The 830,805-nt window shown below is 45.5% G+C and overlaps 237 protein-coding genes and 3 non-coding genes across 257 annotated transcripts; 122 read left to right on the top strand and 118 right to left on the bottom strand.

Annotated features, from left to right (window-relative positions):
- Positions 1–885: 885 nt before the first annotated feature.
- Positions 886–1,998, bottom strand: ONS95_006178 (uncharacterized protein; the record flags this gene model as incomplete). Its single annotated transcript, XM_058499624.1, has 1 exon — positions 886–1,998. The coding sequence occupies one exon, from the start codon at positions 1,996–1,998 to the stop codon at positions 886–888; it is 1,113 nt and encodes a 370-aa protein (XP_058350668.1).
- Positions 1,999–4,509: 2,511 nt separating this feature from the next.
- Positions 4,510–6,800, top strand: ONS95_006177 (uncharacterized protein; the record flags this gene model as incomplete). The annotated part of the gene is made up of 9 exons (XM_058499623.1): positions 4,510–4,657; positions 4,707–4,744; positions 4,927–5,107; positions 5,155–5,199; positions 5,290–5,411; positions 5,531–5,720; positions 5,771–5,795; positions 5,866–6,382; positions 6,486–6,800. The coding sequence occupies 9 exons, from the start codon at positions 4,510–4,512 to the stop codon at positions 6,798–6,800; spliced, it is 1,581 nt and encodes a 526-aa protein (XP_058350667.1).
- Positions 6,801–8,821: 2,021 nt separating this feature from the next.
- On the bottom strand, positions 8,822–10,762 carry ONS95_006176 (uncharacterized protein; the record flags this gene model as incomplete). The annotated part of the gene is made up of 3 exons (XM_058499622.1): positions 8,822–9,974; positions 10,065–10,588; positions 10,718–10,762. 3 exons carry the CDS (start codon positions 10,760–10,762, stop codon positions 8,822–8,824), a joined length of 1,722 nt encoding a protein of 573 aa, XP_058350666.1.
- Positions 10,763–13,054: 2,292 nt separating this feature from the next.
- On the top strand, positions 13,055–14,878 carry ONS95_006175 (uncharacterized protein; the record flags this gene model as incomplete). Its single annotated transcript, XM_058499621.1, has 2 exons — positions 13,055–14,564; positions 14,616–14,878. The coding sequence occupies 2 exons, from the start codon at positions 13,055–13,057 to the stop codon at positions 14,876–14,878; spliced, it is 1,773 nt and encodes a 590-aa protein (XP_058350665.1).
- Positions 14,879–15,268: 390 nt separating this feature from the next.
- Positions 15,269–16,645, bottom strand: GPI14 (GPI mannosyltransferase 1; the record flags this gene model as incomplete). The annotated part of the gene is made up of 3 exons (XM_058499620.1): positions 15,269–15,556; positions 15,606–15,876; positions 15,930–16,645. The coding sequence occupies 3 exons, from the start codon at positions 16,643–16,645 to the stop codon at positions 15,269–15,271; spliced, it is 1,275 nt and encodes a 424-aa protein (XP_058350664.1).
- A 177-nt stretch (positions 16,646–16,822) lies between these two features.
- Positions 16,823–18,198, top strand: ONS95_006173 (uncharacterized protein). Its single transcript, XM_058499619.1, has 3 exons — positions 16,823–17,102; positions 17,151–17,168; positions 17,221–18,198. The coding sequence occupies exons 1-3, from the start codon at positions 16,906–16,908 to the stop codon at positions 17,834–17,836; spliced, it is 831 nt and encodes a 276-aa protein (XP_058350663.1). The 5' UTR covers positions 16,823–16,905; the 3' UTR covers positions 17,837–18,198.
- Positions 18,199–18,400: 202 nt separating this feature from the next.
- SYM1 (Protein required for ethanol metabolism) lies at positions 18,401–19,077 on the top strand (the record flags this gene model as incomplete). The annotated part of the gene is made up of 3 exons (XM_058499618.1): positions 18,401–18,411; positions 18,503–18,663; positions 18,722–19,077. 3 exons carry the CDS (start codon positions 18,401–18,403, stop codon positions 19,075–19,077), a joined length of 528 nt encoding a protein of 175 aa, XP_058350662.1.
- A 1,201-nt stretch (positions 19,078–20,278) lies between these two features.
- Positions 20,279–21,163, top strand: TIF45 (eukaryotic translation initiation factor 4E; the record flags this gene model as incomplete). Its single annotated transcript, XM_058499617.1, has 3 exons — positions 20,279–20,503; positions 20,555–20,626; positions 20,675–21,163. The coding sequence occupies 3 exons, from the start codon at positions 20,279–20,281 to the stop codon at positions 21,161–21,163; spliced, it is 786 nt and encodes a 261-aa protein (XP_058350661.1).
- Positions 21,164–21,487: 324 nt separating this feature from the next.
- ONS95_006170 (uncharacterized protein) lies at positions 21,488–23,971 on the bottom strand. Its single transcript, XM_058499616.1, has 4 exons — positions 23,345–23,971; positions 22,993–23,288; positions 21,818–22,940; positions 21,488–21,760 (listed from the first exon to the last, which is right to left on the bottom strand). Exons 1-4 carry the CDS (start codon positions 23,664–23,666, stop codon positions 21,699–21,701), a joined length of 1,803 nt encoding a protein of 600 aa, XP_058350660.1. The 5' UTR covers positions 23,667–23,971; the 3' UTR covers positions 21,488–21,698.
- On the bottom strand, positions 23,952–30,492 carry ONS95_006168 (uncharacterized protein). The gene is made up of 3 exons (XM_058499614.1): positions 29,701–30,492; positions 29,488–29,652; positions 23,952–29,436 (listed from the first exon to the last, which is right to left on the bottom strand). The coding sequence occupies exons 1-3, from the start codon at positions 29,881–29,883 to the stop codon at positions 25,009–25,011; spliced, it is 4,776 nt and encodes a 1,591-aa protein (XP_058350658.1). The 5' UTR covers positions 29,884–30,492; the 3' UTR covers positions 23,952–25,008.
- Positions 24,285–24,713, top strand: ONS95_006169 (uncharacterized protein; the record flags this gene model as incomplete). Its single annotated transcript, XM_058499615.1, has 2 exons — positions 24,285–24,326; positions 24,393–24,713. The coding sequence occupies 2 exons, from the start codon at positions 24,285–24,287 to the stop codon at positions 24,711–24,713; spliced, it is 363 nt and encodes a 120-aa protein (XP_058350659.1).
- A 31-nt stretch (positions 30,493–30,523) lies between the features above and the next one.
- On the top strand, positions 30,524–42,629 carry FAB1 (1-phosphatidylinositol-3-phosphate 5-kinase). Its single transcript, XM_058499613.1, has 9 exons — positions 30,524–30,928; positions 31,018–38,343; positions 38,397–38,495; positions 38,541–38,594; positions 38,643–38,723; positions 38,774–38,822; positions 38,874–40,540; positions 40,622–42,377; positions 42,452–42,629. The coding sequence occupies exons 2-7, from the start codon at positions 31,198–31,200 to the stop codon at positions 38,963–38,965; spliced, it is 7,521 nt and encodes a 2,506-aa protein (XP_058350656.1). The 5' UTR covers positions 30,524–30,928; positions 31,018–31,197; the 3' UTR covers positions 38,966–40,540; positions 40,622–42,377; positions 42,452–42,629.
- On the bottom strand, positions 40,493–42,098 carry ONS95_006166 (uncharacterized protein; the record flags this gene model as incomplete). The annotated part of the gene is made up of 7 exons (XM_058499612.1): positions 40,493–40,599; positions 40,645–40,670; positions 40,721–40,748; positions 40,798–40,852; positions 40,896–41,242; positions 41,295–41,624; positions 41,672–42,098. 7 exons carry the CDS (start codon positions 42,096–42,098, stop codon positions 40,493–40,495), a joined length of 1,320 nt encoding a protein of 439 aa, XP_058350657.1.
- Positions 42,630–42,958: 329 nt separating the features above from the next.
- ONS95_006164 lies at positions 42,959–43,031 on the bottom strand. Its single transcript has one exon. It is a non-coding gene; the product is annotated as a tRNA-Val (tRNA).
- A 20,658-nt stretch (positions 43,032–63,689) lies between these two features.
- ONS95_006163 (uncharacterized protein) lies at positions 63,690–65,794 on the bottom strand. The gene has a single exon (XM_058499611.1). The coding sequence runs from the start codon at positions 65,731–65,733 to the stop codon at positions 63,814–63,816; it is 1,920 nt and encodes a 639-aa protein (XP_058350655.1). The 5' UTR covers positions 65,734–65,794; the 3' UTR covers positions 63,690–63,813.
- Positions 65,795–65,852: 58 nt separating this feature from the next.
- On the top strand, positions 65,853–66,763 carry ONS95_006162 (uncharacterized protein; the record flags this gene model as incomplete). Its single annotated transcript, XM_058499610.1, has 3 exons — positions 65,853–65,887; positions 66,140–66,229; positions 66,278–66,763. 3 exons carry the CDS (start codon positions 65,853–65,855, stop codon positions 66,588–66,590), a joined length of 438 nt encoding a protein of 145 aa, XP_058350654.1. The 3' UTR covers positions 66,591–66,763.
- Positions 66,764–68,749: 1,986 nt separating this feature from the next.
- ONS95_006161 (uncharacterized protein) lies at positions 68,750–70,943 on the top strand. Its single transcript, XM_058499609.1, has 6 exons — positions 68,750–69,279; positions 69,351–69,763; positions 69,811–69,902; positions 70,016–70,440; positions 70,505–70,539; positions 70,691–70,943. The coding sequence occupies exons 1-6, from the start codon at positions 68,884–68,886 to the stop codon at positions 70,752–70,754; spliced, it is 1,425 nt and encodes a 474-aa protein (XP_058350653.1). The 5' UTR covers positions 68,750–68,883; the 3' UTR covers positions 70,755–70,943.
- A 260-nt stretch (positions 70,944–71,203) lies between these two features.
- Positions 71,204–73,424, top strand: ONS95_006160 (uncharacterized protein). 2 transcript variants are annotated; one of them, XM_058499608.1, is made up of 6 exons: positions 71,204–71,562; positions 71,613–71,697; positions 71,767–71,968; positions 72,016–72,150; positions 72,209–72,596; positions 72,653–73,424. In XM_058499608.1, the coding sequence occupies exons 1-6, from the start codon at positions 71,356–71,358 to the stop codon at positions 73,301–73,303; spliced, it is 1,668 nt and encodes a 555-aa protein (XP_058350652.1). In that variant the 5' UTR covers positions 71,204–71,355; the 3' UTR covers positions 73,304–73,424. The 2 variants fall into 2 exon arrangements, with proteins under 2 accessions (XP_058350652.1, XP_058350651.1); XM_058499607.1 differs by having other exon boundaries at positions 71,613–71,710; positions 71,767–72,150.
- Positions 73,425–102,966: 29,542 nt separating this feature from the next.
- RGR1 (mediator complex subunit) lies at positions 102,967–107,936 on the bottom strand. 2 transcript variants are annotated; one of them, XM_058499605.1, is made up of 4 exons: positions 107,787–107,936; positions 106,254–107,611; positions 104,989–106,205; positions 102,967–104,940 (listed from the first exon to the last, which is right to left on the bottom strand). In XM_058499605.1, the coding sequence occupies exons 2-4, from the start codon at positions 106,980–106,982 to the stop codon at positions 103,407–103,409; spliced, it is 3,480 nt and encodes a 1,159-aa protein (XP_058350649.1). In that variant the 5' UTR covers positions 106,983–107,611; positions 107,787–107,936; the 3' UTR covers positions 102,967–103,406. The 2 variants fall into 2 exon arrangements, with proteins under 2 accessions (XP_058350649.1, XP_058350650.1); XM_058499606.1 differs by lacking the exon at positions 107,787–107,936 and having other exon boundaries at positions 104,989–107,009.
- Positions 107,937–108,656: 720 nt separating this feature from the next.
- ATG22_2 (Autophagy protein 22) lies at positions 108,657–112,383 on the top strand. Of its 2 annotated transcripts, XM_058499603.1 has the most exons (4): positions 108,657–109,254; positions 109,444–111,892; positions 111,968–112,034; positions 112,090–112,383. In XM_058499603.1, the coding sequence occupies exons 1-2, from the start codon at positions 108,972–108,974 to the stop codon at positions 111,105–111,107; spliced, it is 1,947 nt and encodes a 648-aa protein (XP_058350647.1). In that variant the 5' UTR covers positions 108,657–108,971; the 3' UTR covers positions 111,108–111,892; positions 111,968–112,034; positions 112,090–112,383. The 2 variants fall into 2 exon arrangements, with proteins under 2 accessions (XP_058350647.1, XP_058350648.1); XM_058499604.1 differs by having other exon boundaries at positions 108,657–111,235; positions 111,297–112,358.
- Positions 112,384–117,991: 5,608 nt separating this feature from the next.
- Positions 117,992–118,135, top strand: ONS95_006157. Its single transcript has one exon. It is a non-coding gene; the product is annotated as a tRNA-Lys (tRNA).
- Positions 118,136–118,943: 808 nt separating this feature from the next.
- On the bottom strand, positions 118,944–122,219 carry NAG2 (N-acetyl-glucosamine-6-phosphate deacetylase). 2 transcript variants are annotated; one of them, XM_058499602.1, is made up of 5 exons: positions 121,936–122,219; positions 121,242–121,881; positions 121,009–121,181; positions 120,834–120,960; positions 118,944–120,653 (listed from the first exon to the last, which is right to left on the bottom strand). In XM_058499602.1, exons 2-5 carry the CDS (start codon positions 121,524–121,526, stop codon positions 119,406–119,408), a joined length of 1,833 nt encoding a protein of 610 aa, XP_058350646.1. In that variant the 5' UTR covers positions 121,527–121,881; positions 121,936–122,219; the 3' UTR covers positions 118,944–119,405. The 2 variants fall into 2 exon arrangements, with proteins under 2 accessions (XP_058350646.1, XP_058350645.1); XM_058499601.1 differs by having other exon boundaries at positions 120,834–121,881.
- A 165-nt stretch (positions 122,220–122,384) lies between these two features.
- On the top strand, positions 122,385–124,923 carry ONS95_006155 (uncharacterized protein). 2 transcript variants are annotated; one of them, XM_058499600.1, is made up of 2 exons: positions 122,385–123,483; positions 123,565–124,923. In XM_058499600.1, the coding sequence occupies exons 1-2, from the start codon at positions 122,831–122,833 to the stop codon at positions 124,718–124,720; spliced, it is 1,809 nt and encodes a 602-aa protein (XP_058350644.1). In that variant the 5' UTR covers positions 122,385–122,830; the 3' UTR covers positions 124,721–124,923. The 2 variants fall into 2 exon arrangements, with proteins under 2 accessions (XP_058350644.1, XP_058350643.1); XM_058499599.1 differs by having other exon boundaries at positions 122,883–124,917.
- Positions 124,924–124,991: 68 nt separating this feature from the next.
- Positions 124,992–127,851, top strand: HEM14 (oxygen-dependent protoporphyrinogen oxidase). Its single transcript, XM_058499598.1, has 3 exons — positions 124,992–125,683; positions 125,733–126,389; positions 126,440–127,851. Exons 1-3 carry the CDS (start codon positions 125,120–125,122, stop codon positions 127,163–127,165), a joined length of 1,947 nt encoding a protein of 648 aa, XP_058350642.1. The 5' UTR covers positions 124,992–125,119; the 3' UTR covers positions 127,166–127,851.
- Positions 127,852–127,859: 8 nt separating this feature from the next.
- ONS95_006153 (uncharacterized protein) lies at positions 127,860–129,421 on the bottom strand. Its single transcript, XM_058499597.1, has 2 exons — positions 129,064–129,421; positions 127,860–129,010 (listed from the first exon to the last, which is right to left on the bottom strand). Exons 1-2 carry the CDS (start codon positions 129,163–129,165, stop codon positions 128,357–128,359), a joined length of 756 nt encoding a protein of 251 aa, XP_058350641.1. The 5' UTR covers positions 129,166–129,421; the 3' UTR covers positions 127,860–128,356.
- A 28,222-nt stretch (positions 129,422–157,643) lies between these two features.
- PHO84_1 (Inorganic phosphate transporter pho84) lies at positions 157,644–162,001 on the bottom strand. The gene is made up of 8 exons (XM_058499596.1): positions 161,018–162,001; positions 160,556–160,968; positions 160,475–160,504; positions 159,290–160,422; positions 159,200–159,222; positions 158,978–159,147; positions 158,294–158,911; positions 157,644–158,231 (listed from the first exon to the last, which is right to left on the bottom strand). Exons 1-7 carry the CDS (start codon positions 161,090–161,092, stop codon positions 158,473–158,475), a joined length of 2,283 nt encoding a protein of 760 aa, XP_058350640.1. The 5' UTR covers positions 161,093–162,001; the 3' UTR covers positions 157,644–158,231; positions 158,294–158,472.
- Positions 162,002–162,914: 913 nt separating this feature from the next.
- Positions 162,915–165,399, top strand: ONS95_006151 (uncharacterized protein; the record flags this gene model as incomplete). Its single annotated transcript, XM_058499595.1, has 4 exons — positions 162,915–163,396; positions 163,446–164,641; positions 164,985–165,230; positions 165,302–165,399. 4 exons carry the CDS (start codon positions 162,915–162,917, stop codon positions 165,397–165,399), a joined length of 2,022 nt encoding a protein of 673 aa, XP_058350639.1.
- Positions 165,400–168,004: 2,605 nt separating this feature from the next.
- On the top strand, positions 168,005–175,946 carry CYR1 (cysteinyl-tRNA synthetase). The gene is made up of 3 exons (XM_058499594.1): positions 168,005–169,361; positions 169,512–174,884; positions 174,938–175,946. The coding sequence occupies exons 1-3, from the start codon at positions 168,747–168,749 to the stop codon at positions 175,151–175,153; spliced, it is 6,204 nt and encodes a 2,067-aa protein (XP_058350638.1). The 5' UTR covers positions 168,005–168,746; the 3' UTR covers positions 175,154–175,946.
- ONS95_006149 (uncharacterized protein) lies at positions 175,947–178,593 on the bottom strand (the record flags this gene model as incomplete). The annotated part of the gene is made up of 6 exons (XM_058499593.1): positions 175,947–176,918; positions 177,009–177,220; positions 177,309–177,672; positions 177,726–177,803; positions 177,850–178,079; positions 178,152–178,593. 6 exons carry the CDS (start codon positions 178,591–178,593, stop codon positions 176,727–176,729), a joined length of 1,518 nt encoding a protein of 505 aa, XP_058350637.1. The 3' UTR covers positions 175,947–176,726.
- A 135-nt stretch (positions 178,594–178,728) lies between these two features.
- ONS95_006148 (uncharacterized protein) lies at positions 178,729–180,261 on the bottom strand. The gene has a single exon (XM_058499592.1). The coding sequence runs from the start codon at positions 179,807–179,809 to the stop codon at positions 178,997–178,999; it is 813 nt and encodes a 270-aa protein (XP_058350636.1). The 5' UTR covers positions 179,810–180,261; the 3' UTR covers positions 178,729–178,996.
- Positions 180,262–180,333: 72 nt separating this feature from the next.
- On the top strand, positions 180,334–183,415 carry ONS95_006147 (uncharacterized protein). Its single transcript, XM_058499591.1, has 2 exons — positions 180,334–181,772; positions 181,824–183,415. Exons 1-2 carry the CDS (start codon positions 181,236–181,238, stop codon positions 182,739–182,741), a joined length of 1,455 nt encoding a protein of 484 aa, XP_058350635.1. The 5' UTR covers positions 180,334–181,235; the 3' UTR covers positions 182,742–183,415.
- Positions 183,416–183,695: 280 nt separating this feature from the next.
- ONS95_006146 (uncharacterized protein) lies at positions 183,696–184,827 on the top strand (the record flags this gene model as incomplete). The annotated part of the gene is made up of 4 exons (XM_058499590.1): positions 183,696–183,820; positions 183,865–184,217; positions 184,309–184,739; positions 184,801–184,827. The coding sequence occupies exons 2-4, from the start codon at positions 184,034–184,036 to the stop codon at positions 184,825–184,827; spliced, it is 642 nt and encodes a 213-aa protein (XP_058350634.1). The 5' UTR covers positions 183,696–183,820; positions 183,865–184,033.
- Positions 184,828–185,670: 843 nt separating this feature from the next.
- On the bottom strand, positions 185,671–187,891 carry ONS95_006145 (uncharacterized protein; the record flags this gene model as incomplete). Its single annotated transcript, XM_058499589.1, has 5 exons — positions 187,687–187,891; positions 187,525–187,631; positions 187,225–187,470; positions 186,742–187,164; positions 185,671–186,691 (listed from the first exon to the last, which is right to left on the bottom strand). The coding sequence occupies exons 1-5, from the start codon at positions 187,774–187,776 to the stop codon at positions 185,671–185,673; spliced, it is 1,887 nt and encodes a 628-aa protein (XP_058350633.1). The 5' UTR covers positions 187,777–187,891.
- A 646-nt stretch (positions 187,892–188,537) lies between these two features.
- On the bottom strand, positions 188,538–192,177 carry SRC1 (inner nuclear membrane protein enriched at telomere/subtelomere region). The gene is made up of 2 exons (XM_058499588.1): positions 190,360–192,177; positions 188,538–190,247 (listed from the first exon to the last, which is right to left on the bottom strand). The coding sequence occupies exons 1-2, from the start codon at positions 191,859–191,861 to the stop codon at positions 190,112–190,114; spliced, it is 1,638 nt and encodes a 545-aa protein (XP_058350632.1). The 5' UTR covers positions 191,862–192,177; the 3' UTR covers positions 188,538–190,111.
- Positions 192,178–192,322: 145 nt separating this feature from the next.
- On the bottom strand, positions 192,323–193,896 carry ONS95_006143 (uncharacterized protein). Its single transcript, XM_058499587.1, has one exon. It carries the CDS (start codon positions 193,829–193,831, stop codon positions 192,740–192,742), a length of 1,092 nt encoding a protein of 363 aa, XP_058350631.1. The 5' UTR covers positions 193,832–193,896; the 3' UTR covers positions 192,323–192,739.
- Positions 193,897–196,269: 2,373 nt separating this feature from the next.
- On the top strand, positions 196,270–196,593 carry ONS95_006142 (uncharacterized protein; the record flags this gene model as incomplete). The annotated part of the gene is made up of 1 exon (XM_058499586.1): positions 196,270–196,593. One exon carries the CDS (start codon positions 196,270–196,272, stop codon positions 196,591–196,593), a length of 324 nt encoding a protein of 107 aa, XP_058350630.1.
- A 118-nt stretch (positions 196,594–196,711) lies between these two features.
- On the top strand, positions 196,712–198,535 carry ONS95_006141 (uncharacterized protein; the record flags this gene model as incomplete). Its single annotated transcript, XM_058499585.1, has 2 exons — positions 196,712–197,506; positions 197,594–198,535. The coding sequence occupies 2 exons, from the start codon at positions 196,712–196,714 to the stop codon at positions 198,533–198,535; spliced, it is 1,737 nt and encodes a 578-aa protein (XP_058350629.1).
- Positions 198,536–199,815: 1,280 nt separating this feature from the next.
- On the top strand, positions 199,816–200,610 carry ONS95_006140 (uncharacterized protein; the record flags this gene model as incomplete). Its single annotated transcript, XM_058499584.1, has 3 exons — positions 199,816–200,160; positions 200,221–200,286; positions 200,374–200,610. The coding sequence occupies 3 exons, from the start codon at positions 199,816–199,818 to the stop codon at positions 200,608–200,610; spliced, it is 648 nt and encodes a 215-aa protein (XP_058350628.1).
- A 1,731-nt stretch (positions 200,611–202,341) lies between these two features.
- Positions 202,342–203,961, bottom strand: ONS95_006139 (uncharacterized protein). Its single transcript, XM_058499583.1, has 5 exons — positions 203,396–203,961; positions 203,171–203,331; positions 202,913–203,080; positions 202,518–202,853; positions 202,342–202,465 (listed from the first exon to the last, which is right to left on the bottom strand). Exons 1-4 carry the CDS (start codon positions 203,487–203,489, stop codon positions 202,548–202,550), a joined length of 729 nt encoding a protein of 242 aa, XP_058350627.1. The 5' UTR covers positions 203,490–203,961; the 3' UTR covers positions 202,342–202,465; positions 202,518–202,547.
- A 1,066-nt stretch (positions 203,962–205,027) lies between these two features.
- Positions 205,028–206,698, bottom strand: ONS95_006138 (uncharacterized protein; the record flags this gene model as incomplete). Its single annotated transcript, XM_058499582.1, has 4 exons — positions 205,028–205,458; positions 205,504–205,966; positions 206,013–206,609; positions 206,660–206,698. 4 exons carry the CDS (start codon positions 206,696–206,698, stop codon positions 205,028–205,030), a joined length of 1,530 nt encoding a protein of 509 aa, XP_058350626.1.
- A 727-nt stretch (positions 206,699–207,425) lies between these two features.
- Positions 207,426–209,555, top strand: ONS95_006137 (uncharacterized protein). Its single transcript, XM_058499581.1, has 5 exons — positions 207,426–207,770; positions 207,910–208,318; positions 208,372–208,435; positions 208,507–208,629; positions 208,706–209,555. Exons 1-5 carry the CDS (start codon positions 207,547–207,549, stop codon positions 208,918–208,920), a joined length of 1,035 nt encoding a protein of 344 aa, XP_058350625.1. The 5' UTR covers positions 207,426–207,546; the 3' UTR covers positions 208,921–209,555.
- On the bottom strand, positions 209,556–212,760 carry ONS95_006136 (uncharacterized protein). 2 transcript variants are annotated; one of them, XM_058499579.1, is made up of 7 exons: positions 212,299–212,760; positions 211,737–212,241; positions 211,610–211,688; positions 211,363–211,562; positions 211,028–211,312; positions 209,943–210,941; positions 209,556–209,887 (listed from the first exon to the last, which is right to left on the bottom strand). In XM_058499579.1, exons 2-7 carry the CDS (start codon positions 211,953–211,955, stop codon positions 209,663–209,665), a joined length of 2,007 nt encoding a protein of 668 aa, XP_058350623.1. In that variant the 5' UTR covers positions 211,956–212,241; positions 212,299–212,760; the 3' UTR covers positions 209,556–209,662. The 2 variants fall into 2 exon arrangements, with proteins under 2 accessions (XP_058350623.1, XP_058350624.1); XM_058499580.1 differs by having other exon boundaries at positions 209,556–210,941; positions 211,737–211,990; positions 212,062–212,241.
- A 2,342-nt stretch (positions 212,761–215,102) lies between these two features.
- On the bottom strand, positions 215,103–215,486 carry ONS95_006135 (uncharacterized protein; the record flags this gene model as incomplete). The annotated part of the gene is made up of 1 exon (XM_058499578.1): positions 215,103–215,486. One exon carries the CDS (start codon positions 215,484–215,486, stop codon positions 215,103–215,105), a length of 384 nt encoding a protein of 127 aa, XP_058350622.1.
- A 1,630-nt stretch (positions 215,487–217,116) lies between these two features.
- Positions 217,117–218,786, bottom strand: ONS95_006134 (uncharacterized protein). The gene is made up of 2 exons (XM_058499577.1): positions 218,219–218,786; positions 217,117–218,166 (listed from the first exon to the last, which is right to left on the bottom strand). The coding sequence occupies exons 1-2, from the start codon at positions 218,398–218,400 to the stop codon at positions 217,560–217,562; spliced, it is 789 nt and encodes a 262-aa protein (XP_058350621.1). The 5' UTR covers positions 218,401–218,786; the 3' UTR covers positions 217,117–217,559.
- Positions 218,787–219,158: 372 nt separating this feature from the next.
- On the top strand, positions 219,159–220,309 carry ONS95_006133 (uncharacterized protein). Its single transcript, XM_058499576.1, has 3 exons — positions 219,159–219,674; positions 219,726–220,182; positions 220,238–220,309. Exons 1-2 carry the CDS (start codon positions 219,450–219,452, stop codon positions 220,125–220,127), a joined length of 627 nt encoding a protein of 208 aa, XP_058350620.1. The 5' UTR covers positions 219,159–219,449; the 3' UTR covers positions 220,128–220,182; positions 220,238–220,309.
- Positions 220,310–220,817: 508 nt separating this feature from the next.
- Positions 220,818–222,605, bottom strand: ONS95_006132 (uncharacterized protein; the record flags this gene model as incomplete). The annotated part of the gene is made up of 4 exons (XM_058499575.1): positions 222,393–222,605; positions 222,261–222,308; positions 222,089–222,210; positions 220,818–222,033 (listed from the first exon to the last, which is right to left on the bottom strand). The coding sequence occupies exons 1-4, from the start codon at positions 222,543–222,545 to the stop codon at positions 220,818–220,820; spliced, it is 1,539 nt and encodes a 512-aa protein (XP_058350619.1). The 5' UTR covers positions 222,546–222,605.
- A 109-nt stretch (positions 222,606–222,714) lies between these two features.
- On the bottom strand, positions 222,715–224,585 carry TYS1 (Tyrosine--tRNA ligase cytoplasmic). The gene has a single exon (XM_058499574.1). It carries the CDS (start codon positions 224,404–224,406, stop codon positions 223,120–223,122), a length of 1,287 nt encoding a protein of 428 aa, XP_058350618.1. The 5' UTR covers positions 224,407–224,585; the 3' UTR covers positions 222,715–223,119.
- An 822-nt stretch (positions 224,586–225,407) lies between these two features.
- OCT1 (Mitochondrial intermediate peptidase) lies at positions 225,408–228,089 on the bottom strand. Its single transcript, XM_058499573.1, has one exon. It carries the CDS (start codon positions 228,023–228,025, stop codon positions 225,611–225,613), a length of 2,415 nt encoding a protein of 804 aa, XP_058350617.1. The 5' UTR covers positions 228,026–228,089; the 3' UTR covers positions 225,408–225,610.
- A 159-nt stretch (positions 228,090–228,248) lies between these two features.
- Positions 228,249–229,083, top strand: ONS95_006129 (uncharacterized protein; the record flags this gene model as incomplete). Its single annotated transcript, XM_058499572.1, has 3 exons — positions 228,249–228,275; positions 228,323–228,415; positions 228,469–229,083. The coding sequence occupies 3 exons, from the start codon at positions 228,249–228,251 to the stop codon at positions 229,081–229,083; spliced, it is 735 nt and encodes a 244-aa protein (XP_058350616.1).
- A 235-nt stretch (positions 229,084–229,318) lies between these two features.
- On the bottom strand, positions 229,319–230,608 carry ONS95_006128 (uncharacterized protein; the record flags this gene model as incomplete). The annotated part of the gene is made up of 2 exons (XM_058499571.1): positions 229,319–229,874; positions 229,944–230,608. The coding sequence occupies 2 exons, from the start codon at positions 230,606–230,608 to the stop codon at positions 229,319–229,321; spliced, it is 1,221 nt and encodes a 406-aa protein (XP_058350615.1).
- A 241-nt stretch (positions 230,609–230,849) lies between these two features.
- Positions 230,850–231,107, bottom strand: ONS95_006127 (uncharacterized protein; the record flags this gene model as incomplete). The annotated part of the gene is made up of 1 exon (XM_058499570.1): positions 230,850–231,107. One exon carries the CDS (start codon positions 231,105–231,107, stop codon positions 230,850–230,852), a length of 258 nt encoding a protein of 85 aa, XP_058350614.1.
- Positions 231,108–231,721: 614 nt separating this feature from the next.
- Positions 231,722–233,316, bottom strand: ONS95_006126 (uncharacterized protein; the record flags this gene model as incomplete). The annotated part of the gene is made up of 4 exons (XM_058499569.1): positions 231,722–232,803; positions 232,861–232,976; positions 233,031–233,139; positions 233,193–233,316. The coding sequence occupies 4 exons, from the start codon at positions 233,314–233,316 to the stop codon at positions 231,722–231,724; spliced, it is 1,431 nt and encodes a 476-aa protein (XP_058350613.1).
- Positions 233,317–235,445: 2,129 nt separating this feature from the next.
- BOI2 (polar growth protein) lies at positions 235,446–238,735 on the bottom strand (the record flags this gene model as incomplete). The annotated part of the gene is made up of 3 exons (XM_058499568.1): positions 235,446–238,354; positions 238,405–238,548; positions 238,669–238,735. 3 exons carry the CDS (start codon positions 238,733–238,735, stop codon positions 235,446–235,448), a joined length of 3,120 nt encoding a protein of 1,039 aa, XP_058350612.1.
- Positions 238,736–239,963: 1,228 nt separating this feature from the next.
- ONS95_006124 (uncharacterized protein) lies at positions 239,964–244,994 on the top strand. Of its 2 annotated transcripts, none has more exons than XM_058499567.1 (2): positions 239,964–240,927; positions 240,983–244,994. In XM_058499567.1, the coding sequence occupies exons 1-2, from the start codon at positions 240,731–240,733 to the stop codon at positions 244,494–244,496; spliced, it is 3,711 nt and encodes a 1,236-aa protein (XP_058350611.1). In that variant the 5' UTR covers positions 239,964–240,730; the 3' UTR covers positions 244,497–244,994. The 2 variants fall into 2 exon arrangements, with proteins under 2 accessions (XP_058350611.1, XP_058350610.1); XM_058499566.1 differs by having other exon boundaries at positions 239,964–244,475; positions 244,540–244,994.
- A 714-nt stretch (positions 244,995–245,708) lies between these two features.
- Positions 245,709–247,126, top strand: ONS95_006123 (uncharacterized protein; the record flags this gene model as incomplete). The annotated part of the gene is made up of 3 exons (XM_058499565.1): positions 245,709–245,735; positions 245,808–246,360; positions 246,417–247,126. The coding sequence occupies 3 exons, from the start codon at positions 245,709–245,711 to the stop codon at positions 247,124–247,126; spliced, it is 1,290 nt and encodes a 429-aa protein (XP_058350609.1).
- Positions 247,127–247,716: 590 nt separating this feature from the next.
- EGL2 (Endoglucanase EG-II) lies at positions 247,717–249,108 on the bottom strand (the record flags this gene model as incomplete). Its single annotated transcript, XM_058499564.1, has 5 exons — positions 247,717–248,027; positions 248,079–248,585; positions 248,656–248,793; positions 248,872–248,976; positions 249,036–249,108. 5 exons carry the CDS (start codon positions 249,106–249,108, stop codon positions 247,717–247,719), a joined length of 1,134 nt encoding a protein of 377 aa, XP_058350608.1.
- Positions 249,109–252,156: 3,048 nt separating this feature from the next.
- On the bottom strand, positions 252,157–254,878 carry ONS95_006121 (uncharacterized protein). Of its 2 annotated transcripts, XM_058499562.1 has the most exons (6): positions 254,642–254,878; positions 253,837–254,521; positions 253,148–253,786; positions 252,699–253,094; positions 252,495–252,643; positions 252,157–252,444 (listed from the first exon to the last, which is right to left on the bottom strand). In XM_058499562.1, the coding sequence occupies exons 2-6, from the start codon at positions 254,012–254,014 to the stop codon at positions 252,307–252,309; spliced, it is 1,500 nt and encodes a 499-aa protein (XP_058350606.1). In that variant the 5' UTR covers positions 254,015–254,521; positions 254,642–254,878; the 3' UTR covers positions 252,157–252,306. The 2 variants fall into 2 exon arrangements, with proteins under 2 accessions (XP_058350606.1, XP_058350607.1); XM_058499563.1 differs by having other exon boundaries at positions 252,157–252,643; positions 253,837–254,878.
- Positions 254,879–255,916: 1,038 nt separating this feature from the next.
- On the top strand, positions 255,917–256,816 carry ONS95_006120 (uncharacterized protein; the record flags this gene model as incomplete). The annotated part of the gene is made up of 5 exons (XM_058499561.1): positions 255,917–255,980; positions 256,036–256,125; positions 256,181–256,429; positions 256,492–256,718; positions 256,772–256,816. 5 exons carry the CDS (start codon positions 255,917–255,919, stop codon positions 256,814–256,816), a joined length of 675 nt encoding a protein of 224 aa, XP_058350605.1.
- Positions 256,817–257,858: 1,042 nt separating this feature from the next.
- Positions 257,859–259,039, bottom strand: ONS95_006119 (uncharacterized protein; the record flags this gene model as incomplete). The annotated part of the gene is made up of 9 exons (XM_058499560.1): positions 257,859–258,038; positions 258,102–258,130; positions 258,187–258,280; positions 258,353–258,378; positions 258,430–258,529; positions 258,584–258,715; positions 258,772–258,804; positions 258,853–258,890; positions 258,943–259,039. The coding sequence occupies 9 exons, from the start codon at positions 259,037–259,039 to the stop codon at positions 257,859–257,861; spliced, it is 729 nt and encodes a 242-aa protein (XP_058350604.1).
- Positions 259,040–259,664: 625 nt separating this feature from the next.
- On the bottom strand, positions 259,665–262,302 carry ONS95_006118 (uncharacterized protein). Its single transcript, XM_058499559.1, has 4 exons — positions 261,535–262,302; positions 261,416–261,486; positions 260,760–261,362; positions 259,665–260,708 (listed from the first exon to the last, which is right to left on the bottom strand). The coding sequence occupies exons 1-4, from the start codon at positions 261,917–261,919 to the stop codon at positions 259,818–259,820; spliced, it is 1,950 nt and encodes a 649-aa protein (XP_058350603.1). The 5' UTR covers positions 261,920–262,302; the 3' UTR covers positions 259,665–259,817.
- A 544-nt stretch (positions 262,303–262,846) lies between these two features.
- On the bottom strand, positions 262,847–264,381 carry ONS95_006117 (uncharacterized protein). The gene has a single exon (XM_058499558.1). The coding sequence runs from the start codon at positions 264,224–264,226 to the stop codon at positions 262,865–262,867; it is 1,362 nt and encodes a 453-aa protein (XP_058350602.1). The 5' UTR covers positions 264,227–264,381; the 3' UTR covers positions 262,847–262,864.
- Positions 264,382–266,280: 1,899 nt separating this feature from the next.
- Positions 266,281–266,703, top strand: ONS95_006116 (uncharacterized protein; the record flags this gene model as incomplete). The annotated part of the gene is made up of 1 exon (XM_058499557.1): positions 266,281–266,703. One exon carries the CDS (start codon positions 266,281–266,283, stop codon positions 266,701–266,703), a length of 423 nt encoding a protein of 140 aa, XP_058350601.1.
- A 2,424-nt stretch (positions 266,704–269,127) lies between these two features.
- ONS95_006115 (uncharacterized protein) lies at positions 269,128–269,553 on the bottom strand (the record flags this gene model as incomplete). The annotated part of the gene is made up of 1 exon (XM_058499556.1): positions 269,128–269,553. The coding sequence occupies one exon, from the start codon at positions 269,551–269,553 to the stop codon at positions 269,128–269,130; it is 426 nt and encodes a 141-aa protein (XP_058350600.1).
- A 1,176-nt stretch (positions 269,554–270,729) lies between these two features.
- GLN1 (glutamate--ammonia ligase) lies at positions 270,730–272,455 on the top strand. Its single transcript, XM_058499555.1, has 6 exons — positions 270,730–270,944; positions 271,014–271,060; positions 271,113–271,158; positions 271,226–271,742; positions 271,791–272,212; positions 272,261–272,455. Exons 1-6 carry the CDS (start codon positions 270,909–270,911, stop codon positions 272,279–272,281), a joined length of 1,089 nt encoding a protein of 362 aa, XP_058350599.1. The 5' UTR covers positions 270,730–270,908; the 3' UTR covers positions 272,282–272,455.
- A 278-nt stretch (positions 272,456–272,733) lies between these two features.
- Positions 272,734–273,676, top strand: ONS95_006113 (uncharacterized protein; the record flags this gene model as incomplete). The annotated part of the gene is made up of 3 exons (XM_058499554.1): positions 272,734–272,826; positions 272,935–273,488; positions 273,601–273,676. 3 exons carry the CDS (start codon positions 272,734–272,736, stop codon positions 273,674–273,676), a joined length of 723 nt encoding a protein of 240 aa, XP_058350598.1.
- A 1,225-nt stretch (positions 273,677–274,901) lies between these two features.
- On the top strand, positions 274,902–277,443 carry SNF1 (Protein kinase; the record flags this gene model as incomplete). Its single annotated transcript, XM_058499553.1, has 4 exons — positions 274,902–275,269; positions 275,328–276,163; positions 276,250–276,880; positions 276,924–277,443. 4 exons carry the CDS (start codon positions 274,902–274,904, stop codon positions 277,441–277,443), a joined length of 2,355 nt encoding a protein of 784 aa, XP_058350597.1.
- An 897-nt stretch (positions 277,444–278,340) lies between these two features.
- Positions 278,341–279,500, bottom strand: ONS95_006111 (uncharacterized protein). The gene is made up of 5 exons (XM_058499552.1): positions 279,448–279,500; positions 279,388–279,393; positions 279,204–279,305; positions 279,011–279,151; positions 278,341–278,948 (listed from the first exon to the last, which is right to left on the bottom strand). The coding sequence occupies exons 1-5, from the start codon at positions 279,455–279,457 to the stop codon at positions 278,647–278,649; spliced, it is 561 nt and encodes a 186-aa protein (XP_058350596.1). The 5' UTR covers positions 279,458–279,500; the 3' UTR covers positions 278,341–278,646.
- A 230-nt stretch (positions 279,501–279,730) lies between these two features.
- Positions 279,731–280,584, top strand: ERV25 (vesicle coat component; the record flags this gene model as incomplete). The annotated part of the gene is made up of 4 exons (XM_058499551.1): positions 279,731–279,943; positions 280,006–280,129; positions 280,198–280,501; positions 280,566–280,584. The coding sequence occupies 4 exons, from the start codon at positions 279,731–279,733 to the stop codon at positions 280,582–280,584; spliced, it is 660 nt and encodes a 219-aa protein (XP_058350595.1).
- Positions 280,585–282,436: 1,852 nt separating this feature from the next.
- Positions 282,437–284,457, top strand: HAS1 (ATP-dependent RNA helicase; the record flags this gene model as incomplete). Its single annotated transcript, XM_058499550.1, has 4 exons — positions 282,437–283,126; positions 283,189–283,451; positions 283,510–283,903; positions 283,954–284,457. 4 exons carry the CDS (start codon positions 282,437–282,439, stop codon positions 284,455–284,457), a joined length of 1,851 nt encoding a protein of 616 aa, XP_058350594.1.
- A 126-nt stretch (positions 284,458–284,583) lies between these two features.
- Positions 284,584–289,761, bottom strand: ONS95_006108 (uncharacterized protein). Its single transcript, XM_058499549.1, has 2 exons — positions 289,096–289,761; positions 284,584–289,045 (listed from the first exon to the last, which is right to left on the bottom strand). Exons 1-2 carry the CDS (start codon positions 289,364–289,366, stop codon positions 285,003–285,005), a joined length of 4,314 nt encoding a protein of 1,437 aa, XP_058350593.1. The 5' UTR covers positions 289,367–289,761; the 3' UTR covers positions 284,584–285,002.
- An 885-nt stretch (positions 289,762–290,646) lies between these two features.
- Positions 290,647–292,552, top strand: ONS95_006107 (uncharacterized protein; the record flags this gene model as incomplete). The annotated part of the gene is made up of 5 exons (XM_058499548.1): positions 290,647–290,947; positions 291,006–291,812; positions 291,906–291,991; positions 292,074–292,223; positions 292,289–292,552. 5 exons carry the CDS (start codon positions 290,647–290,649, stop codon positions 292,550–292,552), a joined length of 1,608 nt encoding a protein of 535 aa, XP_058350592.1.
- A 1,624-nt stretch (positions 292,553–294,176) lies between these two features.
- ONS95_006106 (uncharacterized protein) lies at positions 294,177–294,747 on the top strand (the record flags this gene model as incomplete). The annotated part of the gene is made up of 2 exons (XM_058499547.1): positions 294,177–294,479; positions 294,541–294,747. The coding sequence occupies 2 exons, from the start codon at positions 294,177–294,179 to the stop codon at positions 294,745–294,747; spliced, it is 510 nt and encodes a 169-aa protein (XP_058350591.1).
- An 881-nt stretch (positions 294,748–295,628) lies between these two features.
- Positions 295,629–296,023, bottom strand: ONS95_006105 (uncharacterized protein; the record flags this gene model as incomplete). The annotated part of the gene is made up of 2 exons (XM_058499546.1): positions 295,629–295,732; positions 295,789–296,023. 2 exons carry the CDS (start codon positions 296,021–296,023, stop codon positions 295,629–295,631), a joined length of 339 nt encoding a protein of 112 aa, XP_058350590.1.
- A 387-nt stretch (positions 296,024–296,410) lies between these two features.
- On the top strand, positions 296,411–297,552 carry ONS95_006104 (uncharacterized protein; the record flags this gene model as incomplete). Its single annotated transcript, XM_058499545.1, has 4 exons — positions 296,411–296,422; positions 296,489–296,627; positions 296,679–297,332; positions 297,383–297,552. The coding sequence occupies 4 exons, from the start codon at positions 296,411–296,413 to the stop codon at positions 297,550–297,552; spliced, it is 975 nt and encodes a 324-aa protein (XP_058350589.1).
- Positions 297,553–298,692: 1,140 nt separating this feature from the next.
- ONS95_006103 (uncharacterized protein) lies at positions 298,693–300,131 on the top strand (the record flags this gene model as incomplete). The annotated part of the gene is made up of 6 exons (XM_058499544.1): positions 298,693–298,711; positions 298,766–298,786; positions 298,838–299,383; positions 299,441–299,790; positions 299,852–300,025; positions 300,087–300,131. The coding sequence occupies 6 exons, from the start codon at positions 298,693–298,695 to the stop codon at positions 300,129–300,131; spliced, it is 1,155 nt and encodes a 384-aa protein (XP_058350588.1).
- Positions 300,132–300,895: 764 nt separating this feature from the next.
- ONS95_006102 (uncharacterized protein) lies at positions 300,896–303,016 on the top strand (the record flags this gene model as incomplete). The annotated part of the gene is made up of 1 exon (XM_058499543.1): positions 300,896–303,016. One exon carries the CDS (start codon positions 300,896–300,898, stop codon positions 303,014–303,016), a length of 2,121 nt encoding a protein of 706 aa, XP_058350587.1.
- A 704-nt stretch (positions 303,017–303,720) lies between these two features.
- Positions 303,721–305,758, top strand: ONS95_006101 (uncharacterized protein; the record flags this gene model as incomplete). Its single annotated transcript, XM_058499542.1, has 2 exons — positions 303,721–304,131; positions 304,196–305,758. 2 exons carry the CDS (start codon positions 303,721–303,723, stop codon positions 305,756–305,758), a joined length of 1,974 nt encoding a protein of 657 aa, XP_058350586.1.
- Positions 305,759–307,376: 1,618 nt separating this feature from the next.
- Positions 307,377–309,887, top strand: ONS95_006100 (uncharacterized protein; the record flags this gene model as incomplete). Its single annotated transcript, XM_058499541.1, has 1 exon — positions 307,377–309,887. The coding sequence occupies one exon, from the start codon at positions 307,377–307,379 to the stop codon at positions 309,885–309,887; it is 2,511 nt and encodes an 836-aa protein (XP_058350585.1).
- Positions 309,888–310,469: 582 nt separating this feature from the next.
- EMI5 (succinate dehydrogenase assembly factor 2) lies at positions 310,470–311,524 on the top strand (the record flags this gene model as incomplete). Its single annotated transcript, XM_058499540.1, has 3 exons — positions 310,470–310,911; positions 310,979–311,434; positions 311,484–311,524. The coding sequence occupies 3 exons, from the start codon at positions 310,470–310,472 to the stop codon at positions 311,522–311,524; spliced, it is 939 nt and encodes a 312-aa protein (XP_058350584.1).
- A 1,057-nt stretch (positions 311,525–312,581) lies between these two features.
- ONS95_006098 (uncharacterized protein) lies at positions 312,582–315,047 on the bottom strand. The gene is made up of 8 exons (XM_058499539.1): positions 314,549–315,047; positions 314,429–314,499; positions 314,326–314,379; positions 314,025–314,279; positions 313,794–313,977; positions 313,328–313,744; positions 313,189–313,277; positions 312,582–313,124 (listed from the first exon to the last, which is right to left on the bottom strand). Exons 1-8 carry the CDS (start codon positions 314,573–314,575, stop codon positions 312,692–312,694), a joined length of 1,530 nt encoding a protein of 509 aa, XP_058350583.1. The 5' UTR covers positions 314,576–315,047; the 3' UTR covers positions 312,582–312,691.
- A 10-nt stretch (positions 315,048–315,057) lies between these two features.
- ONS95_006097 (uncharacterized protein) lies at positions 315,058–317,410 on the top strand (the record flags this gene model as incomplete). Of its 3 annotated transcripts, none has more annotated exons than XM_058499537.1 (5): positions 315,181–315,455; positions 315,511–315,757; positions 315,817–316,052; positions 316,121–316,341; positions 316,403–317,410. In XM_058499537.1, coding segments are annotated over exons 2-5 (1,467 nt in total). In that variant the 5' UTR covers positions 315,181–315,455; positions 315,511–315,755. The 3 variants fall into 3 exon arrangements, with proteins under 3 accessions (XP_058350582.1, XP_058350581.1, XP_058350580.1); XM_058499536.1 differs by having other exon boundaries at positions 315,334–315,455; positions 315,511–315,538; XM_058499538.1 differs by having other exon boundaries at positions 315,058–315,538.
- Positions 317,411–317,506: 96 nt separating this feature from the next.
- Positions 317,507–321,272, bottom strand: ONS95_006096 (uncharacterized protein). Of its 2 annotated transcripts, XM_058499534.1 has the most exons (6): positions 320,006–321,272; positions 319,900–319,916; positions 319,686–319,837; positions 318,518–319,615; positions 318,010–318,459; positions 317,507–317,960 (listed from the first exon to the last, which is right to left on the bottom strand). In XM_058499534.1, exons 1-6 carry the CDS (start codon positions 320,053–320,055, stop codon positions 317,934–317,936), a joined length of 1,794 nt encoding a protein of 597 aa, XP_058350578.1. In that variant the 5' UTR covers positions 320,056–321,272; the 3' UTR covers positions 317,507–317,933. The 2 variants fall into 2 exon arrangements, with proteins under 2 accessions (XP_058350578.1, XP_058350579.1); XM_058499535.1 differs by having other exon boundaries at positions 319,686–321,272.
- A 5,247-nt stretch (positions 321,273–326,519) lies between these two features.
- SSN6 (glucose repression mediator protein) lies at positions 326,520–330,956 on the top strand. Its single transcript, XM_058499533.1, has 8 exons — positions 326,520–327,166; positions 327,217–327,420; positions 327,468–327,550; positions 327,600–327,779; positions 327,835–327,927; positions 327,976–328,132; positions 328,186–328,430; positions 328,489–330,956. The coding sequence occupies exons 1-8, from the start codon at positions 327,010–327,012 to the stop codon at positions 330,094–330,096; spliced, it is 2,727 nt and encodes a 908-aa protein (XP_058350577.1). The 5' UTR covers positions 326,520–327,009; the 3' UTR covers positions 330,097–330,956.
- Positions 330,957–332,303: 1,347 nt separating this feature from the next.
- On the top strand, positions 332,304–333,691 carry RPL3 (60S ribosomal protein L3; the record flags this gene model as incomplete). The annotated part of the gene is made up of 4 exons (XM_058499532.1): positions 332,304–332,395; positions 332,506–332,662; positions 332,715–333,388; positions 333,436–333,691. The coding sequence occupies 4 exons, from the start codon at positions 332,304–332,306 to the stop codon at positions 333,689–333,691; spliced, it is 1,179 nt and encodes a 392-aa protein (XP_058350576.1).
- Positions 333,692–334,069: 378 nt separating this feature from the next.
- Positions 334,070–335,083, top strand: ONS95_006093 (uncharacterized protein; the record flags this gene model as incomplete). The annotated part of the gene is made up of 3 exons (XM_058499531.1): positions 334,070–334,386; positions 334,503–334,768; positions 334,839–335,083. The coding sequence occupies 3 exons, from the start codon at positions 334,070–334,072 to the stop codon at positions 335,081–335,083; spliced, it is 828 nt and encodes a 275-aa protein (XP_058350575.1).
- Positions 335,084–337,620: 2,537 nt separating this feature from the next.
- On the top strand, positions 337,621–339,787 carry ONS95_006092 (uncharacterized protein; the record flags this gene model as incomplete). The annotated part of the gene is made up of 4 exons (XM_058499530.1): positions 337,621–338,300; positions 338,347–338,521; positions 338,567–339,650; positions 339,705–339,787. The coding sequence occupies 4 exons, from the start codon at positions 337,621–337,623 to the stop codon at positions 339,785–339,787; spliced, it is 2,022 nt and encodes a 673-aa protein (XP_058350574.1).
- Positions 339,788–341,495: 1,708 nt separating this feature from the next.
- Positions 341,496–342,538, top strand: ONS95_006091 (uncharacterized protein; the record flags this gene model as incomplete). The annotated part of the gene is made up of 3 exons (XM_058499529.1): positions 341,496–341,781; positions 341,834–342,261; positions 342,314–342,538. The coding sequence occupies 3 exons, from the start codon at positions 341,496–341,498 to the stop codon at positions 342,536–342,538; spliced, it is 939 nt and encodes a 312-aa protein (XP_058350573.1).
- A 1,170-nt stretch (positions 342,539–343,708) lies between these two features.
- ONS95_006090 (uncharacterized protein) lies at positions 343,709–345,516 on the top strand (the record flags this gene model as incomplete). The annotated part of the gene is made up of 3 exons (XM_058499528.1): positions 343,709–343,806; positions 343,860–344,471; positions 344,523–345,516. 3 exons carry the CDS (start codon positions 343,709–343,711, stop codon positions 345,514–345,516), a joined length of 1,704 nt encoding a protein of 567 aa, XP_058350572.1.
- Positions 345,517–345,731: 215 nt separating this feature from the next.
- On the bottom strand, positions 345,732–347,053 carry ONS95_006089 (uncharacterized protein; the record flags this gene model as incomplete). Its single annotated transcript, XM_058499527.1, has 4 exons — positions 345,732–346,201; positions 346,250–346,552; positions 346,610–346,785; positions 346,839–347,053. The coding sequence occupies 4 exons, from the start codon at positions 347,051–347,053 to the stop codon at positions 345,732–345,734; spliced, it is 1,164 nt and encodes a 387-aa protein (XP_058350571.1).
- A 1,471-nt stretch (positions 347,054–348,524) lies between these two features.
- Positions 348,525–350,040, top strand: ONS95_006088 (uncharacterized protein; the record flags this gene model as incomplete). The annotated part of the gene is made up of 4 exons (XM_058499526.1): positions 348,525–348,639; positions 348,711–348,859; positions 348,920–349,926; positions 349,977–350,040. The coding sequence occupies 4 exons, from the start codon at positions 348,525–348,527 to the stop codon at positions 350,038–350,040; spliced, it is 1,335 nt and encodes a 444-aa protein (XP_058350570.1).
- A 12-nt stretch (positions 350,041–350,052) lies between these two features.
- Positions 350,053–350,262, top strand: ONS95_006087 (uncharacterized protein; the record flags this gene model as incomplete). Its single annotated transcript, XM_058499525.1, has 1 exon — positions 350,053–350,262. The coding sequence occupies one exon, from the start codon at positions 350,053–350,055 to the stop codon at positions 350,260–350,262; it is 210 nt and encodes a 69-aa protein (XP_058350569.1).
- Positions 350,263–351,498: 1,236 nt separating this feature from the next.
- ONS95_006086 (uncharacterized protein) lies at positions 351,499–352,845 on the top strand (the record flags this gene model as incomplete). Its single annotated transcript, XM_058499524.1, has 1 exon — positions 351,499–352,845. One exon carries the CDS (start codon positions 351,499–351,501, stop codon positions 352,843–352,845), a length of 1,347 nt encoding a protein of 448 aa, XP_058350568.1.
- A 2,019-nt stretch (positions 352,846–354,864) lies between these two features.
- Positions 354,865–355,998, bottom strand: ONS95_006085 (uncharacterized protein; the record flags this gene model as incomplete). Its single annotated transcript, XM_058499523.1, has 2 exons — positions 354,865–355,071; positions 355,120–355,998. The coding sequence occupies 2 exons, from the start codon at positions 355,996–355,998 to the stop codon at positions 354,865–354,867; spliced, it is 1,086 nt and encodes a 361-aa protein (XP_058350567.1).
- Positions 355,999–356,291: 293 nt separating this feature from the next.
- PRE8 (Proteasome subunit alpha type-2) lies at positions 356,292–357,705 on the top strand. The gene is made up of 5 exons (XM_058499522.1): positions 356,292–356,527; positions 356,611–356,630; positions 356,721–356,771; positions 356,828–357,433; positions 357,482–357,705. The coding sequence occupies exons 1-5, from the start codon at positions 356,484–356,486 to the stop codon at positions 357,598–357,600; spliced, it is 840 nt and encodes a 279-aa protein (XP_058350566.1). The 5' UTR covers positions 356,292–356,483; the 3' UTR covers positions 357,601–357,705.
- An 8-nt stretch (positions 357,706–357,713) lies between these two features.
- Positions 357,714–359,000, bottom strand: ONS95_006083 (uncharacterized protein; the record flags this gene model as incomplete). The annotated part of the gene is made up of 4 exons (XM_058499521.1): positions 357,714–358,134; positions 358,183–358,390; positions 358,438–358,554; positions 358,850–359,000. The coding sequence occupies 4 exons, from the start codon at positions 358,998–359,000 to the stop codon at positions 357,714–357,716; spliced, it is 897 nt and encodes a 298-aa protein (XP_058350565.1).
- Positions 359,001–359,863: 863 nt separating this feature from the next.
- ONS95_006082 (uncharacterized protein) lies at positions 359,864–362,105 on the top strand (the record flags this gene model as incomplete). Its single annotated transcript, XM_058499520.1, has 4 exons — positions 359,864–360,039; positions 360,287–361,665; positions 361,714–361,771; positions 361,829–362,105. The coding sequence occupies 4 exons, from the start codon at positions 359,864–359,866 to the stop codon at positions 362,103–362,105; spliced, it is 1,890 nt and encodes a 629-aa protein (XP_058350564.1).
- A 2,496-nt stretch (positions 362,106–364,601) lies between these two features.
- On the bottom strand, positions 364,602–365,471 carry ONS95_006081 (uncharacterized protein; the record flags this gene model as incomplete). The annotated part of the gene is made up of 1 exon (XM_058499519.1): positions 364,602–365,471. The coding sequence occupies one exon, from the start codon at positions 365,469–365,471 to the stop codon at positions 364,602–364,604; it is 870 nt and encodes a 289-aa protein (XP_058350563.1).
- Positions 365,472–367,586: 2,115 nt separating this feature from the next.
- Positions 367,587–369,707, bottom strand: ONS95_006080 (uncharacterized protein; the record flags this gene model as incomplete). The annotated part of the gene is made up of 3 exons (XM_058499518.1): positions 367,587–368,041; positions 368,132–368,341; positions 368,918–369,707. 3 exons carry the CDS (start codon positions 369,705–369,707, stop codon positions 367,587–367,589), a joined length of 1,455 nt encoding a protein of 484 aa, XP_058350562.1.
- Positions 369,708–369,894: 187 nt separating this feature from the next.
- Positions 369,895–371,870, bottom strand: ONS95_006079 (uncharacterized protein). The gene is made up of 3 exons (XM_058499517.1): positions 371,281–371,870; positions 370,429–371,221; positions 369,895–370,367 (listed from the first exon to the last, which is right to left on the bottom strand). Exons 1-3 carry the CDS (start codon positions 371,331–371,333, stop codon positions 370,311–370,313), a joined length of 903 nt encoding a protein of 300 aa, XP_058350561.1. The 5' UTR covers positions 371,334–371,870; the 3' UTR covers positions 369,895–370,310.
- A 4,284-nt stretch (positions 371,871–376,154) lies between these two features.
- ONS95_006078 (uncharacterized protein) lies at positions 376,155–376,769 on the top strand (the record flags this gene model as incomplete). The annotated part of the gene is made up of 3 exons (XM_058499516.1): positions 376,155–376,199; positions 376,278–376,450; positions 376,517–376,769. 3 exons carry the CDS (start codon positions 376,155–376,157, stop codon positions 376,767–376,769), a joined length of 471 nt encoding a protein of 156 aa, XP_058350560.1.
- A 988-nt stretch (positions 376,770–377,757) lies between these two features.
- ONS95_006077 (uncharacterized protein) lies at positions 377,758–378,654 on the bottom strand (the record flags this gene model as incomplete). Its single annotated transcript, XM_058499515.1, has 1 exon — positions 377,758–378,654. One exon carries the CDS (start codon positions 378,652–378,654, stop codon positions 377,758–377,760), a length of 897 nt encoding a protein of 298 aa, XP_058350559.1.
- Positions 378,655–379,265: 611 nt separating this feature from the next.
- DCL2 (Dicer-like protein 2) lies at positions 379,266–384,195 on the top strand (the record flags this gene model as incomplete). Its single annotated transcript, XM_058499514.1, has 6 exons — positions 379,266–379,544; positions 379,608–379,636; positions 379,842–379,890; positions 379,945–380,744; positions 380,810–381,041; positions 381,103–384,195. The coding sequence occupies 6 exons, from the start codon at positions 379,266–379,268 to the stop codon at positions 384,193–384,195; spliced, it is 4,482 nt and encodes a 1,493-aa protein (XP_058350558.1).
- An 862-nt stretch (positions 384,196–385,057) lies between these two features.
- Positions 385,058–387,394, bottom strand: ONS95_006075 (uncharacterized protein; the record flags this gene model as incomplete). Its single annotated transcript, XM_058499513.1, has 4 exons — positions 385,058–386,346; positions 386,396–386,498; positions 386,549–387,012; positions 387,079–387,394. The coding sequence occupies 4 exons, from the start codon at positions 387,392–387,394 to the stop codon at positions 385,058–385,060; spliced, it is 2,172 nt and encodes a 723-aa protein (XP_058350557.1).
- A 2,715-nt stretch (positions 387,395–390,109) lies between these two features.
- ONS95_006074 (uncharacterized protein) lies at positions 390,110–391,611 on the bottom strand (the record flags this gene model as incomplete). The annotated part of the gene is made up of 6 exons (XM_058499512.1): positions 390,110–390,509; positions 390,583–390,923; positions 390,972–391,157; positions 391,213–391,450; positions 391,499–391,525; positions 391,580–391,611. The coding sequence occupies 6 exons, from the start codon at positions 391,609–391,611 to the stop codon at positions 390,110–390,112; spliced, it is 1,224 nt and encodes a 407-aa protein (XP_058350556.1).
- A 6,194-nt stretch (positions 391,612–397,805) lies between these two features.
- Positions 397,806–400,252, top strand: ONS95_006073 (uncharacterized protein; the record flags this gene model as incomplete). Its single annotated transcript, XM_058499511.1, has 2 exons — positions 397,806–397,982; positions 398,036–400,252. The coding sequence occupies 2 exons, from the start codon at positions 397,806–397,808 to the stop codon at positions 400,250–400,252; spliced, it is 2,394 nt and encodes a 797-aa protein (XP_058350555.1).
- Positions 400,253–402,716: 2,464 nt separating this feature from the next.
- ONS95_006072 (uncharacterized protein) lies at positions 402,717–403,376 on the bottom strand (the record flags this gene model as incomplete). The annotated part of the gene is made up of 3 exons (XM_058499510.1): positions 402,717–403,009; positions 403,131–403,278; positions 403,329–403,376. The coding sequence occupies 3 exons, from the start codon at positions 403,374–403,376 to the stop codon at positions 402,717–402,719; spliced, it is 489 nt and encodes a 162-aa protein (XP_058350554.1).
- An 832-nt stretch (positions 403,377–404,208) lies between these two features.
- Positions 404,209–406,761, bottom strand: ONS95_006071 (uncharacterized protein; the record flags this gene model as incomplete). 2 transcript variants are annotated; one of them, XM_058499508.1, is made up of 7 exons in its annotated part: positions 404,209–405,469; positions 405,516–405,683; positions 405,737–405,796; positions 405,845–406,006; positions 406,054–406,265; positions 406,322–406,398; positions 406,502–406,761. In XM_058499508.1, 7 exons carry the CDS (start codon positions 406,759–406,761, stop codon positions 405,113–405,115), a joined length of 1,296 nt encoding a protein of 431 aa, XP_058350552.1. In that variant the 3' UTR covers positions 404,209–405,112. The 2 variants fall into 2 exon arrangements, with proteins under 2 accessions (XP_058350552.1, XP_058350553.1); XM_058499509.1 differs by having other exon boundaries at positions 404,209–405,683.
- Positions 406,762–408,710: 1,949 nt separating this feature from the next.
- ONS95_006069 (uncharacterized protein) lies at positions 408,711–411,417 on the top strand. The gene is made up of 6 exons (XM_058499507.1): positions 408,711–409,338; positions 409,391–409,526; positions 409,635–409,683; positions 409,765–410,343; positions 410,393–410,507; positions 410,600–411,417. The coding sequence occupies exons 1-6, from the start codon at positions 408,918–408,920 to the stop codon at positions 411,220–411,222; spliced, it is 1,923 nt and encodes a 640-aa protein (XP_058350551.1). The 5' UTR covers positions 408,711–408,917; the 3' UTR covers positions 411,223–411,417.
- Positions 411,418–414,571: 3,154 nt separating this feature from the next.
- On the top strand, positions 414,572–416,342 carry ONS95_006068 (uncharacterized protein; the record flags this gene model as incomplete). The annotated part of the gene is made up of 2 exons (XM_058499506.1): positions 414,572–414,823; positions 414,876–416,342. 2 exons carry the CDS (start codon positions 414,572–414,574, stop codon positions 416,340–416,342), a joined length of 1,719 nt encoding a protein of 572 aa, XP_058350550.1.
- A 1,779-nt stretch (positions 416,343–418,121) lies between these two features.
- Positions 418,122–418,772, bottom strand: ONS95_006067 (uncharacterized protein; the record flags this gene model as incomplete). The annotated part of the gene is made up of 3 exons (XM_058499505.1): positions 418,122–418,355; positions 418,417–418,608; positions 418,671–418,772. 3 exons carry the CDS (start codon positions 418,770–418,772, stop codon positions 418,122–418,124), a joined length of 528 nt encoding a protein of 175 aa, XP_058350549.1.
- Positions 418,773–419,390: 618 nt separating this feature from the next.
- On the bottom strand, positions 419,391–420,752 carry OSBPL8 (Oxysterol-binding protein- protein 8; the record flags this gene model as incomplete). The annotated part of the gene is made up of 3 exons (XM_058499504.1): positions 419,391–420,255; positions 420,302–420,624; positions 420,699–420,752. 3 exons carry the CDS (start codon positions 420,750–420,752, stop codon positions 419,391–419,393), a joined length of 1,242 nt encoding a protein of 413 aa, XP_058350548.1.
- Positions 420,753–421,608: 856 nt separating this feature from the next.
- Positions 421,609–422,163, bottom strand: ONS95_006065 (uncharacterized protein; the record flags this gene model as incomplete). The annotated part of the gene is made up of 1 exon (XM_058499503.1): positions 421,609–422,163. The coding sequence occupies one exon, from the start codon at positions 422,161–422,163 to the stop codon at positions 421,609–421,611; it is 555 nt and encodes a 184-aa protein (XP_058350547.1).
- Positions 422,164–423,420: 1,257 nt separating this feature from the next.
- ONS95_006064 (uncharacterized protein) lies at positions 423,421–424,366 on the bottom strand (the record flags this gene model as incomplete). Its single annotated transcript, XM_058499502.1, has 3 exons — positions 423,421–424,128; positions 424,174–424,289; positions 424,348–424,366. The coding sequence occupies 3 exons, from the start codon at positions 424,364–424,366 to the stop codon at positions 423,421–423,423; spliced, it is 843 nt and encodes a 280-aa protein (XP_058350546.1).
- Positions 424,367–425,585: 1,219 nt separating this feature from the next.
- ONS95_006063 (uncharacterized protein) lies at positions 425,586–426,599 on the top strand (the record flags this gene model as incomplete). Its single annotated transcript, XM_058499501.1, has 2 exons — positions 425,586–425,701; positions 425,819–426,599. The coding sequence occupies 2 exons, from the start codon at positions 425,586–425,588 to the stop codon at positions 426,597–426,599; spliced, it is 897 nt and encodes a 298-aa protein (XP_058350545.1).
- A 322-nt stretch (positions 426,600–426,921) lies between these two features.
- ONS95_006062 (uncharacterized protein) lies at positions 426,922–428,940 on the bottom strand (the record flags this gene model as incomplete). Its single annotated transcript, XM_058499500.1, has 7 exons — positions 426,922–427,236; positions 427,285–428,058; positions 428,109–428,235; positions 428,294–428,416; positions 428,465–428,571; positions 428,623–428,859; positions 428,917–428,940. The coding sequence occupies 7 exons, from the start codon at positions 428,938–428,940 to the stop codon at positions 426,922–426,924; spliced, it is 1,707 nt and encodes a 568-aa protein (XP_058350544.1).
- Positions 428,941–431,684: 2,744 nt separating this feature from the next.
- On the bottom strand, positions 431,685–434,199 carry ONS95_006061 (uncharacterized protein; the record flags this gene model as incomplete). Its single annotated transcript, XM_058499499.1, has 5 exons — positions 431,685–432,448; positions 432,549–432,867; positions 432,936–433,072; positions 433,167–433,976; positions 434,100–434,199. 5 exons carry the CDS (start codon positions 434,197–434,199, stop codon positions 431,685–431,687), a joined length of 2,130 nt encoding a protein of 709 aa, XP_058350543.1.
- A 3,081-nt stretch (positions 434,200–437,280) lies between these two features.
- Positions 437,281–437,911, top strand: ONS95_006060 (uncharacterized protein; the record flags this gene model as incomplete). Its single annotated transcript, XM_058499498.1, has 2 exons — positions 437,281–437,712; positions 437,762–437,911. The coding sequence occupies 2 exons, from the start codon at positions 437,281–437,283 to the stop codon at positions 437,909–437,911; spliced, it is 582 nt and encodes a 193-aa protein (XP_058350542.1).
- A 107-nt stretch (positions 437,912–438,018) lies between these two features.
- ONS95_006059 (uncharacterized protein) lies at positions 438,019–438,270 on the bottom strand (the record flags this gene model as incomplete). The annotated part of the gene is made up of 1 exon (XM_058499497.1): positions 438,019–438,270. One exon carries the CDS (start codon positions 438,268–438,270, stop codon positions 438,019–438,021), a length of 252 nt encoding a protein of 83 aa, XP_058350541.1.
- A 299-nt stretch (positions 438,271–438,569) lies between these two features.
- ONS95_006058 (uncharacterized protein) lies at positions 438,570–438,863 on the bottom strand (the record flags this gene model as incomplete). Its single annotated transcript, XM_058499496.1, has 1 exon — positions 438,570–438,863. The coding sequence occupies one exon, from the start codon at positions 438,861–438,863 to the stop codon at positions 438,570–438,572; it is 294 nt and encodes a 97-aa protein (XP_058350540.1).
- A 1,122-nt stretch (positions 438,864–439,985) lies between these two features.
- Positions 439,986–441,899, top strand: ONS95_006057 (uncharacterized protein; the record flags this gene model as incomplete). The annotated part of the gene is made up of 4 exons (XM_058499495.1): positions 439,986–440,012; positions 440,065–440,116; positions 440,166–441,764; positions 441,814–441,899. 4 exons carry the CDS (start codon positions 439,986–439,988, stop codon positions 441,897–441,899), a joined length of 1,764 nt encoding a protein of 587 aa, XP_058350539.1.
- Positions 441,900–442,070: 171 nt separating this feature from the next.
- On the bottom strand, positions 442,071–444,113 carry ONS95_006056 (uncharacterized protein; the record flags this gene model as incomplete). The annotated part of the gene is made up of 4 exons (XM_058499494.1): positions 442,071–442,572; positions 442,718–442,882; positions 442,979–443,630; positions 443,750–444,113. The coding sequence occupies 4 exons, from the start codon at positions 444,111–444,113 to the stop codon at positions 442,071–442,073; spliced, it is 1,683 nt and encodes a 560-aa protein (XP_058350538.1).
- Positions 444,114–446,584: 2,471 nt separating this feature from the next.
- On the top strand, positions 446,585–448,937 carry ONS95_006055 (uncharacterized protein; the record flags this gene model as incomplete). Its single annotated transcript, XM_058499493.1, has 2 exons — positions 446,585–446,731; positions 446,808–448,937. The coding sequence occupies 2 exons, from the start codon at positions 446,585–446,587 to the stop codon at positions 448,935–448,937; spliced, it is 2,277 nt and encodes a 758-aa protein (XP_058350537.1).
- A 659-nt stretch (positions 448,938–449,596) lies between these two features.
- On the bottom strand, positions 449,597–452,023 carry ONS95_006054 (uncharacterized protein). Of its 2 annotated transcripts, XM_058499492.1 has the most exons (3): positions 451,687–452,023; positions 451,468–451,586; positions 449,597–451,383 (listed from the first exon to the last, which is right to left on the bottom strand). In XM_058499492.1, exons 1-3 carry the CDS (start codon positions 451,720–451,722, stop codon positions 450,237–450,239), a joined length of 1,302 nt encoding a protein of 433 aa, XP_058350536.1. In that variant the 5' UTR covers positions 451,723–452,023; the 3' UTR covers positions 449,597–450,236. The 2 variants fall into 2 exon arrangements, with proteins under 2 accessions (XP_058350536.1, XP_058350535.1); XM_058499491.1 differs by having other exon boundaries at positions 449,597–450,173; positions 450,242–452,023.
- A 169-nt stretch (positions 452,024–452,192) lies between these two features.
- Positions 452,193–453,967, top strand: NFS1 (cysteine desulfurase; the record flags this gene model as incomplete). The annotated part of the gene is made up of 3 exons (XM_058499490.1): positions 452,193–452,472; positions 452,525–453,351; positions 453,545–453,967. The coding sequence occupies 3 exons, from the start codon at positions 452,193–452,195 to the stop codon at positions 453,965–453,967; spliced, it is 1,530 nt and encodes a 509-aa protein (XP_058350534.1).
- Positions 453,968–454,385: 418 nt separating this feature from the next.
- Positions 454,386–454,772, bottom strand: ONS95_006052 (uncharacterized protein; the record flags this gene model as incomplete). Its single annotated transcript, XM_058499489.1, has 3 exons — positions 454,386–454,392; positions 454,445–454,494; positions 454,638–454,772. 3 exons carry the CDS (start codon positions 454,770–454,772, stop codon positions 454,386–454,388), a joined length of 192 nt encoding a protein of 63 aa, XP_058350533.1.
- Positions 454,773–455,079: 307 nt separating this feature from the next.
- ONS95_006051 (uncharacterized protein) lies at positions 455,080–455,946 on the top strand (the record flags this gene model as incomplete). Its single annotated transcript, XM_058499488.1, has 2 exons — positions 455,080–455,395; positions 455,486–455,946. The coding sequence occupies 2 exons, from the start codon at positions 455,080–455,082 to the stop codon at positions 455,944–455,946; spliced, it is 777 nt and encodes a 258-aa protein (XP_058350532.1).
- A 327-nt stretch (positions 455,947–456,273) lies between these two features.
- Positions 456,274–461,075, top strand: ONS95_006050 (uncharacterized protein; the record flags this gene model as incomplete). The annotated part of the gene is made up of 5 exons (XM_058499487.1): positions 456,274–456,425; positions 456,501–457,024; positions 457,074–457,648; positions 457,859–459,084; positions 459,182–461,075. 5 exons carry the CDS (start codon positions 456,274–456,276, stop codon positions 461,073–461,075), a joined length of 4,371 nt encoding a protein of 1,456 aa, XP_058350531.1.
- Positions 461,076–461,434: 359 nt separating this feature from the next.
- Positions 461,435–463,134, bottom strand: CYP6 (Peptidyl-prolyl cis-trans isomerase cyp6). The gene is made up of 2 exons (XM_058499486.1): positions 462,979–463,134; positions 461,435–462,923 (listed from the first exon to the last, which is right to left on the bottom strand). Exon 2 carries the CDS (start codon positions 462,658–462,660, stop codon positions 461,602–461,604), a length of 1,059 nt encoding a protein of 352 aa, XP_058350530.1. The 5' UTR covers positions 462,661–462,923; positions 462,979–463,134; the 3' UTR covers positions 461,435–461,601.
- A 3,583-nt stretch (positions 463,135–466,717) lies between these two features.
- Positions 466,718–468,295, top strand: ONS95_006048 (uncharacterized protein; the record flags this gene model as incomplete). Its single annotated transcript, XM_058499485.1, has 3 exons — positions 466,718–466,963; positions 467,017–467,118; positions 467,171–468,295. The coding sequence occupies 3 exons, from the start codon at positions 466,718–466,720 to the stop codon at positions 468,293–468,295; spliced, it is 1,473 nt and encodes a 490-aa protein (XP_058350529.1).
- Positions 468,296–470,723: 2,428 nt separating this feature from the next.
- ONS95_006047 (uncharacterized protein) lies at positions 470,724–471,428 on the bottom strand (the record flags this gene model as incomplete). Its single annotated transcript, XM_058499484.1, has 2 exons — positions 470,724–471,263; positions 471,420–471,428. 2 exons carry the CDS (start codon positions 471,426–471,428, stop codon positions 470,724–470,726), a joined length of 549 nt encoding a protein of 182 aa, XP_058350528.1.
- Positions 471,429–472,720: 1,292 nt separating this feature from the next.
- ONS95_006046 (uncharacterized protein) lies at positions 472,721–475,787 on the top strand. The gene is made up of 2 exons (XM_058499483.1): positions 472,721–475,096; positions 475,350–475,787. The coding sequence occupies exon 1, from the start codon at positions 473,446–473,448 to the stop codon at positions 474,931–474,933; it is 1,488 nt and encodes a 495-aa protein (XP_058350527.1). The 5' UTR covers positions 472,721–473,445; the 3' UTR covers positions 474,934–475,096; positions 475,350–475,787.
- A 125-nt stretch (positions 475,788–475,912) lies between these two features.
- Positions 475,913–478,289, bottom strand: ONS95_006045 (uncharacterized protein; the record flags this gene model as incomplete). The annotated part of the gene is made up of 6 exons (XM_058499482.1): positions 475,913–476,356; positions 476,422–477,082; positions 477,230–477,436; positions 477,487–477,661; positions 477,709–477,757; positions 477,810–478,289. The coding sequence occupies 6 exons, from the start codon at positions 478,287–478,289 to the stop codon at positions 475,913–475,915; spliced, it is 2,016 nt and encodes a 671-aa protein (XP_058350526.1).
- A 646-nt stretch (positions 478,290–478,935) lies between these two features.
- On the bottom strand, positions 478,936–480,244 carry CPC2 (cross-pathway control WD-repeat protein cpc2; the record flags this gene model as incomplete). The annotated part of the gene is made up of 4 exons (XM_058499481.1): positions 478,936–479,361; positions 479,569–479,886; positions 479,942–480,059; positions 480,156–480,244. 4 exons carry the CDS (start codon positions 480,242–480,244, stop codon positions 478,936–478,938), a joined length of 951 nt encoding a protein of 316 aa, XP_058350525.1.
- Positions 480,245–481,497: 1,253 nt separating this feature from the next.
- On the bottom strand, positions 481,498–481,950 carry ONS95_006043 (uncharacterized protein; the record flags this gene model as incomplete). The annotated part of the gene is made up of 4 exons (XM_058499480.1): positions 481,498–481,585; positions 481,644–481,674; positions 481,799–481,841; positions 481,927–481,950. 4 exons carry the CDS (start codon positions 481,948–481,950, stop codon positions 481,498–481,500), a joined length of 186 nt encoding a protein of 61 aa, XP_058350524.1.
- Positions 481,951–482,279: 329 nt separating this feature from the next.
- ONS95_006042 (uncharacterized protein) lies at positions 482,280–483,278 on the top strand (the record flags this gene model as incomplete). Its single annotated transcript, XM_058499479.1, has 2 exons — positions 482,280–482,568; positions 482,617–483,278. 2 exons carry the CDS (start codon positions 482,280–482,282, stop codon positions 483,276–483,278), a joined length of 951 nt encoding a protein of 316 aa, XP_058350523.1.
- Positions 483,279–484,120: 842 nt separating this feature from the next.
- ONS95_006041 (uncharacterized protein) lies at positions 484,121–485,059 on the top strand (the record flags this gene model as incomplete). Its single annotated transcript, XM_058499478.1, has 2 exons — positions 484,121–484,195; positions 484,421–485,059. 2 exons carry the CDS (start codon positions 484,121–484,123, stop codon positions 485,057–485,059), a joined length of 714 nt encoding a protein of 237 aa, XP_058350522.1.
- Positions 485,060–485,218: 159 nt separating this feature from the next.
- Positions 485,219–488,871, bottom strand: ONS95_006040 (uncharacterized protein). Its single transcript, XM_058499477.1, has one exon. It carries the CDS (start codon positions 488,411–488,413, stop codon positions 485,510–485,512), a length of 2,904 nt encoding a protein of 967 aa, XP_058350521.1. The 5' UTR covers positions 488,414–488,871; the 3' UTR covers positions 485,219–485,509.
- A 1,921-nt stretch (positions 488,872–490,792) lies between these two features.
- On the top strand, positions 490,793–491,757 carry ONS95_006039 (uncharacterized protein; the record flags this gene model as incomplete). Its single annotated transcript, XM_058499476.1, has 2 exons — positions 490,793–491,141; positions 491,264–491,757. 2 exons carry the CDS (start codon positions 490,793–490,795, stop codon positions 491,755–491,757), a joined length of 843 nt encoding a protein of 280 aa, XP_058350520.1.
- Positions 491,758–492,121: 364 nt separating this feature from the next.
- Positions 492,122–494,133, bottom strand: ONS95_006038 (uncharacterized protein; the record flags this gene model as incomplete). The annotated part of the gene is made up of 5 exons (XM_058499475.1): positions 492,122–492,458; positions 492,542–493,248; positions 493,303–493,491; positions 493,554–493,923; positions 494,051–494,133. 5 exons carry the CDS (start codon positions 494,131–494,133, stop codon positions 492,122–492,124), a joined length of 1,686 nt encoding a protein of 561 aa, XP_058350519.1.
- A 1,072-nt stretch (positions 494,134–495,205) lies between these two features.
- ONS95_006037 (uncharacterized protein) lies at positions 495,206–498,612 on the bottom strand. Its single transcript, XM_058499474.1, has 10 exons — positions 497,896–498,612; positions 497,160–497,424; positions 497,046–497,111; positions 496,826–496,973; positions 496,329–496,775; positions 496,186–496,273; positions 496,079–496,136; positions 495,965–496,026; positions 495,696–495,911; positions 495,206–495,647 (listed from the first exon to the last, which is right to left on the bottom strand). The coding sequence occupies exons 2-10, from the start codon at positions 497,381–497,383 to the stop codon at positions 495,463–495,465; spliced, it is 1,494 nt and encodes a 497-aa protein (XP_058350518.1). The 5' UTR covers positions 497,384–497,424; positions 497,896–498,612; the 3' UTR covers positions 495,206–495,462.
- A 1,896-nt stretch (positions 498,613–500,508) lies between these two features.
- On the top strand, positions 500,509–501,655 carry ONS95_006036 (uncharacterized protein; the record flags this gene model as incomplete). The annotated part of the gene is made up of 3 exons (XM_058499473.1): positions 500,509–500,626; positions 500,674–500,828; positions 500,885–501,655. 3 exons carry the CDS (start codon positions 500,509–500,511, stop codon positions 501,653–501,655), a joined length of 1,044 nt encoding a protein of 347 aa, XP_058350517.1.
- Positions 501,656–502,995: 1,340 nt separating this feature from the next.
- On the bottom strand, positions 502,996–503,838 carry ONS95_006035 (uncharacterized protein; the record flags this gene model as incomplete). Its single annotated transcript, XM_058499472.1, has 1 exon — positions 502,996–503,838. One exon carries the CDS (start codon positions 503,836–503,838, stop codon positions 502,996–502,998), a length of 843 nt encoding a protein of 280 aa, XP_058350516.1.
- A 602-nt stretch (positions 503,839–504,440) lies between these two features.
- TFB5 (TFIIH complex subunit tfb5) lies at positions 504,441–504,780 on the top strand (the record flags this gene model as incomplete). The annotated part of the gene is made up of 3 exons (XM_058499471.1): positions 504,441–504,459; positions 504,536–504,684; positions 504,733–504,780. The coding sequence occupies 3 exons, from the start codon at positions 504,441–504,443 to the stop codon at positions 504,778–504,780; spliced, it is 216 nt and encodes a 71-aa protein (XP_058350515.1).
- Positions 504,781–505,095: 315 nt separating this feature from the next.
- MRPL16 (mitochondrial ribosomal large subunit component) lies at positions 505,096–505,957 on the bottom strand (the record flags this gene model as incomplete). Its single annotated transcript, XM_058499470.1, has 3 exons — positions 505,096–505,274; positions 505,332–505,473; positions 505,526–505,957. 3 exons carry the CDS (start codon positions 505,955–505,957, stop codon positions 505,096–505,098), a joined length of 753 nt encoding a protein of 250 aa, XP_058350514.1.
- Positions 505,958–506,252: 295 nt separating this feature from the next.
- ONS95_006032 (uncharacterized protein) lies at positions 506,253–509,628 on the top strand (the record flags this gene model as incomplete). The annotated part of the gene is made up of 5 exons (XM_058499469.1): positions 506,253–506,352; positions 506,403–506,445; positions 506,492–506,533; positions 506,584–509,244; positions 509,295–509,628. The coding sequence occupies 5 exons, from the start codon at positions 506,253–506,255 to the stop codon at positions 509,626–509,628; spliced, it is 3,180 nt and encodes a 1,059-aa protein (XP_058350513.1).
- Positions 509,629–509,744: 116 nt separating this feature from the next.
- On the top strand, positions 509,745–510,969 carry ONS95_006031 (uncharacterized protein; the record flags this gene model as incomplete). Its single annotated transcript, XM_058499468.1, has 1 exon — positions 509,745–510,969. Exon 1 carries the CDS (start codon positions 510,037–510,039, stop codon positions 510,967–510,969), a length of 933 nt encoding a protein of 310 aa, XP_058350512.1. The 5' UTR covers positions 509,745–510,036.
- Positions 510,970–512,111: 1,142 nt separating this feature from the next.
- On the top strand, positions 512,112–513,854 carry ONS95_006030 (uncharacterized protein; the record flags this gene model as incomplete). Its single annotated transcript, XM_058499467.1, has 1 exon — positions 512,112–513,854. The coding sequence occupies one exon, from the start codon at positions 512,112–512,114 to the stop codon at positions 513,852–513,854; it is 1,743 nt and encodes a 580-aa protein (XP_058350511.1).
- A 1,473-nt stretch (positions 513,855–515,327) lies between these two features.
- Positions 515,328–518,111, top strand: ONS95_006029 (uncharacterized protein; the record flags this gene model as incomplete). The annotated part of the gene is made up of 2 exons (XM_058499466.1): positions 515,328–516,683; positions 516,732–518,111. 2 exons carry the CDS (start codon positions 515,328–515,330, stop codon positions 518,109–518,111), a joined length of 2,736 nt encoding a protein of 911 aa, XP_058350510.1.
- A 659-nt stretch (positions 518,112–518,770) lies between these two features.
- ONS95_006028 (uncharacterized protein) lies at positions 518,771–521,039 on the bottom strand. The gene is made up of 5 exons (XM_058499465.1): positions 520,511–521,039; positions 520,027–520,362; positions 519,865–519,953; positions 519,689–519,751; positions 518,771–519,630 (listed from the first exon to the last, which is right to left on the bottom strand). Exons 1-5 carry the CDS (start codon positions 520,781–520,783, stop codon positions 519,018–519,020), a joined length of 1,374 nt encoding a protein of 457 aa, XP_058350509.1. The 5' UTR covers positions 520,784–521,039; the 3' UTR covers positions 518,771–519,017.
- Positions 521,040–523,736: 2,697 nt separating this feature from the next.
- On the top strand, positions 523,737–526,113 carry ONS95_006027 (uncharacterized protein; the record flags this gene model as incomplete). The annotated part of the gene is made up of 2 exons (XM_058499464.1): positions 523,737–526,030; positions 526,080–526,113. The coding sequence occupies 2 exons, from the start codon at positions 523,737–523,739 to the stop codon at positions 526,111–526,113; spliced, it is 2,328 nt and encodes a 775-aa protein (XP_058350508.1).
- Positions 526,114–526,734: 621 nt separating this feature from the next.
- Positions 526,735–529,388, top strand: ONS95_006026 (uncharacterized protein). Its single transcript, XM_058499463.1, has one exon. The coding sequence runs from the start codon at positions 527,396–527,398 to the stop codon at positions 529,295–529,297; it is 1,902 nt and encodes a 633-aa protein (XP_058350507.1). The 5' UTR covers positions 526,735–527,395; the 3' UTR covers positions 529,298–529,388.
- On the bottom strand, positions 529,389–530,771 carry ONS95_006025 (uncharacterized protein). The gene is made up of 2 exons (XM_058499462.1): positions 530,498–530,771; positions 529,389–530,371 (listed from the first exon to the last, which is right to left on the bottom strand). The coding sequence occupies exons 1-2, from the start codon at positions 530,515–530,517 to the stop codon at positions 529,558–529,560; spliced, it is 834 nt and encodes a 277-aa protein (XP_058350506.1). The 5' UTR covers positions 530,518–530,771; the 3' UTR covers positions 529,389–529,557.
- On the top strand, positions 530,772–532,174 carry ONS95_006024 (uncharacterized protein). Its single transcript, XM_058499461.1, has 3 exons — positions 530,772–531,294; positions 531,393–531,584; positions 531,688–532,174. Exons 2-3 carry the CDS (start codon positions 531,486–531,488, stop codon positions 531,841–531,843), a joined length of 255 nt encoding a protein of 84 aa, XP_058350505.1. The 5' UTR covers positions 530,772–531,294; positions 531,393–531,485; the 3' UTR covers positions 531,844–532,174.
- ISA1 (Iron-sulfur assembly protein 1) lies at positions 532,085–532,960 on the bottom strand (the record flags this gene model as incomplete). Its single annotated transcript, XM_058499460.1, has 1 exon — positions 532,085–532,960. One exon carries the CDS (start codon positions 532,958–532,960, stop codon positions 532,085–532,087), a length of 876 nt encoding a protein of 291 aa, XP_058350504.1.
- Positions 532,961–533,536: 576 nt separating this feature from the next.
- On the top strand, positions 533,537–535,707 carry ONS95_006022 (uncharacterized protein; the record flags this gene model as incomplete). The annotated part of the gene is made up of 7 exons (XM_058499459.1): positions 533,537–533,620; positions 533,672–533,794; positions 533,847–533,927; positions 533,975–534,128; positions 534,178–534,290; positions 534,337–534,674; positions 534,720–535,707. 7 exons carry the CDS (start codon positions 533,537–533,539, stop codon positions 535,705–535,707), a joined length of 1,881 nt encoding a protein of 626 aa, XP_058350503.1.
- Positions 535,708–537,612: 1,905 nt separating this feature from the next.
- Positions 537,613–539,856, top strand: PRM1 (plasma membrane fusion protein prm1; the record flags this gene model as incomplete). Its single annotated transcript, XM_058499458.1, has 1 exon — positions 537,613–539,856. The coding sequence occupies one exon, from the start codon at positions 537,613–537,615 to the stop codon at positions 539,854–539,856; it is 2,244 nt and encodes a 747-aa protein (XP_058350502.1).
- A 669-nt stretch (positions 539,857–540,525) lies between these two features.
- BUD6 (Bud site selection protein 6) lies at positions 540,526–545,040 on the bottom strand. Its single transcript, XM_058499457.1, has 2 exons — positions 544,652–545,040; positions 540,526–544,553 (listed from the first exon to the last, which is right to left on the bottom strand). Exons 1-2 carry the CDS (start codon positions 544,850–544,852, stop codon positions 541,680–541,682), a joined length of 3,075 nt encoding a protein of 1,024 aa, XP_058350501.1. The 5' UTR covers positions 544,853–545,040; the 3' UTR covers positions 540,526–541,679.
- A 3,137-nt stretch (positions 545,041–548,177) lies between these two features.
- On the top strand, positions 548,178–553,038 carry ONS95_006019 (uncharacterized protein). The gene is made up of 4 exons (XM_058499456.1): positions 548,178–548,671; positions 548,720–549,101; positions 549,153–551,236; positions 551,286–553,038. The coding sequence occupies exons 1-4, from the start codon at positions 548,551–548,553 to the stop codon at positions 551,504–551,506; spliced, it is 2,808 nt and encodes a 935-aa protein (XP_058350500.1). The 5' UTR covers positions 548,178–548,550; the 3' UTR covers positions 551,507–553,038.
- On the bottom strand, positions 552,194–553,038 carry ONS95_006018 (uncharacterized protein). The gene is made up of 3 exons (XM_058499455.1): positions 552,709–553,038; positions 552,458–552,581; positions 552,194–552,405 (listed from the first exon to the last, which is right to left on the bottom strand). The coding sequence occupies exons 1-3, from the start codon at positions 552,821–552,823 to the stop codon at positions 552,222–552,224; spliced, it is 423 nt and encodes a 140-aa protein (XP_058350499.1). The 5' UTR covers positions 552,824–553,038; the 3' UTR covers positions 552,194–552,221.
- A 421-nt stretch (positions 553,039–553,459) lies between these two features.
- ONS95_006017 (uncharacterized protein) lies at positions 553,460–555,030 on the top strand (the record flags this gene model as incomplete). The annotated part of the gene is made up of 2 exons (XM_058499454.1): positions 553,460–554,240; positions 554,288–555,030. The coding sequence occupies 2 exons, from the start codon at positions 553,460–553,462 to the stop codon at positions 555,028–555,030; spliced, it is 1,524 nt and encodes a 507-aa protein (XP_058350498.1).
- Positions 555,031–555,780: 750 nt separating this feature from the next.
- Positions 555,781–557,979, top strand: YPI1 (Type 1 phosphatases regulator ypi1; the record flags this gene model as incomplete). The annotated part of the gene is made up of 1 exon (XM_058499453.1): positions 555,781–557,979. The coding sequence occupies one exon, from the start codon at positions 555,781–555,783 to the stop codon at positions 556,303–556,305; it is 525 nt and encodes a 174-aa protein (XP_058350497.1). The 3' UTR covers positions 556,306–557,979.
- A 1,174-nt stretch (positions 557,980–559,153) lies between these two features.
- Positions 559,154–560,177, top strand: ONS95_006015 (uncharacterized protein; the record flags this gene model as incomplete). The annotated part of the gene is made up of 2 exons (XM_058499452.1): positions 559,154–559,264; positions 559,311–560,177. 2 exons carry the CDS (start codon positions 559,154–559,156, stop codon positions 560,175–560,177), a joined length of 978 nt encoding a protein of 325 aa, XP_058350496.1.
- Positions 560,178–560,942: 765 nt separating this feature from the next.
- On the top strand, positions 560,943–562,619 carry ONS95_006014 (uncharacterized protein; the record flags this gene model as incomplete). The annotated part of the gene is made up of 3 exons (XM_058499451.1): positions 560,943–561,438; positions 562,050–562,244; positions 562,399–562,619. The coding sequence occupies 3 exons, from the start codon at positions 560,943–560,945 to the stop codon at positions 562,617–562,619; spliced, it is 912 nt and encodes a 303-aa protein (XP_058350495.1).
- A 75-nt stretch (positions 562,620–562,694) lies between these two features.
- ONS95_006013 (uncharacterized protein) lies at positions 562,695–563,842 on the bottom strand. Its single transcript, XM_058499450.1, has 2 exons — positions 563,205–563,842; positions 562,695–563,052 (listed from the first exon to the last, which is right to left on the bottom strand). Exons 1-2 carry the CDS (start codon positions 563,515–563,517, stop codon positions 562,868–562,870), a joined length of 498 nt encoding a protein of 165 aa, XP_058350494.1. The 5' UTR covers positions 563,518–563,842; the 3' UTR covers positions 562,695–562,867.
- A 288-nt stretch (positions 563,843–564,130) lies between these two features.
- ONS95_006012 (uncharacterized protein) lies at positions 564,131–565,351 on the top strand (the record flags this gene model as incomplete). The annotated part of the gene is made up of 2 exons (XM_058499449.1): positions 564,131–564,241; positions 564,341–565,351. 2 exons carry the CDS (start codon positions 564,131–564,133, stop codon positions 564,575–564,577), a joined length of 348 nt encoding a protein of 115 aa, XP_058350493.1. The 3' UTR covers positions 564,578–565,351.
- Positions 565,352–565,708: 357 nt separating this feature from the next.
- On the top strand, positions 565,709–567,570 carry ONS95_006011 (uncharacterized protein; the record flags this gene model as incomplete). Its single annotated transcript, XM_058499448.1, has 4 exons — positions 565,709–566,340; positions 566,394–566,597; positions 566,692–566,721; positions 566,781–567,570. 4 exons carry the CDS (start codon positions 565,709–565,711, stop codon positions 567,568–567,570), a joined length of 1,656 nt encoding a protein of 551 aa, XP_058350492.1.
- A 1,396-nt stretch (positions 567,571–568,966) lies between these two features.
- On the bottom strand, positions 568,967–570,505 carry ONS95_006010 (uncharacterized protein; the record flags this gene model as incomplete). The annotated part of the gene is made up of 2 exons (XM_058499447.1): positions 568,967–570,157; positions 570,209–570,505. 2 exons carry the CDS (start codon positions 570,503–570,505, stop codon positions 568,967–568,969), a joined length of 1,488 nt encoding a protein of 495 aa, XP_058350491.1.
- Positions 570,506–572,713: 2,208 nt separating this feature from the next.
- On the bottom strand, positions 572,714–573,886 carry UTP5 (Small subunit (SSU) processome component; the record flags this gene model as incomplete). Its single annotated transcript, XM_058499446.1, has 1 exon — positions 572,714–573,886. The coding sequence occupies one exon, from the start codon at positions 573,884–573,886 to the stop codon at positions 572,714–572,716; it is 1,173 nt and encodes a 390-aa protein (XP_058350490.1).
- Positions 573,887–575,164: 1,278 nt separating this feature from the next.
- Positions 575,165–578,081, top strand: ONS95_006008 (uncharacterized protein; the record flags this gene model as incomplete). Its single annotated transcript, XM_058499445.1, has 4 exons — positions 575,165–575,268; positions 575,359–577,642; positions 577,691–577,979; positions 578,029–578,081. 4 exons carry the CDS (start codon positions 575,165–575,167, stop codon positions 578,079–578,081), a joined length of 2,730 nt encoding a protein of 909 aa, XP_058350489.1.
- Positions 578,082–579,165: 1,084 nt separating this feature from the next.
- On the bottom strand, positions 579,166–582,780 carry ONS95_006007 (uncharacterized protein). Its single transcript, XM_058499444.1, has 4 exons — positions 582,714–582,780; positions 582,109–582,659; positions 581,366–582,056; positions 579,166–581,315 (listed from the first exon to the last, which is right to left on the bottom strand). The coding sequence occupies exons 2-4, from the start codon at positions 582,512–582,514 to the stop codon at positions 579,716–579,718; spliced, it is 2,697 nt and encodes an 898-aa protein (XP_058350488.1). The 5' UTR covers positions 582,515–582,659; positions 582,714–582,780; the 3' UTR covers positions 579,166–579,715.
- A 94-nt stretch (positions 582,781–582,874) lies between these two features.
- On the top strand, positions 582,875–585,605 carry ONS95_006006 (uncharacterized protein). 3 transcript variants are annotated; one of them, XM_058499442.1, is made up of 4 exons: positions 582,875–583,122; positions 583,172–583,417; positions 583,491–583,907; positions 583,982–585,605. In XM_058499442.1, exons 2-4 carry the CDS (start codon positions 583,181–583,183, stop codon positions 585,092–585,094), a joined length of 1,767 nt encoding a protein of 588 aa, XP_058350486.1. In that variant the 5' UTR covers positions 582,875–583,122; positions 583,172–583,180; the 3' UTR covers positions 585,095–585,605. The 3 variants fall into 3 exon arrangements, with proteins under 3 accessions (XP_058350486.1, XP_058350485.1, XP_058350487.1); XM_058499443.1 differs by having other exon boundaries at positions 582,941–583,122; positions 583,247–583,417; XM_058499441.1 differs by having other exon boundaries at positions 582,875–583,417.
- A 156-nt stretch (positions 585,606–585,761) lies between these two features.
- On the top strand, positions 585,762–586,987 carry ONS95_006005 (uncharacterized protein). Its single transcript, XM_058499440.1, has one exon. The coding sequence runs from the start codon at positions 585,928–585,930 to the stop codon at positions 586,891–586,893; it is 966 nt and encodes a 321-aa protein (XP_058350484.1). The 5' UTR covers positions 585,762–585,927; the 3' UTR covers positions 586,894–586,987.
- Positions 586,988–587,731: 744 nt separating this feature from the next.
- On the top strand, positions 587,732–588,960 carry ONS95_006004 (uncharacterized protein; the record flags this gene model as incomplete). The annotated part of the gene is made up of 2 exons (XM_058499439.1): positions 587,732–587,862; positions 587,938–588,960. 2 exons carry the CDS (start codon positions 587,732–587,734, stop codon positions 588,818–588,820), a joined length of 1,014 nt encoding a protein of 337 aa, XP_058350483.1. The 3' UTR covers positions 588,821–588,960.
- A 382-nt stretch (positions 588,961–589,342) lies between these two features.
- Positions 589,343–591,757, bottom strand: ONS95_006003 (uncharacterized protein; the record flags this gene model as incomplete). Its single annotated transcript, XM_058499438.1, has 3 exons — positions 589,343–590,006; positions 590,057–590,480; positions 590,539–591,757. 3 exons carry the CDS (start codon positions 591,755–591,757, stop codon positions 589,343–589,345), a joined length of 2,307 nt encoding a protein of 768 aa, XP_058350482.1.
- Positions 591,758–592,257: 500 nt separating this feature from the next.
- ONS95_006002 (uncharacterized protein) lies at positions 592,258–593,891 on the bottom strand (the record flags this gene model as incomplete). The annotated part of the gene is made up of 4 exons (XM_058499437.1): positions 592,258–593,137; positions 593,189–593,261; positions 593,315–593,574; positions 593,722–593,891. 4 exons carry the CDS (start codon positions 593,889–593,891, stop codon positions 592,258–592,260), a joined length of 1,383 nt encoding a protein of 460 aa, XP_058350481.1.
- Positions 593,892–594,116: 225 nt separating this feature from the next.
- On the top strand, positions 594,117–595,821 carry ONS95_006001 (uncharacterized protein). Its single transcript, XM_058499436.1, has 2 exons — positions 594,117–594,185; positions 594,252–595,821. The coding sequence occupies exon 2, from the start codon at positions 594,813–594,815 to the stop codon at positions 595,698–595,700; it is 888 nt and encodes a 295-aa protein (XP_058350480.1). The 5' UTR covers positions 594,117–594,185; positions 594,252–594,812; the 3' UTR covers positions 595,701–595,821.
- ONS95_006000 (uncharacterized protein) lies at positions 595,822–597,161 on the bottom strand. Its single transcript, XM_058499435.1, has 2 exons — positions 596,914–597,161; positions 595,822–596,853 (listed from the first exon to the last, which is right to left on the bottom strand). Exons 1-2 carry the CDS (start codon positions 597,091–597,093, stop codon positions 596,443–596,445), a joined length of 591 nt encoding a protein of 196 aa, XP_058350479.1. The 5' UTR covers positions 597,094–597,161; the 3' UTR covers positions 595,822–596,442.
- Positions 597,162–597,784: 623 nt separating this feature from the next.
- On the top strand, positions 597,785–599,590 carry ONS95_005999 (uncharacterized protein; the record flags this gene model as incomplete). Its single annotated transcript, XM_058499434.1, has 4 exons — positions 597,785–597,858; positions 597,953–598,149; positions 598,206–598,647; positions 598,696–599,590. 4 exons carry the CDS (start codon positions 597,785–597,787, stop codon positions 599,588–599,590), a joined length of 1,608 nt encoding a protein of 535 aa, XP_058350478.1.
- A 770-nt stretch (positions 599,591–600,360) lies between these two features.
- ONS95_005998 (uncharacterized protein) lies at positions 600,361–602,550 on the top strand (the record flags this gene model as incomplete). The annotated part of the gene is made up of 11 exons (XM_058499433.1): positions 600,361–600,465; positions 600,527–600,573; positions 600,667–600,721; positions 600,812–600,856; positions 600,934–601,088; positions 601,203–601,259; positions 601,353–601,387; positions 601,532–601,652; positions 601,777–601,999; positions 602,127–602,193; positions 602,351–602,550. 11 exons carry the CDS (start codon positions 600,361–600,363, stop codon positions 602,548–602,550), a joined length of 1,110 nt encoding a protein of 369 aa, XP_058350477.1.
- A 1,232-nt stretch (positions 602,551–603,782) lies between these two features.
- ONS95_005997 (uncharacterized protein) lies at positions 603,783–609,438 on the bottom strand. Its single transcript, XM_058499432.1, has 7 exons — positions 609,319–609,438; positions 609,086–609,249; positions 606,143–609,031; positions 605,224–605,956; positions 604,626–605,153; positions 604,015–604,573; positions 603,783–603,957 (listed from the first exon to the last, which is right to left on the bottom strand). Exons 3-7 carry the CDS (start codon positions 606,718–606,720, stop codon positions 603,869–603,871), a joined length of 2,487 nt encoding a protein of 828 aa, XP_058350476.1. The 5' UTR covers positions 606,721–609,031; positions 609,086–609,249; positions 609,319–609,438; the 3' UTR covers positions 603,783–603,868.
- A 151-nt stretch (positions 609,439–609,589) lies between these two features.
- Positions 609,590–610,870, top strand: ONS95_005996 (uncharacterized protein; the record flags this gene model as incomplete). The annotated part of the gene is made up of 1 exon (XM_058499431.1): positions 609,590–610,870. One exon carries the CDS (start codon positions 609,590–609,592, stop codon positions 610,868–610,870), a length of 1,281 nt encoding a protein of 426 aa, XP_058350475.1.
- A 272-nt stretch (positions 610,871–611,142) lies between these two features.
- ONS95_005995 (uncharacterized protein) lies at positions 611,143–611,767 on the bottom strand (the record flags this gene model as incomplete). The annotated part of the gene is made up of 2 exons (XM_058499430.1): positions 611,143–611,260; positions 611,427–611,767. 2 exons carry the CDS (start codon positions 611,765–611,767, stop codon positions 611,143–611,145), a joined length of 459 nt encoding a protein of 152 aa, XP_058350474.1.
- Positions 611,768–612,875: 1,108 nt separating this feature from the next.
- Positions 612,876–618,642, bottom strand: ONS95_005994 (uncharacterized protein; the record flags this gene model as incomplete). The annotated part of the gene is made up of 3 exons (XM_058499429.1): positions 612,876–613,469; positions 613,518–618,327; positions 618,392–618,642. The coding sequence occupies 3 exons, from the start codon at positions 618,640–618,642 to the stop codon at positions 612,876–612,878; spliced, it is 5,655 nt and encodes a 1,884-aa protein (XP_058350473.1).
- A 117-nt stretch (positions 618,643–618,759) lies between these two features.
- Positions 618,760–619,376, bottom strand: ONS95_005993 (uncharacterized protein; the record flags this gene model as incomplete). Its single annotated transcript, XM_058499428.1, has 2 exons — positions 618,834–619,376; positions 618,760–618,780 (listed from the first exon to the last, which is right to left on the bottom strand). The coding sequence occupies exons 1-2, from the start codon at positions 619,239–619,241 to the stop codon at positions 618,760–618,762; spliced, it is 429 nt and encodes a 142-aa protein (XP_058350472.1). The 5' UTR covers positions 619,242–619,376.
- A 1,490-nt stretch (positions 619,377–620,866) lies between these two features.
- ONS95_005992 (uncharacterized protein) lies at positions 620,867–623,268 on the top strand. The gene is made up of 4 exons (XM_058499427.1): positions 620,867–621,424; positions 621,507–621,998; positions 622,085–622,231; positions 622,364–623,268. Exons 2-4 carry the CDS (start codon positions 621,755–621,757, stop codon positions 622,882–622,884), a joined length of 912 nt encoding a protein of 303 aa, XP_058350471.1. The 5' UTR covers positions 620,867–621,424; positions 621,507–621,754; the 3' UTR covers positions 622,885–623,268.
- Positions 623,269–623,558: 290 nt separating this feature from the next.
- Positions 623,559–625,073, bottom strand: RRP7 (Ribosomal RNA-processing protein 7). Its single transcript, XM_058499426.1, has one exon. It carries the CDS (start codon positions 625,018–625,020, stop codon positions 623,995–623,997), a length of 1,026 nt encoding a protein of 341 aa, XP_058350470.1. The 5' UTR covers positions 625,021–625,073; the 3' UTR covers positions 623,559–623,994.
- A 199-nt stretch (positions 625,074–625,272) lies between these two features.
- Positions 625,273–626,892, bottom strand: DMC1 (Meiotic recombination protein dmc1; the record flags this gene model as incomplete). Its single annotated transcript, XM_058499425.1, has 13 exons — positions 625,273–625,340; positions 625,400–625,562; positions 625,610–625,810; positions 625,858–625,913; positions 625,963–626,019; positions 626,068–626,104; positions 626,152–626,207; positions 626,254–626,297; positions 626,342–626,442; positions 626,496–626,591; positions 626,650–626,705; positions 626,754–626,790; positions 626,845–626,892. 13 exons carry the CDS (start codon positions 626,890–626,892, stop codon positions 625,273–625,275), a joined length of 1,020 nt encoding a protein of 339 aa, XP_058350469.1.
- A 423-nt stretch (positions 626,893–627,315) lies between these two features.
- ONS95_005989 (uncharacterized protein) lies at positions 627,316–627,750 on the top strand (the record flags this gene model as incomplete). Its single annotated transcript, XM_058499424.1, has 1 exon — positions 627,316–627,750. One exon carries the CDS (start codon positions 627,316–627,318, stop codon positions 627,748–627,750), a length of 435 nt encoding a protein of 144 aa, XP_058350468.1.
- Positions 627,751–628,826: 1,076 nt separating this feature from the next.
- On the bottom strand, positions 628,827–629,931 carry ONS95_005988 (uncharacterized protein; the record flags this gene model as incomplete). Its single annotated transcript, XM_058499423.1, has 6 exons — positions 628,827–628,926; positions 628,976–629,108; positions 629,165–629,336; positions 629,387–629,550; positions 629,609–629,620; positions 629,679–629,931. 6 exons carry the CDS (start codon positions 629,929–629,931, stop codon positions 628,827–628,829), a joined length of 834 nt encoding a protein of 277 aa, XP_058350467.1.
- A 2,022-nt stretch (positions 629,932–631,953) lies between these two features.
- ONS95_005987 (uncharacterized protein) lies at positions 631,954–633,185 on the bottom strand (the record flags this gene model as incomplete). Its single annotated transcript, XM_058499422.1, has 2 exons — positions 631,954–632,550; positions 632,601–633,185. 2 exons carry the CDS (start codon positions 633,183–633,185, stop codon positions 631,954–631,956), a joined length of 1,182 nt encoding a protein of 393 aa, XP_058350466.1.
- A 1,668-nt stretch (positions 633,186–634,853) lies between these two features.
- On the bottom strand, positions 634,854–636,112 carry ONS95_005986 (uncharacterized protein; the record flags this gene model as incomplete). Its single annotated transcript, XM_058499421.1, has 4 exons — positions 634,854–634,903; positions 634,962–635,717; positions 635,770–635,896; positions 635,975–636,112. 4 exons carry the CDS (start codon positions 636,110–636,112, stop codon positions 634,854–634,856), a joined length of 1,071 nt encoding a protein of 356 aa, XP_058350465.1.
- Positions 636,113–636,362: 250 nt separating this feature from the next.
- Positions 636,363–637,104, top strand: BET3 (transport protein particle 22 kDa subunit; the record flags this gene model as incomplete). Its single annotated transcript, XM_058499420.1, has 4 exons — positions 636,363–636,394; positions 636,452–636,460; positions 636,515–636,737; positions 636,793–637,104. The coding sequence occupies 4 exons, from the start codon at positions 636,363–636,365 to the stop codon at positions 637,102–637,104; spliced, it is 576 nt and encodes a 191-aa protein (XP_058350464.1).
- A 1,415-nt stretch (positions 637,105–638,519) lies between these two features.
- Positions 638,520–639,872, top strand: ONS95_005984 (uncharacterized protein). The gene is made up of 3 exons (XM_058499419.1): positions 638,520–638,651; positions 638,743–638,871; positions 638,941–639,872. The coding sequence occupies exons 1-3, from the start codon at positions 638,529–638,531 to the stop codon at positions 639,718–639,720; spliced, it is 1,032 nt and encodes a 343-aa protein (XP_058350463.1). The 5' UTR covers positions 638,520–638,528; the 3' UTR covers positions 639,721–639,872.
- Positions 639,873–640,139: 267 nt separating this feature from the next.
- On the bottom strand, positions 640,140–640,239 carry ONS95_005983. Its single transcript has one exon. It is a non-coding gene; the product is annotated as a tRNA-Glu (tRNA).
- Positions 640,240–640,468: 229 nt separating this feature from the next.
- Positions 640,469–642,483, bottom strand: ONS95_005982 (uncharacterized protein; the record flags this gene model as incomplete). The annotated part of the gene is made up of 4 exons (XM_058499418.1): positions 640,469–640,773; positions 640,852–641,186; positions 641,300–641,730; positions 641,869–642,483. 4 exons carry the CDS (start codon positions 642,481–642,483, stop codon positions 640,469–640,471), a joined length of 1,686 nt encoding a protein of 561 aa, XP_058350462.1.
- A 1,096-nt stretch (positions 642,484–643,579) lies between these two features.
- ONS95_005981 (uncharacterized protein) lies at positions 643,580–646,151 on the bottom strand (the record flags this gene model as incomplete). Its single annotated transcript, XM_058499417.1, has 5 exons — positions 643,580–643,747; positions 643,795–644,043; positions 644,099–645,413; positions 645,464–645,639; positions 645,690–646,151. The coding sequence occupies 5 exons, from the start codon at positions 646,149–646,151 to the stop codon at positions 643,580–643,582; spliced, it is 2,370 nt and encodes a 789-aa protein (XP_058350461.1).
- A 2,889-nt stretch (positions 646,152–649,040) lies between these two features.
- On the top strand, positions 649,041–651,283 carry ONS95_005980 (uncharacterized protein; the record flags this gene model as incomplete). The annotated part of the gene is made up of 1 exon (XM_058499416.1): positions 649,041–651,283. The coding sequence occupies exon 1, from the start codon at positions 649,094–649,096 to the stop codon at positions 651,281–651,283; it is 2,190 nt and encodes a 729-aa protein (XP_058350460.1). The 5' UTR covers positions 649,041–649,093.
- A 58-nt stretch (positions 651,284–651,341) lies between these two features.
- Positions 651,342–652,142, bottom strand: TEF1_1 (translation elongation factor EF-1 alpha; the record flags this gene model as incomplete). The annotated part of the gene is made up of 5 exons (XM_058499415.1): positions 651,342–651,462; positions 651,516–651,584; positions 651,633–651,759; positions 651,823–651,961; positions 652,059–652,142. 5 exons carry the CDS (start codon positions 652,140–652,142, stop codon positions 651,342–651,344), a joined length of 540 nt encoding a protein of 179 aa, XP_058350459.1.
- A 519-nt stretch (positions 652,143–652,661) lies between these two features.
- ONS95_005978 (uncharacterized protein) lies at positions 652,662–653,924 on the bottom strand (the record flags this gene model as incomplete). The annotated part of the gene is made up of 2 exons (XM_058499414.1): positions 652,662–653,552; positions 653,619–653,924. 2 exons carry the CDS (start codon positions 653,922–653,924, stop codon positions 652,662–652,664), a joined length of 1,197 nt encoding a protein of 398 aa, XP_058350458.1.
- A 2,449-nt stretch (positions 653,925–656,373) lies between these two features.
- Positions 656,374–660,272, top strand: RPB2 (DNA-directed RNA polymerase II subunit RPB2; the record flags this gene model as incomplete). Its single annotated transcript, XM_058499413.1, has 3 exons — positions 656,374–658,782; positions 658,833–660,061; positions 660,110–660,272. The coding sequence occupies 3 exons, from the start codon at positions 656,374–656,376 to the stop codon at positions 660,270–660,272; spliced, it is 3,801 nt and encodes a 1,266-aa protein (XP_058350457.1).
- A 491-nt stretch (positions 660,273–660,763) lies between these two features.
- Positions 660,764–661,115, bottom strand: ONS95_005976 (uncharacterized protein; the record flags this gene model as incomplete). The annotated part of the gene is made up of 2 exons (XM_058499412.1): positions 660,764–660,916; positions 661,020–661,115. 2 exons carry the CDS (start codon positions 661,113–661,115, stop codon positions 660,764–660,766), a joined length of 249 nt encoding a protein of 82 aa, XP_058350456.1.
- Positions 661,116–661,391: 276 nt separating this feature from the next.
- Positions 661,392–662,122, top strand: VMA10 (H(+)-transporting V1 sector ATPase subunit G; the record flags this gene model as incomplete). Its single annotated transcript, XM_058499411.1, has 6 exons — positions 661,392–661,394; positions 661,456–661,494; positions 661,556–661,589; positions 661,652–661,660; positions 661,740–661,840; positions 661,949–662,122. 6 exons carry the CDS (start codon positions 661,392–661,394, stop codon positions 662,120–662,122), a joined length of 360 nt encoding a protein of 119 aa, XP_058350455.1.
- A 512-nt stretch (positions 662,123–662,634) lies between these two features.
- On the top strand, positions 662,635–663,863 carry ONS95_005974 (uncharacterized protein; the record flags this gene model as incomplete). The annotated part of the gene is made up of 3 exons (XM_058499410.1): positions 662,635–662,935; positions 663,012–663,750; positions 663,803–663,863. 3 exons carry the CDS (start codon positions 662,635–662,637, stop codon positions 663,861–663,863), a joined length of 1,101 nt encoding a protein of 366 aa, XP_058350454.1.
- A 1,382-nt stretch (positions 663,864–665,245) lies between these two features.
- ONS95_005973 (uncharacterized protein) lies at positions 665,246–666,930 on the bottom strand. Its single transcript, XM_058499409.1, has 3 exons — positions 666,348–666,930; positions 665,640–666,291; positions 665,246–665,580 (listed from the first exon to the last, which is right to left on the bottom strand). The coding sequence occupies exons 1-3, from the start codon at positions 666,531–666,533 to the stop codon at positions 665,468–665,470; spliced, it is 951 nt and encodes a 316-aa protein (XP_058350453.1). The 5' UTR covers positions 666,534–666,930; the 3' UTR covers positions 665,246–665,467.
- A 1,361-nt stretch (positions 666,931–668,291) lies between these two features.
- ONS95_005972 (uncharacterized protein) lies at positions 668,292–669,407 on the bottom strand (the record flags this gene model as incomplete). The annotated part of the gene is made up of 2 exons (XM_058499408.1): positions 668,292–669,065; positions 669,153–669,407. 2 exons carry the CDS (start codon positions 669,405–669,407, stop codon positions 668,292–668,294), a joined length of 1,029 nt encoding a protein of 342 aa, XP_058350452.1.
- A 286-nt stretch (positions 669,408–669,693) lies between these two features.
- Positions 669,694–670,697, top strand: ONS95_005971 (uncharacterized protein). Of its 2 annotated transcripts, none has more exons than XM_058499406.1 (2): positions 669,694–669,867; positions 670,029–670,697. In XM_058499406.1, exons 1-2 carry the CDS (start codon positions 669,785–669,787, stop codon positions 670,357–670,359), a joined length of 414 nt encoding a protein of 137 aa, XP_058350450.1. In that variant the 5' UTR covers positions 669,694–669,784; the 3' UTR covers positions 670,360–670,697. The 2 variants fall into 2 exon arrangements, with proteins under 2 accessions (XP_058350450.1, XP_058350451.1); XM_058499407.1 differs by having other exon boundaries at positions 669,694–670,276; positions 670,385–670,697.
- Positions 670,698–671,629: 932 nt separating this feature from the next.
- ONS95_005970 (uncharacterized protein) lies at positions 671,630–674,095 on the top strand (the record flags this gene model as incomplete). Its single annotated transcript, XM_058499405.1, has 1 exon — positions 671,630–674,095. The coding sequence occupies one exon, from the start codon at positions 671,630–671,632 to the stop codon at positions 674,093–674,095; it is 2,466 nt and encodes an 821-aa protein (XP_058350449.1).
- A 192-nt stretch (positions 674,096–674,287) lies between these two features.
- ONS95_005969 (uncharacterized protein) lies at positions 674,288–682,320 on the bottom strand. 2 transcript variants are annotated; one of them, XM_058499403.1, is made up of 2 exons: positions 675,832–682,320; positions 674,288–675,785 (listed from the first exon to the last, which is right to left on the bottom strand). In XM_058499403.1, exons 1-2 carry the CDS (start codon positions 682,045–682,047, stop codon positions 674,619–674,621), a joined length of 7,383 nt encoding a protein of 2,460 aa, XP_058350447.1. In that variant the 5' UTR covers positions 682,048–682,320; the 3' UTR covers positions 674,288–674,618. The 2 variants fall into 2 exon arrangements, with proteins under 2 accessions (XP_058350447.1, XP_058350448.1); XM_058499404.1 differs by having other exon boundaries at positions 674,288–677,169; positions 677,260–682,320.
- Positions 682,321–683,484: 1,164 nt separating this feature from the next.
- Positions 683,485–683,994, bottom strand: ONS95_005968 (uncharacterized protein; the record flags this gene model as incomplete). Its single annotated transcript, XM_058499402.1, has 1 exon — positions 683,485–683,994. The coding sequence occupies one exon, from the start codon at positions 683,992–683,994 to the stop codon at positions 683,485–683,487; it is 510 nt and encodes a 169-aa protein (XP_058350446.1).
- Positions 683,995–684,484: 490 nt separating this feature from the next.
- Positions 684,485–687,089, top strand: GNA2 (G-Protein alpha subunit; the record flags this gene model as incomplete). The annotated part of the gene is made up of 5 exons (XM_058499401.1): positions 684,485–684,662; positions 684,719–685,498; positions 685,596–686,384; positions 686,439–686,697; positions 686,745–687,089. Exons 3-5 carry the CDS (start codon positions 686,245–686,247, stop codon positions 687,087–687,089), a joined length of 744 nt encoding a protein of 247 aa, XP_058350445.1. The 5' UTR covers positions 684,485–684,662; positions 684,719–685,498; positions 685,596–686,244.
- A 2,553-nt stretch (positions 687,090–689,642) lies between these two features.
- On the bottom strand, positions 689,643–691,421 carry ONS95_005966 (uncharacterized protein; the record flags this gene model as incomplete). The annotated part of the gene is made up of 4 exons (XM_058499400.1): positions 689,643–690,432; positions 690,554–690,647; positions 690,703–690,844; positions 690,948–691,421. The coding sequence occupies 4 exons, from the start codon at positions 691,419–691,421 to the stop codon at positions 689,661–689,663; spliced, it is 1,482 nt and encodes a 493-aa protein (XP_058350444.1). The 3' UTR covers positions 689,643–689,660.
- A 3,961-nt stretch (positions 691,422–695,382) lies between these two features.
- On the top strand, positions 695,383–697,008 carry ONS95_005965 (uncharacterized protein; the record flags this gene model as incomplete). Its single annotated transcript, XM_058499399.1, has 6 exons — positions 695,383–695,719; positions 695,784–695,989; positions 696,038–696,256; positions 696,339–696,471; positions 696,561–696,655; positions 696,703–697,008. The coding sequence occupies 6 exons, from the start codon at positions 695,383–695,385 to the stop codon at positions 697,006–697,008; spliced, it is 1,296 nt and encodes a 431-aa protein (XP_058350443.1).
- A 1,015-nt stretch (positions 697,009–698,023) lies between these two features.
- ONS95_005964 (uncharacterized protein) lies at positions 698,024–700,060 on the bottom strand. Its single transcript, XM_058499398.1, has 6 exons — positions 700,028–700,060; positions 699,477–699,972; positions 699,081–699,429; positions 698,912–699,026; positions 698,521–698,849; positions 698,024–698,468 (listed from the first exon to the last, which is right to left on the bottom strand). The coding sequence occupies exons 2-6, from the start codon at positions 699,848–699,850 to the stop codon at positions 698,364–698,366; spliced, it is 1,272 nt and encodes a 423-aa protein (XP_058350442.1). The 5' UTR covers positions 699,851–699,972; positions 700,028–700,060; the 3' UTR covers positions 698,024–698,363.
- Positions 700,061–700,246: 186 nt separating this feature from the next.
- ONS95_005963 (uncharacterized protein) lies at positions 700,247–702,320 on the top strand. Its single transcript, XM_058499397.1, has 5 exons — positions 700,247–700,715; positions 700,786–700,964; positions 701,023–701,120; positions 701,306–702,018; positions 702,083–702,320. The coding sequence occupies exons 1-4, from the start codon at positions 700,672–700,674 to the stop codon at positions 701,924–701,926; spliced, it is 942 nt and encodes a 313-aa protein (XP_058350441.1). The 5' UTR covers positions 700,247–700,671; the 3' UTR covers positions 701,927–702,018; positions 702,083–702,320.
- ONS95_005962 (uncharacterized protein) lies at positions 702,038–706,046 on the bottom strand (the record flags this gene model as incomplete). The annotated part of the gene is made up of 10 exons (XM_058499396.1): positions 702,038–702,615; positions 702,713–702,950; positions 703,010–703,726; positions 703,786–704,021; positions 704,067–704,601; positions 704,655–704,707; positions 704,754–704,805; positions 704,953–705,087; positions 705,142–705,705; positions 705,759–706,046. The coding sequence occupies 10 exons, from the start codon at positions 706,044–706,046 to the stop codon at positions 702,038–702,040; spliced, it is 3,396 nt and encodes a 1,131-aa protein (XP_058350440.1).
- A 2,015-nt stretch (positions 706,047–708,061) lies between these two features.
- On the bottom strand, positions 708,062–710,315 carry ONS95_005961 (uncharacterized protein). The gene is made up of 3 exons (XM_058499395.1): positions 710,035–710,315; positions 709,761–709,972; positions 708,062–709,705 (listed from the first exon to the last, which is right to left on the bottom strand). Exons 1-3 carry the CDS (start codon positions 710,077–710,079, stop codon positions 708,103–708,105), a joined length of 1,860 nt encoding a protein of 619 aa, XP_058350439.1. The 5' UTR covers positions 710,080–710,315; the 3' UTR covers positions 708,062–708,102.
- DBP5 (RNA helicase required for poly(A+) mRNA export) lies at positions 710,301–713,204 on the top strand. The gene is made up of 5 exons (XM_058499394.1): positions 710,301–711,022; positions 711,072–711,557; positions 711,604–711,841; positions 711,888–712,729; positions 713,166–713,204. The coding sequence occupies exons 1-4, from the start codon at positions 710,718–710,720 to the stop codon at positions 712,350–712,352; spliced, it is 1,494 nt and encodes a 497-aa protein (XP_058350438.1). The 5' UTR covers positions 710,301–710,717; the 3' UTR covers positions 712,353–712,729; positions 713,166–713,204.
- A 20,554-nt stretch (positions 713,205–733,758) lies between these two features.
- On the top strand, positions 733,759–736,830 carry ONS95_005959 (uncharacterized protein; the record flags this gene model as incomplete). Its single annotated transcript, XM_058499393.1, has 2 exons — positions 733,759–734,071; positions 734,123–736,830. The coding sequence occupies 2 exons, from the start codon at positions 733,759–733,761 to the stop codon at positions 736,828–736,830; spliced, it is 3,021 nt and encodes a 1,006-aa protein (XP_058350437.1).
- A 946-nt stretch (positions 736,831–737,776) lies between these two features.
- ONS95_005958 (uncharacterized protein) lies at positions 737,777–738,827 on the bottom strand (the record flags this gene model as incomplete). Its single annotated transcript, XM_058499392.1, has 2 exons — positions 737,777–738,480; positions 738,527–738,827. 2 exons carry the CDS (start codon positions 738,825–738,827, stop codon positions 737,777–737,779), a joined length of 1,005 nt encoding a protein of 334 aa, XP_058350436.1.
- Positions 738,828–741,760: 2,933 nt separating this feature from the next.
- ONS95_005957 (uncharacterized protein) lies at positions 741,761–742,821 on the top strand (the record flags this gene model as incomplete). Its single annotated transcript, XM_058499391.1, has 3 exons — positions 741,761–741,883; positions 741,933–742,545; positions 742,604–742,821. 3 exons carry the CDS (start codon positions 741,761–741,763, stop codon positions 742,819–742,821), a joined length of 954 nt encoding a protein of 317 aa, XP_058350435.1.
- Positions 742,822–743,566: 745 nt separating this feature from the next.
- Positions 743,567–745,347, top strand: ONS95_005956 (uncharacterized protein; the record flags this gene model as incomplete). Its single annotated transcript, XM_058499390.1, has 4 exons — positions 743,567–743,850; positions 743,921–744,634; positions 744,685–744,850; positions 744,909–745,347. The coding sequence occupies exons 1-4, from the start codon at positions 743,760–743,762 to the stop codon at positions 745,345–745,347; spliced, it is 1,410 nt and encodes a 469-aa protein (XP_058350434.1). The 5' UTR covers positions 743,567–743,759.
- A 543-nt stretch (positions 745,348–745,890) lies between these two features.
- On the bottom strand, positions 745,891–746,466 carry ONS95_005955 (uncharacterized protein; the record flags this gene model as incomplete). Its single annotated transcript, XM_058499389.1, has 3 exons — positions 745,891–745,955; positions 746,037–746,183; positions 746,253–746,466. 3 exons carry the CDS (start codon positions 746,464–746,466, stop codon positions 745,891–745,893), a joined length of 426 nt encoding a protein of 141 aa, XP_058350433.1.
- A 2,555-nt stretch (positions 746,467–749,021) lies between these two features.
- Positions 749,022–753,124, bottom strand: ONS95_005954 (uncharacterized protein; the record flags this gene model as incomplete). The annotated part of the gene is made up of 9 exons (XM_058499388.1): positions 752,971–753,124; positions 752,341–752,901; positions 752,107–752,266; positions 751,944–752,059; positions 751,524–751,891; positions 751,238–751,473; positions 750,438–751,188; positions 749,904–750,355; positions 749,022–749,848 (listed from the first exon to the last, which is right to left on the bottom strand). Exons 2-9 carry the CDS (start codon positions 752,452–752,454, stop codon positions 749,022–749,024), a joined length of 3,024 nt encoding a protein of 1,007 aa, XP_058350432.1. The 5' UTR covers positions 752,455–752,901; positions 752,971–753,124.
- Positions 753,125–753,785: 661 nt separating this feature from the next.
- On the top strand, positions 753,786–756,509 carry ONS95_005953 (uncharacterized protein). The gene is made up of 3 exons (XM_058499387.1): positions 753,786–754,700; positions 754,754–755,101; positions 755,155–756,509. The coding sequence occupies exons 1-3, from the start codon at positions 754,358–754,360 to the stop codon at positions 756,384–756,386; spliced, it is 1,923 nt and encodes a 640-aa protein (XP_058350431.1). The 5' UTR covers positions 753,786–754,357; the 3' UTR covers positions 756,387–756,509.
- Positions 756,510–757,066: 557 nt separating this feature from the next.
- On the top strand, positions 757,067–757,495 carry ONS95_005952 (uncharacterized protein; the record flags this gene model as incomplete). The annotated part of the gene is made up of 1 exon (XM_058499386.1): positions 757,067–757,495. One exon carries the CDS (start codon positions 757,067–757,069, stop codon positions 757,493–757,495), a length of 429 nt encoding a protein of 142 aa, XP_058350430.1.
- A 570-nt stretch (positions 757,496–758,065) lies between these two features.
- ONS95_005951 (uncharacterized protein) lies at positions 758,066–760,569 on the top strand. Its single transcript, XM_058499385.1, has 3 exons — positions 758,066–758,663; positions 758,720–759,569; positions 759,621–760,569. The coding sequence occupies exons 1-3, from the start codon at positions 758,350–758,352 to the stop codon at positions 760,356–760,358; spliced, it is 1,902 nt and encodes a 633-aa protein (XP_058350429.1). The 5' UTR covers positions 758,066–758,349; the 3' UTR covers positions 760,359–760,569.
- A 4,682-nt stretch (positions 760,570–765,251) lies between these two features.
- ONS95_005950 (uncharacterized protein) lies at positions 765,252–767,477 on the bottom strand. The gene has a single exon (XM_058499384.1). It carries the CDS (start codon positions 766,808–766,810, stop codon positions 765,839–765,841), a length of 972 nt encoding a protein of 323 aa, XP_058350428.1. The 5' UTR covers positions 766,811–767,477; the 3' UTR covers positions 765,252–765,838.
- A 1,306-nt stretch (positions 767,478–768,783) lies between these two features.
- On the top strand, positions 768,784–769,095 carry ONS95_005949 (uncharacterized protein; the record flags this gene model as incomplete). Its single annotated transcript, XM_058499383.1, has 1 exon — positions 768,784–769,095. One exon carries the CDS (start codon positions 768,784–768,786, stop codon positions 769,093–769,095), a length of 312 nt encoding a protein of 103 aa, XP_058350427.1.
- Positions 769,096–773,640: 4,545 nt separating this feature from the next.
- Positions 773,641–774,311, bottom strand: ONS95_005948 (uncharacterized protein; the record flags this gene model as incomplete). The annotated part of the gene is made up of 4 exons (XM_058499382.1): positions 773,641–773,822; positions 773,967–774,146; positions 774,220–774,234; positions 774,305–774,311. The coding sequence occupies 4 exons, from the start codon at positions 774,309–774,311 to the stop codon at positions 773,641–773,643; spliced, it is 384 nt and encodes a 127-aa protein (XP_058350426.1).
- Positions 774,312–774,969: 658 nt separating this feature from the next.
- On the bottom strand, positions 774,970–776,090 carry ONS95_005947 (uncharacterized protein). The gene has a single exon (XM_058499381.1). The coding sequence runs from the start codon at positions 776,055–776,057 to the stop codon at positions 775,092–775,094; it is 966 nt and encodes a 321-aa protein (XP_058350425.1). The 5' UTR covers positions 776,058–776,090; the 3' UTR covers positions 774,970–775,091.
- A 260-nt stretch (positions 776,091–776,350) lies between these two features.
- Positions 776,351–777,498, top strand: ONS95_005946 (uncharacterized protein; the record flags this gene model as incomplete). Its single annotated transcript, XM_058499380.1, has 2 exons — positions 776,351–776,401; positions 776,470–777,498. The coding sequence occupies 2 exons, from the start codon at positions 776,351–776,353 to the stop codon at positions 777,496–777,498; spliced, it is 1,080 nt and encodes a 359-aa protein (XP_058350424.1).
- Positions 777,499–777,811: 313 nt separating this feature from the next.
- On the top strand, positions 777,812–778,510 carry ONS95_005945 (uncharacterized protein; the record flags this gene model as incomplete). The annotated part of the gene is made up of 1 exon (XM_058499379.1): positions 777,812–778,510. One exon carries the CDS (start codon positions 777,812–777,814, stop codon positions 778,508–778,510), a length of 699 nt encoding a protein of 232 aa, XP_058350423.1.
- A 352-nt stretch (positions 778,511–778,862) lies between these two features.
- On the bottom strand, positions 778,863–779,174 carry ONS95_005944 (uncharacterized protein; the record flags this gene model as incomplete). The annotated part of the gene is made up of 2 exons (XM_058499378.1): positions 778,863–779,057; positions 779,121–779,174. 2 exons carry the CDS (start codon positions 779,172–779,174, stop codon positions 778,863–778,865), a joined length of 249 nt encoding a protein of 82 aa, XP_058350422.1.
- Positions 779,175–780,558: 1,384 nt separating this feature from the next.
- ONS95_005943 (uncharacterized protein) lies at positions 780,559–784,895 on the top strand. Its single transcript, XM_058499377.1, has 3 exons — positions 780,559–780,758; positions 780,812–781,218; positions 781,267–784,895. Exons 1-3 carry the CDS (start codon positions 780,696–780,698, stop codon positions 783,320–783,322), a joined length of 2,526 nt encoding a protein of 841 aa, XP_058350421.1. The 5' UTR covers positions 780,559–780,695; the 3' UTR covers positions 783,323–784,895.
- Positions 784,896–786,371: 1,476 nt separating this feature from the next.
- Positions 786,372–792,255, bottom strand: ONS95_005942 (uncharacterized protein). Its single transcript, XM_058499376.1, has 5 exons — positions 791,796–792,255; positions 791,324–791,724; positions 789,829–791,255; positions 789,594–789,714; positions 786,372–789,526 (listed from the first exon to the last, which is right to left on the bottom strand). Exon 3 carries the CDS (start codon positions 791,123–791,125, stop codon positions 790,826–790,828), a length of 300 nt encoding a protein of 99 aa, XP_058350420.1. The 5' UTR covers positions 791,126–791,255; positions 791,324–791,724; positions 791,796–792,255; the 3' UTR covers positions 786,372–789,526; positions 789,594–789,714; positions 789,829–790,825.
- Positions 792,256–796,820: 4,565 nt separating this feature from the next.
- On the bottom strand, positions 796,821–797,147 carry ONS95_005941 (uncharacterized protein; the record flags this gene model as incomplete). Its single annotated transcript, XM_058499375.1, has 1 exon — positions 796,821–797,147. The coding sequence occupies one exon, from the start codon at positions 797,145–797,147 to the stop codon at positions 796,821–796,823; it is 327 nt and encodes a 108-aa protein (XP_058350419.1).
- Positions 797,148–802,830: 5,683 nt separating this feature from the next.
- On the top strand, positions 802,831–804,453 carry ONS95_005940 (uncharacterized protein; the record flags this gene model as incomplete). The annotated part of the gene is made up of 4 exons (XM_058499374.1): positions 802,831–802,862; positions 802,929–803,802; positions 803,849–804,169; positions 804,241–804,453. The coding sequence occupies 4 exons, from the start codon at positions 802,831–802,833 to the stop codon at positions 804,451–804,453; spliced, it is 1,440 nt and encodes a 479-aa protein (XP_058350418.1).
- Positions 804,454–809,456: 5,003 nt separating this feature from the next.
- Positions 809,457–810,081, bottom strand: ONS95_005939 (uncharacterized protein; the record flags this gene model as incomplete). The annotated part of the gene is made up of 2 exons (XM_058499373.1): positions 809,457–809,683; positions 809,868–810,081. The coding sequence occupies 2 exons, from the start codon at positions 810,079–810,081 to the stop codon at positions 809,457–809,459; spliced, it is 441 nt and encodes a 146-aa protein (XP_058350417.1).
- Positions 810,082–810,197: 116 nt separating this feature from the next.
- Positions 810,198–810,914, bottom strand: ONS95_005938 (uncharacterized protein). The gene has a single exon (XM_058499372.1). It carries the CDS (start codon positions 810,597–810,599, stop codon positions 810,210–810,212), a length of 390 nt encoding a protein of 129 aa, XP_058350416.1. The 5' UTR covers positions 810,600–810,914; the 3' UTR covers positions 810,198–810,209.
- A 581-nt stretch (positions 810,915–811,495) lies between these two features.
- On the top strand, positions 811,496–811,906 carry ONS95_005937 (uncharacterized protein; the record flags this gene model as incomplete). Its single annotated transcript, XM_058499371.1, has 1 exon — positions 811,496–811,906. The coding sequence occupies one exon, from the start codon at positions 811,496–811,498 to the stop codon at positions 811,904–811,906; it is 411 nt and encodes a 136-aa protein (XP_058350415.1).
- Between the last annotated feature and the right edge of the window lie 18,899 nt (positions 811,907–830,805).

Raw genomic sequence — 830,805 nt, 5'->3', positions numbered from 1 at the left:
CTTTTGTTCTCAGTTTTGTTGACTGCACCCGAGATGTAACACGAGTTAGGGAGCAGGGGATTCAAAGTCTTGGCATGTGACAACATAGAGCACTGAGTGTGCGGCTTTCAGGAGGAGATGAATGTCAACTTCCATCGAAAATCATTAGTAACTTGGCCATCTATCATGACTTTGCCATTAAGCCGTTCATCGATAAGCCCAAGGATACTATTGATCCGCGTCTCAATTCCGATATGAGTACTGCTCTTTTTCTCGATGAATGAATCGTGCCTCTAGTGATGTTTGGCGTCAGCTCAGCTCTCAATTCTCGCCTTGAAATAGTCTGTAGGCTGTCCTGAAGTCGAGATTAATGGGTTCACCGAGGGTAGCCAAGTTAGCCAGGTAATGGGCGATCTGGCAACAGGAATTGCGCTTCCATCAGCTAAACTCACGTCACTGCGAGTTTCTTTCACTCTGCCCAACGGCTATTCATTTGGAGTCACTCGAGGTCTTCAACGCCAGCTTCAATGCCTAAATATCGTATTTGCTTTTTCAACTCAATTCTTCACTTTCCACTCACTATATTTACCTTCCTTCGCGGAGTGGTGACTCTGCCACCTCACCTCCGAGTGCCGCCGCGCGTTCTGTACGCTGGAGTGTTCTAGGTAGGTCTCACATTTGAGTCATGATTTCTAAGATTTCAGATAATGTTATCAGCAAGCGGAGAATGAAGCTCCACTGAAATATCGCCCGAAGGCATAGAGACATGCGAAGATCAAACTTACGAGCTAGAACCCTTATAGACACAGGATTTCCACCAAAACAATGCACCACTAACAGACATGCCACCAGTCTCGAACCACTCGCTCGAAGGCCACAGAACATGCACCAGACAAACACCACCCCCTACGCAAATCTACCATTCACACGTGCTCGAGGCCCCTCGCGCTGACGCTGTCTCCAAGCCCGCTGTCTCGCTAATCTGCTCTGTCCGCTATTATTCGCGCGACGTCTCCGGCGCAACCTCTCCTTCTCTCGCTCCGCAGCCTCCTCCGCCAGAATGGCTGGTCCATCTCTCTCCCACTCCACGACGCTCCAGATGGTAGTGGTACCTCTGTATGCTCGGACGAAGTGGGATGGTGCTTGATTGACGTAGGGAGGGAGGTCGGGTCCTTGGAAATCGACAATTCCGTCGTCGCTCATGTCCTCGTCCTTGTCGTCCTGGTAGGTGTCTCTTGGGAGACGAAGAGGAGAGGGTGACTCCTTCTGGTCTCGATCGGCGGCTGGTCCATCTTCCTGGTTGTTGGGAGTAGATGGGACGGAGATGGTGCGGTCTGGAGAAGGGGGATTGGAGATGGATTGGCTGGGAGAAGGAGGAACTGAGATGGTATGGTCTGGAGAGACGTTTCTGTGGGGAGGAGAGGCGGCGATGGTTCGGTTTGGAGACTTGGTGTGGTTCGTGGATGGAGAGGAGGAGATGGAGAAGGGAACGGGACTAGTTCTGTTGTCGTCTTCGTCTTCATCGTCGTCCTCGTCATCGTTGTCTCCAGCGGTAAGATCCAGATCCGAAATGTCGTCGTCTGACGACTCGCTCTCTGATTTCGACGAGATGCTAATAATCGTGCGGTCATCATCTGAGATGACGATGGCGTTGCCTTCATCTTCCTCGTCATCCGACAGTCTGGTCTCGACAGCTGGCTCGGAGAATTGACTCTCATCATCGCCTTCTTCACCATCATCGCCAATATAAACCATGACATCCGATGCAACGGACGGCGAGCGAATCGCCGCTCTTACACCGGATGAAGATGGGGAGCGAACTGACCCCTCCAGGTCCAGAGTTGAGACGTCATCGTCGTAAAGACCGACGTACTCGTCATAGAAAAACTGCATCCCAGGAGGATAGGCGGCTCCTCGCGGTGGTGATGGGGTTGGTCGAGAGCGACAGACATGCTGGTTCCCGATGCTTGTCAGTGGGCTTTGGATGCCTCTCGGATTCTCTCCTCTGGTTCTGACCATTGTTGCGGCTTGTGGTAGTTGTTGAGATAGAGAGATGGGATGTAACGAGATGGAGTGAGGAGTGCGTGTGTAGATTGGAAGGAGGATGATAGTCGATTGATGTTGAGATGAAGAAAATAGTCGAGCCTTTGACAAAATTGTTCTTTGGCTTCTCAGTTGAAAGAGGCGGTGTTGGGGAGAAAGATCGTTGAGCTGTCGTTGCTGAAGATAAAGGAAAGAATGTTGTGAGGTTCCGAGGAGGCCAAGAATTTGTAATTTCTCTGTTTTTGCTGCCATAATTAATACGGATGATACTTAGTATTATGTTCAGTGCTGCTATTTTCTCCTATTGAGTTTGGGGTTATTGCTCGCTTGCCATTGTGAAGTGGAACACAATAGGGGGTTAGAATTAAGCGAGGCCAGATTGGAGGGAGCGGGAGCGAGGTGGCAGCACAGGCGACGATGCTGGAATCAACAATTAATAATCATAGATACCTGCGATATATGAGTGCTGATTATTGATATCTACCGTAAGATACATTAGTTTCTGGTCGATTATAGACCACAAGAATCGCTCTGGTCGTTCATGAGCGACAGCGTCCTGGCTTGGTTGAGTGACTTCACCAGGGACATTCACCCTCTCCAGGTACCTCCTTGGCTTTATATGCGAGAACATAAGGAAAGCACACCCAAGTTTTGTGAGAGCAGGTCTCTCCCCCCCAAGGAAGTGCATAAGTGACCTTTGCATCCCAGGTCTCTCGTTCTAGGGCTTGTGATAACCAGAGCGCCTGTAGCAACCGTCTGTTGGAAGTCTCGCAAAGAACTCTCCCTTTGGATTTCAACTTCAATTTTGTGGCTTTCTCGTTCAAAATGACATCTACTTGGCTGTTCTGTGGGTTGTCTTGCTGGGCGTTTGGATATGACGACTTTCAAGTCATCGGAATTTTAGTTTTGTTGACTTTGTTAAGCGAAGTGGCGGGCATGTGCCGAGAACTTCAATATCTGCTGCCCAGACACAACCTTCCACTTTTATTATTCTACCAATAAGTGCAAACATTTGTTGTTAGTTATCAGCTTGTGAGATACGGTGCACATATGAGCCCGAGGTAAGATGTTATTTTTAGGGTACCAGTAACTATGTAGGCCAGCATCGACTCACATTAATTCAAGTAAACCGGTCAAGCAAAAGATAGCGATAACCAGGGAACTAAGAACTGGTAGAGCCTGATTTTGAGCAAACTTCAAGACACATTCTTGTGATCGTACAAATATCTACATATGGTATGATGGATTGTGATCACCATACTAATCAGGATACTGTGCATGTAATGAGATGGTCTTTGCAAAGGGGAGAAACATTGGGCTCATGACGAGTCATACGCAATAGGTAGCAAGGCCACACGTGACAAAAGAAAATTCCTTTCAATCAAGAATCGCACTGCAAAGACGTGATAGATAAATCCATTGAACTATCTATTTAGCGTCCACTTAGGTAAGCTACTCCAAGCCGGTCCCTTCAGCCCCAGCATCTCTCGACCTCCTATCTTGTATGTTCTGTTTCTTGAAGTTTATTCTGGCCATCTTCAGCTGAGTCTGTGCATGACGCATACGCTACTTGCTGCAATCGGCTAGCTGGTAAAACTGTTGCTACCAACCTGCATATGCACATATTGCAATAATTACCGACTGCATTCAGTAGAATCTCGCTCCCATGACCTTCCACAGCGAACGACGTTTTGTTGACCTGTTCAAGCTTTGTTGGCGTATGACAGCCGAGATCCAACATTTTTACAAGTTCATTGGCTCCGAATGTTCTCGGCTGTGGCGGGATAGGAATAACCTGAGATGTTGGTGCAATAACAAATTTCTCCCTTGCATCGCTGCATGCAGTCCATCCGAAATTCAAAAATCTCGTGCAGGAATGGCGCAGAAGGAGGCCACGAGGCCTCTGCATCTTGACCCCTGCCTATGGAGTCACTGTGCTGGCTTCTAGAGCAGTATTAGAAGAGTTCCAGAACATGTTGGTCATGATAGCGAAGTCGCTGCTGACTGGATGTCCCGCAAGCGAGGGTCAAACCCATTTCCCACTGGAGTTCTCAATGGCGATGTTTCTCCTAGCCGCTACATATCTGGATCAGTCTTAGACTTTAATTGATACATAGCATTGCTGCATCTACCCGTGTTCTGTTTTGGTGAGTTCTGCATTTGGTGGCGCTGTGCAGGCGCCTCAGACAAAGAGATGATATTCCTCTATGTACCACCTGATTAGCGAAGGTTTTGTATTGGTCAAGGTACCTGGTTGATAGGAACGAACCGACCCGGTACCATTGGGATACCCATGCCGGCAAGTTGTTGTGCCGCAAGGAGACAATTTTATCACTTTGCAACTCCAGAAGAGACTCCGAATACAAACGCCAACACTCCATTTTTGTCTTCCCTCAACTGGAGGACTGTCGGAGTCCACAAAGTGCATATATGGCTCAAGTCCTGTCACTCTTCTTCTCAAGCACAGATATCTCGGTGTTTTCCAAGATGCGGTCAAATACATGCCTTGTTCTACTGGCTTTGGTATTGTTGGTGGGAGCCCAAAATCCGCATCCGGAAGCAGCAAAGTTCAAGCGATCTGCCAATAAATCTCCTCGTGCTAGTGGAGGACTTTTTCTGACCCAGAAGACTTCCAGTGAGTTGATTGAATAATACTTCTGTCGGGTCAGCTAACTTTTTATTAGAATTTGCTGTTAAGGGCAATGGTTTGCCAGAAGTCGATGTATGTATACTTTGGCATAGTGGTTGGTTGTCTTTACACCCGCTCATGACATAGCGATATGATGTCTTCCTCTCAACCATTGAATACTACTCTGGAATCTTTTGACGATAATTCTTCAGTCTAGATGTCTAACTTGGTTCATTGAAATGTTTTAGATCGTGCTAACGTCGATTATACCCTAGTTCGACATCGGGGAATCATACGCTGGTTCCTTACCAATTGGGCCCCCTACTGCTGCAAATCCAGATACTCTCTGGTTTTGGTTTTCTCCATCAACGAACCCAGCAGCTAAGAAAGAAATCGTGATCTGGCTCAGCGGTGGCCCCGGGTGTAGTTCTCTCTCAGGTGTTTTTCAGGAGAGTGGTAAGTCATTTCTCCAGCTAGAAGACGAGTGTCCTAACATCTGCTAGGGCCATTCATCTGGCAACCTGGGACATACAAGCCCATCCCCAATTGTGAGTCATGGTCTTACAGCATCATCGGCATAATCGCTCTCGTCGTCACAATCCCTTCAGATGCGACGAGAAGACTGACAAGTTGATCAGCTTACAGTTGGAACAAGCTCACGAATGTCATATACGTTGATCAACCTGTTGGTACCGGATTCTCCAGAGGAAACATCACTGTCAGAGATGAGAAGGATGTAGCCAATCATTTCATGGGATTCGTAAGTACGGGCCTTGCCTTTTCCTCCATTCATATTGTATTATGTAGAATCACATATCTTGAGAGCCTAAATATTATACCTCCAAAGCATCGAAGATTCTTATACTAACTTTTGCATAGTGGAAGAACTTCGTAGATACCTTTTCCATACAAGGTTACAAGATTTTCTTTGGAGGTGAGAGCTATGCGGGGCAATACGTGCCATGGATATCTGCAGCAATGCTAGATAATGGTAACAAGACCTATTTCAATGTCTCGGGTATCTATATCAGCGACCCTGTATTCAGCTACCAGGATGTCTTACAAGAAGGTTCGCAGGCTGGACTCCACATCAAAATAACGCGAAGCTAACAGAGGCAGTCCCCGTTGTACCTGCACTCGAAAAGCAAGTACACAGTTCCATTTGCCGTCTGGCTGCGTGAGTATAATACTTGAAAATTCTGACTAGCTTCCAGGTACAACAATGTTATGGGCTTGGACGAAAATACAGTCGCACAGTTCAAAGCAGCAGCAAATGCTTGTGGATACACGAGTTATCACACCCAACACACCTCTAATTTCCCTCCTAAAGGGCCAATTCCAGCACCCCCAAACTTGCCTGGCTGTAAGATTTATGGAAGTGTGGTTGGAGCCGCTTACTACGCCAATCCATGCTTCAACGTATATCACCTGACAGATTTCTGCCCGTATCTCTGGTCTGAGCTGGGATACCCATCCTTTGGAGGCGGTCCCAACGACTATTTCAATCGGTCTGATGTTCAGAAAGCCATCCATGCCCCGCGTACGGAATTCTGGGTATGTAAACTTAAGCCCAACATCTTCGAGGGTAAAGTGGATGGTGATAAGTCACTTCCCTCTGGACTTGGCCCACTACCATCCGTGATCGACCGTACAAAGAACGTCATTATAGCACATGGGCTCCTTGATTTTTTGCTCTTCGCGGATGGATCCCTGATAACCATCCAAAACATGGTAAGCATTACTTCACCAGCACGTAATCGTTCCCAGAATTACTGTTCAGTCTAGTACTCTGGATGCGCAAAGTACATGGTAAAGTACAGGCTAACTTGTTAAGACCTGGGGTGGCCTTCAAGGCTTCCGCACAGCTCCGAGTTCCACGTCCAACTTCTATGTGCCGGCCAATCCCAGCATTAATACTATTCTTGGGCTCGTTGCAAATCCCACTCCATACCCGCCACCCCAATATAACACTGCCGGCCAAGGCCACCAAGGCGTTACACACTCTGAGCGTGGGTTGACTTTCGTGAAAGTCAACCTAGCTGGACATTTCGTCGCGCAGTATACGCCGGGAGCTGCTTACAGGCAGCTGGAATTCCTACTAGGGAGAATCTCGAGCTTGGAAGAGGTCGGCCCATACACAACGGGGTAGTGTTCGCATCTGGCTGGTGGATTCAAGGGATGACAGGACTAGAAGAAATGGTAGGGGAACACAAGAAATCAAAAGAGGCGGCATAACATTCTTACCATAAAATTCTAATACAATACAATCTACTTTCTGGCCGCAATTTTTCTCTCAGTATTCTGCCATAGTAGCTGATAGATGTATGAATCCCTGCACATGCAATACATTAGAAGCACCACTAGCGCTGCGGGACTTGAAGACAGCTCTTCAAAAGATCCAAGAGCCCTTCATAACTCAATCAAATCCGCCGAACCACCGACTTTACTAATTTCAAGGACTCAGATTATGTGTCTGGGATAAATAACACTGGTCAGGAAAGCAGCTAAGCTTTCCTTCAGGACCAGTTGTTTCAATGTTTTGTTCGCATTTCTAAGCGAGGGGTGCTTACTCTATTGGTCGAGGGACGGTGGCAAGAGAGATACAGATATGAAGTCCCATTGAATATAGCTGTCGCACGTAGCAACTAGCAACTGAATCTCGTGTAAGCAACAATAATCTTGTATCGTCGTAATATAAGATTCTGGCCCTTTAGATCCCGCACGCAGCTAGAGCCTTGTGTTTGAAATCGCCTCACATTCCCTAACGCTGTGCGCTCTGTTACCGACATATAATGCAAGCTAATTTGATGAACACAAATTGGGTAAAAAGTGACCGGCATGTCGGGTTGAAGGGTTGCACAGCTTAATCGCACTGCATTTATTTTATCGGCCGCAATAATCTCAGCCACCTAGCCGTGTATGGTGTGGAAGTCTGTCGGCCTATGGATAGCAGCAATATAACGAAGTCTTTAGGTGGCACATGTGATTTGGAGTCATCGTCCGAGCTTGAAGTGAGCTGCCGGAATAGTCCAAGTTGTTGCATATTTTTTCTTGAGCATCCCCTCCGAAGAAATGTATCATAGTATGCTGCGTACCTCGCCAGAGAAATATCAAGACTTTACCAAGCGCAATTACAGCTCATCTTCACCACATACGCCAGTCATCGAACAGTCAGGCATCATGGATCAGCTCGCCCAACTCCCAGATGACTCCTTCGTCACCAGCTCCCAGTTCACGAAAACGGTATATCATGATGAGTATCCAGAACTACATGTCACTCAGGAATATTTCTCCCAGAAAGGAAAAGTCGTTATCATCACTGGAGCTATGCAGGGGCTGGAAAAAAAGGTATCTGTCACCAGAACAAGTCCAAGTTGTTCCCTCAGATTTGATCTTCGACTCAGGCATTCGCAGCTTCTTTGCGAAGTCGGGTGCAGAAGATATCGTCCTAGTCGCACAAAATGCTAGAGAACTTAAGGCAACAGTCTAGGACATCAAGAACATCAATCCTAGCATTGCTGCTTCGAATAGATCCATTGACATCCGAGCAGAGACAGACATTCGAGATCTTTTTGCAGATATCAAGTTGAATGTCGTGTGTGTGGAACATTAGATGTGTTGATCAACAATACTGGCTCGGGACTCCCAATCAAAGAGATCGACGTTGTCGACTTGTGGTATGACTTCGCCAGTCCATCTTGAGATCTTCAATCTAGAATGCCGCTGAGATTGTTTGAAGGAGGTCAAACGTGAAAGAAACACTCCTTATGACCTAGGAGGTTTTAAAGTTTCTCATACCAATCCAACTACACTCGTCAACGTCGCCAGCGCTGCCGCCGTTGTAATTCTGCTCAACTCCTCAAGCTACTCGCTTCCGAAGCTAGTACAAATACAGATTCGCTGGTTCCTCGCAGCCGCGAATCCACATGTCATCGCAGTTCGAAGTAGATCCCGGACGAGGTCGGGAATCAAAATCTTCGCATTCAGTGTCTCCTGTACTATTGCAGTCTTGGTTTGCTAATGGTGTTCAGTCAGAACTGTATCAATTGATATAGACCCAGTCACAGCCAGTATTCTTGGGTTGTCCCAGCACTTGTCAGTGTCTGAATCTCATTTCAAGGCCGAATAGAATCGCGAGATAAATCCCAGCCAATACCTAGAAGTCCATTTTCAAATGAGAAGAGATTTTCTTCCCATCCGTTCCATTGCGATGGTCCAGGGGCATCCGCTGTTTCCAGAATATGGTTTCGGGTCGGGCTTGCCTCCATCCCTCATTTCCCAGAATTCTTCCATGACATCTAACGAGTTCCAGAGCATACCCAGAGGATATCCAGCGGCTTCGGCAGCTTCAAGAATCGTCCGAAAGCTGTCTTTCTCTTCATCTGATGCCATACAACCAGCAATGCAGAATGGGAGCGCTATTCGGACGATCAAATGCTGAGGAAGGGCTTTGATGGCGGTGAGACAACTAGCCACGGTGAGTCGAATTGCAGGAATGCAAGGAGAATTGCCCGATAGAACAATGGACAAATAGATTTGCGCAGATAAGGCATATATCTCTGTTGTCAAGTCGGAGATCTGATCGATATATGCTTGCTCAATGGCGGGTGTTTTAAGACTCTTTAAGCCATTGGCCAAACGGCTTTCGATGGCCGCACCCTTGCGATAAAGCATTGGTATGTCCAAAGTACTGTGCCTCTGCATATCGATCTTCCATGCCTCCAGATCCGCGATTTCTCGTATCGCAATCATTGCCCAGTTTCTGCATCCCATGAGCTGTTCTAAACGAATAGTGCCATCCTCGAGATGTGTCAGGTACTCTAATGATGGACTAGCAGATGGCCGCAGCCCGAAACAGGCGCAGCGCAAGATATCAGCCCAGACATAAGTAGTCATGTAAAAGTTCAACCCAATTATGTCACCGAGAGAGCTTTCAGGTAATCGGGAAATATCGTCTTCGCTCACGATTGGTAGAGCCAAAGAAGTTGACTCTTGCGAAAGACCGTTTTCAATCACCCAGAGCACGGTTGAAGCGGCGTCCAGATGAAATTCCCAGTCATTTTTGTAACCTTTGAAATACTTCGTCTCTCTGAATACTTCAATTGACAGAAGCTGGATAATGCAAGCTAGGATCTCGGCGCCAGTTCTAAGAAGCTCAGCACTTCCGGAAATTGTAGACAAGCGCTCCAGCGGCTCTTGAAGCTCTGTGATGGCGAGAGTATGATGTTCATTTAGCTTCTTAGAAGGCCCCGGCTGTGCGCTACTATCACCCCCGTGCTGGAAAATGATATTGGTCAAAGAAGCAAAGGCTAAAGTTGTGTAGCTGCACGATTGGAGGGTCAGCAGTATCCCGTGACTTGAAGTCCTCTCGGGACTCAAATACAAGAGAATGGACCGTGTCTGGAGAACCTACTATGCAGACTTTGACCTAAGGATCAAGGCAAGCAGCCAACCTCGACCTCGATCGGACGCAGAGGGTTGGTAAAAGTAAAACTGCAGTGGGAATATGTTGTCGAGGTAATTCATGATGACAGAGAAGTCTTTCTCACTCGTGGCCTGCTGCTGTCCGATAGACGGTAGAACAGGTGGAAGAGGCGGCAGTGAAGGTTGGAAGGCTCTCTTCTCTTCGTCAAGACCTTTAGGGGAGGAGCGTCTGCTCGGATTTGCCAACGTATGAACAGCTGGCTGTCGACAAGCAGTAAAACTTGAGGGCCATGGATCGCGAACAGGAAGTGGAGTTGCAACATTAACTTTGTCGTTAGTTGATTGCCCCTGGAACTGGGCCTCTAGCGAAAGTTGACTTTGGTACGCATGTGTTAACCTTGACGCTGCATCTTCAGGGACATTGGACACGGGAGATTGAGACTTGAAGCCCCTTGCAGTCCTCTTCGACACCCTAAAGGACCTCCTAGCTTTCAAGCTTTCGCTGACTGCTCGCTAATCCATATTAGTGTACCTGAAGTCTTGTTCTCTTGTCCGATTAGAGATATTTTGGAATTGTGATTGGGACAGGGATTTCGAAAGTTGAACACCAAGATATACAGAGCGTTAAAAGTCGTTTCTCACCTGGATATTTTCAATCTCTTGCCTTTGTTGCTCCGGATCGTACATCTTCGCAAATCAGTAAAATGTGGAGACAAAAACCTGGAACTATGGAATGATCAAAATAAACAGTATGGCGTTCCTTATCATATCCATAAAATATGACGACAAAGGGCACAGTACGATCTCATAACATTGAAGGGGACATACAAACTGGGGCCGTTCTCCGTATCCGTGGCAAGTGATATTTCGAAAAGAACATGGGCCGCAGCTCGGCTTCAGATCTGTAGGTACGTAAGGACAACAAATGCTTAATGCGTGTATCTTGCAGGGGCAGGGGCAGAGGCAGAGGCAGGTGCAGACGTGAAATGTGTGCGGAAGAAGACAAAGGTGACGGAAATAGACCATGAGTCTAAATTAAGTACCTACCGTCACACTTTTTCCTCCTGAGAAGCATGGTCAGTGGAATGGAACGAAATGAATGGAATGTTATGAAAGGGAATGAATGAGAAGTCCCTGCCAACTCGCTGGCTTTGCCATTCGGGTGAATGGCAATGGGGGAGCATGGAAGGAAGGGGAGGGATAGGGATAGGGATAGGGATAGGGATAGGGATGTGGATGTTGAGGTGGATGGAGGTAGAATTGAATGGAGAGACGCGAAGGCCTTTAGGCAGGCGGCTAACTTACCTAGTACTAACCGAATTCTACAGGTCCAGCACCCCGAATGACTTCGTCCAGACGCCATACTACAAGGTACCTATTATAAGCTCGGGTGTCCCAAGGGTTGAGGCTTGAGTGTGTTGTTTGGAGACACCGAGGAGGTAAGGTGAGGTGAGGTGAGGCAGGACCGGAGTGTGGTGAGAGAACGACAGAACGAGTGCCGAGCGGCAAACGGCGAAGTTGGGGGCGGGGGCCGGGGGCCGGGGGCCGGGGGCCGGGGCAGGGGCGGGTCTGCACACCGAAGCAGGAGCAGAACGTGCCACTGAAAGCTAGGTAGGTATACGGAGTACGGAGTAGGTAGGTAACGAATAGCTAAGGTATCCCTATCTGGACGTCGGTAACTTGCCTATCTACCTTAGCAATCTGGTTCGCAAATAGGAATAGGTAGGTATGCGAGGTATGCCGGGAGCAGCTTTAGCGATCTGCTTTGTTGTCTGTCTGTCCGGTGGGTGGCTGGGTGGTAGGTTGGTCTGTCCGTCGGTAGCGGTAGCGGTAGCGGTAGGGGTAGGGCCTTTGGGCCTTGGGGGCTTGGGGCTTGGGGCTTGTTTTGGGTTGCTTTACAGCTACAGCCCTTTACTTTGTTTCGTTTCATAAGTTATTTCGTTGTTGCTATTTTCATCCCCTCCCCTCCCCTCCCCTTTCTTCCCGCTGCGCTGCTGCACTTCATCTGTCGTCTGGTCATGGCCCGACGTAACGAAGTAAAGTGCGGTGCAATGCTGTTGGTGCAGTGCAGTATTCGTAAGGGTTGGCCTGGACAGGAGCAGCCGAGCTACACTTAACTTAAAGTACCTACCTACCTACATTACCTTCCTAGATCTGGACCATCGTTCGGTTTCGGAGGCTGAGGCTGAGGCTGAGGCTGGACTGGACACTGGACAGAGGACAGACCGCAGGCCACAGACCGCAGAGGGCAGATGGGGAGAGGCTGCCAAGAAATTCGAGAGACCCTTCTCCCCTCCCCTCCCCTCCCCTCCCCTCTCCCTCTTCGGCTTCTCCCAGACTTCCTCCACCTCACCTCACCTCACCTCACCTCACCTCACCTCACCTCACCTCACCTCAATTCACTTCAATAACTTCCCTTCCCTCACCCAACCTCCAACACAACACTGATCTGGAGCGACATATTCCCATCTCGCAGACGGCGACGGCGACGAACGGGACGACCAAATCGCAAAACGGCCAAACACCCAGCACAGAACAGGCTAGGAGCAGCACGCTTTAGGTCACTCCCCCCGTCCAGCACAGCACAGCACCGCACAGCAAAACATAGCGCACGACGTCGTCACCCCATTCGATCTTCATTCATTTATTTATTAGGTTTATTGGGTGCCCGCGCCCGCGCCCGCCGCCCCAAGCACTGCCACGGATCAGCCTCCTCGTCTGTGACAACTTGACAGATTCCGATTCTGCTACCTCTGCCTGCGACACCCACTCTACCTGTTCTGCTTCACTCATGCTCGATGGCAGCCTGCGAGTCTTGAACGCGTCTACCTTCTAAGCGCCTCTTTTTCTGCATACAACTCTCCGGTGCCGGCCATCATACATTCACTTCCACAAACAGGCGAAATTGCATTCCATGAAGCGCACCAAACTCTTCGACCTGTAATGAAGTAGGAGAGACTTCAAGAGCTAGTACAAACAATGCATACAGATGCCATGTCTCGAGTGGATGAGGCAGGCCACCCTCTTCTGTTAACTCCAATTATGACAACTGCCTCAACGCCTGCAACTCCTGGACCTTCGACCCCGACAAATGTGCGATCGATACCTCTGGACCAACTGAAGGCTGAGGGGTTCGAAGATGATATTGTGCCTCCAGCACGGCCGAAAAGCACACCTTTTCCCCACCAAGAACTGCTAGAAGGAAGCATACAATGTTCGCAGCGGCTTCTCGACATTGACTTGCTGGAAGACATGGCCGCACAAGATGCCCAAGCACTCCCAGCAAACAAATCCTCTCAACGAACCTCTTCGAAATCCTCTCTCATCGATCTGCCGATCGAGATTCATGAGTGTATCTTGGACCACCTGTTTGGGGTGAGGGCTTCAGCATCTTCCAGAACCGCGACTGCCGGCAATACAAAGATCCTACGAGGCTGGGGAACAGCATTACGGCACTCGAGACGACGTGAAGTCTCGGAATTGGCTTTGGTGAGCAAGCAGTGGAAAATGCTCATTCAGGATCGTCTCTATCGACATTTGAAGATCAAGGGAACAAGGGAATCTGTGGATCAAGCGATGCTCTGGTTCTCCCGACACAGCCATCTCTGTTCCTATGTCAAGCATATCGAGTTCTGGTTCCCGGTATTCCAACAGAAAAACCCTGCGTTCGACCGTACGCTTCGGATTCCATCTACGACCCCTGATCGATCCCTCGTGATTAGAGCGCTTGGAAACCTAGCAGATACCGGTACTACCATCACTTATCAATCACCCTCAAATAACTGCACGTTGGAAGAAGTGTTCAGATTTGTGAGGATGACATTTGCAGAGGCCTGCATTTTGACTTTGGAGGGCGGGGAAAGGAAGAAACCACCAATGGTTCAGCATTTTCAAGCCCCTGCAGCCAATATCCTGCCGGTCATTGATTCCATCCGAACCTTGGTCTGTAAGGGACAGTGGAATCTGATTAGATCAAATGATGACTTCCAACACATCGCTTCTGCCTTGCCGAACCTCACTGAATGGCATGCAACTTACGCAAAACCAAAGTCGAAGAGCTATATCTCTATGGCTACTATTCTACCCAAGCTACCCCAAAGTCTTACACATCTGAATATATGTCTGGAGGCTGACTACCGTCGAGAGGCGGTGTCTCCTATGTTCTTCAAGAAAGTTGCTAGCGTGACGCATCTATGTGCGGAGATGGCGAAGGCGATTCCAACATTGGAGCATTTATCATATACGGGCAGAATTTGCTGGTCGTTTTTTGACCAGGCCGCCAAATTGTCAAATTCTCGAACCTCCCGCCTGAAAAGTGTTGACATCGTCGTTAAGAATGTATGCCGACCCCACGGAGTCTGGAATGATGGCTCAGGCGTCACGGATGCAGCTTTTATAAATGCGTTTGAGCGTCTTGTAGTATCTGGTGCCAAGGCTCTCGACAAATTAGCTGCATTGGAATTCTTGAGGATTCGCTTCCTAGATTTGGGTAAGCAGCAAGTTCCACCTACAATACCACGGCCGTGCTGATTTTTTATAGATTCTCAAGTTCCCGCCCTTAATCCATATTTCCAGCTGCTGAACAAGCAATGCACAGGGTTGTGGAGTGACACCATCGTCGAAGCCCTTGCCCGAACACGCCCTACCGCTTCGTTCATTGCGAAGCCTGACGATCTCTGTGATTTTGAAGTCAAGGATGGGCAATTGCGACCCCCGCCTTCATTCTCCAAAACGAAGCCTTTGTCTATCAAGGTCTCGAGTTACATCACTCTCTCCCGCAATGATGGGATCACCATCCACTGATATGTATCGACCATTGTCTCTTTTATTATTTGCGCGTCATATGCTCTGGCCGATTCAGGAGCAAACAAAATTGCGACTTGCTCTGCTTACATCTCTGGATTATCGGCGCTCTATTGTAGGAATATTGGAAGGCTGCATTTGGGATGGGATGAGCGTCGGAGTTTGCTGGCACTGACCAAGGCGTTCATGATTGTTGAAAAGGCCATGGTGCGCGCCTGTCATTTTCCCTGGGAGTCATGGAATGGAGCATGACGGAAGGAGTATTTTACTATCTGGCTTGGGTTGGGGTAATCGGGCGCACATGTATCGCAGATGACGAAAAATACCACCGCGCTATTGCTGTACTATTCTTGAGCATGGATGGTATCAAACGTCAAACTTTGCATTTGACTACTGCGTCTTTTCATGTTCTTCCTGTGGTGATTTCAATGTTGACCCAATATCGCCTACGATGATTCCAAGCAACCATGCATTGGTCAAGAAGAACAGTATGCTTGCTAGCCAAAGACCTGGTACGAAAGTGCTCTGACCCGTGAACTCGAGCTGGAATCCCTGCTGTAGCCATAACGCCTGTGTCAGTACCCAGAGCGCAACTGCGGTTATCCCAAGGGATTTCTGAATTAGAAGCGAGGAGCCTGGGAGGTAGAACGGTAGAAATACCATGTACCAGAGGAAATACTAGCATATGTTAGGATTAGGGGTAAGTGGCATACAAAGAAGAACATACCTGGCTAGTGCAGACTTTGTTGAAAGTCACAAAAGCAAATGTCTGGGCGAGCATGGTTGAAGAGAGGTCCTTCTTGGCAAGCAGGAGCGGAAGAGCAATTGCTGATAAGAATAGTTGTGGAATAAAAGCTAGAGACTCGAGGGGAAAGAATGATGTTCCTGGAGCTGACGAGGAGAGATAGAGGAGAGTGTTGTAGGGCGAGAAGTTGTGGCGGTGGTCAATCCTCGTGACATGATGGAAATACGTGTGCTGGAGGAATGGCCAGCCGTAACTGTAAGTTGGTTAGAGAATGGACGAGCAGTGAAATCTTTCTTTATAACTTACATTGAGTACATTAACATATTCAGACCAGTGAAAGTGAGAAGACTGCTTAATGTGAGGGTGATTCGAGGGCCATTGCAAAACGTCTTTGCTAGGCTGATGAGGTCTTTACTCTGTCCTGCCTTCGTTTTTTTCCCGCTGCCCATACGGTCATCATCCATCCACCATATTATAGACGGCGCATATATGAATGGGTATATCTTGAAGTGAACTCCCAGACCCAGCAGTATCCCGGCAAGGAATATCCGTTTCTGAGTGATAGCCCAGAGCAGAGCAATCACCATTACGCCTAGCAGACCTTCCGAGCTTCCCCTGGTACTGATTGTAGCAACCATAGGATTCAACAGCCAAATGCTAGCAAACTTCAATGCCCTCTCCGTCGACATCTTATTAGAGCTCCTCAAAACCAGCACAATGAGCCAACCAGCTACAATGTCCCCAATAGCGAACAGCACTTTGCCAAAAGAGAACCACGTGCTTGACCATGACGTCGGGAGGAGCATCCAGGCTAGTAAAGGGGTGTAGCGGTATGTTTCACGTTCATACGGCGAGTGGCCGTGAGCTGTGAAGCGAGCTGCATCAGTGAAAACAAAGTAGTCGATGTCGGTATATTTCAGGGGCGAGTTAGCATCTTGCCAGAGGCCGTAGAAGAACAAGATGACACGGAGCGCAATTGCAGCGGAGAAAACAAAAACTGGACTTGAAAAGAAGGCCGCCATCGTACAAATATACACTCCGATTTGGATTAGACGCGAAGGAAGAAACGACTGCGAGTGCTCAATGATAGTTGTGAGCCGAAATGCTGGGAGTGGGTTTGTCGAGCTCCCTCTGATGTTCTATCCATGAGATTTCTCGGTTCGGGTGTGGCTGAGCATTTAAGCTCCAGCCTCCAGCTTCTTTGCATCCCTGTAGAACATCTTCATGTGTAACAAAGCAGACTCCGTTTGACTCTGCTGCGAGATTCAACATCGAAAGACTAATGTCCATTCCGACACGGGAGATGCCAGGAGTCAAGAGACACCACGATGGGGCGGAGAAGGCGCAGGAGCAAGATACGAAAACCTCACCTTTCATGCCCATGTTTGAGAGCTTCCGCGACGAGTTAGATGAACACCATGACAGGCGGGAGCGCATTATCAAGGCCTCGAGAGATATCACGGCTGCGAGTAAGAAAGTGTGAGTCTTTATATTGATTTAGGTCAAATGGAAACTAACGCTGAACAGTATTTTCGCACTGCAAAGGTAAATCACGTGTAGATGGCGCCTCTCTCAGATGCGAAACTGACCTGAGCAGAGTACGGTCGTTGAAGAGCTCGATACCTGCTAAAATAGCTTCGGAGGTTCAATCAAAGGCGTCGGCTATGCAGGATCAGTTTGCGCTGATCGCGCCTGACCTGACTGGCATCAATGCCTGGCGATATCAACGACAGATCTCTGGCGGCATCCAAGAATATATGGAGGCGATATCATTCCAGCACTACCTCATCAACCAGACTCTTATCACCCCTGAGGAAGCAGCCCAGTCTCTACCAGAAACCATAACTCTTACTGGAGATGATTATGTCCTCGGTATTTTCGACCTGGTAGGCGAGTTAATGAGGTTTGCAATTACAACTATGGCTACGACAGGAGCACTCCCAGGATCAAGGAACGCAGAAGCCACAGTAGATGATCGTGACATCTTGATTGACTTGAGATCTTTACGAACGAGCTTTCAGGCCTTAGATACGACTTCGTGTGGGGCTACTGGGTTGGGCAAGGATGTGGAGAAGAAGATGGAGGTTATGAAGACTTGTGTGGAGAAAGTTGAGACTGCTGTATATGGCATGATCATCAGGGGAAGGGAGAGGCCAAAGGGGTGGGTTCCGGATCTGGCTGAGGACAGGGGAGGCGCTGTTGAGAGTTATTGAATTGGTACAAGGTGCGTGGAGGCACAATTTTTCGGTGAGTCTTGTTGTTGTTGATAGCTCTATGGGATTTGTACACGGTGCGCCGTGACTGCCTTGATGAGGCTATTTATGGTATGGATAGACTGGAGTTAGTCCGAGAACAAGCTATCATGTTTCGAATTGCACATATCATTGAGAAAAGCCAGGTTGTAGCTTGAAGAGTGGAACTGTAGGGTAACAAGAAAGAAGCAAGTAGTAACGTTGTGAATTGTTTATATGCCACCAAATTCTCATGCCTTGTCTGGCTCCAAATTCCAAACTTTTGTGAAGGGAAATAAATCTGTAGTTAGATGTCTCAAAATTCGAAATTTGATATCCACGTGAATGAATCTGCATCAAGCCTCAAGCACCTAATCTTGTCGGCAGACCTTCCTCCGCCATCCAGCGCTAAACTAATGGAGCTGTCCGACCGACGTCAATCCTTGTCGCCGCCTTGCTTTTGGCGGAGCTTGGGGATTCAAGAAACAATAAAATACCATCCAGCAACATCCAATTTTGGTACCACAACCACATCGAACCGCAAAGATGTTCAGATGGTATGTCAGGGTCGAAAAACCTTCAATTACTTCCTACCTTGGGAGTCGGTGCAGAAGATTTGGAACGAGACATGTATTAATTGATGCGCAGGTACCAAATGAAGCTGGCTTCGCGCCCGATTTTGACGCAGAGCGTCACCACGGCGGTGCTATTCGCAACAGGAGATACCATGGCACAACAACTGGTCGAGAAGAAGGGATTGGAGAAACATGACCTGGCACGAACGGGGCGAATGGCCTTGTATGGAGGAGGTGAGTTTTTCATTTCTTCTTCACCGATCATTGCAGAGCTGACAGTCTCGTTGCACAGCTGTATTCGGTCCCGCTGCTACGACTTGGTTCAAGTTCCTACAGAACAAAGTGGTGTTGAAGAACAAGAATGCCGAAATCATCGCCCGGGTGGCATGCGATCAAACAATGTTCGCCAGTACCAACCTGTTCGTCTTCCTCAGCAGTATGGCTATCATGGAGGGCACAAGCCCAAAAGATAAATTGGATCAGAGCTACTGGACGGCATTGAAGTCGAACTGGATGGTATGGCCATTCATTCAGTGTGTCAACTTCAAGTTCGTGCCGCTGCACCACAGGGTTCTGGTCGTCAATGTCATCTCGCTGGGATGGAATTGTTACCTGAGCTTCCTCAACAGCCAGTCGAGTGCGAAATAGGTGCGGGGTGTTATATGTATGGATCTGAATCTGGGCATAGATGCTCTAGCACGTTCCTTTGGGTCTCTTTTCTCATAGCGTGCTGCATAAAGGTCTGCATTTAGACAGTTTGGCGTTTTGGCGTTGTATAAGATGCTTGCCACCAGTGGGACACCTCATCTTTTTGAGCAAAGCTTCCTTTACGAACAGTGGTTCTCTCAATACCTTCATAGAAAACATATGGAGAGTCGTTCTCGTTGCCCTTTATGGTCAAGTAGCCACTAGAGATTGTGGACGTTGCATTACTTGCCTAGGTTGAACGTGGCGATGTTCTTGTGTGAAAATAGGGGAACGTCTCTCTGCATACCAACCCCAGAGCTCTATCCTACTACGGCCGGTGACATCTGGTCGTGAGTAGGTAGATTGGTACCTGCCATACGTATCTGGACCGACTTGCCAAAGATTCACCTTACCTAGGTACCTACCCCTCTACCTAGGTAGGTAGTCCCCAAGCAGTAACATACGTGATGTATGCCTGCACTTATACCTAGGTACCTAGTACCTACCTAGGTACCTAGATGATACCTTGCCTTAGGTACAAGGTAGGCAAGGTAGGTAAAGGAAGGTACCCTCTCTGATGCACGCTCCTGCAGCAATCAAATCAAATCTGAGAGGCAACATTTACTCAGAAAAGTATTAACAGTCCCCATACGGTAGTTTGATCACCGGTTGTGCAAGAATTTTGGGCACCACAGTGTACTCAGTCCTGCGTTACCCTGGAAGGTACCTCAAAGTACTTTCGGGTGAGGTCCTGCAGGGAAGCCAAGCCTCAGCCTAAGGCCTAGCATCAGAATAAGGTACGGGTACTCAAAATTTGGAGGAAGCCGCAGCCGTACCCAGACCGCAGACCACAAACAAATCCATTCAGCACCGCTACCGCCTCAAAATCCCCCACCAATTTAATTCGTTCTTGACAAGTTGCCCGGAGCAATAGTCGCCAAATTCGGAGCTTCCTTTTACGACCAACTCTGTGCCTGACCCGACTTTCCTTTTTGCGCTCAGAACAATTTCACCACTTCTCCTCGAATTCACCTACTCCTCGAACTCACCTACCGCCGGCCTCACTTCTCCAAAGACCCTTCAGGACACCAAGCTCCTGCGAATAGACTCTCGGCCTTGAAGAAAACTCTTCTCATCAACGTACTCCTACATAATCACAGTCATGGCAGCAGTCGCCCCACAAACACCTATTGATGCCTCAACACCAGTTGATTTGACCACCATCCCCATTTCCCCAGAGGGTGCCAGCCGTGACGAGAATAAGAAGCCCACACCCAGCGGAGAGGATGAACAGATCACTGTCTTCCACGACAAGGACAATTTCAATGTCAAGCACCCATTGATGCACAAGTGGACTCTTTGGTTCACCAAGCCTCCGAGTGGAAAGGCAAGTTTGCGCCTGGACCCTTTGAACGGCGTCTACTAACTCTATTCGCAGGGCGACAACTGGAATGATTTGTTGAAGGAGGTCATCACCTTTAACTCTGTTGAGGAATTCTGGGGTGTATATGTATGTTCATCTGCTACAAGTCTGAAGTGTACCTAACCAAGCCTCTAGAACAACATTGCTCCCGTCTCCGAGCTTGCCCTCAAGTCCGACTACCATCTCTTCAAGGAGAGTGTTCGTCCAGAATGGGAGGATCCTCAAAACAAGCATGGTGGGAAGTGGTCATACCAGTTCAAGGAGAAGAGAAACGTCCCTATTGATGACCTCTGGCTCCATGTTATGCTCTCGGCCATCGGTGAGACTCTCGAAGACGAGGACGATGGAGAACTCATGGGAGTTGTTGTCAACGTTCGCAAAGGCTTCTACCGTATCGGAGTTTGGACTCGCACAATTGGCAAGAGCATTCCAGGCGGAGGAGATGGAGATGTTGCTGGTGGCAAGGGACGCTCGCCTGAGAAGGGCAAGGAGGTCTTGATGAATATTGGTCGCAAGTTCAAGGAAGTTCTGAAAGTCCCAACAACTGAGGCTGTTGAGTTCTCCGGTCATACCGATAGTGCCCACAGCGGTAGCACTCGTGCGAAGGCAAAGTTCACAGTCTAGGTGTTCTGCCCCTTGCTACGTGTGCTACTAGTATTTGCGTTGCGTTTGTGGTTGGGTCGGCATGGTTTTCGAACTATGCATAAGGGCCAACAGCAGCTATGTTTGCTGGGTCATTTCAGCTACATTGCTCACTTGCTCCCACGAGGTACATCATTCGGCGTTATTCCTCCTGAGCGAGACTGGCTCGCATGTGTTTATAGATCGGACAAATAAAAGTGACCAAAGGCCTACTTTCTGTGTACGATTATGGTATCATCCTTGGAGAGTGTGATATGTATTGTATGGACAACTATCCTAGAAATGGCAGAAATTCATTTGAAGATATGTGTTATGCTGATGCGCAACAGTCAAGTCTAAGAGGTGCTTCACAAGCCCAGGCTGTAATAAGAATTGACTTTTCGCATGATCACAAGACCTACCTAGGTAGGTGTGGGAACAGAGATGACTGCGTAGACCATCTTCTTATGTACAAATCTTGAGTCCCCAACGTCATCTACCCTATTCTATTTTCTCTAACGTTTATCTTTCCATTATCTTACAGCTCGTCACCGCTCGCGTCTTCAGCAAACACTTGTTTGACAAGTTCTTTTTTATTAACTACATCTCAAGTCAGTGGCCATTGTTCAGATTACAGGATAGATTATGATGACTTACTCTTTCCCATGGCATTCCTTGGAATCTCATCAACCACTCTCATAACCTGCGGAATCTTATAGTTGGCCAAGCGTTCCTTTAATGCTCGACGCATATCCATAGGACCCCATTTCCCTCTCTTTCCCTCTGCGTCCTTATTGAGCATTATTACTGCGCCAACTTTCTGGCCCCATTTGCCTGACGGTACGGCAACGACTGCGGCTTCAGCCACTTGAGGCAGAGAAAGTAGTTCACGCTCTACTTCAAGCGCGCTGACCTTCTCACCGCCCGATTTTATGATATCAGCACTTTTGCGCCCGCGGATGAAAAACATTGGACCTCGAGCCCACTCTTGCTCACTGTGTCCCGCACTTGGAACATCTCGCCGGACAGCTACATCGCCGGTTTTGAACCAGCGGCCCTTCCCGTCGTCGCCGTCAACGTGTTCCGCCAATGTAGCTTTCTTGTTTCCCCAATACTCCTTGAATATCGTTGGACCACGCAACTGAATCTCGCCGTCGCGCTCTTTGCCGTTCTTGTCCAGCTCCTCGCCTGGCTGAATCACTTCATTAGTTTCAGTATCAACGAGACGTACTTCCACGCCTGGGAGCGCCCAGCCTACAGAGCCATCTACGCGGTCAGCGTTCGAGAGACCGCAGGAGAGCGCCATGCCTACTTCCGTCATGCCGTAGCGCTCCAGGAGGACATTGCCATTGCTGAGATCGGACCAGGCTCTCTTCGTTGGTGTTGGGAGGGCTGCGGACCCGGAGATGTTTAAACGGAGGTGTTCTGGGGAAATTGATTTCTTCGCTGCGGTCTGAACTTCCGGTGGAAGGTCTTTGAATGTGCTCAAAAGGCGATTGTATACTGTTGGGACGACGGTGAAGAAAGTGATAGGTTCGGCTATTTTGGGGGAGTTCAGGAAAGGGGCCGCGAAGCGAGTCCAGGCTGCGGTTGCGTTGAAAGGGAATAGGAACTCGATAGTTGAGCCAGCGAGGAGCGGTGCTAGGATGGCATTCACGGTGCCGTGAATGTGGTGGAGGGGGAGGACGTGGAGAAGGTGGTCTTTAGGAGAATAGTTCCATGCTGTGGTAAGAGAACTTGCTTGGGCTGTTAGAACAGATGCCGGGAGTAGTACACCTTTCTGGGCATTATCAGTTCTGGAACTCAACTCGTTTCCATTAACCAGGACTTACGGGTCTACTTGTCGTCCCAGAAGTGTACAACATCATTCCTCCATTGCCATCCGTGGGCTCCTCGAGAAATACCTTACTACAAGCACTACCACCGAGCTTCTTCTCGAGTTTAACATGCTTTGGCCTTGCTTCCAAATTCTGTCTCAGAACCTCTTCCGCCTTATTCTCGAATTTTGCAGACGATAGTAGCATTGAAGCTTGGCTGTGGTCCAGAATATATTGCAGTTCGTGCGCTGGAAAGGCAGGGGACAGAGGGAGTGCAATTGAGTGCACACTGAGAATAGACAGTAGAGTTACTAGACCTCTCATTACTTTTTATGTCAATGATTTTGGGGCAATACACTCTGCGCACCTACATAGTCATAGCTATTTTCCACCAGAAATGCTATCCTCTGGCCCTCTACGGAATGCCCTTTGGCTTCTTCAACCAGCCTATCCTTCCCAGCTGCGACATCCTTCAGCAGATCTCCGTACTTGAACCGTCTACCAGACACCGAATGTACGACTGCTGTTGACTGAGGGTCATGTTTGGCAATGGCTTCGAATATGGGTAGCCGAGGTAAAGTCGAAGCCATTCTAAGGGACCGAGAGGCAAGCCGTATACGAGAATGCAATCGACCGTGTACAGCAAATTTGCGACAGACGGACGAAGGCGAAGTTCTCAAGCACTGCATGGCGCATGAGAGGTGGGAGGTCGTCGTGGATCGGCGACCAGGGTCATCGTTTCTCGCGCCAGTGAGTAGGTATGTACCTCAGTACCTGTACAGTAGGCTGTAGTGGAGGGTTTCAGGCCTGGGGCGACTGGGCTCAGTGGGCTGAGGTAGGTATCCAATTTATGGGGTGGATGCTGGGGGTGCTCGGCGGTAGATCTGGACGCCGACGGAGAGATGACGGGGCCGGTGCCGGCGCCGGGGCGGACGAGACATGTGATCTGACGGAGGCAGGGAGGGTGCATAAACGCCGATGATAAGGTCTACCGTCTACCTACCTTAGGGCGCTGCAGCTCGTGCAGGTCAAGGTAATACCTACCTATGCTTTGCCGAGGATACTCCTGCCCTGCATATCACTTCGCATGGTGGGGACCAGCAGCTGCAGGACCATTATTGCACGAATTACTCTGTAATTTGACCAAGAAATCAAGCTTGATCGTATCGTTGAAGGCAGTTCAAGGAAGGAAGGAAAAGAAAAGAACAGAGAAGAAAGGAAGGGAAGGGAAACACCTCTCACAATCACAGGCAGTCTTGATGCTGCGCAGATCTCTTGTGGCTTTCGCACGGCGACCACATTCCACGATGGCTTCAAAAACTCCGATGGAGGATGCAATGCGCTCCAAGGTACACAGTTGTCTCTCACTATGCTATACTATGCTCTCTCCCAGAACCTGACTAACCAGACCTTAGATCACCGAAGCTCTCAAACCCACAACCCTCGAAATCCACAATGACTCTCACCTACACTCACACCACAAAGCAATGGCCGGAAGCACATCGCAAGAGACGCACTTCAGGGTTGTGATCACGTCCGAGGCATTCAAATCCAAGATGCAACCTGCGCGGCATAGAATGGTGTATGCGCTCTTGAAGGAGGAGATGGCACAGGAGGGCGGTATCCATGCGCTGCAATTAAGGACCAGGACGATGGAGGAGGAACAGAGACAGCTGCAGAGGGAGAAAGAAGAGAAGGGTGAGCCGATTACAAGTGCGGGTGTTAGTACGGCATAGATTGGCCGTGCTATGACTTGGGTAATGGCGCGAGGGTTCTGGATTCCAACATTCTAATAACTCGGACTGAAAATTCGAGAACTGGTCGAATCTGTGACTATCACGAATGCATCCGGTTCACATCGGACTGGGTACAAGATCAAGTATGAATGCAGGACGCTCGTCCAAGCAAGATCGTCACTTGAAATATATGTACTATTGTATTATACCGCCGTAGCGGGCTCACTATAAGTTGAACATCACTCTGACAACGCCTGGATATGCTGGTACTAGATCCGAGGCTCATTTCGTCTCCTCAGTATTGCCACGCCTGAGTATCTGGATCCACCCGCTTCGCTGGATGTTCTCCCTTTGGCTTGGTGCAAAATCTCCTCGTGGGTGTGGTAGCAGAAGGAGTAGAGGCTCTTGATGACATGTCGCCACTTCGCCTACGATTACCCAGGTCCTTAGCAAATTCCGCCAAGTCCTTGAATCTTCTCTTCTTGGATGGCATGGGAGAGTCTGCTTTTGAAGAAAGTCCGCTCTCTTTTGACGCAGCTACAGGACCCTTTGCAGCTTTTGTCCTAGGAACGCTTGACATTTCCTCAGGTCGATCCTCCTCAACTGGATCATCAAGACACGACTGCTGAGCCACCCATTTCTCGGGGAGATCAGGAAGCTCTGGTGACAATCTGGCTGTTTGAAACTCACTTGGCGAGACTTCTTGAGTCTCGAAGACCTCCCTTGCTCGTGATACGGGTCGTGTTTGTTCCATCCTTGTCATGATTGATGATTTGGAAGAAGAGGCTCGCAATGCAGGCGGAACAGTGACACGCTTGTGTTCGCTGAACTGACGTCTCTTCTTGGATTTTGTGGAGCCGGCTTCTGGCTCGCTTTGATGAGACTCCCTTCTTGATTGCGAAGGCGAGGCGTTCGGATCGCGAGTTTCGCTGCTTCGCTTCGATGGAATAGGACGTTTTTTCTCGTCACATACTTCAGTGCCCATAACTAGATCAGTCCGTCCATCGGTCTCTTCCCTTTGCTGTATGGCTTGCAACTGGCTGGCTGTCTCAAAGAATGGGTCTCTCGGACGTCGACTTGAGATATTCTCAACGAAGTTTGGTCTATGATGTACTCCTCTTTGTACTGCAACAGCCTCAGACGACTCTGGAAATGCGGATGCTGGATATACCACCTTCTCTGCAGCTTTTGGTTTAGGTTCCTGCTTTTTAAGGTCCTCCGGATGTGCAGCCGGTGTATTGTACGCATCTCGGATGGTCTGCACATAAAGAGGGTTCAGCGAGGACAACACTGCGGCAAGCTTGTCCTTGTCATCCACAAACCTTTGGTTGAACAGAGTGTCTTCAACGTTTTGGTCATAGTACTCCCAAGCAGTCGTGACCTTCTCAGGGTTAGATTTCTTGAGATTCCTGACGTATGGCTCCCACTCAGCATGGACTCGAATAAAGTCATCACACATGCTCCATGGGGGTATTCGATTCTTTCGAAGCCACTCCAAGCACACTAAAGCCCGTGCGAAACATCTCTGGTCGCCTGAATACTCTGGATATGTGGAGACGAATCCATCAAATGTAAGATCTTTCGATTGCTGATCTTTTCGAGCTCCACTCTTCTTCTCCTGGTTCTCGCGCCTTGCTATGTTGGGTTGCACAGTCTGTGATCTGGTTACTTGACGGACTGCTTGCGGACGAGCATGGCTTGGAGTTGGCTTTACAGGCATTGGGTTTTCTGCTTGTAATTCCTTGCCCGGTAGATTTTCATCCATAGCTTTGCCGATGAAAGGGGACGCATGGAATGGCTGTGATGCTGGTCGCGACGGTGAATTCTCAATATTTTCTATATGTTGTGACTTTTCAGAACATGAGTCTGTAACTTCCGCGCTTTCCTCAAGTGGCTGTTGGTGATCGTCCTCCTCTGCCTGTGATTGAGCGAATGGGCTTCCCAGCTCAAAATGTTCTTTGCCAGAAATCAAGTCGACAACATCGTCAGGATGTGGTTGTGCAGATGAAAGAGTTCCCGGTCCAAGAGAGTCTCGAGATGAAGGCGGGCCGTGTTCTTCATCGGCCATGGGCTGAGCGGATGACGGGCTTTCTGGTCTGAACGAATCTCGTGGAGAAAGCTGGACGGGCGGCTTCCTTGGAGGGGTGGCGAGTGCTCCACTTTCGCATGCGGCAACCTTCTGAAGCGGACACTGTTCGTAGAACTCAATACCTGAAGGCTCGAGAGGTAATGGATCATCTTGCTTGATTGGTTTACCAGGCAGAAATTTTTCTGTCGTCGCGTTGTCGTCCTGGGATTGATCATTATGCACCTGGCCCCCTTCAACGGGCTCATACTCCAGGAAATCATCTGGCTCGCCGACCTCTGTAGGTGAATCTGGTGTAGGTGAGAGCAGAATTCTGATTGGAGATTGAAGATCTGCTTCCGAGATGATGGATTTTCTAAATTTCGATAGGCCTGGATCAAGTGCTGGTGATGAAGGTCGTCTTGCCGTCTCGGTTTCTAGTTCAGGAGATTGTCGAGTGAGCTGCTCTTTTGCTTTGAAGTTGCGCTTAGCATCTCGTGCCCTTCTTCTCTCTTCTAACAAAAGCTCGTCCTTTGGCCTATCATCTATACCCTCCTCTGCTTCTAGACCAAAAAAGGGAATCTTGCGGAGTCCCTTAGTGAGGTGATTTCTTCGAGACGCAACATGGGCATGCTTTTCCATCTGTGCAACATTGCCTTTCAGAGTCACTTCTTTGTACTGAATTTGCCGCTCAACATGATATCCCGAGGCAGTAGCACTAAGCTTGGGAAAGGGCGAAACACAGCCCGAGTGAATCGTCGTGCTTTCTCCCATGGCGTGACTGCTAGAGCGATGATTAATCTCAAACGGTTGAGCTTTGGCAGTCCATTGCCTGTGAGTCTCGTGTGGAGGAGATACACTAGGTTTCTCGGCTATTACTTTATCTGTGCTGTCCTCTGTGTGTGGTTGACTGTTTGTGATAATGATGTTTTGACTGCGGGTGATCATGGGTTGGCCGTGAGCCACCGAGTAACCTTCACGAGAGATCTGGGTGCCGGCAATCGATTCTGCCCCAGCGGAGGCATGAGCTATCACGTTTAAAGTCTGGTTTTCCGCGCTGCTGGTATCCTGGAACGTAGCGGGTATGACTGGACTGGACGAGACGTTAATTTGGACTCCCCTGGAGCCTGAGGCGGTTGGATGTAGAGAGCTTTCATCAAAGCTGCGAGATTTGACATATGGTGTCCGTTTCACCTGTATGTACGTCGAAGTCGAGGGCGCTGTTGAAGGCAAAGCTTGAGAATGCATAGCCGCCTCCTCTGCCTGGGCATCTTCCAGGTCAACTATGTCTCCAACTGCATACGGAACAGCCAACTCCATTTCCTCCTCTATCGTAGGGCTGCTGGGAAGTATATTCACTGAGGGGCGGATGTTGAGCTCTCCTCGAGGCTTGCAGGATATGGAACATTCGCCTGGTTTTGTCGATGGAAGCTGAGTTTCCGTATGATGTGGTTCAGACGCCCCTTCCTCAGGCTCAGGTGTTGGTTCCCACGAAGGCACTCCGTCCTCTTCCATATCACCGTCACTTCCATCTGCCACGTGTTCAATCTCAGGACCGCTGGAAGCAATGTCACACTCGGCGCTTGTCGCAGCAACGGGTAAGGAACTGTCATGCTGTGCTCGCTGATCGACACTGTCATGATGAGTATAGCTCCAGCTGGAATCTACACCTTCTAAATCATCATCAACCCTTTCGGCTGCCGGATCATGACCTGAGTCTTTCCCGGAATTAGATGAACTATCATCTCGATAGCCCCTTTGAAGTCTGGGTCTGGTGGGTTTCCAATCCCTGAATTCTATCAAGTCTTTCATGACTTTCGCGGGAACGTTGGCATAGCGAGGTTGGTCGCCAGCATGCGGTTCGTACCAAGAGTCACTACGCTGCAGTATGGCTCTCTGATCTTCGGGAATGCGTACATACCGACGCGGCACTCGCTTAAGGCAAACAAACGCATTGTCGAGCTGGAGCTGGTCAACGAAATCGGTCGTGTGATGCTGAACAGTCACCGCTCCTAGCTGAGAGGTGAGGATATCCTGGTTCTCTGCGCGCTTTTGGCTATTCTCCTTTTCGTTAATGTCTGGCAGGGCGGCCTGATTCGGTAGGTCACTGCCTGCAAGTGTTAAGCCACTAGAAACAACGGCATGGCTGCACGAATCTAATGGTGTGAGAGATTGACTGCGCTGCACATTTGCTCTGGCATCGAGTCTAGAATTCATCGTGGCAACCTTTCTTTCTGAAGCTGGCCCAAGAGCAGTTTTCTGTGTTATATTAAGGGCATGTTTCTGCATGGTCACTTCCGGGTGTCTGGAAACTTGTGCCAGAAGCACGGCGAATTTGGCTTGGTCTGTTGTTATTGACTCCTGAGTCTGAATCGGGCTTGGTGATCGCTTTTGGTGTGTGGTATTCACCTGGGTTGCGAAGCCAGCGGATCGCTGTGAGCCTTTACCTTCAGAGGTGGCCAACGATGAGAGTTGGGTTTGAGAGTTATCCTGTGGAGTGTTCAAAAGATTTTCCAGCTTTTTCGCAAGTATCTTAACGTTCTGAAGCTCCAGGATCTTGACAGGATGGCCGATAATAAGGGACCCCTCGGAGCCAGAAAACTTGAAGCTAAGCACACTAAGACACAGTCTTGTTGACGACGAGGACGGTGGGACTAGCTAGGCTTTGGATCAGATGAGAAGCAATGGTTCAGTCAGACTAGCACCTACCAGATGGTAACTACGAAGCACAACAATGCCACCTCTGATATCGCCAAGGTCTCGGCCTGTGTCACGCGTGAACTTTTCCACCGCGTCCCTGTCAAAAACTGCTTGAATGCAATGACAGCCATCTGACAGGATAGCGTCGTACTGGCTGGTAAGTCCACCCTTGATCTGACAAGTTAGCCCGGCATCTCCTGCAGCAGGAGCTTGTGTACGCACCTGCATGACCTGGGCTTGTCTACTTCTCTCTATATGGATTTCCACACCGCTTGGCCGGCAGCATCGTTTGTCTTGCAGAAGCTCGGGCTGGCCGGTATAGGAATGTTGAAAGCTTTGGAAAGCAGCTCTGAGTTCATTCTCTACCACGGTATGGATCCACGGATCCCGCAGAACCACGGCCATGATCAGCCGCGTTCAGAGTGCTTGCTTGGCTCAATATGTCACCATAGTAAGCTCGCTGCACTCCAAATGGCACAGCGGCGAAAAGCAGTTAAAGTCGAAATCTGCATAAGTCTATAAGCTGGGTCAGACTGTTATTGCACAGATTGATGTTGCAGGTGGGAGTGGTTTCGCGTCGATGAGCTTGAGAATGTGTACGATTTCAAGTCCAAGTCCAGAGCCAGGTGCCGGTCCCGTTCAAGTCTAATCGAGGGGCCTGGTTGGGACTGAGAGCATTTGCAGGTCGCCGGGGGTTTGGATAGAAGGTAATGGTGGGGTGGAGGCGGGCCGAAAGATGCCTCATATGTGGTACCTATCGTAGGTATGGTATGGTGGAAAAGTCGTGCTGTACGTGCGTGCCCTGTCGCGATGACTTTTCGTTTGCATTATTTGCATTTGGAGTTTGGAGTGAAGTGTCGGAGACGCGACTGGAGACGCGACGCCCGGCTGCCGGAAGGCAATGGAAGGCAGCCCATTGGTACCTAAGCGAGCTCACTTTGCAACTCGTAATTCCAGGTTCGTAAGGCACCTGGTGCTGCAAGGCTGAAGCCAGCTGGAGCTGGAGCATGGATGAAAGGTGGAGGTGGGGGGTTGAGGGGGGGGGCTGAGAGCGGCAAATGGAATGGAAGCACAGGGCGGCGGGCAGGGCGGCGCGGTACGGCAGGACATCCATGGCAGGACGGTCATCGGTACCTTAAGGTGGATAGGTAAGGTATTCTGCCAGCTTCTTCGTCATCCCGCTCCGCTGTCAAGCTTTCAAGCTTCCCCAGCTTGCTTTCTATTTCATCTGCTTTCGCCTCGCAACCATCGAACACCCTCGACTCGGCCGTATGCTGATAATCACCTCAACTTTTAACCCCCAGGTTCCTACTTGCTTGGCTTGCATCCGCCGCCTTGCCTTGCCTTGCTGTAACCAAAGTCGTCAGTCGTCAGGTCAAATCAAGTAGTCCAAATGTACTTTTGCTAGAGCTGCTGCGACGGCTTGGAGCTTGGAGCTTGGAGCTTGGAGGTTAGTCCTTAATCGTCAGCAACCTAATGCTTTGCCTCGACTTCGCTCCTTCTCTGGATCTCCTCGCTGGCAGTGACTGACTCTTTCAGACCATGCAAGGCAGCTTCTGCACGCCACGATACCTCGCCGTCCGAACTTCTACTCGGTGACATGATCTTCTATGACGACAAACCGCCTGGCGGCAAAAGCACACCGAAAAAGAAAAAGATATCCTAGGTGTGCCATCGTATACTGCTCAATATCGACCCTGGCGGTCGCGAAACTTCGCCATGTCTTCCCACGACTCTCCCAGAACCTCGATCGGGCCTTCAATACTCCCCCTCAGCCTACGATCTCGACGCGGTTCTCTTGCCTCCGTCTCGGGTCCAACTGCTGTGGATAAAGAACAGCTTGCCCAAGCTCTCGACAAGATCCACAGTACCGCCAGTCACTCGGAAACTCTGACGACTTTCAACGAGTTTGCAACGCCGCCGCCTCCAGCTACACATACCGAGAGCAAAGGTATTGCCGGGGATATCATGCAAAATGGTCTTACCGGACTGTATAGTCGGTTTCGCGGTGCTGTTAGTGGCAGTAAAGAGAAGGCAGTTGCAGTTCCGGTCAACAAGGGAGACCAAGAAAGTATCGAAAGTGTATCTGTTCATAGCCAGAATGCTGGAGGAACCCCGTCCAAGGGCTCGGTTGCTGCCACACAAGACGGCAGCGCGGCTAGTGCCTCACCTGTGCAGCTATCTACAGCATCTTCGCGTCTCCAGTCTCCTACGACTTCGTCGTTTGCTGGGCTTTCGTCAGAGAGTCAGTCTCAAGCTATGCAATCATCCAGGGCTTCTCTGGGATCAACTCCTGCAACAGCACCTTCTACTTCAAAATCTGGCCCTTCCAGCCGGCCATCAATAACACCCATGACGAAAGCGATCGCTTCTTCTGCTATGGTCCCGACGGTGGTCCCGGTCAATGTCAGTGCCTTTAAAGATGGCGGAAAAGGTCGTAAGATCATAGACACCCAGAATACAGATGGTCCGTCTTCAAAATCGACTGCTAAGCACGAAAACTTGTCTACATTTGTGTTCGATCCCATGAACCGACCAGTCAGAGGTACGCTGGACGGCTCTGTGGTCTCGGAGGATGAGCTTGACGAAGCAAATGGAATCGACACGTCGGAGAGTCTTCCGTCCCGCGACCTCATAGTCGGAGATGGTAGTCTTGAGACGGGAAGAAAACCGCTTGAGGCTTCCAAAACTGCGTCATCGGCATTGTCGTCGTTACGCGCCACTGATCCATCTCGTACAAACACTTCTTCGCGTTTCCCCGATGGTCCAAAAAGGCCGGCCGCTATTGAACGCATCGCTCAATCTCACCTCCCTGGCTACCAAGCCTCACGGGCGTCTTCAACAGACCGTAGCACTGCCGAGACAAGCCCTATTAACACCTCGGCGCATAATAGTATACGGCACGAGTCTTTTTCTCTTGATGACACTCCACAGCAAGGATACCTCGGCCGCTTCCGGATTCCAGGTACCACAACAAACGAAGGAGCCCCGGAAGCTGTCAACACAAAATTGGAGCAGATGAGAAAGCAGGTCTTGAGTAAGGAATTCTGGATGGCAGATGAGATTTGCAAGGAGTGCTTCCTGTGCGGAGATGCATTCTCTGCATTTCGGCGTAAGCACCACTGCCGTACCTGTGGGTGTATATTTGACTCGAAGTGCACTTACATTATATCTGGCCAGCGGTTTGGCGTCCAAGGCTCACTGCGGGTCTGCAAGACTTGTCTTGATATCATCAATAGACGGCACGATAGCAGCGGCTCTGACGACTCGGCAGATGATTCTGCTTTGCCCACGTTCTTTCAGACTCAGCAAGCAAAGTACGACTCGTCAACTCGTACCGAAATGTCAGAAGGAAACATTCAGGACGGCGCACAAACAGCTGAGGACAAATCGAGGCCGCTCGCGACTCCCATGATGGCTATCCCAGCTACTCGGAGAATCGGGGATTCCACAAATCGCAGATCTGCAGTACTTGAAATAGATGCTCCCCAGCTCAGTCGACCTAGCTCGTCTAGGTCTCTGAAAGCTTTGTCAGCTGCCGGACGTCCTGCTTCATCGGGTCATAAGAGGCATCACTCCAAACACAACTTTCTTGGGCGGTTCAAGCCAAATGTAGATGGGAGGGCGCCTTTTCAAAGAGGTGTGGCGGAGGACCTGGGGAAAAAATCGCGGTTGCCAGCATTCCACGATGACAACATCATTGATCCAGACCTGGCACCTTACATGTCTGACGAGGAATCCAGTGGCGATGAGCAAATGAGTATCTTTGCGACCATGAATAGTACCACGATCGCAAGCCCAAGCTTCGAGAACGATAGATCTGGATTTGGATCCCTCTTGAGCGCAGGTAAAAAGCATAGGGCACGCACCGGTGACAAAAGTGTCAGTGGCATCAGCTTTACCAGCCGCGGGCTTGACGATGTCACTGGCGGAATGTCTATTGGTGGCTTCACCAGACCAAATCGGCGCCGTAACCTGAGTGCCGCAAGCAATAACCTACACCTCGCCCGCAACTCTCCTAGGCAGCCAATCCAGGGTTTCGGAAACCTGGACGAGGAAACAGCCACGGTTGACAATATGTCAGCATCTGTGAGTCTCGGTCCTTCGAGAATGACACGTAGCGCGTCTATGAGAGATAGCAAAGCACCCGCTATTGAGTTGAACAATGCTAGCTTACATCACGTCCGGCGGCTACTGCATCAGTTGTTGGAAGACGCCAGCATACCTAACGTTGCATCGTGGCAGAATGCTCTCATTCCGATCTTGCTACAGTGCACGGATGACGTGAATCCCAACGTACGGCTTGGTGATGATATTGACATTCGCCACTATGTGAAATTAAAAAAGATACCTGGTGGAAGACCCGGGGATACATCATATGTTTCAGGCGTTGTTTTCACAAAAAATGTCGCTCTTAAAAGCATGCCGCGCAGCATATCAAATCCAAGGATTGTCATTGTCTCGTTTCCGATCGAGTATCAGAGACATCAGCACCACTTTATGAGCCTTGAGCCAGTCATAGCTCAAGAAAAAGAATTTCTGAGGAATATGGTCAATCGTATCGCATCACTCCGCCCTCGGCTACTCCTTGTGCAGAAGCATATTTCTGGGTTGGCGCTTCAATATCTTGCGGAGGCGAACATTACGGTTGTGTATAATGTTAAGCAATCAGTCATCGAGGCTGTATCAAGATGTGCCCAAACGGAGATAATATCATCAATCGATATGGTAGCACTGAAGCCAGTTCATATCGGGAAGAGTGCTGGGTTTGATGTCAAGACGTACGTCCACAACGACATCCCTGGGCGGAAGAAGACTTACATTTACCTATCTGGCTGTCCGAAAGAACTAGGTTGCACCATTGCTCTGCGAGGTGCCAACATGGCCATCCTCTCCAAGATGAAACGAATCACTGAATTCATGGTTTACGTCGTTTACAACCTCAAGCTGGAGACTTGTCTGATGCGCGATGAGTTTGTACTCATCCCGTCAGTTCCAGAAAACAGTGGTAGCTTGTCACCAAGTCGCCTTCAAGCTATGCAGACACTACAATCTGGCGGGTCCGATTCTGCTCACCAGCACGAACTTCTGATCCAGGCAAGCGACAAGCTGCAAGCTGTTGCCGATACCAAAGAGGCCTCCACAGGCCTTAGTGACTCGACAGATGATCCAGTTTTCCAACCTGCATCCAGCAACAGCGATAGTAACAGAGGATATTTTCAAGTTGCGCCGAGCAATAAATCTGACATCCCAATCGAGCCCTCCAAAGTCGTGTCTGCCCACGAATCGCATGCACATGGCTCTCATGACGATCAACTTCCTGAGGACATCCCAATGCCAACATTCTACAGCGATATGGTTGCAAAGCATCGAACCAAGATTCTATCTGCTTCGCCGTTTGTCAAATTTGTTCAGCCATACTTGCTCATGAGATCTCGCGAGCAGGAGCGAAGGCTTTCATACCTTAAGCGGCTACGGGACCAGGATACTTTCGAGGAACAGACTGATACTGAAAAATCGAAGCCTCAAAAATTCCAGCTCATCAGACCAGAAATGGTTCACGAAACAATCAAGCGAGCGCCGCGCCAAATAATGGAAGTTCTACATGCGGTTCATGATGCAGAGTATGATAAAGCCTTGCACAACTATCAAACACAAAAGCGCCAGTGGGAAAACTACATTCAAGGGAACTTGAACCTCTTCGACCCATATGCACACCAAAACATAACAGTATTGTATACAGTGGTGTGTACTGCGACTACAATTCCTTGTGCCGGTCCAGAACTGCTTGCGCTAGCTTTTTACAACGAGCACGCAGAATTTGACCCAGATTGCACGCTGGGACAGTATGTTGAAGATCTTTGTCTGAGTGTCAATACTATTTGTACCGCTAATGGGTGTGAGCGCAAGATGTCAGAGCATCACAGGACATATGTCCATGGCGAAGCACGCATCACGGTTTTTGTCGAGAAGTCACCCTGCAAGCTTAAGGGACTTGAGGATTCTATTCTCATGTGGAGCTACTGCAAAATATGTCAGAAAGAGACACAGGTCATGCCCATGTCGGAGAGTACATGGAAGTACTCGCTTGGGAAATATCTTGAGCTGTCGTTTTGGAGCAGTGAACTGCGACTGCGAGCTGGATTCTGTCCTCATGACATACATCGAGATCACTTACGGTACTTCGGCTTCCGCAATGTTGCGGTTCGTATTCATTACGACCCTATTGACCTGCTTGAGATCATCGTACCTCGAACAAGAGTCACCTGGAAAGTCGACAATGACCTAAGACTAAAGAATGATTTGTTCACCAAGCACGAAGAACGATGGAACCGATTTATGGTATCTGTGCACTCCAGAATCAAAGGCATCAACATAGATAGCGTGTCACCTGAAAAGACCGACGCTTGCAAAGCAGAAGTCGACAGACTTACAAAACTTGCGCAGGAGGAACACTCGGCACTTATCCGGAAGCTCCAGGAGAAATACATGGAGTCTAAATACTACGAGATCATACCGCTGAACAGAGCAGTGCGAGCAATGCAGGAAAAGGTCGCAGAATGGGATGACGCCTTCGCTGACTTTGACGCCAACTTTTTTCCGTCTGAGAAAGACATCAGGAGGCTTGCTGCTCTTCAACTGAAAAAAATGTTTATAGATAGAGATGAATCCTCGGCATCCATCACAGCCGAGACACAAGATGTCGCTTCTGACATGGATGAAAAATCTCCCCATCCGTCCTTGGAACTGACTCGAAACCCCTCGAATGTATCTGTCGAAGAGGCGAAGGATGTTCTATCGTCTGTAGTTGAGGAAAACAACATCACTGGCAGTCCTACGCTTACAGGTAGCCACGAGACTCTTGACACTGCTGCAGTGCAACCAGAGGTTTTGGCCTTGGATCGCGAGGGAATCGATCACCTGGATCTAGCTGTTCTACAGCAAAACAACGCACCCGAGCAACGGATTCCAGAAACCCCTACGGAACTCTCATTTCCCATGGCTGCTTCAACACCCAAAATTCATCCTGCAGGATTTTCTGGTGCTCCACTGGAGTCCACACTTTCAGAAAAGGTCGAAAAGCTGAGAAAAGCGCACCAACCAGCCTCAGGCGAACCTGTTGCACAACCCGACATAACCGCAGTGTCTGGAATTCCACGTCCCGCCGATAAAGGTGCAGCAAGGCGAAGTGGCACAGCGGCATCTCCTCCCATGAACCGAACTCAATCGCAACCTGCTGGTACGCTTCGGCGCCTACAACCAAGTGTCAGAGGGCAACTCAAGAACGGCGATAGCAAAGCTACGGGCGACACTCTAGCTCCCTCCTTTGATTCACTTAAACTGTCGGCGACGGAGTCAATGAAACCAGACAAAAAGCTCTCGGAGAGGCTGGGTTTAGGTTCGATCAAGACGCACCGAAAAGCGGCCCACTCTCTGATCCCGCGCTCTGTGAACAGCAAGCGAAAAGAGTCGAAGGTCTCGACTTTGGCCAAACATTTCGAGCAGCTGAGTCGGGAATTTGAGAAAGAGCGCTTGCGAGACAGAAAGCAGCGGGCAGCGAAGGTTACTCAGTCACGCGCGTTCCCCAAAGCCTCGGCCAAGCCAATTGTTGAGGTTTATAAGGACGTGAACGAGGCTGTGGAGGAACGAGGTCCAAGCGATGAAGCTTTGCGTACTGTACAACCTTCACATCAAGACGCCGAACCCACAAGCATCGTCGGCGGACTTGCTGGCTTAAATAGAGATGATGCTACTTCCCGTGAACCAGCACCAGATTCACCAACAGACACGGCTGCGACGGCGGATGAGACTGCAACCGAGACAGACGACAACCAACAGAATGCCAGCCAAGCAGGCTCTGACGATGACGGTGCAGGCAGCGACGTGGACCATTCTTTACTCGATGATATTATACCCGGGGCCGCGGAAATTGCAGAGTCTTTAGGTGCAGGAAAGCAGAATGTCGATATTCCTCTGGAAATTCCAAAACATGAAAAATCAACTTTAATGAAGATGTTGACAAACTTCTGGGCTGAGAGGTCTGCCAGTGGATGGACTCCTCTCGAATACCCTCTCAACGCTGGCGACCACATCTTTGCTGACGTGGATGTCATCGTGCGCGAAGATGAACCTAGCTCTTTGATTGCATTTGCCCTCCAGACTCAAGACTACAAAGACAAACTAGCAAACATTCGTTGCCAAGGCGAAGCCAGCACAAAAAAGGACGATCAAATTTCGCCGGAGCAGGATGGTATATCGGATGTCTGTGAGGATGGACTAGATCAGGCCGAAGTTGAGACATCATTACTTCGAGCCACCGGCACTCACCTGGCATATTCGTTCACTGATGGATCTGCGAAAATGCAATGCAAGATCTTCTTTGCCGAACAGTTCGATGCAGTGCGCCGGAAATGCGGTGTCTCGGATCGAATTGTCGAGTCGCTTTCGCGATGCTTAAAATGGGATTCCAAGGGTGGGAAGACCAAATCCGTCTTCTTGAAGACCTTGGACGATAGACTCGTCCTGAAATCGCTATCACCCATCGAAACAGCTGCCTTCCTCAAATTTGCGCCTGCGTACTTCAATATCATGGCTGAGGCCCTCTTCCACGACCTTCCCACGGTCATTGCAAAGATGCTTGGGTTCTATCAGATCATCATCAAAAATCCCGTCACTGGTACGGAGATCAAGTGGGACGTTTTAGTCATGGAGAATCTCTTTTATGATCGGTCACCAACTCGGATTTTCGATCTTAAGGGATCAATGCGAAATCGCAAAATTCAGTCGACCGGCGAGCAAAACGAAGTACTTCTAGACGAGAATATGGTAGAGTTTATTTACGAGTCACCACTCTTTGCGCGGGAGGTACGCAGTCCATCTCTGCCAAACTCCTAGATCCAAGTGCTAACTCTGTGTAGCATTCTAAGAAGCTTCTTCGTGCTGCTATTTTCAACGACACTTTGTTCCTACAAAGAAATGACGTTATGGACTATTCCCTAATGGTCGCAGTCGACGAGGTTTGTACATCCTTTGTCCGGTGTTCATCAGCTAACACATCAAAGGCTAGGAAGGAGCTCGTTGTTGGGATCATTGATGTCGTTAGAACCTACACCTGGGTAAGATTGGATTTTAAGCAGCATTTGACTTTGACTAATTTCTGAAAGGACAAAAAATTAGAATCATGGATCAAAGATCGCGGCTTCGCCGGTGGTGGTCGTAATCGTCCAACGGTCACGTCGCCGAAGGTATATTGACTCGAGCCCGCCATCTCAGTCTTCCATTGAAACAATTTTAGGAATATAAAAGTCGCTTCCGGGAAGCTATGAATAGATATATCCTGCAAGGTAGAGTCCCTCCGGACGCTTGAAAGTGATACGGTGCTGATTAAAACACAGCTCCAAATAGTTGGCACCAGTGGCAACAGATGGACACCAAGCCTCAGAAAGAAACGAAGTTCGAGGCGGCTTCAGGGAATCCGGGAGCCTGAAAATGGGCGTAAAGGACGGCCACAATACCAGTACATCTGTTTCCCAAATCGCCAGTGAGATATCATATGTCAAGATATTCTACATCCCTCAGATACTTTACCCGATTCTTCCGCTGCTTCACACCAAACATCTCATTCTATTCGTCCTGAAGCATATGCACGCACTTCGGTTGGTTATCTGGCCTGAGAAAGTTAACTACGACCAGGAAGAGTCATCATTCCCAATACCACTTCTGAAGGAAGTTCAAGGAACCAACTGGACGAAATTTGCTACTAGGACGCATCGAAAATAACGGCAGGTTTTCTAGGATTTCATTTCCGTGCATAAAATCCTCTAGCTGTGGTCAACCATACCTGGTTGTCTGGTCTGAATAAATTGACTTCGTTGAAGTGTCTCCCGCCAGCCTGTTACTCGCTCCAAGAATACTTTCCAAGAGCAGTCTTTTCCTTTATTTTTTCACCTCTCAACTTGCATGAGACTTTCGAGCAAGAAAGATGTGATGGTACTAATGGAGAAGGCTGGCTTACTACCCTCTTGGTTTCAAATAAATATTGTCGTTTTCACCAGCCCCTTACCGCGCGTACCTAAATGACACCCCCCGTTCTCTATTGTGGTACTATCATTGTGCTTATCACAACGGAGAACGAAGGCTGAAATCTAAGTCTTGCATCTATGTTTTGCCTTGATGGCTAGGTCATCGCCACATGCTAGGTCTCGCCTCGTATTCATAAACCGACGCCATTGTTCGTACTAACAAAAATGGGTAGATTCTCACCTCGTACAGCCATGAGAGGGATTATTGCCCCTGCTCGAACCACCGGGAAAGGAGCACCACTCACAAAATCGTTTGGATATCGCCACGTCGAAGACAATTCGGCGCCTCTAAGAGGTACCCTCTTCCTTCAGGTCTCTTTAATCCACCACGTATCAAGGACTCCATTGTGCAGAGGGGTTCCGAGCTTGTGGAAGTTCATGAGATGACGTACGATGTGCCTGGACTGACAAATAGCTCTGTTCCGCGCTGGAACGAAACATACGGAAAGCTCCTGTTGATGACAAGTTGAGGCTGGCAGGCACCCAAATTAGCCTTGCTGCGTATTAATAGCGTCCGACGGCCATGAGCTTTCAAGAATTGTATGCTCTTCCTCGGAATAATGCTTTTGGATCGTGCGTTCCGGGTATTTGCCAGGTGTAGTGATGCTGACGTCTGTTGATAGGGGCTCATACGTACATGAGCAGGCTAACAGAACTGGTGACTCGTATTTCCAGAAATTGCATGCACAGGAGCGCGAGTTATCGGTGCCACCATTCAGGCTTTTATTTGTCTAGGCCACAACGTTGCCTCTCTAACCTCTCTCCGAGACGCGCACATTCATTGCGCGACCACTTCTTCTACTCTGTTTAAAGGCAAGCTCGACAGTCGTTGCATATTATTTCTTCTAACCTCAGCGGTGCATGCCTCAAAATCAAGCGATTGTCCCATCTGGATTGACCTGAGATTTGCCTTGATCATTGCCTCAGTCATTCTACAACTTTGAGAGCTCCACCTTTCTAGGTCCTACATATCCGAACAGGTATGCTGCCACCTTTCTCATCTGAATTTCTTCACTTCCTTCAGTAATTCGGTAGCGGCCTGCTGATTTCAGCACAAGCAGATGCAGACGGGGTATTCACTCACGGTGGTGGCGGTATATATGCTCGAAACTGTGTGACTGTCAGTTCCATTGTTCTCTGGGAAACTGAAACTTTCTCACGCCTTGTGTCTTGAATATCCAATTCCACCTACGACAATCAGCACAGGACCACAAAGCGTCTCAGTGACTCTACTTACCGTGGATTTGCATGGCTCGATCGGCTGATTGTGTGCAAAGACGATTCCCCCAGTACTATCACTGGTTAGTCTCAGTCGGTCATGCGACTTTCTCTTACATTGCACATGGACACTTTATCTCCCAAGTCTCGTTCGATCTCCCTTTGCGTCATGCCGTCCATCTCTGACGCCGTCTTCAGGATCAGCAGCTTCAGCATCGCTGCCTGGGTTGAAAGCTCGACCAGCGGAAACTGTATGCCCTGATTCGTCGCTAGTTCCTTCCCGAACGGCTTTCGCTTTCTTGCATATTTGATGCTTTCTTCAATACAGTACTCGGCGGCGCCAAGAGAACTCGCTGCTTGACGCAATCGATTTTCATGGACAAAGGTCTGCGCAATCGGAAGACCGTGTCCAACTGCCCCTAATATTGCAGAATTGGGTACGAATACATCGGTCAGCAATAAGGCTAGACGATGCGTCAGTTTATGTTCGAAAGATAGTGAGGGCTCCAGACTCACTAGCATGATCAGTTGGCATATTAAACGTCCACTCGTATGATTCAACTTGAAATCCTGGGGTATTCTTTGGAACTATAAAGGCAGTAATTCCAAGAGCATCCCCAGCCTTCCCACTTGTTCTTGCAAACGTTATGCAATGGGTAGCTCTCTGGATGCCGCTAATCCACATCTTCCTACCATTAATTTTCCATCCATCGACGCCGTCCTTTTTGAGCCTTTCGGCGCTGGTGAACATGTGCGTTGCATCACTTCCGTGATCTGGCTCTGTCAGGCCGAAAGCAAAACCAAACCTGCCTTCCAATCTTCCTGTGATGAAGTTTTTCTTTTGTTCTATCACCAAGTAAGTATATGATGCGGTTCACAGCTTGATATCAGACCTTGAGTCCCAAATTCCTTCACCATAAGCACATCAGGGAAATTTCCAACGATACTATGCTCATTTTGCAAATCATTAAACAGTCCAAGTCCCTTCTTCGCCAGATGCATTCGAATCGCAGCCATCCAAAGATTCCCACCATTCTTGCCACCAAACTCCTCCGGCAAGGAGAATCGATAATATCCCGCCTCGTCGGCTAGTTTCCGTGCTTCAGCTAAAAGATCTTCCCATTCATCGCGGGGTAAGCCTTGATTATCCCAGTTTGTTCGAGCATGTTCTCGGCGATGGTCAAAGAATCGCTCGTTGTCATTAGAATATTGTAAAGGGGCGATTTTAGTGGCGATAAATTGGTCGATTTCAGCGAGGTAGCTCTGGAGATCTGGCGGGAGGGAGAAGTCCATAACACCGTGGGAGGGGTTTGGAGGCATTGTCTTAGGGTAGAGATGATTTCTGAACAAGCGCGGTTTGGTGAATATGAAGTCAGGAAGTAATATACAAACAAAAAGCCCAGTCTGCTCAGGTGGAAGTCAATATCAATATCGACAGCGACAAAAGTTCGACATTATCCATGATGAGATGAGTCCACAAGGGCTCGGTTACAACAAGAGAAAGGCGGGGTTCAGCCTCGGTCGGCACCCAACAATAATACAGGGGATGGTTATGTTATGAAGGGGGCAGGTACAAAGGCAATCGGAACAAAGGGACAGGTAGGCTATGTTTTTTCTTGGTTCATCTATTTGCTTCCTTATAGCCACCTCACTTGCTTACTTATTATATACAGGTGACAAGAAAGGACACGAAGAGTCTAAAAGCTAATAGCAAAAAAACAAGGTCACCGCCGGGATCGAACCGGCGACCTGCTGCGATATGAAGGCTGAGAGCCGTGTAAAGCAGACGTGATAACCACTACAAAAACATACGTGAGATCCTGTATTAGTCGCTACCTTACTAAAAACAAGTATCTTTCTTAGGAGTATAACTCTTTAAGTAGGTATAATACTTTATTTTTATTTATTATATCTAAATATATATATAATATAAATAGTAATTAATACTAATACTACTATAACCTTTTACTTAATTACTATATTAGAATTTTATAAAATAAAATAAAAAAAAGTAGTAAAAAATAAAAGTCTTAATTTACTTGTTACTTCTTTATATAAGACTATAAGTAGTTGTAAAGAGTTAAAAAAACCTAAGAGAGAGAAAAGAGGGAAGTAAAAATTAAAGAGAGAAAAAAAGTTTTTTACTTGAAAATAAAAAAAAATAATAGAAATTTTCTTTTTGACCACCGCCGGGATCGAACCGGCGACCTACTGCGTGTAAAGCAGGTGTGATAACCACTACACTAGGCGGCCTGGCATAAGATTTATGATACAGGATTTGCTTATCTTAAAATACTAAGTCTTTCGCTAAGGGCCCTTCGCAAGTTCTAGGGCCAAGGGACCTCGCTTCGCTACAGTCTGGCCAACCAAGCAAAAAATTATTGCTTACACACACACGCTGATCTAATGCTATAGCGAGTTACGACCTGTAAAGGTACAGCGCCTAAGTTTAGACTCACCGCCTTTCATTTGCCTACCTAACTCCCTTGTTTTGCCGCGGGCGATAAATCTAAACTTAAAACTCATACTTGTCGTGCACCTGGCGCGCCTGAGGCACTCTTTGAGGCGCTCCAGCTAACCAGAGGTTGCTTATGTAACTAGAACTCCTAGAGCTGTTAGAGCTCTCCCCTTATGAGGAAGCTATAAATACCTTAATAAATCAAGACTTTCATACTATAGCGGCTTATAACCTGAATACCTATATAATAAGAGAGGTAGTAATTCAAGGCATAAGGAGTACTTTAATATAAAAAAGCAGATCAAGTAAATCTTAAGATATTATATATCTAAGGTATAAGATCTATTAAATAAAAAGCAGAGAAAAGAATAGATTAGATAGAATCTCTATAAAAAGTGTAATTATTATAATAATTCTAAGTAGAATATTAATAATATTACTATAAAAGAGTAATAGTTTAAAATCTTTAAGTACTACCGCCTAGCTATACTAGTAATATAACCTTCCTTTACTACGCTAAGCACTAAAATCAGGTGGCTTTATTATAATACTACTTAAATCTTCTTCTTATAGTACGCGATAGTATCTTTACAAACACTTATATAATAAAAGATATAGTAATTTAAAGTATAAAAAGTATTTTAATTTAAAACGTAATAGTTAGTTCCCCTGTGTGAGGCTACAGGCACTCGCTTATAGTCAGTGAAAGCAAGTGTTATAGGAAAGCAAGTGTCACGTAAAGATTTAATTACCTTATTAGAATTTCACTATAAACCCTACTAAAATCAGATCATCAGATTAAATCCAAGGTACTAAGATATTCCTTAAATTTACTAAAGTACTAGAACCGACTATTATATTAAGAAAATCTTTAAATAAAAGAATTTATATAATAAAAGGTAAAGAATAAATAAAGAAAATAAGATCTTTATTAAATAAAATATTATAATAATCTTTACTAAAAATATTAATAGTCTATATTAAAAAATAACTTAAAATCTTTAAGTATTACTATTTAGCTTTTACTAGTAATATACCTTACCTTTACTATATTAAGTGTTAAAATCAGATAGCTCTATTAGATTATTATCCTCAGTTTTTTTTTAAAAAAAAGCTTTAAAAGAAAGTAGTTTTAAAGTAAGTATACTTAAAAATTATAAGCTTTTAAAAAATATTATAATTTAAAAGAGAGTATTATTATTATTATTCTAGTAATCAAATAATAAGTATATATTAATATATGTTAAAATCTAAAGTTTAATTTAAAGGTATTAAAAAGTATATATTATATATTATAAAGAGTATCTAAGGGTTAATATATATACTACCTAATAAATACCTCTTAGTTAGTATCTATAAGAGGTTCTTTTTTTAATTAAGATTCTTTATTTCTTTTAATTACTTTTTATATTTTCTATAATATAAGTTTATAGATTAACACTAGTAAAACTTCTTTTAAAAAAAGGGTTCTTATTAGTCCGCAGACCTTTATTATAGAAATATAAGGGGAAATCAGGGGGTGCAGGTAATCCCGGTTAGGGGATAGACCCCTTTCGGATACAAAACAGGGGTTATTCGGGAGATAGTATATATTCTGACCTGTAGATACTCTTTATAATATACACTTTAGAACACCTTTAAACTAAGCCTTAGATTTTAATATATATTAATATATACTTATTATTTATTTACTAGTACGATACTAATAGTTCTATTAACTATAAAAGAAATAAAGTAAAGAGCATAAATATAATAAAAGGAACTAAAGATAATAATAATAATATTATAATAACTATATCTTTTAAAGATATGCTACTTAATTTAATTTAATTTATTTCTTTTTATTATTAAATAAATCTTATACTTTAAATACATAATATCTTAAGATTTACTTAACTTACTTTTTATACTTTAAATTACTTCTTTTTCTATTATAAGTGTTTAAATCGTAGCTTATTATAATCTTACTTAAAATATTATAGAATAAACTTTTATCTTACTATAAAGGCTATATAAAAGAAGGAAGCCTAAGAGAGTAGAATAAAGAAGTATTAGAATATACTTAAGTTAGAATTAAGAGGGAAAAAGTCTTTAATTCTTTATTATAGTATTAAATAGAGGTTCTTATAAATAATAAAATATTACTAACGTAAGGTCTAACTTAAGGCTTTAAAGCACTAACTAAAGTAAGATAAAAGTTTGTTTTATATCTATCTTTAATTAGATTAGTAGTTATCTTTAACTATAATCTAAATATATATTATATATATTTTAAAAGGAGAATTAAAAGAATAAATATATTATTATACCTTTGTTTAAAAATTAAATTAATAACGTTAACTTTTTCACTTAATAACTTAATATATTTTATAATAGACTCTTAATCTAAGATCATAAGTTACCTCTTATTTTTTTTAAACTTCTTTATAAGTCTTATACTTTTTTTATTTAATTTACGCTTTTTACCTTTAGATAAAGTAAACTAGTTAGATTTATTATCTCTACTTAATATTATAATCAGTTTATCTTTTATATAAGACTTTATAAGTATAGCGTTTTATAAAAGTCTACTAGTATTAAAAAGAAGTTAATCTTTATTAATAAGTTTAAGGGGCTTATCTAAAGTTAATAGTCTAGTAGCTATATTAATAAATAATACTTAAAAGTAAAAGTGTATAATAAGTCTTAGTTTTAGTGCCTTAAGCTTTATCTTTTAAGGTTTAATTTTAAGCTTAAGTTTAGGTTTTAGTAAGACTAATTAAGACTTTTTAAATAATTACTTTAAAGATCTTATTATCTTAAGTTATAAATTATTATTAAGTTCCTTAAAGATAAGATCTTTAAGTTTATACTAGTTATCGCTTTAAGCTCTTAAGTTAGGCTTATAAGTATCTAAAGTCTTAGATTTAGATTCTTTATCTTTATTATTACTAATTTACTTTTCTTTTACTTTTAAGGTAAGCTTAAAAGTTAAAAGTTACTATAAATCTGCTTTATCTTTATTATTAATTATTAACTAAGACTATTTAAGTAGATTAAGCTTTATATCTAGTTCTTTAGTAGTTTTTTTATTATTACTTATTAATAATCCCTTATTTAAGTTCTCTACTTTTTTATCTACTTTATTATCTAAGTCTTTAAGCTAGATAACTTTTCTTTTATAGCTTAATAATTCTTTAAAGAGTTCTTAATTAATAATATTATTAAGACTAATTTTATTATCTTAATTTTAAGCTTAAGACTTATTTAAGTAAGCTATTTTTTTATATTTAAGGTTTTATCTTAAAAGTAATTCGTAAGTTTAACTTATTATTATTAGTATTACTTAAGATACTTTATAATTTCCTTGTTATTTATTATTAGTAAGGCAGTAGCTTTAATAATAATAGTAAGATTATTTTATAGTAAATAACTAAGTAAGGCTTTTAAAAGAGCTTTAAGTCTAGTTATAGCTAAAGTAGCGATAAATAGAGTATAAGTTCTTAAATATCTTATAAATCGCAGAGTAATTAGGATCTTTTATTAAATATAGTCTATTATATACTCGTTAATTAAAACGTTATTTTCAAGCTGATCTTTATCTATAAAAGTAGTATAATTATTAGAGAAATAAATATTTATAGCCTTTTAGTTAAGGTTTATTATTATAATTTAAGTATCTTATTAAGTAAAAACTAATTAAGTAAGATTATTCTTATTAGTTAAGATAGTAAAGAAGCTAAGTGACTTATCACTTTTAATATTATATTTACTATATAACTCTCTTCTATAAACACTTATTAGAATATATATCTTCTAAGCTTTAAAGTAATAGATAAGTTTTAAATAATTATATAACTTTTATAACTCTTTTAAGTAACTAAAAGTAAGTAGCTTAATATAAAATCTATAAAAGTCTAAAATATATTAATAGAGATTATTAACCTATAATCCTAGCTTATTAGTTAAGGAAAGGTTATAATAGTATATATCTACCTTAGTGAAAACTTGTATTTAGATATTATTAAGACTTAAGATAATTAGAAATTCAAGATAAGTTATAAGTTAAGTTTTACTATTATTATATAAAGTAACTATAGTCAGGTATAGTCTATAATTAGCTTTAAGGTATTATTATAAAATACTATACTAGTATATTATGTTATAAAGAAATACGGCTTTAGTTTTATCCTTTAGATCTAAGTAATAGTAGAATCTTTATATAGTAAGTTCTTAACTTAAGATTTACAAGAGAGAGTATAACTTATTATTATTAGTAAGAGTAGTAAAGTATAATACTAAGAATATTCCGTTAGTATTTATTAAGCTATATATACTTAGTTTTTAACTATATACTTATAAAAGGTATTTTCTCTAGTGCTTACTAGTTTATTTATATTATATAATCTTATTAGTAAACGTCTTTAATACTTTAAAGTTAAAAGAGTTAAAGTAGACTATAACTTTAGCTTTAAATACTACTTTAGTTTTATAAAAGAGGTATATAAACTTTAGGTTAATCTTAAAGGTTTTTAAGTCTTTAATATTAGCTTTAATAAGATTAAAGGCATTAAAGAGACGTATTATTATATTTTTACTATTTACCTTAATAAATATACTTAAGTATTTAATATACTTATAAAGGTAGAAAAAGTAAAAACAGTCTTTACTTTTAATATTATTTTTAATAAAGCCGAGAAATCGCGCCTTTTCTATAATAGTAAGATTTAACTTAAATTAGTCTTTATATTTAATAACGTACTTAATTAAGATAAGCGTTATATACTTATAGTTAACACTAAGCTTTTAATCTTTAAAGGTATATATAACTTTAAAAGGACTAGGTTTTTTAACTTATAAGACTATCTTATAAGTTATAGACAAGCTACCTTTATTTTTAATATCTTTAAGGGTCTTATTATAAAAAAGGACGTGTCTTAAGATAATATCTCTATTAATAAGGTCTTATATAATAGCTTAGATAATATTAATAAACTAGTCTTTTATATCTTAAGTAGCAAGGGTTATAATACTATTATTAGTTAAACTAATACTTTTAATATTTTAAATTCACTTTTAGTATACCTTAAAAGCTATCTTAATAAAAGCTTAAAGGTAAATATAGTATTTTTAAGAGATACTAGCTTTTTAAAGATCTATAGTATCATATAAGCTTAACTTATATTTCTTAAGTATAGTAAGGTAGTAACTTAAGAGTTTAAAGTAATCACAGATAAGACTAGTAGCGTTAGCTTATAATTTTTTCTTTAGTATATCTCTTAAGTTAAGTTTATAAGTTATTTTAGCTAAAGAACTAGTACTAGCTAACTTTAGTTTTTTTTTTATTAAGGTAAGTTTTTTAAGGAATTACTTCTTTGTTTTAGATCACTTTTAATATCTTTTAATACGCTGATTTTTATAAGGTCTTTTAGACTTAGTTAGTTATTTTAAGTAATAGCTTCTAGGTTTTATTAAGTTATTGATTTTACTAGATTAAATAGAGTTTTTTATAAGGTTTCTACTTATAAGCCTAGCTTATAAGATAGATCAGCTATTAAGTCGGCTTTTTTACTAGCTTCGCTTTTATTATCTTATATCTTTTTAGTTAAGACTAGTATAATAGTCTTTATAGCCTCTTTTTCTTTAATAAAAATATAGAATTTTAGTACTATAGCTTTATTAGAATAGTTACTAAGTTTACTATTATTATTCTAATAAGCTAAAATAAAGAGTCTGACTTTAGATAGTTTTAATCTTACTCTCTTTAATATTAACTTAGTTAAAATATCCCTAGCCTAATTAATAAACGTTATTAAGTCTTTTTTTAACTTCTTATACTTTTTAAAACAAGCGTGAATTATCTTACTATTTAAGAATAAGTTAGTTCTTATATCTTTAATATAAGTTTTATTTTTAAATTTTAAAGCCTCTTTAAATAACTATTAGTTTAAAGCTTAGATTATATATAAAATATTAGTTATCTTTTAAAATATTATAATAAAGTTACTTAAGCTTTAATAGCTTTAATAGTGTTTTATAATATATTCTTATTAAAACTTAAGTCTTTACTAAGTAATAAGAAGTCTTTTAAGTTTAGATTTTTTTTTTAACTTTATCTTATTATTACTTATAGTTTTATATAAAAGAGTATAAGTATAAGTTTATATTATAATACTTATCTTTATTATATTTATTAAGCTTTTAAGTATATATTTCTATAACGTCTTACTAAGTAAAGGCTAGTTTTCTTATAAGCTTAAAGTGTTTTTAAAGATTATTATTTATTAATATAAAGACTAGTTTTTTTTATTTTAATATAGATTTAGTTAAGACTTTTAAGATTTAATTAAGTTTATAATATATAGTTTCGTTTTATTTAACTTTAATTTCAGACTTATAAGGTAAGCTTATAAGTATAATAGTTGACTTTTTTAGTTTTAGTTAAACACTTCGCTTAGTAGATAAGAGATTCTTTATCTTTTAGTGTTTAACTAAAAGTATAAGCTTACTTTTTAATCTAAAGTCTATAGCTAACTTATTATTATTAATTATAACTATACTAGACTTTAATTTTCTATCTTACTTAACTAGCTTAGATAATAGTTCTCTTACTTATAAAGTAAGCTTATAAGTTAATAGCACTAATTTACTAGATTCCCTGTTCTGAACTATCTTTAATTAAAATAATACTTATAATCTTAAATTATAAAGTAAAATTACTATAATTTTCCTTACTTCATACTTAATAGCTATTAAAAGAAAATAATATTATTAGTGTAAAGTTTAAGTTTAAAAATAATAAAGAATAAAGCTTATATAATTAAGCGAGGCTTTATTTGTCTAAAAAGGCTTGTTATTTACTTATAATCTATAATAAATATAGTCGACTTTTAAATTAAGTATAGCGCTTACTCTTACTTACTCTTACTCTTATAGTCACGTGATATTTACTACTTTTTAACTTATAATCTTATCTTATAAGTTTTTAAGTAAAATTACTTATAAAAATAAATATAAGAAAAGAATAATAAGCTTTATAAGTAAGTATAAAAGAATAGTAATTTAAAAGAAATAAGATTTATACTTAAAGAGTGTGATTTAAATAGTAAGATAATAAAAAAATACAGAAAGATAATCTAAAAGAGAAAAGACTAGTAACTTAATAAATAAAACAATATTAATAAAAGGTATATTTATAAAATAAAGTAAAATAATAAAAGATAGTAAGTTTAAAAATAAGAGAATTATAAGTAAAGGAATTCAAAGAATAGTAGAATTTCTTATTAAAAATATAAAAAAAAGTAAATAAACTAAAAAAAATAATAGTATACATTTATATCCTATCTTTAATTAGATTATAAGATAACCTTATCTTATAAAGTATCTGAAATAATTTAATAGTTTACTCTTTTTACTATCAAAAGTTATAAGATTAAAACTTAAAGGCGTGAATTTTAATTTAAGCTTTAATAAAGTTAAGTAAAGTCTCCTTTAAAGTTAGTATACTTATTATTAGTATTATCTAAACTATCCTTTAATAAGGATAAAAGAGGATTAGGTTTTAAAAGTATAAGTATCAAGTATTATTAAAAAAAACGCTTAAGATAGTTTATAGTAAAAGTCTTATATAATTAGACTTTATTAAGCTTTTATCGTGTACTGTAGGGAGGAGCTTCATGTAGTATGAAAGTCTTGATTTATTAAGGTATTCTAGAGCTCCCCTATAAGAGGAAGCTCTAGGAGTTCTAGTTATATAAGTAGCCTCTAGTTAGCTGGAGCGCCTTAGGGAGTGCCTTAGGTGCGTTAGGTGCATGATATACCCCCTTGCTTAGCTTTATAATAGTAAGCGAAGCGATATAAATAGTACAGATAATACTACCTGAACTATAATAGGAGTTAATACTAACTAACGGCGTTAAGTCTTAAGCGCCTAGTAGCTCTAAATATATAAACTAGGTAGGTCCCCCGGAACGCTCTTTCCTTAAATAATAACTTCGATGTAATATTAGTAAATATAGCTAAAAGCTCCCGTGCCGCCCGCGCCTCGCGCGCCTCTAACCTTACTGCTACTCGCGTAGTAAAGAAGAAGATTATAAGTTATTAATTTGAAGATTCCGACGTAGTTAGTGTTATAAGGAATCGTTAGAACTACGCTAATACTTATAAAATAGGCCTGTGGCTGCTGTAGCTCCCCCGCTGCTGCTACTTTACTACTACTACTATTATTATCACTACTACTAGCACTAGTATTAACTCCTGCCTGCTGCCCTGCTATAGTAAGGGCTATCTGTGCCGTGCCTTACGGCTACTATATTCGCGGTAGTTTATAAGGTACACCGGGCGACTCCTATCGCGATAAAGAGATAGCTTCGCGCTGTTTTTATTATTATAAAAATAATAAATCGGGTTATATCGCTGCCCCTGCCCGCGCCGCTGAACTCTTCGCCGGCTACTTAGTAGCCCGGGCTCTCTTAGAGGGTATACGTGTAAGTATTTCCTTATATTATAGTGTTAGAATAATAAAGTATTAAGGTGTTAATATTAAAGTGCTAAGCGAGGCTAACTCTATGATATATATAAGCTCTTACGGTCTGCCGGGCCGCTATTCGGAAGGCCTTAGAAGCTAAGGAGAACAAGGATAAGGATAAGGATAAGATCTGTACCGCTATCTATAAGTTATAATAGTAGTCTTATAGATTTCAGACGTTATCTAACTATTAATATCAGCTACTACCCCTACCTCCGCCTTTACTCTCTATAGAGAGACCGCTGTTCCCCTTCCTCGCCTTGTTTTTAACGCTATAGGAATAGGCTCCGGCTCTACGGGAGCTGCTATTATCGCCCTCGCGGCGCGTTTAGCCTTATGTGCTTCTGCCTTAGTAGAAGTTAACGTTATAGCCGGCGCTACCTAGCAGTTAATTAACTTTCTTCTCTCTTCTTAGTAAGCGGTATAGGCTTTATAACCTTTAAGTAGTAGCTTGGAAATATTACCCCTTTATTATTATAGTTCGGGCTAGCGTGTTGATGCGGCTTTATAACCCAGAAGTTACAGCTTGGGATCGGGTCCTATAATTCTACTTCTTCTCTCTTCTCTAATAGCGTTTAAGAACTATAAATATAAAGTAAAGGAAATATAATAAAAGAAAGTATTTATATAGATTATATAGCTTAAGCGAGCTTCTCGATATTAGCTCAAGAGTCTTAAAGGTTTAAAAGAGCGATAAACACTTTAAACTTCTGCCTTAGTAGGTTTTTAGTTAAGCTATCGGCTAGTATATTATTTATCAGGAGATACGTCACCTGAAAACTCCCTTTTTTATACTCTTATTGTAGCTATATATTCTGTATATTGATATACTAAAGCTTTGTTAAGATTCACTAGTTCTCTTTAATTATTAGCTGAATCGTCTGTTTATTATCGCAGAATATATTCCATAGAGCTCTTATATTAAGCCTTAGCTCTTTAAAGAACTTTTAAAGCGCTATTACCTCCTTAGTAATCTGTTCTACACTAAGAAGCTCTGCCTTAGTTGTTAAAGTAGTGATAGTATCTTATTAGGAGGCTTTCTAAATAATAGCTCCTCTAAATAGTATAATTAGGAATCCTTAGGAAGAATAACGCGATTCAGCGTCGTCTGTAAAAGACGTGTCTAAGGTAATAAGAAAGTATATCTCTCTGTCCTTCTAACTATAGATAATAGCTAGGAATCTTAAGCTGAATAGATATTATATAATCTAATTAACTACCTTTAAGTGTAGCGCGCTTAGGTTAGTAAGGAAGTGTGATAGTTAAGAGGCTATAAAGGCGATATCTAGCCGGAGTATAATAGCTATATATAGTACTAACCTAACCTTCTCTTAATATTCCTTAATTTACTTAAAAGTTATTATACTAAGGTTCTTAACTAGCTTATAGTACAGGAGAGGTATACTAGGGCACTTCCCGTCTACTATATTAAACTTCTAAGTTATCTTCTTAATATAGATATTATATAGGAGAGATACTATCTTCTTTTCCTTATTCTGTACTACTCGTACTCCCAAGAACTATTCCATGTCTCCTAGGACTATCAGCTTATACGCCTCGTGTAATCTGTCTATAATTATCTAGCTCTCTTTAGCGTGTCTAATATAATACAAGACCTGAATATCGTTAACGTAGAACGCTATAAAGATAGTCTTATACTAGTTTATAAAGATATATAGCTCCTCTGCGAGTAGAGATAGGTCTAGCTTACTAAGTGTCTTTATAAAGTCGCTGTACTAGAGTATAGGTAAGTCTCTTAAGCTGTAGAGCGCTTAGTTAATTTCTATTACTATTCCTAGTCTTTTCTAGCTTTCCGGAGGGAAACACGAGACTAAGGCGCTTCTCTTATCTCTCTTTATATTAATAAAGGCGTTGATTATGTTAAACTGCTTTACTTCTAAGTTAAATTAAGCTGCTAGTGCTATTACGACTTAGAACGACCTCGCTACGAGTGTAGCTGTGTAAGTTAAGAATATCGTAGAGTCGTCTTATATGTTACCTCGTACTATAATCTGAGACTTATAACACTTAAGCTATCTTATAGAATCTACTTTATAAGTAAATACCTACTTTAAGGGAATTAGTAAGGTAACTATATCTTCCCTGGGAATTAGTCTCTAATAATCTTAAGCTTCTAAGTTTAATATCTCCTTTTCCGCGTTAGCTTTAAACTACTTACTATATAAGTGACTCTTTAGCTCCCTCTAGTTCTTAGGTAGCTTTAGGAGTTTCTTTTAATATTAGTTTTATAAGTTAGAAGCTCTTACTTTTACTCGGATATCTAATATAGCGCTTGAAATTACTACGTGAAGTATAATAATATCGTAGCTATTAGCTCGCGTTAGAGTCTTACTATAGAAGGTTATAATAAACTCTTAAAGGCGCGAGTAGCTATCTTATCTTAGAGCTACTACTATAGAGTAATAGCTGTGTGTAGTAAGCTTTTTATATTCTCTTTAGGCTTCTTAAGTTACTTAGATTTAATTATACTCTATTACTCGCTACTATTAGTAGCTATTTCTAGTTACCTATAGAAACTTAGTCCTTATTACTTTAAGAGGAGCTTCTAGAAGCTTAGTAACTTATTACTTAAGGTCTTATAGCTATTAGCTAAGTAATATAACTTAAGGGTATATTTATTAGCGCGCCTCCTTAATACCTAGACCGGTATTATTACTACTTATAGTGTTTTTCCGGTGCTAAGGTAAGAGATAATTAGTCTCTGTAGCTTTAGTATCTCTTAGGGCGCCTTGACTTAACCTCTTATAAGGAGTCAGATCTCTACTACTATTAGCGAAGTTATTATTATAAAGGACTATATTATTACTCTTTACCCTTAAGGTCTAACTCTTATAAGGGAGTAATTCAGAGGTCTAAAGGAGCTCTAGCGAGTTGACCTCTATTAGCTCTTATACCTCTAGTACTACTCCCGAGCTTTATAAAAGCTCTATTAGAGTAATATCTATTAGTTCTAATATCTCCTTAGCAACTAGTATAGTAGTCTTAATACTAACGTTAGCTTTAAATATAGCTTTATTTAGTTCAGCTATATATTCCGCTATAACTATATTAGTAATATTACTAATACTATACTCTATATCTAAAGTAATAACGTTCTCTTCCAGGTCCTTAATAAGCTCCCTTAGAGTAGAGGTAAGTTAGCTAACCTTCCTCTTTTTCTCAGGGGAATAGAATATTATCTTATTAAACCGGACGTTATATATAATCACTATATAGCGTAACTAAAGCACCTAGATCCTATATAAGTTAGAAGTAATATAACTAACTAAGTATTTAATATATACTCTAGAGCTGACTTTAAAGCCTCTATAATTCCTTCTAGCCTCTCTGTTAGTTGTAACTAGATATATATACGCTCTATACGTGTATACTCTACTCTAGTTAAGTCTTAAGTCGATTAAAAGCTTCTTTACTATTAGTAGATTATACTACTGAAAATAGTTCTAAAACTATTCCTAAAGTACTTAATTTAGACTCCTTATCCCTTGATATATAAGAGGACTTATATTATAAAAGTAGATTACTATATAATATACCTCTAAGTAAAGCTTCTCCGGCAGGTTTACCTAAACGCGTATCTTAATAGATTTAATAATAATCTCTTATCCTACGCGCTCCGCGCCGCTTATAAGTTCTTTAGTATATAGTAGGGGATTCTCTACCTTTATCCCTTCTCTTATAGTCTATTTCTTGTACCTTAACGTGCTTTAAATAGCTATAACTAAAGTGTTGTTATTATACTAAATAATATAGACTAATAGTCTATATTAACACTTAGTCTAATACTTGAAGTTCTCTAAGACTAGTATAATATAGCTAGCTAACTTACTTAGTAATATATAGCTAAAGAGCTTCCTATTATACTTATCCTTAATAATAAGTAGCTAGTGAGTGCTATTATAACCTATATTAAAGTCGAATAAGTCCTAGAGGATTTAGTAGAATAGCTTAGCTGCTTTATTCTCTAACTCCTATCTTAATATAATATTTCCAGTATATATAATAGTATAGTCTTTATACTAGATTCTTAATACTCTATTAAATTATACGCCTCTCCCTGCTTTAAGTAATGCCTATAGAGTACTCTCTCCTAAATAACTAGTATATAAGTACTATAATTGCAGAGTTATAGAACGCTTCTTAAGTGATTAACTTAATAATTAGAAACCTTACCTATTTAAGCTATAACTTAGAGTCGGGTATATTATAATAGGCGTGCGTATTAAGGTTACTAAGTTATAGAAGTGATAAGAGTATCTGAAAAGCTTATATTTAAAGAAAGTTAAATTAAACTTTCGAACTAGCTATCTAATAACTATACTTATCTGAACTTCCCTATACTATAAAGTAGTATCTTTCCCTAAGTACTATAGCCCGGCGTCTTTTAATAACGCCTCTAAGATAATATTAATATAGAAATCACGGACTATAGTAATATTATTAAGTAATAAGTCTTAAGTATTTAGATTATTCAGCTTAGCTAAAGAGTTCTTAAACACTTATTTCCCTCTACTAACTACTAGAATTCATTACGTTCTAGCTTCTATATAATTATTATTAGTTAATCTCTTAAAGGAACTTAGAACTAGCTTATTCTTGTGATTAACTAAGTGCTAGGCGCTATAGTTATTAACTAAGGTACTCTCTAAGAGTATATAAGGAATATTAATAAAGTCTGTAGTATAGATTCTAAGCGTCTCTTTAAGGTCTAAGAGCTTTAAATTAATAGTAGCTATATTAATATTTCCGGGGTACTTCCTTTTAGCTTACTAAGATAATAGTTTTTAGTCCTTACTAGGCTTCTTCCTAGTAATCTAAGCTATAGAGATAGTAATCTAGCCTTCCTTAGAGATCTCTTAGCGTAGTTCTATATACTTAAGTACTTAGATAATCTTATAAATCCTCTTAATTTACTTATTATTTAAACGGAATCTTATACTATTAGCTTAAAAGCTATTATAAGTGAAATAAAGCTTCTAGCACTTAATTAGAGGGTACCGGTATCTGATTCTATAAGGGCAGTTAGTTTTTTTTATCTTCTTAATTTAAATAGAAGCGATTCCGAGAGCTTCCGGAATAATCTTACGAGCCTCCTATATTAGAATAACTACTTAGTATTAGCGTAACGTAGAAACTATTAGCTCCCTTACCTCTGTTCTAGTAGTACTCCTTTATATTTACTATAAACGCTAGACTATACTCCTCTAGCGTTATACTATACTAATATCCTAGAGTATTATCTCTTGTAATATCAGTGAGTACTTAAGCGGCCTAAGTCTCTAACTAAACTAATACTATATTTAGGAAAGCTCGTATACTATATACTTCTTATATATCAGGAATATTATATACTCTTATAAGACAGAAGTTCTTTTACTATAGCTTATATTACATATAAGGTTTAATTCGCGACTTCTTATCTTAACATATTAGTAAGCTAAGTATATTAGTATAATCCGAAATAATAAAGATTAATACTACTGCGTCTAAAGGTGCTATATTACGCTTAATAGACCTGATTAATACTTGTAGTCCTGCGGCGCCCTTAGCTGTGTTATTATTAATTATATTAGTTAGAATAGACTAGCTGATAGTACTATTTACCTAGTTAAAGAGGTTCTGAATATAGTTGTTAAGCGCTATTCATTTAGCTAGCTTATTCGAGTACTCCCTTGTTCGAGCTTCCTAGAGTACCTTGATATTCTCTCTTTCCTTAGTAATAGCAGTGTTCTATTTCGCTAGTAAATCTAGGTTAGCTTATATTAATAATACTATCTACTTACTAAGGCGACTATTCGTCTCCTCTTATATAAAATCGTTAATACTTAGGAGATTCAGTTATTACTTAATAATATTTCTAATATTATTAGTATTAGGGTTAATAAATCTCTAGATTCCTTTAAGTTTAGTATAGTACTAGAAGGTCGTCTACTACTAGGGCTACTACTTTCTCTAATTAAGAGTATTACCCTTATATTTAATTAACTTATCTTAAAGGTATATTAATATATTAGAGAGGCTTTCTATAGAACTAATAGTGTTAAGAGTATTTCAGGAAGTTCAGGGAAGTATTTAAAGGAGTTCTTTAAGTAGTAGTATAAGTATCTCTTAATACTACCTGTAACTCTACCTATACTACATAGTATACTCGTATAATAGCTTAAATAAGTGAATATAGCTCTTAACTATTATATACTATAGGGAGGAGCTTTATATAGTATGAAAGTCTTAATTTATTAAGGTATTCTAGAGCTCCCCTATAAGAGGAAGCTCTAGGAGTTCTAGTTATATAAGCAGCCTCTGGTTAGCTAGAGCGCCTTAGGGAGTGCCTCAGGTGCGTTAGGTGCACGACAGCTTTTTAAGATAATAGTAGCCTTTATTAGTATTTTCTTTAAAGACTTAGTATAAGCTTATTTAGTAGTAGTTTAGTTTAGTATTAGCTAACTTATTAATTACTCTTTATATATTATAAAGTAAAATAAGATTATTAGTTTTAATTAGTTTACTAGACTTTAAGACTCTTAATTAGTTTTATACTTTTATTATAGATTCTTAAAATCTCTTTTTTTATAAAACAATCTCTTTTATATCTTTATCTTATAGCTTAAACTACCTGCTTTATAATATAAAAAGATCTCTCTAGTTTTAAACTTTTTAGTAATTAAATATCCTTTAAACAGAGAATTTACTTTTTAGTAGTAATATTAGATCTTACTTATATAATAGAAAAAATAACGTTACTTTTATTAGTTAGTAGATTAAAGTTTAAGATATAAATAAGATCTTATGAAATTTCCTAGTCTATTAGTGAAATCTTCTTTTTATTACTTTAAAGAGATTATTAAGAATATCTTAATATACTCTTTTTATTATCTTATTTGCCTTAAAGTTATATATTAAAATCTGAACTCTTTTAATACTATATTTTCTTATAAATACTTTTATAATATTCTTATTTTTTAGCTCTTTATTAACTATAAGTCTTTTAAACAGGTTATAACAATAGACTATATCTTCTTATAAAAACTTAGTAATCTCTTTTATAGTAGCTTATATAAAGGCTCTTCTTTTTAGCTATCTAGATAAGTTCTCTTTAGTTAGTATAAAACACTTCTTCTTATTATTTAAAGTAGGAACTTCAGTAATATTAAGGCTAATATAATTAAATATTTTAGATAATTAAATAGGGAATAATAAGTTTTCTTCTTACTTTACTTTTTATTTTTAATAATCTTTATAGCTTTTATAAAATACTTAGTGGTCTTTATAGAATCCTTTTTAATAAAATTACTTAGATAGTTAAAAGAAAGTCCTTTTAAGGCTATAGTATCTGCTTTTTATATAATACTCTTTAATTACTTTAAATCACTTTATTTTATTATCTAAAACTAGTTAAATCATATTTTTATTATCTGCTTAATAGTAAAGGTTCTTATCTTATACTTAGTATAAAAGTATATTTATTTTAAACTTTTTATAATTAGTTAGTTTAATAGTAATAAGCTTTTTAAGAGTTAATAAAAAGGTAGCCAGCTCTTCTGATTTATTAAAGTAAGTGTCTTATAAAATCTAATAGTTTAACTAGTGAGACTAGCTTATAAGTTCTTTACTAACTAAGGTGATAAAAAGTGCTTTAAGCTTATTAGAAATTTATTTATTAATATTAGGCTTATTTTTCTTTATGATATTTAAGAAGTATTCTTTTCTTTATTAAGATAAGCTATTAGTTACTATATTCTTTATTTTTAGAATATATCTAAATTTAAAGTCTATTAGTCTTATTTAAGTAATTTAGTTTATTAAAAAGGCGTTAGATAAATCGCTTACTACTTTATTAAGCTATTAAATTAATACTTTAATATTAGTCTTAAAGATAAAATAGACTTTATAAAGTTCACTATATATCTTCTTTATAGCTTTTAATACTTTTTAATATTTCTACTTTATTATATTATACTTACTCTTTATTATATTCTATAATCCGCTTTTAAACTTAGCTAAGTAATACTTTTTATCTTTGTTAAGTTATTAAAAGACTATTTCTTATTTAATTAAGCTTATATTTATAGTAAGGATTATTAGCCTTACTCTTATATTATAGTCAATCTTAATTAATATTAAAGTATTAAAAAGAATATCTTTAAGTTATTTTATTATAAGCTTTTAAGTATCTTTTTAACTAAATATAACACTTTTCTTTATTATAGTATAGATTAATATAGTAATTATAGAGAAGTTAAGAATCTAAATCTAATAGTAAATAATAATCTTAATAAATACTTAAGTTTTTATAATACTATTATATTTTTTCTATTTATAAATTTTAAGGACTTTAGTTATTTTTAAATATCTCTTATTATAGTCTATAATAAATCCTATTATCTTTAGTCTAAGTAGATAGTATTAAGACTTAAAGCTAACTATTACTTTTACTCTTTTAAATTAAATAAGAACTTTATCTAGATTTTAAATATATTTTATAATAAACTATTAAATCTCTAGTAAGATTTCCTTATTATTATAAAATAACCTTAATTCTTTTATTTTTATATTATTTATATAAAGCAAGGTAATCTTTAGAATATAATCTAGTAAGACTTTATAAATAACTCAGATAAATTAAGTAATTAAGTTTATAGCTCTTTATAGTAGTTTAGTTATCTATAGAAGACTAATAAGTATATAAATAACTATTATATCTTAGGATTTAAGGGCTAGCTTAAATTAGTTATACTTTGTAACGGTCCGGTATTTACTCGCTATAAATACAGAAGGCTATAGTTAATCTTTAATAATTAAGAGGTAGGTATATTATATAGATAGAAGATAGTTACTAAGTATTAGAATACTATTTAAAGTTAAGTATAAAGCTCTTATCTAATAGTAGATATACTAGTCTTATATAGAACTTTCGTTCGCCTTAGATCCCTTAAGATACTAAATCCTTAGATCCTTAGATCTGTTTTCTTATAAAGGGATCTAGGGATCTAGGGATCTATCACGTGACTTATTATTTACTATAATCTAGGTAACTATTACTACTGAAGCGTGAGTATATAGTAGTACTACTCGCTTATCCTATATTATTCCTTAGCTAGTACTACCCTATTAATAGTACCGCTCTCTTATTAGTACTAATACCCTTATAGTACTACTAATAGTTTTATTATTATATAAGTACTAATTAAACTGTAGCGCTAAGGGGTCTGTAATATTATCCCCCTCTTAGCTTAGCGTAGTCCTTATGCTTAAGTATAACCTTAAGAAACGTTAATAGTTACTAATAACTATCTTCCTTATCTATTATATCTAGTATTATAAAGAAATCAAGTATTACTTAGATAAAGAAAAAATAGAGTATTTAGCTCGCACTTTATATTAAGTGTACTATATAACTTGTAAAGCCTTATTCCTTCTACTATAGCTTTTCCTATACTTACTTCTTAGATTTATTTATTTTGAAATAATACTCTAAGTATATTCACTTGAAGCGTTACGATTATAATACTTTAGGGTATATTAAGAAGTTTACTCCTGAATAACTTATATATTAATTTAAGATAAGAAAAACTATAACCTTTACTCGCCTTTTAATACCTTCTTTTAAGCTTATTAAGGATAATCTTACTTCTTAGTTCCTTGCTTTTAAACCTAATACTTACCTAGTATCTTTCTTTAAGGGCCCGGCCCCTAACCTTAGGTCCTTTTCTTTCTAAGTAAACTTAGATTTCTTTAATAGAATCCCTATAGAAGCTTAAGGTAGCGGAAGTTAAATTTAGGTTCCTAAGTATTTTCTAATTATAGGTACCTTTTCTATTTAATTAGATATTTTAGTTTACTATAGAAATACTAATAGTTAAGAATAGCCTCTACCTTATATTTAATATTCAGATTAATCGGTTATATTTTAGTAATAGGAGCCGGTAGTACTCTTAGTAGTACTAGTTTAAGAAGAGATATATAGAATACTAAGTAGATATTTATTATCTTTAGTAGAGCTAGTTAATAATTAACTAGTCCCTTGACTTTAGTAATCCTGAATAATCCTAGCTTCTTATAATCTAATTTATAACTTAGTTATTTAATTATAATATTCCTTCTAAGTAAGTAGACTTTATCCCCCTCCTTAAGTATTAGTCTTATACTACGCTTTCTATTATAGTAGATTATAGATCTCTACGCGATAAAGAGAATATCAGCTAATAATTCTTTATAGAGCTACTTAAGCCTATCTGCCTATAATATAGCCTCCTACGCGGTTCCTTAACTGGTTATTAGTAGATTATATACCGTAGGATTATACCTATAATTCGCGTAAAATAGTAATACTCTAATAATCTTTTAATCCGCGCTATTATATATAAACTAGGTAAGTAGGAGTAGTTATACCTAGTTATCTTACTTATAGTTTATATAATACTAAAGATAAGTCTCTATTATCTAGTTAATTTATTCTATCTATATATTAGTCTAAAAATAGAATATAGTTAATATTTTCTATTTTATTCCTAAGAGCGTGATAAGAGTTTTCTAGAACTTTAAAGTAAAGAGCTTATCTTTATCTAAGATAATCTTATCTAGTATTCTATAGCTTATAAAGATTATTCTAAGGAATACTTATACTATTATAAGCGTGTCCTATATCCTAAGTACTAGTATTATATACACGTACTTCATGAACCTATCTGTTATTATATAGATCGAGTTATATATGATTCCTATAATTAGGTCTTTTAAAAGTAGTAGCTTAACTACGAAATCTAAAGCGATTAATTTCTATAGGCGAGGTAGTATTATTAGTGACTTTATAAGTCTATACAGAGTATAATATATAGCCTTATTCCGGATATATATATTATATAATATTACTATATCTTTAACTACCTTCCTTATACCTAGGAAGTAGTATTCCCTAGATAGCTTAGATAGTATCTTAGCTACCCCCTGTAATAGCACGGTTTAGCGTTAGCTAGCACGTGAGCGAAATAACCACGGATCAAGTGATAACCTCTCTATTAGCGCGAATATCAAGCTGAGGAGCCCTCGATTCCGTGGAGGGCGCTCGAGCCTATATAGATAAATTCCCCGGGCTATTCCCGATTAGGCCTAATTACACTTGACGTAAAACTTGACGTAAACTCCCATAGTAGCGTAGAGCTATTTCCCTTTGCGTATAACTAAGTGGGTAACTGTCGGTAAACCCCTTCAGAGTTAACCGAGCTCTACCGAGTCTTACCGAGCTTTGCCGAGCTCTAGACTCTTCCTAATCGGGTATAGTAAAGAAGTAGTTACCACTACCTTTACACGCTAGTCTTTTTTTTCCTACTCTTTATGTATCGCCTTTAACTTCGCGCGCTCCTTTAGTATGTAAATCCCTTTCTTTTGCCTTTAAAGTACTCGCTGATCGTGCTTTTTTTAGATAAACTCGCCCTTAGCCTTCTTATAGTACTACTTGTGTTTTTAGGTCTAACACACGCGGCACGTTAACAATTGATAGCTATTGCCTTAGAGGGGATAATTAGTAATCTCGCGGAAGGATTTACAGTCGGAATAGCGTAGACGATTTGTAAGGAAGTCTATAGGCGTTATTTTATAAGCGTGTATATGTAAAGAGAGCTGTAAAGCTGTAAAGGTAAAGCTGTAAAGAGGTATGCACACAGACCTTCACGTGACAGCGTCCCCGTTCTCCGGAAAAAACGCTCAATGTAAGGAAGGACGAGGTCTTTTCTCTGGCGGCCCTTTATAAGCTCTAAGGCTAGGGGACCTTGCTTTGTTATAATCTAGCTAATTAAGTTGAATTATCGCTTGTAAGCTTGCGCTAATCTGACGTATCTAATCAGGATCTTGCACGTAATAGTATTTTTTAAAATAAGATCTATAAAACGTATAATATAAGATAGATATAGCCTTATATATATATGCATATTAATAACTGAGGCTAGGAAGCACAAAAAAACAAATGATCATCTCAACTACATCCATCTGTACCCAACGCTCTTTAAATCGTACGTGCTCTCATTTGACAAGTCGCAAAAGTTTCCACCATCCTCTCACATCAATAGTAACTTCTTGATATCATAGCACGCCTCCCAGTTGAACGTGGGATTCTCCTCACGAGGTTTTCTTGCCTCATCGAAGCATTCTTCTCTAGCCCTCCGGAACCGCTCCTCGCTATCTTTCGTCTTGGACTCTAACTGCGCATTAGCTCTTCCCAGAGCTGCTACCAGAGGCTGTAGTCCCTCGACATCCCTTTTCAATTCATCCCAATCTGGCCACTGCTCCCAGGCCCCCCGCCAACCCTCGCCAGCAAGCTGCTCGAATCTCTGTAAGCTACTCAAAACTCCTTCCATATCGGCTTTCCAGGTGTATAGCACGTCTCTGGCCCGGGAGAACAGTTCAAAGGCAACGCTGTGGAGGCTTATCGTCTGGTTGAGGTTGTAGTGCATCACATGCAGCTCCGCGCGTGTCTCGCCCTGCTCTGGAAAGATCCCAAACCAACTTAACCAAGCTTTCAATTGCCACTTTCTCAGCTCCACGAGATGTAGTTGCTCCTTGATACTGTTGTCGTTCCTGTTGTTGATCTCTCGGATAAGGTGGAAGTTCTGTTCCGTCATTTCACAGAGAGCCTTGCCCCGGTCCGTACCTGTGAGCAATTCTCTCATGTCCACGTCCAGACTTTCCAGAAACCTCCGAAGCTTTCGCACTGATTTCACCCTCTCGTCTGCAATCTCACCCAGGTACGGCTGCAGGCCTGGGACGTGCTTTAGCCACGAGGAGCAGTACGCAGCTGGGACATGGCTGAAGGACGTGTGGAGACATGTAGAGGAGACCACAGTCGTGGCAACAAGGGCTCCACACATCATGCAGTTGCCCCGATGTATATTGTGCAATCTCGGATTATTGAGCCATTGCACGCCGCAGGCAAGCGATAAGGTGACGTGGATTGAATCGCTGAAATCCACGGGACGGTTGATCGCACTCATCTGCATGATAGCGCTGGACAGCAGTTTTTCAAATTGAGTGGCAAGAGCATCCACCTGGATGTGCCATTTTCGGGTTACTTCAGTCAAATCTTCCATGTTCACGACAAGCTTGGAGTACTCTGCGGCTAGGACGTTTTTGTATTCTAGTTTCGATCCAGCAATGATATCAGCAGCACTTAGTATGTTGTTCCGCGAGTGCTGCATGAGGTTTGGGATGATGGAGAAATTCCCTGCTAGATCCGTCATGTAGATCGTGTTTTGAGCCGCTCGATAGACGCCTTCGTGAATTGGTGTAGATGCAAAATGCACTGTTGTCTTTGGTGTAGAGCCTAGAGGAGAATAGAAAGATCGCAGTCTGCCAAAAGCATCACCGATCATCAAACCAAACACAAGGAAGATGATGTACAGTAGTGCCCATGTGAGAAGTAAGAACCCCAATACATTGCACATCCAACGGAGGACGAATCGCTTATGGTATTGGCTTCGAAGGTAGCAGACCGCCAAGGTTGCAAACAGACCAGTACAACTCCAAAAGACACAAAAATATTTCCAGGTTTGATTGGCGACGTCGAAAGCCCAATCCCGCCATTCAGCGAGTGTATAGCTGTAGACTTCGGCGGCTTGGTGAGGGTATGGAACTGTCGAATGAAAGACATTGTTGTCCCATATGACCTGCTCAACCTCGTCGAGGATGATTTGGACTGCAGGGGTGTGACGAATACCGGAATGCTGAAGCTCTAAAAGCCGTGCCAAACAAAACTCGACAATCTTTCGTTCGTTCCTTGCGTAATCAGAGACTGATGGTGTTGGAACGGAAACGGTGCTGAGTGGATTTTCGTAAAGGGCCTGGAGATCATTCTTGACAGCCTCGTACTTGTTCAGCAAAGCATCGTAGTCTGAATCAAGAGCGCGGCACATGTCGCGAAAGTTTCGTGGTGCCGAGGAAGCCTTGCCTAAAGCATCCAGACTTCGGAGTAATCGAGTCATCGTTATCGAACCATGCACTTGTTACTGTACTGCTGATGTTGACTTGACGGAGGAAGTTGAAAGGCACGAGGTTGAGCTCGTTTGTTGGCTGGGCACGGGCGCTCCATTGAATGGGAAACATGATTGGTCTGTTTTATTTTTCTTTGTCCCAAAGGTAAGCGAACCATCAGCAGCTCCGTACATTATATTGTTACATTATCTTTCATATCATTATTTCAACTGCATTTCATCTATGCTATCAATCGTGTAGATGTAGATAGTAAGCGACCATGCCGATCTGCGTTCAGACTGCTGTTGAAGTTTTGTTCAAGCAGCAGATTTGGACAGATGCACCAATTGGTGTCTCCTAATAGGGTGGAAGAGTCTTAGTCATCTCTCTGTGTGTAACCAATCTCTTGCATTAAAGATGGAGAAGAATCCTCACAACTTCACGTTTTCTGCTCAAAACTGCGCAAGGAGGTATCGATAGCACTGGGAGCAATTTGATCCCTCACAAGTAGGTCACCAATTATATTGTTTTTTTGTTATCCTAACCATGAAGTAGACTTCAATTCGGTTGCTGTTTCCGTTTACAGCCAAAAGCAAAACCTTCCAATCACTCTAGGGGCATGGCAACTCCATTCCCTACCGACGACCAAATCAACATGGACCACAACCTGAATTCGAATCCCACTGCCCTCTTGATCGCACAATTTGCCAACAACGCTCCTACAATATCCATAACCGCCTGTCAAGCTCTGGTTGCCGGAATAGTCGACGAAAACACGAAGGCGGAGGCTGAATCGTCAAGCTGCGTGTTGACCCACGCAAGTTTTTGCATAGATTCTTCTCCCAGCCTGCCCGGGTTCTTGATATGATGCGCTCCCTTATGGTCTTCTTACCCGGCTTAGCTGCTGCAGAATACTTTGTTCCCGGCACGGCTTCCGTGTCATCAGATCTCGATTTCTATTGTCGGAAGGAGTTATTACAATTGGTCATGTTCTCCTTTGAATCGGTCGGGGTTCAATGGATCGCAGAGCTGGACGTCGACCCTGATATGGCCTCTGGCACGATTCTATCGAATCTCGATATACCCTGTCTGGATTCAAGGTGATCCGTAGCATTCTGAAGAGCCCTACCGGCGTCGCATACGAAGTCCAATTGATAGCTGGAAGGAGCTGCCTCGCCAGTAGTTGCGTGTTCGATTTCCACTCTACAGCTAACCAATACTTCTTTACAGGATTTGCTGCTGCGGCACGGTTCCACATGTATAGTGCTCAGAAGATGGCGATACGCTAGGTGGGCAATAATTCAAATATTTTGTGCACTTTGCCATCAAATATATATTGCTCTCAAGACTAATTTCTTCTGTCAAACTACGCTCAAAGGTTAGGAGGAGCCTCTTATTCCGGCGATTATAGGTCCTAAGCCGGATGCCACACCCACAAAGATCACCGACAAGTTCGCTAAACGTAGCTACACGTTCGGGCCTTACCTCTTCTTTGGAGACAAAGCCTATGGGGACAGCCATCACAAGATCGGACCTTACAATGGCCGCTTTCGTACTCTAGGAGTACTCCGACTATCTCCTTTGAGACGTGTCTCTTTGGGATGTCCCCTTTGCGACCTACCTTAATGCCCTAAAGTACATTGCCTCCTACAAGATTCCCTATCACACTGTTTCTATCCCAAGTGTTCTGTAGTCTCTCGATGTCCCTTTCGATCAATCCACTGGCTAAGTATCTGTGTTTGATTATGGCTGGGTTGGGGCGAACCAGCTTTTGGACCTAATAGCTAACAAGTTCGCGTCTAAGTACTTTAGAGAAGGAGGCGCATTACACAAGGGACAGGATGGACGGCATAGCCAATAAGCTGGGGCAACCTTGACTGCTAGTGCCCTTACCAGTGAGCTCACTGGTAGGCTTTCTAGTGTGGCTGAACCTGGTGATGACGGCGAGGATGTCGAAATGGGCGAGGATCGCGATGTTGATATAAACAACATGGCCTATAGTGAAGGAGTTATGGGAATTCGCTGCTCGTATTCCCATTTGACGTACCATCAGCAATGGAGAAGATGATCCTAGGGCGAATTGCGACGTACTCGTTGACTCCTCATCCGGTCTCAATACTCCCCAGGACAATAACAGTACCCCTTCTGAAAACACCAACGGCGGAAAATCAAGGGAGGATTCTATTGAAGGTCCTACTTCGCCAGCTGGTGTTAATTCCTCGTCTGGCAACACTGTAGGTGGTGGACCAGGCGACCTGAATTAATCTGATTTGTGGAATTTTTGAGCTTATTTTAGCTGATACCTATCAAGAATTCTAAACACCCCACATTTCAAATACCGAAGTCTACCCTTACCTATAAGAGACCTCTCAAATCACTAGACTAGCTATAGATTTAAAGTCTAAAATAGCTATAGAATATATTAATATAATTCCAAGCTTATATTTTTAAGTTTTAACTAAAATCTTATTATAAGTAGAACTAATAATTCTAAAAATAGTATCTTTTAATTAATTAATAAGTATCTAAGTTTACTAGTATTATAAAGGTAGTAGTAATTACTTCTTTATTAGTATATCCGATTAGAAAGAGTCTAGAGCTTAGTAAAGCTTAGTAAGACTCGGTAAAGCTCGGTTAACTTGGAAGAAGTTTACTAATAGTTACTTACTTAGTTATATATAAAAGGAAATAACTCTACGCTACTATAGGAGTTTATATTAAGCTTTACGTTAAATATAATTAGGCCTAATCGGAAATAGCCCGGTAAATTTATCTATATAGGCTTAAGCGCCCTTTATAAAATCAAGGGCTCCTTAGCTTAATATTCGCGCTAATAGAGAGGTTATCACCTGATCTATAGTTATTTTACTTACGTGCTAGCTAATACTAAACTATACTATTACAAGTATAAATTATATTAAGTATATATATAGTTAATATATTAATCGTGAGTATAAAATAAATTTATTTAAGATAGTAGAATTTAAAGTTAAGCTAGCTAAGCTATTAAATAAAAATACTATAATAATACTTTCGCGCTAGGCGGAGACGATTAAAGGCAAGTGCGACATAAACTTTAGTTATTTAATTCGCTCCAATCATTATCCCCTCAGCTTCAAATCACTCTCCCTTCCTGTCTTTCTCGCCCGTCCAGCACTTGCATGCAACAGCAGTCCATCATGAGTTCTTCTGACCATCAACATGCTCGCAATCGTGAGGATTCCGGATCACCAACGGAAACACATGCGCTTCTGCCCAGGTTCCTCCCTCAGACAATCCACCCCGATGGGGAAAGTGGCAGGCGTGGCTTCAACCCTGCGCACTTCTTCAGCGTTCTCTGGCGCAGTTCAAATCAGGTGTCAATGGCGGTCAATTTCCTCTGGCCGTTTTGCTTCTTGGCAGTTATCATGAATTTCACGGCTCCTCATCTCAACATCTGGGTGTTTATTGTCAGTTACATCGGGATGATTCCTGCGGCGAACCTTCTAGGGTTTGCTGGCCAAGAATTTGCTCGAAAGATGCCTAAGGTTTCAGGAATTCTCATTGAGACTACTTTTGTAAGCACAGGGAAAGGATGGAAATTATCCTTGACGTGTTTCTAAAAGACTACTACTGACTCGGTGGTCAGGGGTCAATAGTTGAAATTGTTCTGTTTCTGATTTTAATCATCAAACACAAAGCCGGATCTGGTGAAGACGCAGCTGAGCATGGAAATCTCATCCCGATTATCCAGGCAGCAATCCTTGGCTCAATTCTCACTAACTTGCTGCTATGCTTGGGCTTGTGTTTTGCCGTAGGCGGAATTCGTCAGCAAGTCCAGAAGTTCCATGCGGCTGTGAGCGAAGTCGGGAACGGTCTGCTACTTGTTGCTGGCTTCGGGCTGCTTATACCAAGTGCGTTTTATTCGGCGCTGAAAGGCTCTGCAATCCCGCAGTCTAGAGGACCTCCACGACATCACGGTTTCACAGATAAGAAGTTGGAGCACGACATACTTGGAATAAGTCGCATCACCTCTATCTTGTTGATTGTCGCATTTGCCATGTCAGTTGCCACCCCAGTATGTCCTCGGAGACAGCTAACTGTACAAGGTACATTTGGTATAATGCACGGACGAACCACAGCATTTTCGATGAAGTTCTAGAACAAGATGAGCATGCTGATCTTGATCACCATGCAGATTGTATGTATAATATCCTGCTCCCTACTCGGTGAAGCAACAGATGTTGTCCGAAGTTCTTCACCGCACTCACAAGATACCTCTCCAATCCGCTGGCAGAGCTAAGCATGTTATAGTAGCCAAGCCGAAATTTACGCTGACGGAATGTATGATTGCTATCACTGCATCTATTGTTTTGGTTATAGTAATGGCTATTCTCCTTGTCAATCGAATTGAAGATGTTGTCGAAGGGGGTGTTCCTGATCAGTTTCTTGGCTTGATACTTCTTCCTCTTGTTGAGAAAGCTGCGGAGCACCTGACTGCAGTTGACGAGGCATGGGATGGGCAGATGAACTTTGCACTTTACCATTGCTTGGGGCCTTCGATCCAGACTGCTCTTTTCAACGCTCCATTGGTTGTAATCGTCGGCTGGGTTCTGGGTAAACCAATGGATCTGAATTTTGAGATCTTTATGGTTGTTTTACTTGTTTTGTCTATCTCAGTCGTTGGAAACTTTCTCCGTGATGGGGAATCAAATGCTCTTGAAGGTGGCTTATTGGTTGTAAGTCAACCCTTACAGCGCTCCATGGATAGAGCACTGGGCATTGTTTATTGACATCTTTTAGATTGTCTATATGATTATAGCGGTCGCAGCTTGGTAGTAAGTCTTCTCCGACTTCTGTTATTTCTCCTCAGATGACCAGGGAGGAGCTGGGCTTCTGTCCTGCTCAGACCACCTCCCTGTTCTTGAATTATTCCATCTTTCTGATCTGTACCTGGAGGCGTAACGCTGACGGTTCTTTACTCTATAGCTACCCTGACCCGGATGTTGCAACTTCCAATGGGATGATCCTTGCCAATAGGCTATACAAGTGAGTAGGGAGCGTACAGATTGTGATATTAGCTAGGCTCAGAAACCTAGTGTCTAGGCTATATTCTTATATACTATTCCACTACTCTACTAGCTAGTATAGTATTATTATTAACTAAGTCTATTAGTTTCTAAGTTTACTTAGTATTCTTATTATAAATAGTTATATAATATAGTAGATATCTTAAGAAATAATATAATTAAAAGACTAATAGGCTCTAATAATTAAACTAGTATTATAGTAGTAGAGTAGACTGTTATTTAGTAAAGTAAGCTTTTAATTAAGTAGTAGTTATACTATTGAAATATATCGGGTAGTTCATTGAATATTATCTTTTGAGAGAGAACCCAGCATAGTGTGTATGCCTGGAACTCGCTTATTTCAGTGGTGGACTTGTTATCGTTGTACCGCAGCATGCAAGTCCAAATTGGGACGAGCTCGCGCTCATCAATCCAACAAGGAAGGTCACAGTATCTTGGCGTCAATAATAGCCGGCTGAGCTCACTTGCCTGCTCATTCAAGCTCTCGTCTGTGTCTGTGGAAACCCGCTAGAGGCATCTTCTGTATATTTTGCCAACTCTGAATACTTATTTTTCTTCCTCGAGATGGACTCTACAGAAGCAGTTATCAGAGCCAGTGATAGCAAAGTTGGTTCGCTGACAAGCAAAGAAGAATTGAACAATAGTACAGATGTGGCGGGGGCACTTTCACCAAATTCACAAACGGACAGAGACGACCCAGAGTACCTTGGGATGTGGGAATTGATTCCTATTGCGATAGCCTTGGGTCTTGCGATTTTCATTATAGGTCTCGTAAGTTTTCGTCGCCTCGTATCCAACCTCCGCTAAACAGAAGTCTCAAGGACAACACCATCGTAGGGACATCAACGGTCACTATATCGAATGAATTCCATGCTTTGGCAGATATTGGGTGGTACGGCTCAGCCTGTATGTTTACAAGGTGCTTTTGAGGGAACATTATCAGCGCCCTAGCTTTTGAGCTGATGAAATCCGTAGACCGGCTCACGATATCTTCGACTCGGTTTTTTTACAGCAAACTTTACGAACAATTTCGAGTGAAATGGATTTTGATCATGGCAGTCGCTATCCTTGAACTTGGATCTGTTGTGTCTGCCGCAGCGCCCAACTCGGCAGCTTTCATAAGCGGAAGGGCTATTTCAGGTTGTGGCGCTTCTGGAATTGTTACGGGGGTTTTCATGTGATTCCTGTACCCATTTTTATGCACTTAGCTTATATGTGTATTAGCACCATCGCTCATTCTGTTCCTCTTCGGTTGAGACCGATTTATAATAGCACAGTTGGGGCTCTTGAATGCATTGCATCTATCGTCGGACCAGTGATCGGAGGTGCTTTGACAACATATGTTAGCTGGAGATGGTGGTAAGGAAACTTATCTGTCTTACCGAGAATTGGTACTAATGTCGCATTGATGGATTAGTTTCTGGCTTAATTTGCCAGTAGGTGGGTTCACGATTGTTGTTCTAGTTTTTTGCCTCAAGAACTCGAAGAATCAGAAGATTCCTGAAGGCTCGGTAGGTTTCAAACTCAAGCAGCTCAATTTTCAACACCTCTTTGTGTTCTCCGGAAGCATCGTATGTTTGCTACTAGCTCTTCAATGGGGTGGTATTACGTACAGTTGGAAGAGCGGCAGAGTCGTCTGTCTTTTGATGGCGTCTGCAATCACCTTTGCGGCTTTTGCTACCCTGGAGTCGATGCGTAAGGAGAATTCTATTATCCCTCGCTCGGTTTTGTTCAACAAGACCATGGGACTGTGCATTCTGTATGCCTTTTGTGCCTCAGCATCTTTCAATCTTACAGATTATTTCGTAAGTCACTCTCAAATAAATGGCAAAATAGACCCGGCTAATAGGTATGTCCCAAGTTACCTATCTGGTTCCAGGCAATAAAGAACGCTTCGGCAGCCGCCTCTGGGCAAATGCTGCTCCCGTCCATCATCTCCCTTTCCGTTGCTGCCATCAGCTCTGGCTTCATACTTTCCGCAATTGGATACTACACACCTCTCATGTTGCTCGGGTCCACGTTGATGGCTATTGGATTCGGGTTTCTCACAAGCTTCAAACCGAACACAGGACGCTCATCATGGATAGGATGGCAAGTCACCTACGGGTTCGGTATGGGATTCGCAATTCCGCAACCTTGGTCGGCTGCCCAGACTGCGCTTCCGGTGGAAGACATCCCAGCTGGAATGACAGCTATTGCGTTTGCCATTAGTACCGGTGCTGCTCTTTTCATATCCATCTCACAAACCATTTTCACGAACCTCCTTCGCCAGGGCCTATCCCAATTACCTGGCATCGACGTTGATGGCATAACTAAACAAGGGGCAACAAACCTCATAGCAACTGTTCCGACACTGCTAAGGGAACAAGTGACCGAGGTCTATAATTCCGCTGTGACACAAACTTTTTGGAGCTGTGTAGCCGTAACTTGTTTGGGAATGGTGGCTGCAATAGGCATGGACTGGAATTCTGTCAAAAAGCCCGAGACAGAAAAAGGTAGTGGGACAGCATGAAGATGAAGGCTTCGAACCGGGAACGATGTATCCAAATGAACTCCATATTGATATCTTGGCTCCGCCAAAGTAACATAGAAATCAGATCAAAACTAGAGCTATTAGAATTCAGATTTCGTTCATCTCACAACCTTTTTGAAAAAGAAGAATACGTTCTGTCTTTGGATGCATCGTAGGTGATCAAGCGCAGACTAGAGGACGTATGCGGAGAGGATATCGCGCTGCATCTATCTGCCTCTCGGGTTAAGAGGAATTACTCTATTCTCGATAGAGAAGCAACAATAGCGAAGTTGTCTATTAAAGGCTCAATTCTACAGTAACCCAAGTCTGGTGAAAAAAACCGGACAGAGTAGAAGAGATATCCTATTATTCTATATTACTCGCAGAATCACTCTTGTAAAGATACCTTGATTAGAAGAATATCTGTCGGAGATTCTGGCGTAGATTAATCTCTTAAAAGTAGTAGGTATAATAGTATAACAAAGATTTATTAGTAGTTATAATATAAAGTAAAAAAGATAATAAAAAGAAGAGGTTTTTAAAGAGCCTTAAGAATAAGTAAGAGAAATATAGCTACTAGTAAACTAAGCTAATCTTAAGTTTATTATATAACTTTAGTCTTATAGCTTTATAATATTAGCTTTACTTATATAACTAGTTAATTATAATTAGTTTATTATATTACTTTTCTCTTTGTAAAAAGCTTATCTTTAAACTTTTTTTTCTTATAGTTTACTTAAGATATTATTATATTATCTATTAAACTATTAAATATATTATTATCTGTTTTTTATATGATTAACTATTAAAAGAATAACTTAAATAGTCTTAGTTTTAAAAGATAAGCTTAATAAAAGTCCTAAAGCTTATATAAGTAAGTTATTAAGTCTCTACTAGAATAAAACTTTAGGATAAAGTTAAGTCCTTTTTAATTAACTTAATACTATAGTATTCTATTTTATTTAAAATAAATACTTAAGATATCTTAAACTTTTTATTTTTATTTTATATTTATATAGATAAGTTTTTATTTTTATAATACGTATTTAAAAAGTAAGTTATTATTATACTAGTAAAGCTTATTTATTAAAGAAATAAAGTAAACTTTAATAAAAGTAAAGAGATTTAAGTAAAATAAGTAATCTTCTTTTTTAAGAACTTTAAATAAGTCTACTTATTAGTTATTTAACTTCCTTTTTAAATAATATATATTCTAGTTTTTATAGTAATTTTAATAAATTCACTTACTTTTTAGTTAACTTTTTAATATAACTTATTTATATCCTATTATTTTTTCTTCTATTAATCCTAGAGTAACCTCTAGGTTTTCTTTTAGATTTACTTATATTATTAAGTAAGTAATTAAGTATTTATAATATTTAGCTTTTTAATAATAATTTAATTTAGTTTTCAGCTATAATTTATTTTTATTTTTATTAGTTTATAAACTTATATTATAAAAATATAAGAAGTAATTAAAAGAAGTAAGTAATTTTAATTAAAAGTAGAATCTCTTTTAAATATAAACTAAGAGCTATTTAAAAGAAAATATATATTTTAACTTTTAAATACTCTTTATAATATATACTTTTAAATACTTTTAAATTAAACCTTAGATTTTAATATATATTAATATATACTTATTATTTATTTATTAATATAATGCTAATAATTTTAACCTATTTATAGTTTATATTTATATTTTAATTAATATAAGAATAATTTTAAAGACTTATATAATAAAGTTAGTTAAGTATAATTTATTATTAGTAAAAGCTTAAACTAATTATTTTAATAATAACTAATAAAGAGTTAAAAGTATTAGTTTAAGTATTAGTTTATAATCTTTATTTAGTTATTTATTTAAATATAATATATATTTAATATTATAATTCTTAAGGGTTTATTAAACTTCTAATAGTTAATAATAAATAACTATACTAAGTTATAAGTTATATATATAGAAAATAATAAGATTAATATTATTTCCTTTAAGAATTATTCTATATAATAAGTATTAAGTTATATTTAAGCTTATTCTTTAGTACGCTTCTAAAGTCTATAATTAGTTATTATTATAAGTAATTAAAGATAAATTAAAGATAAAATAACCTAGTTTCTTATTTTAATAATCGTTTATATACTTATAAGTTAAATAATTTAATATAAACCTAATTATATCTTTAAGTATACTTAATTAGTAATACTTAATATAAAATAAGCTAAATAAGTATATATTATAAATTAAGTTCTTTATATTCTTTCTATTAAACTATTAAAGTCTTATAAGTATAATTAATATAAATAAGTTTTATTATTTAGTTTAAATTTAAGTAAAGCTAAGTAGTATATATCTAGAAGCTTTTTTAGTTTATTTAAGATATATAAGTTTAACTAACTTAAGTAAATTAAAGTTCGAGTATATAATTTATTTTTTTATTTTAATTTATTTATTAATATCTTATTTTTATTAAAATAATATATTTATTATTATATTCTAGTTTCTTAGGTAATATATAATAATAAAGTAAAAGTCTATAAGAATTTTTAACTAGTAAGTTTATTATTTAGTTAGCTTCTTAGTAATTATAAAGTATTCTAGTAGTTTATAATTCGAAAATACTTAAAAATATTAATTTTACCTTTTAAGAAGTAAAAGATTATATAATAACTACTATTATCTTATTAAGATATTATAGTTAAGTTTTATAATATTTATAGTCTTAAATAGAAATATTACTAAGTATTAATTATAATAATTTCTTTAAAATAATATCTTTAAAATAACTTTATTAAAAATATTAGCTTTAATTTATATTTCTTATAATATATTATAGTATTTAAAATAAGTTAAAAATAAAATAGCTTCTTTTAAAGCTTAAAATATAACTAACTAAGCTAGTATTATCTTAAATAGAATTAAGACTCTAATAAGTTCTATTAATAATTTAATTATTTTACTATAATTAAAATATATTTCTAATAAAAGTTATAAAATCTTAGAAATAACTAAGCTTTTTAAATAGTTATAAGAGGTTTTTAGTTATTTATATATATTATTACTTTAAAGTTAATTTTGATACTTTTAATAATAATATAAAAGTTAAAGAACTTAATCTTCTTTATATAGAACTTTATTTTTTAAAATATTTATAAGAAGTTTATATTATTATAAGTATTAGAATACCTTTTTAGTATATTTCTTATATTTTAAGAAGTTATTTAAGTAAGTAATATAAAAATTATCTAAGTAATTAAAAAGTATATTATTTATATGTTATTAAAATATAACTATATTATTTATTAAATAAAATAATATTATTTTATATTTATAACTCTTATATTAAGTATAAAAGATAACATATTTTTTAAAAGTAAGATTTATATAGATTTAATAAAACATACTTTAAATATTAATCTTTATAAATATTCTAGCTTAACTTAATTAAGTAAAGACTTTATTAATTAGAAGTAAAAGATACTTATTTTTCTAAGTAATTTTCTTTAGCTTTTAATAGTTAATATAAAAATATGAGCTTTTATCTAGCTTTTTTATAAAAAGAATTAAGTAAGTAAATAAAGTATAACTTAAGATAATAAATCTCTTATTTAAGTTCTCTTTTAAGTACTTTTTATTACTTATAGTTTTATTTTATTTTATTAATATAAAAGGTTATACTTATAGTTAATATCTTTTTTTAGTTTAATCTTATAGTTTAGACTTAAAATAAAGTCTAAGAGTATAATATTTATCTTATAAGAAGCTAGTAATATATAGTAATAATAGTCTTATATATTAATAATATTAAAGAAAAGTATAATAAGTCTCTTATTTTATAAAAAGCTTAATTAACCTATAATATAAAGCTAAGCTTTTAGAATTTAAAAGAGAACTAATAATATATAGTTTTATTATTAATATCTTTAAAAGTATTAATAAAGGTATTAATTATATTAAAGCACTTAATTTCTAAGTTAAATTTTACTATAAGTGCTATAACTATATAAAATAACTTTACTAAGAGTATACTTATATATATTAATATAATTATATTCTTATTTTAGAGATTTCTATAAATAATAATATAAGATTAATATTAACTAATATATTTATTATTATTTACTTTATACTTTAATACTTGTATTAAAAGAATAAGTAAGCTTATTAGCTTAGAGTTATATACTTCTACTAGCTTTTAATACTTATATTTATTTATAGTTTTTATCTTTAAGTAAGTATCTTAAATAAACTATTTTTTTATTAGATAATTCTTAAGATTTTTTTGTTATTTTAGTTTTAATAATAAGTTTTAAACCTTAACTTTAAAAAGTAAGATCTTCTTATTTAGTATTAAATAGCTTACTTAAATTATTATTATAACTATTAAATATATTATTTATATTATACGTTTAAGCTTTTTTTTTACTTTTTAACTATTTTATATTAATTAGATATAAATATAGTAAGAAATTAATCTATCTTATATAATAGATTTATATATATACTTATAAGAGAAATACTTTTAAAGTTTAAGTTACTTCTAATTTTATATAATTTTTAAAAGATAATATTAAATAGGCTATAGCTAAATCATTATACGAAAATTACTAAACTACTATATATTAATATTCTAGTAATTTAATAAGTATTATCTATTAACCTTATTTTATTATATAATTTTATACTTTAAGGTAAGAATAGCTTATATTATTAAAGATAAATATATATACTTATTAATTACCTTTAGAATTAAAAATTAAAGCTATTCTAACTATTAAGAAAATACTTTAATATAACTTAGTCTTTATTAAAAGAGAGAGCTTATATTTTATTAATAAATTAGCTAAATAGTTTAAAAATATTACTTTAGTTATTATTATAATAATATAATAAAATATAATTATTAAGCTTAAAGTATATACTTAAGATATAAGGTCTAATTAAGATTTTAATAAATTAGTATAAGTACTTATTATATATTATATATAGTTATTTATATAAATTTTAGTAATAATAAATATACTCTTTATTTTAGACTTACTTAATTTGTATATAGTAGTTTAGCGATTTCTATATAGTAATTTAGTTATAACTATTAAATATTATAAATACTTCTTTTCTTCTTTTTCTTTTATATTCTTATTTAGCTTTTATACTACTTTTAGTATTTAAGTTTAATAGATTATTATTTAGTAAGCTTTTAGTATACTTTTATATATATATATTAGCTTTTAATATTTCTATTATTTTAACTTATAGTTATTCTTTTAATACTCTTATTATTACTAGTACTAATATAAGTTCTTTTATTATTATTAAAAGTAGTTTAATAAGGATTTAAACTTTAATTTTTATTAAATAAAGTAGATTCTTTATTTAATTTTATAATATACTTATTTTTAGATTTATAAGTTACTTATACTTACTTTAGTTTAATTTTTTAAAATTCTACTTTATACTTAAAGTAAGTCTTAGATTAAATATACTTATTAATAACTACTTATTATTACTTTAATTACTAAGTATATATTTAATTTAAAAGTATTTTCTAAAGTTAAAAGTCTAATTATATTAAAAGGTGTAGCTTATTATATAGTATATTTACAAGGCTAAGTAAGAAAGACTAGATAATAGTAAGTGAGACTATTTATATTAGATAGTAGAGTTAACTATAGTTAACTCCTCTACTTTATTACAAGTTTTTACCTCTAGGAAGTATATCTATAGAGCTATATAAAACTATTTATAGAAGAAGCTATAGTATATAAAAGGTTAAGTCCCCTTAATTAAGCTATCTTTAGCCTAGTAGTATATATGATATCTAACTTAAATCCCTTTATATTCTAATACTCCTTCTTAAGGTAGATCACGCTTACTATAAGTCCTGCTTAATACTTAATCTTAGATTATAAGTTTTTCTTAGCGCACTTAACTCTAGTAACTTCCTTAGCTAATCTTATCTAACTTTTAAACTATTTAAATATAACTTATTCTAGTAGTTTTATTATACTATTAGTAACTATTTCAGCTATAAGGATGTAGTTAACCTTTAGCTTCTTTTATTTTATAAGATTATAAATATAGTAGTACATGATATTAATATACTTAGATTATTTATTTAAGTAAGTGTTCTTTATTAGTATAATAGCTTCTTAGTTATCTTTAAGTATCTATACTAGCTCTAGGTTTCTTCTAATAAGCTTAAAGTAACCTAGGTTACAGAAGACTTAAGTAAACTATTAACTATACTTAGTATAGTTCATAAGTATTATATACTTAGATTTATAGCTTAATATAATAACTAATTATTACTTCTTACTTAACTAAGATATTAAGCTACTATAGAATATAATTATATTTCCTAAAGTACTTTTCTTATTAACTTTATTACTTACTTAATTTATATTAAAGTAAAGTATAGTAATACTATACTCTTCCTCTAGTTTATATTAGATCTGTATCTTAATAGTTAACTTTAAGTACTTAAGTAGTAATTTTAGGGTATATCTATAGTACTTAGCTAAGTCGCTTATAAATTAGCTAAGTTTTCTAAGGATAAAAGCGATATTAAGCTATATAAAGATTATTATATATATTAAGCTTCTAATAGTATACTAGTACTTAGTAATATTAATCCGCTTATTATTATTATTAGTAAGGCGAAAGTATTTATATCCGGTAGTAAGAGTTCTTTTTAACTTAAAGGTTTCCTAGGTAATTCTAAGTTTATTAAGTATACTTATAAGGTATTATTCTTAGTTAAGTTTAATAGTCTTATACTTTCTATTATAAGTGACTCTAGCTCTAAGAATCTTACTAATCTCCCTTAGGTTCTTAGTATTAAACTTTAATAATAGTCTCTTATAAAACTAATCTAGCTCTCTCTTAAACTTAGCTACTATAACTATATTATTAATATATATAAGAAGCTTAATTATCTTATCCTTATATATAAATATATAAGGATCTACTATACTCTATTAGAATTCCTATTTAATAAGTTTATCTTTTATTAAATAATTCTAGTCCTTTACTACTTACTTTAGTTTATATAAGCTTTTTAGAGCTTACTATATATAGCTAGTCTTAGCTAAGATACTATCTAAGATCTTTAAGAAGATCTTCTCTTTTAGTTCCGACTTAGTAAAAGCGTTCTTAATATTATATTAATAGTATTTAAGATCTTCTTTTACTATAAGTACTAAGAATAGCTAGAGTATATCTATTTAGATAATTAAAGCGAAAATCTAATTATAATCTTATTTATATACTTAACTAATTCCCTTAGCTACTAGTTAAGCTTTAAACTACTTAATCTTACTCTCTACTATAATCTTAATTATATATACTTATTTATAAAAGATAAGGTTTACGCCTTTAAGTAGAATTACTTTATAGAAAGTGCTATTTATATAGAGAGATAATATTTCTTTAGATATTATAGTATACTATTACTCTATATACTTATTATTAATAGCTTACTTATATATCTAAGGAATTATAATACTAGTAATTTCCTTTATAAGTAAAGCCGCTTTATTATAAAGTTTACATAGCTTATTATCTAATATATTTCCTTCTACTAAAATCTATATAATTATTACTTTAATTCTTTTTATACTTCTTTTATCTTCTAAGTCTAATCTAATTCTCTTTTATAATAACTATATACAGTAGTATAATACTTCCTTTTTCTCTAAGTTAACTATAGTTAACTTAAGTTTATTATTAGCTTTTAGTTCTACTAGTGTTTTACTTAGAAGATCTAGTATAGTTATATTAACTTATAATCTAGGATTAGGAGTCAAGTTTATATTCTTATTAACTTCTAAGCTAACTTCTAGAGTTATATTAGTTACTAGTAGCTAGTCTAGTGTTACTTCTAGTCCTAGTTCTAAGTTATAGTCTAGTATATTAGCTTCTATAAAAGCTAGTATATCTACTAGTAATATAAAAGAGGAAATAACTACTATAAGGTTTATTTACTAATCTTTAATTATTAGATCAGTTTTCTCTAGTGCTTTTAGTTTACCTTAAGCTTTCTTATCTAGAGCGATATTCGAGGTTCCTTATAGTCCTACTAGAGAGTTTCAAATCCTTAGGTTAACTATTCTTCTAGAGCTACTTTCTTTAATAATTACTTAGCTAAATAAGATTATTAATTTATATTCTAAGGAATATACTTAGAAGTACTTTATTATATTTTCTAAATATCCTATTAAGACTCCGATCTTACTAAGATTAATAAGCTTATTATACTACTTATTTATAAGTATTATTTTCTTATCTATATAATAGAAGTATTTACTCCCTTACTTATAGATATAGTTAATTAATAGTATTTCTCTTATAAAGGCTTTTATTAAGTAGATCTTCACACTATTAGTTATAAGTCTAGTTATAGTCCGGTTTCTTATATATAAGTTAGCTTTAGTAGCTTTATCTTAGAATTCTAGTAGTAGTTAAGTATCTTTAAGTATTATATTTATATTAAATTCTATAGTTTAAATTTAATTATTTAATAGGTCTATTTTAATATAAGGATATAATAGTTATTAATTATATTAATACTCTATCTTTAGTTCTCTAATTATTAATAGCTTTAAGTAGCTTAGGTATATTATCTAATCTTACTTACTTAACTTTCTTACTAGATTATAACTTAATACTAACTTTCTAATCTTAGAGTACTTAATAAGTATCTCCTTTAGTTTTTAGTAGAATTACTTAGTCTTAGCGAGAATAGATATTAATAATTAGTAGGAAGTAGCAGTTCCCTTTAATTAATATTAGGAATAATCTAATAATATTAAATTATACTAAGTTAAGGATTTTAGTAGGCTACGTACTTAGTACTTTTAGAATCCGGTTCTTTATCTTTATAATAGTATATATATTATAGATATCTAGATTCTTAGGAATCTTAATTACTTTTTTTAGTATAGTTATATTATATAAGTTCTGAATCTTTTTAAGTCTAAGGTATATAAATCGTTAGTAGTACTTAAGGTATCGCTTAAAGTCTTTTATAGTAGCTATATTATTATCTATTAAGTTATCCTTTATTAGTTCGATAGCTAGTAGGGCTCTTAGGGTTTTAAGTTAATTATAATTAACTTTTCTAATAGTTTTAATTACTTTCTTATTAAATACTTTAGAGATATGTTTTATAATATAAAGACTATAAGATTATTTTACTTTTAGAACTCTTTTATTCTTTTTAGTAATCTAAATATTCTTATTATTAAAGGTTCTATAATAGCTACTTTTATATAATTTCTTTACTAAGACTAAATTTATACTTAGCTTAGGAATATAAAGTATATTATCTAGAAAACAGGAAGTTCTATCTATTACCTTAACTAATATAACTTCGTATATATATAAGCATAATATCCCTCTCTTAACTTAGATACGAACTTTATATATAAGTCTTAGTTCCTTAAATAAGTAGAGTTAGTTAGTTATAAATAAACTTATACTTATATTAACTACTTAGTCTTTAAGGGTACTCTTATAGATTAACTCTTTAGATAGTATAACCTTTTTAGTAGTATTATTTTTCTTATTAGAAGAAGTATCCTTACTAATATAGTTAGACTCATTAGATATATTATTATCTAAATTATATACTACTATATAACTCTTTCTTTTACATTTAAAGTAATAAGATAAAGAGCTTTTCTTAGTAAGCTTAAAGTAATCTTTTTAGTTAGATCTAAAGTAAGAGGTCTTATCTTTAACTTATAATCTAAGCTTATATATTAGCTTAGCTTATCCTCTTTTCTTTTTCTTTAGCTAGAGGTTTCTAGTGTATTCTCTACTAGTAGCTTAAAACTTATAGTTAGTAATAAAATAGTCTTTAGATCTATAATAATAGTATTCTAAAGTAACTTTAGTTATACTATAGTCTAATGAACTACTATCTTAGTAAGAGTAGTAGTTAAGGTAATAGTATACTTACTTATATTATTACTAAGTAATATATATTTATTCTTTACTTATACTTTATAACTTCAGATCTTATATATAAGATTCTTTTTCTTATAAGATCTTAACTTTCTTATCGACTATTAGAGATTATTAAGTTAGGAAACTATTTACTATAGTAATATATTAGCTTTACTTTTAGAGAGCTAAAGTTAGAATTAAGAAGAGTACTTTATTAAAGTATATATTCTTTATTATATTATTTACTATAATAATCTTCTATCAGTACTCTTTTAGCTTACTCTATAATTTATTAATACTAATATCCTTATTAAAAGTGAAGTTTTAAATACTTATTATATATTAGTTAGTAGTTGATAAGTTAATCTTATTATACTTTAGCTTTAATTATATCTAAATAGTAAAAGTAGTCTTATACTTATTAATAAGTATAGTATTATCTTTACTAAGTTTTTCTAGTATAATTTCTAAGGCTCTTATATTATCCTAGTCTTATTTCTTTACTTTATTAAGGTTTTATATTTCTTTAAGTCGCTTAAATCCTATAGTAATCTTATTTACTCTTAAGTTAGATAGTATCTTAAAAGTAATAGCTTTAGCTTTACTCTCTCTTTCTCTTAGGATCTATATATATTTAGTCTTAGTTACTTTAATAGTATAAAAGATACTTTTACTCTTAATCTTAACTTTTATATAATAAAACTAGTTCTTATAGTACTTCTTACTTAAGGTTAGTAAGTACTTATTATCTCTTCTTATTTTATATATCTATTAATATATAGAAATTAATACTTTTTAATTAAATAGTTTTTATATATATATAGTTAATAAAGGGTTTTAACGTGTTATTAACTTAGGGTTATATAGAAACTATACTTGATTTTATAATTATAAGTAGCTTTCTTTATATACTACTTAACTTCTTATATTTAGATAGAGCTTCTTTTAAAGTCTACGAGTCGTATAGTTATTATAGGACTCTCTTTAGAGCTTATAAGTCGTTCGATTAGTTATAAGAGTACTTCTTACTTAGCTTCTCGATTTATTATTATTAGTACTCTTACTTAGCCTTTTAGTCCTTCTTACTTAGATTAGTCCTTTTTCTTACTTCGAGAGGTTTAAATTAATTGCTTTACTTTTATCGATTCACTTATCTTAATTCGTTTACTTAAGGCTTATAACCTATTAAAAGGTATAGCTTATTATATAGTATATTTATAAGGCTAAATAAGAAAGACTAGATAATAGTAAGTAAGACTATTTATATTAGATAGTAGAGTTAATTATAGTTAACTCTTCTACTTTATTATAAGTTTTCACTTCTAGGAAATATATCTATAGACCTATATAGAACTATTTATAGAAGAAGCTATAGTATATAAAGGGTTAGGTGCCCTTAACTAAGCTATCTTCAGCCTAGCGGTGCACGTGATATCTAGCCTGAATCCCTTTATATTCTAATAAATTATAATATTTAAATTTTTAATATAATCTTTTATTTTTAAGTTTTAACTTTTATTATTAATAATTATAACTTAAGTTTATTTTAAAAACTTATAAAAACTAAATAGAATCTCTTTATTTAATATAATTATATACTTAGTTTATATATTACTTAAAATACTTTTTATATTACTTAAGATATATTTTATTTATTTATCTTTTTATAAGAGCTTAATAAGTAATTAAGCTTTTTAAATAAGAATCTTTATCTCTTCGTTTTTAAAGATATAAAAGTATAATAGTATAATAAATATTTATTAATAGTTATAATATAAAGTAAAAAAAATAATAAAAGAAAGAGATTTTTAAAAAGCCTTAAGAATAAGTAAAGGAAATATAGCTACTAGTAAATTAAGCTAGTCCTAGGTTTATTATATAACTTTAGCTTTATAACCTTATAATATTAGCTTTACTTATATAACTTACCTATTATAATTAGTTAATTATATTACTTCTCTTTTTAAGGAAAACTTATTTTTAAGCTATAAAAATTTTTCTTATAATTTACTTTAGATATTATAATATTATCTACTAGTTTATTATACGCCTTATTATTTTTTACTTCTTATATAATTAGTTATTTAAAGAGTAGTTTAAGTAATCTTAGTTTTATAAAGTAGGTCTAATAAAAATCTTAAAGCTTATATAAGTAAGTTATAAAGTCTTTAGTAAAGTAGAATTTAAAGTTAAAATTAAGTTCTTTTTATTTAACTTAGTATTATAAAGTCTTATCTTACTTAAAGTATATTTTTAAAATATCTTAGACTTTTTATTCTTATTTTATATTAGCTTAGATAAGTTCTTATTTTTAAAGTACTTACTTAAAAAGTAAGTTATTATTATACTACTAAAGTTTATTTATAAAGAAAATAAAGCAGATCTTAATTAAAACTAAGAGATTTAAGTAGAATAAGTAGCTTTCTTTTTTAAGTACTTTAAAGAGACTTACTTATTAGTTATTTAGTTTCTTTTTTAAGTAGTATATTTTCTAATTCCTTATTATTACTTAAATAAAATTACTTACTTCTTAGTTAACTTTTTTATATAACTTATTTATATTTTATTATTTCTTTTCTTATTAATTATAAAAAAACTCTTATATTTTTCTTTAAACTCACTTATAATAATAAGTAAATACTTATATATTAATAATATTTAGCTTTTTAATAATTATTTATAGCTATAGCTAAATCGCTATATAGAAATCGCTAAACTACTATATACTAATTAAGTAAGCTTAAAATAAAGAGTATATTTATTATTACTAAAATTTATATAAATAACTATATATAATATATAATAAGTACTTATACTAACTTATTAAAATCTTAATTAGACTTTATATCTTAAGTATATACTTTAAGCTTAATAATTATATCTTATTATACTATTATAATAATAACTAAAATAGTATCTTTAATACTATTTAACTAATTTATTAATAAAATATAAGCTTTATTTTTTTAATAAAGATTAAGTTATATTAAAGTATCTCCTTAATAGCTAAAATAGCTTTAATTTTTAATTCTAAGAGTAATTAGTAAGTATATATATTTATTTTTAATAATATAAGTTATTCTTACTTTAAAATATAAAATTATATAGTAAAGTAAAGTTAATAAATAATATTTACTAAGTTACTAGAATATTAGTATATAGTAGTTTAGTAATTTTTATATAGTAATTTAGCTATAGCCTTATTTATTTAGTCTTTAGTTAAAGCTTATCTTAATCCTAACTTAGTCTTAGCTTATACTTATATTTTAATTAATATAAAGATATTCCTAAGGACTTATATAATAAGATTAATTAAGTATAGTTTATTATTAATAGAAGCTTAAATTAGTTATATTAGTAGTAGTTTATAAAAAGCTTAAAGTATTAATTTAAGTATTAGTTTATAATCTCTATTTAGCTATTTATTTAAGTATAATAAGTAGTAAAGAGTTTAACTTTAATATTAAAAATATAATAAAACTCGTTTTAAAAAAAGAAAATAAACTATAAGCTTCTATTTAATATTATTATTTCTAAGGGTTTATTAAACCTTTAGTAATTAAAAATAAATAGTTATACTAAGTTATAAGTTATAGATATAAAGAAGTAAAAGATTAATATTACTTTTTTCTAAAAAAAAAAATATATTATAATAAGTATAGAATTATACTTAAACTTATTTTTTAATATACTTTTAAAGTCTATAGTTAAGTACTACTATAAGTAATTAAGGATTAATAAAAAGTAAAAGTACTCTAATATCTTATTTTAATAATAGTTTATATAATTATAAGTTAAGTAGTTTAATATAAACTTAGCTATATCTTTAAGTATACTTAATTAATATTACTTAGTATAAAGTAAGCTAAATATCTTAGATTTTTTAAGATAAGCTATAAAGACTTAGTTATAAATATATTAAATAAGTTATATATATAAGCTATTTATATCTAAGACTTATAATTAACTTTTAAATAAGAATAGCTATCTTTCTAAAAAGTATATTATAAGTTAGGTTCTCTTAATTCTTCTTATTAAACTATTAAAGCTTTATAAGTTCAATTAATATAAATAAGCTTTATAACTAGATTAGTCTTACTATTTAACTTAAACTTAACTAAAGTTAAGTAGTATATAATAAAAAGCTTCTCTAGTTTATTTAAGATATATAAGTCTAACTAGTTTAAATAAATTAAAGTCTAAGTATATAATTTATCTTTTATTTTAATCTACTTATTAATATCTTATTCCCTTTATAATAAAACATTAGTTATTATATTTTAGTTTTTTAGATAATATATAATAGTAAAATAAAAGTCTACTAGAATTTCCGACTAATAAGCTTATTATCCTATTAGTTTCTTAGTAGTTATAAAGTATTCTAGTACCTTATAATTTAAGATCACTTAGAACTATTAATATCCTATTTATAATACTAGCTCTACTGTTTATTAAGTAAAAGAATATATAATTACTAGTATTATTTATTATAAATATTATAATTAAGTTTAATAGAATTTATAGTTTTAAATAAGAATATAATTAAGTACTAATTATTATTATACCTTTATAATAATACTTCTAAGATTCTCTTATTAAAAGTATTAATCTTAATTTATATTTCTTATAATATATTATAATATTTAAGATAAGTAAAAGATAAAATAATCTCTTTTAAGGCTTAAAATATAACTAGTTAAACTAGAATTATTTTAAATAAAACTAAGGCTTTAATAAGCTTTATTAATAGTTTTATAACTTTATTATAATTAGAAATAAATTTCTAATAGAAGTTATAAAATCTTAAAAATAACTAAATACTTTAGATTATCTCTAAATATTCTTAGTTATTTATATATATTATTACTTTAAAATCGATTTTAATTCCTTTAATAATAATATAAAAGCTAAAAAACTTAATCTTTTTAATATAAAACTTGATCTTTTAAATATTAATAGAGAGTTTATATTATTATAAGTTCTATAAAACCTTCTTAATATATTTCTTATGTTTTAAAGGGTGATTTAAGTAGATAATAATATTATTTAAATATATAATATAGAAATTATTTAAATAATTAAAGAGTATATTATTTATATACTACTGAAATATAACTAGACTATTTATTAAGCTAAATAATATTACTTTATACTTATAACTCTTATACTAAGTATAAAAAGTAATATAATCCTTAAAGATAAAGTTTATATAAATCTAATAAAATATACTTTAGATATTAATCTTAATAAAGATCTTAGCTTAACTTAAATAAGTAAATACTTTATTAATAAAAAGTAAAAAGTACTTATTTTTTTTAAGTAATCTTATTTAGCTTTTAATAATTAATATAAAAGTATAAGCTTTTATTTAGCTTTTTTATAAAGAGAGTTAAATGAATAAATAAAATATAACTTAAAATAATAAAACTCTTATTTAGATTCTCTTTTAACTATTTCTTTATTACTTAGAGCTTTACTTTACTTTATTAATATAAAGAGTTATACTTATAATTAATATCTTTTTCTAGTTTAATCTTATAGTTTAGACTTAAAATAAAGTCTAAGAGAAAGTTAATAATTATCTTTAAAAAAGTATTAATAAATTCTTTATATTAATAAGAAAGCTTCTTTTTTAAGATATTTTTATATAATTCCTTAAGTTTAATAGAGCTTTATAGCTTAGCTTTTTAAGCTACTTAGTTAATTATCTTATTAATTTCATTTAGTATTATTATAAAGAATTCTAATTTAAAAAGCTATAAGATATAATAAAATACTATAATATTAATTTTAATAATATTTATCTTTAGAGAAATCTTCTCTTTTTAAGTAAGATATTGATAAAGTAGTATTATATTTTTTAGGATTATAATAGAAGAGTTATATAAAGTAAAGTTATATAGCTTATTTTTTATTTACTTAATTAAGTTCTATACTTAGTTATTATAAATTAAAATAAGAAGCTCTTAGATAGATCTCTAATTTTCCTAGTATTATTAGTTTTATTCTTTTTCTATTAAATAATATTCTTTTTAAGCTTATTACTTTATTACTTAATACTTTTAAGAAAGAAGAGAGAAGTACTAAGACTTAGTAAAGAGTATACCGGTATTTATAAACGTAAGCTCTCTTATATCTTTTATAGCTTATATTATTACTTAGTAAAAGAAGCGTCTATTAGTATACTTTATATTTATAGCTACTTATTATTAGAATATATCTTATTAGTTAGTTACTTATATTTATAGTAGCTCTAATAGCTAGAAGATATCTTATTATATAGCGGGTTACGACTTAAATACTTATATAATAAGAGAAGTGATAATTTAAAGTATAAGAAGTACTTTAATATAAAAAAGTAAAATAATTAAATCTTAAGATATTATATATTTAAAGTATAAGATTTATTAACTAAAAGATAAAAAAGAGAATAGATTAAATAAAATCTTTATAAAAAGTATAATTATTATAATATTTTTAAGTAATATATTAGTTATAATATCATAAAAAAGTAATAGTTTAAAATCTTTAAATACTACTATTAGTTATACTAGTAATATAACTTTCTCTTATTATATTAAATACTAAAATCAAGTAGCCTTATTATATATATCTCTCTTTTTAAAGAATTAATTTATCTTTAAGTTAAACTATTATTTATATTTCATAATATTTAAAGAGTATAATATATAATATATAGTAGAGTAGTAATAATAGATCTAAAGTTAAGTAGCTAGTTATTATATATTACTATTATTTACTTTCAAGTAAATAACCTCTTATTTAATCTTTTTTATAAATATAAAAGATAAACTTCTCTTTTACTTTAACTCTTTTTTTTAAACTTCTTTTAACTCTAGCTTTAGTTTCCTTATTTATAACTCTTATATTTTCCTTTTTAGTAATAATACCTCTAATAGTATTATAAAGCTATTTTAATAGCTTTTAGTATATTTAAGCTACTTTATATTTAATCTTTATATTTCTATATTATTAAAGTAAGTTAGAATAACTAATTAAGCTTTTAATAAGCTAAGTAAAGGTAGTAAATATATTAAGAACTTTTTTTCTTTACTTTTACTTTAATCTTTAAGCTTTCTTTTTTATTTATAACTATTACTAGTATTATTAAGCTTTTTTTTATATAATAAAGCTACTTTAAAGTTTACTTTTGAACTTCTTTATTTTTAACTTCCTTTAACTTTAATTATATCTTCTTTTATTTTAAATCTCAGCTAATTAGTTCTATAGATATTTAAGAAGCTTTATTATTATATTAGAAGTTTTCAATTCCTTTATTAATATAATATAGTAAAGTATATTACGCCTTTAATATTTTTATAACTAGTTAATATAAAGGCTTTACTTTTAAGTTTAACTTTAACCTTCTTTAATTTCTTAAGTTTTATCTTCTTTTTATTTGATTCTTCTTATTTATTCTCTTTTAAATATAAATATCTTAATTAAAAGCTTTACCTTTTCTTTATATTATATTATAAGAGAAATTAAACCGGCTTAATTATATTAGTTAGTTATAATTATACTTTATAGCCTTCTAAGCTTTTTACTAAGATAGAATTTACTTTTAATATACTTAAGCTTATTATTTCCTTTTTTTAAGCTTTTAATTTCTTTAGTTATAATCTTTATCTCTTTAAATTACTTTATAGTAATCTTTAAAGTTAAGTCTCTCTCTTCCTTTATTAATAATTATATTAATTACTTTTAGATTTCTTTTAATCTCTCTTATAACTTAACTTTAGTTATTTAATATATTATAATTTACTTAGTTTACTTTAAGCTTTTAGTTATAATCTTTAAAGCTAAGTTTACTTTTACTTTAGACTTAGTTATATTAATTACTTTTAGATTTCTTTTAACTACTTTATACTTTAACTTTACTTAATTAATATACTTTAATCTTTAACTTATTAGATTAAACTTAGTTACTTCTCTCTTTAAGAAAAGTTCTCTTTTACCTTTAAGAATTAAAATTAGTTAACTAATTACTTTTAAGAACTACTATTATTACTTTAACTTTAGTTATAATATATTATAATCCTTTATTAGAAGAAGTACCTCTTATCTTTAGTTACTTTTATAATAAGATAATTATATTTAGGTTTAAGTCTTTTTATTAATCTTTAATATAACTCTTCTTTTCTTTTATTATAATACTTCTTTTTCTTATCTTATAATAGTCTCTCACCTTAATAACCTTATATATATATATATATCTTCGTATATTATATAAAGGAAATAAAAGTATAAAAGAAATAGTCTAAAGCTCTTTAGGGTTCTTAAACTATAATATAATATATAGCCGACTATCTTTAAAAATTAAAGACTATAACTTAAGTTAATATAATAAGAGTTATTAATACTTAAGTTATTATTAAGTATTTCCCTTAAGCTATAGCTTTATTTATATAAAGTATTTCTCTTAAGCTTCAGATTTATTTATATTAGATATAAGACCTTTATTAGCTTATAAGGCTTTAAGGATAATAAAGTAGGTTTATTTATTATTTTTAATACGTATAAGAATAATATATTAAAGAAGTAGTAATATAAAAGGTTAATTAGCTATCTTTAGAGAGTAAGAATTATAACTTAAGTTAATATAAAGAGTTATAAATACTTAAGTTATTATTAAGTATTCTTTTTTAATAAAGGCTTTCCCTTTATATTAGATATAAGATCCTTATTAGCTCTTAAGGCTCTTTAAAGAATATAGGTTAGTATAATTAATAAACTATAATTAAACTTTAGTAATAGTTTTTAGAGGTATATTTTAATTTTTAGTAATAGGAAACTCTAGCTAAATAGCGGTTTTTAGTATAAGATAATTTACTTTAGTTTTACTATCTAGTATAGCTTAAATATTACTAACTTTAGTATCTCTAAGTATTATAATAATAATCTTTAGTATAAGTAAATAAAAAGTATATAGTTTATTACTATTAATATTAAAAAGTTAAATCTTAGTAGTTTTTAAAGTATAACTTAGAGAAAGTATATACTTAAGAGAGTATCTTTTATAATATATTATAGGTTTTAATTAAAAAAGAATTATAGTGGTAAGTATTAAAAAGTATAAAACGAAATACTAATAAGAACTTAATAATAAGAATTAATAAAAGAAGTAATTAAATTATAAAAGTACTTACTTATTAAAGCTTTTATTTCTTAAAAAATCTAATAATATAACTTTTACTAGTAAGTTTAATTTTTTAAGACTACTTTAAGCTTAGAGAGTTAAAGAAAGGTAATAAGTCGCTTTATTTAGTATATAACTTATTTCTAGTAAAGTAAAGAAGAGTTTTAAGTTTTAGCGTTAAAAGAACTAAAATAGTATTAATATAATAAGGTAATTATATATAATATTTAAGTTATTTTTTTCTTAAGAGTATAATCCTACGCTATAGTATTAGTTATTTTAAAGTGATTAATAGGATTTAATTTTAGAAACTTTAAATTAGTAGCTTTAAAATACCTCTTTATAATAAAGGTATCCTCTTTATTATTAGAAAGCTCTTTTAATATCTTAATTATTCCTATAATAGCTTTTATAAACTTCTTTTTTATCTATTAGTTAATTGTTCTAATATAAGCTATAGTAGACTTAAGGTAATTTAATAATATATAAAGTTCTTTTAAAGTAAAGTTTTTAAAGAGATTTATTTAAGCTAAGAGCTTATTAATTACTATATTTAACTTATGATTTCCTCTGTTTAAAGCCTTTTATACCTTAGGGCTTTATATAAGAACTCTTAAAGTAGATATTAAAAAGAGTAACTTAGTTATAATAGAAGTTATTCTTAGCTTTAGTACTTAAGTTAATTTAGCTTTTATAATAGTTATAGCTTTTAATATTAAAGCTTTTATTAACTATAATAGAAGGATTTTAGTATATTAACCCAGAACTTAAGTAAGGGTCTTAATTATTACTTTAAGTGAATTAACTTTTATAAGCTTTCTTTTTTTATTAATTACTTCTTTAAACTTTACTTCACTTTTTAAGTTCTTTTTAACTTTTAGCTTCTTATAAAAAGCTTAAGCCTTAATATACTCTTAATAATTTCTAGGGTTTTAATAGGGTTTAGCTTAAGTTAATAGTTTCTAAATAAGCTTAGTCTATATTAAAGCTATAATAGCTTTAGTATCTAAACGATTATTATTACTTATTATAAGGTTTTAGATTTTAGTAATATTCTTAGAGAAGTAATCTTATTATTTAAGTATATTTAAATTATCTTTAAGCTTATAAGTAACTTTAATATTTCTTATACTCTTTACTTAGTTACTTTTCTCTTTTATTAATACTACTTCTTTAATATACTTTAAAGCTTCTTTAATAGCTATTATTCTCTTTTTAAAGGCTAAGCTATTAATTGAATTTATAACTCTTAAAAAAATATACTTTTAGTAGCTTCTTTTATTATTAAGGAAAAATATAAAATAAACTATTTTTCTCTTTTTATAAGAACTAATTTAAATATAGTGATTTTTATTTGATTTATATATAATTCTAAGACTAATAAACTTTTTATAGTTATAATACTAATTTATATTGTTATAATATATTTACTTTTATATTCTATGCTTATATTTATTATTATACTACTTATAACCCTTTATAGTAAGCTTCTTTAATTATTTATACTTATTATATAATATTTAGTTATATTAAATTTCTATTATATCTTAAGTAGTTTTATAAAGCTTAAGGCTATTAATCTCTATTATTAAGTTAATATTTTAAGCTTTTTTTATAATTATATATATAATATATATAAAGCTAAGTCTTTATATAATAATATCTAGTTTAGACTTAAAAATACTATTTTAAGCTTTATTTATAATTTTTAATAAAGTTAATAGTATCTTTTAAGTAAATAAGTAACTTATAAATAAATCTTATTAAAAATCCTTCTTTTAGAAAGCGTTTTTAATTATAATAGCTAGGGAATTATCTTTATAACTTATAAAATCAAGCTATAGAGTTAGTATATAATATATTAAAGTTATAATAAGAATAAGATTGATAAAGATATTTTAGTAAGTACTACTTTTAAAGTACCTTATAAAAATTAAAACTCTCTATTTTTTAAGTAGCTTTTTAATATCTTTTTTATTATTAACTTAAGACTTTACTACTTTAAAGACTTTATGAAAAAAGTAATATAGTATTATATTTAAACTTCTTTTTAGGTCTTATAATAGCTAAAATAGCTTTCTTTTTTAAGCTATTTAAAAGTACTATTAAAAACTTTAAAGTAATTATTTTAATTATAAGGTTACTCTTTTATTTTATATTTATTTATAACTTTATAAAAAAGCTAGAAAAAGTATTAAATTTAAGCTTAAGTATAACCTCTAGTTCTTTTATTAAGTTTTATAAATTCTTAAATAATTAAATTAAAGTAAATAGTAATATAAAAGTAATAGTAAAAATCTTAAAGTTAATATTTTTTCTATACTATTATTTAAAATTTAGTATATATTATATAAGAGAAGTAGTAAAAGTATTTAATATTCTAAGTAGTTAATAAGTAATAATAATTAAGAGCTTATTATTTCTTTTTGATATCTTTAGTAATTTTATATATAAAAAATAGTTAGTTTAGTATCTTAAGAAATATTATAACTATAGCTTTAATAAATAAAGAAGCTTTAATAGTTCTAAAGATAAGTATAAGCTAGCTTAAGTAAACTTATAGCTTTTAAATATTAGTAGTATTAAAAAGATAAAAGTTTTTACTAAACTGATTTCCTTTAAAGTTACTACTAATAATAAAAGATACTTTATTTTTCTCTTTTTTAATACTTACTTTAGTTCTTTTAGTAAAGAGAGTATATTCTTTAATACTTAAAAATACTAAAATCTTAAAAGTAGTATTAAATTAAAAGCTTAAAGCTCTAGAAACTTTAATAGTTAGTATATAAAGTATAATTATTTCTTTAAAAAATAAGCTACTAGTAAGAGCTTAAAAGTTCTCTCTTATTACGTTTTTTAGTTTATTTTTTTAAGCGAGTATTTTATATATTTCTAGTAGAATTTATATATTAAATTTATAGTAATTAATAGTTAAAAAACATAAGAATAAGTTTGAAAATTATAATATAAATATAGTATATTAATAATAATAGTAATACTACTATTCCTTTTAAAACCTAAAATTAAATAACTAAAGTAAGTATTTTAAGGTTTTAACTTTCAAATGCCTTTTAAGATTCTAAAGCTTTAAAGGTTTAATAAGCTTACTTACTTATAGAAATAACACGTTAGAAATATTATTAAATAAAGAAAAGAGTTAGTATTATTAAAATAGCTTTAATTATTAACTTAAAATATAAAAATAAAGTAAAGTAAAATATAACTCTAACTTTTAAAGTCTAAAGCTTACTTAAACTCTAGCTTCTTCTTTTAAAATAATAAAGTAAAGTTAAAGTAAAATAAGTACTTTTATAATACTAGTATTTACTTTTCTTAAAATAGTTTTAAAAGCTAATATACTTTAATAATAATACTTAAAAGTATTAAGGCTCTTAAGTATTACTTATTACTTAATAGTTTTACTTAGAAATAATATTTTAAAAGAAGAAAGAGATATTTTAATATTTATAAAAGATAAAAAAAGTATTACTAAGAGAAGAGTAAGATTTTCTAGTACTTAAAGAAATTTTTAAGTAAACTAAATATTCTCTTTTTAAGTAAAGATTTTTTTCTTATTTCTTATTTTATAAGCTACGTCTATTATACTTACTCTTATAATAAAAGCTAAAAGATAATTAACTTAATAACTTCTTTAATTTACTTAATAGTTATTATCTCTTTAATCTTATATATATATATATAATATAAAGTCTTATTTCTACTTTATATACTTTTCTTATAAAGAACTTGTTTTTATATAAGTTACTATAAATATATAATAAGTTATAACTTAAATACTTATATAATAAGAGAAGTAATAATTTAAGGTATAAGAAGTACTTTAATATAAAAAAGTAAAATAACTAAATCTTAAGATATTATATATTTAAAGTATAAGATTTACTAAATAAGAAGTGAAGAAAAGAATAAATTAAATAGAATCTCTATAAAAAGTATAATTATTATAATATTTCTAAGTAATATATTAGTTATAAAATTATAAAGAAGTAATAGATTAAAATCTTTAAGTATTATTACTAGTTATACTAATAATATAACTTTCTTCTACTATACTAAACACTAAAATTAAGTGGCCCTGCTATAATAAGAGCTGAATTAGTTAAAGAAGAACTCTAGGGATATTCTTATTATATAACTAAATAAGATAATAATCTTTAATATTTAATTAAATATTAAAATAAACTATTTAAATCTATTTTAAAATAATCTTATAGTTTTTAAAATCTAAGAGTATAAATAAGATCTCTTTTTATATATATTAATTAATTAGAATATTTAAAAATATAATATAAGAAGTAATATTATTAACTTATTTATTATAGTTTATTACTTATATAAGATTAAATAAAAAAGTAAGTTTTATATTAAATTTCCTTATAAAGTCTTTAATAAAATAAGTATTAATAAAAGTAAAACTACTTACTTGAGAGTTAAAAAATATAAGTAATATAATTCTAATACTATTATAAAATAATATATAAAAAATAATAAAACTTTTATTATTTATTAACTAATATATATTAATCTTTTTAAGATTAAGTATTTACTTTAAAAAAGAGTATTTTTTTAAAAGTTTTAAGTTTTTTAACTTTAAAAGTATTTCTTTGAAGTTATTTACTTTTATATTAAAGAAAAGACTAAAACTAAAGTAATAAAAATATATTTTAATACTTTAACTTTTATAACTATTATTATTATATAAGACTTGAAGTAGTTCCTAATAATATAACTTATCTTCTTATAATTAAAATATATAACTACTTTAAGAAAAAGAAGAATAGCTTTTATAGTAACTATTATAAAAGTTAAAATAATAAAAATAAAAATATTATTAAAAAATAAAAAAATTAAAAGTTAAAAATTAGATTATAAGTATAAGAGCTTAAGTAGTTATTATAATCTATTAATATTATTTTTAAGTTTAATATACTTTTTTATTTAAAAAATCTATTATAAATAAACTTATAAACTACTTGATTTTTAATAGCTAAATATAAAGAGTTATAGAAATAAATAATAAGACTTTTAATAAATAAGATATAAGTATCTTAAATAAGCTTTAAGAACTTTAAGTAGTACTTAGTAAATAACTTACTTGTTATTATTTAGAGCCTATTTAAAGCTTTTTTAATATCTTATTACTTAAAAGCGTTATTATAAATAGTACTAAAGTAACTAAGTATTTCCTTAGTATTTATAAAAGATTTTATAATACTAACTTTAAATTAAATAAGTAAATAACTCTAAGTATTACTTTTAATATAGTTATATATTATAATATATTAAGTCTTCTTATTTAAATAGTAGTTAGTATTAAGATTTAACTTATTAAGTATAAAAGTAAACTAAGTATTTAATTCTAAGCTATTAGAGATACTAGAAAACTTATTAATATATTATTTAAAAGAAAATCTTTTATAATATCTTTAGTAAATAAAAGTAAGTTCTATTAATACTTAAAGAGTATTATTTTTATTATCTTTAAATAATTTATTATTATTAAAGTTATTATTATCTTTTAAGTTAAGAGTTTATTATTAAGAGCTTAATAACTTTAGCTTTTTAAACTTAATAGTTAAGTTTTTAAGTATTTTTATTATCTTTTAGAGGTTTTTATCTTATTTATTTTAATATTTAACTAGCTTTTAAAGTTCTTTAAAGCTTTTTAAGACTTTAATTACTAAAGTAAAAGTAAAGTAGTCTTATTAATCTTAAAAATCTTTATTAATAAGAGATATAATATTATTATAAGAGATTAAAAGAATTATATTCTTCTTCTCTCTTATATTATATTTATAAAGTATAATATAAGTAAAAGAAGAGTTTAAAGAAAATTATAAAAGCAGATTTCTTACTTTTAGTATTAAAAAAGTAATAAAGTTAATTATAAGAATAATATTATATTATATTTTATTTATCTTCTAAAAAAGATTAAAATTATTTATAAAGAAGTAATAAAAGTAAAAAGTAAGAGGTAATACTTTAGTTATAAATATAACTTAATTATACTTAAAAGTACTAAAAGAAATAATAAAGTATAAGAGATAAAATAAAAAAATAAAAAGAACTAAAGATATACCTTAATTATATTTAAGAGATACTTAAGGAATTTAACTAAAGTAGATATTAAAATCTTTATTAAGTAAAGTGAGTCTTTTTTAATATAGTAATATAATAAATATTTATTAATAATTAAAATATATAAAGTAAAAAAAAAAAGTTTATATAAAGCCTTAAAAATAAGTAAAAGAGATATAACTATTTATAAATTAGACTAATCCTAGGTTTACTATATAACTCTAGCCTTATAGCCTTATAATATCAGCTTTACTTATATAACTCGTCTATTATAATTAGTTTATTATAAAAAGCTTCTTTTATTAAAGTAAATATTTCGTATAATACTAATATAATTAAGTTATAATACTTAGATTTTATAAATATTAAAAGTATAAAAACTTATAAAATATATTAGTATCGTACTAGTAAACAAATAATAAGTGTATATTAATATATATTAAAATCCAAGGTTTAGTTCAAAGGTATTTAAAAGTGTATATTATAAAGAGTATCTACAGGTTAGAATATATACTACCTTCTAAATAACCCCTGGTTTATATCCGAAAGGGATCTATTCCCTAACCGGGATTACCTGCACCCCCTGATTTCCCCTTATACCTCCATAGTAAAGGTCTGCGGACTAACAAAATAACTTGTATATTAACTTTAAATAATCTTTTTACTTTTTTAAGTACTTATTCTACTATTAATAAGTATACTTTATATTTATATATATAGATTCTATTTTAGTTAAGTTTAAAATCTATAGTTATATAAGTTATAATTATAGGATTATACTATTAAAGATAGTTATAAAACTATTAGTTATTAACTTTAAGTAATAATCTTTAATTTTATACTTTATTAAAGTACTTATTATAAAAGTAAATACTTACTAAAGTATATTCTAATTTAAGTTTTTTAAAGAGATTTATAAATAATTATATTTTTACTACTTATATAATTACTTTTTAGTTAGCTTATTTTATTATACTATTTAGTTTATATATAATAATAAAAAAAAGCTTAAGCTTAATATTAAGTTTATCTACTTATATATTATACTTTCTAAATCCGTAAATTATAATAATTACTTTCTTTTAATTATATTTAAATTTATAAATTAAAAGCTTAAACTAAGTATATACTTAGTACTTAAAGCTTTTAATACTTTTAAATACTTTATTATAAGATTTTAATTAAAATATATAATTATTAAGTAATCTATTATACTTATATCTAAGTACTAAGAGTTAAAAGTAGTTTCTAAGGTATTTTAAGAAATTAAATAAATCTTAACTAATTCTCTAGAATAGCTTTATTAATCTTCGCTTTAATAAGTAATAAGATATAACTTAAGTAGTATATATAAGTATATAATACTTATACTTTAAGTATCTTATAGTATTAGTTATTCTTACTTTTCTTAAAGCTTTTATTATCTTTTAAAGAGTATTTAAATCTAAGTATTTTAATTATAAATATTATATTATTTTTAAATCTAAGTAAGATTTACTATAATTATAAAATAAGTAGAATACTTAATTCCTTAAATAGTTTATACTTATAAATACTATAATATTAGCTTTATTAAATAGGATCTTATAAAAGTTAAAAAAGTAATTTAGATACTTATTATATTTAAAGAATATAAGATTAAGTTTATAAATAAGCTATTAGACTACTAGATAATCTCTTATAAGTTAACTATTATTATATTATAAGTAGCTTCTAGTATTTACTTATAAAGTACTTATAAATCTCTTTTAGTTTCTTCTTACTTAAGTTTAATTTATACTTACTAGTATTAATAAAGAGCTTTTTATATATTACTAGCTAAAGCTTATTATAATCTTTAAGAGCTTACTTATATATTTTATCTTAAAAGTATAAGTACTTTTTCTTAAATATTTAATCTACTTTACTATTAGATTTTAAAGTAAAAGAATCTTATTTTTTATTACTCTTTCCTCTAAAAGTAATAAAATAACTATATTCTTTACTTTTATTACTTATAAGCTTATAATACTATATATTAACTTCCTTTATATAGAATAGTTATATAAATTATAAAAAAAGTATATAACTACTTTTTTCTAAGATTATTTACTTCCTTAAATTAGAGGTAGTATTTATAGGATTATATATAATTAAAGTTACTTATAGTAATTAGGAGGTTTATAATCTTAAGTATTCTATCTATATTTAGAATATAATATAAGATACTTTTATATATAAGCTTCTAATAAGATATAATCTAAGTCTTAGAGTTAAGCTTAATTTCTTTTATTAACTTAAGTAATAATTAGTATTTATTCTTAATTAAGGTTTAAATAGTACTATTTATTTAATTTAAAATATATTTAAGTAATTAAAGAAATATTTAAATATTAAAGCTTTTATTAGTAATAATTTTTATACTTATAATCTTAAAGTATTACTTAGTTATTATTTTCTTAATTTATTTATAAAGCTTTTAGTACTAAGTTATTTAAAGTTACTAGATCTTAGTATTTATCTTTTATAACTCTTACTTAGCTTTTACTATTACTTTATAATTTAAAGCTTTTATTAATATAACTTATATTAAAGTCTTTAAAATAACTTAAAGATAACTAGAGCTTATATTTAAAAAGCTTTATAAAGTTCTTAAACCTTATATTATTACTTAGCTTATAAGCTCTATTTTATACTTAATATAAGAGATTTTATATAATTTTATCTTATAAGCTATTATATTAGTTATAATTTACTTTATAATCTAAGAGAGCTTATTAAGGATTTAAGTAAAAGAAAGAGTATCTAAAACTTCTAAATTAATATAAAGCTAAAGTCTTAGAATATTTATACTTAGTATTAAGTACTTTATCTAAGTAAGAAAATCCTTTAGTTTTAAGTATATAATATTAGTACTAAATAATTATTTAGATTTTAAGAAGTAATCGAGAGGTTCTAATTAAAAGCTTAATTAAAGTAATAGAACTATATATATACTAAGTACTTAGAAGATAAATATAGCTCTTAATTATTATATAGTAGTAGAGTAGGCTTTTATTTAGTAAAGAGCTTACTTAATTAAGTAGAAATTATAATATTAAAAGATATATTTAAAAGAATATTACCTCTTAGAATCAGAGGCTAAGAGTATATTATATATATATATAGTATACTTACTAAGTATATACTAAACCTAGGATAGGCTTATATAGCGCTAGTGTTCGATATTTAATATATTTTACTATTAAAACTAAGCCTAATATAGCTTTTATAATAGGTTAATATACTAGATATATATCTGATTCTAATAGTAAGTTAGCTTTAAAATTAACTAATAACCTTGAATTTTATAAAAGAAGTAAATATATTAATATAACCTATTACTTTATAAAAAATGAAATAGCTATTAATAAACTATAGCTATTATATATAAATACTAATAGTTAATTAACAGATAGCTTTATAAAAGGACTAAATAATAATAAATAATAAAAATTTATATCTGCTTTAAATTTAACTAATTACTAAAGTAATAATAAAAATAACTATAATAGAAATAACAAGAATAATAATAAGATAAATATCAAATAATTAATATATATCTTCCTTTCTTATATTAAGTGTTTTTTCCGAAGAATAAGAATACTATTACATGAAGGCCTATATATATACCTCTTTATAGCTTTACTTTTACCTACCTACCTTTATAACTTTATAGCTCTTTTAATATACGCTTACACGCTAGTATACTTATAAAATAACGCCTATAGACCTTCTTATAAATCGTCTATATTATTCTAGCTATAAATCCTTTTGCGAGATCACTAATTATCCTCTTTAGAGCGACGGCTATTAATTACTAATATACTATATATATTAGACTTAAAAACGTAAGTAGTACTAAGAGAAGACTAAGAGTAAGTTTATTTAAAAGAGAACGAGTACTTCAGAGGTAAAGGAAAGGGATTTAGATACTAAAGAAGCGCGTGAAGTTAGAGGCGATATATTAAAAGTAAGAGAAGGAAAGCTAGTGTTAATAAAAGCTCTCTAATAATAAGTATTAGTAGAATTAAGAAGAGAGATAATAAGAAATCGAATAGAACTGTTTTATATAACTTAAGATTATTAATATCTCTATAAATAAAATACCCTCCGAAATACTCTCTGATTCTAAGCTATAAATACTCTTAGAAATACCCTCGAAAGGTTCGATAGCTAGTAAACTATTAAAAAGCTCTAGGAATTATAATAACTTATCTACGAGTCTACCTGCGAGCCTACTTACAAGCCTACCCTTGAACTTATCTCTTCTACCGAAGCTCTTATAGCTAACGAGTATAAAACCTTTCTAGATAATAATACAAACTATATTTAAGGTAAGTATCATCCAACTTATACTAACGTCTAAATGTAAGTATAAGAAATATTAGAATAAGATATTACGTATTAGAACACGACTAAAATAGCCTGAAAGCCTTTATTAAGGATATAAGTAGACACGGGCGGTTGTTATCTCTTTTTCTTATAGACTGCTTTATTTGCAACAGCTGTTGGGACACCACGGATGCAATTCTAACATTGAACCCATTTCGCTCCTCATCAGGTGGACGGCTACCTCTCATTCAACTATAACAGCCACATGCTGCCTCCTTAGACACCAGATCTTTCTGACCAACGCCAGAACAGAAAACCTCGCATAATCCATTTCGCGCCAAAAAAAAAGACAGCTAGTGCACTATAAACGCCAACGCAAGATGAACCAGAAGTGAGAGAAAAAATGTCCCAGAAGTAGAGAAGGAAACCTAATGTTGCACTATCATAACCATGCCACCTCACGCCAACGCTATGCTCCTGCTCACAAACGGACTCTTCGTCCACTTCCATAATTACTCGCTGGGTATCAAGACGCCATATCAATCGATTTCCACGATCTCCCGATTTTGTGCATTATTCCTTCCTTGGCTCTGGTTTTGACTTTGGTTCGGTGTTGACTGCTGTTGTCTCTGTGGCTGTTGCTGTCGCGGAGGCGCTTGTTTCTGGAGGTCTGGCGCTGAAGCTTGAGCTGACAAAGTGATATTCAGGCCTTTCCCGCTCATCGCGAAGTTCCTTACAACTTCATCCAGCTTGAGAAGAAGAGTCTCTGTACCACTGCCCTGAGCCACTGCGCTAATTCTCATGCCCTGCCATCGCAAGCCTGAAGCATTCCACAAATGTTTCAGTGCTTCATCAAGTGTGTCTTCTCCTTTGCCTCGAGACGAGCTATCAGTTCGTTGGACATACCACCAAGGCACTCCTTTCCGTTGCCGCAATCTAACCTCGAATTCAATCTTTCGAGACATCAAAATAGCGTTGACGTTTGGGGAGGGGTTAACGAGGTTGTACCTGATTAGATATGAATCGGCTGCCCTGACGTTAATAAATGCTTCCCCCCTTGCGCTCAGCTCGTCTGAGCACCATGCCATTTCAATGATATCGAAAGCGCTTAGAATAGGAAGTGTCAATGGTAGAAACGTCGCGATGCCATCCAATCCTTCAGGTCCATTCAAGATCTTCGCAAGAGTATCCGCAATTCGAAGGTGCGGATTGCCCTTCTCCAACACCAATACCATGATATTGTCTGTAGCGCTGAAGTCGACTGTTACCTTGTACACATTGGGAGCTGCATCGACACCCATCACGTCTGCCGCGGGGGCTGACGGGTTGTGCCGATATGTGAATATTATTTTCCCCAGAGAGACCATTTCGCAGACCAGGGTTTTCTCGTGCTTGTGAAGCACCTGGATGAATTCTACCAATCGCTCAACCCGGACCATGCGGTCAATAAGAACAGGGACGACAGGTTCGCCTACCCTACTATGCAATCGTATCGCGAAAGATCCGGTCTGAGCGTTGAAAATCACATTCTTGTCGACCTGGTCATTGATGTTCAAGAGAGCCTGCGGGAGTGGAACCAGCATCTGCGCTTCCGCGATAAGTACCGCACGTTCCCCAGCACTGAAAGGTCTTTGGGGAGCAATGCTCGGAGGCTGACTGCTCATCATCGGTACCTGCATAACTTGTGACTGCACAGGACTGCTTAGATCATCACTGTCGTTGAAGCCCGACGAGAACATCTCCACGCCTTGAAAAGTGATCCGGATGATATCTTTGGCCCAGGGGTTTCCAGTACGTGGAAGTCTGTTTTTTGACGGGACAAGGTCCGAAAGGCGAGTATAAACAGAAGGTAAAATAAGGGCCTTGGAAAGCCTCCCCTTCCCAAGCATATGATGGACATGTTTGGCGTGGAGGATCTTCATGTTGGTGAAGTGGGAGATGACGCCAGCAGCAAAGATATTCAGTGTGGATAGGAAAGGATAAGTGGGTCTAGGTGATGATGTCTGGATCGGAAGTTTGATGGCACAATCAACCTCCCGGTTATTCGACTGCAATGTGGTAGGTACTAAGGCACTGTTTGAGTAAGTCTCTGCATATTTAACGTTGCGGATATGAACTAACGTTTTGACCAAATGCCATTTCTCCCCACTCATGCTCTGGGAAACAGCTAAGAACCAATCCTTAGCCCAGCCATATCGCCTGAACCATACGACTGCCAAATGGTCCTTGCCAGCAAACTGCTGCACTCTGTCTAGTCGCAGCTCTGGATTACCGACTTTGTTCCATCCGACACTGAGAGCACGCGTTGAGAGGTCTTCCGTAATTAGGAAGAGACGAAGACGTTCAACCCACATGTGCCCTTCGCTCGCAGGATCTTGGACCCGATCATTCAAGCCAGCTTCAAAATTGGCAAAAGCCCGGCACATTGGACTAAAAATAAAACGACCGGATATAGGGTTGATTTTGATCGACAAACGGTGTTCACATGTCAGTTGAATCTTGAGCTCGGACTCTGCCGGATTATCTTGAGAGATGTGCAATGATAACTCCAGGTCACCTTTCGCGAAGAGAGGCTTGACCACCAAGTTTTGATAAATAGCGGTCAGGATATATTCCACGTGTCTGGAAATGACCGACTCCAGTAATGACTTGGTTGAAATACTTGTAGTATCGAATGTAATGTCGAAATCCTTCACTTCCTTAGATTCGCGAAACCATCTGATGAACAACAGACTCGTCGCCTTAGGGTCCGGGCGACTGTCTTGTCGCCTGCCGCTGTGAACTCCCAGTATAACCCAACTTTTCGAACCTTTGACGAGGACACCTTTTGAATTCCGAAAGTCGGTATATCTATTAACCCAGTATTGGATTGAGATAGGCCTGTTAAGGATCTCGACTTTCAGTGTATCGATCCACGTAGATCTAGCTAGTGTGACAGCCTGGCGTCGGAATTCGTTAATCTTGTAAGTCAAGATAAGCTCATGCAAATACTTGTAGCATCCAGAAAGACCATCCTTCAGAAGGATCTCGTTGACTTTATTTTCCAAGTGCCAGCGGATTCCCGGGTCCATATTTCCTGATGATGGCTGAAACAGGAATCGGAAATCAATAAACCAGTACTGCGACCCCGATTCTTCATCTGCAATTGTAAGGTCTATTTCAAACTCTCCCGGTACTGTGAAAGTAGCACGACCAGACCTGATAGTGAAATCCCTGAATTGGAACGGTATGCTTTCATGATCTTTTAAATTGAGCCGTACGCAGAGGAGAGTGTTGAGCTTCTCTAGTGATCCCATAACTTCCTTGGCGGTCAATGGTGGCGGTTGAATGTAGTTTAGCTAGACCTATTAGCAAAGTTGCCTAATGACTCTGTTGCTTATACTCACATCCGGCATCCAGGACGCCTGCCCAGTCGTCAAAACTTCTAAGGCCGTCTTGATGTCCGGGTTTGGCAGTCGAAAATTCTGGAGCGCCCTCTTGTTCTCGGCCATCAAGTCCACCGCATCTGTGTAGAGCCTTTTTTGGGCCTCCAAATGGATCCTCAAGTCAATCAAGCGGCTAACATCCTCCGCCTTCCGACTCCAGCCCGTGATAACTAAAGCCTTCGTCCATGCTTCATGCGACGAGGTTGCAAAATTCATCAATCGCAATTTTTTGTTTACATTTTCTGGTGAAGGATCGTCCGTCGAACTGAGATAAGACACACTGCCATTTACCGCCGAAGTAGGAGCTGGCATCCGTCCTAGTTCCTGAAGGGTACCAAGCAAGTCCACATGTGTTTTTTGCGCCAGTCGAGCAAGCAAAGTTGAGAGTGGAAAGTAACTCTCAGAGATATGAGCAACCTCTTCAGGCAATCGGTCCACTCTAGCTTGCATGGTTCGTGAATCACCATTCTCTCCAACCCCATGCCGCAAGCCTTCGGGAAATTTTCCATTCAATCCATTTGAAATGGCCGAACTTACGGGAGCCATGATTTGCGACTCTCTCACCTTTCCTTTGTCTTGGATCCTGTCTACATTGGGTAGTACACCATTTATGCCATTGGGCCGTTGGTCTCTGTCATGATTCGTATGTGAACCATTCCTGCTCCCGTGGTCCATGATGACGCCGGGCATGCTCCCTGATCCCAGATCCTCTTGCGGCCTCTCAACCCCCCAAGAGTCCCCCCCAACTGCCCCCGCTTCAACCTTTGCCCGCTCTGTCGACTCTATCTTGGCTGATGTCTCGAAAGGTGGGGAATATTGCGATTGTAGAAGGGCTCAACGAGCAGAGCCTGCGCTATCGATGAGGGCCAAGGGGCATCGGCGCGATCGATAGCAACCACTGAGACTGGGGCTGAGATGTTCGCTGAGATTCTTGAGACTGGCAGATTGTGCGAGCGGCTCTGCGCTGGAGGGTGAGGATGAGGATGTAGGACGTGAACTTGAGCGTAATGTGGCTGGCAGGTCGAAAAAGAGGTTGGGCTGTTCGTACGTAATTGCTGATTAGGAGTCGAGCAAATAATTGGCCTTGGGAGTCATGAGATTATTAGTTCCGTGGTCGCGTTGGTTGACATTGACGTTTATTTGTTTGAAGGTGAAGGTAAAGAAAGGCGACGGCGACAGCGACGACAACGTTGGTAAGTGGTTTGCTTTAGATGGGCGGTTCAGAGAAAGCGCGGGTCTGGGCGGCTCGTGCAGGGATGCCTACCTACCTTACCCATCTTACCCACCTTACCCACCTCAGGTAGGTACCGACCAGCTACCTTCAAGGTTACCGTATTAGCCGGGTACCGTACCACGTGATATTTGACATTCTCGGCGCTCGGAAGGTAACGGACCAACTAAGGTAGATAGGTAAGCGAGGTAAGGTACCTTAGGCAGGGAAGGTGGAGTACCCCGAGTACCTACGCTGCGCAAGGTGGGGGGGGGGGGGGGTACCTTGAAGGCAAAAGCCAGGTTTTGGGAATCGGTAGAGCTGCAAGTGCACTGCAAAAGCTTGGAAATCAAAGGAAGCTCGAGTTTCGGAATAAAACGTAGAACTGTTTGTATGATATGATAGGCAGGGAGGTAGGTAGACACCTGCTTCTGTTTCTTTTAAAAAATATTGTCCCCTCAACTGCGACATGCACATCTCATTCGGCCTTTTACAGGGTGTCAACAAGGTGCGGGGCAGGTCTTAGCGACCGATCTGGCAGCCCTTTACTTCGTTAGGCACAGTGTCTCGCTTACAGGCTTTACTTACAGTACAGCCTTACAGGGCTTTCTGAACAATGCATGGAACCGCAGTGACAAAAGCGGGCAGAGCGTTCACGCAGTATCTCCTGCGAGTACTTAATTTGTAGTTAATACTAGGTAGGTACCTAGTTACGAGTACGGCGCCCACTGTTCTCACCGTAACTCGTGGGAATTCCTATCAACAGATCTTTGCTCCTGAAGGCGCTGTCTCCTAACATAATTTACATGCTCTTGCTCTGGCTTCTGAGACATGTTACGAAGTTGAAGCCAATGGAAGGACAAGGCGATTCCAGGACGTATTGATACTGTAGTGGTAAATATATATAAATGAAGAATAGTCTTCATGTATCAAATAATCTCAGAATGTCTCGCCTACTTAGGTACTGACAACCATAATCATATTATCTTTTCTCATGTTCTCTTCTGTTCTGTTTTATTGTATTTCCAATGCTGACTTGCCGCCAAGCTTTCAACCGCCCGTCAAGGCCAGCAGCCAGGCACCAGGCATCATTACAGTAGGAGCAGTCACAGCTAGCTTCGCAAGGGCCTCGGGGGGGAACAGCTCCCTGTTGTTCAACATCTCTCTCCGTCATTCGTTATCCATCTTCAGCTTCTTACTTGCCTCGTCCTTCTCTTTTCTTCCAGCGTTATATATATATCATTGCGCTATATCCCATCGCATTGTATCACGAACAGTATATCTATTCTTACATTTCGACCCAAGTGCATTCGCCCAAATGTCCCTGCATCTCCGCTATTTACAATAATCGCCATTCTGTACCACGATGTTTTAAGCGCCTCTCGCCTGCTTACCTGCTTACCTACTAAATATCGCGTACTACCAATCCTACACATAGCCCAATCACCAGCTGTGGCATGTAACAAACAATGGTACCAAGACACGAATCCCAAGCTCAACCGCGACCAGATCATCCGCAACGCGAGTTGTCCTCGAACAGCACAAAGAGATCATTCCATTCATATACTTCGTCTTTCGAAGCAGATGACGAGCACTCGAGCTCTAACAACGAAAGCATGGGACCAGATCATGGCGTCAGAGAGGGACCGTCTCAATACGATGGAGAAGATACACGCTTGACAAGCCATAAGGAGCTGTCGGGATGGTACGCATATGGCTTTGCGGCAGAGGTCTTCGTTATCTGCGGAATGGGTGAGTAATGGTTGGGCAAGAGAAGCTCAGTCCGGGCTTCCAATTACAAGACTTCCTAGACCATGCACGAACCATGGTTACAGAGATACACTGCAATAAAGGTGTCGCGAGCGGCTCGACGATTGGGATATCAAAGCCGCACGCAATGGTTACGATCAGGGTGCTGTACTATGCTAACATGTATTCAAGGATCATTTATCCCTATTACCCTCGAACAACTGGCCCGTGAGAATGGAGTTCTACTTTCTGATCTCTCTATACCTTGTCCAGCGAGTTCCTCGCACCCACCGCCTAATTTTCCGGGGCCGACCGCCGTCAAGGACCTTGGACAATGCGTGGTCCATGTACTGGGTCTGCAAATAAATACCGCAAGCTTTGCCATGTACACGTTCTCTTTGAGCGTTTTGTTTCAAGCGCTCCTTGTGGTATCAATAAGCTGTGCTGCAGACCATGGCAACTATCGAAAACGGCTGTTACTACTTTTCGCCTTCACCGGCTCAGTAGCGACTATGCTCTTCCTGCCAATCATTCCCAAGTTATATCTTCTGGCGGCCCTCCTTGCCATGATATCAAATACTTGCTTCGGTGCAAGTTTTGTGCTCCTGAACTCATTCCTACCACTGATGGTTCGCCATCATCCAAGGACGCAATATCAGAGCCCGGACTTCACGCCTGACTTACAATCAACAATTTTGGGAAATCAGCCGTCAGATGTTTCACTACATGCCCCAGAAGGCTCTCAGGATCTGACATCTCCTCTACTATCCCCAGCACCGGACCCGACCCGGCCTTTGCCAGCGGCTAAAAATCTCACATCTATCGAGTTACAGCTCTCTACACGGATATCATCCACCGGTATTGGTGTTGGGTATAGCGCAGGATTACTTTTACAATGTGTCTGTATTGTTATCGTCTACGCTCTACATAGTACAACTTTCTCACTGCGCCTTGCCTTGTTCGTGGTTGGTGCATGGTGGTGCATTTTCACAATTCCTGCGGCGCTGTGGCTGAGACCCCGACCTGGCCCTCCCTTACTAGCGAAAGCTAATGGGGAGAAGAGATCTTGGATTGCATATATTGCCTACGCGTGGATGTCCCTTTGGAGGACTGTCAAGCTTGCTCGCCGCTTGAAGGATATCACACTGTTCTTGGGGGCTTGGTTCCTCCTTTCAGACGCCATTGCGACAGTCTCTGGCACGGCAGTCCTGTATGCCAAAACTCAACTCCGCATGGAAGCAGCATCCTTAGGATTCATAAATGTCATAGCAACGACAGCAGGCGTTCTTGGTGCCTTTTCATGGGCCTACATATCTCGTAAAGTTGGCTTACGACCCCACCAGACGATACTTGCTTGCATCTGCATCTTCGAAGTCATCCCGCTGTATGGCCTTTTGGGCTACCTTCCATTTGTAAAAAATTGGGGCGTGATCGGCCTTCAACAACCGTGGGAGATGTATCCTCTTGGATTCGTGTATGGTTTTGTGCTCGGAGGTCTGAGCAGCTATTGTCGCTCGCTATTCGGGGAGCTTATTCCACCAGGATCAGAAGCTGCTTTCTATGCACTCTACGCCATAACGGACAAAGGCTCGAGTATCTTTGGCCCAGCAATCGTTGGCGCTATAGTTGATCGAACTGGTGAGATTCGACCCGCATTCTGGTTTCTGGCTGCTCTTGTCGGTCTACCTGCGCCGTTGATTTACTTTGTGGATGTGGATAGAGGCAAGGCAGAGGGTGTCAAGTTAGCGGAGATTATTGAGGGGTTCAAGAGTGCCGAGGCAAGCGAATCACAAAGCTTGCATGAAGAGCAAAGGCTCTTAAGCCATGAGCACGAGGAAGATGATTCAAGGGGTTAGACTGGTCGTTTTTTGGCCATTTAATTAAGGCGTTAGGCATCGGTGCACAGCGATGGAGTCATGGCCTAGGTCTTTGGAGAATCATGGTATATCTTGTCATGGTCTTTCACTGATTTTTTTTCCGTCTTGTACGCGTCTAGTTTTGCTTTAAACATCATGTCCTCAATACATGTTAACAATTATCTCAAGGTTAACTCGGGAATTACAGGTTCGCTCTTCTAAAAACACCCCTACAGAGCGAGTCTCAATATCCAACGACGGAAAAGTCTCGTCAGGGTAAGCCGCCACACGCAATGGCCACGGTATCACAAGTGTTCACCTTGGCAATCTATGTCGACCGACCCCATACGAGCCTACCACGCCGGCATATCTCTCTCATGCTACATGACCCTTCTCGGCAGCCTGCAAGTGATCTCTGCATTCCGTAACACGGAATTCTTGGCAGAGACCGAATTTGTCAACAGGCTCGAACCCGAACTCGAGAATGGTTGCGCGAGCACAGGCAATGTCTTGAGTAATGTCGTGAATACCTGTCATCACTTGGCGATCATAAGATATTGACATTGGTACTTCTTGGAGGTCTAGTGGGTCTATAACAACCCCATGCCGGCTGTCGAGTAGCCTGTCACTTTGACATCCATCTCAAAGCTCTACAAGCCAATCCCCCCAGCGCGCGAGTCAAGTCAACAACATTTTTAGCAATCATATTCCAATAGTCTATCATGACGTGCGAAGCGTCCAGGTTCCTCCCTCTCTTGCCTGTTAGCACTACTTCCTGCGCATCAGTTAGTTGCCTACCTTTCAAGGTCCACATCATCACGTCAAATGCTTTTCAACGACTAAGATTCTCCACTTCACAGGTCGCAACATCCAACTTTCCATTGAGCGCCGAACCCTCCATTTCTGCTGAATTGAAAGATGCCGACGGTAGGCTACAGCAGCATCGCTGACGCTGAAGGATTATCTAATTAACATGGAGCAGAGAACAGGAAGTTAGAAATCGAGATTAAGCGACTCGAGGAGGAAATAAAGCGGCTGCAGGAGAATATATCGGGTTTGAAAAGCATGTCTTGAGAGTCTTGGACACCACTTAGCCGGTCTCCATTGCCTGTGTCCTTGCCTGAGTAAGGGGATCAGGATAGGTGGACTTCTGTATATTGTCTTTCGTAGTACGTCTCACAAGCACTGTGCTTGCAATGTGCCTCCGAGCCAAATTTATCAAGCCACCGGTCTCTAAGTACTGGAAAACACCTATCAAATCCTATTCCTATCTTCCATCATCGTAACCACAATGTTGCTCAGTACAAAGTTGCTCAGTACAAAGTTGCTCAGTACAAAGTTGCTCAGTACAAAGTTTGGCTATGCCAGCGAGCTTACATATGCCATTTCTTGTTAATCAAAGGGAAGTTTGTTCTATTGCTTCAGCCAGTGACCAATAAGATAGTATCATAAGCTCGTTGAAATCTCGATCATCGATGCAGCTTTTTTACCCATGTCCCGCTGATATAGATGCTAGTTCTCTAACTTCCATAGCGAGCCTCACAAAAGAGTGTCCTCTCGCGAATTAGCCAAGCAGATCTGGGCTCGACTCTAGCCCCACTGCCATTTCAAAAACGACTCTCCTGTCATCAGTACAGGCTTCGACTGCGATATTTGGAATCCTTGCTATTGTGGTGTGGAACAACCCGGCACCGTCTCGTCCTGGAATGCCACCGTGTCAAGCGCCCTTCCGAATATCATTGAATGACAGATTAAGAACAAGGGAAGGCAGTAAATAGAGTATGAGCTAATCCAACTAATATTATTCTCAACTTTACAAGCTCTCGTGTACTCGAAAGATATTAGTAATAGTCCATATGCCTGCTCGCGTGTCTGGTCTGGTTCCTGAGAATAGTGGTTCCAAAGAGAATTGCGAGACACACCCCAAAATAATGAATGTGGGATTAACTTGGACTTCTTCCATCGAGAGCTACAGAGTGCTGAAACAGCGGTAATGCAGGTGTTGAAGGACCATGGGAGCTAAGACTTTCCAGTGTTGAGCACTGATGCCACTGAACGAGTTACCAGAGCTAATGAAGTATTCCATAGCCTTCCTACCAACTTTCCATCCGGCTGCAGATACATCCTCGTTGCGAAAATCCGTTTAGTGTGCAGGATCTTCTTTTTAAGCCTTATTATCCAGCTGTTGCTTATGATTCCACGGCTACAGCCTTCTCAGTTGATAGGAGTCGACTAGGAAATGCCTGGCTGTAGTGACTTTGGCAGTACAGGTAATAACGGCTCATGAGTCCTTTACTAAGAACATGTGGTCAAATTTACAGAGGGCTTTGAGTTGGTGGGGACACTGCCATTTGTAGCTGTCGCAGATCTCCAGGCTCAGTCGATGCCCTGCCATATTTTACATCTATCAATGGCATGATGCTTCGGAATGGCCGATTACACAGTCACATCCAGATTATTACTTACCACACTCATAAGACCATGCTATGCTCTGATAGATGTTGCAGAGGAGTGCCTGGTGTCTCTAGGTATTGCAATTATAGTCGAAAGCTCCAAGCAGAATTATATTGCAGCGACAGCAAGAGGAGTCATTGCCTATCTCCGGTCTCCAGACGACTTACTAGCGCCAAGGACTGTTGTTTGTTTAGCTGTCCAGAAACAGGCGCCGAGGATCGCTCTTTGATATATGTACATTATTATTGGCAATAAGGGAAGCATCTAGAGGAATTTTGGCATGTAATTATTTGTGTTTGTGTCGGGTATGCCACTGAGGTCATGAGATGGCGGGAAATATCAAAGGCCTTATTATCGCTAAAATATATATTAGAACAATAATGCAATAGACCAGGGAAGAACGTAAAGAACCTCACACAAAGATCAAAGAATAAGATACTCCAAGACTAGAAAGAACAATTGCAACTTTGACTACTCGAATTTAAAGGGCCAGATCAGGTCACTAAACTATCTGGCTTAAGGCAACTTGAGAATAGCTGCACTATGCACTAGGCTTTCTGGAATCAACTCTGTATGATCAATAGGCCTAGTACAGTGTCTGTCAGATATGCAACAATTCCAGCAATTCATTTCCCCCGAGGCTAAAACTGGCTTGATTCTGTCGTTGTCAAAACCGTTAATGGATATGGCCAAGCAGAGTCCAGGAATACTGGATATGTAGTAGTCAATAGGAAGCCAAAACACGCAATATGCTTGACTCGGAACTAAGGTACGGATTTCAGTCCCTTTTTTTGCACCAATCCGATTCATTTTGTCGATCAATATCTGTGAACACTGCGACGAACCACCAGGCACAAAGAGTAGGAGGGAGCATGTGGAGGAGTAGCGACCTCGGTTTCTGTAGAAATACTGTTAGTCTTTTAGTGTGACACAAAAACGAATATAGATCATGTCAGAACTCTAGAGACTGTGATTGGATGACTCGAGAGTCGAGAGTTCTTGCTCGGATAATCATCTATGTCACACACGCAACCTCCTTCGAAAACAAAGCTTCGTCACTGCCTGCATCTGTTGATAGAATTGACTACAAAGGCATACAGCACAAGTTGGAGGTGAGCATTCATGATTCGAGCTCTCAGTCTGTGGCCAAGGCGTCATAAACCTTGCACGTACCACGGACGGGAGTATCTTGCAGGTTACTGTTTCCATATCGGAAATTATCCGCCAGCTGCATCATCACTTGAAGTAAATCGAATGTGTCTGTGATCAAGTTTATGCTTCTCGAGGATTGTTCTTGTATATAAATGCAATGAAATGAGATGGAAACCAAGCTATGACTTTTGGATGTCCAGATTCAGCTCGACCTGTCAAAATCCTATGGATCAGGCTAGGACAACGAGGTAGAATGCGTAGTCCTATAGAAACTACGGAGCTACAAGCCACCCCATCTACAACAGGTGATACGTTCTCGTACAGAAAATCCTTATAGCGCTTAATATTTCACGTGCGCAGCAATACGTCAACGGAGATGTTCCCAGTCGTACAGTACCACCAAATGCGTAAGAGCTAGGACATGTAACGCAACAAACAAGCCTGTGTTCAGGTCCAAGAATGAAAATCTCAGCTAGGATCTGCACACTCCAGCAACAATTCCAGTGCACATCCTGTACTAATGGATCCTTGCCGAGAGATAGACTTGTCCACTCTGGAGTACCGCGGGAGCTCATATTTTGAAGCTCGAGTTATGTCGCATGCTAAGAAATAACCTGATACAGATCGGCAGGTTACATCAACATGGTGGTATAATATGCGTATAGCCAGCGAGGGGACACTGTGAAATTAATCTAGAGCCTGTGATACAGTCAGATCCCCGATGTCACTGTTGTCGCACTTTGCTCCACAGTCTATCGGCGACCATTTAAAAGCCGAAAGTGCAAAATTTCAAGAAACTGCAAGATTGAACCACTGTGCAACAGTTGAGCTCAACAATCCGGTCTTTGAAAGGCTGCATATATCTAAATACTTAGTGATCTCGCCATACATTGATGTGGCTTCAGACTTCTATTCTATGCATCAAGTAAACAGCGACATTCTAAGTCTCATAGGAGCTAGATATGGTCGAATTTCGCCCCGAAGATCACCAGATATTAGTTCATCAAGTAATAGCGGAGAATATGAGATATCTGAATATTCTCCTCACTTTCAACCTTGTATTCTTCTACATCACCTCTCTCATCATTGACAACATCCTTAAGCTTGTATTGTCAACAACTTGCTTCCAAGGCCACACAAAGCCATAATGCTCTTCTCAGCTGTTACTCTGTTGCTACTCTGCTGCTAGGCCTTTCCTGGTTGCTGCAACAGCCCCCCCACCACGCACCCAAGGGCGACATACCGAGGCAGTTGAGTTTTGGCGGTCGTGAGTCTATTTCTTACCAGGTCATATTTATTAAAGTTTTGCTAATGGAGAAGGGTTCGGTGGGCTCGTTCCGCAGCTCTTTGAACCCCACGTCCCTGGGTCCAAGGATCCCGACCATGGCATCAGTAACTCGGTCATTCACGTGGAGGTCACCACACTCCATCAATGCAACACTGGATTAAATAATATACAGCCATCATATGTGGTATTGCATAGAGTATGCGTTGCAAGATATCGAGCTAACCATGGTCACCAGAAGAAGCAAGTTCCGGGATGGATTTACTTTACTGGGAAGAAGTTCCAAGGGCGCGTCCACGGTCCCACGTACTAGAACATCAAAGGAGAGCTTGAAGACGAGCTTCCAATTGAAGAGCTCTTGCTGGATTCTGTCATGTTCATTCTCGATCACTTGCTGGATTATGAAGGCGATTTCAACGGGACACTGGATAGAGGTCAAGTCAAGTTTATATGGGAGAAATCGGGTGCTACAATGCTTGGTAGAAGTGGAAAAGGAGATTTAACCATCAAGGGAAAGATTCACATTGACTGGTCTCCATAGACAGGGGGGGTAGTTGTGCCTTGTTACTCCAGGAGCCGTTGTTTCCCCTCTGCGGGTTTGACCTCGCCCAGAGACAATGGAAATTCGTATCGTACTTAGCTAGTTACCGAGCAGTACGGCGCTCTTAAACTTAGGTTCCTTCATTATGTGAGCCAATACACACTGAATACCCACATAATCTGGAAGGCGAATTACTTTATCTTGAACAACCCCCCTCCTACCCAACAACACAGACACACACACACAGGGAAAACCACTACTGAGTATTTGATCTACCAAATACATTTCGTGGATATTGGTAGTCGGCGTCATTAAAAATCAAAAACTGCTTTGTTCAGAAGAGATCTCAGGTTCGGATGTTCTGCGAAAGGTATGTTATTTCGCTTACGGAGAGGGAGCCGAATCTCGATTACTGGCCGTAAGAGAGTGCATGCAGATAGGGAGGACAGAGATTGCGTCATCTTCATCTTCACTGAACTCCCGCGGATGGTAAAAAAAAAGAGGCATTGGATGAAGCATCTGCACGCCATACAGACTATTGTCGTCTAGTGAAGGATCGTTACAGGCACCGGCTGGTAAAAGCATTGCCGAGGATTTCACGCTTTCATTTTCGGCTTAAGAACTGCTCTATTGAATTCAGTGTAGGCAAAATATAAGATTATGTTTATACCCATATATACCTTTAATACTTATAGGCTACAGCTAAATCCACTTGGGTAAATAACTATAGCCACTTGCTAAGCCTCGGTTAGATTTTCGAGTGACTACACCTGTATATTTATTAACCGCACTACCTTATACTAATTACTAAGGCGCGCAAGGGAGATTAATATAAAGGTATTACACGGATCAATTATCAGCGATACTAGTCAGATAGGTGGTATAGAGCATACTATATTAGTTGTTACACTTTATAAAACTAAGCACTAAGTATAAAAACAGCTCTCTATTCAGGTGTAGGATACAATTCTAAGTAGGCTAGTCTTTAGTACTTACAGAGTGTTAGCTAACTAAAGCTAACACTTGAGGTTGACTCTCGATAGTAACTAAGGGACAGGAGTACTTAAGAAGGTGCACGATAGACTTCATTCAGGGTACATAAACTTAGTAGTTAATAATACGTATTCGCGAGTATCCTAAATGCACACCTTATATCCAAGACTTAGCTGGCTTAGCAAGTGGATTTAGCTATTTGCCCAAGTGGATTTAGCTAGCCCCTACTTATAATGCAAGAACAGAAGTGTGGCTGGTATTATTGGTATTGTAACAATATCTGATCCCGTTCCAAAGTGTGTGGGGATTTACCCTTTACTAATTGGCTCGATTAGCCACGCTACCTTACCCCACTGTTCCGGGGCTTGTCGTACCTATATATCCAGAAATCTTTGTTATATCAACGTAAATCTATAACCAAATAAGACGTTCCCGTGCACCGTTTATAGAAACTGCCCTGCCCGGGTAGCTCAATCGGTAGAGCGTGTGGCTCTTATGAATTTTCATCACAAGAACACCTCAAGGTAAGCTCGCCTAATATACCTATTGTGATCCCACTCGCTGACCCTCAACAGGTCGTGGGTTTGAGCCCCACCTCGGGCTCAATTCCCGAGGTTCCTATCACTGGGAGCTTCTTACATTTACTTTTGCAATTTTCTTTCTTCATCCACGTCTAAGAAACCGTTCGTTTTTTAGCTTTTAAGGGTTCTCAGGTGGTTACGCCTAGAAATATAAGCAACTTGAAAACACTTAGTTGCTTGCATAGTAGCTTAACACTAAGTACTTCCGATTCAATTTTGTGTTCTTTTGGTTACGATAGAATGTATTTTTCAGGTTTTGAATTAGTGTGTCTTGACTTAAGCGAAGCCCCTGAGTTGCCTCGCTACCCCTTTGATTAAAACAAAACAATCATTTGTCCTCAAGCGAGTCACAAAATAACGCAAAAACGTATATTAACCAATACGAAAGGCTATAATAACGCATAAAAATTTATAAATCACAATCGCATTTAATAGTTCAAGCGACTGCCTGCAAAGCGTGGCCCTGAATTACCGGCCTCATGGTACTCTGCTTCCTTAGCCTTAGATTTCACATGAGATTATTTCATAGTACGTAAGATTGTTGTATTCTCGAAAGTATCAATCACAGTATACATTTGTTTACAATCAATAGAAAGATAGCTGGTATCGACTTCTCCCTATTATTGTGACCCGCCTTGGCATACACGCCGTTGACCTATGACGAGAGCCGATAATTTTATTCAAGACCTCACACCTCATCCTCGATCACCCAAATCTGGATTTTAGAAGCCTTTACAGCACCGGGCCTTGACGATTATCATCTCCCCAGGTCGTAAGCTTGCCTGCTACTTACAGTCGCATACTAATGTTAAAATCGAAAGATACAATTCTCGGAAGGTCGGCACTTGAAATCTGTCCTCGAGGAGAGCTTCTTTACTATCTACGACTTGACCACAGCGTTACCAAGCAATTCAGAGCAGTTCTTGAGGACTCAGCAAGTAAACCCCAACATTTAGAGCAGGGTTTGAGTAGCTCTGCGGGTACATCGAGAAGAACAAACGGGCTCAGATCCAATTAACGCCATGCGAAAGTACAGAAAGAACTTATACCGATAAAAAAGACTAATCTGGACTAGTGTAGAGTAGAAAAGAAGAGGAAGCAAGCATTATTTATTGCTATGCCATGCGACGAGTATTATCGACTCTAGAATGTCCATGGTCACTGTCAGAGAATGCCATATAGCTCGGATTGCCAGAAAGAGCCACAAAAGTCAAGGCTCGAAACGCCAGCTACTGCAACCGTCAGGCACAGAAAATTGAAATCACCAGTTGACATATACGCCTGTCAGAAAGTCAAAGAACACACTCCGTCGCATCACTCTGCGTGCAAAACACCATCTGCACTGGCCCCGCGGAGATCCCTCGACTGACCATCCGCTCCCTCATCTCAGCCAATCTTGGAGCAGCAGCAATCTGGCTTCTATTTTGCCCACTAGCATCTTGTCGTCCTGACCAAAGTACCTCTCCTGCGGCACTCGCGCGTGGCCAGACCATATCGTCAAGGTTAACGGGATCAGTTTGCTCGGACCAGATGTGAACTTCGCCACCCATGACGAGGTGAGTCTCATTGGCTGGGACGCCACTCAGAGGGTCGTAGGAGTAGACGAGCCGCCAATTCTTGGTGGGGGAACAGTAGTCGAGGAATGGATAGTATTGTTGGAATGATGCACCGTTCTCGAAGTTGAGCCATTGGCCTTTACCGCAGTCAAGATACCAGAAGTTATAATTCCCAGCTAAGACTTTGTGACCCTTGCCTGTGAGTGCTGCTACTGATGCTTCGTTGAGCCATGATTGAATGAGAACATCGCTACCAAGTGTAAGGTTCCATTCCAGAGCCATCTCCTCCCATACAATTGGCGCAAGTCCTGCCCTTCTGATTTGATCGTGGTTTCGGTCTAGTAACTTTTGGATAAGCGGGCCGATGACAGCGCTTTCGTTTGACTTGACAGTGTCGTCCAAAAGGTAGACCTGCTTGTTGACTTCATCTCCTCCAGTATGGAAATACGCTGAGTATGGGACGACTCTTGGCAAGACGTCGTCGAAGAGCTTTTCAAGAAACTTGGGAACTTCAGGGGAGTTCAACTTTAGTGATCCACAAGGAGGTTCATTACAGTATATATCCCATGGCTTTGCGTCAGCACCCGCGATCAGTTCGGGGTAGGTGTAAGCAATGGAGGTGGTATGACCGGGCATATCAAATTCAACGATAATCTCAATGCCACGTTGAACAGCGTATATCTGGATCTTCTTGAAATCAGACGGACTATACGTTAAACCAGGTTGAAAAGCTCCCTTCTTGGACAAATCGGGCATCGATGGGATATCGAGTGGCCAGGATTGCGCATCGGTCATGTGAATGTGCAGACGGTTAAATTTGTTCATGGACAAGGCGTCAATGGTTCTCATGATGTCGGCGACAGGGAACCAGTTTCTGGCGACGTCCATGTTGAGACCTCGGTGGGGAAATTTCGGCGCATCGGTGACCATGACGGGTACCATGTTAGTGTAGACGCCGTGACCGGAAGAGTGCTTGTAGAACAACTATTTGCTCGATCAGTACCTGCTTCGTCCAAAGTATCGATATCAAATATGGAACTATCAAAATGGGCTTCGGCTATGAAGTGAATAGAATGGAACATCGAACTACCCTCATCTCCCGTAGAATTCTCATACTGTACACGCTCGGAAGTTTGTTTCGAAAGAAAGGAGAACAAGACTGACTTGTGTGAAGGTCTGAAGGCCATGGAGGACTCCAGTCGAGGAGACAGCGCTAAGCTTTGCAATACCATCCATCCCAATGGTGATATTATAGGACTCATCAACTTGCCCAGCTAAGGGCTTGAAGGTGCTGGAATTGTCAGTACCGGTTTGGGTAATGGCGAGATTCGTGATATACAGCTTCTTGGTGGCCACCTCCGGCTCGAAGCCTACGAGTTCATTTCGGGCGACCAATTTCCACGGGACGAAGCTCTGGTTGAATAAGGCGACCATGTTCCGGGCAATGGCACCTTGGACAATGGAGCGGCTCGAGAATCTGGTGCTGGCATCGCCACGAGAGTAGAGAGAAGACTATAATCCCAGCAAATGTTTAGTATCGTGACCTAGGAGACTGAACAGAATGTGCCCTACATCGCCCTGCTCGTAAGAAACATGCACGCTCTCTTCAATCCACAGGACTGAATTGCCAGTCGAGATGGATTGGGGAGCTGGCCAGATCGCGAGGACCTGGATCGTGTTGAGAAGGAGAAGGAGGAGGTATGGATATCGGAACATGATGACGATTATGAGTATGTTTGCGAAAAAGAAAAAAGAAAAATCTTCTGTGAGATCAAGAAGGTACAAGAGGGACGTCGAGGTGTATGTACACGATGAGGATGTGGATGTGTTTATCACGTTCGAGAAGTCAAAGAACATGCGCTACGCGTTCGCTAAATGCATACTTGCAAGGATACAAGAGTTGAACAAAAGCGAAACAGAGCGATGCAAAGGCAACTGCAAGTAGGTGCTGCGGTCTGAGCTCAGATTCTGCCTTTGGTTCCGCAGATTAAAACATCATGTCATGGGAGCGCCTGTAACGTTATCCTTAGGTATGTCGACGAGATCCACGAGCTTGTGATGGTTGGGTATACCAAGTGCTGGGAGGATTCAGCATCCACGGAGATCGAGCGGCTATGCATATTGGATAGATGACAGTTGAGCGAGAGGCAATAAAGCATGAATTGTTGGCTGAGGCGTATCCCCAATGAACACGGACAGGTGACAGTCACTACTAGTTGGCTCGAAACTTAGAAAGCGGTTCACAGACGCAGAAGTGTCACCATACCCAGGCACTGGGACTCAGACTCAGACTCAAAGTCGTACATTTGCCAGGTATCATGCAACCTGAGGTGACCATGGTTGTTGACATTGATCTTATCTGCCTTGTGTGGATCCAGCGTGATGACGGGTAAGGCAGAGATTGATCTTCCCGAAACTCAATTCCATGGTTCTGGAGCGACAACATGCCAGGGCGGTACCTTCAGTCAGTAAATTTTACGGTCTACCACTGTTTCTCGGACCTATGGAAGCTTCTGTGAATATCGAGTGCTGGGAGGAACTGGCCTCGAGACGAAGCTGCATGCATTCTTATTAGAGTGGTGGTGGTGGCGCGTATTTGAGCTGGAGCTGGCGGCTTGGTAAACACTGCTGGCCGCGCCAGTCATGCGTCAAGCCTCAGATGGCTAACTACAGTACTGTACATAACCACACTACAGTTTTGCTGTGGCTGTTCATGTCAAAGGTAGAAAGGCAATTCTTTTGTGAGGATACAAAAGGCCCAGAAATATCTCAGAAGGACTCAAGCTACTGATACATTACATATCCGTACAGCATGTTCGGAAGCCACCTGAGGTAGCGACGTCCAAACTGAGAGATATGGGTCGTGTCCGGGGTGAAGTTGGTGAGCTGCCAAAACGGACCTTGTGGCTAAATTCAGGTCCTGCGCGAGACTACTTACAAGACGTCGTTCTTACGTCGATTGTCGATTTCTGGACATTTCATTGTCTGCTCCATTCTCCCAGTCTTGTTCTGTTCTCATGGCTGAAGATTAAGTGCCTACCTACTTACATGTCTGGGTAGCTCGTGGAACGGAGTTGCAGCCGCCAATCCAAAAGAAGACTAGGGCATTCCTGGTCTCCCATCTTTCAACTACGCTTCCACACGTGACTCGACCGACAAGTATGGAAAGCGCCCGACCCTTCTTGAGCCGCGATTCATTTCGTGAGGCGGCCTCCTTGATCACCAGTGGAACAACGCTCTTTGACAACCCCAACCCGTCCTCGACTTCGAATCACACAAAGACAAAGAGTTACGGCCTAGGATCTGATTCAAAGAGAATCTGTCCATCCGCGATTTCCGTCGAACTGCAAAAATTCGAGTTCGGGCATCAAACATCCCGTGCTGCGAATTACCTCTCGCTTTCTTCGCCCCACTGCTTTCACAGCAAGACATTCTCAAGGAATACCAATATGTCGGTCGAGATCGCAATCGAATCGCCTCTGGCACAAGCACTGAATTCTGCCATACAACCAAAATTGGTAGAGGTGGGATGGAGCTCAGGTGGCGGCGACGAGGGTCAGCTTGCGGAGTACATCCTCCTCATGCTTGCCAACAATAAAACCCAAGAACAAATTGCAGCAGAACTCTCGAGCGACCTATTGGGCTTGGGACCTGATGATCCAGGAGCCAGGGACTTCTCGCAGTGGCTTTTCCAGCAGATCGACATACTTAATTCTGCGCAGAATGGCACAAATGGTTCCGCGACCACCGATGGGCAAGCAAACGTGCAGGATGCAGAGATGGGTGATATCTCAGATGCTGGAGATGGGAAAGTGTATGCCATTTCATCAGTTGACCTTTCGCAACCAGATACCACTCTCCCTGCAAAGCCCCCAAGACTAACATATCATCATAGACCTACGGGTCCAAAGTCCATGCGCGACGGCACAGGCGTCTCTCGCCCAAGAGATAAGAGAATGCTTGGACACCTAGCAAAGGCAATGGACAGAACAAATGATTCAGTCCTCCACAGAGTTCGTCCTCAGAACGGCAACGAGCGCATCAATACCCACTCACGAGCTCCTCCGACTGGACCACGACAGCAAGCACCCGGCCGCGGCGGAGTTCGTAATCTGAACTCGAGGATGAACGGGAATAGTATGGGAGGCATGCCAATGCAACATGGGGGAGCGGCGCAAAGCATCATGAACATGACACAGGGCCAGCAGATGCAGCTCTATCAGATGCTGGAGCAACAGTCGAAACTCATGGCAGCAATGATAACCCCACAACAGCAGCATCAGATGGGCATGGGTAGAGGCGGTTTCGGACTGAATAACAACTTCGGCCATCAGCAACCTGGCAGATCTCTGTTCGATCGAGTACAACCACATCAACGACCGCAGAACAACCAAAGATTTCCCCAGACTGATAGATTTGGTGTCCAAAACCAGCAGCCACGGACTGGCAGTGAAGCACCTTCATCATCAATGGATGTGGAGATGTCGCAGGAGAAAAAGGAACTCGACCCGGAGAACACCAAATGCAGATTCAACTTAAAGTGCACGATGCCTGAATGTAAGTTTGCCCATCAGTCTCCAGCTGCTCCTCCTGGGGCTGCTATCGACTTCAGCGATGTCTGCTCCTTTGGCGCTGCCTGCAAGAACAAGAAGTGTGTTGGCAAGCACCCATCGCCTGCTCAAAAAATATCGTACCAGACCGCTCAGCAATGTAGATGGGGAGCCGATTGTACCAAGGTTGATTGCCAATTCGTTCACCCGACACCTTGCCGAAATGGCGCCGATTGCAAGGTTCCCAATTGCAAGTTTGGCCACACGAAGATCGAATGCAAGTTCAACCCGTGCGAGCGTCCAACGTGCCCATACAAGCACCTCGAAGGCCAGAAGAGAGGAAAATTCGAGGACAAGGTCTGGACGGCAGAGAAGAAGGAGCATGTTAGTGAGAGGAAGTTTGTGGAGGAGGGAGGGCCGGAGGAGTTGATTATCCCAGGCAAGCCAGAGGCAGTGTCTGCTCAGGCTCCAACCATAAAAGAAGAAGAGCCGATCTCTTAGGAAGTCGGCGTTGGTATTGGGAGAGAGGTCAAAATGTATACCACGTCCTTTGCATGTTATTGGTGTTCAGGGTGGCGTTTTGGTTTACTTTGCGGATGGAATTCTCGAAGCAAAAGATCAGCTCGAGACAAGATTATGTAGAATGCAACGTGCTTTATTGGCACCTTGAGAGGAAAGACTCTTGAGGTAAGCCACCCAAACAATACTTCCTGAATCATTACTGTGACCTGAACAAGATATGAAAATATTTTGAGAACAGCCCGCCCGGTCATCGCGGGGGTGGTGGCAGGGTGGATCAACACGGGCTGGAGTTTAGCGAAATGCACTAAGACTTATGTGACGTTGAATAATCCCCAGACTATTATTGTTTACTACAACCTAACACTATTTCACAAGGCAATGCCTCCTCAATTGCCTGAACATGTCGTGATAACTCTACTCCGACAATGTTACATCACACCCAGATGCCAGGCATCACGATTGTGCCCGCAGCCACTGCCAGATAGCTGCACCAGGCATGTCTCCACGTTCCGCCCTTGTACACGACTGCGACACCGACACGCTGCAAGAGGTGGAACCCAGGCTGGAAATTCTTCTATACATACCAGAGCCGGAGATGAATTACAATCGTCCCCCAAGACCAGTTTGTTAGAGCTGGCCCCGGCTTGCGTGGGCATCCATCAATCAACGGTCGCTTTTGCTGCCCAGCATAATGATCGAGGACGAAAGGTAGAACCGGCGCGCATTGCTGTGCTTGGAGGTGGCATAACGGGACTAGCGACCGCGCATTACTTCGCCAGGGAAAATCCGAATGCGAAAATCACAGTATATGAGAACAGTGCTAGGCTAGGCGGGTGGTTGAAGAGCCACTACATGGACGTGGATGGGGAGAGTGTTCTCTTTGAGTCAGGTCCTAGGACTTTGCGGCCGGGTACTCCTCCTGGACTCGTTACCCTGGAGCTGGTATGTTGATATATTATTGTCCGAAATACATGGACTGATAATACATTAGATCCAGGAACTTGGTCTCCAAAACGAACTGCTCATTACCTCAACAGCCTCTGAAGCCCACCAGAACCGATATTTGTACTATCCCGATCGCCTGGTAAAGATGCCTGGAGCAGGACAGGATCCATTTGATATGGCATGGAGGGTTATGACCGAGCCTGTGTTCAAGGGTTTGATATGGGGCGCTTTGACAGAGCAGTCTCGTCCCATTCGACCCAGCGACATGGATGACGAATCTGTTGGCTCTTTTCTCGCTCGAAGAATGATGAGTGACGAGCCGGGCAACAACATTGTCTCGGCTGTCCTACATGGCATCTATGCAGGCGATATAAATCAATTGAGCGTCAAGAGCCTAATGCCGATGATGTGGCACTATGAAGCGTGGAAGGGTAGTATTATAAAAGCTGTATATACGAGGATGGCGGAGAAAGTGGAACTGGTGTCTAAGAGGGATCTCGAACTCAAGCTGGAGGTGCTGCCCATGATCAAGGCAGACTTGTTGGATGTGATGAGACATGCCAGTGTATACTCCTTTAAGGAGGGTATTGGAGTTCTGTCTGCCGCATTGGAGAGAGCTTTGAAAGAGAATCCTAATGTGGAATTCAAAATGGAAACTGGAGTTACGGCCGTGGAACATGATGGTGAGAGTGACAGTATCAAGGTACTTTGGCGGCTTGGCTATATTATTGTTCATACTAACTCACATCACAGATCTCGACCAGGCATGAGGCTCCAGCCAAATATACCAAAGCTATATCCACAGTCCCCAGCAGTGTCCTCTCCAGCCTAACATCTAACACTCTTCCAAGCCTGGCCCGAACACATTCGGTAACAGTAATGGTCGTAAATCTCTACTTCAAAGATCCCCACATCCTCACAGAACGCGGCTTCGGCTACCTTATCCCACGATCCATCCCCTTCACCCAAAATCCCGAGCGTGCACTTGGTGTCGTGTTCGATTCCGACGCCGTCAAAGGCCAAGACACAGCCACCGGCACCAAAGTCACCGTCATGCTCGGTGGCCATTGGTGGGACGCCTTCGAAACCTACCCGGACGAAGAAGAGGGCATCAACATGGCGCGGTCCGTCCTCCATCGGCACTTGAAAATCACCGACAAGCCTGCCGCAACACGTGTCTCTCTTCAGCGCAACTGCATCCCGCAATACACCGTTGGACACGAGTCGCGACTGCAGGCTGCACATCTGGATCTCATGCGTGAATTCAAAGGTAAGTTGGCAGTGGCTGGAAATAGTTATACAGGCGTGGGACTCAACGATTGTGTGAGAGCTGCTAGGGATGTGGTTATGGGTATGAAGAGGGGGACAACTGTTACGGGACTTGAGGATGCGGGGAGGAAGGATTTATATGCTCAGGTTGCGGTTCCCAGCTCGGCAGACGTTGAGGCTGGAATTCGGAGGAGAGAGGGGAGAAGTTGATGGAATCTTGCTTGGCAAGTAGAAGATTTTATCTCAGGGATGCCAAAGAGTGGTGTTTTCTTGGGCCTTATAATGACAATGGCCGAAAGAAGATAATCAACCGTACATGAACAACGTAAAAAAAAAAAATCGGACTGGTATAAGCATTCCAAGACCGCTCGTCCTATAGTGACTGCTGTTTTGCTGTCTCAACATTTCCTATCAACCGCACCAAATGGCATTTCCCTCCTGTCGTCACTTCCAAGATCTCCACCAAAATTTGGCTCTTTCAGTAGCAACCTGACAGGCTGGGTCATCTTCCTGTGGCATCAAAATATGTGTAGGAGGACTGTAGGGGGTTGCTGTCTCCTGCATAGAGCAGAAAGCTACACATGGTGGACTTGGCTTGCGTATTAGGTATGGGCAAGTAGTGGCTACGATACGGTCAGCCCACAATGGCAAGGAGACGATTATGACATATCAAAGCACTCGAATGCTTAAGTGAACCCTGGAAACCTTACTGTGAGCAACAAGCTGCATAAATAGCCTGATGATGTTGGTGCACATTTGTGGAAGATTGTTGTTTTCGTTGCCTTACTGGAAGGCTTAGCCGAGCGCGGCTTTACATGAGGTATTTACCCGTGGTAATTCGTATGATACCACAACATCCTGCAAGCAATAAGTGGCATATGAATAGGACGCATCGGAATGTTTGCAATAAACAAATCCATTAGGTGACTCTATTTAGAGCTGGTGACTTGTCCTTAAACGAATCAAAATGTGGTAAGTATGTCCTTGACATGCTTGGTCCAAGCAGAATATTCTATACTCCCATATTATCGTGGTCTAGCTCACGATGGATAGTCTTCGAACGCCACATCACTCACTGGACATCAAGGGCATGCGTTCGATTTAAAACGGCCATGTAGATAATCCCCCACCAGGGCTCTTGCGGCCCTCTACCACGACATCGAAAGCTTCATCCGCCCACAGTGCATCGAACTTGTTGTCACCAGCATCAGAGGTAATACTAAGATTTCCAGGCCCAAGCCTCCTTTATCAGTTTCTCTACGGTCATGTTTTCCAAATCCGGAAATCTCTCATTCAGTCTGAATCCTTTGTCGTCAGGTAGTAAAATGAGACCCTTCACAGCCATGGTACCAAACATGATCGTGGCAGCTCTCAAGAAGCTGTCCTTGGCCATTGACTCCGTCAAGTTCGTAAGTTCGTAACTACCCCCCTCTCAAGCTTCTCAATACTGTCATATGAAACCTTGAACTTCCTCCTGGTCGCATCCTCAGCCCATTTTAAAATCTCATTGAACGTGACATCCTGACCTGCGAAGCCACAGAGTATAGGCCAGTCAGATTCATCCAGCATCTTGATAATAAACTGTGCGAGATCGGGTGTGTAGGTCATCGACATCTTCTCAGTGCCAGTGCCAGGGATAGCAGCCACGCCAGCCCCGATGTCGACCGCCCAAGTAAATGGATTCAACGTCGTCTCGATATTTGGCATTCCCCAGTAGTCCATGAATTGACCAGTCGAGATTCTGGTGTACTGCAGTGTTTTCGTCTTCGCCAGCGCCTCTGCATTTTCGACCCAGTATTTGGCGTAGGGGTCTAACGCCGCAGTCTCTCGATTCGCAATGACTCCAAACTCGCTAGGGATGAAACGCTTGGTGGTGGCTGATCTATCAGCTGCTAAGATAAGGTTTAGTTGCGACTGTGAGCTTGTGCTGCTTTCCATGGTGATTGCTGAGAGGATAGTGTCGATTTGATTGGTCTCAAGTATTGTGACAACCGACTCGATGTCTGAATAGTCAACTTTAATGTGTTTGACAATTGGTGGATCTGGTTCTTCTTCCTGGGGGATGTTAACAATGGACGAGGAGGAGGGTGAGAATTTTGGCTGCTTACAGTTCGACTGAGGATGAAAACCTCATGTTTTGTTTTAGAGAGTGCTTGGACAAATGTCTTTCCCAATCCACCTGCACCGCCTGGAACTGCAATTCGAGTCATTCTTGAGAGGGGGGAAACTGTTTGCAATCTTCTTGAAACCGGATTTAATACGACAGAGGATAGAATGGAAAAGGTGATGCCACCTAGCTACCAGACACGCACAAATGCTTCTATATACCCAACTGAATATGTTTGCTCTCGGGCCAAACTAACTTTTACTACAATGACGGAGGAATCCACGGAATCCGGCGTGGATTCTCTCCCAGCGCATGTCATATTTCTTGTGTAAGCAGCAGAATTGTTGCTTACAGATCCTACGATTGTTGACGTCTGCCAATGCTTGGTGCTTGAGAATTAGTAGATATAGCAACACAAATTTGCCTTTACTTGGAGATCCAGGGTGTTGGTTCGCTTAAATCCAGTATGTGAGCTTGCTATAGTTTCGAGATTTACGATATAAAAGACCTAAGGGGTAGGTACTTAGGTACACTAGTATAGCTGTTCTTATAACTAGTTAGAAACTACAGCTACGCGCCCGCTCTTATTAAAAATTGTTTCCCTCTTCTTTTTAAAAACCTATTTACTTATATCTTTATAAAAAGTAATTATAAAATATTATAACTTTATAAAAGTAAATTAAAATACTAATAAAGTAACTTATAAGTTTCTTAGTTTTAATTAATTATCTAATTATAAAGTTATTAATTCAAGTTAATTAAGTTATATAAGATTTAAAGCTTAAGTTAAAAGCTTAGCCTTAAGGTAGCTTATATCAGGGGCTCCTGCCGTTTTAAGCAGGCTATAGCCCTTAAAGGCTATATACCTCTCGAGCTCTATAGCTCTTCCTAAGTTTTAGTTAATATAATATTACCTCTTTTACTTCTCGTGTTCTTAAGTACTTTATAATATTCTAAAACTTCTTTTAAGTAGTATAGTAAAGAGAATAACGAAATAAGGAGATCCGCTTAAAGTCTTTTTACTAAGATACCGTAGTACTACTATAGCTAGACCTCGATTAGGTATTTAATATAACTTACTAATATAACTAATAAGAAGAGTGATATTTTCCGGGGAAAGGATTAATCTAGATATAGCTAAATAACTATCTTAATTATAGAAGTAAAAGATTAAGATTTCCTTACTTAGTAAACTATTAATAAACGCCTTAGAGCTTAGTATAATTATAAGCTCTAAGAATAAAGAAGGCTCTAGCTACTAAGTATATAATAATCTAGACTCTCTAGACCTATTATCTATAAATTTAGAACGTATCTATAGTATTAAAAACGAAGATCTAAACCCTATTAGTGAAGATTCTTTCTCTCTAGTAGCTAGCTATTAAGTATAAGTAGAGAGCGAGTAAGAGAATCACTAAGAGAACTACTAAGACTTACTAATATTATAATACTCCTAAAGCTACTAACGCCTTTAAAACTCTCTACAGAGAACTTATAATAACTCGCTAACTTATAATAATTCCTTATTATACTCTTACTTTTTACGTAACTCTTAAGCTATAATCGAGGTATAACTTAAGGAGATTAATCGTCTTAAGGAGCTAAACTAAACTATATTTATAAAGATATAAGCTACAGAACGTTAATAAATAGTAGGTTTTCCGGGTTATGAAAGATATTTCAGAGCTATATTAATAATAAGTAATGCTTTACTTTACGCTATAATAGTAGAATAACTAGCTAAAAGAGGCTTTCTCTCTAGTCTAAGAGGTCCCTTAGTATTCTTAGAATTAACTAGCTTATTTAGTTACGTAGTTAATTTTATTTTAGGATAATTATTAGTACTTTTATACTTAGTAGTAGTTGTACTTTCTAAATACTTAGGCCGCTTTAGGGATTAACTATAGAGTAAAACTCTCTCTATATTTATATTACTAAAGGATAATTTATAATTCTAGATCCTTAAAATAAAGAATTATATAGTAGTATAAAGAATAGTTAACTTCACTATATAAGTTACTATAGTAAGAGACTATATTTATACGACTATTAAGAAGCGGATTTAGTTCCCTTAACTTAATAGTATATTATAAGAGGTTACTAAGTTTATATACTAGCTCCTACTAAAAGAATAGCTATTCTTAGAATATAAAATATAAATATTAGCTATTAAAGTAGATCTTAGAATAATAAAGATTTAAATATTTAATAATTAATTAATCCAGGACTTTATTAATTTCTTTAAAGGTCTACTTTAAGATATATTATAATACTATAAACCTTTAGTAGTACTATCTAACTACTATAGTAAACTTATATAACTTATCTTTTAATATATCTATAATATTTATAAGGGAATTCTACTAATAACTTACTTTATTATAAAGGAATAAGTACTTTAAGCTAAAGAGTACTTATATACTACCTCTTACCTTTTTAATAAATAACTCTCTTATACTTTAGCTAAACGCCCTACGGCTTAACTATAGAAGAATGTTAGCTTTATAGTAGCGCTTATAAGTATAAATACCACTTCTACTATATTAAGAGAACTTTTATAAAATATATTAGAAAATAAGAAAAAAAGAGAAATATAATATTCGGATATTCTAATAGAAAAGAGAAAAAGATTATTATAATAAGAAAAGTGATATTTTACTTATAAAGTAACCGGTTATTAGACTAGAGATTACTTAAAAGGAAATAGAGGCTCTTTTTATTAATAGGACTAGCAGGATCAGAGGTAAATAAGTCCTCGAGGGAAATCTATAGTAATACTAAGAATAATATATTATTACTTACTAATAATAAGTATCAATTATCTACGAACTAACTCTATAATACTTAAGAATAACTATATACCTTACTAGGCTAAGTCTTATATACTATTACTATTCTAGCCTTTACTTAATATACTTAGTGTACTTTTAACTCGTTCTAAATTCTATAAAGTTATAGTTTTATTATTATTTTTAGATAGTTTAAATATTAAAATATCTGTACTTATAGATACTAGTATATTATTAAATTTTATTAATATAACTTTAGCTGCTAAAGTCTAATATTAATAAGATAACTCCTATTACTTTATAGTTAAGGACGCTAAAAGGCGAGTACTAGCGCTTATATCTACTATAGTACTCTTATAGCTTCTAATAATAATACCTTAAATATACTTAATAAGTAATAAACTATTTTAAGAAATAGAACTAAAGGTAGTAGATATAATCCTTAGCTTTCTATAGTTAAAGAAATATAACTTAAAAGTTAATTTTCGTACTAGTGAACTTACTTATAGTAATAATACTTTATTTAAAGAAAGCTTTAAGTATATACTTATAGTAATAGATTATCTCTATCTTACTAAGGACGTAGCTAATAAAATAGATAGCTTACTTTCTATAACTAATAAGTATAACTTAGTATACCTTCTGAATAACTTAGACTTCTATAATAGTAAACTACTAGGCCTACTAAGATACGACCTTAGTATAACTATAAATAAGCTATCTATTATACTACTAGTGAAATATACTATATTCTCTAAGGTATTTAACTTTATTAAGGCTTAATAACTCTTACTTTATTATCCGGGACTAGATTACGAAATCTATTTACGCCTTAATATTAAACCTTTATTTAGTTTTATCTATAACTTATCCTAAGAGAAACTACTTATCTTAAGATAATACTTAAATAAGATACTTACTTAAGGATTTATTCGTACTTTAAAGTCGGAAGCTACTACTCTATTATTATTTATAAGAAAGAAAGATAGTAGCTTAAGATCTTATATTAATTTTCATATACTTAATACTATTATAATACCTAACTACTACTTAATCCCTCTAATCTTAAATATCTTTAACTAACTTAGGAAAGCTACTATATTTACTAAGTTAGATTTACTTAGCGCTTATAATCTTATTTATATTACCCTAAGATATAAATAGAAGATAGCTTTTCGTACTTACTTTAGCTTATTTAAGTACTTAGTTATACTTTTCGGATTATATAATATATCTACTACGTTCTAAGCTTATATTATATCGAATACTAGCGCTATGTAAGCCTGTCCTAGGTTTAGTATATATTTAGTAAGTATATTATATATATATAATATACTCTTAGCTCCTGATTCTAAGGGTAATACTCTTTTAAATATATCTTTTAATATTATAACTTCTACTTAATTAAGTAAGCCCTCTACTATATAAAAGCTTACTCTATTACTACATAATAGTTAAGAGCTATATCTATCTCTTAAGTACTTAGTATATATATAGTTCTATTACTTTAATTAAGCTTTTAACTAGAACCTCTTAATTATTCCTTAATTCCTAAATCTTTATAACTCTTTTATAATTATATTTACTTTCCTAATAGATCTAGAATCTAGATAATTACTTAGTACTAATACTATATACTTAAAACTAGAAGATTTCCTTACTTAAATAAAGTACTTAATACTAAGTATAAATATTCTAAAACTCTAGTCTTATATTAATCTAGAAGCTCTAGATACTCTTTCTCTTACTTAAATCCTTAATAAGCTTCCTTAGATTATAAAGTAAATTATAGCTAATATAATAGCTTATAAGATAGAATTATATAAAATCTCTTATACTAGGTATAAAATAAAGCTTATAAGCTAAGTAGTAGTATAAAGTTTAAGAACTTTATAGAGCTCTTTAAGCGAGAACTCTAGATCTCTTTAAGCTATTCTAAAGGCTTTAATATAAGTTATACTAATAAAAGCTTTAGATTATAAAATAGTAGTAAAAGCTAAGTAAGAGCTATAGAAGATAAATACTAAGATCTAGTAACTTTAAATAACTTAGTGTAACGTTTCTAACTCGGTCGGTGTCGTGAGTACAGACTCGTCGGTTGGTATCAGCTATGAAGTAAGGTAACAAGACGCTCGATTCTCAATAGGAATTGAGACGTTACAAGCAGTGGTAAACTAGGTGTAAACTTGCTATTTGATTTGAGCACGAAGCTCTACTATCTAGGAAACTACCTACTCGTTATATAGAACTTCCGACTTCCTGTGCAAGCCGTGCAAGACGTCTTGCAGGGCGCGCAAGCCCGCAAGCCCGTCTAGCAAGCTAGCACATCACGTGACCCATGTCCACCGTAATCAACATAACTATTATTATGACAATGAGCGTGGAGTATGGTACTACTCGCTAATTCGTACCATTCTCTTGTTAGTGCCATTCTCTCAATGGTACCATCAACCCTTTAGTACCAAACACCGACTGGTGCCATCCACTTAGTAGTACTATTAGTATTATAGTGCTAACCCGTGACTTGTACCAAGACTGAGCCTGGTTCGTGACACTTAGTACTAAAAGCTTTATAAATAAATTAAGAAGATAATAACTAAGTAGTACTTTAAGATTATAAATATAGAAATTATTACTAATAAGAACTTTAATATCTAAGTACTTTTTTAATTACTTAAATATATCTTAAATTAGATAGATAGTACTATCTAAACCTTAATTAAAAGTAAATACTAATTATTACTTAAGTTAGTAAAAGGAGCTAAGCTTAACCTTAAGACTTAGATTATATCTTACTAAGAGCTTATATATAAAAGTATCTTATATTATATTCTAAATATAAATAGAATACTTAAGATTATAGACTTCTTAATTACTATAGGTAACTTTAATTATATATAATCCTATAAGTATTACTTCTAATTTAAGGAAGCTAATAATCTTAGAAAAAACTAGCTATATATTTTTTATAGCTTATATAACTATTTTATATAAAGGAAATTAATATATAGTATTATAAGCTTATAAGTAATAAAAGTAAAAGATATAATTATTTTACTACTCTTAAAGGAAAAAGTAATAAAGAATAAGGTTCTCTTACTTTAAAATCTAGTAGTAAAGTAAATTAAGTATTTAGGAAAAGGTACTTATACTCTTATAATAAAATATATAAGTAAGCTCTTAAAGATTATAATAAGCTTTTGTTAGTCCGCAGACCTTTACTATAGAGGTATAAGGGGAAATCAGGGGGTGTAGGTAATCCCGGTTAAGGGATAGACCCCTTTTAGATATAAACCGGGGGTTATTTAGAAGGTAGTATATATTCTAACCTATAGATACTCTTTATAATATACACTTTTAAATACCTTTAAACTAAACCTTAGATTTTTATATATATTAATATATACTTATTATTTATTTACTAGTACGATACTAATACTAATTAGTAGTTACCTTATACTATAGAATAGATAAGTTGAATATAATAGAGTTAACTCTTAGGATATAACACTAAATTAACGTTAGCGGGCTCTTATTAGAACTAAGTAGAGTAAGCCTTATAGAGTAACTAGAGAACTCTTATTAAAATTAAGTAGAGTAAGTTCTATACTACTAAAGAATAATAGCTACTCTCTAATAGTTATTAAGATATTTCCGGAGTTATTTAGTTAGATATTTCTAGGATATAAAAGACACTTCCGAAATACCTATAAATCACTTCTAATACGATAGCGACTTTAATAGACTAAGTTACGGAATAACCTAAAGTAGAAGTTAAAAGTAGCGGAACCTTAATAGAAAACAGAACACTAGCTCCTAGAGTACCTTTAGCTAGTCTTATAGAAGCTAATATTAATAGTCTAGTTCGAGGATTTATAGACTATTCTATAAGGAAAAGTATTAGGGAAGAGATATTATTCTAGGACTTTTAGGAATACTTTCTAGATTAGATAGTAGATGATTTTAAGAAGATAACGAGTAAGTAATAATAAGAGCTCTAAGATTATCTCTTAAGGAATTAGGTCTATATTTAATATTAAAAGGGATTATAGATTTCCTAGGCTCTTATAATAGTAGTTTAGGTATAAGAGAACACTTAGCTAAATAAATAGGAAACTAACTTATTACTAGACCTACTATTTAGCCCTTTTTCAAATAAGATTCAGACTTATAATTAAGGAGGGAACTAAGTATAATAAATACTTTATTAGAACTTACTTAATATATCGTTTTTATCTATAGAGATTATAGCCCCTAAGAATATAGAGATAAAGTATTAAGATAGCTAAGGAAGGATACAGATAAGCGATCCCCTAAGGGAATAGGTTTTAGTTTAGTATCCGGACTTCTAAGGACCTTTATATACTAAACTTTTTATAGAAGGCGAAGATCTCTATAGAGCTTCTCCCCTTATTAATATTAAGAGAGAGGAGTTATTTCCGATAAGACTAAAGAGATAGTATACTAGTTAGCCTCTAGTATAGAGACTAAGGGATAATAGTTTACTAGATCCTACCCTAGCTCCTATGATATACCTAAGGGACGGAATATTACCTCCTTTTTAAGTACTTAGCTAAAACAGATTACGTTCGGAGCCTATTTATCTAAGTTAGTATATTATAGAATTAATCTCTCTAGAATAAGTAAAATCACTAGTAAGCTTTAGTAAGATATATACTAAGGAGCTTTAATATAGCGGAGCTAGAGATTATCTTAATAAGAAGCTTTATATCTTTACTAACCTTTATTAATAGGTATTAGTGGAGTTCACGCTATAATATAAGGTATTTCTATCTATACTCCAGGATAGAGCCTTATCGTACTACTACTAGTACCTCTAGAATAAGAGGTACTTATTCAACGAGCTAGTATAAGCTACTTATAATAATTATAAGACAAAGGAGAGAGCTAATCAGTACTTAAGTCGATAGTTTAGTATAACCTTTTCTATATTTCAGAATAAGCTACTTTAGAAAGGTAAATTAGCTCTAACGTAGTTAGAAAGCTTTATGAGAGAGCTATAAAGTATCTAATTAGGTCTTAAGGATAATAATATACAGAATAATAAAATATTATATAATAAGCTAGTATAGGGAGTTTTAGGAAATCCTTTATTTAAAATAGCTTTATTTAAGCTACCTCTGATATTCCTTACGTTAATAGATAGCTTTCACGCGGCTATAAGCGTAGAAATAATATAGGGTTCTAGATCTAGATCTAAGAGATACTCCAGGAATAATCCGAATTAGTTCTGAATATATATTACAGATAATAATACTTACTACTCGGACTAAAAGATAAAGTTCTCTCTAGGGAATAAATATAAAGATAGATTTAAGGTATTCCTAGGCTATATAGGATATATTATCTATAAGAAGATAGACTATTATAGTAGCTATTACTCTAACTAAGAGTAAGTAGCTTTAAAGGTAAGGTATTTTATAGAACAGAAAGCTAAAGGTATTAAGCCCACGGAAAAGTCTTATAAGGTATATATAATATACCTTAAAAAGGAGGAGTTAGATTCGGAGCTTAATCAGGACTAGTTCAGGGGACCTAGTGAAGACTATAAAAAGGATAATTCTAATACTTCTATAGAAGATAATAATAACTATTCTAATAATACTAAAGTAGATATAGAAGATAGAGATAGAATAATATACTTTATTACTATATTCTATATATCAGAAATAAAGTATAACAGAAGATAAGTTCTCTAGTACCTTAAGGAGTATAAGGTAATTCATATCCTCTAAAGTATAATTAAGTAACCTAAGCTTGAGATAATAATAGAAGCTTTTATTAGTTAATAGTCTGAGACTATTTTTTAAGGTCTTTTAATTAATACTAAAGCGTTAAAGAGAAATACAAGCGGTCTTAATTAGTTATAAGCTTTATAATAGACCTGGAAAATTATATTCAACGAAAGAGAAGTAGGATATTATTAGATTTAATTCGGAGCTAGTATAAGAGTAGTATTAGGAACTATTATAATTAATATACTTATCAGATAGTTGGAATTTATAATTATAGATACTAATATACTATTCTTAATATACCTTTAATAGCTCGATAGGCTAGGGATCTACTATAATAACCTTACTAATACCTTAGTTTAAGGGGATATTAAGCACTTGATTATCTAGAAAAGTAGGTATATATGACTTCTTCTGGATTAATATTACTAATTATTAGAGTATTCAGATAGAGATATATTAGCTTATTACTTAATAGAAACAAAGATTTATAGACTCTATAGGTGATTTAGTTACTTATTAGTATAACATTTATAATATCTTTTAGACTAAGTAGGCTATATACCGGATTCTGATATTATATAATAGGTAAAGGAGATATATAAGTATTACTAGAAGTATATAAACACTTTATATTAGTTCCGATTTAGACTTTATAATAATATTAACTTTAATTATATAGTCTATATTAATATTATAATATTTAGCGATTAGTATACCCTTTATATAATCGATAAGGCGATAGAATTCAGGGCAGCGAGATAGCTCTGAAAAGGGTCCAGTTCAGTATCCGCCTGATCTATATTTAATATATTTAAGGCTATATAGATTAATATATATTTAGAACTACTTGACTTCTTAGTTTATAACTATAGAACTAACTTTAACTCTAAGGAGTTTCGAAGCTTACTTAAGTTAGTTAGAACTATCTCTAAACTTATTCCGGTAGAGGTATATTATTCTATTAGTAAGGTAGAGAGATATCACTATCTACTTTATTATACCTATGAAATTATCACAGAAGAACACGAAGATCTTAACACTAAGGAACACTTATAAATAGCTATTAAAGCTATAAATAATATAGCTAGGCCTAATAGCTTAGTCCTTATATTACTAGTCTTTAGTATATACCCTAAAATAACAGAATTAGATCCTTTTAATCTATCAGTTAAATAATAGGCGGTAACTATTAAGAAAGCTATAGAAGCTATATATAAGCTCTATATTACACGTAAGGTTAATAATATATTAGCTACCTGAAATAGCCCCGGAACTACTTATATTTATAATCTTCGGATTAATAATAAAGTACTTATCTAGAGAGAGAAATCTAAGAAGTAAGAGAGACCTTATAATTTCTTAGGAATAAATAATAAGGATTATAAGATTAATATAAAGAATAGTAGAATATAAATATTCTGTTTTACCTCTATTTAACTATTTATTATAGATAGCTCTAGTATTAAGTAAAGAAAAGAAAAATTACTATAAGATACCTAATATTAGGAATAATAAACCTAGAAGATATCCGAATTAGTACTAAAACTTATTTATATTAAGATCCTATTTATAGAGCGGATTAATGAACTACTAATAATTAATAATAATTATAATACCGGGATATATATAGTATATAATACTAAGGTATTTTTAATAGAGAAGAAGATAAGAGATAAAGAGCTTTCTATCTAGCTATAATCAGAGGGTAAGATTATAACCTTAGGACTACTATTCTAAAGATCCTATTAAGTAGAATACAAAGCCCTTATTAAAAGAGGTGTTTTTATCCCTATTTATAAAGATAACCTTAAAGTGAAAGGCTAATATATCTTTAAGTCTAGAATAGTAGACGAAGTTAAGGGTAAAGAGATAGTAAGCTTATATAAGAAATCTAGGCTTATTATTTAATACTTTAATAATAAGAGTAAACAAGAGATTTTAACTTAATTACTAATAATCTAACGGATTAGTTAAAGACTTATTATATACTTAGCTATAGTACTTAGCTATCCGGAATATATCCGGAATAACCCTAAATTAAAGCTAGTAATATAAGATATTACTTAAGCTTATACCTAAGTAGTAATAAAGCTTCTTCGTAAGATATTTACATAGCTACTAGAAGAGATTATTAACAAGTTTTCACTTAGAATAATATTTATAGTAGTGCTTCTATTATATAGTATACTTATATAACGGTCCGGTATTTACTCGCTATAAATACAGAAGGCTATAGTTAATCTCTAATAATCGAGAGGTAGGTGTATCACGTAGATAGAAGATAGTTACTAAGTATTAGAATACTATTTAAAGTTAAGTATAAAGCTCTTATCTAATAGTAAATATACTAATCTTATATAGAACCTTTATTTACCTTAGATCCCTTAGGATACTAGATCCTTAGATCCTTAGATCTGTTTTCCTATAAGGGGATCCAAGGATCTAGGGATCTATCACGTGACCTATTATCTACTATAATCTAAGTAACTATTATTACTGAAGTATAAGTGTATAGTAGTACTACTCGCTTATCCTATATTATTCCCTAGCTAGTACTACTCTATTAATAGTACCGCTCCCTTGTTAGTACTAATACCCCTATAGTACTACTAATAGTTTTATTATTATATAGGTGCTAACTAAACTATAGCGCTAAGGGGTCTATAATACTATCCCTCTCTTAGCCTAGCGTGATCCCCACGCTTAAGTATAACCTTAAGAAATATTAATAGTTACTAATAACTATCTTCCTTATCTATTATATCTAGTATTATAAAGAAATTAAGTATTACTTAGATAAAGAAAAAATAAAGTATCTAGCTCACGCTCTATATTAAGCGTACTATATAACTCGTAAAGCCTTATTCCTTTTACTATAGCTTTTCTTATACTTACTTCTTAGATTTATCTATTTTAAAATAATACTCTAAGTATATTTACTTAAAGTATTATAATTATAATACCTTAGGGTATATTAAGAGGTTTACTTCTAAATAACTTATATATTAGTTTAAGATAAGAAAAACTATAACTCTTACTTACTCTCTAATACCTCCCTCTAAGCTTATTAAAGATAATCCTACTTCTTAGTTCCTTACTTTTAAACTTAATACTTACTTAGTATCCTTCTTTAAGGGCCTAGCCCTTAACCTTAGGTCCCTTTTCTTCTAAGTAAACCTAGATTTCTTTAATAGAATCCTTATAGAAGCCTAAGGTAGTAGAAGTTAGATTTAAGTTCCTAAGTGTTTTCTAATTATAAGTACCTTTTCTATTTAATTAGATATTTTAGTTTACTATAGAAATATTAATAGTTAAGAATAGCCTCTACCTTATATTCAGCGTTTAGATTAATTAGTTATATTTTAGTAATAGGAGCTAGTAGTACTCCTAGTAGTATTAGTTTAAGGAGAGATATATAGAATACTAGGTAGATATTTATTATCTTTAGTAAAGCTAGTTAATAATTAACTAGTCCCTTGACTTTAGTAATCCTAAATAGTCCTAGCTTCTTATAATCTAATTTATAACTTAGTTATTTAGTTATAATATTTCTTCTAAGTAAGTAGACTTTATCCCCCTCCTTAAGCGTTAATCTTATACTACACTTTCTATTATAATAGATTATAGATCTCTATATAATAAAGAGAATATCAGCTAATAATTCTTTATAAAGCTACTTAAGCCTATCTACCTATAGTATAGCCTCCTACGTGATTCCTTAACTAGTTATTAGTAGATTATATATTATAGGATTATACTTATAATTTATATAAAACAGTAATACTCTAATAGTCTCTTAATCCGCGCTATTATATATAAACTAAGTAAGTAGAAGCAGTTACACCTAGTTATCTTATTTATAGTTTATATAATACCTAAGATAAGTCTCTATTATCTAGTTAATTTATTCTATTTATATATTAGTCTAAGGATAAAATATAGTTAATATTTTCTATTTTATTCTTAAGAATATAATAAGAGTTTTCTAGAACTTTAAAGTAAAGAGCTTATCTCTATCTAAGATAATCTTATCTAGTATCCTATAGTTTATAAAAATTATTCTAAAGAATACTTATACTATTATAAGTGCGTTTTATATTCTAAGTACTAGTACTATATATATATACTTTATAAACCTATATATTATTATATAGATTAAGTTATATATAATTCCTATAATTAGATCTTTTAAGAATAGTAGTTTAACTATGAAATCTAAAGCGATTAATTTCTATAAGTAAGATAGTATTATTAGTAACTTTATAAGTCTATATAGAGTATAGTATATTACCTTATTCCGAATACACGTATTATATAATATTACTACGTCTTTAATTACCTTTCTTATACCTAGGAAATAGTATTCCTTAGATAGCTTAGATAGTATCTTAGCTAGTCTTTAATATTTATAAGTAAGTAGCTTATAGAAGTCTATAATAAATTTAGTTCGATCTTAAGTAAGTATATATATCTATCCTTAGAATAAGAGAGTTTCCCTAAGGGAGAAAAAGAATCCTTTACTTAATTATTATCGCTATTTAGCTATAACTAAGTTATTAGCGTAGCTTTTCTAGACTTTCTTTATAACTAGCTATCCTATCGTAGCTAGCTATTAGCTATTAATAACTAAGGAATCGCTATCCTTCTATAGTATAGTATAAGATTCATAGGTCTTATTTATAAGATACTCTAGTTTCTAGCTTAGAGTATTAGCTTAAGTATTTTCCGTTCTCTTAATATAAGAAATTCGAAGTTTAATAGTAAAGAGTATTTTATACTAATAAACCTATTATTAGTTTAGTTCCTTAGTAGTTATAAAGTAAATAAGATTCTTATAATCTATTAGGATCTATACCTTATAAGTAGTGCCCTTAAGATAGACCTTCTATTTATATACTATATCTATAATTACTAATAACTTCTTATTATATATATTATAATTAAGCTCTACTAATAATAGTTTCCGTGAATAATAAGCGATTAATTACTATCTTCCGTTCTCGCCCGATTAGCTAAGTATAGCTCTAATAGCGTAGTCCGAAGAATCTATCTCTATACGTATTTCCTTATTAAGGGTAAAAGAAGTAAGTACTAGTTCCGTGATAAAAGCTACTTTAAGTACCTTAAATACTTTTCACGCGCTATTAGACTAATAGAATTCCTTATCCTTATAAGTTAATTCCGTAAGTAGCTTAGTGATTTTTAAATAGTCTTTAATAAATCGCCTATAAAAGTTAGTAAATCTAAGAAATAATTATACTTCTTTAATATTTATAAGTCATATCTACTTAATAATTACTTTAATCTTTTTAGGATCTATAGCTAATTCTATAGTAGTAACTATATAACTTAAGAAAATAACTTTATCTATATAGAAGTTATACTTCTTTAGTTTAAGTAATAAGTAAGTATCTTCTAGCCTCTAGAGAATATTAGTAATATCCTTCACGTGTTACTCTTCTAATTTAGAGTAGATTAATATATTATCTAAATAGTATATATATATGTCGTGCACCTAACGCACCTGAGGCACTCCCTAAGGCGCTCTAGCTAACCAGAGGCTGCTTATATAACTAGAACTCCTAGAGCTTCCTCTTATAGGGGAGCTCTAGAATACCTTAATAAATTAAGACTTTCATACTATATAAAGCTCCTCCCTATAGTATATAATAGTTAAGAGCTATATTCACTTATTTAAGCTATTATACGAGTATACTATATAGTATAGGTAGAGTTACAGGTAGTATTAAGAGATACTTATACTACTACTTAAAGAACTCCTTTAAATACTTCCCTGAACTTCCTGAAATACTCTTAACACTATTAGTTCTATAGAAAGCCTTTCTAATATATTAATATACCTTTAAGATAAGTTAATTAAATATAAGGGTAATACTCTTAATTAGAGAAAGTAGTAGCCCTAGTAGTAGACGACCTTCTAGTACTATACTGAACTTAAAGGAATCTGGAGATTTATTAACCCTAACGCTAATAATATTAGAAATATTATTAAGTAATAACTGAATCTCCTAAGTATTAACGATTTTATATAAGAGAAGACGAATAGTCGCCTTAGTAAGTGGATAGTATTATTAATATAAGCTAACTTAGATTTACTAGCGAAATAGAACACTACTACTACTAAGGAAAGAGAGAATATCAAGGTACTCTAAGAAGCTCGAACAAGGGAGTACTCGAATAAGCTAGCTAAATAAATAGCGCTTAACAACTATATTCAGAACCTCTTCAACTAAGTAAATAGTACTATCAGCTAGTCTATTCTAACTAATATAATTAATAATAACACAGCTGAGGGCGCCGCAGGACTACAAGTATTAATCAGGTCTATTAAGCGTAATATAGCACCTTTAGACGCAGTAGTATTAACTTTTATTATTTCGGATTATACTAATATACTTAGCTTACTAATACGTTAAGATAAGAAGTCGCGAATTAAACCTTATATGTAATATAAGCTATAGTAAAAGAACTTCTGTCTTATAAGAGTATATAATATTCCTGATATATAAGAAGTATATAGTATACGAGCTTTCCTAAATATAGTATTAGTTTAGTTAGAGACTTAGGCCGCTTAAGTACTCACTGATATTATAAGAGATAATACTCTAGGATATTAGTATAGTATAACGCTAGAGAAGTATAGTCTAGCGTTTATAGTAAATATAAAGGAGTACTACTAGAACAGAGGTAAGGGAGCTAATAGTTTCTACGTTACGCTAATACTAAGTAGTTATTCTAATATAAGAGGCTCGTAAGATTATTCCGGAAGCTCTCGGAATCACTCCTATTTAAATTAAGAAGATAAAAAAAACTAACTGCCCTTATAGAATCAGATACCGGTACTCTCTAATTAAGTGCTAGAAGCTTTATTTCACTTATAATAGCTTTTAAGCTAATAGTATAAGATTCCGTTTAAATAATAAGTAAATTAAGAGGATTTATAAGATTATCTAGGTACCTAAGTATATAGAACTACGCTAAGAGATCTCTAAGGAAGGCTAGATTACTATCTCTATAGCTTAGATTACTAGGAAGAAGCCTAGTAAGGACTAAAAACTATTATCTTAGTAAGCTAAAAGGAAGTACCCCGGAAATATTAATATAGCTACTATTAATTTAAAGCTCTTAGACCTTAAAGAGACGCTTAGAATCTATACTACAGACTTTATTAATATTCCTTATATACTCTTAGAGAGTACTTTAGTTAATAACTATAGCGCTTAGCACTTAGTTAATTATAAGAATAAGCTAGTTCTAAGTTCCTTTAAGAGATTAACTAATAATAATTATATAGAAGCTAGAACATAATGAATTCTAGTAGTTAATAGAGGGAAATAAGTGTTTAAGAACTCCTTAGCTAAGCCGAATAATCTAAATACTTAAGACTTATTACTTAATAATATTACTATAGTCCGTGATTTCTATATTAATATTATCTTAGAGGCGTTACTAAAAGACGCCGGGCTATAGTACTTAGGGAAAGATACTACTTTATAGTATAGGGAAGTTCAGATAAGTATAGTTATTAGATAGCTAGTTCGAAAGTTTAATTTAACTTTCTTTAAATATAAGCTTTTCAGATACTCTTATCACTTCTATAACTTAGTAACCTTAATACGCACGCCTATTATAATATACCTGACTCTAAGTTATAGCTTAAATAGGTAAGGTTTCTAATTATTAAGTTAATCACTTAAGAAGCGTTCTGTAACTCTACAATTATAGCACTTACGCACTAGTTATTTAGGAGAGAGTACTCTATAGGCGTTACTTAAAGCAGGGAGAGGCGTATAATTTAATAGAGTATTAAGAATCTAGTGTAAAGACTATACTATTATATATACTGGAAATATTATATTAAGATAGGAGTTAGAGAATAAAGCAGCTAAGCTATTCTACTAAATCCTCTAGGACTTATTCGACTTTAACGTAGGTTATAATAGCACTCGCTAGCTACTTATTATTAAGGATAAGTATAATAAGAAGCTCTTTAGCTATATGTTACTAAGTAAGTTAGCTAGCTATATTATACTAGTCTTAGAGAACTTCAAGTGTTAGACTAAGTATTAATATAGACTATTAGTCTATATTATTTAGTATAATAATAACACTTTAGTTATAGCTATTTAAAGCACGTTAAGGTACGAGAAATAGACTATAAGAGAAGGGATAAAGGTAAAGAATCCCCTACTATATACTAAAGAACTTATAAGCGGCGCAGAGCGCGTAGGATAGGAGATTATTATTAAATCTATTAAGATACGCGTTTAGGTAAACCTGCCGGAGAAGCTTTACTTAGAGGTATATTATATAGTAATCTACTTTTATAATATAAGTCCTCTTATATATTAAGGGATAAGGAGTCTAAATTAAGTACTTTAGGAATAGTTTTAGAACTATTTTTAGTAGTATAATCTACTAATAGTAAAGAAGCTTTTAATCGACTTAAGACTTAACTAGAGTAGAGTATACACGTATAGAGCGTATATATATCTAGTTACAACTAACAGAGAGGCTAGAAGGAATTATAAAGGCTTTAAAGTCAGCTCTAGAGTGTATATTAAATACTTAGTTAGTTATATTACTTCTAACTTATATAGGATCTAGGTGCTTTAGTTACGCTATATAGTGATTATATATAACGTCCGGTTTAATAAGATAATATTCTATTCCCCTGAGAAAAAGAGGAAGGTTAGCTAACTTACCTCTACTCTAAGGGAGCTTATTAAGGACCTGGAAGAGAACGTTATTACTTTAGATATAGAGTATAGTATTAGTAATATTACTAATATAGTTATAGCGGAATATATAGCTGAACTAAATAAAGCTATATTTAAAGCTAACGTTAGTATTAAGACTACTATACTAGTTGCTAAGGAGATATTAGAACTAATAGATATTACTCTAATAGAGCTTTTATAAAGCTCGGGAGTAGTACTAGAGGTATAAGAGCTAATAGAGGTCGACTCGCTAGAGCTCCTTTAGACCTCTGAATTACTCCCTTATAAGAGTTAGACCTTAAGGGTAAAGAGTAATAATATAGTCCTTTATAATAATAACTTCGCTAATAGTAGTAGAGATCTGACTCCTTATAAGAGGTTAAGTTAAGGCGCCCTAAGAGATACTAAAGCTACGGAGACTAATTATCTCTTACCTTAGCACCGGAAAAACACTATAAGTAGTAATAATACCAGTCTAGGTATTAAGGAGGCGCGCTAACGAATATACCCTTAAGTTATATTACTTAGCTAATAGCTATAAGACCTTAAGTAATAAGTTACTAAGCTTCTAGAAGCTCCTCTTAAAGTAATAAGGACTAAGTTTCTATAGGTAACTAGAAATAGCTACTAATAGTAGCGAGTAATAGAGTATAATTAAATCTAGGTAACTTAAGAAGCCTAGAGAGAATATAAAAAGCTTACTGCACGCGGCTATTACTCTATAGTAGTAGCTCTAAGATAAGATAGCTACTCGCGCCTTTAAGAGTTTATTATAACCTTCTATAGTAAGACTCTAACGCGAGCTAATAGCTACGATATTATTATACTTCACGTAGTAATTTCAAGCGCTATATTAGATATCTGAGTAAAAGTAAGAGCTTCTAACTTATAAAACTAATATTAAAAGAAACTCCTGAAGCTACCTAAGAACTAGAGGGAGCTAAAGAGTCACTTATATAGTAAGTAGTTTAAAGCTAACGCGGAAAAGGAGATATTAAACTTAGAAGCTTAAGATTATTAGAGACTAATTCCCAGGGAAGATATAGTTACCTTACTAATTCCCTTGAAGTAGGTGTTTACTTATAAAGTAGATTCTATAAGATAGCTTAAGTGTTATAAGTCTCAGATTATAGTACGAGGTAATATATAAGATGACTTTACGATATTCTTAACTTACGCGGCTATACTTATAGCGAGGTTATTCCGAGTCGTGATAATACTAGTAGCTTAATTCGACTTAGAAGTAAAGTAGTTTAATATAATTAACGCCTTTATTAATATAAAGAGAGATAAAAAGAGCGCCTTAGTCTTGTGTTTCCCTCTGGAAGGCTAGAAAAAACTAGGAATAATAATAGAAATTAACTAAGCGCTTTATAGCTTAAGAGACTTACCTGCACTTTAGTATAGCGACTTTATAAAGACACTTAGTAAGCTAGACCTGTCTCCACTCGCGAAGGAGCTATATATCTTTATAAACTAGTATAAGACTGTCTTTATAGCGTTCTACATTAATAATATTCAGGTCTTATATTATATTAGATACGCTAAAGAGAGCTAGATAATTATAAACGAACTACACGAGGTATATAAGCTAATAATCCTAGGAGACGTGGAATAGTTCTTAGGAGTATAAGTAATATAGAATAAGGAAAAGAAGATAGTATCTCTCTTATATAATATTTATATTAAGAAAATAGCTTAGAAGTTTAATATAGTAGATAGGAAGTGCCTTAGCACGCCTCTCCTATACTACAAGCTAGTTAAGAACCTTAATATAGTAACTTTTAAGTAAATCAAGGAATATTAAGAGAAGGTTAAGTTAATACTATATATAGCTATTATACTCCGGCTAAATATCGCTTTTATAGCCTCTTAACTATTATACTTCTTTATTAACCTAAGCGCGCTATACTTGGAGGCAGTTAATTAGATTATACGATATCTATTTAGCTTAAGATTCTTAGCTATTATTTATAGTTAGAAGAATAGAGAGATATACCTTCTTGTTACCTTAGACGTATCTTTTATAAATAATACTGAATCGTGTTATTCCTCCTAAGGATTCCTAATTATACTATTTAAAGGAGCTATTATTTAGAAAGCTTCCTAATAAGATATTATTACTACTTTAATAACTAAGGTAGAGCTTCTTAGTATAGAACGGACTACTAAGGAGGTGATAGCGCTTTAAAGGTTCTTTAAAGAGCTAAGGCTTAATATAAGAGCTCTATAGAATATATTCTGTGATAATAAACAGATAATTCAGCTAATAGTTAAAGAGAACTAGCGAATCTCAACGAAGCTTTAGTATATTGATATATAGAATATATAGCTATAATAAGAGTATAAAAAGGGGAGTTTTCAAGTGATATATCTTCTAATAAATAATATACTAGCTGATAGCTTAATTAAAAACCTACTAAGGCAGAAGTTTAAAGTATTTATTACTCTTTTAAACCTTTAAAACTCTTAAGCTAATATCGAGAAGCTCGCTTAAGCTATATAATTTATATAGACACTTTCTTTTATTACGTTTCCTTTACTTTATATTTATAGTTCTTAAACGCTATTAGAGAGGAGAGAAGAAGTAGAATTATAGAACCTGATCCTAAGCTACTACTTCGGGGTTATAAAGCTATACTAAAATAATATAAAAAGTAAGGGACTCGATCCTAAGCTACGACTTCTAGGTTATAAAGCTATACTAACACGCTAGCTTAAACTATAATAATAAAGGAGTAACGTTCCTAAGCTACTACTTAAAAGTTATAAAGCTTATACTACTTACTAAGGAGAGAGGAGAAAGTTAATTAACTACTAGGTAGTACTAGCTATAATATTAACCTCTGCTAAGGCAGAGGTACGTAAAGCTAAATATACTATAGGGGCGATAATAGTAGCTCCTATAGAGCCGGAGCCTATTCCTATAGCGCTAAAAACAGGGCAGGGGGGGGGGAATAGCGGTCTTTTTACGAAGAGTAGAAGCGGGAGTAGAAGTAATAGCTAATATTAATAGTTAGATAATATCTAAAATCTATAAGATTACTATTATAACTTATAAATAGTAGCACAGATCTTATTCTTATTCTTATCCTTATCCTCCTTAGCCTCTAAGGCCTTCTAAATAGCGGCCTAGCGGACTATAAGAGCTTATATATATTATAGAGTTAGCTTTACTTAGTACTTTAATATTAATACCTTAATATTTTATTATTCTAATACTATAATATAAGGAAACACTTACGCGTATGCCTTCTAGGAAGGCCCGGGCTACTAAATAGCTAGCAAAAGGTTTAGTAGCGCAGATAGGGGCGGCGATATAACCCGATTTATTATTTTTATAATAATAAAAATAGCATAAAGCTATCTCTTTATCGCGATAAAGATCGCTTAGCGCACCTTATAAACTACTACGAATATAATAGCTATAAGGTATAGTATAGATAGCCCCTGCTATAGTAAGGCGGTAGGCAGGAGTTAGTACTAGTACTAGTAGTAGTAATAGTAATAGTAGTAGTAGTAGAGTAGTAGCGGTAGGAGAGCTATAGTAGCTATAGGCCTATTTTATAAGTATTAGTGTAGTTCTAACGATTCCTTATAATACTAACTATATCGGAATCTTTAAATTAATAACTTATAATCTTCTTCTTTACTACGCGAGTAGTAGCGAGGTTAGAAGCGCGCGAGGCGCGAGTAGCGCGGGAGCTTTTAGCTATATTTACTAATATTATATCGAAGTTATTATTTAAGGAAAAAGTGTTCCGGGGGACCTACTTAGTTTATATATTTAGAGCTACTAGGCGCTTAAGACCTAACGCCGTTAGTTAGTATTAACTCCTATTATAGTTTAAGTAGTATTATCTATACTATTTATATCGCTTTACTTACTATTATAAAACTAAGTAAGGGGGTGTATTATACACTTGACGTACCTGAGGTACTCCCTAAGGCGCTCTAGCTAACTAGAGGCTATTTATATAACTAGAACTCCTAGAGCTTCCTCTTATAGGGGAGCTCTAGAATACCTTAATAAATCAAGACTTTCATACTACATGAAGCTCCTCCTTATAGTACATGATAATATATTATATCTAAGTAAGGCTATAAAATATTATTAATTAGATACTAAAATATAGCTAATATATTAGTTAAGCTAAAAAGTATAACTATATATTTATAATATCCGAAATAAGTGCGAAATACTATTTTCTCTTCTTTACTTTTAACTATCCTAATAAGGTTATACGCTCTTTATAAGTTAAGCTAAGTGAAAATCTTAGCTCTAACGAGTTTATCTCGCAGCTCCTTAGCTAATAGTAGTATATAATAATCCTTCTTTATTATATTATTTAATCGATAGTAGTTAATATATATTTATTATCCGCTATTCTTCTTCTCTACGAATAAGATATTACTCCCTTATAAAGATTTAGATTCTTAGATAAATCCTTTCACTAGGTTTTTATTAATATATTACTTAATTATTATTAAGTCTATCGCTAAATATTCCCTAAGTAATTAGAATATTAGCTTAGTACTTAGTTCTAACTTAATTCGATAATCGTAATCTTAGTACTTTAGTAAAGCTTTAATACTTTATTCCTCTTTAAATAGTACTATAAACTTCTTATATACTAATAGTATATTCTTTATTAGTAGACCTTTACCTTAGTATCCGAGCTCTTCCTAGGAAATAGCGCTAACCTCTTAAATACTTACTACTTCTATTCCTAGTAAGTAATAATAGTTTTTATAATAACTAAACTTAAGCTTTCTTATTTACTAATTAATAATAAGATTATACTTCTCTATTTATAGTAACCTTAAGATAATATTATACTTTCTAATCCTAATAATATTAAACTAGATTATTTTAGAGTACCTAGTAATACTTATATAAACTAGAGTAATCTAAACCTTAATTAATCTATTAGAAGTGACTTTACTATCTACTAGTACTAGATAGTACCTCTTATTCTTTACTTTAGTTAATAGATAGTATTTAAGTATAATAATAAGAGATATAAAGTTCCCTTATACCCTAGAATCTACTATTACTTAAAACTTAACTCTATTAATTTTTACTTCTAACGTGAGATACTTATCTTTAATAGTAGTAAGCTACTATATATAGAAATACTCCTAATATACGTTATAATTAAGAATACTCTTCTATACCCTCTGATTATTATAACTTAAGCTAACTTTATATATAAGCCCTATTCTGAGTTTAGTATATATTACTAGATTATATATCTCGTAATAATAATAGCTATTATTATTAATATAGACCTATATCTTATAATATTAGTTTTCTGTTATAATCTCCTATTCCTTACTTACCTCTAGTAGCGCGCTAGCGTTAAGAATAGTAGTATTTTAAAGTAGTAAGTGCTATATAAAAGTCGCTAGTCCTTCCTAGCTACCGGCTATTCTTTATCTAATCCGCTTATAGTCTTAGTAAACTACTTCGTATTTTACCCCCTATAGTAGACCCCCTAAGCTAATAAAGCTTAGTTCTTAATAGGTAACTCCGGTAGCTATATTAGTCTAGTAGTAAGTATTATAGCCGACTTAATATAAGCTCTCTTTCTGTTAAGTAACTTCCTAAACTTTACTTACTTTTAGTCCTAAGAGTTTAAGTTAAGATAGCTCTAGTTCTAGAGTCTACTCTAGCTCCTAAGCTTCTTCCTTGCTATTACTTAGTATTAGCTCTATATTATTATCTAGTCTAAAGCTATTATTATCTTAATATATATAGTCCTTAGAAAGTATACTAATAATAGTCCGCTTAAGCTAATCTATAACACTTATAGAATCTCACTTACTATTATTAAAATCACTTAATTAAGTATAGATATAATTTTCCTTAAGCTTATCTATAGTTATATATTAATACACTATAGTAAGCTATCGTATTAGTTCATTATAAGAGCTATGTCTTATTATATTAGTATATTTCTTATCTATCTATAACTTCTTTTATTAATAAGAGCTAGCTATATAACCTAGGAGGCTATATTCGAAGTATAGCTTCTTTTCTTACTATTTGTTTATAACTTTCTTAAATAACCTGCTATTATATAGCTTTCCTTAGTAACTTAGCTTCTTAAATATTATATTAAGCTCTATCTCCTAAGAGTAGAATAGTTTCTTATTATTACCTCCTCTTCCTTAGTATATATATATTCCGGAGTAGTATTAGCTCTTTTTCTTAAGTGCTTTTTCGTAATTTCAGTTATTAATCTTAATAGTTATCTTAATAAGTTCTTATAAATTAGTAAGTATATCTAATCTTACTATCTTATCTTTTACTCTATTCTTTAACCTCTTATAGTACTATACCTAAAGAGTATTATTATTCTAGCTAATTTAGTTAGCGAACTACTAGAAAGTAGTAATATATATAATTACCGACTTAACCTACTTTAAGTTCTAGATATTCCGCTTAGTAATATAGTTCTAATTAATATCGCTAAAAACATAGTTAATCTAGTATTTAAAACCTTTAAAAATTATAAAGATCTTTTAAGATTCTTTAGTTATTACTATAAAGACTCTTCTATCCTTAGTTCAGTTTTAAATATAATCTAAAAGAAAGGTCTTAATCTAATTAAAAGTAGATCCTTAGAGAAAGGATAAAGCCTAAAGGACTTTATTAGTATTCGTAGTAAACTAATAACTATTAAAGCTTATATAGAGCTTAACTTACGTAAGGTATACTCTAAGTTTAGATTAGTTTCTATTATAAAGATCTGAGGCAGCGATCTTAGGTATATTCTTTATATTAAAAACCTTAGTAAGAGCTAAGTTATTATTTAATAATAATCCTTTAATAGAAGATATATTATTTTCATAAGTTAGTACCTCTAATAAGAAAGTACTTAAAGTATAATAGTCCGGTATTTACTTATTATAAATATAGAAAGCTATAGTTAATCTTTAATAATTAAGAGGTAGGTATATTATATAAATAAGAAAATAGTTACTAAGTATTAGAATACTATTTAAAGTTAAGTATAAAGCTCTTATCTAATAGTAGATATACTAATCTTATATAGAACCTTTATTCTTATAGATCTTTTTAGTATAGATCTATAGATCTCTAGATCTCTTCTTTTACTATAAGATCCGGGGATCTAGGAATTTATTATATAATATTAGTCGCTAAAACTTATATCTTTTAATTATAGTACCTTAAGTTATATAATATACGTAGCTACTATAATACTATAAAATCTTAAGAGAGGAGTTCTCTTAAGAGCTCTTACTTCCTAGAAGATTTCTTCTAAGAATAAATATCTCCTTAAGCTTATAATCTCCTAGCCCCTCTTACCTAAGAGTCCTTAGGCTCCTAAGTAATCTGTGATAAGTACTACCTACGAGTTCACTTCTATATTATTTATAATAACCGATCTAATTTATTTAACTGCTTTAATACGTAGTACTAACTTCGCTTATATATAGCTAGAATATTTAGCTCTATTAACCCCGAGTTTAATATTATTAATATTAGCCCTACTAATAATAAGACTATCTATATTATAAAGGATATATTTACTTTATATATTAAGAAGAATAAGAATAGAATATACTTTACTTTTAACTCTTTTCTCGCTTAGTACTAAAAGGCTTTAGCTTAGATCGTTATAATAAGCTGTTTTAGTAGAATAAATAAGGACCTTAAGATATAAGAAAGTAAACTATAAGCTATATAAAGCTTAGTCTAATACTATATTATATATAAGAAACGTTTTAAGATCTTAGATCACTAGATTAATTATAGAGAGAGAGCTATAGACTAACTATTAAGTAATAGTAATAATAACTCCTGCTCTTAGACTATAAGCCTACCGCCTACTACTTTATAACTTACTATAAACTAACCTCCTCTACTATAGTAGCTTATTATAGTATACTTACGGCTAGACTCTAGATTATAAACTCTACTTTCTACTATATTACTATTAATTTTATATAATAAGTTACCTTCTTACTAAGCTATTAATAGTAGTTTAATAATAAAGATAATTCGGATTAGTAAGAAGAATAAGACTCTACTAGCTAAATTACTAAGTTCCGCGAGTTTAATAAAAGGATTCTCTAAATTAACTTTTACTTAGAAATTCTAGAAAGTAAGGAAATAAGTAAAATTAAGAGCTTAAGTCTTTAACCTCTTTTATAAGGTTAAAACTAAAAAGATTCTAAATAATATTATTAGTAATAACAATTCTTTTAACTAAGAGTCTAAACTATTACTAACCTTAGTAACTTACTATAGCTCTACTGCGGATATATCTCGACTAACTTAAGATAACCTTAATAATTATATTAATAATAATAAAAATAGAGAGATAGAATTTAAAGGTTTAGGTAATAACGGAACTAATCTTACTAGTATATCCTATGCTATATATCTCGCTATAGATACGCTTTATAATAATACTTACGAATGCTATATTATCCGTCGCTTATAAGATCTTATTAAAGAAGATATTTAGTACCTAAGTATAGGAGTTAATAACCTGATCTTATTAGTATCTGAATATATAAACTTATCTTAGTATAAGTTTATTACTTATATTTTCAGCTAGAACTAGAATACCTCTACTAGAGAAACTATAAAGCTTATCTAAAAGGCTTAAGCTACTACTAATACTAGTATCTTAGGCGGATATTTCTAATAAGATACTTATAGTAATATTATTAAGAAGAAGATACTTTAAATAGGAAAGACTATAGTTAAGCTTAGTTTCCTTAAGCTACTTTAAAACTACTAAGTAGGCGTCCTTATTTAACTTAAGATTTAGCTAGTAATATATAATACTTAAGTATCTTTTACTTATTTAAGAGAAATATTTTACTCTAAGGAAAATATTACTCTAGTAGAACTATAGCTTTTCTATAGTTACTACTTAGTAGCTCTTTAGAATTACGATATAAAGGATATTAAAATCTACGAGAAGTATAATATAGTAATACTAATTTAGTTAGCTTATAGTTATTTTAATAAGTAGTATAAGAATTAAGCTCTTAGATAATAGAATAAAGAAATAATATATTATAATATTCTAGAAGAGAAACTATTTATACTTTTTAAGCTACTATATATAGCTTTTTAAATATTTAGTTTTTTATAAGGTAGTAAAAGTAAAATCCTCGGAGGAATAAAGATAGAGGCTTACTATGATATACTTAGAGGAGTTTATAAGAGTAGAAAAGTTAAGAGAGTTCACCTTAATCGTAAGGTGTAATTAAATACTAGAGAATCTAATATAATAATATAAGTAGTTAATTATAAATATTATAAGAAAGTTAGTAATAGTAGTATTAAAATCGGAGATACTAATAGCGATAAGAATATTAATAGTGATAATAACGATAATAGCGACTATAACTCTAAACTATCTATAGATATTAATAAAACTAAATAGCTCCTATACCTACTATAAGGTACTTCTATAGTACCTCTACGAAGTAGGCCTTATAGGACTATATATAGTAGAATAGAGGCGTATATAGATTTATAGATAGAGTAGAAGTTTTATAATTATAGTTATTTATTTTCTTTTTCTTTCTAGCTTTCTTTAATTATAATTCTTCTACAGAGGCGCTATAAATAAGTAATAAACTCTTATATATATATAGCTAGCTAAAGCGGCCTAGTATAAGGAGAGAGATAGTGTTAAGAGCTCTTACTATTTTAAGTAAGCTATAGCTCTTAAAGGCTATATACCTCTCGAGCTCTATAGCTCTTTCTAAGTTTCAGTTAATATAATATTACCTCTTTTACTTCTTATGTTCCCAGGTACCCTGTGATAGCTTAAGCGCGAGGTAAGCTAAGAAAACTAAAAGTCCTAGTTTTAAAGAAATTAGATTTATTCTATTAATATAATACTATAAATAAGAATAAAGTATTAAACTAAATTTTTTTTTATTAATCTTTAATTATTTTAATTATCTAAATATTATATTAATAGACTTAATTTAATTTCCTTAGAACTAAGACTTTTAGTTTTCTTAGCTTACCTTATACTTAGGCTACCTTAAGTTAACCTTAAGTTACCTTTAGACTTTTAAGCCTTAAATCTTATATAGTTTATTTAATTAATAACTTTATAATTAAATATTTAATTAAAACTAGAAAACTTATAAGTTAATTTATTAGTATTCTAATTTATTTTTATAAAGTTATAATATTTTATTATTATATTTTATAGAAATATAAGTAAGTAGGTTTCTAGAGAAGAGAGAGGAAACGATTTTTAATAAGGGCAGGCACGCACCTGTGGTTTCTAACTAATTATAAGAATAGCTATAGTTATAGGAACAGCTATAGGTAGGTCCTTGCGAAGTTACCTACTTCGCTAATCCCGTCGTCTCTCATTCTCCCCACGCTTATCCTTTCAATTCATACGATGCGCTTCCACCAAATCCGCAGAGCAAATGCATATCTAGACGTAGCAGCTCCAGTGAGAGATTTAGTGCTTACCTCTCCGAACTGATACTGCTGACTCACCGACTCGAAGCGCTCTCATTCGGCAGCCACGTAATGATGGCGCGGCGCGTGGCCTCCAGTTCAAAGTACTTGGCAGGGGAGGAGAGAACAGGACGTTCTGACGAGCATTTGCATGTCCTGTATGGACTACAAGCTATATTTTCTACTTCTAGCTGCTTAAAGTACATGTAGCCTTCAGATGAGGGCTTGGAGGGATGAGGAGGAGCATAGCCTAACTTGCCTATCACTTGTCGTTCCAGAGGCCGCTCGACCATTTGAGTACAGTCTCCTAAGAGGGAAGAGACCGTTTCGTTCAAATCACGGACTATGCAATAAAAGGCGCTCTCGAGACTATTGAGTTGGCGTAGTGGGCAATCAAGCAAGTTCTAGGGGCGGTCCAGGACAATTACAGCAATATGGATTCTTTGGTGGTGCATTGAGCGACATTACAAAGATGCTTTTCATCATCAGATCTTATGAGTAAGTGAAAATCCATCCCCTGATCCATCCCCTGCGATGTGCTTTCTGAAACCTATTCTGCAAAGCTGATCCAAGCTAGCAAACTTTACGATGAGCGATCAAACTCTAGTTGGAAAGTAAATGATATGGTAGCCGAAAGTTTCAAGCAGATTCGCCATGTCTATGCTGCAATTCTTGACTTTTCTTTCTCTGTTAAGCAGCATATACCTGTTGGCAAGCTGGGTTGGTGCTTTCCAACTCTCCCTGTGAGTAGAGAATAGTATTGATCGAAATAGCCAGAATCGGACATGCTTTTAAGGATGCTTTAGGAACTAGCTCGAGAGGGCTCGAGATAAGAAGGGCTCGAGATAAGAAGGGCTCGACCAGGGCTTTGAAGATCAGGATTCTAGACTCGTCGCAAGCTGCTTTCCAATAGAAGACACTGTGTCAAGTTTGATGGTACCTGCCCTCATAATCCTCATATCAGACTTCTCACAGCGAAACAGAGGCTCAGGAGACCATCAAGCTGGCCATTGGGCCAAGAAGCTTCGGAGAAGACCCAATAAGCCATTCAGCAGTCTGTTGAAGAAATTGCTAGACATACGAAACAGAACATAGCCGCAAGTTGACCAGAACTGGTTTCAAAGTGTCAAGAATGAGTATCCACTCCGCGATCGTCTCGCTACCCTTGTTCGCCGAGCCAACTCGTTCAGCCCTACCGACCAAGAAACCAAGAGCTATCTCTTGGTAGATTTCGAGAGAAGCCAGAGATGTATGCAAGAGTGGTCTAATGCCTAAAGCTTCATATGATGTTCAGTGCTCACAGACCGACTTCATGAGCAGAGCGGTGCATGTCACAGCCTGGCACTTGCTCAAGTCGAATTTGACATGGCCTCGATCGAATATCTCTCTGGTGACTATACCTAGATAGTAATGTTAGTAGTGCTGAAGATCATTGGAAGAAACTAGGGCCACTTATGCCGACATTTTGTTTGACGACGTGGAAGTTGAGGAAGGTCATGTCTGTCGTTACCTCTGTTCCCTCGCGCTCGGCAAGGCCCGTTGATGGATGAGTACCCCACAGGACCTCGGAGGTGCTTGAAATTTCAAAGAAATTAGAACTGTGCGAGGGCGCAATCCACCTCCTCTAAGTCCAGTTACATCTTAAGATCTATGCGCACTCCCGTTTACAAAGGGACTAGGACCCCTCTCGTCACTCGCATTCCCTATCCCAAATGCCGTAATCCGATCTCCTCCGCCATACACATCTGTACAACTCCTTCCTCCCTCTAGCCCCTCTAACTCCCTCATCCTCTCCCTATCCGCCTCACTCTCCCGTTCCAATCGAGCCATCTCCCTTCGTTCTCTCGCATCACCTCCGGCCAAGCCATCGACAAAAAGATACAGCCTCATGGATATTGTGGTGAGGAATTTCCACGCCACTTCGACTGTTCGAGCGGTCCAGGTATTGGAGAAGCCGTTGGGAGTTGGACGGCCAACTTCCCATTGCTCGAGAGTTTTAACTGTTCCATCGGGGCCATGTTCTTGACCTGGGATCCAGCGAATGGTGGTAATAAGTCCGAGGAGCATGAAAATAGAGAAACTTAGAGTTCAAAATGTCAGTAGAGGTCAAGCATGTCACAAATATCGGAAAGAGGGAAATACAAACATGAGTAAGGAGTAGGGAAGCCATTTCTCGATTCGGGTGTAGTCCACTCCGTTTCCGTAGTAGATGAAGGCCAGAAATAGCTGCGCAACAACGGACCCTAGCTTTCCGAATGCAGCTGATATTCCGTGACAGAGACCACGATATCGCGTTGGAAAGAGCTCAGCAGGCATCTATAGGTTCTAGTCAGCATGCTGACACACGAATTGGAAGGGGTTGACAGACAATGTATGTAGTTGTGTTTGGACCTGTAAATGCCAGTCAGAATCTTAGGGATGTGTAATGATGCAAGAAAACCGAAGAGGATTAGCTCACCAAAGTTGAAGAAAATCTGACATAATATGTAGAGCACAATAGTAGCAGCTGATCCCCCAATCTCGTACAAATGATAAAACGACCCTCCAATAATGATGAACAAGATGAAAAGCCAGAAAAATCCGATGATTTGGATATTCCGGCGTCCTAGTCTGTCAATGGCAACGAAAGTAATGGCACAGCCAACGATTGCTCCCAGTGATACGACGACCAGACTCTGCCAGATATCGTGAATCAGGAGTTTGTATATTCCGCTTGGCGGATCGGATTTGCCATACCAGATTACTGATATAATTTTTGGGGAGTTCATGCCTAAACCATAGAATGGAAGATCGAGGCAGAACCAACAAAATGACGTGGCCATAAGTGTTCGAAAGTTCCCGTCATGCCAGAAATACTTCTTGAAATCTTTCCAGCTGGGGGGAGGTGGGGCGGCGTTTTGGCCAGTCTGTTCTAGATCTTGACGGAACGGGTCGCGTCCTTCAAATGGAGACAATACATTACCTTGCTGTGTTGACGAAAGGGTATTGGCAAACTGTCTCTGTTCGCTCGTTCCAGACGGCAGTGGAAGAGAGAACACACGAATGGTCTCTTGCTCATTATTCTTTATAGCAGTATCTTCTCCGGGCAATTCAGCCCGAGTAATGCTGTGAGGAGATGGCGAACGACTTGCTTGGCCAGATTCATTACTCATCGCACCCGACACAGCGCCAGAAGAGACTCGTCTACGGACGATTTCTGGGTTGCTATCGAGTGATATGGATCTAGCTCCTACTGGTTCCGCCTGCAAGAGAAGGTACCGATGTAATTCCGAGGCTGCCTTCTTACTATCCTGGCCAACGTCTGCGGTATACCGTGGTGATTCGATGATTGTGAGGCGGAACCATAGAGCGATTACCGCTGGGATGACTCCCACACCGATGATCCAACGCCAAACTGAGTCCAAAGTCTGCAAGCATTCCGGGTCGCATTTCTGTGGAATCAGTTCCGTGTATGCAGTTGAGTCCGAGGGAATGCCATTCCGTTGTCTGACTATAGCAATTAGAGACACTAGACTGGCAGCAAGCTGGCCAAGGGGTTGACACGCAAAAACAAGTGTCAGCATCCTCCCCCGCAGATGAGTTGGAGCGAATCTGAGGATTCTTTAGCTTAAATTTAGCATGACCGACCGCAGACATGACTTACTCGGAACATATCACGGCGCTCAGCGGATAGCTGATGGTTGTCAATTTGGTAGTACTAGCACGGTGAAGAGTAAACACTCACTCGGCGCCAATGCCAATCCCAAGCACAAATCTCCAGACAAGAAGCCAGACAATGATGGACATCGATCCATGGATTCCATTCGATGCCATAACGACACCGAGAGTAGCACAGATTGTGATGATCAACTCCAATCCATACATCTTTCGTCTGCCCCAGATGTCGGCAGCGAGTCCAAACCCAACTTGACCAATAATCGAGCCCCCCAACGTGACGACGCCGACAGCGAATCCGTAATTATGATGCATTTTTCCGTCATAATAGATGATATCGATCATAGGCATGACCATGTTAATCGCAAAAATGGAATAGGCATCGGTAAAGAAGCCGACGCCAGCAACGATTACCACCCATGACCACTCGGAGAACTCAGCGCCTTCTAGCCGGCCCAGAATGTAGGATCGTCGATCAGATTCCTGATATCGTCAACAACTTTGGACCTGAACCAAGGAAGCTTGTACAAACACTGATATGTTCAAAATCATCGTTTGCGTATGGATTGAGAAAGAGCTTGAGCCATCTGAATCCCCACAATACCATGATTGGAAGGGACAGGGATCTCTGCAGAATCGCAACTCAGTTGGTAGTAAAAATAAATCAGATTGTATGGTACAGTTGGAGCCTGCACGTAGTTCTTGACCTGCCTTCGATCGAGGTTGAGTCGATGTCTCGACTTGCTCATGCAAATCTCATGCTGCAGCAGGAATCTACACGAATATTATGAGCGTAGGTTAAGGGGTCGGACCCCAAGTTCGGATGAGCAAGAGTCACATCTGAGGAGCCCTACAAGGCTGAAGATGAGCTTGGGGGGGTGTGATGTGATGTGGCGTCTGCAGGCGCCTTGCGCAGCGAGCGTTCCAATATTATAATGGTCAGGAGATGACAGCGGGAATGGACCGCAGTATCATCTTTGCGAGACACAAATGACTTGGCGTCAATTTGCAGGATACTGTACCTAATCATAGTCACTGTCGCTGTCAAGGTCTCTGCGGCTTAGCTTCGAAGAAACGAGGGATTTCTTTCTGCCAACCGCCAACGCCAACCGGTCTGGAGACGGAGCAGACGGTCAGGTCAGCCTCTCGAGCTCGTTTTGATATTCAGTAGTAAGGTTAGTGTAACTACTGTACGGAGTAGTGCAGCTGGTGCAGCTGGTGTAACTAGTGTAGCTCGTGCAGCTACAGTACTGCAATAATACAGGAGTCTTGTGCGCAGCGTGTCGAGTCGGGCCATGCCATAACATACCACACCATACCATACCTACCTCAAGGTAGGCGATTTACCATGCCATGCATGATATGAATGGAAATACCTTTGGGGCGGCTGTCATGTGCAGCAAAGTGCGTGCGTGCGTGCGAGAGAAACACCAAACATGCCCCTTGAACGTTGAGAAGCAAAACGTGGGGCTTTGAAGCCAGCCGATTCGCTTGTTTTGACGACCACGACCACGACCAGGACAACGACAACGACAAGACAACATCCGAACAACCCAAATATTGACTGACCTTCCCTCTTCCCTCTTCCCTCCCCTCTGTCCTCCTCTCATCCCGTCCTGCACCGGTGAGGTGTGCAGGTGCAGTAGGTAAGGTAGGTATGCACTCTTCAGCCTCCACATCCACATCCACATCCGCATACACCCACATCCACCTCCACTTCCAATTCCGCTTACACAGTTCTCTCGGGCGACCCCAGGCCTGCTGTGATATGTTAACTTGGGCGGGCGTCGAGTATTGCGGCGCCCAGTGAGTGGAGGCAGACGCTTTCCCGGGAGGATGGACATGCGATCCCCGGTTCGTCGATACAGTGCAGTACGCTCGGTATGATACGAAATGAAATGAATTATTATTGATTGTCTGGAAGCGTCAAGCGGCGCAGCCCCCAGTCAGTCGGTCACTGGTAGCCCTGCCCTGCCCTGCCCTGGGTCGGTCGTGGACTCGTGAGGGGGGGGGGGGGGGGGGGGGATCTTCTGAAAGGTCATGGCAGGGTGAGGTGGGCAACGACTCTACGGAGGTATGATTCAGGCTCGGCCAGCTACTGCAACCTGTCGGTTGCCTGCCGTTTCTTTCGTCATGTTCATTCCAGCATCTACCAGCTAACAGTTCATCCTACACGCGACACACGACCTCCCTGTGAGATGCTTTTGCCAGAAGCCACCTCTGAGTCTTCTTTGATCGTCTTCAACAGTATACAGTATCTCGGTGCTTCACTTACTGCCAACCGAACGCATGGGCACCTTCTTGAAGGATTTGCCAGTGCCTTCTAGGCACAACCTGGAGATCTGAGGCTTTGACTCTGTGCCCCTCATGCCCCTCATATCCCTTAAAAAGTGAAGACATATGCTCATCACTATTTCACCTTTCTGAACATGTCTTTCGGGTGGTCTGCAGGAGATGTTATTGCTGGCTTGAAGGCTGTCTGGGAAATATGGCAAGCTGTCTCTGATGGTCCTCTCAATGCTAGATTCGAAGCTGCTCAATTTTTCGACGAATTCATTCATGTCACCAGTCGTCTATCTGAATGGGAGGCTCGTAGACTGTCATTTATGAAGGATGATCGCCTGCATGGATCCCATCAGGAACTGCGGGACCAGTGTACGGATTTCATCAAGAAGCATATGTCAATCATCCAACGAGTCAACCCTAATACCAAGGCGATACGATCACGGCGCTCAACATGGATACAAAGGGCCACTTTTACACAAAGTCAAGTTATTGCTTTGTATCAACAAGTTCAGTGGCCGTCTGAGCGCAAGGCGGTGACTAGACTTCGCGAGAAGCTACAGTTCTTTCTGGAGATCGCCGCTTTCGATGTCGGACTGGACACCAATGCTATGGTCCGAGATATGAAGTATGGATCCAATATTCTACTGTCATTTCATGACTAAAAGGCTTTTTAGGGCATCTCAATCATCCCATGCAGATTTACTATCGACAAACCTTCGCCTAGTCTCTTCTCATCTTGATTTGGTTAATCGAGTCACTCTCAACCTGAAATTGATCACATATCCGCTCGAGCAAGGAAACCAGGCGAGAGAGATTGACTACCCAATCCTCCGCCAATTCGAGCAGGCACTTCACCCCCCGCAACCTATACGTGCGATCGAGCAAGGAACGCAGGCAGCCGAGCTACCGTGGCAGAACACACCGCGCTTGGGGGAGACCGAATATGCAGCGATCTTACCACCGAACACGCCTTGTCAAGATCAAGAAGTTTTGCAGCAAAATGAAGTCCGGGGCTTAATATCTCAGAGGCTTGATAACCTTTCGATGCGAGTGAAGCGAGTCGAGACCATGGACACCATATCAGAACTCGGAACTTCAGAGATCGCCGAACCTTCTGTAAACCAATTGCTTAAAAGGTTGCAAGACATGCGGGGACAGATTGCAGAAGCTGTTGGTGTTTTGAATCACTCCAGTCCTCAGAATGACATGTCTGTCGCAGTCACGGAACCACGGACTGCACTTCAGCAAGAACTTGAAGCATGGAACAAGTTGGAAGAGAGGATCGAAAGAGAGAGGCTACATCCTCCTATTGGTATTATTCAACCACCAACACCTCCACGTCCAATCCCCATACCATCACCCAGGTCCTCTGGTTCTCTGTCGCCGATGACATCTCCATTTGATGGGTGGTCCGGGCCCACATATGGCAGCCCAGATCGGAATCGAGGCTCCTTATCCTCCTCACCCGGTCAGCCAAGACCTCTGTCCCACAGCAGGACCCATTCAACATCTTCCATCTCCCGCAGGCAGTCATTCGGTTTGGACCGTCAGATCCCCGTGCAATTATCGTACCTTGATTACCGTGCCAGTGCTGTCATCCAGTCAATCACGCGATTTGACACTGGCGATGTAGAAGTCATAACGACAACGAGTATGGACGGCATGATCAGATTCAAGCATACCATCGATGTTAACACACCCTCTCTCGTCGAGACGTCTATGAAACCATTTCTAGATAACAGCCACATTGACAAGACGCATAAGCTACGAGTCCAGTTTCAAGGTTCACATACTTTGAAGATAACAAAACAAAATGAGAAGCCAGTCACACTTCCGTTTCCACCAGTCTACAAGTTTATCAACAATGAGGGTAAGCACTGTTCGCGACGTATAAATTAGTAGGAAGTATCTGACAAACAGATGTGCAGATTATCTTGAATTCCAAAGCCTCTTGCTCAACAAGAAAGTCGTCTACTGTGCGGATGTTTAATACATAAAGTCAACAGATAAAGACACCCAATGCCGCCTCGGAACCATTCGAATTCTGCTCGATGAATTTTCTCGTACGAGATACATTCTCTACTTCAGACACACGCCAGATCAGAAGCATGGGTTTGTCGAGTGGCCAAGTATACTCCCCACTACTTTCAGGAACCCTTTCAATCTCTGAATGACCCTATTCAGGTTAAGCCCACTGACTGACACATCAGTAGCCGGGCTCTTCAAATCCCCTAGACAACCTACCCGAAAGTCCAAGTCACTCACCCTAGAAAGCTCAGACGGCAAAGCCCCTTTCCTCGCCAAAAGTCTCTCTCGACGCAGTACTCAAGGTAGCGTCGCCACAATCGCGAGCTTCGAATCAAGTGCAGGGCCGGCATATGCTAGGATAGATCAGCGGTCCGGATCTGGATCTGGGAAGCCGGTGAGGGGGCTTATGGTGGAGTTTTGTGAGGCTGACGGTGAGTTTAGTTCACTTGTCCGATGTTTAGCTCAAGCAAATAAAAGGAGTACTAATTCTGAGCCCTGATAGAATGTCTGGGATTCTGGAACGAGTTTGTGAAGAAGGATGTGGATTTTGCAGATATTGGGTTAGGCCAACCAGCTCTTCCCGTGGAATTACCTGCTTGAAATCCTCCAGCGCGAATGCACAACCAAATCCGATCAAAGATCTGAAAGAGCAACTTTCTTTGCTCTACTGAATACCAACTCCGTGGTTTTGACCAGATCGCGTTCCGGGCACCCAGTCTCCACTAGGAACTCGACAGCAAAATATCCATACTCAGTGTCCTTGGATCCTGGTCCAACAACGCTCATCCTCCTCCATCTCCAGCACCAGAGTTGGGCGAGGATGTATTGGTGTGACTCTGGAGTCGAACGGGTGAACAATGCCTTCCGTGAAAGTTACACAAGGGACTCCCCTTACCAGGCCTGTCCAAACTCCACCTCCGAAGTCATATTTCCTGGCTCATCCAAGACTCAACACGCGAAGTGCCTACTACCGACTCAACCAGCACATCACAAGCCTTCTTGACAGATTTATCATGTATTATTGTGCATATAAATCTGCAGATCTTCTCCAAACGATAGTCGACACCTACCAATCAGGAATGGAGCCGAATAAAAAGCTACGATGGCAGAGATTACGAACATAAATAGGAGCGGGCGCCTGATAATGTAATCATAAAGTCTTGTGTTTGATATACTTACTGAATAGAGCACAAAAGAATATGGTTCTACCATGACTAATACACCAGCCGCAGATCTGCAAATGTCTAAACCTATTCATGTACAAAATCTTCTACTATGGAAATTCATGTGATATGCATTGAGTAACAACCCTTGCAAAGCAGCTTTCAAAACTGCCAGAAGAAAAGAAAGCAGACCAAGAGAGCCTTCAATGTTCCCTTTTATTTCGGATAATTTTGTTATTACGTGAACCGACTCACATATCTGGTCTCGGGGAGCCGCAGCTGCCTCCTGTGATCCATCTCAGACCTTGAATCCCGAACCCAAATAAAGTGCTCCCAGAACAAGGTTCAGACCACGACCCAGGAAACAGAGGAAGAAACAAGTGGCTAGTTTTAGATCGGTGGATTGGATTTAAGGGTAAGCAGGAAACCTTCTTTCTTCCGGGAAGTGGTTACTGGTCCACAGAATGTGACATCCCGGTGACTTGGGCAAACGGAACGAAGACCCTGTGGTGGAAAACCATTTCGCGTAGTTGTACATTGATGTTGATATAGAAGTCATTCAAGTATTCGGTCCTGGGAACAGATTTCTAGAGATTCTACGCTGTAGGTATGGGACGTTGGTATCATCGCATGAAAGAATATTTTCACATCCCTTGTCCCAAGTCTACAGGTCTTATTCCGGTTCCACAGCCTCAAGACATCATCCCCAGATTTCCGGATCTCGGTAAAGAATGATCGCCGTTTGATCTTTGTTCTCTGATCGATGCCATCCTGTCATCTATCCACCACGGGTCGATTTGCAGGAAACAAGAGGGCTTGTGTGAGGTGCCGTTGAAGGTGTTTCAGGATGTGCAGCTGGATGCACTATGGTAGTGAGCAGATGAAGTCCAAGCTTCTGATCGGGAGGGATTGACGGTAACGGGAAGGGACCCGACACGAACTGGCTTCTAAATTGAGGACGGGTATGAGTGAACTTCTGGAGAGTCGTCTGACTGGTAAGAACAGTGATGGATGAATGGTGAGGTCTTAGCGGAGTAGGGAAGTACCAGATGGCCTCGAAATCGAATAGAAACAGGAATTGACATGGCAATAGATACTCAGGGATTTTTGTCCAATCATCTTGCTTCTCCTCAAAGAACAAATGAATCCATTGAGTATCGCAGCTCTATTGAGCTGACTGAAGATGGTCTCAGCGCATGACCTTACGGGTACTCAGAGCTGCGACGAGACGAGACGAGACGGCAGTCGGACGACAAACATTAGATAACGTACTTTGTTCAGGAGAAAAGTAAAGCACGGGCGGCTTGGAGCTCTGGGACTGACAGAGGCTGGAAAGAGATTGACTTCATGTGGCCTGAAATGGGAAGATATACTTTCTTGGATTCCTTTCCGAAAGTTCTGTGTTGAAGCTTCCCCTGCGGGCAGCATCTCGTTTGATATGCCCGGAGTCTTGCCACAAGCAAGAATTGCTGCTGTGACTTGCGAGCAAGTTGTCTGTCAGTAATACCTATGCAACACGAGACAATCTAAAGTATTCTTCGTCCGCATAGTCTTCCGTCTCTCCCCTTCCCTCACTCCCTCCTCTCGCTCCCCCTCCACAAAGCCCATTATTCGAGCTCAAACAGTTCTCTTACCAAAAATTTATTCCGCTGCTTTCCTGACTATTCCCCAGCTCGGCCTGGTCAGGTGTGTTGTCCTCTTGCTTAGTCGCCGTTCCATGACACACAGCGCTTTCCGCTCTTGGGATATCGATGCCCCGTGGTTTGATATATCGTGGACGAACCGTGTTGTGGTACGAAGGTGGTCATATGTGGGTGCATAGGTAGGTAAATTACCTCCAGACACCCCCCGCCTTTGGTATTATCCACCAAGCCTTCGCTTCTCAGACTAGGTAGAGCTCGTGCTCGTGCTCGTGCTCGTGCATGCAATCATCCATGACTTGACATGACGCTACTGAGACTACAGTATCCAGGCCGTAGTCCAATCTGTTGCGGTAGTTCAGTCCAGCAGTCCAATATCTTCGACCCAGTTCATGGAGGTAGATACAGATGAAGCTGGAACAACCCGCCTGACCGCAAGCTCGCCCGCCCCGCTTATGCCCAACCCATCTGCGGAACAGTGCCCACGGCCACGGCACGGCTAATTCCACCCTCCACTACACTAAACGACAACCTCACTCCAGACCCTCACCACACTCCATCCTCTCCACCGCATCAATCACCACAACCACCACCACTGCCCCCCGGCGCACGCCTATTGCGAACCTCCCCGCCATTGCTGCAGCATCTTTATCCCCCCATGGCCGTCTCCTAGTTGCGATTGCCGGTCAACCATGACCAGAAAAGAGAAGGATGTTCGCAACAGCTCTGCGACGAGCTCGAGCACGGACAGCTGGAAGTCGACTGAGACCGTCAAAGGGCCCCCCAGCTCTAGCTCGCTCTTCCGGGGCCCATCGCGACGAGGCAATGCCAATGCCATGACCGTCCAGACTGACGGCAGTAACAAGTAAGTGAGAGCCACAACATCACTCGTATTCGAGAGCGATATTCATATTCTCCTCTTCCTTCACAACCCTCGATTTCGATTACTTTGTCTTGTCTTGTCTTGTCTCAAAGAAGCTGTCGGACCCTTGCGAACATGTTCATTGACTGACGGGTGCTTGCATCGCCGCCTTCTCCCAGACCCGAGACAGATCCTCAAGTTTCGCCAACCACTGCTGCTCCACGCACGGCAATATCCCCGTCCTCGCCGTCGTCTCCCAATATTTCCCCTCGGGACCATCGAATGAGCGATTTTGGCAACTACCGTCGCGATCTTGCAGTTCTCGAAACCGGAGGAGGACCCATACCGAAGATTCAACACAACCCCCCAACTGCGTTGGGATCACCAAATCAAATTGCGCCTTGGATGTCCTCGAACGGGACAGTGACCTCGCCGGCGAGCGCATTTGGCACGAGTTTCTACAATGACTCTAGCGACAATCTATCGCAAGGCTCGCAATTGTCGCCTGGCTTCAGGCCTGGTACTGGCTTGACGGGGAACACAAATGCGAGCGATTCGCCTGCTGATTTATATTTTGGAGATGAAAGAAGGCCCTCAGTGGCCAGTGTGACGACGGCGAGCAGTCAAGGTTCGAAGTCGAGTGTATCACGGCAGGGCATACATAAAAAGCTTCAGACTTTCTTTGGGGAGGACTTTCCAGGTCGAGATGGCTCTGACACAAGCCTCCCATCGCATGGCAAGGACGCTCGATCGCATTCCTTTGCTCGTAGCCATCGAGAGAGGAACCACTCGTCAGCCACGGACAGGACACAAAGAGATGCATCTCCAGGCTCGTCACGACCTAGAACACCAATTCCCTCCAGTGACGTCGTCCCGTTTTTATACCAAGACTCCCAGGTCAGTTTATTCTCAGATCACAATTGCAGTTGTGTATATTACACCAAGATAGGTTCTGCTGAGCACAAAACCTTATCTTCTCCCCTCCTTCCCTTTTGGGATCTGACGATGGCATTGGTGGTAGCGTTTCTTGACTGACTTTAAATCAAGGACATCCCCAAATACGGAGAGGCACCTGTGCGAGAAAAACTCTCTGGCCCAGACAAAGGGCGATATACTGGCGAAGGTCCCCAGGTTCCGCCCAAGTCCTCCTCTTCGCGATCAGGGCATGTTCACCTGCCAGGCCACAGCCACAGGCATAATAAGAGCAACGAAGACGCCAGAGCTCTGCGGCCCTCGGTCAGTAGGGAGGATTCGGGGTTCAGTTCCAGACAAGGAGCGCGTGCACCGACTTCGATGGGTACGGCACTAGGGAATTCTTCGAGTACGAGTCTGCCGAAACGGTCCAATAGCCCAACACCGAGCGGCATGAGCCAGTGGAGCGGAAAGACAGCTAAGCCGCCGCAGAACGATGGATCAACTTCACCAACCGGGGGTACGAAGCGGAGGATTCTTGGGCGGTTTCGGAAACACAAGGAGAAGGACGATCCACAGGCTCGACTGAAGGAACTACCCGGTTCAGTTCGTTCTTTCCAAACACCACCCCCCAATGGCAAAGGCTATGGATCTCCTGAGTTTGGGCAATGGGGTCGGGAGGGAAGTGTTGCTGGATCAGAGATCAACCTACCACGGATTGACAATGGCCAGTTTGGTGGAAGCAGCAGACCGAATGGGTCATCTCGTCAAGGAACATTCAACAAATTACCATTCCGGAAAGGGAAATCGAGGGCCACGGACGATATGGAACAAGTAGTTGACCCGAACGAGAGAGCTGCTGCGCCAGGATCAATCTTCAGTCTGGACACGAATTTGTCGAATATGGAAGGTATCCTAGCGAAGCCACCTCCGCTGACACCACTAGACAACAATATATTCGTCGGCAATGTAGAGGATGAGGCGAAGATTGAAGCAGAGAGCGCTGGAGGCATGAAATGGGATGCTCCCGACAGTTGGGCAGTGAAAAAAGTTAACGATGACAACATGTCTCGCCTTGACGAGATAGACGAAGCCGGAATCCCACCCAAGGCCGACGAAAAAGCCGCGCCATATTGTATCCGTATATTCAGGATCGACGGTACCTTCGTTACTCTATCAACGGCTCTGAACTCAACAGTCACTGAAATCATGAGCCAAGTAGGAAAAAAGACCTACATGACGGACAGCTTGGAAAACTATCAGATCGTTATGAAGAAGCATGACTTACAGCGAATTCTTGGAGCTGGTGAAAGGCCTGTTGTAATCCAGAAGAGACTTCTAGAACAGGCTGGTTACGAGGAGAACGACAGGATTGAGGACGTTGGGAGAGAAGACAACAGTTACTTGTGTCGATTTTCCTTTGTACCAGCAAGAGAAAGCGGCTATGCCTCTGTCACCAATGATCCAGGAGTCAGTCGGGTACAGAAATATAGCCATGTCGATTTGTCTGGCCGCAACTTGATCACCATTCCTATCTCTCTCTATTCAAAAGCCTCCGAAATCATCTCTCTTAACCTCTCGCGGAACTTGTCGCTGGATCTGCCAAAGGACTTCATCCAGTCATGTCAGAATTTGCGCGACATCAAATTTATCAACAATGAGGCATGGAAACTACCACCCAGTCTCAGCAGAGCTAGCCGTCTTACGATCCTCGACGTGTCCAATAATAGACTAGAACAACTCGAACATGCCGAGTTATCGAGACTTCAGGGTCTTATTAGTCTCAAGCTTGCAAATAACCGCTTGAGGAGTCTTCCAACATACTTCGGGGCGTTCAAATCGATGAGAACGCTAAATATATCCTCGAACTTTTTAGATTCATTCCCAAACTTTCTCTGTGACTTGGAAGGTCTTGTGGACATCGACATGAGTTTCAATGGTATCTCAAGTTTACCTGATGAGATTGGGAGGCTGAAAAACTTGGAACGATTTGTCATTACGAACAATCGACTGAATGGATCTCTCCCGGCCACTTTTGGGGAACTGATTAATATGAAAGAAGTGGATGTCCGCTACAACGCCCTCTCCAGTATCGATGTCATTGCCAAATTACCCAAGGTTGAACAGATTTCTGCTGATCACAACTCGGTCTCTGTTTGCGAATCGGAATTCACGAAAATTCGGGTGCTTCGTCTCAACTCAAACCCTGTTACCAAATTCGAAATACTCAACGCCGTCCCAACATTGACAACGCTCATTCTGTCAAATGCTAAACTGGCACATATTCCGGATGCCGCATTCGACAAAATGCCGAATCTGGTCAAACTGGTTCTGGACAAAAACCATTTCGTCTCTTTACCCAGCCATATTGGTAAGCTGAGAAAACTGGAACATTTCAGCATTGCTCGGAATTCATTGAGCAGTCTACCTGCCGAGATTGGCTGTCTGACAGAATTGCGCTTTCTTGACGTTCGGGAAAACAATTTGAAGAAATTACCGATGGAGCTGTGGTGGGCAAATAAGCTGGAAACACTCAATATTTCCTCGAACGTGCTGGACAACTTTCCAAAGCCAGCTTCTCGAGCTCCTCAGGTGCCAGGTGATGCTTCTGCTGCTAATCAAGGAGCTCTCAACGGGAGCCCTGGACAGAATTCGAACAATTCTAGCTTTGAGGAACTGGGTCCTCTGGAGGCCTTTGGCCAGAGAAGGCCTAGTCAGGCATCGAGCGGCTTGCTCAGTGTAGGTGGGTCTCCTGTACCAGGGGGACCAGATCGAAAAAGTTCCCTCGTCTCAGTATATGGCAAAGGAGGTCGGAAGACTTCTGTCGTCTCAAGGAGCGCTTCCCAAGATACGATTCAGACGCAGCCGACGGTGCTCCGCAAGGACTCGGGCCTATCAGCGAGACTTCTCAACACATTTGCGGGGTCTCTGAAGAATCTCTATCTGGCCGATAATCAGCTTGATGACGATGTATTCGATGAGCTGATTATGCTGGGAGAACTCCGCGTCCTGAATTTGTCATACAATGATCTCAATGACATGCCACAAAGAACACTCAAGAGTTGGCCTCAGCTGGTTGAGCTTTATTTGTCTGGGAACGAATTGACTTCTCTGCCTTCAGATGATTTCGAAGAGTTCAGCCTTCTCCAGATTCTGCACATTAACGGCAACAAGTTCCAGACACTCCCGGCTGAACTTGGGAAAGCCCATCGACTGGTAATACTGGACTGTGGCAGCAACTCGCTCAAGTATAATGTTTCTAATTGGCCATATGATTGGAACTGGAATTGGAATACCAACCTGAAGTACTTGAATCTTTCTGGCAACAAGCGTCTTGAGATCAAACCATCTTTACCGGGAGGAGCTGGCAGTCGTGATGGGCGTGATCTTACAGACTTCAGCGCTTTGCAGCATTTGCGAATTCTCGGCTTGATGGATGTTACCTTGACTATCCCAACTACCCCAGATGAGACTGAAGACCGTAGAGTCCGTACCTCCGGCTCTCTCGCCGGACAACTGGCGTACGGAATGGCCGATACCTTGGGAAGAAATGAGCATTTGTCTATCATCGACATGGTCGTTCCTAGGTTTAATTCTACTGAGACAGAGACTCTTCTGGGAATGTTCGACGGACAAGCACTGTCCAGTGGTGGGTCGAAGATCGCGAAGTATCTACATGAGAATTTCCAACATATTTTCAGCGAAGAGTTGAAGAAGGTTAACTCGACCCCCGACGAGACCCCGGCGGACGCGCTCAGACGAGCATTTTTATCCCTGAACAAAGATCTAGCCACTGCGGCGACGCAGCACACGGAAGAAAGATCATTGTTATCTCACCGAGGCTCAGCCGCACCCGCCGTACTCAGCCAGGCGGATCTGCATTCGGGAGGTGTCGCAACAGTCATGTTCTTGCAGCAATCTGAGCTATATGTTGCAAATGTCGGAGATGCACAAGCAATGTTAATTCACTCGGAAGGTGGTCATCGCATCTTGACAAGAAAGCACGATCCTGCTGAACCCAATGAGAGGCAACGCATCCGTGATGCTGGTGGATGGGTTTCAAGACAAGGAAAGCTCAATGATATCCTCGAAGTGTCAAGGGCATTTGGCTACGTCCAGCTCATGCCTGCTGTTCAGGCAGCTCCTCACATCACGCAGGTCACGGTCAAGGAACAGGATGAGATGATTCTTGTTGCCTCAAGAGAGCTATGGGAGTATCTGTCACCTGAAATTGTCGTCGATATTGCGAGACTGGAACGGGGCGATTTGATGAGAGCAGCTCAAAGATTACGAGATTATGCGATCGCCTTCGGAGCAACAAATAAGCTCATGGTCATGATGATTGGTGTCAGTGATCTGAAGAAGCGGGCACAAATCAGACCTCATCGTGTTCAAAGTCTGTCCTTCAACCCGGCTGCCATAATCGACGAAGGCTACGCCCCAGCCAGACGACCAAAGAAGAAGGAGACTGTTGAAGATTCGGGACTTCGCCGACTGCAGGCAGAGGTTCAAGCACCTGTTGGCGATCTTAGTATCGTCTTCACCGATATCAAGAGCTCAACACTTCTCTGGGAAACATATCCAAGCGCAATGCGTTCTGCAATTAAGCTTCACAACGAAGTCATGCGTCGACAGCTACGTATCATTGGTGGATATGAAGTGAAGACTGAAGGAGACGCATTTATGGTCTCTTTCCCTACAGCTACTTCTGCCCTACTTTGGTGCTTCGCTGTACAGCAGCAGTTGCTCGAAGTACAGTGGCCATCGGAGGTTCTTTCGAGCTTTCTCGGCCAAGAGGTCTACGATAACGACCATAATCTGATATTCAAGGGTTTGAGTGTGAGAATGGGTATCCATTGGGGTGCACCTGTGTGCGAGCATGATCCTGTCACAAGACGTATGGATTACTTTGGACCTATGGTCAACCGAACTTCACGAATTTCTTCCGTTGCGGATGGTGGTCAGATCACCGTGTCAGCGGATTTCATCTCCGAGATTCAGCGGTGCTTGGAAACCTACAGCGAGAGCGACAGATCTGGCTCTACCGGATCTGAAGATGCCTTCGACAATGACATGCTCAGTCAGTCAATCCGCCGCGAGCTTCGTTCCCTCAGCAGCCAAGGTTTCGAAGTCAAGGACATGGGCGAACGGAAACTCAAGGGTCTCGAAAATCCGGAATATATATACCTCATGTATCCACACGCTCTGTCTGGTCGTATTCATTACCAACAGCGGATTGCCGAAACGGACAAGCTTACGCAAGTGGAAGAACCTGCCACTTTGTCTCAACAGACCCAATTGAGCATTGATACCGATTGTGTCTGGGCACTTTGGAGTGTTAGTCTACGATTGGAGATGCTGTGCTCCAGTCTAGAGGTAGAGAGGGGTCACAACGTCGCATTGCAGCCTCCCGAAACGGCAATGTTGGAGAAAATGAAGCATAGAGGTGGTGAAGTTACAGACAGATTTTTGGTGAACTTCATGACCCACCAAGTCTCTCGAATCGAGGTAAGCTTACACAATTATCTCTTCATAACAGAAAAGGTATTAATATCACACAGACATGCATCTCCACTCTCGCAACTCGCCATCTCGCAACTGGAAAGGCTCCATTGACAGACCTTAGTCAACTTCGAGCCCCAATGGACGAAGTCCTGGATTCGCTCCAAGATCAGCTCAAAGAACTCGCCAGATATAAAGCTCGTTTTGGAGTTTTACCACCAGAGAATGCGAGCAGGAGCAGCACCAGGAAAACAAAACGCTTGACGAATACTTGAGCTTTCCCATATCGGCCGAAAGCGAGCGAGCAACACCATGGTGTATAGGACATTACGATAACTAGCGCATCGATTTATCATAAACAATTCGTCAACATTTGACGCACTTCAGCAAGGCGTTCGTTCACTTTCTTTCTTGGGAATGGCTGGCTGTATTGATGATTTCAAGGGACCATATTTGTATAGCATTGATACTTTTCTTCTCTTTACAAGTTCTCTTTCCGACCGTCGTTCTGTTTTACGATGCGAATCAAAATAGTATGCGTTATAAGCAGGATGGATTAGGGATTAGGGATTTGGTCATTGTTCTTTGGGTTTAATTTGACTAGGGTTTGGTACATTCACGCCTTTTGGGAGTTTTACGCGCTGTGGAATGGATAGCACAGGATGGGATTTGAATTCTTCTTTCGTTTTATGCATGATGCGTGCGCGAAATGGGCTGGGTGCATTTATGATGTACTGGGAGTGAAGACCGATGGATGGACGTCTTATGATGGCTTTCTTATATACTTACGTGAGGATGGTGCACTTCTGGGAGCTGGGGTGATCCTGGTAACGAGGGATCGGTATATATAGCTAATGATGGCTTGTGGTGATTGAAACCTGGTGGCAACGGCGCTTTGGTGAGCGGGGATGGCTGAGAAAAGGGGAATACAATTGTGCATATGTGTATGAAGTAGTTGATCTCGTCCTGGATAGGAATCAGAATTGGTCGTCGTGCAGTGTCATGCAATACAATGAAGTAGATACGCTTGAATGGTTTATGAAGGTAAGACGTGCTTATATGAAGTATAGATCTTTCAAATTATGTCGAGAATACACACACTGTATTACAACCAGGCTCAGAAAATAACTCTCTTCCCTGAGCACAAATCATTCATGGTGACTCTGCCATTCATTCTGCTCAGCAACAAAAGCCTTTTGGGACACCAACCTTCGCATCGACGCAGATGCCAAACGTGTCCTCGGAAGGAGGACCCTTCCCTCTCAGACATTTGAGCGAATTTGGAAATTACTTTGCAAGTCCTGTGCCCGTCCACGGAGTGCAATCGCATAGCTTGTAGAGCCTCGCGTTTCCTTATCGCCAACTTTGATCCTTATTCTCAAACCTGAAAAGGCAGCCCAGGTTTCATCGAGACCAGATTTGCTATATCTTGCAGAGCAGACTGCCAATCGAGATCTTCAGCCAATTGTGAGCTTGCTTCGAATACCCACCTTTCAATGCGCCAAATACCCATATCTTGCTACGGTCTCCAGGCAGTTCGTTGCTTGGGAAGACTACAAGGGTCTGGCAAGATAATATTGAGGACAATGAGGATGACCTTGTGTGCAGTTTAAATCGCGGAAACGTGGACCGCGATACTATACAACTGAGCTGAGCTGTTTGTTTACCTCGCTTGCATGACCTAAATACCGAGCCTGTAGCGCTGCTTTATCCGGGCTGATGCCGCAATCTACAATGTTTGCTTTGAATTTGCATTCCGCAAAACAAGAGGAAGTGGGAATAGAGAGCGGATGGCATTCCATCATATCTCTATTCATATCTTCAAAACCCCATTAATTCCATGCAGATTTAAACAATCTTCGAGACGAACCCTCCCCCCCTCTCAAAGGCCTCACCAATGGCCTTCGCCACATACAACACATGCAAGTCGTGATACCTCGCACCAACCAACGTCAAGCCGATAGGGAGGCCATTTCGGCCTGCGAACCCTGGAATGTTGAGGGCAGGTACGTGGAGAATCGTCCACATGGAGCAGAAAGACTGTATCTTTCAGCATCCGATCTTTGGAACACGATATGGAGAGAGATGTGAGGCGGATAAATTAGGCATCAGGCATGGAGAAAGGCTTACAGCATCACCGGTAGAATTGATATCCAAAGGGGCCTCATCGGGCACACTCGGCGTTAAGACTGCATCGTATTGAGATGCGATATCGTCCCATACTGGGCGCAGCTTTGCGCACCCATCGTAGGCTTCGAGTTGCGCTTTACGTGTTAGGTTGGAGGAATTTTCGACTTGGTTTTGGATGAGAGAATCGAGCTTGTCTCTGGCAAGGAGGTAATCTGGATGCGATGGACAACATCAACTCCAAAATCCAACAGGAAGTTGTCTCGAGGGGCTTAGAAAGTGTAGGAGAAAAGTCACACATACTACCCAGGAAGCTGCTCCTACCCTCGCCTTTACAGACTCTATCATGCCACTCTGTAGTATTGCTAAACTCCTCCGGGAGCTCCAACTCCTCCACCAGCGCTCCTTCATTACCTAGCAGGACTTTCGCCCTCTCAAACGCAGCTTTTAGTCCAAGTCCGGCTTTATGCCAGACGTGCGTTTTGGCGAACGCGATCTTCGAGCCTTGCAGCCTGAATGGTGATGATGGGATTGGTGTGTCATCTGAGAGGCGGAAGATGCTGGAGAGGAGATCAAGGTCTGCGATTGAGCGTGCATAGAGACCGAGAGTGTCGAGAGTCTGTGAGTAGACTGCGAGTCCCTCGCGGGAGATAGCGTTCCACGTTGGCTTGGGTGTTAAGCCGAAGTTCCGACAGACGAGAAGACAGTGTAGAAACTTACTTTGAAGCCGTATATGCCGTTGTAGGAACCTGGGCGGATCGTACTACCGCCAGTTTGTGTACCAAGAGCAATTGGAACCTAGGGCTGTCAGAGTTCAATTTTGGTTCGCTAGAAACGTCTCTACCTGGAAGTCACCAACAGCAGCTCCTGATCCTGAGGAGGAGCCACCCGGTGTTCGATTTTCGTCATGGGGATTAGTTGATGGTCCTCCAACAGTCGTTGCAGCAAATTCAGTCGTAGTAGTTTTGCCGAAAATGAGTGCTCCACAAGCACGGAGCGTGATAATACAGGATGCGTCAACGTTTTGCTGTGATCTATCCCTGTAAATCGCAGAGTTGAAGGCTGTTGGCATATCTTTCCATCATGTTAGCTACCAGGACGCTGCAGTTATTTAACGTAGACGAGGGTCAGTGAATTACAAGGTACCTTTCGTGAAGATTACATCTTTGACACCGACAGGCACACCATGCAGAGGGCCTCTTTCATCGGCTGGGAGTCGGTCAAGCCTTTTGGCTTGCTCAAGGACGAAGTCCGGATCAAGGAAAGCCCACGCCTTGACCACGTGGTCACGGTGCTTAATTCTTGTGAGGAGAGATCTTGCGTAGGCTTCAACTGTAAGTTCACCGGATTTAAGGAGCGGCAAAGCTTCGCTTGCTGTGAGACGGTATAGCTCTATCATGTTGATTAATATCGGTATTGAGATTTGTGTTGATGTTTTGTCAATAAATGTCGAGGGACTCGGACGACGACTGACGCGCAAGAGACAACGACCAGGATAGACAATGATAAATCTATATTGGATCTGATGAAGGTGTATATATGATGTATAGGAAGTATCAGGAGACGTATTGTTCGCAAACATTGGCATGGAAAATCAAAAGTGGGTGCTCCGACGGGTTCACTGATAAGATCGGAAGATCGGAAGAGCGAAGGAGATATGATAGATCTCTGAGCGATAATGCATCTTGTCAGTGAACATTCGGCCAGACAATGCAAAATGGTATGAACTATGTCTGGAATATTTTAAATCGGGGTTCCACAGCGCAGCGATGGAGTAGCTCTCCACAATGCTGTATTGTCACGTGAATTCTGGAAATATCGCGCTGTCTTCAACTACCTATGTACCCGACTTCAGGTGTTGAGAGGGAGCTAGAAGACTTGTGGCGTTAATTTCCTTAGTGGTAGTCGCGAAATACTCACAGCTTCTGATGTCTGTAGATGTTCCTTGTATAGTCAGGTAGTCTCTGCTTGGTGCAGTCATTTCCATTCACTCAGTCGTCTATTTCGCCTCCAAAATCAATCAATCGAAGCTTCTTAGCGTCTCTCGGGTGGAATTGGGCAACTTTCGACCTAACGAGAAACCTTGCAGCAGCAGACTCTCTCTGAAGGTCAATATATGCACCGGGTCCGTGTCCCTTGGCTTCGACCAGGCTGTTCAGAAGCTCCTCTGTCAAGTCTCTCATCTCTGCAGCCGCTGCGTGTTTTTCGTCCCACGGCTCCTTCATGTCATCGTTCTCGACGGGTCTCGGTCCCCAGATCTGATCGATACGGCGCTGCCGCTTGTCCTCGCTAGGTTTTGCCTTCTTCAGCCGTCCTTGTGCACTGAAACCACCTTCTAGCATCTCCTCATCTATTTCCGGTATTTCCCCAACAATAGGACCTCCGAGCTCTTCCACAGCAAGCATTGCCGCAAGATGATCATCAATAAATGCGTTGAATGCTTTCACTAGCCTTCCCGTCTCCGTGTCGTAATATTGCTTTCTTTTTTTCATTGCTCGAATCATTTCTTTGGCAGTCTGAATTGGTGACTGTTTTGTTTGCTGGTTGATTTGCTCCTCAAGTCTTGATATCCTTCCCACCATCTCGGCCTGCATCAATTCGGCGTCATTCAGGTCACTCTGTTGCTGGTCCAGTCGCTGCTGGGTAGCCTTGATTGTAACTTCCTTGTGAACTATGGCTTGCTGGCTACCATTGGCAACTCTGTCGGAGTCCCGCAAGGCAAGTAGTCCTGGAACGAGAGAATCGCGTGAGAGGAGCCATGGCTGCGATGGAGTAAGAGACTCGTAGGCAGACTTGAGGGCCATCAAATGCTGCAAATGACTCTTAGGATCCGCTGCTGGTTCAGCTTGAAGGGTGGACGTATACGTAGAGGCTCGGAGCTGATTCAATGTTAGTTGCTAAATGCTCTAGAATGGGTAGAGTGTTATTAACTTCTTCTAGAAGAGCCTCTTGCTCCTTCACTCTGGCCTGAAGGGCATCAAGGGTCCTGTCCAGACGCGTTGCATAGGAGCTTGCACTGCGCTGCAGCTGTGGATCCTCCATAGTTCTTGGGCGGTGACAGTAGGGACACTGGCACAAGAAATGATGATTAGAAAGCTGCCAAATATAGAGCAATGCAGAATTAGAACACCATTGGTTTGCTGGGATCCTGAGGCGGCTCTCCGTGAACAAGTTTGATCGTCCGTCCGTCACTCTTTGCTCTTTCCGTGTTACGCGACAACACAGGTAGCGCGTTTAGAAGAATGGACCAAGGTCACGTGGTTAGCATCTTGGCATGAAAACCATACCAACCTTAACCAAACCAAAATCGCTTGGACGCAAGTGCCGTCGGCTCGCTCGACCTCGAACGCCAAAGCTCGAAACCAGCAGCCAGCTCCAACAGAGTCGCCTTTCGGCCATCCTCCATCCCCGTTCTCTCTTTCCTATCATCAGCAACTTTCCTTTCGCTGCTCCATACAATATCCTCCACACACAGTACACCGACTCGTGCTGGGCTTGACACTTTGTTGTGTCCACCGCGTCAACTTCTTCCCCATTCGCGGATCAGCAGAAGAAGCTTCATCCACGACTCACACACCCTTCCACTGCCCCCTCCCGAAACGAAACAGAAACGCACCAACTAAGCAATCAACCCGCCGGGAAGCACAGCGGAAATCCGCTGCGAGGCGAGACGAGACAACAAGACGAGACGAGACGATCAGGAGCAAGAAAAGAACAAAGAGCAGACAGCAGCACCCAAGTCGGTTGTCGCTGAAGGACCAAAAGGTTTGAGGATAGGTCTCTACTCTACCGTACTGCTTTTCTGTCCCAGACACGGAGCCAAATTCCCATCAGCCACTTACATCGTCATTCCTCACAATACCCATCCATCCACCCACCTACCCGCTACTATCATATCACCTTCATCGCACGCCTCAGAACAACCTCCTACCTCCTCTTCAAGGACTGGCAGATCTTCAAGACCTGTCTCCTTGGATTCACCATCCTCTCTGCTCCCTTCCTACACGACCACCACACAATCCAATCTTCTATTCTCAGCAGTTCCCGTCAAATCAAAACACGCGCTCTTCCTCTACCCGATTCACCAGCACCAGCACGTTTTCTTTCGCAGAACCCCTGGTGTACATAACGAACAATCAATCCAATCCATACCAAAAATATTGTTCTCGACCTCCTTCCCGACCACTTTCCCTCTTAAGTGAAGAGATTAACCCATAGCTACGACTCAAGATGTCTGCCTCACCTACGGCAGCTCCTACTCAATCGACCAAGCGTCCTCTCGAAGACCCTTCCTCTCCATCCGCCCCCAACGACCAGCCTGAAGCAAAGCGTCCTGCGCTCGACAAAATCGTCAAGGGTGACGATGAGGAGGAACACAAGGCTGTAGCCGATATTCCGGAGCCACCGGTTGTCAGCTCGAATGGAGAGACAAAGACTGAGTCAACAAACGGTACGAAAGTCGAGGCAAAGGACAGCCAAGGAGATACCGTCATTCCAGATGCCACAGCACACTCAATTGAGAGTACCGCTACCACCTCCCGAGAACTGCCCGCAGGCGGATCGCATCTTCAACATGATGAGAGCGGATGGATTCATATCAGAGCTGTTATCACTAGCGCCGAGGCAGCTACGGTAATTGGCAAGGGCGGAGAGAATGTCTCGCTGATCAGAAAGATGTCTGGTGCCAAGTGTACCGTCAGTGATTATCAAAAGGGTGCAGTCGAGCGAATCCTTACAGTCAGTGGTGTAGTTGATGCAGCTGCAAAGGTAACTACATCCTTTTTGAACATGTATCTGAACTCGAGTTGATCATTTTAGGCATTCGGTCTCATTATCCGTACACTTAACAACGAGCCTCTCGAAGATCCCTCTGGCACACAATCCAAGACCTACCCTCTTCGTCTCCTCATTCCACATATCTTGATCGGTTCCATCATCGGTAAGGGTGGGGTCAGAATCCGCGAGATCCAAGAAGCGTCAGGTGCCCGTCTGAATGCTTCCGATTCATGCCTCCCACTCTCAACCGAGCGTTCTCTGGTCGTCCTGGGCGTCGCAGATGCTGTCCATATTGCAACTTACTATGTCGGTAGCACCCTCTTTGAGCAGCTCTCCGAGCGCTTCGGTGGCCCTGCAGCTTCTGCGTACGCTTCTCGAAGTGGAGGTCCAGCCGGTGTTGTTCCCGGTGGCATGCAAGTTGTGCCATATGTTCCTCAGCCTGCGGGAGGAAACTATGGACATCCTGATCACCGGCGTCACGACCGTGGTACTCATCCTACTCCAAGCCATGGATACAGCCAGCCATACGCTGCTCATGGTCATACCCCACAATCCCAGCCAGCTGTGCCAATGCATTATGGCGGATCACCTGCAGTTGGAGGATATGGAGGAGTCGGACCCCAACAACCACAGCAACCACACCATGGTGGCTTCGCTCAACCTCAACCTGGCCCTGGAGGTCCAGCCGCGCCTGTTGTTCCTGGCCAGCCACTGACCCAGCAGATCTTCATTCCAAATGATATGGTCGGAGCTATCATTGGCAAAGGAGGTGCGAAGATCAATGAAATCAGACAGCTTAGCGGCAGTGTTATCAAAATCAACGAGCCCCAGGATAACAGTAATGAGCGCTTGGTCACAATCACAGGAACAGCCGAGTGCAATCAAATGGCTCTCTACATGCTCTATTCGCGACTTGGTACGTGTCTTCCTGAATTGTTGCAAAGAGAGCCCGAAATCTAACCAAATACCACAGAGAGCGAAAAGCACCGCATCTAAACGGAATTCTATTATTGATGACGATGACAATCTTACGGGTTTCCTTCTTGGTGGTGGTAATACTGGCGCAGTTATGGTACGGTACGGTACGGTATCCATTACGGTGGGGTTTGTGATTCCCAAAAGTTGGAGGAAATGGGAACCTCGATCGGGCATATTCTTCAATCACATCTTGTTATTGAGCTAGCTCGTGGGGCCTTTACCTCTTTTTGCTGTCTATCTCTCTACATACTTGCTGCTAGTTCAGGGGAAATGAAATAAAACTCAACTGAATGAACCTGGTGGCCTGGACTCTTGAAGGAGAGAATGAGACGAGACGGAAGCTCGCACATGAGTCTGTTAGCGTGGAATCGGTTAGCATTTCATCCCTGCTTTGGTCGTCAGACATATTTTGGTATGCCTTTGGGGGGGACTGCCATGCTGCCGTTCGTCTTGGACTCTTGGGTGATTTAAGTGTTGGGTATCCTCATGTATAGCTTGTTAGTGACCCATTTTATGTTCAGATCGAATTGATTGCCAGCAGATTATGCTATCGGCCGTGTTGAGGATGTAGAAAGCTGTAGCAATGTATCCGTGGTCTGCCAAGAATCCACCAGAAGGCAGGCTGTATCCTGACCTCTTCATGGCAGCAGCATGCTGCAAGCATCAAAACTCAAACTAGACATGGGGCACGATACTCAAGGACTACGCGTCAGGAATGAACAATGACATTTGCCAAAGATGAGCTCGGATGTCCCATTAGTCAAGTCGAGGACTGGGCTTGCCAGCGGAGGACCTGTTTACTAATAATGCTTCTGTGGTCGTCTTGCGAGGTGCGGCGTCTGGATGCCGTGTCGTGGGACAGATTGGCATCGGTCTGATAAGCCCCCTTCTAGGATTTTATTCGATAAATTCCCTTGAATTGACTGTGTACATGTAGTCCCGAAACACCAAACTTGCAATGCCCTTAAGAGGATGGGTATAATGGGATGGATGAAATGTACACACTTCAAGTAAGCAGCATGGAGTCCTCTCAGGGCTTCCGAGCCATCTCAGGAGCCAAGGTAACTAATTACCTACCTACTCGTACCTCAGCTACCTAAAGTAGGTAACTTCGTGAGGTACCCACCTACCCCGCATACCCCTCCAGCCCACTTAAACACCAGAAATCTCGAGCAACTCCCCCCTCAAAAACTGAGTAGAATCCGCTAGAAATAAAGTGCAGTCTGAGCCATTTTGAAGACTAAATCCTTTCCGGGTCGAGTAACGAATACAAAATGGGCCCCCCAGTGACAGAGATCGCCTACATCACTCTGAAATCTGGCGTCGATATCTTCGGCTCATCAGATGCAGCAAAAGCATGGAGGAAAGGCCTTTCAGTAATTGCGAAACAAGAAGGATACCGAGGATCTTCTTACGGCCGTGCAATCGAAAGCCCGGATCTACTGATGTGGCTTATTGGTAAGGACCCCATTTCCACTTCCTCTCCATGCTTGCCTTCACCTTCGATCCCAAGAGCAAATACCACACTAACGCATATTCTCAACGCTAGATTGGGAATCTCGAGACTCACACATTCAATTCACCAATTCACCAGCCTATGAACCCTTTAAAGATAGTCTGAGCGCCCTCATGGCAGCAGTCCATTTCCACCACGTTCCATTCAAACCCTTCCCACCTACGATTCTGACCCGCGCCCCTGTCATCGAGTTCGCTACCTTCCTAGACACTAAACCCCACTTCCTCTCTAACGTCGGTAGGTTCATGAGTGGCATTGGAACGCCGGATCAATGTTATGGCAGTGCGTGGGGTGACAGTGTTGAGACTGATGTGGGGAAACACGCGGATGGGACTGTGAAAGGGAAGGCAACTGTGTTGCTTATTGGGTGGGAGAGTAAGGAGGCCCATATGAAATTTCGGGAGACGGAGACTTTTGAGAAAAATATTGGCTTGCTGAGAGAAGGTATGGGAGGTACTGAGCTGGTAAGTCTTGCATCGTTGTGCTTTGGTTCTCGAGGTTGAGAAATACTGATTGATAGGATAGTTTCATGTTCCATTCACAGCAGCGTAGATGACTGTAATGCAACTTGAAAGATATGAAAGTCCGGACTCTTGACCATGCGTTTGGCTTCGTCTTGAGATCTACGGAATCTGTCTAGTTTGCACTGACGTACATATGCATTGCGCCTTAGCCCCAAAAGCCCGGGTCCTAGTCTCTTGAATGTTCTTGTTCTGCTTCATCAAGTGGTTTTGATCCTCTCGAGGCACTCATCAAACTGTTTGATTACGAAGTTAGGGTCAGTCCTCGAAGACAAGCCATAGGATAGTCCTGATAGCCTTTAGCCTCGCGGCTTCGAGCTTCACCGTGTACGGAGCATTGCTGTCACAGAGCCAATTGAAGGTGGCCCTCCACATGTGCCGAGATATCATCTGGTAGTTGTGTATACTTCATTCCTCGTGAGTCGAGACGATCTCCTTGACCAGGCAGTATATCGGGTCTACTCATCCCATAAAGCGCAGTTGTAGCAACGCGAGAAGGCCTACCCCCGATCCTAGCATCTAGTGGCTTTATATCAAAAGAACAATCAAGAGACGCAGTAGCTATGGACAATTTGGCTTCAGTAGTCGCGCACAGAGCTTCGCATTTCCACTATCTTGCTTATCGGTGTAGACTCGTCGGTTGTTAGCAGCAGTGTATTTAGTTACCGGAACTTTGAAGTACGTATAAGATGCTGAACGCGACTTGTGGAACTAAATCGTATGCGCGTCAGACAATGACAATGATGAAGTCTGGGTATGTTACTATGGCGTCGAGGAATGGCTCCAGCCCCATTTGAGCCATCATTGTTACGGCTTAGTTGATGTTAGGTGCATTAGAACTGGAACTTAGGATTCGTAGCCCGACACCCTTTCCTTACAGAAACATGCTCGCATCCATGTTGATACCAAAGTCCTGAGACCAGACTGGATCCCAACCCCAGGGCAGATTCCAGTCCGTAAAAGCATCCTGCACCCTAGGTTCCCACGAATTGGTATCCACATAATCCGTTCCATCAGGATATCTCGGCCTGTCTACCAAATGCTCATGCGGAGAAATTGGTATTCCATCTCTCCCGTTCTGTCCAAAATCCCTAACGTGAACAGCTTGACGTTGAAGCATTCCCTCATCCTCATCCTCACCTCGCAAAGCTCTATGAGTGACAATTGCGTCTCGCAGCACTGTGATGCCAGATCCCAAAGCATTACGTGCTTCTTTCATTTTCAGCTGATGTTTCTTCTGCGCCTGTGCGAGCGCTTCTATCAGCCGCGCAGCACGGTAAAAGTCGTCTCCCTCTCTCACAGACCACGAGTCGAGGTTCTGATAAGCTTGTGCGATCAGATTCTGCACTAAGACTTCCACTGGACCAATTACCACTGGGTACACCACACTCAGCTTCAAAATCAGTGTGGAAGCTAAAAGGAGTAATTGGAAGTAGTGTTTAGGGACGTAGGGTCGTATCTCCGATTCTGGGGATGTGAAAGTCGTGATGAGCCGCGAGGCGATGCCAAAGACGATGTTGGCGAGAACATCAGTCGAGCTATCGTTCTCACTAATCAGCACCTTTCGTTGGGCTGATCCGTCGCGCCGAGATGTTCGTTCAAGGTGTTGCGTATAAATGCACAATTGGGCACCAAGCAAGATGATCTCTGCCTCCGAGTTCCAGATCTCTTTGTTTGCTTCTCGCAGATTGTCAAGATCTCTGCAGAGGTACTGGAGGAATGCGCAGTCGACGTTCTCATTGAGATTTCCGAGAACGGTTGTCGTTTTGGCGTATAGCTTGAGAATAGAATTCTTGATGAGGAATTCCTTTTCCATCTTTGCATGTGGGGCTGAGATGTTATTGAGCATATTTGGAACCTCAGGCAAGAGGCAAACGCCGGTCTGCCACAGATGACTATCTTAATTAGGTCCAATATTTGGCACTGGAAATGTAGCAGGGCTTGCCTATAATTGAGAAAACAGCATGCCATCCATGTCTTCGATTGAGCTCTGCTCTCTAACGGACTGATGTTGTCTCTCCGATAGCCTCCGGAGCGGTGTAATCCCATTCTGATAGCGGCATTTGTGACCAACCCGCAGTAATTCCAACTGGGGTCGTATATCTGCTTCCGAACATTTAATGGCCAGACACAAAGTAGTACGCCTCCTTGGATCGGCTCGAGCGCGTTCAATGGGGCCATCATCGTCTTTTCGAGTAGACTTCGATATGGTTCGGTCAATACATCATATAGGAACCCTAGCGTTGGGTGATGGCGTGATGATATTATGATGATGGTCCAGAACAAGAAGGGACTTCGATTGTAGAGTGCTGCTACAGAACTTTGGGTATTCAAGATTGGACAGTGCCGGTAGTAATGCTTGTGGAAACTTCGGTCTAATCAATCATGTGACCGGCGTGGTGTGCTTGAGTGACTTTGGTCGACTTACTGCTCAAATAGCCGAACGACTTGGTCTGCTTCCAGCTCGATATCGCCTAAATAAGGAGTAGGCTCAGGTAGATCTTGTAGAGGTGACATGAAATAAAAATTTTCATTAAATGCTGTCTGTCCATTCTCGCCTAGTTGTGTTGAATCTTCACCTCGCGTAGATGTACCTTGTTGACTATCGTCATTTGACTTCTCAGCGAGCTTTTTCTGAAGTGCGGTCAACTCCTGCGTGACTTCACTGAGACGACTGAACATCCGTTATTAGCTGCAGTAACGAGAGACTTCTCTTTTGTTGACATACTGTTTGGTGCGGATGCGCCGAAAATTCGGGTCAACTCGACACTGCAGATTGTTCTTCCTGCATCTTGTACAGGCAGCGGGAAATGTCTGAGCATTGTCGCAGCGAAGCTATGTCGGATCAATTCTACTGCCTGGATAGTCCGAAGGGCATGAAACTACTGACCTTGACTTGCCGACAAGAAGTACATGCTTGATGTCGTTTTACTGATTGAGGGTGGAGTGGGGGGTGGGGGTTGGATTGCAACTGAGACATGACGTATGAGGAGGTGTGGCCAGGACACTGCGAGGTCCGAAGTACTGAATCATCATATATTACGGTGATTGAGTGGGCTAGACTTCAACATACATAAACGTTCAATAATGATAGTAGGAAGTACGTGACGTTGCGGGGAAGAATCTTCCGCGAAGCGAAGCGACAGCGGCAGTAGCCGAGTCTTGCATGTATCCTATCACGTGCAACGCTATTTGATAGATGAGATCGCTGAGTAGCGAGTAGATGGACAGCTCGAACAAGGTCTAAGATACAGCTTGGGAAATCAAAGTAGATATTTGGGTCTTTTCGATGTCATTTATAGACGATACATACCTACCTCCACAAGCCAGGGTTGGATGTCACGTGTATATCAGCGGACAGGCCGCACACAGAGATGAGTCTTGTATTGCACCAGAGTCAGCAAATAACTGGATAGAACTCACATCTCTGTTTCGTGCCTTACAACAAACAAATTCGTCCCTAGCTATTGTGCAGCAAAGTAAAGACAGACACATGATCACAAGACAGGATCTGACTCGCTTAGCTAGCTGTACCAAAACATTCCCTGGTTGGGGACGGAAATGTGGACCGTCATTGTCCTACTTTAATTCCTGACGAATTGTATGGATCTGGACTTGGCCTAGAATCTAATTTAGCATGATAATGCCTATTCTTTCCTAACTTTCCCACATGAAAATAATTCAGCACATTCATTTCCTTACCTTGTCAAGCACAAAATCTCATTCAAAACCTTGACAACTGGTGAATATTGTTATTCGAGTCTTTATACGCAAGTTCTAGAAACTACTCGATACTCTAAACATTCCAAGACAGGTTTGAATCACCATGCCTCAGTGTCAGAGAGTCCAAGCCAATGCGAACCGACGTCAACGATTTTCTATACTAGGATTCTTGATCATTGCCTGTCTTCAATTCTACTCCACCAGTTACCTCCGACCTCAAGGCTCACTGGAGGATCTTCAACTTGTAGAATATCCCATGTTTGAAAGTCTGGTCTACAAACCAGCGGAAGAGTATGGCTCACCAGCCATCCCCATAGTATTTTGAGGAGCGAGACTGAAATGGTGGTCATTGGCAAGGCATCAAACTACTAGTTGTCACCAGGAAGATATTCCAGCAAAGCAAATGCCCACTCCCGCTCCTCCTCCCGGTGTCAAATGGCAACACAGCCAGTCACTCCTCCTTCACGAAAGACTGTCACGATAGAGAATCCTCACCAGTCAAGAATGTCAATCCGAAATACCTTCTTTGTCTAACCATCGGTCGCCGAGACTGGCTTTCTCTCAAAAGTTATGGCATGTGGGCCAAGGTTTCTAGTCCTTCAGTATGCAGATTCTAGTCCGTTTCGCTCGCCTGAGGAAGACAAGCAGCGACACGCTGAGAAGGAGCTGCACACCTTCTCTTGCCAGATTTGCAGCATTTGAACTTTAGCACAAAGGGGATGATGCATCACACTACTCATCAGAGGCGAAAGGAAGGAAGAGGGAGGAAAGGGTTTCAGGGTCGGCAAATTAATATTCCAATAAGTTATGCACCTGGCCAAGTGAGCATGCCACCAAGTAAGTGACCAGGCATCATAAGTTTCGGCCGTTAAACCAACCAGAAACCTCTCTCCCAGCCATCCTATCCGAACCATCCAAAGCTACCCTAACGCGTGCAAATCAAGAAGCGATCGATGCAAGAGCGCATGTAATAATAATAATGATAATACACCAAGCGATGTTCATTCCTTGCCTTCGCAAATATCGACAAAAGAAAAGGAATTCCGGATCGAACCAGAGAAGAAGTGTAGAGTAAATAGAACGACGAAGAAAAAGACGGGTAAAACCCCGCTAATAGATCGGCCGCGCCTCCTCCCACTTGCTCTGCACCATTTGTGGACCGCCATCATTTCCACTCACAGGACTACTTCTATCATCATAAACCCCCCAACTGACTCTCCCACTCTTCCGTCTACGCTCACCGCCGTTTTCAAGGCTGGGCACAGCGCCAATCCACTCCCATACTCTCGAAATGACGCCATTGCGACCTTCACGTTGGGAGGCTCGCACATTGGCATTCATCTCAACGACACGGCGGACTTTCGCCCACAGGGCTTCGCGCTTGCGGATGCTATGCTCGTCACGAAGGACGTCATCGCGGAGTTGGCCGATGGAAATCCAGCTTTCGGGGACGCCTTCTTTGTCTTGAGCGTGGAATGCTGCTTGGGTGGCGAGGCGGTCGAGAGTGAGGGAGACAAGGTGGGGGATTTGGGCATTGGCTGCTGAGCGGTAGAGGAAGATGGAGCGGACGTAGAAGACGGCGGCGACGAGGCTTAGAAGGCTAATAAGCGTGAGGCGATATCTTGCCAGTGTGAGTCTGACGCTTCGTCGGAGATTGCAGGAGAGGGGGATGCGAGCGAGGGATGTGCTGCTGATGAGGAGGCGGTGTCTGTAGGTGCGATGAGGAACCTGGTTAGTGGGTGTTTGTCAGATGTATGTATGGCAGAAAGTAAGATGTGAAAGGGACCGCAATCGAACACAAATGAAGGATTCGAGATCTGAATGAAAGCTCTTGACTTACCCATCAACAACACTGGTGACTTCGTCCATCGCCTGAACATCTCCAAGCGCAGCGGCCCAGAGTTCTTCGAACTCTGCCTCGCTCACCTTTTTCCCTTGTTTCTTTATGTCCTTCTTCAACTCGTCTGCATCAATCTCGACAGTAGGCTCTGGGAGCCCAGCATCATTAGTCAGATCGCCACATTCCCAGTTCGCTCTTCTCTCTCTCAGGCCATCCACAACTCTGCTTGCAACGAGCTTAACTCTACGTGCTTTCTCTCCATCTGGTTCGCAGGTTGGTGCAAGTGGAATTATACCACCCAGTGAAAGCGGATGTTGCTTCAACACAAAGTCGGCCTCGCAATGGGTCTCCAATGCCTCAGAACAATATGCATGTTTTGGACATAGCTCGCATTCCGGTTCCGCGAGGATTCTGACCCAATCAGGGACCTGGACGCCGACAGGAATAATGGGTGTAGCTTCTCTGCCAACTCCACAATAGCCCACAGCCACCTTTTCTTGTCTGTACCAGGCTGAATATCCACCAAAAATGGTGAGCGCAGCGACCCATAAGGGCCCCTTTAAAGTGAAGCCTCGAGGTTGATGTCGCTTTGGTCTGAGAGGTCCAACAGCATTCAGTCCATTGACTGCTCGATCGCGAACCAGTTCCAACTGCTCTTCAGGTGTAAACTCCTCGCTGGCTTCGACGCCATTGTCATCGACGTCTTTTAGCCCATTCAGAGTACTGACTGGGATCTCGAACGTCGAGGAAGTCGGTGGGTGTATTCCTTCGTCGGCATCAGCTTGATGTCCATCAGTGCGTCTTCTTGTCGCAGACAAGCTTTTCCGAGGTGTTTTGCTAGAAGTGGCACCTAAACTCTTTCGCTTCTTCTCACCACTGCTCAAGCCTGATGGAGGTGAGCTACCACTCTGGAAAGGGTTATCGTGTGTGAATGCGCTTTCCCTTCTCGAGGTACTTGGTCGCTCGTCGTACTCCTCAATTTTCATCTTCGGCGGCGGGACAGGTACAGGTGTAGGGGCTTCGCTCTTTCGTGTCCTCCGGACTGATTTCCTCGCTCCATCAACATCCATGGTCTCCGACTCCGAAGCCCTGGCGTGTTTGCTGCTGCTTGCTCTAGGCGTTCTCTTCGTCGGACTTCTCAAGGCTGGAGCAGCATCCGACTCGCTCTCCTCACTCTTGTATCTCGACGAAGTTTTCCTACTCGATCGAGCTCGCGGAGTCGGTGGTGGAGGCATCAGATCCTCATCCGCGCCAATCGTGCTATCTTGCGAATCCGCATCCGTAATCCCTCTGCTTGTCCGGCGGGCGCGCGCTCGTTCCGATAAAATCTTCTTCGACTGTGGAAGCACCTCGTTGGTGAAGATCTCGATGAGCTGTGGCTTCTTTGCTCCGGAAGGATATGCAATATCGTGAGAGACGAGGATTGATCGTAGTCGAGGGACGGTCAATGTTGATGGCTCGAATCCCGTTTGCAGGTAGTCCAGGCTATCTGTGTCTGACATCTTTGTGGTTGTGTTTGCAGAAGGAGTTCAAAGCCAGAACACCCTCGTCGCAATTCCGCGAAGGTGGGAGCCAAATTTATTCCTTTCTTCTTTGAGGATGTGCAAGACTGGATAGCTATAGCGGAAGCTGCAAAGGGACGCAATGACGTAGAATGTGCCGATCAATCGTAAACACGCGACCTTTGTTCCAGAGCAAAGGCGGTCGCTGCGGGGAAAGTACGCGACACAGAGCTGGTATTGGAGAGAGGAAGACAGAGAGGAGGCGAGCCTGAAGAAGACTTCAAAAAGTTATGGTGGTGTCTTGATGAAAATAGATGGTGGAGTGGTGTGGTTGAACAGGCAACTGCTGATAGCCGAAGTTGCTAGTCAAGCCACATGTGGCGTAAGCTACATTGGGGCTGGGGAGCCGAGCTGAGCAAGAGCTCCAGGTGGCGATGTCTGAGAGGCCGTACACTTTTCACGTCCATTGCGGCTGGCACAGACCACAACATTCGAGGAAATTAAGCTGGAGTGTATTTGGGTTCGGCCGAGCAAGGCATGCCTTGATTAATTCGAATCCTAGCAAAATGTACCTGAATATCTTCACGTTTCCTGGACCATGCGACTACTAACATTTTACTATTCTAAGTACCTTTGTATATTCCCTACCTACCTATGGCATTTCGTAGTTGTCACCATTGTATCACATGGAAAGGAGCAGTGTTGGTATTGCCAGATGGTATTTTTTTGTATTGTTTTCTCTGACCTGTTAAGAGGACTCGGGTACCAGATGTAATAAAATGATAAAATGCTAAGGAGGTCCAAATCCAAGATAAAATCCAAAATCAAATCCAGGTCCGATCCCAACGCCTACCCGTACCATTATCGACCACCTACACTTAGTTGATGTCAACTTTCTTGACCTCAGTCCATTCCTTCTCAACTTTAGGGACAGTGACGACTAGAACGCCATCCTCAAGCTTTGCAGTGATGCCATCTCCATTAACTTCCTCCTTCTCTTCATTCGCAGGTGGGAGCTTGATGGTGCGCTCGAATACACCTACTTTTCTCTCACTCTGCGACAGAGACTTCAAGAATTCTTCATCGCCTTGTCTGTATACCACACCAGCGACATTCAGCTCCCCCTTGTCAGAGTCATAGTTGACCCCGACGTCTTCCTTTTTTGCTCCTGGCAAAGCAATGTGTAGGATATATGCCGTCTCGGTGGAAAAGGCATCGATGGGAGGGGTGAAGGTGTTTTCGAATCCTTCAGGGATGCCAGTCTCGCCTGATCGTTGGCTGTCGCCTGCAAGCCCTGCCTGTTGAGCGTATTGACGGAGCATTTGTGCCCATGATTGCTGTCCGATTGGGTGGTTGTTGAAGGCATTAAGAAGGGCGCTCAAATCGAATGCACCCATCCCTCCTGGACCTCCAAAAGCAGGAGATCCTCTGCGACCGTGATGTCCCCATCCACCTCTGTGTCCTCTTCCTCGTCCTCCAAATCCACGACCTCGTCGGGGGCCGTCATGCCCATGCTCTTCCTCACCTTCAGAATGATCATGTCTTCCATGTCTGCCATGGCCTCTATGTCTCCGGTGCTCTCCTGCTGGACCGTCTGGTCCTTCACCTTCAGGTTCCTCGCCACTAGGCGATGCAGCGCGAGATCTGGATCTGTCGCCAGAGTGGTCACGACGACAGTGACGTTCTCGACGTCCGCCTCGACAATGGACGCCTGGGCCACCAAATGCATGATGTCCGAACCCACCTGGAAAGCCAAAAGGGCCGTGAACACCTCCCCATGGGAATGATCCTGGTGGTGGGGGTGGTGGAGGGTGAGAGCCGCTTGCTTGAGCTGGCTGTGGTCCTGGACCAAATGGCGGTTCGCCTTCGAATGTCCGACTTGGATGAGCATGGTCAACACCAGTGCCGCTCAAATCGAATGCTCGCACAAAGTCCCAGAAGGGAATTTGTTGATTATTGTTGTATGCCATGGTGTATTTTGTATGTTTGTATGTTTGTATGTTTTTGAATGATTGGGTCTGAAACGGTATCCGTCTTGTGAAAAGATGAAATATGATGATGGAACAAGCAGATGGATCTCGGGCTCACCAAGAACTATATAAGAAATAGCCTGAACTACAGACCGACAAGGCAAACAAAAGCAACGCGTAAGATTGTAGTTCGCAAGCAAGGCAACCAGACAACAGCATCAACACGCAAGCAAATGGAACACAGGGGAAACCGCCGGAAAACTTGAAGAGCACACATTCGTGCTCAGTGGTTGATTTGGGAGGCGCTCAAACAGCCGCGCGTACGAGTCCAGTCCCACATGTCAGTCACCGCTTCCGCCACACCACCTGCCACACCTTGAAGGTATGTGGCTGATCCGTGCAACTTGTCGTCGCAATCGCTCCTGTTGGTGACTCAGAAAGGAGTAAATTACGCCTCTTTCGGGACCGAGGCTGTCAAAGTGTTGAAATTACTTAGAGGTTGCGGCCACCAAGTGTGACTGCTGCGGGTTGTGGAGTTGCCGAGAATGGACATCGCGGGAACGATGTCTACGTCTACCTAGGTAACAGAAGGGCCAATAATACGGAGGTACTTGCGGAATTCGCTAAGGTAATTTTGTAAGCGAGTTCCGCGATCACCCGTTGACAAATCCGCCCGGGACTTCCAAGTTCTCAGACGTTACAACCAGCGCCATTTCCATCCCCAGCCCACGCTCACAATGCACTCGCTCCACAACATGGCAGCCCCAGACGATGTTCGAGACTGATCTTTCCAGATTAGATGGCTGGGCGTGAGTACGACATGCAACAATGTCCTCGTTCATCAGACTATTTCTTTCTCCTTTTCCGGGTATCTGGCGTCCACTTGCAGTCCAGCAATTGAGCGGCGGCTCGGAAAGAATTAAACGCATGATATCTGAATGGTAACGGTAATGCGGATAAACCCGACATTTGCCATATGCTCTGCGCCGCATTTAACCATACCCCATTCCAGCTGGCCACACTGCGACTTTCATAAAACATGATTCCAGGAAGAGTAGAGGGCGAATGCTCTTCCTCATGATTCTGGCTCACCGCGGGGTTCTCAATAGCAATTTGGAGTAGGATTGACGACAGACTCCATGCTATCACTTCAAAGAGGGCTGTGATACTATTTGTTAGGCAATTGCTAAACCCTAGACCTCCAGAAATTTTTCAAGAACAAAGGAACAGGTATGGCGAAAGCATCCTCTGGTATGTCACATTCTTATCTTGTAACAAAGGTATACATTCTGCACTCCCCAGCTTTCTCTTAGATTCTGGCACTGGCCCAAAAGAATTCCCGAATACTCGTACCGAATGACAACAAGTCCAAAACCGACAGCAAGAACACCCTACACAAGTCCGGCCGATTCGTATTGGACTTCAAGTCCAAGTCCCCGGCGCCCGGCACACTGGCAGAACCCTCCAAGCTTCTCATTCAATAGTCTCTCTCGGCAATCTCTCCATCTCAGTTTTCGTCCAGGATCAAGAATTAAAAATGAAACATACAACATGGGTGGCGATGCGCTTAATATGTCAAGCGGCTTGGTCCTCTCACCTCAGCATCTCCTTACCACCAACACACATCTCTTTCTGTTCTTCCTTCCCGTTTTCCGAGTCTGCCTTATATGGTGACAACTAGGCTCACCACAAAATTTCGTCGGATGAATGTAAATTCAGTCTGGACTAGCATATCTCAGCACGAATTGAAATTCAGATTGCGCTGGGAGAATACTGTACGCTCTTGGCTACGGTGTTCTTATCTACATGAATGCTTGGCACTAACTCTCGCACCTGTCTGTCACTCTCGAACAGGAAACACTTCGGCTTGAACAGCTGGATGTTTGTATGTTGGCACTCTCTCTAACTTAACCTGCTTTTGGAAATACACTGTGGCCCTTCAAGGGGAAGTGTCCGCCCAAACGTCTGATCGCCGTTGTAAAGTGCAGCCGATGTTGGCCCGGAGTTAATTTCCTGCGGCTGAGGATGGAGAGGGTAAGTTTTCCAATGGGGAGTGGGGTCAATGATGGTTTGATACGTATTTTTGAGTGCTGTCGTGTCATGGGTAGAGAGATAGGGAGGATGCGAGCTCAGCTGGTATATATGTCCCTGCCTGCTGCCTGAATGACTTTCCTCCTGCTTGCTTTCTTGCTTGTCCCAAGAGCTCCCTTTTTCTTTTCATTTCTCTCTTCTTTGCGTATTGTCGGCCCTTTACATTCTTTACTTTCGTTTTCGGTGCTCGAGCTCCAACTGTTGTTGTCAATTCAGTAATTTCGAATTCAACATATCCCGTACTCATGCGTTATACATTCATTTGAATATTTTCAAGCGTTGATTGTTTTTTTATTACCATTTCATTCATTTAAATTTCCACACAAGTACACTAGAAGCTCGAAACAATGCAATTCAGCAAAATCGCACCAGCGACATCCCTCCTCTTCACCCTCGCCCACTCCGCTCCAACACAATCACAACTGACAACCTGTACTACCACTGAAAGCAGCACCACCTTCCCCTCGGGTAAGCGCTTCAATATCTGCCCCTCCACCGACTTCAGTGGCCCGTCAGTCCTCATCCTTCGGAACATCGGCACCCTCTCCTCCTGTGTCCGCACCTGCAACACCACACCAGCCTGCACGAACGCGGTATACAACCGCTCAGAGGGTCTGTCATATCAAGGGCGCAGTGGGAGAGTTGACTTGGGTGAAGAATGTGGAGTCTGATGTTGTGCGGAAGGCGGATTTAGGTAAAGTGGAAGCACAGCAGGAGAAAGTGGAGGACCAGAAGCTGGCCGAGGGAGAGAATATCTCGAGATGTCCCGTCACGCAAGCAACTTCTGTGATGGATGGAGGACAGAAGGAATATTCTACCTGTCCAGGTACGGATCTCCAAGGCGAGAGTGCCAAAATCATCGAGAACATCAAGAGCCTAGACGAATGCGTGAAGATTTGCTCCGCGACACCAACATGCGTGAAAGCCGTTTGGGATAGCACGGGATTGGTATGTCACGTCAAAGCACCCGAGGAGACCAACACTTTGATCTGGGTCACGGATAAGCGCTTCTCGGTTATAAATCTGGATCTCGCTTCGGACCCAGCTGTTAAGGGACAATGGGGAAATTTAATACGTTTCCCCGTAATCCCCGTTGCCGGATATGTTGTTCCTGAATTCCCATCCTCGTCACGCATGCTTGTATTTTCGTCTTGGGGACCTGATGCCTTTGGAGGCTCTTCAGGGCGTACGCAATTCGCGGATTACAATTTCAATACTGGAGCAATATCGCAGCGTGAGGTGGCGAATACTAAGCATGACATGTTCTGTCCGGGCATGAGTTCGCTGGAAGACGGAAGGATGTTGATCAGTGGTGGCTCGGACGCAGCGGCTGTCAGTCTGTATGATCCAGCGACGAATACGTTTGCGAAAGGGCCAGAGATGAAGATTCCCAGGGGGTATCAGACAAGTGTTACAACGAGTGAAGGGAACGTTTTTGAGTTGGGAGGCTCGTATAATGGAAAGAGAGGTGGGAAGAATGGCGAAATTTACGATCCGGAGACTAATGAGTGGACGTTACTTCCGGATGCGAAGACGGATGAAATGCTGACTGTTGATGGGGAGGGTGTGTGGAGGACTGATAATGTAAGTTTTGTGCTCTCGCCGTCTCATCCTATCCATGAGATACATGGCAGGGGACAGATGATGAAGAAAATGCTAACACCCCGCTAGCACGCCTGGCTCTACGCCTGGAAGAATGGCACTGTCTTCCAAGCCGGTCCCTCGAAAGCTCAAAACTGGTTCGACACGAAGGGTACCGGCTCTTCCGCACCAGCTGGCACCCGCTCAGGGGGCGATGCCATGTGCGGCATCAATGTGATGTACGAGCCTGGCAAGATTCTCTCGGCAGGAGGCAGCCAGTCTTACACCAATAGTCAAGCTGTTGCTCTTTCCCATATCACCTCCATCACGGAACCAAATGTGCCGTCGACTATCGAGCGTATCCCTGATATGGCATACCCGCGCGGCTTCGCTAATGCAGTTGTCCTCCCCGATGGGAGTGTGCTTGTTACGGGCGGGCAGAGAAAGTCAATGGTTTTCACAGACACAGATGGGATCCTGTATCCGGAATTGTTCGATCCTTTGACGAAGAATTGGAAGACTTTAGCGCCTAAGGCAGTGCCGAGGAACTACCACTCGATTTCGATTTTGCTGGCCGATGGCACGGTGTTTAGTGGTGGCGGAGGATTGTGTTATGTTGGAGGTGGGGTAGGAAGCAAGACGGATAAGTGTAACAAGGCCGTTGATCATGCCGATGGGCAAATATTCTCACCGCCATATCTATTCACAGCTGATGGAGGATTGGCTGCTCGACCAGTGATTGAAAAGGTTTCAGCGATGAGTGTGAAAGTTGGTGACACCTTGGTTGTGGATGTGAATGGTGCTGGTGAAGGGGCGAAGGTGGTCTTGGTAAGAATGGGAAGTGTGACCCATTCGACTAATAGCGATCAAAGACGGGTACCATTGACGGATGTGAAAGTTGTTGGGGATGTGTATACGGCGAATCTGCCGAATGACAGTGGGATATTAATTCCGGGGCATTATTATCTGTTTGTTGTGTCTAGCACAGGAGTGCCAAGCGTAGCGAGAACTGTCAAGGTTACTCGTAAGTAAAACTACCTACGACATGTTTGTTGAGGGACTGGTGATGCAATAAGTAATACTCATAGCTCAGAACAAACCTGTGGGCTTCTTAAAGGATCGTCTGCTGGTGTCCAGACAATACAGTTGCTAAACGCTAGGATAGTATGCTTCTCCTCTCATTAGCCATGAGTCCATCAAAACCATGCTTCTCAACTGACATTCCCTCTTCAAACTTTGTCTTTGAAAACGTCTGTTGCATTCCGGTTTTTGCGTTCCCAACGTCGCTGGAACATGCCATACAAGCAGATTCGCTCATGTGACCCGAGCAACTCGCTCTTGTTACAGCCGTCCTATCCTTTTATTCTTTGGAGTTTGTACACAGCCAAAAGTCCGATTTTGCGGCAAGACCAATTGTGGGCAAGCGAGAGAAACGAAGAGTCGTCTGTCTCTGCATCATAATACATAAGAAGATACGGTAAGGAACTAAGCTGAAGGAGTACTGCCAACAAAGTGATGCTTATCAGTTTAGTACCTACTGCAGTTGGATCGAGTGTCTCAACGCGCCCTGCATGAGCGCAAAAAGGACCGGATCCAATACCTCGAACGCACAGTGGAACAACTGCAGCATGAAATTATATGCATTGCACTCTAGTGTTATTTCTCAGCATAGCAGTCAAATGTTAGGCACAATAAGCAGTTTCGCTTGAAAGCTGGGAATGCCAACAGAAGCTCTGGGAAAGGATCATGCCTGTGGAAGTCTGGCTGAGAGACGCAGTGACGTTCCTCGTGGCATCAAATAGCATGGCTCGGAATTTGGACAATAGATTAACTGGTGAGCTCAATCACACGAATGTTCCGGCAGTTCTGGTCGTCTTCAGAGTATTGGGAGATGGAGTCGAATAATTCGCTGCCCCTCCGTTCCCGAATGGTAAGCGAGTGTAGAGCCCAACCTTACCTTCCTACCTGGAGATGTTTTTCGCGAGGCATCCCCACTTCTGGCAACTGGCTGCTTTAAGATCACTTCTCATCAGTGAAGCTATCTGGAGCTTGGCATTTCTACCTTAAGCTATCACAGTCGTAAAGCAGGGTAAAGTAATGATCTGATCCAGTTTCCTCGCAGCGATCCTAGCAGTTTTCCCGCCAACCCTTCTTTTCAATGCTATTCACTTCCCTTGAAATAAAATACGTTGGTGGACTTACAACTCGTAATCTGCATCAGATCAGCTAAAATTAAAAAGGAAAAACTTAAAGAGTGGGCTTTTGCTACGACAGAGCTCGTCTCCATCCCCGGTCTTTAGTAAACAGCAACAATGGGTTCCGACTACGAAACGACAAGACCTCCGGACCAGAAACTAGAAATCCATTACATAGCACCAACGCAGTACGTTCCAAACTCCAAGCTTCCCATACTCATCTACCGTAGCGTCATCCCGGATCCAGACGATCATGACGGCACAGCTGCTATCCTCAAGGGCAACGGGTATCGAGTTGATGGATTTTATGGCTGTTACGATACCCCACATTACCACTCAAACACAGTTGAAGCATATGCTTTTGTTCGGGGCTTCACAACGATCAAGCTTGGGAAAGGGCCTCGTGATGAAGATGTTGGGAACGAGTTCTACTTGAGTAAGGGAGACTTGTTCGTGCAACCCGTATGCGACGAAATCGAAGCTCTGATGGGAGTTTGGGGCAGGAAGCTGATGCAATACTAGGCTGGAATGGTTCACAGCATGATCAAGTCTTCGCCGGATTGCAAGTATGCAGGTGCATATCCCGAGGTAAGGCCTCTCTTTGATCAATTTCTGTCTCATTTTCTGAAAGATCATTCTTTTCAAGGAAGGTTGCTCATGCTGGTCCTGTGATAGGGAAGTCCGCACTGGGATGTGCGACTTGGGAACGAAGATCCTCAGCTGGTGAAGATTTTGAAAGAAGACGCTGCAGCCGTACCGATACCTGCTTCGGATCCAATCTTTGGACCTCTGGGCCCTTTGGTTCGAATTTGGATGGCTGTGAATGAAGGAAACGATCTGCTTGATCGTAAGAAGTGCCAGCAGAAAGGATATCAGGTGCCTTGTTGTGGGTCACCTGAATCACCTGAATAGACCTTTAATGTCTTTACGAGAGTGCTGGATGTTTTGTTCATTGGTATTTTCAGTGACGAACAAGGTGGCTGTTTCAATTTTGGGACTTTGAGGATTACCCGCCTGCTGAATAGAAGCGCAGGGTTTCCGTTGAGCTGGGTGACAACTCTCAGCGCCAAGCTGCTAGATGTGCGACATTGAGGTGACTTCTTTTGGATTCAGTCAAATTGCGAGTGAAGACCCATGAATATCCTACTCAAATTTTCAACATAATCCTAATAAGTCTCCTCAGAATCACAACGCCAAACTGGTTACTGATGAATGCTCAACAAATCCATCGATTTCTGCTTAAAGTAAGAACTTTTTTATGATCTGTAGAAGTTCCCATATATGGATGTTCTCATATTTCACTCGCATATTCGTCTTCGGCTATCCGGATTTTTATCGAGACGCCCTTGAGATTCGTCACTCGTAAGTAAAGGAGAGCCGTGGATCAATTCGGTGGCATGTCTCTTGTGTGGCATACTCACTTCCAGTGAAGGCTTATAAAGGCTCCGCTCTCTTCTTTAGAAAGAAATCAATATTAAAACCTCAGACAATACAGTGCAGCGTCTCACGATTCAATGACCGCAGATACATTCTGCTCAGTTGTGCTAACCGCCATGATCGCCTCTCCCGTTGTTCCAATTCCCAAAAAGGACTTCGTGCACAATGCCACTCAGGCGTCGCAATAAAATGCAAATTTTATCACAGGATAACTGAGTGCCCTAGCCCGTCGCCGTAGCTCCTCCTCCGGGACACTTAAGTCGGCCTATGGAAGATCGGCTGGGCCGAGACTTGGTGTGATGAACAGGTCGTACTGGAGCACGATCCAGCACTTGTTGAGTGGTCAGTCGTCAATCCAGGAGAATTTAGAAGAATAGTCCGCACTAATAAATCCAGACATGATCTTCACATGTGGTCGTGGCTCGAAACTCAACAACGAAGCCATAGTTGTCTTTACCAAGGGCTGGACTCGAACACAAGTCAGTCTAAGTTTTGAAGAGTTAGGAGACCAGAATACACCAGCTGGGATATTTTGCGCTCTTATACTGGCTTAATCGACCGCAAATCCAATCAGCGGGCGAAGCATAGGTGCTTGAGCTGGACGAGAAGCTTAATGTACTCCCGACTTGGAAGATGATCCTGATCACTTACCTGTTGTTACGCAGTCTGAGAGTTACGAAGAACTCCTCGAGCTAAATCTGACGTGAATGTACTGTTTAACAATGGTGACTCCAACGCGCAATGTCATGAGTTGCATCTGATTGCCAGCTGTCAGCGCCTGCGTGCTCTTACATGGTGTGGGTGAGGATGATAGATGGGCACCATACTCCGTGGCATGACCCAGATGAGAAGCGAAACGTGCTCTGTACATCGTAGCACAGATTCCTGCTCAGGGGGAATGTATCTAGGGCTCAGGACTTGACCAAATGAATTTCAATTGGGACAAGGATGCAAGAAGCTGGCGTGGACAGCGTAGATGGCTCCTCCAGCTTAGCCCGAAAGACGGCAAACCACATTGAATATCAACCTTTGAACTGGCGCCCATCAACTGGCGGAGGAAATTTCACATTCAGTATTTGAGATCAATTGAACGAAAAGAAAAGAGACTTACATGAACGAGCGAAGTGGTTGAGAAAGCTTCTTCGCCAGTTCAGGAACCAAATCGAATGGGTCATACTCACCATGTCACAGGGGAGACGAAAGAGCCCAAACATTGAGACATTAATGAAGAATACTCTCATTGTAAAGAATCTATTGAACTATAAGAGCTAAAGGAAGGCCCCATGTCGTTTAAAGCTGCTTGCTGAAAAACTTGGCAATCTGGTTATATCTACATGTGCACGTTAGCTTGGATCAAAGGAAGGAATAAAGGTATGAGGTACCCTCTTTCGTATTCGCTAGCTTCCAAAAAGTTACTGAAGTTGGCTCTGGTACCCACTAACTCGTGTCAGTAAAGTTGGCAGTTTCGAGCGGACGTTGAAAAGCTTCAACGTACTCCATCCATGACTCATCTCAGGATAAGTTTCTACAAAGCCATTCCCAGCATTTCCTTCCAACACTTCCTTACACTTTGCCACCTCGGCAGGATCCTCGTCCTTGGAGGCCAGGATGATGTGAGCAATCTTAATCTTCTTGATATCTTCAACATCAAGTCTGCCAGGGTGGACTTGGCCGGAGACAAGGAATAGCGTGTCAGGACCTGAAGTCCGAGCAACAACCTGTGAATTTTCAGTACATTTCAAACATTTGCATCTCCATTCAAAATTTTCGGCTTTACCTTTCCGCCCCAGCAAAGACCAAGCGCAGCCCATTTCTCAACAGTCCACTTGGTCTTCACGTCTTTGACAAATTGCGTGACGAGTTTGATCTTCGATTCGAGGGCTGAAGCACGGCCCAAAAGCTCTCCCTTTAGCTTTAAATTCTCAGGTGTCGGGTTTGCAAACCACTATTGAGTGCCATTAACTTCCGATAGACTCTTGTCCAAGAAAACCGAAGAAAGCGGGTGGGAGGAAAGCCGGTTGTAATAGAACCATACCTCGCCCTTTGCATAATCCCCCTGCAGAAAATCTGGCACAAAGACCAAGACTCCCAAAGCAGCCGATAATGCATCTGCTCCCTGAATGGTCTGAGGTGCAAACCCAAAGATATCATAGATATCTAGGATCGCGCTTTTGGCATCCGAGGGACCAGTGATGTCTTGTTAGATGATATGTATCAGTACTGAATAACTCCAAATTGAGCGCTGTATCAACCAACTCACAAGTCTTCAATCCTCCGATGTCTTCCCATTTTCCTTTCTCAACATAGCCCTCAGCCACAACTGGCGGGATAGTCTTGCAGGCTTCGCAAACCATTTTTCGTCACTCTGTATCCTTCGGGTTTACACCTCTCCAATGTTTTAATCGATAAAAGGTGAAAAACAGTGCAGGTTTTGTCTTTGGTTACGAAAGGCGAGCCGTGATATGGGCGAGTCCGGGTCTTTGGATTTTAGAAGCCTTTATCTGATCTCCCAGCGGTGATGTGACCTGGTTCGGATGCGCTTATGAAGCAAATCTCTGCTGGTCTCCACAGTCTCGAAGCGTGCTTTCTCTTCCTATGATTGGAAGGTTTCCGTGAGGATAAAGTTCAAAGCAACTGAATCGGAGACTCTGCATCAAATCGGCAAGCTGGGGTCATGGTCCGCTTCTGTCTCGGTGATAGGGCTCGCTAATTCCGCTTCCAATGCCGAATTTGAGTTTCAACTTCCCTATGGCAATTTTTGCGGCAGATGGATTTAGGACGGTCTTTATCATGATAATAATTATTGAGATAAACACGTTCCACAGGAACCGGAAATGGGGATTTTTTTTTTTATGTAGGAGGAGCCGCAATTTCATGTACATCACGTGTCAATTATCTGACCATCGACGGAAGTGCTACGCGATTTGTTGACATTCCTCCACTCAAGGTTTGTCACATGTCTGATGAGAATAACACTAATAATCAAAACATCTGAATTCTTTTCCGATCTCTGGACTGCCAGTACGTTTTCTTTTCTTGTCCTGATCCTGATCGAGACATATGATGGGACACCAAAGAAAGATTACTATTTTACAAGCTTCTCAGCTGTGCTTCCTCATTTCATCCCACAGATCCCAATCGAGACAATTGTGCGTAAGTGGCGGTGAAGATCGCTTTTTTCCCTGAATTCACATTCCGTAAAGAGCAGTTCCTCATTATCTGTGCTTAAAACAACCTGGTAGCACCTCACTCGGCGACTTTGCATGAATTGCTTCGTTTACGGAGCTGGAAAATTGCATATCAGCTATCTGCTATAATTAATCTCTATTGTCGTCCACGAAACTGTGGAAGAGATAACTCCATTGTTCCTCGGACACAGATACTAACAAGCATCCCGCCTCAGCCCATCCCACAACAAACAGGTCCACCTTTCAAAAACATCTGAACTTTCCCAGGTAATCTCTAACATAAATCCAGCCTCCAATTTCACTACACTCTACAACCACAGCGAATTTATCCTCAGTCTCTTCCGATTCTGGAAACTGCAGTCTCCTCACCGGCACAAACCTTTCAGCCGATGTTTCCCACCCTAGTGTTGCGCAGCATCTGGAGGAGTTTAGGCTCGTCGCTGCGATGTGTAGCTCTGATGCTGGGGCAAGAAGGGTGAGAAAGGCGCAGGTCTGGTTAGGTCTTGTTGACTTCCTTGGGATATGGCCTCTAACCGGCAGAGAATGTTGAAGATAAAGTGTTGAAGCTGGCTTTAATTGTCTTGCGATCGTACGGACACTCGGTTCTGACCCTAAGTGTTTCTATCGTCGTTCTTATCGTTCCTCGTCACACGCTCCCGATTACATTACCACGTATCACCTACCAATAACGAATTCCCCGCCTTTCAGTCCGTGTTGAGTGCCTCGTCCTCTATACTCAAATACGTCAACAATGTCAAATTGTTCCCCGGTCCCACTCCTAAAGTGGCATTCACAATTTTCGTCCCAGCTTGTGAGACTCCGTTCACCTTAGCAGCATCCTCCACTCTCGTCACATAGAATAATTGAACGCGTACAGTCTCTCCATACGAGGTACTTGCGATGAGTCCGGGATGCTCAATAGCATCGGGCAAAATGTCCATATCATAGTCTTGCTTATCAATTGTGGAATACGCCGATAAAGCGACGTATGAAGGGCCCCGAATATGATGGTCTTGTATGAAGTAGAGTTGAGTAGTGGAAGAACTCCCTTGAGCTACCGCAATGATGTTGACGGCACGCTTTCCAACGGGATCGGTTATGGATGCTTTGTCGTTGAAAATCAAGGGGAGTTTCTCTTGCAGTATGTCAGCATGTGGAGAACTTCAACAGCACCACAAACCTTTGTCCCAACCAGTGGCGTTTGTCCATCTGACAGTCGAAAGCTGGATATCTGTGTTGACAAAAAATATGTAAACCTCAGTCTTCGCCGGGTCGTCGACTGAAGCAACAGCCAATCCAGTACCTCTGTCATGTGCCAATGCCTGGGTTGTTGATTCTGACCACGAATCGGTAGCTGGCGAGTATGAAAGCTCCTTGATCTCAGCATGCGCAGCCAAGGAGTCGCCAGGGATGTATGAATAATAGAGCTTAACCCCTTGAGAAGGCAGATAAGTAGCTGCGAGCGAACCTTGAGCAGGTACCATCGCCAATGAGGACTTGAGGATTTGCCCAGGAACGTAAGTGTCCACTTCTTCACTCCATGGGGCGGGTACCATCCGGATGTGACCCTCAGTGAGCTGTGCTTCGGACGATCCGTTCCCTGGAGAGAGAGCTGGCACTAGGTAAAAGTAGAACCGTACATGCTGCCTTCAATCAATAGCTGTCTGGAGTCAAGCCGGAAAGACTTACCAGAGTCGAGGAGGCCTCTCGCCAACAAACAGCCGTCAAATTAGTCTTTGCCAACACAGACTGATTGCGGAGACCCAAGTCCAGCCTTGTCGCAGGAATGTAGGCATATGATGTTCTGTTCCAGGTTGCGCTCGTCAAGGTTCCAATCATCCATATATCATCCGAGCTGCTCGTCTGCCAAAACACAAAGGTTCCCTCTTGGCACTCCGCAGCAGCCAATGCCAGAAACTTCGGCGAGGGGATATCTTGGTCGGACGCATCTCTTCTGGCATTGCGAGCGACGATTCCACCGATTACCCCAGCAACGGGAGCGACTACAAGTAGGACAGCCGCGATGAGGATTCCCCTCCCGTAGTTCTTGAAAAAGGGAACATGTTGATCAACTTCGCGGAAGGGATTTGGTGGTGGGAGAGTGGTGAGTGGGATGTCGGATCTTGAGTAGCCAGGCAGAGATTCTGCTATCGATGGCTCTCTTGGAAGAGCGTCATCTTCAGGAAATCCTATTTGGGAACCATTTGTTGCCGAAAGTGAGTGGTGTGCGGCCAGTGGAGGAAAGTGAACACCATCTTCATATGCTGGAGGGCGATCGCTTATTGACTACTACTAATTTAGTTTTAATGCGGCAGAAACAGAGGCCAGATACTCACGGTTCTCCTATCAACATTGGCAATATTCGGAGCCGTCATGACTGCTCAACAACAAAGCTACCTACGCCTCATCTCCCCTTGCCATCACGTATCAGAGATGACCTTTTGTATCGGCCAGGATATGGATATTCCCTGCCACGATCTGGTTTGTATTGTAATGAATGAATGGTTACGTTACTGACGCGAATTGCAGATCTACCCATTTGAGTCGCGCATATAGGAGGTGCGAAGCTGGTCAAGATAACAACAGAGCCAAGACTGCAAATTGCCTGAATGCTGAGCCACAAACGCTGTAGGAGTTTAGGTAGGTAGGTATTGCAATCCATGCAATGCACATGACCAAGGCGATGCCACCTTACTCGATGTAATCAGCTTCATTTCCAGGAAACGAAAACTCGAATATGGATTAATAGTGTGGTTTGGATCAAGGAGATATAAGCTTGAGACTTGTAAGGCCAGACTTCGGTTCCTCCAAGATGCTTTGGTTTACGTATCGTGAAGGGGCTTAACTGATATCCCGAGACTGACGCCCTTTCAGCTGCAAGGATAGGGAGCAATGTCATATTAGCTGAGATATGGGCTGGCGCTGATAATGTAATAAATCTGTCGATAACGCTCTCAAAGTTGACATTGGAAGGAGTAGGTAAGCAAATCGCGTGCGATGATGCTGTCAGCAAGCTCAGCGGATCGGTGGAACAAAGCTTGGCTAAGTCGCTAGTGATCGTTCCGAGGCTACTGGAGGGCTTCACTTGGTAACAGTATATAAACAATAGATCAACCTTCTAAGCGTTCCATCGAAGCAAGTTCTTTTACTTCAAGTGTAAAGTCGCGAAGATTTGGAAAGTATCAACTCCCTCCCGCTCGCCACCCATATCGACGAGCCAACAATGGCAACCCCGCTCTATTCCGAGATCCCCGCTTCGGTGCAGAAGAAACCCACACCATTCAAAGTCTCTATTTCGGACGATGAAATCGCCGATTTCAGACAGCTGCTGAAGTTATCTAGACTCCCGAAGAAAACTTATGAAAATCAACAGGAGGACCGTAGATATGGTGTAAGCCTTTCTTGGCTAGCTGAAGCGAAGAGAGTCTGGTTAGAGCAATTTGATTGGTGAGTTCTGGCATCAATTATATTGTCTCGAAGCTGGCTCTTGCATGAATGATTAGTTGTCTCCCGTTTGTTATTTGTGCTTTACATCGAAAACTCAAGTATCCACTTCTTTCCAAAGCCATCTCCTGACACTTCTCAGGAAGAAATCCGAAGCCCATATCAACAGCTTCCCCCACTTCACAACAACCGTCAACACATCCAATACACCCATTCCTACACCCTCGTCTCCTAACAAGCCAGTCACTATCTTCACAACACACACCGTTCATTTCGTGGCTCTCTTCTCCACCAACCCATCCGCCATCCCCTTGGCGCTCTTCCACGGCTGGCCAGGCAGCTTCCTCGAATTTCTCCCGATCTTGTCGCTTCTGAAAGAGAAGTATCCTGACCCCAGAGATCTACCATATCATGTCATCGTTCCCAGTTTGCCGGGATTCGCATTCTCGAGCCCTCCACCATTGGATACGGATTTCGATGTGGGAAGTGTGGCGGCTATTATGAACCAGTTGATGCTCGACTTGGGCTTCGGCCATGGTTATGTTGCGCAGGTGAGCATTTCATCGCTTTGAAAATTGCAGACAGCAGACTTATCTGTCTTAAGGGTGGAGACATTGGGAGCCGAATCGTCAAGGTCCTGGGTGATTCCAACTACCCAAGCTGCAAAGGTATGGTGCCTACCCACTTCGGTCCCCGTCTCTTGCTTCCCCTCCGAAACCTGATCTGACAAACCTCGCAGCCGTCCATGTCAACTTCAACTACATTGGTGCTCCACCTCCCGGAACAGAGCCGTCGACTCTCAACGCAAAGGAGAAAATTATGGTTGAGCGTGGCCAGGAATTCATCCGCACCGGTTCTGGCTGTTCGTCTCCCTTTCTAACTTCTTCCCAAATCCCAAGCCTCCACCTCTGAAATCCAACTGACACACTCCCTCTAAGATGCCAACATGCACGGCACCCGCCCCTCCACAATAGGCGCCGTCCTCTCCTCCAGCCCGCTCGCCCTCCTCGCTTGGATCGGCGAGAAATTCCTCTCATGGACAGACGACGACCCAAGTCTCTCGACAATCCTAGAGAGCGTGACATTATACTGGTTCACGCAGAGTTTCGAAAGTAGTATATTTACTTATCGAAGAGTATGTGTGGTCTCCTGATTTACAGAGGATTGGGCTCCTGTCTGATCATGACTTAATACCTCTCGTGAGATGCTCTGAACGAGCACAATGCACTGTTTCCTTCCCAAATCCTGATATACTGACACGCAAACAGCGCTTCCTCTCACCCTCCCACCAACCTACTGAACCTAAAGTCCGCGTGCCCTTCGGCTTCTCGAACTTTCCGAAAGAACTGCTCCCAGTCCCGAAGAGTTGGGCTGAGACGGAGGGTTATCTGGTGTTTTATCGTGAGCATGAGAAGGTGCGTTCTATCATATATTGCCCTTTTTGTTGCTGTTTTTTGGGGGGGAATAAGGGCGAGAGGTTGAAAGGAGAGTGCTGACGAGCGGGATACAGGGCGGACATTTTGCTGCTTTAGAACAACCAAAGCTCTTGCTGGGTGATGTCGAGGAATTTATCAAGCAAGTATGGAAGGTGTAAATGCATTGGGCAGAGGGTCCCATCAGTCTAGTAGTACACCACCTTCACTGATGGATGCTTGGGATTTTCCCTTGCTGATGGGATCATAAGGTCGGGTTTCGAAGGTTGGTCATGTTTACTCTCCAAAACAAAGATCGAAGTGTCACAGAAGCGAATAAGAATTTCCATAATGCGCTGGAGCAACGTGTCCCAAGATGTGTAGTAACGCAAGTAGATTTTTTGATTTTATGCTTCAAAATTTGAAGGATACATCATATAATGCCTCACAGTAGTAGCATATTGTTTATAAATCCACTCTCACTCAGCCTAGCACGCCCTTCAATGGCAAATTCCTCGAACTTCCGCCCACATAAACCGTCTTCGGATAAGAACTGACAACCCAGTTCTGGCTCACCGTATCCCAATTACTCAGATCTCGTCTCGTGAGCTTGACTTCAAATGTTGCGCTCTCATTTGGATCGAGCGTGAGGTCATCGAAGCCGCGGAGGACAATCTTGGGGTCGGTTGGGGCACCAAGTGAGAGATACTGGTAATGATGATTAGTTTCACGCACAAAAGCAGAGAAGTAAGCAAGAACTCACCAATTGCGGAATCTCTACCCCCTTCACGCTCCCTGTATTCTTGACCGTCGCGGTAACCACATACAAGACATCATAAAGCTGTCTATTGCCACCCGCACTACCCCCAGCAGGTAATTTCGGCTGCGGCGTCCCCTCTCTGCTGCCCACTGGCCAATTTTGCGACTCTCCCCTTGGGACAGGTTCACTCAAATAAGGATAGATGTACTTATTCACGGCGTGGAACCCTGGCGGAAACTCCGCATTAGTCTCATTGTAATCGATCGTTCCAAACGTCGGCGCCGCCTTTGTTGTTCCCTTTGTAGGTTCATACGGACCCGGTTGCATCTTCTGGACTTTCAAATCCGAATACGCAAACGTGGTGTATGAAAGTCCGAACCCAAACTCATAAGATGGCTCAATGTTGTTTGCATCGAAATATCTATAATCGATGAAATTCCCCTCTTTGAAATTCAATTGCGGCGGATCAGCGGTTGGCGTATAAACGACATCCACACCCCAATCCTCGCGCTTCTTGCCCCACGTAAACACATTCTTTGCAGATGGGTTACGCTTGCCGTATAAGATGTCCGTGATGGCATTGCCAGATTCTTGACCTGGGAGACCGGCCCAGAGAAGGGCGGTGATGTTAGGGTGGTTCTTGAAGGCTTCGACGATGACGGCACCAACTGTGTGTAGTACGACGATGGTGTTGGGGTGTTGGGAAGCAACATGTTGGATGAGAGCGTCACCGTTACCCCAGAGTGTGAGGTTATTGCGATCACCGGTATTACCATCCACGGAGATATAAGCTTCACCTGAGTCAGCGTTGGCGAATACTATGGCTGCGTCGGTTCCTTGGATGGCGGCTGTGACGGCGGCAAAGTTGTAATTGTCGCTGACATTGGTGTATTTCGTGCCATCTCGAGCAGCCTGTTCTTTCAATGCTGTGTTTGGTGCTATGAGATAAGGGAAGTTGGCTGTTCCTGAGCCCCAGCCCATAGCTAGTGTCCCGCGGTTGCACTGAGTTGGTTAGCAGTGCCAAATACAACAATCCAGCAGAAGGATGAGCATGACATATTGGCAAACAAGCGAGAAAGTGAACATACCCCTCTATCACCGCACGAGTTTGGCCCTCCAGGATTGTCATGCGCATCCTCTCCAATCACTGCAATGCTCCTTGGTTTCTTCAGCGGTAGCGTACCCTTCACATTCTTAAGAAGAACTGTCGAAGCGCCTGCAATTTCGCGACAGAGACGAGCATGATCATCTTGCACATTGACGTGGTAGTTGATCTGCTGGTAGCCTTCGTTGGCTTGCGGGTGGATGTAGCCGAATGTTTCTGAGGACCATGAGTTGAAATTTGTCGGAACGCGAGCGGTGTCTCGTCCGACCTGCGTCAGGTGTAAGTTGTGAGCCAGATCAAGGCAACGAAGGGACCAACCTTGAAGTATGCAGACATGATCCTCGTTACCATATCATCCAGACGCCATTGTGGCATCGTTCCGTTCAGGACAGCAGCTGTCAGGTTAGATCCCCACCATGTGTTCCCGGATGCGAGATTTTGATCTCCTGCCATAGTCATGTCAAGACCCGCTAGGGCTGAAGCTACACCAGTGTGTTGTGCCCACCAATCGCTGACAACTACTGGATGTTAACATGAGCATTGAGTGGAGAATTGTGATACCTACCGAATCCCTGGAAGTCGAGCTCGTTCTTGAGTAGGTAGTTCAACGTGTAGGAGTTTTGAGAGCCGTAACTGTTGTTGATCTGTGCCGTGTCAGAAGCTAGTCTTCACAGCGGGTGATTTGAACCTACCTGATTGTACGAACACATGATCGATCCAACACCAGCACGAACAGAATCCGCAAACGGCCATAGATACAACTCATGCATAGTCTTATCATCCAGATTCGCTGAATACGCAAACTTGACCGTGCCATTCGGTTCGCGGTTATGTTCCTGCTCATTCATGATATAATGCTTCGCACAAGCCACAACACCAGCGTCTTGAATGCCTTTGATCGTTTCGGCCATTGCGATTCCGGTGAGCACGGGATCAGGACTGAAGCCTGACTATTGTCAGTCATTTCTTCTCATTTACTGATTTTTTACGTTAGATGGCCTCAGGGTCATGACATACCTTCCCAATTCCGTCCACCAGCAGGGACACGACCGAGTGGGCCAGCAACAGGACCTAACTGAACGTCGATTCCTTTCCCTCGATGTTCCATACCCATTGCGTTGCCGCGAGATTTGAAGAGGCGAGTCGTCCATGTTGCTGCGGCATTCATGCCAGATGGAAAGGCAGAGTTGAGATCCGCTAGAAACCTCTTTATCAATCGACTGCTCGAGCTGGTATCAGTTTGAGAAAACTCACCAAATCTAATTCCCAACGGAGAATCCTGCAAGCAGATTCCCGCAAAATTCAGCCTTGGAATTGACCCTGTATTGCCAACACAAGCCTCGCCCTCCCATCCCACACCGGTTGTGAGATTGATCTTCTCAAGCAAGGTCAATCCGCTCACAAACTGCTGTGCTTTGGCATAGGCATCTTGCCAACCATTGCCGCCTCGCATCCATGGTGAGGGGTAGCTTGGGGGAGAGAAATCGCCGTCGTTCTGGGCAGTTGCAAAGCTCACAAAAGAGCCTGCAAGGAGAACAAGCGATGTTGATGGGGAGAACAACATCCTTTGAATTGAAACGTCAATTGACTTCACGCTGGTACTCGGAAGCACAGAAGTAGGGTGCAAGTCGGAGGACTGCAAAGGGCAGAAAAAAGTTGCCTGACTGACAACGACAAAGAAGGAAGGAAGGAAGGAAGGAAGGAAGGAAGGAAGGAGAGAGAGGGGGAGAAAGCAAAATGTCAGGAAGCAGCGATCGTCAGAGCTATATACTTTTTCGCGTGAAGTCAATTGAAATTGGTTCATTAGGATGCTACGTGAGCTTGCTCAGCAGACAAGACAAGACAGGGCAGTAGGTAGGTAGTCAGTCATAACGCACCCCATGCAGCTTAAGCAAATTTGTTTTCTTGTCCCGGCTCCCTACCCACCTGCTCGACCTGGATGGCCCCATGTTCCAATTGTCCAGTCCTGCCCTGTCCTGTCCTGTCCTGTCCTGTCCTGTCCTGTCCTGTCCTGTCCTGAGCTTGTCTCTTCTGTCGTGTCATGTCGTGTCGTGTCGTGTCGTGTCGTGCAAGCCAGCTGGAGCTGCAGTAGAAGTGGATACGACATCTCAACCTTCTCCAGAAAAGGAAGCTCCTAGCTGAGAAGAAGCGGGAGTAAGGTTGGGTGCATGCTTCCCCAGAATAATAATGTCAGGCCCGAAGAAACACTTCACCTCGGATGAAAAAGCTCTACTTTTCCTCCGTAGTCTGATGTCACCGGCGCTCGCGCGGGGGTTGGGCGTCCGGGGTAGCCTGGGGGAGAACAGGGGGAGAACAGGGGGAGAACAGGGGGAGAACAGGGGGAGAACAGGGGGTGTTCAGGGGGAAGGGAGGGGAGGAGGAGGGCAGGAGGGCAGGAGGGCAGGAGGGGTAAATTACAAGATGGGGATGCTCCCGGGTCTGGGTCTGGGTCTGGGTCTGGGTCTGGGTCTGGAGAGGATAGGCGGCCGTCAAATATGGCCGATCCCTGTGCCAAGAGCCGTGACAATCGGTCCGACGAGGAACAGGGCATGACAAGACTACTACTGTACTGGCTGGGATGCGATGGGATGGGATGCAATAAGTAATGGATGGAAGCTAGTTCCCAAGAGCTGGGAGCTGCACCGTTCAACTTTCACTGCATCAAGTCCGCTTCGACTTCGACTTCGACTTCGACTTCGACTTCGACTTCGACTTCGACTTCGGCTTCCCCTCACTGGCTGTGCTACTTGATAGGCTCATACGCAGGGAGATGGTGGATGGTGGATGGTGGATAGTTGATGGTTGATGGTTGACCCCCCTTTTTACCTTACTGTAGGAGACTGACTCTTCCATGCACCAGCTGGGGTAAAGACTCTTATCTTTGGGCGCCTTTGGGGAGCTAGCTCCTATAGGTAACCTTCCTCCTTTCTTGCCTTACCTCACCTTAATGCATCTTCACCGCGCACATCAGACGCGCCCTCGAATCCGGTTGGTTCTTTCGTGCTCGATGCATCTCAAGCTGCGTGAACCTGCCTCGATGTACATAGATGTCTATGTACATAAAATACCAACATGACTAATTTACCTAATTTATCGTCTGGCGTGGTAACGTGGTATCCGTGGCTTGGAACGGAGCCTTGTCAGAGACAATGATGAGTTGAGAGTCAGGTAAGTTTGCAGTAAGAATTTACCTTGGTGCAGGAGAAGCAGGCCAAGAGGTGTGGTCCACAGTGGTCCATGAACTCCCTGGAAGCCGCCGAAAAAGGCGCCGCTGTGGCTTGGTGGCTTGGTGGCTTCGGCACATGCAAGTCACCCATCCACACGTGATGACTGACAATGCGGGGAAGACGTCTTCCGAAATGGCCTCTTCTTGTCTTCTTGCATGTTTATTGTCAAGGGGAAACAAGAAGTTGGAGATTCAAGCTAATGCCTCGGCTCCGTCACCCCTCAACTCATCTGATTTGGTCGTGGGAATGTGACAGAGGTAACACCGAAGCGGAGCCGAGAATCCAGCAAACTCCTCGCAACTTTGCACCATAGCTGCATCTTCACTTGAAGCTTGGAAGCCCCGCAGCTGGTCTCTCCATGTTTACGTATTCTGTACTACTTACTGTAAGACAGAACACCTTTCAATCATTAAGAGAGACCCCAATTCACTCGGAATTTCAAGCTAACAAGCCTGACAGCTCTCAGATGCATGTCTAGATCTCGTCACACCAGACATGCTGCATGGAGCCGCAGTATGGAAACGGAAGAGCAAAAGGACTACTGACACTGTTCCACTGTACTTTCACAAGTCACGAATAAATTCCCCACATTGTTGATGTCAGGTTATAGTGCTCTAGTCGTCTGCAATCTTGAGAGAGTCTGGACTATCTCTCCATAAGAGCATGCCAAAAAGCATATCCCAGTCTGAGATTTGTACAGTTGAGCTGACAGGTGCGGATATTGTCTCCTCTGAGAAAGCTTTACTTCTCGGTTGCGAGGTGGACTTGGAGTCGGTGTCTAGCGGAACCGACCTTGAAAGTATCAACCGCGTCTCTCGCAGAAATTTTACTTCATTGCTCTGCTTCGCCGCCTTGCAAAGTTTCTGGTTGGAGCGCCGCCTGAAGTGTACGGCGATACTTCTCATTCAACTCTTCGCATTGTGTTGCTGTTGCAAGCTTGTCTCTGTTCACTCTATTCTGAAAAGAATCCAAGACAGGCACGAATGAACATGTGACTGGAATGCGGTGAACAACACTTGTGAAGTCGTTGAGGTACTCGCCCTTCCAGTTTAGAATGAAAGGTCTTCGAGCCGCTTTCCCGAGCTTCATTTGGAATTGAAGGTCCAGGATCTCTTCATCGTTGATATCGCACGGCTTTTGGATAGAGCTCTGAAATATCAAAGGCATCTTGACACTTAAACACTGTCTCAATATTTCAGCATTTGACGTTATCATACAGCATGACGCGTAGGGAAATATGGTCTAACAGCTCTTTGACGAGGTGCTGGCCCTTCCAGGCATGGCTGGGTCCTTCGTGAAACGATTGGACTGACATCTACTTGAGCGAATACGTCAAAGAGCAGAGACAATGATGGTGTTGAGCATATATTTCACAAAAACACTATCACAGGTGGAATCAAGACAATCCCTGAGCATCGTATTCACAACGATCCATAGGGACCAGTCTACAGCGACCCCATCTTTGTCAAATCGAGAAGTCGTCATCGACCTGTCAAGATTTCTAAACTCTAGGAAGACGACTTGGTGGAGGACTTGTTGAAGAGTGGTTAGACAGAGGAGTTGTTGAAGCAGGTGAGCTAATTGATGACATTGTTGAGTCTCTGAGCTATGGCTGGGTACTTCGACGAACATGCGGCTTTGAAGACATCAATTGCGAACGAAGATTGGTTCGTCGTATGGTAGTGACGAAAGAAGAAAATGTTCGATATTCATGATTAGAATTCGACTTCTCAAGTCCGCTTTCTTGATCGCAGTATCTAGGCTTGAATTCTGTGAAGTGGTAAACTTCATGTCAAAAATCAGCACGGAGTTAGTCTTTCCCAATCGGGCCTAGCATACATCCATTGAGCCCACTCACTTGAAACTATCGTTCTTTTCTACGAACGAGTTCTGCAATAGATAGTTTATTTTAAGGCTTAATCCGCAGGTTGTGTAAGGCATATCACCAATTTTCAGTTAAAAATTCATTAGGTGATTAATCTCATCAGTCGGTGGGATTCTCGTCACGCATGCTGAGGACTTCGGAGGACGATAATTCACGGGCAAGAAAAATGTAGAAGCCCGTCACGATCAACTCACTCAGTCCACGTAAGATTAGATATCCTTCGCCTGGCGGAAATTTATACCGTTACATGTACCACCACCGGGCCTTGGACTCGCTCCAAGCCCAGCATCTCAAGTGAATATGCCCATGTATTAATCAAAACAAGAGCAAGGATGAAAACAACCACAATATGCTTGCGCAATAATTCTAACACCCTCGTGAAACACAATAACATCTTTCAGTGTGAAAGCCAGTTCCCAGATCTATTTTGAGTCTTTCGTACGCTCACAACGCCACGGAGACATCTGGTTCCCTCGAAATTTCCATGAAGCGAGTCCACAGATCCACTGTCCTGCTCCTGCCATCCAACGTCCAATCAAAAGTGCTCCGAAATGCTCCTTCACCCCATGGGGAACGATTTAGATGAATGTTTGCAGGCTGCTAGCTGTCGCAGGCATTTCCTCATCTCCACATCTTCTCGCGGCTGGTGCTCTTCGAGAGAACTGGGTCTCATCAAAGTTCGTTGGAAAAATATGTGTTACGATCCCGCAAATGTTTTGGTCCCGTCTCTTTGGTATAGGTCCAGACAATGCCAGTGAATTGGCCCAATGGTCAAGATATCCTGTGCTAATGCGAGGCATCCTGTGAGATCTAACCCATCTCCGGGAACTTTGGATTGATATGACCGTTGGGAAGGAAGAAGAAATCATGAAGTCAAAAAGCAAAAAGTAATGTCCTTATCTTGGAATCTTGGGATCTCAGTCCTTGAAGTGGTGACGTTTGTGGTGCGGAGTCTGGGGCGTCTGGGGCGTCTGGGGCGTCTGGGGAGCAATCCTTCGGAACTCTTGTGTCTATGCCTTGGATTGGAACTCTGGAAATCAAGGGACCATGGAACCCTCTCAAGTGGGAGTGATGACGGTTCCAAATTAAAATGATCCTTATGGACTGTCTGGAAACGTGTTCTTTTCGATTGCCTCTTACCAACTTTTCACTCGCAGATGTGAATAGATGTTATTTCAAGACATTGGAGTCCTCTGTGAACCTCCAGCCATTTTCAATGTCCTATCGGTATAAATAATCAAGCCTCGGAGACATGATAAACGTATGTCACATCCAACTGGAAAAGGATGTCGTGCTGCCTTAGTTCAAGCAGATTTGTTGAAACAGGGAGAATACCATAGCCAAGTAGACCTAGGACAAGGGATAGTGGTAATGATAGCAGTAATGAGCCTCTCTCTGCCGTGTCAAAGCAGTAACGGATCTGTGGAATCTTCGGAGGTTGTGCTGGTTCGGCTGGAGCCAGGATGTAGTCCTAATTCGAGATCACCGGTGCTGATCGTCTCCCAAAGTGGTGGTATTGTGGATGTGTCGTAGTGTCCTGCGTGACCAAGGTGTGCAAAAACTAGGGGGTCTACCTCAGATCCCATGAAACGGTTCAAAATCCACAGGTGAACTCCACTGGAGCGGGTTGAATCCGAGCCCATGGATGCTCCATCGGATCCAGAATATCTGATGCTGTGCTCAGCTCTCATGAATTCTCCAAGTCTGACATCCTGTACAGTATTTCGAGCATGAAAGCTCTTCCTCGCCCATGGGACGATGTAAACAATGATCATAATTCCCATAGCTGCAGAAATTGGCATATATGGAGCAAAATCCTTCAGGGAGGGCCGTACGGTCAAAAGGGCTGTGAAGGCAAAAGGCATACACACTGCGAGTCCCGGCGCGATATGTCTGGATAGTGTTAGTCCTCGTTCTTTGGAATGGAATTGAACGAGTTTATACTCTTTGATCTCGCATCGATAAATCACGCCAAATGAGACAGCTGAGAACATGAATAGTCCCAATGTGCTATTCTTGGTTAGCTGTCTGAACGTCTCCAAGAAGATAGTGAGACAAATACAATTCATAAAGTCCTTTTAGCCCAAGTGCTGCCGACGAAAAGGAAGGCAGGGCGAAAGCTGATGCAAACATCAAGGCGCAAGTCAGTGCGACAAGGTGAGTTTCAGCAAAGCTTTGCCATTGCTGTAACCGGGTAGAAGAAGGTATTGACATCGCAAGGGTTCCGTCTCGGAGATCGTCCATTATCTTGGAAATTGAATTGGTCTTCAGCAAGTTTACCGAGAGCAAGAATGCATACAAGGTAATGGAGTTGTCTTCTGGGGTTGTGGTGTTGACTTTGTCTTTTCGGAAATTGAAAGGTTGTTGCTCGATCCTGGTGTCCAAGGTTCAAGAGTCGTAAGATTCAACGGCACCGAATGGCGGCCGAGGAAAGAAATGATGATCTATATACAGTGACCCCAGCCATGATTTGTGTTGAGCCAGTGGGTGCAAATCAGCTGGAAAAGTGCTCAGAACAATATGCATCTTATCAGGTGCATTTCAGGGCTCTCCGTCAGGCCTCAGCACATCATACATTAAAAGGCCCAACGTCCCCTACATCCTATTAGATGATGAGAACAAAGGAATTGTTCGATCAGTATACTGGCTAACTCATGGACAGCTTTTCTTTTTGTAAATTGTGGCGCAAGGCGCATTCTCAACAAGCTATCATTCAGGTTCTGGTTGCCAGACATGCGAAAATGGGCGCGTCACTGTCCACTGATAGCAAGGAGAACGACAATATGGTTCGGACAACATCCAGCCTCATCGACTGCCTTCGTCTGCGATGCCAATCACACCCCTGTGCTTCGGTGAGAGAACGCCAATTCGTGCCCGACCTGCGATCACGTAGCCTTACCAAGTGACAACGGTGCCTGACGGTCTGCCTCGGGCGGGAAAAAATGCAAAAATCAGTCCATTGTTGATTCCTAATCATAGACATTTTCAGCTCTTTCTTTGATCTCGGGCATCTGCTGAAACAAGCCGCAGGAGATACAGGAAGATCGCCGAGGTGTCAATACTTCAGAGATGGCGTTTCCACCGCCCGAGTGGAGAGTGTTGCAATTTCGATGAGGCCCGAGCTCCCTATCACCAGAGCCCTGTATTGACTGTCTTTCGTCACATATCGAAGTATAAAGATTGAGATGCTGTCCAGCCTCACAACTCCGAGTTCCGGCTGTAGCCATCAGCTTTGAGCTCCGTCGATATAAAGACGCAAACAGGCGCGTGGTTGCAAGCCATCAGATTTCGACATGACAAGCATATTTTATATTGAGATTGGACAATCAAGCGGTCCCCCGAGAGATCCACGCCCATTTTCGGGCATTTGGGGTTGGCCAGCTGCAAAATCGAACACGGTAGTTGGACTCAACAGTGTACCTTGTCCAGCTCAAACACTTGCGACTTGTTGGGAAATTTTCTTTGCGACTTTTGGTTCTCTGCTGTGTTCATCTTATGCCATTCATCATGAGGAGCCAGTCCGTATTCCTTCCCAAACACTTTGGCTAGACTCTAATTCTGTAAAGCAGTACTTCACGGATGCTGGGTCATCTATGGCAATCAATCCCAAATACCTACGTTACTTCTCGTTCGTTCTGGATCCATCACCAGCTCTAATGCTTTTTGCTTGCCTTATTCTCGGTTGTTCCATATCTTCATTTGCATATCGACGGCAGCGAGAAGACAATTACCAGGACCTCATCTTCGTCCTCGCAGTTACATTCTCTACTATATTTGGACTCGTACTAGGAATCAATGCCAATCTAATTATGCTGGGTCTCATCCCCTGGGCACTCTGTATCGCGATGATGTGCAGTGTCGCCATCCATTGGGCTGCGAGGCGCCGTACTCGCAAAATATATACACGCATCCAATGCTGTGAATTCGGCGAGAAGATGGAGCTTCCACATCAAATTGATGAAAAACAGTGAGGATTCAATTCAGGGGACGATGTGACCAAAAACCATTTCAAGTTTGTGCTTATCGGTATAAATTGCTCCCGCCAAAAGTACTTTGAAGCAGAGAAGTTAATGAGAAACAGGTACTGGGTGTACCAGAGAAGGTGGTTTCGCGCTTTCTTTCCCTACGGTGGTGGCGTCAAATCTATCACCCCCCTCCCTGTCAAAAGTGAGGGACGGTTCCTCATACGTTGGCGGTCCACGTCATTTAATCAACGGCTCAAACGACTCTAGCCAGGTCAAACGTTATCTAACATAGCTCCCCCATTAGTTATTGTCTCCTTGGATCTGGAGGTGTATACTGCATCTTGCGTGGTGTTGGTTTGTTAAGAATCTTGGACAACATCGGTGAACCCCCAGACCAATATGGAGAGCCAATAATGAGGGGTACTTTGTTAGGCACCAAAAGTTAGCTCTCTAATTGTTTTTGCAAATCGGCTTTGAAACCAAATCATTAAATCTAAAGTCTGCTGTTGGTTGTTGTAAGGATAGCGAGTGTGTGCATTTGTTTACTTCTCGCTCGCTTCCGATGGTCAAGATGTAGTGCTCCACTAAAAGCGGCATCAGTAAGCGATGTCAACACCACACGCCATTTCCTTTTTGCTCGCCCTACAATTCCAATTGCTGTCCTGATTTCCTTCCAGACTCTACCAAAATACCCATTCAAGCTTCAACAACTGCATACCAAAGCAATCCCATGACACCCCCAAGTAGAATTGCTAGCGGCGCGCTCAACCCAAACCACGCACCACCCACGAAACTCGTCGCGGTAACCGCAACCCACCACGGATCTCTGCCTAGCGGACTTCCACTCTGATGCTCCGCATCCACATACCCAATTTGCCACAGCTTATAAACAGCCGTGAAAACCAACCCCACAGCCCCAGCATTAACCCCCCTCAGTATTGACAATAACCACCTCCTGCTTCTCAACAACTTCCACAGACCCATCACACCGGTCACAATCACAATTCCTGGCGTAAAGATTCCAATAAATGCAACTAGTGCTCCAACAAATGATGGCAACGATGTACCGGCTGTAGCCAGGGCGCCGAGATACACAGCGAAATTGAAATTCGGGCCAGGGAACGACTGGATCAGGGCGAGTCCGAGGAGAAAATCCCGAGGAGATACCCAGCCTTCGGCAACGATGTATTCGCGGAGGAGGGGAATGACAACGGGCCCACCGCCGAAGATGATTGTGCCGGCTAGGTAAAGGTTTGCGAATAGGGAGACGCCGCGAGGGGGGGACTTCAGCAGAGCGCGGAGGACCATGACGGTGATGAAAGACAGAAGGAAGAGGATTAGGATGTAGATGCCGGTTTTCCAAGTGATGAGTTTTAGCTCGACTGGAGCGGGTACGACACGATCTGTTTCTGTGTCTGTTTCAGGATATGGAGAGGAGGTAGGGTGTGTGGACAACGGGATTTGCTGATCTCCACCTTGTCCACGACGTGAGCGAATACTTTCTTCTGTAACTGTTGCCGGCCGATTGGAAGATGAAACCGAAATATCTTGCTCGGCAACACCTCCCTCTCCAACAGTCTCCCTCGTACTCCACCGTCGCCAAACCAACAGTATCAATGCGTGAGGCCAACGATAATCCCATACCAGCGTAGCCACACCGGCACCAGCCATTAAGACAGGGAAGTACCATAACCTAGTGTACAGCATACCTGCTACACCACCCAGGAATACCAGCAAGCGAGTCAACTTGTCGGTGATTGCCTTATCTGCTAGCTGCACAGCGGCGAGGGCGATAATACCAACCGTTGCAGCGTTGAGGCCTGAAAGAAGGGCATAGACTGGTAAGGGAAGCGTATCTCCTATGCGGCTCACGCCAAGACTGAGGCCATACATTGCAATGGCGCCCGGGAAGCTTGACGTTTGGTCAGTGTGCTGAGGGTAACCGAATGTGGGTGGAGATTTCCTACCACCATAGGAAGAAGGCGAGGATGGCTCCTGAGAAACCTCCGTGGATGTAATTAATAGTGTACAACATCTTCGTACTCGCTGGGCCTGGTAATGCTTGGCTGAGTGCGAATATCTCCTGGTACTAAATACTTTCATCAACATTAAGTCCTTCCAGGTTAGAAGCATACATACGAGTTGCTCATCGATCCAATGGTTTTTCTCTACGAATTTCTTGTGTATCTGTCATAGCTATTAGCTCATCTCCATACACTAAAATCGTGATTCGAGATTGGCGATTCCGAAAAGAAATGCTGATAATCATACTATCTGGAAATGCACTGGTGGTCCTCCAAATGCAGTGAAGCCCAAATGCCAGTTCTTGGCAAACACATCCTTCACCTGCTCCCAGATTTCTGGCGCATGGCGCTGTATCGAATTGAGAGACTGCCATGATGTCTGGAAGGGGATTCGTGTCATGATACCCAATGGAAGTTCCACAGCGAGGTCATGTTACGAGGAATTGTGAGTTTGTTTTTGGAGGATATCTGAGCTTATTTTGTCTTGGAAATTGTGCACCGGCCAATTAGGCTTGTGCTTGTGGCTTGCGTCTTTACACGTGATGAAATGCTCGACGGCCATTCTGGTTTGATATGGAAGGGAGATTCTTTGTATTAAGGATACATCGCGGAGTCAATAGGGGCAGATTTTTGTATACTTTGCAATTAGGTGTTGGTTCGTGAATTGGTGGGATTCTGCAAACTCATAACCTCGCCGCTCCGTTTGGCACGTAGACATCGAATTGACTGTTTACAACTCACCTGCCCAGGACGACATCAGCGCTGAGAGGGCAATATCACGCCAGTAAGGTAGTGGGAAAGTAAGCGCTAGCCTACTGAAGCAACGGTAAGGACACAAAACCAACTATCTGTATCTACATATTGTGTGAGGAAAATGTGCGCTAGCAAAGCAGCAACGAGAGAGAAAGTATGTTTTGGCTGTCTGGACGCTCTTGGGTATTTTGTGGTCTTTCTACTCTATCATTCAGTAACCTTTAACTTTTGCAAAGTTTCTTCTGTACTTGGTCCAACCGTAACCTGTTCCGCACCTGGTCCCTCAACATGTCCATCTGGTTGCGCAACAACACCTTTCTTCGCAGCAGCCGCGGCAGCAGCAGCAGCTCGTTTTGCAGGGTCACCTTTGTCCTTAACTTTCTTGACCTTGACGGCTGCCTTTTCGGGTGGATAGGCTTTGAGCGCGATCTCTTGCCAATCTTCAGAAGCTTGGTATTCGGCGACAATAGGCTTGAGGATCTCGTTGAGGTGGGATGTAAGGGCGGCTTTGAGGAGTTGTGGCGTGAGCTGGAAGTGTTAGTCATTATAAACACAAAAAGGATGTCAGGGTAACATACGATATCGGCGGTATAGTCTTCTTTCAACTTCTCAACAGATGTGTAGAGGAGTGGCTCCGCGTCTCTTCTCTCGACCGTGAATGTCGGGTTCGGGTTCTTCAACGCAAGTGCACGGAAAATGACATGCTCCACAAATGCAATGACTCCATTACCCTCTACCTCTTTCGGTACACACTTCGCCTTCTTCAGCTTCTTCTCGACAGCGGCTGGCTCATCCAGGACATCGATTTTTGAATCAGGGTCACTCGCACTCATTTTCGCAGCCTCTCCCAAGCCCGGTACCATCGAGTTCATCAGATGTGCCCTAACACCGTAGCCAATCTTTGGCAGGTTCTCCATGGCGAATGTGAAGATCTTCCGCTGATCAACACCGCCAAATTGTGCGTCCACATCCAAGTATTGCTCGTCCAAGGCTTGCATGAGAGGGTAGATCAGACCCCCCAGCGTAGGATCATCCGTCTGCTTCACAACCTCAGCACCCGCCTTCTGCGCAACATTGATCCTTGTGATTCCCTCCAGCTTGAACCTATCCATAGTATATTCCTTATTCAACTGGTAGGAGCTTCCTAGGACGAACTCCAAACGCGCCAAATCGACACCCACAGCCTTCAGCAGCGACTTGATAACCTTCTCGTAGTACTTTGCGCGGAACTCGACAAGCTCGATCGGGGCCTTCATGTTGTCCAGGTAGCCATGGATATCTGCCAAAAGAATCTTGACGTGACAGCCTGCTGCAAGAAGCTCTGCTACCTTCATCATGGGCACGAAGTAACCACAATGGGGTCGTCCTGTTGTTGCGGTTCCCCAGTACACCTTGAGAGGGCGTTTCTCCTTGAGAATGACATTGTCGATGATTTCGGGGTTGAGGACTTCAGCAAGGTTGGCCTTGATCAGGGCTATCGAGTCCTCGGGACTCAATTTGGAGGCCATGATGTGACGTTATTTGGAGAGGTTCTGGTAGTGTTGACTCATGGGATTTTGGTCGCGAATTTGTGGGGGATCTTGGAGGGGTGTATATCACGTGACAATGACATGGGACAAAACAAAAAAATGGAAGCTGCCCGGATTTGGTTTCTGTTTCAACCAGGCTATTCATCGAGCTGATGCTTGTACTCACTCCAAGATGAGGAATATAGTTGTTCTCTTCTTAGATTTCACTATGGTAAAGTCTCTAGAATCTACCTTGGGCGAAATCTGATCAGGCTGAGCCTGGTAGAGTTTGAGCAAGCCACTTTCCCGACCTCTGCTTGCGCCTCCCCATCACTGCATTCTCTCCGTCTCATTTCATCTCAATCACTATCGTCACAGATCGTTTTCTTCATTTATTATCCATTACTATCTTCTAAAATGTCATTTGGGCTTTCTGCCAGTGATTCCGTCTCCGTCCAACTGGTACTCAGGACATTACACGTCTGTCCCAGACCATCCGAGACCGAGTCAAAATCAACATGCCGTGCAGGCAATCGACTTAACCTTGGAGTCAGGGTCGTCCTGCCTTCGACACTTCGACATCCATCAATGGCTTACGTGCTATTATCATGGACCAGATACGGAGAAAGGAGAAGAGGGACATGCATTTGAGCGATTGGCTGATGAGTGTGGACTTAGAAGATATATTGACGTGACCCCTCAGACTATCCCGGGTTTTTGGATGTTAAGTGGCTATCATTTTGTTCCTCATACTCACAATGTAGAAATGTACATGAAACGTTAAAAGATGATATTGCCAAATATTGTTATACACCTTTGTATAAAACAGCTTACAATTCGATTGGGAACTGATTCGATGACTGGCTCGACTCGCTACTAGATTCTGTGTAAAGCTGGTACGAGCGGTGGAATGAACCTGCACCGATTCGCTTGTCTGGGCTTTGTTTTGGTACCTTCGCTTGATCGCTTATCCCCCCCCATCCCCAACTCCCAGAGAGTGACACTTTTCTGCTCTCAAGTGCGACATCCATGGCATATGCATTTCAATGTCCAAAACCGCACCAGACGTTGACGTTAATCCGAGGAAGCTCGAAGACCGGCATGGTACAATCAGATACCGACATTGCTTGACTTAAGCCATGAGGTGGACTTATATTTACAAGTATATTACAGATAGATACCTTCATACATCAGCAGCTTCGACTCACAACTTACTTCCTCTTCCCTCCAACCGATCCCTCCTCCTTCTTTCCACACCCCAGCTCCCAACCAGCTGCATAGCCTCTTTCCCGCCACTCTCAACTCTCTCCTCCCTCAGGACGCCCGCAAGACATTTCCATGGATCCCTCGCACCACCCCACTTCAACACCTCATCCTTGAATCGTTCACCATTTTCTCTAGCCAGTCCACCACCTTCTCTTCCGCCACTGAATACCTGCTGCCAGATCCTCTCTGCTAAGACCCTGTCAAATAGGTAGCTATAGTATGAACCACCGTAGCCAAACAAATGCCCAAAGAAACCCTCTCCACACGTCCCAGCTGGGTCGGGAGGCATGACACCATGTTGGCGCTGTAGTGAATGAAATACCTCGGTCGTGTTGAAGGAGGGGTTGAGCGCGAGATGAGAGTGGCAAGCTTGGTCGAGGAGGGACAGGATGAGTTGGTGCTCTGTATCGACGCTTTCAAATTTCTTATCCAGAGCCAGTTTCTCGGCAATCATTTCGACGGGGAGAGGCTTGTCTGTTTCGTAGTGGCGAGCGAACAGCGCTAGGACAGAAGGATCAGCCGCGAAGTGTTCCATGATGATGGACGGCAGCTCTGCGAAATCTGTTGCGCAGCGTGTGCCGGATACTTCTTGGAAATTGGTACGGCCGAGGATGGAGTGGATTGCGTGACCCATTTCGTGGAAGAGCGTACTGACTTCATTGAAGCTGAGGAGAGAAGGAGTCTTGGAACCGGGATTGGTAGCAAAGTTGCAGATGAGTGCTATTATGGGCAGTTGCATAACCCCGTTTGGGGTTCTAGAGAATGCCATTCCATCGTTAGCAGCTTGTTCTGCCGATTCAAAAAGTGGATTGGCAATTGCTGCTGCTTCTTGAATTTCTCCATCCCGGATACGTCGAGAACATCGAATCGTGAAATGTGCTGGGTTCGGTGATTTGCCTGGTCTAGCGAAAAGGTCACAGTACATAACTGCCACATGGCCATCAGTCTGGGAGATGATGTCAAGTGTTCGAACATCCGAGTTCCATGTCTCCCCAGGCAGATTTTCTCGAGGCACGAATCTGATTCCATAAAGGCGAGTGAAAAGCCTTGAGATTCCTTGCATCACCCTCCCAAGAGAAAAGTAGGAAGACAAGAAGTCTGCATTTCGCAAACGGGAAGGTACCGAAGAGAGTACTTGCGACATGTAGAATTCCTTATCCCAAGGTTCCAGAACCGAATCTGGGTTCTTGGTGTACGACTTCTTTGCTGCTAGCAGATCGGTCAAGCAAGATTGAACACGGGGTCGGTTATCTTTAGATAATTCTTGAAGGAACCCATTGACGGCTTCAGGAGTCTTGGCCATCTTGTCTTCCAGAGACATATGCGCATAGCTTTTAAATCTGGAAAGTTTCGCCAGCTCAGCTCTCTTACTTAAAAGTGAATGAAGCCTCTTCAAAGAACTTTTGGAGGCCGTCCGGCCGGCGGAGAAGATTTGTTTCCTGACTTGCGCATCATATACAGTGTGTAGTGCAGCATGGGAAGCTTCACCTATAGCTGGAAGTGTAACCTGTCCCCATCGTGTAAATTCTTTCACCAGTATTGGGTCCATGCCATACAAACTGCTGCTCTTGAACTGGACGAAAGGCTGTGCCGACTCCATAGACTCTACAAAGTCAGAGCCAACTTCACTGATCTCCTGAGACAACTGAACAAATTTCTCTTTGTCGCCTTGAGGAAGATCGACGGCAGATTTTGCAAAATCTCTCTTCAGGATCGCCGCCACCAGCCGTTCCTCTTCCTCCCAGGCAGATCCAGCCGTCTTAATAGCGACATCTAACTGCCGTGCCAAACCAGTAGTTGTATTCAAAACATTCATGTATTCATACATCTTAGCATAAGCCCTTGTTGCAGCTTGATTTATCCTTGGGTCTGGATGCGTAGCCCGGACAAAGTCCGCAAGATCAATAATTCGACAAAGCAAGTCACTGAGCCTCTCCAGGTCCTTGACTACATGTTCGTACTGCTCCGTTGTTGAAGCTGCCAGTATTTTGGCCACAACTCTCTTCGCCTTCTCCAGGCTTGTATTCGCAAACTGCTCGAACCCTGCAGGGCTGGTCAAGTATCGGTTTTGGAACAATCCGGCATGGTGGCCTGACTTCGAAGACTGCGAGTATTCTTTCCAGAACCCAGGTGAGTCAAAAATTTGACCCAGTGTCTTGTCATCATACTGCGACCCAGGAGTCGTCGGACCTATTGCTACCTGCCTGGGAGAAGCTTCGGCTTCCAGAGCAATTGGATCATCGAGTGGCGTCGAAGGTACGGCCTGGACATGACTACGACGAATTCGAGGAGGGATCTGTTGTCGAATACATCTCGAACATATCCATGGTCGAGAAATGGCCGATTTGAACATTCCTTCCAGTGCGAAGAAACTGCTCAAAGGGTCGAAGTCGAAGGTTGAAGGTTGTGAATATTGATAGCCTTGCGAGTTGGAGCCGAGGGAATAGGAATTATTTATGCAGAGCCGCTTATGCAAGTTTGCATAAAGCACCCGACCTCAACATCCCAAGCTTGAACAAGATCATCAACCTCAGTCCACTCCGCAATTGAACGCCGACGTCGTCGCCAATCGAATTATGGCTTCGAGAATATTGCTACGGCAGGTGGGTAGACCTTACGTCTCCAATTGAGTGTCTACTAACAGGAACAGCGCGTTGCGCCTGTAGCTACCGGTGCCGTCATTGCTGGCATGGCTCTTTTCCCAAAGAAAGCCCTCCACGCAGAAGGCCCAGAGGGTTCTAATGTATGTTGCACCACTCCGTCGTCGTCTTGCAGATATTCTAATAGTCATGTCAGGCCAAAAAGCCAATATACGACGACTACGAGCTCCCAGCTGCGCCGACAAAATCCGTCCCTTCCTCCGAACCAACCTCAGAACCCACGAAATCCTCATCTCCAACACCCACCGACCGTCTTGCAGTACAAATCAGAAAGACAAGACTCTTTCTATACGATCATGTCGCAACCGCAGAGAACAAAGTCAACGAATTGATGGATTCCGCCCTACATCTCGAAGATAGCTTCACGAGCACGATAGCTTCTCTAGCACCTTCACCACAATCCGGCGAGAGGCTCATGCCAGGCACCCTCTACGTATTGGTCGCAGCTATGGCCGGTAGCATCGTATCGCGTAACCGCAACATTGTCCTCAGAGGAGCTGTTCCGTTGGCTGTTGGAATTGGCGCGGGTTGGGTGGTTCTTCCAGTAACAATGCGCAACGTTTCGGATTTACTGTGGAAATATGAGAAGAAGTTCCCAGCGATTGCAGATGGGCATATCAGAACGAGAGAGGGTGTTGAGAAGGCGTGGAGAATGGCGAGAATTCATACCCAGCAGGCAGTCGACATTGTTGATGATAAGGTCAGTGGAGGAAGAGCTGTAGTTGAGGACTGGGTTAAGAAGGGCAAATGAACGGGCCGTCGAGACATATAGATGTGTCTCTGTACAAATTATAGAGTCTTCTTTTTTGTTATCACAGGTTCGTTGCATGGGCCGTTTGATATCTCACGACGCGTGGAGTGCCCGTCTGGTGGAATGCATCATTCACTTTGCACAGGCACAGTCAAGAACAAAGCCCAGGGATATTTTTAAAACAACTATCTGAGCATTACTAAAATCACGACCAGATCAAATCCCGCCCCGAAGACTATTCTAGAATGCCATCCACTTTCACCCAGTCATCGTCACTTTCATTGCTAGTGTTCCTCTTCTTGTCTTGCTCCAGACAATTCTCTCCAGTGGTTTCATCCTTATCTTGTCTCTCCTTTCCACAGCCCTCATCATCGCTTTCCTCTCCCTCAATCAGCTTCCCTTCAGTATCATAATGCTCAACCTTCTCATTTCTCTCCACCATCCCTTCCACTTGCTCCACAAGACTAGCTACCCAGTCCCAGATAGTATCCCAACGACTTGCGGAACCTGACCAGTTTGTGGTATGCCAGTACTGATATTCACCCTCTTTGACTTCTCTGTCTTTCACGATATCCTTCCACATCTTGTGTGGGATGATATAGTGTTGGAATCCATCGGCGTCTTCATGACATGCCAGTTGGAGCATTTGGTGCGGGGTCTCTTTGTAAACATCGAGCTCGTGAGGGTAGAAGTCCCCTTCGTAATGTTCAAGTTCTGTCTCTCCGTCGTCAAAGAACATCGAATCAATGCCACAGATACCACCGGCCAGAAAGTGGTAACCACCTTTGAAGCTACATTGGTTAATTAGTATCAAATATCCTCCCTTGGAAGCAAGTGCCTTGAAAGGAAACACGACTTACCCATTCGCAACCCTACACATATCCTTGAAATCCGTTGGCAACTCACCAAACTCTTCTTCAGCCTCCTCGATCTCCTCTTCACCAGCGGGCTGCTCCAAAATCTCTTTCCAAGAATGAAGACCTATTTCTTTGTACTCCCTCTTATTAGCCTTCCACGCTCCTCTTGCCAGCCTCTCAAGCAAATTTCTCCAGCTGAGTTTGCCTGGCGCCAGACTCCATTGCCTCCCTTCCTTTGCTCGAAGCTCCAACGCGTCAACCACGCCCTTCACTAGATTATCCGCATCTTTCTTCGGGATGAAATAACGGTTCGACTTCTTACCATCTGCATTCAGCAACGGCAGAACATCCCACACACCCGGAACCATCAAAAATTCCTCCAAGGACCCACCGTTACAAAACCCATCACTGCACAATGCCTGGCTCAAAATCTCCTTCGCAACAACTAACTTTCCAAGTCTAATTGCCATTTCGATTGGCAATCTCCTGTACAGCAGCGTACTATGCCAGCTATACCGAGCTTCTTTACTCCCATCCAATTTTCTCCTCTCCTCAGGCAAAGCGTAAAGCTTCCTAGCCACATCCAGCGCCTCCCTCATCCTCGCCAGACTCACATACTCACCCCTGGTCTTCGTCTTAGCAAGCAAGCGGCAACACATGGCCAGCATTTTCGGATCCTCGCTCTCCCGCCAACAATGTACATCTTTCGGCTCGCGCAGATCGCAATGCTCTTTCATCCATCCCGTCAACGTACATTCGCGAAACTTGCCTCACTGATCTCTCTCCAACCTCTCCCCTGGCGTCTCATTCCCAGATCTAAATTCAGGCACCGCTGAAGGGCGGGGATGGGTATCTCTATGACATAGCCAGAAATGCTCTATGGAGAGGAGAGTATGAATTGAAGAGTCTTCATACCGAGATGGTGGGGGGTGTTATGGACGGTCCGTAGGTATAGATGGCTGATAGGAGGGTGTTGGCGGCTGAGAGATGGTTAGAGAGGAGGAGGAGGCGAGCGAGGTTGAGGCATTCTCGGATTGCTTCGGAGGGAGAGATCGGTTCGAGAATGCCGGAGATGAGATTTGAGAGGGGGTGTAATGCCCACGGATTGGGATCGTTGAATTGTCCTGAGGATGTGTAGTATGTCTCTGCTTCTGTTTGGGTGGTCATTTTGACTGAGAAGCTAAAATGTTAAGGGGAGATCAGCCACAATTTTGATAGAAATTCAACTTTATGCAATCTTGATAACCTCCGTGAGTATCTGACGAATGAGCAATTGATCGATGTACATGTAGTTCTCATCGTGATCTGGCTGAGGCGAAGTTCGACAAAAGAGGCACAGCTTAAGCGAGCCTGCTGCCTGGACTGCACTGCCTCGGACTGCCTAGAGTCTACAACGCTACCTGCACAAAGAAAGCAACAACAAAAGTTCATTGAGACAAGCAATGGCTCTCCTACCTAAAATTCGATAATCTTCAAAACAGAAACTTAATGACGTTCGCTCCTGTAGATATCAGAGGAAATTTATTGAAGCGTAGACTCTGGATCGCAAAACTCAGCAACGGAAGAATTGGTAAAAATAGGTCTTTCATTGAACGCTTGGAACGCTGTTGACACTGATGTTTACATGGATCTCGCTTCTAGTTTGCAGAGTAAGACTGGATAAATTGAAAGCGCCATAAATCGCCTTGATTTTCAAATGCGACAAGATTATATTCCATAGAACTATCCTGGGTATTGTATACTATCCCAATCTCCTATCTTTTCACTCCATGAACAACCCTTTAGATCGCCACATTCGCACAGCTGAAAGCAGGCTTAGTTCCACCAGAGTAATCAGCGATAATAGCCTTCACAGCTGCGTAAAGACCTGGGCCCAACAAAAAGAGTCCACACAGCATAACAAAGATATGAATAACAGTCATGACACTTCTCCCCACACCATTCCACAGCCGCCCTTTGAATAGTTGCCAATACGCCACAGCGAAGAATATGAATCCAAAAAAAGAGTCAAATGCTGCACCGAGCAGAGACAGGAAGTCTCCCATAGAGGGGACCACTTCAGCGAAAATAAACGCAATGGCCCAGATACCAACCATGACTGCACCCCAGAGTCCCCAGCCGATAACCGTGTTGCTGTGAGCGTGGTGCGAGTTGCCGAGGACACGGAAGTAGATGAACTTGGCCGTGACGTTGGCGTATATAACGCCGATAACCAACGTGGGCACAATAACAAACGCGAAAGATCCTTTCTTATACGCCGTGACGCCAAGACTTCCAAACGCAGGAGCTGTAGAATACTGGCCTAGATATCTGAACCCGATGGACGGCGGCACGATGAACAGGAATGTACTGATCGCAGCCAGAACAGCAAGCGCCTTGGGGAAATCCTGAGGCTTCTCCATCTCGGAGATGAACGTTGGGAAGAGGATCTGCGGCACCCATAGGAAGGTTATATTCAGTACAGCATTCATACACGCCACCCAATCCGTGCCTTTCTGCGGGAATGCATAGGTTTTCACTTCGCCGAGGGTAGGATAGTTGCCGCCGTAGCCGTAGAGAGGGGCGTCTTCAATGCCGGCAAAAATGAGGAAGAGAAGGATGGCGATGCCCATGCAGAAAGCGGAGAACATCGACATGAAAGAGACGTGGTTAAGGGTACGAGGGAGAGACATCACGACGCCGATGATGGTGGTTATGACCGAGAAGATGACGGTGCAGAGAGAGTGATCGGAGAGGGTGTTGAGGACTTTTGCGCCAGTGAGAACATGGAATCCAATGAGAATGATATTGTTGGCGAGGAGCATGAAAGCTGTGAATTCGTAGGCGACGCGTGACTTGCCGAATGCATAGTAGCCGAAATCGCCTGGTTTGGGGTGTAAGCTTTGTTTGGTGGCTCTGGGGAGGGGATGGAAGGACTTACAGATATCTTTGATTTGGGGGTGCTTCATGATGAATTTGTGCATGGTTATGGAAGTGATCCAGAAAAGGATACCGGCAACAACCATGGTGATCAATCCAGGGACCCAGCCAAGAACACTGAGAACACGTTAGTTCTGGTATGGTGTGAGGTTTGAAGAAAGCTGGACGCACGACAGTGACCATGTTTGGGCCATGATAGCCAAACATACCTGGTCTCCAGCGAGGAGCCAGGCAGCCCGCTGCCAAGACATGGTTCTAAGCTTGATTTCATGTTGATGATCTGTTGAATTCAGTCAGCTGTGTTGCATCTATCATTGAGTGTCTCGCTCATACCTTCGATAACCAAAGCCTTGATGGTGTCAATTGAATCAGACTCATTCCCTGATTCGAGAACACCTCCATCCGCAAATAAGGGGCCCTTCTTATCCTCACTGGGATATGTGGGTGGAGTCGACATGATGGTTGCTGTTGCAGTAAAGCTTTACCAGGGTATTTTGCTGTCAACCAGATCCGTGGAACAAGAAGTGGAGGATGGAGGTAAAGTAGGCCAGAACGACCCTGAGGGGATCTGCAGCCCTTATGTACTGTACCTGCCTCCGACGGCACTCACGCATCGAGCATCCCCACCAAGCCCACGACCAGCGTCGAAAATACGCATTTGGATCCTTCCATTCAAACGTTCATCGTTATCACGCCTTCCGCCCTAGTGTTGATGCAGAAACATAAGCGAGCAGGGGGCAGGCTGACCATGCCCACCATGGCAGGGACAACATTCCCCATTTAAAACCAGGCCCTTCCAGAACGCCGTGTTGGACATTGTTCTCACAAGCAGGAGATGTCCCAGTCTATGATTTGACACTTTCCAGAATCCGTGCCGTCGGACTGCCTGATCGACCATTCTATCATTGGCCATGTTGGTGCAATGGTCGCGTGGCGCCGGGCATACCGACGGCGAGAATGGCGAGACTGGCATAGGTGACAGGGTAGCCTGGAGCATGGAGGCGGGAGCTGTGGGGTTGCGATAAGATAAATCGACCCTTCTGTTGTACAGTACTGTATTGTAGGTAGCTCGCGCTCGTAGAGCTTGTGGTGATTTGATTCGAGGGCCTGCCTCGTCGAGAAGTCGGATTGCGACAGCTGGGAGGCGAGAATATTACAAGACTGAGACTGAGTAACAAAGAGTTAACCGAGTGCACCGAGAAAGAATTGACTGTCTTGAGACAGGTGGCGATGATCACCCTGCCTACTAGGTATCTACTTGCTTACCCAGTCTCGTGCTTTTGCTATTTGTTGGTAGTTGAAGCATTTGGTAACTGTATCGGAATTTGCGACTTGCTCATAATGCGGCGGAATTCCGTGCTCGTAGTGACGCCTCGGGGCTTAGCTAAGGTAGGTAGTCGAGGTAGTCTACCGGGCTAAGATTCAGTGTGCTCTGGCTGGCCAGCTACCTTACCTCTACCTACCTTACCTAGGTAACGAAAGTACTGGGGAGACCAAGTAGTCAGCTCCCGGTCCGCCGCCCTGATCAGACAGGGCAAAAACCCCAGGCTGCTGGTAAGGTATTGTAGATCAGTGTCGATTGGCCGATGTCAATTCCAGGACATGCGACAAAACACACCAGAATGAGCTTTTGAAACGACCGATTTGATGCGCATCTCGACATGTCGTTGAGGTTCTGGTTGCCCAGCCGTTCAAGCTTCATGGCTGGTAGCTTGGCTAACTTGGCTTTTGCTTGGGCCACCAATCTCTTGAGCAGCCAGTCGAAAGAATCAACCAAGAAAGTCTAAAATAACTATCCATTGTCATCATTTGAAGAGAGTGTCAGTTTACTCACCAAAACAGCAAGAGTAGTGGTCAACAACACTCAGGAGGGAAGCGGCTCGCGGAGCTAATTGCAGCTGTTGCAATCCCGGCAGGTTTTCCTTCCTTCTCATGGATGGCGGCAGGTAAGTCAGAGTTAATGAGCTATTAGCGAATGAGAATTCACCAGATTGGATAAGAATGGTTATTGCCTGACTTTGGCGATAACTGTAATAGAAGAATAAATCATGGGAGCATAGATTGCTAGGATTTGTTACTAGACTGAGTTACTAAAAATCGACGACTTCGGAAACCCAAGTACAAATACGTAGAGTCCACTTAAGCTGAGAGCCGTGGAGTGCTCCTCTCCCACCCTTATGCTCTGAAAGGTATACCAATATGCTCCCCTGATGATCAGACAGGAAGTTTACAGTTTCAGACACAAGCCAGATTCTAGGCATCACTTCTTTTTTGTTTGTTCATATGCTACAAAAGGTACAGAGGTACTGTAAAGTATGTCGCTCGAAAAAGCTATCATCTCTCTCATCACTTTCATCATTCTCCCATCCATGTATCCGTCACATTGCATTGATCCATCTTGCATGTGAGAACGAGACGAAAGTCCCCACCCTGTCCTTTCCCGAGGCGCATCCCGAGACCAGTCCTGCCAGGTCGAGGTATTAAACCAGGTACCCCAAAAGATTAAGTAAAAAGAAGTTTGTTTTTGTCGGGTTCGGAGAAGTATCAACATAGAAATGTAATTGCTCAGCCGCCAAAGCTCCACTCTCATGCGGTTCGTGGAGCATGGGCAGCTGAATCGTCGGCGCCGTTCATCAATCCACCCTTGCCACTGTCTGGGACCAACGCCTCAGACTTTGACACCCCTGAGACTCCGCTATCACCTTCCTGCGGATCACGATCATAGATGATGCCCTGGATGTTCAAACCGTTCTTGTCGCTGGCAGGGGTCTTAAGAGCTTCCTCATCAACATGCTCATCGAGGTTCATAAGCGCAGGCGGTCGATGACGCATTGCCCGAGCCTTCGCGAGGGAGATAGTAGTTTGCTGGTAGGTGGTTGTGACGGGTGTTGAATCGTCTCGATCGATGGTTGCTTTCATAAGTGCTGCCATCCAAAGTCGTCCTTGTTTGATATTCGGAACGGCAAAATAATGCGTGGTAGGCTTGGTAAACGTAACCGCTCTGGCGGCACCAGCCCGAGGTGGGACGAGCTTGAAAATGAAGATGGAATCACCAGGGCTTTTACTCAAAGTCGATTCTGGCTCAGATGCTGCTGCTGTCTCGGCCATAGTAACAGTTTGCGATCCAGAGGGGCTCGTAGGACTGTTCGTGGCACCTGTGATTGCAGCGGAGATGCCAGTCAGGCGATCACCATCAGCAGGGAGGACACGGTGGAAAGATATATCGATCAAGCCCTTCTCCTGGTCGTCATCCTCGGAGTAGTAGTATGACAAGCGGCGGCCCTTCAAGACAAATAAACGTGGCTTCCAGGAAGACATGATATTGCTGCCCCTCTTTCTCATCCATCCGCTATAGTCGGCACCAATCATCTGTTCCTTTGGAGATTTCTTTTCTAAGCCACGCGTGTATGCGCTGGTCTCTTTTTTGGACTTTTTCCTGCTGGCTTTGTTAGCTGTTGCCATCGGTGTCGCAGCTCCGCTTTTTGAATCCGTGGAATCAAGATCGAAGCTCTGACCACCAGATGGAGTGCTCGATCCTGTTCGTGAAGGCGACTGTATTGGAGAATCTTTCACAGGTGAAGCTAAGGAATCTGCTGCTGCTAAGCGAGATTTCTCGGTGCCAGTGACGGCATCCGAGATGGCCCTCAGACCAAACGTTTTGGATGAGATCGGTTTTACTGGCAACAACCAATCCGAACCTCGGCCCTGGCGAACTTCTGGAGATTTTGGCAAGGCGCTATTCTCAAACGAGTTGCCTTCGAGTTTGGTGACAGTGGGGGAATGCACATCTTTCGGCGGTGGCATTGGTCGAGGCGGAGGATTGATAGAGTTCTCCGAAGGAGTACGACGACGACCATTTGTGGCCAAGCCATAGTATTTCTGAGCAGCCGAAGGAGGGGCTGAGTCGCGAATAGAGTCAACACTTCCAAATCTTGAATGCCTTGAATGTGCAGTGGCAGATCGCATCCTTTGCTCATCTGTGTAACTTGAGTTACGCGAGTGAGCAGTGGTTGCAGTGCTTCCCTTTTTCCGCAAAACATTCCTCTGACGGCCCTCGACCTCGCCACCAGAAAAGTAGCCTCGATCAAGCGAGTCAAAAGCTGTAGACGGGGTGACTGTTTGTGCCAGTTGATCCGACGAGTTTGTAGCCAAAGTTTTGATCCCTCCTGACGATAAGGGACGAAGAGGCATAGAAGGAGATGCTGCCGATCCCATGGTCCAATTTCTATCAAACGAAGGCTGCTTCTTATGGGTCCCATCCTGAATAGTTGGTGGAGGGGTTCCTCCTGCTCCCATAGAAGCCATGGCCATTATAGAAGGAGTACTATACTCATTCACCGAACTTTGGCGTGAATGGTGCATATCACGGATGGATGCAGCAGACGGTCGTCTCTTGTCCCCAACGGGTCGTGTAGTGTCCTGTGTCATGGGTGAGATTGGGGAGGTCATCGGAGACGCAGTAGTCTCAGTCCGCGGTATGTGCTGCTGAGAGAGGCGCGAATGTTGGCGGGATTCTGTTCTCTCGTTCATACTTGATATTCGGGGAAGCATCGTACCTGTGGGAGAAGTGATGCTACGACTGCGTTGTTTGCCAGTGTCGTCTGAGCCAATATCGCTGCCATAGGTGCTTCCGTATGTTGCAGTGTTCCGTCTCGTTGAGCTTTCCCCATTGACTTCGTCTTGGAGGACCTTGATCTTCTGCCATGTCTTCAATCTCCGTCCAACGCTGCCTAGATCGAACTCCTTCAGGAAAACTGAGGTCTGATCCATTCCCAACAGCACATCTCCAGTAATTTCCTGGTCTCTGAAAACTTCGCAGTGCTTGGTCTCAACTCCTGATGTGAAAAGATATTCCGCAACTTGATCTGGCGTCCAACTTTCGACATCCTGACGCGAGTGAACTTGATCTTCCTCCTCATCGGTCTCTTCGCCATTGATGTATGACATGCGTTGGTCTAGGTGACTGCTGTATTCGCTACCAGAATCATTCGCACCGTGTGTGGCTCTTCGATCTTGTGCTGCTACGGTGTGGTGTGGGGAAGTCATATCAGTAATATGCTCGTCGATAACACTGAGAGTTTCGTTCATGACTGGGCTGTCTTGTCCGCTGGTTGATCCGCTGTGCGATTGTCCCATTGCAACTGTCAGGACCGTCTTCGGTGGCGCTGTCTTTGATCCAGCGGTCCCCATTGTAGATATTGGAGGTTGCGCAATCATCTCGGGTTCTTGGGGAGCCTCCAAAGGCGAACTTATACTCGGCTTGTCCAACACCTCTGAAGCGCTAACGTTGTGGCCTAATTGTGATGATGGTTCTACACCGATTGTCGGGGAAGCCATTTTTGGCTCTGTTGGTGTCGGATCGTCCTCATGGATAGGAGCCACCGACTGCTGGATAGTTGCTGGTATCGCGGGATCGGATGCAGGTACATGCGGTCGGGGAGCTGTGTTTATCGGGGGGTATGAAGGGGGACCTCGAGGAGCGATTCTGGTGTAGACTATTGACCGTCAATCTGCATTCGTGTGTCAAGGCATAGTCTGTACTAACCTTCAGGGAACAATCCACTATTCCCATTCATCAAGTGCCGCCCCAGGTACCAGCCGTCCCCGAAATCATCGTCACGTTCGATTAGCTCAACTCGATCGCCTTTCGTTAAACTCAGCTCGTCCGAGCTTCGAGCTGAGAAATCGTCTGCATTTGATGAATGTCAGCCATTTTTCTCCTTTACTTGCAGTTCAATGAAAAGGGCCAGTGTTCTGGCATATTTCCAGACGCATCGCATTTAGCCCAGGTATGGTCTCATCCACGTACGAATTACAATCAGAATCTGCCCTGGCTCTGGTCGGCCCTGGGGCTCGATCGACAGTCGGGATGCCATCTTTCCTTAATACTGACTTCTGACGTTCCGCCAGGGGCCGATATAGTTCACGACAGAAACATCTGATGGAATGGAAATATATTTCAAGCTGTCGAGGGAGGCACTACAGCAGTCTGCAGCTTTCGCAGCGGAATGTGCTGGCCTTTCGGAGTATGAATATGCGCTCCGGGCCGGTTCTCGATTATCGCGGAGACACGATGGATGTCGTTGCATGAAGCCAGCAGATGTCTTGCTGTCGCGATTCACTGCAGCACATGGGTTGCTGAACGCCACTCAGCTGAAGACACTCAAGTGCAGATGGGATCCTTGCTGCTGGCGTCGTGATGAGTGGAGAAAGAATGTGTGGGCACTTTGTTGTGCTGCGCTTATCGGTGAGGGTGAGGGTGAGGGTGAGGTGAGTCGCAATGCAGGTAGCGTAGAATTGCTGCTGCTGCTGCTGCTGCTGCTGCTGCTGCTGGCAAGATGGAGGAGAGAGCAGTGGAGAGGAGAGGAGGTTGGACCTGTTCCAAGATGGGCTTGGTTGGGTCTTGCTGGTTGGCTGGGTCTGGGTGGGTTGGGGTTGGGTTACCTAGGTTAGGTTGGGGGAGTTGACCTTGGTAGTCCGTAAGGTAAGTTATGGAATGGTATGGTACTCGTAGCTGGCTGATGCAATCCCGAATTACAGTACAGTAGTGAGCATTTGAGTTCTGACCAGGCCGGCCGCCTCTCCCATCTCCTTTACATAGATAGATACACAGTAGAGTACTGAGGTGTTTGTTGCCAGTTCCTGTCCAGTACCTAGTCCAGTCCAGTCCCGTCCTGTCCTACGGTCTTACCTTACCTGCCAGCCTGCCCTGTCCAGCGTGAATCCGGCGGCCGTGCAGTGCATGATCAAAAGCGGCAGGCGGAGTTGTTTCGCTGTACCTATCTATACCTATCGTTGTGGGCCAACAACAGGTCGGTAGGTACCTAGGTTGGTTCTTTAACGGTTGGTAAGGAAGGTAACGATGACTTCAAAACAAGAAGACGTAGACGTATTTCTCCTTGGACACAATAGAGACCTTTGAAAATCTACCTAGGAATCACTTATTTGACAGGCAGCCATGGCTAAATGTCTGAGCAATTTCAATACACAACAAATGTGATTCCACGGGCCTGTGCCTGCCTGAGGTCGGTACGTGGAAATGTAATGTTCTAGTCCGCTGATGACATTACTGTATAATAAACAGCCAGCCCACCCAGCCCACCCAGCCCAGATCAGCCAGGTTCCGAGGTTGAGGTCGAGAGGTTCAAGGTTGCGCTGTCCCGCATTACATGCTGCTTTTGATGCCCTCACCCTCACTCACTCTAACACCTACCTTACTACCCCCAGTCCCACGAGGCTCCCATTCAATTACCTTAGCGCTCAAGGCCGCAAACATCACCACTTGCACTGCACCTCTCATCAGAACAGCAAACGCTTTCCGCCAGCCTCGACCTGACCCCAACGCTGACCTCTGTGTATTCCGTTTCCGTGGAAGACAGACAAGGCAGGCTATTCTTCAGAATAGGTCAACTCCAACGCCAACTCCGGTCCATACAGCCACATTATACTGATCTTTCCTTCGACCTTCAACAGTACCTTGGACCCGGTGGCACATCACATCAATATCAATCCTCACTAATCTCTGACTGTTCCTCTGCGCCTAGTCCATTCTTACACTCTCTTGTCGCCTTCTACCTTATTAATAGGCTTCATCGCCAAGAATAGCCGCACCATAAAGCCTGCAAAACCTAATCACTCGCGAATTACACTTGTTGAGCACGAATCTCCCAGCGGCCGTCGAAGTCAAGCCTTTTCTGCCGGCGCACCGTGTCTTACTCTTCATTAACACCATCCGATCATATGGGCTCACTATACACCTCAGTACATCCATCACCATCATATCATCATTACTGGGACAATTGAGTTTGGACGAAAGCGTATTCAAGGACATGAAAACTATGCCAAAGTCAGCTCGACAATCGGCATGAGATATGCGCCGGCCGCCAGATAAAGAGGGACAGTCAGCTCTGTCCGAGAGGGACGTGGAGTCTTCGAATGCTACACTTAACACACTATTTGGAGGGTCCCGGCAGAAGTCATGGATGATGGGAGCAGGAACTCCAGTTCGCCCAACGCCTCGTACTAGCATATCGAAAGCCTCGGCTCTTCCAGCGACGTTGGCCCAGAAGTAAGCCTTCCTCGATACCTAGAGTATATCACGCAGATCCTGACACATCTATCAGATCCGTAGCCAGTGTGCTGCCCTCTCCAGCACCAAGTGACGAAGCGAGCCCTGTACTCGCACACAGCACGATCAACAGACCACGAAACGATACTCACCAGGAAGTACGGAACGGCGATCCCATATTTCCTTCTACCACCACATTCACTCCAAGTCGACAAGCCGCGAGCGAGCCCGTCATAGAACCGGCTGGAGGGGCCCCTCCTCTTGATTCTTCATCCGGGCCTGGCTCATCTTCGAGTAGGTCACCAAATCATTCACGAAGACAATCCACGAACCCTCCACCATTCACCGACATACCCGAGACAGTCATGGAGATTCCTCCGCTACCTTCCTCGGTTCTTCTCCCGTCAGAGAGGCAAGATAATAGGCACACATCCCAGGACTTGAATTCTCCGAGACAAGCTTCGGCACCATCTCCTGTCCAGTTTGGTACTCCGACTTCACAATATCGCACGCTTCCATCGCCTCGAATATCATCAGTCTCAGGGCTTGGTATATCAACTCGCCCGGCAAGTACGCAACAACAAACGAATAACCTTGACGGCATGCAACAAGCATCACAAGTGTCTGTTGATACTATACACTGCGTGAACGAGGGGCTGGTCAACACATCTTCGGCTGCTCGTGTTGGAGACGCCCGTTCACCAAATCTAGCACAATCAAATATGTCATACCCTAGCCCAAGTACATCTACGACGTCAAATCCAAACAAGCGACAACGAACTCAAGTGAATGCCATGCCATCACTCAAAGGCAGAGTGAGCCTCATTGAGAAACACATAGCATCTGCTGGCGGGTTACAAAATCTGAACACCGGCCTAGAACGGCCGCGATTTGCATTGCTCACCGATGCGTGCCGCAACGAGGATCCGTTCTACGTGGCTTTACATCAAGTGTTTTGTGTTTGGGATTTAAATCAACAAGAGGTTATAATCATACCTGGATATCCAAATAGCAATATATTGCAGGCTGCGTTCAAAATTCTTGGAGCCTTAATCCGAGATAACGATCAGCTGGCCCCGGTACATAAAATTTGGTTCGCCCAATTCCCTGGTCCGCTAGGCCAGCTGCTCGTGGTCTCAGAGGTCTATCGCCAAAGTATAACGGATGTAGGCGTGTTTCTTGAACGGCTGACGGTTGAATGGGTCTCTTTATCTACAGAGTGGACGCAACGAGGTTATCCACCATTGGTGGATGAGCTCGTAAGTCGATTGGGATTATTATCTCCAACGTTGCAATCAGTTGTCTTCACAGCAACACGCCGAAATCTTGGTATTCGAGACGAAGATGTTGGTACCAGGATGGAAGATCTTTTCCGAAGAGATCAACAGGAGCACCAGGCATTGTCGGCTCGAGTCAATACCGCGAGACCGCCAACAGCAAAGGAGGTTCAAGAGCGCAACACTGCCCTGGTCAACGAGTATTTGACTCTACACAACCACGTAATACAGCGGCGATCTTCTACGGCCATTTCTGGTAGTCCATTGCTACGGGGACCAACGCCGGTTCTTGCAAGTAATGCTCCTCGTCCACAGTCGAACAGTATTCCGCATCCAACATCATGGCAGCAGGACATGCCAGGCCCTGATCCTGCGACTACCTGGCAATCTGCGGCTCAGAATCATCAGGGGATCCTTAGAACATCCAATGGCCCACCTAATCCCTCCATCGCTGGTCGTCCTCCCAGCGTTGGCTCACAGCAAATGCATCTCGATACTCCTAGCCCGACGTTACTTCAAGGACTCTCCATGAATTCGCCAGTCCAACAAGGCTTCCCATCTACTGGTTCTGGTAGAAATGGTGCTCCGGTGCAGTCAAATCCGCAATACCCTCAAGGTTATCCTGGATACATTGTCAACGGAACTGTTCAACAGCAGAGCTCCAATATTGACCCGAACGTCTACAATCGTAACGTCAATACAGTACAGTACCAACAACAGCTTCTACCCCAATATCCACAGCCGCAGCAGCCACAATATTCAACACAGCAGTATCAGCCTGCTCAAGGTTCATGGCCGCAACATTCTGTACAAATACAGCATGCGGCCATGATGCGACAACAGCAACAACGGCAGCTAGAACAGCAAGCTTTCGCAATGCATCGCGCCGCTCAATTAAGGAACGAGAGCATCGATCCGCAGCAGCCTCATGTCAGAAATAACAGCGTCAGCAGCACTGGACGACGTACCCCGACTGGGAGACCCTCACCCAGGATAAGCGGGCCACCTGCGTTAGGCCCTGGAAGGCCCATGGGTAACGAACTTGCTCTGCACGCGTACATAAACAAGCCTCCGCTTCAACGTTCGATTGTTCCTCCCTTTGGATTCACGCATACTGCTTTTCCTGCCCTTCCAGATCAAGTAGCTCTTCACCAGGCTCACCTACGAAGTCCACGCCTAGTTGCTGCCGATCCACCCCCTCCCAATATTCCGACCGACAGTCCCTCCTTGAGACATTATCAGGCTATCAGAGGTTTTGCTTTGCCACCAACGAGAATCTCTATTTCTACTCCACTTTCGAAATTCGATTTTAGACCTTCCGAAGCTGAACTTGCAATGATTGCTCAGGACATTCCTCACAGCAACGGGCAGATATCAGACCGCCAGTACCACCGCGGCACACTTCAGTATCGAGTTCGTTGTGTCCAGGCGAAGCAGGCTGCAGTCAAATGCTCAATCGTCGAATGGGTTTTAAAAGATACAGTTTGGCCTGAAGGTGCAGCTCTTTCAATCAATAAGAAGCACCTTGAGCTGAGACGAAAAAATCATCATGGAAAAGATCTTGCAATTGACATCACTCCGTTCGTACGACTCCCTGGACCAAACATGAGAAGTCAAATTTCCTTGTCCATTCTCAGAGGGCGAACCAAGATGAAGGAACACGGCTATTTCCTTGGTGTGGAGGTAGTGGAAATACTTCAACATGACCAAATATTGGACATGGTGAGAAAGAACCGAATATCCGCAACTTCAAGCCTAGATAAGATCAAGAGAAGCCTTGCAGGCCCAATAGATGAGGACGACGACATTGCCATGGTAATCAGTGATATCTCCATCGATCTCGCAGATCCTTTCACGGCTCGCATATTCGATACGCCAGTCCGTGGCGTAAGCTGTTTACATCGAGAATGCTTCGATCTTGAGACTTTCCTCTTGACTAGGAACAGCAAACCAAAAAGACCAGGGCAGCCATGTATGATCGATGTCTGGAAATGCCCACTATGTGGGAAAGATGCTCGTCCATATAGTCTTCAAATCGACGATTTCCTGGTTTCAGTGAGACAGACACTCGAAGCGCGAGGAAACTTGGATGTAAAGGCTATTTGGGTGGGAGGAGAAGGCAACTGGCGTCCAAAAATTGAGAAGCGCAAGGCGCCACCTGACCCCAACGACAGTGATGACAGTGATGATCAAGGTCCAAGAAAACCTTCCTTGTCGTTGCATCAGTCGGGCGAGACACGCCCCAATCGTGTAGTTGAGGTCATCAGTTTGGTAAGTTGCACCTTGAAGTAAATCCTGGCAGATTATTGAATAGCTACTTACCCTTCGAGTTTAGGATGATGACGATTGATGGAAAAATCCTTATCTTGTCTTGTCTCGCTACTTTGTGTTCTCATGCTTAGCGTCATCTTGGGAGCATTTCATTTGTTTCAGCTGCATGGACGGGTGCGGGGTGGCACTTTGCATAAACCATGGGGACCATGAAGGTCGGCGTATATCGGCGTACTTTTGCTATTTGCTAAGAAGGAGGGATGAGCTAGCTACTCCGAGTAGTTTGTACGAAGCATGGAGTTCAGGGCACCATCTGGAGTTTTTACCTTGCTTTGGGAGACAGTATATTCACCTGGGATCGCAACAGGGCGTAGGAGGGAAATCAACTGGCAGCGATGGATGGATGGCTACATACCCAGGGAGCAAGGCTGGCTAAGAGTGGGCGTATTCTGTTTGTATTCTTAATACCTAAATCTCTCTAGCTGGCATGCATGATGCTATCATGCCTTACAAGAAAGCTGTTTCTATTTGCAAAACTCTACATTATTTGACTACGTTCCTCCTGTGCAAACAAAGTATTTCTCCACCATTGATGCTGTGTTTAATCATGAGAAGGTTTCCAGGCCGCCGAATTTGAGGCACCCAACGAAACTTATCAATATAGCTTGCAATGGCATGAAAGAGCGATGTGCAACAGCACAGCTTGCCTACTTATTTGAGGTATATTTGCATGAGCGTAACGTAGAATATCATGCCCTGATAATGCGATGTGCAACAGTGCTGGCAGGGTTGGGCTGGTGAGCTTGGAGGTTGATTTTCCGAGATTGCGGGATGGCGGGGTAGGGTAGTGAGTGTATTGTTTGGGGGAGGGGGAGGGGGAGGCGATTTAGACCAGGGGGTGGAATGACTTTGTTGATCCATACTACCTACATGAGATGAGTAAGGCACTGGATGGAAAGTTGTAGCGGAACTTTGAACTCACTTGGTGGGGGCAGTAAACGTACTCGTACTCGATTTTTCGCTGCATCAGGTCTTCTTCGTTTGGTGAACCAGAATCTGCATTTACAGTAACGTGACGTCACACTTCATCCAATCATGTCCATGTTCATGATCATGATCACCTGAGAGCGCGACCAAGACGCGGGATCTCCTCATCCTCATCCTCATCCTCGTCCTTTCTGCCTCGCAAGCAATGTAAGAGCACAAATATCCTTTACACGTCACGCCGACGAAATGTGCGGACGGTATGCATTGGCACTGGTAAGTTCCCATCTCTTTACCCCTCATTGCTTCCCATCTATGCAGAACCCTCCATTAAAACATATACGGAAGCGGCCCCAGCAGGTCCGCGCCTACCTCGAAGATGCCCAGATGCCCGTCTATGATGCGCCCGAAGACGACGCCGACGATGCCCCTCGACAAAGCTACAATTTCGCACCAGGATACTATGGTCTTGTATATCGAGCGGACACGCCAGACCACGGAGCTGGACCGAGACAGCATAAGGAGGGCGGGGTGGAGGAGGAATCAATAGTGGAGGATGTAGATGCAGGTTCGAATCACGACGAAGCTCCCACCTCTTCAGCTGCCGAAGGTCAGGTTCGGTATAAACTCCAGGCCATGAAATGGGGACTCATCCCGTTCTGGACGAAACGTAACCCCGACTACGGATCAATGATGAAGACAATTAACTGTCGGGACGACTCGTTACTGGATAACAAAGGCATGTGGACGAGCATGAAGCAGAAGAAGAGGTGTGTTGTTGTTTTTCAGGGCTTTTATGAGTGGTTGAAGAAGGGGAAAGAGAAAGTGCCGCACTTTATAAAGAGGAAGGATGGGCAATTGATGTGTGTTGCTGGGTTGTGGGATTGTGTGCAGTATGAAGGTATGTATTCGAACTGATGGAATTCTGGGTGTATCTGACTCCAATATTCGATGCAGGAACTGACGAGAAGCACTACACTTACACGATCATCACTACTGACTCCAACAAGCAACTCAAATTCCTCCATGATCGTATGCCTGTGGTTCTGGAAAATGGATCAGAAGAAATGAGGACTTGGCTTGATCCAGGCAGGCATAATTGGTCGAAAGAGTTGCAGGGCTTGCTAAAACCTTATGATGGCGAACTTGAAGTCTATGCAGTTAGCAAGGAAGTCGGCAAAGTAGGCAATAATTCACCTACTTTCATCATCCCCGTGGCGAGTAGCGAGAACAAGTCCAACATCGCGAATTTTTTTGCCAAAGGAGCAGCGAAAAGCGAATCAAACTCCTCAAAGCCCGAATCCACGGAGGAAAAACCAGTAGTCAAAGATGATGCCAAGACAGAGAATTCCTCGACGCCAATCAAGCATGAAGAAGGAGAAGATCGCAAGACAGTCGACCACAGTGGCACAGAAGACAACGCGCCTCTTCCTGTTCCAAAAGAAGAGTCAAAACAAGGCATCAAGCGAGAATCAGACGATGTGACAACAACGGACGAACCGCCGAATAAGATTTCAAGAACCTCTGCTAGTCCGAGCAAGAGCGCCACTTCAATGAAGTCAACTCGCAAGATAAGGAGTGCTACGAGTAACAATACAGCCAGTCCGTCGAAGGCTACTGGGAAAGATAAGGGGAGTCAGAAGATTACGAGTTTCTTTGGGAAGTGAGTGGTCAAAATTTAGTTGGTGCGGAGTCGGTTCGGATTGATGTTTGTAACGTATACCATGGGAATGGAGGTTCTTGGAGTTTTGGTAAGCTTCGATCTGTTTTGCTATCTCATGCTGCTGATGTTGCTTCAGTGATGTTCTGTCACCAATCTCCGAGGGTCTAAAAGTCTGCCTCTTTGTTTCTATATTCTGTTGCTCTGCATGTATATTTGTAAGCTTACAATGTTGCGCCGTGCTTATATCATAATGTTCACAGCGACAATAGGTTATGTAATATTTTCCTCCAGTCTTTTGGACCTTCTATCTTAGCAAGTGCATTGTTGCAATCTGCCCACCTATCTGGCAAGGCAAGACTTCACGAGTAGAGTGTCCTGCCAATTTGATCCACTATCGTTCGGCGTCTCCGTCAAAACTATCATATTATTAGTTTCACGCCATTGGTAAGTTCAAGGGATATACCATAAGACGAACCAAAAGACCCAGCACTCCACCCCACATATCCGAGATACACGTCACTATTCGCACTACTCACTCATCAGCATCTCTCCCATACCATCACACTGAAAAGTCCAATCTCAGTCTTTGGAAACTCACTTCAAGAATGCAACCTGACTACACATATATTGCACACAAGACGCCACATTTCCGCCTCCGGTCTCTGTCAGCATAGCCTGGCGTTTATTCGTTCTCAGCCAAGTCGCAAGTGGCTGGAAAGCTCCAGAAACATTGTCAGTCACGCATTCCGAATGCGTGCCAGAATTATCGCTGTCGAGGTATTTATGTACATCGAAGATTAGCCCGGTGGTGCTGCCATCTGGATTCGTGACTTTTATCAGCGCTGCGCCGGAGCCGTTGGAGATGAAGGCGCCTGCGGAAGTCCAATCGTTTCCTGGAAGGAGAACTAAATTATATTCAGTCAGACACAGACACTACAAGTTTGAATTTGACCTACGCATCTGCCCAGTCGCTCCCGCATTCCTAATCGCCGTCACCACAGCCTGCACCGTCACGGCCCACCTCCCAATGTCAATATCATGCGGCTCATTCATCAATCCAAAAACAACTCTATCACTTCCCTTATACTTACCCGCCAATTGCGTCCACAAATTCACAAACTGGTCTTCTGTCGGACCATCCTGTCCAATCACCCCACCATTCCACCTCGCGTAATTATGAATGTCAACAATGCATGTCGCACCACTTGCTAAGCAGCCTTGCACCAGCTGGTCATATTTCCCGAAGTTTGTGGAGTCGAGTAGCCCGCCGAGATTGTTGTTGACGAGGTACTGCCAGCCAACTGGGAGTCGGAAGATGTTCATATGGTCGTCGCGGATGAAATGGGATATTTGGCCAATTCCGTCGGGACCACCGAGAGAGGAAAGGGGAGGCTGGACGGAGTAGAGGGTTTGGGCGCCGTTGGTAGCGCAGCCAAAGTCGAAGCCGGCGATGTTTACTCCTGCTGTGTCACGGAGCAGGTGTGTTAGAAGATTTTCTTCTATTTGGTCGAGGATCCGTCACTGGCTACGTACCGTACTTGACTTTTCCTGTTGCTGATGCTGATGTCGATGGACTAGCTGTTGTCTTCGTAGGTGATGTTGTTGTTTTAACGGAAGATGAAATTACTGTTGACAGTGTCGTTGAAGTCTTTGAAGTCGAGGACGAGCTTGCTACAGTGGTCGTCAGCACTTCTTGATACAATCTGAACTGTTGTCTCCCCTTAACAAAAGAGTTCACAATCTACTCACCAGGAGGATTATTTCCAGGTAAACACTGAGAGTAGTACTCATTCCCATATTTGCATGTCCATCCAGCAGTACAAGTCGTGGCTCCACTCCAACCGATACCACCACCTACAATCATTAGCAAAATACCCTGCCTCTTAGGCTACAAAGAAGAGAGAGCTTGTTACATTGTCCGTATGGAGTCTGTTGGGCAGAGACAGCAGTAGCAAGTGCAATGCTTGAAATTGATGAAAGCTTCATGCTTGATTGTGGAGCTGGGGAATGAGATTTCGAGCTTCACTTCGCTTCAGATGGTAATTCTTGATACGGAGATGAGTAGCTCAGCAAGGTAGCCTTATTTATACAAGCTTTTTAGCATGCTAAGTTATGTACAGAAATTCGATGCTTCTTTGAAATGCTTGTTAGCTTGGTCAGAACAGCGACCTTGGCGGACCGGTGGACCGCTGTACACCCTCAGAACAGGACTTCCCTGAGGCCGCTCTGGAGCTATTACATTTTTCGCTGTCGCTGAGGTGAGGCGGTGAAAAACCTCCTTGGCCATAGGAAATAGCTGAATCGCATCCCAAATGAGCATCTCAGTGTCACTTGACTGTGAAAGGAGATTCCGTGGTTGTCACAATCGAAAGACACGCTTCCAACTCGGATCTGGTTCCGAACAAGGCTTTCAGCAGGCCTTCCTCGCCGTGTAACTCCAGTCAAAGTATCCACAATATGAACAAATCAAAGGCCTACCCAAACTTCCCCAGAAAATGCTCATTTGTGGGGTATTATTCAGGGCTCAGGGGTTCACGTCAGAAACATCATCTCGCTTGGCCTCACTAACCCCTGGATCCTCCAATGCCATCCCGTTCCTGAGAATGTTCCTCCGTGCCACTCACCCTGCAGAGCCAGGTTTTTCCGGACTCAACTCCTCCGGCAATACCGCACCCATGCTTCCTTCATCGTGCCAGAGCAAAGCCACAAATGAAAAGCCGTCCGTCGCACCGGCTCTTTACATGCCGCAATGTCGGCGGCAGGATGTCCGGGGTAAGAAGCCTGCCCCTGACAGGCGAAGGCAACGGAAAGGAATATTTGGTCGTCTGATTCGATCATGCAGGTGTTTATACTCAAGGTTGACGACATGGCACTGTTCCGTCTACATTATGGAGGTGGTCAGCTGTATGCTCGAGATTGATCTCGGCTTGGGCAGCAGGAGGAGTCTGGTGGCGGAATAGATGAAGAGATGGAGGGACATTCTGCCTGCCTAATATCAAGGTTCAAGCAGGTACCTTGGTGGTATCTGAAGTCTACCCTGATTTCCTCCCGCCCATCCGTGTTCCTTTGATGAGTGGCGATATCGTTGACGGTCTATAGTCCTATGCTGATCCCGTAACGGACGTGGTCAAGGTTCTGCTCTTAATATACGCCCCGCTGAAATACCAATCTTCAGCTCCGCCGTCACTATCACCGGATCTTGGTGATCGTAGGAAGCACAGCTGCAAATCTGCTCCATTCTATCGGAAACGTCAGGGCTGATCTGGAAGCGAGGAAAGCCATCTTACAGATGACGTGCCGTTGGACACCGAGCCTGTGGTCTGTACAAGAGGATCTGCCCTGGTTGATTGATAGAATGTGACGCTTCGAGCACCAACGTCAAGGGAAAGGCAATTTTATGGCTGACTTGGAAGATGTTAGCGAGCTCTCGTCTCATATGAATAAGTATTTCTGAGAATGGACCATCTGCGATGAAGTCTGAGTTCCATCTTGATTGACTGCGAGGGTGATAGTGAAATATTTGATCTGTCGCGTTTATTGCTTGTCCATCTCGTTTCCATTAACAAGTAAATTTCATTCATCTGCTGGGAACTTGTGGTTTAACGAGCTATCCGAACTCCACTTCTGTGAAGTGGGATTCACAATATCGTCATTAGCAAGTTTACCAATCATTGCAACTCAATTGATAGACTCACAGGGAACAGACCAGAAACGCTCAGACGCTGGATTGAATGCATTCGGTTCTGTGCCCATGACCGTGACATAGAAGTACTCCTTTCCCTCATTTATGGTAGCTGCCGTCTGAGAACCTACTCCTTCCTCCACTCATCCGAGTTCCATTTCACCACCCTGTCAAGTGCAGGTCTCGAGCCAAAAAGTCGTTGGAGCCTTGTTTCTTGTATGATTGCAAGGTGGAGATGTATTTCGATGTGGCTCTGTTGCCGTGAATGTATCATTGATGGGTGTATCTTTTCAATTAGTTCCAGCGCTGGTTGTTGGGCCCGTGTCTGCGGTGAATCATACGTCTCAAAGGATGCTTCTTGTTCGAGCTCGATTAGCTATGGGTTGTCCGCTTAAGAGCAAGGTGGACCAATTCCTGCGTTTAGTAAACCATGAAAGTAAGAAATGTTGACTGCATTCCAAATCCAAGCATCTCAGATTTGAGTACAGAAACATCTCTTGGAACGGGCGAGGCAGAGATATAAGCAAGTCCCCATACTCGACATTAATATGGGCAGAAGGAAGTATGTTTGAGAGTATTTCAATCCCGGTAGTTGAGCATAAATGCGTGACCGATATCTTAGTAGCATTTTGGCAGAATTGAAAGTATCGTCGAGTACTGCTCCTCGAGGCTGATTCTCCACAATTTAAACCCCAGCAACTGTGGGGAATCCTGGCTGCCCAATGCCTCTAGAAGAGAACTCCAGCCACTGAGTTATGATTCTTCCATGATGTTTAATATATGGATATTAGTCTGAGTATCTTGGTATCTTCGATGCCCTCGAGGGAAATGTCTTTGTGGGTCGATCTATACATAGCAGGGCAATGGAGTCCGGTTCCAAGGCTAGGACATCTTTCAGAGACCATAATAGTCAAGTAGAAAATGAATAGCCCAAATATCCGACTTTAAATGTGTCATATGGCTTGACCGGTTCCGCAGATATGGGTTGGGTAGTGTTGAGGCTCGCCGACAAGCGGCACGCTGAAGTATAATTTGACAACACATGAATGAGTGCAGTGCCCGAGTCTTTACAAGGCAAGAAGAGTCGTTCATTTACACTTAAAAGTAAACCAGAGAACTGAGAGCAATAAAAGCGTGGTAGGGTTTGTTATTTGGCCAAACAATTCTCGCAGTTGATTGTCATCCTCAAGCCCGATTCAGAAGGACTCAAGCATCATTCAGTACTCTCCAGTCCATCTAACCGCCATACATTCTGGCATGTAGCACGCCTTTTTGAGCACACACTTGCGTTCAGCACTCTTCTCTTGAAAAATGAGCGATCACATGGGGACGTCAATTGCAACCTGAAATATGCCCTGGACAAAAGTGCTATGTGCTAGATGTAGTATTTACTAGAAGAGAATGTATGTACAAAGTTTTGTATATCGTCAAAGATATGTCCCCTTCCCTTTCTCAACACAACTCATAAGATATTATACCAAAGCACAGTATATGCCCGGTCTTCACAATGGTGGGTTGGCATTGGTCAGCAGTTGCTCAAAGTAGGCCTCAAACCAAGTTCCAGCTTCTGGTGCAGGCTGGAGAGCCGCCTCCCTGCCACAAGTAGCGTCGTATCTGACAGCGCTGCTGTTGGAAGTTCCCTGCATAAGTTAGCCTTGCTGATTCTCCAGAGAATGTTCTTCCGACTTACATCAGCCTCTCCACCGGGCTTGATCCAGACAAAGGCGTCCTCAATGGCAGTTCCGGTATCTGTGGTTGGGCGAACGCCGAAGCCAGTTCCTTTGATGTTGCACCAGTCTCCCCATTGTTGTTGACCGGTTGGCTGTTTTCCATTGCGACCTATGTCAGGTTAGATGTTGATCCACTGCATACATTCATTTGAGGTCAAACTTACCAGTATCAGTGATGAAGTGGGCTGGGAATCCGGCAGCAGTAAGAAGAGGTGCGAACTTAGTGACGTATCGAAGCTCATCGCAGTCTGCTTGGCCTTGAGTGTACGATGGGCAGGTAGCAATGCTCCAGGCGTTGTAGTTGGCAACATTTGTGGCCAGACCTCGAACCTGGGAGGGGCTGCCAGCTGCCTTGTAGAGATCTCCAAACAAGGTTGCTGCAGGTCCAATATTGGCGGGCCATCCCAGCCATCCAGCGTGACCAGCATCAAGATACATGGCAACATTGGGAAGGTTCAGTTGCTGTATAGCATAAGTTGTACATTCCTTGTAGGCAGCAGCTGCATTAGAGCACTTGGCGACGTTCATGTTGGTGACAAGATTGGCTAGGGAGTCAGGCTCTGAGGTATTATCAGCGATGTTTCATGTGTTCTCCATGGTATATATGGCGTACCAATGACGAGAATGACCTTAACATCTGAGTAGGTCACAAGAAGAGCCTTGATGGCATCAATGTACTTCTTGTAGTTGGCAACACCTCCATTGGCGATTGAGTACTCTCCATTCGATGCAAGAGCGGCACAATCCCGGTCTGGCAGATCATAGACGACAAATGTTCCAGCAACCTTTGGGCTAGCACCTGCAGTGTTCAAAGCTCGGATGTTGGCAAGGAAAGTACCCATAAGAGGAACTTTGGACATAGTGTCGAGCCAGACAAAAGTAGGAGTCTTCGCAACTGCAGCGGCCTTGGTTGCCATGGCTCCAGTGAGCGAAGGAATGGCATATGCGCTGATTTCAGAGGCATAATATGGGTTGACGTATAAAGCAACTCCCGAGAAAGGATTTCCACTGGCTGCGGCAGTCGTCCCCCCTGGACGGATGCTGGTTGTCGGGGTTCCTCCAGGAGTAGTAGCAGGCTTCGATGTTGTGGTCCCACTACCACTAGTTGGCCGACTTGTTGCTGGCGCTGAAGTCGTTGAAGTTGTCCCAGCTGGTGGTGATCCAGGCAGACATTGAGAATACCACTGGTTACCGAAACTGCAATAATATCCAGAGATACAGGTCGTAGATCCCTTCCAATCTTGTCCACCACCTAAAGCCTGTCAGAGACTCACCAATTCGTGATGAGGATTTGCGACTTACATTGTCCATATGCTCCGGACTGAGCACTGACAGCCGACACAAGTGCCGCAGCAGCGAAGAGAGCGTTCTTGATTGTCATATCTGAAGAATGATGTGAAAGTTGGATGGCTGTGAATGAATCGAAAGAAAAAGTAGAAAGCCTCGAACCATTTATATAGCTAGCAACCCGTGGCTTCATCGGGTCGCCACTTCAAGCGTAGTCTAACGGAGGAGCATCACGGCCGACTGATTTGAGGTTCCGAATAGCCTGAGAAGGTACAAGAACTAATAGTGAGTTTGAAGGTGATGTGAAGATCAAGGGTCCACTCTACAGGAACACCTGAGATTCAACTGGCTGCAAGCTGAACTAAGTTTGGGAACATGGGACGAGAGAAAAGTAACGCCAAATCGCAGGGGACAAAGTGGAGAAGATTGACGGAACAGGACGCGAGTAGTCCTAGTCATTCACTCATTCTCCATAGACTATGGGAAACACTGAACTGAGGAGCGAGCCGCACTTGCCAATGAGATATCTTGAGGTGGCTTGTAAACCACCCTGCACCCCACCACTATACCCAAGATGGGTCTTGTCCCTGTCTGAGTACGGAATCTAGGAACATATGATCCGAAAGAAGTGATCAAATCATGTCTTGTGATAATACTGGACTTCAATGCCCACTACTGGCTCGAAATCTTCTGCGTGGACCTTGAAGATAAAGCCGAGGAATTAATTAGCTTCCAAACTTTGGGTCCTGAAACTAAGCATGAATATTAATGCTCAGAAAAAATTCATATCATAGCAATCGAAACGAAACAAACTCAATACTCTTAGGGAAAAACGCTTCTCCGCTCGCTTCACGACTCTCCTGATCAAGGAGAGGCATCGGCCTTGCGATGTATCCGTAATGGTTTGGCTCGCCTCCAAATTGGAGGCATAGATTGGTACAGAACAGGCAGAGACATCCGAAGATGGCATCATGCCCTGCTTTGCCCTGCAGCAGTAGCGCAACATAACGCGGAGAAGAAATGGGGGAGGGGTAGTTGAGATGTTGTGGAAGTTTAGATTGCGGAGGAGGAATGTTGTGGGGACAAATTACCCGGAGCGGTGGCCGAGATCCGAAATGATCAAGGGGCAACAAGTAAGCCCTCGCTTAAATGATTTTAAATGCCACCAGGACTTTTCTCCTGGCAGCCATATGCCACTGCCAACTGGGGCGACGTGTGAGCTTGATCGAGTACCAAGCCAGGTCGCTCCCAAGACGTCTAGGATAGATGAGGGGACGGCCCGTAGACCCCGTGCCAGGCTACTTCTGCCACGTGAGTCTCTATTTACCCGCTCGCTTACCATGTGAGGTGTTGGCCGGCAGATGAAATCATGAAGTATGACCAAATCTTGGGCATACTTCAAGCCAGCGAGTGGCTTAAGTTGCCATATATCTATGAGGTCCGTCAATACTCGGGATCCTGGACCGACTCATACAGACTCATAATAATTGGTATCAGTTCTCACCTTTGAGGTGTTGGAGCGACGTCGAGTGATGACTCTTGAAGGCTAGTACTTGAACTACTTTGCTTTCACATAAATGCTGTATTGCTTTTTGGTTAAATGGTTTACATTTGGCCATGATATTATCATCTTCTGTTACTTATTACTTTACATGCAGACAGATAATTGATAAGTCTGCTGTTGTTGGCTTCGTCTGTAACATGCCCAAGTCAATAACACTGCGATATAATTAGTTTAGATCTGACACTGTCCATACTTGGCGCAGACTGTTTCCTACCAAACAGGAATCGATACTCTCACTGATCCCCCAAGTTATGTTCAATGAGACAGGTTTTGTTCACGGTGTCTGCATTGAACTGAAACGAGATCATCACGGTTACGTTGTTTACTTGAAGTGCGCTGCAATAATGTGTTGAAGACTTCTGATAATTGTGATGACGAATTGCATCAACAACCTTGTTGATCGAAGTATAAAACAGTGGAAGGGCGCCCTTCTCTGTCCTACATGTCAAACTAAGTGTACTTTCCACACCCAGTGTATTCTGGTCACTTATACTCAACTCGTTCGGATTCCAATTTTTCTCCTACTGCATCATGAAGGGATTTACCACTTGCTCCGCCATTCTAACTCTTGTTAGCCAGCAAGCTTCTGCTCACTGTAGGTCTCAGTAACTCCCGTAGTTCTTTGATACCGAATCTTACCATCACCTTAGATATTTTCCAGTCCCTTGCTGTTGGTGGCACAAAGAATCCCCCATACACCTATGTCCGGAAGAACACTAATGGGAATTCGCCTGTGACCGGTAAGAAAACAATCTGCTCTATTGATAGCTCAATAGATCTTACTGACCCTACTAGATCTCACAAGCTCAGATCTTACCTGCAACGTGGGTGCTGAAACTGGTTTCAACACCTCAACCGTCACTCTGGCAGCTGGGTCCACCATTGCGTTTATTAGTGACACAGCTGTCTACCATAACGGACCTGTCTCTGTATACATGGCCAAAGCCCCTACAACTGCTGCCGCATTCGATGGTTCAGGAAACGTGTGGTTCAAGATTTTAGACATTGGCCCGACTTTCCCAGGCGGGAAATGGGACTTGAAGCGTATGTCCCATTTCTCTCACCTCCACTTCTAATAAGGTATGGTAATCGCTAAACATGAATAGAAACATACGAAGTTCCAATTCCGGCTTGTATCTCAGCTGGGGAATACCTCGTTCGAATCCAGAGCATGGCTATCCACAATCCTTATCCCGCACTCCCACAGTTCTATGTCTCATGCGCGCAAGTTGCCATCACTGGAGGTGGATCCAAGGATCTGGGTCCCAAGGTTGCTATTCCCGGGGCTTTCAAGGCCACTGATCCGGGATACATTGCAAACATTTACACGAATGTTAGTTTGTCCCTACCCGAAGTTATCTGGAAATGTACTAATTCTTCGTGTAGTTCACCAGTTACACGATCCCTGGCCCGGAGGTGGCATCTTGTTAAGCTAACGCGTTGTAAAGCGGTCATTCTCAACATAGGGAGTCTCAGAATAAGTCACTCGTTATTTTAGAAGAGACCCAGCAATTCATCGTTTCACACAAATCACTTCCGCATAGATGAGCAATAGTTCTGGATTTGTCCAGAGTCTAGCTTCCAATACCACCAGGACGTGTCCTAAAATGTGACCTCGACGTTTTCATGGTCTTTCTGGGTTGGACAGTGGATCATCGTCCAAAGAATTTTTCTTGAGGATAAATTGGAAGGATTCAACTTTTAAAAGACATGAGATCGACGTTGGTGGGTCCGCTGAATTGAGCCTTAGTTATCCTTTGGAAAAATAAACTTTCAAGACAAAGTTCTGGAAAAGTGAAGTCGCAGATATTGACAGTGTGGCTTTACCAGCTTGAACTGATGTTTCGTTTGTGAAGTCCCTGCCGATAGTCAAGAGCAGCATCAGGTTAAGGCATAGATTGGAGACGCAAATTGGAACCACAAGTAAAAGCACTGCTCCAGAGAGACAATTAATGGATAATGGCATAATAAAATGAAGTGGCCGAGCCAAAGGTTGACTAGATCTGCCGTAGTCCTAAATGATTACCTTGCAAAGCACCCACCTGGTTAGCACCTAATGTAAACATCACGTGAAATTTCACCACAAATCCTTACAGACATGCGACACCGTAAACGACCTGGACAAACACGGTTCATGGTTCTTGAGATTGGTCTCTGAATTGACGATCTTCACCAGAACTCTCACTTTGGTCAACAAGCCAGGAGATATACCTTACTCTGAGCCACATGTCATAATTCGTATAGTAGAATGGATGTGATACAAGTCACTTTCAAAATTCTCCTCGAAACATTTAATTTCAAACTGGAAGTTTGTCACAATACTCAAACACCTCCTCTACCCCTCTTTTCAGCTCTGTAACATTCAATCCTTCTTGCTGATGATCTTTAAACCTGAATCTCGCCTCCGAATCTAGCAAGTAAACACTGAAGGCCCTGCACAAGTAGGTCAGCCCTGACTAACCCACACTCTCCACTACCCATATTGGACGTAATTTCGAATTAGTTGCTTACCAGGAATAACATAGCTCTTCAGGTTCCCATAAATGTTGACCAAGATTCCAGGATCGTTCGCCTTGTAAGCACCAGGCAAGCTAACAGTGGCAGGGGTTTTTGCACCCGTGCCACCGGTGACGTTGATCTGTGCACATTCCATCTGATAAAATTATTATTATAACCTCAGTCTAGGAAGATTTGGTAGAGAATGGGGAGAAATTACATAGAATTGAGCACCACCAGAAGATCCAGCTTGGCTTTTGTCAGTACATGGAGATCTAAGTACTGGGGAAATGGGGATAACATACCACCATGAAGAGCGATCAACTCAGCACGGAGTAGGTATTGCCCTGGGGCAATACAAGATGGTATCGTGATAGAATGTTGGCCTTGGGCTGCAATCTGAGAATAGATAATTCATCATTAGTTCCAATAGCCAATACTTCCGATTCATCCATGACAACCATGGCTTACCAAATCGTCCACAGCCCATTTCCCGGCTTTGTTCAATATCAGTACTCTGAATGTACTCGGGCAGTGCAGTAACTTACAGGAAGAAAGACCAGCTTCCTGGATCTTGAACCACCCAGCTCCGTAACCCGGATCGGTGGCAGCATTGGATACTTTCTTCATATATGCCATGATCGGTCCCTGCAAAGTATATCAGCACTATCCCTCTCCTTGCTCTCTCATCATCAATCGTACTTTATGGCTCGAGTCGACAACATCAGAGCCTGAGCTCGTAAGAGTATGCCTCCATATGGCCTTGACTGTGGAGCCGGCTGCGACATTGAGTATTTTCGAGGTCGATTGGGTTGGGTTTGGGCCTCCATTGCACTTGGGATCCGAAGTCAGCGTTTAATACTCAGAATATCTTTCCCTTTAGTACGTACAGCGATATCGTTTGATGCAACATTAGTGATGGGCTACGACAGTCAGTAAATGCCGTGGAATTTGTCCAAAGAATTTCCTACACCATCATAACTTGGCACACGGACACCTTCGCCAACACCTAAAATCGTTAGGTACATCAAGCACAAAGATAGATACTAGCGATATCATACCATTTGTGGTCCCTCCAGTGACCAAAGAAGTGAAGATCGTATGGCAAGATCCCATCCCCAGGAGCGCAGCACAAGAAAAGGTAATTTGAAGCTTCATGATGAACTCTCTCACACGAAAATTTCAATGAATGTCAAAGAAGCTTCAGTTGAAAGTACAAGATAGAGATGAAGACTCCCTCTGAAGGTGTGAGGCGGGGACAAGATATATAGAACTTTCTGACCAGCTATCTATCCAGGCGAAGCAGTCACCTTCCATCCAACACTCGAAATTAATGACCACGCCAACATCCCCGTAGTATAGTACCCCAAGACCTCATCATTAAGCCTCAAGTATAGAAGCCAATTGATTCGATGTTTTGTATCTACCAAAACTCAAATGTTCAAGTATTCAAGCACAAGACATGCTTGAGCCAGCAATCGCGGAACGTAGATCTCCGACGTGTCATCTTGCGTGCTTAGCAGGTGTTTCTGATGACTGCTTGGGCTAGTAAAATATCGTGTGTATTAAGTTATGTTTGTTTTATCCATATTGGGATCAGTACTGGTGGTTGACTTGTGTGGGGTAGATTGGTTCGGCAATTGATATCCCTGGGAAGGAATCTGGGGTTGGTTTGATATGAGCCGGGATGCGAAGCGAAGCGAGTGCTTGGAATCGAATTTCACCTCAGCTACTGAGGCGAAGTAGGTCTTTCTTGGGAGGTATGGTTATCTCGCTTGATGATGTAGTATTTATGATTCTCTGCTCGAGTAGCAAATAAACAATATGTATAATTCTAAAGAGTTCTAGATGCACTGATCTAAGGGGGAATAAACCCAACCAGCAATTACCAGAAACGCCTCTCTCCTAGACCATCAATATGCCGGACTGCAAAAATTCAAACCTCATAGCCTCTCTTCCCTATCGAATCAACAGCACCTTCTTTGAACACGGTCTTCCCGCCATCGTTCTCACCATAATCACTCCCAATATCATATGCGAAGCTCATATCCTCAACCTGATCCCCAACCTCCATCCACACATCACTCGTAGCCGGGACCGGAAAGACTTTACAGAGCAAATAATAAACACTTCCAGCTACGATAAATCCGCAGAAGAAATTCAGGTTGTAAATATACTGGGCCCCTATCGGCACTGTCTTTCCAATGGCACCGACGAATCCTACAATATTAATCAGAATTCCGGCAATGTAGGCAACATAACCCCGCCAGTGTACCCCGTATGTGAAAAAATATGGGCCGGTCTTCTTGGCGGAGTAGAGATCCTTGACTTGCAGGAAACCTCTGCGAACAAAGTAGTAGTCGATGACGATCACTCCAGCAATAGAAGAGAGGAAGACGGAGTAGGCTGAAAGATAAGTAGTGAACTTGTTGGCGTCCTTGAGCAAATTCCAAGGACACATCACAAGACCAACAATGGCACAAATATAGCCACCTCTACGGATATTGAGGTAGCGGGGAAGGAGTGCTGTCATGTCTGTCCCTGCTGACACCGAGTTTGCTGCAATATTTGTCCCGAGTTGCGCTAGAGCGAAGGCAGTCGCGATTAAAAAGACACCAGCGCGGTTTCCAGAAGAGCCTTCTTCAAGGAAAGACTGCAAAAGATCGAGAGGGTTCCAGATTGGATCGCCTTTAAAGATGACAGTGGATGATGAGGAGACGATGATTCCAATGAACGAGGTCAGACCGAAGCCACAGGGAATGGTGAGGAGCTGGGACCAGAAAGCATCTTTGGGCTTGCGTGCGAAACGGGCGAAGTCGGGATCATTCTGCAGCAAAATCAGTCGACCTCAATGTGCTGAGAGGGGAAGGTTACATACCACAATAAGGGTAGCGAAGTTTGAAATGGCAGACATGATACCTGTGACCATACCCCAAGCCAGCTTGGATCCATGAGACGTGTTTGGCTGCTTGACAATCGGTCCAATACCCTTAGCTCGCACGATAGCCCATATGAAGAATGCAATCCCCGCAGTTGGCACCACATAAGCTTTAACGGTAAACAGATGTCTGATCTTGTGGACTGGAAACCAGATAGCAGGTAGAGACAGAAGCCAGAAAATGAGAAAGGAGACGAAATCGCGGGTGTTTGTTCCAGACTTGGGGATGCCATTGCGAATGTTTTCATAGGATGGCCAGATTGATGAGATCATGAGTCGGATGCAATTCCCTCCAATCCATGCTTGAACTCCGTACCAAATGCATGCCATCGCAGCTCTGTTGAATACCGGCCAGAGAGCTCCCCAGATACCGAAGGATGATCGAGATACAACGGGAAATGAAATGTGGTAGGTTGCTCCAATTCGCCCAGTCATGCAGACGAAGCAGGCTGCAAACGTGTAGCCCAGCCAGACACAAATCCAGGATTGCCACCAAGAAAGACTAGAGGCACTGATCATCGAGGAAGATATCATCCAAGTGTTCTGACAAGCTGATTAGTCTTGGTCCTTTCAGCTCTAAGCAAGATTAAACCTACGATGTTGAACGAATCTGCAACCCAGAAGCCAACGAAGTTCCAAGGGCCCCATTGTCGACGTTCCGCCTCAACTGTCATGATCAGAAATACCCTCAATATCCCATAGGGCATTTACATACCAGGCTTCAAGTCATGATTGTGTAGCATCAACTGAGCATTCGTCAAGCCAGGCTCGCTCTCTACAGCCGCCCTGTCGGCCCAATATGCCACTTTTGTACCCCTGACTTTCTCCATGATGAAGTCGAAAAAGTTGGACTCGTCAGAAGAGTGAAGTACAATTCCGTGTTCTGAGCTGATACTTCCTCGTCTAAATGCAGGATCGACTGTGTGGGTACTATGACGTCTAGTCCTTCGAGGAGTTGACGGACCTGATAGCAAAGGTTCGTTTTCCCCTTTGTTCGAGAAATCGCTCCTCGATATCTGGCGAAAGTAGTTGCTGAACCTGGGTTTGCCTCCTGAGAAGCTTTTGGAATCTGATTCCTCATCTCGAGAAGAGGGTGGCATTTGCACGGGCTATATACTTTGCAGTTTTTTTCAGGCAGAGGAATCGATCTTCATGTACTTTGCACCGCTGTAATCACGAGCTGCAGCCTCTGCATGGCATGTAGAACCTTTTGCAAAATCTCAAGGAAGAAACGGAGGAGTCGCATGTTGTGGCCATCGGCCCCCTACGTCTGTCTATGTCCCTGACCGTTATCAGGTGGCCAAGACAGCCAGAAGCGTGTTCCAAGTCTGGATTTAGCGGAGAAGCAGCTGTCCCAAGGTCTTACCAAGGGCTCGGAGACAGCTTAGACCAGTCAAAGGCAAAGCTCCTGCACTGCAAGAAATCGTATGCATGCGGCCTTGGTTGTTACCCCACGCCAGCCTGACGTTGATAATAATGTCATGGTTGCACGGCGAGCCAGCTCGGCGCCCGCGGCTGTCACCAATAATAATGAATCCTTATCAGAACATCCCTGGTGCAAACAAAACATACAGTAGGCTGCCGCTGTTGGCCCTGGAAGCGAGCTCTCATGATAGGCTACGGCTGCTGTTATCGACACGCAGATTTCAAGATACTGTAAGATAAGATCGCCGGGACAGGGAACGCGATAAGGCTGTTTCCGCAGCGACTGGTATTACTCGATCCCATCGAGTCAACATTGGGCTGCAGGCTGGCGAGGCTGGGTAAGTATGTTTTGTGGGGGAGAAGAGTGGTGCAGGGAAGGCAAGGAAAGTTGTTTCTGAATCTTCATGAGATGGCGGTCTGGACAGGACCATGATCATAAGACAGACACGTCAATGAGAAAGTCTCGGAAATGGCGAGGTCTTGGAGTCACGAGAATGAATATATAATTGGACAATCACATGTCAAATACCTTACCTACCTTACCTAGGTAAGTGAGCTCGTTGTGAAACCCACCACACGCTATTTTCGAGTTGGAAAGTTCCCCTTCATTCACTATTATATTACATCGGCTCTTCAAGCTTTCGGAAGTATTCCCATCTCTGTGACCCTTCGTCAAAAGCCAAAGACCACCTGGTGGGAATTCTAGCCTCTAATCCAGACGGCTCAGGTCCATCCTCCTTGGAAGTAGCAGATGTTGGGTCTGTTGCTCCCTGGGTTGCAGTTATTTCTTTAGCTTCGCATGGTTTAGGGTTGTCCAAAAACCAATGATGTCGCAAGACCATAAGCGCTGGTAGCCGCTGGTCCGGATCATAAACAAGCAGTTGCTTCAAAAGACAGTGGAAGTCTGCAGCGCCAGGAGGAAGTTGTATAGGAGCTTTTGTAGGAGCACATCGTGATAAAGGCGTGTCAATAATGTTCTTGGGTTGACTTCGCGTAGAAACGCCGACATCAAGAGGAGAATTTTCTATCTCGACCTGGAGATTTTCGTCGTCAGGTTTGAGGTGATTGGACTCATCATTAAGATTTGTTGTAGTTGTCTTATAAGAGAGGCCAGGCGTGATTCGTGTGACCACACTACGTTCTTTGGTCATATCTCTGCTGACTGATATCGGAATCCGAGGTGGAGCTGGCCAGTGATCAGGGTACCACGGCATAGACTGTGTATTAAAGCGAGACATTTCTTTGCTGTACCCACTTGGCTTACCCCAGCATTTGTTCAGCCAGTGTGAGATGTCAGTGACCTCCTCCAGGACATAAGGAAGGCTCTGATTCCGCCGCAACTTTCCGTGATCATCGAAGAGTTTCTTCCGCCCTGAGAATTCTTCCCAGAATGGCTCAGGCAGCTTTCCCAGAAGTACAGTCCACTCAGCCGATATGGTTTCTCGGGCATAGCCAGTGAAGAGCTTTTGTCCGCAGCACCATTCGAATAAGAGACATCCAATGGCCCAGAGGTCAACAGCTGGCGAGGCAGCGGATGTGACTTCTCGATTATAGCCAGTGAAGACCTGTCGTCCGCGGCACCATTCGAACAAGCGACGTCCAGTGGCCCTGAGGTCAACAGCTGGCGAGGCAGCCTCTGCATCAACCTTCTCATAAAGAATCTCTGGTGCGGCGTACGCAATAGGTATCCCTACACCAGCGGTAGGAGGATAGTCTATAAAGAACGCACAACCAAAGTCTACGACCAGGACTTTGCCCGTACGCGGAAGGTTCAATAGATCGGCGGAACTAACAAGATGTAGTGTATCACGTTCATCAGCGGTTTTCTTTCCACGGGTGGCTTTGACTCTTTCAGGCTCGCCTATGACCTTGTAAAGTTCTTCAAGAGAATCATAGTGACATTTTGAGATTTGGGTGAGAACATTGGATTGGGATAGGTCTGATTCGAAATTAAGTACAGCAATTCTTGCCAACGATATCATTGGGAATAGCGGTGCTTACATCCATGAGCGATGCCAACAGAATGCAGAAGTGCTACAGCATGAGCGAGTTGGCGGCCATATTGTCGAGCCTGTTCAATCGTCTGTTCCTCAGTTTGGGGCAGAGACGTTTGGACATCGTCCCAAACGCTTTTTCCTGCTAGGGGAAAAACAAGACAGATGTGAATTCCATATGGGCCTTGGTGTAAGAAATGATCGTACAGAGGGCAAATGAAGTTTTCTTCGAGGTCGATGTTCAGACGGGCGAGATATTGATGAATCTGAACCTCCCTGGATGTTTCCAATTGATCCGCTCGTAGGATTTTCAAGGAAACGTAACGGCAATCTAGCTGGTCCCAAACCAACCAGACAGTTGCGAGTCCTCCACTTCCCAGCTTATGTACCACTGTATACCTCTTGTTAAAGATACTCCCCAGAGTGACGGGATGAAGCCCCCCAAATCCATAGGACCATAAGTCTTCAACCTCGTCATCATAATGGACACTGCTTTTTCTTCATGAGTCATGAGGGAAAGTGGGTGGTTTCGACATCGGGACTTGATATTGCTTGAATTGAGAATGAGCCACCTATCGGCTTGAGGTTGATAGGAAGTCTAAACTCACAAAGGGCAGATATCCCGTTGGGTAAGGCGTTAGCAGAGTTCGGTCCCGGCAGGGGTATAAAAGACAGTGAAATCTCCTGAGCTGTGAAGTCAAGTTTACCAGTATCAACCAAATTTTCAAAGAAACAAGTGACTTCCTCGCCTTTTATGTTGTCGCAAAAATAAATCAGCATTCCTGTCTTAGCTTTACTTCTTTATTAACCCCCACAACCCCAAAACCAACTCTAATGAATATCCTTACTAACATTTGTTGTGGTGGCATTATTCATCCATCGTGAAGAGAATTGGCCCAGAACAGCCAGAAATCTTTATCAGGATTCCAGATCTGCTTTGGGGTGGGGACTCAAAAACGAAGCCCTTTGTGAGAGCCCGCGATTTACGGAATGTAGATTTCCACTTGATTGCAAACGGCCACATGACCACCGAAAGAGTGCATTTCAGGGGACAGTGCGAGCTCGTATGAACCCAAAGAAGAGGAGGCTTGGATATTGTATGGCACAAGATCTTGAACTTTTTCAGGCTACATGATGGCCGACATCTTCTACCATTTCCCACAGACTTACAACAATACGTACTGAACGTCGATACAGTGACACAATTTCAATACTGGCCTAGGAACTGACAGTGTGACAGATAGCACTTGATCTATCAGAATGGGGTATTAAATCATAATGCACTTGGCGCCATCGGAGAATCTGACGGTCAAATTCAGACATCGACAATTGCGCGCCGGGATCTGCATGAGGACTAAGATTACATTTCATTGTGTTATGAGTAGAACGGATAGTCATGTCAAAGGAGCAGAGCCATAACAGACCACCCAATTGAAAAGATGTGTCAAGTGCGTGACTTGTTTGAAACGTTCTGTCTTTGTTCAACCCATCCATTCCGGGCCTCCTTATCCTGATTAGCCAGCACCCCGTAAGCGAGAAGTCAACAAGTCCAGCTGCACTCTCACCTAAGCGAGAAACTTACCATTTCTTAGTATAAATCTGGCCCAACATTTTATAATTGTTCAAATTTCCAGGTAAGATAACTGTCGCGGTCAAGCCTTTTGCTGTTGGTTCTTCTGGATTTCAATCGGTCCATCCTATCGTGCAAAATATGAAGCTCTGCAGATCATCTCCCGACGTGTGTGCTAGGCGTGATGGTTGGCCCATTTGCGAGAACTACACATAATTTCAAGCTCTCTTATCAAATGACGGGACAGAACAATGAAGTAGAGCTTTCTCCTCATGCTGTCAAAACCAAGAGGTTATGACAGCATTTTCCTGAAGTGGTATAATGGAAAGGACGAGAAGTCTCTGCAGGCTCAGCTTCTTTATTTCTCCTTCGGTTTCACTCTTCCTTCTTCGTCCTCTCTGTTCGCCGATGCGCACTCCTTTCACTTCCTCTTTCTCCTAAACCGTTTGATCTCGAAGCGAATTATCCCTGTATGCTTATTCTGGATACCACTAGAATTTTTTTCCAAGGCTTCTTTGGACGTCTTTGTTATATTTATATCCCGGCAACTGCTGATCTTCTCCCATCACACATCACCCAATTCAACCACCAAAACTGCCAACAAGTCCGAGTCCCGAACAAACCAATGGCATTTGAGTGCTTCTACCCAACGCTGATATCGCTGAAGGTGATATGGCTGATCCAACGTTTGCTTGGCGTCTACCTCCATCGAACAACAACCCCGTCGAGGACAGTGGAGTTCATGTGGTGCGACAAGAACGTTAAGCAGAGTACCGGACAAGCGATGGCCAACGTATTGCAGAAGCAGTTCTCCGAGGAGAATCATGTTGTGGGAGATGATGCGGTCTTTGTCATTCCTGACACTCAGAAGAAGGTGTTTGTTATCATTCGGTGAGCTGTTCCACCCTGCGATGTCCATTGCTGTCAAGCTTTGTTATTTTTCATTTATTTAACTGATTTTCACCATAGCTCGTCATTGGCTCCATCCGAACAAACAGTAGGCAAGTCCAACGAGTCATTTAAGCGACCAAAATCTTCCCAAGGTCTCTGCAGAGTGACTTTTTTCGTGTACAGCACTGCCGGTAAGTAAAGAGAACCGATTTCTTCCGAATATAATGTAATTCGTGGTAACGCGTTCAGATAATGAGTGGGGTGGACAAATCGAGAGCAGGTTCAGTGGTCATGTCTGGGTGAACTCGGGCGAGGCGGAACGGAAGGCGAATCAGCTGGAAATGTCGCTGTTCCAAACGCAATGCATGGAATCGGCGCACGCACAAACCCCCCCCCCGTGAAGACCAGGGGCCACCTCTCAGTGCTGCCGAGTTCCATGTCGAAACAGGAGGCAAAAAGTTCACGGAGCAGTACAATAGGCTTGTGCCAGGAGGTTCGCGGAGTCTTAAATACCCATGGTTCAAATCACCGCGTTGATTTAGAGACGCGGAAGGAAATCCGTTGCGGTATGGTCATGGTGGTGGCTCAGGTGTCAGGGTTTGGGTTTGATTAGCAGCACTGGAGTTCGGAGTTAAGCAATGAGAATTTGGAAATCAATTGTCAGAGGAGTAGGATTCCGCCGTGACTTAGCATGACAATCCTAGATGTTGACAGAAGTAAAACCTTAGCTGTTCAAAGTGTTGTTGAAATCAGGTGGGCATTTAAATAGAAATCTGAGCCCCAATTCAGAAAACACATGTTGCTGACATTTTGTTCGTCAAGTGTTGACAAAATCTTTCGCTCGGTTTGATACGTACGTACACAGTAAAATGGAAGTCACCTAATTACGGATAGCAGACTGAGGAATGAGAGTAAGATCTTTACGGCCTCACTTGCATACATTCCAAGGACTGGAAGCGGATATTGGAACTCTAGTAAAATTATCAAATGTTCTGTCGGGCTTCACTGAATGCCCTGAAAATAGCTTGAGACTTGTCGTTAAATATGATTCAACTCAAAAACCGTCGAGCTTGACCACCCGGCTAATGAAATGTCTGAATCACAAGAGGGTAATGTCCCAAGCTGAATGGTTCAAAGACTAGTGGAAGCTTGTAGTCCCCCCAAGAGCAACAAGCTCTCATGCCCAGCATCAGGATTCACAATGGGCTGTGGCACCCTTCTCAGATGCTAACTTAAAAATGGGCCAGTAGTCCGCATGAGCGGTAGTAAGAGGGCATGTCGGAAACGAATGAGAAGTAGAAAGCGAAGGCAAAGGCACAATTGAATTTGCAACGTATTTCCCATATTCTGTTGCCTATTGCAATGGCGACAACAAGGCTGATACAGGAATTATATCCAGGAAAGATGGAGTCAAGAAAATCTCTCCAGCAGCCAATCGTACCAGCGTCGACTTCCAATTGCTTCTGGAACAACGAAGATGGGCTCATTTATTGATCATCAGCATGGTATGCACATATAGAGGCAGACAAACCTCAATCGAGTAATATTCAAAGAAATCTTGACCTTGTTGCCTTCTTCTAAAATCGCAAACTTGACCATTGACACCTGAGGACCACAAGGTTTCACATCCCAGGCCCGGCTGACAATTCGGCACAACCGCAATATGGAATCCGGCAGTCGTGGACTCCATAGGAATTGAGAGAAGTCTCAACCTTCTACTCGTTGGAGATCGTCAGGGGATAGTGATAGGGCTGATATGTGGGCCGTTCTGTGGCTCTGATGGCGGGGTAACTTGGGAAGTGGCTCTGCCCTGACGACCACGATACTCGATTTGAACCTTGAGAAACTGTGTCTCGCAGATAGGGGCTTTATATGCCAAGATCCTGTGGTGGCGAGTTGCTTGACACAGCCATAACCATCTGACGTTTGCCAGTCATCTTATGACAAAGAGTATGCCTGCCGCATCCGAAAGACGACATGTGAAACAAGTTCAGCAGCTAGAAACCAAGGCATATTGTTCGTCTGAGCAATGCGAGGCCAAACTGTTGGGCTTCGTGATCTCGTACTCTTGGAATGTATTTTTGGACATTTCTGACTCATGAGAGCACTTGTACACGAGTAGTAGTGCCAAGTCCACTCGGGAAGCCCAGCCCGGAACACAGAATGTCAAATGATCACGAAGCAAGCAAAACACCGCTGGAATACACATACGTCGGACATGAAGCTGACGAGATTTGAGTGGAAAGTAATAACAACTGTGGGAGGGCAAAGACGGCAGAGAAATGAATGAAAAGGGAACCTGGAAGGACACAACAAATCAGTCACGTGTCGGCGACCCGAAGTCCTGGATCCCTTCAGGTTTCCAGATATATTTGAAGATCAATATCTCACCCAGTCTCTCATTGGCCGTCTCCATGGCGGGCGGGTTTTACAAGACGTCGTTACTCATATGGCCAATGACAGCGCTCAATCGGGGTGCCGGCCCCTGCATTTCCCTTATCTCCAAGCCACGGGCTGGGCGCAGCAGGAGACCCAGCCAGGGCAGGACTCTACCCCGCCAGCCCGCCGACTGGTGGAACGGCTCCACGACGTCGTGAGCATCTCTGCCATTGTCCCGTAAGAACATTTCCATTTGTAAGAGCTGGACACCGCCATCGGCTCGACCGTGAAATGTCGGGGAAGATCTCAACAAAAGAAGCCGGGGAGGAAGGAGTAGAAGCGTGGGCGGCAGACACAGAGCAACAATGCTCGCTGTTCCGTGGCGCGCGGGAGTTGTTTGCAGAGTGACGGACGAAAAGAAAATGGAAGTGTTGCTTCGGTTGCTGTTGGCGTGAGGCACCGCACCGCATGGCATGGCATGGCTTGGGCTGGCATGACATGGTGGGGGAAGCGCACCAAGAGGAGCAGGATGAGCAGGATGAGCTGCGGTGAATGGCTACCCGGCAGCACTTCCCTGGCTTGTCTGACGCAGTGCGACTGTTTAACTGTTGTGAGGTTGGTCGTCGTGCAGGTTGAGGATGTCGATGTCTCAAGCTCCTCACGATACGATGGGTCGATGAACGGTTGTGTATCTGGCCGGAGGGGGGCTAGAATGTGTCTGTCTGATATAGGCAATGATAGCTGGTGAAGATTGAAGATTGATGCTTGGGCGACGACGACATCATGGTCTTCTGTGGCTGGGATAGGAAGCTGATCTCGAGTGGTTCATACAGGAGTATCGGACGCAGCGATGATCTCCTCATTCCAGAACGGAGCTGGGCTTCAAGATCGATCGTGTCCTACCTTTACCTTTACCTTTACCTACCGTTGGTAGCCCAAGTGAGCCCGGCGACATTGACACTCCTACTGTAAGTTGAGTGACGGACACTTTGCTCCCTTCCGCCCGTGGTGATATTTTGTAGTCAAGTATTGATTGTTAAGTTTTATATGCGTGCGTGCGCATACGGAAAAAGTGCAAGCAGGAACAAAACTCTAAGTTTCCCTCCCTTCCTCGCTCGCTGCATACATCCACAGCACACCCGGTTGAAATGCACATTGGGGGGAGGGACAAATCGGGAAGCCGTGGCTGGAGAGGAGGGTCTCTGCAAGCAACTGCATATTCAAAGTGCAAAGGTGCAAACTTCCACGAAGTCTTCTCCGACGCCATCACAGACCGATGCGATAATTGCCGCAAAAGCTGGTCAGGGACGCTGTCGTGTGCTCGAAGAAATTTTGGAAATGAGGGATATCATGCCAGGCCGCTTAACCTTAGTAGTAGTAAGAAGCAAAGGAAACCTTGCAGCGAGATTATGTACCTCACCACGCTCTGGCATTAATATTGCTTCTTCTGCTCGAGAATTACCTGGTCAGCACAACTGAGATTGGACATCCATCATCCCTCCCCTGGTCTCCATCCACCTCATCCCATCCGCTTCCCCAAGCCATCCACCCACGAACGCAGCACCAGCGCCGCCGCCAGCCCACCCGCGCTACGATTATTTAGCCGAACCTAGGACCCCCCCCCCCCCCCCCCCCCCCCCCCCATCCTTATCGGAGGGCTTTCTTTCAACCATAAAGTCAACCAGGTCCCGATCTTCGCTCTTCCACCCTCTCCCTCTCTCTCTTCATTATTTTCTCAACGCAACAAGACTCGCTGTCTGTTGACCATTGCTCCTCGCATCACTACCCACTACCAAATCTCCCCATTTTTACTCCCCCAAAATCGCAAACATGGCAGGCTCTACTACCGTCTCGTACACTGCCAATGTGAGCCATTTCCCGATCTCCGAAATCCCCCCGCCACGACCAGACCAGACCAGGCTGACGATTGTGTAGCTCCTGAAATACATGTCCCTTGACCAGAAGGGAAATGCTATGGCAGAGTGAGTATTTTGAATCGAGATATACCAGATCTACATTCTAATTGACGGAAAGGTACATCTGGATTGATGCTTCTGGTGGTGTCCGTACCAAGTCAAAGGTGAGATCCCGCCTATTGCGCCACTGCGAGTCATTTCTAGACAACATCTAACATTCTGTGCTTGTAGACCCTCACCAAAGTTCCAGAAAACGGTATTTTCAAGGTTGAAGATCTCCCCGAGTGGAATTTCGATGGATCGTCGACCGGCCAAGCCCCTGGCGACAACTCTGACGTCTACCTCCGACCCGTCGCGATCTACCCCGATCCATTCCGCGGCGCACCCAACATCTTGGTTATCACTGAGTGCTGGGACCCCGACGGAACCCCAAACAAGTACAACTACCGCCATGAGTGTGCTAAGCTCATGGAGGCGCACAAGGAGCATAAGCCGTGGTTTGGTCTTGAGCAGGAGTACACTCTTCTCGATCAACTAGACAGACCATACGGCTGGCCACAAGGCGGTTTCCCCGGCCCACAAGGCCCATACTACTGTGGTGTTGGAACTGGCAAGGTCTACTGCAGAGATATCGTTGAGGCTCATTACAAGGCTTGCTTGTTCGCTGGTGTCAAGATCTCTGGTACCAATGCCGAGGTTATGCCAGCGCAATGGGAGTTCCAGGTTGGTCCTTGTGAGGGCATCGAGTGTGAGTAGTGTGTATCTTTCTTCTGGAATCTTTCTGACATCGGACCAGTGGGCGATCAACTCTGGCTCGCACGTTTCCTCCTTCACCGTATCGCTGAGGAGTTTGGTGCCAAGATCTCATTCCACCCCAAGCCAATTCCAGGTGACTGGAACGGAGCTGGTCTTCACAGCAACTTCTCCAGTGAGGAGATGCGCAAGCCTGGTGGCATGAAGCACATCGAAGCCGCTATCAAGAAGCTTGAGGGTCGCCACAAGGAGCACATCGCAGTTTACGGAGAGGACAACACTCTACGTCTCACCGGCAGACATGAGACTGGTAGCATCGATTCTTTCACTTATGGTGTTGCCAACCGTGGTTGCTCCATCCGTATCCCCAGAGAATGTGGTCACAAGGGATATGGTTACTTTGAGGATAGACGACCGGCTTCAAATGCCGATCCTTATCAAATTACTGGTATTATGATGGAGACTGTAAGTTCGATCCCTCCATGAAATCAACTCCAGCTAACGTTCATCTAGATCTATGGTTCCGTTGAGTAGATTTAGAGGTGTTCAAACTGGTTTGGATGGGTTTGGGCGTGTACAGATTGGCGCAGTGATTTCTAAGCCCTTGGGATTGCCCGTTTCTGCAAGCGATGTTTTTACTGCCTGCTCTCTAGTTTACAGAGTTGCCATGTAAACTGCGCATACAAATCGATACAAAATTTAAAACTCACCGTTATGTTCTGTCACGTGTCTCAACTATTGATCGTTTCCCTCATTCTGACATACATAGAAGGGCTTCTAGGACTTTATGTTTACTCGGAGAGGAAAAGGCGATGATCTAAAGATCTTGGGGGCTTCAATTGAGGGGTCACAGCCTTCTTCAAAGCGTTGTCAGCCTCGTGCCATGCATTGATGACGTGCAGGAAGTCCAAGCTCCCAAGTCCCAAAATAATCCCAAAGCTTCAGAGTTTCTAAAGCACAAAATATCCATCCCAGATTCCACCACCATGCTTTTCACAATACTGCCTAGAGCAGCAATCCGCTGCTCACTCAAGACGCCAATTCGGTCAATATCAACTCTTCAGTCAAATCCACACATTGTAAGTGCCTTTCGTGGTTAAAATAAACGCCAGAGCAACTTCCTCTCTCCTCATTATCTTCACAAAAGCCGTAGTATTCCTCACATCTACTAACATCTCCCTCAACAGTATGTTTTCCCCTCACCTACATCACCATCTTCCCACATCCTAACCCTCCTCCCAACCCAACCTCCAACCTCCTCCTTAGCAATTGGAGAAACAAATGCCCTCCCTCCAACACCCACCTCTGTCACAGAGAACCCACACTTCATGCGCATTCTCTACGATGTCCTCCGTCTCCACGCCCCATCCGATCCCTATATACAAGGCCAGGCTGCAGCTTTTGCCTCGAGTTCTGGGTCTGCGTTAGGGTCCGGCGGCATGTTCTTCCCACAGCAGAATCAGAGTGGAAGAGGAGGACGAGGTGCGGCTAAGAGAGGACAAGCTGGTGTTGGAGCGGGAGGTGCGAGTTCGCAGGGTGGAGCTGGGGGAGGAGGGAAGGGCGGATGGGTACATGTTAGTGATTTGAGGGCGCCACCTGACTATGGGAGGATTGCGTGGCCGGAAGATATCTTTGGTAGTTTGGAGGTGGATGGGAGGGGGGAGTTTGTGGAGAGCGAAGGAGGGACTCGAGGAAATTGGCAAGAGAGTGGGAGCTACAGAGTGATTACGAGGGAAGGGATGTGAGTTTCATTTATTTCCTTTTGTTTGGTGGCTTGGAAATTACTGGTTTCATGAAAGACTTTCGACTGGCTGAAGAGGTTGAGGTTGTGGATGGTTACTGACTGTGAGTAGATTGGGGCTGAGCGATTTCTTGAGGGGCAAGTTGGTCGAACGGTTGATGGAGGAAGAGAAGAAAGCTTTCAGGTAGCCAAGTGACTTGTTGCCAGGAGTCGACTGTAAGATAAGTTGGATTAGAACGATATCCATCTCTGCAACAAGTACAGAAGGTTTTGTATGATATCATAGGAGTTGACTGGACGGACAAAACCGACATCACTCTCTACAAAGCCGTCGTGGATGAGGAAAGATGATTACGGCCGGAGGTATTGAAAGCAAGCCCCTTGTTATTGGTCGAATTTTCCGCTTTAAACATGACCCAGAATGAAAGGATCAGGATGGAGTGTTACACCGATGATCGATCGCATCTGCATACGTGGATCCATAGATTCGTGAGTGTTTACGTCACTTGGAGTTTGCCCTGATGGGGACAAGAAAGGAGTAGAAGGGTATTGTATGTTTGAAATACGGGATGAAACGAAGTCTTCTTGGGTCGTTGAGTTGTGGATTTAAACTACTTTTTGACTTTACTCGTATTTGATATTGAGAAGTATCCCAGCCAATTCATTGCTTCTACCCGAACGCAGTGGAGTGGACATATTCTGGACTCCGAACATTGACATGGGACACGGCTGGTTTCATAGCAAAGTGAATGTTTTTTGTATGCATGAATTTCTTCTTCACTTATTGTTGAAGTTGCGAAGGGTCAAGGTATTTGAAAACAGCTTCGGAGGCATTCAGGATCTGTACATACACTCACCCATGCAAATCAATCAGATACGCCCGTATCACGGACAGTCTCTTACTTATATCTCTGGTTTTCACTTCGTCAGCAGACAAGGTTAAGTCTTATAATACGACAGGAATCAGTTTCTGAACAGCGTGAATGTCTAATCTAAGCCTTGGTGATTTACTCAACTAGCTCATGAGCGATTACCCCACAAAGTCAAGAGTCAACCTGGAACGTTCAAGACAGCGTCGCTTACTGGAGTGGACTGACAGCCTGACCGAACTCGCAGCTCTTTGTGACACCCACCTCTGGAACCTCCCAACGACAACCCCAAAAACGTCACAATATCAAGAAGTGAGACCAGAGGACCCAACGCGCTCTCCTCTCCCGGCTCTCCCAGCAGCAGCATGCCTACAATAATTTCGTGAGCACGCTTTGAATCATCATACAACCTCACCTTTCAGAGTCTTGAAGACGTGAAACTCAGGCGGCCCACGAAGTGTTGGTGGGGCGGCTCTTCCACCCCTCAATCAAATCCCCGGGCTCTCCCAAAAGCAACAACAGCCCCCCCCCCCCCCCCCCAGCAATGATGCCTCACGGGGCCTACGAAGACGGTGAGCTCGAGATCTCTCTTGCTCCCTCCGCAAACCGTCGCGCAAATAATAAGCCTCCCGATGCCAGCTCGCGCCGTCCAAATGGCAACAATCACCGTTCCGTTGAGCAGCCTGTGCCCCAGAAGAAGGCAGAGCAGCGTATCGGTGCCTACCAGATCATTCGTACACTCGGCGAAGGCTCCTTTGGAAAAGTAAAGCTGGCTGTCCATCGTGTTACGAATCAGCAGGTGGCCTTGAAGATTATTGCTAGGAAGAAGTTGATCAGTCGAGATATGGCTGGCCGGGTGGAGCGGGAGATTGAATACCTGCAATTGCTCAGACACCCTCACATCATCAAGCTGTATGTCTAAGTGTTCCGTTGGCAGGGGATGAGAGAAGTGCTAATTACGTTCTCGCAGATACACGGTGATCAAGACCCAACTCGAGATTATCATGGTCCTCGAATATGCTGGTGGGGAGCTCTTCGACTATATCGTTCAGAACGGGAAGATGAAGGAGGACGAAGCTAGGAGATTCTTCCAGCAGATCATATGCGCCGTCGAATACTGCCACAGACACAAGATCGTACACCGAGATCTCAAGCCTGAGAACCTTCTCCTAGACGAGAACCTGAATGTCAAGATTGCTGACTTCGGATTGAGCAATATCATGACAGATGGCAATTTTCTGAAGACGAGTTGTGGGAGTCCAAATTATGCAGCCCCAGAAGTCATCAACGGCAAATTATACGCTGGTCCTGAAGTCGACGTATGGAGCTGTGGGGTAATCTTGTATGTCTTGTTGGTGGGAAGATTGCCATTCGACGATGAACATATCCCGTCTCTCTTTGCGAAAATCGCCAAGGGTCATTATGTGGTTCCCAACTACATGAGCTCTGGTGCATCTGCGTTGATCAAAAAGATGTTGGCTGTAAACCCAGTTCACAGAGCTACTATAGAGGAAATTCGCTTGGATCCATGGTTCATGAAGAATCTACCTGCATACCTCCAGCCTCCCGTTGAGGAGTTTCTCGATACTGGTGTGGATCCCAGCAAGGCTATCACCCCGAAACTTATTGCCCCTCATGCTAGTCCGGCTGTCCAGGAGAAGCTCCATGACCAGGTCACCGAGAAGATCAGTAAGACTATGGGTTATGGTATCAAGGATGTTCAGGAAGCTCTGGCAGCCGAAGAGCCATCTGCTATCAAGGACGCCTATCTGATTGTCCGAGAAAATAAGCTCATGCAAGCAAATCGTGAGTATTCCCAGCATGACAAGGAAACCATGTCTGTGTCTTTGCAAGTGTAGGGTTTAAATATATCGAATACTGACTATGAATAGCAAACTTGTCTGACGACAAAGGCCAACTACTATTTCAAGTACCCTCGCCACCAGCTTGGAATGATGGCATTAAGCTAGGAGGTATTGGCTCTCCGCCCGAATCACCCATAGTCAAGGAACCCACTGGCAGTCCAGCTGTACTTCCTATCCGTCCAAGCCCACTCATTGATGCAATGTCACCCCGCTCCTCTAGCTCTATCGGAACGGATAGATCAGTCCGGCCCTATGTGAGCAAAATCGGTATCCTTCCCAGCAGTTTACCTGCATATCATCGAGATTACATGGAGGCTCGACGTACAGGTAGAAATGTTGGAAACGTATTGTCAACAGCTCATTCGGAAGTCGAAGAGCCCCATGCTCAAACAGATGCCGAGAAGGCTGAAACAGCACGACGTCTAAATCCCCATTCTCGCAGTCAACTCAAGCTAGATGAAGCTAGTAAGCGGCCTGCTGGAATGACTCCAGTCCCTCAAAAGAAGAACAAGCCCACAAAGTGGCAGTTTGGTATTCGGTCACGAAATCAACCTCTTGAGGCAATTGGGTGCATTTATAGAGCACTTCAAAAGCTTGGCGCAGAGTGGGTAGTCGATGATGAATGGGCTCCTCGACGAGAATCCGGCGACGACGATAGGTACGTCTAGAAGCCTGTTTGAAGATGTCGCTAATCGTTCTAGAACCAATAACAACAGCTTCGTATCCAATGGCAGTGGGGCGTCTCTACACCACAGCGAGTCCATGAGCCAAGGCGAGGATTCCACTGGCAACATGCGATTCAGTAGCATTGATCCAAATGCAACATATAAACTGCCCGCAGACCCCTGGGTAATCCGCGTCCGGTGGAAGAAAGATGGCATGTATCCTCCTGGAATTATCCCTCCTGGATCCACTCACTCATCCTCTCTAGACCTTCGGCGGCAATCAATAGCTTCTCTCAGCAGTGCTGGTGGCTCCCTTCCTTCCCAGGACCAATCGTCCCCACCCAAATTCTCCAATGCGGAACCGATCGATAACGTTGTCATGCATCTCGACATACAACTTTATGAAATGGAACCTAACGTATACCTAGTCGACTTCAAGTGCGCAGGATATGAGACCGCTGAAGGACAGCTGTTTGAGGAGAAGGATATCACGTCCCCATTCCCATTCCTGGATCTGGCATCCAAGTTGATCATCCAGCTCGCAGAAGCTGACTGAGCGAATCAAATTTGCATCATGAGAATCAGGTAGCTACAGCTGATCTGGTCTACGATGGGATGAGGCAACGAATGGGAGGACAAAACAGCCCTTAGACCTTGAAGGATTATTGACTGACACTTCTCAACGGACACTGAATGGCATCCGGGACGCAACATGAAGGCATGGACGGTATTACTGGCGAGTGGAGTGAGGGTACTTCATCGTGAGCGATCAATTGAGCATGGCGTTATTCTTTCTGCGATTGATTATTTTTTTCAGGATGGTCGGTTGAAATACCCGGAAGAGAGCACGCAAGTAACCCAAGGCCGAACGATTTGTTTCCGTCGTCTCGACAGTATTTTTCGTACCTCAATCGTCTGACTTCTTCGCCTGGTATCTAAAATACTGCTGCTGTCTTGTTGTGGAACTGCAGCCTCTTGTTTGCATGACTGGAGCCCGGCTATGACTCATCTTCTCCTTGAGCGAACTTCGTACGACTCAATCCCAACAGATACGAGACTTCCTTCATAGGCTGGAATAATAGGGGAAGATGGGAAGGCGAAAGTTTAATTGATGGGCTGGAAGCATGGAAGAAAAGATCGATGAAGCGATCATTGAATCTCCCCTCTTTTGTGTGCGATAATAGGGCATAATTGGTCATAAAACAGGCATAGGAATTGAATTCAAGAATGCCGTTTTGAGATGATAAGTTCATTGTGTACGAAGAGCAGCTCTTTGTTTGTATGAGATTCTCGTCAAGTCAAAGTATGCTCGTGTCGTTCTTGGGTCTACTGCAGAGCCTTGTGAACTGCGATGTGTGACAAGATAGACTCATTAAACGTATCAAGAACCTTTTGATCCTGCTCGAATCTGGGAGCTTTGATTCACGCAAATGCAACTAGCAGAAAGCAAGAAGTTATTTGTCAGTCTGAACTTTGCAGTCTCCATTCTCATACCATCATCACGAGGTAGTTACAAGGGTGGCGGCAGAAAGATCGATCCATCTGTGTGGTCATCGCCTTAAAATTACATTTTCGACCCATCGAACGCCACTTATGAGCCCCCAAAACGCCGTGCACAATCCCACCAATCCTCTTATCGGTTCTCGACCTTGTCTTCGTAGTGTGGAACAGAGTAGAGCTTTTGTTGACTCATCTCACTATCCCCGTACACATGCCTTTCCTAGATCTCAACGTACTCCTCTTTTCGCATCTTCATAACTTATCGTCTCTCACCAGCGGGAGGTCCTCCACCTGGCGGTCCTCCTGGTGGACCATTCATACCCTGTGGCGGCGGAGGAAATTGGAAATTGGGGGGCAGACCTCCAGGAGGCGGGAATTGAAAGTTAGGAGGGAGACCGCCTGGTGGAGGGAATGGAAGTCCGCCTGGAAATGGTGGCATTGGAGGCATTCCTCGGCCGCCTGGAGGGGGGATCATGCCGTTTGGTGGGGGCATTCCGGGCATACCTGGCATGGGAGGCATACCAGGGAGACCGGGCATACCGAAGGGTGGTGGTGGAACGCCTGGCTCAGAGGTTAGTTTGGTTCCCTTTGTACAAGGCCATGTGTAGGAGCATAATACGTACCACCTGGGAAGGGAAATGGTGGAGGAGGAGCGTGTACACCTGGATTTTGACCGAGCATTGGATTCGACGAGGATTGGCCTTCTGCGGCGTACGAAGAGGTGATGGAGTCGATAACAGACTGGGCTTTCTCATGACCGATTTCTAAAGCTGGATTTAGCTAATTGGTTGAAGGGTCTGGGAAAGGGTTCCATACGTTGGTAGTAGTCGACTACATTTCGCAGATGGTTTCGACCGCTGTTGTGAGCTTTGCGGACGCTCATGGAATCGTGTGTGAGGTACACATCGCAATAATCACCTGGGTGGAGGTCAGTCTTGTGCTTGGAGCTATTGGGCGTTCGGACAGAAGTATTGGGTCTTTGCGCCGGAGGACGACTTACAGAAGACTATAAGCAGAAGTTAGCAATGTCACAGATTTTGATCGCGAGTTTTTATCTTACATTTGGGCATCTTGAATGAGGTCTGGCTTGATGTCGTGGGGTTCAGGTTGTCGTCTGGTCGCGAGTTGCGCCGCCTTTCACAGAAGTTCGAGAAGCGAATAAACTTACTTATGTAAGCAGTACTGGCGAACCCCTGCAAAGCATCATCCTTGCACCAAAAAGAGCCACGTTCTAAAAACCCCCTACTTCACTCTACGCGACCAGTTGGTAGTGAGAGCAGAGCGAGGAGCTGCTTCTTCTTCCTCCACAACCTCACACGATACTGGCTCATTCAACCAGCAGCATGGCATTTTCACAACCCATTCTGCGGACGCTTTGCAGCGTACTCTTCTTCCTGTCCTGCGTGCAGGCGCTCAAGTTCGACATTGAGGCTTTCAGTAAAGGGGACACAAGGGGGACGAGATGTATTCGGAATTTCGTTGCGAAAGACACTTTGGTTGTAGTCACGGCTACTGTGGATGGTTCGAAGGGCGATGGAATGATTCTTAATATGCATGTGAGTAGCTTGGGCAATTGGTTCGGAGGCATTCAATGAAGGGGACTGATGGACAATTGCAGATCAAAGATGCGGTTGGAAATGAATATGGACGACCGAAGGACGTAGTGGGCGAGAAGAGAATGGCATTTACTTCTCACGCTGATGCATCATTTGATGTATGCTTCGAGAACCATTTCTCCGGCAGTAAGCAACGCCCATAGACAACAACTCCACGTTGAAGAGAACAGCATGCTAAATAATTCTGCGTACAGCTACTGGAGTATCAAACCCATACCGTCATATCGAACTCGACATCGACATTGGCGCGGATGCCAAGGATTGGTCTGCTGTTCAAGCAACTGAGAAGCTGAAGCCGGTCGAAACCGAATTGAGGCGCATGGAGGAGATGGTTGCTGAGATTGTCGCCGAGATGGACTACTTACGATCCCGCGAACAGAAGCTCAGAGATACGAATGAGAGCACGAATAACAGAGTGAAGTGGTTTGCTTTTGGTACCATGGGCATGCTGGTAGCATTGGGAGCGTGGCAGGTCATTTATTTGCGGGCGTATTTCAGGTATGTGTACTTGGAAATGGAGCCGGGGATGCTTGAGGATATGTTGCTAATCGCGAGATCACAGATCAAAGCATCTCATCTAGTTTCCTGGACGATAATTCATAGTCAGGCCCAGGGGCAGGCAACTTCTACGGCAAGTACCGATGTGTTATTACCGGCTGTAGAAATAGAAAGGTATATTACGAAACTAGGAGGGCGGGTGGTTTATGTTCAGGGGCAATCATGGCCGCGAGTATCAACGTCTCTGCTGAGCTGTTTGCAACTCCTGGAAAAAAAGCAATGACAAAATACACGATTAACACAATAACCGCTCGAGAGGTCGCTGATCGTTATTCATCCTCTACAGGTACTCGATTATCATATTTTATGCCTGGACGGTAATTTTGTGAAACAACCCAGTTGAATATCATGATCGTTAAGCTAATAACGATATCTGTGTGTGACCTGAACAGCACAGAGGCAAGAAAAATGACTCAGAGGAGGCGTTGCACGCACACTCTCATATCAGCAAGTCATCACTTCACGTGTCTGTTGTTTTTTGTCATGACATTCTGCAGAGAGTATGATCCTCCACCGAGTTGTTTGCAGGTGTCGAAGTGGCACTTCGGGATTTAGTAGAGTGGCACACCTCCTCGGAAATCATACCAAGATATGGGCCCGCTCGTTGAGCTTGACATCCCATTCAGTTTGGCCGCAATGGCTTCTACCGTGATTTGTGGACATGGTAACTTGATTCGAAAATGGTACTATTCTGCTTGAAATGGAGGTTCGAAGGAAGGATAGTACTTTGGCATGACTTTTTATATGCCACTATCTGACTTTCGCGACTGGCGGACCTACGTCAGCGATGGTGACGTCTAAATAAGGCTTTCAATGGCCCTCAAGTCTTGCAAAGAGTTCTTAGAAGAACCTAATCGACTCTTTCTGGCTAATGGCATTGGTGGTTCCATGCTGAGGGGTAGCTTTCGCTTGGTCCAATTGATGGTTTACCTTCGGTATTGGATGGCAAGTTACATCATCTCACTGGGAGGCATTCAAACCATCCGCCAGCCTGTAAGAGATCTTCGAATGGCAAACTTGTGGAGTATATCCAAGGCCTCACATGCACCAATGCAAGTGCTGGAGTATGATATGCCATCATTTGTTGAGCTCAGAACTTCTGACAGCTGGTGTCGACATATGCCAGAAGTGGCCAGGCGCCATATTGTGCAGCTCATGTCTGTCCGAAAGAGCGGAAGAGATATGACAAGTAATTGATCTGGTTCGATCTCGAGGATGCATGGGAACAAGCCAAGTGAGGAAAGATTCTCAGATGAGCTGTGAGATCGTCAGAACTCTTTGAGTCTCTGACAGCTGACGGTAGATTGGTTTGCTGGTAGTGAAGCATATGAAATACGGAAGTATGGAGATGTGAGTGAGCGCATCAGTTGATAATAAGTACAGATAGGTACAGATGACATACGGAAGGACAGCGAAAGATTATTCGAGCAGAGATGGATGATAAACAGGAGAAAAGGACCTCTTGATAGGGAGCGAACCCAGCCTTTATGTAAAGAATATGCCAACAAGGTGTTGACTCCATCACTGATCAACTCAAAACACACAAAAGGGCTAGGAATCCCAGGCCCGCGAGTCTAGATATTATCGCACAAAGGCAATTGCTTTACACCTGTGTTAAAGAAAGGTATCATACGATGTTAATTCAGACTTCCTGCATGTTGTTGAGTAATCTTTTGGGGCATCTATCTCTCATCATCCCAAAACTGGTGCCAGTCTAGGTATTCGCTGTCGCAGGGAGCTTATCACGCGATAGATAAGGTTAGCGCCTCTCGGCTAGTCTATCGGTCGCGAAATTTATTCTCGGTCGAAAGGTTTTTGGAGCAGCAGGAGGTTGACGAAATTCAAGAATCACATTCGATACTCAACACATAAATCATGGACCCCGCCGACCTACACAGCAAGAAGCGCAAGAGGAAGCATAGCAGCTCTAAATCTGAGAAGGAAGAAGCTGTTGTTGTGACGAATGGCTCCAGCCCCGCACCAGAAGAAGTCGATGTTGTGGTGAAGAAGAAGCGGTCCAAGGAGGAGAAGGCTCTGAAGAAGGCCAAGAAGGCCAAGAAGGCCCATAAGGCTGCGGAGGAGGAGGAGATTGTCGACGAAGAAGTGGTCCTGGAGAAACCTAACGAGGATGCCGAGGATGCTGTTCCAGAAGCAGATGAAGCTGCCGATGCGCAATGGGAGAACGAGGATGCAGAGGGCCTAGGAGATGGATCCGCAGACCTGGCCGAAGGAGCATTGGCAGATGCAAAGAACCTCTCGTTACCGGATACTGGCGTCCAAGCGAAGAAGTTCAGTGAACTGAATCTGTCGGAGAAGACTATGAAAGCGATCGAGGAAATGAAGTTTGAGACCATGACCGAGATCCAACAACGAGGAATACCACCTTTGCTGGCCGGAAGAGATGTGCTGGGAGCTGCAAAGACTGGTTCTGGGAAAACACTGGCTTTCTTGATTCCTGCCATTGAGATGCTCAATGCGCTGCGGTTCAAACCTCGAAATGGAACTGGTATTATTATTGTTTCTCCCACGAGAGAATTGGCTCTTCAGATTTTCGGAGTCGCTAGGGTACGTCGTATACGAGGCACGAGGCAGCGAATCTCAGCAGCAAGATACTAATTGTAGTGTAGGAACTCATGTCGCACCACTCTCAAACCTATGGGATAGTAATTGGAGGCGCAAACCGACGGGCGGAGGCTGAGAAGCTCGCGAAGGGTGTCAATCTGATTGTGGCGACACCTGGCCGACTTCTCGATCATTTACAGAACACCCAAGGATTCGTGTTCAAGAATTTGAAAGCTTTGATTATCGATGAGGCAGACAGAATTCTAGAGATTGGTTTCGAGGATGAAATGAGACAAATTGTGAAGATCCTACCAAAGAATGATAGGCAGTATGTTTCCGTTTTATTCTGAAAGCATAGCGATTTCCCTGCTAATACAGAAATCTAGAACCATGCTGTTCTCAGCAACACAAACGACCAAAGTCGAGGACTTGGCCAGAATCTCCCTCCGAGCTGGACCCCTGTATATAAACGTCGACAACCAAAAGGAACACAGCACTGTCGAAGGTCTCGAGCAAGGATACGTCGTCTGCGACGAAGACAAGCGCTTCCTTCTCCTATTCTCATTCCTCAAACGCAACCTGAAGAAGAAAGTAATTGTCTTCCTCTCAAGTTGCGCTTGTGTGAAGTACTACGCCGAACTCCTCAATTACATCGACCTACCGGTTTTAGATCTTCACGGCAAGCAGAAGCAACAGAAACGTACCAACACTTTTTTCGAATTCATTAATGCCAAGCAAGGTACTCTTATTTGTACTGATGTTGCTGCGAGAGGATTAGATGTATGCATCCTCCCACTCTTCTAAAAGGACCACTGCTAAACAATGTCCAGATCCCGGCCGTTGACTGGATCGTACAATTCGATCCTCCTGATGACCCTCGCGACTACATCCACCGGGTTGGTCGTACAGCCCGTGGCTCTAATGGCAAAGGTCGATCCCTGATGTTCCTGCAACCGTCCGAAGTAGGATTTCTCGCCCATCTCAAAACAGCACGAGTTCCGGTTGTCGAGTTCGATTTCCCCGCCAAGAAGATCGTAAACGTACAATCGCAGCTCGAGAAACTGATTAGCCAGAACTACTACCTGAACAAGAGCGCCAAGGACGGGTACAGGAGCTACTTGCAGGCGTACTCGAGCCATAGCTTGAGGACGATCTTTGATGTGCACAAGTTGGATTTGGTGAAGGTGGCGAAGAGCTTTGGGTTCAGTGCGCCGCCGAGAGTGGATTTGACATTGGGTGCGAGTATGAGTAGGGATAAGAAGACACAAGGGAGGAGGGCGTATGGAAGTCAGCCGAAGCAGGGTGGAAGCTTCAAGAAAAGGGGCACGTATTAAGCGAGGTGATGTTTGGATGAAGGGGTGTGATTGATACCTTGCAACATTGCAGGCGTTGTGTATTAGCATCTTCTGCTTCTGGCGTGGAGTCTCCGGCTAAAATGAGAAATAAGTTTTGATTCCCTCAATTACCTTTCAGTCATGGTACAGAAGTCGAGTGCCACTACTATTGTGGTGACATAAACACTTTGATGACAGGTCAAGACGAGACATCGCATTTATGAATATGTTGTTTTATTGTGTAAATACATACACTCAGTCCCTTTTCTACTGTATTCATCATCGCTTGGCATACCGCTGCGGAAGTAACCCCCTGGTCCTTAATGGACTTCGACGGTACAATGAAGCATGTATGCCATTCCCATCTTGTCCTTCGCCCTGTATGGTACACTCTCAAATAGTCATGTCAATGAATTCAAGCGCAAAAGTAAGTAAACTGCAACTCCTTAACCCTACGACCAGTAATCCTCGCGAATCGAAATCCCATATATTGGTAGCCAGCTTTGAAGTCCTCAGCCAATTTTTAAATCCTCAAATCAAGTCAACTATCGTAGCCTGACTCCAGGGGGTCTTCCTCGTGGACGACCACGCCCTCTGACTGCCATAGTCCCCCGAACAGCCTTAGGTGAAATAACAGCTGGAATTTCCTCATCGTCCGAAGAAGAATCATCGGACCCTGAGGAATCTGAAGGTGGTCGCGCATCCTCCGATGACTCTGAATCTGGACTCATCAAACGAACAACGGTCGGGCCCTTGCGTTGAGGTGGGATGGGTGGAAGGGTTGTGGAAATAGAGGTAGTCTTGCTGCTGGACAAGTCTGCTGGAGTCGCAATCGGAGAATGCTCTGAACTGGAAATTGCAGGTACAGGCTTGCTGTTTGCTGCCTCCGAAGAAATGGGAATAACAATAGCTGGCTGCTTCAAGATTGACTTGGGCATCGTGGCAGATCCATGCATGTTTGACGGAGTGCTTCTGGCACTAGAGGGCCCGGACGCATTGTCAGTGGTCTTCACGGGCTTCGAAACAATCTTAAACGATTTTCCTTTCAGAGCAAGTTTCTCCTTCAGTGAAAGCATTTTCGGCGCGGTAGGCTTCTCAACTGGCGAAGGCGATCGAAGAACGACCTGAGAAACGGTTTTCTTTGGCGGTCTACCCCGGCGCTTAGGAGTGGGCTTGTCTTGGGTACTGTCAGTATCTGAATCAGCCCGTGCTTGTCGGGGAGGTCTGCCTCGTCGCTTAGGCGTTGGTTTTGATGGTAGAGCAAAATCAGATTCATCGCCAGAATCCACAGCTTTGGTTGTCGACTGTGGCTTGGGAGAGCTCTCCTCATGACTGCTTAAGTGGACTACTTGTGGGTTCTTGGTAGCTCTAGTATCTCGGACGACTTGGTCTCCGAAGAGGCTGTCCTTATCGCTATCAATATCGCTGGAGATGACTGCAGTGTCGCCAACAACGCTCGCAGAAGCAGAGTCGGATGGTACGTCCATTGCTCCTGAGCTAGATCTTGAGCCACCACTTGCGCCATTACTTCTTGTTTGCCTAATTCTCTTTGCATGGAGATCACCAGAACCGTCTGCCCCGGCTTCGTTGGCCTCTTTACGTGTCAGCCAAGCGGACTTGCGAGGTGTCTTGATAGTATTTGATACACGTTCCTTGGAAGGCTTCGGGCCCTTCGGGCGACCTCTCTTAGTAAGGGGTTTGGTAATGTTACTCATAGCCTGAGCAGCGAGCTCTAGGTCATCTTCTGGATGGTCAGTCTTGCGTTTGCGACTATAAGGAGCTGTGTTATAATTCGGAATGAGGTTTTCTTCGTCTTCCTCGATTGGTATTGCGTCTTCACCCAAATCAGTGTAAATTCCTGGTTGACCGGCACTACGACGAGGTAGACGCTTCTCTGGTCTTGGAATTTCGGCCACTTCATTCGCCTGACTCGCATCCGCCCCATTCTTCTTGATCTTGGCTGCTTTCTTTTGCTTTTTGGATGTGAAGAACTCTTCTTCCTCGTCGTCCTCGCCGTGCCGCTTGCGCTTCTTGACTTCTGGCTGTAATAGAGCGGGTTCCAAGAGGTCCGAGAGAGCCAAATTTGGATTCTGGGCAAGAGTTTGCTGAGACGACTCTTCTATTGAATCGTTCATGCTTGGTGGGTCGTAGACAATCCTATCGATGCCATCACCTTGCTGATAGTATCCGATGCCCATCATACGGTTTTGCCCGACGTGAGATGGATCCGGGTACGATGGCTCAGGCTGCTCGGGAGGTGCCATAGGAGCTGGAGTTGTGCCACGGACGGGAGTCGGTGTTGAAGACATCATAGGGGGAACAGGTGCCAGCAGGCGAGATGGATAGCTTGCTGGCTGCGGATTGGCGGAGTCATAATCGTGGAATTCATAGTGGCCATCCATTCCCATCCAGGGATTCTGGAGGTCATCTCCCATGTGGCCATTGAGTGCATAATCATCATGACCGTTAGGGTTGGGCGTGAACACTGGAGGATCATAGGGCGTTCGATATTCACCACTGCCATTGGCAGTAGGATCTTCAGGTGCGAGGTCGCGGAGTGATGGGTCAATGTCTTGCATCTCTCTTGCATGCTGTTCAAGAGCTGTGTTTGCAGCCTCATCTGCAGCTGTGTCTGCATTTGCGGTTGCGAATGGATCGCCTTCTGTACCAAGATAACTATCGTCAATTGGTTCGACACGGGCCTTCTCAGCCTCTGCCTTCTCCTTGAGTTTCTTCATTCGCCCAGTATCTTGAGGGTTCTCGGCATTGGTATCTCGTAGCCATTGCAGATTGGTCCTGGAGAAGTCTACAAGACTCTCTACGCTTCGGTAGTCCGCAACCTTCCGGGTATCATGTCCGAGAAGTGTTCCTTTAGGTTGATAAGGCTTCTGGATATTACCCTTCCGGCATTTTGAGCAAGAGCAAATCTTGAGACACTTCGGGCACTGCCAGTCTTTATCTTCCATAACTGTCTGAGGCATAAGGTCAAAAGCGCGCCACAGGACTCCGTAGCAATAGGCAGCGTTGCATGTTGTGCAGAACGCAAGCTTCCAGTTCCATTCCTGATGGAAGCAGATGTGGCAAGAATGAGTTTTCCCCTTTTGCGGTGCTATTCTGTTTCGTCGATTGGCAGCTCCTTTCTTTCCCTTTCTGGTTTTGGTGCGTCCTTCGTCGTCAACTTCCGGCTCAATATCCGACATATCAGGGGTGAGCTCCTTTGGCTTTGTGATATCGGTCCAAGGCCTACGTCTCAACTGCTCTTGGCAAACCTCTGCAATTGGCTTTTTGCCATATCGCTTTCTCGCAACATCAAGAACTTGTGGCGATCTCATCGTATCGAAGTAACCGTCAAATTGGACAACTACACCACGCCATGTTTCGTAGTTGTCGACGAGCAGGTTCCAGTCCCACTGTTCTACCCAGCTTAACGCAGAGATACAAGCACATGAGCGGCCCATAGCGTAGCAGTCCATACAGATGTCGTAGGTGTCCTCCTCCCCCTTGTCTCCATAAAGAATGCAGGACTTGCAGGTAAGGAACCTATTGAAGATGTTCAGGCGACAATAGGAGCAAGTGACATTCGAGTCGAACGGAACCATTTCGACGTCTGTTTCCTCGGGCAGTTTTGGCGAGAACATCTCACTGACCAAGATCTCTTGATACAGCATGAATAGTCGCTTAAAATCTTCTAGAAGCTGTTTGATTCTGCCATACTTCCACATCTTTGGCTCGATAGTATCCCGCTGGAGTAAGCTGTAATACTTCACAAGCGTATAATAAACTATAGCCTTGCACTTGTACTGCTCATCTCTGCAAACCATTCGACCACGAGGAAGCGCTTCATGTAAGGCCAACTCGAGTGTGTCAACAGTTGTACGATTCCAAGCAGCTTTCATAGTACGTGTTCCTCGATTCCAGACCTGATGGGGAGCAAGTGGTGGTATGAGAATCAAATCGCCCTTTTTCTGTTCAACAACCCAAACATTGAATGGTGCTTTCTTCCAGGCATTGACTTGAGCAAAGTGCTTCTCGACCTCAACATCGTGACCTAGCATCGATAGGAAGTATTCAGAGACAACCTCGCGCTCCTTCGTCTCCGTCATGAACCAAATCGAGCTACCCTCCTTCTCCCGCCATTCATTTTCTGATGCTTCGACCATGATGTTGTGGCCAAGAGTGGCGCACATCTCGCGATGTGTTGGAGTGTAGGTACCTTCATGGCCAATATAACACATCATGTTGAGAGCTCTCATCTCTGGCGGAAGACTGCTCATCAAATCGCCAGCTGGCGCAACACCTTTCCCGTATCGCATTTGATTATACTCATTCGGCTCGAGTATTGCACCATCTCCACCGGTTCTGGATTCGATGCAGTCATTGAGGTAGTAAACGCATTCAGGTATGGTGTTCTTCAAATGGTCGGCCCATCCTTCTGGACAATCAATGTCTTTCATGTACAGTCTTTGGCGTCTCGGATCGCGAAAGTTGTCTTTAGTGAATTGGTTCGCAAGCTGTGCCATAGATCTCAAGTAATGACCCATGGTCATGGGAATGTTGATTTCATTAGGGATATCTCTCACTTGCTCGGCTGAGAGGTTTGACGTTAGTAAGAATCTCCTTCTGGTGGAAGCGACTTACGTTTGGTTCCCAGGTTGGACTCCAGCCAATCCTTACTGAATAGCAAAGAAGGTAGACTCTCACTCCAGTCTTCGATCACGAGGGGCTTCCCGCTCTGAATAACAACTGCCAAAATCAGGGCTTCGAAGCTCTGGATGGAGTGCTCCTTGAGCTTCTCAGTCGAGAGTCTGGTAACATAGTCGAAGTTGTCGGTACTCTCAACCAGTGCAGCCAGATCGAACTCCGGCGATATAGGCACAAATTGTGCTTGGGGATGCGATTGAGAAGGCATTTGGCTTCATTCGAGTTGAGGCGCTCTATCACCTATCGCTCAATCACCGCCCACTGTCGCAGCGCATAGTATCGTCGACGTTCAGGACATGTAGTCGTCAGAGGCGCACAGAGGCGAGATTTGTAGCCTTGGAGGGTAGGATTTGGGCTTGTTTGCCGTTGTGAGGGAGAGATGGAAGGCGCAAACTTTTTTGAAAGGTGAGGTTTGGAACTACTCCGCCAGGTTCGCGTGGATCGTGTTATTGATGCGCCGCAGCCAACCGTTTTTGGACAGCGCCTTGTCCAAGGAAGTTCGGTAGATGACAAGTCGCGTTGCATAAGAGAGCTTTGCAGGCTCCAAGCACAAGCGCAATAAATGGCAAGGCACAATAATCTTGTGGACAGCTTGAAGTGAGGTGTGATGTTTGTTACTTTTGACATGCCGGACTGACCGTGGCTGGACACTCGGAGCACGGGCCACCTAAATTTGACAGCCTTGTTGAACTACTAAACTCTGGAACGACCACGAGGCATAGGTACACTTGTTGAACTTCATTTAGCTAATATAACAGGTAATAGAGATATATAGTAATCTATGCTTTAAAAGTTATAAGAGTAAACAAAGCCTACTTTTTGCTAATTGTAAGTTAGATTCCGTCTTATCTTATATATTTTTCCTATATAGCTTTATGCCTAGACTAATTTAATAAATTTCTTAGATATTGTCGAATATTCAAGAGCGCCTGTTCAATTGTAGGCGTTAGTAGTGTAAGGTATAGGTTTGTCAGATGGTTTCTGTAGAGTCATTTATAAGTACTATGTAATTCCAACACTATCGAATGGAGAAGTCCTACTTAACTTTACAAATACTTTAGGCAATGAGTAGATTGAGAGTAGAAAGGAACACATCCCATCGGAGTCAGCATTCAATTGACCTCGTTCACGCTGTTCGATCAAGCGGATATACAGAAACTCGGTTAGATTGTATGCCGATTGCACACTTGGCATTCTCTCACCTTCTAGTTTCCACTTATACAATCCTCCTTTCCAGCTGCAGACTCATTACCTCAAATTACTTCCTAACTTGCTCAAAGTTTCTCATAGCTGCTCATGGCTACAATTATCTGGATCTCGAGTGGAGGGAAAGGTTTGCTTGCACTGCCATACATAGTTTGAATTTATCCGGGATAATCGCACCGTCGGATTTTCTTCTCAGCGGTTCTGCTTTCGTTTTTCATTTCCAAATTTGAACTGTACAAAGGTTATATATTTCTCAATCTTCCATACTTACTTTCTACCAAAATGGCGTTTCCTCTCGTCACATGGTGGAAGAAAGACACAGCGCTCAACACCTACGTCTTCGGCCTCTTTCTCATCGGCCTTCCTTTCACACTTTTCGGAACATATGTGATCTACCAACTTCAAGTTGTGGGCTATATGATCGGTACAGACTCAAACGGTCTACCATGTACGACGTACTGTCTGGTGCCGTTTGGTAGCCAGAGGCTGGATCTGAATTCCGTCATTCTGTATCTAAATGCGCTTGGTTTTGGCCTTGGTGGGGTGGCAGCAGTATTCACTGCTGCGTATGCGGATTTCTGGAGTAAGTTCTCACATGATTTTAAATTCACCGAGAGATATTGGTGCTGATGAGTATATAGAGAGGAAGAGTACCCTGGTAGCCATCTTCGTCGTCGCGTTCGGCACAGTCTGTATCCCCGTGTACTGGTTGCGCGACACATCCTCAGCTACATTCAACGCTCTGATGGCCTTGTATGTGATGTACGCAGTGATCACTTACATACTATCAGTTCTCTTCTGCATTTTCATCCCACACTGCATGCGAAGCGTAACAGAAAAAGATGTCTTCGAAATACCCAGCACCGAACAGTCATATAGCGAGGAGTCCAAAACACCAGGACATGTTACTGTTTCGCGTGGAGACGGAGCAAGTGTGTCCAAGGAAGCAAAAACTCGCAAATACGGCTTCAAAATGTCCATCTTCGGTGCTTTTGGTACTGCTTCCGGCGGAATCCTCGCCCTCCTGCTCGTTATAATGCTTTACAAGACCCTTCCCTCTCCAAGCAATCAACAATCCGCCGGTCTCCTCGTCACCACCATAATCGGTTTCATCACAGTCCTTGGCTCTTTTGTCATGCATCTCGGCCTTCCGGCCGTACCTGCCAAGCCCAAAGAGAACTGGAAATCATGGTGGGCGGAACTATTTACTCCGTTGAGGGATCTTAGTAGGAGGAAGAATATGGCGTTTTTATTGCTGAGTTATACGATTTATGTGGATACGTCGTTTGCATTGAACAGTGTGACGGCACAGCTGTTTTTTGTCCAGATGATGCCGGATACGATGGAGTATACGTTGTATAACATGGCATTTACGATACTTGGGGCGATTACAACATTGGCGTTCTATTTACTGCAGGTTTGGAGACCCCCGTTTAAGCTTGAGCATTGTGAGTATAACCGCAATGAGGAGGCTGTCAAATCTTGTTTTGTCAGTCCTGATATCTTCTGGAGACATGACTGCTGATTTGTGTTCTAAACAGGGCTGGTCATCGGATATGCTATTATCCTTATAATTCCAATCTGGGGATGCATTGGCTTCGCAGATAACGTCAATTTTGGTTTTAAGGTAAGCGATGTACATGCTCTTGTCATAAAAGTCGAACCAGTTCTGGTGTAAGCAATCCATCTAAGTCTTCTTCTCTGCGCAGAATCGCTGGGAATTCTACGCCCAGAGTCTCCTATTCAACATCTCTGGCTCAATCGTCAATTCCGTATTTCGCGTTCTGTTTTCGGAGATGGTTCCGAAGGGCAGTGAAGTTGAGTGTTTTGGCTTGCAGGTGATCTTGTCGTGTGCTACCGTATGTGAAACAGCTCCATCGATCTCAATTCTGAAATGGAAGAGCTGGCTGACATGACTCTACAGGCATGGGTCAGCTATGTTGCAAACGCACCGCTACAAAATGCGACTCATGAACTTCGTTTCCCTCTTGTGCTGTGTCTGATTATGTTGGTTGTGCCGGTCGCGCTTGAGGTCTCTAGGTGTACATTGGATGTTTTTGTGAGGGATAAGACTCGCTGGAAGGAATATGATGAGGGTCAAACGGCTGGCCAGAGCCTGGTAATGATTCTTGAAGGGTTTGGTGGTGAAGGATGTGAGCGCACAAGGAGGATGCAGACAGGGCAGTAGTGTCCTCGAAGTCCATCGCTCTGGAATACATAGTCTTCCATTCAACTTATGAACGTGTCACACTTGGATAACTTTCTGAAATCGAGTTTACATAAAAGCCCAACACAATTGCTCGTTTTTATTCTCTCCTTCACATGCTAGTGGATAGAAGTTCGGCATGAAGGGAAGATGCGGTCAATGATGTGCATATGTAACGCTTACAAGCCCAATGGCAGTAACATTTAACGCCGATCTCGAAGACCGATGGCAGAGAGAGCCCTAGGAGAATTAGAAGATGAAAGAAATTGGATGTGCATTCGGTAGTGGAAATTTGGGTGCGCCTCAAGTTCTCAATAATGACGTTCAGAAGGCGAGGAAGCGGCCAAGCCACGTCGCTTTCAACATGTCAGGCACCCGGCATTCGGTTGGATGGAAGCCGGCAGTGGCACAGCCCAGTACAGTACAGTACCTACATCTGCCTCTGCTTGAACCCTTAGAACAACAGCCTAGGTAGGTACCTTACAATATCCAATGATCAACACGTCATGCGACCAATCGAATAATCAGCATCATCGAAGCCAGTCAGCAGGGATATCTTTCGCTCAAGACTCTTCCAGAACACCGTCGACCGCGCAATTTTAAAACATGAACCGATCAATTGCGCTACAGTACAGTAGAGCAGTTCGTCGAGACTGCACCCGAAGGCTAAGCCTTAGTATTTAGCTGCTTGGGGTTTGTTTTGATCTCGATTCTCGAATCTCGAGGCCCTTCTCAGCCGCCTACGTCAGGATCTCGTCTCCTTCTCCGGATTTGCAGGAGCTTGAGCTTGAGCTTGGACGATTCCTGCGCTGCGTGTTTCCTTGCGCGAGACCTGTGGAGTGGAGTGGAGTGGAGTGGAGTGGAGGAGTGGATTCCCTTGGGACGAGTCTCGGCTCTGGGCGGCTGTCGATGAGCAAGGAAAACATTTCATACTGTACGAAGTACCGACGGAAAGGAACGTCAAAGCCGAGCCCATGTACCTTACCCTTACCTACGGAATAAGGTAGGTACTGAATGGTACCAAATAGGAATCGACTTTGGCCAGTTGCAAGGCATGCGCTCGAACCGTAAGCAGCACAGCGCAGCGTTACGAATGGAAGTTATGTTGTGATGTGTTGTTTCACCAACGCCCGCTTCAAGTGCTAGGTTGTTGCTGGGTCATCTGGAGATCCCTTGCTCACAGCCCACCACCTCCTGTGCTGACTTGACGGTGGTTCGACCTGTGAGAAGACCCAACACGCAACCCGCAAGCTCATGAAACCTGGATTGCAAACCTAAGTCAAAGAAAACTCTGCTCTTCTCGCACAACCATCCTAGCCGAAGAATAAGCCTCTAACTTACTGCGACTCCGGCTGTTGGCCAAGATCAGCGCATCATTCAGAATTGACTCGAGTTTTAAAGACCGCCAATCGCTATCGGGATAAGCGCATGAGATCATCCTCCTCATCCGTTCCCTCCGTCACCCACCACTACCGCCCCCAGGGCGCATTAAAGGGCAAAGCCACCTCCTCGAGCTTCATCCGTCAGGAAAACACCAAAGCTCCTTTTCCGACAGCTATACATTTGCTTCAGCTTCATTACCTCCGCATCCCAACACACATTCACAATGGTTTCAGTTCCGCAGATTGGCCTCCGAGCCGTGCAATTCGTCCTTATCTTCCTTACTCTGGCTCTGGTAGGCAATGTTATTGCCGAAGCGTTTGCGGGCAACTCGAGCAAGATCAACTATGCGATTTTCGTGTCTGTCTTCGACATGGTCGTAATCCTGTGGGGCATCGCAGCTACCTTTAAAGAAGGTCTCGCTATCGGAATTGTTCTCCCTATCCTCGATGTTATCGCAACGCTCCTCACTGTGATTGCCGGCATTGTTTTGGCTGCTGGTCTCGGTGTTCACAGCTGCGGAAACAAAGTAAGTAGTCCATGATCCTGACTCTGAACCCAGCACTCTGAACTATGCTAACAAGTAATAGTCCTACCTCGCTTCTAACGCCTTGACAAACGGATCTCACAATCCCTCCAAGAGATGCCACGAGCTGCAAGCTAGTACAGCTTTCTACTGGTTCGCATTTGCAGCATTCCTTGGATCGGCTATTCTTGGATTCACAAGCGGCGGTTCATCATTCAGAGGACCCCGTGGTGGCATTCGCAAAGGTGGGCCAACAATGTCCCAGGTCTAGAGCAAAAATGGTGAGCAGTCCGTCCTGTGCATGTGCATCTTGCGATTCGACTGCCCATTCTTGCTGTAAATCATTTCCCGAAAGTGACTAACAGATTCAACAGGAGGTCTTGGAGTCTGATGCAGGCATCTCGACAAGTTAATGAAAGGTGCAGGTCCACATCTTGCATTTACGGTCTTGGAATGGAAGATATATACAAAATGAGTCGGTTTCTCGTTGGGTGACTCTTATGGGGTGGGAGGGCGGACGGGTGGCATATCTGCAGGCTGGCAGGGCGTTATGTGATTGATTGTAACATGGCTGTTTGGGATGGCAATCAACGACTCGCTTGGTTTGTTTACGACGATATCTAATAATGTATACATATAGGGGACGTGTTGGATGACCTGTATGAGGTTCGGAAATAAGTATAATGAGGAAGGTTGAATAATAGTTTCCAATTATCTGTCGATTCCTGGTAGAAGTGTATAAAACCTTCACGACTTCCATCCCCCCAAAATCGCCCGGAATTTGAAGTAACACTGTGTCTCAAGCAAGAATTGTTGACAACATCAAGTTTATTTGACGTCCTTGGCCCCCTCCAAGACGATGGCACACAACTTGCACATACCCTTTGGCTTTCTGTTTCACTTGAACATGGTATCAAAGCATCACAGCTTTCTATCGCCGTAGCGTGAATTGTGCGGCTTTTGGATGATGCGACCAATTCCATTGCCTCTTGTAGAGTTGTATCACTGCTGTATGTACTATGCCCAATGAGCGTCTTCTATACAATATTTGCTCGTACACCGTGAACGCCATCCCAATGCCATATCCCATCATGTCCCCTGTATTCTGGAATCTATTCTCTATTCATTCCACCATGTCCATTTCCAATCTGCTCAAATCGACGCAGCCGCTTCAACGGCTCCCGCGGCCTTGAACGTTTTGGAGCTTGTGATTCTTACTTCCACCGGATACATCCATTCCATATACTTTGCCCAGCCTAAAAGTCAAATCAATCAGTATTGAATCCTACGGGCTGTTTGCATGGTCACTCACTCCAATATGCGAACTTCCGCCCAAAGTATTTTCCAGCATATGGAACAATCACCATCGTCAAGACCAGTTCCAGCTGCTGCAGACTCGCTTCCCATTCCTTCTGCGCATCAGAGTCTCCCTCCTCGGAATCCAGGTCGCTGCTGTCTATTGACGAAGGTAAGGAGTCGATCTCATCTTGGTCGTTCGAAGATTCCGGAGAGGCGTCTTGGATGATGTAGGAATCAGAAGTAGACATCTTGGATTCGGATTTCTAGATTTGGTGGTTGGAGAAGCACAGAAAGCGCTACCGCCTGCAGCGCCGATACATTGAGTAGTTGCAGGGGTGATTCGAAAGTGGATGAGGTGCTGAGAACCAAGTCGTTGTTGGATGTTGATATCAACTTTGGGACATTGAGAGGGATCCACCTGAAGCTCCCGATTCGGAGAAGGGCTAGCCTTGTCACGTGTATCTAGAACGTGACGTGACTCAATGGTCATTCTTTGGGTTCTTTTGGTGCGATTGATTTATCACGGTCTCAAGATTCGCAGAACAGGCGCCACAACTTCTCTCATACTCCAAAAACAAAACTCAAATTTCCCCGTTATTCACTTGGTATCAGGAACGTCTCCACAAACCGTAATTATGGCGGATGTTGTAAGTTTTACAACCCCACCGGGTTTATCCTCATTACCACAATAATTTTGTAACACCCCCTCACAGGAACCCGCAACCCACGACCGCAAACCTCGCAAATCCGTAGCATTCAGCGAAGGAACAACAATCGTAGACGAGAACGGAGCAGTCACAATGGCGGACGGACACGACGATTCAAAGGACACGGCGCAGTCGCACTCACCAAGTACGCCACCTTTATCACAGGCTCTTGGGGCATTTGCTGACCCTGTCCAAGGTGCTGATGGTGGCGCGGACGAGCCTACAAATGACGACGATGTTGCAAATATGCTGAAGGGAATGAAGAAGAAGAAGAGCAAGAAGCCCAAGGCCGAAGACGCGGATGCTGAAGGTGGCGAGGCTGCTACCGAGGACGGCGGACTGGACCTCTCGTCGATGAAGAAAAAGAAGAAGAGCAAGAAGCCCAAGGAAGGAGATGACGATTTTGCCGCCAAGATCGCAGCGCTCACCGTCGAAGGCGAGGAGGAGGGCGAGGCTCCAGCAGCTGCCACGGAAAAGAAGGTCGTCGATGAGGGCGATATGGAGAAGGGGACCGGAATCTGGCAACACGACTCGGAAGTCAAAATCCCATACGAACAGTTGCTCTCCCGATTCTTCACCCTCCTCGCCCAGAAGAACCCAGATCACGCCTCAAGCGGCTCCAGAAGCTACAAGATCCCACCTCCACAGTGCCTGCGCGAAGGCAACAAGAAGACCATCTTCGCCAACATCGCCGAGATCTGCAAGCGTATGAAGAGAACTGATGAGCACGTTACATCTTACCTGTTTGCTGAGTTGGGTACGAGCGGTTCCGTCGACGGTAGCAGACGTCTGGTCATCAAGGGTCGTTTCCAACAGAAGCAGATTGAGAACGTTCTGAGAAGATATATCAGTGAGTGGTTGTACCTTTCTGACAAAAATCGTATACTAACCAACATACAGTGGAATATGTTACCTGCAAAACCTGCAGATCCCCAGATACCGAGCTCAACAAGGGGGAGAACAGATTGTACTTCATTACCTGCAACTCCTGCGGTTCCCGACGCAGTGTTACCGCTATCAAGACCGGTTTCTCTGCCCAGGTTGGCAAGAGACGCAGACAACAAGGCTAAAGGATTGTCGGTGGGCTATAATGTGTTCATGCATTGGCTTCATGTTTTAATGATTCAACGAATCTCATGGCAGGGCATGAACGCATCTTTGAGCATTTGGCTTGGACAGAATGGACTCGAGAGCTGCATTTGGCGCATCTCCTAAAAGTACATAGATGAGCTGTTAGAGTATGCAGGACAGAATAAGCAGATTAGGAATGAAGCACGGTCGCACTGCATATCTTTGAACTGTACCTGCTGGTCCTCTGACTGGCCATGTAGAATATACGGCGGTACCAGCACAACTTGAAACAAGGTTTCCCTTTCATTTACATCCTGCGCCGCACCAACCTGAAGCTGCTTGGCAAACGGCGTATTCCTATTTCCTCTATCCAAACACAAAAGGTGTTTCCTCGAAAATTCTAGTATACGCACATGGCTTCTATCAACACCTGTCCAAAACTCGGGAATCCAATCTATCCACCATTCCCAAGCTGGGTTCCAGCGCGCCAAGTCATATCATGTCAACTAATGCCCTGGCTTCTAAGCGCCCGGCTCTCCAAAGGCCACTCCCACGCTCGCCTACAAACGTCAATTCCGTAGGTACATACAACCCAGACAAGCCGGGTCTATTGGACACCACATTGGCAAAGCAAGTGCTGGCCAATAATGTCCTCGAACGCCCATATCCGGAAGCTGGGAATCTGGAAATAGACACAGCCCCCACCATGGCGAGGACCACTCGAACTGGACTGGCCGCGCTAAAGGGTTGCTTGCAGCTTTATCCCCCGCCTGCCTGCGAGATTTAGCTGAAGGTGGCTGAGAGCTCTTTCTTTCATTTCCTTCGAACATTCTGAGCATCTTTCTTTCTTTAGCATTCCAGTTGAGCGTTCGCATACTGTTTCCCGTATCAGTATAGGTCATCAGAAGAAATAGTTTTCTGTGAGTCCTCTCATTGTCTGAGTGCATCGAAGTACCAGCTTCGTTTGCGCAACCGGAGAGTGCGGGGTGGGTGAGCGAGGCTGAGAATGTCCGGCAGCTGACGGGGATCCAAGAGAAATCCAACAGACAGCTGGTCATCAGTCCAACGAAGCTTTGAATAGCTTCATATCTTCGAGTTTCATCATCTAGAGCTCTCGCAAAGCTTCGACCTTCAGCACAATGTCCGGATACTATCCTCGTAAGTCTCTCAGCCTTGCCAATTCCATAACTTTGCTTGCTAACATCTGCCAAGCTCCTCCAGGTGGAAATGGAGGTAGGCTTTCAATTGTCCTCTAACTAGATGATCCAACTCATTTTTCTGTAGCTCAGCAGCAATATGCTCCTCCTCCTTCCTCGCCGCCACCAACGCAAACAAGCCATGCTTATAGCTATCCCCCACCTCCACAGCAAGGAACTCCTCCTCAAGGAGGATCCTACCCTCCACCTCCACCACAGCCTACCCCTCCTCAGGTTCAGCAGCACTACCAATCCCCTCCTTCACAGCAGGTCCCAGCCCAAGTGCAGCAGCACTACCAGAGCCCTCCAAATTTCTCCCACCGCACATCTTACCAACAGCCTCCGGCTCAAGCTCCTGCCTCTCCTCCCTATGAGCAGCCTCAACAGCAAGCTTATGGTCATCATTCCGCACATCAGTCCATGGAGTATCCTCCTGAAAAGCCGGCTCTAGATACTAGTGCTACCGCGAACCTTGACCATGGAGCTCCAGCTGCTGAACACTTCGTAGGAGTTAGTACCACTCAAGATGATGTGGGAACATTCAATGGAGGAAGTTATAGAATCAGCCACAGAGATACGAACACGATTCTCACCTGCCAATTGGCAATGGGCTGTCCATTGACTGTGCGACCTGGTAAGATCGATCAAGCAGCTTCCTTCACGGAGAATTAGGAAATCTAACAGAATTTAGGTGCAATGATTGCCATGACTCCAACAATAACTCTTAAGGGACAGGTCAAATTCTCTATGAAGAAACTACTCATGTCAGGTGAAATGACACACTCAACATTTACCGGTCCAGGAGAGCTACTATTAGCTCCACCCTCGCTTGGTGACATCACGAACATACATCTGTCAGGTAATGAGCAGTGGTCCGTCGGTCGTGACGCCTTCTTGGCTTCCACGCAGGGTGTGATCAAGGAATATAAGAGACAGGGTATTGGAAAGGCGATGTTCTCAGGTGAGGGCATGTTCGTGTATAAAATAAGTGGAAATGGTCTTCTATGGATAACGAGTCTGGGTGCTATCATTCGAAAGGATGTGAGTTTAAGATCCCTGTTACGGTAAGGATGAAGAGGGACTGTGCTGACAACGCTTACAGCTTGCGGATGGTGAACGCTATATTGTTGACAATGGTCACTTGGTGGCGTGGAACACAAAGTATATTCTCGAGCGAGTAGCATCTGGTGGTATTATCTCAGGTCTGTCATCTGGAGAAGGCCTGGTTTGCAAGTTCACTGGTCCCGGTACAGTATTTATGCAGACAAGGAACCCTGTAAGCATTTTCGACAGGGCACAATTCTTCTGTTTGGTTTCCATTGCTGATGTTTACACAGGCCGCATTTGCACAATGGTTGGGTACTCATGCAGCAGCAGCGTAGGAGGACGTATGATGTTTAGTTTTGCTTCATTTCGTGGTGTCTGGATAAAAACCATTATGGAGTATAAGTTTGGAGCAAAGTTTGCAGCGTATCTAGTCAAATTGTCAAATAGCAGAATCGAGTCTCTTCTGTACTGTTCCAAAGCATCCTGTACTACTTTGGATCGTTCTTTCTCAATCCTTAGATTGTTTTCGCTTCGGGCTCCTTCCCTTTCTGTGTCTCTACTCCCATAATAAGTCAGTCCAGATCTCCTTCCATATTTCTGCTCTCTTCTTCTCCATCGTTTCATCTTCAAGCACATCATTGCTACTTGCTTCCATTCTTCTCCTCGCAGAAGATCGACTTTAGCGTCTTGGATAGATCCCAGCATACAGTAAAACACCTCCGAATCGCCTGGCTTCATGCTATACTCCGGCTGTCAAGTGCAAGCACACGAGCAGAACTTCTGGTGTGCACCGGAATTGGTCCAGGTTCTTAGGGTCTCCTCTTATGCAGCAAATCAGGGAAGAGAAAAGCAGTACGTTATTTCATGTATGTACTGTGCTTTCGGGCTTTCACAAGCTCAGTGAACAAAGTAAATTGATGGCTGACGAACACCTGGTAGACCATAGAACGAGACCCTCATCCTGCGAAGTGAAGGCGGTTTCCGGGAGGCCGTCTTGGTGGAAGTCATTGTGGCAAGCATTCTTCAAGCATCTTCTTGAAGGACGAGAAGAGTCAATTGTCTAGTCAGCCATCATCGGCAAACATCTTTCACAAGTAACATGGATCAAGACGAACAGTACCAGGAGACGGGCAGAGTTAGAGGTCACAGCAAGTCGGGAAATAATGAGAATAGAAACGAGAGGACTACACCAAAAGGTCAGCCAGCTCGTGTAGTCCTCAAGTCCAACTCATCCACATCCAAAGCAACCCCCCGGATTACACTACGGACACAAAATAATACGAAGAAGGGGTTTGGAACCCTGCGAGAGACTCCGCCATCTAGGAAGGAGTCGTCTCCAGGTACCAGGAAGTCGTTTACATCTTTACGAACAACACCTGGTAGTGGTACGAAGGATCTTCATCCACAAGCCACAGCGAAAACCACCATCCGAGAAAACAGCTTACAACCTGTCAAGAATAACAAGGCTGGGCAGCATCAACAGGTACTTACAAGAACGCCTCCATCCATCAGAGCGGGTCATAGAGTCTTGAAGCAAGACTCTATCGTTATGAGGCGTAAGCTATCTGGTCATTCCGAGGAGGGTTCTGATTGGACGTTGACACCGATTCCAAAACCTGCATCCTTACATGAAGATGCTTTTACTGCGCCCAACAGCCCTGATATATCTTCTGGTGATGAAATGGATATCACCACTCGGATCGGTGACTCGCCTTTTCATGCTGATTGCGAGTTAAGTGGAGACGATCTCGAGTCGAGAATGAGGTCCTTTCTGAGACGACGAGAACGTGGCCGTGCCTCTCGTAGATCCGAGATCAAGTCCGTCAAATGGGATCCAGCAATCGTCGCTTGTGGTCCGCTCGCTCATATCACCAACAAACCGAAGCAAAGCGAGGATCATGCATATCAAATCCTGCCAGACCGGAAGCTGGAAGAGCCTACAAAGGATTTGGAAAATAGTCTTGACAATTTGAATCGGATCGCTGCAGATTTGAAGAAGGCGGACAGGCGTATTCTGCAACAGCTCTTGGAGGCTCTTAAGACTGTTGACAGCAGTGATGATACTACGGTAATAAGGCGCAAAAAGACAAGATTCCCCTTGGGCGAACAGAATGTGGAGCACAATCAAACAACAACTTCCACCTCACCAGACCACAACAATACCAGGTCGACGGCGAAGGGACTGAACCCTGAAGCCCCCGTCTATCGAAACTTCGCTCCTGAGAAAGCTCGATTCTTTCCTCAGAAGGAGAATAAGGAAAATAAAGAGAACATTCCTCAGGGAGGTAAATGGCCGTTAAATGTTCAACGCAAGCGACCTCATACAAGCGAAGATGCGAAGAATTCCGGATTCAATAGTCATGACCTGGTTAAACCCAACAAATACATCCCACCTGCACTGCGAACACGTAAAGCCCCATCAATAGTTGACAAAGAGATTATCGAGCCCATCTGGATCAAGACTGCACCACCATACTCAGTCCTTCCAAGCCAAGAAGCCAATGATCAGTCAGGCGGCATCTACAACTCGCAAGAACCATTCCTGGATGCTCGTTTGGATCCAGTGTATGCTCTACCGACTCCAACTCTGGCTCAGCAACCAAGAGTACCCCTGGACAACCAGCCAATTCTCCCTCCTTCATGGATGGTAGGTTTTCCGACAACGCAACATCAGCATTTGGCCCAGGCCCACCCCATGATTCCATTGGGCTTCTTCGCACCGTATGCTGGGTTCAGTTTTCAGCCAAATACCAACCCCAACCCAGCTACGTCTCCTGACTGGTATACTGTACCCATGGTGCCATTTCCTACAGTTCCAGCTCAGCATGAGCAGTTCCCCAACCCTCCCATTCAACGTGACAAAGATTACAACGATCGCGTAAAACGTTTACCAGTCAACGTGATACCCAATGAGACTGAACCTGGCCGCACTGCGACAACTCTTGAACCTGCCTGGGCAACTCAGGTCCTGGACAAGTTTACCGCGAAGTATCCAAAAACTGGAACGAAGAAGCCACTCCCTAAGCCTACAAAAGAGAAGAACGTTGCAACCAAAATACAGCAAAGACTGGAAGTTCTGTTGCTGTACCAAAAGGAGAAGAAGGCGATGGAAGAGAAGTTTGGTCACGCTGCTGGTTTGAGTTTCCCTAGACAGCCGTCCCTTGTATCATCCCACAGCTCTTCAACTGATTCCATTGACGTATCGCTTCAGTCGCCTTGAAGGATGCGGTTTCGACATGGCTCGCGACAAATGTTTCCGAGCCACGCCACGAGGAGATCTTCAAAAAAAACTTGGTCCATCAGAGTACTTTTGAGGAGATATGATGTTGCCTGGGCCACCAGATATGTGGCTATGGCGTGAGAGTATGATCAGAATTATGATGATGAGCAGTCTCTCGGAGCACTTACTACATGCTTATGATGGAGAACATCAGTCGGTGGCAACTGTATCATTACGCGTTTCTATTATCAAATTATATCAGCCAAGCTTCTAGTATCTCATAGCCCACAGGCATTGATGCCTTTTCCAAAGTACCTTGGTAGGTATGGCTCGTACGCGTGTCGAAGCTCCCGTGACTAGGTAGTTTCGTAACTTCTCTTCAGACCTATGAGACATTGGACCGGAGACTGGTATTTATTCTGACGCCATACAAGCAAGCGGCTTACTCCCCTTTTGTTCTTCTCAAGCAGAATCTATCAAACCACTTTTGACAGCAACAAATCAATGCATGTTGACACTCGGTTAGCAACAACAACGGGAGGAGGTGGATTTTAGCGTCGATTGGTACACTGAGCGGCCGCTTAGCACCTGTACCTGCAGCTTCCAGCCTCATCCTTCACGAACTTCAAGAGCTGGCAACACAACACCCGACTGCTTGTGTCGACTGCTTTTGAAACAAATTTTGTCATTGCATAGCTCTCACAATGGCGACACCGACAGCAAGTAAGCCTGGCGCTGGCCAAGCCGTCGCAACACCGCCAGTCTCTACGCCCTTCTCAGCCTCGAATCATCCCAGCCATCCGGCATTCTCACCTCATGGTCCCCGTTCGGTCATGCCCTCTCCCCAGCAAGTCAAGAAATCCCCAGCGAACTCCAATACCATGTACGGGTACCCGGGTGGTGGCCACCCCACCAATTCGTCGTTTGGGGTGGGCTATGACAGTCCTTCTGCGGCCATGGCCCTGGGCGTGCCTGGGCTGGAGCTGGGGCTTGAGGGCCTTCCTGGGGGAATGGGCACGCCGGTTGGAGGGGTCAGTCTGGGACACTTGGGGGGTGCGAGAGCGGATGAGGACGAGAGGAAGAGGAGGCTGGGGCAGGTTATGGATATTTTGAAGGTATGAGCTTAGCACGACTTCTGCAGATTGGATACCAGGCAAATGCTGACGGCAATACTCCCAGGTCAGTAAAGGTCGCCTCAGTGGAGAAGGTGTCGAACGATTGGGTTTGCGACTGGGCTTCGAGTGTATGTGGGATTCGACGCCGCCTGGAGCTCCGAGGTTATTGATTATAGCTGGGAAAGCGCTGGCTTTGGACATAACTTTCGATCGCAACGTTGTGCAGAAAGTTGCTTTGTCGTTTCCCGAGTCGCCGGAGATTGTTACCAGGCATTCGAACAAGGCCGAAGACATATTATTGCGGGACGTGCAATGCCAGACACATGAAAGTCCGTTGACGAAGAAGTTGGACCGCTTTGCCGCAAATCTGGAGATTCTGGCAACTTTGGATAAACTCAGTGTCATCCCTGGTCTGAATTGTCATGAGGCAATTGCGGGGATATTTGAGAGTGTGGAGAGATTGCATTTATGGGAGGTGGAGAGGCTGAAGGAGACGCAGGAGATGGCTGAGAAGGACGATGCATACGTTATCAAGACGGCGATGTGTACGAAAAGTGGAAAGCCGATCATGCACACAAGAGATCGATTGGGTATGAGTCTGGACTACTGGCAGGAGAAACGGAAGTTATCCAGCAACAAGGAGGAAAAGACATGGTCGCTACTTGTTGATTGTGCTCCACTGCCAGGTCTGAACTTCACGCCGATACGCGTTTCCGAACATTGGATATCGGCAGACATACAAAAGGCAAATGCTACAGTCGAGGATATGCTACTAGAACCGGATAATGGACCTGTGCTGGACTGGTTAGATCCTGATAATACGATGCTTCCGTCTGCGGATGCTCCCAAACCGGATGCTATAGATGGCGTGGAAGGAACCACAGATCAAAAGTTCCCGGAAGTCATGTTCGTCGCCAAGTTCGATCCTCCGCTTGTTGTGCCATATATGTTGGCGACCCAGATTTATGACTCGACAAGTGCCCCGATTGACCATTATGCGACGACTACATTTGACGAACTTATGTTTCCTCGTAAGCCGGAGGATGAAGTGCATACTGACGGTCGCCGGATCACAAGAGAGTCCAAAGTGACAGTCTATTCAAAGGATGGAGAGAAGAGTACAGTTGTTCATAGAAGCGACTTGTGGATCGATAAGATCGATTATGGTCGCACGTTGACAGAGCTACCTTTCTCCCATCCCAGACAGCTGGTACAGATGTTGCCAGCCCTCCGTCAATACGCCTTCCTATCCACACTCCTCAGCAAAAGCTTTGGCTCCAAATCTCAACCGCCATCAAAGCCACCGCAGAAGACAGAAATCCACAGCAAAAGAGCTCAATTCGCAGATTTCATGTCCGGGATCTCGATCAACGTTAAGACCATGGATGTAAGTCTCACCACACAACCGCATCTCCGCCTCAGGACCAATTTCCCGTTCAAGAAAGTTACGGTGGAAGTAACTTTTGAAATCAATCTGAATGGAGCTGTAGAGGTTGTGTATGAGAGTTTGCTAAGGGAGGCTGGAGATAGGGGAAAGGGTATGACTGCGAAGGATTTGGCGAGAATGCTGGAGGTGGCGGAGGATTTGGGGATTTGGCTAGAGTTCGTAAAAAGGCGTTTGGGATAGATCGATTGGTTTGCGGCATGATACCCGGATGAGTAGCGCTTCGAAATATTATTTGGTACTTGAAATGAAAGGTCGTTTACAAGTAATTAACATTCTACACGACGACTTACAATGAGTTCACAAAGAAACGGAAACTTCAGAACTAGGCGACCCTTGTTGAAAAGTAAGGGAGAATGCAATGGATGGACAGTAAGGTAAACAAAAAGGTGCCTTTGCAGCGGAGGACAAATATGCGAGAGGCTAACCGAGAAATCGGGCCACAAAAGAGTCAAAAGTGCACCGAGGGGCGGCGTCATATCACACAAACAGAAGGTCCTTCCTCTCAGCATTTTGCTGACGAGACAGTGTCATAAAAACATCAAAAAAGAAAGCGACAAGCTTGATGGAGTTAAACCATCTTAACTTTCAATCCAGACATACTTGATATCTGGCGGTGCTGGGAATCGAACCCAGATTGAAACGGGTCAGCATGAAATTCCTGAGAGGAATACCACAACGTCACGTGCTACCATTACTGGAAACCATGTTAGATTGTAGTTCATGATTTGATGGGGGATGAAGGGGTAGAACGTACCACCACACCACCTGTGAGATCACTGATCAGATGTTGGCGAAGTGTCTATTTAACTATTTATTAGAATCACAAGTTTGCCCGACGGGAGCCGAGATGGCGGGGTCCTCGGGCTGGACAAGATATTAGTCAGTAGGGATGACTAATGGCTTGGATCAGAATCGGATTCGACTTCTTTGAAGCTTCATGTTCTGCTTTTTCACAGTCTTGAAGGATTTCGGGCTCTTGCGAATATTATTCATACCAAAGTCCAAATAGGCTGCTGCTTCATAAGGGTATGCACTTGAATACTTAAAAGCCTTGACGGAAATCTCCGGGAATGCAATCTCAGATGTCCACCCTCCACTCAAATTCGTCACAGGTTGCAGCTTCACATCAGCGACACGAAGGTAACTTCTACACGTCTGCACCCGAGCTGGATGTAAGAGGTCTGATCCTGCTTCTCGATTGCTTACTTATGAGATAATATGCTGCGGCATGGTGCACCAGCCATGTGTCGTACAGAGTGCCAGCTGCTTCTCACACCGGGACTTTGCATACTCGTTCAGGTGAATGCCCTAGTTTCTTGTATGTGCATGTCATATAATTTCCTAATTCACCTTCGGATCTATTGATAGAAGACTCAAGTCAGGGTCCGAAAGATTAAATGTTTTCTTGGGCTATAAAGTGGCCGTTAGGTGGTATCACGGCGGTGATTTGGGAAAGCCACCGAAGAGTGGACATGCTTGCCACTTGGTACAGTGATCCAATTATGGCTGTCGCTTGCTATTTTTTTATTTGTACAAATGGCGTAACTGAATTCATCGGAGAGGACCCCGCAATTCTCGAATTTTCTTCCCCAGAATCTTTATTTCATGTTCGGGAAATGTTCAACGTCGTCGGGCCATTTCTGGTCGGTAACCGATCGCTTGACTTCCTTCCCATTCAGGCATTGTTCCCTCCATCGATGGTATAACTTCTTCTTCTGACATTTCAACGCCGCATACCTGCATACCTTCCCTCGTCTTCACGGTGTGAATCTCAATATCTCTTTCTGCAACCAATGCGATGAACTGGACCGAAGGACGCCTTCAACGGCACTCATCAACCAATCGCAAGAGCACCGCGCAGCAGCGTCAGAAAGCACATTTTGCAAGAGTACAGCAGAACCTTCGCAACGGAAGCTTAAACAACAAGAACTCTCCCGTCAGATTTTCAGTCTTTGGTATCGATGTTAGGGATCGCGAGCGCCTCGACCAGTATCTCTCCCCCGCTGTACAAGGCTCGGCTGTCAAATGCGATGATGGAGCTCGGCGACCTCGAGACAGTCTCGAATCAGCACAGCTTCTTCTCCATCCAGTACCTGAAAGGCGTGCTTCCAAATCTCGAGACTGCGAAAGTAGTCAACGCCGGCGACCAGCTCCTCTGAAAAGAAACCCAAGTCAGGCTCCAGAAGATGACCTATACGGTGCAACTCCTCCCCCACGCCCGATAAAGCGAAAGCACAATGCTGGGGTGTCTGAGTCAGATATGGCGAGTGTATCAGAGGGAAAAACGGTGAAGGAGCCGCTTTCAGAAATCAGGAGAAGGTTACTTCGAAGGGGAGACTGGGTCGGTGTCACCAGACAGAAACCATTGGAGCTCGTGTACGGATCTGTCAAGGACGGGAAAGATATTGGTAGGAGAAGGAAAGTCAATGAACAGCATCGAGCAAGATACCGTTCCGCGCAGTCCCAGATCGAGTCTCCTTTCCCTGCAAGGAATCGATCGCACCAATACGAATTCCGTGGTGGACAACATATGGAAGGAAGCCAGCCCATAGCACCGGATGTCCGAATCTTTATCGGCGGCAGGAAAGTCCCACCTGGTGTTAGCTCGAGTACGGGACGGCGTTATGGTGCATCAACCAGCGGAAAGAGAAGTTCTCGAGCAGTTTCGTCAGAGATGTTGCTGTTGGATAGTGGAAGCTCTAGGGGCGTCTTACACGATGGACACACTAGGGACCAGTACGAAAATTCTAGAAGAACCGAAAGCCTTCTTTTAGCGTCTTCAAGAGCGACTTCGCACTGCCGTCTTTACGAGGCAACCCGACGTTCCCACTCGCTACTGGCACTCTCAAGCCAGGATGATCTTCCAGGATGGGATGAAGAACAAGAGCAGGACCAAGGATGGGCTGGAGTGACTGAAGACTCCCTTGCGAAGTTACAACAGAACTTTCAAGGCAGCTCAGAATCTGGTGACAAGTCTTCGGATCGTTCAAGTCGCAAAGCAGCTCCGGACGTCAATCTCCGCCGAAACCTGCATCCTGGACAAGAGATATTTTCGTCATCGTCGGCCCCTATGCACCATCCCAAACCACGAACTTCCAAGAGATCGGTGCTCCTTCAAGAGGGGTCATCACAGCTGGCTGAGAGTAATTTAGCGCAGCTAGGAAAGCTAAAATCCGCGGTCTCTAGCTCACAACAACATCAAGATGAGATTTGGCGAAGTTGGGTGGTAGCCGAAGGTGCTGGTGAAGACGACGATGAACAGTCATCTGAAGGTCTTCTAGGAGATGGATGGATAAGTCCTGGACCAAGCATGGCACCTCCCATGCGACCACCAACCAGATTTATTCCCGATGAAGATGCATACTCATCTGAGCTGGAGGCTCCAGATGATCCTGATCAGGTCCAGGAGGTAGTATCAGGTGATGGCTCGGAAGAATCCAGCCAAGGGAACTCAGCAAGCCAGGACGAAGTGAGTGTACTAGGCGAAGATGGCGATCTCACTATGAAGTCAATGGAAATTGCAGCGCACTCACAGAACGCCGAAGCGAGTATGGTCCACTGCACATCCAGAAATGGCGAAAAGGACTCTACAGACATAAGAGTTTCGCTTTTGTCTCCCCATGGTGCAGTTGTAAGGGTACCAGACCTTGCGATGCCAGCACCTCACCCGGCCTCTCAAGCCGGAGATCCTGATGAACTCTGGAGAAAGTTCGTATTCGGAAGAAGCGACGAAGTCATGTCACCAGATTGTAGCACGGCTGAACACAGTAATCCCTGTACAAAAGCGCCTGGCCACTCTTCAATCATTGGAAATCCGTCCTCGGGCCAGAAAGTGTTGAATACCTTTCACTCTCAGTCCTCTGCTCAGCCCGAGTCATCTCAACGACCACAATCAACTGACAACAGTAGGGAACACTCTTTAGCTCAACCAAACTCTTTCATCAGTTCTCCTACACGAGATAGAAGAACCAGCATGTATGCATCCAACGGGCCAGTCTCATCGTCAAGTTATGGACACGCTCAGACTTCAACAGCAATCCACGCGAGATCGCCGTCGTCTTTATCGTGCAGTGATTACAGCTACCCACACAAACGTCCGCAGAAAGTCTTGTTCACTAAACCCAAACCATTCATTGGAAGAAACTCTAACGTGGATGTTGCGAGAGACGAGGTGCCGCTCTACATGGAACAAGGATCCAGAAATGATGAGGAAGACTTTATCGCAGGGCAAAAGAGAAAGAATATAGATCATGTGTCCCATTTTGCTGAAGATGAGCTAGGTGAGCTTGAATCTATTGAGGATTATTGAGAAGCCGGTGTGAAGGCTACTTTTAACTGTATGGAAATGGGCAATCTGCGGATATCAGTCCTAGCTTAGTAGCTGAATATGCTCAATATCCTCCTTTGGAGCCTTTTCTCCTGATTAAAGCATTAGGGTCTAATTCGACTAAAGATGCAATACGTGTATTCGAACCCTTTGGCCGTCCACTTCTTTTACCACTCATTCTTTCCATCTAACTCATAAAAACATGTGACGAGTTCCTCGCTTTAGCGGTATGTATCTGTCATTCGCATTATTGGTGTCCGTGGGGATGTTGATATGCAATTGTCCGCTTCGCTAAAGACCGGAAAGCAGGCTCACGCCAGAGACAAATCACAATTTCAGACAAAGCTGGAAAATCAAACGGAAGTTTAGTGAGCAAATCTACGCGAATCGGCCATTACAATATACAGCCAATGAACAAACCAGAAAAGTAACTTGCTAATCACGTGCACAAATGATGACGCAGGCGATCCTCGGCTTCCCCAGATTTTGACGAAAATGAAGCTTCAACGTCGGACGACTCGTACAAAATAAGCAACATCACGCTTGAAAATATATAGGACAACCATGTCTTCCATACGACTAGCCATGCGCCGTGCGAGGCCTTCAATGGCATTTGCCCGCCCAATATCCACCTCTACACGCCTCTTCGCTGGGCCAGGAAACGCTCAATCTCACGAAGGAACCGAGCAACATCGGAAGATTCAATCCTCTAAACCGCTCAATCCACATATGACAAACACCAATTCAACAATTGCGAATGAGATGCCCTCTGTCGGAGCACAGAAAGCCCCGCCCGAGCTGATCTCGTCCATTGCGCCTGATTTCGTGCCGAAGGACTCGGTTCCAGAGAATACAGAAAGGATGACGGGAGGAACGCAGGCTGGTGAGCCCGAGAGTGGACCAAATGCTGAGATGGGCGTGGGAGAGATGGAGGGAGCAAAGTTCAAGGTTGAGCCGCTGAGGAGGACGGGCGAGGATGCCAATACTATGCGTGCGAGATTATTGTGTATGAGTTCCCTTCCTGAATATTTTGCACAAACATCGAAGTTCTGACACATATTCTTGGGACGCAGATCAATGCCGGAAACGAGGTACGCTCGAGAGCGACCTCCTGATGTCAACATTCGCAGAAGCACATCTGAGGGAAATGACACCTGCGCAAATGGCACAACTGGATATCTTCCTCGACGAGAATGACTGGGATATCTATTACTGGGCTACACAGGAGCCCACACCTACTTCACAAGAGACTGCTGAAGGAGCTGGAGTTGGTCCGCAAGGCGCAACACTCAATGCTGCAGGAAAGGAGACAAAATCTCCTGTTTCGCCAAAGAGTGGCGAGTGGGCGCAGACGGTCGGCACGTTCAAGCCTGCGTATAGACCTGTGCCGGCTAGATGGAGAAATAGTGAGGTTTTGGCTATGTTGAGAAGACATGTGATTTCGAGGTCAGCTGGGGGCATTCATGAGGCTGAGGTGGGTGTGAAGGGTGAGGGTCTTGCGCAGAGCGTTAGCGGAACTGGTGGTAAAGGTATGTGATGTTTTTTGACCGTATGGGACTTGATCTGACTTTCAACTAGGAATGGCATTCATGCCTCCAGTCTTCCAGACTGATCAGTAGGTAGCTTCTAGTAGCTTAATGTATGAATAAAACTGTATATTTCGGTCGCGTTGTATTCCCTCTCAACTGTCTCAACCTGAAGGGATGTCCACCAATTTTGAGGCGCCAGAAGGTAAATAACACGCCGCTATTCAACACAGCGACGACACAAAGCAGTACAGTAAGTGTGACAATACCTAGAGACGTGCTATTCAACACAGCGACGACACAAAGCAGTACAGTAAGTGTGACAATACCTAGAGACGTTCATATTGGATTTCAGAGATATCGCATCATTTATGATTAAGATTTTTGCAGCTGCAATACATATGCTCCAATAAATGATCTCGACTGGCTTTTCTTCCCAAGAGAAGCACCTCGGTTACTCGAAATTCAGACTTTGTCTTTTTCATTTGTTTATTTCGATTCAACGCCGTGGTCGGTCAACTATGAAATCGCTGCGCACGAGATATCCAGGCTATGTAGTTGACTGTCGTTTAGAAGAACAGGAATTCAAATGTAGTCACATCCACTCCTGTCCTCTATTGCTGGGAACTACATGCTAACAAGCACAATAAGAAGATCTTCGTATAACAAAAAATACTATGTAAACTTTGATATAGTATAGTTGCGACTTCGCCATTGCTCATAACTTTAGAAAAACACCACATAAATGGAACCATCCTATGCAGTGAAATGTCAACAAAACGCGCAACTTGGACTTGGTAATGTGTACTGCCGCTTTGCGAAGGCGGGCTATTTACTTAAGGGGATATTATTTTCTCAGCAAACGAGAAAATAAAGTATTGTATATTAAGGTACGGAAAGGGAATGGGTGGATCTGTGTCTAGACTGTTTTGTCCAAATATTTTTGATTCATGGGATTCAATCCCCTGTTAGATTTTTGTGACTTTGGCCATCCGTGTAGTTTAGTACCATATAATATGTATTACTCAAGCCTATGTTGCTCTTGCGGGAACAAATGCGATAGGACATTTGACCCTTGGATTAAAAGCAATCAAAGCTGCGGCAAAGAAGGAAAGGGCTGTGAGATTCGCTTTACGTCCACCTCAATTGTCTTGGAGAACGAAGGACGGCTGAAGTGTTGGCATCAACATTTCATTTCGGCTAATGCGAAGCTACGACTTAACCACTCGTAATATCCTCTCTTACAGTCATCCGTACAATCTACTTCTCATCAATATGCTCCTCATGGTGCCCAGTAATCGCATTCTTCTCCTGAATCTCCAACGCCCGCCTCTCCAAATCGCCCGCATAGTTCGCTTGATAGAGCTTCTTGTCATGGAATGCAACCAAAAACGGCGCATTCGTGAACAAGTAATTCATCTCCTCAAGTGGCAAGTTCTTCGTCTCTGGCAGGAATAGGTAGAAGAACAGCGCGTTTGTGAAGTTGCAGATGATGAATACGTAGTAGTACCGGTATCCGATGTTCTCCATCGCTGTGCCGGTAACTTGTCCGATGAGTGTATTGAAGGCGAAGGACACCATGGTGGCGATGGACACCCCCTTTGAGCGGGTGCGGGTGTCGAAGATTTCGGCGGGAATGACCCATGAGAGGGGACCACAGGTAGCGGAGAAGGAGAAGTTGTAGAGCCAGGTCCTGTATTGGGTTAGTTGTTGTTTTGCCCTGAGCTTAAGCGAGTGGCTAGGGGGTAAGTGCTTACATCATGATGAATCCCCACGAGGCGGACTTGTTGTTGCTTGATCCGGCTGGGAATTTGGCGATCAAGATACAGGCAATGAGGAAACAAACCTATAGTTTGATTAGAATCCGTGGCGGGAAACGTGAACGCGGCAGCTTACCATGTTCAGAAGATTACCGCCAATTAATGGTCTTCGACGACCAAGTTTGTCAACAAACAAAATACAACATGCCTCTCCAACCAACGCAATGATATTATTGATCGCTTGGTATTTCAAAGCATTCGAACCGCTGATTCCAATAGAGCCATAGATATCAACACTGTAGTACTGAATAGCTGAGACACCCGTCATTTGGATTGACGCTTGTAGAGCACAGGCGATAAGGAGACGTCTGAAAGAAGACCGGTTGGTGAGGAGTTCCATGTATGACTTGGCTTCGTGCTCGTGCTCGTGTGTAATGCTGTCCTGGATCTGATCAAATTCGGCGCGCACCCAGGGATCTGATTCGTTTCCGTTCGAGTGCAGGCGAGCCAGCGTCTTGAGACCTTCGTCAGGTCGGCCATGGTCGATGAGCCACTAGCAAACTATTAGCGAGATGAAATGATACCTAGTAGGATGTACTTACACGTGGAGACTCTGGGAACAAGAAGATCAACGCTCCGAGAACGATAGCTGGGATCATCTGGATTGCAAGTGGCAGACGCCATTGAGCTTGGTTCGAGAGGCCAACGAATGTTCCATATGAGATCCAGCCAGCGATGAAAGCTCCAAGGCCCAACATGAACTGTTGTAAACTCGTGATTGTGCCACTGTTATTTATTAGTAACTGCCTTGTACAGAATCTGGGGATTCTTACCGGATGGAAGGATGAGCAATCTCAGATTGGTATAAGGGGATAATCATGACAAGGAAACCAACTCCTACGCCTGCTAGCCATCTTCCAGCCCACATCATGTGGAAAGTAGTTGCTCCAGTCTGAAGAGCTCCACCCAGAAGGTAGATAATAGATCCGATTGTGATTGTCCATCTGCGACCAAGTCTATCTCCACTGGGACCAGCGAGTCCAGCACCGCAAAAAGCTCCGCCCGTGAAGAAGGAAACTACAATTCCACTTTATCATGTCAGAAGAGTCTTTGTTGACATTGAGGAAGCCCTACGTTTGGGTGGTGGATGGGTTGTTGAAGTATTCCTTGAAGTTTGAGGCTGCGATGCTGTTGAGCGAGTTAGCGAGTAAACTTCGAACATGCAGATTCTACTTACACCGAAGCAATAACACCAAGATCGTATCCAAAGAGGATAGATCCCATAGATGCAAAGACACCCACCAGAAACTACTCACATTAGTAGCTATCAAATTGAAGAGTGTCTTTCGATCCATACCTGATAGACCTTTGGCTTGAGAACCATGTTTGCGACTGACACAATATAAACTTGCAGTACAGGCAGTTCTCCAAGGAATTGGGAATATTAGAAAAAATTTCAACTGGGAAATGATGGACACCTTATATGCACTTCCATGGAATGCAGGTCCAGGCAATAATCGATCATCAATCAGTAAACCTGGACAATCGTCCCATGCGGGGGAAGACTGGGGTAGCTCCATGTACACGGGCAGCTCCACGAAACACAGCTGTCAAGCATGCTCCATTGGCCTGTCATTTCAAGCTCATAAGAACCTTTCTGTGAGCAATACAACAGAAGTCTCCCATTGGAACGCATATGGAAATATGAACATGGTTTTCGTACCACCCCTACCAAAACCAGGTCACGGCCTTTTTTACCCTGCAGACCTCGGTCAGAAAACAACGATGTTGTCCCAGATGGCGAGGATTGCTACCGGTGGGATAGACCGAGAACGAAGGTGGTTGGTCTGTTTGCGTGGGGAAAGGTGGAGGTGGGAGTTTTGCTCGCTTACTGGCGGTGAATAGAAATCCCGTCACTGAGGGGACAGCATTTCCAAGACGCTATGTTCCAAGGAGATATACGCGCTCCAATCAATGTTGACTCCAGGATATTTGAGTGGAAGTGGGCAGGGACGTGGATTGTGGACTTGATGTCCATAATTCCAACTAGGTATCGTGAAGTGTTTTTGAGTCAGCCGCAGGATGATTGTCATGTGTGCGTTCCGCCTGGAAAGAAGCCTTTCCCAAAGGCTGAGCTGCTTCTAATTCATACATCATATTTGCAAGTCCAAAGTATTGAAACAAAATGACGACTTTCACGAGAATACCTGAGGGCGAGACCCCTTCCATTAGCATTGATGTGAACAGGAGGCTTTCAAAAATAGGTAAATGTGCAGAATTTCAGAAGTGGGGTGGTCATCGAGCTGATAATATGTTCAGATCCAAATATCTATGGCGGGTTCATGGAGTATGCTACTTTCAATATCCCTCAAAATTTTCTCCAATTCCAGGTTGGCTATTGCCAGAAGAAGCTCTAGCGTGCTTTCTATTTAGACATATCAGCCCATCTAGTGATAAAAGATAAAGCACTTCCCACCTGCTCACATGTTTGGGGATTGCTTCGTGTAAGCTGTCGGCGAAAGTATCGAGAGAAACGTGCGGATCACGACCACAGGCATTCTTTCATGTGCTGCATAATAACATTATTCATTTCTACATTCTTTCACGTGCTGACTGTTCATATAGGCATATGGGCCGTTGTATCTACGGCGGCATCTACGACCCGGGAAACCCTCTCTCAGATGAATACGGCTACCGGAAAGATGTCCTTACAGCTCTCCGTGAACTCGACATTCCCGTGATCCGCTACCCAGGAGGCAACTTTGTAGCCACCTACCACTGGCTCGACGGCGTGGGACCTAGAGAAAATAGACCTTCTCGACCGGAGCTGGCTTGGTTAGGGACAGAGACAAATGAGTTCGGTAAGATTTGATTGCACATCGTGACTTTTGAGGATGGGGCCCAGTGCTGATGCGTGTGACTGGTGTAGGAACGGATGAGTTCATGCACTGGTTGAGTGTGCTGAGTGAGGGGAGGGAGAAGAGGGTTGAGCCATACTTTGCTCTGAATTTTGGGACAGGGACCCTAGATGAGGCGCTCGCGTGGGTGGAGTATTGCAATGGAACGAAGAATACGTATTATGCCAATCTTCGACGGAAGAATGGCCATGAAGAGCCGTATAATATCAAGTACTGGGCTCTAGGAAACGAGGTGAGTCCATGCAGTTTGTTCGATGCTTGACGAACACTTGCTGATCAGAGAATCAAAACAGATGTGGGGACCGTGGCAAGTCGGCCAGATGACTTCAGCAGATTACGCTAAACAAGCCGCCCAGTGGGCCAAAGCCCTCAAACTGCTCGATCCATCCCTCTGCCTGATCCTCTGTGGCGAGACAGGCGTCGCATCCTGGGATCACGAGGTCTTGAAAGAGTGCATCCAGTTCGTGGACATGCATAGTATCCACGCTTACACCGCTTCTAAAGAGCACATCCCCAATGCCATCGCTCCTCTTTCTGCTGAGAGAGCTATCGAGACAGCGGCAGCGCTGATTGATATTGCGAGGATAGAGAAGAATATCCCTCCTAGTGTACCCAGAACGACTATCTGTTTCGATGAGTGGAATGTTTGGGATCCGATTCGTGCTCCAGGAGAGGAAGGAGCCGAAGAGCTGTACACACTGTCTGATGCTCTGGGCGTGGCCGTTTGGCTGAATGTGTTCGTCAGGCAGAGTAAGTGGGTGGGAATGGCGAATATTGCACAGAGCGTCAATGTTATCAGCCCGTTGATGACGACAAAAGATGGGATTTCCAAGCAGACGACTTGGTGGCCGCTCCTGCTCTTCAGCAAGTACATGCGTGGTTGGACGGTTGGTGTGCATGTTAGCGGTGGTGCGTACGACGGAGTTACAGAGCCGAAGTGGCTACAGAATGTGCTTGATCAAGGAGCGAGCTGGTTGGATGTCAGCGCTTCTGTCAATGAAGAAGGCATTCTAAGTCTGGCTGTCGTGAATGTTAGCGAGACGGAGGACTTCGAGACGGAATTGATTGGTGCGGGGAAGAATGTCGAGGTTTATACTGTGACCGGGAAGGATGTCAAGGTCGTCAATGAGGGGGACAAGCAGGAAGTGGGAATCGTGGAGAGTAAGTGGGATGGCGAGGGAAAGTACAAATTCGGAAGGCATTCTTTTACGATGTTGAGATGGGATACGGGAAAGAAAGTCTCTAATGTGAAGAAGGGTGATGGAAAGAGATTGGATACGAGGAAGATGGCTTGGGAATAGATCACGGCTTCGTCAGGTTTCCAGCAATAGAAGATGTGAGAAACCTGTGCACTATTGTTGTAGTGTTGAGACTTTCAGTTGTTTACCAATTCGCATTGCTGTCAAAACCACATATCTATACGCCAAAACTATGTGCCCACCCATTTTGTGGTATCGAGGTATGGCGTGCGCTCCCAATCCTATCCAACGCCCGCGTGCCTCGTTATACTACAAGATGGCTATTGAACCGTTCAAACATCGTTCCTTCCCTACTCTACAATATAGGTCTGTTCCTGGTCTTCGCTTCGATCTTCCTATAGTCCCACACTGGGTCGCGGATCGGTGTTCGCTGTGCACTTACTGGTTGCAGCCCTTACAGGATGCGGTAGTATTGGTGTGCAGATGGGTATAATACCATGCAGTCATATTGCTTGTCCGGCCTAGGTATGGCTCGTAGGACCTGAATACTGTCGATCGTGTGTTGCATTTTCAAATGCTAAGTCTATAACAAACAAAACTTTAATAGCTTGATCCGATCTTGTGCTCATCGTCGGAAATTTATCACTGCCAACTATGTAGCGTTAGTATAACAATTCTCATGGAAAATATGGTAGACGTACGCGACTATTCACTCCGTATGCAAGTTTCTGCCCATCAGCATCCCAGCACAAAGAGAATTGATCCTCTTGTTGTTCGTCTGATCCAGAATCGTGAGATTGCGGTGTTCTCCATCCCAACTCGTCTCCTCGCGTCCATGTTGCACGCGGCAGATTGACGTCGTCTGCTTTCCAGATGAGTATTCGCTCGTTGGTACCGCCAGCAATGAATGCCCCGTCTGGGGTGAAGGCGAGGGCGACAACTGCTGATCCCATGGTCATTGATGATTTTGATTTCGTATCTGACGATCGAACGTTCCATATACTGATTGCACCGTCCTCTCCGGCCGATGCGAGATATCGTTCTGTTTCATCCGCTGGTCCAAGAGGAGTTTGAAGAGGCTGCCATATTAAAGATGTTATCAAGCCTTGGTGTGCATTGAACGATCTGCATTGCCCAGATTGATCCCAAATCTACTTTGAAGTCAGCGATTATGAACAAAACAGCAAGCCAAAAAAACGAAGAACCTACGGATATAGTGCCTGAATCACTTGCGGTAGCAAGTAGATGTGATCGTGGATCATATGTAATCTTGGAAAGCACTTCCCCTTGTGCAGTCTCAAACTTTCTTCCTGGGGTAATAACATTTTCGACACAGAGGAACTCTTGAAGAATGTTACCACCGCAAACAAAAAACTCTGCATCTCCTGTCCAGCTGGCTTCTAGTGGTTGGTCGTGAAGATTGTGATTTGGGATATGATACTTGACCATACTCTCGAGAGCAGGGTGCATAACAGTTATAACAGCATTCTTGGTATCTTCCTTGACATCTTCCTGTGGAGAAAGTGCTAGACAAGATGTATTTGAAGGATTCCATCGAAGACAGATGACTGGTGAATCAAATCCATTGAACGTAGCCAGCGGCATTCCGTCAGAATGCCAGAATTCAATTCTTGCGGTGCCATCTTCGATTGGCTCACTTGATACTGCAATGACTGCGCCATTAGATGACCATGCCAGGCCAGTGACAGTAGTATTCGGAGATACACCGTCGTCAAGAAGATTTTGATGAGGCGCATACGTAGCCTTACCGGGGCTTTCGGAACCAGAAGTTGAGTCCGGGCTGATTCGCGAGAGGCTCCACATGCGGGCGAGGGCGTCGGTGCCGGCAGCTGCCAAGAGCGACGGATCACGTGGACTGAACTCGCATTGGAGGAGAACAACGTTTTTGGACGAAGGGTCCTCTGAGAGCTCGAGGAAGATCGTTTCGGTCGAGAGTTCGTTGACCTTCTCGACCTGAGTGCCCTGTTCCGGTCCGATCGTGGCCACGACAGGTGAGGGGAGCTGCTCGGGCGACGGATAGGCGTTCTCGTCACCGTTCTGATCATCGTCGACATCCATAGGAGTTGGCTCGAATGCAGTCCCGTTCCCATTTCCATTTTCGTAGCCATTGCTGAGCCGGGGTCGCTTCCCTGGTGGTCCTGGCGGATGTTGGGGTTGATCGTTGTCAAGTTGCCGTTTTCTGAGATTTTCATGATCTTCTTCAGCTTCGGCTGGCGGCGATGCTGGCATTAAAGGCCCGAAAAATCCAGATGCAGGGGCAGGAACATCGCGAGGGGGCTCTGGAAGCTGTCGACGTCGTCAGTTGCGCCGCCCAAGGCCATGATTAGTGAGTGCTCCACGGCCAGCTGTAACATACCTGTGTGAGCTCGCGTTCCTGGACATTGTACAGCAGTCCTCTGTTCAAAACCGCCACTAGTGCATGATTCGTGACATGGGGTGCGAATGAAAGCTGTTGCGGATCTTGAATGTTCCACTCCTGCTGAAGCCGAACAGCAGTCTCTTTGTAGTCTAGAAGGGGGTGATTAGTTCTCTCATAGAGGGCAGAAGAGCTCCTGAGTCGGGATACCAACCTGATTCTACGAGATACCTGTGAGGCAAGCACATTCTCACGTTAGCGACGGCAGTCCTGTACCTGAAAACCCAACCCGATTGAGTGGATCACGAGGAAACACGTACCGCCAGATGAGATAGTTAATCCTGTTGGAATCCAGGACCTCCTTAGCCATTGTTGCGCACAGCGGAGTACGCGCTGCAGTACGGGCGGCGATGCGTCGCCGTGGGACGATGCTGGTGCTGGGTGCTGAGGTGGTTGAGGTTGAGGTTGAGGCTGGGGCGGTGATGGTAATGGTAATGGTAATGGTGTCGATGTTGAACTTGGAGGGTTCGAGATGAGGAATGGAACGCCAGGCAAGTCCAAATCGACCAGACGAAAGTAGACGTGGTGCCGGATTGTGATTGTGGAGAACAGATGCTAGGTAGGGTAGGATAGGGTAGGCTTAGCCTTAGCATTAGTCTTTCCCCTAGGGCTCTAGCGCATCCAGAGGGCCCTATCTTGGCTCGGCTGGGCTACTGGTACTGTACAGTAGAATGGGCGTGGGCGTGGGCGTGGAAGCGGATACAGTTGCAGACAGGGGAGCGCCTCTGCGTAACCAGTGACAGGGAGCAGAGACCAGAGACCAGGGCCTGGCATGGGCTGGGCTGGGGGTGCGCCGGCGATGGAGCCCGCCGCAAAAGATCCAATTACAGCGAGATCGACGCCTGTGGCCCCTGGCCAGGGCTTGCACGATGCCACCAGATGCCAGCCTGCTGTGCTTGAATTACGAAACGGGGGTCCCTCCAGGGCCGGCTGGGGATGCTTGATGTGCAGGAGGATGATTGAAGGCTGCAGGTGTGTGCTGTGCTGTGCTGTGCTGTGCTTCGTTGTCTGCTGGTCTGCTCTGCCTCTCGAGTCGAGGACGTTGATGCTTCCCCAGGAGAACTTCAGAATAACCGCGTGGGGTGGCGCGGGTGAACACTGCACTGTGCTTTCTTTAGTGCTGTTGTTAGGATGACACATACTCAGATCACTGCAGTAAGCTACAGGTGAGGGCAACAAATGCCAGTTCGCAGGTGCCGTAGATTCTGCTAGGGCCGGTACAAACGGCGCTGGGGTGGCAGAGCGACACCTAGGTATGCTGTGCGTTCTGTGGGGTCCTCCCAAGTCCTGTTTTCTTGGTCGTGATGTGATGTCGGCCTGTGTTTTTCTGGTGTCAAATCTGTGTGCCAGTGATCTGGAGTTACATTAGTCCGGCTTCAGGACTTTGCCCGGCTGTCATCTTCAGTTACTGCTAAATATCTAGTTCGCAATGCGTTTGCAAGAAGGATGATGATGAGCCGGAACGGGATTGGATTTAGATTTTGGATTGTCGGGATGCGAAGGCAAGGGAAGGGACGGGGACGAGATGGATGCATGCATTGGATTGGATTGGGTGGGATTGGATTTGCAGGGTCGCGTGGCTTGTAGCACATCCTGATTCCTGACTCCTGAGGCGAACCTCACCTCGAAATCTGGTAGCGGAGAGAAAAATAGCGGAGCCGGAGAAGCGGAGTGGATTCGTGGTGCGGAAGAATTTGACGGCTCACACCGACTGACTGCGCATGAAATGAAACATAGGGCAACGCAGGGCAGGTAGACGGGTAGGTAAATTTAAGTTTATGCCAGCTTCGCGATGAGGCAACAGTTGCCGGTTGTCTTGTGTACTGTAGAATGGAAGGCGATATCAAGAGCAATTATTAGGTAAGGACGACATGGCGGGCTGTCTATCATGCCAATAATTCCTACCACAAGTCTTCATCTCCATGTTCCAGGACAAGGGAGAATCAAGCCAAGTCCAGTAGTCCAGGTCATCATCGTTCAAAGACAGGCGTACCGTTGGCTGCCGCGCATGAGAATAGAACGATAGGCCGAACCTTCTTGTCTAGCTGGCCTGGATTATTGTGTCTAGGCCCCGTCCCGCACGGAAACGACTCGACAATAATGAAAATTTAAGTTGACTTGCTCTCTTCCGCTTCGAGCTTAATTTATTTGGGTTGTCACATTGAATGGCCCGTGCACGATTTAGAGTCTTGGAGTTATCACGGAGAGAATGGGGAGGGTCTTGAATATCCATATGCAGGAAAAGACATTTGGAGCTTACGAGGGTCGAATGCCGAAGTTGTCGGCTTGTGACAACTGGTGTTACATGGTGGACTTCTTGATAGGTATCCCCAAGTCTCGGCTCAACATTCTTCGTTGAAGTAACCCAAATGCTCGGTCACGGATGTCATGTCAGAATCCGTACACGATCAGACCTATTTAGAACATAACACGCGCAAAAGAAGCAGGCAAACGCATATTAAGCTAAGTATCCTCTCTTGAGAAGTGGCCAACCAAAGTTGCAAGCGAAATTCGTGAGATTCGTGATATATTGTATCCGCTGGCTCCTCATTCGGCATACCCTGATACCATGTGATCCCAAGCATATTGCTACCTGGCAAGAGGCATCTGAAAGAAGCTTCGTCATAGACTTCCTCATGCGTCGACGTGGAGACATGTCTGATCCAGCAACGATACCGAAGCTACGGACTTTACCAATGTGCTGGTCCTCGATTTGACCATATACTACCTACCATTGAGTTCCGGCGGCTATCACGGAATCTTCCCAGGTTTCTGTCAACTGAACTCTGCCCCAACTACACCCCAGATTCACCTCAAAAAGTCACAAACTCCAGGCCGCGACATCTTCGACTGCGATTTCCAAAAGCACGCATCACCATACACCATATTTAATACGTCACGTGATGAGACAGTCAAATAGTCGATCAGCCAGGCGTCTCACCTTTCCAGATCATTTCAGAAACAAGTTTCATTTCATCCCATCTCTTCGACCTCTTATTACTGTAGCAAAGGTCCAAAATCTAGAGTTACAGATATTCGAAACTTTCAGATCTCCAGTCTCATGTCATGATTCGTGGCGTCGTTCGAGACGATGCTCCGCCAAAGGAGGTTGTTCGTGGCTCAGCACGAACATAGGTACAATCCACGTTCTCCTGAGAGTTCGGCGCAACTAGTGGTACGAGTGGCTTTTACCATGCTATTGGTCGCAATTCTGGTGCAGAAGTCTATGGCTTTCCATGCTGCATGTCGTTTGTCCTGGGTGCTTTCTGAGTTTGAGTGAGGAGATTATTACCAGACCTCGACAGGACGGAGCTTAATCTGATGGAGATGGGGTGTGGTGGGTCTTTCCTCGGGAACGGTGTCAAAGAGGGAAAAAAAAGGCTTGACTGGAACCGAGACTAATATGCCAAGGCGCCCGCCTCCTCAGATCGGCTCTCCGAGCATGCATCGTGAGGCTTTGGGCTGTTTGCAGGAGAGAGGTGGGCGAGAGCAGCGGTAAGCTCATCCTCGGCTAGCTGCATGTGCGAGCTGCCGATCTGACACCCAAATCTAGTCCTCAAGCGTAATTTTGCTTCGTGGGGGAGACGAAGATGCCAGGCCGGCTCGAGGCCGGTTGCTGGCTCTTGTGGCTGGATGAATCATCAGACCTGTCATAATGGAATGAACAAGGGCAGCCGGAAGAAACATTTCCTCCCTTCTGTCTTGCTGTTGGACGAGGTCCATTCGTTAGGAAGTTAAAATAAAAATGCCATGCCACTTGGTCAGTGGCGCCGCGGCCATTCCCTCGAAGTGTGCACTTGTATGGGAACGTTTCCTGGTCGTCTAGTGGCAATTGGCTGCCAGCACTCTTCAATACTGGGGGCTTGCCTCGGGGTATGTATATTCTGCAGTGCTGATCCGAAGCTCGTTGGACAGTCTTTAGATAAGAGATTTATTTGCTTTTGGAACGGCGGGCTTCCTCGAAGGCGCCACTCCACGGGCTCCAGCTGAATATCACGTGATTACAAGGGACTTCCCATGGTTCGGATCCTGGGAAGATGTCCAGAAAACGAGAATGTAGAGTATGGAAGAACATAATCCTATAATCGAATGTTGATGGAGTCCACTCCTCTACGTATGGGTATTCTGGTGCTTTGTCGGCATTTACCCAGGAATTCTGAGATCACGAGCAGTCTTTCTTTGCACAGACGCTCTCTTTGCATCGTACGACAAGATGGCTCGGCTAAAATAAGTTTCAGAGTGCGCCAAGCATCAGCCACGCCTTTTCATTAGAACCAGAGACAGCATCTCGTCGACTGGAAGGGTGTTGAAGGCTTGCTTGTGCATGGCTGAGACAGGCCGGGCAGGGAGGTTATGCCTGGCGACGCAAGAAATACCGTAAGAGTCTCTGTGGAGAAAGTTCCAAGGCGTCTTCTAGTACATTGATGCATGATGGCATTAGTAGAATCGGTGCAGTGACGAAGGTTTGCTTGGGCGAAAGGACCTGCGAGGACGGGGGACAGTGCTCGGCGATACGACGCCATTCACAGAAAGGGATTTGGCCGATTTGGATGTTCAAGGAAGATGACCAGTAATAGCGGCTATGTCGCTGCCTCTTTTTGAGATTTTGACTTTTGCTTTTCCAACCAGATGGTCGATCGGTTTCAATTTAAGGCGTACGACGGGCCGCTCACGCTCGTTCGTGCAGAGTCTGGGTGGGTGCGGGGAACTCGTCCCCTGTAGATAACAAGATGTCTGGAGAGATAATGTAAGTTACAAGCTGCCATCCAGTTGGCCAAATACTGTATTATATTTCTTTCTGGGGGGCATAAAAATAGCAACTTGTGGGACGCGTTTTTGCGACGGTGAGCAATGGAGAGCAATGGAGAGGGCTATTCACAGTCCGATCTTGATGAATTGACCAGCATACTGCCCTACGTGCTTGGGAAAGAAGCCGAAGCTTTTACTGACCGACCAAATGCAACAGGGCCCGCTTGGAAGAAACGGTCTAGGTTGCGGTTACGAGCCTACAGGAGACGAGTCGACGAACTTTCATGTTGTGTGACAGGAGGAACGCATTATCATTCCCTCCACACGGATCTCTGTTGTGCGCCCCTTGGCTTGGTGAGATCTGAAAGAAACGAGCTGAGGTGCATCTTGGCTTCCGAAACAACGACAGGTACTTTTAGGCGTCTGCTGATATTGCTTTAGACCAATATCACAAGATTATCCTTTGAAACACGAATCTCGTCAACCGTACATCCATCAGCCAAATGTCGACAATGAACAGTTCAAAAATGACTGTCGCGGAGAGCAAGTCTCTCTTGCACCTGGTGAGAAGGAGGCAGGATAATGCAAAGCCTATTTGGCGAGAATCGAACTATGTCTCTGCCAAACTCAAGCGGGCGATGGTGAGGCTACTGGTCTTGTGAAACAACGGTAATTGTTTCCATCACCAGTCCTCGACCTAACTGGTGAAAAGTTGAAGTCTCGGGTTGCATGACAAGCAGATAACGTATTCGTCTTCAGGCTGTCATTCTTCACTGTTATGTATCTTTTATCGAGCTTCCTGCCATCGAGATCTTGGAAGTTTCAAACTCAAGCGCACGTACGAGGATCTGTACCTCTTCTCGATGAATCTGTGTTGGTGTCCAGAAGAATGCTGCGCTAAGTTAATCAGCAGCGATCAGCCACACTCCGTGCTCATCCCTGACGGCCCATCTGGCCCCGACCGAGACCTAACCCGCACAAAGGTTAGCTGGCGCCGCGCCGTTTTAATCAAGCTGGCTCCGCTGGAACTGGATGGCTGGGTAGATTTCATCACCCAAGGCTTCAGCACCCGGGTGACATCGAGCTAGGCAAAGCCCAAAGCCAGGTCAGATCAAGGGCGGCTCACGGCTTATTACTCGTGACAGGAGGGCGTTGGCCCGGACTACTGCAGTACAGTACAGTACTGATGCCATGATGGGTGGTGGAGGATGGCGGGAGGGAAACTGGACTGGGGAGAGGGGTCCTTCGGCAATAATAATGTAATGCAACGTACAGTACTGTAGTGAAGGTATAGGTAAATCTAAATTTCAGGCAGGTTGATCTCCTCCTATGTCATATCAGGAGTTGACTTGACTGGAGGATAAAGGTAGGTCGGTCAGTAGTGGAGCTGGAGCTGGAGCACGAGCTGGAGCAGATTTGCCATGATCTGTCAGAGCCAGAAGCCAGAGCAGAGTGGTGGTAGAGAGGAGAGGATGGACTGAGTCGAAGGGGGAAGAAGAAGAAGAAGAAGAAGAAGAAGAAGAAGAAGAAGGGGAAGGCGACGGGTCGTGGTCATTATTGGACGAGGCCAATTGCCAATTGCATTCCGTGTCGTCCGACTGTGCCCAGACAGAAGCTCGGCGCCAACCCGCTCCTGCCCCCCTTCTCCTTCCCTTCTCCCTCTCCCCCCGGCTGTCGGTCAGAAGCAGTTTAACCTTCGCTCGCATGTGTTTTTGTGGAAGCTGCGGGGGCCTTGCAAGTGCGGCGCGGACGAGGGAGGGACTAGGGGAGACATGGATCCACAGCTGTCAGGATCTGGCTGAATCATATGCCCGTTGAGGTCTAGATTGCTCTGCCAAGGCCCTCGATATTCACAATTATCCCCCCCTCTCTGGCGTAATCCAGCGGCAGGGATGCATCTGCGCTTGCAACAGGGGTGGCGGACCCGCATGGAATCCCAACGGGCAAGTGCGGGTTCGGTAAGTTTTTGGCTGTCTGAGGTGAGTTCATCACGAATGGCGGTGCCGTTTTCTTGCCCTGTCCGTCCTGCCCTTCTCCTCTCTCCTCAACTCAACTCTGCTCTGTTCTGCTTCACTCTGCCTGTGTCTGCGTCTGTCGGGCCCTGCTGGCAACATCACTTCATTCTGCATCGCAGCTTTCGCGACAGCTTTGAACCTCGTCGGCGCTTCCAACATTTCACCTGAGCATCAATATCTGCTGTAATTACTGACCAGGGACGAGGCGGCACTCCCGAAGTCTGCGCATTCTGTCTGCATCATAGGAGCGTGTTGACAGCTCCGTTGCCACAGCACACCTCCGCGCCTCCAAAGCTCACCTTCTGGAGAGCTCAACCTTCGCCCTACCAGCACTTACCGCTGTCGCATCTTGAGATCTAAACCCTCTATAATTCATCAGGATAGATTAATTGGAGAGCCTGTTGAGCAAGAGCCTCCTGGAAAGGTAGCTCGAATACTTCTTGGTCGCAGCCCAAAGCCAAAGCAATACCGCGTCCCCCGACCGAGCCTTGATCTCAACGATGGCAACCCATCATCCTTCCCCTCCTGGAGGAATGCAAATGCATCATGGCCAGGCAGGTGGTCCGCCTCCGCCAGGGATGGCTCAACATCAGCAGCACTTCACACCCGCCATGCAACAAATCGCCGGTATCAATGAAGCGGTTTGGATGCAGATTGGTACAGCCACTTATCTCCAACCATCAGTGAGCGCACTAACAATATCTCAGGGAGCTTCGCGGAACTTCTCAACAATCTTGACGAGGCTATCGCGGCTTACGAACATGCCCTCCGCGCCAATCCTAGATCTATCCCAGCAATGAACGCCATAAGCTGCATCCTTCGAACACAAGAGCAGTTCCACAAAGCTGTTGAGTACCTTCAAAGTATACTGAAACTCGAAGTCAATAATGGCGAAGTCTGGGGAAGTCTTGGTAAGTGCTGCCTGAACATTTTCAATTTTCCTCTGCTAACCTTCAAGGTCATTGCTATCTGATGATGGACGATTTGCAACAAGCATATTCGGCTTACCAACAAGCGCTTTACCATTTGAGGGATCCGAAGGTTAGCCTTATCGACCCGATATCTCGGTACCGTTGTTAATGTACTGTAGGAACCTAAATTGTGGTATGGCATCGGGATTCTTTATGACCGCTATGGATCTCTTGAGCATGCTGAAGAAGCATTCTCCCAAGTGATGCGCATGCAGCCAGACTTCGAAAAGGCCAACGAAATCTATTTCCGTCTTGGCATAATTTACAAGCAGCAACAGAAATATCAACAGAGTCTTGAGGTACGAAAATCGAAGCGAAGGCTGGTGATGTTTCCCAGACAGCTGACTTGAATAGTGTTTCCGGTACATCGTCTCAGTCCCGCCAACTCCTTTGACCGAAGAGGATATCTGGTTCCAAATCGGCCATGTCCATGAACAACAGAAAGACGTAGGTAGATCTCTGCCGACGAAGATGTTAATTTGACAACCGTTTTAGTACGACAACGCGAAACTGGCATACAGGCGTGTTCTCGACCGTGATCCAAATCATGCAAAGGTCCTACAGCAACTTGGCTGGTTGCATCACCAGCAAAGCAACAGTTTCAGCAGTCAGGAGCAAGCAATTGAGTACCTGGAGAAGTCTGTCGGCTCAGGTAGGACTCTTCATTTTGATCACTCTGACATTCCACACACTAACACGTGGCAGATCAAAATGATGCGCAAAGCTGGTATCTGCTTGGACGATGCTACATGTCACAACAGAAGTACCCAAAGGCGTACGAGGCATATCAGCAAGCGGTCTACCGCGACGGACGTAACCCAACATTCTGGTGCTCGATTGGCGTCTTGTATTACCAGATCAACCAGTACCGAGATGCACTTGATGCATATTCCCGCGCGATACGCCTGAACCCGTACATTTCCGAGGTCTGGTACGACTTGGGGACTCTGGTAAGTTGGCTCATCTTAAGCCAAGTTCGTTTGCACAGCAACTAACCATCGGTTCTAGTACGAATCTTGCAACAATCAGATCAACGACGCGCTCGATGCATACCAGCGTGCAGCTGAACTTGATCCTTCAAATGTGCACATTAAAGCACGGCTTCAATTACTTCGTAGTGGACAGACCAACGGACTTCCAGTACAAACCAGCGCTCCTCTGCCCCAAGATGTACATCCTCAAGCTTACCAAGCAACCGGCGCTACTGGTCCTCCAGGGCCACAATGGGGAAATTCTGCTCCTCAACCTCCTCCTCCAGGCCCTCCACTTGGCCCGCCTGCCAACGGCTGGGGCCGACTCGCTGAAATTAACCCACCACCGCATCCTGGAAATCCGTACGACCAAAGAGACCAAGCTCGAGGCCCTGGCCCGATCCCGCCGCCTCCACGTGCTCAAAGCCCAAGGCAGCCAGAGCAGATGAGACCTTTTGAATCAAGGTTGCCTCCAGGACCATCTCCAGGAGGACCAAGTGGCCCAAGTGGTCGTCGCACACCTCCTCGTGATCATCATGCAGCAATGGGTCCTTATCCTGGTCCCGGTCTCTCGCAGCCTCCTGGACCGCCACCTCCGCCCCCTCAACGTGTCTCGAATCCCAATTATGCTGGCCCAGGCGCTTCAGTCTTACCTCCTGCTCAAGCTAACATGAACGGTTCCGGCCCTGGATCTCTCCCACCGTTCGGCCGAGGTACCAGTCCTCGACCGGAAGTGCGACCCATTCTGGATAATCGTATGCCTTCGCCAAAATCCGGGTACCCACACCAACAGCAACAACAATACCCTCACCATCCAGATATTTCTAATCCTGGTGGTATTGAGGGTGGTGCTCCTGCTCCAGCCTCTGCTTTGGCTGCTGCTGAAGCCGCTGCTGCAGAGCGGAATGGAGATAGGCCTGGGTCCGTTGGGCCTAAAAGGATGCGTGAATGGGAGGAGGACACATCGATGAAGAAACCGGCTTCAGATGAGAACCGTGCTCGTTTGGATGACATGCATCATCGCCGTCCTTCCACCCCACCCCGCGAAAGTTTCCGCCGTAGCTCTTCCGAAGCTCGCCGTGCGGAGGATCAGAGACGCATGGATGATCAACGTCGTGAGGATCAGCGACGTTCTGAGGACCAACGTCGGGTCGAGGAACAGCGTAGAGCCAACGAGAACTATCACCCCTCTGAAGCTGCACACCATCCTCCGACTCACGCCCTGCCCCAAAACCATTTGCCACCGATGCAGCAGGGTCCACCATCTGTTCATACTCCAGTTCATGAGCTACCCCCGCCACCCCCTCCACCTGCGCCAAAGGACTACTCAAGCGAAGAGAGAGAGCAGCGTGAAAGAGAGCAACGTGATAGGGAACAGCGAGAGCGAGAGCAACGGGAGAGAGAACGAGCTGAGATTCCACCGCCTCCCCCACCGCCAGCTGGGGAGCCGGAACGTGCAGCACGAAAGATGGATGTTGATGAGGATTATGATGATGAAGCCGATGAGGACAAGAAGGGTGGCATTGCATCAGTCACAGCATCCGGACCGGGTTCGGCTTCCGGGGAGGCTAAAACGGCCTCTCCAACTGGTCCGAACGGGCATGTGAACGGCGTTACAAATGGACAACCAAAGGTGGAGGTTTAGTTATATAGTGGGGATCTCTTTTGTTCGTGATGACTGTTGATGAATTCTGTAGAAGTGCTTCAATGCTCTTGAGATAAGCTTTAGTGTAAAGATTGATTATTCAACCGGGTTTTTTGTATACTTTGTTGCTTGTGGATTATATTTGAGAACATGGTCCTCTTAAAGACTGAGTGTCTGAAGTAACTTTGGACATTGATTTTGGAGGGGAGATTAAAGATGTTCCGGTTTGGATGTCCCCTGGTTCCCCACCACCACTTCATGTAGTGAACAGTATGTCAGACTGAAGACAATACTGTAAGCCATCATATATCTCTTCACCCTGTCTTTCAATGATATACTTTGGCTTGTGGTGCTTGCAACTGGTGGTGCATCACATCCAAAAATCGCTCGAGAAGCATTGCCCGACTGACCTTGAGATGGCTGGTTTGTGGGTGAAGCAAGCAGGCAAGAGACAACAAAGCCATTAATTTTTGCGACCCTGCTACCTAGATTTCCACTTTCCTAGTGCACTGATGAAAGTAGCAGTTATGTCTTGCAAAGAAAATGGGAACATTGAGGTGTGTATACGCACCGAGCAGGTAGGATTGATTCACTGAACTGAAGGGACTGATGGGACGTTCGCTACGAAGATAAAAGTTCTAATGTAATATAATTCAATGGCGACACCGAATCAAAAGCAATCACAGAATAAGTCCCCAAGTCCCAGATGTGGAAGACTAAGTGTGTGGCAACCAAGTCGTCCTTCCGTTTTTGACAAGAGCTGCTGCCAAACGATTAGGAACGATTTAAATCCCTTATCATTCAAAACTTAATTCTCCAGCAACAACGAACTTATATATATCAATGATTTTTACATCCTGTGCCAAAATCACCACAGAATGAGCATTTCTCATTCCCACGACTTTGGCTTTGTCTCGGCTTGTAGATGGATCTCGAAAGCTGTGGAGATACAGTCAACATGTACTCTCTGGCTTTATCACAGGTTGTATGTATCCTCATATCCGGGGAACATAGCCTCAATATTGCTATCGAGAAATCGCTGATGCTCTCGACAATCCGTGGGCATTAGCAGACACTGTGCAGCACAGTGGTGTGTCTTCTTATAAGACTTTTGCGTTTTTACACGTCTAAGCGACGCGAAGGACATGGAAGTTGTAATAAGGTTGTATAATCTAAAACCTGGAGTGATTAATGATACCAATGTCGTTCGGATGTTTGAGGACTTATGAAATGATTGTGGAGGTGTCTTCAAGTGTCTTCAGTCATAGGTATGTCAAACCACGAAGACTGTGGGTGCTGCAATGTTACAAGGACACACACCAAATTATGGAATTAGCAGAAAGAACATTGGCTCACGAATGACTTGGCCTTTCCTCGAAGCGGGTAGCTGTCTTGTACGGTTTGGTATTTCTATCTTTACGATATTTCCTGGGGCATTCTGTAGTGAAAATGCGGCACTCATAATTAAGGTTCTCTGAATGCACTTCATCAAGCCCAGCTCATGAGCAGAAAGCATTTGGATCAACGAGGAAGTGGGATATGCACACATGAATATGTCATGGATATTTTCCAGGACATCTGGCTGTTATCAAATGGGGGGTTGAAAGTTGTTAGCAACTACTTCGGCGATCGTTCCAGCGGTGCTTGACACGTTCCTTCCGTTTTTGGCAGGAACCATACCTGCTATTTCTACGCTTTCTTCGAATTAGACTCTATCGTCAATGAGATCATGAACGTGGGCCACGATGCTAGGTACCGATGGCTTTTTAGAGAATGGGCTGGGGGCTTCTTGGGAAAAAATGATCTGTCTCGAGCTCATCAACGAAATGCACATCATCACATCTCCCTGGGCACAACGAATTATGCAAGATTGAAGTCTTACGGAAAAAACGACTGGCCGACTCTTCCATAAAGTCGCATTCATCTAGTTCCAGGCTGAGGACGTAATATATTGCTTTGTACTTCACCAACACATGTATTGCTCAAAAAGCCTCCAAATCGGGGGTGACGCTTCAGGTTAGTCACGTGTCAAATTGTGCTAGACTCAACATAGTTAGCTCACGCACAAATCAAATTATCTAAACCTCGCGAACTTCTTCGCCCTCGTTTTTGAACCTCAACACCAGCGCAATACTCAACGCGCATCCCTCTTTTCGAGACATTCGACCTTACTAACCTCCAGATTTCCTATCTCAGGGTCAGTAAACATGTCTCACAGAAAATTCGAGGCACCCAGACACGGCTCTCTTGCCTTCTTGCCTCGCAAGAGAGCTGCCCGCCATAGAGGAAAGGTCAAGAGGTGAGTTGCAATTCCAAGCTTTCAATTCCATATTAGATTTCTGCGTTGTCGACCTCAATTTTGCGCTTCATGCTTCGTGGATCAGTCGCTGACCTCGCAACTGCAACCAGCTTCCCCAAGGATGACCCAAAGAAGCCTGTGCACCTTACTGCCACCATGGGCTACAAGGCTGGTATGACCACCATCGTCCGCGATCTCGACCGTCCTGGCGCGAAATCACACAAGAAGGAGGTTGTGGAGGCAGTCACTGTCATTGAGACACCACCGGTACGAACAACGCAGCCCTCTTGGCTTATGCCTATGGCTAACATCTTTTTAGGTGATCGTTGTTGGTCTAGTTGGTTACATCGAAACTCCTCGAGGACTCCGATCCCTTACTACCGTCTGGGCTGAGCACTTGAGCGATGAGGTAAAGCGCCGATTCTACAAGAACTGGTACAGAAGCAAGAAGAAGGCTTTCACCAAGTACGCCAAGAAGCACTCCGAGAGCTCTGGATCTTCCATCACTCGTGAACTCGAGCGCATCAAGAAGTACTGCACCGTCGTCCGTGTCCTCGCCCACACCCAGATCCGCAAGACCCCTCTCAAGCAAAAGAAGGCCCACTTGATGGAAATTCAAATCAACGGTGGAAGCATCGCTGACAAGGTCGAGTTCGGTAACGGTCTCTTCGAGAAGCCAGTCGAGATCAGCTCCATCTTCGAGCAGGATGAGATGATCGATGTTATCGCTGTCACCAAGGGTCACGGTTTCTCTGGTGTCACCAGCAGATGGGGAACCAAGAAGCTTCCGAGAAAGACACACAAGGGTCTCCGAAAGGTTGCTTGTATTGGTGCCTGGCATCCTTCCCACGTCCAATGGACTGTGGCCCGTGCCGGTCAAGACGGATACCACCACCGTACCTCGACCAACCACAAGGTCTACCGTATTGGAAAGGGTGATGATGAGGGTAACGCCGCTACCGAGTTTGATGTCTCCAAGAAGCAAATCACTCCGTGAGTAACATATTCGTAACTATCATAGCCAAGCTAATTATTTGCAGTATGGGTGGCTTTGTCCGCTATGGTGAGGTCAAGAACGACTTCATTATCGTCAAGGGTTCCGTTCCTGGTGTCAAGAAGCGTGTCATGACTCTCCGCAAGTCCATGTTCGTCCACACCTCAAGAAAGGCATTGGAGAAGGTCGACCTCAAATGGATCGATACCTCCTCAAAGTTCGGTCACGGTGCCTACCAGACTCCTGCAGAGAAGCACGCTTTCTTGGGTACGCTCAAGAAGGGCATTCAACCAGCTGCTTAAGGGATTTGGTTTGCTTTTTCTTCCGGGCTTTTCAATTTGGTGTAGGGGGTTACATGGCATCTTCTGCTCTTTGATGATCACCCAAGGAGGCATGAAATAGAACAAGAATTCTATGAGACATGTCAAAAGTAATAACTTGAACCACCTGTAACACCAAACCCCCCGTACTCGGACTGTGATGTGTGAAAATAGCTGGCATTATAGATCCTAAATTTTCTTTTTATTATTCCCTACCTTGAATTTCGTCCCCCGCACCACATCACCACCTTCGTCATCACGCACGTCCCATCCCACCTGTAGCTTCCCTTGTGTTCCCACCTTCTAACAAGCATCTCCCTCAACAAACCACAACAACACAGCAAATTCGACAAAAATGCTATGGGCATTCTTATCTCCTGTCTAAGAATTGCAAAGAGTCATCACAAAACTCCCCAATCCTCTCAATCAACGACGAAGTCGCCCGCACCAGCAGCTACCAAAGCTTCAGCTCCGACGATTAGCATAGGTACAGGTCTGCAAGACCACCACGAGCAACCATTCGATCCCACGCCACCACGCGTGCGAGAAGGGCTTGCGCACGAACATCTAGCTACCTCGCCACCTCCAATACCTACAGCCGCACCGGCGGCTTCAACTCCCGTGCGGGAAGGAGAGTCGAAGGGAAACCACGTTGTGACATCGGGTCAGGGTACTGCGTGAGCAGCTCGCGATTTCTATCATTCCCGTCTCCTCTCCGTACCCCCCCAAAGGGGAGAGAATTGAGTTTGAGCTTGAGCTCGCAGATAGCACGAGCTGAACGCCATTTCTTTAGTACCACCACTCCCGCAAAAATGGCTACAGACGAAGACTACATGTCATTTCTCGACAAGGCGAATAAGGATCCCAATGAAGGCGTTGCGAAGACACAAGGGAGTGGAAATGGGAAGATGGAATTCAAGGCTACAGAGAAGGGTGTGAAGGTCCCAGAGGTGATTGAGAAGGTGCTTGGGAAGGGAGAGGCGTTTTATGTCAGTGATGCTGATGAGCCCTTTGTGGGTGTCGCGTTGAAGTTGGATGGGAAGGGGTTACCTGATGAGGGTATGCTGAATCTCTCTTGCTTTCCCCTTACGTATTTGTTTGGAGCTATGCTAATACTTCTGTCTTGCAGCTACATTCGCCAAATTAATCAACCACCCAAAGCCCAACGAAGCAGATGTTCAGATCCTGGATGTGGGTGAGTGGGATACGCAGGGACAATATAAGGATGTGGTGGATGCTACGAGAGAGGCGGTTAAGGGGAGTGACGTGAGGGTTTATAGAGTTGCGAAGGATGGTTCGAGGGTGGAGTATTGGATTGTTGGAGTTGAGGGAGGTCAGTTGGTGGGTGTTAAGGCTTTGGCTATTGAGAGTTAGGAGACAAGATGGAGACTTCTGGAGGCATTGGAAGGAGTATGACTGATGATGGACTGCGAGGGAGTAGTTGCTTGCTACAGTTAATTCTAACACATTGATGGCAGGCAGAAGAGCTGGAAAGTGTTGGCTTCTTACCATGCAAGTGGCTTAAGAGACATACGACACTTCCAAGCTTTACTTCATAGCCTTAGGACGATACTCCCATAAGTTATGCATATTCCATATCAGCATTCACAAGGAGACTAGATGTGCAACTTTTCGACATCCGTCAGGTCAAGCAATGTCCAGTGCTTGGATTCTCAAGTGGAGTCTGGCATTAGATCTTGGTTTCTCTTGTCCGGTCCTATGGGTGTCTTGAATTATCTACTAGTTCTACTCCTTCTGGATTCATCACACTGGGTCACTAGTCCCAGCATTGTCCTCAACCACCGTCACCATCTCATCTTGCAAACATTCCGTCGTTACTCCATCCCCTATTCCTTCTCCTCAAATCAACGGCAAGTCCATGTTTCATGTTTTCAACATGCATTCTGCTCCGAACCCATAAATTCATCTGAATCACAGAAACCATTCCCGGGCTCGAACCCCTAGCTATCACATCATGTCTACCTTCGGTACCGAGAATCGGAGAGAGCGAGCAAGAACAAAGAGTCCAAGCCAGCCTCAGCTTTTCCAATCCACCTCCAGAACTTCGGCAGACAGGAAACCCGCAGCCACTTTGCGACCTGTCAAGCCGCGACAGAAATAAACTGCTTCCTGCATGCTTGGCGTTCCGATCTTCAAGTAAGATATATAAATGGTGGTTATGATCCACTTGATCTCCAACAGCTAGTGTTTGAAGATTTTGCATTTTCTCACGTGGCTCGCTTCATTTTGAGTTGGTAGGTAAACTTAAGTATGCTTCCCGTTCAGATGCTTGTTCGTCCTAACGTCTTGACGTAGAAGTACGGAGTGAGGCATGGTTTTGTTGGTAGGGTGAGCCTTGTTGACATCGTAAAGCCAGTATTGAAAGTTTTTCCAGTCTTGGCTGACTCTTTGTTTGGCGTGAACGCCTCGCTCGGTCCTACCTACAGTACGAGTATGCTCAAACCCATGCACCCTTTTTTGAGATCCCAAGACTTCCAGACCACTTCTTTCTGCGGGTGATTGTCGTCATCTCCGAGAGACTGACTGACTGCCGGGGCGGGATTGTTCGGTTGGACGCCGCCCGCGCTCTGCGATAGGGAGAGGAAGGGGAGGCCGGGAAAGGAGGCGAGGGCCAAGAATAGCACAGCACAGAGCATGTAGCGTGTTGAAGAACAAGAACCTGACAGGCTCAATTGTGTGGCAGCCAATGGGATCGAACAACACGCAAGACTGTTGATCAACTAAATAGATACCAACAAACTACTGTACAGAGCAGAGAGGCGAAATAGAATGCTGTTGATGGGGAGAAAGATGGGAGAATTGGGTGCATGGGTGTGAAGAGGTATCAGAATGTCCTACGAGTAAGTATCTGGCCATATCCAATTGTGGTAGCTATCCAACTCAAGCGCTTTGTGCTTCTCCCTCTTTATTCACTTCCTTTTCGATCTCCAATACAGTGGGCTCTGGATACCGGCTCCTGCTTTCCCCTGAGCTAGCAGCAGCAAACCTGAGCCAGACCCTCAACTGCCCTGCCCTGCCCTGCCCTGCGCCGCGCCGTGTCCTGCCGCGTACCTGAGCACCACTTACGCCTTCCAAGCCGATCTGCTAAGACGGACAATCTCCAGCTAAACCTCTTGTTTTTCGTCAACATCAACATCAACAACAGCGACAACAACGGCAACCCACAAACGGGACCGAAATTTTAAGGGGTAAACTGCCAGCCCCCTAGGGAAAAGACTCACGGAGCGTCTCACAGTCACGGTCGAGCGAAAATTCCATCTGCAGCAACGCTTGGGAGGGCCTTGTTCCCCATTCACCACACACACATACGGCGTCTACCCCTGTTTATCCTCACGAATCCCAGTAACCAACGCTCGCTTGGCTGTAAGGAAACAGGATAGGACATGCCTGCCCGACCCAGTTCAAAACTTGAACTGAGCTTGAACTGGGCCTTTGCCAACAGTTTTCAATCTGCCGGTTATTCACACTCTCTTGCCTTTGATCTTGCGGTTCGAGTCCTTCAAACTTGCCTCTCTGCGCACCGATTTCCTCACGCTCTCTCTCTGGCCTCGGATTCACCTTGATTCGACTCCTTGACATTCGTTTACCTCGCAGAATACCTGGACTGGTTCATTCTTCCTTTCAAAGCCATTCTCCTTCCTCGGAACGTCCTTACCTTCGCGCTTCCGCTCAACAATTGTCGCCGTCATAGAACTCCGCAGTAACCAGATTACTTGAGGGAAGAGAACATAGTATTACAGCGCAGCGAGTTATATTATGCTTAGTCTGTGACCTTTGATACTATCCCAAAAGGGAACCACCAATCACTTTTGGATATTCAACACCAACAAACTTTATGCTGGCAGGACACTGAATAGCATACTTTGTACTTATTTCCTTGTTAGATCGCTATGGCTCCAGATGGGTTGCAACCAAAGAGGCCACTTCATATAACGGTTAACTCTGGCAGTGGAGGAGATCTGCTAGACAAGATGCGGTCAGAAAGTCCCGGATCGGCTCATACTCCAGGAACGCCAGGATTATCAAGGAATCTGCTACCGCAGGCGCGACCTGGAACAAGTCAGACGTCTCGACTCCCAGTTGGACCACCAAATGCGATATATGGAACAGGAGGACTCGAATCAACCGACTCCTTATTATTACCACCTTCTTCGCGGTCAAGACCAAGATATCAAGATTCCCCAGGTCCCTCGAGATCAGAGTCAGCAATGTCGTCACGGAGGACGAGTTGGGGTTCGGAAGCTCCAAGTCATCGAGATAGTAGACATGCGCCCTTTGGGTCTCCGTTCGCTTCTCCTTTCGACGATTCGAGAGCTCCTTCGCGAGCTGGCAGCGACGATGATAATGTCAATACGCAGACAGTATCAGAGAAGTACAACATTATGCCCTCTGCAGGATTATTGCTCTTTCCAGAAGACGTAGAGAAGGACGACTGGCTGCACAATCCTGGTCCAGACGATAATAAGCGAGACAAGTGCGATATATGGTCGAAAAGAGGCCTGACGAATGTGGGGGGCTTGTTGATTGTGACACTTGGGCTATTGGTGCTGTTTATTGGATATCCAGTCTTGTATGGATTTCCTATGTCAATACATTACATCACTAACTTGCTGAAGGACTTTTGCTCGCCAAGTTGTGGGAGTACCGACCGATACTTGCAAAACGGATCCGGATTGCTTGTCAGATAAATTCCCTCTACTGAAAAACCAAAGAGTGGGGCTCATCGACCCGGATACACCTGATTCGGCAAAGACGGTGACTTCCAATGACGGGAAGAAGCTGAAGCTCACGGTATGCTTAAAGTTCCTTCTCTAAATGTGAAAGCTAATTTCATAGTTCTCTGATGAATTCAACACGGATGGGCGGACTTTTTACGACGGCGACGATCCATACTTTCAAGGTGTTGATATATGGTATGGTGTCACCCAGGATCTCGAATGGTACGACCCAGACGCTGTGAGTACCGCAAATGGTACCCTCAACTTGAAATTCGACGCCTTCCAAAATCACAATCTCAACTACCGCTCAGGAATGGTTCAGTCGTGGAACAAACTTTGTTTTAAGGGGGGACGACTTGAAGCAAGTATATCTCTGCCTGGTCGTGGGGACATTCAAGGTTTTTGGCCGGGTTTCTGGGCCATGGGCAATCTTGGTCGGCCTGGATACCCGGCGACTACGGATGGGATGTGGCCCTACAGCTATGAGAACAAGTGTGATGCTGGAATCACCGCAAACCAGAGTTCTCCAGATGGACTCAGCTTACTGCCTGGAATGCGATTGCCAGCATGTACATGCAAGGGCCAGGACCACCCCAATCCCGGTGTCTCTCGCTCTTCGCCCGAAATCGATGCTATTGAAGCCAGTTCTGGATTTATGGGCCCTGGACAGTATGATGGGGCTACAGGCACAGCGTCACAGTCCCTGCAAATCGCTCCATTTGATATCTTCTATCAGCCAGACTACGACTATATGGAAATTTATGACCATTCTGTGACGGGAATGAATGTCTATCGTGGTGGGCCGTACCAGGAAGCATTGTCTGCAGTGACCTGGCTCAACAACGAGTGGTATGATGGTAATGCATATCAGACCTATGGTTTTGAATACACTCCTGGGGCGAAAGGCGATGTATCTTGGTTCGTGGGCAATGACTACACCTACAAAGTAGATCACAGGTCCCTCAGGCCAAACGGTAACATTGGTCAAAGAACCGTCCCAGAAGAGCCTATGTCTATCATCATGAATTTCGGCATGTCCAATAGTTTCGCTACAGTCTTCTTGCCGAATCTGGCCAAGTTGATGCCAGCAACCATGAGGATCGATTATATTCGAATCTACCAGGAAGAAGGTTCGGAGTCTGTAACTTGTGACCCGGAGGGCTATGAGACGACAGAATATATCAGACAACACCCGGAACCTTGTAAGTGCTCGTCCTGACATGATGACATGGCATGAAAGCTAACAGAACGTCTAGACGCAAACCCAAACCTTACATTGTGGAAAGACACGGATTACAAATGGCCAACCAACACTCTTGTGAACGGTTGCACAGCTTGAGAACCTCTCCTGAGGCAGTACATACCAGCATAACCTGTACAAATTGATTTTCTACTACTATATTATACCCCAGACTCGATTTCCGAAACGAACGACATGCGCAAAAAGAAACATAGAAGGCGGCAGAAAACGGCGCTAAAACTCTTTTGACTTTTTTCGAGAAAACATACATCGGCGCGGAGTCCACTTCATAGCATTGCGAAAATGGAGTTGGCGTTTGTAAACTTTTCGCCTTTTTCATGCATCACCTTTTCGGGACCGGCAGGCATCTGGGAGGCGTCACTTGTATTTTTGATTTCTACACTCTGTTTTTCCATCCTGCTCGAGCTACGGAGTGAACGGCACTCGCCTCGACAGGATTTGGATTTAGTTCTCGTTAATTATGCTCTGGAGGAGTTTGTTTTATTGCATAGTGTGGAGTTGCGATGCACAACAAGGAAAGGACCGGCATGACTAGACGAATGCTTGATCTGATGATATTATAGACGGGGACAGACGGACGCATAGGATAGGATTGGGTACTGGTATTGGATACACTGCATTGTATAGATCACCTTCCTCCTTTAAGTTGTGAGAAAGGTTGAGTACATAGAAAGGTGGAGAAATGAGAACATAATACAAAAACAATTCAGACTAAGATTTAGCTTGCCTTGCAGTTTACAGTAAGCGGGTGGTATGAAAAGGGTAGAATGGAGGAGGGATGAGTACGAGCAGGGGCCTCGGCGACTAGTCTTTGTGTAATCATTCTGAGCTTATTGTTCAAGATTACTAGGAATAGCTTTGACAGAAGTGAAAGTATATTTACTAAATGTAGATCGCATGAGGATAGCTACCTACTGGATAAGTAGAGATGTCATAATGGAATGGGAATACTTTACGATGTTCTTATGAAAATAGAAAAGAGGGAATCTAAACAAGGCCGACCACCTACCGAGACGTCAATTCTTACCTGGGTAGATGCGAGTCTTTACACTTTCATAATTGTGGGCTTATTCGAGACTATTGACGGTAAATGCCAGACATTCCTCCGGGGATTTTAAAGGCTTCTGCACGCTACCAAAGACCGGTCCGCTAGCCGACTCACCAGAGGATCAAGTAGATTAGGGATTTCGGCTGTTAAAGGTGTTTGACGTGATGGGGCTCTAACGGCACTTGAGACTTTTCCTGTCCAGCATTGATTCATGTGAGGTAGATGGATATCTGTTCTTCATTGGAATAAGCACAGCAGTTGTTTGAAATTTGGTCATCCCCCCTTTGATCCTTATCTTGACAGCCGAGCTGAAACAGGCCCCTTCATTGGCCAAATTCTTGAAGGGACCAAGACCAGCCCCAGCACGCACCCAGTGCGCTAGGCCCAACTAATCATGAAAGCCAAACTGTACAATAATTTGAAGTCGTTCATTTCGTTTCGTATCACAGCGTCTCCACCAGGACATTCTTTTCTGAGTCGCAAGAAGTCGGCCACCCTCAGTCCATTCCACAGTCCGACAGATAGTCCTTCAATCGGTGACTTGGCCGCTGACCAATTCTCCTGCGAAGCGCTGAGCTGCATATACGAAGGAGGGAAACAGGAGGGCAAGAAGAGGAGGGTTTTGACCAGATTTACATCTCCAACACCATCCTCGACAACATCGGCATCGGAGGTCTCCTCCCTACTACACTGCTGGATAGCGACTGCTGAGGTGCCAACGGCCCTCTTCACCTCGAGATGCACATGGCGCTGCCTCTGAGGAAATCCTCGAATCCTCCACCGTATGCGACTCGATCGACACGTTTCCCGATGGTGCGGAGGAGTAGAGTGCAAGCCATCGCCTTATGTGCTTGCGCAGTCGGTGCATTCATATTCATACTCTCCCAGATATTTGGAGGCTCAGAGAGGATACCGTCTGGGACGCCGCCGGTAGTTATTGTGACGGTTCTGAACCCGGAACTCTACAGCAAGGAGTACTTAAACAATATCAAGGATAACAGGATAGAATACGCGAAGAAACATGGTATATACTGTTGGAACGAAACATGCAAGGCAGAATAGCTGACTGGAACTAGGCTACACCACTTTCTTCCCAACAGTTACAGATTACGATTTGGGCGGTTCCCCTGCCTCTTGGTCGAAGGTTCCTGCGGTTCGACACGCCTTGACCAAGTTTCCGCACACAACCTACGTCTGGTACCTGGACCAGAACTCCCTCATAATGAACCCAGACATGACTTTGGAGGGAGAGGTCATGAATCCGAAGAAACTGGAGAGCTTGATGATCAGGGATCAGCCAATTGTGCCCCCTGACAGTGTTATCAAGACTTTCCCACATCTGAAAGGAGCCAACATCGATTTTGTCCTTACCCAGGACAAGGACGGACTATCGCAGGGTAGCTTCGTAATTCGAAAAGGGGATTGGAGCAAGTTTTTTCTGGATACGTGGTTTGATCCGCTGTACAGATCTTACAACTTCCAGAAGGCAGATACGCACGCTCTGGTAAGTGGAACAAATTCCATATCGGTTACTAGAAATACTAATGGGCCAAAAGGAACATATCGTGCAATGGCACCCAACGATTCTTTCGAGACTGGCCCTAGTACCGCAAAGGGCATTGAATGCATACAGCAAGAGAGAGCTTGCCTCACCAGAGGGGACGTACAAAGATGGGGATTTCGTCATCCGTTTTACAGGGTGTGATGGAGTCGGGCGAAGCTGTGAGGGAGAGGCAGAACCATTCTCAAAGCAATGGCGGACAGCATTCCGCCAACGATAACCTCATTTCAATTCTTGTCCGATATTCACACAACTAGAATGGATGGTAGGGAGTCCTAATGATCTACGATCTACGAAGAAACCCCAACGACAGTTGGCATAGGAAGATCGAGGATGGCGTTCCGGCGTTTAGGGACAGACGACATGAGACACTGTGTCTCGCATGTGTGTATAATCTTTGCATGAGCATCTGCATTGGGCAAGGATGCCCTTCTAGAACTGGCGTTTGCAGCGATGAAATATGTGGGAGTGCAATTTTGTTGCTTCTCTTGTACTGTACATTATGTTCACATACCATCACAGTCAATGGCACTGTTGTTCGATTGGAAAGGAATATGAAGGAGATCAGGGAGCCAAATATATTGCAGGTCTGAAGCAAACAAAGTATCTTGAAGGTTGAAGTAGAGAAAGTAGAATCAGCTACCTCACAAAGGTAAATGTTGACGCCACTCTCTTTTGTATAGAGTGTCCAGGGATTGGACAATTGATAGTTATAAAGTGGCAAGATTAGGGAGTCTAAGGTAGTTTGTCCTAAATTGCATCACCATGCATCAATTATTTGTCCTTTTGCCTGAGGTCCAAGCTGCATCTTGAAGATTATATAATTAAAATGACAGGAACTTACCTCGGTAGTACAGTTATACGTTGCATATCGACTTTGTATATTCTAGAAGGTTGTCAAGGCTCTTTTCAAAATCTGGCCCGGCAGTTTTCCATTTCAGTGGCATGGAGGTTGCAGACTTGCCCCTCCCGCGGGGTGTTGAGCCGAATCCATGTCCAGCCAACCAATGCTGCGAGAATCCACGAGGTGTCTCTTTTTGGACCCTCCACAACGCCATATCCGCCACTCTAACGGCCAAACTCCAGATCCGCAGAACCAAGTCTGAATTGGAATTGGTAAATCGTTCCGTGTAGTAGAACAAAAGTGGACTTCAAAAGGGTCCTCAACTGCCTATTAAGTAGCAATTGCCTTGCTAGCATGTGCTTTGCACCTCGGCAAGACCAAGTCATCTCAAGCGAGTGCGATAGGAACCTTTGTAACCAAGTAAAGATTGCAACCTCTCCATTTCGAAACGGACCGGGTCAAGGCAGAGGCACATATTAAGCTTCGTTCAGCCTCCATTTCCCAATCCTTCCCGTCTGCATACCAAGAAGACGAGACGAGTACAAAATGCCGGGCACTTCGAGTTTATCCACGAGCTTGCGCAACAGCTTCGCGATCAAGAAGGCTGGATCGAGTGGTCAACTGTTGTCTCTCAACATCGACTTGTAAGTTACTTCCATGAATTGATGGGCAGATAGCTAATTGCAGATCTCTACAGATTCCGCAACCTCATATTCTTCCTGTTTCTGTTAAGATGGACGAGGAAGGGTTTACTGAAGCTTAAGGGACGTGGATTGTTCGGCACGTTCGCAGATACATATATTGCCCTCAGGCGATACGCATACGGCCTCTTCCTCCGCGCGCCAGGCGTCCGATCGCAAGTCCAGAAGCAGGTCTCCGAAGCAGTCACGAAGTTACAAGGGAAGCTTGTGCCGTCCGGACCCGGCATTGTACGATATCTGACACTACCAAAAGAAGGATGGTCGGAGGAGACGGTGCTGAGGGAGCTGGAAACACTGGCTAACATGGACCACACGAGATGGGAGGATGGATTCGTTTCTGGAGCAGTTTATCATGGAGGAGACTCCTTGATCAAATTGCAGACTGAGGCGTTTGGGAAGTTCACTGTGGCGAACCCTATTCACCCTGATGTCTTCCCTGGTGTAAGAAAGATGGAGGCGGAAATTGTGTCGATGGTTTTGGCTATGTTCAACGCTCCCGGTGGATCAGCAGGTGTGACAACCAGTGGAGGAACAGAGTCTATCTTGATGGCATGCTTGAGTGCCAGGAATAAGGCATATGCAGAGAGAGGTGTCACAGAGCCAGAGATGTAAGCTCTTTTATCACAGCATTCGATCTATTTTACTGACATTCTTTCAAGGATTCTACCAGAGACAGGCCACACAGCCTTCCGTAAAGCAGGCGAATACTTCGGCATCAAGATCCACCTAGTTGCCTGTCCAGCACCCTCTTACCAAGTACACATCCCCTCTGTAGCCCGCCTCATCAATAGCAACACCGTTCTTCTCGTCGGCTCGGCCCCTAACTTCCCTCATGGCATAATCGACGACATAACTTCCCTCTCCAAGCTCGCTCTCAAACGCAAGATCCCGCTACACGTTGACTGCTGCTTGGGTTCCTTCCTCGTCCCCTTCCTCGAGAAAGCAGGCTTTGAAACGGAGCTATTCGATTTCAGACTCAAGGGTGTGACGAGTATCAGTTGCGATACACATAAATACGGATTCGCACCCAAGGGGAATTCAACTTGTTTGTACCGGAACGAGAAACTCAGGAGCTACCAGTACTTCATCTCACCTGACTGGTCTGGTGGCGTGTACGCCTCTCCCTCAATTGCGGGCTCTAGACCCGGTGCTCTGATTGCTGGATGCTGGGCTAGTTTGATGAGCGTAGGCGAGTTAGGATATATCAAGTCATGTTCGGAGATTGTTGGAGCGACAAAGAAGATCGTCGATGCTATCGAGCATAATCCTGCTCTGAATAGCGACCTGGAAGTCCTAGGTCACCCCTTGGTATCCGTTGTTGCTTTTAACTCGAAGACGCTGGATGTGTATGATATTGCCGATGCGATGTCTGCTAAGGGATGGCACTTGAACTCCTTGCAGAGTCCACCGGCTATTCACGTCGCTGTCACTCTACCTATCGTCAAGGTCTGGGAGAAGCTCGTTTCTGACTTGGAGGCTGTTGTGGAAGGCGAGAAGGAGAAGGAACGTGTTAGGATCGTGGAAGGTAAAGGAGCCAAGGGGAAGAGCTTGGGTGACAGTGCTGCACTGTATGGTGTTGCCGGAAGCTTGCCAAACAAGAGCGTGGTGGTTGAGCTTGCTAGTGGGTTCTTGGATACCCTGTACAAAGCCTAGTAGTCGTGTATTCGGCTGGTATGCGGCGTTTAGATTGGCATTTGTTGGCATTTTGAAGGGTGGAGTTCCGGTTGAGAATTATGTTTCAATTCGTGTATCTCTCTAGCTCATGAGGATTCTAAGTTTACTATCTTACTGTTTACCTCTTGCGACGAGCAATTTCTTGGAAGTGATATGCTCTGGTATTTTGAACCTCATCCATATGCTTATCAAAGTCAAGAAGTCTCCAGCTTGCTCAACCAATTCACAATCATCATAGCCTGAACCAATGCTACCTCTTCGCCAAACTTCTCTCCATCTGCCGACGAGGCCTGCAATGTTAAATTATACATGCTCAAAACATCAAAGTGCTTCTCCCTTGCTACCGGCACCATCTCAGTATGAAAATCCCAGACCACCAGGTTTCCGTTCTTGGGAGCCAAATTCGGTTTTTTGCCGAGTCCAAATGCTGGGGCACCCAGAAAGAGCATGGGGATATTACGTTCGGCTCCTGTGGCAAGTGTGACCCATTCATCCATCGATCGGGTGGCTATACCTGTATCGAAAGCGGAACCGTGGCCGAAAGAGAAAATCATAGGTGACGGTTGCCATGGATTTGATTTGCCATAGGTGAGATCTTTGAAAGCAGCCTGGGATTCTGGAGCTGATGGTACGCTCTTGACGGTTATATAGGCGTGAGGTGTGTCTTTTTTCTCAGCTCAAGGATACATTCCGGGGAGTTCTTGTGACATACCATTACAATAGTAGGGACTCCCTTTCCGATCTCCACCTTCGTTTTTCTTCGCATCCTCGCTAGTGTTGATAGCGAACCGCTGACATTTGATGTCAAGGAACTGGTTGTGACATCTACACTTTGTCTTGTCCTCGTCGCTCATGATCCACTGTTGAAGGCCACCAAGCGCGAGATCCTCACGTAGCAGTATGTTGAAAGCGGCATAGATGGATTGTGCCAGATCATCTCCGACGAAAGTGATTGCATTGAAGCGCCCGACAATCATACATATTTCAGGAGTTGAAAACCATCTGTACGTGCATCCTGTCCAGATCGTATCAGCTGTAGCTTCTGCTTTATGGAACGTATGCGTGAACGTACCTTTACCAACAAATGGCTCATCAAACCCGTATCTCCCACCACCACTCATCGCCTCCAAAAGAGTAGCTCTCTTGCCACAAAACGGGCTGATTTTAGGATTCAACGGCCATGGCGCAGTATACAAATCATTTTGCAAAATGCCACATTCTCGACTGCCAACAAAATGTTTGATCGCACTACAAGCACGCCTATGAGTTCTTGACCACCGGAGAGAGAGCTGTCGACTCACTCTTCTCCAGGCTCAAGAATCAAGGGCTGCTTGGTGTGGCGTACAGACATCGAGTGGACCATGATCGAGACCGGTAGTAAGAGGACGTAGGCGCCACAGCAGAAGAAGAGAATGAGCAACACCAGGCGCAGGATAGAAGCTCGAGAAGAGGGGAGGTTTCGCGTGTCGAGCTTCATGGAGGCCCATGAGGTCGCGAGCCGTGGAGCGAGACCCATATTTCACGATATTTGTCTTAAGGATTCGGAAAATCTTTCTTGAGTGAAAAGAGTTGTGGCCTCTGGAAGCTGTTCAGTTCCCCTGTTTTTAATAACTTGGTGGATGGTGCCTTCCTCCTCTGATGTACACGTCCCGAACCTGCTTCAAAACTTTTCAGACGAACGAGAAAAAGACGATAAATCGGCTTGTGTGAAGTAATAGCTGATTGAACACCTGGAAGTGGGGAAGGTATGTAACAATGTGACGCAGCATGAGTTCGCATTCGTTCCATAATTGAGTTTGTCTGGTATGAACTCGCTTAGGCTATTGTGCCTCCCATTTGCATGCCTGCATTCTACTGTCCAAGGGTGTTGTTTGGAACGAGTAAAGATAAATGTGACAATACCGAGAGTCGGATCATGGACAGAGTCCTTGCTTTTGAGTCTTCTCCATCTTCCAGTGGCATAAACATTCCCGCTTCCTTGGGCGAGACACCTCTACAGATTTCACACACGGTTCACACACCGTGTGTGAAATCTGTAATCTTCCGAGCCATCATCATCCGCGGATATCGTTCGAACAAATGAAACTCAATAATAAGAAGGCGAGGTGCCAACGAGAAGCAAACATTATTGCCGTTCGCAGAGAGCAAAGAAGTGAACATCGATTCATCCTCACAACATCCATTGCGCCCGCTGTTGTTTTCGGCAGTTTATGGAGCGAAGTCTCCAGAAGCCAACTCCCGCAATGCTCCGCAATCCGGACGACTAAGCCGAGATAAATTCATGCCCGAGGTTCACATGGGCATACCTTAGGTATGGGGTTGGGGTTGGGGCTGATTAGCTTAATCTAGCAGCATATCAGCTGAGAGCTCAAGCGACGTTCGAGGCACGGTGAAGAAAACAAAGCCGAGCATTCAAGGCATCGTGAAGCGGTGGGAGAGGGAATTGAATACAGACAAAGCATAGAAAGGTCACAATTGAAGGTAAGTCTCCCTTTAGATAGAAATTATTTACGACATGTAAGCTTTGGAGCAATTAAATGGCGTGTACCTACATACCTTTACACCTCCCTCCCCATTGCGCCTAGTCATGAAGTTCCTTTCCCCCTGCAAGTCGACGCCCCGCACTGGCTGGAACCGATCCCCTCGTCCTTAGCAATGTGCTAAAGCTGTGATTCATCGACTGTCGTGTGTCGTCGAAGCCTTTTGACTTGCTCTTATTATTCTTCGCTTTCACCTTTCCCGCACCTTGTTCAATTGCCCAGGTCAACGTCAATCTACCTTTCCAATTCTTTGCACCTCGCTCCATACCAGCAGCAATTGAAATCCCAATCCACCTCGGCAGACGGCTCCTCCAATCCTAGCTTCATTACCTCGGAGACGCGGGGAACAGCAGACAGCGTGCTCATCTCATGGCAGAGAAGGCAATCCAGTGTCGACCGAGCTTTGTATACCATTCATAGGCCTGAGGGCCAACATCAGTCTACAAGATGTCGTGGAAGAAGTCTGAGAGGTTGATGGATACCATCAAGCACTACTCTGGCTTCCCTGCAACCGGCGTGAGCTTAAGACAGATGGTCCAATTCGGCGAGCGGCCATCAACAGGTGAGTGTTCTACTACATTGTATTACCAAGCATATACTTGACAGGTTTTGCTGACTCTGCTGGCACACTAGGAACCCTTTTTCGTGCCTCTCAATTCTTGTCCGAAGAGCTGCCAATACGACTCGCCCACAGAGTACAAGAGCTTGGAGATCTGCCAGATGGATTGAATGAGATGCCATCAATAAAGAGAGTCCAAGACTGGTATGCACAGTCTTTCGAGGTAATGCTCGTCTCCGTTCCCGCAGATATCATGATTTTTGGTTGCTGACATGTGATACAGGAGATAACAACACTCCCACGACCGCAACTTTCGAAAGATGTACGAGACCGACTCATGAAACCTTCTAAGCACCATGGCAGATCCTCCAAAATCCTCACGGAAGCCACACAGAACCCGAGCGTAGAGAAAGGCCAGTACACCTCTTCGCCTTGGCAACAAAATGGAAATGGGAATGGTAATGGAGGAGACTCAAAGAAGGGAGCTGCATCGGCAAGACGCTACTTTGCAACTGTGGAGGATAGTACCGACTGGCCACCTGAGCTCCATGACTACAATCAAAGATTTGCGGATACCTTGAATACCATTAAACGGCGGCACGATGGTGTTGTAACGACTGTTGCACAGGGTATCTTGGAATATAAGCGCAAACGGCAACGCATGCAGATCGACAATAACATTCAATCATTTTTGGACCGGTTTTATATGTCACGAATTGGGATCCGAATGTTGATCGGACAGCATATCGCGTTGACGGATCAGAGTCACAACAAAGACCCAACATATGTGGGAATAATTTGCACGAAGACCAATGTTCGGGATCTGGCCCAAGAAGCTATTGAGAATGCTCGATTCGTTTGCGAAGACCACTATGGACTATTCGATGCGCCTAAAGTCCAGCTCGTGTGCCCTCCAAATCTCAACTTCATGTACGTTCCAGGACATCTATCACACATGCTCTTCGAGACATTGAAGAACTCCCTGCGAGCGGTGGTCGAGACACATGGACAAGACAAGGACGAATTCCCAGTGACCAAAGTCGTGGTAGCAGAAGGAAAGGAAGACATCACCATCAAAATCTCAGACGAAGGTGGTGGAATTCCGCGCAGTGCCATCCCTCTCGTCTGGACTTATATGTACACTACTGTGGATACAACGCCTAGTTTAGATCCGGATTTTGATAAAAGTGATTTCAAAGCGCCTATGGCTGGATTCGGGTACGGGTTACCCATATCGAGACTGTATGCGCGCTATTTTGGAGGAGATTTGAAGTTGATCAGTATGGAGGGGTAAGTGCAAGGTACATACAGTATTCTATATCAGGCTAATCGGTTTATAGCTACGGAACAGACGTATATCTTCATCTTAACCGTCTGTCGAGTTCCTCGGAACCCCTGCAATAACAATCAGCAGTCATGAGGGGCGGTGTGGGTTTTCCATCTAACTCGACACCGTCTCAAGGATTGACGAGGATGTTGTGGCAAAAGCAGATGAATCTCAAACTGCGTCATACCAGAGAAGTCAGCGAACGCAAGCAAGTTGGTGACGCGGAGAGCATGATCAACGAGGGTAGAGGCGCCTCTGGACACCATGGATTCTTCAAGGGCGACGGCGGCGAAGTGTAAATGTTGGATAAGCATCTTTGTTTTGAGACAGACGAAAGGACATATTTGTACATACTGATATTGGGAGGGCATTGAAGGGTGGTAGGCGTCCAAGATGTGAAGAGGATTTGCTTGGAATTGGGAGTATGGAAAATGCTCAATACACGAAAGGATATCAACTTGACCAACTGGCGGACTTGATCTCGAATTGCTTCTATTATTGCAGAGCATGAGAGCATATTTTGAAATGTACTCCATTTGACTCGTGATATGAACTCTTGTCGCCTCGCTTGCGTGTTGCATGTGTTTTGGGGGTTATCGTCCCGTCTTTTCACCCTGTTGCGACTGGTTGAACCTAATCATCCTAGAAGATAAGGCTCAACCTTTTCTGCTTTCGTCTCAACAACAACAATACATGCTACGGCTTATAAAATAAAGCTTGTCGATGAGCAGAATACCGCCATGTTGCTGGACTGGATACCACATGAATCAAATCTGGTCATCTTGGCAACCGAATGTCTTTTCTCCTTCAACTAATAACCCTGTTTTCGAGTGCCAGCGACGTCGTGCTACATTCATGCCATTGCTTTTTCTTCTAGGAAGGCGGTAGCAACGAAATATGCGGGTCTCACATGAATATTGATACAGATCGGGAATTCATCCAGGCTACCCCGTCCAGTCATTCGAGTGAGTGCTGTAGGGCTGCAGCAAGCTAGTGCTAACCCATCGTGGGTCTCCCAAACAGTCCGAACCAAATAATGGCTGAGTAACTGCGTCGCGTGCATCTCTCTTGCCAACTCCATCCTCTTCTTTCCTCTTTCTCGTCTCACAATCTCAACCTTCAAACTCGTCTTTGGCGGCGAAAGATCATCCATCCCGTCACCTGCAGCAGAAAGGCCCTGGACAAGCAGCACGTTCTGACGCAATTTCATCTCCACTTTTTCAAGGACCCTGCATCCATCCCATCGCGAATCTGGACGCGTCTCCGAGCGGAAGCAACACCCTGCAAGCCTCTTGAAACTTCACATGGACATTAATCGTCTGATTTCTCTTCGCATCAATCTACAAGGAACGTTGATAAAAATCCCATAAGGACCCTTGGATTCAGAGGTGTATTGGCAAAGAAAGTTTCCTTCTCATTTGTTCAGAGTTCTGGAGCGAGGGGATATCGTTTCCTGAACTGCCAAGTACTGGAAGGGGTCTTCGACATTGTGAGGATTTCCCTTTTACATCCACAAGTTCTCTCGCAACTTGACCATGGCGGCGGCAAATGGCGAAAGAAAGTCGATAATGCAGGTACTTCCTGTCGAAATCCTCCTAATCATCTGCGATGTCATGCCTCAGCCGAGCCTGTGCAACTTCCGTAGAACATGTCGCTCTGCTGCATCAATAGGAGAGAAGCCTCTGGTGGGATCTTTACATGTAATGTTTAGCTACAAGTCCTTCCAGAACCTCCTCAATATCTCGCACCATGTGTCTTTGCGCCGATACGTCACAAGCATATTCTACGAAGTGCGCTTCCTGGAAGAAGTAATGTTTACAGAGTTCAGGTCAAACGTACTGGAGATTGAAGAGCTAGGAGGCCGTACCCCGATGGACAATGAAGAGATTATCGCAAATGCTTGGAAATCATACAAGCCTTTGCTGGACACGCAAATGCATATGAAGAGGACCAACTACGATTTTGCGGTTTTAGCGCAAGCTTTACCTAGGTTTCCTATCTTGAGGAAAATCGAGATGAGCTCGGAATATGGGTGTCCGTCCCAGACTATGGCGAAAGCATACGAGGCTACTATGGCCATACCAGGCTTGATGATGGATGGAGGAGAAATCAGCGATGATGAGGAAACAGGAACAAGAAGTCTAGGATCGCTTCTTCTCGCAGCGGCAACTCTGCCCACTCCCCTTGAAACGCTAAGTGCGCATCGAATCCACTGGTCATTCTTCAATGATTCGCCGCTCGATCTTCACTTTGGAGCTTTCACGTACCTGCGACACATTGACTTAGTCCTGGAGCCAGATTACGATGATTGGTCCGAACAGGATGTTGTGAAAGCAAGACATGTACAATTGGGAAAAGCATTGAGATCCGCGAAAGGACTGGAGACACTCCGACTGACGTTCGATGATGCCGACACCGTCCCTAAGGCTGTACTTTTGCAACGCCTTATGAACGTCCCTGTGGTCTGGGAACGCATCTCAGAGGGCATGACCTGGCCATGTCTTCATACTTTAGAGCTTACCGTCGTAACGACCAGCGAAGCCGGAATCAGTGATTTCCTCAGACGGCATTCCAGCACATTGAAAGTCATCAAATGGCACAACATGTGGTTAGCGGGTAGTGCCTTGGGATGGAACAGGATCTTCAGACGCATGAAGAAGCACATGGCGCTCAAGGTAGTAGTGTTTGGTGGTATCTGGGGAGGAGACAGCAATTCTTCAACGGAGCCAAAGCTGCTGAAAATGGAGGACGAGGTGGGATCTCGGGTTGCCGCTTCCATCGTCAGAGGTCGTGAGAGTAGGAACAAGTTTAAAGCCGTGGAAGGACCGGTTGCAAGACTGGATTCGCCGTTGCAGCCATTTGCTGACGATGCTTCCACATAGTCATATTGGCACCGGATATGAATGTAGGATATAATTTCGAGATGGAGTCTCTTAAGGTTAATGGGCGGTGGGATGGCGAGTTAGAGGGTTTGTGTATGGAATAAGGCCTTAGACGAAATTGTCTGGCACACTGAATGAATTGTTGGTGGTAGTAATAAGTCCCTACGCACCATGGCTCTTACATGTAAGAAGTAATAAGTCGCAGACAAGATTATTCTGATGAGTATAAAGTCTGCTCAAGTTGATCATACACAAGAAGTGACAAACCTTATATCCATGTTGCTTTCCCCTCATTAAGCGAGTGCTTCTCGATACATGCAGAACTTGGTGTTTCTCACGAGGAACTTGCCATGGTTGTCGGCCACCTAGATTTGCGCGAGTCGAGAGCAGAGATCACGTTCTTGATATACGGCATCCTCAAGGATGTAGCAGAGATTTCATTCGAGCAGCGAGCCAAGAAGCTCTGCCGCTCACATTGAAAAACGCCGTCATATGTTATACATACTTTCACACAGGTATGCTCAAGCTGGTGATGATTCAGCCACATAATTGAAAAACGGAAGTGCTTACTCGTCAGTAGGAAAAGGGTTATGCCGTAGATACTGAGCAGATTGTCCTTACGCTGTGGAGCCTGCCAGAAAATCCAAATCATGACGAGAGGAAAGATTTGATTCGGGTAGGCATAGTATTCTTTCCATCAGCCGTGCACATTCCGGAACTCCAATCAGAGTTGTTCGCACAGGCTCAACGCTTGCCGAGCGCGACACCATAGCACGATATTTATGCGCCAGAGTTCGCATGAAATTGAAGGTATGGTAAGCTTCCTTACATCTCAAGTATGGTCTGACAATTTCAGCAGCATCTTGCAAAACTGCAATTCATTCAAGCATCAAATTCAGTTGAAGGAAACATCAAGGACACAGGAAAGGCACCAGAATAAGAGAGACAGGAACCCGAAGCTCGTGACAGCACAAGTATCGGGTCGACATTTGATTGCCAAGCGCCGATCAGATGGGATCCACTTGCGAAGGTGGACTTTCACTCCTCATTAATATGAACCAATACTGAGCAGAAACAGCCGATAGGATCTATCCCTTTGGCGAGGGTATCAAAGTCTACCGAGTATCCCTGGAAGGTGACGATGGAGGACTTGCATAAAATACACCTTGTCTCAATGCACAATGATCAACATTAAGTATATCTTCCTAAGCAACTTCATATCACCCTTATCAAACATAGCACGCTAGAAATGGTATAGTGTTTAAAATAGCATGTATCTAGGGTAATAAGGAAGATGTTAAGAAGATAAAAAGGATAGAAGCGCCACCATCAATGGAGATTGTGCTACGTCCTATTAATATATTAAATGCAACAAGGAAGAACCTCAGAACTTAGTAATTCCTCAAAGACAGAGTATTTACGACAGCGTGTTTCCTCTGAAGTGTGCGCGTCAAATGAACAAACAGATACAGATACAGCAATACGATAAATTCAAGGACATTCGAGGAAGACAAGAAAGGAGCATTCATGGTTTCTTTTACTAAGCAAAATTCATATTATATTCGGATGCTCGGGAAATGAACAACTGCTATCTAACCATGCCAGTGACGCAGCATTGGTTCGATTCAAGGTCAGAAATGTATCAACTCATCGGTCTCTGAATTCTCTTATAAGCAAAGGCGCCGAAGCAGAAGAAACAGCACCAACAATCCCATAGAAAGAAAAGTGGCATATCGACAGAGTGTTGACTGAGCTCGCGGTCGCCGGTAGTGAGACGAGAACAAGACGCTCAAGTTTCGAGGCTCCAGCAGAGCGGTATATCTATGCACACAGACTAGCTGACACCCTACTTGGAGAGGAACTCGTGGCAGCTTAAGTTGTGTGCAATGTAATGGATTGTATGTCACTATGGACTGCGGAAGGGACGTAGTCTGAGATCAATACGCTATGAAGGTGAAGCTTGTATGTACAAAACTATCCTAACATGTTGCACTGAAGACAATGTCAATGCAGTCTGGACTACTGGGATTTTCGGCTTTCGGATTCTGTGTTCTCCGAGGCTGTAGCTGTTTCTTCAGCCGCCCTAGCTTCAGCAGCCGTCGCTGCTTGAGCAGGTGGAGGCTCATCGAGCTCTTCAGGTTCATCGTCACCTTGAACATCAGCGACTCGGTCACCAGCAGCGTCGAGAGTTCTCGCTGTCCAGGCTCGTACCCATGTCCACACGGCCTAGGAACTTGTTAGCACCCACTCACCCTTCTATATAATAGAACTTACTGCTAAGAAAGTAATCACGCCTATAATGACAACGGTCCATGAGATATCAGCAAGCCTGTCTCGCCCGTTTGCTCCCCCTGCCCTTCTTCGACCACCTCCTCCAACGAGCCCGGTTTGTCTGAGATTCCACCAATGCCACGGAGACATAGCAAAGAACACTTTCACAAAACCAAGTAGCCCAAGTGATGCCAAGCCTTTTAGAAAGTGTTCGAGCCATGAGGCATCCTCGTCTTCAAGTAGCAATGCTGTTCCCCCAGAAGGCAATGATGTAATGGTGTCGTATGGGTCGAGGTACAGACTGATAATAGGATCCGCCACGAAGCCAAAAATGAAGACAGTGGTGACCATAATCAAGAAGGTGATCGCGATTTGCGTCAGGGTGCTTGTGATCAGTCGACTCCATCGCATCCTTTCCAAACGGTATTGGTATTTACAAGTAGGACATTCCCAGAAATTTCGTCGACCGTAGGATGGATCTGAATGCCTCCACTCCTGTAAACAGCCTTCGTGGACATACTTCTGGGAGCCTCGACATTTGCACGGCCTGATCAACCGGCCAGAGCTAGGATCAGCAGATATGTATGACACCTTGGGTGCTGGATGGAGCATTGAGGATACACCTCCAGTGAGAGGTTCAAGAGTTGGAGGTACCTCCTCTAGACATATCCTGCATGTTCGAGTGGCATAGTGTCTTTGAGGTGGTGGGGTCGGAGGTGGAGTATGCTGTTCAAAATCTTCAGAAGAAGTTTCCACATCGCCTTCTGGGACTTCCTCTGCAAAGACTCCTGGCGCAGATGCAGCATCGAGTTCATCTTTCACCACATCTTCCGTAGAATCAGGCCAAGACCAGTTGGCTCGGGTCTCATAGGGAACAGACATGATGGTAGCTTTGTAGCTGGTGAGGCCGAACAGCTATGTAGGCATTAAAAAAGCTTCGCAAGCAGCTCTGGAGCTCCTAGAAACGATCAGTGGTGAGGCATTAGTTAAGTAGAAGAGAGCTCCTTGTCGCCGAGGTGTTAGGAGCTTCAGTGAAAGGTGAGATGTGGCTTCTGCGAGTTCCAGAACGACAAAGATGAGCAAGTGCTCCGCCGCCATTCGGTTGGTGGTTGAAGTCAATGTTGCACCGCTTTGCCGAACGAACGAACGAAGCTGGAGTGTGTGCCTTCCTCAGGCTCCAACTTTAGCCTGACACGGCCGCCCAGGGCAGGCACTCGCGTCCTGGAAGCCTTCCCTTAGCTTTGAGCTTCATTTACAACAACAGCTCCATTATTTCCTCCCCAAAGACTTCAGAACTCTGCACCAGTTTGCGTTTCGATTCTAATTTCGACATTACAGCAGAGGAACTTCCTAGATAGACAGGCATCATGGCGGACAGATATTCCTTCTCGTTGACAACATTCAGTCCAAGGTAAAGCTCCAAGTCCATAGCTTCCACAATGCGCATTATGGCGAGTTCTTGCAAATAGTGTGCACGGTACTAACTGTCAACAGTGGGAAACTTGTACAAATAGGTTCGTTCCTCTCAAGTCGCAGGATCTGGATCGCGCGCGTCCTCACCTTCCGCTCTCTATGCAGCTAGGAAGCTAACTTCATGTACACAGAGTATGCATTGAATGCTGTCAATCAAGGTGTCACTGCGCTTGGAATCAAAGGTAGGCTTCAATGTGGATGATGGAAGCTCCAAGAAGCTATACTGATGCAACTAAAGCTACGAACGGAATTGTCCTGGCTACAGAAAAGAAGTCATCATCCCCCCTCATCGATCCTCCTTCGCTGTCAAAAGTCAGCCTCATCACCCCAAACATCGGCATGGTCTACTCCGGTATGGGCCCAGATTACAGAGTATTGGTCGACAAGGCGCGCAAAGTCTCACACACCGGCTATAAGAGAATCTATAACGAATACCCTCCAACGAGAATATTAGTGCAAGATGTAGCAAGAGTCATGCAGGAGGCTACGCAATCAGGAGGTGTGCGGCCTTACGGTGTCAGTCTGCTGATTGCTGGATGGGACGAGGGTATCGAGCCAGAGTCGGAGGATGCTGCGACTGCTGATACACACCCGGACGAGAAGAAGGTATCGGGCAAGACTGGTGGCACTCTGAAGGGCGGACCTATGTTGTACCAGGTCGATCCAAGTGGAAGCTACTTCCCATGGAAAGCAACCGCTATTGGCAAGAGTGCTACTTCTGCAAAGACGTTCTTGGAGAAGAGATACACTGAGGGTTTGGAGTTGGAGGATGCCGTCCATATTGCTCTGTTGACATTAAAGGAGACTATCGAGGGTGAGATGAACGGCGAGACTGTGGAGATTGGTAAGTTCTTCCTCCCTGGAAGCTGGATTGCATTGCTAATATTTATAGGTATTGTTGGACCACCAGCACACCACTTACTTGGTCTTGAGGGAGTTGAGGGAGCGCAAGGGCCAAGATTCAGAAAGTTGACACCGCAAGAGATCGAGGATTACCTTACGAATCTATGATCCTTTTCTTTTGCAATGCAGGGTCATTTTCGTTGCGCATTCAGAGCATCTGTGTATTATAGAATGGCATGAGAAGACAAAATGAAGGACACGAGATACCAACCACCTTTTCTTCAAGGGAAATTCTCTACCATGACGAAAGAGTTCTTGTATCCAGCGTGGACACTGGTGATTGTCTGCCCTTCCCTCAGAGGCAGTTTCACCTCCTTCCAATCCTCTAGCTCCTTCACCTCTAAGCCCAGTTGGCCATTCCCACCCTCACCAACCACAAACAGCTTGCGGTTCATAGTTACTACAAGCATATGATTCATACCAACAGAAACATCCCAAATATCCTCACCATCTAAATCGACCGGCATCGGGCTGCCCCCAAGACCTTCTAAAGTCGCCTTTTGACCTGCCCTTCCACCCCAAACGTACAGATCATTGTCCTCTGTTAAAGCAGCTGTGACATATCCGCCAGACGAAATCTTCCTGATACCTCCCCCAGGGAGCTCGACTAGATCTTCAACGATGCTTGGGACATTTGCTGGGCTGGATGTGTTTAGCTGCAAGCTCAGAACTTGGTTTGGGGATGCTAACCATTCGCTTGACACTTCTCGACCTAGACAATTAGGGTACCGTCCATCTCCCCATGTGTACACCTTCCCACCATCCTTGGAAAGAGCTGTAAACGTCGTTTGGTTTGCTTCAATGTGTTGTAGCTCTTCCTGGACATTGAGATCCTTCCCATCTTTGCTCTGGAAGTCTTGGAAGGATGAATATCTCGTTGAGGAGGTAGGTGTGAATTCTGTGAGGCATTAGACTGCGGTTCACTTCAGACAGTATTTGCTTTACCCGCTAGTTGGCCATTCCCTGCTAGAGCTAGATTTGCAAAGCAATCTTGTTTGTCCATACAGAGGGAAATTAGTTCGTCAGGAGTGCCGGCCGTAACGAGTCCGTTTGTGGTCCGTACTGTGAGATGTTAGCACGTCTCGCTTCCACAGAGCTTTAATTTTGACAGAACAAAGAAGCAGATATCATTGAGGCTAAGTTATCACTCTCCCATTAACCCCAACGACCAGAACGGAACATGGCATAGTTGGAAGGGGGAAAGAACCCAGTCACGTGGCGTATCGTCAACTCAGCTACCTTACCTACGGAGGGTAGGTACCTACCTAGGTGGGTATTGTTGATGCCAACCACCAAGGCTGTCGGGTGAAGCTTTTCCTCTGAGATATGATATGGCAAAAACATCCATTCTACTTACTCAAGGTAGCCGAAAGGCTTGTTCGTACGATCTCAATATGCTTGTCTTCGAAGACACTCCGGAAAGTGTTATGATCCCTGGAATCCAGACCCTTTTCTCCAGAGAAGTCAAGCTGACCCCAAGCGTTGAATCCAGATGCCCACAATTCCATCCTTGACCGAGACCATGAAACGGACTCTCTACACGTTGGTTGGTTGAGGTTCTTTGAAGTCCGTAAATCATGGTGTTTGTTTTGTACCACGCCGAGCACAGCCACCCAGCCGCCTCGCCTAAGCCCCCACTACTCGGCCTGGCGGATTGGAGAATGGATTAGCTTCGTTGGCCTAAATCCGTTCTCTGTCAGCATCTTTGGACAAACATCAACTGAATACCTTAGGTACTGTTTGATGGACTCGGTCATTCCAATACTGGTATCTTGTCCAACAAGTACATACCTGGAAAACTTGTCAGATCATTCCTGCCTCATCATTCCTGAATCATCGCACGCTTGCCTTGCTAGCTGACGACTCACTGTGCCGTATTATTGACGCCAAGGGTCCCGAGTCGCAGCCCCGAGTCCTGGGAAGGTTGCCTACGGTCAGGCTACGACATTCTGCTCCTGCAGGGACCGGTATCAATTAGTACGGATCGACCAGCCCTCTTGTTTCCCTTACCCAGGACAAGGTCTTTGTTTATCAGGTCTATTGTCCCTTCCGTGTTATCTCTCTGTATCAGTCCAACTCTGGTTATACGTAGTTGGCAGGATCTTTCTGCTCTTTGATATAACTACACAAGCCACAGCTATCCTTGATTCTGCTGCAAAACTCTCAATCTCTCAGAAAATCATCCTTGGCCCTCGAGTTCTTGCTGGTGAGGACGAGTCGTGTTTGTCGGATGTGATGGTGTGATAGGCAATTGAATAGACCAAGGATCTAGCGACTCAATTGACTTTCGATTCCCTGGAATTGAAGCGAATTGACATCCACAGCCTATGGCTACGATCGTTGACGCTCATTTCAGACGTACTCAATAACCATGAACCTCAGTCTTCCTCTCCGGCCTGCCAATAGGCGGAATGACGAGAGTAGAAACCACTTCACGAATTACACCCCAACTTCCTCGACCGAAGCTATTGCTGGACCTGTCCGAGAGCCTGCTCCTCTCAATGACCGGTTGATCGTTGGACTGGATTTTGGTACTACTTATTCTGGGTGAGTTATGTCCCAGTCATTCAATGGCATTACTTGAAACTGGTCAAGGCGGACTTGCGGTGCCACATTCAAGACAACCAAAACGCCTTTGTTTCGGAACATTACGACTACTTAGAGGATGTTCTGGCTCTGGCCCTGCGCTAAAGCCATGTCCGGGGCCGGGTGTTGTCAAACTGTTTAGTACAAAAATCCTGTTGATGTCGTGCTAGCCCAGCCATAGCAATAAGCTAACTAGCCCTTTGAACAGTGTTGCTGCTGTCTACACGTCGACGCCAGACGATGTTGAAATCATCAAAACCTGGCCTGGAGGAAACGGAATCACATCGGACAAAGTCCCCACGGAAATAGCATACGACTATCCTCCTGGCTCGCCAGATGGAACCGACCCGACGATTAAATGGGGCTTTCAATTCAGACCCGAAGAATCCAGACTTCGGTGTATCAAGCTCTTCCTTGACCGGTCACAAAAGCTACCTTTCTACGTCAGTCCATTGGAAACTGCCGCACAGTTGAAGAAATTCAACAAAAATGTCGTAGATGCCGTCAGTGACTACCTCACTCAGGTGTACAACCATACCATGGAGACTCTCACCAGGCGATATGGAGAATCTTTCATGGCTTCGACGAAAGTCGAGTTCGTACTCACATGTCCTGCTGTCTGGTCCGATGCAGCGAAGAACACTACACTGTTGGCTGCAGAGAAAGCTGGGATGGGATCCAAATCCGACATTCAGATGATCAGTGAGCCCGAGGCAGCTGCAGTCTATACCCTCAAAGCCATCCAGCCAAATCACCTAAGTGCAGGCGATAATTTTGTTGTTTGTGACGCCGGTGGTGGGACTGTAGATTTGATCGCTTACAAGATCATATCACTCAAGCCCCTACGAGTCGAGGAATCAGCAGTAGGAACGGGAGGCTTGTGCGGAAGTGCATTCTTGAACTATCGATTTGAAGAACATGTTCGAAACCGCATTGGCCATGCTAGATTCGATGAGATGAAGCTGAAGAAGGGCAAATGTTGGCAAATGGGGTTGAGATACTGGGAAGAGTTCGTTAAGCGTAACTTCAACGAGGAAGAGCATGCCGAAGTCAATGTTCCTTTTCCTGGTCTACCAGATGACGAGGAAGCTGGTCTAGATTGCGGCTTCCTAGTCATGACAGCCCCTCAAATCAAGGAGATATTTGAGCCGGTGGTCAAGGAAGTATGTGAGCTCGTACAAGGGCAAGTCGATGGGATAAGACAGAAAGGCGGTATTGTCAGCGGAATAGTCCTTGTCGGTGGTTTTGGCCAAAGTAATTATCTGTTCACACGGTTGAAGTCACATTTTAATACGGCGGCACCACCTCCATACAGCGAGCGGCCGACACACGCCCAAGCAACAGCACTTATTACGAATGGATCAGTTGAGGTCATGCAACCTGTCAATGCATGGACGGCAGTAGTTCGAGGAGCAGTATTGAGAGGGCTTGAGGGAAGTATGGTTGTCTCTCGGAAAGCGAGAATGCATTACGGTACTTCGTATGCTACCGTTTATGACGAGGATAAACATCAGGTCAGCGAGAGATATTGGAGTCCTCTCTGGGAGCGGTGGATGGTCAGTGACAGGATGCAATGGCATATTACCAGTAAGTAAACCTCTGTGCACCTTCAGACTCACACTGACTATCCGATAGAGGGAGAAACTCTGAGTGCAGCAACTCCTATTAGCTTCCACTATACTCGTAACTTTCGGTAAGTATCCCCTCAGCAAGCTCACCATTGAGACTTCACAAAGCTAAAACCTACCAGACCGGGCCAGTCTCTCGTCGTCTCAGATGACCTGATCGCCTCAGACGCCGACGGCGAGCCCCCCAGTGCCTACTCCCGAGACCTAGTGAATGTCTGCACGCTCACGACTGATCTGGCTGCCGTACCAAAGAGCCTCTTCACAAGGCTGACAACGACGAGGGGAGTCGAGTTTGACAATCTGGACTTTACGCTGGAGATGGTGGTTGAGAGTGGGCTGGCCTTTGAGTTGAAAGTTGACGGATTTAGGTACGGACGAGTGGAGGCGGAGTTTCATTGAGAACGGTAGATATCATGGGTGCGTTTTATCTAGTTTTCGCATGAGTGTTGAGAGAGGCAATTCTGTGAGGCCACCTCTTGCTAGATGGGCAGCGAAATGGAGGCACACAACTTTGTCTCATATCGATTATATACACAGGAGTAGCGAAACAGCCGCTGTAGTTATCATGGAGCGGGTCCTATTTATATTTTCCATCTCGTTAACCTCTCGAGCACCGGTCCATGTGGCAAGTGAAAGTACACATGTGGACGCCATAGCAAGGAATTCATTTCGGCGGTATCGAACGCGCAATAGACCGCACATACATATTCTGGAGGAGTACATTAAACATGCCCTAGACATATTTCGGTTTCTTTCTAATACTGCGAGATCGGCAGGCTTGGTGCATAGTCTTGTCTGTTCTCTTCACCGCCGCAAGGCGGGTTCTGACCGATATCATGCACAAGCCCATCTTGACCGCTTCATTGGGAAATTTCATCACATCATCTCGTCTTTTCCGCATGTGATTGTCCTTCCCGATATTGTGATCATTGGTGGACAAGGCCATGTGGTGGAAAGGCAACGATTTCGAGGGCTGTAATATTACCAAAGTGCCATTCCAAGATTTTGAGACTTAACGACGGAGAGCTCATTCAGGTTGGTCGCCGAGATCCCATACAAAGTGAATGACGAGGTCAATAGTGGTTCTATTGGGGCTTATAGTCTCAAGACCGTTTCGCAACATGTCACGTTGGTACTGGATGCCAATACTTTCGTCGAAGGACATGCTCAACTTGTTCTTTCCACACTGTTTATGCTCACTAAAAGCTAGTCATAACATGTGACATGCGTGATATATGCATGTGAATCTCCTCCTTCGCATTTCTTCACATGGGAAGACAAGTTTAGGCGAAAGCACCCCCAATCATTTTCATGTAGAGTCCGGTGTTCGGAGATCTTAAATGTGTGCATCTAGTCCAATCCAAGAATTTGAGACTGTTCAACTTGCACTTTATACTTGAATTTCTATATCCAATCGCTTCAAGTAAGCAAGTTTGATGAGCAAGTGAGTGGTGAGCAGTCTGCCTGATCTCTGCGGCACAGTCACATTCTCGAGCTCCAAAAGCATCATTTGAACGAGACAATACTGTCAGATCATCATGAACCCTGGGATACTGTGAATCAGCGACTTATAACACTCGTTCCAAGAGCCACAAGATGAAGTGCTTCTGGATCCACTGACTGGTTCGCCCCTGGCACCTAGTCGAGGCTATGCAGGCAAGCAGCGTGACTCCACATTCACACTTTTTTACATCCAATAACACTGATGACTCCTAGTCCTTCAAAGCAGGAGAAGATGAACTTTGGATTTTGGCACTTTGGTTGGTTGAGCTCAGCTCGCAGAATGGAAGCATCGTTCAGGTCGTCAGCCAGACGGAAGAAAATAAATACCCAGTCCGGTTCGCCACATTTCTCATTATCGCACTTATTGGCACAATAGTATAAGCCATTTCACCTCATAAAGATTTTTGGTGTTGCGAGAATGTGTAGGAGGAACAACGTTGGGAAGCGACGGTGGCTCATATTGGGTTGCACCTGCTCTTATTGCTACCCAATGTGGTATGCGAAGCCCAACGATGATGTGCTGTGTACCGTCCTCAAACTAGCCTCCCGGACCGTCGGACACCTTTGGGCTCATAGGTTTATTCTAGAGGGTCTAATATATCGAATCTGATGATTCACTACTGCTTCCCGTCAGGTAGGGCCAGAAGAAAAACTCGAGTTTACACAGTTACAAGAAGGCAATCGGCAAGTAGCAATCGACGACGTGTTAAAGTGGAGATGTGTGATTCATTCAAACCCATGCTAATGATTCTAGCTTTTAGTCTGTCATCCTGGTGAAGTATAAAGCATAACGCCTCGCTCGAACCGAAAGAAAAGCTATTTCCAAGAAGGGGGTATATGAAATCGTCACTTCGCTACCAGGCAAACTCGGTCCGAAATACCAACACCGAGCCAAACATAAGCGAACATTATGATCACTAAGTAACCGAAATCACACTACAGTATCGTCCCAAATTGTTGCACATGTCAGCGGTCGGACCATTTTCCCGCAAGTGAGGCAGACTCCCAGCCAGGATGCTTTCTGCCTCGCGTCGCCCCGTTCCTGGCGCCAAACCCAAACACTCGGTAATACCCGTCATTATGCACAAAAAAAGTTGTAACAGACAACCAGAAATTATTTCTTCAAGACTGAAAAAGAAAGTAAAAGCTCCAAAGTGGAACGCGACACCGGAGTCGCCGAGACGTTGCCACTCTTGCCACCAGTGATAAGCTGCTCAGCCACAGCGACGATGGGTCATCATGCCAGAAGTATATGTATGGACCCAACCATTCCGCGGGCAGAAGAGAGAAGAGTGTTTTGTTTGGATGTTGGAATGAGATCTTATGGTCATCGCTCTCGCGATGTCAACGGGGCGAGGGACCTGGGCTAAGACGCTTGTGACACGGATCCGATTATGATCTGGGCTCATAATATACTTCAGGATTTCTCGACCGCTTTGATGACTTGTAAGTACTTCTTCCACCTATTCCCTTCGCTCCCTCTTGTCTCATCTGACGTTGTTCTCTCCTCATATCGTGTTTTCCGCCAGCTGGCTTCGCATTCTTGCGTTCGCGCTCCTTCATCTCTGGAGTCTGGAAGCCGTACTCTACCAAGTTATCGCATGGCTGCCTTTCCGTGTAGGACATGCTATGTTCATAGTCTTCGTCGGCTATGAGCCCGCATTGTTTCAGGTGTTTGATCAGGAAGTGATCTGGGCGAGGTCCCACTATCCCTCGATTTTCTTGATGATGACGACCAATGTGTATCATCCTAGCCCTCCACGTTCGAAACGGGTTCTGATCGTGGACGTACGCCGTTGAGTCGTCGCAGAAAATGCAGACGGTAGACGACGGAGGATCGTTGCCGAGGAAATGTGATAACGAATGGGCAATCCAGTCCTCGTACCTCTCTGGAGGGAAACTTATGCCACATTCTAGCATTACGAACTCGCATGGAAGATCATAGTCGAAGTCGTTCGGGTCCATGCCGCGTTGGTCGTGCCACGGAGGAGTTCCGAAGAGTGGAATGGAAGGAGCAGTCGACCGAGCTGTTGAGGTCGAAGACCTTCGACTCGCAGAATCACTGTCACCACTTCTGCTTGAGCCACTTAGAGCAGAAATGTTACTCAAGGTTGGCCTAGCGATGGTCGTCGAGGAACGGCGATACGCTCCCGCTGGGGGACGAGAAGGCACATCGAACGGTAGCAGTGAATGTCCTGGTATTGCCCGTCTGCGACCGTTTCTGCCGTACTCCTCCAAGAAATCTTCTACGCCGTTACTCATGACAGCTTCTAAACGAAACTGTCGTGTTGTGTTCGCCGCCGTGGCCAGCGGGTGATGGAAAAGAAGTTGGAGAGGAGTGCGGGGTGCGAGGAGATAAGATCAGCGTCAAGAGGTACGTTTCCAGGAGATACAAAGCTCAAAACTATCACGAAGGGATCAAAGTCTTCGGCGAAGGCCGTCGAGACCTGTCGACAGCTGGGTGCCGAAGATCCTGAGAGCTTCGACACTGATGTATTTGGTTGGTGACTCCTCTGGCTGTCAAGCTGGATCGCAGCAAGGTTGGAGAGACGCGGCCTGCCACCTTCTCGCTTGCGTGCAGGAGCAGGATGTGGGGGAGGCCAACACCAGGAAAAGATCGGGAATCAGGGACGAGGTATTCGAAGAATTGGATGTGCACTGTCGAATTTTTCGGGCAAAAGATGATGATGGTGATCGGTCTCTAAGGCCGAGCGAGATACTTAAAGGTATTTCAGATATGGCAGCGACCCGAAGAAACTACTTCATTCAGCCAGCGCATCGATCGCCATTTCCATGCTGCACGCACATGCAAGGATAAGCATATGGATGCTCTGAATTAGCTTACAGTACTGCTGCCAGTTCATCATTACGGGTTGAGTTATTCTACCAGTCCAGGGCTTTAGCGGCTCCAGGCAGGTGTCCAAGTCTCATCTGGCCCCATTCCAGCCAGACTCAATAGTTGTGTTAACGCTGTTTCGAGGACCTCATTTGTCCGGATACGGTCGATTTTATTTTTTCGAAAGATATGCATCTTTCAGGTAGTACTATGCTCAGGATTAGAAACGTACCTTCAAGCATCCGTGTCGTACTGCACGATACAGCACTCGCCCTCCTCTCCACAACCACGGTTCTCACATCCTATGACAGAGAGCAGGAATTGGCGAAGAGCTTGAGTAAGTAATCTCTGGAAGAACGCTATGTACAATCTACGGAGAGTCCCTGCTCAGAACATTCGGGAGAACCGCATCCGTGTGGCTGTCCGAGACTCTATTGTCACTGGCAGCTCGAGATGCGCGAGGCAACGAGGCAATTGGTGTCTTCTGCACTGAATGGCAAACAAAGAGCACTGGCCTAGCTGTTCTGCACACCGCTACCTGAAAGCTGCATGAAACTGGCCGTGATCTTTTGGATTGGAAATCAAGTTCTAGGACGTTGCTCTGCTCTGGTCTGAAATGTCCTCCAATGGACGATATTCCAGACTATGCCGACACCTTTTCTGGCCGGCCACGACAGGAAGCAAATAGTCAGGAGATACACTTTCTGTTACGTGAAGATGTTGAGCGACGTTCTATGCACGTCTTGCAGGATCTTGGAGGAGATGAACTACGGACTCGGGTTTGGAAATTCGGAATGGCCTATTTTGATATGCCATCGGGTTCCTACACTTGTCACCTGTCCTGCTAGCGCCGTTTGCTCTCCTTGTCTATGGTGTTGACAGAATGAGGTACATCAATCTCTCCAGATAAGGTTATATGTCCGGTTTGTTGCAGGACGAACGACAAGGGTCCTCATATTCAGTTCGTAACAGCTAATACACCTCTGCAGCATTTTGTCGCGCCAGATCACGGCATCCCCGGAGGATCATTTCGTGATACTCGTTTGAATGTGCCATGAATTAGGTAGTATCTGGCCCGAGTGAAGCCTGTAACCCAAATGTGGAAGAACGAGCACTCACTCCAGATGCTTGTCCTCCACTTCTGCTGCAACAGCGGCACCAATAAACTCACAGGTGTGCCACACCTCATGTACCGCAGAGCCTCCATCATGGCCTGACTCTTACCCGTGAAACATGCACCTGCGCTGGTGGATGGCGGGGGTGCCAGTACGTTCGCGAGTAGTCGCAACGTCACCTGCAAGTTTGCAACGGGATGAATACGATGGCACTTACTAGCCTACAAAGGCTGCACGTAAGTGTTCAATTTCGGCAGAATATCCTACTCGGCATCAAAGCGATCTTCAAATGCTGTAGAGATTAGGATATAGACGACGACGCCGCCTTGTCACAAGTCCAGATCCATTTCAGACCTTTTCTAGCTCTGACAAATCTCAAGTCTGGTGGGTATAATTTCCTCCTCAAACAATACCAGAAGATGCCTGTCAATCAGGTGCACAAAGCACTCTAATCTTCGCCACCACGTTTCTCAGATGGCTTTTTTCCCCATTTTCATCCCCAGCTTTCACTATTCCTGGGAAAGTCACGCATTTGATCTCCCGATCACTTAAACTATCCTCGTCTTCTCCACCAATGTCTTCCATGCTATCAGCATCGAACATCGTCTTCTGATAATCGACGATTCTTGGCATCATTATGCTGTACGCGGCTTTTTGCACACGCAGCTGCCGCGAGAGTTCGATCGAGCTGCCGATCATGCTCCGTAGTGCCTGGTCTCGCCCTTCGGTGTGTTTGGTATCACTGATGCCGTCCATGATATTGTTTACTTGCGAGACTATGTCGTCTATTACAGCTGTGGTTGAGGGTTGCAGCTTTTGTGACTCTTTGCGCAGGATTGAGAGCGTTGTTGAGCGCCATTGATTCATGCTTTCTGCTGAACCTATTTCATAAGTCATTTAGCTTGATTGACCAAGCAAACCCATCTGGAAGCCAGAAAACATGGGAGTAGGACTGGGACATGTGCACATACCGAAATTACTCAAAGTCTTCTCCACATTCGCTAACTCGTTTGCCTGCTCGGGAGCTAGACCTATAAAGTATGCTGAGAAGACGTGCGTGACGAGGAGTTGTGAGACGAGGGATTGAATGAGGTGGATCTTGGAGGATGAGGCGAGCGACTCGTAGGCTGGGACAAGGTGCTCGAGGCTTGAGAGGGTGCTGTCGGGGGCTTTGGATGTGTCTAGCTGCGTATTAGCCGATGTTTTGTGTTGTGTGTATTGAAGACGTAAGAGAAAGTTGAAAGAAAAGACTTTTATAAACTTCATATGAGACGTGAGTCTGCTTTTGCTTGAAATTTTATGAGATTTGAGTTGCTTGGAAACTCGGATCTTGGTGGGATGTCTGAGAATGTTCTCATTCAATTCCAGTGACTGACCTCGCCTCTTTATCCCAGCTACTTTCAGTGCATCAGATATTCTCAATGAGCAAATGCTTCAAGGTCACAAAACTATTTGGACGTCCAAAGAATACGTATTGTATATACACGTTTTAGTGTCCGGTTACGATTGCATCTCTCGAGATTTAATCATTAAGTAGTATCCAAAGAGACTTCCATACCCGAAGCAGGCTACAATCAGATCCTCACTTGAAGGTCCCAGGCTTCATGATTGCCTGACTCCATTTAAATGTACACAACCACTTGGTTGTCACATCCCAACTCTAATCTCCATATCATTCCCAATGACTGACTGAGACGATACTTGCAATCTCAGAAGTAGACAGTAAGAAAGAGCCCGATGAAAGCACAAAAACTTACCAATCCTCACCCTCCTAAAGTGCGTAATGACCCAATTCTGCAACCCATTTCCCAACCTCCTCATCTCCTCTCCAAAAACCTCATCACTAACCTGTTCTCCAACCTTACTACTACTGCTAACCCAACTCTTCAACCCCCGCACCTGCCCCTGCAACAACCTAACCATCTCCTCTTTCCCCCTCACCTCGCCCATCGCCTCATTATACGCCTCTCTAAACGCATCCCGATCCAATATCAGACTCGAAATCCTCGTCTTGATATCCCGATCCCTTTCCTCTCTGGCCTCCGCAAACCCCGCGATTTCTTGTTTAAGTAAGCGCAGATCGGTGTCCGTTTGCAGGAACGTCTGGTTGAGAGAGGAGTGTTTCTGCTGCCAGAACTGCACGGTTTCCGATTCGTTGGTCAGTTTGTGAGAGAGGGTTGTGAGTTCCGCCGAGAATTCAGATTCCATCACCGAGAGCTCGCGTTCGAGGTCGGCGATCTTGCGGTCCTTTTCGTGCAGGATCTCGCGGCTGTGATTGGGGAGGGAGATGGAGATTGAGGATATGGAGGCGCTGTCTTCGACTTCGGATGCGGGTGAGGTGGATGTGGTGTCTGCTCCTCCGCCGCTGACTGCACCGCTGCCTTCTCGACCGGATTTCGTAGATGCATTGTCGGATGTGACTTGTTGCTGTGTGGAGTGGTCTGTCTTCGATCGGCCGTGGAGGGCGGCGCGAGGCGGGGTTGCGATGGGGGATTTGTTGGTGCGGAGGTTTGAGGCCCGGGGGACCTTTTTCTCGTGCGTACTCATGGTGAGGGAGGAGGTATTGGGTGCATTGTTGGGAAGGAATTGGGGATGTGGTAGGTAGGTAAGCAAAGAGGTATTTGTTTGAAGGATGGAGGGGTCGTTTGTCGGTGCCTGGCAGGCAAATCAGATGGATGGACTCGCTTCGAGGCTGAGTGTACGAGGCTGTGAGGCTGTGTGTGCGGGGTGGATATCTGACTTCGGATACCTCGGGGGCTTCAGTACATGAAGGCTCGTATATTTGATCGGTATGATTTGTGATTTTTTTCATTCAAGGGAAAAGGATTCATCAGCAAACTCAATATTGCAAGAAGTATTTACAAAGTCACGTGGGTACTGGGCTGACATTTCGCCTCTGAGCTCTTATTTTGTTGGTCAAGTGGCAAATGTATATACACATCAAATGTCACTGAAGCTTAGAAGACAGTCTAAAGCTGATATTGGTCCATGGAAGTTAATCTTCTCGAATAATTAGGACGTTAGCCATGAGTCGCGTAAAAACAGTGGAAGGCGCCCACTTAGAGAGCAGTCATATTTCTGTTTGAATCTACACAAGAGGTGTGATGATCTAATTTACAAGAAACCCCACGCTTAGATATGTATTGATACCTAGATGTGCTTATTGGCCCACTTTCCAACAAAATCGATCAAAGCCTGGTCAACCTCCTATTCGAGAATTAGCGAGGAATTCAGGGGTAACGTAAACAAAGCTTCAAGGAACACTTACGGCAGGATGAGAAGCCGACAAGAAATGCTGCCCATTCTTAACCGTGACTAATTTGGCATCCTTGGAATTCGTGAACAGCTTGATCTCTTCCTGTGCATTTGCCGCGCTATACACAACATCATCTGTACCATGCAGCCATAAAACAGGGCACTTCACATCCGACAGCCTACTATGCAGCCCATCTCTCTCTTTCAAATTAATGGCCGCCATACGGATTCTTCTCCGGCCATCGTCACCCTGGTAATTGCCCTTGATAGTCTTGACCCAGAAATCTCGGACTGATCTGTCGCAATTCTTGCCAAAGCCGATATCGATGAGGAAATTGCAGTAGTCTGAAGTGGGTTCGAAATCCGGCGTGGCTTGATTGGTCGTCCACTCCTTGATGGAGGGTGTGAGATCAGATGGTCCGTCCCAGCATCCCAACTCGCGTGTCCGTTCAGACTCGTAGTCGAGAGAAGTACCGAGTGGGATAATCCCCTCGATCACGTCGGGGGCAAGGAGGGCCATGCGAACAGTGATCCAGCCGCCTTGACTGGTGCCGAGGACGAAGGCTTTCTTGATCCCAAGGGCGGATAGAACTTGGATGTTCATGATGGCTGAATCCCAGTAGGTGAAGTTCTCGGATTTGGTGCGGGTTTGGCCGTGGCCGAGGAGCTCGATTGCTAGGAGGTTCATCGCAGAAGTTAAAGCCTTGTTTGCGTATTGTTGACGGTAGAGCTCTGAAGATGTGGTGAAAGAATTGGCAAGAACTAGCGTTGGCTTGGAAGGGTCATATGGATGAGGCATTTGGTATCTGGTTGTGGAGGTCAGTAATCGTGACTTTCAATAGCTTCAAGGACGGTGTTTTCTTACGCAGCATCGATACCACCTAAGTGGGGAACCCGGACAGTCTTTGTGTTTGCCATCGTTAATGACAAGTTTAGGGTAAAGTGTGAATTTTTATGGTACCGAATAATATCGGATGTTGATGTGAAATGTTGTGACCTTGAAGCAGACCAGACAGATCAATATATACTGCCCCTCCAGCGGCCCTATGATAAACCCCGCAGCAATTTGCTAGTGGCATGCAACAACTGGCTCTCAACAAGGCACCAAATATTCTCAAAATGCTGAGCAATAGCCCGAAAAAACTACGTATTATTGATCTACCCCGCGAAAATGGCTTTTAATTACCAATGAAATCGTCTCGAATGCCAGGAAATCCCTAGACTACTCTTGCATCGAGGAGGTTGTGGCAGGCTCGTGCTTGGCGGTGGACCCCGCATTTGTCTTGACAACATAACAGCCTTTCAAGGGTGTGGTTCCGTGGCCTTAAATTAACTATGTGGTCTCACTGTTTAAAGGCTATCATAGTAGCCGAATGAGCATACTTCGTGTAGAAAGTTGAATGCGAACTCATGTGCAATATTCGGAAAATCGAATGAAGTAAGGTTTTGTTATTGTTTTGTCCATATCATCATGAACCCAGCACTAGTTGAACTGTACAACCTACATCCGGACTACGGGATTTGAATGGGAACTATTTGTCAAAGATCGCAATTATTACCGATTATATCCAATCCGGGTATTGCCTTAGCACAGTAGTTCCCGTCAGTATGGTAACGAGCTTTGGTTCAACGTTTTATTGCCGGATATTTCCAGGTGTATTAGCTCAATACAGACCTAGGAGACACGGATCATAGACAGTTGGTAGTTTAGCATTTGGCCTAGACCATTTTTGCGGTTACTGAGACTGGAAAGGCAAACCTTGGACTGCATACCAATACAACCCCGCCGGCTGGTCCTACTGGCGAAACTCAGAACTTCTCTTCACTCAAAGTACTTACAAAGTGATGAGATCAGTCACTCAGATGTAGTACATGGAACCGGATCTTGCTACAAAGTAACTTCGCGAACTTCTGCACTGCAGCTTGCCTGTACGGACAGCATATATCATGAATCGAAGAGGCAAGAGAGAAAGCATAAATCACAACCAGAGGATTAGTCTCACCAACGAACCCACTTAGAGTTCCTTGTTTCCTGAACTGGCCAGTACACCGAGACTGCTTAGGTAACAGTGCCAACTACCCAGCGCAGCTATGCTCCGAGGCAGGTTTCCTGAGAGTATGGGATAGGCTGTGGTATTGGTCACTACCAAAGGCAAACCGGGGGAAGGTCCGCAGGCTCGTCACCACTTGTAATTGGCCGGTATGTAAAGCATGTGCATGCGTATGCGTTCTAACTCGACTGCAGTCGGTACAGGAAAGGCCCTTCACCTGTGGTACGGAGTGCTGGTGTAGTTACCTTCCATAGTAATGCTGCATCGAATTCGATTAGTGAATATAGCGACATGTGGCCGAGTAAGCGGTCATGTCCTTTCATTGTTGACATAAATATTCTGCGCTCATGAACCACCATGGTGGTATGATCAACAGTTCAGTTTCTGGCTGTTAGATTGAAATTTGTTCTTTAATGGTTTGAAGGTGTCCATCAGTGATACACTATCGCCTAAGCCGATTGCGAGAATCAGAGAGCGCATTTGACAGTGGGCAAGGTCTGTGACAGATACATAGGCGAGACAACCGTTTCCAGAAGTCATACGCCTTGAATTCTCTGACCGCGCTTCATCGGTAGCCTCTAGAGCGTCCAAACATTTCGATGAGGTGCGTTGGTTCCGTAAACTCATAGCAGAAGGAATGAAAGCCTACCTACTCAACTTGTCAAAATTTTACTTGGCGTGCATGAGACGGCGAGGGAGGTCAACCCTTGGCTGAAAGCGAGTGAAAATACTTGAAACGCCTGTGGATGAGGGGGTTCGAAGGGTTTGTAGCTGTGCTTAGCGAAGTATGTGCAAATGTAAGCCGTCCTCGGCACCAGAATCATCTCGTTGACGGTCCAGAACGAGACTTGAAAGCGCAGAAGCATTTTCTCCAGCTGACAAGTATCGCAGATCAGATGCAGGACATCGTATCCTGTGCCAGTACATAAAGTCCGAACCTTGCTCATCTGCCGTGAAGGTACGAGCCGTCCATGTGCAGCTTTCCAGCAGTTTTGAGAAACTCTCCTCCTCGGCCATGAGCACGGCCGACGGTGAAATCCTCGAATTGGGCATGAAAGCACGACAGCTGAGTAATCGGCAGAGTCTTCTCACCATACCCTATTTTCTCGCGTGCAGAAAACGGTTTCCATGCACATCAACGTCACCACTGTGCGACCATGATTTGGTTGTGTAGTGGGCCCATCTAAACGGGCATCCGGTTCTATGCTGCACTGTCAAGGTCCCTTGCTCGCATCGGTCTGACCCGACAAGATGAACGATCGCTTGATCCTGTGTTACGCAGTAAACACCGAGTCCGCGTCGTGGGATAGAATCATGGGAATGAGGCCATTCCAAGGACGCAGGGGCTGCTAGGCCAAGGTGTCGAGCAAGGAGTATAGACGGCCTCGCGTAGTCGACGCTTCGGGCAGCAACTTTCGTGGTGGCACATTTCTTGCTGGGGAAAGGTGCCATAAACTGGGTTGGTTGGGGTGGTGAGACGAAGGATGGGCCTGGACTGTCGAAGAACATCGTTTCTAGCCAGTGAGCAAGGCTGGGGAGAGTGGTAGAGGGGATCCAGGAGGGGTTCATCACATTCGGCTAGGGCCTCTCTCGCACCCGCACTGCAGAGACTGGTGCTCCGAGCCCTCAGCGGAACACCCTCCACCCCTCTTGCGACTTGCGTCCTGCGCCCAATTGATAGCTGTGGTTGGCGGCTCAGACGTCGGATGCCTTCACGGAACAGGCATCGTGCTGTTGGTGTCCTTTTCCTCTGGCGAGGCTCGGAAACCAGCACTTGACAAGCTCCTGGGTAGCACTTTTCTCCTGCTCCAGGCCGATGGATCGTGTCGATAGGTGACTGGCAATGCAATGCAATGCTGAATGCTGAATGCTGAATGCTCAACGTGCTCAACGCTGATCCCTGACTGCCACCATAGTCACATAACATAATATTACTGTTGTGGTTGAGTATATATAGCTAGAGGTCTGGACTCTGCGCGCGCGGTGACAGGAGGTTTAAGATGCGTCGCCAGACAGGGCCTTGGGTGCGAAAGAGGCGCTCGCAGCAGGGGTGCGCATTGGCTAGGAACGGCGCGGCCGTATGCAGACTGACGTGCACGGTGCGTCATTGTGCCTTGGCCGGCATGCGATGAGCTTTTTCGAGGAAAAGAGGCTTCGCGCTTGATTAACTACTTACAGTATTATTGAAATAATGAAATAATCGAAGCGTCTGAAGGCCAGTCAAAGGCAGAGGCAGAGTTCAAGGGCAAACCTGAAGTCAAAGTCACACCCGCGGGCTCGCTCAGCTCACCATCCCGCATACGATCACGATACTGGAAATTACTTCAGCTGGCTGTCGCAGTGGGTAGTGTATGTATGGCCAAGACTCCCAACCTTTACCCGGCTGTAAACCACCCACCCACATACAGTACACAGCGTAGCCACTGTAGATGTGTCCACCCAGACCCTGACAAGTTAGTCGGATAAGTCTCCCGCTGGCTGTGGATGCGAGGAGATGGGATGGCATGAGATAGAGAAGAGGTCATTCCGTAATTGGGTGCCCCCATCTGCCAGAGTGCAGCATACCTGCGCAACCTGCACGCTGGCTGCAGCTTGTCCCCATGATCTCGAACTTCATGAAGCAAGCAGCAAGGGTTAATGCATATGGAGGGATTGGCTGGCGAGCAAGGGGAGGAGAAAGACAGAGAGTAAGGTGAAGTGTGTGATTTCATTCCGAGTTGAGGTGGGGTCTGTTGCGGTGGAGGTAAAGAAAGAAGGAAGTGAAAAAAAGAGGCTGGCTGGCGCATGAATGAAGCGATACCTACTCAAGCCCAACCCCCTAGTAAGCAAGACAGAGACACACACACAGCCCTCATTCTGAAAAACTTTCCTTCCGGATTAACCTGGAGAAAGGGTCTTTTATCTGATACAAACATCCAGTAGACATTCTCATCTGACCTACCCTTTGTGCTGCACTGCATTGCACTCAATTTCATATCCTTGTACTTGCGTGCCAGCAATCAGAAAGATCCAGGGACCTTCATAGTCTCAAGCTTCACAGTACGGAAAGAAAGTACACCTACCTAAGCTTGTGCATGCGTGCGGCCCCGACCAGCTTGTCCCAAGATTCCCCTCTTTTCAGCCCCTCCTACCTAGACAGCTATAGAATCATCCTAAGGCCTTCTATTATCTGGAATCCCACCCTCGGCGCGCTCAATGGAGCGAGGTCGAGCTGTGCCGTATAATCATAAACCAGCTCGAAGTTAAAACTGCCGCAATAAAGCGCGGCTATTAGACCATAAACCTCCCTCCATGTTTCAGCATCTGCTATCACTTCTCTATCATCTTACCTAGTGACTTCAATGCAACCACCTTCCCTTTCGGCGCTGTCTTTCCTTACTTTACCGAATTTGGCTCTGACAGCTTGGGACAAAACATACTTAGGTAGGTTGTTTGCTTGCTCGAGTAGCGAAGCTGGATCTGGAACCTGGACTGGACCCATTTCTTTTTCGCCCGCACACCGGCGCCGATCACTCAACCCCACTACGACCTGTTTACCCACCTTCACTTTTGTTGTGCTTCCCGTCTGTTTGATCCAAACCTCAACGGCAGACAAGAGCCAAAGCAAAGCAAAGCAAAGCACGGCCTCCTTGAACAAATACACTCTTTCGGTCCCACCAAATCCTTCGAGACCAACACCTGCCTCAACATGCCCGAAGCAACAGCTAACACACGTCATGAGCCCGAGGACCCAGTGAGTGTTTCTGATGTTTCTGATGTTACTGATCCCGCTACCCCTCCCTAGAAACAAGAGCTGACCAGGCGCAAACAGAGTGAGGAGGGTTCCGTCGGCCTGCCAGATCTCGGCGACAGCATTGATGCCTTGACCTTCGAGCAAATCCTGGAGATGGACGATGATGAGGATGACCGGGAGTTCAGCAGATCGATTGTGTTCAGCTTCTTTGAACAAGCTGAGCAGACGTTCAAGAAAATGGATGACGCACTGTGAGTAGGACACGGGCACATAGCTTTCCACTGTGCGAGAAGGAGCTGACAACTGCATCTTGGTAGAGAGAAGAAGGATCTCGCAACACTTTCGTCGCTTGGTCATTTCCTGAAGGGTTCATCCGCCACACTTGGTTTGACAAAGGTTAAGGACAGCTGCGAGAAGATCCAGCACTACGGACAGAAGAAAGACGATGAAGGAACTGAGGACGAACCAGACGAGGACAAATGCTTGGAGAGATGTAAGGATACACTGGTGACCGTCAAGGAGGAATATGCCGAGGTCGAGAAAGTCCTGAAGAAGTTCTACGGCAGCTGAAGTGGGAGGGACGCATGATCAACGAAGAAACGGATTGGCATTGTGCCACGTTCTCGCAGCCAGGAGAGGGAAGGAAGCAGCTGATGGCGCGGACAACAAAATTTTGCTGTTGGAGTTTTCTTTCCTTGCCTGGTTTGCGACATTGAAGCTTCACACGGGTCGAGCAGTGATCTTCTCTTACGACAAATGCTCCATTTGGCGTTCCTGGCATGAGTTTCCATTCACGGCATTGGCATATGGTTGTTGTTTCTTTGGCTTGAAATTCTTTCTGCTTCTTTTCGTTGTTGTGCTTTTCAAGACAGGTTTTTCTCTGCCCAAGGTTACTACGGTACTTGAGCTAGTAAGCAGGATGATGACGAGGGACGATATCTTGTACCTGCAAGTGAAGTACGGGGGAAGAGGCCTTCCGGGCGAAACGCAGAACCATTTTGATTTTAAAGATATTGTCATCTCGCCTGATTTATGACCTATGTGACAACCGTTACTCGACAGGACTATAAGAAGGAGAACAAGAAATGATCTACACTACTCAAAAGAAAGCTTAACCAGGTCCGCTACCTTTGTTGACATTCAATTTCTACGTATTGAACTTTATTCCCTACCCCGCTTGTTCATGCTTGATAGCTTCTGCTCTTTTCGTAGATTCATTCCGGTTCCCCGAAATATACTTTGCCAGCACATAGCTGAACTACTTTGGAAAGCACTCCTATAAATCTTTTTGCTCTTGCTGCCACTTTTTACGTCACAAGATTCTGCACATGTAGCTTGAGCATTTCACCTTCTCGCCTTTGTATGCCCGCAATCTCATAACTCAATGAATGACCCTTGAACTGCTTCATGACTCTGGTGTTCCACACGCCTCCAACTTCAGCTCAGCACCTGATATTCAACAAATTAATGTAGTCCAAGAGCCCTGTGCTCAAAGCATTCCACTCCCTAACGTGACATCAATTCTCTTGCGCATCCTTCTCTTCACAGACAATTTCCTTCAAGTCGGCATATCCACCTCCCCTTCAACCTCATATTCCTCCTCTCCACTCTCCCCAACCTTAGCACCCATCCTCAACACCGCAACTTTCTCAACCCTCACATCCTTCATCCAGACGAAATCTTCCCAATCCCCAAGCAACTCCCGTGCATCTAGCACCAATCTCTCTTTCCCCCTTCCTTCTCCTGCAGTCCTCCCACCTCTAGCTCTCCCTCCATCCCTTCTACCACGTCCAGTCCCTCTTCCTTTAACATAAACTGTGTTGGCAACCGTAGCATGCAACAGCAGCGGCCTCTGCTCCCCCACCAAAAAGTCCTTAAACACTTCTCGTAGCTTAACACAGAACCGGTAGAGGCGTAAATCGGGGTCTAGAGGCGCGGTATACAAAACGGAAGTCTTTGAGGGGTCGTGCATACTTTGAAGACCTTGGAGTGTGATATAGAGGGGTGGTGGACGCCCTTCCCTCTCTGCTTTATCTCCTTTGCCTTTTCCTTTCTCTTGAGAGGCTGAGTTTGACGGAATAGACTTGTCCTTCCCACCAGATTGAGAATCCCAATGTCCACTTGGATTTGGTACTGGATCTACATCATCCCCAACATTTTGAGCTCGAGAATTTGAGGCTTTCACACCCACAAACTCCAAGGACTTCAACAGGCTTAACACTCCTTCTACCTTCTCTGGGGTCGTAAGACTCATCACACCAAGCGTCAAATGCAGGGTCCCAATAGGTCTGATAGCTTGCTCTGGAATCCCATCTGCTAAGGAAGCTATATTTGGCTGCGTGACTTTATCCTTGAACTGTAAGATAGAGTGCTGGAGTTGGGGTCGGGATATTGGTGTCACGAGGGGTATGGCGAGGAAATGTGTTAAGCGGGGTGGTGGGGGTCTTGGTGGCATTTCGAGGGTAGTTTCTGACTGTCAATGCGATTTTAAAGACTGAATAGTAAAGTGGAAGTAAAGCTGTCCAAGCTTTGTCGTTGTTTTGATGTAGATTTCACAATACTCCGCAGCTAACCTAGACCAGGCTCCCGCCTGCCCGCCTCGTCCAGGTTCTCGGCCCGGCCCTTGCAGACCCAACACTGGTCTAATCTCCAGTCTTGAGGTGTGACAACCCCAACTCGCCTCAACTCCATCATGACTCTCTTTTAAGTCTCCACCTCAATCTTGATTCTTATGGTTGTTCTGCTCCGTTCGTACGCTTATTTGTTTGAACGCGGGAGGCCGCAGGGTCCCTAGCGGCAGGAGCGAGAAGGTCACGCCTGCATCCTCCAGCTTTCCACAGAAGTTCATCAACGAGCCTTGTCAACTTCAATTTGCTTTCCATCATTGAGAATTTATCTACAACGGACAACTGCGAGAGCTTTGCAAATAGAATGCGTTGATTTCGATTTTTCCTTCTTCCTCTTCGCTCTGCTTTTTGCTTCTTGCATTTTGCATTTGCTTTGCTTGATTTCTACTCGTTGTTTGCTACATCTCTGCCACGACGAACCTCCGGGCCCAACGTCATCATGGAAGACCTCAGAGCAACCTTCCTGCCCTCTCCCTCTCCGGGCTTCATCACTCAGAAAGAGCAAGTTATTTCCAAACTCCCGATCTCGGCAACAGTCGCCGAAGTAGAGATCAGAGCTCCCCAAGTTCAAGAAGAAATTAGCGATATCGATGCGTTCCTCAGAGACAGCGACAGTCTCAAGTCACTCGTTATTCAGGATGGGCCACCAGTTATCAAGCCGAGGCCGTATCAGAAAGAGATGTTGGAGGAGAGTCTGAGGAGGAATATTATCGTTGCCGTGAGTAGTTTAAAGGATATGCTAAGAGGAGTTTGGTGGGTCGAGTGCTGATTTATCGAGCAGATGGATACTGGTTCGGGGAAGACGCATATGTAAGTTCAACCCGCTTCTACATATTATATGAAGCTCTCTCTTCTATTATCTCTTGAGTTGTTGTGATTGGCAGACTCAATATGTAAGATCCTAGAAGTGTACTTGGACATCTTGTTGTGGAGATGACGGCAGGGACCAAAGAATGGCTTCAATGCAGAGACTTGAGTAGAATCCTTCTAGGAATTTTAAGCTAACTAATTAAAGCGCAGTTATGCGCATGCAGCATGAACTTGAACGAATTCCATCGCATCAGGTCAGTTAAACTCCTCAACTGGCTATGTAACACACGTTGTACTAAAAGTTCCAGATCATATGGTTTCTTGCTCCAACCGTTACTCTTTGCGAACAACAATACAATTACATTTCTACTCAAATCGCTCAGGTCCAATCAAGATTCCTTTCTGGGGCAGACAATGTCGACAGATGGTCCGAACAAAAGCAATGGGATGCTATTCTGAAGAATGTCCGGATCGTTATCTCAACATATCAAATCTTGCTGGAAGCTCTCAGCAATGGTTTCGTGCCTATGGAGTCTCTTCCTCTGATCGTTTTTGACGAAGGTATACCATATGTCACGAATGAGTTGTCAACGTATGCTAATCTAGAAGTACACAATTGTGTCGGCAGACATCCTGGAGCGAAGATCATGTCCGACTTCTACCATCCACGCAAAATCTCCGGTCAATCACTTCCCCATATTTTGGGACTCACCGCCTCTCCAGTCATGCGATCGAATCCGCGCTCTCTGATTGAAATTGAGAAAGTGATGGATTCTATATGCCGAACTCCGAGCAAACATCGCGCGGAACTCCGACTCGAAGTAAAGCTGCCAGTACTGTTGCAGATATCTTACCAAGCAGCAACGACTTTTACACCTTCGAAGTCACTCGCCAGTCTTAAAAAAGCATTTGTTGATATGAATATCATGGAAGACCCTTCTTTTTTAAGTTTGCTGAAAGACAATTCAGAGAAAGGCCGGGCAAAGGCGGATAAAGTCCGAATGACTGGTAAGACCTGGTGCTCAAATCAAGTTAAATCATTTCATAGCACAGCAAGCAAGATCAACGAAGAATTGGGGACGTGGGCCGCAGATTACTATATCGCACAGTATGTTTGCTTCCCTTTGACTTAATTTCTCAAATGCATCATCCAAATAATGACCTCATGAATAGGGTCGTTGAGAAAATCAGAAAAGCCGCGACGGGATCCCAGAAGCATGGCAATATATGGGATATTGAAGGCCCTGAAAAGCAGTATCTCGCCAGAGTATTGTCAGGAGTCGAGACGACCCAGCGTTCTAGTCTCGGATTTGAAGATCTAGGCTCAGTGAGCGACAAAGTTGACAAGCTGGTTGAGGTGCTTCTGCAAGAACCCACTACCTTTCAAGGTATCATCTTCGTTCAGGTATGATAACAGCAGTCCTTGCATAATGACGCAAATATTCTGACGTCTATTCACATCATAGGAGAGGGCTTCTACCTCAGTATTGGCACACGTGCTTTCGGTGCATCCATCGCTATGTGGCAAGTTCAATATCGGGACTATCGTTGGGACATCCGGACACTCCCAACGCTCCCGTAACATATCCGAACTTGTGGATGTTGGGGAACAGAAGCATACCATCTCAAAATTCAAGTCTGGCAAGATCAATCTGGCTATCGCAACTACTGTCTTAGAAGAGGGCATAGATGTTCCTGCCTGCAATGCTGTCATATCCTTTCAACCACCGGCAAACCTCAAGTCGTTCGTACAGAGACGGGGCCGTGCGAGACACCGAGATTCCAAGCTCATTCTCATGCACTCGGATAGCGACAAGATTGTGGGCTGGCAACAGCTCGAGGCAGACATGAGGCAAATGTATGAGGACGAAATGCGTACCCTGCAGGAAGAGCTGATGCTCGAGGATGCCGATGAGGCTGGTGTCGAAACTTTGAAGTTTCAAGTGGCAGAAACGCAAGCTCTACTGGATTTGGATAATGCCATCCAACATCTGTACCACTTCTGTGCGAAACTACCACGAACTGCTTATGTTGATCCTCGACCGGAGTTCCTTTGCACCCAGCTGGGTGATGACATCCGAGCCAAGGTAACTTTACCACTTTGTGTCGATCACAGTGTTAGGGTTACAGAGAGCAGATTACCATGGAAAACTGAGAAGAACGCTATGAAGGATGCTGCTTTCCAAGCATACCTTGCACTCTATTCGGCCAAACTCGTCAACGATCATTTACTGCCGACTCTTACTCATGACGATCTCCTCACTGAATTGAGAACTTCACCAACCGATACCCGAGCCTCGCTAGTGAAGGTCCGAGAGCAACTGAATCCGTGGGTCGAGGTTGCAAAGGAATGGAAAAATAATCCTGCAGAGGTGCATCAAGCGACAATCGTCTCCGAGGTTCTAGAGATTTCAATGATACTTCCAGTACCGATTCCCCAGCTGCCCCCTTTGAAGGTCCAATGGGACTCTACTACGGAGCTCTCATTGCACACAACTGCGGAAATCTTGAAAGCGCCAACGAAGTCGGACACTTGGGCACTTCTGCAGTCTGCATTTGGCTCCAGATTTCAAATCAGACAGGTTCCACACGTCGTTGAGTTTTCCGTGCCTGGTGAAGACTTGTCATATTTGATGGGCAGGCAAACTGTACAATCTTCAAAGTTTCATCCCGGTTGTGGCCTGATCAGAGACAAGTTGGAGCCTTTCTCAGCTTATACTTTCCGAGAACTTCTTCCCACGAAGCCAGACATCGAGCTTGTACAAAGCCCGTACAAGGGCTATGAAGAAGCCCCGAACACGCCGCACCTCTCGCTTATCAAGGTACCTCGACGTTCAAACTTCGTGCAAAGACTGCCAGAGCCACGCAGTCAATCAAGCAAGCCATATTCCACCGTGGTACCACTAACCAGATGTACAGTGGATGACATGCCTTTCAAATATTACCAATTTGGTCGGCTGATTCCAGTGGTTATGAACCACTATGAAAAGTATCTCCTTGCTTCTTTACTATGCAATACGATCCTGAAAGAGATCCAGAATTTGGATCTCAATCTTGTTGCTACTGCTATCACCGCATCCAGCGCCGGTGGTGAAACTAACTACCAATGTCTGGAATTCTTTGGAGACACTGTCCTCAAGATGTGTACATCAGTGCAGCTCATGGCTCAATACCCGCTTTGGCATGAAGGATATCTATCAGAAATGAAAGGCCGAATCGTCAGTAACTCGAGTCTATACACTGCTGCTACGAAGTCTGGTTTGGACAGATTTATCATTACAAAACAGTTCAATGGGCATCAATGGCGGCCACTTTATGTTGATGATGCCTTGAAGATGGCTACCGATGGGGAAAGAGAGATGTCTTCCAAAATTCCTGCTGATGTTGTTGAATCGCTCATTGGAGTAGCTATGCTTGAGGGTGGAATTCCAAACGCTCTAGCTTGCTTACAGACGTTCCTCCCACGCCAGGACTGGCAGTGGGAGTCACTCGAAGTTCGCAGAGATACTTTGTTTCAGCGAACACCAGATGTCCAACTTCCTCCTACTCTGCAGCCTTTGGAGGCACTTCTTGGATACTCATTCCAGAACAAGGGACTTCTTCTTGAGGCAATAACACATGCGTCATGCAATTCTGGCTCGGCATCCCTCGAACGACTCGAGTTCCTTGGGGACGCAATCCTTGACCACCTGGTCGTCACAAAGCTGTGGGATTACAAACTCTCTCACATCAAAATGCATCTCATGCGCACAGCTCTCGTCAACGCTGACGTCCTCGCATACCTATGTATGGAGTTATTCATCGAGCAAGACCTTGTGGATCTTCTCGCAGAAATCGACGGAAACTCACCTCAAATCACAGAGATCCACAAGACTACCAAGCTTGCCCTCTGGCAGTTCATGCGCCACACTAGTCCTCACATCGGCACTGAGCAGCACGCTACCTCTCTCCGTCACGCAATCATCGGGCCCAATATCCGCGGTGCTTTAGAAACGGGTACTCACTACCCCTGGGCCTTGCTCGCTAGGCTTCAAGCTCAGAAGTTTTATTCTGATATTGTGGAGAGTCTTATTGCAGCTGTCTGGATCGATTCTGGCTCGTTCGAGACGTGCAACCAGCTCGTCGAGCGTATTGGGATCTTTAAGATCATGCGTAGGATGTTGGATGAGGATGTCCAGGTCTTGAATCCGAAAGAGGAGCTGGGTATGCTGGCAGACACGCAGAGAGTGAAGTATGTGGTTGCTCTGGCTCCTGTTGTTGTTGAAAGTGGAGAGAGTGAAGGTTCGGAGAAGGTGAAGAGATTGGCTTGCAAGGTGTTTGTTGGTGACAGGGAGGTAGTAAGTGTTATTGATGGGGTAAGTGTTGTTGAGGTTGAGACGAGAGCTGCGGAGGAGGCTGTTAGGATCCTGAAGGCGGAAAAGATGGAAGGTGTTGATATGCTGGAGTTACAGGGAGAGGGAGAGATAACAGTCGGTGGGGACGAAGACGATGAGGAGGAGGAGGGCAGCGGTGTTAGGATGAACGGAGATGTGGGGGATGTCGAGATGGATGATGCTTGAGTGACTGACGACATTGGATGACATATTCAGCGATGAATTTGCCGGGTTTGCAAGAGCATACGAGATGGTTAGAGGCGTCTTCTGGTTGGGTTCATGGAGTTTGCGTGGGTGGAGTGCGTTATATTCGGGTATTACTATGTATGCCACTTGTGGGTTTTGGGACACTGATTCATGAATGCACGAATAACACCCTCCATCCTTCATAGACATAAGCAACAATAGATCGTAGCGTAGAAAGACCTCTGAGTATGATATTCGCTTTGTCTTGTCATTTCAAGCATTTTCATTGACCAGTCAATGGACTCGAGTACAAGATAAAGTACAAAGACCACCCCACCCGCCCATACGGTCTGCTCAGCGAGTGACGACTGAAAGTCCCTAATAAGCAAGAAATGGAAACGTAGTAATAATATGCCTCTTTCTCCTCCCGTGTCGACAGGAAATAAGTAGAAAAATAAGCAAAGCCAGCTCTGTGATAACTCCAATCCGTCTTTCTGTCTGTCTGTTTGTTGCAATCTCTCCCAAAAGTCGATATTCGTACAATCTGCCTCCTGATAATAGTAAAGAATAAAAGTAGGGGCAGTTGAGAAGGAGAGTACATGGATTCGACAGGAAGCAGAAGCAAGGTAAGAAAAGAAGCAGAAGCAATAATATGGTATCTATCCTAGAAAAGAACAACAAACTTGGTATCGTAACATATCGTATCGTATCGCTGCTTTATCGCTCAGGTATCATATCAAAAGGGGTCAAACAATTATCGCTAGTATGCCATTTATGGCCTTCTCATTCCGCACAAAAGTGTTCCCAGCATGCAATCCCGTTTACAACTCTTTCAAATCAAAATTCAACTTCCTTCAGTTCATCAATAACGTCGAGGCAACCCATCATATTCCGCTCCATGGCCCTTCTCGCGATACCACTCCTCAAGGGGAGCACCTCGGTCCCTCGGATCAACCGACACGGATCCACGCTCGTAGCCACCGAAGCGTTCATCGCTCCTGGCAGCATCTTGATACCGATCCCACTTCTCTGCATCGCGGGGACTATTAAACTCTCCAGTGAAGTGCGACTCGTCTTCCGTGCCACGGCGGTACTGGCGTTCGTCTCGAGAACGTCGGTGGATGTCAACTGGTGGAGGTCCTGAGGGTGGAGGTGGGAAGACAGGGTCGGAACCGCGGGAAGAAGGACTGAATGTTGAGGAGGGGTTTGTGGCGAAGCTTGATGTTGAAGAGGAAGCATTAGCTCCGTATTTAGAGGATGCAGAGTGCAAGTCGTCAGGGGTGGATTGGCTGAAACTCTTGAAAGGCGGAGAGCTGCTTCGACGAGTTCCGGCTCGGGGTGGATAACGATTTTGACTGGTGCTGCTGTTCGTGCGGACGTGGCGCAGGTCTGCTTGTTCGGATTGCTCACGAGCGGAGGATCGACTGCTCGTTGAGTTTGCACGGGCTGGACGACCTGATGAAGGAGGGTTGAGATTTTCGATGTGGTTCTTGCCACTTCCTGGCTGGGCTGTGTAAGGTTGTCGGTCTCGTTCGATCTTAACGCCTTCTTCATTGCTCGATGTTTCGGATACAGATGGAACACCACCATAAGGCTTTCTCTCCCGCTCAATAGGTTGTGCCTTAGATGTGGTTGGAGATGTACGTGCCTGGTGGAGTTCAACCGGTACAGGCCCGTATGACCGAGCTGTCGAGGATGAACCTCGTGGAGGAGGGCTTCCAGATCGTGGCCGAGTTGTAGACGAAGAATGACGGCTGAGAGGCGGACTTGTGATTGAAGCCTTCCTTCTACTTGTTGAGCCTAGGTCATCCAGGAAATTCTCGATAGAAGAATCCAAAAGCTTTCTATAAGAGCGGTCTTCTCTTTCTGGAAGAAGATGTCTTGAGATCTGCTTTGGAAGGCGTTCTGGTTTGCCATCAACTAGGTCACCATCTGCATCGATAGGCATGGCAACGACGACTTTTGCCAATCTCTCGGACTCTTCCTCTGGGTAAGCGAGAATGTTGATGGTCATCCAGTGAGCAAATCCAACAGGAGTAAGAGCTGGAATTAGTGGTGCCGAATGAGAATCTTCTTGGACTAGGTGATGTTGGCAGCCTAGGTCTTGATATAAGCGAGAGATGTGCTCGTTTGAATGTGCTCGGAAGATTGCTAAAACCATTAGCACAAGTCCTAAATTGTTTACTTGAAGAAACCTTACTCAGTAAGGGATGGGGCTCTTTGTCCAAAGTATGTGCAGCGTAGTAGGCTGCCATTTTGGTAGGAGTCACAACAATGGACTTCTTGGCAGGGAACTCCTCAATCTATGTTCAGATTAGCTCCAATTATTTTAGGCATGCCAAAGAGAGCTCACAATATGATTTGCCAATCCTCTTAAGAATTGTCCTAATCTTTGCGTGGGCTTTCCATCATTCTCAAATAGCCTTCCCCATTTCTGATCAATAGTCGAGAGTTCCGTAGTTGAATATGTTCTGTTTCCTGCAGGCCGAGCAGCCGCACTACGGTCAGAAAAGCGAACTCCTGATGGTTTATCGGGACTGCTTGGAGGTGGTGGTCCACGATCTGCAAAACGATTTCCTCCCAGAGGCTCTTCTAACGGACTGCCTGGATGTGATCGCATTGGATCCGTAGGAGGCGGCGCAAAAGTTTGTGTGTGTGTCTGTCGACCAGTATGTATAGGAGACGGAGGTGTATAAACTCTTCTTGCAGTTGGGGGCGGGGATGATGTTGAGCTGGACTTTGTCGATGCTGCTCTTTGCATGTGCGGATCTTGGGACGGTAGGTCGACACTACCTGTTTGCTTCAACTGCTCGAAAACTGCACAATGGATTTAGTATCATACAAGGCTGGCACCTGGACTTGGCAGCAGTGGGAACAGCATACCTTCTCTCTTTACTTTTTCCGTGATAGCAGCTATGAGTTCCGGGGAAACCCCTTCTGGGCCAACTGGAAGCTGGTCTCCGCGATCTGCAGCAGAAGGCATCTTGCCGCCTACAGGAGGGGATTCGCGTCTGCGAGGATTTGTAGGTTCTCGATGGTGGATATGGTGGTAAGAGTCTCGAGGCTCGCTGCCTTCGTAGTAATGCTGGCTACTACTGCTGTGATTTGTGTAATCCGTTGCTGCGGACGCATCCAGGGGATCGAAGTAGTCAGGCTCCCCATTGCTTCGCAGTGGACGACCGTAGGCATCGTAAGCCATGGTGTGGGCGAGGCTGGGTGTTTCCGTCACCTCATCAATCGGGGGTTGTTTGTCGAGCTCGGGAGGCAAAGTTCGTTGGGTTGGGTTGGATTGGGTTGGGTCGCAGGGCAAGGAAGATTGTTCTTCTGGCAGGTGCGGTCTTTGTTTGCTTGTTGAAGTTCTGCTGCAGTTTGCGCGACACGAGATTCGAGGATGATCAGAGGTCTTTGAGCAGTGTGACTTGGGTTTGTAATGGATTGGACAGTGCACAGCAGTGTGGGTGTTGAAGGATTCAGATATCAGAGAAGTCAGGGTTCTGTCGGAGTGGTGGTGGAGTGGTGGAGTGGTGGAGTGTTGTCAGAAGCGTACTCGAGTAACCACTTAACCTTACTTCCTCCTGGACAACCAACGAGAGCTGAGCAAGGCAAGGCACACCCTGACAGTGGCACCCCTGGGACTGGTAGAAGGGAAGGTCAAGGCCAAAGGTCGCCCAAGCCGGGCGCGATCTCATAGACACCTACCTGCAAATTGACTGCAGTACGCGGTGCAGCAGCTGCTGCAGATTCGTGATTACCCGTCTCCTACTCTGGCTCTGGTACTGCTGCTACTACTCTACGTCCGGAATCCGGTATGGAACGGATAATGAGGGGATGACACTCGATAGCTCCGCAAACGTTTTCGGTTCAACGGCGAGCTCATCAAGCTCATCTCATCTCATCTCATGACCAGAGCATCGAATTAAGGGGGTCGGGTCAATGGTTCCTGTTGAGATTTCATGATGACGATGTACAGTACTCAATTCAAGTTGGAGCGGGGGATATCAACCGAGGGAGGGCTATGAATCCTATGATGCTATCAAAACCAAACCAAGCTCTCGCTAGCACCACCTCCCCCAACTTCAACGAGCACCAGCATCAGCATCAGCATCAGCACCAGTAGAAGTCCGGCAAAGTCCAGCCTTGCGATTGCTGGAATTCTGTCAATCCACTCCATTCCACTCCACTCTTTTCTGGACCTCTGGGACGATCCGAGGCAGCCTTCTAGCGCGAACTGTCGATGTCGCATATCCTGGCCTGCATACAGCGTTCCCATTGCTTGGACCAAGTCTCTAGTCTTCTAATGTAGACAGCTGGTGCAGTCAACCCAAGCGCACCACAGCCATCATCGCATTACCAGCATCAGCACCAGCCCAGCACCACGGAACCAGAAAATGTACCTATCAGACGGCGTCTGATGGACGGGCCGCCCCCTCAAACAAGGCCCGTCCTCCGCACCGAGCACCGAAGACGTCAGCAAATCATCCAGTGCAGATCCGTCCATCAGGCGCATTTGACCACCTTCTGAACAGGAACAAGTGCTGTTCCGACATCCCTCGTTTCGAAACAAATGCCTGTGATTGGTGAGGTATGAGTGGCTGTATAATCTCAAGTCACACAAGGCAACGAATAAGGGCATTTCAGCCACAGTCTCCTTTTAGCTCTGCATCCCAGATCCACAACCACATGTCTTCCTATCAAGCCGGAGTGGTCCATGACGCAGCTTCCAACTCGCAGACTACAGTACTGCACTTCCCACCCACCGCAGACGGGCGCTCGCCGCGCGGGATGAAACTCAAAGGCATGTCGACGGGTCACTGGTCAGGCCAGCCGTTACTCCAGAGGAGAGTCCCAAGGTTGGTATATTTAGTACATTCATAGCCACATCTGATTCGTCACTTTCACTGCGGACGAACTGCCTGCCCTATGGACTTTCTATCTAGGCTGAACTGTAAAGGTGCAGTAACTCGTGCTGTAGCCAGGAACGGCCAAGGGGGACTTGCGGACTTGCAGGACTGACATGAGCGTTTGATGTGACCTGCATTGCTGTGCTGTCTACACGAGTGTATTGTCACGTGCGAGACTGGAAAGAAATGTCCGTAACGTAGTTAGGGGAATATCTATCTCCAGCCTTGAAATTTTGGAAGTGTGTCGAGTGGATGAGACTGCAGAAAAGATCAAAGGAATGCCCTGTGTCTTTCATGCGGGGTGCGGTCCGGCGATTGGTGAGGTGATCGATCCTGGATCTGTACTGTTTTGTTTTGTTTGTTTTGTTTTTGCGATAAGGGTGTTGAAGAAGACCGAGTAGCTGGCTCGTTCACTTACTCGGTGAAGAGGTTCGCCCGCCTTGTGCTATCTTGGAATGATGCCAGTTCTAGAGGTGTGCAGACATGCATATTGAAGACCTTGTTATTATAAGGTTCCTGGGATAATAAGTCTCTCAAAATCCAGCCTTACTGGATACGGACTTCGCTCTTGAGAGAATGTGAAGCCGCGACTAGAAAAGCAGTCGATAGTGATTCAGGCCACTAAGATCAGCTTGGAATCTGTATTGAAAAACAACGATTTGTATTCATGGACTATCTAATGTGAGCAAGTTTGTAAACCATCATTCCGAGTGAAAACGTCGCTCCCAGCCTCCAGCAATAGAGTGTGGACTACCCATGAGGTATCGGGATTGTCCTTAAACACTCTAACACCGCCTGGGGGCAAGAAGAATATGGAAATTTTCGATTTCATGATCCATGAGACCAGTTAAATTTCATGTATTTCTCACAGGACGAACGTTTGTTCATCCTTCAAGATTTGACCTCGATTTGGGATATGAGAGCAGTTGATGACCCGAGCGGGTGTTGGGGGGGATTGACCTCGAAGAATAAATACAAATAATAGTAGAGGGAGATTCAACGCCAGTGATTTCTCACATGTGGTTTAAATCGTCACTGGTGTCAGAATCATCCTCAGATCTTGACTCGGCCAATGGTCTTGAGATTGGTCCACGACCAGCATTTCCTGAGCGAATTCCGTCTGGTGGAGGCATGGTTCGCTGAGCGCCTCGTGATCCAACAGGTCTGGCCCAGTTGGAGTTGCGTGTTGGACCAGGAACCGTGGCAGCTGGAAGGGCACTAGTGGCAGAAGCAGAGGTCGATTGTTGGGTTTGGGAGCCGGATTCAGATGGGAATCTTTGTTGGATGTGTGGTTGGCCTCTATTGTCCCAGCCTGTGAAGGTGGCTGGGTTTGGACGTTGAGTGGCCGGGTCTCTACGACGAGCATCCATAGCACCCCAACCCGGAGTGCCAGATACAGTTTCATATGGATTGCTATTGCGATCATTAGCACTTAAGTCTTCTTTCTCTTTTGTCAAGGCCCCGAGAGGATGAAGATGATACTCACCTAGCGGAGGACTGTGACCGAATGTCGAAGCTTCTCTGGGTCGCAGTGTTCCGAGAGCCGGAAGCTACACCAGATCCTGACATCAAAGTAGAGCCAGGAGCGATTCGGGTACCGACACCAGACATATTGGGAGTTGGAAGATTTGCTGTGGCTATGGTGTGTCCCGTTCCGGGGTTGCTGGTTGTGTTTGTGCCATTGAGAGACAATGTCGCCAGGGAGTCGTATGGAACGGTGATATGCTGACGAGGACCGACGGAGCTGGTGGCGACGGATGGAGTTTGTCTAGTACCAGGGACAGGTGCTGGGACATTGCTTGCCCTACTGCCCGCATTTGAGGTTGTCTGAGTCAAGTTAGCTTTGTCTAGCGCTGAAGGAATGATGCTACTTACAGTACGGCCGTAGTCCTCATAGTCGGAGTCGGATTCACCAGCCTCTGGGTCGGAATAAGTCGTTGCACCAGGGGTCCAGTTGTCATCATCCTCATCCCCACCGTTGATGTTATCTCCCGTTGGAGGGGCTTGGGTGACCATACCAGGCTCCTGGGTTTCCCTCCAGAGAACGCAAGTCATACAACACTACAAAGGAGTCAATCCAGGAGCTTTGAAATATACTGAAAGGCACAACACGTACCTGGGAGCCACCATTTGATCTTGCGGATCTGCTGAACTTTTGTAGATCCTTCCAGGTCTTGCAAGGGCCTTCACAGAACTTCTCGGTCAGAGCACCGCCAGCGCAGCTACGGCATCTCAACTTGGCAGTGACTCCATTCAATCGATTGCCACAGGCAACTTTATTTGCGTAGGTACCCAACTCCTTATTTGAGAAGCTGGCAGGCTCCTTCCACTTTTCGCAAACGCGACACAGGTATCTTAAATCGGGTCAGTATAGCTACAGATGGTGGATCTGCGAGACTCACTTAGGAAGGTGAGGGACAGCACGTCTCCTAGAGTGACCTTAGCATGAGAATATGTGAAATAACATAGATAGTGTTACGTACTGCTCTGAAGTGATCTGAGATGGGGGAGGCATGTTGGCGACTTGGTGCTGGTCGAATTAGTCAGTTTTGTGGAGATTCTGGTGACTAGATAGAGGTGAGCTGATGTTAACGTTGAAGTTGGCTAAAGTCGGCGCTATGGTGCGTGGGGAACCTGAAAAGCATTGCTGGCAGAAGCCCAGTACGAATGCGACGATGAAATCCAATGAAGTGGTGATTATTGTGAGAGCGGTAAAGAGTTGAAGGAGTTGAAGTTTGTGAAGGGAAGCTACTCAGGTTCGAGCACGCGTTTATAGAAGAGGTGGACGAGAATGAAGGGAAACTTACAATGTTTGATCAGCCTCGATAGGTATTTGGCCGATTGGTGATGTGACAACTTTGTAGAAGTTGTTCTAGACGCCTTGAGGGAAGTGGGAAGATCGATTGATATTGACCGAGGTGTGCAGTCTGGAGAATTCAATGAGTGGTTGGAGAACGATGGGAGATGGCAAGAACACGTTGGTGTTAGAGCCTTCAAAGTGTTTGAACTATTGAAGGTGCAGTGAGTTGCAGTGCTGTTGATTGAAGAGAAGGGGAGAAGAATTGCTTGTTGTTATTGATGTTGAGAAGAAGAGGTCTGGAGAAGGTTCCTTTTGTAGACCTTTAGCGAGGTGTTGAAGCTGCTCCTTCTTTCTTCGTTAGGTAGGTATCTACCTTAGTGCTCTTTCCCATCTCCACGTGGCAAAGCCAATTCACCTCTAGGTAAAGTAGGCAAGATAGGTAGGTACCTAGGTACCTAGGCAACAGACTCGAGAGGGGTCTAAGACCGAATATACGGGACTACACACCCATCCACAACCAACACATTTGCCTCAATCGGACAAATCTCTTGGCATTTTCGGACACTCTCACCCTCATGCTTCAGAACTTCCAACGGGAGCTTAGCACTCGGTATGAATACTTTTGAGAAGCAATTTAAGCAAGGTGAGTGTTCCGTAATTCAGGCTCAAGTTGGGTCAGTTCCTATCAGACTCGTCAAAGAATAACATTGTCCAGAAAAGTAAAGCATAGAGACGAAGCACTCAAAGACTACCACGCCCGCGATCAGAGATACTAATCACTGCACACAAGAGGTCATTATAACAACGCTCCACCTATAGGCGGCTTTAGCATAGAGATCTATCTGGCATTTGCCCAAGTAGACTGAATCCAATCTGAGAACATTTCATTCCAGCCTCAACACGAGGATAGTCAGCTCTAATCATCCCAGCTACTACACTATTCATTGTAGATTATTCTTCAAATCAAGGTTAAAATGCTTTCCGGAATTCTCGCCTAGACTTCAGAACGTTATGCCGTGGAGGAGATGGCTCTACACAGGACTGTGGAACGGCCGATTTCTGGCCGAACCGCAATTCCACCTAAACAATAAGTATTTCGCTAATACCTGATTGACAAGTCATAACGTTTGATAAGGACGTTCGAATAGGGTCTAAGCATAACTCTCAGCTTTTCTCAGCGCATTGTTATTGTTTTGCGGAGATAAGAAAGTCCTAAGGGAGGTGGTCTGGGGTGTTCTCGGTTGCCAGAAATACCAGCTTTCCGTCCATGCGGAGAGAATGGTATGCAGATGAATCTCAGCTTCAAGTACTCGTGGATCCAAAGCCAAATGTTTCAATGCCTTCTACTGCAATTGAGCTTGAGCGTTAAACTGGTAATATGTTTTCCTTGTTCAACAAACAAGCTCCAGTGTGCCTGAATCATTTCTTATTGTCCCTGTTGCAGAAGCAACAGGTATTTGCGAGAGTCTGTATTTAAACCAAGATAGCAAAGCAGAGATCGAAGACGCGAAATTGATAAATTTCTTCTACTGAGATGTAATACGATTTACGAGAAAGAGTCTCTTTTGTTGACAATCTGAAGGAATTAAGTAAAGGCAAAACCTTCTCCACATCGAGGGGAAATTTTTCGTCCATTCCCACGCCAGTACATAAACGCTCACTGTCCTCGGCGGCTGTTCGTGCATTTGAACATTCTCTAGTCATAATCAGATAAGCTGAACCTTGTGAGACTTCTCAGTTGATGGCTGCAACGGTCGAGGCCGAGCCAAAGCAGGCTCGTATCTCGTTCGAAGCTCTGAGTTTTTCCCCTGCGCGCTGGAAGCGAACGAGAATCCTCAAAATAAATTGCAAATTTTGTTGAACGATTCCTCCGCTATTGAGTGACGCTCCGTTTTGGTTGAAAAGCTTTTATCGGCTCAATGTTGACGTGATCTTCAGGACTGGAATGAGTTGGCCGTCACTTGACGATTGATTCTGGCCAGCATTCCCCACAGAACCTGATTCAGATGATACAAAGTGCTGAGTTTCAATTTTGCTGGTGTTCATCAGAAGAAGAAATCAGCAGACACTTGGACGAACTGCCCCTCATCGTCCCATTGTCTGACCACGCCGCTATCGATTGATGAGCGTCGAGGGCCGGCCCCAAGTTGATGTGCAGTGCAGTGCAGTGCAGTGCGTTGGCGATGTCTCTCGCCTCGGAGCCCTTCCGCTTCCCGCTTCAAAGGGTTCCAGAACACAACCCACCCAGTGGGAGCAGAGTGAAACACCAACACCCATCCATCTGATCGTCGTCATTCAATTGACAGTTTGGGTCGGACTCCCAAGGGTCAACGTTTTGACTCATGCAGAGTTGGCAAATTCCTGGGATTGCTGCCAGGGCGTTCACGAGGTGAGCCAATCAACGCGCACGGAGCATTTGAATCCAGCCACTCACTCGATTACGATCGGGGGGGCAGAAGTCGGAAGGTGTCTGGACTCTGCAGACATTATTTGGCACTGGCACTTCACTGCGACCGCGGCCCACTGTCACTGAGCTCGTCCCGTCTTTGATGGAAGGGTCAGCTAAAGCTTTCTGGCGGTTTCGATTGAGGAGCAGTGCATTTGCATGATGATGGCGGCAGCCAGTCCGGAGAGCCAAAGTTTCCTTCCCACCTTCACGTCATGAAACTTGGTCCATTAATATTTAGGCCCGTCAGTGAAGCCAAATGCGAGCCGGCCCTTCCCCCTGTTAGTTAGTGCCAGTTGGTCAGGTACCAAATGGGAGCGTCAGGAACAGACAGGGGCTGGCCAGCGCCACTAGGACGAAACGGTGCCGGGAAATCAAAGTGTGATGGGTGATGGGCGATGGCACTACTACTGGTGCCCAGGTGGGTGATGGGTGATGGGTGATGGGAAAAGGGGCGGCGGACCAACCCGGTGGGAAGAGGCAGTGGGGAGAAACCCAGATCTCCCAGGCGCGAGAAGAGACACGACACAGCTGGGCCACTGTGGCGATGGGCCGATGGCAAGTGGACATGGACGGGAGACGAGGGCATCACGAATGAGGGCTCAGGCTCAGGCTCAGGCTCAGGGCAAAGACGGCCAGCAAATTAGGGGAGATTCGTGACTCGTGCCCGTCCAGTTCGTTCGTTCGTTCAGGCTGTTGGATTCAGAGATTGCTTCAGGAAAAGCCAGCACGGCTTGCCTTTGGATCTTCAAATTTCGGCCCCAGAAGACGGCGGCCCCGGGTGTGTGTGCGAAACTCAAAATTCGGATTTGAATTCAATGCACGAATTATGGGTGCACACTGCACAGTGCTGGCGCCGATCCTTCGATATCAGGAACGAAGTATTGAGTGAGGCCAAAGCAACAGCCCCAAGAGGCTATTCGAGGCCGAGAAATCACACTCGGACGACCTTGCATTGACAGAGCGAAACAGAAACGACGGCGAAGGGGATGCCTTTATTCGATTTACGGCAGATTTACGGGGCATACTATTTCTATTTGTAGTCAAAATAAGTCATCAGCACCACTGGACTTCCACATGGCCAGCTCGATCACCCTTTCAGGCCTTAAAAATGTCTGTACAGCGTGCATTGTCACCAGTGCCACAAAGAAACAAGGTTCATATCCCAGAGTAGGCACATGAATTCTTGTGGTCTTACCCCCTCAGCACCGCTTTTGAAATTAGTTTCCTTGTGGTAACACGGACGAGTGCCTGCACGAGTAAGTACCATTTACCAATATTGCGCCCTCACAGCCTCAACCACGAATAGAAGTGATACATGGGAACACACTGCAACACCGGGTCAATTCTGGAAGGACATTGCTGTGACCTGCTACGGTGGTGACCAGGTTGACGAGAGAAATGGAAAAAGCAGATGCTGAAGATGCTGTAATAGTCGTCGTGCCATGGGATGTTAAATGCATTCTGGTACTCGTGGGCCCCGAGAATCCGCAGCCCGCTGTGACGAAGCTGCAGCTCATCATTGCAGAATTATTGTTCTCAAGCAGGTCAAAGCAGGGAAGAAAGAAACGTGTACGCAACACCAGTCCATGGTTATCCGGCTGGACCAGTGAAAGATACGGAAAGCTGTAGTTCGGGGGCTGAGAGGTCGGAGATGCGAGCGAAATAGTGATTGCCTTTTTGAAGTACTATTTGAGCCAGTAACTGTAAGAGTTGTTAGACATCGCAGTAGGCATTGGATCGCTCGTGCTCGCCCTGCTCTCACTCAGCAGCGCAGTGCAGTAGTAGCATTATTATTCACGCCATACACCGCGGCGCGTTGCATGCATTCCAAGCCAGGCCCGTTTCTTCCTCAACACTGCCCGCGTGAAATGGGTGAATAGAAACGTAGATATTGCCAGACGTAGAATCGGAAGACCAGGCGCACTCGAGCTTGCCATGCCAACTAACGGCGTGTTGAGATTATTCGTGGTCGTTCCTGTCCTACCTTACCTTACCTTGCCTTGCCTTGCCTTACCTTACCGTTGCCTTACGAAGTTACTGAACAACTACCGTCACCAGTCACCACCAATCCCGCGATCCTCCCTTCCTCCCTTCCTCCCTCACTTCGCCTTGCGTCCCTGCGTCCCTGGCCTGGCTCCTGGCCACAGGCTGTTGCTGCTGCTGCCCAGGGAACATTCCAACTCGAACCTTAACAACCCTCCCTCCCTCATTTTTCTCACTCTCCACGCGCAATAATCAAACCCCCCGACTCTCTTTAATACCTACTTGAAATCTCTCTGTCTGACTCCGATTCCCTCCTTCTCCGCACTCGTTCCCTTTACAGGACGTCTTGTCCCTACCTATTCACCCGCCACTGCCTGAGTCTCGTGTGGTATCGAATAAGTTAAGCTTCAGCTGCTTCGCTGGCATCACAACAAGCAAGAAACGAAAAACGAAAGCCGCCTGCTCCGAGCCTCTGGTCTGTCCGCCGCGCAACTATTGCGACTCGACTGCTGCCAGCTCTAGCAGCAACAGCTTCATTATCGCTGCCCCGCGGTGCTCGACAGTCTCCAGGGCAGTCGCAATCAATTAACTATCGTACCTATCTCGGCACCCTCAAACTCAACGTGCGCACTTCGCAGATTGGGAGGGCCTGCCCTGTCGTGTCTGCCCTGTGCTGGACCAGCAAGCGAAATTAGCACCGACCTTCCCCCCGTCCCCTTTTCATGCCCGAGATCTAAAGGGCTGCAAAGGCTCCTGGGCGCTGGCTTCGAGAAGCATCATCCATCATCCTCTCCCACTCCCTCTCACGTTGTCCGAGCAAGAGAACCCAGCGGTGAAGCCTGCAGTTTCGCGGTCTGGTTCATGCGTTTTTCGACCACCTCATGCGCCATACGACACCCGCGCAGCGCAGCCACCAACCCCCACAACGGGCTCCTCTTCTGCTCAGTCTCAGGCTCAGGCTCTGCTCCCCCTTTCGATAAATCACGCTAGCCAAAAGCTCGCGGAAGCCATCCTGTTGTGATCGGCCACGAGCAAGCGTCGAGCTTGACCCAGACCCACCTCCGACTTCCTGGTAACGGCCGTTCCTAGACCCTGCCAGTCCTGGCCCTGCCTACTCCTGTACTTCTTGCTCCTTTCTGGAGGAACCCTTTTTCAACATCCTTCTCGACACTTCGCACGTTCTCTCAATCGACAAGTCGACACCAATCACACATTCGCTACCTTAAACCCTCATCGATACTAACGTTCGGTCTGTTACGCTTCTTCAGCTTGTCGACATCGCCTGAATGCACCGGTGACTACAGCAAGCTCTTCTCAAAGAGCTTCCAACGGCAATCCCAGGTACGTGTTTCAGACACTCTTCTTTGTATGTACTCCTGTGTGCTGTGGCTGACTTCAATGTTTCGCTAGGACTGCCGTTGACCACAACACCAACCTCCTTTCCAACCCAACTTCGCGACACCCTCGAACAGCAATCATGACAGTAGCATACGATCTCACACATCGAGGGTCTTCGACACCACAACCTGGACAGGGTCAGGCGTTAGAGGACCGATTTGAGGTTTTGAAGGATATAGGAGATGGCAGCTTCGGCAGTGTGGTTCTTGCTCGAGTGCGTGGAGCAGGTGCCAGCGTTGCACGAAGAGGCACTGTGGTAAGCATAATTGCGTGGTCAAGCCTCGAATGGGAACTGACAAGTTGTTTCAGATTGCCATCAAGACGATGAAGAAGAATTTCGAATCATTTCAGCCATGTTTAGAGCTTCGAGAAGTCGTATTTCTGAGGACTCTTCCGCCTCATCAACATCTCGTCCCGGCGCTGGACATATTCCTCGACCCATTCACAAAGAAACTCCATATTGCCATGGAGTACATGGATGGGAACCTTTATCAGCTGATGAAGGCTCGAGAACATAAATGCTTAGACGTTGGCAGTGTCAAAAGCATCCTTTTCCAAATTATGCAAGGTTTGGAACACATTCATGCACATCATTTCTTCCATCGCGACATCAAACCAGAGAATATCCTCGTCTCTACATCTGCACAACAAGATTCGGGCAATTCATTCCGACGATACTCAGCAATGGTCACTCCTCCCTCAACACCACCGGCGTACACTGTTAAGATTGCCGACTTTGGACTTGCTAGAGAGACCCACTCGAAACTCGCCTACACGACCTATGTCTCAACTAGATGGTACCGTGCACCAGAGGTATTATTGCGAGCAGGAGAGTACTCAGCACCCGTCGATATCTGGGCCATCGGTGCGATGGCAGTTGAAATTGCTACTTTGAAGCCATTGTTCCCTGGAGGAAACGAAGTCGACCAAGTTTGGAGAGTATGTGAGATAATGGGTAGCCCCGGGCATTGGTACAACAAAGCCGGATCCAGAGTCGGTGGTGGAGATTGGAGGGAAGGTACCCGTCTCGCAGGGAAACTTGGATTCTCGTTCCCAAAGATGGCCCCTCATGCCATGGATACGATCCTTCAATCACCACAATGGCCAGCGTCCCTCAGCAATTTCGTCACGTGGTGTTTGATGTGGGATCCGAAGAGTCGACCAACTTCCACACAAGCACTTGCGCACGAGTTTTTCACCGATGCTGTTGACCCATTGAGACCAAAGTCATCGGCTTCGAAGATGCTTGGCAGAAAACATTCTGACCTGAGCTACCGTGGCTCGAAGGACTCGACAGATATTGCACCCACATCATCCTCAAAGTCATCCTGGTTTAGGAAATCCTTGATCGGCCGGTCCGACAGCATTGCAACGCCGCCACCAGTTGGGAAGGAAAATGTCGCTCCTCGACCGTCACCAGTGCATGCTGCTACCGATGTTCAGGTGACCAAGACACGACCTCAACCTGGAAAGAGGCAAACGTGGAACAATGGCCCTTCCAATGTCGCTCCCATGCCGATTCTCCCCACGATCAAGCCTATCTCACCGTTGTCAGATGCGGTCACTGCACAAGCTAGCAGCAGAACGCCGTCGTACAGTGATGCCTACGCGTCCAACGGCCAACGACAATCCAATATGGATGGTAAGGTAGCGAAGAAGATTGGTCGACAACTCTCAGTTGCTTCGTCGAACAATCACTACGCTGATATCCACAGACAACAGGCTGAAGCTGCTTTGAATGGTAACACTGGACTGGCTTCTCCTCCTAGTGGACAAAAGGAGAGCTTCTTCTCACACCTCAGGAAACGCGCGAGAAGATTTTCAGGACGTCAGTCAACGACTCCGATGTCGCCAAAGTCGATGGACATCGAAGCTCAAGCTGGCTGTGGTCCATGGGCTAGCAACAGATCTTCAATGATTGTTGATCCTGCCCAGATGCCTAGTCCTGTTCAAAAGATTGATACATACGACGCATTGGACAAAGCGCTGCGGAATGTGCAGCAGAACCTAGACTCGCCGCAGCAGGGGGCTGCACCTACACCACCAAATCACATGATAAGCCCCAACAGTGTTCTGAAGAGACATCACTCCCTTCCTCAGCAGCCTAGATCTGTAGACAATTTACGGGGTGTTGGAGGGCCGGTATCGAGCAGGACACGACGGTCTCAAGTACCTGGAGGAGTGCGGCAATACGAAACTCCTGACGAAGAGGATGAGCTACTCGACGAGGTCTTGTCAAGTACTCACAAGGCAATGAAGAAATTGGATAGGAACTCGATTCAGAACGATGCCAGACAACCTCTACATCAGTCGACGAGTAATGTGGCCCTGTCGAATCCATACCCAACGCCATCGCCATCGGCTAGCGGCAATGCTGTTCTCTTTGGTCAGGGCATTCATCAAGTGACTCCTTCCAAGGCACCGACAAGCTATAAACAATCTTCAACGCCACCATACGACTATGAGGAAAATGAATGGGCTGCTTCAGCAGCAGCTAGCATTTTTGCAGCCTCGAGTCGATTTTAAGACCCGCATAGGATGCGTTGTCAACCTGTAACATACGGAGGAAAAGCTTTCTGGTAGCATTTACATTGCATGGTGTTGAGGATTTTTGGGAGGCAATACCTTTGATCATTTTCGTACGCTCGTTTGTTAGCATCGGTCTGGAAGGGTGTTTCTTCACCAACCGGGGTTAGCGTGTACATTTCCGGCGTCAAATGCCCCTCTACTCAGAGGCAAGCACATTTTCATTGTTTGTTATATTTTCATACCCGAACACGGAAATATCTCGCCATAGATGCGATCCTTTCGGTTGTTTACTTTGTCTTCAAAATACCCCCTATAGACTGCACGATATTCGATATTTTGTTTGAGGTTTGATTTGATTGAGAGAGAGAAAGGAGAAGAGATTGGTCAGCAAGACTGCTTCACAGCGAAATTTTCACGCGCACGCGCAGAACTATACAAAAGTTTCCTTTGTAACACATATTTGTCTGTCCGATGTTTTTCCTTATGGGCGCTCAAGCACATTAATGCCAGCGAGGATAGGGTCATCTGGTAACTCATCCTGGTTGGAAAATATAAACTAGCACATATCACATATCCCCAGGGGTTGTTTCATGGCTACTTACTGCACATTGCACTACCACATTATCTTTCATTATCTATGGGGCGAGGGTTTCGGTTCGGTTCGGTCGGTCATCTGTGTTTCTATGTCCTAGGTACTGGGAACCGGGAGCCGAATGTATGTATACTATTCGAAATATAAGTTCCAGGGATCGGTCCCTGGTATTTTATGGATCGATTCTTGGACCGCGATTGATCCGTGTTGCCTAGAGTGTTTATCGCTATCATCATCTGTGGTTTGGTTTCTTGGGTTTGTGTGGATGGATGGAGCGATGTGGATGAGGCGTGGTGCTGGCGAGCTCTGCTGGCAGGCACGAGAAGTGGAGACTTGGTTGATTAATCGAAGAGGAGAGGGGAAGGAGGCAAGGGAAGGGCTAAATTTGAGAGATCTCGTCCGTGTATTTAGATTTTTGTGTGGAAGTGGAGGTCATGGGTGGCTGGATGGATGAATGAGCTGCTGATCAGTCAGATATGTATGTATCAATCGATTATTGGCACAAACGCCAATTCCATTTCAGCCCAACCTCCCTTCACATCATAAATATGTTCTCTCCAAATGATGAGCTGGCCGTGACTCCTCCTGTCCTTGCAAGCACCTCTTCTGTTTACTCTCCTCTCCTCGCTTTTCACATCCGAATCTGTGCGTTTGTTATGCAGAATTATGGATCTGCATTCGCGTACTATTATCGATGTTATGATGTACACGTGTCTAGCCTCCGCTCGGTGCAGTGCAGTGCAGTGCAGTGGGGAAAGCAAGCATAGGGAGGGGGTAACCTCGTCAACGGGACGAACGTGTTTGGGGGTGTTCCTTGACCGCTTGAATGGACAGGGCTGAAGAAGTGGGGTGGTGGAGTTTATGCATGATTGTTTTTTCGGGACTTCCATTCTGAATGCGATTAGTTCAGGCTTTAGGGTTTTTGGTCCATTCTTGTAGTGGGAGGAGAGGGAATAATCAGAGCTGGGGTTGGGTTAGCTGAGGACCGGTACAGATGAGTTGTTGTTTTTGTTTACCCCAACTCTTTTCAGGCTTGAATGTGGTGGGGGAGGATATAGGACATGTGACTGTTGGTGATGAGGTGTCTTGCTAAGACTGGCAATCGTCCGAGATGGTTGACTGGTTGCTAGGACCTCCTCGGTTACTGATGTGAGGAAGTAGAAGTAGAAGTATATCCACGTATCCGCATATCCGCTGACGAATATTCAAACGGAAGGAGAGGTAGGTTTCGGGTTGTCAACAATGCTTCTGGAATGTGAGGCTTCGAACGTCTGATACGATCTGCGGACGATGTGGGACTTAGATTTTAGGGGTCTCTTTGTTTACCTTTCTAACGGGAGTAGTTGGTATATGATAGTTTTGTTATTGTTGATGTGGGCTTTCGAGGTGGAATTTTGGGGGTTTGATGTGGTCCTTGTGGAGGGGTTTTTGGGCCCAAGCTTCAATATCGATAATGATAATGATATCGGGTTGAGTCTTGAAGGGATGTCCTGGGTAAGAATATCTAAAGACCGAATTATGAGAGGGGTAAGTCTGGTTCTGTAAGGAATGAACGGTCGGTCTTTCTTGATCGTCGGACGGTCAGGGAGCCAATTGAGACACATCATTTGTATGACTCCTCGTACATGCGAAGGCTCGTGAAACAAGGATATGCGATAGTTGAGTCTCCAGAAGGTGCTCGAAAGGTAGTGTGGACAAAGCACTGCTTTAATTCAATCTGATATCTCGTTTCTAACCTGCAAAATGATACAAACGCCTCAGACAACGCCCGAAATATGTAAAAACCCTTCTGAATCAAGTTTCAATTTTATATTTACCAAATCTTTACTCCCCTCATGATCAGCCTACCTCATCCGCGGACACTTCCTCCTACAACGCAGCTGCAAAGATGGCTGCCCCTCCAAACAGCATCGCACCAACAGCACCAGTTGGCAATGCAGCGCCGCCAGTGCTCATGCTCGTGCTAGTAATAGTCTGACCAGCAGCATTTGTTGTCGTGATAGTTGTTGCAGCTACGGCTACTGCTCCAGTATTGGTTGCTGTGTGTGTGCGTGCGACACTACTTATGCTGGCGATGCGAGAAGAGGCAGCGGATTCGAGGGACTTGATGTAGGATGTTGCTTCAGGACCGAGACTGGCGGTTGCTGTGAACTGAGAGAATTCTGAGGAGAGTTTTGTTAGTACGACTCTGCCATTGAAGACTGTATCTGAGGAGGTGGAATTGATGTTGACGTGAGGAAGAGAAAATGGGAATGGGGTGTATAGTGAGGTAGGGTGTCGCACCTGACGAATATGAAGAGGCGACTGAGGAAGCTTCGCTCCTGATCGATGACCAGAAATCACTTCCGTCTGAAGTGATATCGTTGAACACGCTTTCGATGTTGTCTCCAATGTCATTGAATCCATCTGAAATCGTGTCGAAGATATCTGCCTGGAGGAATTGTTAGATGCAATTCAGGTGATGCTTATGATCAAACATACCACTGCAAAGGAGGCAAGAGCTAGGACGAAGATGTTCTTGATCTGCATGGTTACTCTGGAGTGTTTTGTGACCGAGGTGGTGAAGTGAGGGTGCGAATGATGCTAAAGTCAGAGATAAAGGAGGATGATTTGCCGAAAGAGTTGACAGATAGGAAAGATTAAAAATATAGAAGAAGAATTCGACATTCAACCGTGCCTAGTATTATATATCTCATGTTGACTTCAGCATCGCCCGTTACGCAAGCCTTGCTGATGACGCGAACGAGGCTTAGGATAGTCGTTCAACTCGCATTTGCTCGGTAGCTGAACCTTGCGCAGCTGCCAGAAGCACAAAGGATTTCCGATAACATCAGCATGAGGCTCATGAGACAGGTCTCTTAACGGGTTAGGATGAACAATGCCATGTCTTTTGACGTATTGTTTCCAGGGTTAGTGACCTCTGTATGATGAAGTTGCCTGCCGGTTCGCTTTTTCGTATGTAAACTACCTGACTCTCGGCAACACTGGTAGTTGGTTGTCGAAGCGTGTTTCCGGAAAGGGGGAAGTCGCTGCGACGGTTCCGAGCTTACGGTGCGAGTATGAAGGTAAAAGACACTCATTGATCGGGGGCACGATCGGGGGCACCGAGTCTGGTCTGCTCATCAATCGGCAAATCTTACAAAGCTGAATTGTGAATTCTGCCTATCCACTGGCTTGGGGGCGAGATTCGTGGCAGTTGAGGGGACGAACATGGCGATGAGAAAAGAGTGACGCGTTTCAGCCATATCGCCAAGAATTTCGCTTACTGCTGTTCTATTTATATCGGTCTTTAGTCGTCACTCATGTGTGCCATCAATTAGCATTGCTTGGCATGGAAACTGCTGCTCTACTTCTGAGGATTCTGATAGTAAGGCTTTCATCAATTGCTTGTTGATAAATGTAAAAAAGCTTGAAAATGAGAGCACTAATAAGAACCCCCATTATTTGGGGATCTCGCTTAGCATCTCCATGAAAACAAGAGCCCAGAAGCCTTGAAAAATATTGCTATAGCGCACTTCCTGGGAAATGATTAGGGCCTCAGAATGATTAGATGGTGTATCTGTAGAGAAATCTCTTGCGACGTCTTCCGTAGACAACTCGGGGGTATTTTAAAGCTCGGAACAGGCGACACATGCCTTGGCTCTTTGGACTACCGCAAACTGAACTAGTCTGTATATTATATACGACGCAGCCGAACTTCAGTGACTCTTTTATCAAACTACACCTAATACAAGCAGTTGTGTTTACTCAAGTCTCTCTGAAGTTTCAACGTACATTGGCGTAGCGGGCTCGGAGACAAGATTGAGATGAGGGGTTTGATGCTTGTGGTCGTGATTAAGTCGAGGACTCAGCAAAGACACGGCGTGGCCGAGCTTGTTTAAGGTTTCCTGTGAGATAAGCCAGAAACTAACTTAAGAATTGTGTAGATGATTGACAGCGAGATGTTGGTATTGGAAGGAGTAGTTGTGACTTGGTAGAAGGAGACCAACCGTTCTCTCATTACAGCCGAGCTGCCTCGGGTTAGGGTTTATCTTGTCCACCAAAGGGTTTCAATTTGGTGATCAGAAGAGTGTCAAGAAAAGTTCCATTAGGGACTGGAAAAGGCTTGATCGAGAAATATTATCATAGCAAGAACTGCCAGATTACCGAAAGACACCCGCAAGCTCTCAACGACCCTCCCATCACCGTCATTCGCAGCAGATTAGTCTCCAACCAGAACAAATGTAACTCGCTATATCCAGCCAACTCAAAAGGGCGAAATTCACCTAGGAAAGCGGATGGTAGCTAGCACCAGGGAACTGAGCGAAAGCTCCAGTGTCGAAAGTTGTCATCAATGGACAGGCCATAGTTGACTTGACCGGATTGATGACATTGTTCAACAAGTCCAGAGCACTTGAAAGACCAAGAGCGCTGACGAGACCCGAAAGTAAGGAAGGTGTCGCAGCTTGGATTGCCTGAAGCAGGAAGCAAGCCAGGTTGTTACCTCGCAGGAGATTGGTCGCGTTGAAGACGCCACCAGTTACATCCGCAGGATTGAGTCCGACGAATGAGTTGACTGTGCCTGTGTTGCCGCCAATGGAGATGAGTTCGGGGAACCGGGTAGCAGTTACAGCTAGATCGGCCTGTCGCTGTTAGCTGGCAGATTAGAGAATGGCAGCAAAAACTCACCAATCCGTTTACGAGTCCAAGCTTATTGTTAGATGGCCGTCGGTACCAATTGAGGGGAATACGTTCGTGACCCGGCGTGTAGACGAGTGCGTTTTCTGGACCACTGACGCCGAAGAAAGATTTGAGAATGGTTCTATCCAGGTATCCTTGGATATTGGTTTCCGAGTGCTGTTGCAGTCAGTAATTGCTATGAGTTGAAAGAGGGGATAAGTCAAACATACATTGCTGAAGCAAAGAGGGGGGATCGAATGTGCGATTGGGCTGACGAGACCAGCAAAAGGCTAGACGATGTCAAAATGTATCATATAAGACCAAGACAGGCTACTGACAGCTGAGAAATAGTATGGATTATTTTGAACGGACCATTCGCGCATGTCCTTGTTGTGCTGGCGAACGATATCGAGGGTGTAGAGCTCAGCGCGGTTGTAGAGTGCCATGAATCGGTCCATTTGAAGGTGGTGTGCATCACCATTGTTCATGTAAGCATCGGCCTGGAAGGATCATCAGCGTATGTTTATTGAAGGAGAGATACACTGACACGAGTCATGGAAGTATCTGTCTCGTAGACATTGTGAGAGAAGGAAAGACCCTGTGGGCTCGAGAGTAGACCTTCCAGGAGACTTGCAGGATATGGACCTCCGATGGACCAAGTACCTGCAACAGGATCTCCAGTCAAAACAATTTCTATCGTAGCTAGAACAGTACCGAGTTCAGGTGTAAAGTTGTAAGCTTCTTCAAGGCCAGCACTGACTGCACCAGCAACATATCAGTTTCAGGATGCGGATACGAGGGAGTAGTTGACTTACACTGAGCGACGGTACCGATACCATTGTGAGGAATGAAATTATGGTTAGCAGCAGCATTGAGTCCAGGACAAGGTCCTCTACAGTCTTAATTCAGCATACGGCCCTCATCACCTTTCCCAGGAGTCATTTGCAGACCCCGAGTTTCTAGGAAATGTGGAAACTCGACGAAGTAGAACGTACCTCTTGTCATTTGGACCTGGGGGAACGAATTGGTGTGGAGTACCCGGGCGAACGTCAACGAGCTGATCAGCAGCGTTGAAAGTGGTGCAAGGAACGATGCCACAGTTTCCTTCAACTTGGGAGAGTGGAAGTGGGACGGGTGGTACAGCTTGCCGGGTTTTGACGCTTCTTGCTGTCATGCCAGGAAAGGCAGACGCAGTGAGGGTCAAACCTAAGATGGACAAAGCAGTGATCATGATAGAGAATGATGCACAAAGCATCTTGATAGTGTTGTTACTTGTGATTTGAGAGTCTGGGAAAGTTGAGTGGGTGAGTAAAAGAGAACATGAGAAGAGGGAGAAGTGAATAGGGATATCCATCACTTTAGATAATTATTTATCTTCAGTAGATGAACCAATCAACTGAAATTTAGCCAACTAGCCGAGTTCGGAATAAAAAGGAAGTCTGTTGGCGCCAACAGTTGCCTGAAAACCGGAAACGATAGTCTGCAGACAACACAAAAGCCAAAATGGTCTATAGCTCGTCTGAACTTTCCATTTGCGAACAAGAGTCAAAGGTAATAACAGAATTTTTGTTGGCATACCTTCTGTCTAATATATATTTCATATACAAGACGATTACTCTATGCGCAGCTAAGGGAAGGACCGTACAAGCTGCTTGAGAGTTGAAAGAGTCACTAAAAATGAGATGAGTGACCAAGAAGCTATTCGTACTACGAATGATTTGTTTGCATCGTGGCTTGACCAGCTGCTCATAGCTTTATCATTGATGGCGCATATATCCAATGCGAAAGTTCTAAAGACCAACATGGCTTTTGAGGTCAAAGGAAATAAAAATGCACAGCCCAAAGATTGAGCCTGTCCAACGAGCCCTCCATAGTGTAGTGTTTCCGATCGATCGATCGAATCCATCATATAAATTAAGGAGCCAACAAGAAAAGCAAATTGCATGCATGCAAAGAACAACGTGGTAGAAAGTTTTGGTGGAGATGTTGGCCGTGCTGAACTCAAGTAATGCCCACACCTTGCTGTCTCCTGCTTTCGGTACACAATGTTGACCTATTCTACTCGAAGAACTAGAGGAAGACTCTACTCTCAGGTGTCATGTAAATCAGACGGAAAGTCCTCGCTCTTTCTTCTTACATTGCATGAAGCCCAAGTGATAGAGGTAGGAGGCACAACTTCTGAGGGCTGAGGCTCGAAGACTTCCGGTGTCACGGTAGCGCCAAATTGTAACTCCGAAGCGTGATGGTGCAGTGTAACCAACTTTGTGTTCCCCAAGCACTCTCTTGCCAGAAATCTATCATTTATGGTGTCGCAATGTGGAGGTGATGTTGGTTTCCAAATGTGCTAGAGAACAAACGAGGATTAGACAGTAGATGGAACGGTTTTGTCAGGTGACCAAACTCTCTTCCCAGCTGTGAGATCGAGTTTAGTTCGAATTTGAGGCCTGCAAACACTCGTCGAGCAGTGATATGAACTATTCATTGACTACTTCTCTGATGTGTATCAGCTTTAGGAATTACTTGCAATCACTCAAGTGCTTTTTTGTTGTTATTGGCGTGGAAGCGAGCATCTGGGCATGGGTTCTGCTCGCGGTTTAGATGTCAGTCAGATTTACGTCACTCTGCAGTTCGATCAGCGCCTTCATCACGAACACAACACAGCTGGTGGTTAAGCGAGCCGTCCATCCATCGGCATAAACTGAAGCCAAGCCAGCAACTACTGCTCTTGTGATCCCTTCAAAAGCTACGGCCCACCTCCATTTCAATCGAGATCCTGGGACAGCCACAAGCCACAAAGTTGCAGGGTGACGTAGATCCACCATTACTCTGGGCGACGGCTCTCAATCTGCTTCTTCTGCAGTAAGTCGCATCGTCGAAGGCAGAAACACGGGAATACTTTTCAGAAGAGGATATCTCATGTTTGGATCTTGACTGTGCAGATGAGGATAGATAGCCATGAATGCTGTGTTCTTCTTAAACGAGATCCAATCTACTACATTTGGCCACTTGGATCGTTCGCAATCGCATATCGAGAAGATTAAGTTTTGCGTCTGGTCAAGCTACTATTTAGGCACTAGATCCTGTGCCGCCTCTGCCACGAACTTGCATTCAGTCCAATCACATCATTTGTTGACATGACAAGAAGGCGGGGTGATGGTCCCCAAACGGTTCCTACCAATGTTCAAACGTTACAAAGAAGTGTCGATCGACTGACGCAAATGCTTGTAATGCTTGTTCGTTCATGGCAACTTGGCAAAGATAAAGCTCTCTATTCCCTTCCTACTCTCCTACTGTAAGATTCTGTGCAGAATCTTAATGATTATTCGCTTTGCTTGAAAAGGCTCAAAAGTGCTCCACTTATCATTTTTTTGTGTACATATTTCGATTCAAGAACCAAGTATCTCTTTCACCATGGCCTCCTCAGCCCAGGATCCTGGTAAGATCAGCACTGAGTCTGGCGAGACTCACGTCGAGAATGGCACGGCCCAGCGAAAGTCTGATGCCGGCCTCGAGAAGCTGGACCCGGACAGGCTTCGAGCAAATATAAACGCGAAGATAGCTAATCCACTTGCTGGCTTCTCTAATGCTGAACTGGAGGCCAAAGGAGAGGAGTATGTCAGGACAAACGAGATGGGAGACGAGGAAGATATCCGGGCCTTCAGACTCGGAGCAATCCTGGCTAAAGATCCCAACCGCCATGCAGAGGTTCCAGGGCTCACTGACGAGGAGAGAACAATTCTGGAGGCCGAGATTACTCGCAAGTGGAACCAACCAACCAAATTGTTCCTGGTGATTGTTCTCTGTAGCATATGCGCTGCTGTGCAAGGAATGGGTAAGTTATTCCACCGTCTCAACCTTGAAGTACCCTGCTGACATTCATCCAGACGAGACCGTGGTTAATGGCGCTCAAATTTTTTATAGCAAGCGGTTTGGTATTGGCGACAAGACAAGCTCAAGGCAGACATGGCTCATCGGTCTGACAAATTCCGCGCCGTATCTGTGCTGCGCAGTCATCGGGTGGTAAGTACTTTGCTTAACTGTATTTTTATTTTTTGAGGGATCTGCTCAGGCACGTCTCGAATACCTGATTCCAAGATCTTGACTTCTACAGCGCTGACAATATCTAAGCTGGATGACTATTCCCTTGAATAATTTCTTCGGCCGTCGTGGTACTGTTGTAAGGTTATGTCGTCTTCGAGACAAGGACATACAACATGTCCTTGTATATCATAAGCATCGCTGACGGTTACCTGATTAGTTTATTACCTGTGTAATCAGTGCTATTGCTTGTCTTTGGCAAGCCTTTACCAACACATGGTGGCATATGTTCATCGCCAGATTTGCTCTCGGCTTCGGAATTGGACCGAAGAGTGCGACGGTTCCAATGTATGCTGCAGAGTGTTCTCCACCACAAATTCGGGGTGCTCTGGTGATGCAATGGCAAATGTGGACCGCTTTCGGAATCATGGTTGGTTATGCTGCCGATTTGGCCTTTTATAAGGTCCAGGATGTTCCGGGAATCACCGGTCTAAACTGGAGATTGATGATGGGCTCAGCGTGCTTTCCAGCAATCATCGTCGTTTGCTTCGTCTTCATGTGTCCCGAATCACCCCGCTGGTATATGAGTAAAGCACGCCACGCGAAAGCTTACAAGTCCATGTGTAAGCTCCGGTACAACAAAGTCCAAGCCGCCCGAGACATCTTTTACATGCACACTCTCCTCGAGGCTGAGAAAGAGAGCATGAAGCTGGGGCAAAGCAAAGTGAAAGAGATGTTCACCGTTCCACGTAATCGAAGAGCTATGCAAGCTTCTGAAATCGTCATGTTTATGCAACAGGTAAGATGATTTTGTTGTTTGTACAAGCAACTTCTAACAAGCCGTTTAGTTCTGTGGCGTGAATGTTATCGCTTACTACTCGTCTCAAATATTCCTCGATGCGGATCTCTCTGAAATGAGTGCTCTTGGAGCCTCTATGGGCTGGGGTGTTATCAATTTCCTTTGTAAGTGGTAGAAGTCTGACTAGGATCGACCAGCATGACGGCGCTTACCGGATCCAATTCTGTGCCATTACAACGCGCTGACAGTTTCGTAGTCGCTATACCCGCTGTCTATACCATTGATACCTTTGGACGAAGAAATCTACTGCTCACGACTTTCCCGTTGATGAGTCTCTGCTTGTTCTTCGCTGGGTTTAGTTTTTGGATTCCAGCAGATTCAACTGCCAGGGTTGCGTGTGTCGCTCTTGGACTGTACCTTTTTGGAATGGTCTACTCTCCTGGAGAAGGCCCTGTTCCATTTACGTACTCTGCTGAAGCATATCCTCTCTATATCCGAGCTCAAGGAATGTCCCTCGCCACAGCCACGACATGGTTCTTCAACTTCATTCTGGCAGTCACGTGGCCATCGTTGTTGAAGGCTTTCAAGCCCCAGGGAGCTTTCGCTTGGTACGCTGTCTGGAACTTAATTGGTTTTACTGGAGTTTTGTTTTTCGTTCCTGAGACTAAAGGCAAAACTCTCGAAGAATTGGATCAAGTCTTCTCGGTTAGGTCTCGCGACCATGCTGCGTACGGAGGCAGGCAGTTCATTTACTTCTTCAGAAAGTATCTATTCAGACAGAACGTCGAGAAAGAAAATCTCTATGAGCCCGAATCTGTCGAGCACCATCCTACTAGCTTCAACGAAGAGAAGCAATCCGATCCTACCAAGAGAGTTTGATTGAAATGTTCGAAAAGATGGTTGTTTGATGGTCAAGCAGGCTTGCGCTACCGATATTTTATTTGGATTCGTTACTTTTCGATACTGCAACAGTTTTTGTATTATTAGGAATGACTGCTTTGGTATTTTGTTAGTGGGAAATTATAATAATGTCAATGACTTCCATGTTTCTGTTGCGCTATCCGTATTTGTTAGAGTCACCTCGCTTAACCGAACATATATTTACAGTTCACGTTGGCTATCAACTTACCCAGATATCAGATTCGTATTCGATAACCACAACTGTGATTAATGATCAACTTGAGAAAATGAGTCGTTACTGTCAAAATCGCATTTTTGGCAAGTGAATAATGTCAACACTTTTCTTCAGCGCGCCTTGACTTGTTCCCATCCCAAGAAGACTCGAGCCAGCCTCCTATGTCACTCTTGTGCCAAGTACCCTGGAACTCCACTCGTTCCTGGATTGGATCTTTGAGAACGACATGTAAATAATTCCGAGATGTGTTGTGATTCCCTTATGACTTTGCAGTGTCGTCGTCGCTCCCAGAGCTTGACGAGTCTACCTCAACACCCCCGGCGTTCCTGGCTCATGCCCTGCATACCTCCACCAAAGCCTTGTCCCCCAAAGGCTCAGGTGATTCTGCCTCCACAGAATGCCTACTGTTCCATACCTGGTATACCACCTCCAACCCGTCCAGCAAAGCATCCTCCGCCAAAGCCACCTTCTCCAAATGGAAGTCCTGCTCCCGCATCCATTCCATTGATGACTTCATCCCACCCACATATTATTCAGCTTGACCTTGCTCTATCTCGCCTTTATTGCACATACCGCCATACTGATTCCTCACTCCCATGCCTCCCATCCCCCTCATGCCCATAAAACCTATCACACTCCCCGTCCCCTCGCTCCTCTTCTCCACCAATAACCTCCATAATCACAAGCGGCTCCGAATCGTCTTGGGTGAGGTAGATGATCTGCGTATCTCAGGCATGGTATCTCCTTCAAGGGCCTTTACATGTCCTTCGACAGGTCTGCAGGCCTCGCTCGTAGCACGTATTGTTAAACCTGTTGTATGGTCGCATGACGCCTCGTTGACGTCTTGTGCGGCTTATTTGAGATGGATCATTGGGTTATTAGTTTGTCTATTTTCTGAATAGTTAGTGTCTACGGCTGTTGTTTGGCGTCGGTAGAGTTTTAGTTGATCCACAACTATCACACCCTGATCGTTCATTTGCAAGAGAAAGTGTGTACTAGCTGCATCTTATCACACTAGATCCACCAAACAAAACAAGACGATGTGCAGAGAGCAGAAAGTACTACATGTGTGTAAGTTATATCGGAAAAGTTGATCACTTACATCATCGCCAAAACTCCACTCCGCAAGCTGTCTGGCGAATTCTCCAGGAAAGCCGTTTAAACTTAAATACGAACTCCGAAAGATAGAAAATCGTATCTCGTACGATCGTGAAAAAACAACAAATTAACCTGGATTGATTGTTTCGAGGCCTTAGCTCTATCTCGATAGTCGTCTCACTCAGCACTACTGGTGGGATCTGAAGGAACGAGATGTCCACAGGGAGGGCTTAAATTGACTTTTGTCAGAATACCCCGCATCTATGATGACAAGTGTACGGAATCAGTTCAAAGAGATGATGTTCTCTGACGTTTTGAGGACATGCACTTCTCTGGCTTTGACCAAAGTGGAAATCTTCAGCGCCAACGTACCTGACGGGGCTTTCTGCACACTTGATCCAAAAATGACCACAACGCAGCTATAACTTGTGAACATTCATGTATGAGCACATCCTTTGCCTTGCACATCGCGCTGATACCTTGTAATTATTTTCTTGGATCTCGCAATGCGCGGCGGACCAAAATGATACCGCAACGGGGCGGAAGCACCCGAAACTGAAATGCTTGAGGAATTAAAAAGCTGCATATCTTCCGAGCCAGTCGCACATGACCTTTATCGTGATCTCGAAGGACAAACCCTATCGACACAGTCTCGGTATGAGCGTCGGAAGAATATATCAGATGACAAATGAGAGGAGGACGACCGTAAGCTGCAGAAGACGTTTCACCGCTTCACCTGGACCCGAAATCGAAACCCGAGATTCTTCTAGCCAGTGATAATTCGTGCATTCGGGAATGATTGGATACAAGCGATTAACACTTACATCGACGTATCGTAACCACACCTCTGGCATGCTTGGAGATAAGCTGACGACCTGACGTAAGGAATCGGACCGCCTTCGGAATGAATAGGATATACCATTTGGGGTAAATTTCTCGCGGTATCCGTTACCTTGGCGTAAAACCCAGGCCGCGGAGTACCTTGGAATTTAGCCAGCGAAATGGTTACTGTCTTTGTACGTTGAGTGAGACCAGTAGATTGCTTCCAGGTTGATGGTATCGATATTGGCTGTGCCAAGGCCAGTCCCTGCAGATCCTGACGGGAGAATACCCCCCCCCCTTGCTGGGTTTTCATCATCCACGGGTTTCCCACGCAATAAATATTCATCTGTCTTCTTCGGCGGTCCTTCGTACTCGCATCAAAATGCAGCATTAATAATACAAGTCCAGTCGGAGACATTCCAAGACCTGGATATAGCCCGTCGTTTGGGAATGTATTTCCGGTTGGTGCAGATGCGGCTGCAAAACCCTGCCCTGCTCGTATATTCGGCCGAAATCGACCGTCTGCCGAAGGCTGGCTTGATACGGGGATGACAAAGCGCATTCGACTCATTTGGAGCCATTCGCGCTCACCCAGCACTCATCACCGCCGAGCACGGCGAACGTGCTTACTCTGAACCAGAGCTAACCAGAATCATGGTGCCCAGCCCCTTGCTCGATGAATCACTGCCGCAAATTACAGTAGGCTCGCGTAGCCGTGGACCCCTGTCGGTGTTTACGTTGCTGCATGTCCGTCTTTCGTCGTGTTACGGTTGAGGCTGGCTTGCTGACGGCGGAGCAACAACTTTATCTCCTTTGCTGGGCAGCATGTCAGCACGTCTTTAGACCATAGGGCTTTGTAACAGGTCCATTGGAATGGTCGTGATCCACTATGGGCCCAAACACTGGTGAACTACGACTTTCCACCAGCGCAAAGCTGCCTGGTCAAACTTAACCCCTGTCTTCGTTTTGTGTCAAACCCTTCTCTTATAAGTATTCGCTCCTCCGTGCTTTCATAAGATTTCGTGCAGTGCATTTCATCTTCCTCTGTCCATTCATACCTGAGGTCCATACTTTCCTGGTATCTCTACTTCTCCCATTCATATCTGGAGCCCATACTCTCCTGGTATCCTACTTCTCCGGATCATTATTGAAATTTATTCACACTTTACAGCAATGGATTCTCGAGCCGAAACGCTTGCTGGGGAGAAAGAAGTTGGCAGGAGCGTTTCCCCTACTCCACCTGGATCACTCAACAAAGAGAAGCTCGAAGCGAATGGTAGCTTCGACGAATCACCAACAGATAAAGAAGATGATTCGATCAGGGATGCTCCAGCTGTCCAAGGAGGAGACGACGATGAAGGGGAATATCCAGACGGCTATCGTATGGCCATGATCGTGGTTGCGTTGCTTCTCAGTATCTTCCTTGTATGTCCCCAGCACTTCTCAGTACTTTGAACATGATGCTAACCTGTACAAGGTATCTCTGGATATGACTATAGTCGCTACAGCCATTCCGAAAATCACCGACGAATTCGCTGGACTTGACCTAGTTGGCTGGTATGGCTCTGCCTTCTTCCTCACCGTGGGAGCCTTTCAATCGACCTGGGGAAAGGGCTACAAGTACTTCCCGTTGAAGACAACCTTCCTAATCGCCATCTTCATTTTCGAGCTCGGATCTCTCATCTGCGGTGTGGCGCCCAATAGTACAGCACTTATTGTTGGAAGAGCCATTGCTGGAGTTGGTGGAGCTGGTATTGCATCGGGTGCCTACACTATTATTGCTTTCTCGGCTAGACCATCTAAGCGAGCAGCCTTTACCGGACTCATGGGAGCAGCATACGGTATCGCCAGTGTCATCGGTCCTCTCCTCGGAGGTGTCTTTGCTGAGAATACTACGTGGAGATGGTGTTTCTACATCAATTTGCCAATTGGCGGAGTTTCAGCCGCCATCATCCTGTTCTTCTTCACCACACCAGCCCAAGCCGTCCCGGTCAAAGCTACCCTCAAGGAGAAGTTCCTGCAAATGGATATGCCCGGTTCGTTCGTCATCATGGGAGCCATCATATGCTACATTCTTGCTCTTCAATGGGGAGGGCAAACCAAAAGCTGGGACTCTTCAGAAGTGATCGGGACGCTCGTCGGCTTCGTTCTCATTCTTGCTGTTTGGGTTGTCATTGAATGGTACCAAGGGGAGCGTGCCATGATCGTGCCACGCCTTCTCAAGGACCGCCATATCTGGAGTGGGATGGTCTTCATCTTCTTCCTCGCAGGTGGCTTCTTCCTCCTTCTCTACAACCTCCCAATCTACTTCCAAGTCGTCAGTGGAGTCTCTGCATCCGACTCTGGTGTCCGCAATTTGCCACTGATTTTGGGATGTACCATTACCACAATTATCTCTGGTGGCATGATCTCAGCATTTGGTGTTGCTGTTCCTTGGATGATTGGAGGAAGCGCTATCGCAACAATTGGCTCTGGACTTCTCTACACTCTGAACACACACTCCTCGTCCTCGGCATGGATCGGTTACCAGGCTCTTTCTGGTATTGGTATTGGTCTGTGTCTGCAAGTTCCCATCATCATCGGCCAAGCTGTCTCGAAACCTGAGGATCTTTCCTCAGTCACAGCTATGATCCTATTTGCGCAAACAATCGGAGGTGCATTCTTCGTCTCCGCCGGTCAAGTCGCTCTCTCGAACGTCTTGCAAAGCAGTATCCTAAAGTATGCTCCATCCACAACCCCAGCTGATGTTCTCGTTGTTGGTGTGACGGAGATCCGGGATCACTTCCCAGCAGATGTCGTACCTGACATCGTCACATCATACATGAAGGGCCTCCAAGCCGCGTACGCCATCGCGATCGCCAGCGCTGGTATTGCAGTAATCTTCTCACTATGCAGCAAGTGGACAAACTTGAAGGGCAAGGTACAGCCGGGCGGTGCCGCTTGAGGTACCGTGGGGAATTGAATGTCTGTTTTATACCAATTTTTCTTTTTGTTCCATGGCGTTAGGCGGCGAAATATTTTGGAGCGGGACATCAAATTCTCAAGTACAGGCGGAAGGTTTTCTATGGGAGCATTTTCAGGCATAGAAGTATTACTATAGCGATGGCACTCCACATTACTTTAAAAACTTAATAGATTATATTATTCCAAACAAATGCTTTCTGCTTATCACAAGCATTCTGCCCGGCGAAAACAGATCAAGTGAGTTACAATAGTCTTCCCTCCAACTAATCACAACTGACAGCCCCCGGTTTCATTCTCTAGCGCTTTTTAAGCAAACAACTACTTGAATATTTCGACCACTGTTTCTCAAAATCACAGGTCTACTATACGCGAGCCCCGAGCAAAACAGGAGGTGGACCGGCTAGTAGTCGAAATTCTGATAATTAGAACCAGGCCACCGTATTGCTTGTGACAAGCTGGATTGCAAAAGCAGCAAGTGTATAATTTAACAGCGCCTAACAATTAGAACGGGGAGGGAATATTAGTCCTGAACTCGAGTGCCTGGATATTCAAATTTCTCCAATGCCGCCTGGAACCAAGCGTTAATCTCGTTTTCCAACGGATATAACCGGATTTTCGGGGGGGGGGGACCATCTCCGGGTATCATGTCCACGATCTCGGATGTAGTGACAGTGCCCGGCGACTCTACCCCACTGTAACTCAGGGGTAATTGCCTATCTACGCTGGGGAATTTCGTTTAACAAGTAAAGCCGAATACGAGTGGTCATAAGGAATCCGCCGTGAACGACCGAATCTTGAAATCAGCATCGTGCATATCCGAAGGACATGATAATTAGATAGCCTGTTTGTATCTCCGTTCACATGGCATGTTCGAGCTAAGCAGCTGTATCCACCTTTTCTCTCTGCTTGACTTGACCGTGACTACGTGGTTTGTGAATGTGCTGAGCTGGGCAAGTAACATTGCCATTTGAAGGTTGCGGCGTGCTCTCGTCGAATCACAATCGAATCCTACCGGAGATTAACAATATCCATGACATTCACACGGGTCGCTTTCTGTTGACTTCCGTGTTCCTCCTCTTTTGGTCCTTTAAATAGCTTCTTTCACCTTTGATCTGCTTTTCACGTCCGCAGTACGCATCTCGCTTATGGCCGCTCAATAACAACGTGCTGCCTTCCTCTCCAGAACCATCCTCGCAGCTAGCGATCGACATGAACTCCCTGCCCCCAACCCATTGAACACTTCTCGCATACGGGTGCAAAGCCTCATTCATGACGCCGAGCTTCCTGTGCTTAGAATATTCGGCACGAGAAGTTGAAGGTTGCCGATGTTGCGGAGTGAGGTCGGGACATCGTGAGATCGTGGAGGTTGATATTTGATTTTGCTACATGTAAACACCAGCTGCGGTACCTAAGTGGTATAACTAGGACATCGTGGGGCTTCGAAATCTTTGTTGCATGTCGTACCGCCGCGCGACTCGGATCGAAGGCGGGAGTTAGTGGTCGGGCCGCTTTCCGCGTTCCTATATTATGGGTCACCAAGTACCAGGGAGTTCTCACAACATCACAGAGAAGACACAAAGCTTTCGCATAGAGGGGTATTCATTCGTGGTATCAAAACAAACTCGCAATTATGGACTCAAGTGAGCTCCATTAAAACCATGCAAAGACCATCGCTATCACTTCCGTCCTCCCAACCGTTCCTCCATCCATGGATCTTATTATCATACACCCATTACCATCATTTACCAGTACCATCCACTTAAGAATTCTGCTTCTGAATATCATGCTCAGCACCACGTTGTTGGGTCTTGCCAATATCGTGTTGCTCTTGAGCCTTCAACTGAGCTTCGCGGTCACCAGTGAGACCAGCAACCGCTCCACCAACGGCACCAGAGACGCGGTTTCCGATACCAGTACCGAGATCGGTGAGTTGTCCTTCGGCTTCTTGGGCCTTGCCTTCAGCATTTTGACGGGCGCCAGCTTGCTTGAGAGACTGGTTTGAAAGGTTAGCCTCGGCTTTCTCCAACTCAGTAATCAGGGCAGGGAATATCAACCTCGTTACCAACTAGGCCTCCGACAGCCTCCTTGGCAGATCCAACAGTCTGGTTCCACGATCCCTCAGTTCTCTTGGGGTCATCCTTGGTGACTGCTCCTGAGGAGGATGCAGAAAGGTTGCCGACTTTGAGGGTAGCTTGGGAAGCCTCGTGTTCGAGGTCTGCTTTGGCTTTCTTTGCCTCGCCGACGTTCTGTTGATGTTGTTAGTCTGTGCTGACATGAGGGGAAGATGTAAGAAGAGGATCTATCTTACCTGATCAGAGGTACTTCCAGTCAAGCTGCCCAAAGCAGATTGGACAGCACCGGTGGCGCTGTCGACGTAGCTTTGGAGGGTGGAGGTGTTCTTGTCAGACATGTTTGCGGGTTTGTTTTGTTTGTTTGGTTCTTGTGGTTGAGTTTCTTGGTGGTAGGAGAAGACTTGAGCTGTTGCTGTTATGGAATGAAGCTTTCAAGGTCGACGACAAGCCTTCTTTATATAGATAAGCAAGTTGTGAAGCTCCTCGTTCTCGTTCCTGCCTCGTGAATGTTGAGCAGCCCTATGATGTCATTCGGTAGCCTTGCGTCAATATCTCGCTTGTGAGTGGCTGAAGCGCCTGATCTGCTGTCTGGTTGGTGGACTGCATCCCTGCAGGATCACGATCGCGTGTTTAGGCTGCGGGAATCTTCTTTGGACTCTTGGAGGGGAGGTTTGCGTCATTTTCGTCTTTTGTTTTGGCTGAATGTCTCGAAATTTCGACGTCGCATATGATGCACTTTGTGATGCAACCGTGGCTCGGGATTGAGTGATACAGTACCAACGATGAAGATTCCTTGACTCACATGTGAAGAAGGTCACTTGCTTCACCATTCCCGGGGCCAAAGGCATCATCAAACTCTGTTCGGAACACATGTCTATCTCTACACTTTCTATTGGAGCCAAAATCAAATCCATAAGTCACCGAACACCACGCTGGAAGAAAGAAGGACAGCGAACCTATTCAACCTTGTCCACAAGAATACCACCAATTCCAGAATCAAATCGCGGCCTCATAGGACTCCTACTCCCATTTCTCAAACTCTGCTGCACCCTCTTGTACTTCTGCTCATCAAATTTCCAGATCCTATGATGTCCATCCATGTCACCTTTTATTGACGTCGGCCCCTTGATTCCTTCAGCTAGCCTTTCTGCCAATGGGTCGTCTTTCATCTTCGAGAAGTACCTCCTCTGAAACTCTCGTCCTTCAGCTTTCTCTCTTTTCCGCATCTCTCGTTGCTCGTTTTCTAATTTCGATTTTTCCTGTCCAACGGTAAAGATGTCGCCTTGCTCGATCCCGTCTACCACTTTTCGCCACGCCCGTCGCGACTCTAGAGGATGCTGTTTCTCGATTGGCGCGACTATGAGTGGTGTTTTTGGTATCAAGCTGGTGCAGAATTTCTCGATGATTTCTTGCGTGGCCGCTTTCTTTATCGTGAACTGTCCACTCCACTGCCCATCGATCGTGTAGAGTGGATCCTTCTCATGATCATCGTGGTATAGACTTGCAACGAAGGAGTTGCTCTTCCCACTCATCCAACCTTTACTCGAGTAGTTTATCTTTGCAGTGTATCCAGAAGAACTTCGAATGTACGTTGTGCCACTGAGCTCAGGAGAGAGGGACCCGGTCATTATACCCTCGATATGAACTTTTGGCATTGTTATTAGGTAGTCTTCGTTGTACTTGTCGATGTGGTATATCGAGTAGCCCTTTCGGTCTATGTGGACTGTCGTTGAGAAGGAGGCCTTTGGGGCAACATGGCCTGCGAGCCTGACCCCGTGTTCGTCATTCCAGATATTACATGCTGTGATCGGCGGATGATGGCTGGTTTCATTAGCAGACATCTTCTCCAATGATCGTGGTAACCTACCTAACTTGCTCAGCAACAAGTTGTGTGGTTCCTGAATTATCAACCCATTTCCCTAAGAACAGCTCTCCTAGGAAGGGATTCAATGGCTTCATCCGCTTCTTCTTCCCATGTTCGTCCTTATTATTATGTTGTTCTTTCAGCGTACTCAGGAACCATTTCAACACCAGCAACGCACGTTTCTCTGGATCTGGCTCGCTTGCTGGCGCAACGAATAATGATGGTTGTTCCGCCCAATATGCTGAGAATTCGACGATCGACTGCGAGGATAAGAGGAAGGGTGGCGCTGTTAGGGATGCCAGATCTCCTTTGAATGTTGCGAGGGACTGCAGAACATCGTCAGTGACCAGTTGCAATCGCTGAAGAATTGAGTTCAATATGTCAGGAGACAAGTACAAACCTTGATGAAAGAAAAGAAAGCGCTCTTCTGCTGAGGTGGTAGTTTCTCCGACATGATTAAATATTTTTCTCAAATTAAAAGCAAGTCTACTGTATGTGCAATGCTTCTGGGGTATCTGGGTAAGAAACAATGGAAATGAGGGGAAAAGGAAAGGAAACAAATGATAATATATACAGAAAGGCAAATAACATGCGGTGAAGCAGTTGATGGGATGTGCTCTACTCATGCGACAGTCTAATTCGGGGTTTCTGCCATAGACGTCTTGGTGCGTCTGATCTCGACCTCTCAAACGTGGGCTGTATCATCGTAGCGCTGCGACTTGCAGAAGCTTTGCGAACTCTGAATGAGCACTGACATGTGAAACTCACTACCGGAAACTCACGTGGGTGGACACTATGCCCTTTCAGGCCATCTCGTGATAGCTTCATCGCATTCTCAGGGCGCGAATGCGGTGAGTTGTGGTAGGAGGCGGAGTTAAAAAGAAGACTTTGGTGGCATGGTGATGAGAGAACTGAAATTGGGACGACCTTGTATAATAGGACTGCGCCTCGCCGATGATAGTGCCGGGTATTTGGCTTCCGGGGGCGGAACCCCGTGAACTTTGTACGGGCGTAAATTAGGTGAATGCGACGAATGCGAAACTGATAAATACTGCTTGCTGACGGAGGCAAAGCTAAATTTCAAGTTGAAAAGGCATAGAAGTAGAATAATGGAGGTCATAATTCATTATGAATTGAACTAACATGCTGCTGAGTAAACAGTCTGGGGTATCTAATACAGTACAGTACAAAAGTCTAATGTCGCCCGCAAAAGCATCCAGCAATGTTGGTACAACCAAACGCCAGCGTTCCTTCGCCATATGTCCTTCCACGTCCTGCTCAACATCTCCCATATCGACGTCATGCTTTCATTAAAACATCATTCCTCCCAGGTCCTCACTGCGTCTTCTATCACAACTCCTGGTCCTTGAGCCCTTCAACTCCTTCTCAGCATCCATCAGTCTGCTCTGTACCCACATCCGGTACTTCCTGTCACTGCGAACACTCTCGCAATTCAACAACTCCGTCAACGTGCTCTTGATTTGCAAGTTGACATCCTTCAGTTTGTTCTCATCCTCCTCGATCTCTCCCAGAATGCTCTCGTCAAAGACAGTCGGCAGTGAAGATCTGCGTGTCCTGAATGGAGGACGCTGGTGATGACGAGGCATGCTGCCGCTTCGGCGGTGGTGTGGAGTGATTTCTGTGGGATTTGATACGAGAAATGGTGCGGTATTGGCCTCTGACGAGGAAGAGAAAGATGAGAAGCGGGAGCGGGAAGGAGATCGTGTTGGTGAGGTTGAGCTTGTTGGGCTCGTGGCTGAGATGCCATTGAGGTGCTTCTGCAATGCATCGTGTTGCGAGTGCAAGAGGAGGTATTTCTGGAGAGCAAATGCTCTCTCTGGAGACTTCTGGCTAGAATTCATCATACTGGTCTGTTCAGTCTTGCTAACGATCAAGTGATATATGTTTTGCGTTGCAGTGTTGGTGGGGTTGTCGTCAGTATCGAAACCATGTATGGATTTCGAAAGGAAGGAGATATGGTTGAGTTTGGTTGAGGTGAGACGTTCTTTTAAGTAAAGAGTGCTTGGTATGAGACAGTTCAGGTAAGAATGATGGATGAAAGACGGTCTCGAGGAAGTTGATATGGGAGGCTCAATTAGCATGACATCAAAGGCGGAGGTTCGCTCCTGTAGGGCCCGCCTTGCTTGAACTTCACGCAGGCACAGGTCAGGGCCAGGGCAGCTCGGCAGCTCGAGACTGGGAAGAATAACTGGACCATGTGGCTTGACTACTTGTTTATCAGGTCAGGGTAATCCAATCAGTCTACTTGGCTGCCCATGAAGGTTGGCAGAAGCCAGGATTTTCTTAAGGAGCCAGGGAGGGTCCACTTGACAGGCGGGTAGCGTTGAGCCATGACGCCGCTTCCACGAAACTTGGCGTACATCAGCCACAGCAGACCTCGCAAGCGGGAATCTGACTTTGTCCCAGAAACAGGGTTTAGGACGATCAATTATTAACAGAATGGCAGTCCCACGAATCAAAGGTGCTCTCATCGCACAGAAAACGTTTCAGTCGATGGCCACACGGCCTGGATGTTCCGTAAAGCCACCGCCAAATGACGATCCTCGTCCTCCTTTGTGGCACGGCCACGTCTCGAGGTGCCCAATGACTGACATCTGACGAGATCGATCGAGATCAGGAAATTTGCACGGGATGTGAGCTGCAGATGACCGCGTTTGCTTTTTCCTCCATCTGATGCCTGACTGCCTCGTCTGCCCAGTCTTCTTGAGAACTTGGTACCTGTGCAGCCCTGCGCTTCCGAAAGTCTGGATGCGTCTTATTCTGGAGTCATTGAAAAGCAAGATCTGCGGTTCTCGGCAGTATGCAGAGAGTATATTAGAATTGCAGTTCGCCGGATAAGGGCTATCAGCAGGTTTGTATCACCAACCTTGATGGACAAAGACTTGACGGTGCAATGCAATAGTATCATGGGAAGATGGGAAGATTGGAAGTTCAACACGTCCAAGTCTAGATGGCAACTGGTACTCCTATACTGCCTCAAGAGAAGTGGTTGGGTTCCTCGTAATAATGAATACAGCAATCACTTAACACCAGTAGTTGGCGACACAGACAGTCTCCCACTTGGCCGAAGCAACAAGGCGGCTCCAGGTATGGGTGATTCCCTATCGTTTCCCACCAAGGTTCGACCCCGCCTTATTCACACCTTCCAGCCAACTATCCTCGTATGCATTTTCGAAGACATTTCGCAGGCACAATAACCTGTTCATGCCCCCTGCCAACTCCTGAAAGGAAGTTGTCCGATTGGTTGCCATCAACATCCGCAAGCGAGCAACGAACCACTCTCTTCCCTCCCCCGTTGACAACACACCACCGATCAAAGAAAGCCAAGCGAGCAGAGGAACAACAGATTCCGAGAACTCGATCTCGCTCAGTGACTCTTGGAGCCGCGCAAGCAGGATCGATGGGCCTGTCACTGAGTTCGGGAACTCTTGGAGTATTGATTTCGTGTATAACAAGGCACCGAATCCGAGTGCTTTGTCAACCTTGGATGCGGGGTTGTCAAAGGCAGGTAGAAGTGTGGAGAAAGAGAGGAGGTTGTGCTGGATCCCATGCAGATCTTCTGTGAAAATGATCGGGTCGAGGAAGCCCATTCGCTTCGATTTGTTTTCTTTAATGGCAATAGTGAAGTATGCCAAGTTGGTCAACGTTGTCACCAGAGAGGGGTGAACCTCACTCATGGTTAGTAATTCCGTCATTTCAGTGGCTATCTTTTGGAGGATCTCAAGTGGAAGACTCGACCATATCGATCCGTTAGGACAAAATCGAGATATGGTCTTTCTGCGTAGTTGATTGCACCCGTTACATCCACCCTGTTTACGTCAGGATATAGAAAACTATGAGGCAGGAACAATTACCGGTGCAGCTTTGCTCGAAGGAAGGAAGGAAGAGATGCCACCCCCCCTCTCAGTTTCATCATATGTTGGATACCTCGCATATGTATGGTCCAATGCTGTTGATTCCCCAGTATTGCCTGAAGTACTAGTTTCAGCGAAGTTTCATACCTGGAAATTGTCGGACAGGGTGGTTACCTCGCCTAGGGCAAGGCATGATATTGTCCCTAGAGTTGCATCATCAAAGGCCGAACTTGAGGTCTCGAGACGTTTTTGAAGAATCGATATTGCTTCGTTCTCGTAGTACATTGTATCCATTGTTTCTCTCTTGCCTTGGAGCAATGCCAAATACACCGCTCCAGCAAACAAGACTCCGTAAAGCATGGCAGCATCGTTTACTGCAAAGTGAAACCACCGAGGTGATCGGAAAGGACTATTTTTGAAGCAAGACCGTATTGGATACATTCTATTCGCTGCGTGTGTAAGGTACTGCTCCAATAGGGCATGTGTCTTAGGTTGCATGTTCAGAGGATAGTGGAATGTCGAGAGTGCCGTTGATGACCCAATGCTTAGTGGCACCGATGGGTTTATGGACAATGTTACTCTCGAAATTTTGTCTGAAGATGTAGCTGCATGACGATTCCATCTCCACCACACGTCCGATTCGCGTCTTGTGTAATGATGGCGTATTGTAGGAGCTTTCCTTTTATTGTACTTTTTGGAATTAACAAACTTGTACTGTGGCTTCCACGAGTGATTGATTGAGCTCGATATGATTCCTCCGACGGGAGACATATACTATACAACTTCTGCATGGGGACGGGTGTTGGTTGATGCTGGTGCAGCAACAGTCATCCTCTGCACCATAACCATTGGAGTTGCCGGAACAAGTACATTGATTCCCTCCATACTTGATGATTATTCTTTTCGAGTAATGTTGAGCAAGTTGTGCATTCAGATCTCCAGGTCTAGTTTGAGTCTGAGAGCCTTTGCGCCTTTCTCGAGATGCCCAGGAGTCTGAGAAAAGTCATGGAGAACTGCTTAGGTGAGCAGAAGCTCGGATTGGCTGGCTCTGACGTAGCCTATGCAGCTCCACGAATCCCGTCATGAAGGGAGATGCTAGTGGAGCCACGCTAATGCACAAGCACTGTTTGGTGATTTCCCGAATCGTTTAGTTTCGCCCAAAGCGGACGACTGTGAAGTTATACTGCTGGGCTCAGGCTCCTCAAGACTTGGGCTGACACAAGTCAATCCCACCTATGTTCTTGGTTTGCATATGGGATGTTCGAAAGATCAACTGCTAGCGTCCAAGCGCGGGAATGCCCAATTGTGATTTTGTACATAAGAAGGGCCGCCTCGCACATGGACTGTCTGGCGACTGATTGTTACTTAATCACAAGAACATTTGGAGGAATCCAGCTTCTAGTTACGCCACAATGAGTACTCAACAGACCACTGTGACGAAGTTTATACTTGCAAACGGCACAAAGCTTGCATACCGGCAGCTTGGACTGATGTATGGCACCCCGCTGGTGATGCTGATGCACTTCCGGTACGTGACTTCACGTCCAAATATGCCAAGGAGGGAAGATTGTTCCTGACAACACATACAACCTGAACCATATACCTTTTTCAAATTGAAGAAACTGATGAAGAACAAACCGGGCAGAGGAAATATGGACTTCTGGGATCCTGCTCTCATAAACGCTCTGGCAAAATCAAGGCCTATCATCTTGCTTGACAATGCGGGCATTGGAAAAAGCGAGGGAGAGATCCCAACCACTCTACATGGCTGGGCTACCCACGTCATTGCTCTATTGAACGCACTGGACATACAGCAAATCGACCTCCTAGGATTCTCCATGGGAGGTGGTGCGGCCCAGCATGTTGCACTTGCAGCGCCAGAGAAAATCCGTAGACTCATCCTCGCTGGTACACGAACTAGCCGAACTCCCAACACAATTCTTGGACCTCGTAAACTCTTCTACGAGCTCGCCCACTCTACTACGGAAGAAGAATTTAAAGCAGCATTCGAACGGTCCTTCTTCAATCCCACTCAACATGGAAGGGACGCCGCCGAAGCATCATGGAATCGCATCTTCACTCGAACAGACGATCGTGCACCGCATCTCAGCCCAGTACTTGCAAAGCGCCAGACCGAAGCCTTTTCAAAGTTCAGTGTGTCCAGTCCGGACAATCCGTACGAGCGTATTCAGGAGCTCAAGATGCCGATCTTTGTTGCCAATGGCGACAATGATCTTCTGATTCCGACGCCAAACAGCTTCGAGCTAGCCCAGCTACTCCCGCATGCCCATTTGCACATCTACCCAAATGCGGGTCATGGCTTTCTGTACCAATATGCGGAACTCTTCGCGGCGCACGTGGATATGTTCCTTGATGGAGACAATGACATTGAACGAGCGGGTAGCTTCAAGGCTAGGCTGGCTTGATCGATTTTCTTTTTGACGTTGTTCAGGAGAAACGAAGGGAAGGTGTATCTTTATTTTTTGTCAAAGTTATTGCATAGAATGATCAACCTCCTGAGCCTCTCCTGTCACATCATTGCTTGCAAATGCGTCTGTCGAGTACATGACAAGGGATGTGGCGTGTCTCTGGAATATTTTGCGCTTGATCTTGGCTCATTTATTTAGGTTCAGAAACCTGCTCTACTTTACAAGAATTCCTCTGGTACATTCATTTCTTTGTCATCGCCCTCATCCTTCATTAGATTCAATGTCCACTGATCTTTGCTCTCCTCTCAATATTCATCCTTTACATGCTGTGTACCTTGGAATTTCTGGTCCACTTCCTGAATGTCTTTCCATAGAACCAGAAAATGATTCCGGTGCAACAGAAGAAGGTTATCAAGGCCATATTGGTCATAATGGGTGGGATATATCCCGACTTGATGATCCATGGCGTGATGAACTTCGAGAAGCCGTATCCCCAAACGTTCTTGTTCACCGTGATGGCAACAAAGATGGAACCGGCGACTGGTTTATACGAATCGACGGAATATGTTGAAGATATTGCGGGAAGTGCTGCAACTTGAATACCGGCACAGGAGTATCCAATGACAACGATTACCTAATCTATGTTAGTCTTCAGTTATGGGAACTTGGGGCTTCAGCCTACCTTCCAATTCCAACCCTTCTCGTATCCAATAGCAGTAACGACATTGCCGATGATCATTATGATGACATACGGGACCATAGTCAACAATCTCATTTCCGGCTCTCTGATACCGTTGTTCCTTTTCGTCAACCTGGCAGCAATGAAATCGCTCAGGGGACCAGCTGTGAAGAGGCCAATGAATGCACCGATCAAGATCGCAAAGTTGAAGAACCCAATCTTTGCACTGCTGAAATTATAAGGCGGAGCAGCAAAAGCCTGAGACTGCGTTAAGTTCAACGTAAGGAAAGAGGATGCTGTCCACGAGACGACGAAGGATGAGAATTGGACGATCGGGAACGCGAAAAGCTTCCATGGCATCCACAATTCCAATAAGAAGTTTCCTTCGTATGGTTGCATGAGTTTCCATTGCTGTTTGGAAGGCGAGCCTCGGCCAAGCCACGGGTCTTCGTGAGTGAGTGCATGGCCGAGATTAGAGCCTGCAACTTGGGAGTTGGATTGAACGGGCGCCGCTTTCTCTGGGTCGGCGTGATCTGTGGCCGAGGTACCCAGGTGGTGCTGAGGCAAAGTAGTCTCGACTTCCTCCATCGATCCAGACTTGAGACCAGGAGATGTCGACACCATGCTTTGTACTGGAACGAATGGGCGGTGGTACTTTGTTTCAGGGAAGAGGAAGATGCAGCAGACAGCAGCAAATCCCAGGAGTCCAGCATTCAGCCACCAAAAGCTCCTCCACCCGAGGTTCTCAGCCATGGGACCAGAGATAATGGGACCGACCTGAGCATTATATTAGCAGATGGACATCGACCTTGACCGAAGGACCTGACCATGAGGGATCCAAAGTATACTGCGAAGTACAATGTATTGTGCTTCCCACGATCGTGCAGGAAAATCACATCTGCGATGATGGTAGGTTGAATCGTTTCTGCAGGTCCGGCTCCAATTCCGTTCAAGCTGAATGGCTAAGTCAGTTTCACGAAACAACTCGGATGAAGATGTGAGATGTACTTACACGCAAGCACCCATGAAGCTGCTGTACGAATTGGCCTTTGCTCTCCAGATGCTACTCCCGAAGCAAATCAAAGTGGATATGATCATGACTGGACGTCTGCCAAAACAGGTCTGGATTGGCACCCTGGGGCTGTTAGTAAGACTTTGCGCTTCGCTTCACTGCTTCACCCACCAAATGAAGTTGCTAAACCCAAGCACTAGAATCGCAATCCCAGTGAACTGGACAACATCTGCGAGATTCGAATCAAAAGCTTGGATGTAGTCACCAAACATAGGCGCCTTCAAGACCATCAGTATGTTTTGCTCGCTCCATTGCTCTAGGAAACTTACCAGCGCCAATGGACCGAACCCTTGTGCGAACGAGACCAGAGTCGCACAGAAGATCGTGAAGCCCTTCCACATAGGGCTCCAATTCAAAGGGTCATGCTTGTCATCCGAGGGTTGAGGAACGAGGACTGAATTCCCTCCAGTGCCAGCTCTGACGAAGTGGTGGGACCCCACATCAGTCATAATCTCCGTTCCAGGATATATCTCTGTCCCCAACTCTCTCTCCAACTCCCTCAAGGTCTGCAGGCAATTACGTCAGTATTCTTTGTATCTGGCCATCTACACGCATCTTCTTACATTGGGGTCGAGGTTCTGATCCATGATGAAATTTCGTTGTTACCCGCGCCACCAAGTTTGTCTCGAGAGTTGGTAAGATGTTCTCAGTAGAGGAGTCGATCCCTTCAACTCGCCACGAGGGAAAACACAAGCTTAAGAAGACTTACGTGTGGCCTAGATGCTGTTGACGTCTAGCTCCACACGAACAAGCATCCCAGCAGTAAACCTTGTTCCGACCTCATTCCGGGGACTCTCCACAACCATCGCATCACCCTAAGGTTTCAACGCGGAATCACAACACGGCAGTTCAGCAGTGTGTCTATCTACTGAAGTAGCCTCTTTCCTCCGAGACCATTCTTTGCTCCCCTGTAGATAATCCGGGGCGTTTTCTCACAAAGGAAAGGCCTGCCACGAGATTGCGGATCTACTTGATTTGAGAGCCTGGAGAAACGTGGAGAAGTGGGTTTTCCTGGGTGCTAGATAAAAGCTTGGCCTAGGATGGTAGCGAGCTGCGCTGTCAGGGGCTGTCTCTGTCATTTGCTTGGAGGCATGGGAAACAGGGGGTCTGGAGTTCATGGGGATGATGTGGCTGCCGTTGGTGTGTTTCTGGGGGTTTTCCGATTCCGCGCGGGGTAATAGCTGCTGGTGTTTTAGATATACCAATAGAACGGAAACGAACACACTGCAGAGCTCAACGGCATGTAACATTATTTAATCTGATGTCTTGGCTCTTTAAGTTTGGAACGACAGTATTGAGATATAATTGAGATACAATTGATATGGTTGTCCTGATTGTTTTGTGCAGGCCTTCTTGCAATCGACCCAGGCTCGCTTGTGCTTTTCAGGCCTTCTACTCTCTCAATCAAGGAGAAGATAAAATTGCCGAAATATCTGCCGATTACCTTTGGGCTGGAGAGTACATCTAAGTCAGCTGAGGTATGTCGTTACAAAGTCACTACTTGGTGGCTTCGTCTTAGCTTGTATGGCATATTTGCGGAGCCAAGTGGGTCAAGGATCAGATGCAGGACCAGACTTCTGGGTCACTGGCGGATAAAAACCACAAAGTCCATGCTCCCCATGCTCAATGATAATGCATTTAGATGGCAGATAAATTCGGCAGTAACATCCTGGCAGATCGTGTGCTCAAGTCCGAATTCACAACGAAATAAGACCTCGCTTATTCAGACGGGACATAGAAAAGGGGGCGCGCCAAGAATATAAACAAGAAGCGAGTCCTGAGCCAAGCTCCAGAATAAAACTGCCGTGAAGCCAAGTAATAATCGAGCGCTGAACAGCCAACCTTCAACCTCTCAAATTCACGGCAGATATCAAAGAGTACAACTTCCAGACGAGAAGCGGGTGCGAGATGACTGACTTCCCATCTTTCAAAACACATAACGGATGTTAGCTTCCAAAGTTTAGAGCAGGAAATAAGCGCCGAGGCATCAAACATCAGCTATCAAGCCCATTTTACAATCACCGAGTCCCAGCTTTGTATCGAAAGCTCTGTGAGCATGTTTCGACTACGGGATTCGTGGCTCATGGCGCAGCATAGGCATGTAGTCAAGACTCTCCATCTGTATCACTCATCCAACAGACTCCATCTCAGCAACCCTGAAGATCCAGACTGTCCCCCCCCAGGTTTCTTTGCCTCTTCAGCGAGCCTCCTCCTACTACTATTCTAGTCTTCTCTCCTTATTCTTACCGGTTTCCATTCAAACCTCGACCCAGTCCCCTCTCTTACACCAACCGATTTCTCCACCCCGCATAATATGGCGGCGTTCGCAACAGCAACTCCTCCCACGCCATCAAGTCCCATCTCTGCAAAATTGCAAATGTCGGATCTCCAGGATTGAATAATCGGTAAGTATTACTGAGATTTGGAGTAAAATCTTCCAGTCTCTTTCTCTTCCATAATACTGAGCTGCTGGATCACGACTCGTAACAAGAACAGAACAGATCGCCATATTATCCAAGCTCAGCATCAACGATCCCTCTCAAGATTGATATACAGAATTTTAGGCTCTTGACACCCATTGTACAGAGTTTGTACGTTGGCTGCTTCGAAGCAGCTAGTGATGGATGGTGCAGGAGCGAGAACCGGACTTCGCGACAAGTGCGTAGAGTCGGTGGAACGGTATTAAGCGTGTGTTGTCTGATCTTGATATTGAAGAGGGGGATTTTGGGTGCATGATACCAGATATGGGGGTATGGAGCCAGATCTGAGTGCGGATTCAGGGTGGGAGGTTGGAGAATTTGGGGAAGGTGGAGGAATTCGAGTCTGCCGGGGATGGAAGGGTTTGAAGTAATGGGTCCTGCGTAGGTGTGTTCGAGAGGTGTACATGGAACTTCGGAACTTGTAAGAAGTTGTTGAAGTTGGGATGAGTAGACTTATAGCCACCGGGTCTAGATAATGTGTATTTATGATTAGAAAGCTGATGTTAGATGATTTGACTGTGCATTCTGACTTTGAAGCATTCCCAAGATCAGCCTTGTCACTCTCAACAGTACTGTCTATTTGTCCTTAGGTGCAGGCATTCTCTCCCGGCGAATCTCCGAGGAAGCGACTTACTTGTTTGCATCAGATGCTGTCAGTAATCGAAACACCTCATAGCCGTGCACTTGAAATTCCGGATATCATTATCATGGTTCCAGCCGCCATCAATTCTTTTATTTCCGAGAACGCCCCTTTGATAATGGCCGAGCCGAATCTAGACTATCATACAGGCGTAAGCAAAACACCAGCCGACCTTCGGGATCCCCACATGAGTGCAACGCCTTTCGCCAAATCAAAAGATCCAATTTCCTTCGATATCAGTATTCAGTAGGCTGTCAAAGAAAAGCGTGTCCATCTCCACAGGTAATCCCCAATCCTCAATCTGCTGCTCGGGGCCAACTTCAGGGAATTGACTGCTGGTGAAAGAAACGTGCGGCAGGTTCATAGGATTTTGCTGACTGGAAGTCATAGGGACGAAATTTTGAGTGGCCCAGTTCTGTTGAGCCGAATTTTGGTTTATTGTAAGCGTTTGTAATTGATGTTGTGGGTTGATTTGACCTTCTTCATTTGGAGGCTGTTGCTGCGGAATATATTGCGGAGCGGAGAGACTGCCTTGTGATATTTTGTGGGGGCGGATGATGCTTATCGTACCAAAGTATGGGATTGTGAGCTTGAGATTTCCAGTGTTACGACCTGAAGCGTCGTCGATTGCCAAGAGAGACTTGATCACATTCACGCTCTGCGTTGCAACAACGTCTTTGCCGCCCTGAGAGAGCTCCTCCATGGATTCGAGAACCGTTTGGATCAGATTCCTGTCGCTTTTCCGTTCTGGTGATTCGATCCCGGTCACTGGTTCCAAAAGGCCAAGGAAAAGTGTTACCGAAGCAGTAAGTGCACCGAAATCGATGATCTTGCAGCAGAACGACTTATTTTCGGCACTCCGGAGCGCCAGATACCTCCACAGCACCTCTCTCGAAGCCTTCAAACAGCTGAATTTACTGTATTCAAAGCGGCGCTCTGACTTCAGCATGAATGGCAAATGTAAGAGTGCCTCAACTACAAAAACGAATTAGTATGCGACATTGCAAAGTTCTTTGCCAGCTCTGATGACTCGTTCTGAATTTGCGAGATCTGAAATATCGGAGATGGGACGTACGTTGGAAGAACCAGACTTGGGCCATAAGTCTGTCGAAAGTGAGGGCGGCTCCATGACTCCTGTCATTTTCAACAATATCTGGAATCGCCCACCAGCTTGCGGGCATCTCTTTGGCTAGACGATCAAGACCCTCATCGATTTCTTGCGTAGTTGCATATGCGTGGGTACCGGATGCTTCGTTTCTCTCAATAATGCGCGACGACAGATCGCACATCTTTCTGGTGAAGAGGCAATCTTTGTCGGTAGCAGGGTTATCAAATGTCTCATCAGGCTTGTAGATTGGATCGTTGGCGCCTGCAGGAAGACCAAGGAGGAGTGACTATTTGGTGTTTTAGAACAACATAGGTATCATAAGAGGAGTAAGACGGGACAGCCACGGCAACTTACCAGGTAACGATCACCTTGTGTCATCTGTAGCCACATATCCCACCCTCCTTCGATACTTGTCTCTGGTTTATGTATTCCCATTAGCTGGCCGATGTTCATTGCTCTTCGGAAAGTCATCCAAGCCCGTCGTGGATTACCTAGTTGTGAAAGTCAGTATCATAAGTTACCCTTTGGTTACCCACGACCTTCGCCGTTGCCGCTGAAACACCGAGGAATGATTGGGGAACCTACCTGCATTGATATGAAAAGCGCCCAAAAGCACCAAAGTTTCCAAGCCGTTGACAGTACTAACAAGCTCATCATCGGATGTTATAAGTCCTTGAACAGTGATGATCATTTTCTCCATCCTCGCCTCAACAGTTGGAAAGAGATGCAACTTTGACTTGTCAAACTCGGGATCAAGCTGCTGGAGACAGACAGCAATGAACATTAAAGTACGGGCAATCTTTGTTGGATGTGCCCTAGACAGCTCGGATAGTTTCGACGTCGCCGAGCTGACAGAGTCGCATTTGGAAGTTGCTCGATTCTCAAGGGCATGGACTAGAAACCAAGAAGAACTCGAGCGTACAATTGAATTTGTCTCATGCTGCGGCGGTAGTAGATCAAGAAGAATTTGGCGAATTCTCTCGTCCTTAGGGGGCCTGCACGATGAGGACTTCGTCGATTGGGACGCCGGAGTATGGGATACTGAGTTGTCCCGTCGACCTAGTATTGGGCTGTCGAATATGGTAATGAGAGGTGTACTACTCGTGGCATCGGATCCAGAGGTTGCAAAGGGACTGAGGACATCGTTGCCAATAGACTCTGGGGTCATCATCTTCTGAGCCTCTTCCTCCTCTTCATAGGCGGACACTTTTGCCAGCAGAGTCTCTAGAAGAGCTTCCATGCGTCCAAGTCTCTCTCCAACTTGATTTCCATGGTTGGAAGGTTCGCGCTCCTCCGGATATTCCTGACTGAGACAAGTCGTTCCCCGCGACAAGCATCCCGAGCATACAGGGACATCTTCAGAGCTCAACTGACAGCGGACCTTTCTTCTCTTGCCTTTACTTCGAGTTAGATGACCATGCTTCAAATCTTGTGGCTCGTTGCACGCGGTGCATAGATTCCACCAGGATACGACGATGATAAAGGAAGTATGAGAGAAATGGGATGAAGAGTGCTTACATTCCCAGCAACTACGAGTACCTTTGCGAACCCTTTTCCGCCGGTTGAGGTTCTCGCCCTCGGCGCTCGGCGGGCCAGACATCATGTCGTGTTCAACCATCTGCAAGTCTGGGGAGATGTGCAGTGCGTGCAGCCTTGTGCGTATCGTGATTGCAGAGTAAATAATTCCCAAACGAGTGCACGCGAACGAAACTGTCAATGATGTCTCTACCAACAAAGGATTCAGTTATATCGAGGCTTCAATCTAAAATTGATATTCCAGTGTAGCTTGGCTTCGATAACAGCGGGTGTTTCAAGCAGAGGAAAATTGCACATGAAGGCAGAGTGCGAACAAGGGACTTTTGCAGTCCACTCTTTGAATTCGTAAGCAATGGAATGCGATTCGCAGCCTCGTCTTCATCCTCACTCTCGTCTTGATGCGAGACCTGGTTCCGCCGGAACGGCGGTCGAAGTGGTCGACCTCTTATAGGGCTTCGCCCTTTGACTAGGCCGGGCTAGGCTAGGCTAGTACAGGGAGGCGAGGATCCTGGGCAAGACTCCGAGATGCCGATGTTTTGACCTCGCCTGGTCAAAGTACGGGGATTTTCTTCGTTGGTCTTCTGAGGCTGTTCTCTTTCCCTTTCGCGTGCTTGAAGCTTGGAGCTTTTCAAAAAGATGAGATTGGGCTGCTTTCATAGGAGCAGGAATGAGATTAAGCGTCTCCCCCTTGCTACCCACACGTGCATCAGCCCGCGTTCCTGAAATACCTAGGTATACGTATACCTACCTACCTAAGGGCTCAGGCGCATTTGTCACATCTTGGCGCGGCCGCGTCTATTCGCGCTGACAGCTTATGTCCTTGAATCCACTTCCCATGGACTTCTTGCTATCTCCGTGGAGAACATCATATTTTGTCCAGATCGTGACCCTCTGAACGTACCACACAATGGAGGCTCCTAAACGAGTTAACCAGCGACCAGGCCGACTCACTCGAAGAAGGGTGCCGTTGTCTTGCGGCAAGTTTTGACCTAGCCTTTCTCTAGAGCCATACATGCTAATTTCGGCATTTGTTTACAGTGGCTTGCCGAGTTAGGAAGTATGTCGGAGTCTCGCCATTGATTCCACTTGTATTCATCTGTACTCTTTGTGGACTGTGTATTTACCTGTATCTAGGTTGAAGTGCAATCGAGAGCGACCATGTCAGAACTGCGTTGTGAGAGGAGAGTCCAATGCGGTTTCATGTACCTATGCAGAGAAATCCGACAAGAAGAACTCTGGACACCCGAATCCTCGATCTGATGCAGAAGAGATGCGGAAACGTTTGAATCGTCTCGAGAGTTCCATATTATCCATGATATCTAGTGACACCAAAGGAGAGGGAGGACCCGAACCCGATGCAGTAAAAGTGACCACTGTGGCTGGGCCTCAACGAATTTCAAATGATACGAGGAGCACAGCTTGGGATGCGATACTAAACGAGATTGGAGGGATGAAAGAAGCCTGGAGCGAGGACAATGATAAGATCGAACTATTTGCCTGCCGGCTGGGAAGTGACCGACCAACGAAAGCGCATCGACCTGGTCTTCTGGCTGGATTGACCCCACCTCCTGACCGATCTACTATAATGCAGTCTCTTCCTCCTAGAGAGGCTGCAGATAAGCTCCTACTGCAATTCTTTGATTCGTACAATCCTTGCATCCCTGCTAGATGTGAGTTGGTCGCGGCTCTTGTTCGAGCAAGGCTGAGTTTGGACAGATGTTCTTCACAAAAGCACATTTTTGAGACAGGCATGTTTTGTTATCAGCTGGATTCTTTCAAACCCTAATGTCGATGCAGTATAGCCAACATTGGGCCAACCCAGATAAGACCAGTATTATTTGGTAGGAATTCAAACGCTGACAATGATCCGAAAAATCGTCCGAATGCGTCAACCTTCGTTTGTATGTGAAATACTGAAACTAAGTCGTTGTTTAGGATAGGACTGCTGTATTCAATATTCTGCCTCGCAATGCAATCTTACACAAGGGCCAACGAAATACCCCACGAGTACGAAGAAACCGCTCCCGAATTAGCGGAGCTATACAGAATTCTCACTGTTCAGTGTTTAGTCATGGCAGATCTTACAAGGCCAGTACGTATTCGACTAAAACCGACACAGCTATTTTTCTCATTAAGTTATTTGCATCCTGCTGACCTCTACAGACTGATTTCATGATCGAGACCTTAGATCTGCACTCTTTTGCAGAGTACAACAGCGACTCGGATGGTGATTTGGGCACCTCAATCATTTCTGGAATGATGATGCGGATAGCCCTTCAGCAAGGCTACCATCGAGATCCCTCCCAGATGCCGGGTATCTCTGTCTTCCAAGCTGAGATGCGACGCCGTATATGGAGTGCCGTCAACCAACATGAGTAAGTCAGCTGCGTTACCGACCTACAATCGAGATATCTGAAGTCTCAAGAACTAAACCACAATGCTGAAATGTTCTCAGACTCCTTTGGTCAGTACAGCTTGGACTTCCAAAAGCTATGAGGTATGCAGAAAGTGATACGCGGGCACCGCTGAACTTGTATGAAGAGGAACTGTACGAGGACATGACAGAACTGCCTCCACCCCGCCCCCTGACAATAGATACCGAAGTGTGTTACCAAGTCATCAAGTATCGGCTCATGAGATGTTATGGCGAAGTCATTGAGTTCGTTCATATTATTGAGCCTCAACCATATGAGAAAGTTCTGAAACTGGATTTGAAGCTCTTGGAAATACACCAGATGATCCCACCGCATTTGCAGTTTGGAACATTGGACGAAATGAAGAATGACCTTCGCTCACGCATCATGGAAAAGTTCATCTTGGAGTGTTTCTGGCATAAATCAGTTTGCATACTACATCGGAAATACTGGGACTCGTCACCCTCCGACACACCACAGAACGGTCAATGGTTCTATTCGCGGAAGAGCTCGCTAGGCTCTGCCATTGCTATGCTTGAGCTTCAGGCCACAATGTATCAAGCTACTGTACCAGGTGGCTGTATGAGCAAGATGAAGTGGTGAGCACAGATTTATGGATACTGTCCCCCTCCGACCCCAACATTTGACCTTCCTCTGCAACTGAAGTTGCAGAATCGTCCACTGATGCCTCGCTCTTCGAATCCAGGTACCACTTCTCGATCACAAATCACGACTTCCTCCTCGCAGCTATGATAATCTGCCTGGATCTGATGAGTGAAGAAGTACCAGAATGCGTCATGACACCAGAACAGAAGCTCGACGCTATCAAGCGATCTCGAGCCATCTGGATGGAAATTGTGAATGACTGCAGGGACGCCAAGCGCGCCGTAAAAGTACTCACCGCAGTGCTCGAGAAGCTGTCTAAGAAGTTCATGTCCAATGGTAGTACAACGGCTGGCCCACCTGCTCCTCAAGCTTTTGCGCCTGTCCCGCCAGCCTTCACACGAACCAGCCAGAACAATCAAAACGTTGACTCTTTGCGGAATAATACGTACTTCACTAACTGTGTTGGTCTGGGCGTGCCTGCCGAGGAGCCGGCCTCGAACAGCAATACCCTGATGCAAGACAACTTCCTAGACGTATTCAGCAGCGATTTGACCGCACCAACTGATTTTGACTGGGTTAGTCGCAGCTATGTGATTGTTGAAGCGAAGCTAATAACCATAACAGAATGGCTGGGATCAATTCCTCGCAGGCCAGTTGCAGCACGAGGATGTTGCTGGGCAACTTGACGCTCAATATAATCAAGGATTTATACCTCCTGTGGACGTCAAATGGAATTTTGCTTCCTATATTGGTGCAAGGAACAATAATGTTTAGACATATACCAAATCTAGATCTGCTTGAAAGCTAAAATACGAAGCAATGAAATTTAGCACGATTAGTGCTTGATACACATTTCTCCACTTCCAGAATCTCTCCACCTCTTATCCCAAAAATCCAAACTGGTCAAGAATGGGCTGGAATGCACCTCTCCAAGCATTGACACCCATAGCTGAGAACCCAGTCGCGATCTCCTTGTCTCCACCCTTTTCAAGCGCAGCTGTCGTGGCCTCCATATACTCCTTCAATGGCATAGGCTTCACGGCTTTACCCTCACCACCCTGCATCCCGACAAGCGTGTCCCGATTCTTTGCATCGAGTTCAGTGTCCACGTATGGTGGAGCAAGCTCGATCATTTCGACGTTGGTACCAGTGAGTTGAGTCCGTAACGTCACGTTGAAGAGGTGGAGACCGGCTTTGGTGGCGTTGTAGACTGGCTAGGCTGGGAGTGGGATGAATGCTAGCCCGGACTGTGTGATATCAGGACTGGTTCTCTTTTCGAATTCACGAGTTGGCAAGATACACTTACAGTAACGGTCAGAAAAGTTGCCGGTCTCCCCAACCCCAACAAATACGGCACTGCAACCCTGGCAATACACAATGGTGCCGTCAGGTTCGTCGCGATCTCCGATACAATACCCTCCGCACTTGTAGTCTATGGATCGGTGAACTGTCCAATCTCTTGCTTCCCAGCAATGACGAAGATGCTGTCAATGTCTGGGTAGGCGGTAAAGATGTTCGTAAGGTTCCCTTCGATGGATGGGATGTCCGAGATGTCGAATTGCACAGTTTCTAGACCGGCGAGTTCGGATTTGAGGGCTTCGAGACGGTTGAGGCGACGACCAGAGGCGATGACCTTTTTGCCCTTGGAGTGGAAGTAACGGGCGAAGGCTTCGCCTAGGCCGGATGTGGCACCTAGGATGAGAATGGTGTTCATATTGGCTGTCATCTTGAGAGTGATTGCGTTGGAGTTGTTGATGCTTTATTTTATGCCGAAGAGTAGCTTGGATATCGATATGATGCGAAGATACTGAGATTGTGATAATGAGTTGAGTGATGGTGATGAAAAGGTTTGCTTTTCGTTGCCTCTTATATCTCTCTCTCATGCCTTTCATCTTGATCTTGCGATATCTTCAATATCCTAAACTCCGTAATAATATCAATACCATGGAGCGTACGATAGTAACCCAATGTCATGGACAGAATTCCCGATCAACGGACTCTCAACACCCGTAAATCCGATGTTGACGATGCAGTCTGTACAACCACTTGCATTGTGTTTGATTCATCAATTCGCAATCTGCAGCGCCAAACTCCCCAAATTCCACAAAATCCACGGCCCATATGACCTCCTCCACGCATTTCAACGTGAAACCTACTTTCATGGCGTTCTAGCTATGATTCCATTCAAGCGGACTTTTCTTATTATAGATCCGTGGAGTTTAGAGAGGCTCGCTTAGAGATCAGTAAAGAAAACACAGAGGGCGGATATTGCGAGTCTAGCTGTCTGGACCGTGGCTTTTACGGAGTTAGAAATTGAAGATATGGGTTGTATTTGATCTGTTTCGTGAAAGTGGATGTATTCATGCTTTCTCTCTATTCTGGGATGTGTTGGTCAATTGATATTGAGAATTGTCGTGTTCCAAGATGCTGAGCAAGGTCTAAGTCGGAGCGTGTCGAGGAACAGACGTGAAGCAGTTCAAGTTTGACTGATTAACCAACGTTGAACGAAATATATAGAGTTTTAATGTATTCTCTCCCGAATATCTTGGCTTATACTGGTTACTACTTTGTGCCTAAAAGATGTCAAGAGGAAAGAAATGCACGTGATCAACGTATTTCGTTGCCTTAGGCCGAAATCTTAGAGCTTCAGGACCCCCAAACCGAACAAGAGGCTTTTGGAACTTGAAATGAAGTAATAACGCAACTCCGATAGATTATTCTTGGACGCGGTTCTGGCAGAAATCTGCGTGTATCAATTTGTGACCTACAATAAACTTCGACATTTCCATAATCAGAAACATTGGACAACGCGAAAAGCAATCTGGTCTTCAGCCATCCAGAGTAAACAATGTCGAGCCTTGATGATTTATTCAAGGTATGGAAGCAGACCGGCGCGAATATGGGACCCAGGACTGACAATTACCCAGAAGCCAGCCCTTCCCAGCAACAAAAGAAAACTAGAAGCATCTCGAGACCCAAGTTAGCTCCATAAACCCTCTTCCAAGCCACACCCTCCTAACGGTCCCAGATGAGATATACAAATCCGCGAAACTTGCCTCGAATGGCCATGCGAAGAGCAATGGCAAGCAAGCAGCCGTCGTAGATGAGGACGACGATATGGAAGCTGGCCCCGCTGCACCACCCGACGACCAAGAAGACTACGGTCCAGATATACCAGACGATGAGGAGGGACGGTTCTTTGGCGGCGGAGTTACACAAGAAGAGAACGAGATATTAGATTACATGGATGGACAAGAACCCGCGGAGATCGCTCCAGAAAAGATTGATTCAGCTTGGCTGCGGAAACTGGCGCTCAATTTCGAGAAGAAGATCTCAAAGAATGCGGAGCTACGAGCGAAGTTTGAAGGCGACCCCCAGAAGTTTATGGGTAGTGAGGCAGACTTAGATGCGGATATTAAGGCGTTGAGTATCTTGACTGAACACCCAGAGCTGTACGGAGAATTTGCGAAGCTTGGTTGCGTGGCCAGCTTGGTGGGACTACTGGCACACGAGAATACAGACATTGCGATTGATGCAGTGGAAATCATCAGCGAGTTGACGGACGAAGATGTTGAGGCTGAGCAGGAGCAGTGGAATGAAATCGTGGATGCTATGGTCGAAGCCGATTTAATGGACCTACTGGTTTCGAACTTCGCAAGGTTCAACGAGTCAAATGAGTCCGATCGCAGTGGAATTTACCATGCACTGAGTGTTCTGGAGAATATGGCATCAAGGACATCACTGGCAGAGAAGATTGGACAAGATACAACGGTGCTGAAATGGTTGTTGGGTCGGATACCAAAAAAGGAATCACCCGTGTCGCAAAACAAACAATATGCTGCGGAAGTTCTCGCCATTATGTTACAGTCCTCACCAATCAATCGGCGGAAACTCTCCGAGCTGGATGGTGTTGATCTGCTACTACAAATCTTGGCTGCTTACCGCAAGCGAGACCCCCTGAAAGGAACCGAGGAGGAAGAGTTCGTGGAGAATATTTTCGATGCGCTCACCTGTGTTGTGGACGAACCCGAAGGAAAGCAAAAATTCGTTGAGGCTGAAGGTGTCGAGTTGTGTCTTATCATGATCAAGGAAGGCAAGATGAGCAAATCCAGGGCACTGCGATTGATTGACCACGCTTTGGGTGGCCAGAGTGGCGCGGAAGTATGCGAAAAGCTGGTCGAGGCAGCAGGATTAAAGGTTGTCTTTGGCATGTTCATGAAAAAGCAAGATGGTCAGACGACGGAGCACTTGCTGGGAATCTTCTCTTCGCTGTTGAGGCTACTGCCTGCGAATTCTGCAGGAAGAATACGAACACTAGCGAAATTTGTGGAAAAGGAGTACGAGAAACTGGGAAAGCTTGTCAAGCTGAGGAGGGATTATGCGACGAGGCTGGATGCTGTCGACAAGGACATCAGAGCTGAGCAGGTCAAGATGGATGCAGAGGAGAGGGAAGAAATGGCGGATGAGTGGTTGGGACGGCGCCTGGATGCGGGCTTGTTTTGCCTGCAGACTATTGACGTTGTTTTAGCTTGGCTGGTTGCCGAAGATGATGGTGCCAAGAAGAAGATTCAGAGCCTTCTTGCTGACCGAGATGAGTCTTTGGCGGTGGTAAAAGCCACGATACAACGTATGTCTCTCTTGAACTGCTAGTAAGAATGAAGCTGACACTTTCACAGAACAACTTGATACCATAGTCGGCGATACAGAAGAAGAGACATGGACGAAAGACATGCTAAATGCATTGATACCATTCTTGACATAGCCATATGAAAGCAATGTAACAAGAATTTTCTGATTGAGCGGCATCAAAATGTGACTATATTCAAACCGATAATCTGTGAGTATGTACTTACCTATTCAGGCTCCTCTTTCACCAATAAATTGCGTCGTATGCCTGTTGGTGGGGTCTCTCCTGTCCAAGCCTCTCGATATATCACACGACATCATTTTCAGCTCGCAGAGCCGCATTCAAATTTCCCAAGGCTCCTTTCCCTATCGCTCGCTCTTCACCACTCTTGGCATTGACCTCTGTAATCAAGCCTCCAGTCCATATAAGGCACGGGATCGCCCCAGACACACCAAAGAGCCCAAGTGACCAAGCCATCGTCCCCCAGCCCGCAGACTCAACCACATAGCCAGACCACAGCGGTCCTATCAACGAACCCGCCGCAAATGCTGTGACGAATAGACCGTAAGCTTGAGCATAAGCGCCACTCGGACCAAACCTCCCTGGTCTCTCCCTCTCCTTGGCCTCTATGACATAAGTGATTTCCGCCATGAGAGGGGCGTTCACCAACGTCAGCGTGATACCGATTAGAAAGAGGAGTGCGCACAACAGCACTTTCTGTCCGAGGCTGTCATGTGTGACGAGACGTAACAGCACCCAGAACGGAACTGCAAGCATGAATCCGCTGACTGTCAGCCATCGTGGTCCGCTGTGGAGGAGCTCAAAGTTAGCATCTTCTTTCTACCGCAGTGGTTCAAGAGCCTGGAAACCGCGATGTTGTCTCGATGTAGGACATATGCCATACAGCCTCAAACAACCTGAAAAGGGTAAAATTATTCTTCGTAAATACTCACTACTTGTCAGACGCCCAACCAACGAGCGGAGCCGCAAAGCCTGGTATCATGATGGCCAGGAAGACCAGACCTGCGCCTGTTGAGTTCCACCCGAATGTGTGCTGAACGTAAAGCGGTATGACGGAATCGAAAGCCGTCATTTGCGACCCTTGAACAATCCAACCCCTACAGATATATACCGTAGTCAGCATCACTCGTTTCCCCAAAGGATTGTGGAAGTGTCATATTTTGAGTACGACAATAACGCCGGAAAGCACTCACCAGAGTGGCGTCAGTAGACGCCGGGACTTCAAGAGAGTAAACACTGGTGGCCATTTTGTTGATTTCCTTGTTGTTGTGGGAGTTATTTGAGTCTCAGGGATCTTGCGATCGTCGGGATTTGTCCACCCTAAGGCAGCCGCCTGCTCGACAACATCGGGACCGATGTCCTTTGACGTCAATTCCCCTCCAATAATGGCATTATTGGAGAGATCCAGCTTACCCTCTCCTATCTTCTCGGTGTGTTGAGAACTTTGGTGTTGGTTTGTAAAGGCAGTCACAAGCTTCTCCCCGTCTTGGCAGAGGTCAACTGGGCTCGTTGCAGTTTCACAATTAGAAACCTCGTCCTTTAACCATTGCCGCGCAATTTTCTTCTCGATCAACACCATTCGGAGCAGAACATCTAGGGCAATGAGCCCAAATGCCATGTAGAAGACCGGATAGTATCCTGCTCGCTCATATACTATGCCGCCTAGCAATGGAGCAAGCAAAATACCAACGCTCATACTGATACTGACATAGCCCAAGATTTGGCCTATGTCTTTCTGGCCTACAGTATCTACAAGTAGGGCTTGACCAACAGTCCACACAATAGCTGCACTGATGCCCTGAAGGATACGGCCGAGAATAAGCAAAGCAATTGTTCGAGCCAAGCCTAAATCACAAAACATTTAGTAAGTGCCAGGTCGGCAGTTCATTGCGATGTGGATAAGACTCTTCCGTAGAGTCCTAGGACATACGGGATGGAAATTTTCAGACTGTCTCGGTACTTACACAGAATCAATGTTGCACCAGCTAACGCAAGCAACCCTATTAGCAAAGGCAGTCGCCTAGACGATGACCTGTCTGCATACCACCCTGCTAAAGGAGATGCCACCAACAGTGCCGCTCCATATACGGCGAGTAGAATCGATACGTATGATTGAACTGAAGACTGCGGAACTGAAGCTCGTGATGCCAAGGCGAATGGAATGACGGGCACTATGATTCCATATAGAAATACATCGGTGAAGACCGCAATGCAGATGGTTATTAATATGAAGCTTTTGGAGGACCTGATTGATAGGAGATATGGCGGCGAGGACGTGACATCTTGCTTTCTTCCTGAGAGGAAGTGCTTGAATTTCTCCATGCTCATCCTTCAGCTAGATTACAAGTTACAGGATGGCTTGTCTATACCTGAAGCTCCACGTAGGGGAAATGTGTGGTCGGTGGTTTAGTCGCCTTTCCCGCCAATCCATTGACGCACACTCGAGCAGTTAAGAGAGCGAGAGATAGATTCTAGATTAACAAGACTTGAGCTCGTTTACATGAAGAGTACAAATACGCAGTCCCTCATTGTAGTTCTTGAAAGTAGAACTCTTTGATAGCGCCGGGGAGAACATCGAGGTCGGTCCCCACGGATCCCGATGATTTGCCGGAGAATATGCGAGATAGGTTAGTCTTGAGAGACTAGCGTCTCTCTTATGTTTACTCTCCCTGAAAACCCTCTGGTGGTGTTGACAACTCGATACGAAACATGATACTGCTATTGCAGATACTTTGCTAATGGTGAGGCGCATCTTGGTGACTTGATGCGCGCCACCGAAAGGGGTAAGGTTTCGGTGACGCCGTGAAGGAGTGGACCAACCATTACTACTGTTGCCTTCCCTCGTCCAGAATTCGGATGAGTCAGGTCGGCATCTGTTCCAAACCCCCTTGGATCTGTATGACAATCCATCATTCGTATAACATATGCTTCCTTCCCTCCTTCAATCGCTTTTGATTCAGCTCAAGTGCTTGCGCCGTCGTTGAAAGCACACGCAGGACGCAAGCTTCGAACAAAAGAGCAAGAAGACGAAAAAGGTATGTAATTATCATACGGCTGTCGCCTACAATTGATAGATGAAGAGAGCAACAAACCTTCGGCTTATACGGATCCCAATCTGTGAGGCTCGCTCCAAATCGGTTATCATGGCTTGCAGAGGATCTATTGAGCCGTTCAGCAGCGTGGGCTTTTGATTTCAATTTCCACTATCATGCCCCTCAATTTTCTGCCTTACGAGTGGGTAGTTGTGTCGTGTTGTGTGATGAGGGCTTAACTCGTTGCTGCTAAGCCGGGCGTTGGTTGTATTCAAATGTTGGTCATTGCATGCTGTTCTTACTTTATGGTTGCATTCCACCCATGTTTCATTTTGTGTTTCGTCGGTCTAGATGTCCTTTACTTCACAGGTGGCTCGCGGGAGGGTTTCCTGAGTTTGCTGTAGTCCTTCTTTACCCCGCATCGTTTGGTGAAGACCTTAGCACATGTTCTCAAGTCTACCGGGGAAGTCAACCCCGTTACCTAGGCAGGCTTGAACAGCGACGAAGGCTGACTCGCGAAGAAGTTTAGCAGTCTCTCGATCGAGCATCAGATGGCTGCCAGGTTCAATTGGTGAGAAGTGCCGATGCTGTATGAGCGGGGCAAAATACCTCAGAGACACGAAGACACGCATGTCAAACAGCTGCACCTCTTGCCGTACGCCCTGCTTCTTAGAAGCTGTGGTGTTCTGGCGGCTTTTTCGGGTGCAGAGCATTCCAGCGGATCTGTCGTCCACGAGTGCTGGAATGGAGTTTGAAGGGGTCTCGTTTTAATAGGTGCCTGTTTAATATTTTGTTGGGCAGCCAATTTATAATTTCATGGCGCGCTTCAAACTGATAGTGACCGAATTTTCGAAAGAGGGGCCTCGCTTCATACTTGAAAAATGCGGCTCTGCTGATGCCCTCCTTTGAGTTTGCTGCTGAGTGGACTGCAACCAGGGGGGCTGTGCTGCGCCCCCTAGTGGTCGCGCACAGTGCACACACCTAATATCTCGTCGTCTGAGAGCACAAGAGCACCCAAAGTACACAATGCACAATGGCAGAAAACTGTCCACGTTGTGCATTCATCACCCGATAGCATCATAAGGGAGCGTTTTCGCAGTACAGACACGTTTTTCTACATAATAGGAGATCTCCCAAATGACTTATCGTTTTGTCGGGAGGCCAGATTACTGTATCAGGCTCTGGCGAGCCGAGGCTGCCTCTAGCAGCAAGCCCTGCAATTGATGAGGCTCCGCGCAGCTCTGCGACATGCAGCCCGCGAATAGGAAATGATCTTGCAAATTCGCGGGCAATTGAATTAGCATTTCAGACATCGGCCCCTACTAGGCATAGCTCGAAAATGCAAAATGCCGAAGAACAACTCCATGACTCCATGTCAATTTTATCCAGAACGCTACTCTAAACCCCTTCCGTCGCGAAAACATCCATGGATGCCGGATTCGCCCACAAGTGTATAATAAAATTGTGGAGCTGCGGCTCAAGTGAACGCAAGGCTTCTCGTTTTCATCATTGTTGTTATAAGTCCCACAGCTCAACATGCAAGTCCGTCCTCAGAATGTTGCTCTGCATCTCTGCGCCTTGCTCTCTCCAATATCTCTCCACCAATGAACGTTTCATACGAGCACAGCTTCAGAAAAGGTGCGCCATATATCCTCACGCCTTCACAATGATACTGTTCTTGACAAGAATTGGAACCATCGCATTGCTTGCATAACTGACATATTCTACGATATTCAGGAGAATCAGATCCTGTTGTTTCGGGGTCTCATGTGCCGCTTGACGAGTTTACCCTACGAAGTACTCGCAAACGTTGCAGATAGTCTCAGCTTCGATGATGTCTTCAACCTCGGACGGGCCAGCAGACATTTTCTATTCCTTCTCAAAGAGGAGCGGATCTGTAAATCATTCGTTCAAGTGTGTATTCCGATGTTATGCACCTGTGATGCCTAATCGGTCAGATGTAGTGGATTCAGCTGCTGACAGACATTAGACGAAGATCAAGTATTCTAAAGAAGCCCAAGAAGCGGTGAAGAATGGTGGCGGTAATGCCCGAGCTCTCCGAATTGCAGCAAAGAGGAGAGAAGCCATTACGTCTGCCTATCCTTTCACTGTTGCCACCATCGGCTTCTGTGACGCGTATATTTATCGCAGAGGTATCTTGTGTTACACGCTGGATGACCGAATACGAATTTTGGACTTGCACCGTTCAGCCCAAGAAGAATTCGTAGTCAGCATTCCGAGCTTACTCACAGAAGCACTTTCGGATATCGGTGACAACAATACAGGCACTTTTAAATGTCTGTATTATTCGGACGGTATCTTATCCTGTATCTATGATGCTTCTGACGAAGACTCGCCAGTATGGCTGATAGCGTTCCATGTCGAAACCATGAGGATATTGGTGACGCATGAATTAGAGTCAACGGACAAGATTTTTGTCCGGCACAATTCACAGTACCTCTACTACGGCACGCATTCAGAACTTGGAACCGATGGGTACAAGAAATGGGTCATCTGCGGCTACGAATACAAGACGAGGAAGTGGTTCGATCACAAGGTACATTTGCCAGACATGGTAGGCTCGGAGATTGGCTCCACAATTTGCTTCGAACTGTACAGAAATTCATTTTATGCACTTTCTAACCAGACTTCCTTTGAAGTGGAGGAGATTGATTGGACCTCTTTCTATCATTGTGTTCGGTTTCTTTTGGATTCTCCTATGTTATTGGAAAAGACGGAGAACAAAAGCATGTGGCGGAGGCAACATCAAGAAGGACCCATCGACGACCGATGGACCAGCTTAAGTTTAGACGAAGATGAGAGCACTGGGGAGCTCAAGATCGTGGAGGCTCGAAAGGAATGGTACTTGGGATGCAGCACGAGCCAGCGGACTTATTACACGACAGACATCGTGTTTCCAGTGAAAGACCATGGTGAGGATTCGTCTATCGTACCGGATTCGCCGCAAGCTCAAAACTTTGTTCTCCCGACGATCTCCTCTTGGGCACCGGCGGCTTCATCAGATCAGGCGCAAGCGTCATCGTCGACCGAAGTAGATGCAATGATATCTTCGAGCTCTTCAACAGCTGCTCCTACAGGTGTGGAACCAACAGCCACTGAGTCTGACGAGCAGGACGTCTCAGACCTCCCCAATATTCCTTTACTTCGCTTGCTACAGAAGGACGATCATCCACATCATATGAACGCCCCCAATAGACGCCCAGAACGAACACACCCAGGCAATGACGGATCTACATATCCGACCCATACGCTGGCAAAGTCTCGAATTCGAGCTTATTTTACGCCTTGCAGTACGCACCTCGACCTTGTGGACGACCCCCATCCAGACGATTGGCAGGGCAAACAACGCCTCCGGCTGAGAGCAGGAACCCGACGAATCGGCCCGGTCCTTCGCGATCCTGTGACGAACCTTATCCGCAGACCCCATCCTGATCTCAATATCGCACTTGGAGAGATGTACCGAGTCCCGCCAATTACATACTGGCCCAAAGCTCAAAAACTACATGAGCCAGACGAACACATCGATGCTATCTACAGGCTCATGAACCCTCCATCCCATTTGGGTAATGTCGAAGGCACGGCTGATGAGAGAAGTCTCGTTTACGTCACAGGAGGTTGTGACCAGCCGCAAGCTCTTATCTTCGTGGGCTTTGATCCTTCCATCAAGCTGGCAGGAGTTAAGCAGTGGGGCGGACTGTCAGAATCATCTACGAAGAAGCAAAAGGGTGTGGGTGAAGGGCCGCATATTGATGGTCGCGCAACTGGTCACCACGCTCCTTCTGACTCTGTACATTGGATAGAGGGGTTGGAGGGACAGCAGGAGGGTACCTATGTTGACGTGTATGAAGCCGATAGGACGGTGAGCATCGATGTCAAAGGGAAAGGAAAGGCAGTTGCTGGCCCCAGTCGACCCACGGTCCATTTCAGTGCTGGATATTCAACTATCGATGTCTGCGAAAGCCCAGCTACCTACGATATTCGTGGGGGTCTCGGGCGTAGAACATGGGTATGGCGGGAGGCCGCCATGTATCGCGACATAGGACTTGGATTGTACTTTGGGATGGATCGGCCGAGAGACAAGAGCGGGGAGATTCTTTGACAGCGTCCATTGTTTCCTTGTTTTGGTTTATTGTGCATTGTAACGAGTCGGGCGAGCTGAGGGATTTATGGACCTCGCTTTTCTTGCATACCTTAACAAGTTACCAATCAGAGAATTATTCTTTGGAAAATATGCAAAAGTCATAACTTGAAATCACAACTTGAACCAATGGGATAAAGTGAGGGGCAGCACGAGCTCTAGGTTCAATGCAATAATCAGCCACGACATGCCATTCGGCAACAGTAACGAAGGTTTGCGCCTTACTTTCGATAGGGTAACAGCCTCCATTGACAACAACACAAAGTAGGACTCGTTGCTACCACCCACTAAGCAACCGTTCCGGATTTTGTTCTCCATGGCTCTCGGTTTCCTGTCGGCTATGGTGTAAACGGGGCGTCGTTCTGCTGGGCGAGCCTCCGAGTCGTCTGGACAAATTAAGCGAGACCGATTTCTCGATTTGGTGCATGCCTCATGATAACTTACGCCCGACTGCAATGAGTGTGGGAGAAGAAAACATGCAGGACAGTATGCAAGGACAAAACTTGCAGGTACTACTTGCCGCGCATATGAGGCAAGTCACCTGGACACAATCTCTCCCCAGCGGCAGACTTGCAAAGGAAAAAAAGTAAAGTGGAGATTTGGGGGGATGGGGTTGACTGTTATATGTTTATCAGCGATGTCGTGGGATAGGGTTGAGGCTCTTCCGCCTGTTGCAAACTGGTGGGGTGAGATGGCAGATTGCCTGCGGACCCCAGGTTGCCTCGTTTTGCCTCGTATTGCCTTGTCCCATTTTGGTGTTGTGCCAACACATTGCAGGTATGCAGCAGGGGTGGAGAAATTGTTGAATGCGGTTCGGGTTCTGTATGGCCTCTAATGCCTTGCATACGTTGAGTTCCCAGGTGATTAATATTGCATCCACCCATAGGATGCCAACCCTCGTCTCTTCCCGCATTGCTCCGTATTCTGCAGAAGAGACCGCAGAGCAAACTGTTTGTCTAGATCTAAAGAGATAAGAGGAATGACTGGTATGATCACTGATTTTCATTAGGTACAATGCACTTTATCCTTGCTCCGAATCAATGCAAACCCTCCAACAGCCCCAGACACCTCTTGCCGCATTATCAAAAAGTAAGAGAGCCTCGTCGGCTCTGTCCACTCGACACCCTCGTCACTAATCCGTGCACTCATCAATGGTATATCCGCTCTAACCGACCTAGTTTAATTTCACATAGTTTCCTAGATCACAAGAGTCAGTACAAGATCAAGTACAACTTTCAGTACTCGTGCAAAAACAGCCAACTAACCTGGAAACTGGCCTTGCTTTCCCTTGACCTTGCCAATCCACCACTCATTTTCGTTGTTAGTCCTGGTCACAATCTCAATCACATCACCAGTGGTGAAACTCAAATCTCCCTCAGCCTGAGCCTCATAATCGTAGAGTGCGGTCACAGTCTCAGCAGTAGGAGCACCGCTGAGCCGCGATGGCTTTGGCTTCGGTGGTGGTGGGGCGGGTCCCTTTGCTTTCGCCGCAGAGCCCCACGATGGACTTGTCGCTGTAGAATTGGCGCGAACCACCGAGGTCTTCTCGTCACCACCGTACGTAGGTGATAGTGAGTTGGAAGAGTATGGCGGAGGTGGGTTCTCTTCTTCAGTTGACGCCGTCAATGATTGCCGCTTTGGAGCAGCTCCAATGAGTTTGGGAGAACTCTTGCCTTCGAGGGCAAGCTTCGAGCCAGGACCAAGTCTTCCAGGAGGACGCTTCGCACCGGTTGTCTTGAATTTTACAATAGACAGGGCTTCTGCTCTTTCCTGGATGTCTCCCCGCGCCGCCTCAAACCCTTCCTCCACATCCATTTGGAGGTTGAAATATCCGATATCGCAACCTTGCATTTTCTCGTGGAGGGTATAAAAGACATTCAGCTGCATGTAGTAGAAAGACTGGAACAACGGGCGGATAAACTCGCGTTCAAGGGCGAATAGTTTGGGGAGCTCCTCCTTTAGCAAGTCGTTGAAGTAGTTGAACTCTTGTGTGGCTTGCTCAACATCGTTCTCAGCTTTATACATGGCCTTCTCGTCCTTCAAAGTCTTCTCCTTCTTATCCTGGAGTTTCTTAAGAGTTGCGCGATGTCTGTCATAGTCGAGCTGCTTATGTTGCCGTTTTGTGGTAGACTTCCTTATGACTTTGATAATCTCCAACAACTCTTGTGCCGGCCGGATGACTCTGGTCTCGATCATTTCCAGTTCAGGCTGAAGGGTAGCCAGTAAGTCCCGACAGATCACCTCGTATTCCTCACATGCTCGAATGCCTTCAGGATTCCCCTCTGGAATCGCAGAGTCTGGGTCGGACATCCTACCAGATATAGGCTTGTAGATTTCGGCGATGGCCTGGGAGAATTCGATTTGATGCGAAATCATACCTTGAATCGATTCGAAGTACTTCTTAGACCTGCAAATCTATTTCAATATTCATCTTTATGCTTTGCCGTCACTGTCTGGAAGACAGGTGGGCTGCAGCTGAGCAGAAACTCACTCGGATCGCAATTTCTCGGTCTCCTTTTCCAGCTCACTGAAGCGCCGTTCGCTGTCGATATAAACCGCATCTTTCGTAGTATCTCCGATACTAAAGCGTTGCTTAATAAGTTGCGGAGTCTTCAGAAACAGTTGTCAGTTGAGGATATAGCTGGCATTGAAGATGTAGCTGGGTGTTGAGGATGTAGCTGGGCATGTGGGAGTTCCAAAGACCACTTACGCGTACCACCGACTTCTGAAACCCCTTGAATGACATTTCCACTCGCAGAATGACGAGAACAATGAAAACAATCGTGCGCGATGTAGTGTTTATTGCTGTTGTTGCTGTTGTTAATGTTGAAGAGAGTTCGTGATGTAGTGGGGTGGGTTGGATGACGAAGGAGGAACCTGATGTCTGTGTGGCTGAGCTGGGCGGCACGTATGTATTCTTGGCAGTGCTTGCAGCCTAAGAAAAATAACGTCTTGAAACTTCCTCGATAATATTTGCAAAGCTGCTTCTATTGAGAAGCAAGAAATCCCGAGGTGTGCCGCCGTAGGTCGTCAGTTTTGGCTGGCTCTGTGATTGTTGATCTGACCTCCACATGCACGATGACTGCACTGGCCACACAAGCGGCCGGAAATGGATGACTAAGCACCAGTGACTCCAAAAATCCATTTCCAGAAACAATTCGCCTTCTGCAGCTTTCGAGCTCCTCTACATTGAACTGTTGCAATTCGATCAACAATATGTCGAGCATAGCTTCCACTTCATTGCGGCAGGCCTCGCGCCTATGCAAGAAGCAATCAGCTTTAACATCTGGGCTCTTGAGGGGTTCAGCTGGCATTTCTTCGCACAAGAATCTCAGGCATGTGTCGACAACCTCGAAAGACAGTGCCCAAGTCAGCGTCAACACTGCTATTCGAGCAGATCAGAAGGCTTTCTTTGCAGAGACAGGAAAGCTTCCAGAAAACCAGATTGTTCCAGGCACGGCAGTAAACGCAGATGCAATGATGAGTCCCATAGCAGGTACGTAATCCTCATGTGCTGATTGATTTTCCTAACATTCGACTTTTTGAAGGTATCCTGAAGCAAGCTACGGTTATGGATGAAGGCCAACGACCCATATACCTTGATATGCAAGCTACCACACCTCTGGATCCTCGTGTACTTGATGCAATGCTTCCGTTCTACGCCGGACTTTATGGAAACCCCCACTCGAGAACGCACGCTTATGGATGGGAAACCGACAAAGCCGTTGAACAGGCTCGAGAGCATGTAGCAAATCTTATTGGCGCCGACCCAAAGGAAATCATCTTTACCAGTGGCGCCACCGAGAGCAATAATATGAGCATCAAAGGTGTTGCACGATTCTTTGGCAGAGGTGGAAAGAAGAAGAAGCACATCATCACATCTCAGACTGAACACAAATGTGTTTTGGACAGTTGCCGTCATTTGGAGACTGAAGGATTTGATGTTACCTACCTTCCAGTGGCATCCAGTGGTCTGATTGATCTTGCGGAGCTTGAGAAGGCCATCCGACCAGATACCGCGATTGTCAGCATCATGTCGGTCAACAACGAGATCGGTGTGATTCAACCGTTAGAAGAAATAGGAAAGCTCTGCAGAGCGAACAAGGTCTTCTTCCACACCGACGGCGCTCAAGCAGTCGGCAAGATCCCGATGGATGTCAACAAGATGAACATTGACCTAATGTCCATATCTTCGCACAAAATTTACGGACCTAAGGGAATGGGTGCATGCTATGTCCGAAGACGGCCTCGTGTAAGGATCGATCCGATCATTAGTGGAGGTGGTCAAGAGAGAGGTTTACGAAGTGGCACATTGGCTCCTGCCTTAGTCGTGGGATTTGGAGAGGCTTGCCGTATTGCGAAGGAGGAGATGTCTGTGAGTATTGGCCTTATTTCTTTACTGTTATCTTGCGTGATGATCTACTATTACATATGCATGGCTTTCCTAGTGACTTCCTTGCTTGCAAGTTGAGGCTTCCTTGACGACACACAGTACCTTTTCTGACAAAGATTCGTTTACTTCCGCACTTTTCATATAGTATTTCTGATCAAAGCTAATATGTGCGAAGTATGACTCTAAACGAGTAAAGATGCTCTCGGACAAGTTGCTTAAAGGCCTACTGTCACTCGAGCACACTTCCCAAAACGGCGATCCAGAGCGGTTCTATCCTGGCTGCGTCAACGTATCCTTCTCCTACGTCGAGGGCGAGTCTCTTCTGATGGCTCTGAAGGATATTGCTCTCTCATCGGGCAGTGCTTGCACTTCAGCATCCTTGGAACCTAGCTATGTTTTACGTGCACTGGGCAGCAGTGACGAGAATGCACACAGCAGTATCAGATTTGGTATTGGACGATTTACGACCGAGAGTGAGATTGATTACGTGTTGAAGGCGGTCAAGGAGCGGGTGACTTTCTTGAGAGAGCTGAGCCCGCTTTGGGAGCTTGTACAAGATGGCATTCCGCTGGATAGCATTGAGTGGAGCCAACATTAATTTGGGATTAACTTGGGGTGCTGAAAGGAATTTGGCGCAGGAGTCACGACATTATGGGTCAGGTTGGGATTACCACATGTAGCAATATTGGCAGACTGACGTCTGAATGTATTTGATAGCTCGCAAGGATATAGTCCTTTTCAATTCATCTCAACTGATTCGTTCGTGAGTGATATCTGAGTGTAGTTCGCCTGACTTTTAAGCATGTGTTTACAAAGTTGAGTTCCATTGATATGTCGAACGCCATTGATGCCTCCGGACCCCTCTATAACAAGTTCCTCGATAAACCTGTCTTTCTCTGGACTTCCGAGTAGCCGCTTGCTCTGCCATATAATACAATTCCTACACTCCATCCCAATGCTATTCGCACAACGTTGTCGATCCTCAATCCATAACGTATCCCCAAATCAAGGCCCCTTTACAAGCTGTGGAAGCTTGTTAGTCAAATCCTCCTAATAGGACGGCAGTGAAACTTACGGCGGAAGAATAAATTCGCTCCAAGAACTCGAGAAGAAGGCAACCGCAGCCTGAGAAGCATCGTCAGTAAAATCCTTTCAATTCCACATTTTTTCTGTATCGCCATCCCGCTTGGCTATCAAAGGGCGCCGTAGATTCAAAGCGTCCTAGCTGAGCGGCAACGAGATATGGCAGAGGATAGAGGTGGGCTTACTCCGAACATAGCTACACTTCTTACAACGCTGGCGTTCTCGGGCGAGGTCAGGGTATTGTAGACATTGGAGATATATCCCTTTGGTGCTGGGCGGCGAGCGTCAGCTTGTGCGATTTGTACGCGCTTCGGTGCCATTTTGCAGATATGAGAGACGAGCTTGTCGTGAGTATGAGAGTCGTGAGTTGTTGATCGTGTGGAGGTTGATGTCAAAGCTGTTATTCAAGGCTCTTGGTCGGAGATGGGAGTTGGAGCTTGCTTGAACTTTTTGGCAATTCTGCAGGGATGTGATGATCCACGTGACTGCAGGGGTACGACATCACCCCTTTGTGCTGATTCATTCGAGGCACTCATTCACCACTTTCCATGAGCAGAGAAGATTACATCTTGCTATAAGCCATTGGTATTATGGAGCGTCTTCTTGACACACCCAATAATCTCAACAATGGCTGAGATTCCATCCCAAGAAGCAGGAGGTTTCCTCCCACCATCTCTTCCCTCGCCCGCGCCCAGCAACTACTCTACCTCGTCCACTGCCTCAAATTTGCCTCATCCGAGGGCAAATCCTCTGCGGCATGGTTCGGCGAAAGAAGATGCTGCGAGAAGATATCTTGAGGCGAGATTGCTCAATGTCTCGAGACGGTATGCGAAGAAGTTTCAGCCGATGGAGGAGGGCGACGACATAAAAGGCTATGTTCACATGAGCGAGGTCGCAAAGGATCTGGCAGATATCGTTGATGTCGTTTGGCTATCTGGAACCCGTATGTTTTGAACCTTTGATATCTGTTCTACCCCGTCTGATCTCGGCTATTGTCGATGATGCTCTGATAGCTAACTTGCACCAATGATAGCAAGTCTTCAAATTCCCTACTTGTTGAATACTGCCCTAGCAGTGAACACTTATACTTCTGCCTTTCCAGCAGCACCTAAGGCTACTTTTGCTCTTATCCGTAAACTGGATCACGCTTTCTCCAGCTTGTTGAAGGGCGAGGACAGCGTCACTGGAGAGATCTTGCCGGGCTTCTCAGGAGGCAAAAAGGCTGGGTTGACCAAGACTGATATGGTTAGATGTAAAGGGTTAGTAGACTCCGCGAGAGTGCTAATCGTGGATGTCATGGGTACAGAGATAGAAGAGGACGCCGATGATGAGAGCGGTACGGAGATGGAGACTGATGGAGAGACGAGCACGTGGGGGGATGCTGCAGATGGAAAGTGGGAGATGGATATCGCAAAGGTTTACGAGATGACAATCGTGGAATTGGGAGCGGCTCTTGATACCGGGGATGCATTTGCAGTTGACCCGTCCAGCTGATTTTGCGGTTGCTCCTACTGTCCTGGGCCATGGTAACAGGCTTCTCAGAAATCCTAAATAAGTTTCAGTGCTTACGAGGGGTAAAAAAAAAGACCAGGTGCATACCGCGAAAATCCTACCCTCATGTCCTGGTCCTTGTAAATCAAACCTTTGTAAGGATGTGGCCGACACTTGGAAATCTAGGCAGAGCCACGACAAATATAGGTTCGTCAGATAACTTCCAAGCAATGATTCTGATATCCGAGCATAGGCCTGATGATCTTTCAGTATATTAGGATATTAGGAACTATTTTGTGTTTTAGTGTGAAGTTGTGGGAACAAACAATCATGTGCTTTCATTGTCCCAAGACTGAAAGAGACATTCTGGGAGATGCATGTTTATCCTCGCCTATTTCGACCCTGCGTAATTTGACCTCCGCGTCCGCCCTCGCGACTTCCGTTTTGGTCAACATATCAGGTCAGGAAGTGCCAATCGCAAGGTGAGCCGCGTTTGTCATTGTCTTCTCGTTTTCTTCCTTCAAACCTTGCCATCGACTAAACAACATTCTGTAAAGTCCATTCCACCCCTTCAGCAACACCCACACCAATGCAGCGTATCAATCGATCGTGACCACGATGCCAACATATGGCCCTCTGCGCACCACCGTCTCTCTCTACATGTGGGAGGCTGATGCGCGTCAGGATATCTCAGGCTTAGGAGATGCTTCCAGCGGCTGCGAGGTCGAACGTATCAGAGAGGACGCGTTTAACGACACAACTCTTGACTTTCTCGGCCCCGGAAGTGTCCCATTTTACCTTGTGAACGCTGGCCAGGATCTGTTCTCTCCCACCGCCGCAGTCAATACTGGCGATGCAGTTACTCCTGCCACGAAATCTGGACGCGTCAATTTACCTGCAACCATAGGAACGGCAGAGTCTGCAGGTCTTGCACTCAGATCGCCTTTTGCCGGAGCCCCAACGAACGATACGATAGAACCAGACCATGAATCAAGTCTTTCGAGCATAGATTCATCCATGTTCGAACCAAGCCCTCAAGAAACTGGCATCGGCAGCACTGCGAGCGGCATTGCAGAACCAGGTGTGTGTTGTACACCTCTAGTACTTGAACGTTGCATCTGATTTTACAGGCACAATTGATACAGTTACGAAGCGCAATAATAAGCCCAGCAAACCTCGTCGTCTCTTTGTCCCCCCCATTCTAACTAAGAATGCCATTCGCAAACCAATTACAAGTCCCAAGGCCCTCAAGTTACAAATTGACCTGTCCAAAGAATCATTCATGCACTCCATAGTCACAAAAACGCCAGAGGATATCTGCATCAGCGTCTTCTACAATGGGGAGTTTGTATATTCTAGAGTATTTCGATGGAATACTTTCAACAGTGGACAAAAAACAGAAGGTGGCCACCCATCCGTATCTGGTCGGCGAGTCGGAAATACGCTCGAGGTTCCGTGGATACTCAACCCAATGCCTCATGGTGTAGCAAATGACTATGAGTCGCAATCTATGGCTACCGCAGAAGCTAGATTCGCAAAGATCAACCAGAATCTTCTCAATGAAGCCGACGAGTGGGGAAGAGATGGGAAGTTCGATATGTTCAGGAACCCGTTGGGAGAGTACCTCGAGGCGCTCTCAGAGACGTCTATTCCCAAGAAGGCTTGGCTGCTCGGTGATAGTGGCGTGAACATAGGTGTAATAGATGTGAGTACCTACCAATACCTCCAACAACCCCATCTACAACCCCATCTACGGTACTCAGCAGTGTGTGACAACTGAGCCATTCCCACACTTGAGTGTTTTGGGAGCAGTAGAAGCAAGGTTTTCAGAGAACCTTGTAATATCTGGAGGGGTGAAATGACATCTGCGCTCAATGTCTCCTGGTAGGAAAAAGGCTTACCAATTTCTCTGCAGGTCATTGTTGGATTAGGAAAGTCGATCATTCATCCATACAAGTTCCTTCTTGAACCACAGAGAAAATTAACTGAGGGTCGGTGTGGTCTTGACAACAAGCTTTTCGTTGTTCCAAAAGAGTTAAGCCAGACAAGCCTGAGCAAGATGATTGCCTCATTTCAAAGCGAGGATAATCAGGACCGGACTGCACGAACTCCCAAAAGAGCTCGTTCGGCTGGAACTCGTCCAAGAGTCACAAGTTCGCGAGCGGCAATGACAGAACTACCTATCAGTAGTCAATTATCTGTCACGAACGTGCCAGAAGCTGTCTGTGCTGGAGGTCACGATGGACTTTTCGAGAGAAGCCAATCTTTTCAAGCACTGGCATTCAATGTCCCACCGTCAGTCTCTCACCTCCGCAACTCGGAACATGTCTCAGAAATAGGGAAGACCTTGGACCTACCACAACCTCGTGTTGTCCAGCCACCGCCTACGATGTCAAAACTACCCAAGCACGTTCCCCAGAAGAGATACCGTGGTCCAACTCCGCCACCAGTAGAAGTCGCAGAAATCAGTCCTGTTTGCCATATCGAACCTCCTAGCCACTCCACTCGTTCAAGGACCTCGGTTGGCTCCACGAGTAGTCCTCTTTCTGCTAGTACACTTGCCACAACAATCCGCGGCAGCCAAGAACCAGTTGATGATGTTCGGAAACCACCCGCTCAACGACAACGAATCAAGTCTCAGCGTGAGGCTGGGTCAACTGTACCTGGTCCAAGAAGAAGCTTACCTGGACTTGATGGAACTGGAGATTATTATTATGAAACCAGGTCAGGGTCTTTGAGTTCGATGCGTGGGCTAACTCCGCCAGTACGCCAACTCCCTTGCACTGAAGCGACTCAATGTTATAGAAATGTAGACTTTGGCTTGGATGGCACTGGAGACGAACCCAGAAGTACGAAGAGGAAGAGGGCATCACTCGAGGCATCGTCCGCAGAGGCTCCAAAAACAAAGGTTTCTAGCAGTAGATCTAAGTCTCGAAATGTCTCGAGTACTTCTTCGAAGTCACAAACGGCTCCCAATGCATCGGTATCCACCAGGAGCGACCCGTTTCCTCATGTCGTAATCAGTTCGGGTTCCCATGCACCAACAGATGAACTAAATAGCACAGAACAGCAAACTGGCATTATGACGAGGAAGCCTAGACAGAGAAATCCTTTGTCTGCTAGAGAGCTGGATAGCCTATTGTAAGTTCCAGGAGAGCCCGCATTTTCCTTCCTTGGGATATCCGAGGTCAAGTCAGAATGCGAGCATTGTAGCACATACTAATCTGGTATTATACAGGGAACCCCACAAGCCCACGGCCAATGCTCATACATCGTTTGGCAATTCATTTGTGGAAAAGGGCAATTCTAGAACAACTCGCAATTCCACAACAAGACAGCAGATCAAGCCGCAATCAACGTCTTCAAGCAATCCACGTCTCACTGCCAGGATTGAAAATGAGAGAATGTTTATCATCAAAGGCCTTCGGTTTGATGAAATGCCCAGAGAAAGAGAGAGAGTGCATTCCGCGGACAAGGTGGCCGTTGTTTCTCCAGAGTTGCCAAAGACATCGACGGTACGACATATTAGAGACCACATTCAATCTGCTGCTGCAGATAGATTCCCAACTCCCAATTCGATTGGTCGAATTCTGAGGAGTTCGAAGCCTCTGGACACAGCTTCACCAAGTATCGACGCTAGCTCCACGATACATAATGATGTTCTCAAAACACAGAGGTCGGCCCATAATAGTCCCGCCCAAGCTGTCGAAGCCGAACAAGGAATTCGGAAGATGGGCTCTGTGACCGATTTCAAGAGACTTACTGAGGTTGTTAACTCCGTCCCAACGCGAGAGTATATGAACAATGATGTCATGGAAGCTGTACTATCCAGTACTTCTAAGTCATTTCCCAACGTTTCAACTCCTCCAGCAGCCAAGAAAGAGAATGTCCGCCCCTCGTCTACAACTTCTTCCGCTACCACTTCTACGTATTGTAAAGAGAATCGCCTTCACACACCTAATAAAGCAATAGAAGTGGCGAACATCAACACAACCTTTGAGACAGAAGCTATTAAAGACCTTTCTATTAATCGTCAGAATGGGCATGACGGAATGGCTGGGCCAGGGAGTTCTAATAACACTGAAAACGCGATAACAATATCTGCTCCAAGCCCTGGCCAGCTTCTTCCCGACAAATTCATCAGACAATCTGGACACTCTGAGAACAACATTCGAGACACCATTGCTGGTCCTGAAGCGAGATCATCCAATAATGCTCGATCTGTCACAAGCAATCAGAAACCCAGCGCGAAGAAGCCTCCAGTCATGAAACTCAAAACGAAAGCATCCAGTGACACTCCTACCGAGCCGCAAACACCAAACAATAGGCAAAGTAGGGCCAAGCCAGGTCTCACAATCCAACCCGGTCTTGCAAATGCATACAGATCGTACAGCGAAACGTCGACAGGCCTGAAAACCCCTACTCCAAGAAGCGGCACATTCCCTACGACTCAAGCCCCGGATCCTCCCCGCACAAGAGCCGCGACCAGGGCCATGCAAGAAGTTACCGATATCTCGGCCATAGCTATGGCTCCAATGATCAATTTCACACCCCAAAAGAGTAACGAGGAGAGCCAGACCCCCAGCGGTCGACTTTTGGCCGAAGTGTTGAGTTCGCCCGCTGTCCCGTCACCTGCTCCGTCGATCAAAGAAACTAGGATCCTTCCTTCTGAGCGACTTCAGCATGAGTCTCCCAGCAGCAATCGAGTGTTGCGCTCTGATATATATACAACAACACCAAATGCCAATCGGCCTATCAAGACAACACATGACCTGACAAGCCCTGAAGTTTCGAGCACAAATTCTACTGCTCGACAACTTATACCATCTCCACTTGAGGATTCATCTCCAGGAGAGAAAATCACTTCCGAACTAAAAGTCTCGCGACAGCGTCAACGCAGAGATGAGACCAATCGACCGTGGAGACCAACAAAGCTCTGCCAAGACTCGGTTCTGTCATATGTTGACGAGAGCAATAGTGCAGGAGTAGCCGGACTGAAATATGACCGATCTTCGGAAAACATGTGTAGAACCACGAAAGCAGAGCGCGAGGGTGTATTCAGAACTTCGGGTATTCTGATGGGCGTAAGATATGTCATGGGTCTGGGATCTGAGTCTACAATTAAGTATTGAGAATGCTACGTGGGAGATTGCATGGAAAAGAAGAAGTGTGGTACATATTATGTGCCAACACTTGCCTAGTTTATTACTGGTAAATGCTTGCATTGTCTGTCTGTTATACCGGCACTTGCTTTAAAAATGCTGAATTGCTGGACTGTGCTGCCATGTACAAGTACAAGTTCCAATAGATGCATTTAAAATCTAGAGGCCGTCTTGCCAGCCTCTCTCACGAGAAGCCACTATTGAAGTGAAATTGTTGATCCAAACCTTAGCCCATCAAGTAGCGTGCACTTGACATTTACTCAAATTTCCGGTTCTTCGACTAGAACTTTGTTTGGCGAAGAAGATCACTGCTGTGGAGAATTAAAACGCCATGACCTACTGGGTTCTATCCGCCCAACTACTTCGATCAAACTGTACATGCGTGATGTGTCGCCAAAATAAAGCATGACATTGAATTTTGGGCTTAATTGCAGAACAACAATTGGGTTTACGATATTGCGGAGCTTTATTTTTATTTCATGCCATGCAAATATTCTTATCTTCGTCTGTAGCTATCATCTCTCTTCTCGCTCCGACTGCTTCCGCCACGACTATCATATCGATCACGATCTCGGTCTCGGCCTCCTCTATAGCTATCATCGCCTCTGCTTCCCCTCCGGTCGTACCCCTTATCCCTTTGCGGGCTTCTCGATCTACTTCTCTCCCTCGTATCCGCGCTAGACTTCCCTTCCCTTTCATGTCTCCTCCGCAGCTCGTCCTCATCGTACACCATGCCATATCTGTCTCTCCTCTCCCTACCTTCGACTTTATACTGCCTTCTCTTCTCCAGGCCACTGACACCACCGAATCCACCCCCGCCATGTCTCCGCTTCGAATTTGTAGCCGTCCGCCACGTATCGCTCAGTTTAGACACTGATTGCGAGAAATCGACATGGATACGGTGGTCGTCAATCAGAACGCCTTGCATCTTGAAATATGCTTGTTCGCAGGACGTCTGGTCCTCATATTCGATAAAGGAGTATTGAAGAGAGTCACCGGTGCGCTTGTCGCGGATGACTTCGCAGGAGAGGATCTTGCCGAACCGACTGAAGATCAACTCGAGATCCTCATCCGTTGTCACTGGGTTGAGCTTGCACACGAAAAGTACGTTTTCCGGTGGTTTAACCTCTGCGAATGGCAGATCTCCAACCATTTCCAGGGTCAGAGCTTGTGCTCTTGCCTCTCTCTCTCGTCGCTGCTTCTCTACTGCTTCGGGATCTAATTCATCGTCCAGCTTATCGTCCTCTCCAATCCGTACAGTAGCTAGTTGCGCCTTAGAAGGTAGAGGGCTCTCAGGTGGCTCCATAAGTCCTTTGGGATCATCGTAGGGGTCGTCCAGTATAACTGTATGCTTGATTCGTATATCCACCAATGGCCGACCCTTTTCGTCGCAAAACGCATCATTGATCTTCTCCAACGCATCAAATCCCTCCACAACTTTCCCAAATATCGCTGCCTTTCCATCCAAAAAGTCCAGGTCGTCGCCTAGAGTAATTATGAACTGGCTGCCAGCAAGTCTCTCCTCCGGATCCCTTGTCGATTGAGCCGTGGCCATGCTCACTGTCCCTCTCTCCGCATGCTTCAATTTGGGGTGGAAATTCGCTGGGAATGTCCGTTTCGCAGGCCCATCGACCACACCCCATATCGAGGAGCCGCCATCGCTGTCTTTGGAGAAGGGGCCTAGGGGGTCACCGGTCTGGAAGGAGAAGTTCTTCTGTACACTGTGGATCGGCGAGAAGTTGTAGTATTTGATCTTGCACAGCTTCAGGAAGCTAGGAGAGGGGAATAAGATCTTAGTATTGGTTTCTTCACGTATTTCTGTAGGGAGTTATTGGGTTGGTTGAGGGACGAGCCTGGAGTGGCAGGAGCTTACTTTTCGCAGAGCTTGGGGGAGTAGTCTGTGAGGAGGTCGATGACGATGTCGCCGGCCGAGGTTTCGAGGAGGACACTCATTGCTGTTGGCGGATCGAGGGCTACATGAAGAGTTTGAAGTTTCCTGGTTCTGTTGCGACTCGACGTCAATTGTGTGTAGTTAGTGAGGTCGTGATACTGTCCTGTTAAACTTTAAGCTTCGCTAGCGCCGAAGCTACAGTACTGTACTGTACCGCAACCACACCATACGAAGGATACCTCCTTCAGAACTTCTTGGCGCCTTTGACCACGATCATTTTCAGCCCAGATTAGCCATCTCATTTGATGTACTAAAATGCTTCAATAACTTCACTCGAAGATCTTCGTCAAGGACTTCCAATTGTCATGAACCACTCGGGTCGCACGTCTGACGGAAATCCGCTACTTATAAGCGCTTTCTGATTGTCATTAAGCACATCCGGATAACCTCAAACAGTGCTGAAAATGTTAGGACGAACTCGAAGAAATACTCGGCTTCATATCTGGCTGTCCACTCTTCGACTGAGATACATCAAAGCTATTCCAGCATCCTACTTCCGTGACCTTTATTCTATTCCAATTATCATCTCGAGTCTAGGAAACATTAGTTGCCTATATTTCACGTGTACTTACCAGGAATTTATGCCTTCAGCAGCAAGGCCCCGATCGCCATCAAGCTTCATCCCTGAGGGAATCTCCCGAGATCTGGGCGCCATGATCGGGCGTGTAGTTTCTCAGCAGGGTCATTTCTTCGGACGATGGAATGGTGCTACCTTAGGTGCTTGTTGACGGTCCTCTTCTCGGCCTGTAAAGGCCAGGGCCTCCTCATAGTGTCCTTTTTACACTTCTCGACGGCGTGCTACGTGCGATTCGTCACGTCCAACGATTGGTCGTGTCAACACCGCTCTTTTTCTGCTATCTGAAGAAGAGAATGGAATGTTCTCAAGCTCCCATTTCTGCGACCTGCTGCACTGAGGACTGAATGCTAATGTGTGTACAGATCTCCTGGACACAGCATACAGAATTTCCCCCACACCTCACGAGAGCCTGGTCAACGGAAGTTTAAAGACCAATAGATGTAAAGCTGTCTGAAGCTGACGGGTGGCTGCAGCTTGGCTGGTGAGAGAAAGATGTCTCCTTTGTCAGGGAGTAGCCAAGCCCAATAAATCTTGCAACTGTCCGTATATCCCACGTGTGCGCCACAGAATTTAAGATCTGACTGTGAGAGGAAGCTAGAGTTTAGATTCTTCAGGAGACGGGGAGACGATTCCGGCGTCCCCATGTCGTGTGTCTGTCCCTCACCCCATGCCCTGTTGCTCTGCCAATGCGATTCGCCCGCAGCTGCCACTGCAGTTCTGTATCACACAGGTAGACCAACATCTCTGGATTGACCGAGAAGACGCCGCATTTCTTATCTCCAAATCTTTCTCATAAGCATGATTTACAATCTCTCTCGATGAGGCAGTGGTATCAAGACATAGTTGTCCCATGCCCCTGATCTTGGATGTTTCCCATTGCTGTTCATGATAAATGCAAAGTATCTAACAAGATATGACCTGAGAGTGCCCTGTGTTCGTCCAAGTTGGGGCTGAATCGTAATTTAGGGAGCTTCGTAGACACCATGGCCTGCAATTGAAAGCGTTATTTTCAAACTGTCACACCGGCGTTGGTCTCGTGTTCAGTAGATGCATGTCGGTGAGATATTTCCTGTTGACTTTACATGACCTAAGTATGCCATCGTCCTGTCGTGCACAGCAAAGTTATGACAACATCCAACTCCAAAGAAATTATACATGCCAAATTTCAGGGAGGATGCAGCTGCTGTTCAGACTTCCCTGACACTGTATATGGTTTCGAGTGCCTTACTTCGAGGTGAACTTAAAAACACTTATCTGCAAGTGCCATCTGGCACATGACACACAGAGCCTAGTGGCTCAGTTCAAAAGGACTGGACTCCAGCGGGGCACTGACATGAACAGAGAAACTTCCTTTATATCCGTAGTACGTGGTACCTGGGGTGGCAGAAATCCACTACAGCTAGTACCGATGCAGAAATTCTGTAACAGGCCACCCCCTTACTCAATTTGACCCCCACAAACAGTGCAGTCAGCGAGAGTCGGTCCTCCACATTCTCGAAAGTCCAGAATCCAGAAACTTGCGGTGTTTTCCTTGCAGCCTGCATTGTGTCTGATTGGAATCGCTTATCGAGGTAGCTTTACTCCCACCAATGTCCTCCTGGCCACCGGACGACCGATCAGTATGCATCAGAGGTTCTACAGCATTAATTCGTGCTGAGACTTGGATCGCAAGTGTATCGGTGCTGCAAAATGGCTAGCTAGCTTCGCAACGTTCCAGACAAACACAAAGCAGATTGGCATCAGGACCGAGCTGATTGGTCGATCGTCCAAATGCGATAGAGCAAGGTTTGCTTGACAGGATCGAGTGTATGCTGTTAGATTGCGCTCTGGTTAGGGGCAGGTTTGACGTTCTGCACTCTGTGATCTAAGTTAAAGGACGAGAAGCGGTCAAGAACATAACCTGGAGCTTCCATCTATGGAGGAGATGGTCGTTTGGTTTAAATAGCATTCCTGGAACTCAGCAAGGCTCTCGGCCGTTCCTGTGTGCATAAGATATGCTGAATTGCATGCGTTGGAAGTCTCCTGCATATTTGCATCTTTTTCGGGGTGCTCTCGAATGTTTTCAAGTAGCATCATAGTTTTGCTTCAATCAGCATTTCGAGGTGCTTAGATGTGCTACATGCGTACGTTTGCTCCGTTGCACCATCACCGTTGGAACGAACAGTCTCTGTTGTGGTTGTTTGCTACCTCATGCCACTGGGCGACTTGTCAGTTTTCTGTCACATCACGTAACATTCTGCTTTGGCCAGAACGAACAAAATCTCCTCAGGACGAAATTCTCCGCAGGTGGGGGACGGCTGTCACTCTCAGAAAGAGGATGATGGCCAAGTTCGGTTTGTGGCATACTCACAATCCCAAAGCGGCGAAGATGTGCCAAGCTTCAGTTTCTGGCTGGTAGTTATTACTAGCAGGCTTACAGGTGCCATCCCCGGTCAGAAATTCGATATCTTTGTCCCCAAGGATGCCGAGTTTCATCAAACGAAACAGTCTCAAGATACCCAACACTTGAAATTCCACTCGACATGGGGTGTTTCCACAAGTCTCAGTCTATCCAGCGAGACTCAATATGTAGAGGTCTCGTCGAGACCCTGCAGCCAGGTTAGACAGGGCCAGTCTGCCAGATGTGCCGACACAAGGGTGGATCAGTGGCCTGATCGGTATTAGCCATGCAAAAAAATAATCCTAAGTGCTGCAGCTTCCCGTAGCATAAGAGAGAGTGCAAGGCTGGCATATCCGATGTCCCTTCTCCAAGTCTGTCATATCTTACTAGAATATTTATTTTACATCATCTTCTTGATCAACTAAAATTTAAGCAAACTTGTTAGAGGTGTCACAGGTATAATACCCTGCCTGCTTGCCTCTGGCCTATGATCTGGTCACTCCTCTGGCGACATTCCCTGGGTTGAAAACCAAGATCCTTCGCATCAACACACTCGTTTACCACACAGAAGTTGCTCTCTCCATTTCTCTTTCGTAGCTCAATGTTCCTCTAGGGCTTTAATAAAAGTCTGATAAGGTATGTATGCTGTATTTGACGGTCGTATGTATGTGTTCCTTGTGGGACTGACAATGCGTTTGGAATAGATGGTTCAAGTAGCTCCGCCGTACAGCGACTTCCAAGGAGAAGAGGATACTACTAGTTTTCGTCGATTCAACACAAGAGGACCCAGCTACCCCATCAGTCATGACCGCGAGTTTCCAGCGGTGGCAAGTCATGGAGTTTTTCCAGGAGCGCGAAGCCATCACCCATCACCTCACGAGTCTCGCACTGTCGGCCAGTCGCCTGAAAGTGAATCAAACTCACGCCCGAGAAGCAGAATTCCGGTTGCCGTCAGTCCTATGCACGACGCCTTGAATCTGAATCATTACTGATGAGCATACAGTGTGGTCGATGCCGGAAGAGGAAGATTCGGTGCAGTGGCGATGCCGGCGGTCCATGTTCAAACTGTAAAAATGCCGGCAATGACCAATGTCAGTTTCTGAGAGTAAGTACTCTGACATATCTGGATACACATATCGTGCTGACTTTGTCTGTAGGTTTCGTCAGAACCCGCTCAGATGAAAAACGAGTGTGCGACATACGACTTTGACTCTTCAGGTAGTGCAGCCTCCCGAATCAATTGCCGCACCGGAATGATACCCTTTGGGTCTCACTCTTTCGCCTCTCAGTCTGCTTCAATTCCTCTTGACAATTATCAGTACCGGAACAGTTCGTTGCCCTCATATCCCTACATGGTCAAACCATACTACCATATGTCATACGGTGATTTCAGTGAGGAGCCCGCAGATTATGGCCTTCAAGGACCGCTCATGGGAAATGATCATTTGAGCTTTTCTTCCAACTACATCGCCACATCGTCTTCTGGAAGAGGCTGGACACCAGCCCCAGCCCCAGGCTCACTCATGCCCAAGGCTCCCTTATTCATTGAGCAGTCCAACACACCCTACACTCACAATCAGCTGCCTTTCCACGGCTACCCCCTTCGAGGAAACATGAACTCCGAGTCGAAGCACGGTTCGGTGAATGGGATGAGCGCAACACTACCTCCGCCCCTAGTCAACACCAGTGTTGATCGCATGCTGCCTCCGGTCCCACCTTCGAGCAATCGCCAGACACAAATTGGTCCTTTCTTTCGATCATCTGACAGCCTTCCATCGGCGGCAACACTGCAATCACAATCACATTCATTCTCAGATTACAGCATGATTAGGGGCAACAAGAATAACAACGGCGAAACAGTCTCCGACAATTCTTCCATATCGACAGGCTATCTCCCGATGCCAAGTACAAGTCCGGAGCCCCTCTCTTCGTCGCATATGGCTTACGGATCACAGCCATCGATGTCTATGAGCCAGCAGAGGGACATGTATACACCGACTAGTACTGAGGGACTGTGCGCTAATGAGTCCTCGGGTGACTCTTCATACGGCCACGTCAGTGAAGGATCAAAGCGAGGTTCACACAGCAGCCAAAACTCGACTGGAGATGGATCTCATCCATCTCAGTCAAGTGGTGGCGGCCGTCTAGTCAACGACCGCGAGTATCATTATGTACCAACTGGAATCAATGCGAATGGCTACCCCTATCCCGTGCCGCCAATTCAACAACCAACCCCGGTATCTTCCCGCCCTTCGATCTCAGTCAGAGTAGACCAGGAGTAAAGGCCATATCTCTCTGTGCTACTTTCTCGTTCAACATGCATTTTCATTCTTACGGCATCCATTCGGTATTCAAAGTCCGCGATAGACGTTTACGACCGGTGTTTTGTTCATGGTCGAGTATGGCGTGTTTTGACCCCGGGAGGCGATTAGATGGGCAAGGACCAAAATCATTTCAAAAAATACGTGCAAAAAATTGTTGCTGAAGGTTATACAGTCCTTTTTCAGTTCTTTTAATTCTGCTGGCATGTAACATAAATGTATGGAGACGTTCATTATCACGGCGGAATTCTTTTAACGAAAACTCCCAAGGAAGCGGTTTGAATGGTAATGGTTGACGATGAAGGTGAGATGAGGTCAAAATTAGAAGTCTGGCCCTAGCTGGCTGTGACGAAATACATGGGAGAATAATTAGACCGTTGTCTTGATGAGCTCTCTGGAGTTAGGAGTCAATTCAATTCCTTATCATGATTTGCAATTTCCGCAATCTCCTCAGTCAAGTAAAACAGTCTCCTCAAGGCAGAGAGCAATTAATCACCTGCCTCGAGACCCGAAGACTTCTGTAACAATAGTGTTTCATGATTATATCTCGAGTTCTTCCATTACCCTAGCCATAAGCTTAGAGATAACTTGGATTATCCAAAGTCGTCCTTGCGTTGCTTGCATATAATGTTAACCTCTCAACATGGTCTGGCCAGTACTTTTTGCTGATGAAGCATGTCGTCTCAAGTGCCAAGCCTCGCTTACAGCTGTTTCAATAACTAGTGAGAAACCGCGGGGCTGAAATTCCACCCTCATCCAAATCTTTTTCCACCCCCCTCTCTAAGTCCTACCTACCTGTATCACAACTACCTTTTAATATAACACTTAGATATCTTAGGGAATTTAAGATTAATATATTTTAATTCAATTTAATAATTTGTTTTTATCTGTAGCGTTATATTAATAGAATTAATCTGATTTCTTTAGAACTTCAAATATTTGTTCCTTCAGCTTGCCTTACGCACAAACTACCTTAGGCTACCTCTTGAATTTTAAGCTGTAAATCCTGTGCAGCTTAATCAATTAATAACTTTACAACTAGATATTTAATTAAAACTAGGAAACTTGTAAGTTAGTTTATTAGTGTTCTAGTTTATTTCTATGAAGTTATAGTGTTTTATAATCGCTTTTCGTAGAGATACAGGTAGGTAGGTTTTCAGAGAGGGGGGGGGAAATCGATTTTGATGAGGGCGGGGCGAAGCCCGTGGTTTCTAACTAGTTATTGAAACTGCTGTAATATCTGGAAAGATAATACTTTCGTAGCATTGGAACAACAGCTCTCATCTTTCTTAGGTATCACAGCTAAAACCCCGCTGAATGTATTCGTCTTATCCACAACTCTCAATGGAATGTGCTCAGATACTGACTACTCTTCTCTACTATGCAATCTCAGCTAGAAAATACCCTTCCAGTCCTGCAGAGGTTCAGATCCGCTTCGGCCTCGGGTTACTTGGCCAAACGATTAGAACGCATACATAAGTAGCAAGAGAAATTATATTTGTTCATCGCAACTTCTCGGGTCCTACGATTGATTCATAAGGTTCATGACCAAGCCCCCCGCAAGTGGTGGGCTAGCACGTGCACCCCACCAAAATGGTACCTTAGAAAGCCTGTACACGCCATTCCCGCCTTGCTTGCTTTATATTGGCTGTAGAATATTGCTTAAAATTAGAAACGTGCCGCTCGCACACGAGGATATTTTTTGGAATGACGAGTAGCAAATAAGTGTTGAAGTTGGGTTTGAATACTGATATGTCTGAACTTGGCATGATAACTTCAAGGAGTATACTTCCGGGAAAGGGGGCGAAGGTCTCGTACAGGAATAACCTGGCACGTTGAATGTTGAGCTCTTGTTCCCAGTGGAGATACTTGGAAGGAAGGAAGAATACGAGCCACTCTTGAATCTCAAGGAGTTCTTGTGAGTTGGCATTAACCTCTCCAACTTTACGTAACTCTCCGAGCTCTGCAAAGCAGAGAAGCGCAAGCATCAGCATTGACTACACCAGCACTCAGAAACAACTCATAATTTCGATCTCGACAGAAAAGCCTCTACAGTCGTAAAAATAAACAGGAAGGAGTGCTGGACAGAAGAAGACCTTGAAGCAACCCCTTCTGCCCCTTCTTCTCCTTGAAATGAGGTTTTGGAATGATCACGCTTACATTGTGCCTTAAGTCACCCGTCGATGTCATTTCAGCGAGGAAGCATGGTCACAAATCTGATATTCATAATGACTTTGATCCAAGAGGAATGAGTCGAGTTCCAGATGAATTTTTACATTATCCGCCGATTCCACCCAAATCAACTTTCCCAGTATTTGAATTCTCCTCCATGAACAATTAGACACTGCCACTCAAAGCTCTACAAGCTATGTGATACTAGTCTCAATTACTATTCCAACGCTGGCAGTTGATGCCAATTAACCATGATCCCACCTTCTCCATTGACAGTCACAATTGAGTACTTGCCCGGTATTTTGATTTGATTCACAATCGCCTCAATTCCATGTGCGTACAGTAGGATGGCGTCTTCCGGGGTGCATCTTTCGAAGTTGATCATCTTCAGTGCGTCGATTATGTCAACCAAAAGAGCGTAGTCCACAAAGTATGGTCCATGGACTTCGTCGATGATCCACTGGAAATCGCCCAAGACGACATTGTGTTCATCCATCATCGTTTCCAAGTACTGCCTATCTGTTGGAGGCTGGCTATCGTCCAAGCTGATTTCCTCACCCGCCAGAACGGCATCCAAAACCTGTTCGTCGTGATTGGGGAGACTTGGGTATGGTTGAGAATCATCTTTCGGTGTATTTGTCATCTGATATCCGGCCGAGTTGGTCGATTCCAATGTTGGGACAGATGATAAGAAGACTTGGTTGTCATGATCATCAATGTATCTGTCGTTTGGAGTGGTAATGGCAGAGCTAGGATCCTAGTGAGCACTTGTCAGCATCTCCACTGGCATTAAACAAAGGATGACTGGGAGGAGATCTGAGTCCATGAGTTTGATTCTAGAAACCCAAGCCTCTACGATAGAGGCCAACGAGTAGAGCTGATGCCAGGGACTGGTAATTCGGGAAAGACCTACAGTGCTCATATTGAGGTAGTGGTCACGCACGTTTTCAGATGGTGATTCGAGGTTGTCTGAGGCTCAGAGATGACTTGGTGTACGTATTGAATGAGAAATTTTTGACTCTCCTCGAAACATCTTGCCGTTTATATACTCGAGAAGGTCCTGTTCTGGATGTCGATAAAATGCACTCGAAACCCACATACACCTTATGTCCGCCATCATTTCTACACTTCGAGAAAGCAAACTTCAAGATCTCGTAGCCAAGAGTCTGGGATCGTGAAGACAGAATCCCAGAACTGAGATCCTAGAATTGAGATCTGGAAAATCGTTGCGCGAACACCCCGCCAAGGCTAGACGGTTCGCCAATTGAGCGAATCAGAAGCGAGAATCAGCGGGTTTTGTTGGTGGCTTGTTGACTCCCACACCACAATACTATCCTTGCAGAGCATGGTACAAGCAGACGAAGCTCTCAGTGTCTGAGCCTGTCTGAGAAGACTTGACACTACTGCGCTCTTTGCATGTCCAGGGACTAGCTGCATTCTCGCTCTTTTCGAAGGTGCAGTACCACTTTAACAAACTTCCGTCTGGGCAGAATCTACTGCATCTTTGGCATACCAAGCATTTTAGCCGCATTCAAGCCTTGTAAGGATGGGAAGAAAAGACAAGGATTGAACCCAAGGATGTTTAGAGAGGACAAGGATCGAATTCAAGGATGTCTGGGCGTTAAAGCAGGGCAAAGAAGGGTTGCCGGACCCCAGCAGCATTGATCATCTTTTGGGAATCCGTACGCAGCGTACAGAGATGGACAGGAACAAATTTCAGGGGTGGGTCCAGAATGAACCAGGAATGGTGCAAGGATATTTCCAGGAAGGATCAAGGATTACTTGAAGTCTAGCGATACCACTGAAAGACCGTAAAGCTGTCAGGATACTCGGTAAGGGCGGCTATTTTTGACAAGGTACACACAGATCTGCCACCTTCACTCCAGAATTTGTAAATCAAGAGCTCTAAATGTGTTTCCCTGTAGACAAGGATGCTTGCGTGTTGAGGAGACAGACAGACAGAAAGATGAAATCTTAGTTCCTGGATTCTGATTCTTGAATTCGCCGCTGAAAGTGCGAAGGACTGGGATTGAAGACAATCAACGTCCTAATATGTCTGACCTGAAGCGAGGGAAAAGGCCCAGTCACTGTCTTTTGTGATTTTGGCTTACTCCAAAATTGCGAGACTCTACCATGCCTTGAGCATCGTGGAGCCAGAGAAAGGAATAAATTGGTGCCGACAGACTCTAATTCTTCGCTCATCCGCAAAGATCATTCACAACAAGAATCACAACCTCATCAGTACAGCGAAGGGAAGTTCTTGGCATAATCCCGACTATTTGTCCGGGTCAGAACTCCATGATGCATTCCAGCCAATGCACTTCGACGTCTACCCCTCCCTCGTTGGATTAAGCGCCCGTGGTGGTATTTCTGGCCTTCCGTCGACCAACATCTTTGCTGTTTGCTTGAAATTTTCAGGGTCCATGGGATCCCCGATTCTTTGTAACCTTTCCATGCCCTGAAAGCAGGAATACCTAGGCAGGTACCTGTGCTGTGATAAGATCACGTGTATCACCCGTGACTTTACTCTTTTTCGATGTCCATCACTAGGTAGAAGTTGACAATGTTAGGCAGGCACATGATTAGGGGACTTTTCTGGCGCAATCAGCCATCGAGCCTAAAGCTGCTTAACGGCTTGATCACGGCAAACCTGGCTGGGTCAGAGTCGAAGCATGTGGATGCTTTTCAGTCTTCCCCAAAGCGCGGGGTAATTCACCGAAGATCCCCCACCTGAGCCGTCCCTGCCTCGCTTTGGCGCGCACAGTCTCCATTCTTCTTCATCAGAAGAGCGGGAAGAATGATACAAATATTCATTAATCAGTCGCGGGCCGACAGGCAGATTCAATATCCTCCACATTTAACCGATCTCTCCAACTTTTGATCTGTGAAGAGATTTTGAGTTGTTTGTATTTTCGCAGCTCTCCGAACCTGGACACATCATGCCATTTTCCTTCCAAGATATTCCAGCATTCAAAAGCAAGCCACATATTATCGTACTGACAGATATTTGCAACGAGCCCGACGATGCAGAGTCTCTCACGCGGTTTTTGCTTTATGCCAATGAGTTCCACGTCGATGGACTCGTTGCTACAACCTCTTTTTGGCAACAGAACTCAACACACAAAGAGCAGATCCATCAGATCCTCAATGCTTATGCATCCGTTGAGGCACACCTGAATGTTCATGTTCCTCCTACTCGTCAGTACCCGGCAACTGATACGCTGCGCCAGTTGGTTCGTGAGGGGATCTCAGAATACGGAATGACCGGAGCACGTGGGCCACTGAACGAAGGCACGGAGCTCCTCATCTCAGCTGTGGACGCAATAACTGAGATAGAGGGTCACATTTGGATTCTGATCTGGGGTGGTGCCAATGTTCTTGCCCAAGCTCTTCTCGAAGTACAAAAATCGAGATCAGAAGCTGAAGTTGCAGAATTTACAGCCAAGCTTCGAGTGTATGCCATTTCAGACCAAGACGACGCTGGCCCTTGGATCAGGTTAAATTTCCCCGGGATATTCTACATCGCCTCTGTTCATGGTTGGAATGCCTATGGTCTCGCTGCATGGACGGGTATTTCTGGAGAAACATATTATCATTTCAACCCAGGAGGACCGGATACCAGTCTCGTTACATCAGAATGGCTGAAGAAGTACATACAGATTGGCCCTTATGGCAAAGAAGCATACCCAAATCCAGTCTTTATTCCCGAAGGCGATACTCCGACCTTTCTAAGTCTCATCCAAAATGGACTTACAGATCCCTGTCAGCCTGAATGGGGTGGGTGGGGAGGTCGGTATAACCTCTCTGATCTCACTGGTATGAGTGGAAATAGACACTACGGTGATGTTGCTGATTTGGTTCGTGGTCAGGATGGAAACATGCACATCGGAAGTCAGGCGACAATTTGGCGTTGGAGGCATGCATACCAAGGTGACTTTGCAGCACGTATGCAATGGACACTCAGCAATGAATTCAAGAACGCAAATCACGCTCCCGTCGTGGTTCTTAACGGAGACTCAGGACTCGATGCTTTGCACATCAAGGCTGGGTTTGGCCAAAAAGTCTACCTCGATGCTTCGCAGAGTTGGGATCCAGATTCTTCTGATTCCCTGAGCTTTAAGTGGCTACATTATAGGGAACCATCCGCCACGCAGTGGACAGTCGGCTTTCAGGTACCAGAGCTTCAACTCCAAGATGAATCTAGTGGGAAGAGGAAGTTTGAAAAGATCTCTGTTCAAATTCCGGGCAGGGACGAAGGAATTGCATTCCCATTGAACCCAGAGAAAGTGCACAGATGGGGAGCACAAACATATCATCTGATCCTAGAGGTAGTGGATGATGCAATATTTCCGATGCGAGCGTACAGGAGAGTGTTGATAGAAGTAGCGGATCAAGTACCTGAAAAAAATGGAACCGTTCCTGGTTAGCGCCGCCAGCAATCAATAACAACATCTATTTAAAGTTCTGTTGTTCATGATACTATAGATTCTGAGTGCTATTTGTTGCTATCTATGCCTGACATAACACAACTATACTACCTTAGTCCAGGTAATGTGTCATGTAAAAGGTCAAAACCGGCTCGTTCCTTCAGTAAGCATAATACCCTTCATTAGTTCACAACTCGATGTCCTGATTACCCACCACTTGTATTTTTATGCTTCCGAGTGCTACATAGGAGCAGAGATGCAGCGCATCCACAGCTTTCTCAAGCTGGAAAGTGTGCGTGATTAGTTTGTTAGGATTCAGCACTCCTCCGCTCTCCTTCCTACTCATTCTTTACACATGCCGCTCGGATATGTTTGGCGCCGTAGTGTACCACGGCATCTCAATAATGTTATTGCAGAGCAAGCCTCCCATTACCCAGCCAATTTCGTCTCTGGAAAGTCCAACATGGCATGCTGTGCAGATTTGCGGTATCTGTTTCGCCAACAATGCCTCCTGGTCCCATGACCCGATGATCCTGGCAGTACTATTTTACGCCGGAAAACTCATTACTTATCATGAGCAGAGGAAGGAGTTCTTGGAAGGCTTGTAATCGCTCGTGACAAACAGTGATTTTCCCGATGAACGACGCTGTTGATGAGATGATGGCATTCTGGACATTGGACAGTGGGGGAGCCAAGCGTAGAACGAAAAAATGTGCTCAGCGAAGCGAACCAATGTGTAATTTGAAGGTCAGGTCGTCGGGAAACTGGGTGACAAGTTGGCTCAGACCTTCTTTGATTTGAGAAGCTGTTGTTGTGCTACAGTGGGCAGATTAAGGGGTTCGGCTCCATAAGCGAAAGCGCCCGTGCACGTCAACAGTCACACAAATCGATGGGCAGCAGGCCTCCGAGATGAAGATTCAAAGGTGATATTTCTTTTAATTGCTGTGTTGCACCGTACGCTACTAGAAAATAGAACAGACTATCCAAACACTTCCATCATAAAGTGATACTCAATGTAACTCTTGTCCTCCCTGGCCCTCCTCGTCAAAATCTGGCATCGATCCGCAAGCTCATATCCAATCGGTGGCGCACCACAGAAAAAGACACCCACCTTCCTCTTCTTGATATGGATGCCCTTTTTGCTCATCTCCTTGTACCACTCAAGCATGCTCTCATAATGCTCATCCATGATTTTCGCCAGGTCAGGCCGTCCAAAGTGCGTCTTGTTCAGCAGACCAGTGAGAGGCGATGCGGGATGTTCTTCTGTCCGATGACATTCGAGTAGAAAACGAAATATGTGAGTTGAGAGATTCTTACGCTTTTGCGTGACGTGGGTGAAGATGTTGACGTCGAGGTGGGGATGTGGGTCGTGTTCGTGCAGGCTCGCTGATCTTGATACTTGGTTTAAGAGGTCGGAGAACCACTGATGACCTGTTAGTATTTATCTTGATCTATTGTTAAGAATCAAGTAGCGGGATTGATACTTACTAGAAGGTAATTTCTGTCCTTAACAATCCAGTGGAAGTCTACTCTCCTGAATCGACCCTTCCGATATCCGACTGGTCCCTTCTCGTTTTCTTCCGAATTCGCGTCAGAGTGGCCATGGGTATGTAAATGTTCATCTCTGGCTTGCATGTCTGCCAGGATCCCACTGAAGGGAGTGACACCAATTCCGCTTCCAAGAACGATTGCTTGATCGAAGTCGTAGAATCGTTGGGCAGGTGCTCCAAAGGGGCCATCCACACCAATTTGTATCTGTGATGGTCCATCCTTTGCAAAATCTCGGAGCTTCGAAGTCCAATCCCCATCCGTCTTGATGTGAAGTTGCATCTCATTGCCGATACACGTAGATACTGTGAAGGGATGCCACTGAAATATTGATATCTTAGGGACTTGAAGGAAGACGTATTGACCAGCTTTATATGGCCACCATCGATAGTTCGGTACTGTGACTGTTATCGCAACAGTGTCGGCATCCAGAATCTCAATCTTTGCTGGCATATGAAGGAATCCGTTCACGATTCGAGTCCCTCGCTCGATCAACACCAGGAGAGTTGGCAGAGCCAGCCAATAACCCAGCATCGGAAATTGGAGAAACGCCTTTGTTCCATGAGCGCAGAGGAGACCGATGATTGGGAACATGAGAAGACTGGGGAGTTTGAGAGTTAGTGTTGTCTCTTCAACGAATAATGAAAGTTCAAGAACTAGCTCAGGATATTTCCTGAGCTGGAGAGCGCCACAAAACACCCCAGCACATCGATCTCAAATGGAAACAGGGATAATAGAGAATACTCACTGGCCAAGCTGGAAAATCTCATAGCTCTTCTTCCTGACCATAGGCATACTTAGCAGAGCCAAGACATAGAAGAGGCCGAGAGCAGTAATGCCAGTCCAACCAGGAATGGTAGCAACAAAGCCTCGGTATGGTTTAGGAACAGCATCCGGGCCAAGTACAGCTGCTACGTTATCTTGCTGGGCTGGTCTACTGCCATACAGGAAGGACCTATAATTTTGGTCAGACAAAAATTCCAAGTTGTGCGCTATGAGCCATACCCAGTTAAATGTCCAATGGCATGTAATGAGGCAAAACCAATGGCCACAATGCTTAGTATTATATGGAAGCTCTGTGATAGATCCCAATTGATAAACCGTGACAAGTAGTATGATTTCCTAGCGAACGTGGAGATGTATCTGGACATAGAAAGGATAAGGAAGAATAAAGTAGGATCTACTTTGTCAGTTGATGGAATGGAATCATGAGCGGACGCGACTTACACAGAATTCCGGCCGAAGTCTTCGCCATTACTACACCCCATCCGAATGCCTGAATACAATCGTCAGATATACTTAGACGAAGTTTATTCTGAGAGACTCACATGTCTGTACTGCATTTGTGTAACGTACTTCACGCATTGCCATGTTCCGAATGCGATTTGCATGCCTACTACCATTCCAACAAACAACACCTCAGGCCCTCGAACAGACCACCAAGCCCGGATTTTCCTCCCAATACCCATTTCCTTCATGAATTCTTTGTGCTCATCTTCGGCTTTCTTGTCGGGTTCCATGGAAGGGACCTTCCATCCTCTGACAATATTCGCGAAATCATCGCGACCAATTTGATTCTTGTCCGTTCCAATCACACTCCTGAGGAACGCGTGTCGGCGGTGCATTTGCGCCTCATCTTTTTCCTTGTAGTGAAGATTATGGGGTTTGGCTTCGGGCGCAAGTTCTTTGTGAACTTGATCGAGTTTGAATTCTACCTCGTCGTATTCAATGTGGCCATTGTTGTTCTTGTCGAGGTCGTTGATGAATGCAGTTATTTCCTTTTCTGACAGAAAATTGTCTTCAGCCATTTCTGGGTGAGATGAGATAAGCGTAAAGATGTCTGAGCTGCCAGCAACAGGCGCGGCGACAACATGATCATATATTTATCCCATGTTGTTGAGCCCAGTACTTGGCTCGGCTACGTAGGCCCAGTCTGTCCAAGGCTGAAAGTCTTGAACGCAGATTGCATATTGGCTTGGCCTATCATCAGGCCACAAGTGAGTGGTAGCTCGAAATAGTGTTGATCCGGAGGTTTAGTCCTGCGGTAGTTGCGTTGGTTGTTCGTGCTAAGAACAAAGTTCAAGCCAGAAGAATCTCTCCACGTTAACTCCGAAGACTCTTTAAACGTCATCCCCACGTGCCCAGACTTGAGCCAAGCCCTCTCCACGAATCCAGACTTTTCAGCCAAGGGAACAAGATAACGGAAGGATATTGATGCTGACCTTGCCGAGACGACTATAGGAGCTGAGAACGTCTCCACGACACGGTGAGCCATTGATTCGTCCTTTCACAATGCTAACATCAAGTACGATCATTTTTTTGATTTCTATTTTTGACTGAGCTCATGTTCATGATGCCAAGTTCTGGAGTACAACCTGCCAAATGGCAAATATTCGCAAAAGCCCACGATGTCTCCCAACCGTGACCCCCGTACCATGCAATCAATCAAACTCCCTACGCTCTCGACATAACACCCCAAGCGCGAATGATGTTGTCGGTGTAACCGGCGAACAAAGTCTGTCCATCTCCGCTCCATGCCAAGCTGACACACTCTGGTTCTCTGCTCTTCTTGCCAACGGCCTGGAACTCTGGCTTCAACTCATCAACCTTGCTCTTCTTCTCCAAGTCGAAGATGATGATGCTGCTGGAGGTGGCGGCGCAGAGCCAGTATCTGTTGGGGGAGAAAACAAGGGCGTGGATCTCATCACCGGCGTTCAAGGAGTAAAGGTGCTTCGACTCGTTCAAGTCCCAGAGCATGGTAGTTCCGTCCTTGCCACCTGAAGCGCAAAGAGATCCGTCAGGAGAGATGGTAACGGTGTTGATGTAACCGGTGTGTCCGATATGGTCGGTTTGTAGTCTGCAGGAAGAGAGCTCCCAAACCTGATCATACGAGGTTAGCTAGATCTTTATGACAGATATGTGCGCTTCGAATAAGGATGCGCTAGATTCTTTTATCAGAGCATATGGTGAGGTTTGTCTCATGGCCTGGTCTCCCAGGCTCTGAAGTAGCAAATACTTTTTAAGTTGCGTAGCATCATATGAATCTCGCACATCCTTATTTGGATCGCTGAAGGGAATATTCCTTACCTTAACGAGCTTGTCCCATCCACTGCTGACAATAACTGGGTTTTGGGGGTTAGGGCTGAATCGAACGCAAGAAACCCAATCGGCGTGTCCCTTCTCGGTGATAGTGAACTTGCAGTCACCGAGAGTGTTCCAGAGCTTGATTGTGCGGTCGCGGGATCCAGAAACGATTTGTCTGTTGTCGGCGGAGAAAGAGACAGAGAGAACATCGTTGGTGTGTCCGACAAATCGGCGGGTGGTGGTACCGGTGGAAAGCTCCCACAGGCGGAGAGTCTTATCCCAAGAGGCAGAGAGAGCGTAGGCGCCGTCAGAGGAGATGACCTGAAGAAATAGTCTCAGTAAAAGCGTCTGCCGTCCATTCTGTCCCACCACTTACAACATCCGACACAATGTGGCTGTGACCGTGAAGAGATCGCTTTGGGTATCCGTAGGAGCTCTCGTCACGGGTAAGGTTCCATTGAATGAGGGTCTTGTCGCGAGATCCGGAGAGCAAGCTGTGTTTTGTTAGAATTAAAGCTGTTGATTATGGTGATTGGAATTTAAGAAATGGTGGAAATTTGAAGCTGGGGATTTCGCGGGGGTTCACTGACAGGTTTGGATTCTCGAGCGAGGTTGCGAGGGACGTAACCCATCCGGTGTGGCCCTCAAGGGTGCCCTTGAGAATGAGTTGCTCGGTCATCTTGAGGGATTCTGTGGTCGTTGCTCAATCGAAGTTGCGACGAGGAGGTTGAAGAAGAGTATCTTGAGAATTACGGGCTGTGGGATTAAGCGAACGGGGCAAATGGCGCTAGTGTGGACTGCGGCGGAAAGTTAAAGCGGCAACTGATTCGACCCCCAAATAGCTGACTGTTTATGAAACTGCACTGCTTAATTCTTTAGTGAAATGGTGATATGAAAGTTCCTCAATCGTAAAAGATAACTGGAGTGTATGAAAGGAGTGTCCCTGGGGTGCTCGCTTTAGTCGGTATACGGAGACCAAAGGAATCGAGAATACAAGTCAGTCTTATGCCGCATGGAGAACTTTCAATTGCAAGAAGGGAATGTACAGAACTTTACATATGTACGCAGACAAGATGAGCCGATGCATTCTGGTAGATCAATTCGGAAAAGACGTCTTTGTCCGGCCACAATCTGTAGAATTGGTCCTGCTTTGACTCGAAATTACACCCCGATGGTCTGAGCTGTTTTGGAGACACAGGCACAAGTAACGCGTATGGTTTGGAGCATCTGGATGAGCTCTCCGGCCATAAGCTAAACATGAGAAACGGAAAGTATGCTACTCTGATGGGCCAGTTCTGACCCCGAGGTAATCTAACGCCACAGAATATTCAGATTTCAAGCTATACAATGAGATGCTGTTATGACTAGTTTATCCTTAATACCACGGAGCAGGTCTTTCGCCCTCCATTGGGTCCAAAGTTGAAGAGGACCTTGTCGAGGATATCAGATGTGAAGCAATACAGCTCATGAAAATCGATACCTGCGCAAAGACATAGAAAAACCATATCCAGCTACCTGCTAGGCCTAGGCCGTAACAAGTGCTCGTAGAGTCCCTAAAGGAAGGAAGAATTTGAGTCAACATACCTTGCCAATATGATTTGTTCCCTCACTGATTTCTCGAAGACTTTCCGTGGAAGTAAAACAATTTCTCATCCACTGTCACCTAACTTGCCCTAGCTTAAGAACATAGAAGTTCGCAGCAGCCCTTCACCTCATCAGAATTAGACTCTGCACGACGGCAGCAATTCCAAATAATTATTCGGAAATAGCCGGGCTCAGAAACGGGATGCATTGCCAGAGGTCCGTCGATGTTGGTAATTTACAGCTTGATATCCCTCTATACCCCGCAATCATCCCCTCCATGAATCTCAATCCTATTCATGCTTCCTCTCACAATCTTGCCCATTGACCCATCTATCACTTCAATCCAATCTATGCCGCGGCATTGGCTGCTCTCTGGTCCTCCAATTTCGAGTAGTATGCGTCTCGCTTGGCGACCGCTGGGACGTGATATCCGTACCTAAATGCCTTGTTAGCTGCTATATATTCAAGAAGATTTTAGAGCTTGCGACTCATACCAGAAGGCGTATCCGAACGATGTTCCGAGACCTATTTCAATGATCAGTCCGTGTTCTTCCGTATTGCCAATTAAACAGCCCTAATGCCCCAAGACCCCCGAAATCCAAACCAACACACGTCCATAATTCCAGTCCATCAATCGTATATTACTCACCGAAAGCGACGCTGAGATCAAGGACGAGGCCCCTTCGGAGCATCTGAATTAGAAGTCAGTCGATGATCTCGGAGCCTCCAGGAGCTGCAGATTGATCCAGCAGCTTTCCGAGCGTGCACATTACTTACTCCGGTAATTGGTCTGATTGCCATTTCGTAGGATTGGTGAACTCTTGGGGGAAAGCTCTCAATTGTGTTTCTTGCTCGTATGTCTTTCAAAGGAGCTCTCGACTGAGGTTGGAGATCGCATGATTTGGTTCGGCACTAATATCCACGTGACTGTGCACTGACCACTCTGCAGGAGCAGTCGATTCACTCCAGCTCGAGACCTGAAGGCGCGAACCATGAATTGCGACAAGGAGGAAATCTGGAAGTGAATTTCAACGCTAGGACTTACAACCTGGGGCTGTGGAGTATGGAAAGCATCGAGTTCTTCCTCTGAGGTCTTTGCGTCAACCACACCAATTCTACTATTTTCGACGATGGCGCCCATCTCCCCCATCTCCATCTCAAAGAAGCGATCCTCCCCCTCTCAGAGCGATGATAGTGTCTCAGAAGAACCAACCTCGAAGAGGAGACGGGTAGAGATTAGCATGCCTGGAAAACCTCCGCCAGAAGAACACTTCGACGCAAAAGCACAGAGCATCACAATGTTCGATGACGATCCACACCAGCTGTTATCGCGCTCAGTTGCCTTGGCCTTGGAGCATGTTGGTTTTACAGGCGCTTCTCCAGAAGCACTGGAAGCCTTTTGTTCTGAAGTCGATGTCTGTTAGTGTATCGAACTGCTAGCAGTGTCTATATACTGACTCTCTTTAGATGCGGAGCATTTCCTTTCCAAGGTTACGTCCTCGATGCTCAATGCTCGACGGTCCCTTCCAACCCCTCTAGACTTTAAATACGCCCTCTCCGAGTTCGACATCCCAATGGCATCAATAGAACCTCATCTCAAGCCACCCATACCTAAAGACAAGTTGCTGATACAGCTCGAGCCTGCGCCTCCTACAGAACTAATTCCGCCTGCCTTGGAGAATCTGTTGGGAGATGCCCTAAGTGGTGAATCAGACAAGAAGTTGAAACCATATATCCCAACTCGGTTCCCCTCATTTCCCAGTAAACACACGTATAAGTGGACGGATAAGGAAAACGGGCGCCAGACAGATCCAAGGAGGGTCAGAGAGGAGGCTGCCAAGGTTGCTAGGCAGAGCGAGGAAGCGCTGCGGCGGTTGACGAAGGTGGCCAAGGCAGGGAAAGAGAAAGACGTGAAGAAGGCAGCGAGCAAAGACCCAAAGAGCAAAGAGAGACATGAGATGTGGGAAAGGACAATGGGGAAGCTGGTAACGAGCGAGGTGCAAGCATCAGCCAGAGAAAGCGTGGACGACAATGACCGAGGTCTGATCGTCAATGCAGACCGGAGTTTCTACAGGAAAGGGGCTGTCGTGAAGAAGAAGCATACTCCAGTGGTACTGGAGGGGCTATGACATATGAACTTTTGCTTTGGAGTTGGGCTTTGGATGCATGAAAGCACGGCGTTCGGGACCATCGATTCCAAGGGGGTATTGCATTTGCATCGGAGCCAAATGCGCCAGAGCTGGATTGGGCCAGCGGAGACTGTTGTAATATTTTGTATGTTTCTACTCAAGTCGTAGAAAGTGACTTGAAATGGGCGAGGGCCCATTGTAACATCAAACATTTGCAACTCCATTGCCATGTGATAAGTAAAATTACCAAAACAGCAAACTTGACCACGAGGCTGCCCGACTCCGAAACTCCCCAGAAAGACCTAGATTCTGAGCAACATAACAATTCATACACGCGTCCCTTTCTTTTTGCCCTCCCAAGCAGTGGTCTCAACCATAAAAGTTCCCCGCCGATCCGCACACCTAGTTCATCGCCAGTCAGCCTCATTCCATGTCATCACATTTCAGCCTCCCTTCCCACCTGCTGCTCACCACCAAAACAGCACCTCAAGCTTCCACGTGCAAACTCACCGTCTAAACAACCTCTCCACAGGCCAACACCTCGTAACACTCTCCCTCGTAACGGGTTTCTCCACCTCGCATTCATACTGCAACATTTCCAGCAACTCACAGCCTTTCAAGTCACCGTGGAAATCTTTACGTGCTTTGCCTCGCGCATTGATCTGTGAGCGAAGGGGGAGTTCTGAAGCCGGGAAGACTTCGACGAAGGGTGCCATGATTGTGGTGGATTGTGATTGAGGAGGTGTGGTCTTGGGAGCATCGAATTTGTGTTTGAATTGAGACGGGTTGAAAAGTTGAGGAGGGAAAGCGAAGTGACCGGCGATGGGGAGAAGATGGCAACGATGATATCATCCACTGAGGTCCACGGCGCGAGACTATTGAGAGAGATAGCTGCTGAAGAAGGGAGTTTGGAAGATGTAAGTCTACCAATTTGTTTTCAAATTCTCTCACCCTCTGATCAACCTCCGTTTCCTGAAAGGTCACATGAAAGTCACATGCATATCCCATTCTACCTTACCTATAGGTAGGTAGGTAGGTACCTATCTCAGGTACCTATCTACTTCCAATCACCTACCTACTTCCCTCACTTGCTTATATTCTCCTATCTACCCATCTCGATATCTTGCTTACACCAGTCTCAGCTCCTCAAAAACCTCCGCGCAGCCCTCATCCCCAACCTGTCCCGGACTGGGATACCAGACCTCGACTCTATCTGGCAAACCCACGGCGGCAAACTCTCCATCACAGGCCGTACCCTCCCTCTCCTCCACCACATCCTGATCCACCTGGTTTCCCCATCTCACCTCAATGGAACCATCGCACTGGTAGACCTCACAGGACGCTTCTCGCCATCACACCTCCTGAACCAATCATCAACCTCCTCATCCTCAAAACCACAACCAGGAAATCAACACCCCGAAGAAAAATTCCTTCAAAAAGCTGATCTCCAACACATCCACGTCTTCCGTCCCACTAAATCGAACCTCGCCGCCACACTCGCCAGCATAGAATCGTACATGCTCTACGGCTCGCACCGCAGTCACGGCCGGGAATGGCTTGGTGTTATTGTGAATGGTGGCGTTGGCGGAGATATCAATTTAGGATGGAGGGGATGGCTGAGGGTTGAAAGGGAGAGCGTAGGGAAATTTGGCGAGGGAGTTAGTGTTGAGGAGGTATTTTGGGGGGAAAGAGGACGGAGGGCGGAGGTTGTTGACCAGAGGGGTTGGAGAGCTGTGGATGTTAGTGCCGGTGGTGGGAGAGGTGGGTTTGTGTGGCGGTGATGAAGGAAAGATGAATGCTGCTATGAGTTTTGAGGTATCGAGAGCATGTGTGGAGCTTTGACGAAGGAGTTACCATACTGATGGTGATCCAGCTGGCTAGTGTTTGCTACCTATCGAGAAGTATTGGAGTCACGCCACAACTTCGAGATGGTGAGAATTATTGGCTTTGTCATTAAAAATGCTTTTACTGTCCATCTATAAATGCAAGACATGAGCTGCGTGATAACTATCCTTTGCAGAATAATCTCAACACTAGCAGATCAGAAGTGAGAGCAGACATCTTCGACACTTCGCTTCCATGCGCATCATGATCCAGCCCTGCTGTTCCACACCAAGGGCCACCGTATTGGAGGTCTCCATCTGCTTCCCGTCACAGAGCGTCTCATGATCTAGAGGCATGTCCTTTCTGCATCTCCAAAAAGGCAGTACTGACTTCACTTTTAGCTACACCTACTCACTGTCATCATCCCACTTCTTAACATCTGGATACGACGCCAACGCCGCCTGTCTTTGTCTAGCGGGCTCGTCCAGTCGGCCCATCACCTTCATCACACTTTCCCTGTACCTAATCCTAAAATACCACGCCACAACATTATGCACACCCTCCGCATTCTTCCACTCATTGCGTATCTCCTCAAAAATAGCAAAGACCGCAAAATCTGTCACAGAGATAGTAGAGCCTGCAATATACGGCGCCTCACGAGCGTAGGCTTCCCAACTCTTGAGCTCGTGCTGAAAGGGCTTGACATTGAAGGGTTGGGCTCGCCATCTCTTTTGCAAGGCGACGGATTGCTGGAGGCGGGTAAACTGGCGACCGATATCGACTTGGGATTTGGGTGGGCTATTGCATTTTGAGCCGTAGACTGCGTCAAGGTAGAGCATGATTGCTAGGTCACCTGTGACAGTAGTTTTGCTGAGGTCGTTGTCGACGAACTTGACGGGCAGGCTTTCTGGGATATCTGGTGCGCCATGATGCGAACTTCCGTCCTTCCATGTAAATGGAGGTGAGAGCTTGCCCTCGGTCCATTCGATATTCAGCTCAGCAAGGTATAGCTTAACACGGAGATCTGCGGTCGCATCTCCAGACAGAAACAGCTTTCGGGCATTGGAGATATGCAGGACATCGAAGCCATCCCCGTAAGATGCCTTCCAGTCAAACTCCGTTGATTGATTTTCTTTGCCAAAAGCTTTGAGCATCATTTCGGCTTCAGGGGTGTTCCCATTGATGACAGCCTTGGCCTTCTCCTTGGTCTTAGCGACAGCGCCTTGGCCCCAGATCTTCTGCTGATCCTTATCGAGATATGTTCCAATGAGCCTGAAAGTCAAAGAGATACGACCACCTTGATAAGCTAGTTCCTCTGCCATCTTCTCACTAGCCAACCTCTTATCCTGCCGAATGCCATGTAGCCAGCGCATGTTTGTGACTAAGCCCATTTTGCACATTGAGTTGTGAGGCAGCCCAGCTCTTGCTGCTTTTCTAGGCGCTACAACATCGGTGGCAGGCTCACTTCCCTTCTGTCTCTTGGTTCGGAAGACCATCGTTCTTTGGGCACCGAGACTGACATTAGCAATGAACGTCTCTGGAACAATATCCAAGGTCTTGTCACTATGCTCCGAGATGTAGTCTGATCCATTTCGATAGAATTGGATCAAGACGTGGTTGACTTGGTGTCCAAGATGCTTCTCGACTTGTTTCTGGATGAGTGAGACGGTTGATGAGAATGGTAATAAAGGTGGCGATTCATCTGCTGGATGGCGATACACCGGAATGCTGCCATCATCGGCAACTGAGCCTTGAACGGCTACCAGGCGTGGGACTTCCCCCCCTTGGTGGGACATCTTCTGCCATTGTACCTCATCGCGAATCTTTTCGAAAATGTCGTCGGCAAGCTCATCATCTAAAAGATTCTTAATGATCGTCGTGTCACCTTCACATAGAAGAGATGATCCATCCTCGCTAGAAGACTCTTGATCAGCCTCAACTACGTAGTCAGGATGTACGGCGATGGCACCCATTGATGCTGTGAGCTTGGCCATTGCTGGGTCTTCTGACTTCATCTCACGACTTGGTGACTCTATATCTTCTTTCTTTGCGGGCGTATCTTCTGTCTCGTTTGCCGTTTTGGGTAAGTCCTCAAGAGCTTTTGTCGCCGCCTCCAGTGTTGCTGTGGTTGACACGTGACCTCTTTCAGACAAAGGTGCTGCAGCTCCAGGTTCTCTTTCTGCTGGCTTCGGCGGGTTTGATGGACGTCGACGAGTTCTTATTTTCTGTCTGACTCTGTCGCGCTTCTTCTCTGGTTCAGCTGCCTTTGAAGGGAGTTGAAGATCTTCTGAGTCATTGCTCTCAGCCCGCTGAGAGCTTCCAGCACTTTCCGCAGCCACAATTGGAGACGCTCCAGTAGAATTCGAGGCTTTCTGTTTCCCTGCCGATCTGTCCTTTTTCAAACTGAGACTGGACATCAACTGCTCGAGTGTAGAATTGGTTCCCTTCTGTCCTGGCCGTGGCTGATTAGTCCTAGGGGGTGGCTGCTTTTTCGCTTTCTCTTGCAGTTCTTGTGCCAGCACCTCACTTGATATAACATCGCAGCCAGTAAATTCAATCAGTCGACGAAGGGCCTCGTCATGCCTCTCCTTGCTCCGGTACCCGAGACAATCCTCAACAATGGTGATAGCATAGCCATGTCGTGCTGCATCCATAGCAGTTGCAAAGACACTTATATTCGTCAGAGCCCCACATATGAATATCTCCGTCACAAACTTGGCCCGTAGTATCTGCACGAGACTTCCATCTCTGAAGGCAGAGTACCACGTCTTTTGAAATATTAGATCTTTTGTTGCATCCATAGCATTCAAAACCACCTGAACAAGATTCGTGTTCGGGGACATGGCTAAAACAACTTGCGGGAGTTTGCCCGGTTTGACTGTGAGATATGTTTCCGTAATTGGGTCATCCTCCTCCTCCAGAGCCAGTAATGCGCCACTCTCTACTGCATGTCCATTGGTTTCTTTCTTCTCCAAGTCATCCTCTGGCTGTGGAACATGTTCTCCAGACTTCCCCAAATTATTATTATCTCCTCGCTTTGCCAAGTTCAACTCGATGTCCGTCACAACGCTCTCGCTCTCTCCATAGGGTTCATTGACTGGCCGCGAGGCCTGGAAGCAACTTCGAATCCATATCACATTGCCTGTAGCTCGGAAATCAGGAACAAGTCCTACTACCTTATCGAGGTAACCTGGAGGTTTTTCGACGGGCAAAGTCGCATCGGGGCCGACGAAGTCGTTTTGAAGATCGAGGACCAGCAGCGCCGAGCGGGTCTGCACAAAAGGCAGGCTTTGAGCATCGATTTGGAACATCTCTGGTGAACTGGAGGGCAAACATCAGTAAGCATTTCACGAGGCAGTCCAAGATGTATTTTAAGAGCCGTCTATCTGCGGCCGGCTGCAGGCGCAAGGATAATACGGAAGTTCAGGGAAGATCTGTGATGCCCACGCGACTTTAATTGGGGACGATGCGGGCTTACAGAAGATAAATTGTGATCTGAATCCTTATTTATCTGCATGCATGGGGCCTCGAGAGCCAGTTCAAAACAGCCGCCAGAATCGCAGAGAGAGCAAGCTGTCACACGGCATGGTTGTTCGATTCTGTAGGTCGGTTACTGGTCCTCATCTGGGCCACGATGATGCAGTGATGAGTTGACTGTCCGACATCTGTCTGCAGCAGGAGGAGAGAGGCAGATGCATCTTAAGAAAGTCAAAAGTCAGGACAGGCACTGAGGCAGGGCCGGGGAGGGTAGGGGAGGGGCGCGGAGGGGAGCGGAGGGGAAGGTTTTCAGAAGTTTGATGGCAGACCAGGGCAAGGCAGGGTAGAGCAGGGCATGGGCATGGCAGACAGGGATAGGGAACGCCGTCGCCGTCGACCGCAGTGCAGTGCAGTGGACGAGCAGCAAGCTGCACGTTACTCGATACGGCTTTTTAATCGTCGATTGCCCTTCTGGACAATTGAGCATAAACGCCCAAAGAAGCTTTTTTGCTGGCTTTATGGAGGGGCAGCGTGTCAGTGAGTGGACCAAGACAAAAGCCAAGAGACCCAATGCTTCTAAAACATCTAGAGGGGAACAGCCGTTGAAACTACATGGAATGGCGCATATAACACCGGAATCGATCACGACCTTTCAAATGCAAAGCCGCCGGCGGTTCTTGAAGTGAAGAGGGCAACTCGACTCACAGAAAGCCGCGTATCTGCACTTCTTCTACTGTTGCAGACTGCGGCTCGGGGACTTGGCAATGGAATACGTCAAACCATCGCACATGCAAAGCCAACGAATTGTCGTTGCAGTCTTGGACCACTTATTACGCCCGAACTGAGAAACAACCCCCTCCATGAACCACACCCCGTCGGCTGCGGCGTTGTGCCGATGTCGACGCCCTAGTCATGATTGGCGCTCTAAGCTCATGGTGGGTGATATCCTGGCAGTCTGCTTCATAGGAGGACGCAAGCACGATTTCCATGCAAGCCCTCGAAGATGCGAGGCTATCTAAGTACCGTATCTCTCGCGACCATCATGGAGGAAGGGGGGAAGGGGAGTGACTCTTCCGGTCGCAGATCTACCTCCGTGGGCAAATTGCCCAGGCGGATGTGCAGATCATTATCGGACACGATGGTTTACGGAGGTAGCAGATACACAAAAAGTACTTTTATCCACTCCTTGATTGCTTTATTCGGCGGTGAGGTTCACGGTGGCTTTTGATAATATGCTTCCACCGCTCGCCTTGTTTGCCAATTTCGCACTCGTTTCGATTTCATCCGATAGCCGATACAAAAAAGCCCTTTTGAGCCATTAGTGATGGCCACATATCATTCCTGACCCTTGACGAGCTGACGATGTTGTTGGTTTTGGGGAGGACAAAGGTGGACGCCGGCTACGAAAACCAATCATTATCAGACAATCGGAAGAACCTTTGCCCCGGCGAGTATTTACATTCGGTTGGTTACCGAAAGCGGTTGTGTATCAAAAGTCTCACTGAGGTTGTGGAAGTCCGTCCTGAACAAGAAGTGCTTGCGAGGAACCTTACCGTGGCCTTCTGTTGTACAAGCTGGGTTCTGTTGTCCAAGTCACACAGACGCTTTGAAGTTTGATCAATCCACGAAAGAGAGAAACGTCTCACCCTTCGTAAACCAACCAATCCCGCTGGACACAACTCGAGAAAGTTGAAGGGGTGCGCCTCACAGATATTTCGAACTTTACCTCCCCGAATGTCCTCGCTTGGCGGCTTCTCCGAGAGAGTCTTGCAGCAGCCACAACAGCTAACGATACACCCTAGGGCGCCTAACTTCACCGCTGTTACCTCCGCACCCGAACGTTGAACCACCACACTTAGTACTTTCCACAGACATGAAACAGCTGAGGTAAAGAACAGGGGGGAAGCCCGCTTGGCCAGTAAATAGGAACCAGCCTCCCTCGTGACCTGAGATCATGTGCTGCTTACATACGCAAGGCTCACATGCCTCGGCTCAGAAAGGCTGCTCGGTTGCTTACCCCGGATTATTCTAACAACATCGAAGCTTGCATTTTGTACCCGTTTTACAATTCTGCATTCTGCATCATAAGAATTTTTAGAATAGGACATCGAAGCATCAATAAACCCAAAATCCTCCAGTCTTCATACGTTCAAGAGCATCATTTCCACATACCAGCATCTCAATACCCCTCCCCAACCCCACCATATTTCACAATGGCGTCTCCCAGCTACAAGTACTTCCTGGTTTCCACGCCACTTCCCAATGTAGCACACGTCCAGATCAACAGACCCTCGAAACTAAACGCCTACCACGAAGAAATGTGGTTCGAAATGAAGACAGTCTTCGACACCCTATCACTCAGCCCCGACGTTCGCGCCATCATCTTCTCCGGCGCAGGCGAGAAGGCTTTCACAGCTGGACTAGACGTACAAGCTGCCAGTCAAGAAGGAGTCTTGAAACAGCAGGAGGGACAGCCCGATGCAGCGAGAGTGGCAGTAGGGATAAAAAGATATGTGCAAGAGTTCCAGGATTGTGTTAGTAGTATTGAAAAGTGCGAGAAGCGTATGTTCATCTCTATTTACTTTGCCTACCAATTACCTTTTCCTGCTTCATTTGATATCCATTCATTCATGACAAGGATGGATTATCACATCTGTAAACTCAAAAGCTAATTCAGAATACAGCCGTAATCTGCGTCCTCCACGGCTTCTCGTTCGGCCTCGCAATCGATATGTCCACCTGCGCCGATATCCGAATCTGCACATCAGATGTAAAATTCGCCGTAAAAGAAGTCGACATCGGCCTCGCCGCCGACATAGGTACACTGACTCGGCTCCCCAAAATCGTCGGCAATCACTCTTGGGTCAAGGATGTATGCCTCACGGCGCGAGTCTTCGGCGCAGAAGAAGCCTACCGAGTCGGTTTCGTCAGCCAGGTGCTTGAGAATAAGGAGAAGGCTGTAGAGACTGCGTTGAAGATGGGAGAGCTATTGGCTAGTAAGAGCCCCGTGGCGGTGCAGAGTACAAAGGAACTGTTGAATCACGCGAGGGATCATACAGTTGCGAGCTCGTTGAGGTACACGGGTGTTTGGAATAGTGCGGCGATTCAGACGGAAGATGTTTCAAAGGCGATGTTGTCGGGCATCAAGAAGACGAAACCAAGGTTCGAAAAGCTATAGAATGAGTTATGTAAATAATGATGTACATGAAAACTGCTGTCGCCGTTTATGGCATGACATATCGTCTTTCAAACTACCAGTTGTACACAAACTTTCTTTTCGAGTTCGGTAAACCTTAGATCGATTGTCAACAATGATTTTCTCGGTACAACACATCTGCCAAAACTGCAGCGTATCATATCCAAACTCGACAAGTATCTAATTCATATAGGTTTAGTCGACATACTGTCGTAATCCTTCTATGTAGCCTTACAAGCGACTCCAGCTGACATGGCCAAATCATTTTGAAAGTGCTGGAGATAATCCTCATTTCGCGCCCGTCTTGGGATCATCACCAATCTCTTCACATCCACTTCGTTCCTCACTATACCTGACCACTTCCCTTCTCCAACACACTCGACTCCTGACTCCCATTACCACTCCCATTACCATTTTCCAACCCTCTCACCTCCCCACCCTTTACACCACCCTGATGCGCCACGCTCCCCACCCTCTCAGCATGCTCCTCCGTATTAACATAATCGACCAACAACTCCCCATGCTTCCCATATATCAACGGCTTATTCCTCGCAGTCTTCACGACATCGAGCCAGCCCCTCCATCCCTTCGTCGTCTTGCGGAATATCGTGTCGATTTCTTCAAGAGAGCGATACGCTGTCTCGGGGTAGAAGAAGTAGACTACAGGAAAGATGAATGCGTTGCTATTTGAAAATCGAACGTCAGTCATTGTCATGCGATTTTGAACTTGGGATGAAGGAAAAGAAGGCAATGGAATGAAGCTTACATGACCGCAAAGATGATATAAGTCTGATACCCAATCGATGTAAACGAAACCGGCGTAATCATAACAACCATGAAATTAAATGCCCAATTCGCACTCGTGCTCAACCCATTGGCAGGAGCTCTGATTTTCAGAGGCACAATCTCAGCCGGATACAGCCAAGTCATACCCAGCCAACCGATAGCGAAGAACGTATTGAAGACGAAGAGCATGACGGCTGAGATAATACCAGGTGCCGAACCACCCCGGTTGACTTGAGACATGTAGTTCATGCCAGCCAGCAAGGCCATGGATCCTGACATACCTGCTGCGCCAAAGAGCATGAGCTGCCGACGGCCGAACCGCTCGATGGTGTAGACGGCGATCCAGGATGCGAGGAAGTACTCGGTTCCGTTCGCTGCGGCGAGGATGCGAGCTGTTGTTCCTCCGAGACCAATGTATTCTTCGTAAATGGTTGCGGCATAGTAAGTAATCAGGTTTATTCCGCTGATCTGTTGAAACACTTGGTTCACGTAACCTAGAACAACGCGGTGGAATTGCCGTTCCGGTCCCATGGTAAAGAGGTCCGCCCATCCATGTTCTTTCATTTCGAGGACGGTGTCTTTGATCATGGTGAACTCGACCTTAACGAGTTGGTCGTCGGCTGGAAGGTCTGCTAAGGCCGAAATGACAGATGTAGCTTCGGCTTCGTTTCCCTTGAGGATGAGCCACTGAAGAAATCAAGTCAGCACACTCCTCAATCATTTCTTTACGGCCTAACTTACTCGAGGGGACTCCGGAAGTTCCATGATGAAAATGAGTAACAGGACCGCGAAAACGATCTGGAATGCAATAGGGAATCGCCACGACACACTGCTGGGCTCGAGGAAAGAGAACCCAAAGTCGATCCAGTAACTTAGTGCTATCCCTCCCGTAATCATAGCTCCTTCGACCATGACCATCTTCCCGCGTTTCTAGATACCAAGTAAGCGAGATGCTCTAAAGATCTCCACAGCATGATGTTCGGTCTTCTTACATGCGACTTCGACGTCTCAGATGCCCAGGTAGGAACCGTCGAGGTATTCATTCCATTCCCAAATCCAGTAATGATTCTTCCGACAATCAAATGTGCCAGAGTGAATGCAGAAGCTTGCAGAACGGCACCGACAATCATGATCGACGAGCCCAAGAAAATCATCTTCCTTCTGCCGAGGATGTCTCCGATGAAAATGGTGATGACGGCACCGACGAAACAGCCGACATTGTAACTGGCAACGGAAATACCTTGGATGGTAGAGATATGCGTGTTGCCTGAGTTGTTTACTGTATCGATTTCGGGGAACTGTTTGACCCAACTTCCGAGGGTGAGAAGCCCTCCCATGACACCTTGATCGTAACCGAAGAGGCTGGATGATGGTTAGCTGGTTTCGTGACAATGTTGACAGCTTTGTGATTTCATCGTCCCAAAGTTGGTTGGTAATATGGAAAGACTTGAGAGTAATACAATGCTTTGAGAGCGAATGGAGTACTTACAGGAAGTCAAGACCAGCAATGATATTGATAGCCAGAGTCAACTTCTGACCACGAAGGCCGAAGTATCTCCCGCCCCCAAACATGACGACTCTTTGCTCGAAGCAAAAAATAAAACCACAGCGAAATATAAACCCGGTGTTCAAAAGTGGAGGATAGTAGGATAATGAGAAGTATTTGACACAATGTCAAGAATAAGAGTAGTCTGAAATATCTGTCAACAACCAGTTGGGAAGCCATGGATCTCTTATTCGAATGAGAAGACCGTTTCCACAAGCAGCGCTTGTACACATTGGTATATTCCGAGAGCAGATCACCTAGTCAAGTGTGACGGAATACCTCCCGCCAGACATGACCCCTACTCCATGCACCAAACAAACTTCCCTCCATTGCTTCTCCATCCTCTTCCCCACAGAAGAATAATCCTAGCCTGTCTCCACAGGTACACATCTCGAACTGACTCGTTCCGGTTATATAGCGCTTTCGCATGGCAACGAGGAAAGAAAGCCTCCAGACACCAACCCGCTTGTAATCCGTAGTGAAGGATCGACCTGGAATATTCGTACCAAAAGTCCAAGTCAGAATATCTTAGCATCAAGCTTGACATTCATTTGATTTGCATCTGGGAGTAGTTTGGTGGCGTATTTAGACTATGAATAACTCCCGTCGGAAGGGCGTCCGGTTTTCGTTGCTGCTTGCCCGTCAGGACGTCAAAGGCGGGGAAACTCGCCCCAGCCAAGCTCTTCTCCCCTTCGGGTTTCCAGAACGGGGATGCCGCACGCCATGTTTTGAGGAACCCCATCTTCGGCTAAGTATAAAAGGGGGGTGAACATACAGGGATACTCGGCTTTCGTGCCGTTATGAACTAAATGAAAATATGGCATGTTGTTAAGTGTTTTAACACTGTACCGCAAATTTAGATTTGAGCAGTTTGCCTTACGTGAAAGCATGCTGGAGATGAGAATACGTAACTCGGCATCTGAGGCATGCCAGATGAGGGAATCCGGGCAACAAGTTTCCAAGTTGACGTTCAGTGTCACAAGAACCACAACAACATCCAGCCATATACCTAGCATGCCAAGGTATGAGGAGACAGACTCTGTTCAGGGGTCCAGAGGCTGCTAATTCACAGTTTCGGTAGGAGGAAAAAAAGGTTGGTCGCTAGTATGCAGGACTTTCGTTTATGCTAATTGCTGAGAGACAAAGTATCTAGCTAGCTCAAACATTTGTTGTCCTGTGCATATCCACCATTTTGGTAGCAAACTCGCAAGATAAGAAGCAGATAAGGTAAAGCAACCCGTCATCTATGATCAAAAGATGAGCCAACGAGCAGAACCCAACTAATGAACACCGACCCATTGTCTGTCATCCAAATAGAAAGTTGACAGAGACGAAGTCCAATTTAGGTAACTCCTTTACCATGCACCGCCTCCACCACTTCCCCCATTGTAATCGTCGCCAGTAGTAGCAGCAGCAAAGCCGCTATCACCTGAGCCGAAGGCATCAGCATTGTTGGAGAAACCACTGTCCCCTCCTCCGAAGCCGTCGCCCCCGAAACCAGTATTGCCACCTTCATCCTTTGGAGGTTGGGTGCATTTGACTATTCAATATTAATACTATTTTACTAGTTGCTTGTAGACAGGCTTACCTTTGGTATGGCCCATCTCGTTGCAATTCGAGCACTTGACACGAGACCAATCCTTTGGTTGAGGGCATTCCTTGCTCATATGACCAATACCATCGCAATTGCGGCAGATAAGTACCTTTTCGTTGGTACAATCCTGCTTTCGATGGCCAGTCTCTCCGCAATTGTGGCACATACCACCTCCGCCTCCCTGAGGGCAGTCACGGCTAAAATGGCCCACTATTGGCTCCTTAGTGCATGTTCTCTGTGTGTATATGTTGAGCAAGACTTACCTTCATTACATTTCTTGCATTCAACACCTTCAGCAGAGCGAGGCTCTGGGCACTCCTTGGAGCTGGTAACAGTGTTAGCACATAAAATAACTTCCAAAGTTGTGACTGCCATACCTGTGACCGGACTTCTTGCAATTTCGGCAGGCGAACTTGTCAGGGCGAGGGACTGGGCCTATGTATGGTTAGCTAATACTTTGTTAATGCGTGACGAGAGAACATACAATCACGAACACGGTGTCCAATCTGATCACAGTTGTAGCACTGCACTTGTGCGCGGTCCTTCTCCATCTTCTCTTCAGGGCAAGATTTCTGCGATCTCTTTAGTATTTGGTTTCACCGAGGGATCAAGGGCACTTGAACGAACCTGAGTATGACCAAGCTCATCGCAGTTTGAGCATTTCGGCATCTTGCAATCAATTGGTTGACCTGCATCAGCCAATCGCTCAAGGTTCTCCTCTGGGGTTGTTGGCCAAATTTCCATCTCCTTGGGAGCACGGGGCTTATCGGACCAACGCCAGGAGATAGAATACTTCTTGCCAAGGTTACCTTGTAGGTCCATGTTGGTGTAAGTGGAGCTCAGCTCCTTCTCAATGGCAATGAGATAGATAGGAACTTCTTGGGTGCGGAAGGCTTCCTCGAGTTGGACGTAAGTAACATCGGGGCATGCCTTGACATACATGTCGACGGAATCCTTGACATCGTCAAGCTCGCGTTCAGAAACGGCTTGCTTGATCATCTGCCAGGCGACCTCACCCGAGACGTCCTTGATGTCGCTGCGGTCGATCTTGCGGGGATTCTTGCAACCAACGATCTACCACACGACTTAGAGTCTGAGTATGACGTATCAATGAGGTTACTTACTTCATGTCCTTCCTCGCAGCAGTTTTTACAAATTGAGGGAGGCTTGTCTGGGCAATCGGTAGCACGGTGGCCGACCTTCTCGCAGATTCGACAGGTGCCAGAGAATTCTCGAGGAACAGCTTCATTTGTGCACTCCTTGCTGGTGTGTCTGGAAATATCGCGTTTAGCTTAATGTCCTAAGACAATGCGATGAAATTGGAATGGTAGGTACGGTACATACCCTTCTTGACCACAGTTGAAGCATGGACGAGGCTTGGCTGGGTTTGGGCAGTCACCCTTCATGTGTCTAGCAGCCGATCAGCACATTATCAAGATATTACTTGGACAAAATTACCCCTCCTGACCACAATTGAAGCAGCCTCCCGAAGGACCACCTCCACCGCCACCAGAGTCACCGAAGGCATCACCGCCGCCGAAACCATTACCATCAAAGGCACCACCAGCATTGTTACCGCCATCGCCGAAAGAACCATTGGTAGGATCATTGAAGGTCGTAGCAGGTCCGGCGTCCCAACCACCACCACCACCACCACCAGCCGCATGAGTGTCCCAAGACATCTTGACCTGAGCGTTGTTGCAAGAGAAGACTGGTTATCCGTCTGCGGAAATGAGATATGGTTAGCGCTGTGATAAGATGAAATAATCTTGCGGGAAGGTGAAAGTGATTGAGGAGAAGAGAGTTCGACCACGTGAAGAAGATTTGCCAGTCAATAGAGAATGCGGCCGCTCCTAGAAAGTGAGGGGAGATGATACCAGGTGTGATGGGAGAAACGTGGTGGAAATCGTAAGATAAAGTGTGTGGGAAGAACGTGTTTATTGACAAGACGTGTTGATTAACCCAAAGTAAACAGACCAAGGTTGGGAGCGCGACGAACAGGTAGAGGGTGAAACACGTCACAGGGAACTAGACGCTCTCCTGGCAGACCAAGGGGGAGGAAGAGAAAAGGAGAAGATATCGTGCTGTGCTGTGCTCAAGGATACCGCGAATCTCAAGTGGAGACGAGGATTTGCGCGCCAGGCTGGGAGAGGGGGCCGAGGACGTGGAGGAAGGCGGAAGGGGAGCAACTTACAATTAACAGATTGTACTTCTTCGATACTTACCTCGCGAAGGACTCACGAGATAACGGTGAGGATCTTGAGGGTGGGATTGAAGGGTAGAAGAAGAATGGTTGTGGGAAACGAAGCAGCGGGAGCTTTTGTAGACCGTAAGCGAGCAGAAGTTGCCTGACCTCTGGCTGGGAAGGAACCTGCTATTGCTTTCTCCTCTAGCGTCATGCGGTCCATTCTCCCATCGCCTAACTATTCACTTTGGCAGAATAGGGCAAGGTGAGAAAAAGACTGCTTCTTGATGGGCATAGGTATGCTTATGTATATTTATAGATTAATACATATGTTTGTATGTAGTGATTAATCCAAGAAGGATGAGTGTGTACATGCAATTGCATGTGGAAAATCCATGACAATAAGACAACGCGGAGACCTAGGGGTTTGCGACAGCACTCACGGCAACACTGGATCTATCCATGCCGTGACTTAGTTATGCCAAGAAGAATCTCAGTAAGTCATGCAAAATCTGAACGATATACATCGCTGGCATGCTGGCTTGAAGCCTAGATTGCGAGTGCAAGTCGCTGATAACGGACAGGTCTTGCAACCTACCCTATCTCTATGAAGCCGCCTTCCAGAGACATCGATGAGGGAGAGATGGAACGTAGAGATGGCATGGAAAGAACAGAGCAGATCAACACGAGGCTCGACAAGATCAGCAACACACTACACAATTCCCACATGTAGCAGCAGAAGCATGCAGCGAATCATCCAAGAAGTCATGAGAATGAACAAGGCACATAAACACACTCAAGAATCCTCTCCTACCACCAGCAAATTTGCGCAGACGAATCAGGTGGCCAATTTCAACACTAGCATACGGCTCTCGCATCTTTGGCTGTCGCTGACTGCTTTTAAAAAGATGGATAGCCATTGGTAGTCTTAGATTCAGAGCTTAGCGTCGCACTTTACATATGGTGTGGCGTGATCGGAAGCATAACACTCGAGTAAGGCGCTGATATGTGCTTGGATAGAGCCAGGGGATGAACAATTGGCTGACAAGATCTGTGAGTTCTTTCTTGGAAGGATTGGATCCTGGAACTAGTGTTCCAAGCTCGCCCAAGTACTGCGAGCAATTGCTCAGCTGCTCCTATTGGAGTGAGGAAACGAACAGCTGGAAGCGGTCAAGAGTCTGAAGCTCCTACGAACCAGAAAGCGTTGTTGCACACCAGTTAAAGGATCCAATCTACTTGGCTATAGATCCAGAAGTCTGTCAACTCTGTCCATGCCTGCAGATGTTATGTGTGCGCCAGGACATTATGCCCTCGCCCAGATGTTTAGTCCTTGGTCGAAGACGTCAGGGAGGGACCAAGAACACAAGACTGAAGACTGCCGCCAGCTTCAATTCCAAAGAGACATCACAAAGGTTGGAATATATTTCGATTGAAAAATTTCCTTTCTTTTTAAAATACATTAAGAAATGTTAAGCCATCAAGAAAGCAAGGAAATTTTTGGGCTTGACTTCTCCTCTTTAGCTTGTAGTCGAGGCCCTAGGAATCTTCAGGCATGATTCAACAATGAATTCTGTTCCAGTGGCAGCTTCCTACGAGAAAAGTAGTGGCGTGTCCCCCGTATGAGAATAGGGGAGGTGCACCCGAGACTTCAGCATAAAGCTGTGGCAGAAAGAGATGTACACTTAAAACATTCCATTTGTCTGCCCCTCCAATATAGTATGGGAATCTGAGAACAAAGTCGATTTTTCAGTAAAGACAAAGACGTGCCCCGAACGTTGAAGGATGCTGTCGCGAGGAACCCTCTGGGCTTCTCAAGAACAGGCACGAAAAGGAAACGCCCCCATATACGGCAAATGCCAAAAGGGCCAGAGCAGGAAAGTCTGGAATGTTGGGTCTATGGAGCGGCACTCATTACCGTGCTTCAGGAGCTACTCCCGCTTTCAGCTATTGCTGTCATGGCACTGAACCACAACTTCTCCATCACAGTTGAAAGTTGCAAGTTAACTTTAGAGGAGAAAGCTCCTGAGGAAGTGTCGTCAATTTTACCACAAAAGATTACAAGGGAGAGCTAAGATTGTGCCAGCCAGTCACAATTCGAGGTTTCCTTTCAAGGTCCATATTTTGTTTGTGGCTCGAGCGCCTCCACGCCCAGGGCCAGGGAGGAAGCCTCCATCCGCCTAAGCACTGCGCTGGAACGGCGTCCTGACTCCTGACAAATTCAGTTGTCTCTGGAAATGTCGCGGGGCCTGTTGCCCCGAGAAGGAGCTTGAACAAAAGACCCCTGGCATGACTTTCGCTGTGAGTTATTGGACAAAACGCACATTAAAGCTTGACATCATCACTGAGTTACATTTCAGCGAGCATATCTCCAATGTCTCGACCCGTGTTGGTGACTCCTCCCCGTGTTTACAAAGTCTTGTCTGTGGTTGTTCCCTGCAGCTTTCAAAGAGCTCTCCCACTCTTGGGTCAGAGGGGCAAAATGAACCCCGCAATGCCAATTGCGCCATAGGACATAAAGGTAGGTCATTTTCCTCTGTCTACTTTTTTCTTTGTGCCATTCCAATTGCAAGAACAAGCCCATTGTCAACGTTACAAACATATACATATACCCCTATTTTCAAGATGTCTCCTCCAGAAGGTCTTCCAAAGATGCAATACAGATTCCTCGGCCGCTCAGGTCTACAGGTTTCTGCCATCTCTCTGGGAGGATGGCTCACATACGGTGGCCACGTTGAGAGTGGTAAGTAATGAGAAGCTCGTTTAGAAGCAAAGGCTCATTTCGAAAAGACAACACTTTCGCCTGCATGAAGGCAGCATACGATGTTGGGATCAACTTCTTCGATTGTGCTGAGGGGTACAGCGGGGGAGAGTCCGAGCGCGTGATGGGCCAGGCAATCAAGAAGTTTGGCTGGAAACGCAACGATCTTGTTATTTCCACCAAGGTATAACCTTTCCTATTCCCCAAAATCTTTCAAATTCGCCAATTGACAATTTGCAGATCAACTGGGGAGCTTCCCACGGCGAGAACCCAGTCAACAACGTTGGCCTCTCACGAAAACACATAATCGAAGGCACGAACAACGCACTCGAACGTCTCGGTCTCGAATACGTTGATTTGATCTACGCACATCGCCCAGACCGCTACACGCCCATCGAAGAGACAGTCCGCGCATTCAACTATCTGATTAACACAGGCAAGGCTTTCTACTGGGGCACATCTGAGTGGAACGCAGACGAGATCGCAACAGCATGGCGCTACGCCGATAAGTTGAACCTGATCGGCCCGGTCATGGAACAGCCTCAATACAACATGCTTGCGCGCACAAAAGTCGAGACCGAGTTTGCACACCTTTATGAGGAGACTGGACTGGGACTCACCATCTTCTCGCCTCTCAAGATCGGTATTCTTACCGGAAAGTACAACGACGGAATCCCCAAGGATTCCCGCCTGGGAAGCAGCAACGACCCATTCGTTATTGGCATGAACAAGCGATTCGGCGACGAGAGCTGGAAGAAAGATATCGAGATCGTGGCAAAGCTCAAGCCTGTTGCTGACAAGCTAGGCATTACGCAAGCTTCGCTGGCTATGGCTTGGGTCTTGAAGAACAAGAATGTCAGTTCTGCTATTACTGGAGCAAGTCGCCCAGAGCAGATTTACGATAGTGTTAAGTCGCTCAATGCGATTGAAAAGTTGACACCCGAGATTATGGCCGAGATTGATGAGATTTTGGGCAACAAGCCTGCAGAGATGATTAGAAGGTTCAACTAGATGAACGACATTAAAGAGTTGGAGATATACAAAAGCCGCACTTTCAACCACTTTTGGGTGTCTATTTCGTCGTGACCCTGATGATCTGTTCAAGCTTAAATCTGATTTCAATCGAAGCACAGGCGCCATGATCCGCCACGCAATGATTACTCTACATATGTATGCCACCAAGCTCTACCAAGCTCTTCCAACCCTCACAATTGGCAGACCACCTGTAGCCAGTAACGAAGCTCACAACTTGCAGAACTAGCTCCGTTCCACAGCTTATTCTAAGCCCGCTCCAATCCCGCTGCAATCCCGCCGCTACCATAACTCCTACTGTAGAATTCTCCACCCTTTCCCGTCAAGCTCTTACCATCCCGGCCCCAGACTCAAGCTTGCAGACTGCAGTGTGAGTCACATTAACTCTAGATTCACTCGTGTCTCTATCCTTAACATGCCGGGCTTTCTTAAAATTCTCGGCTGATATGTCCCCAAAGGGGGCTAGAAAGGGGGGCGGCGGAAGTTGCTAAGCGAGTTTGTTTGTTGATTTGTTTTGGGGGAAGGTGAGAAGGAGATGCCAAGGAAGAAAGCTGGAATAGGTTCGGAGGGACTGGATAATGCTAAGAGTCTGATGAACACTCGAATTAAATACTGTTAAAGAGTGAGACTCGATTAGCTGTGATGATATGGTATGTACGACCTTCCGAGTATTCATTTACGTAGGGTTTTATTTACACAGCGAGAAATGATCAGCTGATAGCTTTCTCGGCATCTCAAATTGAGGCTCGTTTCTCTGATCTTATGTTACCAAGCTGTGAGAGGAATTTGGAAAAAGCAGTTCGAGTTCTTCTTGATCTTCATGTGCAACTCGCACAAGCTGCGGAAGTGGAGCGGCAGTAGGAGTGGAGGGACTCGTAGTGGAGGGCATTCTCTAGGAAGCGGTGGATCTCGAGGAGGTAAGAATGTTTGTTACTGAAATTGAGCGAGTAGAGAGAAACTTCATTCTCGCTTGAATGAATCGTCGACGGGAGGATGGTGAGGGATATAAGAAAGTGGAAGTGGAATTGTCATGGATGGACTCAGGTTATGACACAATTCTCAATTCCGAACGCCAGGAAGTTTGAGAGCTTTATGGATGGCTATTATTTTGTATACATATGTCATTTCCATAATGTTGTTGTTACATTTTGTAGTAAACCATAAATACCTACCAAATCCAAATCCAGCGCCTGGCTAACCTTCCGAAATCATTAATATGTACCCAAATATTCCATCCAGTATGTACTCCGATATGCCCGTTCCCATATGCCCCATCTCATATGTCCAGTTGTACATCATGTCGTCAAAACGTGTCACATCTACTCCGTAGATGTATCCCTCCTAGGCGGAGCAGTCACAACAGGGGCCGGCCTCGTCATCTCCAAATCAGCCCAGCTTTCGGTTCCCCCATTATTCCTATTCTCATTTCTATTCGTCTCCTCATGATATCCCGGCGGGTCCTGTCCCAGTGTCGGGGTCGGTCGCTCAATCGTATTCATCTCCACCGGCTGCCCACTCCCGGGTCTCGAGTCTCCGGAAACCTCCATAACAGCAACTCCATCATTGCTTCTTAAACTCGGTGGTTTCGATCCGGGTCTATAAGGCGGCGGCGCCTCTCCCCTCTCATTCAACCCCTCGGTCCTCTCATCCAACCAAGCCGCACCGCGCCCCTCTCCGGATCCCAAACCACCAGCATGAGCCCTTCGCATTGCGCCTCTCCCCATGCCAAATCGATTGCGGAGTCCTTCGACATCTTCTGCAAGTGCGCGCTGCGAGTTGGATCGCATAATGGCGGCTTTTTGCTTCTTGCGTTTGCCAATGTAGAGCATGGTTAGTACGAAGAGGACTACAACAACAGCGACGATTATGAAGTAGTAGTTGAACATGCCAGCGGTGTTGCGGCCATCGTTGTTGTCTCCTGCAGACGACGATGATGATGCGGGAGAGGCGCTTTGCGTGGGTGAGGGAGAGGCATTGGATGTCGTTGATGTTTGGAGTGTACTGGAACTGAGTGAAGTTGCGAAGTTCGAGGGGCTCGAGGATGCGGGGTCTGTGATCTGTGCGAAGGAGGAGGAGGGGAGAATCGTCGAGAGAAAGAGCACCGCGGAGGATAAATGGAGAGAACGGAAGCACAAGCAATTTTTCCTCCTTCTCGAGGCCATGTTCGTCTATCTGTATATTTCGTAGAGTGTTAAGAGTTATTGGAAAGGCGAGAGCTTATGAAGCAGAGCTCAATCCTGGTGCTATGGGCTGGGCTTGGAGAGCTTCATTAGCGTTTCGTCAAGTCCATGGAGAACAAGGCGACTCGAAGATGAAGTTCCCCGATGTTTGACGTGAAACAGAAACAAATGTGAGAATGAGCAGAGATAGAAGAGAACCAAAACCAGGATTTTATCATCGTAGTGAGAATGGATGAATCAAGCAGGCGAATTTTGCTCAGTCATTTATCAGCACGGCACTTTCAATCCCTCATCGTCATTCGATCATTTGAGAACCCCAAACTTCGGATGTGCCGGGATGGCAAAAGCTTGGGGTGAAATGGCTGCCCCTCAATCCCTCATTCGATGGAATGGACAGTGAGAACTTAAACTGCCATCCCTGTAAACAGACCTTGCGAGCAAGCTAAGAATGCCGCTTCAGCCTTCTACCGAGTGGAAAACAAGACAATCAAGATCGACATCGACCTCTACGGCTCTAGATCCTGCTTCCCCAAGATCAATACAAAGATCCCTTCTACAACTTGAACACATACCAAAGGATCAAGATGCCGAGAGCTATCAGAGGTAAGGAAAACCCAGAATTTCCCCACCAAAAGTAGACTGTCCTGTTGTGCAGTATATATTAACGTTATCAAATCAGGTGTCCTGGTGGAGTGCGACCCATCTATCAAGTCCATCATTGTCAAGATCGATGCCGGAGATCACGCTTTCATTGTTGAAGAGCTTGATGATCAGACCTTGGTGATCAAAGAGAATATGCTGGCAATTCTGAAGCAGAAATTGGACGATGTTGGTTGATCGTGTTTGTCAGGTGTGTGGCAAGACTAACATGACTAGATTCTGAAAGAGACTCAAGCTGTTGCGGATGAGTCAGATATGGATTAGAGAGGGGTCAACTCTGGGGGAGCTGTAGGTGTTTCTCTGATTTGGGCGTGGCGTTTATGGGCATGGAAATGGGAAACGGGCATGGTAGCGGGCGTCGGGCAGGAAGGTCGTTCATGAATCATATAGCTTGGTGTAGTAAAAGCATCTACAACTGTGCACACCATTTCTTTAAATGCTTCACGAGGGGCATGTTTCCAGACAAGTGGTTTCCAAGTAACTTTCACATGCGAGTCTCTAACTCCTGGTGTCTGATCTTGAAGCCATATTATTTGGCTCTCGTATTGTACACTTTATACATGATCTACTGTGAGAAGATTACGCTTCTGGCGGTGTAGATGTAGGTATGGTAGTTGAGCTTGTTTCCGCTGCTCCAGCACCTGGCATAGGCAGAGGAACCTTCCTTCTGGGCCTCTTGAGCTCCGCCAAAGTAACCCCATCCAACTTTGTAATTCCTACAACTGGTGGATCTCCTTTCTTTACGAACTCGTACATTCCTATGATCCCACTGTCAGTGTTATTCCTTACAAGACTCAATGCTGAGAGGTACTGACCAGGCATCTTGTTCCCTGCTATTCGGAAAGCATCCCTCGCTACTTGCTCGTGAATATCTCCTTTCAACTCGAAGATGACCTTGCTAACAGCAATTCTGGACGCCCAATGATCGAAACTTCCCTTTCCCTTTCCCATACGGACCTGCAAATACATTAGATCAAGCTCTCTCGATCCCCGACAGACCATAACATACCTCATTACCACTGCTATACACACCGATACTTGCACAGACTCTCTTGTACAACCGGTAACGCATTCCCTTTAGTCGAACTTTTATAGCATCCTCTCCAATCTTCAATTGTGATGCGCTAACCCGGCGATGGTGATCTGCCATCCTTAACCCATAGTCGCCCCAAACCATCGTCGTTCCTCTTGCTGAACCTCCCGTTGGCACACGAGGTCGACCTTTCCGCGAACGCTTCTTCTCTGGCATCGTAGGGAGCAGCCAATTCCCAGCACGGGCTGTTGTACTCGAGAAAGGACGGCGGAGAAATGAGGCATTTGGAGATGGAGCTGCCTGGTTGGACGAAGCGATTAGAGCTGCACTGACTGGCCGCAAAGGCGTTGAGGCTATTGAGAGCCTGCCGAGATGAGCAGTTAAGCTCGACACATTTCGGAGCTTCATGGTTGTGAAATAACTTGGCTTCTGAATGAAACTCTCCAGTCTCGAGATTTCTTTGGGACATTCAGATGTTGATGCCTCGCTTCTGCCTCATGTTTCGGGCCAAAATCAATTAAACTGCCTGGTGCACGGGCACGGTCGCGCTTTCTCGTGTAATCAGTCGCGTCAAGGCATCATCAATGTCGAGCCAAAATCTTCCAACAACGATTCCTCCACAGCACCATGAGATTTTGATCGATAAAGGCTACTTTGTACTGATATCAGGACTGGAGTATTGAGTTGGACATAGACTGTCAATATGCCTGCGGATATTCGGAGCTTTTTTGGGGGCAAGACAGCAACGCCTATTCGTGAGAAGGAGACCAAGAAGGAAGATGATTCCAAGAAGAAAAGAAGCAGTTAGTTCCACAGTATCTTCGATGGCTATCGGCCTACTGATTAGCTACAGAAAGCCGGAAAGTCATTGAAGATAGTGATGATGAGGAGGAGCCGTATGAATGCATTCCTCTACCTACTTTCACTTGCTCACATTAGTAGACCCAAAAAGGCAACCCCAAAGCCCACTGCGAAGAAGCCTGTGTAAGATCTATGACCTGGTTCTAGACGCATAACTGCTAACAGTCTTCTAGAAAGAAGGAATCTCTGAAGGGCGAAGAAACTAGCACAGCAGACTATTTTGCCTCCAGCTCCAAGCCTAAACCCAAGTCTACCCCTGTGAAGGCAAAGGCAGCTCCAAAAGTCGAAAATGGAAGCCGATCATCTGCACGCAAGAAGAAGACAAACACGTCATACAGCGAGCTGCAGGATGATGACGAGTTTGCTTTTCTGGACGCTGGTGATGATGCGTCGGACGACATCTTCGCAGCAGATGTAAAAAAATCTGGCAAACGGAAAGATGATGGATATGTTGAAATACACAGTGACGATGAGCCTGTCATTCAGCCAAAGAGGACAACCACGAAGGGAAAGCAATCACCGGCCAAGACGAAGAAGGAAGATGTCGAGATGAAGGATGCAGACTCAATTACTCTGGTAAATGACAGTGACGATGCCATGGTTATCGACAAATCAGCGCCGAAGGCTGGAAGCAAGAAGAGAAAGTCGGTGGATCTGGAATCGGATTCGGAAGAGGACGATATTAAGCCTGCTAATAAGGCCTTCAAGGTTAAATCCGCAAAACAACCTCCTGCGAAGAAAGCCCGGGCTCCCAGAAAGACCAAGGAAGTTGAGCCTGAAAGTGCGGCTTTACAGGCCATTCTGGACAACATTCCGACCATTCGAGCACCTACGCCTCCTCCGAAAGACCCGGACGCAAAATTTGACTGGAGAAAGGGTGCTGGTGGTGGTGGAAATGCGGGACCTCCACCAGCGGCAGGATCAAAAGACATACCAACGGGCCAAGAAAACTGTCTAGCAGGTATGACTTTCGTCTTTACAGGACTTCTCGAGACACTATCAAGAGAGGAAGGACAAGAGCTTGTCAAACGCTACGGAGGCAAAGTCACTGGCGCTCCAAGTAGCAAGACAAGCTTTGTTGTGCTGGGAAATGATGCTGGACCAAGTAAGCTTCGAAAAATTCATGATATGAAAATCAAGACAATCAATGAAGATGGTTTGTTCGCACTCATCAGTGTTTTGCCAGCCAATGGCGGAGATGGGAAAGCTGCCGAGAAAAATATGGAGAAAAAGAAGGCAGAAATGGAAAAGATCAAGAAAGAAGCAGAGGAGATGGAGAGAGAAGAGAAGAGAAAGGCTGCCGAGGTCGAAAGGGCTGAAAAGGAGGCCCAGAAACTCGCCAAATTGAAGGGAACTCAAGCTGCTTCCCCAGTGCGCAAGATCGACCCAAGTTCGCAGCTGTGGACAACCAAGTACGCACCAACTTCACTCAACCAGATCTGCGGCAACAAAAAGGCTGTAGAGCAAATTGGCGAGTGGCTGAGAGGCTGGCCAAAAGCCCACAAGTACAACTTCCAACACAAGGGTCCCGATGGACTTGGTGGCTTTCGAGCTATTATGATCCACGGTCCTCCTGGTATTGGAAAGACAACTGCTGCCCACCTGGCTGCCAAGTTATCTGGATACGACATCATCGAAAGCAATGCAAGCGATACTCGAAGCAAGAAGATGGTCGAAGCTGGGCTCCACGAGGTATTGAACAATACATCTCTGCGCGGATACTTCGCTGGCGATGGCAAGGATGTCGACCTACAGAAAAAGAAAATTGTTCTGATCATGGATGAGGTTGATGGAATGTCTGCCGGAGACCGTGGAGGTGTTGGAGCTCTTGCAAAAGTTTGTAAGACAACCGACATTCCCATGATCCTGATCTGCAATGAAAGAAGGCTACAAAAAATGAAGCCATTCGATTATGTCGCCTTCGACATGCCATTTAGACGACCAACTAGCGACCAAGTGAGATCACGTATTGCCACAATTTGTCACAGAGAAGGTCTGAAGCTACCTATGCCAGTGATTGAGGCGCTTATCGAGGGTAGCAACAAGGATATTCGGCAAATCATCAACATGATATCCACAGCAAAGATTGATCAAAATACCATGGATTTCGACCAAAGTAAGGCTATGTCCAAAGCTTGGGAGAAGCATGTTGTCCTGAAACCCTGGGATATCTGTCACAAGTTACTTGGCGGAGGCATGTTCGCTCCCTCCAGCAAAGCTACACTAAATGACAAGATCGAGCTCTACTTTAATGATCATGAGTTTAGCTACTTGATGATCCAAGAGAATTACCTCAGTACCAAACCTACGCTTGCTTCCAATCTCAATCCCCGAGAAGCACGCCTAAAGGCATTACAGCTCGCGGACCAAGCAGCAGAAAGCATTAGTGATGGAGACTTGGTAGACAGGATGATCCACGGTTCCCAGCAACAATGGAGTCTAATGCCAACACACGCCGTCTTCAGTGCTGTGCGGCCTGCGTCCTTTGCAGCCGGACTTATGACTGGCCAGACAGCTTTCACAAAATGGTTAGGCAACAACAGTAAGCTCGGAAAGCTTAGCCGATTTGTGAAGGAGATCCAGTCGCACATGCGATTGCGAACATCTGGAGATCGTCATGAGATTCGCCAACAGTACCTCCCTATGCTCTGGACCCAGATGATAAGGAGACTCGAGGTTGAGGGCAAGGACTGTGTGGAAGAAGTCATCGACTTGATGGACAGCTACTTCCTTACTAGAGATGACTTTGACAATATCATGGAGCTTGGACTGGGACCCCAAGAGCAGGAGAAAGTCCATTTGGAGACCCAGACAAAAGCATCGTTCACCAGACAGTAAGTACACCATGGCTCCCTTTTGGAACTGCACTGATCAACTCGGCTAGGTATAACGCCCGGACTCATCCTTTGCCATTTATGAAGGCAAGTAATGTCATAGCACCTGCAAAGGCGACGAAGCAAGCACCAGATCTTGAGGAAGCTTTCGAAGAGGAAGTAGACGAAGTGGAGGTTGCCGAAGTCAAAGATGACGACGATGAAACTGATCTGAAGAAAGACAAGTACATCAAGCAACCGAAGACCAAGAAGGCACCTGCAAAGAAAGCGCCAAAGAAGAAGGCTGCAAAGAAGGATGATGACGACGAAGAAGAGGATTCTGAAGATGCCAAGCCTAAAAAGGCAAAGGCCAAGCCCAAGGCGAAAGGAAAGGGAAAGAAGTGACATGATAGTTTCTGTATGAGTATATACTGCATCGTTATGGCATTTGGGCGAATAGCGTGGTTGATTTAGAATTCTATTGTGACAATAGCAGTAGGAGTCAAAATGCAGAGAATATTCCTTTCCTTACCTTTGTTCTCCTTGGCTGTTCGCCCCTACTCCAAAATTCCTGCTTAATTATATCTATTCTGGACCAGTGGTAGTCCCACACTTTCCTGAACCCCCAAACTCTCCAGCTCGAATTTTGTTCTCCGCGTTCTGGTTTTAATCTTGTGGTCTTTGTTCGGGCCTTGAACCTTATCTTTCTTTCAGCCCATTCTGATTTTGCGTAACCGAACATGAGCTGAGCGACAATTCGGAGATGTCTTTCAAGTACCAGATACCTGGAGTCAAGGACTCATTCACACTCACATGGCAAACAGCTGTGATGTTGTTTTCTTTTCCAACTCACAGTCAACAAAGGCTTTTGATTGCACTCCTATGCTTCATGAGGAAGAGAAAGAGGATTTAAACAAGTCCCTCTGCTTCTTCTTCCTCCTCTTTGCTGGCGCCATAGTCATTGTTCGGGTAACAAGAAATCGACTTGACTGCGGACAGGATATCCAACCCCAAGAATCGACTGTCAATTTTGATCTCATCAAGCTCAAAATGGACCGTGACTTCATTGTGCCGATCCGAGCGAGAAATTCTTGGTTCATCGAAACTCCTCGCCTCACGTTACGAAGTTTTGACCCAATGCCAACAGAAGTGGGTCCACTAAATCCAGCGGGCGTGATTAGAGATCTCCGTGCATATGAACAGATACACGGCGACCCCAACAATAATGTATTCGGTGCTAGAGAAAACCCCCACATGAAAGGCGACGATCTCCTGGAGCATATTTTGCGAGAGTGTTCGGCCCGCAAGCAGATTAAATTCATGATTGTTCTCAAGAGGGACAATCCTACAGCCGGTATGGACGTGGAAGGTGGGGAGTTGATTGGAGATATCGAACTTAATGCCCCAGACTCAGAGGGGAAAATAAGCATCATTGCAGGTTGTATTCACTGGCGGCATGCTGGTCAGGGTTATGACAAAGAGGCTTTTTATGCAGTATTCAAGCATGCATTCAAGAGTCTTTATCGAAAACAGCTTTTGCTTGAGACCAAGGCTGCTAACACAGGCCTTCAAGCCATGATGAGGAGTCTTAAACTTGAGCCTCTGGAAAGCCCAGGAGATCGCTGGATGAAAAGAAACCCACCCGAAGCCAGTGTGCTTTACACTTTTGACCTGGCAACTTGGGAGACAGCTAGACGAGAAGGAGGACTTCGCCCTCTTACACCCCCTCCGCCACTTGATTACTGACTGGTTTTCTTTGCTTTGTTCTAGATTCCATGCAATGAATTTGTATCTCTTTGTTATCAAATCTGCATCCTTTGGTTATACTTTAGTGCAGTGATTAACGAAGATCTGCTGCCCTATCATAAAATCAAATCCTTAATCATGCGTAATTATGTCATATTCCTGTCATTGTGAACACTGTGTTACAACTGCAGTATAGTGTGCAGATGTGATGTGTACCTGCATAACTTCACTGCATCACTGCATCAGATGCAGGAACCCGGCAGGATCCACCGACTGCTGCACCTCGATAGAATAGAATATCCACTTCGAATCGTGATTCAGCGCCACTTCTATTCCGTTTGCATCTCTATGGTGGCTGGACGTTACAATGTGCGAATTTTTCTCTGCGAGTCTTTGTGTGGCGTGTCGCATTCCATCAACTCAAAGACTCGAGAGGATTACCACAATGAAGGTAGGTCTTGGCATCTCAGTAGCATCTCTGGAATCTAGGTTTCATTGTTCCTGCCAGCCACCTTTGATGTGGTGATGGATGGTGTGACCCCTGTGGGATGCCTCAAGTTGGTGCAGAGATCACTGGCATACAAGGTGTTGCTCGGCCTACGCTCCCTAAGTTCTTGACTACCCTCGTTAACTCTGCCGTCGTTCTTTGTTTTGCCGATGTTGGAATTGAGGATCGTGGTGTTGCTACATGGGCACGCTGGGTTGCGCCGTGATGGAAGGAATGCGACACGATAGGCGGCATTCCACAACCCCACCACACATCACCCACAATCCCAATGTTCCGGCCCCTTTCAGAGTTGCAGACATTGCGATGGCTGGTCAAAGGACTGTCCCTTTCTTTGCTCCACGGACCAATCATTGACTATCACGTGTGGGGAAGATCCTCCCTTCAGAGACACCCGCATTCCATTCCCTATTGTGGGCGGAATATCGCACTATATTGCAGATAGCTGGTTGGATTTCGATGGATACGATCGGTACATAAGTATCTCCTCTCGGACAGCTTCGTAGCTTTTGCTGTCTCAGATTTCGAACCAGACTCCTTTCTTACATAGACTATCTCATCACTGATCCACACTGGGAAGACATCGGGATATACTTTTTGAAACTAAACCTCTCATTCACATCAGCCCTGACTCACTATGCCATTCTCCGCCGTTGCCTCCCACTCGGCCGATAAGATCCCCGATATGTATGTGCAAGGCTACGAGGAGCTCGGCAGTGACTTCTTTGACCAGTTTCTCACTTTCAGCCCTGCCGAAGCTGAGACTGGTGACTACCCACTACCAGAATCGACCCTAATGAAAAGAGCAAAAAGCCACTTCGAAGATGCATCACTGACCTCCACTGACGACAAAAGGAAGCGTGTTGTTGCCCTTGAGGATTCACGGCAAGGCGAATCTTGGGCGATGGAGCAGCGAACTCTAAAAGCCTCATACTCAACTTCAACCGACCAATTCTGCGCTTCAGGAAGAGCCGCGTCTGACAGTGAGCTGCTCAGCCTCGAAGGCATCTACTTAGATTCTCCTCAACTCCCGGCACACACCCAAACATCTCTTCCGACCTCGCCGACACAAGTCCCAGTATCTACATTGCGAAGAAAGAACCGCATTGTGGGGTCTTTGTCAAGGACCTTCAATAGAGGAGCCTCGAGCCTCGATAAAAGCGCACTTCGAAGTCCCATCAGAAAAGCAAAGTCGATCCCAGCCATGATGCAAAATAGCAATCAAAACAACAACAGCTTCGACCTCTGGGGTCAGAAGCTTGATCTGGACGCTGCGAAGTTCAACTTCGACTTCGAACAGGATGATGCGCCGCTGTCGCCACGCTCCTCTGCCAGAGTTCCAGATGTGCTACAATTCTCGGACGCATACGATGATCAAAATGGAGAGCTTCTGGACGGCATGTCATACAAACACGCCCTAACACAGCACTTCGTCCGTCCAACGCCATATGATACGCCGCTTTCGACTCCGACGTTAGACCGCTTTCCTTCGCGACAGACGAGTCAACAACTACGTTTGGATAGTGCACTGTTCCCAGTCACGCCTCAAGCTCCACATGCTTCTTCATCTTGGTCACAACTGCCAGGCTCTCCCGACTTCAACACATATGGAAACTCGACGCTGTACCCCGAGATAGATCCTCCAATCTGGTGGAATCATGCTGCGACAGCACCCTTGGCTCAGCCATCCCCAAATAACTTCCAAACCAATCCTCAGCGAGCAACCAAAAGTCTCGCATTGCAGCTGCAGAATGATCTCGCATTCGACAACAACGAGATGGGATACAATGCTTCAGGCATTCCAAACGGACTTATGATCCAAATGCCCGACACATCCGCCCAGCAATCCTTCGTCTTGAGCTCTCCGCCCATGCTCCCGCCGCAAGGCTATTTCCCCACCCCTCACTCTCAGCCCCACCAGCAACAGCACCATCAGCACCCACAACAACATCACCAACAACACCACCACCAACGTCCAAACCATAACCGGCAAGCCTCCCACCACGCCCAGTCAAGGCATCCCCAACAGTCCAGTCCCATACGTAAGAGTCGTTCAGGATCCAGCGACTCCGAATCACCCTCCCCTAGCTGCTCAACGCCGGCAGGCTTCAGCGTCCGGAAGCGAAAGACGCCCAAGACAAGTAAGCAGTCGACCCCCAGGACACCGAATACAGGTGCCGTCGACTTTGTCAACTACACACCCAGTGACAGCAGGAAGATCCTGACGGGTGTTGCGCCGAGTGGCTCCTCGAAGACGAAGGCGAGGAGGGAGAAAGAGGCTCTTGATAAGAGGAGGAAGCTGTCCCAGGCTGCGCTGAGGGCTGTCAGGGCGGCCGGTGGAGATGTTGATAGCCTCGTCGAACAGGGTCTTTTCGTTTGAGCGTTTCTTTTGTCTTTCGTTTCTTGTTCTACTGGACAGATAAAACCTTTCTAATAGGTTCTGTTAATACCTGTGTGTGGGAAGAAGGGCGTATGAAAACAGTCCCTACTGAGACTCGGAGGGATTACCTAGGTAGGTACTTAATCAAAGAAATTGCTTGTAGCAAACAAATCTTCTTGAACTCCCTACCATGCCGTGAAGTCCAAGTTACTTGAACCGATTCCCTATTTCTGATGTAAGTCCTGGTTGTCATCTGTATCTTATGAGGTAAACTCGGCTCCTTATCCTTCCTTTCTCGGCCACAGTAGGGACGGTGCTGTACTCGACGCTTTCAGTCCTTTCAACTTGACCTTTGCTTGCCACCGTCTGTTTGCATTCTGTGGCACCAAAACTGGCTTTTCACGACAGCTGATTCAGTATACTTCAAATGAATGCATCCAACTCAACATTACAAGCAGGCAGGATCAAGGAAGTCGTTGATTTTCACTTTCTTTAAAGTTGAGATCGTCTGTTTCAACCCCCTGTTAGTCATCACTCAAAATGAGCTCTCGGGAGCTGTTAGCATCGTCAACTCCTTAACCCTGCATATCATACCGCCGCCAAGCGGTTGTGTTGTGTTAACTTATCGACCTCAGAGAGACCCGCGTGGAGCGAGCATCCTGACAATCCACTGATGACATCGACATCCGTCAATCGTCAGCCTTACAGGACAAGAGCAAGACCAAGACCAAGACCGCCTGCACCGGGCCTCACAGTCTACACCCAGAATTTCAAAGCAACGAAGTAGCAGCGCGTTGATTCGATGTCGAGAGACGAGCCCGCTGGTCGGGCTATTTTGAGACCTTGCGGCTGGACTGGCGCAAGGGTTTTGGGGGCTTTTCTTGGCCAGGGCTGAGAATCGGGTTCATTTGATCCCCAGCGCGCCGTCATGGTGTCGCCGTCATCTCTTTTCTGCTTCGGTTTCGAATAAGTCCTTTTCTTCGTCTTTCGATCGATAGCTTCATCTTGCGATTTCTCTTTTATCTAATTCGCATTCTTGTTGTTTCATCTGCCTCACTGAAGCGCGTATGCGATCAGCCTTGCCGCGGAGCCCTACCGGCGCGCGAACCAACAACCTGGCAGTGTGCCGCGTTTGCAGACGTCGAGCGACGGTGACACAATCCGGACACAGTACAGAGTCATAGGGAGGGGCGATAGTCGCGGAGGAACAACATCTTGATTGAAGCGGGTGTTGAGAGAGACATCTAGGCTTCCCTCCAGGACTGGTAGTCAGTCGCTGGCAGGTTCAGGTGCGCGGGGCGATTGAATTGCGCTGGGTAATCCAAGTCCGAATCCTTCGAATCTCTTGGAGTTATTTCAGTGCTGCCTGTTCTGACATCGTCTTGGCAGTTCTTACATTCGTTACAAGTTCGCATCATCCGTTGCCTTGGATATATATCTTGAGTTGGAGTAACAGAATAGCTTCGTTAGGGCATGGCCAATTCTGGTTCCGGCGATGGCTACCCCTACCCGTGGGGCGGTTCCGATCCCAGGAGACCAGACTTGAGGCATCAGGGGTCGTCGTTATCAGATGTTAGTTCGTTGGGTGGTTATCAGCCTGATCATAGGGATTCTGTTGTCTCGCTACCTTCACCATCTTCAGAGCACCCGAGATCGGTTTCGAGAGATGAAGTGGATATCAGCCGAGTTCAGATATCGTCTGGTGGGAGTTCGGGAGTTGCATCGCCATCTGAGAGAGCCAGAAGTCATAGCAGACTGTCAGAAATGCTTCCAGAGACGCTACGTGTTGGTACCCCCTCGCCAACCATAAGGTCGGGATTCAACATATTTCGAAATTCACAGTCTTATGAGCCCATATCAAGTCCGAATGTAGGACCAAGCAAATCTACGCGATCATCGAGGCGCTTTTCAAGCAGAAGGACTGGATCGAGTAGTTCTTTAATCAATACGAAACATGGCACGATTCATGAAGGAGAGGAGATTGATATGAGTCTTTTAGGAGCTGCAATGCCGATGGGCATGGCTAGTCACAAAACAGGCTATGCATCCGTGGATGAAGAGGATGTAGGAGCAAGCGTTCTCTCGCCCATGAGTTTCGACGTCTCCTCATTTCTTGGACCTCCGCAAAATGAGCAGCAACTCAAAGAAGTCAATCGACAAGAAGCTGCGGGTATTCTTACTGGAGGCTTAGGTGCTGGATGGAAGCCAGATACTACCATTAGGAGTACGGATCTGTACGCGAATGTACCGCCAACTCCCAAGACGCCAGGAGGCTTATCACGGGGGATGTCATTCCGGAGTCCATCATTCAAGCGGAGTCCTGGGCTGTCAAGGAAGCAAACGGTACGAGAACTAGGTCAGATTGAAGCGAACAAGCGCGGGGAGATCATTGAGGTCATTGTTGAAGAACCAACAGTTGATATCAGCTCATTCGCTGGCGACAGTTCTGCGTCTGTCAACTTTGACCAAATCGAAAACCAGACAGGAACCCGTAAAAACACCATCCCGGTCGCGACAGTGGAAGTCTTCTACCCGCAGGATAATTGGAAGCCATTTTCGATGAGATGGCCGTACATAAGTGCGCTTATTGTTATTTCGGTGGTTCTGGCTGGCGCACAAGAATACCTGCTCCAGAAAGGCGCCATCTATACTTTCACTTCCGCGTCAAACCTAAGCACGTGGAGTTACTTCACGTTCAAATATCTTCCGACGTTGGTCGCTGTCTCATTCGGTGTTCTGTGGCAAGTGACAGACTTTGAGGTTAAACGGTTGGAAGCATATTACCAGCTCTCCAGGCAGGGGGGAGCACTAGCTGCCGAGTCGATCAATGTGAGTTATCATATGTGTATTAGCGAGGCACAAACTAACGTGATGCAGGTCGACTACATCACTTTCTTCAATTTTCTCCGACCAATCAGAGCGTTGACATACAAGCACTATGCAGTTGCCGTCTCGTCGCTTGCAACACTCATGGCAGTATCGCTTGTCCCCACGCTTCAAGCTGCTTCAATAGAGCTTAAGAAGAGCCAAAGATCGGATCAACCCGAATTCAAGGACGAGCAAGAGATCGTCATCAACGCAATCTTGTCTCGTGTACTCAGTGGTATTCTAGTCCTCATTGCAGGACTGGGGTCATTCCTCGTTTGGCAACTTGGAACTAGGCCATCTGGTCTTGTAGCGGATGTCAAGGGGATTGCTGGCATCGCAGCCATGGCTAACCGAAGTCATATTTTGATGGACTTCAAGAATATGGACACGGCAACGCCCGAACTAATTCATCAAACACTCAAATCTCACCGATACTCGCTTAGGAACTCTTCGCTTGCTCCAGAAGACAAAGTTCCTCTCACACAAGAAGAGAAGGACAAATACGATCAGCAAACCCGACAAGAAAACCCTCACCCTCTCATGCTTAGGCTTGTGGCCGGTATCCCCTTCGTCATCGGCATGTTCCTCTTCATGATCCTCATCCCCATCATCTTGTTCGTCCACGCCGCAAATCCCCTCACAACAAAAGTCCCATGGTTCTTGACCGCACTTGCCGTCTGCATCAAGCTCGCCTGGGGCACACTCGAGACCGACGTCCGCATGATCGAGCCCTTCTACATCCTCTCCAAACGCCACGCCTCCCCCAAAACCCTCACTCTAGACTACACTGGCATGGCCTTCGGATGGATGCCCATCCGCGCCTTCGCCAACGGACACTTCCTCGTTGGCCTCGTAGGTCTCGGCTCCGTATTCGCCGAAATCCTCACCATTTGCTCGACATCCTTCGCCAACGTGTCCGGCATGAACTTCACCAAGGGCGGGCCAGGTTCCGGGTCTGATGGACCAGATTCGACACACGACCGCCGAGCCTCTCACGATACTGCCGGCGAAGAAACCTTCCTCTCTTTCTGGCTCTCCTTCGGCCTGGCGATCTTCATAATCACCTTCCTGTGTCTCGTCGCAACACTCGTTTACTCCCGGCGTCGACACCCATTTCTCCCGCGCCAGCCTAACACCATCGCTTCCATTCTCGCTTTCATCCATCAGAGTAAGATGTTGTATGATTTCGTTGGCACGGAGAAGATGAATAATGATGAGATGGTGAGGAAGCTGGCTAAAGTGGGGAAGACGTATGGGTTAGGGTGGTTTGTGGGCAGAGATGGGGAGATGCATTGCGGTGTTGATGAGGAAGAGTTAACTGGGGCTTATAAGCATGGCGATGATGCGAGGAAGGCGAGTAGGCCGTGGGATTTTAATGAGTTTTATTGATTGGCTTCTTGGGTGGGGGGAGGGGGGGGGGGGGGGGGGGGGGGGCTGCTGACTATGAGAAGGTGTTCGGTTGGACATGGCTTCTACGGGGTCGATTGGCTGGTGCATGAGCGGGTGTTTAACTGAGGAAAAAGCTCTTCTTTCTAGAGGCGGTCTACGGGCCTTGCCCTTGACATTGGATACTTCTGGTCTGGGATTGGAGGTGTACTCGGTGTAATTAGTTTAATGTTGCATGATGATTGCATAGACTTTGTACGGAGAGAAGATTGGCGTCATATAAACTCTACAAAATGAACATAATACCCAGTGTAGTTCCACTAATGGTCGGTTCCCCTTTCAACCTTCGGGAACTCAGCAGCTTCACAGAGGGGAACCAACTATTACTCGCGAAGATCTTTCTCTGACAAGGGTATCGTTGATATGCCCTGTCCCAAGGGATAAGATCGGTCATGCAGAATCTACTGGTATGAAGCTGTATGTCTATGGAAATAGATAGGTCTCGGCCGTGATGAGTTCCATGGTGTAGTAAGTGGCTGAGGCACAGGCTTGACGGGATAGTAGTCGGTTTCGTCTCGCTTAGATATCAAAACAAGTAAGTCGGTCCTACGGGGGAGCATGATGTTTTTAAACTTGACACTCCCACATAAGAGAAGAAAACAATTTTCTAAAGTACAATTCAGGTCATGTTTTTATTTTTCTGTTTATCAAGTCCTACAGGAATAGTTGTTGTCAAGCTGAATGCGTATAATAGCATGTATGCTACTTCAAGATTGCTTCTGTACACAACTTTTCTTTCCAAATTAGACGATTGGTCCTCGCCAGGCCCACATACAATGCAGTCTCTCTTCTGTCCTAATGTCCCCAAGCATTACATGCTCCACATCACAACCTCTCACACCAACCGACCTACTCCAAAACCCCACCTCCCTTCCCATCCCCCGCACCATCCACACTCTCCCCCACAAGCCTACACCTCCTCCTCGCATCCAGAAACATCATAAACTGACCATACGTCTCAGGCACAATCCTCACATCCCTCTTCACCTCAAACGTATAATTAAACGTCCCCGTCGGCTTCGTCTCCCCATGCTCAATATCCCTCACCTTACTATCAACCCGGATCTGAATCCGGCTGCTCCCCTCCGGACTCATCTTATGCAGCGAGCCATCCTCCACCAGCTCACTATCCGAGTACGCCACCGTGGCAGTCAGGTACAGCACTGAGCCTACAGGGACGGGATTCTCGAATACGGAGGGGTCGAGGGAGAGGAATGTGGGGCGGGTGTGTGAGATGGAGGAGGCGCAGGTGAAGGCTAGCTCGAAGGTGGATTTCAGGAGGAAGCCGCCGAAGATCATGAAGTTGTGGCGGTTGCGGTATTGCGGCTGCATGATCTGCACGGTTTGGATGGTCGTGTTGCGCATGTAGAGTGCGGAGGCGGGTTTCCGGGTGGGCGTGTTGGGGTTGTGGTAGTCTTGTTGGGTGAGCCAGATTTGGTGGATTAGGTCGGATTCTTCGTCGCTGTGGGTATGTGTGTTAGTTGATATTTTGGGAGGAGAGGGCAGGGGGTTAGACTTACTTGGGGGTTTGCTTTCGTAAGGCCAGAGCTGCGGCTGACTTCTTCCGGGCATAGTTTGCTTCTCTGTAAATGAATTAGCACATATACATCCAGCAGTCGGTTGCCTTCGGCAGCGAAAAGTAGTCCTCTGACAGGAAAAGCCTTGCGACATTTGAGATTAAATAAAAGTACCGTACCCTTGAGCAAACATAGATTTCTCTTCTGGAGTCTCAGTGATGAGAGGACTGATAGCAACAGGCTTCTTAGTCGTTGGATCCAACGAGACCTATCTTCCATAAGCAAACGCCACTTTCATCTCTCTACCTCAAGCCAGGTCCTCTACTCGAATGAAAACATACCATAGTAAACGCACAAGTAAGAAGCACATCCTCCTCGCTTCTCTTCTCCCCCTCCTTCGCCGCCTTCGCAACCTGAATCGAGATCTCCATACTACTCCTCCCAGTAGCAAAACTGACCTGTCCACTCAACTCTAGATCACAGATCTCGCTCAATGGATGTTTGAGCGTGATTCGGTCGACGGCAGCGGTGACGGTCATTACGGAGTCGCCTGTGTGCTTGTAGGCGATTACGCCGGCGAGGGCGTCGAGATCCATGAATATCGTTCCTAGACGGATGTGTCCTGAGCTGTTGATGTAGCTGTCTAGCAGCCAGGGGTCGCGGGCTAGTGGGAGGATCTGGGAAATGTCAATACTCATTCTAGAAACTGATAGCTCATGGAACCGTAGAAAAAGATGACTAGGATCCAGAAACCCCAATTCTTGTCCCCATGAACAGGTATATGGCAGAGGATATAAGTATAAATATGAGCACGTGATGACTTACAACCCGCGTGAAGCTCTCCTTGGGGCTCTTTGGCGATATATCCCGCTCATGAATAGCAGTCGGCACCGCCAGCGATGGGTTCTCCCCAGCTTGCTGCTTGCGAAAAGCTTCGATGAAGGGAGTCCGCGTCCGCATGGCTGTTAGTTCACCGTACACGCCATCTGTGGTTCTTCGCGGGGTTGAAGAGAAGAATCGTGATTGGGGTCGTGGATGAGATGTCCGTAGACATCGTGACAGATGCGACAGGGAGTTTGGTCGGAGTTTGGATGGCATGGTTGTGGTGGTTGGGTGGCTTACATGGGGATGAGAGGAGGAGGGAAGGGAAGGATCGTGAAGGTGAGATTTGAGGTTGAGGGTTTGTTATCGGTAAGTTACGGAGGGTTCGGTAAGGAGTTTTGTCTGGTACGTGAATTACTCGGGGCTTTTGGTCTCTACATATTTCGATATTTACGTTATTGTGTTTACAAGATGCTGCCTTCTGGTTTGCATCTTATTGAAACTCTTTCTCATGATTTGTTATTTTTGATGATGTTGGAGTTGTGAGGCTTTACCGAGACTTGCTTCTTATTGGCTTGCCTGTGCATGTCAGATGCAGGATTTGGGTCGATGCCAAGATACCACTGGATCTTTGTTTACTCCAACCACAAGATAAACATCAACAGAAATTGTGATGTTCTAGAGCTACAGAAAATGCTTCTCTCTTGCTTCTCTGCATGTCAGGTCTTTATAATGTCAAATAAGCCATCACATGATCTACACTCGTGACCAAGGTCTAAAAATAGGGAGTTCAAGATTAACATTCGACGATCAAGTCCAGACGAAAAAAGATCTCCAAACAACCTGCGTGACATGACATGACGTGCAAAGAAGAATTGGAGAAGCTTTTCAATCTTCAGCAGAAATCGGAGACCGCGCGGGACCTTATTTTGTCGCCAGAGCCGTGGGAGAAAAGATGATTCGTCGCGGACTTCGCAGTGTTGACCACGGTTGTCGAGATGGGGCCGAGACTTGACACAGCAGTTGCTTCATGACCTTCGGGCGGGCGGTTTGAAGGGCACGGTTGGACGGTTGGACGTTTATCGGGGATACTTGCAGAAGGGAAACCTTGTCTGATTATGAGTGAGTGGCTGATGGATTTCATGCGTTTGTGGTCAGGTGTTGATGGAGGAGAGCAGAAAGTTTGGATTAATTTGCGGTACGCACAGGAGATAACCTCATCGTGAGACTGCAAGATAGGGATGAATAAGAGGGAGTTCAAGTACCGTTCCGCTGTCTTTTGAACTTTAAACCTTACTGGGTCAATCTAAAAGTTAGTGAGTACTGGCCCGAAAGGAAACTTCGGTATGAACTAGAAAAGTAGAGATTGAGGATTGCACACACTGAATCGTGTCTGGGGATAATATGGGATGGGATGAGCTGGATTTCAGACTAGTGAAATTAACTCTGGGGTTTGGACGTTTGGAAGGTTCCTGGGCCCCTTGGAGTCCGCCTGTCGCGTTCTGGAGCGAATACGCTGGAAGTACGCGAAGGTCCTCGTCCTGTTGGGCGCAGATGTCTTACTTCAGTGACTCGAGGGTTGGAAAAATAGCTCTGGAGAAGATCGTTATTTGAGATACGAGGCTCCTGATTCTTCAATTGTCTTGTATAATCTTGTCGAGGAGGCAGTGCAAAGGGTCAATTGTTTACCGGAAAGAAAGGAGATTATTTGACTCCTTTCAGCGCCTTCTGCCCAGCACCAGACGTGACGTGTTACAGGCTCACGGAAGACCACACATCCATTCCCACTTGCTGAGTTTGCAGGGCAGAAAGGGTTTGGTTTGGCGCGGAGAATTCGGCAGCTTCATTCAGTGGGTAGCGGCCGTTGTCGATGAGATAATGAAGTCAGTGGTTTCTGGTGAGATCTTGGGTGCGTCACTTGGTCTTCTTGTAAGGTCCTTGGAGGCTGGAATGCCAGCAGTGGCAATGGATGGCCAAGGGCTTGAGATATGGAAAACTCTGTGATGGCAGGGACCTGAGCGCGAGTGCTGACGAGTATGACTTTGTTTTCCCTGTAAGGACATTCTCTACATGTGAGGAGGCTGATGTCAATCTTTGCTTGCAGAGCTATTCGAGAAATATGTATTTATCAAGGGATCCCTTTATTTACCTGACTGCGGTCCAGTGAGCTGGCTCGGCTGGATTCAGGGGCATATCCAGGGTTATTTTGAGGAGGAACCGGATCTGAAGATCACAGATGGATGGAAGGATGGATGGTTGGTTGGGCGAGAACATCCGCAGGGGCGTGTCTCTAGCGCCGCGCAATACTTAGATCAGTTTAAAGTTATTTGCGCCAAGCTGGAACAGGCCAGGGGGCAGGGCATTGATTGGGCGGACCAGGAGATTAGCTGAATGCTCCGCCACGCCCACGCACGTCCCGAGGTCTCCTGCTCTACTGCCGACCCCTGGCTTCACTCGGTCCACGCGAGACCTCCTATCTCCCCTCCCAGTGCCCAATGCCAGTCTGCCAGTGTCAATGTCAAGTAGTCTCGCCCAAGTCCCCCAGTCCCCGTCTCCTCGTCTCGCCGCCCAGCCAGCCAGTCCATCCATCTACCTGCACTGCACTGCGAGACTGCACACTGCAGTCCTTCCTGCCATCTGCACCACTCAGCCCAGCCAGCCAGCCAGCCAGCCAGCCAGCCAGTCCGGTTTGACTGCATTCCATTCCATTCCCATCCTGCATCCTGTCCCTCTCGCAACCCCCTTCCTTTCTTTTCGTTATCAACAACTTCGATACCCCCCCCCCCCCCCCCCCCCCCCCCCCCCCCCATCAACACTACACCACCACGGTCGACATCTCTCGTTCGTCTCGTCCGAATACTCCGCCATCTATCTCTCGCAATATCACTCGTTACCGTGAGCTGGAACCCTCACAATCCCTCTGCGATCCTCCCTCCCCTTCTCCCAACAACGACCTCTTCGATACAATCGTTCCACGCCGCTCGCTACCACTCATCGTTCAACCTGCAGCCCGTTCAGGAACTCGCAGGCACAGTCAACCACCCGTTCAAAGGATTCACGACAAATAAATAAGAACAATTGCCTTGAACAGAAGGGTGCGACCAAGAACTAAAGGAGGAGGCTCGACACTTCCCGGGTACCAAAGACTCCACGACCAGTTCAGGAGTTCCGGGCAAGACAAACTCTCCCTACACGCCGCGACGGTTTCCGTCAATATATCCTCGCAATCATGCGGTCCTCGACATTACTTTCGCCTTTCATCTCTATCCTCTCCCTGCTCTCCCTCTTCTCCGGTGCCTCCGCTGTCAGATTAATCGAGTCAAAGTCCCTCAACACCTGCCAAGATAATTCTAGTTTCACAGCAAGTCTGTTCAATGTCGTCTTCACACCGAATAACAGAACCCTTACATTCGATGTTGTCGGTGTTTCTTCAATTCAGGGCAATGTCTCCTTTGGAATTGAGGTCTTTGCCTATGGATACCGGTTCTTGAAGCAAACACTCGACCCATGTAACATGGACTTGGCTGGAATGTGCCCCATGTCTACTGGCCAGATCGATATTCAATCAAACTTGGTGCTGGACGAAGATGCTGTCAGCCAAATTCCCGGAATCGCTTTCGGTGTCCCCGATCTAGATGCCAACGTCAAGATTCATATCAATGCAACATCCAACCCTGATGTCAGTTTGGCTTGCGTGGAGGCAAATCTTTCTAATGGGCAATCCGTTGATCAGAAGGGTGTTTCATGGGCGACTGCTGTAATTGCTGGTATGGCTCTCGTAGCTTCAGCCGTCACATCCGGATTAGGTCACTCGAATACTGCAGCACACGTGGCGTCGAACGCACTGTCTCTCTTTGGATACTTCCAGGCCCAGGCCATTGTTGGATTGACCGCGGTTCCTCTCCCACCTATCGTTCAATCATGGACCCAGAACTTTCAGTGGACCATGGGTATTATCCGGGTCAGCTTCATGCAAACTATCGCTACCTGGTATCAAAAGTCAACTGGAGGAACCCCAGGTACTCTTCTCAACAGTCTCACCACGACATCTGTTCAGGTCCTCAAGAAGAGGTCAACCAGTACTGAGATAAACAAGCGATCAGTTGACGAAACCATCAGACTTCTCACCCATGCCCACAACTTGAGCAAGCGTGCCACCGAAACTGCTTCTGGAACCTACGTCGTCAAGGGAATTAAGAGAGTTGCATTCCGTGCCGGTATTGAAGCAACAAACCTTTTCTTGACCGGTCTCGCTTTCTTCTGTATTTTCATCGCATTCACCATCATCTTCGTCTCCCTGTTCAAGGGTTTTTGCGAACTTGCAGTGCGATCAAAATGGATGAAGAGTGACAAATTCGAGGATTTCCGTAATGGCTGGTTCACCGTCTTGAAGGGTATCATGTTCCGTATGGTTCTCATCGGGTACCCTCAGATGACCATTCTGTGCTTGTGGGAATTTACCCAGATCGATTCACCCGCCGAGGTTGTTTTGGCCATTTTCTTCTTCTTCGGCATGACTGGAACCTTAGCCTGGGCCGCTCTCAAGGTGATCCGCATCGCAAAGCGATCCGAGGAGATGCACAAGAACCCAGCATATATCCTCTACTCTGACCCGGCTTCTCTCAACAAGTGGGGATTTCTATACGTTCAATTCAGAGCTACTGCGTACTACTTCATCCTCCCGACTTTGGCCTACATTGTTGTCAAGGGAATGTTCATCGCTTTCGGCCAAAACTCCGGAACCGTTCAGGCTATTGCATTGTTGCTTATCGAGGCGATCATCTTGATTGGAGCCAGCGTTATTCGACCATGGATGGACAAGAGCACTAACAGTTTCAATATCGCTATCTGTGCCGTCAACTTTGTCAACGCCGTCTTCCTTCTCATCTTCACGGATGTCTTCAACCAGCCAGGCATAGTGACTGGCGTTGTGGGAGTTGTATTTTTCATTCTGAACGCAGCATTCTCTCTGGTCCTCTTGATTCTGGTCTTGATTGCCACGGTCTATGCTTTCATCAGAAAGAACCCAGACAGCCGATACCAGCCAATGAGCGATGACCGTGCATCCTTCATCAAGTCGCAAACTCAGTTGACTACTGAGTTGGATGCTTTGGGAGCCACTGCACGAGGCGACAAGAGTGGCAACTACAACAAGCACAACCTTGACTTGGACGATGATAATGATTCATGGTCTTCCGATTCGATGAGAAACCCAGCCAACCAGCCACTTCCTCCCTCCACTGCCAACTCCGGAGCAGCATATAGAGAGCCTCCTCATTCTCCAGTAGACCCATCTGTTCCACTGTTCCCAGCCGGTCGTGGTCCTCCACCAAACTACCAGGATAACAATCGTGGGATGTATGAGAACGTTAATCGTAACATGAGCGATGTTCCTTTGATGGGTGGTAGACCAGGGCCATCGCCCAGCCCATACCGCGATTCGTCAAACTCGAACCTTTCAGCGGCATATAGATCACAACATACTGCAAGTCCTGCGGGATTCAGAAACAACAATAATGCCAGGTAATAACTCCAAACTTCCATGTCCATGCTCATAACTGACATCCTCTAGTCCTTGGCAGCGTGGAGCCGGTTACGAACATTAATGAATGGGCTTAATTGGCGTTCTGCCTGATCGAGTGTCTATGTCGATCCTATGGGGCTGGTGTTATTTGTATATTTTGCTGCTCAACACTCGCCTCAGCACCGAACTCGGCAGCCGGCTGTGCGTAGAGCGATTTTCTGCATTGGAATGGCGTGGTTTTGACTCCTGTATAATGGACACGTGAATCGCATATTTGGCTACTTAGGCCTCTCACCATAACTCGGACCACAACCAAACCCAACACCGTGGATCCATACACCACAAACCTAGTATCGAAGGGAATAAAAAAAATTTCATTGTGTTTGGGCATGGGAATGGGGCAGGCTAAGGATTTCACTTCCTCGGGTGGAATTGGTGCAGGCGGACGAGACGGTGTACAGAAAGAGGAACTGGGGTTTTTGCATGCATGGCCTTTGGATGTTGCTGTTGATTGCGCATTCGAGGCTCATAAAGTACATAATCAATCAACTCAGCGCGCGCGTTTTTGGGGGTGTGGATGGATGGATGGATAGATAAATTGCCTCCTACTAGAGGAAGGCGGACAACATGGCACGGCGTGTACCATAGACTATTATTGATGCGTCCGTTTTCATTTCAGCCTTGGGGCTTTCTCTCCTTGCAGTCGTGACTGGCTAGATGAATTAAGAGCACCTTCGATATGCTCTTGCCTCTCGCACTTGACTCCCTAACGAGCGGTAAACCTGTGCCTTTCTCAAGAGAAGAAATGTCAGTATTTGTTTACCTTTCTTCCCCATCCTCGCTTAAATCTCACATTAATTCCTTCAACACTTTCCCTCCATATCAGTTTATTTTTCTCTAATCTCAGACTTGTCATCATTTCCGTCCTCTAAACAGCCATGACATGCTCTAGAATGGATCTCACGCGTCGTTCTTCCCTTCTGCTACCTGCCTCTTTAGAATCATGGGAAATGTTATATCGTTCCTGCTTTGTTGGGAAAGAGAGCAAGGATTTGAGAGCGCCATTCGTTTGTTAACTCCCTTCCTTCTCTTCTCTTTTTTATTTTTGTTTTCTTGCAACCATCAACAGCATGACCATTTTCATCGCACATTTCTACACCCATTCCGCATACGCTCGCTCATACTCGCTTACGTTCGCTATTGCTTCGGTGCAGTTTTTGGTTGTCTTTTCGTGTTGAGAGAGAGGTACTCTGATCTGCTTTGGGACGACTCACGGGGAATACTTCACGCACGGAAATACGTTCGAGTTCCCTCTTTGGACTTTCGACTTTGGTTCTTTAGGTGGAGATATTGAGCAGCAAATTATGGCACACCTATACAATGCCGGTCCTATCGAGTGCGAAATCGACATCAAAGGACATGTCCCGACATGCTCCTGTCACAAAGCGTTAGGGGTGCCGCTGCCTGTTGATGCAGAATACTGCTATGGCGACAAAATAATGGATGCAGCAGAGTTCGAACGCCTTCAAGACTCGTGGGTGGATTTGTATAAACTCCTCTTGCGGCAGAAGTTCAGAAGTAAAGTGCGAGAGGACAATCGAAATCTGCTTTCTACAATGAGTAGGGATGAAGTCGAGCAGTTCATGTTAGACAGAGAGCTTGGCTGCCAGAGCATACTAAATTTCTATTATAGAATCGCCCGAGTTTTCATCACAGGGATAGGCGAATGGCGTACCAACAAGGCAGACCATCAACAAGGAGATGTAGAGGGAAAGCTTGCAGACCAGACCGAGATAGTACAATCTCCGGTCTCTGAATCTCGCAGTGGGGGCGGAAGTACATTTCTTGAGGGATTGACACGTACGCTGGAAGACCTCGGTGGTCGTCGAGGTATGTCGTACCAAAATGCTTCTTCCATAGCTGGCGAAACGGTTCTGGACGGATCATCAGACCGCGGACCGAAAAATTTGCTGGCTCAGCAGAGGAAGGTCATCCATTGCAACCCCAACAGTCGTCAATGGGAGGTTGCCTCTCGTACCCATGGATATAAACTTCCAAAGACCATCACCTGTCGGGTGAGCTACGAACTCGTAACGCGGTACAAGGACGATCCCACGCCGACCTCGCTGTCTGTTGAGATTTCTAGTCAGACCGCAACGAGTGCAAGTGTCAGAAAATTCGGAACTGTAGATCCAAATTTCCCTTCTGTTCACGAAGCGGCAAGTCAAATCAGCCCAACACATTCGGCCCAGTCGTTCATTCCTCCAACTAGCACGTCAGATCAATGGTCCCGATTTGATCTCATAGTTTTTCCAAGCTCTTTCACCGAGCTCACGGTGTCAACAGTATCAACTGCTGTTCCTGGTCAGTCGGCTCCGACGCCAACAAATACCCCGATTAAATATCCAAACAGCAAGATGAATCATGTTGAGCTCCGGAAGAGAGATATCCTTGATCAGAGCGAGGTTGTCGAGATCAATCATAACGAAGCGTCAAAGATCACCAGCACGGTGCAAGTCCTAACTCCCAGTATCGGCCCCGTAACCATCCACCCAGACGTTCAATCTGGACAGATATCTGAGGCGAAGCCAGTAGTTCGCAGAGACTATTGGGACGCCTATTGGGAATGGTTAGACCGTGTTGAGGCGGACCGTGACAAATATCTTTCGCAGGAACGACAAACTCTGAGAGAAGCCTACCAATTGCAACGACCAGGTGGCCGTTCATTGAAAGAAGCAAGACTCCAAGATTATTCCCCTTTTCAGTGGGTTCTAGACAGGAAGTTCGCAGATAGAAACATGCCAAATGAGGTCGACTGCGGACTCGACCACAGGACTGATCCTCGCAACACCCCTTGCAATCCCTCTCCAGTCCTTTCGACTCATCCACAGATTTCCGCTGGCTCGATCATCAACCCGATTACAGGCCCGGTTGTTGTTGGTATTATAATACTCCTGATCATGTTCTTCGCGCTTCCTTTATTTCGCTGCGGAGGTCCGGCTCCTGCAGATAATACGGAAGTCCTGGAACTACCGCCAGACTCGGACAATGATGATGACGATGAGACTAACGACTATCAATATTCGGAATACGATGATGGACTAGATGCAGACTTGCAGCTGGCAAGATGGTCTACACTGTTCACTAGAGACCAGTGGCCGGGAATTGAGGATGATCTCCGTCGCTCGGGATTGCATATTCCGGATTATGATAGCTGTTATGTCAATGATCGTGAGTATTGGCGTGGAGGCGATGATTGGGCGTGATTTTATTTGATGAATAAGTTGGTAAATGGGGTTGTGGATGTGTAGCGTGTTGGTAAAGAAGAGTGCGTGAAAAGCGGGTTTGAACTTTGTTTGCCACTGTTTACTTTCAGTTATTTTAGCGACTGGTAGCGAGCGTACCAATCAATGGAATCTAATCAATCCATCGCCTTTGCGCTAAAGGTCCCCTTCATTGCGAATATATTTATCTTCAAGTTATTGCTCTTTACTGGGCAAATGGCATCAACAAATTTCATCTCCCACTAGACACTAGTGACAACCCCATACTTCTCCCACGGAAAGTCCTCAAGGGTCTTCCTCTGCTCACCCCATCCATCTCCCACAACGCCCAACTGTTCGGGATCAATCTCACTACCCTCCCCTCTCCCCGCAAGAACCTCCCCCTCCCTGCCAACCCAAAGCCCAGCCAATCCCTCATGCGGACACCACACAACCCTCATCCCAGCCCTCCGCCCAGCCACAACCCCCGGAATCCCATCCTCAAACACCAAGCACTCCTCCGGCCTAATCTTCTCCTCTCCAGCCTCCAAACTATCATTTATAGCATTCAACGCAACGAGATAGATATCCGGACTCGGCTTCCCCCTTCCTTTTGGGATACGGACATCATCCCCTAGAATCCTCCGCTCGGAAGTAAAGATTGAGAAGAGCTCTAGGATGTGATCCGTTTTTATCCTGAAATGTCCCTCTCCACTACTCGTCGCGAGCGCGACATGGACTTTCTTCCCACTTGAGACCGTCCTCGCCGTCTCGAGCTGCTTCAGCAACCTCTCTACACCCGGCAGTGGCGCCGCCTTGCGGAACTCCTCGTCCTGAATGGCATGCAGCTCGGACGTATAAGTGCCGATGTCGACTTTGGAGGTGAGGTTGAAGTGTGCGAGGAGGAGGGCGATGCTCTGCGCGGCGGGCCGGCCTTGCAGTTGCGACTTTATGTCCCAGGTCATGGGGCCCGAGGAGTAGCGTGCTAGTAGGATGTTGTGGCAGAGGGTGTAGATGTCTTCGGTGTTGATGAGGAGGCCGTCCATGTCGAAGAGGCAGGCGCGGATGGGGGGGAAGCTGGAGGTGGAGGAGGGGGGTTAGATATCGTGTATGTATTGGAATTGGGAGGGGGAGGTTTGGGTGCTATTTGGGGTGGATGGTGGGGGAGGGGGAGGGAGAGGGGAGGGAAGGGAAGGTACGTACTCTGTTCGGGGGTTTGCCATTTTGTTTGTTTAGTACTGAGGTTCAGGGAACTTGGTTGTTGGAGTGTAGTGTGCTGTATGTTTGTGTTGGAGATGTGAATTGGTAAGAATGGGGAATTTGAAATCTTGTATGTTTTTGGGAATGAAGCTCAAAATATGTACAGCATGTGCAATTGAGGGGCAGCCAAGACTTCGCCGACTGAGTCAGAAGAAATAGAAGTGGACGGGAAGGAGAAATGCAAGTAACGTTTCTACCTACATCTTTGATCTGTACTGCCATCATTGAAGCTGTGATCAATCAGACTAAAAGCCATTTTTTTTGAAATCTAATCTGGAATTTTTGTTTCATCTGATGTTGACATACAGTAATTTTCGATTGCGTCCATTTCACGTAGCGGCTCGCAGGGAGAGCCAGAGTCTCGAACAACCCCACCATCAAGAGATCAACATCAGACTTTCGCATCTCAAAGGTCTAATGATTGAAGCAAAACATGCAATTGACAGAAGTAAATAGAATAACCGTATGTTCGACTTAAGTCCAAGATATTGTAGACCCTTTTCATCCACCAGACGCAGAAATCAGCTCTGCATTCTGGTTATTAATCATCATATGACATCCTCAGCTCATGCGAGCATCTTCCCCGATGCAGAGGAACGTTATGTTTTACTACTCTACACATAAGGACCAACCTACGCAGCATGCACATCCACAAGTACCAGCAATAAGAAACCATGGCCATTGTACACATCGTGCTCTTCGAATTCAAGCCTTCGACTGAGAGTGAGGTTATTCATGATGTACGTCTCGTCTCATTTATCTTCCCCCACTACCACCGAAATAGAGGGGTATGGCGGGGTTCTCTGACCTCGCGACCTCGACACTGAGCAGCACACAGGCTCCAGCTTTGTTGTCTCGAGACGTCAATAGAGATTATCGAAGGGCGAGGGAGGATAGTCACTGATTGAATTTCACATAGGTTTGCAAACGCATGCTAGCCCTCCGCCAGAACTGCGTCCATCCCACCACCAAAGAACCATATATCCTAGACAGCACAGGCGGAAGAGATAACTCTCCAGAGGGACACCAAGTAGTACTCACCCTTTTCCATCCCTTTTCCATCCTTCCCCCTCACTCGCCCAATGCTCGCCCATTGGTGTTGGGAAGAAGGAGACTAATTAATGGTGATGTAGGGAGCATTCTCGCATGCCTTCGTATCGCATTTTAGAAATGAGGAGGATAGGAGATATTACCTTGAGGAAGACCCTGCGCATTTGGAGTTTGTAAGGAGCTTGAAGGATATTATACAGAATGTTAGGGTGGTGGATTATTCTCCTGGGGTGTTTTGAAGGGTGGAGATTGAGGATAAGGTGGCGAGGGGATGAAGAAGATGCTGTGAATGAAATAATTGCATTCTAGGGACATGGGAGAATGGCCATAGTGTGACTGATAGACTGCAACGTCTAGTTTGCAAGGAAAACCAGTTTAAGTTCAATGTGGTTGTACATGTTTCATTCTGCTGCATCTATGCCTTCTAGTGCCGATGCTGGTATCCAGACTCCCTCCCAGAAACGCCGTCCTATGCCTATGCTATGCCGTAAAGTCGAATCTATAATACGTGAAAGGAAAGGAAGTCGTGCCATTATACCATAAAGGATTCGCCGCAACCGCATTGTTCCTCTGTGGAATGGTTAGCTCTGTTTGGTACTGGTTGATTTTTGGGAGCATACTTATGTTCGGGTTGGTGAAAACAAATCTCTGATTGAGCTTTTCTTCAACCCAGTCCATCTCACTTCCAATTATACTGAACAGCGCCTTGCTGTCTATAAGCACCTTCACGCCATCCTGTTCCACCTCTTCGTCAAACATGCCGGGCTTCTCCACGTACTCCAGGTGGTACGCCAACCCACTACAGCCACGATTCCGCACTCCAACCTTGATGAGCTTCGGCTCTGGTTGATTCAGCAACTCTCTTAATTGATTGACAGCCCCAGGCGTGAGCTTCATTGCAGCTTTTCGAGCTCGCAACTTGGGCCGAGGCTTTGCGCGGGGTTTTTCCGGTGCCGCCGTCGCTGCTGATGTCGCTGTCGTTGTCGGGCGAGATATCTGTGCTTCCTGCTCTGTGACGCTGATGCTGGTCTTCTCTTCTGCAGGACGTTCTAACGTGATTTCAAACTGTTTTGTGTGTCTGGGTGGCCTGGTTTCGTTGACTTGCGGGATGGATCCTGCGATCGATGTATCTGGGATGCCGGAGTTTCGAGGAAGAGGAGGTTGGGGCTCTAGAGAGTATGGCGTGTATGCTGTGCTTGTTTGCATTTTTCGCTTCGAGGAAGCCTGTAGAGACTGGGAGGAAGAGAAGGTTCGTAGCATGTGAGGGCATGGTCGCAGGTTTGATGGGGAGGAGGCGAAGCGGAAGACGAAGCTGGCTGGCGATGCCAATGGTGATACTATTCTCTGTACAGACATCGTGACTGTGAGGCGTAGGGAGTTGTTTGAGGGAGAGGGAGTGGTGGGATGTCGAGCGAGAAGAGGTGTGTCGAAAGATGAGGCTGCTTTGAAATGGGGCGATTCAAGGATGTCAGCCAACCTTGAGCTTCAATACGGGTCCAGCCAACCAATCACCGAGCAGTGATTCATAAGCAGTTCTTCGCTGGATTTACTCAGAAAGACAACTTCAACGTAAATAGAACTGTGGAATAAGATGAGGTGGAAATCTGATAAGAACTAAATAGCATTTCCGCGAAGCATAGGAATAATTTAGGTCTTGGATCGTGAGGAGCTCCTCAAGCCTGGTGTTGCCTCTTCCGCTTCCGCTTGTCGCGCCAGAGGAGCAGCCCATACTACCCGAGCGGCCGCTTAGTGCCGATCACTCACAAACCCTTGCTGGGATCTTTATTGGAGCGACATTCGGGCTGACGAGGCAGGAGGCCACGCGAGAGTTCAAGCCGACTGCTGAAACTGAACACCAAAAGCTTCCCGAGACGGATTTGCGCATTGCCTGCTGGTATATCCAAAGATCGCCCTGCTGCTATGAGGTGAAGTATGGAGCCCTCTCCTCTCACCCAGCAAGCCCGCCCCGAAGTCTTTCAACAAAAAGTGGTTGCTCTGTACGAGGAGCTCTTCAAGGTGGGGAGATTCTCTGTATCTGGCAGGGGATATAAACTAAGTTTTGGATAGGATGAAGAAGATCATGAGAAGACAGAGGGATACTGGAAGGAATTCTTTCTGCTGAAGCCGGACAAAGCGACTCTGCAGAAACTGATTGGAGAATTGAGTCCAGACGACTTATTGCATCTGCAGGTACGGGGCTTGAGATGAACGAGAAGAATATGGGGAACTGATTAGGAATCAGGTGCAAACTCGACAGCTGTTTACTAGAGCGGTAGGACGCGTCAAAGCAGGAAGTGCTCCAGCAGATGCGCATGCTCTCGATGTAAGACGCGACACCTCCGTTACTGCAGGACGAGGCTGATAACCTAGACCATCACAGCTTTCCTCACCTCGGTCCTCTCGAAGAAGTATACCAATGCGAGCTCAGATATAATAAATGTCCTGGCAGGGTTGGATGAGGTAGATGCTGTTTTCACGGACTTTGTTGCTGCGCTGGACGTCACAATAAGGACTGGCAGAAGCTGTAAGTGCGACATGTTCAATTGTCTCGGGGCTCTGCTAATATATTGCAGTGGATATTCGGCAAAAGGCAATTGAGGTCGCTTTGTCGGTCGTATCGGGTGCATACCAGACGAGCCTGCTCTCTTACTTCACCCATCGCGATTTATTCCCTTCTCTCATGAAAGTAAGAACTCTCGAGGCCTCAATCATGATGAAGCTGACAGAAGTAGTATATTCAAGATTCAGATACCACTTCCCGCGCATTCGAACCCTTTACCCTCCTCGGCCTCCTTGCCAATTACAACAAATTCGAATTTCAGAACCCTTACAGATTACGACTTGATGATTTTGTGAATGAAGGCACAATACAGAAGATAATACGATCTGTGGGACAAACGGGCTCGAATTCCCGAAGCAAATATGTGGCTGTTCAAGAGGATCTGCCAGAGGGATGGTCAATCAGTGGTACTCTGAGCCTGATTGGATTGGGTGCCATTGCTCCAGGGGGCGCGAAGCCTGTGGCCCCAGTTATTGATCCTGAAGTTGCGAAAGAAATGTTTTCGAAACTGTGAGTAAGACGATCCTATGGCGCGTTTTCTACTAACAAACGCAGTCCTGGAAGCGAAGCAGCTGTTCTGCTTGCAACATATGACTTTGCACATGCAAACAAACTATTCTGCTTCAATTTTGTCTCTTTACCAGCCGAAAAGGGCCTTGAAGCTCCTATCAGCAGCTTCATTTCACTCACATCATATCTGCTACAACATGCTCATACGTCTTTGAGAAATACGCAATACTCACATCTCAATCTACTCATCATACGGTTGCTGATAGAAGACCAAGTCCTTTGCAAACGGATATGTAGCGATGAAAGCAAAATGCCAGTTCGGCTATGTCGACAAAGATCACCATATTTACCTTTGGTTCGTGGTGACAGAGTGCTTGCAGCGAGCCTCCTGGATACGATGATTGATGGAATTAACCACAATTTACGGCGGCGTCTAGATGTGGAGCTTTACATTGTCTGTGTTGGAATTATATTGAGAATCATATCTCATCTGTCGAGATCTCGAACACGGCTCAACTACCATTGGTCAGAGTTATTCAGGTCACTCCTGTCCCTTGTTCGCTTCCTGACCACCTACCAAGCGGATTTGAAGAGCTCAATGCATATCGAAACTCTTCTTGACGATCTCGTCAATCTGATCGCCTTGTCGCTTTCAGCAGGCGAGTCCTTCCTGCCGACACCAGCGGCGTACGACGATCTGTTCTACAAGCTAGTAGAAACAGGCGAGAACTTGGTGAAATTCAGAGACAGTTACGACCTGGGGAAACGACCGACGAGCTCGATAGATACGTTGATTAGTGTCAGCACACACTACAATCAACTCTTGGAAGACGGCGCATCCAGACGAGGAAAGCATCTTACGAGTGCACAAGTTGCAGGTGTGATCAAACAAGGATATGAGACTCTAAGCATTCAAGCGAAAGAGGGATTGGATAGTTGGGACAAGTATCGCGAGGCGGATAGGAGGACCTTCTTAAAGAAGATGGCGAGAACGACGGTTGGCGATGTCAAGACTTTTATTAGCGAGACTTGAGTATCAAGAATGGAACCATGTCGCAAGGTATGCAAGCTTGGGACGCTTACTACCTTCATTGATTTGTGATTTTGCGATGATGCCTAGATATATACATTTTTAGTGTTCTTATTATCCTTCTATATGGAACAGCAAAGGGGTGTTTGGCCCATCCACATGGGCGGCTAGAGTATACTGGCCTCGTTTGGCGCGACTCATCTCTTGCCGCGCAGACTTTGGCACTTGTCGTCTGCTTCAGAATCGACCCAGAATAAATGTGACCCAAACGACTCGAAGCTCATCGATGCCAGCCCGGCTTCAAGTGACCCCGTGGCACGGCGCTTGGAGGAAGTCGACTGAATGGTCGTCCGCGAATCAAACCCAAGCGAAAGGCAATTTCTGAAACACATGCAGTAATTTTCGCTGCGGTTTGAACCAAGAGTATCCCTCCTCCCTCGTGCAGACTCCAGTTCAACTGAGTCACAATGGCTGGCCCTACTCTGGTCCGGGCAAACTTCAGCAGTGCCTCCCCAGATCAACATCGAAAATTTCTGTGTTCGATGATGGAGGTGGAGCTGAGTGGAGGAGTGGATGGTGGAGGTTGAAAGAACGTTGGCTTGCAAGGATGCAAGACCGGTTTTTGAACTGGACCCTGATGTTGACAGGCTGAAGCGAGCGCGGGTGATTCGCCGGGTGTTGGATTGGTGGAACCTCTGGGCCAACCACCCGAACCACCCCAGCCCAGCCCAGCCCAACGGCCAAATTCCAACATCCCACTCTGGATCTTTGCCAGCTGTGCTGTGCTGCACGATTAACCTTCACCAAGTCAGGGCAATGCAGCCACGAATCCACAAAATGGACACACATTGCAGGCCTGCCAGGCACAGCCTCCCTCGGTAAAGGAGTTCTTTGACTTCTGAATGGCTTCGATGGCGTCAGGAGGCGTTGTGCCTGCCTCCATTCGCGGATAAAGAAGGTCACCACCCCATCGCCGGGAGGCGACTTCTCTTGGGAAGATGGGCACCACCAAGTCAACCTCCACTGCAGTACCTGTACCTGTACCTACCTGCACCTGCACTGCTCCATCACGGTGTCCCCTTGCAAGCCGAGAAGAGAAAGAGAGAAAGAAGATCGCGTCGTGATCTGGTTATCATATATGATCGTCGCCTCCCGAGGTCCTGTTCATCCATAGCCAATTCTTCTGATATCAGATTCATCCGAACTTCACTCCACTCGTATCACTTCGCTGCAAGTCAATTTTATGGAGCATCAACCACCACCGGTCTTACCTACGAACACGATCACCCTTAAGTGAAACTAAAATACACTACCCTATCGTCCCATCTACCTAAATTCACTTTATTCTCGAACACCTCAAGAGCCGCCTGCGCGGGATCGCCTGTCGCAGAATCGATTGGCTGTGAGGCGCCCTCGTCAAAGGAGCTATTCTTGGACTGCGGCTACCACAACAAAGGATATCGAATCCACGCCAAACCGCGAGTATTGGCGCCTGACAGTGTACTTCGGAATCAGAAATAAAGGATCCCTTGTTTCGGGTTCTACTCGTTTATGCGAGTTCTTTGCGCTTATTTTGTGCTTTAAGTGTATGTTGTTCCCCCACTTTCTTAAGTTCTCAAGATTCTGCCATTCACCCTTGACCCGTTCATACAATTTTTTTTCCTATTGTCATTACACTACAATAATAATTTTTCATACAATTTGCCTACAACCGAAGACAATAGTAGTGACTATTGTTCAATCACGAGTCTTATTCTGGGAATATTTCCATCACTCATCCTCGACGAATTTCTGTATACAGTCACAAGCACTTAATTCTGTCTCACAAAATCCCAAACAATTTTTCTTTCTCAACATCTACGAACACTAGACATCGTCTGCAAAGACTTCACGTACACACATACTAAGATGTTGCCTCTGGCTGGACTTAGACGGTTCCTCGCATCACATACCGAAATGTCTTCAGCAAGAAATCAGCCAAGTCAAGACTTTCCCGCCGTGCCATCAACTCTCAACGCTGGTGACAATGAGCTGCGAGACTGGCCGCCCAACTATTCCGCTCCTCCCAATACCACGCCCTACTACACGCCATACCTAGGTCTTCGAGCACGCTTATCGCAAATATGGATCAATCGGTGGACAGTCCTCCTTATCCTTATCATTTGTCGACTCCTCCTTGCCACCAAGGATCTTGACCATGACATTACCAGCGCCAAGTCAGAAGCATTATCAGCATGCACGAGCGTGGAGAAGGTCGGCAGCGCGATGGCATCCATGCCTCATTACCTCTCCGAGGGTGTGAACGCTCTCGCTGCTGACGGAGTCACGAGCGCAGTAAACGGATTAATGAGCATGCTTCTCTTGTCTGTCACTGCCGTGGAAGAAATTGTTCTCTTTGTCATTCATATGATGACCTCTACCTACCTGTGCCTTGTCACTTTGGCTGTCTCTGGAAGCTTACACGTCGCTCTCGATCTGATCGAAAAAGTTGGTGACTTCGTCAACAAGACTATTGGCGATATCACCAGCGGCATGACAAGTGAGATCGGAGACTTCGAGAAGGGCTTCAACTCATTCCTCAGCGACATCAACATTGGCGGTATCTTTGGGAGCTCTACAGACCCTCCGAAGATCGATCTGACTTCTTCCATTGACAAATTGAACTCCATTAAGCTCGATACGAATGCCCTGGATGGAGACCTCGCCAAGCTCAATGCTTCAATCCCCAATTTCGAGCAAGTTCAAAACTTCACCGACAACGTTATCCGCTTTCCATTCCAGGAGGTCAAGAAGCTCATGAACGAATCCATGGTCGCATACAAATTCGACAAGTCCGTCTTCCCGGTCGCGCAAAAGGAAGCTTTGACATTCTGCTCTGACAGTCCCGCCATCGACAACTTCTTTGACGGCCTCATTAAGGTTGTCAAGAAGTCCAAGATTATCTTTCTTGCAGTTCTTTCGATCCTGGCTGTTGCCGTCTGCATCCCAATGGCTTACAGAGAGATCTGGAGATGGCGACAAATGCAACAGCGATCTATCATGCTCCAGAAGAATGCATTCGATCCCCTGGATGTCATCTACATCGCCTCGAGACCTTACACGACAACTGCTGGTATCAAGCTATCCTCAAAGTTCAGTTCGACCAAGCGTCAGGTCCTCGCGCGCTGGTTCGTTGCGTACGCCACAACTCTTCCAGCATTGTTCGTCCTTGCCCTTGGCTTCGCTGGTCTTTTCAGCTGTCTCTGTCAATACATCGTCCTCAAAGTTGTGGAGAGGGAAGTACCTGCCCTTGCAACCGAGGTGGGTAATTTCACTGGTACCGTGGTGCTAGCACTCAACAACGCTTCTACCGCCTGGTCAAGATCTGCCAACGAAGTAATCGCAAGCACCAACAAGGAGATCAATAGCGATGTTTTCGGCTGGGTCAATACTACAACATCCGCCGTGAATGGTACCCTCAACACCTTCACGGATGAGATGGGCAAGGCCTTGAACACAACCTTTGGCGGTACCATTCTCTACGACCCCATCAAGGAAGTCCTCAACTGCTTGATTGGGCTCAAGATCGCCGGTATCCAAAAGGGTCTTACCTGGGTTTCAGACCACGCCCACGTCGACTTCCCTCTCTTCCAACCAGACGTCTTCTCCCTCGGCGCAGCCGCAAGCGTAGCATCAGACTCCGACTCCACCGACTCCTTCCTCTCCTCCCCCGGCAGCGTAGCAAGCGACGACATCACCAGCGCCGTCCTCAAAGTCTCGCTCAAGCTCCAAGAAGCCATCAAGGAAGAAGCCTTCATCTCACTCGCCCTCATCGGCGTCTACGTCCTCATCGTTCTCATCGGCCTTGGTCGCGTGCTTTTCGGCCTTCTAGGCCGTGACAAGACCCGAGCTGAAGGCGGGCCGAGTTTCACCGGCGACAACAGAGCGCTTATGTCCCCTCGCTCCCCGAATAGAGGTGACATGAGCAAGTTCCCGGCTTTCGGCGCGCCCGTTAGCTCGATATATCCTACGAAGAGTAACGGAGAATTGTACCGGACAGACGAGCCACAGAAAGAGAAGTTTGGCGCTGTGGGCTATCGAAGTGTGGAAGATAGTGTCAAGCCTGGCCACGAGAGAGTGAGTAGCTACGGGCTCATGGATGGGAAGCACTGATCGATCTCTTTGGAGAATCTCGGTGGAAAATGGCTTGAGCTGGTCCTCGACGCCTTCTGGGATTCAGTTTCATCTGTCCTTTTGGCGTTTTTTGGTGGTACGGATAGAGGGCCTGCCTGGTATGGCATGGTACTACTCATTGGAGAAGGAGTTTCTTGCTTGCTTATTTGATTCCCTCTTGGTTTTGCTGCTATGGGATTGGATCATGCCTTTCCACGTCTGCTTTTGCGTCGCATTGCTTTTGCTTTCCAAGGTCGGCTTCTTCCAATCAGTTGGTTGATCGATGTTGGGTGGAGGGAAATACGCACAGATGGATACCCACAGAATGAGTGAAGCCGCTTCAAGAAGAGAAGACAGGAGTTGAGTAGCGAGATGGGAAGGGGCATATGTTTTTGGCAGTGGAGATATTCATTTCATTCGACCTTTTTTACTCGTTGGTGGAAGTAGGAACAGCCAGACGGAGGGCAACACTATTCTTCTCTCACATACCTACATACATACATGCATTGTATCTAGGCCTCTTTAGAAACATAGGATTCGAGAATGGATATTTATGATACTGTCATTTTGCTTGTTTTGACAACCTTGCTTGTGATGTGATATTATGGCGTTCTGAGTCCCATGGAAAGCGAGATAGGTCTTCATTGGCAGAGTCCGGTGCAAAATCTATTCTTTTAGGCATAGCATCCTTTCTTCGTGAATTCAATGTGAACGCTGCCAGAGACACTGGCCTATCTAAAACCCTCTATTCGTAATATTTCAGTCTCGTGGTCAATGCATGTCATGAGTTGACATGTAAAAGGTACATTACCTCAACCGAGTTGGAAAATAGTCCATGCCCACATGCCCATATTCCTACCACCTACCCATCAACCCTCAATTCAGTGCGGAAGTAGTTATTGTAGTTCTGATCACACATCCTCCTAATTGCAAATGGACATCACGAAACACAAACACAAAAAATAATCACAAAGCACAAAGTTAAAGTCACGCAACATGTCTAGAACATAGTGTCCCAACGATTTCAAGCTTTCAATTCCCATTCTCATCCTCATCACACGACAACCACCAGGAAAAAGGTTAAACGACACATCGCACCACACGACACCGCACCACACTGCACTATCTACTTATCAATCTACCATCAAGAAGTAGCGTAGTCCCTAGGTAGTGTACGTAGAAGCAAAAGTCGGACAGGCATACATGCACGCATGTAGGTATGTATAACCCATCCTCCACACTCGCTTCATGCTTATGCATATGTTAGATGTAAATAAACAAGAACCCCATCGCAATGGCTCCTCATCTGAATCGTACCATACCATCCCATCCCTGTCCATCCTACAGCTCTTGAATCGACATTTACTTCCCCCTTAGACCATCCCCTTTCTCCTACCCTACCTCACCTCGCCTCGCCTCGCCTCGCCTAATAGATTCATTCATCCATCTGCCTCCCATTCATATCCATATCCATATCTTACAAATAGTATGTGTGTACGTGAAGCAAAACGAGAAAAGGCAAGGCAGGGTAAGATACCCTACCTGCTGTAAGAAACAGAAATGGAGAGACAGAAATGCACCCTGACTGATCGATCGGTCCGGAAAAAACGCCATGCTGAGACTCGGAATCGAGGCCGGAAAACGGGGAAGGCAAAATTGGACATCCCAGTTGCTTATGAAGTGGTAACTCGTGAAACATATGTATCATCGCTCGCTTGGTAGCAGCAAAGAGCAATTATGAAGAAATAGTAGGTCCGCCAACGTCAGAGCCGTCAAGCAGCGAAGCATCGGCGTTGTTAAAGAGGTTACGGTCCCTTCTGAGCTCAAATATCAGACGGTGCTTCATCGTCTGCCTTCTTCTCTTCTTCCCCGTCGCCATCTTCTGGCGCGGCTTCTTCGGCGGGCTCAGCAGCAATGGCATCAGCTTGTGTCATGCCATTCTGCCTTTCCCAAACTTCTTTCCGTATCCGCTCATCCTTGAGCTTCCTCGCTCTCTCGACCTCTTCAAAGCCACCAGCTTTCTTTAGCTTGCCCTCTTCCACAAACGAGCCTAGTTCTTTCTGGAACTCGCCACCACGTCGACTCTCGAGTTCTTTCTGGCGTAACTTCTCAGCACGCTCAATGGCTTCGAGTCGATTCTCGTGGTTGGGTTGTAATGCTCGGACTTCACCCAGAACGCCTTCTTTCGCTACGGATGGATCGGCTGCAATGACGTGGTTCAGTCCTCGAGAGAGTACACGGGCTGCGTTTGAAGACCCGGGGATATCCTTCATCTGCTCCTTAGTCGCTTGCTCAACCAGAGCAAAAGTTTGAGCGGCTTTCTCGAGATCGTCTTGAAGATCCGCAGCAAGATCTTCTTGCATAGTGAGCTCCTCCCTGTCATTGCAGACAGTCTCGAGCTCCTTCTCCCAGATCTTAGTCCATACAGGTCGCTCACGCTTCAAGAAATCTTGCATCTTCTTGAGCTCCATGGTGGCCTGTGATATGTCTTTGGCGACAGTTTCAAGTTGTCGCGGAAGAGGACGAACACCGCGAAGGACGACGTCCTTTCGAAGGTCCTCAACGATATCTTGCAGGTCGTCGACTTGGCCAACCAGTTTGTCTGAATCTTCGTTGAGATTTTTCTTGCCAGAGTTGACGTATGCTCGGCCTGAATCGCCTTTCATGTCTGGAATAGCAGTCTTTGCAGCCACAGTCTTGACAGAAGAAGCCTTTTGACGAATGAGAGACATGGAGTTCTGAACGTCGGATTGGAATTCGGAGTACACCTGTCGAATGACGGCGAGATCTCGGCGTATGCCATGAAGTTCGTTGATCTGGTCTGCGGTCTTGAATTTCGACGGGCTGATAAGTGGCGCATTTGACTTTTGATTGTCAATGTACGATACTCTTGATGACGTAGGAGGTACGCTTGCTAATTTAGCCATCTCCTTTGCTGCATCTTGTTGGCGATCTGAGACACGTTGGATGGTGGCTTGTTGGTCATCAACTGCAATTTTGACGCCTTCGACCATTTTCCTAATCCCCCCAAGACCCTCGTCAATATGGCGCTTGACTTCGTCCAGTACCTCAATATTAAGTACCAATACCGACCGATCCTTGATATCAGCGAGATCTTCGAGTTCGTGACGAACGCCTGACACTGGGTCCTGAATATATATCTCAGGCAAATCGACGCCATTATTATGAGTGTTCCAGGCGAACTTCTCGATAAAAGCGAGTTGTAATCTCGCCATTGACAAATCATTGTATCCATCCGCAAACACAAATTTCTTGACTTTGGTCTTGTATTGCAAAAATACAGTCAATTCCTTACCAGGCGGTGGAGACAGGTCGGGAGTAAAATTTCGGTCCTGAGACGAGCGTGGCGGTGTTTGTTGTGCAGCAGCTACAGGCCTTTGATCTTGAGGTGTATCTGGACGTTGCGATTTGATTTCGTCTGGATGTTGTATAGGCAGTGTCATAAGAGAATCGGAAGGTGGGCCTTGTAAAGTTGCGCTCGGCGCATCAAACTCTATCGGTTGCCTTTTCTTGTCATCTGGAGTTTTGACAAGCGGGCTATCATCTGCAGCAGCATCCGCTGGTTGTGGTAATACAGGAGGGCCTGGCGAAGGCTCCTCTGATATCCTGCTTGGAACTCGAGCTGGTGAAACATCCACATTTAGACGGTTTGACTGTTGTCGAACATGCCTCTGATCTCCTCTATTTTGAACAGCTCGCATTGACTCCCGAGCATCATTTCGTCCTCTGTTTGGTATAGGCGAGTTCTGAGGAGGTGGAAGCATAGGTACACCATTGGGAGACGCTCCCAGGTGTTTTGAAATCTGGTACGCAGAATATCGCCTCGACGCTCTCCTCTCAAGATCCCCACCTCGCTGTAGGGCTGCAAGAGCATTCTGTTGTTTCGGTGGCGGAGGTGGTGGTGGAAAATTGTCAACACTGAGTTCTTCTGGCCCAGATGGCTGCTGAGTCCCTTGTCCCTCCGCTGGATAAGGTGGGAGCACTGGCATATTCTGCATTGTTGTACTGGAAAGTGAAGACTGACTCGAGGAGGAAATAGACGCTCTGGATTGATCTCGTTCGGGAACAACTCTCCTGCTTGAAGATGCAGAAGACATTCTTGGAGGGACCGAGGCCTCAATTTGGCTCATACTGTCCCTATTGTCTGGGGCCCCATCTTCTCTTCGGAAGTTATTCTGTATTCCCTGGTCCAGGAGCGTCGTGAGCCCAGTATTGGCGCTTCCCACGCTGCTGATACTGCTGGCTCTGGGCACAGAAGCATCGCCATTTGTACTCGTGCTTTCCCTAGCCTGCTTCTGCCGCAATTTCTGCTGTTTCCGTTTCAGCCCGTGGAGTAAATTTATAATAATGTCCCGTATCCTCGGTAGGTACTTCTCCAAGCTCTCCACGCTGGCCTCTTGGCTGAGTGTGGATTCCAGTATATGGCGCAGAAGCTCAGGGACATTTCCCAGATCTGAGGTATCGACATTAATAGCAGTAAAAGCTCTGCAGGCTATATTAAACTCGTAACCTAGGCGCACATAGACATCTGAGACTTGCGCGTCGGTTGCTTGGTGGCGAGACCATTGTGTGAGGGTTTCGAGAAGCTGTTTTGTAGCTACTAGGAGATGAGTGACGCTCTTTTCGATTTGGGACAGAGGAGGAGCATTTTGACTAGTTTGAGGTGATGGAGCAGCCTGGGAGAGAGCAAATGTCAGTTTTCGGTTGAGTATGAAGGTACGAGACCAGCTAATCGTCTTCTGAGCGGCGTAATGCGCTCCAACTCAGTACTCACATTCTGTCTCCTACTTCCGTTTGATATCGATTTCCCAGAGGCAGAGGACGTCCGCGGCTGAGCACCAGGCCCTGGAGACATAGATCGAGCTGGCACGTTCGGAGGAGGTCCTGGGTCTGCGGCAGGAGACCGTCGTTGAATCGATCGTTGTGAGGTTGGCGGCGCCTGCATCGCTGATTGCTGCAGCAGAGGTGTTTGCATAGATCTAGCAAATAATCATAGCGACATCTGTCGAAAGCTCCCTCGAAGTGTGTAGGGTTGTAGATGGAGCAAAATAGATGAGAGTCAGAGATGGTGTTCGGAGTGTTTTCAAGTCTCACTCACTTGACTCTTCGTATCAGATTTGGGATGGATGTCTGCCCCTGCGCGGTCGACTCCTGGTGCTTGCCGTAGCCGTAGGACGGAGCGGGTTCTTTAGCGAGGTGCAAGGTTTTGAACGCAGACCAGTTCTGGGGAAATCACCGGCAACTTGGATAAATATGGTCCAAGCAGACAAGCAGACAAGGGAACAAGACGATAGGGATGCTGTTGATCAAGGCTTCTTTAGTATGACGACTATAATTTTGTGTTGTTGACTACGCTATGTCTTGCACATGCCTGCGTAGTAAGTCCTCCTGGTTCTACTCAATCCAAATGAGGCAACCTTCCAGAAGTCTTTAAATGCTCTGGAGAGCAACTTCAGCATGTTCTCACAGGAGCACTTCTGGTACCACTGCTTTGTCCTCAGTAGTCGGACTCAGGACAATTTACTGAATTTCATCCATTACTACCTCCTTTACCTGTATGGAGGATTTGCATCGCTATCTAGGCTTGAGTAATCGATGCTTACTGCTGACAAGGGCAGGTTTCTTTGATGCGAATCTCAAGTTCGGTGGTGACATGGACCTACGGATTTTTCGTCAAGCCCATTTTGTACATCGGGTACCACTGGCTGTTGTACGATTCGGAGTCTATTTGACTGGGATTAGCAATGGGTGGCCATGTTTCAACCCGATGTAATGAGAAAGCCTGGTGGCGGGGAGAGTGTGATACATGAGTGGAGCTGTAGATGTTCTCCTCGGGACACACAATAATTCCGCAGGACCATCAGTAGTTGTAAGTTTCACGGGTCTTCCGTGGTTGGCAATTTGCTCAATAGCTTATTCATTAACTTTGAGAGCGTTGAAAATATCTTCTGATATCAATGATGTGTTGACGAAGAAGCCTGAAATTCGAGCCGCTCGAAAAATTGGAGAACTCGGAAGTTGCAACAGCCACGAAGTATTGGAATATAGTGCGTATCTAGATATATGTCAACACTCGATCTGAACGTGCACACCGATTTGCGGATTGACTTGGCCGTAATGGACGTTCTCCACATTCTCTCCAGCTCCATCCCGAGGTATGTGAACTCCAGTCGCACATCAAGTTCACTAACACCATATCGTGCCCGTGTTATGCGTTTCAAAAGTGGGATGGTTGTGGTCTATATCGTACTATCTTGCTGTCTTTATTGGATGAACTCAAGTAGAGTCGAATGAACGATTGGCTCGAGTCCAGGCAGTCAGCCGCTGTAGTTCCTGCCGTCTTTTGTCGATGCCCCGTCTGGCTTTTGCTTAGAAGGACGCCAATGATCTACAAAATCCGGGGGTGTAGGAAAGACGCGCCGCCGCTGGTTGGGATCTGGCCCCAAACCGGACGCGGCTGTTTCTATCTGCCGGCGACGCACTGAGCAAGGAATTAATGCTATGTATCGCGAAATGTGGAATTCATAAGCTATTCCCAGGCTGCAGATCCTCATTTAGAACTTCTGGGGGCTTCTGATTTAGATTATTGAAACGAATGACTGCGAACTTCATCTTCTTTGTCCTCAAGCTGCCAATGCTGCATTGTCCGAGTATTTTGGGGCACTTCCAGTTCGTATTGTTATTGGGGGCAGGCGCAATGCCATGGGATGAATCAGTGACATAGCCATACTTAGGTATCGAAATGGAAATAGAAATAGAAATAGAAATAGAAATAGAAATAGAAATAGAAATAGAAATAGAAATAGAAATAGAAATAGAAATAGAAATAGAAATAGAAATAGAAATCCATCCAGGCTTTGTACCTCTGGAACAACGTAGAGTTTAGGGCAGGGTAAGGAAGCTGCAGGCGTAGCAGTGAACAAAGCGCGCTCTCGTGGACTAGGTAGTCATGAAACCAGAGCGTCGTAGTACTATTATTGTTATTATCATTATCATCATTATCATTGTCACTGCTGCTACCTAAATTTACTTGCAACAACAAGATAGCGACGGCTACGGCAATTGTGCAATTGCAGGTGCGCTGGATTGCGCTTAACAGTGCTTTTTCGGGACCAGGCTAGATAGAGTAGTGCCGGTACTCGAGCGCACAAGTCGCAGCTGGTGCTGGTGCTGGTGCTCTCTTTGTTGAGAACGACCCTCCCCTACGGAGGTAGAGACAAGACCCCCTCCTCGGCCCTCCTGATTACTCTACACGCCTTGGCACAACCCATAATTTGGTCAGAACAGAACAGAACAGAATATCAATCCTTCTTCCAGGGCGATTATTGCTCTTATTCAAAGCGCGCCCATTGATCAAAAGGGACGACACCCCACGGCCATCCTCACCTGGGAGCCGAGTACCTCAATTGACTTCCTTGGACCCATCAACCCGAGTATCGATATCGGCTTCCACTATTGATATTGACTTTCTCTGCAATCCTTCCTGCCCCGAGCTGCCCTTCCCTTCCTTAGGGTTCACTGCCTGACTGCCTCGACTGCTTCAAACCAAACCCGCGCGCGCACGCACCCACACGAGCTCTCCTCGCTCTCCTCTTCACTCCGGAAGGGGTGTAGCACTCCCGAATTTTGCAAGGGTGCGTGGTGAGTTGCGACCACTTACGGTGCGCGGCCCAGCTACCACTAGCCAACCGTCCGTCCCTCTCGGAACGACACTTCTACAATCTTCCCACTCCAACTTGTCGAGACACAGTCGAAGACTACGACTAGACTCTCAATCCTCCCTCATCTTCCTCCTTTTCTCTCTCTTCTCCTCTCCCTTCCCCCATCCTGCATCTGTTGTTGCTCTCGGAGGTTGATGGCTTGAGTGTGCACCAGGCACGGAGTGTTCTTGTTTCTCTTCCACCGTCGTCAAGCGCTGTTTTGTCCTTCAGGTTAATTTTGAACTTGCGCATCATCGCTTCTCGGCCGCCCTACGCCGCCCTGCCTTCCTTCGATTTCCCCAGCTCGATCCCATTCACCATCACCTCTGCTCGCCATCAATCTGCGGCAGACTCGTCCTGATCTGCGATCATATTCTCCTTTGGCATTCGCGGTCGCGGTCGTGCGAAGGATAGACCAGCTGGGTCTTCGCAATCCCAATCTACTAAGGTGAGACTTCCTGATCCAACCCAACCTCCTTTGGCACAGACGCTCCGGAGCTGCGAGCTACCACTTTTCAACTTCGCATATTCTTTTATCCACAACGAGTCTGCCACTTCAGAGACGCCATTGTTGCGCGGATGCTAACACGATCGCTTTGCAGACTGGTTTCTTTGCAGTACACAGCTTGTCTCGCAAGCTAGGGACTTCGTCGCCGATCCTCGTGCCAACATCCAACGTTGGCGCGACTGTCCATCACTGGTGACCTGCCCAGATTAATTTGTCAATCAAAAGGTAAGAGAGGCCTCCTCGGCCTTATGAGCAGAGATTACCACATTGGGGTCACACCGCGCCCTGGTCGGCCGCAATCATCGTTCCATGCAGCCTCACCCCATACGACCTCACCTTTGGCAGCCCACAACATTTTTCAGAATTGTGCTAATTTAGCGATTGCGCAGATTCCCAAGTACATTAAACGAAATCTTGTACGTCAAGTACAATCCGCATACACACTCAGCTGGCAACGCTGTGAATATGGTACAACCAGGAAAGAAGACCGACACACCAAACGACACAACCAAAAGCTCACAATCCAACATGTCTTTCCAGCGAAAGGACATGACTGGGGCGGGCAAGAATGAGGGTAGACAGAATGGTTGGTCCAGGTCATCGCCAATCTTCTATCTCACTAACCAGACCACAGGCAATGCCAGCTCTTTTCGCACAGATACTGCAATCTCTGGCAACCGAACTCAAGGAGAGCGGCCGTTACAGAGATGGGTTCCAGATGGCCCTCCAGATACTCTCGGCTCATTGGAATCGGGCAGAATGAACAACTCGGGCGGCGGCGCGTGGGATCAATTCGAGGAGAACGAGCGCCGGTTCGGTGTCAAGACTGACTACGATGAGAATATCTATACAACGACCATCAATAAGAAGCATCCACAGTACAAGCAACGCCTTGCTGAGGCTGAGCGGAAGGCGAGAGAGATTGAGCGTAGTGCTGCAAATAATTCTCATGTTGCTGAGGAGCGTATTGTGGATAATTTGGCTGGAGAAGAGAATGGTGTTGACGAGGAAGACAAGTAAGTTGATTCAATCTCAAATACTAGAGTTATGTTCTAACATTAGCCTAGGTATAGTGGTGTTCGCAGACAGCAGGACTTTCCTCCTTTGACCTCATCGAACAACAACAGATATACTCCTCCTGCCAGAAGAGCGCCCACTGGATCATCTACTGTCAGCGGAGCTCCTGTAGACCCTGCTATTATCTCTTCACAGCTTGCTCGTCCCGACAAGCCTGTTGCTGACAAGGGAAAGGCTCCGGCGGCCCCAGCAGTCCCTAAGACTTCCAAAGCAGAAGTTTCTACACCTCCCACCACTACCGAGTCCAGTGTTGCTGCCACCCCTGAACCAAAAGCACCTGCAGCGGCTGCAGGCCTGTCAAGTCGAACTGCTTCTCCTCAGGTTAAGGCCGATGGTGTTCCCAATGCTACAGCAACTGTTGAGCGCGATGTCGCGAGTGCATTCAAAGGTTTTGCTGCTCAGCAACGCAAGAACGTTGAGGCTGTTCGCCAGTCCAGAGCTCGAAATGACAAGGAGATCAAATTAAACGACCTGAAGAAGTTTGCTGACAGCTTCAAGCTCACAACTCCTGTTCCATCAGATCTTGTACCAATTATCGCCAAGGATCCCGCGAAGCAGAAAGAGATCCAAGAAAAGGCAAAGCGCAATGCGGAGGAGAACAAGGCTAATCCTTCTGAAGGAGTGAAGCCAATCCCGCCACCAGTTGACATGCGAGCGCCTCAGCGTACGGTTGCTGCCACTCATGGCACATCTCCTGCCAACGTCCCTTCACGTCAAAACCCTCCTCGCAACTCTGGCTTCGCACAACAAGGCGCATACAGAGGATCGTCCCAGGCCCCGCAACCTTCTGCCCAGCAAAACCGTCCCGCGCCTGGCCTTGGAGGCCGATTGAGAAGCCTGGATCAGAATAAGGTCGGCCCATCTCCGCCCAATCCGATTCCAGCCCATGAGGCAAGACAACCTCCAACTGGCCCTGCAAATGGGGATTCAAATTTCTCTCGTCGCTCAAGTGGAGTTACAAGCGCACAAGGAGCTAGATTGAACCCAACAATTGGTGAATTCCGTCCTAGTCCTCATGCAGCTTCGTTCAACCCCGTCAACAATCAGAGCAATGTTTCCAGTCCTAGATCGACTGTCAATGCTGCCCCTCCAGCGCCCATCACACGTTCTCTTCTCCGACGCAAACCTATTCCTGAGTCAGAACGTCCTTCTTTCAAGGCGAAGTTCAACTCATTGGATCATATCAAGACCATCAAGCCAGCGCCAGAAAAGAATTGGTCGTTGACTGGTGGGTTGAAGCCAGCTTACGAAACTCCTGTGCTTTGGAAGACAGCACTCCCAGGTGATAAGCCTGATTCAGCTATCCATATGACCTATGCTAGGATGTTCGAGCTGGCACCATTCCCAGCACATACTATTTCTCCTGCTGCTCCACCCCACGCTATTCCGCAAGTTCCTCACCAGCACCAGCTTCCATTCCACTTGCAGCAGAACGTTCACAACCCAGCTGTCCGCCAATCCCCTCGACAAGCACCTATGAACCTTCATGGTAACCAAATGCCTCATGGTCCAGCTCAACCCTTCAATGGTCACGACGACCACAGAATGATGCCCTCTCACTCTGCACAGTCATTCGCATCCCCTCGTATGCAACATACTCAAATGCAGTACCAATCGCCAATGAACCAAAATGCACAGATGGCCTACAACCCACAAATGATGCCTTTTCCGAATGGTCCACCAATGCAGCAGCAGTTTCGTTCGATGTCAAACAGCCATCAATATATGCCACAGCCAGGTCCTATGGGCCCAATCATGATGCCAAACCCGAGCGGCATGTTCATGACCTCCCAAGGTATTCCACCTGGGGTTGGATCGGCCCAAATGTTTCCTCAAGGCAATCAAGGAGGGTTCATGCCACCGACTAACGGTATGCCTCCACAAATGCCAGGTGTTAATGGATTTCCAAGCCCTGGCCGAGGAGGTGCAATGATGATGAATCAGGGATCTCAACAAGGTCATCAACCCCCGCCACCGATGTATGGTATGAATCCGGGCATGAACCCAGGCATGAGCCCAGGTCCTCAGTATGTAAATACCGCCCAGGGTTACAATCAACAACCTCCCCCAAACAGTAAGTGTACCCAGCCAATACCCTTTCTGATCAAACTAACAGCCTGTAGTGGGAATGAGAGGTTATGGTGGTGGCCCAAACCAATTTGGAACCAGTCCGCAGCAGATGCACCAATTTGGCCCGCAGCAACAGCACCGGAACAACCACTCCAATGGCAACTACAATAAGAACTTTCAACCCCATGGTCAACACCAGAATGGCCCGGCAAATAACCAGATCCCTACTGGACCCCAAGCACGTACGTCGGAGGGGAATGAAGAGTCTAAATGAGCGGCCCCGCCTCTCTTTCTCGACATATAACACGGCTTCGATGCTTTGCATCAACGTGTTAACAGCATCTTAAGAATATCACTTCATGCCCGTCGAGGTTTGGCTGCATATCTAGATCTGCAACATTCATAGAGGATCGTCGGCCATTGCTTGGATTGGTCGCCCTGACAACTGTCGTGGCATTGGATTTGACAAGTTCTCACACCGACTGAGCGCAATTGGTGCGTTCTACATTTTTGCTGAAGTGTGGACATTGATAGTAACTTTCGTGGAGAGATCTGATATATTTTCTCAGCAGAGGTTACCTAACGATCATCTCACGAACTGCTCACAATGAGTCTGGACACAAAATTCGCACTCCAACTGCAGCCTAGGGAGGAAGGGAGGGACCATAGCACTCCTCGAACCTCTACGAGAGAACCGAGAGCTAAGTGCAGTGGTAGCTGATCAGCCTGGCAGATGATGGGTTGGAGGTCGTTAGGGATGGATGGATTATGGATTTATCGAAGACTTCTTGTGGAAAGGGGGTGGTGACAAGGTGGTCAGAAGGGCCTTTCAATAACTGCTCTTATGATGTTGTATCCCCTAGCCTTAGGTCTACAATCACTTTTCACAAACCCATACGTCTGGCTTCATTCCTCGTGATTCGTGACAAGTAACTAGGTAACGGCGTAGATGGCCTTTAACCAACATTGGTATTCCTCCGTTTTTAACCTCATTCATCATCCTCCGAATCACTATCAGGCGGTATCCCTGCCGCAACGTCACTCGGTAGCTGTCTCGGGAACCAGCCAAACTCCCCGAAATCAACCATCAACTCCCCCAAACTGCCCGTATTAACCGTCACGCCTTCGCCTTGCAGCACAAGTGCTTGGTTCGCTGCTCCTGATGGATGGCCTCTGAACCCTCATCATTATATAATCCAGAGAAAACACAACTGAGATAACTTACCGAGGTGAGATTATCCCTTTTGAATTGATCACTCGCTGCCAGGGGACATTGCCGTTGTAGTAGCGGGAGGTTGGGTCATTGGAGAGGTGTTTGAGACAGACTCCAACTTGGCGGGGTCGTTGGGCTGGATTGTGGTCAGTAGTCAGTTTCCCGAATAGGTAGATATCAAAAAAAAATTGTTCTGGAGAGGGGTTAGGTAGGGGTCCACGGGTATTCTCCGTCAAAAAAAGTTGGGAGCTGGTCCCGCTTACGCGTTCCGATCAATTTGGCGATATGGCCGTAACTTGTTACTTTGCCTTGGGGGATCTCTTGGATGGCGCTGTAGACGGCGTGGAAGAAGGCTTCTGCTTCGTCTGTTCGTGGCATGTTTCTTGCAGTTGAGTAAGTATTGAACTGGGCTTTACATGGTGTGGTATGGTATTTTGCTGGAAGGAGGAGCTGGAGAGGGGATGGAGTGAAGCTGAATGATGGTGGATCCGCGATGAGCAAGTCGCGAAATCAGCTGATGATCTGGCCTTGGCGATGGCAGGGGTCCTTGAGTGCTTGCATTGCTGTGAGACTCCTTCCTCGGTATCTCCAGTTTTTGTTTCTGCATTACTTCAAGTCTGATGGCCCTTGCTTGAGATTGCTAGGTTTCATTTTTCTTATTTTTCCCTTCTTGCCATTCGAGGGTACGGAAGCTGTTAAGTAAACAATGGCCCTTTGTAACGGGTCCGAGACAGCTGGCAAGCTTCCAGCCACATGGTTTGATGACGGCCCAAAATCTTGCTTGATCTTGACTTGCATCCCAGCCACCCCGCCAATAACCAAGTCCAGAGCTTCAACTCCTGGTCTTTTCCTTTCTTTCTTTCACTTTAGACATGTCTTGGATATTCTCCGTCTATTTTGCCTGAAGCTTGAATTTTCATTCCTCGATAGAATGCCAGTCGCATTGCAACGCTGATCTTGTCTCTTCGATACGATATCAGGCTCTACAGCCTCGTCTTCCTCAAACCACCAACCATGCGCCTCACACCCAGCATCCTCTCCCTCCCAACATCAATCCTCCTCCTCATAGTCTCGCACACCAGCGCCCACACCTCCTCAAACCCAGACTCAGACACAAAAGCACCGTCGCAATCAGAAAACACGGCACAATGGCCCTACAACCTCCCTCCCCATGTCAAGTTCTGGCCCGAGGATCCGCCTTCCCGGCGCCGCGACCTCGAAGCTATAGAAGAGCATATACGGCTGGGAAGGAAGCCGGTGGGCGTTATGAAAATGAGCGATGATGAGGGAGAGAAGTTTTATATGGAGTATTGGCAGTTCGAGGGGGAGCTAGAACAGAAGGGACTGTTGGAGACGAGGAGTGAGAGTTCTGTGTTGAGGAGAGATAGTTCTTTGCAAAAGGATGGACTGCAAGGGAATGAGAGTACGGTTTTGCAGTTTATGCCCCCATTTTTACTACATACAGAGAATACCGCTGGAGCTGAGGATTTGAAGGCTAGGGATTTGGTAAGAGGTCGTGATGCTGCTAGAGTTTTGGCAGCACTTCAGGCTAGGGATTTCACTTGTCCGACTGGGACCAATAGCTGTTCCATGCTTATGTCACCTACGAGTTGCTGCGCAACGGATGAAGTGTGTTTCAGTATCCCGGACACCGGATTAGGTGTTGTTGGATGCTGTCCAGCTGGGGCACAATGTGCTGGAGCTGTCACTCAGTGCGATGCGCCAAACACGCCGTGTCCGTCTATATTGGGTGGAGGGTGTTGTATACCAGGGTTTAGTTGTGTAGCGGGTGGCTGTAAGGATACCTTTCTCTTTATGTGTTTCTATGCTGACTATATCTAGGTGCAATGGATCCTCCTGCAGTAGTGACTACAGTCATTACTCGGACTTTCACAGTTACAGCTTCTTCAGTCACACATACCAGTACAGCTGTCAGTACAGTAACATCAACCTCTTCTACAGCCTGTCCTCTGAACGTCCAAGCTTGTCCAGCGAGTTTGGGAGGTGGTTGCTGTCCGACCGACCGAGTCTGCGCTCTCAGTTCATGTGCACCATCATCTTCCTCCTCAATACCCTCAACATCAACATCTGTAAGCATCACAACCACAACCTCAGCAACAGGCGTTATCCCCATCCGACCCACGAGCGGCACTACCACTTCTACCTCCACAACCACCGAAGCCGGCCCAACGACATGTCCAACAGGCTTCTACGCCTGCGAAGCCTACTATGAAGGAGGCTGCTGCCGCACAGGCCGCAACTGCGAGAAAACGTCCTGTCCGCCCACAAGCTCAACAACGATAATCAGCAGCGGCGTCACGGTCGTTGTCCCTGTCGGCGCGGCAGCTACTGTAGCAACTCCAACTGGAACCTGTGCCTCGGGCTGGGAGACTTGTGCCGCGAGTGTTGGGGGCAATTGCTGTCCTAGTGGATGGGGATGTGGTACTGCGAGTTGTTCGTCGGTTGGGCCAAGTAGGACGGCGGTTTTGCAGAAAGCGAGTCCTGGAGGTGCTGGAAGGATCGGATGGGAAAGGGGGCTGGGAATATGTGTGGTCTCGGTGATGGGCTTATTTATGCTTGTCTAATTTGGGCCGTCTTGGAAATAACGAAGGCGCGAATATGCGACATACGAGGTATAAGAGTTATTATGAAATGACCCAGAACTTTCCTTCGCGGCCTTGCTCTTTGAACAAACATGCTTCTGATTTTGTTAGTTGGTTAAGAACGCTTAAATTATGACTTACCATGTCCTGAAATGAAAATGGACATGTGAATGGGTTGAACTCAGCGACTGTCGCTCACCAATAGTAGTGATGTATATTGTAGTGACATATAAGTGTAAGAAAGTCTGAAGTAGAACCTGCTCGGATTCGTCGCTTGCTAAGGTACCTGGATATGAAAGAAAACAAACTCGCCTCCCTGAAAGTAAAACGTGACACTGTAAGTTGCCCCTCGTTCGGACCCAAACTCGCCTTCCATGACTGACGTGGGGCAACATCCAAAATTCAAGCCTCAAACACACCACCACTCAATAAATTTCCACACACGCAACTTTTCGACACTGCAGCTTCTTCCCAAAGGAACCAGCTGCTGGAGATATTTCCTGCGACCGGCTCCGAGGCACGACAATACGCGAGAGCCTGCAGGTGGATTATTGCGTAGCGGGACAAAAAGGCCGGACATCTCGCTCACTGGCTCGCTCACAAATCCGAAATAAGGACAACACCACTACTCTTCGACCTCCAGGACATAAGAGCTCCAACCCATTCTACTTCTAGAGTCTCAAAATCTGCAAGACCTACCCGTCTTTACAATATAGAACTCACCGCACCACAATGGCGACCACCTTGCGCGCCCCAGTGGGCCAACAAACCCAACTCCTACAAACCGCGCCTCAAACCTCCAGCACGACAAGAACTCAAACGCAAACTCAGACACGAACCCAAGCGGTCCTCCACCTCCGCGGCGCGCCCCTAGACAGCGAAAGAGGCAGCACGCGCCGGCGCATAAAATGGGCGGAAGACGTAGTGGACAATGAGGGCCTCGGCAGGAAGAAGAGCAAAGTGTGCTGTATCTACCATGCGCCGAAGGGGATCGATGAGAGTAGTGATGAGAGCTCGTCGTCGGATAGTGGAAGCGAGAGTGATAGTGGCGATGATGGGAGTGCGAGGCCGGTTGGAGGTGGGGCTGGAAGGGGGAAGAGGAAGGGGAATGAGAATGGGAATGGGTGTGGGCATGGGCATGGGCATGGAAAGAATAAGGGGCAGGGGGATGGGAGTGGAGAGGGGAGTGTGAGGAAGAGGAGTCCGAATGCGTATGAGAGGATGCCGAAGGTTAAGGGCGCGGCGAAGGAGAAGTAGGTTTGTGGTGAGTGGATGGGAGTAGAGATGGTTGTTAAAAAGGTTACGATTGTATGATTCGGCGTAAATCGGACGGTATTCGGGTGTTTTTTGGGGGGGATTGGCATGGTGCATAGATGGCGTTCAGAGGGTTTGCATTCGGTCCGTTCACGGTTTCTCTTTGCACGTTGGGCCTGGGAAAGACACATTCAGCTGGGAGTGCGAGCTGTTGGACACATGTTTGTTCAAGTATTGCCAGTATACTGAAAGAGCTAGACAAGTGGATTCTTGTTTATAAGGGGACTATCAAGGTGCATTTTGCTCCTGTTTTCCTTTTCTGGTGTTGTGACTTGATACCTTCACGATATGGTCTTTGGCCCACATGGTGTGAAAGCATTTCTGTTTATGCTACTGCCTCTCTATGAGACCACGCTTTTGGGTAAATAGTATATACAGCAGAAGGGCAGGTAACCAGCAAGCAAGTGCTCGCCCAGCCGAATCCATCATAACCCGCTGTCAAGTAGCAGAGCTGAATGGCTGCATGGAGTCTCTGCTATTGTCGCTTTTTCTGCCAGTTCCAGTTCGTCCGTCTACTTAGTATTTTCTTAGCAAGAAGTATCTGATGGCATGCCGGTGTATCCTCTGCTGGATTTACTTCCAGTAACAGCCGCGTCAGTCGGTGTCCAGCCTGAGCATGAGACAGAGGGGATGTAAATGTTGGTAGCATCAGACTTGACTGTTCCCTTCATGCCGAGATGGTAAAGTTCGTGATGGGTACGCAGTCAGTGGGTTTGCCGGCTGGAGAACTATCCTTGTAGTCGTGTTCATTACCATCCTGTGGTCTGTGGTCAGTTACTGTGAATGAGTTATCGTTTACGTCAGAGACGTCATTGTCTGTTCGTTCACCTACGGAACCAATGCTCAAACCATACTTCCGAAGCAAGATCCACCAGTGAAAGTGATACCGGTTCCCGAATTGATCGCTAAGCAATCATCTTGGTTCTTAAAGGCGGCTGGGAGATAACAATGTTGGTGCTGAATCCGACATCGGGCAACGGGACAGAGGTTGCTGTTGTCTTCCCCTTTGCCTTTGGCATGGGAATAGCGAAGACTAGAGATGCTTCGCTGAGACCAGTTCAACCGAAGAAAGTAATTGAACCACGTTGAATGATTGGCAGTCTAAGCAAGGGGAGCTGAAGGTACACGGAATGTGAGAAGCAAGGTGAGAAGAGAGAGTTGTGCAAGCTTGGATGAGAAAGATAAGAGGACCAAAAACGATTTCTTCTGAAGTATCTCGAGATATTTAAACAAAATAGACTTCTTCTCCTATCTACTTAGGTTAACCTTTCCACTCATCCTCGGGTATGATATTTGAGCTGTCGATCATATAGCAAGTGTCCCATTTTTGTGGACGACAGACAGCGGCTTTTACTGAGCATGGAAGTCTGGAAAAGCTTGCCTTTATTGGTATTGTCAGATGCCAGATCAAAATGCGTGGATGAGCAGTGCTGAACTTGAGTCTGTTGTTACAAATGTTCGGGCAGATGACCATAACTTCGTAAGTGCCAGCTGAAGTCCATATGTGGATTAGTGGCAAGCTCCTTTTTAATCATGGCTGGCAAGACCGCGAACTTTCGAGAGGCAGTGAAGGACTGTTGGTGGAGAACTGAAAGAGGAGGTGTTGAAGTCCGTTCGTTTCGAATTGATCAAACTGGAAAGTTTCAACAACAGTGAAGCGATCAAAGTCATGGGGGAAGCAATTTCGCTTGTGATTGGTGGGTTCCCATGGAAGTTGGAACGCAGACTCCTAATTTTCCTCAAATTAACAAAATATCCTCATTTCGGACTCCGTAAAAGCTTCATCTGCTTTAAATAATATGGAAATCGCGTCGATGGACCATGAATCGCTCTGGGAGTTTGGTTCAAGTTGCGAAGCAATGTTACGACAAGATTGCTTCTCATGCTCAAGCTTTTTGATCCGCACTGGCTAGCTAGCTCGTAGATGGTTGACATCTCGACGACAAAGCACCTCGACCAGCGACGAGATCCAATTAGTTCACATCTTCGCACCATATAGATTACTCGTGTGAGCATGGGCTCTGGCAAAATTTGGCCATGGAAATGCTTGCTACACGATCACAGGGACAAGGTCTCCTTCGATTTGCCAGAAGTCCAGAATGGTCTTCAGGTACCAAAGCTTCCCGGAAGATCTACAGTAGAAGTCATCTCATCTTCGATACTGCTGAAGTCTATTCATATCGGATTATTCGATTGTCTGCTTGCTGTGTCTTCATTGGTGGCATTCCAGGATCAAGAGATAAGCTTTCTGGGATTTCCGTGATCCTCGAAACAAACGCACAATATCTGTGCCACCCTTGTCGCATACGAATACACGACTCTAGTAAAGTGTTCAAAGTTTCGAATATCTTTGGTCAGATGGCTAGACTGTCGTAACCGTGGGGCAAAGTCCCACTGATCCAGTCGCTTATATGCTTCTACCGTGGATCAATGTCGATATATCGTTCCGCGGCCTAGCCAGGTGGACGACCAGGAACATGGAATGCGAGAGGTGGAATTGTAAGACCCCAGACTCCAGAGAACTCGGAAAAGTGCCCCAAGAAGCTGTGGTCAAGGGTGGTCATCCTTCCACTACGAGTTACTAGGCTTGGTTGCCTGCATGATGTCGGTAGACAATTTTCCACATCAAGTCTTTGGCAACCAATTTCTGCCGAAGGGTAGACCCTACTCATCTACTCTTATACTATAAAGTCGATAAATCATCCCGCTCCTCCCATTTTTCCTTAGCCAGTCACTTTCTTCGAGTGACGCCTCTCCAAGCTTACCACATACAATTCGCTCAAAAGCAATCATGCGTTTCATTCTTTCTCTAAGTACTTTTGTGACAGCGGTGCTGGCTGCTGGGCGGACAACAGCTCCTGCTGGTGCTATTACTGTCGGATCCGGGGGGCAATATTCTACTGTACTTGAAGCAAACTGAACATGAGAGCTTTGACTGACTATCTTAGATCCAAGCAGCAATCGACTCTTTGAGCACAACATCGACCACTGCTCAGAGCATCTTCATCCTGGCTGGCACTTACAAGGAACAAGTCAAAATACCGGCACGAAAAGCTTCTCTCAAGATCTATGGCTACACCACAGATACAAGCAGTTACACTTCCAATGTAGTCACCATCACCCACAGCTCAAGTCTTGCAAGTGGAGCTGAGAACGACAAATCCACTGGCACGGTCATTAACGATGCCGCGAACTCGGCCTTTTACAACATCAACATCGAAAACAGTTACGGAAAAGGCTCGCAAGCCATTGCTTTGTCTGCGTACGGGACCCAGCAAGGATACTATGGTGTCGGTCTCTATGGATACCAAGACACTCTTTTGGCCAATACCGGCAACCAAGTATACGGAAAGTGCTACATCGAAGGAGCTGTTGACTTCATCTTTGGCCAACACGCGGTGGCTTGGATCACCAGGTCTGACATCCGCGTCTCTGCTGCTGGAGCAGTGACTGCCAGCGGACGGGCCTCATCCTCAGATCCCTCATACTACGTAATCAACAAATCAACCATCGACAAGTCAGCAAGCTCGACGGCAGGGACGGGAACCGTTTACCTTGGACGTCCATGGAGGGAGTATGCCAGAGTTGTCGTTCAGAATACTGTGCTTGGATCTATCATCAATGGGGCTGGATGGAAAGTTTGGAACACCGATGATCCTCGCACCGGGTCTGTTACCTTCCAGGAATATGGGAACACCGGCGCTGGAGCTTCTGGAACTCGTGCAAGCTTTTCCACGAAGCTGAGCTCTGCCGTTACTATTTCGTCAATTTTGGGAAGCAGTTACACTTCCTGGGTGGACACAGCATATATCTAGGCGCAAGGTTGAAGCTCGTGGCAGAATATTGCTTGAGGTGGAGGGGAAGTTTTGTACTGAATTTCATTGTATATATTTTCGTGCGTGATCAAAGAGACGTCTTTGATGTTTGTAGCAAAATTCAGGAATCTTTCGAGAGGTATATTGTTGTTCAGAATGATTTGTCCGGAGGAAGTTGTTTTCGTCGAGTTGTTGTTGACTTGAAGATGTGCACTGTGACGGCTATTTTCTTTGAAGTTCTCGCTACCCTGAACAGTGTCCAACTGCTCGAAAAGCAGCGTCACATTGGAGTGAAGTCAACAGAGCAGCCGTTGCAGGGCGAAAAGTGCGGCTGTCGTCCACCGTAAAGAAGCTTCCAAACCCACTTGCATCACCGTGCAGAAGCTGCCCCTGCCTACCACTAACCTGGAATGCCAGGAAGTGGGCTCCGCGAACAACAATTTTCGAGCATCCTCAGACCACAACAATCCGCGCATCGATAAGTACGACCACGATAATGGACATTTAGTCCTTCAAGTTATTCCTACTAAAGCGTGTACTATTGTGGACAGTGTTAGGGAGAAGACAGCGTTTCTCTGGGTTCAGGAGTCTGCGGACGAGCCGGATCGTTCAAAGACGGACTTAACGGAAGGATCTCACTCGTTTGAAGGCGTTGGAGGATTCGAGGAGGCGCTACATTGAGCTGTTGGATGCAAATCTGCGAATTTGAAGAAGGCAATAGCTGCCAGATCTGCCATCGCAAGATAGCTACCCCGCCTCAACAAGATGTTACGAACAACCTTCTCCGCCGCAACAACTCGAGGAGCTCTACGGTTTCCATTAGCCAGCAGAACCGCCTTCCGACCCTCAAATCTCCAGATAAACACGCCTCTCCGCTCTCTCGCCCAAAGATCCTTTACAAACACCGCCCGGGCATCAAGCAAGACCTCCTCGTCAACGGGCTTCACATTCTCCTCCCACGGTCGACCCTCCCTCCGAAATCCTACACTCCTCCAACGCCTGCGTAACTCCATCCGATTTCTACATAATTCTCGTGCAAGACGGAACGGTAAACCAGTTTCCCCAAATCCGACACCGAATCTAGGATCTGCAGATGGAGCGGCGGCGGCAGCGGAAGCGGAGCCAACGACGCTAGGAGGACGACTGAAGAAGCTGAGTAGGGAATATGGGTGGTCTGCTGTTGGAGTATACTTTCTGCTGAGTGCGGCGGATTTTCCGTTTTGCTACTTGCTGGTGAAGTATTTGGGAACAGAGAGAATTGGTGAGTTGGGAATTTCCATTATTCTTTCCCCACCAGGAGTTTGCAGTGTCTGGTATTAGGGAATTGGAAGCAAACTCGGAAAACTGGATTTGGATAGCGACATACCTTATATGAGGGGAACGACTGGATTGGCATGCTCATGATAACTGGAAACTGGAATGGAAGCAATGTGGAAGCAATATTGGGACAGACATCGAAAGCTGCACAATGCCCATTGAAAGTTCTGGATATCCTTGGATCCTCTACGAAACCTCTTTTGGTAGATGCCATCCGATCAGCGGACGAATCAGCAAGTTTGAGGAAGTAGCTTGGCAATATACCTTTGGAAGATGTCACAGCTTCATCTACAATGTCTGAAGCAGCGGGAGTATATGCGAACGACATTGCAAGGCTGCATGTTAGATGAGACACAGAAATACACCGAACGTGGATTTCTTGCGATCATGGCGCTGGGATCAATGGGGCCTACTCTAGATTCAGGGAAACCCGAGAGATTGCCCCGTGACTGGATACCAGCTTCAATGCCTCCGGACCGGACAGTGCAAATCTCCTCTCACTGTCTTTCCAAGGCCTACAATGTCTTGGAACTTCCACTGACTGATTTACGCTAGGTCATTGGGAAGAAATCATTGTAACGAATGTCAAAAAGCTAATTCCCGACTCTGTCGAGAATTTCTGGCACGAATGGCGTGCCTCAATGAAGAAAGCCGAGCAGGAATTCACAGGCGATGATGTAGTCAGTGATGCGGTTGAAATGGCAGGTTGGGGCGTAGAAGAAGCAACAGAGAAGAATAAAAAGGATGCCAGTAAGTTACTAATAAGCCTCCTTCTCAAGTTCATTTGATACAAAGTGCTGCACGATCTCCACAATCCACTTTTTTTTGCTACCCTCTTCCCCCTCAACATATCTACCGCAAAAAAGATACCTTCAAGTCAGGCCATGGCTAACACCTTCCACAGGTCTAGCAACAACACTCGCACTCGCCTACGCAATCCACAAGTCCTTCATCTTCGTTCGTGTCCCTCTCACAGCAGCCGTGACACCGAAAGTGGTCAAGATGCTACGGTCCTGGGGATGGGATATCGGCAAGCGGACGACGAAGGAAGCGAAAGCTTTGAAGCGAGCCAGTCTACCACCGAAGAAACCTAGGGCCAGGTTCATCAAGCGGAGGTCGTCATAGAAGTCGTCTGGGAGGAGGAAAACAAAGGGAATAGATTAGGTGGAAAGGATAGAGGTGTATGATACGATAATAATGATCTCTCTACTTGCATCAGCGATTCGTTTTAGTTTATTGTAGTGTATATACTTTTGCTTAAGTTCTAAATTATTTTAAATATCCCTGTCCCCTGAAAATACTGGTGAAGCTTTCCCCTTCTGCTGACTGTCTTAAGGCCCTCTAAAGGATTTTCCTCTCCTATTAAAGAATTCTCATTCCCCACCACATCCCCCTTCTTCAAACTCCCCAAACACACATCTCTCAAAAGGCACACTAGCATTGATAATTGCCTCGAAAACAGCCCTCGCAATAGTCTCTGGTAATCTCGGATTCGTCGTTCTAGAAGCATTCACAGCCCCTTCAATGACTTCTACATTTCTGGCTGGGACATCGACCGCTAGAATTTTTGTGTCAGCATGAGCAACTTGAACCACTCATCTAATGCTCTATCTCATATTCCCATCCTCTCCCCACGAACTGACAACGAGAGCCGACTTATATATCTAAAGCTGATAGGAAAGGAGAAAAATGAAGAAAGGGAGAATATACTATCCAACGTTGCCTTAAATCTCGTCGCCTCCCTCACATACGCCGCTCGTTGCGCCAGCAACTCAACCAGCTGTGCATTTATCACATTGATGCCGGCTCGGACTTGAGTCAGAGAATCGCAGCACAGGGTGCCGTTTGGGAGCGTGAAAGATGGCGTTCCCCAGGGGATCGTGCGGTTTACGGTTGCGGTTGAGGGAGGAAGTGGTGGGAGGGGGGTACCGTAGCAGACTGATGCGTTGTTGGATGATGCGGTGGTTGAGATGGGGAAGGTAGTGAGGGCGAGAACGAGCGAGAGTGTGAGTGGAAGTTGCATTTTGAGATTGGCTGGTTGGTGTGTGGAAAGATATGTAGAATGACGGGGGGATGGGAGTGAGGCTGAAGTTCGAGATGAGAGCCAAATAAAAGTGAAGGAAGAAAATCTCCGAGCGAAATCACCGAATGAAATAATTTTTAAGGTCTTTCCAGATCCTTGATAATTTTTAACTCCGGGTATGGTAAGATGTTGCTTGGTCACAGATGTAAGCGGTGCTGACTTGAACTGCTTTCTTCCTCAACTCAGCGTAAGATATGTCCGCGAAGAATGGTATGTTTGACTGTAGGAATCCAAAGGAGATGAGATGAGAGATCAAAGTCTTCAGGGAGCGTTGGGAAATATACTTTAGAAATATACTTTGGCTCAGTCCGTCATCGGCAGTTGTTGGTCATCACGTGGACGTCATCTGTGCCCCCCTTTTCTGAGCTCGCGTAACCTGAATGTTTGTTTTGGTTAACAGGCTCTTGGTGTATAGCTCAGGAGCTACTGAATCTGGCAGAACCGCAAACCCACCTAATTGTTGAATGTATATCACTGGTGGTTGATTTCAAAGTCACAAAGAGGGGCAGAGACATATCTTCGGTTTAATCATTACCTTCAGCTTTTCCAACCAATGTTCTTGATTAGTAACGCTGAGAAGTACATCCCAAAGAAGGTTAATTTAGATGCTGTCACTATCCAGAAACCGGGCGCCGAGATCGATAAAACCTACAACCGTGCTTCTGTAAGGTCCAACTTTTACAAAGCTACCTTCGGGCAATTATTCAATGGCAAAGCATTTTTTTCTCCATCTCAGTATTGTATAGTCATTGATTGTGACCAGTTTTGTCTCTCTCAGTATCATTCCATAGCATATTTCGGCATTTTCTTCACCCTCACGATCTTGACGACAGCCTCACGCAACGGCACCAAGCTCAGCGTCCTCGAACTCCCTACCGACCGAGTTGTTACTATTAACAATCTCATCATGTACAAGAGCCTCAAGAACGTCATTTCGAACCAGTCCTCCAAATGTCAGGTTATCCAAGGCGGAAATACGAGTCCTCACTTTCCAAAGTAAGCGATTTGCTGGTCTTCGACGTAGAAATGTCAAAGCTCCCAACAGGGAGATATCAACAAGAACAAACTTTTCTGTGGAGACTCAATCCAGTTCATAATTTAGTGGGGACTCGGGGAATGCCTCAAGGCTGTCATTTTTCATAGAAAGTTCTTGGGCCCTGCGGCGACAGGATTTGAAGCTGAAAGTAAGTGTCCAGAGTTGACTGCCAGAAGCATGTAGAATTTTTAAGCATATCAACCACCTTACTCTCCCCACTATGACGTGAGCGGACCAAAAAAGAATACTAAAAAACATACAACAGTGGGTATTCGCTGGTGGTCACCCACCCAACTACTAATCCACCGATTTGAAGCTTGAGTTTGGCAGAGCGGACGGGATGCCCTTTTCTCTTCAATCTATGGTCGTATGTGACAGGTTTTGTGGTATTTTGTGCTATATTTGGTGCTCAAAGATCAGATCCGGGCACCCAATGCAATTTGAAGAGTAACCAGAAAGGCAACAACAAACAAAGTCTGGACTCTAAATTGCTTATGGAACGATTGTTTGTAGAATTCCTGATACTGAACCTGACGAATTTAATACTCTTCCTTCAAGAACAATCCCATCTCACCAACACGACATTGTCTGTAATATCTCGCTTTTTCCATTAAGGTAGGCTCTCAACACTTTACGTTTCAAGAAGCAGCCCCTTGAATCCGGCTGTAAGAAACGACCTGGTATCAGAACCAAAGTGCTGTATGCATCTTTGCCCATTCTCGGATTCTTCGTCACCAAAAGCAGTCGGTCGCATGTTGCTCCGTCACGTGTCGATTTGTTGGATTACGTAAGCCATAAACGCCTCAAGGCTGCAAGCGTCCAAGTTGCCAGGGCGTTTCCAACGATGTATCCAATTCTTTCACCATGGATGAGACTGCCAACAATTGTACAATATCACGGCATAATTAATCTTTAAATCCGTCTCATTGACCACTGAACCTGCTTCATGCCGTCGTCTGTTGGGCTGAGTTAGAGTCCGATTAGTTCGCACACCTTGCCAGCCGTGAGGCTACCATAGTCTCACCGCCCATACATCTCACAGGGAGTCAAGGCCGTAGCTGCATGGATGCCAATCACAGACATCCATACGTGACCATGGATCTTGCGATACCTCCCAGAACTCCTAAGGTTCAGGAGCACTCTCCACAATTCTCGCCGTTGTCTCCCCCACCATGGAGTCCCATCACACCTCCGCGGCTTGTCAAATTGGAGCCAGAGCCAAAGCTTATTTTTGACAGGATGTCATTTGTCAATGATCAACAAACTCGCTTGTTTAGAGACCCGAGAGCGGCTTTACTCTTGCACACCTATGAGGCGGCGGATACATTGTACCCCAACACCTACTACTCACATCTTGCCCCGCAGGGAGCTCACATCTTACGCCATGGGCAGGCAGCCCAAACAGGACGTAATCCTCAAGAAGGTGACTTCATGGCTGTCAATCTTGGAGACCTTGATGTGTGGCTTGGGCATGGCTATGGAGGCAAAGTCATGCTTTTACGGGATAGACCATGGTCAACTGGGCGACCGGCCACAACATCAGTCGATATGCTGCATGAAGCTGTGGCTATCGACCCTGAAATGCTTATCGATGTTCAGGATTATGGCCAGACCTACTCGGATGACTATCCCGCGGTGCGGTCGCTGAAACTTCAAGAAGCAATAGCCCGAATGAGAGACCGGAACCAGGCACCGATAAATGCTCTTAATATAGAATGCAAAGAGGAGCAAGTCCTCCATTTCCCGAGAAGTTCTTGTACATCTATGTTGACGTTGTTAGACTTCTGATTCCCCCACCGCTAGTTAAGCACTGTAGAGAGCTCGCGAATGCCACCCGTTATGCCTCTTCTCAGGCCGTCCGGCTTGCAGGACACCTGACCGAGATCGGGAAGAAGACCACTGAGACGATCCATACGTATGCAGTTGATATTCAGTCATGCATCAAGTTCCAGATCAATGGTCAAGCAGGAGCGTTCTCCTCCTGGTAGGTGAATCTGACTTTCGAGCTCTTGCGGAACGACCTTTTGGCGGGCACTCTGAATGAAAATACGAGTTCGCTGACTCCTCCTTCATCGCAGGCATATGGACAACATGGGAGTCTACACATGGTAAGCTCCATTCAAGAAGGTTGTCCGGACAGCCAGAACCCAGTGCTAACTCAACGTAGGGTGACTTTAGAGCCAAATTCAGAATACACATTGGACTCCGCTGCTGCAGACTCTGAGATTGCAGCTGCTCATTATGACAACTACTTTTCAACACCCGAGGACGAATCTGTACTCAAGCTCTGGGCAATAATCGTCACCAAGACGCCCGAGGAAGACATGGAGGCTCGAGCGGGATTCAGCAAGCATGGCGAAGACTGGCTGCCCAACCCCAAATGGATCAAGGTCATCGCCTTGACCCGTTTCGACACACTAATAATGCCACCGGGCACGATCCATGCTCCGATCACAGTGACAGACTGTCTCTTCCGCGGTGGCATGGTCATGCAGAAACGATTCATGAAAGATACGATGCGGCACTGGAAGTTCTGTTCACAATACCCATTCTGCACAAACGAGAAAGCACCCAAGCAAACGAGGTCGGTAATAGATTACCTGGAAAGAGTCATACTGGCAAATCCGAAGGAGTACGGTTTTGGAGACGACTTTGATGCGGCGCTGTTCAAGGAGGACTGTAAGAGGATATCTGCTGTAGCGTTGAGTTGTTCGTGTAAATCTGGCTGTACGGGACGAGGATGCAGTTGTATGACGTACGGGCAGAGGTGTGGTCCAGGATGTCATAAGGGAAAGAAATGTGCCAATCCTTGTGGGGTCCATGAGACTGGTCCTCTTGCACCATCAAACCCAGTTTCATCACCAGCACCAGCACCAAGACCAGCAGAGATTTTTACACCAAAGTTGGAACCACCTCCAATCTTGCCACCTGGATCAGCACCAGCAAGAATCTTGTAGGCATATGTAGAGGAGTCTGGAGTTCAAGTTGAAGTTGGTGTTGGTATTGAAACTGGCGTTGCGGACCTTGCTTGGGAAATGGCATATTAAATGGAAGGATAGAACGCATGTAACATGGAACGAGGGGTAATTGCCACGGTCTGCTGGAGGAATCTGTACGTACCGATGGCTCGCAATTGGCGTTTTGGGCTTGGCTCATACAATAAATAGCAAGCCAATATCATAGTGTGCTTTGTAAGTTGGTATCATATCTTAACCGGAAGCTGGTATTGCTAGACAATGGACAGAGCAGGTTCCCGTTTGGAACCAGTCCAACCAATGATGGATTTATTTACTCCAAAAGTTACAGCCCTGTCTCGTGTCCTTTACAATGCTTTTTCATCACCGAAGTCTTTCAGCCTACCCTCGCAGGAGCCGATTATGAGCCCAAGAAACTTTACCCAAGCCAGACTCTGCGGCTGGGTTTGTACCGCTCAGAGGCTGAAGTCCGTTTTCCCCCTTTTTCTCTGTAGATATCTTCCACAGTCTTCTGCCAAGCTACACAAGATTCGGAAGAGAGACTCAGAGATCAGATTGTCAAAGTCATTACTTCCAGCTGGGATTTTGTGCCAGTTTTCTCGATCTCGACGCAATGGAGTGCCCAGGCAATGAATGAATGATAAGGGAATAGAGGACTGGTTGTAGGGTATGTACGATCCAGTAATCTGGCTTTGGTGTATTGTGGATGTTGATTGTTTGAAAGGGACTTCTAACTTTGTATGGCTGCTGCTAGGTTGGTGATTGTGCTGGTCGGTAATTAGTTACCAAGAGGTAATAGGACTTCGCAGACTGGCGTTGTTGATGTGCTGGGTGAGGGTTTGACGGCAGGTAATGTAATCTGTGGATGGGTAAGATCAGGTGAGGCGCGGTTTAGATGCCGGGGTTTCCATTGAGGGGCTACTTGGAAGGGGAAGGGGAAGAGGAAGTTGTCGGTTGAGTTATCCTGGGAAGGAAGGTTGTGAATGGAATGGAGATAAGGAAGGGATGTCGTGGTGAGAGTGAGAGAGGAAAGTGGTCACTTTGCTCTTTTCACCTCTGCACATGGCGGAGAGAACTTTTGCGTGTGAAAAATCGAAACACATTCTCGGAGGGTTACTTGTTTCACATGTTCTCTTATTTACCAAAAAGTTGTAGTGACATGTAAAATTCAATGCCAAAAATACAACAAATAGCCAGCACCCGCCCCTCCAGCGCGCCTACAATGCTCCTTCTTTTCCAAAACTCCAAGAAATGCTGCTATGCTTTATGCGCAAAGAGGTATCCAGACCCATCCGAACTCCTTAGCCAACCCAACTACCCAAACAAAGGAAACCTATAAACAGAGGAAATGGCCTGACAGAACCAGTATCATCATTCATCAAGTATTCGTCCCACTATTCTCCCACGCCAACCTCAATCCCCTCCCCATCCTCACCCTCTCCGCAATCTCCCTCCCAATCTCCTCATTAGCCACACCTCCCAACGTAAACGCATCCCACCAAAGATACAAATCCTGCTCTTTACACACCAACATACCGTTCATATCAACCATTCCATCAGAATTCTCACCATCCTGTACTTCTCGTACGCAGGGTAATGATACTGAGATGAAGGATGATTCGCCTTCGCCGAGACCTGATGCGTCGACGAGACCGGCGTCTTCGAGGGCGTGCTCGACTATGATGTCGAGGAGGAACTTGGGCGCGTCGTAGTAGAAGATGTCTTTCTGGGGGAGGAGGGTGGTAGTTGTGGGTATGGATATGGCTAGAGGTGCGGCTTTCTGGCGAGAGGCGAAAGACTCTGTCTTGGAGTTGGGGTTTGGATTTGGATTTGGTCCAGGTTTGTAAAGCGTACGAGCTTGGCGGATGTCAGTGCGGCTTTGCTCTTCGGACTGGGATGGGACATTCGGGGGCTGGAAAGGCTCGGATGGTTCTAGAGGGATAGGCACTTCGTCTTCTGTCGATTCGGCTTGGAATTCAAAATCTGATAGGCTGTTCATCCATGATCCCATATTGTTCTCAACCATCTGATTCCAGCGTTCTGTCAGATACACGGCATTTTTCTGCTGTTCAGCAACACTACTTGGAGATAGTGGTGCCGGACGATGTGATGTCCAGCCTGGAGTCAAGGTCGGGTCGAACAGGCGGGGAATAATGATTCTGAATTTTGGTCGGCTGATAGCATTAATCTCAGCAGGGTATAATGTTGTGTCGAAGTGGTTGTAAAGTATGTCGAGCTGGGTGAAGATTTCATCGATAGATCTATCTGTGACATTCATAGCCATGACGTAGTCAAGACGAGCAAAATCGTAGATATCCCAGAAGCCGAAGGAGAGGACAAAGATGGTTTCTTTGGGTGCCTCCTTGGGAGCTGGGAGCGAGAGATAGGCCTGGACCTGGGCTGATAGATCTGGAAGAGTGTAGTTGGTGTCTTCGCGAGGGAGGTACCGCGTATTCTCTACTGCCCAGGCGTGAATTTTATTGGAGATTTTGACACCTGTTGGTGGGAGAGCTGGCCAGTCGGATGCAGGTTGTGTTGCTGCAAAAGTAAGGCGAGATGTACAGTTGATCTAAGTTTATATGTTAGTTTTAACCTTATTTTGGAAAACAAAGATGCTTACCTCTTCACACATAACCTCCGGCCAGCTCTTCCCCTTATTACCTTGGTTCTCCGGGGTATCATCAACCCAGGAGTCTCCAAAAACCACCAGTCTAATCCCACCACCAATATCCTCTTCCCCACTCGAACTGTCCTCATGCCATCTCCACAGACTCGAATAATTCTCAATTGCCGTACCGAGAGTGACATTTTGTAGACGTGTGCCAACCCGCGATTTCGGCAGAAGCAGGCAAATAGACAATATGGACAGTACCGTCAATAACACTGCGCCAGCGAGGCGCTTTTTCAGATTCGCCATCGTGTTCAACATATATCGGATTGTGTTGAAAAAGTTCGAAAAGGAAAGAAATCATAAGAGATATCCTGAAATGCGATAATGACTTGGGGTCTGCAATTCTTGGTCGAGGCTATCCTCAGCCTTGTTTCTGAGTAGGGGATGGATGTTGCCAAGTGCTTGGCGATGATGAAATGCCAATGGACACGAGCTTCCAAGACCTGCAGTGCCACCCGCGCGCGTGGTGGCTTGAAAAGAGCAAATCAAATCGATTCCAGGGACAAGCATGAAATTTGAAAGTTATCAGCCTTGTAGGCAACGAGATATCAGACTAAATAAGTGAAGGAACGAATAGACGCAAGACAAAAGGGAATGAATAGATCTAGAAAAGAGAGAGCTCTGAGGAGCTGAGGAGCTGATGAATGAGGAGACAGGGAGGCAGGCGTCGTCAGCGCCGTGCACTCAGGGTTAGCGGCTGCAGAGTTAAAAGTGGACGAGACAGGGGTTCTTGCTACAGTGGACCTCAACTCACAGCACCGATCACTCAGGTTGGAGAACCCAAAGACCAAGCCGGGGCTGCATATTTTATGACCATGAGGATACCTTGAATGGGAAAATGCTCACTTGAGCACTGTTTGTTTCATACTGTTGGATGTCCGGAACGAGGTTAAGCATGAGATCTAGTAAGCCGAGCAACTGTGCTTGGTGATGCACCTCGAACGCCTCCGAGACTTAGCGTCGCTGTGTCAATGACATGCCAAATAATAACATATGAGATGAAAGCCCGCCGGAGGAGATCTCGTAGTAAAGCAGAAACAATCCTCGGTTCCGGGCATCCATAATCTGGGAGGCCTCCACAATTCTCCTGCATACCTACCTTAGGTACAGAGAAATGACCACCACGAAAAGGCTGACGAATGCCAGCCGAATTGTTCCCCGGATCGTTCCTTCCTCAAATTATTAGCAAGATGGGACGCGTAAAGTACGCAAGTCAGTCCATACCTACCTTAAAGCCACAAGGTCTCCAGCCACCTCGCAAAGGAACACAAGCTTTGAGTCTCCGTCCGACATCTAACCCAATTCGACACACTTGAAGCTGAGGCTCTTCTGTGAAGGTTTCTCCTGTCCGGGTCTCTGGGGGATCACTTGATCCCTAAACTTCATTCGTACCGAGACACGTCTTAAAATAGATTTTGAAATCATACCTCCCAGACTCCGAGTGGCAGTTTTCTGCAGGGTTGAGAAGAATGGCTCGATGGACAAGAGACGCTTGGGGCAGGGCAAGAACAAGGATCCTGTAGAAGAAAGATTTGCTGGGAATAAGTTATCTCTGAGAACTTCAATTCCCTTTTGTATTTCGGATTTCGGATTTGGCACCATTGGACGTGAGGAAGGCTTGGATCTCTTGGATTCCAGGACACAAGCAGGGGAATGAAAAGGAATCTCGGCACACGAAAGACGATCCGGCTGAGAAGTTCCGAGATGTGGCTGAGACGAACGAGTGATATCTTCCATTTCAGGAAACACCTCACCTGATTTTCTCCACCATGCATTACTGTCCTGAAATGTGCATCGTAAGGCTGGAATTTAGGATCGGATGACTCGGTTGTTGCACGTCTTTGTAGAAAGAATTTGTTTGAAAGGAAGGAAGTTCGGAATGTAAAGTGGCGTCATGCGAAACTTGTTAAGTATCTGAATGTAGGTGAGGTAGGAATGCCAGAAAAAGCTTGTCTTGCAGAATGAGGTGTGATGGGGACTTCTGAAACGTGTCACGTGTCGTGCAGGTCTCCAGACTTGAATTGTTTTGAGTGCGATAAAGCTTTCCCAAGGACTCTCATGTTATGTGAGGGCCGAGGAGGGCGAGGAGGGGTAAGCTTTTTTTTTGGGTGGGCGGGGGTTGGGTCTTACTGTATATTGACTTGTTTGAGGGCTTGGTACCTGCAAGCTGGGTACGAGTAATGTAGATGCTAATCGATTAACTTCTCGGTACCGAGATGTTTTTAACGAGAATCCAAGAACTTAGTGGAATTGTGCATTGGGACGAGGCTGAATTGACTCCCAGAAGAAGTCCAGAGGTATATTTTGAATCCGGCTGATCTATACAAGTAGTTCAATGTCCTCCTCGTCCAGAGGTATCGCACATCTATGCTCTCGGTAGCTTCACAATAAACAACAGTGTAGCCAAACAAACGCCGTCCCATGCAACGCCAAATGCTATCCTGCCCTTTTTGTTTATCGCTTTTTAGAAAACACTGATTTAGTCTTCGACAGCTTTGCTGGAGGTGACTGATCTGCATCACTATCGTCCTCTTCTCCTCGGGAATCATCGTCCGCCTCATCCTCGTCGCCTGAATCCGCATCTGTTTCTTCTGCTTCGTCATCAAGAAGGTTGTCTTCGTCACTGCTTTCCTCTTCTGAGTCGGAGTTTACCCCGTTGACCATTGGCATATCGTCTGACATGTCGCTGTCCATATCTGAGAGGTCTCCCTCGCCGTTCTTCAGTAACTTTGTAGCCCCATCCTCCTCGCTCTCTTCTCCTTCAACATATATCACATCCTCGTCATCTTCGTCCTCATCTGACCGTCTGCGCTGATCTTGTACGCTTCTGCGGTATTCCACTTGTGCTCCCATCATGTCCAACTTCCCTTTCAGAGCCAGTACCGGCCGCAGAGCCGTACTTCTTCCATCAACCACTCTGTCCAGTTCCGCCAGCTTCTTAATCAGATCTCGCTGTGTCGCCAGGTATCCTCCATGTGTGACGGAGGTCCATTGAACCCAGACCATTAGACTCCCGGCTCTGCCAGGTCTCTTGAATAACCGGTCCGCAATTTTCTGTAACAGGATGCCTGCAAGTGGAGAATCGAGACGTTGTATCGTTGCGCGGATGGTATTCAGATCAGTGGTTTGAAGACACGATTCGAGGAGTGCGACGTCATTCGTCTTGAGAGCTTGAGAAAGAACCGTACCCAGTGATGCGCCGGAGGGGGGTTGTATGGCTGCGCCATTGGGGTAGGTCAAAGCTTGGGAGGGGTCTTCGAAGGCAGCAGCGACATCGATAGGCTCGTCTGCCAGAGCTTGAATTCGGTCCCCAAACGACGGTTCGGCCAATTCTTCGTCCTCGTCTTCATTATTAGGATTCGCAGGGTCAGCCGTCTCTTGTGCATCCTCCATCGCTACGTCTTCTCCTGCAGCAGATCCGTCACTCTCGGCTTCTGAATCTTCCACGGCATCATCACTACTCGAATCGCTGGATATATCGACTACATCGTTTGCGGTCTTGGTCGCATAGCCACCGCCAGAAACCACAGCCCTTGAGTCGTTCACAGTGCTCTTTCCTAGCGGCTTTGCGCTCTGCTTGATAGTCGGCAAGCCAATCTTCATGGGGAGCTTTCGTTTGGCGGCCATAATGCTTTTTGTGCTGGAGATAAAGCTTGATGGGGAAGTCTGCCAGTGTCCTATGAGGCTATACGAGGTAAGGCTGGCGAAGGGTCGAGGATTGTTGGTGGTGCAACTCAGTGTTGCCTTGCCGTGCTGGACTAGGAGCTCTCTTCTCTTCCCTCTCACTTTCTCAGGCGGGACCTCTCGAAACATTTTTTTCTCCAAGCTTAGTCACGTGTGTCGGTGAAAAGATAGCGTCGGGCTTGGGGGGTGGAAGGCACGGCCTCATTGGACTGCATCTATCCCTGCTTTTTGCAGCTCGACTGGGCTGCTGGCCAGTGCAGCGTTCTGATTGGCGTCGCTTAGCTCGGGGGCGCTAGCGCGGGCTACATCTCCATTTCTTAAAGCAACCGTCGTTCCTTCCATCTTTGCTCTTGTCATTTGCTCTCTCCTTGAACCTCTGCGCGGCCCTCATTCGTCGCTTCCCGTTCCGACCAAAGCACATGATACCACGAAGCGCAGCGCAACACATCTGAATACAACCCGGCCTTCCTTACACGCCGCACCACTCAGGTCAAATCCTGCACTCTCACACTTTTTCCTTTTCCCTTTTCCCTTTTCCTTTCTACCAGCTCGGCTCGGTCTGGCAATCCACGATCCCGGCTGTCCCGTCCATCCATCCCATCCCATCCAGCTGGTCGCCGCCGCGAACAGAAGAGTCATCAACGAACTAGCTGTCGCATCGCCACTGATCGCCTGCCTGCACATTTATTTGTCGCGCGCATCCCCGGTGTCGGTGTTGCTGACTGCCTGTCCATTTAATACTTGGGTCTCTTTCGTTAGGTGTACTCCCTGCGCGTCGCATCGCATCTTTTTGAATCTCAAGATCCTCGGACGCGCTTGTTCGTCGTCGCGTATCAACCGCCCAAACAAAACACCGCCAACAAAACAAAATCGCCATCGCGACGAGTCATCGCGGGCGCATTCACTTTTCGCCTTCAGCTAAAAGCGCATTCACTTGGTGGCTTGATACTTCGACGCGTTTCGAGAAATTGCGCTGCTGGCAAACCCCGGCTCTTCCTGTCGCGCAAGGCAAGGCTACAGCTTCAGCGCAAGGCTGTCACATTGATAAAAACAAACACTACCCCCACTCACTTCCAGATCATCTCTACAACTCGAAACACCTGTACTCGGTGTCGCAAACTTTGTCGCATCCTAAGTATCCTAGGTCGCAGCTGATTGAGAGGCTCTCCCGTCTTGACCTGTCTTGTGGCGTCGCCTCTCCCAGTAGAGGTCTGTTTGTTGATGGCCGTCATGACCTCGCAACATCCAGAAGGAGTCGCATTTGAGCAGAAGGCCCAGCCCGTTCCATCATCTGACAAGATGGCTTTGGATTTAGAAATCAACGGGTGAGTCTATCTCGAACTCCTTACACTCTTGCGCACCTCTCTTTTCCTTCGTTTTCAAATGTACACATGCTTAATAAAATACAAATGCAGAGACTCAACCCGAAATGAGACCACCATGAATGACGCCCCTACTGATCTACCTCTAAACGAATCCGTAACCTCACCTTTACCTGCCGATAATGCTGCTGCCTTGGACATCCCCGAAGTGAATGGATCGAGTAATGTTGATGCCTTTTCTTCAAACCAAACAATCGGCGAATCGACTAGCCACGCCGTCGAGTCACAGGCTACCGAAATGTCTTCTATTTCGGCGCTAGAAATTCCTTCCTCCAATACAACTACCGACGAGCAACTCCCAGCCTCGACCGATTTCGTACAACCAGATCTCTCCACGCAACCTGCCTCCGCCGATTCTGCTATAGACGCTGCGATCGAGGACGTTGCAGCTGCCACTACAGTGCCATTGGTTATCGAAGCACCAGAGTCAGATCTTCGACACACACTTTCGGTTCCTGTGGAGGTGGAAGTGGCGCAGCCAGCTGACCTCGATCTTGATCTGGACAGCACGCAGCTACCTACGCCTCAGCCAGAGAAGGAAGTTGACGTTAGTGGCGTCAGCGCAGACACAGCTCATCTTACCTTGGATCAAAGCGAGACTGTACCTGAAGATACCTTACAGCCTGCCACACAACCACCTATGAACGAAGAACAGGAGCCAATCAAGCAAGCCGAGCAGGTCATTTCTCCACAAACGACACAAGAACCCATGACTATCGAAAGAGACATTACGCCACAAGCTCCAGCTTCTGCCAAGATTGCTCGCGAGCGTGAAGACGACGACGAGATCGAACCCTCCGCGAAGCGAACCAAAACCGAGGCAGAATCAACCACCTCCGATATGGCTGCTCCAAGCCAGAATGGTGCGATGGAAGGCGTTGAGTTTCATTCGACCGGAACACCAATCACACCTCACGAAGTCAAGGAGCTCGTCAAGATGGTCAAGGCTGCGGCTAGGTCATTGGCTGGAAAGAACTTCAGAGCTCCAGTTGCAGAACTGTGGCCTAGCTTTGCTGAACCATATGCGGAGAAGATCGCGAAGGAGGTTGACCTAAAGACCATGGAGAAGGCTCTCAATAAGGGTGGCTACACATCAATGGAGGCTTTCAAGGGCGACGTCCAGCTCATCTACGACAATGCTGTGACTTTCAACGGCCCCGATCACACCATCTCCAAGGCTGCTCTCGAGGTTCGTGATGTTATATTAGGCAAGATTGATAATATGCCCCCTGAGCCAGTCCCTGCACCCAAGCGAGACAAGAAGGCCAAGAAGTCAACTCCTGCTCCCGAAGGGCCCCGTGCAGCAGCTCCTCGCCGTCAATCCAAAGGCTCTCACCCAGCTCCAACCCACGTCGCACCTACGGCACAGACCTTTGCAGTCGACCCAGTTACAAATACACCACTTATCCGTCGAGATTCCACGAAGGGTGATGGTGGTCGTCCTAAGCGCGAGATCCATCCTCCCAAGAGCAAGGATCTTGTGTACCCTACGACCAGACCGAAGAATAAGAAGCTTGCAGCTGAGTTGAAGTTCTGCGAGGAGGTTTTGAGCGAAGTCATGAAGCACAAATATTGGTCGATTAATCATCCATTCATGATCCCTGTAGATCCGGTTGCCTTGGGTATTCCCAACTACTTTGCCATCATCAAAAAGCCCATAGACCTTGGAACAATGTCTACTAAGCTCAAGGGCGGCCAGTACTCCAGTGCAAGCGATTTTGAGAAGGATATGAGGCTGCTCTTCGCCAACTGCTACAAGTTCAATCCAGCTGGCAACCCAGTCCATGAACTTGGTAAGCAATTCGAGAATCTGTTCAACGAAGAATGGGACAAGAAGGATAGCTACCTTGCCGAACACTCGCCACCTGTTGCTAGCCCTAGTCTTCCCGAGTCAGAGGACGATGAAGACGACGAGGAGGAGGAAGAGGCTCAAAACCATAAGACTTCTTCTCTCAGCGCAGCTAAGGAGCTTCTTCTAGAACACCAACAGAAGTTGATTGCCTTGATGAGCGCCAAGAACAAGGATGAATTCGTCATCTCCATGCAGCAAGAGCTAGTAAATACTGTTCAGAAGCGAGTCAGTGAAGAAGAGGAGGCATCCAAGAAGAAGGTCAAGAAGACAAAGCCAGCAAAGGCTCCCAAGAAGGTTGCACCTCCTCCGAAGAAGGCTGGTGCTACCAAGAAGGCCGCCACCCATCGTCCAAAGTACATGGGAACCTTGGAGAAGGAAACAATCTCTGCAGGCTTGATGAATCTACCTGACGATGTCTCGATGCAAGTATTGGAAGACATCAAGCGAGAGCGACCAGGCCTCGATGCAAGTTTCCCCGTCCTTCTGACACTCCATAAACTAACATTCCTTTAGGCTGAAGATGATGGTACCTTGGAGCTTGACATCGACTCGATCAGTCAGAGCCTTCTCTGGAAGATCCACGGACTGATCATGAAGCACGCACCAGAGGTTGAGGATGCTATTAGGAAGACAATCCAAGGTCGCGAGAGCCCCAAAACTGCTGCCAAGCCGCCACCAAAGAAGAAGAACAAGCCAATGAGCAGTGTTGATCAGGAGCACCACATCAAGGTTCTTGAGCAGAAGCTAGGCACCTATCAGAGACAGAGCTCCGGCTCCCATTCTCAAGAGCCTGTCTTGCCAAGTAAGTTCAACCCTGATGCCAACATTTCCATTTGCTAATGCACAGCCAGCTGTTGAAGACGATTCTAGTGGAGATGAATCTTCTGGTTCGGAGGAAGAATAAAGCCTCGGCAGCTGTCCCTGATTAAACCAGCTCGCTCCCAAAAGCTACCGACCACCTTTCGACTGTACCATATCCTTCCGATTTTGTTTGACGAACACTGTACAATACATACGATTCCATTCTCGATATGCTTTCCCTCGCCCTTTCAATACAACCAGTCTCAACTACGGCGTAGATGTCCGAGACAGGATGAATGAACGGTCTTTTCAGACCTGGATTGGGATGTGTCACCACATCAGGGATACTACTTTTGCAATTATGAGATGCGGAAAACGAAAGATGAATCGGTGCAAACCACTGGAGAGACAGCTCTTTGCATATTCAACTGATTTGGTCGCTCTGACTTCTGCTTTGCTTTGCTGCCACTGCTCTGCATTCTCTTCAGTGTCAATGCGCCGCCTTTCTCTGGGATTCATTCCTTGATGAAGCGGGAGCAAGGAAGCAAGGCAGCCAGCATCTCATCGCAACGCAATGCAACAAGCCATTGCGAACTTGCAAACAAAAACGTGTATGATAGATTCTTTCCATGCCGGAAGAGGCATTCGCGACAAAATGCGTATGAGCGATAACGAGAACGAGAGTGAGAGCGAGCGAGATGCAGCTGCAGACGGAGGATTGTGGTTGGCAGTTGACGGGCTTGGAGGAAGAGCTGTTTGCTCCTTGCTACTGATTCGCCTGCTGATGCTGCTGCTGATTGAGGCTCGCTCGCACGATGGATGTGGATGGTGGATGGATGGATGCTGAATAGAATATCTGCCCGCGAGCAGTAGCTAGCATGCATGCATACAGACATATATTCATGAATGACAAAAAGAAAATAATACTCCGATTGGCTCTTTTCTGCTTTACACCTTGCGTGTGTAAGTGTGGGCGTACGCAGGATAGGGATGAAATTTGTAAAGTCTGGACTGCTGAATGAGACTGCTGCTACTGCTGCTGCTGCTGCCTCTGAGGCTGTCATGCCCTTCCAATCAGTGATCCTCGATATTTCTCAAACACTAGAATCATGTACAGCACAAGACTCCTCTCCTCATCCTCAAGGCGCCCAATTCTGAACCTCAAGACTAGCACCTTATAACTTATATTGCCAGTGTATGCTTATATGTTGAAGCAATCTCCCCAAACCTCAGCCTCGGTATCCTTTCCTTGCCTCCTTGGTTGATGCCCAGTGTCCTACATTCCGAGATCGTTAGATTTATTGAATCAAAAAGGCACGCAAAATAAATATGGTAGATGTCTGCCTCATAGAGGAGGGCTACGTGAGTGCTAGGAGGCTGTTACTCTCTAACCTTTCTTCGAGCCGTCTTGAATAGTTTGCGAGTTTCGTACCAGGCTTTTTGTGCTTTTGAAGAGGCAGGTGCAGGTGGTGTTAGTTACCTGAGAATGGGTGATAAGTGTGAGAGTGTGGGTTTGTTTTGTTTTGTTCGCTTAATTCCTGGGTTTTGTGTGTACTCGTTTTCCGGTTTGCATCATTCATCCTCTATGTCTCCATAGAGGAAACTTTGTGACTGACTGACTTCTACGGTGTCTTTTGGGAATGTTGGACTGGAATATATGTAATTGCTTGATAAATTTGATATTCCCCACCTGCTATTAGGACTGCTACGTTATTAAACATCCCTCCAGCTGTAAGCCTATGGGACAAAACGATCGTGTTTCTTGTCCATATGCCGCCGCAAGTTGTCCTTACGTATTGCCTTGAAAGTACATGATTCGTGAGGACACTTGAAGACCTCTGGAGTATGATGAGATGACATGTGTCGTGCCAAGTCCCTCTGACTTGCGTATCGATTTTCGCAGTCTCGGCACTGATAAGGTCGAGTATGTCTCAGCATGTGCCTATTTAAATAGGCAGCACTAATAAACGTTTTGTTGCATCCCTCCCATTGGCATCGGCTTGCGCTGAGTTCACTGTCCGTGGATTTGCCGTAGGACTCTGCTGTGCTAGGCTCAATAGTCGATATTGTCGCTCGATCTCCTCTTGCCTCCAGATCCTTGGGCTTAACATCTGGTGTAGCAAGATTTGGACTACTCCCCTCCACGGGCTTGGCTACCTTAGAAGAGTCTTTCTTCTTTCGCCAAGTTGCATAATCGCTCAAGCTGAGTTTCTTCGTGGTCTTGACTGGCCTTGAATCGTTCCAATTGACACCAAGTACATCGACAAGAGGTGGCAAGGTGAGAGACGGGTCGAGTTGCTTTGCACCGCTCTGGTCCTGTGTAGAACCTGGATGTCCATGACTAGACAGAGGTAATTCCTTGTCATTCTGCCCATGCTCTTCAAAGTTGACACCATCTCGAACTTTAGCAGACGATTGCTGCTCATAGAAGCTCTGCTTACGTCGTCCGCTGTTTGCTGCTTCGCTCCTAGGAGCATCAGATATTGGATAGCGATCCACACTTGGTAGCTGAGATCGTACTTCCTCGTGGTATTCTAATCGTGTTTCTTGTTCATAATGGTCTACTGATATCCCTGGGTCAGATGGGAGATCACTATCGTACACAGAAGTGCGTCGGAGAATGCTAGGATGGCGTGGTGGAGGCATGGCTCTGTAAACTGCCCCTGCCTTGCTTGTTGTACTTTCTGTTTGTTCAGTCTTTGGAGTCGGAATTGTAGCTTCTTCCGCAGCTGAGGTGTATCCATCATCATAGTATGGTCTTGTATCTTGGTTTCCAAATTGAGATGAAGTCATTGCAGCTGGCTCGAATGTCGTTTGAGACCGAGGAACGTTGCCACCCTCAAATCCTGGAGTAATAACTCCCGAAAGATAACCACTAGCTGAAAATCTCGAATGGTCAGGGATGTCTAGCATATCTGAAGAGTCTGATTCGGTGTCCGAAAACTCTCCTTCTCGAGGCAATGCCGCCAGTGCAATGTCTTCCATATGTTTCCCAACATGTGTCGCGAAGTCTCTTTGAGACTTCCCAGGGACCTCCAAACAGAGCGGGCAAGGCATTGATTCAACTGGTATTGTCTCACGAACTTCGAAATACCGCGCATCAAGAGGATGTTTGGGATAGGTGGAGACGACTTTATGAGCCTGAAGCAAATGCTCATGCCAGTCTTCTGGAGTTCCAGATTTGTGTTGACATGCTGAACAGGCCCAGTGTCGATTAAACCGATGCTGGCCAAATTCGTGTTCTTGCCATTGCTTTCGAGTTGCAAATGTCTTGAACTCGTCCTTACAACCTGGAGAGGTACACAGGTAAGGTTTGAGATCTACAAAAACGTGCCGCCTGTGCTGCTGTTAGATTTGCTTTCGACTTTGTAAGTGCTAGCATCTCACCTCCAGTCCACACGGTTCCTGATGTCGGTTAAGACTTGCCCGCAGATTTGACAATTGAAGGGTTCACCCTCGAACACTTCCTTGGGAGTGGGAGGCACTCGGAGCGTCCCGCTATCTTTGTCGTCTGTGGTACTCCGAAAGGATGAATGGGATGCAACCGTGGCTGCATATGATGATCGTGCTGGAAGTGAAGATCCAAGACCAGAGTCGTGAAACTCGGAAAATGCGATCTTTGGAAGTTGGTGAGCAATTTCGCTGTCTTCTTGATTGTGAAATGCCCGCAAGGAGATGTGCCGCTGCCAATTAGCCTCACCCAGGCGATGCATCAAGTGCATGTCAGCCAATGGAAACTTGTCGTACACTTTTAAGACGTATGGCTGTGCAGGACCCGAGATTTGGAATTCGACCTGCTGGTTCGGCCGATCCTCAACATCCTGCCAATTCAAGGACTTGAGGGTCGTTTCCATGGACGGAAGAAGCTCCATGAGGTCCCCTACATAGTCTCCCAAAGAACCGATGACTGTGGGAAAGTCTTCTTGTGTATCCAAACTTGCTGATGAGTCGTCGCTTTCATAATCAATCTCCGTGACCACGCGTGCCTTTTCAACCCAAATGCTCAGGTCGTGCATCTCTTGTTTGATCCTTGGATTTTCTGATGCGCTAGGTTTTCTCAAGCATATCGGTGGTATTTCTGCCAGATGTGTTAGTATGGCTAGCAGTTTTATGATTATCCAATGACATACTGAGTAATAAAATCCTGTCGACGGCGGCAAAAGACTCCATTACTGTGTCTCTCAAGCTTTCAGATTCTTCCAGCACGCTTTCGAGTTTTCCATCTTCAAAGCTGCTACCCCAGAGGAACAATTTTCCTAACGACTTCTTGAGAGATTTTTCGCTTTTTTTTCTATGTTGTGGATCAAAGCTTGAGATATGTTCCAACATAGGTGGAAGTAGTAGTGAGAAGAGCTGGAGAGTGTGATGATACAGACTCCAGGCAAAGCCAGCTGGTTCTTGAGTAGCCTGGTCATCATTACCATCCGTTGTGAATTGAGTCGATGTCCCATCAAGCCATCCTGTTAATGTATCACACACTGGTTGCCAAGGTGCAGTAGACGATTGACTACTACACAGTTGCGATGAATCTGGCATCGTAGAGACGATGGCGTCCTCAATGAAAGTTCTGTTGGATTCTTCAATTATTTAGGCATTAGCTTTGTGGATTTTCAGGCACTCGGTCAGGGCCTCTTCTCTCTCTTTAGAAGCTCTTTCGTGTCTTGAATTTGGTTCTCTAGCTCTGCATAGGTGACGATCAGTCCAGAAGCTATTTGGCAAAAATCTGGAAACGTACCTCCCGAGTCTATAATTTGTTGGTGATGATGCCTATCCGATCATTGATGGAATAAGAATTGGCCGAATATCCTGGCGTTGAAATGATATCGTGTTTGACAAGGCTGCACCAAAACCCAGGGAGGCAGTGGCACTGCACAGCCCCCGTGTCGGGAAGCAGGTGTGCATATATGCATGCACACAGCCCTTAGGGCTGCAACGAAGGCTGAATGATGAATGAACAATGCAAATCAATCCTCCCTCATTATCAGAGACATTTCTCCAGCAAAAGCTTCAACTCAACAACAGGATTTGAACATCGCGATGTCGGGGCTAGAAGTGGTCGGGGTTGTTTTTGGAGTGCTCCCTCTACTTATATCGGCAGCCGAGCACTATGACGATGTTTTCAAGCCTTTTAAGAGATTCAAAAAGTATGCACCGGAACTCGATTCCTACCAGAAGCGACTAAAGGTTCAAAAGACAATCTTCATGAACGAGTGCCAAATACTGTTGACGACATTGACAAATCGACAATCGGCTAAAGAGATGTTACAGGAGAAAGACCACCCTTCCTGGAGCGATGAGGCGTTAAAGAGGAGGCTCATTGAGCCACTGGGAAGTGCAAAAGAGGCTTGTGAAGCTACGATGCAAATGATTATGGAGAAGCTCAAGTCTATCGAAGCAGATGCTGAGAGTTTTGGTGCAGTTTTGCAGGAATCAATGCCGGTAAGAATACGCGAAGCTCATTCTATTGTCCGACTTCATGGAACATCGACTGAAATGGTCTTTGATTAACTAGATACGGTCATTTGGGGATAAAGCATGGCGGTGTCGAATACAAAAGAAGCTGAAGTTCTGTTTTTCCGAATCACGACTCACGGAATATCTTGACGACCTTCGAAAGCTCAACCAGGACTTCCGCACCTTGGCGAAGCAGACCACGAGATTTGAGAAGCAGCAGGATGATAGACTGAAATCGCAAGTGGCAACAGCATTTTCGCCGAAAAAGATTGCAGAGTCAAAGTTGATCCAAAGAGCTTCTGCGCAGCTGTATGATGCCATTGGGACCGCCTGTCAACATCACACAGAGCACTATGCACAATTCCAGCTATTACCAAAAAATATCGGATCAACAGATTCAGAGGAGTCGTTTGTTCGCTTCAACATTGCCTTCACACACGATCGGCGTGGGGCATTTGCAACTTTGGAGCCTGTGGTGAGGCTATTCTCCTCCATTCTGTTACTATTTCCAAACAATGTATAGGCCGCAACTGAATATTCAATCATTAGTGGATTGCAGTAGAATCCTCTTTTCTGGAAAGCTCGCTGAACGATATGCACAAGGTGATCGTACAAGCAGACGGATCGTCGAGTTTACCTCGAACTCTAACGCGGAACCTGGAGATAGCAAATGAGACGCAGAGTCAGCAGCCTCGGGAGAAGGCGAAAAGACAGAAAAGCGTACGCTTTGTGCAGGTACCGCCGATCTGCTCGATCATTCGGGAACCAGACTTTTGCTCTAGCACTCTTACACCCGCGACAAGTCTCCAGGTGAAAGCATCCTCTTGCCTATCAGTGACGAGCGAGGCACAGCAACACTCGTCGCTTCCCGATTTCTGCGTACAACATGACTTCTGCCATCAACTCCGAAAGTCCTGCAGCTACTCGCGCGTCCCAGAAAATAAGTATTTAGGGTACTTCCAGAAATCTGGTCCTTGTAAGCATCTTGTTTACTTTGCAGCTCCAGTTGCGGTACACGATTATACACAACCAGAATCGCTTGCCTCGATTATCGGATTAATGGAAGGGAAAGCAGAGTCTGAACAGTTTTTGGAGTACGAACGACTGAGGCTAGCAACTCGACTTGCAGAAGCAGTCTTACAATTCCACGCAACGCCTCTGTTAAAACGATTTTGGCATGGAGAGGACGTGGTTTTTTTTCGGCATGGGAAATTCGACAATTCGGCATCCATTTCATCACCACACCTCAATGTTCAAGTCGGGTCCGCGACATCAACCAAAGTAATCGGAAACGAAAATCAGGACGTGGATAATGTCGTGGGTCATATGATCCGCAATTCCTATCTCTTCAGTTTGGCGGTGGTGCTGATCGAACTCGCTTTTCAAGCACCACTTCGGAGCCTGTACAACAGTAATGACCTGATAAATGGTCAGTGTAATGCCCTCTCGGACTTTCTTGTTGCGGTCCGTTTGAGTGAGACCATAAGCTCATCGATGGGATATACCTACGGGAAGATCGTAAGGAAATGCCTGAACTGTGATTTTGGCCAGGGGACGAGTGATCTAGGAAATGAGAAATTGAAAGCTGCAGTGTACCAGGATGTGGTATGCGAGCTGGAGAAGCTTGAGCGAGGGTTCGCAATGCTGCAGCTCGGTGGTTGATTAGTGCTTTCCCCCCCTAATGTTGCTGCTACTTGGATGAGAGACAAAAGTTCAGAACTGGAATTTTTAAAACTACTGAAGAGCAGCTGAGATCCGTGTTTTTCCTGTCAGAAGATACTAGCAGTGCCAGGAGTGAGCCGGACCAAAATTGACCAGTGTCTTAAACTTTTAATGGCAACTTTCAAGAGCAGATGTATGTCAAAGAGCCGTTACATGCTTGTTCATCATTGATGTTATTTGACTACCACATGCAGATCTTGCACTTACCACTTGATGCTCCGAGGACAGATTTGGAGGTCTTGCTATTCTTTTCTTTGATGGCTAGGTAAGCCGCTTTGTATCTAGGTGAAATTTAGCTGGAACAAGACGGAGAGATATGTTTTGAGTCTACAGACAGAGGTATAGGTTGTCTAAAGGTTGCCATTGCACTCATCTTCGTTGCGATGAATGAGATTGACGGCCTGCTTCAACCTGCGTGAGCTGAAGGGGCGAAGTAAAATCTGAAATCGTGTAGAATGATACCAATGTGTCGTGTCTGTCGCTATTCACCTTCAAGCAAGTGTCGCCGCAAAGCATTCACTGTTGTTCTTGTACCAGCCACGAAATCAACATTGCACGCAACTAAGCGAGCTAAGGTATAAATGCTCGTGCAGCGCACACAACGCCCCCAGAAAACAACCTCAAAACAAACACACCCAAGATCCGCGACAGTTCTTCAACAGAATTTGACTGCAAACCCCACAAAACCAGACGACAATAAGAGATTGCTTCCTCTTCCTTCCTCGAGCGAGTTGCCAGCCTCTCACCTCCCTACGACGACATCGCTGCCTATCATGATACCATCCGGCGCCGATGCCACTTCTGTCCCGTCCATGATCATCAACTCCGATAACAATATGGTTCAGCTGTCTATTCAAGAGGGTATAGAAGGTATAAAGGCAGATGAGATCCCGTTCAATACCTCCACCTGCTTTCGCAGACTTCCTCTCGAATTGCGCCACCAAATCGTCAAAGAAGCTTGCAACGCCCCTCGTATTCTCATGGTACTAGCAAACTCATACTCACTTGCTGCTATACCTTCTTCTGTCGCCAATCTTGCAGTTCTCTACGCTTCTTCTGAGACTAGAGCGATGGCTTTGGAGGCCCTCAAACCTGTATTATACCTACATATCCAACCAGAATACGATTTTGGAAGTCCCATAGCCTCTTTGACACCCAAGAATATGTATGGAGAAGTTTTGATGACATCTAGTGATATCGTTTACTTCAATTCGAAGTGCAGAGATGAAACATTCGAGGCTGCCAAGGCAAATGTCACTTTCCACAATGGTCGTGCCTGCCTCAACGTCATCAACATTGCCTTCAATACCACGGACCTCAAGAATGCTAAACGTGGTGCGTACAAATGGCTCAAGGTTTTGGCTTGGACCTTCCCTGCCGCAAAATTCATCTTCGTGGATAGACTCGCACCACCTCTCGATATTTTCATAGCAGACACAATGAGTACGGATGACCAACAAGAGAGCTCTGAGTACCACAGCCAATCCAGCGATTCCCGCCCGCAGCGCGTTACTCAAGACCAACTTGGAGGATCTCTTGAAATGATTGATTTGGAGGATGGAACATACTCGGTATTGGATGATGAAATGCAAAATGCACTTGCAAAGCTTGCCAATCGACCATCCGACCTAACGGTCTTGGCCACCCTTGGCTTCGATGTGCCAATAATCAAGAAGGCCGATTTCAAGATCCCTTCTTTCAGACGCATGGGTCTGACTCGGGAAGGTGTTCGAATCTAGGGATTGTTTTCGATTAATGGTCTCCGACCGATGGGTGAGCACTGAGCATGGTCTGAGTTGAAGCAGGAAAATGATGGCTGGGGGGACAAGAGGGGCAGGAGACGTAACTGAAAATGACCTGGAATATCATGAGTGCGTTGTGATGATGATGGAGATCCAGAGGTTATTGGACAAATGGTGATTCATGGATGGACATGTACTATACCTGGGAAATATCCGACTTTGGGAATGTTAAATACTCTGCACAAATCCTCAGACAATAATACTGAAGTGACCGTGGCTCATTTACCTCTAGTACGAGGCAAGCTGACAACAAACCGACAGTCAATTGGCTGTAGATTGAAACCCTGACATTTGTCACCTTTAAGTGTCTTCTGTGGCTTTTAATAGCCTTACCTGAGATGACAATAGCCAAAAGCTTAGATATTCATTTCTTGCAACCCGTATGCCTTGTCCAAGCGGTTGCTGTCTTTGTGCTGATGGTGAGGAAGCTATTTTGGTCCGAATCATGACGATAAGGGCAAAACCTTTCATTCATCCGACCCCGTTGACATTCACTTATTTTTGGAACGGAGTTTCTTTGTTTGATGTTTGCTACCCAGCGCCTGCCTGCTTTGTTTACCCCACTAGCGTGATTGGCCTCGCTTACTCCGCCACCGAATGTACTGAACGTCTTCGAGAACATAAGAGCCTAGCCATCCTTCCACAGTTGCCTACCAAGAAGTCTGAAAAGGAGCAAGACTCCAAAGCTCACACACCAACGATATCTTATCAAATACAGTACACTGAGGTCATCAAACGCAGAATAACTTCTTACTCCCCTGCCAAGAAAGAGTCTATGGATGCTATAACGAGTTTCGTTGAACGTGCTCTTCATGCATTTTCGTTGAATGATAATTCCACGGTTTCCGATACCCTTCAAAAAGACAAGCTCGATTCTTTTATTTTCTTTCCTAGATTGCCAGGAGAGTAAGTTCTTGAGGATTAACTCCCATCCGAGTGCCCTACCATCTCGTACAGCTGCTGACTATATTGCGACTGTAGAATTCGTGTCGAGATATGGAGAGCCATCGCAAGACTGCCAAGAGTTGTCGTGATGCACGAAGTTTTCGATACTGACCAGACAGGGCAAAGTCATCCACATGGAGAAACCCGCAAAAGCATTCTTATACAGAAGGTCACGCCGACGCTTCCCCCAGTCCTCCTAGCCTGTCTTGAGAGTCGTAAGGCATGTCGATCCTTCTATCAACCCCTACGCAGTACCATGTACAAGATGGAGTACTTGGATGGGCAAGCTTACCGTTGGACTGCCACCCCCTTCAGTCACCTTGTGCCTGATTACATCAAAATTTTCGCTGACACCATCTACTGGACTTGTCCACGGATATCCGAGAAGGATAATCACGCCGTTGACGATTCATACTGGCGTGAATCTTGTTCACGATTACCTCGAATCCAGTCACTGAAGTCGGTCGCATTCAACGCAAACGAGCTAAAGGTCCGCTACGACACCACAGACGTTATACGGGATATGGCCGGGCCGTTATTCTATCTGGAAGTTTTTTTCGACCTCCACAGAGACATTGAAGAAGTCATAATAGTAGTTAAACGAGGCTGTGACTTGCCTCCCACCGACGGGGATCTCGAGTTCGTCGAACTGGATGAACATGAAAGTGACGACCCTGTAGCGAAAGAAATCGTCGAGGACGGGTTTAAGAATATATTTAACTGGATCAAAAAGACATATAAGAAACGTCTCATCATGTACGAGCGTGATAGAAAGCTTTATCTGGCATCACTATCGGAGAATATTGATAAGGTCTCAGAAAGGCGGATTGGGGCTCCAAAACCTCCCACACCCGTGGAACCACTCCGTCTGCCGGTACTCAAGATAATGGGTATTTCCAAAGGTGGTGTCAGACTTTAATGAACTTACAAGTACTGAAGTGTGAGTTCCTGGGTCTAGAAATTATGGGAGTATGGGACAGAGGATTGCCTATTCATGTACTTAGGCACCCTTGAGGTATCAGAATGCGAGCAGACAATGAGAACAGAGAATGAGATAAAACTTAGAACACGAATGTCAGAGCTCGTTTGTTTTATTGTGCGCTGTTGTCCCTCTCCGTTGAACTTTCACGAGCTTGGGGTTTCTCGTAAAATTCTGCATCGCCCATGCCAGATGCCCTTCTCTTTTTTCACTTCGCGTTGCCTTTTAAGACAAGATCAATGAAAGATATTAACACATCAATTGTGGACAGCTTCGGTGTCATGAGATCCAGCCAACTAGTTGGGGAGAGCCCGGATGAAATTTGGTGGCCGACCTGTTACTTTTCGGCCCTTGGCCAAAGAAAATTGCCCCTAGATTCAGGATTCTAGAGCATAAGTTATGTCCCAGGCCTACCCCTCAAAATCCATGTCTCGTAAGCACGAATAGTCTTCTCTTGTTTTATCAATTGAAATCTATCCAAGACCCCTGCGTCCAATCTATAGTATTCAGCCAGTCCAGATCGTTCATATTATCAAACCCCATCCCCGGCATAGGGTCATACTGTAACTGTTCCCCACCCGCTACAAAATCCGGTGCCGGGTCCTTCACCCCCACATCAAGCACATAATCCAGTACCTGTCTCACGACCTTCCTCAGTCGCTGTGCAAGGGTGTAGTTCCCATCTGTAGGCCGAATCCATTCCAAGAATGCAATAAAGAGCGTGAGTTTTTGGATGGCGTCGGAACGAGAGAGTTGCACGGAACTATGTCCTGAGGACGTTTTCAAGAGCTCAACGCAAATCACACCCGCGGAAGGGATGCCGTAATAGGTCATGATCCAATCGAAGCCGTGTGAGTGAGCCATCAATTGGTCTCTCTTGCTCCAGAACATTAGGGACAGGTCGATCATCTCCATTGCTGTATTGAGGAGCCCTTGACCGTTTTCAAGACCACGAGCTTTGGCGACTCGGTCGATTAGGAACTTGTTCTGGAGTTGTTGGAGGCTGAGAAAAGCTTGGTCATAGAGCAGGTTTCCGGTGCTATTCTTGGCAATGCCTTCTTTGTCGTAGTAGTGCAACTGTTGGGGAAAGGATTCGAACATTTGCTGGGACTTCTCGTGCAGTTCACTGACAAAAGATGTTAGAATCTAGGCATTCTAGAAGGGAGACACACATACTTGATACGCTCTACCGAGATAGTGACATTGATTCCGAGCGCCAATTCTAGGATTTCTTCTCGGATCATATGGATTAGTGTCCTTGCACGAAGCACAGTTGAGATCTCATAGCAAACACCAGACGGGTTCCAGCCCTCTGACCCGAGTCTACTGATAGCTTCATCGAGCTGCTCTGGAGGTGCGAAGAGTACATCGTCAGCAAGATCAAGACATAGTTGAACATCGCAGAATTGACGAGTCAGTAATGGCGGGACACCATTGAGGGAGGAGTGGATCTTGTCGCTGCAGTAGATGTTACTGAAAAGTCGCCGTTTGTACTCTAAAGCAGCTGTAACTTTGGTCGTTCCATATTCTGGCAGCCTGTGAAGGCCAGAGGTGATTGCTGTTGTCACCATATCGCCGTGGAGTCTCCTCATTTGATATGCTTGAAATAGTCAGCTTTATTGCAGAAATTACCACAGATCCACCAATAGGGCACTCACTCTCATCTCCAGTGCAGCCCGTTTCAACCCGTTTGATATTCAGAATCAGTGCCGTAACCAAGTAATTTACCGTTTCCGAATAATCGCACATTGTTAAACACACATTAGCACATTCTTTCATCCTCCAGGCAGCTTGTTTCCTATCACGACCATGATTATCCGGATGACTGAATATAGGATCCCAGTCTTGCGACGCCAGATAAGCTAAACCGAAGAAACAAAACAACATCCCCATCATTTCAAATCTGATGTTGGGTCCCGTGAAGTTATTCAACCACTCTGTTCCATCATCGGGGTCAGGAGGCAATGGCATCTCTTCGTTACCAAATAGAGCATCAGATATAGCAAGTAAAGGCGGTGGTTCGTCTGCAGTTTCCCGCCAATCCAGCGTCGGCTTTTCTGGTCTAGGAGCAGTTAACTCGGATCCAAATGTTGCCCACAAAGTCGTGACACAGTGTCTCATCATCCTGAAATTGAGACTCGGACATCTCAGAGACTGCGGAACGGTCACGAGGGCTTCCATAGTCTCCTTAGAAGGCAGATTCCACAAGGCTCTCAAAGTCTGTTTCTCTCTCGCAGTCGGTCCGTTTGGACGGTGGAAGCCGAAGAGAGGCTCGCCATACATCCAAGCCCCAGGGTGTTTCCGCTTATCTTCTCCGATATCTAATAGGTCTCTGTTGACTTTGGCGTCGTTTTCAGAAAATATGGCTGAGAAGCTTGTGGGCCCGTAGAACTTTTGAGAACGTGGGTATTCAGAATGCTTCCATGCCCCTAGAGGACCCTTGGGCTGGCCCATGGCGCTGTTCTGGCTGTTCGTGGAACTACAAGGTGTATTGGTGGTTTGAGTAGCCGTTGTCTGGACGGTGATACTGGTATATCCAGGAGGGTTTCCATTCGTAACAACATCACGTGGTACGGACAGCGGAGGCGAGAAGAACGGGGGATTTAATGTTGCTGAAGCTGGAGGCGAATTGAAGCAGACAGACGAGTTGGCTTTATCCGCTGGAGGTTCTTGTACGACAGAGAGAGCAGTCGTAGGCCCTCGGCCTCTCGTCATGGGTGCCGGATGATAGATACATTTCGAGGTGGTTTTCCGTCGTACACATCTTCCACAGAATGGTGCTCCGTGGTCACACCCAAGCTTTCCCTTCCGACACGGCTCACAAGCCTGTTTCTTGCCATTGCGGCGGTAGCCAACCGAGTTCTCCTTGGGAGGCATTTTGAATTAAGTAAATTCAGTATGAAGAGAGGTTGAAGTTGAGGTTAAGCACTAGTCCTTTTCGGGAGCCGGTTGATAAAGTGGTGATAATAGACCCCTCTGAACTACCGATCATACGGCTTGAGGATAACACCTTTTGAAAACTCGAAGCCTTGCTTGGACGAGTCCATGGTTGATATATGAAAGTATCAAAAAGACGGAGTCATCGGACCCAAGTTCGGAGCCTTGAGCCGTTGCGGCAAGGCTAATCAGATCGAGACTGTGGATTACGTGATGCGCGGTCGCGGTGGAGATGTATCTTGCAGGGTTGCTTATCTGATCGTCTAGAAAAGCGGGATTGAATTGAGAGTAGAGACATGAGAAGAAGAGTTTTTATCTGCTTGTCAGTTCGACCATAATTCAGGTTGTTTGGTTGGATGAAAATTGTCTTCAATCCCAGATTCCCTAGGATAGAGTTTGAGAGGCGTAATTTGGAGATGTCACTGATACTAGCAGCTCTTCTATTCTATGTACTTCTTCAAATCTCTTAATCTTTCCTTTGCTCTCTCCAAAACCTCATCTTCTTTGCAAACCGCAAATCTCAGCCAATCCTCGCCAATGTGCGCATTTTCATCAGTGTAGAACTCCGTAGGTGGAATAGCCGCGACACCAACTTCTTGGATCAAGAACCAACTGAGCTTGAAATCTCTTGGTCTGTCCTTGACCTGTGCAGGGAAGGGGTAATCCGCTGGGATCTTGACTTTCTTCATGTTAACCAAGACAAAGTAGCCACCCTCTGGATCAGAAAATGGAAGATCCAATTCCTTCCAGATGGTGTTGAATGTGTCCATCTTGTCTTTCATTTCCGTTTTCGCAGTTTCCCAAAAATTCTCGGCATCAGCTTGCTCGAATCCTACAGCCGCTGCTTCTTGGAGTGGCGATACTGAGGAATAACAAATCCTTGTATGAGCAGCAGCAACGTATTGGATCAGCTCTGGAGGGCCAATCAACCAACCTACTCGCCAGCCTGTTGCGTAGAAATTCTTTCCCGCGGAGCCAACAGTAAGAGTAAGCCTCTCAATCTCAGGAGATAGAGTAGCTATCCTGGTAAATGGAACATAGAAAAGACGGTCGTAAACTTCATCTGAGAGAATTAGGATCTGATTCTTGACACAGAGTTCTCCAATTTTGAGCAGTTCTTCTTTGGAGAAGACCTTGCCGATAGGGTTGTGCGGGGTGTTGATGACAATCATCTTGGTTTTGGGAGTAATGGCGGCCTCCAATTCGGCGAAGTCAACAGTCCACTCAGCGGAAGAGGTATTTTGGGAAGCTCCTTTCGGAGGTGGGTGCAATGGTACATAAACGATCTTGCCCCCTGGCATCTCAATGTTGCTGATGTATCTGCGAATCGTGAGAACTTGGCAAATGGCAATTATTTCGGTAAATACTTACTGGTCAAAGAAAGGCTCGAAAACGATGACCTCGTCTCCTTCCTCAATGAATCCCATGAAAGCACTTAACATACCTGCCCTGTATCAGCAAAATCTCCTTTAAGAACTTAGGAAGTCTTTTCCCTACCTTCATTTGCACCTGTTGTGATTGTGATCTCGGTTTCTGGGTCCAGTTTCCTACCCCATAGAGGCGAATATGCATCTGCAATTGCTTTCCTTAGGCGAGGTCGACCCCTCGTGGGAGAATATTGATTGCAGTCGACCTTGTTCAACGCGTCCTTCGCAGCATTTAGGATGAATTGTGGTGGGTTATATCCGAAAAATCCTTGGCCCATGTTGACAATTGGTTGGACAGGAGAAGCTGCTGCAGCTTCATTGACAATTGTCCTGTACATCTTGTCAGAGAATGTCTTCCAAAGTAAATAGGTGGGCTGTAAACAATGCCCTCCATGTTTGTTACCCCGCGCAAAACTACCCCACCATAGGATTGCTCAAAATCAAATCAGACAAGCCATAGTAGGAGCTACTACATACCATACATCTTGCTTCCTACCAGCTACCCTTTTGGCAGGCTGGATTTTCCCCTTGTTACTCATAGTTGGGGTAAAATGTCGAGCACCGAAACCGGCAGGTTGAATGGGAACTTTGGGAACACGGTTTTGCCAGTTTCTGGACAGTTGAAAGAGAGAAGTACGGGAATTCATAAAGACCTTGGCCGGGAGGACAAAAACTTCTTTTAAGCTTCCCCACAAGGTGATAATGCGGCACGGCGGTAGACACTGTTGGTCATCAATAAATGATGAAGCTGACTGCGATTTGTGGACGCGCTCAAAGACAATATGGCGTCATTACGGAGGCCTACTTGTACGAATGTGACAAAAGTGAAGCACTTGATTGGAAGTATCGCAACAATACAGACAATCGATGTTCAAAATATCAACTCTAACCTAAAATGTCTACTTTGGAAACGAAGAAAAAGTCCGGAGGAAACAGCATATGTTTGTTGTTTTTGTCACCTTCACCTGTCCCTTTTTGGCAGTATCTTCTAGCGGAGATCTTCTCAGAATTCTGTTCTTCACATGGAACATTGCATTTTGCGCGTGGCGTCGTTGCTTTAGCAGCAGAAGTTTGCAATCTCTTCATCACCCTAATTTTCTACCAGCAAATACCTTTCCTATGCTTTATTACCGCCGGACTCATTGTACTTCGCTCCGACGTGGAAGGTAGTGGAAGGTTCATCCTTTAGTATTTGTGGCTCTACAAGTGAGAGATACGGAGCTGATCTTTTGAAGAAGAGATTCATATGTAGAGTCAAGTACGGTATCTTTCAAGACATCCTCGTTTAAGTCGACCATGAAGTCCATCCCAAAAGAGGAGTTGATGTTGATACCCCCTGCCACATGCCACAGGGACTAGCCCCTCGGCTCGGGACGATGACTGTCTTGCTCTTGTGAGGTTCATCATCACCACCACATCGACTGCAGCTACTAGGCTCAGTCAACATACAACCGAAGCGGAGATGCTCGCTCCTTTACCACCTTGAGCTCGTTTTGCAGCATGCAATCTGCTAATCTTCACACCAACTCTACGAAAAAGGCCAATCCCCACTGCATTGCATTCTAACGATGGCAGCAGCAAGCTTTCTCACTCCAACCCCTCAACGAGGAGCAGAGCTGGAGCCAACCCCTCTCCCCATCACAGTCCGGTTCACAACTTCAATTCCCGACCTACTCCTCGACATTCCCGACCCGGATGCTACGACGGTCATAGCTCTAAAGCATCTTCTGCGGTCCAAACTCGATCCACCAACATCGCAACATCGATATCGATTCATCCACAGCGGGAAACTCCTCAAAGATGACGATGTCCTAGCAGATGTCCTCAAGATCCCCTCTCTGCCCCCTCCACCCGCAGATCCAAAGGGCAAAGGGAAAGCCGTCGAACCGCCGCCGCCACGCGTCTACATCAACTGTTCAATCGGCGATGCGCTCACTTCGGCCGAACTTGCCGCTGAAGCTGTTGCGGCTGCTGCTTCGTCAGACAAGTCGAAGAAGAGGGAGAGGAGCGAGACTAGAGATGGGGGGTCTACGCCCTCGAAAAGCACGACTACTACGCCTAGAGGCTTCTCGCGATTGCTGTCTGCTGGGTTTACAGCCGCGGAGGTAAATCAACTGCGGCTGCAGTTTAGGTCTATACAGTCGAATATACATACACCGGATACTATGCCCTCTCCTGAGACGTTGCTACGCATGGAAGATGCCTGGATTGACGATAATGCGGGCAATGCTGGGGCTGGTGGCGGCACTGGGGGATTCGACTTTGGTGATGATGGAATCAATGGGGGCGCTTTGGATGATTTACTTTGGGGCAATATTATGGGATTCTTGTGGCCGCTTGGATGTGTTGGGTGGCTTATTAGGGAGGGAGGAGTATGGTCGAGGAGGAGGCAGATTGCTGTATTTACGGGTTTCTTGCTGAGCTTGACGTTTGGTATGTTGAGGGTCGTGTCTTGAAGGGTTGAAGATTACAGAGACTTTGCATATTCGACGGCGTTGGTGGAGGATTGAGCCTTGGTGGCTTATGATACCCAGATATGGAGCTTGCTTACAGTAATACAACAGTCGTGGTCCAGGTTGATCATGCCTCCTGCTTGAAGTTGTCACAGTAACATTTCTCTGCGCTTTTTCCTGTTTGAATGAATGCGAATCAAGGACATCGGCTCCTAAGTGCAAAGTAGAGGGGAAGGAGATCGACTGCTAAGACGGTCAAGGACTTGGAACGCATTCTGGTCATCCTACAGCATGTAAGAACGCAACATGAATGCCTCCTCGATTGCTTTCTCTCTGCTGGCCTCACTGCTCGAACAACCTTGAGTCTAAGTCTCATTGAATGCCAACATATTCTTCAATGCCTTGAAGATTTGGAAACATTCGGCTGGTCTCATTATCCAAAAACGGTCACACTACAGCCACGACATGTAAATCATCCAAGGTCCGTAACAGCATGGGGGAATGTACAGTGGTTTCATTAAACTGATTTACTCCTACACAACAAAGCAAAGAGTGTATCTCCAAAGCACCAAACGCCATAATGACACACCAAGAGCCACTACTTGAACTTGCTGTAAATAACAGCAATAATAAGCAGCACCAAAACCGTAATGATTGCAATACTTATAATCCGATTTGTAGCCATCCTAGTCGAAACATTAGCATACTCCATCCAGAGCGTCTGCAACTCGGGACAAGGGACGATTTACCTACGCGCCATCCCCCTCAGCGTCTTCACACTCCTATCAACATAACCCTCACTCTCATGCAAGATATCTCCCGTATGCTGAATCGTCTCTCTCTGCCTATGCAAATCCGCCAACGTACTCGCCCCAATCGCCTCCGTCTCATTCGCCAACGCAGCGCTGTTCTTCAAGCGCTGAGAGCTGCGATCTAGCCTGTCGGTTCCGGACAGGAGTTGCTGTCTCTGCTCGAGCTGTACATCGTTCGGGTTGTCTGAGTAGCGGGAGCCGAAGAGGGCGGAGCGGTCATTGGTAAGGGACTGCAGTTTGCGCTTGGAGGAGTCGATGTCGGATTCGTGGTTGCGGAAGCGTTGGTTGACTTTGGTGCGGGTTGCGGAGGGGATGTTCTGCTTCTCGAGGCGCATTTGATCCAGCTGGATTGGGGGTCAGTATTGACATGTCGAGGATTCGGATCCAGATAGGGGCATTCTCACCAGCTCGTTGGCTTCCTCTAGAGCCCGCTCTGCTTGACTTATTGCTGCTTTGCGTGGCTCGCCTGCCAGATCGGGGATCTGGTCCAGCTTCTGGCTCAAGTCTGCTTGCACCAGTTTCAGCTCGGCCTCGTAGCTGCTGAAGAGCTCGGAGCCGGCGTCGGTATCGAGGGGGTTGGACATATTGACGGTAATAGGTTGGAGAATGTGGATGGATGGATGGGTAGTTTATTGAAGATGGGATTCGTAGTGTTATTGTCGTTGCCTCCGAGACTGACGGAGGAGTCGCGAGGGCTCGGCTCGGGCTTAGTGGCAGATCTGGTACAAGGCCCAGCGATGGCAGGTGACAGCGGCAATCTTCCGATAATCTGGATTGCTTCTTTTTCTGCTGTATAGCTGTCAAAAGGGGGCAAATCCAAAGACCAAGGAAGACTAATTTGCACTTGAACTGAAGTTTCAATAGAATAATAGCCTTTTGCAGTTCTAACTCAGTCCAAGCAATGCATTGAACTCAACTCCCCAGCCACACCCACACGCATTCCCACTCCCACCTTACCAGCCTCCAGCCACATTTGGCCCACGCTGGATACGGTATCGACAGGGTACAGAGTGGATTTCACCCCTGCACCATTATCATACCAAACCTCCATTGAGCTATGGGGCAGTTTGAGCTTTGACAGCTCTGTTACTTCTACAATGATTATCCTTCAACCTCACTGCTCATACTTTCTCTACCGTTGCTTCAGGAAATCCGACGTCATCCTCTGATCTGCATTTGCTTTGCGTTAGACGGCTTGCATGGACTTTCACATGAAAGGCACTAGAGTCTGTACTTGCTTTGCGTCCCGTCCTACAGCTGCAAACAGTAAAAGCCATGACGGCGTCACCCACCACCAGCACCAGCGCCTCATCCAGCTTCAATTCCCCCACAAAAGCTAAGAATGATCTGTGAATTGTTCCTCTCTTTATCTCTCCGCCTCTCCTCGTCATCCGTACCATCATCTAATACCATAATGGCTCCTCTAACAACTAGTGTCCCCAGGAAGAAGGTTGCCATCATTGGAAGCGGGAGTGCGGGGATAGGTGCGCTTTGGGCTCTCAATCGCACCCACCACGATGTGTACATCTACGAAGCAGCGGACAGATTGGGCGGGCATACCAATACTGTGGAATTCAGAAATGGGAAATACAAGACTTTGGTCGATACAGGCTTCATTGTCCTCAACACAGCTACTTATCGTAAGTACTCTTTGCGCCGGTCTTAATTGTGAGCTGTTGAGCTGACATAAATACAGCCAACTTCATGAATTTCCTGAAATCGATCCATGTTCCTACAGTGCCGACAGAAATGACCTTTGGTGTCTCTCGAGACAATGGATTGTTTGAGTGGGCTGGAACCTCTCTCGCTGCCGTCTTCGCCCAGAGGTGGAACTTAATGTCTCCAAGAGTCTGGAGAATGATATTCGACATCATACGGTTTAATCAATATGCGCTGGATTTATTGAAGGCGGAGGAGAAGAGTGAGGAAAATGTTGTTGCAAATGGAAATGGTCATGCAAATGGGAATGTTGTACATCATGCCGAGAAACAAGAGACAATCGGCGAGTACCTGGACCGGGAAGGCTATTCGCATGCTTTCAGGGATGACTATCTTATTCCTATGACTGCTGCAGTCTGGAGTACGAGTCCGGATAAGTGTGCTTTGGAATTTCCTGCTGTGACTCTGGTTCGATTTATGTAAGTCTTTGGAGGGCCTGGTATCTTTGATGTCACTAACAGAAATAGGTGGAATCATCATCTCCTCAGCACCGTAGCTACAAGGCCGCAATGGCTGACACTGAAGTACGGTGCGAAAAGCTACATTGACGCTGTTATGAAAGGATTCCCACCAAACCACATCTTCCTCAATACGCCTGTTCAGACAATTACCAATGAGAACGATGGCGGGGTACGGCTGCACTTGAACGGTAGAAAGTCAGAAGTATATGACCATGTGATCGTTGCCACTCACGGAGATGAAGCTCTCGATATGATACTCCCCGAAGCCGATTTTGAAGAGAAGCACATCTTGGCTGGATTCAAAACGAGCAAGAATACTGCTATTCTTCACTCAGACTTGTCGCTTATGCCCAAGTCGAGGAAAGCTTGGTCGTCTTGGAACTACATCACAAAATCATCGCCCACGTCTGCAAACATCGATCAAGTATGCCTTACTTACAACATGAACATCCTCCAGCACCTCGACGAGAAACTATTTGGAGACGTCCTTGTGACGCTCAACCCTCTCCACCTCCCACCACCAGAAAAGGTACAAGGAAGATACACTTACACCCACCCGCTTTACAACGCCGAAGCAATCCGCTCCCAGAGCCTCTTGCCAAGGATACAAAATACCCGGGGAATCAGTTACTGCGGCGCCTGGACCAAATACGGTTTCCACGAAGATGGCTTTTCCAGCGGGCTGAAAGTAGCTCAAGACCATCTCGGTGCCCAGCTCCCGTTCCAATTCAAAGACAGCACGTTTAGCAGAGGCAGACGACCAGTGCTAGGTATCGCCGATCTGGTGCTCCGACTGGGCATCAATTTGATACAATTTATAATTTTGATCATCGAGAGGATATTCCGTGTAGAACGCAGGCAGCAAGTTCAAGCCAAGAAAGTTGCAAAGAAGGTCATGTAAATTTATCTTAGGTATTTAGTACGGCGTTTGGAGCACGGTGTTGCTAATTACCAACTGTCTGAAAATCTAATGAATTTATGACTTTCTCATTCCATTCATTTTTTGCACCTCTGATCTCTTCATGCTGCATGGTCTTTCTGACCGTGGATTGCGGATATTCACATTCAAACGCCTCACGGGAAATGCATCGACCTCAACCCCATCCATCTCTGTGAGTTGCCATCAAATCCCCACTCAACCAACATTTCCAAGCAGACAGCCTCCCATCTCACCGCCACTGACAGCGGGAACTCACCTGTCCGTCCTCGGAATCAAATTCTCGTTGGCAAATCGTCGATTCAGCATCATCCCGTTACACGGCTGTCCACAGTGTAACCCCCGCCTCATCGCCAACACCTCACCAACATTACACCAACAGGTCGCCGCACCACCAAGAAAGATAAGGAGAATGAGTGAAATGCGAATGCCGAGATGCAATGAAGCGGATGTAATGTATCTCCGCACACATGATTCTAGTAGAGTCGGGGACTTGGTGGAGCACAACGCCAACGGATGGGAACCTAATGACATGTCGTCTGTTTGGCCCGCTCTTTCCTTGATGGGAAAGGGATGTACAGAGTGGAGTTGTTTGACTGCATGAATCTTCATCACTTCTGACCTTTCACTTCTTTTGTGTTTGCTCTCGTTTAGTTTAGGGAGCTTGATCTTTACAGGGAAGTTGCTTTTTTCTTATTTCTTACCACCGTCCAGCTCTTACCATAACTCCAGATATGTGCAGTTCAGATACACAACAACAACCCAATACGACAGTACCACCACCTCCTGTACAGCCTACAGCTCCAGCTCCAGCTGGACAACAGGCTATTGAAGCAGATGTGAGATTTCCTCTCGGCGCTCATAAATCGAGGAACATGTATACTGAGTCTGAGCTTTCAGGAAGCAGATGCGCTTGATGATGATTCTGCTTTCGGAGACGATGCTTCGTATGTCTGTTTCAAACTCTTCAGTATCTCCAAGGCGACTCTCTACAACAAGTCGTGCTACATGTTCTTCGTCTGACTAGTCTGTTTCGATAGAGATGCGAGTTCGAGAACATCGCTGAGTTCTGGCATTGCGAGATATCGTATAGAGGTATGCTTGTTCAATCTACGATTGGCTTCCTAGCCAGAGAATGGACGAAGAAGAGGAGGAAGCGGGATCTTGGCTAAAAGCGATGGATAGAATGGGAGACGATATCATGCTTATAAGGAGGGTAATTACCTACTGGTACGTAACCTTGCCCTACTACTTAGCTCCCATACAGAAACAACACACATCTTGAGTTTCTTCTTACCACGAAACAGCCAAATGACGACGCAGAACAAGATCGGCTCGATCTCCATCACCATGTCTTCAACCTCGTATCTGAAGGCAAGCTATTTTACGCGCCGATAGACAATCCGTCGAGGGTATTGGATGCGGGAACAGGGACTGGAATTTGGGCTATGGACTTTGCAGAGTAAGGCTTGGGAATTCTAACTCCGGGGCTTAAAATGATCTTCTGACAATTCTGGGGAACTGAGGTTTGAGATTAGTGAAGTGGTTATGCATGGGCTGACAAGGGGGTTTTCAGTCAATACCCTGGATCGTATGTTTTGGGAACCGATCTGTCGCCTATACAACCTGGATGGTATGTCCCACACTTCTTCTGCCTCGTTTTATAAACAGAGGCCGCGATACAGGCAGAGGAGGTCAGCGAACTGAAATTGTTTCATACTCCTAGGGTTCCACCAAACCTTGAGTTCGAAGTCGACGATAGTAGGTAACCCCTTGGCTTTATATCGTCTTCGCCTGGCTGTGCTTAGGAGGTGTCAAGCGATGTTCTTAACCCCTCCCTCGAACACTTTTGGTTATTGCGTTCGGAATCTCGGATGCTGGATATTCTTAATAACTTGAGAGTAGTGGAAGACGACTGGAGACATAAGCCATTCTCATACATCCACCTAAGGTCTCTCGCTGGCTCACTCCAAGATTGGCCGCGTCTACTTTTTCAAGCCTATAGCAACCTTGAACCAGGAGGCTGGTATGTCATATCTCTTCCTCAATGCACCTTTCTTTCCTCCAGGACGAAATTTTACGAGGGCTTCTCTCATTCATTGAAGCTGAGTGGTATCCTCAACAAAGACGCATACCAACATTATTCTCAGGCTCGAAATCGTAGATTTCGAACTTTATGCTAGAGACCAACGAGCTCCAGATGCTGAGAATCCAGGCTTGCCAGATCTGAAGGATGCGAAATACATGAACATGTGGGTAGGTGGATTGCACGAAGCTGCCGAGAAAATTGGGAGGACGTTCAGGAGTGCGGAGCATTGTAAGGCGTGGATGGAAGATGTAGGGTTTGAGAAGATTGTGGAGCAGCAGATTAAGGTGTGCAATTTTCATTACAGTTGCGTTGAGAGGAAAGATGAGATACTTCCCAGAGAGTGGCAGGCCCGAAATCCTCAATGGGTAGATGGATAGAAAATATGCCTTATTAAATGCTAACACTTCGCAGGTCCCCTTAGCACCGTGGGCTAAGAACCGTCGCCAAAAAGAAATAGGTCTCTACCAGCAGCAAGTCAGTACGTCAGTTCACTTCGTCTTCTCGTTTCGTCTCCATTTGTTCCCCCACAACTTATTCGAGCTCTCTTTTCAGATTGTTATTACCTCTTTCTTGGTCATGCATAAGTCTCCCTTTGTTCTGACATCAATTTCGCTAATCACGTATCCCACTGAAAGTGCTGGATGCCTCCTCTGCTTATGGAGCAGCGCATTTTACACGAGTGCTAGGCTGGTCGAGTGATGAGTTTGAGGTGTTGAGTGCAGGGGTTAGACATGAGCTGAAGGATAAAACTATGCAGCTTTATTCAAACCTGTATGTGATTTATGGCAGGAAATCTGGGAAGATAGAGGATGAGGGTAGTGGAGGAGAGGAGTAGGGCGGTGGGTGAGCGTGGACACGGGAGGTCGGAAGATGAGCTAGTTACAAGGGATGTACGCTGTAGCGAGGCGCGGCGTGCCAGTCAATTATTAATGCTGAGGAACTAATAATGACAGACTACTAAACTCCGCTTGGTACTACCTTTAGACAGACTGTAGGAGGAGTTTAAGAGAAAGTCAACTTGAATTGATCCATGCACAGAAGTTGGTCTGATAAGATGTTGGAATGGAGCTTGACCACTCTTCTCATGAGGTCATGATGTTCTTTTATCAACTCAATTGCATGTCCAAAAACCCAGCGAAGTGTTATCAGACTCTTCAATCTTTCTCTGATTCCATTACATCCTTGTTAGTCGTGTGGATTTTGGCTTGCTGATACCAGACTTCAGCTCCTCGCTTAAATTCTCACGGCGGTGCAAAACAAATAAAAACACAAACAAATTCAAAAAGGAACCTGCAAAGCGCACACGAACGCAACAGATCCCTTAATACAACCCACTCAAATCCAAGAAGCAAGCAAAAACAGTTCAATTCACCAGATCAACAAACCCAACCCCTAAAAAGATAAATCTCGATCAAGCCAGGTCTCGAACCCTGGTCTCCAAACCCAGACGGAAAACACCCAACCATCCCCTCCTCCAGGGCACGAATCAAACGCGTGCAAGTCTTGGTATCAAAATCGAAGAGGAATTAGCAGGTGCTTAATCTTTCTCTTTGTGCGGGGTGGTGTTCGTACTCAATGAACCGTAGAACCCTTTGACCGCCAGTTGCAGAGCTAGCTTGTCTTTTGCTGATTTGATTTTTGAGGTCGTCTGCTTGGGGAAATGAAGAGGAGGTGGAGGGGGTGTGAATTCTTTTGCTGAGGTTGAGAAGCCGAGGGCGATTATGTGGGGTGGAGGTGCCGATGGTCTCTGGATGAGGGACACGTCTAGCGAGTGGGGTGGTTGGGAAGCAGTGTACTGGTGGTGAATGGCTGTTTGACTTGTGCTCTGTTCTTTTCTTGAAAGGCCTTCAATCTGATGCGTTTCTATGTCTTGAATTCAAATGATGGATGCACAGGTTCTTTCTTTCTCGTCGGTGCTGGGAACATGGTCGAAAAACCAGTTCCCGTCTAGGCAGTCACGATTCCAGGGCCAAAACTATGGATTGCTGATGATTGAGAGATGATTTAGTGTGCATTTGAGATCGTTCTTATGTATCCTTGTTCTGTGCTCAAATGCCATTATGAGACTAGGTCATCGGTACTAGATATTACATTTACTATTTGCTATGTACATATATTCACGACTTGAACAGCCGAGAAAAGAAAGGCCCCCTCTATAAGTGATCCAATAGGTCCAGTAAAGAAAGAACAAGTCGGGACGAGTATTGAGGTCCGGTTGTTTCACTCTGAGTATTCTCAAGATCTACAGATGTCAGGTCAGCAAAGAACCCGGATTCTGGGTCGCTATTGCGTGACTTACCAAGTAACTTCCGTATATCGCCAAGTTTATGGACTAATGCCGACCCTATCGAAGTCCGAACGACTCTCTTACTCCGCATGTTCGCGCTCATAGATTGATAGATACGACAAAACACCATGTTTCCCACACCGTGGCTGCAATCATTAGCATCTCTGAGCATTTCGGCTTTGTCGTCTTCAGGCCTTGTTGACCGCGCACGGAGTTGCTGGTGTTCGGTGCTTGCGATATCGATGCGCTCGATGACGAAAGCTAGGCATATTGAGATGAAGAGGCAGGAAGGCCATGATTTTCGAGACTCCATAAGCTTTGTGAGCCCAGTGAGCACTTGCTTCAATATCCTGGATTGTAAGTTATGGAGGGCAACTTTCACTTGAAGATTGAGGAGCAATGGAGATTGGCGCCGCCTATCGCTGTACACTTGCGGGCCGGTGCGATCAACGAATGTACTTTCCCCAAAGGAATCGGGCAACTCGTCCAGCAGTAGGGCTTGCATGATGATCCTGTATATGGCAATGAGCTTGATAGCACTTTTCATAAGAATAACCTCGCAGTTTGGCATCTGTAAAGTTAGTAATCATCATTCAAAGGAAGGTCGACCAGTGTATGCTCACGTGGTTTTTATGCTCCTGAAACCATGAGAATATCTGGTACAAAACTCGGCTTGAATGATCGCGGTGGCGGAACTGTAGAAGAAAGGATATACATTTGGAGTCTAGATGATTCTCCACAATGCCATCAAGGTAATTGTTGAGATTCTCGGCCATGTCTTGGGTACCGAAGTCATGCACGCCAAGAGGTAAAGGACTTCTGAAGTCTATTCTTGTACCTGGATCTCTCTGGAGCGACATAAGGTCGCGCGTAGGCGAAAATCTCCGGAGAGTAAGAACAAGGGGTAGGTCTGGAATACAAGATAGTTTGGCGGTCATATCCAGGGATTCCCAGAGACCATTCGACACGATCGATTTCGTGAAATCGTGTAGATAATCGCTAGTAAGATGTTGGGTCATGAAATTCGGAAAGAACGCAGCCACGATGTTTGGCATAGGCCAGCTTCCGGGAGTGAAAAGAAGACCATGACTCAAAGCGCGAGAGCTATGAACATTTTTGCACTGAGGGCATAATCCAACAATGCGAGAATCCTTGCAGAGTCAGCAAGTCTCAGCTTCGCGGAGAGAAAAAAGAAAGGGGACAGGAAGGGGTGTATCCTACACTGCTCGCCACGTCTTGGCCACAACTCCTGCAGGCAGAGCTTGTGAGGAGATTCTGGTTAAGAATTCGGCAGCATTTTCCCATGTAAATGTCAGATTCAGTCGCGGGAATATGAGTTTCGATGAGGTTCACCAAAGTGGATGCTGACGGTCTCTCGTTTCGATCCACCTGGAGCATCTTACTAGCCCAAAAGAATGGTGCATTATCAATATTTGATAAATTGGACATTTCAATGATCCAAGCACCGATCCCGGGCTCGTTGTTGTAGAAGTGTGAATTGTCGGATCGCTTGATGAAGAAGTCTCGTAATTCCGAAACACGCTTCCTCTTGAGTACAGTGGCCATCTCGAAGTACACGCACCCAAGGCTCCATATGTCTGAAGAAGAGTTGCGTTTCTTGCTCAGTATGACCTCAGGAGCTGCGTATAGTCGAGTGAAAGTACATGAGGTTGATGTGGTAGAGCTCTTGGCATCTTTCCAGTCACAAGCAAGTCCGAAATCAACGAGCAAAACTTGTTGATTATGCACCAAAATATTTTCCGGTTTAATATCACGATGTCGAATCCGATTCAAATGCAGATAGCAAACAGCTGTAGCCAGACATCCGAACCAATCTCTAACTGGAGACAGCACTCTGGCTTGAGGATAGAGGCCAGCATGGACAAGATATTTTCGAAGGTCAGAATCAGCCATCGGAGACATGACAATAGCTAAGACACGTGAGGTAGTATAACTTCCGACTTACAGGATATATTAGCATACGATCATAAAGTAAAGACAAGAACGAGTCTTGGCTGGTGGAAACAAGACACTTGAATAGCTGAAAGGGAGAATGCCGGGACACTGCTTCGTTTCGGGCAAGTGAATATGATGAAGTTTCTTGTGGGGCACGAAAGGCAAACAATTGAAAAGGAGACACGCCCTTACAATTTTCACGCAATGTCTATGCCTGATTCGACTCAATGCATGTAGTTCGCGCTGAAATGCCTGGACGCGACTCCTATTGATCGAGACACAACTTGTACGTCGAACACTTTTCCTGGCATATATCTGACCATCCGTGAGGCTCAATACTTCATCAACGTCCCCTAGACTGCCACTTCCGATGTGTCGGCGACGTTGAAATGGAGGGTGACTTTCGGGCGCAAAGTGACCATGGCTGCTTGCGTACCCGAGATGGAACTCTTTGGGGTGAGCACAAACGAGACGCTGAGCCTGGACAAATTGAGGTCGTATGTCTTTCGGAATGAGGAATTCAAGTATTGACTCAGAAATAATTGGAAGCCACAGGTCACTGACTCCTTCTTCGTTGAGTTTGTCAAGCAGAGACAGGCTACCGATTGCTTGAAGAATGATGTACAACCTAGGACTCTGGCTCCACATCAGTTGGCCAGCTTGAAGAAGCTCAGTCGTGACTAGGCTGATATAATCTTGGCTGTATCTTCGATTACCCCGTTCCCAAATCTGATTCGAACATGTTGTACCAGTAACCGGCATTGTTCTGTGCTACAGGATGTGGTAGCTCGGATTTGGTATTGGTACAGTATTTCCCGATAGTCGCCCCTCAGTACGAATAGATATGCAGGAGCAAATAGTTAAAACCTTAGGGAGTTCGTACCACGGATGATTTCTGGACGATTACCGGGAGATGATTATGGGGCGACGAAGAAACTCATTGTCGCAAATCTGGAGATAAGTGCGGATCGTTGATGGCGGTCAGGAAGCATCCCACACCGCTCAACCAAAGGTATCAACCTGCAACCTCCCCTTTGCTGATTTGATTCGTCTAATTGAAGGCGTTTGCCCAATGACGGGATGCAGCATCTTAACGAGCCGGGCGGTTTAGCAAGCAAATGGAGGCAGGGCAGGCTGCAGAATGATCATGAGGCCAATAGGAACACATGTCTAGCGTGTCAGTCACGATGGCTTCGTAACTTCGCAACGTGGCAGAGATGCTGCTAATGTAGCTCAATGATGAACCACGATGCGAGGAAGCACAGTTCAGTAAATGATCAAAATAGAGCTCGAGATGTATAGAAGAGAACTTGTGAGACAAATTTCGCCGGCTCCATTCTTTCAGCTCTAACACACATGGCATCCGCAGATAAAACCCGTAAATCCCTTAACGTTTGAAAACACTCTCTAGGTGTCCGCAGGATATCGAGGAGGATGAGCAAGTGATGGCGATGAGCAAAATAGATAAGCCTGGAATGGCTTCATGCATGCCAAGACATGAAGTTTGCCTTCCCCACAACGGGACTGCATGGAAGTGGGCCATTACCTTAGTCTACCCGACAAAGATCCACATCGTGAGTGGGCAAGAATTGGACAGCTTCAAGAGCCAAATAACATTCGGGTCCGCCTCGTTCCAGCGAGAAAACATTTTTGTTGCTGTTGCTGTTGCTGTTTTAACGTTATTGTCGAGGAGGCCACCCTAGCAAGGACTTTCATTGCTTCTCCAGATGAGTTGCGCTAGGCCAGTAAGGGCAGCGGCGCCCGGATCGCAGCCCGGTATTGGGAACGTGAGCGTGTCAACTTCTGTAAATCTGCGAAGCTGACGTCTCGCGTCCAACGGACCCTTTTCTTCATCTTTTCTTTCCATCTGTGACTCTTAATACTTCTCTCTCCTTACTTGGGATCATTCTGCGAGCTTGCCATTCTTCGTCATCTCGACTCTACTTGCTCCTAGCCAGAGCCAAAAGGGGTAGAAAAGGACATCGCACTTCGAGACTCCCCCTTTCAGCCACTTGAGACTTCCACGACCATGTCCTTCGACGACGAAGCTCCAGATGAACCGGCAGATGTCGCCCCTCCAGACCCTTGTAAGTCTGCGATACTGTACAACCAGGCACCTGCAGGAGATCGACCGCTGATATCGCAATGCAGTCTTTGGGAAAGGCAGATGAGTAACACAATTTCACCACGATGTGACAGTAATGGACCTCTCGGGAGATGCATCCTGCCATTCGAATTCTTCCCAAATGAATTCTTCTCCCACCACGTCCAAAGAGCCGCTCAAATGTTGATTCTGAAGCCTTCCTACCTCTGCGCCTATGCCGACCTGTCTCCCTTGGTAGGACGGCGCACACGGTCTTCCTCTTCATACCAAATATCCTTATATCAACTATTATTACTTTTGCCGGCGCATAAAATGTACTTCTATTTTGCAAGAACTTGTCTGGATGGCATCACGACATAAACGGGAGAGAGCGTGTCTCCGAAACGCAAGGACGATATGATACCACTCTACAGCGTAGATTTGGTTTTAGAGATACGCAAGAGGATATACCATTTCCTTTCGATGTCAAAATTAGATGGTTGCCATGATGGTAGACGGCTTCGTGAGGGATAGAACTTCTGCCAGCGTACTTTGCGTTTTGTATATCTTATGTCTCGTTGTACAGCATGTTTTAACTACTGCTTTGGATTTGTGTTAGCTTGGTATGTGTTGCTTAAGTATTTAGAAATAGTGGTTTGCAGGTTCCCACATACGGGTAATCTGCCCTGAGAGCTGTACAAGTATCATAAGACAAGCCGTGTATACTCATGACGGGGAGTCTGACTCCTGCACCTGATCAGGGAATCCTACATTTCCAGAAAGTCTATGTATAGCTATGGGGCTTCGGTTTCGTCGAACGACTCCAAATCTTGGTCTTTTCAACTTTACCACCTCGTCCGATTGTCTGAAATAAGCGAGCATAAAAGAGGAGACTGTAAACAACCAGGTCTGGAAGGTATATGAAGATGGCCATTATTAGAATGAAGGAGTTACAATGGCCAACTGCCAATAACAAAGGACCAAGGATGCCTGGTAAATCAGTGGGAAGAAGTAGAACAACACGCGCCAGGCAAAGAATCTCACCTGTAATCTTTGTGCGGAGAAATTGCGCGTTTTTGCAACCGGGAGGACAGCAGACAATATTCGTAGACTACCAGCCTTTATTTTCGATAAAATTGTGCTTCGATCCTCGAAAAGGCATACGTAAAATAATGTGCTTGGCCATGCTTGCTCGATCTGCCTACTTCCTTATCTCATTACTTCGTAGGCACAGCTGGACTCATGGAAGCCTGTGATGCTTCCTGTCAGAGACTCACGGGCAGGTTGAGACTCAGGTCTCCGTCCGGAGGCCAACGAACGTGAGTATCACCAGAGCTAGGTTGAAAGCGATGCTAGAGCTTCTTAAAGCATGAGACCCTATGATATTACCATTAAGTTTCACCCTTATTGTTGGCAATAAAAGCAGGTATCTCACTGCCGGTGAAATTGTTCGCTCGATCACGTGATCAATGTTCAAATTCTTTCTTGATACGTCGTTCCGTCGTCCACACACCAGCTTTCCATCTACAAGATACGAAGCTAGCGAATATGAGAGAACAACGCCTACCAACTGGAACATCCGATCCACTGACTTTCACATGCACCTGTCCAGCATCAAAATCTCACGACGGGGTAGTCCTTCTCTTCTACCGATATTTCGGTGCGACTCCTTCCCTCCCAGCCTCATACCATGCTCTGGGAGCCGATCCATCCTCTCTCGCCTCATTTCACACGACTCATACCCAGAAGCTCAACATAGGAGGTAAAATCCGTATAGCGAAAGAAGGATTCAACATCACCGTCGGCGGTACGAAAACTTCAATCGAAGAATACATGCGAGAATGCATTTCACACTGGTCGTTTGCCGGACTGGATCTCTCTACTCAAGAAACACAGAGTCAATTCTTTAAGCCGACCACAGGAGGATGTGCATGTGTATTTGGAGGTGCACCGGCCAGTGTCCGCGTGACGTCGGAGATTACGCCAATGGGAGTCACGAATTATATCCCAGCTCAATGGGATCAGATTGAGAGTCTCAGTCCGGAAGACTTTCATGAGAGATCTCACAATGATCCTGACACTATCCTTCTCGATGTTCGGAATCACTATGAATCACGAATCGGGTATTTCATGGACCCTAAGACAGGCGAGGCTGCTTTGAGACCACCGATTCGAAGATTCTCGCAATGGCCACAGTATGTAAAGAGGCAAATGAGTGGCTCTCCGGCGAGGAAGGCAGCTGGAACGAGACAGATCATGACTTACTGCACGGGTGGAATCAGGTGTGAGAAGGGAGCAAGATTTCTGCAGGAGAATATGGAGAAGAGCGATGGCGATCGGGTGTGCACGCTGAAGGGCGGGATTGCTGCTTACTTGACATGGATGGATGAGGAGATCAGATTAGGAAGAAAGATTCCTGAGGATTCGCTGTTCCGAGGAAGGAATTACGTCTTTGATGCGAGAGGCTCCACGGGGCTGGACTCATCTGGAACTTCCGATCCAGTATCGATATGTCACATGTGCCAAATTCCCTGCGACACACTCAGCAAGTGTCGTTCCAAAGGCTGTCATCTCGTTCTCGTGGTTTGTGACAGATGCGAGTTGAGAGATCTAAGATGTTGTCAGAGCTGTCAAGATTTTGAGAGGCAAGCTTTGAATCTCGAACCAGAAAAGTCTGGCCCTAGATCAATTTGTGCTTGTGAGAGGGAAAGAGAGGCAGAACTTTGGGGACCGGAAGAGGAGAAGATACAGAAGACTCAAGGATGGAGGAAAGCCAAGAGGAGGCAAAACACCAATGGCATTAATATTCAAGTCAAGACCATCGATTGAAAGGACGATTTGTAATCGTTGGTCTGAGATCCAGACGGCTCAATTTCCGCCCTTGGAAAATTACTATGCAAAAATACCTTGGCCTAAAAGCCATTACATGCTTGAGAAAAGCAGAGGCCGCGACCATCGTAGCTCTAAATAACGCCTGACCAAATTCCATATACACCATCCCAAACGCCTCGCCATTTATCGTCCTCTCCGCAAACGCCAGAGATCATATTTTCGTCAACCTATACATGTCAAGGGACACAAGCTTCCGCGTTTGACACTCATCATAAAGCAACGGCAAAAGCAAACACTAAAGCACCAGCCGCCAACGCCGCTGCCGTCGTGTCCAGCCTCCCATTTGCAGCAGCAATCTCGTCACCTCCTGGGCGAACTGGTTCATGCCTGGTTTCACGTCAGAAAACTGTCATCTCATCTCCCCACTTGGCTACCTCAAAACCACCAAAATAGCTCGATCAAGTCCAGCTCAAAGATACTGAAGCAATCTCGCAATCTCGCCAAAGATAGAGACAAACAGGGTTTGGGATAGGGGAAAATCAAGCCAACTCACCATCCGCAAAATACCCTATTCTGCCCAAACGTAACGCAACTATAATAAGTTGTGATATGCCACTTCTGCTTCAGGCTTAATTCCAGCTCATCTCCAGGCTTGAAGTCCGGTTTGGGTGTTATCCTCGCCTCATCGGTTTCCGTTGTTGTCGGTGGTGCTAAAGTCGAACTCGACGTCGCTAAGCTAGAAAGCCTCGAGAAGGATGTTGATGAAGCTTGTAAAGCTGAAGCTGGTGATGCGGGGGTGGAGGTCGTGGAGGATGTGATGAATAAAGCTTGAGATACTTGAAAATGCGCTGAAAGCAGGAGGATGAGTGGCGTGAGTAGGCTGGAGATCCTCATTTTGAATTCTCGAATTGAATGATATAGGGTCGTGATCGGACGAGTAAGTAGATGAGTTGGAACTTTGAGCCTGAGCTCTTCTCAGATTTGGCGTTGGCAAAATAAGTGAGGCTGCTTCCAATATGGAGAGAGCTCGTACGTGCAAAGCCGGGATTGGACAGATGAGCACAGCAAGTTCTTGGACGAAGCTTCCCGAAATCCAGTCTCAGTGTCTTAGTCGTAATTAAAATAATTAAAACCGTACAAATAGAACTGAACGAAAAAGGGGTTTCAAGAAGTCTTGCTCCGAAAATAAATTTTATGATTCAGATATCAAAGGGAGAGAGTGAGTTAGAAGAAAGACAGGAGGGAGTGAAGTTCTGAATCGAGCAAGGATTAAAGCAGGGCAGAGTCAACTTGACATCTTGACTTGACTTAAGCTTGACGGATTTTAACTAATGGTTAGCCATGTCATGCAGGTGATTCACGACACTGCACAGCACATCGTAGTACGGTACAGTGCCCAATGACTCCTTCTCGGCACCCCTTCTCCAAGCTTGAAAGAGAAGACATCGTCGGCTAAGATAGGAGAGTCTTGAAACATTTTGGGAGGATGAAAGAAGAACCAGAGCTTTGACTCGAGAATAGGCTTCGCTGGATCGCGAGGCTGCAGCTTGCTACAGGTGTGATGTGGGAAGCGATGGGTCGTGGCCCAATGAGTGGCCTTCTTGTTCCAGACCATGAAACTCGGGGTGGGAGGTTGACCAACCAATCTTTATCAGTGATTTTCAAGAACACCCTTCCGTGTGCGTGGGGAAAATATGTTTCACTTGATTCCTTTGAGAGCATATTACTCAGAGCCGGAGAATAAACGTGTTATTTGAAAGGTTCATATTTCAACTTGAGAGCAATGTCAATATGAGCCCAGTGCCAAAGTCATTTATTGAATGCGCTGGAGCGTTCTTTTATTAACCGATAGAAGCGACCTGCAGAAACGCCACCCTAATGATCCAAACGCCCAACCAGTCATTACGCCAATGCAACGCTATGGTATCTCTTGCAATGGCCAGAGCAAGCCACAATATCATGTACAATAAACATTATCGTCTCCGCCTTATGCACATATCATCTACTCGTTCGTAGTCTGCCTTCGGTTCCGAGCATTGAGAGTCGTCTGGGAGGAATTCCTAAGTCCGACGCTCGTTTGTCGCCTCGGGGGATTGGCAACCGTGCTTCCTCTCTTGGGAACCCAGCCAAGGCTGCCTTCAAAATCCTCGTCATCATCAGTATTCATATTGTACTTTCTGAAAGCCTTGCGCGGTAATGGATCTTCAACAGCTGCAGGTATTGGTGCTGGCTCTGGCTCAGCATCGCTCGAGATCGTGAGGTCCATATATTGAGATCCTGCGGGAATTGATTGTGAAGCACGAGGCTGAGAAGATCGAGTTACGGTTGTGCGTGATTGAGATGCAGCTCGCTCAGAGGCTCTGGTCTTGGCAGGCTGAGATGCTGATCGATCAGAAGTATGGCTTCCTGAAGCTCTGCTCTTCAACGATGTAGAACGTGAGCCTTGCTTGTGCTTCTGGGATGCCTTTGGCGTCATTTCATCCTCGGAGCTCTCTTCGTCCACGGCAGCCATAAGCTTTTTATACTCCGCATCAACTTTTGCAGAATTTTTCAACTTTAGTGGTCCCAAAGCTTCTCTCTTAATCGTAGCCGACCGCTGGTTTATCAGTTAATGCAGTTCTTGTGATACCTAGAGGAAACTTACCTGCGAGAGCACTTCTAAGGAAGGAAGTTCGTCGTCAGATGAATCATCGGAGGGCTTCGTGGGCATTCTCAATGGAGCTCGCATAGACTGGGAAGTGGGCTTTCGAGGGGGTAGTTCGTCTTCAGCTTCAGCCAATTTATCCTTGCCTTTATCGTTTGATGGCTGCCCGGGTTGTGGAGAACCACCGGAAGAGTTATTGATCTCGAAACCGGGCATCACAGGAGAGTCCAAGGTTAACGCAGTGTCATCAAGATCCGGCTCCGGCTGATGTCCGTGATCCGTGACTTGGCTTGTAAATGAAGAATTAAGTGAAAGCTTCGGGTATTTAACAGTCGCATCAGGAGCGTTCTCAGAATTGTTCTGCGATCGTTCAGGTGAGTTCTTGGAACTGGTTTTGGCGTCTTCATAATCGGAGTCCGAATCACTACTTCTCCTGCGTTTCCTTGCTTGCCACTGCTCCCAATATGCCTGTGCTTTTCCGATTGGGACCTTCTTGGCGGTCAGTATCTTTGGAGGTTTCGCGGAGCCTTCCTTGGCCGAGTTGAAGATAGACGCTTGGGACTTGATAGGCTCATCGGTTTGATTTGTAGCAGCGTCGGCTGGAGGGGAGCGGCTGGAACCTCGGCTTTCCTCAACTTCGGGAGCGGTGTCAAATGCCGGAGGACTAGAAAGCTGGGCTTGAGTTTGAGTCTGGTCAACTGTCATCCAGCTGGATTGTTCTTCTCCTTCTAGTTCTGGTTCTGGGGACTGCTGTGGAGGCGAACTTCGAAGATCTTCATCCACTGTTTCCCAGCTTGAAGGAGGCGGCCGTGATGGCGAACTTGAATTTGTGGCTACCTGTCGGGGTTTAGTAGGGGTTCGAGAAGACTCTCTTGGCTTTCTGAAAGGCGAAGATCCAAGCCCGTTGAACTTTGGGGAGTATGGCTGACTCTGGCTCTCTTGGTCCGCTGCTTTCTCCTTGTGGCCATTAGTCTCGGTCCCGGTCATCTCCTTCAAAAGCTTTTCGAACGATGCGGCCTCACCGGGAGTTTGGATTCCATCGGGACCTCTCAAGATTGACGATGGAACATTCGAACGAAACCCGGCATCCTTCATCATACGAGCTACTTTCTGCCGTGTCTCTTCCGGGACTGACTCGTCCATGTAGTCAATATCAGGTGGTGCGACGTTGCTTCCTCCCAAAGCTGGCGTCACTGGAGTGTCTTGACTTACAGGTGCTTCCACCTGGCTCCCGTCGGCTTCTCCTGATCCATTTAGGTGACCATTAATTTTTGTTCCTCCCATTCCTAACTGCTGCCCACTTTTGGATATGTTAGCTACGGCCACCTGATCTTGAGAGTCCTGAGGAGGCAATTCTGACATTTCAAGGTCTTCATCGGGCTGGCGATCTTGTTGATACGAGTCAGGGGCATCAGAATTGAGCGGAGTCTCGGTGACGTGGGAATATTGTGCTTCGGGAATTTCTTCCTCGTTGTTCTCTGGACGTTCTTGCTCATGGCTTAAGGTTGTGGATTCGTCCGCACTTGGTGCTTCCTTGGCGGGAGCATCATCATCTATAATGATTGGATCCGCTTGATTCGAGTTTGGTGGCTCGTTCATCTTGATATCGTGGTTGGGACGTTCCTGGTCATCTCGTTTCAATGGTTCCTCCTTTAGCTCTTCGGCTACATCCGAGGAGGCTTCCCGAACAATTCTGGGTTCGACGAGTTGACTGAATGTAAGAGAAAGATGTCCGTCGTCCTCTTCATCGTCCTCGTCATCGCCAGGCATCTCAAACTTATCGTACATCCTCTTTCCAGTATTTGGATCGATTGTCTTTTCTGTGGTCTTTCTGTCTCTCTTGGCAAGCGAGAGTCCGAGTTCACCATGGTCAGGCACGAAATTAACTTGAGCGGTCACCAAATCAGAAAGCTCAGGCTGCCATCCGCGCAGCTCGTAATGCTTGAAGGCAATTATCATTCCCAACTTTACCATACCGTCTCGTAGAGTAGGCAGTGTAGATAAATCTTCAGGAAGAGCGGGTAGGTCACGTTCGGGGGCACTGTCCTGTCCAGCGGAAGGTTCTGTGTCGTTCATGACCTGTCGATTGATCTCTTCGTCCTCATTACCGTTTTGACCTGATGTATGTAAGGAAACGTCAAACTGTGAGTCCATAAAGCTATCCTCTTGGAAGCTGGGTTCGTACGAGGCTTCCAAATATTCCTGCTCCTCAGCGTAAGTGTGCTTTCCCTTACGACGCTTTTGCTTTTTGGAAGCCCGAGATTCATCGTCATATTGCTGAGCTTGCTGGTTCTTACGCTTGCCTTTCTGGAACCTTCCACCTCGTTGTTGGGGATCCCATCGCTGGACGAACGGGAATGGAGGTTCACTCAATTCAAATACATCCTCCTGTACACATTCGACGGCTCGATATATGATCTTATTTCTCCAGGCCTCTGGGTCTTCATCAACTTCTTCCTCGACAATCTCTGGTTCTTCAGCAGGCTTGGGAGTGATCAAGGGTTTGACATCCTTCATAAGATCTTGCTTCAGTTTGTCCTCATCTGCTTTGGTCTTAGGAGTCTTGAGACCCAATGCACCAAACAACATTCGGCGACCAGCCCCAAGATTCAGTCTTGACCGTCGGGGCACTGTTTGACTGGAATTTTCTGATGCGGTTTGGGGGTTGGGTGACTGGATGGGAGTATCAAGCTCCTTCGGGGCGTCTGGCGCTGACGAAGGTCTCGGTTCTTCGTTGTCTATAGCACTTGTCACATTTGAACTCGCTCCTGGCAATACTTTCGTCACCAAAGATACATTGCCTGCTTCAGCCTCAGCTGTGTGAGAACCACTGGTTTGGTTGGCCTGAGGGACTTTCTCTGCTGCGACTGTTGGTGCCTGGGCTGTAGTAGCTTTGGGCGTGGCGGTAGCGGACTTTCGGGCCTTCTTTGGTGTTTCTGACCCAATTTCTACACCCCCGTCGGCGAGAGACGAAAGGAGCTCTGCTCTTCGACGTTCAAATTCTTGTTCAGCAGCAGTTGCCTTTTGGCTCGGCGTCTCAATTGCATCAGAAGGACCTTCATGGTCGTCGTTGGTTCCAGTTGAGACTCTCGCTTTTCTGAGTTCTTGCAAGGCAGCCATGGCTTCTTCAGGCGTGGAATTACTGTTCAGATTCAATTTAGCAAACTCTGACAGAGTAGTACCAGCTGGCAGAAGCCCCTTGTTCTTGTATCGGTCCAGCAGATTCGCATTCCTCCGACGCGCATTTCTATTTCTTGTGCTGCTCTTGCCTAAGCCTTCTTTGGGTTGGGGTCTGGCCTGGAAGATTATGGCTAGTTTAGGCGACGCAGGTAATGTAGCCTGCGGTTTTGTCTTGCTGGATTCCACTTCTGGGGCATCATCGTCGCTCGAAGAATCGCTACTACTTTCACTGCTGCTTTCTGATGATGATGAGACTGCGACATCTGCCATCTCCTCGTCGTTAGAAGATGAGTCGCTGCTATCACTGCTGCTTGAACTATCTTCATTGCTGGAGTCGCTATCACTTGAATCTTCACTGGACTCGATTTGCTGGGATTCTTTGTCTATAGCTGGAGTTGACGTGAGACCGATGGATAGATTCTCCTCTTCAGTGTCGGGGAACTTGACAAGTCTACCTTCTGAAGCTAACTTGGCAGACGCTGGAGGCGGGCTTGATAAGCTTGTTGCAGCTTCAGCCATAAAAGACAGTGCTTTTCCAGACTTGATAGATCCTGAAGGTAGTCCATGCTTGTCGTAATGTTTGAGAAGTTCGTTTGATGTCTCATCTGCCTCCAATTCTTCCTCTTCACTGGCCGGGGAATCGGACTTTGACCTTGAACTTGAATGATTCTTATGTGCTGGAACTTTGTTGTGGCCTTGAAAACTCTCAGTAATCTCGGATTTGGCTTTGACAGGATGAAACCCCCGAGCTAAGACCTCGTATGCCTCTCCAACATCTCCTTCAACCCCTTTCCCATTCAGGATATATTTGCAAACAGCCAAATGGGAGTTAGGAAAGGCTGAGTGTAACTTACGGATCTTAGCTCGAGTATCCGGATCAGAGATTCCGTCGAGAGCAGCCTCATTCAGATTGTCAGCTGCGTCTCCTGACAATCCAGAAGCAACCTCAACTTCCATTGTGTTGTGGTCTTCCAACGCATCGACTCGCTGGACTATGTCTTGGCCATCTTCAGATCCCATATCCTCGTCCTCAAATTGTTCGAAGTCATCGTCTTGTTGCTCTTTGCCTCCATCGTCTTCAGGCACATCATCCTCACCCTCGGGATCAGAATCGGCGTTCTCAAAATCCGCATGAAGTACCAATTGCTTATCATCATCATCATCATCATCATCATCATCATCATCATCATCCTCATCTGTGCCTTCTGATTCTGGAGAAAAGTCTTCGTCATCCTCGGACTCATCATCTTCCGCATCGGCATGAAGAACGAGTTGCTTGTCTTCGTCATCGTCATCTGCATCGCTCTCGTCTTCGCCAGGAGCAAAATCCTCGTCGTCTTCGGAGTCCTCATCGTCCAGATCAGCCGTAAGAAGAAGCTGTTGAACGGTGCCCTTCACATCATCTTCTGCTTCCTGCAGAGCAGCAAAGCCCTCATCTTCCTCCTCATCTGCGTTATATGCAATCCTGCGCTTCTTTCTTGGGGGTATGTTTACCGCAGGCCGACTCGGCGTTCGTAGAAGTGGTCTGCCCAATGCAAGGCCATCGTATAAGCGCTTCCCATCGTCTGATATCTGATGTCTACCAGAGATTCGTCGTACTTTCAGGTCTTGGGTGAGCAGTGGGCGGATGCTGAGGAGTCACAAAGAGTCAGTTTCAATTATGCATTTCACGATGTAAAATAAGGCGAACGAACATGACCTCGTCCTCTTCTTTCAACACACTATCAACAGGCTGGAAGTGAAGACATTCGTAGTTGACCCCATTTGCCCCCTTCAGCTCCACCGCGTAATCCTCCAAACCCCATTGTCCGTCCGTCTCGATGGGAATCACCTCGTTGACCTGCTCGAGAAGCTGGTAGACCGTGGGCGACGCGTTCGTATCGATACTCCATAGAATTGGTGTTTCGGGCAAGCCGTGACGTCGAACAGTCACTCGGAGCCTCATAGTGAAGGTTTTCGTGGTTGACGAGTCGAAGAAGCGTGCAAGCAAATCGAGAGGGGACGTGCAGGAAGTTTTGCACGCGTCGAGTCCTCGCGTGAATTCACGTGACAGTGGGCTAGCTCATTGCGCTTGAATGACTCCCTTTCAAAAATTAGTAGAATTCGCAGCAAAATCAGAATATAGTGCTTGCTAACTGTAATTCCATACAATATCTGACTGAACAAATCACCAGCAGAATACTCTGCGTCCCACGCCCATTCCATCCCATCCGCAGATCTCTCCTCCATCAGCCTCTCGTATCCGTAGCACCAGATGGCACAAAAGTGCTTGGCAAGTTCAATTTGAGTGTCCTGAGGTGCTGCAGTACTGATAAAAGGGTAATCATGTTGACTTGGTGCGGATTTTCTGACGTTTTCTCGGGTAACGGCGTCTTGAGGTGTGGTTGGAGGTGCTGGAGCAGTGGGGAGCGTGAGTTGCTGTGTTGGTTGTGCTGGTGCTTGGGCTGCTGAAGAAGCTTTAGTTTGCTTGTACTCTGGAGGGTAATTGGGTTCCAGTCCTGGATTAGCAGTGAACATAACCGTGAACTCTGCAAGGGCGGACATGGTGTTGATGGTTCTTGGTGAGCTAGTGTTTGTTGATGTTTTTGGATGTGGGTTTACGGCGAATTGAAGAAAAGGAAAGAGTTTTGGGAGGAAAAGATGAATAAGGGGGAAGTGAGAGTTATACTTACATGGTTGACGTAAGTTCATACTATCTACTATTATCAGTCGTGGACAATAGGTAAGTGAGAGGTAACTGATGCTCGTATTGTGCTCGCTAAGCGAGCACAGCGTCAGCCGTGAAGTCGAACATTCGATCGGAACATCAGCGGCATGGGAAATTCTCTTGTCCGTTGTCTTCAAAAAGCTTAATACTAAAACAAGCATTATCATTTATTTTGATGGATCTAGAGGTCGAAAACGATATTATACCACGTGCTGTTCCCAATGCAGCCATCGTCGTCCCTCTGGCTCTGCATATTTCCTCACGCCGTATTTTGCTTTCCAAGGTTGAACAGCGAGACATTTTGAGAATTTGACATATTATATTATCGTAAATTACCATTGGAACAGCCTGCGGGAGAATAAATGGAGCAATGCAGCGAAATTTAGGCGGTGTTGCCACCTCAAATATTGATGGAGCTCGCTTATCCAGGGGCTTCGCTGCCACATCAAAAGCCAACTTGTGAGGCAGATCGAACGAAACACACTTTATCTGACTACGATTTATCTAAACGAAAGGGCTCCACAGGCTTTGGTGGGTTTATCTTGATCATGCAAGTATCATCAGAGGGTAGTTTATTGCACTTAGGAGACCATGAGCTGGGACGTTGGGGGCAACCCGAATAGCTTCACAAGCACCTATAGCAAGTTCTAGACATAGAATTAATACATTGAGTTGCCAAAAGAGGCAGCTATGTTCCACATCCATCTCCCAACGTTACAAAATAGACCTTTTGAGAGTTGAACACGATCCCGGTGTGGGTGGGTACGGGGTGCTTATCCCATTGGCAGTGGTTATTGATGTTGTGGACGTCGAATATCTGCAGGTGGTCCTTGGAGGGTGAGACGTAGAGAACCCGGGATGATTTGAGCAACCCGTAATGCCGTTCAGCAGAGAACTATCGCCACAGAATCGATGTAAAGATCGGCCTGTTTTACCCGTAAATATCTCGTAAGGCAATAGCAAACCTTTCACATAGAGCCATTATTCATAAGCTACAGTGCGATATTCGGCATAAGCTTCAACCGGTATCATTCATTATGTTCAAGGAAAGCCCCCGTTCGCATGTGAGCAGAGCGAGACTACAGAGAAGTATCTCTAACATTACCGAATCCGTATTTTGACTCTCGAAAGCCACTATCTCTTGACGAAACGAGAGATCTCGTGGCTAAGAACAACTTACTGAGAATGGTAGAGGTCAGATCTGTGTGGGTGTGAACTTCGGTCGTGAAATCTTAATAGTAATTGGGAGACAGTAGCTGGAATAACACAAAGTTTTTCATGCAGCTTTAGGTTAATATTATCCTGAAGAAAATTAGTGTTGTGTCTGTGTCGAAGTTGAAGGTGCTGTCCCTCCGACATTTTAGGAGTGTCAACAATAAGGCCGGCCATAAGCGAGAACTGTCAAGCTAAGGAACCTAGGTAACCAGCCCCGCATCTAAACAAACGGTAATTGTCAAGCACCTATCCAGTCTTCAACATCGGTAATTGTTAAAATGACAGATTGAGCACCTTGTACATCAGATTTGTGCCCACAAATAACCTCATCTCTCCGTGATACACCGTAATACCAAAACGCCAACTCACCCATCGTGTCGCCAAGCTCCAAACCTCCGGACCCGACGGAACGGGACCAACACCAGGTGCCTCCTCTCAGAGCGGAATAAGGGCTACAATTCTCACTCCAAACCCGCCCGTCCATAGGTGACACCCGAACCCGAAGATCTGGTGCAACCACACTCTGCATTCCTGGGACTCTACCAAGGTAAATCATGCAGAGGGACCAATGTTCGATCACATGCATGTAACAGTGCGGAGTGGCATTACAGTAGTGTACATGATGTAACACTGACTCAGTACCACCAAACGATCCTTCTTGCCTACGTATTTGTACTTGTACGTAGTTGCAGCCTCAAAAGTACTGCCTTGTTGTTCCGTCCTACCGCACCAGTATTCGGACAAAGACAAGGGCAAGGCCAGCAGATAAGGCGATTCCGCATCATATTGAATTTACCATTTCACAGTAAGCAGACTTTACTATCGCATTGACCTCCTGATCTGGAATCTGGATGTAAATAGCGTGCTGACCGGTCTCGGCCCCGCAGAAACCCTGCGTCGATCAAAAAAGCTTAGCCGTATTTGCTCCCAATTTCCTCCAATCTCCAGCTCCAGATCGATCCGAGCCCGAAGGAACGATAAGACCCGGCAGAGCTTCACCTCAACCTCTCCCCTCCTTTGACTTCTCGAGCCATTCCTTCTCCCACTCCGCTCCACAACCAAAACCCTCCCAGTTCCTCGAAATCACAACTACAGACAACAAACGGCCCGCTTAGTGCAGCACCTCGAAGCAACAATGACAGGACCTTGCGCAGACTGCTTCAAAGGCAGTATCCACACCGGGACCCCCACTGGCACCGTAGCTGAGATTCATGGCCTCCAAACATACATAGCTTACCCTGAAGCTGGCGTTACACCCAAAGGCATAGTCGTCATGATCACCGACGCATTTGGGTACGATTTCGTGAACAATCGCATGCTCTGCGACGTCTATGCGAAGAAAGGTGGATTCCTCGTCTACTGCCCCGATTTCATGAACGGTAGGTTTTGCACTCAAGCTTTCTCTTCCCTTTCTTCTTCAATAAGTCATTTCGAGAAACAATCTTGCTAATGCTCACTTGAATAGGTCACGCAATGTCCTCGAAGTGTTTACTTCTAATGGAGAAGCTCATGGCGCCAGCCTCAATTCTTACATCCATCATCTACAAGCCCATCTACGCCATCCAAGCAATGTACTACGCGCTCCCGTGGATGCTCACCACCCGTCCAGGCGGTATGTATATTCCCTCACTTTATTTCCAAACTTCCATTATCCCAACTTCAAATCCAATTCGATGTTTTCACATAGACCTGCTCCCAATGATTACATTATACAATAGTTAAACATTACTAATAACAACCCCAGTCTGCCGTCCCAGAATCCTCAAATTCTTCCAAGACCTCCGCACCTCTCCCCCACCATTTGAAACAACCTCCCTCAAAATCGGCGTTTGTGGTTTCTGCTGGGGCGGTCAACACGTCTTCATGCTCTCAGCGGACAAGCCCTCTCACCGCGTAAAGCGCTACACCTCCCAAGTCCCAAGCACCGCAACCTCCTCAAACTCAACCGAAGACGCCCTCCCCCTCATCGACTGCGCATTTACCGCCCACCCATCCTTCGTCAAGGTCCCCAGCGACGTCGAAGCCGTGACCGTGCCCCTCAGCGTCGCAGTCGGCGAGACGGACATGGCTATGAAAGGACCACTGATCAGACAGATGAAGGAGATCCTCGAGGTCAAGAAGAAGGGCGATAATGAGGTTGTGGTTATGCCTGGTGCGAAGCATGGCTTTGCTGTTAGAGCTGTGCCGGATGATGGGTTGCAGAGAGGTTGGGCGGATAAGGCTGAAAAGCAGGCGATTGACTGGTTTACGAAGTACCTTGCTTGAGCTTTGGGCTTCAGTTGTCTTGTTCTGGTTCTTGAATCAATCGGAACTGGATGTCACGTTGCTTTTGTTTGCTGAGCTGAACTGTCCTGAATTGCGTGGGTGTTGGGCGTTCTTTGGGTGGGGTATATCATGGATTCATGTCTGGTCTAGTTTGGAGTTCTTCAACGGCCTGCTCTTCTTGGAGGGGATCTGGGGATCAAGTACCCAGTACTGATCCACAGGTAGTCAGGATACCTACCTAAGTCTATGAAAGATGGATTGGGCTGACGACATAATGAATGGGGCATGGATTTGATGGGACAATGAAATTCTGCTGAATGGCTTCCTACATCGAGTTGCGTGTTGTAGGTAGCAATCAAAACTAATGAATGAACAGTAATTTGAAGGAAGAAGGGCTACTCTTTGATATTTGTGACAGATGAGAAGAAACCCAGAACTTAATGTTCATGTTTGCTTGAGCAGAAGAAATAATTACGCACAATACATACCCTCCTCTCACTTGGCATCATGAAAAGTCAATGGGGTGAGCTTATGAAGTCCCAGCAACATTAACTATACGTCTGCGTTTTTTGGGTATATATTTTCTGACAGGATACTACCTCTCAGTCCCCTTGACCGCTTCCAAGGCATAGTTTTTCCACCCTCCCACTCCAGCTCCAAGCCTAGGCGAAGCTTACTCCCATTTTCCTCATATCCCTTTTACAAGTCAGCACTCAAGCCCCATTTTCTCCAGAACAAATTCTTCTCAGCCACGACAAGTACCAAAAGGGAGAAAAAAGCCAGCCAGAAGAACCATTCAGACAAGTTGAGAAGATTTGTTAATGCGGTTTTTTTAGGCATCGCTCCCCTTTCTCATCTCTTCTTGCACCATGCAAGGATTGGACTTGTATGGTGGTGAAAGAGAGGAGGGGAAGAGCTAGTATGGCCCCGCGGAGTCATCATGTTGGTTTTCAGAACTGGGTGTCATTGGGGAGAGGGAACGAGAGGCCAGATGGGAGAAGGAAACGTGTACTGGACATACCAAAGATCCCTCCAAGCCCCAAGCGATTCAAAGAAGGAGGGTAAGAAGAAGCGTCTCACCAACACATATATCTCCTCCATGCTCCCCACTCAACTCTCCGGCCTAAACCCACCCCTCCCCTTCCTCCCCTTCAACTCCTCCACCCTCCTCCTGTCCCCCTCAAACCTCCTAACCAACTCCCCCATCTCCACCTTCCGCCTCTCCCTCCCCTGAAACCTATAGAAGTCCCCCTTCCTCAACACGTCTCTCTTCTCCTCCTCCTTCCTCTCCAACTCCTCCCTCTTCCTCTCCGCGTCCTCCATCCTCGCCGGCCCGCTCCTGCCCCCACGGACAACAGTCACGAAACCATCTTCGTCGGGGACGTTGCGCGTGCGTTTCGCTTCTAGCGCTCTGGATTCTTCGAGAGCGTTGAATGCCGTCATGAATGCGTCGACGTTCTTCTGTAATTCCAGTTTCGAAGGGAAACGTAATTTCTGGTGTGCCAAGTATCGTGCTGATCCTAGAGGCGGTACACCATCTTTCTGCCCTGATCCTGCTCTGTCCCTCGATCTCTCAGATCCAGAGGAAGATATCGTGACGCCTTCACCCCAAATATATATCTCTCTCTCCTTCGATTTTTTCCCTAGCTTCTTAGCAGCTTTCAGTGCACCTTCTACACTTCTCTCATCGACCAGTACAACGACCGCCGTGCTCCCGCTCTTCCTTAACTCACGATCCCATATCTGCGGTAGAGGTAAGTCGAGGCCTTCTGAGCTTGGTGTGTCGTCTCCACGTTTGCGCTTCTTGTTTGGACCTGTGCCGGCGATTGCGAGTGCTGTGGTGGCAGAAGGTATGGGCTTCTTCTCGTGCTCGAAGAATACAGACTCGAATCTGCCGGGGCCGATCAAGGAGTTGAAGGCTGCGCGCAGATGTGCGTATGTGCTATCTATTGGAACATTGACGAGGAAGAGGCTTCGTGAGTCGTTCTCAGTGGGTATCTTGGGTACATGTTGTCGGAGGAAGATTGTGTGGGTGGTTGGCTTAGGATATGCGGGTGTGGAAGGAATTGTGATTGGGAGGATTGTATATTCTCCTATTTGAGACATTGTATTATTATGTGCAGTGTCGAGAATCATTCAATTTATCGTGGTGTTGTGAGCAAGACCTTTGCAGTGTCATGGACTTGGTGAAGCTTTGGTTGCAACTTTTTACATAGCAGAAATTCTAGCCGGAATCTAATCTAATCTGATGACGCTAAAGATCAGAGCAAGGGGTATCGTTTCCAACAGCAACTCCTCGAGCTCCATGATATGCATTGTTAACCTCTCCCATATCAGCAATAATATGCAAGTGTAAAATTACGACCGAAGATATTTGAAGTGTCAATATCAAGCCTTCTCTGGATCATTGATTCCACCAGTTGTGATGATGTAAGTTGCTTCGCGTTCGGGGCAATCTGAAAAAGTCAGTTCGACTTCGACGTACGTTGACTACCATAACGCTCAATCGACTTACCAGGCGAATCAACAATCTTAGCAACACGTTCCTCGCCCCGACCCTTTCGAAGTAGAAGTCTCGTGGTAGAAGCGTGAGCCAGAATGTGACCTCCAGCAGGCTTTCGACCATCAGCTCCTGCGAATAGAGCACTGGCACCAGGGTCCGACATGACCTGGTTTGTCTGTGCCTGTCAACTTGGGGTACTACTCGAAGGAGCAAGAGAAATACCATCAAGACGCATAGATTGAACTCCTCCGCCATTTGTGTTGCACGACGAAGAAACTGGCCAAGGACTTGCTGACGTTCAGAAAGCTCACCTCGACCACAGTAGTCGGTACGGTATAGAGACATGACACTGTCAATGACAAGAAGACGGTACTCATTGGTAGCAAAGTTGGCAGCGAGACCTTCCAGCAACTCGGTTTGCATCTGGTTGCTGTTAAGAGAGATTCTCTCTTCAGCGACGGAGATCTTACCTCGGAATTCTGCGCACGAGCGTAGGCAATGTTCTCACAAGCTTGGTCAGGATCGACTGGCAAAGTAAACAACTAATCATACCGCCATTGAGAATTGATACATACCACCAAATCGTTCGGCGATCTCCTGGATTCTCTCTGGACGAAAAGTCCCTTCGGTGTCTAATAGAATCAGCTGTGTGCCAGCGCCCGCAGACAATCTTGACTCACCGATGTACGCAACCTTTCCTTCAGCACCTCCCATCTCCTATAAATCTGTCAGCAGTGCTTTGATTCAATAGAAATCAGACTAACCTTTGGAAGTTGTGCAATGACAGACATGGTGTGTGCGAGTTGAGTCTTGCCGCATCCTTGCAAATTAGCCACGTTTATTGAGCATGGTCGACCGCCACCTACTAAACTCTCCGTAGACCTCGCTGATACTCATGGTTTGGAAGCCACTACTAGAAATTAGTTGGTCTAGTTTATTCCGCAGATCTTGTACCCATTCAAAGCGGCATCAAGCTGCTTGCTACCAGTAGAGATTCTGACGCAACGCTTGCGCACATGTCCAAGTTCAGCAGCAGTAATGAATCCCGCAGCAGGCTGTACCAGGTTAATCGAGCTTCCTGTGTCATCTCTATATATAATGTACTTACCGACAACTTCTTGGCTGCTTCCTTGATTTTCTCGACCTTGGTATCAGAGAAACCTTTGATCTTGAGGAGTCTTTTCGATGTCGTAGAGATCAGAGTCTGCAGCAATTGAATATCGATAGACATCACCACCTGTGGTGGAGTCATTGAGACTTACCGCGATAGTGTGGATGTTGTTGGCTTTGAGCTTGGTGATATCAGCAGCACCAATTCCTAACCACTTTAGTCCACCACATCATGAGTGGAACTACAATGCCGTACCGTGAGCTTGTATCTCTTCAATGTCGATGATAGTGTCCTTGATGATGTCAGCATACTGTCATGGTCAGAACTCAGGACAGCGGGAACTGACATCTTGCTCATCATCACCACCGCCATTGTAGACTGAACCTGCGGCCATGATGACGGTAGACTGGGTCGAGATGACTTCGGATGTCGCGAGGTAGTGTCAATGTCAGTAGTCTGTGATTAACGATGTATAACAGATGCGTCGCTCGAGGCTGACGAATTGCAGCAGAAAATCAATTGATCTGGATGACAGGCTAAGGGTAATGGCACTTGGTATATCGCACACGTATCAAGCCTCCTCACCACCTTCCGTACCCTCAAGATCAGGCAACAACCACGCAGCAGCCACACAGAACGTAAAACCGGTGATAACGCCTACCAGAAAAGCTGCACCGAGGATTTGCGTAAGAGACCAATCTTGGATAGCAAGATTGATGCCGCTAGGCATTGGCTATCTTCTTCCTGCTGCTGAGATGAGGGGAACAAGACCCGAGCCGAGGTAGATGGATGACTGATTGCTTGGAGATGTTGAGAGATGGAAAGAGAGGATAGAGAAAAGGAATTGGAAAGGTTGAGGGGCAAGGAAGAGAAAAGGAAAGTAGGCAGCGAGACCCAAGACTGTGGAAGCGAGGTGCTAGTACTGCCCAAATTGGCAGGAACGTTGTTGTGCGGAAAGGGAAGGCACGTTCGTCCCTCCAACTTGTCCCGCAAGATGGACCTGACTTCCGTTGAAGGCCACCAAAGTTTGAGGCGTGTTATATGGGAATGGTCCACCACTTTAGGAAAAAGTCCGTATCATGTTCTGAAAGCCAGCTACAGACTTGAAGCAGGAGCACGTAAGCTGGTTCACATCTCGGCTTCTTCTGCAGCGCCTCTCTTCTTGCAGAAACGCGTAGATGATGACATAGTGGATGGCATCACGCTCCTCTCTTCCCAGTATAGAGGACAACAAGCCAGGCAGGAAAAATGAAATTATGGGGACAGGTAGATGGGGCGGTCGAAGACTGCCGTAGGTAAATATACTGGTGATAAACCTAGCCACCACTACGATGGATGAATTCTGTGTAGCTTAAGCGAAAAAACATGAAGAGCAAAGTACGTAGAGACAAAGTCAAAGAGAAAAAGTGGAGGAAAGAGAGAAAATAAACCGGTAAAAATTCTACTCTATTTTCCCTCGACTTCGAAAGACACCCTCCAGACTGCAGGGAAGGGCAGGAACGAAAATCAACGCAAAGAATGCTTTCCAAAACCACGAATCATGAACAAATTGTACTTTGCTTGCGTACTTGAAAAGCTTATTTTCTTTTGGTATTTCTCTCAACGCTGCTTACTTGCTACTTATCAATCGAATGAACGACGGGTATGCTTTGCAATTCCCACCGCCAGCCCGTGCATGCGTGAACTCTTCAAGCCCAGAATCCACCAGCCAACATCACAACCCCCAAAGATAATATGTGTACCGCGTCAATCCATCCTCCCTTTCGATGCATCCCTTCCCTTCCATCGCCCGTCCACTTTATCTCTTCTCTACCTCCATGCGCTTGCTCTGCTCTGCTTCACTTCGCTTCGCATCGCCTGCTGCTTTCCATCCGTGCCTCTCTCTCCTTGTGATTAAAATAGCCGTCGAGCGGTAGGCTGCCTCTATGTCTCAAAACCAAGTCCCAGCTTTCAGCTAGGAAGAGGGAAACAGCACAGCTTCTTTCTCTCCATCAGAACCACAGAATTAGGGGTCGCAACGTCGTTTAGGTGGTATCTACCGGGTTGCCAGTTCGTAAAAGGTAGGAAAATGAATATCCGTGTGAAAAAGCTTTTGGGTGTTCATGTCAGAAAACATGGGAAAAGACCAGGCGCCAGGGGTGAAAACAAGCCGATCCGTGAATGTTGAAATCTCGATTTTTTGTCGCATGCCGAGCCATATATGCAGAACGAGTGGGATGTGAGATCGCATTGTGTCCAATTACAAGAAAAATGAAATCGATGACCAGATCCACGTGTTGTTCGATAGTTCATCGTGGCCTATCGAGCAGTGGAGATCCATGGAAGGATCTATGCGATAGGAGCAATAGGGGCGACGACTGGAGCGACACCAAGATCGACATCACCACCAAGGTCACCATTGGTAGCCTTTTGTGGGCAGTCACGGGAGCTGTAGATGGTCAGTTTGAAGAACAAGACATAAGGACGGGAATAATTACATGTGGCCAGCCTCGCCACATTGGTAGCAAGTCTTTCCAGCAGTGTTGAGAGGACCACCGTTAGGGGCAGTGCAATCTCTGGAGATGTGACCGAGCTTGCCACAAGCATAGCACTTCATGGCTTGTGCCTGGCCTAAAACGGATTCAAATTAGTCTCTCGATTCAACTGAGCTTCTAGGATGGACATACAATCTCTAGCGAAGTGGTTGGGTCCACCGCACTTGTAGCAGGTAGCAGGACGTGGTCCACCAGCAAATCCTCCTCGTGGAGCGAATCCGCCTCCGAATCCACCACGAGGACCACCAAGACCACGGCCTGCGCCTGGAATGGGACCAGGACCAGCTGGGCTTGGGCAAGAACGCTTCAGATTGTCAGCACTTATCCAGCAACATACATCTCCATGTAACATACAGCCAAATGTCCGGGTTGTCCGCAGTTATAGCATCGACCACTGGTACCAGCACCGCTCAAACGGAGAGTTGGGCAATCGGCTTGAACGTGTCCGAGACCCTGGCAGTGGTAGCACTGCTTAGCCTCGGTGGTTCTTGGCAAAGGGCATCCGTTAGATTCGTGTCCTATATATTTCCATCAGAATCGTCGATAAAGCATGCGCTGCACGAGCCAGAATCTTACCGGGCTGTTTGCCTGAGAAAAGAGTTAGTTCGTTTGTCACAGGAAATAATGCGCGGAGGTGGCAACTCACAGTTGTAGCAAAGGCGCTCAGCAGAGGAGCACACTTCAGCATAATGGCCGACATTGCCGCACTTGTAGCAGGCACGACGAGAGAGTGAAGACATAGCGACTAAACAATGAGTCTGTTGGGTTCCATCGTCAGCACAGCACGTAACAAATGCGCCGTCCTCAGTGGTCCACTCCCGAACGATCTTCCTGCATCGGTGAGATGGCTCGTCTGGTCGTCCGGATTGCAGCCATTCCTCAACGCTGGTGGCTGGCATGCTTGATGCAAGAATGAGCGCCAGCGGCGACAGGACTGTTGTTGATTCTGACAACCTGGAGAGCGCTTCTACCAAAGTTCGCGTTGCATGACCAGCATCCGCAAGGCTGCAGCATGCATGGATCTTGTGCGACTTGGGAATGCGTTCGAGATCGATATTGAGGTGCAGGATATCCGTAGGAGGTGTGGAGTAGTCGTACAGTCGATAGTCGAGAGCCACCTCTATTGAACGGATGCAGGACAGATGGATTCACCGTGGGAGTTGGAGCGCCGGCGAGGTGGAAGATTTGGAGTTGGGGGTTCAACTTACATCTTTCTCACTGGCTTCCTTGCCTTTCCTTCCGATGCGTTCTTCTTGAACTGGTGGTGATCCTGCGGGTATCCGTCTTCCTTCTCAACAGCACAGCACTTCTTCCGTCAACCTTCTTCCTCCTTGTACAACGTCGCGAACTGGAACCAAAATCGTCGACTGGATTGATGTTGTTTTGGAGAGGGAGGAAAGGGAAAGGGCAGGGCACCGGCATGGGGGATGGGCTCAGAGTTTTTCGCTTCAACTGCCTAGCCCGCAGCGCTGGACTGACTGGAGTGGTTTGGCGTGAGGACTAACCGTGCTTGGAGTGGCGGGCCAGGTGGAGTGCAAGTCCGACTGTGACTGGGCAGTAGTAGTGGGCAGCTGCAAATCCGATCCGTGTTCGCTCGGGTCTCGGTAGGGGACAAGGAGACAGTTGCAGACAAGACCACAAGACCAAGACACAAGGCCCAGCTGGAGACTGAGCTAGATGGGCAGATCCGTGGAGTCGGGAACTTGTAATTGAAAGGGGCGATGGTACGCTGCCAGCCAATCAATTTCTATAAATTCATATTGCTGTTGATTGCATACAAATTGTCAATCAACTCACCACAAAACAATCTACAATACTTGCGATGCTTCACACCGTCCAATACCGCGTCTGTGCCTCTTGAAATGTCATACACTCACTCGTCAACGAAACGAAACAAACAAAGGGACGGTGAAACCAATACCAAGACACAATTCAAGGGGGTTTTTCCTCTGTGGTCAACTTTCTCTCTTCCGGTGCCGACACTTCTAAAGCTATCGCAAAAGCAATCAACACATTGATGCAGAAGAAACGCCTTTGCGCCACAAACAGGGATGTATAATTGACGTTGGGCAGAACATGACAGTTCGTTCCCCCAGGATCCAGCAGAGGAGATCTTATCTGACCGTCAAAACAAGCGAAGATCTTCTATCTTTGGTAGGATGAACCTTGGGAATTTGCTACTGGTCAGTCGTCACGATCACTGCTATTATTATCTCTACAGCTGTCAATCGAGAAATAATAAAAAACTATTCAGAAGTATATGTCCGAGCTTGAGATTGATTTGAGCTTTAAGACATTCATTCGAAGCATAGGACTATCAAATATAACTTCCGAACACTTATCAGCTGACCAAATGGCCCCCCAAACCCACTGTTCCGTTCTGAACTAATATCTTATTTTGACTAACCCATGACATGCAGAGCAGTCGATGTGCAGCAGCATGCAGTTGTGTGAACAGCCAAGTAAGCCGACCCCTCATGACTACTTCGTATTCTGCCTTAACTCACTCTCAGATTCACAGCAACCAAAGGCGTTGCAAATTCCATAGCAGGCACTTTACACTGTGAAAGTCAAAGCAACGATAAACAGATGGTGTGGAAGAAACTTTTCTGTCTAGCTAGCAAAGCCGCCTGTGGATATAATATGCTCTGGAACCCCTCAGCCTCCTCCTGTGTTCGTTCCAACTCTGTTATAAATACATATACCATCTCGTCTCATTTACGTATACGTAAGACAGGTAAACAAATATCAAGATGATATCCTCTCCCTTTTCCTCCCCCTCACCTTACCCGCCTCATGCCAAAGAACTCCAAACGCCAGACAAAGCAAAACAAGCAATGGTGATCAACACAACACACGCTACATTCGCTAACCGCACTATAAATTACAATTCCCGTCTCACCCCATCACATCCGCTACTATCACCTTACAGGCGGTAACGTGGAAATTCTCCCCCTCTCTGACGGATGAGGCGGTAATGGGACATCGTAAGTCGGGGCAATGGACCTCGGCGCCGCCTCAATGATATACTCGACGCCATCCTCCGAAATATAACTTGGCGGTCTATTTGCCGTCTGCGGTCTCTGTGATTCCACGTCGCCAGTCCCAGGCACACCCCTCTGCCTCGATGGCACAGGCGGGGCAGCCGCATTCCTCTGCCAGAAGATACGATTAGGATCGACCCTGACACTTTCCCTCCATAGTCCATAGGCTGGCGGAGGCAACTTCGTCGCATCGCTTTCGATACCAGCAGCTTCTTCGTCACGTGCAAGTGTTACAGGAATAGGAGCCGCTGGGTTGGCGTAGCCGCCGGGGCCGACCATGGCGGGGAGGGTCTGCGATTCGAGGTCGGTGTCTGGCGGAGGCTTGATGATCATCATGCAGAGACGGATCAGAGAATGGCAGAAGAAGATGGTCGTTATCAGGATGATGAGGATCAGGAGGACATGGAATTCTTGGCTTTCGTTCCGGTTGGAGAGGGCCATTGCCAGGTAGATTGTTAGAACAAGAGTAAGAAACTGTGTTTTGTTAGTGAGTGTTCAAAAGCTATAGCCATGCTTCTACGCACCATTCCAGATATGAAGCAGCTGAGAACTTTTGCTCGTATCTTTCTGTTCTTGATCTTCGGTCCACATAATCGTTCTAATCTCCTCGTCTTTTGCCTCCTTCGTCTTCGTCCCGCATTGGCCAGCTCAGCCAGATGAAGTTCAGCTGGATCTACTCCAACGAATCTTCGTCCAGAAGGCTGATGTGTTCGAGGGAAGACTGTCTCGCCAGAAGCTTGGCGGGTATGTTGTTGTCGTAAGGAGCTGGCAGTGACAGGTCGAGAACTAATAGGCGCAAAAGGATGTCGAAATGATCGTGGCGAAGCCAATGGTCCAGTTTCCCTCACTGATGCCAGGGAATTTGATCGAGATAGGTACGGGATGTGTAGTCTTGTTGATGGCAGACGAAGCTCCTGTAATCCAGGTGTCTGCCGTGGGGTCTTTGGACTTTCTGGAACTTGATTCCTCCTCGGTGTCCCAACCCTCGACCGTCCATTAAACCAGCCATTCAGCCCAGTTCGCAGACTCTCAACCCTCGATTGAGGCTGCAAAGGAGCAGTCGACGACGACCGTCTAGGTCTTGGCTCGCTCCGCCTTCCTGAAGACATGGCGCTTGGCTGTTGAGATGTGTATGGAGGATCCGCCGGGGTATCCAAAGTCCCAACTTGTAGTAATCCCAAATATTAAACGGTCTTTCAAGAAGGGTTCGTCTGTTATGAAGTGGCCTGCTTCGCGTCCAGCACGAGGTCCTCCTCGCGTGAGGTTAGACCGATCAACACGACCGGATCGCTCGTAGCTTCAGATGCATCAGGGTCGAATGAAGTCCGTGTCGAAGTTTATACTGAGGTTCCTCGAAGATCCACCGAAGACGTAGCCAGCGATCGAGAGGCCAAGGGGCTCGCGAATGGACCAAGGAGTATCGGTCAAGTAATTTTTGCAGCAGCGACTCAGTGGCGAGTTATGATGCCTGGAGCCAGCGCCAGTGAGTGGTTGAGAGGAAGTCGTTTGTAAGGAGATCCTAGGAGCACAACCAAGAGAATGAGGGTTAGGTTCGAAATCCGAAACAAGCAAGCAAGTGTTGTCGCTCGCCCGCGGACGATTCTCCAATGGATTAGAAACACAAATACAAAAAGAGGGTGAGATCAGAAGAGAAGAAGAACGACTGGAAGACTGGACAAGACTCAGTCTCGCTGCAGATGCGAACGAGTGAGGTTTGCTGGAAGGGCGATGATGTTACTCGAGCAGAGGGAAAGCACCGACCTGCTGCTGGCACCACAGACACAAGGAGAACAAGCAGCTGCGACGGCCAAGGGGAAAACAAGAGAGAGACGGAGGATGGAGACGATGGTTTTCAAGACCCTCTCATCCACTCACCGTGCGCATGCATCTCGACCGATCAGCCTGAAGGAAGCAGAGCCAGGAGGTTCTAACCAGGGGCAGGCACATGCTTGAGGACATCAGGGGCGTCGCGATACCATAGGAAACCCAGCTTATCTGAAGCAGAACAAGGTTGTGAAGCTCGCTGATGTTTCAGCACGGCGCCGAGCAAGGCTCGGCCAATCAAAAGCACCTAATTGTGACGCTGGACGCGAGAAGACGCTCAGAACGGAATCATCGCCATTTCGCTTTTTGATGGCTGCGAAGTATTTTGGGCGAAATGAACCGAGGCGTACGGAAGTAAGAACAGAAGCAGAATTTCTGGAGTTGCTTTCGCGATCAGACGGTATTGCTGGGCAAGAACTGAACTAGCGAAATTGGCGATTGGTTCACTGCACTTCACCTCGGGTTTCCATCCTCAATTACGGGTATACACCTGTTCCTGCATGGTTTCTGCAGTTTTGTTGGTATTGGTAAATACTGTACATACAGATTTTGACGCCAGCACATTCAGCCAAATAGCACCATGTCCTGTCGATCATTGTCGTCTAATCTATCACCAAGAACGATTCGAAGTGTCCCGCACGCCAATTGGTGTAATCGAAGCTAACGACTGGCTATTAATGCATAAATCGCTCGCCGTTTGAACTTGAGGCTCTTGCTCAATGAGATCCGCTCCTCAAACAAGGGATGCCGTTCTTACGGCTGCTCGAGGCCATAAATGTACAACGCCACGACTCCATATTTCCCATTACGCCGTCGCCTCGTCCGAGTCCCTACGTAACGCAGACGCAGACCCAGGAAAGCCCTCAATCCACTTTTGTGCGCCTTTTCGGCCATCCCTCGCGCCCGGAAAGGTCATGGTAACGCAACCTTATGTGCGAGAGGCGAGGTGGAGCTCACTTCAACTCTCCCAAGAGGAGTTTTCGATCAGATGATCCAGAAAGAACTGTTGATGATTTTAGCTGTATCCACTTGACCAGTTTCATACCACGAGGAAAACTTACCGATCGGATCCGAAGATGGCGAAAGTTCCGCGCAGTTCACTGTTCCCTTATGCCCAGGCAACTTGTACATGAGCTTTCCAGACTCGCTATTCCACACCACAACAGTGCCATCACCAGCTCCTGCTGCAATTCTTTTGCCGTCAAAGTTCCAGCTGGCGCTAATGAGGTTGTTCTCCATACCAGCAGGTGCTCCATCAAAGGTTCGAATGTGTCGTTCTGTGGGTGCAAAAGGTCTGATATCCCAAGTCCGTACCGTCGAATCCATCGAATTTGAGAGCAGTGATTGGGAATCTGGTGAAATCCGGAGGGAAGAGATGGTGTCGGTATGTCCAAGCATCGAATACACAACAGATTTTCTCCTCATATCCCAGACCTTGATGTCATTGTCGATACCACCAGAATAGATCTCGTTTCCAGCCTCCGCCAAAGCTACCGCTGTAATAGGGAAATCCGTCTCGATGAAGTCGACTGCTGATTTCGTTCTTGGGTCCCAAATACCAATGCATCCATCATCAGATCCACTGATGAGCAATTCCTCTCCTCTCTTGCTGATATCCATTGTGTTGATGATCTCCTCGTGTCCAACATGCCTTCGTATCCTCGTGCCAGTCTCTAAATCCCAACTCGCCAGATGCATATCCGCTGAAGCAGAAAACAGTACTCTCGAGTCTCGCGACCAATGTAGATCCATAATCGCACCTTTGTGACCTGTCAAAGTGCCATAGTTCTCGCAATTGCCAAAAGTTCTCCAGAGCACTACCATCCATTAGAACATTACCCTGCCACATATTAATGGTCCTAAACTCACTGATAGTACGGTCCATTGAACCAGAAGCAATATAGTTGCCATTCGGGTCAAACTTTGCGCAGAATACCTCTCCCGAGTGACCAGACAGTTCCATCACTGGAGCTTGCAAACCTGTTGTCCGAGGCACCTATTCCACGCGCATTAGCCATAAATCCTCTCAAAACATTCAATGTGAAATTTTTCATAGTCTCTGAGCGTTACATACCGCCTGTATGAGCGCGCCATTCGCAGCAGACCCATTGACCACCGCTACAGCCTTGTTGTTGTTGCCCAAATTCTGCTTCTTAACCACCATCTGCGAGTTGCTGTAGTCGCCCGACGCGGGCCGTTTTTCTGAAGCCATGATTCCTGGGATATTAACTGCTTCTCAGAATGTCGGAGGCTGCGTTACGAAGGAGATGTCGTGGTGGTGATTGGTCTCGAGTCGCAAGGTCAGGAAGCTCTGGATATTTTTTGGCAGGTCGCGCTAGTGACCTCGCAGCCTCTCGCTCGGAACATTGACCTTGCCTGCCTTGTCCTGCCGCCTCGTCCAAAACTCCCAGCCTACAAACCATACTCACAAATCACATAAGCCAGTACGCCAATACTAAATCATGGCTTCCAAAGCTGCTCGGATAGGAGAAGAGTAAGACACTTCCCCAGCGATCAATATCCTCAAGGACAATAGCTGACACCCCTCTAGAGTCTGGAAGTGAGTCCAATACAATTCCGGCTATGCCCTCCTCAAATCTGACCCAGAAACCAGGAGTCGGGTAGACAAAGTCAACGCCGAGTTGGTAACCCTCACATATGGCACGATCGTAGCACAATTATGCAAAGACTACGAAAGCGATTACGTCGAAGTCAACAAGCAGCTGGATAAGATGGGCTACAACATCGGCTTACGGCTCATTGAGGATTACCTCGCGAAGTCCAATACCATGAGGCGATGCTCGAATTTTAGGGAAACGGCAGAAATGATTGCGAAAGTATACACACCTCGTTTCCTGATGTTGGGGCAGAATAGCTTATAGTCTTGATTAGGTTGGATTCAAGATCTTCCTCAATATCACCCCAAGCGTCACAAACTGGACAAGCGACAGCAAGCAATTCTCCTTAATATTTGAAGAAAACCCCCTAGCCGACTTTGTGGAACTGCCAGACGACGGACGGGCACAGGACGAGCTATGGTATTCGAACATCTTCTGCGGGGTCCTGAGGGGTGCATTGGAGATGGTGCAGATGCAGGTCGAGGCCCATTTTATCACCGACGTATTGAGGGGGAACGATTCGACAGAGATGAGGATATCTCTAATACGGTACATTGATGATGAGATGCCGGCGGACGATGAATAGGGTTGCATATTTGGAGTTGGAGGCGTTCATAGATTTGGAATGGGTTGGGATGGGAAATCTTAAGCGCAGCGCTGCCACAATCGAGGAAGGAAAAAACAGCATTTATTGTCTACGGACTTTGAGCAACTGAGCTGTGTAATCTGTATGAAACCAGAGACATAGCAATTGCTTGACTACTCGAAACCTCAGGTCCGGGTACCAGAATGGCAAATCCAGTGCCCTACAATGGATGATAACTTGAGGCACTCGCCCTTTTCTCTTGTTGACTTGGGAGAAAGCTCACAATGCCTGTCCAGCCAGGTCTTCTCTCCAACACTAGGGATTCTCTAAACAATATAGAATGCGGCAAGTCTCTGGATTTCCACAAAAAGGATGACCAGGCGAGTGTGTCTCTTTTATCTATGCTCCTTTGTCCAAATTCTGCCATTATCTTCCTCCAAACACTACAGTTACTTATGCACTTCAATCGCACTTCACACAAGACACCAGTGGAACCAAATGCAGAGCAAGTCGCTAGCAGTCCAAGCTAGCACATTCTCCTCCCATTCCTCAGCCACACCATCATCCCACGGCCAACATATCCACACCGCAAGCAAAACCTATCGAGCCTATCTACCAACACGAGAACACTTTATTGTGTTCAACAGCCGATCCCTCGGAAAGTTTCCAGCCGCGCCAACGACTAGGTGCCGTAGAGGCAAAGCGCGTGCTGCATACTGTGGGCGAGGTGAGGCTACTTTGGACGGCGCATGCTCGGGCTATGATCCGCGCCACTGCCGTCGATGTCATCGATCGGAAAAGGTCTCACTTTCTAATAGAGCGAGAAAGGTATCGATTTTTACGAAAAAGATTACCGGATGATTCTTCTTTCTTTTTGTCTCTTCCCTGATCACTTCTGAATGTCGTGAATTTCCCGTCGTTGTAATTCTTCTCTACGAAACTCTAATCTATTTACTGGGACTCGGCAATCCCTCGCTTCGAACAAGTCCCTGTGTAAACATCAGCAGTGTCAATATGACTTCCTCCCCACCCCTTTCCTCCATCCCAGGAGCCCAAATCACAACATCAGAGCAATTCTACAAGCCACCTCAAGCCCATACAAACGGAACTTCTCAACCTCCACCTCCTCCTCAAGCAGTCCGACAGAGGCACCAACAAGGCAATGCCAGCCACGGCGTCTCCCAGCGGGACCACAACTACAACACACCCAGAGGAGGCTACCGCAGCTCCGCTTCTGACGACACAGCTATATATCGCAGCCATGATCCGCATCATTACAAGAGGAGACAGATCAGGCATCGCTTGCATCAGAAGCATAAGCAGGATGGGCCGGTTCCGGTTCGACTTCATTGGACAAAATGGATGCATAGTGACGCGAAGAACCGTATGCCCCTCGAAAACTCTTGATCTGAGTCGTGAGACTAATGTATAGGTCAATAGATTTTGTAGCATTTATGGGAGAGTTTGTAGGGACGTTCATGTTCCTCTTTTTCGCTTTTGCTGGGACACAGGTTGCGAATATTGGAGTTGGGGACTCGACGAACCAGGTAGGCATGCATAAGACCCATTCCCAGGATTTCAAGGCTGTAGTTTCAGAAGAAATCGGTGACCTGAATGTATAGCTAACACACCTCTCAGTCCACAACCGGCTCAGCAACAGGCTTCAATCCGGCAACCTTGCTCTACATCTCACTCAGTTTTGGATTTAGTCTCATGGTGAACGCCTGGATATTCTTCCGTATCAGTGGTGGCCTTTTCAACCCAGCTGTAAGCTTCAATCTCCCCGTCTTATCCCTCTTCAAACTTCTCCTGGTCTCAACTCACATCTCCCCTTAGGTGACCCTCGCTCTCGCCCTCCTCGAGGCTCTCTCTCCTCTCCGTGCCCTCTTACTTTTCATCGCCCAAGTAACTGGAGCCACATTCTCCGCCTATATAGTCTCCGTTCTCTTTCCCACCGCATTCAATGTCCGCACCACCCTCGCTTCAGGAACATCCACCGCCCAAGGCCTCTTCATCGAAGCCGTCTGCACCGCCGAGCTAGTCTTCACCATCATAATGCTCGCAGGTGAAAAGCACCGCGCGACATTCATCGCACCCGTGGGCATCGGCCTTGCACTCTTCATCTCTGAGCTCGTAGCTGTGTACTACACTGGTGGATCTCTCAACCCAGCGAGAAGCTTCGCGCCTTGTGCTGTGACGCATGATTTTGACAGTGAGCATTGGATTTACTGGCTAGGACCGCTTATTGGTGCGCTTCTCGCTGTTGGATTTTATAAACTGAATAAGATCCTGGAGTATGAGATGGTGAATCCGGGTCAGGATGGAGATGCCGAGAACGATCCTACGCAGAATCCTGAGCATATGATCGCGCAAGTGGTGGAAGAGAGGGCTATCGAGGTAGAGGAGATCCAGGCTGTTGAGGAGCAGGGTGGTTTTGATAATCTGAGTACGGATGGGAGTGTTAATACGAGTTTGGATCCGGCCGTAATGGAGGCTGATCCAGTAGCGGATCTGGATGGACATGTTGGCAGTGCACAGACTACGACTATTAGTGGTGTACAAAAGGAGGACATTGAAGCTCAGTGGCCAAGGAGCTCTCAGCATGAGCGGAGATAGAGGGGACATGATGAGCACACCAGGATTGAAAAAAGCGTCTCTGTATATCTATTCACTTAATGCGTAATGTCTGCCTTTCAAAGATACCTGTAACTTTTGGATGAAGCACTTTGCTCGAAGCGCCTAGTCATTATCACCGCCTCTTAGCGCTATAATAGTGCCGTAAAGATGACCTCAGTGTCTGCATATACATCCCGCTGGAGATATAGCTGTCTATTTCAGGGATGACTAAAGGCCGAGTATTCCTATAGGTAGCACAACGTAATGCAGTTCCCTCAGATCTGTATACCAATAACGTGGTTTAACAGCCTCTAACCAGTCTAAAGGGACTTTCTATGCCCACATGTAGCACCAAATATGGATCATAGACCGCAATATAGAAAGCAAAAAGGGAGCAGACAACAAAAAGTAAAATATATTTCCGGAACGGGGAATTGAACCCCGATCTCCTGCGAACACTTGACTGTTGTATAAACAGCTAGTGAGAGGCAGAAATGCTAACCATTACACCATTCCGGACTATTTGATGGAAGTGAATGTCTTATCTCGTTATTTGACTTTGGAAAAGATATGAATGTTTATGAAGTTCTAAGCGAGGGGACCAGGGATACCGGGGAAAAAAAAACACTTGCACCAATACGCAGTTCAATCAACAGCAAAGTGGCAAAAGATATAGGACTCATGTTTACTCATTCCAACTAAAATTCTAGTAAATAAACTGCAAAGGCAATCACAGGCAATCCCTAGCCTACCATTCAATCCTCAACCTCCCCACCCCACGACTAACACAACTTAACATCCCGCCCTCCTCCTTATCCTCCTTACTCAACGCACTCCCCCTATGCTCGACTTCTCCCTCCGTAACTGTAACCCTACAAGCACCACAATTCCCCACCTCGCAACTGCTGTCGATCTCAAAGCCAGCGTCACGAATACACTGCAAAAGCGTCTTATCTCCTGGGACATCGATTGTTTTACTCTTTCCTTCTTCATTCTGGTCTTCCTCGCTAGTACTTACGATTTCCGCAGTGAAAGGATCACCGGTATTGTCAGCTAGATCCCCGTCAGCAATTTTCTCGACATTTTTCAGCCCTACAACAAACACAGTAACTCTTCAAGAAAAACTATCACCTTGAAAAGCCTCAAAATGCACCTCATCCTCCCCGATCCCAAGCCTCTCAACCACCTCTCTTACCCCATCAATCAATTTCCTCGGTCCACAAACATACACCGCACTTCCCCAGGTTCTCTCCCCGAGTATTTTCGCTACATCCATCCTCTCGCCTTTCTTCCCATCATACAGTACCATACGTCCTTGATCTCGCAGTTTCTCGATTCGTTCCTTGAACGGAACATCCTCTGCTGATCGTATAGCGAAGTGCACGATGTAGTTCCAGTTGATCTTCGCGTAGATGTCAACGTGGGCGAGGAAGGCAGTAATGCCTATTCCGCCGGCGATGAATATGCTGTTGACCGAATCAGTTTGGATATCTTCTTCATGTCCCAGAACCCCAACCAGTAGGAAAATTTCACTTCCTCGGACCAGGATGACTTTCGGCAGAGAAAATGAAATGCTTACTGGTTCGAAGACTGCCCCTTAATCGGCACGCTCTCCATAATCTTTCCCACCTCTATCTCATCACCAACCTCCAAATTCTCATGCAAATATTTCGATCCTCCACGACTCTTCTCATCCCTTGCAATACCCAGCCTAAATCTATCCTTTGAGCCACTAACAATCGAATACGATCTCAACAATTCATTCGGTAGCTTTAGTCTCACAAAACACCCCGGATCGAGATCTCTGGTTTTGGTTTCCTCTGAACCGGGTTTGGAGAAAACGAAGGAAGTGATGCGAGGAGTTTCTTTATTCTTCTCGACGAGTGTGTATTGTTCCCACTTTTCTGGTTCTTTGGGCTTGTTCTTCTCGGCTTCGGCGGCGAGGAGAGTGGCGATCATGCGTTTGAAAGCTGTTTTGCACTCAGTTCCGAATTCGGGAATTTGCTCGAGCTGAGGACATGGTCAGGTCGTTATCCCAAGATCAAAACTGGAAACAAAAGCTCACTTGCACACGGTCTTCAAGCCGAAAATACAGAAACTCTTGAGTGAAAGACATCTTATCTCACAAGAGGTGAAAAATTATCTTACCTTTGTCAACATCTCCAAGTTCCCCTTATCCCTATGCAAATACTCCTGCACCCTCTCAATCGTCCACTCCTCATGCCTCCTCTCCACAAGCTCAATCCTATCACCCATGCCCATCCACCCCTCCTCAAGCACTCTATAATACCACCCCGTGCGACTCTTCTTCCAAGTCTGGCTGGTAAAGGCCTTGAGTCCAAACCGATGATTCAACTTGAAGCACGGCTGTCTCGGCAAACTAACCTGCAGCAGCACCTCCCCGATCCTGATCACATCCCCAATACACACATTCCTCTCATTCATAACCTCACTCACTACATTCTCGCCGAAACCACCCACTTCAAAAGCAGAGGCGGCAGAGGGGAAGTCGGACTTCCAGGACGGATAATGTCTGGGGTAGTACTGGTGCACGGCTTTGTCGACACCGCCGTGGAAAGTCAGGTCGTGCTCGTCGTCGGCGAGGCCGGTGAAACTGCAAAAGACGCGGGTGGTACGTGGCTGCTTGTAGATACCTGTGCTGATGGAGAGGTTGTGCATAGGTTTCATTTTGCTGGTGCGGAGTTGGAGGACGGTGTCTTTGTGCCAAGGGACGTTGAGGTCTTGGGGTGGAATGGGCGCCATGTCTGATTTAATTCAGGAGTGTTTGAGCTCTAGAATTCTTGATATTTTCTGTTTATTTGAATGCTTTCGGGTTTGTAGCTGCTAGGACTGGGCAGGATAGGAAAAGATATTGCTGGGATAGGAATTAGAGCTATGACACTTTGCCGTGAAGCTGTTCCTTGTTGACGAAGAAGCTAGGACTTTGATGTTTACTTCCGAGCCGGGGCGAAACGAGGAGCTCGCCAATTTGGCGGCTGAGTAATTGTAGCAAAATTTGAAGTGCTAGAATTCAGAATAAAAAGTATTGTGTCAGCACTACTGTACGTGCACGGATCAGGTAAAACAGTCGGACTAACCAGACCCCCAACTTTGGAAAAGAAGAATGAAGGGGGGAAAGAGAGTGGATGCTATATAATCAGCTGTGCGTGAAAACTAAGCGCTAGACGCTACACTCTGCGGCAAGGCTTTGTATTGGCTTAGCCGCAGCCTTCATACGTGTGGATGTGCTTGTGCTTAATAGCATCTGTTGCATTGATGGCCAATGAAAATGTACGTATTTGATTAGTGACAACCGGCATATTGTAGCATGATCCAAAACACTTGAATCTTAGGTTAAGATCAAGACTGAACATAATATCGTGCTCCATTGTAATCAAGTCTTTAAATCCACCAGCAAAGCCTTCCCGCACTTCCATGATAAATACACAGGTTCCTCCCTGACCTATCCCCCCCAGACGCACAACAATAATGAACACGTAAAGAAGTTTGTAGAGATTGGCCCCCGACTCCAGAATCCACCTGTTGCTCCGATGCCGAGCGCACTGCGAGGCAGCAGAGATAAAGCAGGTATTAGGTACGTTGCTACAATAAAGCATAAACATAAAACAGAGAAACATGCCCTAGTCCATATCCAATTGCAGGAGAAACAAATGTATGTGGTAAGGTTATTTTTTAAGACTGCCAAGCCACTCTTTCTAATCATTGGGACCGAGACTCTTTTCGCATAAAACAAGGAACACTCCGGAACCGAGATGGTATGATCCGCTTTAACGCCATGAGGTATGCACGAAAACTCCGGAAATTTGAATGATGGTACTCCAAGAGAATGTATCTTCGATCACTCTGCGCCAATCTCGTTCCCATCAAGGAATGCGGCCGAGTCGAAGTTGAATTGGTCAACACCTTCTCCATCTTGATGCAAGAAGGAGTCGAAGTCGAAGTCCTGGAGCACATCCATGTTGCCATTGCCAGGATTTGCAAAGTCCATACCACCCTGGAAATCGAACTGTGCTGCGTTAGGAGGGAGATAAAGCATGGGACCAGAATACTAACAGCAGAAGAATCGAAGGTAAGAGCACCGCCTTGCAGAGGATCGGGCTGTTGGGGAACAACCCCGGCGTTCGCAGCTGGCGCGGGAGCCTGACCGTTCGTAACAGGCTGGACTGCTCCATTTTGGAAGCTCTTCGGATGGACCGGGGTAATGGGAGTCGCGGGCGTCGGCGTTGCCCCAGCATTTTCGGCGTCGGCAGACGGTGTGGCACCTGCATTGAGGTTCGCGGTAGATCCCTTCTTTGTAGCCCGCTGTCATCAATGTCAACATTTCTACAAAAAATCCATCAAACGCAATAGAATATACCTTTGCTTTACTGTCCTTTGACTCTGCCTTCTTCTTTGGATTGGCCTTATTGGTCTGCGACGGCGTCGGTGGTGCTGGGTTCTGTTGCGGCGATGGAGGTTGCGTTCTACCATTCGCTGCTGGGTTGGCTGCTGGGGCGGATGGCGGCGGCATAGCTCGCTGTTGCGGTGTACCCATATTCTGTTGTGGAGCTCCTCCTGAGGCAGGTTGTGGCATCATTTGGCCGTTAGGTCCCTGCCAGTTCTGGACTTGCTGTTGTTGCTGACGAGCCATAGCCATTTGCTGTGGGGTCATTTGGCCGTTGAACCCTCCTGGATGAGAGCTTGGAGGACGCATGCCATTAGGCATGACACCGGCCATGTTAGGATCCATACCATTCATCTTGAAGTACTGAGGATTCATATTTGGATCCATTTGACCGCCAGGAAGGTTGAAGTTCATTCCATTACTTGGAGAACCTCGAGATTGCCCTTCTGGAAGAGGCGATGGCATGCCAGCATTGTTCATGTGAGGAGTACCGCGCTTCATTTGATCACCTGGATTAGGCGAGTTCACCGAACGAGGACCTTGAGGGGAGGTCCCTTGTTGGAATGGCTGTCCGTTAGGTCCTACTGGACCAGGACCACCGCCCTGTCCTCCTTCAGGTCGTGGTATCATGTTATCTTGCTCTTGGCGCGCCATCATGAGCCTCTTTTTGTTCTGCTGCTCTAGGAGCATTAGTTGCATTTGATAATCTTGCAGAGCATGGTTTCCGCCGCTACCACCAGGTGCACCACCTGGACCCTGCATTCTGTTCGGGTCTTGAGGATTATAGTAGTTGGCGATTGCCGCGCCATCCTGGCCTTGGGTCATCATTGGTGAGCCCTGATTCTGGGGACCACCGGGGTTTGGCATGGGCTTATTAACGCCGGGCATTTGGCCAGCTTGCTGCTGGGCGAGATTTTGCTGGTATCCGGCGAGTCTGGCTTGTTGAGCATTTGGACCGCCTGGCATGTTCTGGAACTGCTGAGCTGTCAGATTACTTGGTTCGATGCCATTGGTAAGCTGCATATGAGCCGCTTGAATAGCATTGCTGGGGCCAGTATCTCCCACCTGTTGGGGCATTCCTCCAGCTTGTCCTCTTCCATTTGGCACTTGTTGTGGGTTGAACGGGGTTCCGTCAAGACGAGGACGTTTCGAAGGAGACGGTGCATTCTCTGCGGATCCAGGGGATTGTGGGCGCTGCTGATTATTTCCCTCTGATGGATCACGCTGCATCTGTTGCTGCTTCTGAGCCTGCTGCTGGGCTTGAAGCATTTGCAATTGCTGCGGGGTACTTTGTGACCATTAGCTTATCTGTACAAAATCAAAAGAAGGGCTACCAACGCATTTCGATTGTTATTTTGAATGGCCTTGTGCCTCAATTCATTCTGATTCAAGTTCATGCCATTACCTGCAGCAGAGTTTCTCATCATCAATTGCTGATACTGCTGCGGTGTCATATCGTTTCTCAATCCGCGCAGCATCTGTTGCTGCTGTTCTTGCTTAAGTCGTGATTGACCCTTCAGAGATGTGAGCTTCAGTTCGGTTGTGTCAAGACGTCAGAACTTACCTGTGTATGCGTGACGTATTGTAAGACGCTGCGTGCATCACCCTTTCCACGCTGGGCATTGAACATGTCCCAAAATAGACACCACCATTCGTACAAGAAACAGCTTTCTGGGCATTCCTTGGGGATAGCTGGGTTTGGCAAGTCATTTGGTTGCTTGGAGTCGATGTCGTCTTTGTTATCTCCATCTCCTCCTTCATCGCCAGTACCATTTTCGCGACGGCGGCCAGGACTATCCTTCTCCACATTTATGGGCTGTTCGCTGTTGAGAAGAGATCTCGCACAATCGTACATCCCATTTCGGAGGAAGTATTCGTAGATGTAGGTGTTGAGTTGCGATCGCTGGTCGTTGTTATTCGGCGGCATTGGTTGTCGGGCTCCACCTGCGCCGTTGTTCATCATGGGCATCCCTCCGCCGACTGGACCACCCATGGCATTCATGCCACCCATATTAACGTTGTTCATCGTCGCGGATGAGAGGCGCGGAGCAAATTCGCCTTGCAGCCAAGCTACTGGGATTCTCAGAGCGTGTCAGAACCGCGACCGGCGTTCTGGCCGATAATGTGTCGCGAGGCGACAGCTTCGAGGAAGCAAGTGCCTAATGTGCCAGCTTTTGTTGAGTATTGGCGGTCAATATCGCACGACGCGAGAAAGTTGGTAGTTGGGAGGTTGTAGTTGTCCGTGGAACTTTTTGCGAGCAGAGAGCGTATGCGATAGGCGGCGTGATTCCAGTGAGGCGAGAAGCGAAAGCACCGGTCCAATCTAGCCACCACAGAGGACGTGGTGCGAACAGTGACAAATACACTGTCGGCGAGGAGTACGGGAGCGTCGACCTGCGATGTCGAGGAGCGAGTCAATCGGCGAGGGTGTCCTGATGGGTCGCGGACTGACTGTGACTTTTGGGGGTGAGGGAAGGTGGAAGGTAAGGTAGAGTATTGGGGAGATGCAGGACCACTATGATGCGACCGGGCGGATATCTCAGACCGGTAACGTCCAGTTTTCCGCGAGGCTGGTATGTGCCGATACTTGAGAATCTGTGGGTAATTCCGCTGACACAAGTCCGCGAGCCACGAATATTCCACAAATCCAGAGTTGCCAAAGATCAAGAAGACACGCAGCCGTCGGAACGATCCTCAAGAAGCATTGGGCAAAGAGAAGATCTCAGACAAGAGGAGGGGAGGTGTGAACAGGAATAACTGGCAGAGTTCCCCGTGAAATGCGTGTAGACTTGAGCACGTCCGCTAACCGTAAATGGTCTAGGGAATACACTAAATCACCTGATTATCTTGAAACGTTTCTCGTGGTCAGATAGGAACCTTAAGGGGAGCATAAAATCTTGCTGGCTGGTCGTTGTGGTAGATGAATAATGATCAAATGGTCACGAAAGTCTTCCCATGGTCTCCATAGAAGCTGGAAAATATGTGCAAACATTGCAGAGTTGTTGTTTGTCTATCGCTTATTTACCAGGTTAGATCGACAGTGCGACAGCTCGGCCATATTAGTACCTACCTACGGATATAGATAATGAAACAAATATTCGACAGTAACTGAGTATGATAGCATTCCTCAAGCTCCGTACTAACTCTTGGGACAACGAGGTCCCTCGATATCCAAGCAACTTCACCAGTTTTCCCCATATTTTCCAGCTTGGAGACATCTCAAAGTCACGTGTAATCTACTCCCGGCTGTCGGGACATTCGACCGAACACCTCATCTGACCATCTTCCCTCTTCTAAGCTGACCAACTTTCGCCCTCATATCGGAACCCTCCCTTGGAAGAGACCCAGATAGCTGGTATGAAATGTTTGTGTTTCCCGCTTGGGATTCTTCCAGCTTTGGATAAAGTCAGAAAAGGGCACAGATCAAGTTCAGCCCCGATTTGACAGAAAATAGGGGGCGGGAGTTTGCCCTGCTGCCCCTTTTTATCATTGTAGGCGCGAGTTGATGTGACGTGAAGCGCACTGTAAGTACTTTGTGTACTTGATACCTAGGAGTAGCTATCTACGCCCTATCTGGTTGTATGTGAAGAATTTTTACCGGGTTTGCGCAGTGAGGAACCCCTTTTTGCGACAGCAAGGTCGTTCTACTAGAAGCGCCAAGAAGTGGACTTGGACGTGGACAGATGCTCTTTGACAGGAGCTCGTCTGTGTCCTGGATGTCGCAAGAAAGTTAAGAACAATGATCTGCCACGCTTCAAGGACGGGAGAAACGTCTCGGGAAAAGGGGCATCTAAATTTTTCTTTTTTTGGTTTGATTGTTCGAGAACCCTCCACATACCGGCTATTCAAGCAAACCAACCATGAAGTTCACAGTTCCGGGCCAGACGGGTGGTCGCTCTCTCATCCATACGGACGTCCGCATCAATGCAAGGGAGCCACGACTCGAATATAATTTTGAACCGAAAGTTAGATATCCTCAAGTAGTTATACATGCCATCACGCTCTACCCGACATTCAGAAAGTTCAAATACAGGAGCTTAGCTGAACGTCAAGATTAGCTTCCATCCACCGTTCGCCTTCCCACAAGGCTGAAGACCTTGAAAAACATCTGGCGTTAGTTTACAGTGTGGAAGATGCACGATGGTGGGTTTGCTGGGGGCTTGCGCAAGTTGCGGGCTGCCGAATCCCTGCTGGAGGTCCAAAGGAGGCGCCGTCGACCCGCAACTCGAGCCGCGCCGCCCCCAGAGATTTCTGGGCATCAGAAGGATTCAACTTTTTATCGTGCGAATTATGCCCCTTGACATGAAAACATTGTGACATGTGGGTTTCACTCGGCAATCGAAATCGGGGGGGGGGGGGGGATGGGGGGAGATGTCAGCCATCACGTGGAAGGTACACACAAGCAAGCTCACCGTGCTCCACAGCAGAGTACTGTTCCCTATTTTCCAATTATCTTCAAGTCCATCTGTATTCAAACTTTTATTAAATCGTTATTATAAGTTTGTCCATGGCTTGCAAGGACACCCTCGGCCATCATGGGTGGGCGTACTTGTCGGCTTCTGAGCGGGTTCACGGGACATCGATATCTCCAGATCTACCACTGCAGTATTCTACTTGGGACATTTCACCAAGGAAATGGCAAAGCTACCTAGCATTCCTGAGATGTCAAGACGGTCCCTTCCACTTCCGGATTGGAGAATTCCGATCAAAACCTTGGTGCTCTTCAAGTGAAAAGTGACGAGCTTCAAATCCATGAGTCCTTCCTTTGTTCCTCTTTACGAGCAAAAGGATGCCCATTCCTGGCAAATCACATTCCAACAGACAAAGAAATATCACGTATAGCCGTGATGGGCGTGAGCTATCTGATTTCTCGCGTGCTTCCCCTAGATTTCGTGCCAAAGCTAGATAGTGGCCAAACCCTTCTGTCTGCATATCCGCTGAAAACCTGAGTGCGGGCGGTCATTTCCAATGCTACGCAGAAACAACAGACCGCCGTGCTACTCCTTCCTCGACGAGACGATAGAAAGTCGGCAGGATGAGACAGCTATCCTGCGAAGTTTCAACAACCAATTGAGACTTGTAATCCGAGCTCGAATAGCAGGAACTGTCGACAGAGCTCATTGTAGACCAGAAGCAGGCATCTACCTAGAAAAAGCGCTGTACTCGAATGCCAGTCGAACTTTTCTCTGGATGAGTCTCGTCTTGCATCTTCTTGAGAAGACCTACTTCGCATCACAGGAAGAATTCGAGCGCATCGTTGACGAGCTGCCACAAGATCTAAATGCGGCCTACGAACGCTTACTCCAAAGGATTCCTGTCAAGGAACAGAAGAATGCCTCCAAACTGCTGCACTTCATCGTTGGGAGCTCGCGTCCCTTGACGCTAGACGAGATGAGAGTTTTGTTTGCTCTAGACCGACAGACAACACTCGAGGCATTGGAGAACGACATGCAGCCAAACATCCAGGAAATCATCGAAGGCACGCTTGGTCCTCTCATTCAGATTTGGGACTCACGGATATATCTCGTACATCCATCACTCAAAAAGTTCCTGCTCAATCTTTCAGAAGAGCCTGCAAATCCGTTGTCGGCTTGTTTTGGTGTTTGTTCAGTACGGGCAAACTTATTGCTTGCCGAGGCGTGCATATGCTATCTTCTGTTGGAAGATTTCTCTCAAGACTTATATTCAATTCAAGAGATAGAACCTGAGCTGTCCCCTGGGGTTCCCAGCGAGGGAAATGAGTCCAAGGATGTAGAATCTTTGGAAGCCCTCTGGGATTCGTTTCATCTTAGTGAGGAGGGGTCTAATATGTTCCTTGAGCCTGCCGTTCTCGAATTCAAGGCATGCGGTCGCATCGAGAAGCGATACCCTTTCTTCAATCACGCAGCCACTTACTGGCCAGAGCTCTTCGCTTTGGGCATTGAGCTTGCCTCGCCGGAACTGAGAGCTGCTGGACGTTTACTATCTGACGCGAGAGCCAATCCTGGGCTCAACTGGTTTCGTCACTACTGGTCCAGATCTAACATGAATATCCCGTGCCCCAAAGATTTCGGTCCAATGGTTACTGCTTGCTACTTTGGTCACCAAGAAACGGTGGAATACTGTTTGGAGATGTCGGTAGCCTCAGACCCAGGTATGTTGCAAGTTCAGGGTTTGTTTTGGGCAGCTCGAAATGGACACGCACATATCGTCGGAAAGCTACTCAAAGAGAATGTGAGCCCTGATGTCAGGGTAGTTGATGGGTGTACTGCCCTTATTGTCGCATCGCAATTCGATCGCAGAGATGTTGTTCGCACTCTCCTTCGCGACGAGGGACTGATATCTGCTGAGGCTGGGTTCAGAGTCAATCATGAATGGCACCGTGGTAGAACACCGCTATCCATTGCTGCCAGCAACGGATTTCTGGGGATTGTAAGGCAACTTCTCGACCACGAACACATTTTGCCCGACCTCGCCGACTATGATCAACGGACGCCACTCTTTCATTCAGTGTTTGGCAAGCATCTGGATATCCTTCAGGCACTTTTGTCTGATCCCCGTGTCTCGCCGAATCATGTAGACAGGACAGGACGAAATGCTATCTCATGGGCCGCCTCAGAAGGACATATTGATATCGTCAGATATCTACTCAGTCTACAACACATGAGCATCGAACAGCGCGATCGAGCTGGGCGGACTGCACTATCTTGGGCCGCTGGAAGCGGTCAACTAAAAGTCACCAGTTTACTAAGACATAGTAGCCGATTTGATATCTCGAGCAGAGATAACGACGGCCGGAACGCCTTGTCATGGGCTTGTCATGGACGCCACCACAAAGTTGTTAGGTACCTGATCAAACACTGTCCTATGGGAGTGGATGCTGAAGATGCAGATGGCTGGACGCCACTAGCCTGGGCACTATCTGGGAATGCTCCAAAGACCGTACAGGCCTTACTCGCTTCAGGTCTCGTGGATGTAGACAAAAAGGATCGGAATGGACGGAGTCCACTTTCTTTTGCTGCTGGGTACGGCTATCTAGACGTTGTTAAGTTACTGCTAGAGGTCGAAGGGATAGAGGTCAATAGTAGGTCGAATTCGGGCCAGACACCTATTTCTGTAGCAGAGTCCTGTGGTCACACCGACGTGGTAAAGGCACTGCAAGGAGTTTTGATGGAATGATCTGTATTTATTTTCATATATCATGTCAGATAACAACAGTACCAGATAAACCCAGTAATCATGTGCGAAATGAAGTCTCCAGAGCCATAAGAAGTGTTGGTCCTTCATACCAAGCAGTTTCTGATGACAGCTCAACAGCATTATCGCCTCTCAAAGCCGAGAAGGGAATGACCGGGACACTGATTACTGTTAGTCGTAATCCACTTCAGCACCATAGAAAACAACTCCTCACCCCTGCATGACTCGCCCAAGGCTGTGCACAGTGCTTTGAAATGCCACCTCCGACCAATTCATATCGTCCCTATCCAGGAGATTAGCGAGGTCTAGCTCAACTTCACATCACACTCACATTTTATTGATCAGCACTATGATCTGTTTAGCTGCATCGGCAACTATATCAAGCTCCTTCTCGAGATGTGATTGAGCCGAGTCTGCAGGGATGACCAGGAGAACACAGTCAACCTTGGATGAGCCATCTGTACCACAATCCATTAAGCGACGTACACAAAACACCAGTTACCGAACACCACAACACTTACCCGAAACCACAACATGAAAATTCGGGGTATCAAAACTCGGCTGCACACCAGGACTCTTGAGATTCCTTGCAGCCTGTCCACACAACCGAATTCCCTCTTTCTGGAACCTTTCCAGAGTCAACATATCAATACCCCCAAACTAGGTAATCCCCGTCAGGTCAGCTAGCTATCCGTCCAGCTCATCCTCGCTGTAAGCAAAAGTGGGGTAAGGGTCCATTATAAGTAATATAACTGACTTTAAATAAGATGCATCCTATGGCAGTAGCCTTGCCGGCTCCAGCGGGGCCGAGAACCAAGACGGTTTTTTGCTCCGAGACCATCGCTTTTGACTTTGTTTCAGAGTCTCGAGAGGAATTGCAGTCGAGCAGGGAACCGTCATGTGATGCTTCTTGACTTTGGATTGATTATCTGGGTTTCTGAGATGTGTGATCCTGAAAAGAGGAGTTGAGGTTGATATTGGGGATTCCATTTTGTCTCCCTTGCTTCTCCCGTCGATGGATCCTTTGTTGGCATTCATTTTTTGACCGAGCCGTCGTTACCAGGCAGCTGGTACGTCACGTGTGAGAATCGTTGTTTCTCGATTGAGCGTGGAGGGGTTACAAAGAAGGACAAAGTCAAGGGAATGGCTGTTTGCAGTCTCGTGTAGGCATTTTCGTTTCGTTGTAACTCCATTGATGTGAAGATGTATTGAATCATGAAACGACTGTCAAGGGCCCCAACAGAATCCAGCGATTCGACTCGTTCACAAGAAAAGATGCACATAATTTAGAAGAGATAATCCTTTCGAATTTCTTCCTTTCATGTCTAATATAATTTCATAACATTCATTACTATACAACTCATGCCTTCAATTCCGCGACATGCTTCTTATTAACCAAAACATATCTGTACCTCGCCTTCCCAGCATCCATATCCACAATCGACTGGTTTGCATCCTTCATCGGCCTCTCCTGGATCCAAGGATGAATAGCATTCTTGGCCGCAAACTCCAACATTTCGCTAATATCCTTTGGACTTCCAATCATGCTGCCACCCATCTTGCATCCCTTCGCGATTAAAGCGAACGCCGAGAAAGCAGGGATCTTATCCTCTGGCGCACCGACTTGGATGAATTGTCCGTTGGTTCTGAGCAGCATGAAGTACTTCTCAAGCGGCATATTTGGGCTCGAGACAGTAGAAACGATCAGATCTAGAGACCGATAGTTCTTCTTAGCCCAGCCCTCTGATTCGGTCGCGATGAACTTGGTAGCACCCATCTTCAACGCATCCTCCTTCTTGCTGTCGGTTCGTGAAATAGCAACAACTTCGGAAGCACCAAGAGCCTTCGCCCACAGGAGACCGAAATGTCCCAATCCACCAACACCAACGATACCTACTTTCTTGCCCTTAATATCGCCATTCTTGGTCAGAGGACTCCAGACAGTAACGCCTCCGCACAACATGGGTGCTGCTTCAGCGTTGCTGATGCTGTCTGGGATCTTAACAGCGAAGTGTGCTGGGGCACGGCAGTAATCGGCGTATCCTCCGTAGGATTTGCTTCCATCTGGGTATTTGCCGTTGTAGGTACCGATATTTCCCTTTGTACAGTAGTGCTCATTTCCTTCGAGGCACTCCTCGCAGTCGAGGCAAGAGCCTGATTGAGCGCCGACACCAACGCGGTCGCCGACCTTGAAGTGCTTTACATTCTTTCCGACTCGGACGGCTGTGCCAGCAATCTCATGACCAACGCACTGTTGGGAGTCAGATAATTATTCTAGGACATCGGAAAGGAGATAGTTGGATTGGATTTGACTTACGCATGGGTAGAGAGTAGGACCCCAGCCTGATCTTAAAGTGTGAAGATCGGAGCCACAGATACCACAATGAGTGATCTTAATATCGACATCATCCTCAGTCCAAGTCTTTGGCTCATATTCCTGCCAAACCATCTTTCCTTTCTCACTCTCCTTATCTAAGCCCATCCATCCTGCGAATTTGTATGATGCCATCTTTTCCGCTTTTTCTAAATCGTCTGCTGGATTTAAAGAATCTTGAAAGTGATTTGTGAGAGAGAGAATTCGTTCAGTTGCTGCTGCAAATGGGAATTTGATGGGCTTCGACATCTTTAATATATGTTTCTGTGGAGCTCTTATCCGATTGCTAGAGCAGCCCACCTACGCAATGCGTCCGAAAAACAGGTGTCTTGACGCAATTGTAATAGCTCGAAGTCCCTGTCGAAACCACTTTTTCGTCGTTAAGTGCCAAGTTGTACCAAAACTCTATCTTAAATCCGACGCCCGCCAAAATTTTAGGTTGATGATCCAATTATCCACTGCCGTGAACGGCCGTGATTCGGGATGTTGGGAAAATAATGGAGCTTTTGGTGGTGCTAAAGGGCCATGCAGATTTGAGATCCGATGATGTAGTTGAACCCCTGGTGGCGAAGATTCAGTCGTGCAAGGATAACTAGTTAGTGGGATGGGACAAGCTCCGGATCTGAGAATCGAATTGTCGATTTTTAATTGGTCGTAGAAAGATATGGGAGAGAAGTGCGAATTTAGTATCTTTAAATGGTGAACATTAGAGTGTTGAACCCCTCTTTACAGGCATCGGATCCAAGTTCAGCCACCAGATAGCCGAGGCATCACCGCTTGGTACCGCTCCTCTCACAGCACACCCATTCTGTCCCAAGAAGGAATAGTGAACATGTTCCTGCAGAAAATGCACAAGCTTGAACCGAAAAATACCAAATATGCAGCCTGCTTACGCTGGTGCGGGAGCTATGTTCCCAGCAGTTGATTATTGTCAGCACGGTATCGAACTGACATTCTGTAGGTATGACCTGAATCATGCAGCGAAGATCCACTTTGACGACAGCAAGCGGCTCTAATCGGCTTGCATTCGTGCTATGTCCGAAGACTGTCCGAAATTTCCTTGAGTGTGTCGACGAGATTAGAAGTGTGTTTTCGAATTGCATGCAGCCCAGACGACATAATTCAGAACTCGATCACGTTCTTAGTGACTCTCGAAAGACACAGATCTTCGTCACAAAAGCACTATGAGTTCATTTTCACATGAAAGAATGAGCTCTGTCTGGTCCAGCAGAAGTACAAGCTACTTCTCAGGCTCCTTCACTATTGGTAACATCTCAGCATCTCGCTCGAGGGAGATGAGGCACACTCTGAGCATTTATATACACGATCGTTGCTAGATTGGAAATAATTCAGTGCAGAAAATATTGTATTTTGATCCTTCCAGAAGCAGTCCAAGTAAAAGTCCTCATGAAAACGAATGATTTTATGAGATTTGTTGCTGGTGCCCAGTACTAGTCGGAAGTCATGAGGTGACCTTCTCATGCGTGAGAACCAGGAAATTCAACTTGGGGAATGAAAAGTTCACCTGATCTACATTAGCCACACAAAAGCCAGGCGCCAGCGAGAGAAAGATCGGATCATTCTTTGGAAGATTGTAGTTATTTGGCTGGAATGTAAGATCTGCCTCATAAGCGGAACCAGCTCTCTAGCTGTGGCAGCCTCAAAATTTGGATACCTAGATCTTTGTGCAAGTCAATTGAAAAATGAAAGGGGCTCAAAGAAATACGAGTTCACATATTACACATGTCATACTCAAGTTATATTTGGAAGTTCGTCAGAGTACTTCTTATCCACGACGGAGGATAGCTGCTTAACTCTCGCCCAATACTGGAGAAGGTTGACACCAACTGACTCAAGGAAATGATAAGGTCCATCTCTTGATTAGAACAAAGAAACGACAAGAACGAATCCGGACAACAAAGACCTTCACCAAAGCCTCACCACCGAGTCTCGTCACATGACTGTTCGATTAGCTCAGCTTTGCCAACAGCTTCACAGCTCTGCACTAGCAACGTCTTTCCCAAAATGAATGTGCAACTACCTATGTATTAGCTTTTCCTCCTTATCTCTAATACAAACATGAATTTGTCGTGTTGTTTACCTTTACCTTATCCAACTCATTGCTTCCTTGGGGATCAAACACCTTCAACCTAGCCACGACGACAACCGGGGCATCCACTATCGGCATTTCCTACCCTACCTACAAGTTTGTTACAGACATATCACCAAATTGGTGACGGCAATTCGTAGCATATATGACAAAGAGAGTGAACAAAGGATCAATGGGGTTGTACGTGGGATGAAACATTGTCACTATGACTTTCATATTGCCCGCTAACCTGAAATGGTTAGGCCAATCTTTGCTAGCGCTTTCAGCATCGAGGAGGCCAAACTGGAAGACAAGGCATCGATGCGAAAAGATCAGGTCGCGTCAACAGCTCTGGAAGAGCAACAATCAATATCCTCGAAACAGCTGCGGATCTCTCGTCAACACCTCAAGTTCTATCTTTGAAGTTGTTCTTAACCTTCATGCTCCCGATATACTGTCTTTAAGGTCTCCCCAATCTTGGGCACTTTGAAGGCGACCGCCCCTTCTCACCTCTGGCTCTGCGCGACGAGCGATTCTTCCTGATTCTCCAACCTCTCCCCGACTCTGATTACATTCGCACGCCTCCCTACCACATTCTGCAACCCCATCATGGCGGATACACAGGAATTTGAAGATGGCTACGAGTACGATGAGGAGTACAACGACGAGGAGGAAGATGGTGGTATTACGGCCGAGGACTGCTGGATGGTTATATCCTCATTCTTCGAGTCCAAGGGCTTGGTTTCGCAGCAAGTAGACTCGTTCGACGAGTTTGTTTCTACGACCATGCAGGAATTGGTAGAAGAGAACTCCCAACTCACCCTCGACCAAAATAACCCGCCATCCTCCGACGACAACCCGATCGCCCTTCGCAGATATGAGATCAAGTTTGGCACCGTTCTGTTGTCGCGACCAGCAATGACTGAAGGTGACGGAAGCACATCAGTCATGCTGCCGCAAGAAGCTCGGTTGCGAAATCTTACCTACTCCAGTCCGCTATACCTCGAGATGACGAAGAAAGTTTCCGTCGCAGTCGAGCGCCCTGTCCCTCTCAACGAACTCGATGATGAACAGGAGACAGAGATGGCGACCACGGGTGTCCATCCAACACGTTTGGTATGGGAAGATGAGGACGGTGGCGCGCTGGATGGAGACAAGACGGAGAGAGCCCCAGATCGAGTGTTCATCGGAAAGCTTCCTATCATGCTCAAGTCCAAGTACTGCATTTTGAAGGATCTTGATGAAGATGAACTCTATGGCTGGAATGAGTGCCCTTACGATCAGGGAGGTTACTTTATTATCAACGGATCAGAGAAGGTTTTGATTGCCCAAGAGCGCAGTGCTGCCAACATTGTCCAGGTCTTCAAGAAGTCGCTCCCGAGTCCGACCCCGTACATCGCAGAAATCCGAAGTGCCCTCGAGAAAGGCTCGCGGCTCATTTCTTCAATGGCCATCAAGCTCTTCGCCAAAGGTGACGGTAACAGAGGAGGATTCGGTCAGACGATCAAATCCACATTGCCATATATCAAGAGCGACATTCCTATTGCAGTAGTATTCCGCGCTCTAGGAGTCGTTTCTGACGAAGACATTTTAAATCATATTTGCTACGATCGCAACGATACTCAGATGTTGGAGATGTTGAAGCCATGTATCGAAGAGGCTTTCGTCATTCAGGACCGTGAGGTTGCCTTGGATTTCATTGGTAAGCGTGGTCAACAGCAGAACCTTACTCGCGACAAGCGTATCAAATATGCCCGCGATATCATGCAGAAGGAGCTGTTACCACATATATCGCAGCAAGAGGGTAGTGAGACCCGGAAAGCTTTCTTCTTGGGATATATGGTTCACAAGATGTTGCAGTGTGCTCTTGGACGTCGAGAAACGGATGATCGAGATCATTTTGGAAAGAAGCGCTTGGATCTCGCAGGGCCTCTCCTCGCAAAGCTCTTCCGTTCATTGTTCCGCAGACTGACCACCGACGTTTACAAATATCTTCAGCGCTGCGTCGAGAATAACCGAGAGTTCAATCTCACACTCGGTGTTAAAGCCACCACTCTCACCAACGGTCTTAAGTATTCTTTAGCGACCGGTAATTGGGGAGATCAGAAAAAAGCCGCCAGTTCCACTGCTGGTGTCTCTCAGGTGCTCAATCGCTATACATTCTCTTCGACGTTGTCTCATCTTCGTCGTACGAATACCCCCATCGGTCGTGATGGTAAAATTGCAAAGCCTCGTCAACTGCACAATACCCATTGGGGTTTAGTCTGTCCAGCTGAGACTCCTGAAGGACAGGCATGTGGTCTGGTTAAGAACTTAGCCCTTATGTGCTATGTCACAGTTGGAACCCCTAGCGATCCTATTATCGAGTTCATGATTCAACGGAATATGGAGGTTTTGGAAGAGTACGAACCTCTGCGCTCACCAAATGCTACCAAGGTCTTCGTCAACGGTGTCTGGGTTGGAGTGCATCGAGATCCTAGCCATCTTGTCAAGACAGTGCAGCATTTGAGACGATCGCATTTGATTTCTCACGAAGTCTCCCTGATTCGTGACATCCGAGACAGAGAGTTCAAGATTTTTACAGACGCGGGCAGAGTTTGCAGACCTCTCTTCGTCGTGGACAACGACGTTGATAGTGCCAATAAAGGCAGTCTGGTTCTGAATAAGGATCACATCCGAAGACTAGAAGATGATCAAGCTCTTCCTGCCAATCTGGATCCACAAACCAAGGAGGACCACTACTTTGGTTTCCAGGGATTGATAAATGAGGGTGTGGTAGAGTATGTTGATGCGGAAGAAGAGGAGACGATCATGATTGTCATGACTCCCGAAGACTTAGATATCTCCCGTCAGCTTCAGGCTGGATACAAGGTGCAGCCCGACAACAGTGGAGACTTGAACAAGCGTGTCAAGGCTCCTGTCAATCCTACAGCGCATATGTGGACTCACTGCGAGATTCATCCAAGTATGATTCTGGGAATTTGCGCAAGCATTATTCCCTTCCCGGATCACAATCAAGTATGTGCTATATAAGTTACTTGCTGGTAGTTCTTTGCTAATCGAACTAGTCTCCTCGTAACACCTACCAGTCTGCAATGGGTAAGCAAGCTATGGGAGTGTTCCTCACGAACTTCGACGTAAGAATGGACACCATGGCAAATATTCTCTACTATCCGCAGAAGCCCTTGGCAACAACTCGATCCATGGAATTCCTCAAATTCAGAGAGCTGCCTGCTGGTCAAAATGCAATTGTCGCTATCGCTTGTTACTCCGGTTACAACCAAGAAGATTCCGTCATCATGAACCAGAGCAGCATCGACCGAGGTCTTTTCCGAAGTTTATTCTACCGTGCCTACACCGACCAGGAAAAGCGAATTGGTATGAACACTATCGAGGCATTTGAGAAGCCGTTCAGAAATGATACTATGAAGCTCAAGCATGGTACCTATGACAAGCTTGACGATGACGGACTGGTTGCTCCAGGTGTTCGCGTTTCCGGAGAGGACATCATCATCGGAAAGACCGCTCCAATGGCCCCAGATAACGAAGAGCTTGGATTGCGCACCAAGGCACATACCAAGCGTGATGCATCTACGCCGCTACGAAGTACTGAGAACGGTATCGTGGATCAGGTCTTGCTCACTACCAACGCTGAGGGTCTTAAATTCGTGAAGGTTCGCATGAGGACTACGAAGATTCCTCAGATTGGTGATAAATTTGCTTCTCGTCACGGACAGAAGGGTACCATTGGTATCACCTACCGCAATGAGGATATGCCTTTCACCTGCCAGGGAATTGTGCCGGATCTTATCATCAACCCCCACGCCATTCCTTCCCGTATGACGATTGCACATTTGATCGAGTGTCAATTGAGCAAGGTTTCAACTCTTCGTGGTCTTGAGGGTGATGCGACCCCTTTCACCGAGGTCACTGTTGATTCCGTCTCTAAACTACTCCGAGCTCATGGTTACCACTCTCGTGGCTTCGAGATCATGTACCATGGCCATACTGGACGCAAGATGATGGCTCAAGTCTTCCTTGGCCCAACCTACTATCAGCGTCTGCGTCATATGGTCGATGACAAGATCCATGCCCGAGCCAGAGGTCCAGTCCAGATTTTGACCAGACAACCGGTAGAAGGTCGTGCCAGAGATGGTGGTCTACGTTTCGGAGAGATGGAGCGTGATTGCATGATCTCGCACGGTGCCGCGTCCTTCTTGAAGGAGAGATTGTTTGAGGTATCGGATGCCTTCAGAGTCCATGTGTGTGACATCTGTGGACTCATGACACCGATTGCGTAAGTTTTTCTCCACGTCACTCCGAAATCTTGTACTAATCTAAATAGCAAACTTGCAACTCAAAACTTTGAGTGCCGACCTTGCAAGAACAAGACCAAGATCTCGCAGATTCATATTCCATATGCTGCGAAGCTGCTTTTCCAAGAACTTGCGTCGATGAACATTGCAGCTCGCTTATTTACCACGAGATCTGGAATCACAGTCCGATAAGTGGTCGCCTGAACGAGGCGGAGGGAGGGAGAAGACAAGATGTAAGAATGTAAAGGGCAAGGGGGTTGGCAGAGTGATTACGAATCTTTGCATATGAGGCGTTTGGGAACGGAGCAAGATTGCCTGGAACAAAAGGACTGGCTGTGCTGCATATTGGTTGCGTTTATCCGCAGCAGACATTGGAGGGGTAGAGCAACGAGATTTAGGCGCTTTTCCAGGTAGATCTGGTGTATGATAGCTAGATTTTCTCAGCGCAAGAAGATGACGCAGACGACACAAAGAAAAGTCGAATAATGAGACAGAAACTTTTGACCTGGATCATGTCTTCTGCCTAGCCAGGTTGCTTCCCATCGGTACAAGTTTTTACAATTGCTGTCTGCTTGTCTTGATATATCGGTTCTGATGCTTTGCGCCGCCCAACACCTCTATTGTACAACCATTTTATACACTCCTCAGAGTAGAGATTCTTAGAGCACAGAAGCATGCCAATGCTACCTAGGCTTGTCCAACACAACTGACCCATCATGTACACTCTGCACCTTCTTGTATTCCTCCTCCAGCGCTCTCTGCATATCGAAATCCAACTGGCGCTCCTTCTTTAATCGCTGCTGTTCCATGTCTCTCACGACGCCTTGATGCATTGCCTATAGAACGGGAATCGTAATTAGCACTGCTGTTTACGGCTTCGAAGATACATCCAAGTATTTGTCCGGGAAAGGAGGCGAGGAGGGGTTGCTGGGTACATACAGCTTTCTCGGCCTGTTGCCCGTAATGTACGAAGAACACTGTTGCGACGGCAAAGAGAGATGTGCCCGCGAGCGTAAGCTTTGCTGGCCGAGACATTTGTGCTGTTTCCTCTTTTTTCTGATCGCCCTTCCCAGTCCGTATAATAATCAGGAATTCAATGGCGCATCGTGAGCTGCTAAATAGAAAGTGTCATTGAAGTCTGGATGTATGTTGGAAGAGGTACGATGTTGACGGCGCTTGCCGAGCAGGGGTCTGGAGCTCAGCTCTCGTTGCGTTTGGGGCGAGCTGCACCTCCATCTGCATATCCCGCGATAACGAGCTCCTCTCCTTCAACACCACGATACCTGAGAACTAGACAAGGAGGATCGCAAGATGGTATGGCCCGCTCCGCCTACAGCTATTGTTGTGGGATCATTGGCTAACGAACACCGTACAGTCTGCACAAAACTCCGCGGGTATCCAGACCCTGCTCGATGTACGTATCCACGCCTGTTCGCAGGAGCTTGAGGAGGGGACCAGGGACTGATGGTAGATAGGCTGAGAGGGAAGCACAGAAGATTGTTCAGAGGGGTATGTGTCTGCTCTTCCAGAGAGGCAATGGCTTGATGGACTGTGCTAATAATTGATTACAGCTAGAGAATGTGAGCAGGCATCTACAAGAACCGCATATCCAGCACAGCTGCTACGGCATCGAGAATGACGGATCACTAATGGAAGCAGACCGCACGAAGCGTGTAAAGGAGGCCAGGGACGAGGCGAAGAAGGAAATTGATGCATACAAGAAGTCTAAGGATGATGAGTTCAAGAAGTTCGAGTCAGAGGTACGCTTCCCCTCACGGCATTCTTCGTCCACGCTCTCTTTCAAGACACATAATCTGGAGAACTCTCAATAGGTATATGGGAGGACTGGTGCTAACCCTTGCCTCTAGCACACAAGCGGCAACAAGAAGGCTGAAGAGGACGCAAACAAGGATGCCGAGCAGAAGATAAAGGAGATTCAAGCAGCTGGTAAGAAGGGACAAGATGCTGTTGTGAAAGATCTGTTAAAAGCCGTCTTCGACGTCAAGCCTGTTGTTCCGGAACGTATTGAGGCTCCTAAATGAGTGGGGTGAGGCTGGTACATGCCATGGGGTAGATGAGAGCTTTTGCGAATTGGGCTTGGACTTGGACTCAGAGATGGCATTGATTGCGGCCTTCAACTGCCCGAGAACTCGACAAGGGAGTGAGATGGACAGAAGTACTCAAAGCGCTGTATAGATTATTGCAATTCAAGAAGATATCCCCATCAAGAATGTTGAGCATACATCGCTTGCCTGGGTCAATGTCATCTCAGCACTAGAGAGGTGTATCAACGTACTTTCCAATCTCAAACCTTCTAACCAGACTCAATAATCGAGACACTGCAATCTTCTAACTCATCATTTCTAATCTGCCGAGTTGTTTTGTTATCCGTTACCATCTAGAATCACATGCTTGACTGACTCGACTTTGCTCACCCAACGACGTCACTGCTTTCACTCCATCGCGAAAACCATCAACACCACAACGCGACTTCCTCTCTTCGCAATGGCATCTCTCCACCAACACAATTTATCCCAATGCATAGCACACAGCAATGACAACACTGTTACCTCGTGTCGCACGCACGAGATGGCTCTTCCAAAATGTGCCTCGCCGGCCAACTCCTCTACCTACGAATATCCTTAGAACCGCCGCCCTCCTACGCAAACCAATGTCCCTTTCCCTTTCTACGACCTGCTGCTGCTGTTCTTTAGGAAAAAAGGAGAGGGCTGACAAGATTGGAAATCCTGGGAATACGGATACTGGAGAGCAGAAAAAGACAGATAGTGATCCGAGGATCAATGATTTGGGAAGGGCGATTGAAGATGATTATGCTACGATTAGAGAAACATATGGTATATCTTCCCTCTGGCATGCGTTATGTCTCAATTTTCTTTATTTTGATCAAATGGGCTTAGCTAACATGTCCAGCAACACCCAAACACCCCATTGTTCTCGCCCATGGTCTTTTAGGCTTCGACGAGCTTCGACTCGCAGGCTCCCTTCTCCCAGGCGTACACTACTGGCGCGGCATCACCGACGCAATGCGCGCGAACGGTATCGAATTCATAACTGCTTCCGTCCCAGCATCCGGCAGCATCGAAGAACGAGCCCTGAAACTCGGCCAGGACATCGCCTCCAAAGCAAACGGCAAGAGCGTCAATATAATTGCTCACAGCATGGGGGGCCTAGATGCCCGATACATGATCTCCCGACTCAAGCCAGAGAATGTTGACGTTTTGTCTCTTACCACAGTAGCGTCGCCGCATCGAGGATCGAGTTTCGCGGACTATGTTTTCCAGGAACTGGGGCCGTCCTATGTACCGCATTTCTGCAAGTGGTTTGAGAGAATCGGAATTAGTACTGGAGCCTTCAAGCAGTTGACGACGAAGTATATGCGGGAGGAATTCAATCCGAAGACGCCTGATGTCCCGGGTGTGAGATACTTTTCTTACGGAGCCACGGTGGATCCTAGTCTTTGGAGTGCTTTCCGACAGCCGCACCGCGTGGTTGAGAGGATGGAGGGCCCGAATGATGGTTTGGTTAGTGTGGAAAGTGCGAAGTGGGGGACGTATAAGGGGACGTTGGTTGATGTTAGTCATTTGGACTTGATCAATTGGACAAATAGGCTGAGGTGGATGATGTGGCAGCTGGTGGGTAATGAGCGAAAGTGAGTATCGTCCCCGAGCATGAGATAACATAGCTATGCTGACTTGCGGAAGGTTCAATGCCATTGCGTTCTACTTGGATATCGCAGATATGCTTTCCAAGGAAGACTTGTAAGGTCCAGCCTTCAGAGGGATGACAGACAGGGACCAGTGTCTTGGTTGATTTGGTTACAGAAAGAGCAAACAGACTCTTTGTATAGCATAGACGAAGACATAGACTATAAATACCCGCTTCACGGATACCTCTTAACTTTTGAATGAAATACCTTCCCATATTCCCAACCGTTTTCTCTGGTCGTCTTCGGGTCGTCTTGCCTGGGCGTTTACTTCGTCACCCCTGAACCTCTGCTACGTAAATATCTTTGCCCCACCTACAAAATGCCACCACTATCTGATAATACTGAGATTTTATGTAGGATCAATAGACTGAAATAGTAATTGCAGATATTACAAGAACGTTGTTTTGGATATAATTTAGAGTTTGGCGGTTGTGGTCGTGAAGAGACTTTGTTGGTGACCTCGCTTAGAATGTTTTGGCTCGGCTAAACATCGAAAAACAAATGGAACAACAACAAACGCGTTCAAATTGTAGAACCTTGAAAAGAACTTTTGCTTTTCAATGAACCAAGGAGCATGAAGAAAATCCGTAACATAAAAGAAACATATTCAGACATGTTTGATGCCGTCCACTGAGTTTCATGTAGCACGGAGGTTGCGTCTCCGGCTAACCGCAAACAACTACGTTCTCCTTCATTCTCGTCAATGAACGCCCTCTCCCACTGTCGGCAAAACTCTTCGAAGCGAAACTGTTCCCGAAAGCTCGACAAAACTCACAAAAACAGAAAATCTCAAGCGCAGATGATGATCAAACATGGACTCGAACCACAGTCTCACCCAATCATGCGACTAGAATAACCCAACCTTCAGGGTAACGATAAGCCCGTTACAGGCCCAGAGGGTATCCAAAATCGAGAGGGTTGGACTGTTCCACAAGCAGGGTGCGTTCTAACCACTGAACTATTCGACCGGTTTTTGGACGGCTGAGGTGAAGTGGAGGTAATTCGAAGTATTTGGGTAGATAGAGCGGTTAGCATTTTGTTTCTTCGGAATGTTGCTTGGTGTGTTTGCTGGGTTTGGAATAGAAGATGGTGTTTGGTGGGGGAGTGAATGGGCATGGTGAGGTGAAGGAGAGGGATGAATGTAACGTGGGGTAGGCTCAGATAGTTCTGTAACTGATGCGCACTTGGAGAGATGCAATGAGGATGGGTGAGTGATAGTTTCTGCACATAGAGTTTCTAAGCACTCTTTACTTGAGACACTGTGTCCCTGAGGATATTATAGAGTTCTATTAACTGTCACAGACGTTTCTCATAGTCATTAGTACTCTTTGGTAGGTCTTTGTATCTATAGATAAGATGCAACTTGCCATTAATGGTGGCGATTTCTTCCAGAGACAAGCGTTCTCTCAGAGGAATTCTTTTGAGAAGGATATCAATGCCAGTAAAAATGCAGGTCCACCTTCTCAAAGAGCTACTCATCATTAAAGGAAAAATAAGTAGAATGGGATTCTTCTTTCACATTAACTACAATCCAGAAGGTCAATCACCCCGTCTTGCTCTTCATCACCCAGCTTCAATTTGTTTTTCTTATCTGTTATTGTTTGTTGTTTTTGTTTGCTTAATTCTCAAGAGTAGCAATGTCCACAGTCCCAAAATTCCTTTAGAATACCACAGACAGCTCTTCAATACCCACATCCTTAGTTAGAGGCGAGTACTTCACAGCCTCGAGCGGAATCGCTAGCTTCAAATCCGGAAGCTTTGTCCACAATGTCGCTATTCCCAGTTAGCACACACCACCCGAACCATTAACACAACAACACCAATTAACTCACCAAATACAATCTCCAATTCCGCTCGCGCCAGCCACTCTGCCACACACCTATGCGCTCCCCACCCATATCCTAGCGCCTCCTCGCGTCCCCTCACACGCTTCATATCAAATTCATTAGCGGTCTCTCCAAAGACCTCCTCATCCCGATTCCCACTCTGGGTCGCCGCAATAATGCCATCACCAGCCTTAATTAGCTTTCCCCCATACACAACATCTTCCTTCGCAACCCTCTTGGTCGCCAGCGCAGACGCAGTGTGAAATCTACACAACTCCTCTACGAACGGCGCCGCCCATTGCTCAGGGTCTTCCTTGAGTGACGCGAGTTGATCAGGGTGCTCGAGCAGTGTAACGACACCGAGAGCAATCATCGATACCATGGTTGCATTGCCTGCAACGAGAAGGAGGAATGCGATTTGTACGACGTCAGCTTGCGTCAAGTGGCCTGGGATGAGTTGTTCGGTTACGAGGAGCGAGATCAAGTCTGACTTTGGCTCGGCTAGGCGAGCTGTGACGAGAGAGTCCATGTAAGAGAGGAGAGCGGCGTTGGCATTTGAGGCTTCAGTTGCAGTCCCTGAGCCGTTGGACCTGATGGCAGCGAAGTTTGTTAGTTTTGGGAGGTCAGCAAGCGGGACGCCGAGGATACTGTAGATCGTCTGTTTATGGAAAGTTAGTGATATGCTTCAGATGTTGCCAATAGTGAAATGCATACATAAGATGGAACAGGTAAGGCAAATTTCTCCACGAAATCGAAAGGATCGGATCCTCCCTCAGCAATCATCTTGTCGAGGAGAGTATTCACTGTCTCTTGGATCTTAGGACGCAGGCCATCGATATGTTCTTTCTTGAAGATCGACTCGACCATGCTTCTTTGTTGCATGTGCTGAGGTGGATCCATGTCAACAAACGTTGGTTTGTTCTTGGCTGCTTCTTTGCCTCCCGCTGAGAGCTCCGGGAAGCCTGGTCTGTTGCGTTGCTATTTCAGGTTAACTCTATTCCAGAGAGATCCTCTACATGGCCAACCTTTGAAAGTCTATCGTCTGTTAGAACGGCACAGATATCTTTGTGTTTGACGACCAGCCAGGCCACACTGCCATCGAAGAGCTCGACCTGAGATACTGAATCTGTGGCGCGAAGACGGGCATATTCGAGAGCTGGAGTTGTCCCGGATGGACGAGCGAAAGGAAATTTAGGAGGAGCTGTAGTTGTAAGAGAGCCCATGGTAAAGAGCTGCTTGTTACTAAAGTCTGTTTTGAGGGAAAGTAAGGGTATTGCAGTGCAAGATGTATTGGAAATGTTTCCTTATGCTGTTTGATAAATGCTCGTCGAATTATATACAAACTTCTCTCCGCGGAAATCGTCCTCCAGTGACGCTTCACGAACTTACCCAGCGCCCCCTGATCCACAATATGACAATCCGAAATCAGACGCCCATCAACAGTCCCAATCGAAACACCCGTATAACAAATCGTATGATCTGTTCCCCTGTACATCTCAGCCCTACAATCTGGAAAGCCAACTATCTAGGATCCCGAACGACTAAATCAGCAAGCTGCGTTTGCAGCATGAAATTAACACCTATCCTGTACCCCCATATTTGAAGAGAATATTTGGATACAAGTGTAGTCAGCAAAGTACCGCAACAAGCGTGCAGCATCGGGACCTCAGATTCCTCCTGCTGACCCGAATGGAGCCTTGGCGGAAAAGCCGCATATCCTACTGCCCATTGCCGAGTACCCATGGAGATGTAAGATGTGGGCGACTTTGTCAGCGCTTGTGACACAACAAATGATGTTGAGCTGTGATGCATGTATCAGGAAATTATTTGCAATTGCTTGCGCGTGGGGCATGGCGCAAAGTGGATATTGGATAGCAGGTCGAGCCATGCATTGGATCTGAGGGAGTGCTTCCCAGCTGCAAGCTCCAAGAATCTGCTTGCCCTGTTGCGGATTGCGTTGCCTGCTTTTGGCAGATGCGATATTAAGGCTTGCTCACAGGAGGATGGCCCCAATTTCAGGGTCAGCCTCACGTGCTGCATTCCATTTGGCAGCTCGTTTATGGCTCTGAAGCCAAAGAGGGAAGGATGTTTGATGTCTTAGAAAGCAGGAAAGTTACTTGCATAAAGTGGAGGCATTTAGCCACGCATGATCATGATGCTGAGCGCTTGCTCTAGCTGTGTTTCCAAACAAAAAGTTCGACAGTGCTCTTCCCCAGGCCCAGGCCGCGAGAATCTTACTCGTCAGGGTTACATCTACAGGCACCTGCGGTGTGGTGTGGTATCATAACCTTGAAGCGATAGACCATCTCTCATGGGCGTGGAAATTTTCGAGAAATTGTGTCCGCCATGAGCTGTTCAAAATCCAATGTGACTGCTCAAATAAGCAACACGTGAAGAGCTTTATGTAAAGACGTAGAGGGAGTAGCTTTCAGATCAGAATTCGTCCCCAAACCATTACAGCAATCGGAAACTCGTCGAGACTGAGAGCCATGAATCCAGGTGAAAGGAAAAGAGAGATGATGACTTCAATGTGTAGCTTCTGGCGCTCAACTTCATTAAGAGAATCGTCAGTCCTTTCCCAGGAGTTTTTGTACAAAGAAGCTGTCTCCCAAGACATATATCGACCTTATTCCCTGCAAGTCATAGCTTGACCACGACTTAGCTTTTCGTGATAATACACAACCTCACCGGTGCCATATCCGAGTAGAATGGGCCATGCTGTTCCTCGCCCTTCAAGACCCCGAATTCAATTCCTCGAAAGCCGTAACCATTTCTCCTACACGCATCGGGGAATTTCTCAAACGTCTCCTCGCTTCTCACTGTCGCCGCGATCAGTATTTTCAGATCAGGATTTAGCTCAAATAGATCTCCGAACGTGGAAACCAGAGGCGGGATATTCCTCGGATCATAGGTTAGATCTGCTCCAACCACGAGGTCGATATGCCGACCGAGATTCCAGCGAGAATCTTCGCCGCCTGTGAGCGCGTGTCCCCATTTCAACTCCTTGCCTTCGATGTGTGAGGATTCATGGAGGCCGTTAAGGTAAAAGTTTGTCGAAAAGCTAGCCACAACGTCATCGTCTCCATCCGTTGCGAGGACATGGCCGGCCTCCAGATACTTGGCACAGAGAATTGAAATATAGCCTGTCCCAGACCCAAGTTCCAGTATAGATTTCCTGCGAATGGTATTTGGATTCGCACACAGATAGTTGCCTAGATGGAGACCAGCTTCCCATGTTCGGAGTCCGGTCGTGCCAGCTGCAGCGAGGATGTTCCGCGCCTCGTGGAGAGTGATCGTTGGGCTTATATCAGACTGGGATAGAAGAGAAAGTGAATATGTGACATATGCTTTCTGTTGAGCTGAGGTCTCCTCGCTTGGTAAGGAAGTGGAAAGCAAGACTGCGAGACAGTTCATAAGATCATCAGATATACCCTGACGTGGAACCAAAGTCAGTCGCGTGCATGTATTGTCATGGATTAAAGCAAATAAGCCAGATGAGAATTCATATGAAATTCATACTTCTTCATCCCAATCTTGAATGCTGGCTTCAATCCTCTTCATCAGCTCCTTCAAGACCCGGAGTTGGTATCTTGGGGGAGGAGCATATTGTATATCGTCTGAGAAGAGCCGAGAGTAAATAGACTGCTGGAATGCATCGCTTCTGAGATGTTCTTCAGTCGGGTAATTGAGTTCGAGCGTAACTTGAAGGTATTGACGACAGAAACGATCGAGCTGATGCCTCGCATCCGCTGATAACTGACTCTTCATCCCCATTACAACGCAGAGAGCAACTCATTGTACGATGCACGCTCTCAACTATGAGAGACTCCATCTTCGCACCTGGAAATATACCTAGACGCGATGCGGTCATTCGATCATATTAGTCACGAGATCTGTTGGATTCTTGTTGCCTTAGAAACCTTGGCTCTTCGCCTCAGGCCACAGTAGGGCTAGCACCCTTTTCACCAAAAATCTCTGTGGGCTCGCGTAATGTACTCCATCGTTACTAGCGCATTGCGGATAACGAAGACCTCACGAAGTCCACCCTCGCAAATCTTCCCACGACGACAGCGACCTCTCACGACAACCTCTCGATCGACATCTGTCTCACCACGTAGACAGACGCATCGGATACCACATAAATCGCCAAGATGGCAGACCGTGAGCAACCAGTCACACTGCGCACGCGCAAGTTCATCAGAAACCCTCTCCTTGGCCGCAAGCAAATGGTCGTGTAAGTTTCCTGCTCCGAACCCATCAATTGCGAGTCTTGCGCTCTTCTCGATATCGACATCTGCGAAGGGTTGGAGGATTTTGGGTCGTGGGGAGATTCGGGAGACGGCTTTTCACATTTGTGTTGAAGATGGATTCTGACTTGGCTTTTTTTTTCTACAGTGACATTCTCCACCCAAACCGTGCCAACATCTCCAAGGATGAACTCCGTGGCAAGCTCGCAGAGATGTACAAGGCCAACAAGGACCAAGTCAACGTCTTCGGTCTTCAGACTCAGTTCGGTGGTGGCAAGACAACCGGTTTCGCCCTCGTGTACGATTCGCCCGAGGCCTTGAAGAAGTTCGAGCCACACTACAGATTGGTTCGTGTTGGATTTGCGTCGAAGATTGAGAAGCCCAGCAGACAACAGCGTATGTTCCTCTATACGAACATCTACACCTTGGGAGATATCATGGGGGGAGATTTTGCCGTGAAGTGGTTATGTCATAGATAGAAAGGCTAACATAATCGGCATCTAGGCAAGCAACGCAAGAACAGACAGAAGACTCTCCGCGGTACGGCAAAGGTCAAGGGTGCGTCCAAGAAGAAGGACAAATAGACGATTGGTCACTTCTTTTGGGGTGCATATGGTGTGCGGCAGGAAGGAAGGCGGCAAAATGGTGTTGCGGAAATTGGGCTATCTGTCTTTCAACGCATGCTATTTTCGCATATCGGCTTCTTCGTTTTTCGTGCATGGATTCCGATGGCATTGGGAATATGGAAAGTGGCATAATCTCACATGAAACCTGAGGACCGTACATTACAAATCAAGGCGTTTGCTTCTCATGACAATACGGGATTTGCAAGTGAGTGATTTGTGACGTCGGCTTGTTCTGCGATGGTAGGGACTGGGCTTCGAAGACCGGACATCGGAGATTTCTCGAATTTTGTACAGTGCTGGAAGGTTTCCAGGAAGCAGTTGCGAAAGAGGCAGGGTCAAACGCCATTTGGAAGTATCCAATGGATGTGGTGCATCACATGGAGTTTAAGAGACATCAACTCGAGACACTGGAAACGGGAAAGTCAGTAGGTCTCTCCAGAATCAGTTGGACTCTGAATCAGTGCTATAAAAGCATGTGTCAAGTTGGAAAGTTCCAGCACTCGCAATCCGAATCCAGCTCAGTAGCCGGCTTGTCACTCTTCGCCAGCATGCTGCGTGCTGCAATGTTAAAGACAGTGAAGTTCGGATGGGGAAATCCAAACCAATCCCAAAATTCTGGGCTCAGCACCTGCATATATCAGTGCAATGTGCAATGCTTCGCTCTAAGAGGATTTTTCTTGACAGCCAAGTGGACGACCCTTTGTTCCTGTCTCCATCCTTTCCTGTTGCCGCCTAACTATTTTTTAAACGACCCTGTTGTTCATTCTAGTTTGCAATATGCTTTTGGCGATTCCATTTCACCATTTACGATGTAACACCTCTACTTCTTAATTCGCGAGGTCAGTTTTGCCATACTTGAACGCTCGTCGGACTCACAGCACAGCTCTTGTTCACATAACACAGCACCCAATCGGTGTTGCTTGGCTGCATGTACCGACGTGGCTTTCGTTCTATGAAGTACGCAGGGGAGCTATATGAAGAGTAAAGAACATCATGATCAAACTTCGTGCTTCACACAACAAGGACAAGGCTCCAGATACAATTCGCGTCGTCTTCAGCTCCCAACAACTAAGTAGAAACTTGCTCACTTTCCACCCAAAATTTCTACCGAGCGACTCACACTATGTCTTCAGATTGGATGCAAAATGTCGACATGGTACCGACATACGAGAGCTACCAACGCACCGGCCGACTGCACATCGCAGGCCCAGCTCTTCAGACCCGTCAGACAAACATGGTCAGACTTTGGCTGGAGCAAGAAGGCACCACTCACTTATGTGCGCGAGATGCAATACTCGCGCGTAATAGCAACGAGTTGTTTGAACTCTCTGCCACAGCGTCCCATATCTTCGATGACTTGGCCATTCCCGAAGCGGATCTCTCCGCTTGCGAGCTTTGCAGACTGATCGCCCAGCTTCCTGCATATAAGACTGGAGAAGTATATGGACTTTATGTCATCAATATTCTCGATGAGAAGGAGAGGCGTTCAGCCCTCGATTATCCCCCTGAGGATTTTGTGATGGGACTCGCAGTCAGTGAAGACAATGGGGCTCGTTTCTCGCGTCGGAGACTGGGCTATCTTCCACCACCAATGAAGGGCCTTCAGAAGGAAAACCTTCTGATTCCCGTTGAAACGAGGAACGCACCTCCTGGAGACAGCCTATCACCATTCCAAGCTAGACTTCTGGACCCTACCCAGGCCGACTTTGAGTGGGCAAAAGCTTGCATTCAGGACTGTAGTGCCTCCCACTCAGCCTGCCACGCATCTACTAGTGATCTCTATAACACTATCGATGTGATAGATTGCTTGTCAGACTCCCGGAATATCATCTCACTACCAGTCGGGGCAGAATACTTGGCATTAAGTTATGTCTGGGGCCCGCAACCACGCAAAGCAGATCTAGCAGAATCTTCAAAGCCGGAGAAACTCAAAGAAGTACCAACCAACGTCCCCAGGACGATCGTCGATGCCATGGCTGTGACACGAGCTCTAGGTCACCAGTATCTATGGGTTGACAGATATTGCATCGACCAGAACGACCCAGTCACCAAAGCAATCCAGCTCTCCCTCATGGACAAGATCTACGAAGCTGCCAAAGTCACGCTCGTTGCAGCCAGTGGAGCTGACGACAGCGCTGGTCTACCTGGAGCAGGGACACTTCCGCCTATTTCTCGCCAGCTCCAGCCATCAACCTGGCTTGGAGATCACAGGGTAGCAGCCGTAGGTCCGGGTGTCTTGACCACGGTCCAGCAATCTAAATGGGCTTCTAGAGCATGGACATTCCAAGAAGCGTATCTCTCTACACGCTGTCTGATCTTCGGACCTAAACAACTACAATTCCTCTGCAAGACGACATGCAAACACGAGGCATTACCGCGTATACCGAAAATGAGCAGCTATGATCTAAGCGCTGAGACCAACATCAACTCAGTGTTTGGCAGCAGGATCTCAGATACGGAGAGCAGCCGCAACAAGGGTAACATGACAGTGCTGGAACGCTTCCAGTTTCTTGCCAATGAATTACTTAGACGGGATATCAGTTGGGAATCCGATACCCTCGATGCATTTCGAGGTATCCTCAATCGCGTCGAGTACTTCACATTCTTCGGTGTGCCTCTTGTCACGCGCGAAGGTAGAGAGCTTCAAAAAGACACTCCAAACAATACTTCTACTCCCTCCAACTCCGGTACCACCCCAGAGTTGCAAACTCCTCAAATCGCCACCCTAGAAGACACAAAGCGCCTCATCGCTTCAGCTCCCCTCAATCTAACCCGCAAACGACACCGACCCAACCTCTTCCACTCAGGCAGCTGGTTCGACTACCCCTACGACGAATTCCCCGGCCCAGGCGAGCCCTTCCACCCCTCCCCGGAACTCGCCTTCCTGTACGGCCTAACCTGGACCATCGACCTCGAAGACAACAGCATCATCCCCGAAAAGCTCACCCGCCGCGACGGCATGCCCTCCTGGTCCTGGCTAAGTCTCCAAAGTGGCCCCTTCCGCTACGAGCATGACTTTGCAGGGACGACAGAACTCCCAGGCGATGTACTGCTGAACCTCCACAGCAACATTGAAGTCTGGATACAGCAGAAACGGGATGGGTCAGAGCCTTTACAATCGCTACCTTTCAATGAAGCGTGGAGTAGAAGTACAAGCAAGATAGTACCTGAGTTCGGACCTTGTATCAAGCTCGAGACGCTGACGGGAGATATCACCAGCCTTTCAATCACACAGCGACCGTACGGACTCAAGGATTGGTGCTTCATTATTAAGCTCGACCCATCGCTTCTCATCGAGAGAACCGAACGGGAACTGGATATTGCCCTCGAATATCCCTGGCTCGACGTGCCTGGTTTTGGCGAAGGAGAGTTCCTGAACCTGAGGTGGAAGATAGCTTTAGTGCTGAGTACGACGTATTACAACCCGAAACACGAAGAGGCGTGGCTGCATGCGGAGCCCAGTACAGTGTTTTTGGTGTTGATGCCGTATGAGGGCGGTTGGAAACGATCGGGGATATTGTCACTGCCGCATGGGCAAAGATATGTGGACTTGGATGCATTAAAGAGGGAAAGTCTAGTTTTGTACTGATGCCATAGGCTGGAGTGGCAAGTCGAATTGTGTCTCCCATTGCTAAGGGCAACAGTGTAATTCTACCATAACTTTGTACCCACTTTCACTTTGCGAATTAGAGCAGCAATCGCGCGGAGGTAGATAACGGAGAATAAGGGCTGCTAATAAGGCCTGTCTCACGACTTTGTCAACAATGGTAATGGAAGCACTCATCTGATGGGGTCAAAGCCCAAGTTTAAGAATGTCGTTTCTAGGTTATTGTTTGATCCTCAACCCTCAACCCTCCTTCTCTCAACAAACTCACCACTCAGCGAATACACACTTCCTCGCCAATACCAACCCTGGAAACCTCCACCATACTCCTCAGCTTCCTGCACACCTCCTCTAGCGCCAAGTGACTTCCATACCACTTCAACGACCGTAACAAACAGCCCAAGTATCAAATTGAACAATTCCGTCAACCAAGTTCCTTCACCACGCTGCCCAGCAATAGGGAGGTCCGGTGCAAAAGTCACAGTCTTCTGCTTGACATTTCCAGCAGTTACTCTTCGATAACCTTCCTCGCCATACTCGTTCCCTTCCGTGCGCTCTCTCTGCCACTCACTCCTCTGGAGGGAGCTGCCCGTCCGGAACCGTTTCCCGACCCCCCACGATTCAGCATCTCTCGGTGTCCTCCAAGGTCGCCTTGTTCAGGCCCATCACTCCGGCTCCGCTTACTTCCTCTAGAGCTATGTCGACTCAAGCTTCTGCGAACATGATTGACGACTTCCATCTCTTTTTCGTGAATTTTGTGCTTCAGCTCATGCATGGCTGCTTGGTTCGGATGCTTGGCTTCAAGACTTTGTTCGTCAACCAACTTGTTCTTGAGTCTGATCTCGCTGAAGCGTGAAAGACTACCAAGCTCGAGGAGGCACATGCGACGCGTAGTGTGGTGAGGATTACCGATGATGATGGGACGCCATGGCTCATCCTCCTCAATGCCTTCTTGTTGTCGAAGAGCTGAGGTTCGACGGGCAGAGTGATATCGCTCCATCTCATCTTTTTTCGAGTCTGGGATGATCTGCACATTGGTGTAGCGAATCAATGTCCCCAGAAGCAAAATCGAAAGGACGAAAAGTATACCTGCCATGACACCAGTAGCAGCTTGTTGACCAAGGTGTCTTGTGAGAACACCTCCAACGCCAGAAGAAGCTGCAGCAATCAAATATCCGAAGCCCTGGGTAATTGCAAACCCAGAAGCAACCCGCGGAAAGGACGAATAGTTTGTTCGCTTGCTCGTAGCTTTACCACCAGCGGATCCTCTGCTGCGCCCGGTCATTCCGGGCTGAAGGTCGGATGTGTCGAATGTTTCCATGATAATCCCGTGACATTCCGCCATGGCAAGATTTGACAAGAACCCGACCAAGGCAGCGAATAGAACGGGAAGGATGAACGGAATTGGAGGACCACCAGATGACAGAGTATATGCGACACCGGCAAGCGGAAGACACAAGACGAAGATAGATCGTCGGACCATATGTGATGTCCATGATATCTTCTTCTTGAAAGTACCGTCATCACTCACAGGAGCTATTTGACGAGCTCGACTGAACAGAGACGCCTTCTGGAATGGTATGGCAATAAGAGCACCCACAGGTATCGCCAGGCCAGCGGCACCAACCTGTGGAGATGTGAATTTGTAATCTTTGGACATCAAAGCACCCAGCAGCTACTACTTGTTAGCGATGGTCTCAAGACACCGTGGGAAGCCATACCAAGGTAATGAGTACTTGTTGTCCATAAATCCAAGCAGTATACAATGCCATGATGAGAAACCCTGGCTGCCGCAACATCTTCTGGCTAAGCATGACACCGAAATGGAACTCTTCACCCCACCATTTGGGACCAGTCTGAACCATGTACATTTTGACTTCACCACGGGCTAGTCTGCGAGACACGTCTCCGTCATTGACCACTTCAGCCACGGATCTTCTGAATGCCGAACGTCGCACCTCAGGGCATAAGACGTTCAGTAACATCACAAATGCAATGATGCATATGCTGACATAGAAGCCCCAAGCCGGATTCAAGGTGTTGATGATGACTGCTCCGATCATGAATCCGATGCCAATGGAGCCCAGAGCACACCAAGTCCAGAGGCCAAGCCAAACTCCCATACCACCACCATGCCGCCTAACATCAAACTCATCGACATGCTCCTGATGAGGGTTGGTACTTTGCAACGAAGCACCAAATAGATCCGTGAGCATTTGCTTGAAGTTCATGTTGGCGAAACCAAGACAGAATCCCATCAGAGCTCGAGACATGATGAGGCCAACTCTCCATGTTGCCACATACGGCGATCGAAATTCGCCAACTGCAAGAGCTTGTGGGAAAAGTAAAGGCATGGCGATAGACATGGAGCCCATAATGTATGGCTTACGTCCGTGAAGGAGGGGTAGTGGCCAGAACAAGAAAGTAGGGATTGCTAAACCGACGAAGAAGAAGACGTTACCGAGAACAGTGTAGTGATGGAAGTCGACGATGTAATACTGTATTGCAGGTGTTTCTCCAGCATAAATACCCACTAAAATACCAATCAAGGCAGTGCTGATACATGCAACAGTTGCAACAAATCGCTTTCGGCCTGGAGACCAGTCTCTGGCAATTTTTTGTCTCTTGTGGGTCCTGGCCAAACTGAATCCTTTGATATGATTATCTCTGAGACTGACGTGTCTCTTTCCACCAAGAGAAAAGTGATTTTGCTTACTACTGCTGCTCTGTACTCCCTTTGTAGTTTGAGGAAGGTCTGAACCTGGGCTATCACGTAATTCTATCGCCTCATGTGCTCTACTAGATTCACCTCCCCCTCCACGGTGTCGAACTCCATACCCGGTGTCGAAATCGAGAACTTCGCTATGCGTCATGAAAGATCCATCTAGACTATGTGAATAACGCCGTCTATTTGGATCAATGATTTGTGGCTCCGGCACGACCGTTTGTCTTCTGGTCTCTGCCTGCGAGCAAGGCTCGATCTTGGTATGGTCGATGTCCTGCCAATTATAAGTCTGACCAGTCCGCGTGGTTTGACCAGACATGACATGCGATGTCGACTGTGGTGGGTCAGCTCGTTTTCTCAACATCATGGAGCTGGCTCGTGGGGTAATCGGAGGATGGCGATTGTAAAGTATGTAGTCGCGTACCTCTTGCTTTCCAGGAACCTCTTTGGCAGCAAGTTTTGCCCTAATGGCCTGATGATCCTCCTCGGAATGCTCCTTGATACAAACTGGAACAAATCCTGTTCCTCGACGAGGGGTGAGCTGTGGCAGAGGCCCAGGTCCATTTGATCCGGTACGACCATTACCGCCTGTCATCACCGTGTCTTTAGAATCGATATCATTACTGCTAACGACAGTTGCTCTCTTGGGGCTCAGGCGCCTGGGAGACTTAGCTGAGCTCTTACGGTGACTGGTACTTTGTCGCTCCGTACTAAATGGCTCCAAGGTCTTAAACTCTGGTCTCGTATCTTCAACATATACCTCATCGCTCTCGAGCCCCATTGGTGGGAAAGTTGCAGCACTCATTCGTCTTGAACCAGATTGAACTTCAGCATTACTCTTCTGATTAGATGGCTGATGGCGTGAAGCTGTATCCATCTTGGTGATGTCTACGTTGGTCTCAGTACGCATCGAGCGGGGATCTGCTGCCCTGATTTGATCAATGGAATCATTTCTGTCTTGCTCAGGTTGAGGCTCGACAACAATCGAATTCCGCGACTGGGTAACTGATGCGGGAGGATAAGGTGTTGAGACCCGACCTGTGGGCGGCCAACCAGATGCGTGCCTCGAAGGGAGCTTCCTAGCCGAGACTGTGATGCTTCGGACTTGAGTTGGGCTGGGATCATACTCTTCGTCACTCTGATCAGAACCGCTGCTCCCAGAATAACTCCGCAGGCTCTCGTGTATGCTCACGTCACTTGAATCCGAATCTGAGCAGCGAATGGCAGAGATCCTTGATTGAGTCCGATCTGGCAGTGGACGGGGTGTGAGATCTGCTCGTCCCTTGATTTGACCCTTCTGGCTATTGTTCAGAACATTGATGGATTTCTCAAGTCCGTCTTGCAGAGTACATATCTCGGGACTATCGGTTGCTTGCCTAGCAATATGGAGAGCCTCATTCATGAGATTTTCAAGATCCTTGATTGTTCGGGTGAAGGTCTCTGATATATCGGTTCGCTTTTCATTCCGCGCCTTGGTCGATTGTGGCTTGGTAATACCCTTCGCAAGATTCGCAGGATCAGGAGTTCTTTCCTGAAACAGCTCATCGGCAGGCTTCACAGGAGCAGTGTGGGATCTTTCAGGCCGACCACCTCGTGTTCTTGGCGGCAAAGCTGTGAATCGTGTCTCGTATGGCCCATTTGTAGACAATAGATCCTTAAGCCAGTGCACAGTATTCTTACGGCCAAGCTTTTCCCCCGAAAGAGAAGCGGAGCTCATGCTCTTGCGGCGATTGGGTACTGGATTCAAAGGGGTCAACTCCACAGCATCCTTCTCGTTGTCTTCGGATTTGGCACTTCTTAGTGAGCCAGCTGACGATATTGAACGTAATCCTTGACCACCTCTAGAGATTAGAAGTTCGAACGATCGTTTACGAGATCCCATGAGAGATCCCTGAGCTGAGATACTCGCCATTGAATTTGTAGCTTTCGTTTTGGGGCTCAGCACCCGATTTCTGGAAGAGTGACGAGTCGGAATTGCTGTGTATCCAGCAGATGAGCGCTTCTTCGATGCATAAGCCTGAGAGATTTTCCAAGCTTGGTTGTCATCGTCGAAAGGTGCTTTGTTGTCGGAATCGAGCGGGATCGATTCTAACTCTGTTGGTGAAAATGGTCGTGGAGACAGTACGATATTCTGATGGGAGACAGATAGACGTCGTGGGCTCTGTTCCTGACGCGCCGAGTCGGATTTCGTCTGCTCATGGACCCCTCCACGATCATTTTCTCGGGAAGAAACCGATGCAGGGACCGGGCTGCGACTTGGTGAAGGGCCAGCGATGAGCTGAGAGCTTTCTGGCGGCTGTTTGGGAGGTTCTCGCGATAATGCTGTCTCAAGTGTAGATGGCTGACCATACTTCTGACCTGAAAAGACGACAGGAGTCTCAGAATCGTTTTCAGATGGTGGTACTGTATTTCGCGCAGCTACATGTTGAATGTAGTTGTCTGCATTCTTGGATGCTCGGGTTAGAGAAGCTGAAACGAGCTGGCGGTACTCGTTCGAAGATTGGTCCATTCCAGGTGGCACAACAATGTCTTGGACGGCATTTCGAACCGCGATTTGAACTGCATTCTGTACTGCTTCTTTGACGGCCGGAACAAAACCCCAGTACTCTGCATTTGAGGTTTCTACAGGTGGCTGACTTCGGCTTGGCTCTTCCCGCTTGACAAGTTTATCACTCTGTTCTGGCACGGGAGCAGAGCTTATTTTCGTGTCCACTGAACCAACGGAAACTTTATGTGAACTCTCATGTCCAGGTTTAGACACAGGCTCATCTCCACCCACAGCTGCTGGAGAAGCTGCTTTTTCGGCCATACCTCCCTCTGGGGATTCACATTCGCCTAGAACATACGATCTGGGTGAAATCAAGCCACTGGTGGAGGTATCGAGAACCTTCCCTGCTTTTGATACCGCACGTAGCGCATCCTCAGCCCTATTTTGGTCAAGATTGCAAATATCTATATGCTTGGTTGCGGCAGGACCATGGCCTTCTTGTTTCTCAAATGCCATGGCCTGGATCATCTGCTCCTCGGCTTCTTGAATTCGGCCACGCGCGTTGTCGACCAAGTCTTTTGCTTTCTGGAGATCTGTGAGGTGGCTAGATATTGGAAATTGTGTCAAATCTCTGGTGTGGCTTGGAGGACTGCCGAGACCAGCTCCTGCTCCATTGCTGGCAGTCTCACTAGGCTGGCTTACCATCTTGTCGCCCAAGTCAACCGATTTGGGACTTGCTACTTCTTTAGCGGACGACTTTGGAAAGGACGTGCTAATGCCGGATTTGTCCTTCATATCCCGTCCCATTGATTCAGTCGTATCGAAATACTCGGTATCTCTTTGCAAAGCTTTGCCCTTCGAATCACTTCCAGCTGACTTCAAGATTTCGTCATATGCAAGCTCAGTTGGCATAACCTGTTCTGACATGCTTGAAATTGCAGACAGAAGAGGAGGTACAGGTAAACCCGTATCGACTGGTGAAGTGTCTGCGGCGGAAGACTTCAAGAGTGCATGCCGGATGACCGAGGTCCGAGAGGCTCCTGAAAGGAGTGACGGACTGTATGGCTTTGATTTCAATGAAGCAGTGTTAGATCTCAGTGAGGCATCGGATCTCCTTTCCCTGAGGGAATCACTTTGTTGATCATCTGATTGCTTTCGAGATCTCGCTCCACCAGTTACCTTTGGGGTTATGGATAGACTTGGCACTTTCTGACCAATATCATGATGTGCTGCCTGCTCATCGCTGGTAAATGAGACTCTGGATTTTGTTTCACCTTGACCCAGGCTTCCCTGACTCTTGTCCAAATCATTTGCGGGGACTGGCTTTCGAGGGATAGATGTTCGAGATTGACGCGATCTTGGATCTTCACCGGACGGTGTTTGCTCGAATACAGGCTGCACGACAGAAATGGAAACATTGGTCGGAACTCGACTAGTACTTAATGTTGTAGGTACTTCTGATTTGCTGGCCTCGTCTGAGGCGAGTTGGTCGGCAGATTTGGGTGCTTGCTGGGAAGATCCATGGTCAAGTCGAGCTGAAATTTCCGCAAGTTTAGTCCGTAGTGACTGTGATGCACGTTTTTGCTTATAGCCTGGCAAACTGAAATTTGTTGCAACAGTCGTTGAGAACGGTGCAATCGACCCCTCCATTGCTGCAAGTTCCGATGACAGGGCAGCGAGTGGAAAGGCATCCATGGTGGACCCAGAAGTCACACTGCTGATAGGTGATAATGCTCTATCGATTGGTGATCGTACGCTTTTTCGTAAAGAACCTGGGGACCTTTCAAAGGATTTGCGCATCTCCTTTCTCGAGTCGTCCAATTCGCCATTGTCTGAAGACCCAGCAGATCTGTCGCTGCCAAGGGGGGCATTGAACGATGATGATCTAGCTTTCATTTTCTTGACGGAAATTCCCAACTTTGCCAGGCTTTCAGGTATCGATCTGAAGTCCTCGTCGATTCGCTTATCCATGGATGCACTTCTGACTGATGTTGAATCCGACCGACGATGCTTCGGGCAGTTCTTGAGACCTGGCTCACAGCCACCCATGAAGCATGCCAGATCCGCTGCTTCGATCTCGAGTCCCGGGCTAGGTAGCTTTGGGTGCTTGACAAGGTATTTCGATGGTTGTAGATCAGCAGGATCACATGGAGGGCAGCATTCCAATTCCGTCTGATGTAGTTCCTCGTCGTTGATAGGCACAAGGGGACTGATTTCGACACATGACTTGATCCCTTCCAGCTCTGACTTCTTCTTATCTTGCAAGACCAACTTTGGAAATCGAAACTTCCGCGGTTCAGGGGTAAATTCACCAGGAACTTTCAGTTCATTGGCAGAACTAGACGTGTGCAGGATGGACTTGAGTTTTGGCTGAACTGGCTTCAGGTCCGCCATATCGCTTTTCGAAAGTGCTCGCCTGATGTCCGGGACGCTGAGGCGTCCAGTGGTTTGCCTGGCTAGTTTGGCAACACTCTTCGCTGAGCTGAAGTCGAATCCGGAAACAAGCTCGCAGCCGTCTGGCTGTGTGAAAGGCTCGTCGGATGGGTACGGAGTTCGAGGAGGCCAGTGTTCGTTCCGCGATAGCAGAAGTGAGCGAACGCGAGAGACGATATCTTCGTCCACAAGTAGGCAGCTGGTATAGTCGAGGCCAGTACTGTACTCTGTTGAGGCTCGCCGACGCAGCGACGGGATAACCTCAACAGTTCCGTACAAGTCGCCAGGCATGTAATGAATGGAGCGTTTCCAGTAGAAGTGGTGTCTGCTGAGGGGTAATGGTAAAGATAGATAGAGAAAGGAGAGTGGTGATGAGGATGTTGAAGATATCAGAGGATAGATGCATGGAAGGAGAGGTGTCAGATGAAATGATGTAAAGAAACTCAGTTCTGGATTTGCACGAGGAAGGAGCGGGGAGCTGGAAGGCTGCAAAACAGGGAAATCTACAGAAGGTACGATTGAGACAATGATGAGCACATCTACCTACCCACTTAATTTTCGATACCTACCCTAATCTAAATACCAATACAACTCTTCGCGTGACATACAGACATGCAATTGCAAATCCATATGTGCACGATCCTCGATAATGAGTGCATGGCAAGAAGAGTCTTGGTCGATGCCATTCAGACGTAGACTGTTGAGAAAGGTATTATCGTACCCAGTCGGTATGGCGCCTGAACATGGGGCGCATCCGCTGCCGTGACAGCTTCAGAAGACTTCAGTCATGCAAAAGGGCTTTGCGATTCCAATGTTTTTCATGAGCACCATCATATTTAGAGATGGGACACGGAGAGTCTAGACCTGTATTGGACGAAGGGGAGAAACGACATCCTGAGCCATGGGAGGAGCATCCTGTTCGATCTTGTCACATTCTGTCAGTGGCTTTGGCATATCGGTAGCCCAAGGTGAGCTCATGTTCTCGCTGATGAGTCTCAAGGATCTCTGATCGGGCACAACCTGGCGACGGAATCTCTAGCTTTGTACTCTGTAGTACCTGTAGGCCTGGAGACAATTTGGGAGGAGACAAGTAAGAACTTGACAGCTGCAAAGCATACCGCGTCAAGCAAATTGAACAGTTCAGGTAGTGGAAGATGTGATTTGGTTTCCACGAGGATTGGTTAAACGATGTCCCTGGGTTGAGGCGTTGGCCTTGAACGTTCCAGGACTTTGTGCCATGTTATCTGACCCTGACTTGATTTGGCAGTATGGTCTTGCGCGAGTGAACATTATGTACACTTGCAGATACGATAAGTGTTTATTTCTGTAGGAGGTCAGCTTGAGTCCAACCCTGAGCTTCTCCCGATGAACATGGTAGATAGATTTGTTTCAATCGCCGCCACAATTCACCTTGTTCCACTCATCTGCCGAACCAACAGGCCCTTCAACATCAACTCATCAACGCCCACAATGCATATCGATCTTGAGCCAAAAGAGCAGTCGCCTACTCCATCCAGAAATTGAGATCATCCTCGATAACTGAGAATGTGATTTATCGCCGACTTGCCATCAAGGCCCGCAACATGGAAGCAGTTCAAAAAATCCACCACTCCCCTCTGATAGGAACAGCCACGGCCGGAAGTATCGCCCTAGCGTCCTCGGCTACAATCAAGATGATCTGCCGAAGTGCAGCTCAGCACTGTACAGTAGTCTGAAAATTGACCAGGTTTAAAAGGGGTTTGGCATTTCAGGCCACGTGTGGAATGTGTCGAAGGCTTGATATCCGGAGAACGTCTCGAAATGTCTCGGAGGTATCAGAGGTTTGGATGAGGAGATGTGACGAATCTGACGATGCCGAGAAAGCGGTTGCATGGATAGAATGCCTTCCAAGCTTCTTGCCGAGACACGGCTGTGGACTGATTGAGAGTCAAACATGGAGAGAGAGACAGGAACTAAGATAAGGAAGCGGTCAGTACAGTACAGTATTAAGAGAAGTTGACGGCGGTGGGGATGGGTTCGAAAGGATGAGACGGCCCAGGCATGAGATGGAGGTTCGGACGAGGAAGGGAGGGGAGGCACAGCGTGCATGTAGGTACTGTAGGTAAACAAAAGATGCAGAAGCGTGGAGGCTCGGGAAATGCCGAATGCCCTCGGTCTCGGTAGATAGTATCCAGCTCGGGGAAGTACTGTAGGCTGTTGATGAGAGGTCGCCCAAGCTGTCCTTTTTCGAGGAAGCATCCGCGGCAGGGACTACTACTATTTCAAGTCAAAGGTGAACGAACTTGTAGCCATCGAAACACGCCATCCCATCCCATCCCATGCCATCCCATCCCATCTCTCGACATTTAGCCAAAGTTCGGGCCCAACATGAAAATGGTAATGCGCAAGTAAAAAGTAAATAATAGGACCATGCCAAAAGCAAGTTCGCTATCTGCAAGATAATTTACAGTACATTTACCACAGCAGGTTCAGACGGTCGGTCGGTCAGACGGTGTCTGGTCAGTGGTCACTCACTGGTGTGCCAATCGAAAGCCAGCCTGCCGGCCTGTCAGAGAGTCAGAAGCGCCTCCTCCTCGCCGCGGATGCATCGGCCCTGATCCTGATCCTGATCCCAGGCCTTCTGGTGGCTTTCTCTCCCGTGTTTAGCGACCAAATCACATTTTGATTTTTGGCAGGCCGCTACGTCTATCTGGTCAGGCCTCCCCTCCCCTCCCCTCCCCTCCCCTCCCCTCACCTCTCCTCTTCTTCTCTCCCGCAACGGCCAAACATTCTGCACCCCCTCCACCAGTCGCATCGACACTCACTCTCCCTTCCCCCACGTCTGCTTTGCTCCATCACTATCCTATCTGCCGTACCGTACCGTACCGTACCTTACCGTTCCTGACTCCTGTTGGTAACTTGACTTGGTAAGTTACAACACCACACACACCACATCTCGTTGATCTCACTGGACTGCCGTCAGCCTGTACGTACCGTTGCATGCATGGTGCTGCGCCTGTTGTCCCTGACAGATCGGATTTCAATACCCACTGTCTGGATTTGGGCCTGGATCCCTCCACACGAGACGGCTCGACGCACTGTGAACGGAGGTAAATTACAGACGAGTAACGAAAATTATTTAGGTGCCTATCTCGGTCCTACCTAAGGCCGTTGCCTTTCAACTCACCCGACGAACGTCACTAAGGTACGGAGTAGTAGTACTACTCTTAACCTCACGAAGAAACGTCAACATCGACTCGACGGCAAAATCACACGATCCTGCAAACCCATGTCTAGACCTTCCCTATACCAGTAAGTACAGTAACACCACAGCAGCAGCAGCCAGAACCTGGTTCTTTCTTGCGTGCCAATTACCGACGAGCGAACTTCGTCCGTAAGGCACCTTTCGTACCACAGGTCCACTACCTTACCTACGGCGTCCTCAAACACGAGACCCGGCGAACAACTGCCAGATCGTTCGTTGCACCAAGACATACATACCTACAGTACTTGGCCGACTATCTTTTATCTTTTGGAAGGCATTCTGCTTACGGCGGGACTTGACGTCTTCAGGCACGCTTGTGTCAATAATAATACGCCGTCTCTTCTGGACTTGCGGCGTGCCGTTGGCCGGCTCCCAGGGGCGACAGGGTCCCGCCCCCCACCCGCGATCCCAGTCTGAGACCTCAACCGCACGTTGAACCCTTGTTGCTACCCAGGCGAACTTTGTTCCCCTGTCACCATCACAAACTCGTGCAAGCAAGTCGGTGCCCTCAAATCCTTCCACGCCTTCCCTGATCCTTCTCTCCCCCCCAAGTATCGTTACGTGGTCACCGATGCTGACAAGACAATACCTAAAGACCAACCCCAGGACAGCTACCCCTTCTTCGTGCATACATCCCTCCTAGTGTGTTCTGATATTTGAACCTTCCGACTGTCGAAGCACCTGCGAGAAAATCCTAATCAGACCTCATCACCTGTCGCTGTAGCGGCCCAAATACTTCAACCGTCACATCAATCCTCCGCAACGGCGCAGATAGTCACTATGTGTTTCGGTGGACGGGAAGATGGAGAGGCGAAGAGAAGTCGGGAGATCGATGCTCTGATCCACCGGGATGAGAAGGTGATGCAGAAGGTTGTGAAACTCTTGCTCTTGGGTATGCCAACTTCCCCTCATTTTCCACCGAAGACCAACAATTGAGCCGAGTACTGACTGTTGTCTGCCATAGGCGCCGGAGAAAGTGGAAAGTCGACAATCTTGAAGCAGATGCGTCTGATATACACGAAGGATGGCTTCACAAAGAATGAAAAGGAAGAGTGGAGGGTCATCATCTTCAACAACATTCTCGACGGTCTGCGAATGACAATTGACGCAATGGACGAGTTTGGTATCCCTTTCGAGTTTGATAACACTACTGTAAGCATGCCATCGCCCATGAACCGTCTCTGCATGAGGCAGGGATCGACCCCACTGATCTAACAGTTACACAGGCCCATCTCCCCGTCATAATGCAGGAAAAAGATCTCCGACCATACGAGCCTATACCAGTTGAGTATCTACGAGCATTCAAGGACATGTGGAGGGACCCAGGAATCCAAAAGGCGATTGAGAGAGGCAACGAGTTCGCGCTGCATGACAATCTGGCCTAGTAAGTTGGGATTTTCTGCGAAGTGTTACAGAAGGCATGTTGACCACATGAAAGTTTCTTCCAAGATCTCGACCGATTATTCAACAAGGAATTCATCCCCACCGATCAAGACGTACTACGCGCAAGACTGCGAACAACCGGAATTACAGAGACAGTTTTTGATCTCGGATCGCTACAATATCGCATGTTTGACGTTGGTGGACAAAGATCGGAGCGGAAGAAGTGGATTCACTGCTTTGAGAATGTCAATGCTTTGATGTTTTTAGTTGCAATCAGTGGATATGATCAATGTCTGGCAGAGGACAAGGACGGTGTAAGGAACACGTGCTACAAGGTGACGAGCAATGCTGATTTTTATAGAACCAAATGCAGGAAGCCCTAATGCTCTGGGAGTCGATCGCCAATTCTCACTGGTTCAAGAACTCGGCACTTATTCTCTTCTTGAACAAGATGGATCTCTTCAAAGCCAAGATCGCAGTCAGCCCGATTACCAAGTTCGGCTTTTCGGATTTCCAAGGCGACCCAAGAGACCCTCAACAAACAAGCAAATACTTTATGGACAAGTTTGTTGCTCTAAACCGAAGTCCCGGCCGAGACGTCTACTCACATTTCACTAATGCCACCGATACCGATCTCCTCAAAGTCACCATGGCATCTGTCCAGGATATGATTATTCAAAAGAATCTACAGAAATTGATTCTTTGAACGAGCGAATTCTGGAAAACGGATGACACATTTTGAGGTTGGATACCCAACCATCTAGACTCGCCAATATCGAGACCTTAATACTCGTCGTAATGACCCGACGAAGCACACCTCCGATACCCACGACATCCCACCATTTCTTCCGAGTCCCTTCTCTGTTTGTATATGAACGAAGCATATTTTCGTTTCTTGAAGCATTCTACCGCTATGGAGGATACCTATTCCACCGATGATACCTCCAGCGCCTTTCTTGCATGTGGCATGGTTTTATTTCCTTCTCCCGAGCGGCGTCTTTGCCACATTCGACCTAGTAGTATCTGGGCCTCAATCACCACCGTCTATCCAACCTCCTCCAATACTTGCACGGGATGGGAATATGATGGGTTTTGCTTCATTTCTGCACCGAGACTTGACTTCGAGCTCGAGCTGTATCCTACCACGGCCTGTTTTTTTTCAGACTCGAGCGCAGCGCGAGAGTCACGTCCACTTCTACTAGAGAAAACGGGATATCAAACGGAAGAAATGATGAATGGGCATGTGTCAATAGAAATGAAAAAAAACATGAGATAACTCCACTCTTTTTTGCCCCTGTCCCACACACTGACACCTAGAACACTGACAAGCTACCTAACAAGCGATCTCTCATCCCCGCGTAAACGCCTGCCCGCATCCCCGAGTCAATCCTTCGCGCGTCCACAGACCTGTTCCCAGGTCCCGAGCACCCGGGAGCCAGTCATAGCGGCTGATCCATCAGCAGCCACAACCAATCCACCAACCATCAATTACAGAGTCATAGACATCCAAAACTCCAAACATCAAGCACTACACCCACCAACAGAAACCCCGAACTCCCCATCTCCCCAGCCACTCACAACCGAATACGGAACCTTAGATGCTAAAGATAAGCATACCATGACTCAAAACCGCCATCTTCCCATCCAGTCAGGCGATGCAAAGCAAAGCATAGTCGAGGAGAGTGTAGTGGGAGTAGATTAAGTTCCAGTCAAACACCCGTGCAAAGCTCGGCCGACAGTGTGAACTGAAACGCAGGGTGAACTTTCCCTCTTCAGCTTCCTGTTTACTGCTCTCACGCGATGCTTGCTTCCTTCACATACATCCATCTATCCCTTCTATTTCTTCCTTCACTAGCTGTACAAATGCTCAAACTCCTACCCTCAAGCGCCTGAGCGTGGGTTCTCGTCCTCACTCACTAAGTGTAGAACCCGCATATCGTGAGTATATGATCGAGACGTTACAGAACAGTACAGTATATCAATACCCGTCTCGTCTCGTCTCAAAGTGCCGTCCAGTCTCGAATAGGAAACAGTGGCTTCCAGCCACACACCACACACTGTACTGTACTGCAATGCATATATCCTTCACACGGTACCATTCACTCATACCATTCATTCACTCAAAGGCCAGAATAAAAGTCAGAGTCAGAGCCACAATATCCGTCCATCCGTCCTTCCCTCCCGTCCCGTGAGACATATCTCACCTTCCCTTTCCCTTTTACTTACGCGAGCACTACTAAATGTAGATGTAAATGTACTTAATCTCAAGACGACGGTTAAGGGTGATTGATTTTATGTGTTGTATCTCAAATTTATATATAAATATCCTGCTATTACTATGCCATTTTCTACCGTTTAAGTCTTCTCGCAGCCGTCCACTGGTACCTCTAACCCCATACTCACCCCCAACCAAACGAATAAAGAGAAACACTCCCAGCCTTCCCGTACCTCTCCCACGCCTCCCGCTTCCTATCATACCCAGCTAGCAGTCTGTGCACACCCAGAATCTGAAATGTCTCAACTAACCCGACGCCAACAGCTCTCCGTGTGGTCCTAAAGATCCAAAATCTGGACTTATGCACAGTGGTTTATTTGTTGGTTTGATTGAAATTAAAGTGGAGTGATCATTCGGCAGGGAAGTCGAAGGCGAGGCGAAGATATAATTACCAGCGATGGAGGTGGGAGTTTGAGGTTGGTGGAGTGAGGTTTATGTCCGGCACCATGGATGTCGAAATATTTAAAGGGATTTCTAGGTATCTTACTGGACTGTGGAGGGTTTGGTTGTTGTGATGAGTCTTAACATTCTATGTGTTGGTCGCCTTTATGGGATATGTCGATTCTGAAACAAAAGTAGGTTGATAGGGTGTGATGCAGTGAGCGAAAGAGAGCCTGTCCCTGAAAAAAGTAGATGTCTAGGAAGAAAAGTAATTCTCATAATTAACGGATGAATTACACAAGGGTTAGGTCATATGTTTCCAGAAACCATACTCCCAAGCACATCACCGCCCATAATGCTGTCATTTCTACTTCCCTTCCCAAAGTAAACAACCCTCGCTTAATTAATCCCCATTCCCGTGCACCAGTAATCGCCCTACCCATTAATCTCAACTTAACCTCTCAAACTCACACTTACACTCACCACCACACCATAGAAAGAATACACCTTCGTTGTCTGACATTGGCCAAGCTCATACTTATTAGACTACATGTTCCGAATTCGAAATTGGCAGAACGTTCGTAAAATCTGGCTTCGAGAAATGTACACTCAGTCGCAGAACTACCAAGACGCTCTTTGACCAGCCTCCTTCCTTACATATGCCTCAACCTCATCCGTCATCTTGAAAGCCACGGGAACGGCTTGCGCAGAGAATCCTTCACAGCCAACCAGTAACGTCCCATCGACCACACTGTTGGGGCTCCCTGACACGGCTCGTCTGAAAGTCGACAATGCATCTTCCTTAAGATCAATCGGCTTCCCATTAAACGCGCTGCCAATACCCACGACTCCCTTGGGCGTATGTTTCTCCGAGGAAGGAATACACAACCTAGCAGGCAACGTCTTATTCAACAACGTCGAAAACGAAAAGATCCTCGTCGTACTACCCTCCGCCTTGTTCCTGAAAACATTGCCCCCCACCAGAACGGAAGACTCCGTATAAACACCCATATTATACTGTAAGCGCGTTTGGTACTCTTGGGCGGACGGCTCCTCATACGTAAATAAATTATTCAGAACATAAAAAGTCCCGAATCTCATAAGAGGATTTCGCGAATCTGAGTTCGAGAACCAGTTTCCAAAGAACATAAATCGCATCTTGCCGAGATCTCGTTCGCGCTCCTTTAGTCCGCCGCCGAGGAGGAGGCTTTTGTGGTGGTTGGAGACGATGTTGTGCGAGAAGGTGATGTTGTCGGAGCCGTCTTCGCAGTCCATGAGACCGTCGTAGCGGTCGACTTTGTAGCCCCAGATTAAGGGATCAGGAGCCACTCGGGTAGGGCCATCTTGCAGGGTGTTGCCATCGATCCAGAAGTTTGTGGCTGTGACGAGCGAGCTGGGAGAGCTGAGTTAGCACTTCTTTGATATATACTAATGATTGAAGCAGGTAAGAAAGTCTCGAAAGTGTAGGACAGTTGCTAAAACGGTTCTCAGAGATAATAATTTGTGATACGTACAGTGCATCGTAGCGAGCATTCCAGGATGTGCCTACGTTTAGGTCCTCGGGAGCAGGAAAACAATCTCTGGGCGGAATCAACTTCAGGTTGCGGACTGGTAAAGAGTCAGCTTGATACTCATCAGAGCAGGGAAGGAATCTCGCTCGTACTTATCACATTGTTAACAGTGTTGAAGATCAAACTGACTCCATTTAACGTTGCGTTTTCGTCGAAGCCAATCAGCGTTAGATCGGACTTGACGTTTATTGATACCCAGGATTTCTGGGAATTCTGCGCCTGTGGTCTCCACCCCTGTACCGAGTTAGTATTTGGACATGAATGAGAGTTTGGTAGATTCTCGGAATGACGGCGAAAGGTTGAGAAGAGCCCTTAAGGTTCTTCGAAAATGACTTACGTTCATTTTCTTCAACAGCGCGAGGTAATCAACAGCACTCATCCCCTCGATCTTCCCATTCTTGTCTGCAATTGCCTTGACACTATCCATATAGCTCGTGTTCAAACTCATCACATATCTCGTTAGATTGAATTGCTTCGCACCACTGTTATCGGTGTACCATTGGCAATTGGCATATGTGCTTCCACTGCCTGCATTTGAAGTGATTTGATTGCCAGTAATGTTACCCTTGACGTAAACAATCCTCGGGTAAGGGAGAGTTAGTGCTGTCCGAAGATCTGGCATGTTATCTACCAGGAAGATTGCGGATGATTTGGCAGCTGATCCTCCAGTAGTCAGGGAGCCGAAACTGAATGTTGAACGCTTTGCTGGGAGGATCGGTGCCGGTCCAGTGTAGGGTGTCAATTCTGCGCTGGCGCCAATGCATGCTAGCAGTAACGCCAGTGCGGCAAATGGGCTTGCTAGAAACAACATAGTGACGGAAATGTGACAGATTGCTAAAAAAAAAAAAAATCCAAATATCCAACATTATCTGAGAAGTTGGCATTCATATATACGTTGAAAGCGACATGAAATCTGCTGTGGGTCATTCATCCCATCTTAACCCCCTGTGCTGCTTCGGTTATATTGCCCCAAAAACCCAAATAAAGACCACAACATAACTCAAGAAACACAAAAGTAATTGCACTCGGACATGACGGAAGATTTCCCTAGCAGTCGATTTTACAGGATTCTGAACATGATCTTGCATTGCTCACATATTTGTGTCCAGCGAATTTTGGAGTTGTATTGCTCTGGGTAAACAACGGTGGCGGGGCTAGGAACCCCTCCTCAATCATCCTCCACATATTTTATTCCGTGTAGGTCGAATACGACGTATGAAATATTTCCTGGTACCGCGATCCATCTATCTGCCATATCACGAGTGGAGACACAGTTGTGTCAGATTTATTGGAAACTTTTAAAAACTGTGAGGCTAAAGCCTTAGAAGGATCTCCCCTGGAGTTCTGGCGGTAGGGGATCGAAAGTTAAGCGAATATTTCAGGAGGAAGACCGGATCAAAACAATACCACACCGTCTCTGGTAAAAGTATACTCCGTAAGGAAGACAAAAGGGCAGATTTCCAATAGAAACTTTGTAATCTCCTGGGATGTCCATCTCCTCAAAGCTACTCGTGCGGCGACATCCACTCGCTAACTCCCCTGCCATCACGCTCCTTCTTCGCCTCATGGGCTTTGATAGCCTTGTCCATCGGCACAATCCCAGACTTCCCCCAGTCTCCACTAAGTCGCACCTCTACTCTAGCGTACTGAGAAGCTATCGCATCTCGTCAAACGCGTTTCCTTGACATTTGTCCTCCTTTTTATCGTTCCGTCCTCCTCGCCGTGGTACTCCCGACTAGTCTGCAAATACTGGGCGAAGAGATTCCCTCAAGTCTCTTTCAGGCTTTCGAAGACTTCTCTCGCGTGTTTGAATGCGGCACGATGGTCGGGGCTGTCATTGGAAGTGGTTGGCGGATTTGATAGTCCTATCATGTTCGAAGTGACAGTTTCTGGAGGTCCTGATGCTTGATCATCTGCGAAAGCTCGCCAGGAGGCAGAACAATCCATCCCAGTATCAAATCTGTGTTTTTGTCCATCGCCCAAGCAGAGGTCAATGTTCGTTGGTGGTGTAGATGACCTAATCGCAGGCGCCGACGAACTTGAAGGTCTTTGAATTGGGTCGTGATGGATGAGACTGGTCAGATGAAGTCTGAAGATCGAAGTTTGATGTCTTGGTTCGACTGCTGAAAATATACTAGGAGGACGACAGTGAGGAGCATCTGCTGGGTCGTAGATCTTAGTTAATTGAAACTATGCATCATTTAGAACCTGCTCGACACACCTTTTTGATGAGAGGGGGTTCAGAATTGACCCAAAATTAAGACTTCAGAGCACCAGGAGATGCTTGATGAGCAAGGATTGAAGCCTCATGAAACTTTGGGCAAAGAGAAGAGCATGACAAAGCATCAAAAGAAGCCTTTACCTATGTCATTTGATTCGGCAGCATAGTCTGCAACAGTGGTATCTCATCTGCATGTCTCCTGCTCTACAGCGGTTGGACATTACCAGTACCTAAAATTTATTCTAGAACAAAAATAACAATCTTTGGATTAAGCCAGCAATCTCAAAATGGGTAGAGACAGGCATAAACAAGACAGCATAATGTCACTCACTAGCGTTTCTTCCCGGATATAATAGTCTCTTCCCTTTCTGTCTCCGTTCTGCCCGCAGCCTCACACAGGGGGGCCGACTATTATGCCCTTTCAATAATTCGGCATTTTTCGCTCAGAAGGCCTCCCCGACACATTGTTTGAGCCGTAAGACTGTATTTTAATCTATTGGCCGTTCGTAAAAAAGTGATTCTCTTCTCGTTGGCCATCTCGTGGTTTTTAAATGTTTCGAAAGCTGACTTGCCATGTGCATAGTGACCTCCAGTCCAAATCCCACGAAACTTCGCTGAAGGCGGTTCTATGCAAGTACACTTACGTGGCAAGAGAATTTGAAAGATGACATAGGAGCGATTAAAGAAAGTCATCCCGCCAAGTATCGATGCGGCAAAGCTGGATGGCCTTTAGAATGTTTGTCGGCTTGAGGCATCGGTGCCACTAGAGCTCAGCCCTTGCCTCATGACACGCTTGATCTACTTTTCATCACCTACTAAAATCCTTGACCCATGAATTTGGTATGAGAACAAAAACACCTTCAATGATCCAGAGTTTTGGTTCTCTTATTCAACTGCCATGTTTCAAGCAGGAGTGCATTACGATGGAGTCATCGTGCATCACTTTGGAGTTCAGCAAGTGACGAGACTGGATCGTGTGATTAAGCTCAATCTTGTACCGTTCCGATGGTATTCGAGGACATCTGCCGATTGGATTAACAGTGATGAGTGTCGCAATCCTGCATAGATATCCCGCCGAATGATCAGGTATGGGATAGAAGCCCGCTCTTTCAAAGAGGAAAGCCTAAAACTAATTCTGGAGATGGTCAATCTATCCATTCCATCCTGTTGTATTCATACACGAGTGATAGATTCTACGTAGTGGGGCTGTCGAGTTCTGAGATACGGTGAATATGAAAGTTTCCATCTTGCCATATCAGTGCTCACTGTTCCGAGGAGGATGATCCTCCCGGATGAAGTCATAAAATCCCGGTTTGGTTGAAATGGGGTATGAACAAAACATAGAGAGCTTGCAAAACGAGTTCCAAAGGCGGTGTCTATTCCAGGAGATATGGCAAAATCTAGATCACGTTGAGATTTCAACAGGATTGTGATGCTATTGCTGTCTTCCGAAGAGTGACCTCATATTACTTCAGTACATCACATTTATTCTTGTCCTAAGATCATCTTACTCTGCAGCCACTATCATTTAGGAGGCGTCCTAAAGTTCCAGACTCAGCATTGTCAACAGTGACGAATAGTGCCAGAAGTCTATTATGTACCCGCGCTTAGTTGTATGATTGTATCTCGGTCAAGATATTATTAAGATAGAACTTTTGATTGCAAGATTTGTTTCTATGACTCTACGTACTATTCAGATAAATACATAATTCGGACTCGTCTTCTCTGACTTTTCTTACTCCTCAAATAACTCTAGGAAAGGATTCTGTATCTTAGCTTGAAAAGTATTGATTGTAATACTAAGAGTCACATTTGTCACAACAAGTCGGGCAAAACTGCCCGCCACAACTCAAGAACAGCCACTGCGTCATTCTGTATCCGGTCCGGTTGCGGGAGTTCCGCCCACAGGATAGGACAACAATAACCCCGCGATAACTTTTTCTTCCTCTCATCTCCAGGTACGTCAGATTTGCCTATTCCCGCCTTACCGTCAACCGACTGCCGACTGCCGGCCGAAACTCTGCCCAACCGAGGACGGTATGATGGTCAGCAGCCGCTTTGGCTTGACTCGTAAGTATAACTACTTTCAGTTGTGGCTAGTTCCCGTCGTTAGCTCTGGAGATCCGAGATCCAACAAGTCTCCAATCAGCCACAAAGCTCAGCTGGCAGCTTTGGGTTCCACTAAATAAGAACGACTATCTATGCTGATCTTAGGTTGGAATAGTTAGAGATAGGTCAATCATTATTCGAACTTCAATACTACCCCGCGTTCTAACTTTAAATTTACTACTCTCGACCCGGCGCGAGCTGCCCAAGCATTCTGACAACTCGCGATGTATATCCAGATTTTGGACGGTAGAGAGATCGACATGTTGGATTACTGTTTGGTGAATGACAACTTAGAATTAGAATCAAGATGATTTCGAGCAGCGGCGAATTTCCGCAATTGATGGAAAACATATTATATAAAGCGGTTGCCCAACGATTCGAAGCAATCTGTTGACTTTGCCATACCTCATTTTGTTTTCGAACGACTTGAACACCTATCAACATGCGCTATACACTTTCAACATTCCTCATGGCACTGTCACTGGCAGCAGCTTGGCCTGCTGTTATGGAAGCTGTGAACTCTGAGAATCTACAAAAGCGACAAGGATCGATACCCGTTGTGCCTCCACCAAAGTTCACTACTGACCGTGACAACTGTGGATCTCACGGAAAATGTACTGTTTTCAACGCTCAGGACCAGCTTGTCAACGTTGCACCCGGCAGTGGGCATGAATGGCAGGCTCCTGGAACGAATGACAAGAGAGGACAATGCCCTGGTCTCAACGCCGCCGCCAACCACAACTTCTTGCCTCGCAATGGTATCGCAACAATACAACAAAGTACGTTCTAGCACCAGATGTTCTCTAAATGAAGGTCGATCCTAGTTCTAACTCTTACCCGTAGCAATCGACGGCCTTGGCGCGGCTTATAGCATGTCAACAGATCTCTCACTGGCGTTGGCAGTCATCTCCATTGCAATATCTGGCGACCCCATTGCTGGGAAATGGTCTATTGGTGGCGCATTCCCAGGTACTTTAGGGCTCTTGGGGCAACCGACTGGTATTGTCGGAACACATAACCGTTATGAGGGTGATGCTTCAATAGTCAGGGTAAGTCAGCTTACATGAGATACATGATCAGTGCTAATGATGGATCAGGGTGATGCCTACATGCATGGTGGAAATGTCGGCTTCTTCGAGATGCACAGGTGGGAGCGTCTCTATGGCCTTGCGTCTTCCGAGGGTGGTCTCACCCACGACAAAGTGGCATCTCAAGCATATTATAACGCCCAATACTCCATCCAGAACAACCCATACTACTTTTCGCTACCGTTCTCTGGTCTCGTTGCCCCGGACGCGCACAATTTCGTCGTTCATGTAAGTAACATTCCATGATTTCTACCTTCTCCTGAAGCGATTTCTTTACTACAAGGCCGATGCTGATTCTATCTTCTTACAGTTTATGTCAAACCGTTCTGCAGAAAACAAGGGTGGCATCCTGAACGGGGAGGTTCTCAAGTCGTTCTTTTCGGTCACCGGCGAACCAGGAAACTTCGTCCATACTCCCGGACATGAACGTATTCCAAACAACTGTACGTATCCTTTGATGTGTCCAGTACCTCCTTGAGACGCTGCGCGAAACTTCCCTGGAGACACATTAGCTAACTTGAATGTGACGTAGGGTACAAACGGCCAACATCACAGCCTATGAATACAGTCGATACCAACGTCGACACTGTCATCAATAATCAAATGTACCCTGGAATTATCCGAATCGTGAGTATCATCTTTGCTATTTTACGATAGAGTGCTAATTAAACAAGGGTGGCAACACCGGAACCGTCAACTCGTTCGTTGGAGTCGACACTGGGGACCTCACCGGGGGTGTATTCAATGGACCCAGCTTGTTGGAAGGTAACAACCTGGCCTGCTTCTTCCTCCAGGCCACTCAAGCTGGCTTGGTCGACGCTACTAGTCCACTCCTTCAGCCTGTTGGCCAGATCCTCGACTTCTTGAACAGCAACTTGGGACCGCAGATCAACGCACTCAACTGTCCACAGCTTTCAACCTTCAAGAATGGTCTCTTCAACCAATTCCCGGGCGCCTCCTACAAAGCTCAGGGCCAGTAAGCACTAAAATTTCGAAGATATTGGAGTTACGTGACTGTCTAATCAAGAAATTGTGTTTGCCCTGGAAGGAATGGAGCCTGAGTGGTGTGTGTAATCTTAGCGAAGTGTTCTCATACGGCACCTCTGTTTTTGCATATTTGTCTTGTAACAAGTCAATTGATATCAATCCATCACAGTGTCTAATTGTAAATATGGGTTGCCCTATGTGTCATTCGAATCCGAAGCAAAGGACGGGTGATTGTGGTAACATGCATCCCGAACTAGCAGGTTTGTTTACTTCCAGCTTGGCACAAATTAGCCGAGCTTCTCTCCCCTCCCCTCGGGTGCGTCACTGAGAGTTCCTTCTTGTGTCTCCTTAGAAATGGTTATAGTATACACTATTAGCAGTTTGATACTCAAATTCAATCACTTCTTTGTTCCGCGGCCTGGCTCGGCTCTGCAAGCTCAACCCCGCAATGCAGCTAGTATCTTATTCCCGCATCGCTTCCTCATGCCGCCAGAAAATAGCTCATCAGGCCGCAGTGACTTCGCGCAAGTTCATGCGACCGCCGCCCATGCAGAAGGTCTGACAACCATCGAGATCCAGGCGACGACTAAAGCATTGTTGATCGTCGCTTAAGGTCATCATGAAGCGGCTGAGGTTGCGCTCATAATTCTTCGCTCAACGAGCCGATCCTCTTCCATGTAGTACCGAAATCCTCGGCATTTACTGTTTACCCTGTAGAATATACGCAAGAAGAGACGAGGCTCGGGAAACGCCGTGAATGGAACCACCGATCGCTAAGCTTGAAGATCCAACAATCTTTAGGAAGAGGTTACGCCAGCATCACAGCATAATTCGGCTGGTGAAGCATAAATGAATTCTGATGGGCTCAAATGTCGAGCATACTATATGAGCAAGAAAAGTGTCAGAACATGTGTGCGTAGCATTGGCAACTACCAATCTGAAAATAGTCACTTCGTTCAATTCCATCTTGGGAGAGGTGGTTTGCTGGTTGGTGGTTTGATCTCTTCTCCGGAAATTTGCTGAAGACCCAAAGGCAAACTTTTTGCTTACAAGCTTCCACGTCCAATGGTAGACACATAAGAGAAACAAACACCTGTCCTTGTCCCCAGAAAGTAGTAATGTCCTGTGACACTGCACATGTACTCGGATAATCTGATTGATCCCTTGTCTTTACAGCGCGGCGAGGTATATGTGGTGGCAACCTTACGTTAATTTCCTAAAACAGTTTATGTAAAACAATCGCTACACATCGATGAAACCTTCCGTCAAGTCTGAAGGAGATTCCATGCCTCTGCTACCTCAGAGCGGAAGCAAACCCGGGAACAACGTTACACCAACCAGGTTCCGACTATTCATCATCACCGCCAAAGCTATATTGCCTCTTCTTGACTTCCGACATCTTGGTGATATCATACTGTGCGCCACCGGGATGATCACGCTTGAAGCTTGGCCACTACATCTACGTCAGTCCAGCTTCAAATTCGCCACCCTCACTTGTAACCTACCTCTCTCTTCCAATCCGGGGTCTTTGATCTCGCTTCGCACGACTCTCTCAGCTTCTGTACATCCTCCTCTCCAAATTTGATACCTTTCGGGAAGATCCATACCATGCCTGCCTCGTCAGCAGCCTGGACGATCTTCTCAACATTCTTGATTCGGAAATCGCCAGCGTCTTTACTGAGAAATTCGGTCACGATCAACGTGAAGATATTCACATTGGGAATTGCTGAGTCCGGGGCGATAAGGGAATGCTCAGCGAGCAATTTGAGGCCGGTGATCATGAGAGGAACAAACATGTTGAAAATCTCTCTGATGCCTCCGCTGTTGTCGTTCACTACATGGTGTCAGCTGATTTCCAGCGAGCGATTCCACACAGATCGGGTGAACAGAACATACTCATAAGTGAGTAAAGATCTCCAACAAAGAGCCAGAACCCCAAGCCTTCGATATATGACCACTTTTTAAGCGGGGAGACATCCTTCTTGTAGAGAATCTTGTTGAATTCTGCGAGCTGAATGGTGAATTGTAAGCGTTGCCTTCTCATTTATGCGAAACAAAAACATACCACGTTCTCCAATACCTCTGTCATGCCATAGCCAGCATAGTCGTTGTAGATGTACATGCCATGGTAGTCAGGATCCCTCTTCTGCTGCTCTGTAATGATGTGGTTGAAAATTTCCAGACCAGCAAGGGTGATGGGGAACCCCTTATCCGTGACTACTCTAGACTGCTCTTCTTTGCCATCCTTACCTTTATCCGTATCTATTTTTCTTCTTCTTGCCGTTGTCTGTGTCCTTATCTCTTCGTTCTGAAGCTTCTCCATCACCATCTTCGTCCTTGTCACAGTCAACCTCATCCTCGTCGTCGCCATTCGACCACAAAACTGTGCCAACTGGCGGCAGCTCTTTCTCGAGCTATCAATATATTAGAGGAGCATTCAAAGCAATCTATAAGAACGTACGGATGATAAATCAGAGTATTTATACGTCTTCTGGGTAGCTGGGGCCAAATCTGATGCAGCTGCTGGGAAATCCACCTTCTTTCCCTTCGCGACTTTCTTGGCTGGAGGGTCAACGTTCGAATCCGCAGCTGCGAGTGGGGCCTTTCGTTTTGTCCCTGACGCGTTCTTAGGTGGCATAGTTGCGATTTGGGAAGTAGCGGCTGGAAGTTTGGGCAACTAAGGACTCCATGTGAAGCTTCGGAGGATCTTTGTTGTGTAATAGATTTAACTTTGATCATCTTCTGGGCGGACGCGTCAAACTCTGAACAGCGCGTCACGTCACGTGATACAAAATCAGATTCTCTTGATAGCAATGGGAATTGCAGCCAGCTCATCAAATGTCCTTTCTTTATCAAAGGCTTCCGTTATTCAATGTTCTTCGCTGCTACTTTGGTCAAATGGCTTCGTATAATGTAGACCATCCAGTTAGAGCTCAGGTCATTGCCGTCACTCCTATCTATACAACTTAGCGTCATCTTCTATCATGGTAGTTCCATAGGGCCTCTGCTCACAAACTAGTACTCGAAGGGATGTTTGTCATTGAGAATGGTATGTCGTGCAGGTCGCTTACTGAGTATTGACTTCTTTATGCCAAGCTCGCTTAGCGTTTTGCTTCAGGATTGTTTTCCAAAGAGCCACAACGACTCGGGAATTCTTGTACGTTGGACCTTATTTCCGATCGTGTCAAGCTGGATCATGCCAAGACATTACGACCATCAAAAGCATTCTGCCTCATTGCTAGTCGTGGATGTGTTGCAATGCATATCTACACTTTTTCTTGGAGAGCCTGAGACTAACGGCCGCCCCGTTACCATCCGACTGCTTCAAATCCATATTACAGCGGCTTCTCGTGAAGACAGACAGCGCATATATACTTATGTAGACCTCGATTCTCCATGTATTTCTGGGAGGCAGCAATGTCTTCAGAGGGACATGGAAAAGAGGTCAAGGAGCTGAAGCAGGAATGAACCCCTGTTCACACTAAGCCACTTTAAGATCCTCGTTTCCTAGCTTCATCAACAACCAACGAATCCTTCTTCATCAGCACTAGACATCCTCCTTCCTGGAGAGCTGACATCTCAGCAGCAACTTCATTTCTGCAGTTGTCGCGATATCTTGTTTTAATCCCACTACAAATCTCACGATTAGCATCAAAATGTGGCTCGTCGAAGCATTTTTCCACGCACCGCCTATATCAAGGTACAGTATCTCATCACTCTCCCAGTCGCCACGGCTCTTCCCATCTCATACCTAACACAACGCAATCTAGGACCCTTGCCGCCGTATCCTTCATCTTCTCTCTCCTCCTCTACATTGGCGTCCTAGACTTCACTCTCTTTCACCTATCCTTACCCGCCCTCATCCAGTTTCCCCCTGAGCTCTGGCGGCTCGTAACATCGCTTCTCATCACGGGCCCTAGGCTCTCCCTTCTTTTCGATGTATACTTCCGTGAGTCAAGACCGGATATGACAGCCTAGTAGACAAGCGGCAGAGCTGACGAACATAGTATACGTGTACGGCGCTAAGCTTGAGATTGCTTCGCCTAGATTTTCGCAAAGGGCGGATTTTGTGACTTATTTGTGTTTCATCTGCGGCGTTATATTGGTAAGTAAATACCATTGATTTGCTCTGCACACATATGCTCTATAAATCCTCTCCATGTATGCGGAGCCTTCAAGTCGTCTCCAAGGGGCAGACAGAAGAAATGGTCACGTGAAACATACACGTTTTTAGTCATTGCCCTTCCCTGGAGCAAGCGTCTGAGTTACTGTCTATCTAACACTCCACAGATCCTCAACCTCCTCATAACCTCAGGCCATGTCCTCGCCTCCTCCCTCGCCCTCTCCTTCATCACCACCTCCGTGCGCGACACTTGGGACCAACCCATAACCCTTTTCATCCTCACCATGCCCTGCCAATACCTCCCTTACGCCTTCCTCCTGCTAACACTAATCACCGCCGGCCCTCAAGCAGCACTCATCCAAGGCACCGGACTCGTCGCCGCACACCTCTACGATCTACTCACTGGCTTGTACCCGAGCTCCGGCATAGAGAGGAATATGCTTCCTACGCCGGGGTGGATAATGAAGGTGTTTGGGACGCAGGATGTAGTGAATAGACCGTATGGGACGGCTGTCACGGGAGCGACGGGGAAGGCGGCTTGGGGGTTAGATTTATCGTGGAAGAGATTTGGGCCGGGGAGGAGGCTGGGTGGAGAGGGGGCTAGTGCGGAAGCGGAGAGGCCGAAGGGGTTGGTGTTGGCTGCTATTGTGATGGGTATTTTCCTGTTACTTTGTGGTGTCTCGGGGTATCTGTTTGTTTACGGAAGTCCTGGGTGGGGACCATCTGTTGATGGCGGTCCTGTGCCTGGGGGCGCGTCCCGTGTTGGAGCTGGAAAGGTCATCCCTTGAGACGTGTTACTTGCAACTGGGGATTGTGAGAATGAAATGAAGAAAAACGAAGAAATATGTCTTAAATTTGGAATTAAAATGAAGTCTAGATAGTAAGTTGAGAATCAAATTTCATACAGGGTTCTTATTGCTAAGATTTCCACTACTACCCCTCAGCAAAGTACCTCCGAACCTCCGTCTCTTCCCATCCACACTATCCCCAGCACTCCCAGGAGGTAATCCATTCGAACTATTAGTACCTGCGGTTGATAACCTCCTCCCCTCCGTCCCAGTCGCAACAGCTCCATGTGCGCTCGCATCACCATTCGATAAGCCTGTGCTCAAGCCAGCTCTCGATCCTCCTTTTACCACAAGACCGCCGTCTGCCAATCTCTCTAGTCTTTCCTTCTCCAACAACTTCGCTTTGTTCCATTCTTTCTTCAACTTGGACCTTTCCTTTCGACCATATATCCACCTGACAGCCTCGTTCCTCAAGCCATAAAAGCCATCACTCTTATGATCCTTTGGATTATCCGTTCTCTTGGTAAGTTTGTTGAAGATGTGGACAGAGGTATGCCAGATGTATCGAGCGTATGAGTACTCGTAGATGAAAGCCCAAATGATAGAGCCGATGAAGTAGAACAGGCTGCGGATGAACGTGCTGAAGGCCAGTGCGAGAGAGATGATGATAACGCCGACGGATATTGGGACTAAAGGAAATACAGATATTAGCATCAGCCGAGTCAAGATTCGGAAATAAATATGGAATCGTGATATAGAAGGTGTTGTTAGGAAAGATGTGCTCACAAAGTAATTTGAAAATATGCTTCAGACTCATGTTCGGGTCGCCCTTCGCATCCGAAAAATCTTTTGCATTCATCCCAAAAACAGAACTCATGAAAGACAGCGGCAAGAAGATGATTGTGACAATCGTGAACAGCATGATGGATCTGCCCTGAGAGACGCTTTCGTCTGCACGTTTCAGCGCATATTTGGCCTCGATGATACTTGCTTGTTGCTGTTTGAGATCGAGGAGATCTTTCAGCTGCGATTGAATCAGCAACAAACATAATTAGAACCATGATTGATGGTGGGTAAGAATACCTGATCAGAGACATAGACGGTACTCTGCTCCAGTTTGTGTAGCTCTGCTCTGCGGCCAGAAATCTCCCGAACGACCTCTTGAGCAGATTGAATAGTACTTTCCGGGATCGATATCTTGGCAACAGATATTGTTGTTTGACAACCTGCGTCTGCTACCCTCTCTGCCGCTAGTATTCCATCTGAAGGTATTGACAGTGGGTCTGCCAGTCCTGCTTTTAAAACTGCTAGGTCAGTTGGTCCCACATTCGTCCCTTTCACAGTCGGAGTATCGTCAATCACTGGTATCGTGGCAGGATGAGCGTAGCGAGCGGATCCATTCTCAGTCGAGTGGTTCTTTTGGACAGTGGACACCGTTTGAGAAGAATAGGTGTCTACCTGATCCTTTTCCTTCTCGAATCTTTCTTCCAATAGCTTTCGTACCTCAGTCATAACATCCAACATCTTCATTTCGGTCGTTTGCTTTTCATCTTCCTTTTCCTTCAAATGTTGCAAGTGGCTAGTAAACTGCTCAACGACGTGGAGCTGCTCGGTAAAGATATGCGACATCATTCGCAGTTCTTCAATTATGTCGTGAGTTTCGCGAAGCAACTCACCTTCTGGGTTGATGTTCAAGTACCTACGGGCAGTTGCTTCAAGGTCCGCTTCTTGGTAGTCGTTTGAGCTAAGCTTGTCAAGTTGTCTCCAGAAAGACTCGAATGAGATACATTTCATTCCAGACTAGATGTGGTGGAATCAGCTAACAACACCGTTGGTAGAGGGGTCTCAGCAGAGCTTACAACATGGCTGAGGGCATTTGAGAAAATGTCAAGAACTTCAGGTCGCTCATCGACAGGCTTGGTTCGATCAAAGAAAACGGTTGAGCATTGGTTCATGATCAACAGAGCCATGTCGTAGACGGACCGAATTTCGCCCTCACGGAGGTGATCGAGCCGGGCACGAATACCTTTATGCACACCAGACCAATCTGGCTTGTTTCGTCCCCATCTTCTTGGAAAGCTGGAGATGATGGTATCTGATTCGTCAGCATTCCACTCGATAACATAGATGCTGAACTTACTATCATCGAGGACGTATAACCATAGTTGATCGACCATGATCACCCTCGAAGTTCTTGAAATATTCTTCCCTCGCTTAGTTTCACGATATACGACCTGGTCCTCATCCCTGCCATCTGTGTTCTGAAGCTTCCAATAGTATGACTGGTCGAGCGTTCGTCTTGCATGCAATGGTGGGTCTTTGTGCAAATGATCTCGCAGAATCCTGACGTCAGATTCAATATCAAGCGCATCGTAGATTCTCGCGATCTGTAACAAATATTCTCCAAGTGCCCCTCGTTTCTTCTTCTTTTCCCCTCGTTTCACTGGCTTCGCTTTCTTCTTCTCTTTCTTCTTCTTCGCTGCTTCTTCCATCGCGAGAAAATCAGTCAGCTGTCGAGCGTGTCTGAGATACAGTTCCTCAGCAGTCTTTCCCATTTCTTCTCGTAGAGTCTCGGTAACATGTGGTCGGTCACGATGATATTCTTCTGTTATCTCTTTCATGATTTGCGTCATTTTCTTTCGTCTTCGATGTGTTTCCCAGTGTAAATAAGGCATCTGTTATCTCTTAGCTTCTGGTATTTGCTACTGGGCGTATCCGGAGGACGTACGAAAACGACAAAGTTCTTGCTTCCTGTAATAGGGTCGGAACCGCGAGCCGTATCTGTTTTGGTATCAGAACAATCCATCGAATTTCCTTGAAAACGTACCAGGAGTAATCAGAGAACAGTGAGACCTCATATGTCGTGCGTGGATAGGATCCTGATCATGATCAGCCACCATAGCATAATAAGTGCGTCTACGAAGCACTAAGCCAGATTTTTCGTGGATGAATCCACCTCTATAATAATTACTCCATGTAACAGCCAGACTGAACAGACTGCTCTTGAGAAAGGAGGGTAGTCTTACGTATATCCCACCATGCTGCAAAGAAGTCCAAAACTGGCGACAAAGAAAATTGGACGATTTCTCACAATACTTGTCGTGCTTCCGATAGTTGAATTCTCCCGGAGTCTCCTCGCCATGATACCTGGCAATGGCTTCCTATTGAGGAATCAGCAAGATGACCAAGATATCAGGATATTCATGATGACATACCTCGATCCAATGCATATTATTGGCAGGAAAATGGAAATATCGGATTGTATTCGGTTTGCACGGCTCATTTAAGGGATTCTGATCATTCGCCAAAAGGATCTTAGAAAGTGAATGTCTGTTTGACTTGTAGTCCATGTATGATGACGGGCAAGATTTATCAGATCGTTGTAATATGATTTCATGAACACTGATCCCGTAGTCATCAGCGGGAAGCTTGAATTCGCGTGTATCAGTGGCCTCGCGATGTGGCGAGGGAGGTAGTTTTGCTTCCTCCTTTTTCGATCTGAGCTTATTAGATACCTTCTCGATGAGATGTGCCAGCGGATCTTTGGTATGTGATGCTGCATCCTCTTCCGCTTTTTTCGCGTCCAGTAGGATTTTGGGTAAAGGCGGCTCGACTGGATCATGCCAGGTTGAAACCTTCCTGAGGATTTTCTTCTCTAGTTCGATCCGTCGATCGCTGGCAGCTTTCGTTTCGAACCTGTTCAAGTATATCCACTTTACCACTCTGGTTTCGACATTTTTGAGATTCTCGTCGCATTTGGCAATAGCATGCTTTCTCCACTATCGAAGATCAGCTCTATCATCGAGACATCGATTGACCCAGAGAATGGTACCATCGTTTGGCGATATAAGAACAACTCAACCTCTGGCTTATTTCGCTCCGTGTCATCAAAGCCTTCCCTGAGCTTATCGATCCTATCAATCTCGCGTCTGATTCTTTTCTGTGAATTTTCTTCATATTGCGTCTCCAATGCTGGTCGCTCCTTGTATCGACACCGAAAGTAATTGATCAGACATTCGTCCTGTAGCTGTTCGGGGATCTCATCAGCCTCGAAATCTTCCCCATCGTAGTCTTCCGTAACCGCGGGAACAACGTGGATCTGTGGGGTTTCGGACGCCATGCTTTGCGCTGTGGTGATCAAAGAGCACTTTACTATTCCAGCAACTTCGAGGAGTGCTCATTTATGGGCATTTAGTCCTTCAGCCGCATCGAGTAGCTCTCTTCGGTCTGTCCCAAAAGGCTGCTTACCAATACCAAATTCGAGGGAAGTGCGGCTCATTTTACTGAATGGGCACACCCAAGCAGGTGTCCCGCCCGAGATATGTCGCCATTGACGAATAGAATGCTGTGCCTATCCACCAATTACCAAGAATTTTCCGCTGTCGTACAAACTGTGAAGCATGTAACAGGCTCGATTGGCGAATCAATCTGTGTGGTGTGCCCGTGTTGCAGTTCTTGGGGGCCAAATGCACTTCATGGCTCCAGCTCACGGCCTGCAGCTCGGTGACAGGTTGTGCACTCAGGGGGGATTCTCTGCTGCGTCCTGCCGATGAAAGCAGTGATTCGACGAACCTTCGGACCAAAGAATGCCATGAAGGTACTCTGCCAGTTCCCGCCGAGAACAGCATCGAGCATTAGGGCTAAAATAAAAAGATTTGGGAGAGTTGGAGGAAAATAAAAGGGAGAACGGAGCAAGGCTGGACGGTTCGGGTTCCCCGCCTCAATAACCATCCATGCAGCTTCCAATTCGGATCACCGACAGGAGCTGGAGAATAATTGAACGCCATGAAAACGCCTTCTTTAGTCAACATGCAAAGGAAAGCTGGGATGGTGACATGGTAATGGTAATGGACTTTCTGCACTTTAGCGGAAATAAAAACGTCGAGGAGAAAACATAATAGGATGTCACCAGCCACAATTTTGTGCCAGTACGAGTATAATAGATTAGATAACCAGAACAGCTTGCTTGGCACCTGCCTCCGTGGCCTGAGCCTCGCAGGAAAGTAATCGCTGCATCATCAGCAGCGAGGACCAGAATGAGAAAGTGCATTCTGCATGCCACATATTGATGTCATGGTGATACCAGAACCAACGCCCATGTCGCAAGGCTGAGCTACGTTTGAAGGTGGGATGAAATTGGAATACAAACCCGATCGTTCTATGACCAGGCAGATTCGATCATCGTCATCTGAACGAGGAGATAGAAGCATAAACAAGCGAAGCTCAGGTTATGTGTTGTCAATTGTTTCGAAGCTCGAGGGATCTTTGCTGTTGTTGTTTCAAAATACTGTACACGAGAAGTGGCGAGTCGAGCCTCCAACCCTGCCATCTCGATGTGGGTAGGATTCCAGGTTCAGCCGCTGAAATATCCTGAACGACGGAGCCTCGTCGTGAAAGTTTGCAGCCATATGATCGCTCAAGAGTCGAGGTGCTTGTGGCTATACTGCTGGAATGAAATATCCTCAGGAAACCGAGAGATGGGCCATTGTTGGTTCTCTTGAAAGTATATGACCTTGTTGACTTAACTCAGCCAACATTGAAAAATGTATATACGCTAGGGCCTGGACATCGCGTTTTATTCTTTCACCCTTTGAAGCAGTCAGCTACTCTGACAACCCGTGCTACCAAGACTCACCGGCTCTGTACCTGCTGCAATGATCTTTACCAAAGCATTTTGAAGTTCATCAAATGCATCCAGCGCACCCGAACCATGGACGCCTATGCCTGCAATGCAATATGCTCCAAGTCATCTTCCCTACTTCAAAAGCAGAATCGTCTCTTGACTAAACCGAACCCTGCCCCTATACAGCCTGAACATAATTCGCGGGAACGCTTTTCACCACTCCACCCTTCTCAACCTCCGCCCAGCCATCACCAGGGTCTTCTTTGATAAGCACGAACTTCTCGCCTTCAGTCATGCTATGCTCAGCATCACTTCCAGCCGTGTACTCATAGAGCGCCTCCACGTATTTGAGCTTCTTTGCTCCACGCTTGGGCGCTACGGCTGGCCCTTGCTTTTTGGTTACGCTGCCTGATACGGAGGAGCCGGAGTTGGAGTAGATGGATGAGGGTCGTGGTGTTGGTGCCAGAACTTCAACATAAGCGGTTGGGACAAGCCCTTCTTTGTAGCCGGCTTTGACTTTGATCCAGCCACCATCTGAGTTTGTTAGTGATGATCAAGGATTGGAGGGATAAAGTTTACCGTCAGGTTCCAATATTGTTACCTCTTTTCCTTCAGACACTGTAACTTCTCCATCACCGTTTGCATCGTAGCCGTACAACATTTTGCCTCTCTGCTCATTGGAAGATGTGGCCCCTGAACCATTAGTCGGCGGTGCACTTCCAGGCAATTCGCTGATGTAGGCAGCTGGAGGAGGTGCCACGACTCTATTCTTCCTAACGGTAGTTGGCCCACTAACACTCAAGCTATGAGGCCTATCAGGCGGTGCTTCCTCTGCTGGAGATCTTGGACCACTTCCAGATACTGACCGGTTGGCACTGGCAGCATACCCGGAACTCAACGAGTTCATGGTATTGGAACGGCTCATTGTTGGTAATTCTGAAACGCCATCCTTTGAGGCTCCTGTTGGACTCTTGAGCGAGTTGGCTTGCTCTTGTCTTTCCGACTTCAGCTTTTTCCTCTCATCTTTTGTTTGCTCCCCAGGACATTCTGCCGGAACTTTCATTTCACACTTGCTGTGACATGTGTACCCACAGTCTCTGCAGTCGAAACCTTTTGCTGACAACCCCCAAATACGCTCACCGCAAAGATCGCAATTCGTGGGTATCTTGAATGTCTGGGATTTGAAGTTGTGGCTTTTCGCTCCAACGGTAACGTCTCCAACGGCGAGCGTGATGGTGACTGTTTCGACTTCCGCAGTAAGTCTCTTATGGTCAACTTGATGGAGATCCTCCTGCATGGCAAATAGTGCTCTCACTATTTCCACCTCGTCTCTCTTGTCTTTACCCTCTCTGATTGCTTGTTTTACTTTCCTCACCCCTTCAACTTCTCGGCGCTTTTTGTCGACCTCTCTTCTGAGATCACCCAACTGAGATTTGGACTTTCCTAACACGTTTCGAAGGAATACTTTTGCTGTATCATCTACTACCATTGCATCATCGTCGTGCCAAACTGGACTAGGCTCGAAGACTTTGTCTGGAGGATCTTGCCATGGTCCAGCATTATGTCTGGCGAACATCATTGAATCTAATGGAGGCTGATTACGTGGAATCTCCTGCGAGAGATGGGTAACAAAATCAGTGCTACGTTTCAACATTCCGTGCTCAAGTTGGGCAGCAAGAGCCCAAATTCCGTTTAGCTTTGTTGTCCTGGACTCTGAGAGGTCCTGCATGCTGTCCAAGAGATCCGGTACATATTCGTGATAGTACTTTTCTTTCTGCTTATTCGTGACATTGATTGCGATCAAGTAACTGTTCTTGACATTGTGCATGTCAAGAATTTGTTGCTGGTACGCATTTTGGGCTTTTGTTTTCGAGTAGTCGAAGGCCGACTCGGACTTCTTCCTCTTATTTTCGACTTCTTGACATGCTGCATCGTATTTGCCCTTCATCTTCCTCAAGTCTCCGTACGTTGAGTCTCTCTCTTTCTCCAATTTATCCGCATACTCGGAATGACGCTTCCGTAGCTCTTCATAGCGAGTTCCCAGTACTCTCAGTGGGTCTGCAAGATTCGTTATCAGCTCGTTTCCGAACCGGTCGTGCTCAGCAGCTCGAGATTCGACTGTTGTGAGTTGTGTTGTCCAAGTCGTGAGGGATGCGCTGAAAGGAGGCCAAGTAAGCAATTGTCACTCGCAGGATTCAGTATTGCGGGTACCTTTCCAGTGATCCCGGGGTCATAGCAGGTGTATCTCCAACACTAAGACTACTCGACTTCTTGGACTTCTTTTCATAGTACTTCTTTGCTAATCCGTTGAGTTTGGCGCTGTACTCCTTCTCAATCGCACTTCTCTCCCGGTAAAACTGTTGGATCTCGTCGAGCCATGTTATTCCGCCAGCGACCCAGGCATTCACGGGTTTGAAGGCATCCTAAAATGAGGCTTTTGTCAGTCCTGCCAGATCATCGCAAGTAGGTCTTGGAAGCCGCGTACTTTTAATTCCTGCCCAAAGTTGGGAGAAATGTCAACATCTGCCATGATTACCACCGAAGCGAAGACACAAAAGAGATAGAATCATGGAATATATGCAAGACAATGAAGTCGCATAATGTAGAGAAAACCAGAGACAGAGGACGAGGGCGAGTCGAGCGTTGTCTGGCTGCTCGTTTGTTGATGGCGCAGCACCCCACTACTCAGACTCCCGCATGAAGCCTGAATTGGGATGCGCGAGCCCAAGATCCCAAGAGAACGGATCCACAGCCGACTTGTCCGAGAAATCACTGGCCTGATCCCGGAATCTTTGCAGCCTGAGGCTCAAACATAAGCTAAGCCTAAAATAATTCACCCCGCCATTTGTCCCAAATTCTGGAGCTCGGCCGAGCTTCAATTTCAACTTCACCATCTCACCCCACCACTACTGTATTGCGCCCATTCTCCTACAGCCGCAGCATCACTTCACCGCGATTTCTTCAGCTTCACTATTCTACCGATCTACGAAGCTCCTGCAACACACTGGTTGTGAATACACCTCCCGTGCCTGCCTGTCTTTCACCACAGCTGCCTGCATACAAATACTCCTGCAAACGGTCGCAGTATACCACAGACACAGACTTGGAATACTCCAACCCTCGAATTTCCCTTCCTCCGTGCCCCCAAACTACAAACAAACATTCATAATGGCCGAGACACCCAAGCCAGCTGCTTCCCTCGCGGATCGCATTGGCACTAAACCTCTCGATGGTGGCTCCTCTTCCTTCACTCCAGGCACGAGTTCTTGGGCCGACGAGGTCGCATCGCCAGTAGTTGAGCAAAAGAAGTCAGAATCATCTCTCGGTGATGCGCAAGGTGATGGTACCGTCGAACCTCTTGGTGGATCTGGTCTTCACGATGCCCAGTACGAGGTCGAGGTGAAGCTGAGCGACCTTCAGGGCGATGTCAACAGTCCCCTGTTCTCCATCAAAACATTTGAGGAGCTGGGAATGTAAGTTCACATGATTAAGCACTTACGACGTCAAGCTAATCTTAAACAGCTCCCAAGAAGTTTTGAAGGGCATGTATGGCATGAACTTCAGAAAGCCCTCAAAGATCCAGGAAAAGGCGCTCCCTATCCTACTCATGAACCCTCCCCAAAACATGATCGCCCAATCACAATCTGGAACCGGCAAGACTGCCGCTTTTGTCATAACAATTCTATCCCGCCTGGACTACACCCGACCAAGCCAACCACAAGCTCTTTGCCTTGCTCCGAGTCGTGAGCTTGCGCGTCAAATCGAAGGAGTTGTCAAGACCATTGGTCAGTTTGTGGAAGGTCTTACAGTCCAGGCCGCTGTTCCTGGAGCCATGGAGCGAAATACTAAGGTTCAGTCGATGGTCGTGGTTGGAACTCCAGGAACTGCTATGGATCTGATCAAGCGAAGACAACTGGACGTTTCGAATATGAAGGTTCTTTGCTTGGATGAGGCCGATAATATGCTGGATCAACAAGGTCTTGGTGATCAGTGCCTGCGTGTCAAATCGTAAGTTTGATGCATACTGATTTGTATTTTTCTAACCCTCTACTAGCATGATTCCTAAGATCGACCAAATCCTCCTCTTCTCTGCCACCTTCCCAGACGAGGTCATGACCTATGCACAGCAATTCAGTCCCGGTGCCGCCGAAATCAAGTTGAAGCGTGATGAGCTCACAGTTGGAGGTATCAAACAAATGTACATGGACTGCCCGTCAGATGAAGGAAAGTACGATATCCTCGCCCAATTATATGGTCTGATGACCATCGGATCCTCTATTATTTTCGTCAAGGTAAGAAGTCTTTTCCAACTTCGCGATGCCTTACTTACTCTTGTAGAAACGAGAAACCGCGAGCAGAATTGCCGAACGCCTGACTGCCGATGGACACAAAGTTGTTGCTATCCATGGTGCCTTCGACGGAAACGACCGTGACAATATCTTACAGCAATTCCGCTCTGGTCAGGCGAAGGTTCTTATCACCACAAACGTTCTCGCTCGAGGTATTGACGTATCATCCGTCTCCATGGTTATCAACTATGATATACCCATGAAGGGCCGCATGGACGACTCTCCAGATCCAGAAACCTACCTCCACCGTATCGGTCGAACAGGACGATTTGGACGTGTGGGCGTCAGTATATCCTTCGTCTTCGACAGAAAGAGTTTCAATGCACTCTCCGAGATCGCCCAGCATTATAATATCGACCTTATTCGACTGGATCAGGATGATTGGGATAAGACCGAGCATATCGTCAAGACAGTTATCAAGTCTAGCCGTGCTGGTACCAATCTTCAAATTTAACAGGGCAATGATTATTTCATGAATGTATTTTGCATCACAAAAAGTGGGGCGGGCGTTGCGTTGCTTTCTATAGACATATGGGCCAAAATTTACCACTGGGGGCAATTGAAGATGAGATTGACATAATGCCTGGGGGAGGCTCTGTATCTGCGGATGGAAGGGGGACATTTCAAGAGCATTGCGCTGCCTAAAGCAGATGCACCGATACCATGAATTAAGCGATGCCATTCGAGCGTTTGAGTTCGGCAGAATCCTCCGATCCTAAAAGCTTTCGAGAAGGGATATGAAAATACATCCCCATGACTGTAAGTAGTGATAACTTCTCCTTCAACTAGAAGCAAGTACTTCATGTCAGAGAAGGATTATGCTGTGTCCAGGTAAGCTTGGCATCCTCTATTTTCACAGTCTCAAGCAAGTCCAGCCAGTATTTTTTTATCCTTCAGGCAACGTGGAAGGTGATGTATCAACAGCAATATAGCCTGCTTGTCCACTTCAGACTTGAGCGATACCTAGTTTTGCAAGTAGCTCTCATTTTCAATCGACCTTGTACAATTTCGTCTTTCTCGTCCGAAGAACATGCAATGTTCGCTATCATTAAGCGGTATCATTGTATATATAGGCCTACTTACGATTCCTCCTACAACTAAAACGGCAATATCTTACCTGCAGCCTCTCGTCTACTTATCTCATAAATCAGACCCTCCTTTAGTAGTAATTCGTGCCACGCCCTACATATCCAGCCTTTAGCGTCTCAGTAAGCAAGTTAGTGTAAATTAGAGTAAATTAAAGTAAATAGGCTAATCAGATACTAAGGATAGGGCGAGCCTACGAATTCCCACCAGAGGGTCTAAGGGAAAATAGTAGTATTTTAGTAGTTTACGCTATACTTTTAGTAAGGAACAGCTAATATCGAACTACCTACTATAACACAGTACTTCTACCTCTTAACTACAACTGATTGTAATTATTAAAAGTACATTTAAAAGCTCTTTTTAACCTCTATCGATTATGCTAGGCTTTATTTATTGTATTTAGCCTAAATCGCGTAATATTCCGACTTAAACACGATACCCGCTTATAGCGCTTCCGGTATAAGCAGCCCCTCCTCACTACTATCTTTACCCCTATTACGTGAAGGATAACCGCTACTTATAAGGCCTTATATCTCTAATGAGCTTTCGAACCTCCTATCGAGTCTATTTAATATCTCCAGCGAGCTTTCGAACCTTCTATCGATTCCTCTACCTTATATCTCTAGTGAGCTTTCGAACCTTCTATTAAGTCTATTTAATATCTCCAGCGAGCTTTCTTTCCTACTATCGACCCTACCCCGCCTATTCTACTACGATTCTAATAACAGCTCCAGTAGAGACTCTACTAATAGCTCCGATAGAGGTTCTAGTAGCGAATCTGATAGCAACTCTTAGGGAGACTCTGATAGTGACTCTGATTCTACTAATACTATACGAGGAGGATTAGAGAATACATAATATTAGTGAGCTCTAGGCAGGACAAGGCTCTTAAAAGAATCCGTAGTAGAGTAGGTTTTTAAGGTTCTCAGGCACTACAAATAGTCTCTTAGGAAGTTCCTTACCGCTTTTATTATAGAAGACGATTATACTTATAAGATACACTTACGATATATCCGTATAGCTAAGTAGCGTCAGAAGATACTTTAATATGCCTTAGATAATATTAAGCTAGCGTTTAGTTCTATTCCTCTTAATTTATTACGCTCGGAATTTAAGGCCTTATATTAGACTTAGTACTTTAGGCCTTTTAATATCTAAGGGACAGACGAAAGGATAGATATAGAGCAGGGTTTCTTAAGTATAAACGAAGTAGCGCCTATCTGATCTGCCTTACTTTAGTCGTTACTTCAAAATAAGCGTGCTTCGTGGAACGCGTATAATTAAGGCCGAACCGCTTTATTAAGGTCTTTTTAAGGCACTACTATTATAATAACTAGTATACTCTCCTTTACATAGTCTAAGAAGTAGTCCAACTATATATAGTCCTACTTAGACTTATACCTTCTTAGATCTAGTATAAAACGTCGAGTAGTCGAGGTCTTATTAGGTCTAGGTATATATTATTCGTACTAGACTAGAAATATTATAATAAAAGAACTCGCGGCCCTTACTAAAGTATATAATCAAACTCTCTTAACTTTTATATTCTCTTATAATTATAAGCACCTATCTACTATTAGCTTATTTACTTCAATTTACTTTCTAGGCGATAGTGCGAGCTTACCACGCTCTTTATTCTTAGTTATCCAGTTCTCGCGTCCTACTATATCCTATCCTCTTATTAGCTTACTTACTTTAATTTACTTTTTAAGTAAGGGTGTAAGCTCGCTATCCTTATTCTTAGTTACCTAGTTCTCGGTTCCTACTATATCTTATCCTTCTATTAGCTTATTTACTTTAATCTACTTCTTAAGTAAAGGTACAGATATACCTCTACTATTTAGCTAATCGATTAGCTATTATATCTTACCTTCTTACTAGCTCACTTACTTCTATTTACTTCAACTTGCTTTTTATTTATTAATTCTCTCTACCTAGACTATAAGATTAATATATACTATAGACTTATCTCCCTCTGCTTAGTCGTAACTCCTAAAGTATTATTATCTATAATAATATTAACTTTTAAGATAATAAGCGGGATAAGGTCCTTAGTTATATTAAGACTTAAGAGACTATAATTATAGCTACAATTATTATTTGCCCAGAGATACTAATTATAGGTTTAACACAATTAATACATAACCCCACAGTTCCTCTCGCTTAGAAAGATATCGTATTTTCCCCTAGGATTAGTAGTCTTAATTATCCTTTGCCCCTTAATATAGTCCTACCTTTACCGCCTAACTTGATATATTATTAATCTCTATCACAGTCTATTAAGGAGCGTATTACTCGGTTCTTAATCGTAGATACTATCTAAGATCTCTATCCTACTATAGTACGAATAATATTCCAAGATAAGACGAGCTTATTTCCTTCTATACTAGAGCTCGATCTCCTTCCAGTCCGTAGGACAGAATACTACTAGTTTAAAGCTATATTCGAAAATAAGGGAACTCTTACTAGTACTATAGGAGTCTATAATAATATCTTCTAGCGATAGTTATACTTAGATCCAGATAAGGATTTTAAGTCTCAGCTATAGCTACTCTATAGAGATTAGCTTACTATATATTATATTCGCTCGGTCAAGGATGAATAACAGTACACAGAGAAGATATATAATCACTATAATTAGTATCTCGGTATTAGTGCATAGTTCCATATCTAATACAACCTTAGGTTATTATTAATACGTATATACTAGATAACAGCGCCTAGAACTAGTAGAGGGGAGTATACTATTCTCGGAGATATAATATCTTAGGGCTATACTATAATAGCTAGGGATAGTCCGAAGCACTACGTTCTAGACACACTTCTCCCCTATAGCTTCAAAGCTCGTGTACTAGCTATTCTTTATATATTATTATTAAAAGATTATTATAGTAAATACACTAAGACCGACTTCAGCTATCGCGAAGCTTACAATAATATCCTTTCTAGCCTTACGCTTAATATATTTCTAGCGTATATCAAGTTTATTCAGCTCTAGGCTTTCACTAGATTAGTATAAAATAGTAAACAGCCTAATAGTACTAAGCACGGAGACCCGGGGTTTATAACTATATATCGATACCTTCAGGAAATTAAACTATTCCTTATAGTTAAGTAAGGAGTTAAGTATAGCGATATTAGTATACTTCGTTATTATATAGACCCTTTGATTATTAATTTTCTTAGTACCTATTAAACTAACTACATATACGAGATATTCCACTACTGATAGCTACTTAAAGATAGTATTTATATACCGGAGCTTTAGCGTGCTATACTTATATCTGGCCTAGTTAATTAAGAAGGCCGTAGAACTAGCTTTAAGCCTACTGACTTCTGCCTCGAGTATCTAAATAGAGCAATTAAGATTAAGATAAAGTATTACTGGAATTCTACTTATAATACTGATATTACTTTCAATTGTGTTTATACTACTAATACTACTATTTATTATATACGAGTAATATTAGAGCGTTAATTTAGAGAGAACATACTAGGGGATCATATATCTACTAATACTTCTAATAATATTTTTAATAAAGTAATAAGACTTATAATAGATAGTCTCTCTTAACCAAGAGTAGGGACCTTACTAAATAGCTTATTTAAGTTAAAGGATATCCGTATAGTTAGCACAGGTCTATTAGTTGACTAAGTCGAGTATTTTAATCGCGTTTATACTTCTTAAGTGCAGAATAAAGTAGTAATATACCTCAATAGCACTGCTCGCGAGGGGGTAACAGGTACCGATTTAAGTGGAGAATTTAATACTAGCGATCAGGAGGATATTACTAATAATAAATCACTCGCGTATTATTTAACTATAAACAATAAAGTACCTAGGATAGAATAATATATTTGTTATGGTATATCTAGTGGTAAGTGCTTAATTCTAGAGGTTCGAAGTATCAGATATCAGCTAGTTAAAGCAAATAGAAGTAAGTGAGCTAATCAGATCGTATAGTAGCCGCGCCTAGCCTATAACTCTAATACTAATAAAGTAATAAGACATGGAATATAGGGCATCCTTAAGTAAGTTAAAGTAAATAAGCTAACTAAATAGCTTCGTTTCATATAGCTTAATCGACCCTTGATTAAAACCTCGCTCTATTTATAATACTCCCTTATAATAAATAATATGATTCTTACTTATATAGCTAGTTATAATATTCTAGTATTTAAAATCAAGTTTAGTAGTAACTAGGTAGGTAAATTAAAGTAAATTAAAGTAAATAAGCTAATTAATAACACTCGCTTAGAGATTCTAGCTGCAGATAGCTAGCAGTCTCTTACTGCTATTATAGTGTACTAGTAGCAAATAATACGATACTTGTCTATAATAGTAAATAATCTCTATCTAAGGCAGCTCGAGTAAGTTAGAGTTAGTTAGAGTAAGTATATCTTTATTCCCTTCTCCTTTCTCTTCTTTCTTTTTTTCTCTAAGTTAAATCCTATATCAAATCATATTATATCACATCACAGCACTAGCACTAGCACTAGCACTAGTAACAGCAATAGTAATAACAGTAGTAATAACAATAACAATAACAGTAATAATACCTTCCCAAGCCTAGGTGCTTTCGTACTAAGTTAATTTCCCGGTCTCAGAAAAGACTATTCTGCGCCTCACCTGCCCCCTCCCTAGAGGGACTACTAGACTTAGTGGTTTTTTGTAAGTTAAAGAGCTCTCTTATACTTAAAGTCTATTACTTATATAATATAGTGGTGCCCCCGCTACTACCCCCGCCCCAGCTCCAGCTCCTGCCCCCGCCGCTACTACCCCCGCTCCTACTCCTGCTCCTACTCTAGCTCCTACTACTGCCCCCGCCCCCGCCCCTGCCCTAGCTCTAGCTCCAGCTCCAGCTCCAGCTCCTACTCCTACTCCTGCTCCGGCTCCTACCCTAGCTCCGGCTAAGGAGGAAGATAATAATAACTTTAGTAGTAGTAGTAGTAGTTAGGATAAGTAAGTTTACCTATATACCCTCTGACACTTTAGTAAGTATCATTTAAGCGAGTATATTATTAATACTTAAAGTAGTAGCTTTAGTCTAAGTAGTAAGGAGGATAGGGATAGGGATAAGGATATAGAGATAGAGGATACTCCGGTTATATAAGTATTATTAGAACTCCTTTTCCTATAATAAGTTCTAACCTATCTAAACACTTACTAACTTCTATAGCGTAGCTATAGTTGCAGCTATACCGGCAGCTATTAGTACTATTCTATCCGCCGCTAGGTACACCTAGCAGCAGGCTCCTATATTCGCAAGAACACTATAGAGAGGTTAGGGACTTCCTAGCCGCGTAACTATAGCTCAGGACCCCTCTCCTCTAACCGTAGTTAGAGCCTAGTAGTATAGAACGCAGTAACAGCTACAAGTTATAGCGGGCCCTACCCGGAACTAGCTAGCTTATATAGTCAGAATTATAAAGACGGATTATAATAAGAGGGAGATGGAGCCTTATAACTAGTACGCCAGTCATAGCTATAAGTATTAGAGGTATTCGTCCTTAGCTAGGGGTAAGATCTCTAATATAAGAGACGCCTATACTTAGTACTAAATCGAGCCGTATAAAAGGGGCTATTTACTCTCGAATTATAGTAAGAGGAAGCCCAAGTCGAAGGGCTCTTTCGATCCGCTAAACAGACTAAAGTCTATCTTACTAAAGCCTCTAGGCTTAGGTAGAGGACCTAGATCCTCTAGTATACCGATTATAGTTTAAAGGTCCGGGGAATACTTAGGAACGTACCCCGGGGATAATAACCCTCGTAAATAACACCTTACACTTATATATTTCTTTTATTATTTTCTACGCGTGTTACTTTATACGGGTTTCGGATCCTTGTCCCCCCAAAATAGCCCCTTAGGCTAGAGGCTTAGGAATATACCCCGGGGAGCGTAAACCTCGTGAATAACGTATTATATAAGGAGTTTATATTATCATGCTTATTCCCTCTACTAGTAGAAGTAGAAATATAATCGCTTCTCCTGCTTTTACTATTAGACTCTCTTCTAGCTAACGTGAATATATCACACGTTTATAAGAAGCACTAAGAAGTATATACTTAACTGTTATAATAACTAAGGATACAGATAAATAAGCATAAGATAATCTATTAGAAAAGCTAGAGCTAGAAGAATATCAGAACAAGCGAATTATATAGCTATATAATATAAGATATATATTATTCTAAGGAGATTAGTATAGAGAATAAGAGTAGATCGATATTATTATAATCTAGAGGCGCCTGAGAACTCAGGCTTCCGCTTAACTACTTAGGCCCCTAACTTCTAAAAGAAGCCCGCTAATAGAACTAATCTATGAAGGAAGGAAGCTTATCTTTAGAACTAATCTATCTATTAAGGAGTAGTAGATAATAGGGGAGGCTATAGTACTAAGGCTAATATCAGGATTTAAGGCTACAGCTATCTGACTTAAATACAGCCTTACGCTTAGCACCGAACTAGAATACCTGTCCTATAGCTACTGAAGTCTGGGCTCTAGCATACTATACTATATCCCTTTACGATCTCTATCTATTTAAGAACGGATAAATATTAAGATATAAACTTAAGTCTCCCGGTCCTGCTACTTCCTTATCTAATCAACACTTATCTGTTTAAGGGAATATAAGTAAGTAAGCTTACAAGTATACCCTAAGAAAGAGGAGGTCGACTAGACTATCTATTAGAAAGTAAAGGTAGTTTAAGATAAAGTGATTAGCGTATATACACTAGGTATATCTAGAGATAGTCAGTTGCTTAGTCCTACCCTATGTTTAGATATCTTAGGTAAGGTAAGCTAGCTTATTAATAGCTACGTTAAAACAAATAGAGTAAGTGGATCTGATTAAAGCCTTCTACTATAAGCCTATCACGATTAGTCCTTAAATAGGACTAGTCTCCTTAATAGTAATCAGACGATTCAATTAAGGTTACAAGGGACTAGTCCATATTATCCTGGTCTAAGAGGAATAAGGGCCTATTCCTTTGCTAAGTAACCAGGGCCCTTAGCTGCCCCTTATACTTAAATATCAGTATTAATAGTTAGCTCACGATAGTATAGTAGTATAATAATATAGGATAATAGATAATAGGTTAAACAAGTTATAACAATCAAGTCACGGCGATACGTCTTACGGTGCGGCTAGTATAGAAGCTAGCCCCTGGCGTAGTATATATAGATAACCTATGTCACGCTTATTAGCTATTACTAGAAACATAAGAGTAATAAATAGGAAAAAGGGATAATAGTTATCTAGTATAGAAAAAAATAATAGTTATATAGTATAAATAAGGCAGCTTTAAACAATACCTAAAGTAAGTAAGCAGCTATACCAGAGGTCTATTAACACTCCTCTGTAATATTAAGTAACCCCTCCACGGTAGTAGGAGGTTAAGGTCACTCGTAGTATATTACAAAAGGATAGTGAGAGATAGTACCTCAAGTACTATTATAAACTAACCCTAGGTAGTATCGAAGTCCAACCTTAAAGTTCTATAAAAATAGATTAGTTTCATAAAATAATAAGGAATATCAGAGTGTAACGTACTTACTAATATTTATAGGGCCACTTTTAAGAGGGAGGGGAGCTACTAGAGTAGCCTTAAGATCAACAGATAGAGCTAGTGTAAAAGCCTTAGGACAACAGATAAGAGCTATCGAAGTAGCCTTAATTCGGCGAAAGTAGAAAGTAAGATAAGCTATTAAAGTAGCCTTAAGATAAAAGTAATAAAAACCTAAGAATATAATTAGCTTAGTTAACTATAGTCAGAGAGAGTACTTCCTAAGTTAGCTAAAGCTATTATATTAGTAGCTTATAGCTTAATAGAGCTAAATAGGATTATTCCCGAGATACTTTAACTCTTTTACCTACTATTTAGTAACTTAGAAAGACCGCGAGAAAGATAAAGTAGCTTAATATTAATATATAAAGCACAGTATCTTACTATATTACTTTCAGGACATAGTAGTACAAGGCTTCTAATAGTAGAGTTAACTAATCACTAGGAGGTAGTAGAAGAAGCAAGTACTAGAGAGGATCTATTAGCGTATCTATCTAGCACTAGAGCCTAAGTAAGTGAGAAAGAGAACTACTAAGATAGTTAACTAAAGAAATAAGTAATAATATACTTTTAGGGATTAAAGATATATAAAGTTAACACAAATAAGGAAGAATAAAAGTAAGAGAGCGTCTAAAAGAGGTGTTAAGGAAGAAGTGGAGTTATTAAAGTTATTAAAGAAAGAGGAAAAAGTAGAAGGAAAGAGGGGGGGGGGGGATAAGATTATATAGACGCGAGAGGCAGAAAAGTTACTACCTAATTAACTAGTAAAGATCTCACCTCTTACTCGTTGCAACTATACTTCACTTTACTAAAGTAAAGATATTCGCTAGTCTCCAGAATTCTCTAAGAGGGGTCGGAGACTTAGAAAAGAGTCAACTTCAGGAGGTATTAATTTCCAGATCAAAGGACATATTCGCCCTCCGCTTAGTATAGCCTAGTAATATTTTAATTTACTTTAACGTACTTTAATATAGCTCTATAATAAGTCAATTTACTTTAACTTACTTCTAGGAACTCTCAGATATTAGTCGCGGATATATCGTAGGCTAGACAGAACTCTAGAATAAGTCTATATACTTTAATACTCATAGGTATAACTCGCTGATATCTTATTGCCTTATTATACTTATAATATAAGAATATCACTAGTTCTAATATATTACTATTGTTTCTATATTATATAAGAGGATATAATAAAGTCGGTTTTATACAGTAGTAGTATATATAAAGTTACCTAAGTAGGTAGATACTAAGGTACTTTATATAATAGTCTCACTTAGCATAGCTTTATAATAAGTTAATTTACTTTAACTTACTTAGAAATACTAATCGCTGATATCTTATCAGCTTATCGTAACATATAACTAGGGAACCTCACTAGCCTTAATATTTCAATATCTTTACCCTGACATATATTCTTACTACTGCAGTTTTATTATACTCTTTTCCTATAGTTAATTAGATAGTTGTTCTAATACTTAGAAATAATAAGATTAAATAGATAAGCGTAGCTAATACCTTTAAAGCTTTCACGAAAGAATCGAGACCGGCGTAATTATAAAAGCTATCTCTAGCGTACTAATCTAACCCTTACGGAAAGGATTAAGACTATATGTAATATACTACTCTTAAAGCTATATAGTATTATAGATACTACTTATAACAAGCCTTCACTATATAATAAAGTCATATCTTTATGTTTAAAATGAATATTAAAGTACCTTTCCCTAGACTAGGACTATACCCCTCGGGAAGAGTAAGTGTCTACTCTAAGAAGGCTGATATTTAATAAAGGAGACACTATCTTAATTACCTATATAAGCTTTAGTAAGAGTATTATATTTCAATTATATTATGTTCTTACTTAGCTTATCTGCCTCTAGATAACTCTACTAAATCGACTTAGTAAAGAACACCTTTTTAATATTAAACTACTCGAAGTAACTAAACTATATCTCTTAATAAACAAGACCAAGTATAACGACGATTTGCTATTATAGCATATTACAGATAGTATATATAATTATATTCTATTATCTCCTAAGTAAGCTATCTCTAAGGACTTCCGTAAAATCCTGAAATTACCTAGCTTTAATAGTAGGGTTAGGCTTGTGGCTATCGACGAGCTATATTTCGTTAAGCAATAGAAGGACTTCCGAGTATAATTTACTATATTAGGAGAGCTCCGATTAATACTACTTAAAAATACCGTGTGATTTAGATATATAGTAACACTACCTTTAGATATATTATATTAAACACTTCATATAGCAGGCTTTAAGAAAGTCACTACGGAGCTATCGCTACACACGACTACTATTATTTGTACTTTAATCGATAGGCAGGATATATCCCTAGTAGTTGTACTTATCCCGTGAAAGAAACTTACTATTTTCAACCGACTATACTACCTACTAGACCAGGCTATTAAAGTTAATACGTAAGAAATCATACCTAAGAAGATTCCTAAGACGATTATCTTTATTAATAGTATTAAGTAATACGAGCAACTTACACGTTAGCTATAGCACTACCTTATATTAAAGACAGCTACTTAGTTAAGAAGACGTTATATAAATAATACCTTAGATAGTGTTATTAAGATTATATAAACCTTCTACTCTCGGGTTTCTCGATTAGATAGAGATTTAAGATATAACGCTTTTCATATCTTAAGTTCTACCTATAGACTTATAATTACTATAACCTCGATAGGAACTAAGATAAATATTCCAGATATTAGATAAGTAGTAATATAGAAGTTACTAATCGATCTAACACTAAACGAGCTCTAGCAGTAAGTAGGATATAGCGGTCGAGGAGAAGGATAAACCTGCGAGGTATATATATTCATACTATATTAGGTGATAGATAATAAAAGGAAATATCTAGAACTAAAAGCTACAGGTTCTAATACGACTCTAAGTCCTAAGGTTTCATTATAAAAGCCGGTGCACCAAAACCTTCGTTATCTGTTACCCGGGAATCGTATTATAATACGGACTTAGTCCAGACTTAGAGAGACTACTTCTATTAGCGAGATACCAGATAATATATATCCGAGTAATATTAAATCAGTTAATAGTAATAAGAGTGCTATAAGTAATACTAATAAAGCTGAACTGACTAATACTATAAATAACAGCAAGAGGCTTAAAGTATAGACTCAGTCTGAAATAAGATCTAGAGATAACCTGCTTACTATATACAAAGAAGTATATAACGTAGCGTGTTAGCGGAACGTGTTACTAAAGCTCTTAAGTAAATATCTACTCCTAATCGAGAAGAGAAACTATCCTTTAAAGCGTAACTATTATATAAGGTATAACCCCGACTTAACCCCCCCTTTAATAGAGTTACTACCTAGGTCTTATATAGGACTAGACATGCCGAGGAAGAGTAGCTATAGAGCTTTCGCCCTCTAGACGTTAAAAGAATAGTGTACTAAGTGTACTTTTCTCTTCAACTCCTTATTCCCGAATAGTCGTTTTTATCTAAGGCCTGAGATATTTATACTAAGCTTTACTATTCTTATATTAGCCGCGGTATATACTAATTAGAAGTCTAATTATAAGAAGCTCAGCTAATTAACATAGGATAAGTTAATTATAAAAGTTCCTTAGCTTAATAAGTAGGAATATAAAGAGAGCTAGAGAGTAAGCCTATTAAATAGGCTATTAACACTCCACGAAGTAGTTAAGGAGGAAATACAAAAGGAAAGAATATTAAGAGCTACAAAAAAGAGAGCTAGTAAAGAGTATACTACCGAAAGTAATCGAACTAGCGATTCTCTTACACCTACTCCTAATATAATATAGTCTTCATAAGGTCTAGCGCTTACTACGTTGAATAATAAAGTACTACCGCCCTCTCCTTATACTCCACGAACTCTATCCTATTACTAATTAATATCACTAATCCCTCTACAACTATCCTTATCAGCAAAGGATACAAATATAACACTAATCCCAAGTCCGAGTGAGATTAATTAGTTACTAAGAGTATATCAATCGCGCTATTCAACTCCCTTACTAGAGCGCCCTTCAGTATCACTTATAGATAGCCTAATAATAAGATAAGCTATCAAATAGTAAATACAAGTATCCCCGAGTAAAAGGTATATATAAGAAATACCGGAAAATAAATATCTAGCTAATACTAAGAGGGGACTTAAAAGGACTAGCAAATAGCTTAGTCTATTGTACTAATATAATAAGAGACACTAAGAAGGAAGTACTAGTTAGCGAGTAGATATAGTGCCTAGGGAGTAAGTTAAAGTAAGTAAGCTAATTAGAGACTTAGACACAAGGAAAAGAAGTAAGGTGTTACGAATCCCTTAGCGCTACGGTTGGCACCCAGATGCTGATAGTACCATCAGTGGTACTATGGGGGCATTGGTACCGACGAAGGAACAGTGCTATCAATAGGGTAGTACCGACCAGGGAATGATACAGGACAGCGAGTGGTACCGTTGTACACTCACGCTCGGTAGTAATGGTTACCTAGATCACGGTGGACGATAGGTCACGTGATGGATCCCTGGATCCCTGGATCCCTTTGTGGGGGAACGGATCCAAGGATCCAAGGATCCAGTATCTCAAGGGATCCAAGGAGAACGAAGGTTCTATATAAGACTGGCATGTCTGCCATTAGATAGGAGCTTCGTGCTCAACTTCAAATAGTATTCTGATACTTAGTAACTGTCTTCCCGTCTACGTGATACACCTACCTCTCGATCATCAGAGATCAACTGCAGCCTTCTGTATTTACAGCGAGTAAATACCGGACCGTTACACTTTGAGCACCTTCTCGTCAGAGGTACCGACTCACGAAGACAACATGTCCTCCGTCAAAGGATCGTCGAACGACCACTCGGCTCCCGCCAAGGCCTTCGACCCAAAGAACATACCCAAGATCGCCGCCCCGGATCTCTACAACGGAGACCGATCCAAGCTCAGAGCATACCTCACGCAGGTTAAGCTCTATACGGGCTTCAACGGTCACCAGTTCGCCACGGAGACTGACAAAGTCCTTTGGGCTTCGTCCTTTCTCCGGGGATCTGCCTTCAACTGGATCGAGACCTTCCTCTCGGACTACATTCAGAACCGAACCAAGGATGGGAGAGTCTCCACGGCAATGACCAAGGAATCCCAGAAGATCTTTATGACCTTCGAAGGTTTCGAGCATAGGATCAACCGCGTCTTCGGCGACATTGATCAGAACCGTACCGCCGAACGGAACATCCAGAACCTAAAGCAGGTCGGGTCAGCGACCACGTATACTGCCGCCTTCCAGCAATTCGCGAATCAGACCAGCTGGAATGACGACGCCCTTCGGGCACAGTACTACAAGGGGTTGAAAGACGGAGTGAAAGATGAGATAGCAAGATCGGACGCGCCTACCGACTTGCAAGAACTCATCGAGATGGCTGTCAAGATCGACAACCGAAATTACGAGAGGACACTCGAGAAAAAAGGCCAATACCGCTCCGGAACGCACATGCACCAAGGAAGAGGGGGCAATAACAAGAAACCATTCTACCCTCGGGAAATGGAACTCGATGCGACGTTCCGGAAGCCAAGTCATCAAGGAAAGCCACGCAGCGGCGGGCTATCTAAGAAAGTCATGAGCGAGCGACGAGAGAAGAAGCTATGCTTCGAGTGTGGCCTCCCTGGTCACATGGCCAGCTCTCATCGACAAAAGAAGTCGTGGACAGACAAGAAACATGCCAACGCAATGGGACGTGGCTCTTACAATGAACCAACACGACAACTCGCCGCGACGTATCGACACATGACTACAGACGAGCTCGAGGAGAATCACATCCACACCCAGTTGGGCGATTCTGACGACAGCGAGCGAGATTCCGCGAGCGTCGTGGATCAGCTCGAGCAAACCGTCGTCAGCACGCCCCCTGAGGACTATGTGTATCGAGACAACGACAGCTCTGGGCCAGACGACGACACAGAGCTAATGCCAAGTGACAGCGAGGAGGAGGCCCAGGAACCTGAGTGGACTCCAGAACCGGGGCCACCTCAACCTGAACTCTCAGGACCAGGAGTGGGTGAAACTTGGGAAGTTACCCAAAGAGAAGAGAGCCTGTATCAGGTTAGCTGTAACACTCGCCACTGGACCAATGTAGCCACCGGGGTTACTTATCAGGAACCAGGCCTTGTCGGCTTGGGGGGTCCACCGTGGGGGGCAAGGTACGAAGTAGTCTACCGGGACTATAAGCGTATCGGATGGAGAATGGCCGGCAGCTGGGAAGGACCGACGACCTTTATGCAGCACTTGCCACTCCAGAATACCGTCATTCTTAACACCAGCGCGCCACCAGAGGTGGGCGAGGAATGGGAAATCATGGCTGAGAACCGACATAATAGGACATGGGTCCACGTCAATGATAACGGCCGGTACTATTACGAGATGTACAACCCAGTAACATACACCGAACTCGGAATAGGGCTCGTATACAAGGTCAGCCTAAGCTATGGCAATCGAAGGGTATGGGAAAGTGTCCTCGACCATAGCGTGCATTGGGAATATTTCTGTGTGCGGCAACTTGCCGCCATTGGAGATAAACACCTCACGTTGGAGGTTAAAATCAAGGGAGTCAAGCTTCAGGCGATGGTAGACTCTGGGGCACAAGGGAACTTCATGTCTCCTACTGTTGTGCTCGAACACTACCTGTCAACCGAAGTAAAGGACAAGGGATACCATCTGGTACTGGCGGATGGCAAGATCGCCTCCGATGGACTGATCGAGGTCCAGACCGCTCCAGTCCATATGGGCATCGCCGGACACTCCGAAATAATCCAATTCGACGTCGTCAGGATTGGAAGGCACGACATCATCCTGGGGTTGCCATGGATGGAAAAGCATAATCCTGTTGTCGATTGGCAGACAGGAAAACTTGAGTTTAGTCGTTGCCAAGACTGCTGTTATCCACCGGGAACAGAAGCAGTGAGCATTCGAGAGGTTAGCGCCACCTCCAAGGAAGAGCTCGGACACCAAGACAAGGGTCCACTGATGAAGGATATACCATCAGCATACAAGAAGTTTGCGGCACTGTTCAAAGAAGAACGAGGCATCGAGGCCTTGCCGAAACACCAGGACTACGATCATCGGATCGAGTTAGAACCAGGTACCAAACCGATATTCCAACCACTTAGGGAATATTCGGCGACAGACTTGATGACGATCAAGCAATACATCGATGAAAACCTAGCGAAGGGATTCATCCGAGAGTCCAAATCCCCATGGGGAAGTAACGTCTTATTCGCAGAAAAGAAAGACGGAGGACGACGAATGTGCATCGACTACCGTCGATTGAACGATGCCACAAAGAAGGATCGTTATGCACTACCATTGGCCAAGGAACTGCGGGACAGACTCGTTGGAGCCAAGATTTTCACTCAGCTTGACCTAAGAGGAGCATACAACCTCGTGAGGATGGCTGAGGGTGAAGAAGAGAAAACAGCATTTCGCACTCGTTTCGGTCACTACGAGTACACGGTCATGCCCTTCGGCTTGACTAACGCACCAGCCACATTTCAGCGTCTGATCAACAATGTTTTGCGGCCTTACTTAGACGTAACGTGCATATGCTATTTGGACGACATACTGGTCTACTCCAAATCAGAGGAGCAACATGTGAAGGACGTCACAGCTATTCTCCAGAGGCTGGAGGACGCTTACCTGTTACTCAAACCAGAGAAGTGCAACTTCCACGTGGACGAGGTTGTCTTTCTAGGCTATGTGGTCACCACCGCAGGATTGGCTATGGATCCCAAAAAGATCAAAGCAATCATCGAGTGGACAGGGCCCACGAATGTCAAAGAAGTACAATCATTCCTCGGGTTTGCCAACTTCTACAGGCGATTCATCAAAGACTACTCGAAGATCGCCGGGCCACTCACGGAGTTGACCCACAAGGACAAGGAATTCCACTGGTCCGACAGCGCACGAAAAGCGTTTGAGGCACTCAAAGCGGCTTTCATCGCGGAACCAGTACTCACTTCCTTCACCCCCGACAAAGAAATACGCATAGAGACAGATTCTTCGGACTACGCTATTGGAGCCGTGCTCAGCCAGCCGGGCGAGGACGGAAGATAGCAACCAGTCGCTTACCATTCGCGGAAACTATCCCCAGCAGAACTCAACTATGACATATACGACAAAGAGTTGCTGGCAATTGTGGACGCAGTACGCGAATGGAAGGTCTACCTCGAAGGCGCCGCCCACGAGGTACAGATCCTAACGGACCACAAGAATCTCATTTACTTTACGACTACCAAGGAACTGAACCGACGCCAGGTTCGATGGTATGAAACACTCTCTACTGTAAAACTTCGAATTTCTTATGTCAAGGGAACGGAAAATGCTCGAGCCGACGCTCTGAGCCGGAAACCAGAGTACCTCGCAAACAAAACCCATGAATCCCACACCGTGCTGCGGAAGGATGGCGATTCATTGGTTATCAACAACCGACAGCTGGCCGCGACAGGACAGTTGGTCGCAGAGAAAGTCTGGAAAGGCTACGCCAACGACCCGGTCGTAGCCGAACAGCGACGCCAACTGGGCGAAGGGTTCTCCTTCTCCCCAGAAGGAACTCTCTTGTTCCAGGGACGAATGTATATACCCACTCGGGATCGGGCCGAATTCGTCAAGGACTTCCACGGGCTGCCTGCCCATGGACACCAGGGATTAGCAAAGACGCTGTCTAGGCTATCCAGGGAATACTACTTCCCCGGGATGAGGAAGGTAGTCAAAGACGTGGTAGCGTCGTGCGACACATGCATCCGGAACAAGGCGTCACACCATGCTCCGTATGGGCTCATGAAGTCACCAACAACACCACCTCGCCCATGGAAATCAATCGCTTTGGATTTCGTGGTCGAGCTACCACCCTCGAAAGACCCAGTCACAGGAATCATATACGACTCGATCTGTGTGATAACGGATAGGTTCACAAGGTACGCGTACATGGTACCAGTACTTGGAACACAGGACGCGCCCATGATGGCGCAGGTATTCCTCAGAACAATCTTCGCAAGCCACGGAATACCAGATGAGATCATCTCAGACAGAGACAAGCTCTTCACCTCGAAGTTCTGGAAAACTCTCATCGCGCTCTTAGGAATGAAGCAGAAAATGTCAACCGCATTCCACCCTCAGACCGATGCACAGACAGAACGAATCAACCAGATAATGGAGACTTATCTTCGGTGTTATGTGAACTACAAGCAGGACGACTGGGTGCAACTACTCCCACTTGCCCAGTTTGCATATAACAGCGCGGATCAAGAGACCATTGGAGTATCGCCGTTCTACGCGAATTATGGGCACAATCCCACGGCATACAACCCACCAATAGCCGGTCAGGGTACCGCGCAAGAAGCCGTACTACAGGCAGGTGAGCTTAAACAGCTCCATGAAGAATTGTCAGCCGATATTCTCTTCATCGCGCAGAGATCTGCGATCTACTACAACAGAAAGCGTAGCATGGGACCAACGCTCAAGGAGGGGGATAAAGTCTACTTACTCAGAAAGAATATCGCAACCAAACGACCAAGTCACAAATTGGATCACAAGAAGCTAGGACCATTCAGGATTGCCAAAGTCAAGGGACCAGTCAATTATCAACTAGCTCTGCCAAAGACGATGAACATCCACCCGGTATTCCACATATCTCTCCTTGAACCAGCACCGCCAGGAGCACCGCCGGCTCCTGTCACCGAAATACAACCGATCAATCCGAACGCCGAATACGAAGTAGAGGCTGTTCTCGACTGTCAGTATTTCCATGGCAAAACAAAATATTTGATCAAATGGAAAGGGTACCCACAATCAGAAAACACTTGGGAACCCAAATCTAACCTCCACTGCCCTGGGCTTCTGCGGGAATTCCATCAAAGAAATCCAGGTTTGCCCAGAAGGAAGGGGACCCAAGGTCAGGGACCGGGCCCTCGAAAAAGGACGCTAGGTAGGCGTCAGGTTCGAAGGCAGGGAACCAAGAAGTAGGATCATCCTCGACGGGCTCAGAGGGAGGCGTCAGAAGGCGAGCCGGAGTCACGGTTTTTCCTATCTTGAACCGGCACACAGGTCGTTCAAGAGTGAACTTCTTGACATACCCCGAGGTGTTGCAATCGCAACGCTTTGAGCGAACACACTCGGAGCATCGTTTCGAAATAGACAAATCCAAGAAGCAGGTACGGGAAAGGCTGCGGCAGAAGGAACAAGGCTTTGCGAGTTGCGCAGCACGCTCGATACGGAGCGCGAGCTGGATACTCTGTTTTTTCTTTGTCTGGGCGACACTCGATTTCTTTGCGACACCAGACATGATGGATAAGGAAGATGGTCGTTGGCAACCATCGACGTTCCTCGAGGTCATACTTAAGCGTGGGGACCACGCTAGGCTAAGAGGGGGATAGTGTTACGAATCCCTTAGCGCTACGGTTGGCACCCAGATGCTGATAGTACCATCAGTGGTACTATGGGGGCATTGGTACCGACGAAGGAACAGTGCTATCAATAGGGTAGTACCGACCAGGGAATGATACAGGACAGCGAGTGGTACCGTTGTACACTCACGCTCGGTAGTAATGGTTACCTAGATCACGGTGGACGATAGGTCACGTGATGGATCCCTGGATCCCTGGATCCCTTTGTGGGGGAACGGATCCAAGGATCCAAGGATCCAGTATCTCAAGGGATCCAAGGAGAACGAAGGTTCTATATAAGACTGGCATGTCTGCCATTAGATAGGAGCTTCGTGCTCAACTTCAAATAGTATTCTGATACTTAGTAACTGTCTTCCCGTCTACGTGATACACCTACCTCTCGATCATCAGAGATCAACTGCAGCCTTCTGTATTTACAGCGAGTAAATACCGGACCGTTACATAAGGTAAGCTGATTATAATACTAATACTTAATATAAGTACTAAATATCGATACCCGGATAGTAATCCGAAGTAAATTAAAGTAAGTAGGCTAATAGGAGATAAGATAACATATAATATGATTTAATTAATACTAAAAAACTAGAGTATAGATAAGAAACCGAAATAAGTTGAAGTAAGTGAAATAGACGTAAGGCAGTAGCTAGTATCTACCTTAACACTTAAACTTATACGACTCTTATAAGCAACGACTTATCAAATAAAGAGTAATATAATATTACTTGCTATAATTATCTTACCCTATCAAGGGGTTAGTAGTAATATCTAGGCGTGTAGTTAAGAAATAACAGAGGCGTTTCTAGCTGAAAAGGCGTGAACGTATAAGTGCAAGAACACCTACTTAGCTATAACTTTATTAATTAATAAGCTATAATTAAAAGGATAATATAGGGCGACTCTATATACTTTTCTTATCCTTAGATATTAATTCGTATTATATAAGAATACGTAGTTAAGAAATCGTAAAGGTATTTCCAGCTAAAAAAAAGTAAGTGTAAAAGCATAGGAACACTTACCTAACTATAACTTTATTAACTAATAAGCTATAATTAAAAGAATAACGTAGGGCGACTCTATATACTTTTCTTATCCTCAGATATTAATTCGTATTATATAAGAATACGTAGTTAAGAAATCATAAAGGTGTTTCTAGCTGAAAAAAAGTAAGGGTCTATATTAAGTAACGCCTACTTAGACGTAACTTTATTAATTAATAAGATATTATAAAAAGAATAACAGGAGGTAATCAGGTATATCTTTCTAATCCTCAGAAGATATTCAGGTCTATATATAGAAGTGTTATTAGAAAATACTAGGGAGGTTTCCGGTTAGATTATTCTACTAAGTGTGAGTAAGAAATTAATACCTTAGTCTTAGTATATATACTTCACCCTTAAGGAAATCGATATAAGTAAAAATAAATATTTCATTGAATAGATAAATAGATTACCTACTATCTATAGTATACCCGAAGTTATTTAAATAGTTATATATTAAGTTATAGTAAAGTGACTAAAGAATTAAGGTTAGCTTAAAATCAATCTCTATATAAATCAGTACTATTTTCCCTTAGACGCTTCGTAGCGAGAAAACCTGCCCGGACCTACGCGTTACCTGATTAAGTAGTAGCACAGCGCTAAAGAGTAAGTTAAAGTAAATAAACTAATAAATAGTCTATACGTAGTAAGTGGAGGTAAATAGACTAATAGCGACAATAGGTCTGTGCGCACCTAGGCAGGCGGTTTTCAAGTAAGAAGTAGCTGTCTGAGATAATCGTCTACAAGGTTATAGCATAAGTCTGCATAGCCATTGAAGCCATCCACGTGACTCACCCTCGCTATTTTAACCGCCCATTCCCAAGCGCGCAAACAACAGCCAACCAAACCGCCTGCCCCTCCACCCATAAATAGACTTCCAAACATCCAGACATCCCACTGATATCACGACAGCGCGTAGTTACATGACCTGGCCTTCCAAATGAGACTCTGCAGAACCCGTTCCTGGGGGCAAAGGAACGGCCATGATGTCAGATGCAGACCTCGCCGGCGCAGCTTTGCTGATTATTGGTGCCCGAAATAGCCCCTTTGGAACTTCTTGGGGGTTAGGCCGGTAGCTCTGCAGAAAATGATGTTTTCACGGCGATACGATAATGCAGGCTGGTGATGGGAGGCTCACCCTCTAATACTCGAGGATGTATCCTAAGCGCGGGTTTGTGTCATATCCTTCTCCTCCAATCTCAAAGTTGTTTCCTTTCCCCATCATACTGTTTCCTTACTGTGCTGCATCGTGAATGAGGGGTTGTTTTGAATTTCCAGCGGTTTTCCAGGCCTTCCATTTGTCCTATCGTCTTTCCCATACCTCATCTTGCATCTCTCCTTTCCACATCTCTTCTCGTCTTCTTATTTCGAGGTCTTAGAATGGGCTGTTAGGTTCTGGGAATCTTCAGTATAGTTTTGTTGTAATTATGTTTGAGACGCTGGTCGCCTCTGACACTGTAATTTTTGGTTCTTCAAGGTCAGTTTCTTCTCCCTCCTCCCCTTTCCCATATGCCTTCAGACGTTCCATCATATATGGGGGCGGCTTGGTGGAACCGGATACCAGATGCAATGTCGAGATAGAAGGCTGTGTATTTCCTCCGCACATTTGTTTCCGAGTCTTCAAATACAGTGGAACCTGTCACCGTAGACGGAAAGGAAGCCGATATGCTAGTGGGGTATGCTGACGGTATCGTTCTGCAGCTCCGATGAGGATGGCATTATGCTGGCCAAGCCTAATCCTCCTGATATTCGGGTTCTCAATACACGCCAACGCCGCAGCTTCAAAGTCCAACTACATTCTCACACCTGAGCTGACGAATTTCATTCCGACATGCGCCCAAGAATGTTTCCTTTCGTTTCTAGATGGCAACTTTCCTCCTGGTACTTGTTCGACGAAGCCGACTCTAGATTGCCTATGCTCAACTAATAGCACATCTGGGTATACGATTGGGGAGGGAGCAGTACAGTGCATAATATCGGAGATCAATATTGGGTTCTGCCAGGGCAGTTCCGCGAAGGGTGATTGTTCTCAATACAACAGAGAATTATGGACTGCTGACTTAGTTGTAGATTCGGTTGTGAACGGCGCATATGGCATGTGCACAGGACAGAAAAGTGCACTGCCAAACACGCATGCGACGATCACTGCCACCCTTATTTTGCAGACTTCGATGCCAAGTATCGTCCTAGTGGCACCAGCACCAAGTATATCATCAGTTTCTGGTCAATCTTCTTCAGTCATTGCAAGCACCACTACAAATGCTTCATCAAGCCCACTCGCTACAGCCACAAGCCGACCAAGCCCAAGCAGTTCAGCGTCAAGTACAGTCTCTTCCGTTCCCGCAGCGTCCGAAACGGTTTCTCCAGAACCGATTCTCACGAAGAATCAAATTGTGGGAATCACAGTGGCTTCAATTGGAGGAGGCGTGGTTGCAGTTGGACTTCTCATTCTCTTCATTTGCTGCAGAAGAAGGAAGAAAAGAGCGCGTGAAAGTGACTTAATTCCATTTCAGTTGGAGCCAAATCATGTCATGAATCAGAAGAAGTACAAGTACAAGAGCTTCAAAGGCCCCACGGAGAGAAAACCAGGTGGGACAAAGAATGGCGTGGCAGCGAAGGTCCCCCCTCGCGTACCACCACGTTTGGACACTTCTAGTCCGAACATGTTCTCAAGGAGAAGTATCAGACCGGATACAATTGGACTTGCTATCTCACCCGAACAGGCAATATCTACAGAAAAGCAGCAGCGCCGCTCGTCTAAGCTGCTGCCGGAGAAGCCAATCCTGACGCTCAAAGTACCCAAACAAGCCGAAAAGCCCATCAATGGTCTCTCATTCAACCAACCAACTGTTCAGCCGTCGGCCATCAGCAGGCAGAGCACAGCTACGCAATTCGAAGAGGACTATGACGAGAGTGCAGATACAGCAGTTGCGGCTGATGATTCATGGACTGCGAAATCTACAGATCAGATCCTAGATGCAGGAACTGGAACATGGCAAACGATTCGACAAGTTGATCCTGAGGGAACTTGTAGCGAGGCGTATCACTGGCGACCTATGAACAACTTTGCCAGCCAGAGTATAAAGAATGGAATGTCAAATCCAGATTATTACGTCAGGCCGTTGAGTGTGACAGGCCGGAAAATTGGGAGTTTCTCACAGCCACGAGTACCGAATGCATATCCACGGCAACAAGATCAACAACTCTCTGTCCCACAACAAAGTCGCCCAATCACAACCTCATCGTCAGTCTATTCAGCTCGAGGCTCGGTCTCAAGCAACGACCAAGGCCGTAACAGTAATTCTCGACCCCACCGCTTCTCATACCAAAAAACAGGGCCATATGACAATCAAGACTCCGCAGTGTCTTCTCAAGACCGAGATCAGGATCCTAAAACAGCAGGAACAGATTACCCACTCTCCCCTGTGGTAGAATCTCCTGCCAGCGGACGAAGTCCAGTTAGCTATCCTAAGATTCCACCTCCAGGAGCTGGAGGTATGAGACGTCTCAGCCAAAGCACGATTCGTATGGTTCCTCCGCCACCGCAACCTGATTTCACAAAAGCTCTAGGAGCTGGTAAACCGTGGCGACAAGCCGAAATAGCTGCGCAAATCGAGCGTGAAAGAGCCGCTCGAGCACAGGCTCAAGAAAATGCCCAGAAACGAGAACAAGGACAAATGGGCATGCACAGTTTACATCGCCAAGAATCTCAACGTCCAAGAGAAGCCCGAGAGAACAATCAAACAACAACATCTCCCATATCCTTCGCCTTTCCCGCGCCTCCACCACAAGCTCTCATACCTGGACGTTCGCAAACGACATCTCCCCCAGCCATCCCATCCCCCTACCTCTTCCGCTCACCATCTCAATCGAAACTCGTTCCTCCGCCTCTCCTACGATCTCGGTCCCAGCTCCAGAGAGAAGCGAGGACGCCACCTCCAAGCCAGAACCAAGGCGGTTTCGTATCCCAGCAGGGCCAGTTGCAAACTGTGACTGAGTCTCCACCAACGACGAGAATGGCACCAACACCACCACCAGGATTGTTAAGCACGAGATCGCCATTGACGAGGGTAGGGAGGACGCCATCGCCGAACCTAAACCAAGGTCAATTGCAAAACCAGAGCCACACTAGGCCTCAACAACAAACCCAAACCCTCCAATCGGTAACGGACTCCCCAACTCAGCACTCAAGGACCAAACTCTCACCCCCACCTCTCCTCCGCTCACGCTCTCAACTCCAACGCGAAGCCCGCACCCTTCCCCCTCTCCAAACCCAACTCTCCCAACCAGCACATTCACAACCGCAATCAGCACATCCCCAATCCGCCACAACAACATCTTACCGCCCCTTCCCCGGCAACCCCAACCCCCTCTCCTCTCACCCCTCCATAACATTCACCCGCTCCTCCTCGCTTGTGTCCCAGAACTCCCTCCAAACCACCCTCTCCACATCCACATCCTCCTCTCTCCTCGCTAAACGCCGCGGCACAGAGAAAGCCTCTACACTTACGCTCAAGAATGAAGAAGATAGAAAGAAGCAGATTGCCAAGTGGAGGGTGCTGAAGAGAGAAGAGATTGAGTTGGCGAAGAAAGAGGGGTGGAGACCTATGCTTGGGAGAGAAGGTGGTGAGCCTGGGAATGGAGGAACTGGGAATGGAGGATGGCTGGGACCGAGGGAGTATGAGTTTGAGAGGACGGAGTTGCCTACTACGCCTGGGTGGGTGCCGAAGTTGACGCCTACGAGGAGGGGAGATGAGTTGTTTTTGAGTGTGCAGTGAGAGTGGGGGAGCAGGAGGAAGAGATATAGCGAACGAAAAATAACACAGAATACGGCACGACAAATGAGAAAGAGTAGGACAGAAACAGATAGGGGGGGTGCATACCTGGCGTTCACGGTTTCAATTTCTCCTTTCATATTTGATTTGGTTTGGCAAAGACTAGGTACCGGAAGAGTGCTGGACAGTTCAACGCATGGGAGGCGTTTACTGGGCGTTTGTTCATTTATACATTCATTTCAGCGGCTACTATTTCTTTTGGACTTATATACCTACTACGGGCGCGCTCTATTTTCTTTGTATGTAACAATATAGGATATTCAAGCGTAGCAGTAGCAGAGCATACTTTGTACGAGGTGGTTGTAACAGAGGGGAAGCAAGACCAGGAAAGGCAAAGAGAATGAAGAGGGGTCAAGTCATTAAAGAAAGCAAGTCATATTCACACAACGCATATTCTTCTATTGCAGAACATCTAAATTTAGCCGTAGACACCAACATCTTCATGATTGTCACGCCTGCCTGTCTACCTAGCTACCGAGCCGCACTTGAAGGATTCAGCCGCCAACTCAAACGAGCATGCTTCGCCTCGTCAGTGCATCGTGCCAGACCAACATGTGGGGAATGTGGTGGTAGCCTGCAGGATCTCGAAAGCATAAGAATGAATAACTTCCCACCTAGCTTGTATGGTATCCCTTGGAAGCAAGGAAAGATGCTGGAGTCTTGTGGAATTATGCGTAGAGTTCTAGTGTGCTATTTTTCTGGTCAACATACAAATATTCAGGTGTGGTACTCTCAACGACATGATTCGCAGGTGCTTTGCCATCATAAAGCACAATATTCGGTTCGTTCAAGTACTCTGACACTCAAGCAGTAGTTACCAGTCAGCGCATGACACATCATCAGATCAAAGCAGCGAATTCCTTCATTTGGGGCAGTGGAACAGACTCGCTCATTCCCGTGCCGGTGCCGGTCCCGACGCCCGCCGTTCATCCGATTGACGAACTATCATCTGCCATGCTTTCTCTAGCTCAGGATGGCTTGAATTTTCCTCAAGAACTAGAGAAGCTTGGCTCTTTTTTGGGGTGTTTGGATTGATTGATGTAAGTGCTGCGTACTCGACTCTTGGACAGCCTGGCAGGGACATCCGTTGTGTATCGCTGGGGGCGACTTCAAATCCTTGTGTTATGCCATACTGACTTGCGCGAGATGGATTGGAGGAGTCAGTGGTACGATATGACGAAATATTGTTCGAGTCGTGACCAGACTTTGGCAACAAAGAAGTTGGCAAGCTGGTAGACGGTCCAGAAACGCGACGCTTTTTGATTATTCCACCAAAAAGACGACGGGTAGCTGCAGGATCGTCCATGAATGTCTGTTTTCCATCAGAAGGGCTTTTGCCATCAAAAGAGAAGATTCTGCTTTCTGATCGCTTTGATGGACAACTTCGTTCTTCGGGTCCTTCAGGTGGGGTCTCCAGATCATTGTAGTCACTGAAGGAGAACAGGGTCATTCCATCATCAAAGTTTGGGACATTGGACACTGGTCGAGCCAGAATTGGGTGCAGGAATGCGTTCCTTGAAATGGTAACTTGGAGTGGACGAAAATGTTGGGTCTCAAGTCCTTGAGTTGGACAGGTATCTGATCGAATGGCTTCTAAACACCATGAGCTGCTTTCGAATCAAGGCTGGGGGAATCTTACCAAGAACATGAGAGGAAATTCTTGCATCTGGTTCCTGCTCAAACAATTTTGGATCTGGCCGATACCTATCACTCTGCTGGACACCTCTGCTCGTCGGGTTATCACCAGCAACATAACCGTTGGGAGCGCGACGATGGCTCAAAGAAGGTATTGCTCGTCTGATTGGTTCAGGTCTAAACCTATCGGTTTCTCGAACACCTCTTTTTCTTGGATTGTCACCTGGTGCATAATCATTGGAATTTGCGGGCCGATAGAAATCATCGGTAACAACATCATCTGTAGAGGAGTTAGCTGCTGACATTCGAGCTCAGGACGTCCTTACCAATGTAGCTGCACTCTTCAGCGTCACTGGAATGATTCGCGCTGTGGCGAAAGCTTTGGCTAGATTGAGCGCCTGCCAGCCATAATTGTTAACAAATTTCTAGACAACCTCGAGCCAGATATTCGGATGCAGTGGCCCGAGGCAGCTTCATATCGGCTACGGAGGAACGCCAGGCTTGCCTAGACTCACGGGAAGGTGAAAGATATGTTGAAGAACGGTCATTATGTGGGTGATCGCGCCGAGAATCTGATTGCCGGCGCAGCCGCTTTGTTCTCCTAGGAGACTCTGATCGAGCCTGGTGTCTGCGCAAAGATGGTTCAGAGGCGGATACTTCACGTCTCAATTCCTCGGTGGAAAGAGGAGGCCAAGGAGGGGAAGGGGCTTCAACGGATTCGATAAGAGAGCAGTGGCCGCGTTTGCATCGACGATGTGGGTGCTGGCTATCAGACTCCTGCTGGTGGGAGGAACGGTCACAGGGGGCCTGCTGACCTTGGGGTAAATGGCCTCGGCACCAAGGGACGGAGGAGGAATACTGGGAGGAGAAAGAAAGAGGAAAGTTCACCGACCGAGGCTGGGAGCTGCCTCCTTGTTCTGAGTCGCGTCCTCTGGCCACCCCGATGGGATGGTGGGGGCTCATTGTGTCTGCATCTAGCTGCGGTAAGCTTCACCAATTAGTATAATAATAGCACATATATTGACAACCAGTCGGTGTAGGGGGCCCGAAGATCGGTAGATCTCTGCAAGTTTGCAGATGATGCGGTCGATGAGAGGCAACTTGGATTACGTTGTTGTGTTGGTGTTGTGTTTTGAAGAGGAAAGAGATCACGACTGATGCCAACCTAACCCATTCGCACCTCAGTACTGGTCATCATTGGACACCTAAGCGAAAGCGGCTTACCCTAATTTAGGATGGCGCCTTTTGGGGGTCCGCTTCCATTTCCAACTCGGTGTGGCCATGTTTCTCGTTTCCCTCCATCATCGCTCCCTTCCATCACTCCACGTCCGTCTTGCTTACTTGGATCACACTTCCTCGTATCCACAACAGAGCCGCAATATCAATCTCATTATCAACATCAACATCAGCATCAACATCAACATTAGCTTCAGCGCCGCACCCAAGTCATCACATCACCATCGAGCTGGCAATCAGTGTTCCCAGCTTCCTGTCAGCATCGATTGACCGATACCGTCATCCATCTCAGCCGCACTGCGCTTGGTACTGATGGATCCACCACCCAGCTCGCCTGGCTATTGTGCATGCGGATTACTTAGTATTAGGCTGCGACATGTTAAGTGCAGCTAATCTGCATTCTAGCTGCAGGAATGTCTGCATGCTTTTCAGCCTTGCGAAGAAAGTTTCTTCTCCCATCAACCTCGATCCGTGGATAGCCTGCCAATCATCCGCCCCCATAGGCGTCTCGAGTACCTAGCCAATTGTGACTGCGGTGTCGGGACTCCAGAGTTTCTTGCCACTCCACTGGGAGATGAACCGGCAAGTTGGCTTTGTATTACTCGGGGTGGCACGGCAAGGGCCAAAGTGGACCCAAACTCCAGGACTAGATGTCCTAAAGCAGAGCTTGACATTGGTCAACCTTGCACTCGGTTTCTCGCACTCATAAGTCGAGAGTTCTGTGGTAACCCCTAGAGCCATCCTCTAGACCAGGCGGGGTGTAGTCATCCTAATCGCCTGATAGATGTAGATATCTGTGGGGTGACAGACAGGGCTACCAGATTCCTGTGTCAGCTACGTCCCCACTGTCCCCATCTCGCAGCCTGACTTTATTTCGACACCGCGATGTCATGTTTAGAGACCGCAATTACTCCAGAACAAGAGACCGAAGAAGTGGTCAGCTTCCACTTGGCTACTTGCTAGGTATTTCGCAAAGATAATTTGTTGTTGCGGACCATGCGCTTTTTCCAACAGTCATGCTTCTCCGCCATCTGCTCTTATGATTTGAAATATACCGCTAATGTGGCGGAGCGAATCAGATCTTCTATATTGCCTTCTGGTCATAGAGAACTTGGATGGAGCCTGGGAAATCCCCCTTCTGCCACCGAGTAGTCGGCATTCTGCTCGAGCCAAGCCATCCTATTGGTATTCAACTGCCTTTGGTAGTCACATGAGCGGTGATTGTGCGACGAATGAAACGTTCCCTTCATGTTCTGCTTTTCTGGCAATAATCTGGCTCGGTTGACAAGGGCCTGGAACAGGGGGAGAACAGTAATCTTCCAGGCTGTTATTGCATCAGTGTTCAAACTCAGGACTGGAATCATTTTGAGAAATGAAGTCTTACCGAGTTTGCGCTTCAAATAAAGCTAAATCTGCGGTCATGATGGTTTCGAGGACCGGTGTTCAGCTTACCAGCTATTGTAGTTGGGTTTTCTTTCTCAGACTCATTCCACACGTTCTTGGCTACCAGTTTGACGTATCATGGACACAGAACTTAAGGAGCCTCAAGGCAGTCATCGCTTTCTCCGCGTCCCTCGGTCCTTCCTCGCCCCGTTTGCGAAATCTTGTTCACAGGTGCTACCACTATGTCGACCTTTGTCAAGGGTCTTTCGACATACGATTCGCCACTTTATTTTCACCCCAGTGCTTTTCTATATCACATTACCTTCAAGGACGACCTGTTAAATATCTCCAAGCTCAGAGACTTTCCGCCGATCAAATGTCATTCGTTCAAGAAAGGAAAGACGGCACCTTCTTCATGCATCTTGAGATATTCTCCATTCAAAGAGTTCGGATTCCTTTGACTCACCGAATGACTGATTTGCCTGTACATACTTGAATTCCATTTGCTACTGACAACTGCGGATACATCTTCTGCCTGGTTTCAGATACAATACTGTACCAGGATTGTAAAATGGGATTTTGAATAAAAGAATCGGCTTAGACTCGTCAGTCAACCAGAATGGTGTCCAACAACGCAGAAAACATGATGAGAATTGCCATAGCCGGTGCTGGTGGACTCGCACGACTCTTTGCCCATTACATCCACGAGACTGCTCATCAGGTCGTCATCCTCTCCAGACAGGTAAGATCTGCCGGCGGTGGCTTGACACAAAGTGCTGACAATGTCTCAGCCACGTCCCGAACTCGAAGCTCTTGACTATACAGTTCTAGTCGTGAACTACGACAGCCAGGCGGAACTCCGTCATGCACTCAGAGGTATTGATCTGGTGATCTCTACGGTCTCTGGCAATCCTCAGATCAACCTCATGGATGCAGCTGCTCATGCCAATGTAACAAGATTCGTCCCAGCAGAATTCGAAGGACCACCATCACGGAGGCCGCGAAACGATCCTATGGACCGTGGTAGAGCAGCGTGTCTAGAAAGACTCCGACACTGGTCTCGTCATAACCGACACCCCATGCCATCGACGGTATTTGCATGTGGTGTTTTCTATGAACGATTCGCACGTGGAGGTCTTGGAAGTATGGATATTGGCGTTTCGTCAAATTGTTACTACCCAGGCTCCTACCTAATGAACATCGAACTTGGCACAGCAGAGATCGTCGAGACAACCACATCCGGGAACCCCATCTCGGTTGCCATGACGTCCATCAACGACGTGGCCATGTTCATTGTTGCTGCACTCGACCTGGGAATCGAAAACTGGCCAGGCGAGTTCAGGATGCAGGGAGACCGCAAGACTGTGACTGAAATAATACAGTATGCTGAGGCGGTGAAAGGAGGTGAGTGTTCCCCGGCTCACTACTTTTATCGATTCGTGCCAGGCTGACCTGCTTCAAGGAACTCCTTTCGAAACAGACGTCATCCAAGCCAGAGACTTGAATACCCATCTCGAACACGCATCCTACTACCAGGACTACTCGAAAGTAGCTCGGATACAAGAGCTTATCGCAACGGAGCAGCGACGCTACGACTTCACCCAGCCGAACCTTAACGCAGTTGTTAACTTCGTCCCGACGTCATTCTGGAACTGGCTGCACAATGTTTGGGGCATCTAGGGCCAATTCGTGACTTCTTCTAGCTCTCTCTCTCTCTCAAGTCTACACGAGATTCTTGCCCCTGTACCAGGCCCGCTATCTGAAGATAATGACCAGAGAATATGAGGGAATTAAACACAGGAGGAAGGTAATAGAAGATGATTTCTTGCTTGTCTTATTACATTGGTCTTCACAGAAAACGAGTTTACTTAGATTGAATTGGATCGCAAGATCATTAGCATCAGCGTATTAGCGATAGGTAGGCAGGTGGTCTTCAGGAATACATCTAGATTAGCGGAGCATCATCACTCATTGCAAATGCATTTACTATTTTTGATTTTAAGGCTTCATTGTGACCTATGTAGAACGTAATAGATATATTGAAGCTATGCAACAATGAGTAAGATTTTGACGATTGTCAGGTTTGAAAATACTAATGAAGTGAGTAGTCAGTGGCAAGCAAGTAGGATTGCTAGGTACCATGAAAGATCAAAAAAGGGGAACTCCAAAAGGAGGCGTACGATTGTAGATGCATTTACGTCCTCCTGTAAAAGATAGTGTAAGAACGCGTTATTGCCAGCATGTTCAAAAAGCCCTTGCATTCATCGATGGAATCATTGACATTTAGATGCTAAAAACTGGACAGGAGCTGTGAGGGAGGAGTGGCACGTGCCAAGTACATAAATATCCAGCACGTGATTTAGCGCTCATCTCAATGTAAACAAGCCGCCTTCCCTGCGGGATGGTCAAATCCAGGCATTTACGACGACAACCCTCGACCAGCGATCCAAGACCGCCAGAATTATCGCACGCCCTGCTGCAACGTCCCTGAGAATCGATACAATCAATTGACGCGAAATTGATTGCGGGAAACACGCGATACTCGTATCGTCGCGAACTCCGATTGACCTCCCTCCGACATCCCCTCACACGCAGATGCGCTGCCGAACCTGGAATCAATGACTACCGTTATACGAACGCGAAATCCTCTAGAAACTTTGAGTATGAACCAACAGCCATCGGGCAGACGGAGAAGCAAGCGGCTTGCTGGTGAGATGCCCCTGGGATTCGCTTTGCGCCGCTGGCGCTGGACGGGCCATGTAGCTAACAACCATTCCAGCATACGACGAGGAAGATGGAGATTTCGTGTTCACACGTGGATCGAAACGAACGAAGACTGCACCGGCGCAAGCAGAACCTGCACCCACACCGGCTCCGGCGGCGTCCTCGAAGAGGGGTAGGAAACCGAAGGAAGTGAAGGAACGCGACGATGAGACAACCGCGACCGCCAAGAAGCCTCGAGGGCGTAAGATGAGCTTTTCAACGCCAAGGGTGGAGAGCGATACTTTGATAGTGGCAAAGAAGAGGAAAACCACGCGTTCTTCCACAGGCAAGGCTCAGAATGGAGAGAGCAATGGCAATACGCCAAGGACCGACCCAGGGGATTACGATAGCGTTGAACTTCTTGGACAGACGGTCGATCAAACTGATGAATCGATCGTGGATCACAGCAAGCAGTCGACGGTGATTGCGCTACCTTTCAGCGATACGCCCATAATAAATCGCAACAAGGAATTGAGGAAGAAAGGAGGCAATGGTGGAGCGCGTAGGAGTAGTTTGGGGCTACGAGGGAGGAGGGCAAGTTCTTTGATAGACAGCGGACACAGCGCGATACCGCATCGCGAGGTCGAGACGTCTGAATTTTACAAGCATATCGAAGCAGAGGGATTGAGCGAGCCCAGGAGGATGAAGCAGCTGCTGACTTGGACCGGAGAGCGGTGTATGGGTGAGAAACCATCACATGGCGATCCGAATATCGGGGCAGTCCTAGCAGGTAGGCATTATTCCTTCGATTTTTCTGGGTTACACAGCTAACTGGAGCAGCCCGAATGATCCAGGAGTCCCTCCTGAAAGACTTCGCGAATAAATCCGAATTCTCTGACTGGTTTAATCGGGAAGAATCCGCGCCCACCAAGGTTGTCAAGACGCCAAATCCCAGAAATATTGAGCTAGAATCGAATTTGGTTGGTTTAGAAGAGCGGATAAAGCTGTATGTTGAATCCTTATAGATATTGTGCCAGTGGCGAGATGCTTACTTGAGACCTTAGATTACGAGAAGAACGAGACCAATGGAAAGCTTTCTCGAAACCGCCCCCAGTACTTCCTCCACTTCTGCCCGAAGATGCCCTGGAAATCGACGCCTCGCATATCGACTCTTCGCTACTTACACCAGAGCAAGCAGCCATATTTGCCGAAGTCACTTCAACATCCGCCTTAGAAGTCCGGAAACAAGCAGCTGAACGAGTACAATCCCTGCAGTCGGATCTGGAGTTCAATGTAGATCGATTTGCAGATGGTGTGCACAAATTAGAACAATATCAGCAGACTGTTGGGCGGGTGGCAGACAAAATACTAGCACTGAGTGCTGTAAGATTAGATCAGAGGGACCTGAGGGAAAAGGAAGAAATTGGCACACGAGATCTGCCCATGCAAGAAGTATTACGAAGTTTGAGTCGGATATTACCAGAAGGGAGCAAAGGACGATGATAATACATTCCAGGGCAGAAATTTTCAGGCATAGGGACTTCGGAGGAGTTGGTTTGGAGCATTGGGAATGGGATACCTAGGGCTCGGGCTGAATTTTGGAGATGCCTCAACGAGGGACGACTTTCATGCAAGCAATGGTGTTTGGGGGCGGGGCATTTCTGCTAGCACTCTTCTTTCGTACAGATTGTGGAAATACAATAAGTGTGGGGCTGCTGATTCGAGTTGAATCTATATGTCAATGGAATTACGCAAGAAGATGTTCAGTCCATGCTGCAAAATTGTTATGGTGTGTAGTGCTCACCAAGTTACAGGATAACGCTTTGTGAAGACACAATAAGCAATCATCAATGTCAAATTCTCGGCAAGGCTTCGAGAGCCTTTCTGGACAATTTCTCGCACCCGAAAGAAGAATCAAGAGATCACACCCCCATCAAAATCCCCAGATGCACCAGAAGCTTACGACAAGTTGAAACCGGAAATCTCATTTTCAGAAACCATCAAAATCCCACCCAAGCCCAGAACCCTTCCAGCTCTCACCCCAAGCTACAATATACACTCCTTGCGAAAACAATACCCATCAGCACCACAATCCGAATGCTTCTCACACGCTACAGCACAGCCCATCACTGTCAGCCTCATCTCTTATCTCCCTTTCCGCCCAATCATCGAAATTTCTTGATCAGACTTACGCAGTTTCGGCCCACCATCCCCCTCAGATAAAACCATCTCCAACTTCCGATTTTCACTCGGGATCTGAAAGTGTGAATCCTTCTTAGCGATGCATTTATTGTCTTTGCACATCATTCCTTTGGGACATTGCCAGCTGCCTAGACACTCTTTACACCGGCAAGAGATTTGTCAGTATGAGATTCTATCAGTAGCCAGTACTGGGTAATGAGACTGACCTGGCATCGGTGGAGGAGGAGGTGGCGGCGGGGGTGTGAAAGTTGCTGCATAGGCAGGGAGGACTTTGGATTTGTATTTTGGGCCGACCTCCGATGGCGATGGCAGGTCGATGATGATATTGAGATTTGGGTCTGGATTTGGGTTTGGGAGAGCAGCGGCGTGGAAGGCTGGTAGGAGGGTTGCTAGCACGCTGAGAAAGATGACGAAGTGCATTTTTCGTGATGTGAGTGAGTTATGCTTTTATTAAGCAGCTGTGATCGACGTTGGCATTTGGGAGATGGAATAAGAAAAGAAGAAAAATGACGCGTTTTTGTAATGGCGATGGAGGAGGTTTTGTATACTCTTTCGGGGGGTGGACAAACATGAAATTTGTGATCTGTTGTGTCGATCGCCATATCTGTCACACTTCCAAGTCGTACAAGTCCAGCTATTATAGTTTTTGCTTCTTCTTCCCAACAACATTGCGAGAGTGCTTTCAAGTTGCTGTTTCTGGGAGAATTCAAGCAGTCCTCGGCTTTGTTGCATCAATTTCACAAAAGACTGTTTGTGTTTATCGGTATAAATCGTTGGTTGAGGCTACAGATTCAACTCTTGACGGTGTTGCCAATGCAGGACGGGTGCGACCAGTTGTTACTCGAAAATATGTTCCACAAACGTACCTAATTTCGTATTAGGACTGATATGGAGCCATCGTATTATTAGGCCGCAGAGAAACTCTAGAGGCAGTTTGAATGTGTAATGCTCCAACGTTGTAATATATAGTTGAGTACCGGTTTATCTGATTTTCGAGTTCACAGCAATGCATGAAAGCTCGCCTATGTTTGTTGTCTTCCAAGATTTCAGGAGCTCGGTTATCAAATCTTCGCAAACTTTACCTGACTCGCCGAGTCTCCGAGCTTTATCATGACTTGAAGGGATTCCAGCCTTTCAGAACAGTCCAATTCTTTATGTTCCGGCGATCCTCTTGGGAAAAGAACCCGGCCTCTACTAAGACTCCGCTGTCGCCCGGCCAAGCCCCGTATTCCAAGACTCACTAAGGCGCTTAACCCCTTAGTTGTCAACTCTTTGGCTCCAGATGGATCTAGCTAAATTTAAGGCGAGTGCGCTATTACTATGTGCTTTGATACCATGGAACTTGCTTTTACGACGGATCTGAAGCTACTGTAGTACTGTCACTGCCGTCATTGGACTTTTCAAGCTCGTTCTCAAGTGCCAGAGAGTATATTGCTACGGTTATCAGGCTCCCAGACTCATCTTCTTCGCTTGGTGAAATTCCTTTCCTTCACTATCCTCAAGCAAGTGATCAAGACTCTTCACAAAGAGATACTCACACAATGAAGTTTTCTACAGTCATAACAGCCACCCTCTCCCTCGCCACCTCAGCCTTCTCATCCTCACTTCCCCTCCAGCCCCGCCAATCCACAACATGGCAATATACATATCAACCTAACTACGCCGCTCCATCTAATTTCAAGGCCTTCAACCTTGGAGGATGCGCCGCACAGCTCACTTTCACCAAAGACCGCTATGTGGGAGTGCAGTAGAACTTCGATGCTATATATGCAGATGGAAGTCGTGTCAAGCATGACCCGTACCTAGGCTTCAAAACTTTCGGTTTTAGTGACACGTTTTATCCCTTCTTGGGGAATAATTTCAATACTCGATTTCCGGGGAGTTCTGCTTTTACTGCTGTTCAGTAACTACGAGACCAATCTTCAAACTAGCTTTTCATTTACTTCAACCGCACGTACTAATCACCAAACAGTGAATTTACCAACGTCTGTAAAAATGGCGCCGCACCTGTGTCGTGGATTTTCTACACCAGCTCCGCAAACAGTGCCTGCTCATCAGCCTCCTATCGCTACACCGGTGGTCGAATCCCAGTATTCAGTAACGGCGCTGTTGTTACTCGACCTGCAAAGCCTGCAAGCTACTCTCTCCGCCGCATCAATGTCGCTGGTGATTTCGAAGTCAATTGGTCCGCGGTGTCAACTGCCGCGGCTTATTCGATTATTGTTCAGTACCCGACTGGCACTGATGAAGTTGGGAATCCCTATACCAATCAGAGAGGTGCGCGGGTTCAAGCTGTATGTGTCCATTCTCTCCAGGACTTTCTGTTTCCGGACTCTTCTCCTTTTGACTTTGAGCTGAATGCAATGCGGAGTTACGTTATTGATTGGCTGAGTCGTCGTAGCCGAATCTCACGACCATAATACCGACTGGCACACGTAGACAAGATCAACCACGAAGCTTGATCGTCCATGCCGTTGATTCTCGAGCTGTTTGGTCTTTCACTAATGACGCGAAGATCGTGCGCGCGAATTGGTAGAGACTATCTGAGCAGCAAAGACGGCGTGAATGTAGTGAGTTGAAGTTGAAGTCCAGAACTAGTCTACGAAGTATTTGGTCGCCAGTGTACTTAGAAGTTATCTATGATAGCTCGCTACTTCATCCGAAATTCGACAAACTGAGCCCCGCAAGTCGCATATAGGTATCTTTCCTCCATTCTTACATTTTCTCAATGCCTATTCAGTCTGTGGTCGTTCGCAATAACTGATTCAATATTCGGATACGAATGTATCAACAGAAGTATTTTTTGGGGGATTTTTCTGTGGTGGGCTCGTCTCTTAAAATTAGGCGATTTTCTGAAAGTGAGTGTTTACTTCTTAGCCGACCAGGAGAAGTGCGAAAATGAGAACTTAACTTCATTTACAGCGCCAAATATATAGATAAATCTCCCCAGTAACTCACACAACAACCATCCCCCCTCAATACGCACCCACCCTCTTCCTCCACCGCGGAGCATCAACACTCCTCGGCTCTTTCAACGCCGTCAAAACCGGCACCCCAGCCTCCAGCTCCAACTTACTCAACCTCGCTCCACCACTATTCCTCGCCCAGATCTCCACCGCAACCCAGTTCTCCCCATGATAATCCAGAATCCCCTGCGGCACAGGAAAGCTCAACTGCGGCCCAATATTATTGATATACTTCCCAAACTGCCACCCATTAACCCACAGCTGCGCCTGGAAATTCGCCGTTGTCTTGCCACCATCCATAGTCGTATTGCCGAAGTTGAATATAAGCGGTATGTCGTAGCCTGAAGGAAGATCAAGCTTGAATGAGGTGCTGTAGAATGCGATTCCTGCGGTTTTGGTTCCTGTTAGTGGACTGAGAGATGCCCAGTTTTGGCTCGGTGGTGATGGGAGGTGGTAGCCTTGGCGTTCGGCGAAGAGGCCACCTTCGTTGAGGGGGCCGCGCGCTTTGTCGAGATATTTCTCGCCGTTGAGGTTTCCGGTTAGCTTCCAGGTTATGGCGGTTTGGGAGTGGTCGGTGAGGGTGTAGTTCATTATGCCGCGGGGAGTTTTCATGTCGTCGGCGCCGACGTACCAGTTTTCGTTGAGACCGTTGTTGTCAATTACGGCGGTAATAATGTATTTGGTTCCGGCTTTGAGCTTGGGGAGGGTGTAGATGTCGGCGTGGATGATGGTTTTGTCGTTGCCTGTCCAAGAGCCTAAGTATGTGTTACCGAGCCAGACACTGCTTCCGTATGCGGCGCCACCTTGGGTAGTTAGGTTGAGTGTCGTCTCTTTGCCTAAATTAGACATGTTAGCAACAAGCTTCGTTGGGATTTGAAAATCGTAGTGTACCTGTTGCTGTAAAGTGACCTCTGTAAATGAGAGCTCCAGTGTTATACCCGTAGTCTGAAGCATACAAAGAAGTCGGCGTTGCAAGTGCAGTCGGATTGTTTGTTGTTTTGTGATCTGCCACAGTCCACTTTGAATCGTCGTACGAAGCTTGGATCTCTGGTAGGCTGTCTATGTATTTCCATTTAAGACTGGACAAATTGGGCAAATTGACTGCAGGTTTCTTGTACTCAAGACTTGACGTCCATTCTCCAGTCACTGTATCTGTCTTGAAACTTAATTTCTTGCCATTGAATGACAGCTGTGTTGCGGATTTTGGCACCCCGATCACTTTTAAGGGGGCAGTGGCATTTAGATCTCCAGTGATTTTTAATGCAGATCCATCGAGTGTAACTTCTCGGACCAAGTAGCCTGCTTCGATGATTACAGAGCTTGTCTTGTCGATAGTTGTAGTACTAATCGAACGTTAGCGTTGTAAATACAACAAGTGACGTCCCACTGAGTTTGTCCATTTCGCATCTATAGGAGGGATCTTACTAGGAGCCCCAGCTGTCGCTTCTCTTGAAGTCCGGTACCCAGTAATTGTATGCAGTATTTCGATCAAGGATGTAAACGAATACGCTTCCGACTTGTACCACGCGACGAGTGCTTGACGTTTTCCAACCCAAAATAGTCATGCTATTGTTGGTCTTGGCGGTTATCCCAGACCCCTCAGTCGTTTTCGCCACAGAGGCGGAGATAAGGGCAAGTTCGTGCTGTTCGCCAGTACCACCATAGACAACCAGGAATGCCTTCGTACCAGTTTGCTTCCAAGTGAATATTTCTGCTGTCGAATAAAGCACGGTAGTATTGCCGATTGAGTAGTCTGTCACAAGCCATTTTGCATCACGGCCAGGGAGAGTCAGAGTGCCACCAAGCTGAGGAATAGAAACTTCGCCTTTGCTCGTTGGGGCCCTGAAAGTGAAGGAAATTGGAGTGTCCTGCGTTTCGTCTGTAGCTCTTACCAGATAAAAGTTGGTTATCGTCCCGTTGCCGTACAAGGGGTTGACAGTGATCGAAGGAGTGCTTGCAAAAGAGTTTGTAGGGGATCCAACAGACGTTGTCAAGATGGCTGGAGAAACTCTCAAGAAGTTTCCAATAAGCTTGGCTTCGCTGTACTTCTCCCGGTCAACTTCTCGATTCTCGGAGATCGCAGCTCCGTAGTCATAGGATGTGTAGACTCCTGAAAACCCCAAGTTACCCCAATTGGTTCCTCCGTACGTCATATATATGTTGAGCAGTGTAGTGCCTTAGAAATAGTTAGGATGCGTTATGAAAACATTGTTGGGAATAGTTACCTTGAGCAAGTGCGTACTTGAAAAATACGCGTTCGTACTCCATGTTGAGCAGCGCTGCACATTTATCAAACCCATTACCACCCCAAGCATCAAAAGCCCCCCCTTGGAACTCGACAATTGACATGAAAGTTGACGGAGATACACCTTGGTGGTCAACGTAGTAAGTCTGCGGCAAGGAGGTGTTTGGCCAGACATGCGGATTAGCACAGTCGAATCCAAGTGGATAGGAGTCAAAACTAGAATCATGTTAGTAAAACTCTCTCGACAAGTTGAACAAATGATGTACCCATAGATATCTACATCTCCAAGAGTAGATCCATTTGCGTCTGGTCCAGGGGCAAGATGCCCAGCGGCGGCCCATGCATCGTTGCTGATGAATGGAACCACAATACCTGCATCTCGGTATTGCTGCTCCAGATGATCAGCATAGACAGGATCTGGGAACGGATCAAGGCCTCCAGAATATTCGTTTTCTGGCTGGAGTAAGATGACCGGACCGCCGTTTGTAATCTGATACTTAGCAATTGTCTTGCCGATCGAAGAGATGTAATTATCTGTGGCAGCAAGGTAACTTGGTGCTCTGGTCCGCAAAGCCCCTTTGATGCGTTGCAACCATCCTGGAAAACCACCACCACTTGTTTCGGCATTGATGTACTAGACACCGTCAACAAGATCAGTCGACAGCAATTTCAAGGTGGATTCTTACGGGGCCTGGTCGTGCAATAAGGTATATTCCGACTTTGGCCGCAGCCTCGAGGAGTGGCTCTATCGCAAAGGCGCCGTCCGCCCGATATGCTCCTTGTTCCCCTTCTAGCAGCGCCCCTAAAGCGATGAGAACCACATCTGTTAAGGCAGAATTCGCAACCTACAGTCTGTATAGAACGATACAGCACTGAAACCAGCCGCTTTAATTTTCTGGAGAATATCGAGCCATAGATCTGGCACAGGCAGTCGAAAAGCATGAAATTCACCACTGTAGATGAAGATCCGTTCGCCTCGAACCATCAATGAGTGCTCATCATACGTTACCTTGAATCCCGTCAGCAAGATCGTAGTTTTTAAATAGCCATGTGGACTCGAATTGACAAGGGCGTATCACTTACCAGGTTCTGCAATCTATCACTATCCTTCTTGACCACAATATTCTTGCCACCAACAGAGAAGGCAGCACTGTGAAGCGCAAGGCCAGCTAAGAAAAGAGACTGTAAAACTTTCATGACGAGATCATTGAAAGGAAATTACATGTAAACGACAAAAGAGACAGGAAATAGCTCTACTTATAGCGAGAGACATAGGGGATCATCTCTTGGTCCGTCGGGCCGACCCCAGAAGACCGACAAACTCGAAGAATTGAGTTCGAACATCGCCATACAGACCTTGCATGGTACATGGTACATTGCTAGTTCACGTACAAGATAGGCCCTCATGGAGAAACTCTCAGTCTTGGATAGCGAGTAAAACTGGCGGGGGATGGACGCGGGGTAGACCCCTCCAGGTCGGAATACATGTCCTGGATAAAAGCCCTTCCCGCCGCTAGGTGAGAAGCGGGCAAGCCACAGATACAGATCTTCAAGGGAATAGAAAGAAAAGCTTCAGAAGAGAGGTTTGCGGTAGTATCTCCTCTCGACTTCTCGATTGTATGTCGAATGCGGGGTTCGCTGGGTCTGTGAATTCAGCCGGGAAGAGCAACGGAAAAACAACTTTCCACGAGAACTTGCAGAGGTACCACCTACCTGGTCCTACACAATTCGGGCCGCTGTTCCTTTATGCGACGCATGATTGCCAATGGCAACTTTACAAGCGACTATTATTCGCAACACACAAAATCAGTACAAGTCATTCAGCCAAGCTCATGTTGCTTGCTCATTGAAGTTTGGCGGTAGGAAGTTTAGGCTTGGGTGCGGTTGCTTGTTTTTTTTGACAGCGGAAGGCAAAACGATTCTCCGACCTTAAGCGATTAGTCAGCTACAGCTGTTCCCATAACTAGTTAGAAACCACGGCTGCGCGCCCGCCCTCATCAAAAATCGTTTCCCCCCCCTCTCTAGAAACCTACCTACTTGCATCTCCACGAAACGCGATTATAAAACGCTATAACTTTATAGAAATAAACTAGAACACTAATAAACTAACTTATAAGTTTCCTAGTTTTAATTGAATATCTAGTTATAAAGTTATTAATTGAATAAGCTGCACAGGATTTGAGGCTTAAAAGTCCAGAGGTAACCCGAGGTTAGCCTGAGGTGGCCCGAGCGCAAGGCAAGCTGAGAAAACTAAAAGTCCTAGTTCTAAGGAAATCAAATTAAGTCTATTAATATAATACTATATTAAAAAACAACATATAGAAGTGATTTAATATATGTTAATCTTTGATTCTTTAAGAAATCTAAGTGTTATATTAAAAGGTGGTTGTGATGTAGGTAGGTAGGACTCAGAGAGCGGGGGGGGGAAGATTTGGATGAGGGTGGAAAATCGGTCCCGTGGTTTCTAACTAGTTATGGGAACAGCTGTAGTCAGCATTGGGGCGCGATGTGACTTTCCTTTCCTTCCCCTCACTTTCACGATTGACTTTAGATCCCCCATTCCACAAGTTTTCCCTATGTCCTTCGTCCACCGTATCAGATAACATCTCGTATCTTGTCTGCGCCGCAATTAATCTGGCCTCTTTTCATGATGGATATCTTTTCCAGCCACAGGAGTCCGTGCTTGGCCCGTACCGGGATCAGAAACTTGGAAGTTGGCAAGAATTGATCGTCAAACGCGGGATGGATGGCTGGATGCAGCCGCAAATCTGCGAAATGACATAGTGCGGCGCGTTCTGGGGGAAAACAGGGTCACGTCCCAGCATTGGGCTAGTCGACACTGGACTCTTCTGTTAACAATACGACCCTAATGATAACCTTGTCTTGTCCATCTTATCTTTTTGAACTAGTTTGATCAATTGACTCTATTCTAGCTCGACGAAGTTGAAAGTTGTTATGTTTGCTAGCAACTGATTTGATCCACGCCTCTCCAGTCTCGAACTGTTACTTTAGCTTCGTGCCTTGCCCTTTTCAATTCGAGCTCCATGGATCAGTCGTCTGCGGAAGTATCTGCAATTGAACGCTCATCAACTAATTCGCAATGTCACAACCAGGATCACAACCACCGCACCCCCCACAGCAACCAACAGCAGAGAATCCAGTAGTAGCAGCAGCACAGAGAGTCAAGTCGGCTTTCACCTCACATCAGAAACCCAGTGTTCGAATTGTACGCGACAATTCCAACGGTGGTCCAAGACGTGAACCCGTCGCCCAAAATGTTACAGAGAAACCACTACCTCCTCCACCAGGAGAACCAACATTTTCGAGTCGACTTGCGGGAGCTAGGAGCAGGATATTTGGACACAGTGGGGAACATGTTCAGGAAAAACCTTTACAGAACGACTACTATGATCAGGATAGGGTTGATCTGATGGACGTGTGTGGTGAGTTGCATAACAACTATAGAATAGCTATGGCAAATACTGATCATTGGCAGACCCTGAAGTAGCAACACTCTCGACCCTTACAAATGTCCAAAATTCGCTCTTCATTCCTTCCCTGGGAAAACTCGTCAATCGTCGAGCAACATATAAGATTTCGGAGACGCCAGAGGAAGCTCGGAAATATGACAAACTCAAAGCTTTACTGAAGAAGATACCATTACGCCGTTCCAAGTCAACACAAGACACCTTCCAGTACGCGGTTCTACCAAATGATGAGAAGCTCGAGGGATGGTCAAAAGAAGATAAAGCCGAGATGGATGATATGGTCAGGCATCAACTTCATTCCAAACGAGCGAAATTCAAGCGGTCGATGAAGGGTTTCAAGCAGTATGTTCGAAGACGTAAGTTCCCCCACCGTCTAAGATCAGTCACAATTCTGATCATGTGTCTGTAGCCATGGGACTATTCATCACCATCTATGCTACCCTCGTAACGCTGTTTGGCGCAGCCTGGGTGTTCTTCCTCATCGGCTGGATCTCCTTAGGATCAAAGAAAGATACGGTTGTCGAAGCCGTCGATCTAGTCCTCGTCGCTCTTTTCGCAATCATTGGAGATGGACTTGCACCATTCAGAGCAGTAGACACGTACCATATGATCTACATCGCTCACTATCACCGCGTTTCCTGGAAGAGACGCCAAAAGCTCGGTCTACCCGAACTAGTGGACCATAATGATCTGCCAGACCAGAGAAGAGAGGATGTGCAAGACCTCCAAGTCGATATTGAGAGTCTAGTTGCTCGCCGGATGCCCAACAGTATAGCGAAACGAGTAGCGCCAAAGATACCCAAGAAGTACGCAGAGAAGATGGTTGTCCGCCATCGAGCCCACGATCCAACATTCGAATACTCGGTCTTGGATGAAGATGAGCAGGCCAAGCTCGACCACCACGAACGCAAATTTTCCAAAAGTCACACCTTTTACAAACCCCACGAGACAGAAACCCATTACGCATTCCCACTCAAACTCCTCGTCACCGTGGTCGTGCTCCTTGATCTCCACTCCTGCCTCCAAATCAGTCTGGGCGCCTGCACCTGGGGCATACCCCACGATAAACGCCCCTTCGCACTCACAACCGTCATCCTCTGCTGCAGTCTCACAGCCAACATCACAGCCGGAATTCTCATCTCTAAGGGCGACAAAAAAACCCGCAAAACAGAAGTCATTGAGCGACTCATGCGCCAGGAACTTACCGCCGACGCAATTGAGCAGATTCAACGTCGCCAACTCAAAGAAGCCGAAGAGCGTGGAGAAATCGACCCCGCTATCCGAAAACGCCTAGAGAAAGAAAAGGAAGACGCGGAGAATGAGGAGATCAAGAAGAGCTGGAAGAGTGTGCCGAGCCTACCGAAAACGCTACTCGGCAAAGGAGTGGATCATAGACAGCCTTCCTTACCACAGCATCAGAGGAGGGCGGCCTCGAATGCTGGGGTGGTGTCTGGAAGCTTGAGTTCATCTGGAGGCAAGAAGTCGAAGTCTGGGAGTGGATTATTGGGAATCAAAGAAGATACGACTACGAAGCCGGTTGCGCCGATACCAGCTCCGAAGCAGGGCGAGGATCCATTGAAACCCAGCAGAGGGCATAAAGCGTTGGAGTTCTTTAGGAAGGCGGATTTGGATAGAAGCTAGTGGGACTTACAGCACACTATTGGCCATAGCCTTTTGAATATAATTACAGACACTCTTCTTGGGATGCATTATTTGTTTCCCATCCTAGCATTTTTATGGGAAACCTCAATACGTGTGACTGCTGTTTGGGTATCTCTCCTCGAATTGGAGAATTGGCATGATCCTGGACCAGGATCAGGTAAAGCCTCCAGGTGACAAGAACAAGAAGCAAGCTAATTGTCTTGCGGCCACCAGCGCTATGGACCTCTTACTCTCATCTTGCTATCACGTGCCAGAAATGTTGACATGGTGTGCTCAGGTAGCTGAGATTTGTACAGCCAAAAAAGCTGTAACCCGACATAGTGACTTTTAGTAAATTTACAACCAAACACGCTAAACACGTCGTTATACCAAAATCAATCTCCTTGCCAAATTTTAATTGTAGAGGCTTCCGGAGCTCCTCTATTGATACTCTCGTTTCCCGCTGTCAGTCCTCAACCATCTAGTGTCTGAGCCCACAAGCGAGAGCCCCCAGATCTACAATGACATCAAGCTCAACCCCGTCTCAAGATTCTCAACTCACTCAATCCTCAAGTTTCATTCCATTTGCTTTTGAAGAAGACATATACACGACATCCATCTCATCGTTTCTTTACATATCTCCCACCAATGCCACAATATATCATTGACCAACAAACATTATGAACCCCAGCCTTGTACCCCGCATCTCAACGCGGGGCATCCTCCACGTCCACTCTTTCAGCTTCAAGCCCACCTCCACCCATCGACCCTTCCAGCTCCAGCCACTTTTCCACCAGATCGTAAAACTCAGCACATCCTCTATTCTACTCGAAGTAAAGAACTCCAATCTGTCACCCAAGGAAGGACAAGGTCAAAAACCTATAGCTGAAGCAGCTCCAGGCGAGAATGCTTCGGCAAATCCAAATCCAAAGCTGAAGACAGAAAATGAGGGGGCAGCTGGGAATGGAAGTGGAAGGGAAAAGGAGAGTGGTAGAGGGACAGGGTCGTCGGTGATCTTCTGGATAGGAGGGTTTGCGGTGATATATGGGGCTTGGAGGTTAGAAAGGAGGTTCTGGAGGGGAGAGGCGCAGCCGAGGCTTGGTGTTTGAGGGATGAAAGGAATGATCTGATTCAATCAATGTGGCTTGCTCTATGGGCATGATACATACATGATCTATCAAGGCGTGAAAGTTAATCACCCATCGGGTGCCTATAATCAAAAAGTATATTCAGTGTGAGCCGTCATGTCATGGGAGACCTCAGACTAAATGTGGCATAGGGCTGACCCTAGGCGGTGCAGAGGCTGATACCTATGCCTATGGTAGACCATGGAAACTGTGGGCCAGGAAAGCAGATTCAGAAAACCTGTGATCTCTTTTGAAAGAAAGAACTTACGATCTACCTGGCTTCGGAGGTAACCAGACGCCGCGGACTTGGCAGAAAGTACATCGCTCTCAGGAATGGATAGAAAAGTAATCACTACCCAACCAGTTGCTCGAACAGCATCTCGACTTGCTGTAAGGATCTGAAGAGTGAGTTTCTGTAACTGCTGTAGGTACTAGACATGAAATGGACCATTACTGTACTACCTAACTAGTCCTTGACGCGCATTCGGCTATATATTGGAACATCCTCAGCCTCAATCATGTCCTTGTCCAGCATGATTATTTCTCTGCTTAGCTAGATGCCTGCTTTTTTCGAACTGTAAAAGCCTTTTGCAAAGAATGATTTGTCTGGAGTGTACCGTTAGCCTCGGTCGGTTGGTCACCAAGGCTTCCCCGCACGCTAAGTCAATAAAAGAACCAAGTGCGAGTCCCAACTCGTACTTTCTCACCTAGCTTGTCACCCATGCAGTCAGCTTCTTTGACTACAAGTATCTGACGATCATCCCATTTGGAAACTTTAAACTCTTACAGAAATTACAATTCATACGCATTAAGTCACCAACCTCAAGCATTTCAACATGGCAATCGATCTTCAGGAGAAGTACCGCCAGGAACGAGAGGCTCGTCTCAATGACAAGGGACTTGCTCAGTACTTGGATACATCTAGAACAAAAGATTACATTTCCCATGAAGATCCTTGGGTTGAGGCCGGGACTCCAGTAAATGTCCCCGTACCAGACGGAGGACACGTCAAGATTGTGATATTTGGTGCTGGATTCGGTGGCTTGTGTGCTGCTGCACGAGCTCTTACTGAAGGGAGTGCAAGCAGCCCAAATGATTTACTCATCGTTGATCGTGCTGGAGGATTTGGAGGAACATGGTGGCATAATCGGTAAGTTTATACAATCACGGGACGAATATCTTATAGCAAGTCTAACCAAAACTCAGATATCCAGGCTTGATGTGCGACATCGAGTCGTATGTGTATCTTCCTCTCCTCGAGGAGGTTGGATACATGCCCAAGCACAAGTATTCCAGCGGTGAGGAGATCAGACAGTACTCTGAGGCCCTCGCCCGCCATTTTGGTTTCTATGACCGCGGTATGTTTCAGAGCGCCGGCAAGTCTCTCACGTGGGATGATCAAGCCAAGGTCTGGAGATGCGTGGTCGTTGCAAAGCCAAAAGGGCAGCCAGAATTCGAAGTGAAGTTCACAGCTGATTATGCTGTTCTCTGCTCTGGTGGACTTACTGAGCCTAAAATCCCCGATCTTCCTGGATTAGATACGTTCCAGGGCAAGATGCTTCATACTGGACGCTGGAATTACGACATCACGGGTGGATCTCCTGCCAACCCTGAACTAAGCAAACTTCAAGGGAAGAAAGTAGCGATCATCGGAACTGGCGCAACAGGAATCCAAGCCGTTCCCGCAACAGCCAAATACGCTGGAGAGCTCTACGTATTCCAGCGAACTCCGTCAGCAGTGGACACTCGCGGAAACCGCGCCACAGACCCTCAAGAATGGAAGACGAAGATTGCCACAAATAAAGGATGGCAGACCGCTCGAGCAAACAATTTCCAGGCTTTCACGGAAGGAAAAGATAATTTGCCAGAGGAAGACATGGTAAAAGATGGGTGGACGGATATGCCTACTATTTCTGGAGCTTGGGGGAATTCGTCGGAGGTTAAGCCAGAGGGTTTGGAAGCTCATCTTGCGATGATGCATGAGTTAGATGCTGAGCGATCTAATCGAGTGAGGCAGCGAGCACTTGATCTTGTGAAAGATCAGGAAACTGCTAAAGTAAGTTCAACTTCGCAATCCTCAACCGTGACTTGACCGAGTTTCGATCAGGCCCTCCAAGCGTGGTACCCAGGCTGGTGCAAACGCCCAACCTACCACGACGAGTACCTCCAGGCCTTCAACCAGCCCAACGTCCATCTCGTCGACACCGCACCCCACGGAGTAACAGCCTTGACTCCTACTGGCATCTCCCATAACGGCAAAGAATACCCCATCGATATCCTCATCTGGTCCACCGGCTATGGCAACCCCCTGAATCAATCCCTCGCCGGCAAAGCCGACATGGCTGTCCTCGGCAAGAATGGACTCGATATGGAAACTCAGTTCAAGACCGGCCAACTGTTCACCCTCCACGGCCTCATTGCCATCAACTTCCCCAACCTCTTCGTAACAGGCTTTTCTCAAGCCGGTGTAGGCGTCAACCAAACCCAACGCCTAGACGAGCAGAGTCTCCACATTGCATACACGATTCGTCAAGCGGAGAAGAAGTTGGCTGGTAGATCTAGCAGTGGTAGAGGTAGTGGTAATAAAGCTGTTGTCGAGCCGAGTGAGGAGGCGTGTGAGGAGTGGGCGGGGAGGACGGCGAGTAAGGCGCATATGCTTGGTGCGATGGCGGGGTGTACGCCTAGTTATTTCAATGCGGAGGGGGAGGTGGATAAGATGACTGATGAGCAGAGGATGGGGGCGGCGAAGTTGACGATTTGGGGACAGGGGTATTTGGCTTATGCGAGGATTCTGAAGGAGTGGAGGGATAAGGGGGCGTTGGAGGGGTTGGTTGTTGAGGGTTGAGGGTGTCTTAGATGGAGACGGGTTTTAGATGGCTCATTTCGGCGAGTGGTGGGATCATTGCTGGTCTAAATATGAGTGGATTTTTTGTTAAACTTGCTACTCTTATCACATTGCTTAACATATTCACTTCCAAATTGCTACTACCGCCGCCATATGGCTGGTCTGATATAAAACCCAAACCACGTTGCAGAATTTAATAGTAACCAAATCACAGGATATCGTGGTAGAACAGCCCACTGAGCTAGATACTCAAGTTGCAGTTCCCAGTCTCCCACTCAATTGTCCAGTCTCACAGGTCTCCTATCCATGTTCGCCTCCCTCAAGCCCTACCACAAAACACGTCCCATAACTCCGAAGCGAGACCTACAACCTTGCTGAATATCAGACCTTACACCGTCAACCACCTTGCCACTACCAACTCCAAGTTTTCTTGCAAGCCCTGCCGGAGGTCAGCGGGGTCGTTTGGCTCTGGTGGTGCTGCTAGCCGAGCAAGAACGTAAACAAACAAAACCCTACCTTTCCGGGCGGCGGCGGTGGTGGTGGTGCCATTTCCTCGTCGTACTTCGACGAAGAACTGCGCTTTCCCATAGGTACCTTTTCTGCTCTTTGAAATTTTGGTGTTCTTGTTTTGGGCGTTTATATACGAATTGAGGATGTGAGATCTTGGTAGGGTGGGGTGAATGTGAATGAGGCTGTGGTTGCTGAGGTCGGGATTGATTCATTCGGTCACTGACTCAAACGGACGTTTTTCTGAGGTCGTGACGTTCAGATGTGTAGCTATACAGTTTTGATTCTTATATAATGTGTACTTCGCAGTAACAAGTCGCAAGTTAAACGGATGTGGCGCTTGTTATTGCTGCGATCGTATGGTGTTCCCCAGGTGCTGACTTAGGTCCGTAATGATAGCTCTCACAGTTATGAGAAATAGATTATAGAATATAGCAGAGGGGCTTTCTAGAGTCTCGGTACTTGAAGCCCCCGAAATTGAACGAGCCAGGAGAAGTGTGATATCCTGGTGTGCTGTTGTCAAGCACAACTTTTCTGTCGATTTTACACACCCCAACTGTAATGAGACTCCAATCTTGATATATCTGTGTCATTAAACTACCAGTAATCATCACGTCAAATCATGTCTGGTGACAATTCGACACTCATCAGGATCAGAGTGGAATAGCTGACGGAAAATCTCTGTACTTTTCGATGCAGGTCGCTTGCACCGACCAAATCTTAAGCGGTGTGCAACCATATCTCCGCGTCTTTGAGAGTGTAGTTTCAGGCCGGGAGACGCCTTCCATTATTTATAGCTCAAACATCTTAAATTTCGACTTATACGCACTTCAGCTTCGCAAAATTGAAGAATATTCACCATATGATTGGTTTCACGTCGAGGTGGATGGATTGAATGGTTGAGCAGCAAATATGTCATCCTCGTGACATACCGAATAATGGGAACTAGTTCGATACACAGGACAGAGACATAAATATATCACTCAATGTTACGAGGTATCAGACCAGTCTCCCAACGATGCCTGGAAAGTTCCAATGGTGACGCGAGATTCAATGTCTTCCCTTAACTCCAAGCTCCAGAATCCAGGTCGTGAAGGTTCACCCTTCAATCTCGCTATCTATACACCAAAGTATCAGTGAACTAATTGATGAATGTGAATTTGTTTAAAATTGGATCGACACACGGTTGTCACATTCTCTGCTGCTGTCAAATGTTGCATTGGATCTCGTCTCTGTCCACGCAATACGTGTCTTATGATCAGTTCCATCCCATGATGTCGATGAGCAAATCTTTATGTTACATTTTCGGGAAATTTGAAGGTGCAGTAAATGAAGCTCCCTCCACTGAACGTGGGTTGCCGAATAGGGTCGTCCGAATGCTTGTGGCGCCAGAATTTGTTGCTAGAGTACACTATAAATGGCATGACCCAATTGATCCTCTCAAACCCGTGGTAGTAGCAAGAAGATGTTGTGGTTCTTGATGTCGTGTACCATAGGATATGTGCAAGTGGAATTATATGTAGCCGCTATGGTCGCCATGTGCTACATTTTGAAGGCAAGAAGCGGCTGCAATATTTCTTGATGGTGCATATTGATCAATCTGAATACACGAGGATATTCATTCACTGATCTTTGAGAAGAGAATGATATCAAGTTTATGTCCTAAGACTATAAATATGTCAGGAATCTCTAAGTGGGGAGGCTTTAACTGAGAAGGAAGATGAGGCTTTTGAAAATAACATCGCAGCAGACAGCCGCTGCCAAGCTCCACCAGCCTGGAATAACGAGCAAGTTTGACGCTTGCCATTTTGACGGTACCGGATTCGCGGAGGAGTATTTAATTTAATTTCTTGGAGCCTGGTCCAATATCTCAATACTGAAGCTCAACCCCTTAATCAGAACAAGGGGTATCCAACTGTCAAATGTCGACACACCGTCAAAACTCCTAAACACCACCATCTGCTGTCTTTCATTATATCTCCACGACCACTTCTATTGCAATCACAGTCTACAGAAACAAGTTGTATGCCGCACCGTAATACTCACTATTCTCAAAGATCTAGACACACTCTCCTACAAATGCTCTAGCGCAGACGACGAAGCTAGTGTCAGGATTAGAGGCATCGTCCCTCCAACCTTTGTTCTGTCGTGTCTTCTCTCCAGCCAGGTCAGTTGTCAGTGTATTGACATCTTTGAGTCGATGAGGAGAAAGGCATTTATACTTCATCTGCCATAAAAGCTGCACTGTCTTGATTACCCATTGTATTGGAGGATGAAAAATAGGTTGGAGTAGTTGAGTTCTGGCATTCACTCATCCCATGGTATCCATCTCCAAATCTACATGCTCACAGCCACCCAGTCACGCCACCAAAGTCCACGTCTGTATTCAAGAAAGACTTGGGCGAAAATTTATAAATCACATTTGTATCTCACTCGATCACCTCTCTTTTGTACCTAAGGGTTCAATGTTTCGTCTAAGTATAAATACACCTTCATCTTCAGTCAAGCTGGTCCAACGCACTGGTCCTACCATTAATCCTTGGCCGATATGGAGGTAGCTAGCAACAGAATCTTCCTCGTCTTTCCTTGTACTTCATGCAGTGGCTTTTCTTTACGGTAAATTGTCCGATGTCAAATGTACAGATGTATGTCACAGGATGCTGAAATTGCCAGGTTGATGTGAATTTGTGAAGTGATATTTCAAGAGAGCACTGTCAACCTTGGCACTACTGTCGATGGTCAAAAAATCGTCGTCCTACCTTCTTCCATAACATAAATTTGAAACATAAATTAAAAAATTCCACAAAAGGTGCTCAAGCATAACGGATCCAAAACACAAGAATTTACAAGAGTTCTAATGCTCGTTACCCGCCCGTGACGTGCAACAGGACCAGGAAAACAAGGCATATTTTGGAGAAAACGTCTCAACTCAAGTTACGGTGGAAGCATTGTGTTGTGTGATTGATTCAATTCTCCCATGGTATGAAATTTGGGCATTATATACTCTTCAGCGAAGCACCAGGCTGTAGGGTTGAAGCTTAATACTCTGTTTGGGATATTAATACTCTGTTTGGGATATTCACTCCACCTCGCAATCACCCAAGACATTTGATTTATTGCCAGAAACTCTACGACCACACATCGCATGCATACATATAAGTCCCTCCCTTCCTACAAGCAAACACCGTATCGTCAACAACTCATACCGCATACTGGACTACTTGTCTGAGAGCCACGAGAGCTGCATATCGTTTGGACGCGAGCTAGAAGTGTAATGTGCTTAATTCGAAATTCTGTGTACACAAAGAAACTGTAAGGTCAACCAACCCCATTGATTATCACCGCCGTTGAGCTTATTCTTGTTGTCATCTCCAACCAAACAAGCGAGTCCCAAGTATCAACCATCAACCATCAACCATCAACCATCAACACACCTCACTGTCACTCTCACTATCCCTCTCACCCTCACACACCATACCATTCATCCCAATCCCAAATCCAATTCTCAACACACACACACACCAAAAAAAAATCCAAGCTTCAGAAGAACTCAACCAACATCAAGCGACGCGACAAGATCAAATCAATCCTCTTCACCACCCCTCAGTATTCTCAGTATTCTCAGTATTCTCAGTATTCTCAGTATTCTCAGTATTCTCAATCAGTATCTCACCCCAAAAACACACATATACACTCCTTCCTCTCTTACTACCCCCCCCTTCCCCCTTCCCCCTTCCCCCAACACCGAGAGCAAGACAAGACAAGCAAGCAAACGAGCTGTGAGAAGAAGAAGAAGAAGAAGAAGAAGAAGATAGCAACACCACCACCTCGATTCCTCGAAGACCACGTACGGTGTTCCAATGGTGAGCCTTGCCGAAAAAAAAAAATTGGAATGGGAATGGGGTGTGTAATAGGGGAGGGAGGGAGGGAGGGAGGGAGGAAGCGCGAAAAGAAAAGAAAAGAAAGGGAGGGGAGGGAGGGAGGGGAGGGTTCTTATAATCTTACATACCCCAGGGTGTCTTGTCTTCAGTGCTGGTTGGTTGGTTGGCTGGATAGCGTGTATGATAACGTGCATGCATACATGCTGCCAACCTGAATGAATGAGTACCGTAAAGAGAAAAAAAAGACAGTAAGTAAGTAAGTAAGTAAGTAAGCGGTGAATACTATATTAAGTTTTAAGTTTAAAGTTTTGAGTTTTTAGTTTTGAGATTTGAGTTTGGGCTTCCACTTCCTCCTCAGTTTTTTCTTCTTGACATGCACAGGACAGGGGGGGGGGGGGGGGGGGGGGTTGTTGGGGACTCAATTCACAAGACTGATATCGAATACCCCCTCCGCACGCTGAAAGTAAAAAAAAAATGTACGAGAATGAATGGTATATATAGTGTGATATGATGTGATATATTTCATTGCATGTAATTCATCACCATCAACCTCGATCAAAGCTACATATATACATACATATACTGCAGTCGATGATGACTGACTGACTGACTGACGGCAATGAATGCATGCTTGCATGCATACATATATGCATGTCTTGCCAGACACTAAATAGATTATCACAATTAGATCTCTGTATAGACATTTACAGACCGTAGCCTTGTTTGTATTCTCTTCTCTTCTCTTCTCTTCTCTTGGGCAGTGATATCTTCGCTACCCTTCCATCAATTTACCGGCCGCGTGACTGCGGCCTCCCTTTGTTCCTTTGTTCCTTTGTTCCTTGGAGATGTCCTGTTTCTCCTCAAAGGCCATGTACCTAAACTAAGCCATTCCCCAAGTCCCAACCTGACTTGACTTGACCGCCCAAGACGCCCATCTATGATGTGATATGATATGCCTTCCTTCTCAAACCGAATTTTTGGATATCCCGCCCCCATCGACCTATACCTAGACCTATACCTATACCAGTACTCCAAATCCAACCCAGCAGCTGCTAACTCATACACCGACCGACCAACCAAAACACCATCAACTCATCCAACCACTCTATCAACCTTCCTTCTCCTCATCCTGGGCACACTCCTAACCTTCGTCCTCGGTAAGGTCGAACCTCCATTCCAAGTCCCATTCGAATAGGTATAAGCATCCCTCGCGCCCATACACTCGACGCTCTTCCTCCACCTTACAACATTGTACTTTCTAATCCCCGAGGGTGCACTCGCCCTCCTGAGACTCATCTCCTCCTCGAATGCCAAGATCCCATATGGGTCATCCATCTCGGCAAATCCCTCGTCCTCATCGGGGCTTATGGCTCGATCTGCAAAATCAATCGTTGTGACTGGTGTTTGCGAATCGATTGCCAGTTCGGCGTCGAGCTCTACTTTGCTAGAGGGGATGAGCCCGCTGGGTGGTGGGGGCGGCTGTGTTGTCTGTGCCTGTGACTGGCTGGAGAGTAAAGGTCGCGAGGGCGCCTTGTGCAGCCGGCATTGGGTGTTGGTTGCGAGTAGGTCTTCGACGAGGGTGGAAATGTCTTTGATGTGAGTGGTGCAGGATTGGAGTTGGACGTTGAGTTGGCGTTGGAGACGCCGGCAGGCTACAGTGTTGGTGTTGGTGCTGGATCGGGGATGTGGCAAATTTGGGAGGGAGGATGTTGAGGTGATGGAGGAGGATGAGGATGGGAGGGTTGCTGTCCCCCGGGTCGTAGACACGTATGTCATTTCGTCTGGTGTGAAGTCATCGTCGATTGATATGTCGCTGGAGAAGTCTGGACTCGGCAGTGAGTCGTTCCATATCGAGCGGTGGGGTGCCTCGTCTGGTATTAATGTCTGCTGGGAGAACCTGTCGACGATATCGTTCATAGGTCCTTTTGGCCCTGTTAAAGGGAAGTAAGATGTTGGAGCCGGAGACGTGACTGGGAAAGAACAGTCTGTCGGCGAGGCAGATATATCTTCTGGGTCCAGGTATCTGGTTTGCGCCTGGGCGCCAAAAGTAAAGTGTTCGAACATCGTGAAGTGATGTAGATGGACTCGATGTCGTTGGCCAACAGTCCGGAAAGATCCAGCTGGGAATCAGATCGGGGTTGCCAGCGATTATGAGTCCATTCGCAGGTATGCACGAAACGCCGTGGCTGAATCCAGAGCTGAGGAGGTGACGCTCAACTGGTAGCGTAGATTCCCAGGTTTCGATTTCCTTGCTCCCTCGTGTCTACGCTCGGATGGCGTCGAGCGTGTGTATGTTTGTGTATCTGCAACGTATATGCACGGATAGCCGTTGTATTTTCCTTTGTCTGCTGGGTGGTGACTTTGGTGTTCGAGTCTCGCGATTCTTGGTGGTGAGAGTTGTTGAGTGGAGGCGAGAGAGGAGAAGTAGTATGGCAGAAGAGCGAGGCGAGAGCACGGCAACGCAACGCAACGCAACGCAGCAATCAGTTGACGGCCCAGGATTGAGGATGGCGGGTCCACCAACCACAATCCACTGGTAGCGAGACCCAGACAAACGGCAGGGTCAGTATGGGTCAGTATGGGTCAGGATGGGTCCGCTAGCAGGCCACCAGCACCTTGGTATGCCTCTAGACTCGATCAGAGGAATATCCGAGGCAGAATGCAGTGTGTGGCTGCATCCAGGCACGCCCATAGGCCAGTCGGAGGAGGAATTCGTTCCACCAGGGCGACCACGGACCAGGCTCGCAGCAGGGGGCAGGCCAGGTAGGGTATGGCAGATGAGATGGACGGGGCACGCAACAGCAATTGGGAGAGACCTGTGGCGGTCATAGCTCGTACTTCCCTGCATATTTCAGGCGGAGCGGTACTTGGGCGTGGGCGTGGGTGGAGGAGAGTTTGGAGATGATGCCATGCCTGCTGTTTGTTTCTGAGCGGTGCGGCCGCAGGAGAACGAACAGTGGATGAACTGAGAGATCCAAGCTCCAGGCGCCGTTCGAGACATGGGACGCCGACGCCCTATCAGTGGGCACGCGAGGCACGCTCGCACGATAGCCAGAACCGAGAACCAGTAAATCCACGATGGGACCTACACGATTCAGGGTCAGCGACTCATTTAATTTCCATCTGTCAAGAAACAAGAGTCGAGAGAGTCTTGGTGGTGGACGACCCTTGCTCAGGTTCGCTTACATCCCGCTCTGCTCTGCTCTGCTCCCTGTAAAGATGCATCGCATCGGCTTTGCCTTCTGCTCTCGCCACACAGCCATCCACATCCACATCCACATCCACATCCAGCCTTACGCCGGCCAGAATAATGCATAGCACTTGCACTTGCCAGCACCGAAGCTCTGGTCCTGGGAATCGTTGGATGCAAGAGCCGTACCAACTACTGCATCAATCAGCTCGAAGTGTCATGATGATCTCAGACCCGAGTTTGAGCCCTCACAGGAACGGACGGTAAGGTAGGCTAGGAAAACACGGCAGGATGGATGGATGGATGGCTCGATGGTTCAGCGCTTGAGGAGGTAGACTAGCCGCTATGAACCTACGCTGGCGTTTGGCGCGAACCTGTCTGCCTGTCAAGCTCAACCCCTTCTTGTTGTCGTGCGGCCGGCCCTTTCCCAGACTTTTCTTTTAGGACATCCGCCGTCAATGTTTTTTGGTCGGTCCCAGACTTGATGGACTCGAGCGCGCGCGACGGACGGAAATATACATCTTGGCGCGCCGTTCCCAGCATTTTATTTCCAGCTCCTTCAAAGCCCGAGAGAGACTCTGTTCATTCGAGCTGAGGCTACGGTATGGTAATTTAGGTATGTCTTGTTCATGAACAATCTGTAATAATGTGCTGCAAGTGCCATGTGGAAATCAAACGACAGCCAGGCAAGGGGCTGAATTGAAAGGAGACGTGTAGCACGAAAAAGAACAATTACTTGTCAGGTTTCAACACAGCCCAAACACTGCATCATCGGCGTTCCTGTTCCCCCCCCCCCCCCCCCCCCCCCCCCCTTCCCGAGCCTCTCAATTCCTCCACCAGCCTGAATATGAGATGTGACATGCCGATCTCTCACCCAACACGGTCACCACCCGGGAATTCGGCGTACCAATTACAGTTACCAGCCGGGCCATCAGCTCCGCGTGAGATCAGAGACAGCAGCAACAAAAACGTGCCTCCTGCAGAGCCCGGGATCTTGCTGACGGCTTCTGGAAAGGCTGTGGAAGGGACCTTGCACTGCGATCGGCAGGATCGTCGGGGGGCGAACAAAACTCAATGGACCACGACAGGAATGTTTTGTCGAGACAACGGAAGTGCCGGCGATGATCAATTACTGCTTAAGGAAATGCTTGCAAGATGATACTGTATTGGGAGAATGAGGGGGAATAATGGGAGGGAGAGCGGTGCGTGTGCTTGATTTGTTGATGTTGTTGCGCTGTTGCGGAGCGAGGTGTTCCTAGCTGAAAGGACCTCGAAAGGATGCTTCCGTTTGCTTCCAAGCACATGCACATGCACATAGCAAAGAGAAAATTCGGGATACGAGAAGCGAGATTCCCGCCAACACCACCGTCACCACCACCACACTCGACAACACCAAGCTCATCTTCTCTCCATTATTCTAGCCGAGAACCATAAGCCGGGGACGGGTAGAACACTGTAAGGGGACTCCTGACTTATTCCTTCCCCAGCAACCACGAGGTCTGCCCTGCCTTGCCGTAGTCGAGTCTTCTTCAACGAACATATCATATCGCTTGCATCAATAATTGACATGTCATTGGCCCCCCTTTCTTTTCATTACGCCGAGTCAGGAGATGAAGCTGCCTCTCAGCCTTTCCAGCCAGGCCAGTAGTCTGACCACCTATCAACAATACTAATCTACCAATCTACCACCGCATAAACACACACACATAAACACACACGCAATACCGAATCATGCAACCCACAAACCCAACACACCAGTCTGGGATCGCAGCGTGTATCGATCTGTCGTCTGCCGTCTCCGTCTGTTTGTCCTAGCGAAATCTACCCAAGTAGTTAATTAGGTAAGGTAGGTAGATGTTCGTCCATTCGCAGGAGACAGATCCCACTCACACAAGGCTCTTTTTCTCTCTCGGAGATTTTTCCCATGTCGTGCACCTGCGCGCATACACCCACCTGTCATGCCAAAGCCAGCAGTAGTGGTAATCATTCAGTATCAGGACTTGGAAAGCTTAGAATAGCTGGCTATTAGCCTGACAAGAGGCTGAAGACGGCACATTTGAGTATGCACTACTACTCGAGCGTTTACTGCTGCCGAGGCTTTCCCTCCCCTTCACCATTGTTGTCAACACAAGCTGAGGTCTATACATGCCCATGTGCAAAAACTCTGAAGCATACTGTAAAAGCTTGAGCTAGCTTCCAGTAGAGTCTATCTTTATCTGATCTGATCAATCTGGTTGAGTGAGTAACCTGCGGGTGGGTTGTGTAGTGTAGTGTATTTTAACTTCCCTCTCTCTCTCTCTCGCGAGGCTGGGGTCCAGACCATCGCATGCACACCCTGTGGCTTGAACGTTGCATCGCTCTATTTCTCGTCACTCCCTCGCCCTGTTGATTTTGAGTTCAGGCGTTTTTGCATCTTCTCTCTCTCCTCTTCTCTCATGTGCCCCTCACGAATAATGGCTGGCTGGCTGGCTGGCTGTATGGCTGTATTCCTCGCTTGAAAACTCCTCAGAAAGAAAGAGCCAAGTAGAAACTTGGGGGGAAAAAACTTGGAAATACTTCCCCCTCTGCTGGCTGTGCTGCTGTTGCTGTTGTTGTGTGGTTTGAAATTTTGTGTTTTCGTGGCTTGATTGTCAATTTATTATTTATCCCATCGTGGAGTTTTATGAGGGGCAGACTTCGGTGGCTGGCTTTGAGGGAATGGGTATGGTATCAAGTGACCGCTTTCTTTCCCTATCCAAATAGTTTGGAGGTCGATGAGGGGAAGAGGGGACGTGGCCGTGGACGCATTACAATTCAGGCTGAAGACCTCGCGATATTAGGCCCTAATAGTCCGACCTATTATTCGCCAAAAAAAAAAAAACCCTTCTAGAAAGCGCCTGCTCAGACTTTCTTGGACAGGGAGGGTAGCTGATCGCGATGCTTGTTACTCTCCTACCGCTCTTCTGTCAATATCAGAGGTAGTAAGCTGGGTATCCGAGGATATTGCCTGCTTGAAGAGTTAGCCTGAAGATATGCAATCTCGTTGCTGGCCAGCCATATTCTGTGTCCTTCCCTCTTTGTCGAAAGTTCTTTCGCATTCCCGGATTTCTCTTGCCCGACTTCACGGTTCATCGAAAGAGGGCAATGGCATACATGGCATGATAATACCAGATGTCAACCTTCTCCCGTCAAGCATACATACTCGTTAAGAAGGGCCACCACAAAGCCAGCTGACTTCCATACCATGCCTGTTCCATGCCCGCCTTATATCCAATGGCTACCTAAATTACATGACTCAGTCCACACGTAACGAGAAAATGAATACCAATTCAGGACACCGGTACCTGCTGGCAGGTAAATTTAAGTTTTCGGGCACATTGGCCAGCTTGCAGCCCTGGTATCTGTCGGCTCCCTCGTTTATTTGTTTGTTTACTCAATATGTGATTAGTTACATCATCATCATCTCGTTCCTGAGACGCTATGTCTCGGCTCATCTCTCGGGGTGAGATTAGATGAGATGAAACATTATCAGATGAGATTGATGTGATAGGAAAGGTGGGGTTAGACCGTCAGCTGGGACGAGATGAGATGAGATGAGATGAGATGGGCTGTTGTAGAAGGAGGAAGGGAGGGATGGAGGCAGCGGAATTGAATATCTGGTGTTAGATGAGGTATCCTTGTTGGACATGGTTAGCTGGAGCATCAGGGGCACATACATTTCACTTCATCGGCATCGACGCGTCGTTTTCAGATGTATTTATCGCTTGGAATGGACGGCGATAAGATCAAAGGCCATTCTCTCTCTTTTGGCTTCTTCTCTCCCTTCCTCTCTGTTCAGCTAAACAGTCGATTCACCCAAGGCTTGAGTAAAGATCTTCATTGCCGTCTCAAGGTCTGAAATCTATATATTTTACTCAGGTTACGCTCACTATTGAGTCCCTCGCCTTCAAACACACCGAATATCGCAACATATACATGCATGTGTTCAGTCTTACTGCTACCCATCATTGAATTGCATGACAATACTCTTTTGTGAATAGCCTCCGAATTCATTGTTGCCAAAAAAGACCATTGTACTGCCAGACATCCATTTTTTTCCCCTTCCAGATATCGTGTTTTCTGCAAGCGTGATCATTTTGGGCAGGAGGTTCTCTGTCGTCATCTATATTTTTGTCGTCAAGAATCTTGCGAGATGTTTAAGTTACTTATGACAGCAGTGATGCCGAGCTATTAGATAAGGCACTCTCCAGACTTTTGAAATAGTGAACATCCTGGGCCGTATCTCAAGCGCCTCAAGACCTAGGTCTACAAAAGTTTTGCCCAAGAGATTTCTATGCAGGTGAAAACAACTGTCGGGTGTCTTGTTTTGGGAATCATGGATCCAATCTATGTTTTATATACCTCCGTGAAGTAGCCATTCACTATCAGCCCATTTCCAAGTCTCCGGTCCTTCTTTTTTTTTTTCTACATGGTGAAATTGCCAACAACCTTGGTTGTAGTGCAAGAATAGCGGGGAGTGGTATAAATATCTAGCTCGAGTACAGTACACTGTTTAGAAGTTGACGTGGTTATACCATCAGCAAAACAAGAGCTACTCGGGATTGGTCAAGAACGATAATCGAGAAGATTCGTTCGTTTAGTGGAATTGGATGTCGCGGATTTCTTCTGCTCACAGTGCTTTGCCGTAAACTGTTATATTTTCTTGGACAAGCATTTTTCCAAAAATCGCTCACTGGAATGAAAACCATGGACAGTACGTTCGGTATTGACAATACTCAATTTGATGATAATATACCAGATCACACATCCATTTATGTTCAGACTTCTGTCACTACCACCTTGGCGGGATATTTGTTTTCAGCACGCGGTGCTGAGTTGCAAACTTTCAGAATTTGCAACCATATTCCAGCACAAACCAGACTGAGCTTCGTATTCTCCCGTCACCCTTGTCAACAGCTACCGTGGAGATGAGATGACGGGTGTAGTTTTTGAGATGACTTACACGCAAGCAAAGCATTGTCGACGTGGTTATGCTCCTCACCTCCAGCATGTAGAAAGTAGCAATGTTTATGTAAGTCCAGTATCCGCAAGCGAGCTGTGCCGTTCTCACCATTTCACCATTTTGAAGCATAGAGATCTAAGCTGTTCTTGGAAGAGAACTTTTCAAACATAAATCATGGCTTTCCAAAGGTTATGGTAATATTTTCTGACCATGATTTCTGCTTGCTGTGTGTGGTGACAGAGGCTTTTGCTGGTTGAGTACCCTCTGCTGTGAGCTGGTAAAGCTGGAAGCTTTTGGAAGAAAAAAAGATTTCTACATTACAGAAAGTCATAAGAAGAGGTTCTGGTCTCATATGAGTGCGGCTGGAAATCAAGTGCCTTTTCACAGACTTGGGATTAATAGCAGGTTTTTTTTTATGACAAGAGCGTAACGCTCACCTCGCTTACGGCCTGGCAGCATGATGACATCGTAAGAAGAAAATCGTTGAAGAGGATGGCGTATGATTGATGGGCTTTCAATCGCTTCATTCCAAACCATAAGCCCTCTTTTTTCGATGTGATGACTGAAAGACGATGACCTTGTATGGTTGAGCAACAACACCATGTTTTACACCGCCCACGTTCCCACTCGAACCTATTTCTGGGGTTCCCCTCTGATTTGAATCTTTCGAAAATCTCATTTCGTTACATTTCATTGGCTATCACCTATACTTTCGCCCTTTCGCTACCAATCACAAGCCTCTCCAAGCAATACCGCCAGTTTTTCCAGCCAGATCTGGTCAACCTCGTCGAAACCATTGAGCTCGGCACAGTCAATATCAATGATAGCCACTACCTCTCCTTGACTTCCACCTTTCAGAATCGGCACAACGATCTCACTTTTTGAATCGCCGTCACAGGCGATATCTACCTGGGGTCAGCGAGAGACAATTTTACATCCACTCCTCCCTTCCTTGGCTCAAACAATATCTTAAAGGACTGGACATAGATGCATATAGAGATAAAATTCGAAGGGGGGCTGAACAGGAAGTGGAAGAAGTAGTCACTCACGGCCAGGAAACTTCTCAACATCTGGTACTAGTTGCGTTTCTTTCAACAAAGCAGCCGTTCCGCAGACGCCTCGTCCGTAGAGTATCGTTTGACATGCTACCTTACCCTGAAAGGGACCGAGAATGAGTTGAGCTTTTGATGAAGATGTGGAGGAAGTCTTGCGATCGAGGACGTAGAAACCTATATATTTCAGTTGATATGGGAATGCAAGGAAGTTGGACGAGATCCGCGGATGAGGAAGTTAAGGACTTACCAGCCCAGTTAACGTCTACTGACGGAGCAGGCAAAGACTTATAGGCGTGCCATAATAATGATGCCGTATTTGCCAGATTACTGACAGGCCATCGTTCAGCTTCACTTCTTTCATACAAAAGCTGGCCCACACGTGATGGACTTTAGAAAACATACCAGACCTAGGCGACTAGTTAGCTGCTATTGTGTATAAATGAAGAGCAAGCTATGTGGAGAAGAAGATTGTCGTACCCAATTCCTCTGTCCCTCAAATAGCGCAACGGCCTGATCTAATACCTGCTTATACGCTTCCTCTTTCGTCACTCCCGAGGCGAAGTTCGATGAGTCTGCATGAACCTATTCTCGTTTCAGTTACTGAACCAACAACAACCCTCATTCTCATTAATAGGAAGTCCCAATCATACCATTCTCTAGGTCTAGTGGGAACGAGCTCCCGTGAGGTTCACAAAGAAGAATTGTTTGCTGTTATGGAATTTTCAGAAATGGAAGTGGAGCTACTGACAGAACGGAAGGAGGTTTGTCATCCTTGTTTGAGACGGATAGCCGAACACGTGATATTAGATCATCTTTAATTTAAGGATAAGGCCGAGGGAGAATTTTATGGACGATAGTCTAGTTAATATGTTTACTTGTGTGCGATTGGAGAAACGATTAGTGGGGCATAGCTTCAAGTTGCTACAAGTTAGGTTCTTAAAAGCAGTCGGCGTACAATTTCTGGGGCACTTCTGTAGACTGGCGAGGGAAAAGTGAACTGCACGATCAAGTAGAATTCCAACTTGCAAACATTTTTCTTGACAAGCAGTTTATCATGAACTGCTAAAATGTGCCCACTAAACGCCGACATGATGCCCCATACTCCGAAACTCAAATTCATCAATATCTCTGTCTATGCTTTTTGATGCCCGCGTCCATCGCATCCGGCTCCACAGCTACTCCCAGACTCGTGGCTCCAAGACCTTGCGACCCACCAAGGCGCCTTCCAGCAGTATCTCTATTAGTTTCGAATCCTTCCCTCTCGCTTTCCACCAACTTCGTCTCAGCCGCCTCGCTCAACATCGTGCCCTCAATGCTCAAGAATCCTCTCTCCTTATCATGACTGGACTCGATTTCACGTACTCGGAATTTCACCATTCCTTCAATCTTCTTTCCCTCTCCGTCAACATAGTATCCCATTCCTTCTTCGGCATATGTCTCTCCTTCTCCTTCCCATCCCTCTCTCGCATCACTCACATCCTTCCACTTCCAGTCACTCGGCAAACATTTCCGCTCTATGCTTGCATTGAATAGATTCCAGCAAACCAGTCCTAGATGTCCTTCATTCTGCAAATTGACATATCCCTCCAGCCAAGCTCCCTTCTCCGGTTTGAATAGCAGGAATTCCGCAGTCAGCCATGTCCAACTAACAGCGTACTCATCGTGATTTTGTAGCAACACCTCCTCTCCGTCGTTTCCAAATGCCTTCTCTGATAATCTGGGGTTGCTGTACGAGAGCAGTACGCCGTTGAATGGTGGGTAGTATGTGAGGAGTAGCGGGGAGAGATGTTCGGCGCAGATGCCTTCGAGTGGGTACTTTTGCGACACAGGTGCCAATGGCAGATATAACGATGAGGTCTGTAGATGGAATGGAGATATCGAAGCAGGTGTCTCCAAAATCTCAGACTCGACAGCTCTTGCATCCGACTTGTGCTTTTTCGATTTCGACTTGGGTCCTTCCTCGCCGTGGTCTCGTTTCCGCTTCTTCTCGCCATGTGAGGATTTCGATTTCTTCTCGGACTTCGATCTGTGCTTTTCGGACCCCATCGTGTCTGTCTGCGAAAGAGTTGTCGTCTCAATTGACATGCTGGGAAGGTTTTGAGAAGATATCTGCTTCCGTTGTCTCGGGTTAAAGTTAAAGTAACTTTTTTTGCGCCTCAAAAGGCTGACAGTTCGATCGGCCGCTAGCGTGCATTAGCGCAACCTTAATCTACCTCGGAGGGCTGCGTCGCGAAGTGGACAGTTTGAGCCTCGCGATTATTACTGATTGTTCTGGACACTTCTTGTCGCCTCCCACTTTCTCCTGTTCCTTTCTCAACAACCATAATTTTGCTTCATGATATCTCTCGTGGGCTTTTCTTAGAGCTTCAAGACACATCATGTCTACCAGCAACTTACTTTCTCTTGCTGGCTGGACATTTCTCCCAAATGTAAGCGCCACTCTGAAAATAGGCAAACTTCCACCAAATCCGGAAAATTTTGCTGATGAAATGTACAGTTTGTCACAGGATGGCTCCAGACGATATACTATGGGATTATGATCCGCGCCGGTGACCCAAAACCACAGCCAGGCTCTCCGCGCTACATCACACATCGCCGGCGCATACACATCATAGTAGTATCTGCCTACCTCCTTTATACAATATACGAAGCAGACTGGGAAATACGGCGGGCGAGCGACTTTTATCAAGATCTGGGAGTGCCATATACCGCTACAGAAAGGGAGATCAAGTCCAGGTTTCGGCGGTTAGCAGCGATCCACCATCCTGACAAGGTGTCCTCCACATCCACCACCACGGAAGGATATTTCGTGCACCTAAAACTCGCCCAAGACACTCTCCTAAACCCCGCAAAGAGATTTGCATATGAGCGCTTTGGACCCGAAATCACAGAGTGGCAGCGCTGTTCCGGCATCCGCGACTTCGTCGTGCATGGCTTACAATCAATCCTCCCCTATTACGGCGCGGCGGCAATTTTCATGTATATTTTGGGAATGATGGGATATTTGGAGTGGGGCAAATACTGGCGGTGGCTCACACTGGTTGGATTCTGCGTGTTCGAATTATATACTGTTTCTCGGCCTCATTTTCCCTCCTTCGCGGCCAACATCGTCAACCCCTTCCTCACGAACTTCACCGCACACCCCCCCTACCTCCCTTTTCAACTCATCCAACTGGGACGAAAATTCAGCATTACCCTTTACATCGCATTTTCGCAGATAGGACCGCATCTCGAACCTCCTACCCCGGTCGCATCGAATGCGGGCCCAGAAGTGCAGTTGAAACAGCAATTAGATCGGTTAGAAGCCACAGCGAAGATCGTGGACGTGGAAGCTACGAGAGACGTACAGCTGGAACTGAGTCCGTTTATGGGCGACGAGCAGGCTATCGGGGAAGTAAAGGGCAAGATGAAGGAGTGGCTGGTACAGAACACGATACAGAGCGATCCTGAGGTTCGAGATGCGATAGGCACCTTGCTGAAGAAGAGGAGAACGGATGCGCCTGCTGGGGCTAGAGGAAATAGATAGTTCTAGATACAGGACATCTGTTTGCGCTTATTAATAGAACAGTCAACATTCACAACCAGGAGTCTTGCTTTGTTTCTCTTGCACTTCTTCTCTACAAAGTGATTGAGTGAAAGCAAGATCTGGAACAACAAAGTAAGCTGAATCATAGTGTAGCCCAGTAAGGGTTCATCTCCTGATGTTCGTTGTACTACGAGTCTGATGAAAGATTCCGATTTTGAGCATACGAGTGGCAGCATCTAATACCAGCACGATCTGTAAATTTCCGCTCCAACTTGTGGCTTCCAAAATCCAAGACAAGAAAGACCGCCCGTCCATGCCCAAAACATCACTGGAACCGCCTTTCCAGCACACCCCTCTACCTCCAGGACATCTGCAAGTCTTCGAGTATCAAGTCAAAGCTTTTCTTCGTCAGCTCAACCATGTTTTCGGCGTTCCGACTACGAAAGCTATCGAAGACAGCATCGTCAAGCCCGAACTTGTTGTTCCTCTTCAGGTATTCAACGACAAAGTCCAACGTTTTTCTGGCCATAACACCTCTGCCCCCGACTTCCAGAACACGAGGGTTTCCCGCAACGAACTGCTTGGCAATGTAGTTAAACTGATCCCGTTAGATGGCAAGCATGCCTTCCTTGATCTGACCGAACCAGGCTTCAACTTCGGCATATGCTGCAACTTCGTCCTTTGTGTATTTGCCAATGACGGGGGATTGCAGCACCACTTTCTCGAGAAGTTGTCCCTTCGCAACGCCGGGTTCAGTATATACCAGGTTGTTCTTGAAGCTATGGCACTTGCAGAGGATGTCGAAATTATCGACATAATAGCCCTGTCTAGCCTTCGTGGAGCCAGAAACCATGGCATAGTTGACGGTGAGCTCCTCCCCCTGTTTGAGACTCGTGCCGCACGGAAGACCATAAATTCCCCTTTCGAGAACCCTCGTGCAGTGTTGGGGGAACAGTCATGGTTGAGTCGAGACGCAAGCTCGTACAAAGCTGGGCCTGAGGGGGCTTCATAGGAGTTGATCTCCAGGATATGTGCCAAGCGTGTTTCCGTGCATGGCTTCACTTTGCAGCTGCAGTGGCTGTGTAAGTTCATGATTCTCTTCTTTTTGTCCTCGGACAATATGGTGAACAGAGCTTCCTTGTAAAGGTTCTCATTCGCGCCTTTGATGATGACTTCTTCAACAAAGAATCTCTGTGCCGGCTATGATATGTTGAAGAGCGAACGCACCGACGCCCCCTTTCTCTGTAGCGTGATTGAATCTGAAGGGAAGTCCGGGTGGTATGACTAGGAGAGAGTTGGTCAGCTATTGGTAAGATGGTGTAAAAAGACTTACCCGGCAGGGTCTCATCCGTAAACTCCTTTTCTTACTTTTCCTTGATAGAGCAGGCGTACAACTTGTCGAGCAAAAGTCTCTCCTCTTCTTCCTTCACTCGTACTTCTGCCTTGGCCTTCTTCGCATTCTGCTTCTTCCGTCTGTGACGCTCGGCTCTGACACTTGCTGTAGACGGGGTACTTTTGCTGTCATTGTCGACTCCACGCTTATCGGAGATTTTGCTGAGCTTTTGTAAAGCTGAGGTCAGCGTTACTTCACTATGCTGGAATTTTAATAATGCTGAACCCACCTTCGATAGTTCATCATAATTATTGGACTTCTCCCATGTGGCATCATCTGACATCGTGGGAGTTCTGGCAGGTGTTCTCCCATGTTGGGCTGTTTTTTGGTGGCAGTAACTGGCAAACACTGTCAAGAGAGGTACTGTGTAGAACTTTTGGGGGAAATGCTCTTCGATACGGAGCTCATATCAATATCTAGGTGGGAATACTTTATCCGGTTCTTCGGCTGGGGCTGCATATCGCCATGAAACACCTTTGTTGACTTTTGGCTCTGAAGCTGCCGGTAGCCGAGACGTCACATAGATTGGGTGACTTCTAGGCAGCACTGGGACAGTTGGAACATTCAACGTAGCATTTTTACCAGGCTTAGTGTTCCAGGGCTCGCAACTGACAATTGCGTGTTTGTCTGCTTTTGATCCTGTTTCGAGTGTAGTGAACCTTTCATCTGGAAAGCCCTGTATCCCCAGCGCCCAACCGAACTGGCTTGCCGTCCGCTTGTTGTAAGATTGGAAATGAATAGAAAACAGCCCGTCCTACGGACTACCAATAAAATATGCGTATAATCGACGTACCCCATAGAATCTCTTCATAGTCACCTGGGGTGGGGCGAGACCAGCCCGAAGGTTTCACTCGCTTAAGATGGTCAAAGACTAAGAAAGAGATAAACAAGAGACCAAGAAAAGGGTATATGCACTTTGGCGGAAAGCATGGCTAGCTCTGGAGATCCAGTTACTCACAGTAAATTCTAGGTACAGGGCAATTGAGCAACTTCAGCTTGTACACCTTTCTGCCTCCAAGTCTTGCCTTTATACGCCAAGTCTCCGAATATAGTTTGAATCTCCATTTCCTCTGCTGTATTTTCACTATAAGACCAACTTACGAGGACAAAACTGACTTGGAAACAGAGCTTGAGCCTAATAAAACGTCTCCCCACGAGCACAAGCCACCAATGCCGAGCCCTCAACATTTCCATGCTTTTTAGCTATCCCAAAAAATTCAATTTCTTCAAACCTCTCGACTGCTTGACTGTGTCCTAGTAGTCCCCCAGTCTCCATGTTTTTGCAGGCTATTTGCTGTCTGCGCCTTTTGACTCGACGACGTACTTAGTCCAAGATTGCCGAGACATGAAACACAAGCACATGCTGCAGGGCAACCAGTGCCTTTAAAACCTCAATGGTAGAAAGACCACAGTGAAGTTCAGTTTTCAACGCAACCAATCACCCACACTTATGGAGTGAACTGAGCGAGTGAGCGTGATATGTAAATCACGTAGAACAAGTCAGATTTTAAAATGTAAATAGTGTCAGACGAGGCTGCCTCGGCTTATTGTTGCCACCTTAGTCATAAGCGACACTTGATCGAGCCTGAGGCAGAAGTAAGGCTAGCCAAATCTGCCGACACAGCCTCGAACTGGAGAGGCTGCACGAACAGCCTTGCAAAACAAGACAACCCTTCTCATCTCCACCGCAATCACTTGCCATTCAATCATCACCAAACGTGTATCTTCGTAATCAGCGCTATTGCTTGCCTATCCGCGAATCCCAATTACCTGTCGTTGAGCCGAATTGCGTCGGCCTTGCGACATGGAGCCTTCCTCGAAGAAACGTCGACTTGCTCCGAAACTGGCAGAACAAGCCCATGAACAGGTACTGCCTCGTTGTTAAAGGTTTCATATAATTCATACTGACAGATTCGATAGGCCCAGTCGGCTCGATTCGACTACAAAACCATACCTCCTCCACAAGATGCCGTACCTCCTCCCGAGCGGAAAGACTTCGAGTCTTTCGCGCGTCACCTCCAAGATGCTGCGATGCTCATCTATGCACAAGCCAATCAATCCCCATATACAAGCGTCTCGGTCCTCCTCTTGCGATGGGAAGATGATTTGAGCGTTGATCAGGATTTGCAACAACTCCAAAAGCTCTTCCGCGAGCGCTTCAACTTCCGGACCGAGTCTTGGTGTATACCCAGCTGTCCGAATCCAAGCATGAAACTCACCATGCACATGGCACAACACCTCGAATATTCAAGACCTGATCACTTGTGGATCGTATACTATGTCGGTTATGGATTTATGGGTTCAGATCATAATTTATACTGGGCTTGGTAAGGTCATATCTCACAGCCTTACTACCTAAGCTGATACTGTGATAGCAATCCTCGAGATGATTCTTCCAAACTTAAATGGGATGGCGTCAGATGTCTCCTCGAAGATGCCCAGTCCGATATTCTCCTCCTACTCGACACATGTGCGGTTGCCGACGCTCCTACTGCTGGAAGTCATGGTATTAAGCAAGCTATTGCGGCATACAGCCCCGATCAGATCACCAAGGAGCCAGGAGCACGCTCTTTTACATTCAACCTCATCGAAGCTCTAAGCAGACTCGGCACTGGTCGGCCTTTTAGTACACAGCGCTTGCACGAGGAGATTATTTCCATGCAGCATAATAAGTTCTTGCAAACATCTGGTCTGACCAATGGGTCAAGTAAACCTCCACCCGGCCGAGAAAGAATGCCTGTTGTTTTCTCATTGACTCCAGGTGCAATGCAAAGCATTACGATCTCACCAATTGTTCAGCAACCACCTGGCGGTTCGCTTATACCGTCCCCTCTGGGTTCTCCTGACAATGATCTACTACCATCCAGAAGCCTCCACAACGAGCAACAACTGCTGAAGATTAGCTCAAATTCCGATCTTACATTTGAAGAGATGAGAGCTTTGGTTTGCACAACTTTTCTTGGTGAACCCAGTCAAGAGATGGCTTCGTTTAAACAGTGGCTTCTGAATACTCCGATCGCAGCTGCAAAGATTGCCGTGGAAGGCATGTTTCATGGACCGCCAACCGTACTCTTGGTTTCTATGCCAATCGCTATCTGGAATGTGGTTGCTGCAGATCGTACATGTGCCTTTCTGGGCTATGTAAATTCACATAACATGACGACCGAATATCAACGTCTGATCGGCGGGATGTCGCCCATCGCAAAGACCGCAACCTTCAAAGAACTCGAAGATGGCAAGATTCTTCTTGAGGCCCGTCAAGCTGCTACCTCGACTCCTCTCTTGAATCGACATGAGCCTCGTCCAGAATTAATGCAGCAGGATCCGATGCGCCAAAGCATGGGACAAGATGGCATCTCAATGGGAACGCCCAATCCTGTTCCTCAGGTTGTATTTCAAAATGTGGAGCAACCAGTCATTCCTGACCACAAAGATGAGGTTGAAGATTCTGTCGAGATGCATGAAGCCGCAGAACAGCTGAAGGCACTTAGCCACGTCCGACACCTAAGTCACGATCACGCCAATAGCGAACGTAATCAATCACATATACCATCTGAAGAATCCCCTGGGTTACGAAGTGGTCGAGAGGGGTCTGCATCATCACACGATCAGAATGATTCGGGTGGGGAAGACCAAATGTACAATTCCGAGTACAACTCACCTCGACCAAAACCTCGAAGATCTATCCAGAAACAAGGCCCCAAGCAGGACACTCGATGCTCTCTGTGTAGCCATGCTCCTTTCAAGGACTCTTCCTCACTCCGAAAGCACATTGCTGCAGCTCATACCCGACCTTTTCCCTGCGCCTTCTCTTTCGCTGGTTGTACTAGTACTTTCGGATCAAAGAATGAGTGGAAACGACATATTGCCTCGCAGCATCTCTGCCTAACGTATTATCGCTGCTCTTCCTGTCCACAAAGTACTGTCGAAGGCAAAGGCAACGAGTTCAACCGCAAGGATCTGTTCACACAGCATCTTCGTCGGATGCACGCCCCTTTTGCTATCAAGAAGGCCATTGCAAAGGGCGACAGCAAGCTACAGCTAGAGTGGGAGACGCATGTAAAAGATATGCAAACCAGCTGTTTAGTAACACGTCGACAGCCACCACAACGATCTGCGTGCCCCAAACCTGATTGCTCTAATGTTTTCGAGGGTACCGGCAGCTGGGATGACTGGACTGAGCATGTAGGTCGTCACATGGAGAAAGGTGAGGCTGGCAGACTTGGTGTAGATAAGTTGCTTGCACGATGGGCCCTCGAACAGGGCATTATCGAACGTAAGGAAGATGGCGAGTTGAGACTAGTAGGTACCGAAAGAGAAAGTGGTGCTGGAGCTGGTTACTATAGTGACGGTAACGGCAATGTGGCACCAAAGCGCGATATGGGTGATGATGCCAAAGGCGAAGGAGACAGCATGCTGCTCGACAGTTGACAATTGCTGCAACAAGCGATTGACGGATAATTTGATATTGGGGGATTATTATGGGGTGTTATGGAGTCGGAGTAAAAGTATTGCGTCTCCTCATCTTGGAGTCCCATGTATATTCGTTTTGTCTTTCACTGTTTTTCTATATTGCGCTTTTGAATTTCTGGTCTGGCCGGTCGGTTGGGTATTGGATGGAATGGAGTCTAGCACTACAGTTCCTTCTGTCCTGGCTTTCTTATATTGGTGGATGAGTAGGATAGCTCGCACTTCAATGTTTTGGACACTTCAGGCTGTGATGGAAGAGGAGGAGAATATGCAAGAGCAATCGAGATATTCATGATTCTACAAACGAGTTGTCGACTCTCGTTGGCTTGGTGCAATAGGTCTAGAAGTGATGTTGTTCCTGCTCTCAGCACTGGCTCTTTGTTATCTGTATGCTTCGTCCTCTTTCAACCTATCTTGATCACGAATAGCACTTACCTAAGATTGGTTGGTATCTCTACGGTCTTATCTCCTATGTCCAATCATCACACGCTGCATCGTTGCGACTTGTTTGCTTCTGGATCTATCCTTCTTGCCCAGTCGACTTACCGCCCGGATCAATTTCCACCCGACCTCTCTGTCTCAAGTCACCCAACTTGAATATTTCTAGAGACTTACAATTGATAGACAACAGGTTGTTTTCTCTTGTATCACTCTAGCTGGAAGCTCAACTTGCGAAAAGAGTATGGTACATACGACGATCGCGAGGCGCGGGAGATCGACATGCCGAACGTAGATGGTAGATCTGCTAGCGATACGAGGTACTGACTGCCAAGGGAAAAGACTCAGGGCTGAAGCTGTTGGGTACTGTTAGCTGGGTCGGGTATTGATTCATCTCAGTATTGGTGTTGGTGATCAACGACTTTCATTCAGACATTGGATGTGGAAGTTGAGGGTTGGGAATTGGCGCTGGCTGGTGTTGTGGGTGGGGTTGAGGAACGGGCGATGGCACTCTGTCCTGGCTGGGGTTGGGTTTGTGTCAGAGGCTGTAAGTTTCGGCAGTCGATCTCTGTAGGTTTACAAGAGAAGGGTAATTAGAGTGTCACGGCAGTTGGATATTTGGGTTTTGAGGTTTTAGGTTGGGCAGGGAATCAGGAGTTCGTTGCTGTTTGATTAGGTTGAGAGACTCCTAATTTTACCTTACGTTTGGAGATCGGCTTGAACTGATCGTGCATCTCCGGTTCCGCTTGATTGTTGAGCCTATTATTGGCTTTGATACTTACAGTTTCGAGTGGATACTCAAGCGCTTGATTTCGATAGTTTGGAAGTATATATCATGTAAGGCTGGGGTTGTATCCTAGGAATAGAGTTCTTAGACTAGGGCTGGTTTGAAAGGCAGGGAGAACCCAGTTTGAAATTGTATCTGCCGAGCTTTCGAACTTAGATGTTGCCGAAAGTAATTGGAACCGTTCGTTCATGCTGGCTCATTTTTGGGGGGTTGGGTTTGGACGCGATCAGGATTTGAGTTTGGATTAGACATGGGTGCAGTTCCGCGGGGCTGTCGTTGTGGTCTGACAATTTTGACATTAGCTTTTCTGAATGTTCTGGAAGTCGGGGAACAATGCTGGTCGCTCTGAATGCGCACATGACAGTTACTCAGGCGGGGGTTCTTGCAAGGGGTGGTTTCGGACTTGAGTTCCAATATCCGAATTCTCCGTGAATTCTGGGTTGGGGTCTGTTGCATGTTAAGATCACGTCTACATGGCCGTGTATGAGAGCTCGTGGTCTAACTGCCTTTACTAGATGGCGTGGATGGACTGCCTAAATGTTGAGACCTGGACATTGATGTCAAACTTTCGGCCCTGTGAACTCCGGAGGGACCTAGCAATGTGATGCCAAAGGTATGGAGAATAGGGTAGCTACAAGTTAGAACAGTAGATAGAGGAAGGGGTATCAGAGATAAGAGTAAATCATAATTTTCCATAGCCCTGGGATCTAAAGTTCGTCTGCAAAGAAGCTGAAGTGGCGCGAAATTGATCTGTGGAATACCACCTTAAATGCACCAAGAAAGCAAAACACAAGATGCGTCTTACTGGGTCTCTTTAGTTGTGACTTTTCAGGGTACGAAGGCACATTCAATCACTGCATAAGCATGGCTCGAGAAATATGTGGACAGCACGCCTGCTCGAAAGAGATCGCAAAGAGGGCTGTGCGTAATCATGTATTAGCAAAAGTTTAGAGAGAAAGCAAGTTAGACGAGCCACGGACGTATATTCTGCTCACGCTCGGTTTGCCACTTATAATAGAATATTACTTGTGGCACGTACGGCTTGATTGAAGGTGAAGTTGGAAATGAGAGTGAAGGCGAAAGGAGAAGTCGCTTAATGTTTGTTGACATATTTACGCGAGGTTAAGTGGAGCAGAGCGGAATCGAAAAATCAAAAAGCAGAGTCGGTCGTTTGTAAAGATGTTAAAAGTCTATGACGCTGTGATTGAGCAAGGGAAGGCACTTTTGAGTGATGTAATGATGGAGGGAGGCATCTATGTCGAATGACTCTGCTGAGTGACGTAATGATGGAGGGAGGCATCTATGTTGACTGACTCTGCTGAGGTGAAACCAAATAATCGCAGGGTCATGACAGAAAACTCTTGGGTTACATTGATTTAAGCACACTAAAAATGCACTTCGGTGGAATATATTAACTCTATTTCTTAGTTTGACATTAACTCTATTTGTTGTTTGAGTCGCTGTCCAAAACTCTCAAACATTCTCGGTTATGATTGCCATTTGAAATATATCCCGGTAGACATGGTGGATGTTGTTCACTGCCAGAATAGGCAGTAGAGTTGAAACTCTGTGATCTAATCATCTCTCATCCACTCAAGCATACTGACGTAGGATCGACTTGAAAATAACAGTTTGACACGCAGAACCCAGCCGGAGGTATCTCCGCAGCCACTCCTACCCTCTTCCACTGATCAATGTCTTACTGTCAATCAGACAGCTTAAGAAATGCAGAAATGACACATCTCATTCCCAATCATCAGACAGGAGTGACATGAGACGACACGAGGCAAAAGGGGGGCAGAGACATGGCGTATTGTGGAATGTTCCTGGCAAATAGGGGTGCACGATAAGCGAATGTGTTATGATCTGAGGCTTTTGGGGCGCTTGAAGGAAAGTAAATGGAGGAAGAATATGACATAGATGGCTGTCTATGAGAGAGCAAAAAATCTGGTGAAAGTTGCTTGGTGCAATTTGTTTGATTTGGGTGTTATTGTTGAAAAGCTTGTGGGTTTTTGTGGTTGCCCTAAGAGACGAGAGATAGAATTCTGAAGCAGGAAACGGACAAGAGTGACAAATTGCCCCCAGAAAGGTGGAAATAGTTCAACAAAAGAGAATCAATACACACTCAGAGATATCACATTCTCACTGTCTTCGGAATCCTGCTAATAGACATCAAAACATCTAGCGGAACATCTCACCGCATCTCCGCCAGATTCCAACTCAGTCACAACCCCCAATCTCAGTCCCGGAAGCCAACGATCCATCAACACGTAATCCTGTCCCTTTCCAGATCTCATTTCTGGTAAATTTCACAGGCCGTTCTTCCATTCCTAGAGTATGCTGCACGGTAAGGAGAAAGAATATCGAGTCAATATCTCTTATCATTTCAGAGGCGCCTTCTCCCGTCCGTCCCGCGTGGCCCACGCCAGCGCCACAATAGTCCCACGTAGCTTCCACGGACACTAGAACGTGGATAGATAGATTTAGAGCTATAACGGGCTTGCTTTCCTTTTGATTTTGTGGCGTGGGCGCTGTATAGAAGGTATGCTGATGGGGTAGGTTTTCCCTGCCCGCCGTGGCGTGCGATGCCTGCCACTAGCTTTCTTTCTTTCCCGAGATCGTAGTTTAGAGAGGGCTTGGAGGCGTTTTTTTTTGGAAGAGGAGTAAAGGCGGAGAGAAGGAAATGTGTATCGATTTTTCAAGGCTGAAAACTTGACGCCACGAGGTCGGTGGCTTTTATCGAAAAGGAAAAAACAAGTGGTTAGGGAGTTATGTGCTCTCTGCAGAGCACGTTGTGTCACCACGCACGTTTCGCTCGTGTGGGAGGGTTGACGTTTATTTGTTTACTTTTTTTTTTTTGAGACCTGTCGCTTTTTCCCCCTCTGGTCGAGTAAATTTATACACTATCTATCTATCTATCTTTAAATGGTAAGCTTGACAAATGAATTCGTACAGAGCCCGTGTCAAATACGTGGGATGAACGAGATGTGGAGCGTATCATCGACTGTACCTGGGTTGCCACAAATTATATGAATATCGAGGGAAAGTGTGAGTGCTGGCATGCATGCAAAGCAGTCAAGTCACCACCAAATTGCTCAACATAGAAGTGCAACCAATTCCGGGTGATGGGAGGGTTCGGGTCCAATTTTCGTTGCATCAATTGAAGCCTTCCTCCGTTCTAAATGCAACGATAACAACAAGTCCCCAAACAAAACCATGAGAGACATTGGCGGTACATATCTCCGGACAGCATAGCCATGGAAGCGTCTCAGACCTATCTAATATATCATATCAGATCCCAAGATAGCGGAACAGCCGTTGCGCTACAGTACATTATCGTGTAGTAAAGTTATGACGAGGAATGGAAGTGGCACGATTTACCTGTATGAAGTTTCTTTTGTACGCTTGAATTGAATGGGAGGAGGGAGTGAAAGAGGACTTTTTGCCCTTTGATGTGGAGTGGCGCGGCTTGGAGGCTGGCTTACACGTGGTGGCTGAATGACAGAAGATGGGACTGAACCTATCACGAGGAGAGGAAGGGAGAGATGTATATGACAGAATTGTGGCAGGTGCAAGCGTGCGTGCTGGACATGTGGTATGTGAGGTGGTGGTGGTGGTGGGAAAAAGCAAAGCAAGTCGCCTGTGATGCTTGTGTGACTGAAGGAGGCGCCTGAGGCGTTGATGACTGGAGTGAGGAGGTGTGCTCCGAACGGGATGGAAGCGAATGAAGCTGCTAGTGGTGGTGTGTATGATAGAAGGAAAGAATTGTGATAAACTATCTAACCTTTCCAAAGTATGAGATATGATCAGTTGGGACGACAGCGCCTCCGGCGGGAGGAGGTCTCACAGAGTAGCGGAAAGATTAAGTATTGCCACATTGACTGTATGAAGGAAGGGATATTCCGAAGAAAGAATCTTTTTTTCTTTCTTTCTTTCTTCCTGTGACAATACTTGAACCTCGCTTACAGTATTCCAATATTCAAAAAAGAAAGGAAGGAAGATTTGCACGAAGAGGTTCGGCAATGGGAAAAAAATTAGGGAAAGGATTGGCGAGATAAGCCGTTTGAAGCGCCCTCAATAAAAAGTAAACATCACCGTTTCTAGCCATGGCTTCACACGGGGATGGCTCCGAGCGAAAACTCCTGAACATGGCAGCAAAAGCCCAGGACGGCCCTAGACGAGGAATTCCACATCGAATGAAATTGCGTGTACTGTCTTAGATTCGGCAGATGGACAGCACATGAAAAATATTACTGTTTGATTTGTATCCGAGGTCAGGCCCTTGCCTCGGGACGGGCCAGAGCGAAATGTGCCGACGAGAAAAGCAAATATTGAGACCGGACTTGTCAAAGCGGCGTCGAAGAAGGATAGGATTTGCCTTGGTGGCTGAATTAAGGTCGTGAATTGAACGATGTTCAAAAAAAAAAGGCGTCGGCTACAGCATACAAGTGTACATGAGGCTTGAGCCTCGTGATTAAGTTGTAATATGTACCCTGCATTTGAGTTTCCGTAAACTATACCTCTTTAGGAAGGGAAGTAATTATCATGTTGCTTGGACTTCGGTTGATTGTTGTTGTACCAAATATTGTGATATTCGAGGCGTTTGGACGCCAAATCATACATACATCAGCTTTGCGAGAACGAAAAGAGAGTGATGCCGTTTCTCGGGTTCCACAACATGAGGACGGAAGTGGTTTCGAAACGAAACCTCGCCCTTGGCACGTCATCTTAAACACAGTTGACTTGATGATACTCCATGTTCTCGGATACCTTTTCTGGGCAATCGGCAATACTCGATTTCATGCCTGCTCATAACCGATGCGAGCTCCATTGAAAGTGTCAACAATCAAAGACAACCAAAGTTGTCCGTGACCTGGTCACCACTGTTTCTCTCATTTCCCTGTCTGCGACCCCCGACATTGTCTGGCAGCGGCACGGTCCTAAAGGGCTCAGCTCAGATCGGGTAGGATGATTGGGTATCGACGGCTCCATGCTGGGCATCCCTACCGAAACAGCGATATCTGCATCGGAGTATTACTTGTGGACCCTGTCGCTTTGCAAGAGAGGGGGCGGCGCGCGGGCGTCGCGGGGACGCCGCCTATCTTGGTAAGATATTGCAAATCCGTATCTGTTGTCTTGTGAGTGGCTGCCAATTGCCCATATGTTTCACCGAGGTGATATATCGCCTAGGGAGAATCGGAAGTTCAACGCTCAGGCAAGGCAGGGAGGGAAAAGGCCGAACCTTACGTCGTATTTCTCGCATGGCCTGCCAGAAAAGTTATGGGTGAGATGAGATGAGAGGAGATGGCCGAGATGATTGCTCGATAGGTGGGTGAGATCGCCAGATCGATTGTTCATTGCTCTCATTGGAGATGTGAGATTAGGAGATCGATATCTAGATTGATTGGCCCCACAGTGGGGTGTTCAAGAAGGTGACATCCAGTCGAGCCAGCTTTCTGAAAGGGCTATCCGTGGGGCTGTGATGTGGAGAAGTACTCTGTTTGACGTTCAGCAATTGAGGCTTTTGATAGTCTGCTTTGGGTAGTCTTAAGCTTCGACCGTATGGATTGAGACTTGCACAAAGCTCGAAATGGAAATACAGCTGCGCATCCTGCTCTACTAGGCCAGCATGAGAAAGCAGTCAAGCGTTTCTGTTGCTGATCTTGAAAAGCAATTTACCGCCAGAGGGACAGTGCGGCGCAGTGGCTCATTGTAGTACAAATAAGAGCAAATGAATCAAGGAAGAGGCGAGCGAGCAGGGAATTCGTAGGAGGAACGCTCCGAGATGACAAAGTAACAAAGTTTTGGTAGGACGCATGGACACATGCATACATGCAGGCGGGTGGGTATGTTTCCGTTGGATCTGAGATTGCTCATCATTCTTGACCACTTGTGGTTCCGATGCGAATTATACTCCAGGATAGGTATAAGACGGACAAGGAGCGAGGTCGATCAAACAATGGCGCTCCCTGAAAAGAACGCGAGATGGCGTGAGGTGATGCCAGGGTGCTGTATACCCTTGGACTTTTGGGTGGCGATCTCGAGATCGTTTTAAGCAGGGAGTGGACGAGGGTCTCTAGAAGGATTTGCTCAATCTTGACTTGGAACAACATTCGGTATGCGCGTCGTTATCAGATCTGTGGTCTTATGCTGGGGGCTGTGTGGGACCATTATGAAGTGACAGCGGAGTATTCTCATATTGCAACATGGATACAGCTACCAAGAGACGTTGCTCTCCGCTACCGGTAGTCTTGACAGTTAACGTAGTCGCAGAAATCGGTGGTCCTATGTATGGGGCATACGGCAGTTGGGTTATTGCCTGCTCTCGTTGAACTTTCTTGGGCTTGCGTAGTCTGTCTCAATAATAATGTGTTGTGCTTTGGTCCGTTCACAACTGAGCAAGAGCAGACAGAGCCTGGTCGGGGGGACTGAGAGAACGACAGGCCACTTCCTCGACCCTTGTAGGGTTGCAGTGGGGATGTGTCCTTCTTGACAGGGCAGGCCAAGGACTTGCATGTTCCGGAAGCCGGGAGAATCATCGCGCGACCAAAATTCTACAGGGGATAGGATCGTGAGATGGAGAGATTTACGGTTCGACGGTGGATCTGATGCTAGAGTGGAAACTCTGCTGATAGATACTTTGGTACGAGCGACAGCATGGGTTCAAGACTTCACCAAAGTTAGCTACGGTACTGGCGCTTAGATATGTTCGTGATTTTTGACCGGCTCAATATTACCTAAAAGCTGCAGTAGAGAGCAGAAGTGAGCTGGCTGACTATCAGCTTCGTTGTTCAACTGTTCTAGAGCGTGGGGTCATTTCTGCATCGGTTCCTGCCTCAACAGTGCATATATGTTGGCTTTCTACGGAAAGGATAATGTCCATTCCGAGCAAGTAGTATGGCGTCCCGAGTAGAAGGTTCCTGCGGCGGAAATCTGTTCCATCCGTGATGAAATCTCAGGGATCGTGCGGCATCACATCGTGAGGATATGAGGTCCTGATTGAGCCGTGTATGCCCTGCCCTACCGTACCCTCCTGGTCTTTTCCACCTTTGTTTGGTGGACAAGGTACTCGTAGACGAGGCGTTGAAAACCGTACTGGGCCTGTCAGACTGGGATCATGAGGACTGGGGTCAGGGTTCTAGAACGCATATGATCGAGCGATGAGACGCAATCCGTTGGAGTGGTTGATGGGGACATGGGTTGGCATACCTCTCTGCATGCGAGGTGAGAGCGGGCAACTCTGACATTATTATTGTGAAGTAAACGGGTCTATGGAAGGGTTTTGACAGGCGGCCGCTTGTTGCTTCAACAGGCTGCTTGACTTGACATGTTTGAGATGAGAATACTCGCTGGCAGGTCACGGTCGTACCAACGAGTCAGGGCTGTGCAGAAGGGACAAGTTTCTTGACTCCTCATGCGAGCCTCTAACTGGATGTCAACCTCCGAGCTGAAGTTGAGAGGAGTAGTAAAGTGTTGGCTGGATGGCAAGCTGTCGTCTGTGCCGTGCCGAACCGGCATCTGTTCCACGCATGGATGGATGGATGCATGCAGGATGCGAATATATCTTTCTTAGCTAGCGCGCAGCACGGAGCATCTGAGATCGTACGATTATGTGCCGCTAGACTGGGGATATACCTGGAACCTGGTCTGGCATGGGTGTAAAGGGGGGTCACCCAGGGCCCATGACAGAGATCTTCACGCGGGTCTGGCATTATGCTATGGAGATCTTATCTGATACTGGAGCTTTTGCTTGGAGCTGAAAAGTCGTCAAGCTGCAGTAAAAGAAGGAAGAGGGGAAGTCTTTCCAGCTTCGTATTTGCCACTTATTGGCAATAGCAGGAAGTATGTATTGCCCAAGGCGTGATAGCCGTATATCGAAGAGGTGGTAAGCTTGTTAGTCAGTTGTGAAAACCAAAACCAACGGTCGGAGGAATTCACGGATGTCACAGCCGGGTTAGGTCCAACAGTGCTACGGTGTCATCAACCCAGGCCTGGCCTCTGTTCTACCTAATTTACCTACCTAGGTAGGTATTATTGTTGCTGTCTCCACAGGCTCGACTGTCTAGTAAATTATATTTGGAGTCCATGACTCCAATGATCTTGCAAATACAGTAATGGAATGGAACCGTGAGCTACAAAGTGGAGCAGAGCCACCATCAAATAGCAGAGTTTTAGATTCTTTAAAGTTTGGTTGGCAAAAACTCTATCGCCAGATTCGTCCGGCGCTATCTCCTTCGGTTGTTGAAATCGGCGTCCGGGCGTTGGCGGCCGCGTACCAACAATGTGGAGGGCAGGTCCTGATCGGCGTCAAAAGTGGGCGGCTTCTTTACAGAGTAGGTGCTGGGCTGCCTCCGAGCCTGGGATGGGAGCCTTACGGGAGAGAGTGAAACTCTTGATGGAAGAATTCGCTGGTGTGGATGGTTGATGCTTGTTGATATCGATACTTCAAGATGAGATGAGATGATTTTGTTCCGTGCCATGCTTCTGAAGCGTGGATGGATGAACCTCGCTCGCCTCGTTGTTCTCGACTCCCCCAGCGGTCACTATTTACTTAGTGCGAACTTAGTGCTCCTAGCAGAATGTTAAATGAGACGTCTCTGTTTCTTCCGAACCGTTGAAGTCTCAACTTTTGCACTGCATTCATACCGAGGTCTCATCTCAACACTCACTCACTCACATGTAAACTTGACAACAATAAAACTGATAGACATATATGTGTTTCCGAGTTCAATTCATGGTTTGTATATGATTATGATTACTCAAAGTAATATACCCCCCCTCCACCCCAAGGATCCTCATCTCGATCGCCCATCACCTCCGCCGGGCCGCCCATCAAATCGAGAAGATCTCCAGTCCTTTCCAGGGTTGGAAGACGACACCCTGCCCTGGGGACCATGCACCAGTAACAAAACTCGATTCCGATTCCATCTCCTAGCCGGACAAGGTACGTATTATTCGCCCATCTCGGTCCGCCAAAACATCACATCTCGGATACAAGCTCTTGAAAGGGAAAGCTGCGCCGTTTGCTGTCACATATCTTCTAAATGAAATTTCGAAATCTCGGTTCTGAAAAGCCCCCAAAGTCTCAGGATATTGTGACATCGTATGATTTTCTAGACTTGGTCTCACTATTTTCCGTACCACTAGACTAGGTAAGGTAGGTAGACGACACTACTGTAGGAGCGAGCCGGGCTAAGGTAACCGAGCTACCTACCCTACCTTAGTCGCCGTTGAACATTTATTTTATCGCTCCTACAAAAGTAACTATTTTGAATCGGGGAAAGCTGCTTTTATTTTTATTCATCTCCCCGAAAACTCAACACGAGAGCGGTGCAGCTCGAAGTCCTGAATGCGGTAAAGATAAAAAAAAAAAACCCTGAATATGACGTGGTGTGATTCGATATGTGTGATAGCTACCTGTAGGGTTTAGGGTGGGATGATGAGGAGATTGTTGGAGCTGGAGCTGGAGCAGGGTGCACCCATGGACACCGCGTGGTGTGGCACAGGCACTGTGGACTTGACAGCGGCGCCTGCCAGCGGATGGCTGCTTGAGTTTTCCCAGGCTTGGGCTTGGGCTTGGAGTTTCGGGGGGTGGGGTGGGGTTGGTTGGTTCATTATTTGATCGTAAACTTTGCCAGCTCAGCACAGCACAACACAAAACGACACAACACAGCACATCGTAAATTTGAGATCTGAGAGATGAGAGAATAATGAAACGGATGGATTTCAACACTGGTACCGAGGCTGGGGTGGGGGATTATGCGTTCTGGTCTGGTCTGGTCTGTTAGAGATTTATTTACCTATAGGTACGGTGCCGTTTTGAATGTCAAGTGACTGACAGCCTGCAGAAGAGGTAACTCACTACCTAAGAAATGACAACTGACACAGCTGACAGCGGCAGAGCACAGCACAGGACAGCACAAAGCGCTTTCTTGTACACTGCGAGGTTGGATGGCATCCTTTCCCCCTTCCCTCACCTCCACTCTCTTCCTCTCGCCGGGGAGGATATAGTTTGATAAGCAGGCACGGCAGCAACTGGCCCATGCCCATGCCCCCTCGATCTCAGTACGAAGTCATGGAGGACAAGATCATGCAGGGTTGGTTGGCGGGATTAGCAATCCCCCTAGTGGTCTACGTACGAGCTCTGAGATTGAGATCTTGTGGGTGGATCGGAATGTTTTTTTTTATCTGGGACGGACGGGAACGGGTGAGTTCCCAGATCCTACTGGTTATAAACCGGTTTCGTTTTCGTGTGCGTGCTGAATTCCTGGATATTTTTTTTTACTTACCAGATGGTGTGGTGTGGTGGTGTCTTTTGTGTTGTGATCCTATGCGTAAGGTAGCGGGGAAGGGATTAAACTAAACTACAGTGCATGTCTCTCTCTCTCTCTCGGTACCAGACTGTTTTTTGACTGAAGATACCGTTGAAAATGTCTCTCCGGTTTGTCTTAGTCTTAGCTCTTCAGCAGCGTGAGAAGAGTCGGCCGCCGCCCACCTGGAAATGCACTCTACCCACGGCACGTGGGAATGTTACACAAGCCGAATCCTGAAAAGGAGAAGTCATACATGTTATTCAGAACGGCTGGCTGGCTGGAGCTGGAGCTGGAGGGATGCTTCCGGACACCGGTATTTTTGTTTCTCGAACAGATGGGCGTAGGTACATGCCAGGGTTCGAAATTCTGCCTTTGGGTTGTGGATCTGGTTCGGCTTCTGATACCGAGCGAACGAGATTTCGAGAAGAGGTCTGTCTGTCTGCTCTATTATTCTAGCAAGAGTTGGATTCGGAATCCAAAACTCATTCACAGGACACACAGGACCTTTCATCTTGTTGGATTGGACAGGTACAGTACCCCGTAAGTTTTGTTTTCCGAGGAAATCAATCTCCTAACTCGTAATTTTTACATCCCCGAACCAACGGCCCAAAATCAGCAACAAGCGAAGTACGAGGTCTTCCTCTTCATTCGATAAGACCTCCTCAATTCACTCAAGCACTCATATTGTTCATGCCATAGTGTCTGCGCCAGAAAACCACATAGATCAAGTAAGCAACCTACCAACACATATATGAACTGCACTGCACTGCACTGCACTGTCCAGCATTGCATTGCATCGGACCGCATATCTCGGTACCAAGATATGATGTAATATGATATGATACGACAAGCGACCCGTTGCCACCTCATCCCACTGTCGACCAACCGTTGAAAATCTCACCTCGTCTCGTCTCGTCTCGTCTCGTCTCGTCTCGAGAGACAAGCAAGTGATGTGTAAGTGAGTGATATATCTATCACATTTCCCCTCAACTCTTCTCATCTCTTCCGCATCTAGCTTAGCCTAGCCTAGTCCAGTCTCACGAGGAGGGAGCATCAGAAATTCAAATTCAAATTCAAATTCAAAAAAATTCAAAAAAAAAAAATTAACTTGAAACTTCTAAAAGCGGGTTGGAGTTACATTCTTGAAGTTAGGTTCGCTGGTCTGTCCAGGGCTTGGCTTGGGTTGGGTTACATTCGGGGTGGATATACAGGAAATCGAGTCGGGGGTAACGAAAACGGATTTTTTTTTAGATTTTTGGATTTTTTTTTTTTTGGATTTTTTGGGTTTTTTTTGTACGGAGTAAAACTGTACGGGGAACGGGGACGGGGTCTCGTATTATGATTGACGCGCCCGCCCAGGATATTATAGAGTATGCATGTATGAAAGTGGGCTCTGCTCCATCCTGGACCGGGGGAAGGGGGGGTGACATCGTCGCTCGGTTGAAACGTGCCGGTCGAATCGGGTGATATTTTACAGTATGGGCGGAGTTGAGCCGAGGGAGCTTTTGACGATGGTGGATGTGACCCTACACCTGGGATGTGATGGGGTTTCGATGTCGATTTATTTCGGTTTCGGGTCGATTCGATTCGATTCGGGTTTGGAGATGGAGTGGGATGAGTGTATGAGTGTCTGAGTGATCTAGATCTTGGAGATCTGAAATTTGGGAGAGATTGTCGAGTCTGGGGTCATGTAATTTACAGTACAGTACGTTGTGGGATACCGTGCTGTGCTGCTCTAATTCCCTGTAACTATTTACTCGATCGTGTAGGAGGAGGACTACGGTCCAGTTGTTTACAATCTTACCGGTTTGCAAGGCACAGTAATTCGCTCATGGTGATAACATCTACATGCCTCCCGAAAAGGGACACAGTTAGCTAGCTGCGTTCCGTTGGATTGGATTGAGTGAGAAGACGCAACCGGTCAGAAAGAAACTGTCTCAGCAGCCAACCGCTTCTTCTCGGCTGCCGCTGTAGCATTTATGGCGTCGGTCACTTGCGCTTTCCATGTTTTCTGGAGCTTGGAAACTTGGGGAGGACGGAAAGGGAGTGCTTGGCCTGAGAAAGAAAGCCTCTGTAAGAGAGTATTCGGTACTCTCTGGCTGTATAACGCACTTAGACTAGGTAGTTTAGGTAGATGGGTATTGTTAAACATTGACGGAGATCCAAAACGCTCCCAGTTAAACCAAAAACGCCTTCCTTCCTCCTTCGAAGCCAAACCGTAGCGTGGCGCTTCCCTGGCGCTTTGCATGTCCCAAAGCAGCAGCCCAAATGTTGCTTTTTCTTACCTTTCTCGTCTTCTCTTTCCACTTTTCGATCTCGAGCGAGGAAATGTGTGATGCTTTGGGATGCATGCAGATGATGGTGCGGGTGTGTGCGGCGTACGTACTGTACGTTTTGGGACGAGGATGAGGATGAGAGTTGCTGGGGTGGGAGGAAAGGGCTTGGATACGTACTGGGGTCGTGATGTGTGGGGAAGGATCTGGCGAGAGAGGAGCAGGAGAGAGGAGCAGGAGAGAGGAGCAGGGGAGGGGAGGGGAGGGGAAGGGTGTGGTGAGGTGAGCTTGGGCTTGGCTTGGTGTTGGGTCGATGCGAAGATATTGAGACTGAGAAATGCCGGAAAAGTTGTATAGAGATCTAGGAGGAATAGAAGAAGAGTACAGACGAAAATCCGGACTATTGTTCTGTAGAGATATCGTAAATTATAGAAAGTGTTTCTATTGTGAGGATCAGGAGGAGCAAAAACCTTGCACGATGCAGCACTGAGAAATCCCAAGATGCAGTGGAGTACAGAGGGGGTTTGCTGGGGTTGAGTTGGTACGTACCGCATCGCGCTGTGTATCATCTTGCCAACCCTGTCATGCTCATGTACAGCGTGCGTGTGGAGGTACGGACTTGAATAACCTGCCAGACGTTTTGCTCTCCCTCCCCTGCTTGAGCATACATGAGGTTACAACAAGCAGTTTGAGGAATACAGATGCTGTGTCTCATTGTGTCGGGTCAGCATCGCACGACAGACTGGCTGCTTATTGAGAGCTGCGACCTGCGAACTGGAATGACTGATTGACTAGGCAGATATGTTGTGGTACTGAACTTTACTGTACTGTATTTTGGAGGCGGTTGGAGTAAGCCTTGAACGAGGGAGAGGTGGCTATTCGTCGAGCCGGCCTTAGATACCGTATGCATGGAAGGGAAGTGAGATCTGAAAGGGGGGAGGAAAATAGATAGATGCATGACTGTACCTACAGTACTGCATGCCAGATGCGATGCGATGCTGCTTATCTTATTATGGCTGCTTATGGATGAGCTGCATTGCATGCCTGGGGTGATGAGAGGGTGGGGGGGGGGGGGGGGGGGGGGCCGGGGGGGGTTATTATTACTGTGAAGCAGCAGGAGGAGAAGCAGGAGTAGGTAGGTAAGAATTTGAAGGGAGATGGTATTGTGTCGAGTTGAAACTCAGGATGACTGTACAGTAGCAATGGCAGACGTGACATGACATGACAGACTTTTATGATGAGAATAAGAATAAGAATAAGCATGTGGCAGTTTCCTCAAAGTCCTGTCTCGTTTCAAGAAGAGTCATTGCCATCTAGCAAGGACCCTCCTCGCCTGTCTTAGGAAGAAACATGACGAGGAACCTCCTGCCCTGGAATCTCGGCGATGCGAGAAAGTAGATAGATATGATGAAGTCAGATTCTTACGGAAAAATGTAGAATTTTTGATCCTTGATACATGGAGAGATAAGTAGACGAGACAGATGCAGATTAAAGACTGTTTCTCGCAACGGGGAAGCATGCGATGTGATGTGGAAGCAGAAGCAGGGAGAGAACAATGGGTGGGTCGCGTATTGGGTTTTAGGACAAAACGTCAGGGCAGATTAGATGTGATGTGATGGGGTTTCAGGACTTTGTTCATCTATTGAAACCAAGACAGTAAGTAGGTAAGAATCGAATCTCGTGAACCATAGTAATTCAACAATACGTCTTCTCTTCAATCGTGCTTGTATCAATCTAGTCCTCTCATCTCGAACGTCGTCAAACCTCCAGCTTCAATGAGGTCACTCACTCACAAGTCACAACCCTTCCCTTCCCTACCTTACCTTAACCCTACCTAGGCAAATTTTATCTTCCACACTACTGTACTACCAACTAGCAACCCTCACACTACGGCAAAGATTTCCCCATTTCTCAGCGCCTCGCCCACCTGCATCGATCGGACCATAATCCAGTATTTGATGGCTTGCGCCTACCCAACTCTAACCTTGATTCTCTATCCCTCTTTGAGTTTAGGTAGGGAGCGCGTGGAGCTACTACTGTACTGTAGATTGCTAGCGCACGATCCATCGGCTTGAGATCGTCCCTTGTTAAGTTGTGCTGCGATGCGCGGCCGCCGCTGCGAGTAGTGGGTAGTACAGTAGTTAAGACAGAGAGAGACCCTGAAGTTACCTAAGTTAGGCTAGGTGGGCTAGGTGGGCTAGGTGGGTGGAGTGGAGTGGAGTGGGCCCGCTGATACCACGCGCTCTGGATGGTGGTAGGCGCTAGTGTTGGGTACTGTAGTGTCACTAGAGTACTGTAAATTTGATGATGATGAAGACGGAATTATTGAGATGAGAGTAGTCTGGATTCGGGGTTTTGGAGACTGTAGAGTTTGTGTGCTTCTAGTTAGGTAGTTGTGGGGAGAGGAGAGTTTTGTTTTGGATGAATTGGGACAAGAACTGATCCTCGTGTATGGACCTGAGCTTGGTACTTTCGTACATTACGAAAGGGAAATGTAGGTATTCTTCTTGATGTCCGGTTGCAGCTGCCAAGGTAAATTTATCAGGTCATTTTCTGAGTTGGTAAAATTTACAGAATAATGAACCCCCTGTAAACACACCATACCACGCCCACGCCCAAGCTTCTTCCCCCGTCTCCTCCACCCATCATCCCTGGAGATTCTCGACCCTGTTTCTTACTTAGGTAATTTAGGTACTGTAAATTTACGGAGTCGATCGCATCTCCTCTCCTAGCCCTAGCCTGTCCTGTCCTGTCCTGTCCTGTCCTGTCCTGTCCTGTCCTCGAATTTCTAACACTGGCCCCCTTGTGCCCTGCCCTGGTAAGTTGTAACATCGCATCGGGTCGCTGTTGTCTGCGCTTGGAGGCATTATTTTTTGGTTTCGGCTTGGGTGACAGACAGGACGGACGACCGACGCACAGGGCAGGAAAAGGACATTGAGGTCGACCAGAGAGGAGCGACAACGGCAGGGCGGCGGGGAGGAGAAGGGAAAAGAAGTGCGCATGGCATGGAATGGAAAAAGTTTAAAATCGAGATCGGATCTGGGAATCTGGATCGAATCTTGGAGAGATGCATACCTCCGTATGGATGGATGCTTCATTGAAGATGGCTTAGAGAGAACATCCTCGCTTGATGGAGGGGGTTTATGGGAATGACTGGGAAGCTGTGTCAATGTTTTTTTTTCTACAAAGGAAGATGGAAGCCCTCAAAAAGTCTGTTACAGAACACTGATGTGTTTAGGTATTTCACAATCGAGAGGTTACCCAATGCCGAGAACTCTATTACCGAACACACGCAAAGGACCCTGAAAGCATACCTTAGGTATCGACACGAACAGCATCGCGATTAAGTACAGCCGTCACAGATGCCGAACTGGTGAGAAATTGGAAGCCCTTGTTTATGTTTCGTTTCAAAACGTTCGATTCCTGGGTACCCAAGGTAATTCAAATCTACCTACCCAGATATGCCACCGCATCTGCCCTGTGACAGATATTAATATTCCGTGTTCATTAATTCCTTCCTGCCTTACCTTACCACCACCACGACAATGCTGCCCTAAGCCATAACTACCGCGTACGTATGCCTCGCTGACTTCTCAGTTGCGAGCCGTCACTCTTGGCCTTGCGATCCCACACCCCTTCTGATCCCCCCCCCCCCCCGCCCCCCCCCCCCCATCTGCATCGAATCGTCCCTCATCCCTACCTTACCTGGCCCTACCTAATGACCTTCCCAGGCTACCTAGTACCCACCCCACCCAAACCAAACCCCAAGCCCAAAACCCGAAAGCCCAGATTTACCTTCGCAGCGTATGCCCCCCCTCTCTCCCACTCTACTACTAGTAGTAAATAAATTACTACTCCTGTACCATGTCTGCATGTCCATCCGCATCCACATCGACATCCACATCCACAGACCATGCAGCAGTCAGTAAAGTAAATGTACCACACCGGAGATTTCAGAGGTATCCACTCGTACCCTACCCTACCCTACCCTACCCTACCCTACCCTACCCCAGTAATGAATACCCACCCAGCCCACACCAAACCTGCATCCATGATCCATCGCAATGTAGAGTTCAGTCCGTCCATCGGGCTAGCATCCACCCAAACCTTTGCGCCCCTGCGAATCTTGCCAACCCCTGCTAACTCCCTACAGTACTGCCCGCCCCCCGAGTCCTTGCTTCCCCCCTGGCAAGCCCACTGCCCACTGCCCACTGCCCAGTGCTCATCCCAGGCGCCCCTGCCCTTCCCCGTCAGCCCGTCCAGCGCTCGTGCGAACCATCCATCATAGATATCGACGGCTTCGACGGATTCGACGCCGCCGCCTACCCTATCTACTAAATTACCTACCTACGAGACCTTAGCACATCCACTGCTCGTGGCCGCCCTCTTCCACCCCCCCTCGAACCAACTATCAACACCACTGCACTGCACTGCACTGCACTGCACTGCACTGCACTGCGTCAACACTAACTCCTCACTACCACCGGATTCCGCCATCCGCGCCTGTCATAGATCAGTCAAATCATCAAACAGATATCTCGATCTCGCCTTGTCTCGACCGCCAAAACTCTAAATTGCCGCCTCCTTTCCTTGTTCTGCTCCTTCACCTCGGCCGGCTTCTTCCCCCCCAGATCCAGATCACGCAAGAGCAATTGAAGTCACCGAAGGGAAAACTCTACATCAGAGGCGCCTCTTTCCAGGGATCGAACACTCGTTTCTATTACACAACTCCAGTGCTGTCTGTGCTATTCTTTGCAGCAAGCAACATCCAATATCAACATCTACACTGCACCAACGCCAAACGACAACTCTCAAACTATCCTGCATCGAGAAAAGCCCTCCGTATTCTAAGCTGCATCCATTGGACCCTTCGTTTCCCTTACCACGCAGCTAGAATTCCAGCTAGTAGACTTCCCGAAAGTCTCAATCTTCAACCCTCGCCACTCCACTCCACTCCCCCTTCATCTCCTCTCCATCTTTTGAACCAGCTCTGCATTGCTGTCACATCTCTAAGACATCGCCAGCGGCCAATACCTTGAGACAGCCTCGACATCACCTCCAAATCGAGTCGAAGATCTCCTTCGCCCTCCCGTGCATGCAAAGCAGCCAGTCGGTGACTGCGGGAAGTGCCTTAGCGAATCCAGCGCCTCGTATCTGGATCGCATCTGATCTCGGTCATATCTGCCCAAGGCTGGCGCGCAGTAGATCCAGCAAGTTCAGTAGACGAAGAAGGGACGACGCCACTGTTCTATATTTTTAGGAGTTGTGTCTTGGAAGAAAGCCAGCAACGAAACCACCAACCAACCAACCATCCCGCGCGCAGATCCTGCTTTCTTCTGGTTGACTTGACAATCAAATATTTCGAGTCCTCAAGTCTCATCTGCTCCCTTACGCCTCGACGGTCCAGGTGCTCAGTCCAGAAGTCATAACCGCTCTGCATTCCAGTCCGAGACCACCACACACTACCACCACACCTTGCACGACCAAGGAGCATACTCCGATACTCGAGCTGAGGGGCCAGTTGCAGATGTTTGGGTGTGAATTGGTGTAACGGGAACACGCATCGGGAACGGCAGCAGCACGATATTATCTGCCGCACACGCACGTTTCCCGAACCTCTCATCTGAGGTCCCTTTTTTTCTCTCTTCGGATCTTGTAATGGAGAAATTGGACGGAAGCACCAGACAAAGGTAAGCCGGCACTTCTGTCCCCATAATTGTGGACGATGGGCATCGGTTCTAATATTTAATTTGCAGTGCCATACACTCGATCATTAATCGGGAGAAAGTCGAATACAACAACGATCGTCCTTATTCTACTACCTCAACAATGGCTGCTGCAGTAGCCAGTCCTGCCTCGATGTATTCTCAACCCCCTCCTCCGTACACATGGGGTGGACCAGGACCCTCCATGTCGGGCATGATCTCCCCTCCAGAATCACGACGGACTTCAGACAACAAGACAGAACCACCGCCTCCCATACAGACCTCACAACCACATAGACAATCGCTACCTTCTTTACACGAAGCCCTGACCGGTGGACCCAAACCAAGTCAATATAACTCTCCTATATCTGCAATTTCCCAATCACAGCAATTGCCGTATTCACAACAGCAACAGCAACCGCAACAGATACCCCGATCTTTCCCCCCACCAGAACATTCTCAATATCCACCACAAGCCCCCCCTCAACCAAGACAGCCGTCTCCACCTCAACCAGTCCATCCACAATCAAATCCATTCTCACGACCTGAACCAGGCCCAAATCCTTTCTCAGAACCCCCCAGACATCCATCAGTGACAGCTCTTCAAAATGCCCCGGCTCCCCACAATCCATATGCCCCGCGATTCGAACCTGGAAGATATGAGCAAGATCCAAGAAGCCAGGAACGACCACCGAATGGATATCAACAGCAACCTCCTCCTCCTCCACAACCCTACAGTTATGGACCTGGGCCTGGACATGCTCAACCAGCAGGACCTCAACCAGTATTCACTCAACCTCGTTATGTATCCCAACATCCTCGTGAGATCAAGGACTCGTGGCCGCCGCAAGACAAACCCGAGGTATTCAGAGAAGGCTTGAAGAGACATCTAGAGGTGTATGATTTTGAGAACAGTTTGGCTCGGGTATGTCGTCTTCACAGGTAGATGACCCTAAAACTAACTCTCTCAGATCAACAAGACAAGTGGAATCATCCAAAACTGGTCAGCTCACTACAATGCCATCGCACAAGAACAGCAACAATCCGTCAACATCATCCCAGATCGAATGCCAACCTTGGACTCCGTGGATGAGATGATCCGTCACAACGAATCTATCACCAACCTGCTCCAAGAGATGAAGGCAATGATCTACGAACAAGCTCAGCACACTGCCCATCAACGCATGCGTGAGCAGGGTGGTAGAGGCCCAGGTGACTACGACGAGGATGGCATGTACGATGACATGAAGAGCCATAATGGGTACGGCCCGGAGAGTAAGAAGCGACGAGGGGTAGGTCCGAACCATATTTTCTCACCCCAAGAAAACAGCCATTAGAGAATCTTAACTAACTTATTTTCCAGAGAGCCGCACCCCCTGGTCGCTGTCATAGCTGTAATCGAGCGGAAACTCCAGAATGGAGACGTGGCCCAGATGGTGCTAGGACGTTGTGCAACGCATGTGGACTGCACTACGCGAAATTGACGAGGAAGAACACGATGAAGAACTCGCAGGGCTCGAATGGGAATCAGTTGAGGCCATTGAGTAAGGATGGACTTTCGCCAAGGCCGATGTGAGAGTGTCGAGAATGATTTGAAAAGAGAAAGAGATCTGTATAAATATACCCAGCCGCCACTAACTCAGCCCTCCTATGGGAATCATCTGGTCCCGGTAGCAGCACACACGATTGAAGTAAAGAGGTCAAAAAGGAAACGAAGAGAGTCATGGATTTCGCCTGGCTTTGTGATATTAGAAGAGAGAGACTGGACAGGCTCCGCCTATCAGGGTGTAAGAACAAAAACTTCTTTTCTTCAACGGCGGCGGCGGCAACATACTTTTTCACAACATCTGGGGTTGTCCGATATTGTTATCAGGACAATGACATACAGACAGATATATCATGCCTCTATTAGGAGGTCGCGGGGCATACGATCAAGCGGCATTTTGGCATGCGTGCATTTGGGTTTCGACCGGCTGGCGTTTTGATTTATTTTTTGGGGAACGGAACGGATCTGGGATCGGGTTTGGAATTGGAATTGAACTGGAATTTGGCTGGGACGGGCGGACGGACGGACGGACGGACTGGGACCAGACAGACAGATTCATATAAACGGGTTTCTGATCCTGGAACTGGTACGGGTCTATTTTCCTCTCTGGGTTCAGGACTGGGGATTCGGTTTGGTTCGGTTCGGGGGCCTGGACCGGATGTATCTGGGAACAACTTTTTCTGAAGGGAGTGAGTTACTTGGTGTGGGTGTGGGGTGGTTTTGCATGTCTGGAGTTCTTTTGGTGTGGGCTTTCGGAGAGCTTGGAAATGCGGAGATATACGCCATAGAAGGAAGGGTTGGGTTGGTAGTGGATAACTCTTTTGTTTGATTTGGTTGTTTTTGGACTGACTGGCTGGCTGGCTGGTTGTGAGAAAGGAAAGGGCTGGAGATTATATTTTTCGGAGAGGGGAGAGAGAGAGATTAGGGGAAGGAAGTTGAGATGGGGCCATCGACGGAAATCAATCTGGATGGTCTTAGACGGACGGACTGACGCACTGCGAGAGGAAGAATTGATGGATGGATGGATGGATGGATGGATGGATGGATGGAGATGAGAGCTGAGCCTTCGAGCTCTCAAGATACAGCCGTAGCGGGAAACCAAGGGAACCAATCCCGGGTGAGAATGGGAGGGGAGAGGAGAGGAAGAAGAGAAGATACCAGGGAATGAGAGGAGAGAAAGCCAGAAAGCCAGAAAGCCAGAAAGCCAGAAAGCCAGAAAGCCAGAAAGCCAGAAAGCCAGAAAGCCAGAAAGCCAGAAAGCTAGAAAGCTAGCAGGTCCGGAGTCACAGAAGCAATACAGAGAAATAAGCAATCAATCAAATCAATCAATCAATTAATCAAAATACACAAGTACAAGTTCAAATACATATAAACCTGTCTCGCCTTGTTATAATGCTTTGTTTAATTCACTTTACTTTAGTTGCAAACGGGGATGAGTATATATGTAGCTTCCTTTAAATCCACTTTTTATTTTATAGTTTTTTTGGATTTTTGGATTTTTGGATTTTCTTTCACTTCGTCCTTCTTCTTCTTCTTCTATCTTTTTACTTCTTATAAAGTTTCGTTTTTTTCTTTTTCTTTCTCTTTTCTCTTTTCTCTTATTAGCCTTTCTATTCTATTCTATCTTATTCTATTTTATCGTATTGTTGTTGTTAATAAGTAGAGAGAGGTAGGTAGATAGGTAGCTAGGTAGGTAAGTAGTTAGTTAGGTACAGTAGAGAGGGAAGCCTCGTCATCTCTGTCTATATCTATATCTATATCTATATCTACATCTACGACCATTGTCTTGTTGTGCCGTGAATGATAGGCAGACAGACAGACCTACCTACCTACCTGCCTATCACTAGGAAAAGGGATTTAACAAACAACGTGGCTGAAATGATTTTTGTTTGAGTTTTGAGTTTGAGTTGAATTTATTGATTGATTGATATTAGATGGACTCTTCTTTAACTTCAACTTCAACTTCAACTTCAACTTCCACTTCCCTTCGTTTTTGGGGCTTTACTTAGCTAGCTAGGTAGGTAGGTAGTTGAATATATGAGACGGATAGATAGATAGCTGGATAGATAAATGAATATGAAGGGTAGGGTAGGGTGGCTAGCTAGCTAGGTAGCTAGATACTATATATACACTACATTATCCATGCATGCATGCATGCCTTCTCTCTCTTGTCTTTCTATCCTTTCCTTCCTTCCTTCCTTCTTCTTGTCACTATTTCGAAGTGGGTTGCGTGGCTGGCTGGCTGGCTGGTTGGCTGGGCTTGAGGAGGATGATGATGATGATGATGAGTAGTGAGACAGAAATGGAAATGGAAATGGAAGCTTGTATGCGATGTAAGGAAGCTGGTCTAGAAGGAAAGAAGGAAAGAAGGAAGTATGAAAGGATTGAAAGGAGGGAGGGAGTAGGCGTATCGCATTGCATTGCGTAGCATTGCATTGCATGTGGCAACATCTGGCAGCAAGAAAAAGAAAGGAAGATAGAAAGTGCCAAGTGAGGAGGAGAAAAAGAAGCTAGGGAGATAGGGAGATGTGGAGTCGGGGTGGGATGGGATGGGATGGGGTTATTGGATTTCAAGAAGTGCAAGGACAGGAGTGGCTGGATACTGATTTGAAACTAGGAGCTTTGGTGAGAACAAATATCGTATTAGTATATCAGTGATTGCTTGATAGAGTATTGTTCCAACTTCGGATATTTCTTCTCTAGAATATCTCGGAGAGTCGGAGGAGAGACGTGTATTGATAACTTTGATACTTGATCATTGAGCCCCACGACCACCCTATGTCAGGTCAGCATCGCGGTCTGATTACCTCAAAAAGTAAAGGCGGCGTTTTCTCTGTACCGGTTACCAGGTCTGAAGAAGCATATGTGGAAGTATGAAACGGTTAGTCAAAGTCGTACAAAATACGTGCCAATATGCCCCAAATGGGCACTAGATACAAAGGCTGGGAGTTAGAGAAGTGCAAATATGCAAGATCGTGTGTATCAGACCAAGTGGCGATTTGGGGCTGTTGATCCGTGGGGTGTGGAATGAATAGCACGTGTGTCTTGTCTTGTCTTGTCTTGTCTTGTCTTGTCTTGTCTTGTCTTGTCTTGTCTTGTCTTGTCTTGTCTCGGAATGAGATGCAGATTGAGATAAGATGCTGTTGATGTCTTGCCTCATGTTTAATTACATTCTCAGAGAAAGCTAACTGTCTGAATCCCATCAGAGAGGTAGTAAGGAGATGCGCTAGGAACAGTGAACTGTCTCGCCTTGACTTTAAGGCCTCGAATAGTCTCGAAGGCATCCTTATCTTCCTGTCTCGTCTCGTCTCGTCTCGTCTCATGAAGTCTCGGTACTAGGAAAGACAGTTGAGGGAGGGAATGTACTCTGGTAAACTCGCTTACGAGAAGTGGAAGAAGAAAATGTGATGAGTCTCAGACATGTCGAAAACCCGGATTCCGGAGGTTTTTCCTAGTGTATCTGCCTCGTGATTTTCTTTCTCATCTCTTCTAGTGACTGAGACATGATTTACTTTTCCTAGAAATGATGGACGAAGAGATCCAACGCTGAAGGTAGTGGGTACCGAGCACATACGAACACGCGAACATGTCTCAGATGGAGAAGGACAAGTGAGATCGGATCTCGATAGCGGAATGTGACTTGTCTCTTTTCCGGGTGTGAGAACGAGTTGCTAGGTTTTGTTATTCCGTATATATGCTTTCTTGATTGGGTAAAGTTGAGTTTAATTCCACGTGCCAGACTTGAGTGGTGTCGTTTAGTGTAAGTAGGGAGAAGCGCGGGGGGCCAGTACATTGCTTTATGATTTAGTTCATGGAATCGGAGCTCTTAACTTCTTTAGGAACCAATGAGGGCTGCACGGATCGGGTCGAATCTGCGAGTGCACCGTTAGTTATCGTCAAGTGACGATCTAGTCACGTATCTCATCTGCGGTTAGCTTTAGCCTCAAACATGACGAAGAAAAAAGCAAATACTCAGCTCCTATCTGCCCTACCTTACTAGTCAGATCTCATCAACTCGATCACACTTACATCAAGCTGCAGTTCACCAACCTAAATTCCTCCCTGACTTGCCTTCGCTTAACTCCCAGTTCTGCCCAAAGCCACCACGAACACGTTCATCCCCCTTACTTCCACATCACCAGCTCAATCTGCGATACCCGTATCTACGATAATTCTCCGTCCTCCCACACCCAAGCCAAACAGCCAAGCATATCAATCCTACTGGTGCAACCCCAGGTCTCATCTCCACGCATCTTGCACGCCAGATATCCAATCGTCCTAGACTAAACGATCAGTCACATCTCACATCTTACAATCCCAACCAACACACAATCCTGATCTCGATCTCGTTGGCTTCCCGTTTCCCGATCGACCAACATACCCGTTCGCATCCTCCCTCGTGAGTGGACTTCTGGGCCCCGCGTATGCTGGGAGCTCACTCATGTTTCTACCCGATAACCCGGAAATATGTACTGCAATGACTACACTGTTACACAGCATGAGATTGAGGTTGTACCATTTGCTTGGGTATTGAACGAGGAGTCGCTCTCGCAAGCGAGGAGGTGGTGTTGATAGGAGAGAAGTGCAATGAGGCTTGAATACCTTGCTTGCTTCCTGGCAGTCGGGGTAGCTTTTCGGTGAGTGAGGAGACGGGGAACCAACCGATGAGAAGCGGGAAGTGAAGCTTTTAGAGAGCAACGTGTGTTCACCCGACCAAAGACCCAGACTTGCGCAGTACCCTTGATTCCTTGTAAATCGATAGACCGAAACGAGGTCTCATGCCTCCGTCCCGTTACCTCTCCGAGAGTAACCTCGTGATCCAACCGCGCATCTGCAAGCTTGCGTAGGAGGTGGTAGTACGTCACATATCATACATATATGCAGACATATCCATGGATCATCGTCCTACAAGAGCGGTTGCATCTGCATATACACGAAGCGGGTCTGTCGACACACACAGCTTTCACGAACATCGTTACAGGCCTTCGACTGTGAGTGGTTGAAGCGAACTGTTGTAAGCGAGGAGTCGAAACTCACAGAGCACAAAGTCGATCATGCAAGCACCTCACGTCAGGTCGCTTCCTTGTTTCCGTGTACCAAGCGTTCTGTACGATGCCGCCTCGGGTCGCCTTGCTTCCTGTCGATGCTGAGGCCGACGGAGGTACCATCACGGTTGCTTGCGTGTAGAATGCATGGTGGGAGGTATTCGTTGGCTCCCAACTTCTTGGTTGTGGCACCGAGGCACGGTTGATTGCTGCAGCTGGGTTATGTTAGGCTTATCTTTGGCCATTGTGTGAGACTGTGAGTATTTGGTCGTAAAGAAGGGCATTGAAGAGAATGAGGGCATTTGTATGCCACTTCCGATGATTTCGGAAAGGGCGAGGGTGCGATAGGACGAAATCGGAACAGGTTGGGAAAGAGGAGATGACAACGGAATGGATTACCTGGTGGAATGAACTTTGAAACATCTTCCAATCTATCAAGATAAAGCTTTGTGAAGTTCAAGTACGCACTGTTTTGAATTCCTCGACAAGTGATGAGGAGGAGCGTCCGGGTCGATGAATACGTGGTGATGTACTTGTCATCCATAGTGTCATCTGTTGTTGGAATCAACAGATCGCTCATCTCATTGTAGTGCTGTTGAATCATGACTTGCATCTGAATACGATTTAAGAATTTCAATATCGTCTGGTGTTGATCATCCAAATGAAAATAAGCTCAAGTACTTAGACACCGCTCAGAAATATAAGACCAGTTCACGACCAATTCAACATTCGGAATTAAAATCAACCTAAATACCTAAACGTCCACGGCAAGAAATGAAATAGCAACCCCGTAAACAGAAACAATGGCGCTTCCCATGGAAACGGTACATCCTTTGCCGTCGGACTGACAGCAACTCCCTTTCCAATCCACCTCCCCTTCTCATCCTCAGCAACTTCCAACATCCCCGCCGCAAGATCCAAAAACGACAAAGGCATCTCTGCCTTCTCTAAGCTCAAATAATGTCCTTTCTGAGCATCATGTGCCAGAGCTCCCGGTCTAACGAATGTCGCTCTGACGAGCGATTCGTTTTCCTTTGATAGGAGGAACTTCTCCGCGACGCGTAAGTCGTCGTAGATGTATGAGTTGGCGCGGTAGAGGATGTTGAGGATGATACCTGGAGTGCTGGACATGAGCCCGTGGTCTAGAGAAGCTGAAGACAGGACGACTAGCTTCGGAAGTTTCTCATCGGCATTTTGTTTCCTGAGGAGTGATAATGCCGATACGACTGCATGAGAGGTTTCTTGTGCGATGGAACAGCCTGGTTTGTTTTTTTTACTTCTGCTACGGCCAGGAAAGCGGCGTCGGCTCCCTTGAGACAATTCGCTAAGAGTGAAGTGTCTTGGAGGGAACCTTCGAAAATCTCGACTTGTTTGTTGGATGCGATTGAAGGGGAGAGCTTCTTGAATTTTTGAAAGGAGCGGCAGTACGCGTGGATTTTGTTGGTGGGCGATTGGAGGATAACGTCGAGGAGTGATTGTCCCACGCTGCCTGTTGAGCCTAGAACTGCGTAAGTAGGCATTTTGGCAGAGTTTGACAGGACAAAATTCATTTTGTAAATGGAAATGTTGACGGTGGACTTGAACTATTTTATAAATTCTTATGATCGCATTTGCGACAACATCAACTGTTCACTCATCGGAGATTCAAAATTGTCATTGATGTATGTCAAGATTCGTGAACGATTTTTGGAGTACGTACAAAGCTCGGAATACTAAACAGTTAGCTAGAGACGATGCCTACGGTCAAGTCTGTCAGAGGCTGGAAAGAACCCTGAAATCCCTTACGTCGTCTTGTCATCCAATCGACTATGGTATTGTTAGCTCTGTCGATGACGATGACAGAGATGATCTCTGAGCTAACCATGCCCAGATATAGTCACTTCGAAGCGAGTCTTGGCGAGACGGGATCCTCATAGTAAATAAACCCCTTGCCCCTCCTCATCAAAAGCCCCAATCATGCCTACAACTCTCCTAGAAGAAAGTAAATTATATCAACACGAATCCATAGCACATTAGTTAGGACCATTATGGATATTCTTTTCAACCCAACATTCCTGAAAGTCTTTGCGACATTCAACACCATTTACCTCGCCGCTCTAGCAGGTGCCGCACATGGCATGTACATATTCAGCATCCCAATTATTGAAAACAGCGATTCATCTATGAACATGCTCCGTCAATTCCACCAACTTATCACTCTTGGAGCAAAATACATGCAAGGCAGTAGCCGGATCCAGGGAGCTTCCCTGGCTCTGCTTACCTATCTGCTTTATGCACATCCCGACGAGGATATCGACGCCAGGTGGACGTGGTTTGGTGCTGCGTTAGTATTGGGTGCACAGGTTGCGTGGTATGAATTCGTTTTTATTTTCCCGACGAATGATAGGTTGGTGGAGATGGAGAGGGACAGAGGTCCCAATAAGTCAGCCGGCTTATAAGCTAGCTAATCAGCTGGCTTAAACTTATAAGTCAGTCAGCTAGCGTTTTTTTCTAAGCTAATCAGCGTCTATATTCTCAGCTGATTAGCGGCTTATAAGCTAGAGGTACTTCTATTAGTGATTTTAGAGTTATTTTAGTAAGGGTTTTAGTGTTCTTTTAATACTTAACTTAGCGATATTTAAGGTCCCGGAGCGGGAAAACTACCTCTAATAGGCTAAAATTAGGCGGTAAAGAGCAGTAAGATAATAATAATCTGTATTATAAATATTGAACTCTTATAATATCTCTTTAATTCTATTGAAATCAGCTTTAACATTATATCTTAACGAACCTCACTTATTATAGTTAACGATACTGCCTCTTAAGGCTTTATAGCACTATCTGCACTCTCTAAAACTAGTATTTTTAGCTGTATAATAAGTAATTCCTGTATAATATCTTCTCTCGCACTAAAGCCTCTTAAAACACTCCGTGATACCTATTAAGGACCTGCAGTGATATATAATAAGTTCTATAACTCTTTTTAACTTTAACGCCTTAATCTACTATCTGATTACTCTCTCTATGTCTATAGTCAGCTTTTATATAATAATCAAGAGGTTAATATAAAGAAATTACCTTATAAGAAGAGCTTAAGTCTTATAACAAAGAAACTAAAGCGTTCCTAAGTCTAAGAGCTTAGATATAATCTTATTAATCTCACAGATATTAAAAAGCCTTAATTTTAGGCTTATAAACGCTATAAGTAAGATCGTTAAGAGGCTATCTATACTAATAATATCAAGTCACTATAACTAGCAGTTTTCTCAATATAAAGAATACGTCTTTAATAGTAATAGCCTTAAGAATATAAAGAAACACCTATTATAAATACACTACCTGAACGCTAAAGGAGATATATAGCGAATAAAGGCTTCAGCTTAACCTATATAACCCTTAAGCTACGTAAATAGTAATCCTTACTTATAAATCCTATTCCGATAAAAGGAGTTTAAGAACGCGTTTCTTAAATAAGTTATCTTAAATAACGTAAAAGTATAGAAAGCTATGTTAAAAAACCTTAAAAGGATATTCCGGATTGTAAACTAAGACGTTCTTAACGCGTTACTAGCTTTAAGCTTAACTATAGCCTCTTAGATTAATTAAATATTTAAGTATTTTAAACTACAGCTAATTATAGAGGTTCAGAATACTTAATTAAGAGTATATATAATATTTAATAGATAGGGTTTAAAGAGAGAGAAGATTAGTCTTATTATTATAGTCCTTTACTTTATTAATAGTAAAAGTGATCTTATAACGTGTCTCACTAGCCTCCTAGAGCTCTCTAGCTATAGGAAAATAGGTATAGGTATATTTTATTAATATCCCGCGTATTTATACTAACTTTTAATAGAATAGTATTATCGTGTACTGTAGGAAGGAGCTTTATATAGTGTGAAAGTCTTGATTTATTAAGGTATTCTAAAGCTCTCTTATAAAAGGAAGCTTTAAGAGTTTTAGTTACATAAGTAGCCTTTAGTTAGCTAAAGCGCCTTAAAGAGTGCCTTAAGTGTGTTAAGTATATAATATACTTTTTCACTTAGTTTTATAATAGTAAACAAAGCGATATAAATAGTGTAGATAATACTACTTAAATTATAATAAGAGTTAATATTAACTAATAGTATTAAGTCTTAAGCGCTTGGTAGCTTTAAATATATAAACTAGGTAAGTCTTTTTAAACGTTTTTTTCTTAAATAATAACTTTAACATAATATTAGTAAATATAGTTAAAAGCTTTTATACTACTTGTACCTTATATACTTTTAACCTTACTATTATTTATATAGTAAAGAAAAAGACTATAAGTTATTAATTTAAAGATTTTAATATAGTTAACATTATAAAGAATTATTAAAACTACGCTAATACTTGTAAAATAAGCCTGTAACTACTACAGCTCCCTTACTACTATTACTTCACTATTATTACTATTACTATCACTACTATTAATATTAGTACTAACTTTTACCTACTATCTTATTATAGTAAAGGCTATCTGTGCTATACTTTACAGTTACTGTATTTACAGTAGTTTACAGGGTGTGTTAAGCAACCCTTATTACAATGAAAAGATAGCTTTACGTTGTTTTTATTATTATAAAAACAATAAATCAGGTTATATCGCCGCTCTTATTTACACTGTTAAACTCTTTGCCGGCTACTTAGTAGCCTAGGCCCTTTTAAAAGGCATATATATAAGTGTTTCCTTATATTATAGTGTTAAAACAATAAAGTATTAAAGTATTAATATTAAAGTGTTAAGTAAGGCTGACTTTATAATATATATAAGCTTTTACAGTCTGTTAGGTTACTATTTAAAAAGCCTTAAAAGTCGAGAAAGACAAAGATAAAGATAAGGATAAAATCTATACTACTATCTATAAGTTATAATAGTAGTCTTATAGATTTTAGATATTATCTAACTATTAATATTAACTACTACTTTTACTTTTACCTTTACTTTTTATAAAGAGACTGCTATTCTTTTCTTTTACTTTGTTTTTAGCGTTATAAGAATAAGCTCTAGCTTTATAAGAGCTACTATCGTCGCCTTTATAGCGCGTTTAGCCTTACGTGCCTTTACTTTAGTAAAGGTTGATATTATAGCTAGCGTTATTTAGTAGTTAATTAATTTTCTCCTCTCTTTTTAATTAGTAGTATAGGCTTTATAACCTTTAAGTAGTAACTTAAAAACGTTACCTTTTTATTATTATAGTTTAGGCTAGCGTATTAGTGTAGCTTTATAACTTAAAAGTTATAGCTTAAGATTAAGTCTCTTACTCTTTATATTATTTTAGCGTGGCTTTACAACCTTAAAGTAGCAGCTTAAGATTAAGTCTTATAATTTTACTTTTTTTCTTCTCTTTAATAACGTTTAAGAACTGTAAATATAAAGTAAAAGAAACGTAATAAAAGAAAGTGTCTATATAGATTATATAGCTTAAGCGAGCTTTTTGATATTAGCTTAAAAGTCTTAAAGGTTTAAAAGAGTAATAAATACTTTAAACTTTTATTTTAGTAAGTTTTTAGTTAAGCTATTAGCTAGCATATCGTTTATTAAGAGATACGTTACTTAAAAACTCCCCTTTTTATACTTCTATTATAACTATATATTCTATATATTAACGTATTAAAGCTTTATTAAGATTTACTAGTTCTCTTTAACTATTAGTTAAATCGTCTGTTTATTATCGTAGAATATATTTCATAGAGCTCTTATATTAAGCTTTAGCTTTTTAAAGAACCTTTAAAGCGCTATTACCTCTTTAGTAGTCTGTTTTATACTAAGAAGCTTTACTTTAGTCGTTAAAGTAATAATAGTATCTTATTAAGAGGCTTTCTAAATAATAACTCCTTTAAATAGTATAATCAGGAATCTTTAAGAAGAATAACGCGATTCAGCGTTATCTATAAAAGACACGTTTAAGGTAATAAAAAAGTGTGTCTCTTTGTTTTTTTAACTATAAATAATAGCTAGAAATCTTAGGCTAAACAGATATCGTATAGTTTAATTAACTGCCTTTAAGTATAGCGCGTTTAAGTTAGTAAGGAAGTATAACAGTTAAGAGGTTATAAAAGTGACGTCTAGCTAAAGTATAATAGTTATATATAACACTAACCTAACCTTCTTTTAATACTCTTTAATTTACTTAAAAGTTACTATACTAAAGTTCTTAACTAGCTTATAGTATAAAAGAAGCGTGTTAAGGCACTTCTTATCTATTATATCAAACTTCTGAGCTATCTTTTTAATATAGATATTATATAAAAGAGACACTATCTTCTTTTCTTTATTTTATATTACTTATACTCTTAAGAACTATTCCATGTCTCTTAAGACTATTAGCTTATACGCCTTATATAGTTTGTCTATAATTATCTAGCCTTCTTTAGCGTGTCTAATATAATATAAGACTTAAATATTATTAATATAAAACACTATAAAGATAGTCTTATACTAGTTTATAAAGATATATAACTCTTTTGCAAGTAGAGATAAGTCTAGCTTACTAAGTGTCTTTATAAAGTCGCTATACTAAAGTGTAAGTAAGTCTTTTAATCTATAAAGCGTTTAGTTAATTTCCACTATTATTTTTAGTCTTTTTTAGCCTTTCAGAGAGAAACACAAGATTAAAGCACTTCTCTTATCTCTTTTTATATTAATAAAGGTATTAATTACGTCAAACTGCTTTACTTTTAAGTCAAATTAAGCCGCTAGTGCTATTATAACTTAAAACAACCTTATTACAAGTGTAACTACATAAGTTAAGAATATCGTAAAGTCGTCTTATATATTACCTTATACTATAATCTAAGACTTATAACACTTAAGCTATCTTATAAAATCTACCTTATAAGTAAACACTTACTTTAAAGGAATCAGTAAGGTAACTGTGTTTTCCTTAGAAATCAGTCTTTAATAGTCTCGAGCTTTTAAGTTTAATATCTTCCTTTTTACGTTAGCCTTAAACTACTTGTTATATAAGTAACTCTTTAGCTTTCTTTAGTTCTTAAGTAGCTTTAAGAGCTTCTTTTAATATTAGTTTTATAAGTTAAAGGCTCTTACTTTTACTTAAATATCTAATATAACGCTTAAAACTACTATGTAAAGTATAATAGTATTATAACTATTAGCTTATATTAGAGTCTTACTATAAAAGGTTATAATAAACTTTTAAAGGCGTAAGTAGCTATCTTATCTTAAAGTTACTACTATTATAAAGAGGTGGGGTAGTGCTATTAAAGTATATAGTAAGTAGGGATATAGAGAACTACTAACTAAACAAGTAGTAAGAGTAGAAGAGAGAAGATGATATATTTGTTACATGCTATCGCGCCTATCTATATAACCTTATAGAATAGTCTAACTATCTTCCGACTTAGAACCTCACTACCTTACTATATATGTCCCCCCCTAACTAAGCAGTTGCCCCTTAACTATATCCCCTGATATATTATATAAATAAAAGAAACACATAAACACTCCTCTTAACTATCTACCTCTATTATATCGCCTATACCTGCTACTAAGTACTCCTCGGCCTCCTTTATAAATAATAAGCCCTCCTTTAATATGATCTCTATTACTTCCTTACTTAGCTAGTTAGCGTTAGCCTCTACTTCTCTTATTAGAACGCTTATAGCTTCTGATACCTTCTTTAAGTAGTAAAAAGACTTCTCTCTAAACGCCTTCTTCTCTACCCTCCTTACTATCTTAAAAGCCTTTATAGCTACAACTAGTGCCTTAGCTCTCTACCTATTAATAAAGCTATAAGCTACTACTTAATCCCCTCCTAATAGAATATTTCTCTAAGCTATTACTACTAGCGAACTCTATTATTATCATATAACTAGAGTATCAGATAAAGCACCTAACCCGGAAAGCTTAACTATAGTAGTGAACTAAAAGGGAATAGCTCTATACTGATTTATAAGGCTTAATAGGGTAGCTAAGGGTATAATAAAATCTTAATAGGAGTTAGCTAAATCTCTTTAAGTTCCCCTTTCTATAACCTCTAAGGTTTCCTTATTATCCTGAATTATAATAAACTATAGTAAGATAGTCCGATAAACTTTTATCGCGGGCCTAGTTAACTTATATAGGATCTTTAGTAGCGTAATCTATATATCTCTAGAGCTGTAAGGAGTCCTAATTTAATCCACTCCTAGGACCTTTATATCCTCTTAAGTAAACGTTTAGTCTATAATTCGGTGAACGTAGTAGTTAGTATCCTATTCTTACTTATAAATACACGCCTATTACTCGCCTAGCTTATATTATATCCCCGGATAGTAGAAAGTACAATTATCCTTATCCTCCTGATCTAGCGAGACACTACCTTAAATTATAATAGCCCCTCGATTAGTAGTAAGTATATTATTAATATTTAAATTAATATAACAGAAAAAAGTTCTATCTCCTAATATAGTATATTTAGTATAGTAAAGGTAACTAACTAATCTCTACTTCTTATTAGGACGAAGAGCTGTATATAATATATAGTAAGCGGGGTCTTAGCGTATAAGCTACTAGGTTATTAAAAAAAATATATTCTATAGCTATCTGATATTCTTACGCCTATTAATCTCTTGTAAGTAGTACTAGTATATATCTAATTTATTATAGATTTACTTTCTAAGAGAGGAACTAAATTACTATTTAAAGAGGAAGCGAATAACTTATCTATTCTCTTCTTACTATAGTAAGATCGTCGGATCTTAGCTATCTAGAATCAGCTTCTAATTATAATCGAATGATTTAAGCCCTTTCTTCTTATGAAATTTATAAAGTCTAAGCTTATCCGATAAGCAGGGAGGGCGATTAGCTATATAAAACTAAATATAAGTCTCCGGGTCTATCTTTAGCTTTCTGATTTCTAACCTCCTATTATATATAATACGTAGTCTCTTAATAGCTAAATTTTCCGGGAGCTGCTTTATATAAAGACTTATACGCCCTGCTATTAATCGCAAGTAACTATAGTAAACTCGCTGAAATCCTAGTATCTTACTTAGGAGCTTTATTATTACTATAATCAGTAGAACTTTCTTTCCTCCTATTATAGTTTTCTAGCTAGTAGTTACGTCCTTCCTATAGCTATACTTCTGCTTATCTCCGCTCTCCTTATTAACCTCCTACTTTTCCTATTTCTCTAGTTTCTTCTTAACTAAGTTAACCTTTTCCTTATTAATCTTAGCCTCTTCCCTATATATAAACTTAAACTCTTTTATAGCCTCACTTATTTTCTCCTAGCGCCGGGACTAACGCGGTTAAGGAGCTAGGGCCGCTATAGCGCTTATAATAATTTCCCTTACTAAGCGGGCTAAATTATTAATGTTACTAGGGCTCCCTTCTTCCTTACTTATAGCCGCAGGTATATCTTCTAATTCCTTTATAAATACCCCTTCTTCTATAAAGCCTCTTATACTAACCTATATTCTAATACTCCTTTATTCCCCTCCTAATAACTTCCTCGCCTTCTCTTCTCTTACTTTCGCGCTTATTATATAAGTTATATCTATTATAATAACTTCCTTTACCTTAGATATCTCTTAATAGAGTAGTCTCGAGACTTGTTTCTAGACTTCTAAGTTAACTTATAATCTAGCTTCCTTAATAGATATCTTTATAGAGGCTTATTAGTAGTAACCTACGAATTCCCCTAACTTAGTCGCTAGCTAGACTAGTACTTCCGGGTCTATCTAGTTCTTTACTATACTCTCGTAAGCTTTACTTTATTTATTTCTCTTCTTCGTGTTATTAATAATTATAACTTGAACTTCTATCTAAGACTAGTGAAACTTATTCTCTAATATATAGATCCGGAATACTCCCGACTTTTCTATATACTTATATACTTACTTAATAAGTTCCCTAGCCCTATTATAGTATACTATTATAGTCTCTAGGACCCTTAACTAGGTATTATACTAGTTTTGTAGTAGGATCCCGTTTAAGTATATAACTACCTTATTAAAATTAGTAAAAGCTAGTAATCTATTTTCTATAGGCACTTTAACTAGGCCTATACTTATATCTCCCTTGTTATCTATAGTGAACTATTATATCTATATAGTGATTTAGTTATTATAGCGCGAAACGTAGAGAAGTTATTATTTTTTTTAAAGAAAGTTAAAAGTTTCAAATTAGAAAAAATCCCTAGCGCCTTAAATCTCCCCTAAAAGCTCTTATACCTTACTTAGTAGCTCGTAGCCTACTATTCCTCTAATTATATTGTTACACTACTTACTAGTAACTAATATATAATAAATAACTAGTAACTTCTCTGCCCTTTTCACTTTTCCCTTTTAAAATTCACCTTTTTATTCACTATCCTACGCTTCTTCCTACTAAATTCACCTTTTCTATAGCCTCGCTGCTACTATTCACTTAATATAAAAACCCTCCCGCGCTCCTATTTTTTTAAATTTTCCTTTTTCCTTTAATAACTATTTTTCTATAGCTACCTCCCTCCCCTACGCTATTATTACTATCCTTATACTCTATTACTTTCCTTATACTTTCTATACTTTTAACTTGTACCTCTATCGCTTTTATTACTATAGTATTACTTCTAAAGACTATCTTCGCCTAGTATATCTTAGAGTATTCTTTATATAGCTTAACCCTTAGTATAGTTTATATCTAGGATGTTATAGTAGCTATCCGAGCTAATAGGACTATATATTTATCGGACTATATGATTAGCCTCCTAGTCCTTGCTTTTAATAAGTAAGTCCTTACTAAGATAGAAGTATCTAATAAGTAAAGAATCGATTTTCTCTTATATCTTTATATATATTTTAGTTGAAAGTCTATAGGTTATACTTTCCTTAGTCTAGATAACCTTATTATAGAGTTTAATAACGTACTTCTCTATAGTAGTATTACTATAGGATCTAATATAGATACTTCGGACCTAACTTTTATCTTTATAAAGGAGTATAATAGTTATAAGTAGTAGCGTAATAAGTACTTATTTAGTAGTAGTAACTCTCTTAATAACTATAAGAAGAAAGAATTACGGAAGTATATTAAGTCTAAGCTTTTAACTAACTTACTTATAAAGACTCCTAGCTCGTCTTCTAAAGACCTTTCTACCCCTAGTACTATCTGTATTAAGAATACTATTAAGAAGGATAAGCTTACTAAGAAGGAGACCCTTCTTACGAAGAAGTTAAAGGATACTAATAAGTACGTGAATAACGCCTTAGATTAGGATAATTCTAATAAAAGTAATACCTCTACTATTAAATATAAGCTTATATCTATTACTACTGCCTCTACTCCTATAACCTCTAAGAAAATCTTATTCTAAGTCACTTAATCTTCTAAGACTACTCTCTCTCTAGAGAAGGCTATTAATAGCGATAAAGATACTAAGGTTCGCGCTAATATTAATAATATTAAGGATAAGGATAATAGTGATTATTCCGAGAAAAAGAAGAAGAAGAGATCTACTAAGTGTTAAGCTCCTAAGACTACTTCCGGAACTGCTACTAGATTACGCTAAGCTCGCCCTTATTATAAGGCTATTATAATTACCTCTACTTTTATCGCTAGCTATTCTCCTAAGATTAAGTTACTCCTTAATAAGTATTTCTAGTAATACTCTTATAATAAGAGTACTTCTAACCCTGCTAATACTTAGTCTTACCTTATTACTTATTAGATATACTTTAATCTTAAGTATATTAGTTATATTAATAGCGCTCTCGCTTAAGATATTAATAGTAAATATTATTATATAACTTACTTTAAAGGATATATTCGTTGAATTATTACTAAGGCTGTTCTTACTAAGCGCGGCGTACTAAGTAGTTCTTCCTTAGCTTACCTAGCTACTATAAGTAAGTACTTTCCTCTCCTAGCTAGCTATAGTACTAATAATAATAGTAATAGTAAGGGTAGTAAAGAAATAGATACTAATAATAATGAAATAGCTAAGGATACTACCCCCTTAGTCTAATAGGTCCTCTCTACTACTATATTTATTATCTGTATAGATTTATTTAGTTATATAATTAGTATTTAGGGCGATTATTTTCTTTGATTTCTTTGTATAATAACTGCTCTAAGTATTACTTATGATACTACTTATTTCCTCTTCTCTTAGTTCGACTCTAACGTTATTATAGGTAGTTAATAAATAAGATTTAATAATATTTAACTTCACCTGTTCTTTTACTTAATAAGTAAATACGACTTATATCTCTTATCTAAAATTCCTAGCCCTCTTAGGAACTCCTATTACCTTATTTCCTTTACCAGGTAAGTTAAATTATCCCGTAGCCTAGCGGCTTAATTATAATAGCTATACGCCTACTTTCCAGAATTACCGCCTGCCTTTCCTCTAGTTCTTAGAGGTCTCTCTCTACTCCGGCTTACCCTCTTATTACTAGTATAATACTTAGGATATTACTTCCTGAGTCGCTCTTTATATTACTAGCTATTACGCCCTTTCCCTTACTTAGATCTTCAGGTTCGGAATTATCAAATCCCTTACTAACTTTAACTAGTTCTTAGATAAAGTCCCTTTTACAAAAGACCTTAAGTTAATTCCCTGAAAATATACTACTAAGTCGAGTACTATAAAGTTCCGAGAGTATATATATTCCTTTCTCCGCGATAGCTATATTAATCTTATATAAGCTAAGCTATTAGTAGCTAAGCTTTAGTTTAAAAGATATATTAACTTCCTATTTAATATTATATAATAGAATAATATTACTAACTTTAATTTCCGCCTAATAAATCCGCTTACTAGTATTAAACCTATCCTTACTTATTACTTATATCTTATACTACTTTATAGTTATCTTCTCTAAATCTTTATCTCTAATCTAAATCTGCTTTATATAGAGAGCTAAGGTCTCTGCCTTTATCTAAGTATTCTCCTAATCTATAACCCTTTAAGTAGGGACTCCTATTTCAACTAGTAGAACTATCTCTGACTTATACTATATCTAAAATAGTATATACTTAGTTATTTCTTTTACTATATAGTAGTCTACTAAAAGTACCGTGTGCAGATTTTTAACTTAATCGCTTATCTCCTTATCTGTTATCTTCACTAAGGCGTTTATAATAGGTTTATAACCCCGCTCTACTATTCCGTTCGCTAGGGTATAATAAGCTAATACTACTACTCTTCGGATCTTATATTTCCGAGCGAGCTCTTTTATCTACTTCTTATTTTCCGGCCCTTTATTTATAACTAGCTTTCTAAAGATTCTATAGTAATATATTATATCTTCCTAGAGGAAGTCTATAATAGCTACTAAAGTTATATTTACTAAGGCTCTAGCTTTAACTTATCTAGATAGATTATCTTATACTATAACTAAGTAGTACTTTCCTCGCTTTAGTAGTAAATATACTATATCTATTCTTACTTTAGCTTATAGAGCGCTAGTTTATATAGGATAAAGCGCTTCCTCTATCCTAGTGAAGTCCTGAAGTTAATAAGCTTCGCACGTTACTATATAAGCTTTCACGTCCGGGTATAATAAGTCCTAGAAATACTTTTCTATAACTTTCTAGTAAGTACTTTCTTATTCTTTATAGCTTATATCCTTATGAAAGGATTTAAGGATCGTTTGCCGCTCTCTTTTACTATCTATAACCCTTCTTATTAGAAGACCCTTATTAGTATAGTAATATAGAACTTTATCCTAAACCGCGTAATTCAAGGCTTACTACTTAAATCCCCTGAAGTCCTTAGGGTTAACTCTACTTAGTTGCTTTAGTATAAGAAAATACTTCGTGATAAGCTTAGAATCTAAACTCTATACCTCTTATAAGTAAAGTGCCGCTCTCTTAGTCCAGATACTAACTTTAACTCGACTAAACTAAATATCTATAAAGTTATTAATATCCTCTTCTAGAGCCTTAGTATCTAACTCCTTCTAGGTAGCTAGTCGCCTGGATAACTTATCTGCTACTATATGTTTTATTCCCAGTATATAGCGTACTTTGAAATTAAAAAGGCGTATCTAAGTAATCTATCTTATAACTAGAGCCCTAGGTAAGTCCGACGCCCTTTAATTAAGCTATATAACTAAAACTATAGTATCCGTTTCTAGGATAAAGTAGTAGCTAATTAGGACCCTGTGAACTTTCTTTAACGCTTTTAAAACCCTATGATACTCCCTTTTAGTAGTATTATAGTTTCTTTCTGCAGTTATCTATACTCCGCTATTATACCTAATAGGATAATACTTAAGGTTATAATTTAGCTATATTAAAACTATCTCCTATCCTTATAAGCTTATATCTACTACTAGAATCACTTCGCTACTTCTTTTAGAGATATCTAGCCTTACTAGCGCTAGGGCTATTATTAGAGCTAACTTTAGCGTATTTATTATAAACCTTTTAATATCTCTAAATTTCTATTTCGCCCCCTTTCAGAGTAAAAGGTATAGTAGCTCGGCTTTTCTAGTGTAGTTAATAATCTAAATATAGTAGTAGCTATAGACCCTAAGAAATGCCTTAACTTTAGTCGTATTTCGGTATTCCCGCTAGTTAAGTATCTTTATTACTTTTTTATTATCTAGTGACCTGCCTTCCGTAGTATATATATAACTTACTAACTTCAGGCTATTAACCCTGAACTATAATTTAAAGCTAATTATAGCCCCCGCTCTCTTTACATCAGCTAGGACTATATCTATATTAATAAAGTATTCTAAGATATATCTCCGAATACTAGGCTTAACCTCCTTATTATTATACTTTAAGTAAGGGCCTAGGATAGGAATATTATTAATAAATATCTTAGCTCTCTTAGGCTTATAGTCCTTTAGAATTACTTTTCTAACCTTATAAAATTATATAATAAAGTTAGTTGCCCCTTGAACTAAGGTAGTATAGCGAAGGAGACTAAGTAGTGTTTAGAACGTAGTTAGGTCTCTGCTATTTAGGTATAAGGTGACCTAATTATACCCGGAAAAGAAGTCTATTAGAGAGGTAATTATATACCTTATAAAATCTTCTAATATTTCCTTGATATTAAGCGGTAAGTTAGCGTCCTGAATTATTACTATATTATACTTTATTATAGTATCTACTATCTAATATACTCTACTCTTTTTCTTGACTAAAAACTACTAATTCCTATATAGTCTATAGCTATATTCTAAGGTACTAGCCTTAAGCCTCTCTATAAGTATATCCTTAATATGTTTATATAGATATTTTAGTACCGGGAATCTAGGCGCTTACTAGGCTTTATACGGAACCGTGCGAATTTCCTATAGTAGGTAGATATCTTTATATATCCTTTTATATTCGGAGAAGTTAAATATTATTATAGCTTTATACTTATATAGTATTTCCTTTAAAAGCTTATATTCTTATAGCTATAATCCTTCTCTAATTATTATTCCCTTTATTCTTTCTAATGTTAACCTTATCCCGTATAGTAACTCTAAGAACTTTAGGGTTATCTACTTATCGAATTTATAAGGTAGTTCAACAGGCCTCCTAACTCTCTCTTATTCTAATCGCTTCTACTTTTAGTTTAGCTTTCCCCTTAGCTTTGACTTATCTGAAATTCCCTCTTAAATTAGAATAACCTTATTAGCTTTCTTCTTATAAGTACCCTAAACTCTAATAGTAGGAAAAACCCTTTTTACTTATAAAAGCGTAACTAAATCCGTACCTCTTAAAAGAATTATATCCTTATCCCCTTCCTTATTAAGCTTAGTAAATACTATAGCTAAAAATACTTTTACCTTTCCCCCGCTAGGTAAGTTAAATACACTAGTTAACTCGCTTCTCCCCTTAGTAGATCTATCACTAGAACTACCTACTATTACAGCTCTAGCTAAGTGTTTTCCGGGAAAATATCCGATTTAATATAAGATCCTATTAAATCCGCGACCTTTATTATAACCTACTTAGTTCAGTTATTATTTATAACTATAGTAAACTAATAACCTCTGCTATAAGAAAACAATAAGAGACTCGCTATAATAAAGAGTTATCCTAGGATTATATTATTCTCCGCTTATACTAAAGTAAAAAAACTCCCTGCTATTAAGATACTTCCGATCTCTATAGTAACTCTCTTATATAACCCCTTAAACTTCTCCTGCTTTCTTAAGTAGCCTATTATTCTAAGATTAAAGTCAGGTTAAATAAGGAGCCCGACTTTTAAGGCAATTATAGAAGTTATTAGATTAGCCTCTGATCCGTAATTAATAAGCGCTATTATAGTTAGAGAGCCTAGTCAGACTCTGACTTTCAGGCTCCTAATTACTAAGACTTGGGAGTCCTCTAATATCTCCTTTACCCCCGCTGATTTTATTAATACTAGGTCAGTCTAATTACTTCTAACTCCTCTCTCGGAGGTCCGAGGTAACTTTATTATAGCTATATTTTTAAAAAGTAGTTTCTATAAGAGCTCGGAGTATATAAGTACTTCCCTACTAGTAATACCCTTCAGTTTATTATCTAGGACTTTATTTAATAGCTCTAGAGGCTATGTCCCCTGCTTTAGGATATCTAGGTACTATTCTACCTTCCTAGTAACTCTGGGACTAACTTTCTTTAACTTCTTAATCTATTTCTTATCTATCTTTATTTCTTTAATAATCTCTCCTTATTATACTTCCTCCTTTAATACCCCTTTAATCAGATCCTTCTGCTTCTACTTTCTAAGTTATAGAACTTTTAAAGCTGCTAAGTCCTTTTCCTTCTTAACTCGCCCTTTAATACTTTCCTAGGGTTTACTTATTTATCACCTTTTCCGCTCTTCGGTTTTTTACTTCTAGCTCCTGATATTCCTATAGCTTCCTAGTCCCTCTTATCTTCTTTAATATCCGACTTGTCTTAAGTTATTACTCTTACTACTATTACTTTCGCAGGTTTAGCCTTATTTATAGGGTACTATAGTACTTACGTTAGCTACACTATTAAACTGCTCCCCTTAGCTTATCCCTTACTAGTTCCTTATATTAAGGTTCCTTTCTAACTAGCTTATATATCTTCTATTACTAGGACCCCCCTGCGCTACCTAACTAACTGCCCCCCGCTACCTGTGCGTTTATAATATATCTAGCCCTAATAGTTATACACGAACCCCTTTTCTATATCTATTAGGAAGTCTAGGTAGTCCCTATAGAAATACTTATTTTCTAAATAGTAAAAATATTAGTTCTAGCGATTCCTATAAGTACCTGCTATATATACTCTAATTAGTGAGTTATTCGGACGCTAGGGTTAGCCTAAGTAAGCCCCTTACAGTAGTCTAGACAGATTAACTCGACTACCGGGTCTTACTAAGTAAGCTCCTAACTGATTTCCCCTGCTAAGCGAGTTAAATCCCGATCTTCCCCTAAGTACCTATAGAGCCTGCGATACTCTTATAGCTAGTACTAGCGTATTAAATACCTAGGTTATCTCCTCTACTACTTCTACGGATATAGTCTTTAGGCTAATAATAAGGGGAACTAGCTAACCCTTTACCTTAGGAGTAATAAGTACTTAGCTAAGCGAATCTACTAATTCACTAAGGCTCTCTTATTTCGCGCGACTATTGGAAAACTCCCGGACTATCTTATTAGATATATAAATCTCAGTAGCTATCTTAACTAAGTTATTAAACTTAATTATACCCGGCTTATTAATATTAACCTTGTTCTTATATATTACCTTCTTATAAACGTCCCCTAGTAGCTTATTTAAGAACTATACTCCCTAAGTATAATTTTCTAACTAGCCCTTTTTTACTAGGGTAGCTAATATTACAGTGAATTATCAAATAAACTACTTTATATCGCTTTCTATAGTTCGCGGTTTTAACTTTAGAGCCTTAAGGAACAATCGGGAGTTTATCTGTTAAAAAGTATCTTAATCCTTATACTCCTTTAAAAGAGAGACTACTAGCTCTTCCTAATTCTTACTTATCTACTCTAGTAGTATCTTAATATACTAACTAATAGTAAGATTATAATATCAGGGAAGCTGTTTAATTCAGTTCGTATCCTTTAATTAAGCGTTGTCGCACTAATTAGTATACTATTCTAAGAACTCTATAATATTAGCTCCCTTAAAGTATAGCGCGCTTAGTATACCCGGGGCTAGTATAACTGAAATATACCTAACTTCTACTATCCTAGAATTCGTAGTCCTTAATTCTTAATAGCTTTCCTCCCGGACTTAAATATATTCTACTATGTCGCTTTCCTCTATACCTAGTATTCTTTAGTTCTTAGGATCTCTTAGAAATACAGTTATATTAGGGAATTTAGTAAACGATTTAAACCTTTAGTACCTACTTATAAGGTATAGTATACCTGATATTACTAGAGTTAAAAGTGCTAGAGTTACTAGTAGGAGCGTAGCGATTATACTCCTTATAACCTCTAGACTTAGCCCCCTTAACTACTCCGACCTCTCTAACCCTTTTTCCTTATATCCCTTTTTCGCCTTATTTCAGGCCCCTTTTTTATATTAGACTTACTTTCTTTTCATGTTTATCTATTCCCTACTTATTTTCCTTATATAAACTTTCTTTATTACTATAGTAACCTCGTCTTCTAAGCCTATCGCGACAACTTTCCCTTCTATACCTCCTTAGCTCTCTCTACTTATATTCCGCTATTTCCTAATATCCTATCCGCTAAATAAGGGCTCCTTAAGCCCCTTTTTTCTAGCTATTTCTTACGTATCTATTTATTACTATAACTGAGTTACTAAGTAATAAAATTCTAACTCCTACCTTTACTACTAGCTTAGCTATATCCTAACTGTTCCTTTGCTTTACTTCTAGTTCCTTATATAAGTTACTAATATAAAGAGGTAGGGTAATACTATTAAAGTATATAGTAAGTAGGGATATAGAGAACTACTAACTAAATAAGTAGTAAGAGTAAGAGAGAGAAGATGATATATTTATTACGTACTATCGCGCTTATCTATATAACTTTATAGAATAAGCTAACTATCTTCCGACCTAGAACCTCACTACCCTATCATATTATAAAGTAATAGCTATATATAGTAAGCTTTTTACGTTCTCTTTAAGCTTCTTAAGTTGCTTAGATTTGATTACACTTTATTACTTACTGTTATTAGTAGTTATTTTTAGCTGCTTATAAAAACTCAGTCTTTGTCGCTTTAAGAGAAGCTTTTAAAAGTTTAATAACTTATTACTTAAAGTCTTATAGCTATTAGCTAAGTAATACGACTTAAAAGTATATTTATTAACGTGCCTTCTTAATACTTAAACTAGTATTATTACTACTTATAACGTTTCTTTAATATTAAAGTAAGAGATAATTAGTCTTTGTAGCTTTAGTATCTCTTAAAGCGCTTTAACTTAACCTCTTGTAAAGAGTTAGATCTTTACTACTATTAGTAAAGTTGTTGTTATAAAAGACTATATTATTACTTTCTACCCTTAAGGTCTGACTTTTATAAAGAGCTAATTTAAAAGTTTAAGGGAGCTCTGATAAGTCGACCTTTATTAGCTTTTATACTTTTAGTATTACTTTTAAGCTTTATAAAAGCTCTGTTAAAGTAATATTTATTAGTTCTAGTATCTTTTTAGTAACTAGTATAGTAGTCTTAACACTAATATTAGCTTTAACTATAGCTTTATTTAGTTTAACTATATATTTTACTATAACTATATTAGTAATATTACTAATACTATACTTTACGTCTAAAGTAATAATATTTTCTTTCAAGTCTTTAATAAGCTTTTTTAAAGTAAAGGTAAGTTAGCCGACTTTTCTCTCTTTTTTAAAGGAATAAAACATTATCTTATTAAACCAGATATTACGTGTAATTACTATATAACATAACTAAGGCACTTAGATCTTATATAAGTTAAAAGTAATATAACTAACTAAGTATTTAATATATACTTTAAAGCTGACTTTAAAGCCTTTATAATTCTTTTTAACTTCTCTGTTAATTGTAACTAAATATATACACGCTTTATACATGTATACTCTACTTTAGTTAAGTCTTAAGTCAGTTAAGAGCTTCTTTAATATTAGTAGATTATACTATTAAAAGTAGTTTTAAAACTATTCTTAAAGTACTTAATTAAGACTCCTTATTTTTTAGCGTATAAGAGGACTTATATTATAAAGGTAGATTACTATATAATATACCTTTAAGTAAAGCTTCTCTAGCAAGTTCACTTAAACGCGTATCTTAATAGATTTATTAATAATCTCTTATTTTACGCGTTTAGTACTATTTATAAGTTCCTTAATATATAGCAGGAGATTCTCTACCTTTATCTCTTCTCTTGTAATCTATTTCTTATATCTTAATATACCTTAAATAGCTATAACTAAGGTATTATTATCGTGCCGAATAATATAGACTAATAGTCTATATTAATACTTAGTCTAATACTTAAAGTTCTCTAAGATTAGTATAACGTAGCTAGCTAACTTACTTAATAATATATAACTAAAAAGCTTCTTACTATACTTATCTTTAATAACAAATAGCTAGTAAGTGTTATTATAACTTACGTTAAAGTTAAATAAGTCTTAGAGGATTTAGTAAAATAGCTTAACTGCTTTATTCTTTAACTTTTATCTTAATATAACGTTTTTAGCGTATATAATAGCGTAGTCTTTATACTAGATTCTTAATACTTTATCGAATTATACGCCTCTTTTTACTTTAAGTAACGTTTATAAATCACTTTCTCTTAAATAGCTAGTGTGTAAGTGTTATAGTTATAGAGTTATAAAACGCTCTTTAAGTAATTGACTTAATAATTAAAAATCTTACCTATTTAAGCTACGACTTAAAGTTAGGTATATTATAATAGACATATATATTAAAGTCACTAGGTTATAAGAGTAACGAGAGTATCTAAAAGGCTTATATTTAAAGAAAGTCAAGTTAAACTTTTAAATTAGCTATTTAATAACTATACTTATTTAAACCTCTCTGTACTATAAAGTAGTATCTTTCCTAAAGTATTATAGCCTAGTGTCTTTTAGTAACGCCTTTAAGATAATATTAATATAAAAATCACGGATTATAGTGACGTTATTAAGTGATAAGTCTTAAGTATTCGGACTATTTAGCTTAGTTAAGGAGTTTTTAAACACTTACTTCTTTTTACTAACTACTAGAATTCGTTATATTTTAGCTTTTATATAGTTGTTATCAGTTAATCTCTTAAAAGAACCTAAAACTAGCTTATTCTTATGATTAACTAAGTGTTAAGCGCTATAGTTATTAACTAAGGTACTCTTTAAGAGTACATAAGGAACGTTAATAAAGTCTATAGCGTAGATTCTAAGTGTCTCTTTAAAGTCTAAGAGCTTTAAGTTAATAGTAGCTATATTAATGTTATTAAAGTATCTT

Source organism: Cadophora gregata, assembly GCF_030347475.1.
Source record: "Cadophora gregata isolate MNR1 chromosome Unknown scaffold_17, whole genome shotgun sequence".
NCBI classification, from domain to species: domain Eukaryota; kingdom Fungi; phylum Ascomycota; class Leotiomycetes; order Helotiales; family Ploettnerulaceae; genus Cadophora; species Cadophora gregata.
Note: the sequence above shows the minus strand (reverse complement) of the source record. Positions and strands in the feature narration are given on the sequence as shown.

What these genes read in the sequence shown, in the direction of transcription:
- ONS95_006173 (XM_058499619.1), top strand. Translation starts at nt 16,906, where the DNA reads ATGTCCATTCCGACACGGGAGATGCCAGGAGTCAAGAGACACCACGAT.
- ONS95_006170 (XM_058499616.1), bottom strand. Translation starts at nt 23,666, where the DNA reads ATGCAGTGCTTGAGAACTTCGCCTTCGTCCGTCTGTCGCAAATTTGCT. An exon ending in AAATAGCTATGACTATGTAG is followed by an intron (nt 23,289 to 23,344) that starts GTGCGCAGAGTG and finishes TGAGAGGTCTAG; the next exon opens with TAACTCTACTGTCTATTCTC. An exon ending in CTGGGACGACAAGTAGACCC is followed by an intron (nt 22,941 to 22,992) that starts GTAAGTCCTGGT and finishes GATAATGCCCAG; the next exon opens with AAAGGTGTACTACTCCCGGC.
- ONS95_006168 (XM_058499614.1), bottom strand. Translation starts at nt 29,883, where the DNA reads ATGGCCGTGGTTCTGCGGGATCCGTGGATCCATACCGTGGTAGAGAAT. An exon ending in GACAAGCCCAGGTCATGCAG is followed by an intron (nt 29,653 to 29,700) that starts GTGCGTACACAA and finishes CTAACTTGTCAG; the next exon opens with ATCAAGGGTGGACTTACCAG. An exon ending in TGCTTCGTAGTTACCATCTG is followed by an intron (nt 29,437 to 29,487) that starts GTAGGTGCTAGT and finishes TCCAAAGCCTAG; the next exon opens with CTAGTCCCACCGTCCTCGTC.
- FAB1 (XM_058499613.1), top strand. Translation starts at nt 31,198, where the DNA reads ATGTCTTCCCACGACTCTCCCAGAACCTCGATCGGGCCTTCAATACTC. An exon ending in TAATGGTCGCAGTCGACGAG is followed by an intron (nt 38,496 to 38,540) that starts GTTTGTACATCC and finishes AACACATCAAAG; the next exon opens with GCTAGGAAGGAGCTCGTTGT. An exon ending in CAACGGTCACGTCGCCGAAG is followed by an intron (nt 38,724 to 38,773) that starts GTATATTGACTC and finishes AAACAATTTTAG; the next exon opens with GAATATAAAAGTCGCTTCCG.
- ONS95_006163 (XM_058499611.1), bottom strand. Translation starts at nt 65,733, where the DNA reads ATGACTCGATTACTCCGAAGTCTGGATGCTTTAGGCAAGGCTTCCTCG.
- ONS95_006161 (XM_058499609.1), top strand. Translation starts at nt 68,884, where the DNA reads ATGCAACAGCAGTCCATCATGAGTTCTTCTGACCATCAACATGCTCGC. An exon ending in TCTTGATCACCATGCAGATT is followed by an intron (nt 69,903 to 70,015) that starts GTATGTATAATA and finishes AGCATGTTATAG; the next exon opens with TAGCCAAGCCGAAATTTACG. An exon ending in TTGAAGGTGGCTTATTGGTT is followed by an intron (nt 70,441 to 70,504) that starts GTAAGTCAACCC and finishes GACATCTTTTAG; the next exon opens with ATTGTCTATATGATTATAGC.
- ONS95_006160 (XM_058499608.1), top strand. Translation starts at nt 71,356, where the DNA reads ATGGACTCTACAGAAGCAGTTATCAGAGCCAGTGATAGCAAAGTTGGT. An exon ending in CGATTTTCATTATAGGTCTC is followed by an intron (nt 71,563 to 71,612) that starts GTAAGTTTTCGT and finishes AGAAGTCTCAAG; the next exon opens with GACAACACCATCGTAGGGAC. An exon ending in ATTGTTACGGGGGTTTTCAT is followed by an intron (nt 71,969 to 72,015) that starts GTGATTCCTGTA and finishes TATGTGTATTAG; the next exon opens with CACCATCGCTCATTCTGTTC.
- RGR1 (XM_058499605.1), bottom strand. Translation starts at nt 106,982, where the DNA reads ATGCCCGGCGTCATCATGGACCACGGGAGCAGGAATGGTTCACATACG. An exon ending in AGGCGTCCTGGATGCCGGAT is followed by an intron (nt 106,206 to 106,253) that starts GTGAGTATAAGC and finishes TAATAGGTCTAG; the next exon opens with CTAAACTACATTCAACCGCC. An exon ending in AAATGGCATTTGGTCAAAAC is followed by an intron (nt 104,941 to 104,988) that starts GTTAGTTCATAT and finishes TTACTCAAACAG; the next exon opens with TGCCTTAGTACCTACCACAT.
- ATG22_2 (XM_058499603.1), top strand. Translation starts at nt 108,972, where the DNA reads ATGGTACCAAGACACGAATCCCAAGCTCAACCGCGACCAGATCATCCG. An exon ending in CTTCGTTATCTGCGGAATGG is followed by an intron (nt 109,255 to 109,443) that starts GTGAGTAATGGT and finishes CATGTATTCAAG; the next exon opens with GATCATTTATCCCTATTACC.
- NAG2 (XM_058499602.1), bottom strand. Translation starts at nt 121,526, where the DNA reads ATGTTCTTTGACTTCTCGAACGTGATAAACACATCCACATCCTCATCG. An exon ending in TTTCTTACGAGCAGGGCGAT is followed by an intron (nt 121,182 to 121,241) that starts GTAGGGCACATT and finishes CTGGGATTATAG; the next exon opens with TCTTCTCTCTACTCTCGTGG. An exon ending in GCCTTCAGACCTTCACACAA is followed by an intron (nt 120,654 to 120,833) that starts GTCAGTCTTGTT and finishes TCGAGCAAATAG; the next exon opens with TTGTTCTACAAGCACTCTTC.
- ONS95_006155 (XM_058499600.1), top strand. Translation starts at nt 122,831, where the DNA reads ATGGAAAGCGCCCGACCCTTCTTGAGCCGCGATTCATTTCGTGAGGCG. An exon ending in GATGCTGGAGATGGGAAAGT is followed by an intron (nt 123,484 to 123,564) that starts GTATGCCATTTC and finishes ATATCATCATAG; the next exon opens with ACCTACGGGTCCAAAGTCCA.
- HEM14 (XM_058499598.1), top strand. Translation starts at nt 125,120, where the DNA reads ATGCCTCCTCAATTGCCTGAACATGTCGTGATAACTCTACTCCGACAA. An exon ending in GACTCGTTACCCTGGAGCTG is followed by an intron (nt 125,684 to 125,732) that starts GTATGTTGATAT and finishes ATAATACATTAG; the next exon opens with ATCCAGGAACTTGGTCTCCA. An exon ending in GTGAGAGTGACAGTATCAAG is followed by an intron (nt 126,390 to 126,439) that starts GTACTTTGGCGG and finishes CTCACATCACAG; the next exon opens with ATCTCGACCAGGCATGAGGC.
- ONS95_006153 (XM_058499597.1), bottom strand. Translation starts at nt 129,165, where the DNA reads ATGACTCGAATTGCAGTTCCAGGCGGTGCAGGTGGATTGGGAAAGACA. An exon ending in TTTTCATCCTCAGTCGAACT is followed by an intron (nt 129,011 to 129,063) that starts GTAAGCAGCCAA and finishes AACATCCCCCAG; the next exon opens with GAAGAAGAACCAGATCCACC.
- PHO84_1 (XM_058499596.1), bottom strand. Translation starts at nt 161,092, where the DNA reads ATGGTATTGTGGGGATTCAGATGGCTCAAGCTCTTTCTCAATCCATAC. An exon ending in CAAACACAACTACATACATT is followed by an intron (nt 159,148 to 159,199) that starts GTCTGTCAACCC and finishes TAGAACCTATAG; the next exon opens with ATGCCTGCTGAGCTCTTTCC. An exon ending in CTTCCCTACTCCTTACTCAT is followed by an intron (nt 158,912 to 158,977) that starts GTTTGTATTTCC and finishes TTGAACTCTAAG; the next exon opens with TTTCTCTATTTTCATGCTCC.
- CYR1 (XM_058499594.1), top strand. Translation starts at nt 168,747, where the DNA reads ATGAGCGATTTTGGCAACTACCGTCGCGATCTTGCAGTTCTCGAAACC. An exon ending in TTTTATACCAAGACTCCCAG is followed by an intron (nt 169,362 to 169,511) that starts GTCAGTTTATTC and finishes CTTTAAATCAAG; the next exon opens with GACATCCCCAAATACGGAGA. An exon ending in ACCAAGTCTCTCGAATCGAG is followed by an intron (nt 174,885 to 174,937) that starts GTAAGCTTACAC and finishes AATATCACACAG; the next exon opens with ACATGCATCTCCACTCTCGC.
- ONS95_006148 (XM_058499592.1), bottom strand. Translation starts at nt 179,809, where the DNA reads ATGGCCCTCAAGTCTGCCTACGAGTCTCTTACTCCATCGCAGCCATGG.
- ONS95_006147 (XM_058499591.1), top strand. Translation starts at nt 181,236, where the DNA reads ATGTCTGCCTCACCTACGGCAGCTCCTACTCAATCGACCAAGCGTCCT. An exon ending in TAGTTGATGCAGCTGCAAAG is followed by an intron (nt 181,773 to 181,823) that starts GTAACTACATCC and finishes TGATCATTTTAG; the next exon opens with GCATTCGGTCTCATTATCCG.
- SRC1 (XM_058499588.1), bottom strand. Translation starts at nt 191,861, where the DNA reads ATGTCAGACACAGATAGCCTGGACTACCTGCAAACGGGATTCGAGCCA. An exon ending in GTCACCAGTGTTGTTGATGG is followed by an intron (nt 190,248 to 190,359) that starts GTAAGTCAAGAG and finishes CCCACTAACCAG; the next exon opens with GTTCCTCATCGCACCTACAG.
- ONS95_006143 (XM_058499587.1), bottom strand. Translation starts at nt 193,831, where the DNA reads ATGGCATACAACAATAATCAACAAATTCCCTTCTGGGACTTTGTGCGA.
- ONS95_006139 (XM_058499583.1), bottom strand. Translation starts at nt 203,489, where the DNA reads ATGGTTTGCGAAGCCTGCAAGACTATCCCGCCAGTTGTGGCTGAGGGC. An exon ending in CATCGGAGGATTGAAGACTT is followed by an intron (nt 203,332 to 203,395) that starts GTGAGTTGGTTG and finishes TCATCTAACAAG; the next exon opens with ACATCACTGGTCCCTCGGAT. An exon ending in GTCTTTGCTGGGGCGGAAAG is followed by an intron (nt 202,854 to 202,912) that starts GTAAAGCCGAAA and finishes GAAAATTCACAG; the next exon opens with GTTGTTGCTCGGACTTCAGG.
- ONS95_006137 (XM_058499581.1), top strand. Translation starts at nt 207,547, where the DNA reads ATGGCAACCCCGCTCTATTCCGAGATCCCCGCTTCGGTGCAGAAGAAA. An exon ending in TGGTTAGAGCAATTTGATTG is followed by an intron (nt 207,771 to 207,909) that starts GTGAGTTCTGGC and finishes GACACTTCTCAG; the next exon opens with GAAGAAATCCGAAGCCCATA. An exon ending in CATCCGCACCGGTTCTGGCT is followed by an intron (nt 208,630 to 208,705) that starts GTTCGTCTCCCT and finishes ACTCCCTCTAAG; the next exon opens with ATGCCAACATGCACGGCACC.
- ONS95_006136 (XM_058499580.1), bottom strand. Translation starts at nt 212,608, where the DNA reads ATGTTGTTCTCCCCATCAACATCGCTTGTTCTCCTTGCAGGCTCTTTT. An exon ending in TGGTGGACGGAATTGGGAAG is followed by an intron (nt 211,991 to 212,061) that starts GTATGTCATGAC and finishes GACAATAGTCAG; the next exon opens with GCTTCAGTCCTGATCCCGTG. An exon ending in TCATGTCTGCATACTTCAAG is followed by an intron (nt 211,313 to 211,362) that starts GTTGGTCCCTTC and finishes CACCTGACGCAG; the next exon opens with GTCGGACGAGACACCGCTCG.
- ONS95_006134 (XM_058499577.1), bottom strand. Translation starts at nt 218,400, where the DNA reads ATGGACGATCTCCGAGACGGAACCCTTGCGATGTCAATACCTTCTTCT. An exon ending in CTAAAAGGACTTTATGAATT is followed by an intron (nt 218,167 to 218,218) that starts GTATTTGTCTCA and finishes AACCAAGAATAG; the next exon opens with CACATTGGGACTATTCATGT.
- ONS95_006133 (XM_058499576.1), top strand. Translation starts at nt 219,450, where the DNA reads ATGACAAGCATATTTTATATTGAGATTGGACAATCAAGCGGTCCCCCG. An exon ending in CCATTCATCATGAGGAGCCA is followed by an intron (nt 219,675 to 219,725) that starts GTCCGTATTCCT and finishes TCTGTAAAGCAG; the next exon opens with TACTTCACGGATGCTGGGTC.
- TYS1 (XM_058499574.1), bottom strand. Translation starts at nt 224,406, where the DNA reads ATGGCCTCCAAATTGAGTCCCGAGGACTCGATAGCCCTGATCAAGGCC.
- OCT1 (XM_058499573.1), bottom strand. Translation starts at nt 228,025, where the DNA reads ATGTTCAAATCGGCCATTTCTCGACCATGGATATGTTCGAGATGTATT.
- ONS95_006124 (XM_058499567.1), top strand. Translation starts at nt 240,731, where the DNA reads ATGCGCCGGCCGCCAGATAAAGAGGGACAGTCAGCTCTGTCCGAGAGG. An exon ending in CCAGCGACGTTGGCCCAGAA is followed by an intron (nt 240,928 to 240,982) that starts GTAAGCCTTCCT and finishes CACATCTATCAG; the next exon opens with ATCCGTAGCCAGTGTGCTGC.
- ONS95_006121 (XM_058499563.1), bottom strand. Translation starts at nt 254,014, where the DNA reads ATGAAGCCACGGGTTGCTAGCTATATAAATGGTTCGAGGCTTTCTACT. An exon ending in TAAGGTCATTCTCGTCATTG is followed by an intron (nt 253,095 to 253,147) that starts GTACGCCATATA and finishes ATAATACCTCAG; the next exon opens with AGCCTGACTCCCTAGCCAAT. An exon ending in CCACTTCATCACTGATACTG is followed by an intron (nt 252,644 to 252,698) that starts GTAAGTTTGACC and finishes AACCTGACATAG; the next exon opens with GTCGCAATGGAAAACAGCCA.
- ONS95_006118 (XM_058499559.1), bottom strand. Translation starts at nt 261,919, where the DNA reads ATGCCACCCTCTTCTCGAGATGAGGAATCAGATTCCAAAAGCTTCTCA. An exon ending in CAATCATGACTTGAAGCCTG is followed by an intron (nt 261,487 to 261,534) that starts GTATGTAAATGC and finishes TGATCATGACAG; the next exon opens with TTGAGGCGGAACGTCGACAA. An exon ending in TTGCAGATTCGTTCAACATC is followed by an intron (nt 261,363 to 261,415) that starts GTAGGTTTAATC and finishes TCAGCTTGTCAG; the next exon opens with AACACTTGGATGATATCTTC.
- ONS95_006117 (XM_058499558.1), bottom strand. Translation starts at nt 264,226, where the DNA reads ATGATATCGTTGGCAAGAATTGCTGTACTTAATTTCGAATCAGACCTA.
- GLN1 (XM_058499555.1), top strand. Translation starts at nt 270,909, where the DNA reads ATGGCAGGCTCTACTACCGTCTCGTACACTGCCAAT. An exon ending in GTGTCCGTACCAAGTCAAAG is followed by an intron (nt 271,159 to 271,225) that starts GTGAGATCCCGC and finishes CTGTGCTTGTAG; the next exon opens with ACCCTCACCAAAGTTCCAGA. An exon ending in CTGGTATTATGATGGAGACT is followed by an intron (nt 272,213 to 272,260) that starts GTAAGTTCGATC and finishes ACGTTCATCTAG; the next exon opens with ATCTATGGTTCCGTTGAGTA.
- ONS95_006111 (XM_058499552.1), bottom strand. An exon ending in TGTAGTCGACTACTACCAAC is followed by an intron (nt 279,152 to 279,203) that starts GTATGGAACCCT and finishes ATCCAGCTTTAG; the next exon opens with AAATCGGTCATGAGAAAGCC. An exon ending in ACCATTTCCCTTCCCAGGTG is followed by an intron (nt 278,949 to 279,010) that starts GTACGTATTATG and finishes CCTCTGAGCCAG; the next exon opens with GCGTTCCACCACCACCCTTC.
- ONS95_006108 (XM_058499549.1), bottom strand. Translation starts at nt 289,366, where the DNA reads ATGCCTTCTCAATCGCATCCCCAAGCACAATTTGTGCCTATATCGCCG. An exon ending in GTCCAACCTGGGAACCAAAC is followed by an intron (nt 289,046 to 289,095) that starts GTAAGTCGCTTC and finishes CAAACCTCTCAG; the next exon opens with CCGAGCAAGTGAGAGATATC.
- ONS95_006098 (XM_058499539.1), bottom strand. Translation starts at nt 314,575, where the DNA reads ATGGTTCTCAAGCCAAAGGTCTATCAG. An exon ending in TCAAGCCAAAGGTCTATCAG is followed by an intron (nt 314,500 to 314,548) that starts GTATGGATCGAA and finishes TAATGTGAGTAG; the next exon opens with TTTCTGGTGGGTGTCTTTGC. An exon ending in CTTGGTGTTATTGCTTCGGT is followed by an intron (nt 314,380 to 314,428) that starts GTAAGTAGAATC and finishes CTCGCTCAACAG; the next exon opens with CATCGCAGCCTCAAACTTCA.
- ONS95_006096 (XM_058499534.1), bottom strand. Translation starts at nt 320,055, where the DNA reads ATGGCTAAGGAGGTCCTGGATTCCAACAGGATTAACTATCTCATCTGG. An exon ending in AGGAACGCGAGCTCACACAG is followed by an intron (nt 319,616 to 319,685) that starts GTATGTTACAGC and finishes CGACGTCGACAG; the next exon opens with CTTCCAGAGCCCCCTCGCGA. An exon ending in CATACGGAGTGAATAGTCGC is followed by an intron (nt 317,961 to 318,009) that starts GTACGTCTACCA and finishes AACGCTACATAG; the next exon opens with TTGGCAGTGATAAATTTCCG.
- SSN6 (XM_058499533.1), top strand. Translation starts at nt 327,010, where the DNA reads ATGGCAACCCATCATCCTTCCCCTCCTGGAGGAATGCAAATGCATCAT. An exon ending in AATATCAACAGAGTCTTGAG is followed by an intron (nt 327,780 to 327,834) that starts GTACGAAAATCG and finishes TGACTTGAATAG; the next exon opens with TGTTTCCGGTACATCGTCTC. An exon ending in TCCATGAACAACAGAAAGAC is followed by an intron (nt 327,928 to 327,975) that starts GTAGGTAGATCT and finishes CAACCGTTTTAG; the next exon opens with TACGACAACGCGAAACTGGC.
- PRE8 (XM_058499522.1), top strand. Translation starts at nt 356,484, where the DNA reads ATGGCGGACAGATATTCCTTCTCGTTGACAACATTCAGTCCAAG. An exon ending in TTGACAACATTCAGTCCAAG is followed by an intron (nt 356,528 to 356,610) that starts GTAAAGCTCCAA and finishes AACTGTCAACAG; the next exon opens with TGGGAAACTTGTACAAATAG. An exon ending in CGGCGAGACTGTGGAGATTG is followed by an intron (nt 357,434 to 357,481) that starts GTAAGTTCTTCC and finishes TAATATTTATAG; the next exon opens with GTATTGTTGGACCACCAGCA.
- ONS95_006079 (XM_058499517.1), bottom strand. Translation starts at nt 371,333, where the DNA reads ATGGCAAACACAAAGACTGTCCGGGTTCCCCACTTAGGTGGTATCGAT. An exon ending in TTAGGTGGTATCGATGCTGC is followed by an intron (nt 371,222 to 371,280) that starts GTAAGAAAACAC and finishes CTCCACAACCAG; the next exon opens with ATACCAAATGCCTCATCCAT. An exon ending in TGTCGGCTTCTCATCCTGCC is followed by an intron (nt 370,368 to 370,428) that starts GTAAGTGTTCCT and finishes ATTCTCGAATAG; the next exon opens with GAGGTTGACCAGGCTTTGAT.
- ONS95_006069 (XM_058499507.1), top strand. Translation starts at nt 408,918, where the DNA reads ATGGCCTCCTCAGCCCAGGATCCTGGTAAGATCAGCACTGAGTCTGGC. An exon ending in TCGGCCGTCGTGGTACTGTT is followed by an intron (nt 409,684 to 409,764) that starts GTAAGGTTATGT and finishes TTACCTGATTAG; the next exon opens with TTTATTACCTGTGTAATCAG. An exon ending in TCGTCATGTTTATGCAACAG is followed by an intron (nt 410,344 to 410,392) that starts GTAAGATGATTT and finishes CAAGCCGTTTAG; the next exon opens with TTCTGTGGCGTGAATGTTAT.
- ONS95_006054 (XM_058499492.1), bottom strand. Translation starts at nt 451,722, where the DNA reads ATGTCATTCAAGGGGTTTCAGAAGTCGGTGGTACGC. An exon ending in TTCAGAAGTCGGTGGTACGC is followed by an intron (nt 451,587 to 451,686) that starts GTAAGTGGTCTT and finishes CTGTTTCTGAAG; the next exon opens with ACTCCGCAACTTATTAAGCA. An exon ending in ACCGAGAAATTGCGATCCGA is followed by an intron (nt 451,384 to 451,467) that starts GTGAGTTTCTGC and finishes ATAGATTTGCAG; the next exon opens with GTCTAAGAAGTACTTCGAAT.
- CYP6 (XM_058499486.1), bottom strand. Translation starts at nt 462,660, where the DNA reads ATGGCCACGGCTCAATCGACAAGGGATCCGGAGGAGAGACTTGCTGGC.
- ONS95_006046 (XM_058499483.1), top strand. Translation starts at nt 473,446, where the DNA reads ATGCCATTTTCCTTCCAAGATATTCCAGCATTCAAAAGCAAGCCACAT.
- ONS95_006040 (XM_058499477.1), bottom strand. Translation starts at nt 488,413, where the DNA reads ATGTTCCAAATCGATGCTCAAAGCCTGCCTTTTGTGCAGACCCGCTCG.
- ONS95_006037 (XM_058499474.1), bottom strand. Translation starts at nt 497,383, where the DNA reads ATGTCTTGGGACACTCATGCGGCTGGTGGTGGTGGTGGTGGTGGTTGG. An exon ending in TTCAACTGTGGTCAAGAAGG is followed by an intron (nt 496,974 to 497,045) that starts GTATGTACCGTA and finishes CGATATTTCCAG; the next exon opens with ACACACCAGCAAGGAGTGCA. An exon ending in TGGACACCGTGTTCGTGATT is followed by an intron (nt 496,137 to 496,185) that starts GTATGTTCTCTC and finishes AACCATACATAG; the next exon opens with GCCCAGTCCCTCGCCCTGAC.
- ONS95_006028 (XM_058499465.1), bottom strand. Translation starts at nt 520,783, where the DNA reads ATGCCATCCAAACTCCGACCAAACTCCCTGTCGCATCTGTCACGATGT. An exon ending in TTACTTGTGCGTTTACTATG is followed by an intron (nt 519,954 to 520,026) that starts GTATGTTTTCAT and finishes TATGGAAGATAG; the next exon opens with GTCTCGTTGGATCCAACGAC. An exon ending in AAATCTATGTTTGCTCAAGG is followed by an intron (nt 519,752 to 519,864) that starts GTACGGTACTTT and finishes ATTCATTTACAG; the next exon opens with AGAAGCAAACTATGCCCGGA.
- ONS95_006026 (XM_058499463.1), top strand. Translation starts at nt 527,396, where the DNA reads ATGGCACACCTATACAATGCCGGTCCTATCGAGTGCGAAATCGACATC.
- ONS95_006025 (XM_058499462.1), bottom strand. Translation starts at nt 530,517, where the DNA reads ATGGCAAACCCCCGAACAGA. An exon ending in ATGGCAAACCCCCGAACAGA is followed by an intron (nt 530,372 to 530,497) that starts GTACGTACCTTC and finishes CTCCACCTCCAG; the next exon opens with CTTCCCCCCCATCCGCGCCT.
- ONS95_006024 (XM_058499461.1), top strand. Translation starts at nt 531,486, where the DNA reads ATGCTAGCCCTCCGCCAGAACTGCGTCCATCCCACCACCAAAGAACCA. An exon ending in ACTCTCCAGAGGGACACCAA is followed by an intron (nt 531,585 to 531,687) that starts GTAGTACTCACC and finishes ATGGTGATGTAG; the next exon opens with GGAGCATTCTCGCATGCCTT.
- BUD6 (XM_058499457.1), bottom strand. Translation starts at nt 544,852, where the DNA reads ATGCAAACACCTCTGCTGCAGCAATCAGCGATGCAGGCGCCGCCAACC. An exon ending in ACGGAAGTAGGAGACAGAAT is followed by an intron (nt 544,554 to 544,651) that starts GTGAGTACTGAG and finishes GCTCTCTCCCAG; the next exon opens with GCTGCTCCATCACCTCAAAC.
- ONS95_006019 (XM_058499456.1), top strand. Translation starts at nt 548,551, where the DNA reads ATGGTACAACCAGGAAAGAAGACCGACACACCAAACGACACAACCAAA. An exon ending in GAATGAGGGTAGACAGAATG is followed by an intron (nt 548,672 to 548,719) that starts GTTGGTCCAGGT and finishes ACCAGACCACAG; the next exon opens with GCAATGCCAGCTCTTTTCGC. An exon ending in GGTGTTGACGAGGAAGACAA is followed by an intron (nt 549,102 to 549,152) that starts GTAAGTTGATTC and finishes ACATTAGCCTAG; the next exon opens with GTATAGTGGTGTTCGCAGAC.
- ONS95_006018 (XM_058499455.1), bottom strand. Translation starts at nt 552,823, where the DNA reads ATGCCACGAACAGACGAAGCAGAAGCCTTCTTCCACGCCGTCTACAGC. An exon ending in CGCCAAATTGATCGGAACGC is followed by an intron (nt 552,582 to 552,708) that starts GTAAGCGGGACC and finishes ACCACAATCCAG; the next exon opens with CCCAACGACCCCGCCAAGTT. An exon ending in AAAGGGATAATCTCACCTCG is followed by an intron (nt 552,406 to 552,457) that starts GTAAGTTATCTC and finishes ATGAGGGTTCAG; the next exon opens with AGGCCATCCATCAGGAGCAG.
- ONS95_006013 (XM_058499450.1), bottom strand. Translation starts at nt 563,517, where the DNA reads ATGCAACTTCCACTCACACTCTCGCTCGTTCTCGCCCTCACTACCTTC. An exon ending in ATTTAAGGCAACGTTGGATA is followed by an intron (nt 563,053 to 563,204) that starts GTATATTCTCCC and finishes CAAAAATTCTAG; the next exon opens with CGGTCGATGTCCCAGCCAGA.
- ONS95_006007 (XM_058499444.1), bottom strand. Translation starts at nt 582,514, where the DNA reads ATGCCAGATTCATCGCAACTGTGTAGTAGTCAATCGTCTACTGCACCT. An exon ending in CGACAGGATTTTATTACTCA is followed by an intron (nt 582,057 to 582,108) that starts GTATGTCATTGG and finishes CACATCTGGCAG; the next exon opens with AAATACCACCGATATGCTTG. An exon ending in AGGAACCGTGTGGACTGGAG is followed by an intron (nt 581,316 to 581,365) that starts GTGAGATGCTAG and finishes ACAGCAGCACAG; the next exon opens with GCGGCACGTTTTTGTAGATC.
- ONS95_006006 (XM_058499441.1), top strand. Translation starts at nt 582,929, where the DNA reads ATGAACAATGCAAATCAATCCTCCCTCATTATCAGAGACATTTCTCCA. An exon ending in TTTTGCAGGAATCAATGCCG is followed by an intron (nt 583,418 to 583,490) that starts GTAAGAATACGC and finishes TTGATTAACTAG; the next exon opens with ATACGGTCATTTGGGGATAA. An exon ending in TTGCAACTTTGGAGCCTGTG is followed by an intron (nt 583,908 to 583,981) that starts GTGAGGCTATTC and finishes TTCAATCATTAG; the next exon opens with TGGATTGCAGTAGAATCCTC.
- ONS95_006005 (XM_058499440.1), top strand. Translation starts at nt 585,928, where the DNA reads ATGATACCATCCGGCGCCGATGCCACTTCTGTCCCGTCCATGATCATC.
- ONS95_006001 (XM_058499436.1), top strand. Translation starts at nt 594,813, where the DNA reads ATGGCAGCAGCAAGCTTTCTCACTCCAACCCCTCAACGAGGAGCAGAG.
- ONS95_006000 (XM_058499435.1), bottom strand. Translation starts at nt 597,093, where the DNA reads ATGTCCAACCCCCTCGATACCGACGCCGGCTCCGAGCTCTTCAGCAGC. An exon ending in TAGAGGAAGCCAACGAGCTG is followed by an intron (nt 596,854 to 596,913) that starts GTGAGAATGCCC and finishes CCCCCAATCCAG; the next exon opens with CTGGATCAAATGCGCCTCGA.
- ONS95_005997 (XM_058499432.1), bottom strand. Translation starts at nt 606,720, where the DNA reads ATGCCGGTTACTGGTACAACATGTTCGAATCAGATTTGGGAACGGGGT. An exon ending in GCCAAGACGTGGCGAGCAGT is followed by an intron (nt 605,154 to 605,223) that starts GTAGGATACACC and finishes TGACTCTGCAAG; the next exon opens with GATTCTCGCATTGTTGGATT. An exon ending in CGATATACGGAAGTTACTTG is followed by an intron (nt 603,958 to 604,014) that starts GTAAGTCACGCA and finishes TGACATCTGTAG; the next exon opens with ATCTTGAGAATACTCAGAGT.
- ONS95_005992 (XM_058499427.1), top strand. Translation starts at nt 621,755, where the DNA reads ATGACAGGACCTTGCGCAGACTGCTTCAAAGGCAGTATCCACACCGGG. An exon ending in CTGCCCCGATTTCATGAACG is followed by an intron (nt 621,999 to 622,084) that starts GTAGGTTTTGCA and finishes TCACTTGAATAG; the next exon opens with GTCACGCAATGTCCTCGAAG. An exon ending in GCTCACCACCCGTCCAGGCG is followed by an intron (nt 622,232 to 622,363) that starts GTATGTATATTC and finishes TAACAACCCCAG; the next exon opens with TCTGCCGTCCCAGAATCCTC.
- RRP7 (XM_058499426.1), bottom strand. Translation starts at nt 625,020, where the DNA reads ATGATTCTCGACACTGCACATAATAATACAATGTCTCAAATAGGAGAA.
- ONS95_005984 (XM_058499419.1), top strand. Translation starts at nt 638,529, where the DNA reads ATGTATAGGTCAATAGATTTTGTAGCATTTATGGGAGAGTTTGTAGGG. An exon ending in TTGGGGACTCGACGAACCAG is followed by an intron (nt 638,652 to 638,742) that starts GTAGGCATGCAT and finishes CACACCTCTCAG; the next exon opens with TCCACAACCGGCTCAGCAAC. An exon ending in GTGGCCTTTTCAACCCAGCT is followed by an intron (nt 638,872 to 638,940) that starts GTAAGCTTCAAT and finishes ATCTCCCCTTAG; the next exon opens with GTGACCCTCGCTCTCGCCCT.
- ONS95_005973 (XM_058499409.1), bottom strand. Translation starts at nt 666,533, where the DNA reads ATGGATCCACCTCAGCACATGCAACAAAGAAGCATGGTCGAGTCGATC. An exon ending in CCTTACCTGTTCCATCTTAT is followed by an intron (nt 666,292 to 666,347) that starts GTATGCATTTCA and finishes TTCCATAAACAG; the next exon opens with ACGATCTACAGTATCCTCGG. An exon ending in GGAATTGGAGATTGTATTTG is followed by an intron (nt 665,581 to 665,639) that starts GTGAGTTAATTG and finishes AACTGGGAATAG; the next exon opens with CGACATTGTGGACAAAGCTT.
- ONS95_005971 (XM_058499406.1), top strand. Translation starts at nt 669,785, where the DNA reads ATGGCAGACCGTGAGCAACCAGTCACACTGCGCACGCGCAAGTTCATC. An exon ending in GGCCGCAAGCAAATGGTCGT is followed by an intron (nt 669,868 to 670,028) that starts GTAAGTTTCCTG and finishes TTTTTTCTACAG; the next exon opens with TGACATTCTCCACCCAAACC.
- ONS95_005969 (XM_058499403.1), bottom strand. Translation starts at nt 682,047, where the DNA reads ATGCCTGGCGACTTGTACGGAACTGTTGAGGTTATCCCGTCGCTGCGT. An exon ending in AACAAGTACTCATTACCTTG is followed by an intron (nt 675,786 to 675,831) that starts GTATGGCTTCCC and finishes AACAAGTAGTAG; the next exon opens with CTGCTGGGTGCTTTGATGTC.
- ONS95_005964 (XM_058499398.1), bottom strand. Translation starts at nt 699,850, where the DNA reads ATGAGCTGGCTGCAATTCCCATTGCTATCAAGAGAATCTGATTTTGTA. An exon ending in CAGAGGTATTGGAGAACGTG is followed by an intron (nt 699,027 to 699,080) that starts GTATGTTTTTGT and finishes TTCACCATTCAG; the next exon opens with CTCGCAGAATTCAACAAGAT. An exon ending in AGATCTTTACTCACTTATGA is followed by an intron (nt 698,850 to 698,911) that starts GTATGTTCTGTT and finishes GACACCATGTAG; the next exon opens with TGAACGACAACAGCGGAGGC.
- ONS95_005963 (XM_058499397.1), top strand. Translation starts at nt 700,672, where the DNA reads ATGTGGCTCGTCGAAGCATTTTTCCACGCACCGCCTATATCAAG. An exon ending in CACGCACCGCCTATATCAAG is followed by an intron (nt 700,716 to 700,785) that starts GTACAGTATCTC and finishes AACGCAATCTAG; the next exon opens with GACCCTTGCCGCCGTATCCT. An exon ending in TCATCTGCGGCGTTATATTG is followed by an intron (nt 701,121 to 701,305) that starts GTAAGTAAATAC and finishes AACACTCCACAG; the next exon opens with ATCCTCAACCTCCTCATAAC.
- ONS95_005961 (XM_058499395.1), bottom strand. Translation starts at nt 710,079, where the DNA reads ATGGCAGATGTTGACATTTCTCCCAACTTTGGGCAGGAATTAAAA. An exon ending in ACTTTGGGCAGGAATTAAAA is followed by an intron (nt 709,973 to 710,034) that starts GTACGCGGCTTC and finishes GCCTCATTTTAG; the next exon opens with GATGCCTTCAAACCCGTGAA. An exon ending in ACCCCGGGATCACTGGAAAG is followed by an intron (nt 709,706 to 709,760) that starts GTACCCGCAATA and finishes GCCTCCTTTCAG; the next exon opens with CGCATCCCTCACGACTTGGA.
- DBP5 (XM_058499394.1), top strand. Translation starts at nt 710,718, where the DNA reads ATGGCCGAGACACCCAAGCCAGCTGCTTCCCTCGCGGATCGCATTGGC. An exon ending in ACATTTGAGGAGCTGGGAAT is followed by an intron (nt 711,023 to 711,071) that starts GTAAGTTCACAT and finishes AATCTTAAACAG; the next exon opens with CTCCCAAGAAGTTTTGAAGG. An exon ending in CCTCTATTATTTTCGTCAAG is followed by an intron (nt 711,842 to 711,887) that starts GTAAGAAGTCTT and finishes TTACTCTTGTAG; the next exon opens with AAACGAGAAACCGCGAGCAG.
- ONS95_005953 (XM_058499387.1), top strand. Translation starts at nt 754,358, where the DNA reads ATGTCACAACCAGGATCACAACCACCGCACCCCCCACAGCAACCAACA. An exon ending in TGATCTGATGGACGTGTGTG is followed by an intron (nt 754,701 to 754,753) that starts GTGAGTTGCATA and finishes GATCATTGGCAG; the next exon opens with ACCCTGAAGTAGCAACACTC. An exon ending in CAAGCAGTATGTTCGAAGAC is followed by an intron (nt 755,102 to 755,154) that starts GTAAGTTCCCCC and finishes ATGTGTCTGTAG; the next exon opens with CCATGGGACTATTCATCACC.
- ONS95_005951 (XM_058499385.1), top strand. Translation starts at nt 758,350, where the DNA reads ATGGCAATCGATCTTCAGGAGAAGTACCGCCAGGAACGAGAGGCTCGT. An exon ending in GGAACATGGTGGCATAATCG is followed by an intron (nt 758,664 to 758,719) that starts GTAAGTTTATAC and finishes ACCAAAACTCAG; the next exon opens with ATATCCAGGCTTGATGTGCG. An exon ending in AAGATCAGGAAACTGCTAAA is followed by an intron (nt 759,570 to 759,620) that starts GTAAGTTCAACT and finishes AGTTTCGATCAG; the next exon opens with GCCCTCCAAGCGTGGTACCC.
- ONS95_005950 (XM_058499384.1), bottom strand. Translation starts at nt 766,810, where the DNA reads ATGTTCGAACACTTTACTTTTGGCGCCCAGGCGCAAACCAGATACCTG.
- ONS95_005947 (XM_058499381.1), bottom strand. Translation starts at nt 776,057, where the DNA reads ATGTCAATTGAGACGACAACTCTTTCGCAGACAGACACGATGGGGTCC.
- ONS95_005943 (XM_058499377.1), top strand. Translation starts at nt 780,696, where the DNA reads ATGGAGCCTTCCTCGAAGAAACGTCGACTTGCTCCGAAACTGGCAGAA. An exon ending in CAGAACAAGCCCATGAACAG is followed by an intron (nt 780,759 to 780,811) that starts GTACTGCCTCGT and finishes CAGATTCGATAG; the next exon opens with GCCCAGTCGGCTCGATTCGA. An exon ending in CATAATTTATACTGGGCTTG is followed by an intron (nt 781,219 to 781,266) that starts GTAAGGTCATAT and finishes ATACTGTGATAG; the next exon opens with CAATCCTCGAGATGATTCTT.
- ONS95_005942 (XM_058499376.1), bottom strand. Translation starts at nt 791,125, where the DNA reads ATGATTCTCCCGGCTTCCGGAACATGCAAGTCCTTGGCCTGCCCTGTC.
- ONS95_005938 (XM_058499372.1), bottom strand. Translation starts at nt 810,599, where the DNA reads ATGTCCAGCACTCCAGGTATCATCCTCAACATCCTCTACCGCGCCAAC.